At 47.5% G+C, this 1,101,964-nt stretch overlaps 16 protein-coding genes, 1 long non-coding RNA gene and 2 other non-coding genes across 45 annotated transcripts; 8 read left to right on the top strand and 11 right to left on the bottom strand.

Annotated features, from left to right (window-relative positions):
• Positions 1-176,687: 176,687 nt before the first annotated feature.
• On the bottom strand, positions 176,688-208,516 carry Uaca (uveal autoantigen with coiled-coil domains and ankyrin repeats). The gene is made up of 19 exons (XM_042697409.1): positions 208,413-208,516; positions 205,947-206,080; positions 203,333-203,421; positions 200,050-200,114; positions 199,237-199,294; positions 198,638-198,708; positions 198,428-198,534; positions 195,820-196,001; positions 194,597-194,634; positions 191,721-191,780; positions 191,124-191,231; positions 190,251-190,283; positions 189,668-189,766; positions 188,429-188,465; positions 187,311-187,363; positions 182,473-185,211; positions 181,087-181,239; positions 179,032-179,097; positions 176,688-176,878 (listed from the first exon to the last, which is right to left on the bottom strand). The coding sequence occupies exons 1-19, from the start codon at positions 208,446-208,448 to the stop codon at positions 176,807-176,809; spliced, it is 4,200 nt and encodes a 1,399-aa protein (XP_042553343.1). The 5' UTR covers positions 208,449-208,516; the 3' UTR covers positions 176,688-176,806.
• A 64,411-nt stretch (positions 208,517-272,927) lies between these two features.
• Positions 272,928-284,096, bottom strand: Larp6 (La ribonucleoprotein 6, translational regulator). Its single transcript, XM_042697431.1, has 3 exons — positions 283,868-284,096; positions 276,721-276,931; positions 272,928-274,275 (listed from the first exon to the last, which is right to left on the bottom strand). The coding sequence occupies exons 1-3, from the start codon at positions 284,053-284,055 to the stop codon at positions 273,211-273,213; spliced, it is 1,464 nt and encodes a 487-aa protein (XP_042553365.1). The 5' UTR covers positions 284,056-284,096; the 3' UTR covers positions 272,928-273,210.
• A 10,655-nt stretch (positions 284,097-294,751) lies between these two features.
• Positions 294,752-345,423, top strand: Lrrc49 (leucine rich repeat containing 49). Of its 3 annotated transcripts, none has more exons than XM_042697402.1 (17): positions 294,752-294,896; positions 295,442-295,498; positions 298,007-298,046; positions 302,157-302,354; positions 302,596-302,698; positions 307,084-307,287; positions 309,434-309,500; positions 310,746-310,889; positions 318,113-318,174; positions 325,435-325,582; positions 332,191-332,274; positions 333,990-334,150; positions 339,420-339,657; positions 340,833-341,018; positions 341,873-341,982; positions 343,451-343,604; positions 344,829-345,423. In XM_042697402.1, the coding sequence occupies exons 1-17, from the start codon at positions 294,849-294,851 to the stop codon at positions 345,030-345,032; spliced, it is 2,208 nt and encodes a 735-aa protein (XP_042553336.1). In that variant the 5' UTR covers positions 294,752-294,848; the 3' UTR covers positions 345,033-345,423. The 3 variants fall into 3 exon arrangements, with proteins under 3 accessions (XP_042553336.1, XP_042553335.1, XP_042553337.1); XM_042697401.1 differs by having other exon boundaries at positions 298,007-298,094; XM_042697403.1 differs by lacking the exon at positions 302,157-302,354 and having other exon boundaries at positions 294,753-294,896; positions 298,007-298,094.
• A 19,606-nt stretch (positions 345,424-365,029) lies between these two features.
• Thsd4 (thrombospondin type 1 domain containing 4) lies at positions 365,030-574,647 on the top strand. Its single transcript, XM_042697388.1, has 18 exons — positions 365,030-365,056; positions 378,540-378,646; positions 388,457-388,526; positions 404,961-405,229; positions 409,681-410,128; positions 413,221-413,323; positions 465,659-465,795; positions 542,487-542,691; positions 557,031-557,206; positions 559,568-559,664; positions 560,363-560,593; positions 563,276-563,405; positions 564,270-564,474; positions 564,849-565,022; positions 567,087-567,260; positions 568,227-568,406; positions 569,805-569,949; positions 572,607-574,647. The coding sequence occupies exons 2-18, from the start codon at positions 378,618-378,620 to the stop codon at positions 572,831-572,833; spliced, it is 3,000 nt and encodes a 999-aa protein (XP_042553322.1). The 5' UTR covers positions 365,030-365,056; positions 378,540-378,617; the 3' UTR covers positions 572,834-574,647.
• Positions 574,648-580,964: 6,317 nt separating this feature from the next.
• On the top strand, positions 580,965-585,655 carry Nr2e3 (nuclear receptor subfamily 2 group E member 3). Its single transcript, XM_042697454.1, has 8 exons — positions 580,965-581,046; positions 582,066-582,192; positions 582,284-582,387; positions 582,561-582,743; positions 582,893-583,050; positions 583,476-583,722; positions 583,949-584,054; positions 585,477-585,655. Exons 1-8 carry the CDS (start codon positions 580,965-580,967, stop codon positions 585,607-585,609), a joined length of 1,140 nt encoding a protein of 379 aa, XP_042553388.1. The 3' UTR covers positions 585,610-585,655.
• A 5,387-nt stretch (positions 585,656-591,042) lies between these two features.
• Positions 591,043-733,469, bottom strand: Myo9a (myosin IXA). 8 transcript variants are annotated; one of them, XM_042697446.1, is made up of 44 exons: positions 733,350-733,469; positions 710,889-711,799; positions 705,350-705,444; positions 702,768-702,830; positions 699,304-699,403; positions 696,908-696,964; positions 691,945-692,042; positions 689,981-690,107; positions 685,090-685,179; positions 683,341-683,457; positions 680,888-681,022; positions 680,210-680,331; positions 677,440-677,581; positions 675,483-675,678; positions 673,091-673,210; positions 669,808-669,883; positions 667,148-667,291; positions 665,021-665,060; positions 660,972-661,094; positions 655,815-655,895; positions 654,720-654,830; positions 653,797-653,919; positions 652,122-652,271; positions 651,323-651,642; positions 648,867-650,468; positions 644,173-644,269; positions 643,461-643,676; positions 634,321-634,433; positions 632,910-633,052; positions 629,669-629,892; positions 629,130-629,246; positions 627,057-627,245; positions 625,955-626,002; positions 622,983-623,094; positions 621,397-621,458; positions 618,369-618,561; positions 616,985-617,113; positions 615,790-615,895; positions 614,864-614,995; positions 613,502-613,625; positions 612,154-612,207; positions 598,133-598,335; positions 595,760-595,902; positions 591,043-595,224 (listed from the first exon to the last, which is right to left on the bottom strand). In XM_042697446.1, the coding sequence occupies exons 2-44, from the start codon at positions 711,726-711,728 to the stop codon at positions 594,794-594,796; spliced, it is 7,908 nt and encodes a 2,635-aa protein (XP_042553380.1). In that variant the 5' UTR covers positions 711,729-711,799; positions 733,350-733,469; the 3' UTR covers positions 591,043-594,793. The 8 variants fall into 8 exon arrangements, with proteins under 8 accessions (XP_042553380.1, XP_042553381.1, XP_042553386.1 ...); XM_042697447.1 differs by having other exon boundaries at positions 643,461-643,673; XM_042697452.1 differs by lacking the exon at positions 643,461-643,676.
• A 469-nt stretch (positions 733,470-733,938) lies between these two features.
• On the top strand, positions 733,939-754,893 carry Senp8 (SUMO peptidase family member, NEDD8 specific). Of its 3 annotated transcripts, XM_042697457.1 has the most exons (3): positions 733,939-734,146; positions 747,838-747,941; positions 753,825-754,893. In XM_042697457.1, the coding sequence occupies exon 3, from the start codon at positions 753,861-753,863 to the stop codon at positions 754,497-754,499; it is 639 nt and encodes a 212-aa protein (XP_042553391.1). In that variant the 5' UTR covers positions 733,939-734,146; positions 747,838-747,941; positions 753,825-753,860; the 3' UTR covers positions 754,500-754,893. The 3 variants fall into 3 exon arrangements, with proteins under 3 accessions (XP_042553391.1, XP_042553392.1, XP_042553390.1); XM_042697458.1 differs by lacking the exon at positions 747,838-747,941 and having other exon boundaries at positions 753,846-754,893; XM_042697456.1 differs by lacking the exon at positions 747,838-747,941.
• A 12,024-nt stretch (positions 754,894-766,917) lies between these two features.
• Positions 766,918-794,693, bottom strand: Gramd2a (GRAM domain containing 2A). 3 transcript variants are annotated; one of them, XM_042697442.1, is made up of 12 exons: positions 794,631-794,693; positions 774,408-774,497; positions 773,585-773,642; positions 773,208-773,283; positions 772,380-772,483; positions 771,782-771,880; positions 771,476-771,547; positions 770,766-770,828; positions 769,757-769,892; positions 769,291-769,390; positions 767,470-767,574; positions 766,918-767,264 (listed from the first exon to the last, which is right to left on the bottom strand). In XM_042697442.1, the coding sequence occupies exons 1-12, from the start codon at positions 794,669-794,671 to the stop codon at positions 767,261-767,263; spliced, it is 948 nt and encodes a 315-aa protein (XP_042553376.1). In that variant the 5' UTR covers positions 794,672-794,693; the 3' UTR covers positions 766,918-767,260. The 3 variants fall into 3 exon arrangements, with proteins under 3 accessions (XP_042553376.1, XP_042553378.1, XP_042553377.1); XM_042697444.1 differs by lacking the exon at positions 794,631-794,693 and adding an exon at positions 777,797-777,879; XM_042697443.1 differs by lacking the exon at positions 766,918-767,264 and having other exon boundaries at positions 767,466-767,574.
• An 837-nt stretch (positions 794,694-795,530) lies between these two features.
• Pkm (pyruvate kinase M1/2) lies at positions 795,531-817,576 on the bottom strand. 3 transcript variants are annotated; one of them, XM_042697352.1, is made up of 11 exons: positions 817,475-817,575; positions 809,133-809,299; positions 808,382-808,473; positions 804,198-804,329; positions 803,870-804,056; positions 802,854-803,124; positions 802,036-802,186; positions 801,727-801,879; positions 798,115-798,281; positions 796,527-796,708; positions 795,531-796,210 (listed from the first exon to the last, which is right to left on the bottom strand). In XM_042697352.1, exons 2-11 carry the CDS (start codon positions 809,284-809,286, stop codon positions 796,104-796,106), a joined length of 1,596 nt encoding a protein of 531 aa, XP_042553286.1. In that variant the 5' UTR covers positions 809,287-809,299; positions 817,475-817,575; the 3' UTR covers positions 795,531-796,103. The 3 variants fall into 3 exon arrangements, with proteins under 3 accessions (XP_042553286.1, XP_042553288.1, XP_042553287.1); XM_042697354.1 differs by lacking the exons at positions 798,115-798,281; positions 817,475-817,575 and adding exons at positions 798,614-798,780; positions 811,100-811,222; XM_042697353.1 differs by lacking the exons at positions 795,531-796,210; positions 796,527-796,708; positions 798,115-798,281 and adding an exon at positions 798,591-798,780 and having other exon boundaries at positions 817,475-817,576.
• On the bottom strand, positions 814,318-814,457 carry LOC122123041. The gene has a single exon (XR_006150256.1). It is a non-coding gene; the product is annotated as a small nucleolar RNA SNORA29 (small nucleolar RNA).
• A 4,821-nt stretch (positions 817,577-822,397) lies between the features above and the next one.
• Positions 822,398-857,413, bottom strand: Parp6 (poly(ADP-ribose) polymerase family member 6). 7 transcript variants are annotated; one of them, XM_042697357.1, is made up of 25 exons: positions 857,354-857,413; positions 855,841-856,097; positions 854,281-854,329; positions 852,344-852,534; positions 851,122-851,199; positions 849,594-849,688; positions 849,122-849,182; positions 848,791-848,881; positions 847,495-847,561; positions 845,365-845,514; positions 843,480-843,690; positions 842,120-842,173; positions 840,034-840,129; positions 839,175-839,267; positions 838,095-838,220; positions 836,804-836,869; positions 835,401-835,468; positions 833,487-833,535; positions 833,126-833,238; positions 832,465-832,537; positions 831,704-831,773; positions 823,667-823,746; positions 823,295-823,358; positions 823,054-823,138; positions 822,398-822,765 (listed from the first exon to the last, which is right to left on the bottom strand). In XM_042697357.1, exons 4-25 carry the CDS (start codon positions 852,344-852,346, stop codon positions 822,663-822,665), a joined length of 1,896 nt encoding a protein of 631 aa, XP_042553291.1. In that variant the 5' UTR covers positions 852,347-852,534; positions 854,281-854,329; positions 855,841-856,097; positions 857,354-857,413; the 3' UTR covers positions 822,398-822,662. The 7 variants fall into 7 exon arrangements, 6 of the variants coding, with proteins under 6 accessions (XP_042553291.1, XP_042553290.1, XP_042553293.1 ...); XM_042697356.1 differs by lacking the exon at positions 854,281-854,329; XM_042697359.1 differs by lacking the exon at positions 854,281-854,329 and having other exon boundaries at positions 833,126-833,235.
• Positions 857,414-863,426: 6,013 nt separating this feature from the next.
• Celf6 (CUGBP Elav-like family member 6) lies at positions 863,427-885,117 on the bottom strand. The gene is made up of 12 exons (XM_042697363.1): positions 884,856-885,117; positions 881,087-881,169; positions 872,692-872,740; positions 868,202-868,330; positions 868,019-868,098; positions 867,764-867,907; positions 866,571-866,703; positions 866,321-866,467; positions 865,961-866,041; positions 865,681-865,824; positions 865,101-865,256; positions 863,427-864,025 (listed from the first exon to the last, which is right to left on the bottom strand). The coding sequence occupies exons 1-11, from the start codon at positions 885,115-885,117 to the stop codon at positions 865,129-865,131; spliced, it is 1,380 nt and encodes a 459-aa protein (XP_042553297.1). The 3' UTR covers positions 863,427-864,025; positions 865,101-865,128.
• A 14,304-nt stretch (positions 885,118-899,421) lies between these two features.
• Positions 899,422-919,792, bottom strand: Hexa (hexosaminidase subunit alpha). Of its 2 annotated transcripts, none has more exons than XM_042697432.1 (14): positions 919,496-919,792; positions 914,108-914,200; positions 912,718-912,783; positions 909,055-909,101; positions 907,861-907,971; positions 906,161-906,262; positions 905,660-905,792; positions 904,480-904,660; positions 903,128-903,211; positions 902,806-902,878; positions 901,783-901,966; positions 901,550-901,658; positions 901,020-901,124; positions 899,422-899,659 (listed from the first exon to the last, which is right to left on the bottom strand). In XM_042697432.1, exons 1-14 carry the CDS (start codon positions 919,746-919,748, stop codon positions 899,596-899,598), a joined length of 1,605 nt encoding a protein of 534 aa, XP_042553366.1. In that variant the 5' UTR covers positions 919,749-919,792; the 3' UTR covers positions 899,422-899,595. The 2 variants fall into 2 exon arrangements, with proteins under 2 accessions (XP_042553366.1, XP_042553367.1); XM_042697433.1 differs by having other exon boundaries at positions 901,550-901,640; positions 919,496-919,791.
• A 13,220-nt stretch (positions 919,793-933,012) lies between these two features.
• Tmem202 (transmembrane protein 202) lies at positions 933,013-949,743 on the top strand. Its single transcript, XM_042697386.1, has 6 exons — positions 933,013-933,090; positions 934,058-934,313; positions 935,721-935,870; positions 936,556-936,687; positions 937,746-937,909; positions 949,201-949,743. The coding sequence occupies exons 1-6, from the start codon at positions 933,013-933,015 to the stop codon at positions 949,741-949,743; spliced, it is 1,323 nt and encodes a 440-aa protein (XP_042553320.1).
• Positions 935,071-935,176, top strand: LOC122123068. Its single transcript, XR_006150282.1, has one exon. It is a non-coding gene; the product is annotated as a U6 spliceosomal RNA (small nuclear RNA).
• Positions 949,744-950,143: 400 nt separating the features above from the next.
• Positions 950,144-1,023,979, top strand: Arih1 (ariadne RBR E3 ubiquitin protein ligase 1). Its single transcript, XM_042697391.1, has 14 exons — positions 950,144-950,549; positions 971,275-971,342; positions 980,935-981,079; positions 989,538-989,630; positions 990,035-990,090; positions 997,252-997,318; positions 1,000,325-1,000,431; positions 1,005,105-1,005,147; positions 1,005,688-1,005,759; positions 1,009,939-1,010,069; positions 1,013,375-1,013,432; positions 1,016,723-1,016,983; positions 1,019,009-1,019,121; positions 1,020,552-1,023,979. Exons 1-14 carry the CDS (start codon positions 950,175-950,177, stop codon positions 1,020,634-1,020,636), a joined length of 1,674 nt encoding a protein of 557 aa, XP_042553325.1. The 5' UTR covers positions 950,144-950,174; the 3' UTR covers positions 1,020,637-1,023,979.
• A 16,376-nt stretch (positions 1,023,980-1,040,355) lies between these two features.
• On the top strand, positions 1,040,356-1,064,190 carry Bbs4 (Bardet-Biedl syndrome 4). Its single transcript, XM_042697405.1, has 16 exons — positions 1,040,356-1,040,495; positions 1,045,798-1,045,849; positions 1,048,775-1,048,854; positions 1,050,786-1,050,849; positions 1,052,376-1,052,487; positions 1,053,037-1,053,109; positions 1,054,464-1,054,517; positions 1,056,672-1,056,799; positions 1,058,918-1,058,972; positions 1,059,732-1,059,800; positions 1,060,481-1,060,633; positions 1,060,710-1,060,881; positions 1,061,566-1,061,635; positions 1,062,298-1,062,439; positions 1,062,902-1,063,103; positions 1,063,428-1,064,190. Exons 1-16 carry the CDS (start codon positions 1,040,472-1,040,474, stop codon positions 1,063,520-1,063,522), a joined length of 1,545 nt encoding a protein of 514 aa, XP_042553339.1. The 5' UTR covers positions 1,040,356-1,040,471; the 3' UTR covers positions 1,063,523-1,064,190.
• On the bottom strand, positions 1,063,389-1,069,558 carry LOC122122962. 3 transcript variants are annotated; one of them, XR_006150222.1, is made up of 3 exons: positions 1,069,173-1,069,558; positions 1,064,220-1,064,412; positions 1,063,389-1,063,471 (listed from the first exon to the last, which is right to left on the bottom strand). It is a non-coding gene; the product is annotated as an uncharacterized LOC122122962 (long non-coding RNA). The 3 variants fall into 3 exon arrangements; XR_006150220.1 differs by having other exon boundaries at positions 1,069,239-1,069,558; XR_006150221.1 differs by lacking the exon at positions 1,069,173-1,069,558 and adding an exon at positions 1,065,590-1,065,630.
• A 722-nt stretch (positions 1,069,559-1,070,280) lies between these two features.
• On the bottom strand, positions 1,070,281-1,086,862 carry Adpgk (ADP dependent glucokinase). Of its 3 annotated transcripts, none has more exons than XM_042697434.1 (7): positions 1,086,615-1,086,862; positions 1,080,404-1,080,629; positions 1,078,403-1,078,465; positions 1,076,468-1,076,588; positions 1,074,445-1,074,641; positions 1,073,951-1,074,049; positions 1,070,281-1,071,475 (listed from the first exon to the last, which is right to left on the bottom strand). In XM_042697434.1, the coding sequence occupies exons 1-7, from the start codon at positions 1,086,839-1,086,841 to the stop codon at positions 1,070,912-1,070,914; spliced, it is 1,497 nt and encodes a 498-aa protein (XP_042553368.1). In that variant the 5' UTR covers positions 1,086,842-1,086,862; the 3' UTR covers positions 1,070,281-1,070,911. The 3 variants fall into 3 exon arrangements, with proteins under 3 accessions (XP_042553368.1, XP_042553369.1, XP_042553371.1); XM_042697435.1 differs by having other exon boundaries at positions 1,070,281-1,071,472; XM_042697437.1 differs by lacking the exon at positions 1,086,615-1,086,862 and adding an exon at positions 1,081,211-1,081,234.
• Positions 1,086,863-1,101,964: the final 15,102 nt, after the last annotated feature.

The raw sequence follows: 1,101,964 nt of genomic DNA, 5'->3' as shown, positions 1-1,101,964 counted from the left end.
ACCTACATAGCCCCGCTGCCTGCAAGTCGAGGAGAAGCAAGCATGGCTGTCCATTGCACGGTGCACTCTGCCTGGAGCCAGGACCAGCCTTAGATGTCCCAGATCCTCTCCTGAGGTCTAACCATCCCTCCAGGGCCCCTGTGACTCAGGCACCAGCATAGTCTGAGGAGACCCATCAGGTTTCCCCTCTGTAAGATGGGAGGGTGGCAGCTACCTGTCCCGTGCACCTATGCCCAGGTCTCCAGGGCCTTCTCTTTACGCATGTTTCATCCATCTAGGCAAAGTTTTTTTCTGTTATTTCTTTTAAAAAATTATCATTCAGTAGTTGTACAGAAGTGTTTTAACAAATGAGTCTATGAGCCCAATGCCTCTTGACCAATGTCACCCCTTTATCATTCTTCCCTATCTATCCCAGTACTCCCCATGCCCCCAAATTATAGATCCATTTACACCTCGTTTCTTCTCCTTTCCTCTCCTCTCTTCTCCTCTCTCCTCCCCTCCCTCCCCTCCCCTCCCCTCCCTTCCCTTCCCTTCCCTTCCCTTCCCTTCTCTTCTCTCCTCTCTTGTCTTCTTCTCTCCTCCTCTCCTCTCCTCTCCTCTCCTGTCCTCTCCTCTTTTTCCCTCTTCTTTCTCTCCTCTCCTTTCTCTCCTCTTTTGTGGCAGTCCTAAGGCTTGAACTCAGGGCCTAGACACTGTCCCTGAGCTTTTTCACTCATGACTGACACTCTTCCACTTAAACCATAGCTCCACTTCTGGATTTTCTCTGGTTAATTGGAGGTCAGAGTCTCTTGGACTTTTTTCCTGATTGTGCTGGCTTTGAACTCTGATCCTTAAACCAGAGTAACTAGCATTATAGGCATAAGCCCCTGGTGACTGGCCACATTTATGTTTTAATCCATAAACCATGGAGTTAGACACAGACCTGCCCTTCCAAGGGGCTGAACAATTTCTGACTTGGTCCATCACAATTTCTGGTGGATACTTCATCTGCAGTGGTTTACCATACACAGTCTCTCCCTCTGCTAAGTAGTTAATGATCTGGAAACAGACACCGGAGAAGTTGGCACCTTGGCCTGGGTGTCTTTGAGCCCTGATCACCGGGCAATGAGCTGAGTCCCTCTGTTTATCTGGCTATGGGATCTCCCCTGGCAAGATCGCTCTGTTGAATAATGTACACTGCTAGTCGATGGAGAGGAGAGCCAGGGCATGTATCTTTTAAACATTCCCTTCACACCTCCACCCCAAGCCTGACCTGTGCCATGTAGGTTTCCAGGAGGAATATTCAAGAAGAGGAAAAGACCTGCCCCCAGCACAGGGCTAGGCACTGAGGCCTTTGATAGCAGTGATAGTTGATCCAAGTTCATATTTCTTTTCTTTATCTCGTGTGTGTGTGTGTGTGTGTGTGTGTGTGTGTGTGTGTGTGTGTGTCCTGGGACTTGAACTCAAAGCCTACATGCCTGTTTGTGAGCTTTTGTGTTCAAGGTTGGTGCTCTTCCACTTGTGCCACAGCTGCACTTCGGGCTTTTTGGTGGTTCATTGGAGATCAGCGAATCATGGACTTTCCCACCCAGGTTCCAGTATCAGGAAAGGCCGTTAGCCCCCGTTTCCTGCCAGGACTAGAGGGGTGAGGGTGTATGAGCACCACTCCGTGTACCAACGTGGTGATTTCATGTTGCATTCTTTGCTCTATCGGAGCTTGAACCCAGGGCCTTACCTTTGCTAGCAAGTGCTCCACTGCCGTAGACAGGCCTGTCAGCCAGGTGGTGATGGTTTTAAAAGGTGTCCAGTGCCCAGTGCTTAGACTCGGCCCTTGTTTTCACCACCTCAGAGGCCCCTGGCACACACGAGATGAATTCCAGCTCCTCGTGAGCCAGACAGGCTCTGCCAGCTTGCAAAGTAAGATCCTGGGGCCAAACTCTCATTGGCTGGCTATGTATCCACACATACATATGTATTTATAATTTGTATCTAACTTCCACATATGAAAAAACATGCACCCTTGGTCCCTCTGAGCCTGACTTACTTCACTTAACATGATTCCCACCTCCTGCCCAGGTCCATCCATTTCCCAGCAAATGATGGACTGTTACTCTTCCTGATGGATAGGTAGCATTCCATTGTATACCATATTTTGCCTCTTATGTGGAAATTACCTCCAAATTATAAATATATATAAACATACAAAGGGTCGAGTGCACATATACACAAATTAAAGTGTGGTATGCACAGGAGCAGATTCCAATGGTGTAAGCCCTTTGAACAACAAGCTTACAGTCGAACAAAATGAACACCAGAGAGCTGGAATGTGTGAGTGTGTGTGTGTGTGTGTGTGTGTGTGTGTGTGTGTGTGATGTAGGTGGTGGTGAGGTCAGGGGTGAGGGCAGAGAAATGGAGAGAGGAGGGTGGGCGAATGCAGTCATAATATTCAACACACATATGTGAAAATGGAGCCAGGGAACTTAAGGGGAAATGGGGGAGAATGATAGAAGGGGTGATGTTGGCCAAAACCCATCGTACTCACAAACTGACATGTTAGATTGAAACTCCATGTATAACTACTTAAGGATAGTGATGATGATGATGATGATGATGATGATGATGATGGAAGTCTCTGAAGTGGTTTTCTCTGCCAAGGGCTGAACTTAAGGCTGAGTAAGTATGGGAGACAGAGCGGAGATGTGCATTAGACTGGGCAGGTGTTCCAGGAGCCCCCCAGGATGATCAGCCTGGCTATAACCAATTCCCCAAGGCATCGGCTGGAAACCTAGCATGGAGATGCACAAAGACCAGAGGAGGACAACTCAACAGGGAAGAATGCCTGGAGAGAGCCAAGAGAGAGCACAGAATCCATCTTCTTAGAACACTGTGGACCACTGTGCAGTCGATCCTGTCTTCCTGCCTGCCTGCCAGTGCTGAACTGTCCGTCTGCAAAGACACCCCACCCCCTCGGAGCTCTGGGAGGGCATGGTGGACGCGCCTGGAACATGTCTCCTGGACGCTAGACTGTGCTGTCCTCACTTCTGACATCATCTGTCACCTGTGTCTTCCCTGGACACCTGCTGTATGGTCTCCTTCGCCTCTCCAGTGAGATGGGGCCTAGAGGCCCCAGACCCAGCTTCCCAGTGGGCCTGCACAGAACAGGGCCAGCCAGGTCTGCATCTCCAGTCTGCTGTGGGCGGTGGGAGAAGGGTGGCTGTGGTTTAAGTAGGAATAAAGCTGTGTCTCCAGCCTAGAATCAGCGACCCTGGGGCTCATCTTGGAACGGAAGGCTGGCCATTACCACCCTGCTCTGGGCTATCTGTGGTCACCAGCAGGAGCCTCTCCAATGTTGATGGCTTGTCTATGGCCTGTCCAGTCCTCCAGACTCTGCCCAGCTGGCGGCTAGGCCTGAAGACAACAGAATGTGAGAAGTAATACCAGTGCCTCTTGGGAAAAACAGATCTGAATCCTGAGTCCTAGTTTGGGGGATTTTTTATGGTACCTGTCTTCTTACTGTGACTCGTGCATGTGTGCGTGTGCGTGTGTGTGTGCGTGTGTGTGTGTGTGTGTGTGTGTGCGCGCGCGCACGCTCACACTTGTGCACCTGTACTGGGGCATGGACTCAGGGCCTGGATGCTATCCCTTAGCTTTTTTTTTTTGATGTTGTTGTTCAAAGCTGGCATTCTACCATTTAGGCCACACCCTAACTTCTGGCTTTTTGCTGGTTAATTGGAGATAAGAGTGACTTTTCTGCTTGAGCTGGCTTTGAACCAAAATCCTCAGATCTCAAGCCTCCTGAGTAGCTAGGATTACAGGCCTGAGCCATTGGAGCTCAGCTCAAAGTAAGATTTTATATAACAAAGTACTGCTTTGTTTTCTTCCTGCTAGTAAAAAAGGCTAAATGAAACAAATCTTTTGTAGTGTGTGTGTGTGTGTGTGTGTGTGTGTGTGTGTGTGTGTGTGTGTGTGTGTGTGTTTAGGGCTGGAGATGAAACCCAGGGCTTCACGTATACTAAGCAGGCCCTTTATCGTGGAGCTACATCCCAGTCCCTATTTTTATTCTGTGTGTGTGTGTGTGTGTGTGTGTGTGTGTGTGTGTGTGTGTGTGTGTGTGTGTGTGTGTGTGTGTGTGTGTGTGTGTGTGTGTGTCCGTCCCAGGGCTTGAACTCAGGTTCTGAGCAGTGACTCTGAACTTTTGTATTTAAGGCTAGCACACTAACACTTTGAGCCACAGCTCCAATTCTGCCTTTTTGGTGGCTCATTGGAGATAAGAGTCTCACTGACTTTCCTGCCTGGGCTGGCTTCAAACAGCAATTCTCAGATCTCAGCCTCCTGAGGAGTCAGGATCGAGGTGTGTGCTGCAAAGACAAGCCAGCCTCTGGGTGTTTTTTTTTTTTTCCTCCTGGGCAAAGAATCACAAAGACTCCAATTTGTGAATCTACAGTCTCGTCACCCATCATTATCCAGTGTCATTAGGGAATGGGAGTTCCACATAAGTGAGTTTTCCAGATAATTGAACTTTATTCCCTAAAGAGCTAAAGCTTCAAAGAAATTAACCACGCTGACGAAGGCTCTGCAAAGCGTGCTGCTGCCTGGCTCCCAGAGGCTGGACATCCGACTGGGCACCCAGACAGACATTAGGCCCCAGCCTGGCACCTGGGCACCATCTTTCCTGACCACATCTGCTTCTGGGCTGGACTGATTGACTGCTGCTTCAGGCTGGTGACTCTAGGGCCTGATTTCACCCTAGAATTAATGAGGGAGAAACAGAGAGAGACTTGAGAGAGGGAGAGAGAGAAAATCAACGAGAGAGAGAGGGAGAGAGAGAGAGAGAGAGAGAGAGAGAGAGGGAGGGAGGGACCACCAATAATACTGGGACTTGAACTTGGGGCCTGGGCATTGTCCCTGAGCTTTCGTGCTCAAAGCTGATGCTCCACAACTTAAGCTACAGCTCCACCACTTCTGGCTTTTTGGTGGTTAATTAGAGATAAGATTCTCATGGACTTTCCTGCCCAGGCTGGTTTGAAACCTCAGAGTTCAACCTCCTGAATAGCTTTACAGTGGCCCCTGGCTGCTGGCTGTGACTTGGGGAGCAGCGGAGAGCTCCGCCCTGCCCTCCCCCAGTATTCTGCTTCTGTAGCTCAGGCCCAATCGGGCTGGGCCTCTCTTCCTCTCCAACCAGGCCGGGTTCTTTCCCTTGTGCCCAGCATCCTTCTCCTCCCCTCCCTCCTCTCTACCCTCTCCTCCCCTCCCCTCCCCTGCCCTCCCTTCTCCTTGCTCCTCTCCTCTTTTGTGTGGGTTTGTGAGCCTGAGGACCTTTTCATGTCAAGCAGGGCCCTGGATAGACTCCAGCAGGACCAACAAGCTCACCGGGGGGTTTATCTTCAGGGAGTTTTCACCAGGGGCCTGGTTCAGAAGAAGGCAGTCGTCCATTCCTCCATCAGGATCTGTCTGGAGCCTGGGCCATGGCTCCACTGGGGTCCTTCTTCCTCTGCCTGCCTTGACCTCCCAGGGTGTGTGTGGTGGGAGCAGGGGAGGGGGCGGTACACTGATGACCCAGCCTCTCCAGAGGACTGCTGTTCCTCCTCTCTGCCTTGCCCTCCCTCTGCCCTGCAGGTGCCTTGTTGGCACAGGGGTCCCCTCCTGGGCAGGCCCAGCCAGGGAGCAGCAGGCAGTGCTCCCCAGCATTCTGTCACCCGTTGGGACCCCGAATTTGCTGAGCACAGGCCTGGGAGACCAGAGTGAGCAAGTGTTGAGGCTTCCAAATGCAAACAGGGAACAGATGCATTTCAAACCCCACCAGAAATGGCCCTTCAGAGAGGCCCAGGCACTGCAGACCTGTGTTTGCATTTCAGAGAGAAGGGACCTCCCCTTCCCTCCCAGGTCCTCTCCCACAGGGAGCGCTGTGTCTTTCCCTATGTTAACAAGCCACTTGCCCCATCTGGGTCAACCTGACAAAGGGGTTTGCCCCGGGGCTGGAGGAGGAGGAGGGAGGGGAGAAGCTGCCTCACCCTTGGGCAGCCAGGCCTCCATCCTCAGCAAACTTGCCAAGCTTGGCGAGGGCTTCTCAAGTCCTAAGGGGAACCTCTGGGGCATCCCCCAGAAGAATGATCATCACGTGGCACCGTGGGGTGACACCCTTTGTGAGGCAGGCTGGTCCCTGGATGGCAATGTGATCAGAAGCTCTGGGTGGAGATCCAGGGGGAGCGGGGGTGTCCCTTGCATGGCAGAGACTGCCTGGTTGGTGGAAGGATAGATAGTGGGAGGAGCAATTAAGCCCGGCCCAGACGAGCCTCGGCGCCACCACGTACAAGATGTATAAGCAGCCGGGAGTAAATCCATTCACTACTGTGAAGTGGAGAAGACCCTGCCTGGTCTGGCTCTGGTGACGTGGGTGAGGTGGCCATGCAGAAGGGCTCTGGCAACACCCAAGCAGAGAAAGATGGCTGGCTCGGCTTCCTGTCCAGCCCAGGAAACAGAAGATCGGAGTGGCCGTGACTTGTCCAGGGCTGAGTCCCCAGCCCCAGGGGCTGACCCAGAGATCGTACAACGTTCTGTCCTAAACCAAAGGGTTTAGCGACTCCCACTCATGCGACTCTCTCATGGAACATCGTTTTTTTTCCTTCCAAAGAAAAGCAGAAAAAATAAAAGTAAGCAAACTGCATCGGCCTCAGAGCAATGGCTGCCATAGTTGAGTAAATGTGGCTTGTCCTGTGTGTGTGTGTGTGTGTGTGTGTGTGTGTGTGTGTGTGTGTGTGTGTGTGTGTGTGTATGTGTGCATCCACTGGGATTTGAACTCAGAGCCTGAGTGCTGTCCCCAAGCTTATTTTGCTCAAGGCTGATGCTCTCCCACTTGAGCTACGCCTCTGTTTTATTTTATTTTATTTTTTTTATTTTTTTGGGTCTGGTCGTGGGGCCTGAACTCTGGGCCTGGGCGCTGTCCCTCAGCTCTTCAGCTCAAGGCTAGCGCTCTACCACTTGAGCCACAGTGCCACTTCCAGCTTCCCAGCCCCTGTTTCCTTTTATTTGCTGGTTAATTTGCCATAAGAGTCTCACCAACCTTTCTGTCCTGTGGGCTTGGAATCACGATCCTCAGATCTCAGCCTCTTAGGTACTTAGGGTTAGAGGCGTGAGCTATCAAGCTCCTGGCTGTGGTTTGCTCTTAATGGCTCTGTGGCCAATGTCTTCCTGTCACCAAGCTCCTTCAGATTGCTGGGGAAGGCTGTTCTGACATTTGATTAGCCACAGCCTGACTTGTGAGAGCTGGAGCGAGCCAGAGGCTGCAGCCGCGGTGCTGAGTGCTTTGCTTGTTAGAGATATCAGCGGGCATGGCAGGGGAAATGACATGGGCCGGGCTCCAAGAGGGAGGATAAGTAGAAGGAGGATAAGCAGGCTGCTGGGAGAAATTAATACGAAGAAAGGCAGCGGCAAATAAAGTCAAAGGAAGGCAGGGTCTTGTGACATGATCTGCAGTTGAATCTTTTTTGTGTATGTGTGTGCTGGTCGTGGGGCTTGAATTCAGGGCTTTGTGCTCTCCTTTAGCTTTCTGGCTCCAGACTGGCACTCTACCACTTGAGCCACAGCTCCACTTCTGGCTTTTTGATAGTTAACTGGAGATAAGAGTCTCCTGGAATTTCTTGTCTGGGCTGGTTTTAAAGCAAAATCCTCAGATCTCAGCCGTCTGAGTAGCTGGGATTACAGGCATGAGCCACAGGTGCTAGACTTGTGGTTTGAGTTCTTCATCCTGGCTTAATCCAAGTGCTGGTCCCGAAGCCCTCTGATACTTTCTGAATCTCACTGAAAAAGAAGTCAGGGATGTTAGAAAAAGTACTGGTTTTCTTCATGGTTTACATTTGGTTGCGGGGGGGGGGGGGGCGGCGGGAGATGGTTGCAAGTTATTCTTGATGAATAAATAAGTCTCTGGCACTTATAGTTTTATTCAAGCATGGAAAATAACATGTTCTTTAAAAGAATTTTTGACTACTGGGCGCTGGTGGCTCACGCCTGTAATCCTAGCTACTCAGGAGGCTGAGATCTGAGGATTGCGGTTCAAATCCAGCCCGGGCAGGAGAGACCGTGAGACTCCTATCTCCAATAAACCACCAGAAAAGCGGAAATGGCGCTGTAGCTCAAGTGGTAGAGCGCTCGCCTTGAGCTGAAGAGCTGAGGGACAGCGCCCAGGCCCAGAGTTCAAGCCCCACAACCGACAAAAAAAAAAAAAAAAGAATTTTTGACCGATGAGGAAACAGACTCAGAGAGGCTGTCAGATTTGCCTAAAGACACAGGAGGTCAGGTTGGGAAGGTGGCTTAGTGGTAGAGCGCTTGCCTTGCAGGCGTGAAGCCCTGGGTTTGATTCCTGAGTACCACATACACAGAAAAAGCTGGAAGTGGTACTGTGGCTCAAGAGTGCTAGCCTTGAGCAAAAGAAGTTCAGGGACAGTTCCCAGGCCCAAAGTTCAAACTCCAGAACTGGCAAAAAAAAAAAAAAAAAAAAAAAAAAAAGCTACAACAAACAAAGGAACAGCTGGGATCTAAATCCAAGGCTTCAGGGACTCTGTGCTCTCTCTACGCTGGGCAGGGTCCACAGCTTCCATCATCCTAAGCACAGCCTGGCTGGTTTCTGGAATCTTCCCTCAGGTGTGGAGTAGGTGATTTGCCCTCTCCCAACCCTGTCTGCATTTTACCTGCCTACAGCAGGAGCTGAGCCTGGATTTGTATGCTGCTTCCTCCCCCAGGAAGATCACCCAGCATAGACACACATACACTCACACAAGCATGCACATGCACACAGGTGCACACACATACGTGCACAATGCATGCACACACAAGGACTTTCACTTATATATGTATGTACACACACACACACATACACACACACACACCGGCTCTGGGGGATACAGGGCTCTCCTTGCTCAACACAGGGCCCTCCTTGCTCCATGTTATTAGCTGCATTTAATTGAAGGTGTTTTCAGGGCAGCTTCCACTGGGCCCAGAGCAAATGGAAAATGACACACTGTCAAATTAATGTCCCCAGACCATGATAAATGGCTGGGCTCCGTGAGTAATGCTTCCATTTCTTGCTTTAAGGGAGAAGGATGGGGTGGGGCTCCGTGGGTCTGTCCCTGTACAACGGTGGAAAGGTCAGCCCTCCCTGGCCCGCCCGTTGGGCATGAGGCCTCGGTGGCTTCTGCTATGCTGAACTCTCTCCCTCCTCCTGTCCCTAGAGGCTGGTGACACGGCAGAACAGCTTGTATGTCTCTCTGGGCCAAAGTCCAGAGAGGAAGGAGCTAAGATAAGACCGAGTCTTCGCCGTCTGCCTAAGCTTGGTACTCTAGAGGCACACTGTTATCTCGTGTCATTAGCTGGCACTCCCGGCCAACTCCAGGTCATCAGCTCCACCTTGGGCCCTTGGTTTAAGCAATTGCCACGTCCTCATACTCTCCTCCCTCCCCCATCCCTCACTGAAGCCTCCTGGGCATAGATCTCCTGCTCTATGCGTGTCCTGCCCAGGTAGACACAGAGGCTGGGACGTACAAAGCTGGCTAGGGGTTCCCAGCTCTGCCATGGGACCTCCACCTGAGCATAAAGACTGTTCTAGAAAATACAACAGAGCGCAGGGCTACAATGCAAGCAGGATGAAAAAGAAGACCCATCTTAATTGTGCCTGAACAGGGCTGAAAACAAGAACCTCATCCAAACGACAGAGATGACCAACCCTGCCCTGTCCTGGCTAACACCAGGGCCTGCGGCTGCCTCCCTTTGCCCTCCCACCCCATGCAGACTGGTGTGCTCTTGGGCCAGAGCTGGGCAATACTGTCACCTCTGACCTTGGCTGGGAGAGGGGCAGAAGGTCGGAGGGGACAGGTTCATTTGTTTTCTAAAATAACCTATTGCTTTAGCCAGGTAGCAGAACCTCACACACAGCCTTGATGTTGAACTTTCTGAGATCCAGCCTGACATGGTGCTTTAAAGCTACTTGACGCAGTGGCTCCCAGAGTCAGTACTCTGTTTCCTGCCTGGATCCCAAAGCTCACCCTGAGTTATAAATCCTAGCATTGGTATCTACAAGCTGCACGACTCTGGGCAGGTTCCTTAATCTCTCTGAGCATCCCATCTGCAAAATAACCAAGACTGCCTTCCCGGAGGAGGTCAGGAGTGGGTGTATGAGCCACATGGTTTAGAGAAACTCTTTGATAGACACTAGTAAATGCCTTGTCCCAGCCAGCTTTCATGCCACAAAACTGCGACTCCAGGGCTCTTCACAGGCAGCATGAACCAGGGATGGCTCCCTGGAGGAGGCAAGTTCTGCCTGGGCTCAAAGGCAGCCGAGTGCTGGGTTTCCCAGCTCTCCTGCTGCCAAGGTCATCTCCCTGTCTCTGAGCTTCCGGACAGACAGCAACCCCATCAGGCTGCCTCTAAAAATACCCTTCCATCTTTCGCTCAGCATTGGCACTTCTCAGGGCTTCCTCCTGGCGCTGGCCCTGGCCTGGCTGGTTCTTCTCTGGCTCTGCCTGGAGCTTCTCAGTGCGGCACCAGCTGCACCAGCCTGCAGACGTGGGGCCACTCAGGTGCAGCTGGGAGCAGTCTGGAAGGAGTGGGCAGCAGCCCAATGGACCAAGGCATCCCAGTGGACCAAGGCCTAGGCTGACATCAGGGAGAGCAGAAGGAGGCCCTTCTGGGTGGGATGGGGTCCCCACAGCAGCCCCTGATCTCTCTGCCCAGCAACCCCCTCCCTCCATGGTCTAGGAGACCCCTGCAGGGAGATGCCAGGACAGGTCTGGGGAGAAGAGATCAATTCTGGCCAGTTTGGTCTTGGGACTGGGAGAGGAGGGCCAGGCCACAAGAGGCCTGGCCCACGATCTGTCTGGCAAGTGACTGGTCCCCAGCAAGGAGAGGGAATGTGGACTACGCTGGTTGTTAACTATGACCCCTGCCCAGATTCTGCTGAGGTGGGGAGGAAACCTCACGAGAAGGAGTGGCATTCAGAGGCTTTGGAAATGAGGTTCGGTGGGTCATCCTGGTGCCAGCATATTGGTGAGGTCACAGTGGTCTCCTCCAGTGGATCTTAGGACAGTGGTGAGGTCACCGTGGTCTCCTCCAGTGGATCTGAGGACAGTGGTGAGTTCACCGTGGTCTCCTCTGGTCTCAGGACAGTGGTGAGGTCACCGTGGTCTCCTCCAGTGGATCTTAGGACAGTGGTGAGGTCACCGTGGTCTCCTCCAGTGGATCTCAGGACAGTGGTGAGTTCACCGTGGTCTCCTCTGGTCTCAGGACAGTGGTGAGGTCACCGTGGTCTCCTCCAGTGGATCTCAGGACAGTGGTGAGGTCACCGTGGTCTCCTCCAGTGGATCTCAGGACAGTGGTGAGGTCACCGTGGTCTCCTCCAGTGGATCTCAGGACAGTGGTGAGTTCACCGTGGTCTCCTCTGGTCTCAGGACAGTGGTGAGGTCACCGTGGTCTCCTCCAGTGGATCTTAGGACAGTGGTGAGGTCACCGTGGTCTCCTCCAGTGGATCTCAGGACAGTGGTGAGGTCACCGTGGTCTCCTCCAGTGGATCTCAGGACAGTGGTGAGGTCACCGTGGTCTCCTCCAGTGGATCTCAGGACAGTGGTGAGTTCACCGTGGTCTCCTCTGGTCTCAGGACAGTGGTGAGGTCACCGTGGTCTCCTCCAGTGGATCTTAGGACAGTGGTGAGGTCACCGTGGTCTCCTCCAGTGGATCTCAGGACAGTGGTGAGGTCACCGTGGTCTCCTCCAGTGGATCTCAGGACAGTGGTGAGGTCACCGTGGTCTCCTCCAGTGGATCTCAGGACAGTGGTGAGGTCACTGTGGTCTCCAGTGGATCTCAGGACAGTGGTGAGGTCACCGTGGTCTCCTCTGGTCTCAGGACAGTGGTGAGGTCACTGTGGTCTCCTCTGGATCTCAGGACAGTGGTGAGGTCACTGTGGTCTCCTCTGGTCTCAGGACAGTGGTGAGGTCACCGTGGTCTCCTCTGGATCTCAGGACAGTGGTGAGGTCACTGTGGTCTCCTCTGGTCTCAGGACAGTGGTGAGGTCACCGTGGTCTCCTCTGGTCTCAGGACAGTGGTGAGGTCACCGTGGTCTCCTCCAGTGGATCTCAGGACAGTGGTGAGGTCACCGTGGTCTCCTCCAGTGGATCTCAGGACAGTGGTGAGGTCACCGTGGTCTCCTCTGGTCTCAGGACAGTGGTGAGGTCACTGTGGTCTCCTCCAGTGGATCTCAGGACAGTGGTGAGGTCACCGTGGTCTCCTCTGGTCTCAGGACAGTGGTGAGGTCACTGTGGTCTCCTCTGGTCTCAGGACAGTGGTGAGGTCACCGTGGTCTCCTCTGGTCTCAGGACAGTGGTGAGGTCACTGTGGTCTCCTCTGGTCTCAGGACAGTGGTGAGGTCACTGTGGTCTCCTCTGGTCTCAGGACAGTGGTGAGGTCACTGTGGTCTCCAGTGGATCTCAGGACAGTGGTGAGGTCACCGTGGTCTCTTCTGGTCTCAGGACAGTGGTGAGGTCACTGTGGTCTCCTCTGGTCTCAGGACAGTGGTGAGGTCACTGTGGTCTCCTCTGGATCTCAGGACAGTGGTGAGGTCACTGTGGTCTCCTCTGGTCTCAGGACAGTGGTGAGGTCACCGTGGTCTCCTCTGGTCTCAGGACAGTGGTGAGGTCACTGTGGTCTCCAGTGGATCTCAGGACAGTGGTGAGGTCACTGTGGTCTCCAGTGGATCTCAGGACAGTGGTGAGGTCACCGTGGTCTCTTCTGGTCTCAGGACAGTGGTGAGGTCACTGTGGTCTCCTCTGGTCTCAGGACAGTGGTGAGGTCACCGTGGTCTCCTCCAGTGGATCTCAGGACAGTGGTGAGGTCACCGTGGTCTCCTCCAGTGGATCTCAGGACAGTGGTGAGGTCACCGTGGTCTCCTCTGGTCTCAGGACAGTGGTGAGGTCACTGTGGTCTCCAGTGGATCTCAGGACAGTGGTGAGGTCACTGTGGTCTCCAGTGGATCTCAGGACAGTGGTGAGGTCACCGTGGTCTCTTCTGGTCTCAGGACAGTGGTGAGGTCACTGTGGTCTCCTCTGGTCTCAGGACAGTGGTGAGGTCACCGTGGTCTCCTCTGGTCTCAGGACAGTGGTGAGGTCACTGTGGTCTCCAGTGGATCTCAGGACAGTGGTGAGGTCACTGTGGTCTCCAGTGGATCTCAGGACAGTGGTGAGGTCACCGTGGTCTCTTCTGGTCTCAGGACAGTGGTGAGGTCACTGTGGTCTCCTCTGGTCTCAGGACAGTGGTGAGGTCACTGTGGTCTCCAGTGGATCTCAGGACAGTGGTGAGGTCACTGTGGTCTCCTCTGGTCTCAGGACAGTGGTGAGGTCACCGTGGTCTCCTCTGGTCTCAGGACAGTGGTGAGGTCACTGTGGTCTCCAGTGGATCTCAGGACAGTGGTGAGGTCACTGTGGTCTCCTCTGGATCTCAGGACAGTGGTGAGGTCACTGTGGTCTCCTCCAGTGGATCTCAGGACAGTGGTGAGGTCACCGTGGTCTCCTCTGGTCTCAGGACAGTGGTGAGGTCACTGTGGTCTTCTCCAGTGGATCTCAGGACAGTGGTGAGGTCACCGTGGTGTCCTCTGGGTACAGGCTCAGGGCTCACTGAAATCTGGGTCTTTACCCCTGGCAAGTGCCAGCAGCTGCCTCTGAAGCTTGGATGTCCCTGGGGGAGCACTCGAGCCCTTTTTGGGGATGTGCACGGCCCACAGGTGAGCGCAGCAGATGGCAGTTCTGCAGTGAGCTGAGCAGGCCATGTGCAATCCGAGCAAGCCCCTGGTTTATCACTACGCAAACACTGGCTGAGAACCACGTGTTGGGGTCCCCAAGCCACCCCCCAGGCAGTTTCCCTAGGATGGGAGTGGGCTGTGAGTGAGCCTGTTCCCCAAGACCTCAGCCTTGCTGGATCCTGAGCCCCAAGTGGAGACCCTGGAAGCATCAGGGAAGGATGAGAAAGTGGAAAGCCACTCATTAGCTGCTAAGCATGCTGGGAAAATCTCTTCCCGCCCCTCCTGTGGGACTGGGTTGATGAGGGAGGAGCCTCTGGGGGCCAGGCCTGGCTCTCTCTGCTCTTCCATGACCAGAGTTTCCACCCGGAGTTTCCACTTAGGGCTCTCTGCTTCCTTTGGGGAATGTGGGGAGGCAATGGAAACTGGGGGTGGGGCCTCTGAGGCCAGGGGCCTGGATTCAAATCCCACTGGTAACAGCTATGAACTGGGGCAAGTGACTGAGGCCCTTGGGACCCTGGCTTCCCAGGGTATAGCTGGGATTACACACATGTACCATCACACTGGGCTCTGAGCTTTGATTAACTAATATATGATCACCTCCTTTCTGAACCTCAATTTCCACCAGTGTAAAATGGACGCTACTACCAACCCTCTCTCTTCAAGTGTATTATGGATGAGTGAGAAGATGGATAAAGTTCTGTGGGCAAGGCCTGACACAGAATCCCACGTCTGCGGTAATCAGCAACCTCTGGAATAGTTCACAAACCTGAAGCGTGGAGGGTGTTGGGGGAAAACCAAAAGTGGGTTCTGACAAATCAGTGTGCAGACTCCCTGTCCAGTGCTCTACCCACTGTGTAAACTGCCACTCTTAAACTAAAGCAGAAAGGACAGCTGGGCATGGGGGCTCATACCTGTAACCCCAGCTACTTGGGAGATGTAAGGAGGAAGAGCTCCGTCTGGATCAGCTCCTGGGAAGGTAGGAAAGACCCTACCTGAAAACTAACTAAAACACAAAGGGCTGGGGCTGGGGCTAAGGTGGTAGAGCACCTGTCTGGCAAGCACATGGCTCTGAATTCTGACCGCAGTACTAGCCTTTGTCATGAGGATCACAGTTCCACATCAGCCTAGGGGTAGAAAAATAAGGTCCTGAAACTCTACCTCCACAGGAAAAAATTGGGCATTTGTGGCACATGGCTGTTCCAACTATGTCAGGAAGCATAAATAAGAGCACTTTGGTCCAAGCCGACCGGGACATAGACATGAAACCTTATCTCAAAAACAACTCGAGGGAAAAAGCCCAGGGATATGATTCAGTGGTAAAGCCACTGCCTAGCAAGCTCGAAGCTCAGAGTTCAAATCTCAGTAACTGCCCCAAATAAATACATAAGCACAGCAAGGAGAAGGAGTCCAGGGTGGGCAGAAAGCCACCCAAAGTCACACAGCAGGGCTGCCCTGCTGGGTGGGGTTCCCACATTTTCAACGCCCTCAGAGCCTCACGGCACCTGGACAGGTTTGTGCCCAGTTTGTGTCCAGTGTTCAGCGAGAGGATTCCAGGGCTTTCTCAGGCCACCAGCCAGCTGTGGGTCCTCAAAGCCAGTGTCAGAAGAAGGCTTCTGGGTTTGTTTGGGTTCAGAAAAGGGGCATTTCCAAGACTCCTGCGGTCAAAATGGACACCAGCCAACTCCATTTCCACTCAAAGATCAATCATGTCTGCCTGGGCCTCATGCACCCCCCCCCCCGCCTGCCCCCACCAGGGCCGATACACACATTGGCAAACGAGGCCCCAGGATCCAAGGTTGGCAGCTCCCTCTGCAAGGCAAAGATGAGACACAAATCTTCCCGCCGCCTGGCCAAGTGGTCCTCAGGTGTCTGGCGGGGAGGACTCTGAGGCAAGTCTGAGCCTCCAGCCCAGCCATTAAGGGAACCCATTCATCAGAGTCCTGTTTACAGCTCTCTGGCAAGCCACCGTGAGTCACTGGCCCAAGCCAGGGCCTGGGCCTTCCTGAAAACCACGGTGACCATTTGGTAAAAATATCAGCTGGAGCTTGGGCCAGGTGGGAGGTCTGTGTGCGGTTCGTGCTGACTTGTGAAACACGGGGCCCCTGCCAGGGTGTCCAGGTGTCACCTTGAACACTCCACAGAACATCATCTTGCACATCTGGACGCGGGGATGTGGAGTGAAGTCAGCTGATGCTGAGGGCTTTGAGCTGAGGTCATGGCCTCTGGGGTTTCCAACATGGCTGCCAACCCTTGCCCCTAGGCCCAGGATCAGAGCCTTTGTGTATGGGTGTTCAGGCCCTCGGTGGTGTAGAGTCAAAGGGGGGCTGAATTCCTGCACCGCACCTGGCGTACCACAGTACTGGTACTGAGTCAAGAAATGGTGCCTTCCTGTTGACGTTAAAGCTGGCCATGGTCCTTTCTGTACCCAAAGGGCTCCTGTAGTCCACAGAGGGGAGGAGCCAGGCTACAGTTCAGTCAGGACAGCTGCCTGGGAGATCATAGGCAAGTCCCTGCCCCTCCTGCTTAAAAAACAAGGGCCTTTCTAGACACTGGTGATGGCTCATACCTGTAATTTGAACTACTCTGGAGGCTGAGATCTGAGGATTGGTTTGAAGCCAGTCCCTGGCAGGAAACTCTGTGATACTCTTCTCTCTCCAAGTAACCACCCCAAAACCAGAAGTAGAGCTGTGGCTGCAGTAGTAGAGTACTAGCCTTCAGTGAAAAAGCTAAGCGTCAATGCTCCGGCTGTGAGTTCAAGTCCCAGACAGTACTATCATGCACACACACACACACACACACACACACACACACTGAAAAACAGAGCTGAAGATGTGGCTCAGGGTTCGAATGCCTGTCTAGCAAATGTTGGGTCTTGAGTACAAACCCCAATATGGCAAAAACAAAACAAATCCTTGACTATAAATCATAAGGACTGAGACACTTAGACAGACTGACTTAAAACGTGCATACACCTAGTGATATTCAAAATTTCGCGCACGAGGAACACCTCACATACCAGCAGGTGGGCATTTTACCATGGCCATTGTTTATTCTAGGGGACTCGCCAGGCTTTTTTCACACCTCGTGAATTCCGCTGACCTTTTGTCCCAAACAATATGGAAACTGGAAAAATTCAGAGAAAGAAAACAGGGAAGACGTTGATCTCATGACCAAGTTAACCTTAAAAATGGGACTCAAAGGCCTGCCTCCGTGCCACGCCCCCTTTCCTGGAAGTGGCACCAGATGCCTGCCGTGACTAAAGTCGTGAAGCAGCAGCCTGGTGGGGCAGAGCAATCACTAAACAACTTCACCTCGCTCACAACACACTCCCTTATTGTGGAACAGCAAATGCCAGGAAAGGTGTCGAGGTGGAATAGAAAAACAAACCTGTAACTCCATCCACCCTTCCCAGGCATCCTGGAGGGGCGACAATCTGGCTTTGGCCTGCTACCAGATCTCAATGAGCATTGGCTCTGCTTAGCTGCTGCTCAGAGCTGGGATACTACCCTAGCGTGTTATACACTTCCCGTTGGAAGAAACTGAGGTGCAAAAGGGATGGGACCTCCCCCTTAGTCCCTCCCCCCTGCTCTGCCAACCCTGCCCCCACTCAGTTTGCCCACGGCTCTCTGAAGGTGTTTTGATTGACAGTCTTGGGCCATACTCTAAACAAATACATTTTTACTGATCAGGCCCTGGTAGGCAGGATGCGAATGCTGGGAGGAGATTTCTCGGGGAGTTCCCAGGAAAAGATTCTGGTTCAAATCCAGCTTCATCCCAGCCAGTTCTAGAACTGTGGGCAGTTCTAGTCCTCAGTTTGTTCTCCTGAGGGTTGAACATGCAGTACTCAACCTGCCACTCCCATGGCTAAGGGAAGGCTGGAATGGGGGTGGGGGAGGTGTTTCACAAAATGCTTCTGGCTCTTACAAGGTTACCCCCATGGCTGGGTCTTAGCCTGAAGGCCGGGCCTCTTAGATCAGACTCCAAGTAGCTACCCAGGGCTTTCCTTAATGAATGGAATTTTTTTCTCAAAAACTCTGTACCCTGAAACACAAAGCCATTAAGTGAGAATTCCATTCCATAAATGTTCATGGAAAAAAAAAAAAAGTCACCCTCCCCCATCCCCATCTCCAGCTGTTTCCAGAGTGCCCTCCAGGGACAGGGGATGGAAATTCTGTCTCTGAGAGCTCCCTGGTGATTCTCAGGCAGGCCCGGGCCTGAGCGCCCAGGTCCTCCTCCCCTCTACTTTGAAGAGCCTGAGCCCTGCCCCTACCTGGGCCCCCACCCCCAGGCCTGGAATGTGCCAGGGTTTCACACTATGGCAGGAGCCCTCCGCAGACAAGCTGGGCTGGTAGAGCTGGCTCCACCAGACCAGGCTCTGGGTGGAAGGGCAGTGGCCCCTTCGAGGGCTCTGGGGATCCAAGGCTGGAACCAGGGTACCCGTGGCCCGCACGCAGCTCCCACCAGGGCCTCCCATGGGTTGATTCAGGACTCACAGTTCCATGAGGTCTCCCCAGTAGTAAATCCCAGCTAGTCCATGTGAACGGAGGTGATCGCCAGGCCACACACACCTCATTTATCACATGGCATGCACCAGAGCAGCACCCGCTCTGGGACCTGGCTAGCTGAGGTGGTGGATGGGGAGGACGGTGGTTCAGGCAGCTGGAAAGATGGGCTTACCTTAAACCATGCCTCTTTCCAGCTTGCCCAGCCCCTGCCCAGCCCTACAGGCAGTGGAACCTGGGTCCCCCTGTTTCAGTGAGTGTGCAGGGACATGAGGCCTAGTTTACCACAAAGAGGATGAGAATTTGTCATGGGCAAATGGCACACGTGGGCACACAGGTGAATGTATATGCACATATATGTATTGTGTATGCACACATGAGAACATGCAGTCATGTATTTGCACATGTGCAACACTGCACACGTACATGTATATATAGGTATGTGCATATGTATACATTTGCACATGTGTGTGTGTGGGTGCATGCAGGCACCCATCCATACATATATATTACCTGCATTCATAAAGACAGCATAATGAAACCTGCCGGAGAAGGGGGAGAATTTGTTCAAAGTGTGCTGTGTGTATGCATGGATGTATTGAAGGGTAAACTTAGTTATGAAGCTAAAGTGCTGTTGAGATGAGCCAGGGCCCAGGCTGCAGTGGGAGGTGTCGCTGGCTTGGTGAGCTAGACTGGAGTATGGAAGATGCTAGATTGTTTCAAAAATCCCAGCAGAAGAGAACAGAATATCTGCTTACATCCTTCCTAGTTCCTCATTGTCTTCCCTGGGGTGGGAATAGGGGGTGCAGGAGACGGACCTAATGGAGAACTACAGTTTCAGGTCAGCAGACCCATATGACCCAGTTCTCTGATTGGTCAGTTGTCCCATATCTCATTTGCATAAAAGATAACCAATCAGAGAACAACTTGGAGTATAAAAGACCCCCAGACTCAGAACAAGGGGGGTGTGTATGTGTATGAGAGAGAGACAGAGATAGAGACAGAGACTGAGAGATACAGACAGACAGGAAGAGACAGTGATAGAGACAGACAGATCACACAGTGAACTAGGATAGCAGACATAGAGCAGTAGAAGCCTTAACCAGAATACTTTATTTTTTTGTGTTGGTCCTGGGGCTTAAACCAGGGCCTGGGCACTGTCCCTGAGCTTTTTAGCTCAAGTCTGGTGCTCTACCACTTGAACCACACTTCTTCTTTGGATTTTTGTGGTGCTTAATTGGAAATGAGAGTCTCACAGACTTTCCTGCCCAGGCTGGCTTGGAACTGTGATCTTCAGATCTCTCAGCCTCCTGAGTCATTAGGATGGCAGGTATGAGCCACCAGCACTAGTGTTTTTGGTTTTTATTACCACTGTTCCTGGTTGGTAATGAGGCTTTTCATCTTCGTTTCTCTTTCTGAGTGTGGAAGGTTCCAGTTTCCTCCCTGACCGTGTCAGCGTTTCTTTCTTGCCTGTGAGTCTCTTGTCCTGACAGCACCATTGCCTTCCTCCCCCCCTCCCCTGCCCCGCTGCCTCCTGCCACCCCAGCCTCATACACAGGCTGCTAAATATTTATCTTTGTTTACCTTTAGATTTTTATGGCCTTGTCTTTTTATGTTTAGCTTTTTAATAGGCTGTGATTTATTTTGGCATCAGGTATCATGTGAAGATCTGAATTCATTTAATTTTCTAAATAGCTAACCATTTGCCCCAACTACAGTTAATCAGTAAACACTCTTTCCTTGAAGCCACCCGCCCCCGTGGACTTGACTTACCTGTCTTGCTCGACCACACGCATAGCTGTGCTTTCGGGCTGTTCTCCTCTGTGTAGTAATCATTGTGGCACCGTGGCAGCACACTCTTATGGGCCTCTTACCCTGGGCTACATTGCTGCCCCATAACTTCCTACAAGACTTTATTTTCTGATGGGAAAGGCTTCCTGTTCTTGGCATTTAATTCCCTACTTTGTACCAAGTGGTACTGAGTTCAAACTCTAGGATCGCCATAAAACAACCCCCAAATCCCCAAGAAGACAAAGCAGTGTGTGTGGAAGATGTCTTCACATCATCTTTGACTATCTCTCTTTTGTTTCTTTAAAAGCAAGCACGTAGGATCTCTCCCGTGAGCCTCTGATATGAATATTGAATGGTGTCCATCTTCCTTGGCTGCCGGGTGCCAGTGGCTCACACCTGTCACCCTAGCCACTCAGGAGGCTGAGATTTGAGGATCGTGGTTCAAAGCCAGCCCCAGTAGAACAGTCTGTGAGACTCTGATCTCCAATAAGCCACTCAGAAAACTGGAAGTGGCACTGTGGTAGAGTGGTAGAGTGCTAGCCTTTTGCTGAAAAGCTCAGGGACAGCGCCCAGGTAGAGTTCAAGCCCCACGACCGACCAAAAAAAAAAAATCACTTGGCCATGCCTCCATGCAAGTTTTGCTTTGCCATTATTGTCTTTTAGCATTTGTGTGAGACTCTGAAGCTCAGATGGGAGTGCGGGTGCCTGAATTTGAGCCTTAGATCTGGCTGTGTGCCCTTGGGCAACGTATTTGCCTTTCTGGTCTTTATAAAAAAGAGATGATGCTGGGATCCAGCTCAGCTCACAGGATTAAAAGTGAACCCACCATGTACTTCTAGTTCTACATTGGCCTCACATAAATGTAGCCCCCAGGACCCCAGAATTAGCTAGTGCTAAAGTAGGAAGACAAAGTAGGAAGCTGAAGCTCAGAAAGGTTAAGTTGTTTGCTCTAAGTCACACAGATTACACCACTGTACCCAGCGTCCTGACCACCTCCCAGAAACTGATCATCATTGGTAGCTTCTCCTGAGGCCTGCCTGCCTTGCATGCAAAACTGCCGCTTATTCTGTAAGATCTTGTTTTCTCTATCTGCAGAACTCCTACCTATCCTCCAAAACCCAGGTCAAATATCTCCTCTGCCAAACCTGGCTCAAGCCAGAGCAGAAATATTTCTCCCAACCTGAGGAGAGAGGTGGGATTTGTATACTGAGTTCTGAATACCCTGCCCATTTGACAGCAAGAGAAACTGAGGCCTTGTGTAGAAAATGGCCTGCCCTGGGTCATAGAGGTACAAGCCCACAGAGCCGGTGCCAGAGCCCAAAGTCCTTGAGCTGGCTTCTTCTAAGACCTTGTTTCTCTGACCCCATCCCCAGGGCACGTCTAGGGTGCTTCCCACAACCCCGGGGGCTGGACCCAAAGGGAGCTATGGGAAAAAAGCCAAAACAATCGGACACACAGGACGCTTGTCAGGTCACGGGGCATTCTGCACCTGGCTGAGATGTTGGGCAGGCCTGACACTGAGTCCCGGCTCTGCCACTTATTAGCCGAGGAGATACATTAATCAGTGACAGGGTCAGCTACGCCTCTCCCTTTGTTTTCCAAACTTAGCAACACGATCACCGACCAGAAGGAGAGCTGCCGCACCACCAGCCCTGTGCCAGGCTCCTTGGACACAGAGAGGAAACTGAGGCCTTCCCCGGGTGCACTGCTGAGGCGTGGGCAAGGAGTGGGGCCTGGAGAAGCCAAAACAGTCGCCCCAGGTACCCGCGTGGCTGGGGAGCCACAGCCCCGAGGCCGGGTTGCCAAGCTGGGCAGAGGGGTCAGGTGCCAGCCCAGGCTGAGGAGTCAGTCCCAGGGCTCAGCCACTGCTGCCTGTGTGGCCCAGGGCGGGCAGCTCTGCTGTGGGGAATGGTGCCCACCACTGCCTTCACCATCCAGGGCCTCCTGTCCACCTCCTGTGCTGCTTCCATTACCCGTCTTCCTCTGCCAGGATCGGCAGCCCCCCCCCAAACACACACACACACACACACACACACACACACACACACACACACACACACACAGAGTCTTTCTCTCTCCCTCCCTCCCTCCCACCCCTTCTGTCTTTTTCTCTCTCTCTCTCTTGCTCGCTCTCTCCTCTTCTCTTCTCCCCCTTATCTGGGCCTCTGGAACAGTACTTAGGGCTCTCTATCTTGTATCCTTAGGACATAAGTGCTTGTTTTAGCCACTTAAGAACAAACTACACACTGCCTTGTTCAAGAAGGTCTCTTGACTTTGCTAAGCCATATTTGGGTTGGAGAAGTGGCGTGACATACTGTGTCCATTCTGCCAGCGAGATTCAGGCTGTTGAAGAGCCCCAGGTCACAGCAGGAGCGGGCTGGGGTCCTGTTAAAGTTTGTTGGCATGCAGATGCCAGAGGCTCACGCCTGTAATCCCAGCTCTCAGAAGACTGAGATCTGAGGATTGTGGTTCAAAACCATCCCGGGCAGGAAAGTCCATGAGACTCTGATCTTCAATTAAGTACCAAAAGTGCCAGAAGTGGAGCTGTGGCTCAAGTGGTAGAGCACCAGCCTTGAGCAAAAGAAGCTCAGGGACAGCATCCATGCCCAGAGTTCAAGCCCCAGGATGGGCACACACACACACACACACACACACACACACACACACACACAAATTGTTGGCTGAGCATGTGGACTAAGCTGGCCTGAGCCGGACAAAATTGTCTTTGAGTTGTTTCCAGACCAGCCTGCATTTGAAAGCCAGTTCACCAATGCAAATACCCATGCCTTCACAAACCACTTTCCCAGCCGGGTGTGGTGGTGCCTGCCTGTAATCCCGGCACCAGGGAAGCGGTGGCAGGATGCTCCAGTCTGAGGAGCCAGAGTCTGGCTGGGGCTGTATGGGGAGATGTTGTCTCCAAACAAAACGCAAACACTTGAGGGCCACACTCAGAAGCCACCTTATAGTGGCAGACGGGCATACAGGTTCACCACTGTAGGAGCCTCTAGGCTCACAGAAGCTGGAGGGGGGGGGGGGGGGACAGGGCAACAAGCCAGGCCCAGTGAGCCTCGTCTGCGATCCACCACCTTCAGCAGCTTGGAGCTGGTCAGTGGGCCCTGCCTTGCTGCAAGGGATGCTGGGAAAGGCAGGCTGTGTGGAGACAGAGAGAATGATGCTGGCCTCCAGCGGGAGCCAGGCCTTCGGTGGCAGTGGGGCCTCCAGGCCAGTGGAGCCCAACTCACCAGGAGGAAAACCTCTCTGCCCAGAAGCAGGTGGCGCAGGCCCTGGTCTGTTCTTGGGGTGTGGCGGGAGGGCCAGCCCAGGGGGGTACCAGCAAGCTGGGGGGGGCACACAGGCAGGTGCCAGGCTGCGTACCTGCCTCCAGGCAGCCGGGCCGGGCCCCCGCTGGGCTTCGGGTGGCCCCTACTGCACTGTCCAGAAAGACTTCAGGGCGCTGCCGAAACCCTAGCGTGGGCCTGGGAGGCAGAGCCCCATGGGGCTTGCGGGAAGCTGTTTTGATTAAATTTGGGAACGTAATTACAGGGTTTGTGCTGTGGTCTCATTATGGCGTTTTTTAATCTTGTTCCCCTCTCCTCCCGCTCCCAGCCCCCCTCGCCTCCCTCCACAGCCCAGGCTCGGCCTCCTAGCACCACCAGGGCTCTTCCCTCCTCTCCCCTCCCAGACTGGGGCCTGGAGGCAGGATGGAGCGGAGAAGGGGGGGAGTGGAGGGAGGAGGGGAGACGGTGCGGGCAAGCACGTGTGCACACATGCATGTAGTACGTGTACACGTGTATATGTGTGCGCACACGCATGTGCTCATGTGTGTGCATGCATACATGCATCAGCAGGGGCTTCACAACCCACTGGCTGGGTTTGGTGCTCTGAGGGATACAAAGGGGAAACTAAGAGAGCCCCCATACCCCCAATTTGGCTGAGGAAATGGAAGTACCAGGTATTGAGTGGAGGTGGGTCAGTAGAGAAGAGGCATCTGGGAAGTGGGCTGGGAGGAAGGGAGGAAGGAAGGGAAGGGAAAGGAAGAGAAGGGAGAGGGGGAGGGTAGGTGGAAGGGAAGGAATTAGGAAAGGAGGGAAAGAAGAAAGGGAGGAAGGAAGGAAGGAAGGAAGGAAGGAAGGAAGGAAGGAAGGAAGGAAGGAAGGAGAGAGGGAGGAAGCAAGCTAGCATCAAGGAGGGTAGTGGGCAGAGGCTTGCTTGGCTTAGCTTACCTTGGCCCCAGTGGTGGGGGCTCCCGGGGGGGAGGGGAGAGGGCTTTGTGGGGCAGGGGTGGGCAGCCAAGGGGTCTCATTTATAGAGTTGGCAGCGGCCTGGGCAGCTGGTGCTCTCCAGCAGCTAGGCACCCCACCTTCCCCCTCCAATTGTGCCCCTCATGACTCTAGTGGCCATCTCCAACCCACCCCCCATCACCCCCCAAGCTCAAAGGTGCATCGCACCTGCAGGGCAGGCCCACAAGCCACCTCTTCCAGGAAGGCCCCCCAGGTCTACAGCACTTGATCGCAACTCCGGCCCATGTGGCTGGGATTGACAGCCATGTGTCCTCTGCTCCAGCAATGTGGAGACTCATCCTCTCCGTCAGCCCCAACTACAGAGAATGGCGTGGTAGATGAGGCTCGCTTGGCTGAGACTCTGCGGGGCAGGGCCGTCTTTCTACACAGAGAAGGGGGAAGACCGAGCAGGCAACCAGCAGACACACACCGGCCCCCGGCTTCCCCCTGGATCCCACTGGGATGGTAGAAGGACTCATGTGTGGGCAGCAGTGCCTGCAGGCAGGCTCAGGCCTGGGCGAGGGGAAGGTGAGCTCCCCCCAGGGCTAGGTTTCACAGCCGTCTTGGGAAATGCTGGCTGGGTTTGTCCTCAGAGGACCAGAAACTGTCTCGGGAGCCCATGGCCAGCTCAGCCGCAGTCCCCATTCTGCCACAGTGCTGTCCCCCGACTTGCTACACAAGGCTGTTTTCCTCTGGACCTTCAGCTTGGGGACCTGAGTCCTGGTGCACCGCCAGGCCTTATCACCCTTTCTTCTCGTCAGGAAGAAATGGGGGACCCCTATTGCCCCCACAGAACTCCAACCCCCAGTGGGGATCATGGGAGTTCTTGCAGGGAACGGATGGAGCTTACCCCTGTGCAGCCTCAAGGCACCAGGCTTGCAGCTTTCTCTGTGTTTTGGGGTGCTAAGGATGTACTGTCTGGGAGTCAGGACACTGAGCCCTAGGCCTGGTTTTGTCAGAGCTTTGGCAAAACCGTTTTCCTGTCTGCGTCTTAGAATTCTAACAGAAGAATGGGGGCTTTGATCTGGAGTTCTCAAAGAGGTAGATTTGCAGCCCCAGGCCCAGGACAGTCACCCAGGGCCTCGAACCCATGTTCAACAATGTCAGTGGAGACCAGGTTCCTTTAGGACCCTCACCATGCCCAGCTCATGCACACTGCCTGCTAAAGCACTTTCTCCAGGCTGGCCTCATGCCTACTGTACCCAGAGGAGGAAACCGAGGCACTGAGGGGCCTAGGCCCATCACCTTGGAGAGAGTGTAGGCCGGAGTCCCCTCCCCTCAGATTAAAGTTTAGCATGGGCTCAAGTGCTGACACCTAACTCCCAAAGTTGAACTCTGCCCATCAGATTCAATAATGGCACTGTGTCCCCAGGGTCCGCTTCACCCTCTCACCTGCTGCTTGGGAGGGTTCTGGAAAATGCCTAAAGCATGCATGGTAACATATGAGCACACATGAACACACACATGCATATACTTACACCCACCCACAGCACAGATCTGCATGCATACAACGTGTGTATACACCATACAACATACATACACAAGCATGAACAAATGCATATGCATGCAGTATGCATGCATGCACACACATGCACATAGCACACACGCATACATTCACACAGCATGCACATGCACAATGCAACACACACCACATACAGCATATGCTCACACAAGCATGCACACATGTATACAGCACACAAATACATACATGTACACACAAGCACACGTGTGTGCATGCACGCAGAGTCCTCTAGGCCAGAGGAAGCTCTGGCCACAATCTCCACTTCCCATAAGCCTATGCGGTAATTAGAGAGACTGGGGGGTTGGCAAATCCCACCCAGCCTGTGAGTTTCTAGACTCTTCCTCCGAGATGGTCCTGACAAAACCTGGGAGCAGGGTGGTGCTTCTTTGGGCCCTGTCCTGGCAGATGAGATGTGCTGGACCGGAACTCAGAGGAAGATGCAGATTCAGCCATGAGTGTGAGTGAGTCATTAGAGGTGCATTCATTTGCATTTTGGCCCCCGCCCCCCCCCCTCGCCACACATACCAGAGGCCTCCTGGAGGGAGTGGGTGGAGCCAGTGGTGCTTGGGGCATCATGGGGCAGGTGTGTGGACAGGCTAGACCAGGGCAGCGAGTCCTGGGAAGCCCAGGACACCCAGAACCGCTGTCCACCCCAGGCGAAGAGCCCTGAGCCTCAACTCTGTCCAAGGGACAGGGAGAGAGGGAGGGAGACGCAGATACATGAGTGACTTTCTAGATCAGGGCTGGTTGGCCAAGAGCCACTAGATAAATAGACTGGGCTTTTTGAGACATGTCATTTCTGTCATATGGTCTTCTCTGTAGAGGATGAAAGCAACAAACCATCCAGTGTTGGGGCTACACCAAAACGAATCCCTGCTGATCTTGGACTCTGGCCGTGGTAAGAGGGAATGAGTAAGTGAGCCTCCAGGATCCCCGCCTGTATTTCCTGACGGCTGTAACAAATTACCACACTCTTGATGGCTGAAAAATGACAGGAATCTATTGTCTCGCAGTTCTGGAAGTCAGAAGGTGAAAATCAGTGTCACGAGGTTGAACTGAGTCATGGAGCTGTGGCCTACCCCTCCTCCCTCTCCCCCCCTCTCCCCCAACCCCAGGATCTAGAGGAGAATCCTTTCCTGGCTCTTTTCCAGCTCCTGCGGGCTGCAGGCAATCCTTGGCTTATGGCCCCATCATTCCAGCCTTCAATACCAGCACATGCCCTTCCCTCCCCACCCCTTTCTCTGTGACATCATGGTTACTGGGATGAGCAGGATCACCTCCATCCAACACCCTATTAATTTAACCACATCTGCAAAGACCATGAGGCAAGAGGAGGTCATATCCAAGGACGGAGCCCTCAGGGTGAGAGGGACATTATTCCAGTCTGTTCACTGACCGCTGGTCCCTTCCTGGGCTGCTTCCTCCTGCCCGCATAGCTCCGATGGTGTCACTCCGCTACGGGTCTTCTCGGTGGCATTGTGTGGTTGCTGTTTCAAAAGCTCCAGTTCAGCTTTGTGCTGGCTCACATGGCTTCTCTCTTTAGTAATAGCCACCGCCGCCAACGCCGTTCCCACATGCTTGGCATTGGGCTTGAATGTTCTCACTGGCTCCCACTCGGAGGAGGAGCCACCAGCCACGGAGATCAGGAGATCAGCACGATCAGATCCGCACGATGCACTGACACACCTTGGGGGCTTCCCCTCCGGTGGCCTCCCCCGCACAAAGAAGGCTTCTCTAGAATGCGACTCAAAGTTCAGTCTCTGCTGAACCTGGAAGCAGTCTCTTATCAGATCCTACCAATTGCCAACACAGCCCCGGAAGGCCTTTCAGAAAGCTGAAAAAATCCAATGACAGGAGGCAGAGAATGGAGACCTGCCTCCTCCCGCTGGCCTCTCTGCCCTCTGTCCCAAAGTACAGCCTGGCCGGGAAGAGGAGGAGGGGACGGCCCAGGCCGGATGCCTGTGCAAGCTCACGTCTCTCCTCTCCCGGTGACTCTGTAATTACTCCTCTGACTCTGAGCTGTTTGGGTCTTGGTGGATCAGCCCTTGGTGTTCCTGTTGAGACCGATGTGTAAGAGCTGGATTCTCAGCTAGGGAAGTGGGCGGGAGGCCCATTGTTTTCTCAAAGCTGCTTGTGTTTGTATTCTGACCTTTATTTCAGTCCCTAGAAATGCCTATACTTAAAGTCTTGCTCTTACTGGTAGGAAAATCGAGTCTCTGGGTGTACGAGGTTGGGCCTGTTCTTAGTGTCTCTACTTGGGAGGCTAAGATTTGGAGGATTGCAGTTCAAGGCCAAACCCGCCCCCTCCTCCCCACCCAGTTCAAATTCCAGTCCTGCCCCCAGTCCATCAGCCAGGAAGGTGGATTGATTGGCTTTTGGAGAATACTTCCATCAAGAGGGGGGCAGACGGGGCAGGCAAGTCCGTGAGACTCTTATCTCCAACAAACCACGAGAAAACCGGAAGTGGCGCTGTGGCTCAAGTGGTAGAGGGCTCGCCTTGAGCTGAAGAGCCGAGGGGACAGCGCCCAGGCCCAGAGTTCAGGCCCCTTGACCCCCACCACCACCACCAACAACAACAAAAAGAGGGGGAAGAATTTAGAAACAAGTTAGCATGTCTGCCCAGCAGAGGCCAAGAGCTGAGTGAACAGGTGGCCGGAGGGGCACTGGGCAGCAGGTACTTGCTGTGGGGTTCAGGCTGTGTTTTTGTGGGTCACACGATAGAGCTTGACCTTCATTCCCAAGGTCACGGGACACCTCTGCAAGACTTTGGTGCTTTAGAAGTATGTGTTGTGAGGCCTGGCTACGTGGGGGCGCACAGGTGGAGTTTTGCTAGGAGGAGAGTCACAGGGCAGGAGCAGGCAGGGAAGGAATGACAGACGTGCAGACCCAGGCTCTTGCCCTGAAGCCACTCAGCCCTGAAGGGGGGGACAGGCATCTATTTATTTTTCCCTTTTGTGTCAGTACTAGGCCTTGAGATCAGGGCCTGAGCACTGTCCCTTAGCTTTATCGTTCAAGGCTGGTGCTCTACCACTTGAACCACAGCGCCACTGCCAGCTTTTGGCTGGTTAATTGGAGATAAGCGTCTCACAAACTTTGCTATGGGGCGTGGGGCTGGCTTCAACCTACCATCCTCAGATCTCAATCTCTTGGGTTGCTGGGATTACAGGTGTGAGCTGCAGCATTTGGCTAGAGACAGCCAGCATTGGCCTATGGAGAGGAAGCCCTAGGGGCAGAAGCCAGGAATCTAGGCATGGGCCTCTGACAAGTCACGTTCTTTTTCTCTGCCCCAGTGTCCTCCTCAGCACCATGTAGGATCTGGATTTCACTGGGAAGGTTCTCTGTGGACATGGGCTGGACAGAGGACATCCCTCCCCTCCTCTCCTCCCCCCCCTCCCCCCCAGGCTGGCAGTCACCTGATTCAGGCGGGGATGTCAGAGCTCCACCTGCTGGTGAGGGCTGCTCCCTGCATAGAACAGTGATAATCTCACCTAGCTGGTTCCTGGAAGGCATACACACTCAAATATATATATGTATTTCCCCCTAGGTGTCCCCAGCCAGCCCCAGCCTGCACCCCCTGCTCGAGTCCTTGGGGGCCTCCAGCCTTCCCTTTTCTCTCCCCTAGAAACGCCTGTCCATCATTCAAGGCCCAGAGTCGACCCTGGTGGGGAGTCCTCTTGGATGCCCCTCAGCCCCGGCCTCTCAGGGCAGGGCTGTGGTAGAAGACTAGGCACGGATCTCCTGCTGCCATCTGACTAGAGGCGTGGGCTCCATTCTTCCCTCTTGTCCAGCTTAGGGGAGGGCGTCCCCAGATGCCACCTCCAGCAGTTGGCAAGCCTGGTGTCCCAGCACCAGTGAGCTGCTTTAGTCATTCCAGGCAGGAGAATTCAGTGGTTCCTGCATCTACTCCTCCCTGGGTTGTGTGTGCGTGTGTGCACACACACGTATGCAAGCGTGTGCACGGCTAGGCATGGGGTACACCCATGTGGGGGCGTGCTTTATGCATGTGTGTGTACACACGAGCACATGGAAGTGATGGATTCCCTGCTTTATATGTGTGTGCACATGAGTATATGGAAGTAGTGGTTTTTTCCCTCGGCTTTATGGTATCCGTGTGTGCGTGTGTGCACACAAGAGTACGTGGAGGCAGTGGTTTGCTCTGCTTTATGTGTGTGTGCATGTGCGTGCACGTGTGCATGTGTGTGTTTACCCAGAGATCCAGAGGCCCCAGCCAGAACCTATGGGGCCAGGTCCTTGGACACAGCATCTCCTGGTCCTCTTTCTTCTACTGCATCCCAAGCTGACGGACATGGAATGAGACAATAAAGGATCACCCAGAACCAGGCGCTGGTGGCTCACACCTGGCATCCTAGCTATTCAGGAGACTGAGATCTGAGGATCACGGTTCAAAGCCAGCCCAGGCAGGAAAGTCCACGAGACTCTTTTCTCCGATCAACCACCCCCAAACCAGAAGTGGCGCTGTGGCTCAGAGCGGCACTTGACCCCAAAGCTAGGGACAGCACCCAGGACCCGAGTTCAAGCCCCAGTGTTGGGGAAAAAAAAAAAAAAAAGACTGCACAGGTCTAACAGGTCCTGCACCTCGACACGTGTTGGCATGACCGTCTTTCTTGGCCCTGAAAGGAGGGCAGTAGGAATGTCCTGGGGGCCTGATGGCACCCATCTGCACCTGAGCTTTGCAGAGCAAAGCTCATTGGCTGCCCCCACCCAGCATGGAGCCCCGAGATCAAGACCTGCCGTGTGGTGTGATGTTTGTCTTGGCTGTGAGAAGTCTGTCTTGTGCCTATTGTACCATCCAACCATTGCTCATTGCTCTTTGTGCCTGAGGGAGCTGCCCTCCAGGCCTTCAGTGCTCAAGTGTTCCTCGTGTGTGTGTGCCCTCACATGCCCCCTTGGACCAGATCCCTCCTCTAGACATGCTATGTCCTCCTGTGCAAGGGCCCGGAGTAGCTACTGAGGCTGGTGCACAAGCCATGTGCTCTGAGAGTCAGGCTGTTGAGGAAAGCAGCGAGGCCTGAGCTGGCACTCTGGAGCCCCGGGCAGGGCCACGGCTGAGGCAGGCAGAGGAATCAGCCAGGGCAATGCCAGGGCAAAGGCTGGTGGGCTGGGCGAGAGGGCAGAGCCAGTGTTTGAGCAGTGGAGGGCAGCCAAGCCCCAGGGCCTGGCCTAGGATGGCAGCTGGCTGCGGGCACCCCCACATGGACGGATGGAGCCAAACCAGCACCGGGAGAGAGGCCTGCCCCTGCCCCCCCTCGCCCCCTGCAATGTGGGAATCAGGGTGGTGAGTCACTGGCCCAGCTGTGTGCTGGAAAGCGGCAGAGCATTCCCAGCCAGCGCTGGAGGCCTGGGGACAGCCTGGGGATGGCCGCCTCTTTGATCGGCTGTTGGGGAGTTGGCTGAGCGGAGCTGTGACTGCCTGCAGTCTGGCTCTTGGGGAATTCAGGGCAGGCACAGCCCTGAAGACAGGAAGTTGGACAAGGCGTCAGGGCTTGAACTTTGGAAAAAGACAAGTGTGGGCTCTGATCCGGGGCCTGTGCGCCTTGTCACATCTTCCCCGCACACCCCCTCCTGTCCTCTGCTGCCAACTCGGTGATACGGCAAGTACTAACGTGGGCCTTGGAAAAGCTCTGACAGCTGGGCCGGTGGGCCACGCCTCCTGTCAATCAATGTCAGCGCCCAACCTTGGCCCTGCCTCTGAAGAGGAGGGAGGGCCGGAGTGTGGGGTGGGAGGAGTCTGGGGTCACCGATGACCTGGCCCAGGGCAGCGTGGGCAGAGGCAAGGCGGGCACCTCTCACGGGCACCTGGTGCTTCGCCCACCTGCCAGGGTGTTGTGCAACCCTGGGCAGCAGCTCAGCCCAGGGACAAGTCCCAGCTGGACAGGGCTCACCCCTCGCTCATTCCAGCCCCTCAGGCCAGCGCCAGGGCGTCTTTTACCTGTCCTCTAAGCCGCCTGCCCATTGGCAGTCAGTGCCACGGCCCAGGTTAGCCACCCACCCCACCCCATCTGGGTGAACGTGGGTGGTGTGTGTGTGTGGAGGGTAGCTCAGGGTGTGTGTGTGTGTGTGTGTGTGTGTGTGTTCTTCTGGGGTTTAAACCCAGGGTCTAGGCACTGGCCCTCTAGTCTTTCACTCAAGGCTGGTTGGTGCTCTACCACTTGAGCCACAGCTCCACTTCCAGCCTTTTGGTGGTTAGTTGGGGATAGCAGTCTCGTGGCTTTTTCCTGCACAGGATGACTTGGAGCTGCGATCTTCCAACCTCAGCCTCCGGAGTAGCTAGGATTTACAGGCCTGAGCCCCAGCACCGGACTTCTCAGGGAGTTTTTGAGGCAGGAGGAAGGAAGGAGCTGGGAGGCTGGTAGTCAGGAGAGATGGAGGGCTGGACACCAGGGAGGGGGAGGGGTGCTGGTTCTGGGCTGGGAGCCTCCCTCCCCCCCCCCACGCACCAGGGCTATTTGGAAGGGAGTGTCCCCAGGGACCTCCCTGGTAAACACACTGTCATTGGATTAGCACCTGATTTAAAGCTGGGCAATTAGCATCGGGCACAGCCAGAGAGGGCGCTGGGTCCGAGGGGACACTGTGTCATCAGCCCCCTCCCCAGGGGCCTGCAGGTGACTAGCAGGGCCCAAAGGAGGACAAACAAAGGAACTGTCCCCCCAGCATACCCTGGGAAGGGGGGTGCAACTCCAGGGGCAAGGTCCTGGGGCCCCTGCAGCAGGCCTGGGAGAGCAAATGCAGAAGCCCGGACAAGAGGGAAAGAGCGGCCCTCTGCCCCCTGGAGCCCTGCTCCCCTGGGCTCTGACTGCTGACAGCAGCCCAATTATAGTGTCCTGAGCGGCTGGCAGAGAAAACAGGAGGTCATGGAGGCTCCAGGAAGGGCCACCCTGACCTGTATTTGAGAGTCACCCTGCGATCCCAGGTTTATTATGCAAGCTATGTGACTCTGGGCAATGCGCTTGACCTCTCTGAGTCTCACTTTGGTTATCTATAAAGCTATCTTCCTGATTAATCTTCAGAGTTACCTTTAAAAAAATGATCATAATGAGAGCATTTTGGAAGAACAACACCCCCCCCCCCCAAAAAAAAAAGGAATTCATTGAATTCATTGAAGTCTTCAATGGCACCAGACAGCCGATGAAATACGGGGTTATAGGTGGGTCATGTGGAGTCTCAGACCTGTGTGTTAGCTTACTGGCTGTGTGACCTTTAGAAGCATACCTAACCTCTCTGAGTCTTGACGTTGCCATCTGTATAATGGAAATATTTATGGTATTTCTCCCCCTTGAGGAAGAAATCAACCTAAAGGCAGAGATAACTCAGTTGTGCAAATGACGACTCCCTTTGTTAATAGACTCCAAAAAGTCATGCTGCTCCTGTTCTTTGGAGGACAGGAGGCATGGCCGCCATCCTCGGTTAGGTGCCCACCGCAGGTCTATGTCCACCGGGGAGGGGGGGGGGGCGCAGACTGGCCAGGCTAAGCCAGGGCATTACCCAACCCGCCCAAGGCCCAAGGTTGAGCTCAGGAAAGCCTGAGACCATAAAATATATAAACCCAATCGGGTTTTCCAACTGGAACAGTGTGAATAGAGAAAGTACACACACACACACACACACACTCACACGCATGCACGCGCATTCTGCCGACGTGTGGACAGATCGCTGGCAGCCGGGCTGCGCCAACCGTCTATTTATAGGCAGAGATTCTTGTTCTCATATGGGCTGTAAAGACAGGCGACAGAAAACTGGGAGAGGGAGGAGGCAGGCGGGGCTGGGGGGGGAGGGGGGGGGGAGGGCAGACCCCCCCCCCCAAGGAAAAGACACCACGGAAGGAAGTGGTAATTAAGGCTGGGACTGGCTTATGTAAATCAGGTGCTACTTTCAAAACAAGAGATGAGATCTGGTTCTAATAAAGCCTATTGGAACAAATGGCGGAATAATGACTTAATAAATCTAAATACAAATATTTTGTTCCAACTCCAAAATGAACAGCCTCGAGCATCTGCTGAGCCCAGGCCCAGGCATGGGGTGGGGGGGAGGGGGAGGGGGAGGGAGGGCGGGTGGGGCGGGCGGGGGTGGGGGGGGAGAGGTTTGCTCCGCCTTGCTGCGTTTCTTAACGCTTCCTCCGCAGGCTCGGGGATTTTTTTTTTCCTTTCTTTCTTTCTTTTTTTAATTTTTAGTCTTCTGCTCAATTACACAGGCTGTCAGTCAACTGTGGGAGATATTTTGAGTTCGAGAGATTTACACAAACACACAGCGCTCACGCGGGGCGGGCTCCGCACAATATCTTTTACACCGGCCCCCGGGGATGTAAATCACAGGTTGTTTCCAACCTGAATTACAGCTTTTCTGCGAATCGACGGCAGAGAAATTATTTGCAGGTAAGATTCCGGAAGCTGGTGGCATTGTCCTGATACTCCCCCCCCCCATTACCTCTACACACACAAACACACACGTGTCTTTCTAGGTTCCATCATGGAGTGGCTGGCTACTCAGGAGACAGAGATCGGGCTAGTCCAGGCCAAGAAAGTTCCTAAGATTCCCTCATCTCAACGAGTTTGTCAGGTGAGATAGAGCGCATCTGTGATCCCAGCTCATTGGAAGGCAGTGGTATGACAATCACACTTCAAGACCAGCCCGAGGCAGAAAGCATGAGGTTCTACCTTTAAAAAGAGAGGAAAAAAAAAAAGGTTACTAAAGCCAAAACAGGCTGGAGGTGTGGAGGTATTGGCTCAAGCGGTTGAGCGCCTGCTAGCAAGTACAAGGCCTTGAGTTCAAACACCAGGACCACTAACACAAAACAAAATGGTTTCTCATCCTGTCCCTCTAGAGAGGAAGCTTGGGAGGTGACAGAGGGAGATGGTCAGACGGAGGAGGGGACAGTGGGAAGGGACAGCTTGGTGACAGTTCACTTACAAAGGCAGCGATACTCATGAGGCTTACTTATCAAAGGCCTCCTTCGTGTCAGATCCAGGACCCTCGGTGTTTGCAGCAGACATTAGCTGTCTGCTTCCACCCTCCTCCTCCAGCCACCCAGGAGTGACAGGGCAAAGCTTATGTTCATTTCTCCTGGGACACAGTCCCAGACTAAACTGCCTGCCCGTCTGCTCCTAAAGAAGAACATTTCTGCATTTGCCTCTTGGTTTACCCTCCAAAAGGGAGGCAGGGGCAGTGTGTATGCGTGTGTGTGTGTGTATGTGTGTGTGTGTGTGTGTGCGCGCGCGCGCGCACACACACACACACACACACACACACACACACACACGCGTGAATGCTCCCTGCAGTTTTAGATCTGACAGAGACTTTCAGCCTGTGCTTTGTGATGCGCCCCGCACCATCTGAGAAGCAGGCTGGGGGACCGAGGAGGGCAGAAAAGGAATTTTGTTGGGAGGAGGGGGGGAGTACACATGCATTTCTCAGTTATTTCTGGCTATTGAATTGGACTTGGCCCCTGGGGACCCTTAGTCACACATAGGGCAATGACAGCTTTAAAAAAAAAAAAGTTAATTTGGGGGATTTCCTCAGATCTAGGGGAACCCCCCTCCTAGATTATTTAGGGGTTCTCTGGGTATGTGTCTGTTTCTCCTTTGCAAATTCTTCTTCGTCTCTGTCCTCCAATGGAAAGCCCACGGGCCAGGCTCGTTTGGGGCGGGGGTGGGGGGTAAGAGGAGGATGATTCTGTTCTGAATCCTCCCATCTCTTCTTTCTCTTCCCTTACATTCACTGCGAATTCCTTTAGAAATAAGTCACTGCCAACTGTCACAACAGGATAACCACCTGAAAGGGCCTCTATCCTGAGATACCATTCAGTGCCTGTCAGCTCTGCGGGGGGCGGGGAGGAAGGGGGGCCCAGCAGCCAGACACAAGCCCCCCTAAACTACCCCTACCCCCCAACACCCTCCCTAAGCCCCCTGGAGTCCAAACCATGAGGCATTAAAAAAAATTCCATCACCCAAATCCTCCTCTTCCTTCCGACCTATGGCATTTTGTCAAAAGCACCAGAGCCAGGTGCCAGTGGCTCATGTCTGTCATCCTACCTACGCAGAAGGCTGAGACCTGAGGATCTCCAGGTTCAAAGCCAGCCCGGGCAGGAAAATCTGTGAGACTCTCCTCTCCAATGAACCAGCAAAATGCTGGAAGTGGAGCTGTGTGGCTCAAGTGGTAGGATGCTAGCCTTGGGCAAAGGGGCTCAGGACAGTGCCCAGGCCCTGAGTTTAAGTCTCAGGACACACAGACACACAGACACACACAGAGCCCAGCATAGCACCAGATGACAAATTATTATGAGGAATGAGGGGAATGATTGATCGCTGAGTTTGGCATTGGGGAAAGCCGGCTGACCCAGGAAGAGACAGTCTTGGAAGTATGAACGGGCAGTGTAGTAGTTAATCGATGCATACCCACCGCTGGCCACGCTGTGGGGTGGGGGGGGGGAGCTGTGTGGGTGCCACTGACTCATGTGCACAAGATGGACCCTTGGCAGGCCCTGAGCCATCATGGCACCCGGGGTCCTGGTGATTCCCGCCCATCCTTGGGCTTGGAATCCAGTGTCTCCCCCACTCCCTCACACTGAGTGCCACTGCTGTCTCCTGGGCCCCATACAAACCAGACCTTCCTGTTCCTGTTCCTGGCAATGGCCTCCCAACGCCGCCTTTCCCCGCCTTCTTTTCCTCCCTCCGGGAGGCTGGAGGCCGGATGTTCAAGGACACACTCTCCCACTTGACACTCCTAAGGATGCTCTTAAGAGCAGATGCCTGCCTCAAGTGGACCCTGGACATTTCCTGGCTCACTAGGCTTTCTTCCCTCCCCTCCCTTCCCTCTCCCTCCCCTCTCCCTTCCCCAACCCCTCCCAAAGCCACTGTCAGACTCAGATGCCAAGAGGGCTTTCAGGAGGAACTGGCTGAGCTCCCATATCCAGCGCCCTCTGATTTCAGAGTGAAGCGGGACTGCGGGGGGGGGGGGGGGGGTGGAGGGCAGAGGGGGGAGGTAAGGATGGGGTGGGGGAGGTAGAACAGCATCAGGACCAGAGACCATAAGCAAGTACTTTGCACCGATCCTTGCTGATGAGGTCATTTTAGTGGGGGCTACAGGGGACTCAGCCGGGGGCCCGGCTGCTGGGTGGAGAGAGGCAGGGCTGACAAACCAAGCAGGGATCCAGGTTCAGACCAGTGATGCCTAAGCCTCCCCCCCCCATTCCCCCAGCCAAACCCAGGGATGGGAGAAGAGGCCAGCGTGTGGCTTCAACAGACACAGGATTTGGTTACAGACCAAATATGTAAATAATGGAGGAGAGGTAGGCTGGGCTGGGTGGACAGGACTTGGCCAGGCCTGGTTCTGTGGGTGTGGTACCAAGTCTGAAATACTGAACCCCCTTCTGGCTAGAGCCTGGCCAGGGTGCCCTGGCCCTCACACCCTCCCCGTGAGCTGGCATTGTTGCTTCTGTTTGCTGTGTTGCCTTCATGCTGACCCAGAGGGCAGAGGATGGCTGTCATCTGAGCCGGGCCCACACCCAGCTCCCCGCCTGGACATCCCATCATGGCCACAATGGTGGCTCAGACTCCAAAGGAGGTAGAAGACCAGCATGGTGGCAGGACAGAGAGCTGTGGGTGAGGGTAGAATGGACCCTGGGTGGCCCCGGTTGTACCCCCCCATCTTAGAGTTCCTCATGGTCCAAGATCATGAACTCGATTTTCCTTTTTCGTCTCTTGGTCGTTTGGACTCTGTGCCTCAGGCTCATGACACAGGCACTCACGTGACCACTGCTAGATTCTATTTGAAAATAGGAAATCCACGAAGAAAAAAATAAATAAATGCAGCCTTCAACCGGGACAGCTCCCAGGATCTGCCAAACACCATGGGAACAGGTATGGAATGCCTGTAGCTTCTGGTGTCCCCAACTGGCTCTCCTGAGGCTCGGCCACAGTCTGCACTTCCTGGCTGGGGTTGATGGATTTTTACTCTGGGTTCCCTGGTGATGGATGCCCAAGGGGGTGGGGCTTTGGTCTTCTAGAGTCCTCGGATGGTTCTTTTGCACCAAGGTCCTCAGATCTCCTGAGTCGTTAGGGTAACAGGCAAGAGCCACTTTCAGTGCCTGGACACATTGGAGTAAATCCTGGGGAATGAATGAACCTGGCCATCTCGGCCCCATTCACACAGGGCTTGGATGGACAACCTGGCCATGAGCCCCAGGCAGAGGAAGTGCAGGCTTTGGTGTCGGGGACCTGAGTTTGAAGCCAAGCCTCTGTCTCCAGCAGCATTATGGGTTGGAGTGATGTGAAGATTCGATGGCTCTGTGTAGGCCCCACCCCCTCCTCCCCCTCCTCCCACTGGTTCTCTTCCTGGGGCAGTTACTCCTCCACAGGGTCTCTGCCTGCCTCTCCAGGCCTGGAACCAGCCAGCTGGTTCTGAGAAGAGATAAACCACACCTGGCTGACCCCGAGCCACAGAAGGCAGGCTTCAAACCACAGCCACACCCCACCCTTTCCTTTGGGAAGCCAAGTGCCCTTGGATGTTCTGGACTATCACTTAGCTCAGCCAAAGCGGAGAGGACAGGAGGGATGGGATGTGTTTGGAACTGGAAGCTTTCAGAAGAAAACCGCCCAGGCAGAAGGGAAGGAGCCCCTCCCTCCTTCCTTCCAGGCCTCGGTTTTGTTTTCGGATGACTCTGGATCCCCTTCTTCTACTGCCAGCTCTCTATTTGACACGCCACCTTCTCTTCCCGAGGGGAAAAGGCTGGTGGTATAGCAGGCAGGGGTGTCCAGCCGGGGAGCCATCCATTAGGCAGATAAACAGACATCGCCCTCCACCGCCCGCCCTCCCTCCCGGCCCCTGATCGGCCCTGGACACGGCACTCCTGGTGTGATCGCTCATTCCCCTCACCTAGAGAATAAAATTAGAAATCACATCAGCTCTCCAGAGTCTTGTTAGATCAATCTGACTAACACAAAGCAGGCCAGACAGAGTGTGAGGTTTCCACGCAATGAGGCTGCGTCCCCAGGGGCTGCCCCGAAGCTACCCAACATCTCAGGAAACTGCCAGGCCCCCTTTGCATGATTTATCAATTATACCCCATTCCATTGGCAGCAGGCAGAAGGCCTGGCTGGGGACAGAGGGGAGCCCCGGAGGGGGGGGGGCAGTGTGTGTGTGGGGTGTGGGGTGTGGGGGCAGAAATTCAGATTCTTATCTCTTTGCACCGATCAGTGGCCTCTGTCCACTCCCTGCCATCCGTTCTCTCCCTCTTCTGGGCCTGACTACTCAAAAAACAAGCAATTATGGGTGCATAGCAGCCCCCCAGAGGGTGGAGAACCAGGCTGTATCTCTGGATCCCAGACTTTTCGTCAAGGAATGGGGGAGGGTCGGTTTCAGAGATGACATCATCCTCACTCTGACTCCATGGGGTTGATTCAATGCTACCCATTTTACAGATGGGGACTCAGAGATCCAGAGAGGTTTAGGAACTTGCCTGGCAATGCCCAGCACTGGGATGGCATGGGCTGTGATCCTAATTGATCTTCCCAGGGCCTCTCAGCTGACTGCCCTTCCTAAGCACCCAGACCCCACCGGACCTCGAATCCAGTCCCTCATCCTCTTCCCCAAGTTGTTTCATTTCCTGCATCTGCCCAGAAACAAAAAGGGGGCCCCTGGGCCATGGAGTGACTGCCACACTGTTTCCTGCACCCGGCCCTCGCTTTCCAGCGCGGTGCTGCGCTCTCTCTCCCTCTCCCTCCCACGGTTTAGTTAATAATAACATATCGTCTCCTCTCTCAGATGCATATCGGCGGTGTGTAATTATTTATGGAGCTACAGATGGATGAGGCCCTGCTCGGACCATTTTCCCAGGCAGCCCTACCTAGCACTTAGCATCCTTCTCTTCCTCGTCTAATAACTCTGTCCACTTTAGATCCCGGCCCTTGATTTATTAGGTCATGTGTTCCTTCTCTGTGGCTGGGGCCTGCCTGTCATCAATATAATAGCATGATGGAAATGCCTGCTATAGACACCAGATATTAAAAACTAGGCAAATATTACCCGCTTCCACTCCTTGTCCACACAGCCAGGCCCCGACAATCCTCGGCTTGTTTGAGAAGAGGAAAAAGATTACAAAAGGACGCCAGGGGCCCGGATTCTTACAAAATGGCTCTGTGCAATTTTGTTGCTCGGCTGGTGGACACTTCTGGGAAAAATGCCTAAGAGAACAGACGTGCATGCATATGCATGAGCACGCACTCACAAACACGCCCATGCACACACAACACACACCCGTGCGCGCCTGCGCACATGTGCACACACAGCAAAGGAATCCATTCAGAGAGACTAGGAGAGGGGCAGGTTGTGTCTTGGCTCTGTCACCAGAGCTGGGAGCTGGGGACACTTGCCTGTCTCTCTCCTCTGAGTGATCTTATGCGTCACGTGGGAAAGTAATCAGATGAGCTCCCGGTGGCCTTCGAGTCCTTTCCCTGCTGCGACATGGAATCGGAGACCCGGGGATGGAAACGGGAACCCTTGCTCAGATGCCAACGTTAGTGTTCTTAACACATGGCCACACTGTTGCCACCCATCATAATTGGGAGTGCAATTATCAACCTCCACGATCAATAGGCTTATCACCATCACTGAATTAACATCGCTGATGCAACCTTTCATCATATATCAGGAGATTCCACCAGCGGACGCTGGTGCCTCACGCCTGGAATCCCAGCTACTCAGGTGGCTGAGATCTGAGGCTCACAGATACAAGCCAGCCCAGGCAGGAAAGTCTGTGAGACTCGAATCTCCAATTAACCAGCAAAAAGCTGGAAATAGAGTTGTGGCTCATTGTGTAGCATTATCCTTGACCAAAAAAGCATGTAGGCCCTGAGTTCAAGCCTTAGTATTCACACACACACATACACACACACACACACACACAGTACCATCATCTCCAAGAGCATCTGACCACCATTGCCAGCGTGGTCAATCTCACTGAACATCTTCTGCATCTGTGGTCTGCCAGCAGGATAATTTCCAACCCTCACAGCAATCTGAGAAGGCACGCACCATTCCAACGACTCTCACTGAATCGCCAGGCCAATCAAGGCTCAGCGCTGGCAAAGTCCATTTTTTTGGAAGCCACACGGTAGCTCATGCCTGGCTTCGGATTTGAATTCAGGTCTTTTTGCATCTGGAGCAAGCAATCTATCGATCACGGTGCTGTGTGATGTCAGCATCAGAGCCAGCGCAGCCATTGTCACCACCCCGAACCTCAGCGACCACACCAAAGTCACCGCCCACGTCAGGGCCATCGCCAACGTTGACGTCATTTGGACGTCCACGCCGCCGTGGCGGCGCACAGTCATTATCCTTAGCAATGCTGTCATCACTGCCAATTTCACTGTTGTCACCAATGGGCGCTGTCAGCCAGCCAGGCCACATCACTGTTGTAGTCAATATGAGGAGAGGATGCCACCCAGGGACTTGCCAATATCACCACTAGTGTGATGGACACCTGGCCCTCTTCACCATTATTCAATCAATAACGACACATCTCCAGTGAGACAGGCTGCATAAAATTCAGCTTACCTGTTGCTGGTGTTCTCTGGATGAATCCTAAGACTTGGGATCTCCTCTTCTTGGTCCTGCTCGCCTACTCCATGGGGGGAAAACGTGGGAGGTGGAAATAACTGATTGGTGGTCACACAACCAAGATGCATGGGAACACGAAACGTCTCCGCCTCAAGTCAGCTGAGGAAATGGTGGGCCACGGAAGAAATATACCCTTTGTCCCTCATATTCAAGGTCAGGGCTCTGGCTCCATCCTCAGTGGGCAGCTCTTGTTTCTCTGGGCATTGGGGCAGACTGGATTTGTGCCTCTTAACATTTGTCCCCTGTCTCAAGTGGCTTCCAGGGCTCATCTCCCGCCTAGAGTATCAGCGCCTGTGGCAGGGCCAGGCTTTCCCCATGGTTCTTCTTGTGTCTTTGGAAGAATCAAAGGAAAAGGAATGTAAGCTGTTCCACAAGAAACATGTGATTCAAAAATTAAATAGCTGGGCACCAGTGGCTCACGCCTGTCATCCTAGCTACTCAGGAGGCTGAGATCTGACTGCAGTCAAAGCCAGCTCAGGCAAGAAAGTCCTAAGACTCATCTCCAACGATCCACCAGAAAACCAAAATGGTGCTGTGGCTCAAGTGCTTGCCTTGAGCTGAAGAGCTCAGGGACAGCACCCAGGCCCAGAGTTCAAACCCCATGACCGACAAAAATAAATGAATGAATGAATGAATGAATAAATAAATAAATAAAACCGTGTAAGGGAGTGTAAAGAATATGAGACTGAGGAGGAGATTTTTAGCCAGGCCATTGCTAGCATCACAGTACTGTATTAGATCCTCCCTCCTTCTCTCTCTTCCTTCCTTCTTTCCTCCCTCCCTTGCTTTCTTCTTTCCTCTCTCCCTCTTCCTTTCCTCCCTTCCCTTCCTTCTTGTACCTCCTCCTTTGCTTCTTTCCTTTCTCCTTCCCTCCCTCCCCAATCCCTCTCCTCCCCACACAAGCAGCATCTGCTCCACCTCCCTCGGGGCCCCTAGAGGGTTTCCTGGCCTAGGAAATTTCCCCAGCCCCACCCACCCCTTCTGCCTAGTGCTAAATCCTACTTCATAAAGAAGACCTCAATGACTGCCATCAGATACCGTGTTTGCTACGCTAAACAAAATGAGCAGAAGGAAAAAAAAATTATGCAACCAGACTATAATTATGGGTGTACTATTTCAACCATTAGCAAAAAAGAAAAAAAGAAGAAGTATCTTAGAATCTGGCCACCCTGCCTACTCAGCAGAAGGGTTGAGTAGGAAGCTGGAGATGGTAAACTGAGAGCTCAGAATCCCAAAGTAAGGGGCCTAATTAATTGCTGAAAAGCTCTCTCCTTCGGGAGAGAAGGCTAATTTGATGGTAATATCTGCTTCATTCTTCTAAGTTTTTTTCCTTAAGTTTTAAGACTTCACCTTGATTGTGAGAAATGAAAAGATTTCTGAGTCTGTTGAGGAGAGTCTCTTAATCATTATACTCACTCAACGTCTTTGCCTGGCTTGCCTCCCTTGCCTAGAAAATCTCCAGCCCTCACCTACCCTCTTGGAGATTTGGAGATACAGATAAGAAAGGGAACTTTCACTCTCTACCCCAGGGCAGTCATTGGAACAACCATCTCTAGGCCAAGGGGTAGGCTTTAGAGAAAACACAGGACTCAAGCCCGGCCAATCAGAGTTGATCCAAGCCCAGCCAATTAGAGTTGGCCCAAGCCCAGCCAATCAGAGTTGATCCAAGCCCAGCCAATCAGATTGCATCCATATAGTAGACTGGCCCTAATGGTGAAGAAACAGGCATTAGGTCTGGTACAGGATAAAGAGAGGCTGGAATTTTCTAGAGTCCTTCTTGGCCTCCATACATAAAGTCAGCCTAGACCTAAAGAGACCAGGAGCAGGGCTGGATAGGGAGAGAAAGAGAATGAATGAATGAATGAATGAGCAGCTTCACCTTCAAATCTTCCTATACAGGACCAACTGGCTCCAGATTAACCATTGTTTGTTCTTTCTTCTAGCTCTTTGGGTTCCTGTCAAATGAAACTAACAGAATCTCATTTACACAGTGAGGTCTTTTAATCTGGCAATTCCCATTTTTCACCCTCATGGGGAAAATCTTTGCTTAAAAATTCTCTCCTGTGTAGCCCAAGTTTTCTTCTGAAATTCCTGTTTGTTGCTCTCTCTCTCTCTCTATCTTTCCCTCTCTCTCATTCCCCTCTTGTTTAAAAAGATCCCTTTGACATTTTGTCTACAATTCTGAGACATTTTCTAGACTTCATTGTCCAAGGCTGTGATTTATTCCAAAAGGACCCAGGACCCTTGGCCTGCTATTCTCCATCCAGTGTTGCTTATCGAAGACTTCCTTGAACTTCTGATGCTTTCTCCCCACCCCCCGCCCCCCCAGACTTTTGCTATGGAGATGAGTTAAATTCTGTGTGCTTGGTCTATATCCCTGATTGGATTTTATTTCTTTATTTTTGCCTTTGGATTTAACTGAGACGCTCTGCCGTTTTGGGCCCTACTTGGCCATCTGGAATATAGGAGGTGGTAACTTCAGTCCTGGGGCTGGAGAGATTGCTATTTGCCCATGGAACCCCTCATGTGGCAGTGAGGAAATGAAGGCAAGAAATCAAAGTATTTTTCTTTTCTTCCCCCTCCCCTCCCCGATGGTCCCAGCCTCTGGCCTCCAGGGTACCAAGCTCAGATCGTAGGCGGCCAGACCAAGGCTGCAAAGCTGGAGACAGAGCAGTGGAGAATCCAGAAGAGGCAGCGATGACATAAATATTTCAGTGATTGCCGACCACGGGCCATTAAATTTTCCATGACCTGTTTTATTGTCACTGCTCTGTGGCATTAGTCAATTCCAGCTGAGATGAAAACAGCATTTCACTGTGCCTGCAGGAGCTCTGCCCAGCACTCCCCCGCAGAACCCCAGACTGAGCTAGAACAGGCCTCGAAGAGCGGCTCCACACCGTGACAGGTGTGTCAAGCCCCTGTGTGTGTCCTGCTCCTGGGTCCCCACTGAGCCACTGATAGGAGGGCACCACCGCTTGTCAAGCATTGGGGGGCAGACACAGATGATGTTGTCTACAGACTCTCTCCGGTGGTGAGTAAAAGCGTGGTAGGCCGAGTAAGGGTCCGGTGGCGGGTGGCTTCACTCATTCCTTAGAAGCGATCATCTTTTACTCTGCTTTGCTGGTTACTTCTTGGAACTTCAAAGTCATGAAATGATCTAGACTTTACTGAACTTCTAGAAAACTATGGGAGATCTCCAAATCTCCTCTCCCACCCCAATTTTTGTGTGTTGGTCTTGGGGCTTAAACTCAGGCCTGGGCACTGTCCCAGACCTTTTTTTTTCCTCTCCAAACTCATACTCTACCCCTTGAGCCACAGCTCCCCTTCTGGCTTCTTTTTGGTCATTTAGTGGAGATGGGAGTCTCACAGACTTTCCTGCCTAGGCTGGCTTCCAATCGTGGTCTTTGGATCTCAGCCTCCTGTGTAGCTAGGATAACATGTGTGCGTCACTGGTTCCCAGCCCTGGATCATCTTGAGCATCTAAGCTCAGAAATAGAGGAGGCCTTGGTCACAGCCAATCAGCTGTCAGTAAGGCAGATGGGGGTGGACCTCAGGGCTCTGTTCAGTGTCCTTTCCAGGGCCCAGGTCTTAAATAGAGAATTTACCCTTCTCTGGGGCGGGATCATCAGACTTGTGAACAGATCCAGTGCTTCCCTCACCAACCATGGCACCATGTGGCTCACTCACATCATATTTTGGAGTATGTGCCACCCCTCCCCCTGCCAGTGTCCCAGCAGTGAAAGAGGGAAAAACAAGTGGTGTGAGATTGACCCCCAAGGTCCAGGGCTCAGGAGATTGCCACTGGGCATGTCCTGCTCATTCTGTTGGGTGGCAGAAGGGGACACCAAAGCAGGCCAAGAACCCTTAAATGATGCAATAATGCCTAACAGGCAGCGCTGTGTGGTGTGTGGATGGAGGTGCCGACTCCAAATGGAAGACTGGTCCTCTCTCTGGTCCTCTGTTTCCCCGCAGACAAGGCAGTGCCAGCTCTGAAGGCCTGCGCGTTCACAAGACTCCACCATCATGGTGATTGTGAACTGCCAAAGCCCTTTGATACCTTTTTCTGTTAACCAGGGCGGCAGCACAAACTTTAATGAACAAACCAAACAGAACAGAGCTAATGATTAAAGCAGCAAGTACTTATTACGACTCAAGGATCGTTAGCTTCGCGGACCCGGGTCTCACCTGTGATTTAGGGTGGGCCAACAGAGTGCAAGGTGATTGGTTATTAACTGGCCTAAGGATGACAGAGCAGTATGCAGAGTGGGAGAAGTTGGTACTGCCCAGTTCTGCCAAGGTACAAGCCCCTGGGGCACTGGAGATGTCCGGCTCTAAATTGTAGAAGCCCCACCCGGACACTGCCTCTCACTCTAGGATGCTAAAAGCCTTCCGCCATTCTCTTCCAGGTGGCAGTGGTCCTGACCCAGAGCTCGGCCACGTACCAGCAGCCAGGACGACGCCATGTGCTAAGCTTAGCTTTGTGGATGAGGCTTTGGATCATTTCTGTCTCAGCCAGGAAGGAAGTAGGCCAGGCATTTTACTCACTAGATTCCCGAAAAGCCCTTTTGGGCCATGCTACTATGATGAATAGAAGCAGGAAGGAGGCAGAGGCATGGAGATGTGGGTGACCTAGATGGTCTGGCCTCACCCAGCTCGCTCGCTTTCTCATTTGCAGCCCTTTGCCCACTCCAGCATGCCCCCACCCCCGCTGCCAACCTGCCCTCCTCCAACAGCAGTAAGCAGAGGATTCAAAGCCAGGAAAAGGCTGGCATACGCCCCAGCTCTGCCTCCACAGCCACCTGCCCTCTCTGCCTTTGAAAGGCTAGTAGACAGAGGTGAGGCGAGACAAGAATCAGGCCCCAGAGCTGGGGAGGTAGGGGCTCAGTGCTGCCCAGCTCACAGGACTGCCCACCCTGCACCTGCATCTTCCCTACCCCTAAGGCCTAGACTGCCCTGAGCCAGGTCTCCAAGGCACATGTCCAGGGATTGGGGCGGGGAGGAAGGACACCCCTTCCAGTAAGCCTACACCAGGCGGAGTTTGCATCATGGAGGACATGAGTAAACCCGACTCCACTCATTTGTTCAGAGGTGACTTGTGGCAATGTACTGCCATTATTTAAGCCACTCTCGAAACTTCCTGTCAGGCGAAGAGTCTCACTGACTTTGCTACCCCGGCTGGCTTCGAACTGTGATCCTCTCAGCTCTCAGCCTCCTGAGCAGCTGGGATTACAGGCGTGAGCCACAGGACTCCGCTGACTTCCTGCTGCTGCATTTCTCCCACCAGTCAGAGCACTGGGGTCTCACTCCTGAAATCCAGGAGGATTTCAGAGAACAATGAGGGCCCCCACGCCCCCATTTTACAGACAAGGAAACACAGTGGGGAGGTCTCACTGGGGATGGAAACCTGCCTCCCTTCCCCACGGCCTTTGAATTAAAAGGAATGGGCAAGAGGCAACCTAAGTGAGAGGTCACGTGACCGCAGAAGATGTAAGTGTGAGCACACATGGCCATCAGAGGAGCAGATGTAAGTATGAGGTCACGTGGCCATCAGAGAAGCGTAAGCATGCGAACACGTGACCACCGGAGGAGCAGAGCTAAGCGTGAGGTCACGTGACCACTGGAGAAGAACTCAATGTGAAAACATGTGACCCCCCCAGAGGAGCAGACCACGTCCCCGAACAGGAAAAGCGCTCCTTGGTGCGTCAAAGTCTTTGGCTGGGAAACAAGAAAAGCAAAACCAGAAAACTTCCCCAAGAATCTAATTTAAAAAAATGAATCAACTATGGGAAGACAGCTCCAAAAGAATATATAAATGGCTCTCCAAGATACGGAAAGTTACTCAGCCTCCCTCATAAAAGACATGCAAATTTAACCTTCAATAAGGGACCCTCTTTCAACCACCAGGCTGGAAGAGATCAAAAGCAAGGCCGTGCTCTGCTGGAGGGGGTAGGGTATGGGGGGGGGGCCCACGGGGACTGGAAGGTGGGATCCCTGTTCCCCCCCACCCCCGGGGTTGGCCCTGGGCCACATCTGCCCACACTGTGCCCCAGCACGGCAATCTGGGGCTGACAGCTGAACGTGGCAAGTGTGGGCTTCATCATCCATTATAGAAGAAAAGACTAGAAGCCATGGGGGAGCAGCAATCAAGAGACTGAACTAAGAGACAGTGTCTGCAGATCGGTGAACCAACTAGACCCATGCATGGCCTCAGCCACATTGCATGAGGATGCTTGGATCCCACCAACTCTAGAAGCTTGCAGAGCATCGATTGTTAAATTGTTGTTATTACAAACTGGTCCAAAAGAATAGTGGGTGAGGCTAGGTACTAGCAGCTCACACCCTGTCATCCTAGCTACTCAGGAAGCTGAGATCTGAAGATCATAGTTCAAAGCCAGCCCCAGCAGGAAGCCTATGCGAATCTTACCTCCAATGAACCAGCAAAAAGCTGGAAGTGCTCACAGCTCAAGTGGCAGAGCGCTAACCTTGGGTGAAAAAGTTCCTGAACAGCACCCAGACCTTGATCTCAGGCTCCAGGACTGGCATATAAAGAAAAAAGAAAAAGAAGAAGAAGAAAAAAAAAGACTGGTGTCTGTTCCTCCAGTCAGGCCCAACTAAGCCAGAAGCACCAAGAAGAGAAGGTGGGGGGCTAGGGACACTTCCGAGGAACACCCCCAGGTTCAAGGGTTGCTCTCTCCTGTGGACTGTTTCCCAGGAAGAGAGCCAGGCCCAGCCATGTGTGGATACCTGCGTCCCTCCAGTCCTCAGGAAAGCGGTTTAGAAATGACACCTGGCCCTCCTCACTGGGTCACCCCAGAGTCTCAGGCCTGGCTAGGAAAGTAGAATCAGGTCCCTAGGGCTCCAGACACAGCTGTATGGAGGTGCCCAGACCTGCTGTGTCCATGGTGGTGACAAAGTAGCCTCAGTTCCCAGCCTCAACCCCCTGGGCTTCTGCCCCAACCCATCCAGCACGGGGCATGGAAGTGTGTCTAACTCTTCTAGAGGTTTAGCCACACACCGGGCAGCACTAGTGGCTTCAGTGGCTCAATCATGAACTTACCATCTCTCCAAGGAGGGAGGTTGGGGTGCAAGGCCCACCCAGCCCCCATCCTCAAGGACTGGAGTTGTTCAGACATGGGCTGACCAAACTAGCAGTGGAGACTCGGAGCCCGGCTACAACCAAGGCAGGCCAGGGTTCCAGCAGCCTGGGCACCGTGCTACAGTGTGGCCTTGCTGCCATCTGGGACGGGGTCACCACGGTCATTATCTATCCAACAAAGAATGGAAGAAAGGAACACGAAGATATGGCAGGAGCTTAGTGAGGAGGTGTGAGGTAAATCCCAGACAGCGTGGTAACTGGCAGGCCAACAGAACTCCCTCACCGGAGCCTCTGTGGCCATCTTACCCCTTACAAGGCCTGAGCAAGGTGTTTACAGAACAGAATGCCACAAGACAGATCCTAGTCATAAAAGCAAGAGTCCAAGAGACTGAGGGTGTCTCCCCAGTTTTCTTCTTGTATCTTTTTCTTGTGACAGTCCTGGGACTTGACCTCAGGGTCTGGTCACTGTCTCTGAGCTTTAATGCTCTACCAGTTGAGCCACGGCTTTCCTTCCAGCTTTTTAGTGGTTCACTGGAGATAAGAGTCTTACAGACTTCCTTGCCCAGGCTGACTTTGAACTGCAATCCTCAGCTCCCAGCCTCTTGAGTAGCTAGGATAACAGGTGTGAGTACCAGCACCTGGCTTTCTTATATCTTAAAAAAAAAAAAGTCCCCCTCCCCATCTCCTGACTCAAGCATAGTCCTGTCTTCCCAGATCGGCAGGTGTAATGTGTATGACTTCCTGTTAGCCTGGCCATTGGTCCCCCATTTCAGAGTGTGTCTGGGGAGCCTTCCTTGTGCCTAGTGAGCTCCTGGGTCCAAAGAAGAGGCCTAGTTCTGATGGAGAATGAGAACCCAAAGAATCAAGAGAGAAATGAGGGGCCTGGTTCAACACCAGCCGACGCCAGAGAAGAAAGCAGACTGGCATAACCCCAAGGGGGATCTGAGCATCTTTGGGGGGGGGAGGTCATTTCATGGGACTGGAAACAGCAGGAGCCAAGAGTCAGCTCAATGCACGGTACAGAAGAAAGGGTACCTCCTGGTGCCTCTCTTCTCCTGTCCCCAGAAATCACAAGGTATGTTAGCACTGTCCTTGCACAGTTGTAGGCACTTCTGGAGTAGTCCCTACTTAGCCCCAGTATGCCCCAGGGAAGAAGAGAATGGATGGTTGAATACAGACCCAGTTCACATGGCGTGCAAGGGGTAAACGGAGGGCCCCCCCCACCCCCCACCCTGGGCAGGGATCTGGTTTAGCACTACACTGTGGACAGGGCCTGCTGGGCAAGGTTCCCTCTGCCCCCATCTCCCACCCGCCCTGTCCCAGGGTCAGGCATCATCGCCAGGATTTTCTCCCTTTTTGGCTCCTGGGTGACTCCTTGCTCCCTAGAGCTCACTCAGGAAGGCTGCTTCCCAGATGCCCCAGTGATGTCCTCCTCCACCCTTAAAAGTAGCCTCTGAACAGGGCACTGCCCACCCAGGGCAGACCTGGTGGTAATGGCGGGGGACAGTGGGGGGGTCTAACAGAATCCAGTCCACCAAAGTGGGGCATCAGTACCCAACTTGGAGAGGCCAAGCCACGCCTGCCAGGGTGCCATCAAGCCCCAGCCTAGCACAGCAAACTGGCCAAAGGAAAGACTAAATCAGCCATCCATCTGAAAAGAGTTAACGACAGGGGGAAAAGAATACATTTTCATCAGCTCGTCCTCTCGCAGCCGAGTCCCCACTGCCAGCTCCCGATTCTCACTATGAGAAAATAAATCAAAATCACTTGGCTGCGATCATTTTGCCCAGTCTCTCAGCTCCCAGTTGAAGAGCAACAGGTACCTGGGTGTCTCCCCCAGAAACACAGGAACGGTTTTCTAAAGCAATTATGGGGGCTGGTGGAAGGGAAGGGAAAATGTTTTCCTTCGATGGATGTCTGATTGCCCCCATGCTGTCTGCAATTGGGTTTTCCCCAGCTCGGCTAAGAAGGGCTATTTACGGAGGGCTTGACAGACAGGGGAGACTGGGCCTGGCAGGCCTAAACGTTATTATTTTAGCAGGTCTCCGAGGAAAGACCCAGGAGGGGCGCTGGCTTTTTCAAGTGCAGGGGACAATGGGGCTGGGGTTGCTAAGCATCCATCCTGCCTGTCAAAACCAATCAGCCAGCTCACAAGCAGCCCCCAGCTTCCTGGAGAGGCCTGCCTCCCTCCTGGCCTCCCCACCTGACGACCTGGCCTCTCTTCCTCTTCCTCCCTGCAGGCCTGCCTCCCACATACAGAGCCTGTCTGCCACTTGCTGGCCTAGCCAGGACTTTCCCAGTAATCCGCTAGGCCTGCCTAGCTCATTGCTAGGAACTGGCACCGAGGGCCAGACTTGAACACAGACCCTGAACCACTCTGCTGGGGAAGGGGAGGGGAAGGCTGGATCAACCAATAGGGTGACCCTTGGGGTCAGGTCTAGGCCTAGGCCATGCCAGCAGTCACCCAACAGGACAGATATGGGGCTCAGCCAGGATCAGGAGATGAATAAAACCCACATTCTGCTTTGGGCAGAAAACAGTCAGTTAATAAAGCTCAGGGCAGCAGCTGAGATGGATGAGCAGCTTCAGTGGATGAAGAGGGTGGGATGACCCTACAGGGGGAGGGACTTCCTGTGGAGGTGCAACACAGGAAGGAGGAAGTGGGAACACAGGTAAGAAAGATGTCTGAGGGGAGGAGACCCTGTAATGATTTCAGAGCCACCCGGAGGGGTACAGATGACTGGAAAACCCTAGACCGGATGATGTCTTGGGTGACAGACAGGCCCCTCATTGAGGTGTGCAGAGGAACGAGGTGGAGGAGGAGAGCTGGTGTGGAGGCTCATCGGCAGATGTTTGATCCAGAATGGCAAACACGCACCCCATCTTCCTCCCATGCCCAGGACAGACATCACCAGGCAATCTCAGAGTTCAGTCCTCCCAGGGCATGCAGACATCCCCAGTTGACCCCAGAGTGCTTTACTACAGACCCTCTCAAGCCACTGAGGAGAAATGGGCTGCATTTGGAGACCCTCTGGAGACCAGGCAGCTTCTTGGAGAATTCCTTCCTGTGACCCCAGAGATGGCCTTGGTGAGAGTCCTGCGCCCCCACTTAAGCATCCTTGTTCTGACAGGAGGGGCGGCTGGCCTTTCTTGGTGAGGCTGGGGGCTGCCTTTCTGTACCTCCTGCTTTTCTGGGGTGGCACGAAGCTGCCCAGGGGGCACAGGAAAGTGGTCAGGGGGACCCAGAGGGTTAGCAGCTTGACCCCTGACAGGGCGCCCGTGAAAGAGGAGGTGGGACCCCTCCTCTCCCAGGATGCTGGGGTGAAGGAGGGGGCTGCAGACCTCAATTATCAGTCCCACAGACTGAGGGGCTCATGTTTGGGGGCCTTGCCAGGCACCCACAAACCTCCTGCAAGTAGACCTTAGTACCACTGGTCTCTCTTCCCAGGTTGTGCGGGTAGTGCCAGCTGCAGGACGCTCTCCCAGAGCATAGCCACAGCCCAGCGTCCCCGCTGACCAGCGCGGGATCCTGCATGGTGCATAGAGGCTAAAGACCCCCCCCCCTCATCTGATGGGCCCTGAGAGAATGGACCAGAAGCCATCTTCAGACTACGGTCAGCCTGTGTCCTGCCCCAAAATCATGGGCACCCTTTTAGCCCTTCCTACAGGCTCAGAAGTTCCTGGGGCCCCCCCTCCCCTGTCTTCAATCCCCACATTCTCCATTGCACTGGCCACACTTGCACAGTGTGCTAGCAGCTCCCACACTGGATGGGGCAGGTCTGACATTCCATGGTGGCAGGAAGATTCCTCACCAGACTTGGGCCTACACCTCCTGGCCTTCTCTCACACCAGGGTGTCAGTTCCCTGCACCAGCTCAGATACCAGGAAGCCCCCAGCGTGGACTGCCAGGGAGGGGAAGGGAGTCAGGCCTTGCCGGGTTATTTCTGTGTATCATTTCCCCCTGGTTTACCTACTCTTGTTCTCTCTGTCTCTGTCTGTCTCTGTCTCTCTATCTGTGTCTCTGTCTCTGTCTGTCTCTCTTTCTCTTCCCCTCTGTCTCTGTCTGTCTGTCTGTCCATCTGTCTGTCTCTCCTTTGCTTAACTGGAGAGATGCTAATTGCCCCAGCCTTCACCTAATTGCCATGGAGATTAGCCAGTTGCGCTCCATTTCAAAGGTGGGAACAGCAAATTGCAGGCCTAGGGAGGTAATGTTTTGGTACAAAGCTGTGCCAGGGAGCACTTTGGCCTGGGCCCTAGGGGCGGAGGGGAGGCCTGAGCTCTCTCTAGAGCACAAGGTCTATTGTTTGCCGTGCTTCTGGGGGGGGGGGAGGGAGGCTGGAGGCTGGAGGCTGGGGGAGTTTCCCCTGAACCACTCCACCCCACCAGCCAGGGCCAGGCCAAGCTGCCAGCTCCCACAGAAGAGATTTTTGTTTTAGTCCCAGTGCTGGGAAGGACTAGCAAATTGTTCAATGTGTGAGGAGGGCTGAGTTCTGAACTCAGCCCTTTTTTGGGGGGAGAGGAAGTAGGGAAGGGGGTCCCATCTCCAGAACAGAAGCCTGGTGGTCCTGGGCTGGATGACCCAGTGCCTGGTAAGCAGAGCATAATGGAGACGGCGTTTCAGGGTGGGGTTCAGGGCACAACCCCTTCCAGGGCCCTTCTTCTCAGAGTCTGCCAGCACCAGCCAGCCCCCACCCTGGGACCACCATCTGTCTAGAAAGCAGGCAGCTCTGGAGCCAGGCCAAGGTCTGATGAGAGGTGGTGGGAGCAGACCCCCGTGTGTTCCTCCTCCATCCGCAAGCCTGCCCTGGGGCCAGGAAGCTGGGCTCTGGCCAGGATGAGGCTCTATCCATCAGAGGGCTCAGGGGTGGGGCGCTGGCAGCCAGGTTGTATTGGAAAGATCAGGGCACCATTTCTACCCAGGAGGAGGGGCATGGCTGGTATCAGTTGAAGTCCCTGCTGCCCTGAGCAACAGTAAGTGGATCCTGTGTGTGCTGAGCACCAGGTCCTTTGTTGCTGGTGACACAGAGGTGACCCTGTCCTCCCTGGGCTGGGCACAGTGACATCTAACAATTGGTTGAGATGGGAGTGGGGGGTGGATCTTGTGAGTGTTTTGGCAGGCCTGGCCTCTAACTTCGATCCTCCAAATGTCACCCTCCTGAGTAGCTAGGATTACAGGTGTGAGCTGCCAGTATTGGGCTAAATGGCTGGCTTTTAAAGACCCAAACGTCCAACAGATCCTGGAGTGTGGGACATACCCAGTGTCTGGTCCAGAGCTGGGTTCTGGAGGGAGGGTCATACCTTACCCGTACCCCACCCCCTCCATGCCTGCTCCCCAGCAGGGCCTCCCTATTCAAGATCACAGTTTGGAGGCCACCGGCTCCTGTTAATTAATTCGCCAGAGGGAAGAGAGCTAGAAATAGGAGGCTGGCAGGGAGGAGGGCAGCCTGGGCCAGGTCTGGTCCCCAGCCGGCTTCCCAGCTGCTCTGGAGATTCAGGTTAAGGAACACCGGCTCCCTCCTGACAGATTAACAACTAAAAATAAAAAAGGAGGCCGAGGGGCCTCCCGGGTGGACCGGACACCTCCAGCCGTAATTTCCATGCTGATGCAGAACTTTCCTCTCCTGCTCCTCCCAGAGGAGAGGCAGGGCCTGCTGTCAGGAAGGGGGGGAAGTAAGAGACCCGCTGGGAACCCCCCCCCCCCCCCGGGACACACAGCCGCTGCAGACGCTGTGAGCCATATCTGAATCTGTGAGATGAGGAAGGTGAGGCCAGGGTCCCCCAGGAGCTAGGGGTGCCCCCTCCAGCTCCCCAGCCAGCGCTGTGACCCCTGCCCCATGTGGCCATGGACCCGCACTCCATGCTCTGTGCTGGTTCCAGTCCCACCTGCCTCAAACGGCCCACCATCCTGGCCTCCTCCAGCAAGCCTCCAGTTCTAGACTCCTCCTGCAACCTGAGTGGTGTGAGCAGATCGCTAGCAGGGCCTCATCAGATGAGTCGGCCCTCAGAGGGCAGACGATCACTCAGCCTATTTGGCTGGGGTCTCTGAGGACCCCCCCCCCCTTCCCTATCACTTGGTCTACAGTTCATCCCCCTACGCCTCTCAGGGGCTTGTAGCCCTCACCGTTCCCACACCAAGGGCAACCCGTGGGCGGAGGGCGGGCGGAGGAGGGCAGCAGGGATGTTACCCCGTGGGCTAACGTGGAATTTCTTAATGAATATAAATGGCCACCTCCTCGTGGAGCCGGGACTATCAGATTCCTTCACACCTCACTGCGTGTGGAAAGGTTGCCGGGAAGGAAATGTGAACCACGTGTGTGCTGGCCCTGGTCTCCTCCTACTGGAGAGAACCGAGTCACAGCACAGCCCCAGGCCCAGGGCGGGGGTGGGGTGGGGTGGGGGCGGTCCTTGGCCTGGAAAAGGACAGAGGAGCCCAGTGCCAGTGTGCCAGCTCTTTGATGCCCTGTGCAGAGAAACATGCCCAGTTAGGGCTCTCAGACCTCTGGACTAAAGATTTTCTAACTTAGGTAGCAATTTTCCAGAAAATGGAGCCTTCTTTATCTGCACAGGAAGCATGTGTGTGCACACATGCATGCATGCACACAGATGTGCAGGTGTGTGCATGCATGTGTGGTGTGTGTGTGTGTGTGTGTGTGTGTGTGTGTGTGTGTGTGTGTGTGTGTGTAACCCACAAACCAGATATTGCTTTTCACAGATTTTAAGGAGCACAACTCCCTTAAATACAGAAGAGGGACTTTCTTTTTCTGGTTGGCCCCAGACCCAGAAAGGCTCTGGTTTGTTTATGAACTCAAGACAGATGAGCTTGGTAACTAGGAAACTGAATAACTGGTTACAATTCACCATGAATCCTCAGCTGGACTGTTGTTAGGTGTTCACCTCTGGGGTATAGTGGCGGGGACCTGGCCAGGGGGGAAAGGGGCGAGGGAAGAGGGAGGGAGGGTGGTCTATGGGTGAACATGACCACCCGTCTCCCTGGGGCCTGTGGGAGAGGAGACACTGCTCTCAGCATGCTGTCTCTGGGTGCTGCTTTGTGAACATGGGCAGAATGTAGTGGCCAGTTGAAGAAACCGAGGGAGGCCTGGGTCCGGTGGCTCAAGCCTGTAATTCTAGCTACTCAAGAGGCTGAGATCTCAGGATTGCAGGAAAGTCTGTGAGACTCTTATCTCCAAGGAACCACCAAAAGCTCAAGTGGTAGAGCACTAGCCTGAGCACAAAAGCTCAGGGACAGCAACCAGGCCCTGAGTTCAATCCCTGGTACCAGCGTGCACGCGCACACACACACACACACACACACACACACACACACACACACACACACACGGCAAAAGTATAACCACCAGATGTGAGAAAAAGTGTTGGGAGCTGAACACATGCACACGCATGCGTACACACGTATTTGTTTGTGTAAGCATGCAATACCTCTAGAGGAACTCACACAAAACTAAACATGGGGGTTTTCAATGGCAAATACAGACTCTATGTTGCTTATTTTTGAATTTTGGAATGTGTTTTATTTCTTATAACACTTAGGTGTATGCAGGGGCTCAAGCCTTTAATCCCAGCTACTTGGGATGTAGAGCTCAGGCAAGTGCAGTTCAAGACCAGCTCAGGACTGAAAAGTTGAGGAGATTCCACCTCAAACAAGGAATGGGTGTGGTGGTGCCTGCTGTCATCCCTCCCCTCCCCCACTTTCCCGTGTGAGCTGAGGGAGTCCAGTGCATGACCAAGGGCCATCCAGCAGGAAGGTGCACAGGCCAGGCTGGTATAGAGCTTGGATTCCAGCCTGAGGCCCAGGCCCTGCCCAAGGTCAGGCCAGACCAGGACAGAAAGCCGTGAGAAGGTCCACCTGGGACAGTTCCTGGAGCAGAGGATGCTGGGAGTGTCAGTGACTCCCAGCGTGCACAGCAGGGGACCCCAGGCTCACTCAGCCTGACTCTCCTAGGAATTCCTGTGCTCCAATAGACTGGAGGCCCACTGGAAAATGGCTACCCCTTTCAAGGCACCCAGTGTAGGACAAGCTCAGGCTCACATGCTGATCAGGAAAGAGAGGGCTGCCACTCACTAGTAGGGAAGAGAAGCTTGCGCTGAGCTAACTCACCGGGGCAGGAGAAGCACAGACCAGAGACTCCATGTGGAGACACACAGCCGAGGCCCAAGCCCAGGGCTCTGTCTTCGACCTGGGGGAAATTTCCACGGCACGGTTGTTGCCAAGCCATTAATGAAAATGAAACCCAAATTAGCCTCGGAAAATGAGGTTTTTAGCATTGGAAAGTTTTTGACTATTAAGATGGGCTATGCAAATGAGTCTATGGGCTAGAAGTTAGCAAGTTAAGAACAAAGAGTGAACACGGTCTCCCCACTGCAACCCTCAGTTCCTGGTGGGGAGTGGGGTGGGTTCAGTTTCCCCTTCTGCAAGGCCAGGTCAGCCTATTGCTGAGGTTCCTTTCCAAAGTGACCAGGTGCCGAGCGTTTAGTAGCAACTGTCACAGAACAGAGAGGGGGACCCCACTCACCCCATCAAAACCAGAACCTCAGGCACTGGCTCATAATTAGAGGATGGGGCTTTTCCATGGGACCCCACTCCCCCACCAGCCCCACACCCAGCATCGGGGCCTGCTGTGGTGCCATCATTTGATTTCTAGTTTCCTTCAATCCTGGAAAATCAGGTCATCCTGGAAAAAAAGGGGATGGGAAGATGGGGGGCGTCTTGCTCTGCCTGGCTTTGCTCTATGGTTCGGGCATATTGACCCTGGCACAAGCTAAGAACACCCATTGTGCCAGCTAAGAAGCTGGGATGCGGTGTATTTTCTTGTCTTGTATTTTATTTTTGTTGGTAGGTCGTAGGGCTTGAACTCAGGGCCTGGGTGCTGTCCCTGAGCTCTTTTGCTGAAGGCTAGCACTCTACCACTTTGAGCCACAGTGCCACTTCTGTTTCTTGAATGGCTCATTGGAGATACGCATGTGATGGGAACTTTTCTGCCCAGGCTGGCTTTGAACTACAATCCTCAGATCTCAGCCTCCTGAGTAGCTAAGATTACAGGTGTGAGCCACCAGGGCCCCATCTGTGTTTTCTTTTCTTTTCTTTTTTCATTTTTTTCCTTTTGTTTGGTGGTACGGGGGGAGGGGAGGGGGAGGTTGGGCTTGGGACCCTGTGCTTGCTAACCTGGTGTGATACCCCTGAGTTATGCTTCCAGTCCGATTTGTCACTTCTTTGTTTCTTTTTGTGTGAGCACTGGGACTTGAACCCAGGCCCTGAGCTCTTTGGAGCAGGGCTGGAGTTCTACTACTCAAGCCACACTAATGGCTTCTTGGTGGTTAACTGGAGATAAGTCTGTGCAGTCTGGCTTGGGTCCTGGATCTTCAGATCTCAGCCTCCTGGGTAGGAAGGATTACAGGCTTGGGGCACTGGCGCCAGCTCTTTGTGGTATTTGTAAGTTTGGGTCTTGGTCCCAGTACGTTCTCAGCAGTTCTGCCCGGGGTTTCTGACACAGTATGTAACAACATCACACCAGCACTTAGCAGGCAACATGAACCAAACTCAGCACCTTCGGCGTAGCTGGTCTTGGGCTGCCCGTGGACTTCTACAATGTCATCCACTGCTGTGTGACTTTGTTGCCCTCTCTGGGCTTCCACTGCTGTGGCATTACAGAGCCTTGGTTCAGAATGAAGCTGGGCCCCTTGGGATTCTTGGAAAATAAGGCCCCTGTCTGTGGCACATCAGCCCCGCCCCCCCCCAACCCCGAAGCTTTTCATTCTCATTCTTTCCCCTGGAGACTTCTTTGTCCAAGGGCTAGGAAACAGAGTTGGGGGAGCCTATCTAAAATATAAAATATCAGGACTGGAGAGGACGTTCTCAGCCAGTCCCCAGGGCCCAGTCAGCTATTAAAGATGGAAATTATATATTCATAACACCGGATATTGCTGCTTGCTTATTTATAACGTGCTCCATCTCAAGAATATTTATTCTACGCTCCGAAGCTCGGTCATTTCCTCCCTGTCTACTCCTCAGAGCTTGGGGCAAGAGAGGGAAACGGCTCCACTGCCAGAACGGCCTTCTGTGATCACCCGGGCTGCTCCTCTTCTGTGTGCTGGGTGCAGGTGCCTCCAGGCCAGCTCTGGACACGGTCCCTTCCATCAAGGGAAAATAGGACATGGGCTCGAGCGTCCCACGTGTGCTCCGGGTCACCGAGGTACAGCGGGGCATGGACCTCCAGTATCCTAGACCGCGTCATCTCAAGGAGAGGAATGGAGCTGTTGAAGGCTGAGTGCCATGGTGCATGTCTGTAATCTCAGCTACTCAGATGGTGGAAACCAGGGGAATGTCGGTTCCAGGCCAGCCCAGTCACCCAAACCCCTGCTCTCTCCTTCAGTGAGGCGCAGACCAACTGTGTGTCCTGTCATTTATTCATCCTGCAGGTGTTTATTGAACACCCATGGAGCAGTAGCCCCAGGTGGACATGTGTTAAATGATGAGCCCACTGACTCAGCGGATCCCTCCTGCAGGTGGGGACAGCGGGGGAACCGTCCTGAGAGGTGGGGAGGACCAGAAGCGTGAACTCCTCCCAGGGAAGATAGGACCACTGCTACCGAGACCCCATCTCTGGCTGGAGAAGTCCTGGAGACAGCCAGACCTGCAGCCCTCCCAGGACACATGAGGATTGACTTCATGAAGACACCGAAGGAAGGAAAAAAATGGAACACATGTACAAGGAGACACATGCACACACACAACACATATACACACACACACTCCTCCACTGGCTCAACGTTCACAAAGTTCTTGAGGAAAAATAACAACAATACACCAGCCATTTTCACCCCAGAAGAGATAGTGCCCCTACCCCGCTCCCCCAGAGAGGGAGAACTTTGCTGGGATCAGCAAAATAAGTGCATGTCAACTAGCCTTGGGAAAGCTGAGGGGCTGAGATTCCAGGGGGTGCATCCTAATCCGATCTGGAAGGGCACAAGAAGTCAGCCCCCCCCCCACCAGCTGGAATGTGGGATTGGGGAAGGTAAACCCGTGGCCCACATGGCCATGACGCTGCTTGGCGCCTGATGATCACAGGGACAGCCTTCTGCTCCCTATGTATTGCTGAACAGCACAAAGGAGCTGCTGCAGCCCAGCCCCTCCTCCCCCCCACCCCCCATTTCCTCCCCAAGCTCAGAGAAGCGCAGGGCCTCAGGCAGGGCCCCAGAGCCCCGCACCACTTCATTATGTGCTCAATCTGCGCTCCGCACGGGTCGGACCTGCTGGGCTGACCCGGAATATTAGCTGGGTTAATTGTCCTTCCAAATGAACAACCAGTTTAATCAAGGACTTAATGCCCTCCGCCATCCAATTACGCCTGCCTCGGGACAAGCAGGTTCCATTGCAGCCTTGTGTGCAGGGAAAGGAAGATGGACTGGCGTGTGTGTGTGTGTGTGTGTGTGTGTGTGTGTGTGTGTGTGTGTGTGTGTGTGTGTGTAAGTGCCACCACTGTTAGGCCTTGAGTCACAGCAACTGTTGGCCTAGAGCTTAAGCCGGGAAACAGCATCTGACCTTCCTCTGTGTTCGTGTGACCTGTCTAGGAGGCTCTGGCCTGCACTTGCTCAAGAGGTTTGCACCTAGTCTTGCCTGTAATGCTAGTTATGCAGGAGGCTGAGGTTGGAGGATCGTGGTTTGAAGCCAGCCTAGGTCCTTGCCCTTGGTTCCTCCTCTGTAGCCTCTAAACCTCCTTTGGCCACAAGCCTACCCCCTCTCCTCTCCTCTTCAGCTCTGTTTTCATGGCCTCTACTTCCTCAACCTCCTTTTACTCTTCAACTCAGTGGAGTCTGGGTCGGTGGCTCATTGTCACCCTGGGGAACTTCCTTCAGCCTGGCCAGTCCTGGCCTCTGCCCCCCACCCCGGGCCATGAGTCATCCCTCACCTGATCTTCGCTGCCCAGGCGACCACTTCCGCTTTTCATGCCTCACCCCATACTTCCTGCTGTGGGTTGAGCCTGCCTCGTTTCCTCTTTCTTCCCACCCCCGTTGGCTTTGGTTTTCTCCTTTGACATGCTCTTGACCCGGTCCTGCCAGCTCTCCCGTCTGGGGCCCTCCCTGCCTTCTCTCCCTGACACCCCCAGCCTCTTCTCCTGGACACCAGATGGATTGTGGGCCCTGATTTAGAATGGCTGCCAACATCTCACGGTCTCCCCTCTACCCCAGATCCACCCTCTTCTGAACAGCACTGCAGTCCTGTGCTTGGGGGTACGGGACAGGAGTAGAGAGGGGAGCGATCAGTTCAGAGCCCACTTGGGGGCCTAGCCAGAATGGGAGCGGGAGATGCCAAGGAGTTTCATTCACTTGTGGCAGGGGGTGTAGGGGGTGTGTGGGGGGGTGGGGGTGGCGGAAGGATGGAGCAGCACACACACCACTGATTTGAAGAGTCAGCCAGCTTTCTTTTCCCTTTCCTTTCTTTGTTTTCTCTCGAGTTGATCCTGGCTTTCAGTTTTCCTTACCTAGCTTTATGTTAATTTCACTCATTGAACATTCAAAATGGTCACAAGTTGCCTAACCAGGCTTAGATCAATGGACATCCCGATTTTCCTTTTGGAATTTGGCCACCATCTTTCCCTGGGCTGTGGGGCATCGCCCTGGACTCTTTCTACAACGATTGCTTTGGAGTTTGAGCTTGCCTTGGCATCACTGGCTTCCAGAACTTTCTTTTTCTTCACTCTTTGCCCACCGTTTGGCTGGTATCTGCATTCCGTGGGGTTTTTTTCTCTGACAGAAGTCAAGTCTGGACTTCAGGGACCTTTCTCCCTTCCCCACTGGGAGAAGAAAAAGTCTCTGGTGTGTGGTGGGGGAAGATGTGAGTTTAGATTGAGGCTTTCTGGGAACACGAGTGGAAAAGAGGGTTCGAGACACTGTGCACGCATGAATGTGCAGCACGCTTCATGACATGCAGCTTCATCTCCAGGCTTTGGCCAGGGCAAGAAGCAGATTGGGTATGAGCAGGAGAGGGTAAAGACCCAACAGTTTCTCCAAGTCTCAGTCTTATGGTCTGTAAAGTGGGGGCTAAACCTGAAGCTGTGTCCCCTCCCAAAGGATACAGCAGTTATCGAGAGGCGGGACACTGCCTGGTTCACCCTAAATGTGAAATACATTCTCTACCGCTCTTACTTCCCCGCGGCCTCCAGGTTCTGTCATTTAGTCTTGTCGAACTCTCCCTGACAAGGTACACAAGCTGTTTCCGCTATTCTACGGAAGCTTCCAAGAAAGTTATAGTCATTTTCTTCAGGGTCCACAGGCCAGGTCCCAAAGTAATGAGATAAAGATTGGGGGGGGGGGGCTGCTTGTGAAGCCTTTCATATAGCCCTCCCCCTCCCTCCTGTGACTTGATTGGCAGCTGTTGGAAGTGGAGGGCTGAGTTTGACAGCTTGGGGGTAACCATTGGGAGGGGAGGGGGGCTGGGAGGGGAGGAGATCTTGGCCCTGGAGGCAATATGGGGACCATGGGCTATTTCTACCCTTCTCTGATTGATATGTGTGTTCTGTCTTTTCTTTTCTTTCCTCTTCTTCATTTTTCTTTTTAAACAAAATTACCTGCAGCTCACTCCCTGCTGATAATTCCAGAACATTCCCCCTTCCAGGGCCTGCATTCATAACACCCTGCCTCCGGGGAGATTGGGAGCGTCTCTCTGCACAGGGCCCCCTCACCCATCGGACGGTGGCTAAGGGTTCCAGGCTGCTTGTTTGTTTCTCCACAGCTCCCCTGTGAGCTGGAGGGGACCATCAGACGGAGTGAGCCCCTAGAGCAGCCGCCCCAACATCCAGGGAGTTTCTGCGAATGCAGAGTCTCAGGCCTAGCAGCTTTCCTGGAATCAGGACTGTGGGTCTCCAAGGAGCCCAGCGGTGGAGACACTGGTTACGAGTGTGACAGGAGTATGGTGGGAACCGGAAGTCACTCTGGCGTGGAGGGCTCCGGTCCTGGCTTGGCTCAGGGAGCTCCCAGATCCGCTGCTGTGGGTCATTTTCCAAGCTGGAGAAGGGACATCAAGATCCCATGTAAGATACTCTGCTTTGGGAGACAGCCACCACAGACCCCCAGCAGTGGCCGCCAGAGCACAGTAAGAAAGAAAGAGCCACACCTGTCACCCTAGCTACTCAGGAGGCTGAGATCTGAGGATCAGGTTCAAAGCCAGCCCTGGCAGGAAAGGCTATGAAGCTCTTATCTCCAATACACCACCAGAAAGTCAGAAGTGGCGCTGTGGCTCAAGTGGTAGAGAGCTGGCCTTGAGCTGACTAGCTGAGGGACAGGCCTAAAGTTCAAGCCCCATGACCAACAAGAGAAAGGAAGGAAGGATGGAAGGAAGGAAGGAAGGAAGGAAGGAAGGAAGGAAGGAAGGAGGAAGGGCAAACATGGGTGAGTTCTGAGGATGTGCCCCGAGCCTGATGGGACAAACGGTCTCCCTGAACTGTCACAGTGTCCTTCCCCTGTCTCTGGGCTCTCTGTCATGGAGATACATGCCCTAGAGCCCGAGGAGAAAAGGCAAATTTCGGCTCACAGGTTCCACACGCTTCAGTCCACCATTACTTGGCTCTGTTGTGTCTGGGTCTGTGGATGAGGTTGAGTGTCATGGTGGGGATCCTACGGTTGCGAGAGAAAAAGAGAGAGCAAGAGAGTGAGCAAGAGAGGTGACTTTGGTCACCTTCCACGCGTGAGCTTCAGATTCAGCTCACTGCCCTCATTCATGCATGGAGGAGCGGCTGCCGAGGAAGGTGGGAGAGTTCGCGCAGGGACGCCAAGGCAGGGAAAGGGGAGCCCCCGGCCTCAGCTCTTCAATTCACAGTGTGTCTGCGTCGCAGGACCGCTCTCTCCTCAGACATCTCCCTCTCCTGGGTGCCCCAGGCTGTCTCCAAGCTGGATTGCTGTCAGCTAGGGATGGAGGAAATTGCTGCAGTCTGGATCAGCTACTGTACCTGTCCTGCACTGGGTGCCACCCCAGAGAGCCCACCACCCTGGCCCCCACTCTTGGTTTAGTGACCTCAGAATCCCACTGATCTGGGGCCTCCTGTCTCCCCGACCTAGTTCACAAGAGATGAACAGTGAGACGTCTCCAATAGTCACAGAAACAGAACGGTCGCTACAAGGGGACTTTGGCACGAGAGACCAGGTCTCAAATTCTTAGCTCTGCTATTTTTCACAGACCCTAGGCCAAGCACATAAACAGAGACTTCCGGTCTGCTTTCTTGGTAACATGGGAGTGGAGCGGAAGTCTGCCTTTTGATGCTTTTGAGGAGATTAGAGATAGTTTCTTGGGAGAAGGGAAACCTTCTGTGCATATTTTTTTGTTTGTTTCTGCCACAGACCATTTGAATATTTATAACATCATTCCCAAGCCATATAACATCACTAGTGTAGCCAGACATCAGTGGCTCACTTCTGCAATCCCAGCTTCTCAGCAGACTGAGATCTGAGGGTCACGGTTCAAAGCCAGCTAAGGCAAGAAGAGTCTGTGAGATTCTTATCTCCAATTAACCACTAAACAGCCAGAAAGGAAGGGGTGACCCAAGTGGTAGAGCACTAGGCTTGAGCTTGGAAGCTCAGGGACAGCATCCAGGTCCTGAGTACAAGCCCCAGAACAAAAAAATGATTACTATGAACAGATAACCTAAAGATAGCTTATGAAAAGCATAGCATGCCTGTCCTGTCCTGTGACAAAAGATTTTGAGGGCCTTACAAGGCTTGCTGGCCAGAGATTGGACAGTGGGCTTTCTGTCAAGGTAACTGCGATCATCACCATCACCATCATCATCACCACCATCATCACCATCATCATTATCACCACCATCACCACCACCACCACCATCATCATGACCATCATCCTTTCCTCTACAAAGGTAAAATGACGAGGTTCTCTTGCCAATGACATCAAAGAAGAGATGGCCTGATTCCCTGAGCCTGCAGGCTGTCCTGGAGGTGAGTCCCTTGGCCAGGTGTCTGTACACAGTGGTATTCAGGCCAGAAGTGAACAGGGGGCGGTTTGGAGAAAGCACCATGCGGGGGAGGGGGAAGGTTGGTCAGAAGAGGGTTGCCAAATTCTCTGGAGAAGCAGAAAATGGTGTTTTTCAAACCTGAAACTACTTTGAATGGAAGTTGCTTAGAGAATTCTCCTCACCTGTCCCTGCAATCATAAGTTCCTCGAGTCTTTCTGTGTTGGCTTCCAGTCATGCCCGCCAGCCACACTCGTCACCTGCTCAGGGACCTGGTACGTCTTTGGAGCCCAGGTAGCCACTGGTGCCACAGCTCCGGCCTGGCAGTGGCTCAGACTCAAAGGTTCCTCTCCACTTGGCGCCTTAGTCCTGCGATCTGGGCATTCCTGAGTGAGAGCCGACCCTTTGGCTGTACCCGGGGCAGACAGCATCAGCTGGACAAAAAGGAAGAGAAAGGTTATGACTGATCTTGGAAGGCAGCCCAGTCATCCTGGAAGGCAGGAGATTTAGAAGATGCCACGTTTTGTGGCAGAGAGTTACTCCGGGAGGAAGAGGCAGACATAAGGGGTTATGTCCAGGAAAGGATTAAATCTTACATCACTTCACACAAGATAAAATCCCTGCCCACTCAGTCTGATCTACCCAGAGGTTTCTATGCGTGTCTTTGGTGTTTTTTGTTTTGTTTTTTGTGTTTTTAATCTACCCAGTGACCTTTTAATAGCCAACAGATTGGGATGGAGCCACACAAAGCATACGCATCACATCCGTTGATGACTCATAGCTGGAGGGGAGGACCAGAAATTCAAGATTCGAGATGATCGGGGCTACGGGGAATGCGAGCACGCAAGGTCAAAGGCAAGCAGACGAGATTGCTATCACCCATCCACCCATCAAAGGTCCTGAGTGCAGTTTCCAAAACTCAATTGCCCCAGAGCAAGGCAGACAGAGGAGGAAAGAAATCTAGAAAAAAAAAATCCCCCCATAAACACTAGGCTGTGTTAGCCTTGGCTGACAGGGGAGGGCAAACTATCTTCTTTATTTACCATGGAGTGATGGGTACTGGGAACACAGCATGCACCCCTGGGCTCATAAAATCCAGACTTTCCGGGCTAGGAGGGCAGAGAACAAGATGGAGACTCAAGCTCAGGGTCTCATGTCAGGAGAGAGCTGGGCCTGTTCCTGACCTGTCCTACCTGCCATCTCTCCATTGGATCCCTTGTGAGACCCTCTCTCAAGCCCAACAAGGCCATCCAACCTGTTAGAGGCTATTTCCCATGGTGCTTTGCTCCACCCTAGGCTCCACCTGCCCATCTCTTGGCCAGCCCCATGAATGGTGTGTTAAATCTGAGCTCTGCCTTTATTACCAGCAGTGTCACTGGAGGAGAGCAGTTTCCCTGGGTGGGGGGTGGGGGGTGGAGGAGGAGGTATGGGGGGGTGTCAATCACCCTCCAGAGAACCCTGGGACCCTTTACCAGGTGTCTTGCTTATGTTCCCGGGTGTTTAAAGAAAAAAGAAATGGTGTCCTATACAGTCTGCTTCTGGGCATTTCCCAGCTTTCTACCTCTTTCCACATTGCCATGGTTAGCTAGACTACCAGTGTCGGCCAATCACGTGTGGAGAGGGCTTGCTGTGGATGTGCTAGTATCTCAGTTAAACCTCATAGCAATCTGGGAGGTAAGTTCTTATCCTTATTTCTGTCCCATTTGCCCAGGACTGAGACTGAATGGCCAGGATATGGAGCAGGTATTAGAAAGGGGGTGGGTCATGCCATGCTGTGTGTGCCAGTACTAAGGCTTGAACCCAGGACCAGGACACCGTCCCTTAGCTTTTTCCATTAAGGCTGGCTCTTTACCACTTGAGCCACACCTCCACTTTTAGCTTTTTCCTGGTTAACTGGAGATAAGAATCTCACAGATTTTCCTGCTTGGGCTGGCTTTGAACCATGATCCTCACCTCTCAGCCTCCCGAGTAGCTGGTCTTACAGGTGTGAACCACAGTGCCCAACTTGAGTTTCTGCTCTTGTCACCAACTCCTTTCTTCCCTTTGGTTCCTCCACCACAATGCTATTTTATCTGGAACCCAGGGGTCTGGGCTGACTCATCTCTCTATTTCTTCTGCCTCTTTCCTGCAGGAGCTCCTCTTACACTGTTATACTCTTAGTCCAGAACGTTCTTTGCATTTCCACGTCCACGTGTGACAATAGGGTGCCTCAGGAGGCTGTTGTGAAGACTGAATGAATAGGCACATGGGCTTTAGGAGAGCACCAAGAATCTCTGTTCTTAACCTACTGGACAGCCAACTTCTATTCTTCCTGCGAAACCCCATGTTACTTCGGCTGTGAAGCCTGCAGTCCTCCTCAGAACTTATTTACTTCGGTTCTGTTTGTGGATCCGGTGACATTCATTTCTCAGGAGACTGTGCTGTAATCATCAGCTGGCATTGCTACCCCCCCCCAAGCATCCCCACTCTGCCCACCTCTCCCCCCCCACCCCTGCTTACCTCCCCCAATTTTGTGGCTGCTCAGACATCTCACTTCCCCACTGCCTCAAATGGTTTGAATTTGGGAGTCTGGGCAGGGAAGTGTGCAATGGCCCCCAGGGGAGAGAGGCAGCATCAAGGGCCACACTGGGGTAGGCCAGTCCTGGAGATCTAGGGAGGAGAAGCAGGGTGTCCAGGGGAGCACAGGGTGGGGGAGGGGGAGTCATTCCTTATTTGCACGCAGCCCAGCCAATACCGTCTCCCAATCCCAGCCCCTACGCCCTGTTTCTCGGTGCTCTTATGACAGAACTACACGCACTAACACGAGGTTCCCCATGTTCCTCAGCCAGGAAAGCAGGCTGGGGTGCCTTCCATTGGGGCGGATGGATGCTTTGTCTCCCGCCGCTGCCTCTGTCCATCTGCTCTGTGAAGATCAGGCCTGTGCCACCAAGCCAGGGATCAGCCGCACTGTGCTCTGGTGAAGCTTGAACTACGATGGGTGGGTAGGTATGACCTCACTGGAAAAGTACTCGGTCTCCTTCCCTCCCCTTCTCCCTCCCTCCCCTTCTTCTCTTTCTTTCTTCCTTCCTCCCTCCCTCCCTCCAGGCTCCACCAAGTTGGGAATCCAGAGGCTGTGGAGGTCAAGCACAGAGGCCCAGCGTGGAGGCCCACCCCCATAGGAAGCTTTAGATGTAGAGATCATCTGTGTACTTCTAAAAATGTATCATTTCCTGCTCTTCGCCATGACAAAACAATAAGATTGTTTAAAAAAAAAGAAAGAAAAAGAAAGAATCCTATAACATGAACACCAGTATGGGCAGGGACAGACTCCAGAAGTCTGCTCATACAACAGGCGCCAGTTAAGATGGCGGGCAAGCCAGGTGCCAGTGGCTCATGCCTGTAATCCTAGCCACTCAAGAGGCTGAGATCTGAGGATCACAGTTGGAAGCCAGCCCAGGCAGGAAAGTCCCCATGAGACTCTTATCTCTAATGAACCACTCAAAAACCAGAGTAGAGCTGTAGCTCCAAGTGGTAGAGCACTAGTCATGAGTGATAGAGCTCAGGGACAGCACCCAGGCCCTGAGTTCAAGCCTCACAACTGACCGCCACCCCCACCCCACCCCAAATGGCATAGGCTCTTCTAGGCTTTTCTTAATTTTAATTAGGATGGCATCTACACCTCTCACGGAATTGCTCACAGCAAAGCTTCGTCCCAGGCCCCGGGCATCGATCCCAGCAATGGAGAACACTGTTCTGAGTATCTTGTCATTCTCTGCCATCGGAACCTCGTCTCTGATTGGGGCTTTTAGCTTGTTTTGAACATCAGGTCTCCAGTTTCTCTGGCATGTCAGAGGGGCAGATGTTTTTTATTTGAGAGCAAATCGACACATTAAATTACACTGTGCAAACATGAAAGCGGCCCGTGTAAACAGGCTGAGATTCATTGAGTTTTACGGGTCACAATGATGTTTATGTAGTTTAACAAATTCCTGCCCTGTTGCTCAGACGATCCAAGAAGTATTAATTGAAGAAAGATGAGAGCTGCCCCCTCCATCCCCCCCAGCCCCGCCTCTCTGTCCCAGCCATCTTCGCTCATCTCCTCCCTTCAGGACTCTTGCACGGGTTTAGAGCAGGCACCAGAACTTTCCGTGCAAGGTGAGGATGGAGCATGGGGCATGTCACATTGCTGGAGCTGCCAGCCCAATTTCCGATCATTCATATGTTTCTGGGGCTTGAACTCAGGGCCTCGAGTTCTCCCTTAGCTTTTTCATTCAAGGCTGGCACTCTATCACTTAAGCCACAGCTTCACTTCCGGCTTGTTGGTGGTTCATTGAAGATAAGAGTCTCAGATCTCAGCCTCTTGAGTGGCTAGGATTACAGGCATGAGCCACTGGCACCTGGCTTGCCCGCCATCTTAACTGGCGCCTGTTGTATGAGCAGACTTCTGGAGTCTGTCCCTGCCCATACTGGTGTTCCAAGACTGGCTTGGAACCACAATTCTCAGATTTCAGCCTCCTGAGTAGCTGGGATTACAGACATGAGCCACTCTGCTCCGGTCCATCACTACTTTTTGATAGTAAACGCATTTTCTCTTGCAACCACCAGTTTGCACATTCCTTTGGGCAGAAACTACTCTATCTAGCTGTAAGGATGGGTGAATAATCCAGGCCTGGCCAATCAGAACACTCAGGCCTTGGTCCACATGTTGGTGATTGGCTGGCCTTGGTCCCAGGCTCCACAGAAGCCTGGCCACTCTTCAGAACCTACTCCAGTAAGAGGCGCTCGGTAGATTCCACTCCTCTTGGCCTTAATCAAATGAATTGAAGACGATATAAAGGTTTTGTTGCTTCTTGTACTATTGGTCTCTTCAGTCTCTCCATCGCTGAGAAATCCTGGTACAGTGCCAGGCCAATGGAATCACAGAGTATTCATATTTGAAAGTATCTTGGGGATCATGAAGATGGCTTTGTCCCCCAATTTACAGATAAGCAAACAAGTTTGAGTGGTAAGTGGACTGGTCTAGGGTCACACACTGGCTTATACCAAGGTAGAGATACAATGCCAGCTCAATGTTCTTCATCTAACACCAGGCTCCATCGGTCTAACTGATTTGTTTTTAGGAGGGGTGGGAGGAGTAAAGGAAAGAAGGAGGGAAAGAGGGAAGGAGGGAGGGAAGGAAAGAGGACAGCTGTTGGCTCATGGAAGTAGTATATCTGTCTCCATCTCTGTCCCTCTGTCTGTCTGTCTGTCTCCATCTTTCAGACTGATTATCTCCATTTCACAAGCTTGGTGGATATGGAAAGCTCCTGTCCAACTCAGCAAACCCAGAGCTGAGGAAGGAAGGTTTCTGATTGGCCTGGCTTTGGCCATGTATCCTCAATGGGTCCAATCACTGAGGGTAGATAAAATGGAATGTTCTGATTGGCTGCTCTCAAGGGGTGTGTCCGGGGAGTAAGCAGAGCAGTCTGGCCAGTCCTGGGCGCCATCCCGGGCAGCAACCTACGGGAAGGAAGAGCTCTGCCCTCAGAGGCTGCAGGTGTGGGCTCCCGGGCAGCAACCTACGGGAAGGAAGAGCTCTGCCCTCAGAGGCTGCAGGTGTGGGCTCCCGGGCAGCAACCTACGGGAAGGAAGAGCTCTGCCCTCAGAGGCTGCAGGTGTGGGCATCTGGGGGGGAATTAATCCACAGGTATCTTTACCATGTGTTTTCAGGAGAGGAGGCATTTCCTCTCATAGAAAATTTGTGAGGGTGCACGCCGGAGTCTCTCCAGGTCTTCATCCCCCCTCCCACCTCCACCCCATGGCCAGGGCAGGGAAGATCTTAACTTCCCAGTGTCACTCTGTCCCTGCCTGTGCAGGGGCAGGAAGCCAGCCAGCGTAACCAACAGGTCTCTGCAGAGAACATAATGACACACTGCTGACCGCAAGGCCACGGGCCAGGCCTGCAGCACACGGCTTCTGAGGCTGTGGTCCAGTTCCTGCCAAGCTCAACTCCTTTCCGTCTAACTTTAGGAGCATGCTTGGCTTCTCCTGCATCAAAGAAGTCAAGTACTGAATTCCAGCAACACAATCAAAACAGAACTGGCGTGGGGGGGGGGGGTCCAAGGAGGGGAGAGAGGAGAGATGCAGGGATCTTTCAAAGTCAGACTCTCCTCCAAGAGCCTTGGGCTTCACACAAATGTCCCCCTGACTCTGGTCAACCAGAATTAAATATAACTACTCTGTGTTTAAAAACCAAAAAGGAAAGTTTAAATGACCTTTAATTACGAATCCCACTTCTTTCCATCAATATCTGTGTGTGTGTGTGTGTGTGTGTGTTGAGTTTTTTTGTGGTTTTTTTTTTTTTGTGTGTGAACATTTCTTAAAAAGGCCAGGGCTGGAAGCTAAGCTTCCTCACATTACTGGTGATAATGCCTTGCCAGCTGCCTCCCTGGGGCTTTGTGGCTGTGCTGAACTTGACCCTGTGCAAATATAGGCAGAACAGAGGCCCTGGACATGTGGCTAGCCACCGGAGTGGAGCTGCAGGTCCCAGGATCTGGCCGAATTCCCATTTAGTGCTGCAGACCCCAATCTCTATGCCCTTCCCTAGTAGACGATGGTCCACCTATCACGAGCGATGCCCACATTTGAAAAAGACACCAAAACTCAAACCAGGCACTGGTGGTTCCCGCTTGCCATCCTGGCTACTCAAGGGGCTGAGATCTGAGGATCACAGTTTGAAACCTACCTGGGCAGAAAAGCCCACTTTATCTCCAATTAAGCAGCACAAAGCTGGAAGTACAGCTGTGGCTCAAGTGGTAGAGTGTCAGCCTTGAGAAAAAAAAAAAAAAGCTACGGATCAGTTCCAGGCCCTGAGTTGGAGCCCCAGTACAAACCACCAAAACAAAACCAAAACAAAACCCACCAGAGCCCTCTATGGAAGGAAGAAGCCATTGCTGATCTTTTAAATGCCTGGAGTGTTTGCCCCTCCCTTCTCCCCTTATGCATCCAGCCCCCTTGGACCCAACCTGCCCCACCTCTAATCTTTCCCTCCCTTTTCCTGTGGGCATCTCTGGTCTATCTGGTTGCTGATATAAAGGTGATACTAGTAGGCAGGAGGAGTAAGTCACGGGTGCTTTCAAACTTTTTGTCGTTGTTGTTGAAAAGCACCGATTCATTACTGGGGCCATGAAATGAGTAAAAGCAGGAGAAAGCTTGCCGTTTCAACCTTCGGTTTCCTTCTGCGCCCTTTGCGCCGATCCTTCTCTCCTGAGCAAACTATTCTGCTCAGCCCAGGCGGGAGACCTGACCGCCTGCGAGAGGCGCATGGATGACTCCCGATCACAAGGCCTCATCAGGATCAGACATCCACCGCCACCTCTCTGACTGCGGAGACACGTCAGCACTCCACCAGAGAGGTGCCAAAGCCCGCCCCCTCCTCTTCCCCTTCCCTCCTCCCTGTCCCTACCCCAAACCAATCCTCTATCTATGAAACCTAGAGCATACATCTGCGTGCCGAGGATGTACTGAAGCGCTGTCTTCCCGTGGCTGACATGGAATAAATCTCCTTTCTCTGCCCTCCACTGTCTCTTTAGTTGGCTTATGGGGGCAAGTGGTCAGACCTGTGGCCTGACTCCTGGATTCTGGGTCTGGGGTCTCAAAACCCTGGATTGAAAAGGCCTCCAACTGCAGTGGTCCCGGCATCATTGCTAGGAGACACTTGTGTGTCTTTTCCAAGTAGAATGGCCTCCTCCCACCCTTTGGCCAGAAAGACCACAAGAAAACATTCATCTTTTCAGATCCAGAGACTTGCTGCCCAAGTTGACCCCACAATTTCTCCTCCATGACGGGAGGGGGTGGGGGGAGGGGGAATCACACCAGGTCACAGGCAAATGCATATTGGTTTTGTTTGTTTGTTTTTCTCTGAAAGGCAAAGGGGCAAAGGGGGAGAGGGGAGGCTTTCAATAAAGCACACGCAGAGATGCAGAGACTCGGAGAAGAGGAGAGTGTCACAGAGCTCACGTGGGCTTCAGGAGACATCTGGAGAGGCTTCTTAAGCATCTTCTTAAGTTCTGCCAGCTGGGGCCAGGCCAGGCCCCCGGGGGTTCCCGATCTTCTGAGAGTGCTGACTACTGACTGGGAAGCAGCTCAGCTCTGTGACCTCCAGGCCCTGGAATGGCAGGCTGCTAAGGATTTTGTTTTCACTTCCTTAGTTGTGTGTGTGTGTGTGTGTGTGTGTGTGTGTGTTCTTAGCTCAAGGCTGGTGCTCTACCACTAAAGCCACAGCTTTTTCCTGATTAATTGGAGATAAGAGTCTCATGGACTTTCCTGTCTGGGCTGGCTTCAAATTGAGATCCTCAGTTCTCAGTCTCCCAAGGAGCTGGGATTACAGGAGAGAATCACTAGCACTTGGCTTAAAAATACTTCTTCTATGGGTGAGTGAATCAAATCCAAGCTCCTCTGACAGGACCAGGGAAAACTTAGCTTCTTCACTCTTGCCACAAGTGGCAATTTCAACCATGTGTGATAGTAATACCACTTAATAATAAAATAAGCATCTTCAAAACAGGTAGGAATTCTTCCCCGTTTTCTTCTCCAAGGTGCCCTGGAAGGGTTAAAATTGACTTAACTGTTTTGAAAATTCCAGAAGGTGAGAAGAGCAAAAGAGAAGACCTCAGGCAGGACCTAAAGTTGCTTCCAGTTCATAGTCCTGAGACCCAGAGGAATCAGAGCAATGGAAAGAGAGGCGAACTAGCTCCGATCTCACTGATGTTTCTAGAAGACAATGGGAGTTGTCAATGGTGCTAGGAAGCTAGAGGACAATGAACACAGATACCAACACACACACACACACACACACACACACACACACACACACACATTTTGGTAATAAAATGATCAGGTCTCTGGGATGTTCACCCCCACCCCATTGTCTGTGGGCAGGTGTTTCCCTCTTCATTTTCACCCCACCGTCTACAAATCTCAGGCTTCAGAGTATTTTTACCCATGTACCCAGAACCTCTTCTGTCCACATCTTTCCTCAGCTTTAAACCAGCCCATACGGATCTGGGAGCTGCCGGGGTGGATATGAGGCACTGACTGGCCTTAACATAGGCAGGACAAATCCAAGTTCAAATCCTGCCTTCCACATCACAAGCTGTGTGGCACTGGCAAATGGCTTAACTAACCTCTCCGGGCATTACATTCTAGGGTAATGTGACTGAGCTCCTAGACTTGTTCTGACAGCTCAACAAGATACACTACATAAAACACCTATCCAATCATCTAGACCAACGCAGCACTGCCTTGAATGTGACACATGGCCTGAGGCTTTAGCAGCCTGCCCTGGGCCAGTTCTGAAGGTCAGACCCCTGGCCAGCTAGAGCCCAGTCCGGACTGCTGCCACCTGAGGACTCATCAGCCTTCTTTGCTTACGTTTTCCATAAGGTCCTGACTGATCGCCCCTGACTGCCTGTCCACCATGATGCTGCTGCTTCACTGGAAACAGAGATGCCTCAGATTTTGTCAAGTTCAAGTTGGAGCCATGCAGAGGAGGCTCAGCAAAGGGAAATGAGCGCATCCAAGCCCCGACCCCTCAAGCTTGCTCGTAAGACGATTCAAGTGGCTTCTGGCGAGGTTGCAAGCACCAGGCCCCTCTGCCGTGGGGAGTCGGATCCCCAACAACTCAGACAAATGTGGCTGACGCCAGCGCGGAGTCAAGGGCCTGGCTGCGACGTCTGGGGCCAGGCTGGTCTTGGAGCTCCCTGTGTGTTTATAAGTTTCCTGTGACAATTCCGTTTTGAAGATAGTCTTCATTAAAGGGCAATTATAGGTTAAGTAACTTGTTGGCCCGCTGCCTAATGTGAAGAGCTCGCTGTGACAATCAGATAATTCTGAGATTAAGCAAGACAGCAATTGCTACTGAAAGCCACAGTTTAGCAAGAGTATGGACGGCCCTGCCCAGCCATGACCTCATCTTAGCTGCCCGTCGGGGAGGGAAGTCTGGATTCCAGGGCCCTGGGAACCTTGGCGTCGGGTGACCTCTTCTGGGAATGCTGACCATGGAAGGCAGAGTGCTTTCCCTTGGGATGGCAAGACGTTCCTTTTCCTCTTGGGCTCCTTTCTTCTGGAAGCTTCTTCTAGGAACTGCCAATCTATGCAGAACAGCCTTGTTCATACCCCTCCCTCCCATCTCTGACTGTCCATGGAGGCCTCCCTGCCCCTGGATATTCCTGAAGTCCCATGTGATGGGTAGGAAGCTTTCTATTTGTTCTTAGAAAAGTCTCAATTTGAAATACTCCTGATGCCGAAAGGGAGGCTGATTAACTGATAAGCTCAGCAGGTGCTAGCATCAGGCCTGGCTGGATCCAGGCTAAAACTTGTAGGCTAAAACTTTATGGCTCTTTCTCACTCTGGTGAGAAGCCCACAGCCAGACACTGGTCCAGCAGAACAAAAAAACTATCTTGTTTCCTAAGAACCTTTTCAAAAGTCCTACCAAGTCATATGACTAGCTGGATTCAGTTTCCTGATTGGGACAGTAGGTATCATGTGACTGGCTGGGGGTCAGCTCCTGATTGGACCAGTGAGTGTTATGTGACTGGCTGGGGGGGTCAGTTTTTGATTGGACTAATGGATGTCATGTGATGGGTTGGATTCAGTTTCCTGATTAGACTAGTAGATGTCATGTAACCGCCTGGGGCGGGGCTCCTGATTAGACCAGCGAGTGTCATGTGTCTGGCTGGGGTTCTAGATTGGAAGTTGCTAGGGGACAGGACTGTGCTACCTACCCCTTACCAGGTATGGGGAGTTTGTTAGGGCCCCCCAGGGTTCCCCAGGGGAAAGATCAAGAGGAAAGGAGGAAGTGTTTACCAAACAGGCTGAAATCTAACCATCGGTTCTTCTGGCCTCTTCCATGCTTTTCATGTCAACTCCATGAAAATCCTGCCTCCTACATCGACTCAGTCCCTAAAGAGCAGTCGCTCTGAAATGCGGTCCCTTAGATCACCAGTGTCACAGCACCTGGGGAACTGGTTAGGGGCCACATTCGCAGAGCCAACCCCCGGGGCAGTGGTCTCCAAAGGGGTGTGGTGAGCTGAAGTTTGATATCAGTAGTCATTGCTTATTACATGGAATGAAGCAAGAAAGGGAGGCCCCAAGGGAAGCTTGGAGATCAGTTGATGCCAGCAACAAACCTAGTCAGCCTGGCTGGAGCACTTTTCTCTTTCCCTTCCTTCCTTTGTCCTACTAACATAGGGTGAGGGCTTTAAAAACAGCTAGTGTATATTCAGTGCATTTACTTGTGCAATAAGAAACAAGTCTAACCAGGCGCCTGTGGCTCACACCTATAATCCTAGCTACTCATGAGGCTGAGATCTGAGGATCATGCTTCAAAGCCAGCCCAGGCAGGAAAGTCCATGAGATTCTTATCTACAATTAGCCACTTTGAGTTCTGTGGCTCCAACAGTGCTTGCCTTGAGCTGAAGAGCCCTGAGTTCAAGCCCCACGACCGACAACAACAACAACAACATAAAGTCTAGTTGGGCTCACCAGCACTGTCCCCTAAACTTGTTAGAGACTGAAAGTTTTGGTGTTTCTCAGCGCTATACATCCATTATTTTACCTAGCCAAAAAAGACTAAATTGTGCCTCAAAAGTAAAAGCTAGCCTCTGTGTGTGTGTGTGTGTGTGTGTGTGTGTGTAACATCTGTAATTGTCACTGGATCCTGTGTGTATTAAATGTGTTTACGTTCCTCTAGTATATAAGCCACACTTAGGGAAACTCCTTATTGAGCTCGTGACCGCTAAATTAAAGTTCTGGACATTCTATGTCCCCACACGAGGCTAAGTTCTGCTTGTGTGTGGTCACCAAAGACACACCTGACTTCTTCCCTCTGGGATCACAGACCAGCCATTGCCAAAGAGTTAGGCAAATGATTGCCTAAGCTTTGAGGCCCTTAGTTCAAATGCCAGTACTGACACATAATAATAATAATCCCAGCCATCATCACAAGGAAATTCTTGCCACACACCTGGCAGAGCCTCTTCGTACTGCCTGCATAATAAATCCTAGCAACAAGTGTATCTCCATTTAACAAGAACACTGAGGCACCGAAGGGTGAGACTAAAGGCAAATAGCCTCCCATCTAGCAAGATGAAGAGGAGGATTTGAGCAGAGGGAGCTATGTCTTGAACGCTAGATCTCAGTCGAACTCCTCTCTTCAACTCTGCTTGCTTATTTATTTATTTGGTCAGTTGTGGAACTTGAACTCAGGGCGCTGTCTCTGAGCTCTTTCTCTCAAGGCTAGCGCTCTACCACTTTGAGCCACAGCATCACTTCCGGTTTGTGGGTGGTTCACTGGAGATACTAAGAGTCTCACGGACTTTCCTGTCCTAGCTGGCTTCACACCATGATCCTCAGATCTCAGCCTCCTGAGTAGCTAGGATGACAGGCGTGAGCCACCGGAGCCTGATTTGCCTAGTTTTGCTTCCCCCCCCCCCCCCCCACTAGTATACAAGTCAGCACGAACGGGCATTCTCAAGCCTGTGAGTTCTCAGGGTATAACTCACTTTAATCTTTTAAGCATTTGACAGTATTTGCTGGAAAGAAGGAGCAACAAGTACATAATTATTGCACTAATTAAGCTGCCAAAAACACAAGCGTGCGGCGAGATCACCTTTGAAACGCCGGAGCCCACATGAGCACCAGCATCTGCTGGAAGATTATTAACCACCTAACAGGCAATTAGCAAGCTGTTACTGTTTGAGACTGCTATGTAAATAAATTCTTGGGTTAATTTCTTCCTCTGATAATAAAGAAAACATTATGAAAATTAGCTAAGCGACAATGTAAATGATCTTCACTGTTAATTATATGACAGCAGTTACATATGCAAAGACCCCAGAGCTGATAAGGATTGGGTTCCTCTCTCTTTCTCTCTCTCTCTCCACACCCCACGGTTGCCCACATCCACCCCCCACCTGGGCTGCTGCTTTAGAAAGGAAAGTGTTGACACAGGTAAAGAGGGAGAGAGCGTGGAGACCCTGAGTCACAGCTGTTTGCTTGTAGTTTGTCTAGAGAGCCACTGTTTGGTGAAGCAGGAGGTTTTATGGCCTCCTGTGGCCTCAGCCTGGGCCTGTGACCCCCAGCCTGCAGGAGGGGGAACAAGGCAGGGGCGGAGGGCAGCTTTGATGGCTTATTTTTCCAGGGCCAGATGAAAGCATCGGGGCTCCATTTTCACCAGTCCACTTGGCATTGTGCATGTGGCGTCGGTTAAGATGCTGGAGAAAGGCTGCACTGCAGAGCCTGAACCTGGGAGAGCTGAGCCCCTGCGTGGGGGGCAGGCCGGGGAGGGAGGGAGGGGATCATGGCCTGCTGGAAGGGACCCGGATGTTGGGTGTGCCTTCCTTGTCTGACCATGTCTGCAGTGTAAGTCTTCAGCTGCATTTTCCCTTCAGTCCTTCTGGAGACTCAGGGAGGACAAGGGCTCAGGTCAGGGGGAGACACTGTTCTAAAGCCTCCCTGCCCCCCAAAGCAATGGCCTAACAGAGCCACAGGCAAGAGGCTATGCATCTCCATGCTGTAAACAATGACCAACACAGCAATGTCTGCCGGCCTACCTTCCTTCCTTCCTTCCTTCCTTCCTTCTTTCCTCCCTTCCTTCCTTTCTCCCTGTCTTACTTCTTTCTTTCTTTCTTTTTCTTCCTTTCTTCTTTTTGTTCCTGCATGTGTTGTGTGCGTGTGTGTGTGTGTGCGTGTGTGTGTGTGTGTGCACGTGCCAGTCCTAGGGCTTGAACTCAGGACCTGGGCGCTGTCCTTTAGCCTTTTCTCTCAAGGCTGGCACTCTTATCAGTTGAGCCACAGCTTGACTTTTTGGTGCTTAATTGGAGAAAAGAGTCTCACAGACTTTCCTGCCTGGGCTGGCTTTGAACTGTGGTCCTCAGACCTCAGCCTTCTGCTTAGCTGGGATGACAGGCGTGAGCCCCCGGTGCCCTGCTTGAGGGTGCTTGGCGTCCCTGGTTTGTTTGGTGTAATGGTTTGGGAAACTGTGGGCTGTCTTCCTGTGCACACCGGCTCCATATGGGGTTGGGGGGTCTTCTCCGCCACTTCCTCTGCCTCTTTGGTTGCAAGCACTGATTTGGTTCGGGTTTGGGTTTGGCTCAGGGATGAACAAATGTGCACAGTTAGCTCTGGTCTGGGGTGCATGGCTCAGAGATGGGGAAGAAAAACACAGCTGTTCAATGGACAGAGGCAGAGGGAAGACACAGCCCTCCCCCAGCCCCCAGTGCAGGGGGGAGGGGCCTGGATCGGGCCCCATTTAAACCAGGAGCCTGGGCCTCAAACCCCAGCAGGACACGGGAGGACAGCGCTGTGTGATTGATGTTGAAACGGTGACAGTTAAACAGTTCATAAAAACGCAGCTGACCCGCCCTGAGGGGCCCTGGCTCTGCCTAAACGAGTCTATTTATCATATAGGACTGAGCGCCTGGTACGGGGGCATGCGCTTGTGTATGTGTGTGCATGCCTGTGTGCACGTGCATGTGTGCTCGTGTGCATGTGTGTGTGTGTGCACACGTGCGTGCTCCCATGTCCATGCCAGGGTCCTACAAGGACCCTCCATCCACCAACTAGGCCTCTAGTGAAGCCTGTTTTCTTTAAAGCAGAGAGTCTCAGCATGTATCCCCACCCCCATAATGGGGTACCCACTAGTGAACCTGCTCGGTTGTTTGTACTCAAGGCCCCAGCTTGGGGAAGGGGGGGATGGTCTCTGAACTGAAAACAGCAAATGTCCCAGGAGCCTCTTGGCTCCGCCCAGGCCATTGGGTATAATTCACACAAACGCACCTGATGGTCAGGGAGACAATGGGGAGTCAGGTGCTGGGTAGCTCACACCTGTAATCTAGCTACTCTGAAGGCTGAGATCTGGGGAATCACAGTTCGAGGCCAACCTCGGCTGGAAAGTCTGAGAGTCTCCAAAATAACCAGCAAAAAGCTAGGCTGGAGGAACCGCACTCAGGCCCTGAGTTCAGGCCCCAGGACTGGTACACACACACACACACACACACACACACACACACACACACACACACACACACACACACACACACACACACACACACACACACACGGCTGAGGAGGGAGTGCATACAGCTTTGGCAGCTGGCTCAGGCTGCAAAGGTAGACCGCCCTCGCTGCAGCAAGCTGGCTCTGTCGGGGAAATTACTTTAGCCAGGCATCATTTTTTTTTTCTGTGTTCAATAAAATAATTATTGATGGCCTCATCCATTTAAGTCACAATCAGAATAGCAGCCAGGATGGAGCGGCCCCGTATTCTATCTGCAGAGCGAGAAAACTATTTTCTATCAATTCGCAAATACATTCACATTTTAGTGAAAAATTACACCATCCAGGATCAAATATGCCAGTGGCTGAGAGCCAGCAGAGGGAGGGCTGGGGTCCTAGGTCCCCTCCATTATTCATCCGCAGAGAGTGTGGGAGAGCCGGGAGCAGGCAGTAGACATCAGGGAAGGCAGCCGTACCTACCAGTGATATTGGGCCCAGCCTGGAGTTGGGCAGAGGTGAGGGCATTCCAACACTGAAACTCTTGAAATGCCTCCCTGACACTTAACCCCACCCTGGCTACCTTGAGTTCCCAGCAAGCCTTTTGTTTGTGTGAGCCTTACCCCTCCAGGAAGCAGGGTAAATCTCAGAAAGTCCTGACTCCATGCATGCATAACCCTCATCTTCCTGTGACCCTGGATCTGTGAATCACCTCGATCAGGATTCCCTGACTTTTGCAGGAGACAGCCTGGCTGCTCCACAGACTGTTGACCCAAGTATTCCATGCTAGAGACACAGACCGGGCCACAGATGCCCATGAGAACTTGTGCAGGAACAATCAGAGAAGCATTGTGAATCACAGGGAGAAAAGTAGAACCCAAGGGCCCATCCACTTGAAGGGCTGAGTCCATGCTACATGGAATGCAGGCATGATGGAACAGTACTCAGCAGCGAAAAAGATGAAATACTCGGCCTGTCACTGGATGGATGGATGTCCCCAATGCAAAAGACCACTTATCATAGGCCCCTGGGGGTCTCCTGCATCTGGGAAGGCCTCAAACTAATCCTCTCTATCTGGGCCACTGATGTAGATTTGCCTGTCTAACATGTCTGGATCCCAAGGAGTCGGGGATCAGATGCACAACGGCCTGAAAGACAGGGATGGAGGGAAATGAGGACACACCCGAAGTGGCTACTAACAGTAGTTTGTTGTTGTTGTTGTTGTTGTTGTTTATCTGGGGGGGGAATGTTTTAAACTTGACTGCAGTTGCCAGGTTCCCATGGCTTACACCTGTCCTCCAGCTACTCAGGAGGCTGAGATCTGAGGATCGCCCTTCAAAGCTGGTTTAAGCAGGAAAGTCCATGAGACTCTTACCTCTAAAATGATCAAAAGGCCAGTACTCAAGCTGTGCCTCAAAGTAGTCAAGCACTAGACTTGAGTAAAAAAAAAAACCAACTCAGAGATAGTACCCAGGTCCTGAGTTCAAGTCTAAGGGCCAGCACACACACACCACATACAACACAAGAACAACTAACCACAATGGTGGTAACACAATTCTGTGAATACTCATTCAGTCACACCCTTTACAGGATGAGGGATACTGTATGTATTTAATATTTTTTGGGGGGGAAGTCCGGTCGTGAGGCCTGAACTCTGGGCCTGGGTGCTGTCCTTCAGCTCTTCAGCTCAAGGCTAGCGCTCTACCACTTGAGCCACAGCGCCACTTCCGCCTTTTTTCTTTTTTGCTTATGTGGTGCTGAGGAATTGAACGCAGGGCCTCATGCATGCAAGGCAAGCGCTCTACCACTGAGCCACCTTCCCAGCCCGTATTTAATTTTTTTTTCATTTCCATTTACTCATTTATTTACGTATTTGTTTTTGGTGATATTAGGAATTGAACCCAGGGCCTTGTGCTTGCTGTCCAGGTACCCTACCACTTCAGCTGTGGCTCAGTCCTTTTGTCTTTTTGCTTCTGCCTTTATTTTGTGTTTGAGTTAAGGTCCCTCTAACATTTGCCCAGCCTAGCTCCAAACTTCACAACCTCTGAACTCTGACCCCGAGGCTGGAATGACATACCACACCCCCCCACACACAGAGTTGTACCATATGTAAACGATATTTCACCAATTAAAAACAATTGATCAGGCTGGGAATGTGGCTTAGTGGTAGAATGCTTGCTTAGCATGCATGAAGCCCTGGGTTCGATTCCTCAGTAACCACATAAACAGAAAAGCCAGAAGTGGTGCTGTGGCTCAAGTGGTAGAGTGCTAGCCTTGAGCAAAAGAAAGCTCAGGGACAGTGCCCAGGCCCTGAGTTCAAGCCCCAAGGCTGGCACACACACACACACACACACACACACACACACACACACCAAAAAACAATTGAGCATCTGTGTCTCAGCAGCTCACATCTGTAATCCTAGCAATTTTGGTGGCCCAGGCAAAGGAGGATCAGAGTTTGAGGCCTGCTTGGGCAAATGCGTTCCTGAGCCTCCCTCTGCCACAAAGCTGGGCCTGCTGACATATGAATGGGTAGACTGCAGTCCAGGGATGTGCTTGAACAGGAAGTGAGACCCAATCTCAAAAATAACCAGCGAGAAAGAAGTGGCTAGAAGTGTGGCTCAGTGGTAGAACAACAACCTATCTAGAAAACACGAGGACCTAAATTCAAACCCCACTTGATACTTGTGTGTGTGCTTGTGTGCTGCATGCGTGTGTGTGTGTGTGTGTGTGTGTGTGTGTGTGTGTGTGTGTGTGAGAGAGAGAGAGAGAGAGTGATCACACAGGGCATGGTAGCACAGCCTGTAGTCCCAGATACTCAGGAGGTTGAAGCAGGATCATGCAGCCTGGACTGTACGGTGATACTACTCTCAAAAGAAAAAAACAATCAGGACCAGGCCTTTTTACTGCTTCCAGGGCCACTGGCACCCATGTATCCCTGGGCACAGTGGAACGCATTCCCAGTCCTTCTAGCACCCAGTGCCCTCTGGGAGGCTGCTCTGCACCCCCAGGCTCCACCCTCCCAGCTGTCTGGCTCCAGCCAGGGTTAGACTCCTTCCATGGTGGCTCATGACAGAACTGGGTGAGAACTCTGGATCTGCCACTTTCCAGTGGTGAGGGGTTGAATCTGTCTCCAGAAAAGTCCTGCCTCCATTCTTTCAGCCTGTGGCCTGGTGGAGGGTCACCAAGGTGAAGCAAGGGCCTAGGCCAGCCGTGGCAATTGTGACTGGTGTCTGATGGAGCAGAGGTGCTGTGGTTTGTCCACGTGAAGCCCTGGGAAGGATGCAGCCTCCATGAGCCCAGGCACCAGTGCCAGAAGCAAGCTAGCAATCCCTCACGGCCACAGCCTCACACCTCTGGCCCAGATGTCTCAGCTCTGCAAACCAACAAATTAGAGCATATCTTCTGCAGGCTTGGAAGAGTTGTCTCATCCACTGCATGCCTCAGTTTCCTTACAGGTCCCTGGGAGATGACATTGGTACCATGCACATGGGGCGTGCCCTCTGGGTTGCTGCCTTTTATTTGGCTTTGTTGATTATTTGGGCCAAGAACCAAGTACTAAGGATTGGACTCAGGGGAGAGGAGGGAGCAAAGGAGGGAGGAGGCTCCTAGGCCTCTTTCCAGCCTCTCTGTGAATCACTCTTGCAGGCAAAATACTCTCTCTTACAAATGAGCTCCTAGCCAGGTCCTGTTGGCTCACACCGGTCATCCTAGCTACTCAGGAGGCTGAGATCTGAGGACTGTGATTCAAAGCCAACCCGAGCAGCAAAATCCATGAGACTCTTATCTCCAATAAGCCACTTAGAAAACCAGAAGTGGTGCTGTGGCTCAAGTGGTAGAGCACTAGCCTTGAGCTGAAGAGCTGAGGGACAGCGCCCAGGCCCAGAGTTCAAGCCCCATGACCAAAGAGAGAGAGAGAGAGAGCTCCTGTCTCCCTGTGTTTCCTTTCTGCCCAAGTGTTGTAACACTGGGTCTCTGGGGCACTAGATCTCTGCAGTACTGGGTCTCTGTGGCACTGGATCTCTATGACACTAGATCTCTGTGACACTGGATCTCTGTGACACTGGATCTCTGTGGCACTGGATCTCTGTGACACTGGGTCTCTGTGACACTAGGTCTCTGTGACACTGGGCCTCTGTGGCACTAGGTCTCTGTGACACTGGGTCTGTGTGACACTGGGTCTGTGGCACTGGATCTCTGTGGTACTGGATCTCTGTAACACTGGATCTCTGTGGTATTGAGTCTCTGTAATACTGGATCTCTGTAACACTGGATCTCTGTGGTACTGGGTCTCTGTAATACTGGATCTCTGTAACACTGGATCTCTGTGGTACTGGGTCTCTGTGGCACTGGGTCTGTAACACTGGATCTCTGTGACACTGGGTCTCTGGGGCACTGGATCTCTGGGGCACTGGGTCTCTGGTGCACTGGATCTCTGGGGCACTGGATCGCTGATAGAGACAGCTGATAGAGAAATAACTGTTCTGCACTTAGAGGCAGTTTTTGAACAGGAGGAGCTGAGCTATTTCGAAAGTGTAAGGCACTCATCGTCAGCACTGCCGGAGGCAGCTGTGGGGCTGGCGAGGCTGGCACCCAGCGGGCAGGGGCAGGCCGGCAGCCAACATCCTGTCCTGCAGGACCAGGGCCAGGGATGCACAGAGGTGCACAGCAATCTCATATAACCGAGCAGGCAGCACACTTCCAGCAAATTACCTCTGCGACGAGCTCAGCCATAAAATCACCTTGCAGGCAGATTTCGTTTTTCTTCCCTACATGCCCAATCAATTAGCACTGGAGACTCATGGAGCCCATTAGGGCAAATGGACGCCGGGGAGCAGATGACTCTGCATCAGCTCCGCTGCTCATAAGCCATTGGCCACTCGCCATCTTGTCCTCATCAACGGCAACCATGGGGCCATGCTGTTTCCAACCAAATCACAGCCGGGCTGGGCAGGGCAGACCCCCAAGTACCAGCGTCCCCCTCTGCAGCACCCAGGTCTCCCTGCTCACTCCTGCCAGGGTGAGAGAGAAAGAGTATGTATGTGTATGCTCCAGTACACATGGACAAGGACCAATGTGGGCTCAGTCAGGTAGAGCCCATGCAGGGCTTCCACTAGGGTCCTCACAGACCCCAGGTCCCTGTGGGCAGCTGTGCATCTACGTGAGTAGGAGTAGGGTGCAGCAGAGGCTTGCGGTGGCATCCACTTAAACCCTGCAGTGCAGGAGGGGAGGAGATAAGTGGGCTGCAAAGCATACTGGGAAGAAAAAGGGACCTGGGACCTTGAGGAAGGGTTGTAGGCCCAGGACTCCCTGTGGAGTCCTCCACAAGGCTGTGTATTGGGAAGCAGACAGATTTGCTGCTCTCCCCACCTGGGCTGTTTGCCCATCCATAAAATGGAAGAATGGACTTCAGGATCCCACAGTCCTCCAGCTGTGGTTTCGGAAGAGATTCATAGGCACCGATTGGACGGGTGTCTGCAGTGGCCTGTGGCCTGTGGAGCCCACTGATGCTGCCTTGCCTCTCACAGAGCCTCCCTGAACCCAGAGAAGGGCACACAATCCTTGGGCCTTGCTTAGTCAAGGGCGCTTTCCTCCCCACCCCAATGGGAAAGGGACCCCGAGGGGAGGCCTTGGGTCTGTGGACACCTGCTTCCTTCCCACAGCACCCCAGCCAGTGGATGGTGAACCTGCTGTCTGTCAGAGCCCTAGAGCAAGAGCTGGAGTGGCTCTATAGGCCAAGTTTGCTCCCTGAGCCTTGGTGCGGAGATGCGTTGTCTCTGGGCCTCTGCCGCTGGCCGTCCATGGAACTCAGCCTGTGCCCTCCCATCCCTTCCCTCCCCTCCCCCGGGCTCTCCTCCGCAGACTTCAGGCCATCTTTCTTCCTGTATTTATTTTGGGACTTCCTTCTGTACATTGGTTCCTCCAGCGAATCCCATCCTCTCATCTTTAGAAATACTTAACCCATCCTTTTCCCCTGGTCCGGGCCTAGACAGGATTGTATTAGATCTCTGCTCTTGTAAACCAATCCTTCGATTCTACTTTCTTTCCTTTTCCTTGTTTTTTTTTTTCTCTTTTTTGTTTTTGTAGGGGGTGTGTATGTCAATACTGGGATTTGAACTCAGGGCCCAAGTGCTATCCCTCAGTTTTTTTTTTTACTCAAGGTTGGCACTCTACCACTTGAGCCACACCTCCACTTGCAGCTTTTGTGCTGGCTAATGGGCAATAAGAGTCTCACAGAGTTTCTCGGGGTGGCTTTGAACCATGCTTCTCAGATCTCAGCCTCTTGAGTAGATGGGAATACAGGCTTGAGCCTTGGCTGACTCAACCCTTGGTCCTTCCTCTCTGGGACCAGCAGGGGCCTCCACTGAGCACCAAACCTCTCCGTAAACCCCAGAGCTCACCCCAAATGTGGCCTGGCTCGTGGCCACCAGCAGCTCTACTGATCTCTCAGGCTCTGCTCCCTTCCTCTGACCATTCCCAGAGCATCCCTCCCCGGAGGAATATTGTACCAAATTTGTGTTCTAGGATTTGTGGTGCAGAGGAAGAGACCAGCCTGGCCCTGCCCCAGCCCAGCCACCAGACTGCCAGGTAAAGCATTCTTGTTTGTGGGTCTCTAATATCAGATGGAGAAAACAACCCTGGGACATCCTTAAGCGGCATCAGGATGGCTGGGTTTGGGTCTCCACTCTGCCATTTAGTTGCCGTGTGGCTTTAGGCAAGTCATTCAACTTGAACTCTTGAAGTCTCAGTGCCAAGAAGAGAAAAACTACACCCAGGCTGCTATGCGTCCTGTTTTAATCTCACCCTGTATCTCGTCTCCCCTCCCTCCCACAGCTTTGTCTGCAAAAGCATTTCTGGGGGCGTAGCTTCAGGCCTAGGCTGGAGGGGTGACCTGCACCCAAGCTGCCCGGTGCTGGTGCCTGTTTTCCCATTGCTTCTCTTTCCCATGTACCACTATGGCTAGGCTCAGCTTCACACCTATGCCAGGCCTGCCACATTGGCAAATCCTGGCAGGCTGCTGCCCTTATAGGATCCCCTGGAGAGCTGACAGAGGCTGACAGGCAGGCAGAGGGCAGCTGCCTGGCCAGATCCCTGCCCAGCCCATGCCCCCAACCCATGGCTACTGTGGGGCCCCCAGTACAAAACAGTTCCATGTCCTGGGGCCTAGGGCAACTAGCAGGACAGAGGAGGGGTATGTTCTGAGCACCTAGAGGACTCGAGGCTCAGTGCTGCTCACTAGCTTTCTGTTGCTCTTCACCTTCATAAAAAAACAACCGGGCACTGGTGGCTCATGCCAGTAATCCTAGCTATTTGGGAGGCTGAGATCGGAAGGTCGAGGTTCAAAGCCAGCCCAGGCAGAAAACTCCACGCGACCTGTCATCTCCAGTGAGCCACCCGAAAACCGGAAGTGGCATTGTGGCTTAGAAGTGGTAAAGCTCTAGCCTTGAGCACAAAAGCTCAGGGACAGCACCCAGGCCCTGAGTTCAAGTCCCATGACTGGTAAAACAAAACAAAAAGGTTGCCTATGATTAATGCCTGGGGCGTGGCAGTCACCAGGTAATCTCCAAAATGGCGTCCAACTTCCAGGAGCATGGAAGGCCATTTTTCATCCATCCTTAGGACAATGAACCCATTGTCTATCCTTAGGATGATGAGAGGGGGGCTGCCTGGGACCTGGAAGCAGCAGGCTCTGCAGCAGTCTCCTATCCAAAGCCACCACAACCATCGGAGATTCTGCAGGTGCAGAAGACAGGTACAGGGACTCAGGATGGAGTCCACAGCCCAGCTGCCCACCACACTGAGGGTCAGGCCCTAGGTAGAGACCCCCAAAGCCAAATTACCTTTACTGTTATTATGATCATTGCCATATTTATTTATTTATTTACAGAAAAAAAAGAGCCCCCACTAAGATTGCCGGCTTGGTTGAAGCACCCCATTCATTTAATTCCTGAGCTTTGAGATCAAGGAAAAAATTGGGAAAGGAGGGAAGAGAGGCGGGGCTGAAAGGGACCAGAGTTCATTTTGTCCTTTATTTATGATGCAGTGTTTTATGTATATGAAAAGTCGGCCATAATTTGCTTATAAATAATTGACTTCTCCTAGATTAAAATCTCTGGAGGGACGCTCCGGGTATTCACAAGGAGAAGCTCAGCCTCCAGTGCAAATTAGACCCCTTTCAACCCGGTCTTATCTCAAATCCTCCCCGCCCCCCACCGCACACACACATTATGAAGAGTGATTCTTTTTCCCTTCATCCCCTCTAATAACCTTCAACTAACCTTTAAACCGGAGTGAATAATTTAAATCTTATTTTCATATCAATGGCAGAGTCAAGCCAAGCAATTATCTTTTATCTGTATACTCTGTCGTCAGAGCGGCGGGCATAATCAAGCTTTCCCCAGCGAGCTAGAGGAGAGAGAGAGGGAGAGGAGGGGGGGGGGAATAAGAGATGATATCGGAAGACATTAACGCAACAATGAATTATTCAGTAATGAGTACGAGATCTGTCATCACACACACACACACACACACACACACACGTGCACACACACACACACACACACACGTCTGGTTCCAGGCAAGCTAGGGGTGGGGTGCCAGGAAAGGGGGGCCGGGGCTAAGCATGACAAATCGTCAGATCCTGTGTTCAATTAGGACAGGGAGCAGGTGCGCTGGGACAGGACGGAGAGTCATGTTGAGCACCAAACTACAGGCAGAGGGAAGACGCTTCATTCCGGTGACAGTCTTTTTAGAGCAGCTCAATCTTGGGATTTTGCTGAAGGGGAGGGGAGCAGACCAAAAGAGAAGAAGAGAAGATTTTTTTTAAAAAATAAATAAATAAAATAATTTTTTTTTAAGCAAGGAAAGGTTTGAAATTCCCCACGGTGCTCATTAAAATGCTACCACACGTGTTTCTTCCCTGGCTCTCCCCAGACTGCCCTGCGATCGTTTTTATTAATTCATAAAATATCGCACCCGTGATTGAGGCTGATGATCAGTGGAACCGACAAACAGAAGAGATGGTAAAATATTGTAGCAGCCCCTATTGGGTCCCGCCAAGTAGAAAACCCAGGAAAATTCATCTCCAGCTGAGCCCTGGGCAGTCTGGCTGGGCTGGGGAGGGACCTACATTGTCTGCGGCTGCCTCTGCCGCCCATCTGTCTCCTGGCCTAAGACATCCAGTGCCACCGGCAGGCACTTCCCATCTCTGGCTTCGGGTTTATGGGAAATGACTTCCCGAGATGGAAAGGTCCTTGAACCCTTTGAACAGAGAGGGCCCGGTGGATTCAGAGAGAAGCCATCGGCACCTGGTAATGGTGGGCTTCTACTGGAAGTTCAGAGGGTGGCTGGCAGGTGCCCTGGCTTTGGAACTAGGCTACCCCTAGGCTTTATAGCCAGTTCCACTGCCCATTCCCCAACCTCAGCTGTGGGTCTGGAGCACCCGTGGCCCATTGTGGCCTGGGCTGGGTCGCCGTTCAGGAAAAGCAGAAGCAAGGATTCCATTCAGCGATGACTGACCTGTGGTTTGCCCTTCTGACTACTTGATCTGTTTGGCCTCCAGTCTCCACATGTCAAGATGACTCCTTTCCTGGGTACCTCATGTCTATAATCCTAGTTACTCAGGAGGCAGGCTGAAATCTGAGGATTGTGATTCAAAGCCAGCCAGGGTAGTTAAGCCTGTGAGACTCTTATCTCCAATCAACCAGCAAAAAGCTGGAAGTGGAGCTATGGCTCAAGTGGTAGAAGGCCAGCCTTGAGTGGAAAAGCTAATGGAGAATTCAAGGCCCTGAATTTAAGCCACAGGACTTGCACCAAAACAAACAAAAAACATCAAATAACAGAGAGACATCCACTCAGTAGATTTCCAGATACTAGCCAGACTGATAGAGAGGTTTTCCTAGAAATCTGCAAGGGTTTAAACCTTGGACTTGTTGAATTTATTGTTCATGGTTTACACTCTAGGAAAAAAAAAGTGAGGGCTCAAAGGTTGAACACAAAAGGTAGCAGCTGGGTCTGCCTGGTTTAAAAAAAGAAGAAAAGTGGAGACAGAATAATATAGGGAGGTAATCAAGTAAAATGTGTAATAGCCACACCTTGTCTTCCATGTAAGATTAATTTCGGTGCTGTTTATTAAATGGAGAGAGGGAAGCTACTAGATACATAGTGTAATTTTATACTTGTGACGAATGCACATGTTAATAAATGCATACACAAAAGAGTGTACAGGCACATATCCACAAAATTGCTCATCCCAGGGTGGTTCGTTTGTTTGTTTGGTTGGTTGGTTGGTTGGTTTGGAAGAGAGTATTGACTACAGAAATGAAGAATTTGAGAAGGATTGAATCCCATGCTAGCCAATGCAATTTTATTTTTTTCCACAAGTATGATCTTATCTTTTTTCTTTCTTTTCTTTTTCTTTTTCTTCTTTCTTGGCTGTAGGGCTTGAACTTAGAGTTTGGGCACTGTCCCTGAGCTCCTCTTGTTCAAGGCTAGCACTTTGCCACTTGGAGCTACAGAGTCACTTCTGGTTTTCTAGTAGTTCATTGGAGATAAGAGTCTCATAGCTGGGCGCCAGTGGCTCACGCCTGTAATCCTAGCTATTCAGGAGGCTGAGATCTGAGGCAAAGCCAGCCTAGGCAGGAAAGTCCCTGAGACTCTCATCTCCAATAAACCATCAGAAAACCGGAAGTGATGCTGTGGCTCAAGTGGTAGAACACTCACCTTGAGCTGAAAAGCTGAGGGACAGCTCCTAGGCCCAGAGTTCAAGCCCTACAACTGACCCCCCCCCCAAAAAAAAAGACTCATGAATTTCTTGTCCGGGCTGGCTTCAAGCCGCTATCCTCATATCTCAGCCTCCTGAGAAGCTAGTATTATAGGCGTGAGCCACCAGTGCCTGGCTTAATTTTATCTTGAAAATGTCACCACAAAATCAGTTCCCCTACTCTTGTCCCCAGATCTCCTGTCTGCTGCTGCTCATGATCGCAGTCCCCAGTTTGGCAGGCAGAGACCTTGCCCGCTGGCCTGGTGTTTGCCCACACATGATCTTCCCATTCATTCGCAGAGCCACCTTAAGCTGTGGGTCCCTATGCTCTGTGTTGCCCTCCCGGAACCTCACATAGGTCTGGGAACAAAATTGCCCAAATACCACCACCATCACTGTCTTGCTGCCAACCTCAGATCCCACTGGTGTGACCTTTATGACCCACCCACTCTGTGCCTTTGGGACCTGGAAAGGAGGATCGATGAGACCGGAGCCTGTGGCCATGGAGGACAGAGATCTCAGCCTCAGGCCAGGCTGCCAAGAGCAGACTCAAGGCACCTGTGGTCAGGGTGCCAGGCCCCCATGTTTGTCTTTGGTGTGGAAGATCTCCAATACAAGATATCCAGACCCTCAGCCCATGAGGGTGGCAAATCCATCAGCCCAGCACCCCCTCTGTTAATGGAGAAGACTGGTGCTATTTGCACACAAGCTGAGCCTCCCCTGTCCCTGGTTTTGCTGGCCATACAGCTCAGCCCAGCAGCAGATCCTCTAGACAGGACAATTGTTCCCCATACCCATCCTGCTCTCTGAGCACTGAGCCGGGAGCCTGGAAGGGGGAGATGGTTGCATGGCTCTGCTAAACATGCCACAGCAGTGGTACCCTCCACCAATACCCATGGATGGTCCCCTATTGGGGATGGAGTACCCCAGACTCCTCCTGACCTGCCTGGATCACTCATCCAGGAATATGCCCATGGGAGCACTGTGAACGAGGAGCAGGAAGGTGTGAAGAGTCTCCAGACCTAGTGGTTTATGGGCCCTGACATCTGGTCTGGCGTGCGTGCTCACTGGGGCTGGGCAGGGCAGGCACAGGTATCAGTTTTTTCCTGTGATTCCAATAAGCCATGGACTGAGGGCTGAGGACTGTTATCACCCAGCCAGCTGAGTCAAAGCCAGGCTGCCAAGTTAGACAGCTTGCTAAGGTCAAGCCCAGGGAGGGTAGAACATGAGCCCTGGCTTGGGGGCTCTCCCCGCCCCCTGCCAGTCACCCTACAGACACAGTAGGAGGCCAGCACCCCACACACACATTCCGGTCCAGCCAGACTCAAGGAGCTTCTGAGCCACGGACTTAGAGCGAGCAAGAGGAGGGCCACCATCTTTATTCTCACACGTGCTTCTTTTTAATAAGGAGTCAAATGTGCAGAATGTGAGGGCTGAGTCACGTGATTCTTTCCGGGAATTTCAGCCCTTATTTTGCCTCAAACCCAGGCACAAGACCCTAGGGACCCTGGGGGGTGGGCGGAGGATCTTGAAGATGGAGAGGATCGGGAAGGTGGGCAGGGAGGCTGATAAGGGTGAGGTTTGGAGGTGGGGGCTCAGGGTTGAGCAGGGTCTCCGCCCACAGTGGGCTGGCTTTGTCCACCTGCCATTCACAATGGCCTTAAGTGTGAACTCATCAGAGACGGTCACTCTGTGTGCTGTGCATGCTGCCTGGCCCCAGCGCGGTTACCACATCCATGGTCACGACTTTCCAAAATGCACGAGAGTCTCCCATGGGGCCTCAGCCGGCTTCCAGGCCCCACAGGTACCGGGCAATCAATGCTGATAAACATTGGGGGAGACAGATGCAGGACTCAGGACATCCCCACGGGGACCACGTGCGGCCAGCCCCCTGGCTCTGCTGCTCCCGCTTTTAAACAAGGACAAACGTGGACTCCAAGCAGACGGAAACCTTCCTCGTCTCCCCGGCCTCCTTTTCCCAAATTTCTCCAAGACCGATCTCCCAGCCAACTTAAATATTGCATTTGGTTGGGAAAGAAGGAACCACGAGCCCAGAATAGAAGTCGAACGATTCCACAAATATTGCTTATTTAAATAACATCTAAAAAAGAATACATCATGTTCAGTGGTGAAGAACTACTAACTGAGTGAATTCCCCAAAGCATCCTATCAAGTGGCTCCGAAAAAGCTTATAGAAGAATATAATAAATAGTCAAAAAGGAATCCTGGGCACCGCCGCAGAATGCCTGGATGATGCCCACATTAAGACATCTTCATGTAATCTCCCCACTTAAACCAAAGATTAAACAGATGATTAAACAAATAAAGATTAATGAAACAAGGAAAGTAAGCAACTCTGCATGGGTGTCTAAACGCGCAATGCCAGACAATATTAGAACAAATTATCTAAAACTAATAGTGAACGCCTCGGTTCGGTCCCAACAGCTTTTGTGCTTGGATGTAATCAAAACATTTGTTTAAACTAAGATGGATAGGAGGCGCGGAGATGTCAGTTTCTTGAAAGGGAAAAAACAAAACAAAAGCGACGCCTTTGGTGAGGAGATTGGCATCACCGGCCCGTGTGCCGCTTCAGAATCTGTGTATGTATGATGAGAGACGTCCCTGTTTGCTTTGGAAAACAGACGAGCAAGCCGGAGGAAGACAGAGCTAGAATAAGTACTTCAGAATCCAAGGAGAGAAGAAAGTATCAAAATACCCCTCCAGCCCTTTAGAACACCCTATTTAGTCAAAGGTCATTGACATGCTAATTAAAGCGTATGCACTTTTTTGTACCAGTAGTAGGGCTTAAACTCTTCCTTACATTCTCCCTTGGCTTTTCACTCTACCACTTCAACCACTTTCAGCTTCTGCTGGTTAATTGGAGATAAGAATCTCATGGACTTTCCTGCCCCACCCCACTTTGCCGGGGCTGGCTTTGAACCCAGATTCTTAGGTCTCGGCCTCCTGAGTAGCTAGGATGACAGGTATGAGCCAGTGGCTGACTGTTCTGTATTTTCTTGGGAGGCCAATTCTGTTTATTCTCTGTGTTTGTTTGGATGGAATAGCAGGCATTTCTTACCAAGCCAGGTTTTGTCAATTCCAGTTTTTTTTTATTAGTTAAAATTAGTGGGTTTTGGTTTGGTGTGTGTGTGTGTGTGTGTGTGTGTGTGTGTGTGTGTGTGTGTTAGAATAGTTCCTTGTTTTCAATGCTGCTAACTGATACCAAGGTTTTAATTGACTACTCCTTTGTTGAGCAATCTTTCGTGAAAAATCTCTTGTCATCATGGTCCTTGGGCCAGAAGTTTCAAGATCACATGAGTTCCCATTAAAAATGTAGATTCTCAGCTGTCTACAGTGGTTCATGCCTATAATCCCAGCTACTCAGGGGCCGGAATTAGGAGACTTGTGATTTGTAGCTAGCTGGAGCAAAAAGTTTGTGAGACTCCCAACTCAACCAAGAAAAGTTGGGCATAGTAGCCTCTGTGTGTGTGTGTGTGTGTGTGTGTGTGTGTGTGTGTGTGTGTGTATGAGAGAGAATGAGACAGAGAGAAAGAGAGACAAAGAGGTAAAAAGATCAGACAGAGAAATTAGTTGAAAATACTAAATTTGGGGCTGGGAAGGTGGCTCAGTGGTAGAGCACTTGACTTGCATGCTCGAGGCCCTGGGTTCGATTCCTCAGCACCACATAAGAAAAAAGCCAGAAGTGGGGCTGTGGCTCAAGTGGTAGAGTGCTAGCCTTGAGCTGAAGAGCTGAGGGACAGCACCCAGGCCCAGAGTTCAGGGCCCACGACCGGACCCCAAAAAAAAAAAGAAGAAGAAAATACTAAATTTGGTCCTGCTTAATGCCCCGGATCAGACTCTCTGAGACAGATCTTGGAAATCAACAACTCTTAGCTCCCCCACCTCCCTTCCAACCCCCCACAATTCACCGTGGATGACCCAAAGGAGCACTGAACAGGTCAGATGGGGCCCAAGGGCCAGAGCGGGTGTTTGGAGCTATGTCAGATGACAGATTGGTGGTAGACTTAAGGGTGAAGTCTGGGTCTTTCAACTCAGATTCTAGTGTGTTCCCAAAGTAGAACATACTAGAAAAAAATGGTGTGCGTGGGGCGAGGGGGGAGGAGGTCAAATGCAAAACAAAACAAAGAAGATAACTCTCTTTTGGAACTGTCTATCCAGAAGCAAGAAAGGCTTCAATGTGGTTAGTTGTTAGCACCAGGGTACGGAAGGTTCTAGAACGTTCTCCAGACCAGCCAGAAGCACACTGTGCCCTCGTTCTGGTCCTGGGCATTGGCTCAGGGGGCCCTCCACACACAAAGCCCCGTGTGTTATTGGGCTGGTGCGCTGTGGTAAGAGGATTCCAAGCCAAACTCTTTCAGAATGCTGCTTCTGTCAACCCCAGAGAGGCCAAGTCCTTCCTTCTCATTTTCATGGGGAAGTGGTGGCTTCCACTGCGACCTGCTAGCATGAAGACGCTCACCCCAGAGCAGGACCTCAAGACCACACAGCTAGGGATCAGACATTCAAGGTCAAAGGCTTGCTCACCTTTCCTTTATGGCTGGCCAGGTGCTCACCCCACAACAACCCAACTGACCCCAACCACATCTCTAGAAAAGTCCTTTCATCCGTCTCTCTGGGTGGGTGTCCTAGGAAACCCTCTCTTGAACAACGACACCCAGGTGAGTGACGGAATGCTGAATGGTTTCCATGACAACGAGGCACCAACAGCATCTTCTCCACTGAGCCCCCCCCCACACACACACATTTCCTCTGAAGCCTGGAAGGAATGAAGAGTGAAGCCTTATTTTGCCAATTGAGAGACAAAACCAGGACATGGAAAGTGACCTTTCCATGGCCACATGGCTCGCTGTCCAGTGGTTAAGTCCAGGCACAGAATTAAAGTTACGTCTCTAAGTGAAGTTCCTTCCACTTCGGTCCACTGAGGGCTGTCTCCACCCCAGAGGCCATGCTGTGGAAAAGACCTTTGGCAAATTCTTGCCCTTTCTTCATCCTCACCAAATAAAGGAAGGAAGGAAAGGAAGGGAGGAAGGGAGGAAGGAAGGAAGGAAGGAAGGAAGGAAGGAAGGAAGGAAGGAAGGAAGGAAGGAAGGAAGGAAGGAAGGAGGGAAGGAGGGAAGGAAGGAAGGAGGGAAGGAGGGAAGGAAGGAAGGAAGGAAGGAAGGAGGGAAGGAGGGAAGGAAGGGAGGGAGGAAGGAAATGAGGGAGGGAGGGAGGGAGGGATAAAGGAGGAGAGAAGGATGCCAGAAGGTGGGAGGAAAAGGAAGAAAGGAAAGAAGGTAGAAGAGGAAGAAGGAAGATAATAATAGAGGGAGGAAGCCAGAAAAGAGAAGAAAGGAAGAAGAAGAAGAAAAGGGGAAGGAAAAAGGAAGAAAAGAGGAACAGAATGAAGAAAGGATGGCCGGAGAGAGAGACGAGAGAGAGAAAAAAAGAAGGAAGGAAAGAAAGGAAGAAAGAAAGAGAAAGAGGCGAGTCAGGAGGAAAGGATTTAACTCAGCCTTTCCCACATTTCCTGGGTCACCGCAGAGGGCACTTCCATTAAGGATTCTCACTCATCTGTAACCCCAGAAATAAATCAGGGGCTCAACCGCACCACACTTCCAGGTGGTCTCCTATCACGCATCAGGGAGCTGGTGCTGAGGGCACCAATATTTATGGATCCGGATGAGCAATGACACAGGAAGCCAGCTTTGAGCAACAGGCCGGAGGAGTAGAGGGTGGGCGCTGGGATGTGCAGGTCGCTTCACCCAGCCTTCAAAGACCTGGAGGAGGGAGATACGGCTCCCCCAGAGGAGGGGGCTGCTACAGCCATCTTGTTACCCACAAATCACTCTAGTTCAAGGTGCCTGCTGGAACTGTGTTTCAGTAACTAGCACCCCCCCCCCAGCTTCCATCCGTCTTGTATTCCCATGGTGCCCAGTCCAGAACATGGCACCCTGGCAACTCCTTCATTGGCCCTCCAGAGATCTGTGACGCCTCACTATCCTAGTTGGTCGTGGGGCTTGAACTCAGGGCCTGGGCACTGTCCCTGAGCTTTTCCCACTCGAGGCTAGAGCTCTACCACTGTGAGCCACAGCACCACTTCTGGTTTTTCTGATGTTAACTGGAGCGAAGAGTCTAATGGGCTTTCTTACCTGGGCTAGCTTGAACCTCCATCCTCAGATCTAGCCTCCTGAGGAGCTACAATTACAGGTGTGAGCCACCAGCACCCAGCTTCCTGGCCCTCTCTCTTACAACTAACTCCTGGACCACAAAAGATGTCACAGCCCCTCATCCATCCTCCTGATTGCCAGCCTGTGGTCCTGGAGCGAGGATTGGACCACATCTTAATACCTGGCCCTTCCTGGGTCACTGGGCAGGACATGAACTTCACCCAGCCCAGCCAGCCAAGCACCTTTTATGTCCCTGGATTTGCCCACAAGCCAAGGGACTGGTACTTAAGAAACAGTCAGCTCTTCACTTGATTTGTCCATGTCTTTCCAGACAGCTTTAAAAGACTGAAGGGAAGAGAAATGCTTAAATACAGAAGTGGAGTTGCGTACCTGTCATCCTAGCTACTCAGAAGGCTGAGATCTGAGGATCAAGGTTCAAAGCCAGCCCAGGCAAGAAAGTCTATGAGACTTCTCTCCGCTCCGAGCAGTTTGTTTCTTTTCTTTATCTTTCTTTCCTTTTTTTAAATTTTTTTTTGAAAGTCTCATAAATTTCCAAGAAATTTCTCCAGACAACTGTCACGAGGCTGCACCTGCCAAACAAACACAAACAGTGCTCTCCTCCACCAGATTAGTTACTTAATTAAGAAGAGAAAGAGACAAGGCACATAATGTGGAGATAATTACCCACCGTGCCAAGTCTCGGAATGCGGCGTGGCGCACGGCAGCGGGGCGGCTGATGCATATTCATCCAGAGCTCCGACTGCCAGGGACATTTTCCACACACACAAGCAATATGTTCAACCAACAAGCCCGGCTTCCTCTCGGATTCCAGCGTCTTCCCGCACCCTTCCCCGCCTCCCAGGGCCTCCGCCCTGTGAAGGAATTTACCAAACAAAGCAAGTAAGAGACCAGGTTCCAGGCCAGTGTCACCCAAACCTACTGCAGGTGAGGCTGTGGCCATCCATTGATTCTGGGACACTCACAAGGCCTCCCCACTCCCCCCCTCCAAAAAAAAAAAAACCCTGGTACTTGGGTTTATTTTTTCTGATCTGATTACTCATTTGAGATGGTTTCGTTGCATTAGATTACAAAGATTAATTGGGTGTTTACTGTGTGAGGCGCGTTAGCTGTGGTGTACACAGATGAGCATAACACGCCCCATGCCACGAGCTCACAGCCACGTGGCCACAGAGAACAAGGAAACCACAAACCACTGGAGGAACAAATGAGGGATCTGGGCCTGCCCCTACACTGATTCCAGATGCAGGGTGTACGGCAGACCAGGGGAGACTCTGCCGGGGCACAGAGGAAGGTGGAACCAAGCACAGAGCAGTAATGGTACTCCTGCATGGTACATCTCTCACAGTGCTTTCCCATGGTACTCACAGTAATCTCCTATGGTACTCTCTCACAGTACCCTCTTATAGTACCCTTGCGCAGTACTCTCTTATGGTACTCACTCACTCTTGGTATTCTTCTGCAGTACTCTCTCACCATAAGCTCTCATGGTACTAGCTCCCAGTACTCTCTCCCGGTACTCTCCCATGGTACTCTGTTATGGTACTTCCTCATGGTACTCTCTCACAGTACTCTCTCGCAGTTCTCTGCCACAGTGCTGGGTGCTGGGGGTGAATCACAGGATCACCTAGAGCTGTGCTATGTGCGGGGTTAAGTGTAGCTCATGCACTTTTGGCTTACAGTTCTTTGAGCTTACAACGGGTTTATTGGACGCAGCACTGCCGGAAGTCAAGGAGCAGCTTTAGTCACGTGCGGCCCCTGGCTAGGAGGGAAGGCCGACAGCAGAGGCGCCGGGAAGGGAGGCCTGGCCTGACCTGATCTGGGTGAGACACGGAGTGTTTACTCGCAGGAGGCAGGCATGGAGACGGAAGGGCATTTCAGCTGCTGATGGGGAATGCAGGGCTGGCGGCAGGGGGAGATGAGGGGTGGATAGAGGCCCCGTCTGGCCAGACTGGACAGAGCAGGGGCAGGGCTTGGATGGGAATTGGTACAGCAGAACACATGCATCCTAGTGACACAGGCCGGGGCTGGAGTAGAGACTGCTGGGACCATGCACAAGAACTCCCTGGCAGCTGAGATCACAAACCAAGAGGAGGTGCCCCGGGAAGGAGCGCCAGGGCTGTGTCTGCCAGCCCTGCCTGGCTTCTAGAAGCCCTGTATCTGCCCCACAGCCCTGGTGAGGTGTAACCACCCCAATCCCGGCTCCCGGAGCTTCAGGGACAGCTTCAGTGACAGGCTGTAAGGAGTCCACCCGGGCCTGTCTTCTACCTGTCTTCCAGGTAGACCTGGGCCCAGTTCCCTCAGTCCTCTCCGCCCTGGCCCTGGGATCCCGCCCCATGCATACCCGTGCCCACTTCTACCTGGCACCTGGCCAGGCCTTGCTTGTCCCGCCCCGTCTCCCACCTGTTCAGAGACGTCTAAATTAGTCATTCATTGTCAAGGAAACGCTGCAGCCCCACAAGTCTGAAGCTGGAGGAAATGTGATGTACCGAGCCTGGCCTTCGCAAAAGCCAAGCAAGGACTGGCGAGGCCCAGGCTCAGACCCCAGGGCCCTGGTGGACACTGTGGTTGGTTTCTTCTGTACCTCCGAAGGTGCCTTCCTTCCTATTTCCTGGCATGTTGCTGTGAACTCTCACCGTGCAAAGGGTAGACCCAAGTTGTTAAAGACAAATCAGTATTTAATTAAACCCCTGTTTCTGGTGGAACAAGAATTAGAACAACAGCATTGGCCTGCCAAGGTCTTCACCTGCTCCCTAGAGAATGCTAGAGCTCTGTCCCCATGTCTCCTGTCTCCCTGTGTCCTCCCTCCCTCCCCTTCCTTCTCCCTCTCTCTCCCTCCCCATCCTTCTCTCTCTCCCTCTGGGGCCAGCAGTCTAGTCCTCTCTGTCTCTCTATCTGTCTGTCTTGCTCTCTCTCCACTTGGGAACATACTTGAGTCTGTTTTGGAAACTGAGTCCTAATCAAATCTGGGGTGCACAGTCACAACCTTCCCTTCTCTCCTCTCCACCTACCCCGAAGCCGGGTGCTTGTCACGCAGTGTTGGGTCATCCTTCATGGAGGCCCTGTCCTTATTTCCTCCTGGGGGGGGGGGGGCGGGAATCTGAGGACCTGCCCTGGGCCTTGATCACTGGGAAGTGGGTTGCCTCCCAGAAAGGCAACCGCTCTCCACATCCTGCATCTCACTGTGCATGCCGATGTCAGTGACAGAGGTATATGACAAGTCAGTGGCCCGTGGCTCACACCTGTCATCCCAGCTGCTCAGGAGGCTGAGATCTGAGGATCGTGGTTCAAAGCCAGCCTGGGCAGAAAAGTCTGTGAGACTCATCTCCAATTAATCAGCAAAATGCTGGAAGAGTGCCGGCCTTGAGCAAAAAAAGCTAAGGGACAGTGCGCAGGCCCTGAGTTCAAGCCCTAGTTCTGGCACGCGCACACACACACACACACACACACACACACACACACACACACACACACACACGGTGGTCCTCCACCCAGCAGCTCTGGCATTCTAGCCCCATCCCTAAGCCACCCAGCTGAGGTCCAGCAGCCTGCAGCCCCTCATCCCTCCTCCTACCGCCCTGCCCCCATCCCATCCCCGCTCAGAGAAAAAGGCCTCGACTCTGCAAAACCTGTGCAAAGATGACGCACCTCGCAGCTCTTTATGAGCCGAGTGAGCCAGGCAGGAAGGAGCCACGAGAGCTAGGAAGGGGCAGCCGCCAGGGCACAGTTATTTTGAGGGAAGAAAAGATAAAATCCAACGTAGGCAAGTCAGTTTCCCATCCTCACGTGCCCGCTCCACGCCTCCTGTCTCTCTGTTTGGGCCCAGCCCCGACTCTGTCCACGGACAACACGAGGTCCATCAGCCTCCACCGATGCATTCCCCTAAGTCCACACTACGTGGCATCGCAAGGAAGGGGAGAGGGACCCACAGAGGCAGGGGCAAGCTGGGGAAGGGAGGAGGCTTGCCCCTCTTCTAAGCTAGCCTGGGGAAATCCCCAGAGGCCCCCATGCTGCTCACCTTTGAGATCACAAGGCCAGGCTAGGACTCAGAAATTCCTGGACTACAGGAGATACTCACCCACCGGGCAGCAGGCTCAGTTCCCGGGCCTCCCTTGCACATGGATGTCATTACAGCAGTGGCTTCTGTCATCCAAGGGACCCAGCCCTCGCTCCCCCATGCCAGGAGGTGGGGCCACCTGTGTCAGCCACGCCACCGGTCTGGCCTCTCTGTGCTCCCAGCCTCCAGAGTTATGAATGGAGGTTGGAAGGTAGAGCCCCGTCCACTGGGGAAGCAATGAGGCTCACAGCAATAAACGAGTTTATTGTTGTGAACATAGGATATAAACATCTCGAGGGCTAATAAAACGCTGCGTTTCCTGCCTTTATGTCTCAGACCCTGAGGTTTCCCAGTACCTGGGCTGTCAGAGCTCCTGGGGCCTTGGAGCTGGCCAAGGCCTAGTGTCTAGGTTCCTTCTGGGTGGTTCTCTCCTGTCAACCCTGCCTCTTCCTCTAGGGTCCGAGGGAAGAAGGGGCTGGGCTAGGTAGCAGCTTGGGGGTGGAGGGGGGTGGGGTGGCACAAACTCCTAGACACGTGTCCTCCTGGGGGGAGGGCAGAGGTGGGAGGGCCTCAGGCCTGTCCATCATGAGCTCTCCAGTCCTGTAAAATGAGGACAAGCACCAAGCACCTGTAATCCCAGCTACTCAGAAGGCTGAGATCTGAGGATTGCAGTTCCCGGCAAGCCCGGGAAAGAAAGTCAGAGAGATTCTCATCTCCAATGAACCACCAAAGAGTCAGAAATGGAGCAGTGGCTCAAGTGGCAGAATGCTGGCCTTGCATGAAAACAGCTCAGGGACAGTGCCCAAGCTCTGAGTTCAAACTGTCCTGCACAAGGTAGAGATTGTGGAAGCCCTGCTGGCACCCGATGGTGTAGGGGCTTGGTGGGTGAGGTCTAGGACTGAGCATGGGGTCTCGTTGGCCAGGTGTGCCCAGGTCAAATGGAGGTAAGGATGGAGTCTTCAGGAATCCCAGCACTTCACTAGCCCTGGATCATGTTTTAATCAGGCCCTCTGCCAGCTGCTGTATGAAATAAGCCTGAAATCATCCAGAGGCTTAACTCAAAATCACTTATTTCCTGTTCCAAGAGGGTGTGCCTACAGTGGTCTGCTCACTTCTACAAGGTGATTCTGGGACCCAGGCTCCCATATTGGGGCTCTGCCTCCCTCTTAGGCCTCAGGCTCCTTGGTATTCAGGGTAGTTAAGGGAAGAAGGTGAAGCAAAGGCACCGTGGCTGCCTGAAATCCTGGTTGGCTCACCCCTATTGGTGAGAATGAGTCACCTGGCCTGTAATATTGCAAAGCCACCTGGGAGATGTAGTCCCTGACTGAGCCATTGGTGAGACCCAGTCACATGGCTCATAACAATGCAAGGCATCCTGGGAGAGGTAGTCTTGGAGCAGCTGGGAAATGAGAATTTCTGGGTTCTGGTCATCTCTGCTCAGGGCTGTCTCTGCCTGTCACAAGACTGAGCAAGGATGTTAGGAATACAGGCCACCTCCTGGCATCTCCCCACTCCACCCTGGTCTCTGCCACACCAGCAGACATCATGGTCATGGGAGGTGGTATAGGAAAGAAAAATAATAGGTGACTTCACATAGGTGATCTTGGCTGTCTTGGTTTCCCCAACAGGAAATGGGGTTGCTAAGATATCTACCCTGCACTTTAAATGGCAAGCAGTTAAATGAGGTGATGCTTCAGTCTTCTGGTACCTTCCCAGTGACAGGTGGTTAAGGAGATGGGGGGGGAGGGGATTTGCTTCAGACCCCATGGGTGTGGCTGTGGCACTGGTAGCCTGCTCTGTCCTCTGTCCTCACAGATGTCCCCAAAGCCTGCGGGATGGATGGTGGCTGAGGCAGACGTGTGTGTGTGTGTGTGTGTGTGTGTGTGTGTGTGTGTTTCGTTTAAAATCACTCCCATGGAAACAAACCAAACACCTTCCCCCAAGTCACCCGCAGAAGAGAGAAACAAGCAAGCATTTTCTGTTTTGTTTTCAGAAGAAGAAACGAAGACGCAGACGCGCAGTATAGACGCCAGTGGGGTATATATAGCACCCGCTTGGCACAGGGCATTGTTTGGAAGTTGAAGCAAGTGTCCCAGTTCCAAAACGAATTACCCTGCGAAGAATCTTGAGGTGGGGGGAGGGAGAAGAAGAGGGAGGGGGGGGAGCCATGGGGCCCAGCTTTAAAAGAGCTCCTGGTATAGCTGGGGCAAGAGCCAATAAAGCAGCAAGGGACTACTTGTGGGGGGGGGGGTGGAGGGAGAGAGGGTGAGGGAGGACGCTGTGGGCAGGCCTACCAGGAAAACTGCCATCTCTCCTCAGTAGCCCCCAAACCTGGTAGGGGGCATCAGGAGGTGACTGAGGAGCCCCCTGGCTTCTAACTCCCCCAGCTGGGAGAAGTAGGGAAGCTGGGGGCCACTTTCCTGCCTGTAGAGACAGATGCCCATCCACTGGATGGCGTTGCCAGCCAGCAGGGCGGCCCTGGGGCTTGCAGGTGTGGGCCTGAGGGCTGAGCCACAGACAAGTGTGTGTGTGTGTGTGTGTGTGTGTGTGTGTGTGTGTGTGTGTGTGTGTGGTGGTGGTCTGACCCTTTGGTTCCCAGGTTCCAAGTGCTCCTGTCTCATTGGCTCATCCATCCCTCAGCTACCACTCACTCATTCCTCCGGGAAGTCCTCCCGATTGCTCTTCCCGGGCATGTCCAGTCCTTTGCTTGGCTTTGCTTTCCCCAGCCTGCCTGGTTACATCCGGGTATCGCTGCAGCTTTGCTGTCAGCCGGGCCGCCTGCAGCTCCGCCAGCTCGGGCTCCGGGAGGGATGCGCAGCGGACCGTGCTCCGTCCCCCTCATTACGATATTGTCGATATTCCCCACGAAAGGCCATCTCTCCCGACACCTTGGCTTTTTCATTAATGCGTGTGAAGGCGAGTCAAGCCTGATTATCATGAAGACAATTGCCCAAATCCCCCCTGGAGAAGGCTCGGCCAGACTGTGTAGGCGGTTTAATTTCAGAGACCCATTAATTGGCAGAATTCCTTCGGCAGCTGCTCGCAGTGTCATTTCGGGACTATTTTGTGAGAAGCAGAGGGGAGGGGAGAGAGGAGGGGAGGGAGAGAGGGAAGGAGGGAAGGCCAGCTCTCTGGTCCCCAGAATTCACATTCAATAGGAAGACTTGGCCACCGCCTAGGGCTGAGGCAGGCATTCAGCCCTCGACCCTGCACTCAGCACCATTACCTTCTGTCTTCCTCTGCCAACCATGGCCATCCACATGCAAATTCTCATTCACCTTTCAGCGAGTTCAGTGCCACCATCTCCAGGAAGCCTCTGGGGATTGCTTCATCACAAAAATCAATCTCCTCATTCTTCTGCCTTCGTATCCTGAAGTCTTCTGCTGTTTGTACAGGGATCTTAATGTCTTTATCTCCCCACCCCCAGACCACAGAGCCAGCTATAAAGGAGGGTTGTGAAAAGGTGGGCTTGTGTAATGCATGGGTGGTGGGTAAAAAGCTGTCCATGCAGTCCACAAACATGTACCAGGCCCTGTACTAAAGGTGAGGTATGGGGCCACACAGCAGGTCTGCCACGCCCTCCAGGGATGCAGACTGGGGGTATCTGAAGGGGAGACAGAGATGCCATGTTCAGTTCTGACAGCAAAGAGGTCCCAAGCCGGGGCTCAAGATGGGGTGGAGCTACATGGGTGACAGCTCCAAGGCTCCCACAAAGTGAACAGAGATGAATTAGCAGTGTGTGTTCTCATTAATTCCTAGAAGACAGACAAATGTGGGAATGAACATGCTTTTGAAAATTACTGGAGCGGAGCATGTATGCATGGGAAGGCATAAATGTTAAGTAGATGCCTCTTCCGCCCTGCAGCTACCACCCACACACGAAGCTCTAGAACTTTCCTGCCTCCCCAGAAACTTCCCAGAGCCCTCCCCCCAACCCCACAGGGCCTCTCAGCTCCAACTTTCCATACCATCGGCCTAGGGTCCAGGGTGAGCCTTTCACACCAGGTTTGTTTGTCACGTGAATTCATGACAACTGATGCCAATGAGCTGTTAACCAATGCTGCCTGCAAGCCCAGCTCTGTCAAGGACTCCTTGTAACCACACAGGCCTTTCCCCAGGCTGTCTCCTCAGAAGAATCGAGTTTTCTATAAGATTGCATTTCCCAGTTTTGCCTGCAGCCAGGCCAGTGAGACGCCAGGAAACCCAAAGGTAGGGACAGGGTGAACCAGCCAGGAGGCTCTCTGCTGCTTCTGTCCTGTGCCCAGTGTGTGGAGGGGCTGGAGCTCCCACAGGATCTTGGGTAGCACCAAGACTGAGTCAGGACCACGTGAGGGCCATGTAAATACCTCGTGAGGAGCACATAGAGCAGACTTAGCAGAGGCCCGGAATATGATGGTGTCCTGGAATCCACAAGCACTAGGTCCTTTTACATCCACCCCTTGTGCTTTCCAGACAGATTCACCAAGCATCAAACCAAGAGGGGTCTTTGATCTACCAAGGGGCTGGAGAGAAGCAGAGCTGAAAAAGCAACCCCCATCTCTGGATTTGGGCTTCTCCTATGACTAGCCAGAGTGGCAGGACGGGTTCTTCAGTGTTCAAGGGTGTTTGCCACGCCTCAGGCCCGCACCCGCAGACACAACCTGCAGACCGGGCCCACACCTGCGGGCACCCGCAGCTCCTGGGCCCACGTGGCGTCGGGTGCTCCGATCCCACAACTCCCACTGGTGTGTCCGTAGCTCCCATCAGTCCCGAACACCTGGTCCTGAACTTGGACCTGCAGCGCCCCTCAAAGCGAAGAAGCAATGGCTGGAGGCCTCGGGGTCGCCTTCCCTTCAGGGGACAGAAGCAAAGCGAGCACAGCCCTACAGCAGCCACAGTCCCGCCCGCCTGGCTTCTGGCCCAGGCGCTTCCCCCAGAAACTACATTTCCCAGGCGCCCGTGCGCTAACTTCCGGCTGCTTCAGCCAATCGCAGGCCCTGGAAGAGGTGAAGTGGGCGGTGCGAGAAAGCCGGGGCTGCTCCAAGCAGCACTTGCAGCCAGGAGGGCATGGCGGACTGGGCCGGCCATGTCGACCCGGGTTCGCGCCTGGGGACCTCTCACTTCATTGCAGCTTCCACCCGACCATAGCGCAGGCCTCGGCCACGCCAGGATCCCCAGAACTCCCATCAGATCAAACTGGGGCCTCAGTTTCCCCTCTGCCCTCCCCCAGTGGGAAGGAGCCCTAACACATGTGAAGCTTCCCGCCCATCCGTGGACCGCTGGGAGACCGAGGCTCTGGGGGCAGGAGCTGGCTGGCCTGGGGGTCTACGGGGAACGCGAAAGATGAGGACTTCGGCGTCCAGACGCCGGGTCCTGCTTAGGCGGGAACAGCCAGGCCTGGGAGCGTGGGGACCTGGAGGATGGTGGGGGGAGAGGGGGGCAGAAGAGAGGAATCTGGAGGATGGGGAAACAGGATGGGAACATGGACAGTAAATGTGCCCTTTGCCACCATTACTCCAAGTGTCCCTTGACATCTCTTCCTCAGTCCTGTTCGTTGGTAAGGTGTGTCCAGAGTGGGCCCAGCTCAATGCCTGAAGCCTTACCCAGCTGGCAGAGCCCTCACCCAACCTGAACCCTGTATCTTGAGCTCTTCCAGTCCCCAGACCCCACACCACACAAGGTCTCAGGCCCTGACTATCAGCTGCTCCTCTTGCCAGGGAAGCCTGGGCAAAAGAGGAACATTGGAAACACCTGCTGCATCTCCTCCCCTGTCCCTCCCCCCCCCCCATCCCCTCATTTAATAATAGAATGGGCAAAGCAGGCCTTGCTCTCCCATCAGAGACTTGAGATTGCCTAGGACTCTAAAGCTCAAACCTCACCTGGACCAGACAATCAGGCTCCACCTGCAGTTCCTTCTGTGACTTGAGGACCAGCCTTGCAGGAAACTCTGTAGCTGCGCAAAGGCAGAAGGGCCAGGGTGATCTTAGGAGGAGGCAGGAGATGTCTGAGGGTCCCCCTCCCCTCAGGAGGGGGATCCCCCCCACCCCTCCCCTTGCAGCTCAGCGCTGGCTTCCAAGTGCCAGGTGGAGTTGCAGCATCTCTGTCGCCAACCGGGGCCCAGCGAGTACAGCCAGACAACAGATGCTCAGCACCTTGTTCCTGGCGGCAAGGATGGCTTTTCGCATTGCCTGCCAGGAGGCTCACTCCCTCCCTGGCGTACACACTGTGTCAGCCCATCCCCAGCTAGTGAAAATAAACAGTACCATTATCCCTGCCGACTGCTGTACAGTCTATTTATACCACCGAAGACACGGGATAAATGGCGTCTCCGTCTCATAATGAAAGGAATATTTCATTTTGCAGCGCCGAGCAACTGTTTATTGAGCATAAAGAACAACATTTATACGGTGTTCTTGGTAATAAGCTGATCTGGAAGTTGGTTCATGTGGGTAGTGGCTGGGCTGTGACTCAGTCATCTCTGAAGCTGGTGTGGGCGGAAGAGTGGGGGTACCCAGGACTTATGAAAGGGGAACACCCCTCCACATGAACTGGCTGCAAACCCTCACAAAGATCTTTGGGAGGTGGCTGTTCCATGACTGTTTTCGACTCACAGGTGGGGAAACAGAGGCACGGCGCCAAGGACTGGCAGAGCTGGAAATTACAAGGCAAGCAGACCAGTTCCAGAGTCCGTTCTTAACTCCCACGCCAGAGATGTGTTCTCAGACTAAGCAAAGGCTAGCAACGCCGGAGGGACACGGCAAGTGGAGTAGAGGGAATCTTAGGGTCTGTGAAAGTTTGAGCCTTGAGTTCTGGCTGTCACAGGCCATCACGGGCTCCCTGGGGCTGGCTCCCTCCCCAGCCAGGAGGAGCACCTGTAGGGAGCTCCATAGCCAGCAAAGTTAGCCTCCACCCATGGAGGTGCCAGTGAATTTAGGACAGTACTGGCAGCCACTGGCATTGCTCAGTGCCAGGCTTAGGGCCACGCCGTGGATTGAGGCCATTGCTTGTCTTTCTGGTAGCCATGGCAGGGAGTTAGACTTGCTTGAGACCATAGGTTTGGGGGCTGAGCCCCCAGCAACAGGGCTTTCTCTACTATGTCTGTGCCCAGAGGAGGCTCAGGTCTCTGCCCTGCAAGAGGAGTAGGGAGTAGGCAGAGGGGATCTAGTTCTACAGAAGGAGAGATGGGCAGGGCCTACCCGGGCAATAGTGGGCATCAGGCCTTACTCCCTGCTGCCCACCCCACATAGATGCCACCAGAGACTGGGGGCAGAGATCTAAGCTCTTTGCTCTGGAAGACATTTACAGAATTGTTCATGTGGAATACCTTTGGGGAACCACCTGGAACAAGGATTCAAAGAATAATCCGGTTGGAGGAGGTTTAAAGTACGATTATTTTATCCATTATGAAACGTTCCTTCCCAAATTTGGACATTTTAGAAATCAGAATGTAGCTAGGGGCTGGTGGTTCATGCCTGAAATACTGGTGAGGAAAACCTGCCGCTATAAGAACCAGAGCAATCTGATGTTGCCTGAAGCAGCTTTCAAATCATGTTCAAGAAACTAACCATTGAGATCAAAAGGCGGGGCTCCTTCAGCTGGGCATAGAGCTTGGAGCAGGAACTCAGCTGGGCCCACCCGCATCATAGGCCTGAGTTCTCCGACTCTCCCAGCATCCCTTGGTGTCCTCCTGTAATCTTTCTGCAACAATCCTAGCTACTCAGGAAGTTGAGATCTGAGGATCACAGTTCAAAGCCAACCCCAGACAGAAAAGTCCATGAAACTCTGATCTCCAATTAACCAGCAAAAACGAGTGCCAGCCATGAGAACAGAAGCTCAAGGACAGCACCTAGGCCCTGAGTTCAAGCCCCAGGTCTGGCACTCTCTCTCTCTCTGTCTCTCTGTCTCTGTCTCTGTCTGTCTGTCTGTCTGTCTCTCTCTCTCTCTCTCTCTCTCTCTCTCTCTCTCTCTCATACACACACACACACACACACACACACACACACACACACACAAATACACAGAGCCAGCCAGCATTTGACAAACAGTTGATGAATTAATAATTTTGAGCTTAGGACTGGTGAGTGATCTTCTTTTTAAAAATTCTCTTTCTCTTACATTTTATTTCTCTTCCTTCGGCCCTCCTCTCCCACCTCCTCCCACCCACATCCATACTTAACTAGCTTTCCATTCTGAGATGTAGGCGAGAAACTGAACTTTTTAAAGCAATTAAGGAACTTCTCTGTCCATCCTTCAAATCCACCTCTTTTCTGAGCCCAGCCCTTCTCGGAGGAATAAGAATAATGTGCCCAGCTGTTATCCGTGGGTGAATATTTTGATGTGTCAAGTCCGCTGCTCAGCACTTGCCACGCAGGGTGTAACACTTCATAAATGTGTCCCCTGCAACCCCAGGTCACCCTGCCCAAACTTCAGCTACTTCTTTGCTTGTAAATCTCTGAGATTTAACTCGGTGACAGTTATATTCCCTGCATCTAGGGGTCTAAGGAGCATTAGCAAGTCCTCATGTGGGATGATGGATGAATGCACACATGGATGGATAGATATAGAGTATGGATGGCTGGATGAATGGGTGGATGGATGGATGGATGGATGGATGGATGGTGGATGGCAAGGTGAGTAGCTATTGGGTGGACCCATGAGTGAATGAACAAGTAGATGAATAGATGAATGGATGGCTGTCTGGATGGGTGGGTGGTGGGTGGATAGATTGTAAGGTGGGTAGATGGTTAGGCAGACCTATGAGTAAACAGGTAGGTGAAGGGTAGATGAATAGATGGGTGGGTAGATGGATTGGTGGCTGAATGGATGGATGGATGGATAAACTGGTGGGTAGATGGATGATGAAATATTTTGTATATATTTTATTCATAAGACATTAAAACAAGCTCCAATAGAGATCCCTTGTGACCATAGACAGCTTGGGGTCATGAGGTAGCTTTCAAAATGCACAGCCCATTTATTCCGCACCGTAAATGAGTCCAAATAACAAAGCTCCCCCCTCCCAAAGCCCGGAAATCCAGATGGGGGTCTGCCCGCTGGCCAAACACACATGATATATTCGTATTAATAAATCCAGGACCAGTGTCCTCAAATTATCCAGGGAATACATTTGCCCACCCACCACGGAGGGATGGGAAGTGATTACTTATTAATAAAGCAATGGCTAAATCTAATTATATCCCCATCAGTTGCAGCTGGTAATAAAACCGGGCCTGGCTTCTAGAGCTTGCTGACCTCTGTGACCTCAAATCAAAGTTTAAACCATCCTTCAGCTACCAATACATTCCCCGCACACCTACCAATTACCAGCAACCCTGGTGCCGTTGTCTGCCAGGGGTCAGGGGTCGGCGCATGCTCTGGATGGCTGGGAGCCGAAATGGGGCTTTAGAAATCTCATTATCCTGTTAACCATACATTTATCTGACAAGATGAAAGAGACTTGGTGACCAAGGTATCATTAAAGATTAATAGAAAGTATAAAAAATTCAGCTACAACCAGCATCGCTGTTTAGAGCCTGTGATCGGCCCTGACAGGGTTATTAATCAGGGAGCCAAAAGGATTTAGGTCTCTGTTCTTGATATTTTCTATTTTTATTTTCCATTTTGTTTTCCTTTCCCTCTGGGTCAAATCATCACCTCCTTTAGTACCAGCCCCCCAATCTGGAGGTCAGAGGGGACGCCTGCTAATTGGCTCTTCTGGTTTTTGAATCATGACCCATTGGGCCAATTATAAAACTGCCAGGACTCCATGGCGACAGGCACGCGGCGGAGGGACCGCGACTGGGCGGGGACAAGGATTCAGCTGCTTCGCCAGCCTGCCACCCTGCCCCCGTGCCAAGTTTCTTATCGGCAGGGAAATCAATACGTCTTTAATTTAATTCTGCCCTGAAAGGCACATCCAAGGCCCCAAGATGGCTCCTCCTCATTCCTCATTCCATTTCAGTTTTACATGAAAGATTTTCCAGCCCACGCCTCTCTCGCCATCAGAGGGCAGGATCTGACTTTTAAGGCTTAGCGATTCTTTTTCATTCTTTCTGATACCGTCTCTTATCGCCCATCCGCCCGCCCACCCCTGCTACCCTGTGTCCGCCCAGGCCTCCTCCTTCGCCTCTTTTGATCCTGAATCAATGTCCTCTTGGCTGCTCTGGAAGATGTGAGCATGGATCAAAACCAACCCTCCCTCGCCCCCCCAGCTGAGGTACAGCGGAGGAGGAAGGGGAGAAGAGGGTGCCCAGAGCCCAAGTGTGACCCATGAAGCCGTGCGGGCAGCCCACGCTGGCCCTGCCTGGGGACCAGGGGTGTTTAGGCCTGAGTCCCCAGAGCAATCCCTCTGCTGCTGCCCAGGTCAGGTGGGAAAGGTGATGGGCCTGGCAAAACCTGCTGCCTGGGCTGGACAATTGGGGACCTCTCCCTCCCTGGCAGGGCCGTTTATAAAGATCAAATGGAATCCTTGAATCTAATCTTCCCAATGGTCATCGGCTTCTGCTCCCTGCCTGAACCATTCAGGCTAATCTGATTGATCAATTAGGGGTCACCCAGGGGTTGGCTGACCTCTAGTTCTAGGGGTCAAGAACAACATTTGATTCTCCTGTTCAGCCCCAACCCACCTCTCCCAATACACAGGCATGCAGCGGGCTCACAGCCAGGGATGTGGTGTCCACGTCTTCCTATAGGAGGCGCTGTTCTGGCCTCCACTTCCTTCAGTCAATGAGTCCTGAGTGTTAGAAAAGCCAAGAGGTGCTGGTGTGCGCAGGCAGGGCTGCATACTCAATCCAAGGAACCAAGGAGGAGAAGCAGAAAAACTCTGGAAAAGGAGGCCCAGGTGGGAACAGGAACACAGGGTAGGTAAGGACAGGAGCTCGGCATGGGGCTAGACTTTCTGGGTTTCAGGGTAGGACAGCTCTGGATGGCTGCACACTGGGTACGGGGGCAGCAGAGGGCAGGGGGTGCAGGGAGGAAAAGCTCTTTCCTCCCCTAGGAAACCACCATGCAGGCCACATGAGATGCAACGGAGTCTGGAGAACGAAGGGACATTTCACGGATAGATTTCTTGCCACAGCCATCCAATCAGAGGAGGAAACACTGGCCTGGGAATACCATGAGGAGGGAACATGGCCGCCCAGTGGAGGCCCAGCAGAGGCCCAGGTGGGACAGAGATGCTCAGACAGGGCAGAAGATCTAGGAAGGGTTGGGTGTGGAAGGCACACGAGCCTGGGTCATCTCTGTACGGCCTTCACCTGCTCCCTGCTCTCCCCACACCCTCAGTTCAGGTCAAAGCCAGTGTGGCAGGTCCCCTCCCCGGCGGGGCTGGGTGACCTCAGGTAAGCAAAGGAAGTGGGTGGTCTCTTCCCTCATTTCTCTCTCCAATTTCCTCCCACTGCCAAGTCTGTCCATCCCATCCACAAACAGAACGTGACATGTTCTATTCAGCGTGGCGCCAGCTACCCCGGCTAGTTTATTTACTAAATGGGTATCTGAGTCATAGTTATATTTAAAGTATTTTCCTCCAGAAATGATTTTCCTCTAAGAGCATGTGCTCATTGTTTGAAGGCTGAGCATTTGGGAAACAAATTAGGAACGAGAAAAAGGGGCCTGTGGGACACAGGAGTGGGTCTGGCTGGCAGGAACAGGGCAGCTGTCCCAGGAACTATCAAGAAGCCGGAAGTGGAGCTGTGGCTCAAGTGGTAGAGCTAAGAAAAAGCGAAGAGGCAGTTTGTCCAGGCTGTAAGTTCAAGGCTCAGGGCTGGCACATGCGCATGTACACACACACACACACACACACACACACACACACACACAGCAGGAACCCTAAAGCAGACACACAGAGCAAGTTTGAGAACAAAGCTTGAACATAGACTGTGTTCTGTCTCTCTACCAGCCCTCTGCACACCGGCACCCTCTTCCTGTGCTTACAGACCTGCAAGAACAGAGATACATTTCTTTCCCTTTTAATGAGCCAGCTCCAGGGGATGTTTGTGATAGTAGCAGGAGGTAAGATCTGGAGGGGAGATCTGGAGATCTAGAACCAAACCCCAGAGGCAGGGCAGGGGCCTCCACCCCACCGGCACCCAGTGTCCAGGCCAATCTGCTTCAGGCACATTGATGAAGCCTCTGTGAGTTCTGAGCCAGCCTTTGTACTCTGGGATCTTGCACACAGCCCTTCTCTCGGATCCTCATTTTCCCCAGACAGACAATGAGCTTTAGGGGCTCAGCAGCGCCCTCTCTACCCCCTTTGGCCGTGTCGCCTTATATTTCTAGATATTTCTGTGCTCCATGCCCAGCCGAGAATACAAGGCAAGACTGAACATCAGCAAACATCGAGCACACTCAGCCAGGACTGGGGACCCCCATCCTTCCACAAACCTCTTACCCCGTCGGAGAGAGGGATGCTCTCTGGAGCACCTTCCCCCCCTCTCCCCCTACACCCTGCCCAAGGAAGCTGAAGACTGACAGGAAGAAGACGTGGGAAAGTTCCCCAGTGGCCCCAGCACCAGCCGCCAGCCGCCAGCCGGCCTGCAGTATGTGGATCTCTGAGGCTTGTCACCACGGACAGCCGCTCCTCCAGCACACAGGGAGGCCCAGGGCCCCGGAGTAACTTAGCACTGCAGAGTCAGGCCGAGGAGGGGCCCTAGACACGTGCTACCCCGTTCCCCTCAGCCTAGGAGAAGTCTGTTATAAGCTTACTAATGTGTACCCTTCCCTTTTTTTTGTTGTCAGTCCTGGGGCTTGAACTCAGGGTCTGGGTGCTGTCCCTGAGCTTTTTCCAGTCATGGCTAATGCTCTACCACTTTGAGCCACAAAGCCACTTGTGGCTTTTTGCTGCTTCATTGGAGATGAGAGTCTCAGGACTTTCCTGCCCCATTGGGTTTGAACCGCGATCCTCAAATCTTAGCCTCCAGAGTAGCTAGGATTGCAGGCGTGAGCCCTAGCACCTGGCTTCCTATTTTGCTATGTTTTTTTAATTTGATTATATAGATTAATGAACTACCTTCGAAATTGTAGTGTAATTATCACTCCTGACCATGAACCTGCCAAGGAAAGATGAGGACTTTTGTTTGTCCCTGGGAACCCCCCGCCACCCCTCTCCCAGGGTTGGTTTTTCTTCCCTGCTCCCAAGATTAAACAAGACTTTTTTTTTGTTTTTGTCTCTGTGGTTAGTCTCACTGATTTACAGCTCAGTTTAATTATTCCTATAATGTACAGCTTGGAAGATTTCCCCTTTCCTTTTTTTTTTTTTGTAGGTCGTGGGGCCTGAACTCTGGGCCTGGGCGCTGTCCTTCAGCTCTTCAGCTCAAGGATAGCACTCTACCACTGGAGCCACAGAACTACTTCTGGCTTTTTCTGCTTATATGGTGCTGAGGAATTGAACCCAGGGTCTCGTGCATGCAAGGCAAGCACTCCACCACTGAGCCACCTTCCCAGCCCCTCCCCCTGCCTATTTTTCTTTCTTTCTTTCTTTCTTTTTTTAATTTTTTTTTTGGGTCCGGTCGTGGGGCCTGAACTCTGGGCCTGGGTGCTGTCCCTCAGCTCTTCAGCTCAAGGCTAGCGCTCTACCACTTGAGCCACAGTGCCACTTCTGGCTTTCTTTCTTTTTGCTTATATGGTGCTGAGGAATCGAACCCAGGGCCTCAGGCATGCAAGGCAAGCGCTCTACCACTGAGCCACCTTCCCAGCCCCTCCCCTTGCCTATTTTTCATTTAATATGATTTAATTTTTTTGAACATGTAAAGCAGGTACAAATTATACGTAAATGACTCAAAACACAAAAATCACATTTAAGATCCTATTCGGAGAAATTTTTAATTCCCCTGACAAATCATCGCTACTCCTTCCACGAGCTTCTGATTCATTCTGCCTATGTTTCTATATGTGTGCACGCATGTGTTTGCATGTGTACATGTATGCGTGTCTACATGCCTCTGTGTGGTACATGCACACACGTGTGACCCTCCATGTTTGCAGGGGTGTGAACACATGTGCATGTGTACACGCATGCATGCTTGTGTGTCGTGTGTGCGTGCAGATGTGTCTTTGTGTGTTCGCGTGTGCACACAGGCACATGCACGCCTGCATCTGGTTCTGTCACGTGACATGGCGGGGATTGCCTCTCCTCTATGTGCCAGCGAGCCCTTAAAGCCTTTCTCAGTAAGTTCAGGTCTAGAAAGAACAAGGAGCAGAATGTAAAAAAGAAAAAGAAATGAGAAGAACTTTTTGAAAGTCATTTTTCAAAAGAAAAAAAGCCAGACTTCCCTGTGTAACACACAGTCCCCAGGACCTCCCTGGGGAGCCTGAGGTGACAGGAAACAAAGGACAGATGATCACCACACAGCACGGGCAGCAGAGGTGAGCGTGTCACAGCGTGTAGCAACCCCAGGCAATCCCCCCGAGAGGGCTGTCAAATACTGCCCCTGAGCTGTGGCCCAGACGCTAAGCTCCCACAGGCTAATCCAGCAGCGACTCCATGAGTCTTAGGTTCACGGCAGCTGCCAAGTGCAAATGACTGAGGACTGAACACACAAAGCATAGAGCAAGCCAGCCACTGATGGCTCACGCCTATAATCCCAGCTACTCAGGAAGCCGAGATCTGAGGATCATGGTTTAAAGCCAGCCCAGGCAGGAAAATCTGTGAGACTCTTATCTCCAATAAGCTACCAAAAAGCCAGACATGGAAGTGTGGCTCAGGTGGTAGAGTGCCAGCTTTGAGTTAAAAAAAAAAAAAAATTCTCCGAGACACCCCAGGTCCTGAGTTTAAGCCCCAAGGTCAGAACCAAAGACAAAACAAGAAACAAAACACGAAAATTAAGAATGTGAATAACTGGTCCTATGTCCACAGAGACTTCCTGCTAGAACCAGGCCTCAGTCCAGACCCACAGGGGCTCCGGTCCCCACACAGAAGGCACCAGGTTTACATGGAACCCTCCAGTGTCTTCTGCTGAGCTAACCTGGCCCAGTGCACACACCCTGCCTCACTTAGCAAATCATGGCCACAGATGGCCTAGGCATACTCGGTTGCAGGTTCAAGTTTTTTCAGGTATTTCCCAACCCCAGGGCTGACTTTCTACCCCTCTAATGGGCCCCTGCTCCCCACGGAGAGAAATCAGCTACAGCACCATGTAATGACATGGAGAAATCTCAAAACCAATATGTGGAACCAGAGAAAGCTGACAGGGACCTACTTATCTGTGCAACCCGGTTCTATAAAGACAGATCTGCTCCCCAGTGATGGCCGTCAAAGCCAGGGCCACCCTTGGGGATTACTACCAGGGAAGAAACCCAAGGGAACCTTCTGGAAGAATGGAGATGTTTTCTGTCTGCATTCGGGTGGCGGTGACATGAGTGTAGACGTTTGTCAGACTTCTCCCACGCTGTACCTGAGATCTGCCTTTTGGATGTAAAGCCCACCTCGGTGAAGAAAGTGGCCAATCCAGTGGCTTGTTTGTAAGGAGCTTCCACAGTCAGCAAGGAAAGGATCAGAAGTAGCCTCAGACACAGGCAGAGACGACAGAGTGACAACTTGCTAGTGATGAGACACACGTGTGCAATGAATGAAGGCAGGCAGGGCCTGGCTTCACGCCCACTCTCGGAAGTACTGGGCTACCATATTGAGATTTTATTTTTTGCCTCTCAGGTTGGCCAAAGTTTAAAAAAAAAAAAAAAAGATTTATAATTATCAGCCAGGCATGGTGATTAATTGGAGATCAGAGTCTCACAGACTCCCCTGCCTGGGCTGGCTTTCGAACCTGTGATCCTCAGCTCTCCTAAGTAGCTCGGATTACAGATGTGAGCCACTGGCGCCTGGCTTAAGTGTTTCCGCTGAATTCAAAGTCAAGTCAGGTGAGAAGAGCATTTGGCAAATTAGACCCTATCAGATGACAGGGACTTTGGGGTTTTGAAAGCTTTGGGGGTTTTACGCATATAGGTAAAGGGAGGATTGTTAAGGAGGCCTGACCTTTTTAAGAGATTTAAAATAAAATTGTTTTGTGGGTTCTGGGGCTCACGGCCTTGTACACCATATGCAAGTGTTTCACACTGAGTTACGTCCCCAGCATCCAGAAGCTACTTCTGATGATACAATGTCAGCGTGTCAGGCCTGCTTTTTAGTCTGTTCTGTGTTGTTATAGTTGCTTCCATGGCCCGGAGTTAAGGAGCCAGCATCTGGGGTGTCCCCAAGGCCCGGCTGGGTGTCCCATCTCTGGGCCAATTGTATCAGGTCTAGAAAACCTGCCAGCGCTGCATTTTTCCGTGTTCTCTTCATCTCTAGGTAACTAGACAGATGAACGCAGCAGCAGGCTCACAAACACGCACACACAGTGTTCTGGGTGACAGGCCACGGCATCTGTCCATCTCAGACATCCAAAATCAGCACAGGCAGAAGTCAGGTCCTGGGTAGCCAAGTCCATGGCACAAAATTTCACACAACCTGTTGAGTCTAGGGTTTGAATCCACCTTGCCCCTAGAGGTAAAAATCAAGCACCTCAGATGCCAAAACAAGCTGTCCCAGGATGGCAGCGCCCCCTGGCTGCTGCAGGTGCAAACACATGGCCTCTCCAGACACGGATCTAACAGAAGAGAAACTGGGAAAAACACAGGACGGAAGCCAGTGAGTCACCGCGAGCTAGCAGGGAACAGGGACACAAAGCAGTGATTTCTTAATAACCTCCTCAGATGGTGGTGGAAGCCCCGGAGATTGTAGGACATCCAGCAGCCGCCCTGACCTCCACCTCCTGGAGCTCCTCCCCAGTCACAGCAACTCAAAGTGTTTCCTGACATTGTCCTACGTCCTCCAGAAGGATGAATCAGCTCTGCTTGGAACACGATCGGCACCCAGCCTCAACATCCTCAACTATGGCAATCGCCACGCAAGCCATAAAACAACTGTGCACCAAGTGCTTTAAGGAAATAAAAGACGAGTGAGAAGGAAAAACAAAAAACCAAAACGATGGCCAAGGAATAAGACAGCATCAAGAGTTATTATTGACTGGTTGATTCTAAAAGATAAGACCGAATCGAGTGCCAGCCTTGAGGGAGAGAGCTAAGGGACAGTTTCTAGGCCCTGAGTTCAAATCCCCAGTACTGACACAATAGGAAAGAAAGAGTACTTGATCATTTGAGCCACCTTTCCATTTCTAGCTTTTTGGTGGTTAATTGGAGATATGAGTCTCATGGGATTTTTTTTTTTCTTCCCAGGTCTGGCTTCAAACCACGATCCTCATATTTCAGCCTCCTGAGAAGTAGCTAGGATGGCAGATGGGAGCCACCAGCCCCTAGCTTACCTACTTTTATCAACAAAGCCTTATTCGTGTTTTGCTTTAGTCTGTTTTGTCTTCGGGTGATACTGAGGATGAAATTCCAGGATCCGACTTGCCAGGCAGGCACTCTCTCCTTGGGCCACGTCTCCCCGTCCCTAAATAAAGTTTTAGTCAAACACAGCCATCGTCATTCCCCTGTCCTCTTGTCCTCCATGGCTGTTTGGGCAGAGACAATGAGCAAGACGAGCGGTAATGACACAGACAATGGGCAGAGGGTGGGAAACTTTCGCTGATCTTTTCTAGGCAGAGCAGGGCCTCTGCCCAGGAGAATGTAGAGAGGGCGATGTTGGTGGTGGGTGGGGTCAAGTTGTGGGCTTCCAGGAGGGAGAAGAATGCTCAGCTTGGATTGAGTTGAGTTCCTACTCAACTACGCCATCATCACTTGTGTTACTATCATTACTTCCCTGCTGGAGAGCTATGCAGCCACTCCAGAGAGGAAGAAAATGGGGTACAGTGAGGCTCAGCAACTTCCTCAAGGTTGCCCCAGGTCTTCAGGGAAGAACCAAGCTTTGATTTCCCAGTCAGTCTGATTCCAAAGCCAATTTTCTTCCCACCACACCTCACTGCCCTTCAACACACCCCGTACCCGAGGTGGGAGGCGGGCACAGACGGTCCCTCAGCCAGGGGCTTGATGGCTGTGTGTCGTAGCTAGTCACAGTCCTTGGGGCCATGGCAGATATTCCACGCTCCCAGGACAGATCCAGGGCCAGCTCTGCGCTGGACCTGTGGCTGGGACGGGGGTCTCCCCCATCAATGGCTTCTCGATGTTTCCATCTTGACTCCACCCCTGAGGGCTCTGCTCATGCTGCTGAAGAGCCATCTCCCTGTCTCCTCTTCCACAGCCAGAGGCCGAGCACTGGGCGGAGCACCTTCCCATCAGTGCAGAGCACCGCAGGAGGGGGTTGGAAGTCCTGCCCCCTGCCCCTCACACCACCAGAGATGACCCAGTTGATTGGCAGGGAGATTGCCACCCGGCCTCGGCTCCTGCCCCAGCCCCAGCAGGACCCAGGCCCCTAGAGCAGAGCCCAGTGGGGTGCCTGGTTGCTGTCCTTCCTTATGACTCATTTCTGTCCTCTGGAGGCCACATCGGCCACCACAGGAAGAAGCCTGGCCAGGCCCGGCCTGCCACTCTGCTGAGCTGTCACATCGGTGCCCGTGACCTCCCTGGTCCATTTCCAGAGAAACTAAACTGGCTGAAACCATGAGACATGGGGCAGGAAAGCGTGACCTGTGCCTGCAACTCCACGCAGGGTGACAGCGGGATCTGCCCAGTAGATTGGCGGGGGAGGGGGGAGTGTGTCTGTCCTCACTCCCCACCCGTTGGCCAAAAGACCTGCTACATAGGCCCCAGTGCTTCCTCCATGAGGAAAATGGACACCAAGGCAGGCAGGCCCCTCCCCAGAGAAGGGGAGGAGCCCAAGCGCCCCAGGTCAAAGGGCACGTTCCCTTGTATCCCACCACCTTCTCCTCTCCAGCTATGGCATCTCAGGAGCAACTGCCAGGGGCCAAGGTTGGAGCCAGCAGCTGGGTTGGAGCTGCCAAGGCCCTTCCCAGCACCCTCCCCTCCCCTCCCCATACCCACTGGAGGGCTCAGATTCATGTCAGGCTGTGCTCAGGCTCTGGGGGCAAGGTGCCTGGAGTTGAGCCAGAAATTCTTTCAGTGCTCCTCCTGGCCAGGACACAGATGTGGTATGTACACACACACACACACATACATGCATGCACGTATGCACAGATGTGTACACACATACACACACACACTGCTTGCACTTCTGGCCTCCTGTCCCCTCACCCACTGGTGTTTTTCTCTGATCCTCTGGGCTCTGCGATCCACAGGCCTAGAGGGTCAGGCTAGGGGTGAAAGAAAACCGGAACTGAAAGGCTCTATATAGCCAGGGGCCGGTGGAGGGGTGGGGATGGGGGTTGGATCCATGGACCTCTTTGTGCAGAGAGATCATGGGGCTCCTCCACAGAGCATCGTAAAGACAGAACATGGCACACTTCTGGCTGTGCTGACAGCCAGGGTACCCCCCGCCCAACTCCGCGCGCTCTGTAAACCCCAGCTCTAATGAGAAGCTGTTTTCAGCACTTGGCAGCAGAGTGGATGCTTTCCCCCCATCAACACCATGCGAGCGTAAATAATTATTAATTATTATGATGACGAATCATCGTTATTGTCGGTGATAAACGTGAGAGACGTGACCCAAACACTGTGCCTGCAGAACGACATCAGTCCTCCACTGCGGAGACTCCTGCTGGGCACAGACAGACAGACAGACAGACTCAGGGAGAGACAGTAGCGACTGAAGTCAGGGCTGGCCTCACCCAGGCAGGTGACTTGCACCCATCTGGCTGTCTGGGGTTTGTGGCTGGGTCTATGTGGCACAGGTCTTCTGCCCTAGGTTGAGGCCTGACTGTGTTCCGGCTCGTGGGAGCAGATTACTGGGAGCATACCAAGTTCATGTCAGGTAGAGGCCCACAGAAACCCCACACCTTGCCTGGCACCCAGCAGAGAAGGAACTCACTAAGTCCCTGGGCAGGTGGAGAGCAGGGCTGGGACTAAATAAGCCATTGTATTTCGTCCAACATGAGGACATCTGAGGGTCTCATCCACCCTGGAGAGACTATCCTGCCCGTGCCAGCCACTTCTACAGAAAGGACAGATGCTCCAGTCCATGCATACCTGTCTCCTCTCCTCTGTGTCAATATCATCAACAGTAGGGACTGAATCACTTACAAAGAACAGGGATTTCTTTTCTCACAGTTTGGGGAGTTGGGAGTTCAAGGCCATGGTGCTCTGGTGTTTTGGTATCGAGTGAGGGCCTGGTTCAGCGTCCAAGACCATCAGTTTCACCCATGTCTTCCACACGTCTGCGCAAAAAGTAGAGGAAGAACAAAAGAAGCAAAGGGTTTCGTGGTTACACCTGTCATCCGAGCTACGCAGGAGGCTGAGACCTGAGGATCACAGTTCCAAAGCTAGCCTGGGCCGAAAAATCTATGAGACTCTTTTCCCTAATGAACCAGCAAAAAGCCAGACGTGGATGTATGGCTCAAGTGGTAGAGGGCTCACCATGAGCAGAAAAAGAAAAAGACAGCATAAGGCCCTGAGTTCAAGCCCCCTTATAAGAAAAACAAAGACACATAATCACATGCAAACTGACCAGCCCTGACCAGCCACCACCACCCCTCTTGCGTTGGGTGCCCACGCTCAGGGCCTCCATTTTGCAGTCTGCCACCAAAACCAGGCACCAGAAGTCTAAGGACAGATCCTGTGTTGAAGCTCCTCATCCCGAGCCCCCTTCCCTACCCTGCCCATTCCTCTCCGCAGAAACCACAGAAAAGGTTTTGTCTTTGTTTCCCCCTCTCTCCACTTCTGAGGGAGAGGATCAGGTGTTGGACAGGGCAAGAATAAAACTCCCTAGCTCTTCAGAGGTGGTCAGTGTCCAATCTGATGGCCTGGGCATGCCTGAATCAAAAGAATAATCAACATTTCAAAACAGGGAAAGGAAGATGGGTGGAAGAAAAGGAAGGAGCTACTGAATGAATAGAAGAAATCAAGGAAGAAAAGACTAGTGACAGCTGGGCGCTGGTGGCTCACACCTGTCATCCTAGCTACTCGGGAGGCTGAGATCTAAGGATTGTGGTTCGAAGCCAGCTGGAGCAGAAAAGTCCCCTTGAGACTCTTATCTCCAATTAACCACTCAAAAACCGGAAGTGGTGCTGTGGCTCAATGTGGTAGAGCACTAGCTTAAAGCAAAAGAACTCAGGGAGAGCACCCAAGCCCCGAGTTCAAGCCCCACCACCAACCCGCAAAAAAAGAAAAGAAGAAAAGAAAAGTTACCTGTGTCTCTAGTTTCTGGATTCTCTGACTTACAACTTTGCCCCCTGCTTTGAAAGTAGCTTTCTCTTGGAAAATTCTGGATGGATTTGGCAAGACAATCCCCAGAGCTCCAGGACAGCAGCCAACACAGCATATTCTTGCTACATTTGGGGACAAAAAGACTTGGATCCGAATCCGGGCCCTGCTGTTCCATGCTGGTACGATCATGGACAGGAGACCCAGTCGCTCACTCAGTGACTTATTCCTGTAACGGTTACCTTGTGCGCGTGCGTGCACGGGCGTGTGTGCACGTGCCTTCCAAGTTCCTTGATGCTAAGCTCGGCCCCAGCAGAGAGCCTGCCCTCTTCTATCAATAGCCAGCGTTTCTGCTGGACCAAACCTTGAGTACCATCTGGTAGAGGGCCTGTGTTATTTGGTCCAAATGTCCTTCTCTCCCAGAAGGGTCTTTAGGTCACCTAAAGGCCACCTTAGCCCCTTAAAGGTGGCAGTCAGTGAACCACTTAACCACTTGGCTAGTCCTCAGTACAGATGCCAGGGCCCTGGGGGCAGATGTTGGCTGCCACGTGGGAAATACAGTGAGGGCCGCACCTCTGTGGCCAGGGGTGCCTGAATTGTTCCCAGGTCCTGCTCTGGGAACTCTGATCCCCGATCTCCAGCCCAGGCTCGACTGGGAGTCTTCGCTGTCCATCTCCCAGTAGAGAGGTCAGTGTGGTATGGCCGCTTCCTCCTCCCCTCCCACCTGCAGCCCTCCATTTAAAAAAAAAAAAAAAAAAGCAAAGCTCATTTTAAAATGGCTGCTCTGGTGATAGACGAGATTAATGGATCTTGAAGAGGAGCCAGGATACCAACTGCTCTCGCAACCATGATGAAAGCTAATAATGTAGAAAATTCTGCCAATTCCTTTAATTCATGAATATTTAAGCCTGTGAAAAATCTGTCAGATTATATCTTTTTGCTTTTTGCTTTTTTTCTCTCCCCCCCCCCCCCCCCCCCCCCCCGTCCCTCCTTTCTTTCTTTCTGGTGATTTGCTGCCTAAGTACATTCGTGGCCCCTTGCCAGAGGCTCGAGAAACTTCAGCGGGAGCAGATTCGATGTCCTGTCATCGTTGTTGTAGTAGTAGTAGTTGTTGTTGTTATGGGCTGGCATCTTCCCCTTGATGAATTTGCCCCCGACCTCCTACAGGACAAGCATCAAGTCCTCTGAGAGAAGGCCGAGGGCATGGGGCAAGTTGATCTCAGCAGGGGCAGATTTCTTTCCCGAGCTGCAAGCTGGCTGGAGTAGAGTTTTCAAACTGTGTGTGGCCCCCTGTTAAAACAGGTGCAGGGGTCCAGGGGCCTGGGGAGGTGATGGGCTGGGAAAGCTGACCCCAGTACTGCCAAGCGGCTGTGCTTTATGCAAACCCACCCCAAAGCCCGCAGTGGGACCCTGATCACCAATGAGCCACCAAGAACCCCAGAGTGGTGCTGTGGCTCAGGCGGTAGAGCACCGGCCTTGAGTGAAGATGCTCAGGGACAGTTTCCAGGCCCTGAGTTTAAGGCCTTGAGTTTAACTCCCCCCAAAAAAAGAAGTGTCACCCCAACTTAAAAAATTCCAAGCAGGGGAATGGGATCCTTATGAGGTGGGACCACCCCCCCCCCATGAAGGTGGGGGGAGATAGGAGAAGAGAATGGAGTAGAGGGAGGGGGAGGGACAAGTGGAGGGAGGGGGAGAGAAAGAAGGAAGAGGGAGGGAGAGAAGGAGGGAAGAGGGAAGGGGAGGAAGAGAAGGAAGGAGGAGGAAGGGAGGCCAGCTTCACAGACCATTATCATCCGGGACTCTTTGGCTGCAAGAAAGAGCCAACTTCTTTTTATAGGCTTTCCAGTTCCTCATTTTGTTCTCTGGGTTATTCTCTAAAGCAAGCCGGCTTCCAGTCAGCTGGCAGAAAAGTCAGGCAAATGCTCAGGTTCTGGCTACCATGGCCCTAGTTCAAGGCTCACTCCAGCTGGTCACGTCCTTACCGGAGTGGTCTGACTCTGCCAGAAGCTCAGGTCAGCCCTGGCCTCTGGGGTGAGGGGCAGCCAGATCGGGTCCAAAATCAACAAGTCCTTTCTGCTCGTCCTTTGGATTTGGGCAATTACCTCCAACGCGCACTGGCCGTGAGTGGCGATGGTTGAAGGATCTCAGAGACTTGGCTTTGGGGCCTGGAGTGGGGAGCAGCTGCAGCTCCAGCTAGTTCATGCAGGCCTGCAGGGGTCTGGAGGGGCGCGTGCTGGCTGCGTGGATGGCCTGCCACTCCGCGCTCTTCCCTTCACAGTGGGCTGTGCCTTAACCACGGAGCCAACCTCGGACTCAGGAAAGAGAAATACATGAGCCGGGCCATGGTGTCCATGGCTGAGGGACCGACATCCTCTGGGGACCAGAGAGTGGGAGGGGGGTGGCTGGCCAGGCCCCCTCCTGATAGGACGAGAGGACTCAGATCTGGCCCAGGGTAGAGGCCTGAACCTGCCTGGTGCCGACACCAAGGTTCCAATGTAACCACGCATCACCACAGAGCCACAGAACCACTGAGCCACGGAGCCACGGTTATCCTGAACCCCCGGCAGGAAAAGCCTTGGGAATGGGGGATTGCCATCCTCCAGGGGGCCCCCACCCCCTGCTTCTGGGCAAACCCCATCCTCTGAGTGTCCAATTCTACCCCAGCTGGGCCCCCATCTTACAGCTGAGGAGCAGAGGCTACGGGGACCATGTGACTCACCAATGCTTAGTAGGAATTCAAAATGAAGCCTAGGCTGGATTTTGTTTTTATTTTTGTTTTTGTGCCAGTCCTGCATCTTGAACTCAGGACCTAGGCACTATCCCTGAGCTTTTTTTCACTCAAGGCTAGTGCTCTGCTGCTTGAGCCACAGTTCCACTTCTGGTTTTCTGGGGGTTCACGAGAGATAAGAGTCTCATGGACTTTTTTGCCCAGGCTGGTTTTGAACTGGTTCCTCAGATCTCCGCCTCCTGAGTAGCTGGTGATTATAGACACGAGCCATGACACTCAGCCCCCGCCTGGTTCTAAGACTGCAACGTGTGTCACGGAGAGCAGCGGCACAAAGAAACGGATACCAGATCTGCCGCCCTCCAAGCCTACGAGACTCCTGAAGGGCCAGGGAGTCTCTAAGGCCTCAAAGTGGCCCCTGGCAGCCCCCAGGGAGGGGACACCAAGGTCCCCATGCCAGTGAGGGCAACAGTTTGAGGAGGTCGGCAGTGGAGGTCAGCAGTGAGGGGTCAGCAGAGGGGGTCAACAATGGTGAGGGGTCAGCAGTGGGGGTCAGCAGTGAAGGATCAGCAGTGGGAATCAACACTGAGGGGATTTGCAGTAGGTGTCAGCAGTGGTCATCAGTGGGGGGTCAGCAGCAGTGAGGGGTCAGCAGTGAGGTTAGCAGTGGGGGTCAGCAGTGAGGGGTCAGCAGTGAGGGGTCAGCAGTGGGGGTCAGCAGCAGTGGGGGTCAGCAGTGAGGGGTCAGCAGTGGGGGTCAGCAGCAGTGGGGGTCAGCAGTGAGGTCAGCAGTGGGGGTCAGCAGTGGGGGTCAGCAGCAGTGGGGGTCAGCAGTGAGGGGTCAGCAGTGGGGGTCAGCAGTGAGGGGTCAGCAGTGGGGGTCAGCAGCAGTGGGGGTCAGCAGTGAGGTCAGCAGTGGGGGTCAGCAGTGGGGGTCAGCAGCAGTGGGGGTCAGCAGTGAGGGGTCAGCAGTGAGGGGTCAGCAGTGAGGGGTCAGCAGTGAGGTCAGCAGTGGGGGGGTCAGCAGTGAGGTCAGCAGTAGGGGTCAGCAGTGAGGTCAGCAGTAGGGGTCAGCAGTAGGGGTCAGCAGTGAACATAACCACCTCGCCTCTCCTCTGCAAGATTTTCTGGATTTTTCCTATCAGCTTCAGCCAGGAGCAGCTTCTTCTTCTTCTTTTTTTTTCTTTTTTTTTGTGTGGGGGGGAGGAGGTCCAGTCATGGGGCCTGAACTCTGGGCCTGGGTACTGTCCCTCAGCTCTTCAGCTCAAGGCTAGCGCTCTACCACTTGAGCCACAACGCCACTTCCGGCTTTTTCTATGTATGTGGTGCTGAGGAATCGAACCCAGGGCCTCAGGCGTGCAAGGCAAGCGCTCTGCCACTGAGCCACCTTCCCAGCCCATGGGCCTTCTTCCTGAATGTCTGAGCCACCTCCCTCTCCAGCCCCTCATGGCAGCCACGTGCCCCCAACACCTGTCCTCTGTCGCTTTGGACACATTTATGTATAACAGAGCTGAGGGTCGGCGGTGCCTTACTATGTCAGGGGGCCCCGATGGCAAATCACACATCATGAAAGCATATTGCTCAGAAAACAGGGCGGAGGAGGCAAAGGGGCACTCCACGAATTCATAACTATTGTATGTCCCTCCCCCACCATTACTGGGCTCCCGGGAGGAGGTTCAAGGGCCGCCCCCTCCAGTCTTCCTGCACCCCAGGGGAGCTCGGTCCATGCAGAAAGAGCCAGCTCCTCCTCAGAGAGAGGGTCCCTTCTGCCTTGGGGACAAGGCCCCAACACTGGGCAGCTGGGCTCTGCCCGGCCCGCGGGAGCCTCTGTGGCTGAGGATGAGAAAATTTTAGCCTGGAGGTTGGAGGTCGGCAGTTGGAGTCCCGGGGTGACCGCAGAAGGGGAAGAAGCCCAGAGCCCAGACTAGAGAAGGGGGAAGAGGCTGGGGTGCCCAGCCCCCGCCACGCCACGCTGGAGGTGAGTCAGCGTGTTCTCTTCTTCCTTTTTCAACTCCAGGAGGTGATGGTGGGGCTCGGGTATGAGAAAGGCCGGAGGTTCCGCAGTATGGCCGTGGTCAAGGTCAAGGTCAAGGTTAAGGATGTGGGACACTTGGTGCTGTCCGCTGTCTACAAGGAGCTCAGCGTCCGCGTGTGCCCGATCTCCCTGGCTTCTGTTCTCCTCCTCGCTCAAGTTAGAGTGAAAACACACTGGGACCCACCACCACCTTCACCACCACCACCACCACGCCCAGGCCAGGCCCAGCCAGCGCCTAACCAGAGCACAAGGCTCCATCCTGAGCCCCCCTCTGGCATCAGGACAGCCCCCCAGTCTGCGGTGGACTCAGTGGATTTGGGGGGAGAAGTCCTCTCTGCCGAGGGGGCGACCCTGGATGGGAGATGGGAGGCTGTGCCAAGAAAGAGCCCAAAAGAGCCCAGAGACCCATCCAGAGTCTGGGCACAGCTGGGAGCCCTCAGGGGCCCCAGCAACCTGGTCCCCCACTGCGGCCAGGGGCCAGAGAAGAGCTTGCAGCAGTCTTCGAAGAAGATGCAGGGCTGGGGGCAGGGAGGGAGAGGAGAGAAAGAAAGAGGGGAAGGAAAGAAGGAAGGAAGGAAGGAAGGAAGGAAGGAAGGAAGGAAGGAAGGAAGGAAGGGAGAAAGGGAGGGAGGGAGGGAGGGAGGAAGGGAGGAAGGGAGGAAAAGGAAGGAAGGAAGGAAGGAAGGAAGGGAGGGAGGGAGGGAGGGAGGGAGGAAGGGAGAGAGGAAGGGAGGGAGGGAGGAAGGAAGGGAGGGAGGAAGGAAGAAAAGAAAGGGGAAGGAAGGAAGAAAGGAAGGAAAGAGGGGAAGGAAGGAAGGAAGGAAGGAAGGAAGGAAGGAAGGAAGGAGGGAGGAGAAGGAAGAAGGGAGGGAGAGAGGGAGGGAGGGAGGGAGGGAGGGAGGAAAGGAGGGACACCAGCTCCTCTGCCTCCCTGAGCTCTTGGAGAAGGCTGGGCAGCCAGGAGCAAGTGAACTGCTTACTCTGATTGCCACTCCGGTGCCCAGATCAAGCCTAGGCTCTGCCTGGCTGTTTGCCTATTCTGCCCAACAGAGCTTGAAGGGAACAGCATGGAAACTTCCAGAAGCCACTCCCAGGCTAGGTATCGTGGCCTGCCTCCACAAGGCCCGGCCCATCCCATCAGGTGACTCCTCTCTGCACAGGTCAGCCCGGGCCTGTGAGCCCTGAGTTGTCTCATTGGTCATGGGAGCCAGGGCTGACTACGCCTCCCCGGTCCCCTAGGCTTGCTCCCCGGGGAGGGCGCAGGCCATGCAGGGTCCTCTGGCCACTGCGTCCCTGTCCTGTCTCTGTCTCCATCATGAGCCCCTCAGAACAGGGCTGGGCATTTCGAGAGGCTCCCCAGCTCCTGGTACACTCCTGTGAGGGACCGGGTCACCCCATCCCACCAGGATGAGAGGCAGCTGGAGCTGGGGCCTACTCCTCCACCCTGACCCGTGTCCCTGTAGCACCTGGCCCCAGTTTCCTACGCGGGGACCAGGAACCTGCCAGGGGTCAGAAGTCCCGCAAGAAGACACTGAGCAAGATGCAAATGAAGGGGAAGAGAGCACGCCTTCCAGAGCTGAGGCTGCAGGCCCACACAGAAGCAACACAGCCCCGTCCTCCGTACCCCGCCTCAGACATCCTCCAGCATCCTCTGCAGCACCCCCCAACCCCCCCACACCAGGCCCAAGACTCCCAGAACATCCTGATGACAGACTTAGCCAGCAGCATGCAAGCCTGCCCCCTGGTGACCATCACCTCAAACTACAGGGCCGACCCAGCATCGCCATGAGGTCCAGAGGTCTGATCCTCATCTCTCCATGCAACACACCCACATGACACACGGGATGTACACACAGGACACACATATAACACACAGGACACCTGTACAGGACACACGCACAGGACACACACAGCATGGAGGTAGGGCCCAGGGGAAGGCCTCAGCCTCATCTCATTTGGAGCAGGAGAGCGGGAGGAAAGTTCCACAGAGCACAGGGTAGAACCCCCAAAGAGTGAGCTGTGGCGGGGCAGGGGCAGAGGGAGAGCTTCTCCTTTCTGTGGGGGGCTGGGGCAGGCACCTCCAAGCTCCCCATCTCAGTCACTGGCTGCGCATGCGCGAATCTAAGTCTGCAGGTGCACCTCGTTCCTGCCCTCTGACCCACAGGGGAGACGCATGCCCAGACATGACCAGGGACAGACAGGGGCTGGGGACACAGCAGAGCGAATGGCTTAGAACTTCCTGTATGATGGAATCAGCTGCCGGTGGTGGCAGCGGCGGCGGCAGCCACTGGGGCTGGGTCTCCCATGGCTAAGCCCAGAGGCTTGGGAGCCGGGTCGTGACCCCTGTGCCCCTTCCCCTCCACACTCACACACCCTGGAAAGAGGGGGGGCTGGGGATGCTGGTCTCAGAGAAGCTGGTGTTTAACAGGGGCCTGCCTCTGCTTCCCCAGTCCCAGGAGATGGCCGGTTAGTCACCCTTTGATTGACCCCTTAATCCCCTAAAGCAAGGGAGAGGCTGGAATCCGTGTGTGTGTTGGGGGGGGACACAGATCTCACTCTGTGCTACATCACCAAGCAGCAGGGCAGGATACCAGCCTGATTCTTTTTGGAAGACAGAATAAACAAGGCCAGAGAAGAGATTAGATCTCTGTGCCCCTCCTCTCCCCGCTCTGCCCTATCCCATTCAAGACAGTTGGGCTAGCAAGATTGGGAAATACAGAAATCCACAGATGGCAAACGGGAAATCAGTGGCAGGTTGTAATCTCCTCGTCTCCACGGAAGAGTGAAACTTTGTCCTTTTTAAGTATAGGATTAAAGGAGAGATTAATCTCCCATCTCGCCAGGCTGGAGGTCATCCACGGGAGTCCTGTTCCTGGGGGGACAGCAAGGCCAGTTTCAGTGCAGCAGCAATTCTTCCCCCAGGGAGTAACAAGGTGAATGCTGGGGTCCCTGCTGCCTCTGTGGACCCCAAGAGCCAGGAGGGGAGCACTGGGCCATGGGCAAGCCAGAGCAGCCACAGCCTGGCTTTTCTGTGCTGCCCACGGAGGCTTGGAGGCGCACCTTCCCATTTATAGCCCTGTTGAAGACGGTTAACCTGGTGAGTTATAGGTAGCTCCTGCCTGTAATCCCAGCTACCTAGGAGGCTGAGATTTGAGGACTGCCTTTTGAAGCTAGCTGGGGAAGGAAAGTCCTTCAGACTCTTATCTCCAATTAACTGGCCAAAAGCCCCAGAAGTGGAACTGTGGTTCAAGTGGTAGAGCACCAGCTCTGAATGAATAAAGCTAAAGATCATGCCCAGGTCCTGAGTTCAAGCCCCAGTACTGGCGAGTTCATGTGCACACACACACACACACACACACACACACACACACACACGCACATGCATGCACACAACCTTCACAAGGGCTGCCATGTGCCACTGCTCCTTTTAGGATCACAAGCCTAAGAGGAATGAAGGTTATAACCTCATATAACAGAGGAGAAAGCCAAGCTCCCTTCCTCCACCCCTGGGAGGTAAGTGGCAGAGCCAGGATTTGATCCCCGCTGACCTTCACACACGCTGCGCCCTGGGCTGCGTCTTGTGTAAGGGCAGCACACAACTGGGCTCTTCCTAGCATCTGAGGAGGCTCTACCCACTGGTCCTTCCCAAACTAGAAGTACTTTGGGGCAAGCTCTCAAGTAGCTCTTGGCCCAAGATGGTGCCTTGGACCCAGCCAATCCAGAAACAACAGCTGACAGAGAATTCCACTGCCTGCCGTGAGGAGGAGATCCAGAGAAGGCTAAGATAGCTCACACCTACCATCCTAGCTCCTTGGAGTCAGAGACTGGAGGATCACAGTTCGAGGCCAGCTCAGACATCCGAGTTCTCAAGACCATGAGAACTTTGTCTTGAGATCAAGTTGGTGCAAGCCCATCATTCTAACAACAGAGGCTCGAGGGTTTGGAGGATTGAAGTCTAGGCTGGCCCGGGCCTAAAGTGAGACCCTATCTTCAAAATAATCAAGGCACAAAAGGGCTGGCAAGAGTGGCTCAGGTGGCAGAGCACCTGCCTCACAAGGTTGAGGCCCTGAGTTCAAGCTCCAGCACTGCCGTAATTAGTAACATCAGTTCTAGTTAGTTCTCTCTTGGGGATGGCACACAGCCCTCCCGTGATGTGTCAGTCAGCATATCGTAGCCCCTGAGAGAAAGCAACACCAGTAAAACCATATCCTGGTCAGCGAGGATGGAGCTAGGTGACTGATCAGCAGTATCTACCATGGATTGGTTATGTCTGCCGTGGGCAGAGGCATGGATGGCAGTATGTATGATGGCATGGAGATGGTTTTAATCGGCTCCGTTGTGTGGCATTTAAGACCCATGAGGGCCCCGGCTCCTGCTTCCCCTCTGCCAGCCTCCAGCCTGGGATGGCCCAGTCGCATGCCAGCTGCAAAGGTTCTCTGACCACAGGTGTAAAGACAGCGTCCTAGGAGCTTGCTTCAGAGTTGTCCTCAAAGTTCTTCCAGCTGCACTCCGCGGGGGACCCTGTGTGTCCTGCGGCACTCTGTCCTGCCTCGGCTTCCCCTGGCTCACATGTGTCAGCGCTCACCACTTCTGTGCTAGTCATTTGATTTATATATTGATGTATGTATTCATTTATGTACTTTTGTGCCAGTCGCGGGGCTTGAACTCCGGGCTTGGGTACTCGGTGTACCTTTAGCTTCTCACTCAAGGTTGGCATTCTATTGGCTTTAGCCACAGCTCTGCTTCTGGCTTTTTGGTGGTTAATTTGGAGATAAGAGTCTCCTGGACTTTCCTGTCTGGGCTGGCTTGGAAGCGCGATCAGTATTTCACAGGGGTGTTGTATACAACAGTGTCTGGCTTGTACTCAGTGCTCCATCAATGCTAGCGCGGGCAGCCCTAAGGGCACAACATGCCTTGCTATCAGCTGATGCTGTTTTCTTCCCTGATCTCCTCCCTCCCCAGAAAGGGCCCAACCAATCACCTGGGAGATGAGAGATCACCTGAGGGATCAGCGGGGGAGGAGATAAAGGATCACCTGGGAATCTTCAGCTGCCAGAACTTGGGGCTCAAATGGTGAAGAAACAGGAAGTTCTGTCCACCTCCAAGTTTGCTGGTGGAATGAAGGCGGGCAGGAAGAGCACGTCCTAATCCTCTTCCCAGAGGACTTGTGCAGGAGAGACAGCTAGTCACCCCAGGGCCTCCTGGTACTCCTTCTCTCTGCCCCACAACACACGTAACACACATATACCCACACCACCCACTGCACACCACATACACAACACACACCCAAGATACATACATGCGCATAAAACACATGTACACTACATAACACACACACACACACACACACACACGGCCTGACAGGTTGCAAGTCTGAGCGCCCTCTGTGAGGGATCATTGCTCACAGTGCCCTCCGTACCCCCGCCCATCCTTCCTTCTCCTCCTCCCCCTCCTTCCTCTTCTTTCCCCCTCCCCTTCCCCAGCATCAGCATCAAAGATTCATCAAAGCGGAGCCCAGCCAAGCCTGCGCTTCCTCCACATGAAAAATTCAGTGGGAAATGCAGGAACTCAGCAAAGTGGGATGAAGGGAGGGCGGAGACAGGGAGGATGGGAGCTGCGTCTCAGTGTGGCTCCCCTGGGTCCTCCTGGCCCCTGCCTCGCTCAGGGCACAGCATGGCAAGGAGACGCATTTCCACAGACCCAGCAAGGAACAGTGCTGGCCGCTCTCCCATGCAGTCCCGTCCTGGCCGGTTCTGTCCCATCCCGGGGCCTGGGTGCTACCCAGGCTGCAACATTCAGTGGACACATCTAGTGGCCTATCTTTGTGTGCTGGGCCTGGAGCTTGAACTCAGGGCCCCAGGCACTGTCCCTGAGCTTTGTGGTTCAAGGCTGGTGCTCCACCACTTGAGCCACACCTCCACTTGCAGCATTTTGGGGATTCGTTGGAGATGAGAGTCTCAAGGAGTTTCCTGCCCAGGCTAGCTTCAAAACTCAATCCTCAGACCTCAGCCTCCTGAGTAGCAGGAATCACAACTTTCTTATTATCACATGGCTCTGGCCTCTTGAACAGGAATGCCGACATCCCTGTGTAGGCTGTTAAGATGGAAGGAGACCACGTCTGCCAGGCCTGGGAGGGACAGGGTGGGGTGGGGTGGGGCGGGGTGGGGCGGGGTGGGGCGGGGCGGGGCGGGGCTAGATCACGGGAAGACCAGGCAGCGGGATCTCCACACACCTAGCAGACTTCTGCAGGCATCTGGTTCCTTCAAATTAAAAGAGATCAAGTTTCTACAGTGAGCATAAATTATGTTAGGAAAAGAAGAAAGAAGCTAAGCATGGCTTTTATCTTTAAAAGAAAAAAGAAAGAAAGAAGTAGGCACAGGATTTGGGGAGGCCGGTGGAGAAAAGCAAGAGGAAGAAAATTCCAGGTTGCACAAAAGGACACGAATCCACCTCCACCCCCCTCCCCCAGCCCTCCATGCTTTATCTAAGAGTCCCAGTGGCCCCTGGGGTGGGCAGCCCTGACCCACCTCCCTGCTCTGGACCCAGCCATGACCCCCACATCCCCTGCCTGGTGGTTTGCAGGACCTGAGCTTCCGTCCTCCAGATCGCAAGGAGCACCTTCAAATTCGTTCGACACAACGCCGGCTCCGACAGTCTCTTGTCACCAGGTCACAGGCCACAGGGAACAGGGGTCACCTCCTTCCACATCCTGGTTGCTGTTGCCCCCCCCCCATCCAATCTCATCTCAATCCTGGACTACAGCCAGCATCCCCACCCTCAACCACAGCTGCAAGCCAGCTGGAATTCTCACACAACTTCGCAGAAAGCTTAGGAGAGATATATGTACACACCACGGAGGTGAATGCACCACCACCACTAGAAACTTCTAGGCTTCAGGCTCAGTGGCTAAAATCTGACCTCATTTGGGGGGGATGCAGTTTTGTGGTCTGAGCAAATAAGAAGTGTAGGGTCTGTCCCCTGGCGCTTTGGACCCTCCTCAATGGCTTCCTTTGGCTTTTTTTGCATTCAACGTTTTTCACATAGGGTCTCACGACATTTTTCCCCCTCCTGGGTCATCCCGGATTGTGACCCTTTCTACAGAGCAAGCTGAGATGGCAGACATTCACCACCACGCCTGGCTGGTTCTTTGAGATGAGGATCTCATGAACTTTTTTCCCCAGGCTGACTTTGAACTGTGATTCTCCCCCAGCCCAGCAGACATTGCAGGAGTGAGCCCTCCCGCACCCAGCCCAAGTGTTCCTCTGGGTCTGTTCCTATTGGGTGGCAGAATCCTAGTTGTACCTGTCACCGGACTCTGGAGCATCTCATCCTTAGTGTCTGCCATCTTGCCTTCCTATCCGCTTCGTTAAGCCTTTCTTCTGTGTCAGAATTTAAATTTCATTGAAGCGCTAGGGTGTCAATTCCCAGCTGGCAGTTTACCAACTTACTTCCTATTTGGGAAAGCTCTGGTCCTGGGATTCCATTTTCAGCTCTGCAGTCTAACCCACTGCTAGGAATCTTCTGTGCCAGGGGTGGGAAGGGTATGTGTTACGGCGGGACAACGAAGAATCTCCTGGGCTGAGAGCATCTCTCTTCAGGTTGGGTCCTGTCTTATTTTGGTGACCAGCACATTGGCACCTGCTGGTCCTTGTTTACATCTCTCTGAAGAGTGTGGAGCTTCGCTGGGCACCCATGGCCATGCCTGTCATCCTAGCTACTCCAGAGGTTGAGATCTGAGGATGGCAGTTCAAAGCCAGCCTGAGCAAGAAAGCCCCTGAGACTCTTATCTCCAACGAACCACCAGAAAACTGGCAGTAGTGCTGTTGGCTCAAAGTGGTAGAGCGCTCACCTTGAGCAAAAGAGTTCAGGGACAGCGTCCAGGCCCTGAGTTCAAGCCCCAGAATCGGCACACACTAAAAGAGTCTAGAATGTTAGTCTGCACGGATGGGGTGCGGGAGCCCCTAGAGACTTCCCACCACTGCTGACCCGTTTGTTTTTGCTGGGAAGTGCTGGCTGTGGCTGAGAGGCGTTATTTCTCTCTGTTCCTTCAGCCTGAGGGACAGATGCTGGACGCGGGCTGTAGACTGGCCAGGGCAGCCGCCATGTGTCTAGCTTTGGACTGCCAGCACCCAGTTTCTGCTCCTGCAGGTATAACACTGCGTGATCATAAACAACCTCAGAGCCCTTCTTCCCTTCCACAAGCCCACGACATCCTGATGAAAATGTCTGTCTCTGGAGTCTCACGGTTGGCTCTTGGGTGGACACAATATCGATACCTTAGCTGATCTAAAGGGGAAAGGAGCCATGTTTGCACTGGGCACCTCTCTTAATCCCTGATGGCCATGTGGGTGCTGACCCGGTCAGTCCTGCTTACTGCTGAAGGCACTGGCATGCTCTGGAGGCCAATGTGTGCAGGGGGCACTGGTACAGGGGGAGGCAGAGCCGGTGTCAGGACCCAGCGGCTCCCTTCCCCTCCACCAGCCTTCCTGGCATCTCCCCTTCACGACTTGGCACCTCTGCACCGAATATTCCTATGATCTTCATGCCAAATCCAGTTCTCTTTTGGAACAACCAGGACAGGTCTCCTCACCTTCATCCTCCTCCTCTTCCCTTTGTTCCTTTCCCTCCTTCTTATTAAATGTATTAAACGCACAGAAAACTCACTGCTCATGCTATTCCGTCTATCCGCAGTGCTGGACAGCCTTTGGCATGGTCTATTTCCCTAACAACAAGAGACAGGTGTCTCACTGCCTGGAACTACGGCCTGGAACTGCGTGGAACTACTCATGAGTGGACTTCACACCACATGGCTTTGTTTTTGGTCTATCCGGACTTGGGTGAGTACTGTGCTCAGCACCAACTATTCCACCACTGAGCAGGTTGGGTTGGGTGTGGCCAGTGAAGCCTGGGAGGGGCGTGGCTAGAGAGGGAAAGGGCGTGGCCCAGGGGGCTGAGTTGGGCGTGGCCAGGGAGGGATCAGGAGGAGCGTGGTCAGAAACACTGGTACCCATACTATTAATCCAGCTCCTAGCATCCCAGAAGATCATGAGGAAGAGAGGATGGCAGATAATGGGAAATTTGCATTTCAATTCCCAAAACACAAATTAAACCAAAGTTGTCATCCAAAAAGAGAGAGAGAGATGAAAATGAGGATGGAGGTGATCTACACTCCTGGAAGAGAAGAGGCTAAAGAGAGTGAACTGAACACAACGTTTGAAGGGGTTTAAAAGGCACTAATGCCGACTAATGCAGTTAATGAAGGCTAAAAAATAATAAGTGACTGCTCAATTAGCATTTTCAACTAGAGGAACAATTTCTGTACCTTTCCTCTTTGCATAGCCAGGAGGATTCTTCTTGTGAAGAGACAGCCTCGATTATTCTAAAAGGAGGAAGAGATTAAAAATAGATTTATGATAATTGCTTCATCCATAATAGCAACAATTTATTTCTTTGCTCCCCTAACCCAGCCCCATAAGACAGGGCATATTCTGCTGCCCCCAATAAATCTCTGAGTGAAGGCTGGGGGTGAACTTGTTTAAAAAAAAAAAAAAAAACACTTAAAGTCCAGGTTTTGGCTTTCGGTTGGATTCTTTTCTTCCTCAAGGTGCTAGCGAATGCTGAGTTTCAAGCTCATCTCCAAATTTTGCTGTTGTATAGTAACATACATGCAATAAATAGCCAAGCAATCATTCCACCTCAATGGTACCACCAGTCGGATGGGTTCATCATCATCATCATCATCATCATCATCATCATCATCATCATCATCATCATGCCAGTCTCCTGAGACTTAAACGCAAGGTCTGGGCACTGGCCCTGAGCTTTTTCACTCAAAGCTGGTGCTCTACCACTTGAGCCATAGCTCTACTTCTAACTTTTGCTGGTGCATTAGAGAAAAGAGTCTCTTAGATTTACCTGCCTGCGGGCTGGCTTTTTTTTTGGGGGGGGGGTCTGGTCGTGGGGCCTGAACTCTGGGCCTGGGCGCTGTCCTTCAGCTCTTCAGCTCAAGGCTAGCGCTCTACCACTTGAGCCACAACGCCACTTCCAGCTTTTTGCTTTTTGCTTATGGGGTGCTGAGGAATCGAACCCAGGGCCTCAGGCATGCAAGGCAAGTGCTCTACCACTGAGCCACCTTCCCAGCTCCGGGGCTGGCTTTGAACTACCAACCTTAGATCTCAGCCTCTTGAGTAGCTAGGATTCCAGGCTTGAATCTCTGGTGTCCCGGCTTTAGTTCAGAGTTCTCATGCAGAGACCCTGGCCCCATCCCTGGAACACAGAACACCCTGGACACATCCTGATCTCTCCACCCCACCCCTCACCTCCACCATTTGAGACAGCTGAACTGAATCCCATGCTCTCTGCATGACTCCGGCAGTCAGGGATCTGAGTCAAGCCCTTGCCTCTAGGGCATCCATCCAGCTCACAAACAGAAAGCCTCCGCTTTGCCCAGGATTTTACCAGACAAACTCAGGTGTCATCTCCTCTTTGGGACCAAGAATGCTGGGGGCTGAAGAGAGCTCTGTGAATGAATGGAGTGGGCTGTGGTTCTCCTCTCTCATCCCTGCTGGGAAGATAAGGCCATCTTTGGGGAAATCTCACATCTGCCTGCACAAGTTCCTGCTCTTGGGCAGCACTGACCCAATCCCAGGGCTGGGTATCCAGTTCAGAACGAGCACCCACCTGGCCGTGGGCATTAGAAGATGACAATCCACCCACTGCAGGGTGCAGATCCTTGGAGAAGAGATCTGGCTAGGGCTGCAGGGGTCAGCACGCTGCCTGACCACCTTCTCTGCCTCCCAGGCTGAGCTTGGAAGCCCACACTTTAGGTTAAGGCCCGGCATCCTTTCTGGGCCCCTTTAATAAAGCCCACGCAGCAACCAGGCCCCCCAGGGGAGCTGTGGGGTGCTGGCAGCCAGTCAGAGCACAGGCAGGGCTGCTGGAAGGCAGCGCTGGGAGCCAAGTGGACTCTTCCTGCACCCCTCACATATTCGAGTCACCCAAACAGCTCCCTGCCCGTGTCTCTACAGGGAGAGAGAGGGGTTCAACCATGGGCTTCTGCTTTAAGCAACCTCAAAGGCTCACTGCATGGCCCCCAGGGAACCGGCAGCTCTACAGAGACCTGGTATTTATTGTTACCCAGAGTTGTTTCATTCTGAGGCTGCTGGACAAATCCTTTTCATATGCCCATGCTTTGTCCCCTCCGCATACCTTTGTAGGAAGGACTCTGGTCTGTCCCCAGAGGCAGGGTTTACAGGCCACTTGTGCATCCTTTGTCTCTGGCCTAGCCTATCTGTCCTGCTTAAAAACAACAAAGGAGCCGGGTGTCTGTGGCTCACACCTGTCATCCTAGCTACTCAGGAGGCTGAGATCTGAGGATCATGGTTCAAAGCCAACCTGGGCACAAAAGTCCCTGAGATTCTTATCTCCAATAAAGCACCAAAAAACCAGAAGTGGCGCTGTAACTCAAGTGGTAGAGCACTCGCCTTGAGCTGAAGAGCTGAGGGCAGTGCCCAGGCCCAGAGTTCAAGCCCCGTGGCCAACAAAATAAATAAGTAAATAAATAAAATAAATAAATAAATAGCAAAGGCACAGGTGCCCATCTGTGCCTTGTGCCAGCCACTCACGAAGCCGAGCTCTGAAGATCACGGTTTGAAGCCAGCCCAGGGGGGAACGTCTGTGTGAGACTCTTATCTCCAATTAACGATCAAAAATCTGGAAGTAGAGCCGTGACTGGAGTGAAATAGCTAAGGGACAAGCTTCAAGTTCAAGCCCCAGAAATGGCCCAAACAACAACAATACTCATAATTAAAGCAAGGGAGCCCAGTGTTCTGATTAGAAAATTTCTAGTGAATATTTCCCTCACATTCCATTGTGGAGGAGGCAGGCGGGACTCGAAGCCCCAAGCCCAATGATAGACACTGAGAACACTGTGTTTATGGGGGAGGGGGAGCCCTAAGTCAACATCACCACACCAGACCAGCAGCTAGAACATAGGTGCTGTGCTAAGATCTCTGTGCCGGGAACCCAGCCAAAGGGGGAGTGGGGGGCAGGGGAGGGAGAAACGGACATGTTCCTAAGTCTCACTGCAAGCATCCAGGATATACAGATAGAGCTATTTCTTTCTTTCTTTCTTTTTTTTGGGGGTCCAGTTGTGGGGCTTGAACTCTGGGCCTGGGCGCTGTCCCTCAGCTCTTCAGCTCAAGGCTAGCGTTCTACCACTTGAGCCACAGCGCCACTTCCGGCTTTTTTCTTTTTGCTTATGTGGTGCTGAGGAATCGAACCCAGGGCCTCAGGCATGCAAGGCAAGCGCTCTACCACTGAGCCACCTTCCCAGCTCCAGATAGAATGGACAGGGTTGTGATCTGATGTTACTCCTTGAATCCCAGCCCAGCTTTGCTGTGTGTCTCAGCCACCACTGACCTGAGATCCTGGTCCCTCCAGGGAGGGATAGGCACGGGACAGGCCCCCAAGTCGCTGATGGTCACCATTTGGTGTGCACTGTTACTGGCAGGAGCCGGGCACTGGGCCAGAGGGCTGCTCAAGGCAGATCAGGGCTAACTAGGTAGCAGTTAGGGCCAGTCAAGGCAGCAATGTCTGTGCCAACATCTCAAGACCACAACAGCCTAGTACTTTATTAATTTGTTTGCTTGGTCTGTTGGCAGTACTGGGATTTGAACTCAGGGCCTTGAGCTTGTCAGGCAGGTGCAATACCACTTGAACTACGGGGATCCTCCTATTTGTAACTCCTCAAAGATAGGATTAGATGTGTGAACCGCTGTACCCAGCCCTGTTGCTGGCTTCTTAGCCACAGAAGCCACAAAGTGACAGCTCAGGTTTTAATAAACACAACATAGAGCATTTATCCTACTTTTAACCAATGGCGGCAGTGATGTTAAGACGGTATCTGTGTGTGGGCTGGGAAGGTGGCTCAGTGGTAGAGCGCTTGCCTTGCATGCCTGAGGCCCTGAGTTCGATTCCTGAGTACCACATAAGCAAAAAAAAAAAGCCGGAAGTGGCGCTGTGGCTCAAGTGGTAGAGCGCTAGCCTTGAGCTGAAGAGCTGAGGGACAGCGCCCAGGCCCAGAGTTCAGGCCCCACAACTGGACCCAAAAAAAAATAAAAAAAGAAGGTATCTGTGGCTTCTTAGCCAGGATGACTGTCAGTATAAAAAGACAGCCAGGGCATGGGGTTAGAATTATGCATTGATTCATTAAGCAAATATTCATCCAACTCCTCTTCTGGGCAAATACCTGCTCTGGGCATTGGGGAGTCCACGGTGGCCAAGTCCGGGCCCCACCTGAGGATCTGAGTACAGACAGTCACCCCGCAGTCACAGCCGAGCAAGATCTGCATGTACACACAAGGAATTGGGAATGGGGAAACCCCCAGGAGTGGGGGTCCATGGGCTCACGGACAGCCACGTCAGGCATAGGTGAGCACCATGGCCTGGCCCGGCAGGTGTGACTTTGATTCGGGACAGAATGAAGAAGGTGAGCTGGTGCCCACTCATGGAAGGCCAGGCCAGGGTGCTCTGCATTTGCTTCTATGCTTTGGGAGCCAGTGAGTACCGGATGGGGAGGGGAGGAGGGGGTGAACTCAGGCAGGAACCTAAGGAGAAGCACAAACTACAGAGAAGACAGGAGATGGGGAGGCTGAGCCACGCCATCTATCTGGAGGTGACTGCAATGTGTGTGTGTGTGTGTGTGTGTGTGTGTGTGCATACATGCATGTGCACACATATGTGTGTACAGATATGTGTATCAATCTACAGACAACCTTATCCATCAACCTGACTTACCTCACCACAGAATTTTCTGCCCAGTCTCCACGGAACACATGCTGTCTTCAATCAGGCACCAAGTAAAGGGATTTAGCAGAACTGGCTGGTAGCCCACGAGTCCTCTGGGAATGGCAGGATCCTGGCAGTACCCGGATGAGGCCAGGGTGACAGTAGCCAGGGAAAGGGGGAGGAAAGCTGGGAGCTAGACAGCCCCTCCCCTGGTCGGCCACTGTGAGTTGGCACTTAAGCTCTGAGTGGGACCACCCATGATGTCACAGGGCGTGACCCTCACCCAAGGCCAGAGGCTGAATGGCTGTCTAGCAGCTGGGTGAATCAGGAGAGGCTCTGAGCTACCTGGAGTGGCCACTCCTGGGCCAAAGGCACCCCTGGGAGATCCAGGCTGCCAGCATTGTTTCCTGGGTCCAGCTTTGCTCTCCAGGAGCCACCGAGGCAGGATGGGCCCAGTGCATGGCAGGTGGGGGCTGGAGGGAGACGCTGCAGCCCAGGTTCTACCACTTATTGGCTGTATGACCTTGGCCTTGGCCTGAGTGATCTTGGCCACATCCCTTGGTCTGTAGGAGAAAAAGCACCTTGAGGGTAATGCCCCTGGAAGGAATCGACCTGGCCGGGGCAGGGGGGCGGGGTAGGGAGGAGGGAGAGGGAGGTTGAAGTCTGTGGTCTCCTCTCTCTGAGGGTCACATGAGGTAATGCAGGCCCTACCCCCCATACGCCTGCCCTTGGCCATGGCTCTCTCTCTCTTCCCCCGTAGTCTGGCTCCATACTAGTTCACACGATGGATACAAGCTGTCCGAGTCGCTCAGGATGGCTGGAGAAAGCAACAACAACAAAAAAGAGGCAATTAAATGTTTTCTTAATTGCTGGATGGCAAGAGGTTAATGAGTTACTATAAAAACCAGTCCTTGCCATCTGGTGACTGTCACCAAAGCCCACATGCAGAGACAGAGAGAGAGCGCGAGAGAGCCCAATTTGCAAGGCAGAATGTCGGGTTCAGTCCAGCAAGGGGGTGACCATAGGGTGAGGGACTGAGACTAGGGCCCAGGATGTATCCCTGCCAATCCCCAGGCCTCCTCTAGCTACAAGAAGTTCCCAGATCACACAAAAGAGCAGACAGGTACTGAATGACCTTTTTCTCTGGGGTCTCACAGTGCCCCACACAGCCAGGAAGAAAATGAGGAAATCACCAGATGGAAGGAGAAGCAGGCCAAGGCAGAGGGAGGGACAGACAGACAGACAGAGGCAGGACTCCCAGGCCCCTGCTGAGAAGAACCCCAAGCCAGCTGGACAGAGGGCTACAATTCTCTAGATCAGAGACAGCAAAGATACTGAGGGCTGGGCTTTGTTCCGTGCAGACAGGTCGCTGCTAATATTCTGCAGCTGCAGGGAGCTATCAAGAGAAAAGGCCTTTCTCCCGGCATTCACTGTGAAAACACATACATATCTGCATGCACACACATTAGAACACACACATGTATCCACACCCATGTACACACATGCATAAATGCATGTGTAAATGCATACACACATCCACACACAAATGTGCATGTGCCTAAGAATGCATACACATATAAACACAAGATGCACTCATAAACACACAGTGTGAGTACACACAAACATACACACATGCATACAGAAGCACGCACATATATATGCTCTTAAAAACTCAACCCGCACTCTCGAAGATCCTTCTCCTCCCGCCACCCCATGCACAGCACGTGGGACCCTGTGCTTCCCGCCTCCCTCCTCAGCCCACCCCGCAGGTGCCACTTCCAGTCCCAGCCTGGCGGGAAGCAGAGCGTCCTCATTTCCAAGTCTCTGATCTCTGTTCCTCATTTGCTCCTCTGACCTGAGCCTCTGACTTAAGCTGGCTTGGACTGGGCAGATCTGCAGTCCAGTCTCAATTCTTTTAACTTCGTTGCTTGAGCTTGGCTGAGTTCAGATTCATCCTCTGAAGAGTAAGCATGACCATGGAACACATCTCCAGGAGCTGACATGAGAAATCACGCAAGTATTTGTCTAGGGCATGTTCGACACATGTGCCCAGGCCTGTCCTGCAAGCCTCTTGGTTTTTCCCTCATCCTCCTTCCCCCTCCCCAGCCTCTTATTTCCCCGGTACACAAGACCCACATGTGCTTTATCTTGTGGCAGCCTAGCCTGGGTCACATTTGCCGACCATAGTTCTCCAAGGCCCTGGGAGACAGAGAGGGCCGTGGCCTGGCAGCTGGCACTGAAGTGATTGGCAATTTGAGCCGTCAGCTGAGATCTCGGGGAGAGTGTGTGAAGTTTTATGACAGACGCTGAGAATCGGGCCTGACTTTCATCCCTGCCTCCATCCTGCTTGGCTCCCAGCCATTAGAGATGGGGGGGATGCAGGGGGACCCCCAATCTCCCCTGAGCCCAGCACTTTGTCATCTGCCAGAGCTGTGTCTCTACCATATTTGTCCTCTGTGTTTGGAGCATGTGGGGTTGATGACTTAGAAACCGCACTACGGAGAAAACATGGGGGGACCAGGGGAGAAATTGAGGTGAACAGAGCAGAAGGTTCCTGATTCCACAATGGAGGATGTGGGCAGGCCAGGCAAAGCCACGCTTTGTTTCTGCCTTCCTTCCTTGCTTACAGCCGTTTTGTTTTTTTCTCTTGCAGGCGGGGGAGGTAAGTATTGAGATTTGAACTCAGCCTCATGCTTGCTAGGCAGGCTCTGGACTGCTTGATCCATGCCATCAGTCCTTTTTTGCTCTGGTTATTTGTGAGATAGTATGTTGTTATTGCTTTTGCCTGTGATACTCCTATGTATACTTCCCACATAGCTGGATGACAGCCTCGAGTTACCACAGCCGGCTGAAAAACCACGGACCCCACAGTGGAAGTCGACCACTTGTTGTCAATCGTTTTAAAACCTCTGACTGAAAGAATTTATTGACTGCTAAGCAGTCGCCGAGCCATGTTTCCCAGCTAGGATTTGCGTTCCTAGTGTGAACCGGACCTCTTTTCCCAGGGTGGGATTCAAGCAGATGAGGCCACTTTTATTCCTTTCAAGTAGGCGTGAGTAACAAAACAAGCAAAATGAAAATCAACGCAGGAGGCTAGCTTTGTTCCCTCAACTTCTCCACCTTTGTGAAGGAAAACAAAAGAAGGAAACCTGCTCCCACAGCTTGTGGCCCCCAAATTCACCTTCCTAGAGTGGTAAGATCACAAACGCACAAATGCACAACATATTCTTTGGAGTCTACGGAGGCTCCTAACCAGGCAGCTTCCTGCAGCTTGAGATTTTGTCACTTGACCTTTAACCCTTACCAGTGGCTCCTTTCCCAGATGATGTGTGACCTTGTGCAGATTAACAGCCTCTCTGTGTGCCTCTTCTGTGACCTTAATATGTCAAGGATATTTTTTTTGTAGCTTCTGGCTTAGACATGGCTTAGAAATGTTTTTCAACCCTGAGATAGACAGATAGATGGTAGATAGATAGATAAATGGTAGATAATAAATGCATAGATAGCCAGTAGATAGATAGATGATTGATACATAGATAATAGATATAAGATACATGGATGATAGATGACCAATAGAAGACATATGGATCAATAGATAGAAGACAGATAGATGACAGAATGAGAGATACATAGGTACATGGATGATAGATTATAGATATTGATCGAAAATAGTTGGTAGAGACATGTGATACATAGAAGGCAGATAATAGATACAGATACAGACATAAGTAGATGATGGATGATTGATGGATAGGAAGGTAGGGAACAGGTAGACAAACAGACCTATGTAGAGATAGATTTAGACATGGTCTCATTGATACATGCACAGTGCACAGAGCATCTGAACTGGCTACTGAGCATGCTGTGAAGGTGGCACCTAATTTTGTCCTCTAGCCTGGCATGGTGACCTTGGCCTCTATGGGCCTCACCGGCAAGTAGGGAGGAGAGCCTGGGAAGAGAATGGCACCTCACCACATCCCACGGCACCCTGGCCTTCCTTCAGTGTCACTCACTGGCCCCAGAGACTGGAGGTGTTGCTGAGGCTCGGAGCATGGCAGAGCGATGCCACGGGACCTTGGATGGATGTGGCCACAAGCCAAGGAAGCTGGAGATACCCCACCCTGGAGATGGCACAGCCCTGCAGATCTCTCCACCTGTAAGACACTGGATGTCAGTACGAGGGAAAAGTGGCCAGTGTTTGTGTCTGTGGTCTTTTGTTACAGTGGCTTCAGGGAGTTCACACGGCTCTGGGTAGGGGAAGAAGGCAGAGGTAGTGGCAGCTCCCGAAGCTGCCCGGGCATCGTCAAGGGCCCTGAAGAGTCTCCGTTTTTGGATCTGAGGACTCCTGCAATGCAAACAGAATTTGGGAAAGGCACATCTGGCCTGGCTGTGCCGAAATGCATTGAAGGCCTCGGGGCCTGACGCAGCAAGCTCTGGCAAGAGCTCCGGAGGCAGCGAGGCCTGGAGCAGTTGAAAGCCAGGCCCCCGGGATTAGCAGCGGGAAGAAGAGTAAAGGCACCAGCATCATAGCCATTTCAAAGGCAGAATTGATGGAGCTCAGAGACGAAGGGAAAATCTCTTCCAGCTGTTACAGCAACTGCTAACAGCAGGGCTGGGTCGAGGGCAGACATTTCTAAGTCTTTGTAACAATAGCGGGAGAGTTGGAGCTCTCCTGGGACCAAGCAAGGACCGAGCTGCGGCAGGAATCAAGGCAGCAGCTAGTACAGGAACACTCTGCCTGGCTGAGGCGGACATGGCTGCCCTGGCTTTGCTCACACCTGTCAGCCCAGCTTCTCCGAGGCTGAGATCTGAGGATCTCAGTTCAAAGCCAGCCCAGGGAAGAAAGTCTGTGAGACTCTTATCTCCAAGTAACTGGCAAAACAAAAGCTGGGAGTGGTGCTGTGTGGCTCAAGTGCCAACCTTGAGGGGGAAAAAATGCTAAGGGACAGTGCCCCAGACCCCAGGACTGGTACCAGAGGAAAAATAAATAAGGCTAAGACCATTTATTTTTTCTAGCCCACTTCTGGGTTCCTTCTTGTTAAGCCTTCCAAGAGCTAGATTTGTGGTGCAAGGGAATGGAAATGAAGGAGAGAGGAGTAATAGAATAGCAAAGGACAGACCCAATGCGTGCAGATTCTTGACATCTGCCATCTTGCTGGGATATCAACCAGGTTCAGACGGGGGGGGGGGGGGGGCGCGGTGCTAGGGATCCGCCATAGCCCTGCCCACGAGCCTGGATTTCTTCTCTTTTATTTCCTTGTGCCAATCCTGGGGCTTGAACTCAGGGCCTTGGCACTGTCCATGAGGTTTTGGGGTGTTTTTTTTTGTTGTTGTTGTTGTTTTTCCTCAAGACTTGTGCTCTACCTCTAGAACTACAGCTTCACGCTGGCTTTTTGGTGGTTCTTTGGGGAAGAGTGTTACAGACTTTCCTAGTCTGGCTTCAAACTCAGATCCTCAAATCTCAGCCTCCTGAGTAGTTGGGATTACAGGTATGAGCCACTTGAATGGCTCTAACTCTGCCATTCAAGGTTAGTCTCCTTCCTCTCCATGCTGACTTGTTTCTCTTCCTTCCTGATATGCTGGCCCCACAATCTCACACAGACACACACACACACAGACAGATACACCACACACACACACACACACACACACACACACACACACACACACACCTCAAAAGAAATAATTAAATCCAAACCAGAAAAGTCTCTACCCACTGTCAGAACCAGCAGGCGATTCTCCTGAGAATCTGTCCGGCACCAATGAGCATCCAGAACCACCGCGTTGTTTCAATTAGGGCTGTAAGGGCTGTGGTTTGGGGGGCTCGGGGGGCTCACGGATCCGCGCCGGGTTCTGGAAAGGAGCGCCGACCTCTTTCTGTTCCTAGCTAATATGTCAATAACCTCTTAAATGGAACAGTTATGTGTCTGGGATTTTATTGTCATCTAGATCCATCCCTTTTTGGTTAGATTTAGCTTTTTTTCTTTTTTTTTTCCCCTTTTCTCTTTAAATCTAAAGTTGATTGCCTCTCTCATTATCAAAGCCACTGCCATCTGTTTCTACTTTCTGAAGGGCTGGAGCAGAGAATGGAGTGGAAATATGTTTTTACTTGAGGTTTTAGGATATCCTCCCTCCCCACCAACCCCCTCTTGGCGGGGGGGGGGGGGGGGAGGAGGGAGCGGGGGGGGGGGGGAGCATTGGAGATTGTTCTAGTTTCAATGTTGTCAAGGCAATGCAAGCTTCCAGCCATGGGTGGCCAGGCTGGGCCATTTGAAACTAATTTACAGCTTCATCTGAGGGCTATCGTCACTTTGAATTAATTAGCCAGTGTGCACCACAAAATTATCTCACAGGGGAGGGAAGAGGCGGGGGATGGGTAGGCCAGGCCTAAGCCTTAAGAAATGGCTCCACAAGCTTTTCCATGCCCACCTGGGACTCAAAAGCTTTTCTTTACCTGTCTGTCTATCCACCCATGATGCACAATCTATGAAAAATTCAGTATGTTGTTGTTGTTGGTGGTGGTGGTGGTGGTGGTGTGTGTGTGTGTGTGTGTGTGTGTGTGTGTGTGTGTGTGTGCTGGTCCTAGGGCTTGAACCCAGGGCCTAGGTGCTATCCCTTGGTTTTTGCTCAAGGCTGGTACTCTACCACTCAGGCCTAGCTCCACGTCTGGTTTTCTGGTGGTTCATTGGAGATAAGAGTCCCACAGACTTTTCTTACCCAGACTGGCTTTGAACTTTGATCCTCAGATCTCAGCCTCCTGAGTCGCTAGGATGACAGGCGTAAGCCATCGGCACCCAGCATGAACTTGGGGCTCAATGCTCTTATTTTCCTTTTTTGCTCGAGGCTGCAGCCACAGCTCCACTTCTGTATACAGGTTATGGAAGGCTTGCTTTGGTCACATCAGAATTCTTGAAATCAGGCCAAGGCTGCCATGAGGAACAGAGGTGAGAAGATCTGCCTCTGGCTGATGGGTGGGGACGTGGGTATCTCTGGATGAATGCTAGAGCTGCAATGCCAGGGGTAGGGTGCCTGGGTACCACCTTACCTGCACTCTGAACACCTCCTTTCTGGGGAGGCCATTTGTTCCTCATGTACTGTGCCTGCCAAGCAGGGAGGGCTCTGTCCATTCTTGGGTCATCCTCCAGGCTCAGAGAGGTCAAGTGGTTTGCACTGGAGCAATAAGCACTGAAGTGAAGAGAATGAGGTCTGGCCCACAGAACATTCTCAATCACACCCCAGCTGTCCCCAGACACAGAGGCTGGCCCCCCCTCCCACCCCGATGACTGATATCTACCATAGAATGACGTCATCTACTATAGGCACAGAGCCTGGGTGTGTGCTCTCCCAGGACTTCCGGCGACTCAGGATAACCCTCCGAGGCCCTGGCAGGGTGGACAGTGGGTATCCAGCTTTCACTGGGACATTTCAGTGCAATTGTGTTTCCTGCCATTTCTATGTGTGGTTCCGGATTCCTGGACCCCCACTCACCCCATGGGCCCAAATCCCATTTCCAGGCAGCCTGTCCTGTCCCAGGAGATGGCCACAGGGACCGCCACAGCGACAGCCATGGAGCTGCCACCAGAATTTCCCACCCAGCAGCCTGTGGTTGCAGGTGTGGGTCGATCAAGGGGCTCTGCTTCCCCACAGCACATTTCCAAGGGTCACGCAGGCTGCTCAGGCTCACTCAACAAATAACTGCTGGGTCCCCACTGGATGGCAGGTGCTGGGGGTGCGGGGTGGGGGGTGTTGGGCCCTAGGACTGCTGGGCCTCTACTGTCCCATTATCTATTTGCTTTATGAATTTGCTTTATGAATTTGTGTGTTTGTTACCTCTCGAAGGCCCGATTTCTCATTTACAAGATGGAGATAGGTAGTGTGAGCCTGGAAAAAAGAAATGTTTACCATGGCTGGGCCTGGCAGGTTCTCAAGGTGAGAAGGCATGCTCTCTCTGCAGGCAAGGGCATTATTACCACCCAGGCCTTCGTGGTCTGGTGGGAGAGCGGGAGATGGCAAGAGCCCTGGGGAACAGAGGTTGGGAGCTCATTAGGGGCAGAGATGGGGTGGGAAGGGGTGAGGCCCAGAGTTGCCTCTGCCAGGAGGAAGTGGTCCCCACGATTCACACCTGAAGCTGCAGTAGACATTCCCCACCCACAGAGAATTCCGTGAGGAGGTAGACACAGACAGAGCCAAGATGAGTGACATGGAGTTCATGGCGGCGAGCGTGGCTGGACACAGGAGCCAGCTCTTACCTAGCAGTCCTGGAGCCACAAGAAGGCACTGAAGCCATGGCAAGTGGTTGGAAAAGGGGGAGGCGGGAGGATCAGGTTTGATTGGATGGGAAGGGAGAAACAGGGCCAGCTGCCATAGTTCCTAGGGAGAGGTGACAGCATCTGGGCTGAAGGAGTGACCGTCAGCAGCATCAGGAAGCACAGCTATAGAGTGAGAGTCTTGTGATGCACAAACCCGGGCTCACCATAGAGGGCCACTGAGATTCTGGGGACCTAGGGGAGGGTGGGTAGGGGAGTAACATGCCAGTTGTTTGTGTGTGTGTGTGTGTGTGTGTGTGTGTAGGAGGGAGGATCCTGTGGAGCTTCCAAAGGGCTTCCAGAACAATCCAGAAGCATACAAACCTGGGGGCGTCTGTACCCTCCAAAGATGAACCAAACTCTGGGCACAGTGCTGTCATCGGGCAGCCCCAAGGAGGAGGGGAGGGGAGACTATGATCAAAGGCAGAAGTGCACACATACATATACACACATGCGCGTGCACATGCGCGCACACACACACACACACACAGGCCTCCAAGGGTCCCTGTCTGTAGAGAGAATGAAGAGGTTAGGTGTCGAGTGGAAAGACAGGGCCTAAGGGACCAGATCAAAGGCCTTCCCCCTCCCCGACTGTCCTGTCACGGATGGGAAGTCTGTTGCTGACAGGTGAGCTCAGCAGGTAGGGTACATGTGTTTTGCATGTGTTTTACATGTGTTTTGCACATGTTCTGGAGGAGTAGAGTGTGCACAGCATTCTCTCCAAAGCACAGAACACCAGCTTGGAGTTTAAAATAGGTGGCTTGTGGTAACTCTAGGGAAAGCCCTTCTTTATATTTTCATGTTGTGTGTATGTGTGTGTGTGTGTGTGTGTGTGTGCGCATCTGTGTGTGTGTGCACATACAACCCACCAATCCTAGGTCTTGAACTCAGGGCCTGGGCACTGTCCTTGAGCTTTTTAATTCAAGGTTAATGCTCTACCACTTGAGCCACATCCCCACCTCTGGCTTTTTGCTGGTTCATTGGAGATAAGAGTCTTACAGACATTCCTGCCCAGGCTGACTTTGAGCTTTGATCCTCAGATCTCAGTCTCCTGCGTAGCTAGTGTCAGCCACTAGTGCTCAGTTCATATTACTTTTCACTGACATAACTAACTCCCCTTGGCTGTAGACACTTACCCAACCCATGAGGACGGGCTGTCATTGGCTAGCTCCTGCTCCGTGTCCCTCCTCCACCTTGAGGACTAGTTGTCATTGGCCAGTTCCTGCCCCGGCCCCTCTCCCACCCAGCAAGCTGCCTAACCTTGGGGCTTCAAGGCCCCCTGTGCTTCTGTCTGCGGCTTTCCCAACCACATTATATTAAAATGTAATTCCTTGTTCTTCCTGTTCCAATTAGTTGTCTGTCTCCCCCTCTAGTTGTGAGCTCCTTGAGGGCTGGTTTATTCATCTCCAAATAACCCAGATGGCTCCTGGGACCTCCCAGCCCACTTAGCTCTAGTTAAAATGAGCCTTGTGGCAGACACGGCTAATTGCCTATCCAATAGCCATGTTCCAAGTCTCCCTTAATAATACAACCCCAATTTTTGTGCAGGGCAGCAATAAACCCAGAAATATCTTCTCCTTCCTGGGCTATTCTGTGGTTCCCAGTGGTCACGTGGCCCGCCCCAGGCAGGCAGGGGTCACCGGGTGGAATTCCGAGGAAAGCTTTTCAAAAGAGGCCAGATTTGTTCATCTGATCATTTCTCTCTCCATTTCCTGGAGAGCACTGCGCAGCCATTGTACAGCCAACAGGACAGAAAAACTATGGCGGACTGCCTCCACTTTAGCAAGTGGAAGCAAGAAACCGGCTCCCTGGCTGGGCCTCTTGCTTGTTTAAACCCATCTTTGGAGGTGTTTCTACCACTTGCCACCAAATAACAATCATCACTGATGAAACCTCAGGTCTGAATCCCACATCGAGGTCAAAGGTCTCAATCTAGACAACCCCAGGTCACAGCCAGCCCTCATCTCCTAGTCTTGTGGTCAGCACTCACAGAAGACATCATAAGGAAGTCAAGCAAAAAGAGTTTACGGTAAAGACACAGACACAGGCCCCAAGCAGACTAAAGAGTGATGATGAGCTTTGTTCTTAGAGGTCTGTCATCCTCACCTCCCGGAAGCCCATGTGGAACCCCAGCCTGGCACCCCCATTCTTGCCTCTTCCTAATGGTTTGGATCTGAAATGTTCTCCCAAATCTCCTGAGACTACTTTTCCTTAAATTCTCTGGTGCAGGTTTTTCCGTCCCTTTAAGCAGATAGTGTGTATCTGCTTAGGTGAGATCCACCTGAGGTCCAGAATCAACCCACAGCCCGCCAGCCCCAGGCTGCAACCTCAGAAACCAGGAACTGAACTCATCCTTCCTCCACCATCCAGCTGCTTTCTCCCCATTGTCAGAGGGGCAAAACGCAGGGAAGAAGTGACACAGAACAACAAAACCTAGAGATGAAGACCTTTGCTGACCCTACTTCCTACTTACCTGACACACGTAAGCAAATGCTGGTAAGAATACCAGACACCCTCCAAGTTCCCTTCTCTATGGGTGCAGAGCTGCCGTCTGGGGCAGTCTCTGCTAAGTCCGATTTCCCCCTACAAGTCTAATCTATCTATCTATCTATCTATCTATCTATCTATCTACCCAGTCTGCCTGACTGTTATCTAGCTATCCATCTATCATTTAGCTACCCATATACCTGCCTATCATCTCTCTAGCTATCTGCTGTCTATCTACCATCAGTTTCTCTGCCAATCTGTCAATCATCTATCTGCCCATTATCTATTATCCATTAATTATCTATCTAACCTAATTATCTACGTGTTTATCATCTGTCTGTCTTGTCTACCAATCTATCCATCTATTATCTATCCACTATCTATTTTAATTTAGTTATCTATCCATCCACCATCTATATATCGTTTATGATATATCATCTTTTTATCTACCAATCCATCAATCATCTGTCTATTATCTACCACCTATCTGTCTAATCTAGTTATCATTTCATCCATTTCCATCTATCTACCATCTCTCTATGAATCTGTCAATCATTATCTATCTGCCAATCTCTGTCAGTCATCTCTCTGCCTATCTATCTATTCTCTATCAGTCTGTTTATTTTCTGTCTCTCTGCCCACTGATCTAGGCATCCAACTATCTATTGCTGGGCATACAGCCCCAAGCTGAGCATTGCCCTACCACTGAACTATACCCAGCTCTCTTTCTCCAGAGACCTGAGCACTCTGCTCTCCCAGGCTCTGCCTTTAGCCACCTTTTAACTCTCCAGTGACCTGGAAAGCTCAGCATGTGTTCTCAGTGTGCTGCAGGCAGCTAGTCAGCCAGACAGGAGGGGAGCGGGGAAGGCCAGCAGGAAACCCTCAGGGCTCAGCCATCAAGGTGGATCTTGAATCCAGTTTAATCAAAGTCGGGCCAGAGCCTAGACAGCCCAGATCCCAGAGCTCAGCATCTGCTGTGGGTCTTCTCCCTCAGACACCAGACGCCCCCATTCCTTCTTACTCACAGTGAAAAGAGAAAGCCCTCAACGAGTGTGCAGCGAAATGAATCTGCAATTAATTTTTAAATATGCTGAAAATCCCATCACAGCGCTGTTCCTGGGCGTCTGATAGGCAGAGGCGTCAGGAGATGGATGCACCCCAAAGATTCTGAAACTCACGATAGAATCCTCGCAGGAGCCTAAAGCCTACGTTCAGTTTTTCTCAAATCTACATCTTTTTTAAAAGTTGAGGAATGAGAATAAGCCAGCTTTTAGGACAATATTAGCTGTTCATCTGTTAACTTCCCCCCCTCCCCATCTCCAAAAAAAAAGCTATCTCTCTCCTCAGAAGAGAGATTAACCTATTTCCCTTTTCATTTCTTCACGTTGCCTCTCACTTAAGTCAAATCACTGGAAATTCCACCTCCCGAGGAGCAAGTGGATCTTTTCTCAGGGCTCTGGGTCTGCATGGTGAATCACCAGCCAGTCCAGACACCCCAGTGCAGGCTCCAGATGGAGCAGCCTTGGGCTCAGCCTCAGCCTTTCTCTCACTGGCCTCTAGAATGGCTTCCAGCTCCATTTCCCGCCCCCCCCCCACCAGCCCTCCCCTGTCTGATCCCAGGCCAAACTGTGCTCAGGCTCGGTGGCCCAGACAGACAAAGGCCTGCTACAGCAAGAACCCGAAAACCAGGCTGACACGGGGCCAGATGCCCAGGCCTCGTGCTTCCTTGCCATAAATGAGTAAAAGAATGTCTTCCTTCAAGGCGATTGCAGCCGGAGGCCGGACAAGGGGGGAGAAGGAAGTCAGAGAGCGGTCAAGAGAAAGGAAGCAAGGAGGGACCTGGCAGTGGCCTTCAGGCTTCCCAGGTTGCTGAGCCAGCCCCAGGAGCAGTTCCGGAAGTTTCCCCAAGCCTCTGGGCCCAGGGTGTCTCAAGGCAAGCGCAGGACCACCGTCTGGTTCTCTGAGAGGCGCAAGATGATGGGGGTGGGGGGGGACCACACTGGGCAGGTATCGTAGCACCCAAGAAGGGTCTGCAGTGGGCACAGACTTCAGACTGAATCAGGAGGTTGGGTCTGATGAGTTGGAATACAGCCTCCTCCTCCTGCCCCCTCCTTCCCCTCCTCCTGCTCTCCCTACCTTCCTCCCCCTCCTCCTCCCCCCTCCTCCTCCTCCTCCTCCTCCTCCTCCTCCTCCTCCTCCTCCTCCTTCTTCTTCTTCTCCTTCTCCTTCTCCTTCTCCTTCTCCTCCTTCTCCTCCTTCTCCTCCTCCTCCTGCTCCTCCTCGTCCTCCTCCTCCTCCTCCTCATCCTCCTCCTTCTCCTCCTCGTCCTCCTCCTTCTCCTCCTCTTGCTCCTCTTCCTTCTTCTCCTCCTTCTCCTTCTTCATCCTGGGGCTAGAACTCAGTGCCTGGGCACTGTCCCTGAGTTGGTTTCTTTTTTGTTTTTTTTTGTTTTTGTTTTTGGTGTGTGTGTGTGTGTGTGTGTGTGTGTGTGTATGTGTGTGTGTGTGTGTGTGTGTGTGTGTGTGTGTGTGTGTGTGTGTGTGTGTGTGTGTTTCTCTCTCACTTGAGCCCCAGCTCCACGTCTGGCTTTTTAGTGGTTAATTGGACATTCCTGTTTCAGCTGGCCTCAAACCACAACCCTCAGATCTCAGCCTCCTGAGTAGCTGGGATTGCAGACATGACCACCAGTGCCTGGCCAGCCGTCCTTTTTGTTGTTGTTAAGAGTGTCAGAGCCATGCTTATTTCTCCAACCCCAGAATGAAACCAGATACCAGGCCAGGTTGCTTCTTCTGGCCTAGCCAAGAAGAGCGAGCAGCATTTCAGATTGAGCCTGCGCTGGTGTTCAGGAGGCTAGGGTGTCTATGCTGGTCAGAAATATGGCAGGCAAGGGTGACGTGGCTAGATCCTAAGTCATCATCCAGAATGGGCACACTCAACACCAAACTTACTGCCCTGTCCTTGGAAGTCCTGCCATGCCGTTAGGGTCAGCAGGGCAGGCGGGATTCAGAGGGAGGACAAAACTCAACAGAAGATGGTGGTACAGATGCTACGGTTCACTGACTTCAGCTGTGGCTTTTTGAAGTTGACTTAAGGATTCCTCTAATGTTCCGAGCATCAGCAGGTCAGACAGAGCTGTGTTGGGGAGATGGGAGGAATACAGCTGAAAAACAAAACAAAAGAAGCCAACTATAAAGAGCCTCGGGTGTCAGACCAAACCAAAGAACTCAGCCCTCCTCATGCCAACACTGGTCCTCGGGCCAAAGGATGATGCAGAAGCCCAGTTCCTGAAGACACTCGATTCCAGTCTCTGGGAAGGAAAACCACTGGGCCTGCAACTGGCAGGTGTATTGTCAAGTAACAGGCTGGCCTAGGAGCAAGGGGAAGCTGTGGTGAAGGAAAAGGTGTAGGCTTTGGATGTAGGTGGATCTTGGGGTGAGATTCGGAGGAAATTATTCAGCTTTCCAGAGCCTCTCTGGTAAGAGAAGAATAATTATCCCTATTGGAATGGGTGTCATAAAGCTCAAGCAAGATTATTTATATACCCTATCCAGTGCATAATAAGTGCTTAATAAATAGTAGTGACTGAGTTGGGATTCCTAGGAGACAAGCCTCAGGTGTACATTTGTAAGAAGCTCTGGGGGTGACTCAGGGTTGGATCTTAGAGCTGGAAAAAAGCCTGTTGGGGGTTTTTCTATGTGCTGGCAGACACAAGGTGAAACATGATAAGTAGATAGGTGATAGACAGATGGACAGATACAGGATAGGAGACAGAGAGAGAGAGAGAGGAGAGAGAGAGAGAGAGAGAGAGAGAGAATGACTATAGATAAGTAAATAGAATTGGTCTTATTTAGAAGTGGAGATGTGGCTCAAGTAGCAGAATACCAGTCTTGAGTAAAACAACAACAACAACAAATAACACTGACCAAGAGCACAAGGCCCTGTGTTCAAGCTCCACTACCAGCACAAAAACAAAAACCAAAAGCTAAACTAAAAATAAAATGGTGTCTATGTACTTTTGTTAGGCACTGATGGCTTACACCTGTAATCCTCAGTATTCAAGAGGCTGAAATCCGAGGATCAAGGATAGAGGTTTGAAGCCAATCTGGACAGGAAAGTCTGTAAGTCTCTTATCTCCAGTTAACCAGCAGAAAAAAAAAAAAAAAGCGCCAGACAAAGAGATGTGGCTCAAGTGGTAGAGTGCCAGCCTTGAGTGAAAAAGCTAAGCAAGAGTGCCAGGCATGCACACACACACACACACACAATTGTTCACACCCTTGGTTAAGCAGCCTTGCCCTAGTCTGTAAACAGGCCCCAGTCCAGGAGTCATTCTCGGAGGAGGAGGTGGGAGGAGAGCCCATAACCACAGAGGCTCTCACACTGGGCAAACCCAAGCCAGACACGGGCAGACATCAGCTGCAGACTTGCTACCCGCCTCATAGGATGGTCCGGGCTTTCGTCAACATTCCTTCTGTCTGAAGCAAACTCTTCATCTGGAAGCAGACAAGTCCTGTTGGAACCAATTACACCAAGCGCATTCCTGGATCGGATCTCTCCTCTGCAGCCCAAGACATGACAGAAGGCAGAGAGTGAGCGTGTGCATGGGCACACACACACACACACACACACACACACACACACACACACACACACACACACACCTGGCCCAGCACTGCCCAGCCAGTAGAGTCCCCACACTCCACTCTAAACTATACCCTCTCCTGGGTTCCCATCCATGCCTTCATCATCCACCTCATTTATTAGCGTCTGAAAAGCAAAGCTTTGGAATCAATCTCATTTAACTACTTCTTCCCACCTGCCTGGCCACTCTGGTGAAGTTTAAACAAGCCAAAGTTTTAAGTACATTGGGGTGGGCAGCAAGAGGAAATGGGAGGTGACCAGGGAAGCAAGCGGAAGAAAATAGCTTGCTTTCAGGGGGACTGTTCGTTAGGCTACTGATGTGAAGCTCAGCGTGAATCTTGAGCTTTGTTCCAGCCTCGATCTGTCTGTAATGGACTCATCTGCCTTCCGGCAGGCAGATCAGGAAATCTGAAAACCTCAAAATGTTGGGCTCAGAAGGACTTGGAAGCCACTGGCCCCATCTCTGGTCAATACACGCGTCCTCCACAAAGCCTGGTGGCTACATGAACTCCATTTCTTTGCTTTTTTTCTTTTTCTGGAAATTAGAAATTTTGAGCTGAAAAGAAAAAAAAAAAAACAAAAAACCCTATGTTCAATCAAGTTGCATACAGACCCCAGGGATCAGAGCAGGCTTTCCCAGAGGAAGTTGGTTTTCAGGATGGTTCTCTAAGCCAAAGTTTTGTTCCTGGGTAAATTCAACAAGCAAAGATTCCCGGATGCTCCACAGAAAACCTTGGTGACAAGCAAGTTCAAGCCGGCCCTCGGCTTTCTAGGAGAAGAGACGAAGGCTTCGGAAGGGTAGAGGACCAGCGGGCAGAAATGGCTCTTTTCCATGAGGGTTTCTTCTAAATACTCTCTGCTGTCAGCACTGTACAACGCTCTGATAAGAGCCTTATCTCAGAGACAATGGCCTGTGCCATTGTGCCTGGCTCGGCACTTTGTCCCAACCTCCTGACAGCAAGGCTTGTTCTGTGAACTTTGGATGAGTAAACACCGCTCGGTTTACACAAGTGAGGCCCTGGTCTGGCTTTTCTCTCCCTCAGGTTCACCCCATGGATATCTGTCAGGACAGGAGAGCTGTTGGGTAATCACCCCTGGCTTGGAGAGTGGACACGGGCCAACCACAGGGTCAGCTCACTATTTGTGCTCACAATGGCTCAGTAACATGGTCCCCGTGTGGCAGGTGAAGTGGGGAAGAGACCTAGGTGTCACATTAGCTTTGGGCCAGGGTGGGGTGCGGGGAGGGAGTGGATTTTATTATCTGACCTACATTCAAGTCATCAAATCAAGTGAGCATGCAATCGCAATCCCAACATGAACACTCCCCCAGCCCTCCAGGACAAGAAACAGGACACGGCTACACCCCCAGAAATCCCTGTGCATTTGTAGCCATAATTTTCATTTATTCCTGATATTGGGGCATTTTTCTTCTCTAGATTTTCATAATCAGCCTGGCTAGGGATTTACCAGTTTTGTTCATCTTTGCCAAGAAACAACTTTTGGTCTTACTCAATTTTTGTACTATCTGATCTCTTCTACATTGGTTTTTACTTTTACCATTATTTTTATTTCTACTTATCTGGGTTTTACTTAGGTCTTTCCCTCCTTTTTTGTTATTATTTATTTATTTATGTCTTACTTTTTATTTGTTGGCATTACTGGGATTTGAACTCAGGGTCTCAAGCTTGCTAGACAGAGACCCTAGCACTGAGCCACGCCTCCAGCCCAACTTCTTTTTTGGGGGGGGGGTCCGGTATGGGGCCTGAACTCTGGGCCTGGGCGCTGTCCCTCAGCTCTTCAGCTCAAGGCTAGCGCTCTACCACTTGAGCCACAGCACCACTTCTGGCTTTTTTCTTTTTTGCTTATGTGGTACTGAGGAATCAAACCCAGGGCCTCATGCATGCAAGGCAAGCACTCTACCACTGAGCCACCTTCCCGGTCCCTCCAGCCCAACTTCTATCCAATTGAAGGGTCATTTTGGACATTGTTTTTTGGATCTTCCATCTTTTCTAGTAGAAGCATTTAAAGTACTTTCTTCTAAACAATGGCTTGGTGAAGCATCACAAATTTAAATGTTTTCATTATCATGCAGTCTGAAATACTTCTTAATTTTCTTGGGATTTCTTTGACCCATGAACCATGAACTAGAACTGTATCATTTGATCGCTAAAATGTGTTTGGCTCCCAGCCCCCCCACCATAGAGGTATTGTTACTGATTTCTAATTTAGTTTTGCTCAGAGAGGATAATCTACTTACTACAAATCTGAATGCATCTTTCTCTATCTTTTTGTACTATCTGAACTCTTTAAGCAGATTAATCTTTAAAAATAGTTTGCCTTTTTTTTTTTTTTTTTTTTTTTTACTGTGCTAAGGGGGAGATGTCATGCAAATTACCAAGCTCTCCTTTCCAGAAGCCACTACATTTACCTTTCCAAATATGTATCACCTAGCAATACCAATTGTACACTTACAGCTGTGCCATAAGTGAGTCTGGTGGAAGGAATTTTGCATAGAATGAAGTGGCTTTTTGCCTCTTCCTCCTCCTCCTCTTCCTCTAAAGCCTAGGTGTTATCCCTTGGCTTTTTTTCATTCCAGGCTGACAGTCTATCACTTGAACCACAGCTCTACTTTCAGGATTTTACTGGTTAATTGTAGGTAAGAGTCTTACAAACTTTCCTGCTCAGGCTGTCTTCAATCCTTGATCCTCGTATCTCAGCCTCCTGAATAACTAGGATTACAGATGTGAGCTACCAGTGCCCAGCTATGGCTTTGTTCTTAACACTTGAACCAAATAAAGTTTGAGCCCCAAAATATTTTCTCATTCTCCTAGTACAAAATCAGATATAGGCATTCTTTCCACCTGGATTCCTAAGATGAGTTCAAATGTGGGGTTCTGTCTTGGCCATTTTTCATTGCTTGTTTTTAAAAGAAAGTCTTCGTCATTTATTAAATAGCAACTGCTGAAGAAAAGGAAGTATTATCTCTCCTAGTACTATATCTCTGTCTTTATCAACCTAAAAAAGTGCATTTTGGACTGCATTCCTCTTCCACAATTAAATGTTTTCTAGAAAATTCTATTTGCCCTATTGAATCCTATAGCTTTTCTAAGCCCAGCTGTCAAGTGTTAGGAAGGAAAGATGGTTCCACAGGCATGCATGTTACACTCTATGAAGAGGGACACCACTCTTGGTGATACTTCTGACCGCATTGACACTGGGCTTGAAGGAAAAATACCATTGGTTAGGCTCCTGTAACAGCAGAAATCCTCAGGCCAGCACTTCCAGGAGTGTACAACTTATAACCCCTGAGCTTTAGGATTAGAAAGCCAAATATCAGCCTTATTATTAATAAAGGACTGCTCACTGGCGTCCATTTGTCTGATTTTTTTTTTTTTTGATGGTTGTGGGGCTTGAACTCAGGACCTAAGCACTGTCCCTAAGCTGTTTTTGCTCAAGGCTACCAACAGCACCACTTTTGATTTGATTTGGCAGGGGGGGGGGGGGGGGAGGGCGGGTTTGTTTTTATTCTGGTGGTCGATTGGAGATAAGAGTCTCATGTACCTTCCTGCCAGGGCTGGCTTCAAATCATGATCCTCAGATCTCAGCCTCCTGGGTAGCTAGGATTACAGGCGTGAGCCACTGCTACTTGGCTTGTTTGGGTCTTTTGTCTCACTTTTGGTACACTAGAAACTTGAATCTAATAGATAAGCCAACCGACTGTCTTCCCAAGGTATCCGATCTGTCCTTTGTCTCAGCAAAAATACCCTGGGGCTCTCCAGCATTCCACATAGGCATTGCAGCCCTATCAAAAGAGAGCCTTGGTTCAGAGGCATGCGAATGGAGTATATTCTTACTTCAAGGTGTGTTGTCTAGACATACCCACATTTCCACCTCGTGAATCGGCTCCTCCCATCTTCGTGTCACCATTGATCTCCTGGACCATCAGCAACTTCACGAGCACCCAGGACTAGAAGAAACTCAGGGCACTCTGGGCTGGAAAGGGCAAGGCCACACCCAGAAGGGGTGGGGCACCAGCCCAGGGTGGGTGGAGGGACGTGGGAAATGAACAGAAGACAGAAGGCTTGGGTTTCCGGTGCAGTGTCACAGAACAGAGCTCCGCTCAGATTCCAGCTCTGTGGCTGAGCGGACATCCGGCCTGGCCCAGCCGGGCTGAGTCCCGTGAACAAAGGATGGCATCCTAGTGGACTGGGAAATGGCATGGTGTGTTGGAAAGAAGACTACTCAATAATGGTAGCTTCTCTGTTCCTTCCAAGAACCATGGGGTCCATGAGAAACACAAGGACTCTGAAGACAGGACATTGCACACGATTATCACAGTCATTCTGTGTCTAGTCCCATTGATGGTCCCCAGGGAGCCCTGGTCACGCCCTAGTTACCCCGTTCCCCCCCACCACCACACACACACACATAGGGTTTTATTTTCTCATCATGGGGATCGAACTCAGTGCCTAGGGTGCTATTCCTGAGGGCTTTTTCACTTGAGGTTAATGCTTTATTGCTTTGAGCCACAGCACCACTTCTGGTTTTCTGGGGATTCATTGGAGATAAAAGTCTCACAGACTTTCCTGCTAGGGCTGGCTTTGAACCACAATCCTCAGAACTCAGCCCCACTCTCCCCAGTAGCTAGGATTACAGGTGTGAGCCACAGGCACCTGGCTATTTTCTCAACTTTATCACAGCACAGACTCAAAGCCACAGAGAGGCCAAACAAGCAAGCCAAGAACACACAGCGAATGCAAAGCCAGAGCTCCGTCCTGAATTGTGATCAGTCCTGGACTCCTGAGTTACAATCACATGAAGGCAGATGAGGACACAGAGGACGAGCGGCCAAGTAGCCTGAAGTTCGAGCACAGAGCATCTTCTCTAGGCCTAGGGCCCACCGCGCATGAGCACTTTCTGCCCTAGTGGCCACAGTGACTGGCACAGCCGGCCTCTGCCTGGGTCATTTAGCACACGCGGCTGTGACGCAGTGATTTATGGGAAGTATGAGAACAGCCAGATGAGTAATGAGCCCATGAAGCTGGAAATGCTTGGCGCCAACTCCCACAGAAGGAAACAGGGCTGGGGTTCTACCTGGAGCAGCATGGACTGTAGGGTGCCATAGAAGGCTGGGCCTCATCATTCGCACCTCTGGCAGTGAGTTGGTTCTCTCTGAAGATGCAGAACTTAAGAGGTGAGGCGCTGGCATCTCCCTCCAGACAACCATCATATTTATTACCCAAAGCTTCGTGGATCAGAATGTGGGGGTGGCAGCAGGGATAGCTCATCTCTGCTCCATGTGTGTTGGTCTGGGGCCCCCATGATGCTGGATTGGCCAGAGGGGACAGGACGAAGCACGGTGCTGGCTGTGGGAGGGATGCCTCTGTTCCCCACTAGGCCTCCAGCAGGCCGGCTTTGGCCTGGTTACAGGCAGCAGGGGTCTGAGAGTAAATATCCACTGGGCCTCACACTCAGAATTCACAGCCTGACGCTGTCTTGGTCGAAGTAAGCAGGGCTCTGTTGGGCATCAGTGGCTCATACCTGTCATCCTGGCTACTCAGAAGGCTGAGATATGAGGATCCAGGTTTGAAGAAAATTCTGTGAAACACTGTTCACAATAGCTAGGATATGGAAACACTCCAGATGCCCCACCACCGATGAATGGATCCAAAAATTGTGGTATCTATACACAATGGAATATTATGCAGTCATTAGAAAGGACAAAATAATGGCATTTGCAGGGAAATGGATGGAGCTAGAAGGAATCATGTTGAGCGAGGTAAGCCAAGAGCAAAGAGACAAATGGTACATGGTCTCCCTGATAAGTGGATGCTAAATCCAAAATGTTAGGTGATACGACAAAACTAACAGGACTCAAGAAACAAAGAACTCCCACTCATCTGGTCGAACCACTACTAAATATCCCCATGCTGCTGATCACATATATGGTATATAACATGTGAACACTGTTATATATTACAGACTGTGATAGACAATTTGCTCCAGGAAAGTTAGAATGAACTTGTGACTTTAAATGAGCATCATTATTCCACAATACTGTGAAATTCCGGAAATTATGCAATCACTTAATCACAATCAAAAAAAAAAAAAAACCCTCAGGGAAGGTAGGGAGGGAAGGGATGGTAGGGGGCAAACAATGGGGGGGTAACAATGCTCAATAGGAATTGTACGCATTACCTTGCTCATGTAACTGTAACCCTCTGTATAGTATCTTTACAATAAAAAATAAATAAAATAAAAAAAATTCTGTGAAACATGTATCTCCAATTAACCACTAAAAAGCCAGAGGTGGGGGTGTGGCTCAAGTGGTAGAGCACGGGGCTTGAGCAAAAGAAAAAAAAGCTGAGTGAGAACACAAGGCCAGAGCCAGTACAAAACATAAAGAAAGAATGATGGAGAGAAGGGAGAGAGAGAGAGAGAGAGGAGGGAAAGACGGAGGGAAGGAAGGAGGAAGGAAGGAGGAAGGAAGGAAGGAAGGAAGGAAGGAAGGAAGGAAGGAAGGAAGGAAGGAAGGAAGGAAGGAAGGAAGGAAGGAAGAAGGAAGGAGGGAGGGAGGGAGGGAAGGAGGGAGGGAAGGGAGGGAGGGAAGGAGGGAGGGAGGGAGAGAGGGAGGGAGGGAGGGAGGGAGAGAGGGAGGGAGGGAGGTGGCCCTGCGTGGGCAGTGCCTGTCACGGGCAGAGGGCACGTCGTATCATCTGCCCCATGCTAGGTAACCCTGCCATGTGAGATGTGGTTTCTCCCCACTCCCACCTTGAACGTGGGAGCTGTGGGCATGGCAGCCTTCGTGGTCAGGCTGCTGCAGTACTTGAGAGTATGGACCTATGGACCCATGTCCCCCCAGGAGCTGTGGTGGATCTGGACCCAAGGAAAGTGGAGGGCACTCGACAGGGCAGCTCCCTGGATTCCTCCCTGTCCTGTGAGTGGCCTCAAAGACTGGCGTTGGCCGTGACCTGCGTGGAGCTTTCCCCGCACTGTGTACCCACTAATCCTCCTCCCGGGTCTATGTCTGAGACAAGGTGATAGCCAAGAAAGTAAATTCTAGAAGCCTGGAGACTTGGGAGCAAGGGGGGTGGAGCAGGGGGGGAGGCTAATCCTCCAGACACTGACAGTCTGTGTTTGCAGATGCCTCACCACTAGGCAAACATTTAATATTAAAATGATTGTTTATAGACTTTAGGAAGTCGGTTTTCAGAGAGGCAGAGTGGAAACTCTAGAAAAGGAAGCTAGCTCCGGAATGTCAGGAAACCTCTCGATGTGCTGAGAACAGAAACACTCGGTCCTTCAGTGGCAATCACAGAAACACCGTGGGTCCCTGGGATGCTCGGGGAGCCAAGTGTGGGAAGGGAACAAAGAGCAGAAGGAGCAGCCATAAGCAAGACGGTGGACAATGAAGCTCCTGCCCCCAGCCTGTAAACGGCCTGATGGAGAGGCCAGACCCCAGAATGCACTGCGGTTTGCAACTATCCCAGGACGGTGGAGAAGCCTTTGTTAAAGAATGTCCCAAACAAGATAGAGAATGAGGAAGGGAAAAGCCAGTGCCGGGGGCAGAGTGTGCTGGTTGTTTGTGGGCAGCAGAGAGAAAGTCAAAGCCTGCTCCCCCATCTTAGTCCAGCCGTGGCTGACTGCAAATGTACAAAGTGAAGACAAGGATAGCTTTGTGCTCTTCCCTCCCTATGGCACACGGGCCAAAGGAGACCACTTGGGCTATTACAACAAAGATGTGGGGGGGGGGAGGGGAGAGGGTGGAGGACAGAGTCCAGAGATGCTGTGACCTCTACCCCCCATGTTCAGGGCAGGCTTCCCACACACACACAACAAAGAAAGACTTGGCACAATATGTCAGCAGTATTAAGACTGAGAAAACTCAATCTACATAGAAGACTGCAGAATGGATGGATGGATGGATGGATGGATGGATGGATGGATGGATGGATGGATGGATGAATGAAGCTGAGTACCACTGTGGACTCTGGGAATATACAGATAAGACTCAGTATTTTCCTGTAGAGGGAAGGTAAAAGGTAGATGCAGCATTCAATGTGCCTGCTGTGTTTGGGGACTCACAAGCAATCCAGAGTGCCTGCCTGGTGCAAAAGATCCTCTGGGAGGCAGGCCTGGGAGCTACAGAGCTCCTCCCAGTCTTCCAGGCTGGCGTTCAAGGGAGGGGTCCAGCCTGTGCTTGCTGCAGCTAGAAGGACTTTGCCGGCACCACGGCTCTCTTCTGCCACCTCCTGCTCGCTGACATCGCTGACACTGCCTGAAACACTCCAGTGGCCGAACTAAGAAAGGGCGCCCAAACCTCTGGGCATCTGCTATCTGTATCTGAGTCGTTTGTGTTTAAAATTCTCCGACAAATGGGAATCAAAGCCCATCTATCTGAACAGAAGTGGAAATACTACAGTCCTGCTTTCCCTCTCTCCCTCCCTTCCTTGTAGTTAGGGCATAGTTAGGTGCCCGGGCTGAGCCAATCAGATGTGCTCAGCCTGGACTTTAATGGATGCCACAAAGGCTGTGAGGGCCTCTGGTGGGTCTGGTGACAGCAGGGTCGCAGTGGAGTGTCTGGAGCTCAGCAGCTGCATCAGCAGTTCCTGTCAGTACTGAGAATCAGGGCCAGGAACCAAGGATGGGTAAATGTTATGTCATCACACATCATGGTCCATCCTCAAATCGCTGCTACCCAACCTTGTAACTCAGGGATCTTCAGGGTTAAAGGCTTAGGTCTTAACAGAAAAGTGCTTTGATTATCAGGAGACAAAACAATCATTTCAAACGTGTAGCCATTTCAGAGAGCAGTTGGTAGGCTTCAAACTCAAAGAAATGACAAATGTTTAAAAAGGGCAGAAACACTAATTCTGCAGAGCTCAGGGTTGTGTATGGTATAGCTGCATTAAGTTATCCCACTGTACCCCGTAAGTATGTTGAATGGTTATAGGTCAACTGAAATAATTTTGTCAAGTGGGTTTGTGTGTGTGTGTGTGTGTGTGTGTGTGTGTGTGTGTGTGTGCGTGTGCTGGTGTGCCCATCCTGAGGCTTGAACTCAGGGCTGGAGTGCTGTTCCTGAGCTTCTTTTGTCCAAAGCTGGCACTCTATCACTTGAGTCACAGCTCTACTTTCAACTTTTTGGTGGCCAATTGGAGATAAGAGTGTCACAGACTTTCCTACCCAGGCTAGCATGGAACCATGATCCTCAGATCTCAGCCTCCCAAGTCTCCAGTACTACAGGTATGAGCCACCAGCTCCCAGCTCATTATTTTTGCTTATTTTAATAGCCAATACATCTCAAATCAGACAAACACTCTTGTAGCTATAATTGCATTCATAGTCTATGAATAGATGCTGAGGAAAAGTAGCAGAGTTTCATCCCAACTGTGGCTATGACCTGGGGCGCAGGCCCCCCACTGGTAAGGTGCTGTAGAAGCCAGATAATGAATGAGCCACGGGCCAACTATGGAATCCTGAGTGAGTGCGTCTGCTCCTAGCATGGATTTGCTTACTTCCTTGGTGAGTTGTTTGAATGCTTTGCCTTTAATCTTGCCTCTCGATGGCTCATCTTCCTGTCACCATTCCCAAGGCAACAGAGCCTCTCTCACATCATGGCTGTTTGATTGTCCTCCCTGTCAGAGCACAAGATCTACATGGTCTTCATCACAGCAGTCGTGGAGGGCTCAAGATGAGCATGCGTGTGTGAGCGCGCATACATCTCCACCAAGCGCACTGGCAGAAAAAAGGAGTCCAGAGAACAATGAGACTGTTAGTGGTCCAGTGCCAAAAATACAAACCAAACAACTCCTCATGCCAAGAATAGAACCTTATAAACTGGCGTGCTAAAAAGTACTTTTGTAATAAAATCCAGGTCCAGGGACTGGTGTCAAGTTAGCAATTAAAGACACATCAATCGGTAGTTTCCCTAGGAACCAGAACCAAATTTTGTTTACATGGTATCTTTCACAAATTGCTGGAAGTTCTTATCGATAAATATATCCTAGAAGGGGCCATAGATATGATCTAATACACACACACACACACACACACACACACACACACACACACACACACACACACGTGCATGCATACACCATGTCCAGAAACAGGAAGACATTTTCTCAAAAAGGGCAAGTCCAAACTTGCAGCTGAGCCAATAGCTTAAACAACCATCTCCACTGACTTAAAGCTTGTATCTCTCTACAACACCCTAACCTGCCCAACCCCCAAGATCCAGGCAAGCCTTATACCTTGGAAGTTCTGCAGTACTCCTTTCCCCTCCATGAGCCTTAGATCATCCTGTGGCTTGATCATCGCAGGCAAGGTACAATGGCAAGACCATACTCTTGAATCTAAAGGCAGAAGAGAAAGGATCAATGAGGATTCAGCATTCTCACTGGAACATGGGATACCAGAAAAGGCTCTTCTGTTCACCCAGCTTCTAACGTCATCATCTAGACTTACAGAAGGGGCTCAAGGAGAAACACAAACCCCCCACAGAATCACATTTTCCTTGGGCCTCTAGGAACCTCAAGGCTGGCTTTGAAGACCAGGAACAGCAGCCATCGGAATGATGTGCCCACAAGCCAAGGAATGCCAGTAGAAGACAAGACACAGATTATTCCCTTGCAAATACCTAGGTTTTGACTAGGGAAATTGACCTCTTTCCACTGACCTCCAGGACTAGGAGAAAAGATATTTCTAGTGTTTCAGGTCACCAAGCCTAAGGTGACTTGCTAGCAGGAGCCACAAGAAATGAATGCACTTGCCAACTGTGACCACACCTTTCCTGTTTTCTCCTTCCCATATATGGAGAGAGGGAGAGTATCTTATTGATAACATGGCAAGCGCTCAGGAAATGTTGAAGGAACTTTACTGAGTTCAGAATAAAAGGGGCAATTTCTTTTAAATGTGAATTTCTGGAAGTAGGAGCTGGAGTAGGATTTTGGCTGTTCCTTGAAGAATTCCCTAATTACAGTAGGCCCATAAGGAGCACGAGGTCAGTCAAGTGGGGAAGGAGGGGAGAGCAAGATGGACGGAGCATGAGCAGCTGGGCCAGGCCCCTGGGGTCAGCTGGGATGCTGGCAGTTGGGCTTAGTGAAGGAAGTACCACAGGACTAGCCCTGGTTGAAGAGCCACCAGTCCACGTACCAGCTTCCAGTGAGGCTCTTCCGATGCAACAAATCCTGCCCCTTGGGAAATCCTTTCCAGATTCTTCTTCTAAGAAATCTCATTTTGGTGAATCTATTTGGCTCCTTTGTTGGAAAGCTATTCAGAACCAGTAGGGTAGAAAGAACAGTTGTGCTCTTCTGTGAAATTACTAACCATTTTAGCCGTGGCATTTCAGCTAACTTTGTGCAGCAGTTCTAGCTCACCAAGTCTACTCATCAGCGTCACGTGGACGTGGTGATCCACAGGATCACGGGCTTGAACCCTGCAGTCTCACTCAGTCTCTCCAACACAGTTCACTTGATGTTAATCTCCGCTATTCTACCTGGCTCCATGAATGACCTCACCATGCATTTGTGACACAGTGGCCACCAGCGTTCGGGTGTGACTGACCAGACCCTGAGATATGTACAGGCCCCAGGATCCTCTGAATTCTTAAAGACAAGGTAAGCTCCTTCTAGGCAGCTGCTTATATCTCAAGTACTCAAGTCCCTGCTCACATTCAAACAAAGGTTTGTTTAGCTCCAACAGCTAGGGTTCCCCTCCCAAATTCCTATTTTTCCAAGAACGCCTTTTACTTTTTCCAAGAGCATCTGCAGAAATAGCTGAAACTTGGGGAGGAAATGATAGATTTCTGAAGTGGAAATAAAATACAGATCGCTGGAAGGGAATGAAAAGTCAAGTAAAATAAACTATCTAGCCCCGGATCTCCATAGGAATTTACTCTATGCTTGAGGGGACATTACAAACCAGTGGAGAAAACAAAGATGAACGAATTGAAAACAAAAGAAAAAAAATCAAATTTGCCAAACTGGATAGACATAATAATTCCACTGAATTTAATGAAATAATTAGACAATAATTAAACTGAATCCTTACTTCAGACCATAGCGTGAAACAAAGTCCAAAATGGAGTAGTTATTTAAATGTGAACAGTAAAGTACAGCACAAGGTAAAATAGGCACAGGCATTAATTGGAGAAGAATGTTTAAGATAGAATATCAATGCCAGGAACCAGAAGAGACTCATGAACTTGACTAAAATTCTCTAAGTCTAATATACTTTGTTTCAGAAATAGGGGAGCCTTTATCAGCCCAAGTTCTTGATTGTAAGCCGTGGAAACTGATTTTGGCTGTGGTAAGGGAGCAGGGGCTTTGATTTACCATGAACTGGTTCTTCTTCTGAGTTGGCCAGACCAATCGAAACCAGCTTCCAGGTCCTAGCGCAAAGCTGGTGGGATTACAAGAAATGTCCCGTCTAGTGCACAAGAAATGTCCCGTCTAGCGCACAAAGCTGCTCTTGGGATGGTACCGCCTCTGCACCAGGAACTTGATTCTGAAGTAAACTCCCCTGGCCCTGCCACCCAAATGTGAGTAGGAAGGCCTCTGCTTCTACAACTTCCGTGGTAGTATTCAGTGATGCAATGCTGACTGGGTTTTGTCAAACAGACCTAGCAGGACCCTTACTGAAACTGGGCTCTACAGGGAAGTACAACAGGTGCATCTCAGACACCTAGGAAATAACTGTCTCCAGAACCTGCTTAAAGTCTGTCCAAGCAAGGCATTTCTCAAACAGACAACCCAGAGGGAGGAACACAGCTCATGGAAAAGACCAGAAGGAGAGTGAGAGAATATCACAGACAGATATCTACTTTAGAAATTTTTTTCTAGCACCTAGCCCAAGAATATGGTGAAAAAGAATGGAATTCCCCCCAGAGACACACTTACCCAAACAGCACATTATCTATTGTTTGTTGTGTTTTAAATGTGAAGCATTTAGGAAGTCTTTAGGAAGAAGCAATATGCTCGGCATGGGCCCTGGGGGACCACACCCCAACTTAAGAAGCAAAGCAAGCATGTCAGAAATCAGGTACAGCTGTGCCTTTCCTAACAGAGACTGTGGCTCACCGGTGTGAACTGTTCTAGAAAATTCTGTCAAGCAAATCAGCTCCAGAAAAGGAAAGAGGGCAGCTTGAAGCTTAACAAAAGTGTTTTCTGGATCTGGAAGCTGCTGCTCAGTGATCTTCCTATTCTTTTACTATACTGTTGACCATCTCCCTGTTTTTTCTCTCATCTTAAGGAAAAAATGTAAACTACATTAAGGCTCCCCCCTTCCCCGGCTTTTTTTTCCCCCTAGTGGGGCATAGCAAAAAAGCAGTAACTATACACACTGACATTTGCTTGGGGACTGAGACTCTAAATTGATGGCACTAACACTAGCTCTCTATCTGGGTAGACATCAAATTACAATTAAATCTTCCTCAAATTCTCTGTTGTCCTGGTAACTGCTCTTACACAGAGAGAACACAGAGAGTGAGATTACCCAGAAGGGTCTGGAAGGAAGAAGTGTGCGCTTATTAAGGAATTCTTTCTGAGGTTCAGAAAACCACACAAGCTCTATCAGGCGGCAGTGTGGTTTGGAAAAACAAAACAAAAATTCCTCCTTCAGGTTATCCTATTTTTGTGAGGTATTTTGTGTTCTGCTAGGTACATTAAAATAACAAGATTGTCGGGCTGGGAAATGTGGTTCAGTCAGTGGCAGAGTGCTTGCCTAGCATGCATGAAGCCCTGGTTCAATTCCTCCATACCATATAAACAGAAAAAAAAAAAATGGAAGGAGTGCTGCGGTTCAAATGGTAGAGTGCTAGCCTTCAGCAAATGAAGGCCAGGGACAGTGCCCAGGCCCTGAGTTCAAGCCCTAGGACTGGCAAAAAAAAAAAAAAAAAAAAAAAAAATATATATATATATATATATATATATATATATATATAACAAGATTGTCTATGCTGCACCAAAAACTACCGACAACAAATAGTATTTTAGAATGATTGCAAATCCTCTTAAAACACTGTGACAGATGTTTGCATGGATGGGGAGTAAATGCGGAAGTTTTTAAGAAGTGTCCATTGGCATGCATACATAAAGATGTTTTTTTTTTCTAAGCCTTTTATTTCCATTTCCTGGAGTTCAATTAGATAAATATTATTTTATACGATCAGATGCACCTAGGCATTATGTCTTTGTGCTTTCCTTTCTAAGAGTATCCTCCTTTGGTCTCACTGTATGAATGCCTAGAGTCCTTATAACATAAAGATGGGTTTAAAGGAGTTATACTGCTTAGGGATTAAGGCTAATTAGAATAATTTGCATAAAATAACAAACAAGTAAAAAAAATATACTGCTCAGTAGAGCAGCTTACATTTATTTGATGGTGGCCAATATACTTGAATCCTTAGTTCTTGTCCTGACAATCCTGAGGAAATTCAACTCTCTCCATTGGTAAAAAAAAGACTCAGACTCAGGTGCTGGTGGGTCATGCCTGTAATCTTACATACTCAGAAGGCTGAGATCTGAGGATGGAAGTTCAAAGCCAGCCTGGGCAGGAAAGTTTACGAGACTCTGATCTCCAATTAACCACCAAAAAAGCCTGGTCATGGAGCTGTGGCTCAAGTGGTACAGCGCTAACCGTAAGCAAAACAAAACAGCTCAGGGATAGTGCCCAAGCCCTGAGATCAAGACCTATGACCCCCCCCCCCCCCCACACACACAAAAGGACTTCTGATTGTGCAGAAATGATCATTCACAACTCCCATGAGATGATGTTTGCAGCACTAACAAAGAAGGAAAGAAAATTTTAAGTAGCCCTCATTTTAATTTTGGTGCTAACAGATTTTTCCCAAGAAGAATCTGAATACGAATCAGCTTCATTTTTGAATCCTGAAACAGCCCATAAGGTTCCACTTCAGTCAGAAGCAATTTTAAGAAGCCTGGAATAGTAAGAAAGAGAGAGGGAGAAAAAAAATCACAAAATTTGTTTGGACACCATAGAGAGGAGTTACCAATTATATGAACTCCTTTTCCTTCCCTTCCCCAAATCCCCTGCTTTTATACTCTTATGTAAAACTGTTCCCATTTTCAGAGGTGGGATGGGGTAGAAGAAATGGTGTAATTAGACAGAAAAGTCTACACACCAAGATTCCTACTCATTCCAGTTAGAATGGCCACTATCAAGAAAATAACAAATGCTGGCAAGGATGTGGCCAAAAGGCAACTCTAATACTCTGTTGGGAATGTAAGCTTGTTCAACCACTCTGGAAAGCAGAGTAGAGAATCCTCAAAGAAACTAAACATAGAACTACCCTATGACCCAGCAATCCCACTCCTGGACTTTTATCCAACAGACCACAAACAAGGTTACAGAAAAATCATCAGCACAACCATAAGCATTGCAGCACTATACACCATAGTTGATACGCAATTAGCTGATGCTCCTCAATGGACGAATGGATCAAGAAAATGTGGTATATGTACACAATGGATCTTTACTCATTCATTAGAAAGAATGATACTGTACTACCCATGAGAAGGAAAAAGCTTGGAAAAATTAAAAAGCCAGACACAGAGAAACAAAGGTTGCTGGTTTTCCTCATTTGTGGTAGATAGAATTAACCTGTAAATCTATGTGTTGGGAGGTATTCAGGTGGTTACAAATGAATTAAGTGAAGTGTAATAGACTATTTAGAGTTTAAATAGTGCAATCTTTTAGAAAGACTAAGTCAAAGCCCAACAAAATCAACACTGGGACTGGGTACATCCAAGGGCGGGGGTGGAGCCAAGGGGAGAAGGGTAGGCAAATGAAGGGGGAAAGGGAAGAGATGTTGTCAAGAATTCACAGTATATACCACAAAATTAAGGAGTAGAATGGGGGGGCGTTGAATGTTGAAGGGAGTGGCACTGATCAAGATGCACTGTACTCATAAACTGTTTTTTTTAAATGGCACCTCCTCTATACAACTACTTAACACTAATATATGTATATATATATATATATATATATATATATATATATATATATATAAGATATGGCTTGTCATTGTTGAGTTACAACAATGTACAATGTGTCACTGCAATAAGGATAGGCAGACTTCCTCCCCAAGTGTAAAATTTCAATCCCTGGTTAGTGGAGGCCAAGTAGATGAAGCAACTATTTATAAGACTTTCTCTTCTCAAGGTATTTGTGAAGGGTCCTTAAGCACCACAAGGACACTGTGGAGGAATGTAAGGATCCTAGAAATGATCCAAAAGGTTGGTGGCTCTGAGCACAATCCCCATAGAACCACGGCAACTCAGATTCCTTGCAGGTACAGCTTTAAAGTGGCCTCCACCTTCTCCCAGCCTCTAAGAAAGCTACTTAATGATGCATAAAACTAATTATTATAAAATAAGACCGAGTCTGTATGGCAGCTGATCACAATGTGGAAAATCACACTTTTTCATGGCCTATTTTCTTTTAAAATGTGTGCCCTTTCCCCATCCCTAATGCATTCTGTATATGTAAAATAAATACTCTTCGCAGCAGGGCCCTGGCTCAGAAGCCTTAAAACCTAATAAAAGAGTCCTGTAGTTTAATGGTCCTTAAATGCTCAACATCTTTTCCACTTAATGTAAAATCCATCTGATCTAATAGCTGTGACTGAATTATAGATATATAATTTTTTTTCTATTAAATGTTAATCTTCTGACTTGGCAGGGCAATAGAGGCTCTAAATTATTAAGAAGGCAATAACCTCTCTAAACTCTTTCTGGAATTCACAATATTCTCAGGATTACTATCATACACACATACATACACACACATTGCAAACCTGCACAAAATATAAAATAAAAATCTGGCCTAATAAGTACAATTCGATGGCAAATAGCAATGACAAAGAGTCTTGGTTTTTTATTGATGTCTCCTGTTATTTCAGTGAATTATATATATATATATATATATATATATATATATATATATATATATACACACACACACACATTAACACTTATATACATAGGTGGCAGATATGTGTGTGTGTGTGTTTCTCTGGGGAAGCAGTCTGCACAAGTCCTTCATTTACATATGACATTCCTGTTTCCTTCCCCTCTTGGTTGAATTCATTCATCATCCGTGTTTGTTCATACAGGCATAAATGATAAAAATGTCCTCTGATGCAGAAGGGATCTCACATGCCCAGTTGTGCTAACCGCAAGCACTCCACTACCCGGGGGCTCTCTCATCTTGCTGGAATGCCATCTCTGCTGCAGCTTTCTCTTCCCCTGCCTCCAATCCTACACATTCATGATGTACTTGAGCCAAAGGTCAACATGTGTAGTAACAATCGGAAAGCACTGCTAGAAGCAGGATGAGATTTCCCGTAGGACTGGTCTCAACAGCTCTGCTACAAATGGTCAAGGCCAAAACAGGAGAAGGAACTGAATTTCCAGGCACCATGTTTCATACTACACTGGGGCCATCACCGATTCTTCAAAGGGCAGACGGAATGCCTTTTTATTTATTCTCCTATCTAGTATCTTGTACACAATCTATGTTAGGTACAAACGCTGCCTATACATATCAGTGGCTTTTCGAGAATTACTCCCCTGAAAATCACTCCCATGTGGGGGACAGCACTAAAATGTAACATTTACTTTTCTCTCTACCAGAATGTGTGGATGTGGTACATGTTGACAGCACAGACAATTCTTTCCAGTCCGTATTTGCTGAAGATGTGCCGCCATTACTTTGGTGTGTAGAATGTGTAAAAGGAAGAAAGACCACTGCGGGCTGCAGAATCCAGCGACGAGGGAAGGCAGGCAAGAAGTCCTGTTCTTCCATCATGCTGACAGCTTAAGAAGCTCAAAACAGCTGGGATCTAAACCCTAACCCTGACAGATCTAATCACTGTGAGCCTCTAAACCCAGAAGCTCCTCCCTTTCCTGCTTTGAAGAAAGTGAGCATAAGCACAGGAGCCCCTTAGGCAGCCAGAAGCATGGATGAGCCGGGGCAAAGACAAGCACCGTCACCTCAGAGAACTGCCCATGTGCTAAAGCAGCAAGACACTAAAGCAGAATGGGCCAATGCACTTAGAATGGCAAGAAACACTTAACCATCTAAAACTTGATTAGGGTCAAGAGAAAAGGTGTAAATGAAAAGTCATAAGAATGCTAACCAGGGGGCTGGGAAGGTGGCTCAGTGGTAGAGCGCTTGCCTTGCATGCTCAAGGCCCTGGGTTCGATTCCTCAGCACCACATAAGCAAAAAGAAAAAAGCCGGAAGTGGCGCTGTGGCTCGTGGTAGAGCACTAGCCTTGAGCTGAAGAGCTGAGGGACAGTGCCCAGGCCCAGAGTTCAGGCCCCACGACCGGACCCAAAAAAAAAAAAGAATGCTAATCAGCTTTTTGCCACTAGGACAGAATACTTGAAACAACCAATTTAGGAGGAAAGGTGCGTTTGTTTGGCTCTTAGTTTCAGAGCTTTCCGTCTGCCTTTGGGCCTGTGAAAGGCAGCCTATGGAAGCAAGGAAATTGTTCATCTCATGGCAGCCAGGAAGCAAGGAGGAAGGGGCCATGGTGTAAATGTTCCCTGAAAGGGCACAAAGGCACAACCCAGCTGACCTAATCAGGCTCCACCTCCTAAAGACTCACTGCTTCCCAATAGGGCCACTGGCTGGTGACCCCTGGGCTTCTGGGAGACATTTAAGACCTAGGCAGTAAAAAAGATTACACTAAATTCATCTGGAATTTTAAAATAGAGGGACAGATAGTGACTACAGACATTATATAATATTAATACTTAAAGCGCTCAATATATGCATAGTTGATTTTAATAGGTATTTCCTCAGAACATTGACATGAACTAAGGGAATGAGCTTTCCTGAAGAGGCAGGCATCATCAGAAGATCAAGTATAGCTTGCTGCCAACATCTTATGCAACAACTGTTCTTCCTCAGATCTCAAGCCAGAGGCCACTATCATCGATTATCTACATTCTGTGTATTTACCAACTGAAAAGCTTTCATGGTCGGTGTCGTGAATGTAGCCTCTGTCTTACACATGAAGACAGCTTCATGGCCAAATCATCTACAAGGATGCTCAAAACAAGTCAGCAGAAAACATTTTATTGATGGTTGAAGACAAAATATGCATATGAATCCCTTCCCATCTTTAAGGAAAACATACCAGAGAACCTAAGATCAGCTGGGGAACTCCACTATGGGGTTTCAATGGGTGACCCAGAGACCAGGAAGCAGAACTTGTAATGACAGACAACAGTAAGTACAATAAAGAAACAGACCTCACTTACAGAAGCTGTACCCAATAGATCCAGAGGACGCAAAAATCAATCCAACTTGACATCACTGTTGTTTCTACATTGAAGAAATATTGCAGCTTATTCTTTGGTCTGAGCAGCTATTTGATGGCCCTTTCCCCTCTTGTACAAAGATGGGATTCTTAAAACTTAGTTCAGGACACTCAAAGATGTTTAAGAACTTGACAATTCAGCTGAAATGTCCTACTTGCTCGGTGACTTGCTTACTGTCAAATTAGTAATTTTCAGTCTGAATGGGAAAATTTTAAAACAACAAAGTAGTAAGACTTGTAAACTTTCCTTCGTGAGATATAGTTAGTAAACATAGTTGTTTATTTACTATAACTGTGTCTGAGTTGACTATTTTGCCATCTAGTTCTTGCAGTTCACCAGATTATTGCATTTTTGGCTCTAAAATGCTTAAAGGTCTGTTTCCTAAATTAATCCTCTGATGCAAATTTTGTGGGAAACTTGCATTTCATATGAAATGTGATGTGGTGTGGAGCACACATGCATGAGTACCTGATAACCAGAGTAGAAAATGTCAAAGTCACAGCAAAAAAATAAGTGTAGTTTTTGACATCTTCAAAAACGTAGCATACAGTTTATTACCACAGTAGAAAATTAAGACACTATTATAGAGATGGTGAGACAATCTTTCATAAATTTCTAAAGTAGTCTGCCCCTGCCTGTTCTTTTTTTTTTGTCAGTTGTGGGGCCTAAACTCTGGGCCTGGGTGCTGTCTCTCAGCTCTTCAGCTCAATGCGTGCTCTACCACTTGAGCCACAGCACCACTTCCAGCCTTTTCTGCTTATGTGCTGCTGAGGAATCAAACCCAGGGCCTCATGCATGCAAGGCAAGCACTCTACCACTGAGCCACCTTCCCAGCCCCTCCCTCCCTGTTCTTAATGGAAATGAAACTTAGCACTGTAAATTACATTTATATGAAAATAAATTTATTTTAAAAGACCTAAAGAAGTGAGGGAAGGGGTGATATTGGCCAAAAAGAAGTATATCTGTACATCACTTTTATAAAAACAATTTTTTTAGGGGGGGGGGCGGGTCGTGGGGCCTAAACTCTGGGCCTAGGCACTGTCCTGTTCCTCAGCTCTTCAGCTCAAGGCTAGTGCTCTACCACTTGAGCCACAACGCCACTTCCGGTTTTTTTCTTTTTGCTTATGTGGTGCTGAGGAATCGAACCCAGGGCCTCAGGCATGCAAGGCAAGCGCTCTACAACTGAGCCACCTTCCCAGCCCCCAATACTTTTTTTTTAAAAGACATAAAAGTTATTAGCATAAGAAGAAATAAAATCTATGCTTCCAATAGAAGTGAAAGATGCAATTATACTGCCTCAATAAAGACAGGACTTTGGCCAGCCAAGTCACAACCTGGTCTTCAAACCATGCTAGGGCAGAGAACTGACTGAGGACCTGAAGTCTTTTAATTCTTTTAAAGCAGCCAGCAACCAATTAATCACCCTGCAGGTTATTTCCACCTAATTTCTCTTTGTATAGATCCACTCAGATGGCTCATGTTTTATTAGGAATTCAAATATTTAAAAACATGTAGTTAACACAGGGCAAAGTGTAAGGTTGTTTGCTTAACTGTACAATGAACACACATAGAATTTACACAGAAGAACTCAGTAACATACGCCTCTAATTAAAAACAAAAACCTACAGACAGAACACAACATGTTTTATTGTAATTGTACTAGCAGAGCAAGGCCCTGAGAGGCACAGAGGGCACAAGGCACACTGGGCAGCTGGGCAGGAATGCCAGGGGTGGTCAGCACTGGCACTAGCACACGAGTCCCTGCCGCATCTGTATGATCTGTAGGAGAGCTGCCTGGACGTCCTCGTCCATGTGGCCCTGGGGAGAAGACAGCAGAGAAACAGCTCATGTCACCTTCACTGAAACAAGAATTCCACAGACAATGGCTTTACCCTGGGGCCCAGCTGTTTTGTGTGTCATGCCGGCCAAGCCCCTTGCAGGCTAAGCCCTCTGATCGATCACGGTGACAGGCATTCCCTCCCAAACACAGGGAAGTCAGTGCACACGAAGGCACCACTTGCTCCTGACATCCATAACCAGAAACGTGGGCAAAGCCTGTGTGCGTGTGCACTCCCGTTCTCTCGCTGGCTCTTTCTCCTCTTTTACTCTCCCACTCTTCTCTCTCTCTGCTTCCCTCTCTCCATCTTTCTCCCTCCCTCTTTTCTCTCTCCCTACCTCCTCCTCCTTCTCTCTCACACAACATTTCCGTTGGCATGAAATTTTGCTTTCAAAACCTGTTATTATAGCAGGATGTTTAAATTTCAAGCATTAGCCATAGTAGAGCAAACTGAATTGAGAGTGAACTCTAAAGAGACAAAGGAAGGACTGCTCAGATGCCAACAGCTTGGGTTATGTTTCGTTAGGGCTCAGAAGAAGGCTTTGAATTTCTGAAGAGCTCGCTATACCAGGCAGGAAGGTCTGTGAGGCTGTCCTGTCTTTCCATGAGTAAAAGTCACCCTCCCTTGGCCTTGGCCAATACAAGGTTGCCTGTCCTTTCCATTTCCTGAGCTTCCTCCCCTCCTGTCCTTCTGCCAATAAACCTTTAAGTCCCAGCTTCTCTTCTCTATACTCACAGGCCGCAGTCCCCACCTGTCACCGGGCTCCTACTAGCACATAGCCACTCCTACATCACCTACAGAAAGGGCAGGACTTTCAGTATAAAAACTGGGTGTCAGAAACAATCATTTTATTAGTTTATCTAAGTCTCTTACTTTGAAGCTTCCTCTTAATGTTCTTCTTTGTTCCCTTCTCTCTCTCTCTCTCTTTTAGGGGTGGGGGGATAGGGAAGTACTGGGGTTTGAACTCAGGGACTTGGACTTAACAGGCAGGTGTTCTACTGCTGTCATGTCTCCAGCCCTTTTTAGCAGTGACTGAAATAGGGTTTTACTTTTTGCCTAGTGTATGCCTCACTACAACCCTATTTTCTGATTCCTGCTGTAGGTGGGGTGAAAGGCTGTGCCACCACACCCCACTTCTTTCTTTGAGATGGAATCTCCTAGACTTTTTTTTTGTCCAGGCTGGCCTGGAACCATGATCCTCCCTATTTCAGATTCCCACACAGCTGGGATGACAGGCATGGACCATAGCACCCAAGCTACTGGCTATGAAGGAGCCTCTCAGACTTTCTGCCCAATAAGTCTCACGTTGTGATCTCAGCCTCCTGAATAACTAGGATTACAAGGACAAGCTACCTTGCTTGCTTCTCTTTTTTCTTTCTGAACAGAATGATCTAATAGATTTCAAATCCAAATAATTCCTAGTATCTCTCACTTGTCATTCTAACATGTATCTCTTTTAGCACATCTTCCTGAAGAGCTCTTTCTCAGAGCGTTAGGGATGGCTGTTCAGATGGTTTCTACAGAGCATTAACACTGAATTCTTTTGGTGTAAACATTTTCTTAGCATGACTTCTTAAAAATGGTTTTCTCAGCATATCCCTCAAGAAGAGAACTGACAACCTTATGTTTCATTGAGTTTAAGGCTCGACAAATAATATTATCAGTACCTCTTTAATTATTCTAATTCAGTGCACTCCCTGCTCCTCATTTGCATCCCTTGCTGGTATTCTCTGCATTGCAAAGAAAACCTCCCAGGCAATCAGGAAGCACATGACAGCTCTTGCACCTCCTGTCTCCCCCCTTCGCTGATGGCCACATGTGACTGTCAGGGTGCTGCCTCCAGCTACTACACTGTTAGCAGGCACCACCATTGTGTGTTGCCAAACTGTCTAAAGAATGAGTGACAAGCAGATGGAGACAACACTAAATTTAAGATGTTGTGTTTCCATATAGCTTTGTAAATTTTTCTGGTAGATATGCAAGCCACGATTAAAAGAAACACAATTATTTTTAAATAAGCATATGGGGTACAACAACTTTAGACGTCAATTATATTCATATAAATTTATTTAAAAATAAAACAGCATTGTTTTCTCTAAAACAGCCTTTCCAAAAGAGTAAGAGTTTCTTTACCTGGGCAGCACTCAGAAGGTGTGTCCGATAGATCGCGATTACTTCTTGGTGCTGTCTGTCAGCATCCTAGGAATGTGGACAGACGGACAGATCAGTATGTCAGCATTCACCTTTTCTGATCCCAAGATGCTGAGCCTGAGGCTACAGAACGCAGCATTGTTGTTAAAGCATCCTGCCCTTCTTAGAGTGAACCACGCAGAATTCCCTAATGTGAAATGGAATAAACTTTTCTAACAAATGCGTGGGGACATATGTGGTAGAGCCATACCATGTACCTCAAGCTACATGAAATTACTGCCTTTACTTCTGCAGCACAGACTTGCACAAACTCCCACCAATGTACACTCTAGATTACTCCACGTTTCTCCCTGCTTCCTACGGCTGCCAGTGCTCCTGAACATGCTTCCACAGCCAAGGCAGCCCTTTCCTCACAATACTTTCGGCTCAAAAAACCCTGGCTGACACTTCTTTATGTGAAAAGAAAATTGGAGATCATCAGCTTGGTTCTCAATGTCTACAATACTGGCTCCAGATCCAAGAAGGCCTGCTAGCACGCCTGGCTACATCTCTTGCACTCTTCACGCTCCCTATCTACCATCCCATGGCCCTGTTCTCTCCACTGTTTGCCTGGAAGATCCTCTGGTTTCCTTTCACCTTCCAAAACCATCTGTCTTACAAGTCCAGGCCTTTAAAACTAGCTCCCACCCCTCCAGTAGTCTTTCCTTCCTGGAAAACTGCTAGGGTTGTATATTTTTCCCTTCAATTAAGTATATCAGTGCTGGGAAGTGGGGTCTGGAAGAAGTGATCCATTAGGTCAACTCTTGATGCCAGACTAATGGCATTATCACAGTGGGGGAGGGAAGTCCTCCTCTAGGAGGATGAGGCCACAGCTCCTACTCCCAGTTGCGTAGTGATATCTCCTTCCTGCCCTCTGCACATGCAGCATCCGGGTCTTTCCAGCCTGCAGAAGCCAAAGCCAAACAAGGTTCTGCTTACTATAAACTTACTGCTTAAATCTCAGGTTTGTACTGAACACCTCTCTTGTATTTTACATGTCATGGATCTGCATTTGGCCACTCTAACTTCAGATCTTCTTGGGGAGAGGGATGGCATTTTCTCCTATCCCCACATGCCATGTATATAATACACCAAATACTTCCAGCTGTTGGGGAGGACCACCATAACCTTTAGGCATGCCGACTGCAATGTTTTACCACCATTGATCTGTAGACCAAGAGTGTAAAAAAAAAAAACGAATACTTTAAAAAATTGTATTAGTCAGCTTTCTGTTATTGAAACAAAATATTTAAGCTAATCCACTTCAGAAGAGGAAAGGTTTATTTTGGCTCACAGGTTCTGAGGGCTCAGCAAGGGAGCACATCACAGCAGGAGGACACCCCTTCCAGGACGAAAGGGAAGGGGAAGAAGAGGGAGCTGTGACTCCTTTCAGGTCACCTTCCAATGGCCAGAAGACCTCCCTGCAAGCCCTGCTTCTTCTTAAAAGGTTCCACCACCTCCCAACAGCACAGGCAGAGACTAGGCACAATGCAGAGGACTAAGTCTTTAACACAGGTGGAGGGAGGCTGTCTCCGGATCCAAATTACAGCAATAACTTCCTTCCACACAAAACCAACTCATAACTGATTCCTACAGAAAGGGAAAATGTTAGCAGGAACTTATATCTGACTGCAGAGCACACTCACTCATTCCACAAGAATGTGAACAAACAAGTGATCAGTCAGTCCTTCTGTCTCATGGATGGGAAGCCAATGTTTGAAGACAAGTATTCTGTGCCACTCATGTTAAGTAGCAGGACTCAGATCAGCTTTAGCTTCCAAATCCAGGTGCCTTCTTTTAATACATATGGACATGAGGTATATGAGCACTGGACTGCTCCAGGTGTGAACACCTCCAAGTTCCCAGTTTCCCATCTAAGCTTCACTCGCAGCATGAGGTCCAGCCCTCCCAGCGTGCATACCTGTCACTCACAGTGCAAGACCCACCCTGTGCACCCATCACTCAGAGTGAGGCCCACCCCATGTGCCCGTCACTCACAGCTAGCTGCTGCTGCAAGGCCTTTACTTGGTGCTGCAGGGTGTCAACCAGCTGGCTCTGCCTCTTGCTGGGGCTGCTGCTGGTGTATGTGAGCTGAGAGAGGCCATTGAGCGCCTGCTTTAGTCTCTCTACATCATTGAGCAGCTCAGTTATCTTTTGAAAGAGAGAAAAAAGACATAGGAAAAATGTGCAGTATTCATTGCTAATGAGCATCTGTATGTAGAAATTATTCTTTGAGACATAAGCTTTACCTTTAACAAACCAAAAAACTGCCAAGATTATAGACAATGTGTAATTAGTATAATTTCTTGAGTTAAAGTCCCCATAATAAATTTCCTACAAAGGTATTACTGAGTTAAGAAAAAATAACAGGTACAGTCTCAGAGTTAAGCAGAATTGACTCTTCTTACTTTTGAGCAGCAGGTAAGGACTTGGAGGTTTAGAAACTGTGAGAAATGGTTAGAAGGGAAAGTAAAGGAGCATAGATCAGGTGCATCTGGAATCCACTTATGAGCCTGGTTCCTTTGGAGTTGTATAATGGGAGCATGCAGAAGAAATTAGTAGCTGGCCATTATAGTTCTATACAACCATATTTCTACTTTCCATACATGCTGAAAAGTTTTAAATTCTAGATCTTGCAGGAACATGTGCCAGAGGTTAAGTGTCAAGCCTGTCCACTGAGGATAGAGGCATTTATCATTACTCATGAAGGGGAAAAGCTGCTGCCAATCTTCATCTCTAGACTTTATGGTTATGTTTCAAAAACACAATTGAGTATTCTGTAAACTGACACGAGAATGTTATGAACCCTGATCAACCAGGTAATCTGAACTTGGCAACGAAAATGTTTTATATAAATGGCAAAGAAAACAAAGCGGAAGAGGAACCACTTAAGTGTAGGAGAACTCAGGAAGGAGAACCAAGGTCTTTAGAACCCATAGGAATTGGCACAGAAAGGAGGAAAAGGGTGAAGGGATCACTGTGCAGAAAGATTCGGAGGAGGCCCAAGGCCTCAGGAGGGTGGGGGGTGGAGGGGGGGGGGAGCTCTCACAGACAAGACTGGACACTCCCCAGTGGCTCAATTTCACACAGCCCGCACAGGGCTTTATTCCTCCCCTTCATCCAGTTCTCCAGATACCATAAACCTATAGACCTATCTATCTATCAGGCAAGTGAGTCTCAGGTCTCCCATCTGGACCAGCTGAAGGAAAACTCCTTTTGCTTTTTTGTGCACTTAAATTCAGGATTTTTTTGCATAGCAGTAGTCAAACCGGAAAGGTGACTCTTGGTCAGGCTTTTGTAAGCCTGCCTGTGAATTACTGTCTCCTACTCTGGCAGTCCAGCTCTGGGCTTTCCAATCTGTTGTAATGCAAAATTTACGCCTACCTTATTATCTTTGGCTTCAATCTGCTGGGCAGATTCGTGGATTCTCCTCTGTAACTCTGAGATGGTAGTTAGAGACTTATCACACCGCTCTTTCTGGTCCTCTATCTCCTGCTCAAGGCTGCAGCGTAGCGACTCCTTCTCTTCTCTCACCAATAATTTCTTCTTTTGAGCATGCAAAACCTCCTCACACACTTCATCATACTTCCGGTTCAGACTGGCCAGTTTTTCATTCAGGCTGGAGACCTGGGCCTCCAAATCATTTTTTGTTGCCTTGTATTTAGACAAATCTACCACCTCTCTGTTCTCTAATTTCCTTAGCGCCTGTTTAGTACTCTGAACCTCAGTCTGGAGCTTGGAGACTTCTGCTGTTTTATTTTGGCTTTCCTCCTCCTTTTCTCTCAAGCTCGCTTTCATGATCCCAACCTCCTTCTCAAAGGCCTCCTTAACCTGCAAGTGTTCTGCCAGGGGCACAGAAGAGTTCCTTTGATTGTCCAACTGCTGCTGCAGCCTGCTCACAGCCTGCTGCTCCTTCTCACAACACCGTTGCTTGCTCTTTATCTCCTCCCTTAAGTTCTCAATGGTGCTATTGAGAGACTTTTTCAGCGCCTCCACCTGTTCCACTGGGACATGCTGCTTCTGCATTACACTTTGTGTGGCGAGGATCTCGGCAGTCTGTTTGGCCTTTTCCTCTAGTAGCTTCTCTTTCTCATTCTTCACTTCGGTGTATTTCTGTGACAGATCTTTCACCTGTTTGTTTAGCTCTTCTGTTTTCCTGCCTAATGCTCTTTCCGTTTCCCGGGCATCCCCCATCAGGGTATGCGTGTCCTTTAACTCTTTCTGAAGAGTGACAATCTCCTTCTTGAGCCTGTTGTTCTCCTGTTCGCTTTTCTTGGCCTCTTCTTCCCTGACCCGGCACTTCTGTGTCTGTTCCGCTAACTGCTCTTTCAGTTCTTTCTCTGTTGCTTTGAATTTCCGCTCACACTCTTCAAAGCTGATAATCGGCGTGTACTTCAGCCTAATACATTCTTGTATCGTGTCCAGCTCCTTCTTCTGGGCCTTGATTTCTGCATGCAGTGTCAGGATCTCCTCCTGACCTCGCTTATAGTCAGCCAGGACAGCAGCCTTGGCGTCCTGCGCCTCCTTCAGCCTCTGACCTGTGGCCTCCAGCTTGGCCTCATGCTCATCCAGGCTGATGTACTCGGCTTTCATTTGATTCTGAGTGTTTTCCAGGTTCCTTTTGAGGATTTCGTTCTCATCTTTGACTTTTACAAATGCTTGATTTATGTCCTCAAATCTTTTCTTCATGTCCGATAATTCTCTCTTAGTTTTCTCCAGCGTGCTGTTCAGTGCGCTTTTAACCTCTTCATGGGTTTTGACTGGCACGTACTGGAGGTTCAGGGTCTTTTTCAAGCTAGTGTTTTCAGACAGGAGTGTGTGAATTTTTTCCTGGTCTTCACCACATTTTTTATTAAGTTCAGAGAGCTGATTTTTAAGTTCACCAAGGTTGGCTTTCAGAGCCCCAAGCTCCTTTTCATGTTTCTCGGGAGATATGAACACAGTTTCCAGGCGGCTAACGTGCTTACTTAACCTGTCATTTTCCATCTGTAGTTTCTCTGTTTCCAACTTCTTTTCTGTGTACTTCTGTGTGGCATCTGAAAGCTTTTTATTCAAGTCATCAATGTTCACATTGTGTGACTTTTTCATTTCTTCGCTGACTTTCAGAGGAACGTAGTGATTCTTCATCTCCACTGTCAGGTCGTGAACTTGCCGGCTGAGGAGCTGACTGTCCACGCCCGCTCTCTCCAGTTCCCTCTGGAGGGCCTGGTTTTTCAGCGTCAACTCAGTGACCTTCTTCCCCAGTTCCCCAGACTTCTGCTCCCACCGGCGCTTGAGCTGCTCGTGCTCCTCGGGCCGGACATGCTCGGCCAGCTGGGCCTTCATGCTCTCCAGCTCTCTCTTTAACTGTCTGACTTCACTGACTGATTTCTCCCGTTCTCTTTCTACCTCCGTTAGTTTCTTGGTTTTCTCACTCACCTCGCTCGATAAGACGCTCTTCATGTTTTCAAATGTTTCCGGAGGAACGGCAAGAGCCAGCTGTGCCTGCAGCTGCTTCAGCTGGCCCTCCATCTCCGTCGCCTTCCTCCCTGCCTCCTCCTGCTCCATCCTGCACGTGCTTCGCTCCTTCTGCAGCCATGCCGTTTCCTCCCTCAGCCGGCCTTCCTCCCTCCTCAGTTCTTCCACCAGCCTCTCGCTCTGTCTCATCTGGTTCCGGAGCTTGCCCACCTCCGTGGAGGCGCCTTCGTACTTGACCTTCATGTCTTTCAACTGCTCTTTCAGTCCCTCCATGGCCCGGGGGTGTCCTGAGGCAGCTTCGCTGGTCAGGTGCTCCTTGAGGGCCAGAAAGTGGGTCTGCATTTGCTTCACTTTCCCCTCTGACTCATACATCCTCTTCTGCACGTCCTTCAGGGCATCTTCTAGCTGCTTGATCTGCTCATCTGAGTCCTCTTTGACCCTCTCGCACTCCAGGGCCAAGGCTTTGCACTCGGCCACCTTGTGGGCCAGTTCGTTTTGGAGCTTGAGTCGGTCTTGTTTTGCTGAATCACAGAAGGTCCGCATGGCTTCGAACTCTCTCTTTAGAATCTCACTTTCAGAGTAGGAGGTCTGATTGGGGGAAGCCAGCTCCAGTGGTCGTAGCACAGACCTGCTCTGTACCTGGGCTGCCGTGCCCGGGGGAGTACCCTGAAAAGGAAAGACAGCATTAATGGAGGTGCCAACGGTCATTACTTAAGTTACAGAAATGTATAGAAGTTTCCACCCTGTAAGGAGGGAGGGAAGGAGGGAGGATCAGCACAAAAAAAATCAGTTCTGGCATGAATCCCCCTCACTGCGCTCACAACCTCCTGAGGGTTCTGTTCACTTCATATTCTCTTAAGCCTACTTCTGGCAGAACAAAGAAGAGGAGCTGTAGCATCTGGGTTCTACTGGGTTCAACTCTACCAAGACCTACTCACTACTTCTACGTTTTGTTACTCCTATCTGGAGCTCCAGAGTCTAAAGGAAGCCATCAGAGCCATAAATAAAGGTACTGCGATTTCAAATATGCAAATAATTTCACAGAATTACCTACTGTTAGACTTCTAATAAGATGATACGGTTTCTGTGTAGGCTCACTGTCAACTCTGACACAGTGCTCTGTAAATTTAGGAAATATGCCCAAATAAAGGCAGTTGTGAGAGGAGTCGGGGAAATGCCCGCCAACTCAGAGATGAGATGGAGTTCTCTCAGGGAGACAACTGAGAATTTAGCATAAAATTTGATTACTACTTTGTTCTATTGACCAGTGCTGACAAAAATTTTGGCATGAAATAGTTCAGAAAGGAGCACAGAATCTTGAAAGATGGCATGTGAGTGCTTGATGACCCCTGCTCAGACAGAGGTACCTTACGAGTGTAATTCGTTGACGGCAGCACGTGGTTGCTACCAGAGGACGGGGCTCACATTACAGCTGTCAGTTGGATAGAAGTTGCCCTCCTCTGCATGGACATAAAGCAAATGGACACCACGGAGCCATTTCCTAGCCTTGCTGCTCCTGAATTGTCTCTCAATTCCTCTGTTACTATAGACTAACACAACTGCAATTCACCAAATTACACCCTATCTTCCATGCTCATTACAACTGAGCGTTACTCCAATCTTCTTAAATACTGGTCACCTGAAGACCACTCTGTCCTTGTAGACACTCAGAATTTAGCCCTGAGCCTCCCCTAGGCTTGCTCATTCTGCCTGTGGAGGAGGCCAGATAAAAACAGCCTTTAAAGCCCAAGGAGGTATCAGTCCTACAGGCTTTAGAAGTGCAAGCCTGCATCTTCTGGAAAATAAAGGTGAGGAGGAGTAAAGAAAAGCAGTAAAGAAAAGCAGCCAACACGCTACCTCTTGGAAGTTTGGTTTTGGAGTTTCTGAGGTGAATTTCCTAAACGTAGAATATATATTTAATTGCAAAAGAAAATACATTTCAAAATCAACAGATTGCTTTGGAAAGATCCTATGATGTCCTCTCCTTTATACGGCAAACGTGAGGTGATAACTAGCCATGGTAAAAAGAGGAGGCTTAATATCAAAGATGAGGAGATAGAAATCCTAATCTCCATCTTAGGCCACTGTCACACTAGAGGGCACCACAGGTAGTCAGACCTGCCTTCATTAAACTCAAGAAAGCAAAAGCAGGGGCTGGGAAGGTGGCTCAGTGGTAGAGCGCTTGCCTTGCATGCCTGAGGCCCTGGGTTCGATTCCTCAGCACCACATAAGCAAAAAGAAAAAAGCCAGAAGTGGCGCTGTGGCTCAAGTGGTAGAGCACTAGCCTTGAGCTGAAGAGCTGAGGGACAGCGCCCAGGCCCAGAGTTCAGGCCCCACGACCGGACCCAAAAAAAAAAAAGAAAGCAAAAGCAGCTGTGACAATGAAAACCCTACTCAAGGTATGCATGTTTTTTACATAGGCACAAATGTGTTCTGTATGTGTGTGTGTGTGTGTGTGTGTGTGTGTGTGTGCGTGCGTGTGTGTGTGCACACGCGCGCACTCGAGAGAGTACTGGTCCTGTGGCTTGAATTCAGGACCTTGGTTTGTCCCTAGCTTTTGTGATTGAGGCTAGTATTGTACCACTTGAGACACAGCTCTATTTCTGGCCTTTTGGTAATTAAGTAAAGAGACTCATGAACTTTCCTGCTCGGGCTGGCTTCAAACTATAATCCTCAGATTTCAGCCTCCTGAGTAGCTATGATTACAGGCATGAGCCACTGGCACATCGACTCTTCAAATATTTTACAAAATAAAACAGAATTACCTGTAGGTCCGTCATGTACATCTGACTTTGCTTAAGAAGCATGTCTTCTTTTCCTGAATAAGTCCAAAGAAATGACATCTTAACAAACTATCCACACTAAAGACAAAGATAAAGTTGGTATCATTTCCTCCTGCCATTTACTTATGATCAAAAGAGAACAAGAACAACATGAAATCATCCTTGCTCTAAAATACTGATACTTTATTAGATACAAAGAAACACCTGAAACCTACTGAACAAAAAATACTAAGACATTGTTTAGGCAGGTGCTCCACTGCCTAAATCATGCCTCCAACCCTTTTTTGCCAGTCCTGGTGCTTGAACTCAAGGCCTAGATTCTGTCCCTGAGCCTCTCTGTGCTCAAGGCTAGTGTTGAACCACAGAGCCACTTCTGGCTTTTGAGTAGTTTATTGGAAATAAGAGTCTCGCAGACTTTCCTGCCTGTGCTGGCTTCAAACCATGATTCTCAGATCTCAGCCTCCTGAGTAGCTAGGATGACAGGCATGAGCCACTGATACTCAGCTATTGTCCATTTTAGGAGACCCTCTGATTGTTAGGGTAACTAGGTTACTTGACTATTACAAAATATACATTCAAAATTAAAATTATAATGTTTGAAATTTGGAGGGTAGATATTAGTAGGTAACTTAATACTTAGCAGGAAGGGAAAAACAGGTCTTCTAGATGAATTCTGTGAAACTGGAGAACAAACAAAAGTGAAGATTCTTTATAGTCCAAAAATAATTATCAACTGAGTTGTTTATGGCACATGTCATTCTAAAATGCTTCAGTACTGAGTCTAATTTCTGCCAGTCAGAAAATTGCTTCTTTCCATAAAAACCAAGCCCCAAATATCACAAGGAATCTACCAATGAACAAGGCAAATTTGGTCATTATAGAATGATATATAGAATATATCATTTAAACATCAAAGTGGCTGAGTCAGGGCCACTGTTTTGGAATGTGCCTCTCCCTGTGCCTTGGGGATGTGCGGCTTACAAGTGGGTGAGGAGGTGTGCACAGTGTGTGTGGGTGGAGGGTATGGAGGGTAGGGAGGTATACAAGTTCTTTTGCACTTGAGCTGGGAGCCATGCTGGCAGCTATACTTTCATACTTACGGTTACTGAAATGACTTCCTGAGCCTAAATGATCACTCTGAAATCAGAAACAAGAATTACATCATTTTAGGTAGATACTACAGCATTTTGTCAAACATTTTACCTATATTAACTTCAATGAGTATCATTAAAACCATATCTCTGACATTGTTTCTCGAGAATATTATTCTAGCTCCTAAAACAGAGTACCAGCAACAAAGAGAGATCAGCTGGAAATAAACTGTTTCACTGAGCACTGTCATGAAAACAGCCCAGAGTTTTAAAGAAAGAGTTCACTGCTCTAAAGCAAGCAACTTTGAACCCCTAGCACTTGCTGCTGCTTCACATTAAAAAGGCAGAGCCACACTGCACCTCACCACTGCCGGAGGACAGCCCACCTCCCTGCCTAGAGACTAAGTTTATAAAGCACTGATTACTTGTGAAGGCAAAAGTAGATAGATAGAACGGAAACTGAGGCAAAGGCCTGTTACAGCCATAAACAATCAGGGCATAAAAGACCCTTTCAGCAGCCTCCCCAGTGACAAGTGATATCTACAAAATATACACTCTGGCCTTATAGAATAATTCTGTGTAGACAGAGTCAGGACAAGTGGCTCCCCTCTGGGCAGGGCAAGAAGCCAGTATTCCTGGGTGAGGTTATGTTTGGTTTTTTGATCTAGGTATATTAAAATTGTGAAAACTGATCAACTAGACTAGTTTTAACAGGTATGCCTTTTAATGGATATTATATTTTGGTTAAAAGCTAAAGCTTGATCTTAGAAAAACAGCTAGCTGATGCAAGCAAAGATGAGTATATGCCCTGGACCAGATTACATGCCCTCTCTTCTGTGATTCCCTGACTAACCCATGCCCACATTCATTCCTGGCAAACCTGGATATCCCACCTCATCCATCTGTCGCTCTGCTCTTATGACTTTCACAAGCCCTGCAGTGGCAGGTAAAAATGGAAGCCCAAAGAAGGGAAGAATGGACATGAAGGAAAGTTCGGAAGGGAGCGGAGGATGCGTTAAATGCCAGCCTCATCTGATCCCTGCAATGATTCAGCCTCTGCATGTCTGCAAAAGGGGAATGCCTCCCACTTTGCCAATGGGGCAATCAACTCAAGAGACCTCAAATAAACTGCCTGAGATTAGGTCACAGAGAACAGACTCGGGACTCCCGGTTCAAGTCAGATGCTAAGTTCTATGAATTACAGGATACCAACTATGAATTACAGGATATAATTTAAGTTTTCTGTACCTCAATATATTTAAATCTGTTTTTCAGAGTCTCAATAGTTCTTAAGCTTTCTTCATGTTGCTTTTCTTTAGCTGCCAGAAGGGACTTCAGCTTTTCTCTCTGAAACGGAATAGAATAAATACAGAATAAAGCAAAATTACCCTGTGCTTTAACTAAGTTGAAAGTATGTTTTAGAAAAGGTGAACTGAAATGACTTTAAGGACTAGAGTTAATGACATCTCCAAACCAGGCCTAACTTAACCAGTGGTAGAGTTGCTGTTTATATAAATATGCTAATAAAACATATGATTTATATATACATATATATATAGTATGATAAAAAATTCAAACTTTTCTTGTTTTAAATCAATTACTTTTGGACATTTCCATTACAATGTTTAGGATTTTTCATCTTTTCATATCAAGATTCATAGAAAACTACATTGAACAGAATTTGACAGTCACACCCAGCTTTCTTCTCTTTTTAAGCAATAACTGGAAATAAAAGCCTCTCCATGTCAATTTAGGACCTAAACCTCTTCTACAATACCATTCTCAATGTGCAAAACGTTATTATGGTTTAAAAACAAAAGTATCATCCTACCTCACTTTCCAGATCATCAGCAACCATTACTTCCTAGATTTAAGAAGAAGAAACGCACTTTAGCTCTTGAAAGTTTTCCTTAAAAGGCATATAAGCTTGCCAGACATCTTCTCAAAGGACTGGGTTGCCTTTAGAGTGGGGATGCAGGTGTGGGAAGCGTCTGTGTGCTGCCATGGGCGTGGGCACCGGTTCAGCCTGGTCACTACTCCACTAGCATTTTCAAGACAAAAGAACCCAAGTACTGGCTCTCTCTCCTTCCTTACATCTTCCATCTCCTCCTTCCTCACCAAGCCCAGGGCCTCAAAAGCCTAATTTAGTTCTTTGTTCTTCCCATATCCACATTTTCTCATGTCCAGTGTTACAGATAAAATCCAAAGTCAATTTGGCTTTTGTTTGTGCTTTTTTGTGGGGGGGGGGGGAAGGGGGTTGGTGGTGGTGGTCAGTATTGATATGTGAACTCAGGGTCTTTGTGCACAATAGGCAAGCATTTTACCACTTGAGCCATGGCCCAAGCCCTTTTTGCTTTAGTTATTTTTCAGATTAAGTCTACAGTTTTTTGCCAAGACTGGCTGATCTTGAACATCAACTTTACCACCTCTGCCTCCCAAGTACTTAAGACCACAGCCATGCACCACCACACGAGCATATCTGCAGAGATGTAATCTAACTAACTTTTTGCCTGTGTTGGCCTTGAACCACTAACCTTAAACCACCTCCCAGTTGCTGGGATTATAGATGTGTGTCACCATGCTCAGACCTGTTTTACCTTTTAGCACCAGGACTTGAATCAACAGGCAAAGGATAACCATTTGTTACTGATAATGACTATATCATTAATTTGGGAATTTTTAAAAGATTAGACAGATCACTCACCTCATTCAGCTGTAACTGTAAGCCATTGACTTTATCCAACAATATTCTTTGTTCTTGCTGAATTTTCCTCAATCTCTCTTTCAAATCTTCATTTTCAATCTCCAGCTCCTTAAATAAGAAACAAAACATAGTCTTTAAAAAGAGCAATTACAGAAGGTAATTTTAAAAGCAGTTCACTACCATATACACATACATATGTACATAAAACAGCTTTAAGAACAGTGATTCAATTTAACTTTTATCATCATAATTTTCCAAAATGATCTTCTATCTCATGAAGACACACTTGAACCAATAGTTTCATAACTGCTAAATCATTTGTGTTTTTCTAATGAATATTAAAGCAATACTTTGCACATCATACTTCCAATGTTATAAATTTAATCATTACTATAATACAAACATTCATAATAAGCTAATCCTTAGAGCTGGGGTCTGGCTCAAGTGGCAGAACATCTGTTTGCAAGTCCTAGGCCCTGAGTTCAAGCCTTAGTTTCCCCCCACACCCGAAGTCAATTCTTGTAGAATAAACTAGAAAAGACATAATCACAGACCACCTGTGCTTAAAGGAAGCACCAAGTTGGCTCTCCTTTGTACCTGAACACTGGGACGCTCTCTCTGATTCGACTTCATGTTGACCTCTTCTTTTACATTCCACTTTGGAGAAACATAAAGAAAGGGCAGGTTAGCATGCATGAGGGCACAGAAAAGTACAGTAGACTGCACATACCACCAGGGGGCGGCATGTCCACTTAAAATGCATAGTGTTTCAATGAGACAGGGTTTACTAAGACAAGTGTAGCATGTTTTTAAATACTAAGAGAATTTTTAAAACTTAACAATTGGTTTAGATTAAAACCATCACATTTTAAAAAGGAAAATTTGTACTAGACACAACACACACACACACACACACACACACACACAGTGCTAAAAGCCCCACCTACCACTCCCAAATAAGAGTGTAATTAGAAACAGCAGGTCGCATTAAGTGGTAAGGACAGCAGGGGTCCCTACAACTTGCTTTCCCTCTAGCCCTGCTCAGACTCAATCTCAGGAGTGGCTTCCTGAGGAGACAGACAGCCCTGCTACCCAAGTACACAAAAGTTCTCCAAATGGCCTGGGCGGGTAAACATTGTTTTTGTGCACCTACTGCTGTGCAACTTTCCTGCAGCTTAGAGACGAATGTCAACAAAAACACAACACAGTGAGTAAACAGACCAACCCTTAGCCTCCCTTTTTTCCCCAAAACTCATCTTGACATCTGCAGAATAACTAATTTAGAAAGCTAAAAAACCTCTTCCTGAGGTTTTCATAAGAGATTGTTTTCATACTCCAAGTTATTGTTCTCATTTCATCCAGTTTTGTTGAACCAAGTTTTAAACCATCATTCTAATGTGTCTGGAGGAGAATTTGGGTATTATTAAAAAGCTACTCTGTATCCGACTCTTTGAAGGCTTCTGTATTAACTAACCATCATTCTAGGACTTTGATAAAACATTAAAGGTGTGATCCAAATTTGGCTCCAACTACTTTTCTGCCAGAGGCCTGTCCACCAGAGGAGCCTGTCATCTGGGCACAGCTCACTTTATCATCCCACTTTCCACAATTCCTCCACTCCACCCCAGCTCCTCAGAAATGCTGACCTTAACACTAGATCCCTGATAGATTCCTGAAGTCCCTCCCTGGCACCCTGGCTCCACAGGGTAGGGCACACACCGTTGATGGTACCCCAGTACCTGCTGCTGTGGGGTGTGCGGGTATAAATGCAATGTCCTTGACCTAGCAACTGCTACCTGACTGGCTTCTCCTGCCTCCTTCACGGAGCACAGCTTCCTTCTGCAGCCTAGTAGGCAAGGATATGCGTCTGTGAGGCCCTACCCAGCCCCACCCTTGGCAGCTTCCTCCCTCAGCCTGCTTTAACTTCGTGGAGATGAAGGGAGGGCTATGCTGCCCTGTGCTGCCAAATTCTTCTTCCTCCAGACCTAGGTGCTTTCAAGGGATGGGACCACACACTGATGTCCCCTGCAGACACTAGAGGTGTATCTGCAAGTACACTGTGGGCTTCTGATCATAGGACCAGAATAAATCCTATGGACAGCAGGGATTCTAGGAGTATACAATACAAAATGGAAACACAGCATTTCAGAGCCAGCGGCCTTACTGTTCCCAGTAAAACACAAGCTCCTTGTTTTCACTCAGATAACCTACAGGGAGCTCTGCATTGCTTCCCTCTAACAGCGCCCCCTACTGAACATGAACACTGCAGAGTACAGTTTTCCTGGTTCCATGTGAGGTGGAAGGTGCAGACTGAGCAGTGGACACTGTATTTGACTCCTTTCTTCCTCCTCCTTCTCCTCCTCCTCCTCCTCTTATCCTAGGCTGGCTAGCAGAGGCACAGGAAGAAGTTAGAAAGTTACCCCAGATGAAAAGAAAAGTGGGAACAGACAGACAACAGACATGAGCCATGTGTGGGTGAGCTGCACACTGATGCAGGGAAGGGAGATGCTTGAATGCAGCATGGGAGTCGGCGGATGATGAGATGACAAAGTGATGGTGAGGCGCGGGTGGTACCTGAGGGCTTTCTCGTCGGGGACTAGAGGTTCTGGAGGAGAGCAGAGAGCTAGCGTGGGAGGAAAGCTGCCTATGCTAGCCTGGAGCCAGAGTGTCGTACAATCACTTCAACTTGAGAGAGGAGAGCAGAACAGGACACATTTACTCCAGCTGAGACACAAAACCAGTGTTAAACTGCTTGTTAGTAAAATTAGTACCAAGTATAAACTCTTTCGGGGACTATGTTATTTTTTAAAGACAAGTCCTCAATTAGATCCACATATAAGAAATACAAAAAGAAGAAATGTTAGGAGCAGTATTAAAATCACAACATATTATTAGTTTTGAGTCCTGTGTTTTTGCATGGTGGGGCCTGCCAGCACTCAGGAGGCTGAGGTAGGAGGACCTGGAGTTTGTGGCCAGCCTACGAAGGGAGACCCAGTCTGAGAAAAAACAAAACCCAAACAAAAGACCAAGAACACCAACAACAATTATCTGTCCTCCCACCCTCCCCCCAAACTCAGTTATCTTCATTTCTTAGTGTACTGGTAGCATCCTCCCAGAACAGGACATACTTGGCTCTGTTGTAAGGAGAAGAGGGCAGGCAGTACCTGTCAGGCCAAAACTCATCACTTAAGAACCTCAAGTAAGGATAGGAACTTCACACATTAGGAGGTGATCAAGGCCCCAGACTGCCTGCCCACCCCCTACTGGGCGTATTAACTGAGACTGATCTATGTGAAGGTGTCTTCACAGAACATCAGAACATCATGACCCCGGCACCCAGGTTCTTCATGGGCATAGATCACCAAGTAGGGCATCATGCTCCAAACTCACAGGAGTGGTACATCTCTAACTGGCTTTCCCAAGCATATCAATTAAGCCACACACTACACATAATAGTTAAAATTAAGTTCTACCTGTTGCAAAGGGGCTCCTTTCCTCCAAAGTTCTCTCCCTAAAGATTAAAGAGAGAGAAAACCGGTGGGACAACAGCATAAATCCGGCAGGTGTGTTAGTAAGTACACTTTAAACCTTCCTGGAAAGCTTGCCATAGCTTATGACAAGATAACATTGTTTTCATCTACCCAATTAGCAAGTTTTCCCCTTCCCCCAAATGATGGTATTAAGGTAAACTGGGAAGAAATTTGTTAATAAATATCAAAAAACCTAAACCAGTGTACATCCCTGATGCCTAGTGACTCAGTTTCTAGGAACTTATCTAAAGGGGATAATAAAAATATTGCAAATATTTATCTATACAGACAAACCAGGGGAAAACTCCAATAGCTTAAACACCTCCTGTAGAAAGATGCTTTATCAAACTAAATTTAAATAAATGAGATCTTATGCATCACGAAAAAATATACTATAGAAATATTTGCTGGGCTGGGAAGGTGGCTCAGTGGTAGAGCGCTTGTCTTGCATGCATGAGGCCCTGGGTTCAATTCCTCAGCACTACATAAGCAGAAAAAAAAAAAACCGGAAGTGGTGGCGCTGTGGCTCAAGTGGTAGAGTGCTAGCCTTGAGCTGAAGAGCTGAGGGACTGCACTCAGGCCCAGAGTTCAGGCTCCACGACCGGACCCAAAAAAAAAAAAAGAAAAATATTTGCTATAGGAAAAGCCAAATTCAAATATACTATCAAAAAGTTAAATTATTACCCCAACATGAGCAGGAAAAAAGACTACAGGAGACATGGGCCCCAGCTCATACGCGGAGGGGCCATTGTGCTTTTATATATTTTCCAAGTTTTCTTTCATAAACAGAAAAATATCCACAAGCATTCAGAACTGAGTAACTGACTGGTTTATATGTGTGTGGAAACAGCTGTTGTTTCTTTAAAACTTTAGAAGAATAAAAGTTAGGGGTTTCCCTCTCCCTTAGCAAAGAAAGAAAATCAATGTTATTTTTATGAGTCCATCAAAAAACATTAGTAAGACATTTGAATTGCCTCGCACCTTAATTCTTAGATTGGTCCACAGATCAAGGTTCACTTAATAAACTCAACTATATGTGATAAAACTTCCTGGCAACAAGTGACGATGACATAATTAAGCCAATCATGACAGAGGGAGGGGGACCAGGTCTCAGGATTGCTGCTGACCAAGTCAGCCGTATTTCCTGGTCACAGAAAGGGCTGTACCTTTGCTGGCATTCTCTGATGCAGTCCTCAGCAAGGTGAGGATGTCCAGGTTGTCCCCAATTCTTGCATAGTAAGAACTATCATGGCCGAGGGCATCCAGCAAGCTTACGTCAGCACCATTTCTAATTAAGACTTCTACAGTGTCTCTGCAGCCATACTCACAGCCCAGCATGAGAGCAGTTCTGAAAGGCAGACAGAAGAAAATGAGGAGAACCCCAGAGAACAGTCCAGAATAACTCTGCCAGGGGCACCTTAAAGAAGAGACAAGCACTTGAAGAAGTTACATTTGCTATCGACACAGATATAGATTTCACTTTATACTTTTATCCTGTATTTTTCACATTTATAAAAGCATTTGCCTTGTGTTGTTTGCAGACAGAATCTTCTACCATCTCATCCTTTCTTAGGCCACCAAACTAACCCATTTTATTCCACTTCTTCAATGTCCTATAAATAATCACCCTCATCTTGTCTGTTCAAACCCAAGGGTTTTCCTCTGAACATTTAAAATACTATTTATAGAAACAAAGTGCAGGAAATGGAAGCATGGGTTTTGTTGTTGTTGGTCATGGTGGTGTTTGTTTCTGTTTTGGGATTTTTGTTGTTGTTATTGTTGTCTTTTGGGGGGGAGGAGCAAATAGGGGTACAGAAATGGAGGGAGGAAGGGTGAACAAATGCAACCATGGTACCAGTAGACATTCGGTGGAAAACAAACTATGTAACTTGTGTGCCAGGGACAGGAGGGGAAAATTGGGTGAAAGTAAAGGACATTGTCTAAAAAAGAAATGTGCTGACTTATGAAATGATAAGCCCTCTGTACAACACCTTAATATCATTAATACAATTACATATATATTAAAACCTCACTATTCAAGGTCCCTTTGTGAGCTGAGCCATAGCATACAAACTTCCCCTAGAAATCCTTCTCCTTTCAGTGAAGGAGGAGATTTTCTTCCTGGGGTCCTGTTGCTTCCTCTATAAGGAGATCTTTCAGGTAGGCTTCGTTTGAAATGTATCTCAGTGCCCCTGTAGAGCTACAGGAGAAACTCATTATACATCCCACACACTTACAGTACAGTGGCAAAGCACAATTGCGCAGTAATAGCCTTAAATTGTTGTGGAAACTTACAAGGATCCTAGAAATTATTTTACCAAATCTTGTAATTTTATTGATGAGGGAACAAACACTTGTTGAAATCAAGTCTTGATCCTGTGTCTCACTCTGTTTTCAATTGTGGACACCGAAATACAATTGTTTCATTAGGAAATTTATTCTTGCCTTTCATGACAAATGCTCTCTTTCTTCTATAGCCTCCTTTCCCTTAGTTGCTAGTCTAAAATTCTGTTTAAAAAAATGAAATGAAGTTTTTGTTATTAGGTTAAAACTGCTAAAGATGGAACAGAAAAAAAAATCCTAAATACAATGTCAACTCTATTTTTGAACCATCAGCTATTCAATTACAAAACACATGCTGCCCTGCCTTACTGAGATTTTTGTCAATCTTCAGTGGGAGGAAAAAAAGCCCTTTCAAAAATATAAGGTCTATACAAACATGAGACATATTCACTGATAACTAGATTATCTCTCTCTGCTTGTAAAATGTAATCTTTTTAAAAAAACATTTCATTTATTCTGGACTAGGTAGGCATTTTAAGTTGTTTTTCTAACAAGCACAAAATATTACAGAAGTAATAATTCCTTATCCCTCAGGTAAAACTTAATCTTTAAAATCAAATTTTCTTATTCATGTTTTGGAACCAGATTAGACTGAATGAAAAAGGCTAATATTAAAAAAAAAAACTTTTAGTCACACTAATGATTTAGTTGCTTAAGAATTTCCTTCTTTGAGATGTCTGAAAAATAAAAACAATGGGAACTATAAAATCCAAAGACTACTTTGTTTTTCTGCTTCCCATAAATTAAAAGCAACAGGATACAACGTTAAGAAAAATGAAATCAAATAAAAAGAATGACTTTATTCTTAACTGTCTATAAAATCCCAGAAGACAACACTAGGCCCCAGCAGCCTGAGATGAAAACTCCTGGGAAATTAACTGACACACAGCCAGCAAGCCACAGGGTGCCAAGAACACCTCCCCACTCCAGAGATAAGGGAATTACTTTACTCCCTTGTTGTTTCTTATTTGTGCCCATTTCATTAAGCCTCATGGTCACTTGGCTTGCTCGCTCATGGTTGGTGCTCTACCACTTGAGCTGTGATTCCAGTTCAACCTTTTGCTGGCTAGCTGGAGATAGGTTCTCAAAGACTTTTCTGCCCATGTTGGCTTCAAACTATGATCTTCCAGGTCTCAGCCTCCTGAGTAGCTAGGATTACAGGCATGAGTCACCAGCATCTGTCTAAAGGTATTTTTAAAGCTTAAAATAACCTGGAGTCCTCTTTCCTTCAGCCTCTAACCCAATCAGAGCTTTTATTCAGTGTTCATCCTGCCACCTGTCCCTCTCCTTCCTCCCTACAGACTGCATAATGGGAAGTAGACACTAACTAAAAGAGAGCCAAGGATGAGGAGCTGCGGGGATGGCAATAATGACATGGTAACAAGGTCTCATCATCACCAGCCATGTAAGAAACTACAAGGAGAGAATTACCTGTTTTGTTTATCCCTGGAATTAATATCAGCCCCTTTATCTATCAGCAGTTGACATATCATCGGCCTACACATCTGAGTGGCCAGGACAAGTGGTGTCCGCCCGTCCTAAGCAACAAGAAAAATAAGCCAGCATTAAGACACCACCAATCAGACACCACACGGAAGCTCACAGGCCAGAGCAGAAGTGAGATCATGAGCATGGACTCACTATGTCTTTGGCGTTCACAGAAGCACCGTGGTCGCAGAGCAACTGTATGCTGGATGGACAGTCTGCCATTGCTTTGGGAGAGAAAGGACAACAAATAAATAGAAGTACCTAAAATGCAAGAAGAAAAAACTGAAAGAAAATTAAGGCTGTATAAAAACTCTGAAGGGAAGTTAATGAACAACATTTTTACTACGTATCACTCTAACATATGCCAATATTTTCTATATGTGAGAGGGTAGGTAGGATGTTTTCCAGAAAACAACAGGAATTTCACATTTAGAAGAGACAGGCAAGAAAAGCATGTTCAGCAATAACTAAAAAGTACTCAACTATCTAGTTGTTGAGGGTGTACCTTTCTTTATGCCACCTAAAGAATAATTCAGAAAAGTCTGTGTGACTCCATCTCCATTAACCAGTGAAGTGCCAGACTGGAGGCATACCTCAAGTGGTAGAGCGCCAGCCGAGCAAGAAAGCCGAGCAAAAGAGTGAAGCCTTGAGTTCAAGCAGTACCAGCACAAAAAGACAAACAGAACCATGTTGGGATGAATCTGAATGAGCAGACACCCAGGGACTCCCGCACAGGCAGGTGCTGGGCTCACCTGCATCATGAAGTGCAGTTCTGCCCTGTAGGTCCACGAGCTCGGTGGGGCAATTGTACTGTGGAAACAGAAACCTGGTGATCTGGGAGTTTACTTTAAAATCCAATATCCATACTCAAACTAACAGCTGTTATTTAATCTGCAAATATTCCACTTATCAAAGAAAGTAAAGACTTTTGACAATCTACTAAATATTTTGACATGAAACAAATAGAATAACGTCATCTAACTGTAAATTTAACAGCATTCTGCCAAACAGGAAACATATGGACATTACAATAGCATGGAGTATTGAAAATACATTATTGTTTGGGATTTTATTTTCAGCAAGAATTAAAAGGAGCTGCTGAATCAAAGCACAAGTCGGTTCCTCTAGGCAACTGAGTGGCAAACACTGAGTGGACCTGCAAAGGCTAACTCAGCCAAGAAGTTCATAGGATGCTGTGATTTGTCCATTACAAGTTTCACTAATGATGTTACTGCTCCATTATCTATATTATCTATGTTTGTACAGAAATAGATAAATCATTTGTTGTATTATTTTATCTTATGCCATGTTCTAGACCACAGAAAATTCCAATCTCCAGCTAAGGTCAACAGGAAGGTCAAGTCTTTGTTATTTATTTTTAATATGCTGAGTTATGTACTTTGCTTCCCTGGAGTTTTTGTTCTCCATCCTTCACATTCCTTCATGAATGATGGAAAAAAACCATGAAACACAACAGTCAAAGTCACCCTACCATTTTCTTTGCTCTCAAATCCCAAAATGATAGTAAGAACACATTTTTTTTTCTTGCAGTAAAAATAACCTACCTGTAGAAGTTTCTGTAGGCACAATGCATGTCCATACTTAGCAGCCAGGTGCAGAGCATTTCTCCCTAGAAATCATGGGAGACGTATGGGAAGGAGCCTATGAATTTTCATAGAAACTATTTTAAAAATCACTTGTAACCCCTCTGTACATCACCTTTATAATACTTTATAAGCAGGTTTTCATTGTTGTCACCTTACACTATGCTATTTTAATATGAGATAATAAACACACCAAAACAATGAAGGTGGAAAAGAAAATAATGGTATAAATCTCCAAAGAGTAGTACCTCTACCCTATGTACCACCATGTCTGTAGCACAAAGACAAAGCTGGTGGTGAAATCCTGGTGAGAGAAGGGGAAGGTAGAGGAGAGGATACAGGAGGGAAGGAGAGGAGAGGAGACCTAGATTTCCTGTGGGTGGTGGATATGGAGAGAGTAAAGACAGAGAGGTTACAGAAGGGGGTCTCAAATGTTTATGCTTCAGCTAAAATTCAAAGTCCACGTGTCTCTGAGAATCAGATGTGAAGTTTAGTGTTCAAGGCTGCACCCAAGGTTGGGGAGGTGACTGACAATCTGGAAGGTGATTCTGAACTCCAGAAAGGTTCACTTGTAGAGAACATCCTACCTCCAAACTCTCTTGTAGTTGTTTGTGTGTGTTTGTGTGTGTGCACACGCACGCGCAGGCACAGATAATCCTGGGGGAGCTTGAATTCAGGGCTAGGGAACAGTCCCTGAACAGCTAGCACTTTACCACTAGAGCCACAGTGCCGTTTCCAGCTTTTTCTGAGTACTTTATTGGAGATAAGAGTCTCATGGACTTTCCTGCTTGGGCTGGCTTCAAGCCTCAATTCTCAGTTCTCAGCCTCCTGAGTAGCTAGGCATGAGCCACCTGTACCTGGTGTAACTGTATTTCTTACACAGCCGTCATTCTTGAAAGGCAAAGATATGAGTCTCACTAGGTTATGCCAGCTTCTAGTTTTTAATGCTCCAAATTTCTTTCTAACCTATCTTAAAACTTAATTTCTGCTAGAAAACAAGTAATTTACAGTCTGACTATTCTAGATGGATAATCTGGTTCTGAATTCTCTGTTTCACGAGTTTGGATAGGTGGCAAATTTTTCTGGGTCTGATCACATCTATATAGCTGATTAACCAGATTTTAAAGCAAAAACACAGACAGGTCTCTAAATGAGCACAGGTCTCTAAATGAGCAGTGAGAACACGGCCAGGGACACTAGGCTGTTGTTCAGCAAAATAGTGTGCAAACTTTGTCACCTAAAAATGTTAGTCACAGAAACAGCAGCAAGAAAACAAGAAAACATTAGCTATAAAGTTGCAACTTTCAGAAAAATGCCAAAGAGGCTGGGGAGCGGCGGGTACCAAGAAATAACCTTCATAGGAAACAGGAGTTAAGATGATTTACACATGCACACGTATGCATGCATGTGTATCGATCTATACATGCTTTGTTTTGCTTTGCTTTGAGACAGGGTGTCACTATGTAGTCCGGGGCTGATCTCAAACTCATGATCCTCCTGCCTCAGCTTCCTGAGTGCTGGAAAAGAGGAGTCCACCATCATGCTTGACTTTACATATATGTGAATATATGTGCATGTGTGTATACATATATACAAGTACATCAAATATATTTAACAAATACCTACATTGGGTTAAAAGCAGACACCAGAGCAATTAAGAAAGGTTCTTATTTTAAACAAAGGACAGCTCTAGTGACAATGAACCAATGAACTATAGACTCAGCTACACAGAGGACAGGAAGAGTTGGTGAGGCCCTGGGCCTGGTGTGTGGATAATACACCATGCAGCTCTATCTGCACTGAAGGAGGGAGGCCTAAGGCACTCATTCAGCAGCAGGCAAAGGTGTCCAGATAGAAAACACACACAATACAACACAGGTTTGAACTGAATCAGCACAAGAACAGCCCCAAGAGTTCTTAAGAGGTTCAATCTACAACTTCTAAAAATGTGTGCTATCCACCGATGTAAGAAGTGCTCACAGTAAACACGTTCTTCCTTTGTTCAAAAGTGAACAATAAATTGCGTTTGGTCTGTAATTTGGAAATGATGGATCTTCAGGTGCCAATTTTCCTCACTAACCCAACTGTGATGTAACTCCCGCTCTGTGCTCCCTCTAAGTCACTGTGGGTTAGCAGTAATACACTGACTTGTCCAAATGTGGCAACACAGCAAGCAGAGGTGGGATTTCTTCTTTCTTTCAAGGACTACTTGGATCTTTACAAAACTAACAGTATAGGCAGGTGGGCTAAGGGCAGCCTAGGAGAAGCATTCAAGTCTGCCCATCATGGCTTCTAGGGCTTTCAGCTGCTGTTCCTTAGTTGGAAAAGTATTGGAATTATAAGAAAAGTCTCTACTTTAGGATCACTCTATGTGTAGCTGAATTACAAAGCATGGCTATGGATCACAGTGCTGTTAAAATCCCAGACAAATGAGAAGGGCTGACTTGATGAGTCCACAACCCTTGCTCTGCTGTTGAGGGAAAGCAGAAATGGGTTCAAGTACTCTATCCTATCTTTGATATGCAATGCAAGACTTCAAAGGACACACTTAAGTACCACTAGATATAAGCAGAAGACAGATTCTGTTTATATATGAATTTTTTAGATATAGCTGAGCAAACACCAGAGGAATTCTTTCTGAGATAAAATGCTGCAAATAGAATACAACCTGACGGAGACTGGTCTGCAGGTCTGGGCAGGGAACTTGGGCTCGGCACCCCAATCTCCCCAGGCTAATGTGAGGATGAGAGGAGTTCCTACATAGAAGCTGCAGGAGGCTTATACAATGTGACACAAATGCCCACTGTCCTGGTAATTAGCAGAATTCTGAGGCCCATCAAGAGAATGAACTCATAACAGCATGGAGCACAAACTAAAAGGACCTCAAGATTCTTCAAATCAGAACCTTTAGGACTAGCAAGACTACTAAGACCAGCACTAGACTACAGGTCTCCACCTGCTTAGTAACACGTTCTCCTGTTTCCTATCCCAGATCTCTCCCAACAGTGATACTTCAGAAGTTAACTCTGTCTCAACTATTTGAAAAGAGAATTTAGGATTTCTCCTGCTTTGCCCCACTTAGGTCTGGTTTAGAAGGTTAGCAGTGTCTGGGTGGTAGAATGCTGGCCTAGTACCTGCAAGGCCCTGAATACAATCCTTAGCACTTCCCCCACAGAATGATGGAAGATGAGGTTTGGAACATCTTCCTGTTTTACTGCAGGCTACAGCAGTTCAGTTAGCATACCTGCAGGGTCGCTGGCTGTGAGGTCCACTCCATGTATGAGGATGGCGTTCAAACACTCAAGGTTCCCCTTGGAGGCCACCACATGGAAGCTGACCACAAAGAAAACAATTGTTACTCCAAGGACACGACTAGAGCCCACCTGAGTGTTAGATGCCAGTACAAGAGGTCAGAGATCACAGCACATCTACAATGCTTCATTAATTCTGGCATGCCAGAGGCTGCCGACATGCTTCAGAAAGTGTGTGCAAGGAGTTGCAAAGGAAATATGAAAAGCCACCTCACAGAAATCTATTTTTGCAATTGGAAAATCAACTCTTGCAAAGATTTCTTTTTAAAAAACAGGACATAGGCCGTGGTGGCCTATCCCTATAATCCTGGCTAATCAAGGAGGCTGATCCAGATCTTAGCCTCCCTGATTAACTAGGATTTGAAGCCAGCCTGGGCAGAAAAGCCTTTGAGATCCCCATCTCCAAAACAACCAGCAAAATCAGGACTGCAGGCACTGCTCAAAATGGTAGGACAACTGAGTGAGCCAAGCAATGTGTGGTCCCAAGTTCATATTCTATTACCACCAGAAGAAAACGTTTAAATATAGAAAACATGGACTTGGACTTCCAGAATTTTGAGAAGACCCAGGCAATGTGGACCATGGTTACCTCAGGAGACAAGCAGAAAAGTTGCAAGGAAATACAAATAAACCATGACTAAGCCAGGTTGCAAGGAAAGACAGAGGCCCACAAAGAAGACATTCAAATCCAAGGCCAAGTCCTCCCTAGAAGCATTTAGCCTCCATAGTAGGCAGTTGGGAGGATGAGCAGCACTTTCACAGCCCCAAGCGAATGGGAAGTGGAGCTCACAGCTCAATGTAGGTACAGCTCCACGTTGGTACACAAGCCACCTGGGGAGGGGAGCCAAGGGCTGCACTAGTGTAGAGGTAAACTGAGGAAACAGATCCTTGTCTGTTTTAAGCCTAAAATATTTTCTTTCCAAAACCACTCTGAAGAAGTACTTGTTACAAAAAAAAAGAGATAAAATAGAAATATATTTTCTGTCATTACAGATAATACAGAAGATACATTTGTAGCATGTCCTAAGTACAAAATGCTTTAATAAAGTAAGACTCTAGTTTATGTGTACATATCTGAAAGAGAAATGCTTTGTTTTGTGAATCCCAAGGAGTTGTTCTCTTTCCTCTGGTGAAAACCCTCCAAGACTAACACTAATGCAGTCTTTTACCGGAGTTCACAGCTCATCAAGTAACATTCTATTATTAAAACTCTATTCTTGAAACTCTAAATTATTATAATACTCTAAATAATCTCACTCAATTGAACCTTAGGCTGAAAACCCCCAAAACATCAACCAAAAAACCAATCCTGAGGCAACCTTCATTCAAGACATCAAAAGCATGAATGAGCACATTTGAGTTTCTTCCCTTCATATTTTAACAGTTTAGTGTTTGGAAAAGACACTGGAAAAACAAAGTCACTTCTAGATATTAATGCCTTACTATTTGTACTGTAAGTATGGAGAAAAACAAGGGAAGGACTAAGCTCTACACCTGTCAAGGTACTTCATGATAAAACAGAATACACTTAAGACTTTTCAAACTTTATTGCTCTTAAAAGTGACTTCATTTGTAGTCATGTTTTGCTCTCTTTACTGTATTTTCATTGACCTACATCAAATATTGTTCATGTCCTAGCATTCATTTCTATATTTAGTGCCTGGTTTCCAGTTATGATATTCTGAATAGAATTCATGCAAGCAAAGGCTGAGGAATTTCAGGAAATGGGACTTTTCACCTCTAACCTTGGAAGGGTGCCCAGATAAGACTTCCACTGTGATAATTAATAGAGCATCTTAACAGAATCTAGATCTGCCCTTTAACCCACTGCTTCCTGCCTCACAGAAAGGGAAGCAATGGGGACCTGGGATGAGTAGGGAAGAAGCACAGGGTTCAGAAGCCACAAACAAGCAAGATGTCCTCCTCGGGGACACAACGGCACACACACAGGTGACACTAGTATCCAAGGGAAAACCTGAGTTGGCAGGAAGGGGAATTTGTGAAGAGGCTGGGTTTGTCTCTCAGCTCTGTGACTTTTCATGCGATTAGAACAAGCTCTTTGATGTCTGCAAGCTTCTTCCTGCTACTTTTATGGAGATCAATATGGTAAGGACAATGCCTCAAAATAACCACAACTGCAGTTCAGTTGGGCTGGAGGGGGAGGGATCACTGGGATGACAGGCATGTGCCACCATGTCTAGCCATTGTGCTTCCCCTGCCAGCTGGAGTCAGAGACTTCAACCACTGGACTCCACAGGCGAGATAAGATGGGGTCTCATGAATGTCTTTCTGCCCAGGCTGGCCATTTCAAATCCACCCCCATCTCTGCCTCCCAAGTAACTAGGATTACAGGCTTGACTCACTGAGCCCAGCCTAGGGAATCTCTAAAATGGATAACGATCATTAGTTTGTTTAAAATTGCACTGCTGTGAGTTCTGACAAAGGCCTTTAAAATGAGGAAGTGGAGAACCACCATTCATAAACTTTCATTTGTATCCAGGTGTACCGGAACTGCCTTGGGACTCACAGTACTTAGGGAATACTTACGCGGACCGGCCTTCCACATCTACTTTGCCAGGGTTCATTCCTTTTTTAGCAAGGATTGAGGACACTTTCTCCACATCTCCCCTCTCTGCAGCTTTCATCAACCGGTCATCATATTTATTCCAATCTGCTGCTTGCTGCAGAAAGGGAAAGAGACAGAATAGTGCGCAATGTTAGGGACACATTGTACTGCAGAACATCTCATTCACTTCCAACTGCAGCCCGCTGAGCTACCCTCACCAGCACAACAGCTCCAAACCTTCCCCAAACACTGGACATCTACACATTGCCTGCATTTCACTTCCAGTTAATAATGACTGGACACCTTCTCTGTACCAGGCATGAACAACCTAACCAATCGTAGGAAACCACAAGTACCACCTCCACTCAACAGAGAGAGAAGCCAAGGCTCTGGGACATTCAATGACCTCAGTGGCCAAGCCTGGTTCCTATGGTTCCCAGTCAGTGTGTATGCCCAGTCCCTAGCTCACGCTTTCACAGATTGCGTTCTGGGTATACATCTCCTAGGACCCCTAGATGCAGTGCATCTCTGTCTTCATTTTAAGAAAATATACTCTTGTTCCACATATTTAAGAGGCACTATTAGAATCCACTTATGGAAGCAAATCATACAAACGTAGACATAGAACAATTTATTATGATTATATATTGATAAACTATGCAGAAAAAAGATTAAGAAGCCTCTAAAGTATTTACTTCTTAAACTACTAAAATAACAGGATTAAAGAGGCCTCTCATTTTCTTCCTTCATCTTTACATTCAACAACATGTTATCATGAAAAAAAAAAAAGCTGTGCAGGTGCAGTGGCTCACACCTTCTCCAGGAGAGGCACAGACAGGAGGATCACTTGAGGATCACTTGAGGATGGACATATCCAAAACATAATTAAATGAAGCAATAAGAAGGCTGAGTGTGTGGCTCAAGCGGCAAAGCACCTGCCAGCCTAACAAGGTAAAGGCCTTCTAACCCTAGTACCATTCACTCAAAAGATTCCTATTTTTGAGTTCAGACTGGGGCTTGAACTCAGAACCTCACACTTTCCCTGGGTTTTTCTGCTCATAGTCAATATTCTATCACTTGAGCTACTCTTCCAGTTCAAGCTTTTTGCTGGTTAACTGGAAATAAGGGTCTCTTAGATTTGTCTGCCCAAACTGGCTTTGAACTTTGATCCTCAGGATCTCAGCTTCTGGAGTACCTAAAATTCTCACCAGTGCCTGGTGAGAAACATTTTTAATTGTAACAAAAACTCAGTGAGCAAATTATTTAAAAGGAACATAAAAGGTAGGTTTTGTTTCTTTAAATAGAAGGATATAACACACAAAATGTATTTTAATTATATCAAGGTTATCTTTAGCTTTGTTTGAAGAAAATATATTTAAAATATTCTAAGGCTGAAAGTTTGGATCTTTCTCAGTAGGCAGAAATGTTAGAACCCAGAAATAAAAAACATGTTTTTTAAACATGTAAGGTTTTATTCTTTTAAAATATCATTATCAACTCACTGTTAAATTCTGAGCTAAATCCAATACTATTTCTAGGTTTTAAAAAGTCTATGTATTTTTCACATAATTTACAAAGCAAATCCTAGGCCTGTAGATATAATAAACCTCTGGTGAATCACTTGAAAAATCTTCTCAGTGTATGATCAACATCTTCTCCCCCAAATGAAGTAAGATCACTAATTTTCTAACTACATAAGCGATGTAACTCTTTAAACACTTAAAATAGAAAGTAGGGAAATCTGGAATCAAAAATCTTAACTTTCTCCTGCAATGTAGCATCTCAGTGGAATCTGCCCCAGAACTGGACTTTGGAACTGAGGCAGTCTCAAATTCGTTAAATATGGTGGTCAGCCCCCTTCCTCCTTCCTTCACACCAAGCGTAGAGACCATGGTTCTGCAGGCCCGTATCTAAGCTCAATTCAGGAGTCACCTTTGTTCATCTTTGGAACAAACAGCTCTGTGCTGGGTTTGAGGAGTGGGAGTGGGTGTAGCCCCAAATTCCTGGCCCATTGAGTCATGGGCACACACTTGCTCTACGTTGATGAGTTTATCCTTACGACTAATTAAAACAGTCTTTATTTCCAAGTAATCTTGCTGGTGAAGAAAGAAACTATTTAAACCACGAACAGGTAGTAAAAGCCCCAAGAAAGGCCTTTATAAAAAGGTAATTAAGGGTGAACAGTTCAGTCTCCTATTAAGACTGTAGTGGCCTCTACTTCAGTAAACACCATTTTCAGGTCTGGTCCAGTGTCAGTTAACAGAAATACTGCCCAGTACTAAAATTCTATCCTGGGCTTTTTAAACCCGGAAAACCAAGACATTTGTTTTCTATCACTAATTGCACAGACAAACCAGGAAAGAATACAATACTACAAAATTAGCAAAGTAGTTTTGCGGAAGCCCTGGGTAACAGGGCCCCGTAGCACTGGCCCCAGCAATACCTACTCTGTTGTTAGGGGCACAGGACAACCAGCAGTTCATCCTAGACACAGATGAGCTACGCAAGAAGCACTCGGCATTAAGTTACAAATCCCTGCCGCTCACAAAGCAAGCGGGAGGACAAGCTCCTGACCGGTCGATGGCCTCAAGGGCTCCACTTCGCTCTAGCTCTGTTTTCTTCCTCCTCAGGATCCTTCTCCACCTTCATCACGTTTGACAGTGATCTTCTTCTTCACTGCACAGCCCCTGATCAAGACCAGTCCACGTCAGGTAGTGTGGCTCCTCCTGTTCCTTCTTCCTTACACGCTGCCTCTCAAAGTCACCCCTTGCAGAGACCCCCCTTGGAAAACCTGGAGCACACACTGCTGCCTGCAGATAAAGCTGGCCACAGCCCACAGGCCAGTTAACAGTGCAGGGCCCGCCTCTTTAGATTCCATAGGACTTGACAGCTGAGAGCGAGGACGTGCTTCTCCTCTGAGTAATGAACGCCCCTTCCTCTCCCTGGGGAAGTGACTCAAACGTACTGTACAGCATGCTCATTATATCCAAACAGCTCGCCTGACACAACAACGCCACTCAGAGACAAATAATTTTTAAACCCGCTTTCAGGCTTACGATCATCTATCATAGTTATAATAGCCCCGACAAACAGAATATAAAGCTCTATTTAAAGCGAATGTGTCATGCTGTCATTTAAGGAAATGCTCACAGTCACACTTCCAAATTTTCTGTTTCAGTGTCCTACGAGCCTCCTCTGTACACACAAGCAGGTTTTAGCTTACGCCTGCGCCAGGCTGTCTCCTGGCACGTCAGATGAGAAGAGCCGGGCACTGCCAAGGTACTACAGAGACGGCGGCATGAATACGCTCCACAAATTTCAAATTTAACTTGCACTCTCAGTTTCCAAGTTTAGCACCCTGCCTGTTATAACAAGTAAATATTTTTATCAGTGGAAAGTCAAATTATCTGGATTCGGTGCATTAAAAAAAAAAAACCAACAACAACAACTAATCAAGCACCCGGAGAGGCAGATAAGCATTGACTACGAGCTAGATGATGAGTTGAAGTCTGTCCGAGGACCAGGCAGAGGGGCTGAGTACCTTCCTGTGCCATCGTTACCCACACACCAACACAGGGCAACCCAAGCTCAGGGTGCTTTTTGTTTTTGGTTTTTACCTTGTGCTACTTAACCACAATAGCATGAGAAAAGTCTGCTTTTCCTTCCAAGAATATCATCAGGAAAAACGAACACTCCTTTCTAGGAAGTTTCTAGGAAGGAGGGCCCTGCCGTGCTATGGGGACTGCGGCTGCCTATGACAGACTCTGTTATAGGAGCTTCAACAAGAACTTTGTTTCTTGATATTTAAATAGAAACCACCTGGCCCAAATGCTAATTATAAAACACATCCGTGCTACTTTAACTAGGACTTTTTCCAAGTGTGAGATTCACAGTGGGTTCATTGCCCCAAGCCCACCACCAGTCTGTCAACCCCTCTTCAGAGATGAGTGGAACTGAGAGGCTAACAAAGGACGTAGCCAGGGCAAGGAAATAAAAGAGGCCAACCTATGGCTGACAGAGCCATGGAAGGGTCTGCTGTGCACCCGCATGACACCCTCAAGGCTGCTTCTCCTGCCTGCCCTGCCCTGTCCTGTCCTGGGCCCTGACTTCATTTGGGTTCTTCTCAAATATCCCTTCCTCAGGATCCTCAGACCCAGTGCCTAGGCAGCTACCACTGTGTTGCCTTCGCCTCTCCGCTGGCCAAGCCTTCCTCTCCCTCAACATGCTCAGCAAGCCCCTGGAGCTGTGCTTACTTCTTCTGAGCGGGGGCCCTTCAACTGGACCAGAGAGCGGAGGACCTGTGTTTGCAAACTATAAAACCTTCCCTCTTCCCTCCTCCTACGAGTTTCTGGTACCAAAGAGTCCCCTTTCACAATCAAGTATTATTATTATTATTATCATCGCTCTAGATTCTGCACACAGGAGAAAACACATGTTTTCTGTCTTTCTGAGGCTGGTTCGTCTCACTGAGCATGACGACTGCCAGTGCTGTCTACTTCCTGCACATGACATGACTTCAGTCTTCACTGCTAGCTAGTACTCCACGGGGTACAGGCCCCATATGTTTGTTCTTTATCCAGTCTGGTTGCTGCACACTTGAGCTGATTGTACAGCTCGGCTACTGGGAATGGTATAACAATAAATATGGGGTGCAGTTTCTCGATTTTTATATTCAAACTGATTTTTAAGTAAGAAATTGGGGAGTCACTAAATTATTACCCATGTCGAGGGCCACGTTCCAAATCTGCCCCATCAACTCTTCTTCTGGACTAGACTATTAAATGCGACACACCTGTGCCCACACTTATTAGCCTCACCGCCCTACCAGCACCTTGTCTGCATTCTCACATGAGTATCTGCTGGCATAGGAGCAGCCCAGTGTCTGCACGAGAGTGAGCAGAGGCTGCTCCTTCCCATCCTCCTGGACCCAACGCCCTCCCACATGCCACGCCTTCACTTCCTCCATCAAAACTCTGAGGATACTTGCAAAGTGCTGGCTGACAAGTAGGCCACATTGCAGGGCTCAGTCCCTGAACAACACTTGTTTCCACCTTCTACAGGGCAGTCCCCAGACGATGTGTGCAAAACCAGAGCAGTGCAAAGGAGGGCTCAGCACTGGCCTGCAGGGGTGTGTGCCAGAGCGGGAGACAGCAAGGCTGGTGACCAGTATGCCTGCTCCTAGACCTAAACAGGAAAGTTATTTCATTTGTGTGTGTGTGTGTGGTGTCACTGTATGAGGGCTTGAATTCACAGCCTAGTGCTCCTGCTATCTTTTTTGCTCATAAATGGCCCTCTACCATTTGAATCATACCTCTAGGCAGCTTTTTGCTGGTTAACTCCCCTGCCCAGCCTGGCTTTAAACCCTGATTCCCAGATCTCAACTTCCTGAGTACTACAGGCATGATTCAGTGGCACCAAAAAAAAAAAAAACCCAAACACTTATTTTAAAATTAACAAAGAAATAAACTTCATGCATTTATTCTGCTTTTCCTATGTCAACTATGACATGGGATAGCCAAAGAGCTGAATTAAGCTTCTCTTTGTATCATAACCAATAAAAGAAGAAATACCGAGGTAGAATCTAGCCATTGTGCAAGCGCTACTCAGTCAGTGCAAGCAGTTATCCTCAGTGGCTGCTCAAGTCACAGGAAGATGACTAGGCCTTCATGGTTCTGTGTACCACTACCTATGAAGGAGTCAAGTAGAAATTTAAAAGCAAAACAGGTGTGAGCCACACCTATAATCCCTGCTAGGGATTAAGGAGACAGAGATTTCAGAAATCAGGAGGATCAGAAATCTGTGGGATCACAATTTGAGGCTAGCCCAGGCAAAAAGTTCATGAGTCCCTCTCTCAACCATCAAGCTGGGGTGCTATTCATGCCTATAATCCTATCTATACCAGAAGCATAAGTAGGAGGATTACAGTCTGAGACTCACTCTGGGAAAAACTATGAGACCCAATCTGAGAAACATCTAATGCAAAAAGGGCTGGAGGCCTGGCTCCAGTGGTAGACTAAAGTCCTGAAGTCCCTAGGTTTTTGTTTTTATTTTTTTAAAATGCATTCAAGCCTGACACATCTGAAATAAAAGGGGCCTATTTATATTAGGAAGTATAATATCTTTTGTCATGCATAGGTTGAAATGAAAAGTGTCTCCATATAAACCTGCTATTCTCAAGAAAAAGAATGTGTCCAGACCTCTAGAACTAACACTGTACAAGAAATAAAGGACAGAAGACCATCACAGACTTAATCACAGGATGTATTACAAGACAAAACCAGAAAGACCCAGCAGAGGGGAAACTGCAGTTTCATAAATGACAGCAAGAAAGACAAATTAGACCTATAGACTGAAAGTGAGTTCAAAAACATCAATCTGTACCTACAGGCCTTGGTCAGACAAACTATTTAGGAATGTGACTACTGACTGAATGGCTGATAACAGTAAATAATTACATAAACTGAGGTTCCCGGTCTGATAATGGTATTGTAACTATAATAATAATGGTATTATCAATAGCATTATAAAATACACCCTGAAAACACTGTTAGATCAAATGACAAGATGTCTGATATTTGCTTTAAAAATAATCAATTCCAGGTCTGGGAAGGTGGCTCAGTGGTAGAGCGCTTGCCTTGCATGCATGAGGCCCTGGGTTCGATTCCTCAGCACCACATAAGAAAAAAGAAAAAAGCCGGAAGTGGCGCTGTGGCTCAAGTGGTAGAGCGCTAGCCTTGAGCTGAAGAGCTGAGGAACAGCGCCCAGGCCCAGAGTTCAGGCCCCATGACCGGACCCTCCCCCAAAAATAATAATAATAAATTCCATTGGGTGCCTAGAATCCTGGCTAACTCAGGAGGCTGATATCTGAGGAACACAGTTTGAAGCCAGCCCAGGCAGTAAAGTCCATGGGACTCTTATCTCCAATCAACCACCAAAAAGTCAGAAGTAGAACTCTGGCTCAAATGGTAGAGCACTAGTCAATGCTCAGGTCCTGAGTTCATGCCCCAGGACTAACAAACATCATCATCATCATCATCATCATCATCATCATCTAGGAGGCAGGCGTGGAATTGAGATTCAAAAACCAGCCCTGAAAGAAAAGTCTGAGAGGTTCTATCTCCAATTTACCAGCAAAATGCTGGACTAGAGATGTGGTCAAATGGTAGAAGGCCAACTGTGAGCAAGAAAGCTGATCAAGAATCTACAAGACTAAAGAAAAGCTGTGGAAGAAGTCCGGGACTTGGGGGGAAAAAGGCCAGTGTAGCTTAGGTTAACTTAGTAAAAGGGTCCCAGGCCAGGTAATGTTGAGGGGAGGGTAGGCATCACAGATGGCAACTGTAGGATTCCACTTTTTAATGAGGGTCTTTTTGACCTGTTACAATAAAGTCTTAAAGAAAATCATCCTAACAAACTGTTAATTTTTTTTCACTTTTAAGAAAGCAATAACCAGCCTAATCTTGTCTTAAAATGTTTACAAGACTTAGCCGGGTGCCAGTGGTACGCGTCTGTCATCCTAGCCACTCAGGAGGCTGAGACCTGAGAATTGCAGTTCAAAGCCAGCCCAGGCAGGAAAGTCCCTTAGACTCTTATCTCCAATTAACCACCAGAAAACCGGAAGTGGTTCTGTAGCTCAAAGTGGTAGAGTAATAGCCTTAAGATGAGTAAGCTGAGGAACAGTGCTGAGACCCTGAGTTCAAGTCTCCTGACCTATGAAGAAAAAGAGGGAAGGGAGGAACAAAGGCTATATAAGCAGCTTCTTTCTCCCTGACCCCAGGCCTCATCCTCCTACCTCTTGTACCATTCCTCTGTGTGATAAGAATGCACACAGTGTGACTCTGTGGAACAAGCCCAGGAAAGGGAAGTTAGGGCCTAGCAATCATTTTTTTGACCACCACAGCAACAGGCTTAGCCAGCCTCTCTGGACTTGTCTACATAAATGACAAGACAAAAAAGATACTGCCCCACAATGGGATCTCAAGGTTCCTAGGGATCTCAAGTAGCCGAAAGCATAGCTTGGCCAGGATTCTCGACCACCCAGTCTGATTCTATTCCAGGCTGCCACTTAAATACCAGACTGTCTCCCCTCCCCATGGCAGGTATGCATGCCTTTATTAGAACTGTCTAGTCACTCAAGAGTTCACCAAAAATACAGACTGGAAGAAGGCTCTCCAGCTATCATTTGCTTTTAATATCACTTATTTCACCTTCCTCAAAAGAAGGCACACTAAATTCCAATGCAAATATTCATGTAGAGATTAAATATAATGAAGTATAATGCATGCCATGTAAGAATAAAGCTCTCTGGCTGGTTAAGTAAGACTTTTTCAATATCCCCTTTAAAATGGTAAACAATGATAATTTGGAAATGTACGCCTTGTTCCTTTGTGTATTTGAGGAGAATGTGTTCAAATGAGAGTTCTTAAAATGTCATGAATACATTTTTTTAAATACAAAGGCAAAAAACAGAGTCTCGTTGTCACCCCCACATACTGCTAACTAAAGTAGCTGTAATGCCTTCAGTGATTTGTGTGTGTGTGCATGTGTGCACGCACATGCATGGGTGCACGCACGCACGCTCATGTCCACACCTGCCCTAGGCTAAGGGTAGAGTGCTAGCCTTGAGTGGAAAAAGCTGAGGGACAGTGCCCAGACCCTGAGTTCAAACCCCATGACCAACAAAGAAAAAGAGGGAAGAGAGGGATAAAAGCTGTACAAGCAGCTTCTTTCTCCAAGACCTCAGGAAGCTGTCCCAGAGCTTTTTAGCTCAAGGCTACTAGCCCTCTATCACTAGAGCCACAGCTCCACTTCCAGCTTTTTAGCAGTTAATTGGAGATAAGAGCCTCACAGACTTTCCAGTTCAGGCTGATTTCCAGCCAAGATCCTCAGATCTCAGCATCCTGAGTAGCTAGGATTACAGATGTGAGCCACAGGCATCCCTTTATGATATCTAATATGTATTTTTCAAAACAGGCTAGTTTTAGGAGGCACAAAAAAGTAACACAGATATGCTTGTCAAAAAGCCTCTGCTATAGCCTGAACTCAATGAACCCACTAGATATTTTTTATTCTTGTCCCTTTGATTTCTTTATTTTCTAGGCAAAGACACATTTATTAAATAAAAACATGTTTGCTAGAACTCAAAGGACTTGTCAAGAATTAAACTGAAAACAGTACCATACGAGTCAAGATTTTTTTTTTTTTCATTTAAAATGGGAACAGTATGGGAAAGAGTGTCTTTTGTAAACACATTAGAAGTTAATTGCTTTTCCTCTTACATATTCAATGAATACTTCTACACAAATGCATAACTCTTCCCACACAGATACTTTAGAGGATGTCCTTATGGTGAGTCTTAATATATGTCTCCCATATAAAAAAAATGCATGACCAGGTTAATGATGAAAAACAATACTTATTTTCCCATTTAGCACTAACACAAAGCATAATCTACGATGTTTCTCCTTCAAATTCTTAATTTTTTCTTTCTTTTCTTTTTTTGGGGGATGGGAGAGAGGATGCTGGTCCTGGGGCTTGAACTCAAGGCCCAGGCGCCATACCTGAGCTTTTGTGCTCACAGCTGGTGCTCCATTTCCAGCTTGGAAATGGAGATAAGAGTCTCACATACTTTACTGCCTGAGCTAGCTCTGAACTGAGATCCTCAGATCTCAGCCTCCTAAATCACTAGGATTACAGGCATGAGCTGCCAGCTGGCACCAGCTTCAAATTCTTAATTTCAAATTGCTTAAGAAATACTTCCAAGTGCCTAACTGACAACATTTTAGGAAGAACTTCTCAACCTCAGTCACGTCAATATGTGTGCTTTCCAAATGGAACATTAAGAACAATTTACGTTGGACAGGAGGGAAAAACAGGGATGAAGCAAGGGAAGGGGTAACATTGTCCAAAAAGACACATACTCATAAGCCAGGCAACGGTGTCTCATGCCTGTAATCCCAGCTACTCAGGAGGTTGAGATCTGCAGATTGAGTTTTGAAGCCAGCCTGGGCAGAAAGCCCCTGTGAGACTCTCATCTTCAATAAATTAATCAGAAAAAGCCAGAAATGGCACTGTGGCTCAAGTGGTAGAATGCTAGCCTTGAGCACAAAGAGGCTCAAGGACAGCACCCAGGCCCTGAGTTCCAGCCTCACAACTGAAAAAAACGTGAACTTATTACTTATATAAATGTAACTAAACATCACCTTTACAACAATAAAAATTAAAATTAAAAAAGAACATATTCATGGTGGTGTACTGTGTGACAATAATGGTTCCTTTCATTCTGGTGAAGCCATCCCTTCAGCCAGGCATGGCAACTATGCCCTCAGCCCTGGAGCCCTGCTTAGTTTGCTTGGCATATAGCAGGCAGCAGCAGGAACCATTTGGGACCCTTTGGCTTCCACTCTAGCCCTTTGGAGAACCAGAACACTGAAATGCAAGCAATGCCTGGGAGCAACCAACAGCCATGTCAACAGCCAACCGACAGCCATGTAGCTAGCTAATGCCCCTCAGGTATGTCGGTCAATGGCACAGGAAAAGAACTGTGGTTTCAAGCACTAAATCTAAACCTAGAACCATGTGAATACAGTGTTTAGCCTCTCCCCGCTAAATAAAGCTGCAAGATTCTCAGGTATGGAATCCAGTATTCCATCTCTATAAAAGCAACCAAACGAAGAAATAATTATTTATATTTCTTAATCCATTTCCTAAAAACAGGATGAGTGGGGTATAGAAATATACTTTTCTAATAAGACAGACAAAAGAGTTTCTTAAATATATTATTCAAACTGCCTTTTTTCTTTTGTATTCTAAAATGCACTTACTAATAACCAAGAATCTAAGACAAGAACCATTCACTTCTATTCAATCTTCCTAGGATATGGCATTCAGAATTTTGATTTACTTAGGCCTACAGTTTTCAACTTTTCAATATGACAAAAATTTCCCAGGCAAGCTAACAATGAATTAGCATATTAGCTCTCTTAAATATTTCATGACCATTTAGATGCCTTCAAACTCCTATCAACTACAGACAAGTGTTACTATATAAATCATAGTACAAAATAAGAAAACACTAATATGTATTCAAAAAAAGGACAAAGATGAAGGGCTAGAAAGGCGGCTCAGTGGTAGAATGCTTGTCTTGCATTCATGAGGCCCTGGATTTGATTCCTCAGTACCACATAAGCAGAAAAAGCCGGAAGTGGCATTTTGGCTCAAGTGATAGAGCACTAGCCTTGAGCTAAAGAGCTTGAGGGACAGCACCCAGAGTTCAGGCCCTATAACCAACAACAACAACAAAGACAAAGATGAGATGGGAGAAAGAGGAAACAAAAACCAAGCAAAAGAATGGGAAGGTGGCTCAGTGGTAGAGCGCTTGCCTTGCATGTATGAGGCCCTGGGTTTGATTCCTCAGCACCACCAGCAGAAAAAGCCAGAAGTGTCGCTATGGCTCAAGTGGTAGAGCGCTCACCTTGAGCTGAAGAGCTAAGGGACAGTGCCCAGGCCCAGAGTTCAGGTCCCACGACCGACAAAAAAAAAAAAGGCAAAATCACCATTAAATGATAACATTAACTTTTTATTTTGTTAACCTATCTTCCCAGACTTCTTCTCAATATTTAGATGTATTATACTTTCAGCAAAAGAAAAAAAGAAAGCACACTAAATACATTTCAGTTAAGCAATTTTCTGAATATAAGTGTCAACATTGCTTACAGATAGATATTCTTGACTTGGAGAATTTCAAAGCTAACAAAATATCAATCTTTCTGCCTCCCTCTGGTGGCAACTATGAGAAACTCTTTCCTCCAATATTCTTTGAAAAATGAAAATGATTCAACAAGTAGTCATTTATCATTATTACAAACATCTTTTGAATGATTGTCCAAAAGCCTAGGTGGGCCAGAAAGTGTACAATGGTCAATTGTTTGAGTGAATTCCTATAACTGAAAATAATTCTGGCATTATAAATACCTGGACTGGGTTTTTAGCTTTGCTAAATGACTTTGGTCAGTTACTTAATCACTTTGAGCACCATGTAAAATCAGCTAGTACCAACCATCTCATTTTTTATCCCAACTCTAGCTGATGTATTTGTATTCTAGTCATGTTCCAAAGTTACCAACATTAAAACAATGCAAAATAAATGCCAGTTTAACATCATTACTAGGACATTGACAGCATCAAGAACTACCTACCTCGTGACTACCAAATTCGAGTAGATCAGCTTCTTAAATGCAAAACCTTACTCTACTCACACTGTCAGTAACTTTTTATTGTCCTCAAAATCCTTAACAAGATCTCTCAGATCCTATATGATCTTGGCACTATTGACCCCTGAAGTGTAACATCCCTCTAGGCTTCTAATCTCTTTTTATAGAGAAGTTATTCAGAAGTACCAAGTTCCCTCCCAGGGAACCTGGGAACAGTGCCCCTCCCTCTAGTTCAGGTCACATCTCAATTCCCCTGGGTCAGAGAAACTTCCTCCAGACACAGGTCTTCCTGATTATGCACCTATCCTGGGTACAGCTCACTGCACTGAGCCAATGCTTTACAGTTAAGTGTGCTAGCACTGGAAACCTGTCTTCCCAGCTTGTCTGCCTGCAAGTTCTTTAAGACTCAGGACATGCTCTGCTCACCACGCCAATCCTAGAAATCAGCCACTTGTGTGCATATAGGAGGACCTTAGCTATCTGGTGAATAACAGACCGAGATGAACAAATACTGAAATTAAAGAATCCTTTCCTAAACCTAACTCTGAAAATAAAAAGTGCCCATGCAAAGCTTAATAACATTTTCAATATCATGCTCTGCATTTTTTTCTCCAGTTAACTAGCATGCATAAAGGCTGATTTCAAAAAAAAAAATTATGCTCAAACAGAAATAGTTTAAAATATAAAACTCACACAAGAAGCTCTGTCCTTAAAATACATTTTTTCCATAAGCAATTTGGTCTTTTTTTAAAATTATCTTCAGGTAGTTGTAATGAGGGATACAATTCAACATGTCAGTTTATAAGTATAATACATCTTGATCAATGTCACTCCTTTCATATGTTATTTATTTATTTATTTAGTGGGTCCTGGGGCTTGCACTCTGAGCCTGAGCACTGTCCCTCAGCTCAAAGTGAGCACTCTACCACTTGAACCAAAGCACCACTTCCAGCTCTCTGGTGGTTAATTGGAGATAAGAGTCTGCCCAGGCTGGCTTTGAGCCATGATCATCAGTCTCAGCCTCCTTAGTAGCTAGGATTACAGCTGTGAGCCACTGGTGACCAGCCCCTTTGGTATTTTTTAAGAGCACAGGAACCTAATCACAAAATAGCAGACTTCAACACCTCAAACAAATTTAAAGAAGTTTTAGTGGGCATGGCTTGCTTCTTGCAACAAATATTCAACTGAAAGTCTGTCTGAAAGCTGGGTATTTATAATTGCACCAGGCAGGTCTACTTCTCAAGGAAATCTGTGAGGAATGGGGACCAAACACTTACTGGCTAATGTCTGCCTTACAGCCACCTTCAAAGACATAGATATTATGGTATTTTAACCCAATCATACCTATAATTGCCTCAGTATGTGACTTTTTACAGACTGAGCTCTATATTAAGTATTTCCAAGTATATAGTAATATTTGGCCTCAAGTAACTTTTTCTTATAGCTATTTACACAAGCCAGAAAAAAAGAAAAAAGGAGGAATCTGCAAAGTCACAATCAGAAAAGGCTATATAAGGTTTGCCCTACAAGGCTTACTTTAAAATCCTTATTTGACAGATTCACTTGATAGAATTTTACAAATCCTGTGACTTCAAAGCACTAATTGATACTTCCCCACAAGCTACATCATGATGTATAGGAAAACCTACAAATTATTTCTTCCCCTGGTGTGTTAATTGTTTTAAATATAACTTCTATTTATCACAGAACCAGGTGTGTTAATTGTTTTAAATATAACTTCTATTTATCACAGAACCAGGACGTCTCTGGAGATCATGTCGTCCAGCCTCAGTAGCTGTGTGGTAGCGTGGGGGCCTGTCCACAGAGAACATGAGGATGTCAGCACTCTCTCCCCTGGCTAGGACCTCCTAGTTCCTGAAGATAAGTAATGGGAGGAGAGCAAGGCCATTCCATTGCCCCAGCGAACATGTGCCACAGATGGTAGAGGAAGGAGGAAGCCAACCACTCCTCATCCTGATTCTCCAGACCCCATGCAGGTAGGTGGCTTGTGAACCACCTCAGTGCATTTCAAGCAAGAAGACACAGTGCACAATGAAGGACCCATTAGTGGCCTGACCAGGGAGGCATTATGGATGGCTTTCAGGAAGATGGGCACCAGCCATGCAGATGATACATGGAAGATGGAGAAGACCTGGGTAGTGAGAACAGGAAGACAGTATACAACCGAACTCTCTTTTCATTGCCATTGTTCTGATTCTGATTGGGAGAGCCCAGATGAAGGTACCCGCCCCTATACAGCTATTTAGTTCTCATACATTAATAAGATGATATTTAATACACTGGCGAACTTTCAGCGTAACGCTGCACCTCTAAACCCAATCAAGATTGAGTTTCACCTTAAACAAGACTAAGGTGACTTTATCATGGTGACAAAAGGCCTTCCTGGGATACTGGATCTGCCCTAACAAAACTTACTTCAGACTTTTACAAGTGGAAAGAGGAAACTATAAAAACTACAAAATGGCACTGATTTTCTCATCGGCTTAGAAGATATTCTTTGATGTTCTTTTAAAAGTGAACCTGAGTCCCTCTAAGGTCAAATCTTACAGAGAAATATTCACTAAGCAGTTTATCTAATTATTTTCATTTCACTTGGCTTTATTTTTGTTTTCTTCTAAACTAGGAACAAAACCACAGTGCTCAGCACAATGAAAAGTTCATAAGGTCACAATATTAAGCTATGAAACACTTGAAAAAATAATGCAAGGAAATAACCAAGGTTAACAGCTGTGAGATGTGAGATTAGAGACTTGTTTTCTTTACAGTTTCTGGGCTTGAACTCAGGGCCTGGTTGCTGTCCCTGAGCTCTTCTGCTCAAAGCTAGTGGGTAGCCACAGCTCTACTTCCGGCTTTCTGCTGGTTAGCTGGCAATAGGAGTTTCACAGACTTTGCTGCCCAGGCACACTTTGAATCCTGATCTTCAGATCTACTCTTAAGTAGCTAGGATTAAAGGGGTAAGCCATGAGTGCCTGGCAAAGTATATTGTTTTTAAAGGCCATTTAAAAAAAATCACCCTTTTCTGTGAATTATGTGAAAGCATGCAAATGAAAGTTCTAAATAGCCTGGAACAAAATTAACACATTATCCAATGGTGAAGAGAGTTGTCTTAGGTTTCTGTGTTTTCTGGTTTCTGCATCCTAGAGTTTTACAGTAATCCATTAACTGGTCTCTCAGCTTCTTCTTCTGCCCTTGTCTGCCCTAAAATTTATTCTCCACACTATTAGAATGTGTTAAAAAAAAGAATACAAACACCTGTAAGTCAGGTAATGTTGCCTCTGTTTAATAGTTAATATTCTCACCACAAATGTTTGACCTAAATGTAATCTTTAGGAGGCAATCATACAAATGCATGCCCTTTTGTATCAAAACCCAAACACAGCCCCAATTCCTTATGTGAGTTCAGGCCCCCAAGAGATCAATCATCTCTTCTACCATTCCCTATCTGCTCACCTCAATCTTAATGGACATCCTGTTTCTAAAAACATAAGAACAACAAATAAAACCTCATCTCATAGGCTTTTGACATGCCACTGTCCTATCTGGAATTATTACTAATTAGAGGAAAATGCAGAAACACTCATTCATATGTCATAATGAATTGATTACTGCTGCAAAAGTCAAATGGAATGATTGAAATAACTACCATTTATTTGACTGCTAGTGGGTTTATAGGATTACAGGGCATTTCCACTAAGCTAGGCAGGCTCCAAAATCTCCCCAGTGGTCAACTGGTGAACTAACAACAAGGGGCTATTGGCTGGTATAATCCATAACTAGCAGACCAGCTAGCTAGCACAGGCTTAGCTTTATTCATCTAACCTATTTTCACAAAATTTGGGCTCCTGAAACACTATACATTAATCAAATCACTTTAATTGCCTAAGAAAGCCAGGCACTGGTGGCTCACGCCTATAATCCTAGCTACTCAGGAAGCTGAGATCTGAGGATCACAATTCAAAGCCAGCCCAAGCAGGAAAATCTGTAAGACTCATCTCCAGTTAACTACCTGAAAACTGGAAATAGCTCTGTGGCTCAATGTAGTAAGAGTGCTAGCCTTGAGCAAAAGAAGCTCAGGGACAGCGCCCAGACCCTGAATTTAAGCTCCACAATTGACAACAACAACAACAAAAAAAAAAAAATCTAAGAAATACTGCACATATTTGTATACCAAGAACAATTTAGCTTTCATGTATGTATAAATCTGTGATATCACCAGCCAAGTAAAACCATATATACAAGAACCAATTTAAAGGCCTTCAGTCTGGAGTCTCTGGGCAAAAAAAAAAAAAAAATAGCTTCTCTTTTAGAGAAAAGGAAAGAGAGTGCCTGCTAAGAAGAGGAAAACTAGCTGAGACTAGAGGGAGGGGAGAAGAGAGCCTTGGGCCTGAAAACTCTCAGGACCAAAATGTGAGCCCAGCTATTTACATCTCACTTCCAGGAGAGCAGGACCTGCACTTGATAAGCTGGCACCTGCCTCCTGTGCCCAAGAATGGCCCCTGAGCCTCAACACTCATTGTACCCAGCATTCGCTGTGTCCTTCCAAGGCCCACAGGGCCCTGCACTGTGCGCAGTGAGTTGAGAGCACGTGATGGGACAGGGATGCCAGCGGGAAGAAGGGCTACCTAGAAGCCAACAAAGTCTTGAAATCATAAAGGTGGAAAGAGGCATTCCAGATCTCTGTCCTTTGCCAAAGTTGGCCTCACGTTTAAAAGCAATTTATAATTCGTAAATTACATGCCACTGTCCTATCTGGAATTATTACTAATTAGAGGAAAATGCAGAAACACTCATTCATATGTCATAATGAATTGATTACTGCTGCAAAACCCAAATGGGATGATTGAAATAACTACCATTTATTTGACTGCTAGTGGGTTTATAGGTCTACAGGGCATTTCCACTAAGCTAGGCAGGCTCCAAAATCTCCCTAGTGGTCAACTGGTGAACTAACAACAAGGGGCTGTCTGGTCTTTCCATGTGGGGTGATGACCGGCTAGCTAGGTGATGATTTACGCTTTCAGTGCAAATATTACTATTTTAATCATGCCCAACTATTGTCATTTAACTAAACCAGTGTTATTACACAGGAACACTAAAAAGCAATGGTATATAACACATAGTTAGGAAAGTCAGTTTTAAAAAATCAGTTTCACACGAAAATGACTATAAACAGGCTTTCATCTTTGTTTGCACAAGCATGCCTTCTCTAACCATGGTCATCTACATGCTCCTTTGTAATTCCCTGCAGTCAGAAGCAGCCACAGGAAGTTTATCTCACAGGCTGAAGACAAGAAGAAAACATGAGACAGAAGACAGCCTGGTAGAGCTAGATGAGACACTGTTTTCTTGGTACACACAAGCACACCACCACACCCAAAGTGTTTCTAATGGACCCTAAGTGTGGTTCCTTCCTCTTTCCTGACTCGCCCTTTCCCATGATATAAACAGTTCAACAGGAGGCCTGAAATTACATCTCAGCCATGAGGACACTTCCTGTCCTATTTCCTCAAGTGTGTACAGGAGGCCCTGCTGGGTACCACTCGGCTCACTGGACCCCTGCAATACAGTTTTTTCACTAAGGTCGCAGGCTTCAGATGGCTGCAGGCCATAGCAGGCACACACCTTCCACATCTTCTTCTTTGAGGTTATCTGTAAGCAAAGTGAAACCTATATTCCAGCTGCAACTTCAACCTTTCACAGTCTCCTCAAAAAGTGTGCAGGCCGGTTTGTATTCCTAATCCACCCAGGACAGGAACAGCTATTTTACCAGTAAATAGTGAACTGGCTAACACCACAGGGAGTTTTTATTATCTACAGGCTCCTGACACCAACTATCTTATTTATATAATCAGTAATTAAGCAAAATCAAGGAATACTAAGAGTTTTTCACATCTAACACCACCTATGAATCTCTATGTTCCTGGGAATAAATTCCTAAATAAAATTAAGTTCATGGTTTTACATTAAAATATTTATTACATTTATATAAATCTATTTTAATTATAAAAAGTAACCTTATAACAAAGATGTGGAAATGTTTAAGTTTCATAATTTTACAACTTCCTAACTACAGTTCTCTGTGGTCTTCCCCCATGTGAATTTTCAGACTATTCTCGGATTCTGACTATATTTTTTATTCTGATTTTTTTCACTTATAATATTTCCATTTCTTTTTAGCTTCTTCATATGCCTACAAAATGGCCTTGCATATTCATTTTCCACTGCTGTGTAACAAATCACTACAAACTCAGAGGCTTAAGAACAGCATTAAAAAAAAAAAAAAAAAACAGCATTAAGTTGACGATTGTATATGTCAGAGCTCCATATGGGACTGACTGTATTTTCGGGTCAGGGTCTGGTCTCTCAGGGCCAAAACCAAGGTGCCAGGCAAGCTTGAGCTCCTGTTTAGAGAAGATACAGCTCCTTCCTATTGGTGGCGGAGGTAGGTCCTGCAGTTGTCGCCCTTTCTAGCAATGATGGAAGAGACTCTCAGCCACTTAAGGCTCAGCATCCTTGAACATGGCCCCAACCATCTCCAAGTCAGCAAAGTCCTCTCTGTTCCTTCAAATCTCCCTAACTTGCAGGTCTGTTTCCACCCTGAGAAGAAGATTGTATTTCAAAGAGCATCTTGGTTAGACACTTGGTTAATCCCCCTTTGGCTAACTGGAAAAAGTCAACTAGATACATACCAGATTTATCCAGCTCCTCATGGCTTAGGGAAAGGGGTGAGGCTTCTCCAGAATGACTTTTCCTTGCCTATTTGTGATTTTTATCACCAGTAGGGTGGACTGAGCTGGCACTGTTGGCAGATTGGTGACCCATGATACTTCAGGAGGTCGCCAGATGTTTGTGTTTCTAGGGTAAGTATCTTTCTTTAAGGTATCCTTGCTCAGTTCCCAGAGCACACTAATTATCTGACACAAGTGGGCAGGGCAGAGAGAGACAGCTGTTCTTATTTGTTTTCTTTTTACTAATATTTCAGCTTATGAGCGAGTACAAGGCTTAAGCAATGAAAGTAGTGTAATTGTGTTTCTACTCATTCATATGGTGTTTATCTCTGAATTCCTGGCTGCTGTTTCTTGGGCCTCATCTTCCCTGATCTACCCTGCTTCCATACCACCACAAAGAGGTGCTACAACAGCAGATGGCAGCAGCTATGGCAGCCAGAGGGCAGCTGGGGACAAAAGGGGTGGGCAGAGGAGATGAGAAACGATGGCAAAGTATAGAGACAGTAAGAAAAGACTGCAAAGGTGAGAATCCAGACTGTGCACACTGCGAAAGACAGAAGACAGGCGGTGGGAGAAAGACAGCCCTGGTTGCTGGAAGAGGTCTGGGAGCTTCCAGGTCTTGAACACCAAGGCTCAAGAGCTACAACACAAGCTGGCACCGACTGCTGCTGGCATTATCCATTCTTAGAGCTCAGGATTTCACTAGCTGTTGAATGCTGCTGGCATCTAAGTTCTGGAGCCCTAAGTCTCTAGATCGCAAGAGTTGAAGCAAGAAGCCTTTTAGGTCGGTCAGCCTAGCCCATGAGCCCTCAGGACCCAGGGGTCCAGGACTGTCAATACTATAACTGTTCCTCACCTACTTGCATTTTCTATCTAGGCCCAGCAAAAGGACTCCAGCCAACTCATTGGTGACAGTAAGATTAGGAACCCTCCTACATTTGCAACACCTGCCACATACCATTGCAAATTATACATATATTCTATCATCATATCCAAAGTCCTGGGGATTAGGGTACAAAATCATGGTGGATCATTTCTAGACTTGAGCCCACAACTCCCTCTGGGTCACAACAGAACATCCAAAAGCTTAAAGGTCACGAAACCACTCAACTAGAAAACTTTAAGGTCCTTTCTAATCCAATTCTAAAAGTACAATGTTTTAACACATTGAAGAAATAAAGCATAAAGTTACTTTAAAAATGGAAAAGAAGAATTGATGGGACTTTGAAAGTTAGTGAAATCAAAAGGGTATTACTGCTTAGTTGAATCTAGTTTAATGTATTAATCTAACTTTTAAAAACTAGACGGTATTTTTGCAATCAACTTTCCCCCCATAATTTTCTACCCACAAGAAGCCGACAATTAAGGAGAATGCACACCAAAGCAGAAATAAGGTTAGTGCAAACCCTAATGTCCACAAGAGCCAGATGCCCAGACCCCTGAACTTGTGACAATGTCCACCGTACAAACTCCAGTCTAATTCTAGATTTAAAAGATCAGAGGGGATAAAGGGACCAGATGAAAAAGAGGTCACACGCAGGCCATTCTACTCAAGGCTCATTACAAAAAAAAAACTACAGTTAAGGTCACAACCCTGGGATCAGGCCAGCAGACTTCTTAAAGTACAGAACTCAGCTGACTGACTTTCATTCTTCACCCAAAAGAAAGAGGGAGGAGAAGAAACCTGGGAGAGGGAGAGAGGGAAAGTGGGAAGGAGGGAGGGAGAGGGAGAAGGAAAAAGGAAAGCACCTAGTATATTGTAAGTGCTAAATATCTGCTAAAACAAGACGCATACATAGATAAAGAAAAATACTACTTATGGCTTTCAGGAACTTCATCTCTTAGAGAAAGAGACTATTGATCAATCTCTGCTGCCAGGAGTCTGAAAAATACAAACATAGGCTAGGCTGACACTAGATCCCACACAGTGCAGTCTACAAGGGGGCTGGCTAACGGTTCCCATGAAAGACAGGAAAAAGGAGGTAGGGATCAAAGTGTTAAGACCAAAGAATGCATAAAATCTTAAATGTCAGTGAAACTGAATTTTGCCAAAGTTTGTAGTCTCGAAGTATAACTTAAACAATATCAAAACATACAAGTATGTGTGTGCAGTGGCCTTGACTTGTTCCCAGAAAATGCAGCAGACTTTCTCCCACTGGCCCAGCCAGCAGAAGCACACAGCCAGCTCTGCCTGCCAGTGTGGATGAGACACTGCTCAGTTGTGAGCACAGAATACTTCAGCTCTCACCAAATGCACAAGTGTGATGTTTCTCACAGACTACAAAACACTCTGTGTCGGTGGTTCTGATTCTCTGCACTATGCTGCAATGGAAATCTGGTAGGGAAAATGCACACTCTGCCAGATTTGTAAAGACCATCCCATCCCAACTCAAAACTACACTGCACAAAACCTAAACTTATGTTCTTATTCTGTCACTGAATCAATATGAAAAGCAACTGGAACTATTTGATCTTTACATTCTATATAAGCAGTTAGACTAAACTCTTCATCTTAAAGAGTGTAATATGAGCAGAGTTTTCTGTTTTTAGAACTGGACCAGTACAATTTCAGATAAATCTAATAAAAATGAATGTAATGGTTTCATTGGCAGCTGACCACTGTTTAAATGTTTGTATGTATTGTTCTATAGTCTCCAAAATATTTTCATTCTCTGTGGATCTCAACATTTCTGACAGAGTAGAAAGGCAAGTGGTATTAGCCACATCTGAAAAGAGGAATACTTGAAACATATTGAGATAAAATGCCTTGCTTAAGAGAAATAATTAAAACATACTAAGAAAAATTCCTTGTTCCAAATCACAGAGGGTTTTTTTGTTTTCTTTTGTTTTTTAATAGCTGTGTGTGTAAAAACTAGGATTTTTAGACATTTTACCATCCCAGCTCTAATGGGCTACAGAAATCTCACCTGAAGTAGTACTGACAAGAAGGTGTCACGAAACAGATGCTTTAACACTGCATCAAATTTCTTCTTATTTTTGCCGGGATAAGCAAAGTAACACAGTAACTTATGTGAAAGAAAAGCATTTGCTCTTATAAAAAAAAAAAAAAAAAACAATGGGGTGAACCAATATAAGAAAATAAACAGCTATTAACTAGTATTCCAAACTAGAATATTTAGTAATTAAAATGTAGGACACATTAGTGTTCCAATTTGCACATCTGTATAAGCTTCACTGAATATTTCAAAAATCTATGGAACTATTCAAAAACATTCCTGTATCTTAAATTAAGTCCAGGTGGTTTAGAGACAATTCAAAGAAAAACAAACATATTCAGACATACACTAACTTTTATGCTCCCTAGGCAACACAGTACCTAGCATATAATATTTAAGAAATATGGGCTGACTCTTTAAAAACTGTATGTCCTCCAACTTAAATACTTAATACTAATCATTTCATTAAGAACTTGAATAAATTATAACCCTCTGTTATAAAGGAACATTTAAGAAAATCAACCCACAAACAGGAGAGCATTTACTTAGGTGCACATTAGAGAAACTGGAGGCCTGGCTCAAGTAGCAGAGCACCTGCCTAACAAGCACAAAGCCTTGAGTATCATGAAAAAAAAAAAAAAAAAAAGGTAACTGAGCATTTCTTTGAGTGTGGTCTCAGGAGCAAAAGTGTTATCAGTCTCCTGGCAGGCTGTTGTTTCTAAGGTTGTGGACTGTTGTCCGGGACAACAGCAGAGACAGACTCAGCACCAGGGCTGGGGCATGAGATGAGAAATAGAAGAAAAAAAGCCCAATAGGAGCCAGCTCCAAAGCTTGGGCCTTACAGGGACAGCACCCGTGTGTAAGCTCACAGAGATAGCCTGCAGCCATGCATTCTACTTCTGCCCACCAGTCCCACCCTTCCCTCCACCCTTTCTAGGCTCCTTCACTCGGTGGCTGACACTTCCTTCTTGGAAGTGTCTCGGTATTTGTGGTTTTGTAAATGAATCAATTCAAAATCACTCAGACCGCAAGAGTGCTCTACAGTTGTGGCAAGTCGTCAAGATAATGCATAAATAGTACTACAACTTGAAAGATACAGTGCAAGATAAATGGGCCTGCCAAGTGGAAAACTCTCTCCCAGCTCTTACTTCTTGTCACCTGTAAGTTTCCTTGTCTTTAATATCATTACTGCATGGAAAGATGCCCTTATTCTTAAGGGGTGCATGCTGTAGCATTTGGCAATGAAAGAGATCTACACCTTTCCTCCAAATGCAGGTGAAGTCACATGTGCTGGCACTATGTTTTTGTCTATGTAAAGATGCACGCAAGGAGCAAACACAGCAAAATGTCAATGTAAGCAGAGAGCAGGAGGATCCCAGTTCATCAAACTTCTCTTTATGCATGTTTTCATTTTTCATGAAACATTGAAAACAAATCCGAAAGAAATCTGTGCTTAAACAGTGATGGCTTATTAGCATGGTAAATTAAGCTGGTAGCAGGGTATTGTTTTCGAACATAACATGGAAGTATTGTAAATTAATTATAAATAAGTGTATTTATGAAACAAACTAAGCTGATGACACACAGGAAGGAAGGTGTATTAGGCCGTATGTTCTCTGACTAAGAACCTAATTGCCAATTAGAGATTACACAGTGCTTCACACCAAGTGCTCATGAGAACTGCCTAGGACCATGGTAGGCAGAGGCTGTGACTACTTGTGTGTGTGTGTGGGGGGGGGTGACTTTGGCAAGTCACAACTCTGCAGTATCCAGTGCTTCTCTCCAACCCTTCAGCACTGTCCAGTGCAGGCCCTGGCAGGCTCTAGCCTATCCTCCTACTGCTGCTTTGTCACTAAACCACCTGTCTGTGCACAGTGACCCATGGAACACACATTTGATCGCAAGAGTCCCCACCTCTGGGGCCACAGGACAAAGTCCAACTCGCTTATTTTACAGGTGCCAACTTCCTCTCCTGCCCATTTCCCACCCAATCCCCCTGTCAGTATCCTCAGATCTTCCCAGGCTGGGGTGACAATCCCACTGCCCCTCCCCTGACCTTTCTCTTCCCTAGAGGAATTTTATCTCTCTCCTGGGATGTAATGCCTGCATCTGTTAAACAGCAGTTTGGGAGGCTCTCCCTGAGGACTCGTGTTTGCTAGGAAGAGGGGAAGGGTAGATGGAAATCAGCTGCTTAATGGGTATAGGGGTGCTTCTGGAGTGAGGGAAGGGTTGAAAGCAGATACAGATAGCATTTAAGCCACACTGTAAGTATACTAAAAGCCACTGAACTGTTCCGTTTAAAGTGATTAGTCCTGCCAGGCACCCCTGTAATCTAGCTACTCAGGAGGCTGAGATCTGAGGATTGTAGTTCAAAGCCAGCAGAGGCAGGAAAATCCATGAGACTCTTATCTCCAACTAGCTACCAGAAAACCTGCAGCTCAAGTGGCAGAGCACTAGCTTTGAGCAAAAATTGCTCAGGGACAGCACCCAGGTCCTGAGTTCAAGCCCCAAGACCAGTACCAAGAATAAAAGAGAAAGAGAGAGAGAGAAAAAGAGAGAAAGAGAGAGGGAGAGAGAGAGAGAGGGAGAGAGGGAGAGGCATCCAGTCCCTATTATCCTTCAGAATTGATTAACTGCTTGTATTTTTTAATTGTTATGATGAACTTACAGACTTAAAGAGGTTAAGGCAGATGTTATCTGTCTACCGTTTAAAAGGTCCCATCACTGGCCAAGTGGGGGCCTCACTCAGAGGCCTCAGAGCCTCAACATTCCATAGCTGCATTCTAGCACATCATAGGGTTCCAGGCTGGTCTTGGAACTTTTTCAGCTCCCAACTTGGGAGTTATCCAAACGGAGACAATGATCAATTCATTGTTGAGTCTAACTCACATATTCCATGTTTCTCTAACTCAGTAAGGTGAATGCTAGCAAAGCCCAATTCCTCAGCTAGAGCTGAACATGTATATGATATACAGTAACTAGACATGATGATCTTTCACTCTTCTTGAAAGACATAACTAAAACCCTTGACTACTCAGTCGTTTAGGTTTGGGGATTCATTATGCATCAACAGGCCCAAGAAAGCAACTCTACTTTTGTATTACAATGAGAATACCCAGAATGACCCAGTAACTTTATGTAGGGTTGGGGTCAAAACCACCAAGTATGAAAAGAGAGCTTCTTGATTTTAAATTTCTAAAGGAGCAGAGAAAATAGAAGAAATATATTGTCGGGATATCATGAGGAAGTTATCCAAATAAAGTTCTAATCAAGGTACTTTTAATTAAGGTAAACATTTTAAATTAAAGGTTGGACTCTAATGAAAATAAGTAAACAGTATTTAATTATCGTGACTTTAGAATGAACATAACAATTTGTGATCTTAATTACGTTACCTTAAGTCACGATGATATTAACATCATATCAGAGTCGTACCTAATCCCTGATGCTTTCCAAACATTTCCCTCTATTGAACTGGGTGAGAACCAAGCTCAAGCTTTTCTCTGCTGCCATATGGGCAACTCAAATTCTCTTACAAATAATGTTTCTCTAGGGAATCTAGATGTTAGCAAGATGTTTCCAATCCCATTTCATTGCTCATTTATGAAAGTCACTGCCCCGGGGAAGGAGGAGCGCAGAGAGGTGCAGTAGAATCAATCACTGCAGAACATTGCAGGTCAGGTATTACTTTTACAACCAAGAATTTATTCCACCACAAATGCTGGTCATAGATAGGATTTAACGTAGATACACACACACACACACACACACACACACACACACACACACACACACACACACACACACACACACACACCACACACACACACACACACACACACATACCCCGCTTCCAAAATGTCTGCTTACAATACCTATAGTTCTGGAAGTACAGTACCTTAATTTTACTACCAAAATTTTCTAATCTGAAGTAGGTAGAAATGAACAAGCCTACTCTCCTTGTACATATAATTATGTATAACTACCCATATACTTAATTGACATAGAGCTGGTATAATATCTATAGTCATTTAATTGTTCCCTTAGAAATCTCAAGTTCCAGCTCAGTAATTAAAAAATAAATGTAACAAGAAAGATATTCTAATTATGAATAGATGCTGCTATCTCATGATCTGACTGGTAAAGGGTTACCCTCAAATGTACTCTACCCACAGTTTGTAAATATGAATTCAATTTACTTTTATGTGTTTATAAACACATCTCCACTGAATGAACTCTAAACTCATTGATATATTTATAAAGATGATGCTATTGGAAAATATTCTCAATTTCTTTTTCCTGCACATCTGCATAGAATTTACATTTACGCTACAAACTATGTCATCAAACATTTATATACTAACATACCTCAGTCTATTGCTCATAAATCTTCAGATAATAAGCTTACATAAGCCCGACACCAGTGGCTCACACCTGTAATTCTAGCTACTCAGGAGGCTGAGATCTGAAGGGTTGAAAGCCAGCTCGGGCAGGAAAAAGTCCATGAAACTCTTATCTCCAATAGCCACCAAAAAACTGGAAGTGGAGCTGTGGCTCAAAGTGGTAGAACACTAGCTTTGAATGAAAAAGCTCAGGGACAGCACCCAGACACTGAGTTCAAGCCCCACAACCAACAACAACAACAAAACAACATCAACAAAGCTGAAATAAATAGATGAAGAAACCATGATAGAAACATTTAGTTTTTCTCTCAAATTGGGCAGCACAAACTGTCATCATTCCAATGAGTGCTATAAAATTCAAATCAGGAGATTAAGAGGAATGGAAGAGAAAGAAAAAGAAAGTGAATGTAAACAAGACCCTCTTATCCAGGTGCAGTGGCTCACATCCCTAAACCCATCTACCTAGGAGGATGAGATCAGGAGGATGGAAGTTTGAGGCCAGTATGGGGAGAAAAAAAGTTCACAAGATACTATCTCAACAGAAAAATCTGGGCATGGTGGTACATGCCTGTCATCCCAGCGATTTTAAGTACAATCATCACTTTTTTCCCAGGCAAAAAAAGCAAGATCTTATCTCAAAAATTATTCAAAGCAAAGTAGGGCTGGAGGCATGGCTCAAATATTCCAGTGCCTGACTAGCAAGGAAAAGCTTTGCTTTCAGTGTTGCCTAAGGGATGTATAACCTTTTATCTTATGCCAGAATAAATTCCATATGGATCATGCTGTGAGCATGTAGGGTAACATCACAATGAAAATCTTTATATTATTAAGCATGCTCACTCAAAAACAAATGTCATAAAGAAATGCTATCAACTAGAAGAAACCTGGGAGAACTTTGTTGTTGTTGAATATTGCCGGGTGAAAAGGCCAAGATGTAGCATAAATCTAAAAGTCACAAAATACAAGGTTATAAACTGGATTGTACACAAACAGCTTTTCTAGATAACACATGACTCTATAAAAATGTCATATGGTAACCAATCAGCAAAGAATTAGCATTACCTATTCATGTCTTAATGCCAAGCTAAATACCAAGTGATACGAAATACAAGTGAATTTTTTAAAATGCAAAAAAAAAAAAAGGGAAGAATAAGCTTATAGAAAAGATGTAAGGAGTTCATCAAAACATGAGACAAATGCTAATTTCCCTCCAGTCCTGCAAGGATCCAAAAATTTGAACAGATAATAAAAGCTCCAAAAAACACTGCCATACATTTGATGCATGATGCCTGAAAGGAAATCTAACAACATTCATTAAAATCAGAAATGTATATGCTTTAACCCAATCATCCCACTCTTAGAAATTAATCACACAAGGAAATACACACTTCTAAGCACATACTTGAAATAAATACAAATTTACGTATTTCATAGTATAACTAAAGATTTGAATAAGGAAACTCTGAATGGGACTAATTTAAAGCTAAAAAAAAAAAAACAGGATAGGAGCTAGAGGCATGGCTTACGTGGGAAAGCGCCAACCATAATTGAAAAGGCTGAGAGAGAGTGAAAGGCCCAGAGTTGAGGCCTCAGTACCAGCCCTCTCCTTCACCAAAAAAACCCTACAGGACAGGGCAGAGTAAGTACAAAGTGCTGCATTTTTACAAGGGTGGGTACTTACATTCCTACTGGCTTGTTTAAGGAGGGGCTCCAGAGAAAGAGAAACTGAAGAACACAGATGATACTCTGTGGTAAACATTTTCCCTTGCAGATATTAAACCAGGTGATAGGTTATCTATTCAAAATCCTTTAAAGGCAAAAATGAAAAAGACAGCTAGGCCAAATCATAAAAATATACACACATATGAGTGAATCAAACATCAGGGTTGAGACTGAAAAGGATTAATATGTTCATTCTATTCTACCAATGCTCGGTCTGGTTTTACTGGACATCAGACTCATTTGCTTTCATTTAAAAATCTTATAAAGCTTATTCTACTATTTACAAAACTATAAAATGTCTGCTTTTTTTTAAGCAAGCAGGTCTTTTTTTTAACATGTACTTCATTTTAACAAAATTAAATAATAAAATGCTCAATTCAATGAGTATTAAGGATTTAAGATCAGATAATATCACTACAAATAAACACTGTTTGCATTTCCAGAAGGAAAACAGGACACAGATATATAAACCTGCAAATGGGATGTAAATCTTTAGAGTAAAGCAAACAAAGCTGGGGGTGGAGGAATCCAACTAATAAATGCAGGAAAATGTTTAAACAGTAAAGCTGGAAACAACTTGCATTACAAAAAAGAATTTTTTTTTTTGCTTATGTGGTGCTGAGGAATCGAACCCAGGGCCTCAGGCATGCAAGGCAAGCGCTCTACCACTGAGCCACCTTCCCAGCCCCATAGAAATTGTTTTTTTTTATAACCTCTGTGGCACTGCCATTTTAAAAAGCAAAACAAAAGGAATCTTTCTATGAGCTTATAAAACCTTTTCACACTTTAGTAAGTATCAAATAGTGTGTTATCTGCATCTATTATTTTTATCTTTTTTTAATGAGAATTTCAAAGTCTAATTCAACAATTTTTTGGCCAGGTAAAACAGTAACAGAAATGGGTGGAAAGAATTAAGTCTGAATTAACTCAAAAGCTGATACAAATTAATTTTTATTATTTAAGAAGCTTATAGAGAGTAAGGGAAAGAGTGACATTGTCCAAAAAGAAACGTACTCGTTACCTGACATGTAACTGTAACCCCTCTGTACATCACCTTTATAATAATAATAAATATATATAAAAATAAAAATTTAAAAGCTTATCAACGCCAGGATCCAAATTAATTGGTGTTCTGATAAAAACTGGGCACTGGTGACTCATGCCTATAATCCTAGGTACTCAAAAGGCTCAGATCTGAGGACTGCGGTTCAAACCCAGCCCACGCAGGAAAGCCCCTGAGACTCTTATTTCCAATTAAATGGCAAAAAGACTAGAAGTAGAGGTGCGACTCAAGTGGTCGAGCACCAGCCCTGAGCCAAAAAGAAAAAAACAAAACCTAAAGGGCAGTGCCCAGGAGTTCAAGCCCCTGAGCGAGTGGGTGCGCACATGCGCACATGCACACTCAAGCACACTCACGCACACACTCACGCGCACACGCACACACACGCAGGAGAGTCAACCAATCCTTTGGTAAAATACGTACCACATTATAAATACAGATCTGTCTCCATCACCACCAGTAGTTAACTGGGCGATGCGGGCTGCGCATCTACCTGCTTCGATGTGTTTCCTGGGGACCTTTAAATTAGCATCTATCTCATCACACGCATTTCGGGGTGATCCTGTCATTCCTCCCATCGGCCAAACTCTCTAAATCTCAGTTATCCACGGCCAGGCTATTTCCCAAGATCCCTGCTCTCCGGCCAACCTCGGGGAGGCCCGGCCTCCTCCACCGCCCGGCCTCCGCTGCGGGGAGACGCCCGCCGCCCGCCCGGCCCGCCCGCGCTCAGGCGGGCACCCGCGGGGTCTTCCCCTGCCCTTCCCCCTTGCACCACCCGCCGCACCGGTGCTGTTCGCGATCCCCGCGATCAGTCACAAGCGGGCTTCGTCCCTCCGATGGAGGACGGAGCACCGAGGACGCGGGACGGGGCACCCGGGTAGCCCCGCGCCCGCAGCCCGGGCCGCCGCCCGCACCTCCGGGGCGGCCGGGCGGGGGTCACGCGCGGGGAGAAGGGGGTCTCGGGCTAGGCTGGAGGCTCCATGTGCCCGCGGCGCGGGAACGGGGGAAACCACGGGGACGGCAACGCGGGACAGGGACGCGGGACTCACGGAGCCGGCGGCGGCGGCGGCGGGGGCCGACGCGGGGCCCGGCGCGTCCTGTCTCCTCAGCCGAGACTTGAGGCTCTTCATGGCCAGCGGCTCCCGGGGCGCCGCACTCAGCCGGCGCGGACCTCGGCGTTTGCGAGCGGAGGCGACGCGGACGGCTGAGGAGACGACGCGGGCGGCTGAGAAGGCGACGCGGGCGGCTGAGAAGGCGACGCGGGCGGCCCGCCGAGCCCGCCCCACCTGCCACCTGAGGCCCCCGCGGCTCTCTCTCCCGGCCGCCCGCGGGGTCTCTTCCCGCAGCCAATCAGCCAGCAGTCTCACGAGGGGTGGGGCCGAGACAGACCAATCGGAATCCAGGAAGGGGGCGGGACTTCCCTTTTAAACTCGCAACAGCCTGGTTCTCCCGCGGGAGGCCAGGTCGAGCCCCGGGCACGCGTCTTCCCGGCCCTCGCTGCTGTGTGGGTTCTCGGCGGAGGGGACACCCCCTCCTCCCCCGGTCCTTAATATCAGGTCCCCAGGACCGATCCTATACGCCCGACCCGCTTTTCAGGCAACTTCAGCCAAACTCAATGCCACGAATCCCACTTGGCCCCCCGCGCACCCCAAAACTCCAGACGCTGACAGCCTCTTAAGATAGGAAAGTTCTAGAAGGACCTGCAGGTAAGGAGTTTGAGACATGTGCTCTAGGACATCAGAGCGCGTAAGGGGTTCAGTGATTGAGAAGTGAAAAATCCATACGGCTGTGGAGAGAAAGTTAGAAATGGGGGGCACGCAGCTGTAGAAGATGCCACAAAATACAAATCAATACTGTGTCCTTTCCCTGTAGAGATACACATATATAAACGAGGAAATTAATGTATCCTGATTTTGGAACCTGGATTCATCAGAATCATCTCAAGGAAAGGATGAAGGAAGAAAATCTGATAAGCAGCTGAAGCGCTGGTGGTTCACTCCTGTCATCCTAGCTACTCAGGAGGCTGAGATCTGGGGATCAAGGTTCGAAGCCAGCTTGGACAGGAAAATTCATGAGACTCTTTTTCTCAAAGGAACCTCCAGAAAACCCAGAAGTGGTACTGTGGCGCAAAGTGGTAGAGTGCTAGCCTTGAGCAAAAGAGCTCTAGGATAGCACCCAGGTCCTGAGTTCAAGCCCCATGACTGACAAAAAAAATAGTGAGCTACAGCTAATAATATATGTGCTGCTTGTGTCACAGCTTCAAAGATCTTCCTTAAAGTCAGTTTTTCCTAGAAGAACAGTCCGCCTTTCTAACAAAGGACTCTGTCTGAAAGAGCAGTTGCTCTCTTTAGGATTTCCTTGGGAGAGCTCAAAGATTAAACAAATTTTATTTATATTTGATTAAGTAGTATCAAGTAGTTAAGGGTTTCAATTCCAGAAGCCAGATTATGAATACACTGTGCCAGGACTGGGACTGGGGCTTGAACTCTGGGCCTTGTCTCTGTCCCTGAGTTTTTTGTTCAAGGTTGATGCTGTAACTTGAGCTCCAGCTGTACTTCTAGCTTTTTGGTGATTAATTGGAGATGAGTCTCACAGACTTCCATACCTTGGCTAGCTTTGCATTGTGAACCTCAGCCTCCTGAGTAGCTAGGATTATAGGGATGAGCCACAGGTGGCAGGCGAGGTTTCATTCAATATTTTGAGAAAGTTTTCAGAACCCTCTTGGAGAGACAGAAGACTGTTAATGTTTAACAAAAAAAATTTTTAAATGCCCCTGAGGAAAAAAATTTACTAAATTTTCTCCTGCTTAGATCTATGGAAGAAATTTCTCTTTGACTCTCCCTTCTCAAGATCCACACCCATTCCATTTTTGTTGGCTCCTTAGAAGAATCTGTGGGTGGCCAGTTACTCTCTGCCTTGTCGCTGCAGAGCCAAAATTATCTCATACTTCAACTGTTATGGAAGCTTCCGGAGCAGTATCCCAACCTCCAGTCCCTCACTTCTTCCCATCACCAATCAGTTGCTCTTCAACATTGGAAAGTCTTACAAAATACACTGTAAATCTTCAAGACCTAGAAGCCTGGCATGGTAGCTCACACCTGTATTCAGGAAAATGAGGCAGAAAGATTGAGAATTCCAGGCCAGCCCCATCTTTGTAATAAAACTCTTGACGCAACGAAAAGCAAACAGAAACACAAACCCTTCAACAGCTAGTAGACATAATCAAAGGTCTTTATTTGGCATTTAAGGTTCTTTAACATAGAGCAACTGTGTTCTCCAGCTTGTGCAGGCAATTTGGCAAATTCCTTGTACACTCATTCCTCCAACTTGGGTCCTGGCTCTCGGTGTCTCCATTTCTCCATGTGTACCCATCAGTCATCTACTGCTGTTCACTCTGTACATTCATCTCCCAAAATCCAGCTCCCCTGACTGGTTGGAAGGGAGTACAAGGGAGTTCCTGAAGCATTGTGCTTGTGCTATCTGCATCCTGGTTACACAACTAGTGTAATACACATACCAGTGGGTGTTGTTTGTGAAAATTCTACCAGCATGAACTCTCCATGTACTATGCATTCATACATGAGCTGAATGTTCATAAGAAGCTGGGTGATCTCAGGAAAGCATTCTTGCCTTCCTTCTGCTTCCTCTGTGACAGAAAGCAGAAGGGCATGGCTGGATTGAGGTATCTGTCTGTCCTCTATGTAGTTTGAGCGCTGAATAATGTCCTTCACGTGTAGCATGTCCAAACTCACTCCTAGACTTCCTTAAAATTCCTTAAAATCAGAGAAAAGCTGAATAACTATTTCTGAATGGGAGGATACATTGTTTTTTAGCTATTAGCATGAATTGAGGTCTCTTGTGTATTTTCGTGTAATACAATTGTAGCACCACCCCCACTCCAATCCCATCCCCACTCTGGGGCTCAAATAAGTGTTTTTCAGTCAACTTCGTTCAAAATTGAAGGTGAGTTATATGACCTCCACCCACCACCCAGTCCCCTGATGGAGACTTCAATGTTAATTACCTTTAGTGGCCTTGTCTCTCCTGTGTAATTGGCTGTTAATTGTAGCTTTTTGCTGTGCTGGTGTCTCCTCCAGCATCCAAGTTATAGCCCTGGTGGCTGGTGTCTTTTCAGTTGTTACTGGATAAAGCAAAGGAAACAAGGAAACAGACAGAGCCACGAGGACAGCTTGCATCAGGTTCCAAAAAATGTTGGGCAAGTTATTTTTATGAACTGTCTACATGATGTCCCCAGGGTGTCTGTGTCCAGTGGCCTCTGTAGAGTTTTCCAGGCTAGAAACTTGATAGCTGGTGTCTGCTTGTTTCCATTTGAGAGCAACGAAGTAAATAGCACTGGTTTGAATCTGCAATAAAGCCTTTCTATATTGGTCTGGGAGCTTCCTATAATATCAAGTAAAGTCACCGTTCATCACAGCCAGACAGGTTGGTTTTGTTTTTCTTCATGACTGTCACTATTTTTATATTTTTTATCTTCCCATCAGAGCTGAAGGCACTTATCAAACTTAAGTGAACTTTCATTTGTTACAAAATTGAATCTGTATGAAATATTCTTTCTATTTTGGCATCTTGTTTTTAACAATATATGCAACAAGGAAAGTAATATACTTTATAAGGTATTTTAATGGGTTATACATACATATGGTAAGGAAATCTGTGTGTGTGCATGCACACATGCATTGCAGGGATATGTGTGTATGCATGCTGGTATTGGGGCTTGAACTCAGCGCCTGGGCACTGTCCTTTAGGGTTTTTTGCCGAAGGTTAAGACTTTACCACTTGAGCCACCCTTCCACTACCAGCTTTTTGCTGGTTAATTAGAAGTAAGCATCTCATGAACTTTCCTGTCTGAGCTAGCTTTAAACCATGATCCTCAGATCTCAGCCTCCTGAGTAGCTACGATTACAGGCATGAGCTACCTGTGTCCCACAGGAAATCTTAAATAATACAGAAAGATACAGTTATGCCCAACTGACAAGGAACTTGAATTCTTACTAAGGAAACAAACATGTCCCACAGAGCTCTTCTGGGCTTGCCTGGCTGTACAGTAGGACCACAGAAGATAAGTTTGTATGAAGAGCAAATCCCAAGGCTGGTATCCATTCTTTGAATGCACACAGGTGAGAAGTAACACCAGGTAGGCAGAGGATGGGTAGCTAGGGGACAAGCCAGTACGGAGAGGAGAGTGCAGCTCAGAGATGCACAGAAGATACGAACGACACAGATGGTTTCTCAAGAAAAGAATAAACACGAACATGCCAAATCTCAAATTTACACAGACAAGGTTCAATTATGAATTTCATGTCCAGTGACTTCGTAGGGAACTCGGATGACAAGTCCAGTCAACAATCCCAGGATGTCACCCATTCTCTCCTTGTTCACATGTCAAAGCAGAGAGCTGACAGTGTCCCATGTGGCCACAGTGTCATGAGGAAGAGCACTACCACCAGAGTACATGCAGCCTTAGAATGAGAGGCCTGTTAGGTTTTTAAAAAGAGGTAGCCGAGTAAGAACAGCACCACGCATGTGGTATTCAGGCAAGGGGGTAGGTTTATTTAGTAGACCTGCTGAGACCAGGCAAGGTTAGCACTCCATGCGGCTGGCAAAAGAGAGCGTCTGGCCCTGGGTGAGGCCTTATATAGGGTAGGGGCGGGGAAAGGTGTGTCCAGGTAAAGGGAAGTGGGACCAGGTAAGAGGTTGGACCAGGTGGGAGAAAGGTGTGGCCACATCAGATTCAGATGTGACCTCAGCGGATGCAGATGTGACCTCTCCTAGGTGTTCCGATGCCTAGGTAACGCAGGTACTGGGCGGGGTCTGCTCGCCATCCAGGAATGGACCTTACAAGGCCCAAGGCAGGTCTCCCACCTGCTTCTCTAGCCACATTCAGAACTACAACACATTGCATAAGACAGTAATTTTTTAATTAATAAATAAATAGGTTATCTATGTCACTAATAGAAAAACTATCTGCACTTCTAGTAAGCTATTCAATGACTCCCTCCTAGAAAACTAGAGCAGGAAGAAGAGAAGGGGGAAGACCAAATCGTTTCTGCCCCCCCCCCCCCCCCCCCCCGAGACATCATGTGAAATTTCCGAAAACATCTAGGGATATCAACAGTCCATAACAGAAACAGCTTTTTAAATCTTTCATGCTGAGGATAATTATATTTAGCTACAGCGATCTTGAGCTCACCAGTTCTCTCACAGAGGTCTGCTTTCTCCTTGTAATCTTTGGCAATCATCTCCAACAGAATGAGTGTGCTATTCGTTTCAACACAAAAAGAGGGAGCAAAAGGCAGGATGGGTCATCGTCAAGAACAATAGAGTTCCCTAATGTGTTGACCTTATATCTAAAAGCAGTTGAGATGTATACCATTATTTCTTTGGATTCAATCAAATTTGGCATCAAGGAAACAACCAGTTTCTCTTGGTGAAATTAACTTTCGTTATGCAGTCTTAATTACCCACAGCTCCAGAAATACATTGCCTTCCGCTTAATGAGAAGATTGATGGGGCTGTGTGAGCTTATTCAAGGCAGAAACTCTTGATTGCCTCATTTAAAACAGACTGCCCAGCCTGGAGTTTAGATAAAATGCCAGGAATTCGATTGAAGGATCAGAAGCTATCAGATTGCCTTGGAAACTTTCCTGGACCTTGGAGTTTTCTTATCTTAGCCAGGATACCAGGATAAGCACAAAAAAGAGCCAGAAGACTTTCAAGACATCAGCACTAGAATAAATGAGCAGGAATGTTGCTTGCTTTTGTATTGAGCATATGGCAAATAAAGACATCAATTTTACATGATAGGTTCGCTTGTCTTGAACATACTTTTCCCTTACTGATATCCAAGGGACATTCTAAGTTAGGGCAAACTGTTCAGTAAATAATCTCGATGGGGTGATTAAACTTTTATTTGTGTGGCTAGTTAATACCACCAGCTATTCCATGACAATCTTTTCTACTCATCCTAACAGGATGAATAGACAGGATAAATCAAATAAAATCTCAGTTTCAGATGCCTTTGGAAACTGACTTGAGCTTTATCATGTTTGTTTAACAAATGACCTAGAGTTGCCTAAATCAAAGTTACTGTTGACTGCATTGGTTTAAGTTATGCTGAAAGGAAGCTCACAGGGAAAGTAGTGTTGCAATAAAGCTATATGTAAGCTTGTGCATTCCATATTATTTATTATATATTATGATATATTAGTATCCTATGAGGCTACAGATATTTTAATATACTGTTTTGAGTTAGTTCATCAAATACCTTTACAAATCATTACATCTTTACCCAACGTGGTAGCCCACGCCTGTAATCTCAGATACACTGGGAGCAGAGATAGGAGGAGATAGATAGGAGTTCAAAGGATAGGAGAGGTTCAAAGCCAGCCCAGCAAGAGTTATCAAGATATTACCTCAAAACACAAGCCAGGCATGGGGGAGCATGTTTGTAATCCCAGCTATGTGGGAAGTAGAAGTTGAAGGATAGTGATCCAAGGCTACCCCAAGGCAAAAGCAAGACTTGTCTGAAAAAAATAAATTTAATTTTAAAGGTTAGGAGAGAGCGATAGGGATATGGCTATAGTGTAGAACACTTACACCAAGTCCTGAGTTCAAACTACATACTGACCAAAAAAAAAAAAATTAATCCATCTTTACGTAAATCCTGATTCTGATGTAAAACTGAAATTATATAAAAGTACAAATAAGGTAAGTACTTTTTTTTTTTCAGTCCTGAGGCTTGAACTCATGTCCTAGGCACTGTTCCTGAGCTTTTTTGCTCAAAACTAGCATTCTAACACGTTAAGCCACATTACCGCTTCCAGTTTTCTGGTGATTAATTAGAGATAAGAGTCTCAAAGGCTTTGTGCCAGGGCTGGCTTTGAACCGTGGTCCTCAGATCTCAACCTCCTGAGTAGCAACGATTACATGCATGAGCCACCAGGCCCAGCAACGTGACTACTTTAAAAAATGAGTCTTAAAATTTAGCTACTTAATGTTGTGACACAGGAGTCATTGCATTTTTTAATTTGTTTACCAGCAGACTCAGACTTTTTGCTTCCTGAAGAGATTAATTTATGAAAAAAAAAAAATCTTCTGTGCATCTTGTCTTCAAAACTACCTATGTAGTGTTTGAGTTTTCATCAAAAAATAGCTCATGCAAATAATCCTAGCTACAAAAGAGGTTGAGAACAGAGGATAGAGATTAGAAACCAGCCCTGGCAGAAAAGTCTGAGAAACTCCATCTCCAACTAAACAGTAAAATGCTAGACTGGAGACATAGTTCAAGTGGTAGAGCACCAGCCATGAGCAAGCAAGCCAAATGAAAGAACACAACCTATGTTGAGTCACAGTACTAGCACTGGCACACACACACACACACACACACACACACACACACACACACACACACACAATGCTAATGCTCTGAGTTCGATCCCCAAGACGTGTGTACACACACACACACACACACACACACACACAGAGTAAAAGTAAAATATAATTATTCATCCAATTGTTAAGTAATACTTAATTTATTGCTTTGTGGGGGAGAAACCTTAAAATTCTAGTACAAGTCTTATGTCTACTGACATTAGTCCACATTGCACATTTGGTTCAAACACATTTGTCCATAGTTACATCCTCAGGGATAAATCATGCTGTATTTTTTTTATCACCTAAATACTAAATATGTCTACTTAGTACCAATATTTAATAATAATGAATCATTTTATGCTTTTCCTATTGCTGTTTTTTAATGTCATGACCACGAGCAAAATAGGCAAAGCAACCAATAAATTAAAATACCCACACTCTCTAGACATCAAAAGAATTACATTTTAATTTTGTCATGTTGGGAGAAGTATGTATGCATCATGCTCCATAAACTTCAAAAACTACCTCTGGATCTAAACAGCAATTAAGAGCATGCCTTTGAACCTCAGAAAGGTGTAGCCTTTGCATTTACTTAAGATCAAGGCATCCCATTTTAAAGTTAAACTAAAAGGTTTATGTCTTCCACTTCTGAGACATGGAGCATTGCGAAGACAATAAACTGTCATGATCCATCAGCCTCTTAGCCCATAATTCTGAAGTAACATGCAGGTCAACAAATGCAAATAAACCTAAAATGACTGACACCCAGAGGGGCTGGGCTCTTAGTGAGCTAATCAGGCCCTAACCTTAGGGAATTCCCATACAAGGAAACACACTAATCACCTGACAGGTGGCTGCCCAGTCCCTGCCCCAGTGTCAATGCTTTGCATATTTTGATATAAATCACATTTATGTGTTTGCATTGTTAACCGGTACATAAAAGTTGTGCAGAGTTCTGGACTATACATAGTTTTTATATAATGTTTCTGCACACATATGCATTGCGTAATGTTTGAATCAGGATAAACCTATCTATCTCCTCATACAAGTGTGAATTGACTATTGAAGAAACTATGAATGCTGGCCTTGAGTTGGAAATCTGGCTTTCAGTTTCAACACACACACACACACACACACACACACACACACACACTAGTAAAGCGTTCTGAAATCAGTGTCGCATGTGGGTGTACCTTAACCTATGTGACAGCATTGTCATAAAGTCTCCTCAACTACAAGAATTGCCTCTGTTGTATGTCCAGGAGGTTCATCCATTCCTGCAGTAGTTATTGGTCAGTCATAGGTAATGTCCGAAACCGTGCTGGAGATGGAACAGCAGGACCATTAAGCAAGTTAGGGAGATGGTGTTTCCTGGGTGAGAGTGACTACAGAAGCCATGTTTTGAAGGGAAAGTCCGGAAATCTGTTGGTCTTGGTTTCCAAGAAAGCGTATAGGAAGGAAGTTTAAATTACAAGGCTGACCCTCACTAGAGAACTGTGGCTGGAGGCACAGATTTGGGAGTGTGAGCAAATAAATCGAATTTGAAAGCCATGAACCTCCTGGCTGTTCCAGGAACAGTCAGAGATCAAGAAGAAATGGAGTAACAGCAAAGGGAGCTGAGAGGAAATGGCTAGAATAGGCCAGGAACCAGAGAACGTGGTAACCCAGGAGCCAAGGCAAGATGTGTTTCGAAGGGCACATTTACTACATACCTCTGGAAGGAGAGACACCAAGACAAATGAGTGACCCCTGGATTCTCATCATGGATGGTATCAGTTGCCTTGACCAAACAATTCCCACCATTCAAGAAAAGAGACAGATGACCTCAACAGATTCAAGAGAAAATAGATGGATACTACCAAGAGCCTTGACTGAACATTCTCACTGGTCTAGAGGAGTGACAGCTGACTCCAGCAGATTCAGGAGAAAATGGAAAGTGATTGGGTGGAGAGTGTCCTGGATAGGGTGTGAGGGGGGAGAGATTGAGACTGCAGTTAAAGGAGTAGGAGGGAGGCTTTCTACTTTTAAGGGAGGAAGTACTAAAGCTTTTGAGTAAGTTGGGAGAATGATCCAACAAAGGGGAATGTTGATAGAAAAGAGCAGGGAACATCTATAAGAGTTAAAACCTTGAGCAGCTGAAAAGAGATGTGGAGACTTGATTCCTTAGTTTGGAACTGGGACACAGGATGTAGGCCAAAAATATGTGTAGGCTGCCATACTGAGTAGAAGGACAAGAAGACGATCCCAACTGTATTGCTTCTGTTTTCTCATGAGTCACAGTCAGCAATTACAAGGAAAATGGACAGCAGCCTTTGGATGAGTGACTGAGAGTTAAGACCTTATTTATTAATTGATGCTTGTCAGTCTCAAAACCCCAGCATGTCAGGTTGGTATGCCAGTGTTATTCCGAGAGTATGGAGAAAATGGCTCTACCGAAATCTTTCTACCAGCAAGTGCATCCACTCACAGGAAACCAGCATCAAAGCCACCCTAAGCCACCAAGTAACACTTCATTTGTGTTCCAAATCTACATGGGGAGTAATCAAAATATATGTTGGCCAGAGCACCATGTTGGATCCTTTGGGGAATACATCTGCCACGTACCATCTGTGTTGCCATGTTGAAATCCCAAGCACAAAGCCCTGTGTTAAGTTATTTACATGTGTCATTTAATACTCCCAGAAACTAAATGAGGGGGCATGTATTATTATCCCCATTTTATACATGATGAAACTGAAATTACTCAGCTACATTATATCAATATTAGAGACTTTAAAGCTGCCTATGAGGGGAGAGCAGAGAGCGATCATTAATCCGGTCATGTAGTTAGGAATAAGGCAAATAGTTATAAAACTATAACCTAGAAATGTGTTTGTGTTAGTACATTGATTTTTTTTTCCATGTTTCAAAAAAAAAAAAAAAAAAAGCTAGACAAGTTGGCTCAGTCCTGTAATCATAGCTAGCTACTGGCAGGCAGAAATGAAGGAATTTCCATTTGAAGCAACCTGAACAAAAAAACAGTTTAAGTCTCCATCTCATCCAGTGACTGATAGAATGATGCACACCTGTCATCCCTGGAGATCAGGAAGCACCAAATAGGAAGCTAGAAGCCCAGGCTGGCCAGGGCGTAAAATAAGACTTCACCTTGGAAATAACCAATGCAGAAAAGGGCTAGAGACATGGCTTAAGTGGTAGAGTATCTGCCTAGCAAGTGTGAGACCCTGAGTTCAACCCCACCAAAACAGCAACAACAAAAACCTATAAAGCTAAAATATAAATAAAATGATGTATACGTAAATAATTTGCCATAAAAAGTTCAAATACTTAAAAACAAAGTAAGTTGAAAAATAGTAATTTAGAAAGCTGTCTTGACATAATCAAGATTGTTGAGGAAGAGATCAACTGATAGTATACTGACCAGTTGCTCGGCAGCTGGCTTTTTTCAGTGGGGGCAAGAGTGGGGGGGGGGCTGAAGAGCTGGCTTGTAGTAGTTGCCAGTTTTCAACGGGTGCATACCTCCACTGTGAAGGTCCATCTGTCAGTATGCCACCCATCAGCCACCTCACTGCAATTCTTGACCATTGATCACGCATCCCCTGTGAGTTAGTTCTGGCACAGCACCGAAAGAAGCTTTGATGGCAAACGAGACCATCAAGGTGTGCTTCTTGGAGTACATTTGTGACTGTACAACTAATGTCATTCTGAGATTATAGCTCTCCTCCCTCCCCTCCCCATGGAATAAGTGAATAAAATAATAAGAGACCTCTGGTCATGAAGTATACTGATTCTAATGTATGACTGATACTAAAAATTAGAATAGACAGTCTACTTCTATCTGATTGCATTCTTTTTCCAGTGAATTGCAAAGAGTGCATAAATAAAATATAGTCAGTATTATAACAAAAACCTTTATAGAGCTTCTCAGATTTGTGTGTGTGTGCACACATGTGTGTACGCACGTGCATGCGCGTAATTGCAGACATAGGCTTTCCCCCAGTAAGTCCTGAGAAATTGATCTCGACTTATTAGATCATGTAAGTGACTGCATTTTCTGAATAAAAACACTTCACTCATGGAGATTTTACTTAATGCCACCCTAAATAAAGTTTTCATTGACCTTCTGGTTTCAAGCTTAGGAGTGGCCACACTCACCAAAGTGATGCGTGCATGAAGTCATGGGTGGCTGCTCCATGAACGTACAAGATTGTGACTGCCCAGTTTCACTCGTGACTCATGTCAGAACAGGTAGAACTCGGATTCCAGGGTTGAACAAAGCCTCCAGGGTGGGATCTAGTTTTCTTTCAGACCTGTTCCCTGAAGTTTTTTGGTTTTTTTAATATTAATGCTCATGGTGCTATGGGAACACTACAGTAATTGTCAGTTAAAATAAAAATGTAGTCAATGATGCCCCAAATTGAGGTTCTAGATGAATGTCTCAAAAAAAAAAGTGAGATCAGAAATAGCATTCTTAAAAACAGGGAGAATTAGTAACATGAGAGTGTGTGACTGAGGAAAGGCATTTATATATTCATTAGCTGAGCACCTAGCACATGCCAACTTCTGTTCAGAACCTAGAGATTCATGGTTGTCTTCAAAGGAGACTGAACCCTGCTTGCCCCCCACATACCTGCAAGACCAGTTCCCTCTCTTTCTTCAAATGCCATCTCTTACTGAGACCTACCTTGGCCTAGTCCATCTTCACCACTCCTGCCATTCCTGGATCTTCTCATTTCTTTTTCCCCATAGTAGTGACATACCTGTGGTTCCTCATGTGAAGCACACAAGGAAATGCTGGATGCCAGCATAACTCCACCAGGAGACAAGAAATGACTTCAAGGAGATGATCTGAGCGGGTGTAGCGTGGGGCTGGGTCTAAATCATGCAGTGCCTGGTCACATATGGTATGGGCTTAGAACTTGCCTCAGAAGGGCAGAGGAAACCATCTCAGGTGAGAGACAGAGGTGACCAGCCCAGGGCAGCAGCAGTGGAGGGACCATTGTATCCTGGATAAAGCTGAGGATTCAGTGTAGGAATTCCTCATGAATTGATGTGAACAAGGGCCAGCAACGAATCTGAGCATCTGAAAAGATGGAATTGGGGAGGGGAGGGAGCTGGGGAGAGCAAGAGTTTAGTACCAGCATGTTTAGTAGAAGATGTTTATTATACATCCAAGTAGCAGGTTTGATCTATTGATCTGGAGACCCAGGATGAGGTCTGAGATGGAGACAAGAGTCTGGAGGATCATCATGTTGCTTGAGATCCTTCGAGGGCACCAAAGAAATAACAGGCCAAGAGACCAAGGGATGAGCTCTAGGGTGCTCCAGTATTAAGTTGGAAGGAAGGAAGAAAATCAAGAGTATGTGCAGTCTTGGAGGCCAATGGGAAGAAATATTAAGGAGGAAAGCATGGCCAGCTGAGAGAAAGCAAATGAAGGAACCCTGGTTTCTATGCGGCGCTGGAAGCCCAGATAGTCACCAAAGTAACGAGCAGGTGACAGAAGAAGCATTCACATGCCAAGCAGGGAAGCCAGCCCAAGAGAGGACCAGGACTGGGCAGTCACAGCTGGCCCCACCCCAGCCTGTCCGGAAGCATCCTGCTCTGCTTCCGTGAGCACCTCTGGTCTTCAGGACAGCTGGGTTTCTTGTGTCAGCTCCCATCTCTCAGCTCACGCATTCCAGTGCTTGTATTCACATCCTCCTACCGCTTCCCCCTCGCCCACACCCCCTTCCTGAGCTCTTACCTGCCCAGGTGAGCAGGTCCCCTCACCCTACTGGTCCTTCCTGCTGCCTCTCCACCTTCTCCAGTCATTCCCTGATGCTTCCTTGTGAGTGTGCTAGGGCTGTTAGGACAAAGTACCATGCACTGTATGGCTTCACATCACGCACATGGATTATATCAGGGCTCCAGAGGCCAAAGTCTAAACTCCAGGTGTTGGCAGAGCCGCGCATGCTTCCCTCTTCTAGTTCCGGTGTTGGTCAGCATTCCTTGGCTTTCATGGCTCAGCAGACATTCGCCCCCTGTCACCACACGGCTGTCTTCTCCCTGTGTGTCTTCATCTAGTCTTTTTTAAAAATCATTTTTGCCTGGGCTGGCCTCTCACCGTGATCCTCTTGATTTCAAGTCTCCTGAATAGCTGAGATTACAGGCATGAGCCATTGTGCCCAGCCAGACTTGTTTTAAAGTTTTAAGGTTTCTTCAGAAGCATATCATGATTTAGTGGAGGACTGAGGGTGAGCAGACAGAATACGTCCAGGACTGTCTCATATTATGTGTGGGGTAGTTGCAATACTATTAGTTCAGTTATTACCTACATTCACATGGAAGAATGATGTTAACAGAGTAACCATTACACTGGGCAAAGGCTAAACTACATCTCATCTCCAAAGCCTTCCTTGGTTGCCTGCGCTTGGTCCTGATGCTGAGCCCCGTAGGTATTTCTGTTTACCTGATGTCACAATGCTAAGCTTTGTCAGTAGAGAGTTCTGGAAGGATACTACAGGATAATGGTGCTTCTGTGTCTTGTTCAGGCCTGCTTTCTTTTCTTCTTGCTCGTACGTCTCCTGTAGCATTTTTGCTACTTCTGACAAGTTCCATGAGGGCCCCCAGCAGGTTTCTTTAGTAAAGCAATGACACTCAGGTGGGTAGCTTCTCAAAAAACCTCCCATGACCCCAGTGAGTTCCTTCTTGCTGAGTAGCCCCAGTATACAGTACCTCAGGGGTTTCCTCTCCCATTCACTGGGTCCAGCTGTTCCTTCCAGCTCTTGATGTAACTATTGCAGGTGAGGCCTCTCCAGGCTTGTCTCTTTCTTGCATAGTCTGTTCTAGCCACAGGACAGCTTCTAAGCTGCTGCCTCTGCCTGCTGTGCCCGTACCCAGCCCTTCATAGCTGATTCCCTGTGGGTTAGCTCATACTTCCTTCTATTAAATTCCCTTAGTTCCAAATACTTTGTGGTTTCTGCATCCTCACTTTACTCTGACTAATACAGGTAAAACCCATGGGGGTCATTTTGCAAAATGCCTCACTTCACAGGTGAGGAGATGCAACCAGAAGGGCCAGGAATGGGGCAAACGCTTGGTCCCAGTGACTGTCAGTGAGCAGCGGAAGCAGGTGGCAATCCCTTCCACTCCGTGGTCACTGGGAGTCGTGATTTTACTGAACCACTGTGGCACAGGCCGGGGAAATACAAAGGCTCCACAGGTAACTGTTGAGTGAATAAATTGAAATTGAATTAAGGCTCTGAGAACAAGTGTACTGAAGAAACTCAGAAAAGATGAAGTGTGAAGGCCTTGGGACTTTGATAGTAATAACGAAAATTATAAGTGAGATCTCATACACACACACACACACACACACACACACACACACACACACACACACACACACACCTTTATTAGCAAAGAGTCTGCCAGTCACTTCCCTCTGCAGCAGGCTACCCAATCGCGTGACTACAGCCCCTGGGAGATTTGGAGTTCATTTCTGGGAGGTGTTTGAACTCCAGGCCTCAGAACTTCAAGCATCCTTGGCCCAAAGCTGTGTCTTTTGTTCCGATCACCCAGCCAGCCGGACAGCCAACAGATGGTGGTAACTTCACCCAGAGTCCCTACCCTGATGGGCCTGTGCCCAAGAGGAGGCAGCTTTGGGTTGTAGATAAAGCCAGGATGATAGAGGACCCCTTCAGTGCTGGCCCACCTCCACTCACCCTCTCCACACACACCCCCCCCCCAAGCCCCAAAACAAGGGTTTGGGTTTTGTCACCAACAGTTCGTCTTTGATGGGGAATAGTTTTAGCATTGTGGAGGCCAACGCGTGGTCTCTGAAGCACTGGCTAGCATCCCAGGAAATGAAAAGAAAGGCCAGTCTGGTGTTTTGATTAGGGTAAGCTGCTGGTGGGATGGGTTAGGCCAAAGAAAATCTATTTTAGACACGTTTTGACAAGCTAAGTGAAAGGGAGTGAGTTCCAGGAGTAAGAAGACAGGATGAGAAGAGTTGAAGTTCAGTTCCCAAATGTCCAAGTGCCAGCTCAGCTGCTGACAGGCAGGATGAGCCTCTGCGGGCCACTCACTGCTACAGTCAGAATTACCCCCCCCCCCTCGGTGACATGGGTGACATTGAGACCTTGATGACTGTGGGACCTAGCAGTAACTTTGTTTTTTTGTTGTTGTTTTGTTTTGTTTTTTAACTTAGGGCCTGGGCACTGTCCCTAGCAATTTCTGCTCAAGGCTAGCCCTCTTTGAGCCACAGCACCACTTCCGGTTTTCTGGTGGTTTATTGGAGATAAGAGTCTTACGGACTTTTCCTGCCCGGGCTGGCTTTGAACTGCGATCCTCAGATCTAAGCCTCCTGAATAGCTAAGATTACAGGCATGAGCCACTGGTGCCCAGCAGCAGTAACATTTTAAGAGATTGTGGGACTTGGGTTTCTGGAAGCATCTCTCCTCTGCACCCATTGTTACCATCAAGAAGTTGACTCATGTATTTCAGGAGTTAATGTCATTCTTTTAATAAGAGTTTCCAGCCAGGCATAGTCATTAACACCACTCCCTGCTACTCAGGAGACAGAAATCAGAAAGATCAGTTTGAGGTGAGCTTAGGGAAATAGTGAACCCTATCTCAATCAATAAGCTGGGTATGGTGGCACATGCTAATGATCTCAGCTGTGTGAGAGACCACAGATAAAAGGATCATGGTCTAAGGCTAGCCCCAGGTTTAAAAACAAAACACACAAGACCCTATCAGAAAAATAACTAAAGCAAAATGGGCTAGAAGCATGGCTCAAGTCATAGAGCATCAAGAGCTCCTGAGCTCAAACCCCAATGCTGCCAAAAACAAAACAGTGCTGCCAGCATCGACCAAAAGTTCTTACCTTAGTGTCCATTCATTCATTCATTCAGTTATTCTCAGCATCCAGGGACTGGATCCTAATAGCTGTTCAGACTCCCACTCAAACATCTCCTCTAGGGAGCCCTCCAGCTCGGCCATTCTCTCCAGCTCCTTCATTTCTTCACTCAGCCATCAGTGTCCGTTGACTCATTTTGGAACTGTCTTCGTGATCTGTCTTCCAATGTAGGGTTTGACCACTAAACTTCACTAAGCCCAGAACACTGACGTTATTTCCCATGTACCATTTCTCTGTAACTGGCCTGTGAGATTCAGAGAAGCAGGAATTACACATTATACTCATCCATACTCAGTGCCTGGGCCCATGCCCTGCATGAGGGCCTGGTCTCTTTGAGGCCCTTGATTGAGTAGGCCATTGGCATCATGGATGTACGAAAGCAGGGAAACCGAAGTTCCTGGCTTAAGGAAGGATTGGGGGTAAAATGAAGGAGAAAGTCCAACTTGAAGAGTCAAAGGACAATGCACACAGCATCCCTACGTGCGATTCGCTGTCGATGCAGTGAGTCAGTGGTTCCCAGCCTCTGGACCTCTCGTATTCTATGGTTATTACTGAACATCACAAGTTCTTACATTGAGACATGACTCAGGCATCTCTCAGAAGGTGTACATACTTGGTTTGCAAATGAATATTGTCATTGGCCACACATATAGTATCCTGAAAGCCAGGATTTAATGTTGTTGTTTGTTCATAACGAATTTTTACAATACATGCTATGTGAACAATACTACTCAAGTTTTGTGAACATATTTGTAGAGTTATCTTACTCGAATAAAATTGTTCAGACCACTGTCATATACAACTAGATTTAGAAGAAGAAGTTAATTTTTTCAGCCAGATGTCATGGCAGATACCTAGGCAGCCCTGGCCAAAATGTGAAGTCCCATTTGAAAAAGAACAGAAGCGAAAGAAAATGGAGAGGCTAGAGGTATAGCTCAAGTGGTAGAGCACCTGCTTAACAAGTGCAAGGCACTGAGTTCAAACCCAGGGCCATAAAAAGAAAGGGCAGGGTGGACAGGAGGGAAGAGAAAGGAGGGGGAAATTTTTAGCCTAGCTACATTGATGACATTCGTTCGTGTGCTGATTTCATTCTTCCTGAGAGCCAGCTGGATTTGAACTCAACTTTGAACAATGACTAATTCTATAACACCCAGGCTGTGTCTGCGGTGCGTTCTCCATCAGGGGTCTCGCGGTCCCATTCTAGCGTGGCACAATTCCCTTGTGCACATGGCTGATAACTGCATCACCCTCCACACCGGGTGAAGGAACTGGAAACACAGGGACTCAGATGAGGAAGTGTCCAGGGAAAGGTGTCCAGAAGGCTTGTGTCTTCCGTTCAAGTCCAGTTGTTTTTATTTGCCATCAAACGCAGTGGAGATGTGATTTGGGGTCTGGTCCCAGACCTGCTATAAACATACTGCCCGTCACTGCCCATAAACACACTGCCATGAGCGCATTGCCATTGCTTCCTTCACAAATCACTAAAGTTTGCCAAGCGTTGATTCGATCAAGAGAAAAATTGGACCAAGGAACCATTTCACAATCCTTCCTTCTATAGTGGTGAGGTAACTTGACCCATCTGTCCCCAGGAGCTGGCTGGGGCCACTGCTCCAGCCTGTCGTCCTAAATCCTGCCATGCTGACCATCCTATAATCCCTCACAGGAAGCTGTGCTGGCTGCAAACAGTAAAACATCAGCACTCTCTTTAGGCTCTCTGTTCCTTGAGGCTGTAAATTTCCCAGGAGTCCAGTTTCCTTCAATCTTTGAATTTGAGTTCTCTCTCACATAAAAAGCAAACAAACAAAAACAAAAAAAACACTGCCTTTGCATTTACTGTGCTGCTGGGGAGGAGATCGTATAGAACATCTCAGCTCTTTTGGAAAATACCACTTCCAGAAATCACTTGCAAGGAAGTCATCCTCAATGGAGCTAAAGATGTAAGCAGAAAAACACCCATCTGCGGTGCACAACTGGCTCGTAGTTGTAATCCTAGCTACTCAGGAGGCTGAGATCTGAGGATCCCGGTTCAAAGCCAGCTCTCACAGGGAAGTATATGAGACTCCTATCTCCACACACAGACTTTACTGTATGGGCTGGCTTTGAACCTTAATCCTCAGATCTCAACCTCCTGAGTAACTAGGTTTGCAGGCCTGCGTCACCGGCACCCAAGTCTTGAGACTCTTATCTCCAACAAACTACTGCGAAAAAGCCACAAGTGGAGCTGTGACTCAAGTGGTAGAGCACTAGCCTTGAGCAAGAGAAGATCAAGGATAGTGCCCAGGCCTACCTGAGGTCAAGCCCCAGGACCAGCACAAAAAACAAAAACAAAAACTCATCAATTAGTTGCAAAATTGAAAGAAAAAAAAAAAGAAAGAAAGAGAGAGAGAAAGAAAAGAAAGAAGAAAGAAAGAAAGAAGAAAAAGAAAAAGAAAATCACCAGAAGTGGAGCTGTGGCTTAAGTGGTAGAGCACTAGCCTTGAGCACAAAGAGGCTCGGCACTGTGATAGGGAAACAGAAGAAAGAAAGATTAAAAAAATCAAGCAACCTGACCACATATATGGTATATATGTGCACGTCGGAGGGAAACTAGGAGGAGGACACAGAAACAGAGGGAAACGGGAAAACATACAACAGCGGGGCATATCACTGCACTGGACATTGATCAAAATGAACTAAGCAACTCAATGGCAGCGATGGGAAGGAGGGAATGAGCAGGAAAGAGGGAACGGCTGACACTAAGCAAAAGGAAAGAAATGTACATATCACCCGATGTGGAAGAAATAACTATTGTCAAAACTTATAGAACTCATAAACTTTATAGACCATGATAAAGACGATTTGCCCCATGAAGGTTAGAATGTGTTTGTGCCTTTAACTAAGCATCCCTATCCCTCAGTACTGTGAAAATTTGTGAAATTTATGTAATCACTTAATCACAATAAAAAATTGCGAACAATAAATCAAGCAACCTATTTGGAAGAGGGAAGTTAATTCACTGGATGATTGAAACGATGAAATCCCATATTGGCAAATGGCATTGAACAGCTTGAAATAAAAACCTGGAGACAGCTTGTTTGCATGGTGTAAGGTGGGAAAGCTACAAGTTTCCAAATCAACTGAGCAATGTGACTTCAGTTCTACCGACAAACAAAATGGCTAGGGAAAAAATATTGAGGAGAAACACACCGACGTACTAGCAGTGGTATTTCTAGATGCTGGGTTCGTTTTCACCTGATTTTTTTTTTTCCTAGTCCTGGGCTTGAACTCAGGGCCTGGGCACTGTCCCTGAGCTTCTTTTGCTCAAGGCTAGCACTCTACCACTTGAGCCACAGCATCACTTCAGCTTTTTCTGTTTATGTGGTACTGAGGAATTGAACCCAGAACTTCATGCACGCTAGGCAAGCACTCTACCACTAAACCACATTCCCAACCCTCACCTGATTTTTTTTTAATTAATAAAATGTTATCACTATTGGAATAAAATTTCAGTGCTCTCCAAATAATAAAGACACAAGCCCAGATTAAAAGGATTAGCAGTGAAACCCTCTAGCGCAGGGAATATTGATTTATATTTTTCTGCATTTCTCCCAATTATAATAGTATTTATATAATCCAAGAAAAGCAATCCCAGGCGGAGGATTATTGTGGGGTTCACCCGCCCTGCTCCCCTTTCAACCGTGACCCTACTGAGGTGGAAGTGTTTGCTCATTAGCAGCCTGACCTTCCAACGTGGCCTCCGTGGAAGGTGCTTGTCACTAAGTTTAGACTACAGGTGGCAGGAAGGACGCTGGAGGAAAGATTAAAGATGAGGAGACTGCACAGGAAGTCTCGGGAAACCGAGTCTGTGTTAGGCCGTGGAGTGGAAACATCTTGACCAGCTGTTGCTCCATTGTTTGGCTTGGAGACTGAAGGAAAACACTGATGTGTCCCCACAGATGTCCGGCCAGTGCACCCCCAGCAGTAGGAGCCAGTTTAGGGCTCGACAGCCAGCTGGGCTGAGTGCCACCAATAGAGACTTGGGGGTGTCCCCTGCTTGTTCCAAAGCCTAGCCGACTTCAGCTGCTAGGAGGTCAGTAGGCGACATTGCAGGCAACATGGATCAAGCCCTGGGAAACACCTGGGAAGTTGTCTGTCCTATCTCAAAATCTGGCACCCAGCTGAAGAGAAATATTCTGTCATGAAGATCACAGAGTTCTCCCAGCTCCGCCACTGGATGCAAGGATGCAGGGGACGTTGGACAAGGTACTTGGCCTGTGCTTCCGTTTCCCTAGTTGACATCACACTTGGATGTGTAGTTGATATATGAATGGCCAAGAGTAGGAAGGGTAGGCCTTGTCAGGCAGGCCCTGGAAGGGGGCTCCTGGGCTCCGAGAGGCTCCTGTCTTTAGAAAGAGGCACGTATGGTGTTCTGTACCCTGCCACCGGTGCCCCTGGTCTGCCGTGGATTCCCCTTTGCCTATGCTGGCACGTATCTGACTTTCCTCTTGGTGGGCAGACTCACTCACAGTGCAGTCCGTGATCAGGTGTCACTCGGTGTGTAGGGTGTAGAGTGCTGGGTGGGGATGGGCGGTAGGGTAGGGAACCTGTGGGGGGAGTAGGAGGCCCTCTCCTCCATCTCCCTCACACTCTCGCTTCATCAGGCATATTTGTGTCTTAATCTCAACCATGTTATTCTATTATCTTTAAGAATGTGGAAAAGCCCCTTTCCCCGATTCCCACCACCCCTTCGCCTGCCGGACCATGCTGTCCCCAGACTGCAGAGCCCAGCCTTGGGCTCTGCGGTCACAAGGGTCAAGGGGGGAGGGGGTGGACCCTTGGGGATCTTGACATAAAAAGAAACACCACGGCCCATCCAAGCCTTTCCCAGGGCCAGCCCTCTGGACATTGAAGCCCACGCAGACTTCTGCAGGAGCTGAGAGGGGGAGCGGAGGGAGCGGAGGGAAAGTGGAACAGGAAGTCAAGTCTGCATTCAGAGGAAAGCACTTGAGAGAGGAGTCCATCCAGATGGCCAGCGAGGATGGCTGTTGATTCATCCTCAGCTGTCAATCATCTGGAACCCCTGAGCTCAGATTACACCAGGGCGAAGTCTCCCCAGTGACCGGGCACAGCGGGGCATGGGATCCAGCGCTGTGTGGGATTGTGGGAAGGGGAAGAAGATGGAAGACAGAATTGGCCCACCAGCCACCATTGCTGCAGTGCTTGTGGGGCCTGGGGTGTCCTCCATCGCCAGGGTGGCTAATGAAAGCCATCGTCTGCTGGAACGTAGTTAAAATGGAGTTTTTGTAGGACTCTTCATGTGGGTACTGTGGTTATGCAGAAATTCCTTTGAAATGATGTCTCAAGGGTGAGTCAAAATAGGACCGGAAGGCTCATGGTGAGTAAGTCCAGCCTGGAGCCTGGCCTGGGTGGAGGGAGTGTTTATGGAGCTCACAGAATGCGAGGAGATGGCTCCTGCCGCAAGCCCAGCTCACTGCAAGCCTGGCCCTCCGCTCCCCTCCCATTCCACCAGGGCACGGGACTTTTCCTTACAGAATTCCTCAGTGTGTCATCACAGACAAGCTCCCTCTTTTTCAAAATGAAATTTATTTTATTGCATCTGCTTATTAAAAAGAAATACCATTGATTGTTACAAAAACAAAGCTACAGAAAGAAGACACAGGCAAAAGAAAAAAAAGTTCAACTACCTATAGTCTCAATTGAAACAACTACTCTGAATATGGTGTGAAGTCAGGAGAATACTTTTTGGAATTAAAAAAAAATCTCATTTATGGGTATGTCTATGCAGATATGTACAGGTATTTTTTTTTGGCCAGTCCTGGGGCTTGGCCTGGGCACTGTCCCTCAGCTTCTTCTGCCCAAGGCTAGCACTTTACCACTTGAGCCACAGTGCCACTTCCAGCTCTTACTGTGTATGTGGTACTGAGGAATGGAACCCAGGGCTTCATGCATGCTAGGCAAGCACTCTACCACTGAGGCATATTCTCATTCCCAGGGGCTGGGAATGTAGCTCAGTGGTAGAGTGCTTGCCTAGCATGTATGAAGCCCCAAGTTTGATTCCTCAGTATCATATACACAGAAAAAGCCAGGAGTGGTGCCGGGCCTGGGCACTGAGTTCAAGCCCCAGGACCAGCAAAAGAAAATAAAAAGTTGCCATTCTATACAAACATTTAACCCTCTCATAGGATGATTTCCTGGAAGTCAAATGACTGAAACTCCTTCATCTTCCATCTTCTTACATTAGGAAAAGTCACCCCAGAGACTGGTCTGAAGTACTCAGAAAACATTAAAAGATGGTGGACAGGAGGAAAGACACCCTGGGCCAGTGGCCTCTGAGTGCAGTGTTCTTTGCACTGGACCAAAGATGGGGGCGGGTGGATCTTCAGCATCACATGACAGTTGGAAATGCCAGCGGTTGGGGACCACAATGACAGCAGGACTTCCTGTAAAAGACTCCTTTGTCTTCTGGAACCTTCTGGCCAAGGATGCCCTTGATATGGATGCAGCATCTTTTGGAGCTGTCCCAGCGTTTGCCCATCATGGGCACCGTGGACGGGAAGGGTGCCTGCCCATGTAGGCAGTACTCCCTTTCCACCCCCTTCCCGCAAGGCCTCTGGAACCAGAAACTACCCAGATCAATTCTTCCCAGAGTTCCAGCCCAGCCAACAGGTAAGTGGTGGTCCCCTCCTATGGGTCATCCTGAGGAGGACACTGGCTGCCTCCATTCTCAAGCAGAAAGATTGCCATGAGCAAGAGATCCGTGTGTGTGTGTGTGTGTGTGTGTGTGTTGGGGGGGGGAGGGTTCCTACCATTTCTCATTCTCTCCCACCTAGTTGATGAGAATTGAAATTTGCTTCCATTCTAGCTGGCTGGTGGATTTCCAGGATGTGGGGCATGGATCTAGAAAATCGGCCCTCTGCAGGTAGAGCCTGGACAGGAGGGATCATAGGGACACCTGGCTCGGACCAAGGATCAGGAAGCCAGGGCTCTGCTTTCTAGCCTTGCCATTCACTGAGGAAGTTGGTTCTTCATTCTGGGCCTTGGTTTCCCCCATCTGCTTCATGCCCTCCCCTCCCCCAAAGGGCTGAGGAATGATCTACAAAAGAACAGAGGAGAATGTGCTTGGAGACAAAGGCTCAAGAACGGTGTTTGCAGGGGTTCGCTTGTTGGCTTTCCTAAGTGGACTGGCTCTTCAGCTATGGCGGCTGTGTGGATCGTAAGTATTTGGCCTCTGAACTTTCACTCTGGACGGGAGCAGCTGTGGGTGGCAAGAATTCAGGGCCAGGAGGAAATATCAGCGTCAGCAAGCAATGGGCGTCCGTCTCAGAGTTGGCCAGGTTTCTTAAGGAGGGGGAAAAAAAAATCTCTCAAGTAGTTCTTTGTGGTCATGAAGAATACACTTATGTGCTTGTTAGAGTCTGGAAGAAAGCCGAGAGAGGCACTCAGCTCCCTGAAAAACAGTGGAAATGCTCAGCTCAGCTGCCAGCAATGAGATGGGGCTCGAAGAAAGGGTCTGAATAATTCCACCGCCCTCTTCTTTCTAGAAGAGACAGCCACCCATGCACACAGGACTGGTTCGTCCACGTTTGTTCCAGTACTGGTTTCAGTGTGTTTGGTGTGTCCTGCCTTCCCAGTCTGCAAAGTCCTTTCCAGTTTTACCTTATCTCTTCAAACTCACTGATAGGCACAGGCTCTGGCTCATGGCATATAGGAAGTTGTAACCCATGAGATGCCATCTTATCTGTGGTATACTGTCACCACCATGGTCCCCAAAGAGCCAGGCCTCTCTGAATCCATGTCTGTATGTGGTCCCTTCTGTGTTGATGCTAGGCTTGGTCACATGATTGGCTTTAGACAGTGGTTCTGTGTGTGTGTGTATGTGTGTGTGTGTATGTGTGTGTGCGCGCGCGCGCGCACGTGCACGCAAGCGTGCATCCTGGAGCTTGAACTCAGGGCTTAGGTGCTGTCTCTGAGCTTTTTGGCTTGAGGCTAGCACTCTACCACTTGAGCCACAGCTCTATTTCCAGATTTTTGTTTTGTTTGGGTGGTTCATTGGAGAGAAGAGTCTTACAGACTTTCCTGCCCACACTGGCTTCCAACTGCCATCCTCAGTTCTCAGCTTCCTGAATAGTTAGGATTACAGACATGAGCCACTGGTGCCTGGCTTGGACAATGTTTCTTTGTAATCGTTAAAAGCAGGATCTTAAAGAACACAGGCACCAGGAGACAAGCCTGGGTGTGCCTGTCTGCAATACCTGGTCCAGCCAACAGACAGCCCTGAACACCAGCCATGCATTCAAGACCACAGTGAACCTTCCAGCCCCCGCCAAGCCCCCGACAGTGAGTCCACGGCAGCAAAAGAATTGCCCAGATGAGCTCAGCCCAAATCACTGAACCATTAGTAAACTGAACTGCACTTTCAAGCCACTGAAATAAGATTTATTATGCTAAAATAGATCACTGAGATGTCACTAAGGATAGGAATGATAAATATGTCCTATCAACTTTCACTGATGGGTAGTGCTTTCTTGAAAGATCTCTGAAGGCCAAATTAATGGAAAAGAAACCTACAATGCGGTAGCAGTAGTAATATACACACAGGGTAGGCTAGGGTAGAGACGATAAGCATGGTATCAAGGTCCCAGACTCATTCTGTGCCATCCATCACGAGTCAGTGACTGAAGGAAGCAGAATCATTAGAGGTGGGAGGAAGTGCGCCAGCTGGGGAGGGCTTTCTCCAATGAGATCCTTCATACTTCCTAGGAAGGATGGCAGACAGGCAAGGCAGAGCTCCTTGGATGGACTCAACCACATCCCTGGGGAACACACTGCTGTTCTGAAGAGATCCCCACTTCGGGACTGTGGTTGGTCCCCAGGGTGCCTGGAGCTGTGCACAAGTGGGCATCCATGCTTATAGATCTAGTCTTGCAGGACCAGCATCTTATAGATCTCCTAAACCAGCATCTTATAGATCTCCTAGACCAACATCTTACAGGTCTCCTAGACCAGCGTCTTGTAGATCTCCTAGACCAACATCTTATAGTGCTCTACCACTTGAGCCACAGTGCCACTTCTGTTTTTTTCTGGTGGTTAATTAGAGATAAGAGGCTCACGGACTTTCCTGCCCAGGCTGGCTTTGAACTGTGATCCTCAGAGCTCAGCCTCCTGAGTAGCTAGAATTATGGGCGTGAGCCACCAGCACCCAGCACCAATGCCTTATAGATATCCTAGACCAGTGTCTTATAGATCTCCTAGACCAGCATCTTACAGATCTAGACCAGTGTCTTTCGATCTCCTAGAGCAGCATCATAGATCTCCTAGACTGGCATCTTAGAGATCCCCTGGACCAGTCTTGTAGGCCCAGCAAGTCCCTGCTGTTGGTATGTAAAGAACTGACTGATGCCCTTGGGAACAGACCCACATTCTTGAGGGACTGATGTCAAGATAGAGTGAGAGGACTTTCTCCTGGGATGCAGTTCTTATCTGCTTCTCAGAGGATGTCTTCAAAAATGTTAGATCCCCTGAAGGGGATGGAATGAGGAAGAAGGAAGTGGGAAGATTCAGACAGAATGGTTCACACGAGTCAGGACAGCGGGTAGCGTGGCCCTGGCCCTCAGCAGTGCCCTCTCTCCAGCCACAGGGACAGCCCTGACTTGAAGCCCAGAGCCCCTGGCCTCAGTGGGGGCACACTGACTGCTCACAGATATTGATTCTCCTTCTGACATCTCTGCAGACCTCATTCCTTCTGGGAGACTTGCTTCCTCAGACACAATATAATGGACTAGGCCTGTGCCACAGAACCAGTCTTGATGTATAAGGCATCTTACTCTTCCATGATTTCTACATGCCTTAGAGTTGTCCATCCATTTAGTCTATTTCATGTATTTACCCAGTAAATACTTTAGAGGGCACTGTGTTCATGCTATAGGGTACATAGAGAAAAACAAAGAGGTGCTGGATCCAAGGAACCTTCTAGGTAAGAAAAGATTCAAGAACCCAGATGAGAGCCCTGGACTAGGTTTGGGGAGAAATCAGGGCCACAAGAGAAGCAATGACAGGGAAAAGGAGAAAATTTAAAGACAGAGAGTAGTTTCTTGTGCCCAGTACAGTGGCTCACACTTGTAATCCCAGCTAGTCACGTGCTAGAGATTGAGGTGTTGAAGTGTGAAGCCAACCCAGGAAAAACCTTTCAGAGACTCCTTCTCAACCAAAGGCTAGCTACAGCGGCCCGTACCTGTCATCTCTCTTGAGGAGAGGCACAAATCTGAGGACTTCCATCCAGCTGAGCCCAGAGAAAACGTGAGACACCCCCCCCACCTCAAAAATAACCAGTATAGAAAGGGCTGGGGACATGGCTCAGATTCAGTGCCCCAGTATCGCCCAAAACAAAAGCAAAGACAATAGATTGTATGGAAGTAGAGCTGTGGCTCAAAGTAGTAGAGCACTGTCCTTCAGCTTTAAAAGCTCTGGGCCAGGCCCAGGTCCTGAGTTCAAGTCTCATGACTGGCTAATAAATAAATAAATATCGGGACATTACTCAAGTGGTACAATCCCCCCACCCCGAAAATCTTGAGGCCATGAGTTCTAAACCCTGTGCTACCAAAAATAAAGGAGAGAGAGGGAAGGAGGGAGAGAGGGAGGAAGGTCAAGAACTCGGGGCATGGTAAGCCCAGCGCAGAGTATGGAGAGGTGGTAGAGGTAGGTATCAGCGGAAGGCAGCAGTGATCTGGGCAGGAAATCCTCCCCGGGCACCCCTGTGGACCTTCACTGTGTGGCAAGCAACTTGGGCTTGGCCTTCATGAGGTTTTAAAGCCGAGGCTCCATCTTGTGTTTTGTGGGGGGAAACCCAGGAGACCAACCGTGGAAAGCAGAAACCTCCTGCAACTAGATCACTTCAGCATCCAGGAGAAAGGGAGCTCCAGCAGAGAGAAAATTCTGGAATTTACCTGAGCGTGGAAGGCACAGCTACTGACAGCTTGTGTTCTCTACACCATGGACCACGTAGACCATTGTTGGCAATAGATTGTGGAAAACGAGGATGGAGAGGAAGGGGTGGGAGAAATAACACTCGGCTATAATTGTTCGCCTGGCAATGGCAGAAAACAAGAGTTCTGGTTTTCTAGGATGGGGAAGGAGGAGGAACCATCGATGCCCAAAGAACAGCAACAGCGCTCTGCAGGGCGCTGGTCCCACTGCGATCCTTAGGATGGCCAGCCAGGGCCAGTAGAGTTCTGCGGGCCGTGGGTGTGGCAGGAGTTACAGCAGGGCTGCAGGACTTTTTGTTGTTGTTGTAGCTTTGGGCACGCGAACAAGATAGAACATGGGGTCTGTGCCAGACACAACTGGGAAATTTCAAAAGCTGTTTGTACGTGAGGAGGGGAGGGGAGGGGAGATTTCAAGGCAGGCCCCGCTGGGTGGTTGGGGGATGAAGGAAGGGGCACCAGTGGGAAGCTGAGTTCTAGGTCTGGATCGGCCATGTGGGGGCTGTGTGACCTTGAACTCGGGCCTCTGCCTCTCTGGGTCTGTTTCCCTACGTGGGCTTTAATGATGGCTGGCTGAGTCCTTTGTGCATGGGTGGCCAGGGGGACACTTGGCAGCCAGCTGTGTGCTCTGTGGACACCAGGAAGAAAGAGTTGTTTCTCCTGTTATACCAAAACCTTGGCCTGCTAGCAAAAACCAAAGCCCCCAGGGTGGAGGCCATTTGGGGATACCTACCCACCAAGAGGGAGGGGTTGAAACAGCTCCAGCACCTGCACCCACACTGCCCTAGACCCATCGGGGCTGGCCTCTTGCTGTGCTGATGCCCCTGGTACCCAACTGGAAGTCACGGGGAGCTAAAGCCTCAAACCTCCAAAGGCATGCTTAGACCCTGGACAGGGCTGAGACCGCAGGTGGCATTCTGCTTTCAAGTGGCTTCCTGGAGACCAGATGGGTCAGCGATCCTTCCTTGCCAGGCCAGACCAGGAACCGACAGGGCCTCTGGGGTCTCTTCCTCTGCCCGCCTGCGGGTCAGCCTCCCCTCACCAAATCTGTCTTGTTTAGTGGTTGTTTTTTTGGGGGGGTTGTTCTTGGGCTTTGGTTTGTTTAGAAAAAATGAGTTCTACTAGCCTGCTCTCAGGATCACAGATCCTGGTCATCTTGCTGGCCCTGGCAAAAGAGGGTTTCTCTTGCCTGTGAGTGTGTTAGAATGAATTCACAGGTGTGATGAAAACATGCCAATAGCAAAAGCAAGAGAGCGTGGAATCTGAGCCCAAAGGTTCAAACTCAACTCAGGTGCATGCCTCTGGTTCTCTAAGTGTCAGCTTCCTCCTCTGACCTGACAACCATGAGACTTTCTAGAGGAGAGGATGGTTGCATGAAATGGGATGGTATAGGAAGATTACTGGATGGGGTCAGGCAGTGTTAGGTTTAGTTGCAATGACCAGGAAAACTGCAGGCCTGACACACAAATTGCATTGTGGGAACAGCAGCTGTCCCTGACCCCTTCCCTCTCCCCTCCCCCCCACCCCAATGCCACAGGCCCAATCTGTAGTTACTGCTCCTACCCCTCTCTCTGTGGGAACCATCCTTGGGAAAGGATGATGTCTTTATCCTGCTCTATGGCCAAGGCTGAGATTCAGGCTGTGGTCTGGAGCCAGGCTGGAATACCTGCTATTCTAGGCCCTAGACAGGCTGAAGGGAGGGTTTTGTTCTATCCCTGCACTTGCTCAACTGGCACTCTAGCACTTGAGCCATGCCTCCAGTTCAGCTTTTTGCTGGTTATTTTGGAGTCAGTCTCATGGAATTTTCTGCCCGGACTGGCTTAGAACCGTGGTCCTCCATATCTTAGCCTTCTGAGTAGCTAGGATTACAGGTGTGAGCCACCAGAACCTGGCTCTGTTTCTTTTGTACTTCTTGGGGGGGTGGGGGGAGAGTTGTTTGTTTCTTTTTGTCTGTTTATTGTTGGTAGTGGCACATTGTTCCCCGGGGAAGGAGCACATAGACCTAGAGGAAACCTGGGCAGAGAGGAGGGCGCAGGAGTCCTGGGCCAGGTGAGGATTCTGGTCTCCGACACACCCTGTGGAGATGGATCACAGAAACAAGTGTGAGAGGGAGGCTGGAAGTCGTGGGCTCACCTGCCCCGTGGCCTCCGTGTCTCTGGAAACCAGGAGCAGGGCGGTGGGGAGAGCTGCAAGAAGCCTGGGACTAAAAGTACAGTCATGGTCAAAGACTGGGTTTGGCTTCATGGGTGGGAGGGCGCCCCCTAAGGGCAGGTCAGAGAACTGCCCAGCTGCACAGAACTCTGGATGTTGAGTTGATCCCAATAGCATCCAGGGGTCCAGATCCAGGGGGCCAAGAGGACAGAGGGCAGGATTAAATGAGTCCTCTCTGGGACTAAAGGACCTCCCCGCAGGACACACCATGCACAACTCCGGGAGTATAAATACTTACCAAGCCTAGACCCTCATCATGCCTCCCCCAGAAAGCAATGGCTCAGAAAACTTGTCACCCCCCGCCCCATGGGTGGACCTCATCTTGCCCTCACCACAGGGTCAGAGGCTGAACTTGGGATTTCGATGATGCTGCCGCAGAGGGCCGCTCAGCTCTGGAGCGTCCTTTGGTATGTCGCCATCTTGTGATGAAAGCAGGGAACTGCCTGCTCACGTTTCCCACAAGGCTGTAACCCTGAGTCCTTCCTGCAGTGCGGATCTGCTTGTTATACCAGGGCCTGGGGATGGTTCAGGCCCTGCACTGTAGGAACACAGTATTTTCACTGCAGGGTCCAGTGGGTGCTGAGGGCTTGGTAAAGCAGTGCTGCCCGGGGTGGCTGAGAGTTCATCTTGATGACCTTTCCCCCTGAGGTCATCCCATCCTTTTCTCCTCTCCCATCCCCTACTGGTCTCAGCCTAGGCCATCCATCAGAATCACCTGCTGTGCTTAGACACAGCGCTGGTATTTCTCAGGCTGTGGCTGTGATGATCAGTCTGGATTGGGAGGCTCTAGGGATGCTTTTGCCCTCCAGAGCCTTTCTGGACTGGGTTCCCCTGGCCATCCTCCCAGATGGGACCACCGAGAGACTCAGCTCAGCAAAGTCCTGGGTGGGGGGCAAGTGGGGTTGGATCCCATATGGTGGACCCAGCCCACTGGTCAAAGGAGGGAAAATGGACACTTCCTCGTCCATCTCGTGCTGCTGGACAGCATTCCAGAGACAGGGTAACTTGGCATGAATACTAGCGTATTGGCCCACCTTTCTGGAGACTGGAAGTTCAAAGTTCAAGTTCACAGCTATGGGGCAGGCACCATCCTGCTGCTGCGCCACCCCTTTCTCGAGGGATCCCTGTGAATTCATGGACACAGAGCCTCCCCGGCCCATCACCTCTAAAGGCCCCATCTGTCCACATAGCTACTTTGGGGGTTAAGTTGCCAACACCTGCTTTGGGGGCGGGGGAAGCTAAAGTATTGCAGCATCCCGGGTGTGTATCTCTAAGCGAAAGACAGAAGACCAAGGTGGAAAAGATCTGACTGTGGACTGCCAAGAGCTTGCGCTTCCATTCACGGGCCTTCCTTATGAGGACAAGAAACATGCTATTGGTGGTCTTGAAAATGCCCTGTGGAGAGCGGGGGATGCCGGGATGCCTCCTTTGCCCACAAACCCTCAGGACTAGAGGTAGCCCAACCAGTGACCATTGAGTCAGGGCTGAGAGCTGCCAGAGAGAGCAGAAGTCAGCCATATCGCAGGGGGACGATGGACAGAAGCGTGCTGAGGCTGAAGCCATGTCCTCAATGCCTTGGACACCCAAGGGGGAAAGAAATGGGGCGAGGGAGGGGCCAGCGCGGCTGCAGGTGACTTGGGATCACTCAGTGTGGGATGGCATTGAGATACGAAAGTCATAACATCCCTTAGCCACACGTGGGGAAACTGAGTCCCAGAGAGGAGTGAGGGCCACAGACAGCTCCCTGGGGAAACTGAGGCCCAGAGAGGAGTAATGTCACTTACGAAGTTCCGTAATATGTATTTCCAAAACGACATCACTTGTTCAATTATAATCTAAGTTACACATTGTCATATTTTTTTAAAACTAATATAGCTTTTAAAATTAGGAGTGTAACTGCCCCTCCCACCTCCAGGGACTGAACTCAAGGGGCTTCAAGCTTGCTCAGCTGGTGCTCCACCATTTGAGACACAACCCCAGCCCTGCTTTGTATTTGCTGGTAGACACCGAGTCTCCCAGACTATCCCAGGGCTGGTTTTGAACCTTGATTCTCTGGATCTCAGCCTCCCGAGTTGTCAGGATCACAGGCATGAGCCACCAGAGCCTACCTGAAAATAGCTTCTGATTTAACAGCCACTCAGCGGCTTCCTGATCCCCTGCCATGACAGCCAGCCGCCATAAGCTATGCTGAGATCACCATCCCCTGTTCCCAGCTCCAATGCCAGCAAGGAATTGGAGCATAAGGAGTTGATTCTAACACAAAGGGACAGGGGCGGTAGCTAAGTTTTCCCCCATCTTCTGACCTCAAACTGGGGGCCTATTTGGAGACAGTGCCTTTGTGTCAGGATGGTGTGCACCTGTCCCCTGTAGTCCTGGCTTTACGGGTGAAGGAGCTGGAGCAGACAGCGGCGGTGGTGGTGAGACAGTTAGTGGCAAGCCTGGAATTTCAGGTCTTTTTAAAGCCAGATATGGTGGTATGTGCCTGTAATCCCAGCTACTTAGGAAGAGGAGGCAGGACCAGATATGGTGGTATGTGCCTGTAATCCCAGCTACTTAGGAAGAGGAGGCAGAAGGATTGTGAAGTTTGCTTTGGCAAAAAACAAAAACAAACAAACAAACAAACAAAAAAAACAAACCTTTCTCATAAACTATAAGAGGGCACCAGTGGCTCACACCTGTCATCCTAGCTACCCAGGAGGCTGAGATCTGAGGATCGCAGTTCAAAGCCAGCCAGAACAAGAGAATCCAGGAGACTCTTCTCTACAATTTAATCAGGAAAAAAAAGAATTGGAGGTGTGGCTCAAGTGGTAGAGCAGTAGCCTTGAGTGAAAAAAGCTTCAAGCCCCAGGACACACACACACACACACACACAAAATATAGAGAGAGATAGAGATCTATCTATATAGAGATCTAGCTATCTACCTGCAAAAGGGCTGGCCTTGGGTTCAACCTAAAGGAGATGAGAAAAGGAGGGGAGGAGAGGAGGGGGGAGAGCAAGAGAGAGGGGAAAGGATGGAAGAAGGAAGGAACGTAAGGATGAAGAAGAAACTCCTAACCATCTGAGATCCCTGGGCTCTGACATGATGCCACTGTGGAATTTTTCATACCGTGAAACTTTGCTCCAATGCATAAAACTCTAAACATGTAGCCGGGCACCGGTGGCTCACATCTGTAATCCTAGCTACTCAGGAGGCTGAGATCTGAGGATCGTAGTTCAAAGCTGGCCTGGGAAGGCAAGTTCGTGAGACTCTTATTTCCAATTAACCGCCAGAAAACCAGAAGTGGTGCTGTGGCTCAAGTGGTAGAGTGCTTGCCTTGAGCTGAAGAGCTGAGGGACAGTACCCAGGCCCAGAGTTCAAGTCCCACAACTGACAAAAAATAAAATAAATAAAACACTCTAAACATGGGCAGGGCAGGAGGCAGGAGGAGCCTCTGCCGTGTCCAGAACTCATGTCCATTTAGATGAAACTCTACTCCAACGTAGACTCGAGGGGCGCCAGTGAGAGGAATTCTCCCAGGCAGGGACAAACACCATCCTCACTGGCAGGCTCTCCACATTCGGGTCTTCCGCTGTTACTTTCCAGAGTGAGATGTGTAGACAAAGGTGACAAGGAAAAGCAACTTCAGGGACATGTACAAGAAATAACCTGCAGGTAGCATGTCTTCTGAGAGAAGGTGTGGCAGGCACCAGTGGCTCATGACTGTAATGCTAGCCACTCAAGAGGCTGAGGTCTGGAGGATCACAGTTCAAGGCCAGCCTGGGCAGCCAGGGAGTCCACCTTCCAAAATAAGCAGCAAAAAGCCTCGCTGGAGGCATGGCTCACGTGGTAGAGCACTAGCTAAAGCAAGCCAAGCAAGTGGGAGGCCCTGAATTCCAGCCACAGTACTGGCACACACCCACACACATACACACGTGTGCACGTGCACATGCGCACACACACACACATACAGCACTTGCTCACGTATTTCAGCTTTGTCTGGCAGAAACCAAATTGCGACGCCAGCAGTAAATGAGACCCAGATGTGGACTGCTGTGGGCGTGGCCTCTGTCATGTTGATGAAACCCAGCCCTGCAGGGGATACAAACAACGTGGCCTTTTTTTTTTTTTCACCAACAGGAAGAGATGGCCAGCAATATTTTTTAAGTAGGGAAGTGAAGCCAACAGAAGTCTATCTTATCCAAGTGAGTTTGGCGGTGCAATGGGGCAGGCCTAAAACGTATACCCTAGAGCACATAATTCTCTGAATTCTCTGAGGAAGGATGCTTCCATCTGCTCCTATCCAAGTCCTTATCTTGTACAAGATGTTCAGATGCTAAGGCTTCTACATCTAACAAGTCATAGGAGATAGGAGCATCTATGTCCACCTTTTGGAGGGGAAACTGAGGCACCAGAAGGCAAAGGCACCTGCCAACAGTCACTAGGATCTGAGCCCAGGCAACTGGATCTCCAGTGCTCATGTTTGCCACCCACCCATCCCCGGCTTGCAGGCAGAGGTGGTGTTTGGTTTGGCCTGAGGAAATGGTGGTGTTCTACCAGCGCCTCCAGAGGATGTTGCCTGAACTCCAGGGCCAGCCTGGGGAAGGAGCTGATTCTCATTAAAAAAGAATAAAACTTAGCTGATCGCCAGTGACTCGTGTCTATAAATCCTAGCTACTTGGGAGGCTGAGATATGAGGATCACAGTTCAAAGCCAGCCCAGTCAGGAAAGTCTGGGAGACTCTTTATCTCCAATGAACCACCCAAAAGCCAGAAGCAGAGCTGTGACTCAAGTGGTAGAGTGGCCAGCCCTGAAGGAAGGAACTCAGGGAGTGAGCCCAGGCCCTGAGTTTGAGTCCTAGTCCCAGCACAAAACAATAATAAAATGTGTAAAACAATAAGAAATACTGCCTCCGTTTCCCAGTGAGAGCTATTGGAGAAAGTCTAGGTTCCCAGACAAGGAGAAAGTAGGTTCAGCCAAGTTTAGAAAGGGCAGCTTCATTGGCACGGTGCCCAGGCCTCCAGAGCGCTATAGGAGCCCCACAAAGCAGACTCAGGCTAGGTCCCGGGGGAGGATGAGGTCCCCCAGATCCTCTCCCCCCTCCCCACTTCCCATGCCTGTGGATGACAGCTTCTCATTACACTCCACCTCCTCAGGGCCACTCAAACCACTTGACCTCAGGATGGGCTCTCAGGGTGGCAGAAACACACAGCTAGGATAAAACCCACAGCCAGGGCAAGAAGTGTAGAAGGCAGGCCACGCAGGAAATGCTCAGAGTCCCGCAGCACCGCATTACTTACCAAACTACCCCTAGTTTTGTCTGCCATTGAATGAGGAGCCCATCAGCCCAATGGAAATGGTGCACTCGGGCTCCAACAACTCCTGACTGGGAAATCCATGACTGGAGATCAGGTCCACTGACCCCTACATCAGAGGCCACCCTGGGCAGCAGGGCAGAGGGGGCGGGGCTTGGCTGCAGCCACCTGTACAGATGAGCTTTAAAGTCATGGTCACCACACTTGCTTCTCTAAAGAGTTTCGGAACATATGAATAGGGTGGATGAGGCTCCAGCAAGAAGAGATGGAGTGCTAGGGTTCCAGGGCTCTGGAGAAGGAGAATGCAGGATCGCTGCAGGGAGAATGGGAGCGAAGTCAGGGACTGGGCACAGGGTGGGGGTGGAGGAAGCCACAGCACTGCCCAGAGTCCAGAGGGCTTGATGCCTGGGGCTTGGACAAAGCCTTTGGGCAAGCTACAGTGGGCAGGGTGGATGGCAGCCAGGAGATTGCTGGGGGCATCTACTCGAGGTATGCCATCCTTGGAGCAGGTACTAAGCGCCTGCTCACCCGTGTGTAGCTGTCTCCATCCATTTGCATGGTGGCTGGAAGTGTTATTTTTCTGCCTCAGCTTCGTGCGTCAGGCCGGTAGAATCCTACTTCACGGAGTCACAGAGAGGGTGAGGGCAAGTTCGTGGGCAGCAGAGTTCCCAGGACACAGGTACTGAGCAAACACCAGTACCCTGGTACTGTACCATGGTACTATATAGGTCCAGCTGGGTGAGGTGGTACAGGTCTGTAATCTGAGCCTCTTGGGAGGCTGAGACAGGAGGATGGAGAGTTCAAGGCCAGCTGAGGTTACACAGCCAGACCCTGTCTCAAAATGCAAAAAAGACCAAAAAAAAAAAAAGTGTGAGCTCGAGATCCCAGAACCACCAGCATAGCTGTTAAACCCAGGACAAGCCGATCACCTACATGGAGACCGTTTATTTCTAGTGTAAAGAATGGATGGTACTTTGTTGTTGCTGCTGGGATGGCTCAATGAGATGGTACTCGGAGAGCTCAGCACCGTGCCTGAAAACCCATCACTGGTTTTGCACATGCTGAGCACGAAGGGTAAGTGGTACTGGAATCCAGACCTCTGCTCTTTCTTCTGCACCATGATGGCTTCCAGAGCCCACAGCCCCTGAGCCAAATGAGATGAAAAGCAGACATTTCGACAAGTGCTTTAGGGGACACGAGGAGATTGGGGGGTGGGGGGATTGGAGAGGAAGTCCGACATATTCTCCCGGTCACACAGTAGAAGGGACAGATGTGAGATCAGACCCAAGAGCTCAAATCTCAGTCCAGGCCCACGCCTGTGGGTCTCCCCAAGTGGCACCAGTCACTTCCAAAACCCAGCTCTAGGCACAGTGGCTCACACCTACAATTCTAGATACTTGGGAGGTAGAGATCGGAGGATAGCAGTTGAAGGCCAAGTGAGGCAAAAAAGAAAGAAAGAAAGAAAGAAAGAAAGAAAGAAAGAAAGAAAGAAAGAAAGAAAGAAAGAGAGAGAGAGAGAGAGAGAGAGAGAGAGAGAGAGAGAGAGAGGGAGGGAGGGAGGGAGGGAGGGAGGGAGGGAGGGAGGGAGGGAGGGAAGTTCACAAGACTCATCTCAATCTGTGTCTGGGTATGGTGGCACCTACTATCATCTGGGCCACGGGGAAGCACAGGGCCAGGCGCAGTGGGCTGTGCCAACCATTAGCAACAAAAGGAAGCACAATTCAGAGGCTGGTGGCCCAGTTCATGCCTAGCAAGCACCCTGAGTTCAATTCCCAGTACCACCAAAAAATAAAAATTAAAAAACGAACTAGGCTTCAGGCCCTTCTCCCAGGGCTTCTGCTTCAGCAGGCCTGGAGCTGAGCCTAGGGCTCTGCATTTCCAACAGGTCCCCAGGTGAGCTCAGGGCTGCAGGCTGACTGCACCTGGAGCGGCTCCTCACTCCACACTGCCTCCTCAGGATCCATCGTGACTAGACACCGGCCCAGCTGCCAGCAGCTCAGGACAGCCCTGGCCCAAATGGGGTACACTGAGGCCTGTGTCCCACCAGGCTCATCAGGGCCTCTGGACACCAGACCACACCCCTGGGTGTTTTATGGTTTATTCACTTGACAGGAAGCAGGCATTGGTCCTGGGGGTGGGGGGTAGGCGCCATGCTTTGGGCTAAGTATTGGCCACTGAACCTAAGAATCTTGGAAAACCAGAGCAGGGCCTACCACAGACAGGCTCAGGCCAGCCACCGACAGACCTCACACGCACTCGAAAGAGTCGCCATGCCAGAAGGCCTGAGTGACAGATGTATAAATTCCGAGGTCTCCCTCCGAGCCCCTCCCTCCCCCATGTCAGAACCCTGGAAAGCAAGGCTGGCTTGATATCTAGACGCTGGCCCGGCTCCGCTCCTGGCCACCATGGAAGCCGCGTGTGTTGTCGGGGCCCCGGGGCAGCCTCAGCACCCCCACAGGCAAGCCGTCGGCTGTCTGGATCCTCCTGGAGAGCAGGGGGCTGGCTCCTGGGCTCTTCTCTGGTGTGGGTGCTGCCATCTCGGCCTGGCGGCGCCTGCGCACCCAGGGGCTGCCCGAGGGGGTGATGCTGCTGTCAGAGGAGTAATCGGCGCCCTTGCGGCCGCCCTCGGGGCTCATGCTGGCCTGCAGTCTGCCCTCCTCAGCCAGGGGTGACTTTCTGGAAACACCCTTGCGCTGGGCGGAGGGGCTGCTCCAGGGGCTGGAGCACGGGGAGGCATTGGGGCTCAGGAAGAGGCTCTGGTGGCTCGAGGGGCTGAGCTTGGCCACCACAGGCCTCCGGCCAGCCATGGGGGATGGGGGGCTGCTCTCGGGATCTGAGGAGCTGTTGGCAGAGGACTCATCGCCCGCGTACTGAAGCTCTTCCACCCTCTTGTTGGGGGACTTGTGGAGGAAGGTGTTGGAAGGGGCCTCGTCACCGGGGTTCCTGTCTCTGAGGACTTTCTTTTTGGGCGGCTTCGTGCCGATCAGGATGGCCTTCATGCCATCCTGGCCCTCTGTGCTCATGAACTCGTGCGCCTTGATGGCCGCCTCCACCTCCTCGAACTCCACGATGGCGCACTCCTGGGTGCCCACCTGGCTGTAGCGGCTGCCAATCCTCCGGATGTCCGGGGGCAGGTCTCTTCCGGGCTTGAGGATCCGCACAGACGAGAGGACCCCAAAAGTCCCGAAGACCCTGAGGAGGTGCTCCATGACCCTCTCCTGCAGCCGTCCATTCTTCTGGGGAGTGGCCGAGGCCCAGGGTGTGGGGGACAGGTGCAGGTCGTACACCAGCAGCATCTTGCTGGGGAGGCTCTCGTTGGGAAAGAGTGGGACTGGGGTGGTCCTCCGCACCTTGCGGTGGTCCTCATTCAACTCCAGGGTCCCTGAGAACTGTAGGGCATGCGCTGTGGTCCTCCAGTCCCGAGTGAGGTGCTTCACCTGTGGAACGCAAAGTAAGGCTGATGCACCCATTGCCTGCCTCCCTCAGCCCTGTGACGCCAGAATCCAGCCATACCAGGTTCCTGAAGGCAGGAATGTCACACCAGGGCACCCAACGTAAGTCCTGAAGATTACCCCCCCCCCTTCCTGCCTCACCAGATTCATCCATGACACAGATCTGTTAACAGTGCCTACCGCATCCAGCTGCCATCCACACCCAAATCCACATCCAATTTGCTCTATCAAATTTGGAACAGTAGCCGGGCACTGCCATCCCAGCTACTCAGGAGGCTGAGAGCTGAGGATTGTGGTTCAAAGCCAGCCCGGACAGGAAAGTCCATGGGACCCTAATCTCCAATCAACCAGCAAAAAAGCTGGAAGTGGAGGTTGTGGCTCAAGTGGTAGAGTACCAACCTTGAGCAAAAGCTCAGGGACAGTGCCCAAGCCCAGAGTTCAAGCCCCAGGACCGGGGGCGGGGGGGTAGGAACAAAACTGAAATGGTGCCTGGCTCTCAGCAAATAGCCCATAAAACGATGTGTATCCTTCCTTCCTGGGAGATTTCACTATTCTGCATCTCAGCATCTCATCTGACATAGAAGCTTCCAGAAGGTCATCTGACGTCTCTGTACCATCTTCTGTGAATCATGATTTTCAACCCAACCTGGCCTCATCCTTGCCCCAGGGTGGAGATGGAAACTACGCATGGAGGGAGCATGCGGCACAGAAATGGGGGTGATTTCTAGAACCCCTTCAATGACTCAGCCTGGAGAGATGGTGGAGGGGCGGGGGAGAAGCCAGAATGGTGAAGTCCCAGAATCCTCCTGAGGCTGGGCTGGAACCCCAGGAGCCGGCCCTGACCCTCAACCAGGGGCCGCAGCAAGGCCAGCAGCGTGGTACCCATCGGGGAGTTGCCCACACAGGGACCTTGGCAGCAGGAATTGGCCATGGGCGGGACTGAAGGGGAGAAGGCAGTCACTTAGGGGCAGGGAGAGGGTGAAGATGGCGGCTGAGAGCCTGGGAGCAGGCAAGGACTCTCCAGGTGGGTCTGTCGAGCCCAAAAGAAGGCAGTCACTTAGGGGCAGGGAGAGGGTGAAGATGGCGGCTGAGAGCCTGGAAGCAGGCAAGGACTCTCCAGGTGGGTCTGTCGAGCCCAAAGTCGGCACTGCACCTGCTCGACTTGGGAGGGAAGGTCAGGCTACCTGACCCAGGAGGGCTGCAGAAGTCTGAGCGAGTGCACAGCCCCCCAGGAGCAGGGGCGATGATGGTCTGGGGTCCCCCAGAAGCAGCCATGATGGGCTGCAGAGGCTGGGTGTCCAGGTACCACCAGGGCAAAGCAGCAGGGAGCCCCAAAAACTTCGTAAGAGTTTAGAAACTGCCCAGTTCCAAGGAGCAAACCCAGGATGTGCTTGACTCTATTGGCAGAAACTGGGGGAGGGAGGGGGGCTTTTCCCTGTAAGCACTTGGCTCCCCATTTCCAGGAATGAAATATCCACTTCCTTCTCCTGGACCTTGACAACTCCTATTCATTCTCCAGGAGCCTTTCCCAACATCACCACCTCTGGGAAGGCCTCAGTTCTCCCATCAGGCGGCTCTCAGAAGAACTGGCTGTGTCTAGTGTCAGACTGTGTCTGGTGACACTGAGGGCAGGACGCTCACAGGCCTGCAGTGTGCTCGAGGAACGAATAGAAGGAAGGCAGAGCGGATGGGGCCAGGCAGAGCTGAACTTGGGGTGCTTCCCTTCCCTGCTCACTGACAAGGTTCAGGGCCCTTGGCCAGGACCCACGGCTACGCAGCCGTTATGCAACAGGCTGTCAGTAAGCACACATCCCCAAGGAGACAGACTTGTGTTCCACCCATCTCTCCCTCCCTCATCCCCCTCTCCTGGCCAAACACACAGGAGCCCGGCCTCCTGCTCGTAGCTTGCTGGATCACATTCTTTGGAGTGTGTTGTTTGTTTTTGTTATTTTGGTCTTGTGCTTGTTAGGCAGCAGCTCTACCACTCAAACCATGCCCCCCTCCAGCCTTTTTTGCTTTAGCTTTTTATTTTTGTTTATTTCCTGGTACAATTCTCACTTTTTGTCCAGGCTTGCACCACAATCCTTGTACCTGGGCTTCCCAAATAGCTGGGACCAAGTTAGAAGGCAGCACCCTGGACTTCTCATTGAGATGGGGGTTTCCCTAACTTTTTGCCTGGGTTGACTTTGAACTGTGATCCTCCTATCTCTCCCTCCCAAATAGCCGGGATTACAGGCATAAACTACCATGCCCTGCTGCATGTGTTGAATAATGACCCTTAAACTTGTTTTTTTTTTTCCTCATCAGTCCTCAGATTAATAAAAAAATAATTGCTAGTCACCAAGGCTTCAAAGGAATTTGACAGATGTCAAAGGCCACAAGCCCGAGCTCCCCAGAGACCCGGACAGGGCTCTGCAAGGCTGGCCTCACCTTCTTGAAGGAGGTGAGCAGCTTGACGCTCACGAAGCCCAGCTTGTTCCTCCGCACGTGCTTCAGCAGGAAGGCGTCCTTCTCCAAGTTCTCGTCCGAGAAGTAGAACTCGATCTGCTCCACCAGTTTCCGCACCAGCTCCTGGTCTGGGGGCTTCCACGCCTCCTCCAGATCCTCGCCCTCGTTCTCGCCTCCACTCGTCGTGGTACCACTGAGGCCGAGGAGACAGAGGGTTATAGTGGGGGGGGTCCGGACCAGGTCCCCCCCAAATTCCCATGCTGAAGTTCCAGCCCCCTGGAGCTGGGAGAGCCACCCCGAGTAGGGATAGGCTCCCTACGGATGTGGAGGGCAAGGGGGGGGGTGAGATTGTGGAGGAGGGTGCAGCCCTAATCTGATCCATGGAGAGACGATGCCAGATGAAGGCTGGAGGCCAGGGGGATGCCTGTAATCCCGGCTATTCCTATTGCTTTGCTCCCCACAGGCACGCAGGGGGCTGGGCCTGGTTTTAGGGCACGCAGGCAGGAAACCATCGCTGGTGCCCAGCTTCAAGTCCCAATCCACACACACGTCTCCACTCCCCGCTCCAACCCTCTAATGCTACGGTGCACATAGATCATTAGCTCCCGAGCCCTCACGTGAGGGGGAGCTACTGGTAGCACTTATGGAGCATCCACAAGGCGCCGGGCTCCATGCCTGGCACCGAGAAACCAAACAAAACCAGACGTCTCTCTGCTGTGGCAGCAGGTGCATCCTTGGTCATGGAGAAAGATCATGGACACGACACTCCTGTCACTGGCCGCAGTGGCCCACTGGGTCTGACCTATCTATCAGGCCACGACCTTGCTCTCTGACCTTGCAGTTCTGACATATTCCACATGCCCTGCAGAAAGGATACACCTGGTGACTGGTTCTGCAGTTCTCAACAATGGCTGGGAGAGGAGAAGGGACATCTACACCCCTCAGCTCCATATGCACAGATAAATAAACCGGTGGATGTCATTAGGAATCAAGATTTTTTTTTTCACTGTAAAAATAAATAAAAGAACTACCCCACAAAAGCACAAGCTGTAATGGGAAGCTGGAAATTGGAAGTGACCATATATATATATATATATACATATATATATATATGTATACATATATGTATATATATGCATATATATATATTTAATTTTCAAAACAATCACAGCCCTGTAGCAATAGGCTCTTTTATTCTGGAGTCTGGTGTCTGAATACTTTCTTGTGATCACTCGAAAAACCACAAGTCCTGTGGAAAAGGCCAGACTCTGTGGCTGCAGTAGGAAAAGTACAAATTAAGCCCAGGGTGTGAGCACCCGGAAACAAGAGATGAACACATCCCCCAAGGGTGGGCCAAAGTCACCCTGAAGGGACTCCCAAACTCCACTGTGGGCTAAAATAACATGTGTGACTAATTCTGAAAAAGGAGAATAAACACAAATCCACGAAGGGGAATGGGCATTCAAGCCCAAAGCAGCCCTTCGTTGAAGCTATCCAACATGACCACTCTCCAACCTCTCCTCTCCGCCCCCCCTCCCTCCCTCCCTTCCTCATTTAGTTACTTTCATCAAATAATCTTGAGTTGATGCCTTGTGTATCCTGGACTGTGATCCTCTTATTGACACTTCTGCATAAGTGGGAAGGCAAGTACACACCACCATACCCAGCCTTTTTATTAGTTGAGATGAAGTCTCAAGAACTTTTTGCCTGGATTGGCCTAGAACCACAATCCTCCTAATCTCTGCCTCCCCCAAGAATCTGGGACTATAAAAGGAAGCCACTACACATGCCTGGCAAAGCTTTTTATCTTCCTTTTCTTTTTATCTTTTTTTTTTTTTTTTTTTTTGCAGAAGAATGCTAGCCAATAAATGTCCAAAGAATGAGAAAAGGAGAAAAATCTTCCATTTGTAAGCCTCAGTTAACTCACTGACTCAGGTAAGACTCCAAAGGATGCTAGCGCCCTTAGACAAAAGGATTATTGATGAGAAAACAATCTCACAGAGATAGGTAACACACCACCTACTGGGACCCAATTTGGAATAAATAGGAAATCTAAATGTATCAATAACAACCAGAGGGATTAAACTGGCAAGCAAAAATTGCTTGTCATAGAAAGGAAAGCCCAGAACCTGCTGAGTTCTACCAGACATTTTTTTCCCCTGGTTGTGGGGCTTGAACTCTGGGCTTGGGTGCTATCCCTCAGCTCTTCTACTCAGCTTGAGCCACAGTACCACTTTCGGTTTTCTGGTGGTTTATTGGAGATAAGAGTCTCACGGACTTTCCTGCCCAGGCTGGCTTTGAACTGTGATCCTCAGATCTCAGCTTTCTGAGTAGCTAGGATTACAGGCATGAGTCACTGGTGCCCAGCTCTACCAGACATTTGAAGGACAACAATGCCAAGCCTTTTCAAGCTTCTGAAAACCTCATGAGGAAAGCAATAGAAAAGCAAGGCAAAATGCCAGCAATCTGAACTGGACAGCACCTTAGAAGGATTACTAGCCAAGTGTGGTGCTTCACACCTATAGTCCCAGCTACTTGGGAAATTGAGGCAGGAGGATCACTTGAGCTCAGTTCAGGACCAGCCTGGCCAACCACAAGATCCCATCATTTATAATGACTGAATAAACAAACAAACAAACAAAACCAAGATGCTCATTCACCATGATCAAGTGGGATTTGTTTCTGGAATTCGAGATGATTCAGCACACGCAAATCAATATTCAAACCAACACATCAAATTAACAGCATGGAGAGCCCACAGCCTATTCAGTAATTGCAAAAGGAAAGCTATACCTGTGGGGAGGAGAAATCTCCATAATCAAGCAGGCAAACTTAGTGCCACTAATGAGGTAATGCCATATAAATGCCAGAGCATGGATACAAGGTGTCCTTGCCCAAATACTTAATCCTGATGATTGAATCAAACCATAGCCATCACTTCTCACTTCCAGGAAGTATGAAGTGAACAGGAGTTGTTCCAGGACACCATAGAGACATCACCTTGCCAACCCAAAATGCAAGACACTCAAGATGGCTGACCTCATGTATCAGAAACAGCAAAGCATTAGAAGAAAACCAGAGAAGTAGGTAGGAATATTCCAGATGAAAAGCCTGCACAGAGACGTAACCAGCAAGCCTTCAGCCTGGATTGATGGGTTCTGCTTTGGGGGACAAGGAAGCGGTTTACAAAAATCAGTTGACGCATTGAGGAGGTGAGGGAGGGAACTGGCACTAGAGGATGTCAGAGGTAACTGGGGCGTTAAACTCCTCCGCCAGAAGGCGGCAACAGCCGTCCATCTCTTACATGGAAGGACGCTCATAAGAATTGTACCTGCTAGGCACCGGTGGTTCATGATTTTAATCCCAGTTACTCAGGAGGCTGAGATCTGAGGATCGTGGTCAAAGCCAGCCCAGGTAAGCAAGTTCAGGGGACTCCTATCTTTAATGAACCACCAGAAAACCAGAAGTGGCGCTGTGGCTCAAGTGGTAGAGTACCAGTCTTGAGCATAAAGAGCTCAGGGACAGAGTCCAGGCTCCGAGTTCAAGCCTCAGTATCTGTGTGCACGCATGCACATGCACGCACACAAACACACACATACACACACACACACAAACGTGCATGCACGAGCGCTGTTCTTAGGATTTAAATCCAACTTACATACTACTTTCTTACCCTAAAACTTACCCCCACTTGCAGGAAGAGCAAAGCTGACCTATCTACTCATCCAACAAATACAGCAAAATAATGACCTCCAGTAAATGTAGATGGCTGTATAAGAATGCTTGTGCACCATTCTGTCCCATTTTATGTGTAGAAATTTCCATGAGAAAAGGCATGAGTGAAAGGAAAGGCTTTCAGTGAGGGAGAAGTGGAGAGAAGTCTAGTGAGCACTCAACAGTGAGCACTCAGCAGTGAGCACTTGGTAGTGAACACTCAGAAGGTACAAAAGCTTCCCATATTGTCCACCCATTGCTCCTGCTCCTGCTGTAAGCCAGGTGCCATGTGCAGAAGAGCAGGGAGACGGACAAGAAGGGTCTTTTGCACATGGTGAAGTGCCTTTACAGAGCGCCCACAGCTGCCTGGAAGGAGTCACTTTAGAATCAACCTGAGGTGAGTGCTAGGACTCAACGCCCATACTGCAGAGCAGGACACCCATGCCTGAGGAGTGGGCACTGATGAAGAAGAGGATGCCCTGGTGCTCAGGGAACTGGACGGATAGTACTGTGTGCTCAGGGGATTGGGCAGACAGGACCCTGGGGGCATGAACTACAACACGCAGGGAGCTCAGCATTGGCAGAGCGCTGCTACTGCAGATTCAGGAATTGGTGGAGGGCGAAGCTGCTGCCTGGCTAGGCTGGGCTCGAACCGGGGACAGAGCTTCTCCTGTTCCTGGCTCTGGCTCCTGCTCTGTGAGCTCCTTGGCCTTGAAAGCCCCAGGGATATTCAGGAATCAAGCCTTGCTATGCCAGGAAGCACTTGACACCCGGCCCTCACCAAGCCCAGGCCACTGCATAGATAAAGCACTACTCTGGCATTGGAATGAAGGCTCTGAATTTAGAGTGGAGCTGCCCATCACCTCCACACTCAGTACCCTAGGAGTTGACCATCATCTCCACATTCAGTACTCCAGGAACTGACCATCACCTCCACATTCAGTACCCAGGAACTGACCATCACCTCCACATTCAGTACCCAGGAACTGACCATCACCTCCACACTAAGTACCCAGGGAGCTGTCTATCACCTCCACACTTAGTACCTAGGGAGCCATCCATGACCTCCTCATTCAGTAACCAATGAGCCATCCGTCACCTCCAAATGCAGTATGGAACAGAACCAAACAGTCAGTTGATAACAGATCTACCCTGTGAGGTCTACCGCAGCACTGTGGTGCTGGCCTTAGCCCCTGCAGGAGGTTTCTCCGCTGGTCTGCCCTAAATCTCTGGCTTCCATAGTCTCGACCTTCTTGACTGTGGAATGGCCCGAGCCCAGGTTGAGGATCCAGCCTTGGAAATAAAGTGCTCTTGAAAAACCAGGGGGACAAAACACCAACCTGAAAGGCCTATGCCCAGTGGGGACAGCCTAAGGCATCTGGCTAGGACAAGGCTCAGGGCCAAGGGCCCTACCGACTTCCAAGTGCCCAGTGTGGGGCAGGGAAACAATGAAGGCACAGATTCAGTGGGGAACTGGTGATTCTGGGGATGGGGTGGGGTGGGAAAGCTGCCAGGACATCTCTACAGGGACCAGAGCCCTGTCCATCACCAGCACATATCCCCGTGGGGACCAGAGTCCTGTCCATCACTAGTTCACACCACCACAAGGTCCAGAGCCCTATCCATCACCAGTTCACATCTCCATGGCGTCCAGAGCCCCATCTATCACTAGTTTACATCTCCATGGGGACCAGCTCTGTCCATCACCAGTCCACGTCCCCATGGAGACCAGAGCCCCATCCATCATCAATCCATCCTACAGGGATCAGAGCCCTGTCCCTCACCAGTTACTCCAAAAGCCCCACCTCCAAGGGTTACAGGCCTGTGCAGGAAGCAGATAGGAGGCCTGTCATGCTAGTATGATCCAGGGGACCCCATGAGGACTGTGGATAGGCTCGGGGCTTAGAGGATGGGGTCAGGGTCGGGGATGGGGTTAGGGCTCTAGGGATTAGGTCAGGGATAGGGCCCAGGGATGTGGTCTGGGGATGGGGTCAGGAATGGGGCCCGGGGATGGGGTCAGGGAAGGGGTTGGGGATGGTGTTGGGGATGGAGTCGGGGATGGGATCCAGGGATGGGGTCCAGGAATGGAGTCGGAGACGGGGTTCAGGGAGAGGTCTGGGGACAGGGTCCGGGGATGGGGTCGGGGATGGACTCCACGGATGGGGCTGGGGATGGGGCTGGAGATGGGGTCCAGGATAGGTCTGGGAACGGTGTTGGGATGGAGTCAGGAATGGGGTCCAAGATAGGGTCAGGGATGGAGTCGGAGATGGGGTCCGAGGATGAGATCAGGGATGGAGTCGGGTTTGGGGTCCGGGATGGAGTCCAAGGATGGGGTCGGGGATAGGGTTAGGAATGGAGTCGGAGATGGGGTCTGGGGATGAGATCAGTGATAGAGTCGGGTTTGGGGTCCGGGATGGGGTCCAGGGATGGGGTTAGGGATGGGGTCAGGAATGGAATCGGGGATGGGGTCCGAGAATAGAATCGGGGATGGAGTTGGGGATGGGATTAGGGATGGGGTCCGGAGATGGAGTCAGGGATGGAGTTGGGGATGGATTCGGAGGATGGGGTCCCGGATGGGTTAGGGATGGAGTCAGGGATGGGGTCAGGGATGGGGTCCGTGGATGGAGTCGGGGATGGGGTTGGGAATGGTGTGGGGATGGAGTCAGGGGCGGGGTTGGATGGGGTTAGGGAGGGGTCCAGGGGTGGGGTCGGGGATGATGTTGGGGATGGAGTCAGGGATGGGATTCAGGGATGGAGTCGGGGATGGGGTCCAGGAATGGAGTCGGAGACGGGGTCCAGGGAGAGGTCTGGGGACAGGGTCCGGGGATGGGGTCGGGGATGGACTCCACGGATGGGGCTGGGGCTGGGGCAGGGTTGGAGATGGGGTCCAGGATAGGTCTGGGAACGGGGTTGGGATGGAGTCAGGAATGGGGTCCAAGATAGGGTCAGGGATGGAGTCGGAGATAGGGTCGGGGATGAGATCAGGGATGGGATCAGGGATGGGGTCGGGTTTGGGGTCCGGGATGGGATCCAGGGATGGGGTTAGGGATGGGGTCGGGGATAGGGTCAGGAATGGAGTCGGAGATGGGGTCTGGGGATGGGGTCCGAGGATAGAATCGGGGATGGAGTTGGGGATGGGATTAGGGATGGGGTCCGGGGATGGAGTCAGGGATGGAGTTGGGGATGGATTCGGAGGATGGGGACAGGGATGGGGTCCGGGATGGAGTCGGAGATGGGTTGGGGATGGTGTCGGGATGGAGCCAGGGACGGGGTTGGGGATGGGGTTAGGGAGGGGCCCGGGGATGGGTTCCGGGGATGGGGTTGGGGACAGGTTAGGGATGTCCAGGGATGGGGTCGGGACAGGGCTGGGGCTGGGGCCCGGCCTCGCCCCGCGGTGATCGCACCCCGCCCGCACCTGTGCCCGCGGCTGGGCTCCTCCTCTCCCGCGCTGCCCCAGCCGGGGCTCAGGTACCGGGCCCGGCCGCCCGCGTCGCGCAGCTCCGCCCCCAGATCCTCGTCCTCGTCCTCAGCCTCCTGGATGGCGACGCGGATCTGCACCGGTGTCTCGGGGCCCGGCAGCGCCTCCGCGCCGGGCTGGGCCATGGTTCGCGGGCACGCGGGGACTGCGGCACCGCCCGGGACCCACGCCGCCAGGCCCGGCCAGCGGGGCGGCGGCGGCGGCGACTGCAGGGCGCGCGGGGGCGGCGCGAGCGCAGGGCGGCGGGGCCCGGCGCGGGGAGGACGGACGGACCGGGTCGCGCTCTGGCTCCGCCCCTCCGCATGGCCACGCCTCCTGCGGCCCGGTCCTAGCGAGCGCCGTCGGCTCCTCCCTGATTGGCCCCACCCTCGAATGGCCACGCCCCTCCGTGTAGCCACGCCTCTGATGGTGCTCGTGGCCCCGCCCCTTCGTGGTGGCCCCGCCCCGGGCTGTGGTCTCTGCGGGCCGCCTGCGGGGCCATCCTGGGATGGTGTCAGGGCTATCCTGGGATGATGCGTGTGCGGGGGTCCCTGCAGTCGGGCCAGGTCTCCTCCCTCCAGGCTGCCCGCAGGCGCAGCGCCTCCCGTTCCTCAGCTTCGTGTGATCTCTGGGAGAGTCAGGCAGAGCCTCGGCCGGGTCTCTGTGGGGGAGAGGCGGCTCCGCCTGTAATCCCGGCCCGGACGCCTTCAGTCCCCCGCACGTCGGCCCCAGGCAGTACGATCGCGGGGGTGGGGATGGGGGACTCAAACCCCAGGAGCCCCAGGCCGGCGTCCGCCCGGCGAGGAGGTACCAGGCACGCCCGGGACACGACCCCAAGGCTTCCCCGGGCTGCTCGCCGGGAGCCCGAGCCGCGGTGTCACCGCTCGGCGCTCCCAACGCCCGGCCCGCGCTGCCCAGGCGTCGTTTGTGGGCTCAGGAAGCAGGGCCACCGCAGGGAGGGCAGCACGCGGTCCTGGAGCCTGGGCCGGGCCCGGGAGCCACCCAGGAGCCCAACAAGGACAGCTCTCCCTTTCCCCACTCTCCCCTCCCCTCCCATTCCCTTCTTTTCCCTCTCCTCCCGTTCTTTTCCCCTCTCTCTTCCTTCCTTCCTTTCTTCCTTCCTTCCTTCCTTCCTTTCTTCCTTCCTTCCTTCCTTCCTTCCTTCCTTCCTCTTCCTTTCTCCTTCCTTCCTCTTCCTTTCTCCTTCCCTTCCTCTTGCTTTCTCCCTCCCTTCCTTCCTCCCTTCCTCTTTCTGTTCCTCTCCCCCTCAACATTGAAGCCCAGAACTCTCCTAAAAGATGAAGTCAAAGATGGATTCCTCAGGTGCACCAACTTTCATGATGTAAAAGTGTGTATAGACTTCACATTTCCCTCTCGCTCATTCTGATCTAGTGAAACACTGACAAAAGTTGTGTGTGGGTCCCAGGAAGACCCAGACTGGCCTTTGCAGGTCAAGGATGAGTCTGGCCTCTCCCGGGAACCAGTGATCACACCAGAAATCTGTTAAGGAGCCAGGGACCAGCGGTTACACCTGTAATCCTGCTACAGGGGAGGTTGAAATCTGAGGACTACAGTCCAAAGCCAGCCTGAGCAGAAAAGTCCATGAGACTCTTATCTCCAACTAACCAGTAAAACGTTGGATGTGAAGCTGTGGCTCCAGTAGTAGAGCACCAGCCTTGAGAGAAAAGCCAAGAGAGATTGTGAGACCTTGAGCACACAAACATACCCACACATAATCTATAATGGCATGACCAAACACATGCATGTGCACATGCACGCACGATCTATAAAGGAAGGACCAATGCTCCTCTCAGGAGAGAAGTCACCCAGGGGCAGGCAGCAGGAGACAGGTACTGCAAGACTGACACTCACAAAGCCTCCAGTGTCAGAAAGGACCAGTGATCTGGACGCCAGGTCAGCATCTGCTGTGAGTGTTTGTCGGAGTCCAGGCCCACCCTTTGTTTCCACCCTGTGGCTACTCATCAGAGCTCCGTGGAACACTGGGGACAGCTAAGTAAAACTGAAAGCTGTGTGAGCGGGGAGAATAGGGCCTTGGGAGTCCACGGAGTGAGCGGACACATAAAGGGGGCACATGATTGAGTGATCTTTGTCATGGAGTAAGACCAGATCACCCAGCTTTTGTCCTGGCCCCCTCATCAGCTGCTAGAGGAGCCTGTGGAGCCTGGCAATCACAGCTATACTTAGGGAAGTGTCAGCAGTGCCCAGAGATAGGGGCATGTGTTCAACATGAACACGGGTGATCATGTGTGAGCCCATGTGAACACGCATGAGAAGGGGAATGCCCACAGATACCTGGGCAGAGTTTGGGTGGCTAGGATGGAGAAATGCTGGCATTCATAGGTGGAAAGAGTTTGTAAACCATGACTCTGAGTTCTTCCTCATTTGTCATCTCCTTTGTGGCAAGCAGTTGGTGCCTAATTAGCGTGGCTTCTAACCCACAGGCCAGGCTACACCAGAGACACAGAGGGCCCTGAGGCGTGCCCTGTAATGGATGGGATATCTGGTGGGGAGGGAAGGAGGGTTGGGGGTAGCCCAGTGACAGAGTGCTTTACTTGCTTGCCTGGCACCCATATGACCCTGGCTCAACCCCCAGCACCACAGAGAGGGAGAGAAACAGAGAGGCCTGAGAGGAAAGCCTAGGGTGCTAGAGTTGGGGGAGGGAGGCTTGTTTTCATTGTTTGAATCCTGTGGTTTCCTTTCACAAGTTCTCATGTCATTACATTGGCTCTGCCTACTTTCCAGAAGATGCCAAGCTGGAAGAAGGTGAGAACAAACCTGCCTTCCCCCTTGACTGATGCCAGACCCGCCCAGAAGTGTGCCCTGCTCACTTCCCAGAGCTTCTCTGTCCAGTCAAATTGGTCATGATGGCTTATCAGCACTACTGTGAGCCACAGCTCCACTTCCAGTTTTCTGGTGGTTCATTGGAGATAAGCGTCTCACAGACTTTCCTGCCTGGGATGGCTTTGAACCATGATCCTCAGATCTCAGCCTCCTGAGTAGCTAGGATGACTGGTGTGAGCCAGCAGCACCCAGATGGAAAGAATTTTTGCTCCCTAGTTTCTCAGTCTTCACCTCACACAATCTGAAGCCTTGGTGAACACTGCCAGGTCCCCAGGAGCCCTTGGGAGAAAATTGGTCCCAAGTGAGACACTCTGTGTTGCTCTGTCACCTGTATGGTGACACACCCCAGATGTCCCAGCCCTTCACAGCTCAGTATTAGCTGTGAACTTGAGAACATTGTTTTTCCTTTCTCTTTGCTTCCATTGTCCTTTGCCCTAGGGGGAAAGGGGAGGGGTGCACACAGCCAGGCTGCCCTGTGTTGCAATCTCCCAACCACAGCTGCTGCAGAAAAACCCGTCACTGTGTTTTCATTTGGTGAGGAAAGCATGTTCTGTTCTGCCTTCTTGCATAACCATGAAACATCTGGGGTAACTTAGCTCAAAACTTCCTTTCAGGGTCACATCTGGGCTAAGTGCTGGGGCATGATTTTCACCTAGAAATGTAAGATTCTGACAGTCCAACAAGGCGACCTGGCCTTGAGTTTGGCAGGGAATCAGGCAGAACTTACCACTCATACCTCAGTGCTATATCACAACGCGCCCCCTCTCCCCTCCCCCCCTCCCCTTCAGTGATCAAGGCCGGAAGTATTAAGTCATGTAGAAGTGGGAAGACACTGGTGATGGAGTGGAAAGCATTCACCAGTGCTTCTGATCGGTGACCCTCCACTCTTTAAGTGTGCGCCAGAGTCATCAGGAGGCTTTCAAACTCATTACTGGCTCTGATCCCCAGTTTCTGGTTCATCCTAAAGAGGATCAATATCTAGAATAACTAACCCCCCCCCCAATTTAAACATCAAAATAACAGCCCAATTGATAAAGGGGCAAAGGAACTGAATAGCTGCTTTTCAAAGGAAGAAGTATAAACGGCCAATCAACCCACAGAGAAAAGTTCATCATCCTCAACCAACAGGGAAAGGCAGATCAAAACCCACACGTAGACGTCCACCTCACCCCAGCCAGAACAGGTGTTGACAAGGATCAGGGTGGGGTGGGGGGTCTCTGATTCCCTTCTGCTGGGGTATAGGTCAGGCCACAACAGAAGTCAGTAAGGAATTCCTCCAATGATTTGAAGTGGACGAGATTACCATCCAATCCAGCATAGCAATTCTGTGTCTATGGAAGAGCCGAGTCAGCACAGGCCCACAGCGACAACAGCACTATTCACAACAAACAAATTATGAGTCAACCCAGGTGCCCCCCAGTGGGGGAATGGATGATGAAAATGTATTGTGCAGACTCTATGGGGCTTTGCTCAGCCATTAGGAAGAATGAGATTATGTCATATGCTGGGGGATGGGGGTAGGTGAAGAAAATAGATGGAACTGGAGATCTTCACGTTAAGTGAGGTAAACTGAAAATGGACGAACCAGAGACCACGTTAAGTGAGATTTAGACTGACTATCCCCTAAGCAAGACGTGTTGCATGTTGCCTCTCACTGTAGGAGCCGGAAAGGGGTGTGGGGACAAATAAACAAAAAGACAACCATGTTGTGAAAGGAAACGAGGAGGGGATGAGGGGTGAGGAGGGGTCAGCAAGGGTGAAGAGGACAAAGAGAGATGTGAGATGTACATACACACACACACACACACACATATATATATATAATGCATACAACATACGGGGCATGTGTATCACATGTGTGAATATATGAATATATGTGATAATATATGTCCCCTGTATGGATATATTTATATATGTTGCATATGTCATATATGAGTAGATGATAAATATAAATACATAAGATATAGATGATAGATATAGATAGATGATATAGATGATGGTTGATATAGATTAGATGATAGATGATAGATAGATACAGATGATAGGTAGGCAGATAGATAGATAGATAGATAGATAGATAGATAGATAGATAGATAGATAGGTAGATAGCGTGATAACAGCCATCAGATGCTGTCTGAGACAGAGGCAGGAGGAAGGAGCATTGGGGACAACGAGGAAAGATGTTTAAGGTGTGGGTCTACAGGCATGGAAATATCACACCCAAACCTCCTATTACAAACGTATGTTAACTCAAATCTCAAAGCAAATTTAAAGAGCAAGCGAAAGGGGGCCTCTTAGGGAGTGGGAGGGGAGGAGGAGGGCAGAGGAGGAAGTATGATCAGTGCCTAACGTGCAAGTCTGGACTCATTTGAAGAGTCCCCTTGCTATTACTCTGTGCAAATTCACGAGCAACAGGCAGTAATGCCCACCTCAGCATGGCTAGGGGCTGTGGATACGCACGTGCAGATTTAGGGCTGCGTCCATGGCAGGATCTGTGTGTGTGTGTGTGCACGCATGCACGCATGCGTGTGTATGTGTAAGAGGAGGCTTCCCACTGCTGGGACTTCATTAGCCCCTGCCCTGGGCACAGGGAAGGCAGCTGGTGCCCACAGACACTCAACGCAGCCTACAAAGCAAGACAGAGGAGAGCTAGAAATACAGAATCCGGAGGTCTTCCTGCCGGTTAGTTCCAAGTCAGAGTGGGGTTCTCTTTTTTGCAATGATGCTCTAAATGCACAGATGACTTATGAATCTATCTATGTGGGATTTCCCTTGTTGGCCCAACCACTGGGGGTTCTATGGCTTTTATTGGCAGGAGAATATTATTCAAGAAAAGGTAATTCTTTAGTGGAAAGTCTACTTGATTCTGACACTCTAGCCCTTCCCATTGCTGACCCTAGAGCTTCAGAAACTGGAGCTTTGGCTATTTCAGGTTGTTACAAAAATCCAAGGAGCAGTTTAAGTTTGGAAAGCGTCCGCGTAACATTCTTTTCCCGCAACGACTCTGGCGATGGAGGACACGAGCCGAGAAGTGTGGTTTTCCCCGGTGGTTTATAGACATTTATAGATTGGGATGGATGAGTCATGGGCAGGGCGGCTGCAGAACTGCCCACACGCTGTCATCAAAATATTGCTGCATTGCCACGAGCCAAGCTGTGCTTTGCCATGTTTAGGAAAAGAACTAAATGCTCCCGGGCTGCTTTCCATGTTTCTGTGGCCGTCCAGGTTCAAGGGAAGTGGTCTCAACCCCATGGAGTAGAGTGTTATAAGCTAGAAGAGCATTTTCATCTCTTAAAGGCATCATGGAAATCTCTTGTCCACTGTGAGTCAAATTATAATTGGGAAAAAAAGGCAAGAATTAGTCCAAGTATTTTTATTTTTATGACACGGGGCTTGAATTCAGGACCTGGACCCTGTCCCTGAGCTCTTTTGCTCAAGGCTAGTGGTCTATGAGCCACAGTGCCACTTCCGGTTTTCAGGTGGTTTACTGGAGGTAAGAGTCTCACAGACTTTCCTGCCTGGGCTGGCTTTGAACCACGATCCTCAGATCTCAGCCTCTTGAGTAGCTGGGATGACAGGCATGAACCATCGGTGCCTGACAGATTGGATCTGCTGTGTTCAGTTTTAGTCCCAGTTGATGGGATGAGTGAGAATGAATACTGATCATCGGAGTGGAGAGATGACTTTGGAGGATGAGAACTTGGAAATGGCTTCCTGAGAGATCCAGCCCTGGGGGCTCAGGCTTGTGGTTGAGGCTGAGATCAAGTCGTGGAGTGAGTTAAGGTTTCCCAAGGTGTGCTAAAGAGATATTGTCAAAAAGGAGGCAAATAACTGCCACTCTTTAATAAAACAGGAAATTCAGGCCAGGTGCCAGTGGCTCATGCGGGTTAGCATAGCTGCTCAGGAGGCTGAGATATGAGGCTTGTGGTTTGAAACCAACCTGGGCTAAGTAAAACCAGTGAGACTCTTACCTCAAGTGGTGGAGAGCCAGCCTTGTTCACTCACTAAAGCTCATGAACAATGCCTAGGCACTGAGGTCAAGCCCTGGACCAGCACAAAATAAAAATTTTTAAATGAAATAAAATAAGAGGAAATTTAGACAGAGAACAAAGTTCCATAGGCAGAATCTAAGGAAGCTCTGAGTGCCTTGGGTAGTCAGAAACTTCAGATCTGAACTGTGGAGTGCATAGAGATGGAGGACATGCCCTCCAAGACAGTCCCAGGGCCTGGGAGAGGAAGGCCCTAACTTTTAAAGACAGATTGCCAAGCTGAGATTCTCTCAGTCCACACCTCCAGTCGGCCTGCTCTTACATCAGCAATTCCTTCAGCCAAGTAAAGGGTCACACAATCAGAACGACTAGCTGGAGCATTAGAGGTAGCAGGTGGGAAGGTGAAGGCTTTGGCGAGGAGTGAACAGGGTAACAAGATGGCTTCTCCATGGGAAGGGAAATGCCAGGGGAATGTGTATTAGGCAGTGTTTGCTGTGTAACAAATGACCCTGCCATTTAGAATCGCATGGGTTGGTAGGGAAGTTGACCTGGTTCTCAAACTTCAATTCCCCCCACATCTGCCTCCCAAGAAGTTAGAGCAACCATGCCCAGCTCCACATGGCTTCTTGTCTTCAGCAGGCTGGTGTAGGCTCATTTCTATGGTGGTTCTAGGGCTCGGGCCCCTTTGAGGTCAGTGTGTGGTACCTTTGCCACTGGTGTCCCATTGGCCAACCCAAAGTCATGAGGTGAGACACATTATCTCTTGGTGGGAGGGGAAGAAATTGTGGACTATATGTTGGTACTGAGGTTTGAACTCAGCCTGGGCATTATCCTTTAACTTTTTCACTCAAGGCTGGTGCTCTACTACTTGAACCATAACTCCACTTCCAGCTTTTGGTGCCTCATTTCATGCAAACATTTCGAGTGGATGATTTTCCCCATGTTCCTTCCACTCATGACATCTCTGGGGAAGCTAGAGAGAGACCCACCCACCCACAAAGGGAGTGAGTCTGTGTTAGGAGCATCCCCCTACAGAGGACACTGGGAAGATTTGCAGCATCTAGATGTTGTCAAAACATGCTCCACCCTTATCATTTATTTCACAAATATTAACTAAGTGTCCACTAAACTCCGGACATGGAAGGCAGACTCCCTTGGTGAAAAGCTTGCTTCTGCCTCCAGGGAGCTTACAAGATCTCATGAGCTTGATGAAGTGATTCTGGAAAAATCTGTTCAGTAGGACTTGGAAGTGCACCCAGCTTCAGTATCCAATCACTGCTAAGCAGGGGCCTGGAAAGGCTGGGTTGGTTGTAGAGACAACCAGGGTTTACTCCAGATTAGTTCTTGCTCTCAGTTGCAAAACAAACAGGGACTAGATCATCCCCCAAGTTCCCTTCAGTTCCCAAACTGTCATTTGGCTGCTGAGCTGTTTATAGACACTGCAGCTCAGTAACTCCACCTTGTGTCTGAGTGCATTTAGGGAGGATTTAGGCCTAAAATGAGACCATTGAAGACTGAAGGTGGCTAACTACAGGCTTCAGAATCAACCAGAAGAGGGTTTTGAAATCCCATCTCAACAGAAAAGGCTGGGCATGGTAGCACAGGCCCATCACCTCAGTTATGATAAGAAATATAAATAGGATTATAATCCAGGCTGCCAGGACAAAAAAAAAATCACGACCCTAAGAGGTGCTGAAAAGGGTTCTAGGCATAGCTCAGAAGTAGCATGCATAAAGCCCTGAGTTCACCCAAGTACCAACAAAATTGTGTGTGTGTGTGTGTGTGTGTGTGTGTGTGTGTGTGTGTGTGTGTGTGTACGTGTGTGTATGCAGTAAGTAGTAAATCAGTTTTGCAAATGAATAGTCTTAGGCCCAGGAGAGGAAGTAGTTGTGAGCATAGGTAGTGGTGATTGATTGCGCATGCTTCAATATTTTACCAGGGTAAGAAGAGAGGAGGAAAGATAGAGGTTAGTAGAAAAGCAAGCAGTCAGGGAATTTCAGCTTCTACACTTCCCAGATGCCAGGATAAGCTGACAAACCAAAATCTGCCCCACAATGAAACAGGGAAAAGAGGTTGCAAAAGAATGAGGAAGAGGGGACACTAAATCTCAACAAAAAGGCAGGTGTGGTGGCATGCAGGAGGCTCTGGTAGGAGGATAGAGATTTGAGGCCAGCCCCAGGCCAAACCCAGTACCCTTTCTAAAAAGCAACTAAAGAATAGGACTGGAGGCACGGTCCCAAATGGTTGAATTTAGAAGTGGTAAAATGCTATATATTAGGAGCTTCATCTTTAGTCAGCAGCTCCACAGCTCTCTTCCCCTATCATTTTATTTATTTTTATATTTTGCAGATCCCGGGGCTTGAACTCAGGGCCTAGGCACTATCCCTGAGCCTCTTTGTGCCGAAGGCTAGCGCTCTACCACTTGAGCCACAGCACACTACCGCCTTTTTCTGTATAGTTTATTGGAGATAAGTCTCACAGACTTTCTTGCCCAGGCTGGCTTTGAACTGCGATTCTCATATCTCAGTCTGCTGAGTAGCTAGGATTATAGGTGTGAGCCACTGGCCACCAGCCCTATCATTTACTTTTGGGGGGGGCAGTACTTGACTTAAAATTCAGATCCTCACACTTGCCAGCCTATCAAGACATCTTTGTGCCAGGCCTCCAGCCTTGTTCTGCACTGGTTATTTTCTACTCCCAAGTTAATGTTGTCTGGGCTGGCCTCCAACTGCAACCTTCCAGTTGTCAGCCACCCGGTAGCCAGGATTGCAGGCATTGGGTCACAGGTGAGCTCCTCCCCTATGACTTTGGCCCCTGACCCTCCCAGGAGTTTATGTACTTGTAAGTTATATGAAATAGGTAGGTTTCGTTAGGTAGCTGATGAAGAGACCACCACGCTCTATTCAGGCAGGAAAAGAAGTTTATTTACCAAACGGCTGCCCCTGCCGTGCATGGTGGAGAGGCATGCTTGAAAAAGGAAGGGGCGACCCACCCCGAGGCCAGGACTTACCTAGGCCAGGGACAGGAAGAGGTGTGCCAGGTGGGGGAAAGATGTGGCTACACTGGATCTGGATGTGACCTCAGGGTCTGGGACCCTCCTAAGGTCAGATGGGAGGCATGTGACCAGAGGTGGCCCAGGATGTGACCTAGCAGGAGGGGAAGGGGACTGCTTCCAGGTGTGCCAGTTACCTAGGTAACAGATACTGGGCGGATACAGCCAAGAGGTAGGGAGGTGTCCCTTTGTAGACCTGACAGTACCACATTAGGCAAACACAGTTTCAAGCACCCCAGCGGCTGAGATTTGCTCAAATCAAACCTAAGGCAACTGGAGGTACCTAGGCACCCCAAGGGACAAGCCCTGTGCATCTGCATTCTGAGGAAGGAGAGGAAGGAACCCTCGCGATCCCTTCACTGCAGAGAGCCCCTAGGTGGGCTTTGGGGTCTCGGCCAAGACGCCCCTCGATTGACAGACGGGATGACAAGCCTTGGAGATGGGGTGCCAGGTCGATCTGGGGCGCCTTCCGCGACCCTCAGCGGGTCGAGGCCGTCAGCTGCCGGCCGCCGTCCTCCGGTGCTCACGGCGCCTGCCCGGCGGTGCTGCGACCCTGCCATCGCCGCCGTCCCCGCTGCCGCCGCCGCCGTCTCCGGCCACTGGAAGCTCTCCGGGGAAGGGCCGAACGCCAGGACCCGCACCGGATCCAACATCGCACGGGCCGCTTGGGGGGGTGGGGGCGGAAAGAGCGGCGGACCGGAAGTGGCGGTTGTCATAGCGACCGCCGTGCCCGGCCTTTTCCCGCTTGGTTTGCTCCGTTTTCCCGAAGTCGGGGCGGTAGACCGAGGCATAGCGGTCCCACCGGTTCCCTCGCCTCCCCCTTCACACGTACAACCCAAAGACGTCATGGCCGGGTCGACCATTCGAACTGGGGACCGGGGTGGGGGGGGGGCGGGGAAAGAGGAGGACCTACCGGAAATGGTGGTTTCCATGGTAACCACTGAGCCGGTTGCCAGGAGACGGCCCCTCCGGTGCGTCTGCGTCTCCGTGGCGGCGTCGCCTCCTCCGAGGGTCGAGCATCCCTTGCTGGCCCGCCATGATTCCCGGGAGGTACCGCTCCGCCTCGGGCCGGGCCGCGAACAACGTAGGTGGGGCTCGGCCGGCGCCGGCGCCCGGGGGACGGGGCTCTTTCCGAGCCACTGCCTGCGGGAGGCCGGGGGTCCGGGTTCGTTGGGGCGGGGGTGGGACCGTGACCGGCCCCGGTGTCCAGGGTGGGGGCCGCCCCGACATCGCGGGAGGAGGTCGTGTCGCAGCCCAGGGTCATGTAAATTCCTCCAGTCCCGTCTCTTTTTAATTGGGAAAGGAATCTATTATTAGGGCTTCGCGCCTCCTTCACCCGATTTACATTCACTTAGACCTGAAATGGCAAGGGCCCAAAGGCCGAAGCACTAGGAGGATTCTGTTGATCCCGGACATGTTGGGGATTTGATTCTTAGATGTGATTTTATTGATGTCAGCCACTCCGCAATCCATGATAATTTAACCAGAAACAAAAATAGGACATTCTGTTGCGTTCTGATTTTCTAACTCTTATCTTCTTTGTCGGGGGAGGAGGTGATGGTTGTATCTAAGAACTCATTTTGCAATTTGATTTTTTTGTTTGTTTGTTTTTTTTGTTTTACGTTTCAGGTGAACTGTGGGCTTCATCTGGTTATTCAGACATCTTCCCTTCCTGAAAAGAACAAAGTAAGATTTCAACAAACTGGTGTTTAAAGTGAAGATAAATTGTTATTCACGAATAGTAGCGCGATTTAAAGAGTAGTCTAACCTAGAAACTTAAACTGGTTCTTGGGGCTGGGAAGGTGGCTCAGTGGTAGAGCGCTTGCCTTGCATGCATGAGGCCCTGGGTTCGATTCCCCAGCACCAAATAAGCAAAAAGGAAAAAAAGCCAGTAGTGGCACTGTGGCTCAAGTGGTAGAGCGCTAGCCTTGAGCTGAAGAGCTGAGGGACAGCGCCCAGGCCCAGAGTTCAGGCCCACAACCGGACTAAAAAATAAAAAAATAAACTGGTTCTTACTTTTCTGCCAGCATAAAGCCTGCATTAGCCCTCTTTTGAAATCTTGATGTCATTTCATTAATTGTAAGAGGTAATTTTTTTCAATATTTAAGCATTTCTGAAGGAAAGGTCTTTCTTTAAATTGATGGCATGGCATAGTTTAATTGGAAGTATTCTCTTTGTTAGAAGTGGGTATGTAGATCTCACTACTGGTGTCATCTTAGAAGGAGTGAAAGGTGGTAGTTTGGGAGGGCCAAACTACAGATTTTATTTACAATCAGGGTAGACAAAGGACTGTTAAATTTAAGGTTGTGTAGAATGTTTTTAATAATTGGAATATGAGATCCATCTCAGGAAGCTGAAAATCTGAAGATTGTGGTTATGAAGCCACCCCAGGCAGGAAAGTCTATGAGACTCTTTTCTCTACTGAACTACCCTCCTGCAAAAAAAAAAAAAAACACCCTCCAAAACAGGAAGTGGCACTGTGGCTCAAGTGGTAGAGTACTAACCTTGAGCAAAAGAAGCTTGGACAACTTTCAGGCCCTGAGTTCAAGCCCCAAGACTGGCACACATACAAAAAAGTTGTTCAGTAGATGTTATTGAAGAAACTGAAGTAAAACTCCAAGTTTACCGATAGCATGGGAGAGTGTGATGGTTGGACATGAGGATGGATGGATGGACATGAGGGAGATGGAAGATGTTCTATTACTTCAGCAGGTAGCAGCTGATTACACTATGTGAGTGAGTGACTTGGAAAACTGGCCCTCTGGCCATCTCAGGTCCAGCCCTACTCATTGGAAATGTTCTTACTCTAATAGGGCAGTAGGCTCCATCTACAGTTTTCCTAGTTGGTTTTGCTGGAAGAATCCTGTTCCACTGTTAGGATGTTCCTGGAGCTCTGGTGTCTGGTCAGATCCTTTCCAAACTAGTCACCTCAGCAGTGGCCACACCTGGACAAATGTAGGCTTCGTGTATGTCCGAGGCAGAGTGCAGAAGCTGCCGTAGCGACTCTGGGAGAGTAGCGGGTGGCACTGCCAGCCTGTAAGGATCTCTGTCAGCAGTGAGCACTTGCTGTCAGAGGAAGATATGCTTTGTTTTTCTCAGTACTTCCAGAAAATTATTTGAAATTATTTTTCACTAAATGTGCTTTAAAAGGAATCATAGTGAATACAACAGTGATTTTTTCCTCCAGCATCCTTAGTTTTTTTTTTTTTTTTTTTTTGGGGGGGGGGGTCCGGTTGTTGGGCCTGAACTCTGGGCCTGGGCACTGTCCCTCAGCTCTTCAGCTCAAGGCTTGCGCTGTACCACTTGAGCCACAGCTCCACTTCCGGCTTTTTTCTTTTTGCTTATGTGGTGCTGAGGAATCGAACCCAGGGCCTCATGCATGCAAGGCAAGCGCTCTACCACTGAGCCACCTTCCCAGCCCGCATCCTTAGTTTTTATTGCGTGCTTCATCTTTTTAATTGAGCGGAGACTCTCCCCTTCTTCCCTCCCCCCCACCCCTACTGTGGACTATGGCCTGCTGAGACAAAGGTCCTCAGCATGGAGCATGCTTCCTTCCCATCTCAGGATCCCCTGAGTCATGAAGGGTAAGATACACATCAACTGTCCCCTTGAGACTGTTTTGAGGTGTTCCTCTCAGGAGGTACTGCCAGACATGGTATGGCCTCTACCTCTGTCCACTTGCCCATCTTTTTGTCTCTCTCCAGAAAGTACCCTACATTCATAAACTGATTTCCAATCCTCCTCGCCCATATCCCAACCCTGGAATGCCACAAAGTTGCCTGTATCCCTGTGGATCTTTCTGCTGGGGCATGCCCCAAGGGTGGGCCACTCAGTAGCTGGCCCTTGAGTGGCATCTTTTACTTGGTGTCAATTATTGTGATTTTTTTATTTGTGCCAGTCCTGGGGCTTGAATTCAGGGCCTTGACGCTAGCCCTGAGCTTTCTTTGCTCAGGGCTAGTGTTCTACCACTAGAGCCACAGCTCCACTTCTGCTCTTTGAGTGTTTAATTGGAGATAAGAGTCTCATGGACTTTGCTGCACAGGCTGGCTTTGAACCGTGATCCTCAGATCTCAGACTCCTGAGTAGCTAGGATGACAGGAGCCACCAGTGTCCAGCTGTGTGTGGCTTTTTAATTACTTTCATTACTTACCTGTTGATTTCTTTTCCCTGTGGTTTTTAAATAATGTTTTTCAGGTTGATTTCAAGATTAACAGAGAAACACCACCATTTCCGGGTAGGCTCTTACAACATGACCTGGAAAGAAACTACTCAAGCAGGCAAGGTATTGTCGGTGGCCAGGGCAGTGGGTTCATCCCCTCATTTCCAAAGGGATGCGGTTTTAACAATGTTTTGCTGTTATAGCTCGATAGACTGAATGTCAGAATGAAACGGTTTATTGCTGACCACATTGGCTAGGCAGTTGTTTAACTCAGAGACTGTGCCTCCACAGCCCCCACAGCGTGCTTTCTCCCTCACACGTTTGCTGTGTCTTTGGGAGAAGACTGAGCAGCAGAGGCCCCTCCATGATTGATTGCATCGCTACATGGACACAAGGCCATTTTATTGTCCCACAACCTGTTTTTCAGTATTTCTAGGCCTTCCTTATCTGGCCTGTGTTTTCTCTTTCCTGTGTCCTCTGCTCTTGTCTAGTCCAGTGGCTGATCTCTACCATGGTATAGCTTTAGTTCCACAGTGCAGGAGGTGTCTGTGATTGATCCCATGCATGTTCACAGAGTGGATGCCTCAGGCCCTTGCTTATGCCACACTGTACATGTAAGCCTCAAGAGTTTTTATGTTTGCATGGTGAATCTCTCATTGTGCCAGCCCTGGGGCTTGAACTCAGGGCCTAGCCACTGTTCCTGAGCTTTTTTGTTCAAGGCTAGTACTCTAGCATTTGAGTCACCCCTTTACTTCTGGCTTTTTACTGGTTAATTGGAGATAAGAGTCTCATAGACTTTTGCGCCCAGGCTGGTTTTCAAACCTTGGTCTGCAGTCTCAGCATCCTAAGTAGCTAGGATTACAGGCTTGAGCCACAGGGCCCTTGGCGTTCTTTGCATTTGTTAACAAACTTAAAGTTTAACTGCTCTTCCCAAGCTTTTCTTGAGCTTCAAGTAGTTGGGATACAATGGTGTGGTTGGCTGGCCAGGTCGATCTGATTAAGGCAGAGAGTATTACTATATATTTGCTAATAGGGGACTATTATGGATTGTTACTGTTTTTTGGTGGTAAGGCTGGAACTCTGGGCCTAGGTGCTGTCCCTCAGCACTTCAGTCAAGGCTAGTGCTCTACCTCTTGAGCCACAGCACCACTTCCTGGTTTTTCTGCTAATGTGGTGCTGAGGAATCGAACCCAGGGCCTCATGCTCTACCACCGAGCCAACTTCCCAGCCCCCTGGGGGACTATTATGGAGGGGTTGATTTTGTGAATCTGAAAGATAAAGTCTTCTAAATAATAACCCACATAGTAGAAATTTGAAATAAATTAGGGAAAAGTGAGCCTAAGTGGCTTTTCTTAGAAGATTTGGAGTCCTTGCCTGTGGCAGAATGTTGATTTGGCATCAAATCAGCAGTTGTAAATGCACTGCGTCATGTCCCCTGGGCCTCCTCCAGAGGTCTAGGCCAAGTCCTGCAAACCAGGTCACACAGCCTGTAACTCTTGAATGACGCTTCTATGAAACCACCGTTGCCTGGGGCCTATTATAAATGGTTCTTTATCAGGAAAAGCTTGGGACGTTTCTAATCAACTGTGCTCTAATACTTAACCCATTATTCTTAATTTCAGCTCATTTCTTATTTTCAAAACTAATCAAACATATAATCTGTCAGCACAAATTAACAAATGAGATGCTAAGTCAAAAATAAACTCCATCTTTGTATAAGCTGAGTTAGTGTAAACTTTGGTATGTGATTTCTTTTGGGCATTTTGAAACATTGTTGAGTGTTGGCCTCTGCATCTTTGAGTTTCCTCAAGAGCCAAATGTTCCAGGGACTCCACTATGTGATGAAATCTCATTTAATCTGCCTCATTGGCCTAGTACCTAATTCAGAACTGGGCAACATGTGGAGGTGAGGGGCTGTGCACGACTCCTCAAGTCTTTGTGAGTCACTGGGAAACCTCAAGTCAGCTGACAAAGTATAGTCATATGCTCCACAGACCTGCAGATGCCCCTCTGCCCATCCGCCCCTCTGCAATATACCCCTGTCCATCCCCTCCCACCTGTTCATCTGCCCTTCTTCCCATCTATCATTCTGTCCATCCACCCCCATACCTGTCCATCTACCCTCTGTCCATCCCCTCCTACCATTCAATCCACCCTTCTGGCCATCTATCCACTCATGCCTCCATCTACCACGTACCTCACACATAGTACAGTGGGCATTCCTGACAATCGTAGACTACCGTGACACCTATGGCTGATTTCATTCAGCATTTTATACTAAAAAAATAAGAATTTCTGGTTATCTTAATAGAAAAAACACACAAAAACAGAATTTTCAGTTAAGCTTTAGTAAACTGAAAAGGTAATTTATCTTCTGATTGCCTGTTGATTGAACTGATATCCTACCAAGACTAAGGAATGCAAAGTGAGTTTGTCTCTTAAGAGCTTAGGGATTTAGAAAGAAGAGGGCACAGTATGTGAGAAATGGGCAGCCACAGAGGACACAATCCATTTAATGGGCATTTTAAGCATCCATCCATTTACAGGTGTGGTACATGAACACCCACATATAGACCCAGATGACATATGCCAGTGGACACTCTCTTTGAGATTCCCCTGTTCCCAGGCAGGTAGAGGACCTGACTTGAGGAGCTCAGGCCTTTCTCCCCAGTTGTTTACTGTGGGGTACACCACACTGATGGATGAGAGACATCAAACTCTACAATGATGACTCATATACGCTAGTCTGAATTGTTGGAGGACAAGTTCCTTTATTCACTGAGCGTAAATGAAATTTATTGATTTTGCTTCTCTATTCCAAGTCTTACAAAGTGTAAAACTACCTGCTAAATTAAGGATTAACAAAAGAAATACACCTAATTAACAAGACAAAATGGAGATTATTGTCCTTTGCTTTGTTGTCTTTCTCTGATGGCTATCTTTAATCAATTGTTCTTTAAATTACGATTAATCATTAGACTTGTCTGTCTTTGTCAAAGCTGGCATTCTACTGTTTGAGCTACTCCTCTAGTTTGATCATCAGGTGATAAATGGGAGATGAATCTTTTGGACTTTCTGCTTGTGCTAGCTTCAAATTGCAGTCCTCAGATCTCAATCTCCTGATAGCTAAGATTACAGGCGTAAGCCACAACATCCAGTTTAGATTGCTTTTTGTTTGTTTTTAACCATCTGATTTTTTTATTCCAAATCCATTTACTAAATCATGGTTGGTTGAGGATCCTGAAAGCAGATGGTCATGGAACGATTAGTTTATGGGTGAATATGATGTCATATCATTACTCTGTAACATTGTATTACTTTAAAAAGTGGGATATGAATACATTATTTTGTTCAAGAAGTTACTTGTAGCCAGGTGTGGCAGTGCATGCCTGTATTTCCAGCTACTTGGGAGGCAGAGGCAGAGGGATCATATATTTGGTGGGCAAGGGTAGTGAGATACTGTCTCAAGATACAGAACACACAAAAAAAGGTCTGAGGGTATAGTTCAATTGGTGGAATGCCTGCTTAGCATGTGCAAGGCCCTGGGTTCAATCTCCAGTACTGAAAAGTGAGCAGCAGCAAGGTATGAAATTCCTGAAGACCCACAAACCCATTGCCCTGGAGCTTTTTAATGGGGTCTGTGTGTGGCTCGACTTGAACTATTAGCACACATTTTCAGGGCCTCCAAAGAGCCTGCACTCCTCTGCCCCATAGGGCTTGGTTTGAGTAGCTCAGCTCTGTGGGAGCCTTAGGCTCTGTTTCCGGCCTAGGCCTCCGTCAACCAGGTCCATAGCTACTGTTCTGCATGGATGCACTTCCCTCCCTGCAGGGAAATTCAGCGTCCTCTCAATTCTCTCTCCTTTGACTCATCACTCAAATATTACCTCCTTTTCTAGAACCCCCCCATCATTCTATGCCCCCATCCCATCCTTAGGCATTTTCATGAAGTAATAAATAGTCAGACACATTGTGCAGCCAGGTTATTCTGAATTCTGGGCACGCTTGTGTGGGGACAGTGTGTGACAGGGGCCCCCGGCAGCTTTCCTGCATGCACTGTGGCATCTTGCGAGGTGGTGGACCGGGCAGGGGCCACAGGGCAGCTGGGGGGCCTCACATCACCTTCCATGTCCTGTAGCAGAGTCATGCTGTGTAGCTTGCTGTGATAAACTCTTTGGTGTTTTGAAGGAGACGGAAGAGTCGTAAGTCCTTCGCCTCGTAATAAATCATCCTGCCTCTCGCCCACAACAAACCTGACAGAGATGTGTGGTTTGGACATGAAAAGCGGTGCCAGCTCCTTGTCCGCCTTTGGAGATTCTTCCTTTCAGACACCTTCAAAGTACCGAGTCCGGCAGGGCTGCCATAGCGCAGGCCCCGATGTATCTGGTAATGAGGCCTCCGGCGCGAGAGGGCTGGACTCCAGCCCGCAGCAAGGGAGGAGCGGCACACACACACACACCACACGTAGTTTAGGCCTGAGGAGGAAGCTGGTAGCTCCAAATGCGGAAAGCTCTGGGAACTTTCTAGAAAAGATAGTTGTAGATGCCAAAGCTTTCCAGACAGGTGACTTGAGTTCCAAAGTCTGAGATTTGTCTTAACCGCCTCATTTGTGTATCATTTTCAATAGGTGATCATATTAATTTGGTGAGCTCATCAATGCCATCCTTTCCTATTCTCCAGCGTTCTACCGAAGAGAAAATTCTTTACTCAGACAGGCTGACCCTAGAAAGGTGAGGATCCTTTCTTTTCTTTCTTTTTCTAGGTGAATGCCCAGATTGTACAAGACCCACGCTCCCCTCTTCCCTGTACTATGCCTCTACCCTCATTTTTAGTCATTTTCAGCATGAATTTTTAAAACTCTCTATGGTACAGGACTTCACTGTATTCAAAGGAATACCATAGCAATCCTCCTTTTTTTCCTCCCTTTGGGTCAGTCATGGGGCTTGAACTCAGGGCTTGGGCACTGTCCTGGAGCTCTTTTGCTCAAGACTAATGCTCTACCACTTTGAGCCACATCACCACGTCCGGTTTTCTGGTGGCTAATTGGAGATCAGTGTCTTACAGACTTTCCTGCTTGGGCTTGCTCAAACTGAGATCCTCAGATCTCAGCTTCCTGAGTAGCTAGGAGTATGGGCCTGAGGCACTGATGCCCAGCTCGTACCATAGCAATTCTACCATACAACGGAGTTATTCAACTTAGCATTACTGGGAAAAAAAAGTATCTGAAATGCTCATCTTAAAAAGATGAAAGCTTTAATTTGGTTCCTAGCTTTCAGTCCTTGGAAAGGACCACTTGGCTGCACTGCTGATTATTGCTGTGGAACAGCACAGAGGCTGAGTGTTGCATGTGGATCAGTACCGGGGCTGAGTGCTGCGTGTGGGGCAGGTTGCACACTGCAGAGCACACAGGAAGGGCCAGGGTGCCAGCATCCAGTTCACACTGATGACCTAAGACCACCTTCAGATACCACCTCTGCCCAGCAGTGCACAGGCTGGGGTGGAGCCACTTCCTGATACCCAAACCTTGTGCTGACACGGATGAGAATGAGGAAAGCACTTTGCAGCGTAGTCCTCCCTCAGCTTCCAGGCCCATCCAGTGTGGATCCTGTCCCCTCCCTGGCTTTCATGTCCTCCTGCTGTTATCTCCCCAGTGCCCCAGCCACAGCCCTTCCAAGCTGCCCGTGAGGGCTCTTACACCTTCCCCTTCTCCCTCTCCCTCAATGCTGCCCACCCAGCTGCAGGCTCACCCCCTCCTCTTCAGGCTGCATAGCTCCCTCCTCCAGAAGAGCTGCCTGCCCAGGCGGCCTTCATCCTTTCTGCCCTGTCCTTCACCCCATCCCATCCTGGCATGTCAAGCATGGGCTAATGCTTGCTGGCCATCTCCTGCTGAAACACAGGCTCCAGGCCCAGGGGCCTAGGGTCAGTTCTGCAGCCCTGGCACAGGGTAGGTGCTTGGTGATGATTGAGTACATTGAGGACTCAACCCCTAGCTTGTATCTAGGAAGTTGTCCATTGTAGAGGGGCAGTGGAAGGCAGTGTGGGCAGCACATAAATGTTCCTGCTCTGTGTGCCTTGGCATAGTGCTGTTCCCTGACCCTATGGGCAGTGGGAAGTTCTCATGCTGACCTCATGGACCGTGAGCAGCTCTGGTGTGATGTCTAGACCCTGTGGGCAGTGGGTTGCTCTGGTGTTGTCCTGACCCATTGGTCAGTGGATGCTCTGGTGTATAATGTCTTGGCCCCGTGGGCAGTGGGATGCTCTGGTGTAGCGTGGCTGTTTTGTGGACAGTGTCACTGAAAGCAGAGTCTCAACTCCTTCATACACGAGTGGGTTTTGAGATTGCTGTAGTATTTTGTATTTATAGCTTTCACAATTTCATTTTTCCTCTTTAGATCTTAAAGTCCATCCAGGGGCAGTACCCTGGTGTCTATTACCGGGTGTTGATGGCACCCAGCACTTGGGTGACAGACACATGGACCAGACACTGGCCTCTATCATGCGTTCGGGTCCTTGGCCGCATGGCCTCAGGTGGAGACTGGGCTTCGATCAGGGGCAGGGAACACTGCGTAGGGACATCAGGACATGGAGGTGGCCTGGGCGTGCAGGCTGGCTGTGGTGTAGTGTGGCCCTAGGGCAGGCAGGCAGAATGGGGGCCAGCCAGTTGGAGTCTCTGGCAGTGTAGACAGGACACTGAGGGGCAGGGCAGAGGCTGGCGGTGAGAAGACCCAGGCCCTGGCTGGCTGGGGTGTGGCTGGCCTGAGATCACGGGCAGGAGGAAGTTGCAGCACCACCCAGTCTGCCTGGCCTGGGATGGAGTGGGAGCTGTGGGGGCCCAAGGCTGTGCCTGCACAGTGAGCTCCCTGCCCTGCCCCGCCATGCCTGTGCCCACGCTCAGCCCGGTGGCTTTGAGGAGTGGCAGAGATCTGTGAGCCAAAGGGCAGATCAGTAGCTATCACGGTAGATAGTTACCGATAGTAGATAGTTGGATGAAGTGGAAGTTAAGGTGTCTGTAAGTTTAATTATGAGAAATGGGGAGACTAAAGTAGGAAAAATGAAGTTTTTGCTGAGCTAGTGTACATGGTAGCAATTTAGCTTACAATCATACTTTCAATTAATTTATAATTTACATACCAGAAGCACCAAGGGTGAGAAAGGTTAACCTGCTACCTAGAATGGTGTTTTTTAAAAAATTGTTGCTGTTGTTTTGTTTTGTGTTGTTTTTGTTGGTTGTGGGGCTTGAACTCAGGGACTGGGTGTTGTCCTTGAACAGTTTTTGCTCAAGGCTAGTGCTCTACTATGTTGAACCACAGTGACACTTCCAGTTTTCTGGTGGTTAATTGGAGATAAGGGTCTCATAGACTTTGCCTGCCTCAGCTGGCTTTGAATTGTGAGCCTCAGATCTTGGCCTCCTGAGTAAAAAGGATTACAGGTGTGAGCCACCCACACTCAGCTTAGAATTTTTTTTTACACTTTTTTAAAAAAAAAAACAGTTTCTCTCAGGTCTGTTGTTAAACATCAGATCTTTGTCAGCCACTAACACACACGCACCTCTTCTGCTACTCACTGTTGGTGATGAGAAGGAATTCTGTCACTTCCACACCTGTTCATTTCTGCACCTGTCCTACATACCTGTCCTCATGCACCTGTTCTTCACTTACACACTGGTCCTCACGCACCTGGCCTCACGCACCTGTCCTCACCTCCATACTTGTTCATCACTTCTGCACCTGTGCTCGCTTCTGCACCTGTGCTCGCTTCCGCACCTGTGCTCGCTTCCGCACCTGTGCTCATGCACCTATCCTGACTTCCTCACCTGTCCTCACGCACCTGCCCTCACTTCCGCACCTGAACTCACTTATGCACCTGTCCTCATGCTGGATACACTGTCACTTGCTTTCTTTTAAGCTTACCATAGTCAGTTATTACCAACATCAAACATTTCTATTAAACCTCCCATTAGAATTGCATGCAGGAAGATAGAGCCACACTCCCCGTTCCCTGCTGTCTGTTCATGTACTCCACAGGACTGTGCACTTCCTTACTGGTCAGAGGATATGTTACAGCCTTTGAACATGAGACGCTTACCGTCTTACTTGCTGCTGAATATGTACAAGATAAGATTTCATGTTGAACACGTATCCTTACCATTTTAGCCTCTGAGGAAATGTGTAATAGTGACAACCACTGAGGGATATCATTAAGTCATTTTCATGAAAATGAACTGTCCAAGTCAGGCATTGATAGTTCATGCCTGTAAGCCTGGTAGTCAGGAGGCTGAGATGTGAGGAATGAGGCTGAGAGCCAGCCTAGCCGAGAAGTCCATGAAACTCTTATCTCCAAAATAGCAAGCCAGGTGCTGGTGGCTCACACCTATAATTCTAGCTGCTCAGGAGGCTGACAACTGAGGATCATAGGTCAAAGCCAGTACAGACAGGAAAAATCCCTGAGACTCTTATCTCCAATTAACCACCAGAAAACTGCAAGTGGCACGATGGCTCAAAGTGGTAGAGCACTAGCCTTGAGCAAAAAGAACTCAGAGACAACGACCAGGCCTGAGTTTAAGTCCCATAGCCAACCAAAGGAAAAAAAGAGAAACCCAAAATAACAAAATCAGTGCTGGAGGCATGGCTCAAGTGGAATAGCACCAGCAGAGCAAGCAAAGCCAAGTAAGGCCCCGAGTTCAGAGCCTGGTAAGAACTGTCCAGAGCTCAATTTCTTGCCCTAGTGAACGTTTCACAGAGCTCACAGGTCTCTCATGTGTGTCTGCTCCAATGATTTCACTGCCTGGCTAGTCTTTCCATGAGCAATGTGCCAGAGGCTGACCTCTCTGCCATCTTGGCCTCTACCTCAGATATTTGACGTTTCCGGTGCCAGGTCAACTTGCTGTGAATAACTGATGTTGGAGACTGGTTAATACAGTGAAAGCTTGGGCTTAATGATTGCCCTTGGTAATCTTGGCCTCTTTGTGCATGACTTACAATCAAATACAGGTCTCATGGCACCAGGGGCCTGGAAGTGTCTGTCACCAGCTTGCAGGCACTGGGCACAGGTATGGCATTTGGAGGAGAAGGCAGCCTGCTGGATCAGTCCTGCTGACATTCACGTTGTTTTCCAGGCAGAAGCTGACTGTGTGTCCTATCATCGATGGGGAAGAGCACCTTCGCTTGCTCAACTTCCAGCACAATTTTATAACTCAGATCCAGAATATTTCTAATCTGCATAGGCTGATATTCCTGGACCTATATGACAACCAGATTGAGGAGATCAGTGGGCTCTCCACCCTTCGGTCCCTCCGCGTCCTCCTCTTGGGGAAGAACAGGTACAGTGGCAGCCCTTTCACATTGTAGAATGACACGGGAACCTCCACCTCTTCGTGTGCTTCCACAAGGAGACCTCTTCTTTCTTTCTCTTTTTCTTTTTCTTCATTTTCTTTTTCTTTTTCTTCATTTTCTTTTTCTTTTTGCCATTCCTGGGGCTTGAACTTAGGGCCTGGGCACTGTCCCTGAGCTTCTTTTGCTCAAGGCTAGTGCTCTACCACTTGAGCCACAGCCACTTCAACCTTTTTTTTTTTTTTTTGGTTGGTCATGGGGCTTGAACTATGTGCCTTAATGCTGTCCCTCAGCTCAAAGCTAGCGCTCTACCACTTGAGCCACTGCACCACTTCCAGTTTTCTGAGTAGCTCACAGACTTTCCTGCCTGGGCTGGCTTTGAACTGCAATCCTCAGATCTCAGCCTCCTGAGTAGCTGGGATTACAGTTGAAAGGCAAAGAAGCACAAATATTCAATATTCAATATTCAATAGAGGAGAGATAGGCAGAAACCCCTAACTGGTCCTGCGGCTTGAACTCAGGTCCTGGGCACTGAGCTTTTATGCTCAAGGCGAGGGCTCAACTATTTGAGCTGCAGCTCCATTTCCCTTTTCTTTTCTTAAAATATATAATTTTATTGTTATTATTAAAGAATTGTACAGAGGAGTTACCATTTCATAAGTCAGTTGATAAGTACATTTCTTTTTGGACAGTGTCATTCCTTTCATTTTCCCTCAGTTTTCCCTCCAAGCAGATCTCCACTTCTGTGGAATCATATGATGGTTCCCATTGTAGATACCACAAGTTTCCCGTTAGCATTTGCTCCATTGTGCCACATGGCCGCAGCTTAGGACTCTGGGTGTGCCTCAGGAGGGACTTCCTGGAGCAGGCTGAGGCCTGTTGCCCTCCACAGTGGCCCCAGGGAGCCCAAGGGCTGCTCCATGTCTCTTCCCACTCCTCACAATGTCAGAACATCTCCTGGGACTTCCTGAGCTCGCTGGTGATTAGTCAGTGGACTCTGATTAGTGGTTCTCAAGTTCAAGTCTAGTTCTCACCCTTCTCAGTCAGCATGAGCTGTATCCACTCTCATCCGTCCAGGATTCTGTTTCTCCCTGGAGCTCTCCTCTTTCCGTCCTGCTCCTTCCCAGTGCACGCTGAGCTATACCAGGGTTCTCCTCAGCATTCTGTTCTTCTGGAACAGCTTCTTGTGCCCCGATGTGGGGTTCCGATGCGCCTCACAATTGGCGCCTTCCATCCTGTGTGTGGTGTCAGGGCTGAGGATAAGCAACTGGCTGAGTCCCTGCTTTCTGTGACCTGGGCTTTCTGGAGGGAGAAGAGCAGGAGCAAAGGAGGCTGAGGCCCCTATGGCTTCACGTTTCCTCTAGTTCCTTCCTCTCACTGTGGTGCAGTAGAGGAGCACAGGATATAGCGCTTCCTCCTTGGCCAGGATGTCCAAGAGGACTAGAGCCAGGGAGAAGCCCCAGGCCAGATGTGAGCTTGTCCCTGGGGCTGGGAATGCAGGGCAGTGGTAGCTTAGGACCCTGAGGGTAGAATCAGGGGCTGTTTCTATTCTTAGGAGAAATGCCTTGACCTTGTACTTCTCCTTCTGAAAAGTAGAATTGCTAGCAGGGTGTCAGTGTTCACACCTGTAATCCTAGCTACTCAGGAGGCTGAGATTGGAGTTCAAAGTCAGCCTAAGGAAGAAATTCTGTGAGCCATTTATCTCCAGTGAACCACCAACAAGCCCAAAGTCCAGCTGTGGCTCAAGTGGTAGAGTGTTAGCTTTGAGTGAAAAAACTCAGGGACAGTACCCAGACCCTGAGTTCAAGCCCAGGATTGGCACTAAAAAAGGAAAGAAAGGGAAAGGGAAAAGAAAAGGAAGGAAGGAAGGAAGAGAAAAAGAAGAAGAAGAAGAAGTAGAATGATTCTCCTCCTAATGTGGGCCATTGAAGCTCTCTTTCTCCTAGTGGCACTAGAGGCACCTTCAATGTAAGATTACCTCAAGGGGAGTGCATTACTCTTTAATGCATGTCCTGACATAGCTCTGTCATGTACAGAGAAGAAGAGAGGAACTCAGTGAAGAGCAGCGTAGAGTTGATGACGGATGGGGTGCATCGTGTTTTCACTCACCTTTGTTGTTCTTATGCTTCCTTTCAGAATCAAAAGAATCTCAAATCTGGAGAATCTGAAACTCTTAGATGTCTTGGACCTTCATGGAAATCAGGTATTAGAAAGCTTGCTTGCTTGCATGCTCCCTCCCTCCCTTCCTTCCTTTCCTTTCCTTCAGGTCTCTCTCTCTCTCTCTGTCTTGAAAAAGCAATGTTTATTAAGAGAGTAGAAATACAAAGAGTTTTCTCAGAGAGGAGAAATATTCAGACTTTTTTCTCTCCCTTTTGAAAAAAATACTTAAGAGAATTGGTATGATTTTTGTGGTACTGGATTTGAACTCAGCGCCTCATGCCTGCTCTGTAGGTGCTCTACAATTTGAGCCACGCCTCAAGTCTTTTGCCTTAGATGGTTTTTAGATGTTATTTTTTCTTTCCTGGCCAGTCTATCTGTGTCTCTTATGTAGCTGGGACAACAGACATGAACCATCATGCCTGGCTTATTAGATGAGAATAGGTTTCGCTAACTTTGTGTTCAGTTTGTCCTGAGGCCATAATCTTCCCATTCTTAGCCTCCCCAGCAGCCAGGACTATAGGCATGAGCTACTGTACTTAGCCCTATGTTTTAAGAATCATATTTACATTGAACTTTTAAAGAATTATTTTACTGATTCATTGACATTGGTAAGGTATTAAACTTGCTTATATAAGATCCAGTAAAAACTTTGGAATATTCATGACAATTTTATTTTCATTTCGTTTTTTAAAAGCTTATTTTTACCTTCACGTTATTCAGCCCTGACTTGAGAACTTAGGAGTTTCTCCCTCCATCCTTTGCTTCCTCATCAGAGGTGCCTGCTGCGTCCATTCCATGCTCGTGCTCCAAGGCACACTATATGCAGGCATGGGAATGTCATGGTGAAACCCCTTTCCTGTGCATCATTTAATTCATCAATAAAAGCACTATGAGCTGGTCTGCAAAAAAATGAATTTGCAATAAGTATGCTCATGTTTCCATTCTTCGCCTTACAAGGAATCTAGAAGTTTCATTTGGCAGGTAGAATGTAGCCCTCAGGGCACCCAGCCACATTGGGCGCTTGGAGCTGCTGAGAAAAATACACTCATTGATTCTTTTATGAAATCTACTCCAAATATTAACTGTGGTCCCGCTGTAGGACAGGACCCTTTGGTCATCTCCTGGCTAGATGACCTCATATTTTATAATCTAGGAAGTCAGAAATAGATTCTAAAGGTCTTTATATACCAACTTGTCACTAATCTAATCACGGAATATTTTATTTTTAAGGTTTCAATGACATTCATGTATACTAATCCCCCTCCTCTACTTTTTTTTTCTTAAACAGATTACCAAAATTGAAAATGTCAATCACTTGTGTGATTTAAGAGTTTTAAACCTTGCCCGGAACCATTTAAGTCATGTTGATAATCTTAATGGTCTGGATTCCCTAACTGAACTAAACCTTCGGCACAACCAAATCACTTATGTGGTGAGTGAGTACACTGGGGGTGGGGGTGGGGTGGGGTGCTAGTTCTGGCTTTGCTGCTAAGGGAATGGGTCTATGTTACTGTGTTGCTTCAGGCAAAGTCAGACCCAAGGTTGTTCAGGTTTTTCCTAAATTTAAGTTGAACGTACAGTTACTAAGCTTTGTAATATGTTGAATTGGGAAGTAGTAAGGTGTTTTCCATTTTAGAGAATAAATATGAATTTATAAATAGAAGTGTCCTCACCAGGTGAGTCAGCCAGGGTGAATGCCTGCTGACTCGTTTCCGTTTTTGCCATGGGGCAGGATTAGAGAGAAGGTTATTGAAGATGCAAGTTGGGGAACTAAAGGCCCTGCAAGGGTTGCTGGGGTTCTGAAGGGCCACACCACCCATCCTTTACCCTCCCATGAAGGAGCTGCCCAGGGACTCGGCTGGTTCTGCTCTCAGCCTTCACTCTGCTAATCGGTGTGATCCTGGTAAATAAATCATCCTAGAGTAAATCCTAGAATGAAGGCATTGGGTGTCCTTCCCTTAGGGTCTGTTTTGGCTGTGGATGCTGCAAAAAGACTTGAGGTAGCAGAGAACTAGCAGCAGGTAAGCAGGAGGAAAAGAGGTAGATTGTGGGGGTGAAACTGCATTGTGACCTACTTGGTTAGATTGTGGTTTTGTCATGGGTCGACAACTGAGCGGCAGGGCCCTGGCTGCACAGCGGATTTCTCACCACAAGCCTGCTCCCAGGCGAGGAGATGGGGTGACTTGTCCAGTCACTATCAGTCTCCCCTGGGATGAGTAGAAGGGAAGGCAGTGGCTCACAGGGGGAGGGGAAGGAGGCAGCCAGCTTGCACATCAGAGCCACCATCCCTCATCCCTCTGGTTGTGTGGAGCTCTGCCTGCCTGTGCCCTTTACAAATGTCGTGCTTAGTGCAGCCAAGGTTTCTGCAGCTGCAGCACTGAGCATGCTCACTGGGTTAGGCAGAATGGCCGCGGGGTCCCAGGAATAGCTGCCGAGGGGACAGACCCCTGCTCTGACTCGGTGCATGTTCACCCCAGACCCTGAAGACTGATGTCCTGGCTGCAAGGGATGTCCATCCACACAGGCCATCGGCCTGCGCTAGCCCTCCCGGCCTGCCCTCCTGCCCTCCTGCCCTCCCTGCCTGTTCACCACCACCCAGGGAACGGGCCCTACAGGGCCTGGAGCCTCTGCCTCTGTGACTGCCACTGATTCACTGCACTTTGCAGCCTCTGCCATGTTTGTTACCATTTTTTTTTGTAAGTAATTACTTTTTACTATTGTTAGTGTGAGGAACCACAGTTGCTTTGGGCTCTTAGATCTTTTATCTCATAACCTGGCTATGAACTTACATGGTCTTAATTTGCCTATAGATTGTCTTGGTTTTTCTCAGCAGATAGCTGTATTTGGTTTTTGTAAGTAATGACAGGGTCCCCTAACCGTGTCTTTTTGTTACCCCTCCCCCATTACCAGTTCTAGTGTGGCAGCCCAATCTCCAGTGTAGGATGAGGTGACCCTGTAGAAGATGGGCTGGTGCGTAGGGTCAGAGCTCAGGTGTCTGACGGCCTCCAAGAACTGGAGAAGGGAGGCCCTGATTATTCCTGATCCTAAATGGCTCCAGCTCGCTCACCAGAGGCCATGGCTGCTTTTACTCTTCTAGTTGGTTTCATAAAGTCCTTGGAGCCACTGTGTGTGGAAGTGTGGGATGTGACATTCCAGCAGTGTGCGAGGCACAGCTGCCCGCGCCTCTATGGTCTTGGCGAACCTGGCTCTAGCATCTTGGCCTCCCTGCCCAGATAGGCACCGATTTCCAGTGCTGGTATTTCACTTATTGGTACCACAATATTTTGAGTTTAGGCACGTGTCAAAATGTATATGAACAGAATTTGTGCCGTGACTTGCTGTTCAAATGAAACGTTCTGTATTAAAAAAAAAAAAAGGAGCATGGAAATAGAATGGCAAAAACAAATTAATATAAAAGAAACGCTATTCATTAGAAGAATGGCTGTGCTAATAATAGCTTCACTCAGAATCCTTTTTTGGTGACCCTGGTATTTGAACTAGAGTCCTCATGCTGGCTCAGCAGGGCACACCTCCTGCTCCAATTTTCCTGGTTATCTTTAGAGACAGCATCTCGCTTTCTCCCCAGCCTCCCAGGTAGGTAGGCTTCTGGCCACAATTAAATATCCTGGGAGGCAAACACCAGGTATGGTGGAGCTGCCCCACAGCTGTGAGGGAGATGGGTCCAGGCAGCCTTGCAAGCCAACCACACAAGTGGAGGCGGGAGGGCTGAGCAAACCGTCAGGAGTGTGTGCAGAGGCCCTGAGGGCTCTCTGTCTCACAGTACCCAGTGGACAGCGTCTCCCAGGGGCAGTGAGGGCACCTGAGGGCCGCAGGCAGCACCGCTGTTCCTGGGGCACAGAGGCTCACTGGGGACTCGGGTGTGAAGACGCCTTCCACCTCTCACCTTCAACTAGCAAGTAGTTGTTTGGGGATTAATGTAGTAAAACTGTATAAAGAGGAGTACCATTTTTCTCCCTTCTTTCAAACTTCTTCAGTGATTTGCCAGTAAATCTACTTAAGTTGTCAAGATTAAAGTCTTCTCTAGTCTTTTTTTTTTTTTTGGTCGGTCGTGGGGCTTGAACTCTGGGCCTGGGCGCTGTCCTTCAGCTCTTCAGCTCAAGGTGAGAGCTCTACCACTTGAGCTACAGCGCCACTTCCGGTTTTCTGGTGGTTTATTGGAGATAGGAGTCTCACGGTCTCTCCTGCCCGGGCTGGCTTTGAACCACAATCCTCAGATCTCAGCCTCCTGAGTAGCTAGGATTACAGGCATGAGCCACCAGCGCCCGGCGTCTTCTCTAGTCTTATTCTGTGTGTGTGTGTGTGTGTGTGTGTGTGTGTGTGTGTGTGTGTGTGTGTGTGTGTGTGTGTGTGTGTGTGTGTGTATGTGTGTGTGTGTGTATATATATATGTTTTCTGGTCCTGAGGTTTGAACTCAGCACCCGGACACTGTCCCTGAGCCTCTTTGTGTTCAAGGCTAGTATTCTACCACTTTGAGCCACAGTACCACTTTGGGCTTTTTCTGAGTAGTTTATTGGAGATAAGAGTCTCACAGACTTTTCTGCCTGGGCTGGCTTCAAACGGTGATCCTCTAATCTCAAGCCTCCAGAGTAGCTAGGATTACAGGCATGAGCCACGGGTGCCCAGCGATTCTGCATTTTTTTTTAAGTAACAATGATGAGGGTAGTGCTACTTTCTTGGGGCCCCCTTTGCCCCATTGTCATGCCTGGAGCCCGCTGTCCCCGCCTTCCTCCCTCTTGTCTGGAGGACACTGCGCCAGAAATAGCTCAGCCGTGGATGTGGAGCACACAGGAGGGTGCTGAGTCATTTACTTCTTGTATAAAGTTTAGGAGCCTTGAAAAAGGGTCTGAGCAGTACAAGCAAGCTCTTCAGACCACAGCCCATTTCCTGTGCAAAATGAAGAACTGTGATCTTCTCCACAGCCTGTGGTAAATCATTTTGTCAATTTCAAAAGGGTTATATTTTTAAAATATATAAGATGGCTTAAAATCTTCAAAACCATTTTGAGTATGGGTTTATTGCTAAGTGCACTAAGCTGAAGGCAAAGAACAGATTGATAAGGGTCCACAGATCTTCCCCTGCAGCCTGGCATCTTTCCTCTCATGCTAACATTCTGGCCACTTTGTGGTGGTTTCTCCACCTGTGAGATAATTACTTTCAGGAATGAAGTATGGGGAGTGCCTGTGCTGACGCTGCTCAGGGAGAAGAGGATTGGCTGTCTTAATCAGCCCTAAGCTCCACCTCTACTCTCACCGCCATTCTAACAGACTCCCCTCAGCTCCCTGGGACCAGCGCCTGAGTATCCTGACTGAGCACCCAGCCTCATCACAGCCCAGCTCATGCTCGCCAGGACAAAGGCGCAGCCTTAGTTCTTAGGTTTCTTTCAGGCAGTCTGTCCCACTGACTCATCCCGTTGATAAATTTATGTCATAATGCATTAGCATTGTGGGCGTACAAGGTTGGTTTCAGAATGAGTTCTGGGCCATGCTAGTCCTTTTGTCCTCCCTGAGATGGATACTTCGCTCCCTTTCCCCGTTAATTGAAGTGTCTGTCTGTCATGAACTAATGAGCAGACTCTCCAGTGGTACCATAAAATCACTCTCTCTGTGGGCATCGATCTGTTTCATTTACTCGGAAGAAACTCTTCCAAGAGCCTTCCACCATCCACTGAGTGGCCTAGGGCCAGCGCTCTCATATGGTTCCATCTCATATTGGAGGAGCTGTCTCCCAGAAGGTCTTAGCAAGTCATTTTCCTATCACTTATGTGCAGAAAATTAATAGGAAGAATACAATATTTTCCCTTTATCTGTGGTACTAGATTTTCATTATAAAATTATACCTCAGAATTGCTACAAAAACTAAAGAATGGTTGTTAAATTCGGAACAAAAATAATTGTGCACCCATCCACATGGTTGTGGGGTGGTTGTATGTTCTGACTCTTAGTTTTCATTTTGTTAATATTTTATACCTCCTGTGGAATGACAGTGGATAATTTTGAAAGTTTGATACAAATTTCTGGTAAAATTTTATTTCATAAATGAAGGAATGCACAACATTACAATGTTATCAAATAAATACAGTATCTTTTCACATATCACACAGCTCAACATCATTTGAGTTTGTAGCTTTGTGGCAAAAAATTATGTCTGCCCACAAGGTCTGAAGGAGGACCACAGAAGGTGAAAGAGACTTTTTTGAGAAGAGGCCTGATTGGAGGTGACTGGGCTCTGTTTCAGCTCCCTGGTTGGAGGTGATCCGGCTTTGAACTCAGCTCCCTGTTTAGAGGCGATCAGGCTGTGCTTTCAGTTCCTTGATTGGAGGCCATCAGGGAGCTATCTAAGTTGGCTGGGTCTTTGCATTTCTAGACACAGGGAAGACGCTGCTATTCCCTGCAAAGTGAAGTGATATATGTCCTCCATGTGAATCCTTCGTGGTATAGATCCTTCGCCACTTGGGGGGTAGTCAGAGAGTAGCTGGAGGAAATAACAACCTTTACCAGCATACAAAGCCCTTTACCCACCAGACACAGCCAGCTGCCATCTTCCCAGGCCTAGGGCCTGGCCATGAAAAGATGTAAAATTCCCCACAGCTGTGAGCTCGGCTTTTCAGGACGGCCTGACAGTGATGGTGTCACGTGGATGGAAGTCACAGCCGATCATTACCTGGTGTCGGTGTGTTCCAAGAGGTAGAGGTCAGGGGGCGAATGGCGGCAAGGAGGGCTCAGTGTCTGAAGCCCCCGTCTCCCTCCCGCTCTCTACAGCCGTTGAGATGCCACCACCTTTGTCCTGTCACTGTCACATTTTCTATGATAAGCTATTTTTTCTTTACAAAGCAATTCTTTTTATAAATGTAAAATGTCAATTAATAGGTTGATGGGCATAGGCATTTGTTCTAGTCCAGTCTGTAAAAATACAATACACTTTCAGACATTAAAACAAAATGCAACGTACTCTATACTTTTAATGCACTTGCCCAGTCTCTTACTGGGGTCTTGGAAATAATGGATAAAGGGGGGGTCGGGTGGGGAGAGAAGTAGGGAAAAGTTTCATTTTATATATATATATATATATATATACATATATATATATACACACACACACTTAGTATATATATATTTTGGGGGGGGGGTCAGTTGTGGGGCCTGAACTCTGGGCCTGGGTGCTGTCCCTCAGCTCTTCAGCTCAAGGCTAGCATTCTAGGGGCTGGGAAGGTGGCTCAGTGGTAGAGCGCTTGCCTTGCATGCATGAGGCCCTGGGTTCGATTCCTCAGTACCACATAAGTAAAAAGAAAAAAGCTGGAAGCCGGGCGCTGGTGGCTCACGCCTGTAATCCTAGCTACTCAGGAGGCTGAGATCTGAGGATTGCAGTTCAAAGCCAGCCCGGGCAGGAGGTACTGTGAGACTCCTATCTCCAATAAACTGCCAGAAAACCGGAAGTGGCGCTGTAGCTCAAATGGTAGAGCGCTCGCCTTGAGCTGAAGAGCTGAGGGACAGCACCCAGGCCCAGAGTTCAAGCCCCACGACCAGACCCTCCCCCCAAAAAAGGCTAGCACTCTACCACTTGAGCCACAGTGCCACTTCTGGCTTTTTTTTCCTGCTTATGTGGTGCTAAGGGATCGAACCCAGGGCCTCATGCATGCAAGGCAAGCGCTCTACCACTGAACCACCTTCCCAGCCCTCATAATATCTTTTAAATATTGGTCACAATAATAGGTAAAATATTTATGCTTACAATTTTATTATTCAGGCTCACATAACTGGGAATGACTATAAATTAAAAAGATCTCTTATAAGAGGTGTGGTACTTGGGATGGGGGTGGGGGTGAGGATTCTAGGTATCTCAGCTCAGACAGGGCACCTCTGGACCTCCTTAGTGGAGCTTGCTGCTTGACGAGATGCTTTCTGCTTGTCAGAACCGGGGACTTCTGCTGGTAATTACCTTTAAAGTCCCTTGGGGATAAACATTGCAGTATTTACGAAGGGTCAATGTTTGGTGGGGTTTCTTTGCTTTGCTTTGTTTTCTTTTTCTTTTTTCTTTTCTTTTTTTAACAGCCACATCTCCAGCAAGGACCTCTGCTGGGGCTGAGATTAGAGGTTGCCTGCTGTGACCTGCTTTGGTATTGCTAGGGAAGTTGTCAGAATTGGTTCATTTATTATCTGAGTGGTATATTCCAGGTGGTTTGAGACTCCTCTGGGGAGTGCAGCCCTGGAATTCTAATTGTGCACATTGAAAACAGAAGGCGTTCCCATTGGCTTCCTTTAATAGTGACTTTCCCCAAGTGTTTGATGGTACTGTGTGTGTGTGTGTGTGTGTGTGTGTGTGTGTGTGTGTGTGTGTGTGCTTGCGCGTGCACTACAGTAAATGCTGACGTAGCATTTTGGCGTCTTGCCCAAAAGCATGCCTAGGAGGCCAGCGGCCGCCGCCTCCTGCCCGCCCTGCAGTCCTCGGGCTCTGCCTCCGGAGCACTGCAGCGCTCTCTGCAGAGGTGCCGAGCCCTCCCACTCCCTCTGCAGTAGAGATGGAGCTCTGGGGCCCGTAGAAAAGCAGCGTGCGCCCAGGCTGCAGGACATGGAAGTGGCGAGCGAGAAAGGATTCTCAGCCCTTTAGCTGACACATCTTTGCTTTGTTCCCTGCCAGAGAGATGTGGATAACCTGCCCTGCCTCCAGCGCCTGTTTCTCAGCTTCAACAACATTTGTAGGTAAGTGGGGGACACCCCCCTCCCCCCGGTCATGTGGAACTAACTCGCTTGTGATCTGAGCATGAACAACCCAGAGAATTTCACTGACATGTAAGATTTTACATTTGAAAATGGTGAGAGAGCTTTGTGCCAAAGTTCTTTGTGGAAAAACAGAGCTCTGTGTGCGTTGTTACCTCTAATGCCAGCGCGAGGGCATCGGTGCAGAACGACCTTTCTTATCTTGTACTTGACAGTGGCTCTTTGGAACATGCTGGGGCCGGGCAGTTGCCGCATGCATTCTGCCGTCCTTCATTTGACACTCTGGGCCCTGGTCAGTTGCATTTGAATTTCTCTCATCACTTATCCCCCACAGTTCGTCCGGCTGTGAAGCAGTCTTCGCAGAGAGGCTGTATTTGTCACTGAGCTGCCTGCTAATTAGGCCATGGCTGCCTTTTGCTTGGTGTCTGCTTAGAATCAGTGCTCTTGGAGGTGGTCTATAGGAACATATAAATGTTGTTTTCCAGATGTTTAAAAGCACAGCATCCTTTCTATTGTAATAATAGCTCATTCAGTGCCAGAGTGGGAGATCTCAGTGCAAATTCACTTCTCAGTGCAAAAGATCCTTCCTCTTCCCCCTTTCCCCTCCTCCTCCCTCTTTCCCTTTCCCTCCCCCTCTTTTTCACCTTTCCCTTTGCTCTGGTTTCTTAGTTTGAACTAGGTTCTTCCACTGCCCCTCTGTTCTTTCTTGGTTTTATGAGAGAGAAGAAGTTAAGTCTGGAAGAGTTCAGAGCCTCTCTTCCAGCGATGGACCTGTGCTTCTGACCATAAAGCCAGCACCATCTCTGTGTGTCTTCTGGTCACTGTTTTTCCCCTCGTGGTGCCTGGTGTGATGCCCGGGCTGTCTCTAGAAGGCAGAGCCAGCAGGAGGCAGAGTTCATTTGTTCTTCCTTCTCCTCTCTGTAGAAAGATTTATTTTCCGTTAGACTGTTCCTGTTCTTCACCATTACACTGACTTCGGTAAGCTTGCTGCTGAGATTGATGGGACTTAGTATTTATAACTTGATTGCCCAGGCCGTGGAGGCCTGGGTGAGTCAGCAGTTTCTGGGCACTTGTTCCCAACTGACCACTGCTTCCCCGGGGGTTTCCGGCCCGGCTCAGCCAACGCCTTCCCCTGGTGTTTCCGGCAAAGTAGATTTTCCACTCTGCTTTGTTGGCACACGTGGTCAGGAAGTGGCATGGTGAGGACAGGGCGGGAGCGAGCCTTGAAAATGTTTCTGAACACCTTAAGACACTGGTATCTCAGCGAGCCGCTGTCGCCCTACTGTGTGCTGGCATGGCAGAGTTGCCAGGATTCATCCCAGTGACCCAGAGGCAGCACAGGCCGAGGAGGACAGGAACAGCAACGCATGGCCCCTGTTAGGGCTCCCCTGGGGGAACCTCAAATAGCATCTGGCAAATGAACACGTCCCAAACGGCCGCAGGACCTCCTGGGCCCTTGCTGACTTACTGGGTTCTGAGTGGGCCATTTGCATCCAATCAGGTGTCTGGTGTGGAAGCTCAGAAAGTTCCCAAATCTGATGTCACCTGTGTAACTCCAGTGTGGGCACTCGTAGGGGGCGGGGGCTAGTGGCGGATATGGTGGACAGTTCATGAGTGGCAGGTGTGGCAGGCAGTCTGTGGGTGGTGGGGGCGGGGGCAGTCCACTCACGGCAGGTGTAGTGGGCAGTCTACTAGTAGCAGCTGTGAAAGACAGTCCAGTCATGGTGAGCGTGGCAGGCAGGTTCCTTTCATCCCCTTTCAGGTGCTGGCCTCTAGACAGGAGCACAGTGCACAGCTGCACGCAGGATGTCGCAGAGATAAAAGGCTCTTCTGTATCTGTGTGTTCAGTCCACTGGTGCCTCTGCATGATTATCTGGGTAGGGACAATGTCTGGGGAGGAGATGGGCACAGATCACCAGTTACAAGGCAGTGTGGGAGAGCTAGCTGTGGACGTGGAGGCCTCAGAGGGCAGAGCGGGCTGCACACCGGCTCGGGGAAGGGAAGTGGAGAAAGCCTGCTGGGGCAGGTGGTGGCTGAGCTAAGTGTCTTCATGGCTGTGAGCCAGCAGCGTGCATCCAGGGCCTGTGGAAGTCCAAGGCCTCAAGGTAGACAGCCATCTGTCTACCTGATCAAGATAGGAGAGGCGCTCCATCACCCCGCCTCCATGACTCTCCATCATCCCACCGCCATGTCTGTCCATCTTCCTCTCCATGACTCCACATCCTCCTCCATGACTCTCCATCATCCCACCGCCATGACTCCACATCCTCCTCCATGACTCCCCATCATCCCACCGCCATGACTCCACATCCTCCTCCATGACTCCCCATCATCCCACCACCATGACTCTCCATCTTCCTCTCCATGACTCCACATCCTCCTCCATGACTCTCCATCATCCCACCGCCATGACTCCACATCCTCCTCCATGACTCCCCATCATCCCACCGCCATGACTCCCCATGACTGTCCTTCCTCCTCCATGACTTCCCATCATCCCGCCGCCATGACTCCCCATCTTCCTCTCCCATGACTCCACATCCTCCTCCATGACTCCCCATCTTCCTCTCCATGACTCCACATCCTCCTCCATGACTCTCCATCTTCCTCTCCATGACTCCACATCCTCCTCCATGACTCCCCATCATCCCACCGCCATGTCTGTCCATCTTCCTCTCCATGACTCCACATCCTCCTCCATGACTCTCCATCATTCCACCGCCATGACTCCACATCCTCCTCCATGACTCCCCATCATCCCACCGCCATGACTGTCCATCTTCCTCTCCATGACTCCACATCCTCCTCCATGACTCTCCATCATCCCCTCCATGACTCCACATCCGCCTCCATGACTCCCCATCATCCCACCGCCATGACTCCACATCCTCCTCCATGACTCCCCATCATCCCACCGCCATGTCTGTCCATCTTCCTCTCCATGACTCCACATCCTCCTCCATGACTCTCCATCATCCCCTCCATGACTCCACATCCGCCTCCATGACTCCCCATCATCCCACCGCCATGACTCCACATCCTCCTCCATGACTCCCCATCATCCCACCGCCATGTCTGTCCATCTTCCTCTCCATGACTCCACATCCTCCTCCATGACTCTCCATCATCCCCTCCATGACTCCACATCCGCCTCCATGACTCCCCATCATCCCACCGCCATGACTCCACATCCTCCTCCATGACTCCCCATCATCCCACCGCCATGTCTGTCCATCTTCCTCTCCATGACTCCACATCCTCCTCCATGACTCTCCATCATCCCCTCCATGACTCCACATCCGCCTCCATGACTCCCCATCATCCCACCGCCATGACTCCACATCCTCCTCCATGACTCCCCATCATCCCACCGCCATGTCTGTCCATCTTCCTCTCCATGACTCCACATCCTCCTCCATGACTCCACATCCTCCTCCATGACTCCCCATCATCCCACCGCCATGACTCCCCATCTTCCTCTCCATGACTCCACATCCTCCTCCATGACTCTCCATCTTCCTCTCCATGACTCCACATCCTCCTCCATGACTCCCCATCATCCCACCGCCATGTCTGTCCATCTTCCTCTCCGTGACTCCACATCCTCCTCCATGACTCCCCATCATCCCACCGCCATGACTCCCCATCTTCCCCTCCATGACTCCACATCCTCCTCCATGACATTCATCACCCTGCCGCCATGACTCCCCATCTTCCTCCTCCATGACTGTCCATCATCCCACCCCATGACTCTTCATCTTCCCTCTATGCCTCTCCATCCTTCTCTTCCATGACTCTGCCCTCCTCTGAGACTCACATTTCTCAGTTCCTTGTTAGTATGTTGAGGACCAGCCCACAGCTCCCCCTGAGTCTAGCTCACATCTGTTTCCTTCTTGGTAGACAGAGCAGATCTGCCTTACCCACTGCCTTTCATTCCACTACCAAAGTGTTAATGTTTGGAGTTCTGCTTTGCAAGCTTTGTACTAGCTGTTACAATACATCAGTGTTTCCTGCAGCTAGGCCTATGTTCATCCCTCAAGATTTGTACCTTTTTCTGCAGAAGGTTTTTATATTCAGGAACAAAGGGTTACAGTCCTTTGATGTTATTTGTTTTGTAACTCAAAATGTGTCTGATTTGTCAGGCTGGCTCCTGTCATCTTCCATGATGCCCTCATCTTCCTCTAAGTTCTTCTTGTGCTTTTCACTTTTGGCTGTGTCCCCGGCCATTCACAGAAGGGACTGTAGTTCCTATGAGTGGAGAATGGTTCAGCCAAGGCCCTCAGTGTGTTCTCATTCCCATCCCCTTCCTCATTTTTTTAAAAAGAGAAGATTGTCTAGCATATAAAGTTTGCCCTCTTGTCCGTAGTGCTGTCCTGCGCTGTGTGTGCATCCCTCACTGGTGGTGGTCATGTTGGCTTAGAAGTGCTCCAGATTACCTCCAGTGGCTGCTTGTCAGCGCGTCCCGCTGTCCATTTCATCTTACTTGGGGGGCCGAGAGTGACTAATAGGAAAGTTCTCACTGATGCCTACGAAAGAGCTGAGCTTTCCGTTGTTTCGGGGTTCCTGAGAGCATACTGACATTGATGCCACAAGCAGGTGAGCTTTCCATTATTCCAGAGCTCCTGATAGCATATGGAACATCAAAAGTCAAAATCCTTTTGCTAAAGTGCCTAACTCATGGTGGCAGCTTTCTACTTGGAGAACAGTAACTAATATTTGGAATTGTTAGGTTGGTATCTGTATGGCATACCCATGTACAAGCATGAACATTTGACTTTTTTCCCTCTGTATTTTGTTAGGTAAGCATAAAAGGGGCTGGCATGTTCTCTTCCCTCTACAATTGGCCTTCAGGCGGTTAGGGACAGACTACGCCTCTCAGGATTCTCCACAGACAGGAGGTGGGAGGTGGGAGTGGTACTGGGCAGAGCCACGGGGGAACCGGGAAAAGATGGCAGTCAGATGTGAGTTAAATGTCAGTGTTCAGAATCAGTGTTCAGAGCAAAGTTTTTGTTTTGTTCCTCTAATGAATGTTCTTAACACCTGTATATGTATTACATATTATATACATTATATACATATACATGTACATTCATACATACACACAAAAAACAGAAGGAGGAATAGAGAAGAGAAACAAAGAAAAATAAACATTTTAAGAGCCAGTACTCCACTGTACTCGTCTATTTTCAGGTTCTTGTTTTTTCCTTAGGAAGTCTGACTTTGATTTTCTTTGGCTAGATAGGCCATAATCCTCCATGAGCCTGCATTTGTACTTAAGAGTACTGTCTGGGCTGTTGACTGGTCAGATGCCTTGCAGATGGAAGTGGAATTTTGTGAGGAATCTCCTGGACTAAACAAACAGATTTATTATTACTCTACTAGAACCATTCAGAGCACAAAGACTTCTGTCTGGTGTCTGCCCTGGCACCTGGTCCGGGAGCTAGAGTGAGGCCGGAACCAGCTGAAGCCAGCTAAGGCTGGCTGTGCTGCTCCTTCCCCATGCCTTCTTCTTGTACTTGAAGCTCTAATGAGCTTCCAGATGACTCTATTTCCTGGACATGCAGTTTAAGCCTGTGAGGAGATTGTTTCATTCCTTGCCTAGCATCACTCAGTCACTAGTAGATGAATCTGGTTGATAATTGTTGGGCCTATTTTATTCCCCAAAAGAATACTTGAGACATAGAGATGCAAAGTTGTAGGTACTATGACTTTATTTTAAAATTATGATTAGCAATGAGACACAAATCATATTCTCTGTTCTGCACACTGTAAATACATAGAATGAAATAAATTAGAATTTAATGAAGCTATCCAATTTTTCTATGCATTTGAATATATCCTTTGTATTTTTAATGCATCCATTTGATTAGTGACATCTGTATTTGTATATCACAATTATTTATGAATACCATGATCTCTTAACTGATCATTTCAAAACCAGTGTAAGAAAAACCCGTTAGGGGCTTTTTGGCAGTGATTCCCTTTGGAATCATTTTGTTCATCCTAGTCTATCCATTCATTCAGCACACACAAGTACACAACCTATTTCCTACTTACTGCATGGTAGGCGGAGTCAGGTAGGTCAGCTGATAGGGTGTGTCCAAGGACTTGGTGATTCCCTCAGTTACAGTCTGGCTGTGCAGCATTACCATCTCCCTTAGGTTCATTTTAAGATTGAAATGAGTGAGGCCACCCTGTGAGAGCTGGAGGAGGAAAGGATCCTAGTAGCCAGCGGCCACTGGGGGGGCAGTGTTCCAGGCATAGAAGATGAGAAGGGGAGTTGTCAAATGTGTTTCCATAACATCTTGATTTTCTGTCAACTGACTTTTCGGAAGTCATTTCTATGTAATAACATGCAGTCATTGTAAATAGAGTCCAGTACTTTCAAAAAGTCTATAGCGTATGACCACACTTGCATTTGCTGGAGGGACCTGGATGCCCTGCACTGCTCCTTCATCACCAAAGTCTGTCCATCCCAGGCCACACTCCGCCAGCATCATGGGCCTTGTTCACCTCCAATACTGCAGCCCAGTCTGTAGCGCCATTTTGACAATGACCTACTGTTCTTCCCTTTCACCCTGATTGTGATTTTCCTGAAATGCCTTTCTGATCACATCAAATCCCCTGGCTTAAAATCTCCAGTGACTTCCTGCTTCCCATCTCAGTAATGGCTTTCTGGGCAAGAGGGTGTGAATGGGCACTGACATGTATGGACAGTCACTGACATGTGTGGTCAGTCACCAGTGTGTATGCATGATCACTGATGTGTGTGGGCAGTCACGCACACACACACACACACACTTACGCACACACACACACATACACCTTTCCTGGGCTTCTCAGCACACTGGGCTCCAGGTCATTTCTGTAATCCCACCCTCCAGTCAAAACTCTCAGGATTTCTTGGCGAGAGGCTGACTTAAGGTTATCAAATGTTGTGCAGGTTTGAGAAGCTTCAGGAGTGAGGGGCCTTGAGTGTCAGGACAGCAGGTGGAGGGGTCCTAGGATGGACAGACCATCGTAATACGCCCCACCTCTGGGAAGACATGCAATTGGCAGCAAGCGTGTCCCCACATGGTTAGCCGGTGGTAGCGAGTCACTGGGCCGGGCATTGGCATCGGGGGTTTGGGAACACTGACTCATCTTCTCAAACTGTTGTGCAGAAAGTTTATAGACAGTTGTGGAGGTAAGGGTGGGCGGTGTGAAGGCTGTACTCTAATTTGGTGTCTGCCTCCTCTGCAGCTTTGAAAGTGTTGCCTGCCTTGCCGACTCCACCTCGCTATCCGACATCACTTTTGATGGCAACCCCATAGCTCAGGAGTCATGGTACAAGCACACGGTCCTTCAGAACATGATGCAGCTGCGCCAGCTCGACATGAAGAGGGTCACGGTGAGCACGGCCCGCTGGGTGCCCACGAGACCCATGGCCAGGGTGACTAGCAGGCGGGAGGGGCATCCTCAGGATTGCACACTACTTCAGGTGCCTAGTAGCAGAGTTTATCACTGTGTCTGCCTGTTATTCTTGCTTCATTTCTAACCAAGACCGTGAGAATGAGGAGTATGGACTTGGATGAGTGACATCATGGGTGATCGGGAATGAGGTTGAGTGTAAAACCTTGTGTGGCTGCTGAGGAGCGCCATATGGACTGTGGATAGCTCTTCCTCTCTGTCTCTACTTGCTTCTCCTCTCCTTCAATATTTTAGCTGCCACTTCTCCACGCAATGTGTGGTGTTTGGGGATAGAAACTTGCCAAGAAAACAGGAGGTTGGCATTTCTTTTGATTTTTTTTTTTTTTTTGTCGGTCATGGGGCTTGAACTCTGGGCTTGGGCGCTGTCCCTGCGCTCTTCAGCTCAAGGTGAGCGCTCTACCGCTTGAGTCACAGCAGCACTTCTTGAGGTTGGCATTTCTGACACGAGGAAGGCAGCTTCCCCTTCAGTGTTAGAACTCATTCTTCATTCTCAGGACCATGCAGATGTCCCAAGTCCCTAGCCACCCGCTACAGCTAGCAGCACACATGCTCCTTCCTGTCCCTGCCCGTCTTTGCAAAGCTGAGCTTTCATTGAGTTTTACCACTGGATCATTGGTGATAAAAACAAGTACCATGCCCAGATTGGTGTGGAACAGGAAATAGGGGGTTGGGTCTGGTCTGGGGATCAGCTGGGAAGGCTGGGAAATGCCTAACAGGTCCCACACAACTGGTGAAGTCAAATACTTTGCTTAGAGCTTACATGATGTTTTCAAATGGCCACTAGATGGCAGGGATGTGTTTGAGCCTAGCTACTCGGTGAGTGGACCATGAAGTTTCTTCTGCCCAGAGGCATTGTGGAAGCTCCTCTCCCTCCCAGGCACCTTGAAGCCACTGGCAGCCTCTGCTGCCCCCATGGGCATGCGCACACTGCCACTGGAGAACAAGGTGTCCGGCGTTCAGGACAGTGTAAAATCCTGTGTGTTTAGGTGTACCCATGCACACACTCACATACATGCACTCACACACATGCTCATGCATACACACAAAGCAAAAGTAACTCAGAGCAAGGCAAGCCCTGAGTTACAGAGAAGCAGAACACATCCTGAAATTCAAATACTTGGAGTAGCAATGCAGACAGAGGACAGATGTGTGGAGAGGGTGGAGCACCGGGGAGAATATGGAGGAAGGAGGTCTGACAGGTGAGGCCTCGGGTACTTTGTATCAGAAGGAGGTTAGACTCTTTTTTTAAGTCTTGGGCATATGGTAGAGCCCTGTAAGTATTCAAAGTAGGTAACACAGTTGGCATGAGTAGGAACCCGGGGTGATGAGCAGGTGCGTGCAGGGGCAGCTGTGCTGGGCGTGGGGTCTGGACAAGACTATGCTGTCTGTCATGGACCAATGTCTGTATCTTAGGCATGAGGGGGTTTAACTGCGCAGAGTGAGGATGAGTGTGATGGCACTGATGGGTAGACAGGTTTGAATCAGGCCCATCCAGGGCAGGGATTGCAAGGTTTACATGCAGGGGACCTGAGCACTTAAGGGCTGTAGTGTCTGTGAACAGTTTGTAGATAAACAACCATGCTTTCTTCTGATAAAATGTGACCGGCAGTGGACTGGTTTGTGTTTGGCCAGAGCTTGGAGTAATCGTGTGACTGTTGGAAGTTGGATCTAGACGTGGTGTAGGCTAGCAGGAAGCCTGAACTGTGAAGTAACCTCCCCACACAGGGACAAACAGAATAAACTCCGCACTTGCCAAGCTCTGGCCTCCACTGGTTAGAGATGGCATGTGTGCACTTCGTGGATTGGCCACTAGGGAGCAGCATGTGCTCACTAGAAATGTTTGTTGGCATTTTGAATTGGGCACACTTGTGCCTACTGTGGGGCATAACACAGAACACACACAAGATGCCTAACAGTTCCATAACTCAGAGACCCAGAGAAGTCTCAGTATGATATCAGTTGGAGCAAGCCCAGTGCAACATGGGTTTCCTGCCACCAGTAGTGCAGGACAGGGCATGACCACTCCACTGCAGGCCACATCCACGACATCGGTTTATGTAGTGGTCAGGCTATCAATGGGGCTTTTAAACAGCATTATGAAAAAAAAAGAAAAAAGATAGGTCATAGAGATTGTATAGCCCACAAAAGCCTAAGCATTGGCTGTATGACTCTTCACAGGAAGAGTGCACTGACGGCTTGTCTAGAAAAATAACAAGATTCTAATAAGATAAAAGCTAGATGGTACCCAGTTGCTAGTGGCTCACACCTGTAATCCTAGCTACTCAGGAGGCTGAAATCTGAGGATCACAGTTTGAAGCCAGCCTGGATGGGCAAGTCCGTAAGACTTATCTCCAATTCACCACCAGAAAACCCAGAAGTGGTGCTGTGGCTCAAAGTGGTAGAGTGCTAGCCTTAAGTAAAAGAGTTCAGGAACAGCACCCAGGTCCCTAGTTCAAGCCTCATGACTGACCAAAAAAACCAAAGATTGCCAAGGTCAGACTTCACAGTGAGGGCCAACACCCTAGTGGCCAGGTGTGGAACCAGCCCTGCTGGAAGTGACATGCACCACTGGAACAACTGGCTGAGGTGGTTAATGGCTTCAACACGGTTCCTCTGTGAACCAAGGGGAACGGGGAGATGGGCGTCTCACAACCCCTGTGGTCAGATTTGCAGCCTGGGGCATTGCTAGAGAAGATGCAAAGAGGGCTGGGAAGGTGGTTCAGTGGTAGAGCGCTTGCCTTGCATGCATGAGGCCCTGGGTTCGATTCCTCAGCACCACATGAGCAAAAAGAAAAGATGCAAAGAATGGTGGCAGTGACCCTGGGCCCCATGCTAGAACCAGGCCACAGAAGACAGCCAGTCTTTGCATGAACTTGTTTTGTCCTCAACTTTCCAAGATAGGCAACAGCTCACCACAGACAAAGCCATTCCTGCTGGTTAGTTAGTGCTGACTAGTTAGTGCTGGTTAGTCTCTGCTGTAGCAGGCACAACTAGTTAGTGCCAGCCAAGGCATGCTTCTCTCCCTTGTCTCCCCGTGGGTCACAGAACCTGTTTTGTCGGTGACACATGCCATCACTGGAAGACTTAGCCACACACAGAGGGTTGAAATGCTGCTCCTCGCTTGCTGGAGGAATCAGGAGCCCACACTGGTGATGAAGGTGTGACCTCAGTGTGACCGCCATGTCCCACTCTGCCCCGTGTGTGACCACAGACACTCCTGACCCAGCAAAGTGAGGCAGCATGGATTCCCTACCATCAGAAGAGATTGTTTTCCCCAAAGTACTGGCTGTCTCTTCTAGAACAAAAAGACCTTTGGTGTTTAAGTGTGCTTTAATAGTCTGTAGACCCAAGGAAAACAAGGGCTGCTTATACACATCTATTCTGAAGTCCTGAAGGCCAGTGTTAAACACACATTGCCAGTTAACTTTTAAACTTCTGCATAATAAATTGCTGTCCATATTAGGCTCTTATTTATTTTGGAACAGAGTTCTTCCTTATAATATATGCACTGTGGTAGAGCTATAATCTGCTACAAAGTATAATCTAGGTTATTAAGAAATATATTAAATCATTGCACTGCTTAATTAACCTGAAATTCTTTCTGAATTGGGTGTAAAGTAAGGAGAAAGGCAGTGTTTCTGATACCAGATTGACCCTTCTCCTCCCCTCCCCTCCCCTCCCAAGCTTTGTAAGGAACATGGCTTTGGTCCCAGAGTTAGACTCGTATCATGAAAGTGCCAGAATTCTACAGTTTTTTTTCCCCTCCTTACCAATAGATTTATAGCTTATCTTCACAATTAAGGGTTTTATTTCTGAATTTAGTTATTCCATAATAACTGAAATAGTATAGGTATCAGGTCTAAAAATGGCTTAAGACACTCAGTATTTAAGTTGGCTTGGTGAAAATCCACTTTTCCAAGGTTTAGGTTTTCTTTTAGAGCCCCACTGCCTCCAGTAGAAGCTGGAGTTCTTTTAGACAATCTTATGAAATCATCTGGGAAGCATGTGGACGGCGTGCACACCGGTGCCATTGGAATAAGCAGCCCACAGCTCATCCACGCACAGAGGGGCCATGAGGAGGGGCCCCGCACTGACAGCGAGGTTCTGCTCTTCTATACATTTTTATCCAAATAGGTTATACTTCATGGTTTGCTGAACAAAACAATTCGCAGAGTGTCCAGGCCAGCTTTGCAATGCCATAAAATAATGCTAAATTTCTAATTTAATATACACCCTCATTACTTACAGGGTTTTTTTGTTGTGGTGGTGGTGGTAGTGGTTGTTTTTTTTTTTTTTTTATCCCGGTCATGGGGCTTGAACTCTGGGCCTGGACGCTGTCCCTCAGCTCTTCAGCTCAAGGCAAGCCCTCTACCACTTGAGCCAGAGCACCACTTCTGGTTTTCTAGTGGTTTATTGGAGATAAGGATCTCACAGACTTTCCTACCTGGGCTGGCTTTGAACCATGATCCTCAGATCTCAGCCTCCTGAGTAGCTATGATGACAGGCGTGAGCCTCCAGCTACTTAGTCTTTAAGAATATTTATTTTCCTTATTGTAAAAGACAATTTAAGTGCACCACAAAAATCACATCCAATTCAATTCCCCTTATAAAAACTGAATTATATGGCAGATAATTACTGAACTTGAATACCTCTTTTCTCATCTCTTTAAAATTATAGAAATAAATTTCCTTATTATTAAAATAAAAACAGCAAAAGCTTCCATTTCTAACAGGACACAGCTGTGGTTCTGGTCTTGGTCTTCTCTCTAGTTGTGACACAGCATGTTGAAGACTTACAAGAACCTTCTAGTAGATTGTCACCTCCTTTTTTTACTATGAGATAGTTTGTGTTTGTATGATTTAACCTAGGTCTCCAGATACATGTTCAGTAGACCAGCTTCTGGAGCATATTTTCCTTAGGATTCTAGTACATATGCATGTGTGTATATAATACATCATATACATTGTGTGTGTGTGTGTGTGTTTGTGTGTGTATATGTGTGTGCAGGATGAGGCCCATCCATGAGGGTCTGGTCAAACATGCACCTGTGGTAGGTGTGCCCATTGGTGCAGGATTGATGGAGGACCACCGGCAAACCCAGCAGTGGCCCCTGGAATCTGCCCGCTGCGGCCCCACAGTTCCAGTTTAGGGAGCATTGAACAGCTTCCTTGTATATTTAGTGGTTTGCTCCTTAGCTGAATGCCTGCCGCGTACCTGCTGTGTGCGGGGACTGGCTGCGTTGGAGGCAGGTGGCTAGAATGGCTGAGGTCTGTGACAGCACTTGACTGTCTCCAAGTTCACTGATGTGCAGTTCCACCCTGTGATCTTGGATTGAGCACCATCTAGTGAATTTCATTGCATTGCCTGTCCATTTTCTTTTTCGTTCTTTTTTTTTTTTTAATGTCAGTCATGGGACTTGAACTCGGGGCTCAGCTCTTCAGCTCAAGGCAGAGCACTCAACCACTTAAGCCACAGCCCCACTTCTGGTTGTCTGGTGTTTTATTGGAGATGAATCTCACCGACTTTTCTGCCTGGGCTGGCTTTGAATACGATCCTTAGATCTCAGCCTCCTGAGTAATTAGGATTAAAGGTGTGAATCACCGGCACCCAGCCATTTTCATTTTCAAGAGTTCTACTTCATTATTTCTAATGGGTTACCTCCCCCCAGGCCCCATGTTCTATAAAGATATTTTCAAGCTTATGTATTAGGAAGAACTTGTTTTCTCAAGTATGGCGTCATTTTGAGCACCTGCAATTTTTTTTTACTGAGGAATTTAAAGTTAGATGGTTGTAATTTACTCTGTTACAGTTTTACATTCTTAGTGGGCATGATGACTCACAGCTGTAATCCTAGCCACTCTGGAGGCACAAAGCAGAAGGATCACAATTTGAGGCCAGCGCAGGCAAAACATTTATGAGACCCCCCCATCTCAAGCTATAAAAAGTCAGGCAGCATGGGACATGGGAAGTGCAAATAGGATGATTGCATATATTTGAGGCCCTATTCCTCAAAAATAAAGCAAACATAGGTGGGGAGCATCTCAAGTAGTAGAGCACATACCTAGCCAAGTGTGAGGCTGTGAGTTCAAACTCCAGAACAACAAACTTTAAGAAAATGACATTCTTCAGGGAGGAAAGATGATTTGTAACATATCCTGATAGAGTAATGCATGGTAATTGTTGAATGAACACACTAGGGTTATGACTGGTTCTTAAAATTTTGTAAACCTAACAGTAATATATCCCAGTCCCCCCCCCCCCCAGACCCCGCCAGCTTTATTGGAGTATGATTGACAAAATTACAAGGGAAATGTATGCCAAGAAAAATTACCCAACATGGCTGGCCTTTCCCACTGCTCGCTGCCTGCTGTGCTCAGCTGCTCAGCGTTGAGAGGAGACGCTAGTGAGCGTTAGGAGAAGAAAGGCTGAGACCTCGCTGCCTGTCAGGTAGACGGTGACAGCCAGGCCCAGAGTCACCAGGGTCCCAGATGGTGACGCTTTGTAATCCCCGTAAACCTGTTTTCTAGGAAGAAGAAAGGCGCGTGGCGTCTGTTGTGGCCAAGAAAGAAGAGGAGAAGAAGCGTGAGAGCCATAAACAGTCCTTGCTGAAGGTCGCTGGGGCGGGGCCTGCGGGCCCTATGTGTGCATGCCTCCCCCATCCCCCTGCTCTAAGGGTTTGCGCACATGCAAACTGTGTATGTGCGTGTGTGTGCGTGTGTGTGTGTGTGCGCGCGCGCGCGTGTGCGTATGTGTGTGCCAGTTTTTTTTTCTCTCTCTGACTCTTGGTTTTCTGCCAGTCCTGGGGATTGAACTCAGAGCCTTGAGCTCTCAACCTGGCGATCTTAACTCATGGCTGGCACTCTTACCACTTGAGTCATGCCTCCAATCTGTCATTTTGCTGCTTGCTTAGAGGTGGAGTCTCATGGGCTTTCCTGCATAGGGTGGCTTTGAACTACAATTCCTGCAGGTCTCAGCCTCAGAGTAGCTAGGATGACCCGGGACCTCTGTCCAGCTTTTTCATTTCTGTCACATAAGTATGTGACAGACAGTTGCTGTGTAGAAATACACCTGCACTTAGGAATAAAATGTATATTGTAAAATATACACCAGAGCTGGTATCCTACCCAGCTGATTCTCCATGGGAAAACAAAGCCACACCTCCAGTCCATTATTTTGCTGGTTAATTTGAGATGGAGTCTCACGGACTTTCCTGCCCCGGCTAGCTCAAACTCTGATCCTCAGATCTCAGCCTCCTGAGTAGCTGGGATTACAGGCGTGAGCCACCGGAGCCATTTGGATATTGGTTTTTAAACCTCACGTTCTATCTTTTTATTCCTAACACCAATACAGTCAGGCCTGCCAGCCCTTGACCCCACTCCAAAGACACAGGCCTGGGGATGAGGTGAGGCTTGAAAGTTGTCTAGGTCAGATGAAGCCTCTTAAAGCTTGGGGTGCACTACCCTGACACATCGCTGGAGGTCAGAATTCATTTCTATTCTTGTAGAACGGTGCTAAGGATCAAGAAACCCTTCATCCTCGCACAGCTCCTTTCGGTAGTCTGGCTGCTGTCTGTGCTTCATTTGAAGGCATTGACGTTCATGATGTGAGACCTGAAGCCCGGGGGCCCCTCTCTCTCCCCCACCCCAAGATTTTCCCACCATAGTTGTTGTCATTATGGGTCAGGACAATTAAAATAGGATCACTCTTCTATTTAAAGACAGAAGCATATAAATTTCTTTCTTTCTTTCTTTCTTCCTTTCTTCCTTTCTTCCTTCCTTCCTTCCTTTCTTTCTTTCTTTCTTTCTTTCTTTCTTTCTTCCTTCCTTCCTTCCTTTCTTTCTTTCTTTCTTCCTTTCTTTCTTTCTTTCCTTTTTTTGCCAGTCCTAGGGCTTGAACTCAGGGCTGCTTTTTGCTCAAGGCTAGCACTTTACCACTTGAGCCACAGTGCCACTTCTGGCTTTTTCTGCTTATGTGATACTGACCAATTGAACCCAGGGCTTCATGCATGCTAGGCAAGCACTCTACCACTAAGCCTCCTTCCCAGCCAGAAGCATATAAATTTCTGTGCAATTAAATTTCAGGTAGTAAATTTTCACTCCTGAGAGGATTGTAAATCATTTTTAATAAAATTCAGTTCCCAAGAAGTAACTATTCATGTATAATTTTTCTTTTGGGATGATAGGCCATTACTAAGATATTTGAATGCACAGGTAGCTGCTTGTAAGAAGCAATCTTGCTTAACACATTATAAGATGGTATAAACAATATGCGCCTAGAATTTTCAACATTTGCATTTTGTTATCCCTGTCACAACTGCCTCTTCTAGGAGAAGAAAAGGTTGACGATTCACAATGTAGCCAGGAAGTGGGGCCTGCAGCAGCAGCGCATGGCCAGCCAGGAGACGAGGGGTTCAGACTCGCCGCCCCAGGACCCCTGCCAGGTCCCGCTGGACAGCAGCCTCATCTCTGTCCTTCCAGAGGAAACCGGGTAGGCTGGCACCCATCCCTTCGCCATGCCGGGGGGGGGGGGGGGGGGGGGGGGGAGGGGCGAGGGAGAGGGGCCTGGGAGGGGAGGGATTGGGGGGGGACCATTTCATCTAATTATATATCTAATTATTCTAAGACAGAAGAAGTTTAAGCAGTTGGAAAAAACTGACAATAAAAGGCTGAACTTAACATTCTCATGGGAAAAAGTCTAGATGACTTAATACAGCTGGTGGCTCCCTGCCCAGGGCCCTCCACACCCGCTCTGCCCTCCATACCTGCTCCGCCCACACCACCTCTGTCCTGAGCCACAGCCCCACTGACTGACTTTCTGCCTTTCCCCTCTGCTTCTCTGCTCCCCAAACAGCGCTCCAGGCCCCACTGCCCAGCCCTACCTAGCTAGCATCCCCTCACCACTAAAGCTCCAGGGACTGCACTGGACCACCTCTCCTGCCCCGAACTGCTATGTGATCATGGTCACGCATAATAATAATGTACCATGTCATGAGAACAGGAGCCTTGGTTTTCCTGACCTCTGTTCTATTCCCAGCAGCCAGCACAAAACCTCAACTGAGGGTAGTAATGAAACAAAACAAAACAAACCTGCCCTGCCGGTCTCCACCTGTTTTAAAGTTCTTTTCAAATTTTATTTTATTTTTATTTTACATTAAGTAGTTGTACAAAGAGGCTTCAATTCCGTAAGTCAGGTTGTAAGTACAGTGCATCTTGATCAATGTCACGCTTACCACTGGTCCCCATTTTAGTCTCAGCCTTTTCACTAGAAAGGTCAAAGTCCTGAATGAAGGATATACTTCTGCTATTCTACCATTTCTTCTCTCTCATATATCTTTTTTTTTTTTTTTTTGGTTCCTCCATAACTTTCTGCTTTTGTAATTTATTCTTAGTATTTTTCTATTGTTGTGTGTGTGTGTGTGTGTGTGTGTGTGTGTTAGTTGTGAGACTTGAACTCAGCCTGGGTACTGTCCCTGAGCTTTCACTCAGGCTAGCACTTCTAGCACTTTGAGCCATATCACCATTTCCAGTTTTCTGGTGGTTAATTGAAGGTGGTTTCATAGACTTTCCTACCTGGGCTGGCTTTGCAATCTGCAGATCTCAGGCACCAGCCACCAGTACCCGGGTTAATGTATTTCCAAAGATTATTGTTTGGGGGCTGGGAAGGTGTCTCAGTGGTAGAGCGCTTGCCTTGCATGCATGAGGCCCTGGGTTCGATTCCTCAGCACCACATAAGCAGAAAAAAAAAGCCTGAAGTGGTGCTGTGGCTCAAGTGGTAGAGCGCTAGCCTTGAGCTGAAGAGCTGAGGGACAGCGCCCAGGCCCAGAGTTCAGGGCCCATGACAGACAAAAAAAAAAATTATTGTTTGTTTCTATTCTTCCTGCTGTGGTTTTGTTGCCCCCCCCCCCCCCCGCCACCTTAGATTCTCTCTAGCCCAGCTATGTCTTTTAAAAATGTGTGCAGGAGCCAGGCGCTGGTGGCTCATGCCTGTAATCCTAGCTATTCAGGAGGCTGAGATCTGAGGATCACAGTTCAAAGCCAGCCCAGGTAGGAAAGTTCATGAGACTCTTATCTCCAATAAACCACTAGAAAACCAGAAGTGGCGCTGTGGCTCAAGCAATAGAGCGCTTGCCTTGAGCTGAAGAGCGCAGGGATGGCACCCAAGCCCAGAGTTCAAGCCCCACAAAGGACCAAAAAAATAATGTGTACAGGAATGTAGATTTATAGCTATTCAATACACATAGCTTTTAGATTATGTAGGTACAAGGAGGGATTACCAGCCAAAGGTGCACTGGTGCTGTGCTGCCTCTTTAATTTGCCTGCATGGATGCCTTTCTTGGTGCTTTGATTTCCTGTGTGGTGTGAACTTCCTGGTTGGTGAGCACTAATGCCCTCCTACAGGCCCCTGCCGCAGTCTTGCCTGGTGGTGCATTAGCAATGGATACCCAGATCTTGTGCATCAGAAAATGTCTTCAGTGTTTCTTTATTTTTAGCATTCAGATTTGCCACAGAAGTGTAGTTGTTTATTATTTTTCCAGCACTTGAAATGCCTCCTTCTATCGCTCCTGGCCTTCCAGTCTCCTGGTGAGAGGTCAGCTGTTCATCCTACTGAGGGCTCCTTGCTCACGGCTTCGTATGTGCACTTGTTTGTTACCTTCAGGTTTCCCAAAAGTTTGAGTCCAGCATTTCTTGGTGTGACTGTTTATCATATTTAGAATTTACTGAGTTTCTTAATGGTTGGATTTACGTTCTTCATAAAGTCTGGAGAGGGGGAGGTTGTAGCCTTGGCTCAGTCTTCATCACAACTCAATTGTTATGTCTGCAGTTGATTTTTAATTTTTTTTCACCTAGTTACTTTGTTCTGTCTGTTGAATATTAGTTTCTTTTCCCACTACATCTCCCTACCTGGTGGCTGTCAGGAGACATGCTTGGCCAGCTCTGCCGCTCAGCCCGTCCCCAGCCAGGGTTTCCCTGGAGCTCTTCATTTGTGATGTCTCAGCCTCCCATCTCTCTGCAGCCCTGTCCCTGCCATCCTTGCCCTCCCTCCCATCTTCATCCCAGCAGTCACAGTGGTGCCCCTCCCCCCCCAGCAGCACCAGCCCATGAGTCCACAGGCACATAGTAGATGTGGAAGGAACATGTTTTAACACACGTGCTCTGCTAGTAACCTGCTGCTGTGCAGCGCAGTGCCACACTGCGAGCTCCCAGTGCCTGGCAGAAGTGGGGAATGCTCAGTGCAATGTTTTCTCCGCACATTTTTGGTTTACTTTTGATCATTTCCTGCCAGTGAACACCCGTATGTTAGCCAGTACTGCTGGAATACAATAAAAGCACAGAGTGAATTTCCACACCCACAGACGTTGGCATGGAAATCTATAAAATAGGTTCTCATGGGAATTGGCACCACTTTGTCTCCAGGAAAAGAATCTTCCAACTCTGTTCTAACCTGTTATACAGAGCACATGAATCTCCAGATCCAGCTTCTCGACCTTCATGACTGGGCACTGCACTCAGCCTGCCTGAGAGAGCTCTGGCGATTCTCCCTGGCTCTCCTTGGGCGCTGCATGAATTGAGAAGGCACAGAATATTTTCACTCATTCTTTTTAAAATTAACTTGAACACATTTGATTGATTCATTCCTATAAAGATCAAGTTGCATAGTTGAGTTTTCGGACTTGAAATTCACCCCTAAAGAGCTTGAGGCTAATTCCAGCTTTTGTCCAGTTGCCTACTATTGGGTGATCAGTATTTGTGCTGGAGATAAATGGGAACACAAATTTAAAATTGAGCTCCTCAAGAGCAGAGCACCTGCCGGGCGCCGGTGGCTCACACCTGTAATCCTAGCTACTCAGGAGGCTGAGATCTGCAGATCACGATTCAAAGCCAGCCTGGGCAGGGAAAGTCCATGAGACTCTTATCTCCAATAAACCACTAGAAAACCAGAAGTGGTGCTGTGGCTCAAGCGGTAGAGCACTCACCTTGAGCTAAAGAGCTGAGGGATAGCGCCCAGGCCCAGAGTTCAAGCCCCACAACCGACCAAAAAACAAAAAAAAAGAGCAGAGCACCTATCTTACGGTGAAAGGGAGAATATAGCCAGCCAGCCAATCTGTGGGGATTTGACCACATTTAATCCCCGCCCCCCCCCCCCCGCCCACACTTCCTATAAGTCCATCAGGGGCTAAGTACTGCGTTTATTTTCTCTTGAATATCTGGTAAATCTATATTCTCATATATTAATAACATCATTAATAGCATATTAATGACATTGCCCTTGTATTCACTCCTCATGGGGGCCCCGTGGCTATTAGACTTGCCTAGGTAGCTTTTGTTTCTCTTCTAGCCTCAGCATCTGTCCTGGCCTTGCTAACCTCTACTCCACCCCTGTTACTGTCCTACCCTTCTGAAACCACAGCTAGCTAAGACACTCGAAAAATTCAACGACACTCAAAAAATGTGCCAGCTTCTGCACTGATTGAGGAACGCTTTTCAAGCCAAGCATAGCTGGGGGCCGTGGAAGATGCTGTCTCTTCTGTTGTACATGTGGCTGCCCTAAAAGCATCACAGTGTTTGCTAAGCAGGCAGACAGCCTGTGGTGACCAGTGCAGATGGCCACACAGGACAAGAGAGTTCGTGTCATCGGCCCTCCCTGCCACCTACTCCCTGCTGTCCTTTCCAACAGGGAGTCTGTGCTCTTCTGGTCCCATATGTCAGCCTTGACCCGTCCAGGATTCCATCAGACACCTGTGCTCCTGCCTGATGAGGGATCACAGCCCCATATCGAGCAGGCGCACAGTGTTGCTGGTTTTCTGGGGGGGGGGGGGGTGGTCTCAGATTCACTTAGCCCAGACTGGCGCCATGGCCTAGCCTGCTGCTGGGTGGATCGGAGTGGACAGGGCTGACTGGCCCTTTTGAAGTGAGTGGAGCAAAGCTTGTTCTTTTCTCATCAGCAGGAGATTAGAATCATGAAGATCCCTGATAATTAATTAATACGATACATTGGAATTCATCTGGCAGTACTAGGGTTTGTCATGTTTAATTTCAGATCGGAGAAGTCTTCTTTAATTTTACACATTATGACTGAAGTATAAACCTCAAAAGCCATTGGAATATCAAAAAGTTGTCCAAATTGCCACCTTATCTAATATCTAAAAGAAACTTCTAATAGTTTGCATATGTTTTGTGAACATATTTTTATATTGTGTGGCTTTTTTTCTTTCCATAGTATTATTTTATAAAATGCACTTATCTAGCTGCATAATTCTGTACATTAATAAAGCCAGCTTACCCCTGTCATCCTAACTACTCAGGAGGCTGAGATCTGAGGCTCATGGTTCAAAGCCAGCCCAGGCAGGAAAGTACATGAGACTCACCTCCAATAAACCATTCAGAAAACTGGAAGTGGCGCTGTGGCTCAAGTGGTAGAGTGCTTGCATTTATCTGAAGAGCTGGGGACAGCGCCCAGGCACAGAGTTCAAGCCCCACGACTGACCAAAAAAAAAAAATCTGTGATGTATTTAAGATATATTAAGTGGCTATCTTTTATTAACACAAGTAATTTAAATTTAGAGGTGTGTTTTTGCTTATAATGTCCCTGCTTGTCATCAGAGTCGATATAGGTTGAGTAATGCACAACTTCAAGACACTCTATTGAAAATCAGTCTAAGGTGCTCTGGGTTTCATTATGGAAATGAACAGCCTGCCTCTGTATATCGTTACTTCTCTCCATGAGAAGCCTCGCTGAAACCACCCTGGCTCTCCAGGTCCGTGGACTCGGGACTCAGCAGTGCCCTGCAGGGCCTGTCAGTGGCAGACACGCACCTGGTCGAGATCGACGGGGACACACTGTCACTCTATGGCTCGGGCGCCCTGGAGTCGCTGGACCGGAACTGGAGCATGCAGACTGTGGGGGCCGTCACCACCATCTCCTTCACCTTCATCGAGTTCGATGAGATTGTGCAGGTGCTGCCCAAGCTGAAGATGAAGTTCCCCAACCCCCTGGTAAGCCTCACCGGGGGCCACCTCTGATGTCTGTCTAGTGGGGAGACGAAGCTTTTCTGTGGGTGCTCTGGGGGTGGGATTTCAACTAGCAGTCATAAATGGCCTTGCCGTTTTGTGTTAATGTGGGAAGTTACGGTCCTCAGATGCTGCGGTCTGGGGTGAGGCTCAGAGGCTTTGTGGAGGTTTTCTCTTGGAGGCCCCCAGGAGGATCTCAGCCTGTGCTGAGCACTTGGGCTGGAAGGGGGTTTGGCAGGCATAGTCATCGATGGTCATCAATGGTAGGATTTTATCGCAGATCCTAATCACAATGAGAAGAATTTTAGAGCTCATTAAAGTTATTTTGGGTAGTTTGCCTTCACCAGTCATGGTACTGTTTTATTTATTAATATGCATTTGCAGAAACTGATATGTGTGTGTGCACAGTCGCACATGCGTGTGTGTGCTGGTACTGGGGCTTGAACTCAGGGTCTCTTGCTAGAACCTCATCTCCAGCCCAGCTTGTTACCTGGTTAAGGTGTTACAGACTTTTCTGCCTGGACTGGCATCAAACCCTGATCCTCAGATCTCAGCTTTCTGAGTGGCTGGATTTACAGGCTAGAGCCATAAGCAGCTAGCTCAGAACTTGGGTTTTTATGAGTTCCTTCTTGAGTAGTTGTGATCACTTTTCTTTGTTAGTGAAGTATTTTCCCTCACATATTTTCATACAGCATTTTTTTTCTACTTCAGTCTCCCTGAAGAAACCAGGTAGAAGCAGGCCTGGTTTGTTCTGTGGTTTGACTTTGCTGTAACAAATCCAGCTAGCCTACATAGTGTATCAAGATGACAAGATTATTCTAGAAGTGAGGGCTCACACTAGGTCTTCCCTGGAGCACTGAACACTATGTCACAAAGCTCGGCAGTTCTCATTTCCAGGCTTTCCCTTGTAGTGTCACTGTAATGTGCAGAAGAGCCAGAATTCAGGAGTCTGCAGAACACAGCAGGGCCTGGCCAGCTGGTGCGCTGCATTGACACTGAGCCCACGAGGCTGCTCTGTTCACTTGGTCCTGGGGAGAGTGCACTGCAGGCCTGAGGCTCACAGAGCTATGGGGGAGAGAGGGGCAACCAGGGGAGGGGATCTAATGCTTGCAGTTAGAGACACTGAATGATCTGGTCTGGTCTATATTCCCTCTCCACAGCACCTTAAGTTCAAGGAAACCAATCTGGTGATGTTGCAGCAGTTTAACGCTCTGGCCCAGCTTCGGCGCATTGACCAGCTAACCATTGACCCGCAAGGAAATCCTGTGGTCAATTTTACACTCTGGAAATACTATGTGCTGTTCCGCCTGAGCCATTTTGGTATGCAGAAGATCAATGGGACGGAGGTAGGCAAAAGCTAAATTCCAGAATAAAATTCCTCATTAGGGAAATTGTGATGGTAAATCGTTAGGAATCTGAGTAAACATGATGAAACTTCTGGGAAACTTCATTTTAAGAGATCGTAATTAAAACTCAAGGGCCAGGTATGTGCCTCTGTGTGTGTGTGTGTGTGTGTGTGTGTGTGTGTGTGTGTGTGTGTGTGTGCGTGTGTGTGTGTGTCTTTTCTGTCTTTAACTCTAAACGTTGAGTCTGGTTAGTCCAAAGCCAATTTTAGCTGGCTGAAGAGAACTTTGCACAAGAGAAATAGTGCAGGTACAGAAAGTTGAAAAGGGGGTTGGGGGCCGGTGTCTCACGCCTGTCATCCTGGCTACTCAAGAAGCTGGATCTGAGCATCACAGTTCAAAGCCAGCCTGGGCAGGAACTCTGTGAGACTCCAATGAACTACTCAAAAGCCAGAAGTGGCATTGTGGCCCACATGGTAGAGTGCTAACCTTGAGCACAAAGAGGCTCAGGGACAGTGCCCAGGCCCTGAATTGAAGTCCCATGACTGGCAAATTAATTAATTAATTAATAATAATCATAAGATAAATGTTTTAAAAAAATCACAGTGCCACGAGTTCTTGAGGCAGAATGACCCAGGTGGGAATCAGACTTCACCAACAGACAGCCGGCAGGCAGCACATTCAAAATGCACAGGGCACGTGGGGTGTAGTGAATGCTAGGCTGGGCAGAAGTTCACGCACAGCTCTGGGATGCATGGCCTGCATGCTCGGCCTCGGGGAGGAGAGTGGTGTCCCCACGCCGCAGGGGACAGCGCTCACTGGACCGCCATGCCCTTCTGGACCGCCTGTCTCCTCAGGTGACACAGAATGACATGGTGATGGCCGAGCGGCTCTTCGGGATCCTGGCACACGTGGCGTCCTCAGAGCTGCCGCAGTACCGCCTCATCTCCATCCTGGGCGATGCCAGGTCAGTGGGTGCTGTGGTTCTCCAGATGGTGGGCATCTCACATTCCCACCCCGGGCTCGGCCTTCCCGCCTGGAGGACACAGTAGACTCTAAAGATCCGGCTCTCCGTGCTGGGGAAGGGCATGGTAACCAGGGAGACCAGGGCCTCAGAGAGGAAAGGCCTGGGCCTCAGGAATTGTGGGCATTCAGTGCCACCGGAGTATGGGGTGGCCGTGAATGAGTGGAAGGAGAGGAAGCTAGGAAACCTGCTGGACTTGAGGAAGGAAGGAAGGAAGGTAGGAAGGAAGGAAGGAAGGAAGGAAGGAAGGAAGGAAGGAAGGAAGGAAGGAAGGAAGGAAGGCAGGCAGGCAATGCATGCTGTGCCTTTTGGGTCAGCCACCATGCTCAGCCAATGGAGCAGACCCAGGAGCAGACCTGGGCCCGGGTCTAGAGGGCCAGTGGTGTAGGAAGGAGGCCGAGGATCAAAGTCAATGAATATGGCTTTCTGTGCAGCCAGTGTTCATCAGACACACGGAATGGGTGGCAGGTCTGACCATGACACCGTGGGACCACGGGAAGCCATTGCTCCCAGAGCTCAGGGCACATCAGCCCTGTGGTGGGCCGCACTGTGGGGCATGGGGTGTCTGCACCCCAGGTCCTTGTGTGCAGTGTGGGAGCATTTTGTAAGTACCAAAGAGCAGCCACAGGCGTCACGGATGCTTCTCGAGAGTCCTTTTAGTTCAGGTTTTATAATTTTTTTAAAGTATTTTAACTCTTCTGAGTTAAAGAGGAAATTAAAGCAGACATTAAAAAATCATAAATAAATGTATTTGACAACTTAAACATTATACTGCACTGGGGAAACTCAGTGTCTTTATTGTACTCGGTAAAGAACAGGAAAGATTAGAACGTGACAGAGGAGGCTTCCACTTCCAGAAGTGTGGGGCACAGTAAGTCAAAATGAAAGAAAGTGGAAAAGAAATGGAGAAAAGAGTAGATGAACCAGTTACAGCGCAAAGATTGTAGATGAACCAGAAATGGGAGGGAGCAGATCCTGGGTGGGCACCCCCTCTTCCTCCCAGGGTGGCCACAGGACCCGGAGGTGGAGGGGCCTGGAGAGGAGAGGAAGAGCAGCGTGTGTGTACCACATCATAGTGCAGAGGACCTGTGGCAGGAAATCCTCCATTTGGGTTTTGCCACCTCTGGCAGTGGGGAGGGTACCATGGCCACGCTGACCCTTCTGTGGTCACTCAGCCTCGGGGGCTGTTGGCTGTAGCTCCTGAATGGCATCAGTGGTGTTCACCGCAGCCTGTTTCCAGGGCCCCTCAGACTCCAGAAATGCGCCTGGGTTTATCCTCCGGACAGAGACGCAAGGCCACTGTGATTCCTTTGCATTCGGGGATGGGGGAGAGGGGACTTCCAGCCTTGACCAGGTGCTGGCCTGGGGATGTACCCCAAGGGTGCCATAACCAGAGCCCCCCTCTATCCAGGAGAAAGCACTTCCGCTACCTGCTGGACACCAAGGGGAAGAAGCCGTGCGTGCTCCCAGAAGAGAACAATGACAGCAAGAGACTCATGGGGGAAAACACAAACCGCGCCACACTCAACTACACCACCAGGGAATTCTATACGGAGAAGCTGGAGGTACGGGAGAAGCTGGGTTCAGAGAAGCTGGGGATGTGGAGAAGCTGTATATGAAGAAGCTGGGTGGTATAGAGAAGTTGGCAGTATGGGGAAGCCTAGAGGTATCAAGAAGCTTGGGGTATGGGAAAGCTGGGGGTACAGCCTGGTCCATGACCCCTGTCTCCTGCCCTGTGGGGCTACAGGTCCTTCCACACAAGCTGGAAGCTGGACCTGAGGCCGGGGGGAGGGGGTCCAGTACCTTCTTCACTATGGACAAGTCATTTTCAAAAGGAATCGTGCCTGGATCTAGACTAAAATAGGACCGAGGCACCCGTATTTAAACTGAGGAAACGGACCAGCTTGTGTGGGTGCCAGACTGGTAGTGGCATGTGGACCCCACCACAGCTCCCAGTCACCAGCTGTGTGTGCCCCCAGGGTCACCTGCGCTGCCCGGGGACGGGACACTCAGGCTGACCCTGAGGGGCATCGAGCCAAGCAGTGCTGCCCTGGAGCTCCCTTGGAGGCTGGGAGAACGTCCTTATGAGCTGGGTTGGGTAGCTTATGTGGTTTTGTTGTTGTTGTTGTTGGTCATGGGGCCCGAACTCTGGGCCTGGGCGCTGTCCCTCAGCTCTTCAGCTCAAGGCTAGCACTCTACCACTTGAGCCACAGCACCACTTGCGGCTTTTTTGTCTGCTTATGTGGTGCTTAGGAATCGAACTCAGGGCCTCATGCATGCAAGGCGAGCGCTCTACCACGGAGCCACCCCCCAGCCCAGCTTATGATTTTTAACATGGTCGTCTCTGCCCCAGCTGGGTGTTCATGGCCTAACCTGGGCACCCTGTGCTTGTGGCCTAGCCCTGTGTTGGTGTGCTGCTCCACAGTTTGCTCTCCTATACCAGAGGGTGGACTTGGGCTGTGAGCATTCACAGTGCTAACCCACACCTGTGCAAATGGGTGGCACCACACCCTAACTCAGGGACAGCTGGGAGCCAAGGGACATGGAGCCACCACCTAAGCCCTGTGCAGAGGGGACAGGGTGGCCATGCTGCTGGGATTCTAGAAGCTGATGGGTGGTCAGCAGAGTACGGTGGATGGGGAAGTGAGTACACTATGGGTTCCAAATGGAGGGGTGGGGGGGGAGGGGCTGGGTCAGAACACCTTGTTCCAGGCTTCCCTGTCCGGCTGATTACTGTGTTGCCTTTGGGATTGTGGAGCGAACATGGCACACGCTTTCCTTTTGTACAGGAGATCAAGGATAAAAAGAGATTCTGCCAGATGTACGTGGGAGACCTTGTGAAGGAAGCCGCGGACATCAACACAAAGAACGAGGCTCTGCAGAGGCTGTGGCCGCAGATGTTCATCGAGCTGGTGCGGGACGCCGTGCTGGAGATCCGCAACAAGAACTCATACATGCAGCTCTGCCTGCAGCAGATCGCCGACCAGAAGTAGCTGGCTGCAGCCACTTGTGGGGCGCGTCTGTGTGTAAAGGCTGGAACGAGGCGGCCGCACGTGTTCAGCTAGGAAGTGGGGGCACCAGCTGGGGTTGTCTCTGCCCTTGGGGAAAGACCCAGAGCAGGCCCCGAGGCCGGTCTCTACACCATGGAAATGAGCCACGCTGGAGGTGGCCTCGGCTTGCAGGGCCGGTCCTCCACTCCTGCTCCCGTGGAGCCCGGATGCAGGACTGGGCAGCAGTGCTTGCTAGGGACCCGCATGAGCTACCTCCACCTCGTCTAGCTGATGGCTCATTTATTGGCCTTTTTATTTTATGATTTTAAAGCTAAGCATATGTTCTTTTTTTATGAGCGAAGAATAAACCGAATACGTTAGTTTAAAAAAAAAATCCAGTTTGCAGTGGGGCGTTTTTCATGGGAGGCTGTCCCGCGTGGATGTGAGGCTCCATCCTTAGACCACAGAGGAGTCATGGAGCAGAGAATCTGAGAATCAGGCATGCGTGGGTGAGGGACTCCAAACAGGTCCGTATGGAGAGCAAGCAGAAACGAGGGGAGCTGTAAGAGAGCCTGTCCCGTGCTGGGGAGACAGATGGCCACATCCTGTGGCCAGAGCTGAGCAATCTCAGGCCCACACCAGCTCCAGTGCTCCTCTCTAGCTCAGCCTCTTTGGTACAAGGTGGGAAAGAGATGCCAGCATGCGGGGACAGAAGCTGGCTGGGCCGGGCTGCAATCCGGAGGCCCACAACCTTGGGCTCACTCTGTCAGACCACGAGCAGTGTTCACGTCTGGCAGTCACTGCCCATATTTGCATGTGGCCCCACATGGAGCTATGCGGTGCCATCTCTAAGCATGGCTTCACACACCATGGTAAGTCTTAGTAGCTGAGACCTGGCGGGGCTGGCACACAGATGCCACCCCGTGGTGCCTTTCCCTCGTTCCTCTCCTCCCTTGTTTCTCTCTCCCCTGCTCCTTTGGGCTGTAGGGTTGGCACCCTAGGACAGGACAAGCCCTGGCATCACTGGTGATCCTGAGCCTGTCTGGGTTGGCACGAGTTGGTTTCTGCTGGGCTGTGGGAAGCGAAGCCAGTCTCCTTAGGTTCTGCTATGTCTGAGCCTGGCTTCAGAGTGGCATTACCCAGCCTCTGCCTCCCACGTGCAGGGCTTTTGTCCCTCTGGGCCTTACAGGACAGTGAACCATCTGTCCAGCCTCCTGTGTGTCCTTCCTGTCCCGGCTGATATCAGCATTCTCACCCTCCCCAGCCTTTCTGGAAAGTTGAGGAAGCTGAGGTCCCAGCACTGCAATAGGAGTCGCAGACCTGCCCAGTCCCGGCTTGAGGCCTGGAGACAGGGTCTTCATCCTCATTCTGTCTGGACCGTGTGCTCAGAGGCCAGATCTCTCTGCCCAGCTCCATCCTCCCTTCCATCTTGCTAGCTGGACTTCCAGAGGAGAGTAATGTCAACCTGGCTTGGCTTAGGGGTGGGACCAGTAGTTGTACAGAACCAATATTCGCTCCTACTTGGGATTTCCAGGGTCTTCAGGACAGGGAACCAAGGCTGCACGCCCACAGCCCAGGTTAGTGTGTGCTCAGGATCACTTTGATTCTGGTAGGAGCCCAGACGGGGATGGAACATGGTGACTCCCGCAAAGGCAGGGAGGGAAATGCTGGGTGCACAGCCTGGTTCTGGTTCTACAGCTGCAAGGTTAGGAGTGGGCTGCTGGCTCTGAGGCCACTCTCCTCCAATGAGTCCCAGTGGTACCTGTTGGCTATGAAGTACTTGTTTGGTTTTTGCCTTTATCATTTCTTTGGTTGTAATTCAGCTTATTCAAAGATAGATTACAATGACAGTTCACCCACAGCTTTGCAGGGGTTGATCCCATGCTTATTAGGAATGGTTTGTAGATGAATCAAAACACACGTTGATTATCTTATCTTTGGGAAAACCTGAATTTTTGTTCTCCCAGCTTCCAGGTTATTTGATAGCAATTCCTGGAGGACAGGAAAGGAAGGAGAGAGGGAAAGGAGAAAGAAGGAAGACAAGGAATAGGTAAGGAAGGGAAAGAAGGAGGGAGGGAGGTAAAAAGAATAGAACAGAATAGAGAGAGTGTGTTCAGGAAGATCTTAATTTTAAGCTTGAAAAGACGAAGGTCAGTTTTTCTAACCTGCTTTATTGGGTCAGCTGGAAATGGCGTGGTTACTGTTGCCAAGAGATTCGAGCCAAGGTAGAAACTTGATCAGTCACTGTGGTCAGCCATTCGTGATGGAATACTTGACATCTTTGCCCCTGTTTTTCCACTTTCCTTGATGTTTTCTTGGCTCCTAGCATGCGTCTCTTCCTGCCAGTACCTCGAGTCCTTATGAGGAAGAGCTAACGTGTCCACAGCTCCAGAGAACAAATGATGCCTAAGAAGAAATCTGCTCCTGACCACAGCCCAACAAGCCTCGGTGCTCAGAAGCTCCACTTCTCTTCACTATTTTAAAATATGTCAACATGCAGAAATGAGCAGCACCTCAGTAAACGCCCTGAATCCACATTCTGCTTTCCAAAATAGCTGCCTCAGAGTTTAAAAACACCCGTGTGCCTGTGTGTATGTACATGTACCTTGGAGCGAGTGCATGTGTGCAGGTGTGTGCAAGCATGTGTGTTGGTTCAACTCTTCCATAATGTCCTAACTCAGGTCTGCTGTGTCCATGCCTTTTTATTTTTTTGGTACTAGGACTTGAACTCAGGGCCCCAGCGCTGTCCCTGAGTTTTGTCTTCCCTTAAGGCTAGTGCTCTACCACTTAAGCCTTGGCACTATTACAGGACTGGTGTCTGGGATCACTCTTTTCTACCCTTGTAAGTATTGCATCACCTTAGAAATGTTGGTCTTTTGTTGTTCAGGTTTGCAAAACCTGAAAATAGAATTCTCTTCATTAAAGTTTCGTCGAAAAATGACATTCATACAGCAAAACTGAGTCATGGGGTCACCGCAAGTCCAGGACCACCCAAACTAAGTTCAGGCACAGGCTGGCCTCAAACCCTCATCCTCAGATCTCAGCCTCCTGAGTAGCTAGGATTACAGGCATGAGCCACCAGTACCCAGCTTGGTGTACTGTTTTTGATGAAGCTGTTTAAGATTACTTTCTCAACCCAGGTAACCCAGGGAGATCGTTATTACAAATAACTTCAGTGTTCTCACTTTGAGATTTCAGTTCCTGCTCTTCTAAGAGCTGGGTTTGTTTTCTGTGCATACTTCTTAAATCCTGTCGTCTGCTTGCATCTTGGGTCAGTATTTTTTTCAGAGCTGTGTTTATATTACAGAGACGTCTTCTGGTGTGTGATGTTTGTGTTTCCTGACTTTGGAGAGCCCTCCTGTGTTCCATGTTGCTCTTTCCTGGCTGTTAGTTCTAGTGTGTCTTTCTTCTCTGAAATGGTCCTTGGACATCACGTGACTCCCAGGCCCTAGGAAGCCAGCGCCCGGGGCCTAATTGTGATTAGGGAGCCCAGACCGCTGGCTGCCAGCTCAGGTAGTCAGGTAGTCTGCCTGAGCTCTCGACTGGTGCACAGGTCTCTGCAGCATGGGGGCTGGGGCCTGAGCAAGGGAGATGTGAAGGTAGGATCTAGAATAATTCAAGGTTTACTTGGCAACGTGTCTGGCGGTCACTGTGGGCTCTGGCTAGAATCTCAAGGGGCTCTGTCCCCTAGAACACCTGCTGTGGCTCTGCAAGGCTGCACAGTGGCTGGGAACCAAGAGCAGGTCCCCCAGCTCTATTCTCTTTCCTGACCTAGCCTCAGGAATCACACAACAGCACGACTCTCCACAAAGGAAGGACAAAAGCCACATTGGGGTAGGGCCGGGGGAGGAGGGGGGGGTGTGAGATGGGAATTATCGGTGCAGCCATTTTGGAAATTACCAATGACTGTACTACCCATGTGATCCCTGCCTCCTGGCGTCCACCATTCAGTAGCATCTCCTCCTCCTCCTCTTCTCTTCCTTCTCCTCTTTGCTGCTCCTCCCCTCCTCCCTGCCCCTCCCCCTCCCTTCCTCTCAGGTCCTCCCTCTTCCCTCCTCCCTGCCCCTCCCCCTCCTGTCCCCTCTCCCCTCCTTTCCCTTCCTGCCCCCCTCCTGCCCCTTCCTCCTTATCCCCCTTTACTCTCCCCTCCTTCCCTTACTTCCTGCCCCTTTCCCTCCCCCTCCCCTCTGCCCCTCTTCCTCCCCTCCCTTCCTGCCTCTCCTGTCTTACTGCAAATCCCTTTCTCCACATCCTTCAAGGCCTCAAACCTGCTGCTACTGCAGCTTTCCCTGCCCCGGCTCCAGTCATGGGGCTTGAACTCTGGGCCTGAATGCAGTCCCTAAGCTCTTCAGCTCAAGGCTAGAGCTCTACCACTTGAGCCACAGCGCCACTTCCGGTTTTCTGAGTGGTTCATTGGAGATAAGAGCATCACGGACTTTCTCGCCCGGGCTGGCTTTGAACCTCGATCCTCAGATCTCAGCCTCCTGAGCAGCTAGGATGACAGGCGTGAGCCACTGGTGCTACTGCAGCTTTGCTGGATCCTGCTGTCTTTCCCGCCCCTCCCTCCAGGAATCACACCCCAGTTTCTTCTCCCCTGTGTTCAATATTCAAGAAAACCTTCAAGAGGCAGACTATGAAAGAACTAGACGGGCAGAAACGTCTCAAAGTTCTTCTAATAAGCAAAGGAAATAATGAACCCCATGGAATTCATCAGTATGACCTCTGACTTCTCCACCCTCTAGCCGGGCCCTTTGTTGTGCTTTTCTCTAAGGCAAACTCTGGGCTAGCCTTAGACCTCCCTCTCCCATCCTTTCTGCCCCTTTGTGTCTGAGCATTCTCCAGTTTCTCATTTTCCTGTCATGAACATTTTGAGATCTCTCCCCTGCCCTGTTTGTCTTTAAAATTGCTCCCCAGTTTGGCCTTCGGGGCCTAGGGTTGGAGGTTAGATACTGAGGTACAGCAGCCGAGGCTGCAGGGCAAAGAGAATAGAATGATTCCACTCAGCTCATCTCCTCCCATCCTGAAGCCACACAGTGGTCCTGAGGCTTGAACTCTGGGCCTGAGAGATTGACGTCCCTGAGCTTTTTTCCCCTCAAGGCTTCATGTTCTGTCACGAGTCACCCCTCCACTGTTGGCTGGTTAATTGGAGGTAAGAGTCTTCCAGGTCTGGCTTTGAACTTTGATTTTCAGATCTCAGTCTCCTGAGTAGCTAGGATTACAGGCGTGCGCACCAACACCTGGCTTGATTTATCTTTTAAAGTCATATTTTCCACTGCAAAGGACTCACAGTCTTGGCAAGAGTCTCGTCTCCTCCCAGGCCCACTGTCGAACTCTATCGTAGTAAGAAAAGACGCCAGGACTGTGGTTCTGCAGAGGACAGAGGATTCCTGCCATGGGGAAGAAAAATCCAATCAGAGGGAGCCTGTTGTTGCCAGAAAGTAAGAATCTTGTGTTTTTGAAACGTTAGGGCTAATTTCAAAAGGAGGCCAGTGACTGAGCTATAATCGGGTGAGCAAAGAATATTTTTGTTTTATGATAGATGCTGGGAGTAAGTCAAGACTATGAAGGGGCAGAAAGAAAAAATTAACAACAAAATTAGTCCAAAAATATGGTTGTAATAAAAAAATAAGAAGATTTTTCTTGTGAATAGATTTTTAACAACCGGCATTGTTTTAAATGCCAAAAACCTGATGACCCAAAGCTCTCAGAGCTGGTAGCTTCTTCCTGTGCTGCTCTTATGGGCCAAACACTTCTCTGGGGTCTCTCTGTCTCTGCCTCTCTGTCTCTCTGTCTCTCTCTGTCTCTCTCTGGTCCTGGGGCTTGAACTCAGGGCCTGGGCACTGTTGATGAACTTTTCTTGCTCAAAGCTAGTGCTCTACCACTTGAGCCACAGCTCCATTTCCGACTTGTTGGTGGTTAATTGGAAATAAGTGTCTCATAAGCCTGCCATGATCCTCAGACCTCAGCCTTCTGAAGAGCTGGAATTACAGGTGTGAGTCACTGGCACCTGGCTTTTCTAGGGGCTCTCTTCCATGGGCACCAATTCCCAAACCTGAATATCCTACTCAACGCCGATCATCTAGGCCTTGACTTTGGAGGTCAGGGTTTCACCATATGAGTTCTCAGGGGCAGAGGCCAACATTCTTCCAAAAAAGAGGGGTTATCCAGATGTGCTAGAGAGGGGAAAAGACGATTGCACCCACATCTGGGTTTTACAGCACAGGACACCAACCGTGGAGGACCTTATTTTAACAACACACTAATTCAGAACTCAGAATCCTTCAGCCAAAAAATACACAAATGAAAGGTACCAGACTACTTTGGTATAACATTGTGGCAAAGTGAGACTTTACAAAGAGCTCAGTGGTAGAACACAAGGTCCTGGGGTCCATTCCTGGTACCCAAAGCAAAACAAAAGACATCATTTCCTGAAACCCAGTGAGTAGCCAGGAAAATCATTCCACAGAACCCGAGATAGGGACACAAGTGGATTCTTCTTTCTTGCTATTGTTCCTAACGTACTTATAATGTACCATGTGATTTTTGTTTGTTTGTATGTTCCTCCCCCACAGTATAACCTCTGTTTTCACTGTATTTGATGTTGGTACCCTGCATCTTGTATATATACTTCTCTAGCTTGAGGAGGGGAAGGGAAAAACCAAAATGCTTAAATAGGGATGCAGGTTGACCCATTATAACAATGAGATGTACAAGACACTATGCTGAAAAAGGAACTTTACAATTTAGGTGGGGAGGGGGGAAAGGGAAGAAGGGGGAAGAGTATAGTTGTAGAGGTGGGAGGGAAGGGAGGGCAGGGGAAAAACAAAGGAGGAGGTAACAGTGCTTGATAGGAAATATACTCATTACTTGCTCATGTAACTGTAACCCCTCTGGACAGTATTTTTACAATAAAAAAAACATATTTTTAAAAAATAGCATCACCCAGAAGTTAACAGGAAGTAACATAGCAAGACCGGAAATGGGTCCGCTCCTAATCCTGCATCCAAGAACAGGACGTTTTCTTTGAGGACCTCATACTATTATTCCTCCCAAGGGGGTAGACATAAAAATATGCTACAGAAAGCCTAGGAAGATATTAAAATAAGTCTTCTATTATCCCCATAAGAAAGTATTATAACAAGCTCATAAATTATCAAAGCAGTGAAGAAGGCCCCATTGTTTGGAAAAGCAAAGAGAAAAGCAAAGATTTCCAGCCACAGTGCTGGGAAAAGTCCTACAGTATCTGAGCACAAGTCAGCCACAATGAATTTAAAGGACGAAAGAAACTTTAAAGTTGTCCTAAATTCAAATTCAAAATTGAACTTTTCTGTCCAGGCTGATCTTGAACCTTGATCCTTCTGGGATCCTAGCTGGGATTACAGGTGAGAGCCACTGACCCCTTGCTTCTTTGCAGTCTTTGACAATAACTTTTTAACTTCTGTGAGTATGGATATGCAATAGCATAAATTAGATCATCTTTACATTAGGGAGAAAAAAAACCTATTCTGGAATCTTCTGCCTGGCTGAGATAAAAGAGATGATATCAACAAAATGCAACATTGCAAAAGAGAAATAGCAGCAGAAGCCTAAGAAATTTTAAAATAATGGAAGACTATTCTGCATGACTGTATTTGAATGTAATGCACTGGAAGTTTGGGAGTGATTGGGTTTTAATCTAGAAGGCTGCATTTGCATTGTTCACCATTGACTAAGATAGATCAGCACCTGATTTTCTGTCAAGCAACTTGCTAGCCTGCTGTACTGTGGCTGTCTTCAGCCCAGCCCTGACTGTGTCTCCATTGCCGGAGTCACAATGCCAGGCTCCATCTAGCAAGCTGTGGAGAACTGAAATGCTAAGCCAAGCTTTCCTTTGCCAAATGACCACAGTGCAGACACATTGCCAGGTGGAATCTTACAGCCCCAGTGTGGTAGAATTCAGTTGGCTCTGGAAGATGGAGGGGAAAAATGATCTTAGATACTAATATATTCTAAGTCCCTCTGAGATCTACAGTTTATCTATAGAATTAAAGTTGGGGGGGGGGGTTGTTTTGTGTGTATGCCAGTCCTGGGGCTTGCACTCAAGCCTGGGCACTACCCCTGAACTTTTGTGCTCAAGGCTAATGCTGCCACTTGAGACATAGTTCCACATCTGGTGCTTTTTTAATATAGTTACTTGGAGATAAGAGTCTCAGAGACAGTCCCCCTAAGCTGGCTTTGAACATTCATTCCTCAGGTCTCAGCCTCCTGAGTAGCAAAGAATACAGGCATGAGCCACCGGCACCCAGCAGTATTGAAGTTTTCTGGTAGGGAGATTAGAAAAAGTACATATATAAAAAGGTTTCCAGAGGGAGGGGAAGAATATAATGATGAAGAAGGTGTTGAGAAACACTCCCCAATCTGATTTAAGAAAGTAGAGACAGAGCAAAAACTTTCCAGCACTTACTTTTTTTTTTTTTTTTTGTCAGTCTTGGGGCTTGAATTCTGGGCCTGGGCGCTGTCCCTCAGCTCTTCAGCTCAAGGCTAGAGCTCTACCACTTGAACCACAGTGCCACCTCCGGTTTTCTGGTGGTTTATTGGAGGTAAAAGTCTCACCAGCTTTCCTGCCTGGGCTGGCTTTGAACTGTGATCCTCAGATCTCAGCTTCCTGATTAGCTAGAATTACAGGTGTGAGCCACCGGCACATGGCTCCAGCCCTTTCTAATGTACATTGTGTGTGTGTGTGTGTGTGTGTGTGTGTGTAGTGTGGGCTTTGCCCTGGCTGTGAAAGTACTCTATACTTTCAGCCAGGCCCCCAGCCCTCTTTGCTCTGGTTATTTTTGAGATAGGGTTTCACTTTTTACCCTGGACATCCTGGATTGCAGTCCCCCTGTTTACACTTCCTGCCACTTCTGGAATGAAAGGTACTTGCCAGTATACCCACATTTTCAGATGTTGGTTTATTATTCAGAGCTGTTTACGGTAATCCCTAAAATAACTACTAAGTATTCATTTTTACTAAAGAGAATAAGCCCTCAAAGGAAAAGCAAAAGTAGATTTGTAAGAGTTAACAATTACTCCTGGAAAAGTAGATAAAAAGAGTGCAGATATAGTAAGAAGAAGGAGACAAACTTCAGGCAGAGCTATACAAATGCCCTCACTGCCTGCAAAGGAAACCTACAGACACCAAGTTCAACGGCAGAGTGTGCAGAGTTTATACTTTGAATTCAAAGATGCCATGGCTTAAAAATGAATATAATGGAAAAGATTTATCCAGAAGATCTAGATTGATAGAAGGCAGACAGAGCTATTCTGACATCGGGCAGGACAGATGTCATGGGAATCAGATCGTGGAGGGCAAGGAGAGACATTTCATCACAAACTCATCATCTCAGGGCATCGTAATTCTCAATGCTTTGGCCCCAAATAACAGGGGATGGAAATACTTGAGACAAACACCGACAGACCCACAGAAGGGGAAATAGGCAAAATTTCAAGAACAGTCCGCGGTTTCGACATCTCTTGATAATGGATAGCACGAGCAGACATGTAGTAAGAGCAACGCAAGGTTTGAAATACACAATAAACACTGTAAATCAAAGCATTTGTATATGTATATTTATAGTCTGCCCAACCCAACATCGAAATATGCATTCCTTCTCAGTGCACAGGGAATATGAAATTCTGAGATATTAAACAAGCCTCCCTAAATTGAAAACATTCAACTCAGATCAACTCCGAAGTACCTTCGCTAACTACAATGGAATTCAATAAACAAACAAATTATGTGTGTGTGTGTGTGTGTGTATAGTGCAAACGAATGCAGGTAAAAATAATATTGGAGCCAAATGAATATGAAAACAATATTTGCAACGTTGAAGTCATCTGATAATATAATACTGAGAGGAAATATATAAAAAAAAGATTTCAGAGAAACCACTCCAGTTCCGCCATTAAGGAAGGAAGAAAAGTAAAGCGAGTGACACTTGAAGAACAATGAGAAAGCAAACACTTTGTTCTTCTCTGCTGGGCTCAGGTTCGAACTCCTGGGGTTCACTTGCTTGGGGGGGGGGGGCGGGTCATGACAATGAACAGGATCCTCTCCTGGCAAACCTCAGGGTGTGAGCTCCACCCTGAGGGGCTCCTAGTGGCAGCCTTGCCCGCTGCCTGCTCCCTCATTTTAGCCACTGGCTCCATTAGTGAAGGTAAGACATAATTTCTGGTGAGCAGCCCTCCAGCCATTTCCCACATCCCCACCAATGCCACCAGTAAACCCATGCCTGGCTGGTGAATGGGGCTTACCACGCCATGCCCTTTGACCCCATGCCACCCTGGGCGGGTTACAAAAGCACGTTTCTATTTTACTTGCAGAATATCTTTGTTAGCACCAACAGCTCCCTGCCTTCCTCCCCGCCCCCCCCCCCGCCCCGCCCCTCGCCCCTCGGTCCCCTGTAGCTTTTCACACAGGATCATCTCCAGCCTTGAGTATTTCTACAGCACTCTTGAACCCAAGTTATCGTGAACATGAAGCTAGCCTGCTGGTGTGCATTAAAAAGGAGCTTCTGGAAGCACTCGTGGGCTTTCTAAATTGCATGCATATCATTCTTGGGGAAAAATGAAGATGAAATCCAAAGGGAAAAGAAAAGACAGGGGACATTTGCTTCCCTTTCCCAGCCAGGCCCAACACAGGCCTTGCTGATCCAGGCGGAAGTCCCTCCCGGGGTCAGTTCTCAGCCCCGAATCGAGGTGTGCACTGCCCGCCAACTTTCTGTCCTTTATCCACTGGGCCTGCATGCAGGGTTTGACTTTGCTTCCCTACCTATTGATGTTGTGCCTTTCCCAGAATAATCGCAAGCTGCAACCCCACTTTCTCTACTGCAGGGTAAGAGAGGCACACATTTTCTAGACCATCCGTCCCTCTCCACCGCTGTACTTTCATGGGCCACGTCCAGTCCCCACTCCATACAGAGGGGAGACAACGCCTGGGCGACAGGTGATTCATTTAAAGAAATCCCACCTGGGCACCATGGCTCACACCTGTCATCCTAGCTACTCAAGAGGCTGAGATCTGAGGATCATGGTTCAAAGCCAGCCCAGGCAGGAAAGTCCATGAAATTCTTATGTCCAGTGAACCACCAGGAAGTGGTACTGTGGCTCAAAGTGGTAGAGTGTTAGCCTTGAGTGAAAAAGCTCAGGGACAGCACCCAGGCTCAGAGTTCAAGCCCAGGACCAGCACACACACACACACACACACACACACACACACACACACACACACACACACAAATCCCAGTGGCCAGAGCCCCAGAGAAAAACACTAGAGATAGATCATGGCTTCAGAGGTCTCCAGGGAGGAGAAGAGACTGGGAAGCCCATGGTCTGCTCACAGAGAGCACTAGCAAGGCCCCACACCTCTGCACTCTGTAGAGATGTGCTGTTCCGTGCCATTTCTCCAGTGAGTGTGGCTCAGGAGTCACCGCCCGCCTCACCTCTCGGTCCTCCAAAGAGCTGTGCCCAGTGGTAATTTGCAATCCATCATGCCCACGATGAAAGTCACCCTGGCTGCTTCCTTTCACGTAAAACAAGGCAGTTGGAGCAGATGCTGTGGGCGAATCTGCTGTCCTGCAGACTAAAGCTTTAGTGAACAGCAAAAGTTAAAAAAAAAAAAGACTCCCCTAAAACTTAACACAGGTTCTGGAGAATCCCCAATCATTTCCCAGTTGTGTTGGAAGGTAAGGCCCCCAGTGAATAAGGGAATTCTGCTGCACGCACTCAGCAGCTCAAGCTCTCCTGATGCAACTCAGCATCCAGTGCTCACTAGGGTCTAGGTGGGCTCACAGGGACCAACAAGGATCTTTAAAAGGTTGGATGAAAATAGAGCCCGAGGCTGGAGGCCAGGAGTCCCCCCACCCACACACCTGCCCTGCAGTCAAGTCTGGCACCACCGACCTGACAAAGGTGGGTGTCCAGGCAGGGCACCAGCCCTAGGGAGAGTGCAGAAAACTGACTGCAGAATCTCAGCTGGACCCAGTGGAGGCTGAGTCCACAGTTCTGTAGTTTGAGCACCTGCTGGACTGGTCCTGCCTCTTTCTTGGGTGGCCACGCCCCCTCATGACTGTCCTTGAATGGCCACTCCCCCTCCTGGCTATTCCTGGCTGTCCATATCCCTTTCTTGCTCTCCTGCAGGCCATACCCCTTTCTGGTTTTCCCTGGATGGACACACCCTGTCTGTCTCTCTCTGACTGACCACGCCCCTTTGCCTGTCCTGTTGGCCACACCCCTACCGGCTGTCCTGTTTTCCAACCCGTGTTTTCTTGTTATATCCCCCTCTCACAAGTTCATAGTGCGGAGTCGGGGTTCTGTTCTGTGGTCTTGGTGATGTCACTTGTCCCCCAGACAGCCAATCAGGACTCAAGACCTGGAGAGAAACTGCAGCCCAGGAAAGCCCATAGGGTGGGGCTCTGGACTTCAGACCTACACCCCTAATGGACCAGCACAGGTAGGGAGCAGGGGACTGGTACAGGGATTAAGACGAAAGGGAGAGAGAGACTGAGACAGACAGAAGGTCAGACACAGAGAGAGGCAGAGCGAGACAGAGACAGACAGACACAACATATATAACATATATAAAATATAAAATATCTGACATAAAACCTATAATATATAAACATTATGTACCTAATAAGTATTACAAAATACATAATATATGAATACCTATTATGTAATGTATGTGTAACACATATAAATATACAATCTATATGACACAAAATATACAATGTATTTTACATCATAGATACTTTGTGTACAGAATTATATATTATATGAAACATACATATCCATATATTTTATTTATTTTTCTGGTCCTAGGGCATGAACTCAGGGCTTGGATGCTATTCCTGATCTTTTGCTCAAGGCTAGTGCTCTACCACTTGAGCCACAGCTTCACTTCCAGCTTTTCTGTGTGATTAATTAGAGATAAGAGCCTCTCAGCCTTTTCTGCCTGGGCTGGCTTTGAACCTCAGTCCTCAGATCTCAGCCTTCTGAGTAGCTAGGATGACAGGTGTGAGCCACTGGCATCTAGCTACATATATTTGACACACCTATATTCTTTGGGCAGAAAGAAAAATATTGGACTTTGTGTTTGAAAACCAGAACTATCAGCCTACAGTTCAGATCTAATCAGATCAAACTTGTTTAAACAACTCTGTGTGGATCAAGTTTGTTCTGTCCCTGGCCACACACTGTGACCTTCAGGAGTCTGGCAAGGTGAAGGTAAAGAAAGCCGAGGCCTGCCAGCAGCTCTGCCCGCCCACCTGCTTGTCTCTATCCCTCTATCTCTTGCTGCTGGGGGTGGGGGGAGGGGTTGCTTTGTGCTAGAAGCCCCCCATTGTCCACTTGATAGGTATGGGGATCCTGCTGTGGGGGTGTGATCTGTACACATCATCTGGATTCAGTTGATGGACAATGGTCTATAATTATTTAGGTGATTTTCTGTTGATTTATGCTATCTTATGAACTCTTCAGCATTAATTGATTCTTTTTTTTCCCGATGAAGGTTTCTGAAATGCGTGTGTGTGTGTGTGTGTGTGTGTGTGTGTGTTTCCTGTAACTGGGGCTTGAACTCAGCACTCTTGTGCTTTTGTTTGGCTTTTTTGCTCAAGGCTGGTGCTGTATCTCTTGAGCCATGCCTCTACTGAGATTTGGGGTTATGAACTCTTGGGTTGTGTTGCTGGGCATGTGTTCCTTCAGGGGTGCTGGGTGCTCTGTGAACCAATGTTTTTCCCCCTGCAAGGCCTCCTACCTTCATGGTCCTGAAGCGGCCTCATGAGGCAGACTGCAGGTCCATTCGTGTTCACGCCGTTTATCCTTTTCTCCTTCGTATAGATGCATCATTGCATTTCAAGTGAGTTTAGATTGCTGACCCAATTGGAGGGAGAAAATGCCCATTTCTCTACACATACCTTTAAGTTATCTGATCTTAGTTCAGCCAATAGCCGATAGTGGGTGGATGGAAAATTGACTTCTCAGTTTTATTTGAAATCCACTTTATTCAGAAACTGTGGAGTTCAGCTTGGGACACTGGGGTACATGAACTGGCTTTTTTTTTTTTTTGCTAGTCCTGGGGCTTGAAGCCATGGCCTGGGCTCTGTTCTTGAGCCTCTTTGTGCTCAAGGTTAGTGCTCTACCACTTGAGCCACAGTGCCACTTCCGGCCTTTTCTAGGTTTATTGGAGATAAGAATCTCATGGACTTTCCTGAAGGCTGAGTGGCGGGCAGAGCTCTAATAGTGTGTCTGTCAGTCTGTGTGTCTGTGTGTCTGTGTCTGTCTGTCTCTCTCTCTCTCTCTCTGTCTGCCTGTGAAATCTGCATAGTTCAGCTTTCTCAGCCAAGAACAAAATGCTTCTGGAGGTGTCATCAAAGCACCCAGTGCAGGCATCGGGGATGGCGGGGTGGGGTGGGGGCCTCTGGGCCCTGCTCTACCCTGCAGCTCTGCCACTTCTGGCGTGCCTTTGTGTCTCTGATAGTTGAGAGTCCTGCTGAGGCTCTGCCCAGTAGACCCCAGCCATCCCTGCCCCATATCTCCACTTCCTTTCTCTTGAGATCTGGACACCTGGAAGCCTACAGGCCGTTCATCCTCGGCCTCCACTAGGCCAAGGACATCAGAGTCTGTCTGTCCCCTCATTCTCCCTGGGTGTGTGCGGTTGGCTTTGTAAGTGCTGTTGGATGGATGGGTGAGGGACAGGCAGGCTCTGTCTGGAGGGCAGGGCACTTCAGATGGACTTACGCCCCTCTGTCCTCAGCTGGGAGTCTGGACAGAAGTCACTGTAGACCGTTTGTGGTCGGTACACAGCGGGAAATGAGGCATCACATGGAATCTGGAGTTGTCAGAGTTGGATTGCACCAAGCTAGCAGAAACTCTCCTTTCTCCTTTGACCTGACATGTCGAGAGGAGAGAGAAAGAAAGAGAAACAGAGAGACAGAGACAGAGAGAGACAGAGACAGAAAGTGAGACAGAGAGTAGACAGACTTGAGGCAGGGGAGAAAAGGAGATGAGCTGGAATGTGCCATGTACTCCAGGACCCCATGTGGGAATTTCATCTAGAAGCATCGATTCTGGCTGCAGGTGACTTACCTCTCATGTAGTTATGGGTTACCAGATCAAATGAGAGCCAGCCCTGAGCAGAAGCATGGACTCAGGCTGTAAGTCAACAACCTAGAGTTGATTGGGTTCAGGAAGCAAGCAAGGGAAAGTGTGTGTGTGTGTGTGTGTGTGTGTGTGTGTGTGTGTGTGTGTTGTGTGTGTGTGTGTGTGTGTGCGTGCACGTGGGCTTGTGCCAGTCCTGGGGCTTGAACTCAGGACCTGGGCAGCACTGTCCCTGAACTTTTGAGCCACAGCTCCACTTTCAGCTATTGTTTTTTCTTTTTTCTTTCAGTAGTTTAGTGAAGATAAGAGTTTCATGGGCTTTCCTGCCCCGGCTGGCTTCAAATTGTGATCCTCAGATCTCAGCCCCCTGAGTAGCTGGATAATAGATGTGAGCCACTGGTGCCCAGCCAGAATTCATATAATTTTGGTCGGTGTTAAATGGTTTAAAGTGATCAGGATCAGCAAGATCTGTTAGATTTCCTGGATCCAGTCAGAATTCATCCTGCTACAGGCGCCTCCCCTTGAAACCTATCTGGTGGGTGAGGAATTAGCTTGTCCCAGTGGGGCCAGCAGAATCTGTGGGCACTGGCTGCTGTCTGTCTGCTTTCCCGTTCACAGTTGCTCCTCACTCCTTTTGGTCAAATCCTTTGGGCTTCCCTTCACCTCCCTCTCATCTATCCTGTTGCTCTTTTCTGCTCCCCTGGCTCCCCTTACCCATCTCTGGTGCCCAGCAAGGGGGCAGGGACTCATATTCTACCACCACCCTCAGTACCCCACAGACTCAGCCCGCAGACTCGCCCCAAAGGCACGTCCTGAGGGCCACTTACCGCATAAGTCCCTGGAACTCACCCAGGTTCAAGGTCACCCTGCCCTCTTAGTAAAGGGGATGGGGTTCTCAAGGTCACTTCCCTGGCTCCACACCTGTATTTGGATTTCCAGTGCTTAGTCCAGATTAGGAATCAAGAAATGGGGGCCCGGTAACTTCCCACCACCAATTAGTGGATTGATTAGGGTCTGGCCATCTTTGGGACATGAAGTTCTCAGAGCTGCAGGACCTATTTCGATTGCCTGTCTAGCACGCTTTTATTAAATTTGAACAATATACTGCCCTGGTTAGGACAAAAGCTCTGCCAGGTTGCTGGACCCTGGGGGGGGGGGGGATAGGATTCTCTTCCCTCCTGCAGGCATTGAGGCTGTGTGAGTCTGTATGAATGTGTGTGTGTGTGCCTGTGACTGTGTGCATGTATGGCTGTGTGTGTGACTGTGTATGGCTGCGTGTGTGACTGTGTGTACATATGGCTGTGTATGTCTGCGTGTGACTGTGTGCATGTGACTTTGTGCGTGTATAGCTGTGTGTGTCTGCGTGTGACTGTGTGTGTGTATGGCTGTGTGTGTCTGTGTGTGACTGTGTGCGTGTATGGCTGTGTGTGTCTGCGTGTGACTGTGTGCGTGTATGGCTGTGTGTGTGTCTGCGTGTGACTGTGTGTGTGTATGGCTGTGTGTGTGTCTGCGTGTGACTGTGTGTGTGTATGGCTCTGTGTGTGTCTGTGTGTGACTGTGTGCGTGTATGGCTGTGTGTGTCTGTGTGTGACTGTGTGCGTGTATGGCTGTGTCTGCGTGTGACGGTGTGCGTGTATGGCTGTGTCTGTGTGTGACTGTGTGCGTGTATGGCTCTGTGTGTGTCTGCGTGTGACTGTGTGCGTGTATGGCTCTGTGTGTGTCTGCGTGTGACTGTGTGCGTGTATGGCTCTGTGTGTCTGCGTGTGACTGTGTGTGTGTATGGCTGTGTGTGTCTGCGTGTGACTGTGTGCGTGTATGGCTGTGTGTGTGTCTGCGTGTGACTGTGTGCGTGTATGGCTGTGTGTGTGTCTGCGTGTGACTGTGTGTGTGTATGGCTGTGTGTGTCTGCGTGTGACTGTGTGTGTGTATGGCTGTGTGTGTCTGCGTGTGACTGTGTGTGTGTATGGCTGTGTGTGTGTCTGCGTGTGACTGTGTGTGTGTATGGCTCTGTGTGTCTGCGTGTGACTGTGTGCGTGTATGGCTCTGTGTGTGTCTGCGTGTGACTGTGTGCGTGTATGGCTCTGTGTGTGTCTGCGTGTGACTGTGTGCGTGTATGGCTTTGTCTGCGTGTGACTGTGTGCGTGTATGGCTCTGTGTGTGTCTGTGTGTGACTATGGGCGTGTATGGCTGTGTGTGTCTGCGTGTGACTGTGCATGTATGGCTCTGTGTGTGTCTGTGTGTGACTGTGTGCGTGTATGGCTGTGTATGTCTGCGTGTGACTGTGTGCATGTGACTTTGTGCGTGTATGGCTGTGTGTCTGTGTGTGACTGTGTGTGTGTATGGCTCTGTGTGTGTCTGTGTGTGACTGTGTGCGTGTATGGCTGTGTGTGTCTGTGTGTGACTGTGTGCGTGTATGGCTGTGTCTGCGTGTGACTGTGTGTGTGTATGGCTCTGTGTGTGTCTGCGTGTGACTGTGTGCATGTGTGGCTGTGTGTGTCTGCGTGTGACTGTGTGCGTGTGTGGCTGTGTGTGTCTGCGTGTGACTGTGTGCGTGTATGGCTCTGTGTGTGTCTGCGTGTGACTGTGTGTGTGTATGGCTGTGTGTGTCTGCGTGTGACTGTGTGTGTGTATGGCTGTGTGTGTCTGTGTGTGACTGTGTGCGTGTATACCTGTGTGTGTCTGCGTGTGACTGTGTGTGTGTATGGCTGTGTGTGTCTGCGTGTGACTGTGTGCGTGTATGGCTGTGTGTGTCTGCGTGTGACTGTGTGCGTGTATGGCTCTGTGTGTGTCTGCGTGTGACTGTGTGTGTGTATGGCTCTGTGTGTGTCTGCGTGTGACTGTGTGCGTGTATGGCTGTGTCTGTGTGTGACTGTGTGTGTGTATGGCTCTGTGTGTGTCTGTGTGTGACTGTGTGTGTGTATGGCTGTGTGTGTGTCTGCATGTGACTGTGTGCGTGTATGGCTGTGTGTGTCTGTGTGTGACTGTGTGTGTGTATGGCTCTGTGTGTGTCTGTGTGTGACTGTGTGTGTGTATGGCTGTGTGTGTCTGCGTGTGACTGTGTGCGTGTATGGCTCTGTGTGTGTCTGCGTGTGACTGTGTGCGTGTATGGCTGTGTGTGTCTGTGTGTGACTGTGTGCGTGTATGGCTCTGTGTGTGTCTGCGTGTGACTGTGCGCGTGTATGGCTGTGTGTGTCTGCGTGTGACTGTGTGCGTGTATGGCTCTGTGTGTGTCTGCGTGTGACTGTGTGCGTGTATGGCTCTGTGTGTGTCTGCGTGTGACTGTGTGCGTGTATGGCTGTGTGTGTCTGCGTGTGACTGTGTGCGTGTATGGCTGTGTGTGTGTCTGCGTGTGACTGTGTGTGTGTATGGCTGTGTGTGTCTGCGTGTGACTGTGTGTGTGTATGGCTCTGTGTGTGTCTGCGTGTGACTGTGCGTGTATGGCTGTGTGTGTCTGCGTGTGACTGTGTGTGTGTATGGCTCTGTGTGTGTCTGCGTGTGACTGTGCATGTATGGCTGTGTGTGTCTGCGTGTGACTGTGTGCGTGTATGGCTCTGTGTGTGTCTGCGTGTGACTGTGTGCGTGTATGGCTCTGTGTGTGTCTGCGTGTGACTGTGTGTGTGTATGGCTCTGTGTGTGTCTGCGTGTGACTGTGCATGTATGGCTGTGTGTGTCTGCGTGTGACTGTGTGCGTGTATGGCTCTGTGTGTGTCTGCGTGTGACTGTGTGTGTGTATGGCTCTGTGTGTGTCTGCGTGTGACTGTGCATGTATGGCTGTGTGTGTCTGCGTGTGACTGTGTGCGTGTATGGCTCTGTGTGTGTCTGCGTGTGACTGTGTGTGTGTATGGCTCTGTGTGTGTCTGCGTGTGACTGTGCATGTATGGCTGTGTGTGTCTGCGTGTGACTGTGTGCGTGTATGGCTCTGTGTGTGTCTGCGTGTGACTGTGTGTGTGTATGGCTCTGTGTGTGTCTGCGTGTGACTGTGTGCGTGTATGGCTCTGTGTGTGTCTGCGTGTGACTGTGTGCGTGTATGGCTCTGTGTGTGTCTGCGTGTGACTGTGTGTGTGTATGGCTCTGTGTGTGTCTGCGTGTGACTGTGTGCGTGTATGGCTCTGTGTGTGTCTGCGTGTGACTGTGCATGTATGGCTGTGTGTGTCTGCGTGTGACTGTGTGCGTGTATGGCTCTGTGTGTGTCTGCGTGTGACTGTGTGCGTGTATGGCTCTGTGTGTGTCTGCGTGTGACTGTGTGCGTGTATGGCTCTGTGTGTGTCTGCGTGTGACTGTGTGCGTGTATGGCTCTGTGTGTGTCTGCGTGTGACTGTGCATGTATGGCTGTGTGTGTCTGCGTGTGACTGTGTGCGTGTATGGCTCTGTGTGTGTCTGCGTGTGACTGTGTGCGTGTATGGCTGTGTGTGTCTGCGTGTGACTGTGTGCGTGTATGGCTCTGTGTGTGTCTGCGTGTGACTGTGTGCGTGTATGGCTCTGTGTGTGTCTGCGTGTGACTGTGCGTGTATATGACTGGGTGTGTGGCTGCGTGATTGTAGAGTTTGTGGGTGCAGGGCCCCTTCCCCCTGCTCCCATGCTGGCCCTCCTGCACCCGAGTTCCCGCCCCGTCTCAGGGCCGCACGGGGCCTGTGGTTCCCGCGGCGCCCGCCAGGGGGCGGCGGCGCGGCGCGGTGCCCGCGGGGGCCGCGCGGGGCGGGGAGCCGAGCGGGAGCGGGGCGGGACGGGGGACCGGAGGACCGGGGAGGGCGGGAGGAGGGCGGGGGGGGGGGGAGCCGCAGGACCCGAGCGGACCCGCTCTTCTCTCGGAACGGGCCGGGAGCCGTGGCCGGCGCCAGCCCGACGCGGACCGGGCGCGGCGGCGCCGTCCATGCGGCGGCTCGGGGCCGGCGGGACGCGGGCGCCAGGTGAGCGCGGGAACGCGGGGGGGGGGGGGGGTCGGGACCGGGGACCGGGGACCCGGGCGGGCCCGCGCCCCCTCCTCCCTCCCCGCCCCGGCGTCCTCGGCGCCGCTCCGCCGACCCGGGCTTGGGGTCCCGGGCGGGCCCGGGGTCCGGAGTCCTGCAGCCCCGCGCGGCCCCGGGACCCCGGCCCCCGGGACCCCCGCCCGACCCCCGATCCGACCCTCTCCTCCCCCCTTCCCCAGAGGCGCGTGCGGTGAGCGGCTCAGGTTTGAACCCCGCGCCGCCGCCGCTCCACGTTGTCACCGCTCGGCCCGCGGGAATCCGAGGCGCGGGGCCGGGGCCGGCGGGGCCGGCGGGGCCTCCACACCCGGCTGAGGTCCGGGGATGGCGGGGAAATTCACGAGCTCCTTCTCACTAATGAATCGCACACACGCACACACGCGCGCGCACACACGCATGCACACGCACACATGCATGCACACACACACATGCACACACGCATGCACACATGCATGCACAGAGCCAAGCCTTCTTGAGTGGAACAGGCTCTAAGCTCCAGCACCCAGACCCCAGCATGAGTTCCAGCCCTGGGACCCGCACACGCGTGAAAGGATTCGGACACACTCGTATGCACTCGCATGCACACTTGCCTGGACTTGGGCTGGCACCGTGGTGGAATTCCTTCGGAAACCCAGACGCTTAGCCATGCAATCAGTTCGAGGACAGGAGTGTGTGTGTGTGTGTGTGTGTGTGTGTGTGTGTGTGTGTGTGTGTGTGTGTGGAGGGGGAGCAGGGAGTTAGATCCCTAGGCACCAGGCTGGGCCGGGGTGTGCAGCCTGCTCTCCTGGCCCGACCCTGGGCTGGGCTGGGCACCTGGCCTCTGCGCTCTTCAGTCTCCTGGCTGCTGGCTGGGGCTGTTGGGGGGGGGGGGTTCCTGTTGATTCTGCCTAGAAAGGCTTGTTGTGGCTGAGGAGCCTGGCACTGCCCTCCCCTCTGCCCTCCATGTTCCGGTGCCCCCACCCCAAGCCCCTCTCCCGTCCCCTATGTTTATTTATTCTATCTCTCCATCCATCCCAGAGCCCCCTCCACATTCCTCTGCAATCTGCGGCAGTGATTTCCTCCCTGCCCCACCTTTAACCGTGTCCAGACTCCAGTCATCATCTCCTCTCTTGAATCCCAGCCACAGGCTGCTGTGTTCATTTTCATCCATCTTCTTCCATGCTGACAGATTAATATTCCTGAAACGCTGATTTCACCAGCTTCGTTCCTTGCAAGAGATCACGATGGTCACTCCGTACACACTTCCTTCCCGTGTGTATCCAGCAGATATTCCTGTGCAGCTGCTGCGTGAAAGTGGCTCTAGTGCTATGTGCCAGGGGCTCTATCACTGTGGGCCAAGGGCTCTATCATCACCTGCATGCTGGGGGCTCTAGCACTGTGTACCAAGGACTTCTATCATCACTGTATGCCAGGGGTTCTATCATTGGTTAGGGGTTCTATCGCCGTGGGCTAGGGGCTCTATCACCACTTAGGGATTCTAGCTGGGGGTTCTGTTGCTGTGAGCCAAGGGCTTTATCACTATGCCACAGGCTCTATCATTGCTTTTTGCCTGGGGCTCTATCATTGGGTGCTGCGAGCTCTAGCTCTATGGGTGGTGGGCTCTATTGCTGTATGCCAAGGACTGCATCTTTTTGTGTGCTGGAGACTCCACTTCTGTGTGCCAGGGGCTCTATCATTGCTATGTGCCATGTGCCAGGGGCTCTATCATTGCTGTTTGCTGGAGGCTCCATTGCTGTGTGCCAAGGGGCTCTAGCACTTGGGCTGTGGGTTCTATTGCTGTGTACCATGGGCTCTATCATTGCTGCATGCCAGGGGCTCTAGCATTGCTCTGTGCCAGGGACTCGTGTTGTTTGTGGAGGCTCTATCATTGGGTCCCAAGGGCTCTATCACTGCGGAGTGCTGGGGGTTCTAGGGCGATGTGCTGTGCGGCTTTAGCAGTATGGGCTGTAGCTTGTAGCACTGTGGTCTGGGGCTTACCCCAGAGCAAGGCAGAGCTGGAGGGCTCCAGGAGCTGGCAGGCTAGTGTATGATAACCCCCCAAGGGAGACACAAGGCAGCAAGGTGTGTGTGTGTGTGTGTGTGTGTGTGTGTGTGTAACATCAAGAAAACACAAACAAGAAAGTGATCTCATGGCAGGAAGGGGACAGGTAGAGCTGGGTTTTGCAGTCCAAGGAGGAGTTCAGGGAGAAGACTAGGCCTGGCAGTGTGGTTGAATAAGACTGGCCTTCACCCTGGTCTTTAAGATGCCCTCTACTTCAAGTTGGCTTTATGGGAGCAGAGTTCACATTTCTTCTTAGAACTTCCCATCTCCACTCCCCTCCCTCCTTCCCGTCCCCCTTCATGAGCAGTGCAGCCTCAGCCCGCCTCACCCCTGCCCAAGCCCGCATTCTGGTGACCCCCTCCCCGCAGCAATGCGATGTTGCACAGTGCCTGAGAAGCAGCATTTCAGATCCGCCTAAGATGCTCCCTCTGCATATCCAGGCCTGGAAACCACAGCCTCTGGTGGCTAGGCTGCTGACTGAAGCCAACACAGCTCTTGCTTGCTTGCTTACGTGCTTGTTTGCTTGATTTCATCAGTCTCAATAGGTAACCCAGACTGGCCCTGAACGTGTGATCTTCCAGCCTCCGCCTTTCAGAATGCTGGGATTAGAGGTTCACTGCCCCACTGGGATAAATCTGCAGCTTTAACAGGGGCCTTAACCTCGACTGTAAAGGCTAAGCAGTGATAATTCTGCCGGAGGCCACGAGGGCCCTCTCCCCCTTTTTCCTGGTCAAAAGAGCCTTTCTTGGAAGGGTCCTAAAAGCAAAACTGTGCCTCCTCTCCCCCCACCCTGCAGGCCTCTGAGCCTCCTCAATCTTACCGGGCATTTCTGTTAAGGTTCAGACTCATTCGAAGGGAGAAAGATTAGGGGGTGTTGGTTGGAGAGACCCAAGTTACCAGTGGGTTAGGGAGGGTTTGAAAAGTGGGCTGGAGCACCCCACTTTAGGGCCCAGTGGGGTGTGGCCATCGGCAGATTCACCATTCATCAGTTCTTCCTTGGTTTCCCCCTGTATAACCCGGGGGGTAGCCAGCACCTGGAGGGCTGCTGGGGTGTTCCAGCTGAGCGGGTACTCAGCACCAGGCCTAATTTCTCATCTGTTCTGTGGCTGATCTGCCCTGGTAGACCGTTAGTGCGTACTGTGTATTACCAGGAATAGGTAACAGCCCCCTCAGATTGGGGGCTGTGGCTGAGGGGCTGAGTGTTAGTACCCCATATTCAGTACATGGACACGCCCAGCTGTGCCATCTTAAGGGTCCAGCCAGCGTTCCTCTTCCCTCTCTGCTTTCCAGTCCCTGCTTTGGATCTCCAAATTGGGGAACCCAGGTCACAGGTGGGCGGCCCTTTCCCTCAGTCTTCCTGCCAGGGTGGTGGCTCTGTGGATCTCTTGCTCTTTTTCCAGAACCGTCTTCTCCCAGAGCTCTTCTGGGGCGGTGTTTCCTGAGCCCCGCTCCGGGCTCGTGCCCCCGCATGCATCGTGTTCCGGAAGGGTGGCATAGGGAGCCCCACGGCCCACCCCGCGGGCAGCGTGGAGCTTGCCCCACCCGGCCGGCCGCTTGGCCGACTGCCCGGAGGCCTGGCCAGCGGGGAGGACCAAAGTGCTGAGTGATTAATGGGCACCTCATCTCATCTCCTGCCAGGGGAAATGAAGGGCCGGCTGGGGCTCAGGTGGGCTGGGAATGGGCCTAGCTCAAGCAGGGGATTAAGGCTGGAAAGATAAGAGGAAATGAGACCTCAACCTTGTGGGCTACAGTGGGGGGGGGAGGGAACCCCGGCAGAGGAAGGGCATGGGCCTTTGATTTATGTCAGGGAGCGGCGTGTGGTCGCTGGGGGCGAAGGTAGCCTGGCCTTGGTCTCTGGGACCATTTTTTCTCTTGGGGGTCCAGTCAGGGGAGAGATTTCCCAGGATGCTGACCCAGTGGACAGCAGGGAAGCCAGGCTACCTACGTCCCTGTCAGAAGCCTTTGATCATGTGGCTTCCAGTCAGCAGGCGATCAGCAGAAGGCCTGGTCCCTGTGAAGCATGTCTTAGTGGACACACTGGCCATCCCTTCCCGTGGCAGGCTGGCCCTGTCCCCAGGCTGGGTAACAGCTTAGTGATACACAGTTCAAGCCTGGATCCCAGCAGACCCTGTCCCCGTCTCTGGGGAGAGACATGAGAATGTCTGATGTCTTCACTTTTCCATGTCTGTCTGGGTGGACAGGAGGAAGATGGGACAATGTGTGTGTGATCTCTGCGGCTCTTCCTCTTCCTCTCCCTCCTCCTCTTCACCCCTTCCTTCCTTTTCCTCCTCCCCCCAGGGTCTAAGCCTTGCTTTGTGTGTGGATCCACCACTCTTTGATTGCTCTAACTCCTTTGACCCTTGGCCCTACATGTCTTGAATCCCGGGTGACCTGCAGCTGCCCTCTGACCCTGCCTGTGCCTTCCTCCTCCAAGTCAGCTGGGCAGACTGCTGGAAGGCTGGCATGATGGCATCTGCACCAGCTGAGAGTTCTCTGCTGGCGTTTCCCACACCCGGGCCCTTAGCTCAGGAGCCGTGGGTGGTCTCTCCAGGATGTGGGGTACAGATCCCCATACTTCCTGCTTCATCTAAGCCTACCATACCCCTCAACCCACCCTCCCGGGAGACTGGGGGGGAGGGAGCTATTGCTGGTTCTAAGCCCTCGGGCACAGCTGTGGGGGGAGTTCACTGGCATTAACACTTTTCACCACACACAGCCGCCAGCCACAGGGTACCCAGGCCTGGGTCACTTTCTAGTATCGGATGCCTAGGATTTTATTCTACTTGATGTGCAGAGAGTTGGGGGGGGGGGATGGTGTTGGGGGGAGAAGGAGCTTCTGGTCACCCTGCTTCAACACTTCCTGACTTTTCATCCCCCCATGTTAAGCAGAAGGACGATTTCCATCCTTCATCTCCGGCTGGATTCCCTTCCCACTTTCCCCTTTGCCTGGATTTCTCCTCTTTCCCAGATAGGAAAACTCAGCACTCTTGACAGTTGTTGGCTACTGTTTATTTATGATCTGTTTCTGCTTCGGGCCTTCAGCTACGGGGAGGCCATGTCCAAGTGGGAGCACATCTGGAGCGAGCGAGAACCAGAAACATCATGGGGGTCCATTTGCTGCTGACCCCCCTCCCGTCCCTCTGTCCTTCTTGCTTCTGTTCCTTCCTCCAAGGGGAGAGGGGGAGGGTCCGTGGGAGGAAACGGCAGGGGTCCGTGCTTGTGTGTTCGGCTCAGCAGCTTCTGCCTTGCTCTGGTGAGTGTGTTGGTGCGTAGGAACCGCTCTTGCCCAGGTTCGACTGTGCTGTGTGGTTTCCTGGGTGGACCAGCTCTGCCTGTGCCACAGGTTGGCAGTGCCGCATTGGTCCCTTTGGTGTGTCCTCTGTCTGCGAGCCTTCCCGAGGAGCAGAGGGCAGGCAGAGTGTTTGCCCCCTCTTGCAGTGGCATTGTGGTGACCAGGTCTGTGTCATTGGGGTTTCAGCCCGTGTGCATGTGGTCCAGGTGCCCTGCATGGTCTGGATATTCTGCGGGGGGGGGGGGGGGTGAGAGAGAAAACTGCTCACTTCCTGGCGCCCGGGAAGCAGAGAGGAAGGGTCTCAGTGTCTCCTCGCGACCTAACTTCCTCTCCTGAGCCTGTCTTGAAGGCCCTTTCGTGCCCAATAGCACTACAACTTGGAACATAGGGGCCCGCACACAGCCCCAGCAGGCATGAGGGTCCGCGCTTGCTTTGCTCCGTGCACCTCCGCACTGTCTCAGAGAGGAGGGGTGGTACTCAGCCCTAGCCCTCAGCCCTAACCAAGCAATTGTGGCTAGGATAAAAAGCCCAGTGCAGCCTAGAGCTGGTGGCTCATGCCCATAATCCCTCCTACCCTGGAGCCTGAGATCTGAAAATCGTGGGTCACAAGGCCAACTTGGGCAGTAAAGTTTGGGCTGGAAAGTCCTTGAGATGCTTATCTCCAATGAACCACCAAAAAGCTAGAAGGGGAGCTGTGGATCAATTGGTAGAATTACCAGCCTTGAACAACATAAAAAGCTCAGCGACAGAACTAACTGTCTGAGGTCAAGCCCCAGGACCAACACACACACACACACACACACACACACACACACACACACACACACACACACGAGCATGGATTTAGAGAGACTTGGGTGGGGTTGTGGCTTACTCCAGGGCAAGGGCTCTGTGGGAAAGGGGGTGGCGCTGAGGGACATGCTTTAGGGGAACACTAGGTAATACCAGATTTTGTGGAAGTCAGATCTACTGACCCAGACACTTGAGTACCATGACTGTGAGGAGGCCTTTCCTCTTGGGCTCAGAATGCAGATTTGGAGCTGGAGATGAGGCTCAGTTGACAGGGCACTGACTGGCCAATGAACGAAAGTGTCAGGTACCAAATTTGAGTCCCAATCTCAGACCTAAAAAAGAAAAGATAGCAGATTTGCTTTGCTTTAACTTGGAGTTTTGTCAGCTGCGTCGCTCCGGTCTCTCTGTTGGTATGGCTCAGCAGCAGCTCTCCTGAGGCCCTGGGTCTGTCACTCCTGCACAGTGGACCCTTGGCTTTCTCCCTAACCATGCTGGTGGTGTTTTGTCATGATGACCCTGTGTCATCAATCTGGAATGAGTGTTCCCATCTGACCGACCGCGGCCACAGAGCTCAGCAGGTTCTTTTATACAAAAGGCAGAGTTCACATTTCCGCCTTGTGGGCTGTGCGGTATGGTTGCAACTAATCAGCGTTGCTTTTTGAGCAAGAATGAAGCCACAGGCCAGTCCAGACATACATGAGCACTGATGGGTTACAATAAAATTTTATTTGTGGACATTACAATGGGAATTTTATCACTATGGTATTTTCATGCTCATGTAATACTTTGGTTTTTTTTCCCCCCTGGATTTCTTTTTCATTTTCTTTTTTTCTTTTTATACTTTGAACTCAGGACCTCACACTCTCCTAGCTAGTCTGCTCAGCTGGTGCTCTACCTTTTGAGCCATGTCACCAGCCCTGCTTTTTGATGATTATTTTAGAAGTGGAATCTTGCCGATTTTTGTACGTGGGCTGGCTTTGAATCATGATTCTCTGGACCACAGCCTCCTGAGTAGCTAGGATTAAAAGTATGAACCATGGTCCATTTAGCCTCTTCTGTGGATTTTTGTTCACATTTGAAAATGTGACAAACACAGGCAGTAGGTTGGGTTTGGCCCATGAGTTTCCTGACCCCTGGTTTAGATGCATATTACCGTTTTAAATTCTAGGGAGAGTGAATGTTAAAATATCCTAGTAGTCAAAAATCACAAGAGTTCCAATGCCCATAAAAGTAGAGTTCAGCCAGGCACTGGTTATGTCTGCCAGTGCTGGTGGCTCACCCCTGTCATCCCTGCTACTCAGGAGGCTGACATCTGAGGGTCACAGTTCAAAGCCAGCTTAGGCAGGAAAGTCTGTGAGACTCTTATCTCCAATGAACCACTAAAAAAAGCCAGAAGTGGAGTTGTGGCTCAAGTGGCAGAGCACTAGCCTTAATGTGAAAAAGCTCAGGGACAGCGCCCAAGCCCTGAGTTCAAGTCCTGGTACCAGAAACAAACAGAAAAAAAATTGTATAGAGTTTTTCCTTGTCTTTATGTTCTCTAATAGGACAGCTTTGGAGACTGTTCTACTACAGAGCATAAACTCGTCACCTTTGCATATGATTTGCATGCCATTTACATGCACACATTTAATTTGCATTGGCGTCACAGCCCCGTAGAGATCATTTGAAGCATTCGGAGATACAGATAGGCCATTCATATACGGGTCCTGGGCATCCCTGGATTTGGGCGTCTGTGAGACCAAAGCCACTGCCTCATTCATCACTGTCACATGCTGAAATGGTTTTCTTGGCACTTGCTGGTTACCATCCCCCAGCCTGAGCCCCTTGCTCTGCCTGCCTCCCCATGGTGCAAGCCAGGGTAGGAGGAATGGACAGGCTGGAGGCCAGAGGCTGAGCCTGGCTCGCAGGCTTTCCTCCCTCCCTCCTAGCCTCCCTTCCCCACGGAACTCTGTGCCTTTGTTCCTTTGCACCTGCGGGAAAGCCATGAACCATTCCCAGTGGACACAAAAGCGAGGGCTGTTTGAGATCAGACCCCTCTCATGTCACCCATGTTCTCTTCCCTGGGGAACAAAACTGCTCAGGATCCTGGCCGGGCCAGAGCAGAGCCGGGCAGCTGCAGGGCTGCAGGCGGCTGGGGCTGGGGCTGAAGGGGATGCGCGGCCTGCTGGCTGCTCCCAGCCCTGCGATTCCAGGGCGTGTCTTGGTTTGAGGACAGCAATGGAAGCAAAAGCCAGGATGTGCTCCAGCCCCAAAGGTGCCCGGGTTGTGGCTCTTGGCTTATGGACAGGCCATATTGGGCAGAGGATGCATGTGTGTGTTCTCTGGAAAGAGAGAGAAGCCCCTGTTCCCCTTTGACCCTGGAGGGTTTTCATGCCTAGCCTGGCCAGGGCTTGGCATCATTCCTGTGTATTACAGTCCAGGACACCATGGTTGAGACCTAGCTTTGCCCCTGACTTGCTGTGTGACCTCTCTCAGTCTATGGCTGTCTCTGTGTCCTGGTTCTTCGTTCGCAAATGGGCAGTGATGGACTGGATGGTTCCAGAAGGGCTCTTTTCCTATCATGGGGAGTGGCCGGGGCCTCCACGCCTGTCTACCAGCTGTAGGATCTCTTGGCCTCCCTAAGGGCTGGGCCCATGGTCTCCAGTTTTGTTGATGCTAGGCTTGGATGACTCCGATGTTTGGAAATGGTTATACGTTATAAGAAGGGATGTTCTCATATCTCAGGAGACAGGGAAATCTCAGACATTCGAGAAGATGGGAAGGCCCTGTACGCAGTCAGGGCTCTCCCCAGAGCCCAGAGATGACAGAGCGCTCAAGCCCACGAGCCTGGGTTATGGCTGACGTTTTCCTAGTCCTGGCTTGGTCCCAGGGAGGGCAAGGCTGGGGGAGATGGCGGGAGCAGGAAGAGGGAGGCTTGTGGGCCATCGGAGAGGTGGAGGGTGGAAGCTAAGGAGCCCCTTTATCTGCAGGTTTCTTCCTTGGCCTCTGGGTGACCATTGGCCCCAACCTCTCCTGGTTTCCTTGAAAACTATAAGCTCTTTCCATTGATGTGAGGGCTGTTTTATATTACCATAACTTTTTCTTCGGCCTGTCCTGGGGCTTGAACTTGGGACCTGGGCTCTGTTTTTGAGCCTCTTTATGCTCAAGACTAGTGCTCTACCACTTGAGCCACACCGGTGACTTTTTCTGAGTAGTTTATTGGAGATAAGGGTCTCACAGACTTTTCTGCCCGGGCTGGCTTTGACCCATGATCCTCAGATCTCAGCCTCCTGAGTAGCTAGGATGACAGGCATGAGCCACTGTCACGGGGCTCAGTGTGGTTTAATGTAGCTCTAAGGCAAGGCGTGACTCTGCTAATCAAGTGGGCGTTGGGTTCAAATCATGCTGTGACCATATATGAACTGTTACTGTCCCTTTCCAGCCTCAGGGATCTTAGAAACAGCCCAGCTTTGCTTTAAAAATGAGCCCCTTTCCTGAGGCCAAGTGGAGGGGACCTTTCTGTCATTCCTTTGTACCCACCACTGCCAGGCACTAGTGCTGGGTGCTGGGGTGACAGCAAGGGTTGTCTTGGGAGGGAAGAAAACAAGCATACAGACACGGCGACAGTTGCTAGGTTGGGATTCCGCTTAAGAGACTCACAGAGAAGTAAAGGAATGAAAGCAGGTGTCTCCACCGCTGCCAATCAAACGACCGGGCATTCTCCAGGGCGAAATGGTGGCCTCTCTTCTCTCAGGGGAGTCAGTGGGCGCACCCTCCTGGGCCTAAACCTACTCCCCCATCTGCAGCCTCGTCTCCCCAAATGGAAAAAGCGAACTGGACAGAAGCGGGAATGAATGGCTCATTTGTTTCAAACATCTCACCTGCTTGATATCTCTCCTTCCCCCCCCCCCCCCCCGCCTTTAAATATTTTCCTTAGTTACCTGGGAAATGTTGGGGTTTTTTTTTTCCGATTGTAAAACAAATGTCATCACAGCCAAGTTAGTGATCGGAGAGCACAGTTGAAGGCAGACCCCAGCGCCTCTATGCATCTCCAGCAGAGAAAGGAGAACGCAGCATTCATGAGTCACAAAGCCCCCGGTGCTGTTTGCTTATTGGTAACCAGTGAGTGGAATTGATCCAGTATTCTTCCCTATCTCAGATTCTGTGCTTGGAGGCAAACCAGCCAGTCTACTGTATGCGGGTTCACTGGGGGTGAAATGAGTTCTGTGGCTGAGGTTGAATGAGACAGGGGAAAGGGGATGCTTGCTGAGGTGGTAGGAGCAAGGACCACCCACCAGCAGCACCGTGAGGCAGGGAAGACTCCCCTAGGCTGTCCTCTGCCCAGATAGAAGCTACTGGATACCGGCCAGGTCTGGGCTCCAAGTTTGACATCCTTGAATGCCCTATGGAATGTGGCAGGATTTCTGGAAGGGGTCGTGGGGGTTTGTCACTGTCTTAGGGGAACTCAGGAGTGTCAGACCCCTCACGGAGGTCCATCCATTCTTCATCGTGTTCCCGGATGGTCTGTGCACTTTCCCTGGGCTAGAGAGAAACTAGGCAGCGCTTGCTTCTGAGACGTAAGCCCATAGAAATACATGCTGTTCATGCTCGGTTTATTCATGTGCTCTATTCGTCTGTCTGTTCATTCCTCCTCCCTTCTTTTTCCAACCATCCATCCATCCTGTCGTTCATTCTCCTACCTATCCATCCATTTATCTGTCCTTTCATTCATTCTCACATGCATGCACCCATCTATCCATCCATCCATCTTTTCATCCATTCTCCCATCCATCCATCCATCCATCCATCCATCCATCCATCCATCTTTTCATCCATTCTCCCATCCATCCATCCATCTATCCATTCATCCATCCATCCATCCTTCCATCCATCCATCCATTCTATATTGTATGCCCAGCCCTGTCTCTGCAGTATGTGTAAGCCCGAGCATTTATGAAGGTGAGTAAAGCAATTCCTTGTCTTTAGAAGCTTCCATCCCGCGCTAGGATCACATGTAGATGGACGAGGTCTGGTGTCTGTTTACAGAGAAGGTAACACAATCCTTTCTTAAGCGAGTGTCTAGCCCTAGGCCTTCATGGCTGGCTCCCACGTGTATCTTCCACGCTGCTATTGATGACTATTAAGGGTTAGCCCTTCCTCTGTTCTTCCCTCCGGCTCTGGCTAACCTGTTCATTGAAGCAAGGTCTCTGATGAGATGAGCCCTCGTTTTCCGCCCTTGCTTTTGGGCCATGATTCCAGGCAGTTTTCTTCCTCCTGCAGCCAGCGCCCTGGGTCCAGTCTACCTGATTTTTCTCAGCTGGGCTGCAGGGACGGACCACATCCTATCCTGGGCCTGCCTGCCACCTCCCTGCCCTCCCCCTTGGTGTCCACTCAGGCTTGCTCCTTCTTCCCATTGGCTGGGACACACAGATGGGCCTTGTGTCATCAGCTCTGTGTCTGCCATGCTTTCTGCAGGACGAAGTTTGTTCATGTACATGAGGTTCCTTGTTTTGTTTGGTGTGAAGACCCCAGAGGCCTTCCTGTCTACTCCATGAGCCCTCTTTCCGCAGGCCTTGTCTTGCATGCAGGTGTAGGTTCCCTGGGTCTGAGATGCCTCCATTTCCCTCAGGATTACCAAGTGCATGCTATGTTCCATGGGCTCAGTGCTGCCCCCTATTGAAAGATTTACATAAATGGCAGCAGAAGTAGAAGGCCATGCTGGGACATTGGTAGAGCCGGCTAGGGCAGCCTGTGGACCCAACGTGGGGACCTGGGACCGCCAGGGTAGCTTCCACCGTTTCACGGGCAGGGCAGAGCGTTGAGAACATGCCCGCGCCCCACGGGTGTGGGTTTGGGGACTACAGCCACCTCCTTCTCAACTCTGAGGTCTCCATTCTTTCCCACTGAGTCACTTCCTGTCCCCAGGCCCCGGGTGCTTTTGTTTATCTGGGTGGGGAAGCTAGGAGGGCGAGAAAGAAGGGGTACAGGTGAAATCAGGGACTGAAGTTGTGCCTCTGTGGCTGCAACTTGAAGAGCAGGATGGGCTGGGTCAGCTGGGGTCTTTCAGGAGCTGTGGTTAGACCGTAAAGGGGACAGGAAGAACCCTCAGGTGGATCTGGGTGGCACACACAGTGGACAGGACACAGTGGTATCCTGGGGGCCTTAGACCCATTGGGGCTCCCTTTCTGCCCCCCTCCATGAGTCTTACAACTTCCCCCAAGTGACAGTAGTGACTGGACCAGGTCAGGTGACTTGTCTGGTCTCCCTGAGCTTCCCAGTGGAGGGAAGAAAAGGTTCCCCACCCCCCAGAGTGCATGTGTTCTAACAGAAATTAGATAAGCCCGGTGTAATGGGGCCGGCTCATTGAAGCTGGCCTGCCTTTCTGTTTGTTGCTTATTTTTGTGACTGTAATGGACTTGAATTCATTCTGGGCCTTGTGTTCTTGTTTGGGATTCAAAATAGTGGGATTTTGTGTGTGTTGGCGGGAGGGCGCGCATGTGCATGGGTGGGTCCTGGGGCTTGAATTTAGGGCCTGAGTGCTGTACCTGGGATTTGTTTTGCTCTAGACTGATGCTCTACCACCTGAGCCACAGCTCTACCTCTGGCTTTTGGTGGTTAATTGGAGGTAAGAATCTTGTGTTCTTTCCTGAGCAGGCTGGCTTTGAACCGCAGTCTTCAGATCTCAACCTTCTGAGTAGTAGCTGGGATTACAGGCATGAGCCGCCGGTGTGGAGCCCTAGGTGGTATTTTTTTTTTAAGCCGTTTTATTGAGTACAAATGTCAAACATTTCACTCACTCACTGGGAAGTGAATTCACTGAATTTCAGTGGTGCCATCACCACTATGAATTGTTTTTTTGCCCATCCCAGGAGGAAGCACTGTGCCTGCCCAGCCACCTCTCCCTGCCCTTGGCAGCCTTCTGCTCACATGGTTGAGTTGGGGGTAGCAAGATTCATGTGTGTGGAGTGACTTTCTGTAGTCCAGCCAGCACTGTGTACCACTTCCAGTGCTGGCCTGCCCGGTACCAGCCCTGCCGGCAGCCTGGAGTCTGACGTCATCTGACTGAGAGCAACTTATTGGCCTTCTTCTGTGGGTCAGGCACGGGCTGAATGTTCTGGAACATTCTAGAATGTTCTGGAAACTTGTCAGCTCAAGTTCATGCATGGTCCTTTTCCAGCTGGAAGGTTCTGAGAGCCATGACCCGGACAGTGAGTTTTCATTTTAATATCTTCTATCAGCTCACTTCTGGGTTCACTGGTTCGGTTTGGAGTTGTAGAAACTTCCTAAGCCACTGATGCTAAGCACATGTTTCTTTTCCGTAGGCATTGAATTCGGCTTTGGGCTGCGGATCTCCAGAAGCAGCTGTGAGGAGCCCCGGCCTTACTCTGGCCTGTGCTACCATGATTCCTTGTGTCATGGGCTCTCTCAGGTAAGTGAAGATCATCTTCCCTTCCTTAGGCCGATCTCACTGAGCAACCTGGGCTGGCCTTGAACTTGTGCTGGAGGATGAGGGCTATGTGTCCCCATACCCAGTTAGGAACCACTTGGGAAGAAGACAGAAAGAAGATGGTGTAGCTCCGTGGTAGCCTAGCATGCAGGGGGCCCTGAGTTTGAATCTCTACCACTGCAAAGTCAACAGAAAGTCAGGAGAAGAAGAATGTGACATTCCCATTGTCTCTTCAATGGTCTCTTCAAGAAACTGGTTAGGAGGGCATGTGCGCTGCCTGGTGTTTCCATCTGATGCATGCAGTAGCTGCTTTTCATGGTTACAATTCAGGAAATCTTCCCTGGGTCCAGGAGCTAGGACTACACTTAGTCTGTTTTTTGTTGTTGTTGTTTGTTTTCTGGCTATAGGAGGGATTGAACATGAGACCCTGCTAAGCAGGTGCTCTACCACTTGAACTACACCCATAACCTCTTTTATCCCTATTTTGAAGATGAGAAATCAGTGCTCTGAGGACTTAGATCATAATGTAGCCTCTCGTGTGGAGTCAGGGTATGGGAGCTGTAGTTCGTGTTGTTGCCATTGCTTACAGACTTAAAAAAAAAAAAAAAAGCCAACATAGGCTAGGTACTTGCAGCTCACACCTGTAATCCTAGCTACTCAGGAGATTGAGATAGGAGGATCACATTTCAAAGCCACCCCCACCCTGGTTGGGGGCAGGGGCGGAGGTAACAAATCTGTAAGACTCTTATCTTTAATTTACCAGCAAAATGCTGGAAGTGGAGGTGTAACTCAAGTGGTAGAACACCATCCATGAGCAAGAAAAACTGAATGAGAACATGAGGCCCTGAGTTCAAGCCCCAGCACCAGCACTAAATAAATACATTGACAGATAGATCCATCAATCAATTCGTCAAAGCCAAGACAGACTCTTTAAAATTCTTCAATCACAATTTGCTGTAAAGTCTCAGGATAGACAGAAGACAAAGGCTGTGTTTCCTGGGTAGAAATTTACTGAGTTCAGACTCTGTGAGAGCCCTCTATCTGCTAGATTACACCCTCGTGTGAAGTCGGGTGGCTGGGGGGGGGGGGGGCCTGCTTGTCCATTCACCTCCACCCTGACTTCCTCTGCCTTTCCTTTTGCTATGTTGTCTTCTGAAGGGCTTAACCCACAGGAGAGAGAGCCTTGGGGCCTTGGGATGGTCCTTAACTTAAGCTGATTCAGAATTTGGAAAGAAAGCAGAAAGAGTTTCCTCTGGTTCAAAGGTTGCATTACTTAAGGATACTGTGTAGTCTTTTGTTCTTCCCTAACTGTACATTAGCTGAAATGCCTGGAACTCAGGCAAAAAAAACCAAGCAGCCTTGGACAAGGTGCCACAATGTGGTCACAATGGGTAATTGCCTGGGATGCCCTTGGTCCCCCCCTCCAGGCGCAATGGACCTGCGCCAGTGTCTGCTTTAATGTGCGCTTGTCTTAGAATTGGATTTGAGTGGATTCATGCAGATCTGAACCCCAAACTCGCTCTGAGATCTGCCAAGCCACCGAGCAGGCAGGCGAAGCTCAAGTTCAAAGCCATCAGGAGGCGTCTGGAGCGCAGATCTGCCCATCTGCCCCTTAAAGGCACATGTGTCCTTTCTGATCTAAATTAGCACGTGTGTGTGTGCGTGTGTGTGTGTGTGTGTGTGTGTGTGTGTGTGTCTAAGACCGGAGTTCACACAAGCATTAAGAAACCAGGTAACCGTGCATCTAGCTTGCAGAAGCCCCCCAGATACCAAGTGAGAATTGTGATGGGCCACGCACCCAAAACACTTCAAGACCCCAACCTGTCACGGCCTTGGGCCCCCGTGTGGGCAGAGCAATGGCGGCCACAGCCAGAGGGCCCTGTGCTGACCAAAGCAGCGCCGTAGCTGTGGGCATACTGCGTGGCCATGGGCATACTGCATGGGGTTCCTTGCCAGGGCCTCTCTGTCTGGGAATTGTGGCGAATGCACTGCATGCCACCAAGTGATCTCCTATAAGAAACTCCTCTTCCTCTTCCTTTTCCTCCTCCTCCTCCTTCCCCTCCTCCTCTTTTTCCCTTCTTCTTCTCGTCCTCCTCCTCCTCTCCTCCTCCTCCTCTTCTTCTTCTCCTCCTCCTCTTCTTCTCCTCTCATCTTCTTTCCTCGGCTCTTCCTCTCTCTTCCTCCTCCTCTTCTCCTCCTCTTTCCTTCAGCTTTCTCCTTCTCCTCCTCCTCCTCCCTCCTCCTTTCCCTTCTCTCCTCTCCGCCTCCTCCTGCTCTCTTTCTCCTCTTCGTTTTCCTCCTTCCCCTCCTCCTCCTTTTCCCTTCTCCTCCTCCTCCTCCTCTTCTTCTCCTCCTCTTCTTCTCCTCCTCTTCTTCTTTTCCTCCTTCCCCTCCTCCTCCTTTTCCCTTCTCCTCCTCCTCCTCCTCTTCTTCTCCTCCTCCTCTTCTTCTCCTCCTCTTCTTCTTTTCCTCCTCTCCTCCTCCTCCTCCTCCTCCTCCTCTTTCTCCTCTTTTTCCTCCTCTTCCTTCTTCCTCCTCCTCTTTCTCCTCCTCTTTTTCCTGCTGTTCCTCCTTCACATCCTCTTCCTCCTCTCCTCCTCCTCCTCCTCTTCTTCTCCTCCTCCTCTTCTTCTCCTCCTCCTCTTCTTCTCCTCCTCTTCTTCTTTTCCTCCTTCCCCTCCTCCTCCTTTTCCCTTCTCCTCCTCCTCCTCCTCTTCTTCTCCTCCTCCTCTTCTTCTCCTCCTCTTCTTCTTTTCCTCCTCTCCTCCTCCTCCTCCTCCTCTTTCTCCTCTTTTTCCTCCTCTTCCTTCTTCCTCCTCCTCTTTCTCCTCCTCTTTTTCCTGCTGTTCCTCCTTCACATCCTCTTCCTCCTCTCCTCCTCCTCCTCCTCTTCTTCTCCTCCTCCTCTTCTCCTCCTCCTCTTCTTTTCCTCCTCTTCTCTTCCTCCTCCTCCTTCCCCTCCTCCTCTTTTTCCCTTCTTCTTCTCCTCCTCCTCCTCCTCTTCTCCTCCTCCTCTTCTCCTCCTCCTCTTCTTCTTTTCCTCCTCCTCCTCCTTCCTCCTCCTCTTTCTCCTCTTTTTCCTCCTCTTCCTTTTCCTCCTCCTCCTCCTCCTCCTTCCCCTCCTCCTCCTTTTCCCTTCTCCTCCTCCTTCTCCTCTTCTCCTCCTCTTCTTCTTTTCCTCCTCTTCTCTTCCTCCTCCTCCTTCCCCTCCTCCTCTTTTTCCCTTCTTCTTCTCCTCCTCCTCCTCCTCTCCTCCTCCTCCTCCTCTTCTCCTCCTCCTCTTCTTCTCCTCCTCTTCTTCTTTTCCTCCTCTCCTCCTCCTCCTCCTCTTTCTCCTCCTCCTCTTTTTCCCTTCTTCTTCTCCTCCTCCTCCTCCTCTCCTCCTCCTCCTCCTCTTTCTCCTCTTTTTCTTCCTCCTCCTTTTCCTCCTCCTCTTCCTTCCTCCTCCTCTTTCTCCTCCTCCTCCTTTTCCTGCTGTTCCTCCTTCACATCCTCTTCCTCCTTTCCTTCCTCCTTCTCCTCTTCCTCTTTTCCTCCTTTTCTTTCTCCTTCTTCTCTTCCTCCTCCTCTTCTATTCTGGTGCTGCGAGTGTTTGAAGGTAGGGCCTTGTGCCAAGCGCTACCACCTGAGCCGAGCCACCTTAGCTGAGCCTCCAGCCCTTTTCCGCTTTAGCTGTTTTTCAGGTAGGGTCTGGTTTTGCCTGGGGCAAGCCTAGGAACACCCACCTCTGCCTCCATGTAGTTGGGACCACAGATGTATGTCATCATTCCCGGCCTATTTGTTGAGTTGAGGGCCTTTGTCAACTTCTTGCCTTGGCTGGCCCCAAACCTCAATCTTTCCCCAGCACAACCACCAGAGTACCTGGATTATAGGCGTGAGCCGGCACACCCAGCCACGCTCTGGAATCTTGACAGGCCTCCAGCACTGGATCCTGCCAAAGCAATTGTTGGAACACGGCCACTCAGAGTACTTTGCCAGGACTCCCGCTGTCCTTTCAGAAAGAAAACGAGTTAGGGTGGGCCATGGCCTGGGATTGCTCCTCTGCAGTCTCTCGCCAGGTGCACACGAGTCTCTCCATCTCTCTTCCTGGGCCCATGTGCCTATGCTTTAACAGACACAGAAACAACATCACTGGGTCTTTTATTTAAATGCTTTGCAAAATAGTCTAAGAGAAAAGACCGTGATTACTTTAAGACTGAGAGGTCCTCGACAAAATTGTTGGATGAGAAACACACACACAGAATAAGGGATTTTTAAATAATCATCAGAGTGACTAGATACATGGAGATTAATTGGAAAAGCTGCAGACTCTCTCTCTCTCTCTCTCTCTCTCTCTCTCCTACTCCTCCTTTCTGATAGAGAATCCAGGTTGCAGTAAGTAAGCCATCAGGAAAAATCCTAAGAGGGAAAGAGAATGTTGGATGTTGGGGGGCAGGAGAGAGGGGTTCACAGCTCCATGCACAGAGGACATTTAAAAATCCCTCCCCAGGTTTTGTCTAGCCACAGAGAAAAGAAAAGAAAACCAGTTTCCAGCCGGGCACAGTGGCTCATGCCTATAATCCTAGCTACACAGGAGACTGAGATCTGAGGATCACAGTTTAAAACCAGCCTGGGCAGAAAATGTCATGAGACTCTTACCTCCAATTAATCACACACACACACACACACACACACACACACACACACACACACACACACAGAGCTGGAAATGGAGAAGCAGCTCAAATGGTAGAGTGCCAGCATTGAGCAAAGAAGCTAAGGAACAGCGTCCAGGTTCTGAATTCAAATCCTAGTACTAACACACACACATACACACACACACACACACACATTGAAACTGACCAAAGTGTAAACTAAAGCATGTTTGTCATCTCGTGCAAGGCAGATAGATCATATGCAGAGCTAAAGGGAACTGAAGTGCTTGTGTTTGTTCAAGACTTGCTCCAGATCATCCCCTTCTTTCATGGACTCAGTGGTGTGTTTGCGTCCAGTGACTGACTGACCAGAAGAGACAGAGCAGTGGCTGACCATGGCCCTCACTGCCCCGCACGCCCGGAGCCACTCACTGCCCCATGATGTTTATTTACCACTGAGTTTTGGAGATTTGCATGGGGCAGATGTAGTTTACGTTTCCAAGGAAACACAGACAGAAACCCAAGTCCTGAGAGCCAAACAGCCGGTGAGAGCGGCAGGGAAGTAAATTGATTTGGCAATTTTTATTTTGAACGGTAGTTTTTGAAGAAATACAGACATAATTAGCGCGATTACAGGGCGAGGTGCTGATGTTTATAGGTCTCAGGAAGGAGACTTCTGGATCGTTTTAAGTCGATGGCCTTAGGTCAAGTGTCTGCTTCCAGTCTTTGAAAACTGAAGGTTTTCCCTTTCCTCGATGTATTCCTCTGTAAAATATTATTAGCTTAATGCCTGCCAGCCATTCCACTTGCAAATGCAACCACAAGAGAATGAGGAAATGAGAGAGAGAGAGAGAGAGAGAGAGAGAGAGAGAGAGAGAGAGAGGGAGGGAGGGAGGGAGGGAGGGAGGATGATTGCTCTCAGCCTTGGAAAAAGACCCCAAAGACCACAGGGAGGAGAGAAAGGATGAGAAAATGATTTTGCATGTGTGAGAACTTCCGGGCAGTAACACCTGAGTGCCATTACTGAAAACAGGGGACCAGTTGTCCCCTGGGGAGGAAGGGCCTGTGGTCAGTGTCCCTTTGCCAGTGAGCACAAGATGGGGAGGGAGAGGAGGAGGGAAGAAAGAGAGGGAGGAGGTGGGGCCCGGGTGGCTTCCATACTGAACTTCCCTGCATCATTAACACAGTCTACAGCTCCCAGAGCAGCAGCGCCGCTTCCTAGCTGATGCTGGAAATTTTCTGTTGCACACTGAGTGCATGAATTGAAACTTACTTGTGTGTGTGTGTGTGTGTGTGTGTGTGTGTGTGTGTGTGTGTGTGTACCAGTCCTGGGGCTTGAACTCAGTGGCCAGGCACTTTCTCTAAGCTTTTGTGCTCCAGGCCTATGCTCTACCACTTGAGCCACAGTGCCACTTCGGGCTTTTCTGGTGGTTCATTCGTGATGCGTGTCTCACGGGACTTTCCTTCCCCAGGCTGGCTTTGAACGATGATCCTCACATCTCAGCCTCCTGAATAGCTGGGATGACAGGTCTGCGCCGCCACATCTGGCTTTTAATGTTGCCTTTTATGTGTAGGAAACGGGGCAGACATTTTCCCTTTGCTGACCTAGATGGCCGGGGGGCAGAGGTCAGAGGTCAGTGACCACCGCTGGGCGGCTGCACCCTGTCAGTACTGAGATGGAACTTAAATAAAGCATTTGGTGCTCGGCCAGGCCCTCTTCTTGGAGCCAGAAACCAGGACTAGGTGGGGTTCAAACCACACCCACCATCATGACCTGACGGTTTCTACTTGGGGTCCCCTGGAGTGGGGAATTACAAGGTAGTCTGAGCACAGATCATTCTAGATTTTTGTATTTTTTTTTTTTATTATTTTTGCCCCTAAACACTCACAGTTGTCTCAACAACACCTAATTTCCCAGCAGGGTCCCCCCCCACCCCACAACTTACTCTTGGCTTCCTGCCTTTACCGAGTCTTCCCAGAACACTCAACTTCATTTTTGAGTAAGTGGTGAGGTGCCTTTCGTTCTGTGCCCTGGAAACGAGCAAAGAGAGCTGGGCATTTCACGTCACTAACAAGGTTTGCGCGTTGGCGCCCACAGATGTGGGAGTGTGCGCTGCAGGATTTGAACACAGCTCCTCTGGCTTGGGAAGAGACTCTGGGGTGGGGTGGGGGGCAGAGGTGAGGAGGAAAGGAAACTATTTTCTGGATGGCTTCCCTGGCAAACGCTCACCTATAAAATGAGGACAGGCGCGCAGACAGCATTGATTTTTCTCTCTGCCTGGCACAGCCCCGTACCAGGCCCCCGTCCGCAGCACTCAGAATTTGATGGTGGATGTGCTGGTACATGCCATTCCAGGATGAGCTGGCGATCACTGCCAACTACCCCTCCTGACAGCCCAGATGGATTTATGTGCTTCAGATGGGCCCTCCCCGCCTTCTCTGGGGGTCAGAACCGATGGCTCCAATTTGTAGAAATCTTCCCATGAGGACTGCCTTTCCTTTTTCCAGCTCATCTATGTTTCCAGTAGGGAATTCTGGGAAACACTTAACATGTTCTGGTCACAGCGTCTCTTTAGTGAGTATTTCTCTCCCTCCCTCCCTCCCCCCATCCTCCTTCCTTCCCTTTCTCTTTCTCTCTCTTCCCTTCACTCCTTCTATTCTTCTATCCTTTTATTCTCTCAGTCCTTACGAGTCCCCAGAATGGACCAGATTGTGAGGATGGTTCTACTAACTAAAAGTGTATCAGAAGCCATTTTCTCAGGAAACCTTGCCCTCGGTGACTCATGCCTGTAACCCCAGCTCCTTAGGAGACTGAGATCTGAGGATGTGGCTCACATGGTAGAGAATCAGCCTTGAGAGGAGGGACCAAGCTAGATCCTAAGGCCCTTCCTGAATTGAAAACCCTGCCCTAAAGTCTGAGATTCACTGTGTAATGGAGACAGCTGGGTTCCAAGACCAGCAGCTTTTGCAGCACAGGACATGGTGTCAGACAGTGCTATCCTCCAGCCAGAGAAGTGTGTGTGTGTGTGTGTGTGTGTGAACATGGCTATTTTAAAGGAAAAAGGTAAAAATTTGTAATTTCTCTGGTTACCTTCATTTATTTTGAAATTCCCGGGGTCCTTTAGTGAGGCTGGGTAAAGAAGGCATTATTTTATGTTCGAAGGTTCTTGCAAGCCATGGCAGAAAATAGGACTGAGATGGAGAAAGACATGGGGATAGGAAAATGACTCGTGTCTGGTTTGTAAGAGGCAGAAAGAGGCCCAGAGTTCAGCAGTTGGGGGCCAAGGCTCTGGTGCTGGCCTTCAAAACCAGGCTTTGCTACTTGAGTGGATGTGTGTGCTCTTCTGTGCATGAGCTCGTGTCCCCGTGCCTCAGTTTCCCCACCTGCACCCTGGCTGAGAAGCTAAGGTGAAATGCTGCCTATGAGCGAGAGGTCAACAGGAGCCCTCAAATCTCATTGAATTTTGGTTATTGTGGGTTGTGATCTGACTCCGTCCCAGTGATGTCAAGCTGACCCAGCTAAAAATGCGAAAGTCTGTTATCTCCTGGATGTATTTGGGAGGGGTTTTGCTCTAATGCAAAACCATTCTCTGGAGAGAATGGTGTCACCAGATCAGCGATCAGAATAGCCTTGTGTTGTATTAACTAAAGAAATGAACTTGTTTTTTTCTTCTCTCTCTCTCTCTCTCTCTGTGTTAAAGTCAGCTCTACCACTTAAGCCACACCTCCACTTCTGGCTTTTTGGGTGGCTAAGTGGAGATAAGAGTCTCATGGACTTTCCTGCCCAAGCTGGCATTGAACTGTGATCCTCAGATCTCAGCCTCCTGAGTAGCTAGGGTGACAGATGTAAGCCACCAATACCCGGTATAAATTCCTCTTATAGATTATTTGAAATCTTCCAAAGTTACTTTATTTCTACCAGTTCCACTTGGCTTGGAATTCCAGAGGCCCTGGGGGTGGTGATGCATCATTTATTAATTCATTTATTAACTTCCTTCTGAGAAGATCTGTTCCTCCCTGGCAGCCTGAGCCCCAGCACTCGGTGGGGGAGGGAGTGCTGGAATTACTGTCCCCCACTCCCCGTGAGGGCTGTGAGGGGCTGAGGTGCAGCAGGCTTATGCTGCTGCTGTTTGTTTTAAGGAAACCACGCCGACCTCATTTCTTTTTCGGTGAGCACCAAGTGCCACTGTGATACAAATGGCTCAGGTTTTGTACATCATTTCCCAGGTGTTAGCACCCATCCGGGAGCCCAGGTGTTAGCACCCATCCGGGAGGCAGGAGGGCAGGGTGTAAGTCTACATTGTAGGTTGGGAAGCAGAGGCAGGGGGTGAGAAGGTGATTTGCTCAAGATCCCCCAACCTGGGAGTGAGGCAAAAGTCTCCCTTTCGGGTGTTAGGAAGTTCCAGCCAACACTGAACTGGGCGGAGTGGCTAGCTACTAGAGAGGCATAAGTAGGAGGAACGTTGCTAGAGGCTGACCCTGGGGAATGGCAAGACTCTTCTATCTACTAACTAGATAGATAGATAGATAGATAGATGGATGGATGGATGGATGGATGGATGGATAGATAGATAGATAGATCAGAAAAGAGCTGGAGGCATGGTGCTGGGCTAGAGTACCTGTTTAGCAAGTTCAAAGCCCTGAGTTCAAGCCCTCCCCCGACCCCTTCCCCAAAAGTTCAAAAGCAACTTGTGTGCAGGTTGTGTGTTTGGGTTTTATTGGTGCATGCTTCCTGTGTTAGTTAAGAACTGTTGGGCTGAACTGGGGACTCAGTACGTCACGGTGGAGCCCGTGTGGTGACCCATACAGCTCTGTGTTTCTGCGCACTGGACACAACAGCACCACCGTCACAGAAGACTCCACTGGGCAGCAGCGGTTCTACCCATGGCCACACGAGACCTCGGAGGGTCAGGGACAGGCAGGGTGGTGTGGGGATCCCTCAGGAGGGTTCAGAAGCTTGCTTTCCCCCCTCTGAGGTCCACCAGGCTGAGGCCCATGCTGAGAGTCAGCATCTGTGGTTGTGTCAGGTTTAGAGGGACTGAGGTGGTGAAGCCTGAATTTGATCCCTGCCCTAGCCAGGCTAACCCCCCTCCCCCAGGCCATGAGGCCTCTCTGCAAGTATACTCACAGCCTGTCTGCCTCTGTTTCTCCTTCCCAGTGCCCTGGGTGCTCTCCTGCTACTTGCATGCCAGCTCGTCTGCCCACAGCCCTCCACTGAACACAGAAAGGTAAGTCGAGGCCCACAGAGCTTTTCCTTCTTGGATAGAGGGGCTGCCGGCTCACGGGTCAATTCTAAGATCTTTGATTCACTATGGTTAGGAGTAGAAAAGTTTCCAAGTCAGGCACCAGTAGCTCATACCTGTCATCTCAGCTACTCAGGAGGCTGAGTTCTGAGGATCATGGTTCAAAGCCAGCTTGGATAGCTGCAATGAACCAGTAAAAAAAAAAAAACAACAACCAGGAAATAGATCTGTGGTTCAAGTGGTAGAGCACCAGCCAGTCAGACAGTGACATTCTTTGTGCACTGTATGTCTGTCATGCCTCAATTCAAATAAGTGGGAGGAAGAAAGGAGGAAGTCAGGGAGGAAAGGAGAGGCTGGGCAGGAGAGGGGGGCTGAGGCACAGCACAGGGCATGCTCTCAAGAGCAGGCCCAGCCCTGGAGCTGTGCAGAGCTGGAGGCTGATTCTAGAGCGGGCCTGCCTCTCCTCCTGCCGGTGTTTGCCAAGCCTGTTTCCAATGGTCTGACTATAACTTCCTGCTTCTGCAGCATGAGGAGTATTTCTACTTAAGTGAAATAAGGGAGTATTAAGGAAAACAAAAACCAAAACCTCATCAAGGGAAACATTTCAACTAACTGGTGTTATGCTTGACCTCTGGGATTCATGTCCAATGGTAAAACAACCGAGTTTGCATCTACTGAGAAAGGAGCGGTGGGCTTAGGACGCAGTGTTTGCAAAGCTCTTGTTTGGCAGTACAGAAAGGGCATGTCCAGGGAGAGTCATGTTTGTCCTGGCATCTTAGCTCTTCTGATACAGGCCTCTGGGCCTGCTTTTTCCTGTGGGAAGAAGGCACATGCTGCCAACCTCCCAGATTGCGCCAGGTCTGCCTCCCTCCCCAGCCTTGTGGAATCTCCTGGTCTCTTCCATGGAGGAGCATGGCCCTCTTGATGTTAGGTGGATACCAAGAAGACTAGAAGGAAGCCATAGCCCTGACCTTCCCATCATGGCGACTCTGCCCTTCCCAACATGGCAGCTTTGCCCTTCCCAGCATGACAGTCCTGCCTGGCACATCATAGCAGCTCTGACCTTCCCAGCATGGTGCCTCTGCCTGAGACTTTTGCCTTTTCAATTCAATTTTTTTTTTTCCTTGTAAGAAAGCTCTAAATCAAGAAATGAAATACAAAGCCAGGCGCCAGTGTCATCCTAGTTACTCAGGAGGCTGAGATCTGAGGATCACGGTTCAAAGGGCAGGAAAATCTGTGAGACTCTTATCTCCAATAAACCACTAGAAAACCGGAAGTGGTGCTGTGGCTCAAGGGGTACAGCGCTCGCCTTGAGCTGAAGAGCAGAGGGACAGCGCCCAGACCCAGAGTTCAAGCCCCACGACCGACAAAAAAAGAAAAAGAAAAAAAGAAATGAAATACTAGGTGGTCCTAGCACTTGGGAGACTGAAGTAAGAGGATCCCTTGAGCCTAGGAGTTTGAGACAGCAGACCCTGGACACATAGCCAGACAAGTGTGTGTGTGTGTGTGTGTGTGTGTGTGTGTGTGTGTGTGTAAGATGAAGAAACATCTACCAAACAAACATCAATCACTAGAAAGCTGGGTTATCTCTAGTGACGATATTAGAATCAGACAAAGCAGACTTCAAGTCAGGGACTCTGACTGAATAAAGAAGGACATTAAAAATAAATGCTACTGTTGATTTTAAAAAAGAATTACCAGCAACCCCCAAAATCTTGGGTTACAGATTATGTTTGAGAAGATGCTAAGCGCTGTCAGAGGATGCAGACTTGGGCTGAAGTACTGGGGAAACTGAGGCTGCCGGACCACCTTTTTAAAAATGACACACGTTGGGATTTTAGCCTGCCTGCTTGCTTTCTCTCTCTCTCTCTTTCTTTCTTTCTTTCCCTCCCTCCCTCCCTCCTTCCCCCCTCTTCCTTTTTCATTCCTTCTTTTTTTGTCAGTTGTGGAGCGCTTGAACTCAGGCCTGGGCACTGTCCCTGAGCCTCATTGTGCTCAAGGCTAGCGCTCGACCACTTGAGCCACAGCACCCTTCTGGTTTTTGAGTGGTTAAAAGGAGGTAAACTTCTCACAGGGACTTTTCTGCCTGGGGCTGGCTTTGAACTTGCAATCCTCAGATCTCGGCCTCCTGAGTAGCTAGGCATGAGCCATCGGCGCCAGGCTGTCCTAATTTCTTAAAGAACTCTTTTATTATCTTTATTTGCATCCAAGTTCAGAGATTTAAAAAAAAAAAAATCTTTGCTTTTCTACATGTGACTATTTCTTTTTTTTTCCTAAGGGTACTTCGGAACATCCACATCTATTAGTAAAAATTCCTTTCTTTGGAAGTTCGCAGTTCCATTTAAAACAGTATTTAAAAATAAATACTTTATAAATGTGTTATTGTCTGAACAAACTCTAATACCCTTATCTCAAATGTCATCTTACCACACACAAGCCAAGTTATGCACAGCAGATATTTTTGTGTGTTTTGATCCTAACAAAGTGACTCTGGGGCTCTAAATGGTTCAAAAAAAAAAAAGTCTTTCATGTGCTTTTTTTCCTCAAGATTTCCATTCCTTCCCACACTTACACACATAAAACCCAAACTATAAAAAGGTGCTCTTAAATAACTCCTAAATTCTCCCACTATGTTACATTTCCAGGCTGGATTACAATGAAAACACAGAGTAATTGATCACTTAGTCTGTGAAGGAAAACTCGAATTACCGTCCAGCCCCCAGGCCATTGTCCTTGAGCATGTTAGAGGTCATCCCTCTCTTCTCTGAATGGTGCTATTCTGGTTGTTAGTGAGCCAGCCATTTGGCAAGTATATTCTTCCTTGTACAGAGTGGCTTCCGTTCACAGGTCAGTTTATGAGCCAGTGTCATCTCAATCAATGTCACCTTTTCTGTTATTTTCCACCATCTCCCCAAACCTCACCTATCCCCTCCACTTACCTGCTTCCATTTTCTTGTTTTTTTTTTTTTGGGGGGGGGATCCGGTCGTGGGGCCTGAACTCTGGGCCTGGGTGCTGTCCCTCAGCTCTTCACCTCAAGGCTAGTGCTCTACCACTTGAGCCACAGCACCACTTCCGGCTTTTTTCTTTTTTGCTTATGTGGTGCTGAGGAATCGAACCCAGGGCGTCAGGCATGCAAGGCAAGCGCTCTACCACTGAGCCACCTTCCCAGCCCCTGCTTCCATTTTCATAAGTGGACATTTGAATCTCGTGACTGCCTGTGCTCACCCTTCCTCTCTCCATTTGCCTTCATTCTCCTTGACCTCCCTCTTCCCCTCTGACAAAACTTTTCAACTTCCTGGTATTTTGTTCTGGTATACACATTTGTGTGCGCATGTGTGCATGTGTGTGCATGCATGTATGTGAACACATGTGTGTCTGCATTGGTGCTGGGACTTGAATTCAGTGTCTCGTGAACTCACCCAGTTTTTTTTATTCACAACTGATTGATGCTCTACCACTTGAGCCACAACTTCACTTCGAGCATTTTGCTGGTTCAGAAGAGATGAGTCTCATGGACTTTTCCTGCCCAGGCTGCTTTTGATCTCCAACATCTTATTTCAGCCTCCTGAATAGTGAGGAAAACAGGGTGGTTTCCTATTTCTTGAGTCTTCCTCAGCTGAAGGTTTTGCTCTCTTCTTCCCTGCTTAAGGCTGATCTGATCTGTTAATTGACAAAACTCCCAGAGTTAAAACAACCTTTCAGAGTGCTTTAAGATCTTGGAGCTAATCCCTTAGGCTATAGACTTTATCTTGCTAGATTTCCTAACAACTAAGTTTCTCTAAGACTCAGTGCTCTAATGCTGTTAATGCAGCCAGGCGCTGGTGACTCATGTCTGTAATCCTAGCTACTCAGGAGGCTAAAATCTAAGTAGGGTGGTTTAAAGACAGCCCGAGGCAGAACAATTCCTGAGAGACTATTATCTCCAATTAACCACTCAAAAACCGGAAGTGGAGCTGTGGCTTAAAGTGCTAGAGTGCTAGCCTTGAGCAAAAGAGCTTAGGGACAAGGCCCAGGTGCCAGTTCAAGCCCCATAACCAAAAGAAAGAAAGAAAGAAAAGAAAGAAAGAAAGGAAGATAGATTATCTCAGGCCCTATCCTCACACTGAGGAGGCTGAGACAGAAAGATCTTGAGTTGGAGGCCAAGTTGGGCTATCTAATGAGACTCCTGTCTCAAAAATAAACAGAGATGGGCATGGTAGCACATGCCTGTGAGCCCAGCTTTTGGTTGGCATAGATAGGTCGATTGTGGTTCAGAGGCCCGTCCAGAGCAAAAAAATTTGAGAACCTACCTGCAAACTAACCAAAACTAAACTCTGGAAATGGAGTGCCTTCTAGCAAACTAGAGACCTTAGGATTACTTTTTCAAAATCTGCAAGTAACGCTTAATACACCTTTCGTTCTCTGTCACATAGGACCGAATCTACAGGCCAAATCTAGATAACTCAGGTGGTATAGAAAGGCCCTTGCTAAAACTGTTTGTTAGCACCGTGCCAACTGCATTGTCCAGTGGCATCAAGCGTTTATTCTGCCAGGCTGTGAATGCACACCCACGAATGACCCATTTCTCTTTGACCTACCTTGGCCTCCTACGGCTGAGGCCACATGGATATACGCTCATCCTCAGTTTCGTATCATAGACCTCGGCTTCAACAGCATTGCCTTTTTAGTTAACAACAACAACAACTCAGTATCTGCAGAAACACACTCAGAGAAAATGAAGGTCATACAATGCCAGTGCATAAAGAAGTTATGTGGAGTCTTTGAGCTTGGGGAACATGCTGTGCTTGCCCTCCATCGTCTCCCTGCCTCTTCCCATGCAGAGCTGGAGCAGGAGGCTGGGAGGAGGAAAGAGGGGGAGGGAGAGGGGGTGGAGGAGGTAGGGAGCACTCAGGCTTGCTCTTCAGTTATTGAACACAGGTGCAGGGATGTGTTGGATGGGGGTTGGGGCAGGAAGGTATAGCCACCATGCAGCTAGAAGGTGCTCAGTACTGGGAGTTTGGGGACCCCAGAAGGACAATGGTTGTGAAGACAGTCTACAAGCAGGCACCAGGCTCAGTGCCCTGTGTCTACGTTGTGGCGTTGGGGGTGGTTGTTTTTCTTTGTGCTGACAGTAGGATTTGATCTCAAGGCTGCGTAGTCTTTTTTATTAGCTTTTCCTGCTCAAGGCTGGTGCTCTGCTACTTGAGCCACAGATCTACTTCTGGCTTTTGGTGGTTCATTGGAGATAAAAGTCTCATAGACTTTTCTGCTAGTGTTGGCTTTGAACTGTGATCCTCAGATTGCATTCTCCTGAGGAGCTAGGATTACAGGTGTGAGCCACCGCCCCCACACTCCTCCCCATCCTCTGCCCTGCTTCTTTTGCCTTCTTTCCAGGATGCTATGACTTCCTGTCTCACCTCTTTTTCGTGTCTTTTGGGGCCCTGCTGCTAAATACTTGCTCCACTCCCTGGCTGCAAGCATCTGTTAAGTGCTGGCTGTGGGCCCAGCACGGCCCTTCGTATTCGTCTCCATGGAGACGGGTTTGGAGATGGCCAGGAACTTTGAGAATAGTGGGACGCAAACTCCAGCTCACTCTGGGCTTCTGAGTCCCTGCTATTAAGCGCTGGGCTTGGCTGCTGTTGCCTGTTCCAGCCACCAGAAGCTGCCAGTGCGCACACAGGGTAAGCTCCTTGGACCCGCACCCAGATGTTGCTAGTGCTGCCCCACCCACCTTTATAACAGCATGGCCTTTTACCTCTCATTAGCAGTCAGCTCTCCCTCAGCCCCTGGGTTTGCTTCTGGCTCATTCTTTCCCTCGTCTCCATTTTTTTTTTTTTTTTTGCCAAAATTCTTGGCGGCTAACTACACTCCTTGTGCTTACCTTTCCTGCCTTTTCTTCCCTCCTTCTTCCTTCCTGTCCTTAATTTTTCTTTTGCTGATATCGGGGTTTAAACTTAGGGACCTGGGTGCTGTCCTTTAGCTTTTTTGCTTGAGGCTAGCACTCTACCATTTTGAGTCACAGCTCCATTTCCTGCTTTTTGGTGGTTCATTGGAGATAAGAGTCTCATGGACTTTCCTACCTGGGCTGGCTTTGAACCAAGATCCTCAGATCTCAGCCTCCTTGAGCAGCTGGGATTACAGGTGTGAGCCACCGGGTGCCAGAGCCTTCCTGATCTTTCTAAACCACCTGAGTTCCAGATGTGTTTTGGGGGTGATAGCTTGGGTTTGACAGCCCTTTGGTGATGTTCACGTGGACCGGGTGTCTGCCGCCTTCCGGGCATTTAAATGTCACACACCCTTTGGGACAGCCCCTGCATCCTTGACTTTGTTCGGCATCCTCTGGTTCTGAGCATGCTTCCTGGGGCTGGGGGGGGGGCTGGTTCTCCAAGTCACCATCCACTGTTGTGACTTCTTGTTGCCTGTGGCAGTGGCCCCCATACTGAGCAATGAGGGTGAAGGGCTTGCGGGGCAGCGTCCTTCGCCCCCACCGAACTGAGCCAGGAGGATAAGGGGTTGAGGCGCGGCCCCTTCCCCAGGGGAGCTGTGTGCTGCCCGGGTCCCCCAGTCACCCTCGCCACAGCTGTAACAGCTGTTAGATGAGTTTTCCAGCCATCCCGGGGATTATTTTTCTTCATCCAGTTCTGTTTTTAGAGTTTGAGTCAAATGGAGACTTGGCTGCCCCCCAGGCAGGTTTAGAAGAGAAATGAGCCCCAGGACCTCCCCAGCCCAACCTGCCTAGAAACGGCTCCCGGCACAGAATGCACAGGCAGGGCTCCTGGGGGTAGGGGAGGGATGTACCCCAGATCTGCTTTCGATCAGGAGCTGGGCCCCAGCTGGGATTCTGAGGATTTTTGTACCCTACCCTCAAATGGGCCCCCGGCCGGGGTCTTCTAGAATAGTTTGGAAGTCTGCAGTCTGAAGGGATCTGTCCTTCACGTGACCTCTGCCTGACCAGCCCGGCACGGCTTGGTGATGGGGTGGCACTGGGGACCATCCTCAGCCCCCAAACCAGGAGCTCCAATTTGACAGGCACAATGGTGACACATCCCACGCAGGGACATGCGCAGTGAGAGAATCCTGGACACAAGTGGTGTGACTGTCACAGTCCTTGGAATCCTTCCACCAGCTGGACTTGGGCTAGACCTTGTCCTGAATCCTGGTCCCCTAAAGGAAGAAGCACTGGGTTGGGACTGAAGCTGGGTCTCCGTAGACTCTATATCTCACTTCTCTTCAGGCATGGCCGGAAGGTCTCCCCAGCCTGGGCCAAGAAGGAACTGTTAACCCCCCCCGGGGCTCTCACCTACCTGCCTGGGTGGCCCTGGCTTTCGGGACCCCCAGTGGAGCTCCTGTCAGATCCTCCTCATTTGATCCAGGTTGCAGCATGAACTGAAAGAAAAGGACCAACCTACTCCTGTGGTTGCCAACAAACAAGGAATGGAGGAGATGGAAGAGAGAGCCAGGAGCCAGGAGTATCTAAGTGCTGCCTTTAGTCCCTCAACCTTTTGTACCCAGGACTCCTGTCAATCACAAAACATCTCAGAGATGAGGCTGCTTCAAGTTAAATCTTTAAGAGGATGTCCCAGCTGGATACTGGTGGTCACACCTGTCATCCTAGCTACTCAGGAGGCTGAGAGCTGAGGATCGTGGTTCCAAGCCAGCCTGGACAGGAAAGTCCATGAGACTCTAATCTCCAAAAAGCCAGAAGAGGAACTGTGTGGTTCACGTGGGTGGAGTGCTAGCCTTGAGTGAAAAACAAAAACACCGAAACAAAAATTCAAGGATATCACCCAGGCTCTGAGTTCAAGCCCCAGAAGCAGCACACACAGGCTCAGTGGGGTTAAATGATTGCTCATGCACAAATGTGGGCCTTTATTTTGAACCCCCTGGAGGTGTGGGCCTCAAGAGCCAGAGACACAGAGCTGCTTCCCCCCCAGCCCCCGGCCGGGGTGGAGGGTGTCCGTGTAATGGAAGGAGGCTGGAAACGGCTGTGGTTTCTAATGCAGTGATATTTCCTCTCCAGGGACCCCAACTCCAGCCTTGCGTCCGCTGCTCCCAGCTTGGTTGCAAGCCATAGATCTCGTTTCCTGGCGTGTTTGTTTTTGCACAGGTTTCTTTGTTTCTTCATGGATGGGCTGTCGGTGGGATTCCTGGTTCATAGCCAGGGAGCCTGAAGCGTGTGTGGAGCCGTGGGTGCTTTCTGGAGCTCCTCTGCGCTGTCCAGATGCCCCCATCTGGGCAGGAGGAGCTGGCCCTGCAGCCTGCTGCCCCCTGGCGCTGCCCTTCCATGATTAGCTCAGGGAGCAGGCCCCGCCCAAGCCCCAGCCAATACCAGGGGCCCTGGGCTCCTTCCAGAACCAGTACCGGGGGCTCCCAGGGAGGCTACTGCCATTCACAGCTCACATCCTAGGGTTCTTGCCATGGAAATGATTTCCAGAGAACACACCTAAGCCGCCCCAGAAAGACAATCGTGCTGTGTTCTGCGGTGCCCTGGGACGGGAGCTCTGCTGCCTCCTGGAGTCCCAGCCTGTAATGTGATCTCCGGGCTCAGCAGGCTTATTACCCAGATTCCTTTCCTAAACCTTGCTTTCCTAATTGTTCAAAAGGCCCTTTATGGCCAGCTTTCATGTCTGCTAAATCATCATCATCATCATCATCATCATCATCATCATCATCATCTTAGTTGTCGATTTATCATTTTGGGTGGTACCGAGGTTTGAATTCAGGGCTTCTTGCTCATTAGGCAGGCACTCTACACCTAGACTCAGATCCCCAACCCTTTTTGCTTCCATTTGCCTTACAGATAGGGTCTCTACTGTTTCCCTAGACCCATCTCAGAGGGTGCATCTGCCCCACTGGGATTACAGGAGTATACCACCACATCAGTCCCTCTGCTAGAGTGTCAGTCCTGGCCCTTCAAGTGGTAGCTTGGACAATGAGGGGCTTTTCATGACTTCTGCCTAAATGTTCTCCAGGAGGAGTGTGTACATGTATCCTTTCGTGTATGTGTGTGTGTGTGTGTGTGTGTGTGTGTGTGTGTGTGCATGTGGTGTGTTAGTTGCCTTGAAATCTATTTTATTTAAACATTCATCAGAATGTAACACTTGATCTCACAATCTAACTGGTTGTTCCAATTATAAAACAATGTTTAAAACTAATTAATATTATGGAAACACCCTCTCCTGCACATTTAAAATGTAATCATGTAATAATAATAACAAATCGTCTTGAGGTCTTGGGCAAACCATGGACAGTGTGGACGGTGGCATTTCTGAGATCCACTGGTTCGTGTCCAGTTGGAGGGGGCGTGGCTGGACTAGGACCGCAGCTGGATCGACTTGTGGATGGAGCGGTTGGGTCTCGGTTAGGTGACATTGAGTGTGATGGTTGTTGTCAGGAATGTGGTCTGGTGTTTGGAAGTCTGGGGCTACCCATCACCACAGGAGGCACCATCACCACAAAGATGGCTGGGAATCTTCTGTGTTGTTCCAGATTTGGATAAGAGTCAAAGGCCACGAAGAAAAACCCAACGCTTGAGGGACAGAGAGGGGGGATAAGCCAGCAGAGATGGCAGAAGTGTAGGGAGAATCAGGGCAGAACGGTGCCCTGGAAGTTCAGGGAAGGGAACGTTTCCACATGCAGGGATGGGTGGGGATCAGAGTATCAGTGGATTGTTTTGAGAAAATGGGAGACAGTCATTTGGATGGTCCATGCTTTGTCATTCAGGCTCATGGAACAAGGGGAGGCATGGCTGAGCCATCAATCAGGTGGCTGAGGAGCCATGGTACTGCTACTATGGAAACTGGAAGTGGGTGATATTCATGGACACCTGGGTAAAGGATCATTCATCCACCTGTTCATCCATCCATCCATCTGTCAATCCATCCATCCATTACCCATCCATCTGTCCATACTTTCATCTGTCCATCCATCCATTAACTGTCCATCATCTATCCATATATGCATCCATCCATTTATTTATCCATCCATCCATCCACCTGTCTGTCTGTCCATCCATCTGTGCGTGCATGCATGCATTCATCCATCCGGTGTCTCCCCAGGGCCTGCCAGGTGGCAGATGAGATATTATTAGAGTGTAGGGAATACAAAGATAAAGTAAGTCATAATACTCCCTGCCCTGGGGAGCTCACAGCTGTGCGCAATGATAATTGCAGTGCAGGAAGTGAGTACTGGGGGGAAAAGGTTGGGCCTGATGGCCTTGGAGAACGGAGAGTTCATTTGACATGGATGGAAAGGTCTGTTCATGGAGGGAGGAGGGGAAAGGAGAAGAGGAGAGCGCGCCTTTGAACTGAGATGAGGGGAGGTGAAGGAGAGGGACGTGTCGTACCTCACAGGGCTGTGAGCCAGAAGCTGAAGTTGGGAAGGAGGCTGAGGCCACATAGTGACAGGTTGGGAAGGACGGTGCTTGTAAGTTTGCCTTTTACTCTTTGGGGAGTGAGAACCTGAGAGCCATTGGTAAGCAAGAGAACGACACAGCAGGGCAGAGGGTCAAGAAAGTAGCTTCAGTGGTCCCAGAGGTGGACCGAGGGAGAGGCTGAGGCAGGTTCTGGCTTGGTGCATTTGTACCCTTGCTCATTGGATAAATGTTTATTGAACACAGACGCTGGATCCACACTGTACTGGAGGCTGACAACTCTTTCCTTCTTTTCCTTCCCCTCCTTTTTCTGCCAGTCCGTGGGGATTGAACTCAGGGTCTGGGTACTGTCCCTGAGCTTCTTTTTGCCCAAGGCTAGCACTCTACCACTTGAGCCACAGCACCACTTCCAGCCTTTTCTGTGTATGTGGTACTGAGGAATCGAACCCAGGGCTTCATGCATGCTAGACCAGCGCTCTACCACAAAGCCACATTCCCAGCCCTCCTCTCTTCCTTTTTTTCTTTCTTTCTGCCAGTCCTGGGACTTGAACTCTGGGTCTGAGTGCTGTCCCTGAGCTTTTTTGCTCAAGGCTAATGCTCTACCACTTGAACCATAGCCCCAATCCCACATTTTTGTTTTTGTTTTGGTAGTTTATTGGAGACACAATCTCACAGACTTTGCTGCTTGGGCTGGCTTTGAACTGCAATCTTTAGATCTCAGCCTCCTGCATATCTGGAAGTCCACACATGAGGCATGGGCTCCAGGCTAGTATTTCCTTTCTTTTCTTTCTTTCTTTTTTTTTTTGGTCGGTCGTGGGGTTTGAACTCTGGGCCTGGGCGCTGTCCCTCAGCTCTTCAGCTCAAGGCGAGCACTCTACCACTTGAGCTACAGCACCACTTCTGGTTTTCTGGTGGTTTATTGGAGATAAGAGTCTCACGGTCTCTCCTGCCCCGGCTGGCTTTGAACTGCGATCCTCAGATCTCAGCCTCCTGAGTAGCTAGGATTACAGGCGTGAGCCACCAGCACCCGGCTAGTATTTCCTTTTCTTATGGGTGCCTGCAGATCCTGGAGAATGCCAAATTATCGACCTTGTTGCAGATGGCCAAATCTCAAGGCAGAACTTGCACTGGAAGATTGCTGCTCCTGAATCAGCCTCTGAGTTCTTGTGACTGGCTGGTCCTATTGGCTTGCATGGCCACTGGGCCATTGCCATTGAGAACCTGAAGCCAAACGGACTTGGCCTTCCTGCGAAAGCACGTGGCCAGACAGCCCACACAGACACCGGCTTCTGTTTCCCGAGTAACTGCGGCAAATACAGGCTGGGCCGGTACCCAGGCCAGGCGCATGGCTGCATCACCTTCCAGAAGGGTGGGTGGTGATCCCCCACCATGGCTGGCAATAAAAGGGCCAGGTCAGCTTCAGAAAGGGGGAGTGCTTCTCATTGTGCAGGTCTTATTCAGATACTTTACATCATTATTGTTGTTCTGCTTTGGCTGGGTCCTGCCTTTGAATCTTTTTTTTTTTTTTTGGGGGGGGGGTCCGGTCATGAGGCCTGAACTCTGGGCCTGGGCACTGTCCCTCAGCTCTTCAGCTCAGGGCTAGCGCTCTACCCCTTGAGCCACAGCGCCACTTCCGGCTTTTTTCTTTTTGCTTATGTGGTGCTGGGGAATCGAACCCAGGGCCTCATGCGTGCAAGGCAAGCGCTCTACCACTGAGCCACCTTCCCAGCCCCCTGCCTTTGAATCTTGTAGAACTGCATCTGTGTCTCCTTTGCATTGCATCCAGCAAGGATTTCAGCTCTGAACCTGGGATTTCCTCTCCTGCTCTCATGATACTTGAAGTAAATCAATAACTGTGTTTGTGGAGGGGAGGTGTGTGGGGGGGGGGAGATGTGAGCCATCTTCCAGGAAAAACTCGTTAGCCTGTTAGCCCTGGAAGGGACCTCAGGTCCATGTCGAGTCCAACTAGCTCATTTACTGAGGTAGAATCAGAGGTCGAGAGCCGCAGGCTGACTGGCTGCAAGTCACGAGATGAGTAAGAGCAGCCTTGGGACCAGAAGGCAGCATCCAGCCCAGAATTCCCCACACATCCATCCTTCCCCTGTCTCGTTTTATTTATTTTTCCTCAAGGCTAGCACTCTACCACTTGAGCCCCAGCTCCACGTTCAGTGTTTCAAGTAGTTTATTGGAGATAAAAAGTCTCACAGACTTTCCGGCCCCAGCTGGCTTTGAACCATGATCCTCAGATCTCAACCTTCTGAGTAGCTGGGATGACAGGCGTGAGCTACTGGTAACTGGCACTTGTCTCTCCTATTTTCTACACCTCCTGCTTGCTGCTGTGTCTCATCTATCAAAAGCCCATCTCCCATGCATGCAGCCTGCTCAGCACAGACAGGCAGGCACAATGCCAGACAGGTAACATGGAGGGCACAGTCTGGTCTGGAAGACAGGCTGTCTCCACCTGGATGGCACATGGAAGGGCTGTGTCCACAGGCAGGGAATGGAAAGGTAATGAAACACTGTGGCTGGATCACTGGGGCTGAGGGAAGTGGCAGCCTTGAGCAGGGGAGTAGGGGGGGGACCTGGTGAGGGAACTCAGGGTTTAGCACCTTCATTTTTCCAGCCTCACCTGTGAGCATCCAGGCAAATGGAAGCTGTGTTTTCCTGGCCTGACCCTGTTGGTTGGTTCATCACCACCAAGCTTCGTGTAGGAGCCAGGAAACATCATTCCTCAGTTGCTTTTGAAAAGTCACCCAATAGATCATACCTTGAGCCACACAACATGGGACTAGAAATGGGAGGATGCGGGTGTCCATGGGAGTCTCCGGTGCAGGATGAAGAATGTGAACTCACTGAGATGTATGTAGTACAAGGCCCTTGACTATAGCATTTCCCACCTGAGCGGGCACAGCCTGGCATGGAGGCTCTAACTGCCAGTGCACCCAAACACCTGCTTCGCGGGGATGTGGGCTCTGCTTGTCCGTGATGTCTTCGGCTACAGCTCAGGCTTTAGCTCACCTTGGCATTTCACATTTCTTCTTCTCTCCTCGGCCTCCACTCCTTGCTCTTCCTGTGCTTGGGATTTATGGACCAGCAGTTCTATGCCTCTTTCCCAGAATGCATCTGGAGCCCCCAGGGATCCTGAGGGATTCTCAGATTAGAGGCTCTTTGCATTCATTTGGCAACCACGGGCATCGAGATCAATGCAGAGAGGTTCGATCTGGGGCCTTTGGTAGTGTGTTGAGTCAAGACAGGACCAAGAGGGAACACAGAGGTGGAGAGACCCTGGCAGTGGCTTTGATGGACGTGTGGCCTGGCAGTAGAGTGTCTATAGAGACCGTCTTCCTCCTGGCTCTTACCCATGCCTAAGCTGTGTAGCGCATGCCTGTAGTCCCTCTTGCCATGGCTCTGGGCTTCCCAAGACATAGTTCCCTGGGTTCAAACTCCCAAGTTGTATTTCTATAACATTTGTTTCCGGTGTGTTGACTTGGGTCCGTGGTTGTCACCAAACGTCTATTTTATTTTCCAGTCTCTTCTAGAATGAGACTTCAGAATGTCAGACTTTTCGTTTTGTGTTGTGTTTGCCTGCGGCTCATTTTCTTTTCTTTTCTATGAAGAACAGATGGCAGGTTTCATTTCGTAGAAAGAAGAATTAGGAACCAGTGAAATCGTACATGATTTCACATTAGTGCCGAAACCCAATACATCGGAAACATTTGGCGCTGCGCTAGTTATGGGGCTTGCTGGTGGTGACAAGAACTTCTAGAACTTTCTATGAGTAGTGTTACTGTCAGCGCTGGATTTGTTCCCTGCTTCCCCACCTCCCACAATCTGTTTGGAATCTTTCTCCCTTTAATCTGTTTATTTGTGTTTATGGAGCAAACAGTATTATAACCATGACTGGCATTTTTTTCAGTTACAAGAAAACTTCTGGGCTCAGCTTCAGTAACAGATCCGATTATTCTTCATTTTTCCATGTCCGTGTCCAGAGTCCTTTCAGTCCTTCAGAATCTTTCTACTAGCAGTCATAATGTAGTTTCAACTTGGTGTTTGGCATTGGCAGTTAATATTGTATTACAACCCTATTTCTGCATGGTATTGCTTGTGATTTTGTTATTTTGTTGACTCATTAAACCCTACGTTACTCAACCATCTTCCTATTGGCACCCTATTTGCCTCTCTCCTAAAGTGGCTCATCGGAGATAGTCTTATGAGCTTTCCTGCCCAGGCTGGCTTTGAACCATGATCCTCAGATCTCAGCCTCCTGAGTAGCTGGGATTACAGGTGTGAACCGCTATCACTTAGCTCCTTTGGGGTTTTTTTTGTTTTTTGTATTTGTTTTTGTTTTGTCTCACCATGATTTCTTCTTTGGTTTGTCCCTGACTAACAAAGAGCCGGTTGATCCTGGATTTAGGGATTTTATAGCTCAAAACATAGTTGAAATGCTAGCAGCCTGAGACCCTGACACCTGACACCATTTCTCTGGGCTTCAGCGTTTTCCTGTAGGATAAAGCCAACATCTCAGGGTAGCAGGCTGGCAAGTGTGACCTGGCCGCTGGGCCATCTCTACCCAGGGGTGACCCTAGTACCACCACCAATGCTTGGCCAACACCAGTGTCCTCCTTGCTTTACCCAGGGGTCCACCATGTCCTTACCATTTGGACAAATAACCACAGAACCAGTGGTGTAAAAACCACAACAAAATAACTGGCCCGCACAATTCTGCAGGCCAGTTGTTCCAAAATGCAGATAAGGCCTGACTTGAATTCTTCCTGAACCTGACTTGAATTCTTCCTGAAATTCCTGGGGGAAATCCTTCCTTGCCTCCTGGGGCAAGGAGTGGCACCCAGGGTCCTTGGCTTGTGGCCCTATCACTGCCTTCTCTCTGGTGTCTGCGGTTCCCCTTCTGTGACCTTTGCCCCGGATGAGGCTGAGGGATCATCCAGACATGGAAGGAGCCACCAAACACACTTCAGTGTGGCTTTGTAGAGGAAAGACAGCCTAATTAGGCACTTGAAAAAAAATACTTTTCTCCAAACACCTTTATGAATCTACCTTCTGCTCACTGTCACTGAATCAGAGGGGCTCTAAGCTAAGCCCAGACAGCCTACCCAAGAGGCAGAGACAGGAGGATTGAGGTTTGAGGCCAGCCAAAGGAAAAATGATAGCAAGATCTCATCTCCAAAATAAGCAGGGCATGCATGATAGCTCACCTCAGCTACTTGGAGGTACAGGGAGATGGGAGTCTGAGGTCTGCCCAGATCAAAAAGCACTAGGCTGCCAGGGCCCCATTGTGCAGTGGGGGAAGGTTCAGATCAGGATGGGGTGGGGAAGCAGGGCCTGGGGTCTGATCGCTGGCTGGGGTAGGGGGTGCAGGGTCTGGGGGGAGGGGGGTTCCGATCATAGGCCGGGTGGGGGCGCAGGGCCTGGGGGTGGGGGCGCAGGGCCTGGGGTCCGATTGCAGGCTGGGATCGGGGCGCAGGGCCTGGGGGTGGGGGCACAGGGCCTGGGGGTGGGGGAGCAGGGCCTGAGGTCTGATTGCAGACTGGGGTGGGGGCGCAGGGCCTGAGGATGGGGGGTCTGATCGCAGGCCGGGATGGGGGCGCAGGGCCTGAGGTCCGATCGCAGGCTGGGGTGGGGGCGCAGGGCTGGGATCTGATCGCAGGCTGGGGTGGGGGCGCAGGGCCTGGGATCTGATCGCAGGCCGGGGTAGGGGCACAGGGCCTGGGGTCCGATCGCAGGCTGGGGTAGGGGGTGCAGGGCCCGGGGGAGGGGGAGTTCCGATCATAGGCCGGGGTGGAGGTGCAGGGCCTGGGGGGGTGTGTCCGATTGCAGGCCGGGTTGGGGGCGCAGGGCCTGGGATCTGATCGCAGGCCAGGGTGGGGGTGCAGGGCCTGGGGTCCAATCGCAGGCTGGGGTGGGGATGCAGGGACCCGGGACATCGTCGTTGTACCCTCCCCCCTCCCCCCCCCCCCCCCCCCCCCCGGTGCTGCGGGTGACCGGGAGGAGGAGCGGATGGAAGGTTCTGGGCCCTGCCCGCCCCTAACGCACCTCTTGTCTCCCGTAGGTCCCACAGCGGCCCCCCGAGGACGATGACGGCCTGGCGGGCGCCTGGGGGTCCTGGGGCCCCTGGTCCGCCTGCTCCCGCAGCTGCGGCGGCGGCGCCATGGCGCAGACCCGGCCCTGCCTGCCCCGGGCCCGCGCGCAGCCGCCGCAGCCCGCGCCCCGCGCCTTCGCCGGCCGCGTGGTGTCGGCCGTGCGCGCCTCGGTGCCGCTGCTCCGCAGCCCCGCCGCGCCCCGCGCGCACCGCGCCCGCCCCGGGCCCGCGGAGAGAAGGTAGGGGCCGTGCCCGCCCCGCGGGTCCCCACCACCGTCCACCCATCCACCCGCACCCCCTGGGTGGGTTTGAACCCAGGACGCAGGACCAGCACCCGAGCAGCCCAAGGCTGGGCAGAATTGCCCACTCCCCTTCCTTCCTTCCTTCCTTCCTTCCTTCCTTCCTTCCTTCCTTCCTTCCTTCCTTCCTCCCTCCCTCCCTCCCTCCCTCCCTTCCTTCCTCCCTTCCTTCCTTCCTCCCCCCCCCTTTCTCTCTCTGGCAGAAAGTAAATGCTTAGGGCCTTAGACAACTCCAACTCGTGGGTTTTAGGGTTCTGCGAACCTTCCTGGAAGTTTCTGCAGTATTTGGTAACTGAACGCTCAGCTTTGAGGGTACTAAGTTAACTACCCCCCCCTTCTTTTTAAAGAATAATAAATGTAAACCCCAGAAACATCTCAGTGGCAGCAAACATAGTTGTAGGGCTCTAAATAATGCCAAACATGGCAGTGCTTCCCACAAAGGCACCGATGAATCAGAAGGTATTTACATTCCGGTGTGGTGGTGCTCGCCTGTAATCCCAGCATTCTGAAGGGAGATAAGGATGGTGAATGTGAGGCTGGCCTGGGCTACTTATGGACACTCTGACCAAAACCCATACTCAACCAAACCAAACCAAACAGACTTCTCAGTATAAGAGAGCGAGCCTGGAAATCGGTAGCCCAGCCCAGGCCCGTGGAGTTCCTCTGTTAGAATTGTTTTGTGGAGTCCAGTTGGGTTACTGCCTCCTCCCCCACATTTCCTGGGGAGAACATGGTCCAGGATTCCTGGGTGGTCAGGAGCTGGCGACCTCGGTTTCTCAGCCTCCTCAGGAGGCTGCTCTGTCTTTCCCCATTTGCCTCTCTCCTTCAGGGAAGCTCCCAGCTCCCCTAAGCCTCAAATCCAGTGTGAGGCTTGGGTGACAAAAGCAGAGCAACAAGCTGGCATTGAACACCCAGTGCTGTCCACAAAACCAATCTATGGAATCCAGCCTGGATGCCCAGCAACCAGTGATCACTTCACCAAGAAAACTTGGTATAGATACATGCACCAGACTATTATTCAGCCATCAAGAAGAGGAAATCCAGGCACCCACCTGTGGCTCACGTGTGTAATCCTAGCTAGTCAGGAGGCTTCCAGCCTAGGCAGTCATGGTTCTAAGGGTAACATGGGAGGGGTGGCATCCAAAGGGGGCGTGGCTGGCTCCTGGTCCCTGCCTACTCGGTTTCCTGCCCTGCTTGGCTGTGGAGGTAAGGGGCTTGGGATGAGACCCTAGTGGACCTCAGGTCTGTGCTGCTGGCCCAGGCCTGGTTACTTCTTCCTGACAAGGTAGCTTCTGTTTCCCATTATTGTTCCTGCACAGATCCTCTTATGATCTTCTAATCTACTGGCTTCAGATGATGAAAGCTTAGTATCAGCCCTGGAGGCCCATGCCCCCCCCCCCCTTCCCCCAGTCATTAGGCTAGATCTAATGTTTTCATCCAGTGTATTTATTATTCAATGTATTCATAAGTACAGTGTATTTAATCAGCCCCTGGCGAAGCGTCAGCCTGGCCCCTGGGCTGGCAGGCTGTTTTCAGGTTTGAGGTTTGAAGACTTGGAGTTTTGATGTTTGAGAAATAGGTTGCTCTGCCAGGCCGCAGTGAACTTCATTGGAACCAGATCTCCAAAAAACACGATTGGCCTGGGTTAAAGTATGTTTGAAGTATCTGTGACATGACAGACACAAAGCTTACAACTCCCCAAAGAGTGGGCCTCCATCTCTTACTACCTTCAGCCAAAGTCTCTACCAAGTTCCTTCTTTGAGACTAGAATTTGGGGAAGCTTTTCATCTTAACCACCAGTGCAGAAATGGCTGATTTTGTGTGATGTCATCCATTTTACCTGGCTTGCCACAAGAAAAAAAAAAGCCTAAGCCAGGTGCCAATGGCAAACGTCTATAATCCTAGCTACTCAGGAGGCTGAGAGCTGAGGATCGCAGTTCAAAGCCAGGACAGGCAGAAAAGTCCGTGAGACTCTTATCTCCTATAAACTACTCAGAAAACTGGAAGTGGTGCTGTGGCTCAAGTGGTAGAGCGCTAGCTTTGAGCTGAAGAGCTGAGGGACAGCGCCCAGGCCCAGAGTTCAAGCCCCACAACTAACAAAAAAAAAAAAAAGAAGGCATTAAAAAAAACAAACAACCTATTACGTCCAAGGTATTTATATATGTATGTGCGCAAGCACAAAGTCTTTATTCTTTCTTTAGAACAAAGTCCTTCATTATGTCTGTTAAAGCTCCTGCCATTTACTGAGTTCTAAGTGTTGCTAAGATTAACTGAGAAGCACCCCAAAGCAAGAATAAACACTGCGGCCTCGTTTAATTCATAACCATATCAGCTGAGCATGGAAGTGCATTTGGTGATAATGGTGTTAATAATTAGTTGTGCTCTGTTAAATCTATATTCAGGGTTATGTGGCACGATGAAGACGTTTCTCCATGGGGGCAGAGAGCAATGCTCTACCTTGACTAGCGTTTGAATGCACTTATTTTAATGGGCCATCCTGTAGAAACCCATGGGCATGTTTCCAGTTGTACAAAAATATAGAATTAATTATTAGTAAAGCATATAATTTTAGAGTTGGAGCAACTCTGGCAATCATTTGGTGCAGTTTGGTCATTTTACAAACAAGTAAGAGTCAGATGACTTATGCCTTTGTGTGTGTGTGTGTGTGAGTGTGTGTGTGTGTGTGCACCTGTGCTTGGTTGCATGCAAAAACTGGGGCTTGAACTCAAGGCCTTACACTCTCACTTGGCTTTTCTTGCTCGAGGCTGGTGCTCCAACACTTGAGCTTCCACGTCTGGCTTCTTGCTGATTACTTGGAGATAAGAATCTCATGGACTTTTCTGCCCTGGCTGCCATCCACCCATCATCCTTAGATCTCAGCCTCCTGAGTAGCTGGGATTACAGGTGTGAGCCACTCGCACTCAGCTGTGTTCTTCTATAGGGGTTGCTGTCAAACCAGTGACCTTGGTTTTCAGATCCCTGCCCCCCAGACACCTGAGCCCCACTTTGCCTTAGAATTCCCAAAGAATCAAGTGTTGTGTTGTATCTATGGCTGTCGCCTTGCCGCATTTACCACGTAGTTGTTTATAATCGTGTTCTCTTACTCCACCTTGATTTTTAATCAGCTCTGATTTAGTTGTCAAGACTGGGGTCACAAGAAACACAGCTGATTCATTTTTACACATCTTCCCTGTTCTTAGCTCTGAATTTTTGCAAATAGTAGTTGCACAATGAATTGGCATGCCTTGGAGTTCTGGGCCTTTATTTTACTTTATTTATTTACCTTTTCTGTCTTGCAATGCTGGGGATTGAACCCACGGTCTCACAGGTACGAAGCATGGGCTGTGCTAACTGAGTCCCTCCCTAGTCCTGGAGCTGGGTTTTGCCTGCTCATTGCATTGCAGTCCTTGCTTGGGTGCTGTGGGATTCCAGACAGACTGGCAATGGGCAGTACCTCTCATCAGAGCTGTTTGCCTCTGGAGATCCAATTGATGGACATTTCTGAGCATCACCACTGTTGGTATGATTTTCCTAAGTGTTCAGAGAAGGTGACAGGTCTGGGCAACATCTAAATGCTCTCTGCAAACTGGGCATAGAGTGGGTTACCTCAAAAATAACTAGGTAGGGACTGGGAAGGTGGCTCAGTGGTAGAGTGCTTGCCTCACATGCGTGAGGCCCTGGGTTCGATTCCTCAGCACCCCATAAGCAGAAAAAAGCCAGAAGTGGTGCTGTGGCTTAACTGGTAGAGCGCTAGCCTCGAGCTGAAGAGCTGAGGGACAGTGTCCAGGCCCAGAGTTCAGGCCCCACGACCGTCAAAACAAAACAAAACAAAACTGAGTAGCCAGGCATTGGTGGCTCATGCCTATGATCCTAGCTACTCAGGAGGCTGAGATCTGAAGATCGAGGTTCAAAACCATCCAGGGCAGGAAAGTCCATGAGAATCTTATCTCCAATAAACCACCAGAAATCTGCAAGTGGTACTGTGGCTCAAAGTGGTCAAGGGATAGCCTGGAGTTGAAAGAGCTCAGGGACAGTGCCTGCTCTCTGAGTTCAAGCCCCACGACTAACAAAAAACAAAGACACAAAAATTGAGTAGCCAATTGCCCAACCCCTTCTGATCTTCTTGAAGTCAGTTCAGGTCCCGCCCAGGACCACATCTGTCCCTCTGCTCCGCTTGGTACCTGTCTTGGGGAAAAACTCTCCAGGCCTGTGAGAAATAGAATAATAGCCTCAGGAAAAACACGTCATGGGGTTGGAAGAATAGTTCACCAAGAACTTTTTGGGGCTCCCTGTGGGCTACACCCCAACTCCCTCCTCGCCACCCCTCCCCTGAGTTCCTGAGTGAACCTGAATCCTGTACGGGCCTACTGACTGTGGTTTTGCTTCTCCAGGAACAGGGCGCGAGGCCCCATCAGGCCTGGGACGTATGGGTATGGCAAGGCACCTTACATCTTACCACTGCAGACAGACCAAGGCCACAGGCCACAGAGGCTCCGGAGGCAGAGGCCCGAGGCCCTGCCCTCGGGAGCCCAGGAGACACCTGCGCCCAGGCCTGGCCACAGCCCCGCAGCCCACTGGCTCCCCCAGCACCAGCCACTGGATCACAGTCATGGTGGTCCTCAGTCTGCACTGCAGGCCTCCAAAGCCTCCATCTTCCAGCCACCTTCCGCGCATGACCAGAGCTTCTTGGCAGCTTCCAGTGTCTTCCACGTCCCGGGTTCTAGCGGCCACCACGGCATGGGGACTCACGAAGTGTCTCCAAGTTTCCCCCAGTCCCTGCGGCCTACTGCCATCTCCTGCATCGGGGCCCATCGACAGTACAAGCTATGCAACACCAATGTGAGTACAAAGCTCCCTCGGGCCGCCTGTGCACACAGCTCTCGCCCTTAGCTTTTGCTCATCTGGCATTGTTCAGGACAAATACAGTGAGATGAACGGCCTCTGTAGCTCCTTCCCTCTCTTCTCACCCCCTACTTCTTCGCAGACATTCTACTATCACTGAAATTGCTTCTGAAACTTTTGCATATGTTACCGGCTCACTTGATAAGCACTGAATGGCGTATCGGTTAGCTATGGCTGTGTAACAAACAACCTCCAAGTTCTGCATGGCTTCTATCAAGAATATTTTTAGCTGGGCCCTGGTGGCTCAGCTACTCAGGAGGCTGAGGTCTGAGGATTGCAGCTTGAAGCCAGCCCCAACAAGAAAGTCTGTGAGACCCTTATCTCCAATTAACCAGCAAAGAGTTGGAAGTGGAGGATGTGGCTCAAGCCATAGAGCACCAGCCTCAAGGGGAAAATCTAAGCAGGAGTGTGAGATCCTGACTTCAAGCCCCAGTACTGGCAATATATATATATCTGTGTTCATGGGTCTGTGGGTCCAGTGCAGTTTGACCAAGCAGTAGTGCCAAAGAAAACACCTAATAGTGAAGTCTGAATGATGTCCTCATCTTAGGGGAAGAGTGGGCACAGGTGCTAGGTGACATTTGGTTGGAGCCCTCTTGCTGGATGCACTCACCAACTGGTATGGAAATACATCAATAATTAAAACATCTGTACAGCTATAATCGTGCAGGTAGGATTTTATTTCCGTCAGTATTGGTTAATCCAGTCTTCATGCATTTCAATAGCATGGAACTTGTATTAAAAACCTACAAGAAGCCCAGTATTGCCCTTGGCCACTTTTCTTACCCTGCATAGCCTTGTAAGATCATGGCTCTCTCTATTTCGTAGTTACAGAGAGAGAATTTCGGTAACTCACCAAAGGTTCCACAGCTAGTGACCGTGTACAAAGGAGAAAGAGCGAGAGTAGGTTCCCGGGTTACATTTCTGAGTCGCTACACTTTTCATTAATAATAATTTAATCTGCTTTAATATTCCATTCCCGGGTAATAGGACAGCTGTTACAGATTAGCTTCAATTTCCTCATTAAAAATATATTTCCTGTTATGGAGTCCATAGGAATGACTTAATTTGTGATCTTAATAATTCCTCTAAATGGCCTGATTGCTTTAAGCTTGTTCTTCCACAGGCCAACTTGAGGGATTATTCATTTGTACAAAGCAGTCTTTATTTCTTTGAACCATGACTAATCAGTCAACCCAAAGTCTTGAGTGAGTACTCCTCCTGTAACATGCGAGGTCCCCTGGAAGACATTGTTCACGGAGTTGTTCTCAGGATCTGGTGGAAGGATCTTCAGGAAAGTGCTTGGCACACGGGGAAAGTCAGCCATTCGCTGCGTGAGTGATCGGGCATGGTCCTCGTTCTCATGTTCACTGTTATAAGGGAATGGATTCTTACGTGATATGGAACACATTCTCCCGTTGACCGCCACATCCCTTAGTTTTCAGAAGCAAAGAGACCATGAAAAGAGAGGAAGGGGAAGAGGGCTTTTGGCATTCATGTGGCGTTGGTGTTTGTTTAATTTTTTTAAATTAACTTTTAGGCAGACCTTTCTGCTTGCTCTTTGCTTCCAGTGAGAGAGTCTTAGATGAGGTACTTTTTAAAAATTAAATTAGAAAAATTGTTACTGTAAAGGTGATGTACAGGGGGCAATAGTCGGGTAATGAGTACATTTCTTTGTGGATAATGTCACCCCTTTCCCTTGCTCTCCCTGTTTTTTTTCTTCTCCCATTCCCCACCCATGATGTAGAGTTCATTTTCCATTTGTTCACCCTTTGTCCCTCATTTCTGTGCCTCCCATCCCAAAGACAGATGAACGAACAAACAAGACAAAAAGAAGAGAAAACTTAAAACCACTACAAAGAAAAAATTTAAAAACCTCTTGTTTCCATTTCCTGGAGATCCTTTAGATAAATGTCCTTTTATAAGATCAGTGGAGGAAGTACCTTTTCATGTTTGACAGGCCTACTTCCCTTCCTTTAACGAGACCCCCGTCCCCCCAATCCGAACTGGTTGGGGTGGTGGATTACAAAGACAGAGTGTTCTATAGCCACGTGGTGATCTCCAGACCCTGATCTTTATTTTTTCACACTTCTTTCAATGTCTCACTCTGCCCCATTTATCATGTATCAATTAGAAGCTGGAAAGGAGGAGCTACGTGTTTTCTTTGAATGGTCTCCTGGGTGATCTCGATAAAACACAGATTTCTAGATCCCATCCCAGGTTCATGGGACAGAATCTTTGCAGGGAGAGAGCCAGAGTTTGCGTGTCCAGTAAAGTCTTTGCAGGCTCGGGGCCAGAGCCTCTGCTTGCAAGGATGGCTAGAATGTAGAGTGGAGTTTAGAAAAGATGGGAAGACAGTGGCAGAGGATTGCTTGGATTAACTCACAGGCCTAGAGACTCCTCCCTCCAAATGTAATATTTACCTTGCTGGTGGCCAGAAGGATGAAGTGTATGGTGGATGTGTGTTTTCAATGGACGATGGATATGATTCTATGCTGGGGGAAGGAAGGGCCTGCACAGAGGCGAGCCAACTGGGAACCAATGCCTGTTCCCAGTGCTCCCAGTGCTTGGACCGGCGGATTTCAGATTACAGTCTGAAGGCCAGACACTGGCCTGTAGCTAATTGAGAGACTGAGATCCGAGGATCATGGTTCCAAGTCAGCCTTACCAGAAAAGTCCTTGAGACTCTCATCTCCAATGAACCAGCAAAAATCTGGAAGTGGAGCTGTGGCTTACATGCTAGCGTGTCAACCTTGAGCCATAAAGCTAAAGGACAGTGCCCAGGCCCTGAGTTCAAGCCCCTAATACTGGCATCAAAAAGAATTGTAATGTACAAAAGCTAACCTGGGAGCTTGATACTAATTCAGTGATAATAATAATTTAAGTTAATAACAAGTTAACAATCCAATGGTGAGTGTTCAAAAGCTGTGGTTTAGGCAGAGAAAGGCTGGATCAGATATGGGGGGGGATGAGGTGTCATCGGAGTTGTAGGGGTGGGGCACTAACTGCGTCTTTTGCCTCTACCTTAGGAATGTCCCGCGAACAGCCGTAGCATCCGGGAGGTGCAGTGCGCATCCTACAACAACAAGCCATTCATGGGCAGGTTTTACGAGTGGGAGCCATTTGCAGAAGGTAAGAGGGACCCAGCTTTGTCTGGGGAAATACTTTCTGTCGATCCTGACTCCTCTGTAGCGTTCTGGTTGGTTGTAGCATTCCAGTTGGTTCTTGCTGGGAATCCATAGAAGGGCAAGTCTGACTCTTGGGCAAAGCGGACCTCAAGAGGTCACCCATGGTGGGTCGCATTGCTCAGATCACAGCTGACCAGTCCCCAACAATGAGGCATCAGAGATCGGTGGGGGCTGTGGCATAGAAGGAGGCTGGCTGGGTTGGAACAGGAGGTTGGAGGGGAGGTTGTGAACAGGGGTGGAGCATGCTGGCCTCCATCATAAGCAGAGGTGGCCATGTGCACTTTGGGGGTCAGGAGCTACAGCCTTCGGCCACATGGTAGCGCTCACCGGTGGATGTTTGGGGGGAATGACCCTGTCATTTTGTCTGACCTGCATTCTTGTGTGTTGTTGAGCATTGTGGACAAGATTTATTTATGATTAGCTCAGAAGAGCACTCCCCTGGGAGCACTCGCCAGGTACCCAGGGCTTCAGGATTGGTCAGCTGTGCCTGGCTACCCAACTGCCACCGTCAGAGATCTCCACAGTTTCCTCCACAGTTCGAGTTATAAATGATCCTGAACCTTTGCTCTGCTCCCTCATTTGTGCTTGACTTTAACCAGAAGACCCGGGAGGGTTTCACTGATTTGACATTTGACCTCAGTTAGTCTCTCAGAAAATTTTAAGCATTGGGTATAAGTCGAGAGAATGGTTCAATTGTAAGTTTATGGCTGAGTGGCAGCGGCCACTCAGGAGCGTGCAATCTGAGAATCACAAATCATGGATTTAAAGCCAACCCCAGCAGGAAAGCTCAGGAGACTCTTATCTCCAATAACTACCAGAAAAAAACAACAACTGGAAATGGAGCTGTGGTTCAAGTGATAGAGTGCTAGTCTTGAGCAAAAAGAGCTCAGGGACAGAGCCCAAGTTCAAGCCCCAGGATGGCATACACATACATAAAACTGTGTGTGTGTGTGTGTGTGTGTGTGTGTGTGTGTGTGTGTGTGTGTGTGTGTGTGTGTGTGTGACCATTAACTCCTGGCTGTTCTTGGTTGTTGTTTTTTTTAATAAATCCCCCAGCATATGAATTTATTTTCTATAATGCTATTTGAATTTATATTATACAATGCTGTTTACTGCTGGGTATGTCAAATATCTTGGTTGTAAGTGATAGAAACTTAAACTATACATGTTTTAAAAAGGGATTTTGTTGGCCAGATACCAAGCAACCCAGAAGGTGGCCAGGATTATGATCTGGCTACAATCCATGGAAATACCAGCATTGGTTCTTTCTCTTTTTCTCTCCTCTTTCCTTCCTTCCCTCCTTTCTTCCTTTCTTTCTTTCTTCCTTCCTTTCTTTCTTTTCTTTCTTTTTTCTTTCTTTCTCTCTTCCTTTCATTTCTTTCATTCATTCTTTCTCTCTCTCTCTCTCTCCCTCCCTCCCTCCCTCCCTCACTCCCTTCCTTCTTTCCTTTCTTTTCTTTCTTACCTTTCCTGGGGCTTGAACTCAGGGCCTGGACACAGTTTTTTGCTCCAAGCTAGCATTCTACCACTTGAGCCACAGCTCTACTTCTGGCTTTACAGCTCTGCTGCTGGTTAATTGGAGATAAGAGTCTCACAGACTTTCCTTCTCAGTCTGGCTTCAAACCATGATCCCCAGATCCCAGTCTCCTGTGTAGCTAGGATTACAGGTGTGAGCCACTGGTGTCTGGCAGGACCTGTCTTTCTGTCTGGCTCTGCCGACTTCTTTCTCAGGCAGGCAAGTGGGTGTACACAGCTTGGAGCTTGCAGTTGTAGTGAGGGAGACTTTCCTCTAATATGCTTTGGGCTGACTCAGGTTCTCTAAAAAGAGAACATTAAATTCTCAACTTCCACTACTTGCAATTATGACTTTCTTGTGGAAATAAGTCTTTGCAAAGCTAATGAAGATGTGAGAGGAAAAAAAAAAAGAACAAGACCAGATAAGATATCCCAGCTCCGCTCTTGGTAGTAGAGATCAGGAAGGAAGATCACAGTTCAAGGCCAGCCTGGGTAAAAAACTAGCGACTCCATCTCAACCAGCGAGCTGCGCCTGGTGGTATACATCCATAATCCCAGCTACAAAGGAGACATAGGTAAGGGGATAGTGGTTGGAGACCAGCTAGGCAAATGTGAGACCTTATCTGAAAACATAGAAAATTCTGGAGATGAGGTTCAACTAGTAGACGACTTGCCTAGTGAACACAAGGCACTGAGTTCAAATTCAGATAGTGCTAAAATAAAGTAAGAAGAGATTGGGGGAGGAGGGTGGGCCCTAGCCTGCTGTGATTGCTGTCCTAAGAAAATGGGAGGAGAGGAAGGAGGCTCAGAGTGTGCTGTGTGAAGACACAGACTAGGGCTGGGCAGCCGTGTGGGGAGGAGGGGAATTGCAGATGAGAGGCAGCACCCAGAATCGCCAGCAAAGACTTTGAGGGCGTACCACCCTGCTAGCACCTGCTTTCTGGCTTCTGGCCCCTAGAATTGTGAGAGAATAAATTCCTGTTGCTGACAAGATCGAGGGTTTTATTTTTTTACTATGGTCCAGTCCTAGGAAGCGGCTTTGACCTCTGGAAAACAACACCGAGGCCTTGTGTGGATCAAATTCAAATCCCTGGGTTAACATTTGGTGGGCCTGTAATCCAATCCGATGTGATCGATCGGCCCCAGCATAGGCCTGCCCCTCCCCACACAGAGATGGAGATGGGGTGGGGGGGCCGTGGGTAGGTGGAGGGCAGACCGAAAACCAGATTCTTCTTGCAGAAGTGTTTTCAGTGAGCTCCATTCTTACAAAAGGTATTTTTACAAAAGGTGTTTTTACAGAGCTGTGGTAGGTAGATGAATTAACTGCTTCCTGTAATGTGTTGCTACCATATTCAACAGGCTTCAAATATTTGCAAAGAGTGATCTTTCTGACATGCCTGGAAGAAGAGGAAGAAGAGAAAGAGCCTGGGGTTGCCTGAGTGGGATTTGTTTAAACAGTTGTCTTTTGCGGCTAAGACTTTTTTCTTGACTTCCTACTTCTACTTAAGTGCATCCCCAGGCTGGACCCGGGGAAGCAGAGGCCACCATTAAGTACTGTCCCTTTGTCCATCTATTCATCTGTCTGTCTGGGGGATGGGGAGGGAGGGTGTTTGTGCTTTGCAGCTGGAGTTTGCATGGGGCTCCTGGCTTTGTTTGGACGTCTGCTGCTATTTGCTTGTGTCTGCTGAGGAAAACAGCTGCATTCGTTCAGGCCGGTGCCACACACTCCGATAAACACGTGAATGTCAGCAGATGGCTCTCCTTAGGTCTCGTTCCATTTCCTGTCCTCAGAGAAGGCCTCCAGAGATGCTCCTGCGGTCATCACAAGGCTGGAGGGGCTTGGGGTGTCCTGCCTTCTGCCTACCGGCCCCCCACCCACTCAGGAAAAGGGCTCGGGTTGTCATTTTCCAGTCCCGTCTCACCCAAAACTGGCTTGGACAGGGATCACGTGGTCAAGAATGGGTCAGTTTCATGGGAAGATTCTGCATTTAGAGTCCAACGCTGGGGAGAATTGCACAGTAGCCCCTATGAGTCCTGGGGATCTGTTATATGCACTGTCTCCTCCTCATCCACCGCTCTGATGAAGTTTAATTTAGAAATTAACAAAATATATATTAACAAAAAAAGGTACAAAATAATACAATAGAATTGTGACAGTGTACTGTGGTACTCTGCCGTGGAAGCTGTAACTGCTCTCTGTCTCTGTCTCTCTGTCTCTCTCAAATATCTTGTCTTGTACACCTCAGAAACCTTGGCCTGTGGTTTGTTTTGGTTTGGTTTATCCATTCCATAATTGGAGGACTTATGCCCTTTTGCTTAAAGGGCCGAGTCTGCTTTGGGGGTGGGCATGTCTGTGAGGATAAAGCAACTTCCAGAGAGCACCGCTTTGAGAAAGCCCCTCAGTGATGAGTGATCATGTCCTTGGGCCATTGTGGAGCCCTGAGGCAGCAGAAGGAAGGAAGCTAGGGCCGAGGGGGGCCGAGTCTGGGAGAGTCCCTGGCGTGGTGGACCCGTCATGATAGTCCTGAGCTTCCGCAGCACTAACGCTCAGCTTTGTCAATAGAGATAGATATCTTAGAGTATGTACTAACCTTTATTTTAGCTAACCTCCATGTGTTCTAGATGGGGGTTTCCACTGTAATATTTCCATAATGCGCCACAGTGCACTTAGAGTGGATTCACCCCTAGCCACCACCATATTCCCTATTCCTCCCTCCTTCCTCTCCCAGTTTGATGAGTTTCAAGATGCTGCATTGATTGACAGACAGCTGTTAGCAACAGATTGCTTACAGATGGCTGATAAAAACTGGTAATCTGTTCCTTCAAGCCTCTTCACCTCTCAGTGTCCCTTCTTTGTCCCACCCCTACTATCTCCTTCTAGACACTCCCTGCTTTCTGTTCATGTCCCATTTCTGTGACTATTACCTCCTCCCTCATAAGTTTAGGTCTATGTACCCCGACAAATGAGCAAAGACAGCTTGTTTTGATCTCACTCAACATGGTGATCTCCACATCTATCCATTTTCCTGCAGATGACCTAATTTTATTTTTTCTTTATGGCTGAGTAATATTTCATATATAGGATTCCATATATAACATATATTCCAAAGATAGACTACAGAATTCCATTATCAAATTATTCCTTACATATTCCATAATGTTCTGTATATGGAATTATTTTATATATGAATTTTATATTCTCTATATGGAATACTATGCATAATAGTCATGTATAAATATATGAATAGTGTATGTGTGTGTGTGTGTGTGTGTGTGTGTGTGTGTGTGTGTGTGTGTGTGACTGACTGACTTAGAACCTTAGGACTTTGCAGAACCTAGGAACCATCAGGTAGGACGTAGGCTAGGCAGGCTTGATTACTAGTAGCATGGCTATTGTTATTATTTTTTTGTAAGTCACAGACACCAATTTTAGTTCTTTAAATACAAAAAGATCTTCCTGGAAGGCTAGCCAGGTGCTCAGAAAGCCAGCTTGGTGAAGAACCCAAACTGTGGATGCTGGGGATACTCAAGTGGCCAGAAATAAGCATCACGCATGTGTGCTGCTGCAAAGGAAAGTCCCAACAGGTTTCTCAAAGCCCTGGATTGCAGACTCTGAGCTGGCTCATCTTCGGTTCCCGCCTGCCCCAGCCAGGGTCGCTGTGACCTCCAAGTGGTAACTGGCTCCACATAGCTGAAGAAATTCCTAAAGGACAAATCCTGCAGCAATGAGAGAAAGGAGAGTACATACTAGATGGCCCCTCATGGCCAGTGTCTGGGGCAGAGCCATGACAGGTCAGGCCCACCTGGCTGGTCATCTGCCATTTCCCCTTTGGGCACAGGGGCTGCAGAGCACCCACAGAGGTGACCAGAAAAGGAATGGGACCTACAAGGGACACAGTAGATAGATCTGTTGCGGGCCAGGAGATCTATCCATGGATTTGCAGGCTGTGTATTTGGGGTTGAACTCTGTGCCTCTGGGTCACATGGCAGGGTGCCCTCAGCGAGAGGTGACCAGTTGGCAATGACTCTTCTCCTCCACTCTCCTCTTCCTCCTTCTCCTCCTCCTTCTCCAACAGAGCAAGGCTGCAGTGAGCAATGCCTCTGCTTGCACCAACAGTTTTCCTTCTGTATTCGAAAAGAAGGTGGGTGCAGGGTGGGACAGGCAGTCAAGACACACCTAAATCTTTTCATGAAGAAACTCAGGATATGGGAAAGGAAAGATGGAGGGAGAAAATGGCCCCCAGCTCTAGGCTGTGCTGAAAGGTGTAAACAATTCTTGTAAAAGCAGTTCCTTTCCTGGCATTTGAAGCCGTGTCATTCTAGATAATTAGTAAAGACAAGCCTCGGGGTGTATTTCAACATCTAATAAGCAGATTAGTCTAGTGAGTATAATCTGAAGGATTTGAAACCAAGCGTAGCACTTAATTCCCTTGCACAGTATTAACTGACAAGACCCGGTGCTGCTGTTTCTCTTAACTTTCCAAAGAGACTGCCTGGCACAGTCTTGGAGTGGGGCTATTCTAAATGGGTGGTCAGATGTGGTAGTGCTTGACATGCCCATTCCATGGCTGGGGAAACTGAGGCTGCAGGGGTCGGATGATCTTCCCAGGTTACAGAATGAAGCAGCAGAATCTGATCTCAGCTGCCTGCCTAACGTCAGGGGCCTTGGCTGACTCATTTCCTTTAAAAATAAACAAGTGGGTTTCTACCTGAAGAGTGCCAAGATATTTTGGAGATATCCCAGGACCCTGTCTTAATCTCTTGGAGCAGTTTTCCAGCCCTCTGAATGGAGGCCACCAGGTCAGAAGTTGGTAGAGACTTGTTGAAGGAGCAGTTGGGACTTGCTGTTGGGTTTTGCACAGGTGTTCAGAAACCTGTATCTGGCCAACACTCAGAAGTTTTTTTGTTACTGTTGTTTTCGGTTGCTAGTACTGGGGCACTGTCCCTGAGCTTTTTCCCACTTGAGCCACAGCTCCATTTCTGGCATTTTGCTAGTTAATTGGAGCTGAGTCTCAGGGACTTTTCTATCCAGGCTGATTTTGAACCTTGATCCTCAGATCTCAGCCTCCTGAGTAGCCGGGATTACAGGTGTGAGCCACTGGCTCAGAATGTGCTACGTATATTTAAATCCTACATCTAACCCCTCTTTTGCACAACAATGACCTTCTCCCCCAAGGCTGATAAATAGCCACCATACTTGTTGGTCCCCACCTCACCCATCTCAGTGAGATGGAAGGGAAAGCCTATTGTAGGTCTGCAATGCTGGGAAGAAAGAAGACAAGAGTCTGCTCCTCCCTTCACCTGGCCACGTCTGCCTCTCACTGCAGCTTACCTGGTTATTTATGGCCTGCTGAGCTCTGGAGCCTAGTAGAACTTACTGTCCAGGTTCACGCCTGAGATGCTTGAAGAAAGCCAGCTTTTTATCCCAAACCCTCTTTATATCAGCCTGGGAATATTTCTCTTTTCCTCACTGAATTCCCATGGTTTGGAACGTGCTGTTTGTTTATCACGTTGGCTGCTAGCCTTGGCATCTAGATAGGACACAAGGCATAACAAGCAGGTTTCATCACCAGTGCCAGCTCTTGCTGGGTGTGACTTTGGTGTCTGTTGGGATCGTGGCACGTGGGGGGGGGGGGGCGGTCGATCGGTGATGTCTTTGATGTGCGTTGGGATCATGGCGTGTGATGGGGAGTTGATTGGTGATGTCTTGCATGGGTACACAAAAGAGAATCACGCATGTGTGATTCTCTCCCTCTCTCACATGCAAAAAAGTCTCCAATCATGGTTACTAGGGAGCGATTAACCCTCCTAACGGCTTGACATTTTGAGATAAACCTGTGCTCTTGGTTGGATGGGGATGAAGTCGTTTAAATGTTCACATTGTTTCAAGCCTTAATCTAAATGCCTACCTTTAGCTTCTGCTTTTTAAAATACAGTAATGGAGTGGGGAAGGGGGGTTGCAGGTCAATCTGATGAACACATGTCACTGTGCATTGTTGGACATGTGTTCACATTTAAGATGCAAATAAAAGTCAAACTGCCTGTAGCTGATGAATGTTTCAAGAGAAGACAGAGAAGGCAGGATGATACCCAGACAGTCAGGATCGCCCTTGATTCTTCCGTTCTTTGGGTAACCCCGAAGTGAGGGTCTCTTTCCTGGGGCTGTGAACCTATAGGCGGAAGAGCTAAGTCAAGGTCAGGCTTAAAACCTGGACTGTTTCCTACGCCCACTTTTCCCTCTGCTCTTCTACTGCCTTTCCTGTTGGCCTGCGAGATCATAAGTCCCACTTAAAAATGCCTGGTATATACCTAATGCTCTGCCTCTTACCCCAGTGGTCGGCAGCCCTCCCTGTCATCAGTATGCAAGACACATGGGACATTGTGACACGTCTAAGCTGCAAACCTAGGCTTTGCCAGCAGCTTTGTGAGGTCCATTTAACCCACATGCTTAGTAACTGAGTCTCAGAATCTATGTTTCTCTACGATCACAAATTATGATGTATATTGCCAAGGAATAAGGGCTTTCCATTGAACTTGAGAGACGGTTCTGGGTTTCTTCTGTGTGTGTGTGTGCGTGTGTGTGTGTGTGTGTGTGTGTGTGTGTGCGCGCACACATACACACATGCGCATGGGTATGTGAACTCGTACTGTGAACTCGTGGCCTGGGCACTGGCTCTTAGCCATGTTTGCTCAAGGCTGGCACTCTTCCACTTGATCTACATTGCAACTGCTGGCGTTTTGGTAGTTGACTGGAAAGAACAGTTTCACAGACTTTCCTGCCCGGCTGGCTTTGATCTGTGATCCTCAGATCTCAGCCTCTGGAGTCGCAGCTAGGATGACAGATGTGAGCCACCGCTTGCTCCCACTGACTTTTTTTTTTTTTCTTCAAACTTTGCCATAAGCCCAGGCTTAAGAATGCAGATGGTGATGGGGGAGATGGCAAAGGCCAGGGAAGGCAGAGAATGACAAAGGCCAGGCAGACCCACCTTGCCACAACCTTAATGAGCCCAGAAGCCAACCACAGAACTGCAACGAGGAGCTAGCAGCTCCCCAGTGGAGTTCATAGTTATTAGATTCATCTATGTGTATATTGCTTTAGAATTTTATCATGTGAGCCATCATTTACTGGGCTGACTTGGGTTTTGTCCAAGCAGACTGACTTGCCTGGAAGCCTGGATTCATCCTAGCAAACCGCTTTCAAGTAAAGTCACGCTGCAGCAAACTGTGGATGTTCCATGGGACAGTCCATTTAAAACAGGTCAGATTTATGCAGGACGGGCCCCTGGGCGTGGACTGTCGGGTAGACACTGTGTCTGCTTGGCTCTTAGGGCCTGCCTGTCACGAGAAAGGCTCAAGGATGGAGGAGCAGATCCTTATCCTCCAATCATCTGTGCAAGGGTGATCCAAGCCCTGGAGAAGGGAACGCCCGTCAGATGGGCACGGCTTGAATTCCACTTCGGTGAAGGTTATTAGGCAACCGCCCCTTGCTTTGGCTCCGTGTAGATAGATATTGGCGGCTGTGCGCTTGCGCAGGTGCCTCTCAGCTTGCAGATGCAGCCCAGGCCTCCACCCGGAGGCTGTGGTATTCTCAGCCAGCCTTGGAGGTTTTATAAATAGTATTAGCAGCCAGCTCACCCATCCTCAAGGATGGATGACCCCTTTTGGAACTCCGGGGCGTGTTCTTAGGGCCCAGGAGATTGATCACGGCTCTTTACGTCTCTGGCCAACTCCCATGCAGGTCTTCGTGATATCTCTAGGTGGGCAGCGTGGGGTGCCTGCACCCACCCAGATGAATATCTAGTATCCTGCCGCACTGCCAGGAGTGCATGCCGGGGGGCGTGCATACTCCTTGTTAGAACACGGGAGACTATAGCAACCTGTTGGCATCCATTCATGAAGTCACACATGGTCCTGGATAAGAGATCACCTTAGAGGGGCAGAAGAGGCCCAGGGTCCTTATACCTGAGTTTCTTAGGGAGAAAATGAAGGCTCCTTTCTCCTACAGGGATGTTCCAGAGAGAGGCTGTGCGTACACGTGTGTGCAGATGCCAGAATCACTGAGGGCCTTTTGCACACACCTCACCTCCGGGAGTGAGCAGGGCCGAGCATGTACAGATGGAGGCGGGCACTCTGGGCAGAGGGCAGTGGGTCAGCGCAGTGCTTGGCGGCCCATGCCGACTGTGTTAGGGGTCAGGGACTGGCTCATGTGTCCTCAGGCTGGAGCAAGGGTGTATCTCAGGGAGAAGTATTGGGTGTGGTCAGCCGGGAAGTTTGGCTCCCGGTTCTAGAGGGCCTCAAGTGGAGCCTGCGGAAATTGGGCTTCGTTTTATAGGAGTAACTCAATCCCAGCCGAGCGTCAGGAAAGTTAATCTGGCAAGCAATATGCTGCCCGACCTCTCTGGAATAAATACATCAATAATCACCATTGCAGGCAGCAATGTATTTCAGATGGGTTCTGAGATGTATATGCTATTTCAGAGCGCCTGCTGTATGCACGGTAACTCAGATGGGGAAGTCCACGTAGAATCTTCCTTTGCTCACCACATTCTGTTTTCAGTCTTACTTGGTTTCTTTCTTCTGTTTTTCCCTGGTTTTCTGAATTAATTCCCTCCCTCCTTTCCTTCCTCCTTGTCCCTTACTCTTTGCCTTTCTCTCCCAGTGTCTATTGAGTGGTATTTTGGGAGTCCAAACACAACAGGGACCTCTTCAAGAAGGCCAAGAGCTGGAACAATGCCCAGTGTGCCAGCTGGAACTGGTTCTCTTCCTGGAGGCCACGAGGGCATCAAAGTTTGATTTTGTCTTTCAATCCAGCCCAGATAGGATAGGAATGGGGTGAGCAGGTTCATGCAGTAAATGGCCAGCCAGAGTGTCTCTACAACTTCCTGTGTCCACCATCACCCGAAGGCTCCAGGGACAGAACTCCTGGGTGAGCCAGAACCACAGAATGCCTATGGGCTCTGTGGACATGTCCCGTTGCCCTGTCAAACTGACTTAATAATAAATGTGTGCAGATCCAAGGCATTGGTGGGTTTCCTGATACTCCCATTGGCTTCTCCATGGGCCCGTAGCAATACTTTGGCTGAAAGAGGAACTTGAAGAGCCTGCGTCTTAAGATAATAGTATCAGAAAACTTCTTCGAGCTTTGTTGTTTGTGGTTCTCTCCTTACACAGCGCAATGGTGCTTTATAGACTAATTGGAAAATAGCTTTGTGTCCATGAGAAGCAGCAACCAGTGAAAGAAACTCCAAGCTCTGCTGACACGTTGTGTGTCAGGTTTGGGATGGGAAACACAGACAGCTGTCCGTGGAAATGTGATCCCAGACAAATCTGGGAGCCTCTATAAACAGGATTGGATTTTTTTTTTTTGTATTTATGAATCTGGGAATTTGAGAAAGTTCCGGGTGTATGCCTCTGGAATGTCAAACGTCTGCTGTAAATCCAAATTTACAAAACAGATAAATTATTGAATGAACTGTTCTGATTGCAGGGCCATTTCCCCCTTTTTATTGAATATTTACTCCCTGCTTACCCTGGAGAAGTCCTTCAGTAAATACAGGGCTTGATTTGTAGGAAGATAGCATAGACAGTAGATCCCGCAAGCCTGTATTTTGTAAAAATGTGATTTATATTATATTTGAAAAATCAACTTGCATATGTGGAAGGAACTTGCTCACTTGTTACAGGTGTGTGTGTGTGTGTGTGTGTGGTTCTGGGGCTAGAACTCAGGGCCTGGGCACTGTCACTGAGCTTTTTTGCTCAAGGCTGGCACTCTACACTCTTAGCACTTAAACCACAGCTCCACTTGTAGCTTTTTGGTGGTTAGTTAAAGATAAGAATCCCTGGGGCTTTGAACCATGATCCTCAGATCTCAGCCTCCTGAGAAGCTGGGATTATAGTTATGAGCCATGGGTACCGGGCTACCCTTGTTTTTTTGAGACAAGATGGCACTATGTAGCTCAGGTTGGTCTTGAGTCTGCTATCTTCTTGTCCGTGTCTCCTGGGTGCTGAGATTACAGGCATGCACCATCCTGACCAGCTTGGTTTTGGATTAGTTTGAATCCTATTTGAATCTATAATAGTCCACATCTTTTGATCATTTGTACTTTGAGCTTCTAGTCTTTAACAAAGCAATCCACATTCTTATAGGTAGGTCTATTCCTGTTGGGAAAGTATAAGATAACACTCAGTATCAAAGTGCCAAATAAATTAATTCTAAAAACTGAACAGCTGGAAAATATTCCAGAGAAAATGAAACAGTCAGAAAGGAAAAGAGACTTTCTGGAGTAATCTATAAGTGGTTGAACATGGCAGGATCATGGCTCACAGTTTCAAAAGGAAATGGAAGAAAGTTCATCATTTTACTGAATACTTGGGTTAATATTTAATATTTAGGAAAACTACCCTAGCATCCAAGAAAAACTGAAAATAATCTGCTTATTATTCTGCAATGTTCTTATAAAAACCTACATATCAAGCCCTTTCACCATAACTCTGTCTATAATAAACATAATGGGGTAACCGGAAAGTTCAGGTAAGACATGAAGATATTTTTAAATTTACGTGTTTTGTTTTACTTTATTTATCTTTTATTTTTTATTTTTGTCAGTCGTGAGGCTTGAACTCAGGTTGTCCCTGAGTCTTTTGCTCAAGGCTAGATAGAACTTTACCACGTTAAGCCATGGTGACCAGTTTTCTGGTGGTTCATTGGAGGTAAGAAGCTCACAGACTTTCCATCCTGGGATGATGGCTTTGAACTCTGATCTTCAGATCTCAGCCTCCCGAATAGCTAGGATTACTAGCTATTTGCCACTGGTGCCCTGGCAAATTTAGATGTTTTATATCCCAAGCAATTCCAAACCTGAAAAAAAAACAAACAATCAAATATCATGTGATAAAAAGAAATAGGAATATATTCTTAGGAAAATGCCCTTATGTAGAAAGCTTAAAATCAGACAGACAAAAGACATTCTGTGTGTGTGTGGGGGGGGTGCATTTGCACACATCTTGTGCATGTGTACATATATGCATGTATGCACAAACACATGTCAGTAGTAGGGCTTGAACTCAGGGTCTCATCATCTTGCTTAACTTTTAATGCTCAAGGTTGGTGCTCTACCACTTGAGCCACATCTCTACTTCTGGCTTTTTGCTGGCAATTGGGAGTTAAGAGTCTCTCAGTTCTGTCTGCCCAACTTGGCTTTGAACCAGCATCCTAAGATCTCAATCTCCCCTGAATAGCTAGAATGACAGGTATGAGCCACTGCCCCCCAGTTGACTTTTAAAATAGCCTTTGAGGAGGCAAATAGAATTTGTTGAAAGTCATCTTGAGACTTGGACAAATTCCTGATGCCAGGAGCCAAGGCTGAGTGGTGATTGGTTATCATGTACCAGGGCTGGTGTTGGTTTTGGTGGATTGATAAAACATGTCACCTGTTGACATGTGGAGGAATTCGTCACCCTTCTACATTTAAGCAGGGATGATTTCCGTGGCCGACGGCCAGTGCACCCTCAAATCCACTTGGGATAAGGTTTTCAGAAATGAAAACCCCACTTGGGTACAGGTATGTGGCATGTGCAGGAAGCCGGTGGTTTAGAGGTAGCTCCAGTCACCCCACAGTGAACACTCTGTGCAAAGGAGATAATGATAGAAGGGAAACTTCTGAGCCTGCCATCTTGATCCTTTTAGACAGAAAGCATGGTGATAGCCGCCAGGAGTTACTGGTTTGGAACTCAGGCCTGTTTGACTTGGCAAATATGGATGGCTGTTCTCTCTGAAGATCTGTGAAGTGAAAACAAGGGACCAGCACCCGGAAACCACCGTACAGATGATCTGATGAATTCTCTCCGTTTCCGAGGCCTGGAGCTGCACAATGGCCTGCTAGGCCCCAGAGAGACAGAGAGGCAAAATGTGGACATGATTTCCCTCACCATCCCCCTCTTCTGCAGGATCTAGCTAGCTGGAATCCAAGGTGTGACATGTAACAGGGTAAACAGAGGCAGAGAATTACCTGGAAAGGCAGACAGAGAACAACCAGCCTAAGGACATCAGCTGAACTGTTCCCTTCTGGATGCAGTGAAGCCATTTTCTCGGTCAAGTTCACTGCCTTCCTAAGATAATAGGACCTGCACACACTTAAGATGGTGTCATGTATATGCATGATAATTATTTTCTTCCTTCCTTCCTCTTTATTTTACGAGTGGTCCCAACTGGCCTCAAACTCACAGCCCTCTTGTCTCAGCCTCTTAAATGCTGGAATTACAGGTGTGTCCACCACACACTGCCAAAATTGTCCGACTAGCAAGTCTGCTGACAGTTCTGGCTTTGAGTTTTCCTCAAAGAAATCCCAAGATCCTTCAGGGGTTCCCAGCCTCCTGCATTGAGATCTTTACAGAAAAAAACCTTACCTTCATGCCCGGTGCCGTAGCACACATCTATAATCCTAGCTACTCACGAGGCTGAGATCTGAGGACTGAGGTTCAAAGCCAGCCTGGGTAGAAAAGTCTGTGAGACTCTTATCTCCAATTAACCAGCAAAAAAAGCTAGAGGTGGAGCTGTGATTCAAGTGGTAGAACACTAACTTTGAGCAAAATGCTGAGGGACAGCGCCCAGGTCCTGAATTTAAACCCTAGTACTGGCATGAGAACAGGAAAGGAAAGGAAAGGAAAGGAAGAAGGGAGGGGGGGGCTTTTGTTGGGCAAGTCCCAACTAACAGGTCTATATATATATACTTACTCATTTTGCAATCCTGGGGATTGAACCCAGGGCGTTCCTGCGTATCAGGCAAGCATCATTCACAATCAGCACTTGCAAAAACCCTACCAAGAGGAAGCTAAGAAGGATGTAATTCCTTTCATTTCAGACTTGAGTTACGAGCAAGGAAAGAGATAAGTCATTCACCAGTACCAAATTTAAGGAATACTTTTAAATAAATATCCATCTTGGTCAGATGACATAGATGAGTTACCTTTGTATTGTGCTTAGCACCCATAAAGCACTTAACTCCGCACAGAGCTGGCTTCTAGGTACAAATAAATCACCTTGTCACTGTGCGAGCAGTAAGTTCGCATCCCCTGCCAACTCCTGTCAAGAGCTTTGCTTGAATGTCTAATCGTGTAATTTATCTGTCTTGAAAATCTGGTTTCCTTCCTCTCTCTTTTCTTAAATTAGCTTCTATTTATGAACACATAATTAAAAAAAGCCAATAGTTCTTAAAGGCTTATAATGAAAACCAGGATTTCCTAAATTCTATCTCCATCCTCCCCTCCCCCTCCCCTCCACACGTCTCCTCCCCCCAGCAGCTGTCTTTCACTTCCCAGCTGTTCCTAGTGCAGGCCACCATGTTTCTAGACCACGTGGATTATCCAGTTTGGTTGTTCCTTTTTGGCTTCCCGTAAGGTAACTGGATTTAGTCCTCTCCCAGGAGCCAGGTTCCTCCTCTCAAACTCCCTTCCCTTCCCTAAGCATCCCACATCCTGTGGGAAGCGTCCTTACGACTGTGAAGATAACGTTCACTGGGACTTTGTTCATGTGAGGTCTCATTTCTTCCTAAAGAAGTCAATATATCTGCATTCATCAAGGTTCTCCAGGGAAACAGAACCAACAGCCAGGGGTAGGTGAAGGAGATCCATTGCTAGATACTGGCTCTCATGATGATGGAAGCTTCAGAGTCCCCAGATACAGCTGGTACCCAGGAGACCCAGGAGGCTTATGGCATCCTCCTAGCCCCAGGACGAAGACATGAGGACCAGGAGAGCTCTCGATTTGGGCCTGGAAGCCCGCAGTCCTGAGATCCAGGCAGAGCTGGTATGTCAGTTCACGTGCGAAGGCAGGAAGAGTTGTGTTGTGCGTAAGCGAGGATTGGCTTTTCTATTCCACACCTTCCTCACCAGGGAAGGCGATCTGAGTTACTCAGTCTACTTATCCCAATGTGCATTTCATCCAGAATCACCTTCAAAGATACACCGGGAGTCGGGCCCTAGTGGCTCACACCTGTATTCCCAGTGACTCAGGAAGCTGAGATCTGAGAATCACAGTTCAAAGCCAGTCCAGGCAGGAAAGTCTATGAGGCTCTTATATATATATATATAAAGTAAACACACCAGAAAACCAGAAAGTGGAGCTCTGGCTCAAAGTGGTAGAGTGCTAGCCTTGAGCAAAAAGAGCTCAGGGACAGTGTCCAGGCCCTGAGTTCAAGTCCCACAACTGACTAAACAAAACAAAACAGAACAAAATAAAATATACACCGGGAATAACCAAATATCTAGGCACCCTGTAGCCCAGCTCAGGTGATAAATAAAATTAACCATGATGATGTCTTTCTGACCTCTGCCCGTTTTCCGTTTTCTGGAACTTAAATGTTCATATCTTCAACTTTCCAATGTATTGGTTTCTGCCTCTACTTTCTATGGAATCTGACTGTCTTCTAGATTTTCCTATTCAACTCTTCGTTTTCTAGAACTGGAGACTGAAAACGGAGGGCCTTGCACATTCTAGGCAGGCAAATGTTCTACCAATTGAGCCACAACTCCAGTCTGTAGGTTCGCAATAAAAAGGTTAGCAGGTCTGGCCTTGAATTCACATTCTTCCTGCCTCCCTCTCCTGAGTGGTTAGGATTACAGGTATGCACTGTTGTGCCCCACTGGACTCTTCATTTTTGTGATTATGTAATTACTCCACAAAACCTTCCTTGTTTCTGGTCATTTCTTCAATGTGGCCTCTTGTGCTTGTTTTATGGCTGTATTATCTAAACATAGAAGAATGCAATAGGGATTTTTGTTGTTGTTGTTGTTGGCTGTGGGACTTGAACTGTGGGTCTGGGCGCTGTCCCTCAGCTCTTCAGCTCAAGGCCAAAGCTCTACCACTTGAGCAACAGCACCACTTCCGGTTTTCTAGTGGTTTATTGGAGATAAGAGTCTCATGGACTTTCCTTCCCAGGCTGGCTTTGAACCATATATGATCCTCAGATCTCAGCCTCCTGAGTAGCTAGGATTACAGGCATGAGCCACCGGCACCCGGCCTAGGGATTTTTTTTTGAAGGTATATTTTAGTTGCCTTTCTCTCCACCTACAAAATATTGTTCCCTGTCTGTTTTGACTCTGTATTTCATGTTGGAGGCTTCTCCCCAACTGTCTCTCGACCTTTCATGAGTATTCATACTTGACAGTAAGACACCAGGATCCAGATGGAAAGTTCTACGTGCCTGGGTGGGGGATCTGGCTTGGGGAGCATTGCTCGCAGAGAACAGATTTTGAGCTGTACTTTCTGTTGGAAAAAGTCTTCTGACACCGTGGACTTTGTCCAGGGGAGAATTCTCTGATCTCCTGCCTGGGGGAGGTGGACAGATGGCTGGGGTTCCATGAATCCTTGCCCACCTCTCTCCCCCTCCTCCTCAGAACTTCCTGCATCTGTAGCGCCCCCCCACCCCCGCCACTCCCCCCCCCCTGGCTTGGAGTGAAGGTTCAGAGCGCAGTGGTCTGGCTGTACACCCTCGCCCTGCATCCCTGGTTTCCATGACAAGTCCTTCCTACCCTGCCTGTGTCCCCAAAAGTGCCCAGGCCTTCCATCTGGGGATACAGCCTTCCTTTTGAGCTTCATCCTCATGGTTCCTCACCCTCTGCTAGGATTCTGGAAGGAAAGGAAGCAGATGCACATAGCCAGAAGGGGAAATCTGAATTCTCCCTGTAGGCCTATGCAAAGAAGAGGCACTTCCGGTGGTAGTTCCAGGACAGGGCCACCGAGGCCACTATGATTCTTGGTCAGCAGACATTTGTGGCACATGTACTGCCATGTATTTTCCATTCTTGTTTTCAGTGTCTGTTCTCTTTGTTTTCCTTCCTTCCTTCCTTCTTTCTTTCTTTCATTGGTTGTGGGGCTTGAACTCAGGATGTAGATGCTGTCTCTGAGTTTTCTCACTCAGGGCTAGCGCTCTATCACCTTGAGCCACAGCACCACTTCCAATTTTCTAGGGGTTAATTGGAGATAAGAGTCTTATGGATTTTCCTGTGTGGGCTGCCTTTGAACTACGATCCTCAGATCTCAGCCTCCTGAGTAGCTAGGATTATAGGCATGAGCCATTGGTGCCCAGCTGTTTGTATTTTTTTTTTTTTTTTTGGTCCTTTTCCTGTCTACCTTCTACTCGGGTGTCCTTGGCTGCTGCTTAAAAATCACATTTTTCAGTTAGTGGCTCATGTCTGTAACCCTAGCTATTCAGGAAGCTGAGATCTGAGGATCAAGGGTTCAAAGCCAGCCCTGGCAGGGCATTCTGTGAGACTCTTACCTCCAGTTAATTGCCAAAAGACCCCAAAGCAGATCTGTGGCTCAAGTGATAGAGCACCAGCCTTGAGCAAGAAAGCTCCGGACTAGGCCCTAAGTAAGTCCTAGTACCAGAACAACACCAACAATAATTTTACATTTCATGGTCTTTGATAAATGCCTCTCTGTACAGAAATCACTTTCTTGCACTTCCCGACCCAGCCTCAGCCTGCCCTGCTGTCACCAGCTTTGAACTTCTGGTTCCTCTGTCTTCTGAGTCACCAGGGTCTAACCAGGAGTGAAACACAGAAGCTCCAGAGACTCTGGGTTTCTCTTGGATCTAATAAAGCACATGCTGTGGCCTCTGCATGCACTGGTAGACAGGAGCTCTGTGTTTTCTTCATCCTTTGACAGTGGCCAGAGGAGAGCTTAGGGCTGAGCGTCCTGCAGGTGGGAGGGTTCTGTTCACTGCCTATGCTTTTCCTCCCAGGACAGCGCCTTGCTCTAACTCTTCTCCATCCTCACACGCATCCCACATCTTCCTGAGCTCTTTTCTGGCAGGGGCAACATCCAGCAGCTCCACTGATCACTCTTTTTTTGTCCCAGTGGGTCAGGATTCACATACCGGGCTCCATGGGTTCGTTTGTACTGTAAATACTTGACCTGAAATGTGTGGCCTAAGTTCATCTATCCAAAGGCCCCAAACAATGACCAAACATTCCTTTTAGATAGGAGACAGATTTCTTTCCCTTGGCAATGATTTTCTGCCGAGATACAGAGCAGGATGTTGTAAATCTGCTAGGTCTTGTAATAACACCACACCCATCCAGTATGTAGTGATCAGTGGCTGCTTGGAAGGCTGTTCGTGTTCTTTTTTAAATAGATATTGTTCTCTGCAGCTCTCTCAAATCCTTCTTAGAGTCTTAGAGTTTTATGAGTCTGGAGAGCTTAGATCTAACCAAGACCAGGAGCAGGCTGGGTGGGTAAGAGGCACCACCTCTAGATAACCAGATTGAGCTGGACACCCGTGGTTTTGCCTCAGGCAGGAAGGAAATCATCTAGAGTCATCTCCACGCCTGGCTTACTCAGTGCCCTCCTCTCAGGCCTCTGCCGTGGTGCTGGTGTGCGAAGTGATCTGCTGTGTGTGCAGATGAACGTAATGAGACTGTGTCCAGCCCAGGGTCACATTGGAACCCAGGACCCCTGACTCTGAGCCTCTGACCCCTTCACTACCCCCCTCAGCTGCTTCCCTGGAGCATTCAAACAAAACAGGCCAGTTTCCTGGTAGTTGGGAGGCAACGGGGGAAACTAACTCAGCCCAGTGCGGGCTTTGTGGCCCCTGGGTGAGTCAGTTTTCCCAGGGTCAGATACACGTGTTGGAATTCGATGGTCCCCAATCTGCTTGGACATCATACATTAGAGGACTTAAAAAAATCAACTAATTTTTACATAAAACAAAGTTCTAGTGCACAAGTTGATTTTTTTTAAGGAACACTTCCTGCAGCTACCACCACATTGCCACCACGTCAGAACCATCCCTCGTGTCCTATTAATCCTTGGTCTCAACCCAGACTCAGGGCAGCATATGATCGCTCTTCTTTCTCCTTCTATAGCGTTGCCCCTTCTGGATGTTTTATTCAGATAGCCATGCAGTGTGTGGGCTGTTGCGTTGGTGGTAATTCCTCATTGCTCATTAATCCCCCCCCCCCCACCACACACACACAATACTGGATGTAGTAAATACGATCTATCCGTTTGTTTTTCTGGCTCAGTGGTATTCCGTGGTAGAGATTGGCTGGCCATTAGTCAGTGAATAATACTGCTGAGAATTTTCATGCCCAGTTTAGGTGAGGACATGCTGTTTGCATTTCTCCAGGATGTCTACCCAGAAACAGAAACTCTGGTTCATGGGGGAACTATGTTTACATTATTATGGTTTCTTGTTTTGTTTTAGGAAATATCCAAACTGTTTCCCCCCCCCCCCCAAAAAAAATGATCATATCTCCTGGGGAGCCATTTCTGGGACCTGGCTGGCTCCTAGAGGTCTGGAGTGGGGTCCAGAAATCTTCACAGAGACAAGCCTCGTCCCCACCCCCGCCCCCACACCAAGGGGACGGAGGCAGTTAGTGGACAAAGTTTGTATGTGGTGACTTTGAAGCCTTCTCAGGACAATTGTCCCAGGTCATTTTCACCAGGAAGGGCAAGATATGCATCCTCCACATCTTCTCTTGGTGTTGATTGGGGATCAGAGACACAGTTGCTCCGAGCGGGCTTCAGAAGTTCGCTGAGCTGCTTGCTTAATGCTGTGTAGCACCTGCCCTGCCCCACCATCTGCACACATGGGCCGGACTCTCTCTGTCTCTGGCTTCATAGACATAAAAATTTATCACAGGTTTTTATGTGCTGTCACATTGTAAAAGTGCCATCAAACAGAGGGTCAGGTTTTCAGTGCATCTGGAAGCTTCCTGCTCCTTGAAGCCATTGCCCCAGATCTGTTCTTTCAGTGGCTGCTGCGTGGATTCCCTTAAGCACGCTTCGGACTCCAGAATCCTTTTCCTGCAGAACTGATGGAGAATGCCAATGACGTCATGGAGCATGTAGGGGTGAAGCTTGGCTGCCTGGGAAATCTCACTAGGAATGGACGGGGCCTGGCACTGCTTCCTCCGGCTTGGCTGCTTTCTGTCCTGCACACAGCTGGCATTTCATGTCCTTTCATTAGCTTTTTCACCCAAGGTTGGCAACTCTACCACTTGAGCCACAGCTCTGCTTACCACTTGGTGGTAAATTGGAGATCAGAGTCTCACAGACGTTCCTGCCCAGGCTGGCTTCAAATTGTGTTCCTCAGATCTCAGCCTCTTGAGCAGCTAGAATTATAGGCGGGAGCCACGAGCACTCAGTGAATTGTATACTTTTATATAACATAAAATTAAGCACTTTCTTTCATACCTTTCTTCTTTTCTTCCCACCCTATTTGTGGTTGTTGTTGCTATTTTAAAGATGGTCTTGTCCAGGCTGGCCTCCAAACTTGCAGTCCTTATTATCCAGCAGTGATGGAACTACAGATATGTGCCTTCATGCCCAGCCTCCTTTAAAAAAAATAAACAAGATTATAACCATCCTACTGTGGCTTTGATTTGCACCTCTTCAATGACGCAGGGTACCGAGCATCTTTCTGTGAGCATGTTGGCCATTGGTGAATCTTATTTGTAGGAATGTCTGCTGAAGTCATTTACCTACTTTAAAGTTGAGGTGGTTTTCCTTTTGTTGTTGAGTCCTTTATGCAGTTCTATGTTGCCTAATGATGAGGAGATGCATGGTTAGGTGAGCTTGTTGTGTAAATATTATAAGGAGTGTGTTAACACAAACCAGCCAATGTAATTATACATGGCTGCCATCTTCTACGTGGTCTGTCACTGATCAAAATGTCTTTTGACACCCAGAACTGTACATTCCAAATAGCAGGCTGGCCTTAGAAAATAGAATTTGCAACTATTTCCTCCTTCTCTTCGTTTTCTTTCCTAGTATCCTTTAGTGCACAAATACTCCCCTTGTGCTGAGGTCCAATGGTATTTTTTTTTAATTTTGATGCTTTTTTTTTTTTTTTTGGTGTCCTATCTCAATATCCGCTGCCAGATGAAAGATTTGTCCCTACGTTTTCTTTTGAGAGTTTTATGGTTTTGATGCTTAAGTTTGAGCCTTTGATTCTTTTCAAGTTCACTTTCATATGTGGTGGAGGTAGGGATCTGACATCCTTATCTGGGGTGGTGGTGTGAGTTCATTGGTCCCTGCTCCATTGTTGAAGAGTATTTTCTTTCTCTTTGAATGGTCATGGTGCCTTTGAGTGTAAACTAAAGGATTCATTTCTGGATTATCAGTTCTTTTTTCTTCCTCTTCCTCCTCCTCCTCCTCCTCCTCCTCCTCCTCCTCCTCCTCCTTTTCCTCCTCCTCCTCCTCCTATTTTTCCTCCTCCTAGTCCTGGGGCTAGAACTTAGGGTCTGGGTGCTGTCGCTTAGCCTCTTTGTGCTCAAGGCTAACGCTCTGCCACTTGAGCCACAGCATCACTTCTGGCTTTCTCTGAGTAGTTTATTGGAGATAAGAGTCTTAAGGACTTTTCTGCCCGGTCTAGCTTGGAACGGTGACCCTCAGACCTCAGCATCCTGAGTAGCTAGGATTATAGGTGTGAGCCACTGGTGCTCAGCTGACCTCTCCCCAGTCTGGAGTTTTATTCTCAGGACTCTCCAGTGCTGGGGCCAGCCAGTGCTGGTTGTCACGGATGGCTGGAGAGGCAGGAGCGGGGTGGTTGGATCTCCAGTCCAAGTCAGAGTCAACACGGACAGCGCTGCTGCCTCTCCGGCCTCCCCCATCTGCCCAAGGGTCTGTGCTGCCCCAGGCCTGGCCCCTCTGGTGGGGGACGATTGAAGTTGTCATTTGGCCACCACTAGCCTGGTCCCCTTCCTTCAAGGCAGATTTATTTCCAGCTCCCTCTGTGACCTTGGGCGTATTTCTACCACGCTGCGGTGACTTCAGCCCGATCAGGGAGCTTCCTGGCTTCTCATTTTTCTCTGGCAGCAAATGAGCAGAACATTCTAAGTCGCTCGTAGAAGCCGCCTCAGGTGGACAGGCCTTAAGGGCTGGAATTCACTGGACGACCCAGTGCTTTCTCCTTTGCCCCATTCTATGGCTTTCCAGGCCCCAGCTCTTATCCCTCACTTGACCTTTGACCCAGAGAGAAACATCTCTACTGTCCCTTCCCTCTGCACCTGCCTGCTGCTCTTCTAGCTGCACCCCGGCCTTCTAGGAATCTCTGATCTGAGTCTGGCCTGCTTTGTGCTACGGGGCTGGAACCAGAAACCCCTAGGAGACAAGTTCAAAGTGGGCGGGAGAGGAAGACTGTTTATGGATCTGTTCTAAATGTTTTACCATATTTTGAGGTTTGCAAACTTCGGTCATCTTGTAGTGTTTATTTGCAAAATACTTGGTTGCTTGGTGGAGTCAGCTAAGGACTGTGCGTGCTCTGTATTCTTTGAATATTTGTTCTGTGAGGGTGGGGGTGGGGGTGGGGGAGGCCTCTGGGGGCAATGGCTCCCCTGTGCTTCTGGACACTTCCATTCTGGGGGGAAACGTGCAGCCATGTGAGGACAGTGGTCTCCACAGGACCACCCCACACACACACATGAAGATTTTAATGGCCATAGCACAAGCATTAGGGCCTTCAGAGAACCCCTTGGTGGAAGGATGCCAGCAGTTTGTGAAGCCCTCCCTTGAAAGGAAGTGTGAAACATTATGGTTTTTTTTTTTTTTCTCTTTTTTCTCTCCAGTTGTGTTTCTTCACTGGCCGGGGCTTCCTGGGTGGAAGGGGAATGGTGGGGGCCCTGGCATCTTTGCATGCAGGCAGGGGAGTCTGTGTTGTTGTCCTGGGGGTTCTGGGATGAATTCACAGAAGCTTCTCCACCCCTACCCGTGCCCCACCCCCACTTATCCCAAATCCTTCAATACATAGGAAGGCCGAGTCTAGGTTTTGAACCTTCATGCATTTTGATGTATCACTCCAATTCTCCATAAAGATAGAAAGATAAAGATCAAAACAGATAGTGAGCTCACACCTGTCATCCTAACTACTCAGGAGGCTGAGATCTGAGGATTGCAGTTCAAAGCCAGCCTTGGTAGGAAAGACCGTAAAACTCTTATCTCTAATTAACCAGCAAAAAGCTGAAGTAGAGCTGAGGTTCAAGTGGTAGAGTACCAGCCTTGAGTAAAAAGTTGCTAAGGAACAGTGACTGGACCCTGAGTTCACACCCCAGTACTGGTATAAAATAGCAACAACAACAAACTGATGAGAAAAATTCTAGAGGGTTTAACATGTCCTTTTTGGTTTGCTTTGTCTGGTTTAAACTCTGTGTATAATTTCTGGCAAGAGAACAGTATACAAGAACTCGATTAAGTTTCAGATGAAGACATTACAAGCAAAATAATACGCTAAATGTGCTAGCAAATTCCAAGAGAACATCAAAGTGCCTTTGATAAATATCATCCTGATTCCGGCTCCTGAAATCACAGCCACACATCTCTTTGCGCTCAGAGATTCTTCTCCATCACCCAGAAGTATATGTTTTGTGACTTTTTAGGGCTCAAAAGATGCTGAAGGGGGAGGAAAAATCTGCATAGAGCTTGAAATAGTCTGGGCTTTTGGTGCAGGACAAAGATCTTGGTTTTTCCCCAAGTACCTATAATTTTTCTTTTATTCAAGATTAAAGTGAGTTTGTTTAGAAGGAGAAATAAGAGGGCTGGGAAGGTGGCTCAGTGGTAGAGTGCTTGCCTTGCATGCATGAGGCCCTGGGTTCGATTCCTCAGCACCACATAAGCAAAAAGAAAAAAGCCGGAAGTGGCACTGTGGCTCAAGTGGTAGAGTGCTAGCCTTGAGCTGAAGAGCTGAGGGACAGCACCCAGGCCCAGAGTTCAGGCTCCACGACTGGACCCCCCCCCCCCAAAAAAAAAGGAGAAATAAGAACTAAATGCCAAAAGAAGAAAAAAATATAAGCTGGGTACTGGCAGCTCACCTCTGTAATTCTAGCTACTTGGGAGGCTGAGATCTGAGGACTGTGGCTTAAAGCCAGCCCAGACAAGAAAGTCTAGGAGACTCTTTATCTCCAATAAACCAGCAGACCAGCTGGTGAACAAGTGGAGCTGTGGCTCAAGTAGGAGAGCACCAGCCTTGAGCAGAAAAAGCTAAGGAACAGTACTCACACTCTGAGTTCAGGTCCCAGCACTGGCACATGCGTGTGCACACACACACGTGTATACACACACACACCAGTGCAGTTAAAAGGCATGTTTGCCCATCTTGATAGTGGCCGGTGAGTGCATGCTGGAGGCGAGGTGGGATGTGAAAGCTCATTAATCATCTCCAAGTCGTGAGTCATGTTGTTGTCAAGTAAATAGCCTTTCTAAATGGATCCAGATGCCATCACATACATGTTTCCAATAAAAAGGCGATTTTCCCCTCCTTGGCGGGGGCCATAACTACGTCACCACGCACGTGACGCTTGTTTGAACTTCTCTCTCTTTCATACGTCGCCCACCATCCTATATCTTCTCTGACCTCTCTCCCTGGCTGCATTGCTGTTGACAAATAAGACACCCCACGTCCCAAGAGCTCACGGGGCACAGGAGAAAGATGGCCACATGATCTGTCGCCTGCTGACCTGTTTATCTTCTGGACCAATACAGCAAAGTACAGTCCCAGCCCCATCCCCAGAGGACATTCTCCAATCTTCCAGGACCCCCTGCCGTTCTGTGGAGACAAACCCCAGGATTTTGATGTGGCCCAGCTGGCTTTTCAAGACCTCCCCAACCCCCAGAGGGGCTTCCAAGCTGGAAAGTGCTCCCCCACCCTGGGGGGATGAGGGAGGAAGGCAGGCTGTGGTTGGTGCGGGTTCCCATTCCCACCCACTCCGCCGCTTTCTCACTGTGACTTTCAAAGGCTTTCTGCTCCTTCTGAGTTGACTTGCTGTCTTTGCTCCTGGGAGCTGGGAGGGTAAAGGAGGATGAGAAACCACCCTTTGGGAGGCGCCGGTGGCTCACGCCTGTCATCCCAGCCACTTGGGAGGCTGAGATCTGAGGGTCGCAGTTTGAAGCAGCAGCCCAGGCCGGGAAAGCCAGTGAGACTCTTATTTCCAGTTACCTATCCAAAAACAGCTGGAAGTGGAGCTGTGGCTCAAGTGGTAGAGCACCAGCCTCGAGCCAGAAAGCTAAGGGACAGCGCCCAGGCTCTGAGTTCAAGCTCCAGGACTGGCACCCTCCCCCCTAAAAATATATATAGCAAAGGGAAGGTTTAGGGAGTCCATAGAAATCAGAGAACGGTTCCAGGGCTCCCCTCCCAGCACCCCAGGCTCCATGTCTCTGGAGTGGCATGAGACTCAGCAATGACAGGTTATGATGCATATATCACACAGGAATTATGGTAGGCCGGGGAACACGGTGAGCCTTGGCATTCTGGGATTTTGAAGGGGTCACTCGGGTGAGCGTGATGTGTGATAGACTTGGATATTCAGACCGCAGCGATCCCTAACCCCTCTCACCCTGAAGCATGAACAGTCACTTACAGTAGGTCACATGACCTTGTGCTAGCTGTTCTGGGACCCAGGAACCCAGCAGGCATGCGCCCTGGACCCAGGTGGCCAGACAAGTCCTTGGGCAGACAAAAGGACTTGGGATTTATTTCCCAGCAGCCAGCCCTCAACACATCTTCTTAGGAACAAGCAGGGTTTGAGGATCCTGAGCCCCTCCCTGCTCACAAGAGTGTGGAACAGTTCTCAAAGTTGCTTCTCAGTCAGAATGATTGCACATGAGTCGAATAAAGGTGTGCCACACAGACACACAGATTGGGTGTGATCTCCCCCCCCCCCCATCCCAGTGCTTGTTGAAATAAGAGAGTCAATTTCTTGCTTACTTAACACAGCATTATTACATTAAGCCACTTTACAGCATGCAATTTAGTGGGGTGTTTTCTTTTTTTTTTTTCCTGTATGGTCATAAGACTGCGCAACTATCCCACAACTTAATTCTAGAATGTTACTGCCACCAACACCAACACCACACAGAGAAACCTGTTTCCCAGCCCTCTCATCTACTTTCTCTGGTGAATTGTCCCTATTCTAGAAGCATCCTATAAATATAATCACATGATAGGTGGCCATCGGGCCATTCACTCCCTTTTTCCCCCATGTTGTTTCCTGTATCAATTCCTAGATTGTTTTAACTGCCAGATATTATTCCATCAGAAAGAGGGAGAGAGAGAGAGAGAGAGAGAGAGAGAGAGAGAGAGAGAGAGGGAGGGAGGCATCCTGTGTGTGGTTTCTAGACATTTGGATTGTTGTATTTTATTTTATTTTAAGCAATGGTGCTGCTGCGGACATTCCCATACAGATTTCTGACTGTTTTGGGTTTTCTTGAGTTTCTACTAGAAGTCGATTACTGACTCGTGCAAACTGTCTTTAAGTTTTTTTTGAGGAAATGGCCAGACACATTGTATTACATCTCCAGCAGCATTGCATGCGATGGCCTATTTCTCCCCATCCTTGGCAGTGTTCGCTATACTCTGTCTTCTGATTCTAGCCATCCCAGTAAGGAATAAAGGGGTATCTTGTTGTGGTTTGACTTGCTTTTACTTTAGTGTCTAATGATGGTTGAGCATCGTTATCATCTGCTTACTGTCCGTTGGTATGTCACTTTGGGGAAAATACTCACCCTGACCCTTTACCCATTTAATAACTGGGTTGTTTGTCTTTCTTAGTAAGCTGTAATCATTCTTTATACATTGTGGTGACTTATCAGATATATGCTTTGCAAGTATTGGCTCCACTCTGGGGTTCTCTTTGCCCTTGTGGTGATGTCCTTCAAAACCCCAAACTTTTAAATGTCGACAGATTTCCATTTATCTACACCCTCCTTTTCATCTATCTGTATCTGGTATCCTAATTAAGAAACTATTGTCACCAGGCTCTGGTGGCTCACACCTGTCATCCTAGCTACTCAAGAAGCTGAGATCTGAGGATCTCAGTTCAAACCAAGCAGGAGAGTTTGTGAGATTCTTACCTCCAACCAACCAGCAAAAAAAAAAAAAAAAAAAAAGGCCAGAAGTAGATATGTGTGGCTCAGGTGGTAGAGCTCCAGTCTTGAGTGAAAAAGCCCAGTGTGAGCTCAAACCCTGGATTCAAGCCCCAGTCTCAGCAAAGGAAACAAACCAACCCAACACTGCATAACCCTAGGACCTGAAGATTCAGACACATTTCCCTGTAAGACTTTTGTAGTTGCAGCTTTTACACCTTCTGGGTCTTTGATCTGTCTCGAATCAATATTTGCCAATGGTGGGAGGAAGTATTCAGACTTCTCTCGTTTGCATTCAGGCGCCCAGATCCCAGGATTGTTGTGGGAGGGACTTCCTCTGAGTTCTCTTGGCACCGTTGTGAGCCTTGTGCATGGGTTTGTTTCTGAAGGAGCTGGAATCCAAGACAGGAAGGTGTGGCGGGCACCGAGAACACAGAAAGCTGGAATGGTCCCTGTGCCTGCCTGCTCTGCCAGCGCTCTCTCGTCCTGTGCTCCAAATGCCCGCCCAGCATTGATGGCTGGCGGCTAGTCTATGCTGCACAAATCTGCCCTCCATACACCCCTGAAATTTTCAGGGGGATCATGGCTGGTAGACCATAGACAGATGCCAGGCCCATGGTCCCCTGGCTCTTACCCACGTGCTTCTGCTCTGAACACATTGCCTGCCTCCTGTTTGTTCATTCTTTCTTTCTCTTTCCTTCCCTCTTTCTTTCCTTCCTTCCTTCCTTCCTTCTTTCTTTCTTTTTTCTTCTTTCCTTCCTTTCCTTCTTTCCTTTCTCCTTATTTCTCCTTTCCTCCCTTTCTTCCTTCTTTCCTTTCCTTTCCTTCTTTCCTTCCTTTCTCTCGTTTTCTCTCTTCCTTCCTTCCTTTCCTTTCTTTTCCTTCTTCTTTCCTTCCTTCTTTTTTATCTCTCTCCTCTCTTCTTCCTTCCTTTCTCTTTCTCTCCCTCTTTCTCTTTCTCTCTCTTTCTTTCTCCCTTCCTTCCTTTCCTTTTCTTTCCTTCCTTCTTTTCTTTCTCTTTCTCTCTCTTCCTTCCTTCCTTTCTCTTTCTCTTTTCCTTCCTTCCTCTCTCTTTCCCTCTTTCTCTTTGTCTCTTTCTCTTTCTTTCTCCCTTCCTTCCTTCTTTCCTTTCCTTCTTTCCTTCCTTCCTTTCTCTCTCTCTTCCTTCCATCCTCTCTCTTTCTCTTTCTCCTTCCTTCCTTCCTTCCTTCCTTCTTTCCTTCCTATCCTTCTTTTTCCTTTTCTTTCTCTCTTTCTTTTCCTCTTTCCTTCCTTCTTTCTTTTGTGACAGTCCTTGGGCTTGAACTCAGGGCCAGGGCACTTTCCCTGAGCTTCTTTTTGTTCAAGGCCCTACCATTTGAGCCACAGCTCTACTTCTGTATTCTTTTTCAGTAGTTAATTAGAGTCTCAGGGCCTTTCCTGCTAGGCTGTTTCCAATCATGATCCTCAGATCTCAGCCTCTTGAGTATCTAGGTTTACAGGCATGAGACACTGGCGCCTGGCTTTGCCTGCATCTTTATCTATTTAGCGTAATTTCATTTAGGAAACCAACATAGATTTAATGAGTCACTTGGACCATGGGATTGAGAGATAAACTAGTTATCAACTAAGTCTTAAAAATCTGCCTGGAACATTGTGTAACTGCCTTCCCCACAATGTCCCAAGGTTCCTCTTATTACATTGTCTCAAATTCAATTCCGTGCTAAAGCAGTAGAGACCCAAAAGAATGTGACTTAAACAGGAGAGGAGGAGGGGACTTTTCCTTAAAGAAGACAAATGGGATGCTAGAATCGTGGCTACCCCTAAACTTGGAATTTAGTTCTCAAATCCAGCAGGTGATCAGAGCTCTAGCCATTTCATTCCTCTGTCAGGAGAAGGTGACAGAAAAGGCGTGAGGAGGGGCTGGGCGCAGGCAAGAGTGGAAATGTACAAGGGGACCTCTGCTGGATCACCTATCACAGAACTATGGGGTAAGGAGAAACCTATGGAGTTTTGTGGGAGCTTTTCTTGTTTATTGTGGTACTGGGGATTTGAACTCAGGCCTTGAGCATGCTAAGCAAGTGCTCAACCACTGCAACCACTTTTCTCAGTGTGTGTGTGTGTGTGTGTGTGTGTGTGTGTGTGTTCTGTGTTTTTGAGATAGCATCTTATTCACTTGGCTAGGATAGCCTTGAACTTACTATCCTTCTGCCTCTAACCCCTGGGATTACAGGTATGAACCTCCATGCTTGGTTTCATGGGGGTCACGTACCCTGCAGTTGCCCGCATTATACTAGCTGGGAGTCAGGCACATCACGGCCTCACCTGATTATAACAGATGCTAGGAAATGCACGCTAGCTACTTCTTCCAAAGTAGAAGTGGATCCAGGCACCAGTGGCTCACACCTGTAATCCTAGTGACTCAAGAGGTTGAGATCTGAGAACTGGAGTTCAAAGCCAGTCTGGGCAGGAAAACCTGTGAAACTCTTTTTCTCCAGTTTGCTCCCAAAATGTCAGAAGTAGAACTATGGCTCAAGTGGTAGAGCACTAGCCTTTAGCAAAACATAAAACAAAAAGCAAAAAAAAAAAAAAAAACACAAAAAACAAAACTCAGGGATAATATCCAGGCCCTGAGTTCAGCCCTGAGTTCAAACCCCCCCCCCCCACCAACAACAACAAAAGTAAGACAGAAAAAAATGAAAAACAAAACACAAAAAAACAATGGTGTGTACCATTCCTGAGGGATTGTTCTCTGATTTGGACATTGCTTCCTTAAATGGCTGAAGCCAAGATGTCTGAGCCTCTGTTTCTATGTCCCCTAATCTGAGATTAAGAGAATTGGAAGTAAGGGTGCCCTAAAGGGAAAAAAAAAGTGTGTTTTATCTCCTGCAAAATCACCTGTGTGCACATAGGATGGAACATTTTGAAGATGGTAGAATGTGGCCGTTGGGAGATGTGCGTTCTATTTGAATTCTAATGAGGAGATTGCATGGAGAAGGATGGAGGATTGGGGCTGGGCTGGGCTGAGGCACCAAAGGCTCAGATTGCTCATCCTATTCAAGCCATGTTCTCTGTCTCTGCTTCTTGAGGGGAAATTGTGATATTTGCCTTCATGGAGGTGTGTGTGTGTGTGTGTGTGTGTGTGTGTGTGTGTGTGCGCGCACACACTGGTCCTGGGGCTTGAACTCAGGGTCTGGGTGCTGTCCCTGAGATTTATTTCTCTCACACTGGCTCAAGTGGCTCTGTCACTTGAGATACACTATCTTTTCCATCTTTTCTGTGGTTCATTGGAGATAAGAGTCTCATAGCTTTTTCTGCCCAGGCTGGTTTTGAACTGCCATACTCAGATCTCAGTCTCCTGAGTAGCTAGGATTACAGGCATGAGCCACAGAGCTTGGCACCGTCTTCCTCTGTAAATGGGCTTCAAGCACAAAATTGGGTTCCTCATACTCTTGATAAGTGCCAGGCCAGCAAACAAATTGTTGATTACAGCAATTGTCAAGCATTGACTGCATTCATGTGAGTTACAGATCTTCAGAACACATCTTTGTGACCAGTGTCTACCAAAAAAAAACAAAAAAACCCAGAGCTATATTTCCACTCAGACAGTGGTATTTTCACCTGAGTTTTCTTGGCACAGAGGTCCTTGAGAAATTGAGAAATGCTGACTAAGGGTTTCACATTTGCTGAGCTCAGAATTCCATGGGTCAGCCCTAAGGGAACTCCTGGCCCTCCAGATTAGCCTTTGATGGGTCATCTGCCCATGTCAGGTGAACTTCCATGTCAGGGCCATTCTGCCCACACTCAGAATCACACCCCAGTTTTGTGTAAGAGTGGACTTCATGGCACACTTGTGTGTAATGCTAAAACTCGCAGTTAGCTCAGATGGAAACAACCTCCTGATTATGCCTGTCATCCTAGCTACTCAGGAGGCTGAGTTCTGAGGATCATGGTTCAAAGCCAGCCCAGACAGGAAAGTCTGTGAGGCTCTTGTCTTCAATTTATCAACAGCAAACCAGAAGTGGTGCTGTGGCTTGAAGTGGTAGAGCACTAGCCTTGAGCTGAAGAGCTCAGGGCAGCACCCAGGCCCTGAGTTCAAGCCCTATGACCGATTAAAAAAATAGTTATTGGCCATGTTGTGATTTTTGTCCATATTTCAGCACCCCAAGGTAGATTGGTAAAGAGACTAACCACATGTAAAGATCTGAGCCAGACAGGACCAGATGTTTCTGGAAAGCTCTGGAACTTTCTGCCTCTCCACCTTCCTCATCCCACAACTGTCCAGAAAGTATAGGACTCACACTTCTACCTTGACTCTAGGAGAAGCCAGAATACCTGGTCATAAACACCAAATGCTAGAGTACCCAAGTCCTTGAAAACATTAGTCTCCCACTTCTAAGAATGCCGGGGAGGGTTTGGGGATGCTGCTTTGCTTTCTTTTTTATGAATTCACAGTGACTTTTCTCCAGTGAAAAATGGTGTTGTGTTCCATGTTGTATGGTAACCATGAAAGTTCTTTCATTAAAAATAACTTGGCCAGGTGCCAGTGGCTCACGCCTGTAATCCCAGCTACTCACAAGGCTGAGATCTGAGGATCACAGTTTGAAGCCAGCCTGTGCAGGAGAGTTCATGAAACTCTTTATCTCTAATTATCCAGCAAAAAGCTAGAAGTGGCTAGATGTGGCTCAGGTGTTAGAGTGCTAGTAGACCTGGGAGAAAAAACTAGAGGATAGAGCTCAGGCCCTGAGTTCAAGCCCAAGCACTGGCACAAAAAAGATCTGCCATATTTAAAGATCATATTCCAAGAAATAGATTAGAATAAATAAGTTATTAAAGTATTCAAAGTAGTCACCAAGGTGGCAAAATGGATATAAACATAACATTAAGTGCGTTTCTGAGCTACTCAAACATCAGAAGGTACTTCTTTTTTAGTTACATGATTTAACTAAAAAAAAAAACAAACTGAAACAACAAAAACAGCTGAAATAACTTAAGACCTGTTAAAAATAACAAGTGGGCTAATGTGAACACAATTTAAAAGAATCTTAAATTCTTATCATCAATTTAATGGGGGCAATTTTTTCTCATTTTCTTAAAATCCTAAAAATCTGCTAACACAAATAAGAGCCAGCGTCAACAATTGCAAATATTCATAACAAAAGAGCATTAACACTAAAAGGAATAAAATGATAACTCGGATTTTTTTTTCCTTTAATATGGGTCAGATGAAGTTGAAATGAGCTTGGCATCTGTTCAAAGGCACCTAATAATGAATGGTTTTTCACAGAACCCCTTGGTTTACACAGAGGGTGGAATTTAGCCTGCAAATGGGGTTGATGAGGGAAAAGGGACCTTTCATATTCTCCTTTGTTTGTCCTGACCCCTCCTGAAGAAGGCAGCTCCATGGAGTCAGGAGACCCCGGAGGCTGAGTTCAGGAGGCTGAGCTCCAGAGGCTGAGACTTTAGATGGCCAGCTGAGGACTCAGACTGGCAGGAGGATATGTGGATGTCAGAACCATCTAGAAAGAAAGGGGCAGAAAGAGTGAGGAAATTTAGTCCAAGGAAAACACCTGAACAAATTTACTAGTCTTTTTACATTTTTTATTTTTGTATGGGTTCTGAAGCTTGAGCTCAGGGCCTAGTCACAGTTCCTGAGTTTTTCCACTCTGCCACTTGAGCCACACCTCTGCTTCTGGCTCTTTTGGTGGTTCATTGGAGATCAGCGTTTCCTGGAACTTCTTGCCCAGGATGGCTTTGAACTCTGATCCTCAGATCTCAGCCTCCTGACTAGCTAGAGCTAGGATCACAGGCGTTAGGCCACCAGCCCTCAGTCAGCTTGCTGAATGTATAATGGGTGTGTGATAAATACAACGGTATATGGATTTTATTTTATAAATCCTGCTTTCTCATTCTCTTTCTTTACCTACTCCCCATACCATATGTCTTCCAGTATATACAGATAACAAGCTTTCAGTTTATATATTTAGTGTAAATAGAAGTGTGTTAAGAACTGTGGAATCTGAGATACCTATGCCTTAGAATGCAGGAAATAATTCCGTGCTCTGAATTAATGAAGCTCATTTCTCAGCTTACATGCCTGTGTGCTGGTCACCAGGTTTGCCAGATGAGGAAGGGGGCACTTTCTACCTTGTGATTAGCTGCAGGTCCTGTTTTTGGCTAAGCCCTGGCTCAGAGCACAGACCTGTGATCCAGGTCCTTAGGCTGCCCTGAATTGTCTCTGAGACCTTCCCTTGATAATCATCTGTCCTGTGTTTTCTGCTTTTTAGAGGGTCTTTATCTCTCTCTTCTTCTCCTCCCCCCCTCTTCCTCCTCCTCTTCCTCCTCTTCTTCCTCCTCCTCCTCCTTCTGGTATTGAAGTTTGAAACTTGGAGCCCACCCCTTGCCACCTAGGCAGGCACTATACCGCTGGGCCACACCTCCAGACCTGCTTTTCACTGGTTATTTTCCAATATAAGGTCTGTCTCTTCCTGCTTGGGTGGGCACCTGGACTGTGATCTGCCTACTAGCCGCCATATCATTTCTCACCCCTGAGGTGGAGTCTGGTGGACTTCTCTGTCCCAGGCTGGCCTGGAAGTGCAATCCTCCCAACCTCAGCCTCTCATGCAATGCACCACTGCACCCAGCTAATGAGTGGGAACGGAGTCTTAAGAACTTCTCTTTCCAGGCTGACCTCTAACCTTCACCCCCCTCCCCCCAATCTCAGCCTCCCAAGTAGTTAGGATTACAGGCATGAGTCACTGGCGCCTGGCCTGGTTTGTTTTATTTGTAATGTGTCCTCAATCATGCAATAAAACACTCTGTGCAGAACCTTTCTGCTGATCACTCCAGAACAACATTGCTTTGTACCTGGACTCACACAAGGGAAAGTGAATCTCTTCCTCCCAGACCAACCTTCTTCCACTCTGACAGCTGTTCAGTAACTGTTTCCCAGGCTGCATTTCGTAGCAGGTGCTGGGTCAGGCTCTGCAGATGATCTGCTTACTCTCTGCTCACCACTCACTCTGTTTGCGCCTTTTTTTTTTTTTTTTTTTTTTAAGACTCTGAACCTGGGAGAAAGAGGAAAAAAAAAAGGCCACTTTCCATGGCTTATTAACTATGTATGTATCTGCTAACTAGGGTTTGAGGTTCAGGAAACCATTGAGCAGAAGGAGATAACACTTTTCACTTTATGATTTATAAAATACAGTCAGGTGCCGATGGGGGCTCCCGCCTACCTGTCATCCTAGCGACTCAGGAGGCTGAAACCTGACGATCACGGTTCAAAACCAGCCCCAGAGCAGAAAAGTCCATGAGACTCTTGGTCTCCAGCAAACCACCCAAAACCTGTAAGCAGAACTGTGGCTAAGTTGGTAATGTGCTGGCCTTGAGTGAAAAAGAACAATGGGTATGTGAAGCCCTGCCTGCATTCAAGTCCCAGTACCAGTTCCCTAAAAAATAATAAGGACAGTGAAAGGAGGGGGCACAAATGGAGGGAGGAGGGTGAGCAAACACAGCCATTATCTTTAGTGTACAGTCTGTAAAAATTGAACTGTACAACTTGAGGGTGGGGCTAGGGAGGGGAAAGATGGCCGAGAATGATGGAAGGAGTGACATTGGACCTTTGGAATCGAAACACCAATGTAAGCCGGGTGCTGGTGGCTCAAGCCTGTAATCCTAGCTACTCAGGAGGCTGAGATCTGAGGATCACGGTTCAAAGCCAGCCCAGGCAGGAAAGGCTGTGAAACTCTTATCTCCAATAAACCACCAGAAAACCGGAAGTGGTGCTGTGGCTCAAGTGGTAGAGCGCTCGCCTTGAGCTGAAGAGCTGAGGGACAGCGCCCAGGCCCAGAGTTCAAGCCCCACGACCGACAAAAGAAAAAAAAAACACACCATTGTAATCTACTTTTTAAAAAACCAGATTAAATATTTAGTTAATTAAAATCGGAGTCATTCATCAGGTCCATTGGGCCCTGCGGTAGCATGTGCCAAGTGAGACCAAGCTTCGTAGTTAGGTTACTTCAACTTGAGAAGCCTCAGTTTCCTCCTCTGTCAAATGAGGAGGCTCCTTCCCACCTCTCCAGCTCCAAGGCCCGGATGCTCTTCCTCATTCAGCCCAACACAGAGCTTCTGTGAGGCTCTGTCACCATGGAAACCTGTGTTTGGTAGCATGCCCTGGCCCAAAGTAAAATTTAGATAAAAATCAGCAGCTAAAAATATTCCCAGCTTTCCTGACAGGTTGTATTTATCATCCAGGGAGGGGAAAATAAGCCGGGGCCCAGGGGTGAGGCCAGACAGCGACTGGAGTCTCCCAGACTTGAAAGAAAGGCTGGGGGAGGCCTCAGCCCGAAGAAAGTTCAAATTGGAAGGGAAAAAAGTGGCCTGACCTCCGACTGACCTTCTAGAAGGTTCTATGGAGAAATCCTCAGAAATTCTCAGAGAAATTCTCAGAGAGAAACATCCTTTGCTGCTTCCTTAACACAAACTTGTCTTAAAGGGTTTCTTCAGCCAGCTGAAAGGCAAACTTGAATCGGATGGGAAAGCAAGACTGAATGGATGCTAGGCCAACAAACAATATGGCGCCCCCCCCCCCCCCCCCCCGGGGTAGGATCTCGCTCTGCCTGGGTGACTGGTGTGGCCTTGTCCTTCTGGGCTGTGGATATCAGTGTGACGTCACCAGTCACCTGGCCAGGCCCCGGGGAAGGATGGGATGCAATGGACAGCACACTATACAGTTCCGACAGGGCTTAACACTGCTCTCCTTGGTGCTGGTTGTTGCCCCTGCCTTGCCCAAACACCGAGTGGCCCCCGCTGAGGGCCACTGAGTGTCGGGGTCACTTTCAACCTGAACCCCTCCGCCCCACAGGTAAGACCTTCCTGAGACCTGCTTAGATATTCTGTACAGTTAGTGTAAAAGTTATGTCAAGCCATAGCCAGGCCCCAGTGGCTCACCCCTGTAATCCCAGCCACTCAGGAGGCCGAGATCTGAGGACTGCTGTTCAAAGTTACTCCTAGCAGGAAAAGTCTATGAGACTCTGAACTCCAATGAACCAGTAAAAAGCCAGAAGTGGAGGCGTGGCTTAAGTGGTAGAGCACCAGCCTTGAGTGAAAAAACTCAATGAAAGCACCCAGGTCCTGATTTCCATCCCCACTACTAGCACCACCCCAAAAAAAAATTAGTGTAAAATAGCAATTAATTAAACAATTAAATATATCAGCATGGAAGAATCAGGAAGGCAGGGGGGAAAGAAAAGCCTCTCTGCTCTGGCCCTCTCGAATTACTTCCTCAAATTCACTTCTTCCCAGACTCAGGAAAGTTCTGCGCCTAAGGCCAGCACATTAGAGTGTAGAATGCTGGGATGTGAGCCCCAAGGCTCAGGTGGCCGACCTTGTGTTAGGCAGAGGTCCTGAGCCCCTCTTCTCCCCCTTCCCCCCACCCCCGGGTCAGGCTAGGCCCAATTGCCGTGCGGCACTGAGTTCCCAGAGCCTGGGGCCCACCCAGATTCCCACGGGGGCTCCCCACGCTCCTGTCTTCTCCTAGTGCAGAGACTTGGGGAGAAGGCCTGTGGTGTCAGAGAGCAGAGGAGCTTTGTGTGCTTTGCCTGAGTGAGCATCCTGTCTGTGCCAGGCTGCAGGGCCTGGGATCCTGCAGGTCAGGCCTCTGTTCCGGGGTGTGTGTGTATGAGGGGGGGTGCCTGGCCAGCCTGTTCCCCTCCCGAAGTTCAGAATGGCCTTAGAGGTTCCCAGAGGCTGTCTCTGCACATCTGGAGCTGTGCCCCCCCCCCATCCTCCCCAGGCCCCCAGCCAGGAATCTTGCCATCCGGGCAGCTTCAGATTTGGACAGGAAAGACACAGATTTGGACGGCTGCTGGCAGCTGGGGCAGAGATGGCGGGGTGAGTTCCCAGGACCTCGGGCATTGCTGTCTTCACAAGACTCAGCAGGGACCAAGAGGGCAAAGGGCTGTCATGGAGGACGGAGGGAATTTCACACCGCACTTGGGCCTTCTACCTCTGGATCATCCGGGCAGCACTTGCACTGAGCACCCAAGCAGGCAACCTCCCTCCCTCCCTCCTTCCATCCCTCCATCCCTTCTCATCCTCAGAGAACGTAATTATCCACTGTTTCTGTCACGCCAAGTATGTGGAACCCAGAGATGGTTATCACGTGACCTCTGCCTTCCTCTGAGCCAGGCGTGGGGTTGAATGATGAGAGCTCGAAAAAGACCATTTAAAAAAGTGTATTAATAGCTGGGCTTGGTGGCTCACACCTGTAATCCTAGCTACTCAGGATCCTGGCTGAGATCTGAGGATGGAGATTCAAAGCCAGCCTGGGCAGGAAAGGCCATGAGACTCTTATCTCCAATACACCACTCAGAAAACTGCAAGTGGCGCTGTGGCTCAAGTGATAGAGCGCTCGCCTTGAGCTGAAGAGCTGAGGGACAGCGCCCAGGCCCAGAGTTCAAGCCCCACAACTGACAAAAATAAATAAATTAGTATTATCTTTAAGTAGTTGCACAAAAGAGTTTTAATGTTAGGTTATAAGGACAGCATGTCTTGACCCATGTGGCTCCTCCATCCTCCCGCCCCCCTCCTGCCCCCCCCCCCGTCTCCCCAGCTCCATCCCTCCCCTCAGGTCACCTGCATTCTCACACATGTGCGTTGAACATGATGACTGCATTTGCCCACCCTCCTCTCTCTCTACCCCCACCTCTGACCTCACACCCCCCCCCCCCAGCTCCTTGGTGTTCATTTTGTTAGACTGTAAACGAGTTGTGCAAAGGACTTACACCCTTGGAATCCGCTCCTGTGCATACCACACTTTATTTAGTCAGTATGTTCATGTATGTGCACACAGCCCCGTGTATGTTTACATCCAGGCCAGACAGCTCCCCTCCCTCCCTCCGGCTCTCTGACCAGCCCTGGGCATCTAGAACTCTCAGCAGATGCAGAGAGGAGGGAGAGAGAGAGGGAGAGAGAGAGAGAGAGAGAGAGAAGACACTGACCCCTTCCAGAGACCCTCTGTCCATCTGGAGCAGAGCGAGGCGAGCCATGCTTCCTTCCGCCCGCTTCTTTTTGAAGCTGCACATTTAGAAAGCGGTTGTGGCCGCAAGACAGATGGGAACAGATGGGCTGGGTTTCAGCAGAATGAATGGAAGAGCTGAGGCTGGGGGCCGGCGAGCTTACTCTTAGCAGGCAAGCATCCTGGAGTGCGATCCGGGCCACCCTCAGATCCAAAACGTGTGACCGCAGAGGAATGAATGCCGGGTCCCAAGCTGCATTCGTGTCCGGGTCATCTTTTATTCATTACACGAGACAATGTGAGGTGTCCAGGGTCTGGCACACATGGGAGCTTGATCAACTCCTAGTGTCTTGTCCTTGGGTTGATGGCTCTTTGCTTATCAGCATGGATTTGGAGTTGGTATTCCAAAGATTAGGACTGGATACCCTCCCCTCTGCTCCGTAAAAGAAATCCACAGCCTGTTGTGTTTTGTGGAATCTTCATCCTCTAGAATTCTCAGTGCATTTGACTTTTTTTTTAAAAAAAAAAGGCACAAAACAAGGTCAGGCATGGTGGCATATGCCTGTAGTCCCAGCTACCTGGTAGATAGAAGGGGGAGGACTAAGGTTCCATAAATGAAGTTGGCCTGAGACTCCAAGCAGCAAGTTGGAGGTGTGGTTCAAATGGTAGAGCGCATGGCTCTGAATTCAATCACCAGTACTGCAGAAATAAACAACAGCAAGGAAAAGAAATAAAAGACTTACAATATGAACATCTCTACAACACATGCTTTCAAGGCCCCTAGGGTGACAAGTAGACTTAACATGGTGTTGCAGTCTAGGCGAAACCTTTTTCCAAAGGAATCTGAGAGTGAGGCACAAAGGAAAAAGGGTTTGGTGATTGATTAGTGATGCCTGTCACAGGAGCAGGTGAAGGCCGGGGTGGTCTGTGAGCTGTGCCCTGGCCCAGCCTGCTTAGTGAGATGCAGCGAGTACAGGCTTTATGTCTGTGGACGTGGCCGCTCTGGCAGGCGCCTGAGATCCCAGCAGCTGTTTTATCTTCCCGATCATGTTTCTGGTTTCTGGCTGCTGGACTTTTTAACGAGAGGTCAGAGATGGCGGGCTCGGCCACAGCTGCAGGGAATTTCCTGTGGAATTCCGATGCAGAGAGCAACCCCACAAAGGCAAAGCCCCAAGCAGACGCTTCACCTGGTTTTCCACCTGAGATCTCCCTGTGCTAGAGGGGCCGGGGTGGGCTGTTATAGGAACATGGTTGTGCGGGCCCCTGAGTGGCTGCACCACGGCCTGGCCCAGACAGCAGAAGTTTCATCTGAAGAGAAGCCACCTGAGCCACAGTCTGGGGCTGGGATTCATTAGGGGTGAAGACAGCAATGGTGGCCACATGCGCCCCACAGACACGTAGAGGCCCTCCCTCCCTTTGCTTCTTCCTCCGTCCTCCTTCTCTCCCCCTCCCATCTCTTACCTTCTCTCCCCCCCTTTTCCCTTTCCTTCTCTCTGCCTACCTGTCTTCCTCCCTCTCTCTCCCTCTCCTTTCCCTTGTCTCCTCCCCTCTGCCTTTCTCTCTTCCTCCTTCTCCTCATTCTTTTTATTATTCCCACTTTCTTCCTCTCTCCTTCCCATCTCTCTCTCCTTGTCTGTCTCTCTCCTCCCCTCCTTCTCTTCTCCCCTCTCCTCCAGTCTTCTTTCTTTCCCTCTCCTCTTTTTCAGGCAGAGTGCTGCTAATTTTGGTCTAGGCTGTCCTCCATCAGCTATCTTCTTGCCTCTGCCTCCAGAGTAGCTAGGATTACTCAAACCAATCCATTTCTGCAAGATGTGCTTTCAAAGCCTGTATCTTAACAGTTCATCATTACTATTTCTCAAAAAAGTATTTGTGTGTATACATGCGTAAACACTGGGGCTTGAACTCACGACCCAGGTACTATCTCTGAGTTGTTTCTTTCACTCAAGGCTAGCGCTCTACCACTTGAGCCACAGCTCTGCTTCTGGTTTTCTGGTGGTTCATTGGAGATAAGAGTCTCATGGACTTTCCTGCCCAGGCTGGCTTTGAACTCAGATCCCCAGATCTCAGCCTCCTGAGTAGCTAGGATGACAAGTGTGCGAGCCACCAGTGCCCAGCACGTGTTTGGATTTCAGTGTGCTTCTGGGGACTTCCCATGGCTTTCCCTGAGGGTTCCCTTGTGCAGTGGAAGGGCAGACTCCATCCTGGAGTTCTAAGTGCATGTGCAGTCTTTCCCTTCTCTGGCCCCTCCCTCCTTCCCTCCCTCCCTTCTTGCCACTCTTCCTCCCTCCTCGTTTATTTCTTCTTAGGGGATTTTTATATATTTCTTTTAGACTAATGACCTTAGTGCCCAATGTTCTTTTCTAAAATAGCGTGAGTTTGATATAAAGAATTCAAAAAATCCAGTTGCAAGCCAAGAAGCAAATAAAAATGATTCCAGGATCACCATCGACAGTTAACTGGTTGACAGTAGGTGAAGGTCACTGTCACAAGCATCTAGTAGACGAGGGAGAGAGGGAGAGGATGGAGGGAGAGAGGGGGAGGGTGAAGGGAGGGAGGCATGGAGAGAGGGAGGCAGAGACTCAGAGGGAGAGGCTCTCTTTGATCTCCACAAAATTCCGTTTTTCCTTTTTGGAGTTTAAAAATAGCACAGCTGACAGAATTTCAAACTCTGGGCAGGGGTGCGGATTGGTTGCCATGGGAACCGGGGGGCTTCCAGGGCATACATGATGGATGAAGAGAAGGGAGTTCATCGTCTGATACCCCTGGCTCACACCTGTTATCCCGGTGGAGATGAGAGGGTTCTAGGCCAGCCCAGGCGGAAAATTTCATGACACTCCTTTCTATTTTTCCCCCTCCCTTTTAAAAATATTTAATTAGGCTACTCTAGAGGTTTGAACTCAGGACCTGGGAGCTTTCCCTGAGTTGTTGTTGTTGATGTTCTTAAGACTGGAACTCTAACTCTTCAGCCCCAGTTTCTTTTGGTGGTTAATTGGAGATCAGAATCTTACAGACTTTTCTTGCACGGACTGTCTTCAAACCATGATCCTCAGATCTCAGCCTCCTGAGTAGTTAGGATTATAGGGGTGAACCCCGCCTCCCAGCCCAAGCTTCTTTTCCAGCAACTCAAAACCCACTGTCCCACAGACTATGTTTCCCCAACTTCCACATGGGGTTTGAAGCATCTGGAAATGTGGCACTGCGGATCTGGATCCAGAAGGGCTAGGTGGGCCTGGGCACCTGCATTCAAGCTGGTCTCTTCAGAGGCCTGGTGCTCACCCGCTCGTGTCCAGCTGGTGTCGGGCAGGAGGTGGGGAGGGCAGGAAGGTTACTCCCCATTCCCCAGAAGCCTGGGTTTCCAGTCCATTAATTTTAACGTCATGCAAATGGGTTTCAGGAAGTGCTGACGTGCGGTTGGTGTAAAAAGCGAGAGTCACCTGATAATTAACTCTTCATCTATATTTTATTCCAGCTAGCACATTTACGGTGTTTTCCTTGCCTAGCCTGGTGTGCTGGAGTTCTAAGTCCTATAATTATATAAATTGCAAAGCACCAAGAAAGAAAGCAAAGTAAAAAGGTGAATTTCGATGCCAAAAACAAGCTGAGGCCCATTAACTTAAGTGTTATTATTTTAAGCTCAACTCGGTTTGGTCCTCGAGTTTGACTACATGCATTCACTACAGATATCCCAAAGTTCTGGACTCTAGCATGGGAGTGGGGAAAGGGAGTGGGCAGAGCTTTGTCCAGAGTCTTAAAGAAGCTCACCCAAGGTGTGTGGTGGGGGGGGGGCGCCCTCACCCTACCCGCCCCCCTTGTTGGTCACGGTTATTTTTCACAGCCAGCTGGAACTGGACACAACATGGAGTCTGGGCTGTGTCTCCCTGCCCAGCAGATGCCTTGGCTTCTTGTTGTTGTTTGGGTTTGGGGTTTTCATTTTTTTTGCCAGTCCCGGGGCTTGAACTCAGGGCCTGGGCACTGTCTCTATGCTTCTGTTACCCAAGGCTAGCACTCTACCACTTGAGCCACAGCGCTACCCCCGATTTTTTCTTGTATGTGGTACTGAGGAATCGAACCCAGGACTTCATGCATGCTAGGCAAGCGCTCTACCCCTGAGCCACATTCCCAGCCCCATGCCTTGGCCTTTATCTCCCTATGCCTGCCGGAGCTGCAGATCCGTGCACCAAGTGTCCTGGTCTGTGTTGAGGAGCCCCGCTTCTCTCCAGTGTTGGGCTTTTCCACCCCCCCCCCCCCGTTTGCCCAGCCCGGCTCCCTCTGCGTTTGTCTAGCTACCCTCCATATGAAAAGGCCAGACAGCCCTGCACACCTCTGCCCCTCTTCTGACTTCCAGAACAATCTGGCTGCAGGACAGGGCTCAGGGTGCGTTACTGTCTGGCAGGCTGGCGACAGGACAGAGTTGATGCTTTCTAGGCTTTTCTTGGGGCTTTGCCTCCTTTCCCGGCTGGTCAGTGCTGACTGGCCAGTGGGAGTGTGGGAGAGGCCGGGCCCAGCATCTCCAACGTCATTGGTTCTCTTCTGTGCGCAGCCAGGCTGAGGCGTGGAGGCTGTGAGCTCATGGAGTGTGAAGGTCTAGCTAAAGAGGCATGTCGGATGCAGGTCGCTAACCCTTCTTCCTGAGGGGAGACCTGGTTCTCTCCCTCAGACAGCCCGTGGGCAGGGGTCCCCATGGTGGGGGCCCCGTAACTGAGTAGCAGTCATGACAGTGTGCGCCAGGTTCCTTACAAACAGGAGTGAGAAGCGTGGCTGTTTAGAAGCCAGGTAAGGCCAGGTACCAGCCGCTCACACCTGTAATCCCAGCTACTCAGGAGGTTGAAACGTGAGGATCACAGTTCAAAACCTGGCCAGGGCAGGAAAGTCCAGGAGCCTCTTATAGCCAATTGACTACTAAAAAGCTAAAAGGGGTGCTGAGATCTAAAGATTGCAGTTCAAAGCCAGCCCAAGCAGCAAAGCCTGTGAGACTGTGTCTCCAATAAACTACAAAACAACAACAAACAAACGTGGGATTGGGGCTGTGGTTCAAGTGGTAGAGCATTAGCCTTGAGCAAAAAAGCTCAGGGACAGCACCCAGGCCCAGAGTTCAAGCCACAGGACTGGCAGAAAGAAAGAAAGAGAGGAGGGCTGGGAAGGTGGCTTAGTGGTAGAGCGCTGGCCTAGCATGCATGAAGCCCTAGGTTCGATTCCTCAGTACCACATACACAGAAAAGGCTGGAAGTGGTGCTGTGACTCAAGTGGTAGAGTGCTAGCCTTGGGCAAAAGAAACTCAGAGACAGTGCCCAGGCCCTGAGTTCAAGTTCCAAGCAGATGGGGACATGAAGGGACCTCACTGTCTCCTGGTAACCTATGACTTGGAGAAGGTTTGTGGTATGGCAGAAATCATTTCAAAGCTTGCTTATTAAAATTCTATGTGACATCTAACGCCTGAAACTGAGGCTTGAATCTAAGGCTTTCACTCATTGGCTAGTGCTTTACCACTTGAGCCACGCCTCCAACCCTAAGTCCTGCCCTTTAAGAGCTCAGAGGTAAGGGAGGTAGGGAGCCGAGGGAGGGAAGACGTGGACAGTTACAACAAAATGTACCCACAGCGCCCCCCACTGCACAGAAGGAAGAATTCCAGCTGGAGCCAGCAAGCTCACTGCTCAGGCTGGGCTGTAATGAAATTCACCCTGGGGTCCTTGGTGGAAGGGCTTCAGAGGAGAAGGAAACAGCATGAATGATGGCTCAGGGGCCCTCTGTGTCTGGGGGCTTCATTTGGAGATGGTGGCATCCAGGTCACCCTCCTCCGATGTCAGCAGGTGCGTGGGACATTCCGTAGGAGCCCTGTGTGGCCACGCGGGTGTCAACCGTGGGTTCATCTCCATCCTGGAGAAGTAGATTTTGATAATAAGCCATGTGGCTCAAAAAACAGATGTCCAGCTTTAATTAGCACCCTTCTTCTGATCACTCACTCGTGGGAGTGAGAAAGAACAGGACCGCCGCTCTTTTGTTGTTGTTGTTTTGGTAGCAGTGCTAGGATTTGAACTCAGAGCTCTGTACTTGCCTGTGTTCCAGGTTTTACTTAAGTTATCTGTTCCCACAGAAACGGGGTCTGATTACAGGGGCATGGAGGTGTGCCCAGGGAATCGGGCTGTCTGGAAACCTGCTGGGTGGGTGGGCACGGATGCTATTCGTGTCTCCACTGACAGCATTCATTTGCATTCGCGTCCGTTTTCTACAATTTATAGCGCTGTAAAAGTATCTCAGTTAAAGACAATGAATGAGAGGCCCAGGCCTGTAAAATGTGACCATCCAGAAAGCCCGCCTTCAACAAGCCCTTTCTTCTTTCCTGGAAAAATGTTCCCAAATCTCTTCCCAAAGTGGGGTGCAGTTACATCTTACAAATCACCTCCTCTCGGGTCATGGCCTTTCAGACCACCAGAAGTAGTGGAATGTTTCCAGAAAGTCAGCTTGGCCAGAGAAGAAATCTGATGAGACGCTAGTGTAATAGACAAGGTTATTAGGACAGAAATGTGGCCAAGAAAAGAGTTCCATGTGCTGCGATGCCACGGAGAGACGGCGCTTCCGTTCTTCAGCTGCTATCTTTGGGGTGCACATAGGAACATGAGGAAGAATTAGGGTCCAGGGGCCAAGATATCCAGAGGAATCCCAGCTCGAGGTGGGTGCCCGCTAGTCATTACCCTGCATCTGGGTCTTGGGTTCTGGAGAAGTTGCTCTCATGCCATCAGTGAGGGGACCCCGCCCCACCTTTAGGGGATGAGCAAGGCTCTGCAGTTCCTCACGGTAGCTTGAGGCCCTGGTCATAAAGCTGTTGTCCATTGGTCCTGTCTTTCCAGAAACTCAAGGTGATTGCAAAGGGATGGTGGAGAGAATGGCTTAGAACCCTGACAGATAAAGAACGGAGGTTGGCAAGGGGGTTGGACTTCCAGGCACCTTGGAAACTGAATAATTGGCTGTCTCTGGTCACCCCCGACCACTCTGACCACACCTGACCACCGTTATAAGCTGACGCCTGTAATCCCAGCTACTCCTGAGGCTGAGATCTGAGGATCAAAGTTCAAAGCCAGCCTGGGCAGGAAAGTCCATCAGACTCTTACCTCCAATCAGCAAAAAAGCCTGAAGTGGAGGTATGGCTCAAGAGGTAGAACACCAGCCTTGAGTGAGAAAATGAAAGTACAGTGCACAGCCCTGAGTTCAAGTCTCACGACCCATACAACAAAGAAAAGCAAAAACAAAAGCACAAACAAAACCCTAAAGCTCATGTCCGTAGCCTGAAAAGGAGCTCAGATGTCTGTGGGGCATTAGTTGCCTCCTTCCTTTCTCTGTTCCTCCTTACTGTTCCTCTCTTCATTTGGTGTTTTGGGGTGAGTGGCTCTGATATGTGGAACCCCTGGAGCTGGACCTCTAGCCTAGATCTCCAGTTACTCCAGCTGAAGTAACTGAAGACACAAGAGTTGTGGAATTATGGACTTTAAAAGACAAAGACAAAGCCAGGTGCTGGTGGCACATGCCTGTAATCCTAGCTACTCAGGAGGCTGAGTCTGAGGATCTGGGTTTGAAGCCAACCTGGGTAGGAAAGTCCATGAGACTCTTACCACCAATGAACCACCAGAAGACTGGAAGTGGCACTGTGGCTCCAAGTGGTAGAGCGCTAGCCTTGAGCAAAAGAGCTTGGGAACAGTGCCAAGGCCCTGGGTTCAAGCCCCATGACTGGCCAAAAAAAAAAAAATTAGAGTCAAAGTAGGCAATTATTGAACAGTTTTCCAAATAAGAGAATTCAGGCTGTGAAGGTCTCAGGTCATAGTTCAAAGGACTGCCAGCCTAAGGAAAACAGACCCCAGCTTTCCCCCTACCCCATCCCAGTCAGACAGCTTCAAGGTCCAGGGACAGGCTTGGGGACTGGCCTCAGGCCCCCCACTTTGGAAAGACACAGGCAGGGTGGGTCAGGGAGCTCTGCCAGTGCCTGGGGGAGGAATGGAAAGGTCTTTTAGTAAACTGCTGATGCGTGGATCTGTTTGACGTCAACTTACAGGAAAATAAAGTTAATGTTCCCTGCCTTTAATGCAGACATCTGAATTTCCAGCAGACGGAGGTGTGACCCACAAAAGGGCCACCTGCTGTAGCCTCAGGACCCCGCCAAGCCCAGAGAGGCCACTCAAAGAGCGAGTGGGAAACTCTTGCAAAAAGGCAACTTCGTGTGAGACCCAGGTCTCACATTAGAGCTGCAGCGCTGCAGAGACGGAAGCTGCTGTTTCCTCATGGGGGCGGTGTGGGTTTGGGGGTTTGTTTTTGTTTTCTGAAATAAGGCATTGTCCGTGTCCTGAGGCCTCGGGCAAGGTTTTTGCCAAGTGTTTTCAGCACTGCGTAGCTGGACTCTGCATAACTCATTTGTACAATGAAAACAACAACAACAACAAAGCTGTGCAGGGGCCGTGGAAAAGGATCTTGGTGACAGCCAGTGTTGTCTGGGTGATCTCCGGCGTTAGAGAAACATTCTCAGACCCACCCTGGATGTGTGGCTTGCTGATTGTCTGGCTCTAAGCCAAATGGTAGGAAAGCATCCATTGTGCCTTATAGAATAATTAGTTAAGGATAGCAGGGCCTGAGATTAAGGGGATGGTGTGTGTGTGTGTGTGTGTGTGTGTGTGTGTGTGTGTGTGTGTGTGTGTGAGTGTGTGTGTGTGTGTGTGTGTGTGTGTGTGTGTGTGTAAGTAGAGATAGATAGAGGATAGAGATAGATGTTAAGATAAAAGGTAGGTGGAAGTTAGAGACCAAAGATAAAGACAGATGTTAAGATAAAAAAGTAGATAGATGATAGAGATAGATAGGTGTTAGAGACTAGTGATAGAGATAGATGTTAAGATAAAAAGGTAGATAGGTGATAGAGATAGATAGATCATAGAGATAGAGGATAGAAATTGGTAGACGCTAGAGACAGATAGAAATAGTTGAAGATAGATGATAGAAATATCTAATTAATCTCTTTAGATACAGACATCTCTCTAAGTCTCTGTCTATATCTATCTAGTTAGTTTTTCTTCCCCCATCTTCTTCCTCATGCCTATACACAACTCAAAAACTCATTCAGATTCATCTCAGAAAGCTGGAGGTCCACTTCTTCAGCTTTTTAATGCTCTGGCCAGTTCTAGGAGCGTGTGGGTGGTCGATGGGTGGTCAGTGGCTGGACGGTCAGTGGGTGGACATCTCGGGACTATTCAGATCTCCAATGTCACACCACACAAGAACTCTTCCTATTGGCTGTGGGAGGGCACTGCCTGGGTTAGTCTCCATCGGGGAATCTCAGTCTGTTATGTCTCCCCTTCTCCCCCTCTCTGCCCCCCTATTCTCCCCCCTGTTTAGAAGAAGCATCCTGGAGATTCTCAGGATTTTTCTGTCAGATTCCTCTGGGTTCAAGCTGAGGTGAGGGACTCAGGTCAGGACCCCTTACAGCCTCCAGCCCGGGATATCTGGACTTGTCTTTTGATCTTCTGTGTCTACTCCACACCCCGAGTTAGTTAATCTCTCCTGGGGGAGAACAGAGGCATTTGTTATTTGGCCATCAGGAATTAACTCCTTTGGGGGTTTGCATGCATCCTTGGATGACAAATCAAAGCTGCACCCAGGTCAGGCGCCGGTGGTTCACGCTGTTCAGGAGGCTGAGATTTGAGGATCAACAGTTCAAAGCCAGCCCAGGCAGGAAAATTTGTGAGACACTTATCTCCAATGGACCACCAAAAAAAAAGTGGCGCCGTGGCTCAAGTGGTAGGGCACTCACCTTGAGCAAAAAAGCTCAAGGACAGCGCCCAGGTTGAGTTCAGGTCCCAAGAACCAGCACCAAAAAAAAGAAAAAAAAGTGCACTGGAAATATCTTGGCAAAACCCAAGACTTGAACCCAAACTCCCTGTACCTTGATATATATATATATATATATATATATATATATATATATATATATATATATATATATATATATATATATATATATCACTGCAAAAATCACTGGCAAAATCAAATGAGTAAAATAAAACTTGTAGCTTAGGGTATGGCTCAGGTGGTAGAGCACCAGCCTTGAGAGAAAAAAAAAAAAACCCCTCAGGGACAGCACCCAAGCTGAGTTCAGTATTGGCACAGGAAAAAAAAAGGGGGGGAAGGAATCTCCTACCCTTACACCACCCCCCATCCTATTACCCGCCCCCTATGGGTCCTAGAAGTATCAGGTGGTTTGTTGAAGGTCTAGCCAGCATCTTTCTTGCTGTGTCCTTTTGCCTGCAGTTGCATGTGGCGGGCTCTACTGGACCACACAGGCCCAGGCTGCAGAGTGGAAATGCTGGCAGGGGCCTGGTGGCTCAGTGAGCTCTGGGGTGATTCAACTCTGCTCCACCCCCATCCTCCACCCTTCATGTTCCCTTGCCCCTCCTCCTGTCTGCCCCTGGCCCCAGTATCATAAAGCCCTGTCGTAGCCTGAGGTTTCCGATTGGGTTCTGGCCCAGCCAGCTCATGCTTGGAGCTCTGGTGTGGCCCCCTGCCACTGTGCCCTTCCCGGGCCTTCCTTTGACAGCGAGCCGGGCTGCTCCCCCACTGTTCATGCCACTACAAGAAAACTTCAGTTGCTCAGTTGTCCAAAGTCTTACTTGTCTCTGGGGAAAACAGGCACGCACACAAAAAGGACCTGGCAGCTGGCGATTGAGGCGGAGTGACATCTTTCAAAGTCCTAGGGAGGACTGAAAGCCAGGCTTCCCCGGGGATTAGCCAGGCATTCATTCCCTTCAATGAGGGTGGGAGATTCTGCCTGCCCAGGCTGGTGAGTCCTGGTGCAGGGGTACACCGCCCCCCCCCCATCTTTCTCTCCCAGAGGCCGTGCAGACAGGGGTGGATCGTGTCCTGCCTGCAGAGCAGAGGGCAAAGCTGGGGCCCCAGTGGGGAGGGGAAGTGAACACACACACACACACACACACACACACACACACACACACACACACACACACCCTCCAGAGGTGAGCCTGGGTCCCAGACTCCTGTAGACACTCAGGGCGAAGGTTTATTCTGATGTGCTTTGCCTCTGTTGCTGTGTCTGTTTGCTAGGCGGGAGGTTGCTGCTCTACCCGGCTGCCCATTGGTCTGGGACCGGCTCTCTTCACCCCTCCCTGTACAGAGGTGTGGAAATAAGCAATCACTCACACACCTTTTCACCTAATGCTGCCTTCGGCCCAACCTCAAGGCATGAGAGGTGTTCTGGGGGTGCGGGGGTGTCTCTGTCACTGTGAATGGTTCCAGGAACCTGTCTGGGCCTCCAGGATTCTTCCTGCCTTGGGGTCGCTGAGGGACATTAGCAGCAGAGGGAGATACCAAGCTGCTGAATCTCAGCCAATGGAGATGTAAGAGGAGGATCACAGTCCAAGTGTAAGAGGAGAATCACAGTCCAAGTGTAAGAGGAGGATCACAGTCCAAGTATAAGAGGAGGATCACAGTCCAAGTGTAAGAGGAGGATCACAGTCCAAGTATAAGAGGAGGATCACAGTCCAAGGCTGGCGGGGAAAAGCAGGAAACGCTATCTGAAAAACAGACTAAAGTACACAGGGCCCCCATTTCGGACCTGTTGTTGACTGCTTTGGCATACATGTGAAAACATACCCAACACAATGTGTATACACACATATATATGCATAAACATGTAATGCATGCTTGTACACAGATGTGCATACACATGATCACATACAATTCCTAAATCCCTATGTGGATCCAGCCAGCTCTGGTATTGCTGAGATGCAGTCTCTCTCATCTGGGCTCAGCTTCAGATGATGATGACGATGGTCTTCTTCCTCCTCCTCCTCCTTCTCTTCCTCTTCCGTGTGTGTGTGTGTGTGTGTGTGTGTGTGTGTGTGTGTGTGTGTGTATCCCAATACTTGGGCACTGTCCCAGGCTGGCGCTCTACCACTTGAGCCACAGCTCCACTTCTGGCTTGCAGTTGGTTTGTTAGAGATAAGAGTTTCACGGACTTTTCTATCCAGTCTGCCATCAAACCATGATTCTTAGATCTCAGCCTTCTGAGTAGCTGGGACTACAGGCGTGAGCCACCATACTCATTTCTTCTTGTAGTTTGCCAGCTCCAGTCCAGGGCGGACAGAGGCTGTGCCGGCAGGACCTCTGTTGAGGGTTTGTCTTTGTGTTGTGTGTCATACACCCACCCTGTGGCCATTCTTCCAGCCCTGAGGATATTTCTGTGGCTTCCAGCTCCATGGCAGCTACTTTCCAAAGGCGGTGGCCCAAACTAGCTTTCTCCTAAAGAACCTACCCAAACTCCTACTCAATCTTTTATTCAATAATAACATTTTAAGATGTATCAGTGCATGTCCTGACTTAGCTTCAAGAATTGTCAGTGGCATAGTGGGGTTGTTTTTTCTTCGTCTTCTTTTCCATAACGACATTTGTTTTCAGTCACTTTTTCCAGCTTTAGATTTACTGGGACAGGAGAGAAACAGGAAATCTGCCCTGGGGGGATGGGGGGGTTGGCTGAGGAACTTGGCCAGAGTTGGGCTGTGCCATGAAGGGCGTGGTGTCATGTGTTCGGGCACTGTGTGCACACCACAAGCTGCTGCTGTCTTGTCTCTAGATCTCCCTGGAAACGTGAGACTCTTTGAGAATGCAGATTCCTAGGCACCACCCCCCACCCCCACCCTGGGAACCAGCCAACTAAATCAGGAAATTTAGAGACACGCTCAGCCGCTGTTACCCACGGTTAGAACCAGGTTTAAGTGTGAGCTGGTGGTTTTTCAGCTTCAGTCTTTTTTAATCGGTTGTGGGGTTTGAACTCAGGGCCTGGGCGCTGTCCCTGAGCATTTTTGCTCAAGACTAGCATTCTACTTCTCCAAACCACAGCACTACTTCCGGTTTTCTGGTGGTTCACTGGAGATGAGTCTCATGGGACTTCCCTGACGGGATTGACTTGGAAACCTGGATCCTCAGATCTCAGCCTCTTGAGTTGCTAGATTATAGACATGAGCCACCAGGGTCTGGCTCAACCGCAGTCTAAGACAGTTATGCAAGGCTCCTGGGGCTGCATAAAGCTTAGGTAGCAGGGTTGTGAGTGCGGGCAGGGCTGGGCGCTAGGCTGTTGATGAGCTGTGTGTGTTGGCACTGTGGCTTTTCGAATGGGTTAATTACTCTGACAACCTTTCCTTTTTCCAGAACAAGGATAAGCTAAGGATGAGTCATTTTCATGGGTTTTCCTTTTTTTGTTTTGTTTGTTGTGTCGTTTTTGTTTAGAGCACACCCCTCAAAGCAATCCCTTATCATGAATTTGTCCTAGGAAATACAGTCTGGGGGGGGAGTAAACATCCAATCTGGGTGCTGGGGCTCACACCTGTCCTCCTGGCTACACAGGAAGCTGAGATCTGAGGACGGAGGTTCAAAGCCAGCCTGGGCAGAAAAGTCCACAAAATTCGTATCTCCTATGAACTACCAAAAAGCCAGCAGTGGAGTTACGGCTCGAGTGGTAGCACACTAACCTTGAGCAAAAAAAAAAAAAAAAAAAGCCCCCAGGCCCAGCGTACACACACACACACACACACACACACACACACACACACACTGCATTCTGATATTCGCTCAGCTTTCATGTTTGAGCCTCAGCCAGCAGATCAACATATAATCTCATCCCTAGGCTGCCAGCCATGGGATCCAATTACATCTTCCATCGTTTATACCTTGAAGGAGAGTGTGATTATAAAACCCCCTGAACTAGCGATGCTGTAGAGACCTAGTAGATTCGTGATGGCCACAGCGGAGACTTGGAGGAGTCGGGGGGGGGGGGGAGTAGCTAATGATGCATGCATGGCCATGTCTGTACGCTGTGACGTCTGTACGCTGCGGAGGAGTGATGTGGCGTCTTTCCTTCCTGGCAGGAAAAGACAGCCGCAAGTGTGAGCTCAACTGCCAGGCGGCGGGCTACCGCTTCTACGTCCGGCAGGCGGAGAAGGTGATCGACGGCACCCCGTGTGGCCAGGACGGCGTGGACATCTGTGTGTCGGGACAGTGCAAGGTGAGCATGGTGGTGCGTGGCGCGTGGGCCTTCCTGGGGTCACTGTGGACCCCACTCGGGAGAGCTGAACTCTGGGAACAGTCAAGATGTGCACGCACAACACACAGCACACGCACACACACACACACACACACACACTTACTGGAACTCACATTTTAAAAGAGAAAGAAAACACCCAGCATGAGTTTGGCAGGGTGGGCTTGTCCCTAGCCTGGGGCTATTGCTCTCTGAGACTTCAAACCTGTCTGTGCGGTGATTCTGCAAAATCCACCTATACTCAGCCCCCGTTGCGCTTTCCTGGATTGCCCAACAAATCTCCTGCGGCTTCAAAGGTGAGAAGGGCAGAAGTGGCAATCAGGAACAAGTGAACTGGGCCAAGGAAAGGTCTCACAGCCAGGAGGAAAAAAGCACAAAATGATGATGATGACGACAATGACAATGATGATGACAGCTGGCACTGGTGGCTCACGCCTGTCATCCTAGCTACTCAGGAGGCTGAGATCTGAGAATCATGGCTCAAAGCCAGCCCAGGCAGAAAACCTGAAGTGGGCTATGGCTCAAGTAGAATGCTAGCCTTGAGCCGAAAAGCTCAGGGACAATGCCCAGGCCCTGAGATCAGGCCCCATGACTTATGATAATAAGAATAGTAATAGTAATTAGGACATTCATGGAGAAACACAGCCTGAGGGTTCTTGAAGCTGTGGCTTTGCGGGGAGGGGATATGAGGGCATTGCTGCTGTGGGAATTTCTGCCACCGTCTTCACGTTGGGTTTTCTAGGGGTTCGCAGCAATTTCTCTGACCTTCTCAATCCGTCGTCTAACAACATGACATTGGCCGCTTTTCCCATTTACTTGGCTAAGATTTCATTTTCACACTCTCCTGGGGAGGAAAAAAAAGTGTTAGTCACGATTATGGCTAAGAATCTTCTGGACCTGAGTCTCTCTGAACTTCATCTCCGGGCCAGGAGACACCTGGGCCCAGGGGACGGAATAGATCATGGATCCAAAGGTTTGATTTTCAACACCCAACCTGTGTCAAAGCTAGACAGGACAGAACCCCAGGGTGTGTGTATGCACGCATGTACAGGTATGTATGTGTGCATGCGTGTGCACATGTATATGTCTGTGTGTGTGTGTGTCTCACAGGAGGCTGTGATCAGCAGCACCTTGGTTTGGGGGTGTCCAGATAACTTTCTAGCAGCTGAGCTCAGTTTCCTGTGCATTGGGAGTGACCTTCAGAGGTAAGAGCTAAGGTACAGAGGCCCCAGGGGGCCAGCCCTGCCTTCTGTATTCTGCGATTTCCCCTGTGAGGAGGAGGGGTAGCTTCTGGATTTGTTCTGTCTTCATGTAGACATCTGATCCCCTTGGAATGGCCGTGGGGGCCTCCCTACCCCCCTGTGAAGGAACTCCGTGTCTTCTTGTTGCCCTTCTGCCTTTATAGATGAAATAATCCAACGTCAAGCCGGGGATACAGATGTGGCTCAAGTGGTAGAGCACCTGCTTAGCAAGTTCAAGGCCCTGGGTTCAATCCCTGGTACAACCACACACCCTCCTCTAAAAGAAAAAAAAAAGTCATCGTGAGACTGGATAACTTGGCTATAGTTCTCTCTGGGGAAGGGCACAGAGAACTGTTTTCCTAGAACTGTCTGGCACTGACACCTAGTGTTGCAAGCTGAAATTACAGCCATATTACAGAAAAGGCCATATTACAGAAAAAGCATCAATTGTTGTTTAAGTCCAGGCTCCCAGTAGACTAAACAGACCCCAAAGGAGATGAGACACTCCAGAGTTGCGGGCAGGACCTGGGGCAGACCTGACTGAGGGTCTCAGCTGCTCCCGGGACTTGTCGGCGCTGCCCACAGCACCCTGCGGGCAGACCCCAAACAAGCTACTGTCCCGTCCTGGGTGGGTACACGTGAGTGCCTTTAGCCCAGTGCCCCTCCCTCTGGGTGTTTCCAAGCCTGGTGTACGCATGCACCCCTGGCCACAGTGCCTTGATCTGTTTCTGTCACTGTATAAAATCCGCAACAGTGAGGTGAGATTTTTTTTCCACATGGGAAGATCTGGGCGCAGCTGGTGCCACTGGCCGGAACAGAGTGAAGGTATGCCGGCCTCATCCGAGCTAGTGGCCAGGAGCGGCTGCAAGGCCCAGGGATGAATATGGTCGAAGGGCCTGGCAGGGTCCTGGCCAGTGCAGCAGTGGCTCATCGCTTCCCCTGGTTGCTGGAGGGATACAAGCAGATGACATGGCAAACCCAGCCACAATCCCCGATGTCTGCTTGGCCCTGAAAGGGCTGGCCCCTTTGCACACAGGTCAGTGCAGGGTCCTGGCGGCCATTCTTCCTGCTTTACACCATGCTTTCTCTCTGGTCCTCACAGCTATTTCGTTGCTCTTAGGTTCTTGGCACAGCTAACCTCCCTGGCTATCTTTTATGACAGATTGCAATGAGTGTGTGTGTGTGTGTGTGTGTGTGTGTGTGTGTGTGTATCTGCCAGTCCTGGGGCTTGAACTCAGGGCCTGGGCACTGTCTCTGAGCATTTGTGCCCAAGGCTGATGCTCTACCACTTCCAACAGCTTTTCCTTTAAGTTTGAAATCTCTCAAAATACACAGTTGGAGGGAGGAATGAAAGGCTTCTCTTGTTTTCCTTGTTGGCTTCTCTGTCCGCAGATCTCTACCCAGCCCGGCTCTGTCTGGTCAATTGGGGTTTAGCCTGTAATTAAGAGAAAAACAGCCGGGTACCTGTCATGGCTCACGCCTGTAATCCCAGCTACTTGGGAAGCTGAGATCCGGAGAGCAGTGATTCAAAGCCAGAAAAGGCAGGAAGTCCACGGGAGTCTATCTCCAAAATAACCAGCAAGAAGCCAGGGTGGGAGTATGGTTCAAGTGGTAGAGCACCAGACCAGCAAGCAAATTAAGCAAATATGAGGTCCTGAATTCAAGCCCCAATACTGACAACAATAATAATAATAATGATAAAGTAGAATAAAAATAAATTAAAAAGACTCCACAGATGCCTCATTTGCTAGATGCAGTCCTGTCCCCAGGACTTCAAGGCAATCCTTCCTGCTTTCAGTACGAAACCTTCTAGAAAGATTGCACGCCCATGGCAGCCTGCAGTTGCCTCTACATGCCACAAGATGGCGCCTCAACACAGGGGAAAATCCTCCATGAGTCCTGACTGGACACTGACAGTTCTTGAATCAAGCAAGGTGGAGCTGAGTTAACATCTTGGCTCAGGCTGGGCCTGGAGATGGTGCCCATGGCTCATGCTTGTAATCCTCAGCTACTCAGGAAGCTGAGGTCAGAGGCTCACTGTTTGAACCTGGCCTAGGCAGAAAAGTCTCCATGAGACTCTTATCTCCAATTAACCCCCTCCACCCCTCTCCCCCAAAAAACCCCAAAAAACAGAAGTGACACTGTTCTCAAGCACTACCCTTGAGCACAAAGAGGCTCAGGGACAGCACCTAGGCCCTGAGTTCAAGCCCCACAACTGGAAAGAAAGAAAGAAAGAAAGAAAGAAAGAAAGAAAGAAAGAAAGAAAGAAAGAAAGAAAGAAAGAAAGAAAGAAAGAAAGAGAAAGAAAGAAAGAAAGAAAGAAAGAAAGAAAGAAAGAAAGAAAGAAAGAAAGAAAGAACGAACGAACGAACGGAAGGAAGGAAGGAAGGAAGGAAGGAGGAAGGCAGGCAGGCAGGCAGGCAGGCCTGAGTTCAAGTCCAGTGTCACCAAAATCATAAGCAATGCAGACAGGATCAGCACCAATCCCTTCTTTGATACCTCCAATGAGAAAACATCCCGCTTACAATAGCAAGTAGTTTCTGTTGTTTCTGCATGTTTTCAAACCATTGAACCTCGATATTCTCTCTCCCTCTCTCCTCCTCCTCTCTGTAGTGCAAAACCAGATGTGAGATTCCTTCCGACAGTTGAAAACTGGCCCCATGGTTCTCTTTTGTCTTTTTCCAGGCAAATCTTCCACATCTGTCCAGACTTCTAGAAAAAGCTCCACACCTCACTGTCTCTGTTTCCAGGCCCCTCTGAGAATGCGGTCTCCATTTATTAGTACGACGGGGCTGTGTGCAGGCTGTTGGGCGGTCTAGTTCCCTGGCTGTGGTGAGTTTGGACCCACAGTCTTCCTCTCATTGTTACTGGGGTGGTTCTTGAACTCGTGTCCAGTTCAAGGCTTCCCTGGGCCATTGTGCAGGTAAATGACATTTCTGAACCTAAACGAGAGGCTTTGCATTCATCCCCACCCACTTCTTTTGGGGCCCGCTCACTGAAGTCATTTAGATATCTGCTGCCCTCCATCCTGATTTCATCCTATTACTTATTTTGCCCGGCTTGGGCAGCATGGCCTCTGTTCACAGCCCTTCTCCATCTCCAGCCCGCCGTGAGCAGTGCCATGTTGCCTTCATCTGGGTTGCATTTCACCCTCATGTCTGCAAGAATTTCCTGTGAGGTCTGGCCGGACGCCTCGGTGAATCCGTGCATTCTGCGTCTCGGACAGTCCCAGCTGTCCATCATGGTGACCCTGCTGCTGGCTGCAGAGGCCAAAAGGGATAGGAACAGAAGGACTTGAACTCGGGCTCGGCCTCGCTGGTCACTACTCCCTCAGTCTTTTGGACTACAGTAGCTTGCAGCTGTACATGTTGTGAGAGTGGACTCCAATCATCCTGGCTTTATTCTCAGTGTGTGTGTATATATGTGTGTGTGTGTGTGTATTTGTGTGCATGCAAGCGTGCATGCTTGCACACATACCAGTACTGGGATTTGAACTCAAGGCCTTGCAGTCTCATTTGGCTTTTTCACTCAAGGCTGGTGCTCTACCATTTGAGCGACAGCTCCACTTCTGGTGTTTTTTATTTAATAGTTAATTGGGAATAAACATCTCACAGGCAGGCTGGCCGGTGCTGGTGGCTCACACCTGTAATCCTAGCTACTCAGGAGGCTGAGATGAGAGGATCGCGGTTCAAAGCCAGCCCAGGCAGGAAAGTCCGTGAGACTCTTATCTCCAATTAACCACCAGAAAATTGGAAGTGGCACTGTGGCTCAAGTGGTAGAGTGCTAGCTGTGAGCTGAAGAGCTGAGGGACAGTGCCCAAGCCCAGAGTTCAAGCCCCATGACTGACAAAAAAAGAAAAAAGAAAAACCAAAAATCTCACAGGCTTTCCTGCCTGGACTGGTTTTGAACCTCGATCCTCAGATCTCAGCTTCTTGAGTAGCCAGGTGACAAGTGCCCAGTCCTCATTTACATTTTAATCCTACATGTGTTGGTTCAAGAATAGGAGAAAGATTTTTCATTGCTCCTCTTGGGGCCAATCTGGGTATTGATTGGAAGTTTTATCTCAGCAAGATTTCTCTTCTGAAAATTGGTGGGGAAAAGAGGCACTGTCCATGGGAAGAGCATTTAATTGGTGAGCAGTTTACTTCACAGAGTAACTAACCTGAAGCAGGGTTGACATGATGTTCTTTTTTTAATACTGTGTTGTTTCTGGTGTGTGTGTGTGTGTGTGTGTGTGTGTGTGTGTGTGTGTGTGTGTGTGTGTGTGTGTGTGTGTGAGTGTGTGTGTGTGTGTGTCTCTCTTTCTCCTTTTGAAATCTTTGTGGTGCTATCTTGCTGTTCACATCAGAAAGTCTGCGAGGCTGGTTTCTCTGTCTGTGGTTCTAGACAGTTGGTGTGCTTTCAGGATTTTCTGTCCTGAGAAGCCACGTGGAAATTCTACACAAAACCAGCTACCCCTGGCCCTCTCTTGGAAATGGGCTCTTTAGCAACTTTCCTTGTTTGTTTGTTTGTTTGTTTTGTTTTGTTTTGCCCTCTCCTTGTTCTGTTTAGGTCTTCCCCGCTGGAGGCAGTTTAGGTTAAAATTTTATTTTCTTTGAAAATGATCCATTCAGGTAGGCGTTCAGATGCATCTGCCCTGATTTTAGCTAAGTTGTCTTCTACAGTTCTTTGCGTTTGCTTAGATTTTGTTTTTTTGTAGTCCATGCCTTACTCTGAGTATTTATCACTTCCTCCAGTTCCTGACTCCGTGAGGCAGGAAAAGATGAGCCTCCCTCCCCAAAGCCTTTAATTCTATTTATTCTTGTGTGAGGAAGTTATTCCAGCTCACTGACACCTGCTGTGATTTGTTAATATTAATTCCTTTCTTTGGCTTCCCCTTCCCTCCTTTCTAGTCCCCTAAGTGTCTGCAGTCTCACCCTGGGCATTAGTGCACCCACAGGGTCCCCGAAGTCCTTGCACATGATTTCCAGAAATCGGTTGGCCGAAGTTCATCTTCTAGAAAGTTTCCTTGGAACAGCACTTGGGAGCAATCCCCTGAGTTCCTGCACACTAAAGAAACATTGCTGTCTTAAGAATCAAACCAAAATTACAGCAAATGGTGGAAGTGGAACGTTAGAGACTTGGTAAGGCCAAGGCCAAGGCAGGCGTGAGCCAGGCAGGGCTTTGTGGTTCATTACTGGACTATTCTTGAGCTTCTGGATTTTGGTGAGATGTGTACACTTTATTAGTTCTCCTCCTCCTCCTCCTCCTCCTCTTCCTCCTCCTCCTCCTCCTCCTCCTCCTCCTCCTCCTCCTCCTCCTCCTCCTCCTCCTCCTCCTCCTTCTCCTCCTCCTCCTATTCTTATTCTTCCTCTTCTTCCTTCTCCTCCTCCTCTTCCTCCTCCTCCTCCTCCTCCTCCTCTTCCTCCTTCTCCTCCTCCTCCTCCTCCTCCTCCTCCTCCTCCTTCTTCTTCTTCTTCTTCCTCCTCCTCTTCTTCTTCCTCCTCCTCTTCCTCCTCCTTCTTCTTCCTCCTCTTCCTCCTTCCTCCTCTTCCTCCTCCTCTCCTCTTTCTCCTCCTCTTCCCCTTTTTCCTCCTCCTCCCTCTTCCTCCTCCCCCTCCTCCTCCTCCCCCTCCTCGTTCTCCCTCTCCCTCTTCCTCTCCTCCTCCTCCTTCTCCTCTTCCTCCTCCTCCTCCTCCTTCTGCCGCCACTGCCACTGCTGCTACTGGTGCTGCTGCCAGTCCTGGGGCTTGAACTCAGGGCCTGGGCACTCACTGTTCCTGAGCTTTCTTTTTTCTTTTGCTCAAGGTTGGTGCTCCACCACTTGAGCCACAGCTTCACTTCTGGCTTTTTTGCTGGTTAATTGGATATGAGAGTCTTATAGGCTTTCCTGTCTTGGCTTTTTTCAAACTGTGATCCTCAGATCTCAGCCTCCTGAGTAGCTGGGATTACAGGTATGACCACCAGTGCCTGGCTGATTTAATCAGTTTTAATTACAGTTCTTACTTTTTCTTTGCAAGTTGACAGTCATTGTCTTCCCTCTAAATTTTTTCTTTCTTCTTCTTGTAAATGTATCTCGGTAAAGATGGCGTCCTGCTCCCGATTTTCCCAATGCAAGAAAATACGTAGGCATGGAAAAAGAATTAGAGAGAGAGAAACAACACACAAGGCTTTTCACAGCAAGGATGGTTTGAAATGTTCTTTTCTAAACTTCTAAAATTCTCTGTAGTGTGCATATCTATCTATCTATCTATCTATGCCCCAGGCAGTATGAGTTTCAGCCAGTGAGCACCTACAGCTGGTCACTGCCACCCACTGCCAGCCACCAGCTCACCTTTGGGGCAGAGGACAGGCCTTGGTCCTCAGCGGGCCTCCGGAAGGGGACTTGCTCTGGGGATTTGGGAACCTGCCTCCTCCTCTTCCTTTTCACACATGTACTCTGTAGCTGGGGAGAAAAATGAATTTGCCTGACGTGTTCCTTGAAGAGTTTACACCTTGTCCCCGCATCTTGCTGCAGCTGGAAGATGGCACCAATAGTTTTTGTTTGTTCTCACCTCTGTCTCATTTCCACACCAAGGCTGGGTGGCTGACTCGTGCAGTTGTGTTCACCCATGAGTTGTTTCCAACTTGCTTTTTCCCCCCGATTTCAAAAATTAAACACGCAGGCTGGAAAGGAGGCTCAGTGATAGAGTGCTTGCCTAACATGCATGAAGTCCTGGGTTCAATTCAGTACCACATACACAGAAAAAGCTGGAAATAGCACTGTGGCTCATGTGGTAAAGTGCTAGCCTGGAGCAAAACAAGCTCAGAGACAGCACCCAGACCCTGAGTTCAAATCCTAGGACTGCTGAGAATTTGACCCCCTGAGAAGTTTAGAAAAGAACATTTCAAACCATCCTTACTGTGAAAAGCCTTGAGTGTTGTTTCTCTCTCTCTAATTCTTTTTCCATGCCTATGTATTTTCTTGCATTGGGAAAATTGGGAGCAGGATGCCATCTTCACCGAGATACCTTTACAGCTTCAGGTCTGAATGCTCAGAGAGTTCTTTTGCTTTGCTCTCTCCCCTTCCCGTCGGCCACCACAAGGAAACGCAGTCGGGATCCGAGCTGCTGGTGAAATCGATCCTTTTTCTGTGAATGTCTACTTCATTCAGCCCAGGAACAAACAGCGAGCTTTACAGCCCATTGCCCAAATCAAAACCCCACCAAATGGGGGTGGGAGGGGCGACTTGGGGTGAGGAGTGGGGAGCTAGAAGCCTCCAAGCACTGAGATGAATTATTTCCCTCTTGGATTTTATGTCTGTGCTGGTGGAGTTTCACAGCTGGTTATTTTTAAAAATCCTGGGGTCTGGGTTCTATGCGATTTAAGCCTAAGAAACTGGTGGGGGTGGGGGGGATAGGGAGGGATAAAATACCCTAAAGATAGGAAAGCATTTTGTGAATCGGCATGCTTTTTTGGCATCTCCTCCAGAGTCTGGGAGGTGATTTATGCCTTCTGATGAGGTGTGGGGAAGAAAGTCCTGGGGCTCCCCATAATATATGGGCCTTGCGCTTCCCCAAGTACTGATTCAGCTGACCTGCCCCTCCCCCTCGGGGCTGCTGGGGGTGGGGGGTTGCAATTTATGGTTTTTCAGAAAGCTGAAATAGGAGAAGAGAGAACGGAGGGCCTTCCTGGTCAGCTTCCTCCAGTGGTAGAAAGGGTGAGCAATTCAGGTTGAATTCCGCCGGTCTCGCCCAGCCTCGTTTCTCTCCACGTCAGGTAGAGCCGCTGGTCTGTTTCAGAGGCTGCCAATACAACCCCTGCCAGTGCCTGCCCTGCATGGTTCCAGCCCTGCCTGCCCTCCGCATAGACCCAGACACCAAAGCCTGTCATCAGGTGCAGGGGTCAGCACCCACAGAGCAGGCTCTGTGGGTCCCTGCGCCCACTCAACCACCTCCATACACTGCAATCACACCCTAAGGGGAACCCAGTTCTGCACATTCCATGCCTCTGTGAGAAACGTGACCTGGGAGAGAGTAGAACTTTTTTGTTTGGTTGGTTGGCTTGGTTTTCTGAAGTTCAGGGCCACCAATGCCCAGAAATCGAACAAGATGAGCTCATATCTGCTGAGCCACACAGACTTACGGACAGTGGACACCACAGAGGGCTGACATGACAGTCACTCAATCTGAGTGGGTGGTTCACACAGGAAATCCCAGCTCCACGAAAGGTAGAAATAGGAGGATCGCTATTCAGGCAAGTTCTGGGCAAAAGCACGAGACTCTACCTAAAAAAGAATGAAAGCATAAAAGGGCTGGTGGGGTGGTTTAGCAGTAGATCACCTGCCTAGCCAGTCTGAGATCTCAAGTTCAAATCTCAGTGCTGTCAAAAAAAAAAGGAAGAAAAGAAGGAAGAGAGAGAGAGGGAGGGAGGAGGAGGATAGGAAAGGGAAGGAGGAAAGACGGAAGCCAGAGGAAGGAAGGAAGGAAAGAAGGAAGGAAGGAAAGAAGGAGGGAGGAAGGAAGGAAGGAAGGAAGGAAGGAAGGAAGGAAGGAAGGAAGGAAACTGCTCTTCTATATGGAAAAGGGACTTTCTGGGGCCATAGGGGCTGGTGAGGAGCTCTGTGTGGGAGCCCGTGAGTCCTGAGCAGGTAATGGGTTGGTTGCAGTGGAATACACGAACATGAGGCACACTGCAGGCTTCACATCCAAAGAATGAATGGGAGACCAGCTCGGACATGGAATTCTAATGGCAAACAGCCCCATGAAGCTCTGAGGTTGTTGCAGCCAAAAGAAAGTAGTTGATATAAGAATACAACTGAACCAACATGGATTCTTCTCCAGGCTCTGCCAACAAGAAACAAAGACCAGAATAGGCACATGTCTGAAAGGACATAGATCCAAAAACTAACATACAGACATGTGGAAATCATATACAAATAAAAATCTTACTTCTGTGTGTGTGCGCACGCTTGTGTGCACGCACGCGCACCAGCACCAGTACTGGGGCTTGAACTCAGGGCGTGGGAGCTGTCCTTGAGCTTTTTCTGATCAAGGCTGGTACTCTACTATTTGAGCCACATATCCACTTCTGGTTAATTGTAGAAAAGAGTCTCAGAGACTTACCTGCCCAGGCTGGCTTTGAACCATGCTCCTCAGATCTCAGCCTCTTGAGTAGCTAGGATGACAGGCAGGAGCCACCAGCATATCTAGTAAGTTTGTAGTGTGTGCTCTGTTGACTCTTGTTCTGGCTACAGAGATCAAGTTTAATCTTGAGAACAGCCAGCTTCACAGGGCTATACAGAACCTCCTGCCACTCCAGTCCACCCAACATGGCTGGTTTCAATTCAGCTGATCAATAGAAGATGGTCTGTCTGTGCCTATAACCAGCGGACTCTAAAGATTTCTCCTAATAGGTTGTGTCCTTAATCATTTGTACAAGTATTATATGAATAGTACAATTGTAGCACAAGGAGTTTCATTCTGCTGTTTTCATAATGAAAATACTATGTACTTTTTGATCCTCATTACCCCATCACTCTCTTCTTCTCCTTCCTCCTCCCTCCCTCCTGCCAGGCCCCCCACTTCCCAAAGAGCCCCCCACTTGACACTTGCATCCCATTGTTATTGGCGGTGCCCAGGGGAGTTTTAGGTCTGGCTTCCCCATCTGAAGGAAGACCTTTGTCTTTGACTTGATGTCAGTCAGCATCCTTTTGGAAAGAAAAGGAGATTGCGGTTCAAAGCCAGTCCAGGCAGGAAAATCCATGAGACTCTTATCTCCAGTTAACCACCAGAAAACCAGAAGTGGTGCTGTGGCTCAAAGTGGTAGAGCAATAACCTTGTGCGAAAGAGCTCAGGGACAGCTTCCAGGCCCTGAGTTCAAGCCCCATGCCTGGGGGGGGGGGGGCGGGGAAGAGTTAGGGCTGGCACTCAGGGGCGGCCAGCATGCTTGCTCCTGCAACACTGTTTACCATGGGGTCTGATGGAGAGGAGTGGTTCCAGGCTCTGCAGATGAGAATTAAATCACTTTGCAAACTGTCCACTCAAATATAGCTGGTAGGGAGGTAGGTCTGATTCGTGCCACTGAGCTTTTCAAAGGAAGGAATTTAATGTGTTTGGGTGCAAGTTCAAAGGAAAGTGGACTTGGTTGTTGTTGTTATTCGACTACATTGGGCTTCGAACTCAGGGCCTTGGGCTTATCTGGGCAGGTGCTCTATCACCTGAGCCATACTCAGACCTCTTGGGAGGTCAGGTGACTCCCGGTGATCGACCTACTTGTCCTCACTGGGGTGGTATGGAGCCACCTTGGCCTGGTGATAGAGAAATCTAATATTATTAGAATAGAGCAAATGAGTCATTTTTTAAAACCAATAACTACGCAGCTTCTGGATTTACATTGTCCAACGTTCACTTCAGTGCCGCTTTCTAAGTGGGGAAGAGTAATCCGCCGGGCGGCGGTGTAATTTATCATGCTTTCCAAGGGACTAATTCATCCTTCTTGAGAAAGCTGATTATTTTCTCCCCTAATTAGAAATGCTAACATTTTAGGGTCCCCTGCAAGTTGAGACCCACAAAACCTCCCTGCGGTGTCCAAATGCCTACAGTGTGTTTTGGAATATTTCACATTTTTTCACCCTGGTTGTCTTTATGTGTGTGTGTTCCTGATGTCTTGCTGTTTGTAGTTAGGGAACAATGTGATATTGTTTCTCTACTTGCTTTTTTATTTTTTTAAATAGAAGTCCCGTGGCTTTTTTTTGGGGGGGGGGAGGGAGGGCTGGCCCTGATACTACTCTTCCTTAGTCTGGTCTGATTGAAATCCTCTCTTCTTTCCTGCCATGACCATGGGGTCTGGGCTTCACCCTGGGTTTCCCAGATCTCTCCCCAGGCTCCCCAGGCCTCACCACAGACCCAGACACTATGAGCCTCCACACCTGTGCCTCCATTTCCTGGGAATCCTGAGCCCGGCCCCTAGATTACAGATGGGCAATATGGCCGCCAAGCTCAAGACTTGTATTTGCACTGAACAGATGGCATGCCAGCTCTTTGTGCTACAGCTTGGCATTGATCCTGCTCTGTGGTTCCAGATCCAGAGTTTCAATGTCCCACTGGTGTAATGGGGGCAACTATGGGCCCAAGAATTGCTTCCCCTTCCTCTTGCCACTGTACCTAAACCATCCTCCCTCTCCCCTCCACCCCCACCCTCAGCAGCACTTTCTCTGAGTCTGAGTCCTGCTTCAAGGCCCAAGAGGAGGCCTTGGACTTCCAGCTCTGGCCACGTAGGTGGTCCTGCTTTCTCCAATACTCAGACTTCCACAAAACTGTCCATAGAGACCCAGGATGCATGCTGTGTAATGAAACTTTCCACGTGTTAACTTTCTAGGCAACTTGATGGGCATCTCCTGTCTTAATTCTTGACATGACTATGGCTACTATTATTATTTACAGTGCTAGGGATTGAACCTGTAGTCTTGTACATGGTGAGCAAAGGCTCTACCACTGGGCTACATCTCTAGCTCTTTCCAGTTGTTGTTTGTTTTGGGTTTGGTTTTGTTTTTTGTCAGTAGTGGGGTGTGAACTTGGGGCCTGGGCCCTGTCCCTGAGCTCTTTTTGGTCCAGGCTAGCAATCTATCATTTTGAGCCATAGCACCACTTCCTGTTTTCTGATGGTTCATTGGAGATGAGTCTCAACAGACTTTGCTGCCTGGGCTGGCTTCAAACCTCGATTCTCAGATCTCAGGCCCCTGAGTAGCTAAGATTTACAGGCGTGAGCCACCAGTGCCCAGCTTTCTTCCAGTTTTTATTTTAAAACAAAACAAAAAACAGCATAGACTACCACCTTTGTCATCTCTGAGTGGTGTTACCACGAGCATCTGTGTGCAATGGAAACTCCAGGACCCAAACAAGCTCTACAGCCACAAAGCAACCCCCACCCTCACCCCCACCCCAGCCCGTCCTCGGCAGACCCTGCCAAAGACCACATTGGACTTGGTAAGCGTTTGGCTACTTTAAATACCTTACTTAAGGGAAATCATGCCATCTTTGTCATTTCAGTGGCTGGTTTATTTCCCTTTACTCACAGTAATCAGCAGATGTCATCCACCTTGTAGCCTCTGACAGGCTCTTTCTTTCTTGAAGGCTGAGTGACGTTCCATCGTCCTTCCGTACCACATTCTCTTTGTCTAGTCATCTGTCAGTCGTACTTGGGTTTTGCAGCCCTGGTGACTCGTGTGGTCATCAAAGTGCGAATGTGAGCATCTCTTCCAGCTCCCAACTTCCCCTCCTGGTGAGATCCACAGAGGTGGGGGTTGTTGAGTCATCAGAGTTCCATTTTTCATTTCTGAGGAACAGCGCCATTGTTCTCTATATTGGTCGCACTTCCAGTGCACAAGGATCCCAGAATCACCACTAAAACTTTGTTGCTGTTGTGAATTTTTTGTTGTTGTTGTTGTTTTATTTAGTTTGGTTTATTTGCATGCCAGAGATCAAACCTAGATGTGTTGCTCATGCTCAGCAATGTAGCACCAAGGCACATCCCTTGCCCTGTGTTCTGGAGGTTGATGTTGTTTCTACAGCATAAATCTTATCAGGTGTGACATGATTCTTGCATTGTGGTTTTAGCTTGAACTTCTATGATGATATTGATATTTAAAAAAATCTTTCAATTTGCTTATTGGTCATTTGAAGAAATGTTTAAGTACCTCTCCATTGTTCTATTTCTCTTTCTTTTTTTTTTTCTCAACATTGGGGTTGGAATTGAGGCTTTATATATACTAGGCAGGCAGTTTACCACTTGAATCCATACCTTTAGCCATTTTTGGCTTTATTTTTCAGATAGGGTTTCCTGCTTTTGGTCACAGCCAGCCTCATATTTTGATACTCTTACCTATGCCTCCCATGTAGCCTGTATTATAGATGTGAATCACTGTGCCTGGCCTCTCCTTTGCCCATTTTGAAGTTGGATTGCTTCATTGTTATTGATTTGCAGGAACACTTTATATAGGCTTGGATAGTAACCCCTTCCAACATACACCGTTGAAGATATTTTCTCCCACTTTTTGGTTTTCCCTTTTTTAAAAAAAAAAACAACTCTGTTCACTCTGTTGTTTTCTGTGCTGGGCAGAAGTTTTTGAGTTGATGTAATCTCATTTGTCTATTTTTTTTCTCTTGGATTGCTTTCGCTTTCACCATCATAACAAAGAGAATGTCATCGCCAGATCCGATGTCAAGAAGCTCTTCACCTAAGTTTTCTTCGAAGTGGTTTGCAGTTTCGCGTCTCATTGTTAGTTATTTAATTCATCTTCAGCTCATTTCTGTACATGGCATAATGTAAGAGTCAAACATCATTCTTTTGCTTGTGGAAATCCAATCTTCCCAGAATCCTTTGTTGAAGAGCGTGTCCTTTTACCCATTGGCCTGGTATTTATTCTGTCTTTATTCCAGTGCCACAGTATTTATTTTTTTGGCAGTAGCTTTGTAATATGTTCTGAGTCAGGAAATGGGAAGCCTCCAGCTTTGCTTTTCAGCCCCAAGAATTGTTTTAGTCCATGCAGGGTCCTTTGTAATTCCATATGAATTATCGCATTATTTTTGCTCTTTCTGCAAAGAAAACTGTTGGGGTTTTGGCAGTGATTTCACCAAGATCACCACCACAGGTACTGGAGATAACAACATTGTGCCTTCCAATCCATGAACCCGAGGTATCTTTCTACTTAGCACAGTTTTTCATGTGTAACAATGAGATTATTGTTGATGGTAAGATTGTATGGAGGAAAAATAACCACCAAAGCTAGTCTGGCATTGGTGGTTCACACCTGTAATCCTAGCTACTCAAGAGGCTGAGATCTGAGGATTGTGGTTCAAAGCCAGCTGGGGTAGGACAGTCCATGAGACTTTTTTTTTTTTTTTTTTTTTGGCCAATCCTGAGGCTTGAACTTTGGGTCTGAGTGTTATTCCTATGCTCTTTTTGCTCAAGACTAGCATTCTCCCACTTGAGCCACGGCACAACTTCCAGCCTTTTCTGTTATTTAATTGGAGATAAGAATCTTACAGACTTTCCTGCTCTGGATGGCTTCAAACTGAGATCCTCGGATTTCAGCCTCCAGAGTAGCTAGGATTATAGGTGTGACCCACTGGTACCTAGCTTTCCATGAGACTCTTATCACCAACTAATCTCTAAAAAGATGGTAGTAGAGCTCCAGTGGTAGAGTGCTAGCTTTGAGCAAAAAAAGCTCAGAGACAGTACCCAGGCCCTGGGTTCAAGCCCCAAGACCGGCAAAAAAAAAATCAACTCCATGTTTAAGGGTGTGTGTGTGTGTGTGTGTGTGTGTGTGTGTGTGTGTGTGTGTGTGTGTGTGTGTGTGTGTGTGTGTTTCTATTATAGAAGGTAGGAAACCGAAAGTAACTTATAGGCACTTTCCACATTTGACTATTCTCTGTATAAATCCATGAGATCCACATCCATGTCCTTATGTCCCAAAGAAGGAAACTGAGATTTGCATCTCCTAACTTCCATTATCACAGCTATGAGGCTAGTCCCATGGAGCATGGGCTCCATGCTCGATGTGGGCATGTCTGACCCAGCCTGTGTTCTACGCATCTTCCTTTTTGGACTGCCTGCCTTCATGTCCCACTGCCATGCTCCAATTCTGCCATCCTGAGCTGGCGACCCTCTTTATCTTAAGGCTTGGAGTGTTGTGGTTACTGGAGAAGGCCACGTTGATAGACCAGCTAGGAGTCCTCTGGTTTAATTCACCATACTTTGTGTCTTTTGAACAATGAACACGTGAAGACACAGGAGTCCAGAAACATTGGCTTCTCCTTCCCATCTCTGCTGCCTCCTTTTGCCCGGGTATAGCCCAGGTTACATAATTTCCTTCTAACACAGAAGAAACACATACAAAAGGAACATGCTTAGTTAACTGTGTTTAAGATCTGCCCAGGAATGTGCAATATGTTTAAATATAAAACTGACAATGAGGCCTTTGACATTGATTGATTTTAGAAATAAAGCAAAACTAATCCAAGATACTGATCTCCTAGAGAAATATTTTCATAAAATTCCAGAACGTTTATGGGAACAGGACCTTCATTAAAGCCTATTGTGCTGGAATGGCCTACTCTTCAGAGCCGACATAGTTACAAAGAGGAATGGAGTGTAATCGGGCAGATCTGGGCAGTGAAGGACTGAGTCCTTTTGGGGAGGTTAGGAGGCTGGTACTGGGGCTTGGATGCAGAGCCTGGGCGCTGTCCCTGAGCTTTTGTGGTAGGCTAGCATTTTACCATTTGAACCACAGCCCCGCTGCCAGTTTTTTGCTGGCTAGAGATAAGAGTCTCCTGGATTTTTCTTCCTGGGATGGCTTTGAATTGTCTCCCATCATCCCAGAACTCAAAGCTTCATAACCTGCCCTTTGGCTATAATGGACACTGAACTCAGGGCCTTGCCCTTCCTGGGCAAGTAAGTTCTTTACCACCAGAGCCATGCCCCAGCAGAGCCACGCCCCCAGCAGAGCCATGCCCCAGCAGAGCCACGCCCCAGCAGAGCCACGCCCCCAGCACCCCGCCCCACTCTATCCTGGCACTTGTTCTGTAGACATGGAGCTCCTCAATGGGTTAGGATTTTAGGGGTAAGGCATGGCCTGTGGGGATAATGGAGGAAGGGAGAGAAAGAAAATGAAAGCTTTCCAGATTTGCATCATCCTTTGAGATTAAGGCCTTGAAAGCATGCCTTTGCTTCCTTCTAGAGCAAGCAGGGTTGAATGTAGCCATCTTGATGACTGGAGGAGTGGGGCTCCAAGTTGAATGTAGCCATCTTGATGACTGGAGGAGTGGGGCTCCAAGTCCTGCAATCGGGGGAGGTTACCACCTAGGGCCTGGCCTGTCGTGGGTCCCATGGTTATTTGTGTATTGAGTGAATGCATGTGGGAGGGAATGAACGTACCTGTGTAATGGGCGCCGGTGCTCACACATGTAATCCTCACTATGCAGGAGGTTGAGATCTGAGGATCGAGATTTGAGGCTAGCCCAGGCAGAAAAGACCAGTAGACACTCGTGTCCATTTCACCAGGAAAAGACTGGAAGTGGAGCTGTGGCTCAAGTGATAGAGTGCCAGCTTTGGATGAAAAAGCCAAGCATGGGTACAAGACCCTGAGTTCCAGTTTTAAAAAAAAATTTCTTTTTCTTAGGGCTCAGACTCAGGGTAGGAAACCAAAGAGCTAAGATGAAAAATTCAATACAGAAAAAGACCAAAATGAGAGGGAAATGGAGACAGCCAAATCAAACAGGGGCAGACTTTGTGATTAATATAGCAAATGGCAAATGGAAAAGCCAAAGAGTTTAAGGGAAGAAAAAAACCAACAAATTTTCAACTTTAGAAGAAAATTTCACAGAAGTAGAAGAAATTTAAGTGGCTTGGGTTTGTATAGAAATAGAAACAGAATTGGAAAAAGTTTCAAATAGGTAAGACGAATCTCAGGGGCTTGCCAAACAGCACCATTATCTGATCTTGTATAATTTGGAAAATTCTAGGTCCACTTGGCTGGGTCTAATGAAGAGAACTAGAAATTTGGCCTAGTTTTTTTAGTTTGTTTGGTTTTATTTGTTTGTTTTGTTTTGGAAAGCCTTAGGTTTTGTTTTGAGGAGAAAACAGCAAAGGGGGACTTGAAAAACTTTTTTTTGGGTTATGGGGCTTGAACTCTGGGCCTAGGTGCTGTCCCTGATCTCTTCAGCTCAAGGTTAGTGCTCTACCATTTGAGCCACAGCGCCACTTCCAGTTTTCTGGTGGTTTATTGGAGATAAGAGTCTCACAGCTTTTCCTGCCCTAGCTGGCTTTGAACTGTGACCCTCAGATCTCAGCCTCCTGAGTAGCTAGGATTACAGGCATGAGCCACCAGCACCCAGCTGAGAAACTCTTAAATAATCTTTTTTTTTTTTTTAATCTGAGGTGGCATTTTGTGTGTTTATTTGGAAGGAGGGATGCTTGTCTATGCTTCCTTAAGAAGGCTCATACCTCAGTGCCCTCTGGAACATTCTTCCCTTCAGAATCTTCCTATAACTTCTCTGTCTGGTCACTGGGTGGAGGCTGGTCTCTGCCCCAGGGGGAGGCCTTCGTTCATCTGATCCCTGAACTCCTACTCGCAGTTTCAGATGTTTGGGGAATCAAATCCCTTTTGGGGGATGGTGGGTGCTGGAGTTTGAGCTCAGGCCCTGAGCTTGCTTGGCAGGCACTCTTATACGGAGCCATGCTTCCAGCCCCTATTTTTTCCACTTGAGTTTTGGAGGTACAGAGGGAGGATCAGGGTGGGCAGAAGTCCTAGGAACCTAGCTGTCGGCAGGGGAGCAGGTCAAGTGGAGAGGGAGAGTCAGGAGGGAGGGGAAGAGGGCTGGGTGGCAGCCGGGTTGGTCTTAACCAGCGCTGGGTACTGGGCGGAGTTAGAGGTTGTGAACACAGACAGCAGTGTGCATGCTGCCCCCCCCTCCCTCCTTCCCTCCCTCCCTCTCCCTATCTCTCCCTTTCCCCCTCCCTCTCTCTATCTCTATCCCTACCTTTGTCTCTCTCCCTCTCTTCTTTTTTTCCCTTTCTCTGAATCTCCATTCCTTTTTCCTCTCTGTCCTTTTGTCCTCCTTCCCCCTCTCTCCTCTCCCTCCCTCTCCCTCCTTCTCCTTCCCTCTCTCCCCCTTCCCCCTTCCCAAAGGATGGATAGGTTCTCACCTCAGCAGATGGTGAAATTAACTTTATTTTTTTTCTCTCAAAGACCAGGATAGTCTTTCTTAATTGAATGATGCAAACTGTTGTCATTTTTTTCCAGGAAAAAAAAAAGTCCGTTCATTGCAAATATTTAAGCCTGCATTGGGGATCATTTTCATGAAGGAGCTAACACATGGGGAAAGCTGTTTTTCTCTTCCTCTCACTGCTTTTGTTTGGGCTTTTGCTTCATTTTGTCACCATAATTCTTTGAGCCTTCTGACCATAAATCACGTAAGCAACTTGGAGGAAATAACCGCTTCGCCTGCGAAATGCTTTATGTCGTGATTCTATTTCTTGTCATATTCTGCATTATTATAATTGGCTTGCCCAAGCAAACTCAAAGCCAACACACCTGGGATGATCCTGGCATGCTGTGGCTTAAAACAAGTTATTTTAGCTCTCAGGGCTTAGGAGGTGGCATTGATAAGAAAGTCTTGGTATTTAATACTCACCCTCACCCCACTTTAAAGACAATGCTAAGAATTTGATTCCATGCCTATTTATAAAGGATCTTCACTGGGCATCCCAGAAAGGGTGATGCCCCCAAGTATTTCAACATAGAACCATAAGTTTTCCGTTTGAATACCTATTGTGCTACAGAAAATCTACTGTTGGGGGGGAAAATCCCCCTTTCCCTTAAAAACCTTCCTCTCATTTCTCTGAAGGCTGGTTTTTGTTGTAAAGCTAAGAAATCAGAGGTGTGGCCCCCTGTTGAATTCTACAACTCCTCCCGTAATGTGATTTGGGGGGGGGGATGAAAGTTCCCCATTTTCTGTCTAGAGTGCCCTTGTGGCCACCAGCCATGTTTTCTTGCACAGAAGAATTCATGCAAGGGCTGAAAGGTGGCTCAGTGGCAGAGTGCTTGCCTAGCATGCACGAAGCCCTGGGTTTGATTCCTCAGTACCACATACACAGAAAAAGCAGGAAGTGGCACTGTGGCTCAAGTGGTAGAGTGCTAGCCTTGAGCAAAAGAAGCTCAGGAACAGTGCCCAGGCCCTGAGTTCAAGCCCAGGACTGGCAAGAAAGAAAGAAAGAGAGGGGGGAGGGAGGGAGAGAAAAGAAAGGAAGGAAGGAAAGAATCATGCAACTTGGTGAAATGCAAAGCTTCTAGAACAGCTCCCACATTTTCTAGAGTATTCTAGCAAATAAGTCATAATTTCACTCCCCTTGTGGCTTCGCTCCTGGGGCCTGCTGAGATCATGCATACTGTGTCACAGGGATCGGCCTCTCAGACCATGGTGTGTTTCTGTCACCCCTACCTTTAGTAACTCCCACAGAGAATCAGAAAACATCCATAATTGATATGGTTTAAGTGTGCCCCCTCAGTAATAGTTCTCTCCAAGAGCAAAAGACGGGGTAAGGTGTGGGCAGAAAGCGTGTCAGCCAGAGGAAGCCTAGGTTTAAACTAATATTTACCATCGGCGAAGAACTACTGGTAAATATTGATCTATCTCCCCGCCCATTCCCTGGGGGCCCCATCTTCCCACTCAGAACATTAAGGAGCCGTTTATTATTCCACCGGTGTTATAAAAATAATACTGGAATTCTCTGCCTTTCTTTGTGTTTCTTTTTTAAACAGATAAAACATCCAAAATATGCCTGCCGGACAGAACCACTGGGCATGTATAAAGAGACCAGCACTGGGCGTGTGGCTTTACTGGGTGCCATTTTCTTGTGGGGGCTGAACACAGATTTAGCCATAAAGTACTTGAAAGCATTTCGTGTGTGTGTGTGTGTGTGTGTGTGTGTGTGTACTGGGACTTGAACTCAGAGCCTGGGCACTGTCCCTGAGCTTTTCCACTCTAGGCTGGTGCTCTACCACTGTGCCACAGCTCCACTTCTGCTTTTTGGTGGTTAGTTGGAAATAAAGAGTCTCAAGGTCTTGTCTGCTCAGGCTGGACTTCAAACCACCATCCTCAGACCTCAGCTTCCTTCAGTAGCTGAGATTACAGGCGTGAGCCACTGATGCCCAGCTTTGAAAGCATTCTTGTAACTCTGGGCTTTATAAGTAGCAGAAGGTTCTGGTGGGAAATGACTGAACCCACTGTCACTGTCTCTTACCTGGGCCACATATGGCTGTCAAGCCTGGAAAGATGGATAGTGCCATGGGTGATGACTTGTCTATTTTAATCCATTTGGATGGACTTAAATTAAAAATGACCAGCTGTGGCTAGTGTTATCAAATTAGACAGCACAGCCCGACAGTCTTATGGAAGTTCCCTTCATCATATAAATAAATACATCCACAGCCAAAACATGGCTGGAGAGTGGCAAGTCCCAGGACTATGAGGACTTTTCTTGCTGTTTGCATTTCCCCTTCCCCACCCCTCCGTCTTAAATGGCTTTGTTCAGACATAATTCACATGTTCTGCAATTCATATATTAAAAGTATATAATTTACCAGACACTGGTGGCTCACGCCTGTCATCCTAGCTACTTGGGAGGCTGAGATCTGGAAGATCCTGGTTCAAAGCCAGCCAGGACAGGAAAGTTCATGAGACTTTTATCTCCAGTGAATTACCAGCAAACCGGAAGTGGAGCTGTGGCTCAAGTGGTAGAAGGCTAGCCTTAAACACAAAACTCAGGGCGGTCCTGAATTCCATCTCCAGTATACAAACACTGACACAGACATACAGACACACACACAGAGTAGTTTGTTCATGTATGTTCTGTCTCTAAAGAGCATTTTGTTGGTGTTGCAGCTCTATTGAAAACTTGGGGTGTGGGGAAGTTGGCTGGAAAGAGGGATGCTGACCCAGAGAGAACCCAGATTTCAGGGCTGGCTGTTTATTGACTCCTGCTGTAGGACCATGAGTAAATGCCAAACTCACTCTGCCTGGGGCTTGCCCCCTCTCTGGCATAAGGAGACCCAGGCTCTACCAACCATCCACTAGGGTTCCTATTAATGCTCAGCTATTTCAAATCCTGTTCTCAAGGGCCAGGCTGGCAAATGCAGGGTGTCAGGCCTTTGCCCCAGCAAAACAAAAACAAAAAAAGAGTTAAACCCCAAACTGTGGCACTGCTGCCGCTAGCTCCACATTCAACCCTACTTGCGAAGTCATGAATTATGCCTCAGCTCCCGGAGTATCCCAGGTTACCTTGGGTTTGACGGAAGTGGCTGTTTCCAGAAGCAGCTTCTGTGGCTGGAAGGTGGGGGTGTTCTGGCCCATGGGCAGGACACACTCTGCCAACATCCTTTTTCAGAGGATCAGCAGATGTGAAGGACCTGTGAGTTGGTTTCCCTGGGCGGGGCCCAGCTGTTCATGCTTAGAACCAAATCCAAGCAGCCTTCTGCATAGTCCTTAACGAGAGCTCCTCCTGAGGCCTGGCCCACAGCAGCCCACAGCAGGGTGCCCAAGAGCTGGGGGAGGGGAAGGACTGGGGGTGTGGTTTCCCTTAACGAAGGATCTGTGGCTACAGACAGGACAGGGTCACAAGGGCGGCCTGTGGAGGAGAGCCCTTCCCTGCCCCCACGAAATCTCACCATGGATGTCCCAGAATCCTTCACTCACCAGCCTCCAATCCTCCAATCCTGAGTTGTTCTCAGGAAGGTGCTGTGACGTCACAATCTAGTCTTTTTTCTCCCACAAAAGGAGGCATTGGTCCAAAGGGCCAATCCCCAATCTAGCCTTGTGGCTAGACTGGGAGGAGATTGCAGTTTGGGACAGAGACCACCCTCAGTTGTAGCAAACTGGAAGGTTTGCGTTTGTCTCCGGGGTTGTACTAACCATGGTAGCTACTTGCTGGGGCTCAGAACCCTTCCAGCCCAGCAGTGATGTGGACACCATCTTCTCCTCATCATGATCTAGTGGGGGCCAGTGCCCTCTGCCTCCCAGCTAGAGGACAGCCGGGCAGGCCTTGGATGTGGTTCAACCTCTTATGGGATGCCACAGAAAGGCCCCAATTCAGAAGTGGGTGTAGAATCGGAATTAAATGTTCAGAAGGTCATTCTGGGTTTTATGTGTGGAGCAGATTCTATGAGAGGAAGACAGGAAGAGGGGAGAATGGTCAGAAGAACCCTAACTTGCCAGGTGCCGGTGGCTCACACCTGTCATCCTAGCTACTCAAGAGGCTGAGATCTGAGGATCATGGTTCAAAGCCTACCCGGGCAGGAAAGGCCATGAGACTCTTATCCCCAGTAAACCACCAGAAAACTGGAAATGGAAGTGGTAGAGCACTTGCCTTGAGCAAAAGAGCTCAGGGACAGCATCCAGGCCTGGAGTTCAAGCCCCATGACTCACACACACACACACACTAAGAAAAAACAAAAGACAAAAAGCCTCAACTTCAGAGGGGCCGAGGGCCTTGGGCTTGGAGTTTTGGAAGAAGCTGATGGAAGAGAGGGCAAGAAAAGTTGATTTCTCCACTGCCTGCCTGAGATGTGACCAGGGAACTCAGAGCCCAGCTACCCTCCTGTCCACCCTCCTTGAATGGCAAAAGAAATTTATCTATGGCCCTAGAGGTGGCAACCCACACTAAGAGCATTCAGTTCCTCTTGAACACATGCCATCAAATGGTCTCGTATGTGGTTTTCTTGTGATCCTAAATGGAAGGCGCTGATTGTTGTGCTTTGGCTATGAAATGGCCTCCAATGCTGGAGGCGTGGTGCCCAGTTTGGGTGGGGAGGCATGCAAGACAGGGCTATTGAGAGGTCACCATTAAGGAATTAACCAGCTGAGGTTTATCTTGGGGACTCTGATCTCCAATGAATGGGCAGAAAGAGGTGGAGCTGTGGCTCAAGTTACAGAGTCGCAGCCCTGAGCAAAGAAAGCTTAGGGAAGAGCTCCCACTGCTTTGTCACAGTGGAAGCTCTAGGTTCCCTGGCTGGGTGCAGCCACATCCGATGCCACCGATCCGGTGCCATGCTGAAGCTTATGAGAAGCCTCAGCCACAGCAGCCAGGCAGCCAAGAGCCTGTGGAGCCAAGAGTATGTGCAGCAGAAGGACAGGGGCTTCATGGTCAATGGCTGGCTTCGAACCGTGATGCTCAGATCTCAGAGCCACCAGCGCCTGGCTTTTATTTAAAGCTCTTTTGTCTGCATCGATGAAATCTCCAAGAGTCCAGGTTCAGTCACTGATCTTGGTCACTGGTGTCACCCCAGCCCTGGGGCTGCTGGAACTGGGCAGCAGGATGGGTGTCTCCCTGGAGAGGGAGTTACCCCCCTTTCCCAGATGGAATGAAGATCCCAGATGAGCCCCCAGCATTTGGAAGCAGTGTCAGAATGAGACACTGAGCCAAGAAATGAATCCTCTGGTGTCATAAAAAGTAGAAACACCAGAGATAATGGAGACCTGGTCCAGGCAATTTACATCTGCTTTGCCAGTCTACCCAGAGTTCAGCAGGCACAGGGGATTGGGGGGGGGGCGGGGAGAGGGGCCCTCTTGGATTTTATCCTGACATAAGGAATGGTGCTGTCCTTCCATCCTATAGGAGTGGGGCTCTTGTCTTAGGATCAACTATGGGGGTGGGGGGTGACTTAAGAAAGCCAGAAAGAGCCGGGCGCTGGTGGCTCACGCCTGTAATCCTAGCTACTCAGGAGGCTGAGATCTGAGGATCGCGGTTCAAAGCCAGCCCGGGCAGGAAAGACCGTGAGACTCCTATCTCCAATAAATCACCAGAAAACTGGAAGTGGCGCTGTAACTCAAGTGGTAGAGCGCTCGCCTTGAGCTGAAGAGCTGAGGGACAGCGCCCAGGCCCAGAGTTCATGCCCCACAACCGACAAAAAAAAAATAAAGAAAGCTAGAAAGCATTCGGTCCTTGAAGAAGTTCCCACTCGGGGAGGGTCCTCTCTGTTAACACTGTTGGTAAGGGCCGGCTGGTTACAAGCACAGCTGAACAGTTACAGTCTGAAGTCAACAAGCAAAATAATTCCAAGAGGTATACGTACAAAATGGATGGTGGGTAGCAAGACAGAGACATACCGGTGTGACAGAAAAATTGTGTCTCCTGGTTTTGTTTTTCGTTTTGGGGGGTTTTTTAACCTCTCAATAGCAACAGGAAAAAAATACAGGCTATTCAGCTCAAGAGCTTTGTGACTTCATTTTGCAAAACCAAAGAGAGTCTGAGAGTGCCAACCAAACACACCCTTACCCAGAGAAAGAAGGCCAAGAGGAAGCGAGATCTCATTGCACGCACAGCCCTTGATGACTGCTTGTTGTGTTTCCTGGTTTACCCTCAAACCCACACTGAAAACATGCATTTTCGTGTCATCCCCGTGTGCTGAATTGGCATTGGTATCATCGTTTCTATCCGTGCTGAATTATGAAGCACGGACAGTCATTACTATTAGTACTTGGGCTTAATTATCAGGAGTGAGGAAAACGGAGGGGATGGATGTCTAGCCCCGACCAATAGGGTGGCCAGTAGTGAGTCACGTGGTTAAGCATTTATAGTGGCTGGGGAAGATCTTGAAGAGAGGTGAGATGGGTGGACTGCGGTGGGGTTGGAATGGGTAAGAGGAGCCCAAGAGCGCTGGGTGTTAGAAGGGCCCAGAGTCTTTTCAGTTCTGAGTCGGCCCTGGAGTGGAATCCCAAGAGGGTCTGGTTGGATGCAAGGCCCTCTCCTACAGAAGCAGCTTTCACCAGGAGTGGGAGATGCGCTGTATCAGGAGAAAGACCAGTGTGTCTATTGAAAAGGAACTTCCCGCAAAGACTTCATGAGTCAATGGGAAGTTTCCTCACGTTGAAACAATTAGCTACGGTTACCCCAGTGTGTGCACGGCACCTTGAAGCTATAAGGGAACAGGAGGCAGACACAGAAGTCTGTATCAGGTCAGGATCCGTTGGGGGTTGGAGAAGCAGAGAGATCTCATGGGCCTGTTGAAAGCTTTTGGTGGACCCTCACTATGTTGGTGCACCCCTAAATCCACCCCCTGCCCAGTCTCTATAGACCTTGAGCCTTGCCAAGGTCTGGGTGTCGATCATCCATCTAAGAGTTCTCAGCCCCTGACTTCCTGCTACTACCGTGCTTCTGGATCAAAGGAGACCAGGAAATAAATGCATGCTATCCGGTTCCATTCTGTGTTCCTAGACACCTTTATCCAATGTTCAAGGGTTACATGGAATTTTCTCCCTTAGGCTGGGACACCACCACAATGTGGCTTCATTATGTTCCCACTTATGGTAGGCTGTGACAAGTTCCCACAGAGAACAGCCTAGGGTCCAGTCTTCAAGCTCCCCAGCAGCTTCCCATCTCCCCGCCACGGTCTCTTCAGCCCCCAAAGTGTTTCCCCTCTTAAATTACGCATGGCTGGCACCGGCAGGATATTCCAAGTTCCTCTTTTCTTATTTAGGAGACGTTGCTTCTAGCTCTAGCCAGTGGACAGAAAGGCAGGTTTATTGGGCAGTTCTTAGGTTTAGTTGAATGACTCCTTTTCCTTTTTTGAAAAGTTGTGTTTGCTTTTCTTTGTTCCTGAAACAATCTCTCTCTCAAGGCTCAGTTGGAAGGCTAGTGTTGAGTCTCTGGGCATGTTTATGGGCCGAGTGAAGGACTGGCCATGTGAAACATCACTCATGCAGATGCTGTGACTTTTATTTGACTCGTTTCCATCAGTGAGGCGAATCTGTAGAGCAAGTGACTAGTTACTGAGAGCAGGGGCCCATGGGTATTCTCCCAGGCTTTGATCTGAAGGGGAAGTTTATTTTGGCATCTCCCTAGAATGGATTCTCATACAGTGTTTGTCAAAGGGCCTGTTGAACTGACAAGTTCTGGGTGTGGCATAGAATGTAGCATAAGACAGGGTCCCTCACCTCAAGGTGAGAGTCACGTATGAAAAAGAATCAGGATGCTGGTCCGAATGTCCCCCAAATTTACTTTGAAACTTTGTCCCTGATGCAGGAGTGTTAATGGGTGAGGTCTTACAGAAGTGATTAGGTTGGGTATTGTGGTTTTGAGGCCTGTGGGGAGGCAGAATATCTTAGCTGGAGCTACTGTCAATCAAAAAGACACAGGAAGGGGTGGGGTCTCCAGTATCCCTTTCAAGGCCACACCCCCAATGGCCTAACTTCCTCTCGATGGGTTCACCTCTTAGAGGTCCCACCACCTTCTAATAGCTTCATGGACCAGTGAATGAACCTTTATCTTGTGGGCCTTCCAGGAGCATTTAAGATCCAAGCGATCACAGATGGTTGTCAGTTGCCAAGTAAAAGGTAAAGAAACTAGAGGCAGACCCTTGAACTCTGATGCAGGGCGTGCTGGAATGAGTAAAGTTCCCTGCAGAGTTGTTCTTGGCCTGGAGGAGGCAGGAAGAGAGACGTAACCCAGGTCTGTGACCCAGGATGGTGACCTAGGCTAGAAACAGTGTATCAGCAATCCCAAAATTAAACACTCTTAGCACCAGCAGCACTCAGAGGCAGGATTATTTGATGTAAAATTCAATAGACAATTTTTTTTCCAAATTCTTCTTCCAGAGTATTCAGTGCTATCTTTTTTTTTTTTTTTTTTTTTTTAATGATGAGAAATGTTTAACAGATCCATTACTATGGGCAAAACCACTTTCCTTTTTTTGCTTGGAAAACTAGTAATAAATCATCTCCATTCCATTCGAAACAGAAACTCAGCTATATTTAACGAAGTAAAATGAATGTTAGAGGAGGAGGATTAATTAATTCATGTTAGAGGCTGGATGATTGAGACACTTGAAAGACTTGGTTTAGTTCCTTAACATTAAGACCCTGGACATATTTTCTCAGACGTATTGGTGAGACCTTTGAAGTCCTCCATTCATGTGGAGAATGATTACCCATGGCAATGGAGAAGATATTCCTTCTAAGGTCATCTGCCCATGCTTGTGCCCTAAATAACTGTGAGCAACTCTTGCTGAGTTGCTGAATGTGTTCCCAGGGTGTCTGGGACCAGGTATCTGCAGTTTGAGCAAATCACCTCTAGATGGAGCTGTTGTGTCTTCTGGCTGAGTAGGTTATCAAGGAGACAGCAATCAGAATTAGGATCAAATTAAATTGAAAACAAACACAAACAAAAAGCAAAACAAACAACTTTGCGAGTCTGTGATGGAGAACTCTAGAAAGCATTGGTTAGCAGATGGGATAACATCACGAATATCGCCATTACAGTATTTCCTAATCACTTTTTCTTCCTCCGCCTGGTTACACCACATTTCTGTAGCCACTCTTCAATTGATTGACATCTGAGCTGGTCTGCAGGTTTGGGACCATTGTGAATGAATAAGGCTGTGATGAGTATTCATGCACAAAGTGTTTGGGTAGACATGTCATTTCTCCTTTTTTGGGGGGAGTGGGTAAGACCTGGGGTCGGAATGGCTGGTGATTTTACATTTAATCTTGTTCTGTGCTCAGCTATTTTGCAAGGTGGTGGCTGCAACATTTTCCATGGAAACCCAGTGGTGCCTAAGAGTACCCTGAGAGTTCTGCCCACCCTCCTCCTTCTCGTTGGTATCGGTCAACGTCTTGAAATTACTCCATGAGTTCTCTTCCACAAGGTTGTAGGGCTTGAACTCAGGCTGGAGCATGAACTCAGAGCCTGGCCTTCTCCCTTGGCTGTTTTGCTCAAGGCTGGCGCTCTGCTGGTTAATTGGAGATAAGAATCTCACTGACTTTCCTACCTGGGCTGGCTTCAAACCTTGACCCTCAGATCTCAGCCTCCTGAATAGCAAGTGTGAGCTACTAGTGCCAGCCTCTCTCACAGGTTTTTAAGTTGTCTACACTTACATTTAGGTGTATATGTTTGTGCCTGATGCCTTAACCTTAACCCTTAACCTTAACCCTCCCCCCTAAACCCTACCCCTTCCCTGGTTCCAACCTTTTTTTCTTCTATGATTAAAAACACGTAAAAGTCTACTCTGTTAGAAACTTCCATGGATACAATATAGTGTCATTTAACCACAGTCACTGTGGTTTGCAATCGATGAAGGAGGAGCTTGACTTCCTGCTTTGGCAAGTGGCTGCCTACTTAGCCAGCGCCATCTCTCTGGTCCCTGCTGGCATGGCCTCCTTGTGTCTTAAAGCCTGGCGCTGGGGACTGTTTGGCAGGCTTATGTTCAGTGATCAGGTAGGAGTTCACTTTCTGGGCACAGATGTTTGCAGCTCATCCCTCTGATTGGATATTCACTCTTTCCCTGTTTTAAGTGTCCCGACCAGATTGGAAAGGTGTTTTGTGTGTGTGTGTGTGTCTCTGTGTGTGTGTCTGTGTCTGTGTTTGTTTTACAAACTGTGCTGAGGACATGGGTGTTTTCTCCTGCCCAGATTTGCTGCTTTTCCACCATCCTGCTTCAGTCAGCAGCATTTGCTCGCTCTGTCTGCTTCCACTCCTGCCGGTCTCCCCACCCTTTCTCCCAGTGGCCTTTGCAAGATGCAAATCTCATCCCATGAACCGCTGCCCCTGCCCTTTCAATGAAGTCTTATTAGGACAAGGACAAAAACCTCGTTTCTTGTCCCTGCCTTTGTCTTCAGTCAAGCTGTGCTCTCCAGCACACTCTATTCAACCACACCTGCTCCCCCTTGGGTCGGTTCACCAGAAGAGCCATGACTGCTCCCATCTCCTGATGAGGACAGAGCTGCTCTCTTGTTACCCATCCTCCCTTTGCACACCACAGCCTGGCATGAGCTTGCAGGACTTGGTTCATAGTGGCCTCTGCACCAGGCAGCAATCACCAGGCAAACTGGCATGAAGTCAGCTTCGGCTGATCACAGTAGTGCCAGGTTCCAGGATGGTCTGGAATGCTATGTGCGAATGAACCCGTGAAATACATTCTCCACTGTGGATCTGGCTTTTAAGTCTGCCTATGGTCTGGTTTGGCTTGCTAGATTTGGAAAATATCCGCACACGTATAACTCTTTCCTCTGTGATTTCTACCCTCGCTGGGTGTCTGCTTAAAGATCCTTCCCCATTCATGATCTATTTTCTCATAAGTGCTCTCATCCTCCGGTCGTTTGCACAATACTTTTAGTCCACTTGACATTTACGTTGGCATATGGTGTGTGAATTAGAGAAATGACTAATTTTTCCCAGTGGTTGGCCACATCCTCAGCCTTCTCCACCCTCTCCTTGCTGATTGGAATGGGCTCATTGATTGCACACCAAATCCTTTTACATGTTTACTTAGATAATTGACTTGCCTATTCCCTCGTTGGCACTGATTTATGTATTGTAGCTTCATGCTGTGTTTTAATATCTGACACCTTGTATAAGAGGAAGATTTTTTTTTTAATAAAATACTGCCTTAAAGCTTACCTAATTTAAATTAAGGTTTAACCAGACAGAGAACTCGTGCTTGGCACAGATGTGCGTAATAGACCATAGCATGATTGCTCAGAGCACTAATCAATGGGCCCCGAACTGGGAGTTTCTGCTTCAGTAAGCAGAAGATGTGGCCGGAGTGTTTGCATCCTTAACAGATTCTCCAGGGACCACTTTTTGAGAAGCCCTGCCTTCAAACAAATTCCTGAGATGAAGGATGCGGTCCGCATGAGCACGGCCCTACTGTAGCCTTGGAGTTAATTCTCCAGGGTGTTCTCAAGTTAGAATGAACCCGCTGCATGCTTTTGGAGAGCATCTTCCTGCCTGGGTCTTTGACCCTCTCTTTGGCTCTGCTACACAGCGCTGAACCAGGCAACATCACCTTAGAAGCCACACAGCCGGCTTTGAGCCCCTCACCATTGTGACCTTATCGTTCATGGAGAGAAATGGCTAGAAATGCAGCATCCCTCTTCCCATGGCCACTTGAGGCTTCTTGGTGCACCATAGAGAGCCTAGGAGTTTTAGTGCCACACTGACTCGCATGCACTCTTACAGTGGTCCTGTTACGGAATTTGGACTTCCCCCATAATGGTGAAGCATCAAAAAAAGATTTTAAGAAGCAGGAGAATATATATAAATGGCGGAGTTGCACAGTAAATGGGAGAGAAGGGTCAAGTTCTCCTGTGGATGAACCCTGGAGGAATGAGTCACTCACACACGTGTCTACCAGCCACCGAAAGAGTAGTACACAGATGTGGCGTGTTTGTCCAACCTGTTTATTATGAAGGAAGTTTATGGAATGCGTTCAAAGGAATAACTTCTGATACAGGCTGCAGCCCACTGAACCATGAAAATATGAAGCTTGAAAATAAGAAAGAACAAATAGTGTACCAACCCACATGTGGGAAGTAGAAAGGAGGCAAAAATCATAGAGACAGGAAGTAGGCCGGGGGTGGCCAGGGGCTGGAAGAAGTGGCGATTTTCTGTTAACACTGTGTCTGTTCAGGCCTTTAAAAGTTGCTGGGTGCCAGTGGCCCACACCTGTAAACCTAGCTACTCAGGAGGCTGAGACCTGAGGACTGCAGTTCAAAGCCAACCCAGGCAAGGAGATTCATCTCCAATTACCGACCATCAAGCTGGATGTGGAGGTGTGGCTCAAGTGGTAGAGCACTAGCCTTGAGCAAAAAAGCTCAAAGACAGCACTCAGGCCATGAGTTCAAGCCCCAGGACTGACAAAAAAAAGTTGCAGAACTAACCAGATGCCAATGGCTTGTACTTATAGTTCTTGCTGCTCAGGAGGCCGAGATCTGAGGATCAGGGCACTCCAAGGCTACCTTATTCACATGGTCATTTGAGGAGTCCTGGTGCTTATTTCAGACTGAAGAGAAAGTACTCACTGTCCCAGTCCAGTCCATGTTTTGTGTCCAGCTGGCCTTACAGATAACCTACCCATCTATCCATCTATCCACCCATCCATCCACCCATCTATCCACCCATCCATCCACCCACCCATCCACACATCCATTCATCCACCCATCCATCTATCCATCCATCCACTCATCCATCCATCACCCATCCATCTATCTGATAAGTTTTCAACCCATTTTGATCCATGATCCTGCTGTTGCATACTGAATCACTGAAGCTGTGTTAAGTGGATGTACATGGCCTGGGCGCAGAGGGGGATGGGAAGCCCATTTTCTGAACAGCTCCCGGCACTCAATCTCCGCCTCCCCAAGCCCCATGTTGATAGCTGTTCTGAGCCCACTCATACGAAGCTCTGATTTCCTGCCAGGAGAAACTGTATTCCCATGCATCCTGCCAGAACCACCTAACACCTGGGACTCTAGTCCTCACATCACCAGTAATTATGCCTGAAGCTATTGCTTAGGCACAGCAGCCCAGGAATGCAGTGCACAGACAACTCAGGGACTTCTTTTCCCTTCAAGGTTGCTCTTGATGATACAGTGCCAACCAATCAGAGCAGAAAGGGGGTTGAAGTCACACACACACACACACACACACACACACACACACACACACACACACACACACACACACACACAGAGCCCTCCATGGACCACATCCTGGGAAGGACTAGCAACCTGTCTGGGACACACAGCTTGGCAGCCCCAGATCTCAGCCAGCAATTCTGCCTCCTGCTGGCCTCTGCTGACCAAGCCAGGCTGTCTCCCCTGCCTGTGAAGCGCTTGCTTACCTTGGAGCTCTTTCATGAATGAGACCAGATGCAGAACTAACTCCACATTGATCTTGCTGCCCCTCCCCTTTCTGCTTTCTGTTAAAGGCAGCCGCCTCTCCCCCCCCCCCCACCAGCTCCCAGCTGGCCCGTCCCCTCCCCCCGCCGGGAGAAGTTATTACATGAGGAGATCAGCTTTCCAGTTTCTTCAGAGCAGAGGCTGAGCTGGAAGCACCAGGACGCCTGTAGTCCAGTGAGGGAGCAGAGAGCCCCAGGAACCCGCGCAGTGCCGCCCGGCAGAACTCCCGGCTGGGGATCGGGAGACTCCAGCAAGCCCAGCTGCTAGCTGTTAGCACTTGGCAAGCAAGTCCTCGGCGAGGGTGGCTGCAACCTCGGGTAATAATGCTTGTCAGCTACCTGATATTAACAGTGCTGCACGTCCAAACAGCAGTGGTAGCGAGGCCTGGGGGAGAGGTAAGCCAAATAAAATATCTTGTCGGAAGTTCTGTGCTGGTCAGCATTAAATTTCCTCTTCTATCTACCAAGAGGGACACCTGGGAACAGGTTTTTAATGGTGTGTAAACAATAGTGCTTTCTATTACTTCTTAAAGGCATGACTGACCTTTTTAATATAGAGAGACTATTTGTTCAATATGTAAGATATAAATATATACATTCCATACATAAATATATTTAAGTATACAATATGTGTAATTTATATATATATATATATAAATATAGGTTATATATTATATATGTTATATATTTTAATTAATATATTATATAGATACACAAAGGTCTATTTATATCTCTCTGTCTACCTAAAGACTTCTCACACAGTCTAGTACTTTCTAAAATCTCATTCCACCACAGTCTGCACACCCTGGGGAGCTGGCCTGGCCTGGCTGACAGATAGCAGGGGATTGCACATCTCTTCAGCCCTTGTAGAAGACTCCAGTCCGATTCCAGTGGGGTCTGGTGCAAAGGAGGCAGGGGAGGAGGCTCCCAGGGAGAGGCAGCCTCCACTACCACGCAGAGAACCTGCATCCTCCTGCCCCAGTGCTGCTTGGATGAGCCTGTGCTTCTGTGTCTATCATAGACCCTGAGAGGATCGGGGATGTCCAGTGAGAATAGTAGTGGGACAGAATCACCAGGAAAGGGAGACCTGTAAGGCCAGGGGCATGTGTGCGCGTGTGTCAGCTTAGCTCGGATGTTTCCTGGCACCGTGTCTGCCTGTCACTGGTGTCCTCAGAAGACCAATAGTGATACAGTCAGAGCCGGGGCAGGGGTAGGGAGTGCTCATGGAGCCCCAAGGGGCAAGCACTCCCCATGGATGCCAGTCTCCTGCCTCTATCTTCCTCTTTGAACAGCCAAAGAAAGAGAAAGTGTCTCTTCTTCTCAAAAGTCTACAGAATTGCTTTCTAACCTCTGGCTTTTGTTAGCTTTGTCTGTCAGGATCAAGCCAGCCAAGGAGTTAACCTTGCCTTTTGGCAGAGTGGGAGCAAAGGGCTCCCTAGCCCCCTAGCCCAAGCTGCAGGCTTTGCTGTGTTCAGGGGGACGTGTGGCTTCCAGCTGGGCAGCGACAGGTCATTTTGTTGGAGGCTTTCTGCTTGCTGGTTGCTTGCTCAGGTCCCAAGCTACCCGGATTTCTGAGCCTTTTGGACGGGGCTGGGGTGGTGGGGAAGTGGGGGGGGGGGGGGAGGTGGGGAGGACCACGGCAGCTCTGGTTGCAGTTCACAACTTCCCTGTTGATGTTTTTTGTTTGTTTGTTTTTTAACTACAAAGACAAAATGACAAATGGGCCAGACTAACTCAGCCTGGAGCACTTAGGCAGGTGAGGGGGAAAGCTCATATGGAAAATATTTCCACCATCACGGCTGCCGGCACACATGGGCTAGGAGACCCCCGGGCTGCCAAATCACAGCAGCCCCTCAACACGCATGCCAATTGCTCTTATTAACTCCATTACGTGCCCGCAGCGCCCCGGGGAAGGGTGCTCCAGAATGCGTGTCTAGGAGCCTGTGCTGTTGCCGCCCGGCCAAGTGCTGGCTTACCTTGTGATCCGTGGAAAATGAAGGTGATTACACTATTCCCCAATCCTGATGGTGCTTGGGCAGCACAGGGTGGGCCGGGGTGGGGGGGAACATGCAGAGCTCGCTCTGGGTTCAAGTGTGCAAGTGTGTGCTGGGTCAAATCTACACAGGCAGTGACCTGCCCACCCTTGCAGCCCTGACACTTCCCGGCTATGTAAATGAAGATCTCCGCATGCCTTTTCTCTTTCTGTCTACCTCTCCCACGTGTGCGTCCATGTGTGTGCATGCGTGTGCATGTGTGTAAGAGTGGCCGTGCATCGGCTCCTTACCCCAGATGCTCCCAGGAGAGTTCATGGTTCATCTACTTTCCTTCCTGGAAATGAGTCTGGGCAGCTGCCACGCTCCTGAGAAGAGTTGTCCTTCACACAGAGCTTGGAAGAGGGTGCCATATTTATTTATAAGAGCCTCCTTTTGTGTATTGCTCTGTTACTTACAAAACTTACCTAGAAACATGTGGCATCGTCCTTAACTTACCACAGGTTTCTTCTCTGCCTGCCAGACAGATTTTTTTTTTTGCATGTTCTAATTACCTTCCCTTGGGACATTCCTAAAACTCCTGTGTGTGTGTGGGGGGGGGGGGGGGGGGTAGTGTTCCACCTAGGGCTGCAGAGGGAATAGAGCCTAAGGCCTTTCCAGATGGTGGTGGCCAGCAGGTGGGGAGCAGGTGTGGTCCAGAGAAAGCCTTGCAGGGTCCCTGTGCCTCTTTGCAAGCACAGAGTGACCTGAGACAGGCCACGGGCCACACTGCTTTTCTCCTCTGGTGAACACTGAGGTCACTAGAGCATGTTTGACCTTGTCAAGGTCAAGGCGGCCACCACGCAGGCTTTGAGAGTGGATGCCTCCTGGAAGAGGCTATAAAGCACTCATCAAAGTCAGGCCGCCCTTGTGAGCGTGGGGCCTGGGGAAAGATGGAGGGGGGGTGGTGGGCCTTGGCACTTTCTGTCCTAAACTTGGTCCTGAACTTGGACTTTCCTGTTCCTAGGAGACCCAGAGTAGGAAGGAGGCAGCTAGAAACGCGCTAGCTAGGTTTAACTGTGGAAGCCATGGGGGCTAAAGGCACATACCAGCCATGGGCATAGGGTGAGAGCATGTTTGGGAGAGTTTTGTTTTTCACCTCAGACTAAGATTGCTTTGATTACCATGTATTCATTATACAAGGGGTGGGGCGGGGCATGCACGGTGACATTTCCACACGTGTTGGTACATACACAGGTTCCCCATCAGACTGGCCCATTCCATCGCTCTCCCTTGAAACAACTTCAACCAATTTCAGCGTTCTATTTGTGTGCATGCACATGCACTACCTGAACCACATTCTTCCCCTCCTAAGGGCCCCCCATCCCACCCCCACTCCCACCAGAACCCCTTTACTTCCTGTCACTCATTCTTTTCTTTAGTTTGTAGTCCCTGTTCCATCGAGGTATTTTTAGATATGCTTTACCCAGAATTCTTTTTACTTTATTAAATGTATGTGTTTGTTTTGGAGGCATTCGGCGTTGAACATAAGAGCCTCAGGCGTGTTAGGCATGCACTCTTCTACTTGAACCACGTGTGCTTTTTGCCCTGTGGTCTGGGATGGAGACCCTCCTTCCTTAGCCTCCTTCCTTAGCTTGGGTCCCAGAGGTGACCCACTACACTCAGCTTGATCTTTAAGACGGTGTCTCGATTACTCTTTGCCTGGATCGGCCTTGAACTATGATCCCCTCAGTCTCTGTCTTCTGAGTAGCTGGGCTTACAGGTGTGCACCATCACACTGGGCCCTATTTTGGGTTGGTTTCGGTATAGGAGGAAGTTATTCCTCCTAGCCAACGGCACCCCTAAATCCATCAGTTGTCTCTTCTGCATCCCCTCCCTGACCCTTCCTTCCTTCATCTTCCACCCTCCACCTTCCCCATCCCCCTTCTTAGCCTCAGGATCACTGTTCTACTCTGTCCTTTCATGAGATCAAAGAAGCGGGAAACACGTGAAATGTGTCAATGTGTGCCTAACTTATCTCACCTAACGTGATGGCCTGCAACTCCCATCCAAGCTGGGGATTCACATGACAGATTTCACTTATCATTTCTTTTTACGGCCAAATGTTTTTCCACCATGTCCACCTGCCACATGCATTTCCTTTATCCATTCATCCATGGACAGACACCTTGGTCACTTCCTTCTCTGGCCTGTGGAGAAGAGTGCCGCAGGACAGAGGGACCTGTGTGCATTTAACAAATCCATTACAGAGTCAATGCTTTGATCTTTTGCATCGTTGCTGATTCTCAGCTGCTCCATCCATCAGTATTGGAGGGAGACTTGTTGAAATCTTCCCCCAGCCACTTTGCTGGCCTGGGGAAGGGCTGGGGCCTGGCTGGCATCACTCCTGTGGGTGGTCTCTTCCACTGTGGTTCCTTGCCAACACCATTTTCTAGCATCTGGAAAATTCCTCGGACTTTTTTTTTTAACCTGCTGATAGAGCACGCCCTTTCTTCTTTAGATGTGACATGCGTATGTTTCCTGCCACTTGGTGTGAGAAGGATCTTTCCTCCATCTGCCATCTTGACCCTCCTGCTCCAATGCAGAAGTAATTTTTCTAGACCTCTGTGGTCCTGGTAGAGAGAGGACATCCACAAGACAAGGCCAGTCAGAGTGTCTTGGAGTTGTGATGCCACATGCAAATGCAAAGTGCAAGCCCCAGCCCCTTCCACCGCTCTTCCCCTTTGTAAAGCTGCTGTGGAGAAGAGTGGTTCATGGAGGCTGGCCAGTGATGAGGGCTCAAACAAAGTTTTCTTTGCACTTATTGAGAAAATCACTCTCCAAGAAACTTCCGGGTACATTAATTAAAAAGTCACCTATTTTGCAAATGGAAGTATTATTTCAAATGCTACGGTGTTTGTTTGTTTTCTTTCCTGTTTTCTTATAGTGTGCTATTGGCATGCATACCCAATTAGGCATGTCTCCTTTAAGATACACACACACACACACACACACACACACACACACACACACTTGAAAACTCTGCTGATTCAGCAAGTCATAGAAATTTATTGACTTTGGCTTAGAAAGTTAATACGAATCAACAGGAGGAATGCTGAGATTTCAACCCAGCATATTTAAGAGAGAAAACGAGTAATTGATGTAGAGCGGGAAGTGGTTTGTATTAGAACATGGTGATATCTGCCCCCTCTCTATCCATTTTGCCTTCCACCAAGGCAAAATAATCATCAACTCAGTGAAATGCAGCAGGTTTGCCTCAAGCCCTAGGTTGTGTGAAAGGTTCTGTGCCAGGTGCTCTGGAATTTGTAAGATCTTGCCTACTGCTTATTGGGGGACCCCCCAACGCCCTGTTTGGGGAACCTTAGCATAGGCTAAGACAGAAGTTACTTGAATGCATGCATCACCCCCACCTTTTGTGGGGCCCAGGAACAGCTTTATGGAAGAAATGGCATTGGAGATGGGATGCAAAGATTGCTTAGAATTTCCATAGATGGATACTACTACAGGAGGACTTTCTAAACCTGGGGAGAAAAAAAATGAGTAAAGAAAGGATGAAATTGGGAAAGGTAAGGGAATAATTGAGACAATGGTGAATATTTACCCCCCTCTTGGCTAGAGCATTGAACACGCATAGTTGAGGATAATGCATGCAAGATGGCCACAGTGTGGATTCAGCCTCACAGGCAGGACTGAGGCAGTTTTGCGGCCTAGTTGTTGTCAGTGTGCCATGGACTCTTGTAAAGATACCCTGCATTTGCATTAGAAACGCGGATGTGTGCAAAATCTGTGCATTGTTCCGTGTAATTATACCAGGCCTTTCTCCTGTCTGGGTATGTTCTTAAATTTCATGGACTCTTCTAAAACTCACGAAAATGAAATGATTCCCTAAACATGTTCCAGCATTCTCCAAATTTGATAGCCAGCCCCAAACTATAAATGCAGATTGTGAAACCCCTGAATAGTGTTCATAGAAAGAACCCTCCTGGAGCGTCGAGACCCACGGGCTGGTGCTTGAATCTCAGTCCTGGTATACCTTCTTTTTACGAAGTCACTTCCAAAATCGTCATCCTCTCATCTTAAAAAGGGAGGGCCATTTTGACATCAGAGTTCTTTTTTTAGGAAGAGAAAGAAGAGGATTGAGATGGGTGTTGAGGAGTTAGGTGAGGGTGGGCTTCCTCATTTGTCAGAATGAGGGATCCAGGAGACGGGAGAGTTTATAGGTAAGACTCCAAAACACACCTCCAAATTCTTTACCCAAATCTGATCCTGTCAAAGACTCCCTAAGGAGGGGAATGAGAAGGTATCTGGGGTGTTTACAATGGAGAAAATGCAAAATGAGGCTTCAGAACTTGTACAAAGTGGCCACGCCTTCCCAGTTTATGAAAAATAGGGTTTCTGAGAAGCTGTGATTTTTCTTAGCTGGAAAAAAAAAAAAGGTGGCACTTAGGCTGCATAAAAATCATTCTCAGATCAGGCAGGTACTGGTGTGTTCACACAGAGGAAGCTGAGATCTGAGGATCATGGTACAAAGCCAACTCATGCAGAAATCTGAGGGAGACTCTTGTCCCCGACTCACCAGCACGGTATGGGAAGGGGAAGTGTGTGTGGTTCAAGTGACAGAGCACTAGCCTTGAGCAAAGCAGCCAAGTGAGAGCAGAAGGCCTTGAGTTCAAGCCCCAGTACTGGCTCAAAGAGAAAAGAAGAAAAAACTACAAGTGCTTTCGAATTGTTGACAGAAGGCACACTCTAATTATGAAGCATTTTGATGGTTAATTCATCCGTGATGCTAGTTGGTGATTGATCACTAATGATCAGTGCCTAAGCCGGTGCTTACGGCCAGATACACATCATTCCAGATAAGCCAGATAATAGTCACTCTGGCTCTTCTGAGAAAGAAAACATACTGAAATAGATGATCAAGGAAAATGAATGTCATTTGCCTTTTGGGTCCCAGTGAGCCAATCCTGGGACTCAGATTCTGTCAGTCTTTAATAAACTGGCTTGGCTTGGGTCCCTTCCTCCCAGGCTCCCAAATCATCCAACGGGTGAGTAGGTGAATAAGGTCTTCCTCTCCTGTAGTGAATGTGTGCTGACTCCTCACCACAGCTACCTAGGGCTCCACTGGGCCCTCCCAATTGAGGCATCCTTGACTTCTTAGCCATGGGACCCTGGCCTCAATGGTCATTGTCCTGGTTGATGGGCCCAAGGCCACCTCTAAAGCACACTTCGATTTTTGTAGCATCGCAGAATAGATCAGAGCCAAGTCTTTGATTCCCCAACTCAAAACTAGATAGGAGTACTTTTACTGCTTCTGCACATTTTCACCCCTTTGTCCCTCTGTACCTGAAGTAGAATGCCCCGATTACCCCCCTCCGCTTTCAGTGAACATGGCAGTGGTGAGACCCCGACCCACGCACTTGCACAGAAAGGCCATTCTACATGTGTGTGGACTGATAGCCTGGGGACCCAGGCGACATCATGGCTGCCCTCACAGGAGAGGGGACATTTAGTCCAGAGCAAATAGAATAAAGCAGGAGTTTGCCCGTGGAAAGTTGAGAGATGGTATGGACAAATGTCAAAGTCAGACATGCTCCTATTTCTTACCCCAAACCCGCATGTACTTCAGAGCATGTTGTTTTCAAATACGAATATGGTGATGTATTGCATGACTCGGGTTTAAGTCAAGTACTTGACTCTCTCCAGAACAATACCTTGGAATCACCATCTGAAGAAGGGATTCATCATTAGTATTTGTGTCCCATCACTTAAGCTGAGTTTTTACCAAATCAAAAAGCATCATTCGGGTTGGGGATGTGGCTTAGTGGTAGAGTGCTTGCCTAGTATGTGCATGAAACCCTGGGTTCGATTCCTCAGTACCACATAAACAGAAAAAGCCAGAAGTGGTGCTATGGCTCAAGTGGTCGAGTGCTAGCCTTGAGCAAAAGAAGCTCAGGAACAGTGCCCAGGCCCTGAGTCTAAGCCCCAGGATGGGGAAGAAGATATAGATTGGATTGGCTAGCTCAGGTCCTGGGTACTGACTTGGAACTGGATGATATCAGAGTGACATCTCCAGAAAAAAGAGACCCTAATGGGTAAGAACCAGAGATAGCCATTCCGTACATGCCACAGCCATGGCTTGCACCACCCAGTCCTAAGAACAGAAGCAGGACTTAGACTCTTGTTGGTCTGATTCCAGGCAAATGCCCATGCTAGACTGACTACACCCGGCTGCTCATGTGTATCAGAAGCGCAGCAGCCCAGTGATCACAGTTAGCACTTAGCAAAGTACATAACAAGATGCTAATGACACAGAGCGCAGAGAAGAGCTGGAAAGACGTGACGGGGGAGGCCGCTTTGCGCTGCTTTCTCCTGTGGGACTCTCTCACAATTGCAGCCAAGCGTTGCAATCGATCTCCCAGGAATCCCAGGCCGACTTTCCCGGGCCTTGAATGAACCTCCATGAGCACAGGACATAAATACAGGGGATAGTGACAAGAAGGGGGTGGCTGTTTCATAATTTATTAGCAATGAAAGAAACGCAAAGGACCCATTTAGACGCTCTAAGCTGGCTCAGAGGTGCTCAGAACACAGAGTGACAAGGAGAGACAGAAGTAGCCCTTTGTGGCCACATAAAAGACTTACTTCCTTGCTTTGGGAAGGGGGGAGGGTTGGCTAGAACTGAAGCAAGCCAAAGAGCTGAAGGACACTTGAAGGGCACCTGGCCCCATGGCCCCTGAGTTTAGCCCCAGGAAACCTGGGAACCAAAGAGGGGGCAGAGGGAATAAGGGAATAACTTGATGTGATCATAGCTAGTTCTTGATTTTATTTTAGACTCTTTCCCCCTGCCCCCAGACCCCTACTTCCAAAATTCAGTACCGAATCCCAGCACCCTTAAGGCATGGTTATTCTGTAACACTTCATGATGTGGGTGTGGTACGTGTTTTCCCTTTTCAGGGATTTAATCCAATAAAAATGCAAACGTGTTTAGAAACAGCGGGGAGTAAAAAAAATACCTACTCTGTAGAGCTTGCGGTCAGGTGGTGGTCTGTGCATTTCCTAGACACGGGATCAGTCAACAGATTCCAACCCCTGCGTTTCCTCACCCTCCTTGTGATCAGGTGTCCTCACCAAAGTCCTCTGTGAGGGACCATTACCACAGCGCAGTACCTGGCCTGCGCGTCCTGATTCCTCCCAGCGTGGGGTTGTGACATGGATCACGGTCCCCGGAAACAGTCTCCTCCCATCGCTTCTCATGCCCTCCTAATGCAGGCCAATGGCACAGGCACAACACATGGTTCTGTCATTTCAAATCACCCTCCCACTATCTAAGACCAACCCCCCTCCCCGACCCCGCCTGAAGTTTATGTAAGAATCTATAGGGAAGCCCAGCACCAATGGCTCACGCCTGTAATCCCAGCTACTCAGGAGACAGAGATCTGAGAATCAAAGTTCAAAGCCAGCCCAGGCAGGACAGTCTATAATCTGATCTCCAATGAACCACAAAAAGCCAGAAGTGGAGCTACGGCTCAAGTGGTAGAGCACTAGCCTTGAGCAAAAAAAAAAAAAAAAAAAGCCCAGGCTCTGAGTTCAAGGACTGGCATCAATGATGATGATGATGATGATGATGATGATGATGATGATGATGATGATGATGATGGTGATGATGATGATGGTGATGATGGTGATGATGGTGATGATGATGATGATGGTGATGATGATGGTGATGATGATGATGATCTGTAGGGAGTTTGAGCTGTGGTCTCCAGACTCTGCTCTTTCTCAGCTCCAGATCTTTCTCCCCTCCACAACACGGAGCTTCTGTGTGGCCATCTGTCCTCCTCTGTAGTGGTGGGAGAGTTAGCTGCTGGGGTAGCTGAAGACAGTCTCTCCATAGCTAACTGAGCTTCTAGAAACTTCCCTGGTGGCTTGTTTTATATAAGTTACATTTTCTTTGTTCCAGCCCCTTAAGCTTGCTTCTTGTGTCTCCCAACCTCTCCTTCTAGGATGCCCCTTTGCCTTTTATGATAACAGTGAGTTTTATGGATGAGAGAAAGAGACATAGAACTACAGAGAGCAATTTAGAAAAACAAGGGAAAGAAAATGGAATCCCATGCCAGCAAGCTTTGGGCTGCTAATATTTGATTTTTTAAAAAAGAGTGCCAGCTGCCTATCCTTAACCCTAACCTGGGCCATATTCCCTTCTCCCGGAAAGTGTCATGGCCGCATGCATGCTGAATCCTCACCATCAGAGGCCCACGGAGCCGTGAGGAGGGACTGAGTCATGTCCCATGTGATCTCAGGGTCACCGCACTCATCCTGTCTCCAGAATTACTGGGGACAGGTGGTAGACCAGGACTCTGAGCTTCCCAGACAATGAAACCACGGTTGGTGGCTAGCCAGGGGGCCCTGGGCCCAGCACACAGTAGGTGCACCAGCACACAGTAGGTGCACAGTATTGTGAACTCTGAAAACTGCAGTTGAGGGAAGGCAGGCCTGGGGTTCTGCGCTGTCAGGAAGGGACGTGGAGAAAGTTGCACTGATTTTAAAATGGAAGGACTCAGCAACGTTTATTTTTTAACCAAGAATAAAAAGTAGAATGTGGCTTTTGTAGTCAGCCCATGGACCAAAGGACCGTTAGGCCTTTCGTCTGTTTTGTGAATTGCTACTTTGGTTCTATTCTGTGGGTCCCTTCCCCCCCCACCCCAAATAAAGTGACACCTGTGAAATCAGTCATGCAGCATACTGTTTCCGTGTAAAAATATTCCCTGCAACCCACAGTATGAATTAATTATTCTTTAGGGAATCGGATAATCTAATTTCCCTCCTACAATGGGTGCCATTTACAAGCCCTCGTCCGGGTGGGGGTCAGTTACGACTCCCAAGGATCATAGCCTATAATAAATGTCAGCATGAACTCTGATTGATTTCCTGCAGCCTGGCTAGCTGTGATATCATTTAGAGAAGGAATGCTAAATCACATTGATGACCTTCAAGTTTCCCTCTATCCCTGGCCGGTGTTCCGGGGCGTGGAACCAGCCAGTGGCTTGTAAATGTCCGTGGGATGGAGGAGACCTTTCATCTTTTATAAAAGCTCCCAGAGGAACCTTCCAGAGGCCAGACAGGCACACAGTCAGGTGGACCCTGACCTACGCCGATGCCTATTGACTGTGCCAGCCTGCTGCCCAAGCCTACTAGTGTCTTAACACAGAGCCTCAAGTGCCTGGCTCAGGCCTTCAGCAAAAATCCATCCTCTTCTGTATCCATTCAGCAATTATTAAGCACCTGGGGCATCTTAATGGAATAGCAAACATTCATGCTGTTCCCGAGTTTCAAACCTTACAGAAAGGCCCAGTATATATATATTTTCCAGTCCTGGGACTTGAACTCAGGACCTGGCTGTTGTCCCTGCGCCTCTTTTGCTCAAGGCTAGTGCTTTGCCACTTGAGCCACCATGCCACTTCCAGTCAGTGCACCAGGTACCGGTCTTACAGAAGATACAGTGAAAGCTTGACCCAGGGTTGGGGGGGAGGGAGGTCTCCCCCCTGTGAGATGTCCGGTCATTTGCAGTGTCACATGAAGGTGGCTTTGGTTCTAGGCTGATGAGTTGCTCCCTGCGTCCATCTGGTCATGGATCGAAATCGTTTTCTGTTGATTGGTGGAACCCATTTGCAGCTCATTTCCTCTTCTGTGCATGGGCTTTGAACCCTGCCATCTTCCTGCAGGGGGGTGAGAGGAACAAAGCCCACAGGTATGGAGGGAGGTAGCAGAGTGGGCAGTGTGGGCTCTGGTGACCCTGCCCTCCAGGTGTGGAATGCTGGTGGGTAAGAGCCGTGACCAGGGGGGAGGGGAACCAAAGCAGCCATGGAACACTGAAGCCACAGCTTCATGGCAGGGAGCGGGGCCGGGTGAGGCAGTGAGGATTGATTTCCGAAACCCAAATATTTAACTAGATTTCACTTGATTCTCGGGGGCCAAATTCTTTACTCGAGAAGAGTTTGCTTTGAAGTTGTTTCCTTTCTCATCGCTCCAACAATATTGTGCTTTTCATCTTGTTTTGGAGGTGGGACCATCCACGATTTAGATTATTCCTAAATTATAGCATGGGGTGTTTCAAGTTCCCGACTGCGCTTTGTGTCATGGGCTTTTCCCGGGGCTGCCCGTCTCCTTCCTCCAACGGGCAAGAATATGAAAGAACCAAGTGGCGAGTGTAGACGGAGTCTTGGCATCTGATCTGTTTCTTGCCAGGGTTTTGAAGGCTTGCGACATAGAAATGCTACATCATACGTGAGAAAGTTATATATAAACACTGGCTAGACAGAGCTCTTTGGGGCTTTTTGAAGTTAGACCCAACAGGGAGTATACATGTACTAGAGGGTTCATTGAGAAGGCCAGGATGGCATTAAAGGTAGGAAGAGGGGCACAGGTTATATCCAGTTCACTCTCCCCAGGCCCTGGTGCCCTCCTCTGACCCTAACCCCTGCATTTTGTGCTGGAGTTCCCTCTTATAGCCAGCAACCTGGTTACCAGTCATAAAGGTATGTTGAGGCAGGATCTGCTAGGTTTGTTTTCTGTGCTCTGGAAAGCCTGTCAGATTCTGCTACAATCTTGGATAATCACAGTAATCATATTCAAGATGGCAGATGGCTAAGGCTCGTGCCAAGGACAGTATTTGCATAATGAAGTTTCCAGTGAGGGGATCCAGCTCCTCTGTAGATTATTTTTCTTCGAGAACTATACCTTGAACAATAAACCGGGTTGGATGTAGTTTTCATACTTTGTCCCTTCCAGCTACAGAATGCAGCATTCCAGAAAGCCATATTATTCTCATATGCTCCTAAAAGAGTCCTATGGTATTATCCCCAGGCTGAGAACAGAGCTGGGACAAGTTTCAGAGTGTTAGCTGAGGCTCAGGTACAGCCCTGGGTTCAAATCCTGCCTCATTTTTGACACAGCAAGCAGCTTTTATTTTACCAGGTTTCTAAGAAAAGAGATAGCCTAGACATAAAGTTCATAGAGTCCGTATTGTCTCACATCAAAATTGTTTTGTTAAGCCTGGACTGATGGTGCACACCTGTAATCCCAGCTTCCTGGGAGGGAGCTGCTGACAGGAGAATCTCAGGTCCAAGGCCAGCCCTGGATGTAACAAGTTGCAAGACCCTATCTTACAAGCAAAATAAAAACAAAAGGGCTGGGGTCCTGCCTAGCATGTACAAGGCCTTGGACTCAATCTCCAGTATCACACACACACATACACACACACACACACACACAAAGAAAGAAAGGAAGAAAGAAAAGAAAAGGAGAAAAGAAAAAAAGTTTTTGTGTGTGCCAATAGTGGGGTTTGAACTCAGGATCAGGCTTTTTTTGCTTGTGACTGGTGCTCTTCCATTTGAGCCACACACACTTCCACTGTTCTGGCTTTGTGGTAATTAATTGGAGAAATGAGTCTCATGGCCTTTCCTGCCCAGGCTGGTTTGAACGATGAGCCTCCTGGGTAGCTAGGATTACAGGTGTGAGCCACTGGCACCTAGCTAGAATTTTTTTTTTTTTTAGGATGGCCAAGGTGTGTGTCATCTTAGGAATAACCCGGTTTAAGACCCCCTCCCCCAATAGCACACCTTTTCCACTCCCCTGGTCTGCCTGTTTCTTTTCCCTCTGAAGACTACTGTACCTACAGCCAGCGTCCACCGCAATGCCCATTGGAAACCCATCAGAAAGACCTAAATGATGTCAGTGTCTGGTTCCTGGCCTAAAACACATCTTCAAGGCCAGGAGCCATGTCTTACATTGGTTCAAATCCCGCTTACCCTTGTTAGCATGTGCCATGCTGGTACGCGGTACATTCAATGTAAATATTGAACGGATTGACAGGATGTGCCTTTTTATTTTCATTCAGGTAGAGGTATGTCTGCTTGTGTCCTGGGGTGGGCCCCGAGGCTACGCACACGGCCTGCTTCCTGTCAGGATACCCCAGACTTACAGATGGGGCCCCCATAGAAAAGACGATCCTTTCAGCTCCTGAAATTGTGGATCAGAGGGTGCAAGCTCCTCTCTCTTCTGGCCAGATCCTGGCCACCTGTGAGACCTGGAGACCAAGTGCAGGGCCTTAGGGTGTGAGGGCCATGGACATGGGGTCCCAGGTACATCTCAGGGCTCCCCGATGAGGCCCCCCACCCATTCTCTAGGTAAAACCTGGTGAGAAACATTTTATGCTCACAGCACCATGCCGGGGCCTGAGGAACACGCATGTGATCAGGAATAAAGGCTGCCTCCATGGGGGCCAGGCTTTGTGCCTGGAGACTCCAAGACCCCAGCAGGATAAAAGCCCCAGTGTCTTCCCCACAGTGCACCCCAGTATGGGAAGCTCCTGTTTAAAGGGGGGAAAGGAGAGCATAAATCTTCTCATGCAGGGCTTGCCAAGCTCCGACATCCTGAGTTCTGAAACAGCCAGGCTCGGTGGTATCCTTCCGCCCTGACACTCATCTGCTAAGTCCAATCAATTTCCCTCCCATGGTGGCCCATGGGAGCTGAAAATGCATTTTTTCTTTCGAAGACTAAAGCAGTATGGCCTTTAGAAAACACCCCTGACTAGCTACGGCCAGGGCTGTGGATCAGATGGTCCCCCCTACCTGCCTGCCCTCCTCCCGTGTGCCTGCCTGCCCAGCCTGTGGTCAGATCTTGTCACTGCTTCCGCAGCTCAGGGGCTGCCTCCTCCAGGAAGCTGCCCTGACTTCCGTTCTTCCTTACCCTCAGCTTCGTACCTGACTTCTCCTTCCTCTGAAGATGGAGGTGGGCAGAGCATTGCCTGCTACAGCACGTGGCTTTCTAAGGAAAGATGGGATTATTTCCTCTTCCCCATCCACTTTAAGAATGATCTTGTCTGATTGCAGATTAGAACAGTAGCAATAACAACAAACCCGGCTTTTAGACCTCAGGCCCAACGTCCAGGAGGCCACTCGCTTCCATGGGCCAAACAAAGAGACACAGTGAAAGGCAGAGAAAGGAGACTTATTCCATAGGAAGACAGCGCTCAGGACATCCCCAGCATCTTTGGGGGGGTGCAGATATCGGCTTTGGGTTAAACAGGATTGGGGGGGGGGGCTCAAGGGGTGGGAAAAAGCCTGCAGAGTTGACACAGTCCCAAGTGGCAGGTGCAGCCCCGGTGACCACCAGCTCAGTCTTTGTCTGTGGAGTTTGGGAGAATTGTTCTCTCTTTATGGTGGTCTCCAACCACCATAGGTGATGAGCAGCAACCATTGGCTGCGTGAGTGCCTGCTGGCCTTCCACCAAGATGTTTTCCAGCGATTCAGCAACTTCCTGCAGCCCCAGGTGGTGGTAAAGGAGCTCCAGCAGAGAATAGCTCAGATACCCAGTTGGGTATCTTCTGAGTTGCCTCCTGCACTTACAATAGTAGCCATGGCTGACACAAAGCTGTGGCTTAAGTGGTACAGTTCCTGTCTCACAGGCATGAGGTCCTGGGTCCAATCCTCTGTGTGTCACCAAAGATAAAGGAAATGAGATTTGAACCCACACCCGGATGCATCGCACTAGTGAGCAAACCTCCATCCTATGAAAGACTGCCATTGGAAGCCAGGCACGGGTAGCTCATACCTGTAATCCTAGCTACTCTGGAGGCTGAGATCTGAGGATCGAGGTTTAAAGCCAGCCTGGGCAGGGAAAATCCGTGAGACTCTAATCTCCAATAAACTGCCAAAAAACTGGAAGTGGTGCTGTGGCTCAGGTGGTAGAGCGCTAGCCTTGAGTTGAAGAGCTCAGGGGACAGTGCCCAGGCCCAGAGTTCAAGCCCGATGACCAATAAACAAAAAAAGACTGCCATTGGAGAGTCTCCACCGTGTAAGCCTGTGTCTTTGTTCCTGCAAGAGTTTGGCTATTTGCAAAATCAGCCAGAGAGAAAGTCCTGGACAGCTGGACAGGGTCCCAGCCCCTCCCCCAGCGACCCAGGCTGCCACGCCCCCCCCCCCAACTCCAGTAACTTTAATTGCACCAGGCTTTGGTCAAATGACTTTGAGACCAATAAAAGTGCCAGGCCTGTGAAGGAGGTTTCCAAGAACAAATGAACTCTGAAGAAGCTGTCAGCTCTAAATTTGTGAATCATAAAAACACACGTGGAGGGGCTGGGAAGGTGGCTCAGTGGTAGAGCACTTGCCTTGCATGCATGAGGCCCTGGGTTCGATTCCTCAGCACCACATAAGCAGAAAAAACCAGAAGTGGTACTGTGGCTCAAGTGGTAGAGTGCTCGCCTTGAGCTGAAGAGCTGAGGGACAGCGCCCAGGCCCAGAGTTCAGGCCTCATGCCCAACTTAAAAAAACAAATAAAATAAAACAAAACAAAACAACCACAAAAAAAAGTGAGAAAAATACATAGCAGCCGTGGATGGTAGCTACTGAAAGCATTGTTGTTTGTGGGGTATTTTTGCTTCAAGCCTTGTCTTGTAAAGGAAGTTTGGACTGCAACAGTGGAAAACTCTTCAGAAAAATATCACAACTCTCCTTTTCCTGTCATGATGCCCTCCGTGCGTGTGTCACAAAGAAAAATCCAGAATAAACACAAGTCTGCTGAATCAGGAGCCGCAGCCAAAATCTCATTTGGTTGGAAATGTTTCAAGTCAGATAGAAAAGGCTTTATGTCTCCCTCCGCTTCAGGGCTGTACAGGGAAAGGGTATGAGAACAGCTGGAGAACAGATAGAAATGAGCTTGTAAGAATAGTGAGCCAGGTGCCAGTGGCTCACACCTGTAATCCTAGCTACTCAGGAGGTTGAGATCTGAGGATCATGGTTTGAAGCCAGCCCAGGCAGAAAAGTCCCCATGAGACTCCTATCTCCAATGAGCCATCAGAAAACCAGAGTGGTGCTGTGACTCAAGTGGTAGAGTGCCAGCCTTGGGCAAAAGAGTTCGGGGATAGCCCTCAGGCCCTGAGTTCAAGCCCCACGAAGAAAGAAAGAAAGGAATGGATAAGGATAGCGATAAGGAATGGGTTAGGCTGAGTGACGGTGAGTCACACCTGTCATCCTAGCTGGGGGGGACGCCAAGATCCGGAGGATCATAAATCCAGGCTAGAAAAATCCACAGGATTCCATCTCCATATGGGGAAACGATGGTAACATGCATCAATCATCCAGGCAACTACAAAAGCCTAAAGTAGGCAGATCCCGGTTTGTGTGTATGCATGGGTGGGAAGTGAGACTCTACTCTAAAAGTAACCACTGAGAAACAGGACTGGAGATAAGGCTCAGATAATACAGTGAGTGCCAGCCTCGCAATGGGGAAGACCTGAGTTCTAAATCCCTGGGTGTATGTGAAAGAGACAGATAGACAGACATACAGACAGAGAATGTATGTAAGCCAAGTGCTGGTGGCTCATGCCTGTCATCCTACCTACCTGGGAGGTAGTGATCAGGTAGAACACTGTCCAAAGTCAACCTGAGGAAAAAGTGCCCATGACCCCATCTCAACAGGAAAGGAAAAAAAAAAAAAAAGCTGAGCATAACGTCATGTGCCTGCCATCCCAGCCACGTAGAAAGCTTAAATAGAGGATCGCTGGCCCAGACCAGGGAAAACAAAACAGAAAACACATGACCTTATCTCAAAAACAGCTAGAGCAAAAATGTTGTTGCCGTTTGGGGGTTTCTGTTGTGGTTGTTATGTTTTCTTTCCCTGTGTTCTCAAACATTCTCCTTGGTCCTTCTGAGAAGCAAAAGACAAAAGAAATTTCTCCGAGAAACCCCATCTAAACTACTACTTGCGGTGACTGCGTAGAGACCACAAAGCAGTGTTGTTTTCTGTCGCTGGCGCCTGGCTGCGCGGGAGGAGGGTGCTTGGCACGGTGTGAGAATTCGGTTTCCCTTCCTTGTCTGTCACTCAGGCTTCTGGGGCAGGGTGAGGGCATTGTGGAGGCCACCGACACCAGCATAGTGCCCAGGACCTCCCAGAAGCGGCCTATTTCAGACGACACTCATAATGGGGTGGTCTTCAAAACCAGGGGTAGGGGTACATGAACACATTTCAAAGGAGAAAACTCAGGCAGGGACTGGGACAAAAAAAGCTTTGGGGACAGCACCCCACAGAAACGTGTTGATCAACAAATGTAGGCCAAGCCTGGTGCAGGTGACTCATACCTGTCATTCCTAGCAACTCAGGAGGCTTGAGATCTGAGGATCATAGTTCAAAGCCAGCCTGGGCAGGAAAGGCCATGAGACTCTTACCTCCAGTAAACCATCAGAAAACCGGAAGTGGTGCTGTGGCTCAGAGTGGTAGAGTGCCCGCCTTGAACCAAAGAACTCAGGGACAGCGCCCAGGCCTTGAGTTCATGCCCCATGACTGACAAAAAACAAACAAACAAACATGGGCCCACTGGGGCTCCCAGAATCCCAGGATGGTGGTGGGACAGGGAACACCCCATAGAAAGGGAGTGTCCTGTCTTAAGGGCAAAGGGCAAAGCCCAGCTCACAGGGACGGAGGAGAGGTGGATGGCATTTGGAAGTGACCAGGACTTTGGGAGGTAGCTGTGGTGTTGGAGGAGGAGTCATTATGTCCTGGTTATGAGAGGCTGACCCATTCTGCTCCATTATGTCACCCAGCCCAGTGGGACCAGCCTCCTAGTAACTAAACATCTCCAAAACGCACCTTAAGTTGCTTGGCTCAGGCATTTTTGTCCTGGCCACGGAGATCCAATGCTGTAAGCCTGCACTAGAGGTTTCTTTGTTTGGTCGTGTTTTGGTTTGGGCTCAAAACCCTGTACTGGAGTTTTGAGGAGAAAGGGGGTAAAATGTAGTTCCCACCTTACACAGCCGCAGCTCACGGGAAAGCAAAGCCCGGAATCTGCAATCCGTAAATCATAGCTTCGGAAAATACTTAATTAAATCCAGAAAGGCTTCGTCGGAAGACATGACTCCAAGTCAAGAACAAAATGAGAGGTTGAGGTTGGTCACAGTCCCCGTACAATGTTCCAGAGGAAAAATGAAATTTGGGGTGGAGACGAATGCATTATGCTTGAATGTGGGTACCCAAGGGTGGAGAGCTGCGGGGAGTCTCCCCCTCCTCTTAAAGCAGTGATCAGAGGGGAAAGAAAGTCACCTCTGGAGTGAAGCTGAACCCCCACCACCCTCAGACTCCAGTCTAAGGCTGAGGGCCAGGCCTCTCGCTCCCCAAGATCTTACAGTGAGCTACAGAGTCACACACAGGAGCTGCCATGTTCTCCGCCATCCTCCCTGCCACCCCACTTCCAAACCGAGAACCCCAGAGAGGCTGGCACTCACTCCGCCTCCCACGTTAAACTCAATTAGGGGTCGGCTTTTGCAAAGACAAACTCTTGGCTCCCCACGTCTCCCCTTGGGCTTGTTCACATTCCCTGGTAAATGGAAGTATTAAAAAATGGAAATGAGAGTTTCGCGATGTACAGAATCTCTAATTTTGGAAAAGAGCAACAGGGCCCTGGGGTCAGGGACTCCAAGAGATTTAAGATTAAAATTCAAATATAGGTGAGTAGATGAGTAAGTTCATCGAATAAGAGGTGGACAAAGGTCCACATTTTCAAAGGAACTACAGATTGCGAAGATTGATGGTAGCTTTAAAAAAAAAATTCTAGAACAAACTTATTGGGAAGATGGTCTTAAACTCTGCTACTCATCTAAAAATTATGACCCAGGACTTTGAGCCGCCCTTCTGTTCAGAAGCACTGGTACCAGGCAAAGGTTGATGGAGCCATATCTGATTGTAGGAACAGGGTGCTGAGCAGAGTCCTCTTGATGGGTTGCTCTCCCCCCACCTCATGTTGAGTTGTGAGCAGCCATGATAACTCAGGAAGAAAAGGTAGAACCTGGGTGTGGTGGCGGATGCCTGCCATCCCAACTACTGACGGATGAGTGACCTAGGATTGTAGGTGAGGAATGCACCCAGAACAGAATCAAAAAAATAAAAAATAACCACTGCAAAAAAAGGGGGGCAGCTGAAGGTGTAACTCCACAGGAGAGCAAGGACAAGACTCTGAATTCAAACTCAGGGCTGCAGGATAAAGAAGGGCTGTGTGCCACTAGAATATCAGCCCGGGAAGCTAGCCAGACCAGAGAGTACCCAGTAAGAAAGCAAGCACCCAAGAGAGACAGAAGGACAATATGGAAAAGGATGGGCTGCGGAGGCTTTGTTCCCACCCCCCCCCCCCCCATCCCCAAACAACAACAACAAACTTCATAGAGTGCAAGGTGAAGCCTGTGGTGTGGGGTTTTCAGTAGAGGAAATGGTGCCTTCGGTCCACCATAAAGCATTTCCTAGAACATAGCATTGCTATGTCCAGATGTAAGGGGCCTTTTGCTGGAACTGTTCTACCAATGGCTTCCTTGTGAGGTTAGAGCTGTGGATCAGGGGTCTTCATCTTCACTCACCCTTGACACTCCTCCTCATGGTCATGAATTGGGGTCACTGGAGGAAGCTCCCCAGGGCCAGGACCCCCCACCCCACTCTTCCCAGGTCCCATGTATCAGGTCAGCTGCCCACCGTAACCCCAGCCTGAGGGAGGGAACCCAGTGGACCAGAGTTCCACTCTAAAAGTGATTTCCACCAGAGATTGCCAATTCATAATCAGTTCATAATAATAATAATTTGTAATTTAGTTGGTTTGCACTGTATCATGGGTTATCATGGAGAAACACAGGGCATACATTGTGAACTCAGGTCCTCAAATTCTCCTCCTCTGGTCGTTTCCAGAACCTTGAATTGCAATCCTCTATCTTTTAAGCAAAATCAGATGCGAATCAGGAATAAATTAAGAGGGAGCTCATGAAATTAAACCATCATCGTTTCTTTCTTAAATGATGGTAGTTGAGGAGTTTTTCCACTGTCACTGAGATTGAACTTCTGTGTTCGCTGCAGTTTCTGGTTGCCTGTTCCTTTTTTCCTTCTTCTTCCTTTCCTTTCCTCTCCTCTTCTTGTCAGAATTTACATTTGTTAAAACTTTCCCAGGACTCAATTAACATTGTGTGTGTGTGTGTGTCTATGTGTGTGTGTACACACACACATAGACACACACACACCACACACACATAAAACTTTTGTGGGAACCCATGGAATCTCACAGGTGCTGTCTTAAAATACTCAGCCAAGCCCTGGAAATCAAGTGTATAGCCAAACATTTGGCTTTGGTTAAGAGGCTCAAGTCAAATAAGGGAATTGATATGCAGGTGGGGTGTAAAACTGGTCTTTAAAATGGAGAGGTTATTGCCTTTGGGCCCTTAGGGACCTGGAACCACTGCGGCCAGCCTTGCCGAGGTGACTTGGTGTCCATAAAGTGAGCTCTCAGCCCGGGAGTTTTGCTGAGCCGTGCCTTTGCCCCATTTTTGTGCCTGTTTAATCACACGAACAGCTCTGGAAGCTAAATTGCTAACATTTGGGGGGCAAGGTTATGTGAAACCAAATCGAATTATGAAAACAGTTTTCTAGTTGTGTCTGCCATGGCTCCGTTGCTGTTTATCTTTTTTTTCTCAATGGAGCCATTCACTAGTTCCTACCCTGGCGGGCAGGAACTGACATGGACGCAGCCCAAACCATCAGCACACACCTCCGAATGACTCCGCTCCTCATTGGCCACCTCTGGTCCTGACTCAGAAAGTTCGAGAGCCAGGAGGCAGTGAAAGTGGACTTTTGGAGAAAATCACCATGAAACCTTTCTCCACCTCGTTCTGTTGAAGGCAGAATTATTCTCTAGAGACAGCGAGTTGATAGCCAAATGCAGAGATGGAGAGCTTTCTGGTAAAGTGCACCGCACCATAGAAGCCAGAGGGCCTGCTTCCAGGGGGGCGGGGGCAGTGTCTCACTCTATAGTACAGCCTAAGCTGGCTCGAATTCACGATCCTCCCTCCGCTTCCCAAGTGCTGGGATTACAGGCATGTGCCACCACACCACTTTATTAAATAGGAGAAGATAGAAGCACCCAGGACCCCCAAACTCAGAATGCGGACTGGTCCAAAGACTGAGACATTCCTGATGTCAGCATGGTGTCACGGGAAAATTCCACACCCGGCCTTGGAGGACGGTCACCGTTCAAACACAGGCTTATTAAAGATCTTACATTAATGGCTAGGTATATGCAGAAACGTAAGTGAACGGCTCTCATGACAACTTTTGGGCTCCATCCCCAGATTTCCTCATTTTACACACACACACACACACACACACACACACACACATATCTAAAAAAAAAAAAGCCCCAAATCCAAAACATTTCTGGTCCCAAGCATTTCAGATGAGAGACAGTCGATATCCACATGGTTGGGAGACTGACCACAATCATTCGTTTTTCTCCAAATAATTCCACTGACATCTGATGTTTAAATATGTTTAAGTATTGTGTCTATTTAATATATATATATTTATATATATAATATATTTAAGCATTATGTCTATTCTGCTCCTGTTCAACTGTCTTTATCAAGGTGTTGAAGATAGGAATTACATACAGCGCTTTTGGATAGTGTTGGGATTTGACCTCAGGAGTCTCATGCTTGCTAAGCTGGTGTTCTACCCCCTTGGGTTCACAGTTTGCTTTAGCTGTCTTTCAGACAGGGTCTTAATGTTTTCACTAGGGTGAGAAGCAAAGATTGAAAGGATTTTGGAAGTCCTGAGATGCGGCATGCAGGAAGCAACTAGATTGTGGGGCCAGGCAAACCTGGCCCCAGATCCTAACTCAGCTGCTCTCCTACCCGCAAGGCCCTAAAAACTGTACCCCGTACCTCTGATCTCCATCAGCTGCTCCCAAAACGCTATAACCTGCAAATTGTATTTTAGTTATTGGGTTAGCTGTTTTGTTCATTCACTAACCCTCAAGCATTTAGAGAAGAAATAGAAGATATTCTATGGGAACAAGCCAGCATTGTTGTTCGTGTCAATTATTTCCATGATTAAAGGTGTCATGTGATGACTGTGTTTAAATAGATTTGGTGGGGGGGATGGCTTCAAAGTTCTTTTAGGTTCTCATAGAATCTGAGTCATTCACTATGTTACGAGCACAGCTCCGTAGAACCAGTACAGACCATCTGTTCGCTAGGTGAATGAGCCCTGCAATATCATTCTCACTTAGCAATAGAAGAGACTTTGCTTCCTCATAACTGCTAATGGATATTTAGCCTGGCTGGGCAGATTAAGAAACCATTGGTTAGCCAGGCGCTGGTGGGTCATGCCTGTAATCCTAGCTACTCAGGAGGCTGAGATCTGAGGATTGTGGTTCCAAGCCAGCCCGGGCAGGAAAGGCCAACTCTTATCTCCAATAAAGCACCAGAAAACCAGAAGTGGCACTGTGGTAGAGCACTAGCTTTGAGCTGAAGAGCTGAGGGACAGCGCTCAGGCCCACAGTTCAAGCCCCATGATGGACAAAAGGAAAAGAAAAAAAAGAAGCCATTGGTTATTTTTATTTACTTATTGTTTGCCAGTACTAAGTGTTAAATTAAGTCCTCCAGCTCTCGCGTGGCTTCCTTAAAGCTGGTGTTCTACCACTTGAGCCACACTTCCACATTTGGCTTTTTGCTGGTCCATTGGAGATAAGGGACTCAGACTTCTCTGTCTGGGCTGGCTTCAAACTGTGATCCTTGGATCTCAGCCTCCTGAAGTAGCTAGGATTACAGATGTCAGCCACCAGTGCCTGATTCCACCAATTACTAGAAATAACCTGATCGATGCTTGATTTCCCAAACTTTCTCAGTGACCATCACAAGTTACCTGTCGTCGGTCTGACTGGGCTGTGACCATGATTTTGAACCTGACCACCTCACACAAAAGATTCCCAGAGGCATGGTGCCATTGAACTTAGAGAAGCTGCTTAGAAATAATTCCCAATGCCCAAATCTGGGAATTATTATCCTTAAGACCCTGTAGGAAGGCTGGGTTTGATTTCTGCGTTCTCCTAATTGACAGTAGAAATCTCACTTTATCACATGTGCCGTGAATTTGTGAGTCTGAAGGAATTAATCAAAATGCTATTTCTATAAACATTTTTTATTGCTTCATCGTTGCTGAAATCATGCAATTTATGAGTTGGTCCTATTTTGGGTAATGGCAGTTATCTATTAAAGCTGCTATATAGTTTCTGTCAAATTTGGTTAAACCTTTTCTGTTGGTTTGTTTTTTTCCAAGCCTCTGTGAACCAGTGACTTATTGAGTCTCATCCATTACTCAGAAAGTAGAATCTCTTACAGTAAAAAATAATAATAATAACCCACCCACCACTCCCAAATCTGGAAGCCAATTGACTCCTCTGAGACAGCTTCCAGCTCAGCAATTGGCCTCCTCATGTGTTATTTATGGGTGAGATTCACTTTTTTCCCACAAACATGTTCTTCATCTTTCCTTTTTTTCTTTCTTTCTTTTTTTTAAAACCATCCTCTCTATATAGCATTGCGATTCTTTTGTTGACCTTAATAATGTGCAAAGCTCCTAAGGATGGATAGGGAGCCTAGATTAACAGCTTTTCTGGGAAGTCCTAATAAAGAGCATGTTGGAGGAAATTTTCAACTCAGTGGCAAAACCAGAGGAAACTCTAGAACGTTTGGGACTCCTGTCTTGGAAAGGCAAGAAAATGGAAGGGGAGGGGAGGAAAAACTCTGGGTCAGGGAAGCCATACAATGAACCGGGAAGTGTGAGTGATGAATGGAATCACTCAGCAGGCTGGTGTATGCCCCATAAGGAGCACAGGGGAAGACGCCAGACCACACTATGGTCCAAGATACGAGCTTCATCCGGAGTTAATACTCTGTTCACATTCAGCTTTGCCTACCTCCACATCCCAAAGCACCTGCTACTCTTCCTCCAGGAAGCCCTCCCTCACTCTCCAGTGGAAATGTATAGATGATTTGTTTTTTGGTTGAAGATATTTTGCAGATAAGAGAGACTAAGATCTAGCAAAGCAATTTCTCTGAAGCAATTGCTAGCTCTAGGATCTCGACCTTAACTGTGCTTGAATCTTTGCTATAAAAGAGGAATATTAGGGGCTGGGATGGTGGCTTAGTGGTAGAGTGCTTGCCTAGCATGCATGAAGCCCTGGGTTCGATTCCTCAGTACCACATACACAGAAAAAGACAGAAGTGGTGCTGTGGCTCAAATGGTAGAGTGCTAGCCTTGAGCAAAAGAAGCTCAGGCACAGTACCCAGGCCCTGAGTTCAAGCCCCAGGACTGGCAAAAAAAAAAAAAAATAGAGTAATATTAGGAATCATTAGAAGGGAGAACCACCCGCTGTCAACTTTGCTCCGCAGTGTGCTCTGTGCCGTGGCCTTTTAAAGACCCAGTGTTGTTTGTTTGTTTGTTTTTATCAAAGTGTTAAAAGCATGGTCAGGGAGTCCTACAACAGAGACAACTCATGAACCAGACAGGTGCCTGGGTTGGGTGCCCAGAGAGCAGGTGCTATGGGTTGTGTGCAGCGCCCCCTGGGCACCAGGATGGGAATTACCCCCAGAGGCCAAGCAATGACAGAACAGACTGACTGCTTGAACAGGGAGCCGGAAGACCTTTCAGAAGGGTCTCAGCCATGGTGAGCCAGTCTCCCTCACAGCCTTCGATGGATGTCCTTTGGACAAAAGCCCCTTCCACTGAGAAGAGGTCCCCAGGGAGGATGCAGCTGGGGAAGGGGGAGGGGGGAATCCAGGGGTCCCCCAGCTTCAGTCCAGGGGTGGTCATCCGGCGTGCTCTGTTTTTACTGAGCGCCTGCACTGAGCTGGAGACTTCTAGATGTGTGAGCTGCAAAGATATTCAGGACACTTTTCTGATCTGGCACAGGGAGGCCAAACCAAAACAGCTGTCACGATGTCTCCTGATGTGTCTGCTTTAGGCTTTCCTGGCCCACGCTCCTGAAAGGCTCTACGTCCAATCTGTCACCGGCCTGGCCCGCCATGAGCAAGCTGCCTGGTGGAGCTGCCAGGAAGCCGAATGGCAGTCCCAGCGGCTGGATGCGAGTATGCTGAACTGGCCACAGAGCGGCTGCTCCCCTGCCCTGCTCTCCATGCTCCCCTGTCCCAATCCCCGTGCTCCTCCTAACCCAGCTCCCCAAAGCTGGGTGTCCACCTGGCTTCAGTCTCTGGGCCCAGGCTCAGCAGGCTCTGTGACAAACAGGGCAGCCAGCAGTGGTGGAGACAGGCCCACCAGCTTTGTTGGAAGACATAGCAGCGCTGAGCGCCCCGCTTCCTCCACCCGTCTTTTGGGCTTCATTCAGATGCTGCCTCCCTCTCAGAATGTCCCAGCAAAAGCAGCATCTCCAGGCACCTGCCAGCCCCAGGCCCACACCTTAGTTGCTTCCCAGCCCTAATTACTCATTGTCTCATACCTGTAACATCTTCCTTAGGAGAGCAGTCGGAGAGGCTCAGCTTAAGAGGCAGTAACAGATCATATGAGGACATTTGGACCACATGTGTGTTTTTGTCCTCTTGGTGACTTGTGATTCCATCTGCAGCCCCCACCGCACCCCGCATCCCATACCTGGCCTCCCTATAAGCATGTCTTCACTTGCTCTCCTGAGCTTCCTGCACCCCACAACTGTCCTGTACGCAGGTGTGTGTGTGTGTGTGTGTGTGTGCATGTACATGCCAACGCTGGAGCCTGAGCTCAGCACCTTACACGCTCACTTTGCTTTTATTTTTTGCTCAAGGATGGCCTTCTACCACTTGAGCTGCATCACCACTTCTGGAGATGAGAGGTTCATGAACTTTCCCAGCTGGGCTGGTTTTGAACTGAGATTCTCAGATCTCAGCCTCCTGAATAGCTGGGATTACAGGCGTGAGCCACAGACACAGATGGTCTCACCACCATTGCTGAGTCAGGCCTGAGCCAACGACGTTAACTCAGCTCCAGGTGTGAGTTGGCAGGGCTGGGCAAAGCCTCAGCTTGTGGATGCTTACTCCTTCTGGTCCTGTGCCCACTGGCTGCACAGAGCCCAAGTAGTGATTGCTTGGCTCTGGGACCCACAGGCTCATGTGGGCCAGACCCCTCCCTCCCCCCCCCTGCTTTGGCCAGCTTTCCTCTTCCTGCCTCAAGTTGGAATTGCTCGAGATTTTCCATTTTCCAGGCCTCAAATGTATGTCTCAGAGTTGGCTCATCATCCCAGCCTGCCCATCTTCCACGCTCTGATGTCCCCCGCACCCCCAATACAAAAGAAAATAAACAGAGTAGAAAGAACGAAAAGAAAATCCCTCCTTTAATCAATATGCTTGCGCCTCAAGAGCCCATGTTAGGAAGCAGATGAGCGCGTGGTGGGGGGGGGGGGCGTGCATCATCTCAGGAAGCGGCTGTGCGCAGGGCACATGGCGCTTGCTTGCGGGAGGAGCAGGGGGGCGGGGGGCGTGGTGAACTGGCCCAGAGCTCCGTGCTGTCTCACGACACCGCCTTTGATCTTTAATTTGAGCCATCCCTCCATGGCTCAGCACACTCTGAAAATGTACTGTGATTTAAAAATGTGCGTTGCACCAGCCAAAACATTTGTTTATATTTTACCCCCAATTTCAAGGTTCTTGTTTCCTGCCATGCTTCCCTTGAGAATTAACTCTCACTCTCCCTCCCTCCTTCTCTCTTTTCCTCTCCCCCTCCCTCCCTCCCTCTCTCTCTCTCTCTTCCCCCTCTCTCTTCTCTCTCTGTCATTTAAGATGTGTGAGTGTGCCTCACATGACTGCAAGGGACCCCAATGCAGGAGGGGTACCCTCTCTGAACATGGCTGGGCATCTCCTCTTCACCCTTGTGGCCACCACTACGTGATTCCCAGGGGCCACAACCACCCAAGCCAGAAGGAAGGCGCCTCACAAAACTGAGGGCCTTGGCCCAGCAGGGCCTCTCCTGGCCTGGGTGCCCTCTGGAGATGCCCGCATGGCACATGCAGCCCCCTTTTCCCATAACACCTGGCCAGTCCGGCAGGTCTGTCCATGCTGCAGACATCTACAAGGGGGTTCGGGGACACCCAGGGGTCTCTGTCCACAAGATGCTAGAAGCTGTCAATCATACACTGGGGAAATACCTACACACCTTTCCCAGGAGCCCCCGGGAGTGCTGGCCTCTTCTGGTGGGGAACAGAGGGTTAGATGGGCTTGGAAGAGGAGCCCCACTGAGTAGTGATTGGGGCGGTGCGCACACAGCATGACCCCCTGGAGCATTGACTGATGCCCGTGCCCAGGCCTGTGCCCGGCCTAGTATGACAGTCTTAAGAGCCAGACTCAGGCATCCAGAGCTTCTAAATGTCCCCCTACTCCCCAAGGCAGGGTGCTGTGGCTCACACCTATAACCCTAGCTACAGAGGACAGATTGGGAAGATGGCAGTTTGAGACCAGCCTGGGTAAAGAGTTTCCAAGACCAACTCAACCCATGAACCATGGGCATGATAGTGCATTCCTGTCATCACAGCTCGGTGGGCAATGTAACTTGGAGGGTTGTACTCCACTAAATGCAAGACTGTGTAGGGGGGAAAAGAAATAACTAAAGCAAACAGGGCTGTGGGAATGGCCCACGTGGGAGAGCACCTACCTAGCAAGGATAGGGCCCTGAGTTCAAACTCCATGACTGGGAGAAAAATGGTTCCCCAAAATGACATAGTATACCCTTGGGGTTGGAGAAAGCCTTTCAAGGAGGAGGATTTCATGACCCTCATGAACAGACAAGCAGAGGGGTTCATAAAGGAGTCAGAAGGGTAGGCCTTGCTGGGGCCTGGCCCTTTTCCTCAGGAGACCAGCTGGGGAGGAGATTTCAGAATGGGAAAGGAGACCCGTGATCGGAAGCCTTGGGGAATGAAGCAGAGGCAGAGAGGGTCTGGGAGGCAGGGAGGCCAAAGCTTGGGGATGGATGTTGTCTTGGCCCCTAGGCCCTGCCCATTACCCCACGGGGTAAGGAGCAGTTTCAGCAGTGTTGACTTGGGGGGGCTGGTGATGACCCCATTTCCTTCTACTAGAGGGCAAGAAAACCAACGGAATGTGTTACTATGGGAAATCTAGATTTCCACCCAAAACTCCAGGCCACAAAAGCTTCTGCCATATCGCTGTTACTTTCATAGCAGGAAGGTGATGCGTCTGGTTCTGGATCTCGGGGAAGGGAACTGCTCAGAGCCTCCATCTCCCCACACATATAATGGGGTGCTCATCACCCCCATTGCTTAGAAACTGTAGATGGACAGTGTCCTCTATTAGTTCCTATCATGAGCTATTGTTCTGGCTACAATTCTAACATCTGTATTTTGAGACAAACCACAAGACTTTTTTTTAAAAACCTGGAAATGTTGTACCTGGCCCTTTCTTTTCTGAATCTGTCGGCCATTTCCTGTGTTCTGAAGCATCTGCTACCTTGCTCGTTTCTCTCCAGGTGTTTCTAGGGTCATATGATGCTGAATGTGGGTTCGGGGGCTGTTTGTGGCCAGCAGGTGGAAATCAAGAGCCGTCTGGCTAGAAGCTGCTCCCTGGCTCTCTGTGGCCCTGGCACGTTGGTCAACTCTCCCATCAGGCTTTGCGGGGAGAGCGCTGGCTGGGCTCCGTGCTGGTGTTTGAATGTCTGCATGTTTTCAAGTCACTCAAAGTGTTGGTCGGCCCAACTTCCCTGTCCACAGTTTATGTGTTTTGGACCCCCCAAAATTAAACAAAAGTGTGACACATGTTTTTTTCTATTAGGTTTTAAATACATAGCTTTGTGTTCCCAGCAAGTGTTGTCAGGGACAGTGGAGCGAATCCCGGCGTGGTGAATTTCTCTTCTGCGTCTCCTTTAGGGCCTTGTTTATTTCTACCAATCAGAAGACCACATCAGCCGCTTTGGTGTGGAACTTTCTCCAGAGGGACTGGCTGGGGACGGGGGCTCATTTGAGGAGCAAGGGGGTGAAAAATCAGGATGCTTTCAGGTCCCCTGTGAACCCGTGCTTGCTACAAACCCCCTACATGGTAGACTTTGTGTGAGGCAGTCATTTTAACAGGATCCTACCCTGCTCCATCTCCTGCATCCCTCCCAAGCCCTGCCCCATCTCCTGCACCCCTCCTGAGCTCTCCTCCATTCCCTCCTAGGCACCTCAGTGGACCTTTGAGGGGCATTGTCTTGACTGACCCAGAGTCTGGGTTGAAGGAGGGGTCAGAAGGATGGAGTGAGGGTTCTGGGCAGCGCAGCTGGCAGCGGTGGAGCAGCGCTGTAGGCTGACCGCGCTCTGCTGAGCGCACACTGTGTGCCTGTTGGTCATCTCTGAGACTGGGGCTTCATCTGTGAGTTGTCCACCTCTGTGCCCCTATTTCAGACCTGTGCTGGGTTGGGTCTGTGAACTTTGATTCACCGGGCACACCCTGCCCAGAGGCAGCAGGCCTGACCCTCTGGCCCCAGCAGGACAGGTGACAACCTCCAATCCCCACGTGACGGAAGAGGCACAATGACCTCAGGACTAACTTCCCTAAGGGGCAGCAGAAGCAGAAATCCAGGGGAGAGGGGGCAGCTCCATGTCAGGGTAGAGCAAGTTCGGGGGGGGGGGGGGAAGCCCTCCTGGGGTGCCGTGCAGACACCCAGCTGGGGTCCCTCTGTCATTGGGCAGTGGCGTGGTGCCCATGGTCACCTCTCTTTCCTTATCAAGAAGCTTTTGGCCGTGGTACAGATGAACTGCCCTAATGGCTCTGAGCTCAGCTGCTGTTGCTCCCCATTGTCCGTGCACAAAGCCCCCCGGCCCATTAAGATGGCCTTGTGTTCACAACATTCGATGCCTTCCAAAGCCCCTTCTCCGCAAATACGCTTTGGTCACATTTGTGCTGCATCCACTAATGAAGGCCAGGCTTGAAGCCCTCAGAGCCGTCACTCGCCGTAATTGACAGCAGGGAATATCGAAGTTCATTTGTCCAGGAGATAATTTGGACATGGGAGAAAAGCCAAGAGACCTTTGAGTCCCTGTGGCACTTACCTTGACCTTCAAGCGTCAGATGAAAAGCTTCTCAAACACACACACACACAAAAAGAAAAAGGGACAAAAGGAGCCTTTCATGAAAACCATCAACATTTGCTGCCAACTGGGAGACTGATTGGATGGGAAAACACACACACACACACACACACACACACACACACACTTTATTTGAGGCACTCTAGAAAATGAAAAGCCACCTAGGAAAAGTAATCATGTGAGACCATGGTTTTGAAGATAGCACACTGGTTCTCTGTGAAAGGAAAAAAATAAAAAATAAAAAACAGGAATCAATTTACAGCTCTGCTCTGCTAGAAAGGCAAAATAAAATTGGGTGGGTTTTTTTTTCTCCTCTTTCCCATCCCGGGTCCATTGGAAAACGTGACCAGATTTCACATGCTTTAATTAACAGCAAATCAAAAAACATACTATACAAAGATTGCCAGGTAGCAAAGAAATCAAGTACCAATTCTTCCCAGATCCGTGATTTTTTAATTTATTTATTTATTTATTTATTTTTGCTGGTCATGGTACTTTTGCTGTCCCTGAGCTTCTTTGTGCTCAAGGCTAGCACAGTGCCACTTCCAGCTTTTTTTGTTGGTGGTGGTGGTGGTCGTGGGGCTTGAACTCTGGGCTTGGGTGCTGTCCCTGTGCTCTTCAAGTGCTCAAGATGAGCGCTCTACCACTTGAGCCACAGAGGCACTTCCGGTTTTCTAGTGGTTTATTGGAGATAAGAGTCTCATGGACTTTCCTGTCCGGGCTGGCTTTGAACCATGATCCTCAGATCTCAGCCTCCTGAGTAGCTAGGATGACAGGCATGAGCCACCAGCCCCCAGCTAGAAGCACGATTTTTTTTTTTAAGGCAGAGTGTGATGCTGGAGATGATACTGAAAAAAAAAAGGCTTACCATCTTAATGCTAAGGTACCTCCTGTGGACACACACACACCTTAAATGTGTGTGTTTTATGACTCATCTTACATGGCTGACACCTGGGAGGTGGGTACTGAGGGTTTTGTTGGTTAGTTGGTTTCTTTTTGGTGCCCATACAGGGCTTGAACTCCCTGAGTTCATGTTCTCACCTGGATTTTTCACTCACTCTCCAACTTGAGCTACATCTCCACTTGTGGTTTCTTGTGGGGTGTTTGTTTGTTTTGCTTGTTAATTGAAAAGTCTCATGCAATTTTCTGCCCAAACTGGCTTTGAACCGTGACCCTCAGATCTCAGCTCCTGGATAGCTAGGGTGGCAGGGATTAGAAGTAGTCAGCCAAAGCCAGGTATAGTGTATTCTGTGCCCCCACCAACCCACTCCCTCGTTCATCTCCACTTCAGTTCACAGAATGTCATTTTTCTTATTAAAATGCCCCATTTGCAATGCAGAACCAAAATGTCTAAACCATGACATTCCAAGGGTACTGGGGGGAGGGGAGGGCATCCAGGCTCTCATTTCTCCATTCCTCTTCAAACAACATATTCTGTAAATGGGGTAGAAGGCCAGTTGGCGCCATAGCAAGTTCTAGAAGGAAATGCAGTCTGGGCATGAGAGATGTCACTGTTACTAGGCAGATGGTGATGTTATAGTTGAAGTATTTTGAACATGTGCTATTAGATTATTAATAAACAAAGCATAAGATCTTCATTTGAGGGCTTTGCATAGTTGGGACTCACTGCCAGATCTGCTAGTCCTCATTCCTTGCTTCTAGTGGTTAATTCTCCCATTGACTTGAGCCAGGCCAAGCCAAGCCAGGCACCAGTGGTCCATACCTATCAACCTAGCTACTCAGGAGGATGAGATCTGAAGATCATGGTTCAAAGCCAGCCCAGGCAGGAAAATCCCCCAGGAGACTCTTAACTTCGGTGAACCACCAGACACCCGGAAGTGGTGCTGTGGCTCAAAGTGGTAGAGCGCCAGCCTTGAGCTGAAGAGCTGAGGGACAGCGTTCAGGCCCAGAGTTCAAGCCCCATGACTGACAAAAAATAAAAATAAAAAAATAAATATTTTCCCTCTAGATCATCATGAGCACCCTTCTGCACAACAGAATAACCTTCCTTACCATCAGTGATCAAAACTGAAATCTGCAGCTTTTTGACTGGTTCTAACCCCTCTTTTACTTTTTTTTTCTTTTTCTTTCTTTCTTTTTTTTTTTTCTGAGTCCTGGAGCTTGAAATCGGGGCCTGAGTGCTGTCTCTGAGCTTTTATGCTCAAAGCTAGCACTCCACCATTTGAGCCACTGCTCCACTTCCAGTTTTTGTTTTTTTTTTTTTTAATGTTTGAGTTAAAGAACTTTCCTAACCCTCCTAACCCAGGGGTTGGCTTTGAACCATGATCCTCAGATCTCAGCCTCCTGAGTAGCTAGGATTACAGGTATGAGCCGCCAGTTTTAACTAGGGTATGCTTCTTTTAACTTCATGTTTGTCTCCATTCTCCATTCTTTAAATCACATGCAGGCCATTCTTTGGCTAAACAGCATATCAAGGCAGCTGTTGTCCAAGCTAGCAATGGGGGTCAACGGGGTGTCCTCTTTGAAATTGCTCTGTATGTTGTGGTTCACTAGGCTTTCTATAAAACAGAATATGACTAAGTTCTTTCCATGTGTCAGGTGCTCTGTGTGTGTGTATGTATGTGTGCGTGCATGCATGTCTATGTCTGTATCTGTGTTTCTGTGTATATATGTGTGTATGCTGATACTAAGGCTCAAACTCAGGACCTTTTTCACTCAAGTATTATGTTCTACTACTTGAACCACACCCTTTTTGCTGGTTAATTGGAGTCTCCCAGACTTTTCTGGCCCCCCTGGTTTTGAACCTCAATCCTCTGATCTCAGCCTCCTGAGTGGCATAGTCCCCGCTGTCAAATGCTTTTAATTTGCAAGCATAAGTGTCGATTGGCATCGTGAAACCAACCCGGTAAATTCAGAATCTATAATTCGCGATTAATATGCGTTATCCTCTGAAGGAAGCGACTTTATCATCAAAAACCCAAGGATGCTGGAGCATGTCCCAAACTTCTCCATCTACTCGTTGACCTATGCTTGGGCTAAATCTTATTCCAAAGAGGCAAGCTGTCTCCCCCCCCTCCCAGTTTCTCCTTCCCACCCAGAATCAGGGGCTATAACATATACATAATAACCTGGAAGAACTACTCAGCTTGTCTTATTGATTACTAACATGAGGAACCTGAAGATGAGCTTTACAGCCGTATAGGATGGATTATACCTGAAACCATGCATGATCCTCCCCCATGGTGGGGGGGGAGGGGGAGGGGAATGAGGCTGATGAAAATGAAGAATTTCAAAGTTTCCACAAAGAAAGCGAAGGATAGATGTGTCCCTAGCTGGTTTGCAAGTCCTAAATATTTACAACACAGCCCCGCTGTCAGGTGGTCTCTTAGAAGCCACGTGTGGCGTTCAGCCATTACCTTGCCTTTCCGTTTCACGTGCCAAGAGGAGACTTATTTGTCTGCCAGCCTGAACGTTCTTCATCTGGCTGCCACCTGCATTGTGGTTCTGGAAGACGGTTTGACAGATAACCGGGCTCTTCCCTGTCCTTCAAATGCTGGGTGAGGAGCCTTGGTGTTTACACGCTGCTGCCAAATTCTGCGTGAAACGCGGTGTCTTCATGTCTTAGTGAAATCAGTGTTTGTGCTGGAATCCTGTCTGGTTAGAAGAGTCAGAAGAAATTGCCATTATTTAATGTCTGAATCATTCCAGCCTTAGAGAGTGAGCTTGCGGGCCGGGTCTCCAGGGAGCCTCGTGATCTTCCCTGAGTTCTAAGTGTTCCCCTCCATCACTTCCCTTCCTGCATCCTTACTTCCCCTTCCTCCACCCCAACACCACTTTCCTTCCTGCACCCCATCATTATTACTTCCTGCACTCTGTCACCACTTCCGGGCAAGTTCTGACCTAGGACCTTCTCTGCACTTCTGGAAGATGGGGTGCTGGAATCTCTACTTGTATCTATTTCCCATAAGACTGTGACCCGCAGGGGTGCCACAGCACGGCTCCCTCTGATGTGTGATTAATCCATGACTATAATCCAACACCGCTCCCTCACCCAGCGGACCCTTCTAGAACTCCTCCCTTGCTGATTCTCACACAAATACACCCTGTGTCGTTTTTCGCTTTCTGCTCGCCCTGAGACCACCCATCCTCCAGCCCAGCGGCTCATCCAAATATTTCCACAATGACAGCCTTGCTCTGTCTTATTCTTCTGGTAGAGAAAGCCTTGCATGGGTACAGGGCCATAAGAAGAGAGAGAGGAGAGGAGAGGAGAAGCAGGGGTCTCGGGGCAGGAGATCCTCCCTGGCACCTTGGGGAGGTCACCTCTCCCCTAGAACCTAGCCCGCCTTCTGTGACACCAGGGGTCGCTTCTAGGCCTTCCTGCCACCCATAGGGCAGCTCCCAGGAAGCCAGCCACACCCTCCTGCTAGAAATCCACCAGGAAAAGCCTTCCAGCAGCATTTCTTCTTTTCCATGGGCACCAAAGCATGGCCTGCCTGCATGTTGACCGCGGGGAGAGGGGTTGGCATGGACCAGCCGGAATGCAGCTCGAGAAACAGAGCAAGCACAGGAGACAGGAAGCAGGAAGCAACCTGACAGGTCAAAGGTCCCCAGGCCAGGCGAGCTTCCTGCTTCCGGGAAGGGTCAGAGAAGGAAGGAGTCGTTTTAAACTACTCTCAGGAAACGCATGCGAGAACCCACATGTCTCCTAGAACATGCTCATCCGCCCAGAGAGCCCAGATTGGAGAGTTGTGTGACAAATCCCCTTCTACACCTCCATGTAGCAAGCAGAGGGGGTGACGCCACAAAATAACTGACAAGCTCACCCTTGACCCCACTGAGGGGCTTAGCCCAGCTTGAGGGCTTGGGTGAATTTGGGGCAAGTCCCAGGAGCGGAAGGCAATGACAGAGACTTGGGCCTGTACCCTCCCAACAACACACCACATGGTGTGTGTGTGTGTGTGTGTGTGTGTGTGTGTGTGTGTCCACGAGATGGCACCTGTAAACCCATAGACACGAGTCAGCCAAACAGCTGGTTTAGGGACAGGAGATGGTGGTTGAGCATTGAAAGGTGTGGACATTGACATTCAAGCTGTACACTGACACGCAGGGTCCTGTTCAGCTATTAAGACATGACATCCTTACTACAGTGTTCTTAGGAAATGGTATCCCCCAACCTTAAAAAAAAAAAAAAATGGTTGTGGGCAGAATGTTCAGGCCATGTTTCCAGAATGTTCCAGAATGTTCAAGAAAATGCTTAAAAGCTTAGGTAAATAAGTGACTTTTTAGATGTGCTTTTTAGATGTGGCTGGATGGTTGTACGACGGGAGAAGGGCATTTGAGGGGATATGCGTGGCGGCTGAAATACGGTCTCAGACGCAAGCGGACAGGCACAGGCAGGCAACTGGAGATGGCAGAGAGGCGGCCATGGAGCTCGTGGTCACTGCAGTGGGGCTGGCACAAGGGCACAGCGCAGGGGCCGGGGGCAGAGGGCTAGGGTTGGAACACAGGCAAGAGCATAGCGATACTGTGTTCACAAGACCAATTGGACTGCCCTGGTCCATTGTGGGTACAGAAGGAAGACGGGTGGCTGGCCTGGGCCCCCACAGGTGTTAGCGATCTTCAGGGAGAGGGACCCTCCCCCCGGGAGCGGTGTTGCTTTTCTTAAACAGACTCCCATGTTTTTTTCCACCAGGGCCAACCTCGTAGGATAGTCCTATGCCTCACGTCTTGCTGGCAATTGAGGCACCGCGCCCAGTTTATTGGGATGGGGGTGTCATGCTAACTCTTTGCCCAGGCTGGCTTTGAGCCGAGTTTCCACTTCCTGAGTACCTGGGATTATAGACATGTGCAACCACGCCAGACCCAGGCTTAGATTTTTAAAAGTCTATAGAGACTTGAAGCTTCTTTGTACTTAAGATCATTTTGAAAGTTTTGTTGTTGTTTTTTGAGTCCGGTCGTGGGGCCTGAACTCTGGGCCTGGGCGCTGTCCCTCAACTCTTCAGCTCAAGGCTAGCGCTCTACCACTTGAGCCACAGCAACACTTCCGGCTTTTTTCTTTTTTTACTTATGTCGTGCTGAGGAATCGAACCCAGGGCCTCTGGCATACAAGGCAAGCGCTCTACCACTGAGCCACCTTCCCAGCCCCATAAATATATGTAGATTTTCATTTCTTTTTCTTTTTGCTTATGTGGTGCTGGGGAATCGAACCCAGGGCCTCATGCATGCAAGGCAAGCGCTCTACCACTGAGCCACCTTCCCAGCCCGTGAAAGTATTTTTTAAATAAAACACACTTTTTGAAAAACCAGAAGAATTCCGAAGTCTCTACTACTGTACAAAAATACGGATTCCGGGGCTGGGAAGGTGGCTCAGTGGTAGAGCGCTTGCCTTGCGTGCCTGAAGCCCTGAGTTCGATTCCTCAGCACCACATAAGCAAAAAGAAAAAAGCCAGAAGTGGCGCTGTGGCTCAAGTGGTAGAGTGCTAGCCTTGAGCTGAAGAGCTGAGGGACAGCGCCCAGGCCCAGAGTTCAGGCCCCACAATCCGACCCAAAAAAAAACAAAAACAAAAACACGGATTCCAACTGTTTATCGTGGAATAGTTACCATCAAACCAAGTCAAAGTGTGGCTCTCTCCCCTGCCCCTTCCCATCCTTCAGGAGATCAGATGATGGAATTTTGGGGTTCAGGGTGCCCCTATTTTCCAGGGAAAGATGACTGGCAAGAAGAAGGCAGTATACACTACTCACAATAGCCAAGATATGGAAACAGCCCAGATGCCTCACAATAGAGTAATTCCAAAAAATGTGGCACCTATACACAATGGGATTTTACACAGCCATTGGGAAGAATTGAATAATATCATTTGCAGGGAAATGGATGGAACTAGAACCAACCATGTTAAGTGAGGTAAGCCAGGCTCAGAGAGACAAACCGCATTTCTCTCTGATATGAGGAAGTTAGATCTAAAACACCCTGGGATATGATAAATTATACAGGATTCCAGATGCACACAGTGAGACCAAGAGATGATACCTTAGGAGAGAATCACAAAGGCACAAGGTTTAAATGCATCTTCATATTTATATAAAATAATAAAATACGTTTTTGTTTTTATTTTTTGCCGTTTCTGTCTTCTTTCCCTTATGTATGGTATATTCACGTGTATATCTTTGGGAGGGTCAGGGAAGGGCACAGAACTCAAGGGGAAAAGTGTGGGGGAAGTGCAGCAGCAGAGCTCACAGGACACTGACGAAAATGAACTATATAACTCTGGGTGGAGACGGGGAGCCAGGGCAAGACTGGGAGAGAAAAAGGGAACAGAAGACACTGTACAAAAGGAAATGTACTCATTACCTGACTCATGTGATTGTAATTCCTCTGATCACTTCTATAATAACAATAAAGTACATTAATTTTTAATGCAGGGGGAAAAAGAAGGCAATAATTCTCTTAGAAATGAAACATTGGCTAGTCAGAACTCCTCAGATTCACAGATGTTTCCACAGCTGATTCCTGCCCAAATTCGTCTGCAGGTGGGCAAGCCCCATGCCCCCATTGGGTCCCTGGGAAGGTCCCTAGGGTTGGGGTGAGGCCTGGAATGTGAGTAAAAGCCACCTTCTATTCTGCAGACTCTCTTCATTAAGAAAGCCAACATTTCTCCCTGGGTCCTGTCTTCTTGTTAAATGAATGACAGTTTGGATTTGGGTGTTGTTATTGTTGTTTCTCCCTGTTGGTTTCTGGTTCCAGTTTAATTGTGTCTCCATGAAGCAAACTTCCGCACCTGAAGCATGGCAGGACTTGACACATCAAGGTTTTAGCTCTGTTCTCCCAAAGCCTGTAATGATGCAGTTCCAAACCCAACTCGGTTTCACCACGACCTCTTGATTCCTCAAGCTGCAGAGATTCTGTTCAGCAAATCAAAGTGCCTACTGTATACCAAGAATTGCACCACTCAATGCCAAAGCCAACCAGAGGCCATCTCAGAAAACACGAACTTGCTGGCAGTTCCAAGGAACTATTTCTTACTTTGTTTGCTTGTGGTTTGGATAGGACTGGATCAGGTTGATTTGGCCAGTACCAGGACTTGAACTCAGCTTTCTTGCTCACAGTGGGCATTCTACTTGAGCCATGCCTCCAGCCCAGGAGCCATTTGCAATTAGATCATTACGTTTTATTTGCCCATTTGCTTTCTCTGAGGTCTACAGAGACAGCTTTTGCACTTCTGTAGCATTGTCTTCAAGCTTTCTATCATGCACCCCTCAATTGTCCCGAGGCCAGAGTGGGGACTGCACCCAAAGGCAATGTTTAGTAAAGCCTGGGACTTCCTTGTTTAGCCCCTTGGGGGCAAGAGGAGGTTGCCAAGGTAACTGCCCCATCCCACAATGCACAGGACCTTGGACAGGCATTGGTGGTATAGTGGTTAGCATAGCTGCCTTCCACAATGCACAGGACCACCTCCAGGAGAAAGTATTCACAGAGCCAGCTAGGAGGAAGAAGAGAAGGTGGAAAGTGGGGAGTGAGGTCCCTTTCTAGGCATTCCTTCAGCCAGAATGTAGTCTTCCTCTCACTTTAGCAAGTTGAGTCCTGCACGCATGCTTCTCCTGCTCCAAAGATCAAAAAAACCAATTGTAGCATGCTGTGCTGGACGCTGATCTCTGTGTTCTAATAGTCAACGTGGGACAGAGCAAAGGAGGCGAGGATGACGCAGGGTAAACTGAGGTACACCTCCCCAAGCCTCTGTCTTGGCCGCATGGAATTCTGTGTCCACGCCACATTTGCAACTATAGCAGCGTGGTTTCGTTGTTTCTGTCTTTAATTTAGACAAGGTTTGGCAACATTTTTTTTTTGGTAAAGGAACCAGATCATAAATATTTCCTGCTTTGTGGACCCCATTGTCCATGCGGAGCTGGTCAGCCCCGCTGGTGTCGTCCAAAGTAGCCAGAGATAATATACAAACAGATGATCGCCAGTCCATGTGCCAGTTAAGTCCGTTTTTACAGACACAGGTGGCAGACCAGCCAGCTTCGGCCTGAATGATGTGGTTTGTGGACACCTGGCTTAGCCCCAAAGCAGGAACCTTGTCTGTTTCCCCTTCACACCCGCTGCGCCTAATACCAGGTTGCACAGGGTTGAGACCCCGGAACACTTACTGAACAACACCAAGGGGTCACTTGTGCAAGCTCAGGTGTTAGACTTCAACGCAACCACCACTGGAGGGAAAGATCCATCCAGCATTTCCCAGATAACTGCTGTGTATTATTTAACCATCTCCTTGTGTTGAAGGTTTAGGCTGATCCCTATTTATTTATTTATTTATGGCCAGTCCTGAAGCTTGAACTCTGGGTCTGTGGGCACTGTCCCTTAGCTCCTTTTGCTACAGAGACAGGTGGTAGTATTCTACCACCTTGAACCACAGCTCCACTGTGTGTGTGTGTGTGTGTGTGTGTGCACGTGTGTGTGCACGTGTGTGCGTGCGTGCGCATGTGCCTAGTTAGAGATAAGCATCTCACAGACTTTCCTGCCCAGGCTGACTTCAAACCGTGATCCTCAGATCTCAGCCTCCTGAGTAGCTAGGATGCTAGGTGTGAGCCACCAGAGCCTGGCTTCCAAAGTTTCATTAGCAATTAGGGTCTTGAGAACAAGCTCCCTCCTAGCACACGGTGGGCCTGTGTTCTTATCTTTTCCTTCATGTGAATTCCTAGAAGAATCTGGTCCTCCAAGCAGCATGTATTTGCTAAATGGCTTTCCAAGAAGGATGGTTTTGATCTAGAAGGATGGTTTTGATCTATATTCCTAACTGTAACACGACAAGGAGATCTATCATGGGCAAGGAGTGCTTTCAACAAAACTGCCATCAGGGAAAGTTTGGGCCTCCACGTGAGATTGCTCAGCATGAGTAGAAGTAAATTGGCTGCTGTAACAGTATGATCATTATACCTGCTGGGGCCGTCCAGCCCAGGACAAAACATCTGCTTCCCATTAGGCCTTGTACCCACCACCATCCGAACTCCTGGCACCAGCCAGCCTCCCCTGCCTTGACGGACAGAGGCCTCCTCCCCGTGAACTTCACCACCAGATATGCCATCCAGTTGCTCATTTCCCTCAGGACATTTCACGTGGGTTCATTTTGGCACACAAGTGGAGGTAATTCAGGAACGATTGCTCCTGTGATGGCTGGTAACATGTAAAATGTTCTAAGACAGATTAAGGAAGAAAGAAAAAGAAAGATAGGAAGGGAGGGAGGGAAGGAAGGAGGGAGGGAAGAAAAGAGAGAGGGAGGGTAGGGAAGAGAAATGAAAGAAAGAGGGAGAGAGGAAGGAAAAAAGAAAGGAAGGAGAGAGGAAAGAAGGAAGAAAGTCACTGGGAAACTACTAAGGATCTCTGATTATTATCCAAGCACAGCAAGAAGTAGGTCTTGTGAACTGCACGGTCTGGGCACTGTAAGAACAGAGAAGCCACATGAGCAGACACTTTCATAGGCCTTTGGCTCTCTCCAAACTTCTCTGAGTTTGTCCAGGAGAAGAGGATGTTTCTGATTGAGAAAGAGTAGAAAACATCATAGAAATCAGGGTGGCCTGTGTAGTTACATGTTGGTACAGTTACATGTCAGTGCCGGTGGCTCACACCTGTCCTCCTAGCTATTCAAGGAGGCTGAGGATCGTGGTTCAAAGCCAGCCCAGGCAGAAAAAGTCCTATGAGATACTGATCTCCAGTTAACCACAAACAAGTACAAGTGGAGGTATGTCTTAAGTGGTAGAGCACCAGCCTTGAGAGAAAAAGCTAGAGGACAGTGCCCAGGCTCTGAGTTCAAGCCCCTGTACCTGGCACACACACATTCCCAAAAACATGTGCCAGACAGAATCAGATCTATGAAGACCAGCCGCTAAGAGCCAGCATTTTCCAGAGAAGTCACCCTGTGGCAGCCAGCCACTAAGCTGCTCCCAAGTTCACTTACTTGATTCTCCCACGATCAGAAGAGGTGGACATGCACCACTCAGCCACAGAGGACCTCAAGGTTAAAGTGTAAGATGAAGTCAAAAATAAAGGGAGGCTTAGTACGGTGTATTGATATGCCTAAATTCCAGAACTTACAAGAACTCAAGTATTGGGGGAGGGGGTGCCAGTGCCCCGTCTGTGCCCACAGATGGCATCTGGAAACAGGACACCACTGTGAAGTCGCCCCTCGGGTCCCATTTGCTGAGAATTGAGAACACTGCGTGCTGGAGGGTCATGAACTATTTTCAGGGAGCCGTCCAGCCGTGCACAGTAAGCCAGAAACTGAGCCAGAACTGCAGCCATGCTGCCTGGCTCCCCACTCTCTCTGTCATCCCAAATGGTTCCCACAAAGTTCCATGGGCGGTGCTTGTCCAAAGGCAGGGTGTTTGCAGAGAGACCGCAACTGCTTTAAAGAGAGTAACACGGAAGCCAGGCATGGGTGGCTCACGGCTCACTGTGGTCATCCTCACTGCTCAGGAGGCTGAGGTCAAAGGCTCGAGATTCAAAACCCAGGCAGAAAAGTTAAGGAGATCCATCTTCATTAACTAGCAAAAAGCTGGGCTGGAGGCATGACCCAAGTGGTGGAGGGTTAGCTCTGCACAAGCAAGCTGAACAATTGTGAGGCCTTGAGTTTAGGCTATGGTAGTAGCGGAAGGAAGGGAAAGAGGGAAGAACTAGGAACATGGCTGAAGTGGTAGAGTACCTGCTTAGCAAGTGCAAGGCCACAAGTTCAAACCCCAGCACTGCTTCCCTTCAAGAAAAAAATAATTAAATGAGCCAAGCGTGGTATTGCATACTGTAATCTCATCTACACAGGAGACAGAGGAGGAGGATGAGAGGTTGAGGCCCGCCTGGGCAAGGTTATTGAGACACCCTAATCTCACAATGAAATCCAACACAAGGGCTAGGGCAGAGCTCAAGTCGCAGATCGCTGGTCTAGCATGTGTGAGGCCCAGCGTTTCAGCCCCAGAATGAAAAACCACGTGGCTCGGTGCATGTCTTCTTTTATTTTTTTCCTCTTAAACAGAATGAGTTCAGTGTGGGACCAGTTGTACATGGTTAACAGGATTAGACTAGAGGTTGGACAGAAGGTGGGGATAGAGCATCTTAACAGGAGGGGGGTGGGGAGGAGGAAGATGGACAATAAGGCTGGCTTTTCTGTCCATCTTCCTCATCAGAGACACCCACATCCACAGGCATCTTCTGAAATCAGTTAGAACCTGGCTGTGGGGGCTTAGGCTTGCAGATGCCCTGCTTGGTTCAAAGCCATGGAGAACTCAGGGCAGAGGCATGTGGAACTCGTGCCTAGAAGACATTTGCCTTTCTTTCCTGCTTTAAAAAGAAAATGTGCCTGGAATGGAGGGGCAGAGGCTAGACATACATGTGGGAGGAGCAATACGTAGCCAGCAAGGCATGTGGAAAGGCTGACTGGATGGAGATGGACGCATTGAGATGCTGTTCTCTGACAGCCAGAGGCCATTTGTGCCTGGCGGGCTTGGGTTGCAAATATGGAAGCAATATCGCAGAAGTGCCGTGGCTGCAGAGAGATGCCAATCAAACACGAGTCCCGCCTACAGGTTTGACCAAAGGCCCCATATGGACAGATCCATGGTGGCCTGGGTCTGGGATCTGCTTGCCACGTGGCCCAAGATGTGGTCTGAAATTCCAGACCAGTCTGTGAATCTGTGAGTGCACGTCTCAACTTGTAGAATATCATCTGAGTTCACGCATCTTTCCTTATTGCCACCACCCAGTGGAAAATCCTGTAATCCTGGTATTTCCTCATCCAGACAACACTGTAGGCCCCTCAAATGAGCCTGACCCACCAGGCCCCCTTCCATTGTTTAGACGCTTACCATCCTGTTGTGGGCCTTTTGCTTCCACTGGGTGCTTGGTGGCAACTAGGCAAAAGCCTTAGTGCCAGGACAGATCCAAATCTCAGCCCACTGGATTTGATTTTCTAAGACACGGGCTCCGGCTCTGAGGGCCGCTTCACTGTGCACTATGTGTTGTGTGTGGTTTCGGAACAGAACATGGTAATGGGGCTGTTGGGGGGGGCGGGGGGCGGCAATCTCAAATGAAGGCCTGCTGCTTTTCATGGTGCCAAAGAGATTCTTCATGAGAAATTTCCCAGCCAGCACGGGAGCATCCCCTCCCTCCTTCCCAGCATCCAATGGACTTCCCAGAATCCAATGGGCATTTGCAAAACTCCCCTTCCCCACCTTTGCAAACCAGATATGTCGCCAGAGATCTGCAATCATCCCTACTCACTCCTCTCCCAGTGCTCCCAATCTGTGTGCCACAAATGCCCTTTCGGTCCCCGATCTGTGCCACAAGCGCCTTTTCTGTCCCTCTACAGAGCGTCGGCTGTGATGACTACCTGGGCTCTCACAAAGTCATGGACAAGTGCGGTGTCTGCGGGGGTGACAATACAGGCTGCCAGGTGGTCTCCGGTGTATTTAACCACGCCCTCACCAGCCTGGGCTACCACCGCGTGGTCGAGATTCCCCAGGGAGCCACAAAAATCAATGTCACGGAGATGCACAAGAGTAACAACTACCTGGGTAAGTGAGGCCATCTTCCTGGGGAAAGTGTCCGTCACTGCCAGTGATGGAATCTTCCAGGGTTGTGCAGAGGGACTAAGATATGTATGTCACCGGGGTACCTTCATACTTCCTGGCCTGCCTGACCTTTGATTTAAACTTGAAGCAAGTTAAAAATAATAATAATAATTAGCCAGCGTCAGTGGCTCACACCTGTAATCCTAGCTACTCAGGAGGTTCAGATCTGAGGATTGCAATTCAAAGCCAGCCCAGGCAGGAAAGTCTCTGAGACTGTTATCTCCAATAAACCACTCAGAAAACTGGAAGTGACGCTGTGGCTCAAGTGGTAGTGCACTCGCCTTGAGCTGAAGAGCTGAAGGATAGTGCCCAGGCCCAGAGTTCAAGCTCCACAACCAACCAAATAATAATAATAATTTCCAGGCGCCAGTAGCTCATACCTGACATCCTAGCTACTCAGGAGGCTGAGATCTGAGGATTGTGGCTCAAAGCCAACCTGGGCGAGAAAAGCTATGAAGACTCTTTATCGCCAATGAACCACCAGAAAATGAGAAGGGGCACTGTGGCTCAAAATGGTAGAGTGCTAGCCTTGAGCAAAAAGAGCTTAGAGACAGTGCCCAGCCTGAGTTCAAGCTCTACGACAGACCAAAACAAAAATCCTTCTTACAGCTAAATGCTTAAGAGCTGTACATGTAAACCAGCCACTGCTGTTCCTAACAATAACTTGGTTATGAAATCCGAGCATGACAGCCCAGGTGTGGCTCAGCAGAGAGGGGCTCTGCGGAGAGCCAGGAGGTCAGCAAGTCTTGGTTCTATTGGAGTGGGGGGGAGCAAGGCATTGGTGACATGCGTAGTCCCCTCGCATCGTCCCTGGAAGTCTAGAGCAGAAGCCATTCTTCCCCCTGTCCATTTCATCTGCCTGGTATTATAGCCTTTGCATTTATGGTAGCCACATGCTCTAGAACCTCCACATTAGTGGCATAGAACACTCCCATGCATCGCATTCAAACACTCTAGAACCTTCACCTAAACAGCAATGAAGCGCTCTAGAATTTTCACGTTAATGGCAAGCACTCTAGAACCTTCTAGAACCTTCCACAGTTACTTCAAGCACATATTCATCAATATTGGATGTCCTTTCCCTTTCATCTTTAACTAGTTGTCCAAAAGAGTTGCCCTTTCACTAAGCAGTTTATGAATACCATATACAATCTAGCTTGATCGCCACCCCTTTCAACATGCCCACCCATCCCTCCCCAACCTGCCTCTTCCCTCACTCTTCTTAATTTTGTACAGTATACATTGGATTCTTGACCGCACTCTTCCCCTCTTCTCTTCCTGGAAGGCTGCCTTTAACTCATCTTCCTGCAAAGGGAGATCTTTGTTGATCTTTCTTCTTCTGGATTTTCAGGCTCTTTGCATTCCATTCATGAAAAGCAGTCATTAAAAAATGAAATTTTGGCCAATGTTTGACTTACGTTTGTGTACAAATCAGTTAAAGAAATGACCCAGGGGAGCCATTTCTTAAAGCCTTTGAAGAACAATATCCACTTTTATTTGTTAGCACCCACTATATGCCAGGCAAAGTTTTGTCTCGGTGTGGGTGGGTGTGCACGTGTGCATGCATGTGTGTGTGATTCTGGGCTGGACCCTGAACTAAAGCCTCACACTCTGACTTGGCTTTTTCTGCTCACGGCTGATGCTCTACCGCTTGGGCTGTTTCTCCACTTCCTTTCTGCTGGTTAGCTGGAAACAAGAGTCCCTTGGATTTTCATTTCCCAGGCTGGCTCTGAATCTTGATTCTCAGATCCCAGCATCTTGAGTAGCTAGGATTACAAGTGTGAGTCTGGCTCTAGGCAATGATCTTAATGTTTTCTTTACCTAAAAATCCTTGAAGACTGGCTATCCTTGGGGTCTCCTGCCTCCTCCTTCCTGCTGAGTAACCATGGCAACTTCCATCACCTCTCTGAGCCTGTTCTGTAGCTGTAAGATGGGGCTGGGAAGCAGGCAATCTAGTTCCAAAGATGCTACCCTGAAGAGGGAGGTGTCCAAGTTCCCTGCTCTGCCATTGGCTATGCAGCAGCCAATGGCTACAGTGAAAGACCACGTATTTTGCCTCTTTGGCTACCAGGACTAGAAGACCAGGGCAGCCACGACCTCCACACTCTACAGCTCTTCCCTCCCACCTGAGCAGACACCACCCACACTAACTGCACTTGGCTTTATTGGCCAGGGCAGGAAGGGACGGCAGACAAAGCCAACTAAAGCAGGAAATGGTTATCTTTGTCCTGGCAAATCTGGGAACCCACCAAGGTGGCAGAAAGCCGAGTTTTCCACGTGAGGGGTTTGCGTGTTATTTTTCATAGCAAAAGATAGTCCGCATGTTTCCGCCTTCCTTTTATATTTTTAGGAACTCACAGATCCATGTGCTGCCTGCCTCCCATGGGGAAAAGTGGCCTTCCGGGCATTGTGTGAGCCCAGTGGTGTTCAGACACTGCCTGGAGTTAGCTTTTTTGTCTCACTGAATTCCCTCTGGCAGGCAGGGGTCTGTAAACAGTTTAAAGATGTCAGTACTCCGTGGGATAAAACTGTCCCCTTACCCCGTAAAGAGATGCAGGGAGGCAGAGCGAGAAGACATGTATGCGAGGAGTTGGCTGAGGAAGGCTCTAGAAATCAGGTGCCACACAGAAGAAGAGCCTGCATGGAGACAGGAGAGCAGGTTCCTAAGGAAGGAGACTCCAGGAGTGGAGAGCACTCCCCACCCAGTACTTACACTAGTTTGGAGGCACTGTTAGGTGTGTTTTAAAAATATCTATAGTGTTCTTCTTCTTTTATTATTTTTTAAATTCTTTGGCAGTACTAGAGTTTGAGCGCAGAGCCTCTCAGGCTAGGCCGGTGCTCTACTCCTTGAGTCTGCCTGAAAATTGAAATTTAAAAATCAAGACCTAGCCAGGTGCCAGTGGCTCACAACTGTCAACCTAGCTACTCAGGAGGCTAAAATCCTGAGGATCGTGGCTCGAAGCCAGCTCAGGCAGGAAACTGCGTGAGACGCTTATCTCAACAAATTACTCAAAAAAGTCAGAAGTGGTTCTGTGACTCAAGTAGAAGAGTGCTCGCCATGAGCAAAGGAAGCTCAGGGACAGTCCCCAGGCCCCAGAGTTCAAGCCCCAAAACCAGCAAAAAAAAAAAAAGGAGGGGAGGGGCTGGGAAGGTGGCTCAGTGGTAGAGCGCTTGCCTTGCATGCATGAGGCCCTGGGTTCGATTCCTCAGCACCACATAACCAGAAGAAAAAAAAAAAAGCTAGAAGTGGCGCTCTGGCTCAAGTGGTAGAGCGCTAGCCTTCAGCTGAAGAGCTGAGGGACAGCGCCCAGGCCCAAAGTTCAGGCCCCCGGCCGGACCCAAAATAAAAGAGGGTGAGGGAGAGAGACTTTAGAACCCCAGAATCTGTTGTTGAACTCTGAATTCTCCTTTTGTACCCCAGGATTTTTTTCCCTTCTCCAGTCCTGTTATTTGAGGGGGAAAGTTCAATCTAATATTATTTAAATGATTGGCAGTTTATCTTACTGGCTTCTCTCTTAATAAGATGTTGTAAAAATTATTTTAGCAAAAATATCAAAGTTTGGCATTGTTCGGCCAGCTCAGTTCACTAATGTCATTGTATAAGGTAAGAAATCCAACATAAAAACATACTGAGCCGAGATGGATAATTCTGGACACACACCACCCGCCAGCGTGTTACATCGTCTGAGAGTTACAGGCTTGGCAGTCATTTTTGAAGCTCTATATTCTTAAAAAATAAACTGCAATGGATTTACTTTTAAGCATATGAATGTGAAACAAGAATAATAACGCCCAATTCAAGAAGTGTCATGGCTTCTCTCTAATTTGTAACCTTTATTGGTCGAGCAGCTTTCTAGATGGAGGAAAAAGTTGGGATGTTTAAATAATGTGATGTCCAAGGTTAAAATGACTGAGTGTGAATTTTCAGGGATGGAGAAGTGGAAGGAGAGGGACAGAGAGATTATGATTGAAGTATTTATATGCAAGAAGAAGATTGGGTGCCAGTTGTTTGTGCTTATAGTAACGCCAGAAACCCAGGAGGCTGACACCAGAAGGATTATGGTCCTAGGCCAGCCTGCAGGGGGAAAAAAAAAACCCCTTCAGGAAATTCCCCATCTCAACTAATAAGCTGGATATTATGTTTGCAAGCCTGTCACCCCAGCTACATGGAAAGTGTAAAATAAGAGGATCACGATCCAGGTTGGACCAAACAAAAAGTGAGTCCCTGTCTCAAAAATAACAACGTGAAAAAAGGCTGGAGGCTGCTCAAGCAGTAGAGTGCCCGCAAGTTCAAACCCTAGGCCTGAAAATCAACCAACCAATCAATCAATCAATCAATCAATGAGGGATGGAGGACAAGAAAGAGCCATAAGAGGGTAGATTTAATCCAAGAACTTCACCTATACTATAAATACCAGAATGTAAATGTTGCTTGACACTGAGCCAAATTCCAGTCTCCATCAATTGAATAATTCACCTGCTTTGCAGTGGCATGTGCTTAGGGAGTGCTTTGTCTTCATGCTTATCCGAGGTCTGTCCTACGGCTCTGCTCCTTTCTGAGTTGCCCAGAATACTTTGCTACAACTGCTATAGAGTGTGTTATACTGCTAGCCATGGCTCCTGCCAGCCAGACCCCCATGTCACATTTTTCTCATGATACGGTTAGCATGTCTTATGTCCCACGTGATTTGGGGCGCTTTTGTTTGTCACATTGAAGGTAGGAAAGAGCCCACTGGCCACCAATGTGTCCCTGCCCTTGTATAAAAAGCTGTTCAGCAGATGTGCATTGAGGCTGAGATATGAGGCTCAAGATTCAAAGCCAGCCTTGCCACAGAAAAGCCCCTGAGACTCCACCTCCAAATTAGCAAGCAAAACAAATGTGGCTGGAGGTGTGGCTCAAGTGGTAGAGCACCAGCCCCCCAAAATTAAAAAAAAAAAAAAGCAATGCAAGGCCAACACTGGCCTCAAACCACCATCCTCCAGATGTCAGCCTCCTGAGTAGCTGGGATTATGAGCATGAGCCACTGGCGCCTGGCCGTGCCCTCATTTGTAAAGAGAGTCCACATGGTGTTTGATTCATTAAACTGAAAACCAAATCGCGAACGTGTAAAACTGTTGTTCCAGGTCATAAAACCTTTTCCCAAACTTTTACAATCAGTCCGAGCCCAGATGACAGCCTTATTAGCAGAAATAATGAAGGAAAAAAGAGGAAATTAAAACCTTCATAATTAAAAATAATAACTCTCCTATTAAGTTACCTGCTGAATAACCTTAAGGTCCTCCCTCGCCCTCCTCCCGTGAGCTCCCTGTAACTTTTTTAAACTCTACTTTTGAGAGTAAAATGCTAACATCTTGGAATAACTACCCTGCCATTTCTTTTTCTCCCTCCCTTCTTTTAAGTCGTTCAGTTTGACATTTCTATCCATGAATAGAGAATCAAGGGGCTTCTTCTGTACCACTGTTTCCACAAATACTCACAGGAACTGGAGATCAGCATGCAACAAGATTTTAAGAAATCCCCACATTTAAGAGGGTTTTAATGAGGATTTATAAAGCAGGGGCAGATGGGAGGGGGAAAAAGATCCATTTCCTTATTCTTGGGAATAAGGACTCGGCTGAGACCTTCACCCTTTCTGAGCTGGGAGGGCACGTCATAATCATTAGTAGTGGGAGCTGTTTACTGTTCTAGAACGTGGAGATGCAATCTAGGCCCAACTCAAACTCAGGGACCCCAGCTGACTGCAGAACTCTCCTTTGGCCAGTCCTGTCTTCTAATTCTGTGTGTCTCTTTGCTGTCAGCTGGCAGCTTCTTAACATCTCAACCACATCCTTCTAGGTTCTGACACAGGCAAGTGAAGACTGAAGCGGGTAGAGGTTGATTTACATGGCCACCAGGGAGGGAACAAGCAGCAGGAGCTCGGGGTCCTGGGCTGGGTTGGGACCGTGTGAGGCTGATTTGGGCCGAGGATCTCTGAGTGTGGGGATGGGCGGTTCTGAGTGGCGTAGTGTGGTTATCTAACGTCTCTTTTACTACGTAGGTCTTTACCCACAATGCAGAAGGAAAGCCCAGGGTATGGTCAGGATCACAGGGTCCATCTCAGGACAGAGAGACGGCCTGGGTGGATGTGTCATGTTCCCGGGAGCTCCCCTTCTGAGAGGCCTTCCTCTCCCCCATATCCCAGGGTAGCTCTGCCACCCAAGGCCAGCTAGAGGGAATCCATGGGAGTAAGGAGGCATAGCATGGCACCATGTGCCAACTTCGTCCTGGCACTGAAAACTCCACTCGTGTCCCAGTGGAGACCATGGGAAAATGGCTAACCCAGTGATCATTCATGCCCTCAAATACTTTTGAGTGAGTAAACTCTACAAGTCGCTCCCCTGGCATTATAATTCCACAACATTCCCAGAGAAGCCCAGAATAATCGCCTAAAGAAGAGCAATCATGACAGCAAAGTGAGCATTGAATGCGAACACAGAGATCTGGAGGCTCAGAGGCCACTGTGAGAATCGGGATTCAGAGAAGGGAAATCCAGCATTCATTCCCTGGTTGGCTGGCATTTTTTCTCACTGCTACCAAAAGACCAGAACTCCACTTCACAGCATACAGATGCCCTTCCAAGGGGCCGAGGGACCAGGAGGTACCCCAATTACAGCCCATCTCTTTAAAGAGTTGTGTAAGTGAGCTATGAGGAGAGAGTGAAAAACCTCATTTTGGATGAAGGTCAGTCACACGAGACTTATGTATGGTCTTCAGCTCAAGGCTAGTGCTCTATCACTTGAGCCACAGCGCCACTTCTGGTTTTCTGATGATTTACTGAAGATAAGAGTCTCACAGACTTCCCTACCCGGGCTGGCTTTGAACTGTGATCCTCAGATCTCAGCCTCCTGAGTAGCTAGGATTATAGATGTGAGCCATTAGTGCAAGACTTTTCTTCTTCTTCTTCTTCTTCTTCTTCTTCTTCTTCTTCTTCTCCTCCTCCTCCTCCTCCTCCTCCTCCTCCTCCTCCTCCTCCTCCTCCTCCTCCTCCTCCTCCTCCTCCTCCTCCTCCTCCTCCTCCTCCTCCTCCTCCTCCTCCTCCTCCTCCTCCTCCTTCTTCTTCCTCCTCTTCATAGACTAGAACTTAGTAGAATCTATTAAACTATAGATTTGGATCGGTCTGGCCTTTCACCAGTCACCTCTGAGGTCTCAGATGGTTTTTAATAAAGGCTTGGCATCCTGGACTATGACTTGGGGTCGTGACATTTTCTTTTAGCTCAGTGAAGCTTTCCAAGAAGGAAACATGTTCCTCCAATTTGTTCAGCAAGTTTCCTAGCAATTTCATTTACACACACACACACACATTTTCTGTAGAGTTGAACTAATTTTTTTATTGAAATAATTATAGCTTCACAGACAGTGGGGAGGAATAATACTGTATTATTTCAGTTTTAATTAAGAAATATGTGCTTAAACAAGTGAACCGTTAAAAAGAAAACAGCTCACAATTACAGGTTCCCCCCCAAAAAGTAGTGCAAATGATTAGGACCCAGGGCCCTATGGATGTAGCATCTTCCCAGAGCCAGGTTGTACCTGGCAGCCAGGAGACCACCTTGGTCATGAGGCCAAGGGACATAGAGGGACATAGAGACTTAAAGACTCTCCTGTGGCCAGGTGCCAGTGGCTCATATCTGTAATCCTAGCTACTCAGGAGTCTGGGATCTGAGGATCTCAGTTCAAAGCCAGCACAGGCAGGAAAGTCTGTGAGACTCTTCATTCTCCAATGAACCACCAGAACACAGGAAGTGGTGCTGTGGCTCAAAGTGGTAGAGCACTAGCCTTGAGCTGAAGAGCTCAGGGACAGCGCCCAGGCCCCAGGTTCAAGCCCCATGACCAACAACAACAACAACAAAAAGAGAAATACCTGTGCAGGTAATTCCCTAGTCCCTTAAGCCTTTTTTCTGCATCTCTTGTGTGTGTGTGTGTGTGTGTGTGTGTGTGTGTGTGTGTGTGCGCGCGCGCGCGCATGCACTGTGTACACCAATCATGGAACTCAAGCTCAGGACCTGGCATTCTCTCTTGGCTTTTTCACTCAAGGCTGGTGTTCTACCACTTGAGCCTTGCCTCTACTTCCTGTTTTTTGCTGGTTTATTGAAGCTAGGAGTCTCACAGACTTCTCTGCCCGAATTGGCTTTAAACCGCAATCCTCATATCTCAGCCTCCCAAGTTGCTGGGACTACAGGGATGGGCCATGGGCACCTTTTGTGCCTCTTGAGTTCAAGTCCCATTCTTGGTTCTGAATTCCCATGGAACAAGTGTTCAGGCCCACTGAGTTAGTACAGGAGAGAGATCTAGAATCCCACCAGTGCTAGAAGCCCTCCACCAAGTGTTTCTTATCTTTCTCTCTCCTTGCTGTGCATCCCCAGCCCTCACAGCTAACCTTTCACAAGCCTCTGGTCTGTGTCTGATATCATATGTGCACTGGGGCTCCGGGCTAGTGATTCACCCTCCTTAGTAACCAGCTTGCCTTGTACTTGAGCTTTTCCTCTGTGCCCACAGGCTGGCAGGGCCATGCACACACACTGTAAAGCTTTGGGTGCTAGTCAATTCCTGGTGCCACCCAGCTAGGCACCATGAGCTACCCTCAGAGCTGGAAGAGTAGAGGGGGGCAGAGGGCGGGCAGGTGTCTGGAACTCAGTGGGGTGAGAGCATAGAATGTTCTAGAAGTCTTGTGGATGCCATGCCTGGAACCTTGGAGAACAAAGGATAACCTCAGGATGGGTAGGAGATGGGACCGGAAGGTTGGGGGAGGGGAATGAGGAAGGCCAAGAGCTGTGAGAGGAAGAAGAGCTGTCCGGTCCTGGCCAGTTCCTCCCATTCACTTGAATTGTCCACTTTGCCAGGCTCACAGGATTCAAGATGGCGCTGGCAACTACAGATGCTTGAGAAACTTTACCCAAGCCCCGGTTGGGAAATGTTTTCTTTGGGGAACAGAAAAGCTAGGTATTTCGAAATGTTCATAGCTGGGGATATGAATATCTCACATCTCATATTATGGCCTCGGGTCCATTACTTCTTTCCACCTTTCAAAGCAAGGTTTGTGCAAATATTTTATTTCGGTATTTAATAGTGTTCTTAAGCCTTTAGTGTCTATTATTGTCTCTCTTCTTAAAAAAATAATAAGAGTCAAATATTCACAGGCAAGGAGGAAAGAATGAAATGGGAGCCTTATCTTATACCATACAAAAGAGCCAACTCAAAGTGAACTAAAAACCGAAATGTGAGACACGAAACCACAAAATTCCTAGAAGAAAACATAGATGGGGGGAAAAGCTCCTTGACATTGGCCTTGAGACAAAGTCAAACATGGCCCCAGAAATACAAACACCAGGAGCAAAAATGGATGAGTAGGGTTAGCCCAAACTAAAAAGCATACACATACCAAGGGAAACACTCAACAAAATGAATGTGAACCTAGAGAAAATCATGGTGAAGCGAAGATCTGGTCAGGGGAAATATCCAAAGCGTGTAAGGAGCCCACACAATTTAATACATGGCTGGCAATCACCTCACACCTGCGGGGGAGCCATTACCCAGGAAACAAAACCTGGGAGTGGATGGAGAAAGGAGATGGAGCTACTGAAGAAGGAAATGTAAATTGGTGTCTTCATCATTAACAACAGAATGGAAGGTTCTAGAAAACTTCAACCAGAAGCCTGACATCAGCAGTTCTTGGGGATAAGCTTGTATCAGGTCCCTTACACACTTGCTTGACTTTTTCACTCAAAAATGGTGCTCTACCACATGAGCCATGGCTCCACTTCTGGCTTTTTGGTGGTTAATTGCTGACAAGAGTCTTGTCCTTCTACCCCGGCTGGCTTCAAACCCTAATCCTCAGATCTCAGCCTCCTGGGGAGAGGCCTGAGGTAGAAGGGAAGAACTTGTGAGTGAGGAGGACCCGGGGCACCCAGCAATGGGGGACAGGCATCACCCACATCTTCAGAGCCCCGGGGCCTCCGGCTCCATGCTGATGCACACCTGACCGGTCCTTCAGGCCCAATTGGCTTCCTTGGTTCTCACACCCCATGGGCAGTGGAGAGGACAGGGAAACACGTCCCCTCCCTGGGTCTATGTGTCCAGCATGAGACCCAGTGCCCAGGCCATCTGTGGGGCCTAGACCTGAGGACCCTCTATGTGCTAAGGTCTGTGAAGAAAGTTCAAATCCCTAGAGAATCCTCAGTTTCTCCCTTGTCAGGGCTCTCTGGCAAGAGACAGACAACTTGGCACATTTCAGCCAATATTGAATACCAAGTTGTTGTTTTTATGTTGGTGGTGGTGGTAGTGGTGGTGGTCATGGGGCTTGAACGCTGGGCCTGGGCGCTGTCCTTCAGCTCTTCAGCTCAAGGCAAGTGCTCTACCACTTGAGCCACAGCATCACTTCCAGTTTTCTGGTGGTTCATTGGAGATAAGAGTCTCACTGACTTTCCTGCCTGGGCTGGCTTTGAACCATGCAATCCTCAGATCTCAGCCTCCTGAGTAGCTAGGATTACAGGCGTGAGCCATCGGTGCCCGGCTTAAGTTTCTTAAAGTTTGTAAAGTTTTACCCAGTTTAAGAAGCTTCAGTTCTCCACCAAGCATACCTATAACTCCAGCCACTGAAGAGGCAGGAAGATCTCTACTTCAAGGTCAGGCCAGGCAAAGTTACTGAAACCCTCAAAAACAAAATACTCACTAAAGGGCTGGGGGGGAGGAGGTGCTTCAGATGATAAAGTGATTGCTTAGCAATCTTGAAGCTCTGGAGTTCAATCTCCAATACCCCAATAGAAGAGGCAGGGAGGGAGGGAGGATGGGAGGGGGAAAGGATGGGAGGGCAAGAGGGAGGGAGGGAAGGAGGGAGTCGGTCCCCTTCCAGCAACTCCAGCATTCCCCAGGGCCTGGCAGGTGTCAGGCAGCTAGAGTAAGTGTTAGCAGGAGGTTTAACAGCAAAAGGAGGAGGGAGACTAGGGAGGTCAGGATTGAGACAAAATGCTTTTCTTCTTTTCCTTTTAAGGTTTCTTGGGGGTGGAGAGGAGTGGTAAAGAGAGACAGATGTGAGAAGGGGGGTTGGGGGAGAGAAAGAACCTGGGCTTGATGGAGTGCGATCTTGAAGATGTAGGTGAGGGGCATTCAAGATATCAGCTAAGGGTGGACGGTCAGTCCAGAGGGTCTCCTGGGGTGGACATTGAAAGATCAATGGTCAGGAGTGTGGAGGAAGGAAAGCAAAGGCCTGGATCAAAGCCCTCGGGAAAACCAACGCATCAAGGAGACTAGCACTCTACCACTTGAGCCATAGCACCACTTCCTGTTTTCTGGTGGTTTATTGGAGATAAGAGTCTCACGGACTTTCCTGCCCTGGCTGGCTTTGAACCTCGATCCTCAGATCTCAGCCTCCTGAGTAGCTAGGATGACAGGCATGAGCCACCAGTGCCCAGCTTAGTGTTTGCTTTTAAACACAGGCGAGAATGATAAAGCCCAAGTCGTGGATGCCACATATAAAATGCATGATTTCTCTGCTTACACTGGACTTCAACCTGCAAGTATTTTAATTAAACCAGCATGTAAATGTCAGAGATATCAAAAGAACAAAGGCATTATTAATTGGAGAACCAAGGTGACCAGCCTCTTTATTCTTGTAAATTATTTCTTCCTTCAGTTCTGATCTCAGTAACAATCACTCCTGCTGCATCTTATGACCACAATAATGTTCCTGGATTGAAAGCCACCGTTTTATTGCTTATCTCTTGGGCTCTTTCAAAACAAGTAATTATCAGATCAACATTTAGCTTACTGGCCTTGAGTTGAATAGGTAATTTCCCCCCTGAGTCATAGCCGTGGAAGAATTCAAGCCAAAATTCCAGGCTGGCTTTAAGCAATAAATACTGTAATTAACTTCTAACCAAGCAAGCTAACATTTTGCTTGGAGAACACAGCATTTTCCCAAACAAATGTCTTTCAAATAAGAACAATTTCATGCCCTCTTTCTTCCCATATGGTACTTTGCAGTGTTTGAGAATAACTAGAGTGTTGTGCAAGACATATTCTTGGAGACTTTAGACTCTAGTTCTCAGCCAGGCATTGTGGCTCATGCCTGTCATCCTAGCTACTCAGGAGGCTGGGATCTGAGGATTGAGGTTAGAAGCCAGCCTAGGGAGAAAAGTCCGTAAGACCCTTATCTCCCATTAACCACCAAAAAACTGGAAGTAGAGGTGTGGTTCAAGTGGTAGGATATCAACCTGAAGAGAAAAAGCCAAGTGACAGCACTAGACCCTGAGTTCAAGACACCCCCCCCCCAAAAAAAAAGAGTGCTCTCTTCCTCATCTTGTAAGGAGTAAAAATAAATTTTTTTGAAACAGTGAAGCAATTCCTTTTCTTCAGAGCTTTGCTCTGTAGCAATCCTCCTGAGCCTGGCTAAAAGCTTTTGTCCTGTCTATAGATACAAATACAGCAGATGAAATGCCTCTTGTGATCAGTGAGTCCAGGAGGTGGGCCACTGGGGGATGACCAGTCCAGCTAGAAGCAGGCCTGGTCCCAGGAATAGACCAGTTTCTTGTTCTTCTACTAATACCGTCTTGTGTCTATCCGGTCCGTGAAATAGGGGAGGTGAAAGTCTGATGTGGGATCTTGGGAGAATTGAAAACAAGGGAACCCCTCCCATAATTCTCTGGGCCCCTGCTCCAACAATGAAAGAAAGCCTAGGGGAGGAGGGCTGAGCAGGCCCTGCCCCCCAAGAGGCTCCTATGCCCCCCCATCTCCGTGGGCTCCCCACCTTCCACAGAGAGACTGGCTTCCCTGCTTTTGTTTCACTTCCAAACTTGGTCTGTCTGTTTTCGGCACTAAAATAAGCAAATAAATACTGTACCTAAGTACAGACAGACAGACAGAGAGACACGAACCCAAAGGCATTGAGGTGGGTGGGGGAGGGGAGGGGGAGGCAGATAGAAAGCTGAGGTCCAGCTTGGAGATGGAAGGGTTGGAGGTGTGATGTCCTGGAGGAGATTAGCTTAGGGTAAAGGCAAGGCAGAACCCAAAGGAAGAGAATAAGTCACCCCTCAGCTGTTCAGAAAGAGACCCAGCATGAGATCGATTGCCACTGTCTCGTGTGATGTGCATGTGGGCATGCATGTGCATGTGCATATCTGTGCGTGCATGTGTGCAAGCATTTATACATGTGTGCATAGTGTGCATGCATGCATGTGTGTGGGCATGTGTGTATATGTATGTAACTGCTGCCACACATAGAACTAAGAATTCACAAACCCATAAACTGACATGTTGGATTAAAATCCTTCGTACAACTACTTAAAGACAAATACAGATGCACGTGCAGACATACATGCACGAATAGGTTGCATATATGTGTTCATATCTGTATGCGCACATCCATGCACTCATGGTATACACGCATTCATGCACATGTGTGTGTACATGTATGCCTTGTGTGCTGTGCTCATATACACATACGTGCAGGCATACCGAAGTCCTCCAGCAGTACACTCCCACTAGCCATGGCAACCAGCCATCGCAGGTGGAGTGTACTTCTGTCTACGTAGGCCTGGTCTGGGGAAGTCCATCAAAAAATATTGCTGAAAGTGTCTTTAAGATTTTTTTTTTTTTTTTTGGTCAGTTGTGGGGCTTGAACTCTGAGCCTGGGCGCTGTCCCTCAGCTCTTCAGCTCAAGGCAAGCGCTCTACCACTCTGAGCTCCACTTCCGGTTTTCTGGTGGTTCATTAGAGATAAGAGTCTCACAGACTTTCCTGCCCAGGCTGACTTTGAACCACGATCCTCAGGTCTCAGCCTCCTGAGTAGCTAGGATTACAGGCATGAGCCACCGGCTCACCCAGGCCCAGAGTTCAAGCCCCATGACTGACAAAAAACAAAAAAGTCTGAGCCTATTTATGGGCCAGATTCAGCCTGTCAGTGGAGGACAGGACCTAGGGTTTCCTTAGTACCACAAGGAAACGTCAATTCCTTTCCTCAGCTAACTCCTGTCCTTCCCTCTGATTGGGCTTTCTCCCAACCGCTCCTCTTCATGACAACCATGTCTACATCCACAGGGACTGGACGGGGTTGGAGGAGCTGAGAGGGTGCACTCCTGATCAGATGATGGGGTCACTGTGACCCAGAGGCCCGGCTCTGTGCCTGGCACACTCACAGCGGGTTACGGCGGACATGCAGGGAGGGACAGAGCCAGCACCCGGGGTAGGGAGTTGGCCCGTTGACACACCCACCCTGGGCTAACCGAGGGCCTGTCTCCTTTCCTCTCCAGCGCTGCGGAGTCGCTCTGGCCGCTCCATCATCAATGGGAACTGGGCAATTGACCGGCCCGGGCGCTATGAGGGTGGAGGGACCATGTTCACCTACAAGAGGCCAAACGAGATCTCCAGCACAGCGGGGGAGTCCTTTCTGGCTGAAGGTCCCACCAATGAGATCCTGGATGTATATGTGAGTTGGGATCCACTCTAATGAGATCCTGGATGTGTGTGTGTGTGTGTGTGTGTGTGTGTGTGTGAGTGTGAGAGAGAGAGTTGGGGTCAGACCCTGGATGTGCATGTGTGTGGGAGTTGTGATCAGATCCCAGATGTGCAGTGGGGGGGGGGGGGGGGGGTGAGCTGGGATCTTTCTGGACTGTTCTCTGGAGGTTGTGCCCTGGTGCTTCTGAGGAGAGAACATGAGCAGGCAATCGGGGCTCCACACCGCCTTTCACACACAGCCTGTCTGACCTCCACTTCCCGGCTTGGCTTCCATGCTTGGTTCTCTTGTTTGCCATTCACCTACAAACCTTCAGTGCCACCAGATGCTTATTCCACCTCCGAGTTTCCTGACCCCTAAAACCAGTTGTACTGGGTAAAGCAAATCAGAGGCAGACATGGCCTTTATTTCATGAACTGGCTCTCCTCCAGGTACATGGCAGTTCGTGCTAATCATCCCATGTTATTTTTTTCTTTTTTTGTTGGTCGTAGGGTTTTGAACTCAGGGTCTGGGCCCTGTCCCTGCGCTCTTTTTGCTCAAGGCTAATGCTCCACAAATTTGAGCCACAGCACCACCTCCCATTTTCTGGTGGTTCATTGGAGATAAGAGTCTCACTGACTTTCCTGCCTGGGCTGGCTTTGAACTATGATCCTCAGATCTCAGCCTCCTGAGTAGCTAGGATTACAGGCATGAGCCACCAGCGCCCTTGTCCTGTGTTCTTTTTGTGGCAAAAGGAAGCAAATCAGAATGCCAGTTCTAGCTTCTAGCCCTCTTCAAACTCCATGAAGGCAAATGGAGGACCAGGGGTTCTAGAAGATTCCAGATAAGGCCGTAAAGCAACAATACCAAGCCACATTCCAGAACTTCCGTACCTCACAGAAGGCAAAATATGTGATTTACAGAAGATCAAAATATGAAGTTGCCCAGAATTCAAAGAAAAAAGGTGGAGGAGAGGGGGCTGGGGAGAAGGTCCTTATAGAAAGAGAAAGAAAGAAAGAAAGAAAGAAAGAAATCACTGGATCCCAGCCTTCTGGAAAGTTCAGGAAATACAGAAATGACAAGAAATAAAGGTTTACAATCGTGTGTGGCTAAAAAGAATGCACTCACCCATGCGTGTGTGTGCCGGCATGTCTACGTGACACTTGGCGTGTGTGATCAGACTGAAAACACAAGCCGCTTTCTTTGCGATCATTTTTTTTCCCCCAGCTTCACAGCCCTTCTGTGCCTTTCCTCATGGGTGAATGGCCCAGGAACTCTCGTTGGAGTTAATCTGGGGTGGTGTTTATTTTTCATGTCTTCTATTCTGTTGTCTGTGGGTTGGGTTTTGTTTGTTGCCTGTCCTCTTGATTGGTTGACGTGGGTGTATTTCTCATGGTCTCAGAGCCAGGGTTGACTTGCCCGGGCCCAGGTACCTCCTGCCATCCAGGGAGACTTGGCTTCTCTTGTCCCTGTGTCCCTAACCCTGACCCTATCTCTTTGTGTTCCTCCTGTTTTCCATACATGAAAGCAGGTAAGGCTCAGAGAGCCGGCCTGGGGCAGACCTGAGCGCACCTCCCAGGCCCAGCCAGGACACTAAAGGACAATGAAGTTCCAGGCCAGTCCTGCTGGGGGCTCCCCTTGTCTGCATGGCTGTCGCGCCCCCTAGTGTTCGTATGGAGTCCCTGCAATGGAAACATTGTTATCTCAATGAGACAGTATGACCGCAGAGTGCTGCTCTGAGCCTTGCTTGCATCCATCTGCACGGGAGATCTGCACACAGGTTCTGCTCCCATTGCTCCTGTCCTTCCCACCAGGAACTTGATGAACTCTTCACGCTTGTCCTAATTTCCTTCTGATTCAAGATTATACATTCGCACACTGGGTGGCCTCCCGTGGCTCACATCTGTAAACCTAGCTCTTCAGGAAACTGAGACCTGAGGATCTCCGTTCAAAGCCAGCCCAGGCAGGAAAGTCCATGAGACTCTGATCTCCAATGCACCACCAAAAACAAAACAAAAACCAGAAGTGGAGCTTTGGTTCAAGTGGTAGAGTGCCAGCCAGCCTTGAGCCACAAAGCTCAGGGAGAGCACCCAGAACCAGCACTTACACCGAGAGAGAGAGAGAGAGAGAGAGAGAGAGAGACAGAGACAGAGACAGAGAGAGAGAGAGAGAGAATGTGCTTAATAGAAGTGGCCAGGTGGAAATGGAGATTTATGAAAGGGGACGTCGTATCTTTAGGGCATCAGCGTTCCGGAGCGTGTGCAGGTCTCCTTGGACCCCAGTGCCAAGGGTGTGCCATTGTGGCGCTTATGCATGCACTGTGGGCAACCACGCACGTGCATTTGTGTGTTCTAGATGATACACCAGCAGCCCAACCCGGGCGTGCGCTACGAGTACGTGATCATGGGCACCAACGCCCTCAGCCCCCGGGCCCCGCCTCCCAGGAGACCAGGTAAAACCACCTCTAAGTCACTTCTTCTTTAAGCCTGCCGCCTCCTCCTCCTCCTCCTCCTCCTCCTCCTCCTCCTCCTCCTCTTCTTCCTCCTCCTCCTCCTCCTCTTCCTCCTCCACCTCCTCCTCCTCTTTCTCCTTCGCCTCCTCTTCCTCCTTTTCTTGTGCTTCTACTCTCCGCCTCTCACTGCAGAGAAAGCTCAGGAAAACATCTCTCCAGCTCATGGACTTACCTCAGAGCACGCCTCCCCATTTGTCTGAGTCTCACTGACGGAAAACCAAAGCAAGCCTCCGGTCTGCCTTCACCCCTCACTCAGTATCCGTGCTGGTTTCCTAATGCTGCTCTAGAAATTTCCTCTCACCTAGTGGCTCAGAGCAAGACACTCTGCCGCCTTATGCCTGAAAAGGCTCTCTCTGTGCCGCTGCGTGTACCTGGATCAGCCTCCCACTGAGATCCTCCCCTGCTCAGCCTCCGAATTAGCTAAGATTCCAGGCAGGAACCATTAGCTCCCAGATCTTACTGTTTTGTTGTTTTGGTGGTGGTTGTCGTTTTTTAATATACTGATGTTCTGAATATGAGCAAAACAACTGTCTACTTATTTTAAATCTTATCGACTTGCGTGCTGTGGAAATGACCTCTTAGGGTGAAGCCATTTCCTCTTTCCATCCCACGAGCTTGTATGTGTCCTGGCATCCTAGGGGAGTCTTTCCCTGGCCGGCCGGAGATAGAGGGGAGGAGCCAGGAGGATGGAGGAGAGGAAGAGGAGGAGGAGGAGAAGGAGGTCTTGGGGGGGGCCACACCGGACGTGTTCTCCCCCGAGTCGGCGCAGCCCTTCCCCGCCAGGCATCCGGACAGCGTGGCCAGGCGGAACCGGAATTACAACTGGAAGCAGCTGGGGACCACGGAGTGCTCGGCCACCTGCGGGAAAGGTGAGTCTGCATGGCAGGGGCAGCCCGGGGCATCTGGGGACGCATGGCTGGCTTCCTGGGGGACGCTTGGTGGGGTCCCCGAGGTGGCCCCCAGGCTCCACAGAGGGCCTCACAGATTCAGAATGCCATGGTGCTCAGGCCCCTTCTTATCACAAGATGCAGAATCACAGGGGATCCAGGAGAAACGAGGCCCCCCCCAGGGTCCCCTCAGGGAGAGCCGGACCAGAAGGCACTTGGCTCGGCCAGCACTGTCCAACAGAGACGCGCACCCAGGCCATGGTGCCCAGGGCTTTTTCCCAGGAGCAGGTCATACAAGTGTGCAGCTCCCACGTGGCCGTGGCTCCCCCAAACACCCCAAGATCAAACTGACTCTCCAGCCCAGGCCTCACACCTTGAAGCAGGAATCACTGAACACCCCTGGGTGGGAAGATGCTGCTGCTTCTGCATCAGGGTGACTCGGTATCCCCCAAGAACCATGTGGTTCTAACTTCCCCCCACTTTGTGGAGACTAGTTATCTCCTGACACAGCTCTTCCAGAAACTTCCACCCTTATCCCCTGGCTCAGCTCTTCCAGAAGCTTCTAGCTCCTCGGCTAACTGGGAAGCCATGTGCTACAGCACACTCATTGGTTTGGAGATGATTTCCTTTTTTTTTTTTTTAATTTTTTCTTTTTCTTTTCTGTTCTTCGAGACTTGGATCTGGAAGAAATTTGGACCCTTGGACATAATTAGGAGCTGAAAAAAAAATGTCTTGCAGCTGCTTCTAAAGTTCTTGTCTTTTTTTTGTAAGAGCATTTATTCATTTGAGAATAAGGGGAATGGGGGACCCCAACCCCCATGCTCCTCCCACAGACCTATTGACTTGATAACTTGAGGACTTGAGGCTTTCTTGCTTTATTTAGTTATTTTTTGGTCGGTCATAGGGCTTGAACTCGGGATCTGGGCGCTGTCCCTGAGCTCTTCTTCCTCAAGGCTAGCACTCTACCACTTAAGCCACACCTCCACATCCCATTTTCTGGTAGTTCATTGGAGATAAGAGTCTCACAGATTTTCCTGCTTAGGCTGGCTTTGAGCCGGGACCCTCAGATCTCAGCCTCCTGAGTAGCTAGGATTACAGATGTGAGCCACCAGTGCTCACCCGGCGGCTTTCTTGCTTTAACCTGGCTCATGTTTGATGCACTCTCTTCGAGTGTGGATGGGGAGATTTTGTGGACCCAACTTCCCGAAACTTTCCCAGGGAAAAATCAAATGCCTGTTGGATGTGAAACTCTTGTTTAAAAATAACATGCCAATTAAGCCAGATTATCATTTCAATCAAAAACAGTACCGACTGTAAAAATGAATAAGAAGCCACGATTGTACAGTTTCCATTTTGCTCAGCTCCATATCGCCTTCCTTTCCCTAAGAGAGTTTGTTGGGGTTTTTTTTTAATTAACTTCAACAAACATTAAGCACATTTTGCCGAGTTGTGATAGAAAAGAAGAAGATAGTTCGCAGTGTCTGGTGAAGCACTGGTGAACCAGCCACTAAGGGATTAGAACCAGCTTCTTGAGGTAGATCATCCCTTCCTGCTGGGCCACTGCGGGGCTGACTTTTCCACTCACAGCCCTGCATGCTCTGCGCATGTCCAGATTCCTAGCTGCAAAGGTAGGCGAATGCTCCCTGCTTAGAGTCCCTCTTTTGATGGCACAAGGGCCACCCACGTAGATGGAGAATCTTCACATTACAGTTGAAATGGTGGCAAGTCTGAGTTCCAGAAAATAGATGCCAGGCAGTATGCAGCAGATGAACAGAGTTTGGAAATCAACATGGGCTCCTCCTAGCAGGCGCTGAACCAGCCTCCGCTATGGGATAGACTGGGACCTGGGAGAAAGAAGGTCCCCTAACGTCTTCAGTGCCCACTAGTTTGACCCAAGTACTGCCAGCAGGGGGCAGTAGAGAATAGGAGGAAAACGAGAATTAATGAAATTCCACTACACTGGGCTTTTTAACCCAACATAGATCTCTCCTTATTAAGCCAAGGAGACTCGGCTATGCATATATATACAAAAACCTGATGCAGTTATTGATTTTAGCAAAGTACTAAACCTCTGATAAATATTCATTCCACAAACTTGTGTTAAGTACCCTACTTGCCAAGCAGTAGGGTCCCAGGAATGAGTAGGAATTACTCCTGCCCTGTAGATACTGTTCTCGGATAACCGAAATACCACGGAGTAAGTGCGCTGATGGCAGAGAAAGGTATCAAGTCCATTCCAAAGGGGAAGGCAGCTTCTCCTCTGGCTGTTCCAGAATCTTCTTTCCTCAGCCTGTCACCCAGTCATAGCAGACCAGTTTGCCGGGCAGGCACTTTGATTCTAATTTAGCCATCTGGACAGGCACACACTGTAACCTACATCCCACGGCCTGTGTGAGCTCATCGCACTCCATCTGGTGATCACTTTTGTGCTCTCAAACGCCTGAGGAACTGGTCTTTATGAAGCACGCTCTGCACATGTCCAAAGCCTGTCCACAAGAGACCGCAGCCATGGGATGGGGGGGGGGGGGTGCTTGCTGGTGCACAGGTGGAGGACTGGAGAGGGGCGGCCTCCTGGCTGTGCTGGCATAGCCTAACTTTCCAGGGCCCAGGGCTGGCCTTGCGGCTGTCCCTGTCCGGTCCTCATGGCTGTCATTGTCTCTATAGGCTCACAGTACCCCGTGTTCCGCTGCGTGCACAGAAACACCCACGAAGAGGTTCCTGAGAGCTACTGCGACTCGAGCATGAAGCCGACCCCCGGGGAGGAGCCCTGCAGCCTCTCCCCCTGCCCTGCCTTGTAAGACCCTCATGGCAGCCATGGGCGGGTCTCTGGGGGGGGGCGGTCATGGGGTCTAAACTCTGGGCCTGGGCGCTGTCCCTCAGCTCTTCCTCAAGGCGAGCGCTCTACCCCTTGAGTCACAGCGCCACTTCCAGGTTTTTCTGCTTATGTGGTGCTGAGGAATCGAACCCAGGGCCTCATGCATGCAAGGCAAGCGCTCTACCACTGAGCCACCTTCCCAGTCCCACGAGCGGGTTTCTCAACCAGTCCAAATGTGGTTTAGAAACATAGGACTATGGCCTGGAGATGTGGCTCAAGTGACAGAGAGCAAATTCTGAGGGTGGGGGGGGAGGAGAAAGAAGTGGGAAGGGGAGGAGAGGAGAAAAGAGGAGAGGGGAGAGGAGAAAGGAGGAAGGGGGGCTGGGGATGTGGCTTAGTGGTAGAGTGCTTGTCTAACGTGCATGAAGCCCTAGGTTCGACTCCTCAGTACCACATAAAACAGAAAAAGCCGGAAGTGGCACTGTGGCTCAAGTGGTATGGCACTAGCCTTGAGCAAATGAAGCTTAGGGACAGTGCCCAGGCCCTGAGTTCAAGCCCCAGGACTGGCAAAAAAAAAAAAAAGAGGAAAGAAGAGAGGGAGGCGGGAGGGAGGGAGGGAGGGAGGGAAGATGGGAAGGAGGATGAGAGGGAGGGAGGGAGGGAAGGCGGGCTGCTTGGCAAACCATCTGCCTCTCAGCCAAGCATGGGACCTGGTGGCTGCTCAGACAGCCAACCTGCTCTTTGGAGAATGGAAGCAAGCAGGAGAGAATGGGGGTTCGGCAGCCGGCCATGACCCCCCCTGCTGACCCAGGCTCTGTCCCTCTCACCCTGGTGCCTGGCCAGCTGGGACATCGGCGAGTGGTCGGAGTGCAGCAAGACCTGCGGCCTGGGCCTGCAGCACCGCCAGGTGCTGTGCCGCCAGGTGTACGCCAACCGCAGCCTCACGGTGCAGCCCTACCGCTGCCAGCACCTGGAGAAGCCAGAGACCACCAGCACCTGCCAGCTCAAGATCTGCAGCGAGTGGCAGATCAGGACCGACTGGAGCTCGGTGGGTCCCTCCAGCCTCAGCCAAGGGGGACAGTCCTCAGGGCACCCCGGGGTGGGGGCAACACAGGGTGCCCACACACCGCAGAGTGCATTCGCTTGCTCATGTGCACCACCCACCATTTCCACAAGGGGGCACTGTGGGCTCCCAGGCCTTCGGACCTCACCAGCAGAGCCAGCTCCTCCCCATTTTGCTCTTTCCGTTTCTAGATGGGTAAACGGAGGCACGGGGAAGGTTCCATGCAAGAGGCCTGAGAGAAATGGGTTGGGGTGTTTCCTAGGACTCGGATCCCCCCCCCCCCTCCTTGCCCCCAGGTCACTATGCAGGGTCTGTCACCTGCTGGGGACAGGGCACTGACCCAAGCTTGTGTGCTCTAGTGCTCCGTGCCCTGCGGGGTGGGGCAGAGGACCCGCGTGGTGAGGTGTGTAAGCAACCTCGGGGACGTGGTGGATGATGAGGAGTGCAACATGAAGGTGCGGCCGGGCGACATCGAGAACTGCGACGCGGGCCCCTGTGCCAGGAGCTGGTTCCTCACCGAGTGGAGCGAGAGGGTGAGTGTCCCCGTGTCCCCACGCTCCCTGTGTCTCCGCAGACAGACCGAGGCCTCCCAGGCGGCCGCCTTCCAACCCTCAGTGATGGCCAAGTGTCACCTCAGGTGAGGTTCAGAGTTCAGGCCTAGCCATCACTCAGGGCCAAACACAAAGTCAGTGGTAGCCTTGGAGCTTTCCTCCACTCGACCTGCCTTTCCTTGTGTTTTCCTGGCAGTACTGGGGAACTGGCACTAGCTAGGCAGGTGCTTGGCCGCTTGTACCTCACCCTTAGCCCTTTTGGCTTTGGTTAATTTTTTCCACAAAATAAAAATAGGATCTGGTGCCAGCGCTAGCTGTGAGGACTGTGATCCTCCTGTTTGCACTTCCGGCGTAGCTGGGATGGCAGGTATGGCAGCAGGCGTGCACTGGTAGCACAGTGTGGAGATGAGAAGAACAAAATGTAAGGGTGCTACAGTGTGGAGACAAGGCCCACAGGAGCCCTGGCAGGGTGTCATGCTGCAGGGCATCGGTGTCAGCATGCAGGTGCATGTGGGTGATATCTCTGACCTCCAACAGCACTAGCTGGTACAAGGGTGTGTGGGCCTGTACGGAGGTAAAATTTGCCCTCCACCCTCTGGGGCTCCGGGGCTCCAGCCTGTGTACTGAACAGGAGAAAGGCACACAAACTTCATTTGATGGTAGTATTTTTTTTGTTTTTGTTGTTTTGTCGGTCGTGGGGCCTGAACTCTGGGCCTGGGCGCTGTCCCTCAGCTCTTCAGCTCAAGGCTAGTGCTCTACCACTTGAGTCACAGTACCACTCCCGGCTTTTTTCTTTTTGCTTATGTGGTGCTGAGGAATCAAACCCAGGGCCTCATGCATGCAAGGCAAGCGCTCTACCACTGAGCCACCTTCCCAGCCCCTGATGGTGGTATTTTTTTAATGTGGGATGGAGGACTTTCACAGGAAAGAAGTCGCTGGTCTCCAGGGCTTTAACAAAGGAAAATAAAGTGCGGAGATCTGGCTAGACAGAGAAGGGCAATGAGAATGACAGAGAACTTCCTGGGTTCGCCACTGGGGGGCAGTGGTCTTTGATTAATGCTCATCCCCACCACTGGGTGACGCCCTAGCTGCATCATCTCTGTGGCTTTTGATCTTGTCCATGCACTGGGTGCTGGCGGCCTTCAAGCAAGAACCTCTCTGAGCACTTCCTGCTGGGGGAGGGGAGGAGGAGGGAGGCCTACCCTGCTCTGCAGGCATCACACTCTGACTTTTTCCACTGGGAGACAATCTTTAAAAACTAGACAGCAGCATGCAAAGATGGAGGTGTTAGTAAAGCGACAGGGTGATCAGGGTCTCCTTCCTTTTCTCACCTTTCTTTATAGTTCTGTTGGCTTTGTCTATGGTACAAAGGGTAACGTTAAAGCAGGGGTCACCGCGGGAAAGAGGCAGAGATGGCTGTGAGACATGTCCCTGGCACACAGAGACTCACAGACAATCCCTTAGTCCCTGTCCTAGACAAACCTACCTTCTACAGAGAACAGAGAGGGAGGTAAAAGTCAGGATGGTCACAGAGGAAGAAAGCACAATTCTAAGAGCCGTGACGATTCTGAGATACGAAGAGTGCCTTGCCCAGGGCGGTCTAGACAGCTTCACTAGAAGAGATGGTGTCGGAGCCGAGCCTCCATGGACTCTGGCATCTCCTGGTGAGAGGGAACAGCATTTCAGCCAGAGGACCAGCCTGCACGAGGCCTCTGAGCATGGCACATCCAGGCAAGAGCCAATGAGAGGAGGGGGGGACAGGCTCATGCCTGTCATCCCAGCTACTCTGGAGGCTGAGATCTGAGGGTCAAGGTTCCAAGCCAGCCTGCGCAGGAAAGGCTGTGAGATTCATCTCCAATGAACCACCACCAAAAAGCTGGAAGTGGAGCTATGGGTCATGTGGTCAAGCACCAGCCGCAGTACCAGCACACACACACACACGAAAGTTACGTAATATTCAGGGAGGTTGGGGGACAGTGTGGTGTTTGTACTTGACGTCATCTGGGGGGGACGGGCTCCTCTCACACCCCCCTCCTGTCTCAACAGTGCTCAGCCGAGTGCGGGGCCGGAGTACGCACTCGCTCCGTCCTGTGCATGACCAGCCACGTGAGCAGCCTGCCTCTGGAGGGCTGTGGAAACAACCGGCCGGCAGAGGCCACGCCATGTGACCACGGGCCCTGCACGGGCAAGGTGGAGTGGTTCTCGGGGAGCTGGAGTCAGGTGAGTAGGGGCCCGGCCGAGAGGCGCTGGGCAGCCTCAGCCTGCGTGGAGGGGCGACGCAGACTGGATCCCATCAACGCTAGCAAGGGGAGGGGAGGGGGGAGCAGGCTGTGTGTGCCACTTTCTGGGGATGGGGGGGGTGTACAAAGAGATTGGCAGAGGCCCTGTTGGTGGCTTGAACCTACGATCGCCCTGGGAGGCAGATTCTGGCTCTTCTGGTGACGGGTGACTTGATTTCGTTCTGTGTCTTCATGCAGACAGAACTGATAACGAAGGCTGTTTGATAATGACTTTAAAATTTTTTTTTAAATCCAGAAGCAATTAGGGGCTGGGAAGGTGGCTTAGTGGTAGAGTGCTTGCCTGGCATGCATAGAACCCTGGGTTCGATTCCTCAGTTCCACATATACAGACAAAAGCCAGAAGTGGTGCTGTGGCTCAAGTAGTAGAGTGCTAGCCTTGAGCACAGAGAGGTTCAGGGACAGTGCCCAGGCCCTGAGTTCAAACTCCAGGACTGGCAAAAAAAAAAAAAAAGCATGAGAGCTGAGTATGGCGGCTCAGCCTGTAATCTCAGCTTCTTGGGAAGCAGACGTCAGGGTTGCTTGGCCCCTGTGGGCCAGCAGGGGTCGCTGTCCTGTGTCCAGAGCGTCTGCTTGTGTGAGTCCCTGCACAGGTGTGCGGGCTCAGAGGTTAATCTGCTCACACTCCCAGAGCCTCCTAAGAGCCAGAGGATCGGCCATGGCTTTAACCTGGAGATGTCTCACTAAGGGACAGAAGGGACATGGCCAGAAGCCAGTGTCCCCTGGAGGGAGTATGGGCGCTGACTCCACTCGGTGGACAGAGCTGTCAGGAAACCCGGAATCCACTGCAGCTTCTTCCCTGCGGACCTGGCCATGTCCCCCAGGGCTGTGCCCCGCTGAGTGGTCACCACAGTCCTGTCCCCATCTGTCCCTGCCCCGCTCTCCTCAGTGCTCCGTGGAGTGCGGCAGCGGGGTTCAGCAGAGGGAGGTGATCTGCATGCGGAAGGACGAGGATGCCTTCGTGGTGCTGGATCCCCAAGAGTGCTCCTCCCTGGAGCGGCCCCCCAGACAGCAGCCCTGCCGCCGCCAGCCCTGCGGGGCCACCTGGTTCAGCACCGAGTGGAGCGCGGTGAGTCCCAGCATGCTTTGCACAGGGCCTCTGCTGCAACTACTCACCAGGCCCCACCCACCGGGGCCTTGCCTGGACCATGGAGAAGCCCACACGTACCAGGCCCATCCCTAGACCACAGGGCGGTCTATACACACTAGGGTGGTCGGGCCTAGGCTGTCCACAGAACAGTTTACCTCCCCTATGGCAGTCTACTGCAGGGAGTCACTGCCAATCTTGATTTCTACATGGTAGAAATCCTCAGGAAGGTGGGGAATGTGGCTTAGTGGTAGAGCACTGGCCTAGCATGCATGAAGCCCTGGGTTCGATTCCTCAGCACCACATGAACAGAAAAAGCCAGAAGTGGCGCTGTAACTCAAGTGGTAGAGTGTTAGCCTTGGGCAAAAGAAGCTCAGGGACAGTGCCCAGGCCCTGAGTTCAAGCCCCTGGACTGGCAAAAAAAGAAAAGTTCTCAGGAAGCAACTCTGCTAAGATGAGTGCTATCTCAGTCATGATGATGATCTTCCCCGGGGGCATGGCTCAGGTGATAGAAGCGAGCCATCTGTACCTGGCTTGACCCTGATTTTTAAGGGGAAAAAAAATGATTGAAAATTTATGAGATTCACAAGACAAGTAAAAATAGGGCCAATGGATGTGTATTTAAAAATAAGGACCAGGTGCTGGTGGCTCACACCTGTCATCCTAGCTACTCAGGAGGCTGAGATCTGAGGATCAAGGTTGAAAGCCAGCCCAGGCAGGGAAGTCCATGAGACTCTTACCTCCAATGAACTACAAAAAGCCAGAAATGGCTGGGCACTGGTGGCTCATACCTGTAATCCTAGCTACTCAGGAGGCTGAGATCTGAGGATCGCAGTTTAGCCTGGGCAGGAAAATCCCTGAGACTCTTATCTCCAATTAACCACCAGAAAACCGGAAGCGGCACTGTGGCTCAAGTGATAGAGTGCTTGCCTTGAGCTGAAGAGCTCAGGGACAACACTCAGGCCCAGAGTTCAAGCTGCTACAATCGACCCCCCCCCCCAAAAAAAAAAAAAGACCAGAAATGGAGCTGTAGGTCAAATGGTAGAGTGCTAGCCTAGAGCACAAACGTTCAGGAGCAATGCCCAGGCTCATAGTTCAATCCCCAGAACCAGCAAAGAAACAAAAAGATAATCGGATACTATTGCTTGTTCACTTAGGTGTAGCAGTGGTAGGAATGGAAGGATCCTTGGTTGGAGACAGAGGACAGTTTGGGGGGGGGGGGGGGGAGGCGGTGGAGATGGGACACGGGTGGCCTGGTTGATGGCAGTGTGGCTGTTTCTCCCAAGTTCAGCATCCTTAGAGATGTTCGAGATCGCCCAGCCCACTCCATGGGCCCCCACCCCGTGGACATGATCTAACTTCTTCCCTCGATGCCTCCAGTGCTCCAAGACCTGCCAGGGTGGCTTCCGGGTCCGGGAAGTACGCTGTCTGTCAGATGACATGACCCTCAGTGACCTCTGCGACCCCCACCTGAAGCCAGAAGAGCGAGAGTCCTGTAACCCTCAGGACTGCCTCCCGGAAGTGGGTGAGTGGCGCCCGGTGCCCAAGGGCCACGGTTTGTTCAGCTCTGTGGAAAGTCCTCCAGGGTGGACACGCCAGGGGTGCATGACCCCACGTTTCTCCCAGGGTTCAGGAGGTCACAACAGCAGCAGATTCCCGGCTCTATAGTTTATAACACGTCGTTGCATGGAAGGGAGAGGGAGAAAACTAGGAAAGATTGGGGCTGGGAAGGTGGATCCGTGGTACAGTGTTTGCCTTGCATGCATGAGGCCCTGGGTTTGATTCCTCAGCACCACATAAGCAGAAAAAGCCAGAAGTGGCGCTGTGGCTCAAGTGGTAGATCGCTAGCCTTGAGCTGAAGAGCTGAGGGACAGCGCCCAGGCCCAGAGTTCAGGCCCCATGACCAACAAAAGGAAAAAAAAGGAAAGATCCCAAAGAAACTGCTTTAGACACATGTCTTGGGGAAATGCATTGCAATCGGTAACAACACAGTGTCCACCAGGCTGAGGAAATAAACATTGAAAGACTTGCATGCATGCGGGCACACCAAAATGTTCATTGGCATGAGCGTAACCCACACAGCTGAAACTTAATTTAAATTTGGGTGCACGATCGTTGCTCACATTGTTTGGTGCAAGGTTGCATAAGGCAACTTGGAAGAGTCGTGTACAGAGAGTTGCCTGCTTGTCTCTGGCGTGGAGCGGTCATGGTTCATTACAGACAGCAGGACTTTCCATTTCCTTGGGAGTGATGATCGAAAGCGGGGCATGACGGCCGTAACCCATTCAGGCTTGCTGAAGGCCTGTTACTCAGCCCCAGACGTGTCAAAGGTTGCTGACTAATAGGATATGATAAGAGAGGTGTTTTTTCCTTTTCTTTTTCTACCACTCTAGGTTATTGACATTTGTCTGTGGTGGCTTTTCAAAGCCGGGAGGTGGGGAGGGGGGCGGGGAGAGCGTTAGCCGTCAGTTATATAAAATCCACTCAAACTACACAATTAACAAAATAGGATATAGAGACAAAATTTGGTTGTCTTTGATCTGGCTCAAAATTGTACTGTCACTGCTAAAGCAATTGTGGCACATAACTATAATATCAGCTACTTAAGCAAAAAGTAGGAGGATCACTGTCCAAGGCTGGCTAGGCAAAAGCGTGAGATCCTGTCTGAAGCAAACAAAGAAACAAACAATAAAACGAAAAAGCCAGAGGACTAGAGTTTTGGTTCCAGTAGCAGAGTACTTATTAAGCTTGAAGCCTGAGTTCAGTCCTCACTACCTCCAAGAAATAAATAGGACAAAAACTTTTAAGAGAAACTATAGGAGAAATTTTTTTTCCAAGTAAGGATTTCTTAAAATGAAAAACAAAAATACGGACTACAAAGGAAAATGCTACCCTATCCATTACACTAAAATATGTAATTTCTGCTTATCAAACACCACCATAAACAAAGGGATAAGAAAATCCACAGAATGGGCGAGGATCCTTCCAGCCCAGTGAACAACAAAGATTTGGCTCTGTTCTGTATACAGGGTTTCATGAATCATTTTTGTAAAAATGTATCTAAATTAGGAAATAGGAGATAGAAAGAGCATTTCTCAGCAGGGACTTAAATACTACTCTGTGTGTGATGTAATTCCCAAGCTTCTGGGCTGATCGTGTGGTCACTAGCTCAGCCAAAATCACCGCATGGTGGGGGAAAAAATACAACATGTATTCTGCAAAGGGCATAAACAGTCACCCCTGGTTCAGAGAGAGAATCTGGGGAGCAATTCAGCAAGACTGAGAAACAAAACTATGTAAAAGGCTTCACTTACAATAGGAAAGAAGATTGGAAAGCCAGACACTGGTGGCTCACACCTGTCATCCTAGCTACTTAGGAGGCTGAGATCTGAGGATCACAGTTCAAAGCCAGCCGGGCCAGGAAAAGTCTGTAAGACTCTTATCTCCAATAAATCACCGGAAAATCAGAGGTGTGGCTCAAAGTGGTAGATTGCTAGCCTTGGGACAGCACCCAGGCCCTGAATTCAAGCCCCATGGGGGGGGGGGGGGGTTGATCCAGGTATGCTGCTCATATCTATAATCCTCAGGATGCTGAGGATCGAAGTTCAAAACCAGCCCAAGCAGACAAATTCATGACATCCTTATTCTCAAAATAACTACCAAAAAGCCCAACGTGGAGCTGTGGCTCAAGTAGTAGAGCTGTGAATGAAAAAACTAAAGGTGCGTGGGAGGCCCTGAGTTCACACCCCTGTGGTTGGCAGAACAAGAAAGCAAAGAATGCAGGAATATTTAAGAATGACAAGCCTCACTGGGGGTTCTGTCACCTGTAGGAGGTGCCCCCTCCCTATCTAAAGGGCTCTGGGCCAGGATTTTTTTTTGAAGGGGGGGGGAGGTTCTTTGGCTGGGCCTTTTGTGGGCTTGAACTCTGGGCCTGGGCGCTGTTCCTCAGCTCTTCAGCTCAAGGCGAGCACTCTACCATTTGAGCCACAGCGCCACTTCCGGTTTTCTGGTGGTTCATTAGAGATCAGAGTCTCACAGACTTTTCCTGCCCGGGCTGGCTCTGAACCTCGATCCTCAGATCTCAGCCTCCTGAGTAGCTAGGATGACAGGCGTGAGCCACCAGCATCTGGATGGCTCAGGATCTTTTCTGACACCCATGTTCCCTCCCCTGCTCCCCTGCAGATGCAAGCTGCCAGGACAAGTACTTCAACTGCAACGTGGTGGTGCAGGCACGGCTGTGCATCTACCAGTACTACCAGGGCGCCTGCTGTGTTTCCTGTGCCCGTGTGGCACGCCGGGCCGGCTCCCCGGGGCGCAGGAAACGCAGCCCAGAGGGCAGGGCCGCGCCACTGCCCTCAGACAGCCGCGGGCCTGGCACCGACAAAGCCACCACCACCCCTGCCTTCTGAAGCTCCCCGCGTGGTCCAGGTGCTGTGTGCACAGTACTCTTAATGGCTCCCTAGAGCCGGGGCCTAGGTGCCCGGCCACCGCCAACACAGCCCTCTCCCCATCCTGCTACGCAAGCACTGCCTGGTCCCCAGGCCCACCGGCCTGATCAAAAGCACCCACTGGGTTATGACGAGGGCAGCGCCTCCTGTCCTGGGCCCCTTTATGTGGTGCTGGGGCCTGAGCCGGCCATGCGTGCACCATGCCCCCCCCGACAGGGGCAGCAGTCACAGAGAGCCAGGCTTTGTGGCACCGGGGGCCACGGACGCCACCCCAAGATGGGAGGACTGAGCATTACCCCACTCCACGGACAAGGCCACGGAGACGCTGCTCAGGGGCAGAGCCAAGGGCCCACCGCCATGGTCCACGCACAGCCTCGCCCACCAACCAGCCACGACAGAGTGAAGGCGGCTGCTTTGCTGACCCAGAGGTGGATGGAGAAGATGGCCGGCCCCGAACCAAGTCCAACACCAGCACTGGTGTTTTAGGTGTCTTTAGATGTCCCTTCTCCCTTCTGTGACAGAGTCACGGGGCCTTTCTGATGGCTCTGCAGATCTTACCAAAGTCCGTCCTCAAGCCAACGGTCCCAGGAGACAGGAGAGCCACAGGGGTCCCTCCTGTCCAGGGACAGGATCCCCACTTCCCTGCCATCCCCCCTCCCACGCCTTACCCCCTTCTTCCAACACAGCTGTGGTTCCCCCAGTTCATTCCTGTTGGTGTTCACCAATCCTGGCTGTTTTCCTAGATTCTCATTCCAGCTCCTGTCTTCTAGCACAGCTCACCCTGCAGGGCCTGCGAGCAGCGGAGGGGAAGCCCAGAAACCCGCTGTACCCCCACATACAGCACCCGTGTCTCCCTGTCTCTCCCAGGGTCTGGGCTGCCTCCTCCTCCTCCTCCGGCCTCACCACCTGCCCTTCATGGGTTGAAAGGTGGAATTTAAATTTATATCTTGATACTGTTTTATATTCCTGAAGCCGGCACTGCCTCAGTCTCTACTCTGAATTTCACAACTAGGTAAAGGAAAGCTATGGTGTTTTGTTTTGTTTTGTTTTTTTCCTCCCAAAGATCAACAAAGCACACGAGTGGCTCACGCCTGTAATCCCAGCTACTCAGGAGGCTGGGATGTGAGGATCGTGTTTTGAAGCTGGGTTGAGCTGTGGTTCTCTGTTGCAGAGATCACAAGCAACATGGTCAGGGCTCTGCCGGTCCAGCCACACTGCACCTGCGCAGCAGACTCAACATGACTGCCTGCCCAGGGCCTATACTAGCATGGAGGCCAGGCCTAGACCTGGCCAGGCCATTCACTGATCTCTCTAGTGCACCTGCGCCGGCACAAACCAGTTCCATCCTAGGCCTCCTGAGCCTCCTCATTCCTGGTTCCATGAAGACCCCGGGGGACCAGGCCAAAGTGATCACGAGATGGTGGAAACATCCAGACACTGGGGCCCTTGGCCTCAGCACTACTGGAACCTTCCAGATGCAGAGCCCTGGCCTCAGTGAACATAAATGCCCCCACAGCCCCCTCCATCTAGTCTGACAGAGGATTTGTTTTGTTCTCACTTACTCTTTTGTTCTTTGCAAACACGAGGTGTTTGTGGGGAGGGGGGTGGGGGTTCTGTGCTGTGCCCATGGAAGCTCCCTGGCGGGTTCATGGTGGATTTGAACCCCTGCGCCTCCTCTCAAGGCGCCCTCCGGGTCTGTGCCTGGATCATTGCCCCCTTCCTGTCTTCAATCTTTTTTTTTCTTCTGCCAGTCCTGGGGCTTGAACTCAGGACCCGGGCGCTGTCCCTGAGCTTCTTTTGCTCAAGGCTAGCGCTCTACCACTTGCGCCACAGCACCACTTCTGGCTTTTTCTGTGTATGTGGTACTGAGGAATTGAACCCAGGGCTTCCTGCATGCTAGGCAAGCACTCTACCACCAAGCCACCTTCCCAGCCCCTGTCTTAAATCTTCCTCCTTTTCTCCTTCTTCCTCCTCCCCCACCCCACCCCACTTCTCCCAGTAGCTTGCTGGCAGCCGGCACAGGCGGGCTGGCCGCATCAGGGAGGGCTGGGAGGACAGGGCAGTACATTCCCTCTGCCGACACCGCAGGCCCAGCCTGGCCCAGGCCCTGGGCGACCTCCATGTCTCCTTGGTAGTGTTAAATTATTACATAAAGGTGGGAGGAGAGGTGGATTATGGGTAAATGCGATCTGTTTTCGGTAAAAGTGACAACTATTTTTGTGTATGACTAATTTATTTTTATTGTAAAAATGCAATAAACCTGCTTCGTTCACGTGTGTGTGTGTGTGTGTGTGTGTGTGTGTGTGTGTGTGTGTTTTCTCTCTGGTCCTGATTCAGCCTTCTTCCCAATGCAGAAAACACAGCCATTTCTTTAGGGCTGGTAGAGTGCATCGGAGTTGCCTGTGCACCTGTTCGTGTGGGGAATAGGGAGAGGAAAACTGTTTTTGCAGCATTTTCTAACTGTGTCAGCCCTTAGGGTGTTCAAGCCTCCCCCAGGCAGGATCCGGGAGTTCACAATGCTGATCTGTACCCCAGATGACTCCGCCCATTATCAACATTGAGGACTTGGGGCCAGGAGCTGTGGTTCATGCCTGTAATCCCCGCTAACTGGGTGGAGATCCGGAGACTCACAGTTCAAGGCCAGCTCTGGCAAAAGTTCAAAAGATTCCCCATCTTAACCAGTAAGCCAGGTGTGGCGGTATGTGCTAGTACCTCAGCTATGGAGGCCAGACTGGGTCTACATCATTAAAAAATGATGATATCACAAAGGGCTGAGGGGGAGATGGATCAAGTGGAAGAGCACCTGGCTGGCAGTACAAGGCCAAAACAAAAATAAGAATGAGACATTGCAGTCTGCAAGCATCTGCTCTGTGGGACATCACTTTAGACCTGGTTCTCACTTCATCCCCAGTAAAGCGCACTCCCTCTTTCCCTCCTCCCGGGGCCCCCTGTGCTTTGGGGAGGCAGATTTTGGGAGCAGATCCACAGGGACTGCTCAGGACGGCCTGGGTCCTTCAAGCTGGCGGACGGGCAGGGTGGTTTTGCATTTTTGTTTTGTGACATTTCTTTTGATTTTTAAAATGATCACTTTTGGGCTGGGAAGGTGGCTCAGTGGTAGAGTGCTTGCCTCACATACATGAAGCCCTGGGTTTGATTCCTCAGTTCCACAATACACAGAAAAGGCTGGAAGTAGTGCTGTGGTTCAAGTAGTAAAGTGCTAGCCTTGAGCCCAGGCCCTGAGTTCAAGCCCCAGGAATAGCAAAAATAAATAAATAAAATGATTACTTTTGACCCCACTGTGATCCAAAACTTTCACAAAGGCAAGCTGACTAGACTCGTGTGAATTAATCTCCTTTGATTTCACAACTTCGATTTTACAGCAGGATAATAGAACATGAAAGGATTTCATTCCTTGGAGGATGTCATGATCACTGTTTTCTCTAGAAGTTACCGGTGCCACTCAAGTGTGAACAGCACTGGGGTCTCTAGAAGCATGAAGCAGCCAGAGATTCACACAGCTGCGCCGCCGCCGCCATAGGGCCTAGCCTTGCACTGGTCCCCACTGGAGGAGAGCGGGCTGTGATCAGGGCACTGATGGCCCAGGGCTCTCTGCGAGCCCCTGGCTGAAGCTGGAGGCAGAGCTAGCCAGATGGCCACACTGCCTGACACAGTCCGATCTGCAGCTGCAAAGTTCCTGGCTCTGCAGGCCCGGCCCCCTCCAGCATACCACAGAGCTCCCAGGTGCTCAACATCAGCCATCAATCTCTAAGCCACCTGCAGGTAACACACAACTTCCTGGCTCTCAGGCCCAGGCCTGGGTTCTCAACTGCTCCCAGTCTGCCCCCTGCTCCCAGTGAGCTTTGGGAGTGGATCAGCTGACTATCTGTCCCACAGCCACACTTCCTCTTCCTTCCACGAAGTGTGACGTCACAAAGGTGACTGACAGGCGCGGTTCAGATTCTAGCTTCATGTGAACAGCCCATCTCCCCTTCCTCCCCCCAGCTGCTTAGCTCAGTAAATGTCCTTCCTGCTCACTTCCCCACGCCCCCAGTCTGGGTAACCTGATCCTTAAGGCCATTCAACACACATGCATGCACACACACTCATGCAGACGCATGTGCATGCACACACGGGAACCATGGCCATCCACAAAACACAGCTGGTACCAGCATGGCTTGCAATAAGCATCGTTTAGGTGCTTTGATAGAGAAAAACAAACTGTGTTAGCCTTTGCCAGGAATCCTCTCTGAGCATTTGAATCCTCTGTTGGAGTCGTCAGCATGGGCTGATAACGTGTCTTCTGAAAGTTCAGATCCCAGCACAAGTGGTTGAAGTGGGAACTGGCATCTAGATGTTCAGATGAGATGGTGCCTCCCTCTGGTGGATGTGCTTGGAATTGCAAGTATGTCAAATCAGCCTTGATTCCCTATTTTTATTTTTATTTTTTATTTTATTTTTACCCCTTAGTGAACTTGGGTGGCCACTGATTCAGGCCTGAACCCTCACTGGTGAGGTTTGTCCATCGCTATATCCTTATGGCTGCCATCCAGAGAAGTGATTTGACCAGGCCACAGCTGTGTGGGGGTAAAAGGGGGGCCAGAGGACAGCCGCTCCCAAACAGGAAAATTCCAGCTCATGCTGAGAATTTTGATGTTCTTTGTGCACCTCTAGGGCTTGAACTCAGGGCCTCTCATTCTTGCTTATTTTGCTCAAGACTGGCACTCTACCGCTTGAGTCATACCTCCACTCCCAAATTTTTGCTGCTTAATTAGAGATAAAGTTCGCCTGGATTTGTCAGCCCTGGCTGGCTTTGAACTACGATCCTCAAACCTCAGCCTCCTGAGTAGTTAGGATTACAGGAGTGAGCCACTGGCATGAACGTGGCTTGTGGTAAGAATTCTACCATGGTGTCTATAGCACACTCAGCTGGCAAATGTGTATGGCAAGGAATCCTTCTCTTGGAGGGCTGAGGAGGAGGGAGGGAGAGACCCAGAAACCATCCTGGTCCTTGCCAGCCTTCGCCAGCTTTCCCACGTGAGCCAAACAAAGAGGTGGCCCAGGACTGGGTACTTTGTGTCTGCTGGCCCTTTGGGATGGCTCAGGCCTTTTAACCCCACCCCACCCCACCCCCGGGGGAGGGGGGGAAGCAGAGTCCATGAGTCCAGGGCTGAGAGCAATATCTGATTATTCCTAAATGTTATCTCAAAGAGAAGAAAGAGGCTTTTTATTAAGAACATTCCTGCTGGTGTCTGCCTTCCTTCCAGCTCTAGAAAAAGCAGCCATTGATGCGGTCCATCCAGCCAAGGAGAAAGGCGTCCTATGATCTCCGGCCAGATATTCTGGGACGTGGAGGCCAGCTGGAGACGCTGCTTTGTACTTAGTTTTGTACTTAGTTTCCCGTGTCGGAGTGGCTGTCGCCGCCCACTGCAAGAAAAATGTAATGTAGGCAGCTGCCTGCCGACAGGTGCTTTGCTAAAATCGCTGCATGAGCAGCCGTGTCATTACATTCCCATGAACTTCTCCAGGGCCTAGGCTCCCCTGCACTTAGCACCACAGTGGAGACAGCCCAGTATTTTTAAAGAAATCCCCAAAGAAGCCAGGTGTTGGTAGTGCACACCTGTAATCCCAGCTGCAGAGAAGGCACTGGTAGGCAGAGGAGAGCAATCTGAAGCCAGACTGGGCAAGAGCATGAGGCCATATTTGAAAAACAAACTAAAACTGAAGAGGGTGACTTGGGGGTGTGGGGGGGGGGGGGCATTCAAGTGCTAGTCTAGCAAGAGGCCCTGAAGGCAAATTGCAGTACTGGTGAACCAGTGCTGAGAACAGACTTTACCCCAAACCTGAAGTTGCAGGAATGAGTGTAGGGCCAGCCTGCTAACCTGACTGGCAATGGGCCATTTCAGAGCAGAAGAGCAGGGCTTCCCTAGGCCTAGACAGGTGGGGCCTGGGGAGGGGAGGGTACGGGGAGAGGGCGGGGAAACAGCGGCTTTGCCCTGCAAGGCTCTAAGAAGGAGGCCACATCTGCGGCCTGTATCAGCAATCACCTTCTTGTCCCATCGCCACCCCCAAAGCCTCTGGGGAGTCAGCGGAAGTTGCTGACCTGTCCCCTGGGGGAATAACTGTATTAGTAGCAAGGTGGCCTCTGGTGGCTTTGTCAGCAGATTCGAGGCTTTGAGCTGAGTAAATCCTTTGGTGTCTGCCCTAGCAGCTGGCAATCACAGATTGAGAAGGACCTCCTCCCCCCTTCCCCCCCCCCCACCAACCCTCAACCTTAGAGCTTGGCTAGATTCTGGCTCCTCCCCAATGCTGAGGCTTCTGTGGGGCGGAGCTAGGCCTGGGATTACAGGTGTGGGCTACAGATCAGTCACTGAGAAGACCGGCTTTGCAGTCCAACTGCAAAACAGGAGGAAATGTAGACTTCCAATGGAATAAATCCCCCCACTCAGCCAAGCTCAAGCTTTACCCACTCCTAGAAACTTCCATCTGCAGGTTCCCCCACCCCACCCCACCCTCACACCCACACCCTTTGCTTCACCCCTCCCCTTTCCTCTAATGTGTCCCCTGAAGAAGGAGCATCTTGCACCTGGTGATCCCCAGGCCCCTCCACCCTCACCCCTCCCAGTTCCTCCTCCACACGCCCTCTCCACCCAGCGCAGCCTTCCAGCTGCTAAAGCCAGAGGAAATGGAGCCGGCACTTGGAGGCCAAAGGCCAGCTGTCGGCCTCCATCCCCACATTACTGGGCAGCTTCAGCCTAGGCAATCAGCTGCCTGGGGCCGGCCAGGAAGACAAATGGGGCCAGGAAGAACAGGATCTTAGAACAAGGCCTCGTTTCCCACTGCGGCTCTGTGTACCTTGTCCCCAGGTGCCCCCTGCATCCTCGGGCTCAGGGACAGGACGATGGGCCAGCTGGGCCCTTTGGACTCGAGCTGGGGACACGTTGGGCGCAGACCGTGTGGTCCTTCAGCAAGGACAGAGCTCCACCCCCTTTTCCAAGGTGCCCTTGGCTTCAGTGGCTCCAGTAGGCCCCTGGGAAGGGAAGGACAGAGACCTCCATTGCCAGGCCTCCATCTTCCAGGCTCCAGAAAGTGGATCAGCTCACCAAGCCCAGAGCTGACTTCAAACCCCAGCCGTGCTTCTCTGCCACAGCAAGAGCGAACCCCACACACACCATGCCACCCCCTTCTGTCCCTCAACGCCCTGATCCTTCCAGAAACTTCATGTACCTTCTAGGCTGGAAGGCCAGGCTTGCTGAGGATGGGGTTTCCCTGACCCCCCAGACCAGCAGGGGTCGTGTTGGGCCTAGAATAGGGTGTGGAGAGGGAGACAGAGAAGCAGAGAAAGGAAAGGGTCTTTTTCAAATGTGGCTCTGACCTCAGTAAAACCAAGAACCCCAAGAAGAAGGAATGACAGCCCAGCACCCTCTTTTCCTCATGCCCTGGCTAAACCCCAGGAGGAACCAGCATGAATTTATAATCACCCAGTTCGCAGCTACTTTGCTCTGAGCACTTGCTCAGAGGGGTTCACACAGGCTCCCGTGGCAGGAGGTCAGCCGGGAGCCCACACGGACACCACCCCCACAGACACCTGCCAGCTTCCTTGTGGGGTCCTATATGAAGAGACTGGTGGAGAGCAGCTCAGGACCCGAGGTGGACTCTATGTATGCAAGGACGGGTGTGCACGTGCACGCACACTCATGTACACTTGTGCATACACACTAGTGCTCTCCTGCAGACACATGCCACTCCCCAGGCAATCTGGAGCCCCGGGGAAAGTGGAACCACACCGAGGCCCTGCCAGGGGACATTGCATGACCAGCAGCTGAGGGCGCTGGGACTTGGGGGACCCCAGAGCTTGCGGGGAGGGGGCTCAGGCAGCAGGGCTCAGGCAGGGCGAAGGTGTGGCCTGCTGATCCCATGGAGACAGTAAAGATTAATGGGATTATAACTGAGTAGGGAGCGGAAGCTGGGGCAGCAGGGAGGTCCAGAAGCTCCGGATTCAGAGAAGAGAGGCAGGGAGGTACAGAAGAGAGAGACAGGTAGACTGAGGCAGCGATCAGCAGCCTCCCACGTGCATCCCCAGGCCAGCAGCGCCATGAGCTCCAGCTCGGCCACCGCGGTGCCTGGCTCCAGGAAAGAGTCTCCAGGGAATTGGAGCCTAGGGGAGGACCCCGCAGGTGCGCGCCCCCCCACCAAGGGTAGAGTCTGGGGGAACAGGCAGGTGGGGCCAACCCTGGGGTGGGGTCTGGGGGGGGTGAGATGGAGCAGGTGGGGCCGGCCTGGGGTGGGGGGAGATGGGGCGGGCCTGGGGTGGGGTTTGGGGGGGAGATGGGGCAGGTGGGGCCGGCCTGGGGGGGGGTTGGGGGGGAGATGGGGCAGGTGGGGCGGGCCTGGGGTGGGGTTTGGGGGGGAGATGGGGCAGGTGGGGCCGGCCTGGGGGGATCCGGGGAAACCCAGCAGCTGTGCCCGCCCTCGCGGAGGCGTTTGGCGGGGGGGGGGGGGGGGGGGGGGGGCAGTACGCACAGCCGGAGCTGGCACAGAGAGGAACGGAGCCACTTAGCCTCGGCCCTGGGGCTGCGCTGGCCAAGCCCAGACCCCGCTCGGGTGGAGCGCACTGGACGGCTGAGGGCGGGCGGGGGGGGGGGGGGGGGGAGGAGGGGAAAGTAAAGGGGGACGGGGTCTGCGCTGGCAGCGGAGCAAGCCTGAGATCCCCACAGGGAGGGGACGAAGGTGGGGAAGTGGAGGCAGGAGTCCGGAGTCCGCGGGGTGACAGGATGAGCGAGGGAGGATGAGGGGGGCTGCGCCGCCGGGCCCGACGCGCCCCGCGCCTTACCCCGCCCGCGCGACGAGGACGTCAGCTAGCCCCGCCCGCGATGCCCCGCCCACGATGCCCCGCCCACGATGCCCCGCCCACGATGCCCCGCCCACGATGCCCCGCCCACGATGCCCCGCCCACGATGCCCCGCCCACGCTTACACCACGCCCACTCATTCTACCACGCCCCCGCCGCCGCATCAGGGCCCCGCCCGCCACACCACGCCCCCACCATGCCCCGCCCACGATTACGCCACGCCCGCCCATCCTACCACGCCCCCGCCGCCGCACCAGGGCCCCGCCCGCCACACCACGCCCCCACCATGCCCCGCCCACGCTGTGGCCACGCCCACCCACCGCCGCCCCGCCCGCTCGCCCCCAGGCGCCGGCCCCCTGCTCCAGTGCCGCGTGTGCGGGGACAGCAGCAGCGGGAAGCACTATGGCATCTATGCCTGCAATGGCTGCAGCGGCTTCTTCAAGAGGAGCGTGCGGCGGAGGCTCGTGTACAGGTGGACCCCTCCCCCGCCCCGTCCGGGTTCCCGCAGGTGTCAGGTGGGGGCGGGCCCTGAGCCCGGACCCATCCCCCTTGTCCGTCCGCAGGTGTCAGGTGGGGGCGGGCATGTGCCCCGTGGACAAGGCCCACCGCAACCAGTGCCAGGCCTGCCGGCTGAAGAAGTGCCTGCAGGCGGGCATGAACCAGGACGGTGAGCAGGGGAGGGGCGAGGGGGCGGCGGGGGGGGCGGGGAGAGCGGGGCGCCGCCCTCACCCCGTCCGCGCCCTCCCGGCCGCCCTCACTCTCCTTCCCTGGTCCTCACCCGCCCTCACCCCTTCCTCACCCCTTCCTCGCCCTGTCCCTGTCCCCACCCTGTCCTCCCAGCCGTGCAGAACGAGCGCCAGCCGCGCAGCCTGGCCCAGGCCCTGGACGGCGCGGACGCCCGGCCCGCGCCCCTGGCGGCCTCCCCGCCCCTCGCAGGGCCCGGGCCGCGGGGCGCCCTGGGCCAGCGCTTCCTGGCCGGCCTGGTCGCCGCGGAGACCTGCGCCAAGCTGGAGCCCGAGGATGGCAAGTGCGGGGCGGGGGGGGGGGGGGGGGGGCGGGGATCCCCAGGGGCGGGGTCCCCGGAGTCCCCAAGGGTGGGGTACAGGGGATCGAAGTCCCAAGGGGCGGGGGTCCCCCAGGGGCGGGGTCACCGTCCCCTCCTCCTCTCGCAGCTGAGGAGAACATCGACGTCACCAGCAACGACCCCGAGCTCCGCTCGTCCCCCTGCGGCCTGGACGGCATCCACGAGGCGTCGGCTCGCCTGCTCTTCATGGCCGTCAAGTGGGCGAAGAGCCTGCCCGTGTTCTCCCATCTGCCCTTCCGGGACCAGGTAGGGCCAGGGCAGCCGCCAGAGATGGGTTCTGTGGTTTCCGGGGTTCTCCTTGGTGGACCCCAGGCCCGCAGCCAGTCCCCCATCAGCACAGAGCCTCGGGGCTGAGTGCCAGGACGGGCGGGGATCTGGCTGCAAGGCAGTGGGGAGCGGACCTCGGATGATCGGGTTGCTCCAGGCCGCTCTGAGGGGCTCAGGCAGCTCTGAGCTCAGGCACTGTCCAGGCTGTCCACTCTCCTGGGCTTCTGCGCCTTCGTGGGTGCCCAGGATGGACCCCACAGGGCCAGATGGTGCCGGACGCCAGGACCTGGGTGGACAGAGCTCAGGAGGCTCTGGGAGCCGGCCTTGGCCTCTTGGAGTTTGAGCTTGCTGTGTGCTCATCGTGGCATGGGCCCACCCTGACACTTGTCCCTCCTGGAGGACAGGTGATTCTGCTGGAAGAGGCGTGGAGTGAGCTCTTCCTCCTGGGGGCCATTCAGTGGTCTCTGCCCCTGGACAGCTGCCCACTGCTGGCCCCTCCTGAGGCCCCTGGGGCTGGTGGTTCTCAGAGCCGGGTGGCATTGGCCAGTGCCGAGATGCGCTTCCTGCAAGAGACCATTGCCCGCTTCCGGGCCCTGGCTGTGGACCCCACAGAGTTCGCCTGCATGAAGGCCCTGGTCCTCTTCAAGCCAGGTATAGTCTCCCATGGAACCTTCCAGAAACTAGGTACTGAGTCTCCCAAGGAACCCCAGAAAGAGTTGGGGGAGTAGTGGGGGAATTCCAGGACTTGTCTCTGCCCCTCCCTCCAATGCCCCGGATGGGTGCAGATGTCAGAGCAGAGGTGAGATCACTCTCTTCCTGGGGTCCATCCTGGGCACCCCCATAAGGAGGCAGAGAGCTCAGGGCCATCTCTCTGCAGAGACCCGAGGCCTGAAGGATCCAGAGAATGTGGAGGCCTTGCAGGACCAGTCCCAGGTGATGCTGAGCCAGCACAGCAAGGCGTGTCACCCCAGCCAGCCCGTGAGGTGACAGAGGTCCCCTCTACCCCGCCCACCTCCCACCCCTGGGCTCCCAGACAAGACAAGATGAGGAGCTCCATTCACTCAGCATCTGTCCGGCTTCTCTAAGCCAGGCCCAGTGCCAAGTCCAAGGAAGGGCCAGAAGGACAGAGCTGCTGCCTTCCCCGAGTGCCCCCAGCACAGGGTGGAAGGGTCGGGGGACCGCCTGGATCTGAAGGAGGCAGAGACTCAATAAGAACTGGGAAGGCTGGGCACTGATGGCTCACGCCTGTAATCCTAGCTACTCAGGAGGCTGAGCTCTGAGGATTGAGGTTCAAAGCCAGCCTGGGCAGGAAAGCCGGTGAAACTCTTATCTCTAATAACCCGCTCAGAAAACTGGAAGTAGCGCTGTGGCTCAAGCGATAGAGCGCTCACCTTGAGCTGAAGAGTTGAGGGACAGCGCCCAGGCAGAGTTCAAGCCCCACTACTGACAAAAAAAAAAAAAAAGAACTTGGAAGAAGGGCAGGGCACACCAGAAGAGAAAATCTTGTTCATACAGGAAGAGGCCATGGGCTGGGAAGGTGGCTCAGTGGTAGAGTGCTTATCTTGCATGCATGAAGCCCTGGGTTCGATTCCTCAGCACCACATACACAGAAAAGGCTGGAGGTGGCACTGTGGCTCATGTAGGTAGAGTGCTAGTCTTGAGCAAAAAGAAGCATTAGGGATGATGCTCAGGTCCTGAGTTCAAGCCCCAGGACTGACAAAAAACAAAACAGAAAACCTCTCAGGAAGAGAGGCCAGCACAGGCTGGTTTCCTAAGTTCAGACCAAGGCAGCAGATTATGCCAGAAAGGCACCTTGGGATCAGCTTGTTGGGTGTTTTGAACTCCTGCCAAACGCCAAGTCTGAGGCGGGAGGCCAGGGAGCACCCTGGAGTCTTTGGGAAGAGGGAATCACACAGGGCTGGACCTGGCTCCCTTTTCCTCCCCCTCCTTCCCTTTTCCCTTTTTCCCCCACCCACTGGCCCTGAGATTTTTGCTTTAGCAAGTGGCGTGTGTGTGTGTGTGTGTGTGTGTGTGTGTGTGTGTGTGTGTGTGTGTGTGTGCCGGTCCTGGGCTTGAACTCAGGACCTCTCTTAGCTTCTTTACTCAAGGCTCTACCACTTGAGTCACAGCTCCATTTCATTGTTTTGCCAATCAACTGGAGGTAAGAGTCTCATAGACGTTCCTGCCCTGGCTGGCTTTGAACCTCGACCCTCAGATCTCAACCTCCTGAGTAGCTGGAATTGGATTGCAACCCCACAATACTGGTTTAGGTCCTCCCCGAATTTCCCCTTGCAGACCTTAGGCTCCTCCTCCCTCCCCTCCTTCCTCCTCTGACTTGTCCTGGGAGGACTCTGTGCCCAGAGCTGGCCATAAGTTGGATGGACAGCATCATCTTTCCTGCTCAGGTTTGGGAAATTGCTCCTCCTGCTCCCGTCTTTGAGGTTTATCACTTCTGAGCGCATCGAGCTCCTCTTCTTCCGCAAGACCATTGGGAATACGCCCATGGAGAAGCTACTCTGTGACATGTTCAAAAACTAGTGGAAGCCAGGCGCCAGTGTTCATGGCTGTAATCCCAGAGACGCAGGATGCTGAGATCTGAGGATCAAGATTTGAAGCCAGCCCTGGCAGAAAAGTCTATGAGACTCTTATCTCCAATTAACCAGCAAAAAAAAGCCATAAGTGAAGCCATGGCTCAAGTGATAAAGCACCAGCCTAGACTGAACAAGCTAGGGGACAGTGCTCAGGCCCTGAGTTCAAGCCCCAGTATTACAGCACAAAAAATATGGAACAGAAGCCCCTCTGGAAACAGTGTCCTGAAGGTAGACATTTTTCCCACCCTTCCACCAGAAGCAATGTCTGTCCATACCCCCTGTCCCCCAAGAAATACAACACTCATGTATTCACTGTGGCCTCATTCATAATAGCCTGGATTAACAGACTGCACTAACAGTGAAGCCGGCTCTAACCAAAGGTGAACCGTGAGTCCTTATGACAACGAGGAGAAACATCCTAGGTGCAAACGTTGAATGAAAGAAGCCAGGCAGAAGACATTCTGGGAACCTGGATCAGAGACATGAGGCCTGGGGTGTCAGGGAGGAGGCTGGTCCCGGGGCAGGGGGAACGCCAACACCATGTCTGGTGTGGATCTAGAACATTCTGCATCCACACAGTCCAGGCACAAGTTGAAAGCAGCTTGGTTTTGAACTCCCCACTCCTGGCATTGTTCTGTTCCTAGGTTTGTCATAAATGCAGTATCCGAGGGGCAAGTCTGAAAAACATCTCTGAGTTTGGGGGGTTAATTTTTTTAATGATATTTCATTGTATAAAGGATTTCAATTGAACGTGTCAGTTTGTGAGGACACGTCTTGCTCAGTGTCACCCCTTCAATCATTCTCCCTCATAACCCCCCAACCCCACTCCCCCCCTCCTGTGACCTGCTTCCATTTCCACACCTATGCACTCAATATTATGACTGCATTCTCCCATCCTCCCCTCTCCCTTTGTCTGCCCCCCCCCCGACCTCACCCCCCCCCCCCCCACCACACACACACACACACCATACCACAAATTCAGCTTCCTGGTGTTCATTTTGTTAAACTGAAGTTCATTGTTCAAAGGACTTATACCATTGGAATCCTGTCCTATGTATGTGTACACCATATTCCAGTCAATATATTCCAGTCAATATATTGTGCTGCATGTTTTCAAATATGGTTATAATTTACATGTAACTTGCATACATGAGAGATACCATGCATTCTTTGTCTAAGCCTGAAAAAAAATGTCATTTCTAGATCTCTAGGTTTTATTTGGTCAAGTGAGGATATTTTAAGACACAATTATCATTCACTATTCTGATTTCAGTGTAATATAAATTTAACATAAAAAGAAATGAGAAAAAAAGAAATAGGATGGCTCAGAATTTTAGGATTGTCTCTCCTAGTTTTGTGAAGAATGTGTTTTGACTCTGCAGATTGGTTTGGGTCGTATGGACATTTTAACAATTTTCTTTTTTTTTTTTTTTTGGTCCGGTCGTGGGGCCTGAACTCTGGGCCTGGGCGCTGTCCCTCAGCTCTTCAGCTCAAAGCTAGCGCTCTATCACTTGAGCCACAGCACCACTTCCGGCTTTTTTCTTTTTGCTTATGTGGTGCTGTGGAATCGAACCCAGGACCTCGAGCATGCAAGGCAAGCACTCTACCACTGAGCCACCTTCCCAGCCCCATTTTAACAATTTTCTTTTGATCCATGAACAAGGGAGATATTTTGGTATTAATTTAGTGCTTTCTCCAATTTCTTTCATAGGGACTTAGCCATTTTCACGTTGAGGTCTTCCCTCCACAATGGCTCATATTAAATGTTTTTTTGTTAATGGTTTTGTAGTTACTGCGAATGGAATGGCTTTCATGATTATCAGAAAATGTTATTGGTGTATAGAAAAATTACTGATTTTTGTATCCTGATACTTTGCTGAATTCACTTATCAGTTCAAATAACCTTTTTTTGTGTGTGGTTTTTCTATGTATAGAAGTATCCCTCATAGGGGCTGGGAAGGTGGCTCAGTGGTAGAGTGCTTGCCTTGCATGCATGAAGCTCTGGGTTCGATTCCTCAGCACCTCATAAGCAGAAAAAAAAGCCGGAAGTGGCGCTGTGGCTCAAGTGGTAGAGCGCTAGCCTTGAGATGAAGAGCTGAGGGACAGCGCCCAGGCCCAGAGTTCAGGCCCCACGACTGGACCCCCCACACACACAAAAAAGAAGTATCCCTCATAATTGGGTAATTTACACCTTTCCTATTTGAATGAGTTTTGTTTTTTTTCTGCCTAAGTACCCTCGCCAACACTTCTGGTACCATATTGAATAACAGCTGGGTGAGAATTCACTTTCCATCTTGTTCCTTGACCTAGAGGAAATGTTTTCTCCTCATTCAATGACATTGGCCTGTAAGACTTGCTATATATAACCTTTGTATATTATATATTGTTGAGTTAGGATCTTCTCTGCATAGTTTGTTCAGGCTTTTATAATAAAGGGATATGAAAGCTATCAAATGCTTTTTCTGCATGTATTTGATAATCCGGTGATGTTAACTTGTTAATTCGCATATGTTAAACCATCCTTGTCCCCCTGAAATGAAGTCAACAGGATTCTGATGTGTGATTTTTTTTTTTTTTTTTTGATGTGCCATTGAGTTTGATTTGCTGGTGTTTCTTTTACGATTTTTGCATCTATGTTTATCAGGAACATGCTGGACTATAGTTTGTTTTCTCCCTTGTTTTTGTTCCCTTGTCAGGTCTGAATACTAGCAATGCTGGTCACATACCATGTGTTGGGAAGGGCTCTTTCCCTAACTCTATGTAATAATTGGGAAAGAACTGGTATTAGTTTTTGTTTCATTTTTCCCACTCAAAGTTTAATGAAATTCAGCTGTGAAACCATCTAGTCCTCGGCTTTCCTTTGTTGGGGATATTTGCTCTTGAAACTTTTTTTTTTCTTTTTACTCACTCAATTTCATTGCTTGTTACAGGTTCATTCAGATTTTAGAAATTAAACAATAAAAACAGATAAAATGAAAAATAAAGAAGTTATACAAACATGCATATGTACTTGGTTCAATTTTGGGTAGGGCTTATGTATGCAGAAATAGGTTGTATTTCTTCTGAGTTTTCCAAATTATTGGCATGTTTTTCTTCAAAATAATTCCCAACAATTCTTTTTTCTGTATCATAACCATTGTCTCTTTCTTCATCTTTAATATTATATAGTTGGGGTCACTTCCAGTTTTTTCTTAGTTATTTTAGCCAAAGATTTTTTTTTCCTCTTCGAAGAACCATTTCATTGACCATGTGTTCTTTTGGTTTTCCTCAGATCTTAATTTCCTCTAACTAGTTTGGCTTATTCTTTTTTGACATAGGCTCTCATTGCTGCAAACTTTAGTAGTGCTTTGCTGCACCCCCAAACTTGGGTAGTTTCCATTTTCACTTCTTTTAAGGAACTCTTTTTTTGGGGGGGAGGGGTCGGGTCATGGGGCCTGAACTCTGGGCCTGGGCGCTGTCCCTCAGCTCTTCAGCTCAAGGCTAGCGCTCTACCACTTAAGCCACAGCACCACTTCCGGCTTTTTTCTTTTTGCTTATGTGGTGCTGAGGAATAGAACCCAGGGCCTCATGCATGCAAGGCAAGCACTCTACCACTGAGCCACCTTCCCAGCCCAGGAAATCTTTTCTGTCTTCTGCAATGACCCCCACGGTCTGCACAAAGGTGTGTTTTGTATAACTTCTAACATTTATCCCATTGCTGACTTCCAGTGCCATTCTGTTGTGATCTGAGAAGACACAAGATGATGTGTTTTCTTCCTTAGGCCTAATATATGGCCTATTCCAGAGAAAGTTCCATGCTGTGATGGAAAGAATGTGTATTCTTACAACTACTGGATGGAATGTTCTATAAATATCTGCTACGTGTTTGAGTCATTGTATAGCTTTGATCTTTTGGGGGAGGGCCAGAGTTGGATATCTGCCCATTGATGTATGGGGCTTTTAAATTCCCCACTATTATTTAATTGGAGCCTATCTCTCCTTTTTTGTCTAATAGAATTTTTTTGAATAAAATTAGGCGCTCTGGCAATGTGTGTGTAGATTTCTTATCACGGTATTTTCTGGGTGTTTTTCACCATTACTTTGTCTTTTAACGTTTTTCTTTTGTCTTGCCTGTTTCGTCAGATGGCTTCTCATGTTTTTATTAGGATTCCAATTGCTTGGAATATAATTTTCCAGCCTTCATTTTCAGTTTTTTGTCTATTCTGAAGCAAGAGTCTGTAGGCAACATATAGTTTTGTTTTTATTTTTGGGTCCGGTTGTGGGGCCTGAACTCGGCCTGGGCGCTGTTCCTCAGCTCTTCAACTCAAGGCTAGCACTCTACCACTTGAGCCACAGCGCCACTTCCGGCTTCTTTAGTTTTTGCTTATGTGGTGCTGAGGAATCGAACCCAGGGCCTCATGCATGCAAGGCAAGCGCTCTACCACTGAGCCACCTTCCCAGCCCCGAGTTGCTGTAATATGTATCTTTTATTTATTTTTTTGGTCCGGTCGTGGGGACTGAACTCTGGGTCTAAGTGCTGTCCCTCAGCTCTTCAGCTCAAGGTTAGTGCTCTACCACTTGAGCCACAGCGCCACTTCCAGCTTTTTTCTTTTTGCTTATGTGGTGCTGAGGAATTGAACCCAGGGCCTCATGCATGCAAGGCAAGCACTCTACCACTGAGCCACCTTCCCAGCCCTAATATGTATCTTTTAAATAGAGAAACTAATCCATTTACACTCAAGGTTACTGTTAAAGATTAGGATAAGCTTGTCACTTTTTGTCCACTTTTATTTTCTTCCTCTCATTCACCTTTGTAGTTTGACAGTTTACTGTATCAATCTCATTCTTTTCTATTTTTCCTGTGTGTCTACCCTTCTAGACAGAAACCAAGGGCCAAATCTGGAGGTGAACTCACTGGGAGATAATGCAAAACTCATGCTTAGAGATAATTCTCCATTCCACGGCTGTGGGGCCAGGATGTGCTTTGGTGCCAGGGTTCTGATCTTACAAAGTTCCAGTTTCACTCCTAATTCTGGTGTTTTCCAATGGTCACTTACCTCAAAATATGACTAACCATACATGGATTTTCTTTGTGAGGAGCAAGTGAGTGCCTGGTGCCTCTTTCCAGACATCTTGATCTCTTTACCACACTGCCTCCACACCAAGCTAGAAGTCACTACAGAAAACCCAACACCTTGAACCTCACCTTCATTTGAATTTGGCTGAGTTCTAGTAATGATCACTTCTGCGCTCTCTCAATTTTGGGTTGGGTCCTTTCCTTTAAACTCAACTGTGTAACTAAGAACTCAACGCTGTTCCTTGGATTTTAAGTTAGGGCTGGATCGAGGATCACAAAAACAAACAAAAAAACAAAACAAAACAAAAAACCAACATAGAGCTGGAAGCATTGTTCTTTAATGAGCCGTGGGGTGATTTGTTGTCAAGCTGCTCTTGGGTGGCTGTACAGTGCATATTTTGAGTGACACAATTGCACTTTTATACAGATTCTCCCCCTCCCCCAGAGATTACAAAGTGCCTCTTGATTGCATCAGGAATGTAAGTAGCTCCTTCTTATAGAATTACTCTACTGAACAGTAAAACGGTATTATAATTCACGGGATACAACCTTGTATAATACAGGCTTTTCAAAATTTACACTCGGCATACTTATAAATTACTTTATATCCATTAAAATAACATAATACTAATCTGTAGTCCACACCTTTCCCATCATAAATACAAATACTCGGTTCAAGAAGTGCAACTTTTATATGACCTAAGAAAGCTGATAAATAGGCTTTAAGGGTTGATAGATGGACAGACAGACGGATGACAAGGTAACAAGTCTCCTTGGTGAGGCTTTTGTGAAAGGCCTGAACCAAAACATTAACAAGATCTAACAGACCCATCTCCACAACCATCATTTTGTCATTTACCCCTTTAACACCAGATCCAATGTAGCAATGGGTCCAGGGAAAATGGGTCACAAGTATTCTAGAGGCACAAAAAGACAGGGCCTCCACAGAGAGCAAGGCCAGCGTGGTGATGGGGACAGTGCTAGAGAGTGGTTACAATGTATGTGTGTGCACTGCACACTAGGAACCACAAACTCCCATGTCTAGCTCTACACCATGGGGAAAAAATGTAGATACGAAAGCCATCTGGAATGCTCCTTTACAACTAAAACTCTCAGCTTTGAACACACCCTGTGGATCCCTTCTACTTCAGCAAGTGCTTGTGAAAGATACACACATCCATTCGCTGCAGTGAAGCACACAGCTCACAGACACCAAGGGGTCGGGACCACCTCTTCTCTGCACTTTGTCTTGTTAGGAGCTTGTCCCTGACCTTGACAACCTGTAATGGAACACAGAATAATGTTCACAACTCCCATCCCCCAGCAGCGTGAGAGCTGGGAACTGGGGGCTCTGGTATCTGGTCCCTTGGTCTCAGCGTCTCCTCTTAACTGAGGCTCACAACTCTCTTCATGATTTAAGCCTACAGTGACATTGTCCAAAAAGAAATGTACTCTCTACCTGACTTACATGATTGTAACCCCTCTGGTATATCACCTTTATCAAAAGAGAAACATTTTGGGAAAAAAAGCCTGGGGTGGCCAATCATCTAACTGGCAGGAGGTCCAAAATGTTATGTCCCTGAATCCAGCCTGTATTTGCTGATATTCTGCCTCAACCCGAGATGGAGAATGAAATGGCACTTCTCTGCCTTGTTGCATTCCCATGCCGTGTGTATGGTCACACAGACACAAGCAGAAAGCCTGGCTCTGCAGAGTGCTGGGACTGTGGGACAGGGCTCCAGCCCACACTCGCGCTAAGGCTTCAACTGTGGTGCAGCCCCAGGCAGCTGGGCAGAAATTTGCAAGACTAAAGCTAAGAAGCTGGAGGAGGCACAAAGCTGATGGACAGGAAGGGAGGCCCCATCTGTGAGCGAGTGTGGCAGCTGTCACTCTGTGCTGACAGGAAGAGATGGAAGCAGAGCATTTGGTTCGGCAGTTCTGAGAGTTGTGGCTTCATCTCTATGTAGGGCCAACCATGCCCATGGCCCTGAGAACACTTGTGGAGATTCTTAACAATTGTGGGACCTTTCCCCATCCCATCCTGACAGCTTGTTAAATGACTAGGAATCCACAAATCTAGCAACTAAAACAAGTATTTATTTAATTTTATCCAAATTCAGGTTTTAGGTCCCTGAGAAAAATTATAAAGTCTCTCAACATCCAATCATCTAGCTTGCAGAAAGTGACCTATTGTATGTAGCAAATTCTTAACTGTTCCAAACTTATCTTCCAGAGTCCCCAAAATGAAAAGATAAAACAACAGAAAAAAAACAGTCCAAAGAATGGATGGGAAGATGTGTTGGAATATGTTTTCCCTGGTACTCTCTCTGGAACAAAGGGAAGTTTTCAATGGGGGTGTCCTCAGTTTCTAAGGCCTCTGACCTCTTGAGCATGTGGGGGTGGCAGATACACCTGGCAGGAAGTACACTGCCCTCCCTAGCACACCCAACAAACAGCGCACAACTGGATGGAAGCAGCGCCCCCCCCCCCCCCCCCCCCGCCATCCCAAGTGCCTGCTTCGGTCGCTACTCCTAGGGACAGCATGCCCAAGGAGGTAGACTCACTGACGGTCACTTCGCAGCTTCTCAGAGCTTCCTTAGCCTGGTTCCAATTCTCAGCCCAAACCAGGCCAGGGCAGACTCCTCCTGCTTCATGCAGAATGACACCTAGGTCTGACGTGGGGCAGTGGGAGGAGACACTGCCTTCACAAAGGACTTTAAAGCATTATAAGAGGGAAGAACAACCAAACTTCTGGTTACAGGTGGCAAAGGCTCTTCTTCAGAACAGTGCATGTGATAGTTAGAAAAGATGTATTTAGTAACTTTAAAAGTAAACATTTTCACATACTATCTCAAGAAAGGATGTTCTGTTTTATATACATTATAAATAGCAAAAACCAATTTCTAATCCCACAAATGCTAGGAGGCTTCCGGTAACTCGGGTGTATGGAGACCATGGGGGGTGAAGAACATGGTCACGTCCACCCCTGTCCAGTGGCCCCCAATCTGCACGAAGAAATTCCATGGGAAGGAGGGAAGCACAGGTTAGAATAGGCATACTGTACATATATATTTACAGTAAACTTCAGTAACCAGTATATTAACAAAATAGCTTCAAGTAGTCCTCAATTTTTTTTCATCTATTTAATACTGATGGTCTGAGGAAAAGAAGATAAAAGTTAGATGGGCCATACTAAAAACTTAAAAAACAAAACTAAACAAAAAAACCAACTTGGCAGCTTTCTGTAACACTTATTCATGCAGTGTGGCGTGGATTGTTCGGGAGTGGCGTGGCTGGAGAGGCTCCTTCGCAGCGGCCTGTCAGTTTAGTCCACGTGAAACCATATAGGGACCCCTTAAAACTGTGCTATTAAAGCACGAACAACAGAACTAGAGGAATCCGACATTAGGATCAGGGATTGCAGAACAATATGGCTACTGAAACATGAGCCCGTGCGATGGATTTGGCAGAACCTAACCAGGAGTTAAACCAGAGCTGATTATCATAACACCAGCCATCTCTTCTCCATGGCATAACAGGCACTGGAGACATGCTCCGATGGCTTCGTGAAAGCAGCGTGTTTTACTTTCCCCAGAATATAATGTGGAGTGTTCTTCAAAATTTTTAAAATAAAGGCTTAGCCTGTTTATAAATCCTTGGAAAAAAGACTGCATACTGCCCTGGCTCCTAACTACACTAAAATAACCCAAAGGCTTTCACTTTCATGGTTAAGCTTCCCCAGTGCCCCTCCCTTCCCGTCCAGCACCTCTCTCTGTAAGGGAAGGTGGGGTGGGAGACAGGCAACCCCTAGCTCCAGGGGTCCCCCCGGGGAAGGGAGGGGGGCCTGTTTAGTGAACTCTTCATTCAAACAGAGCAGCCAAGGCACAGCTGGCACCACCCCAGCAGGCTTCCAGACGGCCTTTCCACTTCTGCAGGAGGCCAAGGAAGTCAGCACGCAGGTCCTAGCCCTATGCTGAGAAAACACCGCCCTGCTGTGGATGGGACAGAAGAGGCCCCAGGACGAGACGTGTTTTTGTTTTTTTTACAAGTCCGTGAGGGACGCACATGTGTCAGCTCAGACCATAAACTCATTATTGCCACTGAGGGCGAGCTGCTGGGCTGAGCTAGTGTCTGGATCCACATTCTTCCTTCGACCAGGCAGGACTGTCCCCTCCGGGGTCTCTTTGGTTTTCTGGGGTGAGTTTTTCACATTCTTTAGTTTCTGCTTGCCCTTTTCAGGGTTGAATGTTCCTCTGCTGATAAACTGAGGCCTGTCTTCCAGAGATTTGGTCTGGCCCAACGGTCCTTCCTCACCAGCTGAGGCCGCTCGGTAGAATGGAGACTTGGAATAAATCTGGAATCGTTTTCGGGTGCCATGAGATGATGCAGCGCTGGGTAGACCCGAAGAGGCGGAGGAGTCTACCGACTCCATGGAATCCTGCTGCTTTCTCAGCTGCTTTCGTGACTTGCCCGCGGTCTTCTGGGAGCTCAGAGCTAAGCTTCTCTCTAATACAGAAACAGAGACCACAGCGAAATGTGACACTTCCTGTGATGCAGTGTCGTGTAATGGACAGATGTCACTGTTGCCCTGTGAAACTCGAGGAGCTAATATTGGAGGTGCAGGCTCAGCTAATTCTGTGCCTGGCCATTGACTCAAAAAGCGGTTCGATCAGTTCTGCATATATCACTCAGTCAGCCCAAAGAAAGCTGGGGTTAGACTGTGTGGCCAGCAAAGGCCTAGAACAGTCACCGTCATTTAAAAATCTGTCAGAATATTCAGCGAGTTGTCTTCCTGAGCTATGTCACCACCCTTAGGAAATGGGCATGTCCTGGGACTGATGGAGGAGAAAGTGTGGTATTATCTACCACATGACACTTGGAGGTTGGTATGACATGAAGGGGAGCTTCACAAAGACCAGAGATTCTGAGCCCCCTGTCACCTTGTGTCTGGCCAGTAAGGACGGACACCTAGCTTAGCCCAGGCACTGTATTCCTTCTCTGTGGAGCAGGCCCAGTGCTCTGGCCTACCAGGCTCACTTACCCGATCTCTCAGAGATGCCACCTTCACACTCCATGTTCAGATTCTCTGAGCTATCAGCAGTACCAATGGAGGCCTCAGACTCTAGGGTTTCATCATCAGAGGCTCGAGGTTCCAGTACGAGCATCTCAAATGTTAGCTCTTCCCTGGGAGATACAATCAATAGACCATTAGCAGGAGAGGGTACATGCATGGAAAACAACAGGAAGAAAGTCTTTCATGAAAGTTAAGACTCTCAGTCATAAAGATAGTCGCATTTCTTACTGTCCCTTCCAGGGTGGTCACAAGGACCTACATGAGCCAAAGCCATAATGACCACTAAAACCACATGAACTAAGGGACAAGATGACAGTAGGACAGTAGGACAAGGGAAGATGCGGAGGATGAGATATTGGTGGAATGAACTCCAGACCACAATCAGGAGTTTAAGATTCTAAACTCTCTGATGTATCACAAAGTACTTTCCTTTCTCTGGATCTGTTTCCCCATCCAGAAAACAAGAGTACCTTGATCTGTTTCAACAACTCACTTCAAAACCTTAATCCAAAATTGCTTTAGGTCTAAACTTTTTCTGCAATGCAAGAAATTTTCATTATAAGAAACTGCCTCAATGAGCAGATTATTATTTTTTTTTTGGAGGGGGCGGTCCGGTCGTGGGGCCTGAACTCTGGGCCTGGGCGCTGTCCCTCAGCTCTTCAGCTCAAGGATAGCGCTCTTGAGCCACAGTGCCACTTCTGGCTTTTTTCTTTTTGCTTATGTGGTGCTGAGGAATCGAACCCAGGGTCTCAAGCATGCAAGGCAAGCGCTCTACCACTGAGCCACCTTCCCAGCCCATCAATGAGCACATTCTATAGCTAGTTATTACCTGAAATATGCCAGCTCAAATCTAAAACTCAGCTCTCTACCCATACTTCCTTATCTTACCAATTCTCCTTCTCTCTTAGTCAAGTCTCTTCCATGTCAAGCCCATCAGCCTCACTTCTGCATTACTTGGATTGAGATCCACAGACAACCTCTCCAAGGAGAGTCCCCCAGGAGCTCACTGCTATGCAGGCAAAGTCTCCTGGTAGCTCACTGCTCACTGCACAATCTCTCCAAAGACCGTCTCCCAGGGGCTTGCTGCTGTAGGCAGAACTGTCTCTGAGTGGCTGTGTATGCATTCTCCTTTTTCTGCTAAGACCTTTTCTTTCTTTTTTTGGGGGGGTCCGATCGTGGGGCCTGAACTCTGGGCCTGGGCACTGTCCCTCAGCAATTCAGCTCAAGGCTAGCTCAAGGCTACTACTTGAGCCATAGCACCACTTCCGGCTTTTTTCTTTTTTGCTTATGTGGTGCTGAGGAATTGAACCCAGGGCCTCAAGCATGCAAGGCAAGTGCTCTACCACTGAGCCACCTTCCCAGCCCTGCTAAGACCTTTTCTATAAATCCTCCAATACCTCCCAACACCATGTTAACCAGGGCAGAGCTAAGTCCTGTTTACAGATCACTTTTATACTTCACTGTCAGCCACTGGTCAGTTTATACACCTCTGCCTTAGCAGAGCTACTGTTTTTAGCTAACTTCAATCGTAGAATAATTTAACAGTCTCACATCACCTCATGAACTTGAGCTCTCAAACCTGAGCCTGAGCTCCGGGAACAAAGATTCCTTTAGGACCTCTGCAGACTCAGCAGTGGCAACCAGAACTAGTCCAGCCACTCGAGGGACAACTACAACGTCACATGTCCCAAAGGACAGCAGAGGCGACAAAGTTTCTTGTTCTTTGCTTATCTTGCACCCAGAATCCCAGTGCTGGGTCCACAGCCACGTTGATCGTTACGTAACAGTTCTGCAGGGGATTTTGGGTAAGGACCATTCTTGAAAAGGGCTTTGTCTTAGCCTGGGAATTCTTCCTTATTCATCAAGTCTTGAAGGTGCTGGTCCTGTACTAAGACTGATGCAGCTATGAATACTACCCTCCCTTCAACCCCACCATAGCAGTGACCCTGTGGCCCAGCTGGTGGCACTTCCTTCCAAGATGATCAATTTCACGTTTTTGTGTTTTTTTTTGGTCGGTCATGGGGCTTGAACTCTGGGCCTGGGCGCTGTTCTTGAGCTCTTCAGCTCAAGCTCTACCACAGCACCACTTCCAGTTTTCTGGTGGTTAATTGGAGATAAGAGTCTCATGAACTTTCCTGCCTGGGCTGGCGTTGAACTGCGATCCTCAGATCTCAGCCTCCTGGGTAGCTAGGATTACAAGTGCGGGCCACAGGTGCCTGGCTCACTTTCACGTTTTACTGGTTACTGTCATCATCATATCCTTGTGTCACCTGACATAGAGCCTGATACTAAGATACTGACTAAAAAGATGGTAACAGTCTCTCCTTGCCAGACACTCACTTCTCTTTCTGGAGGCTCTCTATCTGCTCCGTCAGCACTCTCTCCTCCTGCTGCATAGCGGCCTGCTGCTGCTCTGTGACATCGGTCTCCATGGCTGCCTCACTCATCAAGGTTTCTTCTGGGACATCTGACACAGGAGGCAACCGGACTAGGACAGGGGAGGATGGACTTGGGTAGTTCCCTCGGCGGATCCGCCCCTTGCCCTGCAGAGAATGATTCATGTGAGACAGTAAATGGACAGAGGCCTCAGTCTTACGTTGTCCACTGAGGGTGGGTGATGCATGTACCTTGGTCACATGTTCAGAACAACAGGATTAATAGGAGCTGGGATACTGAGGGAGATTTACATCCAACACAATTAGCGAAGACTCCTTACGGGAGCACTGATAGGCAGACACTTTGGTGGTAGAGTGTAAGAACAAGCTACATCTACACAATCTGAATAAGGAGCCATGCACGACTCCTTAAAGCTAGTAAGGATTTAAGGTTATGATCTGTAGTTCACTGGCCACATCTCAAGTGCTCAACAGCAACAGGGAGCGAGCGGGTACTGTTCTCAACAGTGCACAGTAGTTGTGGCCAGCATCAAGGAGGTTCTGAGGGCAAGTGTGCCACGACTTTAACCTTGGAAAGCTAATTTCTAGGAAGACCACAGAACCATGTCTTAAACTTCAATATTGGGGGGAAAATATCACGAATAGCCCTATCTCACAGTGCTAGGGAGATATTTTTCTCAAGATATTTCTATCCTAGAGAACAGAGAAGAGCAAAGTCTCATTGTTTTAAATTAACTTACACATGACCTTAGCATCTGGTAATGGCTTACTCAGATTAATTCTCCTGCTAAAAAAACAGCTAAGACAGTCCAGGAGGGGCTTGCCTAGCACTGAACACTCATCTGTAGCTTGGAAGAGGTGTCACAAATGTGAGCAGAGCTTCTGATAGAATAAAGCTGGAGCTCACAAACTATGGCCCATAAGCCACATCTGGCCTTATTTATATTTTTGTACATGAAACTTTATTAGGGGTTGTAATAATATCCCTCATGCTTGTAATCCTAATTACTCTGGAGGCTGAGATCCAGAGTATTGGAATTTGAGGCCAGCTTGGGGAGAAAAGTCCAGCAGATTCCATCTCCAAAATAGCCAGCATAAAAGCAGGGCAGGAGGCATGGCTCAAGTGGTAGAGCACCAGCTGAGCAAACAAACCAAGCAAGTGTGAGGCCCTGAGTTCAAACTCTAGTACAGAACATCCCCGCTGCACTGGAATGCAGACAGCATTAACTCGCTTGTCTATGGCTGCTTCTGTACCGCAGTGATTCTAAGGTCCACAAAACCAAAAATATTTACTCTCAGGTCCTTAAAATTTTGCCAACCTCTGGGGTAAGGAAGTATGATGACACCTCAATGCCTAACTCTGTAATCCCAAGGTCTGTGCTCTAGACCGAAGGATAACTAAAATCCTCACAGCTTCTGCAGACACTGCTACCTGGGTTGTCTGAATAGTCTAGAAAACTGGGATCTGAAAGCTGCACTGCAGTGTTGTTAGTGCCTTAGGAGCTGTCAGAAAAAAACGAAATTATTCTTTGGAAGAAAGAAATATCCCAGGCCTCATATATTTACAAATAATTTTCAAATAAAAAGTAACTAAGCATAAAAGGTGGTAAGACAATGTAAATGAGAACTAAAAACAAAACAAAAAACAACCAGAAAACAAAACCCCCAGTGACTCCAGATATTATGATATTGTGCTGTCAAAGACTTAGGATAACCATGCTGAAAAAGACAGGAAGAGGTTAGCTGAACTCATAGACTGGAAGTTAGTTCAGAAGAAAAATCCAGACAGATTGGGAGAAACAAAGAATTGGCAAAATTCACAAAAGAAGGTACAAGTGAAAACACAACAAAATAAAGACACAGTCTAAATGGGACACTGAGGAGAGGAGGCACTGAGGAGACACACAGCAGCACGTTTCTAGGAGGAGTTAAAGCCTAGTTTAAGTTTAAGAAGCCTATATTTAGATATACAGCTGCTAAAAACTCAATGTGAGAGAAAATCTTAAAGCAGTCAGAAAAAAAAACAAAGGACCTGCAACCAAGAAGCACCTATTAAGAGTCGAAGCTCAACCGAAATAGGATGACATTTTCAAGATAAAAGGAAAAAGTGACTGCACTCTACATCCTAGAACTGTTACTATTTTGGGGTACTGGTGTCTAATTGCTTGGTTTTGTTCTTTTAAGGCAAGTGTTGGAGTGCGTGTACACACACACACAAAAACACACACACACACACAACCTTGAACTCTATACTTAAACAACCTACAGGAATAAAGGTGGAATAAGGACATTGTCTTGGAGCCAGCAGACCTGTGCTAGAGAAAATACTTAAAGGGTAAATAGAAAATGACTCATGAGAAAAAGGTTGAAAGGAGAAATAAAAGGAAGTGAAACAGTAAATATGTAAGTCTAAACCAATTCTGATTGCATGGAGGAGGAGGATGTGGGTCTGCAAATGCAGACAACTGAGGTACATGACCACAGCACAACTAAGTCACATGACGCCTAATGCCAAGCCCTGGCACATTTGAGAAAATGACATTTTTAGAAGTACCAATTAATAAAGTTCGATAAGTTACACATTTAGGATGTAGTTGTAGTGACTTCAGTTTAACTGCTAAAGAACACACAAAAAAAGGAAAACTTCTAACGTGAGGAAAATAAGAGTATATAGCAGTTGCCAAAGAAAAGGTCAGAAGAAGGACAAGGAACATGAGGTAGGACAAAAAGCATATAACAGTAAAGCAGCAGATCTTCAACTCAAATGTATGGGTGATTTAAGTGAAAATGTGTCTCGTAACTCAAAGGTATGTAGGGTCTCAAAACTATAAAACAATTTGATGAATGGAAAGAGATGTTTATTAGTGGGAAAATCAATGTAGTAGGAAAATCAATATTGTTAAGTATGTCAGCTCTCTGGAAGTCAATTATATATTCAATGCAATCTGGAAAACACATGGAGAATGATTGCTAAGCTCATTTTACAGCTTAGATGGCAAAGAATAGTCAAACACTGCTGAAGAAGGTAGGATAACTTTTCACCAGTATTTTTTAGAAAGCTATAGTAATTGAAATAGCATAACACGCCTAGAAACAGACCAGGTTACAAAGATTGCGGATTTGTAACTAAAGAGGAACTGCACGGAAAGGAGGTCTTCTAAAAGATGATGGGAAAACCAGCTATCCATGCAGAAATGTCAAAACCTCACCCTTCTGTACACCGATTGTACCCCATAAGAAAGTGCCTCTAGTTGAAGAGTATAAATATAGAAAACAAAATGTTCAAATATTAAATATCTAAAATACCTAAAATATCTGATATCTTAAAAATAATCTCCAAAATACTAGTCTAAAGCCTTAGATAAAATCACACAATATTAAAACTAAGAACCTTCATCAAGACACTTTAAAAATGTTTATATTAAGCTGGGTGCTTTTGACTCATGCCTATAATCCTAGCTACTCCAGAGACTGAGATCTGAGGACCACAGTTTGAATCCAGCCTGGTTAGGAAAGTCTGTGAGACTCTTATCTCCAATTAACCACCAAAAAGCCAGAAGTGGAGTTGTGACTCAAGTGGTAGAATGTTAGCCTTGAGCAAAAAAGCTCAGAACCCAGGCCCTGAGTTCAAGTACCAGGACCAGCACCATTAAAAAAAAGTTTATATTTGGCAATATTAGGGATTGAATTCAGGCTCTTAAGCTCACTAGAAAATTACTCTATCACTTGAGCCATTCCCCAGTCTTTTTTGGGGGAAAGCAAGATTTCACTATGTCTAGGCTGGCCTGGAACTCACAATATAGTCCAGGCCTTGAACTTATGATCCTCCAACCCCCACATCAGGAGGGCTAGGACTACAGGTGTGCGTCACTATGTCGAGGTTAAGAGAGTAAAAAGGAAGCTATAAAGTGGAAGCTGGTATTTGCAACAGGAGCAGTCAATAATAGGGCTTGTATTCAAAAGTTCATCAGAATCACAGGTCATTAGGAAAACAACTGGACAGCTCAATTAGGAAACAGGAGTGTTACAAGGGGACACCTAATGCCCATTAAATGCACAGAATAGAAATGCAGACAGTCTACTCCAACATAACAAAATGTCCACTCCAACATCACCCCATACATACATACACACAGTGTCCACTCCAATATCACCACACACATACACACAGCAGTGTCCACTCGATATCACCACACACATACACACAGCAGTGTCCACTCGACATCACCACCCACAACAGTTTCCACTCCATGCCCCCCACACAAAGGCACATAAACAACTAGTACCCACTCCAACATCACCCCACATACATGCACATACAAAATCGTGTCCACTCTGACATCACCACACACATGCACACACACAACAGTGTCCACTCTGTCACCACCCCATACACACACATATGCAACAGTGCCATCAGCACTAGACTGGAATGTACACACACTGCAATAGTACACAACACCAAGAGGAGTTACAACAGAGCAAACACAGTTCACGCTAGATCAGACTTGTACAATTTGATTTATATAAAACTTAGAAATAAGCAAGGCAAAACTATGGCACTCACATACTGTGGTAGAAAACCAAAAAACAGGAAGTGGTACACATAAAAATGGGGAATAAGATTGTGCTGGGAAAGGGGTAATGGCAATATTCTATTTCCTGACCTGGGGTAGTAATGGCAATATTCTATTTCTTGATCTGGGGGTGGTATGTAATGTTGATTCTACTAACCCACTAAGATGTGCATCTGTTTCTGAATTTTCAATACATGTTGGGTTTTGTAACAACAAGGTGTTTTGTTGTTTTTTTTTTGGGTCCGGTTGTAGGGCCTGAACTCTGGGCTGGGCGCTGTCCCTCAGCTCTTCAGCTCAAGGCTAGCGCTCTACCACTTGAGCCACAGCGCCACTTCCAGCTTTTTTCTTTTTGCTTATGTGGTGCTCTACCACTGAGCCAACTTCCCAGCCCCTAACAAGGTATTTTTAAAGAGTGATTTTTCAAAGTTAGCTAGTTACTCAACTATATTAAAATCCTTTGAAAATAAGCTGACAAAATTTTAATCTATTTTGGAAAGAATTGAATTGTTGTTGTGCCCAGGTACAAGGTGAAGCTGGAGGTTAATTCTGCAGGCCTCAGGCTAGCTCACACAAAGCTAAAGCATGCCGTGGAATCCCCACCAGGATTACAAGACTTCTATTCCATTTGTGGCTCTAAGATCATGAAGTAAACCACATATTGAGAAAACACTCATCTGAAATTAAAGGAAGACTGATCAAGAGAAGGAGCACAGGGTTTGGGTTAGCTTCAGCACACAATCTGCACAACTGTGTACTACCACGGAGGAAATTCCGGGACACTCAACTCCACTCTGATTATTTATAGTGAAACCAAACATAATATACTGAAGTCCCAGGGAACTGTGAGCTCGAGACTAGAACCTACTTCATGTCCAGTGTTTTTACCTTCCCTGACTGCCCAAGACAATCAGGAAACCTCTACAGATAGAATCTCTTGTAAAAAGCATTAAATAAAGATCAAAGCTCAAGTCCCTACAGCAAGAATTCTTTTACAGAGAGTTCAAACCCCAGTACTGCCAGTACACTGTGTCAATGTGTACACACATGTACAAGAATGTTCCAATTCTAACAACCATAGAAACACACTTTATGTATGTCTTAAAAAAAAAAAACTCTTAGAGGTCAAAGAAATTCACAAAGTTGACCACACAGAGCTTTTAGGTTTTTGTTTTTTTTGTCAGTCATGGGGCTTGAACTAAGCTTGGGCACTGTTCTTGTGCTCTTCAGCTCAAGGCGAGCGCTCTACCGCTTGAGCCATAGCACCACTTCCGGTTTTCTAGCGGGGGGGGGGGGGGGGGGGGGGGGGGGGGGGGCTTATTGGAGATAAGAGTCTGACGAACTTTCCTGCCCGGGGTAGCTTTAAATCAAGATGCTCAGATCTTAGCCTCCTGAGTAGCTAGGATTAAAGGAGTGAGCTATCAATACCCAGCCCAAAGAATTTTTTTTTTGTTCCGGTCATGGGGCCTGAACTCTGGGCCTGGGCGCTGTACCTCAGCTCTTCAGCTCAAGGCTAGCGCTCTACCACTTGAGCCACAGCGGCACTTCCGGCTTTCTTTTTGCTTATGTGGTGCTGAGGAATCGAACCCAGGGCCTCAGGCATGCAAGGCAAGCACTCTACCACCGAGCCACCTTTCCAGCCCTCAAAGAACTCTTAAAGAGTGGTTTATGCCATCTTTTGCTCAGTTTTTAATGGATGGCTGTTTTCTCCTGTTTATTTATTGGGATGTTTTCTTATTTATCCAAGAAAATTAAGATTGAAGAGCTAGGAGGTAAAAATATTTCACTTGCTGGGTACTGGCAGGTTATGCCTATAATTCTAGATATTAATTGCTATTATTTCTAGGATCCAGGTTTGAAGCCAGTCCAAGAAAAATCTAAGATTCTCCAAATAACCAGTAAAGTGCCTGACTGGAGGTGTGACCTAAATGACAGAACACCAGCTGTAAGTGAACAAGCTGAGTTTAAGCCACAGTACAGGCACACACATGCATGCATACACATGCGCGTGCACGCACACACACCCACACAGAGAAAATATTTTCTCTGAATATGATTCATGAGGTTTATTTGCATGTATGAAAAAATATTTTAAAAACCTGTTGAAATTGTTTGAAGATGGGAGAGTGGGATGAGAGAACGTGACAGAGGGCATGAAGTTGATCAAGATATGTTTATGGGTACAATAATCCTCCTAATATATGCTAATTTAAAAAACTTGACATGTCACTCCCGCCCAATATTTTTCTTACGGTTTTTCATCTCCTTCCTGCTTTGCTTTTAAGTCATATCAAACATGTACTAATACTTGATGGCGAGAAGGGGACTGGGGTTTGGATGGAGGACCTCAAGTTTGCCCAGCTTGCGCAAGTTCATGGGTACTCTAACATGTCTCTAGCCCTACAATTTTGCTGGTCTTCTGCCTGAGCTAGCTTTGAACCATGATCCTCTAGATCTCAGCCACTGACCCTGAGTAATAATTTCTATGTTGAATCTCTCAAATTTTAAGGGTTTTATATAATAGGAAAACTTTCTCTACTTATCTATCGTACTAGGGATTTCACTGGTCTAGATTGATTTCAGCCTGTAATAATCTTAGTGGGTCTGAAAGTTTGGCTATCCTTTTCCTCATAGTGGGGCTCAAACAATACATTAACAGATTGATTTACGATTGGTAATTCTAGTCTTTCTTTTCAAACCCATTTACTTCTTCTTTAGTAACAATGGAGGTGAAGTTGTTTGGGGTTTTTTTCAGTGTCTTTTTTAAATTGTAAAAATATTATACAAAGGGGTTACAGTTACATGAGTAAGGTCATGAGTACATTTCCTCTTGAGAAACAATGGAGGTCTTTAAGGCTTTCTTTGTATAAATCTTCCACATTTCTCCTAAGTGTATACCTCTGCATCTTATGTACAAACAGGTGTTTCTCTTAATGATATCATCCAATTGATTGTGTGTGTGTGTATGTGTGTGTGTGTGTATATATATATATATACATATATACATACATAGATAGTAATTATTAACCATTAATTCTACCCAGGCACTTCATTAAATTTTTTTAGTCTTTAATAGGTTGAATTTTTATGTATAGGTTGAACTTTGTATGTATACTACCATAATAGAAATAAGTGATCATTTTACCTTTTAAATTTTGGGGTATTTTTTAGGGGGAGGATACTTGTCCTGGGGCTTGAATTCAGTGCCTTGGGTGCTGTCCTTGAGCTTTTGTGCTCAAAGCTAGCACTCTATCACTAAAGTCACAGCTCTACTTCCAGCTTTTTTGATGGTTAAGTGGAGATAAGAGTCTCATGGCCAATCAATGTCAAATAATAGCTGGATAGAGAGCATTCTTACTTTTTCCTGCTTTTAATCAAAAACACCATCCACACTGCTACCATGAGTTATCCTATCTCTGTAAGACTGTCTTTAAAAACAGAAAAGGGGCTGGGAAGTTGACTCAGTGGTAGAGTGCTTGCCCCACATGCATGAGGTTCTGAGTTTGATTCCTCAGTACCACATAAGCAGAAAAAAGCCAGAAGAGTGCTAGCCTTGAGCTGAAGAGCCTGAGGGACAGTGCCCAGGCCCAGAGTTCAAGCCCCACAACTGGCGGAAAAAAAAAAAAAAAAACAGAAAAAAGTAAAAGAAATACTTATATATCAAAGCCCTATTACTATAATGACAACTAACACAGTGAGCAGTGCTATCACACATCCCAGGGCAGAGCAACCCTCCAATTCCCAGGTTGAAACACACTTGAAGTCTGTTTATGGGTCTCTGTTTGCTGGTATTTTAACTTTAGATTTTCAGATTAATCTCCAGCCATGAGGGAGTCCTGCATTTATGTATACTGTGTGTTGTTCATGTCTTTATAAATACTATCAGCTCTCTGCATCTGTTTGGTTCTCCTTCTGTAGATTCAACCAACTACAGAAAGTATTGAGAGAAAAATACCTGTCTATACTAAACAATACAGTGGAACAACTATTTGTATAGCATATATATTGTATTAGGCATTATAAAGTATACAGGAAGATGGCTGCAGGCTCATATGCAAGCACATCATTTCATATAAAGGATTAAGCACCTGCAGGTGCTGGTGTAGTGCTGGAATCCTGGAGCCCAGGAATACTGAAGGATTCCATATTATGTCATATAATCCTGCAAGGCTGATAGACAAGAAAATGGAAGCATGGAGATTAAATGACTTGTAGCTCTAGGATTCAAACCCTAAAACCTACCCCTCACTCTATATCTTCTCTAATGCCTCTTATACTTCTGATAAAGATTCTTTATTGTTTTGCTTTTGTCCCAGCAGTTTGTGAGATTCAATGTTACCTCTTTACAATAAGAGATCTTTCCTCCTTCTGCTATGGAACAGCTTAAATTTTAATTGTCTTCAAAGACTTATAAAACTGTTTATATCTGGGGTTTTCATAGAAAGAAACTGTTAGTTGACTTACCAATCTCTTTTCTAGTAATTGGTCTACATTTTCTCTTCTGGAACCAATTTTGGAAACTTTGTTTTCCTACAGATTTCCCATTTCTAAATGTACTTCAGGGTTGCACAGCACCCTAAATTGCTTCCTGGTTATGCTCATTTCTTGACGTTCATGTCTTTGTGTCTCCTCACAAAGAAAGAGATGACCTATGTGGTACTGTTCATAGGACAGTGTGTGACTTTTCAGGCAGGGAATAAAAGACAATTTTATGGCTTTCTCCCTGCTAGACCACATGCTCTGAGAAAAGCTGCCACATATGGAAGCTCATGTACCTTGTAGAGAGGAAGTAAGGCCTCCTGCCATCAGCAATGTGAACAGGCCATTTTGAAAGTAAATTCGACAGACCCACTTAAACCTTTAAGTCATTAAATTTTGGGCAATTTGTTACACAGCAATAGACTTAATTAATTCAATAGCAGTCGCTTATATGATTCCTAATTTTCACTGATGTTTCTTATTTCTTCCCTTTTTTGGGGGTGGGGGGGGTCTGGTCGTGGGGCCTGAGCTCTGGGCCTGGGCACTGTCCCTCAGCTCTTCAGCTAAAGCTAGCACTCTACCACTTGACCCACAGCGCCACTTCCAGCTTTTTTCTTTTTGCTTATGTGGTGCTGAGGAATCGAACCCAGGGCCTCAGGCATGCAAGGCAAGCACTCTACCACTGAGCCACCTTCCCAGCCCTCTTCCTTTTTTATGACTGAATCTTTTGACTTTTCCCCTCTTTTTTGCTGGTCCTAAGGCTTGAACTCTGGGCCTGGGCACTGTCCCTGAGCTCATTTTGCTCAAGGTTAATGCTCTAACACTTGAGCCACAGCTCCACTTCAGGCTTTTTCTGTGATTAACTAGAAATAAGAGTCTCATGGACTTCCCTGACTAGGCTGGCTTTGAATTACAATACTCAGATCTCAGTCTCCTGAGTAGCTAGGATTATAGGCGTGAGCCACCAGCACCCAGCTGACATTTTTCTCCTAGCTAACAATCTACTAGTTTAGCCATAGCCCCAGACCTTTCTGCTTTAGTTTGTTTTTGACAATGACTCCAGTTTTCACCCAGGCTGGCCTCACAATCTTTTCATCTCTGCCACCTAAGTAGCTAGAAGAACAGGTGTGTATCACTATGCCGGACCTGACTCATATTTTTGATTTCTTGATATGCATGTTTTTGTTTTTACAAATTCTCTGAATATGTTTTGGTTTATGTACAAAGAAGCCCTAGGTATTATTTTATGGTCTCCCTTCTGTTCCGTTACACCTCTAAGTTTCTAGCAATTAAGAGCTATATCATCCTCCCTCCCTCTGAATTGAATCTTGTGGACTTTGTGCTGGCAGATTATTTCTATTAAATTAATTCAGCTCATCCCTGAAGATCCAACTCATAGTATGTATTTTTTTTTTTTTTTTTTTGCCAGTTCTTGGGCTTGAACTCAGGGCCTGGGCACTGTCCCTGAGCTTCTTTTGCTCAAGCTAGCACTCTACCACTTGAGCCACAGTGCCAGTCTGTTTTTTTTTCTGCTTATGTGGTACTGAGGAATCAAAAACCAGGGCTTCATGCGTGCTAGACAAGGACTCTACCACGAAGCCACAATCTTAGCCCCCACAGTATGTATTTCTGACATGGTGTACAGAATTATTACATCCTTTCTCCCTTCCTCCTTTGGGGATATGCTTTCAGTAGTCACCTATTCATAGATGTGTCATCCTTAAATCTATCTATAATTTTCTGAGAGCTTGTACTAAGAATTTATATTTAGACATATTTACACATAACTTCTAACATTCTGAGCCAGGCATGGTAATACAGACCTGTAATCCCAGTACTCAAGGGGCTGCGGCAGGAAGATTTTGAGTTCAAGGCCCACCTGGGCTACAGAGTGAGAACTTTATTAGCTTTGTACCTGAATTCTGCAAGGCTAGTATATAGCAGGCTTCTCAGACTGCAACAAAAATACTGGAAGACAGGTGCTTTAATGTGAGAGATCTGATGGTGATTCCCTTTTGGAAGCATCCTAATGTTTTCTGTGTCTTTTAAGGCTTAAGTCGGTAAATAAAGACAAACAGAAGATATGCTAGAATGTTAAAATGCTTAAAACCTGTGAATTTTGACTTCTTTTGAAAATGATGTAGGTCTCACAATTGGAAAAGGATACAGAAAGAAATGGCAAAACATGACTGATGGTCACAAAGGAATTCAATAGAGAATCAAAGTTAAAGAGACTGACAATGATGATGCAGAATGGCTGGCACCACCCTTAACCAACCTGATATAGGAAAAGATGGATTCGGCCCTCATGAAGGGAGGCATGACACTTTATGAAGGATTATTTGTGAGTTGAAGCTAGGGAATAAAAGACAATATGTGGGGTTTTGCCTTGTTCTCTCTTTGATCACATGCTCCATTGATCTGGATGCTCAAGTGGTCATAGGGAGAGGCCCACCTGGTAAGGGGAATTAGATGTCATCTGGACAGAATTCCATAGAACTAGCTCAAGACACAAATTTCACCAATTTCCTAACAAAGAAATTTTACCTCAAGATGAGAGACTACTGTTGAACTGAACTATCAGACAACTTCCTGACAAGTCTGCTTTCCTATAAGGAGAGGTCCTTTACCCAGGGTTTTTCAGGAAGAATGGTTCATTTGAATGAAATTATAATTATGCATCTAGGCTGGTTCAAAATCATATTCTAATGCCTGTAGTTATGATTCACCAGGTAATGAGGGTAGCGGACTTTAATAGCCAGTATGTGTTGGCAGGCATCTACCACAAATATTTCTTATTAGCACGGTAAGTTAGCAGTAATATATATATGGTAGATGGTGCTCTCCAAGTTTAGTAATAGGTCCTACGAGCATGCCACCAAGACCATTTCAAAGACTCTGTGATGGGACAGTATTTTCATAATGATACTAAGCTACTGTTTACCTTTTCTACTTACTAACATTTGTACTAGTCATGTAAAGCACTAGTGGGGGGAAAAAAACTCTGCTGGTACCTCTCCATTAATCAAGGCAATGGTACCAAACTATACTAGTTTGCTACCCTTTATTCAGAGTTTAGAAAGCCAGTTTCATGCCATCAATTTAGTATAAGCTAATTTTATTAAACCTTAACTGCCAAGTTCACCATTTCATAGAAACATTATAAGACACACAAACATTTTCTGTGTATGGTAAGAGTTAATCATACAACTGCCTGACTTACCAGTTGAATGAACTAGCTACTTTACTCATGAAATAGTCTCTAACATAACTTATAAAGTCTAAATATTTAGACATGAGTATGTGTTATGTGTTTTCTTTGAATTTGTATGAAACAAAAATACTTCAGGCTAAATAAGAGACTACACTTGTCTGTAATAAAATCTCAAGGTTTCAAACAAATTACAAAGCAAACTATAATTTTTTGGGGGGGGAGGGTCAGTCGTGGGGCTTGAACTCTGGGCCTGGGCGCTGTCCCTGAGCTCTTCAGCTCAAGGCAAGTGCTCTATCACTTGAGCCACAGTGCCACTTCCAGTTTTCTGGTCGTTTATTGGAGATAAAGAGTCTCACAGACTTTCCTGCCTGGGCTGGCTTTGAACCTCGATCCTCAGATTTCAGCTTCCTGAGTAGCTAGGATGACAGGCGTAAGCCACTGATGCCCAGCGCAAACTACAATTTTTGAGAACTTGTAACTGCTCTGTGAGTTTAACAGCTTTCCACGGGGCATCACTGCCATCAGTCAGGGTTCAGCTAGAAGATGTAGCTCAATCTGAAAAGGCATTATCAGTCTACAGAAATGCCACAGATGTGAGCCGTCAAAGGAGCTAACTGGAAAGGGGCTAGCAGAAATGCTGTGTAAGTGAGCCATCAGCAGAGCAAACTGGAAAGAGATTTGCAATATCTATAGAAATGCTGTATAGGTGAGCTGTCAACAGAGCAAACTGAAGCTCCCCCTCATCATCATCTAGGTGACTGACAATCAGCTGGGACTGCCACCCCATCAAGGAGAGCATGTAGAATCCTGCCTTCCCCATCACTCTGCCCAGTCTCAGCATCAAAGGTAGAGACAGTCAACGAAAGGAAGGCAGAAACTCCCTACTCAAGGTTTTAAACCCCAGATTAAAGTATAGTCACTCCTGGAAGGAGGGAGAAGAGCACTGGATTAAACCTGTGAAATTATAATGTAAGCAAATAAAGCATTTACAACTAAAATACTAAAACGAAACAGTTCATCTGCAACTTATGAAGTAGTGCAACATACCTTAAGGAGGTGATGCCCAGGTGGAAAGGGAAGCTTGGCATGGTAACTTGAGAGATGATTACCAGACAGAAATCAAAGCTGGTGTGTATTTACACCTGAATGAGTCTGAAGTAACAATGGAATGAAAGGCACTAAGGAGGCAGCTTGCTATGAACTTTTTGTATGATGGCCCTTGAATATAGAACCCATCTTATCTTTGTTCATTCTTGTTGTCTGACAAACCTAAGCAGATAAGAACCTTGCATTTCTACGTCTGGGAAGAGGCTGAGAATATAGCAAGTATTTCAAGTCACAAAGTGAAAGAGATTCCTAGGAACACAGGTCAGAGCAAAGAATCTGATGCCTCAACGTTTTCAACTTTCCCCTTTAATGACTCAACCCAAGAAGAACTCAAAAGAAGGAGTATTTGACAGAGGGGGAAAAATCATGTATTTTAGATGAACACTGTTCAACTATACAAAATGGTGGAAGTAAAATGAAGGACCTAAAGAAAGTATTAAGAGAAAAGCAGTAAAGGTTGGTCAGAGTGGGACCTGAACTTGGTTGAACATGGAGGATGGGCAGGCATGAGTGATGGACAGAGCAGAACACTCTGGATGAATGAGACAATCATGTACAGTGGCTGCGACACATTGCAATATCAATACATACCGAGACTGAACTGCGGGTAATGCTCATAAATCTAACTGCAATTAGTACAGGTTTCTGGATTAGGAAGGACATGAAAAGGAAAGCAGAAGGTTAGAAGGTACACATCATTGTCCCATTAAAAGAGAAGGTCTGACCTTTTAGTGGACAGATCTATATCCACGTTCTGCAGCACTGGCAACGAAGTACAGCTTGCCTATTTGCTTTGAATGGTAGCTTTGGTAAATGGCTTGTCCCTTTTTGCCTAGACATTAGTAAATTGAGTGAGTCAGCACTGAGCTCCTGAAATATCATGGAAAGTCTCACTTTTTAATTCTGTGGTACCAGGGATGGAACCCAGGGTCTTATACTTATGAGGCAAGCACTCCACCAACTGAGCCATACCTCCAGGCCCAAATTTCACTTTTAAGTAAAAACTGTTTTCATTTTCGGGGGGAAAAGAGATAGTACCCTCTAATGGTATGTTTATGTTTGGCATTTCAGAGAAGACCTTTCACTAACGTGGTCAACAGACTTGGTTCCGCACTTACTCTGTGCAAGGCAGCTGAAACAGTAGAGGAAGAGCCAGGGTTACTTCAGTGCTAGTTTAAGAACAAACTATGCCAAGGTGAAAGAAACCCTGTGTGGCCCCTGGAAAAGTGAGTTAACAATGTGGAAGGAAGCCTGCTTCCTCTGAGAGACTTTGAGTCTGAGTGGGTACTCACCACTACAATTTTTGCTGGGTGACAAATATGCAGTAATAAAACTTCAATGTAGGTCCTACTGATTACAATGGATTAATGTTGGATTTATCTCTATTTCTTTATGAGTCAAATGTTATAGTTCAAATTTAGTTGCAAATGATTAAGCTCTCCTCTCCCAGGAATATTGGTAAGATCACCAAAAACGACATGGTTGAAGGTAGAAACAGATAGAGGAAAAAGTAGAGACAAAAGTTAGGATAAGGTTAACTTTTCAGCTCAAGGCTAGCACTCTACCACTTGAGCCACAGCACCACTTCCAGTTTTCTGGTCATTTATTGGAGGTAAGAGTCCCAGGGATGTTCCTGCACGGGCTGGCTTTGAACCGTGATCCTCAGATCTCAGCCTCCTGAGTAGCTAAGATTATAGATGTGAGCTACTGGCACCCAGCTTTCATCCAATTACTTTGAAAAATCCTGCACTGTCAATAATATATACTCCATACACGTAACTAAAAATGACTAACAGATCAAATATCAGGTGTCCATAGCACCCTAACTTATTCCATCTGAAAAAGACTTTGAGAATAATCCTCATTTATATCACAAACACACTTATAAATCTCAGGAAAGCTCCATTTTTGGCCTATGATTCCATGCCATGCATCTTACCATTGATCTACGAATCAGTGAAAGTCTAGTCTTTGCCTTATTCTCAGCAAATTCCAGGCTACTGATGTCTTTGAGGCGAGCTTTATATTTATTCATTTGCTCCACAACAATCAGTTCCACACAGCTAAAACAGGAGGAAAAACAAAACTGTTAAGAGCCAAAAAAATAAATAAATCAACTGTAGCATTCACAGACTATTTTTCAACTGCTAAAGCCAGTTAGAGGATGAGGGAAAATCAATACCCCTTTATGAGCTTAGATACACTTTCCTAAAATGTATTTTTTAAAGTAAAAAAAATTTTGTCCGTTGTGGGGCTTGAACTCTGGGCCTGGGCATTGTCTCTCAGGTCTTCAGCTCAAGGCTAGCGCTCTACCACTTGATCTGCAGCACCACTTCCAGCCTTTTCTGTTTATGTGGTGCAGAGGAATAGAACTCGGGGCCTCATGCATGCGAGGCAAGCACTCTACCACTGAGCCACCTTCCCAGCCCTGTATTTTTTTTTTTTTTTTAAAGAAAAAAGGTCATCCTGAAATATTTCAATTAAAGGGATTCAGAGTTATAAGATCACTAAGAAGATTATAAACTAGATTAATGCAGTATACATTAAGTTGATGAAATGGAATTTAAGACTCAACTAGTCTTGGTGGTGCACACCTGTAATCCCTGCACTTTACAAGGCAATCGGAACACAAGTTTGAGGCCAGTCTAGGTTATACAGTGAGACCCTATCTTAAAAACCCAAAGACCCTAATGATCAATTTAAATGAATTTAAAACACCCTTAGCATAGTAATATCCAACCATGTCTTAACAATCTTTTTAAGGACACCTGAGCTTACGATACCATTTGTTGTCGAAGTTTGGATAAGTGACTACACCAACTCAAGTCCCTTAGGTCCTGAGGACAGCAGGCCTTATATGGTAGACTTTTTTTTGTCATTAGTCATTTAACAAAACACTAGGAAGTTACATTTCCCTCTTCTTCCAAAACATGCTGAAGTTTGCATAAATGGAATGATTCTTTTTTTTTTTTTGGGGGGGGGGGGGGTGGGGTGAGTACAGTCGGCCTGAACTCTGGGCCTGGGCACTGTACCTCAGCTCTTCAGCTCAAGGCTAGCGCTCTACCATTTGAACCACAGCACCACTTCCAGCTTTTTTCTTTTTGCTTATGTGGTGCTAAGAAATTGAACCCAGGGCCTCATGCATGCAAGGCAAGCGCTCTACCTCTGAGCCACCTTCCCAACCCCTGGAATGATTCTTACAGAAGCAAAATGGTCTTTGGGGTTCAATGGATCACTAAAGCACAATAATTTCAACTACTCTCATTAGAGTTATTAAAATCATATGCTCTGATATGCTTACGTGGTAGTCTTGCTGATGTCTTGGACACTTTGTAGTGGGTCAGTGGTGTCAGGGCAGCGGAGAATGCAGGGGGCAAATACAATGGCCAGAGCATTTGCAGACATTCGGTTAGTCTCTTCCTGTAGAGCAATCCTAAGTAACAGAATAAAACAAGAACAAGTGAAAAAGGGAGAAAAGCACGTAGAAGAGATAAGAGAAAGATGCCAGGATGACTCTAGCCACTGCATCAGTGTAAAGACAACAATCAGACTTTCCCCAAAGCCATTCCCCAGCCTCTGGGAAGATGTGCTTCCACTGTGTTCCTTGAACTGAAGGAACGCTTCCACTGGGTACAGATAGCTCACACCTGTAATCCTAGCTACTCAGGAAGCTCATATCTGAGGATTACAGTTTAAAGACAGCTTGAACAGGAAAGTCAGTGGGACTCTTATCACCAATAAACTACTAAAAAAGAAAAAGTGAAGCTATGGGAGAGACCTAGCCTTCAGGGACATTGCTCAGTCCCTAGTCTCAAGTCCCTGGACTGGCACAAAATAATAATAATAGGCTTTCTTCACAGCTTCTGCCACATACTAGGCAGAGTCTATACCCCTTTAGTCTATGTTAACCCACTTCCCACAAATCAGGTTATGTAAACAGATGCCTAATTGCCGAATTAGGGCTTCATATTGCCACCGGGAAGCTGGAGCTGCTACTTGGCTCAGAGAAGAACAGAGAAGTAGTTACTAGGCAGGTCCATCTTAGCTGAAGGTTTGGGGGCTGTTAGGGCTTTTTTTGTTTTGTTTTGTTTGAACAATGCTAGGAATTAAACCCAGGGCCTCATGCATGCTAGGCCAGTGCTCTATAAATGAGCTATATCCCCAGCTAAGGCACCAATTTTACCAACGGAAGGAATCTGCTATTTAAAAAAAAAGTCTTGAAGTTACCTAACTAGATGAAAGATGAGGCGCTCAAGTGTATTCAGATGAGTTCGAGAGAGCTGGTCAATCACAGAGTACACGCCACGAATTGTTTCCTTCCTCTCTTGAAGACCTACAAACAGTAATAGTACCAAGTAAGACTGAATGCCCTCTCTCTTAGGTGCTACTTGGTCCTGTCTACACTCCTAAGAGAAGGGCTGGCTGTAGAGTCTGGGAGAGGCCATGGTACCTGGTGAGTGGTAGGTCACCACTTGGCTCCCTGTACTCATGAGCTGTCTCCTGGGTTTTCATTTATATCACAGCAGAGGATAGAGATACTCTCGTTTTTCAACCATTATGTAACAGATTGATTTCTCCTTAAAATTAGCCAACTGCCACATAAATTTATAAATTCTAGGGACTTGAAAACTAGGCAGGCCTTCAACAATATTCTACTTGGAACAATGTGAAACAAAATTCCACACCTGTTAGGCCTGGCAGGCAGACAGCTTTATACAGTTCCTGCCTAGATTCCCAAGTGAAATGATTGTCAGCTTATCCTTAAATTTATTTAATCTTCTCATCTGCTTTATAACCTTCACCTTTCAATTTCTTTGTGAGAAAACTTTTAGAAAACCACCTTGAGCCTATAAGCAGTCAACATTTAAAGCTGGTCATAGTGACCCAGGACATGTCTGAAACCCTAGCTTCTCAGAACATGAAGATCAGGAGGATCAAGACCCCATCTCAACCAACAGAAACACTAGTTGCAGTAGCATGAACTTGTCATCCTAGGTATGTGGGAAATATAAGTACAAAGATCACAATCCAAGCTGGCCTGGCCAAAAAGTGAGACCATATTAGAAAAATAATGAAAACAAAAATGGGGTGAGGGCATGGTTCAGGTGGTAGAGCACTTGCCTAGTAAGCACAAGGCTTTGAGTTCAAATACTGTAAAAAAAGGGGAAAAAAGCCAACATTTGAAGCCTATTATTTAGAAGATTTCAAGTTCTAAATTTCCAGGCCAGCCTTGGCTACACAGTTATACTTTGTCTCAAAACAAAACAAAGCCAACATTTGAATAGGTGACAGTATACTAGCAGTTTTGCATTGAGTATCAAGAATTTATCTTAGGATCTGTAAGGGATAAATGACTAGAGGGTAGTCTAGTAATGGATACTAAAGATGGCATTCCCTTCTCAAGTAACCCAGGAAGCCTTACCCATAGCTCGAAGAAATTCTTCATAAAGTTCAAAGGTCATGAGTGGATTAGGCAAATCACGAAGCCACTGTTTGAATACACTTGCAATGACATGTATATTATAGTCATCTAGGTTCACACTTTCAGCATCTATTTGAGAAAATACAGAAAAGGCCAAACATATACAAAAAAAGATTCAAATATTTACTTCTAAAAAAGCCTTTTTGTTTTTTAAACTAACCAAATATAACTTTCCACAATCAAATGCCCTGCTTTGGAACAGTTCTTCTTACTGTGATAATGGAACACTGTGTGTTGGTTTTCCAAATATGTGTGAACTGAAGTATGTAAAATAAAGGCTCATATATTTTGAGGCAGAAACATCAAACTACTGCTAATGTTTCTAAATGCCTGCTAATTTTGTACTGTCTGCTTGTGTACTGATCCATAGGCCACATTTTGAGCAGCAATACTTTAAAAGACAAAGAGAAAAAAGCCTGAGACATTTCCTACAATCGGCCACTCTTAGAGGTGACATGAATTTAAGTAATGGGAAAGAAGTACTGCCATCCTGTTTCACTTCATGGCAGGCAGGTTAAGTTTATACAGACTGGATACTGGAAGGATGACTTTCATTTGTGCTGCTCCAAGGCTCAAGAGACAAAATTGACATCTGCCTGTAAACTGGATTAGACCAATTTCTGGCAGGTGAGCCTTCTGCTTGAGTTTTACCAAGCTATCATTTCTCATTGATTTGTTACTAAGAAGTGGCATTATGGGTAGCTGGGTTCTTAGCAATACAAAGACAAGCGAGGAATCATTCTTTTCTAACCACAATGAAACAAAGCAGCTGTGAAAGTAATCAGTGGTAATCTCCCGCATATATTCCAGGAGTGAAATCAACCCAGTCAAGTGTCCCATTCACTTTTGGTCTCTGTAACTAAGTCTGTACTACCTTAGATTATGGACTCAGGGATACAGGATAAATTCTGACTTGTCATTTACTGGTGCTGAGTAGTTGACAAGATCTTCTCTAAGCTCCAGGCTCTTTTCATAGAACTATTGTGAAAACTATAAAAATCACTTAGCAAGGCACAGCAATGGCAGTCCATTATTAAATTTCCCTGGACTTAAATTTTCTTCTTCATGAATTGTAAGATCTACTGGGTTAGTAAAAATATTGCGATATGCTTTCAGTACTTAATGCTTTGTACAAATGACATACTCAGTATGTGTTGGACAAATTAATCATCTTTCTCTAGAAAGACACAGAATGACAAAGACCACATAAAGAACTATATTCTTCTAGCTCTAATTAACAATCAATATGTAATGAAAACTTGAAGAGCCTGAAATACTTATGCAAATGCAAGTACCTGGTATAATTTGGAAAGCACTGTATTACCTGTATCTAGACCTTGTCGAAGCTCCTTGATTTTATTAGTAGACCCAGACTTTCGGTAAATACCTTCTGTATAAAGTCCATGCATTTCAATGTAGTTTATAAGCTTTTCCACCACTAATGGAACAGTTCGGTCCTCACTAGTCAGACGGGACAGTTCAACCCCAAATTGTCGAGAAGACAGCTCTGGATCATACTAAACAGAAGATAATGTTTGTTTCTAAATGTATTCAAACATCTTTAAATATGCTTAGCCAACTTTTTAAGAGAATTATTAAAATTTGGAGGAAAAGGAATTATGATTAAGTAAGAATAACTGAGATGTTATTTTTAATCCAGAAATCCAAACAAAATGAGTGGAGAACAGTCAATGGGGCTGATACTTCAAAATCTTTTCAAAAATCTCTCCAAGCAAAGGTGAACTCAGTATGGGCACCATAAGAAAACCCACTTTTTTGTGTGTTGATTCTGGAACTTGAACTCAGTGCCTTACACCCATGACTGGTGCTCTACCATGTGAGCCAAGCCTCTAGCCCCAGCTTTGTGCTAGTTACATAAATTGAGATAGAGTAAACGAGTAATCAACTCATTTTTATATGAATTAGGATTTTCAAGTAATTCCTGAAGCCTAAGGATGCTTCAAAGATAAAACTTCACACAAGTTGAGCTGAAACTTGATTCATAACCAATGGCAAAGACTACACAGATGGACCCATGTTCATCTGTCATAGGATGCAGGGTTCAATATGAACCAATATCATTTTCATCCTTACTGAATGTTTTTCGGAACCAAGTATTAAAACTTCACCATCAGAAGAGGCTTATTAAATGGTTAGTTTCTGTACTTCCCTAACAGACAAATGATGAAATGATTCTTTAACCATTGTGCCTCATGGCTTAAGAGTATACTTTAATATTAGCACAGTCATACCGCCTTTCTATGGTTAGTCTTTACATACAGTATCTATTTTTTTCCTTCAAACTTTCTATATGATCATAATAAGTTATCTTGCTCATAAACAGGATATACAATTTTTTTTGTATGTGTGTGTATGGTGGGGGGGAGTCCTGGGACTTGAACTCAGGGCATGGGCATGAGTGCTGTCCCTGAACTTTTTGCTCAAGTCTAACACTCTACCATTTCAGCCATAGCTCCACTTCTGGCTTTTCTTTGGTTATTGATTAGAGACAACTACCACTTTCCTGCTTAGGCTTGCTTCAAACCATAATCCTCAGATCTCAGCCTCCTGAGTAGCTAATATAGATGCCACCAGCACCTGGCTTAAATTGATTTTAACTTAATTTTATTTGGAGTATTTAGCCTATTTAATGTAAATCACCAAAATATTTAAATTTTTATCAGTCTGCTGTTTCTTTTTGCCCAAACTGTTTTATGCTTTTCTCATTGCCTGCTTTTCTGGGGGGGATAGGGGAAGAAAAGAAGGTATAGGACTTTGAATTCAAGGCTATATGCTTACTAGGCAGCATATTTGAGCCACATGTACAGCCATTTCTTGCTCTGATTATTTCTGAGATATGGTCTTGGTTCCCACCCCGCCCCCTCCCCCTCCATCCCAGCCTGGACCATGATCTTAATTTCAGCCTCCTTCATAGCAGATGAAGGAAAACACATGAGTGCCACTGTGCCCAGCTACTGATTGCGATGTAAGTCTTGAAACCTTTCTGCCCAGGCTGATCTCCAATCACAAATCTTCCTGATCTCTGTACCTCAAGTAGCTAGGACTGCAGGTGTGAGTGTCACTGTATCTGACTTCTTCTCCCCATTCTACTGTTTTTAGTTCGTATATTATATATATGTATATATATATATATATATATATATATATACATACATATATTAGTTGTTTATAATACTTAGTTGTATATTTAGTTTTATATTTTTACTACATTTTTAGCACTTACTTCAGCAATATAAACAATGTTTATGGGTTGTTACAGAACTATTTAAGTAGTTTATATCCTCTTGGCTCAACTTTGGTAGGTCACATGCATCTAGAAATGCATCCATTTCTTCTAGATTTTCTATTTTATTTGAATACAGACTTTCAAAGTATTTCCCATGAACTTTTGGATTTATTAGTTATAGGATACAGCAACTATTTAAAAATGTTATTTCTGAGCTAGGCAGCTCTTCTGCCCAGTAATTCTAGCTACTTTGAAGGTAGAGTCTAGAAGGATTGCAGTTTCAGGCCAACCTGGGCAAAAAAGATCACAAGACCCTACACCTCAACCATGCAGTGGCACATACCTGTCAAGACAGGTACAAGGGAAGTGTAAATAGGAATGCCTGGGCATAAACAAGAAATTATATTTGAAAATTAATGAAAGCAAAAAAGGCTGAGGATATGGCTCACGTGAAAAGAGTGCCTTGTCTAGGAAGCAAGGTCTTGAGCTTAAAACCCAGAACCATCAAAAAAATAAACAAAAATATGTAGAAAAGGTAACTATGGCCAGGCACCAGTGGCTCACGCCTGTAATCCTAGCTACTCACGAGGCTGAGATCTGAGGACTGCAGTTCAAAAGCCAGTCCGGGCAGGAAAGTCTGTGAGACTCTTATCACCAACTAACCACCAGAAAACCAGAAGTAGCACTGTAGCTCAAGTGGTAGAGTGCCCGCCTTGATCTGAAGAGCTTGGGGACAGCTCCCAGGCCAGCATTTAAGCCCCATGATCGACCAAAAAACAAAACAAAACAAAAAAACGAAATAGTAATTATGCTGCATGCTGCTGTTTATTTAATCATGGCATATGACTTTAAGGATAATTCCTAAGATGTCTGAAAGCAGTGTTTTCCAACTGTGGTTTGTAAAATAAAAATTCAATTTCACATCACTTATAATAAAGGTAAACAGTTTTGGAAAATCAGCTTATTATATATGCACATTCCAACTTATATATACTGAATCAAACAAAACTGTGACTTCATAGGTTCTCAGGCTTTGATTTCAATTTCTTCCTGTGGGACAGAAGAGACTTACAGACTTGATGTTTATTGAGTGATAGCTTCTCACCTTTTTAGAGCACTTGGCTGTGGTTTTCAGACAACACTTCTTGTGACAAGCATACTTACATACTGAAAAACAGGTTAAAAAGGAAGTTTTACAAGTCTGCAAATCAATGACAACTTTTTTCAAGGTTACAACTTCATTTTGGATACACGTTTTTTCTTTAGATATAAGACTACTATAGTGTCACATATAAACTGTGCTCTTAGCAACTAAAAAAGAAGTTTAAACTGTTCTGTGGGGGAAATGAAGTTGAAATAACATGTCCAAATATTTCTAGTCAATATCAATGGGAAGCTTTTTCTTTCAAAATCACCTGTCCTGCTCCTACACTTACCCCTCACCTCCAAATTCCAACATGATATTTATCTATCTATGTGGTTTGATATACAAATAAGCGCTAGATGCTCACAGTCCACTAAAATGCCAGATACACCTATTAAGTATCTTTTCTATGGGTAAGAAAGGCATTACTGTCAAAGACCCTTAAAAGAAGAGGAAACAATTGGGCAGTATCTTAAAATATAGAAAAATAGTTACTTGTTATCTCTAAATGCTCAGAAATACTATGAAAAAGACTATGAGATAGTAAAAATTGTGATAGGGAAGATGAAGTAAAGAAGAATAGATTCAGGAAGTGGCAGATTCCCACAGAGGCTGGGCAGAAGGTGAACAGGAAGGCACTCGAGGAGAGGGCTCTGAGAACCAACTCCTTCCTAATTATCTCCTTTTTTTTTTGGTCCGGTCCTGGGGCCTGAACTCTGGGCCTGGGCGATGTCCCTCAGCTCTTCAGCTCAAGGCTAGCGCTCTACCACTTGAGCCACAGCGCCACTTCCAATTTTTTTCTTTTTGCTTATGTGGTGCTGAGGAATCGAACCCAGGGCCTCAGGCATGCAAGGCAAGCGCTCTACCACTGAGCTACCTTCCTAGCCCCCTAATTATCTCCTTTATTCTGTTCTGGCCCACTAGTAAAAGCCAAGTCTCCTAGAATAATCGATGGCACTAGATGTATGGAATTTTGAACTGGTGATGTATGGGATTATGAAAGTAGTAGTTCCACTGTAAGCTAGAAACAAGTTAGTCTACAAAGACTTTCTACACACATTTTAGGATCTATATATTCTGTTGGGAAAGGATTATTATAGAACAAGATACCTTTTGAGCTGTAAGCTAAGAATTCTATGCATTGATCCATCCAGAGGTCTGCCTACAAATATTTACTATAACAGTGAAACTTATGACAAATATGCTTCCTCATTTTGTTAGAAACCTAGAAATTAGTATTTAAAACAATTTCAGGTGGAGGTATGTGTTATAAAAGACTATTAAATCTGAGTTAGAGGATAGCTAATTAATAATGATAGCAGAATAAGAGCTCTTTGAAAAGCTAACATGTTAGTGGAGACCAGAATTAACTAGATATAAAGTCATGCTAAAATCTGGGAGAAAAGCATTTCAGGATGACTGAGCTGCAAGTACAAGGCTGTGACTGAGTAATATTAAAATATCTTGTCTGGACATAAAGAGTATAGACAAGAGTCAAGCAGCGTGAATTTACTGTTTCTTGTTAAAGAGAACATTAGAAAACTTACACTTGCAAACAGAAGCTCGGTCCATTATCCATATTAAAGAAGAACAGTATTCACAGTATGTAGGAATGCTATATTGGGTAGCCTTGAAGATGTGGCCATTGTGTTCTTCTACCTGCATAAAAAAATTAACTGTTTATAATAAAGGCAATACAGTAAATTCTGCCCTATTGTAGTTAAGCAAAGGGGACTTCATTCTCTTAGAAGGACAATTATCCTCTGAGAAATAAAATAGTTGGTCATCAAATAGAGAAAAATTTGGGGGGGGTTAGTACTACTGAGTCTTGAACTCAGGACTTCATGCTTTGCTTTGGCTTTTCCACTCAAGGCTGGCACTTTACCACTTGAGCCATATTCCACATGAAGCTTTTTGCTGGTTAGTTGGAGATAGTTTCATCCTGAGAACTGAGACTACAATCATGTGCCAACATGTGACAAAAGGAGATATTAGTCAACATTTTTTGAAAATCTATTTAATGTCTGGCTTAACAAAAGATACCATAGAAAAAAGATAGCATAGTCTCCATTCTTCTTCTGCCCTCAGCTATTGTAGGATGCAAGTCAGTTTGATATATAAAGAGAACCCAAGCGCACAAAGATATGAACTGGAAAATGCAGTACTATTTCTTTTGGTGATACTGAGATTTGAACTCAGGTTTCAAGCTTATTAGGCAAGTGGCCTACCACTTGAGCCATGCCTCAACCCATTTTAATTTCATTTTCAGATGGTGTCTCATATTTTTGCCTGAATTGCAATCCTATTTATGCCAACCATGTACCTGCGAAGTCAAGGGCTTTAAACCATGCTAGTTTACTGGTTAAGGTGGTATCTCTAACTTTTTGCAAGGACTGGCTTCAAACTACAATCCTCCCCATCTGGATATGAGTTTCTTGAGTAGCTGGGATTATAGGCATGTGCGACCTTTCTGGCTGCAGGATTTTTCATTTATGGGGCTGGGTCTGTGGTAGGGCCTGAACTCTGGGCACTGGGCACTGTCCCTCAGTTCTTCAGCTTAAGGCTAGTGCCCTATCTCTTGAGTCACACAGCACCACTTCTGCCTTTTTTCTGCTTAAGTGGTGCTGAGGAATCAAACCCAGGGCCTCATGCATGAGAAGCAAAGCACTCTACCACTGAGCCAACTTCCCAGTCCCTGCAGGAATACTTTAATAATCACTTCAGACAATGTTATTACACCAAAAGTTTACAAATGATAGTTTTTAAATTCAAGTATACAACCAACAAATATACCAGTGAACTCTTATGCCGTGTGACACCTACAGTTCTTGGCTTCATTAACATTTAAAACTTTGCATGGAGCTCATCTATAATTTCAGCTACTTGGGAGGCACGCAGAGGTAGAAGAATCACAAATTTGAGGAAAGCCTAGGTAAAGCCAGGGAGACACTTCCTCAGACACCAATTATAACCCAAAGAGCTAGGAGCATGGTTCAAGTGGAAGAGTCCCTGCCTAGAAAGCAGAAAACTCTAGCTTTAATCCCCAGTGCCACCAAATAAACAATCTTCACTTTTAATGAGCTTTTTTTTTTTGGTCAATTGTGGGGTATAAACTCTGGGCCTGGGTGCTGTCCCTCAGCTCTTCAGCTCAAGGCTAGCACTCTACCATTTGAGCCACCACACCACTTCTGGATTTTCTGCTTATGTGGTGCTGAGGAATCGAACTCAGGGCTTCATGCATACAAGGCAAGCATTCTACCACTGAGCCACCTTTCCAGCCCCACAATCTTCACTTTTAAAGATATCACTAAGGAAAAGAAAGAGTAAGCCACAGATCCAGACTGTATTTGCAAATCACTTATCTGATAAAAGGCTACTATCCAGAATCACAGTAGGATGACACAATTAAAAAAAAAAAAAAGAATACTAAATAAACATCTCTTCACATAAGAAAAATAGTCAATAGGTACACAGAAAGATGCTTCACCTCATTAGTCCTGAAGAAAATTTAAACCTATAATGTAAAACGTAAACATGCAGATATGTAAACAAGAATATACCACAGCATACCAACCAGAATTTCTTTAACCAAAATATGTATGCATACATGAAATGTTGTTGAGGTTGTTAGGAGTTCTCTGGGCAACAGGCAGCTTCTAAAAATTACCTTATAACCCAGAAATTATACCTTCATGTTTACAGCCAAGAAAACAGAAAACATATGTTCATAAAAGCACTGTACGAGAATGTTCATAGCAGCACTATTTATAACAGCCAAAAATAGAAAACACCCAAATGTCTCTCAACCGGTGAAAGGATAAATAAAACGTGGTGGAAAGGGTTAAGAGTATAGCTGAGTGGTAGAGTACTTGCTTATTCAAGGGCCCAGGTTTGAACCTCAGATCATCATCACTAAGAAAAGGCTAACTACTAATATAACAGCATGGAAAAAACACAGAAATATTCTAAAAAGTCATGTGCAAAAACTGCATGTTATATGATCCCATTTTCATGAGCTTTTCAGAAAAAACAAAAATACAGAAGATCCGTTTAGAAAAGAGATCATATTTGTACCATTATGAGAAAGATTTTCAGTTTTCTGCCATTTTAGGAAGGCAACAATAAAAACATTTTTCACTGAATTTAGAGCATATCTGTCATTCAAAATTTTTGTACAAATTTGTGGAGTACCTTTTTGTTTTTTTTTCCACTCAAGGCTAGCATTTTTCCACTCTGAGCCACAGCACCACTTCTGATTCTCTGAAGACTAGCGCTCTACCACTTTTGAGTCACAGTGCTGCATCAGGTTTTCTGGTGGTTAATTACAGATAAGAGTCTCATGGACTTTCCTACCTGGACAGGCTTTGAACCTTGATGCTCAGAGCTCAGCCTCCTGAGTAGCTAGGATTACCTATTCTTAAAAAGTATCTACAGATACATATGCTTGAAGCCACTTAAAAGTCTACGGTTCCTTTTCTGTTACTTAAAAAAAAAAAAAACATTAAAAAGGTTCACTTACTAAATCTGTTTCTTTTTTCCTTCTTTTCTTTCTTTCTGTTTTTGGCACCTGCCAAGGGGTAGAGAGAAACACAGAAATTGAGATAACAAAGATTAATATAACATTTTACTTCTTTGCAAATGTCAAGAACTATCTGTTCTTAAGTAATAAATATTCCTCAAGGACTGTGCAGTACTAATGGCCACAGAACGGCAGAATACTGCTGTTTGTTCTAAACCTCACTTCCGTCAAGAAGCCACACCATTACTTTATTAGCTAAATAGCTCTAAAAAACTATCTACCAGCTTTCTGGTAGTACCAAACACAAAAAGTGTATCACTTGGAAAATGAAAAAGCTCTTTTCCAACCACAATACAGAATAATCTAAACCTCTTCCTTTAAACCCAGAAATGCACAAAATAAAGACCTCAACATATCTATAACATAACTGTCAAGGACTGCTTCTCCTTAGAAAATGATTTAAGATGTTTGTAAACTTGCATTCCTATAAACCAGACTATCTGCAAACACAATACAGCAAAATCCATACAAAACACTGAAGTTCCTCTTGATGTAAGCAGAAGCCTCACTGTTCCCTGGGGTAATGAGAAGAAACCCACTTGGGACTTGACCAGGCTACAATGTGGATCTCATATTAGTCATTTATTTGGTAGGGCTAAAACAGAATTAAATAGCAAACAATACGATCCGAGTTCATAACATGCACTTAGAAAATCAAAGTTGTTATCTAGATTTCCTGACACACACATTTTCTTACAAACTAATTTACGAGTCCTAACATAAAGGCCACCAGATAAAACAATGACTTACATACTTAACAATTGTTTTTCTAAAAAGAAACATGGGTTCTGATCTCTATTAAAGCTGAGAACATAATCTTGAGGGCCCAAAATATGTATTAACTCTCATTTTAAACTAATTGCATAAGTTGAAAGTCTTGAAAATTTTACTACAAAAGAATGGAGTGTGGAGGATGCTAAGTGATGATAAATGGACAAGTTTTCTGAAATGATTTTCTGAAACACAAGATATCCTAAACAGACTTTCAAAAAACTCATGATACAATCCCTTTAGAAATCAAAATAAAGCATTTCATATTTACCTTTGTGGTTGTGCTGTCTGCAGTCTTGAATTCATTCATGTATTCATCTAAAAACACCTTAAAAGTGTTGACCCAAACTCTAACTGGAGATTCACTCCAATCACGCTGCTCAAGCCTCATAGTCTTTTCCAGAATCTGCTCAAAGAGGGCATAGAGGTCTTTGTATCGTATGCTTTTCCCATCATCCATCTAATAAGAAATAAGAGAAGAACTGTAAGGTTTTATGAAGCAATTCCTTTTTTTTTTTTTGCCGGTCATGGGGCCTGTACTCTGGGCCTGGGCGCTGTCCCTCAGCTCTTCAGCTCAAGGCTAGTGCTCTACCACTTGAGCCACAGTGCCACCTCTGGCTTTTTCTGCTTATGTGGTGCTGAGGAATCGAACCCAGGGCCTCATGCATGCAAGGCAAGCACTCTACCACTGAGCCACCTTCCCAGCCCTGAAGCAATTCTTTATGTACGGAAGGTAATGAAATTTTGGTAATTGTTACAATAAAGGTCAAGGCCTTGACAGTTTTCCTAATGAACATGCCCAAGAGGTCATTGCAGTATGGAATGGAAGCAAAATAAAACCATAGCAGTATTAGTAAAAGACTCAACAGTATAAACAATGCAGTAGTGAGCAAGTCCTAAGCATTGCTTTCTGAAGTCTGGATTTGGAATTTAATTTATTTCTAAAGATTATTTGCAACCCTTTGAATAACTAATCTCACAAATGAACCTTTTTTAGACAGTTCTACTCTAAAATTAAAAAATTTTTACTTGGATTTCTGTCTAAAATACAAATTAGATAATATTTTCTTTTTCTGAAGAAGAATGACATGCATGTTGCAAACAAATCTAAATGGAACTCCTTTTTTAAATAAAATCTGGAATGGTTATAAAAAAGAAGAGATTCTAAGTGACTAAAAGTTTATACACTTAAATTTTATTTTGTTCTCATCATATTTAGATTAGAGATTGGACATTTTTGATACAGTGTTAGAAAACAACTACTAAGCATATTTTCTCTTCCTGTGTGATTCAAAGTGCACTAAAGAATCTAACACCCCTGAGTTCCCAAACTAGGAAATACAGGTACAAAGCAGGTAATGAGATGCATGTTAAAATATCTGGGCAGAATTAGCAAAAACCTGTCATTTCTTAAACCTAATAATTTGTCATAAGCTTATTACTTCTGTACGAGTCTTGAAATTCCTGTTAGCTCAAACTCCACAGCTCCTGTTAACAGTAAAAAAAAAAAATTTTTTTGGGGGGGGGGTCCGGTCGTGGGGCCTGAACTCTGGGCCTGGGCGCTGTCCCTCAGCTCTTCAGCTCAAGGCTAGCGCTCCACCACTTGAGCCACAACGCCACTTCCGGCTTTTTTCTTATATGGTGCTGAGGAATAGAACCCAGGGCCACAGGCATGCAAGGCAAGAACTCTACCACTGAGCCACCTTCGCAGCCCACACTAAAAAAATTTTATGCTGAGAAAAGTGTAAAAAGTAGAATAGACATTATAGTTTTCCTGACTTCTTTTCATTGTGAATTAAAATTATGCTGAACAAAAGAAAAACCCACTTATGAATTATTTTATAAAAAGTATGTGAGTTCACAAATACTGATTTAATATTTAGTATTATTGTATACTTTAATATCAAAAATAAATTTTTGAAAACATCTCAACTGTCATGTGAAAGTACAGAGTAAGTGCAAAAATGGTACATGCTGATAAAAAGAATTCAGTGACCACACACTGCCTAAGTCCAGGGGGGAAGAATGCATAATATATTCCATATATACAGCTGAAAGAGTTGTTAGAAGTCTAATACTAGAGAGCAAGTAGGCAAAACAAAATCATATCTAGAATATACCAGCATCTTAGTATGAGAAAAATAAATGGGGGAAGGGAAACCCCAAGAAATTCAGAGACAGTATTAATCTGAGATCTTAACATACATTTCCTCAATTATCCATAGAATAAAATCAAAGAACTGGATAACTCTCTCATTGTATATGGCTCCTACAGTATCTTCTAGAACATCATCAAATTATTCATATGCTGAACTACAGTGTCTCCCAACATGGTGTAACTTACCGCCAATGCAGATGAATAAAAGCTGAAGATATTCTGTCGAAATTCTTTTAGGGCTTTTTTAAATACAACATCTACTAGTGTATCCTTTTTGCTGTCCTCATTATCTAAGTCATTCATCTGGGGATCATAAGAAGAAACGAACACAATTAACTAATTTGAAAGAGGGAAATGTGACAGCAGAAAGGTGTTGTATCTTTAACTGTTCTGAAAGTAAAAGCCATCTGATATATTATCACTGCTCAATAAGTTTACACAATCTAACACCGTATGATTCTACAGTTCTGTTGCTAGAAAAACTACAGACATGCAAAGACAAACTTATAAAAGGTAATGTGATAATTATAACAAGTCAATAGTAAAGCCTAAATGTTAAAATTGTCTGCCTAATCTGACAAATACACATCCTATCACCTCAACTTTCTCATCTGAAAGAGAACAAACTACCTAGATTACTGAAACACATGTCACCATCATCTCTAGAAGGGTAAATACTCTGAATCCAAAGATGCTCAGAGGTGTAACTCAGCAGCAAAGTGTACCTTTTTCAGAAGAAACTCATCCATGCTTTTTAAATCACTGGCACTTGCTATAATTTGGATGGAGTCATTTTGCCAGTGCACAGAATCCACAGCCACACTGCTGATCTTTACACCCCGCTTGCGCTTTGCCTTTGGGGAGGGCTCTTTGTTCTCTTTGAATTCCTTCCGGCAACTACCAGGCAGTTCTGGACTCAGAGGAGGTGTTGGATGATGCTGAGCTAATTCTACAATTGAAGACAGAGTATCCAGAAGGATGTAGTAGTTAGTAAAAAAGATCAATCATATTCACATGCTTAAGTTCCTTTGGAAAACAAATGCAATTATCAGAAAAGTAACATTCAGTCTTCACAATGTTCAAGAAAATGAATTAGAGAATAACTACTTTTTTGGAGGGGGTCCAGTCGTGGGGCCTGAGCTCTAGGCCTGGGCGCTGTCCCTCAGCTCTTCAGCTCAAGGCTAGTGCGCTACCACTTGAGCCATTGCACCACTTCCAGCTCTCTCTCTCTCTCTCTCTCTCTCTCTATATATATATATATATATATATGTATATATATATATACATATATATACATATATATATACACACACACACACACACACACACACACACATATATATATACATATGCACACACACACACACACACACACACACACACACACATATTTTTTTTTTTTGCTTATGTGGTGCTGAGGAATTGAACCCAGGGCCTCATGCATGCAAGGCAAGTGCTCTTCCCAAGCCCCTAGAATAACTTCTTTTTAATGACTCCCAACATGCTGAGGGGATAGAAGTACAACATACAACCACACTAACACACTAAATACTACTGATCGAGTTGTAGCTGTGCTGTATGATTTAATAAATTACCAGGCAATAATAAGCCCAACAAGCAGTGGAGTTTGAAAATTACTATTTTTTTCTTTATGGTCTACAACATGACTATCAGTGGTATTATCTGGTGACAGCTGGAAATTTGTAAGGGAGTTAGGTAACATCTGGCTTATTTTTGCTTGAGTATCTTTAATATGCAGGATCTTGATTTTCACTTAATTCCTGGCCTAGACTGGCTTTGTACATAGTACTGAAAAGCACAATTTTTATCTGTAACTACTTCCATTGGGAAAGATTCCATGCAGCCCACTCATCCAGAAGCAGACTGGCTTGTGAAGCCAGGAGAAAATGGTGGCTCTCGGTTTCCCAGGCTTCCTATACATTCTCTCACCCTCTGACACCTCTGATAATGAAATAAATGTGTCTCCCAGACACTAAGTGTCACTTCTGGCAGGAATTAAACTCAACCTCAAATATAACACTAGAATAAAGAATATAAAGATACAAGTACATTCAAACTGATAGTAACTGATTCAAATTTCGTTATGTAACTTAACAAGTACCTTATTACTTCATTTGGAAAAATTAGTATTATATTATAAAACAATAGTTTTTTAAAACTTGTCTATAAACTCACTGTAACACTAAAAATAAGGAAAATATCTTGGACTAGGTATATGACTTAATGGTAGAGTGCTTGACTAGCATGCATGAGGTGCTGGATTCAATTCCTCAGTACCACATAAACAAAAAAAAAAAGGGAGGGTAGGATATATCTTAATAAATTTTTATCTAAATATAAATAAAAGCCTATAAATCCTAACTTTTAAATGCAGTAAAGTCTACTTATACATATTTTAACTGATAAGCCTTAGACTTCCTGCTTTTCTTGGGAATCTGCAGTGAATGATGTAATTAAAGAAAATGAACTTAGAACAATTACTGATCAGACAAGATATTAAGAAAATGAACACCACAGTAATTCATCCGTGGTGAGGAATTCAAAGTTCTCTAAATTAATCTTTAGCATCTACTTTATTACCAGTTTTATCCACAGAAAATGGTCAGCTGATAGATACTAAAAAGGAGTCAGATTATACCTTTACCTTTCATCAGAGCTCACAGCTGCCTCTGCTACAAGCCCATCTTCTCCTATGTAGTTTGATCATTTTTTCTCATATACCCCAACTTTCTCCATGAGCAGGTTTTGTCTGTTACAAGTGAGTCTATTCTCTTCCTAAAAGCGAAGAGATCCTATGGCCTCTCTATTTTGGTCCCTACCACATTCCTCACCTCTGATGTACATCCATGTTGAAGGTTACAGACTACATAGGAGCTAAAAAGAGGCACACCTGAGAATGGGATGGGGTAATCTTCTAATGCTGGGATTACTGGAATTATGGGAGAGTTAGTGCTCACTGGTGGGTAGTTTCAGATATGTTATTATTCATGCTCCCTCAAGCAAAAATATTAGCTACCTCATAAAGTGCAACCAGTAGGTACACCTAACAACTACAACAGTGTTAAGAGATGTCTAGATTCAGTTATTTACTCTTCTAATTACTTTTGGGGGGGGGGGGCAGTTGTTGGGGCCTGAACTCTGGGCCTAGGCACTGTCCCTCAGCTCTTCAGCTCAAGGTTAGTGCTCTATCACTTGAGCCACAGCACCACTTCCAGCTTTTTCTGCTTATGTGGTGCTGAGGAATCGAACCCAGGGCCTCATACATGCAAAGCCCAGCCCTCTTCTAATTACTATTATGTATATCAATAATTGAATTTTGTTTGCCCTGGTATTCTTATAGATAAATTAGAATTAATAATGATACCCAAGAGAAACTTGTCAGAATAAAGTGAGCTAATCCATACTGATATGCTTAGCACAATACTACATGTAGAAAGTACTCAAAGTTGATACTCTGAATTACTGCTAATAACAAATATGATTTAAATCAATGATGGCTACTTTTCACAGTTTTGAAGATGTCTTAAGATTCATAATCATTCTTTTTTATCAGTAGTGGGACTTGAACTCAGGGTCTGGGCACTGCCCCTAAGCTGCTCAAGCACTCTACCACTTGAGCCACAGTGTAACTTCTGGCTTTTTCTGTATATGTGGTACTGAGGAATTGAACCCAGGGCTTCATGCATGCTAGGCAAGCACTCTTCAACAAAGCCACATTCCCAGCCCTCACAATCATTCTTGAAGGGGCTCATGCTCTATTGTGTTATGCCACAGAACTTTGGAACATAGAGTTACAGTGTAGTGTCACTTATTAACTAAGGAAGCTTTTAACAATCCTGGTCCCTTATCTCATTAAAAAGTCCAACAGGATTATGGTTTTGAATGACAAAGAAATAACAAACTTTCAAAAGAGTAAACAAACTACCACACTTAGTCTATTTTTACCATCTGGAAACTGATGAGTTGGAATCACATCTGAGCTGGCAAAGAGTGCTGCAACCTCTGATTGGGTGGCAGGTTTTACTCTAGTAGTCTTTTTCTCTCCTTGTTTTCCTTTGGCCCAGAATCTCATCTTAGCTCTCTGAGGTCTTAAAAAAAAAGGATAAAATCAGCATGTCCCAGCAACACTTAAGTATTATCTGAAGGTTTATATATTGTTCATGCATAGTAATCTACTTAACCATTGCATTTAAATTTAATCATAGTTAGCTTTTAGTTCTGCATTTAAACCCTCACAGGGAAGGTGGTTCCTATTTTTTTCTTCCTTTTCTTTGTGTGTAGGGAGGGTGGATGTTAGGAGTGTGGATTGAACCCCTGACCCCTGCAAATGCTAGGCAAGTACTCTCCCACTGAGCCAGCTCCTCATCTTGAATACAGAAGGGTAAAAACATAAACCAGAGAAGTTAAATGATTTGCTAAAACAAAACATGTACAAAGCAGTGGAACTAGAGGATTCCAACTCAGGCTAACTCCTGAACTAGTGTCTCCTTGATCTTATCTCCCATGCAGCTTGGATTTAACACATAACAAAGAAAACACTGTTAAAGAAGAGACTGTTAACTATTATCCATTCTAAGAACCATTACTTTCTTTCACTAATTTCCAGTCTTTATGGATAAGCATGCCAATTTTTACATCTTATAATCATCTAAAATCTTTCTTCTTTTTTCAGCAGTACTGAGTTCAAGCCCAGTACCAGAACAAAACCATAACAAAACAAAAAAAAAAATTCCTGAAAGTCTTTCTCTAAAAGTGCTTATATAATGTACATCAAAAAATTCTTATTTAAAAAATAACAGTTCCTACAAAATCTCTTAAAAACAGAAATTACTTTCTGAACGTCTTTCTCTACAACACTGGGTCAGAATAGAACCCAAGACAAAGCTCAAACATATTCTACTCTCTTTTTTATTTAATACATTTTTTTTTATTGTGAAAATACCATACAGAGGAGTTACCATTACATGGGCAAGGTAATGAGTACATTTCTTTTTTTTTTAATTATGAAAATACTGTACAAAGGGGTTACAACTACATGGGCAAGATCTACTCTCTTCTTCATATTTTAGTTCTCTTCTTTTACAACAAAGACCACAAGTCATATGACTTAGAGATGTCCCAGAAATCATATTGCTATATTCAGAGGGTAATATATCTTGCTGTATATACCCTGAACTATTATGTGTCTATATTATGTGTGTGTGTATGTATGTGTGTGTCTGGGCATGTGTGTAAAACTGATAACTATTTCTTGACAAATCAGCAAATGAACTTAATTTCAAAGTTCAGTATTTAACTTCAGCCCATTTTTAAACAATGCTGTATTACCCCCATTAATTCTATGCATACTTCATACCTTATATCTGAATCAGAAGCCTTCTGCCTTACTGCCAATTTTGTAATCTCTCCTTGAGACAAAGTTTTATGAAGCTTTGTTTGTTCATCAACTGAAGAATATCGCTGTGATGTCTGTAATAATTACAACAGATTTTTAAAACCAAATAACTACATGATAGCACTATAATTAAAACTGAGCTTCAGATGTAATTAACTATAGATGTTAAAATATAAAAAATAAGCCAGGCACTTATACCTGCAATCCTAGTTACTCAGAAGGCTGAAATCTGACATTTTCATTTTGAAGATCGTGCAGGCAGAACAAAAAACCCAAGACTCTTACCTACATTAACTAGCAAAAAAGCCAGAAATGGAGGTTTGGCTCAAGTGGTAAATTACCAACCTTGAGAAAAAAAAGCTAAGAAGTCTAAGCAAAAGCACGAAGCTCTGAGTTTGAGTCCCAGTACTGGGACCAAACAAATAAAATTTAAAAATGCATTCATGTTCTATTTAGAGATTAGCTGAAATAATAGAAACTAAATAAAACTCTGCTATCTCTTTAATGTAATGAGAAGGACAGGTAATTTGGGTCAATGAGGATGCTGGATAGGACCCATCTAGTTCATATTCTGACAATGTAACAAAAATCACAGGTGGAAAGGGAAGAAAATGGTCACACAAAAAGACCCGGGACAGAATAATCTTGGAACACTCAAGGGTTGTCTTTCATATTTCTTCTGATGTATGCCAAAAGGTACTAATTCTTTTTATGAATTAACTTACAGATTTTTTTATTATACCCAGTTAAGGTTACTATTAGAGTCTTATTATATCCAGGCAAGGTTTTTAAAAAGGTACGAAAAACCAAAGGACCAAAGAATAAAGGTCACTAACATTACTGATGTTCTAAACTATATACAATTTACAAAACTTGAATTAAAAATCTCATTTTTTTAATTTTTAAAAATTGTGTGTGTGTGTGTGTGTGTGTGTGTGTGTGTGTGTGCATGCACGCGTGCGCACTGGTACAGACCAACAGCAGATTAGACAGAAGAAAAGACTAATGAAATGATGAATCTTTGAGCTAGCAGAACCATGTTTCCTCCCCAAACTAAGATTTCTTATTTCTTCTTCTAACCAGCTTAGAATTGTTTTCAGAGGTCATGTGGCTAGATCTAGCACACTCAGATAATGTCCCTTAGTCCCTTATAAATCAGCTGGTTTGGAACTTTAATTACATCTAGAAATCCCCTTTACAACAGAATCTTGATCAATACAGTGAAGTAGAGCCAGGAATCTATGGAGCCATCACATAATTCTATGCAAAGAGATAAAGAGATTTGAATTAGACAAAGCGTGTCACAGAGGCTTGTACTGATTTAAAATAACGGCCAGAAAGAGAAGATTCACCCTAAGTGTAAAAGCCTGAAGAGAACCAACTTCTGATATCAAGGTTACATAAAGAACTAAGGAAATTCAGTATCTCTGAGCTCTTAGTAATTAATCTTCTATGGTAAGAGTTAATTTGATTAAGTGTAGAAATTTCAACAAAAATATTTGATGTGAGCATTTAAAATATTTAACCATGGGGTAAACATAAACACAAAGGTAAGCCAGGCACCAGTGGCTCACACCTGTAATCCTATCTACTCAGGAGGCTGAGATCTGAGGATCACTGTTCAAAGCCAGCCTGGGAAGGAAAGTCTGTGAAACTCTTTAACTCCAATAAACCACCAAAAAACCGGAAGTGGTGCTGTGGCTCAAGTGGTAGAGCACTAGTCTGGAGCTAAAGAGCTCAGGGACAGTGCCCAGGCCCAGAGTTCAAGCCCCACTACCAACCAAACACACACACACACACACACACACACAAAGATACACACATAAAAGGTAGAAGTTATAGTAAAAGAAAATGTAGGAAATGGCACTGTGCTGCTACTCTTGAGCAAAAGAGCTCAAGGACAAACCCCAGGCCTCGAGTTCAAGCCCAATAAATACATGCCCCCCCCTCCCCAAGTAAAACTAAAAGCTCTAACTGTGTGCTGATGGCTCATACCTGCAATCCTAGCCACTCAAGAGTTAAGATATAGAATCATGGTTCAAAAGCCAGCAGCCATGAGAATCTTCTATCCAATTAACTGCCAAAACACCACACTAACCTTGAGCACAAAAGCTCAGAACAATGCCTGGGTTTTCAGTTCAAGGACCAGGATGGACGGATGGACACACGGACACGGACACACACACATGCACACACGCAATGCATGCACACACGCAATGCACACACACACACATACGCACACACCCTAAATGTTCTGACAATTAGCTGGGCACCACTGGCTCATGCCTGTAATCCTAGCTACTCAGGAGGCTGAGATCTGAGGATCAAGGTTCAAAGCCAGCCCAGGCAGGAAAAGTCCGTGAGACTCTTATCTCCAATAAACCACCAGAAAACCGGAGGTAGCACTGTGGCTCTAGTGGCAGATCACTGGCCTTGAGCTGAAGAGCCAAGGGACAGCACCCAGGCCCAGAGTTCAAGCCCTAAATAAATAATAACAGATTAAAAAATTAAAAACTCAGAATCAGAAGGGAAAAGAGAAAGATTCACTGACAATCTGTTACACAATATGAATTAGCCTATTACTCATGAAATACTGACTAATCAGCTTGATTCTGATGGCTCACATCTTTAATTCTAGATACTCAGAAGGCAGAGATATGGAAGATCTTAGTTCAAAAAGTCTGCAAGACTTCATCGCCAAAATAACCAGCAAAAAGTATGAGGCATGGTTCAAGTGGTAGAGGACCTTCCTGGCAAGCAAGCCAAGGAAGAATACAGGTCTCAAATTCAAGTCCTAGTACCTCAAAAAACAAAACAAAACAAAACAAAAACCACCAAAAGACTAATGGGCAATCCCAGACAATCAGCCTTGGGAGGCTGAAGCAGAGTTTGAAGTTACTTGAGCTAAATAAGGAGATGCTCTCTCAACAACTAGAACAAAAAACAAAGTAAAAAAAAAAGCACCAAAAACTTTAACTAGAAAAAAAGGCAACAAAAGAAAATCTTGGCTAAACATAAATTTTTAAGTACCTTTAAAAAAGTACCAAAGGTAGCTAATAAAACAAAAATACATTGCTTCCTAAATAGGAAAAGAATTTTTTAAAACAGCAAAGAAAACATACAATGAAATAAAACAAATTTAATGTATCATACAATAATTATGTAAAATAAAGATGTAACTGAACTTTCCAGTTATATCAATAAGTATGTTTAACTTACCTATGAAAAGAAAATAACTTTTATTTAATTCAAAGTAGGACCCAAATATACTATGCAAAAACCACACACTCAAATCAAAGGGATCTAGATAGACTAAAAAGTGTAAACAAAAACATTCTAGGCAAGTGGAAACAGCAGTCAAACTGAAAAAAGAAGCATTAAGTGTAACAAAGCACAAACTAAAGCATTAGACGTAACACATCATTCTCAGCATGGGACTCCTCAGTATACAAGAACCTGGGAAGCTACAGAAGACCCCATGATGCACAGGTAGAGTTTATGGATGTATACTCTGAACAGATTATACTTTATCAAATGCATGTGGTCCACTCATAAAAACTGGCCAATATTAGCTAATGAAGAAAATACCAGCAAATTCTACCAAATACAAATACTTTGATTATAAGTCAATATAACTAGGAATTAACAAATACACTTAAGTACTTTTTCTCTAAAACCTAAAAACTCTTTTTATTAAACAAGTTGGGTAGAAAAGAAAGTTGAACTAAGTAAATATAAGATTCTGTATGAAAAAGAAAAACTACATACTATGGTATACAATCTATGGGATACACAGGAAGCAATGATCAGAGGGGAAAAAATCAGGGACTTATAGAAATCGATATGATAAAACTAAAACAAATGATTTTTTTTTTTTTTTTGGTCGGTCATGGGGTTGAACTCTGAGCCTGGGCGCTGTCCCTCAGCAATTCAGCTCAAGGCAAGCGCTCTACCACTTGAGCTACAGCGCCACTTCAGGTTTTCTGGTGTTTTATTGGAGATAGGAGTCTCACGGTCTCTCCTGCCTGGGCTGGCTTTGAACCGCGATCCCCAGATCTCAGCCTCCTGAGTAGCTAGGATTACAGGCGTGAGCCACCAGCGCCGGCTGAATTAAATTTCCAACTTAAAATCTAGAAAAGTAAAAAAGTAAACCAAAGAAAGCACAAGGAAATAAATAATTAAACCAAAGAAAGCACAAGGAAATAAGTAATTAACATAAAGGCAGGAACCAATGAATGAAAAAAATTGCAAAAAATAGGTATAATAAAGCAAAAGCCCTTAACAGATAAATGACTAATGTTAAAAAACTTAAACCTGGAGCTGGGTACCGATGGCTCATGCCTGTAATCCTAGTTACTCGGGAGGCTGAGATCTGAGGATCATGGTTCAAAGCCAGCCCGGGCAGGAAAGTCTGTGAGACTTTTTTTTTTATTTTGGGGTCCGGTCGTGGGGCCTGAACTCTGGGCCTGGGCGCTGTCCCTCAGCTCTTCAGCTCAAGGCTAGCGCTCTACCACTTGAGCCACAGCGCCACTTCTGGCTTTTTTTCTTTTTGCTTATGTGGTGCTGAGGAATCAAACCCAGGGCCTCATGCATGCAAGGCAAGCGCTCTACCACTGAGCCACCTTCCCAGCCCCTCTGTGAGACTTTTATCTCCAATTAACCACCAGAAAACTAGAAGTGGTACTGTGGCTCAAGTGGTAGAGCACTAGTTTTGAGCTGAGGAGCTGAGAGACAGTGCTCAGGCCCAGAATTCAAGCCCCATGACCAACCAAAAAAAATTTTTCTGAATCTAGAATGTACCACAAAGGTTCATGGGGTGAAGGACCCTCCTTCTAGAGGGGAGGCTTTAGAAGATAATCAGATTATAAAGGTTCTGACCTTATCAATGGGTGTATTCCTCATCTGATTCTATTATAGGTATAAGGTGGTGGAAATTTTAAGGGGTAGGACATCATTGTTGGACATAGGTCCTAGGAGACATGCCCCAGAAGGTATCTCTTTCCCTCCTGAAACTTAATGGCCACAATGAGATGACTGCTTCACTACAGAAATCATGAGCCAAAATAAATGTTTCCTCCTCTGTTATCTCAGTTTTTTGTTACAGTGATGGAAAGCTGACTAACACAACTATGTAACTTAATGTTAAATGCAAATCTCCAAAATAAGAAATGACAGGAAGGAAATAATCACTGAAATAGAGAAAACTTAAAGACGCTAAGAAACTAATTTCCAGGGATGAATCTGATCAAGATGCACTGTACACAAATTTGGATATGTTAAATTGTACTTGTACAACCATTTGTAAATTCAAAAAGTAAGTAAAAAAACCCCACCAATTTTCTAGACTTCCATGCAAATAATTAGAAAAGGTAGATGAAATAATTTCATAAGAAAAAATGGCTTAACAAAATGGATTCCATTAGATAAAATGCTTACAAAGATCTATTTTCCTACAAGAAATGGAAGAATTGTGCCACAACAGCGCACCATTCCACAATGACTTGAGAGGGGAAGCTTATCAAATCTTCAAAGAACTGAGAGTCACAGTCCTATAAACAATCCCTGAATTTTTTTTTTGGGGGGGGGGTGATGCATATATAAATCCAATTTGTATATTCAACACTATACCAGCTACTGTCTTAGGGCTCCTAATAGCCAATAAAATACCCAGTAGTTCCCATCAGGCAAAACCTGCCTCAAAGTCACTGTGAGCCCAGGCTCCCACAACATCCGAATATTCTTCTCTAAATCCCCCGCTAAGATGGGTTTTTCCCTTACTGTGGGGCAAGATAGATAATAAGTTATACTTCAGTTAACATATTTTTCTGGCATCTAGTGGAGTAGACACTGGAAAAACAGCAAACTCAACACAGATGAGGATTGGTTTTACAATGCTGGAGAGTCTTCTGCACAGAATATGGCTTTTGGTCTGGGTAATGATGGAAAAAACTATACAGATAAAAGTTATGTTTCTTATCCTAATTTTTTATAAAGCAATAGATATGGTTTTACTAACCCACTTATTATTATCTAAAAGACTGAGAAAGTAAAAAGTTATATGGAAGTCATTAAATATTGCTTAGCATAGGCATTATGTCATTCTTGGTGAATGTCAACACAGTAGTGTTGACACCACATAAAAGAGTATTTAAATAGCAGGGGTTGGAAGTAGGAAGCTAACATTGAAATTCTGCAGGAAGGAAACTACTACTCTTACTTTCCCTCCCTCACAGCAAGTAACAAACGATTATTAATTATCCAACTCAAGATGTAATGTTTATCTTAAATCCCATGTATATTATTTCTTGACTATAAAGGTCAGAAGGTCATTTTTGCTAAGATTTAATAACTCACTTCTTGGTAAATGTCAGTCAGGACAGAATTACTCTGTCCAGAAAAAAAAAAAAATCAATTCTTAACAATCTGTTTTTTAAAATTCAAGTCTATTTTAAAAAAACCTCTATTTTGAGAATGCAATAGATTCCCCTTAAAAACAGCAACAAGATGACCTTAAAATATCAGGTAATGTTAGAACATAGCATATTTTCAAGATAAACACATTTAAAAATTGTTCCTTCCCTCCCTAAACCCACCCACCCACCACTATTAGCATATTCTAGAAAGCAAAGCTTCTTCATGCAAGTGTCTACTAGAAACCAGCACACCACCACCTGTTCCTAGAAATAGCTGGTGATGAAAGAGAAAGGCAGTGAGGAAGTTGAGGGGTGACTAACACTGTGCAGGGAGCTGCTCTACAACTACTGGCATGCAGTGACGGTCAAGCAGGTGACAGAGGCTAGAACACCGAAAGGAGCCCAGTGCTCCAAGCAGAAAGCCCAACATCCGGTTCACCTCATCAAGATTTTCCTAATACCAAATATTCTACCACCAAAGGACTGAGGGTTGTTACAAAAGAAACTCTCAGGAACAAAACAGCAGTTATAAATGCTAAGTTTCTCATGAGCAATAAATCTATGTACTTGAGATAAATCTGTATTTTCAATAAAATTCATTTATTCCCTTACAAAGATTCATGTCTAGTTATCATATTGAAAAAAGTATTTTATTATTTGTAACTCAAATAAGGGCACCTTCACAATAGTTATTTAAGCCCATAAATTAACAGGTAATGATTAACAGGTAACCCTACATTTTGGCGTAGGTTAAGACTTGTTTCATTAAGAAAAATGTCCTTTTTCATTTGTTTTCATTTTCCCTCTCATGGAATATAAGTATTATCACTTAAAAACTGGGTTAACCTTCCACAGAAAATAAATACAATGAGAATATATTGGAAATTATAAATTTTAACTTAACTGGTACTTCAATATAATTCAAAGAGTTGGGGCTGGGAAGGTGGCTCAGTGGTAGAGCGCTTGCCTTGCATGCCTGAGGCCCTGGGTTCGACTCCTCAGCACCACATAAGCAAAAAGAAAAAAGCCGGAAGTGGCACTGTGGCTCAAGTGGTAGAGCGCTAGCCTTGAGCTGAAGAGCTGAGGGACAGCGCCCAGGCCCAGAGTTCAGGCCCCATGACTGGACCCCCCCCCCCCAAAAAAAAAAAACAAAAGCAAATTAAAAAAAAAAAAAAAAGAGTTTAAAACAGCCAAACTAAACTATCTAATAACTCAAAGATTATTATAACTTTTTTCCATAATGAACAGACACTAAAGTGACTGGAGAGCCAATTTGCAGATATCCACAAAAATAAAGCATGCCTTTAAGCGATGCTTAGTTCATAAGACATATTTGGTTCCTATATTGTATATTTTTAGAACAATTCTGAAACAAAATTCTTTACCCTAATATATCTACTTGTGACTCATACTTATCAAACCACATGTGTATCTAATTTCAGCTGAGATGATGATAAAGTTATGTTCTTAGCCAAAAATAATACAGCTTTCTTCAACTAAAATTTTAAAAAATGCCAATTTATAATTTGTGACTAATACAAATTCACAATATACATAGTCTGCTCTTTAGCTGGGTTGGCACAAGCAAACAAGTTGTGCTAGTGTATGTGTGGTGGTATGTGTAGTTGCAGACTGATGCTGGACCCTTGCACATGCAGGCAAGTACTCTGCTTCTGAGCTAAATACCCAATCCTTGATTTGGGGGATTTTGTTTTTTTGAGACAGGCTTTCTCTATGTGGCCTAAGCTAAGTTTGAATTTGCCTCCTGATGGCTGGAGTTACATGTGTGTACCACCACATCTGGCTAAATTTTTTTTTTAATTCATATTTATTTTTTGTCACTAAAAAATAAGAAAAGATGTATTCATTGTATTTTTATTAAAACAGTCATGCTCATTTGTTTATTTATTGCCTATGGCTACATCTAAACTATGGTGGTCAAACAAAGTAGCTACAACACAATATATGATCTACAATATGATATAGAATATATGATCTAACATGACCTATGGCCTTAAGAACCCCTTCTTAGAACTTTTTTTTGTTTAATTTTTTTTTTTGGTACTAGGGAGTCAAACCTAGGGTGTTATAACTGCTAGACAAGCACTTTGACATGAAATTACACCCCAGCCCCATTTTTTTAAAATGAGGCTTGAACTCTGGGTGCCTGGGCACTGTCCCTCAGCTCTTCAGCTCAAGGGTAGCACTCTACCACTTGAGCCACAGAGCCACTTCCAGTTTTCTGATGGTTTATTGGAGATAAAGAGTCTTTCGGTCTTTCTTGCCCAGGCTGGCTTTGAACCGTAATCCTTAAATCTCAGCCTTGTGAGTGTTCTTCTCCACTGCTACATATATATATACGCGTTACTGAAGTTTGAACTCGGGGCCTCACATTTACTAAAATAAGCCATATTCCCAGCCCTTCCTTAGTCCTTTTAAGATATAATTTCCATAATCTCTACATCAGAGATAATTTCAGTGCCTTAATTTTGCCTAATTTGATATACATTGACAAAATGCCCTTTACTCAAATCCTACAAGACTTAGCTTTATTTGCTGTGTTCACTGAGGTTTCCTATGTACAAACCTTTATAGGGAGAGAAGCTGTGAAGGTTAGCTTTAGATTAGCAAAGAGTATTCCCGTCAAGATTTACTTGCTGTTTATTTCCCTTATTGCTTTAAAATTACCATTTCGGAGTCACTGTGAGAGGCCTGACCCAGGCTGGATGCAGGCCCTAGCTCAGAGTGAGAAGCTTGGTCAAGGGAGAGAAGGGGCTCAATAATGTCATCGTAATCATCTTCCTCTGTATCCCCCTCCCCATCGGCAAAAGTACCTCTAGTCAAGAAATCGGAGCGCGTCCGCGCCATTCGAGCTTTCTTTTTATGGGCCGGTCTGGCAACCTGCTTGACCAAATGATAAAACAAATAACACAACAATGTTTTGGGTTTTTTTTTGTTGTTGTTGTTGTTATTTTGGGAGACGATGCCAATGAAAAAGGGCTCATGAATTTCCTAAAACTCCCTCCACCCCACCATACCCTTTTCTGCTGGTAGAAGTAACAGGTATGACCTAAAGGAACCTATATGTACATCACTGTGGACCAAGAAAGCTACATCTACACTGTTCTTCTCCACGGCCCTAAGGAGTCACATCAAAGTCACCTGAACAAGCTTCCTCCTTTCCTTAGCAACTTCTTTTTGGTAAACACAATCTGGATTTTTTAGGCACCATTCTTTGCCTGAACTATGTATTCCTAATTATAGCAGGTATACCTCATTCTTTCTCTAAAAACATTTAGGAGTAAATAGGCTGATGAACTTATCTACCTTTAAGAATAACTTCCAAAATAATGTACATCTACTTCATGTAGAAGATATATAAACAAATGTCAGTACTTACCTCTCGCTGGCCCGGCCCTGTGAACTTAGGTTTCCAGGCTGGTTCATCTTGTTTACTGACTTGAGGATTTCCACTGTGTAACGATTCCTTGTCCACACTTTAAATAAAGCAATAGTATTACATTTAAGTTCCTATCAGACCTCATGGAAGTAGTCCTAAATAATAATATGAATTACACTCTAAGAAGCAAAGCCAAAGAATTCTAGCAAATTCTTTAAGTAATTCCAGATCTTAGTCAAGTCCCAAAAGAATAAGTCAGATGTCTTTTACTTACTCCATAATACTATTATTAAGAATCCATATGTATAAATGAATTCTTAGAAACCCTAGCTGATAATCACTAGGTAAATTCTACTACAGTGCTATATGTGTAAGAATAATAGCAGCACAATTAGTTCAAGAGTAAAGCGGAGTCAATGATAAGAAATGACAAATACTGCATCAAATTCCCAACTCTTAGAAATGAATACTAGTCTTATGAGGGGCCTTTTCACTTAAAATACATAAGTGATGAGGACTTCATTGCTCTGAGATGGCTCAAGAACAACTTCCTCTTTCTGAAATCTTCTGTAACTTTCACCAATTGTTTTAGTTTAAACATGAAGATATAGCTTTAAACTATACAGAAAAACAATACAAGCAGGATAAAAATTGTTATTAGGCTAAGCCATAGAGATGTTTTAGTATTAATTTAGGAAAACATAATTTTTAGTTACCATATGGGATGACTGTTTCATCATTATAATATGTAGAGAAATATATATCAGGAACTGATGTAAATCTGAATACAATCCAATTACCTATGTTAACTCAATACCAGGAAGCTTAACGCTCATCAACAACATAGTATTAAGCTCTCTTCCATGGGACTATAAATTCCTTGGAGATCTTCTATTACATAGCATAGTATTTTTTTGGGGGGTGGTGGTGGGGAGGTCAGTCATGGGCCCTGAACTCTGGGCTTGGGCGCTGTTCCTGAGCTCTTCAGCTCAAGGTTAGCACTCTACACTTGAGCCACAGCACCACTTCTGGCTTTTTCTGCTTATGTGGTGCTAAGGAATTGCTTGCAAGGCAAGCACTCTCCCACTGAGCCACCTTCCCAACCCATACATATCATTGTATTGTTTGTAAGTACACACTAAAAATACTAGGTGGTAGGTTAATCGATCTTCCATTTAGAAGCCTTTCACTTAACTTTTTGTTGTTGTTATTGGTTGTGGGGCTTGAAATCAGGGCTTGGGTACTATCCCTGAGTATGTTCAAGGCTAGTGTTCTACCACTTGAGCCATAATGCCATTTCCAGTTTTCTGGTGGTTAACTGGAGATTGAGTTTCACAGACTTTCCTGCCCCAGCTGACTTCAAACTCCAATCCTCAGGTCTCAGCCTCCTGAGTAGCTATGATTACAGGCTTGTACCACCAGCACCCTGCTCTTTCACTTAACTTTTGTAAATGAAATCTAGAGTCATAAGGGGCTACTTTGTCCTTTGCCCTGTGCAATAATAAACAAACCCATTAAACAGATGGCAATCATCCCCAGGTAAAGGCCTCTCCAGGATATTCCTTTTAACCAGTGATGGTCAAGCCGAAAAATCCTAGTTTGTCCTAAAGGATTCCCTTTTAGCCATTAAAATTTCCTTTGCCACAGCTGACCTGCTGGTCTTTCTCCAAAAACAAAGACAACTAGTACGAGATATGCCAACCAAGCTTTTTTTTTTTTTTTCCGGGGGTGGGGTGGGGTGGGGTGGGGGAGGGTCCAGTCGTGGGGCCTGAACTCTGGGCCTGGGCGCTGTCCCTCAATTCTTCAGCTCAAGGCTAGCGCTCTACCACTTGAGCCACAACGCCACTTCCGGCTTTTTGCTTTTTGCTTATGCGGTGCTAAGGAATCGAACCCAGGGCCTCATGCATGCAAGGCAAGCGCTCTACCACTGAGGCACGTGGCTTCCCAGCCCCAACCAAGCTTTTTTAAAAAAAATTATTAATTTATTCATCTATTTTTGGTCAGTAGTGGGGCTTGAACTCTGGGCTTGGGCTCTGTCCCTGAGCTCTTCAGCTCAAGGTGAGTGTTCTACCACTTGAGCCACAGTGCCACTTCCAGTTTTCTGGTGGTTAATTGGAGATTAGAGTCTCATGGACTTCCTACCCACCCTGGGCAGTGATCCTCAGATCTCAGCCTCCTTTGTAGCTACTAGTGAGCCACTGGTACCCAGCCCCAATCAAGCTTTTAAATACTACATTTTCTTCAGCGTTCTCTAGAATTTCTTTTTTTGTTCTCCCTCATTAAACAAGTAAAACTATCAACTCTGTGCTTTTACTATTATGGTATAGAAAAAATACAATTTTTACTAGTATGGCATAAAAAGAAGACTTTTACTATTTACCTCTTTCACCTCTGTGGACCCTAGTAACCACCTGTGTACTATTTGGGAAAGACTGGATAATTCAGAAGCACAAATTTAGATAAACTGCTAAGGTCTCTAGTATTATTTACAGAACAGGATGTTTAAAATTTTACCTATAGGCTTTCATATATTCAATCCAGTATGTATGAACTCCTGGGCAGTGTCCTGGTCCACAGAAAGGAAAAGAACCTCCAAAGTGGTCACTAAGTTCAATTGCATTTCTTAATACTGTAAAAACACTCCAGTGGGGCTGGGAAGGTGGCTAAGTGGTAGAGTGTTTGCCTTGTATGCATGAGGCCTGGGTTCAATTCCTCAGCACCACATAAGCAGGGGGGGGGGAAAGCCGGAAGTGGCGCTGTGGCTCAAGTGGTAGAGTGCCAGCCTTGAGCTGAAGAGCTGAGGGACAGCGCCCAGGCCCAGAGTTCAGGCTCCACGACCGGACCCCCCCAAAAAACAAAAACAAACAAAAAAACACTACAGTGGAAAAATAAAACTAAAGTCTCTTGCTCATATTTGTAAATGGTTTCTATAAAAATCTGTATGCTATTTTATTTTTTGTTGGTCATAGGGCTTGAACTCAAGGCCTGGATGCTATCCCTGAGCTCTTTTGCTCAAGGCTAGTGTTCTACCACTTGAGCCACAGCTCCACTTCTTATTTTCTGGTGGTTAACTGGAGATAAGAAAGAGGTTCATAGCCAGGCGCTGGTGGCTCACGCCTGTAATCCTAGCTACTCAGGAGGCTGAGATCTGAGGATCGTCGTTCAAAGCCAGCCCGGGCAGGAGAGACCGTGAGACTCCGATCTCCAATAAACCACCACAAAACCGGAAGTGGCGCTGTAGCTCAAGTGGTAGAGCGCTCGCCTTGAGCTGAAGAGCTGAGGGACAGCGCCCAGGCCCAGAGTTCAAGCCCCACAACCGACAAAAAAAAAAAAAAAGAGGTTCAGAGTCAGTCCCAGGCTGACTTTGATCCACAATCCTCAGAACTCAGCCTCCTGAGTAGCTAGGATTACAGGCCTGAGCCACTGGAGCCCAGCTTCTGTATGCTATTTTTAAGTCCTCCAAGGCTTATTAAATATTCAGACTATGATATAGGTATTTTCATTTTTATTGTGAAATTTAATTTACCTCTTAAGGCATAACCTTCTTTAATTTCAATTTAATTACCCCATAAGAACTGAAAGAATCCACTGTATACAAAGACTACAAATACTGTTTTGTTGTTTTGGGTTTTTGCCAGTCCCAGGGCTTGAACTCAGGGCCTGGACACTGTCCCTGAGCTTCTTTTGCTTAAGGCTAGCGCTCTACCACTCAAACCACAGATCCACTTCCACCTTTTCTGTTTGTGTGCTACTGAGGAATCGAAACCAGGGCTTCATGCATGCTAGGCAAGCACTCTACCACTAAGCCATACTCCCAGACCTACAAATATTGATTTTAGGTTCTCCTTAAACTTTATTTTCCTCTGGAAGAGGTGAAGCTCAATGGTTGAACACTTGCTTAGCATGTGCAAAGCAAGCCCTGGGTTTGCTCTCTAGCACCACAAACAGAAAATAAACAAAAGCAAACTCCAAAACTTTTCTCATTACTGCCTCTAAGTCAAAATGCTTCCTTATAAGTACCAACAGTTAAAAGAATTAACACCTGTTTCTGTGAGTTATCTGAAGGAGGGAAACTCTTGGAAACAGAAAGCAGAATAGTGGAATAGGGGGAAAAGAGTTGTCCAGTAAGTACAGTGCTTTGGTTTTGCAATATGAAAAAGTTCTAGCGATACACTGCACAGCAATGTGCATAGTTAGCATTACTGTACACTTAAAATGGTGAAAATGGTAAATTTTATGTAATGTGTTTATCACACAAAAAGTACTGTGACAGTTATAAAGATAACTATGCCAACAGCTGTGAAAAAGCACATCAGAATCTTTAAAGCCTGGCAATATCCAGCTTGGATGTGGCACTTCATAGCTCTAGGAATATTATTACTTCATAGCTCTGGGACAACCTTCGAGATCTACAAGCTCTGCATTGCCCTTCCTAAGTGCTTCCTTAATAGGGAGAAATAAAAACCTCTGCTACCTGTGTTCAAGGATTCCTAGAATATAACTATCCAAATTCAGGGGACTAACATCTTACCTTAAAGAGAAATGACTAATTTGAGCAGCATGTACATAAACAGGGTAGAATATAAGGCATCTTAATAAAAAAAAAATTCCATGGTCCCCTCCCCCCCAAAAAAAGACATCAATAAAAAAATTCCATGGAGCTTCCCATTTATACACAAAAATAATTCACTTACGGGAAAGTACTCATATTGTCCTTTGGCGTGAAGAAAATGGCCCTTGTATTCCCCTCTCTGCAAGGGTCACTGGATTTGTGGCTGTAAGACTGAGCTGGCCTAAGGTGTTCTCTTTTTGAAATGCGATTATTCGTGAGTTTACAGGCTACATTCTGCTGAGTGCTTGTTCTTTCTGTTTTGGATAACTCGTTAACAGTACTAGACTGGCACAGACTTCCTTTTCTTTCAAAAAACAATGTGACAGGCCGGTCCTTCTGAGGTAAGTGAATAGAGGAACTGTCTTTTGGGGCAACAGCTGCACCTCTTTTAGTTACTGATGACTGGGATGGAGGTTCACCAGGTTCTCCTTTACCTGCCATGTTTAGGATAAGGAGAGAAGATGGTCTCTCTACTTTTTGCTTTGAGTGACAGAGAGAAGGTGCCAGGAGAGATTCCCCAGACCTTGGTTGTTCAACTGTCTTGAAGGCTTTACGCTCCTTCTCCAAAATATCTGTTTGCTGACGAATCTGTTCCATCATCTCCTTTTCATTCTGCTGTTGCATCTGTTTTTGCCGTTTTTCCTTTTCTGTGTTCAGCTTTTCTAATTTCCTAAGCACAGTATTGGAAGAATCTGTATTCAAAGAACCCAATTGATCTGCTGAGAAGTGGTACTTTGCAGCTTCCTTATTTATATCCAAAGTAAGAGCTGTCCTCTGTGCATCTTCATTTTCCAATAATTTGTTTCTTTGGATATTTGTGTCTAATTGGGAACTTGTTTTAAGGGGGTCTTGATGAGGAATATAAAAAAACGTAGGCAGACTATTAGAAATAAAAGACTCTCTCAGCTGGGGTAAACAGGTGATAGGTTCTGAACTGCAGACCCGCTGTTCCTTCATTGTCCCATTATTCACATGCTCTGAGTCAGGAAGTGCTCCTTTCTGTACCAGAGCAGAACTACCCCCACTTGAGGCAATGAGGGTGTCGTCCTGGGAATCTAGCTTTATACTGCTAGGTACCTTAGGTGATGGAACTTGCAATTCTCTATCTAAAATTATGGATTCTTGCTTGCTCTTTTGACTTTCCTCACAGCTCAGAAGTTCTAAGCTTCCCTGAGAGCTTTCACTATCTGGTGTACCCTGGGGAGACTGAAGGCCGTCAGGCATCAGTTCTGTAGACCATCTACGTTCCTCTGAAGGTGACACAGCACCTAGAGAACGGACCTTCAACAATTCCAAGCTAAATATAGCTTGCTCTAGTTCTCTCATTCTCCGACTCTCTCTTTTAGCCCGGCTCACTTTCTTCTGATGCAGATCCTCCAGGGACTTGGGCCTCTCTCTTACAATCACTTCTTCCTGCACGTCCACACCACTTGAGCTTTGGCCTCTTTCCTGCCACCTGCCTGGAGACTCTTTTGACAAGTCCACTGAACTTTCACGGCTAATTCGATTACTCTCCATTACAGATTTATATTCTTCTATAGCTTTTACTCTGTTGTCAAAAGAACAATCCTCCCATTCTGCAGGGTCTGAGCCCTGAATTTCCAGAGCTCCATATGCCTTGATATTCATCAATTCATGCTCTGGTTTGCATTCTTTTAGTCTTTGTTCTTTTAAAGCTTTAAACCTATATAAAAAATTACAAATATGTCTTTGTTATTACTAGAGAAAATACATTTACAAGGATTTAAAAAAAAAGAAGAAGAAAGTCATTGCCAGGTGCCAATGGTTCACACTTGTAATCCTAGCTACTCAGGAGGCTGAAATCTGAGGATTTCAGTTTAAAGCCAGCCAGGACAGAAAGGTCAATGAGACTCTTATCTCCAATTAAGCACACTACCGAGCTCCCCTCATCCCCTCACCCCGTCCCCCCCAAAAAAGCAAGAAGTGGTAGAGCACCTGCTTTGAGCAAAAAAGCTCAGATATAGGGTCTATGTTGCATTCAAGGCTGGCTTTGAATTCTGGGCTCCAGTTCTCTGCCTGAATCAGACTCCTAAATCTCTGGGATGATTAGTGAGTATACTACATTGAATTTTGAAATTTTCTTTTTATAATATCTTAGTATTTCTTACACTACTTGATTTCACTATTTCAAATTCTATTTACACAAGTCAGATGATATTTTCATTACAAGGACACACTAGCCAAAATATTCACTACCTCAAAAAGAAATCTCTCATTTTAATAATGACCTTATTTTAAGTTAATTCTTAAATGTGAAGGTAAAAATAGCTGAATGGACAATTTTGAAGATTAAATCTAATATAAAAGTAACACTCAGCAGTTCTAACTACAGATGGTGGAGGTGTTCATCCAATTTAATGTAATGAATATTTATTTAACTTCCATTATAAACCAGACAATACAGGGATTAGAGATGGTACAGGTAACAGAGTCTAGTGAAGAAAACAAAAATTGTACAAAGCAGAGTATACACAAAGTAGTTCAGAAAAGGGAACAATATTATATTAAAAATATTACCTTTGTCTTGCTCTGAATCCTCTACATGTTGACTGCAAAAGGATAATCTTGTCCCTTTGTTCTTTGTACCTCTTACTTTCCCTGTAGCCTTTCCATCTGGCCTGTATGCAGGTAGCAGCCATGTGCCTGCGCCTACAGAGCTCCCTCCATCTCTGCTGAATGATGATGGCTGAGGTCCGAAGCTCCAAGTACCGCTGCCTCTCTAAGTGGGCTCGCCAGGAAGCTTGGAGGAGGGCAGCTGCACCAACCATCACAAAAGCATCCTTCTGTATAGCCACATCTCTAACTTGCTTCAGATTCAGATACTTCCTCCAGAATCGCTGAGAAGAAAACAGAAACTGGTTGTCATGATACCATAAATAGTTACACAAAAGAAGAAAAAAAAAGATAAATTTCTTATGCCATAATTAGAGGCTAAGGTGCTAAATGGTTCATGGTTTAAAAAAAAAAGTTTTCACTCTGGTGCTTCAAGATTTTGCTTTTTGTAATGGTAGATTACCAAGGTCAAGGAAGGCATTGCCACCGGAAGTGTACTGGACACTAATTCTGCTTTACAACAGGTGCTGCAGACCACCTTAATCCACAATGGATTCATGAAGCTGTCAAAGCTACTTTACACAAACAACACTGACACTAATAGTCTATTATATTCTGGCACTCTGGTGGGTGTCCAGCATCTGAAAAATGAGCAAGATATATTCTCATCCCTCAAGTTTTATTATTACATGTTTCACAATGAAATAGTTCTGGTTATTAACAAAGGCCAAAATAAAAGTGGACACTCTCACGCTCATCTCACCTGGATGATGATAGATGCCTGTCTCAAGCGAAGGAAGTGCTGCCTGCACAGTAAGACCCTGAACCATCGCTGCAATAGTATGATTCTGCGGAGCACCTCTTGGTGAAGCAGGTCTTGTAAATGCTGCCGTTCCTTCTCCTTTAGGAAGACCTAACAGAAGGAAGAAAGACAGAGGATGCAGCTTAAGAAGAAATGAAACATTTATTTCAAGGAGTACCACTTTTGTGGCAAGCTTTTAGAAAAAAACAACTACAATGGCAAACACTGATAAATATTTCTATCAATTGAGCTATAGTAGTCACTGTCTAATTGAGAAGAATCTACTAGAATATAGGAGGAGACTGGGAAGGTGAAAAAGTACAAAAATTCCAGTCCCTGAAACTATTACACATTGTTGTTTTGGGAAAATCACTACAATAATGTCATTTTTTGAGTGTTGGAGTAAGGGGAAATTATTGAGATACACAGACATTCAAAACAGATCGTAATATAAATGATAACCATCTTCTGGAAATCTAGCATGTATTAAAGGCTTTTTATGGCCCAAAGTCATTAGTGAACTTTTCATTCTACTAGTAAATCTTCAGGAGTTGGGAGAACACAAAGATAAATGAGACATATCCCTTTGGAAACAGAATTTGCACTTAATCTTTAAGAGCTGGAATACTTGATCTCGAGGAAAACAGTAAAAGAACAAAGAATACAGATAGAAGGTCTAACCCCAGAAACACAAGGAGTTAGGAATGATAAAGGAGTCCATATAACACAGTGGGACAATTTGTTTTTGTAAAGAGAGTATCTATTTGTATGAAGGCCTTTACCAAGAGGAAAATGTTTCAGTTTAGCAAGCATGTTATCAGGGAACCCGGCGCCTGTAGCTCATGCCTGTAATCCTAGCTATTCAGGAGGCTCAGATCTGAGGATTGCAGTTCAAAGCCAGCCTGGGCAGGAAACTCTTTTCTCCAATTAACCACCATAAAACCAAAAGTGGCGCTGTGGGTCAGTGGTAGAGCACATGAGCTGAGGAGCCCAGGGACAGTAGCCAGGCCCAGAGATCAAGGCCATGATGAATTACAATAGTAACAAAAAGAATGTTATCAGGGAATTGTTACTGAGCAGAAGGATAACATAAAGAAAGTAATGTATTGATTATTTTGGTATTATGAGTAAAAGAAATGACTAAAATAAACCACATAGATGAGCAGCATTTTACTGTAAGAGTAAAGTAGATGAGAAGAACTAAGAAATAAAATGAAAGCATTAGGAATGGAAAAAAGGAGATGTGAAGAAGAATTGGAACTTCAGATGGTAATACAAAGGTGATCCTGGTTTCCAGCCTGAGAAACTAGATAATGGTGACAGAGAAAGTAGTTGAGAGATTAAAGGAAGCAGAGGAGCCTGAACAATGTGACCCTAGACAAGCTGAGTTGCAGACCACAGTAGACTATCCAGTCAGAAATGGTTTAGTTTACACTTAAAATTATAATCAGAATAACACTTGTTTTAAGTTCTGCAGTTAATGTTGACTGTATAATTCACAAAACCTTAGTTTAATCCATACCTTATGATACCTGATACACACTTTCTTTTCATAAATATTCTCATAGGCAAAATCAAGCATTATTATTACAATACAAAACAACACCTAATTTTGACAAAGGCTGTATATATTTACCATGGTTTTTCCAACTTGATAATTATCTGGATTAAGATTTATTTTCCTGAAGAAATCCTGAATGTTAAATTTGGATGGAATAATATTTCGGGGAAGAAGTACATGAAAGTGGCTTACAAAATCCTGAAAAGTAAAAAGAAAATGGAAAATCAAAAAGAAATTGTATGTAAATAAGACCATAAATTACCTGATTATTCTTTTTAAAAAATCCTTTTCTATTTCTTTTAAAACACAGTAAATAAAAAAGGTGCTTATCAATATAAAATACAAAAGGTTAATTTAAAAAACACAGGCAGGAGGAAGGATACTAAGATCTACATACTACATTATCATGGCAACAGAAGAAAAACAAAGGGCATGAGCTAATTATCCATTTTGACAAAGTTTGTGTTAAAGGCCAGAGAAAACAAGTTATTTAACAAGAATCTGAAATTTATACCCAAGAACAAAAAAGCAAAGGTGGCAGCTGAATTGCTCCTCAAAGAACTGAGCTGCTGAAAGGCCCCTATAGAATTTCTACACTCACAGCAACAGTAGCTGGTAGTAACAGCTGTGAGCCATCCTTGTAGTTCCCTATGAAAGAAAATCCTGCTGAGAAACTAGGGAAAAGCACACAGAATCTTTTCTTACGAATAGGTAACTCTGACTAAATTACTTTGATGACTAGAGAAGTCAGTTTGAAGACTTGCTATGTTAGGAGAAAATTTACAATTAGCAAACACTGGATCAAATAAGAACCGCCAAATGGTGGACTCTATTACAGTACAAACTCAATGTGCTAGCTGGCATTCAATGGAAGCAAGTTCTCTAATCCTTTTCAAAAGGAAAATAAACAGGTGGGCTCCAACGTAATATTTAAGCAAAATATGTAGGAGTTACTTAACATGAATATATATTTAAATATCATTACTGAAGTATATAACCTGGAAAGAATATTTGGAGCTGTATCCTGATTGGCAAATTCGAACTGTTTCCAGCATCCCAGTGTATCGAAGCTGTCTTAGTACCAAGGCATCATTGAATCTCAAGGGCAGCTAAAACAAATGGAACAAAGGTTAGCCTAGATATCCAAATTAGGATCCCTCTTGAAAACAAGGCTAACTTTAGAATATCTAGGGATTAACTACAGGTTACCCTGGTTAAGCTACAGCAAAAGTGATGAGACTACCTTGCCTCTCAGAGTGTAGCTTCAGAAAACTTCTGACTATCCAAACTTAAAGGAGGTAACCAAGCTTCAGGCTTCTTCAGCTGTGTAGGCACTGGACCTTAACAACTCAGTAGGAGGCAGAGGGCACCAGTGGCTCACCCCTGTAATCCTAGCTACTAAGGAGGAGGCTGAGATCTGAGGATCACCGTTCAAAGCCAGTCCAGGCAGGACTCTTCTTTTTTTTTTTTCCATTTCTGATTTTTATTTTCTTAATCTGTATTTTTTAATTGTAATCCATGGGACTCTTATCTCAAATAAACCACCAGAAAACTGGAAGTGGCAGTGTTGCTCAAGTGGTAGAGCGCTCACCTTAAGCTGAAGAGCGCAGGGACAGTGCCCAAGTCCAGAGTTCAAGCCCCATGACCAACCAAAAAAAAAAATTACAAATGCCCAGCCACGTGACAAGAGTGGGGGAGACTGATTTGAATACATTGTAAACTTGTGGAAGATACCAATGAAATCCCTCTCTGTGTAACTAATGTAAGCTAATTTTTTTAGAAAAGAAGGGAAAAAAAAGGTCTTGCAATCCACTCCCAACACAAACATATATGCACACACACACAAAGCTAAGAAATCACTTTTAAGAGGTATGGCATGCATAAACTACAGATTAACAAAAGTTTCATTTAAAAAAAAACAAACAAGTTTTTTCTGATGGAATTTCAAAAAGGTATTTGCTCCTTAAATTCAAAGAGATGCTAAATCTAATCCATACAAATTTTATAGATAGGTTAAATATGGACATTAGAAAAACAGTCAAGAGATAATGTTCATTTTCAAGATTTTCCTTATACATGCTGTCCTTTTTTACCTTTTCAGCATTAGAGCGAATGCATTTTACAAAATATGGCTCTGCTTGACCAAGTGTCTCCATCAGCTTGCTTAATGAAGCCTGTAATACAAAGCAAAATAATTAGCATTCCAGGATAGCAACAAACCTTCAGAAATATAAACAATAATGTTGGTAGGGTATACAAAACCTTTCTATACACACATAGAAGGGGAGTTCTTCTGGAAAGCAAATTGTATGTATTTCCATTCTGATTAATTTAGATAAAGGTAAGAATAACAGTTCAATCTTAAAGCTGATAGCCTGAGAAGAGATATATTTCAGAGTAATTTATTTATAGAGTAATTTTTTTTACATTCTATTAAACCATCTTATTCAAATTCACTTTTTACTGTTGTTGTTTTTTGAAAAAGACTCTTACTGGGGCTGGGAAGGTAGCTCAGTGGTAGAGTGCTTGTCTTGCATGCATGAGGACCTGGGTTCGATTCTTCAGCACCACATAAGCAGAAAAGGCCAGGGCTCAAGTGGTAGAGTGCTAGCCTTGAGCTGAAGAGCTGAGGGACAGCGCCCAGGCCCAGAGTTAGGACCCCACAACAGACAAAAAATAAATAAAAATAAAGACTCTTGCTATATTGCTGAGGCTAGTCTAAAAGTCTGCTACACAGCTCAGACAGGCCTTCAACTGACAATTTTAAGCTTCCTAAGCGTAGGTATTAGAGGTATGCACCACCATGTCTGGCTAGTCAAGCATTCTTAAGCCAAAAACATCCAGCAACATAATCAGTGTAAAGGAGTATACCCTTAATCTTAGTGTCTATAGAACATTCAATGTTGTCACCTCTTTTCTTTCCTGATAATAGTAATTTGTATCTTTTTCTCTTTTCCCCTGATGAATCTAACTGAAGGTTTACAAATTTCTTAATCTTTCAAAGAACTTGCTTTTTGTTTTATTTTTTTTCCATTAAAGAATAAAGGAAACTTTTATTCCCAATTTGACCTAATTCTGATATAATGTTTCCATCTTTCTGCTTCTTTGGATTTAATATGCCCTTCATTTCTAGTTTATTAAGGTAGGAATTTAGATCACTCTTAAGACCTTGCTTCATTTCTAATAAAAAGCATTCAAAGCTACAAATTAGTGCTGCTTTGGCTACAATGTATACATGATCCCATTTAAAATATTTTGGGGGGGGGTTGGGGGGGTCCGGTCGTGGGACCTGAACTCTGGGCCTGGGCGCTGTCCTTCAGCTCCTCAGCTCAAGGCTAGCACTGTACCCCTTGAGCCACAGCGCCACTTCTGGCTTTTTTCTTTTTGCTCATGTGGTGCTGAGGAATTGAACCCAGGGCCTCATACATGCAAGGCAAGCACTCTACCACTGAGCCACCTTTCCGGCCCCGCCCCCATTTAAAATATTTTAAAACCATCTTTCCTCTTTAATTCATGTATCATTTAGAAGTCTGGATTGTATTTCCAAAACAAAATGTTATCTTTCTTTTTAAAGTTGATTCCATTACGTTCAAATAAAAACATAGCTCTTCTTCTCCTAACTCAATATTTTGTGCTACTCCCCACAAAAAAACATTTCTTTGTATGGTTATTTTTTAAGAAAATGACTTCAGGGGTTGGGAAGGTGGCTCAGTGGTAGAGCACTTGCCTTGCATGTCTGAGGCCTTGGGTTTGATTCCTCAGCACCACGTAAGCAAAAAGAAAAAAGCCGGAAGTGGTACTGTGGCTCAAGTGGTAGAGTGCTAGCCTTGAGCTGAAGAGCTGAGGGACAGCGCCCAGGCCCAGAGTTCAGGCCCCATGACTGGACCCCCCCCAAAAAAAAAAAAAAAAAAGAAAAGAACTTCAGCTGGACACCAGTGGCTCATGCCTGTAATCTTAGCTACTAAGGAGGCAGATATCTGATGACCATTTTTCAAAGCCAGCCTGGGCAGGAAAGTCTGTGAGTCATCTACAATTAACTACCGGAAGACCGGAAGTGGTTCTGTAGTTCAAATGGTAGAGTGCTTGTCTTAAGCTGAAGAGCTCAGGGACAGCACCCAGGTCCAGAGTTCAAGCCCCATGACCAACAACAACAACAACAACAAAAAAAAGACTTCAAATTCATTACTTTTGGATTTCTAATAGATGATAATTGTGGCAGTACTGGGGCTTGAAATATGGCCCTTACATTTTCATTTTTATTGTCCGTTATGGGGCTTGAGCTCTGGGCCTGGGCACTCACATGAGCTCTTCAGCTCAAGGTGAGCTCTTACCACCTGAGCTACAGCACCACTCCCATTTTCTTTCTTTTGTTTTTTGTTTGTTTGGTCATGGGGCTTGAACTCTGGGCCTGGGCGCTGTCCCTCAGCTCTTCAGCTCAAAGCTAGCACTCTACCACTTGAGCCACAGTGCCACTTCCAGTCTTCTGGTGGTATACTGGAGATAAGAGTCCTCATAGACTTTCCTGTCCAGGCTGGCTTTGAACCGTTATTCTCACATCTCTCCCTCCTGAGTAGTTAGGATTACAGGCTTGAGCCACGGATGCCCGGCTAGTGTTTAATTGGAGATAAGAGTCTCACCAAGTTTCCTGCCAGGGCTGGATTTGAACCATGATCCTCAGATCTCAGTTGCCTGAGTAGCTAGGATTACAGGTGTGACCCATGCCTGGCAGGCACTTACATTTCTAATGTTTAAGTTTCATTTTAATCTTTTCACTCCTTTCTTTCCACTTCAACAGTACAAATGGCCTTTGCTGGCTGCAATGGGAAGTAGAAAGGCAGAGGGAATAATGAGAGGCCCAACTCCTGGAGCAGTGTCCAGACTGTCATCATCTTCCAAAAGGCTATGTTCTATTTTTTTTCTCATTACATTCATACTTCTTGTGATATCCATGACATATTTAAAAGATTTATAATATCCATTTTAAAATTAGCATCTATTATTTATTTAAACCTTGTCTGCAATTTTTAGGTCTGCTCCTAACAACCCCCTCCTGTTATGATTTAGGTAATTCCTTTTACAAATATTAGAATGGATTTCAGTGTCCCATTTACATACATACATCATGTCTAACATACTCTGATCATATTCCCTAATTATCTTCCCTTATTCTCTTCTTCCTCTTCATTTTTTGGTTTTCAAGTGATTTTTTTCCTTTGGTTTTCAAGTGTTAAGTGTTTTTTTTCTTCTGGTATTCAGTTAAATTTCTTAGTATCAACTTGTCTCTTTGAAGACCATAGACTTAAGCTTTGCAAGGACCAGGGCAGAGTAGCCCTCTATTTCAGTGCCATTACTAAGGCGTAGTCTTCTGACCTATGTACCAATAAGTCACTCCACTCACACTTGCGGGAACAGAACTATTCCTCTGGTCCTACGTAAATACCAGGAATTATATAGGCCTACATAATTCTAAAGGTTCTTTAATCAGATTCATGGAGTTTTAACTCATATATGTACAGATCATATCATATACTAAAGGAGACCACTAAATGGCTACTGTTCTGTTTTATACTATTCTGTCCCCAAATTCATACTGTTTCTTTCTGTCTCCAACTGGAAAGACCACTGACATCTGTTTGGCTTCCCTGTTTCTGAACTTTATCAAACTACTAGGCATTAATATGAGACTCTGTCCATTTCTTTCCCTTTTTGAAGCGATCATACTCATATAGTGCTTATTAATAACTGTCTAGTTTTTGTTCTTAGAGCAGAAGAGCACTCTTGTATCAGTTAAGCTTTCATGGGTTCTTTGATTTCATTTTGATGAGAGTAGCATGCATGGAATGAGCGTGCAGTCAGTAACAGAACATCCTTCTCAGCTCTTTCCCAGCTCTTTTAGCTCTTTTTCCCAGCTCTCTTTCCCAGCTCTCTCTCTTTCCCACCTTTTTTCCCAGCTCTCTCTCTTTCTCAGGTCTTTCCAAGGCCTTTCCCAGCCATGTGTAATAACAGCAGAACATAACCCATCCTAGCCCTGGAGTTTCCTCACCTCTATGATAACAAAAATAACATCTATCTCCTAGAATTCTTGGATGAAAATTTAGATAATGCATATGTGTAAATATTTAGTAACTGGCCAGGAAAATATAGGAGATTGGCCATTATCTTGGAAGGTATAGGACTTGCATGTGTTTTTGATCTTCCTCATTTTCTAAATAATCAAAACTCATTTGTCCTATAATTTGACAATGCATCAAAAACATTAAAGATGACTCATTGGTAAAAATTAGATTTTAAGTGAATATAAGTTGAGACAATCTAGAATTCATAAAGTTGGATTTTAAGAGACATACATGTTCACATATACGTAACTTCATTATATATGTATATATAACTTTATTACATATAATTTTTTATTCTGGTAAGTATATAGTACTCTTCAGTTTAAACATAACATTTGGATGCAAAGCACCAATAGAAGATCTAATGAGCTGGGTGCCGATGGCTCACACCTGTAACACTACCTATTCAGGAAAATGATATGTGAAGATGCAGGATCAAAGCCAGCAAAAAAGCTCAGGGCCAATGCCCTAGGTCTGAGTTCCAGCCTCAGGATGAACTAAAAAAACAAATTAATTAATTAATAAAAATACAAGCTGGATGCCAGTGGCTCATGCCTGTAATCTTAGCTACTCAGAAGGCTGAGATCTGAGGATCACCATTCAAAGCCAGCTGGGGCAGGAAAGTCCTGAGACTTTTATCTCCAATTAACCACCAGACAACTGGAAATGGGGAAGTGTTGCTGTGGCTCAAGTGGTAGAGAACTAGCCTTGAGCTGAAGAGCTCAGGGACAGTGCCCAGGCCCAGAGTTCAAGCTCCAAAACCCACCAAAAATAAAACAAAACAAAGTCAAAACCTCATTACCTGTATAATGGGATATTCAATTCCCAGATCTCAGCCTCTGGAGCAGCAAAGGTAGATGTGAGTCATCGATGCATCTTCAATTTTGGTTTTATTATCAACATTCTACTCTTTTTATCCTCTCACCAAAAACCGAATGAATTACTCATAGGGAAATCAACTATGCAGGGACGTGTGAATGACAAAGAGGCAAATGACATTTTTCCCATCTCTGGTACTTCTTTTCAAAATGACCATTAAAATACTCAACTGTCTCGTCAATCACATTAATCTTTCAATGAGAATCTACAAGGAACAGATTCTTATTTGGTATGTAAGTAAAAAAGGATAATGACCTGAAACTGGGCACTGATACTGGGCGGTTTCTTCTTCTTATGAAAATGAAGAAGAGACTTGGTTATGCGATCCTGTAGCGTCAGTCTTGTCAGATGCTTCAAAGAATTCACCTCCAGCAAATGCTGAAAGAAGGGAAAAACAATCTCACATATTAATTAGTCTAAGAAAAGCAAAATCCTAGCTGGGCGCCGGTGGCTCACACCCGTAATGCTAGCTACTCGGGAGGCTGAGATCTGAGGATTAAGGTTCAAAGCCAGCCGGGGCAGGAAAGTCCATGAGACTCGTATCTCCAGCAATCCACTAGAAAACCGGAAGTGGCACTGTGGCTTAAGTGGTAGAGTGCTCACCTTGAGCTGAAGAGTGCAGCAACAGCATCCAAACCCAGAGTTCAAGCCCCACGACGGACAGACGAAAGAAAGAAAGGAAAGAGAGAGAGAAAGAAAGAGGGGGGAAGGAAGGAAAGAAGGAAGGGAGGAAGGGAGGGAGGCAGGAAGGAAGGAAGGAAGGAAGGAAGGAAGGATGGAAGGAAGGAAGGAAGGAAGGAAGGAAGGAAGGAAGGAAGGAAGGAAGGAAGGAAAGAGAGAAAGAGAAAGAAAAGCAAAATCCTGGGCTGGGAATGTGGCTCGGTGGTAGAGTGCTTGCCTTGCATTCATGAAGCCCCAGGTTCGATTCCTCAGCACAACATAGACAGAAAAAGCCTGAGGTGGCGCTGTGGCTCAAGAGGTAGAGCACTAACCTTGAGCCAAAGAAGTTCAGAGACAGTGCCCATGTCCTGAGTTCAAGCCCCATGACAGGCAAAAAAAAAAAAAAAAAAAAATCCTCATAATTTGATGTTGTTGTTGTTGTTGTTGTTGTTGTGGGGCTTGAACTCTGGGCTTGTCATAATGTCTAATCTATATGTTTATTCTATGAAAGTGGTGAAAATATAAAGGTCACTAATGTTCTTCTACCATCCATTTCCTTCTAGATGCTAGGAAAGTAAATTGTAAGTTAAGAGTCCCCACCCTCTCCTGTATGTACAACGCTGGGTATGATCTTTGCCTATAAGATACACTCTTATAGAAATGAGAAAGTACAATTGAGGCAGAGGCCTTGGCTACCATTTCTATTTCTTCTGACAAATACACATGTCTAGTAGCTACATTAGCATCTGTAGTCCCAGCCTTCAGGCCCTAGTCTTGTGTGAGTTCAGAGGCAGAGAACTAGACACTGTGTTGTCACAACTGCTAGATAAATGCAGTTTAGCCCTGGATATCCCTGGCTTACAGCACACGTGGCATGTGCCTGGAAGCAGAAGGTTCTCATTTCCAAGCCTTCTCTGATTGCATCTGGGGCAATGCTATCTTACTACTCTGAAGCTTCAGGGCTTCTAATGATTTTTAAGTGACTAATTATTTGAATATAATCCTTTTCCTACTTAAATATATCTTCATTGATAACTATTATCTCCAACTGAAAACTGACTCAGTGACACAAATCAAACAAAATCCCAGGGCTACATAAGGTATTCCAGAAACACATAGGAAAAAAGCAAAGTCATTTGTCTAATCCTTTAACTAGGAAGACAAGCATTAGAGTGTAATTGTGTGTGTGTGTGTGTGTGTGTGTGTGTGTGTGTGTGTGTGTGTGTGTGTGTGTCTACATACATGAGTGCCAGTGCTGGGACTTGAACTCAGGGACTGGGCACTGTCTTTGCTTTTTTGCTCAAAGCTCTATTTCCAGTTTTTTGGTCTCACAGATTTTCCTGCCTGGGATGGCTTTGAACTGCAATACTCAGATCTCAGCCTTCTGAGTAACTATGATTACAGGCATAAGTCACCAACATCCGGCACAAATTATATTTTTAAACAGTACTATATTTTAGAGCAGTGAATTCAGAAATTGACTGTATCTACAAAGATGTAAAATAACTTAATACCATTTAAAAAGCAGTAAAGGCCTTTATGTGAAACACTATACTACATTAAGAACATGACAACTTATAGTCTAAAAATAGTAATTTACAATGTAAACATCAAAACACAAAAATGTTCAAGTAGCAAAATTTAAAAAAAATTTCAAAAACTGAAATTAAGAAAACATTTCCCATAAATAACAAAGCCTCATCTTTATATACGAAGATTTTTTTAATTCTCTAAAAGACACCTAATACAGTGACAAACAGAAGATCTGAATGGGCAATTTTCAAATGAAGTAAAAATAGTGAAGGCATAATGACAATAGTTAAATGGCATCTGCATTCAAAGAAATATAGCAAACTGGGCATGTGGCTCACATCTATAATCCTAGCAAGCAAGAGGTGGAGACAGGAGGATCTCAGTGATTTTAAGTACATCAGACTGCCAGCCAGTACACTGACACAACACAGTAAAGGTGTTAGTTAGACTTGTGCAGCTCTTGGGATTATTACCCTCCTGCCAGGGAAGTTCAAGAGAGTTACAAACAACATCTTCTTTTTTTTTTTTTTTAGGTCCGGTCGTGTGCCTGAACTCTGAGCCTGGGTGCTGTCCCTCAGCTCTTCAGCTCAAGGCTAGTGCTCTACTACCACCTGAGCCACAGAGCTAAAACTTCCGGCTTTTTTTTTCTGCTTATATGGTGCTGAGGAATCGAACCCAGGGCCTCATGCATGCAAGGCAAGCGCTCTACCACTGAGCCACCTTCCCAGCCCTCTAAACAACATCTCCTATGGTTTTTACAGCAATATACTCCAAAACAGCAAAAAATTATTAGTGGCAGACACATTAAATTTGATGAGCAGAGTATGTTTCATCCACTCTACACAACAAAAGAACCCTGTAAAGTTACAGTGACAGACATGGAAAGTATTTGAAAACACAACTAACAAAAAAGCCGTGTATATGTAATGACATGTGCAACATGGCATATGTGCTACATTTTGTAGGTTTATTACTTTATTCTTTTAGAATTTTTTAATTCTTACAAGAAAGCTCAGGTATATTCATAAAAAGTAATTTTACGTACTTGTCATACAAGAAGAAAACATAGATAAGTTTTAAATAAAAGTAATTTAGTATTGAGTCTTACAATGCTAAGCTTCCCTTCTCCTACCCACTACTAAGTAAGGGCACAAATAAAGGGCTGGGGGTGTACTTCAATGGCAGAGTGCTGGCCTAGCATGATCGCAGCAGCAACACACACACACACACACACACACACACACACACACACACACACACACACACACACGTAGTATAGATTACAGTAAGGAAATTCACCATGTGCCAAATACTACTCTGTTTTTAACTAGTGAACCTGGGTGAAAAACCAAATGAATAAGACTTCAGGGTATGTGAAAAGAAGTAGGAAAGTCAAATGTTAAGAGTTCATGAAGTTTTATGAGAATGCACAACACTCATGCAGTAATTTATCATCCACAGAGCATTTGCTCTACAATAGCAGAGTTAAGCAGTTACAACAGAAAGTACAGGACTTCAAAGGCCACGTAACTCTTTATAGAAATTCATGACTAACTCCTGGAGAAGATGGTGAGAATTTGATATTCAGATTATTATCTTAACCTGGCTCAAGGAAAATGGAAAGAATTCGTGTAAAGTGGCAATTACTAATCAAAAATTCATATTCAGCTTTTAAAAACAATTAAAACATGACATTGTCACCAATAACTACTTACTTGAAGTGTTCGTTAGGCTTGACGGTCATTACATTAGCTATTATTTATGAAACAGACTCAACTAAGGAGATACAGTACTTACTTTGGATAGAAATAGGGTATTTCTTTTTTTTTTTTTTTTGGGTCCGGTCGTGCGGCCTGAACTCTGGGCTTGGGCACTGTCCCTCAGCTCCTCAGGAGCTCAAGGCTAGCACTCTACCACTTGAGCCACAGCACCGAAACTTCTGGCTTTTTTCTATTTGCTTATGTGGTGGTGAGGAATCGAACTCAGGACCTCAGGCATGCAAGGCAAGCGCTCTACCACTGAGCCACCTTCCCAGCCCCAGAAATAGGGTATTTCTTGTTTGTGAATTATAATCAAGGCATTAAAAGAAAAAGTTTTACCATAATACTCACTTTTGGAAGAGCAGGCTTGGATTTGAAGTTTTTGTTTCTCCTATAAAGAAAAATTTTTCATCAGAAAAAAATTAATTAGCTAAGTACCAGTACCAAGCTATTCAAGAGACTAAATTCTAGAGGATCTCTGTTCAAGGGTAGCAGGGGCAGAAAAACTTGCTAGACTAAATCTCCAATATAACTAGCAAAAAGCAGGACTTGGGACATGGTTAAGTAACAGCGTACCACCACAGCATGCAGTTCCATGAAAAAAAACAAGCAAACTATAAAAATGTCAAGGTCTCTACTCAATCAGATTCAATACTAATTTATAGAATCATAGATTTCCTGTAAGATAGTATTATGTAATTCAATCAAGCAGGTAACTTTAGGAAGAAAAGGTAAGCACAGAAAAGGAAGAAAAAGATACCTGTAATAAGTCATATAATATTTACATTCCAAGCTAGTTTCATTTTCCTGGTTGTATGTAGGGCTCTCTTCATTCCTACTCTAATAAAAGATAATTATTTCTGCTTATTTTGAGACTTTTCAAATGGAATGCCTCAAAGTAAATCTTTGAAAGTGTTCTGAAAGCAGTTACCATTTTCACTCTGCGGGAAAGGGATCCAGTGACAAAAGCAGCAAGCAGATTTGGAGTAAGGAAAGAAGGAAGGCAAAGAGAAACCAAAAGGAGTAAACCCAGGAAATCACAGAGAAACAATTAGGGAGGAAGAAATAGCAACAATTGAGTTTGAAACTGGTGTCTGGCTCCCCAAGCTGGGGACAGGGAATCAGGACAACAGAAACACCAGGTAGGCCGGGCATCGGTGGCTCATGCCTGTAATGCTAGCTACTAAGGAGGCTGAGATCTGAGGATCAAGGTTCAAAGCCAGCCTGGGCAGGAAAGTCCATGAGACTCTAATCTCCAAAAAACCATCAGAAAACCAGAAATGGTGCTACGGCTCAAGAAGTAGAGCACTAGCCGGGCACTGGTGGCTCACGCCTGTAATCCTAGCTACTCAGGAGGCTGAGATCTGAGGATCAAGGTTCAAAGCCAGCCCAGGCAGGAAAGTCTGTGAAACTCTTATCTCCAATAAACCACCAGAAAACTGGGAGTGGCGCTGTAGCTCAAGTGGTAGAATGCTAGCCTTGAACTGTAGAGCTGAGGGACAACGTTCAGGCCCAGAGTTCAAGCCCCATGACCGACCAAAAAAAAAAAAAAAAGTAGAGCACTAGCCTTGAGCTGAAGAGCTGAGGGACAGCCCCCAGGCCCAGAGTTCAAGCCCCACCACCAACCAAAATCAAAACAAACAAACAAAAAATCACCAGGTAAAATAAAGATGTCTAGCCAAGGAACTGCTAAATCGGCTTTGGGAGGAAAAACAGACAACCTTTGAACCTTGCTTCCCAGTCCAAGAACTTGGGAGGCCAAGACTGATCTACTGTAAAAGGCTAGACTGCAAGAACTAGTATACTTTGGGTCCTCTGGTCCAGGAGCAAGGGTTGACACCTTCAGAGAGTTCCTCTGAGAACACAGGGACAAGAGATCACACAGCCTCACAGTACACTGGGCTACAGAACTTGTGTATACATAAGATCAGTAATGGAAAGGGAGAGCAGACAAGCCAGCAGGGAACAACAAAAGTTTAAACTGTGGGAAGCTAGGCTATGACTAGGAAGCCAGAGGATACAGGAGCCCAGCAGGCTGCTAGAGTTGGAAAGACCTTGCAGGCCGAAAAGGAAAGACACCTGAGCAGCAGCTGTAATTACCACCAGGGAAAGTACTATGGTCCAACTCAGTCATAGGAACTAAGATCTAGATGATCACAGTTCAAGCCAGCCTGGGTAGAAAAGTTTGCTAGATTTCATCTCCAAAATAACCAGCAGAAAGCAGGGCTGGAGTGGTAGTTATAAGCGCAAAGCAACCAGCTGAGCAAGTATAAGACACCAAGTTCAAACCCACATGATACAAAAACAAAAACAAAATATTATATTAGATTCACAATTCTAAATACTGACTAAATGTTTTTTATTCTTGCTTCAATCAAAATTATATCCATAAAAATAAGATAATCTTTTCATTTTTTTTCAGCCAGAAACTTTAAAGTATTCATAAAAAAGAAATCCACATTACTGATTAGTACTGACGTGAGAATTCCATGGGCTCTTTCCAGAAGTTTGCTGCTTGAAGAATTTGCAAATATTCCATCTTTATCAAGCAAGGAGGTACTACTTGGTAGCCTGCTCTGGCGAATCCCCGTTCTGACATTCCAGGCAATATCAAATGTATCACTATAAAAATAACAACATGTTTTAGCTAAAAGATATCCCTAGCAGCTGTGTTCAGGGTAGCTCAAGCCTGGATCGTCATGAGGCTGACGATCTGAGGATCACAGATCGAAGCCAGCCTCGCAAGAAAATCCATGAAATTTTTATCTCCAATTAACCACCAAAAAAACAAAAGTAAAGGTATGATTCGAATGGTAGAGTGCCAGCCTTCAGTGAAAAGGCTCAGAAACAGCACCCAGGCCCTTAGTTCAAACCGCAGGACTGGTACAAAAAAAGAAAAATGTTGTTTAAATAATTAAAAATAAAACATTAAGTAATAGACACAGGAAAAATGCTGGGCAGCACAAAATGATCTTGTCTTCTCATTCAGAACAAAACATTTCTGTGCATGGGTACAGATTCCTACACAAATATGCATGAGATAAATACATCATATAGGTGACATTATTAAATATACTATTATCATTTGTTAGTCAATACATAACAGAAAGTACTATAATACAATGGCTGTTATTATTTCCAAATGCTTCTATACAACACTGTACAATCTTAAGGTTCTACCAATCCATAGGATATCTAATTTCCTCCTGAAACCTCTGATTTACATTACACTCACTAAAGACACCCCCACCAATATTACTAGGATGGAATTATTAGTTGAGTACTGTTTTAGGCACTAAAGACTAAGAAATAACAAAACACATCAAATTATCAGTGAGTAAAGAGTTAATGAGGTCATTCCAAGTAGAGATAGTAGATATCAAGCCAGGCCGCACCAGTGGCTCATCAGTGGCTCACGCCTGTAATCCTAGCTACTCAGAAGGTTGAGATCTGAGGATCATGGTTCAAAGCCAGACTGGACAGGAAAGTTCATGAGACTCTTATCTCCAATTAACCAACAGAAATGGCGTGTGGCTCAAGTGGTAGAGCACTGGCCCTGAACTGAAGAGCTCAGGGACAGTACCCAGGACAAGAGTCAAGCCCCATGACAGACCAAAAAAAAAAAGATAATAGATATCAAATACTTTTTTATCTTTACAAAAGCCAGTAGCATAATTACTACAGAAAGCACACTGCTTCTTAGGAGCTGGATGAATAGGAGGCTCTGAGCTCAACAACCTACCTCCTTCCCTCCTCCCACCCCACTGGCACCAATGAAGGCAGTAATACCACACACAGGTCAGGAGGACACTGAAAACAGCAGAACTCAGTCCTCACACAACTACCTCTTAGGGTACTAACAAGCTGGATTATATGCTCCACAAAAAGGTAGAACAAATTTTTGTGGAGAATCTGACACATTCATTCTTGGCTCTAAAAGAATGATTTAGGGTGACCAAATGCAGCAATGGTAGGCACTGTACACTGCCCTGAAACGAACTATGCAACTTGTGGGTGGGGGTGGGAGAAAAACTGGGAGAGAACGAGGGAAATGGTGACATTGTTAAAAAAAGAAATGACCTCTTTATTGACTTATATAACTGTAACCCCTCAGTACATTACCTTTATAAAAACAATTAAAAATTTTTAAACAATAATTTAGCACCGGTAGTGATGCTATGGCTCAAGGTGGTAGAGTACCCGCCCAAGCTGAAGAGCTCGGGGACAGCACTCAGGCCCTGAGTTCAAGCCCCACAACCAATAAAAAATAAATAAAAAAATAAAAAAAATAATTTAGCACCAACAACATGGTCAGTTATTTTCCCATCTTTGTGCATAGGAAAGAACAAAACTACACTAAAATCCTCACCATTAGGTGGATTATACTCAGGAAGGAAGAGACAATAATAAGCATATGTCAAATAACAGATGCAAAGACGAAAATTTAGAACAACAGGATAAAATATGATAGGCTAATAGGGCAGTCAGGGAAGGCCTCATTGATATAGTTCCATTTAAACAGAAATGATGTGGACATGGCAGTGCATGCTTGTAAACTCAGAACTCAGGAAGATGACACAGAAGATCATGAGTTCAAGGTCAGGGTGGGATACAGGAAGTTCAAGATTATAAACAAGACCTTGTCTCAAAAACCAAAAAGTAAAATAAACTGAAAAGAAGAAAAAGGAAATCAAGACATGAAGCAGTTATGTGGAACTGCAAGTACAAAGTCTTGGAGATGGAAACACTGTTGATGAGTTTGAGAAATATTAACTAAGTCTACCAGGCTAGACTAAAAATGAGCAAGGAAAACTCAATTGCTAACCAGTAAGATTTATCTACAAAAAACAGAATAACCCTTAAATGTTTCAAAAATGTAAGAGGAATCTCAGAAGTCAAAATTTATCATCTTATTTTAAGTTATTCTGGGGAAATGTGTTTGGTTTTTTTGTTTTTTAACTGCAGAACCATTTTACCATACAAGTTTTCTTAACTAGACTTGACCTATTTATTAACCTATTCTATTAACTTGTTATTACATAACTCACAAGAAAATTACTTATGGCTTGACATTTTTCAAGTTACATGAACAATATGGACTTCTTCTACAGTTCCTTGAAAACATAAACCAAACTTACTGCTGGTTTTTTTCATTTAGAGTGTTCATGCCCTGGAGATCAGAAAGAGGTGTTCTAGGACTTTTCCGAGTTATACCTAGAGAAAAGGGAGAGGGAAGGCAAAAATTTCCAAATCAATGCCAAGAAACACTAATCATCAAACAGTTTTTCTAAAGACAATTTTTTTTAAAAAAATCAATGGTTTAGTTTTTTTTTGTTTTTGCTCATCCTGGACCTTAAACTCATGGCCTGGGCACTGTCCTGAGCCTCTCTGTGCTCAAGGCTAGCACTCTACCACTTGAGCCACAGCGCCACTTTCGGCCTTTTCTGTTTATGTGGTTCTGAGGAATCAAACCCAGGGCTTCATGCATGCTAGGCAAGCACTCTACCACTGAGCCACATTTCCAGCCCCCAAAATCAATGCATCTTAAGGCCTACATATTTACTAAATGTCAAAAACATAAAGATAATAACATGAACAAAATCCCATAATCTATCACTTAGAAACGTGATTGGGTTAACCATGAATCAAATTAGGTCCATTCAATGACTTTATGGAAAAAAACTTCCAAGTTTGATTTTATAATATTATATATTACTAAATTTTTTTCTATTTTTTTAGGTCTGAGACCAGGACTTGAACTCAGTACTCACCACGTTTGCTCACTGGTTAGCAGTCTACCAATTAAGTTATGACTCCAACCTCTGAAGTTTTCAAATATGATTTTATTATTACTTTTTCTGTGTGTCAGTTGTGGGGCTTAAACTCAGGACCTGGGCGCTGTCCCTGAGCTTTTCCACTCAAGGATAGCACTCTACCACTTTGAGCCATAATGCCACTGCTAGTTTTCTGGTGGTTAATTGAAAATAAGAGTCTCATGGACTTTCCTGCCCAGGCTGGCACTGAACTGCAATCCTCTCAGACTCTTGGACAGCTAAAACTACAGGCATGAGCCACCAGCACCTGACTTTTTAATATACTTTTACTGCCATTATTAAGGTGTTGCACAGAGGGGGTTAACATTTTATAAGTTATATAACTAGTACATTTCTTTTTTGGACAATATCACCCCTTCCTTCGCTTTCTTCCATATATTATAAAATTTTAACTATTGGTAAATAGAAGAAGTACAAAAGCTAATAGAATGCTCCAATGTCCAAAAATGTAGGAATTTGTGAATGAATATCTAAATGTACAACCTTGTGATGCACTCTATGCCAACTGGTGCTTTCCTGTCTTTGAGTTATCCATAGTAACCTAAAATACTGCTGGGTCTAGGATTGTCAGGCTGAGTCATGGAAGACAAGGCAAATGAACAACTTGAGCTCCCCCTAAATGACTTACAGGCTTTTTCAATACTATCTCCTGTATTTAAAATGATGGATAAAGCAAGGGACTAATGGCTCACACCTATAATTATAGCTACTCAGGAGGCTGAAATCTGAGGATCGAAGTTCAAAGCCAGACTCAGGCAGGAAAGTCCATGGCTCTTATCTCCAATTAACTAGCAAAAAGGCCAGAAGTGGAGTGTGACTTAAGTAGTAGAGTGCTAAGCTTTAAGCAGAAAAACTCAGGGAGAGTGTCCAGGCACTGAATTCAAGCCCCAGGCTTAACACCAAAAACTAAAAAACATAAAAAACTATGGACAATCAGAATGAAGAAACAATAGCAACAACCAAAAATAACATCAAAATCTCTCTCTTTTTTTCTTGGTGGTAGTAAGGTTTGAACTGAGACCTTCAGGCTTCCAAGACAAAAGCTCTACTATTTGAGTTTTGTTATCAATCCTTTTTTTGGCTTTTAGTCACTTATCAAGAAGGGTCTAGCATTTCTGCCCTGGGCCAGCCTCTAGACCACAATCCTCCATATGGTCTCCTGAATAGTAGAGACCACTCTACTATATACAGCTTGTTGACTTGACACAGGGTCTACTAACTTCATTGTTTGGCTGTACTTGATCTATAATTCTCCTGATCTTTGCCTCCTTATTAGTTATGAGCCATCAAAGATGTCTTTTTTTTTCATTGAAATACTTACCTTAGTTCTTTCTAAAATATCATTTCTTAAAATATATTACACATTTTTTAAATATTAAGACCAGTAAGTAAGGGAAATGTTAAAAAACTTACAACATTTTCTTTTACAACTTCTATATTCTTCTTTCACTGATACTGGATACTAAAATTTCATGCAACCAGATAACTGGGAAATTAGTAACCTAAATCTGTGACAGTTTTACAAAAGCTCTTAACAGACTGTGTAGCTCTGTCGGTAGACCCAGATTACTAAATTTGGCTCTGAGTACTCTGAAGGATTCATTTCTTCTCACAACAGAAGTAGCTTGATCATTGTAATCTGTTAACACGCAAAAGAACCAGTTTTCATGCAGAAAGAATCTAGTCTAAAGAGTAAGGGATGGAATGGAAACCAAATGCATCTTTTACACCAATTTTGTGAAAAGTAAACAAAAAAAATGTGCATCATGGTTCTGTTATTTTTCCTTAAGCCAAAAAATAGATGTGACTGCTTTGCTCCACTTCAGACTGGAGAACTACAATTGGTGTAAATGGATTTACCAGTGAAAAACACCATCAGCATTCCAAAGTTAAAATCCCAGCAACCAGCTGGATAAGAGAAAACTTTGGAAGTGTTAGATATAATCATTCAACCATTTCCTAAGTGCCTCTATGTTTTAAAACTCACCAAATTGTGCTCTTTGCATAAGTTTATTTTACTTCAATTACATTACAATGGCTTCTTAAAAAAAGCAGGAAATTATCATTATTTTTATCTATGACTCAGATACTTAAAAGTCACCAAATGATTTTAAACAAGTACAATTAACTACTGAGTTATCACAGGCAAACAGGACAGCCACCCAACTCAAACAGGCATACCAGCAGCTCAAAAGAAAGCACTAAAAATCTCAAGGGAGGGGCTGGGAAGGTGGCTCAGTGGTAGAGCGCTTGCCTTGCATGCCTGAGGCCCTGGGTTCGATTCCTCAGCACCACATAAGCAGAAAAGAAAAGCCGGAAGTGGGGCTGTGGCTCAAGTGGTAGAGCGCTAGCCTTGAGCTGAAGAGCTGAGGGACAGAGCTCAGGCCCAGAGTTCAGGCCCCACGACCGGACCCCAAAAAAAAAAAAAAAAAAAAAAAAAAAAAATCTCAAGGGAAATATCTAAGATGGTCTGAAGAACCATGGAGGCCATGCTGCATATGTAGTCTACCAAGCCATAGAATGCCCTTGGTTCCCATTTCCATATGGATATGCGACAACACAGAGTGATTAGAATTTGTAGCCTTACTGTACTTCTCTTCCTTGCACCTCTGCAGAATCTCTAAGCTTCTCTGGTGGACTGGGTGTTGGAGGAAGCTAAAACTATCCATACTTTTCAAAACTGCACATGGCGCTGTATCATCATGTCCTTAGGAAGCAAAAGGGGGAAAACGGAGAAAAGAAAAAGACATTATGTAAGCCCAAACCAAAATAAGAATAAAGACAATGCTGCCAACTATCTTAAAAGTTTATTAATAAGTCTCAATGGATAGATACTAAACGTGATTGATTTATCCAATTAACCTGAGGATATTAAAAGTCTTTTTCAGATAATTCAATGTCTTTATTACTACCAAAATGTTAAGTCATTCTTTAAAACTTCTAAAATTAAAACATTAGGGACATTTGAAAAATAATTTGCATAATTTAGCTATTTATAAAAAAATGAGTCACTGGTACTGGGTCTGAAATTTTGTTAGCATATAGTTGGCAACATTGATGAAACCCTGAAGAGAAATATACCCAAAATAATTTACCAAAAATTTTAACAGCTCTTTCACAAAACCTGCAATTAACCACACTTGTAGGAAATTCCAACAAAGTGTGTTGATCAAAGTGTGAAGAAAAGCACCAAAGAGCAAAGAAACCAAAGAAATCTGAAAATATAATGGAAGCCTCTCCTCCTCAAACCACTTCTTACAAAAATGAGACAGAAATCAGCCACCAGTGGAAAAGGGAAGAGAGCACACTCAAGTAGACCAAAGCCCCAGATTAGAATCACTTCAGCAACAGGGGAAAGAAGAGGGTTCATGTTGTATACATTTAGCAAAACAGACACAGGGTTTCCAGACTTGGGTGGAGTGATTCTTTGAGTATTATTTGCTCAGAGATCACATATAGAATTAGGAAGTAGTGTTCAAATTAGAATAGTTTTGTCTTTAAAAAAACAAAGCAGCCAGGCGCTAGTGGCTCACACCTGTAAACCTAGCTCTAGCTACTCAGAAGGCCAAGATCTGAGGATCATGGTTCAAAGCCAGCCTGGGCAGGAAAGTCTATAAGACTCTTTTTTTTTTTTTTCAGTAAGACTCTTATCTTCAATAAACCAGAAGTGCCACTGTGGCTCAAGCGGTAGAGCACTCACTCGCCTTGAGCTGAAGAGCTGAGGGATAGCGCCCAAGCCCAGAGTTCAAATCCCACGACCAACCAAAAAAAAAAAAAAGGCACATAATTTAATAATAGGGACAAATTAAGCAAAACATAAAGGAAGAACTCTAATTCCATTAGTGTACTTTACTAAAAAAAAAAAATTAGAAATGAGATTCAGTGTAAAAATCTACAAATAGTCCTCAAAACAATCACTTTACAGGTGAAACCAAAGAGGTTTACAGGGTATATTTTAATCTCACTATAATTCTATAATTCAAGTAATAAATTAAATCTACAGAATAGGCTCCTCCATCTAGCAAAGGAAATCTTATAACCAATAAATAATACTAAATGTATAGAAATAACAGGCTTTTAAAAAATGGATTGGAAATATTTTATCTGACATTAAAAAGTTAACCCTATGTCATGTATCCAGTGTAAGAACCAATAGTTGCAAATGTTCAACAGTTCAAAAAGCAATGTATTTAACCAAGTTTGCCATTATTTCATAATCAAAACACTCTTCAGTAACAAAACTCAGTTTGCATTATTACCAGTAATCCTATCCTATGCTTAAGTGTTTTACATCCATTAGTCTGATCAATATTTGATAATGAAAATATACCAACACATACCTGCACATATAAAACACATACACTTTTTTTTTTTTTTTCTGGTAGATCGTGGGGCCTGAACTCTGGGCCTGGGCGCTGTCTTTCAGCAATTCAGCTCAAGGCTAGTACTCTACCATTTGAGCCACAGCACCACTTCTGGCTTTTTTCTTTTTGTTTATGTGGTGCTGAGGAATCGAACCCAGAGCCCCATGCATGCAAGGCAAGCACTCTGCCACTGAGCCACCTTCCCAGCCTCCACATACACTTTTAATAATATGGAGTACACTCAACTCATGAGATCCAGTGTCAGAAAATGTTAAGAAGATAGAACAAAATAAAAATTATTGCTGGATACTAGTGGCTCACACCTGTAATCCTAGCTACTCAGGATGCTGAGATCTGAGGATCATGGTTAGAAGCCAATCAGGTAGGAAAGTACATAAGATTCGTCTCCACTGAACTATCAAAAAGCCACAAGTGGAGGTATGGTTCAAGTGGCAGAGCATAGCCTTGAGTGGGAAAGCAAAGAAAAGCCAGGCCCTGTGATCAAGCCCCTGTTCTTGTACAAATTAAGAAAAAAAAAATTGTGATGACATTCCTGGTGGTTGAGAGGTTAAAAAAATAATGAAGCATGACAGAATATGAGCAACTACTGCTTACCAGTTTTTCTTTGAATGTGTCTTTTCCCAGCTTCTCTGAAAGCAACCACGGCTCTGAAGAAAGCTCGAAGAACTGCCCAACGGAAAACAGCTACAGGATCAATTCCAATCATCCCAGAGATAAATGCATTCTTGCTACTTCTCAGAAGAGCTACAATGTCTGGGCGCATATGATCTGTATTTTTTTCCCGGAAATCCTATGTGAGAACAGTGCTAGTGTTATGGTGACATGTTTGAACAGTGGATAAATAAAGATGAATGGAGTACTTCTTTATTGGGTAGTGCCTAGACTAAGTATCTTCTATAAAGGGCCAGCCAAACTAAATCGATTAAATCCATCTACTGGATTCAAAACAAATGAAAATAAGAGTGAATATTGTACAATTTCATGACAGCTTGTTGAACAATGACCAAGAACATTTTCTGTAAAACCCCTTCAGATAGGGTTATTGAATAGAGTAATGACAGAAATCCAAAGGAACCAGACCAGGAAGAGCATCCCAAATGGAAGAAACATCTTGCCTGACCCATGTGGTGATAGGTGAGGCAAGCCATGTGAACAGAACACAGTGAGCACAAAGGTAAAAGGGAGGAGGAGTAGACAATAAGGCAAATAAACAGTATACTTAGCCTCTATAAGCTTGTGCCAAGACATTTTAATTTCCTTTATTCAGTGTAAAAGGAAAGCCACTAGGGCAGGGCACCAGGGGCTCATGCCTATAATCTTAGCTACTCAGGAGGCTGAGATCTGAAGATCAAGGTTCAAAACCAGTCTGGGCAGAAAACTCTGTGAGACTCTTATCTCCAATAAACTACTCAAAAAAGCCAGAAGTGGCACTGTGGACCAAGTGGTAGAGCACTTGCTTTGTGCAAGGGAATCTCAGGGATAGCACAAAGGGCCAGAGTTCAGCCCTAGAACCAGCAATAAAAAAGAAAGCTAATGGGGGGGGGGGGGGGAGAGGGGGGAATGGGAAGGATGGGAAGGGGAAACGAAAAGGAGGCAACAATGCTTGATAAGAATTGTACTTATTATCTTGCCCATGTAATTGTAACCTCTCTGTAGGGTATCTTCACAATAAAAAAAAAAAAAAAAATTAAAAAAGCCATTGGAAAGGAAATGAGAGCAGCCAACCAGAAATGAACAGGACAGACAACCAGAAAATGGGTAAGAGATTAAACCAGAAGGGATTGCAGTTCAAAGCCAGCCCCCACAGGAAAGTTCATTAGACTCTTATCTCCAATTAACCACCAAAAACGTCAGAAGTGGAACTATGTGGCTCAAGTGGTACAGCACTAGCCTTCAGCACAAAAGCTCAAAGACAGCACCCCACACCTAGAGTTCAAGCCCAGAACAACAACAAAAAACTTTCCACAGCTCCTCATAATAATTTTAATTAAAACTAAACTTGTATAGATCTAGTTCAATAGGAAAACATGAAGGCATGAGCCTTTCAGTCAGGCCTTAAAAAAAGCCACATGCCAGTGGCTTATATCTATAATCCTAGCTACTTAGGAGGTTGAAATCTGAGGATCATTCAAAGCCAGTCCAGGCAAGAAAGTCTATGAGACACTTATCTCCAATAAATTACCAAAAGAGCTGGAAGAAGAGCTGTGGCTCAAGTGGTAAAACACTAGCCTTTGAGAAAAAGAAGCTCAGGGAGAGCATCCAGGCCCTGAGTTCAAGCCCTAGTACTGAAAGGAAAAAAAAATTAAGGAAATGACTTAAAATAAATGTTATCTATTCTTTCAGACTGAAAAAGTTTGTAAGAATGGAATGATAGGTCTATCTTCAGAAAGAAACAGAGAGAAACATTACCTAAGATGGTATTGTACTGAAAAGTACAGTCTGATTTTTATTAGTATCTTTATAAAATGTCTCTAAAACTACCAAGAGGGTAACATATCAGGGACAGTGACACATTCTGCCTAAAAGCGTATGTGATGAGAAATTCACTGACCTTTACCCCATATTTTACTTTTCCAGCATAATGTTTTATTATGAAAGCAGGCTCCATCACAGTTGGAAATTCAATATAAGAATTCTCTTCATGTTGATGCTTAAATTTGTCTAGCAATGTTTGATTTGTAGCCTGTGGAAAACTAAAATTTTTAAAGGAAAAAGGAAAAAACACAAGAAAGATACCATAATTAGCACAGTATTGTAAAAAGTACATTACAATTTCATGGTCTTCTAACACACTTGGTAGTGTCCAAGTTTTCACTGCAGTCTATCATCAGATTCTCCTAGCTAAACATTGAGTATAATGAGGACTAATGCCTCTTCTTCACAGAAGAGGTGTCAGAAGATGGGATTTGCCCACTCCCACCCAGTGGGAATAAGAAGTGGTCTGAGGTAAGACAACTCAGGTCATCAAGAATTTGGCTTCAGCTATGGTACACTCTTAATACTATAAAGCTCAGAGGAAAACAAAACCCAAGTCATATGCTCTTTGGGGACAAAAAATTCCCCAAAAGGAATCATCTCTTATTCTTTAAACAGGTCCTAAAAATGCAAGTCATTTTTTGCTTGCTTTCTTCTTCACACATAGCAATTTTCTATATCTATACCAACAACTATGTACGTCTATATCCATTATTATTTTTAAAAAACACCAAGTGGATTTATAATAACTACAGTGATTTAAGGGAAAAACTGGTTGAGAACAATAAGGTTCACAGAGGACACAGAAAGCCACTGTGTTAAAGGCTGGGGAAGCTGCACACCAAGGCTAATCCTTGCTCCTTAGGTTAGTTTTCCCAGGTATTCGGACTAAAAGATAGTTTACACACAACTGGTACCCAGAAGTAGGTTCAGAAGCCTTTGGAAGTGGTCTGTGGGAAGAATTCAGAGATGAGAGATGGTTAGATGCAAAGTAGGAAGAGCTGTGCTGACTAACCAGATACTACCACAGGAGGCTCGAGAGTATGAAAGTATAAGGCAGTCATTTGAGGAGATCCTGGGGCATCGTTGTCTCCCCAGGATTCTTTTCTCCATGTCTCCATCTGTCCAGAGACTCAGAGGCAACTACCAAGGTCTGAGCAGCCACAGCAGTAGTCTGTTCCAGCAACAGACATCATCATTATCCACAGGATGTCAATTCTGCAGATATGCAGAATTCAAGAGCTATGGGACTGTGGAGGCTTCCAGAGATATCAAAGGCTGTCTGTGGAAGGGAAGGAATCCCTATACTTACCTCCTGACAGGACAATGTGTGAGCCTGGGACAGTAAAGTCAAAGCTGCAAGAGAGACCTCAAGGAAATAGAAAATGCCAGAAATATGGAATGGCCACCAAGGAAAGCCACAGGCAGCCAGCCCAGAGTGGCCATGTGACCATACCTGACAGGGAGCTGCTGATATGCCACAGATGCCAGACATGGATTACATGATTTAATGTTTGCCATGATAGGCTTCTGTTTTGCTTTGTTCTCATTCCTTTTTGGAACCTCATTCCATTTTTTGGAGGGGTGTGTATGTGTGTGTTTCCATCCATCCTAGGTCTTAAACTCGGGGCCTAAGCACTGTCACTGAGCTTTTGTTCAAGGTTTGTGCTCTACCACTTGAGCCACAGCTCCACTTCTGGCTTTGTGGTGGTTCATTGGACTTTCCTCCTTGGGCTGGCTTCACACTGAAATCCTCAGATCTAAACTTCTTTATTTTTTTTTTTTTTTTTGGGGGGGGGGGGGTCCAGTCGTGGGGCCTGAACTCTGGGCCTGGGTGCTGTCCCTCAGATCTTCAGCTCAAGGCTAGCACTCTACCACTTGAGCCACAGTGCCACTTCCGGCTTTTTTCCCCCTGCTTATGTGGTGCTGAGGAATCGAACCCAGGGCCTCATGCAAGGCAAGTGCTCTACCACTGAGCCACCTTCCCAGTCCCAGATCTAAACTTCTTGAGTAGCTAAGATGACAGATGTGAGCCACTGGCACCTAGCTTCATTTCTCTTTTGAATGGCAATATTTGCTTTGTGCCTGCCTACCATTATATGCTGGATGTTTGTATTTTCTTGGCGACTTTCTTCCTCCTACCAAGTCCCACCTCCTAATATTCTATTCCCCTATGAATCCTAATGGTTTGGTATACTGAACAATGGTGAGAAGTAATAGCAAACGTTGCCAAAACTTACCACCTGCACAGACATGGTAGATTTAATTTACCATGATATTGTGTTCTACTAAACATGAAAACTACATAAAACTCAATCCCAGGAGTGAACTAAAATGTACATATATAAATATAAATAAATGAATAAACTTAGCAGCAAAATCAGTTCAATAATGAAGTCCAGCCTATTAAACAAAAATTCATTTTTTAAAGAAATTCATAGCTGGGTGCTGGTAGCTCACACCTGTAATCCTAGCTACTCAGGAGGCTGAGATCTGAGGATCGCGGTTCAAAGCCAGCCCAGGCAGGAAAGTCCACGAGACTCTTTATCTCCAATAAACCACCAGAAAACCGGAAGTGGCGCTGTGGCTCAAAGTGGTAGAGTGCTCACCTTGAGCTGAAGAGTGCAGGGACAGTGCCCAGGCCCCGAGTTTAAGCCCCACGACTGACCAAAAAAAAAAAGAAAAAGAAAAAAAAAAGAAATTCATACAACGAAACGTGTAGCTCTTTAAAAAAAAAAAGAAAGAAGCTTGTAGCTCTTTATTTGAAAATATGATGAGATATTTAAATTTACGAAGATAAAAGAAGTCCACTAGATAATAACAAAGTAAAAAAGATTGATACTCACTTGCTCTCTTCATCCAAAAGATGGAGCAGTCCTGTTGGCTTTTTGCTAATAAGATTTATGCAACAAGTATTATCAATATAATCTATGTTGTGCCAGCTAATACCTTCAGTTCTATATTCCTCCTGGGAAAACCAAATAACAAAATAACAATTTATTCATCTTGCAGAATGTAAGAGTCATGATAACAAGTATTGAGAAGATTTTAACAAGAACTGTCTAAGCTTGTGTATGTGTGTGTGTGTGTGTGAGTGTGTGTGTGTGTGTGTGCATGCACGTGCATGCAGGAGCACATGTGTGTGTTGGTCCTGGGGCTTGAACATAAGGCCTCTCAATGTTGTCCCTGAGCTTTTTGCTCAATGCTAGTACTCTACCACTTGAACCACATCTCCATTTCTGACTTTTGTTGAGTAGTTTATTGGAGATAAGAGTGTTATAGGCTTTCCTGCCTGGGCTGGCTTCAAGCAGTAATCCTCAGATCTCAGCTTCCTGAGTAGCTAGGATTACAGGTGTGAGCCACCAGTACCTGGCTTTCTAAACTTTCTAATGTAGCTAATTACCAATCCATACAACAGAAGGATATTTTCATCTGTGCAAATCTTGATACCATGTCAGGTTTTCTTTTTTCTTTTTTCACAGGCGACCAGGAGAGGAAAAGCATGTACATACTTAGGTACTCACTTGCTCCAACTTAAAGATATGCTGATTGAAGTAGTGTTGTAAACGTTCATTAGCAAAATTAATACACAACTGTTCAAAGCTATTGTTTTCATAATCTTCAAACCCAAAAATATCAAGAACACCAATGGACAAAGTCTGTAAAAAAATAAAAAGAAAGAGAAAGAAAATTGGTTTAAGGATGAGTTTCAGTTCTCTTTACTTAGCAAACTATTTTGAGAATATTAGTAATATCTATAAATTTAAATGTGACTTATTTTAATCATTTTAAAACATGTTAATATCGATGAACTACTTAGGAAATCAAGCAGATTATTTAGGATCTGGAGTCTGGTTTGGGCTCCACTGTAAGATCAAGGCCAATCTCAACCACAAGGCAAGACCCTGTCTCAAAAACAAACAAGGTCAAGCCAGGCACCGGTGGCTCACACCTGTAATCCTAGCTACTCAGGAGGCTGAGATCTGAGGATCATGGTTCAAAGCCAGCCCCAGCAAGAAAGTCTGTAAGACTCTTTTCTCCAATAAACCACTAAAAAACCAGAAGTGGCACTGTGGCTCAAGCGGTAGAGCACTCGCCTTAAGCTGAAGAGCGCAGGGACAGCGCCCAAGCCCAGAGCTCAAGCCCCATGACCAAACCAAAAACAAAAACCAAGGCCAGTCTGGTGGCTCATACCTATAATCCTAGCTACTTAGGAGGCTGAGATCTGAAGATTGTTGTTAGAAGCCAACCTAGACAAGAAAGTCCATTAGACTCTCATCTCCAATTGACCACCAAAATGCCAGATGCAGAGCTGTGGCTCAAGTGGTAAAGTGACAACCTTGAACAAAAAAGCTCAAGTTCAAGGCCCTAAGTTCAAGTCCCAAAACCAGTGCATGCATATGGTGCATGAGCGTGCCTGCACACACATGTATACACGTGCAGAGAAAATAATAGGTTTAAAGTACTGAGTAGCTCCAAAGGATTGTAAAAAATCAATAATCAAAAAATCAAAAATCAATAATTGTTTCCTCCTAGAAATTATCTTTGGAACTTCTTCATAGATTCTTTAGGAGACAGCAAGCAAAAAGGTGACATTATCTGAAAAACGTACTCTTTACCTGACTTATCTAACTTAACCACTCAGTACATAAACTTTGTAACAATAAAAAATTTTTAAAGATAGATTCTGCTCTACTATTTGCATACAAACACCACTCCACTGCATTCTTTTTTTGTTCTTTTTGTCCTTTTAACTCATTAGGTAATCTAGACAAGTGCCATACCCATCTCCTTCTCTTTCTTGAAATACAGTTGGTATAACAATTTTGACTGAATAAAAAGGATTTTATTTTGGTGCAAAGAGATGTACTGAGACAACTGCCATAATGAATATAAAAGATTTTAAGTCTGTACTAAGAGGGATAAAGCTATGGTTCCAACATGCCTACCAAACATGAGGCCCTGAGTGCAAACCCTAGTAACATTAAAAAACACAAACTAAGAAAAAAGTCTCTCTCTCCCTTATTTGAACTGTTTGGAACTGTCCACTGTCTTATAATCTTAAAAATGTAAAATTACTTTTATATTTTTTACATTTAAGCTCTTACCTATAAAGTTAAATTGTAATTTAACTTATCAAATTGACTTTTTTTCAAGTGTATTATTTTTATTTTCCTTCTTAAGGACATAGATTTACTTAATAGACTTCATCACACAAAATGTTCCTAGTATAGACTTCTTTATCCTATCAGGAGTATAAATAGTGATACTACCCAATATGGATGTAGCAACTACACTGTTAGCAGTGTAGTTTTTTAACTATGGTACATTTAAAACATAGCCTTATACCTAGCAATTTTGCAATGAGAAATTTCTCCTAGAGAAACTGCACAAAGTAAAAGGACAGCTGCAATTAGGCATGGTAGTACATGCCTATAATCCCAAGCATTCAGGAGGGTAAGGCAGGAGGTTCTGAAGTTCCAGACCAGAATATACTACACACTGAGATCCTGTCTCAAAAAGTGAAATGAGATTAAACATATATATATGTAAATATATATGTGTGTGTGTGTGTGTGTGTGTGTGTGTGTTTATATTACAGTTATGGTTATAATGAAACAAGTGTTTTAATTAGGAAATTTATAGTACACATCATACGGTGTATTACAAATTTATTTAAGGTAATGAGGTCCAGATTCATGATGACACAAAGGATCTCAAGAGATTTTACATAAAAACAACTGCAATGACATTTATACTTTCAAAGGCAACTCTGTATATTAATGTCTTTGGCATGCAAATACATACAAAAAGGTTTGCAGTGATACACAGAACAGCTCATCTACACGGGGGAATATACAATGAAGGTAAGAGTAGTACTACTGTATATAATCCTGTGCTTGAAAATTTCACATAGTAACCAAGCTTATTGGTCAGTTTTCAAGGAAAAACATATTGTAACCTAAAATGTCTTTACCTTGGTATTGTGCTCCAAATCTTTACTATTGAGAAGTGCATGATTAATTCGAAATACTATCCAGTCAAACAGAGCACTATACAGGGACTTAGCCATGGAGTTCCTCACTGTTACGGCCTACAAAAGAAGAAAAGAATTTCATGAGTACAAAATAGTATTAGTAATAATCTAAGATACGACAATAAAATGTCTTTACTATAATTCAAAAAAAATCACTATCCTGAATTAGAAACTAATTTTGGCTCAATGTATACTTCATATATATTCTACAAGTGAATTGTTCTCTATGCACTCATTTGAGTCCAACTTTAAGAGAATACATGCTGAAATTGCTATGACACAAACAAAATGTAGGTCATTCAGTTCAAAACACTCCACCCCAGGGAGAAGACAATTCCTTCATTAAAAAATTTAAAAATGTTTTTTCTCAAGATTTCTTAGTAAGTCTTAAAGTTGCTCTAAAAAACAAAGTCTCATAATTAAAGAAAATTCACCACTTAAAAAGTATTTCAAGTCAGGCACTAGTGGCTAATATCTATAATCCTAGCTACTCAGGAGGCTGAATTCTGAAGATTGAAGTTCAAAGCCAGCTTGGGCAGGAATTAACCACCAAAAAGCCAAAAATGGAAGCTGTGGCTCAATAGTAGAGCAGTAACCTAGGAAGAAATCCTAGGTGTGCCTGACTTAATCAGTCATCATTCTTAAAGAAAGATTAGACCTTCTTCTCTTAATGAAGCATGGCATGCTTTGTGTGAGAGAAGAAAACTTAAGAAGGAATGTGGGAATGGAGGTGCAGACAGGAAAACCCTTGTCAGCAAGACAGGGGTTTTAGCTAGCTCTATGCCAGCCCAAAAATCATTCTCTAGAGTTCAGTAACAATCTCCACTCTCCTGAGTCTCCTCTTTTGTTTCTATTTTGATAATTGTCCAAACTTGGATTCTTTTCTTTTGTGTGTGTGGGCGGGGAAGAATAATGGGGCTTGAACTCAGAGTCTGGGCAGTGTCCTTAAGCTCTTTTACTCAAGAATAGTGCTCTACCAATTTGAGCCACAGTGCCACTTCCAGTTTTCTGGTGGTTAAGTAGAGGTAAGAGTTTCATTGACTATCCTGCCCAGGTTGGCTTTGAACCATGATGTTCAAATCATAGTCTCCTGAGTAGCTAGGATCATAGGTATGAGCCACTGGTGCCCAGAATAATTTGGATTCTTAATACTTTCATGATATTGCACTGTTGAGTAGTGACTTTTCAGTAGTTTTCCTATCCTTACAGTGATAAGGGTACCTATACACCTGGCAGATTGAGAATACAGATGGTATTTAGTCACAGGAATAGGTTAGGTAATCTAAAGAATAAAGAAAAGAAAAAAGACTGTGTCCTAGGATATTCTTCCTTTTAGGTCAGGAAAGAAAGAAAAAGCAAGAAAAAAGAATGGCAAAGATGTAGCCAAAAAAGAATGTAAACCAAGTATAATGAGTAATAACTGAAGAAACCACCTCAAGAAGGAATAATCAACAGAGTTCAATTCTACCTGTCATCTACCTACACAAAATAGTATAAAATTTTCAGAATGAGGGCAAGATTAAAATTCTTGAAGCCAGGCACAGTTGCTTACGCCTGTAATCTTAGTTGCTCAGAGACTAAGAATGACAATCATGGTTCAAAGCTGCCTGGGCAGACAAATGCAAACACCCAGCTTCAAATACAAACTTCTAATAATGTCCAGAACTTTGATTTCAAAGAAAGCCATACCTCTGCCAGTTTGTATGGTAAAACGAGCTTTTCTCCCACTGTTACAGTCTTCCTTGTAACTAATGCTTCAAATAACATCTCTTCTTTCACCTATAAAACAAAAAGGAAAATTCTGTGTAAGGTTTATGACAAAAAGTTGAATTATCTTATGGAAAAGTTAAATAAAGGAAAAGCCTTAAATAAGAATAGCACCACATAAGCAGAAAAAGCTGGAAGTGGCACTGTGGCTCAAGTGGTAGAGTGCTAGCCTTGAGCTGAAGAGCTGAGGGACAGCACCCAGAGTTCAGGCCCCACGACCCTCACCCTGCCAAAAAAAAAGGAAGCTCAGTAGTCCACTCACAGATAATTTCCCAAAAAAGAAAATGAAGTCAGTAAGATAGATACACAGCTATTTCTAAATTATAGTTTGCTTCCAAGATTAAGGTTTAGCTAAATAGCTAAGTGCTTGCCTAGCATATATACTGGGCCCTGGATCTAATCCTAGCATTATGGGGAAAAAAAATTTCCTCCTGATCTTAATGGAGAAACTGTTTCATCTTCAAGAATATAGAAAACACACACACATACAAAATTCAGACAATCATCATAATCACATAAGCTAGAGATAAGGACTAAAATATGAAAGAATATCTTGAATTAAAGGAGTAGTCCTAAATGTATTTATTACCATGTTTCAGTTTTTTTGGTGTTTTTTGTTGTTGTTTTGTTTTGGTTGGTTGCAGGGCCTGAACTCAGGATATGAGTGCTGTCCCTAAGCCTCTTTGTGCTCAAGGCCAGCACTCTACCACTTGAGTCACATCAACAATTTCCAGCTTTTTATTGGTTAACTGAAGGGAGCTAGGTGCCAGAGGCTCAGGCCTGTAATCCTAGCTACTCAGGAGGCTGATATCTTAGGATCAAGGTTCAAAGACAGCCTGAGCAGGAAAGTACATGAGACTCTTCTCTCCAGAAGTGGTGCTGTGGCTCAAGTGGGACTTTTCTGCCCAGGCTGGCTTCAAATTGCAATCCTTAGATCGCAGCCTCCTAAGTAGCTAGGATTACAGGTGAGAGGCACTGGCACCCAGCATTTTTTTTTTTCCCAGCATTTTTTTTTTAATGGATGCTTGTTTTTTTTTTTTTCTTTTAATGGATACTAAGTTTTAAAATAAGGACACCACTTGCTTGGTTCTCATTCCCTCTGCAAAAGCAAACACTATCAGGGTCATGACATTGTCATTTCAGTCTTGTTTCTACCTATTTGTGTGGATTAACCATAATCACACACACTGTGTTATACTGTCAAGTACCAAAAGCCTTGGGTACTTTACTGGATGTATGGATTTAAAAAAGGACCACCAGTCATAATGTCCTGCATTATCACAATACCAAATGCTTGGCAAAAATATCACCTGAAATGCCTGAATTCAAATACCATCTATGCTCTGACCTTCACGACCTTCAAAAACCACAACCTACAGACAACCACAGTTCATCTCCTAGAAGAAATTCATTCCATTGAGCGAGTTTACTTCAAACTCAAAATACTCCCTTTTCTCATGCCCCTTGTGCCAGCCAGGATGTCATTCCATTAAAGTTAATAAGCAAAGTCCAGTCACATGTAGAAAAAAAAATAAACACTGTATAGTTAAATAAATAAGAAAGAAGCATTCACTGCTCCTAAATAACACCACAACCTTATAATGGACCCAATTAGTAAACAATTAACTTCATGCTACAAAAATCTAACCTTACACACCAAGTAGAAGTAAATATTTCAATGCACAGGGAGTCAGTTTAGACATTTACTAAGGTTAAACTCCATGAAGTGGTTCATGAACCAAGGAATGAAAGATGAGTGATGTTTAATTTTTAAGTATCACAGCAACTTATTCATGGTTGCCAAAAACTGGAAACAAGCAAGACGTTCTTCAACAGGTAAATAACTACTAAACAAACTACAGTATAACCATATGAGGAAACTATTACCCAAAGATAATAAAAACAAATGCTCTGTATTAAGCCACAAAATGACATGAATCCTGGGGCTGGGAGGTTGGCTCGGTGGTAGAGTGCTTGCCTTGCATGCATGAGGCCCTGGGTTCGATTCCTTAGCACCACATAAACAGAAAAGGCTGGAAGTGGTGCTGTGGCTCAAGAGGTAGAGCACTAGCCTTGAGCTGAAGAGCTGAGGGACAGTGCCCAGGCCCAGAGTTCAGGCCCCACAACCGACAAAAAACAAAAATGACATTAATCCATTTTAAATGCATGTTCCCAAGTAACGTAAGTCAATCTGAAAATGTAAAAGATTATATGATTCTAATTATTTTACATTCCAGAAAGGACAAACTATACAGCTACTAAAAGGATCACTGGTTGTCAGTGTTGAGAGAGAGGGGTAGAATACAGTAGTATTCTATATGAGATGATGATGGTGAATACATAACAAATATAACCAATAATCTCAATAAAGGAGATGGGAGGAAAAAGTGAAGATATAAGTAATCTTGAAAATGAATGGAATTTATAGGACTAAAAGCAAAACAAGAACTATCCATAAGCATTGTACTCTCACTAAGAAAGCCATTTCCGCCGGACTCGGGTGGCTCACACCTGTAATCCTAGCTACTCAGGAGGCTGAGATCTGAGGATCATGGTTCAAAGCCAGCCCAAGCAGGAAAGTCCGTGAGACTCTTATCTCCAATAAACCACTAGAAAACCGGAAGTGGTGCTGTGGCTCAAGTGGTAGAGCACTTCCCTTGAGCTGAAGAGCACAGGGACAGCGCCCAAGCCCAGAGTTCAAGCCCCAGGACCAACCATGGGGGGGGGGGGGGGGGGGCGGGGAACCACACAGGAAAGAAACTGCTGCAAGAATACTAGCACAGGAATTGTCTTGCCATATCTGCAGAATCCAAGAAAAAGAAACAAACTAAAAAGGGAGGTAACCTGAAGACAATACCACTGGGGACTGTAATTCAAATGAGGATGCAGACAAAGACCACGCTGACCCTGAGCCTCCCCTGCCTTTGGGTACAGTCAGAGATGCCATGGTCAGGAGTGTCACATGGTGCAGTAACACTGACGATCTGGAAAGGCACTACCAACACCTGATGCTTGCTCTGGATTCCAGCAGAGTACAAAACCAGCAGCTCTGAAGTGAGACTGAACTGAATCAAGAAAAGAAAGACCTTCAGGATCAACAGAGGAAAGAGAATGAGAAGATGACTTCTGTGCAGAAAGCACTGAAAACAGAGCTGGAGCTCCACAAGCTATTGAAACAGATGTTGGTTTCAGAAAAATTTAATTTACAATCTGCCCTGACCCACATGCAGCAGGTGGCCAATAAACAAGAACTGGAGCAGGAAGGTCTTGCCAGCCACATGCTAGATTCACAGCAGAGCATCACAGAGATAGAAATGACATTATCTTGCAGCCTTCACCACACAGAAGGAAGCCATCAAGAACAACCTTAATAACATGAAGCTGCAGCTCCAGGAAAAGACCATTAGCTATGATGACCTGAAGGAAGAGAAAACCAAGCTGCAGGAGAGGCTGGAATTGCTCCTGACACAGAAGGCTAACATAATGATCAAAATTCACGAGTTACAACAAGCAATAGAGGAGCAGGAAAAGTTAGGAAGACAACTTGATAACATGAAAGAGTTGGTGACCACATTAAAGTTGGAGAGAAACAACTTTATGGAGAACTTGACAGTGTAGAGTTCCACATGGAAGGAGTAGGTCCAGCAGGTCTTGAAGCAGATGAGCCAACTGAGCCTACTTCCTACAGGAAGTAGACCTAGTTGGTGGTGATTGCAAGAATAGAGGTGCAAGTGTTAACTTTTTGTTCCAATTGCAGAAAAAAAAAACAATGGAACAGAGGCTCTGTGCCTGTCAATCTTAGCAATGTGGAGAAACACAAGTTGGAGGTCATAGTCCAAGACAACTGGGGCATAAAGTAAGACCCCCCCCTGTAAAAACAGCCAATCCAAAAAAAGGTTGGATATGTGATAAAGCAACTGCTTAGCAAGCACACATTCAGGGGAGGAGGAAGGGAGAGGAGGGAGGTATACAGCCAGGAACATGTAGCTACATCTGTAATCCTAGTTATTTGGAAAGAACATCCTTACTTCTCAACCAGGAGCTGAGCACAATAACATGAACTAAATAACATGAACCAACTATAACAGGAAGCCCAAAATAGACAAGAGATATATAAACAGCTACAGTGGGAAGCCCAGGTCTATAACCTGGACAAGGCAAGAAGCAAGAGCAGGAAGGAGAGGTGCTGGAGGTATGGCTCTGTAGAAACTCACCTGCTTAGTGAACAGGAGGGCCCTGAATTCAAACCCCAGAACTTCCCCAAAAAGTTAATAAAATCATTATTTTAAAAAGTTATTAACCGGGGCTGGGAAGGTGGCTCAGTGGAGCTCTTGCCTTGCATGCATGAGGCCCTGGGTTGGATTCCTCAGCACCATATAAGCAAAAAGAAAAAAGCTGGAAGTGGCGCTGTGGCTCAAGTGGTAGAGCGCTAGCCTTGAGATGAAGAGCTGAGGGACAGCGCCCAGGCCCAGAGTTCAGGCCCCATGACCGGACCCAAAAAAAAAAAAAAAGTTATTAACCAACTAAAATATTTAACAAAATAAAAAAATAAGAATTTGGGCTGAAGGTGGCTCAGTGGTAGAGCACTTGCCTTGCATGCCTGAGGCCCTGGGTTCGATTCCCCAGCACCACATAAGCAAAAAGAAAAGAGCCAGAAGTGGTGCAATGGCTCAAGTGGTAGAGGGCTAGCCTTGAGCTGAAGAGTTGAGGGACAGCGCCCAGGCCCAGAATTCAGGCCCCACACCAGGACCTCCCCCCCCAAAAAAAAGAAGTTAACCAGTATTTAAAATTACAACAAAATGTAATCACTCACTTCTAATAATTCCGAGACAATAGGCAACACTTGAGGGTTGCAGATATCGATGGAGTCATCACGGTACGTCCTCTTCTTATAGCAGATATCACCCAGATGTAGTATTGCTGAGAGGAGAGAGAAAATCCTGTGGAAACAAAAGCACAAGTGACACCATGCACTTCATTCCAAAATTCTAGCTAGCAAAAACCTAGCTAGCAAGACTCTATTCTCCCTCAAAAAGAAAAATAATTTCTAAAGAATTATTTTCTTGCCAGGAGCTGGTGGCTCACACCTATAATCCTAGCTACACCAGAGGCTGAGATCTGAGGATTGCAGTTCAAAGCCAAGCTGGGCAGCAAAATCCGTGAAGACTTTTATCTCCAATTAACCACCAGAAAACCAGAAGTGACGCTGTGGTTCAAGTGGTAGAGAGCTAGCCTTGAGCTGAAGAACACAGGAACAGCGCCCAAACCAAGAGTTCAAGCCCCACGATCAACAAAAAAAAAAAAAAAAAAGAATAATTTTTTTCTCAGCTGGGCACCAGTGGTTCAGGCCTATAATCCTAGCTACTTAGAAAGCCTGGTCAGGAAAGCCCTTAAGACTCTTATCGCCAATTAACCACCAGAAAACTGGCAGTGACACTGTGGGCTCAAGTGATACAGTGCTCAGCTTGAGCTGAAGCGCTCAGGGACAGCACTCAGGCCAGATTCAAGCCCCACAAGCAACAACAACAATAACAAGAAGAGGGAGGGAGGGAGGGAGGGAGGGAGGGAGGGAGGGAGGGAGGGAGAGAGAGAGAGAAAGAAAAAGAAAAAAAGAAAGAAAGAATTCATTTCTCTGAGATTCAAGATTGTATCTTTAATCTTAGTGTGGTTTACTTTAAATATAATTTACTTTTTTTTTTTTAATATTTTTTATTTTTGGGTCGGTTGTGGGGCCTGTACTCTGGGCCTGGGCGCTGTCCCTCAGCTCTTCAGCTCAAGGCTAGCACTCTACCACTTGAGCCACAGCACCATTTCCGGCTTTTTTCTTTTTGCTTATATGGTGCTGAGGAATTGAACCCAGGGCTTCAAGCACACAAGGCAAGTGCTCTACCACTGAGCCACCTTCCCAGCCCTAATTTACTACTTTTATCATGAACTTTTTACATTTGAATTTTGCTTTTATTTTCACAAATACTTTATTTGTGCCAGTACTGACGTTTGAACTAGAGGCCTTGAGCTTCTTACCTCTTGAGCCACACCCCTAGCTCAGCCTGGTTAACTAAAGAGGAAGACTGTTAAGACTTTTCTGCCTAGGCTGGCTTTGAACCCAGATCCTCAGATTTCAGCCTCCTCTGTGGTTAGCATGACAGGTATGAGCCACCAGAGCCCAGCTACAGTAAAGAATTTTTTTTAACACAACAGTACACACATATGTTAAATATTCAAAGGGAATATGTGCCTAGGCCTTGATACAATTTAAGAGATCAGTGATACAAAAAAATGAAGACCTATAAAATTAGTGGTGTAAAGTCACAGTGTTTAAAGGAATGTCCATGGTTAGGCTTCGGGGACACCATGAATTCCAAGTCATAGATGTAAATATTTGTGGATATACAAAAAGATTTCCAGCTTTCATCAGACTTTCAAGAACTGATGACCAAAAAACTCAAGCCAGAGGTCGGTGGCTCCCAGGGCTCCCACCTGTAATACTAGCTACTCAGGCTGAAATCTGAGGATCATGTCCCCCAGCCAGGGCAGAAAACTCCTCATGAGACTCTTATCTCCAATTAACCCCTCAAAAACCGGAAGTGGCATTATGGCTCCAAGTGGTAGAATGCTAGCCTTGTGTAAAAGAGCTCAGGGATAGTGCCCAGGCCCTGAGTTCAAGCCCCACTACCAACTACAACAAAAAAGAAACCTCAAAACAACACTTAAGATTGTTGAGTGTTGAAACAGATAAGGAATCCTACTAGAGATAAAATAATATAATAAACTCACTGTCTTCTCGTCTTGGGAAGAAATCCTACCATTTCCATGGCCAACTGTAAGCGTTCAAAGTCATGCCGCAAATCTTCTCCCTCCACTGTAAAGCAATCCTGCTTAAGATAAAAAGTGAGAAAATCAAGATTGCCTGTTAGAAAGTAATGTGAGATTGAAGGGCTGACATTAATCAAGACACAAAACCTGACCTCTAGAATTGAAACTCCTTTGTACTTAAGAAAAATAAATATTGAAAATGTTTAAATATGGGCTATTCATATTTTTAAGATAAGTAGATGAAAGTATAAATGCCAAATAAATGTGGTAGTAGTATATTTAGACAGAATCAGACTCAAGAGACATCATATTACAGGTATGTGAACCAAGTATACCTACCAAAATACCTTTTGTTTTCTCTAACACAAGAATCACCAACACCAGGATCTCATAAGTAACTTAAGAATCTAGCAGTACTAATAAAACATGCAGATACCAAGTTTCATTTTAAGTATTTTAGGATAATTTTGGAGATTTGAAGCATTAACAATATAATTCCACAAGCAAATGTTTTTTATTCATCAAATAGTGAACAAGTAACTAACCAAATGCAAGGCACTTCAGTAAATTCTGGAGACATTAAAAAAAATTCTAAAAGGCAGAAATACTGGTAAAAAGTAGATCCTAGTTTTATTTAAGTAAAGCAACTTACGTTATTAGTTGTTCTCCATATAGAAATACCTCCTAATCAAATAGTAACATGGAAATCAAGACAAGAAGCCTAAGAGTCCTCAAATACACAAGTCATTGAGTTAGTAAAAACACAGACAACCATATTTAAAACAGTACTGTCAAGCTGGGCACTAGTGGCTCATGCCTGTAACCCTAGCTACTCTGAAGGCTGAGATGTGACAACCACAGTTCAAAGCCAGCCTAAGTAGGAAAGTACATGAGACTCTTATCTCCAATTGACCACCAGAAAACTGGAAGTGGCACTGTGGCTCAAGGTGGTAGAGCTTTAGCCTTGAGTAAAAAGGGCTCGCACCCAGGCCCCAAGTTCAAGCTCTATGGTCAACAAAGAAATAAAAAAATAAAACAGAACTTTCTTAGTGTAACCCCTGGATTTCATTTCTTCAAACAGACAAAGAGTAACATTATGAGAATAAATCTTTAAATTCATTTACCGTATATTCTCACACTCAATACTTTATACTTACTATCAAAAACCACATACTTTTGTTAACTTTTTTACTGCCTAATTTCTAGGAAATAGATCAATTATTTAGTAAACACAAGACTACTACCTGTCTTATTCACTGCAGAGCATAAGCACCAACTCAGTACCAAGACTATGTGAAGAATTACTGAAGAAAATACATATTCATCAAGTTCCTGAATAACACATTAATATTAGACCTGTATAAAAATCCTTCATGAGGGCTGGGAAGGTGACTCAGTGGTAGAGTGCTAGCCTAGCATGCATGAAGCCCTGGGTTCAATTCCTCAGTGTCACATAAGCAGAAAAAGGCAGAAGTGGCACTGTGGCTCAAGTGGTAGAGCACCAGCCTTGAGCAGAAGAAGATCAGGGACAGTGAACTTTACAACTTGGGAGGGGGGGGGGGTTGGTAGGGAAGTAGGGGGAGAAATAGGAGAAAATGAGGGAAAAGAAATGTACTCAAAAAGAAATGTACTCATGACCTAACTGATATAACTGTAACCCCTCTGTACCCCACCTCTACAATAAATTTTTTTTTAAATCCTTCTTGAGAAATAAAGTAGTTACTTACTTTCCAAAAAAGTATTTCTCACCAGAAGCCAGCTAGCTACTCAGAAAACTGAAATGTGAGGATCACAAGACAACAATTAAGCACCAAAAAAGCCTGAAGTGGACCTGTGGCTTAAGTAGCAGAACACTAGCCTTGAGCAAAAAAGCTCAGGGACAGTGTCCAAGCTGAGTTCAAGCACCAGGGTGGGCACAAAACAAAAAAAAACTACTTATCAAATATTTACCATGTACCAAAAAAAATACCTGTTTTAAGCACTCTGAGTCAACAAGTACAGCTAAACATAAAGTTTAAAATTACACCTTGTTTTAGAATGTTATTAACAATATTTTTATTTGCTTAATGAAGAGGTATACATGTACAGACTAAAATTTTTAATTTACTACAAAAAAATTTCCCCTGAGAACACATGCATCTAATATTCTGATCATAAATTTTGTGGAAACAATCTTAAGACTTGCTACAGATATATCAATGCAGTGGGAAAAATACACATATTTTTTATGTATATGTGAAAAAGACACAATGAAATTCCTTTCTAGAAAATTGTAAGCGTTAAGAAGAGAGTTGGGTAAGGGGAGATAAGAGAGAGTAATGGAAGGAGTAAATAAGATCCAAGTATATTCTTATGTATATATAGAAATATCACAACGAAACCTCTCACTTTGGACAATTAACCTAAAAAAAATTTATGTGTCAGTCTTGGGTTTGAACTCTGGTCCTGGGTGCTGTCCCTGAGCTTTTTTACCCAAGGTCAGCACTCTATCACCTGAGCTATAGCTCTACTTCTGGTTCTTTTGGTACTTAATTAGAAATAAGAGTTTTCACAGACTTTCCTGTCTAGGCTGACTTCAGAGATCCTCAGAGCGCAGCCTCCTGAGTAACTATAGGCATGAACAACCAGCACCTGGCTTTCAGGGCCCAAATTCTTTTTTTTTTTTTTTTTTTCTGTCTGATACTAAGACTCGAACTTTTGTTCACTGGCTGGCACTCTATTACCTAGCCACACCTCCAAACCTGCTCAGAGTCTAAATTCTTAAGGATTAAATTAAACAAAAGCAAATCAACTCAGTTACACTGCAAGCTCTGAAAAAGGAACCAGCTCATATTTGCAGTATGAGTTGCCTGCTTCCCAAGAGGCATGACCTACTTGGTGTAGTAATAAAAGATAGAAAGAAGCCAGGTGCCAGTGGCTCACGCCTGTAATCCTAGCTACTAAGGAGGCTGAATCTGAGGATCACAGTTCAAAGCCAGCCCAGGCAGGAAAAAGTCCTGAGACTCTTACCTCCACTAAAGTGGCACTGTGGCTCAAGGAACTGTGGCCTTGAGCAGAGGAACTCAAAGACAGTGCCCAGGCCTAGAGTTTAAGCCCCATAACCAACAAAAAAAAAGGAAAGATTTGCAAAATTTAAATGTTTTCTATTAAAACTCATCAAAAATCTATAAATTAAGATATCTGACTTTAGTCCTGAAAGTGTTCAATCTAAAACCAACTTTCTCGGTTTATTGTAAAATGGTACTACAACTCAACAAAATAATTCTGCAGTTAGTGGGGTTTATAATCACATGCAGCAAGATTAAAGTTATGAGTATTTAAAGCAAGGACTAACACATTATGCTTCCAGGAAGAATATTTAATAAATTAATTTGTTTGTTAGTTAATATAGGTAAATAAGTATATTTCTACATGTTTCCAGCCTTTTAATCTGACTTAGCTGTAAATGGAAGAAAAAGATCCTTGTGTTCTTTTCATGGTTACACTTATATAAAACACTGAAGTAGCTAGGCACTGGTAGCTCACGCCTGTAAACCCAGCATCTCAGGAGGCTGAGCTCTGAAGATCACTGTTCAAAGCCAGCTAGACAGTAAAGTCTGTGAGACTCTTATCTCCAGTTACCACAAGAAAACCAGAAGTGGCTCTGTGGCTCAAAGTAGCAGAGCACTATTCTTGAGCAGAAGAGCTGAGACAATACCCAGGCTCTGAGCTCAAGCCCTATAACCGACAAAAAATAAAATAAAGCTAAATTTAGTTATATTACATATACCCTTTTAATCACTCCATTTGAAACGTAAAATAATCTTGTTTATAGGATTTTTCAGTAATTTGGGGACATTTTATTAAAGCTATTATTTCTCTTGCTATTAAAAAACAATTTAAAAATATGCATGCACTTACTATGTAAACAGACTATTAAAACATGAAATTGGGAAGATGTAGTGGGGTTGTTTTTGGTTTGTCATGGGGTTTGAACTTTAGGTCTGAATACTTCCCTGAGCTCTTTCATCTTTCACTCTACCACTTTGAGGCCACAGCACCACTTCCAGTTTTCCTATGAGACATGAGTCTCATAGGAACTTTTCAGCCCAGGCTGGCTTTGAACTATGATCCTCAGACTTTAGCCTCCTGAGTAGCTAGGATTACAGGCAGAAGCCACCGGCACTCAGCTGACATCATTCTTTAATAATAATTAATATGTATAATATCTGGGTGATAAAATTACTAAAATATAATTTAAAAAATAAATCTCAGGAGGGGGATGTAGCTCACTGGTGGGGTGCTTGCCTACCACATTCAAATCCCTGGGTTCAATACCTAGCACTGCAAAAATAAATTCACCCGGACAGGCTCTGGTGGCTCATGCCTATAATCCTAGCTATTCAGGAGGCTGAGATCTGAGGATCTCAGTTCAAAGCCAGCCCAGGCAGGAAAGTCTGTGAGACTCTTATCTCCAATAAACCACTAGAAAACCAGAAGTGGCGCTGTAGCTCAAGCAGTAGAGTGCTCACCTTGAGCTGAAGAGTGCAGGGACAGCGCCCAAGTGCAGAGTTCAAGCCCTACCACCCACAAAAAAAAAAAAAAAAAAAAAATTAAAATCATCTGAAGGGAAAAAACTTTAGTGCCTACTGATCCATATCAATGCTGAAGTATCAGGAACAGAATCAAATTACAATTTGTGAAAATAAATGCTAAGGTAGACTAAACAGGAGCCATTTAGAAAAGCCATTCAGAACAGTAATCTAGATTTTAATCAACAAACTATCTACATAGAAATCAATCATCTGAAGAAATGAAACTCTGATATATCTCCTATCCTGGTATGTCCAGTGATCTTCATTCTGACTAAATTCCAGATAGATGCAAATGAGCAATGTGAAGGCCCTTGTAGAGTAACACAGAATATTTAGGTACTGGTACTGACCGGCTCAGAGTCATAGCAATAATCATCCCAGCTCTGTCTGAGGGGTTTCTTTGTTATCTGAAAGTAAGGCAGATTAGTGAGGGAGAAGTTACTAGGCAGGTAACTGTGACTGTATTTCTCTATTAGATGTAGTGTGCAGGCAGCACTGCAGTTATCCAAAAAGGAGTTATTTTGCATAGCAGCAAAAAACAGTAAGAACTTAATAACCATTCAGATTCTGGGAGATTGTAGTTTTCAGTTCAACAAAAACATGTCATTGTCCAGTGAATCTGATATTTATATTAACTACTTAATTCTATGTACTACTAACACTGGCATTATGACAAGAGTATGTCATGGCCACTGATGACAAGCAGATCCAAGAAGACAAGCCAACTCTGGATTTTACCTATTACTAACAATTTTCATCTCATTAACAGGTGAATAATGTTTTGTTAAAAAGAAAATACTGAAGTCAGGTTGCGGTGGCTCACACCTGTAATCCTAGCTACTCAGGAGGCTGAGAGCTGAGGATCGAAGTTCAAAGCCAGCCTGGGCCGGAAAGTCCGAGAAACTCTTATCTCCAATAAACCACCAGAAAACCGGAAGTGGTGCTGTGGCTTAAGTGGTAAAGCTCTAGCCTTGAGCTTAAGAGCTGAGGGACAGTGTTCAGGCCTAGAGTTTAAGCCCCATGATTGACAAAAAAAAAGAAAAGAGAAGAAAAGAAAATACTGAATCACCCAGAACTGAATTAGTCATTTTTTTTTTTTTAAAATCTACTTAGTTCTATCCAGGAAAAGTGACTAATATTAAGTCAGAAAGTAATGTATTAAGTAACTTTTAAGTTCTTGATATATTAATAAAAGATAAAACAGTTTAAATTAATATCAACTTTAAAAATTAAGATATCAGGGGCTGGGAAGGTGGCTCAGTGGTAGAGCACTTGCCTTGCATGCATGAGGCCCTGGGTTCGATTCCTCAGCACCACATAAGCAAAAAGAAAAAAGCCAGAAATGGCGCTGTGGCTCAAGTGGTAGAGCGCTAGCCTTGAGATGAAGAGCTGAGGGACAGTGCCCAGGCCCAGAGTTCAGGCCCCACGACAGGACCCAAAAAAAAAAAAAAAAAAAAAAAAAATTTAAGATATCAGATATCCAGGGAAAAGGTGCAAGGTGTTAATTTCATCATCCTAAATAAGTACTAATTACTGGGCATAACCTCAAAATGTCAATTAATTTCAAAATCTTCATAATAAGCCGGAAGTGGTGCTGTGGCTCAGTGGTAGAGCACTAGCCTTGAGCTGAAAGAGCTGAGGAACAGTACCCAGAGTTCAGGCCCCACAACTGTCAAAAATAAATAAATAAATAAACCAACAAAATCTTCATAAGGACTTTTGCAATTGCTTTAAACGATCTTTTTTCCATAGACACAAAACAATAAGGCAATCTATTATTTTAATGATTCATTAATTTTAAAATTTTGTTAATCTGAAGAATTAGAGAATTCAAGATTATGGAAACTTGAGAATCACTGTTTTGGAGACTTAGGACTGAGTTTTGGGTTTCAAGGAAAGAATCATATTCTCTAATCATTTGCCATTAAGGAATTTCATATTGAAGGTTTAGGGGAAGGTTTATTAAATTATGCACAGACTTTAAGTATCATAGTATCATGCAAAGACATGCATTACACTACAAAACATGCAAATCAGGTTTCCAGCCATGGGATAAACTTTAGTATTAGCAACATTTAACAGGAAAATCACTCTGGAATGAACATACCACTTTCTGATATAGAAGTACCAGTAAATGGGTTATTACTTTCTTAAAGAATTTCACAGGAAGTAAAGCTGCAGCTCAAAGGGATAGAGTGATAGGGTTGAGCCAAAAAACACAGAGGCAGTGCCCAGGCCCTGAGTTCAGCCCTATGACCCACCAAAGAAAAAAATAAAAAAGAATTTCACAAAATACAAGAATATACGGCCAGGCACCAGTGGCTCACACCTGTCATCCTAACTACTCAGGAGACTGAGATCCGAGGATTTCGGTTCAAAGCCAGCCCAGGCAGGAAAATCCGTGAGATTCTTATCTCCAATAAACCACCAGAAAACCGGAAGTGGTGCTGTGGCTCAAGTGGTAGAGCACTAGCCTTGAGCTGAAGAGCTGAGGGACAGCGTTCAGGCCTAGAGTTCAAGCCCCATGACCAACAAAAAAAAAAAAGAATATATGTAGCAATTCTTTTAATATTTAAATGAAGGTGATAATCTATAATTTGAAAAATACATTAAATTATTAGATTTCATGTAGAAAAATACAAGTTGATATCCATTACCATAATTATGCACACACTAGAAAAAAATACCTTTTTCAAGAACCAAAATTTATGCCCTACATTTTGAAATGCTTTTCAAGAAATCTCACCTGGTTGAGATAATGATATTCCTCAGGTTGTTTAAGATGGAATGCTAACCTCTCTTCTTCACTTGCTCCTGCCAGGAGGTAATAGAATACATGATAGTTCCTATTGGGGAAAAAAATAGTATAGCTTTATAGTGAGCATGACTTATGGTAGGGCATTTAATGAGCCAAAAAAAAAAAAAGCACTAGCTTTGCTTATCTTAATACAAATGTGATAAATTCAGTATTTAAGTGTGCCAAATAGTGAAATTTTAGATGCAGAATACAAAAGAGGAATGAGAGTGCAATGACCAAATTAGAAGTTTTTGAAAATTTGTCAGGATCAACTTTTATAAGAACTCTGAAAACTGGGGCTGGGAAGGTGGCTCAGTGGTAGAGCACTTGCCTTGCATGCCTGAGGCCCTGAGTTCGATTCCTCAGTACCACATAAGCAAAAAGAAAAAAGCCGGAAGTGGCGCTGTGGCTCAAGTGGTAGAGCGCTTGCCTTGAGCTGAAGAGCTGAGGGACAGCGCCCAGGCCCAGAGTTCAGGCCCACAACTGGACAAAAAAAAAAAAAGAACTCTGAAAACTAATCAAAGCTTGAAGCAATCTTGGGTGTATTTACCAACTACGTCTAACACAAAAGAGGATGTACACCTGCTGAAGTCATATGGAGCATTATTACACTACAAATGCAAAGGAACTAAAATCACATAATGCTTTAAACTGAAACCAATTAAAAATTAAACACCAGTAACAACAGATTTTTACAAAGTTTACAGATACGTGACAATTCAATAACACATTAGTAAATAACCAATCATGAGTGAAAAACATAAGATAGGAAATTAGAAAATATTTGGAGATGCACAAAAACACTTGGTTCCAGAACACCATTAGTCAAAAAAAAAAAAAAAAAAAGAATCTGAAAATGCTCAAGACCCTTGTATAAAACAGCACAGTATTTGCATATAGTTTTTGTACATTTCCACATATACTTTAAATTATCTCTACACTATTTACAATACCTAACCATATGTGTGTGTGTGTGTGTGTGTGTGTGTGTGTGTGTGTGTGTGTGTGTGTGTGTGATAATAATAGTTGTTACTGTATTATTTAGGTAACAATGATCAGAAAAAACTATATATGCTCAGCATATTTTCCCCAAAATATTTTTTTATTGTAACAATATTGTACAAAGGGGTTACAGTTACATGTGCAAGGTAATGAGTACATTTCTTATCCAGCATTGTTGTCTCCTCCTTTGTTTTTCCCCTACCATCCCTTCCCTCCCACTTCCTCAGCTACACCCTCCACTCCCCTCCCCCAAATATTTTTGATATGAGATTGGTTGAATCTATGGTTCAGAAGCTACAAATGCAGAGATACAAAACAGGGGCACAGCTGAAGCAGTGTTTGAAAGACTTTGTAACTGCAAACAAATATTTCAAAAGAAAGCTCTATCTATAACCTAAGCATCTACCATAAGAAACTAGAAAGGGAGGCAGGTGCCAGTGGACCACACCTGTAATACCAGCTATTCAGAAAGTTGAGATCTGAGGATCACCTTTCAAAGCCAACTTGGTCAGGAAAGTCCAAACTGAGACTCTTATCTCCAATGAACCAACAGAAAACCAGAACTAGCACTGTAGCTCTAAGTGGTGAACACTAGCCTGGAGTAAGAGAGGTCAGGACAAGCACCAGGCACTGAGTGCAAGCCCCATGACCAACAGAAAGAAACCTAAAGCAAGCAGAAGGAAGGAAATAATAAGTATTAGGGAAAAGAAATAGGGAATAGGAGAAGTAATGAAAACCAAAATTAATTATTTTGAAAAGAGGTAGGCCAGGCTGGCGGCATGGTTCAAATTGTAACCCTCAGCACCACCGAGAAAAAGGAGGAGGTGGGTAAATATCAGGCATGGATTACCTGACAGTAATCCCAGGTAGAGATTAGGAGACAGAGATCAGGAAAACAGTGACTCAATGGAAGCCCAATCTACTTAATTTCAACCAACAAGATAGAAGTGGTAATTAGAGCTACACAGGAAGCATAGGTAGAACACGGGGGACAGGGACGGACGGACAGACAGACAGACACACAGACACACACGTGAGTGCGCGCGCACGCGCACACACACACACACACACACTCGCGTGCACAACACATGATAGAGGGAGGAGGAAGGAGGAAGGAAGGAAGGATGAAGATGAAAGGGAGAAGATATTGTTAGCCAGTAATTACTAAGACTTTTATTATATGAAAATCACGAATATCATCTTATAAATGTTAATTTCATGTTATCTTCTAAAGAACTCTAGGGTACTTTTCTATCTGTAAGATTGAAGGGGGGCTGGGAAGGTGGCTCAGTTGTAGAGTGCTTGGCCTTGCATGCCTGAGGCCCTAGGTTCGATTCCTCAGCACCACATAAGCAAAAAGAAAAAAGCCAGAAGTGGCGCTGTGGCTCAAGTGATAGAGTGCTAGTCTTGAGCTGAAGAGCTGAGGGACAGCACCCAGGCCCAGAGTTCAGGCCTCAGGACTGGACCACTCCCCCCCCCGCCCAAAAAAAAAAAAAGATTGAAGGAAATACCTAAAAAACAGATAGATGAGTGAGACCCCAAGAAATATTCAAGATTTACATGTAGATCTGCTTGACTTCAACTTTGGCTCTACTTTATATTTCACTGATGAAGCAAACAAATAATTTACCCCTTGATATCAGGTTTCTTCATCTGAAGACTATCACATTTATTATCTCTCAAGCACTGAATACCGCAAATACTATAAAGGCCCAAGAAAACATTGTTCACAAATAGTAAGATAGTGCTTGAGAAATGGTGGAGTTTTTTGTTGTTGTTGTTGTCAGTTGTAGGGATTGAACTCAGGGCCTGAGCACTGTCCTTGAGCCTCTTTGTGATTAAGGGTAGCACTCTACCACTTGAGCCACAGTGCCACTTCAGTTTTTGAGTGGTTAATTGGAGATAAGAGTCTCATAGGGACTTTTCTGCCCAGGCTGGCTTCAAACCACATCCTAAGATCTCAGCTGCCTAAGTAGATAGGATTACAGGTGTGAACCACCATGTGCCTGGCTAGCAATGGTGTTCTTTTTCTTTTTTTTTCCTGGTCCTGGGCCTGAACTCTGGGCCTAGGGGCTGTCCCTCAGCTCTTCAGCTCAAAGCTAGTGCTCTACCACTTAAGCCACAGCACCACTTCCGGCTTTTTCAGCTTATGTGGTGCTAAGGAATTGAACCCAGGGCCTCATGCATGCAAGGCAAGCGCTCTACCACTGAGTCACCTTTCCAGCCCCAGAAATGGTGTTCTTGATCTCATAGTTTGCTTAGAACTTAGAAAAGCCAGTTTTACTACCCAATAAAAAAGAACTTCTTAATAGCTCTGAAAAACTGCAGGATGAAAAAGTGAATTAAGGGTCACAGTCAATCTGCAAGAAACTCAAGTTAACTTTATTTTTTAGACAAATAAAAGTAAGTACCGTTCATTATGCTCTTGATAAACAAGTCTGGACTTCTCCAGCAGATATTTTTCAACATAGGCACTAGAAGAAAAATAAAATTAGTTGATATAAACAATAAAGTTTAACATAGAACAGTCTTATTTATTTAGATGGCACAGAAATATAAAGAACACTCTCCCACTAGACACTGATGGCTCACAAATGTTATGCCAGCTATTCTGGAGACAGAGGAGCCTCCTTTTAGGGGAAAAAAAAAATCTTTCTACTTCTGAAGTTACTACCCTAGAAAGTTTGTTACAATAATAGAAAGTTGACTGACAGTATTCAAAGTCAATCAAGTAAGGCAGAAAATAATCAGAAATAAAGAAATGCTTTAAATTCTTATAGATATTATATACTTAGAAAAAGAAAAACAAGCTGGGGGAGGGGGATACTGGTGGATCACACCTATAATCCTAGCTACTCAGGAGATTGAGATATGAGGATCTAGAGTCAAAGCCATCTAGGGCAAGAAAATCGGTGAGACTCTTATCTCCAATTAACCACCCGAAAACCAAAAATGACACTGTGGCTTAAAGTGGTAGAGCACAAGCATTCAGCAAGAGCTCAGAGACAGTGCCTACATCTTGAGTTCAAGCCCCACTACCAACAAAAAAAAAAAAATTATTTTTAAAAGAGAGAAAGATAATAGTAAAAATAATAAAAACAGAAAGTTAACTAGATATGAGATTACTAAAAACATTACTGTTCAGCTGGGTATAGTGGCTTATGCCTGAAATCGCAACTACAGAGATTGTGTGGATCATATTTCAAGCCTACCACACACAAAGTACTATTAAGAACCTATCTCAGGGGTGGGAATGTGGCTTAGTGGTACAGTGCTTGCCTAGCATGCATGAAGCCCTGGGTTGGATTCCTCAGTACCACAGAATCAGAAAAGGCCCGAAATGGTGCTGTGGCTCAAGTGGTAGAATGCTAACCTTGAACAAAAGAAGCTCTGAGACAGTGCCCAGGACCTGAGTTCAAGCCCCAGAACTGGCACGCGCGCGCGCGCGCATGCACACACACACACGCGCGCGCGCGCGCAAGACCCTATCTCAATGGGGCACTCCAGTGCCCTCAGCGTCAAAGGAGCCATAGGCAGAAGGATTGAGGTTCAGGTTGGCCCTAAACAAAAACACAAGACCTTATCTGAAAAATAACTAAAGCAAAAAGGCTGGAGCCTTGGCTCCAGTGGCAGAGCTGCCTAGCAAGTATATGGCCCTACATTCAAACCACAATACAACCAAAAAGAGAGAGAGAAAAAAAGATCAACAGCATGCATATATACAAATAATATACAATCAGAAGATATAATGCGAAAAAAATTACTTATTAAAAAATAGTAAAGAGCCGGGCGCTGGTGGCTCATGCCTGTAATCCTAGCTATGCAGGAGGCTGCGATCTGAGGATCACAGTTCAAAGCCAGCCCGGGAGGGAAAAGCCCGTGAGTCTTTTATCTCCAATGAACCACCAGAAAACCGGAAGTGGCGCTGTGGCTCAAGTGACAGAGTGCTCGCCTTGAGCTGAAGGGTTGAGGGACAGTGCCCAGGCCCAGAGTTCAAGCCCCACAACCGACCAAAACCTAAAAAAATAGTAAAATATTTAAACTCAACCAGAAATAAGGAACAACCATGGGTACAATTATCTCTAAAACAACAGTAATTTTAACATTAGTGAAAAGCAATCAAGCCATAGGGAGATAGAAAAGAACCTTAAGTATACAGTGTTAGGCTAAAGAATCCTGTCTGGAAAGATTCCATATGATTCCAATCATATACTAGAAAAGGCAAAACTATAGAAACAATAAAAAGATTGGGCGCTATCAAGGCAGGAATTGCTGAATAAGCAGAGCAGCAAGGCTTTTTAGGACCAGGAAACCATTCTGTATGGTGATATACATGGTCCTACACATCTGTCAAAACATACACAATGTACAACACAAAATGACACTGGTACCAACCCACCAACTTCAGAATTAACAACACTGTATCAATATTGGGCCATAAATTCTATAAAAAGTATGCAAGATGGTTATGATAGAAAAAATTATGGTGGATGAAAAAGTTAGAAATATCTGGGTGACTTCCCATTTATTTTTGCTATGAATCTAAAATTTCTCTTAAAGTCTTTAGTTTTTTTTAAAGCTATAGATAATGTTGCTGACACAATCAGGAGACTTATCGTAGACTACATAAGAATATTTTAACAAAATGAAAGTTCTTGATTTTAACAACAGTAATATGGAGATGTTATTGCTTTAGGAAATATAGTACTATTAAGAGTGCCAAGTTATATATTCAACATACTTGAAAACAATTCAAAAAAACAAATGTATGATGTAATATATAGAAATGACAGCAATTGTTAACAACAATAAATCTAAGTTGAGAGCATATGAGAGTTACTTTTCTGAGATTTCAATCTCTCCCGCTACAAAAACAGTGAGAGGAAAAAAATCATAAAGAAGACATCAATATTACAGCTCATAACTTACAAAAGGGAAATAACAAAAATAAAAATATGTTCTAAGCCTACTGCTACTTAGTATCAGAACTTACCCAAGCACTGTGCCTGTTTCCTGGTAATTGACTTGAATAAACTTGCCAAAACGACTTGAATTGTTATTATGAGCTGTCTTTGCATTTCCAAAGGCCTGACAAAATAAACATCAATTTTTTTAATGAATTTAAGCAATGCTTAGGTCAGTTCTAAGAGTCAAAATGCTAGAGACAAAAAAGAAAGGGAATTGCTACTATGTTTAGATTTATATTCATAGTTCAGATAAAATAAATGAAAGCAATTAGTAGTTGCTAAAAGATCAAGATTTTACTTTACTATTCAATAAAATAATAAAATAAAATAATTTAAACTTAATGTTTATTAATGTTCAGATTTCTCTTTCAAATCATACTAGAACCAGCAGAATATTTTCATGAATTTAATTATATTTATTTATTTATTGGGGGGGAGGTGGTCAGTCAGTTGTGGGGCTTGAAAGGCCTGGGAGCTGTCCCCAAGCTCTTCAAGGATAGTGTCCTACCACTTTGAGCCACAGTACCACTTCTAATTTTCTGGTGATTATTTGGAGATAGAGTCTCACAGACTTTCCTGCCCAGGCTAGCCTCAAACTGTGATCCTCAGATCTCAGCCACCTGAGTAACTAGGGTTGCAGGTATGAGCATCTAGCTCAGCTATACATTTTTTTAAATCTTTCATTACATCCTCTTTTATTTATAATTTTTTTTATTGTAAAGGTGATGTACAGAGAGGTTACAGTTACATAAGTCAGGTACTAAATAAGTACATTTCTTTTTAAATTTTTTTTCTATTGTAAAGATGCTTTACATTTTAAATGGATACATTTGCTTGTAAGTTCTAGCTTGCAAGCAAAAAAGCCACTGGCCTAATATTCACAATATATTTGAAGAGAGAGAAAAAAAAAGAAACAATTACTGTGGTTTTTTCCTATTCATGATATCATGAGAATGACATATATCTGTCTTAACTACAGAAACCTAAACAAGCCATTTACTCAACATCTCCTAAATGTAAAGCATGTGTATGCTAAACTGTACTGTGCAGAAGGCACATACATGGACTGACAAATATTCAAAGATAAACTTAACGGATGCCCTAACCCTACATTTCTATTCCAGTCACTACTAGAGTGCTACTGTGAGTGAAAAGCCAAGAGATAGGCATGAGGTCCTGAGTTCAAATCCTGATATTGGCACAAAAATAAATAAATACACATATACACAGATAAATTTTTAAAAATTGGCCAGGCACCAGTGGCTTGTATCTGTAATCCTAGCTACCCAGAAGGCTGAGATCTGAGGATCATGGTTCAAAGCAAGCCTGGGCAGGAAAGTTCGTGAGACTCATTATCTCCAATTAACTACCAGAAAACCAGAAATGGCGTTGTGGCTCAAGTGATAGAGTGCTCTCCTTTGAGCTGAAGAGCTCAGGGATAGCACCCAGGCCCAGAGATAAAGCCCCACAACCGACAAAAAAAAAGTCTTTCAAGAAAAGGTGCTGAAACAAATGGATATTCACAGGCAACAGTGGGCCCATACTTCACACCATATTCACTCAAAACTGGACTTGAAATGGACCACAGTCTCAAATGCAAACTCTAAAATTATAAAAGAAGAAAAATCTTTGTTTTCATGGGTTAGATAAGGTTTTGTAAAATGTAACACTGAAGGTATAATTCATAACAGAAAAAAAACAGAATTGGGCTATAAATTAAAATTCTGCTCTTCAAAAGACAATGTTAAGAAAGAATTAAACATGGAGAAAATGTATACAAAATATTTTCGTGGTATTCTGTATCACATCAAAAAATGTGCATCCAGCAGTCACAAAAGAACTGACAAAACCCAGCAACTGGGATGGGATATAGCTCAGTGACAGATTACTGAGTATTTAGTATGCAGGCCTTGGGCACAAAAAGAAAAAGAAAGAATAAAAGAGAAAGAAAACAGCTAGGCATAATAAATGTCTCTAATACCAGCACTCAGGAGGCTGAGGCAGAAGAAATTGTGAATTTAAGGCCAGCTGAACTAACTGGAGAGAACCTGTCTCAAATAAATGTAACCTGGGAGCTGGTGGCTCACACTTGTAATCCTTGGTACTCAGGGGGCTAAGAGCTAAGAATTGTGGCTCGAAGCCAGCCTGGGCAGGAAAGTCCATGAGTCTGTCATCTTCAATTAACCACCAGAAAACCAGAAGTGCTGTAACTCAAGCAGTAGAGCACTAGCCTTGAGCAAAAGAGCTCAGAGACAACACCCAGGCCCCGAGTTTAAGCCCCACCACCAACAAATTTTTTTAAAAAATCAAACAAAAGCTGGATGCTGGTGGCTCATGCCTATAATCCTAACTACTCAGGAGGCTGATAACTGAGGATGGCAGTTCAAAGCTGGCCCCAGCAGGAAACTCAGTAGAAAACTCAGTGAGTCTCTCTTTTTTTTTTCTTCCCTTCAGTCAGTGGGGCTTGAACTCTGGGCCTGGGCACTGTCCTTGAGCTCTTCAGCTCAAGGCTAATACTCTACCACTGGAGCCACAACACCACTTATGGCTTTTTCTGTTTATGTGGTGCTAAGGAATCAAACACAGCGCCTCATGCATGCGAGGCAAACACTCTACCAGTGAGCCACCTTCCCAACCCCCACCCCCTCGCCCCCCATGAGTCTCTTATTTCCAATAGGCTACTCAGAAAAAGCTAGAAGTGACGCAGTGTTTCAAGTGGTAGAGCACTAGCCTTGGACACAAAGAGATTCAGAGACAGTACCCAGGCCCTGGGACCAAAAATAAATAAATAAAAATAAAGCCTGGAACCGATGATTCTACATCTGTAATTCTAGCTATTCAGAAAACTGAGACCTGGGGAGCACGATTTGAACCAGCCTGGGCAGATATATCCAAAAGTTTCTTATCTCCAATAAACCACCAAAAAGCCAGAATCAAACCTGTGGCTCTAGTGGTAGAACCTTTAGGGGAAAAAAATCTAAAGAACAGTGTCCAGGCCCTCAGTTCAAGCCCCAGTACCAGCACAGCCTGGTGCTGTCCCTCAGCTCTTCAGCTGAAGGCTAGGGCTCTACCACTTGAGCCACAGCACCAATTCTGATTTTCTGGTGGTTAATTGGAGATAAGAGTCTCATGGACTCTCCTGCCGGGACTGGCTTTGAACTGTGATCCTCAGACTTCAGCCTCCTGAGTAGCTAGGATTACAGGCAAGAGCCACAAGCCCCAGCTAAAAAATAAAATTTTTTTTAAATAAAAACTTGGGCAATAAATTTGGGCAGACACTTCACCACAAAAGATATACAGATAACAAACCGTATAATAGAATGCTATCTAGACCCAAAGTGAGATCCTGCCACATACATATCAAGATAACTAAAACTGAACGAATGACTGTGTCAAGGAGATGAAGTCAGTGGGAACTGTCAGACATTGCTAGTGAGAATATTAAAACATTTAGATAATTATCACTTGTGAAAAGATAAACAGTCCCATATATACCTATTCTATGAGAGTAAACACATCAGTAATTTACTGAAAGCATGTGTCTACCTCAAGACTAGTAGACAATTTATGTGTTATAGTCAAAAACTGAAAGTAAGTCCACACATCCATTAGAGAATGAGTAAAGAAACTGGTACACAATAAAATAATACACCCTTAGCAATAGTCAATTATTGACAAATGCAACAATTATTGGCAATGTCAAAATAAGAAAAACCAAACACAAAAGAGTATACACTATATGATTCAATTTATATAAAACTGTAAAGATAAAAAAAAAATCTGCAATGACAGAAAGCACTTAAGTGGTTTCTTGTATATGTGTGAAGCTGTAAGGTAGGGATAACAGAAAAATAAGCAGAAACTTTTAGGATGATGACTATGATGCTTATTATTTTGACTGTGGAAGTTGTTTCATGGTGTAGACACATATCAAAATTTATCATAATGTACACCTTAAATATGTTGAGTCAGTTTGCCAGGCACCAGCAGCTCACACCTGTAATCCTAACTACTTAGAAGGCTGAGATGAGGGTCAGAGTTCAAAGCAAGCATGGGCAGGAAGTCTCTGAGACTCTTCTCTCCAATTAAACACACACACACAAAGCCAGAAGCGCACCTTGAGCACAAAAGCTTAGGGACAGCGCCCAAACCCTTGAGTTCAAGTCCCAGGAATGGCACCAAAAAAAAAAAAAACCTCACATCAATAACCTCTCTTACTTTACAATACAAACGAAGAATGTCAGTTCAGGTGCACAGGTTAAGGCCACAGAAATAAAAATATCAGCAGGAAGCCACGTGCTGGTGACTCATGTTTATAATTCTAGTTTCTCAGGAGGCTGAGATCTGAGGATCACAGTTCAAAAGCCAGCTCAGGCAGTAAAGTCTGTGAGATTCTTATCTCCAATAAACCACTCAGAAAACAGGAAGTGGCCCTATGGCTCAAGTGGTAGAGTGCTAGTCTTGAGCTGAAGAGCACAGGGACAGAACCTGGGCCCAGAGTTCAAGCCCCATGACCAACAAAAATTAATGTATATCAGCAGCAATACTTTCCCCAATCTAGTTCCACAACCCAATTATAGCCAGGACTCCTGCTGCGTCACTTACTAAGGGGACAACTGATCCTGTCCAGTCTCTTCCTATATCACTAATGACACAAAGCAATGGTTTTTTGTTGTTTCTTTTGGAGGGGAGGGTTGTCAGTCATGGGCTTGAACTCTGGGCCTGAGCCGCTTTAGCCACAGCGCCACTTTCAGTCTTCTGGTGGTTTATTGGAGATAAAGAGTTTCACAGCCTTTCTTGCCAGGGCTGGCCTTGAACGGTGATCCTCAGACCTCAGCCTCCTGAGTAGCTAGGATTACAGGCGTGAGCCACTGGGACACCCGGTTATCTAATTTTTGTGTAGTAACTTTAAAAAATAATAAACAGGCCAGGCTCTGGTGGCCAGCTTGTAATCCTAATTCCTCAGGAGGCTGAGATCTGAGGATCATGGTTCAAAGCCAGCCCGGGCAGGAAAGACCCTTATCTCCAATAAACCACTAAAAAACTGGAAGTGGCGCTGTGGCTCAAGTGGTAGAGCACTCACCTTGAGCTGAAGAGCACTGGGACAGTGCCCAGGCCCAGAGTCCAAGCCCCAGGACTAACCACAAAAAAAAAAAAAAATTACAAAACATTGCTTTTTCTACTTTGCCAATGTCCAGTTTCCCATGGTAACTAAAAGGGTCTAAACTTCTATAGAATTTTAGTATACTTTTATTTCACCTTTTCACATGAAACAATAACTTAAGATATGTTTAAACTGGGCGCCAGTGGCTCAAACTTGTAATCCTAGCTACGCAGGAGGCTGAGATCTGAGGATCACAGTTCAAAGCCAGCCCGGGCAAGAAAGTCTGTAAGACTCCTATCTCCAATAAACCACAAGAAAACCGAAAGTGGTGCTGTGGCTCAAGTGGTAGAGCACTCACCTTGAGCTGAAGAGCACAGGGATATCACCCAGGCCCAGAGTTCAAGTCCCACAACAGACAAAAGATATGTTTAAGAATAATAAAACCGTTTCTATACACTTACCTCAAGTACTGGTCCAGCTCCAAGAATAATTTGCTCTACTCCACTGGCAAATCCTTTCTGACTAAGGGCAGTAAGGTGGTGAATAAGAAAATTTGTGCTTTGAGTCTTCCCAGAACCACTCTCTCCTGAAATTACAATGCACTGATTCTTTTTGCGCTGAAGCATAGCATGATAAGCTACATCTGCCACAGCATATATGTGGGGCTCAAGTTTTCCCAATTGGTGGTTATCATACATTTTGACATATTTGGGGTTATAAATAGGAAGAAATTTGAATGGGTTAATAACTATTAGAATACTGCCAACATAGGTATAAATTTTTTCATGCTTAAAGCGACTTCGTAGGTTTTCTAAGAGAGTTTTCTCATTCAAATCAGGTAAACTACATAAATCATCGAAGTCTTTCTGTTGAGGCTGTGGAAGAAATCCCCTTTCCATCATCCTGCGGCGTTCTTCCGTCACCCGTAACCATGACTGAAGGCTACCATAATGGATTGACCCATCAAGGTTTTTCTCTCTCAGAAGAAAGCGGTAGTCATCTCCACTTATGCGATTTTCCAGAGCCATTCGAGGCCACAGCATCATTCGCTGAACTGGACAGTCTGTAGGGTTGAGTATCCATTCTTCTCCACCAAATTCCTTCACCTCTGCTAAAACATAGCATTTGCTTTTATCTAGCTGAAGCTTGTTTATGAGAGAGTCGATCACCTCAGCAGCAGTGGAGTTTTTTCTGGCAGGAACTGGACAATAAATTGTCCCTTCTGAAATTGTCCCAGGATAGATTCGTAATGTGTGTTCATTATCCTCAAAGCGTCGTCTTCCTCCATCACTTACATTCATATTGGATCCTGTCCCATCAGCATGGATAGTACAAGTTCAAGATTGTGCAAAACATTTTCTTCGCAAAAGAACTAAAACACAAAAAAGCAAAACATTTACAAATCACACTATGCATTACTTTCTAATGTAGACTAAAGGCACAGAAAACCTATTCAATTCAAGTGCAGGGGAAAACTTGTTCAAATCGAGGGAAATAAATGGGCATCACACACATAAAGCACTTTAAACCCCAAAAGATATAATAAGGAAAGCACCACTGCACATCCTATTATAGATAAAATGTTAAGAATAGAGAACAAAGAAAGAATACTGAACACTAGAACAAAAAAGTGCCACGTTACTTACAAAAACAAAACTACTGGAATACTAGCCAGCCCCATAGTCCTGAGAACCATCCACTCATTTACTGTCTACTCTCTCCCCTCTGATTTTTAATGGCACCTTTGCCATGTGGCCAATCCCCTACAGCTATCAGTGTATTCTGAAATCTGTTCCATTTGTCTACCTGTCATCTCTGCAACTATCTTAATTACCACACTTCTATAGCAAATGTTGAAATATGAAGGCCTATTTTCACTCTGTGGTATATTTTGGTTATTTATTATTAGGGAGTGAAGACTTAGCTCAGTGGAAGAACACTGGCCTAGCAAGTACAAGGTTCTGAGAGGTCCTTAGCACCATTAAAAAAAAGGAATTTTAACAGTAGTATATCAACAGCCATGGAGGGGAGAGGGGAAGGGATAGTGGAAGAAAGCCAAAGGAGTGGAAAACAATGAGTACAAGAAATATACTCATGCCAGATGCTGGTGGCTCTCGCTTGTAATCCTAGCTAGTCAGGAGGCTCAAATCTAAGGATCTCAGTTCAAAGCCAGACAGGCAGGAAAAGGAAAGTCCGTGAGACTCTTATCTCCAATTAACCACCAGAAAACCAGAAGTAGGACTGTGGCTCAAGTAGTAGAGGGATAGCCTTGAGCTGAAGAGCTCAAGGACAAAAATTCAAGCCTGACCAGCAAAAAAAGAAAGAAAGAAAGAAAGGAAGGGAGGGAGGGAGGGAGGGAGGGAGGGAGGGAGGGAGGGAGAGAGAGAGAGAGAGAGAGAAAGAAAGAAAAAAGAAAGAAAGAAAGAAAGAAAAAGAGAGAGAGAGGAAGGAAGGAAGGAAGGAAGGAAGGAAGGAAGGAAGGAAGGAAGGAAGGAAGGAAGGAAGGAAGGAAGGGAATGGAACTCTACCTTACTTATGTAACTGTAACCCCTCTGTACAGCACTTTTACAACAACAAAAAAAAGACTATCTCATTGACTCTTCCTATTCACAAACAATACATTTTTCAGTATTTCTTAATGAAAATACACTTTTTCTTTCTTTTTTTTTTTGGCCAGTACTGGGTCTTGAATTCTAGGCCTTGAACTCCAGGCCTCAAACTCCAGGCCTCATGCCTATAAGGCTTGCTTGGACTGGAGATATATCTCCAACCCAAATTCACATCTAAAGTTTCTCATTTTCATATCCTCCTTACCTTCTGTATACCTATTTAGATTTCTTTTTTTACTATCTTTAAGTAGTTATACCAAGGAGTTAATATTTAATAAGGTAGTTTATATAAATAAAATGCATCTTGATCAATATCTCAACATCCTTCCCAACCCACCACTGCTTCCATCACTTTTCTTAATCTTATAGGATATACATTGAATTTTTTTTTTTTTTTGACCAGTCCTGGGGCTTGAACTCTGGGCCTGGGTGCTGTCCCTCAGCTCTTCAGCATAAGGCTAGCACTCTACCATTTGAGCCACAGCACCACTTCTGGCTTTTTCTGCTTCTATGGTACTGAGGACTCAAACCCAGGTCTTCATGCATGCTAGGCAAGCACTCTACCACTAAACTACTATTCCCAGCCCTCCATTGAATTCTTCACTGCATTCTTCCCCCTTCTCATTATCCACCCCTCTCTCCTTGACTCCACCTACTCTTCAAGTTTCCTGATGTTTTGTTTCCTCATTCATCTCTGATAATCCTAAATATAAAATTTAATATTTTTCACACCAACATTTTAATGTTGGATTCAGACTAAATTACTCTTTAGATTATAACTGTATTTTGCATTTTCTTTAGCATGAGATGGTGTCACATGTTTAATAATTTCACTTTGCTGGTGCACTTCAGATGCAACTTTTTTCACACAAACACCTATTCCACTTGTTTCAAATATTGACATTATCACTTTACTTCTAAAGATAACAATTTTAATATTAAATAATCAGGTTCAGTTAGTTTTCCCAGTTATCTCAGAATATCTTTCATGTAATTATTCTAGTGGCATCAGGAGACTCTGTGGTAAGTGCAGAGATGCCCTGGGGTAGCAGGTTGTTAGACATAAAGCTATGTTGGTGTTCTTCTGAACCCTTAAGTACATAGCTTCATATAAGCAATCGTCTTTGGCAGCTGGCAGCAACAAAGCTACTCTCTGCAGCCAGGGGGCTATGCCCTGTACCACCACCATCCCAGGAGACATGCTGAATAACTATAATTTGATACTCAAAGAACTAAACGCAGAACCTCCTTTGCAACAGAGACCTATCCTGGCCCATCATTTTCAGCAATGAGCCCAACTCCAACAAGACATCCTCATTACCTTCAAGCAATCTCAGCTGCTATACCAGCCACTGGTCCCACTCACTGTATAGGGTTCTATAGTCCCTTTCTGAAACACATTTATCTTTTTTTGAACTCCAATGTCAGCACAGTTTTTTGTTATTGTTGTTGGGGTGGTGGAGGCGTGACGTGCGGGGATTTGTTGTTGGGTGGGTTTTTTTTAGATGGGGGAGGTGGTTGGGGAGATAATGGGATTGAACTCAGGGCCTTGTACTTGCCAGTCAAGCACTCTACCAGTTGAACCACACTTCCAGCCCCTTTTTTGCACTGGTTATTTTTGGAGTACACTGCTGTTTTATGCCTAGGGCAGGCCTTGACTCCAATCCTACTACTTGTGCTTCCCCATGTTGATGGGGATGACAGGAGCATCTTAGTTGAGAGGGAGTCTCACAATCTTTTATGCCCAGGCTGGCTTCAAACCACAATCCTTCTATCTAAACCTCCCAAGTATCTAAGATTACATGCTTGGACCACCATACGAAGCCTCTAGATGTTTTTATTAGTGTTTCATGTTGAAAAAAAAAGGTCTCAGTCTCCTGATTATCTAGGATTACAGATGTAAGCTACCAGTGCCTAGCTAGAACATGGAATTTTAAAATAAAATAAGAATACTTGGTATTTAAATTATCAAAAAGTCATGAAAAAAACGTAAGCTAAAAGTGATAAATCATTGAAATTAATGATAATCTTAATATAGAGATATACTATGATCAAGAAAAGGAGAATTTGGTATGACTAAAATGCAGATTTTCTCCAAATTGACTGTTGGAGTCAATACATTCCTAATCAAAGCCTCAACAAATTTACTTTCTGGATATTGACAAACTTTAAGAAGGGTAAGAAGTTTATATGGATAGTTTAAAGGAAATCCAGAATAACTAACACAATATAAAGAAAACAAGGCAGAACACTACAGAACATCGAACTTACTATAAAGCTACATAATAAAGACAGCTGGTACTAGAAAAATCCAAATGAGCCACAAAACAGAAAAGAGACATCAGAAATAGACCCAACAAATAGTCAACATAGACTATGGTGCTTCTATTGGAGCTCAGAACTCAAGGCCTGGGCACTGAGTTTTGTGCTCAAGACTGGCCCTCCACAACTTGAGCCTTGGCTCCACTTATAGCTCTTAAGAATCTCTCAGACTTTGCTGCTCAAGCTGACTCGGAACCATAATCCCAGATCTCAACCTCCTAAGTAACTAGGATTACTTGTATGAGCTACCAGTGCCCTAGCTAATAGAGTTTTTGTTGTTATTTTTTGTTTTGTCATTTTGGCAACACTACAGTGTGAAGTCCAAGCATTCTGTTTCCTTCACAGGCATGGGCATTATCACTTGAGTCATGATCCCATCCTGAGATTGGACAAAGAAACAAAAACAAGCTTGTATAAAACACAGGAACCAGTGGTTCAAGCCTGTAATCCTAGCAATTCAGGAGGCTGAGATCTGAGGATCACAGTTCAAACCCAGCCTGAGCAGGAAAGCTCCTGAGATTCTTATCTCCAATAAACTACACAGAAAAGGCCAGAAGTGGCACTGTGGCTCAAAGTGGTAGAGCGCTAGCCTTGAGCACAGAAAGGCTCAGGGACAAAACCCTGAGGTCAAGCCCCAGGACCAGCAAAAAGAAAAAAAAAAAACAAAAAAACATAAAGCTATACAACTCCAAAAAAAAGGAGACCAGAGTTATGGTGGATTAGAAATTAGGAATAGAGGGCTGGGAATGTGGCTTAGTGGTAGAGTGTTTTGACTGGCATTCATGAAGCCCTGGGTTCAATTCCTCAGTACCACATAAACAGAAAAAGCCTCAAATGGTGCTGTGGCTCAAGTGGTAGAGTGCACTAGACAGTGAGCAAAAGGAGCTCAGGAACAGTGCTCAGGCCCTGAGTTCAAGCCCATGGACTGGCAAAAAGAAAAAAGATATGCAAAACAGAAGTTATGCAACTCATCTCTCCCCTATTCATTCTTAGTTCAATACAGTAAGTAATAGAATTCCTAGCCAGAGCAACATGACAGGAAAAAGAAACAGAGAGTCAAATAGAGAAGAAAGAAATCAAATTATCCATACTGCAAAGGATATGATTTCATACTTAAACTCTACTGACTACACCATCATCTAGATATCATAAATACCATCAGAAATCTAGCATGATATAAAATCAGCTTTATATACCAATAATGAGAAAGAAATAAAAAATTACATTCACAATAGTCTCAAAAACAATAAAATATCTAAGTGTCAACCAAAGAAGTGAAAGACCTCTACAATGAAAACTATAAAACGTTGAAGAAATAAATGGAAGGTAATAAAAAATGGAAATATCTACCATGCTCATGGACTAGCAGAATCAATATAATGAAAAATAGCCATACTGTCAAAAGCAATTTACAGATCCAATGCAATATCCAAAGTCTCAATGTCATTTCTCTACATTAGAAAAATCCGCAATTCATAAGGAAGCATAAAAGAACTGGATTAGGAAAAATAGTCCTGAGCCAGGCACTGTGGCTCATGACTATAATCCTAGGTACTCAGGAGGCTGAGATCTGAGTATTGAGGTCTAAAGCTATCCCAAGCAGTAAAGTTCTTGAGGTCATATAATTTTAAAAAGTAACAAGCATAGGGAAAAATCTAGGTAACCCAAGATTAGGTTGTGACACTTTAGATATAACAACAAAAACACAAACAAGTAGTCTCATCAATAAGACTTCATTACAACCAAAATTTACTACTTTGCCTTCTTCATAAAGAGAATAAAAAGAAAAGCAACAAAGAGAAAAAACAAATCTTTCCAAAACACATGTATGATAAAAGACCGATGCTTAAGACATACAAAGAACTTTTAAACAATAAGGAAATTAAAAATCTAACTGAAATAGGAAAAAATACCTGAAGACATACAGTCAAAAAATCATACATAGCAAATAAACAAGTGAAAAGATATTCAAAGAAAAATCACACATCATTAGGGAATTAAAACAACAATGAGATAGAAGCACATGACCATCAGAATGGCAAAAGCCCAAAACAATGACAACACCAAATGCTGGTGAGAATGTGGAACAACAGGAATTCTCATTTACTACAGGTGTGAATGTGAGCTAACACTGCTACTTTGGAAGTGTGGCAACCTCTTACAAAACGAACATACTTTTATAATACAGCCCTGTTAACATACTCCTTACTGTTTTCCCAAATGAGCTAAAAACAAGTCCAAACAAAACTCCACAAGTTTGCGTATAGCAGCTTTACTCATAATTGCAAAAAAGTTGTACATCCTTGAAAAAGTAGTATTCATGGAATGAATGTTTAGTTGGATAAGAGACACTAGGTATTGAGCTGCAAAAACTCAGAAGAACTTAAAACATATACTGTTAAGTGAAAAGCCTACATATTGTATAAGTCTAATTATATAACATTTAGGAAAAGACAAAACTATGGTAACATCAAAAAGATGATTGGGGCTGGGAAGGTGGCTCAGTGGTAGAGTGCTTGCCTTGCATGCTCGAGGCCCTGGATTCGATTCCTCAGCACCACATAAGCAAACAGAAAAAAGCTGGAAGTGGCGCTGTGGCTCAAGTGGTAGAGCGCTAGCCTTGAGCTGAAGAGCTGAGGGACAGCGCCCAGGCCCAGAGTTCAGGCCCCATGACCGGACCCAAAAAAAAAAAGATGATTGGTGCTATATATATATATTTTTTTTTAAATATATACATATGCCAAGCACCAGTGGCTCACACCATAATCCTATTTACTCAGGAGACTTAAGATCTCATCTCGTACATCTCTGTGTATATACAGACATAAATATACATACATATCTTTTATTTTTTTTTCCAGGGCTGAGGACCAAACCCAGGGCCTTGTGCGTGGCGGGCGGGTGCCCTTCCGCTGGGCTAAACCCCCAGCCCCCACATATATATTTTTAAAGATACAACATATGTATATATGTATTTCCATATATACTCATACATACATATATGCACAAACAACAGAAAGGCATGTATTGTAAAGCCACATGCCAATAACTCACACGTGTAATCTTAGCTATTCAGGAGGCTGAGATATGAAGACTGCAGTTCAAAGCCAGCCCAGGCTAGAAAGCTCATGAGACTCTTCATCTCCAAGCAATCAGCAAAAAGCCAGAAACAGAGCTATCAATCAATTGGTAGAGCACCAGCCTTGAGTAAAAAAGCTAAGGGACAGTGCCCAGGGCCTGAGTTCAAGCCTTCGTACAGGCACCAAAAGAAAAAACACAAATGTGCATCAGAATCATTTTGTTGGTATACCCATACAGAACATCATCTCTCCATAAAAAATAAGAAGGATCTTTATGTATCAATATGAAGTGCTGAATACACTAAATTTTTTAAGAAAAAGTACAAAGAGTACATAACCGTTTAACTTTGTGTATAAATGAAGAACATACATATATACTGTAAATGAATATATATTGCATTAATTATAAACTTACAACAAGGTTACCTTTAGAGAAAAAAACAATGAGATTTCTAAGTTTGTTTTCTTCTTTTGCATTATTTTATATATTCAATCAAAATTTAATCAAAAACAGAAGCAAACCCTAAAATGAAAAATATTTTTAAAAAAGAAAAATATATCGATGGACCTGACAGTAATTGGTAACCATCATTGCAAAAATAAAGATTTCCGGACTGGGAATGTGGCTTAGTGGTAGGGTCCTTGCCTGGCATGCATGAAGCCCTGGGTTCGAGTCCTTAGTACCACATAAACAGAAAAAAAAAGCCAGAAGTGGTAGAGTGCTAGCCTTGAGCAATAGCAGCCCAGGGACAGTGCCCAGGCCCTGAGTTCAAGTCCCAGGACCAGCCAAAAAAAAAAAAAAAAAAAGATTTCCAGCCAGTAGCTCATGCCTGTAATCCTAGCTGCTCAGGAGGCGAACTAAGATCTGAGGACCACAGTTAGAAGCCAGCCTGGACAGGCAAGTCTATGAAAATTCATATCCCCAATTAGCCATCAGAACCCAAGCCTTGAGCTAAAAAGCTCCGGGACAGCACTCAGTCCTGAGAAGGAGAGAAGGGGAAGGGACAGATGGAAAGAAAGGGAAGGGAGGAGACAGGGGGAGAGTGAGGGAAGGAGGAAGGGAGGGAAGAAAGAAAGGAAAGAGGGAAGAAGGGAAGAAAGAAAGGGAAGGGAGGAAGGAAGACTAATTTCCAAGTGACTTGGGAACACAGTATTCATATCAATAAATATGTCCTGCCACCACTGGTGGCTCACATCTGTAATACTACTTAGGAGGCTGAGACCCAAGAGATTGACATTTGAGGTCACCCAGGGCAAAAAAGTTCAGTAGATTCCTTCTCCAAAATAACCAGCAAAAAACAGAAATTGAAAGCACTGTTCAAGTGGTAGAGAGCCAGCTAAATAAGCAAAGCAAACTGCACAAGTGTGAAGTCAAGTTCAACTTCCCCTACCCCCCAAAAAAAATTAGGCCACAATTCAGAATATTCATCAGGATGACTTCATTTAGCAGATAAACATTGAATTACAATTGTCACTATGACATCACCTTATGTTTTTCTTCCTAAAAAAAGGGCCTGTAAGAAATAACAGTAAATAACAAGGAGATACTGGTTTTTAAATAAAATCCACAGGCTGGAGTCATGGCAAAAACAATAAAGTGCCTGCTCTTTTGTCAAAAGCCCTAGCTTCAAATCCCAATTATCTGTAATCTTAGCTACTCAGGAGGTTGAGTTCAAAGCCAGTCTAAGCATGTAAATCTTTTGAGACTCTTGTTTTCAATTAACTGGGCATCCAATTAACTGTCATCCTATCATTTCAGGAAGCATAAATAGGAGAGTTGAGGTTCAGGAACAAATGTGAAACCCTATGGCAAATATAAAGCAAAAAGAGCTTGGGGTATGGCTCAAGTACCAGCCTTGCAAGTGCAATGCCCTGAATTCAAGCCCTTGTATTGCCAAAACAAAAAAAAATTTTTCACAATAAAACCATATGAAAAATTCTTAAGTTTTTAAAAACATAACTTTGCTTGAGGACAGTATGAGAAAGTAATAGAAGAAGTAAATATGATCAAAGTACATTATCTGCATACAAGAAACATCACAATGAAACCTCTCATGTGGTACAATTAATGTGCCAATAAAAAAGTAGCATGTAAAATGCTTAGCAACGGTAAGCAGACATTACCAATTTTATTTTATTTTTTAAGTATAACACCTTGAAAAATATGCTTAACAAGCTAAAATTTTATGAGACCACTTTCTAGAACCCAGAACACTTGGCTTTCTCAGGGAGTGATTAAATTTGCCTGACAAAAAATAAATGGGCCTAGCCTGGCATTGGTTGCTCACAGCCTATAAGCTACTCAAGAGGCTGAGAGGTGAGGATCAAGGTTCAAAGCCAGCCAGAGCAGGAAAGTCTATGAGGCTCTTCTATCTAATGAACCACTAGAAAAAAAGAAAAAAAAACAGAAGCAGAGGTATGGCTCAAGTGTGCCAGTCTTGATGGAAAAGGATCAGAAATAGCACCCAGGTCCTAAGTTCAAACCCCATGACCAACAAAAGAATAAAAATTAAAATTAAACAAAAAAAAAAAAATCTTCCTTTTACAGGATATGGAGAGACCAGAAGAACAAGTTATACAATAACATAAAGGAACAATCAGATAACTCTAGAAAACAGGCCATTTTTTTCACAATATCTGTTCTCTTCAAAGAAATTTCTGTATCTTAGGAAAGGAGATTGTGCAAAGAACTGTTCTCCATTAAAAGCGTCTCAGTATTACATGTTACTGGGGCATTAAGTTTCTTAGGTGTTAGTAATGGGAGAGAAGGAGGGAGAGGAGACAAAGGCGGGGGGAGATTTTCCCCTTAGGAGATATGTAGACCTTGTCATGACATTTACAACAATTTCAAAAAGTTGTGCAAAACTAGCACCAGCCTTGAATGAAAGAGCCAAGGAAGAGAGCCTGAGCCCACCCTTCCCAAGTTCAAATCTCAGTACTGGCACACATGTGCGCACATAAACACACAAACACACACAACACATACACAACACATACACACACACATACAAAGTAGGGAAGGAGGAAAGACGAGAAATTAAAAACATGTAAAGTTGTAAAATTAAGTAATGAAAAACAAAATAGGACTGGTACCTGTAGTTCTATTTGCCAGCTCAGGCAAATGGAAAAAAGTTCATGAGAGTACATTCCAACCAATGCCTGGACAAGATGGTACAAACCTGTCATCCCATCTGCTCAGAGAGAGGCACCAATAGGAGGATCCCAATCCGTGTTGGCCCAATAATAAAGCAAGACCTTATCTCAAAACAAACCAACACAAGGTTATGAGTGTGGCTCAGGTGGCAGAGAGCCTGCTTAGCTAAGAGCAAGATCCTATACTCAATCTCAAGAACCACATACACAAAAATCAAGAAAAAAAAAATCTTAAAAATCATTTATAGGGGCTGGGAAGGTGGCTCAGTGGGAGAGTGCTTGCCTTGCATGCATGAGGCCCTGGGTTCGATTCCTTAAGCACCACATAAGCAGAAAAAAGCTGGAAGTGGTGCTGTGGCTCAAATGGTAGAGCACTAGCCTTGAGCTGAAGAGCTGAGGGACAGCGCACAGGCCCAGAGTTCAGGCCCTATGACTGGCAAAAAAAAAAAAATCATTTATAAACACATATCTACATAGAACATACTTCTTGCAGAACTTTCTCCTTTGCACAAAAAAAAATTAAAATCTAACCAGGCACCAATAGATCATAACTGTAATCCTAGATACTCGAGATTGCAGTTTGAGGCCAGCCTAAGCCAAACATGTGAAACTTCATCCATCTCAACCATTAACTGGACATACAAGGTAGTTTATGCCTGTCATCCCAGCTATGGGATAAACAGGTGTTCTGGATTATAAATAAGGAGTCCACAATCAGGTCAACCCCAGGAAAAATTGAGCCCCTACCTCAGAAATAACCAGAGCAAAATGCATTGTACTTACAAACATTTATTGAATTGAACCCCCTAAGTACAACTAAAGATTTTTTTAATTAAAAATTAAGTAACTAGAGTTAAAGAAAAGCTGGAGACCTTGTTCAATGACAGAGTACCTGCCTAGCAAGTGAAGCACAAAGCCCTGAGTTTAAACTCCAGAACCACCACACACACACACACACACACACACACACACACATACACACACACACACACACACACACACACACACACACACACAAATCCAGAGTAAGATGCAGTGATGGAATATATCTGAAATCCCAAACCTCAAGAAACTAACCCAAGAGAACACCAAGTGCAAGGCCAGGAAGCAAGACCCTGACTCAAAAAAAAAAAAAAAAAAGGATTACACAACCCACTATCAATTGATCAATAAAAGTAAACAGATTTCAAACAAATACTTAACACACTACAAACAGCAATAGTATTAAACCTGTCAATGATTTAAGGAATGTTTGTCATTGGCAAACAGGACATATCTTATTTTGATACCTCAGACTGAATCAAAACACAGTCTAATATCCATTAATCTTATATATGAAGATACCAAGAAAAGCATTTCCTTGAAATACTGCAAATTGAAAAATAGGATCACACTTAAAAGACAGCTAGTAGTCTATCCTAATATTTACTTCTATTGACAGAAAACTTCAATTATTCATTTATTCTAAAAGCCATACAACGAAAATTCTTTATCTCATATTTAAACACAGAAGAGAGATAGGGAAAGAAGGAGGAATTGTTAAATACCTACTTTGTGCTTGGTATTTTACATAAATGTTTTAACTCTAGCCAAGCATGGTAGATACACCTGTACTCCAGCTACTCAGGAGGCTAAGACAGGAGGATCACCTGAGCCCTAGCATTCAGTATTAGCCTGAATAATATAGCAAGAATAAAGAGAGAAAAAGAAGGCAGAAGGGAGAGAAGAAAAAATAGTGAGGAAAAATGCTATTCCCAAAATGAGAGATAAAGCCTAAAACTCTGAAATGACCAGCAACTTGTCCATAAAAGATAGCTCTTAAGCTATCCTTTGGAAATACAAGTTTAAAAGTCCATAGTCTTTCCACATAACTTAAACATAATGGATTTAAGATTAACAGACAAAATGTCCAAGTTTTCTGGAAGGTATAGAATACCTTCATAGTCAAACTTGAGAAAAAAATCTTATTAGTATCTGTGAAAAAGCAAACAATTTTTAGCAAGCCAGCTAACTATACTATATAGAACAACCAGTCCTCTCTTCACAGAACATGAAAATTACCCTCCAGTTGTCCAATGGATGACCCCATTACCAAAATATGCTGGCAACATAATTCACATTAAGACCCAGAGGCCAAAAACTATTTCGAAAACGCTTTCCATGTTTACTATACCTATCCTAAGCATCTTAACCACTGAAAATTAAAAGGTATTAAAGGTCAGTTTCAGCAAATATACTATATCATATTCCTTTAAACCACTCTAAAATGATACTAAGCTCATATACAAAAAAACCTTCCTAAATACAAAAATGCCACAATATTAAAATATTAGCATAAGTACATTTTGACCTTGTGTGTTGCATAAAATATGCTAAAATCATGTTTTTATAAGTTTTATATATATATATATATATATATTCTTTCCACAGTGTGAAAATTCTCATACCCATCCCTTTCTTCATATGTTTAAAAATACATTTAAGCCAGGTATTGGTGGCTCACGTCTGTAATCCTAGCTACTCAGGAGGCTAAGATCTGAGGATTGAGGTTCAAAGCCAGCCCAGGCAGAAAAAAAAGGCTGTGAGACTCTTATCTCCAGAGACTCTTATCTCCAATAAGCTGTCTGAAAACTGGAAGTGGCGCTGTGGCTCAAGTGGTAGAGCACTAGCCTTGAGCTGAAGAGCTAAGGGACAGCACCCAGGCCCAGGGTTCAAGCCCATGACTAACCAAAATAATAATAATACATTTTAAATACACAGGTAAATACATATGCTAAGAGTTATACCCTCCAAAAAAATCCCATTTGAAATTCCATCCTTTATGAAATGGATATAACTAGGACAGGACAATAAAATAGTTTGATATGGGCATAGATAAATTACTGTATACACTTAATACAAATTCATTGAGCTAAATAATTAGTGTCTATGTACTTTTCATAAACAAATGGTCACCAAACCACAATTGTTCAACTTACTTTTTTTCAGTACAGAATATGAACTCAGTGCCTTGCACTTAGTAACAAGATGCCCTATCACTTAAACCACACCGCCCCTACTTTTGACTTTTTTTTTTCTTTTTTGAGACAGGCTCTCAACTACATAGTTTGAACTAATCTCAAATGCTTGAACCTTCTGCCTCAGCCAACCACAATTGTTTGAATTTCAGATGGTACAAAGGCAAATATGCATTCAGTAAACAGTACTTCAGGTCTTCTCCCAACTTAAGTGAAATACAGCATAACTATCTAACAATACTGAGGAGAAGCTGGGCACTGGTGGCTCATGCTACTCAGGAGGCTGAAATCTGAGGATAGTGGTTAGAAGCCGACCAGAGCAGGAAAGTCCATGAGGCTTTTATTTCCAAATAACTACCAGAAAACCAGAAGTGCAGCTGTGGTTCGAAGTGGTAGAGTACTAGCCTTGAGCAATAAAGTTCAGGGATAGTGCCCAGGCCCTGAGTTCAAGCCCCACAACCACAAAAAAAGGAAAGAAAAAAAAATGAGCAGTGACGGCAAGTGGCAGCTCCCACTCAATCACACAGTAACAAGGTTAAATGACCAATACCTGATAGGGCACTGTGTTGCTAAGCTTTGATGTTCAACAGGTTAGCTGTATTAAATGTATTTTCAGATTATTATGGATTTGTCAGGACATAGCCTCAGGCAAACTGAGGCCAATTTTATAATTTAGAAAAAGTCTGTATTTAAAAAGCCAACCTAAGTGGCACTGTAGCTCAAGTGGTAGAGCACTAGCCTTGAGCTGAAGAGCTGAGGGACAGCGTTCAGGCCCAGAGTTCAAGCCCCACGACCGACAAAAAAAAAAACCTAAAACCCTGTCTTTGCTGTAAAGTACTGATACTGTTTCCTTTCACCAAAGGAGTTAAAGCCTAGACAATCTCACCAGAGAGTAATAGAGAAGTAAGTACTGAGTGTTACAAGAGCACACAGGCATGGTGTGCAACCTATTTAGAAGGGGTTAAAGGACAGCTTCCCAAAGAAGATACACCTCAAGAGATCCTGAAGTCTGATAGGAACTAGCCAAGCAAACAAAGGAGAGAGCACTTTACATGTGTGGAATCTGAAACTCAGTGAAAGTGCATAGAAGAATCTACGGAAGAAAAGCTAAAGAAGAGTCAGAGCATGAATGACCTCATACAAATGCCATGCTACAGTTCAAACTTTACCCTCAAAGCCATGAGAAAGCACTGACAATGGGATGGACAATTAAATTTGTATTTGCACTATCCATAGCCCATCCTGGTGCCTGCCATGCTCACAATCAGGTTGTGGGAAGTTACCCTTCATACTGCTCCATGTGTTTTGCCATATGATCCTGCCCTACATCCATATTTACATGTAATACCGAATGGCCTGGAATGGTCACATACCTTAATCACACAGGCTTACTAGCAGCAGGGGAGAGGAGATACACAATGAAATAGCAACTGTTTCTTGGGAATTCAAACTAGAAAATTTTAGAAAGATATAAGATCAGGAGCTGATATTTGAAGGCAGCAGTCAGATGGCAAGAGGGCAGCATAAAAGTGACACACCTTTATAGGGAACAAAAATTAAGAATAAATGGAAGCTGTGAGACAAGGGAAAATTGGAAAAGAGACAAAAAATAAGCCAAGTCCTGATGGCTCACACCTCTAATCTTAGCTACTCAGGAGGCTAAGATCTGAGGATAGTGGTTCAAAGCCAGCCAAGACTGGAAAGTCCATGCAACTCATATCTCCAAATTAAGCAAAGAAGATGGAGGAGGAGGAAGAAGAGGAGGACGAAACAGCAGGGGCTGGGAAGGTGGCTCAGTGGTAGAGAGCTTGCCTTGAATGCATGAGGCCCTGAGTTCGATTCCTCAGCACCCCATAAGCAAAAAGAAAAAAGCCGGAAGTGGCACTGTGGCTCAAGTGGTAGAGCGCTAGCCTTGAGCTGAAGAGCAGAGGGACAGCGCCCAGGCCCAGAGTTCAGGCCCCATGACTGGACCAAAAATAAATAAATAAATAAGAAAAAACAGCAGCAGCCACTGCTGCCACCACCGCCAAAAATAAAGAGCATCTGAAAATTAAAAATAGACAACTAAATTCTGTACAACTAATATAAGTTAATTTTTAAAAGAGGGTAAGGTCAAGGGGAAAGTGGTGGACAAATGAAGAGAAAACTGCAGTTAAAAATCCAATGTATGGGGGAGCTGGGAAGGTGGCTCAGTGGTAGAGCGCTTGCCTTGCATGCATGAGGCCCTGGGTTCGATTCCTCAGCACCACATAAGCAAAAAGAAAAAAAGTGGCGCTGTGGCTCAGGTGGTAGAGTGCTAGCCTTGAGCTGAAGAGCTGAGGGACAGCGCCCCGGCCAAGAGTTCAGGCCCCATGACCAGACCCAAAAAAAAAAACAAAAAAAACAATGTATATCCTACAAAATTAAGAAGAGTAAGGAAAGGAGTAGATAGGGGAAAGATGAGTGAGAATATTGAAAAGGGTAATATTGATCAAAATATATTGTATTCATAAACTACCTTGTTAAATGGCAACTCCTTTGTACAATTTCATAAAGATAATTGAGGGAGGTGAGAGAGAGAGAGTGAAAGCAAGATATACAGAGAGAAATAGACAGCTGGGCGCTGGTGGCTCACACCTGTAATCCTAGCTACTCAGGAGGCTGAGATCTGAGTATGGTGGTTCAAAGCCAGCCCAGGCAGGAAAGTCCGTGAGACTCTTATCTCCAATAAACCACTAGAAAACCGAAATGGCGCTGTGGCTCAAGCAGTAGAGCACTCTCCTTGAGCTGAAGAGCACAGGGACAGCACCCAACCCCAGAGTTCAAGCCCCACGACCAACCAAAAAAAAAAAAGAAAAAGAAAAGAAAGAAATAGCCAGGCACTAGTGGCTCTCATTTATAATCCTAGCTGCCCAAGAGGCTGACAGCTAAGGATGGAGGTTCAAAGCCAAACCAGACAAACCAAGACTCTAATCTCAATTAACTAGCAAAAACCTATTGTAGTATGGCTGAAGTGGTAGAGCACCAGCCATGATGAGAAATTCAAGCAAAAACTTGAGTTTCAAGCCCTAGCACCAGCACCAAAAGAAAAAGAATCAAAAAACAAAAAAAGCACTGAAGTGAAATCTAGGGCTGAGTGTAGCTCAATGGTTGAATGTTTGCCTAGCATGCACAGGGCTCTGGGTCTACTCTGCAGCACCAAAATAAATAAAATTAAATCTGCCTTCTTCACTAACTTTATTAGGCTTTTCTTGAAATCAACTTGTTTAGCTTTTCCTAGGATCCAACAATGTTCCTGTTTCCTTTCAAAAGTACTCCATTACTTAAGGTAACTTGAGTCTCTTCCTTACAATGGAAAGGGCCTAACTAAAAGAACATTTTAGAACACTTGTTTTGGCAGCAATACAAAGAATGAAAAAGAGTATGACAAAAGAAGAAGCACAACACAGACAGCAAGAAGACCACTTGGAAAACATTACACAATCCCAACAGACATGAGTTAAAAAACTACAATGCAAAAACAACAAAAACAAGGAATGATCTTAACTAACATTGAAAATGAAGGTGAGAGATTTAACAATGAAGTCAATGTTGGTAGTACTGTACAAAGCACACAGGCTCCTGAGGCTTCATGAAGACAGAGTGATGCCACTAATCAAGACAAGAAAAAGACCACAAGACAAGATAAAGAAAATTGTTTTACAGGGGTTGGGAAGTGGCTCAGTGGTAAAGCGCTTGCCCTGCATGCCTGAGGCCCTGGGTTCAATTCCTCAGCACCACATAAACAAAAAGAAAAAAGCCAGAAGTGGCACTGTAGCTCAAGTGGTAGAGCGCTAGCCTTGAGCTGAAGAGCTGAGGGACAGTGTCCAGGCCCAGAGTTCAGGCCCCACGACCAGACCAAAAAAAAAAAAAAGAAAATTGTTTTACAGTTTATCTGACCCTCCTCAACTAATTTGGGGAAAAGAGAGGCAGAGAAGGATTTTATTTTGTAAATTTTTAGATTCAAGTGGTTATAAAATATGAAACCAAAGGAGATATCCATTAGGCAGTGATTTGCGTAAGTATAGAGAGCAGAGGACAAGCGCTCCACAGCAACTCTACACTTATGAACCAGTACACTGACACTGTTTTAAAGATGTCTGAAAGTAGCTAGGCGCCCATGGCTCATGCCTGTATTCCTAGCTACTCGGGAGGCTGAGATCAAGACCACAGTTCAAAGCCAACCTGGGCAAGAAACGCTATGAGATTCTTATCTCTAATAAATTACTCAGAAAAAGCCAACATAGTGCTGTGGCTCAAATGGTAGAGTGCTAGCTTGAGCACAAAGAGGCTCAGGGACAGTGCCCAGGCCTTGGGTTCAAACCCCCCAGACCAGCAAAAAGATGTCTGAAAGTCTTTGTTAATATAACTAAAATAATTCAAACCAAAACCTTTATTATCCTTGGCAAACCAGATTTTTAAACTTGTTACTTCTTTGCAATTTTGGGGGGGATAGAGCATTAAACAAAGGGCTTTGAAGCACTGTACCATTTGAGCCATGGCTCCAGTCCTTGGTACTCTAGGTTTTTTTGGGGGGGAAGGGGTTGGAAGGGTTTTCTGCCAATCCTGGGACTTGAACTCTGGGCCTGGGTGTTGTCCCTGAGCTTTTGTGAGTTACCACTTGAGCTATATCTCCACTTCTGGCTTATTTTTTGTAGTGTTTGTTGTTTTGGTGCTTGAACTCTGGGCCTGGGCACTGTCCCTGAGCTCTTTTGTACAAGGCAAGCGCTCTACCACTTGAACCACAGTACCACTTCCGGTTTTCAGATCATTTACTGGAGATAAGAGTCTCATAGGGGCTGGGAAGGTGGCTCAGCTATAGAGTGCTTGCCTTGCAGGCATGAGGCTCTAGGTTCCATTCCTCAGCACCACATACAAAGAAAAAGCTGGAAGTGGGAACTGTGGCTCAAGTGGTAGAGTGCTAGCCTTGAGCTAAAGAGCTCAGAGACAGTGCCCAGGTGCAGAGTTCAAGCTCCACGACCAGAAAAAAGAAAAAAAAAAGTTTCACAGACTTTGCTGCCCCGGCTGGCTTTTTTTTTTTTTTTTGGCTGGTCGTGGAACTTGAACTCTGGGCCTGGGTGCTGTCCCTCAGCTCTTCAGCTCAAGGCTAGTGCTCTACCACTTGAGCCACAGCGCCACTTCCAGTTTTCTGATGGTTAATTGGAGATAAGAGTCTCAAGGACTTTCCTGCCTGGGCTGGCTTTGAACCGAGATCTTCAGATCTCAGCCTCCTGAGTGGCTACAGGTGTGAGCCACTGGCGCTTGGCTTTTTTTGGTAGTTTTAGTTGAGTCTCACAGACTTTCTAGCCCAGGCTGGTTTCCAACCACAATTCTCAAACTCAGTCTACTAAGTAGCTAGGATTACAGGCACGAGCCAGTGGTGGTGCCCAGCATCTCTGGTTATTCTTGAGACATTCCTGGGCCAGACTGAAACACAATCCTCCCCTTTATGCTTCCTGCTGCAGCTGGGATGATATGCATACCATACTCAGCTTTTTCTGTTCTGATGTAGTTTAATGAAATTTTTTGCCCTGGCTCGCCTGAAACCAAGATCCTTCCTATCTCAGCCTCCTAAATAGCTGGAAAAGACAGGTGTGTGCCACTGTGCTCAGCTATTAGTTGACATACGGTTCCTCAAATCTTCTGGCCAGACTGGCCTTGAACCACAATCTTCCCGATCTCCACCTCTCTAGCTAGGGGTTAAAACCTTCCTTTCAGATACTAAAATTTTAACAAATATACAACTAGTGTTAGCTAAATGATTAGGAAAGATGGAGTTTATATTGGTAATTTCTCCTAAAGTTATCCTTCTCTAAAAACATCTAAGGTCACCTGTGCATAGTACTCCCAGCTACTCCAATGGCTGAGGCAAGAGGATCAATTGAATACAGGATTTCAAGACCTGTACTGGCAGCAAACAAGACCAGCACTCCCATCTCAAAAAAAGAAAATAAAACCTGGCTGGATGAGGTCGGTCACACCTGTAAAGCTAAGCTACTCAGGAGGAAGAGAGCAGGCGGATCATTCCAGAGCTGAAACTTTTTTCCCTTCTGATTTTCACCTACAAAATTTATAGCTAGGGCTGGGAAGGTGGCTCAGCGGTAGAGCGCTTGCCTTGCATGCATGAAGCCCTGGGTTTGATTCCTCAGCACCACATAAGCAAAAAGAAAAAAGCCGGAAGTAGCACTGTGGCTCAAGTGGTAGAGCACTAACCTTGAGCTGAAGAGCTGAGGGACAGTGCCCAAGCCCAGAGTTCAGGCCCCACAACCGGACCCAAAAAAAAATTTATACCTACCAACCTATACCTGATACCACAAGTTTGAGCCAGAAATCCAGCTGCCTTTTGGCCATTTACACCTGAAGGAACAGCCATCCAAACTCAACCAACAGAATCCCCGTATCTTTCTTTCATGACAAAATTAAAACAAAATTTCACTCTTCCTTTATGTGGCTTCCCAGCTCAGAAAAAGGCACAGCTAGAAATTTGTTTTGTACTCTATGCACTCTTCTACCCCACTTCAAGTTCAAACAGTCAGCTTGTCAAATACCAACACCTAAGTTACTGTCGTTCACCTGGACTGCCTTCACAAAGCCTGTTTAAACCTTCTTTTATCTACCTATTTGCTACAGCCAGCAGATTTTAAAAATAAAAATCAGATCTTTTCAGCCCCTACTTCAAATCCTTCAATGATTTATCTGATAAGTTTTAAGTCATTATGAAAACTAGTGACAGCATTGAAGTTCAGAGGCTCAGTGAAAATAGGAGGAAGTGGAGCTGTGGCTCGAAGTGATAAGAGTACTAGCCTTAAGCCAAAGAGCTCAGGGACAGCACTCAGGCCCCAAGTTCAAGTCCCACGACCGACAAAAAAATAGTAATTTTTGAGGGATATTCACTGCAAAAGAATCATTAGGAATTTTTCAAATTAAGAAATGTACTTAAATATACACAGAACAGCTTACGTATATTTAATGTATGTGGTACTATTTGTTAAAGCCAAGCTGAAAATAACCTCAGGTCTGTCAAAATGGAATACTATCCAGCCCATAAGTGATGTAGAATTAAGTGAAAAAAGCAAGCTATATACACTGTATAGTATGCGACCACCTGTATGTGGTGTATGTGTCTTAGTACAAGCCTAGGCTGGAAACATCCCAAGGATGATTCAGGAGAAACAGTGCTTGCTCTACAGAAAGAAAGCGGGTGCTAGAGGATGGAGAGACTTGTACATTACTCTTCTGAACCTTCTGACTGTCTACTTAATACCTATAATTTCAAAACGATTTTCTCCCTGCTCTGTTACACACACGCAAAGTTAAAAAAAAAATACCGATTACAAAGACCTTTTTACCTTTCACCCCTACATCAATGTTAAAAGTGCCCTGTCCTTTGTTGTAACATGACATCCTTCTTGACATCTCAGAGGTACAACTTCAGCCATTTTCTTCAACATTTTACAACTATTAAGAAAGCTGTAGGTAGTTACATCAATGAATACGGTGTGATTTCTTTTACCTGTCTCTTGGAGAAGACAGCAGCACTAGAACAGAAAATTAAAAGCAAACTGACCTGTTGGAAGATAGGAGGAACTACAAATCACGTTTTTCTAACAAGTTCAAAAACAGAAAATTCAAAATCAAGTCCCTTGTATACTACAAACGAGTGCAAAATATCATTAGAAATCTCTAAAGCCATGAAGTAGATGGCACTACATGGTGACATTCACTAGTGTAATGTGATGTGAGGCTTACAGAAGCCTCTAAAGTGTCAGATTTGCACTCATTTACTGGTTCTACCCAAGAGACAAGATGATGAACAGAAGGCTCTGTGATCTTACAAAGATCTCACACTCTCACTAGAACACACACACTCCCTCCCTCCCCCCCCCCCCCGTTTAAAAAAAAAAAAAAACCCACAAGCCCAGATGCTCCAAACACGGGAGGGAGGGGGTATTTTGGAAGGCCCCCTTAAGCCCCACTGGGGGTAACACACCAGACTGACCACATATCCCCACCAAAGTTCCTGCCAAATCTCTTTCAACAACAACACACACACCAAAAAAAAAAAAAAAGAAGACGACCAAAGTGTGCTTGAGATCTGCCAGAGAGGGTCCAAGGGGTAAAAGAGAGGTGGACCTCAGGCTACAAGGGGTGAGGGAGATGGGCATTTCACGGGCAGATCCCAGGATATAAGGGGTGAGGGAGAGCCCCGCGTGTGTGATGGGCATCTCAGGGGTGGACACCCCCCCATCCCCAGATCCCAGAAGGTAAGAGCGCATCAGGCCGCGTACAGGCGTCGGTGGGAAAAGATCTGGCGGCTTCGGGGCGGTGGGGTGGGGGAACTCCTTAGCAGACGGGCCAGGGCAGCGCGGATCTAGGGGATCCCCTGGACTCTCCGGTCACGGGGGGATCAGGGGGCGGCCGCGGCTGTCTCCGGCCGTGGCCAGACGTAACGGGAGTCCTGGGGGACCGGCGGGGTGCGCGGGCTGCGCGGGCTGGGGAGACCGTGACTCGACCGCCGCACAGGCCGGTGTCTGGCCAATGGCGACGCTGGGGTGGGGTCTCCGGGGTGGGGGGCGCTCGGGCGGCTCCGGGCGGAGGAGACGCGCTCGCGGGGCGTCCCCGGCGGGGTGGGGCGGGGCAGGCTCGCGGGAGCCGGGGAGTGAAGCTGCGGCGTGGACCGGGCCGGGCCGGCCGGGCCCGCGGGCCGCCAGGGCGGGTCTTACCTCGGGCTGAGCCGCGGGGGCCACCGCGGCCCCGTCCGCTTCGGCGGAAGCCGCCTCCCACCCTGGACCCCAGGGTCCGGCTGCTGGCGGCGGCGGAGGCCGAGGCGGCGCGAGGCTGGGGGGCGGGGAAGGGGGCGTCGGGCGGCTCCGAGAGGGTGGGCCCGGCCGCCTCAGGGTCCCGGAGAGCGGCTACCGCGCACTCCGCGCCCTGTCAGGGAGGCCCCGCCCGGCCGAGCTCATCCCCCGTCCCGAACGCGAGCGCCGAACCGCCGCCTCACCGGCGGCCACGCTGATCCCGGTGCTTCGAGTGCCTCCGCCGCGGCCCTTCACACGGTCTCTGTCAGTCGCTGCCAACCGCCGCGGCCGCGGTCCCCGCTCCGCCTCGGCCTGGCCTGCGCGCCCCCGGCTCAGCGCACGCGGCCCCGCCCCGGGCGACTCTCGAGCCGCAGGGGAGCCGGCGCGCGCGCGCACTGGCCTCCCACGCCCCCGACAGCCCGCCTCGGCGGCCCCGCCCGGCCCCGCCTCCGCACGTGACGCCGCCGAGGCGGGCAGTCTGCGCGTGCGCGGGCACGCCTCCTCCCTCGATCCCTCCGCCCTCAGCTTCTGTTCCTCACCTTACGGCCGAAGTTGGGCACTCCAAGCTCCACACTCTACGGAGTCAGCAGTGTCGCAAGTCTGGGAATGGTGGGGGAGGAGGGCGGGGGAGGAGGGAACTCTGTGTTTGCGACCGTAGCGCTCACTTTCCGGCTAACACCGAGGTGCCTGAAGTCTGGCTGAGGTGGTGAGGCCCGGGTGAGGTAAGACGCCTCCCCCTCCGCTGGGGTTTGTCCCGTGTGTGGTTTGTCCCACGTGTGGCGCGCCTTTCCTCACACGCAGGTTCTGGCGCCCTCAGTTAGGGAAACTGAGTCTCGAGGGTAGTAGAATAAAGAAGTTACAGAAAACGGCCTCAACAGACCCGAGCAACTTTCACGGAAAGTTGAAGAGGGACGCCGTGGTGGTCACCTGGGGAGGGTCCGGAGAAACGGCCCTGTGTAACGGGGACAAGGGGTGGAGGGACTTAAGTCGGGGTGCTGGGGGAGGGGGGGCAGGGTCGCAGGTGGCTGGAGGGTTCGAAGAGTTTCGCGAGTGTTATGGTACGGGTTGTTTGCGCGAGTCTCCCGGACGGTCTCCCTGGCGCCCCTCACCTGGGAAGGTGGGGAGAGTGAGCTGTCACCTGTAGATTTAAGATTCTGGGCTGGAGCTGAAGATCCTGTCGAGCAACACTGAGTTGTGAGACTACAAAGCAGATTCCCATCAGGTTCCCCCCCCTCTCCCCACCTCTCCCACCTCTCCCTGCAGCGCGCCGCCCCTCGCCGCCGTCCACACGCGCTCGCGCGCCCTCCTCCCTGCCCCCCACCCTGGGCTCGGCTCCGGCCCCGCCTCCTGCCGCCTGACTCCTCCCCCGCCGCCGGCCGGCTCCGGTCCCGCCCCCCGCCGCCAGGCCCCGCCCCCCGCCGCCAGGCCCCGCCCCCTTCCCGCGGCTTGGCCCCGCCCCCTGCCTCCGCTCGCAAGTATTCCTTTTCCATTCATTCCGCAGACTTTTCGCTGAGTGGGTTCCACGCCTCAAGTGCCCCATACAGAAGCGAATGGAGACAGGGTCAGCTTTTTGAACCGCTCTCTTATTTAGGAGACAATCCACAGTGACAGCGCAGTCATTATATAGGACGCCCTTTCCACTTGTAGCTGAGGGCATTTCCCAGCTGACTTTCTCTAGAAGATTTGTTAAGAGACTTAATGAGCAGTAGCTGGTCACAGAAATGGGAGGGGAGGCGAAGGAGACAGGACAGTCCCTGGTGGGAGGGGGAAGGAGACAGAGATGAGGAACTAGAATGTGGGCCTCAAGAAAAGTGGGAGTGTAGTTCAGTGGTAGAACACTCATCTAGCATGAGTAAAGCCCTCAGAACAATCCTTATTACTCAGGGAGGAAAAAGATGGGAGAGGCTATTATGCATAAAATATACCATAGAACCCCGAAGTGGGTGAGGGAGAGAGGCCCAAAAATAGCATCAACAACACAATGGTGATTTTGTTTTGTGCTGGTACTGGGGCTTGAACTCAGGGCCTCTCAATCTTGCTCAGCTTTTTTGCTCATGGTTGGCAGGCTCTTACCCCTTAAGCCAGCTGTACCACTTTCAGCCTTTTGCTGGCAAATTGATGAGAAGAAACCCAAAGACATTTCTGCCGGAGCTGGCTCCAAACCACGATCCTCAGATCTTAGCCTCCTAAGTAGCTAGAATTACAGGCATGAGCCACTGGCGCCCAGCTGTACATTATATAAGTACTTATTTATACCTTGAGTAACATGTAGCAGCAGAGCTAATTCTGTAATTTCAAAGTAGTGATAAGTATAGGATATATTTTGAGATACCTGCAACTACTTTATGTGATACGAAAATATCAGATTTCCAATGGTGACAAAGTCATAGAACTGTGAATACCGCTATATCTCATTACTACACTTTATTGAAGAAAAGGCTAAATTTTACCCAGAGATAGTTAAAACAAAGAGGCAGCTTATATGCTGATTGAAGTTCATAGAACTCTGAAATTCTAACCACATCCTCGTGTATGGATCCCAGGTTTTAAAATAATGGTTTTAAACTAAAGCATCATAGATCAGATCTGGGTTTGAGAAAGATGACAGAGCACTGTTCACTTCCCAGACTCTCTTTGGGTGGGGGGTAGTAAACTGGCTATTCTGTTCTGCCTTTACCTCTGGAGAAGCAGCTCACAAACCTGTTACTAACCCACTATTGACTGACAAGACCTGCATTCATTCATGTGTATGAGGGAGTGGTCCTAGGATATAAATCAAGATAAGTTAGAGCTATTTGGGGGGAAATCATTCTTTGGTAGTACTTAATTTGGTAAACAATGGAGAGTTGGGGCTGGGAAGGTGGCTCAGTGGTAGAGCGCTTGACTTGCATGCATGAGGCCCTAGGTTCAATTCCTCAGCACCACATAAGCAAAAAGAAAAAAGCCGGAAGCGGCACTGTGGCTCAAGTGGTAAAGCACTAGCCTTGAGCTGAAGAGCTGAGGGACAGCGCCCAGGCCCAGAGTTCAGGCACCATGACCGGACCCAAAAAAAAAAAAAAAAATGGAGAGTTGTTCAAATGTTTGAAGAATAATAACTGAATCTTGAGAAGAAGGGGGAGAAAGAGGGAGAGGGAGAAGGAGAGGGGTGAGGTTGATTGGAACAATCTTATACATGGGTGGAAATGTAACCATGAGATTACATTTCAAAAAAATTGAGCTAATTTTTTTTAAGCCTGAATCTTGAAATGATAATCTGCTATCAATGTACTTGCCAGTCTAAAGAAACATAGGTTGAAGAAAATTATACAGCTTTTCACAAATCATGAGCTGCAGTATTGGGGTCAGCTAGCATCCTATGTGATCAAGTGGCAAGCCCACTCAGTTTTATAAGTGGAAGTATTGGTGCTTCATAAGTCATTGGAATACCTCATAGAGGTTGGAAGATTTTAGGCCTTTCTTGATCAAATTCCATTTCTACTTGAGTGAGTCATTCGTTTCTGCCTTTTTAAGGTCTGGACACCTCTCTTGACAATTCTTGAAACCTCTTAGATGACTAAAACTCACTAAAAAAAAAAAAAGGAAAATGCACACAGACCCATCTTTAGAAACTAGGAAGACTAAATGATGTGAAAACTGCTAAAATCCCATCTAGTTACCTAGATGATGTGCTTATTAAGCACATGACTCAGAAACTTGAATCTGGGGTTTCAGTATTACTAATGCAAATGAGTCATGTAAAAGTTACTTCACTTCCAGAACCTCCAGCATCATTAGCCTGTGTTGTCTTTTTGCCCATCACATGATTAGAAGCCCCTAGGGTAATATGGCTCCATACAAACTGAATAGGCAGGGCATGCAATTCAGTTCTCTATCTTTGACCTTCCCTCTTTTGGAAGAGGGACCATGTAAGAAGTCTTAACTGAAAGCAGAAATCATAATTTAGGAAGTTCATTGAGAGTTTTTTCTGCAAGTCCCTTCCTCTGGCTTCCAATTACATTTCTACCTCTTCCACCGTTATGTTTTAAAAGCATTTAGATCATAGTCCTGCTACCTAGCAGACTTGTCTCATTTATACTTCCTACATCAAATATCTGTATTATAGGTATGAAAACCTTAGGTCTATCTTCCTTCTTTATTACCAATGAGTAAAAGTGGTCTGAGACTTAAGTTCCTTCAAAGTAGGAGTTTAAGGATTTCTGATCTTAGCTAATTTTCTCACAGTTGTCGAAATAACTTGGGACTTTATATTAGCAGCTACAACTATTGCTTGTTGGAAATATTTAGCCCCATTGAATAATATATAATTCAAATTTGGTCAGAAATCCAAAAGTAGTATTGTTAATTAATTTAAAGACTAATTGGTGCCCAGCGCCGGTGGCTCACGCCTGTAATCCTAGCTACTCAGGAAGCTGAGATCTAAGGATCACAGTTCAAAGCCAGCCGAGGCAGAAAAGTCTGTGAGACTCTTATCTCCAATAAACCACTAGAAAACCAGAAGTGGTGCTGTGGCTCAAGTGGTAGAGCTCTTGCCTTGAGCTGAAGAGCGCAGGGACAGTGCCCAGGCCCAGAGTTCAAGCCCCACAACTGACCAAAAAAAAAAAAAAGACTAATTAGTAAGGCAGAAAGTTCTATATATCATAACTGGGTCCAATTGAACCCTCTTTTATGCTATAATGAACTCAAATTCTTTATTTCATAAAATATTTATTAATCCATGACTATATGTCAAGCACATTTTTGAAACCCATTAGCTAGCAATTTGTAGTGGCAGTTTACTTCCTAACTACCTTAGAAAAAAAAAACTTGCCAGGCTTAGAAATCCACAGGATAAATAAGATTAAAAGTTGATGACTTTTTTTTTTAAGCCAGGCACAGTGGCCCACACCTATAATCCCCTCTATTCTGAGACAGAGATTGTGAAGATGGCAGCTCAAGCACTATCTTATCTATCAAGCACTATCTATCCATTCAGTACACACCTATCATCCTAGCTACACTGGAAGAGTACTTTTGATTGACACCTTATTATAAAGTCATTTGTCAAATTTTTTCAACAAAATAAAATCTGTAAGAAACACTCCGTACACCCCAGTTTTATAGTAAGGAGAAAAGGTGTGATGCCACTATACATGAAACCCTTGAGGTTCAAGAGGCTTGCAAGCAATAAAATTCTTAGCCTGGCCCATGACATCTAAGCCATTGATGGCCAGGACCAGTAACAGACAGTAAAATGGAGAAGTCCTTAAAGGTCACCTGGTCTGGTTCCTGGGCCCACATCATGACCAAATGGTATTTATGCTAATGCAGCATTTTTTGTACCAGGAAGTGTTTCTGCCCTTTTTAGGGGAGAAGTGGGGTGCAGGGGGGAGATACTGGGGCTTAAAATCAGGGCATGGTTGCTGTCCCTGAGCTTTTGTGCTCAAGGCTAATGCTCTACCACCTGAACCACAGTTCCATTTCCAGCTTCTTTCTTTTCTCTCTCTCTTTCTTTCTTTTTTTTTTTTTTTTTTTTTGGTAGATTGGAGATTAGAGTCTCCCCTGACTGGCTTTGAACCACAATCCTCAGATCTCAGCCTTCTAAGTAGCTAGGATTACAAGAGTGAGCCACTGGCACCAGTAGTTTTTCTGCTTTGAGAACTGAATTTATATGGTTGTGAAATAAGGTTATAGAGAAGGTTGTTTTTATTTATAAGTTCTTTCTAAAAATTGAGAACATAACATGTTGATGATAGTTTTGTGTTTATAGAAGTTGTGCAAAATAGTTTTTTGGGTTTTTTTTTTGCCAGTCTTGGGGCCTGAACTCTGGGCCTGGGCACTGCCCCTCAGCTCAAGGCTAACGCTCTACCACTTGAGCCACAGTGCCACTTCCGGCTCTTTCTGTTTATGTGGTGCTGAGGACTTGAACCCAGGGCTTCATGCATGCAAGGCAAGCACTCTACCACTGAACCACCTTCCAGCCCTGCAAAATAGATTTCACTTACATATTTTGCTCTAGAAAAATATTCACTTACACTTCTCCAGTTTGTCAGGCATTGATAATAGACGGGTGAGTAAAATCTAATCCTGCAACGTGGAGGGTTGTACAAATCTTAATGGTCATTTTTGCCAGTCACATCATACAACTCTCCAGTGATTCAGGCATAGTGTTAAGAGGAAATAACTAATTGGGGGAAATTGAAACTGAAAAAAATACGGCTCAAACTTCCTTCCTGAAAATATTTCTGCTTATCCTGCAGTGAAAAGTACCTTTGTTGTTGGAGGTGGTTCTACTTGTGAAAGCGTAAAGGGAATCATACGTGAGAAGTTGGACATAATCTGCTAATGTTTGTAAATATCACATAGCTTATAAATCTTCATGTTTGGAATCATTTTTCCCCCAGGGAACAGAAGTAAGACTCAGAAGGAAGAAAGACATACTTTAGGTCAGAATAAGAGTAAGAGGAAGGCTGGGAAGGTGGCTCAGTGGTAGAGTGCTTGCTTTGCATGTATGAGGCCTGGGTTCAATTCCTTAGTACCACATAAGCAGAAAAAGCTGGAAGTGACACTGTGGCTCAAGTGGTAAAGCACTAGCCTTGAACTGAAGAGCTGAGGGACAGCACTGAGGCCCAGAGTTCAGGCCCCATGACCAGGGGGGGAAAAAAAAGTAAGGGAGGGGGGTTGGAAAGGTGGCTCAGTGGTAGAGCACTTGCCTTGCATGCATGAGGCCCTGGGTTCAATTCTTCAGTACCACATAAGCAGAAAAAGCCACAAGTGGTAGAGCGCTGAAGAGCTGAGGGACAGAGTTCAGGCCCCACAACCGACAAAAAAAAAAAAAAATAACAACAGGAAGAATTAAGCCGATTGCCAAAAAGTCAAAAGAGCATTATTCCTATTCTTTCAGATTTAAAAATTTGTAAGATCTTAGTAACGTTCCTTAAAAATAAGGACGTTATTTTTAAAGTTGTGAAGGTGCCAGGCACGAGACACGCTCCTGGAATCCCATCACTGACAAGCTGGAGACAGAAGGATCAGGAATTCAGGGTCAGCTTGGTTACACAGTGGAATTCTGTCTCAAAATAATAAATCTGTTAATATTTTAAATTCTGTGTGTGTATGTGTCCTGGTACTGGAGCCTTAATTCAGGACCTGGCATTCTCTTAAATTTTTACTAAGACGGGTGTTCTACCACTTCAGACACACCTCCAGTCCAACATCTTTCTGGTTAATTGGAAATACGGCATTTCTGAATTCTTTGCCCAGGCTAGCTTTAAACCAAAATCCTCAGATCTCAAACTACTGGGAAGCTTTTTTTTCTTCGTCTGTCTTGGGGCTTGAACTCTGGGCCTGGCTACTGTCCCTCAGCTCTTCAGCTCTACCACTTGAGCCACAGCACCACTTCTAGTTTTCTGGTGGTTAATTGGAGATAAGAGTCTCACAGACTTCCCTGCCTAAACTGGCTTTGAACCTTGATCCTCAGATCTCAGCCCCTGAGTAGGATTACAGTTGTGAGCCACTGGCACCTGGTGAAAAGCTATATTTTAACAGGGTGTTGCTATAACGCCCTGGCTGTCCTCATATTCACAGTTCTCTTGCCTCAGCCTCCCAAGTATTAAAATTCCCATCATGTACACTGTGCCTAGCTATGTTCAAAGTTTTAATCTTTCTAAAATCTAATTTGATATAAGGTATCATTTGTTAATGAGATGATTAGCAAGTTGTCCTAGTACTATTTGCTGAAAAATTTATCAAGCATATTCCAAATGTCAGCACATAGACAAGGTGCTAAATGGGTATTCAGTAACAAAAAAAAGTTTTTCAAGGTAGTTCATGGACAAAATTTTGGTAAATTAGACCAAAACAGTTAAATAAGTTTTCCATTGCTGAATTTTTGTCTAGTCCTCCTATGTGCCTGTGTGCATTCTCTATCTCTACTAAGGAGTTTTTTGATTTAGCACCTCTCTACAGCTATTTAACCATGTGATCTTTTTTCTTTCAAGAAATATCTGTGAACGAAGCTGAGGATATATCATGCATGAGGCCCAGAGTTCAAAAGAGAGAAAGAGAAGCCAGGCGCTGGTGGCTCATGCCTATAATCCTAGCTACTAGGGAGGCTGAGATCTGAGGATGGTGGTTCAAAGCCAGCCCAGGCAGGAAAGTCCATGAGACTCTTATCTCCAATAACCCACCAGAAAAAACAGAATCAAGATGTAGAGTGCTAGCCTTGAGCTGAAGAGCTGAGGGGCAGCACCCAGACCCAGAGTTCAAGTTCCACAACCAACAAAAAAGTGTGTGTATGTGTGTGTGTTTGTGTTCGTGCGCATGCATGCCAGAAAGCTAGAGAAAAAGACCTTTGAAAGCCTGTTGCTACTTAAATACATAAACTTCAAAGTGCTCTGTCACACTGGCCACATTCTGGTACTCTGTATGCAAGCAGTCGATAGTCACTCGTGGCTTGTGGCTCCAGTCTTGAACACTGCCAGCCGGGAATCTTCCATTATCACAGAAGTCCCACTGGATGGTCCTGCTGTCACAAGGAGCGTGCAGAGGAAATAACTTTAAAACACTGGGATAATCCAGAGTTTTCTCCCATGGGTTTGTTTTTGTTTTGTTCTCTTGATTTATCTGGTTCTTTTAAAATATCATGCCGTTTTGAGTCACAGGGCTTTTCGTATTAACTAGTGCAAACGTTTCGATTTTTCTGAATATGATAGTGAAATACTAAGGGACTTTGAGCAGGTGATGGACAGAACCTCACATAAAATCTTTTCCTTTTTTTGTCTTTTGGGCCCTGGGTATTGAACCCCAGACATTGCACTTGCTAGGCAAGTTCTTTGCTACTGAGCTACATCCTAGCTCCCTCAGTTAAAATCTTAAGCTGGAAGAACATTAAGGAAACCACAACTGATCCTATACTACCCAGGGTTAAGAATATTAGAGTACTTGATGGAAAGGATATGACCATCTCTATGCTACAATCATCTGTTGTCATTATTATCATGGGGACACAACTCTGATGGTAAAAAGCCAATTCAGCCAATACTTAACCTCAGATGGTTATGAATTTGCTGATATGCTCAGAGAACTACAGGAGCACCACTCTTTAAGGTGTTCTGGGCAATGGGATGTATACAGAGTGGCTCAGTAAAAGTTGTTAAGGATCTCCCTCAATCAGAACCACTTGGGGGAAGAGGAGCTGCTTTCATGGTTTCTCTAAGCCTCTTCCTCCTTAAACTGGTCACCAGGGAAAGTGCATTCACTCGAAGGTTGAAAAGGCATACCAACAACTGGAAAATCAAGGGATTAATATCATAATATCACCCATGGCGATAAAAATTGTTTTCCCAGCCCTCCAGGGCTGCCTTCTAATTCTCTTCTGCCTTGTTTACCACACACTACTACAACAGGCGTGGACTGTTGATACCATCATTGCTGGAGCTGTTAAGCAATCAAGTTTCTCAAGACTATTAAATGATAAGAAATGTAGTTACATATATTATTACTGAACATAATGCCAAGTTGAATATCCATCCTTTAGCTCAAGATAAGCATAATCTGGGAAGAAATATCACAGTTTGAATATTGTGTCAAAAATCTTTAATGCCACAGAATATTGTTCCCTTCATTTGATAATTAGGGCTTTCTGGTGTTTCACAAATTAAGGATGGTCAGTTTCACAGACTATCAGCTTTAACGTTTGGAGTCGCAGTAGTATACCAGAATACACTGGGAGGAGTAAATATTGATAGGAGATGCCAGTCATTGAAAGAAGCAGCCTGTCAAGCTGAAATTGAGCTGCAAAGATTCACTTCCAGGAAGATGTCAAGAGAAATCACCAGTTGCCTGGGCAACCTGTGATTATCGCAAATGTGGATGTACAACCACCCTCCCCTTGTTCAAGCTGACCCAGCACAAAAAGCTCATTTCTAGGAGCCAGGCAAGACTCAAGAAGGTACACATAACGATAGACTTCTACGATCTTAAACACGGGTTCTTCCACACAAGAAGGATGACCAAACACCATAGCCACCAAATTCCTCAGGGTCAGACAACCTACACACAAAAGTCCAAGTGATGATCAGCATGAAGACATAAATGATTTTCTACCTAGCGACCAAGAAGATGCTGACTCACAACTGGATGGTTAGTGATGAAGTAGAATCTCAACATACATCGCCCACACCAGGAACTATGACTGAACTGGTGATCCCGGATGTGTTCAAGGGCAAGTCATCACAAGGGTTAGATCCCGTCAGAGAGGAACTCCCCATGGGAGCATAAACCTTATTATGCCATTATGTTGACCAACTCACTTTTAGGCAAAGACATTTGTACTTCAGAAATGTCTCTACCCAACCTCCAGGTCCTCCACAGGTGTCATAAATGAACATGGCCAGGTTTTAACAATGCCAGAGAGTTTTGGAGACCGTGAAGCATGGGTACCCTTTCTACCAGAAACTAATGAACTTAACACATGTGAAGTCATAGTCCATGGGGAAAAGAAAAACATCATGGACATTGGTCCATATGAAAGGAAGTACATTTGGCATTTGCAGATTAGGTCCATTGACATCCAGAGAGGGAAAAATCTTTCACGTATAAGCATTATCTGAGTCTGCTTCCACATCTCCAATGTGAACCTGCCCTATCACCAAAGATTTCAAAAACTATTGATTTCCATACTTATATATTTTGCAATGCTGCATAATTTTGATACAATTTTTTATACTTTGTGACTTTCTACCTTTTTTTTTTGGTCAGTCATGGGGCTTGAACTCTGGGCCTGGGTACTGTCCCTCAGCTCTTCAGCTCAAGGCTAGCGCTCTACCACTTGAGCCACAGTGCCACTTCCGGTTTTCTGAGTGGTTAATTGGAGATAAGAATCTCAGGACTTTCTTGCCCAGGCTGGCTTTGAATCGCAGTCCCCAGATCTCAGGCTCCTAAGTAGCTAGGATTACAGGTGTGAACCACCACACTTAGCCCTTTACTGCTTTGAATCATAATAAAACAGAACATTAAGGGAAAAAAAGTCTTAAGCCATTATTCTGACTATGGAATATTTACTAGCAAGGTCACTAGTGGAAATAAGGAGACCCGTTAGGCTCAACCAGGCATAGGGTGAATCATGAAGGATGGGAGACACAAGGCAGGCCTGGGCAGTCAGGACTCTGGAGCCATAGAATCGAGAGGACTCATCATCATCTGGATGTGGGAATGAGGTGCATGGGAAACTTTGCCTGTATTTCAGGCAGTGTGTGATCATAGATACTGCATTTCATTACAACAGCGCCTGGTTGGCTACCTGCTTATTGAGAATTAGAGATTCACAGACATATCATGTCCCAAAATTGGACAATTTCACTTAAGTATACAAGATAGCTAGTAGACCAGAGTAAAGGAAATAGGGAAAACTGCCTGCCATTAGTGTAAAGTTCTATGGAGATCTCTTCGTTTTAAAATTCATACTGACTTCACCTGTTAGGTCCATATTTGTGTTAATAATTAAAATAGTTTAAGTTACTGATTAAAATATTCTAAGTCAAGAAACTTTAAAGACAGGCACTGGTGGCTCATGCCAGTTACTCAGGAAGCAGAGATCTAAGGATCACAGTCAGAAGCCAGTGAGGGTGGGAAAGTCTGTGAGCCTCTTATCTCCACTAAACTACCAAAAGAACCACAAGTAGAGCTGTGGCTCAAGTGGTAGAGTGCCAGCCTTGAGCAAAAAGCTCAGGGACAGTACCCAGACCCTGAGTTAAACCCCCAGGACTGGCACACATACCAAATAAAAATAACAGAAAGAAATTTTTTCATTCTTTTCTCCTAAAGCTTATATTAGGAAGGGAAAAAAAGCTCTTAAAAACATATATTGTGGCTGTGTGTATGTGTGTGTGTGCATGAATACATGCATGTACTTATTAAAGCTTACTGACATTTAGACTCAGCCATTTAGAACACATTTGCATAGTCAATACAATTTGAAATAATAACCAAAGGGAGTAAGCAGAAATACCTCTAGAAACTACTACTAACCTTTGTTTTTGTTTTTGTTTTGTTTTTAGTGCTGATACTGGGGCTTGAATTCAGAGCCTGTGTGCTGTCCCTTCAGTTTTTTACTCAAGGCTGGCACTCTACTACTTGAACCACAGCTCAACCTCCAAGAAATTACTATTAACCTTTATAATCTTCGCTTAAAATGGGCAGAGTAGCTATATATATATTTTTTTTTGGGGGGGGGGTCCGGTCGTGGGGCCTGAACTCTGGGCCTGAGCACTGTCCCTCAGCTCTTCAGCTCAAGGCTAGCGTTCTACCACTTGAGCCACAGCGCCACTTCCGGCTTTTTTCTTTTTGCTTATGTGGTGCTGAGGAATGGAACCCAGGGCCTCAGGCATGCAAGGCAAGCGCTCTACCACTGAGCCAACTTCCCAGCCCAGTAGCTATATTTTGTAGTGCTTTTAACCATATAACTTAATAAGGATGTGTCACTTTTATTAAGGGTAAGAGAACAAATGAAGACTGAAATGCTAAGATAGTATTTTTCTGTTTGGTTTTACCATAAAACAAATTTTACTACTTTACTCAATGGCCCAGAAGTATACTTTCCCTTAAGTTATAAAAATTGCATAATTTATGAAATCCTTGTTAATTTAAGACCAATAAATATTTTAACCACATAAAATATTTATACATATATAAAATAGCTCATTCTTATTTATTTCTACTATAATATTTCCAGCATTTCTATTTATTAAAATCCAGATTGAGCCTGGCACCGGTGACTGAGGATAACAGTTCGAAGCCAGCCCCAACAAGAAAGTCTGTGATACTCTTTTATCTCCTATTAACAACCAAAAAAAAAAATTTGTAATCCCATAACAATGGTCCAGAACAGGAATCCATTTTTCTCTAAGAAGCCCAGCACTAAGTATTTTAGGCCTTGTAGGCTACTCTGTTCTTTCCTATAGGTCAACTATAATCAGAAGCAATATGTAAACAAAGAATCATAACTTTGTTCCCATAAAACTTCATTTACAAAAATAGGCCATGACCCAAATTTGATCTTCAGCCTGTCCTTTTCTGACCCTTGGACTTTCTAGAAAACCGGACTTTTTAAGTATTTCTTGTTTCTATAGAATTGCAGGATTCAAGTTTCAGGAAATATGACAGCATAAACTTAGAATCCTAACATGAGACTGCCAAATCATAGAATGACGTGGAAGCCTCTTTAAAATACAGTTGCCTAGACCATACCCCACGTAACAATCATGTGTGCCTTCTAAAATGCCCATGCATGATTCTGCCATGCCTGTCAGCCAGAACCAACATTTATCTGGTCCAGACCCCTCAGTTTACAGAGGAACCTCGTATTTAGCAGCTGAGTCAAACAACTGGTTAATTGCAGATCTGAACTGAGCCCCAGGTATGCAGATTCCCATCCTATAATGCTTTTTGCTTTCTTTCTTTTTTGTGGGTCCAGGGCTTTAAATGGGTGTCTGAGCACTGTCCTTGAGCTCTTTTGTTCAAGGCTAGCCCTCTACCACTTAAGCCACAGCTCCACTTCCAGCTTTTTGGTGGTTCGTTGGAGATAAGATTCTCACAAACTTTCCTGCCCAAGCTGGCTTCAAACTATGATTCTCGGACCTCAGCCTCCTCAGTAGCTAAGATTACAGGTATGAGCCACCCGTGCCAATCTCCTATAATTTTTTTTTTCTACTGATTCTGAAGCTTCTTGCTTATATCAGCAGGTAACCCAAAGGGCTACTATTGAATTTTAAGTTCTGTTATCTTCTGTAAAGTTTTTTTTTTTTTGGTAAATTTCTTGGCTTTCTTGGTAACAACTAATTCAGGTGATGAGAATGTATCTTGGTAGAAGGGCCTGCCTAGCATGCTTGTGGCATATCTCCAAGACCCCCAAAACAAATTATACAAACTGTCTCTTTATTCCATGGAAATTAAACTTATATTTAGGAAGCAGTCTACTATGAATTCAGTATTAACTTCATTTAGCTACACATGTTGGAAGATTCAGTAAGTGAGACCCTATAATCATGGGGTTTGGGTGAAAGAACAGCATCACACTTTCTTGTCTCTGTTTTAATCTCAGCTGGACAACAGGCTGCCTGGGGTTACATTATTCCTTTTGTTTTTGTTTTTTTGTCTTATGTTTCCAGTGCTGGGATTGAACCCAGGGCCTAGAACATACTGTACATACTGTACCCCAGCCTGGCAGATTCACTCACTCTTACATGCAGATGAAGTGCCAGAGCACTTGTGCTGTGGCTTACGCGATCTTCAGGGTCCACTCCCAATGCAGGCCACAGGGACGGAAACTAGGTTTGTGTTTGTTTTAGAGAGTCTGCTGTCTAGCTAGCCACAAGCCCAATGCTCAATTCACATGACAGCCCTGTGAGGCCAGCTTTATTACAACCATGTTTTACAGATGATGTGAGGCCCAAAGAAGATGAATAATAGCCTGCAAGAAGCAAGGGCAGAGCCTGACCCCTACTACCGTAGCTTAGACAAAAAACTGAAATGTTACCAAAGGTGAGTACTGGTGGGTGGCTCATGCCTGACATTCTAGCTACGTAGGAAGCTGAGATCTTGGGCAAGAAAATCCATGAGACTCATCTCCAATAAACCACCAAAAAAGCAAGAAGTGGAGCAGTGGGGGCTAGGGATGTGGCTTAGTGGTAGAGTGCTTGCCTAGCATGCATGAAGCCCTGGTTTCTCAGTACCACACAAACAGAAAAAGCCAGAAGTGGTGCTGCGGCTCAAGTGGTAGAGTGCTAGCCATAAACAAAAGAAGCTCAGGGACAGCGCCTAGGCTCTGAATTCAAGCCCCAGGACTGGCAAAAAAAAAAAAATGTGGAGCAGTGGCTCAAGTGCTAGCCTGGAGAAGAAGACACTCAGGGATAATACCCAGCTGTTCAAGCCCCAGGACCAACACATTAAAAAAAAATACTTTTTAACCAAACAAACAGAAGGTCATTGTCTTCTCTACTCAATGCCTTTCTTGACTTTCCTCAGCCTAACTTTCCATCCACCAAGACCCAGCACAAACGAATTTTTTTTTAAGTAATCAGAGGTCATAACAAAGCACAAAAATAAAGTAACAGCAGGGATGTTTGTTCCCACAATGTTGACTCTGGAATGAAAATATCCTGAAGACAGTAGAGATGGTGCTTGGTTCTGTTGTTAGGGCTCCTTCCCTTACCCCCTCTTAATAGCATCATCTTCTAGTCACCCCATTTGGGACACCCTAAGCCTCCTCCCTTCTTTTGTGGAAGATGCAGGGTTTGAGACCAGTTGCCAGTCACCATGTAGCCCAGGCTAGTCTCATGTGGCCCTCCTTTCTCATCCTCCCTCATGCTGAGGTTACAGACATATACCACCATACCTGGCTCTTTTTCTTTAGGTCAGTTGTGGATCTTGATCTCTGGGCCTGGGCGCTGTCCCTCAACTCTTCAGCTCAAGGGGAGAGCTCTATCACTTGAGCCACAGCATCACTTCCAGTCTTCTGGTAGTTTATTGGAGAAAAGACTCTCACAGACTTTCCTGCCCAGGCTGGCTTTAAACCATGATCCTCAGATCTCATCCTCCTTAATAGTTAGGATTACAGGCGTGAGCCATTGCCACCCAGCTACCTGTCCTTTTTTGTTTGTTTTTAATTCTCTCCTACCCTCTCTTCTGATCACTTACTTACCAAGTCTTACTGATTCTTTGTATACAATCATATCTTTTCCTCCTTGCCTCTCCATTCCTCTACTATTTTCCTCAGGTTTATGTCATTAACTTCCCACCTTTACTTTCAAGAAAGATCTAACTGGGCTGGGAAGGTGGCTCAGTGATAGAGCGCTTGCCTTGCATGCCTGAGGCCCGGGGTTCGATTCCTCAGCACCACATAAGAAAAAAGCCGGAAGTGGTGCTGTGGCTCAAGTGGTAGAGCGCTAGCCTTGAGCTGAAGAGCTGAGGGACAGCGCCCAGGCCCAGAGTTCAGGCCCCACAAGCGGACCAAAAAAAAAAAAAAAAAGATCTAACTGATCTCTTCAGTTTTTCTCCTTACTAATTCTATCTGTTACGACTGGTTCTTAGCCTTTAATCCATTACATTTAGTTTATAATACTCTTCTAACTCTTAACTACCTGCCACTCCATTGTAACAATACTAGATTACCCAAGATTCTCTGCACTTTGGACACATTCCTTGTCCCTGCCTCCTGAATGCCATTCTTCATGCATCCCACTCCACTGAGATTCAACTGCCCACTCCCAGGCACCTTTCCTCTGAATGTCCATGCATTTTACTTTATTTTTTGCCATTCCAGGGGCTTGAACTCAGGCACACTGTCTCTGAGCTTCATTCTCCGAGGCTACCACTTGAGCCACAGCACCTTTTGCAGCTTTTTCTGTTTACGTTATACTGATGAATCAAACCCAGGGCTTCATGCATGCTAGGCAAGCGCTCTACCACTAAGCCACATTACCAGCCCCTCCATGCATTTTATATGTGCTGCCTCTTTGTGTGTGTGTGTGTGTGTGTGTGTGTGTGTGTGTTTGAACTCAGGGCCTCACACTCTGGATTTTTTTCCTCCTCGGTGATGGCACTCTACCACTTAAGCCACACATCCACTTCTGGCTTCTTGCTGCTTAATTGGAGATAAAAGGCTCGTGGACTTTTCTGCCCAAGGCTGGCTTCAAACTTCAATCCTTAGATCCCAACCTCCTGAGTAGCTAGTTTTGATTAATCTTTTGTCTTCATGCTGTATGTTTAAAACTCAACATGAAAGCTATTTCTATGGGTTTTTTTTTTTTTTTTTTTTTTGATGGAGTTGTTTGTTGAATTTTTGTTTGTTTGTTTTTTCCAGTGCAGGGATTTCCAAGTTCCTGCATTTGCTACACAAGCATTCTTCTCCCTGAGCTATATGCCCAGCCCACAAAAAAAAAATTGGGGGGGGGAGGGTCCGGTCATGGGGCCTGAACTCTGGGCCTGAGCACTGTCCCTCAGCCCTTCAGCTCAAGGCTAACACTCTACCACTTGAGCCACCGTGCCCTTCCGGCTTTTTTCTTTATGTGGCGCTAAGGAATCAAACCCAGGGCCTCAGGCATGCAAGGCTAGCGCTCTACCACTGAGCCACCTTTCCAGCCCCACAAAAATTATTTTTGAAGAAAACAGTGGCCTTACCTGTGGGCGCTCCCCCCAAGGTGAGATGACTGTCTATTCCAGCACTCTTCTTATAGGCTGCCATCCCTAGCTGCTAAGGTGTGGATCTGATTGGGCCAATGTGCAGTGTGGCCTTTGCCACTGTGCCAGTATTCGCTGAAGGTGTGAGGCATCCTGAGAGCCTCGTTTGTCCTTATAACTGGTTCCTCTCTTGATATTCAGCCCCTCTTCACCCAGAGAGGGCCAGCAAGCCCAGCACCCATCCTCGGCCACACTGCACTCTCTAGAGTGTCACCTGCCACCACTGCTCGTTAGTAAAGGACATTACTGGAAATAATAGTTGTATCAAATCACAGCGTCAGTCACCAGATATCACTGTGCACCTTGCTCTCCTTTATGGAGATTTCTTGAGAAAGAAAACTTTCTGACCTTCATACAAAGAATGTCTTTGCCTTTCCTGAGCTCTGCTTTCCCCTTATGGACATTGTGAATGTTTAACCTAACCCTCTGGTTCACTTCCAAAAAGTTTAGAGCCAAACCTGTGGCTCACCTGTAACAAATGTGCTCTATGCCTCATTAACTTCATTCCTGACTCCAGCTTTGTGTCTCTAGTTTCTCTCTCTCTCTCTCTCTCCCTCTCTCTTTCTCTCTCTCTTCCCTCCCTCTCTCCCTCCCTCTCCCTCCCTCCTCCCTTGAGCCTACTGGATAAGCATTCACCTCTGAGCTCTACTCCCAACCCCTGGCTATTCTTTCTTCTTAATTCATGTCATCTTACACCATTTTATAAGTATATATGTTTTTTTCATAAACAGCCCTGTATTGTTTCTGAAGTTATTCATACTATACTGTATGTACACAAAATCATCTTGGATACATTTTATTTAGGCCATTTCCTTTTTAATTAAAGGGTACAGGCCTGGGATGTAGCTTGGTGGCAAAGCGCCTGCCTAGGAAGTGCAGTGTACTGGGTTCGATTCCCAGTACCAAAAAAGTAAAGGCCAAAAAAAAAAAAAGGATACACCTATTTCTTTTTTTTTTTTTCTTTTTGGATCTGGTCATAGGGCCTGAACTCTGGGCCTGGGCACTGTCCCTCAGCTCTTCAGCTCAAGGCTAGTGCTCTACCACTTGAGCCACAGCGCCACTTCCAGCTTTTTGCTTATGTGGTGCTGAGGAGTCGAACCCAGGGCCTCAGGCATGCAAGGCAAGTGCTCTACCACTGAGCCACCTTCCCAGCCCAGATACACCTATTTCTTGTATACGTTTTAGCTAGGTTTTGGTTAATGGAAATGGTAAACCACAAATTTTTTCTCTTAATAGTGCAACTAAGTGATAAAATAGCCTTTTGCTGGCCAGATTTGCTTAAATTGATAACATAATTCTAGCACTGTTATTTTTATAGCTGTTTCAGTTTCCTTACAATACACTTTTGTTTTATTCTCTCCGTCTGCACTATAGTTTGTTGTTGTGTGAGTTTTAGAAATATTATACTGTCAGCTCAGTGCCTTGCAGTTAACTGTTGAGTCTCAAAATATTACATCACCTACACTCATCAGACTTCCTGTCGTTGTTATCATTCTGCCCGCATGCTAATCCCATCAACAACTTCATCTCATTCCTGCCATAAAGGAACTATTCTACTATTTAGACAAGTTAGTATGAATGAATATTTGTTTTCAAACCTCATTTGCTTTGATTGTGTTGGAGTCCTGTCCAGATGTTCTGATTATTTTACTAATATCGAGTTTGCATAAATATTATTTGTACAGCTTTTTAAAACTATACATGACTTCAAGCACAATTCTGTGAAGTCAGTGGTACGACTGAAGCTAGACCCAGGTCTTCCAATTCCTGTGCCATGCTTCCTTTCAAACAGTCAGAAAGAATGCCTATCTTGCATTGTGAACATTACAGTCTTACCTTAGCCAAGATTGAAAAAGGAAAATGACTAAACGCATGACGTCACTTGTATGCATAGCTGATTCCAGAATCAGCAACGAATTTCATCCTACCACTTTCATGATTTTCTGTTCTTAAAGTTATTGTGCATGGGCTGGGAAGGTGGCTCAGTGATAGAGCGCTTGCCTTGCATGCCTGAGGCCCTGGGTTCGATTCCTCAGCACCACATAAGCAAAAAGAAAAAAGCCGGAAGTGGCACTGTGGCTCAAGTGGTAGAGCGCTAGCCTTGAGCTGAAGAGCTGAGGGACAGTGCCCAGGCCCAGAGTGTGTGTGTGTGTGTGTGTGTGTGTGTGTGTGTGTGTGTGTGTGTGTGTGTGTGTGTGTGTGTGTGTGTGTGTGTGTGTGTGTGTGCGCGCGCGCGTGCGCGTGTGCGTGTGCGCCAATTTTGGGGCTTGACCTCAGGACTTAGTCACTGACCCTGAGCTTTTGTGCTCAAGACTGGCCACAGCTTGAGCCACAGCTCCATTTCTGTCTTTTCTAGTAGCTCATTGGAGATGAGATTCTCACAAGACTTTTCTGGCTGGCTTTGAACCATGATCGTCAGATCTCAGCTTCTTGAGTAGCTAGGATTACAGACATGAGCCCCTGGCTGTTATTGTGCTTTTTCTGGACAGTTCTCATGGCTGTCACTCCACTGTGGAAGGAGGAAGCAGTATTTTAGCTTCTCTCTTGAAAGTGAATGTTGAAATGGAAACTATTTCTCTTGGTAATTAGTAACTCTTTGTTTTTTTCTTCAGACCCTTTGGATTCATCTTTAATCTAAAAATAACTTGCTGTTCTTAACCCTACATATTCATCCAAGAGTCAAAATGCATTTACTGCTGTGGTGTCTGGTAAAACATCAGCCACAGCTCTAATCAGCCTCTGCACTGAAATAGAAATTTTAACCCTCAGACTTAAACTGCCTGCCTCGAAAAATCCCCAGTGGTTCACACATAGCACCCAAGCTGGAGTTGCTTCACCAGGCATTATTGTGGTTAAACACTTTGCAATTCCATTTAGTACCTCGGCCTTGTTTTTTGTTTTTTGTTTTTTGTTTTTTTTGGTCAGTCGTGGGGCCTGAACTCTGGGCCTGGGCGCTTTCCCTCAGCTCTTCAGCTCAAGGCTAGTGCTCTACCACTTGAGCCACAGCACCACTTCCGGCTTTTTTCTTTTTGCTTATGTGGTGCTGAGGAATCAAACCCAGGGCCTCATGCATGCAAGGCAAGCTCTCTACCACTGAGCCACCTTCCCAGCCCAAGTACCTCGGCCTTGTAAGAGTCACCTGCTGTCATGCTGGATAATAAACCCTGTCTTCTGCCTCTTCTTCAGCTCCCGAAGCTCCCGAGCTAGGCCCTGCTCTGTACAATGGACCCTGTGGTCCTCAGCTACATGGACAGTCTGCTGCGCCAGTCAGATGTCTTGCTTTTGGATCCCCCATGCTGGCTCAATGACCACATCATTGGCTTCGCCTTTGAGTACTTTGCCAACAGTCAGTTCCATGACTGCTCGGACCACGTGTGCTTCGTCAGCCCTGAGGTCACTCAGTTCATCAAGTGTGCCAGCAGCACGGCAGAGATCATGGGGTTCCTCGAGCCCCTGGGCCTTTCCCACAAGAAGGTGGTCTTTTTACCCATCAATGATAATTCCAACCAGGCAGCGGGGGGAACCCACTGGAGTCTGTTAGTTTATCTCCAAGACCAAAATAGCTTCTGTCACTACGATTCACACAGCAGAAGCAACTCAGTCCACGCAAAGCAGGTAGCAGAGAAACTGGAGGCTTTCTTAGGCCGAAAAGGAAACAGACCAATCTTTGTGGAGGAGAAAACAGCTGCTCAACAAAACAGCTACGACTGTGGCATGTACGTGGTGTGCAACACTGAGGCCTTGTGCCAGAACTTCTTTCGGCAGCAGCCCGAGACCCCGCTGCAGCTACTCACCCCCTCCTACATCACCAAGAAGAGGAAAGAATGGAAAGATCTCATCCTCAGACTTGCTAAAAATTAGTCACTGAAGAATCTTCACGCCTCTGGACATCTCCTCTCTCCCTAGCCAGTGGATGGCTGCAGTTCTCAGTGCCTGATCTCAGATGCCAAGTAAATGAAAACTGACTGACTGCGCTGACCTTTTTTTTTTTTTTCTTTTTTTGAAATATGTCATCCTCTGCATTGTCCTAATGGAAGTTTCACTTTAACCTCGACTTGAGAGCAATAAATTCTTTGAAAATGTCTTCTGTACCAAAACCTTAAAACAAACTTAACATTTACTACACACACGGTTCAACTATGACTTTTCTTACTGTTATGAAATTAAGTCCCTTGTGGTCTCCCTTATCCACATTGGCTTTTCCAGAGGAAAAGCAGCCATCTGTAAAACAGATCAAAATATGAAATCTAGGAGACTGCCAGAAGAAAACCATAGAAGAGCCAGGAATTTGGTGAGCAGCCTATAGAATTAGAGAGGTCAATTGGCCTAACTTCATAGAAGGCCTAAATGTTATGAAAAGTGGTTATTCAATTCTACAATGTCTCTTCCATGTACCATCCAAAGGCTTTTCTGGCTATTAGCATAATGTTTACAAATGTTTGATAAAAATGATGTTGAAGCCAGGCGCCAGTGGCTCACACCCATAATCCTAGCTACTCAGGAGGCTGAGATCTGAGGATCATGATTCAAACAAGAAACAAGAAAGTACATGAGATTCTTATCTCCAGTTAAACACCAAAAAGCCAGAAGTGGAGTTGTGGCTCAAGTGGTAAAGCACTAGCCTTGAACAAAAAAAAAAGAGTTTAGGGATAACACATAAGCCCTGAATTCAAGCCCTAGGACCTGCACCCAAAAAATAATAATAATGTTAGCCCATCTTTAATTCATAGAATGTCTTTAAGAAAGGGAAAATCTTGCCAGGCATCAGTGGCTCACACCTGTAATCCTAGCTACTCAGGAGGCTGAAATCTGAGGATCTCAGTTCAGAGCCAGCCTGGGCAGGAAACTCTGAGACTCTTATCTCCAGTAAACCTCTCAGAAAACTGGAAGTGGTGCTGGGGCTCAAGTGGTAGAGCAACTCACCTTGAGCTGAAGAGCTGAGGGGTAGTGTGCCCAGGCCCAGAGTTCAAGCCCCATGATCAACCAAAAAAAAAAGAAAGAAAGGGAAAATCTTAAATAATTTCATTGAAGTAAATAACTTCATTTGCTTAGTGAGCCAGAATGACTTGGTACCCTGAATTAGTAAGTGCTTTTCTTTCCCTTGTCTGCTAGGCATTCATTTTCCCCCTTACAGCCAAGAATTTTTTGGTCCTAAAACTCCTGGTAACTTCCAAAGATTAGCTGTTGAGGGGCTGGGAAGGTGGCTTAGTGGTAAAGTGCTTGGCCTTACATTCATGAGGCCCTGGGTTCAATTCCTCAGCACCACATAAGCAGAAAAAGCCGGAAGTGGCACTGTGGCTCAAGTGGTAGAGCACTAGCCTTTGAGCTGAAGAGCTGAGGGACAGCACCCAGGCCCAGAGTTCAGACCCCACGACCGACCAAAAAGAAAAAAAAGATTAGCTGTTGATTTCTGCTTTTTTGATAACCAGCTTTTACTCTTCATCTTAAGTCTGGCAGAATCATTTTCTATTGTGTTCTGGTGACTTCAAGACCATTATTGTGTCTGAAAGTTAGAGGTTGGGGGAAGGTTGTTTGTTTTGTTTTGTTTTGTTTTGTTTTTCTGCCATTTCTGGAACTTGAACTCAGAGCCTGGCCATTGTCCCTTATTTTTTCCTCTCAAGGTTAGTGCTCTACCACTTGAGCCACAGCTCCACTTTCAGCTTTTTTTGGGGGGGGGGGGGGAGTTAATTGGAGATAGGAGTCACATGAATTTGTCTGCTTATGATAGCTTTGAACCATGATCCTCAGATCTCTGCCTCCTGAATAGCTAGGATTACAGGCATAAACCACAGTACCTGGCAGGTTGGTTATTTTTTATTTGTTTTTGTCAATCGTGGGGGCCTGAACTCTGTCCCTCTGCTCTTCAGCTCAAGGCCACTCTACCACTTGAACCACAGCACTACTTCCAGCTTTTTCTGCTTAGGTGGTACTGAGGAATGGAACCCAGGGCCTCATGCATGCAAGGCAAACGCTCTACCACTGAGCCACCTTCCCAGCCCCAGCTGGTTATATTTTAACTCCAAAGGGTGAAAGTAACTTCTCACCCTTTCACTTACTTCAAAATGCAGGCGATGCATTTTTAAAATGTGGAAGGAACCAAGGGCATGTAGAAATACTAGCTCTCCAAAACCACTGATTTTTTTTTTCTTTAGTTGTTTCAAATAATCATCAACAGGTAAATTGGGAACACATATTAGTTTCTGTTCCTAATGAAAATGAGATTGCAATCTCATTTTGAAACCAAAGGTTTACTTCACCTATAAAACTTATTTCGGCCTCCTTTCCCCCCAGCCCTCATAAACCAAAATAACCTCCCCAGCGGTGACCCACAGAGAAAGAGACTCAGTTCCTTTTAGCCAAGAAGGGGAAAACACCACAGTGTAAAAAAGTACAGGTTGTGTAGCAGGCCTGAGTTGAACAGGAGTTAAAACAAGTCACAGAGAAAGCTACAGAAAAAAGTTTCCATTTCATGTCATGGTTTGGATAAAAAGACCTAATGAAAGACAGGGGCAGGAAACGATTAGGAACTGGTAATCAGCCACAGAGGTAATGAAGGCCAGCAAGTGGAGCTACTCTGGTCCCTGACTGGCCACCGGAGTTGGTAAAGATAAGAAGGTGCAATTCTGTTTCAATGACTGTTGACTTAGGCAGCTGGTCTAGACTTGAAAGAGTCAAATCTTCCTGGGGAGAAGTTGTCACATCTTTCTGATAAAGCAAAGTCTGTTTGCTTAAATGTCAAGATACGCCCACTTGAGAGTTAATGCAACTAAGAACAGTCTTTTCTAGTTCCCTAAGATTATCCCAGGAGTAAGTCTCTTTTTTGTTTTACTTCTAACTCAACTAAGTCCTTTAAGAAAAAAAAGATGGTAAGGTCTTACTTACCCAAATATGTAGCTTGGTTGGACTGTATCACATAAAACTAGTTCTGTCATTTCTAAATGTTACTATTAGAAATGACAGGAATTTGAGCTGACTTGGAGTATTGCACTTTATACTCTAAATGCCATGAATCCTGCACCTGCTCCACCATTTGCTGTTACTCTTATGTGATACAAAATAGGAAAAAGGTCTTTTAGTGGTATTGTGTCTAAATACTTCTTAGGGTCAAAATGATCCACTCTGAGCATGGTATAGTGGTACATGCCTGTAGTTTCAGCATTTTTTATGCTGAGACGAGGATAGTAAGTCCAAGAAGGGCAGTGTGGGCTATATAACAAGATCCTAGCTCCAAAAAGAAATGAACTATTAGGCAAAATACAACCTCACAATATTCCAAAGGAAACCAGATTATTAAAAGTAGGGTTAGAATCAAACTGAACTACTTTGCTTTTCAAACTTCCTGTTGTATTATCCTGTAACCATGTTCACATTTGTCCAGTCTCAGTATGAAATTGAGAATGGTCATCATGTCTAAACCCAACTCTGGATGGTCATTTAAAAAACAGCATCAGCTGCTTGTAGGTGACTCAGACCTATAATCCTAACTGCTCAGGAGGCTGAGATCTGAGGATCATGGTTTGAAGCCAACCTGGGCAAGAAAGACAGTTAGACTCTTATCTTTACTTTGCCACTTAACATGCCAAAGCGAAGTTGTAGCTGAAGGGTTAGAGCACTAGCCTCAAGTGAAAAAGCTCAGGGACAGCACTCAGGACCGGAACAAAAAAAATAGTGTCAATGTGTTTTCTGTTTTATTACTGTCTAAATCACAAATATTTCCACTAGGTATGTGGGGGTTATTTATTAACAAATAATTTATGAGGTATAGCAGCACTGGTCCTAACTAGATAAGAATAATTTTAAATTTACCAGTAGATCATATTTCTGTTAATGGTTTATCCTTTTATTTTATTTTATTTTGGGCCAGTCCTGTGGCTTGAATTCATGACCTGGGCACTGTCCCTCAGCTTCTTTTGCTCAAGGCTAGCATCCTTGAGCCACAGCACCACTTGTGGCTTTTTCTGTGTACATGGTACTGAGTCAGAACCAAACCCAGGGCTATATGCATGCTAGGCAAGCACTCTACCACTAAGCCACATTCCCAGCCCATGCTTTATCCATTTTTAATATAATTTTCTTTGAGAATGGGTCTTGCTCAAGCTATACTATAATTTTTACTATATCCATATTTACTGTGCTTTTGTTTCAGATAGATATTTTTATTTATATAATTCTACTATATTTATTAGCATATACTAGTTGTGTGCCATGATACTGCCATACATATACTCAATATCCTCCAATCAACTGAGTGGTAAAGTTTCATTGAGGTGTCTCGGTTACATAGTTACTAACTTCTGCTGAAAATGTGGGTTTTCTTTCATCACTTTTAAAATAGAAAAGGAGAACATAACTATAGAAATTTACATGCTGTGGTGTGAGACCTGTGGCAATTTTAATCAAATCTAAGCTGCCGGTGATAAACTTAGAACCTGGGGTAGCCTGAGACACAGAGCCTCTTCTGCAACCTGAAGGGAGTGTGTTAAGGCAGATGCTGTAAGATGAAGGTCTGTGTAAAGCACATGACAGAGACTAAGAGAAACATGGCCTCCCTTCTGCGCTGCTATCAAGTCCTGCCTTCAAGACTTAACAGCAAGTGTGGAAGTTAGTTTTGTATCTCCACACAGTCAAGTAGCTGTGTCACAAATGGCTTGATGATACCAGTGGCTCATGCCTGTAATCCTAGCTACTCAGCCTTTCTTTTTTTTTTTTTTTTTTGGGTCCGGTTGTGGGGCCTGAACTCTGGGCCTGCGTGCTGTCCCTCAGCTCTTCAGCTCAAGGCTAGCGCTCTACCACTTGAGCCACAGCACCACTTCCGGCTTTTTTCTTTTTGCTTATGTGGTGCTGGGGAATCGAACCCAGGGCCTCATGCATTGCAAGGCAAGTGCTCTACCACTGAGCCACCTTCCCAGCCCCAATCCTAGCTACTCAGGAGGCTGAGATCTGAGGATAGAAGTTTGGAGCCAGCCTGGGCAGGAAAGTCCACCAGACTCATCTCCAGTTAAACACTAGAAAACTGGAAGTGACACTGTGGTTCAAGCAGTAGAGCCTTGAGCACCAAGAAGCTTAGGGACAGTGCCCAGGCCCTGAGTTCAAGCCCCAGGACTAACACTAAAATAGAGAAGAGGAGAAGAGAAGGGAGGGAGGGGAAACTCAATTTCCCACCATCCAGACCCTTGACTCCTGGTTGGGAACAGCCTTGTGCTCCCCTACGTGACATCTGGTCATGTCTGAAGATGATTCTGGTTGGTGCAAGTAGAAGTTGGGAGAGCACTGGCCGATGGGGCCAGGCTATGAGCTAAACATCTCACACAGGATAACCCCCCACCCCAATAACAGAATTATCCAGCCCAGAATATCTGTAGTGCTGAAGAGATCATGATCTAGAGTTAAGAAACCATGATCTAGACAAGGAGGATGGGCTAAAGATTATTCGTTATCTACCATGAGCACCATTGTCTGGCCAAATTTCCTGAACCATCATTCCTAAACTGCAGTGACTCTAGGACTTTAGGAACTCCTCTGTCTGTCTGTCTGTCTGTCTGTCTGTCTGTTTGTCTCTCTCTCTCTTTCTCTCTCTCATAGCTTGGGACTTAGACTCTCAAGGACCTTGTCTTTTTCCGTATCTTCTCTGCAGCAGTAATTTTCTCTTTTTTTTTTTCTTTTTCTTTTTTTTTTTGTCAGTCGTGGGGCTTGAACTCTGGGCTTGGGTCCTGTCCCTGCACTCTTCAGCCCAAGGCAAGCGCTCTACTGCTTGAGCCACAGCACCACTTCCGGTTTTCTAGTGGTTAATTGGAGATAAGAGTCTCACGGACTTTCTTGCCTGGGCCCGCTTTGAACCACGATCCTCAGATCTCAGCCTCCTCAGTAGCTAGGATTACAGGCGAGAGCCACCAGCGCCCAGCAGAATTGAGATTTAGAGCTAACCCAGACATACAAATCTATGAGACTCTAATCTCCAAATAACCACCAAAAAGGCTGGATATGTGGCTCAGGTGGTAGAACACCAACCTTGAAATGAAAAAGCTAGTAGCAGCCTACGTTCAAGCCCCCGTACCAGCACATACACACATGCGTAGGACCATGCACACACTCATACAGAGCCAGGTATGCAGTTAAGTGCTCAGAAAACCATACCCTTTGTGGTATCTCTAGCAGCACACCCCTGACTGGGTATGTCATAACTTGCTTAAATGTAGTCCTGTGCTCTAGAGATCAGGCCATTCAGAAGAGCCCGGTATTTGGAACAAGCAGCAAAGAAAAGTTTCCATCAGAAATCCTATACCCAACGAGCATGCCTTTGTGCCACCCGGAATCCGAAGGCCGTGGGTGTCACGTTTTCCCAAAGCAATGCCCAAGCTGCCCCTTGGCCATGGACACGAGCCACCAAGCAGCTTCTAACTATGCCCGCTGCAGCCTAGTTTCCGAGGCTGCCAGCTGGATCAGACACCAACATGCCGCCCTCTCTGCTTTGCCCCCACCCCATCCCAAGTGTTTGTGTTCAGCCTGCTGAGGACGCGGAGGCCTGGGCCTGGCCACTCCCCAGACTGAAGAGAGCAAGAAGCCAATGGAGGCATCACATTCCAAGCCTCCCAAGTTTGGCTTTGGATCAGGCACTGAATGGCATACAAGAAGGAACATTCCAGAAAGCCAAGGAACCCTGCCAACACAAAGGCGGCCCAGCCGGCCAGGCCCTGCTGGGCGCCAGGTGCTCCTCATCTCACAGGGGTTCAGATGGACAGAGGGGGGCACTCCTGTTGCTTTAGATGGTTTAGTCCAGAGGCGTCCTGGCCTCCCTCTATTTTGCTTTCAGATGTAACTGTTAAATTCCAAATCTCAGCCAGGTACTGGTAGCTCACGACTGTAATCCTCACTGCTCAGGAGGCTGAGATCTGAGAATCATAGTTTGAAGCCAGCCCAGGGGAGAAAAGTCTGTGAGACACTTATCTCCAGGGAACCACCAAAAAGCCAGAAGTGGAGCTGCGGCTCTAGTGGTAGAGCACTGGCCTTGAGCAAAAACGCACAAGAACAGCAACCAGGCCCTGAGTTCAAGTCTCAGGACTGGCATATACACACATACATGCACACATACACAATCAAATCTCTCTGCTCTGGGGTCCAACACAAGTTAGCTGAGTAAGGCAGAAGAAGGAGCACCCGCTACCACCTTGAAATCACACCGGACAGGCCCAGATGTCTCTTACTTGGGTGCTGAAAGAAGTAGCCACTCACAGCAAGGAGGGTGGGGTGGGGGTGGGGGGCACACAAAGGAACAGCTGAGCTTCCTGCCCTTGTCCCTGAGTTGATGAGCATACACACTTCATCCCTGCCTGCCCATCCAGCCTTCCCACCAATCAGACCTGAGAACCAGAGGAGCCAAAGAATTCAGGGTTTGAGCTGCTCCATTGGAAAGGATCGGCCTCTGAGCCTGCTGACGTCCATCCCCTGGGAAGCAGTTGGCTGGACTTGGAAGAGGCCTGGGCCTGTTTTCACCCAGATCTGTCTCTTGACAGCGGAGACGGAAATCTTCTTGCCAGACTCTGCTGCCACCTAGTGGAGGAATCACCATCTCGTCCTCAAAGAGCCAAGACTAAGGATTGAGGCAAAGCCAGAGAAGTTTCTCCTAGGTTCTGAGGCCTAGCTGCTAGGAATGGATTGCAGAATGGGAATGGGCTGCAGGAGCTCACCTGTAGCAGATGTCCTGATGATCCGCAACTGGTTGTGAGGGCCATGGCTGCCTGTGTGGGGTTGTGGACAGGTGGGGAGTTTCTTATTTCCAGAACCTCCCCGCTGGGCTGAAGTCCCCTCTGAGCTCATTCACCAGAGGACTTTTTGCTGGAACTCCCCAGGACCCTTGAAATGAGCTAAGTTATTAAACTTAGCTCATTTCAAGCCAAGCACCAATGGCTCATGCTTGTCATCCTAGCTACTCAGGAGGCTGAGATCTGACAATCAAGGTTCAAAGTCAACCCAAGCAGACAAATCCGAGGGACTCTCCCATTCACTTAACAAACAAAACACTGGAAGTGGAGGTGTGACTCAAGTGGTAGAGCACCAGCCTTAAGCAAAAAAGAACTCAGGGACAGTGCCCAGGCCCTGAGTTCAAGACCTAGTATGCGTACTCACACACAAGAGTTAGCTTATTTCAACTTGAATGTAAGAAAAGTAATTGCATGCCTTCCTGAGAATATTTTGAAGACCTTAGTTTGATTTCTCCAAATTCTTCAGATATATAGATGGTCATCCTTAGTGTCCATTTTTATCATATCCAGGTGTTTTATTTCCTGTCAAAGGGGAAACACTTAGCTTTAGCAACCACTAAGTCACCCTACCAGCCTCAAACCTTTGATCCAATCTGTGCCACCCAGGAACATAGAAAACCCAAACTCTTCTGAGCCTAGCCACCTCACCAGCCACTTTATAATTTTATGTGTATGTGCAATGCTCTCCCTTGATTTTTTGCTCAAGGCTAATGCTCTACCACTTGAGCCACAGCTCCACTTCCAGCCTTTTGGTGGTTCATTGGAGATGAGTCTCACAGACTTTCTTGTTGGGTCTGGCTTCAAACCGTCGACCTCAGATCTCAGCCTCCTGAGTAGCTAGGATTATAGGTGTAAGCCACTGGTGCCCAGCTGTTTTTCCCTTTTAGAGAAATGTCCATTGAAGTCCTTTCCTGTTGTTTTGTTGTTGTTGGAGTGTGTGGTTGGTGTATGTTGTTGCATTGACCTCCGGAGGCCACTCTCTCACTGGTTTAAGGTCCCTGAGTCATGTAGACAAGTGCTGTTCCTCAGAGACTCAGAGGCTCCACCCCCACCCCAGCTCTGGAGATAGGGATCCGGCTCCCAGAAATTCCTTTCCCTGCTCCTCCCAGAACCGATTCCTCATTCTTCAGACCCTTCTCAAAAGTTCTCTAATTAAAGCCAAATCTCTCTCCCTCTCCCTTCCCCCCCACCTTTTCTCTAAGCTGGTTGTGGGACTTGAACTCGGGGTTTGGGCACTGCCCAATGCTAGCCATCTACCACTTCTGGTTTTTCGATAATTGGAGATAAGCATCTCATAGACTTTCCTGCCTGGGCTGACTTTGAACTGCTATCCTCAGATCTCAGTCTCCTGAGTAGCTAGGATTACATGTGTGAGCCACCATCACCCAGCTGCCAATCCCCCATCACTACTACTACTGTGTGTGTGTGTGTGTGTGTGTGTGTGTGTGTGTGTGTGTGTGTGTGTGTGTGTGTGTGTGTGTGTGTGTGTGTGTGTGTGTTGGTACTGAAGCTTGAACTCAGGGCCTGAGGACTTTCCCTGGGCTTTTTCATGCAAGGCTGGTACTCTACCATTTTAGCCACAGTTCCCCTTTCTAGCTTTTTGGTGGTTAACTGGAGGTAACAGGTCTCATACACTTTGCTGCCAGGGCTGGCTTTGAGCCATGGTCCTCAGATCTCAGCCTCTTGAGTAGCTGGGATGACAGGCATGAGCCACCAGCATCTGGCTCTCACTGTTTCTTTCCTTCATGGAATCTAAGCATAATTTCAAACACGATCACAAATTTGTTTACAAATTTATTGGAACTTACATGAGATATAAAATTGTTTGGGGGTCACATACACATAACATGTTCACACACACACACACACACACACACACACACATACACGCCTAGATAGGAGCTAATACATTGTCTGGGCTCAATAATTTTTGTTGAATGAGTAAAATAGAAGGAGGGGACATTGTCAGCAGAAAGAAAAAAGGTGTTAGGACCCAAATTAGAATTGAGGCTCCCCAGGTTATAAGTGATAGAAAAGGCCCTCAGAGTTTTCTGGCTTTGAATTGTATGTGTTAATTCCTGATTCAAGTTTGAGCCAGGAACACTGCTTTGGCATTGGCCAGGGGAAATGGGGACCTATTCTCATGGGTCCAGCCAATAGAAGTGGAGGCTGTGTTGCTTTGTGGTCCTCACTTCTCCTGTGTCTGAGGTTTAAGTGAGCTCAGAAAAAGTCCTTTGAGGATGCCAGGCACCAGTGGCTCACCCCTATAATCCTAGCTACTCAGGAGGCTGGGATCTGAGGATCACAGTTCAAAGCCAGCTAGGGCAGGAAAGTCTGAGAGACTTTTTCCTCCCATAAACTAACTGAAAGATGGCTGGACACTGGTGGCTCATGCCTATTACCCTAGTTACTCAGGAGGCTGAGATCTAAGAATCACAGTTTGAGGCCAGTCCAGGCAGGAAAGTCCATGAGACTCTTATCTCCAATTAACCACCAGAAAACTGGAAGTGTCAGGGCGGGGAGTAGCTTAGTGGTAGAGTGCTGGCCTAGCATGCACAAAGCCCTGGGTTCAATTCCTCAGCACCACATAAACAGAAATAGAAGTGTTACTGTGGCTAAAAGTTGTAGAACACTAGCCTTGAGCAAAAGAAACTTGGGCAGTGCCCAGCCCTGAGTTCGGTCTAGGACCAACACATACACAGGCATGCGCATGTGTGCACGCGCAAGCGCGCACACACACACACATACATACACATCCTCCCCCCCCCCATCCTGGGGCTTGAACTCAGGGCCTGGGTGCTGACCCTGAGCTTCTTTTACTCAAGGCTAGCACTCTACCACTTGAGCCACAGTGCCATTTCTGGCTTTTTCTGTTTATGTGGTGCTGAGGAATCGAACCCATGGCTTCATGCATGCTAGGCAAGCACTCTACCACTAAGCCACCTTCCCAGCCCCCGAAAGTCCTTTGAGGTTTGCAGAGTACTCAAGACACCATTGGTGTCTTCTCCTGGATGATGAGCTTGTGAGTCAAAGTACCTTTAGTGAGTAGCCGAGGGATACAAATGAACTTTCCATACTGCCAGAGGGGAGAAAAAAAATCAAGTTTTTTTTTTATTTATTTAGAATGTTTTCAAAGGCTGATATCTAAGGAGCAAGCCGAGGGGAGCTGAACCAAACTGGCAGAATGTCCACCAGCAAGCAGGAATGTATAAATACTCATTGTTATAAATTAGCAAAACAGAACACACAGTGGTCCCAGGGGACTGAGACTGGGAAACAAGGGAGGGACAGACAGGGGACCCCGCAAGGGCTCAGGCTCCACACCCACAGCTCAATCCCTGCACACACACACACACACACACAAACACATCTCCAAAGCCACACACCCTGTATCTCACCTCCTGCCCTCTCTGAGCCTGAGCTCTGGCTGGAGATGGTTTGCCAGCCTGTTGGCACATTCACGCAGAACCTGGCATCTCATATGGCCCTCCTGGCACAAACTAGCAAGGCTCAGAGAATGGATTTATTCTCCCTACCTTTCAGCAAAGACCAGGGAGGGGAGGCGCTGGGGCAAGGAGATTCTGTCCCTGAAAATATGATGGTAAAGAGTGACGAAGGAGGGGGAAAAAAAGGGTATTCATTCCAGTGGCACTGCAGGGAAGCGAGCGCCGAGTTTCACCTGAGATATACAGATTTGGTGCTAGCTCGAAGCTCAGTCCTGGGAAGTGGGATGAGGAGAGATGCGAGGTCGAGCTCAAGGAGCTGCCTTCCACCTGTCAGTCCATCCAGTCTTATCTGGGTTTGTTATAAACAGGAGAATCACAGTTTTGCAACATACATGCAATTTCCAAGCTGGAGGCTGGGGGCTGTCATCCTAGCTACTCAGGAGGCTGAGATTTGAGGATCACGGTTTGAAGCCAGGCTGGGCAGACATTGGATGAGAGAATCTTAGGTCCTGTTGACTAGCAAAAAGCAGAAATGGGGGTGTGGCTCAAGTGGCAGAGTACCAGCCTTGAGCAGAAAAAGCCAAGCAATAGCACCAGGCCCTGAGTTCAAGCCCCAGTACACACACACACACACACACACACAGATTCATCTCTTGCTGGAGTCCTAACCCTGAGCTTGCCCTCCATGCAGTCAACAGCCCCAGCCCATGGGCCCCAGAACAACGCGTCCCCAAGGCCTGCCAAGAGCACAGTGCATGAGGGACAGGCAATTCAGGATCTGGACTCTGTCCGTCCCTCCCACCCTCTGTCCCCCAAGGGCTCTGAACTCCCTCACAGGTATCGAAACATGGCCTTCACCCCTGAGGGGCCCCCAGGGCTCTGCCTGTGTGCCAGGTTGTTCCAAAGAACAGGTGAATTTCTACTCCCCCCCACCCCCGTTTGTCAGTCCTGGGGCTTGAACGTGGGGCCTGGGCACTGTCCCTAAGCTTCTTTTTGCTCAAGGCTAGCACTCTACCACTTGAGCCACAGAGCCACTTCTGGCCTTTTCTGTGTATGTGGTACTGAGGAATCGAACCCAGGGCCTCCTGCATTCTACCACTAAGCTACCTTCTCAGCCCTCATTTCTACTTTTTATTTTCTCTCATTTAAGTGGTAGCTGAAACTTGGTGCAGAATTCCTCAGCTGGTCCCAAACATTTATCTTTTTTTTTTTGAAGTCCAGCCAGTTCATTTGTAAACGGGTACGTGAGATCACTTATTAAGGGATGGATCTTGAAGAGCTGGGAAGACGAGGAAGAGGAGGAGAAGGAAGGATCTAGAATATTTTCCTCATACTCTGTTGCAGCATAGGAGCAGCAAGACTTAGCACCCAGAATGTTCTTCTTGGAGACAGTGTGGGGACAAAGGCCACGTCACTGTTACCTACACACAGGAAAGATGCTCAGATCAGAGAAAAATCCAGAAGGCAAGTGCACACAGGAGAAGAGACAGTGTAGTCTTTCTTCCCCTAGGTGGGCTCATTGTGCCTACACACATGCCCAGCCATGCTTAGGATCCTCACCCCAGCCCCCAAACAGGGTCAGGTCCAGCCATGGTGACAAACAGCCTCAAGTCCAAAAGGCCTCACCTGTGCCCAGGGACTGGCCCATCCCAGTTCAAAGAGCACAGCTGCTCTTCTAGCCGGGAGATGCGGAATGCCAAGTACGATGAAGACACAACCAGCAGGCAGATCCTGATGGGACAGGGGCAAGAAGGGGCTTAGGCTGTTAGAAGGGTTTTGGTTTTGTGCTGGTCCTGGCACTTGAACTCAGGGCCTGAGCACTGTCCCTGAGCTCTTTTGCTTAAAGCTAGCATTCGATCACTTGAGCCGCAGCTCTACTTCCATCATTTTTTGTGCTTCATTGGAGGTAAGAGTCTGACGGACATTCCTGCCTGCGCTGGCTTCGAACTATAATCCTCAGATCTCAGCTTCCTGAGTAGCTAGGATTACAGGTATGAGCACCAGAACCCTGCATGTTATGGTGTTTTGTTTGTTTTTTCAGAGAGGGTCTCAACTTAGTAGCGCAGGCTGGCCTGGAACTTGTGAACGATCCTTCTACCTCAGACTCTTCCAAGGTTGGGATTACAGGTATGGACCACCACACCCTGCCAGGAGGTAAATCTTTCTACTACGAAGAACTTGGGGGTCTAAGCAGATAAAAGTGGGAACTGAGTTGTGCCTGAATTTGGAGGAATTTAGAGTCTACATTGCAGCCATGTTCGAGCCTGGGCATCATTCTTCCTAAAGGTCCCATGGGGATCCTGTCCTGAGATGTGTTCCCATGGAAACATCCCCACAGCCCCATAGGATAGGAATCCTGGGCCCTTCCTCTGAGCCCTGGAACATACAACTATTTTGCCTCTGACCAGCCACCTCTGTCTTTCCTGCCATTAAAATCCCTCTAGCTGCACACCAGTAGCTCATTCCAATAGTCCTAGCTATTCAGGAGGCTGACATCTGAGGATCCCATTTCTAAGCTAGTTGGGCAGGAAAGTCTTTGAGACTCTTATCTCCAACGAACCACCAAAAAGCCAGAAATGGTGCTGTAGCTCAAGTGGTAGAGTGCTAGCCTTGAGCAAAAAAGCTCAGGGACACAGGCTGGGAAAGTGGCTCAGTGGCAGAGTGTTTGCCTTGCATGCATGAGGCCTTGGGTTCAATTTCTCAGTACTACATAAGCAGAAAAAGTCAACAGTGGCACTATGGCTCCAGTTGTAGAGCGCTAGCCTTGAGCTGAAGAGCTGAGGGACAGTGCCCAGTCCCAGAGTTCACACCCCACGACCAGGGGAAAAAAGAAAGAAAGAAAGAAAGAAAGATGTGAGTTCAAGGCCAATCTGGGTTATATAGCAAGATACTGTCAAAAAAAAAGAAAAAGCAGAAGTAGCGACGTGGTTCAAAGTAGTAGATCACTAGACTTGAGTGAAAAAGCATTTTTTTTGTTTTTGATGGGGCTTGAACTCTGGGCCTGGGTGCTGTCCCTCAGCTTTTCAGCTCAAGGCTAGCGCTCTACCACTTGAACCTGAGCCACAGTGCCACTTCTGGTTCTCTGAGTGGTTTATTGGATATATGAGTCTCACAAACTTTCCTGGCTGGGCTGGCTTTGAACCACAATCTTCAAATCTCAGCCTCCTAAGTAGCTAGGATGACAGGTATGAGCCACTGGCACTTTTTTTTTTTTAATGGAGCAAAGCAACAGGTAGAGATAAGCCACAGGTTCTGGGAACTGCTCACTATGGTTTCTCACTAGCTACCAGATGGCCTGCTCCAATTCTGCCAGTCCCCTCCCTCCCCAATCCTGGACACATTTAGGGGTCCCCAGGCAACACCCACTCCCCACCCCCTCTTCCCCCCTCCTCCATGCCTCCCTCCCCTCCCCCAGTCTGCCCTCCTCCCATCATAATTGTCACCTACATGACAAAGACGACTTTGAGAAGCCGGGAATCCCAGAGTCTCAGCGCCTGGTCGTCTGTGGACTCCTCCCGCAGCTCATCATTCTCAAAGATAGAGTCCTCTGCAAGAGGAGAGCAGCTAAGTATCTTCCCAGGGCAGGCAGGACCCTCCTTTCCCCTCCCTGAAGTTGCTTGGGTCTTGACTCTTAAGAGCACTAAGCCAGGAGCTGGTGGCTCATGCCTGTTATCCTAGCTACTCAGGAGGCTGAGATCTGAGGATTGAGGCTTGAAGCTAACCTGAGCAGAAAAGTTTGTGAGATTTTTATCTCCAGTGAACCAGCAAAAAGCTGGAAATGGAGATTCAAGTGGTAGAGCACCAGCCCCAGCACCCAGGTCCTGAGTTCAAACCCCAGGATTGGTACAAAAGACAAGAAACGAGGAGTCCCTTCACAGAGCTGGGGGAGACTCTGACCTCTGCTGGAACTCACCAGACCCCGGAGCGCTCCTGGAAGGGAAGCAGCTGTCTGTGGAGTCGGTGGAGGCCCGAGGGATGTTGTCTGGGAGTGACAGGGATCTGGAAGCAGGGCACACTTTCCTCCACTTCATTTCTGGGATGAGGACTTCCTGAAGAAAAGCCGGGAGAATTTGTGGTGATATGACCCATCCCTTGCCTAAGCCAGCCTAGGCCAGGCTTGTCAAGGCTCTCTTCAGAGACTGCCAATTCAGATGCCAAGACACGGGGGAGGATTAAAAACCATGCAATCGTACACGTCTTATCTGCTCCTGTGCTGTGACATCAGCCCCTCTGGAGCCCTTTGAAGACCCCCACAGGAAGAACCACCGTGGGATTTTAGGCTGAGCCCACGCTAGTGAGGCACAGCCGGCCTCCAGTGGAATAGATTAGATCTAATGGCAAATCAAGTCGTTGGCCTCAGCCAGGGTCCACACACACACACACACACACACACACACACACACACACACACACACACACACACACACACACACACACACACACACACACGAAAACAGCACCTTCTCTCTCCTGCTGGTGAGTCCTGACCACACTTCAACCCGGGGCCATTCCCACCCCTATCTCTAGAAACTTAGCTCTGCCTCTTCAGAGCCTCTGCTGCCAACAGAAATTACTGGAACCTTGGCAAATGTAGATCTGATTGTACAGTCATGGCCTCCAGAGCATTCTCTCCTTCCTCCATCAAAGGAAGGCTGGCTGATCCCACATGCCTATCGGCATGAGACGCACCCCAGCCGAGGCCCTGGGAACTAGATTTCTGTTGTGCTCAGAGCACTGGCACAGCTGCTAAGGATCTACACAGCTCTGCATGGCACGGTGTCCAGGGCACCCCCCGTGGCAGAGTGTGGTGCTGTCTGTGCAGCCCAGGGCCTCAGTTCTGCCTCAGGACCCCTGCTGGGAGGCCCTGAAGCCTTGGTGTTACCAGTACTCAGTACTTGATCTTAGCTGAGCTCAGTTCTCACCAGAGACTGGCACTCAGGTTCTTGTGGGAATTTTCGTACACTCAGACTCTTCTTGCTGGAAGGCTATGGAGGAAGGGAAAGACAAGATCAGGGCTGGGGACTCACTGACCCTCCAACATGACTTTCCCTGGAGCTGAGTCACTCATTATCAAGTGAAGGCTGGATCCCAGACATTGAATGGGAGGGGAGACGTCCGGGGACTTAGCATTCTACCACTTGAGCCACAGTTCCACTTTGAGCTTTTTTTTTTTTCTTTTTCTTTTTTTCCCTCCTTTTTTTTTTGGTGCTTAATTGGAGAGAAGAGTCTCAAGGACTTTCCTGCCCGGACTGTCTTGAAAACTTGATCCTCAGATCTCAGCCTCCTGAGTAGTTAGGATGACAGGTGTGAGCCAGCGTGCCCGACTAGGGCTAAGGGCCTCCTTGGACTCCTATGCTGTTGACTCCTGCTCCTCTTCTTCCTTACTTTAGGCCCCAGCCACATGCTCTAATTTGTGCATTAAGGAAGCAAAAGTGAGAACCTGTGCAGGCGTGGGGAGCTCAGGGCCCACGGGGCTCAAAGAGCCATGCTCCCAGACCCCGTCCAAATTCACACTCTGCTCCTTTGCCCAGCACTGGAGAGAAACACCAACTCTCCTTCACCGCCTGCCCCAAGACCCAGGTTCAGCATTCAGCCACCTCCCTGGCCAGCTCCTGCCCCTCAGGCCCCATACCTGTAGGTGAGTGCAGACCCTCCTTAGCATGTCGTACACACTGTCCCGGGAGAGCAGCGACACAAAGACGTACTGGGACATGGAAGAGCAAGCAACAGGGAGGAGGGTGACATGGGGTGCTTGCTACTCTGTCTCCATGGTGGGCGGGGCAGGGGGAGTGCAGCCTGTCTGGAGATGTGGGGTTGTAAGAACCCCCCCCCCCCAGCCCCAGGTAGGAATTCCCCGCCCCCAGCTTCTCACAGGCCTATGATGTCCCTTGGGAAGTGGGAGTGGGGAGACAGACAGAAGTACCGGTCACTCGCTGACCTTCTGGCTGGTGTTGGTGGTGACAGCCAGTCCATTGGGGAGGAGCCGGGCCATCTTGTGCTTTTTGATGGTTTGTACAGACACCACAGGAATGGCCACCTTTGGGGACACATACATTTCACCCCCAACCACAGAGCTCCCATAGTACCTGCACAGGCCCCAGCCAGGACTGGCACTAAGCCAGGCATGAGTAATGCCTGCAGAAGCCTGGCCATGAAGGGGTCTCCTCCAGGACCCCCCCCCCCACCATGCTCCCTGCCCCTGGCTGCATGTGACACCCCAGATCCTCACACAGGTATAAGCCCAGCTATCCAGGAGACCTCAGGCGACGTCCACTCAGATAGTGGGAAGAGGGGGGCTCTGAACTAGCTCGGGGCTACACCAATGGCTTCCCTGGGGGTCCCCGAGTTTAGAAGAGGGAAGGACGACATTCCAGATACCAGATAGGAAATCTTGATGCTACTCTTTCAACCGTGGGAGGCTTAGCATGTCCTTAGCATGCGGAGGGAAGGCAGGCCTGGCAGGCTGCCCACAGGGCACAAGGCTGGGGCTTCTCCATGCCACCCCCAGCCCCTGTAGCGCTCACCCCCATCACTACCTTCACATCCTTGCCAAAGAGGCTGGCATGGAAGCACAGCCAGTTGGGGGAGATGTAGAGGCGGCCGTGGAGAAGGAGGTCCCTCTGGAGGGCGCAGGAACACACTGGCAGGCGCAGGAGGAGAGACCATGGTGAGAGATCATCCTGGGAACCGGTCCTCACGTTCACCAGGCCCAGCCCTAGCACCCGATGTCCTGACCCTCCTGTCCTCATCCCAGATCCAAGCTTCCACTCCTGACCATCCTGACTGCAGCCCCCCCAGGCTCCCAGAGTTCCCCCAAAGCCCTGGCAGATTCCCTCCTGCTCAGGTCTCCAAGCTTGGACTTTAGTGAGCTCAGGATGAACCGCTTAGCCAGATGCCAGTGTCATCCTAGCTGTTCAGGAGGCTGAGGTCTGAGGGTCAAAGTTCAAAGCCAGCCCAAGAAGGAAAGTTTCTGAGAGTCTTCACTCCAATTACTCACCACAAAGCCCCCAAGGGGAAGTGTGGCTCAAGTGGTAGAGCACCAGCTTTGAGTAGAAAAACTCAATGAGAACAGGGAGGCCCTGAGTTCAGATCCTGGGACTAGCATAAAAATAAAACAAACCATGGGGCTTCTGAACAGAGTCACTCACTTTTTTCTTTCTTTCTTTTTTGGTCATGGGGCTTGAACTCTGGGCCTGAGTGCTGCCCTCGGCTCTTTAGCTCAAGGCTAGCGCTCTACCACTTGAGCCACAGTGCCACTTCCAGCTTTTTCTGCTTATGTGGTGCTGAGGAATTGAACCCAGGGCCTCATGTGTGCAAGGCAAGTGCTCTACCACTGAGCCACCTTCCCAGCCTGAGCCACTCACCTTTAAGGACCATCTCTTCCAAAGGGACATCCCTGAACAGCTTGTGGTACTGCTGGTTGTACTTACTCAGCAGTGTCTGCAAACACAAGAAACCAGTCTGAGCTGCAGGAGAGCAGATTGTTAAAAGGACCAGAAATAATACCACCACCCCCAAAGCCCCGGGGATGGGGCACAACATGGGCATCTAGAAGGGGCTCAGGCCCAGGTTCCTGGTAGTACTGGGTGATGCCAGGCAGCCCTGGAGGAGAGTCACCCCTCCTTCCCAAACAGGAACACCCACTCAGATCTCCTGGGTTCCTTGCCACAAGCCTGGTAGCCAAGGAGCCCTGGTTGAAACCAGCAGCCCAGGACAATCCCTGGTGCGTATGCACACTCACCCCTTCCCGGCCCTGCTTCTTTATCTCTTCGCCCTTCAAGCTTTCTGGCCAGTGCAGACTGCAAAGGAAACGTCCCATTCCACACACAAGGAACCCTTGAGTCCTGCCCGTGCAGTCCTCTGGGCCACTTCTACCCTGGCTTTGAGCCAGCAGCTTGGGGCAGAGATTGGAGCAAAGCCTTCTGGTGTATGTGGTGGGGGAGAGGGAGGGGGAGAGGGAAACACGGCCAACTAAGGAGAACAAGGAGCACAAAGCTCGTCCTTGGGAAATGATACTCCTGGATTAAGGGAGGGACCCTGGAGGTAGGAGATGAGCACCCAGGAACAGGTTGCCCCCCAGCCTGATGCCCTGTCCCATTTCTCTGGCTCCAGGAAGAGCAGGCTGTGGGGGAATGGGGGGAGATAGGTGAGATGGAGGCATCAAACTCACAGCTCCGGGGCTGGGCCATGGGCCATGATGCCAGCAGGCCTGCCAGGCTTGTGGCCTCCTCCAGCGGCCTGCTGCTCGGCTAGGCTGCTTGCTTGCTCGCTCCAGGAGTTCAACACATTCACCTGACCTGACTGAGGCTGAAGGCTAGAATCAAGTAGGTAGGGGGTGGCACCCAAATGCAAACCTTTGCCCTGGCCAGGTTGGCCCCAGGGCAGGTGGGCAGGGAGGCAGCTGGTAACCTGAGAAGCCTGGCTTCTGCAAGGTCCCAGTGCACTCGGACAGGCTGGTGGGGAGGGAGGAAGAGGCTCAGGCAGCATTGCTGTTGGACTCCCCATTAAGGCCCCCTGAGCATCTCTACGGGGATCTCTGGCTGGGGGTGAGGGGGGCGGCTCACCTGTGGTCTGGGGGCTCTGGGGCCCTGTCTGGCCTCTCTGGGCAGCACACAGGGCTTTTCGGAGAGGCTTCCTTTCCATGCATTTGTGGGCTGCAAGGCAAAACCAAGTCTGCATCAGAAAGAGGGGTCCAGGGCACCTGCCTCCATCCCCTCCCTTCCACTGCCCCTCTGGGGGTCAGGGTGAGGTCCAAGACCTCCAAGTTCAAATTCACCAACAGCAGTGACATGGTAGGCTTTCTCATCCACTGGCTTTGCTGGAAGCCTGAAGTTCAGCTAAGTTCAGCCGGGAGCTTGAAAGGAAAATTAAATCTGTGCGCCTCACTAAGTGCTAGGCAACTGCTCGGCAGGGCAGAGTTGGGCCTCCAGCCCCACCCTGAGGAGACACATTGGCACCAAGGCCTCTGAGACTTGTTTGTGCTGGAAAGCAAAAGTTTCTGAGGGGCCCAGACAGCATTATGGGAAACCGGGGTTGTAGTGGCAGTCACTGAGCCTTACAAGGTAGGGCGGGGGCAGAAGACACGGAGGTGGTGTGCCCCAGCAGCCAGCCCCCTGGGGAGAGGACAGGAGCCCGCAGTAGCTCTCTCAAACACTTAGGACACCTCAACCAGAACAGTCAGACCATTTCAAAATGTTCCAGAAGGAAGAGATCCTTTTTCGCTGGGCAGAAACACTTGTTTTCCCAGTGGCCTTTGAGGTTCTGTTTCTATTCTCAACTGCTACAAAGAATAGGGCACCCCTGACCCCCTGCTTCTCCAAGCTTGAAGTGTGTGCGTGTGTGTGTGTGTGTGCGCATGTGCGTGTGTGTGTGTGTGTGTGCACGCGCGCGTGTGTGTATTTAGGCACTGGAGCTTGAACTCGGGACCTTACACTCTCACTTGGCTTTTTCACTCAAGGCTGGCACTCTACCACTTGAGCCACGCCTTCCCCTCTGGTTTTTTTGGTGGTTAATTAGAAATAAGAGTCTGGCTTTGAACCAGGATCCTCAGATCTTAGCCACCTGAGGAGCTGGGATAACAGACATGAGCCACCAGTGCCCAGCTCTGGCTTCAAGTCTTGCACCATCAGTAACTCCTGGGCAGTCAGATCGGGGTCACACCAGGGCAGGGACCACGCCAGGGGACCAGATCCCTCCACAAAGGAGCTAGCACCTGGAATTGACAATTCCTCAAGCTCTCTGATGACAGCAGGTCCAAGCTCTCTTCCTCAGGGTGAGAATTAGTGACCTGGGTCAAAGTTAGACAAGCCACCTTCCCTCCACACTCAGACCCAGTATGACATGGTAAAGAGCCAATGAGCCTCACCCATAAAATCAACCCAGCCATAGCCCTGTGGCCTGGTAACCTCTGACCTCAGCCTTCTAGTTCTGGCACATACGTAGATACCTACGGGTCCTCAATGAACAGATTGCATACATGACCACGAGACTATCACCTAGTGATGCCACAGCCGCCTTGGTTTGCTTAGCAAATTTACCTCCTGATACATTTCTCAGGACACTTCCCCACCTCTAAGCACTGGGTGACTGTCCAATCTCCAGAAGCAAACCTGCGGGGGATTTAACCCTTTGAGACTCCTCTCAGTGGTCATTTCTGCTGTGTTTGGTCCTGTCATCTCCTAGTTCACAGATGCTTCCCCACCACCCCCTCCAGAGTTCTTAAGTTCATAATAGAGAACATGAGATATATAAAATATGTATAAGAAATCAAAATCACTCATTTCAAAACTTGGGAGAAGCTGGGCACTGGTGGCTCACACCTGTAATCCTAGGTACTCAGGGGCCTGAGATCTGAGGATTGCAGTTCTAAGCCAGCCCGGGCAGGAAAATCCATGAGACTTGTTTTTTTTTTTTTTTTTTTGTCCATCGTGGGGCCTGAACTCTGGGCCTGGGCGCTGTTCCTCAGCTCTTCAGCTCAAGGCTAGCGCTCTACCACTTGAACCACAGCACCACTTCGGTTTTTTCTGCTTATGTGGTGCTGAGGAATTGAACCAGGTCCTCATGTATGCAAGGCAAGCTCTCTACCACTGAGCCACCTTCCCAGCCATCTGTGAGACTCTGATCTCCAATAAACCACTCACTCAGTCTTGCACCATCAGTATTTGGAATTGGCGCAGTGGCTCAAGTGGTAGAGTGCTTGCCTTGAGCTGAAGAGCTGAGGGACAGCACCCAGCCCAGAGTTCAAGCCCCATGACCAACAACAACAAAAAAAACCTCCAGAGAGCCAGGTGTCACTGGCTCACACCTGTCATCCTAGTTACTAAGAAGGCTGAGATCTGAGGATCATGGTTCAAAGCCAGATCAGGCAGAAAAGTTTGTAAGACTCTTATCTCCACTGACCTACCCAAAAAAAAGCCAGAAGTAGAGCTGTGGTTCAAGTGGTAGAGCATTGGCCTTGAGCAAAAACAGCTCAAGGACAACACCTAAACCCTGAGTTCAAGCCCCAGGCCGGGCCAAAAACAAACCAAAAATTCCAGAGAAATCCTGGCATGGTAATATATGACCATAATCCCAGCTACTCAGGAAATGGAGGCAAGAGGATTGCAAGTCTAAGGCCATCTCCAAACTGAAAGACAAGCCAGGTGCCAGAATTAGTGACACAGGCCAAGGTTGGCCTATAAGCCTAGCTACTTAGGAGGCTGAGATCTGAGGATCACAGCTCAAATCCAGTCCAGGCAAGGAAGACAGTGAGACTCTTATCTCTAATCGCTTACCTAAAAGCCAGAAATGGAGCTGTGGTTCAAGTAGTAGAGAGCCAGTCTTGAGGGAAAAAGCTAAGAGTCCAAGGCCCTGAGTTCAAGCCTTCAAGGCTTCAGCCCATTCCTTTATTTTTTTTTTTCCAATCCTAGGGCTTGAATTCAGGGGCCTGGGCCCTGTCCCTGAGTTTCTTTGGCTCCAGGCTAGCACTCTACCACTTGAGCCACAGTGCCACTTCCAGATTTTTCTGTGTATGTGGGACAGAAGAATCGAACCCAGGGCTTTGTGCATGCTAGGCAAGCACTCTACCACTAAGCCACCTTCCCAGCCCTTCATCCCATTCTCGCCACACCATGAAATCCTGGACTATTGTAGTCACTTTCCTGGATGCTGGTAATGTCTTCCCATCACACCTGCCCAAAGCCTGTCCTTCCACACTGGTCTGAGCCACCTGGTGCTCCAGATCCCCTCCTACTTCTCCTAGTGACAGGTCCTGCAGCTGCCACTCCCCTGCTGGCCTCTCTGACCTTCCTGCTCATTACCCTCGCCACCTGCCACCCCTCCCATGCAGCTCACTGAGCACCACAGCTTCTGCTCTACCTGGAATCCCTTCCATGCTTCTATTCCAGGGGACTTCCAGGTCCACTTTGAAGTCCTAGTCCCTGCCACCTCCTCTGTGGGGGCTTCCCAGATTTACCTCAGATTTGCCTCCTGGATTTGCCTTCCCTCCTGTGGCCCGTCCCTTCCTGCACACTGCTGTCTCCCAGGCCGAAGCTGAGCTCCAACAGGGGGTGTGCATTTGACAATTCTGCATCCCTGACACAGAGCCAAAACCCTATGTTTGAGGAAGGAAGGAAGGAAGAAGGGAAGGAAGGAAGGAAGGGAGAGGAAGGAGGGAAGGCAGGAAGGAGGGAGGGAGGGAGGGAGGGAGGGAGTTGATGATACCCAAAAAGAAAGAGAGAAAAAAAAAATAAGATAGTAACATTGAGTCAGGCACTGGTGGCTCACACCTGTAATTCTAACTATTCAAGAGGATGAGCTTGGAGGATTGCAGTTCGAAGCCAGCCTGGGCAGGAAAGTTGGTGAGACTTTTCCCGCCAATCAACCACCAAAAACTGAAAATGGAACTGTGGCTCAAGAGGTAGTGAATGAAAAAAGCTCAGGTCTTCAGTTCAAGCCCCAGTACCAGCAACAACAACAAAGCAAGAATGAAAGGCCACAGGGATTGGCTGACACTGGCAGGAAAGGCGGGAGGGAGAGAGACGGATCACCCTCATTGGGCAGGGGGGAGAGGGGCTCACCTCCACCCACACTGGCTGGCTGATCCAAGCAGGAGGTCAGGCTGCCAGGAGAAGGTGAGTTAGAGAAAGGTCCAGACAGAAAGGGACAGGAAAGGACAGCGTGCCAGGGTGTAAGTGCAGCCTGCCATGGTTCCCCTCTCCCCCCCCCCTCCAAGCAGTGCCCAGCACCATCCCCCATCCAGGCCATCCGCGCCTCTCCACGTGGACCGTGCTAACCACAGGGCTGGCCCATCTGCAGGAGTGGCCGCCTGCGGCCTTGGCAGCCCGGGCTCCGCCTCTGCCAGGAGGCTCCCACACTCCCCCAAGTAGATATGAGGGTATCTTGTGGTCTCGTCAGTTCTTCTCAAGGCCAGGCCCAGGGCCAGCTCCAGTTTGGTCACCCCAGGGAGAGAACAGAAAACACTATATCTTAAGCCAGGCACCGGTGGCTCATGCCTGTCATCCTAGCTACTCAGGAGGCTGAGATCTGAGGACCACAGTTCAAAGCCAGCCCAAGCAGGAAAGTCCATGAGACTCTTACCTCCAATGAACCACCAGAAAACCAGAAGTGGTGCCGTGGCTCAAGTGCCTTGAGCTGAAGAGCTGAGGGACAGCGCTCAGGTCCAGAGTTCAAGCCCCACAACCAACAAAACAAGGAAAACAAAAAAAAAAACATTATTCTGCCACCAAAACATAAACATGGCTCCTCAGGCTCAGGAGAACAGACAGAATATCCAAAGAGGGGGTGTGGATTGTCTCTCCTGGGGGACTTCAAACACCCTGGGCTCCTCCCTGGGGACTTGCAAGTCCCCCATCCACCCACCTCCACTCAGCACACCGGTCACCTCCTACCTCACAGAGAAAAGACACTCAGCCTCTTGTTAGAGTGAATAAGGAGACGAATGTGTTTACATTAGAATCACCAGGGACTCATTTCAATAAGTGTATTCATGTTTACAATGCTTCTATTTGTGGGTTGTTTTTTTTTTCCTATACTGGGGATTGAACTTAGGGCTTAGGTGCTGTCCCTTAGCTTTTTCACATGAGGTTGGCACTCTGCCAGCTGAGCATGCCCACCAGCCTGCTAGTACTAATCTTGTGGACACACATCCTTACTCATGGGATAAACACTTAGAAGTGGAACTGCGAGGTCACGAGGCAGGTGGGTGGCTACCTTCTGGCCTTTAAAGATTCCCAGGGGAATTTAAACATGCAGCCTGTGTTAAGAAGTCACTGTTAGGGGCTGGGAAGGTGGCTCAGTGGTAGAGCGCTTGCCTTGCATGCATGAGGCCCTGGGTTCGATTCCTCAGCACCCACATAAGCAAAAAGAAAAAAGCCAAAAGTGGCGCTGTGGCTCAAGTGGTAGAGCGCTAGCCTTGAGCTGAAGAGCTGAGGGACAGTGCCCAGGCCCAGAGTACAAGCCCCACAACTGGACCCCCCCCCCCAAAAAAAAAAGTCACTGTTGTTGGTCCTGGGGCTTGAACTCTGGGCCTGGGCACTGTCCCTTAGCTCTTTAGTTCAAGGCGAGTGCTCTACCACTTGAGACACAGCACCACTTTCTGTTTTCTGGTGGGTTATTGGAAATAGGAGTCTCACAGACTTTCCTGCCCAGGCTGGCTTTGAACCTCCATCCTCAGATCTTAGCTAGGATTACAGGCATGAGCCACCAGCTCCCAGCCCTAGGGACCTTTTATATAAAGCCCAGATCTGGCCTGCCAAGACTTCTGGGACTCTCCTCCCCCTGATTAATGGAGCCCAATCCCCTTTTCCTGTACTCTGTCCCCATCATGCCCAGGTTTGGGCTTGCCAGAAAGGTCCCTCTCCCTGGGAATAGGAGCAGAGCCTGGGGCCTTGCTTGGCAGGCCAGGAGTCCACACCCAGGCCTGTCTCTCCTTCCCACATCGGGACCTGCCTCCAGGGAGCGCAGATCCGCCCTCTCTCACACCCACACAGGCTTCATAGTGGCCCTGCACCTTACAGTCTGCCTCTGTTAACTGTCCCCCATGTCCCTCTCGTCCCTTATCTCCAGAGCCTCGTACAGCTTCAGTAAGCTGTGAGTACCCAGTAACTCTTGACTAAGCACCTATTCCCACAGGAAGGGCCCCTCGGGCTGATTTGATCAGACGCAGTGGGCTCACACACAAGCCCTGGAAGAGAGAGACCCTCACCCCCAACCCCCTGGTAAACCCCAGTCCCTGCCCTCTGAGCCTGGGCCTCTATAAAACGGTGGCCAGAAGGGAGCTGAAGAGAGACTTCTCAGAAGAAGAGGTTAAAAAAGAAAAATGGCAAAGAAACATATGAGGAAATGTTCATCATGCCTGGCCAAGAAGGAAATGCAAACCAAAACCTCTCACCCCAGTTAGATCGGCCAATATTTTGAATTCAGACAACAATAAATGCTGGCAGGGATGTGGAGAAAAAGGAACCCTGCTGCACTGCTGGTGGGAATGTAAACTAATACAACCACTCTGGAAAGCAGTCGGGAGGTGCCTCGAAAAAATAAACATTGACCTTCCCATGACCCTGCCATACTACCCCTAGGCATCTACCCTGAACATCATGAACCAGGAAAGGACAAGGATGCCTGCACCACCATGTTCATTGCTGCACTAACTTAGAATAGCCAACATATAGAAACAACCCCGACGGAATGAATGAAGAATGGATCCAACAAAACGTGGTACCTATATACAATGGAATTTTACCCAGCCATTAGGAAGGATAAAATAATGGCATTCCCAGAGAAATGGACAGAACTAGAACAAATCATGTTGAGCAAGTTAAGCCAAAATCAGAGAGACACAAATGGCACATGTTTTCCCTGATATGCAGAAGTTAGACTTAAAATGCAATAGAACATCACAAAGTATACAGGATTCTAGACATCCATATAGAGTAAGACCAAAAGAGGGGAGTCGTAGGAGAAAAGCACCAAACTGTAATCCCCAAGCACCTCTACATATGTATATAAAATAATACACGTACTGAAATGAACTCCAAAGGTAAGGAAGCAAAGGATCTTTGCTTAATTTGTCTCTTCGTTTTCAGATGACTCTGTATTCTTTTCCTCATATACGGTATATCTCACGCACATGCACATCTGAGCGAAGGGGGGGAGGGCACAGAATCAGTGGAAAATGGGTGAAAATGTGCAGCAGCGGAGCCTACAGGCTGCATGGGACATTGGTGAAAGTGAACCACGCAACTCATGGGCAGAGATGGGAGGGAGGACACGAGAGAGAATGAGGGAACAGATGACACTAAGCAAAAGGAAAGAAATGCACTTATTACCCAGTGTATGTAAAGCTAACCCTGCCGTATGTGACCATTAAACAACAATCAAGTAATAAAAAATTAAAGAAAGAACACCACTCGGGGTGAATGAAGGCCTGCCAGTCAGTGTTCTCTTCTCTGACCTGACCTGGAGGAGCTCTAGGGCTTGTGGGGGGCCCCACCCACAGATTCCCGGCCCCTACCTGCACCACGTGTCCCATTTGCCAAGGAAAGGAGGTATAGCACCCCCCCCCCAGAGTTGACAACTGTAACCCAACTACACCCACAAAGCTGCACGCATGCCCCATTGCCTGACTCTTCCCCCTGGATTGTGACTCAGGGGAGACACAGGCTCACAGCAGGACCCCAAAGGTCCTGGCACCCACTTAGGCCCAGCTATGCCCCTCCCCCCATTGGACATGTGTGAAGCCAGGAGAAGATACCAGGGAGGTCAGGATGGGGGACACACCACTGACGTGGTGGGTTTGCCCCCTGGACCTCCGCTGGGTGGCCCAGCGCTTCCCCAGGGCGGGGTGGGCAGTGCATTCTGCTTGTCCTCAGTGCCCACAGCTGGGCAGTGTCTGTCTGAACTGGCACCCGTGGGCCTGGTGACAGACCACTTTTTCTTGGCAGGCCACTTGGGGCTCAGCCATGTCCACACAAGGAGCTGGTCATTCAGGGCTCAAAACAGACAGTGTTCAGTAAGAAACAGAACTCCCTGTGCTCCTGGGGGCTTGCTGAGCTGGGGATGGGGCCGCAGACAGCACCAGGGCAGTGGCTCCTCTGGGGACAAGAAAACTCTGTCTACCTCCAGATACCATTCAGTAGAGCCCACCCCTGGCAACCCAGGATGCCCACCTCACACCCACTGGCTCTGTGGACCCCTCACCCCCCACCCCCAGCTCATCATAGAACCACAGGCAAGTGTGAAACTCTTGATCTTGGTGTATGGGGTGGGGGTGGGGGGAGGCTGGGAAGGTGGCTCAGTGGCAGACTGCTTGCCTAGCATGCATGAAGCCCTGGGTTCGATTCCTCAGTACCACAGACACAGAAAAAGCCAGAAGGGGCACTGTGGCTCAAGTGGTAGAGTGCTAGCCTTGAGGAAAAGAAGCTCAGGGACAGTGTCCAGGCCCTGAGTTCAAACTACAGGACTAGGAAAAAAAATTATATATATATATATCTTGGTGGTGGAAAATGGTGAAGCAGGCCTTGAATCACATGAAAAATCCATTTTTTTTTTTTTTTTGGCAACACTAGGATTTAAACCCATGGCCTAGGCACTGTCTCAGCTTTTCATCTCAAAGCTGGCACTCTACCATGGAGCCACACCTCCACTTCTGCCTTTTTTTTTTTTTCCTGGTTCATTAGAGATAAGAGTTTCACAGACTTTCCTGCCCTAGCTGGCTTTAAACCATATCCTTGGATCTCTGCCTTCTCCATATCTGGGCTTACAGGCGTGAGCCACTGGTGCCAGGCTAGCGAGTGTCTGTCCCTCCTTTGCAAAGGGCTGAGAATGTCTCAGCTCAGGTCAGAAAGCATGCTGGCTGAAGGGGAAAATCGAAGGGGCCAGAAGGTGGGTGAACTGCAGGTAGCCACGGGCTCATTGTAATCAGGAGCAGCTCTGTCCCAGGAGAGGCTGGCAGGGCACTGTCCCTCTCCTCTCCTCCTTCTGCAAATACTAAACTGAATGCCTGCTATTCTTCAAGTCTGGGTAAGCCTGAGTGTCTTAGGAGGGGCAGGTAGGTACTGTCTGCCCTATGTCTCCTGCTAGGAGAGACAGACAAGAAACAAATATTTACATAAACCAGCATATAATTACAACTGGCTAATACATGCACTGAAGGAAAAGCACAGGGTCCTGTGAAGAAGGCTGTCAGAATCCTGACTCAGCCATGGAGAGCAGAGATATTTCTAAAGCAGCAGCAGAGTCAGAAGTGGCGCTGTGGCTCAAGTGGTAGAGCGCTTGCCTTGAGCACAGAAAGGTGCAAGGACCAGGCCCTGAGTTCAAACCCCAGGACCAGCAGATAAATAAATAAGTAAAATAAATAAATAAAAGCCGGGAATGTGGCTTCGTGGTAGAGCGCTTGCCTAGCATGCATAAAGCCCTGGGTTCGATTCCTCAGCACCACATAAACAGAAAAAGCTGGAAGTGAAGCTGTAGCTCAAGTGGTAGAGTGCTAGCCTTGAGTAAAAAGCATTAAGGACAGCGCTCAGGCGCTAAGTTCAAGCCCCAGGACTGGCAAAGGAGGAAAATAGGAGGAGGATGAGGAGGAAGAGGAAGAGGAGGTGGAGGAGGAGGAGGAGTACCCTCTGTAGCCATTAGCTACTGAGAAGGCTAAGATCTGAGGATCGTGGTTTGAAGTTTGCCTGAGCAGAAAAGTCCATGAGATTCTTTTTTTTTTTTTTTTTGGTCAGTCGTGGGGCCTAAACTCTGGGCCTGGGCGCTGTCCCTCAACTCTTCAGCTCAAGGCGAGCGCTCTACCACTTGAGCCACAGCGCCACTTTCCACTTTTTCTGCTTATGTGGTGCTGAGGAATCGAACCCAGGTCTTTATGCATGCAAGGCAAGCGCTCTACCACTGAGCCACCTTCCCAGCCCCTCCATGAGACTCTTCTCTCCAATTAACCAACAAAGAGCCACAAGTTGGCCAGGTGCCAGTGGCTCACACCTGTAATCCTACCTACTCAGGAGGCTGAGATCTGAGGATCATGGTTCAAAGCCAGCCGGGGCAGGAAAGTCCATGAAACTCTTTTTTTTTTTTGGGGTCCGGACGTGGGGCCTGAACTCTGGGCCTGGGCGCTGTCCCTCAGCTCTTCAGCTCAAGGCTAGCGTTCTACCACTTGAGCCACAGCGCCACTTCCGGCTTTTTTCTTTTGCTTATGTGGTGCTGAGGAATCGAACCCAGGGCCTCAGGCATGCAAGGCAAGCGCTGTACTACTGAGCCATCTTCCCAGCCCCTCCATGAAACTCTTATCTCAAATAAACTACCAGCAAACTGGGAAGTGGAGCTGTGGCTCAAGTGGTAGAGTGCTAGCCTTGAGCTGAAGAGCTGAGGGACAGCTCTCAGGCCCAGAGTTCAAGCCCCATGACCGATGAAAAAGATAAATAAATAAAAAGCCACAAGTAGAGATATGGCTCAAGCAGTAGAGCACAAAATCCAAGAAATGAAAAAGGCAAGAAGTGAAAAATCGGGCTGGGAAGATGGCTCAGTGGTAGAGCGCTTGCCTTGCATGCCTGAGGCCCTGGGTTCAATTCCTCAGCACCACATAAGCAAAAAGAAAAAAGCCAGAGTGGCGCTGTGGCTCAAGTGGTAGAGCGCTAGCCTTGAGCTGAAGAGCTGAGGGACAGCGCCCAGGCCCGGAGTTCAGGCCCCACGACCGGACCCAAAAAAAAAAAAAAAAAAAAGTGAAAAATCCTGCCGGGCGCTGGTGGCTCACGCCTGTAATCCTAGCTACTCAGGAGGCTGAGATCTGAGGATCGCGGTTCAAAGCCAGCCCGGGCAGGAGAGACTGTGAGACTCCTATCTCCAATAAACCACCAGAAAACCGGAAGTGGCGCTGTAGCTCAAGTGGTAGAGCGCTCACCTTGAGCTGAAGAGCTGAGGGACAGCGCCCAGGCCCAGAGTTTAGGCCCCACGACCGACCAAAAAAAAAAAAAAAAAAAAGTGAAAAATCCAAGTGAGAGCTTGAAATCTCCAGGGTTCAAGCCCCAGATCCAAGCAAGCAAGCAAACTCGAACACCTATTAAAAAAACTCTCTGGGGGGCAGGGTAGGGGGGAGGAGGGGATGGGAAGGGGAAACAAAGGAGGAGGCTACAATGCTTGATAAGAAATGTACTCGTTATCTTGCCCATGTAATTATAACCCCTCTGTACAGTATTTTCACAATAAAAAATAAAAACTCTCACAGTTTAACAATAAAAATACAAATAGCCCTATTAAAATGAGCAAATGCTTATTTCTCTAAAAGATGCTAAATGATCAATATGCACATAAAACAAGGCTCAAATTGGGAAGAGCAGTGCACACCTATAATTCCAGCATTTGAGAGACTGAGACAAAGTGCAGACAGGAGGATTGAGCATTGGGTGCCAGCTTGGGTTACATAGTAAGAGCATTAATCATCAGAGGAAGGTAAATCAAAACCACAAGGTGACTCTACTTCACACCCACAAAGAGATGTTAACCAGCCAGAGGCTGTGGAGAAATCTGAAGCCCTGGTGAGGGGCTGATTTGGAAAACAGTTCCTATAGGGCCTGGCAATTCCACCCCTGGGTAGATCCCTGAGAAATACTACACATAAATGTTTCCAGCCCCATAGCCCTGGGCAGTTGCTCGTGCAGGCCTCTAAGCATCGGATCACTGTGGCCCTGAACAGTCATTCATGTGGCCCCTAGACATAACATCACTGTGGCCTTGAGCAGTCATTCTTGTGGGCCTTCAGACATGGCATCACCGTGGCCCTGAGCTGTCACTCATGCGGGCCCCTGGTGGCCTTGCGTGTGAACAGCAGACGGGCTGGCCCCCAGAAGTGTGCATCAGAACAGGCACCCAGCTAGAGGGGCTAAAGCACACATGGAGGGCTTGTGCAGGCCGCCTGGGGGCCTCCCACGGGATCTGGGGACGGCTATGGCCGCAGGCTGTCCGGTGATCTTGAGAGTCACTTAGCTCTCTCCTAGAGACCCCCTCATTCACCCCTGCATAACGACTGCACCCCAGCGGTGCCCTCCTCTGGGACCCCCCCTGCCCAGCTGGAGTTCCTCTTGTCTTTTTCTTCCTTCAATCTCCGTCGTTTTACTTCTCCCTCTGGGTCCCCGGATTCATTCTTTGAGACACAGAGACAAAGCACTTGATTCAGGTGTGTTTAGCTTTTCAGTATCATTTCTGTTCAGCCACAGAAGAAATAAAGTACTGTCACATGCTACATGAACAACTCTTTTTTTTTTTTTAGGTCCAGTCGTGGGGCTTGAACTCTGGGCCTGGGCGCTGTCCCTCAGCTCTTCAGCTCAAGGCGAGCGCTCTACCACTTGAGCCACAGCACCACTTCCGGCTTTTTTCTTATGTGGTGCTGAGGAATCGAACCCAGGGCCTCATGCATGCAAGGCAAGTGCTCTACCACTGAGCCACCTTCCCAGCCCGACATGAACAACTCTTAAAAACATACTAAGTCAATGAGGCCACATATGACATGGCTGCACATGGAAGAAATGTCTGAAATCAGCAAATCCAGATGTAGATTGGCTGGTGTGGGGGGCAGAGGGAAGCAGGAAATGGGGAGGGGCCTGTAATGGTACAATAGTTTCTTTGGGGGAGTTGATGAAAAGATTCTAGAATTAAGCCGGACACCAGCGGCTCACGCCTGTCACCCTAGCTACTCAGGAGGCTGAGCTCTGAGGATCGCGGTTCAAAGCCAGCCTGAGCAGGAAAATTCGTGAGACTCTTATCTCCAATAAACCACTAGAAAATGGGAAGTGGCGCTGTGGCTCAAGTGGTAGAGCGCTCGCCTTGAGCTGAAGAGCTGAGGGACAGCGCCCAGGCCCAGAGTTCAAGCCCCACAACAGAAAGAAAGAAAGAAAGAGAGAAAGAAAGAAAGAAAGAGAGAAAGAAAGAGAGAAAGAAAGAAAGAAAGAGAGAAAGAAAGAAAGAGAGAAAGAAAGAGAGAGAGAAAGAAAGAGAAAGAAAGAGAGAAGAGAAAGAGAGAGAGAAAGAGAGAGAGAAAGAAAGAGAGAAAGAAAGAAAGAGAGAAAGAAAGAGGGAGAAAGAGAGAGAGAGAGAAAGAGAGAAAGAAAGAGAAGAGAGAAAGAAAGAAAGAGAGAAAGAAAGAAAGAGAGAGAGGGAGAGAGAGAGAGAGGGAGGGAGGGAGGGAGGGAGGGAGGGAGGGAGGAAAAGAAAGAAAGAGAGAGAGAGAGAAAGGAAAAGAAATCCAGTGGACAGATCCCAGAGGAATAGGAAAGCAGAACTGAAGTTGCAGGGACCAAGAAACAGCAGGAAAAACAAAAGCAGAGGCACGTGGACGGTAAATTGGTAAATTGCGTGCATGGCAGGCAGGACTCCTGCATCCTGCGGATGACAGTGCCCAGCCCAGGAGCACATGGAGGAAGGAGGTGACACAAAGAAGAAGGAGGTGACAAGCCAGCTCTTCACTACCCGACCTCAGTGCCAGACCACAGGTCCTGATTGGGAATGGGAGTGGAGGGGGTGGTAGAGGGGGGGAAGGCCCTGCAGCCTGGTCCTCTAGGCTACTCTATCCCCATCATCTTCACCCTGACACTGATTCTAGCACTGCCCCAAGGCCTCAAGATGAGGGCGGCCACACCCAGAATTCCAGCCCCCATACCTGGCAGCTCTGGGGCGGCATCTGCTGTGCTACCCATTGCTCTGCCCAGTGTGGGCCTCGCCCTTTACTGGAGGCAGGAGGCTGGGGCTGGCGGAGTGAGGGTGGGGTGGGGTTGGGGTTTAAGTTAGCACAGATCCAGGGCCTCACCTGCTGGCTTTGGAAAAGGGGAAATGCCCCACCTGCTCCAGGAGTGGTGCCCAGCACCCCAGGTTGGCACCTAGCCCACCCTGTGCATGCCCCAGGCAGGGTGGGGCTCCCCACACTGCACTCTGCTTAAGGGTTCAGATTCCTAAGCAATGATCTAGTATTGGAGGGGTCTGCTGGGTCCCCGGCCTCCGCTTCCAGAAAGAGCCCCAGATTGCATAACGGATTATCCAAAACCACTCTGTGGAGATTCTAGCCATTGCACAAGGCAAGAAAAATAAACAAGAGACTTCCTTGTATGCTTAAAAGATACAATCAGTATCTGGAGATGGGTTAAAAAAAAAAAAAGCCACTATCAACTCATGAATGACAAGAAAGCGGTTCAGATGTTTTTTTCTTATGTTGGGGCAGAGCTATCAAAGGGATGTGCAGAGACACAAAATCCAAGTTTCAAAACCCAGACCCAGGGCCTCAGGCATGCGAGACTCTACCACTAAGCTACATCCCCAGCCCCAAGAGTTAATCATCAAGTTAATTGCTTTTCTAATTACAAAATCAACATAAAAATTCACAGTGTATGTTGGCATGGTCTATGGAGCTAATCACTATTCTAATTGCTACAACACCAACATTAAAATCAATAGCACAGCTGGGCATGGTGGATCAAGCTAATTACTTGTCTAATTGTTAGAAAAATCAACATAAAAGTCAATAGTACACCCCCTCCCTACAACATCCCTACAATAAAATAAAAATTTAAAAAAAAATCAATAGTACAGCTCACTCTACCTAGCTACTCAGGAGGCTGAGATCTAAAGGTCACCATTCCAAGTCAACCAGGCAGATTGAGTGCATCAAATTCCATGTAAATCTATGACCGCCTCAAAAATAAAAAGAAGTGGACTTTGGTTGAGGAGTGTAGCTCAGGGGTAGAGTGCTAGCCTAATGCATGCAAGGCCCTGGGTTCAATCCCTAGCACTGCAAAGCTAACAAACTGATAAATAAAATTGATCTTTACCCCTAGAAAAGGAAAGCAGAAGAAGTTCCATCTGAACAGGGCCCCAAGGTGTGGCAGAGAAAGAACCTTATGGCCATCATGTACTGTGTGTGTATACCAGACCCAGTACCCGCCTGTGGAAGGAGACAGGCTGTCTTAAAGACCAGGACCAGAAGCTCAGAGCCAGCTGCTACTCAGCAGGTATGGTGGGTCTGCCTGAAAACCCAGGCTCCTCCTGTGATTTATTTCACTTTGACCACCTACGTGCCAACGACCTCACATGATTTAATCCCACTCACCACAAAGCCTTCTTCAGCAGCACTTGTCTCAGGGGCCTTGGTGTAAAGTAAGAAGTGTCCAAGTGGGTAGAAAAACAAAATCGAGTCTGCCAGGTGCTGCACACCTGTAATCTTACTACTCAGAAAGCTGAGAGCTGAGGATCAAGGTTCAAAGCCAGCCCCAACAGACAAATCTGAGAGACTTTTATCTCCAACTAACTAGCAAAAAGCTGTTAAGTTGAGCTGTGGCTCACGTGGTAGAGTAAGTCTTAAACAAAAAAAGTGTGACACCCAGAGTTCAAGCCCCAGTACAGGTATGAAGGAGAGAGAGAGAGAGGGAAGGAGGGAGGGAGGGAAGGAGAAGAGAAAGGGAGAGAGAGGAGAGAGAGAGAGAGATCGCATCAGGATCATATCTGTAATCCTAGCTACTCAGGAGGCTGAGATCTGAGGATTGAAATTTGAAGCCAGCCTAGGCAGGAAAGGCAGTAAGACTCTTATCTCTAATGAACTACCAAAAAACTGGAAGTGGAAAGGAGGAGGAGAAGGAGGAGGAGGAGGAAGAGAGGGGAGAAGAAGAGAGAGATTATACACATATAAAGGGTCAAGTTCTTTTATAAACCCCATTTAGATATTTATTAAGTATTACAAAGGTATTTATTAGACAATAGAGAAAATCTGAATGCTGACTGGCTGGCTGATGTTTTTAAGGAGTCATCATTTTTTTCAAGTATATTAATGGTATGGTTGTGATCATTTCAAAAATGGACTTTTGGAATTATTAAACAATTTCAATAATTATATTCATTGTGGATTCTTGTCATAATAAAATTGATAATGTCGATTTTCAGTTTTCAATTAATTATGTCAAAAGCTAATTTGACATTCATTTGTATGGTCTTACTGAAATGTCTATGGGCGAAATAAGAGCTTAGGTACAAGCAGTGCAGAAGGGAGGGAGAAGGGAGGTATCCTCACAGTGAGCCTGACTCACGCCTCGCCTCCATCATTGTAGAAACTGGGTGACAGGCACGGGCCACTTACACCAGGCTCCGCCTCGCCCCCTGTATGTAGACTGCCAACCACAACCAAAAGTGAGCAATATTCTCAGGAGGCTGAGATCTGAAGATTGTGGTTCGAAGCCAGCCTGAACAGGAAAGTCTGTGAGACTCTAATCTCCAATGAACCAGCAAAAAGCCCAAAGTGGAGCTGTGGCTTAAATGGTAGAACACAAGCCTGGAAAGGAAAACACTAAGAGACAATACTCAAGCTGTCAAAAGAAAGAAAAAGAAAAGAAAAGAGAGAGAAAGAACAATTTAAATATGAGTGTTTATCAATTCGGTAGCTAAAAAAAGGGCTGTAAGAATTTCAAAGCTGGGGTAGTATCACTAGGTTATTGTAAAATATAATTTGAGTAGTTCTTCAAAATTCAAAAGGAGCTGCAGACATAGCTCAGTGGTAAAAACAGATGCTTGGCATTCTTGAAGCCCTGGGTTAGAGCCCCAGGGCCACCACAAAATAAATAAAATTAAAGTAAAAATAGTGTGTGTGGACTGGCAAGTTTAAGTTTGAGTGGTTTGGTTAATTGGCACCCATGTTAGAAAGATTTCAATGTTTTTCTAGAAGACAGAAAAAATGTATTATGTTGCTGGGCACCAGTGACTCAAGCCTGTAATCCTAGCTACTCAGGAGGCTGAGATCTGAGGATCACAGTTCGAAGCCAGCCTGGGCAGAAAAGTCCCCATGATAATTAACCACTCAACCCCTCGCCCCAAAGAAAAACAAAAACCAAACAAACAAAAAGAACAGAAGTGGCACTGTGGCAGAAGTGGTAGAGCACCAGCTGTAAGCACAAAGAGGCTGAGGGACAGAGCCCAGGCCACACACAACTGACAAAAGAAAACAAACATATATATATATATATATATATATATATATATATATATATATATATAATAACTACCTTAGTCAAAGAAAAAAAAAAGAGAAACAATGAAATACAAGACCAGAATGATTTCGACAATTATTTGATATCCTTTGAATCTGTCATGCCAGTGCCAGAGGAAGAAATGCAATCCATATGTGATTAAAATGAATTCTTTGTACCAGTACTAGAGTTTGAACTCTGGGCCTTCTGCTCTCACTTGGCTTTTATCTTTTTTTATTTTTATTTTTTGCCAGTGTTGGATCTTGAATTCAGGGCCTGGGCACTGTCCTCAAGCCTCTCTGTGCTCAAGGCCAGAGTTCTACCACTTGAGCCACAGTGCCACTTCTGGCTTTTTCTGTGTCTGTGGTACTGAGAAATGGAACCCAGGGCTGCATGCATGCTAGACAAGCATTCTACCACCTAAGCCACCTTCCCAGCGCTGGTGCTCTAACACTTGAGCCACACCCTCACTTCCAGCTTTTTTTGCACCTTGATCCTCAGATCTAAGCCTCCTGAGTGGCTAAGATGACAGGCATGGGCCCCTCAGAGCCTTGTTTAGACTAATTCTTTCTTTTCCCCCTAGTACTTGAACTCAAGGCCTGGGCCCTGTCCCTGAGCTTTTGTGCTCAAATGCTAGTGCTCTACCACTCGAGCCACAGCTCTACTTGTGGCGTTTTTGGTAGTTCATTGGAGAGAAGTTTCACAGGTTTTCCTGCCAAGGTTGGCTTGAAATCAGGACCTTCAGATCTCAGCTTCCTGAGTAGCTAGAGTTTTAGGTGTGAGCCACTGTATCTGGCTAAACTAAGTGTTCTTGATTTGAGGTTTTAAAAAATAGCGACAATCCCAAACTTAGAATCTACTTTTTTAAAAAAAAATCAAGCATCAATTTGAAACATCTTTAGGGTACAGTTTAAAAACGGACCAATTTCAACAGGTGTTTCTCTACAAGTAAATTAGTGAAAGTGGAAGGGAGATGAGACATTCTAAGAAGCGAGGCTTTCCCTCTGGAATCTGGGGTAGCAGGCAGGAACACTTGGGGACACTGTGACCTGTTAATTACCCAGGAGCTGGGCACTTGGTGACTAATGCTTATCCTAATTACTCAGGAGGCTGAGATCTGAGAATCAAGTGTCAAAGCCAGCTTGGGTAGGAAAGTCTGTGAGACTCTTATCTCCAATGGACCACCAGAAAACCAGCAGTGACGTTGTGGCTCAAATGGTAGAGCGCTAGCCTGGAGCAAAAGAGCTCAGGGAAAGCACCCAGGCCCTGAGTTTAAGCCTAATAACTAGCCCTCCACCAAAAAAAAAAAAAAAATTACACAGGAGATCTTTCCCAGGGGGTTCTGCTCTCCCTACCTCATTAATAAACAGAATTAATCAAAGTGCAAAGGTTGGAGAGACAGATGCACAGCTGGCAAGAGTGAGTTCAAGTTCAAAGTTAGACTAAGTTCAAGTTCAAAGTTAACCTTGCTTGGGGACATGGCAGCAGACCTGTGGGCCATTACCTTCCAGGATAGCTAGACACAAATTCTTTTCTGGTGCTCAGAAGTGGACTTTCTGGGCTTTGCAAAGACAGTCATGTGACAACTAGGAAGGAAATACCTTCAGAAACAGGGGGAGGAAACTTGTTCCAAGACTCCCAGGAGAGCTGCCTGGAGGAGGAGGTTCAGAGGTTAACTTGCCTGCAGGCCCTTTTTCCTACTTTCCAGTAAATCACTCCTCCGAGGCCACAGTGTGAGGTTCAGACTCTAATTTCTGGTAAGGCTTGGCCCGCCTAAGGCCGGGTGGAGCCATCCCTGCGGGCTCCTGGCTCTCAGGAAGCCTGAAACCTTTCTCCCCCACCCCAAGCCTGAAATTCTCCTGTGTTTGCCTCAAAGATGTCCATCCAGGCCACCCCTTGTGTCCCTCTAACTATAACCTTTAACCTAAAGGTGTAGGCACCGGGAACTGGACAGAACTCCAGCAGCAGCGTGTCAGAGGGCTGTGCCCGGCTCGGGGGACTCTCCCTGCAGGACAGAGGCCTGCCCTGCACTCCACCTCTCCTGGCATGGCCTGGTCTTAACTCAGAGATCTGACTTCAGAGCTGCCTGGAGGGGGGTGAGGGGACCCCTCTGGACACCTCTGCACCTCCTCATTTCCCAGGAGCCTGACCTCTGCAGGAGGCACACCTCTGAAGAGCCAGGCGGGGTGAGGCATGAAGGTCATCAGCCAGCTGATGAACCCCCGCGAGCTCTGGAGAACAAAGCAGAGGGGCAGTATCTGGTGTGTTTCCCACTGGATTCCGGCCCCTGTGTGCCCAGGGCTGATTTAGGTACAAGATCCCACCAGGCCTCTCAGGCTGGTGGCCAGGGATGCCAGCGCAATGCGTGTGCGCGTGTGTGCGTGTGCGTGCGTGCATGTGTGTGTGTGTGTGTGTGTGTGTGTGTGTGTGTGTGTGTGTGTGTGTGCACGCATGTGTGCTCAGCGCCAGTCCTGGGGCTTGAACTCCAGGCTCGGGCACTGTCCCTGAGTTGTTTTTAGTTTTGCTCAAGCCTACCACAGCTGCACTCTCGGCTTTCTGTGAGTAGTTTATTATAAAAGTCTCATGAACTTTTCCTGCCGGGGCTGGCTTTGAACCTCGATCCTCAGATCTCAGCCTCCTGAGTAGCTGGGGTGACAGGCGTGAGCCATCGGCGCCCGTTTAGAAGTCACAATTCCTGACAGCACCTGCAAAGCCATGCGGCCTGCGGGCCTCGGGGAGGGGGGACCCCCCCCCCTTTCTTCATCTCCAGATGTGAAGAGCTTTCGCCCCTCCCCGGCAGGCTCCGGAGCCGATCTCCAGACCGGGGGACCGGCCTCGGCGCGCCCGGGCCTGGCGCAGGGGCGCGGCCGCGTCGTGCCGGGACAGCTCCCGGAGCGGAGCGGGGAGGGAGGGCCGGCCGGGGGCAGCGGGGGTCCGGCGGGGCGCGGGGCCCGGCCGGCCCGGGGCAAATGGGGAGGTTGGGGGGGGGAGCGGCGAGGACGCGGGACAGACCTGGGTGATCAGGGTCAATGAATGAGCAGGGCGGGGGGCGCTGGGGAACCCCCGCGAGGCGGCCGGGATGCGGTGCCCTGCAGTGCCCGGATGCCCGCGGGGCACCCCCCCCCCCGGCGTCACACACCCCCACCGGGAGCCACCGGGTCCGCTCCGCGCAGCTCAGCTCGGGACCGGAGTCCGCATCGCCGCGGCGGGCAAGCGCGGGGCAGAACACGCCGGGCAGCCGCGGCCCCAGGTAGCCACCTCCGAGTCTGGAACCCGGGACCCCCGGACCGCAGCTCTTACCTGGCCGCTTCGGCTGCCTCGCTCCGGCCCGGGACGGTCATCGCGGAGCCCGCACGCAACACCTCTCGCCGCGCTCAGCCCCAGCCTCCCGGGGCCCCGCCCCTATTGGCTGCCGCGCGGGCCGAGCTCCGCCCATTGGCTGCCCGCACGGGCCCGGCTCCACCTATCGGCTGTCCGCCCAGGGCTGGCCCCGCCCATCGGCTCATCCTGCCCCCTTCCGGGCCGCCCAGGTGAGGCGAGTGTCCCCACCTTGAGCTCAAGGTCCGGGAAGCCCGGCCTTAGCTCCGCACTCGGTGTCCCCAAAGGGTCCTGGGGTGGTCGCTCCTTCACCGGCTTGGGGAGTCTGAACTAGTGCTGCCTCTCCCCCACCCCTCAGCTTGAGACCAGATTCTCAGTACAAGCAAAGCAGCTTTTCCTGGAATCTGCGTGAGGGACCGAGGATGAGCAGCAGCAGCAGCAGCTGTGAATGTTAGGGGTGTGACTGGGCCCCAAATACCTTCCCTGTCCCCAGCTTTAATTCACTTAGCTCTTGTGAGAGTAAGGAGGGGCCAGATAGTGCCATTCCCAAGGCTCACCAAACTCCCTAGGCCTGCAGTACCCCAGACCTGAGGACAGACTTTCCCGGGTCCCCAGGTTAAGGGGCTCCCTTGGGGAGCTGGCCAGGGTGGCCATTCCTGTGCTTTTCGCCAACCCACCATTCCCACTACCCAGCTTTTTGTGGGCACAGCCCATCCCTCAGTAACCTTGGGGGTACGGTACTTGTACTTCTTCCCAGCATCCATCTCTCAGGTTTAAACCATAGCACCTACCACCAGGTACAGGCTGTTATTCCCACCTGCCCAGAGGGCAGGGTTCAGCACCTCTCAGCAAAACATAAAAAAAAATAAAAGAGCGGAAACAGGTGCTTCAGCTGTTGTTTATTGACATAAAGGTGGGCACTATAGCAACAGGCCTGCAGCCGCTGCAGTGGGGAACTCAAAAGGTGGAGTGTTTGTCTGTCTGACAGCTGAGTAGAGCGCAGGGCAGAAGAGCACAGGGCACAGGTGGGGAGGGGAGCAAGGTATTATGGGAAGCCAGGGTGGACCAGGGCTGGTCAGTCTGCCTATACTGGAACCACGACCCCATGCTCTAAGCCCTACTTTTTCACTGGCAGTTTCCGGACTCCAGGCCGGGGCTGGGAGTTCTCTGGACATCCTTGCTACGGGAACTGAACCAACTACACAAGAAGGAGTCGCTGCCCACTTGCAGTTAAGTCCTGTATTCCTCCTCCTTCATCTGTTAGCTGGGATCTAGGCAATCCCCTATCAAATAGGGTCTAAACCCAGTCACATTTCATAGCGGCTCATCTCCCCTGATGTCCCAGCCCAGTGCCACACTACAGCCCGGAGTGAGCACTACAAGCGTTGCTGGCCTAATGGATGGGGTGGGGTGGGGATGAGGGACAAGGGCTGCAGGAAGGGGCTGCGTGGGTCATCAAGGCACAGGCACTACACGCATGGTGTTGGTGAAGCCAGAACCCGGGCGCCAGCCAGTCAGCACAATGACCACGTCTCCTGTCTTAAAGAAGCCCCGAGCCTTGCCTGGAAGAGAAAGGGGAGAGATTGATTAGTAAATGAAAGCCAAGCACTGCCAACCAGACGCCATGACTTCCTCTCACCACAAGGTGGTGCTAGACTGTAAGCCCTGGCAGAGGGCATGGGGCAGAGCTGAGTCCTAAGAATAACCATTAATTTACACTAAGCCGGTGAAGAGCCTTGCTCAAGGTTAGAGCTAATGACTTCCACTCATCCCACAATTAGGTTATTAGGACATAATATATGTGTAATACCCACAGTGTAGCAGCTCCAAACAACCATATGGAGAAAAAACATGTCTAAGAACTAACAACGAACGTACCAACATTCATGGCCAAGTTCACCCGGAGGTCCACATCCTCGGCCCAGGCATCATGGACCGGGTCCTTACACAACACAGGGAAGATGCCTCGGTACAGGTGGGCCTGGCGAGCTGTCTGGGGGTTCCGGGTCACGGCGATGATGGGCGCACGGGGGCGGTATCGAGCCACCTGGTGAGCGGACCTGGCAGGAAAAAAACGGACTATGGAACCCGCCAGCTCCAGGAAACATGCCAAGGCCTAGGCAGCTGCTCACCCACCGAGCAAACTCACTTCATAAGCACCCATTTCTAGCGCTCCCTTCTAGGCTGGACCAGCCCCTCCTCCCGTGCCCAACAGCAGGGTGATCATCCCAGGACTGCATGGCTTACCATGTGGTCCTTCCATCTGGCACAGAGCCAGTCCTGGTATGACCAGGACCAGCTGCAAGCCCAGCAAAGGGCAGCATGGGAATGACCAAGCCCCTGGAAGGCAACCACACTGCAAGCTCCCGTCTGCTCCCTCAATATGGCCTGAAACCAGCGGACGTGCCTGACCAAGCCAAGTGAGGAAGGCTCTGTAAGACTTTCTTCAGTGCTGGTACTGGGAGGGGGGTTAAATTCAGGGCCTTGTGTTTTAGTCTAGCATTTTTTTTTTTTTTTTGCACAAGGCTGTTCTGCTCTATCACTTGAGCAAAGGTTTTTGTTTTTGTTTTGGGGGGTGGGGGAAAAGGCTGGTTATAATTGGAGATAGACTCATGGAATTTGCTGCCTGGGATGGCATTAAAACTCAATCTTCAAATCTCAGCCTCTGGTAGAGCTAGGATTGACTGTAGATGTGAGCCACCAGCAAGCACCCAGCTCCAAGATTTTTAGAAATCAGGGCACACGAGCAGGCATGGCATGGAAGACCCCTGCCTGTCAAGACTCCCCTGGAACAGAGGGCCCCCCCTGAGATGCTGACACTTACAGGAACTTGGTAGGAACTGGGCCCCAGAAGCCAGCTGGGAACACATGACAGGTGTGGGGAACAAGCCACAAAATGGCAGAGAACCCCTGCAAGCGCGCGCAGGCATGGCCTTCATACTCAGCCTTCCCGAACCAGCTGAGTGAAATCCCAGAAGCCTGAAGGTAAAAATAGCCCAACAGCAGGGGTGGGGACCTTTTACAAAGGTCATCCTGAGTGGCTGGGGCTGGGTGGCCAAGAGTAGCCCTGCCCTCTCTTGCGTGGTGGCTCTGCCTCTCCCTCCTTACCCATCTTCTAATGGATGAGGGCCAGGGCACCCAAAGGAGACACAATGAATAGCATTTATTTTCCTAATGGACTTAGAATAAGCAAAAACCGGCTGTTTCCAGTTCACTCAGAGGCTGGAAATTTGCTTTGCACCCAATCGGCTGAACATTGGCTGTCTGTAGCCACTGGAGCCAGGGAAGGTACGGGGCCCGCTCTGGTTAGGACTGTGGCCACAGGGGGTGGAAGTTCTTTCCCTGCAGGTCCTCGGGGGCAGCCTGAGGCCCCTTACCTTGGTTCCATACCCAAGGCTTCCAGGACCCTCACAGGGGGCCGTGTGCACAACAGGGCATCCCGGGAGAGTCCGCTACCGCCTCCTACCTGCCAGACTTGGTAAGGACGATTATGGCCCCACTGTAGCACTTGAAGGAGGCCTCCACGGCACCCACGGCGGCGGCTTCTGTGGGGTCGCTGGTAATGGGTGCGAGGCGGCGGAGCTCTTCAAATAATTGCAAGTGGTAGATGGCAGCCTCTGCCTCGCGGGCAATCTGGGTGGGTAGGGGGGGCAACATCCGTCCAGAGGGACGGGAAGGGGGGGACAGAGCTGGTCAGCGCTTTGTCACAAAGGGACAGGGAAGGGAGCAGCCACAGACGGCTGGGGGAGGGCCATGTCCCCAGCACCAAGCCTCATCATCACTCCACGAGAACCATGGCCCACACCAGATGCGTGTGACTATCCGCTGCGATCGCCAAGAACCTGCCTGCCCTAGCATCACCTCCCTGGCTGCCTTCGGCAGGGACCAGGCCCTTGTCCTAGGACCACTGGAGGGAAAAGCGGAGTTGTTGATCCTACAAGTGCCACCTGCCCTTCGGGCCCTACCTGCCAGACTCGGTGAGAACTATCAAAGCGCTCGCTAGGCACTTATAAGAGGCCTGCACGCTGCCCATGGCCATGGCCTCCATGTGGTCTGTGGAGTAACAGGAGGCCCGCGAAAGCTCCTCGAACATCTGGCGGTGGAACATGGCTGCCTCAGCCTCCCGAGCTATCTGCAGGGTTAGGGGAGGGGGTAGGGTGAGGAGGAGCAGGGATGAAGAAGGGGGAAAAAAAACAGACAAAGAGAGAACACACATGGAAAGACAGAATGGGGGAATTAATCGGGGAGATTAATTCCTTTGGGCAGACGTGGTACAAGTCCGTGTGCTCTGGGAAGGGTGCAAGATTCTATGCCAAGTTCTGCCACCTTCATCCACTAATAGGGAAGTGGAGTTCTTCTATCTGAAAGGATGTGTCTTCTTTTTGAGTTTGGCTTTTCTGTGCATGCCAGCACTAGGGCTTGAACTAAGGGTCTCATTTGGCTTTTTTTGCTCAAGGATGACTAACACACTTGAGCCATACCTCCTGGTTCTGTTTGTTTCTTGTTTTGTTTTGTAGCTAACTGGATTGAAGTCTCAGGCTTCTGCTTCTACCTGGGCTGGCCTCAAACCATGCTCCTTAAGATCTCAGCCTCCTGAACAGCTAGGATCACAGGCTTAAGCCACCAGTGCCAGGCTTCTTTTGGTTTTTGATTGACACCCTGACATGGAAGCACACCCAGGCTGAGCACCCCACTTCCCCACAGGGGACTTGACCACGCTGCCTCCTGACACAGCTGATAGAAAGAGGACCCGCCTCCCCACATGGCTGCATCACTGCGGCACAAACTGCCCGCCCAGCTTCCACGCACACACGGAGCAAGCACTCGCTTGGTCTTGGGCATAGGGCAAGACGCCTGTATGATGGCACCCCAGGGCAAAGCTGGGCAGCCGAGTAAGTTCTAAGCAGGCGTACGAGCAACTCCGGCTATGTTGACAGCCACGTGAAGAGACGGAGACTGGGAGAAGCATGCAGTCAGTCATTAAAATGAATTAAAAAGCAATTATGACAAAGCCACAGTGTTATTTCGAGACCACTTACTCAGGTAAGCCCAAGAATAGAAGGGAGAAGGCTAGCGTTAGCAGATGCCAGTGAATGATGGATTGATTGGGGGCAGGGGGGAGCAGTAATACCATCCATTTAATTTGACATTGGAAGCAGAGGGGAAGCTGAATTGACCAGGTTAAAAGGATCGATCGCTCGTTGAGTGTTTTAAGGACAGAATGAATGCATGCAACTGGAGGAGAGGAGGATACATATAGGAAGACAGATCAATACCTGGCACTGCCCAGGTCTTAGTGATTAATGGGGTCATGAACTAACTCATCAGTTACACCAAGGAGAAAATAGTGACTTTCCCCCGATTACCAGTGATGAGCAGCTGCAGCCTGGCCCAGACCCTGAGGTGAGTCTTGGTCTCCAAACTGTCCTCTGTTGCTATGGAAACCTTGAAGGTGCGGGAGGGAGGTGGTACCCACATGAACAAGGCAAGAGTTGTGCATATTTTTATCCAACCTGCTAGGTAAATCTACCAATAAACACACCTCAGGTATCCCATTGAGATCTTCAGAGGCGAAGAAGTACTTGCCACAGAATGTGGCTGCGTGGGAAGTCAAGTCACGGCCAGACAGCATGTCATGTCTGAAGCCAGGCTGTACCCCTAAGTAAGGCAATTAGAGGGGGCGGGGAAAGCAGGTGGAGACTCCGGAGGGGGGATGGGAGGTGACTACCTTTCCCAGGGTGGCTGATGGCTGAACCAAGAGACCTGGTCAGGTGGATCTGGCAGGGTGCTGTGGAGGGCAGGGCTGGGAAAGGGATCAAGAGGTCTCTATGGATTCTAGTCTGAGCACATCTAGCAGGGAAGCTGAGGACAGACCGAGGGCAGCACTGATGGACCTGAGGACTCAGTTTCCCCCCCAAAAAGCTGCTGCTCCACCGGCTGGCAGGAACACACAGGTCATAATGGAGTAAGAGAAGCTGCCGGTTCACACCTGGCCTTCTTCTGTTTCCTGTTGGGGATTTTAAAGCTGGGGACCTGTGGGCACCAGAGTCACACAAAGGGTAGGTGTGTGTGGTGGCCGGACACTGACAGAATATAGAGAGAGTCGGTGACCAATCACCACACGCAACTCCCGCCCTTTTGTGTAACTTTCTCTTAGTTCTGTGTCAAATTGTGGCTCCACTTTTCCCTGGCAGAGCTCATGGGTAACCATGGGTAACTCATGAGAACCGATGGGTAACTAGAAAATTCCAGAGCTGACAGGAACTTGCCCAAGCTCCAGGGAAAGAGAAGGGAGATTTCTAAATCAAGGTTGAAACCAAGTCCTACCAGGCCCAATGCCCTCCCCCCACTTCCTTTTTTGTCTTTTGGTACTGGAGATCAAACCCAGGACATTGCACTTGCTAGGCAAGTGCTTTGCCATTGAGCTACACCCCAGCTCTCCCATGTCTATGTGCAGGCCACCGGTACACACTTGGCCAGACCTTTTGGTCTGAAAACAGCAAGACAGGACCCATGCATGCAGCAGGCACCATGCAAGACTGGCTGGGACAGCTCAGTGTGGAGGTCGGCCTCCATTCTGGAGCCTTGTGGGGTTCAAACTGGAAGCCCCACAGAGCGGCCAGTTGGGAGCCCAAGGCCTGGATATAACCAGAACAGGACAGAGGTAGCCAGGCCCTCTGGACTGTACAAGGCATCATTTTTATCAGGATCCCAGGCCTCAGGTCCTGAAAGGCAGTATCTGATAATGGGACATTATCAGGAGGAAATGAGGGCGATGTGGGCATGGAAGGTAAAACAGAAAAATCCACAACCCACAACACACAACTCTCACTCATCTCTGTGTGTGCTTTTTCACTGGTGTTCTACCACTTGAGCCATAGCTCCGCTTCCACATTTTGGTGCTTAATGGGAGATAACTGTCACAGACTTCCACCCTGGCCTGGCTTTGAACCATGATCCTCAGATCTCAGCCTCCTGAGCAGCTAGGATCACAGGGGTGAGCCACCAGTGCATAGTCCCCCCGCCCTCTGCTGGAGCTGGATTCAAGCCCAGCCACAGACAGGTGGGATGGACTTACCAGGTGCTGCATGCGGACGGCCTCTAGGGGGTAGTCCCCTTTGGCTGTCTCTCCAGATAGCATAATGCAGTCGGCTCCATCCAGAACAGCATTGGCCACATCGCTGCCCTCGGCGCGGGTGGGGCGGGGCTTCTTGATCATGCTCTCCAGCATCTGGGAGAGGGCAGAGCAATGGTGAGATGGGGAGAGGGAGGGGCCTGAATCAGGGGCAAGGGGGAAGATGGCTTTACATGCATGCATGGGGCGGGGGAGTGTGTGGACACAGGATAGAGTCCATGGGAAGAGGCCCATGTGAAGGAGGGCACATGCCTGCGTGGCGCAGATCACAGGCTTGCCAGCTCGGTTGCACCGGCCAATCATCATCTTCTGGGCCAGGAAGACCTTCTCTGCCGGAATCTCAATCCCCAGATCCCCACGAGCCACCATGATGCCATCACTGGCCTCCAGGATCTCATCAAACCTGGAGAGAGATAGCAAGATGAGAGACTGTAGAAAAGGTGCTACAAAAACAACAAACAAGCCAGGCTCTGGTATTCCTCACTACTCAGGAGGTTGAGATGGGGCGGGTGGGGGTGGGGGATGGAGGAGGGAGAAATTCATGGTTCAAAGCCATCCCAGGCCAGGAAGTCCCTGAGACTCTTATCTGCAATTAACCAGCAAAAAGCCAGAAGTGGTTCAAGTGGTAAAGCACTAGCCTTGAACAACAAAAAACAATACCTGCATTTCCCCCCCCCCAAATCTTGGCTCTGCGGTATCCCCTCCTCCCCCACCAAGAAAAAGAAAAGCTCAGGTGCTGGTGGCTCACGCCTGTAATTCTTGCTACTCAGGAGGCTGAGATCTGAGGACTGCAGCTCAAAGCCAGCCTGGGTAGGAAAGTCCACAAGACCAGAAGTAGAGATATGGCACAAAGTGGTAGAGTGCTAGCCTCGAGCAGAAAAGCTTAGGGAACTCAGGGACAGCATCTCGAACTTAGGGAACTCAGGGACAGCATCTCGAACTTGACGGTGGGTTCTGGGCCCCTGGAACAATGTGCAGCTTCTGGTTTGTCGATCGAAGGGGAAGGGATGTTTGGTTTTGTGCCTTTCTAACACAGTGCGCGAGCACTAGGCTGGGGCGCTGGGCCTCACCTGCGGACACCTTCGTGGTTCTCAATCTTGCTGATAATCTTGATGTTCTTCCCCTTCTCTCCAAGGACCTTCCGGACCTCGTGGACATCGGCCGCCTTCCGGATGAAGGATGCAAACACCATGTCCACATCCTGTTCCACACCGAACTTCAGGTCCTGGATATCTTTTTCTGACACGGCTGGCAGGTCCACGGCGGCCCCGGGAAGGTTCACGCCCTTCTTGCTGCCCAAAGAGCCACCGTTTTCCACCTCTGTCACCAGGTAGTCAGGCCCTGTGCGAAAGGGAGTGGACAGGGAGGCAGCACAATGAAAACCCAGTGCAAGCCTTCCAGGAAGCCCTTTGTTTCCCTTTCCACCCTGGTTAAGGGGATGGAAAGTAGCCCAGAGAGGGCACTGGAGCCACGGGATCAGCGTTCAAACCCCATCTCCACTGACTGCAAGATCAGGAAATGGTTAAATCAAGCTAACAACTCCAACTCGTAAATCAGACGTGAGCATGGCAAATGCGAAGCAAGTGAGAAGGAAATGTTTTCTGGCAAACAGCATGATCAAAGATGGGCTGATTGTTAAGGACATGCGTATGAACTCTGGGGCTCGTGCCTGCTGCCCCAGCTACTCAAAAGAGGCTGAGATCGATCCCAGAGATTCCGCTATCTCCCATTAACTAGCAAAAAGCCGCAGGTGGGGCTCAAGTAGTTGAGAGCCAGCCTTGAATGAAAAAGCTAAGCAAGAGTCTAAGGCTGAGTTCAGGCCCCAGGGCCAGCACCAAGAACAAACAAGAATTACCGATAAGTAAGACTAAACCTTTTTTCTGTTTTTTTGTTGCCAGTCCTGGGGCTTGAACTCAAGGCCTTGGCACCTTCCCTGAGCTTCTTTTGCTCAAGGCTAGCACTCTGCCACTTGAGCCACAGGGCCACTTCTGGCTTTTCCTGTGTATGTGGTAGTACAGAATTGAGACCATGGCTTCATGCACGCTAGGCAAGCAGTCTACCCCTCCCATTCTCCATTCACACCTACCTTTCTCCTTCACCTGCAGAGAAATAAGCCCGTCATCCACGTAGATCTTGCTGCCCACCTCCACCACCTTGCAGATATTCTTATAGTCCAGCCACAGAATATTCTCATCACACTTCTCCATGTAGGCATTGTCCAAGGTGATCTTGAGTTTCCCTCCCTTCTTCAGCTCCACCTCGGCAGTTCCGCTCTGCGCAGGAGATGGGCAAGGGTGTCCAGGGGGAAAAAAAAAGTATTTTCAATAAGCGAAACCCTCATTAGTAGACTCTTCAAATTCCTCAGCCTCCCTCTGCGATCCTCCCTTCCCCCCAAGCCTCCCTCGGATACTCACGCCCTTGATGAGCCCAGTCCGAATCTCGGGTCCTTTAGTATCCAAAGCCACAGCAACTGGCCGGTAGAGGATGGGGTCAGATGCAAAGCTTTCTGTGGCTGTGCGCACGTTCTTAATGGTCTCTGCGTGGTACTGGGGGCGGGGGAGAAAGAAGTGCTATGTCCTTCCTCTGCCTGGATCCTACTTCCATTCCCTCATGCAGAGCCAAAGCTGAGGACAACCAACCTCCACGGCCTCATCTCAGCAGACTGCCCTCCACTGGTCCCCCTCCAGCAGCCCCACCCTCCTCTTCTACCCAGCACTAATCAACTGAAGATGCGGGCACTGGTAGCTCACACCTGTAACCTAGACCCTCAGCAGGATGAAATATGAGGATCATGGTTCAAAGATACCCTCAGCTAAGTTTCTTGGGTTTTTGTGTTATTTTTTGAGCCACAGTGCCACTTCTGGATTTTCTGTTTATGTGGTGCTGAGGAATAGAACCCAGGGCCTCATGCATGCAAGGCAAGCACTCTATCACTGAGCCACCTTCCCAGCCCCTTCAGCTATCAGCAAGTAAACACCAGAAAATCAAAAGTGATGCTATGGCTCAAAGTGTAGAGTGATAGCCTTGATCAAAAGAGCTCTGGGCCAGAGCCCAAGCCCTAAGGTTCAAGCCCCACAACTGACAAAAATAATAAACAATTGAGGGAAAATGATTGTGAGGGCTGCTTGTGTTTAGAACCCTCTTCCCTGGCTGGCAATCAGTGTCAGATTCTGTGTTTTCTCTATTGATCTCAAACCAAACTCCATTATTGACTTAAGTTGTAGAAGCACAAGGTAATTATCCAATGCTAAGGTCAGACCAGGTTTCACAAGCACTTTCTAGAGTGGAGAGGAACAGCTGGGTCAGGTGCCTCTGGGCAGGGATTGCCCTTGGCTGTACTTCTAGCAAACCTGGCTCCAAGATCCCCTTTATCGCCACTATTTGATTCAAAAGGGACACAGGTCAAGATAAGATATCCAAATAGCTGCAGATAGCTCACCACAGGCAATGCTGATAACCAGGGCACCTAATTCAGCACTTTATGGGCCCGACGTGCAGGGACAGTGCATAGGCAGACAGGGCCCAGGCAGAGCCCTTTCCAAGGACAGCCACCTGGCGCATGTGTCCGCCAACACCTTACTCTGTATGGGGATCAGCCAGGGATCCTTTTAGTTAGGAATGAGCTACAGTAGCAGACAATATAGAAGAGAAATAGAAACAGCTTGGGCTTTTCTGTTACTTCATTTTGTGTGTGTGTGTTCTGAGGCTTGAACTCAGGGGCATGGGTGCTGTCCTTGTGCTGCTCAGTGCTAATGCCCAATCATTGGAGCTACAGCTCCACTTCCAGCTTTTTAACTTTTTTGGTAGTGAATTGTAGATAAGATGTCTCATGGACTTTCTTCCCTGAGCTAGCTTTAACCCTGACTCTCAGAATTCAACCTCTTCAGCAGCTATGGCAGCTGGCTTTCCAGACTTTTCCTGAATTAAGTGCATTTGGGGGGAAACTGAGGCAAAAAGACAGAGTAACAGTCTTAAAAAAAAAAGAAAGAAAATGTACTAATCAGCTGACTTGGGAAACGGAAACCCCTCTGTACAACAGCTTAATAACAATAAGGAAGTTATACATACATTTATAGTTTATAAGCAATTATGGGTTTTTAATTGTTATAAAGGTGATATAAAGAGGGTTTACAATTACACAAGTCACCTCGCTCTCGTAACAATGAAAACATTTTTAAGAAAGGGGGACTGGGGTGGGGGTGGGGGTGGGAATTGTGAGTTAGAGTGCTTGCCTAGCATGCATGAAGCCTTACATTTGGTTCCTCAGTACCACATAAACAGAAAAAGCTGAAAGTAGCACTGTGGCTCAAGTGATAGAGTGCTAGCCTTGAGCAAAAGGGACAGTGCCCAGGCCCTGAGTTCAAGTCCCAGGACTGCCCCCCCCCCAAAAAAAGTAATTTTCAATTTCGACATTTCTTTAACTAGTACACTTATTTTCTGGTTGCTCTGAGAGTTGGTTTGCTTTTGCTTTCCTTTCCATGCAGGGCCTGAACTCTGGGGCTCACACATGCCCGTCAGGTATCCAAACACATCCCCAGTCAATCCTGGATTTTAAGCCGTTCTGCACGCATTTTGACCCAGGGAATCTGAAATCACACCTGATAACTGAGTAAGCAGAGGGCATGTTACCCAGTTCTCGGTGTGATTATCTCTTGGTAAATTACCAGTAGGTGCACTGCCTGCTTAGTTGACAATCAATCCTTTGGGAAGCCAGAGGACCCTGACCCGCCCTCACCAGTCTGTCAAAGGGGTCATGAAAAAGCCAGTATTTCTGGCTCCCATGGCCCATAGGACACGCATGTTCAACAAGACCATATGAACTGCCCAAAGTGGGGCTTAAAAACCCCAAAAGCCACTGACTAGATCAGAAAAGAAAGGCAATCCATGTCCCTACATCAGAATGAGACAGTTCCGTGTCTATGTGTCTCCCTCTGACCTGAGTGGACAGCCTCATCTGGCTGTAATCCCTAAAAATAAACTCCTAAGAGAGACTTAAGTAAAAATAAAACCCTGCCAGTGCTAATCTAGCAAGAAGATGGAAAGGACAGATAATCTCCAAATACCTCTCGTAATATTTCTTGAAAAGGCAAATAAGTAAGGAAAATTGACTGGCCAGCAGCACACCCAGGGCCCCACGGTATCACATTACTGGACCCGGGAGCCTCGTGAAAGGTCAGCGCTGCGCCTTCTATTTCTGCTCCCTTCCTGCACACTGGAGGCCAGGCCAGCAGAGGAGGGCTCATGCGCACTGTCTTCCCTGAGCTCTCTCTGACCTATGCTAACACCATGAGTAATTAGTAATTCCTGGCAATTCCTGCTGAGTGAAAGGCTGATTGTTCATCAGAGAGAACATTAACAGATGTGTGTCCACTGTTATTATTTTTGGAGAGATAGAGCCTAGGGTGGACCTTAAACTCACAATCCTTCTGTTTAGCCTCCTGAGTGCTGGGATTACAGGTGCCCGCCACTATGAGTCTAAACCTTCCTGCTTGCCAAATGAGCTCAGGACTTCCCTCTCCCAAGATACTGGGGGGGAGGTGGGGGAGACAGCCCGGTGCCAGGCCACTGGCTGTTTATTGAACATGGCCTAGAGAAAATCTATGCTGAAGAGTCTCATGTTTCCAGAAACAAGGAATTCTCTTCTGGAAATGCTGAACTTAAGGATTTATTTTTAGTCTGAACTTAATACCAGCCTCGAAAGGCCAGAGGGTCAACCCGCACCCCTCCCAAACAGACAAGTACGTTCTACATTTTGTACATGAAGTACAAGTCAAAGAGAGAGGAAAGTCTTCCATTAATGGCAAGATGAGGTTCTCTGGTCTTCATCTCTCACTGCTCAGCAAGGAGGCAGGAACGGAGGCTTGCTAAGTCAAGTTCTAGAGTGTCAGACCCAATTCATTCCTAACGGATCCAACATCCCAGAAAGCTCATAAGTCTGTGCACTTGACCCAGTACATCGTCCTCGTCCTCCTCCTGGGCCCCCCACTCCCAGTGATCTTAGGTATGAAGAGGCCCAAGACTTTTCAAAAACCAGAGCTACAGGAGCTAAGTTAGAAAAGTTATGCGAAGTTGTGTGGCCCATAAAAGTGTCCAGCAGACCTTTCCACACCTTCATGAGAGCTAATGGCAGTCTGGGTGTTTGGAAGAGCCTTGACCAGTAAAAAGATCTTGTCTGTTCATGAACTCTCAAACATGAAGGTGGCAAGAGGAAAGACCAGTGGGACCACCTAATAAGGACAATATCCTATTTACTCAGTGGCTCATATCTGTATGGAATCCTTACTACTCAGGAGGCTGAGATCTAAGTATCATATCAAAACCAGCCCAGATAGGAAAGTTGGTGAGATTCTTATCACCCATCAATAAGCAAAAAGCTAGAAGGAGAGCTGTGGTTCAAGTGGTAGAGTGCCAGTCTTGAGCACTAAAGCTCTGGGACAGTGCCTGGGTCCTGAGGTCAAGCCCCAGTACCAGTACACACACACTACCAGATGTGTATATATATGTCTACCTACTCCACCATGGCTAGTGAGCACTACAGACCCATTTCCTTGTACACAAATATCCCAGTCCACATCCCAAGGACCAACTATAGGCCTACCTCATGAGTTCCGTGAGAGAAGTTCAGACGAGCCACGTTCATCCCAGATTTAATCATCTCCTTCAGCATATCCACTGATCGGGAAGCCGGGCCTGGACATAGTTCAAAGCCACAAGTAGGAAAACATGTAAGTGCACGGAAGGATAAACTTCATCTCAACAAACACCCTCAGCAGGTGCTCCCACCGCTGTTAGTTCACTGCGTTCTGATTCGACAGTTTCATTCCTACCTAGCCTGGTAAGTCTTAGGCCAGCTCTTTCTGCCCGCTAGGAAGCTCAGGCAGATGCCAGGCACACAGTGGCATCATTTTCCATGTCTCTGAGAGGCTCCCACTAAGAACCTTAGGGAAGATATCCTGTATATTTTGCCTCTAGCACAAAACATACTCACTACGCTCAACTATCATTTTTTTGTGTGTGCTGGTCCTAGGGCTTGAACTCACGTCCTGGATGCTGTCCCTTAGCCTTTTTGCTCAAAGCTAGTGCTCTATCACTTGAGCCACAGCTCCACTTCTGTGGGGTTTTTTGGGGGTGGTGATGGTGAATTAGACTTTCCTGTCTGGGCTGACTACGATCCTCAGCTCTCAGCCTCCTGAGTATCTGGGATTGATTACAGGCGTGAGGCCACCGGCACTTGGCTTGCCTGCCAGCGTTTCACATGACTCAGCCCCCCTCCAAACGTGTCACTTATTCAGTGTCTCGGGGAGATCAGCCAGCCGCCTGTGGCAGGGAAGGGGCGCCCACGCGCGTACCGATGGTGCAGATGATGCCGGTGTTGCGGGCGGTGATGGGGGCTGAGTCGATGTCCAGGCGGCACATGTGCTCCAGGAACGTGTCGGCCATGGCTGCGTGCAGCTGCTGGGTCTGGATGAAGGCCGTCCCGGCGTCACTGTGGGGCTTCGGCATGGCTTCTGTGGTCCTGGCTCGAGCAAAGCAGAGGCACGGCAATCAGATGGAGAAGGGGCTGTCTCCTGATTATACACTAGCTCGGCTCCTGAACCAACAGAAAACCTGAACGAGCAAATCCAAACCAACCACGAGCTTCCAGAGCCCCACAAACTGACAGGTCTCCCCTACGAGGCTGGCAGTGACTTCCTTCTACCATTTAGTGCTAAAAAACAACCCAGAGCTCTGCATATCAGGGACCCTATCACTGACCCACTTCCCCAACCCCAGCACTTACCTCGCCAACTTGCATATAACAAGAAGCTCTACCTAAGTTCTGCACAACACAAATTCTCTACTAACCTGGGGAAAAAACTGAGATGCCCCTGGGTAAATGAAGTCCTCAGAGCTACTCACACCCTTTAAGTCTTTCACCAGCTCATACCAATACCTACGTTTATCCTTCAGCCCCTAATAGGCAGGAGGGTAAAGCCAAGCTCACTCAGCAAAATCCAACCAGACCTGAATGAAGGCAAACCTCTTACCTGCTTGCCTACTCTGGCTTCAAACCACTATCCTCAGATCTCAGTCTCCCCAGCCACTGGCACCTGACATTTATCTGCTTTTTAAGGAAAAGGTCTCATGCCGTAGCCTAAGCTGATGTCGAACCCTGCTCAGCCTCCACATGACAAGGATTACAGGTGTGCCCAGCAACTCACAATTAAAATCTGACACATATACTGTCTCCTGTCAGTCTCAGAACCACCTTTTCCAGGCAATTAACCAGCTCAGGCCACAATTCTGGCAACTGCCCTGACCTTTGCTTCATTACTGATTTAACAGTGCAACTCGCTGGACCGGTAAGCCAGCTAATTAGAGTACAAAACTCCAGAAGGACCTGGAAGGTACCGTTTGCTCAGAGATAGATCCAACAAAGGCTCCTAGAGCAGCCTCAGGATGAGGGGCTTCAGACAGGGACCCCTTCTCAAAACCCTGAACCCAGCTTGGTAGCTTGCCTGCTACACCTTTAGAACAGAATCCTCTTTTTTTTTTGGGGGGGGGGGGGGGGCAGGGGTAGTTGTGGGGCTTTAACTCTGGGCCTGAACACTGTCCCTCAGTTCTTCAGCTTAAGGCTAGTGCTCTACCACTTAGAGCCACAGCACCACTTCCGATTTGCTGGTGGTCTATTGGAGGTAAGAGTTTTATGGCCTTTTCTGCCCAGGCTGGTTTAGAACTGTGATCCTCAGATCTCAGTCTCCTGAGTAGCTAGGATTACAGGAATGAGCCATTGGTACTAGAACAGAATCCTTAAGCCTCATTCCTGCCTTCCCTGACAGCCTGGCAAAGTCCCAACCGAGGAGCCTTGTGGCCAGCAGCAAAGCTGACGGCAGACACTTCACCTACAGAGCTACACACCTGAGCTTCCTCAGATATCTGGCAAATGGAAGGCAAAAAAAAAAAAAAAAAAAAGAATAGACCCTGACAGAGAAGCTAACTCGAACCAGAACCTATATGGCAAAGGCAGTTGTTCGTCCCAGAGTGAAATCTCTAACAACACCCCAGGCTGCCAGGGTAGTTTACCTACGCTTATCAGACCTCATGGCTCCTGGCCAAACTTAGCCACAAAACAACTGCCCAGGGATCCTGGTGAGATGGTGCACCAGGCCTCACTGCGCCCATGCTGGGAGTGTGTGGTTAAGGACAGGCCTGGGAAGCACGCAGGGTTCCGCGTGCGTAGGACGGAGTCATGACTCGCCTTCTCCCAAAGGATGATCCTCTGGCTTGGCTCCAGATTCTGCAGAGCCACGGGGTCACTGCTCACGCCTAGCCATACCTTTGGGTCTTTGGGGTTGCGACTCCAGTGATAAAATTCTCTTTGTTTCCCTCAAGTTGGCTCCTTGGCCCCACTTGTATAGATCGTTCAGAGCTGAATACAGTTTGCCCTGTAGAGCTGAACAGGGAATTAAAAATAAAATCTTGAGTTTTAAACTAACGCTCTTAGCTGCGATGGGAAAGTTACCTAAGAATCAGGCTTCCAAGGCAGAAGGCACTATGAGACACCCACCCCCCGCAGAAGTGCCAGGAAGAACAGACTGCAAGTTGTCAGGGAACTGGACTCTTACTGACCCCCCTGGGGTGCAGTTCCCACCCCCCCAAAAAAAGCAAGAAATGTTTTCTCCTTATAATCCACTTTCTTTTCTTTTGTTGGTACTAGGGCTTGAACTCAGGGCATGGGTGCTATCTGTGAGCTTTCATGCTCAAGGTTAGCATTCTACCACTTGAGCCACAGATCTACTTCTGGCTTTTTGGTGGTTCATGGAAGACAAGAGACTCACAGACTTTTCTGTGCCGGCTGGCTTTGAATCTCAGTGCTCAGATCTTAGCCTTGTGAGTGGCTGGGATCACAGGCATGAGCCACCACTGGTTGCTCAGGGACAGCACTTGGGTCCTGAGATCAAGTCCCACAGCTGGGAAAAAGATAAAACATAATAGAGAAGAGAAATCCTCTGCTTTGTGTGGAGGGAGACCGAGTGTGGCTTACAAGAAGTTCAGGGCACTTCCAATGGCTTGGGAAGATATACCTTGAGCCACGGAGGACCTAAGAGGCCCCTCCCAAAAAGGGGAGGAGCAATACAGTCTAAGCCATAAGCCCTGATCCAGCCAGCTTCTCTTCCTGTTTAGTCTGCTCAAACTGCACAGTAAAACCTTTGTGAAAAGGAAAGCTGGAATGCCCAGAGCACCTCCAGGCAAAGGAGACTTCAGCTCCAACCCACTTTAGCCAAAACACACCCTTTGTTTCACGATCTACAGCTAAGTCTATAGGCTGGGGGGTGGAGGCTATTTAAGTACCAAAGTGAGAAGTGAGTGGCTTTAATGTTTTAGTGAATTTACGCACCAGCAATTAGCAAGACTTCCACAAGCTCTGAGGTGTCTCTGTGTGTGCAAGCGCCAGTACTGGGGCTTGAACTCACATCCTGGCCACCATCCCTTAGCTTTTTCTTCTCAAGGCTGGCGCTCTCTCTACCACTTGCTTGAGACACTGCTTGCTCTATTTCAAGTTTTGTTTGGTGTGTGTGCCTAATTGGAGACAAATGTCTCACATCTCATAGGCTTTCCTGCCCAGGCTGGCCTCAAAGCTTGATCCGATCTCAGACTCCAGTGTTGCTATGATTATAAGCATGAGCCACTGGCACCTGGGTTTTCTTGAAGCGCTCTTTGCCATGTCCCCTAGTGGATCTGAAGACTGAGTGTGTCCCTGGCTCCTCTGCCCATTTTCAGTCACAAAAGCCTCACCAAAAAAAAACCAAAAAAAAAAAACACAGGTTGTCCTTTGGGACCAACCACGTGGCCAGCGTCGCAGGCGGAGTCCCCTGAGCTGTCTCCTGCAGCCAGCCTTGAGTGGGTAGGGCAGGTCTCTGGGAAGTTCTCCCTTGTGCCTGCCAGCTGCCTGGACATGCAGCCCCACCCAGGCCAGCCTGACTCATTCCTCACTCGGCACCCTCCTCTGGGGAGGCACAGACATGCAGAGCCAACCTCCAGCGGGCAGCCAGGGCCAGGCGGGCAGCGGGGACCGGGAGGGCCCACTGGCAGCCGGTAAGTGTGAGCCTGAGCACCTGCAGGGTCTTCCTCAGAAACATCTCCCTCTGTGAGAAACCACAGCAAGGAGGCCTCAGTGGGGAGGCTTGATGGAGACAGGCGCACAGCTCAGCTTCAGCCACCCTGACCTTCCCGTCCTGCAGCTCTGGCCCCTTGTGGTTCCCACCTCACTCCACCAATTGATCTCAGAGCTCCACATCATTCTGCTCTAATAAACTGGGACTCTGCACCATCCCATCCTAACTCCCCCTCCTACCTTGTGCCAGGATTGTGAGGATCACGGTCTCATAGACACGGAGCTTTAGCAGGCACCCAACTGACCACAACACTGTATTACAAAATGTGACCTTCAGAAGAAACTGGGGAAGAACGGTCACCAATGGCTGGCTCTCATCAAGCTACGGGAGTTCTAGGACCCAAACAGGTGAGGAGCCAACCAGCAGCAGCAGATCTGGAGATGCTGTTCAGCTGAGACAAGGGGCAGGCATTGTAGTGCACGCCTACAATCCCAGCACTTGGTAGGTTGAGGTGGGAAAATCACGAGCTTGAGGCTTGTGCTACAGTGAGAATCTACCTCAAAAATCCAATAAAAAAAGAAAAGCAAAGGAAACTAGGAAATTCAACTGGACCCTCATATAAGGGGTGACACCCTCTGGGCCTGGGCGCTGTCCCTCAGCTCTTCAGCTCAAGGTGAGTGTTCTACCGCGCCACTTCCAGTTTTCTGGCAGTTAACTGGAGATAAGACTCTCTCTCCCATACTTTCCTGCCCTGGCTGGCTTTGAATGGCGATCCTTAGATCTCAGCCTCCTAAGTAGCTAGGATTACAGATGTGAGACACTGGCATCTGGCTCTCATGGACTTTTATTCTGCCCAAGCTGTCTCCATACAGTGACCCTTACATCTCAACCCCCTGAAATGCTAGGGTTACAGGCATGAGTCACTGATGCCCAAATAACAATCTGAAGATTTTTCTTCAGGGGTAGAGCCCAGGGACATCACCTTTTTCAGTGAGCAACAGAGGCGAGGCACTGGCTGGATATTAAAGAGGAGTAGCTGGGGAGGAGGGGGAGGCAGGCTGGGGCAGCGAGAGGGGGAGGAGGGAGGGAGGAAGGAGAGGATGGGGAGGGGACATGGATGGCAGGAATCCTTCAGCACTGACCTAGTTAGTGTCTTACCACAGCAGTTGTCATAGGTTTGTGCTTGTTGCTTTATATCTATTTTTAACTTTTAACTGAAAAATGAAAATTTTTTTCAATCTTAGGGGGAAGGGAGCCTCTGATATCTGTATTTCTACCACCCGGAACACTTGAGCTATACTTTTAGACTTAGCTCCCATTTTCAAACTTGTCATGAGTTTTTCTATCCTTTAATTTCATTGAAGTACATTTGCTACCAACTGAGCCACACCTCCAATGCCTTAAAAAAGGATATCTCCACCTGGATCCCTATGGCTTTTGTCTTCTGTTCAGCCATTTCATATAGAAGGAGGGTACTTCCGAACCCTCCCCCTTCAGATCATGGCAACTTTACTGTATCCCATAAGCATAGCCACTAAGATCTATTTTTAGGAGAAAATGTGGTAGTCAAATGGGAAAGGGCTGGGCATTTTTAATCGCCATCCTCCAGCGTGTGTCATTGTCACTTGCTCTTCCGGTCAGCATTGGCACTTAAGCTCCATATGGCTGGTATATAGATCTACCTAAGTCACTACCACTGCTATGAATCCACCTTTAAAACTAGACATTGCGCATGTGCACACGCCACTACTGGAGCTTGGACTCAAGAGTCTGGGCTCTGTCCTGTAGCCTTTTCATGGTCACATACTTAAGTGCTGTGCTAGGACCTATCCAGCCCAGGCCTGTCTAGCTGGAGGCCATAAGGCGGCTTAAGCTCCCCGGGAGGTTGTGATGGACGGGGGGGGGGGGGGGGGGGGGGGGGGGGGGGGTGGGGGGGTGGGGGTGGGGAGCCGCCTGTAGTGGCCACCAAGGGTACTGCAGCCCTGCTCTCCATCTCCTACGTGCAGCCAGGCACAAACCACCGCAGGGGGCGTGGCCTCCGGCACTGCAGGGAAAGCTCCAAGCCCCCCCCCCCAAGCTGGGCACTCACACCAGGTGGCCCTAAAAGCCAGCAGAGGCTGCACTCCCCTCCCCCAAAGAGCTTCTAGAACAAGTAACCAGAGACCAATCCTCCAGCCCTGACACAGGCTCTTGGTCCTCCTGCCCCCCAATACCAGTGTGGTCTTTACCTTTTGTCCTTTAGCCTCCAATCTCTAGTGCTATCTGTCGCCCAAGTGAGACTCAGCCCCCAGGAAAAGGAGGACAATGAAACCCAGTTCCCAAGGGGTCTGTCCACTCACTCACTGGAGTTGGGCTGAGGATTATCTGGAGAGATCTAGACATTTGATCCCCGATGAGTTGGTTCAGACAAGCTGAAGTAAAATAAACTCAGCCCTACGTACCCCTCAGTCTGAGCAGCTCGAGTTGCATCTATTTCCCCACCCCACCCCCTTCCTTCCTCATTCTTAACACTGCCGCCACGTTAAGAAACAGCTTTAAGAAAGGGGTTTTCCTGTGACACCCCACCCCTCGACACTGTCCCCAGGTCTCCAAGGTGTTCAGTTGGCCTCAAGCGATTGATGCTCTTTTGTAAAACTCTGACTGCAATGCTTTCAGAAACAGGAGGCCACAGAAAGTCAGAAGTGAGGCCACAGAAATCTTCCCCATTCGTGATTCACTTCTCACTCCCCCTCCCATCGCGGGAGACAGGGAAGGCAGAGGCCTACCCGACTCTGCACTTAGTGAAGCCCTTTGTGATCTAGAGAAATACTGAAAGTGGACGTTTGAAGCCTGCACATATACATAGACATAAAGCATTCCACCACTCACCCAATGAAGATAACTTTCTCAAAAGCAGCTAAGTTCAAAGGTTGCCCCATGTTCTCTGCAGAGCCCCCGGGGCCGGGTGGATTATATTACCCTCCTCCACAGAAAAGCCCCTGCCCCATGCAGTCCCCCCCCCCAACCCCAGCATGCTCAGGCCACCCAGAGGACATATTATTTGCAATTATTTGCTAACAATGCTGTCCCAGGAGTAGTGGCCTGGGCTCTCTCTCCTCGGCCACACCCTAAGTACTGTTGGGCGGTGGGTAACAGTGAGTGGCGTGAGGCTGGTACTAATACCGACCCCAACCAGGCTGGACACATCCTTGGGGCATCGGTCCACGTGGAGCTGGAGGGAAAGCGAATGGGAGCACTTCATCTTTGCGAGGTGCTACTTTGTTCTAAAGGTTCCTTTCCCAAGAGAACCAGGAGTCTGTGGCAAGCTGGGAGTTACAAAGTAACATTACTTAACTACAAAGTAACACCGCTTAGTAAACAGGGCCAGGATCCCCCCGGGGGACGGGTTTCCGGGAGATGCGCGGGGAGGGAGCGCGCCTGACTCAGGTGTGTGCGCCCGTGCCCCGCGTGTCCGCGCACGTGTGTGCGGGCATGTGAGCCTGTGCGTGCGTGCGTGCGTGCAGCACAAGTCCGGGCGAGGATGGAACACCTGCCGGTCAGTGCCGTGCGCAGCGTCCGGCTGCGCGTCCCCCGCGCCGCTGGCCCTCATCACACCGGGGCATCGCTGTCCTGGGGCTGGGGCGGGCGTTCCAGCAACATCGTTCCACACAAGCCGGGGCCCGGAGCAGCCCGGGGCGCCCCCATCCCCGACCCCAGCGGGGAGCCCCCTCCTTTTCTCCCACCCTGGACGCACACGGGTCTCTAGTGAGGAAACCCGATCCGTCCGGTCCCCTCCCCGGCGCACGTGGCGAGGGGCCCGCGGGCGCGGGGCGCGGAGGCCCAGGGTCACGTACTCCGGCCTGCCCTGCAACCCCGGGTCCGGGCGGGGCGGAGAGAGGGAGGGGAGAGGGATGCGGGGCGGACGTGACCAGGACCGAGGAGGTGGGGATGGGAGGGGGGAAAGAGGAGGGGCTAGGAACACGAGGAGGGGGGACAGGATGAGGGGGGAAGGAGATGGAGGGGGGAAGGAGATGGAGGGGGGAAGGAGATGGAGGAGGGGGACGAGAGGAGGGGGGCAGCACGAGGCTGGAGGAGGGGGCCGGGAGGAGGGGCGCGCAGTGCGCGAGGAGGGGACGGGGAGGGAGGAGGGGGACGGGAGGAGGAGGGAAGGAGATGGAGGAGGGGGCAGGAGCACGAGGAGGGGGCGGGAGGAGGGGGGACGGGAGGAGGGGGACGGAGCACGAGCGGGTCACGGACTCGCAGCGCCGCCACTAGGCCCGGGCAGGGGCTGAGCGGAGGCCCGGGGAGGGGTCGGGACGCGGGGCCGCGGGGAGGCGGGAGGAGGTCGGAGACAAGGACGGGAAGGAGACAAAGAGGGCGAGGATGGAGCCAGGATGCGGGACGAGGAGAGGGCCGGGGTTCGGGGGGACCGGGGGCGGGGGTGCGCAGGCTCTGGGGGCGAGTCGGCCTTCCTGCCTCCCTCCCTCCCTCCCGGCTCTGCCCGGGGTCCAGGACGCCCACGGGCCCCGCGACCGGCGTCCTGCGTGCGTAGGGCGTGCGTGTGCCGGACGGAGCCCCGGGCCCGCGGTGGAGGCCCGCCACGGGGCCCCGCTCACCTGCGGCGTGCTGCGACTCGGGCTCGGGCTGCGCTGCGAAGGCTGGGCGATGCAGGAGCTCGTGTGCGGGAGCCGGGCCCCGGGCCTCAAGGTGATCCCGCCGCGCACCGCGATCCCTCCGCAGCCCCGCCCCGCGCCCAATCCCCGCGCGCGGCCGCCCGCGCCCCGCCCCCGCCCCCGCTGACGCGGCCTCCCCGGGACCGGAGCGGGCGGGAGGACGGGCGGGGGGAGGCCGAGCGGAGGGCGGGCTCTGCCCTTTTCCGAGGGGACTACGTTCCGCGGCGGAAGGACACGGAGGGCCGGACGCAGAGGCGACGGTGACTGAGACCCGGGGGCCAATCCGGAGCTGCGGGGGGCGGGCCGCACCCCCCCCCCCCGGCGGGCTCCTCCGGACCCCGGGCGCCCCGCACACCTGTCGCCGGCCCGGGCCGCCCGCACCCGGCTCCTTTCCTGGCCGCCGGCCCAGGTCGCCCCAGCTGCCCCGGCCTTATCTGCACGGGAACCAGATTTATGGGTCCCCGGCGGCGCCCCCAGCCCCGCCCTGCGGCGGGAAGGCAGTGGGGAGGCGGGGGGGGGGGGGGGGGGGACGATCGCAGGCCGGGGCCGCCCTCCGGGGAGCGGGACTCCGGGAACGGGCGCCGGCTGTGCCCGGAACGAGGAAGCGCGGGGCGGGCCGGGCCCGGGGCGCGCCGGGAGGCCTCTGACCGGGTCCGCACTGGCCCCCCAAGGAAGGATCCATTCCGAGCCTCGGGGCCGGAGATCTACCTAGGAGGCAGCACTCCTGCTGTGCCCGGCCCAGGCGTGTCGGTCGATCCGGTGCTAGTGGAGTCTGTCTGGGCATTCTCCCCGCCGCTGCCCGGCGGGTCCCATCGCTCTCAGCGCTTTGCCTGCACCAGGACAAGTTTTCGGAGCAGATGATTTACAAAGTGGCCTGGAGTTCACTCACCGAGAGCACGGAGAAGCGGGGAGGGGGGGGGGGGGTGGCCTAAAACTGAATTGGTTTGCAGTTGAGAAGTCTATTTCTTCTATAAGCAATCGCTGGTCTGTTCTATTTATTTCTGTACCCGTCCTGGGTCTTGAACTCAAGCCCTGGGTGCTGCTCATGGCTAGTACTCTACCACTCAAACCACACAGCTCCACCGCCGGCTTTCCCCTTCCTTCCTTCCTTCCTTCTTCCCTCCCTCCCTCCTTTTCTTTCTTTTCCTTCCTTCTTTCCTCCCTCCTTTTCTTTCCCTTCCTTCCTTCCTTTCTGTCTTTCTGTCTTCCTTTCTGTCTTTTTTTTTTTTGTTGGTTAATTGAAGATAAGAGTCTCATGGACTTTCCTGCCCAGACTGGCTTGGAACCAGGATCCTCAGGTCTCAGCCTCCTGAAAAGTTAAGATTACAGTTAAGACTAGCCAGGTTGCTAGTCTACTTAGTTAGGGAAGTACTGGCTTGGTTAAGGTAGAGAGAGAGAGAGCAGGAACTTGGGAGGAAACAAACCAGGTGTCATCATTGACGCTCACCCTTCTGGGCTGAGGGAACACTACGAAGAGTGATGGACACAGAACAGTAACCCTGCTGGTGCCAAGCTAACTCACATGTTAAAGTTTTAAAGCATAGTCACTCCTGTAACCCCAGCATTCTGATTCAGAAGAATCTGATGGTTATAAAATTGTCATCCACATTGATGAAGGAGGGAGGGTCTGGGAGAGAATGATAGAACAGATGACACTGTACAAAACGACATGTAGTTCTTATCTGACAAATGTAAATGTCACCCCTGTGTGTATCGCCTCTATAATAGCCAAGCACATTATAAAAATAAGTGTCCTCCAGGAGACACAACCATCATCTCCTTAGCTCACGTTAAATGTGCATGCTGGTTTTAAGGAGATCTCTGTCTTGGTTTTGCTGAGAAGACAGTGGCAATATGGAAGAGCCCCACAGGTTTTATCTTATCTTTGTTCTAATTCTGCACACTCGCCCAGTGAGTGGCTAGATGCCATAATTTAAAGTGCAAGAATCCAGTTCCTTTGAAGGTGAAAGCTGGGCCAGAGAGTTCAAGCCTATGAATCCAGCTACTCAGGAAGTGGAGGAACTGAGTAGCTGGAAGCAACTCATTCAAACACAAACACACATACTAAAGGGGCTGAGGGTCCTTGCCTAGCAAGAGGGAAGTCCAAAGTTCAAACCCCAGTCCTGGCAAGACAAGCCAACAAAATGGCTGAGGACGTGGTTCAAATGACAGGAAAATTAAGACTTCCCCTAATGAGCTCCAAGCCAGGCCTTGGCTTCCAGCCCCAGCACTGGACACGGGGAAGCGGGGAGAACATTGAGGACAATGCTTGTTCTATAGGGTGAGGTTTGACCTCATGTTTATATGTGAAGGCCCTAGAAGCCTCCCTTGGAGGACTGATTGGTCTTGGAGGAGTGTCCTTTTTGAATTCAAGTTTGACCTTCACCCTAAACAAGTACCTGCAGTATCTGAGAATGGACGAGATTGCTCAGTAAGCCATCCTTGGCCAGAGGCACAGGATTTGGAGTTTAATGGTTTACCTGGAGTTCTTGTGATCAGGGGTGTGTGTGTGTAAGACCACATTGGACCCCATCCTGGAAGCACCAAGGCAAGCTTGATTGTGAGACCTGGGCCTGGCACAGCACAGCAGATCACCCGCAGGTCTTGGGGATGTCAGCTTTAAGGCAGAAATACTAGTCCAGACTTGATGCGCCCTTCCTAGAGCTAGACCAGGAGACTCCACAGAGGCCTTTCTCAGACTTCCAAAGTCTCAAAGCTCCTCTAACTCCTGCAGGGAAGGAAAAGCCAGCCTTCTGCGGTTGGGGATGAAGACAAGGGAGAGTTCATAGAGAAGACAATTGAGCCACACATGAAGGTAGGTGAGGACAGAGCCTGGAATGGATGTGTGGTGCCCCGGGGGCTGGGGGGGGGTGTGAACCCTGCAGGAAATATAAGGCTGAGTTTCTGATGGCCCGTGTGCACGCAGGTTTTCCCAGGCTCTGGTATAATGCCTTTGCTGCACTTGGAAGCAGGAAGCAGATATCCAGGAAGAACTGTCCCTGCCAAGGTGACCTTGTCACCCCATGTGACCTGCCACAATCTTTCTTCCAGGGAGGCACCGCACTGTCCTTTCCCCTAGCCCAGGCTCCTGGTGTGCACGTGGGAGTGCAAAGACCTTAACCTCCAGAGTACCCATTCCAAGGACAGGGCAGAGACTGAAGCTTTGAAACTCACAGGGTGGTAGGATGAGATGAGATGGGGTCTCTAAGATTCAGAGGACCAGATCCTGTGTTCTTCTCCCCGCTGTGCTTCAGAGCCTTACACTTCCCACCCACCCACCCACATGTCTGTCCAGAACACTGGCTGCCAGCTCCCTGACCCACTTACTCCAAGGACACCCTGGACAAGGGGACTTGGCAATGCCTTGGCTTCCACTGGCATCTCTGGCCACCGGTGGGTAGTGGGCAGTGCTGTGCTCCAGGGCTGGCTGCCTCTTCAAAGAAACTGGAACCCACCTACTCCCACTGCCCCCAGAGCCCCCAGAAGGCTCCAGAGAGCCATGAAGACCCTCCACCTCCCTCAGTCCCAGAAGCCAAGACATTCCCAGATGTCCATCCAAATCATCTCAGAAGCTGGCACGTACACAAGCCAGTAATGACTCAGCAGCCGCCTCCTGCCCCCCTTCCAACCAGAACCCCCGGCTGAGGCTCCTCCCCAAGATGGCCACATCCTCCCCACAACCTGAGTCACAGCCACACCCAGCCTGCACGGAAAAGTACCAGAAGAGCAGGGATGGGGGGTTCGGCCCAGAGATCTTGACTCCTCAGTCCAGAAATCACAGGCAGCGACTGCAGCTGGAGCTAATTGAATTCCTTTCCTGACTCTACCTCTAAACTAGTATGTCCAGATCTAAATGAAGCCAGTGGCCTGAATCCAGGACCAGGTGAAGGGCAGGCCACTGCCCACCTTCATGTGCCAAAAGCCTGGACCCCTGTGAAGGGTGAGGCCTGCGGCTCCCACCAGGCCTACACAGACGCCAGCTCCCCTCCCCTCTCAAATAGCTAGGCCAGGCTGGGGGGGGAAGGAGAGGGAGGGTCAGCCCTGCCTCAATTTCCCCTCCAGGCTGTAGGAGGAAACTCAAGATCCTGCCCAGCAAGCTGCCCAACAAGGAAGGCATTCTTGTGTTCATGAAGTTCAGATTGATTTGTTTTACCTCACCTTTAAACTTTATCAGCTACAATTATCAGGAACATCATGGTTCAGGCCAGTGTGGCAGAAGAGTCTGGGAGATTCTGTGAGGGGAAGCGGGGCATGTACCAGTACCTAGGCTCAAACCCAGGCCAAAAGTGTTATCCTACCTCAACAATAATCTGTGCAAGGCCTCGAACCAGTGGCTTACACCTGTAATCCTAGCTACTCAAGAGGCTGAGATCTAGGGCTGGGAAGGTAGCTCAGTGGTAAGAGTGCTGGCCTTGCATGCATGAGACCCTGGGTTCGATTCCTCAGCACCACATTAGCAGAAAAAGCTGGAAGTGGTGCTGTGGCTCAAGTGATAGAGCGCTAGCCTTGAGCTGAAGAGCTGAGGGACAGCGCCCAGGCCCCACGACTGACCAAAAAAAAAAAAAAGAGGCTTAGATCTGAGGATCATAGTTTGAAGCCAGGCTAGGCAGGAAAGTTTGTGAAACTCTAATTCTAATTAACCAGCAAAATGCCAAACAGGAGGCGTGGCTCAAGTGGTAATGAGCCAGCCAAACAAGCAAGCCAAACAAGCATGAGGTTCTGACTTCCAACCTAACTGGCAGTAAAAGAAAAAACAAATTGTAGCATACAATACTCCAGGAAGAACAAACAATTTCAGGATATACCACTCCCCAGCACTCACACACCTGAGAGCCTGGGGGAGCTGCGCAAACCACAGTGATCGCATCCAGGCCACAGCACCTTCCATTTTATTGTTTTATTTACAAACAGGGTGAAGTCAAGTGGGCAAGTCAGGGATTGGAGTCAGTCTGGGCATTCCACGCGTGGTGTGGATCCTGGGTCAGTCTCCACCAGGAAGGCCACCTCTTCCAGCCTTCCCGCCCCGTGGTAGCGGCCCCTCCGCTCCTCAGGGCACTCTCTCCTCTTGCTCCTGAGCCCTGTTATGAGGGCAGAAGGGTCCTGGGGAACAGGGTGGCGGAGGGCGGGGCCCTCAGTTTGTGTAAACCTGAGTTCCGATCACACGCATGATCTCCTTCTGTATCTTGGGGTCCTGAGTGTTAATGTTGGCATCGCCCACCTGACCATCCTCATATCTGCCAAAGACAAGGTGAACGTGAGCGGATGCAGGTAAACATTACCAGAGTAACAGGGAGAACTGTCAACAAAGTATAACCATCCCACCCCCAAAGTTGAGCCTTTCCCAAGTGGAAGGATTCCATGTATTTGACTTCTTCTACACAGACCCCAGCCATCTGTTCTCATCTCCAGCTCCAGTGCCACTCAGACGGCAGGGGCCAAGTCTCAGACCACAGAGCCAGCCTGTGCCAGAGTCATACACCCACCCTCCCTCCAGTAGCCCCCAGGGTCCCTCATGGGCTTACACAAAGAAGAACCGTGTGCAGACATGGTCGGACACAGGGCATACCCAGATGTTGCCATGCTTCTGGAGGTCCTTAGATGTGATCACTGGAGATGGCAGGGGAGGCACAGATAACAAGACACACAATTCAGCTCAGGAAGGGAAGTAAGGAGGCTTCAAAGCACTTCTGGGTGCATCCAGAGATGCTCAGAAGTCTATGTTAAGGATCCCCCTAAAACGGGAACTCTGAGCGACTGACCTACCTTCGCAAAGTGCTATACAGTTTAGATTCCGACTCTGCAGGAACCTTGACTGAATGGATCGGGTCTGCAAGAGGGAAGTAAAGGAGGGCAGAACCAGACAGAACATTAGAGCTTTCCCTGAAGAGCTGGTTAGTGGGTGATGTCTCAGGTGCCCTCCAAAGGTTTGCTCACATGTATAAGACTGGTGGGCCCAGAGCCCCAAGTGCTCCATTTCCATCTCAATTTAGTCTGGGCCTTTACTCTCAGGAGTAACCACACATGGCTCGAGAAGTATGTTCACTTGGGACCTAGCTGATTCCTTAAATCACCCACGATCGCCTCAGCCCCACCATGTTCCCGCCTGTCTTTGCAGGAAGGGCTGTAGAGTTGTACCTGGGGGATGGTATTCATCCTGTTGTACCTCTGCACCAGCTCGTCCTTGGAGGGCATCCTGTGCTGTCCTTTTCCCATTCCTGTCACGGAATAACAAAGTCCATTCATTCACCCATTTCTCTTCCCTCCCACTCACCTGTGTTGGTCCTGGGGCTTGAACTCAGGGTCTGGGTGCTAGTACTCCACCACTTGAGCCACAGTGTGCCATAATTGGCTTTTTGGTGGTTCACTGGAGATCTGAGCCTCCTGAATAGTTAGGATTATAGGTGTGAGCCACCGATGCCCAGCTTTATTCACCCATTTCTTTACCAAGTAGTTGCTGACGTGCCCACAGTGCGCCAGACACTGAGCTCGGGGTGCTTGGCGATACAGCGGTGAATGAACAAATAGCATTGACATGCCCACACAGGATTTAGTCTGGCAGAGATTACAGGCAAGGAACAAGCAATGGCCACACAATATGGTAAGAGGGGTGACGGGAGGGCACAGAGGCAGAGAAGGGATGCTAGGCCAGGTGGTGATGGGAGAGCACAGAGAGAAGGGGATGCGGCTAGCCTAGGGCTCCAAGACCATGTTCTGCTGCAGTGATTTAGACAGCAAGGAGCTAGTGGGGGAAAGGAAGCGTTTGGAGAAGTAGTAGGATACAACACACTTGAAAGAGAGATACATAAGGGACCACAGTATGGAGTATGGAGGAGTAGCAAGACGTGGTGTGGGGGCAGATACTGCAGGCTATGGAGACAACCGAGGCTTGGACACTTGGAGTGACAGGTGCCATGAGCCAGGAAGAGTGGCCAGTGAGTGGACATCTACACCTCAGGACCAAATGACAGGCTGAGACATGAGTGGAGAGACAAAGCAGGGCCAGGAAGATAAGTCAGATAAGAAAACCTGAGCAATCCTTCAAGAAGAAAGGAGAAGCAGACTGCTTCCACAATGGTGACTACCTGAAGACACCACCCTCCTTCCCTTAGAACATCTTCATCCTTGTCCACAAAGGCTAGAGAAAAAGCCGCCAGCCCCTTTGGTGTCTGCCTGGTCTAAATGCTAAGTCCTCACACAGAAAAGCCTGAACACTTAAGACTCAACCAGCGGGCTGGGAAGGTGGCTCAGTGGTAGAGCGCTTGCCTTGCATGCATGAGGCCCTGGGTTTGATTCCTCAGCACCACATAAGCAGAAAAAGCCAGAAGTGGCACTGTGGCTCAAGTGGTAGAGCACTCGCCTTGAGCTGAAGAGCTGAGGGACAGAGCCCAGGCCCAGAGTTCAGGCCCCACAACTGGCAAAAAAAAAAAAAGACAACCAGCATCTTCCTTAGTCAGATATGAAGCTGCAGCTGCACGTGGGTATCGTCCTGGCCTGAGGGCACTTTCGTCCCCATACTGAGCTTTAGTCCCATCTCATCAGCACCCCCCCCCTTCAGTGTGTGGGTGTGTGGCTTGACCCAGAAGGAGGTGAAAGGAAAAGGAAATGAGGCTATCATAGGACACAAGCAGGATTCCAACCTCATCGTTCTCTTATTATACTTGATTTTCTCATGCAGGTACTGGGGCTTAAACTCAAAGCCTCACACATTGCTTATGCTGGCCCTCTATTTGAGCCAAGCTTCCAGCCTACTGTTTTTGCTGGTTAAATGGAGAACCAAAGCTGGGTACCAGAGGCCCACTAGCAACTCAGGAGGCTAAGGCCTGAGGAGCAAGTTCAAAGCCAGTCCAGGCAGCAAAGTCCATGAGACACATATCTTCCATTAACCACCAAAATTCTGGACGTGGAACTGTGTGTGGCTCAAGTGGTACAGTGATATCCTTGAGCTCATGGGAAGTGTCCAGGACCTGAATTGAAGCCCCAGGACTGGCAACACACACACACACACACACACACACACACACACACACACACACACACACACACACACACACACACACACACACACACACACACACACACACACACACACACACACACACACACACACACACACACACACGAACTGATGATTTTCCTACCCTGGCTGACTTCCAACCACAATCCTATGGATCTCAGAAGTAACTGTAGCTGGGATTACAGGCATGAGCCTCTAGTGCCTGGCTACAATTTTCTATCGCTACTAGCTCCCTACTGCTTCCATCCCTGCAATCGGGACAGCCCTGGTGTAGTCGTGGGTGACATCCATTGGAAGTACATTCTGCACTCACCACCTGTACCTCCCCATGCTCCCACACTGAGGCTCCAGGACAGACGCACAGCCTGAACAAAAGGGAGGACAAGGGGGAGTCTCTCAGCTTCAATGCCAACTCCTTCAGTGCAGTCTGCACCAAACATTACAACCTTCTCAGACTGGATATCTCAGGATTCTGAAACTTCCATCGGGTTCTACTCGAGGGAGCAGATGGGGGATAAGAAAAAATAAGCTGACTCTGGGGGACATAGGGAAACACTTAAGACAGAACAGAGTCTTGTTCTAGGGCAATTCTGTTTCACTGTCTAATCTGTACTGACCCAATGTCACTCTGTCCCTTTCCTGACACCAGACCCTGAGAACATGGCAGCTAGAATAATGTCTACACGCTTCGTATCTATTGACAAGCCCCGAAACAGGGCTAAACAGATGGAACCCACCAACTCCTTTCTCATTCTCCCTCATTTCAACTGGCACATTTTGGCCAAGTCATCAGAGCATCCATTGGGCAAATGGATGTTTGCTATTTGTACTAGTCTCCACCTCCAAGGAAGAATACACAGAGGATTGGGGCAGAATGGAAGAAAACATACTGACAGAGGGCCAGATGCCAGTGTAACTACAGAAGTGGGACATTTACACACATTCCTTCCAAAGATATGCAGATTTCAACCTAACCCGGGGGACCTCAGACTGTGGTTCATTCGAAGCCTCCTCTGCCAGCCCATAGTGAGAACACCAGCCTAGATGTTAGGAGACATGGGTTCCAGTTACAGCTCTGCTCCTCAGAGCTGGACCTTGAAGAGGCAATGTAGCCTGCTGTCAATCAGCTTCTTATCTGTAAAGTAATAAGGAACTGGGCTACATGAGCTAATGTGGATAATAAAAGTCCTATGGAATTTCTGATCTGGGTTATGCCTGTTTGAAAAGGGAAGAGGGTTCATTTGAGGTGTTTATGTCATCAGTGACGTATTGAGGGAAGACAAGATACTAAAGGTATCCAGGTACTTAATGGTCAACAAGACTGCTGGGGGAAGAGGGGAGGAGAGAGACGGAATGGTGGAGGAACACAGAATGGATGAACATGGTGGCTATTAAAAGCCACAGGAGGGGCTGGGAAGGTGGCTCAGTGGTAGATCGCTTGCCTTGCATGCATGAGGCCCTGGGTTCGATTCCTCAGCACCACATAAGCAAAAAGAAAAAAGCCGGAAGTGGCGCTGTGGCTCAAGTGGTAGAGCGCTAGCCTAGAGCTGAAGAGCTGAGGGACAGCGCCCAGGCCCAGAGTTCAAGCCCCATGACCGGACCCCCCCCCCAAAAAAAAAAAAAAGCCACAGGAATCCCCACACTGGGAAACAGAGTTGAATCATAGAAATGCTGAGACAAGGATGAGGAACATGATAGATAAGCCCAGGAAAGTACCTCAGCCCCTCCACTTTGACCGGAAGCACAGAGTATGACTGATTCATTCACACATTCAATAAACATGGATTGGCCAACTTCCTGTGAGTCAATCATGTTGATTTAATAACGTTATTACTTTTCTTTTTTGTTGATCATGGGGCTTGAACTCTGGGTATGGGCGCTGTCACTCAGCTCTTCAGCTCAAGGCAAGCACACTACCACTTGAACCACAGTGACACTTCTGGTTTTCTGGTTAATTGGAGATAAGAGTCTCATGGACTTTCCTGCCCAGGCTGGCACTGCACCTCAATCCTCAGATCTCAGCCTCCTGAGTAGCAAGGATTATGGGTATGAGTCATTGGCACCCAGCAGGTTATTATTTTTGTTTTTGGTTGGTTGTGGGGCTTGAACTCTGGGCCACGGTGGTGTCCCTCAGCTCTTCAGCTCAAGACCAACGCTCTGCCAGGCACTGGTGGCTCACACCTGAATCCTAGCTACTCAGGGGGCTGAGATCTGAGGATCACAGTTCAAAGCCAGCCCGGGCAGGTAGGTCTATGAGACTCTTATCTCCAATAAACCACTCAGAAAACCAAAAGTGGCGCTGTGGCTCAAGTGGTAGAGTGCTAGCCTTGAGATAAAGAGCTGAGGGACAGTGCCCAGGCCCAGAGTTCAACCCCCATGACCTACCCAAAAAAAAAAAAGCACAGTGCCATTTCCAGTTTTCTGGTGGTTTATTTGAGATAAGAGTTTCACAGACTTTCCTGCCTGGGCTGGCTTTGAACCACGCTCCTCAGATCTCAGCATCCAGAGTAGCAAGGATTACAGGCTTGAACCACCAGCACCCGGCAGGCAGGTTATTGTTTTTTTTTGGTCAGTCATGGGGGTTGAACTTTGGGGCTTGGGCCCTGTCCCTGGGCTCTTCAGCTCAAGTCGAGCGCGCTACTGCTTGAGCCACAGCGCCACTTCCGGTTTTCTAGTGGTTTATTGCAGTTGAGTCTCACAGACTTTCCTGCCCTGGCTGGCTTTGACTTGTGATCCTCAGATCTCAGCCTCCTGAGTAGCTAGGATTACAGGTGTGAGACACTGGAGCCTGGCTAGGTTATTACTTTTTAAAAGACAATTCCTAGCGACGCAATCTAAGAACTACAAGTCAGAGAAATTTGGGTTCCTATTATTTTTCAGTGCCAGGAACTGAGAGCCTCATGCATGCTAGGCAAGTGCTCTGCTCAGAGTTACTATTTTGACTGTTTTCCTTTTTTGTGCTGGTGCTGGAGCTTGAACTCAGGCACTGTCCCTGAGCTTTTTTGCTCATGGCTAGTGTTCTACCACTTGAACCAGAGCTCTACTTCTGGTTTTTCATTATTATAATTAAGAGTTAAGAGTCTCCTTGACTTTAGTGCCTGGGCAGGCTGCAAAACACAATTCTCAGATCTTAGCCTCTGAGTAGCTAGAATTATGGATGAGAGCATCCAGCTTAAAGTCAGTATTCCTAGGATTTGTCTGTTATTGCAGCAAGCCACTGATGTCATTTTCACTGATGAAATCCATCGCCCAACTACCTCAACTGTACTTATGCAGTAGTGTGTTGAGTGCCTGAGCTGTTTCCAGTGCTGCTGCAGTGAGCATTCCTACACATGCCCATGCTGGTGCACTGGCAGGGAGAGCAACACCAGGCCTGCAGTGAGCATGGCCACACACCTGGGCTGGGACACTGGTAGGGATGGCAACCCCAAGGCCGCAGCAATCAACTCTTCAGCTGCAGGAAGGCAATGATTTCACACTGCTCTCCAAAATGATGTAACAAGTGACAGCCCCTCGGGCAACAAAGGAGATCCTGTAGACTAGTTATCTTAGGTACAATCTCAGGCACCCAGGCAGGCGGGACTCCTTTCTTTCTTTCCCTCCCTCCCTTCCTTTCTCTCTCCCTCTCTCTTGCTCTCTCTTTGTCAGTCATAGGGTTGAACTTGGGGCCTGGGCGCTGCTCAAGGCTAGCACTCTACCACTTTTTTTTTTTTTTGGGTCCGGTCCTGGGGCCTGAACGCTGGGCCTGGGCGCTGTCCCTCAGCTCTTCAGCTCAAGGCTACCACTTGAGCCACAGCACCACTTCCGGCTTTTTTCTTTTTTGCTTATGTGGTGCTGAGGAATCGAACCCAGGGCCTCATGCATGCAAGGCAAGTGCTCTACCACTGAGCCACCTTCCCAGCCCCAGCACTCTACCACTTTGAGCCACAGCACCACTTCTGGTTTCTGATGGTTCACTGGAGATGAAGAGTCTCACAGACTTTCCTGCCAGATGGCTTTGAACTATGATCCTCAGATCTCAGCCTCCTGAGTAGCTAGGATGACAAGTGTGAGGCACTGGCCTCAGACTCTTAAGTGCTGGGATTATAGGTGCACACCAAGCCCAACTAAAAGCAAATCATCTTTCTAAAAGTGTTTTGTTTGTTTTAATGAAGCTGAGGGTTAACCCCAGAGCTTCATCCACTGAGCTACATCTCTAGTCCTTTTTTTCCCCCCTCAGGTACTGGGGTTTTGAACTCAGGGCCTGGAAGGGCTGGGAAGGAGGCTTAGTGGTAGAGTGCTTGCCTAGCATGCATGAAGCCCTGGGTTCAATTCCTTAGTACCACATACACAGAAAAAGCCGGAAGTGACGCTATGGCTCAAGTGGTAGAGTGCTAGCCTTGAGCAAAAGAAACTCAAGGACAGTGCTTGCTCAGCTGGCACTCTTATCTCTTTTTTTTTTTGGGGGGGGGTCTGGTTGTGGGGCCTGAACTCTGGGCTTGGGCACTGTCCCTCAGCTCTTCAGCTCAAGGCTAGCACTCTTCCACTTGAGCCACAGCACCACTTCCGGCTTTTTTTCTTATGTGGTGCTGAGGAATCGAACCCAGGGCCTCAGGCATGCAAGGCAAGCGCTCTACCACTAGGCCAACTTCCCAGCCCTGGCGCTCTATCTCTTAAGCCATGTCTCTGACTTATTGCTAGATATTTTAGAGATGGGGTTTCATAGATTTTTTTTTGCCTGAGCTGTTGTTGATTTTGTTTTTTGTTTACATTCATCCTGGGACTTGAACTCAGGGCCTGGGCGCTGTCCCTAAGCTTCTTTTGCTCAAGCTAGCACTCTACCACTTGAGCCACAGCACCACTTCCAGCTTTTTCTCAGTAGTTTATTGGAGCTAAGGGTTTCACAGGGATTTTGAACCGTAATCCTTAGATATCAGCTAGGATTACAGACAGGTGTGAGCCACTGGCACCCAGCTGGCCTTCTTTTTTTTTTTTTTTTTTTTTTTGGTCGGTCGTGGGGCTTGAACTCTGGGCCTGGGCGCTGTCCCTCAGCTCTTCAGCTCAAGGCGAGCGCTCTACCACTTGAGCTACTGTGCCACTTCCGATTTTCTGGTGGTTTATTGGAGATAGGAGTCTCACGGTCTTTCCTGCCCGGGCTGGCTTTGAACCGCCATCCTCAGATCTCAGCCTCCTGAGTAGCTAGGATTACAGGCGTGAGCCACCAGCGCCCGGCTGGCCTTATTTCTTGATCCTCCTGCCTGAGACTCTTAAAAGATCTGAGATTGCAAGCATGTACTACCATGCACAGCTCACTAAGGATCCAGAACAATTAATTACTTTCATCAAGTAGACATGGAAGTACACGATGGTAATCCCTTATACCAAGACGGTGGTGACAAAGAACAAAAGCGGACAGAGGAGCATGGACATGAAGGCCGAAGAAGTCCACACCATATCCCTTTCCTGAGCACCCTCCCCAGTCAACTCAAAATCTTATTCTTGGTTCTTTTTTTTTTTTTTTTTTCCCCACCAGTCCTGGGGCTTGAACTTAGGGCGTGGGCACTGTCCCTGAGCTTCTTTTGCTTAAAGCTAGCATTCTACCACGTTGAGCCACAGCACCACTTCTGGATTTTTCTGTGTATGTGGTGCTGAGGAATCAAAACCAGGGCTTCATGCATGCTAGGCAAGCACTCTACCACTAAGCCACATTCTCAATGCCTTATTCTTGCTTATGACACAAAATGTTTCCTCTTGCATTTAATGGGACTTTGAAAATAGTGGAATGGTAGCGGAGGAAGCGTCTCCAGAAATGCAGGTGTATGCAAGAACCTGAGCCTGAGGTATTCCCAAAAGATATTCAGTCAGACAGACAGACAGACAGACACACACACACACACACACACACACACACACACTCTGTAACTGCACAAAACACCTTGTCCTACTTCCCAGCTATTCCTTAAGCCATCCCTACCATGTATAAAACCACTTTTAAACAAGAACCTCCTAAAGAATCTACATTTGTCATGAGAGGAAGTAGAAGGTGACAACGTATCTATAACTGGGAGGGTGGACAGAGACCCAGTGCTCACGATGGGAGGGGACAGCACAGATCACGTGTTCACAAACGGATGCAATGTAAGCAGAGTCAGGGTGGTTGGACAGAGCACGTTTCTTACCTGAGTATCCAAAGGAAATACTGGAGATGGGGCTCAGGTAGATGCCTTTGCCATAGGCTGCTCCATGCAGCTTGCGGGGAAACACCAGGATGGACACATGAGCCTGGGTCCTCCCATGGCCATACATTAGGCATCGACAAGGCTTATCCAGTCCTCTGTCTCTCCATCTATCTACCTTCTACTCATTGACAGAGAGCCAGGTGCCTACTCTTGAAAAGCTGATTGGCTGAAATGCAGACTGAGGTTAAACTGCTTTTGAAATGCTACAGATTAATGCTCTGCTGAGCTGAACTGGGCTGAGGAAGAAGAGCCTCTCAGTCACTTGATCAGCACCCATATTCTAGTCTGAGGCCTTCGTATATATAGTCACAAAACAGAGGAATTGCAGAAGAGGCAGCTAGGGAGAGTAACAATTATTCCTTGTCTCTCTCAGGGCAAAAGAACAGTTCTGTTTCCAACTCCTGAAAAGGCAGTGAACCTGAAATGAGCAAGCTATCTATCTATCTATCTATCTAGTGGGTTATTGCAACCCAGCAGCTACAATCAGTAATTCTGCCTCTCTGCATACAAGAGTCCTTCCTATCCCCTAAGCTTGAGTCTATAGCAGCCACATTCATTCTACAAGTATAATTCCAATGTCCACCCAGGGAAGCTCCCAAACAAGAGAGGTGGGAGGAAACTGAGACAAAACCAGCCTCCCAAACGCAGCCTACCCCACTGAGAGGGCAGGAGGAGGAGAGCAGAAAAGGGGCCAGCCTCACCTGCAGCTTGGTGTAGGATGCGTTCACCAGCCCATTGCGCAAGATTGAATGCCAGTTCTCAATGTGGGACCCACTGTAAGGCAGAGTAATAATCATGTCCAGTAACCAGTACGAAGTTCCCTCCTGCTGTCACTCACACAGACATCAAGGTGGGCATGGGCACAGGCTGTGTGTGCATGTATATGTGTGTGTGCGCACCTTCCATCTTCATTCCAGGCCTGTCCTCAGGTGATGGTCTAGGATTTGCCCTCATTTGTCCTATTCTCCTGTATTTCAAATTCAGCAAGTTCATCTCAAACTCAATAGACTCACTATTGAGCCCTAATGTAGCCAGCAGAAGACATCACAGTCTATCTTAAGAAAAGAGTACTAACACTTCTTCAAGTTAACCTTCAGGCCTTTTTCTCCTTCCTCGCACAATCAGACGTAAATTGTATGTTTCCCATTCTCCCAACCACACATTTTTACATTAAAATGTTGTTTCTCTTCTATGGCATCCCAGGCAGCTTGAGAAATGTGTCCTACGCTTATGCCGGGCCTCAACAGCAGTTAACAGAATACGTGCTGAGTACTTGATGGGCACATGCCACATGCACTCATTCACCTCGAGCTTGTGTTGTCCTCCCCTGCCCCCACTACCCCTCACTTCCCCACTCCTCACTGGAAGGCAAAGGTGCTGCCGTAGAGCTTCTTGGCGGTCCGGAACCGGGCCTCCTTGGCAGGAGGGCTGCTCAGCAGGAGGAACTGGTGTGAGGTGTGCATGAACTTCAGCTGCTGCCCAGGGTGGGGTGGGGTCAGGAAAACAGAGCAGAAATGGAGATCAGGGAAGGAAGGGTTGGGAGGTTGGGAACAGGAACTAATCAGGCTTGCACTGACTCCAAAAAAAGGGAAGTATGCATCGGCCTAAAGTCTGTTAATGGGGAGAGCTAGGCAGATCCAGTATCAATGTGGTCAGATGACTTAGGACACTCCCCCTCCAACTGCCCCCCCCCCCCCCCCTCATACTTGGCTCAATCACTTACCCTGCTGAGAGGTAGTTTGACAATGTGTGACCTGTTGCTGGAGATGATCCTGGGAAGAAACAGAGAAAAGCAGACAGGTTTGAGTAAGTGTGTGGTTAAATAACCTCCCCTGCTCCTGGAGAATGAGCAGATTCCTGGGCTGTCAATTTTGTGACACACCCAGGTCATGACTGAATATCACTCCTTTTGAGTTTAGATGCTGGTGCATAAAATTTTTAAAGAGAAGCTTCTAATCAGATGAGAGTTACATAACGGGATAAAGGAGAGAAAGGTTGGGTGCTGGTAGCTCACACCTGTAATACTAGCTACTCAGGAGGCTAAGATCTGAGGATCACAGTTCAAAGCTAGCCTCGGAAGGAAAGTCCATGAGACTATTATCTCTAATTAACCACCAGAAAACTGGAAGTAGTGCTATGGCTCAAGTGGTAGAGTGCTCACCTTGAGCTGAAGAGCTCAGGGACAGTGCCCAGTTCAAGTTCAAGCCCCATGACCAACACCCCCCCCAAAAAAAAAAAAACAAACAAAAAATGAGAGAAAGAACACGTATGAAGTAAGCTGCTACATCCAGAGAGAAAAGGATGGAACACAAAGACAAGGAGTCACCTGGGGAAGAGGATAGTGATAACCTGGGATTTAGACCTAGAACTGGGGCTCAGGAGCCACTGGGCCTGAGTGCAGAGGGAGCCAGGTTTTTAAGGATGGGGAGGAATAGCATGAACATTACTAACTGAGCTAAAGAATGAAGCAGAAGAAACTAGAATGAACTTCCTGAGGAGTCAGTGGCAGGAGAGAACAGATCTAAAACAGTAGGGCTGAGGAAGAGAGCACTGCCTCCCATGGTGGATGTGTGCCTCATCTGAACCCTCGCCATAGTCCATGCCTGGTCATTGCTTGTGCTAAGAGGGGCAAAGCTATTGCACAAATCAGTACCGATGCCAAGGCTGAGGAGAAAGAGGGCAATAAGCCAGCAGGAAACAGCAAGGAAGAGAAGCATAGAAAGCTTGGCTGAAATAAACTACAAATTCCTGCATGTGAGAGACACTGCAACCTATTTGGTAGTGACTGTAGTTAGCAACCATGTAACTGTATTTTTGAAAACTGCTGAGAGTAAATTTTAAGTGCCTCACCACAAGAAATAACTATATGAGGTAATGACATGCTAATTAACTCTAATGAGCCACTTAAGCTGCATCACATATTTCCAAATATCATGTATGACATGTGCGGGTAATTTTCATTCAATAAAAAATTAGATAAGCCGGGACCTCGTGGCTCACGCCTGTCATCCTAGCTACTCAGGAGGCTGAGATCTGAGGATCACAGTTCAAAGCCAGCCCAGGTAGGAAAGTCTGTGAGACTCTTATCTCTAATTAACCACCTGAAAACCAGAAGTGGCACTGTGGCTCAAGTGTTAGAATGCTAGCCTTGAGCTGAAGAGCTCAGGGAAAGTGCCAGGCTGAGTTCAAGCCCCACAACTGGGGGGAAAAAAATTAAAAATAAGCCAGGCACTAGTGTTTCATCCTTTTAATGCTAATGACTCAGAAAGCTAGTCTGTGCAGAAAATCCATCTCCAATTAACCAGCAAAATGTTGGATGAAGACATAGCTCAAGTGATAAAGCAGGAGCCATGAGGGAAGAAAAAGAGTGAGAATGCAAAGTCCTGAATTCAAGCCCTAGTACAGTACAAAAAAAAAAAAAAACCAACTTCCAGGAAACATAGTATGCTTAAAGAGAATTTGTCAGATAAATGTCAGTTTGTGAGCTCTCTGGAGGATCTCAGATCAGTCATGGCAAGGCACAGGATCAGCCATATCATCTATTATAAAGGATGTTAAAACTTGTTGCTGAGAGGTATAGGCTTTACATCCCATACGGTCCTCCTTCCCCACCCACCCCTGGAAGGCTGAGCCGTACCACTGTAGGAGAGGATGGGCGAGGGGGTCCAGCTTGTCCATCTGCTTCTTGATTTCCAAGTATGAGCCCTGAAAAACAATGGCTGTAAGATCACCTCTAGGAGAGGCGGAGCCCATGCACTTTCCATAGACTAGTGGGCCCAGGGCAGGTTAGCCACTGAGGGCCACTGAGAGCAACCGGAGGACAGAGGACACGGGGTTCCCACCTGCAAGGAGTCCCACACAAGTTGGAGACTCAGAAAAAAAGTATCAAGATAACCAAACAGCTTTATAAAACATGTAGATGGGTCTCTCTCTCTCTCTGTTTTTTTTTGTTTTTTTGGTCAGTGTGAGGCTTGAACTCTAGGCCTGGGCGCTGTCCATGAGCTCTTTAGCTCAAGACAAGCACTCTACCACTTGAGCCACAGTGCCACTTCTGTGGTTAATTGGAGAAAAGAGTCTCATGGACTTTCCTGCCCGGGCTAGCACTCAGATCTCAACCTCCTGAGTAGCTAGGATTACAGGTGTGAGCCACCGGCACCCAACAGGTCTCTATCATTTTATGCAATTCCTATAGCCATAAAAAAATTAATTGTAAATCAAAGAATAAAATCAGGGCTGGGAATGTGGCCTAGTGGTAATGCTTGCATGAAGCCTGGGGTTCAATCCCTCAGTACCATTTACACAGAAAAAGCCAGAAGTGGCGCTATGGCTCAAGTGGTCAAGTGCTAGCCCTGAGCTGAAGAGCTCAGGGACAGCGCCCAAGCCCAGAGTTCAAGCCCCACAACCAACCAAAAAATAAAAAATAAATAAAATAAAATCAGTGTCCCAGAAAGATTAGGGTAGGGAACCCTATGCTAAATGTTCATAGAGCAGTGCACTTCTGACAAGTCAGTCAGCTCTCCCAGAGCACCTGCTGTGTTCACATAAGATTTGCTGAGAAGAGACCTGCCCGGAGATATGAGTACAAATGAACGTTTACAAATGTGCAGTGCAGGTGAGGGATGGGAAATCTGGTAAGAGACAGCAGTGAGGCAAAGGACTGTCACTGCTCCTTGTGGCTGCCCACCCCTGGAAGGACAGATAATATAGGCCCTGGGTCTGGATCCCTACCTCCAAGCCCCACACCTCACCCTCCCAACCTCAGGCACAAGTCTTCCCCTCACCTCTCTAATCCCTAAGCATTAGGGAAAAGCCCTTGGCATGAACTTGTGAATGAATCAGCAGCAGAGACAAAAGCTGCAAGTGACACTAAGTGCAGAGAGTAAATAGTGTGGAACTGAAAACCAGAGAACAATACCTGAGAAGGCCAGAGGGACCCCTAAAGAAACAAGCAGCTTATCTAAATTCTCAGCTCACCCCACCAACTGCAAGCAGAACAGGCAGCTCAGCAGGCAGGCAGGGGACACACAGAGGGCAGAATACCTGCGTCATCTCCCGGATGGACATCACGCTATCCAGAGCTTTCTGAAGCCGCTCATAATTCTTTTTCTGTGAAGTATTAATGGAATAGAAGAACCAGATGAAGAAGAATAGAGGAGAGAGGATGCCGTAATTAAAGGGAGGGTCAGATGCCCAAAGGCCTAGGCTCAAGGAAAGGGTGCTTTCCTGAAAGAACACAAGTGTGAAACCAGCCAGTTCTGGAATTCTGAGATGGTCTGAGTTCTCAAGTGGCAGCTGGAACTGACAGGGCAAGCTTATGTCTTACCTGCTTGCCACTGATCATCACTTTTTTTGGGGGGTGGGGGGTGTAGTCTGGGAATGAAACCCAGGGCTTTGTACATTAGGTAAGAGCTCTATTACCAAGCTATACTCTAGCCCATTTACAAATAGAAACAACAAAACTAAGCCCACTCTCACAGAGGCATTCCGATGATTAAATATCCTGTTAACATGTGAAGAGTGCAGAAGAGTACTTGATACACTGACTACATGCAATGGCAGACTTTAGGAGTCAATTTGAATGGGCCATTGGTTACCTAGACCTTTGGTCAAATGTGATTTCTGAGTCTGTTTATGACATGGGTGTTTTAGGGCTCAGATTAACACCGCAATGAGCAGATCAAGTAAAGTGGATTGTCCTCCTTATGTGTAAGGGTTTCATCTGTTAACTGAAGATGTCCCAACTGCCTCTCAAGGAAAGGGTTTTCCTCCTGAGTTACAGCACCAATGAACTACAAAACTGGGTTTTCTTGGGTCTTGAGCCTGCTGCCTCTCAGATTGGAACTTACACCAATCCTGGTTCTCAGGTCTCTGGACTAGAACTTGAGACACAACTTCTCCAGGGCCTCCAGCCTGCTGACCACTGGAATTTAAACCTCATTCATTCATATATGTAACACATTCCTCTTTGTTCTGTTTCTCTAAGGAACTGGAGTAGGGTATTTTACAGGTTACCTATGCTACTTTTAACAGGATTAGGCAAGTGAAGTTAGGAGGCCAAGTGGCTTCCCTACTGCGTTCAATGAGGAGGCCTCAGACCCTCAGAGGGAATCCAGGCTTCTCTGCTTCCACCCATCATGATGGAACTAATATTAACTTCCTCCCGGACTTCTGACAAACCCAGCTATTCCTTCCCTGAAACAGCTACATCCTAGGATGCAAGAGTTCACAGGAAACAAGTCTTCCATTTCGTCTGTCCCTTATTCCCATTCTCCCTCTGTTGCTCACTATTTCTTCTGTTTCTTAGCCCTAATGCTCTTCCTGAGCACCATACCTTCGGGTTAAAGGCCAGAGTCTTGGGGTCCGTGGGGTCCACCACAGAGGGGTAAGGCTCAAAGATGATGCTTTTTCTAGGAGACTCTAAAGCTGCCCTACACATGGCCACCAGCAGATCCACAACCTGAGAGGGAAGGAAAGGGGGAGCGAAACTAAATGATGCTTCTGTGAGCCACACAGTATTCAGCATTTCTGTCTGCTGTTTTCCTTTTTTTTTTTTTCTTTGTCAGTCTTGGTGCTTGAACTCTGGGCCTGGGCGCTGTCCTTGTGCTCTTCAGCTCAAGGCCAGTGCCCTGCCACTTGAGCCACAGCGCCACTTCCAGTTTCCTGGTGGTTAACTGGAGATCAGAATCTCATAGACTTTCCTACCTAGGCTGCCTTTGAACTATGATCCTCAGATCTCAGCCTCCTGAGTAGCTAGGATTACAGGTGTGAGTCACCAGTGCCCAGCTGTTTTTCATTTTTTAAGAAATATGCTCATGACTTAGAAATTAGAGAATGTAATATAAAACTTTAGGTGATAGCCAAATGGTTAAAGAAACAGTTAAATATAATCCTCATATGCACAAACAAATCTCATTTCCTCACCGATTAAATCTGATGAAGAGCATAAATTTGGGAGTTTATTTAAAAATTATATTCACTAGTTGTACAAAGGGGTTACTACTATATTATAGTTAAGTTTGATGGCATTTTTGCTATGGAAATAATTTTCTTTCAAATTACCTCTTCCCTCCCTCCCTTGACAGGGATTGTACCTCCTGGGCTTAAGCAAACCTCCTGTCCCAGTCTCTCAAGCAGCTCGACCACAGGGATGTGGCACTATGCCCAGCTATGCACTTGCTTTTCAGTATAACTACATGCAACAATTTCATATCCATATTCACTGTATTTTCACTGGAAGGACATACTGTAAGTTCTTTAACCATATCCTCTGTCCCTGGGATTGTATCTGGGTTTTGTCTTATAAACTATGCTTTAGTGAACATCCTTACACATGAAAGCATTCTGGAGGCTGAATTCCAAGGTGTGAAAGGGCTGGATCCCAGTCCCCCAGCTGCTCATCCCTCTCCCCTACCTCAGCTCCTGTCGCCACCTCCTCTGCAGCTCCAGACATGACGCCCAGCGTGTAGAAGGAAAAGACACACAGCTCACGAGTACAGACAGCTGGCTGCAATGACATATTAAACAGGTGGCTGGGGTGTGGGGTGTGCCTTAGACAACTCTAGTCTACAGAAGGAATTTGGGGCCCTCTGCATCAAGAAAAAACTAAATAGGCAAAGCTTTAATTAGAATGCCTTACTGGTAAGCTTGAGTTAGACTAACTTTTCAGACTTCAACGAACTTTTAGGTAGTCCTGTTCTCTCTCCTGACTTTCTGAAGCAATGCTCCTATCTCTTCTATATGCTCACTATACATGGCACTTTGTTTTTGGTGTTATTTTGCCAGTCCTAGAGCTTGGACTCAGGGCCTGAGCACTGTCCCTGAGCACTATCCCTTCCAGCTCAAGACTAGCACTCTACCACTTGAGCCACAGCCCCACTTCCAGTCTTTTCTGTGTATGTGGTACTGAGAAATCGAACCCAAGGCTTCATGCATGCGAGGCAAGCATTCTACCAGTAAGCTACAACTCCAGCCTTACATGGCACTTTATAGCAAAGCTCTATCTACCCACCTAGACATGGGAGTATCTCAGAGCAATAACATCATCAGTCACCTGGGTAAACCCCTGATCTGCTCTAAATGTTAAGTGAGGACCATGTCCTCATGTCCACAGTGATCCAACCAGCATGACTGAGAATTGTTTTCTGAGGGAAACAATGATTTCTGTGCAGTCTTGGGAATAGGAACAAAATTCACCCTTCACCATGGGACCAGGAAAGGAGGACAGCTGAAGTGGAAGACCTGGGGCAAGAGTGTGGTCAGTGGGCCTCTACCTTGAGCATGGACCCGTTCTGAAAGACATGCTGCTCGTCACACACCACACAGTACTCGTTCAGTGTCGGGATCCTCTGCTCGGCATACTTCATGATCTGGGGTGAGAACAGACTGTGTCTTTTGGGAGTAAGGCACAGACAGAGGAACAGAGGAGCTTTTCTTATTGTTGAGATGCAGGAAATAACTTAAGCTTCTTCTCCACATATTCTCCTTCCTTCCAACTCTTTACAAAAGGCAGGATCTATTCTTGGGCCCTGTGTTTCAACTTATTAGCTGACTTAAGCGCTAAGTCCATATAGTACTATAAAAAATAAGAGCAGGACAAAATAATGGCATTTACAGGGAAATGGATGGAGCTAGAAGGAATCATGTTGAGCGAGGTAAGCCAAGAACGAAGAGACAAACGGTACATGGTCTCCCTGATAAGTGGATGCTAAATCCAAAATGTTAGGTGATATGACAAAACTAACAGGACTTAAGAAACAAAGAACTCCCACTCATCTGGTTGAACCACTACTAAATATCCCCATGCTGCTGATCACATATATGGTATATAACATGTGAACACCGTTATATATTACAGACTGTGATAGACAATTTGCTCCAGGAAAGTTAGAATGAACTTGTGACTTTAAATGAGCATCATTATTCCACAATACTGTGAATTTCCGGAAATTATGTAATCATTTAATCACAATCAAAAAAAAAAAGAACCTCGGGGAAGGGAGGGAGGAAGGGGATGGTAGGGGGAAAACAATGGAGGGGGGTAACAATGTTCAAGAGGAAGTGTACTCATTACCTCACTCATGTAACTGTAACCCTCTGTATAGTATCTTTACAATAAAAAAAAAAAAAAAAAATATATATATATATATATATATATATATAAATAAGAGCAGGCATAGCTTTGGATTTACTAGTCCTGGGCCAATAACTTATCTCTTCTAAACGCAATTTAGCAGCGAATATAATGGGCTAAGTCAGTCAACTTGAGCCATGGTCTCCTCATTTATAACGTAACTTCATAGCCATTTTACAAGAAATAAGATTATGTCCCTACCAGCGTGGCTCACACCTGTAACCCTAGCTACTCAGGAGGCTGAAATCTGAGGATCTTAGTTCAAAACTAGTCTGGGTAGAAAAGTCTATGACACTCTTATCTCCAATTAACCACTCAAAAACTGGAAGTGACACTGTGGCTCAAAGTGGTTGAGCAATAGCCTGAGCATAAGAGCTCAAGGACAGTGCCCAGGCCCTCAGTTCAAGTCCTACAACCCACAACAACAAAAAATGTCCTTGAACATGGTCTATAAACAACAACAGGTGCTAATCAAACTCTTAACCACAGTTGTGGTAATTACAGACTGTCCTACTTTAGTTCAGATCAGATGGCAAGGGGCCTGAGAAATAGTTTCAACTACACTGAATAATGAGCCAGCAGATTGGTCAAAAACAGGCACTTCTGTGCTGGGAAGATGGCGCTGAAGCAAAGATCCTGCACCACTCTCCTAGACTACTGATCTCATCTTTGTCTCACTTTCATTTTTTGGGGTATAAATCTGGTAGTTGGCCCATAACAGGGCATGCAAGTTTTGTTCAGTAATGTAGACCTATTGAGTGCCTACTAGACACCAGGTCTGTGAAAAGTCTGCTTGGCATTCAGTAACACAGACTAAGATTATAGGCGTGATCACCAGTGCCTGGCTTCTTGCATACTTCTTTTTTTTTGGTCCGGTCGTGGGGCCTGAACTCTGGGCCTGGGCGCTGTCCCTCAGCTCTTCAGCTCAAGGCTAGAGCTCTACCACTTGAGCCACAGCGCCACCTCCGGCTTTTTTCTTTTTGCTTATGTGGTGCTGAGGAATCGAACCCAGGGCCTCATGCATGCAAGGCAAGCACTCTACCACTGAGCCACCTTCCCAGCCCCTAGCATACCTCTTGAGGATGGGCACTGTGCCCTTTCTTGCCACTACCCACTCAACACAGTACAATTCTGAGAGCAAGACAACTCAGGAAATACTGAACCAACTGAGGAACCAAGAAGCCTTGGACCATATGGTCAGACAGCAGGGAGCCGAGCTTGATTACCTGAACCAGGAACCCGAACTCCAGAGTGGGGATGTTCTTGCAGTGACCACTGACCTGGAGAGAGAACAAGAGAGATCCTATGAGCTTCTAGGACAGGCCCTGCACACACCTCAGCCATGCCCATCACCCAGCATTCTCCTAGCTAAGCCTTCACTTAGACTAGACTAGGAGATCTCAAAGCTGGGAGATCATCTTTAGACATTTTTGCCAAAGGCTCTGGAAAAGTGTCTCTTGTTAATCTTCTTCAAAGTAGATGGAATAAGCTGGGCACTGGTGGCTCACACCTATAATGCTAGCTATTCAGGAGGTGGGGATCTGAGAACTGAGGCTCAAAACAGGCCAGGCAGCCAGGCACCGGTGGCTCATACCTATAATCTTAGCTACTCAGGAAGCTAAGAGATGAGGATGGCAGTTCAAAGTCAGCCCGGGCAGGAAAGTCTGTGAAACTTTTATCTCCAATTAACCATCAGAAAACCAGAAGTAGCTCTGTGGTTCAAGTGGTAGAGCCCTTGCCTTGAGCTGAAGACCTCAGGGACAACACCCAGGCCCAGAGTTCAAGGCCTATGACTGACCAAAAAAAACAAAAAAAACAAAAACAGGCCAGGAAGACTAATTCAAGAGATTTTTATCTCCAATGAACCAGTAAAAAGCCAGAGGTAAAAGTTGTTCAAAAATAAATAAATAAATAATAAAAAAGAATTTTAAAAAATTTTTAAAAATTTAAAAAATAAAAGTTGTTCAAATTGCTGGGAAGGTGGCTCAGTGGTAAGAGTGCTTGCCTTGCATGCACGAGGCCCTGGGTTTGATTCCTCAGCACCACATAAGCAGAAAAAAAGCCGGAAGTGACGCTGTGGCTCAAGTGGTAGAGCGCCAGCCTTGAACTGAAGAGCTGAGGGACAGCACCCAGGCCCAGAGTTCAGGCCCCACAACCGGACCAAAAATAAATAAATAAATAAAGTTGTTCAAGTGGTAGGTCTGGAGCTGTTATACTGACATGTACACGTGCATGTGCATGCACACATAAGTATACACATACACATACACACACACACACACACACACACACACACACACACAGTAGATGGAATTAGCATAAGAGCTGACTACCAAGCACTAACCACACCTAATAAAATCATGCATGACTCTTTCAGACACCATCTCTACTTCACGACCCACTACCATACAAACCCGTGACATAGTTTAGATAGAATTTCCAGCTATTTAAAAATATATTACATGCTACCCAGGCATAGTATACGCTCAGGTTTCACCTTAGTTGTCTGGACAACCACCCCCACCAACTCCCACATCTCCACCTCCACCCTCCAAATACCCATCAAGCCCTCCACAGCCCATGTACCAAAGGAGAGGTCCGTGCTGGGGGAGGGAGGCCCACGTGCTGGGGGCACAGGAGACCTGCCTGGGGGCTGGGAGGGTAGCCAAACACCTCTACTTTGGGGTTCTTCATGGTGCAGGAGATGGAACGGTTCATGAGGCGCCCCACTCGAAGCTCTGGTACACCCAGTTTGCCTTTCAGCATGGAGTCCTGTATGATAGGGAAACTGGGCGACCTGGGGGAAAACAGGACAAAAGGAACTGAGACAGCTGAGGATTCAGTCTGCACTCTAAAAGGGGACAAGAGTCAAGAAAGCCCAAGAACTTAAGCCAAAGACAAACTCACACCTCAGGAATGTTTTATGGATCTTAAACACTGTCAAGACAATGTAGGTTACACAATTGCCATCCTGTTCTTCAGATGGGGGCATGGGGTCGGGAGGCCTGAGCCCGGGCTATCATGGCATTCAGGGCAGGCACAAGACACCTTGGGGGGGTGGGGGGATGCCTCTGTCACTAACCTATTTTGTGAGACAGAAGGATTAAGCACTAAACAGAACACTAGGCAAGTAGTTGACTGCTAAAGAGCCCAATGTCCAATAACTGTCAGCAAACTACAAACCTGGATTTATGCATTCCTTTGGGGAGTTCAGAAGGTGCTAGGGACTAAAAATATAAACCTGGAGCCAGACAGCGTGGTTCTTGCCTATAGTCCTAGCTACTGAAGAAGAGGAAAATGAGACTCATGGTTCCAGACTAACTAAGGCAAAAAGTTCATGAGACACCATTTCAACCAATAAAAAAGCTGAGCAAGGCTGGGTGCCGGTGGCTCATGCTACTCAGGAGGCTGAGATCTGAGGATCCTGGTTTAAAGCCATCCTGGGCAGGAAAGTCCATGAGACTCTTATATCCAATAAACCACTAGAAAACTAGAAATGGCACTGTGGCTCAAGTGGTAGAGCACTTGCCTTGAGCTGAAGAGACAGGGATAGCACCCAAGTCCAGAGATCAAGCCCCACAACCGACAAAAAAAAAAAAAAAAAAAGGCTGAGCATGGTGATGTGTTCTGTCATCCCAGTATAATAGGTAGATTAAAGTCAAAGAGGGCCCAATCTATATATAAGACCCTAGTAAAAAAAGTAAAAGCAGGACAAAGGGCTTGAGGTATGGTGGTAATTAGTAGATTGTCTACTTAGCAAGAACTAGATACTAGGTCTTGAGTTCAAATCCCAGTTCTGTCAAAAAACAATTAAGCTGGGTGTCATGGGCTCATACCTATAATCTTAGCTACTCAGGAAGCTGAGATCTGAGGATTACAGTTCAAATCTGTGAGACTCTTATCTCTAACAAACTACTCAGAAAAAAATGAAAGTGGTGCTGTGGCTCAAGTGGTAGAGCATCAGCCTTGGGCACTCAGGGACAGCATCCAGGCCCTGAGTTCAAGCCCCAGAACCGGAAAAAAAATAATAAATTAAAAATAAAAAAAAAAATATTTATGTTTCTGACACCGGGGTTTAAGTAAGGGCCTCCAATTTTCTAGGCAGTGTTGTTCCAGTTAAGCCCCACTCTCAGCCAACAGAGCCATATTTATTTCCAGAACCTAGATAGTAAAGTGAGATGCATTAGAGCAAAAAAGGAGTTGGTGCCTGTTTGCAAATTCTGCCTCTTTAAGATAGGGACTAAGGATGAAAGCAAAGAAAAAGTAGGAAGATCTGCACACTTGCTTCAGAATATGTACCACTGTAGTTAACACGAAGGATGAGGCACACGCGAGTGGGTCAGGCAGGAGCAGATGGGTAAGGACATAAAGCAGACAGAACCACGAGATGTTGCTAGTAGTTACAGATACAGAATTTAGGACAAAGGTAAGAAATATTAATTTAGGTATTTAAGAAAGTGGGCGTACTTACTTGGGGATGGGTGAGAAGATGCTGAGGCCAGCTCGGAACTTCTTAATGGTACCACTTGCCTTGAACCAACTATGTCTCTTTTCCTGCTGGGTCTTCAAAAAGTCGTTGCTTAGATGTTTCCATTGTTGGGATGTGAACAGACCCAGGATTCTGAGGGATCAAAGAACAGAGCAGGTGGAGGCAAGACAGGGCACTCACCCATGATGGCAAAGCTGGTGGTGTTAGAGGAATGTTTAAAGACTCCTCAAAAGGACCCTAACACATGGAAGTAGATGACCCTAAAACTCCTCCTGCACTCTTGAGGATAAACACTCTCTCCTAGTGTCTACCCTAATGGAAGATGAAGTCCCAAGAACTCAAAGGTGAACCCTCAAAGGCTATGGACCTGAAGACTTACTGTCAAGGATAACCACCGGGAGAGGGAAAGAGGCAGGACAGAGGTCAGTACCACCTTCTACCTTCTAATAGGGGAGTGAAAAAAATCACATCCCCAAATTTGTGGTTTCCAACTCCCAGACTTGCCAGTCCTTTCACTCATCCTCCACTGGTTCTGTTTAGCAGTATTACTCTACTAGAAAAAATTCCCATCAGCTTCTTCACACTCCTACAGGAATGACTTTCTCTTGTACAGCCAACCCGATTACCAACTCCATTTCTGTGTCTACCCTGACCTTGGTCCCTGCGTTCTGTGAAGACCAGGCAAGCCTCGTACTCAAGACTGCTCTATTTGAGCCATCAGTGCCCTCCCGGAATGCTGAGGACCCTGTCCCATCAGCCTCCTCTCCAGTCAGTCTTGCCCAAAAACTACACATTACAGCTTTCCGTCATCTCAGTTCCACATCTGCCTCACTCCTCCCCTCTACCTTCTCCTAAATTCCTCACCTCCTCCTTCGTGGTTCTCCTTTCCTGTCAGCCAATCACTTCTCAGCTCTCTGTATCCCAATTTCTCCCGTGAACACTCACCAAGTATTCTCTCCTTGCTGCTAAATCCAGCACAAACTCCTAAGTCCTCTTCCTACTCCTCTCCCATGGCACATGACCCTCCTTGAACTTCTCTTCCCTCATCTTCTGTGACACCACTTGCTTTCTAGTCTTCTCTGATCTGCCTATAGTGTTTCTTATTCCTTGGCCTACCCCAGTAACTTTTCAGATAGTTTGTATGGGTGTTGGGTCTGATTCTATTTTCTTTTCAACCTATCATGCTCTGCACTCCAGCAATCTTGTATTCACTGATTATAATCTCTACCCACACATTGGTGCTTACCTTCCACTCTTACCTGTAAGTAGACAAACTGACATTTGGTGTACTGGGTATTCTCCACTTGCATATCCCAAAGTAATCCCTCTCTCTTTTTTTTTTTTTTTTTTGGGGGGGGGAGGGGGAAGGGAGGAGTCACAGGGCTTGAACTCAGGGCCTGGGCACTGTCCCTGATGTCTTTTTGTTCAAAGCTAGCAGTCTACCACTTTACCCTCAGCACCACTTCCGGTTTTCTGGTGATTCACTGGAGATAAGAGTCTCAGGCATTTCCTGTCTGGGCTGGTTGCGATCCTCGGGTCTCAGCCTCATGAACAGCTAGGATAACAGGTATGCCCCCCCATGCCTGGCTACATGGATAGCTCTCATCCATCGTTGAAAACCATGAATTATCCCCTCTCATTCTCTCACGCATAGCCCGCCCCTGCCATGATCATCTCCCTCTTACTTTCTTGCTCACAGCCCTCTCCCGTCACCAGCATGAGTCATTCCTCCCTCGCTGTCCTTTCCAACCCTCCATTTTCATGGCTGCACTTGTATTGGACACTGTTTGCAATACGACTAAAGTAGAAAATATGCTGTATTTCTCTTTATGGGCAAATATTTAGCAGAAAATTCTCAGCACATTCAATAAACTAAAATGGTCTGAGTCTCTAGAGCCCCTTGAGGAAGCCACAAGAGAAAAAAAAAAAAAAAAAAACTGATTGCAGGGCTGTACTGTCCTTTATATACCAAACAGTGATGGAGGCCATGGTAAACCTTTCCTCCTTCCCAGTATCTCAAATATTTTTCACAGAAATGAAAAGTTGTCTAGCATAGGTATCCGTTATTCTCTCCCTCATTAGTCCACAACCAGAAAAGTTAACCGTTCTTACTTTTTCAACTGAAGACCCAGACCAAATCCTTCCTTATTCGATGGCTGGAAAACCTCAATTGACGGTTCTGCAAAGAAAAGAAAAAAAGTCCTAGTAAGTACCTATCTCCATCCTCCTGAGTCGAGAGCCACAGTTCAGTGGGACAGCTTCCTTAGAGCCTAAAAAATCAGGTGCTGCAGACTACCCTCGGTATTAGAGATGCTCCAGACTACCCTCAGTATTAGAGATGCCTCAGACTACCTTACACAACATAGATGCTCCATACTACCCTAGGTACTACAGATGCTCCAGACTACTCTAGATACTACAGATGTTCCAAACTATTCTAGATACTAGAGATGCTCCAGACTACCTTAGGTACTACAGATACTCTAAACAGTTAACTGTGGGGACTGGGAATATGACTTAGTGGTAGAGTGTTTGCCTAGCATGCATGAAGCCCTGGGTTCGATTCCTCAGTATCACATACACAGAAAAGGCTGGAAGTGGTGCTATGGCTCAAGTGGTAAAGTAGTAGCCTTGGGCAAAAGCAGCTTAGGGACAGTGCCCAGGCCCTGAGTTCAAGCCCCAGGGAAAGAAAGAAAGAAAGAAAGAAAGAAAGAAAGAAAGAAAGAAAGAAAGAAAGAAAGAAAGAAAGAAAGAAAGAAAGAAAGAAAGAAAGAAAGGAGGGAGGGAGGGAGGGAGGGAGGGAGGGAGGGAGGAAGGAGGGAGGAAGGAAGGAAGGAAGGAAAGAGAGAGAAAGAGAGAGAGAGAGAAAGAGAGAGAGAGAGAAAGAGAGAAAGAAAGAGAGAGAAAGAAAGAGAGAAAGAGAGAAAGAAAGACAGAGAAAGAGAGAAAAGGAAGGGAAGGGAAGAAAAGGGGGAAGGGAGGAAGGAAGGAAGGAAGGAAGGAAGGAAGGAAGGAAGGAAGGAAGGAAGGCAGGAAGGAAGGAAGGCAGGCAGGCAGGCAGGCAGGCAGGCAAGGCAAGGCAAGGCAAAGCAAAGCAAGCAAGCAGTAACTGTGGAAGGAGAAACTGCTGAGGCAGAGGGTAGATTTTAGAAGCAATCTCATCAATTCCACATATCTTCATTAGGGAGTTGAGCAGAGGAGGAAGAAGAAATGCTATTTTGAAACTAGAGAAAGAATTTCCCTAACCACAAAGGCCTTTAAGGAATGGCCTAATAGTTGATTGGAGATAAAGTCACCAATGACAAGCCACTGAAAAGTCACTCCAATGGCAACCTTTCCAGTTTTTCTCTACATCAGCTAACGTAGGAAGTACAGCACCCATTTGCCCAAGGTCACCACCATCTTTACCTGGCCCATCAAGATACTGTGAGAGAGAAAACCGCAATCTTAACACAATGGGTTCTGTCCGGAGGACCTTCCAGGCTGTAGACACTTCCTCCTATGAGAAACAGGGAAACAGCTTGCAGTTTTCCACACAGAGGAATGGACGGCAAGTTTCCCACGTATGACATAGACATGCACATGACAGTACACACCACTGTCTGTTGATGGTCTAGGAAAGAGAGAGATGAAGAATATGTGCTCCAAATACAGCACTCAGGAACAAGACTCCTGGCCTACATGACAAAATCCACAAGTCCAGCTAGACATGGTGTTGGCAGGTGCTAGCACCACTTACATCGAGGAAGCTGACGTTGATGTGGAGGTCGATGTCCACGTCGTCGATAGTTCCATACTCTCTACAGAGACACAGGCAAGTACAAGTGAGGCTCATTAAGGGAGAAAGGAGGGAACAGAGACTGAGGTGGAAGGAGGGCTGAGCCTGGACAGGGAAGATGAAAGGATGGAAGGCTGTTCTCTTTATACAGTCTTATCTATACAGACTTAAACCATTTATATGATCAGGCCCCTCTCCAAGGAAGAAACCCTTCTCACCTTAAATGTGAAAGATTGGCCTGTAGGGGGTTAGGACAAGAGGGAACTTCAAAGAAAAGTAGCCTTGCTTCCCACACACAGCTTACACATTTCGAGCAACCTCTAGCATTAAGCTCATAGTTATTCCCTAACACACTATCAAAAGAAAAAAAACTTCTAGCCTTCAACAATTCAGAAAGAAGTGGCTTGTTCCCCTGTCATTCCTGGAGTCCCACCTGATGGACACAGAGTTCTCACTGTAGATTTCCTTCACGGCTTCAATATCTGCATCAAGCTGTGGATGTCGGTACAGGTCAGCTGCACAGCTACCCTGAAATAGCAGGAAGGGCAGAAAGAAATAAACAATGGGAGAGATGGAGAGATGAGAATAAAAAGAGTAAGACACTAGGAGGAGAAAGAAAACAGCAGCTAGGAATGTAGCTTAGTGGTAGAGTGCTTGCCTATCATGCGTGAAGCCCTGGGTTCAATTCCTCAGTACCACATAAACACACAAAAAAGTGGAAGTGGCACTGTGACGCAAGTGGTAGAACACTAGCCTTGAGCAAAAGAAGCTGATGGACAGTGCCCAGGCCCTGAGTTCAAGCCCCAGGACTGGCAAAAACAAAAAAAAAAACAAAAAAACCCAGCAGCAATATGGGGCATGAAAACCACTTTCCATTGTACCTGGTGGTGGCACTTCTTCTCTCAGACCACAACCTACAAAACCTCAGAAAGATTCTATCTAAACAGCACTCTTGCCAGCCTCCAATCTCTCAGGCCTATAATACTAGCTACTGAGGAGGTTGAAATCTGAGGATCAAAATTCAGAACCAGTGGGCGCCGGTGGCTCACACCTGTAATCCTAGCTTCTCAGGAGGCTGAGATCTGAGGATCACGGTTCAAAGCCAGCCCGGGCAGGAAAAGTCTGTGAGACTCTTTTCTCCAATAAACCCCTCAGAAAATCAGAAGTGGCCCTGTGGTTCAAGTGGTAGAGTGCTAGCTAGCCTTGAGCTGAGGGACAGCTCCCAGGCCCAGAGTTCAAGCCCCACCACCGACAAAAAAAAAAAGTTCAGGGCTGGGAAGGTGGCTCAGTGGTAGAGCATTTGCCTTGCATGCATGAGGCCCTGGGTTCGATTCCTCAGCACCACATAAACAAAAAGAAAAAAGCTGGAAGTGGTGCTGTGGCTCAAGTGGTAGAGCGCTAGCCTTGAGCTGAAGAGCTGAGGGACAGCATCCAGGCCCAGAGTTCAGGCCCCACGACCGGACCAAAAAAAAAAAAAAAAAAAAAAAAAAAAAATAAAAAAAAAAGTTCAGAACCAGCCTGGAAAGATAAATCTGCAAGACTCCTATCTCCAACTAACCTGCAAAAAGCTGAAAGTGGAGGTGTGGCAGAATGTCAGCCATGAGCAAAAAAAGTCATGTGACTACAGAAGTTCAAGCTTTAGGTTGTGCTTTAGAGAGCAATGTGAGTGAGCAATGTCCCAGAGTGCACTCTTTTTAAGATCTGAAACAATCCTCACTGACTAGTGGGAAACTCAGGAAGTAACAAGTGGGTAGCCTCCACTTACAAGGGATGCCGTTTACTCCAGGACAGGAGTAGTCCCAGGCAGGGACATGGACACGGAAGCAGCTGTGACAAGACCATAACTGGTCCACACCAATACAATCCCTCGTCTCAACTCTGCTCCAGAACAACTTCTTTGACTCATGAAATCTTGACTGCCCCCCCCCCCTTACATTGAGCTTTGCAGGGTACAACCTCACCTGAACTCCATAGAGAAATTCCTCAGATTCATTGTCTCCTTCTGAGTCGTCATCATTCCAGAACTGGCCTTTGATGTCCTAGAGATGAGAAATGGACACATTCCTTGTCAGGGGTCCTGTTAGTCCATTTGGATCAGGTGAGGTAAGAGGATGGAAATGGATGCCCACAAGAAATGGAGAATACTTGCCTGAGTGGAAAAACTGAGGCCTTACTCTCTTCACACCTCACTTTATTCTTTGGGAGTCTGTCTCTTCCCGAATCTGATCAAATTCATGACCTAGCTCTCACTTGGTGGGTCAGAAGAAAACCACAGAGAAGGGGCTGGGAAGGTGGCTCAGTGGTAGAGCGCTTGCCTTGCATGCCTGAGGCCCTGGGTTCGATTCCTCAGCACCACATAAGCAGAAAAAGCCAGAAGTGGCGCTGTGGCTCAGGTGGTAGGGCACTAGCCTTGAGCTGAAGAGCAGAAGGACAGCGTCCAGGCCCAGAGTTCAGGTCCCACAACCCGCAAAAAGAAAAAGAAAACAAACAAACAAACAAAAAAAACAAAACCACAGAGAATTCTGGCTATCCTAAGACCCAGCATAATCATGAAGGCTTTGGCTATCAGAGGGACACAAAAAACTTCAATCTCAAGGTTTATTTCTAAGCGCTGGCCTCTACTGGGATCACTGCCCAAGACAGCTCTCAAGCTTACCGATGTGCTCTTGTCCCATCATCCCTTTGTATGGCCTATGGAAAACCTAGCTATAGACCCTAGCAACCAAGTTATACCATTTTCAAGGTCTTACCTCCTTTAATTTCAAAAAGCCACTCTATCTTTCAGAAGAGCAAGAGAACTAGATGACAATGGTTCATGCCTGTAAATCTAAGTATTCCACAGGCTGAGATCTGAGGATTGAGGTTCAAAGCCAGCCAGGGCAGACAAATCTGAGACTCTGATCTCCAATTTAACCAGGAAAAAACCTGGAAGCTGAAGCACGGCTCAACTGATAAACTGCTACTAGCTATGACTGAAAAAACTGAGCAAAGTGCAAGGCTCAGAACTAGCATGCACGCACACACAAAAGCAAGAAGACAAATACTGGAAAAAGGTGAAGTCTGTACTCTATCTCATCTACCCCTGACAAGCTGGGAGAGGACAAATACCAGGAAAAGGTGAAGGCTGCACTTTGTCTCATCTACCCCTCATCACCCTGGGAGAGGAGGGCAGTCCATTCTCACCATTGGGTCAGAGGGTCACACGCACTCCAGGGTCAGTGCTAGGCAGCACCCCTCCATACCACCAGCTGAACCCAGGCCAATGAGACGGGCATTTAGGAGGCCACACGGGGAGGCAAGAGAGGGGTGATGTCAGAGGCGACAGGAGATCTGCTGGGGATGCAGGCTCTTCTGCGGTGTAACAAGTCACCGTCCTGTAGAAAACAGTAACAATGAATTTCATCACCACTTCACAGCTGGGTGCTGCATACACAGGCACACTTTTACCATCCACATCATTGGACACTCACATACAGACATGCGCATGAGCATTTATGGACACTTGTACACATAGCCATGAAAGTTCTACACAAACATATGACTGTTGTATTCAAACTGGAGACCTGGGACCGGGGCCAATTCCTGCTCTAGATCATTATGCTACAACATCCAGAGTCAAAAGAAAGAATGGCAGGACCACCTGATTCGACTATCTCTGCTTCATTATTCTTCACAGTACCAGCCCTCATCAGAGGTAAGAACCAGAGCACACTCTCTAGATTGATCCATTATCTCTGTTTTTAAAAACAAATTTAAGGGACTGGGAATGTGGCTTAGTGGTAGAGTGTTTGCCTAGCATGCATGAAGCCCTGGATTCTATTCCTCAGTACCACATAAACAGAAAAAGTCAGAAGTGGCACTGTGGCTCAAGCAGAAGAGTGCTAGCCTTGAGCAAAAGAAGCTCAGTGCCCAAGCCCTGAGTTCAAGCCCCCAAAACAACAACAAAAATAACAAATTTTAAATTATTATAAAGATGATGTACAGAGGGGTTACAGTTACGTAAGTCAGGTAAAGAATAGATTTCTTTTTAAACATTACTTTTATTTTTTTTTTTTTGGTCAGTCGTGGGGCTTGAACTCTGGGCTTGGACCCTGTCCCTACACTCTTCAGCCCAAGGCCAGCGCTCTACCGCTTGAGCCACAGCACCACTTCTGGTTTTCTAGTGGTTAATTGGAGATAAGAGTCTCATGGACTTTCCTTGCCTGGGCTGGCAACCGTGATCCTCAGATCTCAGCCTCCTGCGTATCTAGGATTACAGGCATGAGCCACCAGCGCCCGGCTTGGACATTACTAAGACACCAATATTAGCTGGGTATGTTAGTACATGCCTGTAATCACAGCACTTGGGAGGCCAAAACAAGAAGATCTGGAGTTCCAGTTCAGTCTAGGCTCTGTATCAAGACCTTATCTCGGGGCTGGGAAGGTGACTCAGTGGTAGAGCACTTGCCTTGCATGCATGAGGCCCTGGGTTCAATTCCTCAGCACCACATAAACAAAAAGAAAAAAGCCGGAAGTGGCGCTGTGGCTCAAGTGGTAGAGCTCTAGCCTTGAGCTGAAGAGCTGAGGGACAGCGCCCAGGCCCAGAGTTCAGGCCCCACGACCAGACCAGAAAAAAAAAAAAAAAAGACCTTATCTCTCTTTCTCTCTCTCCCTCACCCCCATATAAATATTACTTGAAGTCAATTATATCTAACTACCAAGTCCTCACAAACACTGAACATGTGCTAGTAAACATGGTTGGAGCTGTTTCAGCCAAACTAATGCTCTGGAATCATCTTGGAAAGAAGATAATTATGAAGGTAATATAAAAGATTACCTATCCAAATAAAAAAATATATGCATAACGATTCTAATAATCGCCCAGCAAAACATTAATCCCTATTCTAGGCAATTTTAGCCCAAGTAGAGGCTCCACATGTAAGGGGAGCCCTTGGGAGTGATAGCAAGCTCAAAAAGCTTTCTAGCTGGTTACTGAGGGCTCTCACCTGTAATCCTAGCTACACCGGAGGCTGTGATTTGAGGATCACAGTTCAAAGCCAGCCTAGGCTGTGAGACTCTTATCTCCAATTAACCACAAAAAGCCAGACACGGAGCTGTGAATCAAGTGGTAGATTACTAACCTCAAGCAAAAGAACTCAGAAAACAAGTCGTTTAAGGATTCAGGTGGACCTGTTGCAACAATGAGAAGTACAAATTGTCATGTCAAAAACGAGCTTTACAATGTCAGTGGGGGGGGGAGGGAGGGAAGGATTGGGTGGGGGGGGAGGGGGGAGGCTGGGAAGGGAGGTGAGGGGTAAACAAAGGAGGAGGCTGCAATGCTTGGTAAGAAATGTATGCATTATCCTGCCCATGTAATTGTAACCCCTCTGTACAGTATGTTCACAAATAAAATAAAATTAAAAAAAAAAAAAAAGAACTCAGAAATAGTACCCAGGCCAAGTTCAAGTCCCAGAACTGGCTTGAACACACACACACACAAATTGAAGTTCTCAGGGATAAAATAAAATATCTGAGATTTGCTTTAAAAATCCTACTTTAACATCAATGAATAAAGGAAATGGGGAGACAGATGAAATGAATTTGGCACTGACGAAAGTGAATGATGTACTTACCCTCTTTACTTTTTGTAAAGCTTTGGAATACTTCATGGTAAAAAGTTAAAAACCAAAGAACTCTCAAAGAAGGTTCTTCCTAGAAAGTCAACCCTAAATATTAACAGGGTGGCTAACCCTTACCGTTTAGTTGTCCTTCACACATAGGAAGCAGGGTTTAGGAAGTGACTCAAGTGGTAGAGAGCCTGCTGAGCAAGTGCAGGGCCCTAACGCCCAGTAGTAACACCCAGTAGTGCCAGAGAATTAAAAAAAAAAAGACACCAAACACAGTAAGCACCTTCCTACCACAGAGCCTTTGTCTCTGCTGTTTCTCCTTCTCCACAAATATCCATACTGCTTGAAGGTAACCCTAACTAGCCTACAGGAAGTTTAACACCCTAAAACACATAACAGTCTAACACACATGCTGGCACTTTCTATCCCTCTTTACTATTAAGCCCTCAGTATTCATCATAGATAACCCACACTTATGTCCTACGTCTCAGCCTCTTAACATATTTCCTGAATTAGTGAACAGCAGTACACACAAGTCACCCAGAAGAGTCATACAAGAACTTAAGCTGGGCACCAGTGGTTCATGCCTCTGTAATACTAGCTACTCAGGAGGCTGAGATCTGAGGATCGTGGTTCAAAGCCAGCCCAGGCAGGAAAGTCCATGAGACTTTTTTTTTTTTTTTTGGTCAGTTGAGGGGCTTGAACTCTGGGCCTGGGTGTTATCCCTGAGCTCTTCAGCTCAAGGCAAGTGCTCTACCACTTGAGCCACAGCGCAACTTCTGGTCTCCTAGTGGTTAATTGGAATGATGTGACTCAAGTGGTAGAGTGCTAACACTGAGCACAAAGAAGCTCAGGGAGTGCTGAGGCCCTGAGCTCAAGTCCCAAGATCAGCCAAGAAAAATAAAAGAGAAAAAAAAAAAAAGGAAAAGGAAAAAAGGGGAATGGAAGAAAAGAGATGAAGGAGGTGAGTTTGATGGGGTGCATTGTTACGTATGGAAATATAATGAAATTCCATTATACAATGAATATATATGCTAATTCAAAAACATTTCTTAAAAGCAAGAGTTCATTCACCTTCAGGAGAAGCTGAGAATCAGAATATGAAGATCTTTGTAGATTTGAAAATAAACAGTCAAGTGTTGATCTTGTGACCCCCAGAGGAACACTCTTAGATGGAGGCACTAATGTTCAGCCTGGGTTATTCTGGGTGAGTAGTAGAATGGTGTGGCAGCGTAGGACAGAAGTACCAACTTTCTCAAGGTCTTTGTCACTGGAGAAGTCAAGAAAATCTCAGCATCTCTCCAAGGGCTGTTACTGCTTAGTTTCTGTTGCTGTCACAGAAAGAAAAGTTCAGAGGGAGAATTTTACAAGAAGAGATGGTTCTGAAAACCAGCCTTTTCAAACCAAGCTGCTTTAGCAATAGGCATTGGATCCTCAATATTAAACGCCCTTTCTTCAGAGAAAAGGAAAAGTGGGTTTAAGAGGTACAAAGTGGAAAAAGGCAGATGATGGGTCATGACATTCACTGAAGCAAAGGCATTTAAAAAAAAAAATAAGGCTTGAAAGATGACCTAGAACAAAGCTTTCGCTTTTTCTAGGCCTGGGGCACATCACACAACTTGTATCTTGGAAATCAAGACCGTTTTGACAAGTCCTAATTACATCTGGTTTTTCTGTGGTACAGTTATAACTAATTAAAGAAGTTGTTAATAATACATGAAGCAATACAGAGCTATCTGATTTCTGGAAATGAGATAAAGGAGGGAAGCTTTTCAGCACAGACTACAGGAAGCATGCCCAGAGAAGGGTGCTGTTAAGCTTCATGTTTACTTTGGGCGGTGGAAGCTGGCAGGAAATGCTTCATATATTTCCACGGGAATAGCTAAATATAGGTGAGCCTCAAGTTTGGATCACACACACACACACACACACACAACAACAACAAAAAAGTCCTGTTTTGTGTTTCTACGCCGGTACTGGGGCTTGAACTCAGGGACGGGGCGCTGTCCCTGAGCTTTTGTGCTCAAGACCGGCGCTCTACAACTTGAGCCACCAGCTTCACTTCCAGCCTTTGTGGTGGTTCGCTGGAGATAAAAGAGTCTCAGGGAATTCCTGCGCGGGGCAGGTTTCGAACCGCGATCCTCAGATCTCAGCCTCGGGAGTAGATGGGATTACACAGGTGTAAGCTACGGGCTCCTTCGCCGGGTCTCGGTGGGACAATGTTAGGCCTGTCAAACTGGCCTCTAGGCTGGACAGCGAGGGTCCTGGGAAACGCCCCGCTCCCCCTCGCGTGCCAGGGCCTGGCCGCCGAGGGGCCACCCGAGGCCTAATGCCTCCTCCGACTCCCCGCGGCGGGCGACGCCGGGGCTGGGCGGGAGGACGCGGCCGCCGAGGGACAACAGCGACCACTCGCCTCCGGCGTGCGTCGGGAACCCCGCGGACACCTAACACCTCCCGGGGAAAGAGTTGCTCGGATCGGTGCCGCCCGGCCCTGCCCGGCGCGCCCAGCCCTCCCCGCGGCCCACCGCCCCGCCCCGCGCCGGCCCCGGGGCAGACGCCCGCACAGGGCGGCGTCGCGAGTACTCACGGCGACCCCGGGCCGCGCGCGGCCGCCGCCGAGGGGACGAGCGGCCCGGGACGCCCCGCGGGGGCGGAGCGGCGGGCCGAGGGGCGGGGGCCGGGCCGGCGGGCGGGCGAGGTCGCGCTCCCCACGCCGAGCCCCTCCGTCACGGGCGCGCTGCGCCAGTCTGCGCAAGCTCACGCGGAGACGCCGCGATCACGTGGTACCTCTCCGACCAATCATCGCGCCGTCAGCGCTTGGGCGCGACTCCGCCTCCGCGACGCCAGCTCTGGGACGCCTGCGCAGTGGACGCCAGTTGGGTAGGGGGGGCGGTGCGGAGCGAGTGGGTGGTGCCTGCAACCTGGTGCGTGGGGGAAAAGAAGAGCGGTTCCGGGGGCGAAAGGAGGGCTCTCCGAAGGAGGGCGCCTGCGTGGGGCTCCCCCGTGTGGCTGGGAGGACTGCGCAGGGCCCGCACTCCAGGTTGTCTGTTGGCTGCTGCCAGCCACCACAGACCAGCCTCCTCCTCGTTCTTGCTCATCCCTCAAACACTTACGGATCTCATTTCTTTTGGCGGTTCTGGGATTTGAACTCAGGGTCTGACACTTGGTGAGCACGTAGTGGACTGCATGCTGCTGTGATGAGGATGAAATGAGACAGCAGGGCTGGGAAGGTGGCTCAGTGGTAGAGCGCTTGCCTCGCACGATTGAGGTCCTGGGTTCGATTCCTCAGCACCACATATACAGAAAAAGCCGGAAGTGACGCTGTAGCTCAAGTGCTAGAGCGCTAGACTTGAGCTGCAGAGCTGAGGGACAGCGCCCAGGCCCCAGAGTCCAAGCCCCACGACCGAACTTCCCCCCAAAATAAAATAAATAAAACACCGAAATGAGACAGTATTAGGATGAATGCATGGAATTATCCTCACCATCCACTCCACCTGGACCAGTCCTAGGGTTTGAACTCAGGGCCTTGCTCACTCAGCCTTTTTAAGCTCTACCAGTTAACCCACATCTCCACATTCCAGCTATTTGCTGGTTAATTGGAGATAAGAGTCTTAGATTTGTCTTCTCTGGCTGGCTCCAAATTGAGGTTCTTAGATCTCAGCCTCCTGAATACCTAGGATTATAGGTGTGAGCCACGGTGAGCCACTGGTACTCAGCTTTCAAATATACTGAGATGCAGGTCATATATCCACCAGAGACAGAGATTTCAAGGATGCACTAGAAAACCACATCTGGGTGCTGGAGTGGGTCCTCCTCCTCCTCCTTCTCCTCCTCCTCTTCCTTTTTTGCCAGTCCTGGGGCTTGAACTCAGTGCCTTGGCACTGTCCTTAAGCCTCTTTTGCTCAAGGCTAGCACTCTACCACTTAAGCCACAGTGTTACTTCCAGCTTTTTCTGTGTATGTGGTACTGAAGAATCAAACCCAAGGCTTCATGCATGCTAGGCAAGGACTCTACCACTAAGTCACATTCCTAGCCCTCCTGTCTTCTTCACACAATTCACACAGTTCACACAGTTGAGATGTCCACACAGGGAGACTCAGAACAATATGCAGCTTTGTTTTTAGTGTGGTCTTGTCTGCCTTGGGCCACAATCCACACTGCCAAGACTCTGCAAGTCATACACTTTGTAGGTTGGCAACATCAAATCCTTTTCCCTAAGCAAAAATGAATGAGAATAAAAGCAGAAAGGGAAGAAATATGCTAGAATTTATGACTTGGGAAGTTCCAAGAAAAAGAAAGAGGGCTGGGAATGTGGCTTAGTGGTAGAGTACTTGCCTAGCATGCATGAAGCCTTGGGTTTGATTCCTCAGTACTACATAAACAGAAAAGGCATCACTTCCAGTTTTCTGGTAATTAATTGGAGATAAGACTCTCACACACTTTCCTCCCCAGGGAGGCTTCAAACCACAATCTTCAGATCTCAACCGACTGAGTAGAAAGGATTACAGGCATGAGCCACCAACACCCAGCCAGACATTTTAATTTACACCTTTTTATTTTTTAGTGATGGTACTTATGCTTAAACTCAGTCCCTTAGTTTTTACAGTCCAGGCTGGTGCTCTACCGCTTGAGCCACATCTTCCATCCTTAGATCTTAGCCTCCTAAGTAGCTAGGATTATAGGCGTTGAATCACTGTTGTCTAGCTAAGCCATCTAGCTTAGCCGCAGAGTCTGCTTTCTAGAAGACTTGTTAAAGTATAGGACATGGGCTGCGAATGTGGCTTAGTGGCAGAGTGCTTGCCTCACATGCATGAAGCCCTGGGTTAGATTCCTCAGTAGAACATACACAGAAAAAGCCAGAAGTAGCTCAAGTGGTAGAGCGCTATCCTTGAGCAAAAGAAGCTTAGGGACAGTGCGCAGGCCCTGGGTTCAAGCCCCAGGACTGGGGGGGGGGGGGGGGTAGAAACAATAATCAAAGTCCTCATCTCAACACCGAGCCCAAATTGTGAGGTTTTTTTTTTTTTTTTCGGGGGGGGGGGGTCCGGTCGTGGGGCCTGAACTCTGGGCCTGGGCGCTGTCCCTCAGCTCTTCAGCTCAAGGCTAGCGCTCTACCACTTGAGCCACAGCGCCACTTCCGGCTTTTTCCTTTTTGCTTATGTGGTGCTGAGGAATCGAACCCAGGGCCTCAGGCATGCAAGGCAAGCGCTCTACCACTGAGCCACCTTCCCAGCCCAAATTGTGAGGGTTTTATTCCCTATTCATTGCAGGGTTTTGAGCCCTACCCACTGGGGTTTCTCTTGAGAAGCCCCATGCCACGGTAACCAGCTTGCCTCCCAAGGAGCTGAGGCTCACCCTCCAGGCTCTCTTTTCTGCTGAGCACCCTAAACCAACATTTGGGAAACGCCAGAACCAGGCTTGTGGCCTGCTTTCTGGATCTCTGTTCTACACAACTACAGCAGGAAGGCAGAAGGAAAGGATGGTGGGAACGTACGTGGTCTTCTTACCTTTCTTTCTTGTTGAGACAAGGTCTTACTATGTAGCCTAGGCCTTTCTCACCATCCTCACACCTCCTCCTTCCCAGTGCTGGGATTACTGGCGTGTGCCGTTTTGTGTGTGTGTGTGTGTGTGTGTGTGTGTGTGTGTGTGTGTGTGTGTGTGCCATTGTGACCTCTGTGGTCTTATGTCAAGAGAGACAGCATCCATGGCCAGGCACCAGTGACTTACGCTTGTCATCCTAACTACTCAGGAGGTTGAGATCTGAGGATCATGGTTCAAAGCCAGCCCAGGCAAAACGTCTATGAGACTCCTATCTCCAATAAACCACCAGAAAACCAGAAGTGGCGCTGTGGCTTAAGTGGTAGATCTATTGCCTTGAGCTGAAGAGCTGAGGGACAGCACCCAGGCCCAGAGTTCAAGCCCCACGACCACCAAAAAAAAAAAAAAAAAAAAGGAGAGATAGCATCCTTTGAATTTCTAGATCTACCTATGCCTGAAGGCAGAAACATTCTTCCATTATTGGTTATATGAGCCCAGTCCTTTTCCATTGGCTTAGACATATTTGCGTTTGTTTTTTTGACACTTTAAAACTGAAAGGGTTCAGACTAATACATGCATACACAAAGACACCATGTTATGTAAAGTCAGACACTATACAAGTTGCCGATGACCTCCAGAAAACTTTCTGTTTGAAGGAGAGGCCAATATCTTATATCGCTTTTTTCTTGTTTTCTTTTTGCTTTGTTTTAGTCACCACTTTAAAATGTAAAAAAAAGTGAGGTGCTCAGACCTGTAATCCTAGCTACTCAGGAGGCTGAGATCTAAAGATCATGGTTTGAAGCCTGCCCAGGAGAGCAGGAAAGTTTGTGTGAGACTCTTATCTTTAATTAACCACCAAAAAGCTGAAAGTGTGGCTCAAGTGGTAGCATGCCAGTCTTGGGTTTAAAAAAGCCAAGGAACAGTACCTAAGTCTTGAGTCCAAACCCCAGTACAGGCACACAACACACACACACACACACACACACACACACACACACACACACACACACACACACACAAAACAAACAAACAAAAAAGTATGGCTACTTGGTACACAAGCCTAAGTTTGTCAGCCCCTGACCTAGATAACACCACACTCTCCAGGTTGAGAATCACAGTCCACACCCCAAACTCACACTCTAAAGTATGTTGCAAAACACCGTATGTGCTATTTTGGTTCAGGAGTTGTGACATGACTCAGTCATACTGAGTTAGGGATAGGAAATGCTACTTGTCTTACACCCATTATCTGCAACGTGAAAGAAAAGGAAATAAACGGTAATCACTATTTCTTGATGATAGAAATAATTTTTCATAATGATTCTGCTAGGATGGGTACCAGTAGCTCACACCTGAAATCCCAGCTTCTAAAGAGGCTGAGATCTGAGTTCAAAGCCAACTTGGGCAAGAAAGTCTGGGAGACTCTTATCTCTAATTAACCAATTGGTAGAGCACTGGCTTCGAGCACAAAAGCTCAGAGATAGCACCCAGGCCCCAAGTTCAAGCTCCACACCTGACATGTTATAACACACACACATACACACACACACACACACACACACACACACACACACGATGCCACTGCACTAAGACTCCAAATACCTGTGTTCCTCCTTGATACCCCTTAGGAAGACTTTGTCCATCTCCCCTCAGGAACAAAACCTGAAGTAGGCATTATTTATGTATGTATGTTGATACTGGGGCTTGAATTCAACCCTTGCTTTTTGTTCACAGTTGGCACTCTGCCACTTGAGCCACACCTCCCTTCTGGCTTTTTGCTGTTGGAGGTAAGAGTCTCTAAGTCTTTTCTGCCTTGGATGGCTCTGAAGCAGGATCCTCCTACCTCAGCCTACTGAGTAGCTAGCATTACAGGCATGACCCACCAGCCCCAACCTCTGGCTCTGATTTAGGTATTCTTGTGCTAGTACAGACACTGTGTGGACTTGCATTGTACCTGAACTGATGTGCATCTTTTCCCTTAACTCCCAGTACTTGGTAGAGGCCCTAGCACCTTGCACAGTGCTTTACTCTATGCACTAGGAGGACCTAGTGATTGCTTGTGTGGATGTGTAGGAGCTACCTATGTCTGCCTGTGTCCAGAGTTGTTTGGTCTACTTCTGAGTACTGTGCTGCTCCTTCTCCCTTTGGAAATGGCGTGCATGGACTAAAAGCTATCACCACACCTAGGTCTACTTCCATTCTCTCCAAAAATGAGTCAAAGACAGAGCAACAGGTGGGAACAAAAAGTTTTCTTAGAAACTCTTGTGAAGGAAGAGCCATCCGCCCCCAGCCATGTTCTGAATGACACCAGATCACAGGCTTCCAGCCTCAGCCACATCTGGGATCAAAGTTCCCCTTCCCTGAAAACTGGAGTCCTAGACTAGGCTGCTCCATGATCGTGGTGGGGGGGGGAAGGGAGATAGGGGCCCTGCAGGATCAGGAAACGCTGACCCAGGCAAGCCAAGTCCTGGTGTCCTAGGCTGAAGCTTTTGGCCATCTCACAGAAGCAGGCAGGAAGCACCACCATTGATCAGCTTTATATGGTATCCACTATACACGACGGACAGACAGAGACAGACAGCACACACCACTTCTAAGGGCAACACTGCTCATCATCTAGAAGCACCTCAGAGACACTCCTGCATAGCAAAGATGGACTTTTTAAAGGAATGAAGAAGTATTTTGGCAAAACATCTACTTCCCTCCCAGGTCCTGGGTAGAGAGGGACCTCTAAGTCTGAAGCTTCAACACAGTGACAATGACCCGTTCTCAATGGCAGTATATACAGCGGCAAACCTCCCAAGTTCTGTGCTCCTGGCCCTCTGCGTGTACCCAGAATCTCTGGTACAGGTAGGCAAACTTGAACTGAGACAGAAGGCGGCCTGGAGCAAGACACTGGGGCTAGTCCAAGGGGAGGGGAAACAGGAAGTGACTCCAGCTCAGCCAATGAGGCAAGGCCTCTGCCTATTTAAACTGGGAAAGGCTTACATGGTTTGGCTGCAAGGGAAAGGCGGGTTCCCCACTCCTGCTGGCCCAGGGGTCCTGAACAGGCCAGCTGCTCCTGCAGCTCTCTGGGTTTGGGGATTGTGTGTTACAAGTCCACTGCCTCCAGAACCTCGTGAACCTGCACACAAGCCAAGATCAACCCTTCACCATCTTTTATAAGGGCAGAATTTGGGCAGTGGCTAGAGGAAGGACAAGACACAGCACAATCCTTCCACAGCCCCCTCTGCCTAGGCTGGAGCTAGCAAGGGTCTCCTTCACCCTGTCTCCTGGGGATATTTAAAGGCAGCTTTTACGAGACTCTATACTGTCTTTTGTTTGTTTCTTTTGTTTTTTTTTTCTTTGTTTTAATTTATATAGATATATATTTTATATATATTCTTTAAAAAAAAAAAAGGCAATAGTCCTTTGGTCCCTAAACTCTAAGGAATGATATGATTTTGGATGAAGTGAATCTAGGCTTCCCTTGCTGAGAAGCATGTGGCACCCCCAGACCCTCTTCTGGTCCTCCACACACGGTCAGTGGGTCCTCCGCAGTTGGCCCCCCGCTGCTCCGCTGGCCTGAGCACAGGCGCAGAACAGCCCCTTGATAAGAGTTCCCAGTGGCCTGAGCACCAGGTGCCAGCCTTGGGTCTGATCCACTTCTGTCTGCTGCTGCTCCTTCCGGAAGGGCCACGCCCACATGTCTGTGCTTTTCCTTTTCTTCTCACTCTTTCAGTTTCTGTTGTTGGGTAGTCATTGATCAAGAAATGGGAGAGGAAGAAGAAGGGCAGAAGGCAAAAGTCACCCTAAAGGGCAAAGCAAAGTAACCTGCCTCCTCTGTGACATCTCAGTGGAGTGAGCCAGCCTCTCTCTCCCTGCAAGCAACTTGGTCCCCTGAAGCCAGACTCTGGGTGCCAAAGTGACCCTAACCTACATCCCAGCTGGGGACTCCTGGGCAGTTCACTCCAGGTAGACCTTTAGGAACAGTCCATCTCAGAGTTGCAGGCAGCCTTCTGTGGATGTGTGGTTCTGCTAGAACCACCTCCAGGCCCTGAGGATTCAACATCTGGACATATATACCTCCCTCCCTTCACCCCCACATTCACCATCATTATCTCAGCTCTAACCTCTTGTCTTTTTCCACTAAGTCCTTACTTAGATCTCAGCCTTCAAAGTAGCTAGGACTACAGGTGTGAGCCACCAGTGCCCGGCTCTTATCTGATCTGGTTGTCCATTACTCCATTCTGAAGTCAGAAGTCATATCGTATGGCTCCTTCACAAGGTGATATAATCACATTCCCTGGTCCTCTCCCTGCATAGGCCTTTACTTCTGCAGCCTCTGAGGCTCCATATGAGTAGAAATGGCTGCAGAACATGGAGGTAGGAGCTGGGCGCTGGTGGCTCACGCCTGTAATCCTAGCTACTCAGGAGGCTGAGATCTGAGGATTGCGGTTCAAAGCCAGCCCGGGCAGGAGAGACTGTGAGACTCCTATCTCCAATAAACCACCAGAAAACCGGAAGTGGCGCTGTAGCTCAAGTGGTAGAGCGCTCGCCTTGAGCTGAAGAGCTGAGGGACAGCGCCCAGGCCCAGAGTTCAAGCCCCACGACCGACAAAAAAAAAAAAAAAGAACATGGAGGTAGGACTATTATCTAACTTATCTCAGTCCTTGGATTACAGGGAAAGTACACTATCTCTATCCAAGGATCCATCTTAGCTCCTGGCTCTTCTCTTTAGATGCCCCTGACATCCCAAAAGGAACGTCAAGACTGGAAAGGCCTGGTCAACTCATGCCTAGCACCCATGGGGGACTCACCTTTCTGTAGCTGGTCAGTGAGAACAGGTCAGTAAGGCCGGTTGGCATCCTTAGGCCTCTTTAGCTGGACCTTGAGCCTCTTCATACCAATCTGAAAGCCATTCATGGCTTGAATAGCAGTCTGGGCACTGGTTGGATTGTCAAAACTAACGAATCCTGGAGGATGTGGGAAGAGAAGTACACACACGTGCACACATAAACAATGGACACACAGTCGTATTTATGGAAGCAAATGTTAAGATTTCCTTGGAAGGATGCAGGGCCAGTGTGTCTTTCTTTTCCTGGCTTGTGTTGGCTGGCGCTCTCTCTCTCTCTCTCTCTCTCTCTCTCCCTCCCTCCCTCCCTCCCTCCCTCTCTCCTTCTTTTGGTCTTAACACTGCAGTTGGACTTAGAGGGTATCTTGGGTCCCAGATGCTTTCTCTTGTTCTGGCCACATTCCAAAGCCTGGACCTCCTAGCTTCCCCAGTGAACTTGTTCTTGGTCTAGGCTTACAGTCTGTGGAAATCACTGCTTTATGTAGCCTTTGCAGGGAATCCTGAGGTTAAGACTGGGAGAGGCCTTGGGATGGCGCTCAGCTCACCAAAACACTTGCTCTGGTTAGTGGCTCGATCCACAAAGACTTTGGCTGAGACGACAGCTCCAAAAGGCAGGAATGTCTGTATGAGTTCTGCATCGCCAAACTCCTGAGGCAGGTGATAGATGAAGAGATTACAGCCTTCCGGGCCTGCAGGAACAGCGTGAGGCTGGTTCAGGAGATGAACCCCGACCAGAGCCCTCCAGGCACATGGGAACAGTGTGAGGCTGGTTCCAACACCTACCCCCCCCCCCCATGCCCCCTTCCAGGACACCTGGTCACTCACCTTCTCTTTGTTGCTGGGGCGAGGCTGAAGGCTGCTGGGCAAAAGCTGTGCTCACTGGTGCGTAGGTCGACTGGTAGGCTGCTGGAGACAGAAGGAGAGAGGGCAGTGACCCCGGGGCGCTCCCTAAGCAGGGGCCCGGCACCTGGCCAGCTATGGCCAGTTCAACCGAGGCTAAATACCAAGAGAGGTCGTTTAGGGGATGGGAGGAGGGGGTGAGCAGACCCCTGAGAACGAGCTAATCCTCTCCCAAGTCGCCCTGTCCACCCCGTGCCTGCACAGTGGTGCCCGGGACAGGGGGACAGGGGTGCAGCCCAGGTGATAGGCCGGGCGCGTGTGTGGACCCGGAGCCGCGGTGCCCACCTGGGTAAGGAGAGAGCCCGTTATTGTAGAGCGAGTCGGAGCCCGGCTGCCCGTTGGTCTGGGGGGTCAGGGGACCGAATCCGTTGACCCCGATGGACGCTGGCAGGCCGGGGAGTGTGCCAGGACCGCCTCCAGGCGAGGAGCCGGCTGCGGGGTTGGGAGGGGAGGGGGAGAGTCAGGCCGACGCCCCCCCCCCCAGCCCCCGCCAGCCCCTCTCCGCGCCGCCCGGCCCCGCGGGCCTGCGCCCTACCTGCCGAGGGCAGCAGCGGCGCGGCCACCAGGCTGAAGGCCGCCACGTGCTGCATCTGGGCCGCCACCGCGGCCACCGGGCCCAGGCCGGGCCCCTGGGCCGCCGCCAGCAGGGCTGCCTGGTGCTGCAGGATCTTTGGGGGAGGAGGGACGGGGACGGGACGGGGCGGGGACGGGGACGGGGGGGGGGGGGGGGGGACGGGGCAGGGACGGGACGGGGCGGGGCCGGGACGGGGCGAGGACGGGGCGGGGGGGGGGGGGGGACCCGAGACGGGGACGGGACGGGGACCGAGACGGGGACCGAGACGGGGACCGAGACGGGGACCGAGACGGGGACGGGGACGGGGCGGGGACGGGACGGGGCGGGGACGGGGCGGGGACGGGACGGGGCGGGGACGGGGGGGGGGGGGGGGACCCGAGACGGGGACGGGACGGGGACCGAGACGGGGACCGAGACGGGGACGGGGACGGGGACGGGGTCCGAGACGGGGACGGGACGGGGCGGGGACGGGGCGGGGACGGGACGGGGCGGGGACGGGGGGGGGGGGGGACCCGAGACGGGGACGGGACGGGGACCGAGACGGGGACCGAGACGGGGACGGGGACGGGGACGGGGTCCGAGACGGGGACGGGGCGGGGACGGGGCGGGGACGGGGCGGGGAGGCTCAGCTCAGGCAGCGGCCTCGCGCCCCCGACACCGCGCGCGTGCTCGAGCGCTCCTCCCAGGCCGGGCCCTCGCGCCCCCCGACGCCCCCGCGCGTGCTCGAGCGCTCCTCCCAGGCCGGGCCCTCGCGCCCCCCGACGCCCCCGCGCGTGCTCGAGCGCTCCTCCCAGGCCGGGCCCTCGCGCCCCCCGACGCCGGGCGCGTGCTCGAGCGCTCCTCCCAGGCCGGGCCCTCGCGCCCCCCGACGCCCCCGCGCGTGCACGAGCGCTCCTCCCAGGCCGGGCCCTCGCGCCCCCCGACGCCCCCGCGCGTGCACGAGCGCTCCTCCCAGGCCGGGCCCTCGCGCGCCCCCCGACGCCCCCCGCGCGTGCTCGAGCGCTCCTCCCAGGCCGGGCCCTCGCGCCCCCCGACGCCCCCGCGCGTGCTCGAGCGCTCCTCCCAGGCCGGGCCCTCGCGCCCCCCGACGCCCCCGCGCGTGCACGAGCGCTCCTCCCGGTCTAGCCCGCGCGCCCGCGCCGCCCCGCACCTACCGCGGTGGTGTAGGCCCCGCAGGCGCCGAGCGGCAGCGGCGCCGGCTGGAAGGCCCCCAGCTGCCCCGCCATCTGCTGCATCCGCCGCAGCGCTCGCTCGCGGTCGGTGTCGGCCAGCTTCACCACCAGGCTGGACGAGGCGCCCTGGGCAGGGCGAGGCCGGGAGGCGCGGTGACCGGTCCGGACCCCGACCCCGACCCCTCGCGCGCCCGGCCCCGCCCGCGGGCCTCACCCTCTCCCAGCCCGCGCCCTCACCGCCATGGTCCGGCTGCCGTGCAGGCCTTGGATGGCCGCCTGGGCCTCGCCTTGACTTCCGAACTTAACGAAGGCGCAGCCTGGGGTGGGAGAGAGGGACGGGATGGATGGCGCGGACCCCAGTCAAGGTCAAGCGCCCCGAGTGAGGAGGTCACCCAAGTCCCGCGGGGCGGCCGGGGTCACCTTTGCTGGCCCCATCGGGGCTCCGCAGGACCGTGCACTCCTCGATGTGGCCGAAGGGCTGGAACAGGCGCCTGACGTCCTCCTCGCCCTGCTGCTTGCCCAGCATCCCCACGAACAGCTTCCTGTCCTCTGGAGACAAAGCCAGGAGTGACCCGGGGCGCAGGGGGGCGCAGGGCAGCTCTCCAGGAAAGGATTTCCATCGGGAACCCCTGGGTCCTGGAGAAACCGGGGCCCCTTGCTGCTCTGGCGGGAGGTGATCCGGCCAGACACCCCTGGGTGGGTCCAGCCCTGTATTGGGTCTCCTTGCTGTGGTTCAGAGGGTGCTGGTTGGGTTCATTTGAGGTCGTATGAAAAGCCGGGGTGCTTGGAGAAAGATTCTGCGTTAGGCCGCACTGCTGCCGGGGGCAGTAGCTAGAACCAAACACCTCGGAGAGGGTCCTGCTTAAAAGTCTGCACAGAAAACAGATGCCACCTTACTGCCCCACCCTCAGACTCAAGTGGCATCGGATACAGCCCAGTGCCCTGCCCGGGGCCCACAGAGTCTCTCGGTCACCAACTGGAGTATTTTCTCCACTACACTTGTGCCCTTCAACCACGCTCCTTAATTCCAACTTCCACCCACAACCCCCTGCCTAACTTCTAGGGTCTTCTTGAAACCCCTGTGACCGCCTTTCTAACTTCCCCTGCCTGCCCCGCCTGCCCTGGTCCTTCCCCAAATGTTCCTGCAATAGAAGAAACTCTGCCTATCGACCTGGATGACCATTGGAAAACAAGTCTGCTGGTACCAGAGCTGCACATTTCCAGTGGGAGCTGCAGAAAGGGACTCTTAAGCAGGGCCTGCCTTCTTTGCAGAGGGCTGGAGGTTTGGGTTTGGAAGTCAATGAGAGATTTGCCTCCTCTGAAGGAGCCAGGCTTCTTTCACTCTCTTACCCAGGAGCCCCCTGGACCTGTTAAAGTCCAGCTCCTCTCTACCAAACTACAGTCTCTGAAGATAGAATTGTTTCAGCCATAGATGGGGGTTGGGGGTAGGTGGGGATGGGTGGGATCTCTCTTCAAGCTTCAAGATTCTGCAGCTCAGGAAAACCCACCCTGAACTCTTCTGTGTACTCCTTGACAAGCCTGACTAGGCAGATGGGGATCCTTGGATCCTGCATGCTGAGACAAGACTTGGGGGGGGGGCTCATAAACCTTGGGTGACAGTGGAATGAAGAACAGAACAGACACATCAAAGTCAGCTGCAGAGGTTACGGGTGTTGTCCATATGTCCCTGGTGAGTTGGAAATGGAATTCAGCCATGGAGCACTTGCCTAGCATGCACATGGCTTTTGGTTTGATCCCTAGCACCATAGAAAAAAAAATAAGACTGACAAAAAAACAGACACATTTCACCTGAGTGGTCTGGGGGTTCAGCTTGGGCTGCCTTGGGGATCCTGCTGATGCTGTTTCTGTGTGGAGGGGAGAGGGGCAGGACTGCAGTTGAAATATGGCAGGCAGAAGGTATTTCAGCAGAATCCTGCTGGCAGTCCAGAGAAACAGAGTCCAGAGATCTGAGGGAGAAGGGGATGGAATTCTGGAGAAGGTACTGCCCGGTTGTAGTAAGACTCCAATCCAATCTTTGCTTTGGGGGTGTTAGCCACAGACTAGAGCCCTTAAAACAGATCATTGACTCCCTCAATCTTGCAGGAAGAAAAAAAGGGAAGGAATACATGGCTTCAGTGAAAATACTAGGAGGAAGTTCAGAATGTAAGAGAAAAGTGGAAATATTTCAATGAAAGCCTGGAAAGAGGGGTTGCGATACCATCTGCTGGATCTTCCCTCAGCTCTCAGAATGTGGGAAAGATCTTTGAAATCACTGGCCAAGAAGATGGGGAATAGTGCTCCAGACAGCAGATAAAGCAGAGTCTGTTCAGAAACCCAAGAAGACAGGAAAGAACTATCTGAAGAAGAGCAGCTCAGGGGGCTGGGAATATGGCTTAGTGGTAGAGTGCTTGCCTAGCATGCATGAAGCCCTGGGTTTGATTCCTCAGTACCACATAAACAGGGAAAGCCAGAAGTGGTGCTGTAGCTGAAGTGGTAGAGTGTTAACCTTGAACAAAAGTAGCTCAGGGACAGTGCCCAGGCAATGAGTTCAAGCCCCAGGTCTGGGGAATGGGGGGGGGGGGGAGAAGCAGCCTGTGGTGATGAGCCCCAAGAAAACTGAACACATGCAAAATATCAGCTACGGGACTCAACCTTCCTGGTTTGGAAGGAACTGGAAGGCAGCAGAGCTGTGGGGTTGAGACATAATTAAAAAGCCATGGTCCAGTGGTATCACTGTATCTGCCTATTGACAACACTCCTTGCCAAAGTTTTCAACTCTTTCTTGCCAAAGTTTTCAAACCCAAGGAAAGCTTGGGATCTTTGTGTAGCTGATCATATAGGTCAGGGATTTTTTTTTGGGGGGGGGTTGGCCTTGGGGCTTGAACTCTGGGCTTGTGCATTGTCCCTGAGCTCTTTCCCTCAAGGCTAGTGCTCTGCCACTTTGAGCCACAGCACCACTTCTAGTTTTCTGGTAGTTCATTGGAGATGAGTCTTAAGGACTTTGAACTGCAATTCTCACATCTCAGCCTCCTGAGTAGCTAAGATTACAGGTGTGAGCCATCAGCACCCAGCCTAGGTCAGGGATTTTAATGCAGCAAATGACAGAATTGAGAGGCCAGAAATCCAGAGTAGATACAGTTTACCCTCTTTCAAAAGGATACCAGGATGCTGCTCAAGAAAGCAGGCTTTGCCTGATATATTTAAATTTCTGGTTTTCAGGCCCCAGAGACCTACTCATTTCTATGATGATCGTATGCCTTGATAACAGAGACAGTTGTAGGGAAAGATCTCAGCCTTAGAGCACCAACTACCAAATCAATCCCTGATTGCTAGCCTAGAAAGTCCTGCTGGTGACCACACTTGAAGCAAAACACTCCTTCTGGAGTTGTTAGTGATGATGATGGCATAAGAAGACAAGAAGACTAAGGAAGTGAAGGAAATATCCAGGATAAAGTGAGTCTTCTGACCAGATATGATAAGCATCAAGAGGGATTTTATTTTTGTGCCAGTCCTGGGGCTTAAACTCAGGGCCTGGGCTTTGTATCTGGGCTTTTTTTTTTTTTTTTTTTTGCTCTACCACTTGAGCTACAGCTCCACTTCAAGCTTTTTGGTGGTTAATTGGAGATAAGAGTCTCATGGACTTTCCTGCCCAGGCTGGCTTCAAACCATAGTCCTCAGATATCAGCCTCCTGAAGAGCTAGGATTACAAGCATGAGCCATCCGGCACCCAGTGGGCTTGAATGTTTAAAAAAAATCTGCCAGAATTAATAAATGAATTCAGCAGAGTTGTAAGACACAAAGTCAACACTGGAAAATATTGGTTGTACTCAAATATGCTAATAGTGAACAACTCACTCAAAATTTAGTTATTAAATACTAAGTAGAATCCTAGAAAGAATTTGAAAATGATAGGAATATATGTTATTACTCAAAATCCAGGCCAATATTTAAGCAAACCCTTGCCAATCCAGGCGTAAATCACAAACAACACATATGATAACAGATAATTAACTTTTGAGTTGAACCAAATTTCAAGATAAAAGGAGAGAGAAAACTCAAAATACATGTCAAAATCCATAGAGGAGGTTTTAAATTTGAAGATTCAGACAAAACAATAATACTAAGCTAGGCATGGCTTAGTACCCTCAGGAAGGCTGAGGGTCTTAAGTTCAATGGCAGACTAGGCTGCATTTTAAAAATGTAATTATGGGTTGGTGGGTTGGGTTAGCTCAGGGGAAGTGCACTTGCCTAGCAAGTGCAAGGCCATGAGTTCAATCCTCAGCATCGCAAAACAAACAAACAAAAAGAAACAATTAATTAATGGGTGATCCAGACTGAGAAAGACCCTGAGAATGGACGCAAAAAGCCAGAGCTGACTTTGTAGCATGGAGACTGGCTGGAATCCAGCTGTCACTCCAAAGCTCTCTATCACTCCTGTTCTTGGGGAGCCACTAACCCCCGCCCTGGCAAGAATAGAGTCAGGATCCTCACTCTGGCTCTCAAACAGGTCATCTCAGCCGAGCTTGATCAGCACCATGATTAACCACACCATTCCAGTGAGCAAATGTGCCTTAACCCAGAACAGACAGGCTCTCTGGAAACAGAAGAATCTAGAAAATGAGCATAACCCCAGCCTAATGGTTCGAATGCACCTGTCAGTTCTACCTGGCTAAATAGGAACATCTGTTCTGCAGGGGTGAAGTGGGAGAGCTCTCTTCTTCTGGGCTCCCCAGAGCCCCACCCCTCCTCAGAATGGCTGTATTGTTTCTGGGAGTGTACGGGAATGTACAGCTGTGGGTCCCTGATCTGGGCAAAGGCTATAACACACCACACGTAGGCCAGACTCCAGGAGTGAACCCACCACCCCCTGCAGGGGTGAAGCCCTGAGATCTGTCAGACGGGGAAGTTACCTCCTCGGCCCTCACTGGCAGCTGGCTTCACTTGGATCGGACGATTCATCTGCAAGACACCGGATGAATACAAGCCATTCAGTATGAAGCCTGGGCCTGGCCATCCCCACGCCACCTCCCCAGCCTCCTCAGGATCTGACCCTTAGTCCCTCCACTCCCACTGGAATTGTAGATTTTCTCCAAGACACCTTCCTTCAACTCAAGAATTAAGAAACTTCTAGAACCTGAAGGGTGGGTGGCAGGGATCTGGATGGCTGAAGCTTTGGGCTGTCTGCCAGGGAGGCCTGTCTCCTGGGCTCTCAGAGTTAGTAAGGAGTTGGTGTGGGGTTGGGAGGGGGGAGAGTGTGATCAATACTGCACATTTGTGTTTTATGTCTGCAACGGAGGACATCATGCTATGTGTTACTGAGATTAAACAATCGGGGATCTGATCCAGTGCTGTGCTACCTGCCAACTCCTCCATTTCATGGCTGTATGATTTTGAAGGAAGTCACTCTCTCATCCCCAACTCCTCCATTGGAGAGACCCCCTCCCATGCCCCATCTCCACCCTACCCCCTCTACTCCCTCCCTAGCTTCCCTTCCCCTGAGGATGCCTGTCCTGTCCAGGGTGCCATCCTAATTCTCGCTCAGCTCGCTCTTCCCATTCATTCTTCCTAGATAGTCTCGCCCACACCCACATCCCCAGCTGTGACCCACCAAGATGACTCAGAACTTGGCATCTCTCAGCTCACAATTTTCTCCTGGGCCCCAGACCCATGTTCCCAGCTGCTTGCTGGACATCCTGACTTAGAACAGGCCTGCTGGCTATCTTCCTTTCCACACACCCGAACCAGGGCTTGTCTCTCCTCCCAAACCTGACTCAAGTTCCCAAACTGGAAAGCAGCTTTGCTTCTCCCTCGCCCCACCCCCCCACCCCCAACTCCAACCAGCTTTGCCTTTTAATTCAAGGGCTCCCTAACCAGAAGTGGTTTAATCACCTGGGGACCATGTTGGATTCTTAAGTTGAGGGACTGTATCATTTTGAAAAAGGTCCTAGGTGATTTTAGCATTTGCCCCTCCCCATCCCCCCCACGCCCCCCCCCCCCCACCTCCAACCACCCTAAGTGAATTCATGATTGAATCCCCATCTCACCTTCCTCTCATGGGTGTTGTGGGGGCCACATGAGGTAATGGGGAGGCAAAAGGTCTTGGTAAACTGCCAAGAGCTGGGTGCGTGGGTTGTGAGGGATTATTGTTTGGGGGGGGGAGGGGGGAGAGGCAGACAGCTGAGAGCCAGGAGGAAAGAACAGCAACCTTCCCGTTCTTGGGAGGAAGGGGTGCTGATGCCCAACTGGCCTGAGAAGGTGATGATCTGAACCCCTCCCCTCAGGAAATGCACTGCTTCTGCACCAATCAGGGGCCACTCCGTCCCTTCGTTGCCGAGACAACAGGCAGCTTCCTGTTACCATAGCCACAAGTGCTACCCGGTAACCATGGTAACACCTTGGCAGTCACAGTTGAGCAATTTCCTTTGGATCAAATTTGGAGATAGGAGGGGTGGGGAGGGATTTTTTTTTTTTTCTTAAATAAAATAAAGCAAAGGAAAGCAAGCAGGCCATGCCTGAACTGGTGGCATCCCCTCTCCCCACCCAAGCCTCGGACACGCCCACCCGCTGGTAGTGGAGCACCTGAGGTGTACCAGACCGTGGGTGGGGGCTGAGACACCGGCAGGATTCAGGTTGCGGTCTAGAGGGGATGACAGATCAATCCAAGCAGATCAGGGCGAGCTGGACAGGTGTGGACTGGCCAGGACCAGGGACCAGGAGGACAGGACCTGTCCCTGGCCACCTGTGATTGTGGGGGAAGAGACCAAGAGCCAGAGCCACGGAGAGCAGAGCCATGGGCAGAGATGGAGAAACACAGGACAGAAATGCTGGAAGTAAGGGACAGATCTAGAAAGGGGCAATGAAACAGAGTTACTGGTGGGGATGGGAACGAAATGGTGACAAGGCGGGGTATTGTTTTGGGGCAGGGCGGGGGGGGGGGGAGGCAATGAGGGATCAAGAAAAAACAGGGAGAAGTCTGGCAGGAAAGACAGAGGGGCAGAAGCCCAGGGCGGGGTGGGGAGCAGCGAGGGTGACCAAGACCATCATTATTTTATTAGTTCTTAAATAGATTCTGAGCGTCTCTCTCTGGAGGAGCCCGGAGTGACGAGTGCAAGTGACAGCAGCAGTTTCCATGGCAGCTGCCTCCCTCCCCAGAGGGTTTCCTGGGAGCTGATGCTCATTGGTGCTCTGGGGAGACGCCCCTTGCCCTCCCCCCCCCCCCCAGCCCACTTCACCACTCTGTGATGAAGAGGACAGGTTTCCCCCCACTGACCTGCCAGGGCCCAGGCCTCAGACTGGAGGCCCAGGTCTTTTACCACTCAGACATGCCCTCAGTGTTTTCTGGTAACTTCTACGAGGGCCTTCCCACAGGCTCACAGAGATCATGCTACTATTTATTGAGAGTCCCTTCCACCCTTATTCACCAGGCCCTTCCTGGAACTCCTAAATCCTCCCAGTGCTATCCGGACTGTCCCCATGCTATAAGCACAGAAAGCTGAGGCTGAGGAGGTTGAATCACTTGTTTACGATTGCGTGGCGGGTACGTGGTTGAGCTGAGATTGCCCTGGGTCTGTCTGTCTCCATAAATGTTGTATTGTACCCCTCTGGGGTGTGTGTGTGTGTGTGTGTGTGTGTGTGTGTGTGTGTGTGTGTGTGTGTGTGTGTGCGCGCGCGCGCGTGCCAGCCAGTACTGTAGGTTGAACTTCGGGGCTTCACACTGCCCCTTAGCTTTTTCACTCAAGGCTGGTGCTCTACCACTTGAGCCACAGCTCCATTTCTATCTGTTTGCTAGTTAATTGGTGATGAGTCTCATAGACTTTCTTGCCAGGGCTGGCCTGGAGCTGTGCTCCTCAGATGTCAGTCTTCTGAGTAGCTAGGATTACAGGTATGAGTATCCAGCTCCTTTTAACTTAACCTTGGCCAGAGGTTAACCGTGGCTAGAGTCATCTTTGAAAATAAGTCCTGGGCTGGGAATGTGGCCTAGTGTTAGAGTGCTTGCCTAGCATGTATGAAGCCCTGGGTTCAATTCCTTAGTACCATATAAACTGAAAAGGCTGGAATTGGTGCTGTGGCTCAAGTGGTAGAGTGCTAGCCTTGAGCAAAAGCAGCTCAGGGACAGTGCCCAGGCCCTGAGTTCAAGCCCCAGGACTGGCAAAAAGAAAAGGAGTCCTTTATTCTTGTCTTTGTCAATATCCCATAATCTTCCACTCCCACCCTTCTGGTAAAGCTCCAGACTTCTTTTTTTTTTTGAGGGGGAGGGGTCCTGGGGCTTTAACTCAAGGCCAGAACACTCTCCCTGTGCTTTTTTGCTCAAAGCTACCACGCTATCACTTTGAGCCACAGTGCCACTCTGTTTTTAGGTGGTTCTTTGGAGAAAAGAATCTCATGGGGCTGGGAAGGTGGCTCAGTGACAGAGTGCTTGCCTTGCATGCCTGAGGCCTTGGGTTCCATTCCTCAGCACCACATAAGCAGAAAAAAAAAGCCAGAAGTGGCACTGTGGTTCAAGTGGTAGAGCGCTCGCCTTGAGCTGAAGAGCTGAGGGACAGCGCCCAGGCCCAGAGTTCAGGCCCCACGACTGGACCCCCCCCCAAAAAAAAAAATCTCATGGACTTTGCTGCCTGGGCTGGCTTTGAACCGCTATCCTCAGATCTCAGCCTCCTTGTAGCTAGGATGACATGTGTCAGCCACCAGCACCTGGCAAAGCTCCAGACTATTGATTGACCATCAAAGCCTGAGCATGCATCTACCTTCCCTTCTGTGCCACACCTGCAGTTCCCCCCCATATGTGGCTGCAGCTGTCTTCCAAGCATGATGCTGCCTCTGCTCATTCTATTCCCCAAATTTCAGAGGTTTCTAGATGCCCCCCCCCAGATCTCGGAGGAGATAGCATCTATTCCACCAAGTAGCTCCTCATCCCCACTCCTGACTGGATGTAACCCCAATGGGGTGCAGGGAGTCCTTTCTGGGCTGGAAACTCATCTGCTAACTGCTTGCTGTTGTATGAATTACTAGAAGAATAAAAGGCACCCCTTCCTTTGGGCTGATGTAGACCTGCAGTAATATGCAAGGCTTGGCCAATAGAGCATGGCTGGATTTTAGTTTTTATTTGCCCTCTCCACCTTGTTGTTTGACCATACTGGGGGAGTTTGACTCAGGGCCTGGCACTGATTGGGCAGATGCTCTACTACTGAGCCAATGCCTCCACCCCTTTTTTAGTTTGGGTTATTTTTGAGATAGGATCTCACTTCCTTCTCAGGTACATACCCAGAAGGCAATTGGAGTATTTTTTTTTAAGGCTTCCATTGTTGCTGGGATGACAGGCACACCCCAATGCACCCAGCGTACCTCTGTTGAGATGGGGTCTCTAGCATGTTTCTGCCCAGTCTGGCGTGGAAGTGTGATCCTCCTTACCTCAGCCTCTCATGAGGAGGATGAAAGGTGTGCCACTGTATCCAGCTACGTGACCAAAAGGGGTCTGTGAACTTCTGGGCTCTGGCTTGCTGGAACCATGATCCTCCATTCTCAACCACCCAAATAGCTAGGATTATAGAAGTGAGCCCTGGGCAGTGGGTGCAAGCAATTTTGTGCAGAGTACAACTTGTAAAGAAAAACAAATTCACTTCCCTATTCAGTTATGTTTGTTTCCTTCACTGAGTTTGAAGGGCTTTGCTCCCCAATGAAAGGAGAGTCAGAGGCAGGGAGACAGACAAATAAGAGCCCACATTCTGAATCCCAGAAAGTGGGGCTGAAATGGGACTTACTCTCTAAAGCAAGGCTGAAAGAAGCCAGTGTAGCTGGGAGTAAAGCTGCAGAACATGGGAGCCCAGTGGACAGACTGAAGTTCTGAGCAGAGGCCAGACTTCAATCGGAGGCCAGGAAGGGAAGCTGAGAGGAGGTCTCAGACCGTCAGATCCCTCAATATTTCCCCTAGGTTCCAGTCTTTCTCTTTAGGGGTTGACAGAACTTTTCCAACAGGAACCTAAACTGAAGTCTTGTCCTTGTTTCTCCAGCAGGTGGCAGCAGCACCCAGGACCCAGGGCCTACAGAGCCAGGCACCAGTTCTCACTGTTGCTGGCAAGGCCTGAGCCCAGCTGACTAAAGTTGCTGCTGCCCCTGGCAAGCCTAGAGGAAAGATTGATGCCTCGGACTTTGCTGGGGCTTGCCAACGCAGACATTGATTTTCATTTAGGAGAATAATTAAATATTAATTTTCACTTTGTTAAGCTGGGGAGGGTGAATAAAGCCAATCCTGGCAGATACAGAGGAAGCTAGGCCATGTTCTCGGGAGAAGGCCAATGTCCCTTGTCACCCAAGACCCCTGTCGGCCGCCAGCAGGCTTAGGTAACAGTGCAGAAGGTAAGTCCTGGAGCCAGACCCATTGGGCTCCAAGCCCAAATCTCCTCATTTAGCTACAAACAGCCTCTGATAAGTTGCTTTATTTTTTAAGACTCAGTTTTCTTATCTATAAAATGGGGATGCCAATATAGTTCCTTCTTCATCAAGAATGACCCAGCCATAGATATTATTATTATTATTGTTATTTGCTTTTATTTTTCTGTCCTGGTACTAAGTTTTGGGCTCAAGGTGTGGACGCTGTCCCTTAACAGGCTGGCACTTTAACACCCAAGCCAAACCTCCACTTCCGGCTTTTTAGCAGTTAACTAGAGATAAGACTCACAGACTTTCCTGCCTGGGCTGGCTTTGAACGACAATCCTCAGATCTCAGCCTCCTGAGTAGCTGGGATTACAGGCATGAACTTATTTTGGCTTTATTGCCCCAGGAACTCTCCTAGCTCTCTAGGGTTTCAGAGCCACATCTCAGGAGCCCCTATGGGTGCAGAGCTCCCCCAGTGGCCCTCATGTAGTGGAGCAGGTTGAGAAAGTTCCCGTTCATTTTCTCAGTGTCCCTCATTGGCTTTTAGGATCAAGCCCAAGCCCCTGAGCCTGCCCAACAAAGTGTTCCTGTGACCATTGCCTCTGTAGGTCACCTCCAGCCCGGGCTGAGATCTTAGGGTCCCACATGACTCCACCCAGCCCTTCTGTCTGTGTCTTCACCAGGCGGCTTCCTGTAACTATGGTCACAACATGTCTCACTGACTTTCAAAGCTCACCACAGAAGTCACAAGCTCCCACAGTTGGGTGAATGAAGACTTCCATTCTGCAGCCCCTACCACCAGCTAGCTATGCTGAGAACTTACTTTGGGCCACTGGATTGAACTGTGCATGTTGCATGACTTAGCCGCTATGGCACCCTGTGAGTTCCATCGTACAGATGAAGGAAGTGAAGTTTGCAAATAAAGGCTTGCCTAAGGTTCCAGAGCTGGTTAGGGATAGGGCACGAATCCACCATCAACTCTGCCTGATGCCCACAGCCTGCATATGAAGAGTTGGTGGTGGTGATACTGAGACTCAAGGGTGACGCTTAAGTTGTTTCAGTCACTAAGACTGGCTCTAGGATCTCACACCCCCGGCCACAGCATGATGGGGTCTTGGCAAAGCTTGTTCTGTTATTTAACACCTTCACTTCATAGAAAGCACTTCCTTCCACCAAGCCAAAACCAATGGCAGTTCCTCATGCTCCCTGATTCTAATGTCTGGAACCACCACAGAACCTGACAGCAGAAACGCTCACCCCCACCACCATGTATTTCTGACATCTTGCTCCGTGTCAGGCACTTGCTTGACCTCAATGAATCCCCATGACAGCCCAGTGAGCAAGGAGTTAGTACTTCTTAGAGGTGAGGTGCTGCAGGCTGGGAATATGGCTTAGTGGCACAGTGCTTGCCTAGCATACATGAAGCCCTGGGTTCGATTCCTCAGTACCACAGAAACAGAAAAATCTGGATGTGTCACTGTGGCTCAAGTGGTAGAGTGCTAGCTTTGAGCAAAAAGAAGCTCAAGAGACAGTGCCCAGGCTCTGAGTTCAAGCCCCAGGACTGGTAAAAAAGAAAAAAAAAGAGATGAGGTACTGTGCTGGAGAAGTTATATAGACAGAAATGTAGAATTGGTTAATTCTACATTTAATAGAGCTGAGAATAAAATTTAAGTCTGTGAGATATGAAATCAGCATCTTTGTATGTGTGTGCCACTACTCAGGCTTAAACTCAGGAACAGGGTCTCTTAACTTTTTTTTTTTTTTGTCAGTTGTGGGGCTTGAATTCTGGGCCTGGGCACTGCTCCTGAATTCTTCAGCTCAAGGCCAGTGTTCTACAACTTAAGCCACAGTGCCACTTCTGGTTTTCTGGTGGTTAATTGGAGATAAGAGTCTCACAGACTTTCCTGCCCAGGCTGGCTATGAACCATGATCCTCAGATCTCAGCCTCCTGAGTAGCTAGGATTACAGCCACTTGAGCCACAGCTCCACTTCCAACTTTCTTGCTGGTTAACTGGAGGTAAGAGTCTCACTGACTCCTTTCTGGGCTGGCTTCAAACCACGATCCTGAGATCTCAGCCTGCTGAGTTAAGCAGGAACGAGCCACCAGCACCTGGCTTGTGACCACATGGTCAGGAGAGCCCACTTTGTTGTTCATCCAGTGATAGCCATTAAGTGATGACCAGATCAAGTATTACTGATGCTTAGAAGCCTGCCTGTCTGTCTATCCATCAGGTCTCTCTAACTTCAGTGAAGTGACTGGAGAGTGGGAGGAAGATGATTTTGATGAGTAAAGGAACCCCCCAAAAAAAGTATCACAGGAAGGCCAGAGGAAAGGGCCATCAAGGACCCAAAGACTGGAGAACATGGCATCCCCACAGAGCCATGTAACTACATACATGGCCACGCCAGTGAAAAATGACACATGAAGTCATGTCCTTAGTCAAGATGAACAAATTTTTCTTTTCTTTTCTTTTTTTTTGCCAGTCCTGAGACTTGAACTCAAGGTTTGGGCACTGTGCCTGAGCTTTTTTGCTCAAGGCTAGTGTTTTACCACCTGAGCCCACAGCTCTATTTTCAGCTTTTGTGATACTTAATTGGAGATAAAGGGTCTCACAGACTTTCCTGCCCCAACTGGCTTCAAACCATGATCTTCAGAACTCAGTACTCTTGAGTAGCTGGGATTACAGGCCTGAGCCACTAGCACCTGGCTAAGGTGACCAATTTGAGCTTAGCTTACAGTATTGATGTCTCTGCTTAAAAGATGGGCTGGAACACTTGGTCCCAGAGTCTTTGGGCTGTTTCTCTGAGCCAGAAGACTGAGTGTAACACAGAACTTGGAGCTGTTCAGGGCACAGGTAGAGAACATTAGCGCTGCTACCCCAGGGTTCCAGCCCAGCCTCACAGGACACTGCCCCTGGGCCTGGTGCACTTACCCCTGGCAGGGTCTTCTGTTCGTGCAGTGCACTCTGGGCCTTGAGAGCAGAGTCCCTGGCGCAGTAGGTGAGGAAGGCACAGCCTGAGGAGGGAGAAGTAAGCTCAGTGTGTGTGTGTGTGTCATTGAAAACCCCCAACAATCTTCTTGGCAAGACACCATTAAGCTGACAGAGTCAATACGACTCTCCTTCAAACAAAAATACTTCTGAGTAAGTACAGTTCTCTGCCCGCCCGCCACTTTCTCTGAAGGGAGGGTCTTCACCTGTGAGCATCTTTGACCCCAGATCTGGCTCCCTGCCTCATTAGCTCCTGGCCTCCTGCCCAGGGAACATAAGTGTCCATACCCAGTCACGTGCTCATCCAATCTCACTTCTCCCCTCCCCACCCATCCAGCTGTCCCACTGGGGTTAAACCTCCCTAAGCTGCTTTTGCCTTCATCTTTAACCCGGGATCTCTCTTTCCCTTTTGGATACAGACTCATAGAGTGGCCCAGGATCAGCCTCGGTTCCTTCCCAATCCTGGGCTTCAAGAGAAGGCCTCCTATCAGGCTACTGTGTCTCCATTCTGACTCCTCTCAAAGGGCCAACTGGCATGGCACAGGGAAGAAGTCATGGCCGGAGGAAAATACTCCTCCTTCTCTTTATTAGATTTCAGAATCAATAGGCTGATAGGAACCTTCCTTCCCAAAAATTTATAGCACACATGTTCACTTGGAAAATTTAGAATACTTTTTCTTTTTTTTCTTTTGCCAGTCGTGGGGCTTGAACTCAGGGCCTGGTCACTGTCTCTGAGCTTCTTTTGCTCAAGGCTAACACTCTACCACATGAGTGACAGCGCCACTTCTGGCCTTTTCTGTGTCTGTGGTACTGAGGAATGGAACCCAAGGCTTCATGCATGCCTGGCAAGCACTCTACCACTAAGCCATATTCCCAGCCTAGAATACTTATTATACTGGGGAATTATTTTGCGCCAGTCCTGGGACTTAATTTCAGGGTCTGGACTCAGTCCCTTAGCTTTTCAGCTCAAGGCTGACATCTACCACTGAGTCATAGCTCTATGTCTGGTATTTTTACTGGTTAATTTGAGATAAAGAGTCTCATAGAATTTCCTGCTCAACTGGCTTTAAACTCCGATCCTCACATCTCAGCCTCTTGAGTAGCTGGGATTACAGGTGTGAGCCACCAGGACCTGGCCTCTAGTTGGAAATTATGATGAGAGTTGGAAGAGAGAAGCAACAAGATCAAACAAGAAAGCATGAAGAGCACAGCACCTGAGTCCAAAGGACTGGTGATTTCTCAAGGAAAATACTAAGTCCTCAAGAAGAATATGGAGTCTTCTAGAAGCAGGTGACAGGAAGGGCGGGGGCTGTCTCAGGCACAGGGAGTAGCATGAATAGAGACTGGGTGATGAAGTTCCTGTGTGAGGAAATGGACAGAAGGCTAGTGTGGGTGGAGGTGGTAAATGGGGCAGAATAGCCGGTGCGGGCTTCAGGTCATATAAAGCCTTGTGAGCCTCTGTCTGAACTTTTTCTAAGAGCATAGGAAAGGCACTCAAGGATTTTCAGTAGGGTTGTGACATGGTGAGATCTGTATTTTCAAAAAAAAATAAAAGAGCCTCTTGAGGCTAGGAAGGAGGGCCAAAGGAAGAGAAATGGTATGTGGGAAGCCATTAGAAACTTATTGTCATTTTCCATTTAGACCTCAGCACAGAAAAGCAAAATGCCCATTTTTTTTTTCTGGTGCCTTCTATCAGGCTGCTGCCTTAAGATGAATGGGTTATTAAATAAAATGGACCCTTTAAAAGAACTCCTAGCTAAAACCCTGATTATTTCCATGAGAGAAACTGAGGCCAAGAGGTGACAGGGTCAGAGCCAGGTTTGGAACTTTCTAACTCCAAAATCTGGCTTGTTTTCGGAGCCCCGTGGCTGCCTCCCCGGGTACCCAGCCATCAGAAGGAAGATGAGTCACTCTCGCCTCTAGACATCACTGTTTCTGGGGAGAGGGTGGAGTATGTTGACTTGATGCCCCCCCCCCATACCCTTACAAGGAAACATGTTCCTTGGGAAGGTGTAGGTTGGTTTGGGAATAAATCACCAAACACCTGATGCCGCTTACATCACAGCTCCATCTTCTGCCACCGAATCATGTCATCTGATGTCAGAACCAGGGAGTGGGGAGGGGAGGAGCTTTGGGAAGGGTCAGGAACCTTGTTGCTATGTAAAGGAGCCTACGTGGGGGCAGGGTGTAGGAGAATGGAAGGATCCAGAGAATCATGGTTGGAAGGATCAACAAATAATAATAATTAAAAAAAAAAAACTAGGAAGAATCAGAGCCAAACTGAGGAGAAAGCATGGATGAAGGAACGGTTCAGAAACTGACAGCAGCCCACTTGTAAAGCATAGAATTAGAAGCATTCTATACACTTGCTTTATTGTATAGATAGCCAATAAAATTGGCTTTCTACACGCACACTAAAAATTAATGTCTAGAACATACAAAAAGTTACTATAAGTAGATGGACAGAAAGACAGACAGTTGGATGGAATGATAAGGAATTGGAATGGTGTGAGCGTGTTCATTTCATGGCCCTTTGACATGGCCCCACCCCAAGGGATGGAAGACACACCCCTATCTAGATGATCCCAGCCCCTTCTATGGGCATTTTCCCTGAGCCCTGTCCCAGATGAAAAGAGGTGATACCAGCCCTCAGGAATGAGACCCAAAGCCTGACACTCCTCTCTCTCTCAGGAAGATCGTGGATGCAAGTTATAGCCACTTTTCCCCTGCCCAAGCCCCCCCAAACCATGGCAAGTGGGTGACCTGGGGGGGAAGATACAAGTGTTTCTCTTCATACTATCCTATGACTCCGGCATGGTTACTCCAGCCCAGCCTGGACAGACTTTCTGCATGTAAACAAGTCTCCACCCTCTCTACAGAAAGAAAGAGGTGTGGCTGGGCAGGGCCCTGGAGCCTCTCACTGTCCAGCAAGGGCAGTGAGAAAAATCCCGCCCACCCCCAACACCATCAGCTGGGACCCATTCTGAGAGAGCTTGGGTCGAGACCAGCCTGTAAGGGAAGGGAAGTCAGAGGCCTTCAGGGTCCTTGGGGTAGGAGTCAAAGGCTGGGGAGGGAGAATTATAAGATAAGAGAAGTGGATTCGGCAGAGGGGGAAACTAAGGTAAAAGGGCCATAGGGAGGTGGAAGTTCTAGGCTGAGGCTGGGGTTCCAGACTCAGATAGGAAGAGCTAGCCAAGGTTGTAAGGCTGGTAAAAGGGTAGAGTTGGGGGTTCCCATCAAACATGGGGTGAGGGGAATGTGGATCGAAGAGGATTTTTGTGAATGAGGTCTGGGTCCTGAAGCTGAGCAGAGTTTGGGGGTCTGAGAGGGTTTCGAGGCAAGCAGGCTGAGTCAAAGGAAGGTTCTGGGTGGGTTAGGGGGTGGACTGAAGTTGGAGGCCAGAAGATGGGGTGCAAACTGGACGTGTGCACAAGAGGCTAGGCCTGAGTGGGGGTAGTTCCAGACAGAGGGCTCTGGGAGTGCGTGGTTCAGGGTTCGAGCGAGGAGGTGGAAAGTTCACAGACGCGAGGGTTGGGGTGCGCGGTGGGAGAGCAGATGGCGAGGCCCGCGAAGGGCTGGGGCGCGGGGCTGGGGGCGGGGGGAGCCGAGGGGCAGCGTGGTTGGCACAGAGAAGGTTCTGGGCGTGGGGCTCGGTGGTGGGGGCCGGTGGAGGCCGGGCCGGGCCGGGCTGGGCTGGGCTGACCCCGCGCACCTTTGTGGAGGCCGGTGAGCCGGTCCTTCAGCACCGTCAGCTCGTAGATGCGGCCGAACTCCTCGAAGAGCGGCTTGAGGTCCTGCTCGTCCAGGCCCCGCGGGATCTGCCCCACGAACAGCTTGATGGCGTCGTGGTCCTTCGTGGGCACGGCGGGACCCGGGCGCAGCCCGCTCACGCCGCCGCCGCTGTCCGCGGTGCTGAAAGCCAGGCGCGGGCCGGGGCCGGCGGGCGGCGCAGACCCTCCGGGCGCCGCGGCCATGTCCCCGCCCGCTGCGCCCGCCTGGCCCGCCGTCCCCTCCCCGGGCCGGAGGCGAGGGCCGGGGGGCGCGGGGGGGGCGGGGCCCGCGGGGAGGGGCGGGGGCGCGGGGGCGGGGCCGGCCGGGAGGGGCGGGGCCGGGGCGGGGCCCCGGGGGGGCGGCGGCGGCGGCGGCGGCGGCGGCGGCGGCGGGAAGCTGGGGTCCGGCTGCAGGTCCCCGCGCCGCGCTCCCCGGGGCTCCCGCCCGAGCTCGCCCGGCCCAGCCCCGCGCCCCCGCCCCCGTGCCCGGTGACGTCAGACAGCTGGCCGCCGAGGCTACGCAAGCGATTTGCATAATGAAGGAGCGGTGGCCAATCAGAGTGGGAGTTGTCCGCGCTCGGCCGAAGGGGTGGGATCGGGGGCGGGGCCGAGGGCGGGGCGGCGGGGCTCACGCGCTCCGGGCTCACCATGGCAACCGCAGCCGGGGATGCTCAGCTTGCGTGGAGTGTGTGCGGGTGTGGCCGCGGGCCCGCGCGCGTGTGCGCCTCGGGCCGCGTCGACCTGCGTGGCGCTGTCGGCGGAGCTCGAGCTCGACCCCAGCTCACGCGCACTGCCCAGAGCGGGAGCGTTTTCTGCAGAGGGAGCCGTGCATGAGGATCCCTCCCCTCCATCTGCACCTCCCATCCCGCATCCTTCAGGTGTCTTCAGCTGCTTTCTCACCCCTGGATCCCGAAGAGAAGCAGCACCCTACTGCCCCGACGCTCCCCTTGCTTCGCGGGAGAAGTGAGGGAACTCCCATTAACTGTATTTACTCTGCGCCCCGCATGCACAGGGGCCCTGCTTCATCACCGAGCTGTGGGTTCAGGTCTAGATCATCATCGGAAAGGAAGCTGGGCTGCTGAGGGCCAAGGGAGCTCGGGGCCCAACCCGCCCCTCACTTGTGGAGGGCCGAGGGCAAAACACGGAAATTGAGAAGCCGTGCATCTAAATACCTGCAAGTGTGTTGCAAAGGTGGCTCAGTGGTAGAGCGCTTGCCTAGCATACATGAAGCCATGGGTTCGATTCCTCAGTACCACATACACAGAAAAAGCCAGAAGTGGCTCTGTGGCTCAAGGGGTAGAGTGCTAGCTTTAAGCAAAAAGAAGCTCAGGAACAGTGCCCAGATCCTGAAGTTCAACCCCAGGACCGATTGGCAAAACTAAATAAACGAATAAATAAATAAATATCTACAAGTCGCAATCGATTAATAAATACCGGAAGTGGCACTGTGGCTCAAGTAGTAGAGCACTAGCCTTGAGCTGAAGAGCTGAGAGACAGCGCCCAGGCCCATGACCAACACACACACACACACACACACACACACACAGAATCTAGTAGGTTTGTCTGCTCATGCTGATTTCCAACTGTGTCCAACTTCGATTGCTCAGCCTCCTAACTAGCCAGAATTATTCTTTCTCCCCTTTCCCCCCCTTAATTAGCTGGCTTAAGAAGAGCAGAACTGGGCTTGAACTCTTGTTCTTGCTTTCTCGTGAATGGTGCTCTACCATTTTGCCATGCCTCCAGTCCAGTTTTTTTTGCTGGTTAATTGGAGGTAAGAGTCTCAAAGGTTGGATACCAGGGGCTCATACCTGTAATCCTAACTACTGAGGAAGCTGAGATCTGAGGATCGCAATTCATGTAAGGCAAGCGCTCTACCACTGAGCCACCTTCCCTGCCATGATGATTGCAGTTCAAAGCCAATCTGGGCAGGAAAGAAAGTCCATGAGACTCTTATCTTTAGTAAACTATTCAGAAAAGTGGTTCTAGTGGTAGAGTGCTAGCTTTGAGCACAAAGAGGCTCAGGGACAGTACTCAGTTCCTGAGTTCAAGCTAAGCCCCATGACTGGCAAAAAAGAAAGAGAGTCTTTATGGACTTTCTTGTCCAAGCTGGCTTTGAAACTCAATCCTTAAATCTCAGCTTCTTGAGTAGCTAGGATTCAGGTGTGAGCCACCAGCTCCCAGCCCACTTGACTTTCTTGTAGTTAAGACTTTTTTGGTTTCAACCCAGAGTTGAGAGTCTTGCAGTGATCATCACTATGCTTCCCACAGAGCAGGAAGTATAGGAGCATACACCATGCCCTGCTCATTGGTTGAAATAGGATCTCACTGTTTTGCCTGGATTCTCCCAATCTCTGTCTCCTGAGTAGCTGGGATTATAGGTATAAGCTGTTGTACCTAGCCCGCAGACTATGAATTTTTATTTAATTATTTTTGTCGGTCATGGTGCTTGAACTCTGGGTTTGGGCACTGTCCATGAGCTCTTCAGCTCAAGGTGAGCACTCTACCACTTATAAGCCACAGCGTCACTTCCAGTTTTCAGGTGGTTAATTGAATATAAGAGTCTCACTGACTTTCCTGCCTGGGCTGGCTTTGAACCATGATCCTCAGATTTCATCCTCCTGAGTAGCAAGGCTTACAGATGTGAGCCACTGGTGCCTGGCTTAGACTATGAATTTTTTATAGCTTCAGGTCAATTATTTTATTTTTATTAACATACATTAGTCTTGCCGGGTGCTGGTGGCTCACGCCTGTAATCCTAGCTACTCAGGAGGCTGAGATCTGAGGATCGCGGTTCAAAGCCAGCCCGGGCAGGAGAGACCGTGAGACTCCTATCTCCAATAAACCACCAGAAAACCGGAAGTGGTGCTGTAGCTCAAGTGGTAGAGCCTTGAGCTGAAGAGCTGAGGGACAGCGCCCAGGCCCAGAGTTCAAGCCCCACGACCGACAAAAAAAAACAAAACAAAGCATACATTAGTCCTACTAAGGTTTATTATGATATTTACAAACATGTATACAAAGCATCGCTGTCAACCTCACCCTGCCACTCTCCCTTATCCCATTCCCTTCTTAAAACAATTCCTTCCTTCCTTCCTTTCTGCCAGTCCTGGGGCTTTGATTTTGGGACTGGGCACTGTCCCTGAGCTTCTTTTGCTCAAGGCTAGTGCTCCATGCTAGGGCTTTATGCATGCAAGGCAAGCACTCTACCACTAAGCCACATTCCCAGTTCTCTTAAAACAATTCTGCTGAGCACCAGTAGCTCATGCTTGTAATCCTACTACTCAGGAGGCTAAGATCTGAGGATCATGCTTCAAAGCCAGCCCAGGCAAGAAAGTCAGTGACACTGTTATCTCTAACCACCAGAAAACCAGAAATGGCACTGTGGCTCAAGTGGTAGAGCACTTGCCTTGAGAGGAAGAGCTGAGGGACAGCGCCCAGGCCTCACAACCACCACCACCACCAACAAAAAACAATGTCAACAGGTTTCATCATTCTATTTTCATATATGCAATCAAACTACTTTGATTATATCTATCCTCATTCAGCCTCTTTTTTAGCATCCTCCTCCTCCCCAATTCTATCCATTTTCCTGCAAAGGACATGATTTATTTTCCTTTATGGCTGTGTAATGAATATTACACCATGGAATCATTGTGTGTGTGTGTGTGTGTGTGTGTGTGTGTGTGTGTGTGTGTGTGTCTGTCTGTCTGTCCATCTGTCTGTCTGCCTGTCTGTCTGTATGTCTGTGTGTGCATTCCACACCTTTATCTAGTCGTGTGCTATTGGACACTTTGTTTAATTCCATGATTTGGGTATTGAGCAATGCTGTAACAAACATGGATATGCAGGTATCTTTCCTTTTTATTATTAATTTACTTTATTATTATAGAGGCGATGTATGGCGGGATTACAATTACATGGGTCAGGTAAGGAGTACAGTTCTTTTTGCAGAGTGTCTTCTGTTCTCACTTTCCCAGTCCTTCCCTCGCATGTCCACCTACAACTTGAAGAGTTCACTTTCATCCGTGTCCAGTGAGCTCCACTGCTGCACTTTTCACCGTTTCCCTTGAGTTCTGTACCCTCCCTCCCCATTCTTCTGAAGATGAACACTTGAATACAAGAAGACAGAATCATCAAAAACTTAAAACTAAAAAAAGGAAGAAAAAAGGAGAGGCCTCATTTCCTTATCTTGGGTTTTGTTTCTATATATATATCTATCTATATTATTTTATATAAATATGAAGAGACACTTAGGTATTGTGCCTTTGTGTTTCCTAAGTGTATCTTCTTTTGGTCTCACTGTGTGTATCTAGAATACTGTATAATTGATCAGTGTATTTTAGATCTAATTTCCACATACCAGAGAGAACATAAACCATTTGTCTCTCTGAGCCTGGCTTATCTCACCTTACATTATTTGTTCTAGTTTCATCCATTTCCCTGTGAATGACATTATTTTATTCTTTCTAATGGCTGTGTAAAATTCCATTGTGTATAGATGTCACATTTTTGGTCACTCATTTATTGTGTGACAGCAGATTTCTTTCTTTCTTTCTTTCTCTTTCTTTCTTTCTTTCTTTCTTTCTTTCTTTCTTTCTTTCTTTCTTTCTTTCTTTCTTTCTTTCTTTCTTTCTTTCTTTCTTTCTTTCTTTTCTGCCAGTCCTGGAGCTTGAACTCAGGGCCTGGGCACTGTCCCTGCGTTTCTTTTGTTTAAGGTTAGTACTCTACCACTTGAGCCACAGCACCACTTCCATTTTTTTTTTTTCTGTTTATGTGGTACTAAGGAATTGAACCCAGGGCTTCATGCATGTTCGGCAAGCACTCTACCACTAAGTTACATTCTCGGTCCCATTTTTTCTCTTTTCTTTTATTTAAATTTTATTGTAAAGGGAACATACAGAGGGTTACAGTTACATAAGTCAGGTAGTGAGTTCTTTGCTTTCTTTACAATTTCCATTCTAACTCAGGGGAGGTAGACTCTCAATGTGGTTTTGATTTTTATTTACTAAAAATGTTGATCATAGATGGGCGCAAGTGACTCCCACCTGTAATCCTAGCTGCTCAGGAGGATGAGATCTAAGGAACACGGTTCAAAGCCTGCCAGGTAGGAAAGTCAGCAAGACTTTTATCTCCGATAAACCACCAGAAAATCAGAACTGGTGCTGTAGTTCAAGTGGTAGAGAGCTCCCCTTGAGCTGAAGAGCTCAGGGACAGCGCCCAGGCCCAGAGTTCAGGCCCCATGACCAACAACAACAACAACAATGTTGATCTTTTCTTCATGTATCTCTTAGCCTTTTTTATTTCTTCTTCTCAAAACTTTTTTTTTCCTTTGCCAGTCCTAGGGTTTGAACTGAGGGTGTGGGCACTGTCCCTAGCTGCTCCTTCTCCTTCTCCTTCTTCTTCTTCTTCTTCCCCTTCCCCTTCCCCCTCCCCTCCCCCTCCCCTCCCTCTCCCCTCCCCTCCCCCTCTCCCTCCCCCTCCCCCTCCCCTCCCCGCTGCTGCTGCTGCTGCTGCTTCTTCTTCTTCTTCTTCTTCTTCTTCTTCTTCTTCTTCTTCTTCTTCTTCTTCTTCTTCTTCTTCTTCTTCTTCTTCTTCTTCTTCTTCTTCCTCTTCCTCTTCCTCTTCCTCTTCCTCTTCCTCTTCTTCTTCTTCCTGTGGGGCTTGAACTCTGGGCCTGGGCACTTTCCCTGCACTCTTCAGCTCAAGGCTAACGCTCTACCCTTGAGCCACAGCTCCACCTCAACCTTTTTCTGCTTATGTGGTGCTGAGGAATCGAACCCAGGGCCTTATGCATGCAAGGCAAGTACTCTACCACTAGCCACCTTCCCAGACCCCCCTAGCTTCTTTTGCTCACGGCTAACACTCTATCACTTGAGCCACAGAACCACTTCCATTTTTTTTTCTGTTTATGTGGTACTAAGGAATGGAACCCAGGGCTTCATGCATGCTAGGCAAGCACTCTGCCACATTCCCAGCCCTTCTTCTGACAACTGTTCAGCTCATTTTCTCACTTATAAATTGGATTATTTGTTCTCTTGCTGTTTTTCTTTTCATTTTTTTTTTTTTTTGGTTGGTCGTGGGATTTGAACTCTGGGCTTGGGCTCTGTCTCTGCACTCTTCAGCTCAAGGCGAGCACTCTACCCTTGAGCCACAGCACCACTTCTGGTTTTTCTAGTGGTTTATTGGAGATAAGTCTCACAGACTTTCCTGCCCAGGCTGGTTTCGAACCGAGATTCTCAGATCTCAGCCTCCTGAGTAGCTAGGATTACAGGCATGAGCCACTGGTGCCCAGTTGGTTTTTTTTTCTTTAGTTCTTGGCATATTCTGGATATTAATCCTCTATTTGTTGAATAGCTAGTGATGATTTTTCTCTCAATTGGTGTATTGTCTTTTGGTTCTGGTAATTGTTTCTTTGGTTATATAGAAACTTTGTGAAGTCCTACTTTATTAATTCTTGTTTTTGTCTTCCGGGCAATTGGAATCTTACTCAGAAATTAATTACCTCTGCTTAACTTCCAGGGTTTACGCTATGATTTCCCATAGATGTAACATTTCAGGTTTTACTTTGAGTTCTTTTAACCCTCATGCCAGTAATTTTGTCAGAAGTGTGTCACAGCGAATTCTTATTCAAAGCTGGCAATTATACCCAGTGGAGACATGACCCAAATGCAAGGCTTACCATTGTGGATCTGAGTCTTTTCCTAGTTCATCCAAGCGATGGCTCATCATGTTTAATTCCACAAGCCCTCGGGCATTTCTAACCACCTCTAGGGGCAAGATTGTTCCAACCCCCAACCCACTGGGGGCTGGAAGTCTAGTTCTGTAGTAGAGCACCAGCAAGCAAGAGGTCCTAGGTTCAAGCTCCAATACTGTTACTCCCCCCTCCCAATCCAACATCCCTGGTATACTCATATGGAAAAGTAGCCTTTAGTTTTGAAGTGTTCATCTTTTTATTCCTATCTATCAAAGTCTGTATGTATTTTTACTAAAAATTTGTAAACGTTAGTTCTTAAACTACTATTAGAATAAACTTCAGGTTACTTAGAATGTTTGACTCCTTGTATAACAAAGATATAGTTTGTACCATTTATTTTACATTTGCCGTGTTGCTCTTTCTTTTTTTTAACCAGTCCCGGGGCTTGAACTCAGGGCCTGGGTGCTATCCCTGAGCCTCTTCGTGTTCAAAGGCTAGCTCTCTACCACCTGAGCCACAGCACCACCACTTCTGGCTTTTTCTGAGTAGGTACTTGGAATTAAGAGTTTCACGGACTTTTCTGCCCCAGCTGGCTTCAAACTGCAGTCCTCAGATCTCAGTCTCCTAAGTAGCTAGGATTATAGTCATGAGCCACCAGTACCCAGCCTTGTTGCTCTTTTCTGTGTGTCAGTTGCACAGGGTTCACTTTATAGGCCAGGCTAGGTTTGAACCCTCTGTCTTCCTGCCTCAATCTCTAGAGTGCTTAGATTATAGACATAGCCACACTATTCCCGGCCATGAATATAACTTTTCTGTTAGTTGGGAAATTCAAAACCAAATTTCTACCCGTTTCCACAAGACACAGAAGTCTCCACAATCATTTATTTATTTACTTATTTAGCCAGTCCTGGGGCTTGAACTTGGCCTGGACGCTGTCCCTGGGCTTCTTTTGCTCAAGGCTAGCACTCTACCATTTGAGCCACAGAGCCACTTTCGGCTTTTTCTGTTTATATGGTACTGGAGGAATTGAACCTAGGGCTTCATGAGTGTTAGGCAAACACTTCACCACAAAGCCACATTCCCAGCCCTTCCACAGTAATTTATAATGTAACTTTTGTTTGTTTCATCTTCCTGTACTGGTCCTGGGACTTGAATTCAGGGCCTGGGCACTGTCCCCAAGCTCTTTTACTCAAGGCTAGCACTCTATCAGTTGAACCACAGCTCTACTTCAAGCCGATTTTGTTGCTGTTGTTGTTCTTTTTGTTTAGTTTTGATGGTTCATTAGACAAGATGCTCAGGCTGGCTTTGAACTCCGATTCTCAGATTTCAACTTCCTGAATAGCTAGGATGACAGGTGTGAGCCAGTGGCTACCCAACTTTTGCTTTTTCAGTGCTGGGGATTGAACTCAGAGCCTTGCACTTGCTAGTCAAGTGTGCTTCCACTGAGCTAAGTCCCCAATCCCTAACTTCTCTTTCTCTTTGGGTTTCATTATGTGTGAGCCTCCTGGGATCTGCGCTGTGTCAACCTGTAAGGCCTAGGATGGACAGGGAAGTAGAGGTCTGGAGACCAATGTGCAATTTCTTCAGACTTAGCCTTAGTGAGGAAAGCGATACTGGGAGGCTTTAATTGTATTTAGTTAAAGAGAGAGCAGAAAATGCACTTGTACCCAGCTTTGTGGGTGTGCTGTACTGGTTTGTCTCAACCAGGAGGTACCTGGTACCGTGCCAAAGCCATGGGGGATGACCATACAGTGAAAGGTAGAGTTTGCTAGTGGAAGGAACTTGGAGAACAAATCCTGACTCACAAGTCACTATGTAGTCACAAGTCACTTGTCTGCCTGCTCCCTCCTCTGTCAAATTAGGTGATATAGCTACTTTTTTTTTTCATTTGTGGGGTTTGAACTTGGGACCAGGAAACTATTCCTGTGCTCTTTTTGCTCAAGGCTAAGGTTCTACCATGTTGAGCTACAGCACCACTTCCAGTTTTCTGCTGGTTTTTTGGAGATGAGTCTCTGGACTTTCCTGCCTGAGCTGGCTTTGAACCGTGATCCTCAAAATCTCAGCCTCCTGAGTAGCTAGGATGACAGGCATGAGCTACCAGCCTCCGGCTAGAAACTTACTTTAACCAGATGGGTTGGAATAGAAAATGTAACCATCCACTGTTGTGGTGGTGGTGAGAGGATGTCTACCTTTAAGTATTGCACATGCTGGGCAAGCATGCTGCCACTGCACTGTACCTCCAGCTCAGCACCCAGTTACAAGTGCTGTAACCATACTCAGAAAAGCAAACATCGAAGAGACTTTCAGGCTAAAGCCTGAAAGCTGCTTGCTCATTCCTATAATTCTAGCTACTTAGGAGTCTGAGTACTGAGGATTGTTATATGAAGCCAGCCCAGGCAGGAAAGTCGTTGGTAGTCTTATTTTCAATTAACCACCAATGAAGAGCTGGAAGTAGAGCTGTGACTCAAGTGATAGAATGCTAGCCTTGAACACAAAAGCTCAAAGACAGTGCTCAGGCTATGAGTTCAATCAAGCCCCAGTGCAAGAACAAAACAAAAAAAGAAAAAAAAAGACGTTTGAACCAGATGCTGGTGGCTCATGCCTGTAATCCTAGCTACTCAGGAGGCTGAGATCTAAAGATCATGGTTTGAAAGCCAGCCTGGGCAGAAAAGTCCCAGTGAGATTCTCATCTACAATTAACCATTCAAAAATCTGGAAGTGGAGCTGTGGCTTGATTGGTAGAGTGCTAGCCTTGAGCACAAAGAGGTTCTGGGACAGTGTCCAGGCCCAGAATTCAAGCCCCACCATCGACAAAAAAAAAAAAAAAAAAGACTTCTGTTCCCATTTTCTTTCTTTCTTTTCCTTTCTTTCTTTCTTTCTTTCCCTCCTCCTCCTCCTCCTCCTCTTCCTCCTCCTCCTCCTCCTCTTCCTCCTTCTGTCAGTCATGGGGCTTGAACTCTGGGCCTGAGTGCTGTCCCTCAGCTCTTCAGCTCAAGGCTAGCGCTCTACCACTTGAGCCACAGCGCCACTTATGGTTTTCTGGTCGTTTATTGGAGATAAGAGTCTCACAGACTTTCCTGCCCCAGCTGGCTTTGAACCAACTCCTCAGATCTCAGCCTCTTGAGTAGCTAGGATTACAGGCTTGCCCAGATCATTTTTCTTTTATAATAAGTAGATTATCTGGATCCCCAGCCACAGGCTCTATCACATTCTGGGGCACACCAGCAGAACAGAGCAAGCAACCTTCCTCCACCAATGTCTTTCAGCACATGCACACAGGCATACAGACACACACACTTCTGGCTTCCCAAACCTTCCTTTCTAGGTTGCTATAAAGTAATCCATAAGAGATATATTAACAAGTCGGGCACTGGTGGCTCAAACCTGTAATCCTAGCTACTCGGGAGGCTGAGATCTGAGGATTGCAGTTCAAAGCCAATCCAGGCAGGAAAGTCTGTGAGACTCTTCTCCAATAAACCACTAGAAAACTGGAAGTGGCACTGTGGCTCAAGTGGTAGAGTGCTCACCTTGAGCTGAAGAGCACAGGAACAGTGCCCAAGCCCAGAGTTCAAGCCCCCCCCCCCCAAAAAAAAAGATTTATTAATAATGAAGAAAAATCACAGCTGAGTATCAGATGCTTCAGAAGGCAATGAGACTTCAAATCAATTTGGGGAAGTAGTTTTTAGGGGAAGAAAATAACACTGAGGAGGAAGAATGTGATGTTTCATCTTTAAAAATACAAACCAGGTCAGGTGCTGATGGATCACACTTGTAATCCTAGCTACTCAGGAAACTGAGATCTGAGGGTTGTAGTTTGAAGCCAGTCCAGACAAATCTAAGTGACTCTTACTTTCAATTAACAACAACAAAAAAAGCCAGGAGTAGAGTGTGGCTCTTGTGGTCGTGTGCCAGCACACACACACACACACACCACACACCCACACCCACACCCACACCCCCCCCCCACACACCCCAAAGCAAAAACAAAGCTCAAGGACATCTTAATTTAAACAACATGATTGGAAAGCAGAGAAACACAGAGAGCACTTCTGAAAGGATTTTTAGAAACTATGACAACTTCCAGGGTTTGTATCTATACATACTTAATAGATGTCTCCATATAAGGAATATAGAGCCAGGCATTAGTGGCTCATGCCTGTAATTCTAGCTACTCAGGAGGCTGAGATCTAAGGATCATGGTTCAAAGACAGCCCGGGCAGGAAAGTCTGTGAGATTCCTAACTCCAATTAACCACCAGAAAACTGGAAGTGGGGCTGTGGCTCAAGTGGTAGAGCGCTTGCCTTGAGCTGAAGAGCTCAGGGACAGTGCTCAGGACCAGAGTTCAAGCCCCATGACTGACTAAGTAAATAAATAAGTAGAATATAGTAGTGACCCTGATAAAAGGTGGGTTATCAGCAAGAGCAGGAGGGATAATGAAAAGGAAACTGAAGATGTATATGGTTAATGTAGCTTCTTTTTTTGTTAGTGGTGTGGCTTGAACTCTGGGTCTGGGTGCTGTCCTTCACTCTTCAGGTCAAGGCTAGCACTCTATTACTTGAGCCACAGCACCACTTCTGGTTTTCAGAGTAGCTTATTGGAGATAAGAGTCTCATGGACTTTCCTGCCCGGGTTGGCTTTGAACTGTGACCCTCAGGTCTCAGGCTCCTGAGGATTAACGGTATGAGTCACTGGCGCCCAGCTAGTGTAGCTTTTGTCAGTTATTGGGGTTGAACTCTAGGCCTGGGCCCTGTTCCTCAGCTCTTCAGTTCAAAGGAAGTGCTCTACCGCTTGAGCCACAGCAACACTTCTGGTTTTCTGGCAGCTAATTGGAGACAAGAATCTCATGGACTTTCCTGCCCCAGCCGGCCTTGAACTGTGATCCTCAGATCTCAGCCTCCTGAGTAGCTAGGATTATAGGTGTGAGCCACCAGCGCCCAGCTAGTGTAGTTTATTTCTATGTGTCGAAGAATAAAGCCTGTCAAAACTGTGTGTGTGTGTGTGTGTAGGTTTCAGGGCATGAACTCAGTATCTCACACTCTTGCTTAGCTTTCTAGGCTCAGTTGGTGCTCTAGCCAGGGAACTATCTTGCTGATTTTTGTTGTTGTTGTTGGTCATGGGGCTTGAACTTGGCCTGAGCGCTGTCCCTCATCTCTTCAGCTCAAGGCTAGCGCTCTACTACTTGAGCTATAGGGCCATTTCCGTTTTCTGGTTGTTTATTGGAGGTAAGAATTTCCTGCCTTGGCTGGCTTTGAACCTCGATCCTCAGATCTCAGTCTCCTGAGTAGCTAGGATTACACGTTTGAGCCACCAGCGCCCAGCATTTTTGCTGGTTAATTTGAGATGGAGTCTTGTGGGCTTTTTTTCCTAGGCTGGCTTCAAAACTGTGATCCACCAGACCTCATCTTTTCCTAAGTAGCTCGAATTACAGGCATGAGCTACTGACCAAAGATGAAACCTGTTGAAACTTTGTGTTCAGTGGAATGGAGAAGAAAATATATGTGTGGAAATATCACAATAAATGTATGCCAATAAAAATAGAAATAAAACTTCAATTAAGTAAACATTTTACTGAAATTGATATGTATGTATGTTAGAATCACAATACAAGAAAGGACACAATTTACTAAAGACCTGGGTGCTTCTCTGAGCATTTTTTTTTGTTGTTGTTTTTTTTTTTGGGTCTGGTTGTGGGGCCTGAACTCTGGGCCTGGGCGCTGTCCCTCAGCTCTTCAGCTCAAGGCTAGCACTCTACCACTTGAGCCACAGCACCACTTCCAGCTTTTTTCTTTTTGCTTATGTGGTGCTAAGGAATCGAACTCAGGGCCTCAGGCATGCAAGGCAAGCACTCTACCACTGAGCCAACTTCCCAGCCCTCTCTGAGCATTTTTAGTCAAGGTTGGCACTATACCACTTGAGCCACAGTTCTACTTCCAGCTTTTTTGGAGGCTTATTTGGGTCTCAAGGACTTTCCTGCTGAGGCTGGCTTTGAACCATAATCCTCAGATCTCAGCCTCGTGAGTGGTTAGGGTACCAACCGGCAGTTTTTTTTTTTTTTAATAAACTATAAAATGATTTTAATAAACCATTACCCATGGGCTGGGAAGGTGGCTCAGTGGTAGAGCACTTGCCTTGCATGTATGAGGCCGTGGGTTCGATTCCTCAGTACCACATAAGCAAAAAGAAAAAAGCCAGAAGTGGCTCTGTGGCTCAAGTGGTAGAGTGCTAGCCTTGAGCTGAAGAGCTGAGGGACAGTGCCCAGACCCAGAGTTCAGGTCCCATGACAGGCCCCCCCCACCAAAAAAAAAAAGAAAAAAAAAGAAACCATTAACCAATTCCCCCCCCCCCCCCACACACACACAGAGTGCTGACCACAGGACAAATTAATCTACCAAAAGATATTTAACAAAAACTATACAATCCCAGACTATATGCTCTAGCTAGGAATGTTCTCTCCACATTAATAAAGTGAACTCGGTCCAGTCCATATGTATTATTTTTTGGTTGGTTGTTGGGCTTGAACTCTGGGCCTGGGCACTGTCCCTCAGCTCTTCAGCTCAAGCTCTTCAAGCACTCTTCCACTTGAGACACAGCGCCACTTCCAGTTTTCTGGCTGTTTATTGGGAGATCAGAGTCTCATGGACTTTCCTGTCTGGGCTGGCTTTGAACCGTGATCCTCAGATCTCAGCCTCCTGAGTAGCTAGGATGACAAGAGTGAGCCACTAGCGCCCAGCTTGGTCCTTATTCTTTCTTGTACTTTTTTCCCATCTCACTCCTGCTTCCCTCACAGCCCTGGGGGCAAGAAGCCTGGGGGCCATCACAGTGTCCCTACTGCATGGTTGCCCCTGTGCTCCCAAGTCCAGGGATGCCATCCCTACAGCAGTCCACTAAGGGGCACCTAAAGACATCAATGCTACCCTTTTACCAGCCCCAGGGGACAGGATACCTGGCACACAGTCACCAGTCCCCTCCACGCCCAAGGGAGCCAGGAATCCAGTCTGGCATTTTCCTGCCCCCTGGTGGCCACAGAGCACACTAGCAGTCCCAAGCAGTCCTGGTCAGCTCAGGGTGGGTGGAGCTATGCAGAGCCCTGGTGGAGATGGATGGAAAGTAGATGTAGATGAAGGTCAGATAGACACTTGCTGTGGGCTGCCGTCTCCCTCCTGTGGACTGGTCAGGGTCTGGTGATGCTAAAGTAGATGCTTGTGGGGTCAATGGACCAGAGCAACATTGGTGAAGGCTGGCAAACTGTATACCCTACCACTAAGAAATCTTGGCGAGGCTGAGGCTCAAGTGGTAGAGTGCTAGCCTTGAGCAAAAGAAGCTCAGGGACAGTGCCCAGGACCTGAGCTCAAGCCCCAGGACTGGCAAAAAGAAAAAAGAAATCTTGGCCAGATCATGGTAACTGTTTTAATAGTAGATATAACATTTTAAAAAATATACAGGAGCTGGGCACTAGTGGTTCATGCCTGTAATTCTAGCTACTCAAGGCTGAGATCTGAGGATAGTTGTTCAAAGCAAACATGGGCAAGAAAGTCCATGAGAGTTTTATCTGCAGTCAATCAGAAAAAAAGTTGCAAGTGGAGCTGTGGCCCAAGTGACAGGACACTAGCCTTTAGTGAAAAAGCCAAGTAAGAGTGCCAGGCCCTTGAGTTCAAGCCCAAGCACACATGCATATTCATGTGCAACATGCATACGCGCATGTATGCACACACGTACATAGACGTACAGGTATATGCACACACATACACACATGCATACGCACACATACAGCCATTTTTGGCCATGCATTTTCTGTCCTCTTATATAGGTAACCCAAGTTCATCATAGAAAAATGTCATGTCACTCTTTATTGAACACCAGCGCCAGCACCAGCCTCCTCTCTCCAGGCATGGGGGCACGGGGCTCCATCCCCGGCCGGCCGGGGTGCAGTGGAAGCCTGGCCCTCCACAGCTGTCAGGGCCAGCACCTTCCTTGGTGCCTGGGGCGGCGGCTCAGCTCTGCTCGTACTCCTGTTCACAGTAGCCTACACTGATGGGCTGGGCCTGGACGCCTCGCCTGCATGGGGACACACAGATAGCAAAGTGAACCCCACCTGTAGCCCCCAAAATACCGAGACCACAGGAGCATTACCCCCTCCCCTTTCTACTGTGTCTCTGCACCCCACCCCCAAGTAACCCCTGTAGAAAAGAGGTAGAGCCAGGCACTGGTGACTCATACCTGTCATCCTAGCTACCCAGGAGGCTGAGATCTGAGGATCATGATTCAAAGCCAGTCCAGGCAGGAAACTCCATGAGATGCATTTTTTTTTTTTTTTTTTGTCAGTTGTGGGGCTTGAACTCTGGGCCCAGGTGCTGTCCCTCAGCTCTTCAGCTCAAGGCAAGAGCTCTAGCACTTGAGCCACAGCGCCACTTCCAGCTTTTTCTGCTGATGTGGAACTTAGGAATCAAACCCAGGACCTCATGCATGTGAGGCAAGCACTTTACCACTGAGCCACTTTCCTGCCTGGGCTAGCTTTGAACTGCGATCATCAGATCTCAGCCTCCTGAGTAGCTAGGATTACAGGTGTGAGCCTCCGGCACCGGCTACCATGAGACTCTTATCTCCAATAAACTACTCAAAAAAAAATCAGAAGTGGTGCTGTGGCTCAAGTGGCAGAGCATTCACCTTGAGCAAAAGATGCTCAGGGACAGCGCCTAGGCCCAAGCCCCATGACTGGCATAAAAAAAAGATGTGGAACTGGAGGTGTGGCTCAAGTGGTACAGTTCTAACCTTGTGTGAAAAGGTTGAACCAAAATGCAAAGCCAGCAGTTTAAACTCCACTGTGGGCACAAAATCAAACAAACAAAAACAAGAGGCTGAGGCCAGAAGAGTACTGATTGCTCCGAGCACCTCAGTCCCCTGTTCTTGGTTCTTACATGCTGGAAACACTGTGCAGATGCCAGTGGACGGCAGTGGAGACCTGAGAAGCTGGCCAGTCCATGCCCTGGCATGAAGCCATGTTCTCTCAATCACTCTTCCTCATCCAAATAAGCAACACACTCAGAGAGGGCAAGGAGGCAGCCTAAAGTCACACAGCATGTAGTAGACAGCTGAGCCTCAGGCCCCACACTGTGTGTCTCCTGCTCAGCTCTGGTCCTCAAACTCATCAGTGGTGGCGTTAGGGAAATGACTGTGCTTCATGGACATCTCAATGGGGCCTGGGCCTCACTGGAGCCCACAGAAGTGGATCTCATTGCATTCCTATTCCTGAGAGACTCTGGGTAAGGTACTCTAATCTCTGACCTGCCTTATGATCTGTGGCACGAATCAATGAGGCAGGGCCTGCCTGAGGCTGGGCATTGGGCTCATGCTGGTATACTTGTTATTCTTGTTTCCTCCTGAGGAAGGGGTCCCAGCTCCCACCCAGCCCGCTCACCTCAGCAGCTCACAGCGGAAGTGGGACAAACGTCTATAGGCGAAGTTTAGGCCAGTTGTTAAGTTGCTGCTCCACAGCCTTTCGGCAATAGCGGCTGCTCTGGGCCTGGGGGAAGAGGGATGAGTGGCAGGCTGTGGGCGGGGGGTGGGGTGCTGTGCTCCCACAAGGAGGCTGTGCACCCATAGGTCACCTCCCTCCATGCAGGCCTGGACTAGCCAGGGCCAAGGGATGGAACTGATGCTTTATTCACAGCACCAACTCAGCTCCAACTTCTTTAAAATGAGGACAGTGATCCAGGCTTGGGGAGCTTCACAGAGGCCACAGACTTGATGTTGGGCGCTGAGCAAGGACCCTGTGCCCACCAAGGCCACACTAGCTCCACAGACAAGTAAGGCCTACAACCTAAGCACCATGGGCCTTCCAGGTAGGGGCTTGCAGGAGGGAGCCCGGGGAAGTCCCAGCCCAGGAGGACTAGCTGGGATTAAGGTGGTAAAGGAGAAGCCTTGCCTTAGTACCCAACTCTCCCTTACCAGAGCCTGGGGACCAGGTTTGTGCTGTCCACATACTCTCCCCACATGCAGGCCTCCCCCCCAATCACGAGGTCCTTCTCGTCTTTGGTACCTGAGGGAGAGCAAGAGGCTAGTGGGTGTTGGGGGGGAGGCGGACCTCAACCGCCATCCCAGATGCCCTCCCCTCACCCAAGTCACCCTACTTCCTGGCCAGAAACATTAGCCAGACCTCTGTGCCCCCACCCTGCCCCCACCTTCAAAGGCCAGGGGCTCCACTGTGTACATGTCCTTCCAGTCAGGGCCGTAACTGATGCGGTTCAGGTACCAGGGGGCAGAGAGCAGTGCCCGGAAGCCAGCCTTGGTGATCTGCTCCATCTCCTTTAAGTACCCCACTGGCAACTCTTCCCGCCACACCTGTATAATGGTGTCCGGCCGAACCTGTCACCAAAGGTCAAGGGACAGTCATGGCATAGAGCTGAGGAAGTTCTCAGATCAAGGGCTGCTGGCGGCCCTGGCCCCCAGAGGAAAAGGATGCCCCTGGGACCCCAGATGGCTTAGCTGAGGCCTGGGGGGTGGTGGCGGAGGGCGCCCTAGGTCCCAGATCAGACCTAGGTTGGGGTGCTGCATGCAGCATCCCTCCCTGGGGCCCTGCAGCCCCGCACGCCACAGGAGGAGAGGAATGCTGGCTGGAAGCAGGAGGCAAACAGATCCAAGAGTTTAGATGTTTCTGAAAGTGGGATGGGAGCTGGGACCTTACTGATAAACAAAGAAAAGGCAGCCTTTATCTCCAGACCCCGAAGAGCCAGGCCCGTGACTCAGGAATCCCATGGTACCGTGATTCCTTCTCAGTGTGGGAAGACAGAGGTGCTGGCACCTAAACCTGGGGGCTCACATCTCTGTGGCTGTATGTGGGGGGCATGCACACATGCATATGCACACACTACTACCTCAGGGCCTGGGTGATGCCCCTGAGATTTTTCACTCCAGGCTAGAGCTATACCACTTGAGCCACAGCTCTACTCCTGGCATTTTGGTAGTTTATTGGAGATAAAGAGTCTCATGGTCTTTCCTGCCTGGACTGGCTTGGAATGGTGATCCCCAGATCTCAGCCTCTTGAGTGGCTGGGATTATCGGTGTGAGCCACCACACCCAACCCCTCTGTGGCTCTTCTTGAGGGAAATGGAGAGATGGCTGTGAGGGCTCTGACCACCAAAGCCTGGCAAGAGACAGCTGGAGACACCACAGGGACCTTCCTCCCCTTCTCTGCCCCCACTCACCTTAACTTTGTTATCAAACACTTCCTGCCACACCACGTAGCCCTTGTTATAAGAAGAGACTATGTCCAGCAGCCTGGAGAGGAGAGGAGCGTCAAGAGAGGGTCTGCTCAGCCCAGCCAGGCTCTGGGCCGTGTGCCGGTGCTCTGCGGTGGTGCCTGGCCGGGGGGCCTAGCCCTCACTGGGCAGTCGCTTCCCCGGGGCTGGGACCTGAAAGGACAGGACAGAGAGAGCCTTCGGGGGCCCAGAGAGTGGGCGAGCAGGGCCTGACTGAGACCCCACAGGAGGTGATCCCCAATGCAACCCCCGCCCCTGCCTTCCTCACTTCTGGATGTAGTAGGACTCCAGCTGTTTGAAGTCATCGAAGTCCTTCTTCTTCATGAAGGCCTGGATATCAGGATTGGACCTCCTGAGTCATAAGGGAAAAGGAAGATCGGCGTTCTCCCCTCCCTCCAGGCCCCGAGATTCCTCCTTGGCTTCTGCAACTGACCCTTTCTAGGAAGAGCACTGAGGATCTGGGCCGTCCCATGCGAGGAAGACATGGCCAAAGTGGAGCTGCAGCAGGGCAGGCAGGGTGGCCAGGGAAGTGGTCCTCAGAGCATGAGCGCCAAGCCTGAGGGGGCCTGTGTATCAATGCCCACTGCTTGAAGTCCCTCGGCTTTTTGGGGGGTTGGTCCTAGGGCCTGAACTCAGGGCATAATGCTTTTGGTTTGCTCAGTGGGCTCCTCCAGGCTTGCTTTTTGGCTCATTATTTTGTTTTATTTATTTATTTTATTCCGGTTGTGGAGCCTGAACTCTGGGCCTGAGCACTGTCCCTCGGCCCTTCAGCTCAAGGCTAGAGCTCTACCACTTGAGCCACAGCGCCACTTCCGGCTTTTTTCTTTTTGCTTATGTGGTGCTGAGGAATTGAACCCAGGGCCTCAGGCATGCAAGGCAAGCGCTCTACCACTGAGCCACCTTCCCAGCCCTGGCTCATTATTTTAGAGACAGTATCTCATGGACTTTTCTCACTGAGTTGGCCTTTAACTATAAACCTCTAGGTCTTAGCCTCCTGAGTAGCAAGAATTACATGCATGAGCCACCAACATCTGGCCACTCCACCTCTTTTGAACTAAGTAGATATGGGGGGTTTGGGCGTGAGTTCATATTAGATACTGCCACCCATTAGCTTTGAATTCTGAGATTGACTCTTTGATCAGGCTATGTATTTATTTATATATTGTTCATGGATGCTAGTACTGGAGCTTGAACTCAGGGTTTTGAACTCTTGCTTAGCTTTTTCATTCAAGGTTGGCACTCTACTACTTTAGCCATCTCTCCACATCCAGCTTTTGGTGGTTCCTGGACTTGTCTGATTCTCAGAACTCAGCCTCCTGAATAGCTAGGATTCCAAGCATGAGCCACCAGTACCTGGCTTGGTCACACTATTTTAAGCCTTTATGAGCAGGGCCTGTTTTTTTCTCTACCTCAAAATTTCCCAAGACAATTATGAGCTCTGAGCTAGTATTTCCATAAATATCTCAAAGATAAGAGGGGGGGAAGGGAGGATTCTACTGTCAGCCTCATTCATGTTACACATGGTTCCCCTTTGGGCTGGGACAGGCCACTGTGTTGAAGGTTCTCTACTCTGAGCAAGCCACTGGTCAGCATGGGGTGGGTAGAGTGAGAGGCTCATACCAGCAGGTGAAATCAACCTCATCTCCTCCAAGGTGAAGGTAAAAATCTGGGAAGACGGAGCTGACTTCCAAGAAGAATGTGCTCATGAACTCATAGGTGTTGTTGAGAATTGGATTCACCGGTCCATAGGTGCCAGAGGGCAGAGAGCCGGAGTAGCAGGGAGTCAGTAGCCCTGGGATACCTATGTTAACAGAGAGCCCACATGTGTGTCACTCATACACAGATCCCATGCACCGTACCACATAAGACAAGTCATACAAAGCAACACAACTTTGCTCATAAACATCATGTGCATTCATGCCTGAAGTTCACAGGCACCTGTTTAGTCACAAATACAAATAGGCCTACCATTGGACAGAGCCGGTCACAGGCAGCTCAATGATAGCACAAACACACTGTGACACATTATTCTCAAAGGGTGGAGCCAACCAGCCCCATCTTTCCCTGTGGGGCTCCCATCACCACAGTGCTCTACACTCCTCAGGGCCTCTCCCCGAGCTCAGGGCCTCTCCCTGAGCTCAGAGCCCTTTCCAGCTGAGGCTGAGACCAAGTGGCAACTCTGCCAATGTTTCTTTAGTCAGTAGTGGGAATTGAATACTGATCTTCCTGCTTGTTTAGGCAGGTGCTGTACCCCTCAAGCCATACCCTCTCATCCCTCAAAATCTTACTTTTTGTTTTGAACTCAGGACCTGGACGCTGTCCCTGAGCTTCTTTGTTCAAGGCTAGAGGTTTACCACTTGAGCCACAGCTCTACTTCTGGTTTTTTGGGTAGTTAACTGGAGATTAAGAATCTCAAGGACTTTGCTGCCAGGTCTGGCTTTGAACCACAATCCTCAGATCTCAGCCTACTGAGTTGCTAGGATTATAATTATAAGGTACCAAAATGCCCAGCTTCAATCTTCCTTTAATAAGCCTTGAGCTTTGGGGTTCAATCTGGGTGCTCACCCTGGGGCGAAGACCATACAGGAGACACTGAGTGAGCCACAGGGGCTACCCTGAGTTTTCTTTTTCAGGTTCTATACCAGGGGTCAGCCCTTCCCGCCCACCCTAGGATGCAGCAGCCTGTATGGGCTTCAGAGAAGAATCCGCTCGTATTTCAATAGTACAACGTGACTCTTTTCCTTGAGGTTGCTCAGAGAAGTATCAATAAACTCTCTCCAACACTGGGTACCACTCTTACCTGGTCCCCAGGACAAAGTGTGGCCAGGGGTGTCAAACTCTGCCACCACGCGGATGCCCCGCAGCCTCGCGTACTCGATGACCTCCTTCACGTCGTGGGCTGTGTAGATGTGCGTGACGGGGTTGTATGATCCCTACAAGGCCCAAAATGCCCTTCAGACTCAGGGTCCTGATGCTCAAGATGTCCCCAGGACACCCCAGGCATCCGAACACTGGTCCACAGCCCCAGTGGCATGAGGACTATCTTGAAGGCTCGGTCGTTACATCTGAGCAGCAGTCAGGGCAGTGAGGCAGACAAGGCGGGAACTGTGCCCACTGAACACTGTATATGCCAACCACTACTGGAGGGCTAGCTTCTGAAAGTCACAGAGCAGGAATGGCAGAGGCTGGACCTGAAACCAAGTGCTGTGGCTCCAGAGCCACTGTTGTCCCGCTCTGCCAGTGGGTCTGGCTAAGATGCAAGTCTCCATCCTGGCCAGCGGGGCTCCAGGTGAATACCTACCTTCCGGGTGAGCTCTGGGAATGTGAAGCTCTCGTATGGGAAGGAAGGGTCGTCGACCAGGTGCCAGTGGAAGACGTTGAATTTATTGTATGCCATGACATCCTGCAGGTCAGAGAACAGCGCATGAACCTCTCACACCCCATGGAGGGCGGGGGGCAGGCTGCTCCACACACCCCACACAGCTCAACCTGCTGCCATTTGCAGGGAAGTGGTCCCAGGTACCACGGAGTCCTCCCACCAGCCTGAAGAGGAGCTGTGACTCAAGTAGCAGAGTGCTAGCCTTGAGCAAAAAAGCTCAGAGACGGCTACCAAGCCTGATTTCAAGCCCTACTAGTGGCACATACACACACATGCACACATGCAAACACACATATACACTTTGGCTCCACCACGCAAATAAAGGGAAAGGCAGCCAGATTAGCAGCTGTCGGGGAAGACTGCACATCAAACTCAAGTTAGTTAATTCCCCAGCAAGCTTTGAACATAGCTTTCCTCAACCCTATTCAATTTCAACTTAGCATTGCTAGCCAGAGAAGCCAAGTTTCAAAGTACTTTCTAAGCTGAGCGCTGGTAGCTTATGCTTGTAATCCTAGCTACTTAGGAGGCTGAGATCTGAGGATTGTATTTCCAAATCAATCAGGGCAGGAAAGTCCATGAGACTTTTATCATCAATTAAGCATCAAAAAGTCAGAAGTGGCGCTGTGGCTCTAAGTGGTAGAGTGCTAGTCTTGAGCAAAAGAGCTCAGGGAGGGCCCAGATGCTGAGTTTAAGCCCCATAATAGACAAAAAAACACACACAAGAAAACATTGTCTGCACCTCTGCCAACAGCCTGAAGATTGGTCCACAGCAGCCAGTTGTACAGATTTAGGTGTGAGTTACATATATTCTCTATTCTTTTTCTTTCTTTCTCTCTCTTCTTTTTTCCTGTTGCTGTTTTTTTTTTTTTTGTCCAGTCCTAGGGCTTGAACTCAGGGCTGAGCATTGTCCTTGAGCCTCTTTTGCTCAAGGCTAGCACTCTATCACTTGAGCTACGGTACCACTTCTAGTTTTTTCTGTTTATGTGATGCTGAGTTGAACCTAAGTCTTCATGCATGCTAGGCAAACACTCTACCACTAAGCCTCATTCCCAGTCCTCTTTTTGTTTATTTTTTTTGGGGGAGTCTGGTCGTGGGGCCTGAACTCTGAGCCTGGGCGCTGTCCCTCAGCTCTTCAGCTCAAGGCTAGCGCTCTACCACTTGAGCCACAGTGCCACTTCCAGCTTTTTTTTTTTTTTGCTTATGTGGTGCTGAGGCATCGAACCCAGGGCCTCATGCATGCAAGGCAAGTGCTCTACCACTGAGCCACCTTCCCAGACCCGTCTCTTTTTGTTTTTTAAATTGTGCTGGTCCTAGGACTTAAACTCAGGGTCTTGGTGTGTCCTTGAGTTTTTTCCTCAAGGCTAGTGCTCTACCACTTGAGCTGCACCTCAATTTGCAGCTTTTTGATAGTTAATTGGAGATAAGAGTTTCATGGACTTTCCTGTCCGGACTGGCTTCAAACTGTGATCCTCAGATCTCAACCTCCTGAGTAGCTAGGATTACAGATTTGAGCCACCCAACACCTAGCTTCTCTCTCTGTTCTTGAGAAATGTGAAACTTTATCTATCTCCTGTCCATCACCCCAGAACCCCATGCATGAAGGAGGCCTAAGGCCTGGGTACCAGTGTGTCCAGGATGGCAGCCAAAGGCAGGTAATGGCGCGAGGTGTCCAGCAGCAGGCCCCGGTGAGGGAAGCGGGGGAAGTCCTCGACGTTTGTCTTATTGATAAAGAACTGTAGGGACCAATCATTGCATGTATCAAGATTCAGAGTAAGGGTGAGGAAGAAACTCCTAAGAACTCTGAAAAGCCACTCAGTGAGATTCTGCAGTGTATCTGTTCCTAACCCTCCCTGACCCTCCCTCACCAATCGCTACATCATGTAGTACATCAGCCCACAGGTTATGCAGTTTCCTGACCACTGATGTGTCGTGTTCAAGCAGTGTGGCAGCTGGGTCATTATAAAATGATTCAAGAGAGCCGCCTTCAAACAGACCAAATCTACCAAGCCACTCCTCCACTCACATCTGCCCTTGACTGCTGGGGCTATTTAAAGCCACCAAAACTTTGTCAAAGGCACATTAAGACTTTTCCCAGAATCCTTAGCATCTTCCAGGCCTCTGGAGAAAAATCTCAGAGTTTAAAAAGGAGCCCTTGCCGGGCGTTGGTGGCTCACGCCTGTAATCGTAGCTACTCAGGAGGCTGAGATCTGAGGATCACGGTTCAAAGCCAGCCCGGGCAGAAGAGACCGTGAGACTCCTATCTCCAATAAACCACCAGAAAACCGGAAGTGGTGCTATAGCTCAAGTGGTAGAGCACTTGCTTTGAGCTGAAGAGCTGAGGGACAGCGCCCAGGCCCAGAGTTCAAATCCCACGACCGACCAAAAAAAAAAAAAAAAAGGAGCCCTTATCACTAGGTGCTCATGGCTCATGCCTGCCTTCCCAGCTACTCAGAAGGCTGAGATAATACAAGGATCATGGTTCAAAGGGCCTGGGAACTGTCCCTCAGCTCTTCAGCTCAAGGCTAGTGTTCTACCACTTGAGCCACAGAGCTACTTCCAGCTGAGGTATCGAACCCAGGGCCTCATACACACAAGGCAAGCACTCTACCCACTGAGTCACCTTCCCAGCCCCCTGAAACTTCTTTCTAATGAACCATCAGAAAAGTGGGAAGTGGAGCTGTGGCTCAAGTGGTAGCACTAGCCTTGAGTACAAAAGCTCAGGGACAATACCCAGGCCCCCTGAGTTCAAGCTCTAGGAGCAGCATACATACACACAAAAATAAATAAAATGGAGTCCTTTTGGGACGCACACTCACCGTGCCCTCAGCAGATTTCCAAACAAGCTGGCTAAAAGTCTCCAGACCTGTGGGAAGAGGAAAGGCAGAGGGAAAACTCAGGGATGGGGAGATGTATTCATCTGCCAGGCTCTTGAGGGGGCCAAGCACAGCATGTGGGCACACCTAGAAGGGGTCTGAAGACTAATGAATAGGGTGCCAGGAAGCTGGTCTTCATAGTTACTTTAAGAGGTGGGAGAAGGAGGGAGGGAAGGGATTTCAGTGCCTTCCTTGCAAGAAGGGGACCAACTGACCCCGCACAGCCTTTTTATCTTTGTTTCCTGAGCCTTAAATTTGCAAAAACATTCAGAGAACGAAGAAACTGGGCACCAGTGCTCATGCCTGTAATCTCAGCTACTCAAAAGGATGAGCTTTCTAAGGATCATGATTTGGAAATCAGCCAAGCAAGAAAGTCTCTGAGATTCTTATCTCCTATTAATCACCGCAAAACCAGAAGGCAAGCTGGGGCTCAAGTGGCAGAGCACTAGCCTTGAATAAAAAGCTGAGGGACAGCACCCAGGCCCCCTGAGTTCAAGCCCCAAGATGTGCATGCGCGCGCGCGTGCGCGCGCACGCACGCACGCACACGCACACACACACACACACACACACACACACACACACACACACGAACAGAGGGTGAGGTATGTGCTTCTTGGGCAAGATGCAAAGCAACGAACACCCGCAGGGTTTAAGGCCACCTGTGGATAGAACTCACCAGGAACAAAGGGAGCCAAGGAAGGGCAGGTCTACTGATCCTTCTCCCAGACTCAACTGTGATTGTTAAAAAAAAGTGATCTAAGATAGAGTTTCCCAGAGCCTGAGGCCATCACTGGATTTAACTGATCAGGAGTAACCAGGGGTCACCACTGTTCATCTTGGGGTTCAAGAAGAGACCAGGCCACTAGAAGCCTGCCCACCCCACCAACATAGTCTCTTAAGAGGCCAGCAAGGCCCATATGCAGACAGAACTAGTACAGAGTAGGATATACCCTCATACCAACTGGGGGTCATCTCCTAAAGACCCAGAAAAGCCCTGTAAAGAATCCCAAAATGATGGGGCTGGGAAGGTGGCTCAGTGGTAGAGCACTTGCCTTGCATGCATGAGGCCCTGGGTTCGATCCCTCAGCACCACATAAGCAAAAAGAAAAAACCCGGAAGTGGCGCTGTGGCTCAATGGTAGAGTGCTAGCCTTGAGCTGAAGAGCTGAGGGACAGCACCCAGACCCAGAGTTCAGTCCCCACGACCAGACCCAAAAAAAAAAAAAAAAAAAAATCCCAAAATGAGCCAGGTGTCGGTGGCTCAAGCCTGTAACCCTAGCTACTCAGGAGGCTGAGATCTGAGGATTGCTGTTCAAAGCCAGCCCAGGTAAGGAAAGTCTATGAGACTCTGATCTCCAATTAACCACCAGAAGTGATGCTATGGCTCAAGTGGTTAAGAGTGCTTGCCTTGAGTTGAAGAGCTCATGGACAGCACCCAGGCCCAGAGTTCAAGCCCCATGACCAACAACAACAAAAAGAATCCCCAAATGAGTATGATGAAAGGAGTGACACTGATCCAGACAGAGAGTATTCACAGACTGCTCTGTTAAATGGCAACTTTGTATAATTAAAAAAAAAAACAAACCCAAAGCCTCTAAATTTCAAAATTAAAAAAATCCACAAGACCTTATCTATTCAATCAGAGCCACGGCTGAAGCATACCACGGGTGTACACTGACCCCAAGTACTCCAGCCCCTGACTAAGGAGCACCTGCGCAGAAGCTGAGAGAGGCCACGGAGGGGAACATGCATACTGATATCCCACGGCATGCCAGGAGAGGCAGCATGATGACAAGCTAAACCAAGGTGCCCAGTTCAGGAGATTTTTCCTCATCTTGTCACCAGCAGAGGTTTGAGCAAAAACATAGCAGCAGCCTGTGGCCAAGTCTTTATTTAGGAACTCAATCCTTCTCCAGCAAAGGGGAAAGGTGGGGCTTATTGTCTGCTACAGAAAGAAAAGGACATCATTTGGGGCTGGGAAGGTGGCTCAGTGGCAGAACGCTTGCCTTGCACGCATGAGGCCCTGGGTTCAATTCCTCAGTCCCACATAAGCAAAAAGAAAAAAGCTGGAAGTGGCACTGTGGCTCAAGTGGTAGAGCGCTAACCTTGAGCTGAAGAGCTGAGGGACAGCACCCAGGCCCAGAGTTCAGGCCCCATGACCAGACCCTCCCTCTCCCTTCCCCCCCTCCCCAGCCAAAAAAAGGACATCATTTAACTTAAAAGAAAAATATCAACAGGTGCCAGTGGCTCACATCTATCATCCTAGCTACTCAGGAGGTGAGATGTGAGGATCTCATTTTGAAGCCAGCCTGGGCAAATATGAGACTTTTATCTTTTTTTTTTTTTTTTGGTCGGTTGTGGGGCTTGAACTCTGGGCTTGGGCACTGTCCCTGCACTCTTCAGCTCAAGGCGAGCGCTCTACCGCTTGAGCCACAGAGCCACTTCCGGTTTTCTAGTGGTTTATTGGAGATAAGAGTCTCACAGACTTCCTGCCTGGGCTGGCTTTGAACCTTGATCCTCATATCTCAGCCTCCTGAATAGCTAGGATAACAGGCGTGAGCCACCAGCACCCAGCTAAGAGACTTTTATCTTGAATTAATCACCAAGAAGCCAAAAGAGGAGCTGGTGTGGATCAAGTGATAGAATACCAGCCTTGAACAAAAAAGCTAAGCAATAGGGTCCTGCCCTGAGTTCAAGCCCCAATACTGACACTTACACAAAATATATTTATCCATTTATTTTGTCCAGTTTTCCTCTTCTCTTTCCCTTAAGAATCAGGATCTTGGGGCTGGGAAGGTGGTTCAATGGTAGAGTGCTTACCTTGCATGCATGAGGTCCTGGGTTCGATGTCTCAGCACCACATAAGCAAAAAAAGCTGGAAGTGGTGCTATAGCTCAAGTGGTAGAGCGCTAGCCTTGAGCTGAACAGCTCAGAGACAGTGCCCAGGCCCAGAGTTCAGGCCCCACAACCAGGGGGAAAAAAAAAAAGACAGGATCTTGATATATTGAGCTCAAGTGATTCTCCTCTCTCAGCCTCTCCCGTAGCTGAGACTATAGGCATGTACTATTGTGCCTGGCTTAGGTTTTCTTTTCTTTTCTTTTTTTTGGTCGATCATGGGGCTTGAACTCTGGGCTTTGGGCGCTGTCCCTCAGCTCTTCAGCTCTTGGCTAGCCCTCTACCACTTGATCCACAGTGCCACTTCTGGCCTTTTCCATTTATGTGGTGCTGAGGAATCAAACCCAGGGCTTCATGCATGCCAGGCAAGCGCTCTACCAGTAAGCCACCTTCCCAGTCCCTTAGATTTTCTTCATAAAGGATTCTTGATGGCATGTGTTGAGTGGGAGCTGACAGGCAGGGGTGTGGCAGCCATCGGCCCTTCTCCAGCTCCCTGTCCTGTGAAGACTGTCCCTTGGGCTGCCAAGAAAGCAAGGCCTGCCAGCATCTAGGCACTGCAGCATGGGGCTGGGAACTCTCCACCTAGTCTCCTTAGTGAAGCAAGCCACCTTGAGTGGGAGTTTTTGCCAGGCCCCCAATCCTGTCCTCCTACCCCACCAATACCCACTGTCCCCCATCATCTCTACACCCACCCCACCCCACCTCATTACCTCTAAGAGCTCCCCAGACAGTCTTAGACTCCAGTAAACAGTGTTCGTCATTTATGATCAGTGTGTCTGAAATGATCAAAAAAACAAAACAAAAAACCTCATTAGGTTAGCTTTTTACCCTCAGACTCTAGACTAGGTATTTTATATAATCCTTGGAATTAAACCCCCCAGCAAAATCACATTAAAAGAATAAATAAATAGCTGGATGCTTGTGGCTCATGCCTGTAATTCTAGCTACTCAAGAGGCTGAGATCTGAGAAGCATGGTGCAAAGCCAGCCTGAGCAGAAAAGTCCATGAGACACTTATCTCCAATTAACCACCAGAAAACCAGAAATGGAGCTGTGGCTCAAAGCAGTAAAGGACTTTTAAAAGAGCTGAGGGAAAGCACTGAGTTCAAGCCCCACAACTGATCAAAAAAAATAGAAATAAAGATAGAGAGAGAGAGAGAGAGAGAGATACAAGCCAAGAAAACTGGTAGCTCACACTTGTAATTCTAGCTAAGGGGCTGAGGTCTGAGAATTACGGTTCAAAGCCAGCCAGTCAGGAAAGATTATGAGACTCTTACCTCCAATTAACCACCCAAAAAAGCTGCAAGTAGAACAGTGGTTCAAGTGGTAGAGCCTTGAGTAAAAAAGCTCACAGAGGGCTGGGAAGGTGGCTCAGTGGTAGAGTGCTTGCCTTGCATGCCTGAGGCCCTGGGTTCGATTCCTCAGCACCACATAAGCAAAAAGAAAAAAGCCAGAAGTGGCACTGTGGCTCAAGTGGTAGAGCACTAGCCTTGAGCTGAAGAGCTGAGGGACAGTGCCCAGGCCCAGAGTTCAGGCCCCATGACTGGAACCAAAAAAAAAAAAAAAAAAAGCTCACGGACAGAGCCAAGGTCCTGAGTTCAAGGTCCAAGACCAGAAGAAGAAAGAAAGAAAGAAAGGAAGGAAGGAAGGAAGGAAGGAAGGAAAGCAAGCAAGCAAGCAAGCAAGCAAGCAAGCAAGCGAGAGAGAAAAGGGAGAGAGAAAGAGGGAGGGAAGGAAGGAAGGAAGAAAGGAAGGAAGGAAGGAAGGAAGGAAGGAAGGAAGGAAGGAAGGAAGGAAGGAAGGAAGGAAGGAAGGAAAGAAATATTTCAAAGAGATGATGCCCCCAAGCAAGGCAGCTGATGGGTGGTGGTCAGCATGGTGGCTCCACAGGCCTGAGAGACCAGACCTGAGGATTGGTATCTTAGCCATCCACCTTGTAGGTCAGTTTCCCCACTAAAAAACACAAGCTCGCATCAGTTGTTAGAAAACTATGGCCATCCTCTTAGCAGAGGGCCAAGTAGCAGTGGCTTGGGCCAGGATGTCTATTTCCACCTAGGGGCCAGTGCCTGCTCTGTAGGCTAGGGGCCAGGGCGATACTTACACTTTTCCTCTGACTCCAAAGTAGGGAACTCATTACAGCCCGCCGTGGCCACTGACACAACCAACATGTTCTTCTCCAAGGCATGCCGGTTTCCTGCAAGGACAAGGGAAACTCAGTATGGTTGTCCTGTCCCTGTAAGCAAGGCAGGGAGTCCAGGCCCTCCACACAAGTCCCTAGCTCTAGCCCCCAATACTCGTGCTGCGTGAGAGGGGCTCTGTATCTGCTCTCTCTCAGACTTTTGTAAAACTGGGAAGTCCTCATCTGAATTCCTGGTGAGCAGAATGCTTACAGTGCTAGTCTGCAATGAGACAAAAGTAGGTGCTCTGGAATAAATGTCCCTTTCATCAAGAAAAGGCTTCAGCTACACCTTGTGTTTGTTCTGACATAACTAATACATGGGTTTATTTTGGGGGGGGGGGTTCTTTTTGTTGTTAGAGCTGATGCTTGGACTCGGGGCCTTACACTCTCACTTGACCTTTACACTCAAGGCTGACGCTCTACTAATTGAGCCACAGCTCTACTTCTGGCTTTTTGGTGATTCACTGGCGATAAGAATCTCAACAGACTTTTCTGCCCAGGCTACCTTTGAACCCTATTCCTCAGACGTGGTCTCCTGATTAGTTAGGGATTATAGGCATGAGGCACTAGCACCAGTGTGGTGTACATTCTGGTGTCATATAAGCTTTCCATCTAATGACTATCAGTATCTCAGTCAGCAGCTAATGTGCAGAACATGCTCTCTGAGAGGCAGGGCTCAGAGCTTGGCCACAAGCAGCTCTTCCCCCCTACTTCCCTTCCTAACAGATTCTCTCTCTCTCTTTTTCCAGTCCTGGGACTTGAACTCAGGTCCTGGGCACTGTCTCTGAGCTTTTGCTCAAGGCTATCATGCTACCACTTGAGCCATTGTGCCACTTCTGACTTTTTCTGTTTATGTGGTACTAAGGAATTGAACCCAGGGTTTCGTGCATGCTAGGCAAGAACTCTACCACTAAGCCACATTCCCAGCCCAGATTTTCTTCTACCTAAGGAAGATTTCTGCTAAACCTTAGGAAGCCACCCAGCATAGCCCATATACTAACATAGCCCTGTGGACCCCAGTGCCTGCAGAGAAAACCGCCAACACCAAAATACCGATGCAGGCCTCTTCCCACCTGGCTCTCTGTGACTTCCAAGCTGGTCTGAGTTTAGTTCTCCATGCCTGAAATTAAAGAACCCCTTGATCGCTCTCAGTGACGCCAAACTGGCTGCTTGGCTTTGGTTGCTAGATTCAGAGGCATATGATCCCAGAGGGAAGGTCTAGAGAAATGGCAAAACAGGAAGGATACTGGGTCATCTCCCAGGAGGTAAAGAGTCATAGTTGGGGTTTTCCAGCTCTGCAGTGCCATGCTCAGCTCTGGAGGGAGCAGGAAACAGGCAGGGGACAGAAAAGCTACCTCTACTTAACACCCACACCCCATGCCAGCAAGTAAGCACACAGACATGTGCACTATGAGCCTGGCTATGATAGCAGGACTAGGAAACCTCAGGGGACCAGGAGTGCCGAGGGGAAATCAGGAAAGGCTGGTCTGACTTTGGCTCTGCTGCTGGTCTTGGGTCCTGGGGCCTCCATTTCCTCCCCTGTGGGGTGGGAGCAGATTCTAGAACCATAGGACAAACAGACAGACAGACAAGGTACTCCACTGCCCTACTGAGGACCAGGGCCTTCAATCTCTGCAGCTGCCTTCTTTATTCTAAATGTGTCCTTCTCTTTGGGCTCACTGAAAAGTTATCTTTGTTTGTGTGTGGGGGGGGGGGGGAGGGAGGGCAGGAGAGAGGAGGGAGGGAGGAAAAGAGAGAGAGGGAGCATGCTAGTACTAGAGCATGAACTCATAGTCTTCTACTTCTATGTGGCTTTTTCACTCAACGCTGGCACTCTACTACTTGAGCCACACCTCCACTTCTGGCTTTTTACTGGTTCACTGGAGATAAAAGGTTTTCTGGGACTTTCTTGTCTGGGCTGGCTTTGAAGCTTGATCCTCCTATCTCAGCCTCCAAAATAGTAGGATGACATGCAGGAGCCTCTAGTACTTGGCTTTTTTTCCCCTCTAACTACCAAAGTCACATTCTCTAGTTGAAAATCCAAATGGTACAAAAGCATTAACAACTTAAACTACAACTATAAGCACTTCCCAATCATTTCTACCTTGCATTCTTTTTTGTGTATGTGTACCACTCCTAGAGCTTTGAACTCAAGGCCTGAGCACTGTCCCTGAGCCTCTTTTGCTCAAGGCTAGTGCTGTACCACTTGAGCCACAGCTCTACTTCCAGCTTTTTGGTAGTTAATTAGAGATAAGAGTCTCACAGACTTTCCTGCCTGGGCTAGTTTCAAACTCCAATCCTCAGATCTCAGCCTCCTGAGATACAAGGTAGGATGACAAGTGTGTGAGCCACGGGAACCTGACTCTATATTATCTTGTTTTGATTTGTTTTTATTGTCAGTTTGGGGCCTGAACTCTGGGCCTGGGCACTGTCCCTGAGCTCTTCAGCTCAAGGCTAGCGCTCTACCACTTGGGCCATACTGCCACTTCCAGCTTTTTCTGCTTATGTGGTGCTGAGGAATCGAACCCAGGGCCTCATGCATGCAAGGCAAGCACTCTACCACTAAGCCACCTTCCCAGCCCCTACATTATCTTTTTAATATAACTTTCATTAAAGACTGGCCATCTCTGAACCTGGAATTCTGAGAACAAGAGACCCACTTACTACAAAGTCCCACAGTTGAATTTTCTCTGGGCACAACTCTCTGGTCCCTATCTCCTTTCTGTCCTGTTCCTTCTCATCTTTCCTTCCTTCCCTGCTGGCCTAGAGATTCCGATCCAGCAACTCATGAACAATCTAGACAAGAGTCCCAACAACCTGTCTTTTCTACCATATCTAGAGGACAAACCTTTAACCCTGGATTAATACATGCCTTACATCTGTGCTCCAACCCTGGCTACTGAGTACTATGTGGGGAAAGGGAGAAAATCTTGGGTCACAATGAAATCATGGTCCCTCATCCTAGCTGGGCTCCAGAGGCTGCCCTAGAAATCTTTCTCCACCAATGCTTTTTTTCTGCTGTCAATGCAGCTTGTACCGCTTCCTCAGGTCTATAAGCCTGATCTCCCATCTCTTATTCTTACCAGATAATCAGAAGAGAATGCCACCTTTCCTCCTCCTCCTCCTCCTCAAACATCTATAAGTACACCTAGTCTTCATCTTCCCTCTACCTGCACTAGGCTCTCCTCAGGCTCTTCTTGTATAAATTACACCTGCAAATTATTTATCTAATTTTAAAAATTAGCTTACATTAGTGATTCAAGGGGGTTTATTTTTCCAGTACTGGGGTTTGATCTTAGCTCCCTAGACTTGCTACACTCCCACCACTTTTTTTGTGCCAATCCTAGGGCTTAAAATCAGGCCCTGGATGCTGTTCCTGAGCTTCTTTTTGCTCAAGGCTAGCACTCTACCACTTGAGCCACAGCACCACTTCTGGCTTTTTTTCTGTTTATGTAGTACTGAGGAATTGAACCCAGGGCTTCATGCATGTTAGGCAAGCATTCTACCACTAAGCCACATTCCCAGCCTTCCTGAGTTTTTGCTCAAGGCTAGCACAGTACCACTTTGAGCCACAGCATCATTTCTAATTTTCTAGTAATTAATTGAAGCTAAGAGTTTCTTGACTTTCCTGCCCAAGGTAGCCTAGAACCTCAATCCACAGATCTCAGCCCCTTGAGTAACTAGGATAATAGGAGTGAGCCACTGGTGCCTAGCTTTTTTTTTTTTCCTTCAGTCTTTTTGTTGCTGTTTCTTTGGAACTCAGTATCTTATACACTTGTTAGGCTAGTGGTTTACCACTTGAGCCACTTTTAGCCTTGCTCTTTCTAGACTATTTTGTCAGTCATGAGGCTTGAACTCTGGGCCTGGTGCTGTCCATCAGCTCTTCAGCTCAAGGCAAGTGCTCTACCACTTGAGCCAAAGCGTCTTTCTGGTTTTCTGGTGGTTTATTGGAGATAAAATTCTCACAAGACTTTCCTGTCCCAGCTGGCTTTGAAACTCATTCCTCAGATCACAGCCTCCTTTTTAGCTAGGATTACAGGCGTGAGCCACCAGTGCTCAGCTTGTAGATTATTTTAAAGATGGAGTCTAATGAACTGCGTTGGCTGGCCTCAAAGTTTCTTCAGATCTCAGCCTCCTGAGTAGCTATAATCCTATCACAACCTCCTTTCTACTTGCTTTCAAAATAATTAAGGGCAATGCAGTCTTCAGCAAGAATATCCCTTCTCTTTTCCAGGGGAAAGGTTAAAGGGGACTTGGATGTAGGACCAGTGAGGAGGGAAAAATTCTTTCAGGCTTATCTGTTTCTCTCCTGCATTCCCCAGAGGCAATTTGAAAGCATCAACTTTTGCAGTCACAATAGGGATCCGGTGGCCCTCAAGTGACCCTCCTCCTTTCCCTAGGACAGCAGGCTTATCCTATCTGAGACTTGAAATATAATCCTAAACAAAACTTCGAAGTAACTCATTAACATTTATCTGTCTGACTATAATCACTACCTATGCTGCAGGCTCACGGAAGAAATGGGATGGAGGAGAACAAATTACAATCAACTGGGAATTCAATCTTATGTCAAAGATGATACATGTCAAATACAGATGATGGCCCCCTAGAAGGATGCAGACACCGGTAATAATCTCGCTTCCATTCCTGAATCAAAGGGCCAAGAAGGTGATGGTATTATTCTGTTCAGAAACAAACAGCACCCCCAAATAACTTAGGGATTAGCACTTGAACATTCTCTCTCTCCTCTCTTTCCCCCAGCCTTCACCCGTATCGCACACCGCAGGCCTGGATGTATGCCCAGTCCTGAACCCTGGCACCTTGGCACCTGTCATCCAGCCCAACTTCCTACCTGAATCACCTAGTTCAGCTAACTGTAGCCTCAGGCCTCATTTTTTCTTGCCGCTGGAAGGCAGCTCGTTCCCTTACGACACTGTTCTGGGATTTCGCTGTTTTAAACCTGGACGGATCACTCTACTTTTTGCACAGCTTTTCCTTCCTTGTCTCACCAATTTTGAGGGTTTAAGTTCGACTACCCAGCACGGGCCACAGTCAACAACGTGACATTTGGAGGAAGTTTATGCGGCCGAAGGAAAGGATTCCAGACAGGCCGCTGAGATGTCGTCTCAAGAGAACAGGAAGCGGCCTCAGCCTGGGAGGCAGGGGCAGGGGGCGAGGCTGGGGGGCCAGCTGCACAGAGGGTCAGGAGAAAGGGGCGTGGTGGTCAGCGGGGTGGGCAAAAGCCTCGGGCGGAAGTGCTCGGGCGGCGGGGGTCGGTCGCCCGGGACCGAGGTGGTAGGGGAGGCCCACCTGAGTGGCTGGGTCGAGGCCACGAGCCGGAACCGAAGAGCAGGCTGCGGTAGCGTTGGAAGGCCTCGTCGAGGACGATGCAGCCGGGCTGCGCGGCCGAACTGCCGTGGTACCGGAACTGGAAGTTGTTGGGGTACAGGGTGTAACGCCGGTAGTGGGTCTGGATGTATTGGGGCCAGGGCCACAGGGCCGCCCCGCGACCCGCGGTCGCTGCCGCCAGCAGCAGCGAAAACCAAAGGCAGGAGGCGGCCATGGCCTCTCTCCCAGCGCCGCCCGAGTCACGTGAGGCCCCGGTCAGGTGAGCGGAGCCCACGTGACAACGGGCGGACACGTGACCCGCGGCAAGGCCTGCCCCCCTGACGCGCTGGAGGTCCGGCTGCGCACGGCCTGGTGTGCGCACAGCCAGCGGGAGTGGGTCACTGTCAGGCGCGCAGGGGGAGGAGCTAGCTTGGGGTGCGGTGTGAGATGAGTGACAGGGGCGTGGCCGCGGGGGTGGGGCTGTCTGGGCCAGAGTGACAGGGGGCGTGGCTGCAAGGGAGGGGCGGGGATAGGCGTGAGTGACGAGAGGCTTGTCCTTGGGGGAGAAGTCTTGAGTGACTGAAGGGGAGGCGGGCTCTCTGGTGTGCGGGGAGGGGGGGGGGGGGGAGTGACAGGGGGAATCCCCGAGAGGGAAGACGTTCTGAGTTCAAGACCCAGTATTGGCACACACAGATGCACAAAATTTTGGGCATAGTAAAGTACATTCAACCATTCTGTCTCTAACCTGTGTATCAACCAGAAACTTAATAGCTACAGTAGGTTTAACACAATCATAATCCAAATGAATGTGCAGAAGTTAGCATAGACAAAATAGTAATGGTTTAAATGAGCAGGGTTTTTTTTTTTTATTTATTTTTTTGCGGAGTGTATACAAGCTTTTTTTCTTTTGTTTTTGTTGGTTGTGGGGCCTGAACTCTGGGCCCGGGTGCTGTCCCTCAGCTTCTTTTTGCTCAAGGCTAGCACTGTTTCACTTGGGCCACAGGGCCACTTCCAGCTTTTTCTGTTTATGTAGTACTAAGGAATTGAACCCAAGGTTTCATGCATGCTGGGCAAGCCCTCTACCACTAAGCCACATTCCCAGCCCTGTATACAAGTTCCAATCCCTAGCACCATCAAATTTAATCAATTAAGTTAAAAATATTTGTTAAATGAATGCCAGAAGGGGCTGAATATTTCCTCCCCGTTTTATCACCCACTTACCATTTACAGCTTAGCCTAGACCAGAGCTATGAAGGGAATTCAGCTGTGAGACAGTAAATTCCCTCTATTCTTGGGGTGGAGGAATTGGGGCAGCTAGGCATGCTGGCCAGTTACTTCCAGTGAACAGTACTTGTTTTGCATATGTGATGTGAGAGGCTCCACCATGTGTCCCTGCCTTTCACATGCTCTACAGGGCACCCTCATTTTAGCCTTTTTCATCAGAGTCTCTGGCTCTCAGGCCTCATGCTGCATGTGACCTTTGTATCCTTGCTTCCTGAGCCAGGGTTCTGTGTGCAGGAAGTGCGGGGCCTGTGTTTGTTGATGGAGCCATGGAACCCTCTCTGGACAAGGCTAAGACCCAGAAGGAAAAGCTGCATGGCTGGTTCACTTGAGGATCTCCCGAGCCTGGAAAATCCCAACCACTTAGCAGACGTTTGATGAATATGTTCTGTATGAAGAGCAAACCTAAGGACAGAGATCTCAGAAGACTCCAGCAATTCCAGGCTTAGGAAATGAATCAGGGTCAGAGGGTGAGGGGAACAACTGTGACCAGATTTCTTCCTCCTCCTCCTCCTCCTCTTCCTCCTCCTTTCTCCTTCCTTCCTATCCTCTTTTTCATTTCCTTCCTCCTCTTTTTTTTTTTTTTTTTTTTGTGTGTGTGCCAGTCCTGTGGTTTGAACTCAGGCCTTGGGCTTCTTTTGCTCAAGGCTAGCAAGCTACCACTTGAGCCACAGCTCTACTTCTGGCTTTTTCTGTGGTACTGAGGAATTGAACTCAGGGCTTCATGAATGCTAGGCAAGTATTCTACCATTAAGCAACCTTCCCAGCCCCTCTCAGCTTTATTTCAGGTGATCTCTCCTGAAGTAACTCTGTGATCTGGAAGCAGTTACCTGCAGATTGCTCTGTGTGTGTGTGTGTGTGTGTGTGTGTGTGTGTGTGTGTGTGTGTGTGTGTGGCACACAGGCAGCAAAGATGGTGCTGAAAGGGAGTTGAGTGGGCAGAGCCCGATTTGTTTACGTGCATAAACAGCTCCTGGAAGCTTAGGTGCATGTTAGGGTGTGACCTTTACAGTGATTGGTTGGTTCCTTTTCCTCCCTTCCCATGCCACGCGGTCTTTTGCTTTAAAAAGTGCTTGCTGTGAGGTAATAAATGACTTCCTGCTTGACTTGACTCCCTGCTGCGTCTGATTGTCTCCTTCCTTGCGACCCCTTCTGGACGAAGACCCGACACCTGGCACCCAATGTAGGGCACGAAAGGAAAATATACCGGCCGAAGCTAAGCTGTCTCTCAGGGTAAGTGAAACCCTTAGTATGGGTAATTCTATTTCACAGAAGGAGGGAGTAAAGGACGACTTGGGAAGTGAGAAGGAAAAGGAATGGGTCAAATTCGACTGAGAACGCACTGAAGCATGCACAGTGGAAGTCAAAATGAGGGTGAAGGTTATCCCCTCTGACTCAGGTGCCCCTGACAGTCCTAGGCCCCCCACTCTATTCCCCCAATTAGGGGGGGGTATGGCGCCCTACGTGACCCTACAGAGGGACCTGTGTGACCCGGACCCCTACCGACCTTCCACGGAGGGGCCAAGGGCTGGGGAAGTAACCTACTCGGAGGCCTACCCTGGAAGGGAAGTGCCACCCGGGAGCCCAGACGCTGGGCCACAGGATTTGCTTCCCCAAGTGTATCTGGTCAATCTGGCACCAGGAGCTAACAGGCCCTTGGAATGGTATCCATGGGAAGCTAAGGATCTTAAAGAGCTCCGCAAGGTGGTGGCGGAGGATGGCCCAAACTCTCCTTGGGCCCAGACCCTATTACAGGACATTGCTTATCACCTATGTGTCCCTAAGGACTGGCTGGATGTGGCCAAAGCTGTCCTCACCGGTTTTCAGTCTATTGAATGGTGTGCCTTCTTAAGGAGGAATACAGAGTGCAGGCAGAGAATAACTGGCAGGCTCAACCTGCGATACCTATTACTTATGCTATGTTAACAGGGACAGGGGAAGGGTACTCCACTGGCATCCAATAGGCTGCAATACCTAGCCCATACCATGACCAGGTGAGGCAGGCAGGACTTGCCGTGTGATACAAACTGGATGATGGACCCACTGAGTCCCCCATAGCAGGAGTGAGACAAAAACCAGGTGAGCCGCTACCTGATTTTATAGACCAAGTAGATCAATTTGTAAAGCTACTGGTTTGGGAAGGGATGAATGCAGACCACCGCCCGGCCTGCGCAGGATTGAAAGAGAGTTCCCTGAGCAGATGGGTGGTGGCCTGGCAGGATGTGGGAACGCAGCAGCACCAGTCCCAGTCACTAGCTTTAGCTTTACGGTCTCAGACATCTGCAATGACTGAGGCTGTTACCCAGGCACTGGCAGCCCAGGGCCAAGGAACCCCAAGACCATTGGGGAGAGGGACTTGTTTTAAATGCGGGCAGGAGGGGCACTTTAAGAGGGACTGTTCACAACAATCCCCTCACCAACCGGCCCCTACACCCTGCTCCAGGTGCAGGAAGGGGTACCATTGGAAAAAGGATTGTCGATCCAAATTTGATTTAGATGGGAAGCCTTTAATCTAGGGGAGGGTTGTCCTCCAGCCCCATTAACTCCAGGAGGAACCCCCTCTGCTGTGAGGCCCAGGTAGCCTCATGGCAGGACAACCCAGGCCCACATTGGACAGTCCCCCTGATGGAAGGACTCTGCCCTAAAATGAGTATTTTCATAGGTGGGAAGCGGTTTCACTGCCTAATTGACACAGGGGCAGATCGAACCATACTCAGGGAGGAGGAAGTGCCCTTGGACTGGAAGCTTGCACCCTGGCCCCCCGATATTGGGGGTAGGGAGCAACTCCCAATCCAAAGAGATGGTCGCTCTTATGAAATGGACTAGCCCAGATGGAGAACAGGGAAAGATACGCCCTTTAGTAGCAAAAAAAAACCTCACTGCCAATTTACTAGGGCAAGACATGCTAAGACAAATGGATGCCATGGTCACTATGGACCATTGAGCATCCTATGATGACATCCTGGATGGAAAAGAAGCACAAAGGCTTAAATGGGATCTAGAGGGAGTTAAAGAAAAGGATTTTTTTTAACTTTCATAATTACAGAGAAGAACATAAGGGACCCACTCGGGTGCACCCCCAATCCTAAAGGCTACTGCCCCCCCCCAGTACCTCCCATTAGTTGGAAACCGGGAAGCCCTATTTGGGGGGAGCAGTGGTCATTGACCAAACCTAAACTTGCAGCCCTCCACCTTCTGGTGGAGGAACAGACAAACCTTGGGCACATATGCCCTTCTATGAGTCCTTGGAACACACCCGTATTTGTTATTCAAAAAGCATCTGGACCTACTTTATGCTCCAAGATCTATATAAGGTAAATGAAAGGATGGAGCTAGTAGGAACGCCCCTAAGAGGCATGCCCTGGACTCCCGATATACCTTCAGAATATACCTTGGTTGTGATTGATATTAAAGATTGTTTTTTTTCCTATCCCCTTGCATCAGGATGACTGCGAGAAGTTTGCCTTCTCCATCCCTTCTTAATTTTTCCCAGCCTGATCGGAGGTTTGACTGGACGGTGCTGTCACAGGGAATGGCCAATAGCCCGGCCTTTTGCCAACAATACTTGGACACACTTTTAGGGCCTGTGCTGGGTTCAGATACCTCCCTTGCCTATGCCTACATGGATGATATGATTCTGGGCACCAAGACCCTGGCCATCTGGAGGGCCTTCTGGCCCAGGTTCTCACCATATTAAAAAAGGGGCATTTTACCATAGCCTTCAATAAAATTCAAAAGGTACCTCCTTTTAAGGTGCTCGGATCCCACCTTACCTTGACTCAGGCCAGCCCCCTTAAGCCTTTGCTGGATATTCCAGCCTCTCTGACCTTAACCCAACTTGAGTCTTTTAGGGGAAATCAATTGGCTGTTGCCTTGGGTTCCTGTTCCTAAAGATAGTCTTGTGCCCTTATTTGCCCTACTAAAAGGCCAGATGCCCCAAGAAGTTATTACAATTACAGACAGACATCGGGCAATATTTTTGCAGTTCCAAAAAGCCCTGGATGAAGTTTCCCTGAAGAGGTATTCTATTTTTGAGCCCATTTCCCTTTGGTTATTTGCGGGTGTCACATTGATTTCTGCAGTTTTAACTCAAAGGGGGGAGCCATTAGAGTGGGTTCACACTCCCCTGGGGGGGGGGCACACCTCGGGTGTACTCTCAGGCAGACCAACTTGCCAATGCTATCATCAAGGGAAGGACTCAAGCCCAAAGGCATTATGGCCTCGACCCTCACTCCATTGTTTTTCCTTTTCGGATGGCAGATGTTGAGTGGCTCACTCAAGCCAATGCTCGTCTTGCTCTCTCCTTGGAGGGGCTTCTAGGCCAAATTGACTGTCATTACAGGCCATCCAAATGGACTGTCATGTTATAGTGACTTCCCCTCAAAATGCCTTCTCTATTTTCTCCTACACCTATTCCTGGCACCCTCCATGTTTTTACTGACAGAGGTAAAGCAGGCTCTGCGTATGCAGCCTTTGAGGAGCACAAAAGACCCCAAGCCAGCAAAGATTTTCAACCTTGTCAAGGGTCAGCATGATATAAAGAAATGCTTGCCGTAATTATGGCCCTTCAGGACATTCAAAAACCCTTTAATTTGTATTTTGATAGCCTATATATGATTAACTTGCTTCTTCATATTCCCCAGGCACATATTAAGCTGGATGAAAACCCTATTTCCCCTCTTAGGGTTACCCTACTAGAAGGGTGGGGAGCCCCTATTCATATTCAACATTTGAGAGGCCATTCAAAACTTCCTGGGTTTTTATCCCTAGGCAATAATTGGGCAGAGAGGTCTTCAACATAGATTTCCTCAGATTCCTGTAAAGGACCTCAAAAGGATAGTACATACCTGCAAAACATGCCAGCCCTTCTTAAAAGTACCCCGATAAAACCACCAGGGGTAAATCCCAGAGACCTTAAACCTAATGTCCTCTGGCAAACTGATATTACTCATTTCCTAGCCTTTGGTAAGTTTAAATACATCTTTGTCTCTAAAGATACCTACTCAGGAGCATGCTGGGCCACAGCATATACAGGAGAAAGAACTAAGCATTCGCAAGCACATTTTCTTCAATGCTTTGCCACCTTGGGTCTACCAGCACGTTAAAACCTATAACGGACACTGTTTTGTTAGTAAAGCAATGTCAGAGTTTTTTGACAAATGACATATTGATCATACTACAAGGAATTCCCTATAATTCCCAAGGCCAAGCAATTATAGCAAGAAATCACCAATGTCTTAAGGAGCAATTATTAAAGCAAAAAGGGGGAATTAGCCCCCATATACAGTTACAGATAGCTTTGTTTACCATTAACATTTTAAATTTTTCAAAAGGGGCAACTGAATCCAGATTTCAGAAGCACTGGGGACAACTAAACCCTAAGCCCCAAGTGAAAGTCAGGTGGAAGGACCCCCTGACACAACAATGGAAAGGACCTGACCCCCTAGTTACCATGGGCAGGGGATTTGGATGCGTTTTTCCCATAGGGGAGACAGCCCCCATTGGGATCCTGGCCGGGAACCTTAAGTTTTTACCCATTTCCTCTACACAGGAGGATGCTCAAGGATAAACTAACCAACAAGGAAAGAAAATGGCTATGGTGGTCGAGGCTTGTGTTTAAAGGAGGGAAAGCTAAAAAGAAAACTACTAGCCATCCCCAAGGGCAGTCAGCCCTTGAAAAACTGTTGTGTTCTCTAACAATTGCAGCCACCTGATGGACATCCTACCTGGGCAGTGATCAGTGCTGGCAATGCAGAAATCATCAATAGCACCACAAGAGAAGCTGTCCCTTCGACCTCGTGGCCTGACCTTCATTTTCATCACCACCCTATGTCATTATGTATGAACCGCTTAATATTTCTGTAGGAACCAATTATTTTAATGTTACTTGCTCTAATTGTTCTTTTACTAATCGCTTGTATAGCAGCATTACTGAATTCATACTTATTGTTAAACAACCACCTTTTGTTATGCTTGCTGTAAACATGTCTAAAACTTGGTGAAGATTCTGGTATTCAGGTGTTACGACAATTTTCGTTTTGTTTTTTGCGGGTCATGGGGCCTGAACTCTGGGTCTAGGCGCTGTCCCTCAGCTCTTCAGCTCAAGGCTAGTGCTCTACCACTGGAGCCACAGAGCCACTTCTGGCTTTTTCTGTTTATGTGGTGCTGAGGAATCGAACCCAGGGCCTCATGCTTGCAAGGCATGCACTCTACCGCTGAGCTACCTTCCCAGCCCCGTGGTGTTAAGACAATTGAAAGAACTAATGTGCCCTCTTCAATTTGTTGGGCTACTTATAGCTGGTATTTTGGCCTTTATTTCGTTAGTTGCTTCTGCAGCGGCAGCTGCTATGGCACTAACACAGAATGTACAAACTGTCCATTATGTTAATCAGCTTGCTCATACTACTACACAGGCTCCACACTTTCAAGGCTGGGTTGATGACAAGGTAGAACAAAAACTAGAGACATTGTATGAGTCAGTATTATCTTTAGAAAAACAATCCGTGCTCTGCAAACTTTACAGCAAGTGCGCTGTCATGCCAGGTTTAATTTTGTGTGATAACTTGTAACTTGTCTTTAGATCTTTTTCAACCCCACAGGCAACTAGCCGGATTAGAACAAGCCCCACCTCTGGACTCTGAAGTGGCAAAGATTGCTAAAAAATTGAACAATTTCAATGCTATATCCCATCCCTGACTAATGTTAAAGGACTGCTAATGACATTGCTTGGCCTGGGAATGCTTTTGCTGATGGTTTTTCTATGCCTTCCTTGCATTATACGTGCACTGCAAAACTCTTATGAGTTTAGCCAGCCAGTTACATAAGATCAAGCTCCAAGTGAATGAATTTCCCCCGAGAGGAACCGCAGCCAGAGACGGGTAAGAGGGGGTGCCAGTCTGACTAATCTAAGACAGGGCCTTCAGCTTCGCTCTGAAGAAGTTCCTGATGATGGGTAAGACAGACAAGGCGATCCACCCAACCTAAGACAGGCGGGTTTGCTTCTTTAAACAAAGACGGGGTGTTAGGAGCCGACAGTAAAGCTCAAAGATCATCTTGACCCCTGTGCTTGCTTGAAGGCATGTACAAGAAACTGGCTTACTTGAAAGACATCAGGTGCCCGGGATTGCTTCGCTATGTCTGCAGAGTGTGTTTTACTTTCAACCAGTTGACCCTGTCTTGTTTTTACTGCACTCTGTTTCTACTGAAATTTTCCTTGTTTTTCTGGACTATAGTAGAATGGCCTGAGTGTGGGGGCCCATGAACCATACTGCATGTGTGGAACTCCCAATACCCAGGCTGCTCCTATGTTCTGAAGAGGATAACCTTACGAGATATTTTTATGTATGCCCTGGAATTAATTGAACTGCTTCACACATTTCTAACTGTGGTGGGGCTGATGTTCATTACTGTGCTAGGTGGGGATGTAAGGTAACTGGGACGGGCTCTTGTATCACACACAAGGGCTCCATCCTTGTCTGGTGAATCTTGCCCCCCCAGACTTGCCTTGAACCCCCTGCGCGGCCAATGCTATCCTTACCAATGTAATCCTGTTAAAATAACCTTTACAGAGGAGGGGAAAAGAATAACTAACTGGGAGGTGGGAAGGATGTGGGGATTGCGGTTATATAAAAAAGAATAGAGCCCAAGAGATCCAACTCATGGCTCTCCACGTCCATTATGATAAGCTCAGTGCCAAAGATTACCCCCTACCTTAGGCGAACCTCAGCACGAAACTCTTAAGAGGTGCCTGACCCGAACTTCAGCAAAGAGGTGGATCTGCCATTAAAACAAAAAGGGGGAAATCTGTAGGGCACACGAGCAGCAAAGATGGTGCTGAGAGGGAGTTGAGTGGGCAAAGCCCAATTTGTTTACTTTCAGCTCCTGGAAGCTTAGGTGCGTTTTAGGGTATGACCTTTACAGTGATTGGTTAGTTCCTTTTCCTCCCCTCCCATGCCATGCGGTCTTTCACTTTAAAAAGTGCTAAAAAAAAAAAAAAAAAAAAGTGCTTGCTGTGTGGTAATAAATGAGTTCCTGCTTGACTTGATTCCCTGCTGTGTCTGATTGTCTCCATGGCTAAAGGAGGCTGCGGGAACCAGCGAGCGGCACACTTACCTTTCTTGGGACCCCGTCCATCTTCTGCGGGACAGATGAAGACCCCACGTGTGTGTGTGTGTGTGTGTGTGTGTGTGTGTGTGTGTGTGTGTGTACTGGTCCTATGGCATCAACTTTGGGCCTGGGTGCTGTCCTTGAACTTTTATGCTCAAGGTTAGCACTCTACCACTTGACCCACAGCTCCAGTTCAGCTTTTGGTGATTACTTGGAGATAAAAGTCTCCTGGAGCTAGGGGCCAGTAGCTCATGCCTGTAATCCTAGCTACTCTAGAGGATGAGATCTGAGGATTGCAGTTTGAAGCCAGCCAAGGCAGAAAAGTCCCCATGAGATATTCATGTCCAGTTAACCACTCAAAAAACTGGAAGTGGAGCTATGGCTCCAAGTGGTAGTGTACTAGCCTTGAGCAAAAAAAGAGCTCAGAAATTGTGCCCAGGCCCTGAGTTCAAGCCTCACAACTCACCAAAGAAAAGTCTCATGGCCTTTCCTGCCTTGGGTGGCTTTGAACCAAGATCCTCAGATCTCAGCCTCCTAGTTAGGATTACAGGTGTGAGCCACTGGGCTACTTCATCACAGTTAGAATTACTGACCATTTCCTGGACTGTTTGGTTAGTTCTTTGTTACTCTGTTTTCTCATGGTAGCAGGTAGGTAATCTGTATTATGATTTGGGCAGGGTTTCTTTCTGGCAGTAGTGGGCACTAAAATTGTGCAAAGCTGCTGCCTGGCTTAGAAGTTCCTGTAAATATCATATGGCCAAACATACCTGTCAACCTTGAAACTGAAGGTGCTATCCCAGTACTTAAATTTTGAATTAAGTAGGAGGTACTTAGAAGCAGTTACAAAGGGAAAAAAAACTGTTAAGCAAAATAACAGATTGTGAAATTCACAAAGTCCAATGGTGGGATAAAGCCAGTTGAAAGAGCAGACTTTAGCTGAGCATCAGTGGCTCTCACCTGTAATGCTATTCAGGAGGTTGAGATCTGAGGATCAAAGTTGGAAGCCTAGGCAGGAAAATCCATGAGGTTCTTATCTCAAATTCACCATCAAAAAGCCAGAAGTGCCAGGCACTGGTGGCTTATGCCTGTAATCCTAGCTACTCAAGGAGGCTGAGATTTGAGGATCGTGGTTCAAAGCCATCCCAGGCAGGAAAGTCTGGGAGACTCTTATCTTCAATAAACCACTAGAAAACCAGAAGTGGCGCTGTGGCTCAAGCAGTAGAATGCTCGCCTTTAGCTGAAGAGAGCAGGGACAGCGCCCGAGCCCAGAGTTCAAGCCCCACGACCAACAAAATAAATAAATAAAAAATAAAAAAAGCCAGAAGTGAAGCTGGGGCTCAAGTGATAGAGAGACAGCCTTGAGTGTAAAAGCTAAGGGACAGAGCCAGGTGTCAGTGGTTCACACCTGTAATCCTAGCTACTCAGGAGGCTGAGATCTGAGGATCACGGTTCAAAGTCAGCCAGGGCAGGAAAGTCCGTGAGACTCTTATCTCCAGTAAACCACTAGAAAGCCGGAAGTGGTGCTGTGGCTCAAGCGGTAGAGCACTTGCCTTGAACTGAAAAGCACAGGGACAGCGCCCAAGCTCAGAGTTCAAGCCTCACGACCGACCAAAAAAAAAAAAGAAGAAAGAAAAAAAAGCTAGACAACAGTACCCAGATCCTGACTTCAAGCTCCAGGAGCAGCACACACACACACACACACACACACACACACACACACACACACACACACACACACACACACACACACACACACACACACACACAGATTAGTCAATGGAAACAGTATACATGCTCATAATTTATTTACCCAACTCCCTATTAATTAATGAACCTTTAGGTTCCACCCACGTTTCCAGTTCTAAACAACATTACAATACCCATTGAAGAGAATAATCTCACCAGCATCTATCTTCTTCCCATCTAACCATTAATTACATTGATAAGAACACATTCTACACCCGCCCTTAGCCAACAGGCTGAGAAATAGTCCCCATTAATTAATGTTGCTTTTCATTTGGAGATGTCATTCTGGAGATTTGGTTTGTCTTGCTAGTGTGCCAAGGTTGAACTAGGTACTTTATGCTCACTAAACTTGCTTGCTCAACTGGCAAGCAATTTTTTGCTGTCATTATTACTATTGTTATTTTACTGGTTATTTTGGAGATGGAGTCTTAAGGACTTTTCTGCCTGGGCTGGCTTTGAGCCTCAATCCTCAGATTCTAGCCTCCTGAGTAGCTAGGATTACAAGCATGAAACCACTGATAGCTGCAATCTTATGTCTGGATTTTTTTTTTTTTTTTGCCAGTCCTGGGGCTGGGACTATGGGCCTGGGCACTGTTCTTGAGCTTCTTTTGCTCAAAACTAGGGCTCTACCACTTGAGGCAGAGTGCCACTTCCAGCTTTTTTGAGTAGTTTATTGGAGATAAGATTCTCACAGGGTCTGAGAAGGTGGCTCAGTGGTAGAATGCTGGTCTTGCATGCATGAAGCCCTGGATTTGATTCCTCAGCACCACATAAGCAGAAAAGGCTGAAAGTGGCACTGTGGCTCAAGTGGTAGAGCGCTCACCTTGAGCTGAGGAGCTGAGGGACAGTGCCCAGGCCCAGAGTTCAGGCCCCACGACCAACAACAAAGATTTTCACACTTTCCTGCCCAGACTGACTTTGAACCACCATCCTCAGATCTCAGCCTCTTGAGTTGCTAGGCTTACAGGCATGAGCCTGTCTAGCTTGTTGGGCTTCTTTTACTTGGCATTACATTTACAATGTTAACTTACCTTGCTTGGGTGGTTGTGGATTACATGTATTACTCTATAGTATTTCCTTATAGACACATAGTAAATTTCCATTCTTCTGTTGATGACTATTTGGGAAGTATCCATCTTGTCTGTTATGGAGAGTGTAGCTTGAACATGCCAACACATGTCTTTGGGTGGACACTTTCCTGTTGCATATCCAGCTTCAGTAAATAATGCCAAGCAATTGTTGAAAATAATTTACCAGTTTACATGTCCAACAGAAGTGTGTGAGGAGCCAGGTGCCAGTGACTCATTCCTGTAATCCCAGTTATTCAGGAAGCTGAGACTCAGATGATTATGGTGAGAAGCCAACCCAGGCAGAAAAGCCCACAAAACTCAGTCTCCAATTACACAGCAAAATTCTGGACTGGAAGAGTGACTCAAGTGGTAGAGCACCAGCTGTGAGCAAGAAAACTAAGCAAGGGGCTGGGAAGGTGGCTCAGTGGTAGAGCGCTTGCCTTGCATGCTCGAGGCCCTGGGTTCGATTCCTCAGCCCCACATAAGCAAAGAGAAAAAAGCTGGAAGTGGCACTGTGGCTCAAGAGCGCTAGCCTTGAGCTGAAGAGCTGAGGGACAGTGCCCAGGCCCAGAGTTCAGGCCCTACGACTGGACCTCCCAAAAAAAAAAAAGAAAAAGAAAACTAAGAGAGCAAGTCTCTGAGTTGAAGCTCCAGTACTGGTGCATGCGCGCGCACACACACACACACACACACACACACACACACACACACACACACTCAGAGTGAAGGTGAGTTCCAATTGTTTCACATACATGCCAATACTGTTTCACAGAGCCATTCTGATGGGTATGTAGTGATTTTAAATATATGTGTGTGTGTGTTATATAACACATAAATACACATAATATACATATATGATGTATGTATATACAGTGTATATATAATATATACACTATCATCTATGTACTCTCTAATCTATGTCCCTCTATCTAGAGAGTTGGCATACTAGGATTTGAACTCAGGGTCTTGTGCTTGCTAGACCCATGTTGAGCTGCACTTTCTTACATGCTAAGATGGAGCTGTCTCTTATCTTTATGCCCAGGATCTAATGTAGACTGACATCCGAAACTGCTGATAAATCTGTGGATTTCTTTTAATTAAGGGTTTGTGTACAGGAAGTGTCACACATACATGCATGTTTACACTGTGGTCATTTGTTCAATTGACTGGACCAAGAATATGAGAGAAAAACAGCATCTGTGCCACATGACTTGCCTTCCCTTTTGCCTCTGCCTGCATATACAAGGACTTGCTCAGACAAATTCCGTGACAGTTAGGATGTGAACTGGCTGCCAAGATGGAGAGGAAGGAACAAATCTTGACCTTCCACAATCCTCAGGCCCCCAAAATGAAGGGAAACCGGAAATACCTAAGGGTGAGGTGGTACCTAACTATAGATCAGAGGGGAGAAAGAGGACTTATTTAAAGGTAGGACTCAAAGAGAATGACTTAAGGACAAGAAAAAAGATCACTCTGAAAATTCTTTTGCTACAAGGGTTAGGGAAAGATTTATTTTTTCGGTTGTGGGGCCTGAACTCTGGGCTTGGGTGCTGTCCCTAAGCTCTTCAGCTCAAGGCTAGCACTCTTCTGCTTGAGCCACAGCACCCACTTCTGGCTTTTTCTGTTTATGTGGTGCTGAGGAATCGAACCCAGAGACTCAGGCATGCAAGGTAAGCGCTCTACCACTGAGCCACCTTCCCAGCTGGGGAAGATATTTTGTAGCTGGGCGCTAGTTGCTCATGCCTGTAACCCAGCAATTCAGGAGGCTGAGAGCAGAGACTCAAGGTTCAAAGCCAACCCAGGTAGGAAAGGGCTTGTAATTTATCTCCAAATAACCACCAGATAACAGAAAGTGGAGTTGTGGCTCAATGTTGTGGCTTACCCTGTGAGAGCCTTGAGGAAAAAGAGCTCAAGGCAGTACCCAGGCCCTGAGTTCAAGCCCCAAGACTGACAAATAGAACAACAACAAACCCATAAAGATATTTTCTAATCAAACCTATATAGAGTAGCCAGGTGCTGGTGGCTCCTGCCAGTAATCCTGGGTACTTAGGTTGTTGAGATCTGAGGATTACACAGTTCAATGCCAGTTCAAGAAGGAAAGTTCATGAGGCTCTTAACTCCAATTCATCACCACAAAAGCCAAAAATGAAGCTGTGACTCAAGTGGCAAAGTGCTAGCCTTGAGCAAAAAAAAAAAACAACCCTCAAGGACCCCTGAGTTCAAGCCCCAGGACTGACACAAACAAACAAAACCATAGAGATCTAAGATAGCAAAGAATGAGAGGGCCTTGGGAACCAGGGATTATCTTTTTTGGATAGACAATACTTCCCTCATCCTTGTAGCCTACCCTCCCCACCAATGAAGAACCGAATGCCTCCATGCCACACGAGAAGCAACGGTACCATATGGATCGGACATCCACCTACATCCGAATGTTCTGTGGAAGTCTCTGTGGCTTGAGCCTCCTGATGGTGCTCTGTACCTGCCCACTGAGCTGGGTGGAGTTCCTGGTGACCAAAACCGGTCTGCAGTTCTATGCAGGACTTTGGACCATATGTAAACATGAGATGTGCTGGAGCCACACCCCCAAGCCACCCTGTGAGTGCCATGAAGGTAGATGCCACAGGCATCCCTTCCTTCCCCCCTGCCCTGCCACACTGGCTTTTTATCTTTCTTCCTCCAAGATCTCTAAACTGTCATCTGGCCAAACTCAGCATGGATCTTGGCTGAAGTTATGAATGTGGCCACCTTTTTTGTACTGCTGGCCCCAGGATTTCTTGTGTCAAGTCATCAATTGGCACTCTTTAAAAAATGTGTTCACCGGGCACCGGTTGCTCACATCTGTAATCCTAGCTACTCAGAAGGCTGAGATCTGAGGATCTCGGTTCAAAGCCAGCCTGGGCAGGAAAGTCTGTGAGACTCTTATCTTCAATAAACCACTCAGAAAACCGGAAGTGGTGCTATGGCTCAAGTGGTAGAGCACTAGTCTTGAGCTGACGAGCCAAGGAACAGCACCCAGGCCCGAGTTCAAGTCCTATGACCAACAAAAAAGAAAAGAAAAAACAATGTGTTCATGGGCTGGGAATGTGGCTTACTGGTAGAGTACTTGCCTAGCATGCATGAAGCCCTGGGTTCGATTCCTCAGTATCATATAAACAGAACAAGGCAGAAGTAGTGCTGTGGTTCAAGTGGTAGAGTGCTAGACTTGAGCACAGAGAAGCTCAGGGACAGTGCCCAGACCCTGAGTCCAAGCCCCACGACTGGCAAAAAAGAAAAAAAGAAAAAAGAAATGAGCTTATTACCTGACTTGAGAAAGAGTAGCCCCTCTGTACATCACCTTAATAACAACTATAGAGTGATAGTGTCAGCAGCACGTATACTAAAAGTTGGGATGATACAGAGAAGAATAGCATGGTCCCTGTGTGAGGATGACATGCAAATTTGTGGTGTCCCATATTTTTAAAACAGTAAAATATATTTGTAAAACTTAAAAAATAGTAATATATATATATTGGTCGGTTGTGGGGCTTGAACTCTGGGCCTGGGCACTATCCCTCAGCTCTAGGCTATCACCTTCCACTTTCCCACCTTTGCAGCGCCACTTCCAGCTTTTTCTGCTTATGTGATGATGAGGAATCAAACCCATGGGCTCATGCATGCAAGGCAAGCACTCTACCACTGAGCCACCTTCCCAGCCCCGTGGTTCCCTCTTTCTCTCCATGGGGGGTGGGAATGTGGCTTAGTGGTAGAGTGATTGCCTAGCATGCATGAATCACTGGGGTTGATTCCTCAGTACCATGTAAACAGAAAAAGCCAGAAGTGGCACTGTGGCTCAAGTGGTAGAACATTAGACTTGAACAAAAGAAGCTCAGGGACAGCATTCAGGCCCTGAGTTCAAGCTCCAGGACTGGAAAAGTAGAAAGAAAAAAAAAGACCCTCTGTGGCTTCCTTAAGCAATATGTCCTTTGGTCTAACCAGGCCCTTCCTTTCTTCTTATTCCCACAGATTATCTCCAGAGCTCCAGGGTCTTCTGCCTCATCTCTGTCTTTGCCATACTTTTTGCTCTTGGCTGGCTCTTTAGCTCTTGTCTCCATGGAAGAGAAAGCATGATCACCAACTTGGATATGAAGGAATCTCTGCTCAGCTTCTTAACAGGTACTAACCTAGACTGGCAAGCTAATGCAATGTCTCTAGGGCTTCTCAACCTTTTTTCTTTTCTTTTCTTTTTTTTTTTTTTGGTCGGTCGTGGGGCTTGAACTCTAGGCTTGGGTGTTTCCCTGAGCTCTTCAGCTCAAGGCAAGTGCTCTACCACTTGAGCCACAGCACCACTTCCAGTTTTCTAGTGGTTTATTGGAGATAAGAGTCTCATGGACTTTCCTGCCTGGGCTGGCTTTGAACCGTGATCTTCAGATCTCAGTCTCCTGAATAGCTAGGATTATAGGCGTGAGCCACCGGTGCCCAGCTCTCAACCTTTTTTCTTATACTTTTTTTTTTTTTTTTTGGCCAATCCTGGGGCTTGAACTCAGGGTCTGGGCACTGTCCCTGAGCTTCTTTTGCTCAACACTAGAACGCTACCACTTTGAGCCACAGTTCCACTTCCAGTTTTCTAGTACTTAATTGGAAATAAGATTGTCAGTCTCCTACCTGGGTTGGCTTCCAACCTGGGTCCTTAAATCTCAGCCTCCTGAGTAGCTAGGAATACTGGCATGAGCTACCAGTGCCCAGCTTTTATCATTTGATTCTTGCTAGGTATATGATCCTACAGGCAGAGGACTGGGGGTGACAATCAAGGTACACTGAAGATGCTGATGGGTTGTAAAATCTTTCCTTCTGGTCCCAGCCATCTGCTTGTTCCTCTGCCTCTACCTGTTTCTGGCACAGGTTCACTGGCATCGAACGGATGTCATGGAGTCCAATTTCCTATGGCCCTATTATCTTAATTGGTGGAGTACCATCCTATACGTGTGTGCAGGTGAGTCAGATCCCCTGTCCTGTGCTGCAAACATGAAAAGGAAACATATTTCTGGAAAGGGAGGTGAAGGTTTCATCTTCTAAGCATTTATTTGTACACGGAGAGGCAGTGTGGTATCGATATAGTCTGAAAACCTAGAATTAGTAAGCTGTTTTCTCACCAAGTGGGCTATGATAGGTTGTATAATTTGTTCAAGACCACAAGAAAACATTTGAACCATTATTTAAATCCAAGAGATTCAAGCTGTAGCCTGACCAAACTGAAATACTACTGTAAATGCAAATAGGAGCACTGGAGTTTAAAGAGAAACAAAAGGCCTTTGGAACTGAGTATTAAAGAATGAGTAAAAACTTTTGTGTGTGAATGTGTGTGTGTGGTTGGTTGGTTGTGAGGCTTGAAGTCAGGACCTGGGCGCTGTCCCTGAGCTTTTTTTTTCTAGTCCTAGGGCTTGAACTCAAGAGCCTGTAAACAGTCCCTGAGCTTCTTTTTCTTTTCTTTCCTTTTTTTTCACCTTCCTTCCTTCTTTCCTTCCTTCCTTCCTCCCTCCCTTCCTTTCTTCCTTCTTTTTTTGGTCAATTGTGGGGCTTGAACTCTGGGCCTAGGTGCTGTCCCTAAGCTCTTCAGATCAAGGCTAATGCTCTACCACTTGAGGCACAGCGCCACTTCTGGTTAACTGGAGATAAGTCTCACGGACTTTCCTGCCCAGGCTGGCTTTGATCCTCAGCTCTCAGCCTCCAGTAGCTAGAATTACAGGCATAAGCCATTGGCACCAGGCAGTAAGACCTTTTTTTTTTTTTTGGTTGGTCCTGGGGCCTGAACTCTGGGCCTGGGTGCTGTCCCTCAGCTCTTTAGCTCAAGGCTAACACTCTACCACTTTGAGCTACAGTACCACTTCCAACTTTTTCTGCTTATGTGGTGCTGAGGATTTGAATCCAGGGGCTCATGCATGAAAGGCAAGCTCTCTACCACTGAGCCACCTTCCCAGCCCAGTAAGAACTTTTAAAAGACAAAACATCATCTACTACTCACCTTCATCTCAATTTTTTGTCCATCTCTAGGGATCATCTCTTTTCTCAACTATGTAATTTCCCAATATCTCCCTTCTGAGGAAAATTTCACTGTGATTCCAACAGAGAAGTCAAGGCTGGGTTTTGGCCCTGTGACCACAGTATCATTGGCTGAAGATAAAGCACAGGCATCTGAAGTGGGACCTCCAGATGAAGTATAGGAAGAAATATCAACTAAATTTGGGATGGTAACAGGAAAGCCCATTTAAAATGGGAGAGAGGTTAAGTTGAACATTTGTGGAAATTCTAGGAAACCTTCCTATCCTCATGTCCATAATACTGGAAAGGCAGCATTAAAACTAATGAAATGTCTTTTGTGTACACTGGATCCAAAACAGGTATGGTACTCATAAAGACAGTAATGAAAGTCTGGGCACTGGTGGCTCATGCTTATAATCCTAGCTACACAGGAAGCTGAGATCTGAGGATCATAGTTCAAAGCCGGCATGTGAAAAAAAGTCTGAGACTCATCTCCAATTAACCACCAAAAAAATCTGGAAATGGATTTCTGGCTCAAGCAGTAAAGCAAAAAATCTCAGGGAGACAGCATCTAGGCAGTGAGTTCTAATCCGAGGACTGGCACACATACACAAAAGGAAGAAAAAGTAATGACAGCTTAAGAACAAACTTCTAAAAGAAAAAAAATTCAATATAGGGTCATGAGTGGAAAAAACTACAAATAGAAGCAGAGATCTCTTTGGGTATCAAGATTTCTTGAGTAAAAATTGGCTCTGTTTGGAATTTTTTTTATGTCCCTGCACCAGTACTGAGGCTTGAACTCAGGACTCTAGTCCTGTTCCTGAGACTTTTTACTCAAGGCAAGAGCTCTACCACTTGAGCCAAAGCTCCACTTCTGGCTTTTTGGTGGTTAACTGGAGATGAGTGTCTCATGAGCTTTTTTTTGCTGGGGCTGGCTTTGAACTCTATGATCCTCTGATCTCAGCTTCCTGAGTAGTTAGGATTACAATTGTGAACCACAGGTAGTAGTGCTGTGACTCAAATGGTAGAGTGACTTCTATGCCTTCTAAGTAGCTGGGATCATAGATATGTTCCATAACGCTTGATGTTCATTACTAATCTTTTTTTTTATTGTGAAAAACCGTACAGAGGGGTTACAATTACATGAGCAAGGCAATGAGTCCATTTCTTATCAAGCATTGGTTGCCTCCTCCTTTGTTTCCCATTACCATCCCTTCCCATCTTCCCCAACCCCAAAGCTAATCTTTTATGCCTCAGGTGATACGAGTTATTTCTATATAGAAATAGGGCCGTACAACCCTACCTTATTTTAGTAGTAACTTAATCTCATCAGAGTAATTAAATTTAGTTGTCTACTTCCAAGAATGGCACATTGTTCCTTTTTTCATTTAGCTATCTCATAAGAAAGTAGGTGATACCCATTTTTTTCAGCCATTTGCAAGGACTATAAAGGGAGACAGAAATCAGAGGCAAAAGTCTGTCAAAAGGGTTCAAACTCACTGGGACAGTGTGCCATCTACTTAGAGAATCTCTAGGCTTCATTCTTCAGTACCACATAAACAGAAAAAGCCGAAGTAGTGCTGTGGCTCAAGTGGTAGAATGCTAGCCTTGAGCAAAAAGCTCAGGGACAGTACACAGGCCCTGAGTTCAAGCCCCAGGACTGGCAAAAACAACAATACAAGAGCCAGAAATGGAGCTCAAGTGGTAGAGTGCTAGCCTTGAGCCAAAAAAGCTCAGGAACAGTACCCAGGCCCTGAGCTCAAGCCCCAGCACCAGCCTGTAGACAAACGTACGAGCATGCGCATGCACATACACACACAGGAATTTCAACCAGAAAAACATTAATAGGTCATGTGTCACTATTCCTGGCCTACTTTCTTTTTTTTTTTCAGTTATGAGTCTTGAACTCTGGGCCTAAGTGCTGTCCGTGAGCTTTTCAGTGCTGTCCTTGAGCTCTTTAGCTCAAGGCTAGGGCTTTACCACTTGAGCCACAGCTCCACTTCCCCTACTTTCTATATACTTGCCTTGATTTTAATATATGATATAGGGTAAGGGCCTGAACTTGTAGAGAGAATGAATGGGGAAACAAGTTTTGATATTATTACATACCTTGTAAAGTATCATAGTAATTGTGTCATAGTAATTTATACTATTGAGCACCAGAGAAGTGGTCACTGTCTGCATAAAACTTATCAAAAGAGTTATTACATGGGTAAAACATAATGGGTGCTATGGCAATGTGCCAAATGGTGTGCAGTAAGGGAGTGTATCGCACATCAAACCTATCCAATTATTCTGGTATCCAGGGAATAGTTAGTGTAAAAGATACTGTGTTGGAGTGAAGGAGAATTCAATTAAGCAATAACAACAAACATGTAATCATGGCAGTATTGGTGGGTCAAATCTAGGTGTGCCTTAGCTCACCAGAGCTATGCTTGCTGCTATCCAGATCTGTCACAAGAGTGCACCCAAGGCTGGCATGTCACCTGAATGCGTGAATGTAGGAAGGCTAACTCCAAACTCCTTCACCTGGTTTCTGGCAGGATTTTGCTCCTCACAGGCTGTTAACCCCATCTTCAGCTGTTCTCTAGTGGTAGAATGCTAGCTAGCCTTGAGCAGAAAAGCTCAGTGACGGGGTCCAGGCCCTGAGTTCAAGCCCCAGAACCTTGGATCTTAGCAAGGAGTTTTTCAGTTTGTTTACTGGCTCCACACTTCTTTCAAAGCCTTGGCATTTAGAGCAGGAGTATTAATTTTGTTCTTGGATAAGTCTTTCTACTTTGATAAACTGATTATAAGGAATGTCTTTATGGAGAGAAAAATTAATATTCATATTCTTAGTTCTATAGTCAAGAATAAAATGAATGTGTGAGCTAGGCACCAGTGGCTCATACATGTAATCTTAGCTACTCAAGAGGCTGAGATCTGAGGATCTTGGTGGCTTGAAGCCAGCCCAGACAGGAAAGTTCTTAAGACTTTTTTTTTTTTTTTGGTCAGTCGTGGGGCTTGAACTCTGGGCTTGGGCGCTGTCCTTGTGCTCTTCAGCTCAAGGTGAGCGCTCTACCGCTTGAGCCACAGCACCACTTCTGGTTTTCTAGTGGTTTGTTGGAGATAAGAGTCTCATGGACTTTCCTACCCAGTCTGGCTTTGAACCGTGATCCTCAGATCTCAGCCTCCTGAGTAGCTAGGATTATAGGCGTGAGCCACCAGAGCTTGGCCCTTGAGACTCTTATCTCTAATTAACCACCAACAGCTGGAAGTAGAACTGTGTCTCAAGTGGTAGAACACCAGCCTTGAGCAAAAGAGCTCAAGGATAGTGCCCAGGCTCTCAGTTTAAGCCCCTGAACAGCATAAACAGACAGACACAGATACAAAATAGACTCACCTGCCATCTCTGTACGCGTGTATGTGTGTGTGTTTGTGTGTGTGTGTGTATAAAATAAAGTATGGTGGCCAGGTGTTGGTGGCTCATGCCTGTCATCCTAGCTGAGATCTGAGGATCATGGTTGAAAGGCCGGCCCAGGCAGGAAAGGCCAGGAGACTTTTGTCTCCAACGAACCACCAGAAAACTGGGAGTGGTGCTATGGCTCAAAGTGGTGGAGCCCTAGCTTTGAGCCAAAAAACAGGGACAGCGCTCAGGCCTGAGTTCAAGCTCCAGGACCACCACTAACATAACAAAAAGAAGGCACTGTGCATGTTTCTGAATCCAATCATAATAATTTGAGTCCTTTGTATTAATTCAGCTAATCATTACAACCCAATGAAGACAATCGTTGGGTTGTAGTCTTTTTTGGTGGGTGGTTGGTTGTGGGATTTGAACTCAGGGCCTGGGCGCTGTCCCTGAGCTTTATCTGCTCAAGACTGGCACTCTATCATTTTGAGCCATAGCTCCTTTTCTGTTTTTTGTTTTTTTGTGGGGGAGGGGCTTCAAACTGGGATTCTCAGATCTCCACCTCCTGAGTAGCTAAGATGACAAGTATGAAGCACAGACATCTGGCTCTGTTTTTTGTTTTTTGTCTTTTATTTTTTACTTCTGGGGATGGGACTTAGGGTGTTGTACTTGCGAGGCAAGTGCTTTGCTACTGAGCTGCATCCCATCCAGAGAATATTTACTTTTATACACCATCCTTCTGTCTGACCCAGTCCACATGCCACTACCACATATATTCACTTAGGAAAACACAAAGGCTCACAGTTCACACATGCAACTTGCTATGGTTTATAAAAAAAAAAATGTATCCACAGAGCCAACAACAACAAAAGTATCCACATGTACTTTATGTAAACAAATATATCAAACAATGACTATGACATAATCCTTGGGGAATATTCCATTTTAATAACATTTAGATCTGTGTAGTGATTTTAGTATTCCACTGCTCTCTCAAAATCTGATTTAAACAAAGGCATTCTGTTCAGTGTTTCAGCATTTGAGTGTGTCAAATACACAGTCCCCATGTTAGATTATCTTTTCATAAAAGCAAAATGTCAACCAGTTTTTAAGTAGTTCTGAATAAGAGGCCAGGTATTCACAGCCTCCCATCATTACTTTCTGATTACCACTAGGAGGCTATAGGTGGAAACGTGGAAGTGAAAAACCTGTTTTCTGCCACATTGCAAAATAACTGTAAGGAGTGGTTACTTTCTGGAGCTGGAAGAACGACTAAGCTTCTTGTTGTTGATGGTGGTGGTGTCCTCATGCTGGGAATCAAACCCAGGCTACCACTGCGCTACATCCTCAGCCCTCAGACACCTTTTAAATCATGGTATGGTATCCAGCAAAACATACCAAATGAGCCAAAAAACCAAGAGAGAAAGCAAAAGAAGAAAAAGACAAAAGAAAAGCTTTTTCATTCCTGAAAGCTTTGGGGGTGGTGTGGACAGTTCAGTGCTTCCGGTTCTGAGTTTCTTAGGTGACTTCAGGGTTCAGGTGAGGTCCTGTTGCTCTCCTTCACTGCTTTATAACCAAGCTGCCTGTATTCTTTGTATCCAATCTACATGGATCACAACATCAATCCTACCTTGCTATGAAGTATTAAAAACTGAAGCATTGTTGGGTCTGTGGGAGGTGAGATGGTCACTTTCCTTTGAGGAGCCCTAGATAGGAAATGGTATAGAGGACGTGGACATTCAGAACCTCCTTCTCCTTCTCTTCCTTCAAGTTTTCATGGAGACCTAGAAAAATTAACAGGTAGGAATACCAAGATTTGATTTAACATGGGCAAGACCCAACATTCTTTGGGCAATAAATGTCTATTGGTTTACAGCTTTATGCTTCTAAGTGTTCTCAGCATTGTCAAAAGCTTGGAAGATACAAAGATGGCTCAAGTTGAAGGCAGTAGTCTTAAAGTACATGGATTAGGTAAGGCCAGTGGAAAAGGCAGGAAGATCAGGATGAAGAAACAGCAGGTAAAAAAAAAAAAAAAAAAAGTCTGGCCAGGCGCCGGTGGCTCACACCTGTAATCCTAGCTACTCAGGAGGCTGAGATCTGAGGATCATGGTTCAAAGCCGCCCTGGGCAAGAAAGGCCTTGAGACTCTTATCTCCAATAAACCACTCAGAAAACTGGAAGTGGCACTGTGGCTCAAGTGGTAGAGTGCTAGCCTTGAGCTGAAGAGCTGAGCAACAGTGCCCAGGCCCAGAGTTCAAGCCCCACGACTGAGAAAAAAAAAAAAAAAAGTCTGGTGGTGTGGGGTGCTGGTGGCTCAAGCTTCTAGTCCTCGCTCCTCAGGAGGCTGAGATCTGATGATCAAGGGTCAAAGCCAGCCTGGACAGTAAAGTCAGTGGTACTCTTATCTTCAATGAAACATCAAAAAGCCAGAAATGGAGCTATGGCTCAAGTGGCTTAGTGCTAGCATTTGGCACAAAAGCTGAGTTTAAGCGCGTGCGTGTGCGCGCGCGTGCGCGCACACACACACACACACACACACACACACACACACACACAGTGTCAGCATGAAAAACTAACATGCTGTTTTCTTCTTTTTTTTTTTTTTTTGTTGGCCATGGGGCTTGAACTCTGGGCCTGGGTACGCTGTCCCTCAGCTCTTCAGCTCAAGGCTAATACTCTTAACACTTAAGCCACAGTGCCACTTCCGGCTTTTTGGTGGCTTAGTGGAGATAAGAGTCTCATGGACTTTCCTGCCCCAGCTGGCTTTGAACCATGATCCTCAGATCTCAGCCTCCGGAGTAGCTAGGATTACAGGCATGAGCCACTGGTGCCCAGCTCCTGAGTTTTCTTAGAACAGCCTCATCTGGTGACTTCTGTCATCTTTGAACCAACATTTACCATGCTCCATTCTTCTCAACTTGTGACATCTCTTCAACTCTAGTAACATATATCTTTTTTGTCTTTCCCTAAAATAAATTTTCTTGGGATGACAAGATCCTTTTTTTTTTTTTAACCTTTTCAAGAATATATAGAAAGGTGCTTAGTTGTGAGTAAACAGATAGCTACTGATTGATCAAAAAATGTGGTAGCCAGGAGCTGGTGTCTCATACCCATAAGCCTAGCTAGCTACTCAGAAGCTGAGATCTGAGGATCACCATTCAAAGGCAACCCCAGGCAGGTATGAGTCACCAGCACCTGGCTTTTCTTTTGGGTTTTGGAAGACAATTACATATGTCTTTGGGAGCGTGTCTCCTAAGGTCACCAAACCATCCCATTGCCTGGGACTTCTCAGTTCCAGCATTGAAAATTTATGTCCCAGAAAATCCTGGTCCTGACTCAACCGATGTGATCAGTCCCTGTAATAGCTGCCTTCCATCCTTCCATTGCCATGGACTTAGTTCTAGCAGTGAGCTGAGAAATTTTCATTGTTCTTTCAGTTTTTCTTATCTGAAAAGCTCCTGCCTATTCTTCATGTTGGGGTTCATAACCACACACACACAGACACACACACAGAGTTAGGCCAGGCTGGTGTCAAACCGGTGATACTCCTGCTTTTATTTTTCAAGTGGTGGGGTTATACATGTGTACCACCATGCTCACCTTTTTTTTAAGTCAGTCGTGGGGCCTGAACTTTGGGTCTGGGCACTATCTCTGAGCAATTCCGCTCAAAGCTAGTGCTCTACCACTTGAGCCACAGTGTCACTTCCAGCTTTTTTCTGCTTATGTGGTGTTAAGGAAGAAAACTCAGGGTCTCATGCATGCAAGGCAAGCACTCTACCACTGAGCCACCTTCCCAGCCCATGCCCACCTTTTTATTGGTAGATCTAGATCTAGTTCTGTTGCCCAGGCTATCCTTACAGTCTTGGGCTCTAGTGATCTTCCTGTCTAAGACCCTTGAGTATCTGGAAAGTACGGGAGTATGCCACCATGCAAAGCCAGTTTTTATTTATTTTTTATTTTTTTTAGCATTACTGGGATATGGGGACAATGGAAGTGCTGAATTACCAATAACTATTCTTGCTCTATCAAACACTTTGTTCTGTTGTTTACAGACTGCTGTTATTTCAACCCCATAATTACCACCAGATTAAAAAAAATAACACAGGCAATGCCTTTACAAGTAACTCATTTAAAAGAACAATGTATGTAGGACATCACTTGGGCAATTTGGGGTCAGGAAGAAGTTGTTCTACAGGTTTTCCTTAAATAGTACCAGAAGCTAATCTAAATCTAAGATGGTTCTAAAATATGAATGGAATGATGGTTGCTGAGAATCAGGTCATGGTTTATCCATGAGCAGAGACTAAGAAGCACTCAGATACTGGCCATGACATTGATCTGGATCCATGAGATCATGGAGAAGAGTCCTGAGAAAGAACCTGAACAATTACTTTTCCTTCAAAATGGGAGGATATAAGACTCTATATAAGGAAGCATCAATAAATATACAGAAAAGGTTAAATACACAATTGGCTTTTCCATATAAGGTGATTGATGGCAGGAGTTTTTGTGGTGGTTCTGGAATTTGAACTCAGGGCCTCCTGCTTGCTAGGCAGGCTTTTACCTCTTGATACATACCCTCAGTCCAAGTTTATTGTTGTTGTCGTCTCTGGGGCTTGAGCTTGAGCCCTGGGCCCTGTCTCTAAACTTTTTTTACTCAAAGCCAGCGTTCTACCACTTGAGCCACACCTCCACTTCCAGCTTTTTGGCGGTTTAACTGGAGTTTCTAGGACTTCCCTGCACATGCTGGCTTTGAAGCATACTCTCAGCCTCCTGACCAACTAAGATTATAGGGTTGGGACCAGCTAACAAACTTTTTTTTTGGTCAGTCCTGTGGTTTGAACTCAGGACTTGGGCACTGTCCCTGAGCTGCTTTTGCTCAAGGCTAGCACTCTACCACTTAAGCCACAGCACCACTTCTTTTTCTGTTTATGTGGTACTGAGGAATCCAACCCAGGGTATCATGCATGCTAGGCAGGTACTCTATCACTAAGCCACACTCCCAGCCCAGTGGTCTGTCTTGATCCATCTTTTATCCCTTAATGCTCTCTTCTTTTCTCAGCTTTAGTCACATTGGTGGTGATGTTTTTAAATGTCTCTGTGACTTAAAGAAGTCTGCTTTGAAAAGCTTGGAACAGGTAGGTTTGGAGGTTTTGTAGTACTGGCCAAAGGGTGAAAGAGCAACTAAGCATGGGAGAACAAGTCAGAAAACCTTAGCAAGATTGCTGGGTAGTTCTGAAGGCTCAGTTGTGGTTGAAATGTTGTCATAGAAGAGCAGTGGCCAGCTGCTTCAGTACCAAAGGGAAGGATATAAAAGGGAGGAGTTCTTTCAAGGTATGGGTACTAGTGAAAGGAAAAATGAGTAAAAAGGAATTTAGAATCCTAACAAAATTTATTCGACCCCACCTGCCCCCCACAAGCCGTAGCATAATGGAGACAGGATAGAGAAAAGGATGCTTGTGTATATGGCTTCTTCCAGAGCGACAAACATTTAGAATGGCTAAATTGAAGCACTGAACAAAGCAGGACCTAGACCACACAGTTTGAATGTTGAAAGCTTTGATTTGGGTCTGGCATGATGGTACATGCTTATCTTGTAGTCTGTGTTTGGGAAGCTGAAGCAGGTGCATTATGAGTTTGAAGGCAGACTGGGCTAGGCTACATATAGGGAGACCTTGTCTCAGAATCAAAATACAAAACAAAATGGGCAAATTGGTACAGGAATATTTACAGTAAGTCTTCAGATTTTTTTTTTTTCAATTCAGGACTAGAGCAGACTAGTGAATATTAGGCAAGTGCTCTACTGCTGAGCTACTTCCTCAGCCTCTAAGGATCTGGGATTTTAAAAAGATTTTCAGTTTGGCCAATCCTTGAAACTATCTCAAGAGGGAGCTTTGGCCTCTCAGATGTTGTGTCTGGCTACTCTTTTCTTTGTTGTTGGTGGTTATGGGGCTTGAACTCTGGGCCTTGGTGCTATATCTCAGCTCTTCAGCTGAAGGCAAGTGCTCTACCTCTTGAGCCACAACGACATTTCCAGTTTTCTGGTGGTTAATTGGAGATAAGAGTCTCTCAGACTTTCCTGCTCAGGCTGGCTTTGAACTATGATCCTCAGATCTCAGCCTCCTGAGTAGCTAGGATTACAGGTGTGATCCATTGGTGCCTGGCTGCCCCCTACCCCCACCCCCCTTTTTTTTGTTGGTCCTGGGACTTGAACTCGGGGCCTGGGTATTATCCCTCAGCTCTTCAGCTCAAGGCGAGCACTCTACCACTTGTGGCTCCTCTCTTTGTAGTAATTAATAATAATAATAAAAGTGTAAGGCCTTTAAAAAAAATTTTAAGTTACTGCAATTCTTTTTTTTTTTTTCTTTTTTTGCTGGGCCTCAGGAGCAAGAGGCTGTCCCTGAGCTTTTTTTTTTTTATTCTTAACAGTAGTGGTCTGCTACTTGAGCCACAGTTCTATTCCCAGACTTTTTTTTTTTTGCCAGTTCTGGGGCTTGAACATCAGGGCTTGGGTCCTGTCCCTGAGCCTCTTTGTGCTCAAGTTGCTCTAGTACTTTTTTTTCAGAGTAGTTAATTGGAGTCTCAGGATCTTGGCTTTGAATCACAAAGCTCAGATCTCAGCATCCTGAGTAGCTAGGATGACAGGTGTTAAGCCACCAGTACCCGTTAAGGTCATACTTTTTTTTTTTTTTGGGTTGGTCACAGGGCCTGAATTCAAGGCCAGTGCTCTAGAACTTGAGCCACAGCGTCACTTCGGCTTTCTCTGCTTATGTGATGCTGAGGAATCAAACCCAGGGCCTCATGTATGCAAGGCAAGCACTCTACCACTGAGCCACCTTCCCAGCTGCAGGTCTACTTTTTTTTTTTTTTTGGTTGGTCGTGGGGCCTGAACTCCGGGCCTGAGCGCTGCCCCTCACCATTTCAGCTCAAGGCTAGCACTCTACCACTTGAGCCACAGCACTACTTCTGGCCTTTACTGTGTATGTGGTGCTGAGGAATTGAACCCAGGGCCTCATGCATGCAAGGCAAGCACTCTACCACTGAGCTACCTTCCCAGCCCAGGTCATACACTTTTAACCACCTTACAATGTCTGCTCCTGCTGTTCTTTCAGGCTAGACTGTATCTTCTACTTTCTGTGTTGAACATCTTAGCAACAGGTTCCACAGTATATTCCAGGTTAAAAAAAAAAATCTCTTCTGCTGCTTTTGATCCTTGTAGTTGTTTCTATTATTGCTTGTATTGCGCTATAGTATAGTTAATGTATTTTATATACTATGTAGTATTGTGAATCATACAATTGTGTGTGTGTGTGTGTGCTGGTCCTGGGGATTGGATTCTGGGCCTTTGTGCTGACCCTGGTTTTTTTTTTTTTTCCCTCAAGGTTAGTGCTGTACTACTTTAGCTGCAGCTCCAATTCTGGCTTTTTGGTGGTTAATTGGAGATAACTGTCTTGCTTGGTCTAGCTTCCAACTGTGATCTCAGCCTCTCTGAGTAGCTAGGATTACCCTGGTGAGCTGCTGGGGCCCAGCTCATAAAGCATGTTTGGATCAGTGTTTTAGGGGTGTGGGGACTGGGCAAGTTGTTTGGGTTTTGGCCAACTCTTTTTTTTGCTGTGCTGATGATGGAAGAACCCAGGGCTGGACAAGCCTTGTGCCATCGAGCTTCATACCCTCCCAGAACATTTCTCTTTTTGAGCCTCAGGTTCATCGGTGAAAATAAAACACAATGTAGTGGGGGGGGGGGTGCTAGTAGCTCACTTCTGTAAATCCCAGCTACTCAGGAGGCTGAGATCTGAGAAGAGAAGGCAGTTCGAAGCTAGCCTGGAGCAGGAAAAGTCAGTAAGATTCTTATCTCCAATTAACCAGAAAAGAAGGTGTAGGTGGAGCTGTGGCTGAAGAGGTTGAGCACCTGCTGTGAGAAAGCTAAAGGATGGTGCCTAGGCCCCAGGACCAACACACACACACACACACACACACGCACGCAGTATAGACAGAGACAAACGAAAATCCAGGTAAGGCCCCCGACCACGCTCAACTAAGCGAAGCTCCGACTGTTGACATTGTTTAGGGCTGAGTTCAGGAACCGCCTCGGTGCCATGACGTCACTATATACCTGAACCCCTCGGCGCGTTCGAAACCAGTGGGCAGCTCGCACGCGCTTCACCTGTCACACGGCCGACGGGTTCCGCGGACAACCGCCGCCTCCCCAGTCAGCAGTAGCGCGGGCAACCGGAATTTCAGCTCCGCGTCCGGCGGCTTCCGGGAAGGACGGCGGGGCGGGCGGGAAGCGCCGGCACCGCCCGAGAGGCGGGCCGCCCTCCCCTTGGGAGGCCGAGCGAGGGCTGGGTCCCTGACGGCCCGCGGCAGGAATCGACTCCGGGGCGGCCCCGGGGCGCCTCTACCCGCGCCCCGCCGGCCGCGGCCTCTCCACGTTAAAGGTCTCCGGACCTCCACCTGCTCCCAGAGCCACCACGGACCCGAGAGCGAAGGAAAGCGATTCCCGCGCGCCGCCTTCGCCGCCGCCGTGCTCCAAGGGACCCCGCCGGCCGAGCCGTGGGGTCTCCCCACACTCCACGCAGGGGCGGCGGGGCGGGGCGCGATGACGCACAGAGGAGTGACGTGACGACGTAGCGCGACGCGGTGACGCACGCCCCTTTGTTGGCTCAGTAGCGGTAGCAGCGGCCGTGGAGGTGGCGCCGGGGACTGTTTTCGCTCGGAGGTCGGAGCGGAGCGGCGTCTGACTGAGGCGGGCAGCGAAGCGGCCCCCTCGCTCCCTCCCTCCTTCCCTCCCTCCACCGCGCCCTCCCCGCCGCCGCCGCCAGCCGCCAGCCGCCAGCCGCCAACCGTCAACCGCCGCGCCCGGGGAGGAGCCGCGGCCCGCGGGGGGCCCGGAGCCAGGCCTGCGTCCGGCCCTCAGTCGGAGCCCGAGCCGGATTCGCAGCCGGAGCCGGAGCCGGCGCTCGCGCCGCGGCCTCGGCGTCCCCGCCCTCTCCCCGCCCCGGCCGCCCGCCTCGCCCGCCCGGGTCGCCTGCCCGCCCGCCCGCGCGTCGCGCCATGGACTCGGACGAGGGCTACAACTACGAGTTCGACGAGGACGAGGAGTGCAGCGAGGAGGACAGCGGCGCCGAGGAGGAGGAGGACGAGGACGAGGACGAGCCGGACGATGATAACCTGGACCTGGGCGAGGTGGAGCTGGTGGAGCCCGGGCTGGGCGTCGGCGGCGAGCGGGACGGACTGCTGTGCGGGGAGACGGGCGGCGGCGGCGGCAGCGCTCTGGGGCCCGGCGGCGGCGGCGGCGGCGGGGGCGGCGGCGGCGGCAGCGGCCCGGGGCACGAGCAGGAGGAGGATTACCGCTACGAAGTGCTCACGGCCGAGCAGATTCTCCAACACATGGTGGAGTGTATCCGGGAGGTCAACGAGGTCATCCAGGTGAGTGGGGGGGGGGGCGGAGCGGGATGGCGGGGGGGGGGACCCGGAGCGTCCCTGCGGGACGGGGCCCGGCGGCCTGGTGCGCAGTCCCGGTCCCCGGCACCCCGGGCTCTGGCGTCTCTGCTGCCTCTGGGCCGAGGACAGAGCCCGGTGGAAAGCAGACGTTCGCTGGCTGGTCGGGATCGGGAGGTACGCGGGAGGGGCGGTGCTTCCCCGCTCCTGCTGGCTATGGCGGAGGCCTGGAGCCGCCTGGGCTTGCTGTTGCTGGCGATCCCAGACCGTGGAACAACTCCCCCCTCCCCTCCCCCGCCCCGGGCCAGGTTGTCCTTTCGTCCCGGGCGGAGGAGAAGGGTCGGTGGAAGTGGAGTATGGAAGAATCGGCTCGGTCTCGGTCCGTCTATCTCGAGCAGTTTTGGAAAGGGATTAGCTAGGCCTAAGAGCAGCTTGGTGTACGATTGCCCCAAGTGGGCACCAGTTAATAAAGAAATGGATCTCCTTGGCAGTCTTAAGTGCCTACTTAAAGGTGGGGGAAGGGAAGTGGTTCTCGGAAGAGGTACGGTTGGGCCTTCTTTTCCACCTTCGCCCCCCAGGGTGAGTGGGGCTTTTGCTTACGTCTTTTTTTTTAAATGTCTTTTCTGTTTGGGACCCAAATACTACTTGTTTGAAGCTGTTGGAAATAGTTACTACCGATTTCTCCACTGGTCCTTGTAGCTCTAACAACAAAACACAGTGTTGTCTAATTGGACAAGACTCTATTGTGAGTGAGAAAGCCGAGGCTTTCAGCTTTTGAGCTCCTTTCTCTGAAAATTTCTATTCTGTGCTCAGTCAGACTTGGTTTAAGTTGATAACCACATTTCCTTTAACCCCGAACATCAGATTTTTATATTTCTGAGCTCTAGGAAATAGATTTGCATTTGTTTGGAAGAGTAGTTGTCAGAAAAGGTCAAGGAGATAATAAATAAAAACGAAATCTTAGTTCATTCCGTCTTTCAGGAAACATTGATTAACATGGACAGAAACTATATAAACATTGTTACTAGCACTTTTTTGCATCCCCCCTCTCCCTTCCTCCCTTTTTTCCTTCCTTTTTTCCCCCTTTCCCTTTATTTTTAATTGGTTGGCTTCACTTGTAAGCACAAGAGCCAGCATTCGAAACTGCAGTACAACCAAGAAAGATAAAAATCAAAATCAAATTGGTTGGCTAAATATTCACCGACAGGTTAGTAGTATTTACTTGTTGACCTTTGGTCATTAAACAGATTTTTATAGTATTGTCTAATAAGCACCAGTTTTGAAAATGGAACCACAGTTCAGGCTTTATTTGAAAACCATGTTTTGAATAATAACAAAAAACTCTGTACTGTTGCTAAACAGTGGAAATCTCAAGTTTTAGTGTAGATAATGCAGTGTAAGAGGGAAGTGGAAGGGTTGTAGAAGAAAGAAGTTTTACTGCTCTTAGAAATATAAGTCGAGGGCTGGGAATGTGGCTTAGTTGTAGAGTGCTTGGCTAACATGCATGAAGCCTTGGGTTTGATTCCTCAGTACCACATAAACAGAAAAAGACGGATGTGACCCTGTGGCTCAAGAGGTAGAGTGCTAGCCTTGAGCAAAAAGAAGCTCAAGTACAGTGATCAGGCCCTGAATTCAAGCTCCAGAACTGGCAAAATACACACGCACACGCACGCACGCACGCGCGCACACACAGAGTTCTTAAGCCTCTAAACTGAAAAAATTTTCTTTTTCTGGGGGGTTAGGGGGAGGGAGGATGCCTTAAGGAAGAATTTGCAGTAAAACTTTGAATTGTCTTCGTCACTGTATAAAATATTGACATTTTAATTAGGTTTTTAAAGTACTCATGGAGATTTATTACAAGTAACTTCTTGACTGATTTATAAATGCCAATATTTGCCTGCAGTTAAATCTTATCCAACTTTCTCATCTCAGATTTGTTGTACTTAACAAGGTCCAAAATGAGGTTTTTTAGGTCAGTTTTAGAACAGAAATGTGGCTAATGTGAATGACATAATTTTTTCTTAGTTTAGGTGAGAGAATAAATGCTGATGGAATGAACTAACAAGACCTACAAAAAACTAGGGATTTTTTTTTTTTTTAGATGGCCTATTATTTTATTTTTTTGTGGTTGAGGGGCTTGAACTCAGGGCTTGGGTGCTGACCCTGAGCTCTTCAGCTCAAGGCTGTTGCTCTTCCACTTCAGCCACACACTGTTTCTGGTTTTCTGGTGGTTAACTGGAGATAAGAGCCTCAGGGACTTTTCAGCCCGAGCTGGCTTTGAACTGTGATCCTCAGATCTCAAGCCTCCTGAGTAGCTAGGAGTATAGGCATAAGCCACCGGCACCCGGCTAAAATGACTTATATTTCCTTGCCTGAATTTTGAAAAATTTTTTCTAGTCTACTTCATATTAAGTATGTTCATAAGTAGAATTTCTGAAAGTGTCTATGCCTTGTCTAAAGTTCATATTAAGAAATAAAGTAAAATTGAAGGCTGGAGTATATGCTAGACCATGTCTTTGTGAGTGGTATGTTGACTGTGACCAAACTAGGCTTATTACAAAGATGACTTGGGCACATTGGAAAAAAAAAACTGAAGGAAGCCAGTCTCATGTGGCTCTTGGCTGTATTCTAGCTACTCAGGAGGCTGAGATCTAAGGATTGGGGTTCAAAGCCAGCCCAACCAATAAATCCATGAGTCTCCTCTCCAGTTAACCACCAGAAAACTGGAAGTGGAGCTGTGGCTCAAAGTGGTAGAGCACTACCCTTGAATGGAAAAGCTCTTTATTTTGTGTGTGTGTGTGTGTCTCTGTCTGTGTGTGAGTCTGTGTCTGTGTGTGTCTATGTGTCTGCTGCCAGTTCTGTGTCTTGAAGGCATGGCCTGGACTCTGTCCCTGAGCTTTTTGCTCAAACTAGTACTTTACCACTTGAACAATAATCCACTTCCAGCTGCTTTTTTTTTTTTTAATTGGTTGGTCCTGGCACTTGAAATCTGGGCCTGGGCACTGTCCCTCAGCTCTTCAGCTAGACTAGAGCTCTACCACCAGAGCCATTGTGCTACTTCTGGTTTTTGGAATGGTTTATTGGAGATAAGAATCTCATGGAAAAAAAAAAAAAGAATCTCATGGACTTTCCTGCCCTGCCCGGGCTGACTTTGAACTGTTATCCTCAGATCTCAGCCTCCTGAGTAGCTAGGATTACAGGTGTGAGCCACCCAAGCCCAGCCACTTGCAGCTTTTTTTGCTGGCTCATTGGAGATAAAAGTTTCACTGCCTTTCCTGCCTGGGCTGGTTTTGAAAAGCAATGCTCAGATCTCAGCCTCCTGAGTAGCTAGAATTATAGATATGAGCCACCATCGTTATATCATGTTTTATGTTTTCAGGGCAGGTTACAAAACAAGGACTCTGAACAACTTCATCTTGTCAATAAGTAACTTGTCAAGTCTTGTTTTTTTGGGGGGGGCTTGGGATAAGTTGAATTTCAAGTTAGAAAATTTGTTCATTTATATTGCTTGATGAATGTTACCTACTAAATTGCTGTCAGCAAGGGCTGTACTAAGTTCCCTGATTAACATAACATAGTCATTCTAAAAAATTTTTTTTCCTCCCCCCAAACTTATAAGGTAGTTTTTTTTTTGTTTTTGTTTTTGTTTTTTTGTCGATCATGGGGCTTGAACTCTGGGCCTGGGTGCTGTCCCTCAGCTCTTCAGCTCAAAGCTAGCGCTCTGCCATTTGAGCCATAGCTCTACCATTTGAGCCACAGAGCCACTTCTGGCTTTTTCTGCTTATGTGGTGCTGAGGAATTGAACCCAGGGCCTCATGCATTTGAGGCAAGCACTCTACCACTGAGCCACCTTCCCAGCCCCAGTAAGGTAGTATTTTAGAGGAGGGGATCATAGAGGTCTTTGCTCCCCATTTCCAAGAGTGGAGCCTGAGCATCTACGCATTTTAGCTGTGTTAGTGATAGTCCTGAACCCTGAGAACAATGGTAGTTCATCTACTGTGATGATTTGACCTAGAGAAAGGTGGAAGAGAGGCAGCCTTTAGGAAGGGTATGCTGAGGAAAAGGAGCCTTTATGTAAGGGAAACTTTGTAAAAAAGGAAGTGGGTGGGGCTGGGAAGGTGGCTCAGTGGTTGGCCTTGCCTGCGTGAGGCCCTGGCCTTGAGCTGAAGAGCTGAGGGACAGTGCTCAGGCCCCACCACTGACCCCCCCCTCCCCCCCCCAAAAAAAGCAGGAAGTGGGTGTGCGTTTTGCTTTTGTTAGATTATTGCAGTTGCTTTTGTTAGATTATTGCAGTTTATAATCTTTGACCTAAAACATTTCAAAGAGCTATTTGGTCAGTAAGTGGCTTAATTAAGTGCTAAGTGGATAGCAATAAGTATTCATAGACTAAAACATGGTCTGGAAGATGAGGATGATTTGGGATGGATGGAATAGGGATAGGAAGCCATTGTAAGTTACTAAAAGGCAAGAATAAAGAGGGTTGGGCTTTGGTGGTAGAGTGTTTGCCTAGCATGCATGAAGCCCACCCTGGGTTTGATTCCTCAGTACCACATAAACAGAAAAAGATGGAAGTTACACTGTGACTCAAGTGATACAGAGCTAACTTTGAGCAAAAGAAGCTCAGGGATAGCACCTAGGCCTTGAGTTCAAGCCCCAGGCTGGCAAAATGAATGAATGAATGAATGAGGATGTCATGGTAATGATAGCTGCTAAAGTAGAACCTGAAAGATCTTATACTATGGAGAAAGGCAGGCAGAGAAGTCTATCAGATAGATTCTTTTGCTTTTCGACCTGTGTCTACTTTATTAGTTTTTTTTTTTTTTGGCCCCACCTTATTGCAAAATTTAGTGACTAAAAATAACAAATATTACCATAGTTTTTATAATTCATCGTTCTGGGTGAAGTAAAACCAGGTCAATACCAGAGTGTCAGAAGTGTTGGAATTCTCAAGGCTTGCTTGGGAGAGGATCCCCTTCGAAGTTCACTCTTGGAATTGTTGCAGGCCTCAGACTTTCACTGGGTGGTTGTTGGCCAGAGGCTTGTCTTGTGGACCTCTTCATTAAATGGTGGCTTACAGTGTAGTACCTGTTTCCAAGAGAGAAACCACAGCCAGTTGTTTTATGACTTAATCTCAAAAGTAACATCCATCAATGTGATAGATTTATTAGAAGTAACTGAATCCATCCACACTCAGGAAGAGATTATAGGAAGATGTGAAGGAGATTAAGAGCATTGGAGGCCATTTTAGAGTCTATCCATCCTTCTTGCAAGAGGTAAATTACAACTATTGTATATTTTCCAGTCAATTTACATACTAAAGAAAAGCATAGTAGTTTGGATTATTTTAGGTTAACCATAAATGCCATACCTGTAAAATGATAACTATTCTTAATTATCTTATAATTATTATGGTTGAAATAATAGCACAGCACAGTTTCTTAGAGTTGGCAGGAATTTGAAAGTCTCCAATTGAGTCTATTTTGAATTTTGTTTTTCAGATTGTCTTGCCATGTAGCCTAAGCTGGCTTGGAACTTTTTGTGGCACAAGTTTGTCTGGAACTCTTTATTTTTGTTTCTGCTTTCTTGAGTACTGGGTTTACAGATGTACACTACTGCTTATTTTGTTGCTTTTGTTTGTTTGGTTTTTGTTTTGGTTGGTCGTGGGGCTTGAACTCTGGGCTTAGGTGCTGTCCCTGTGCTCTTCAGCTCAAGGCAAGCACTCTACCGCTTGAGACACAGTTCCACTTTCGGTTTTCTAGTGGTTTATTGGACAGAAGAGTATCACCGACTTTCCTGCCCGGGCAGACTTTGAACTGTAATCCTCAGATCTCAGCCTCCTGAGTAGCTAGGATTACAGGTGTGAGCCACTGGGCGCCCGACTTGTTGTTGCTTTTTATTTTTATTTATTTATTTATTTTTTGTCGGTTGTGGGGCTTGAACTTTGGGCCTGGGCGCTGTCCTTCAGCTCAAGGCGAGCGCTCTACCACTTGAGCTACAGCGCCACTTCCGGTTTTCTGGTGGTTTATTGGAGATAGGAGTCTCACGGTCTTTCTTGCCCGGGCTGGCTTTGAACCTCGATCCTCAGATCTCAGCCTCCTGAGTAGCTAGGATTACAGGCGTGAGCCACCAGCGCCCGGCTGTTGTTGCTTTTTAAAAGCCATAGCTCCAGTGTGTTGCTGGTGCTCATGCATGTAATCCTAGCAACTCAGGAGCCTAAGATCTGAGGATTGTAGTTAGAAGCCAGCCCAGGCAGGAAAGTCCATGGGACACATTTCCAGTTAACTGATCAAAAGTGTAGAGCACTAGCCTTGAGCAAGAAAGCTAGGACAGTGTCCAGGGTCTGAGTTCAAGACCCAGGACTGGCACACAAAAAACAAACCATAGCTCCATAGTGGAATTACTTGGGGAGAGTAGTATTCTACTTTTAATTTTGAGATAATCTTTAATTCATGTGCAGTTCTCAGAAGTAAGGGGTTGGAACTCAGGACTTTGAACTTGGTTGGCTGGTGCTCTACCACTTGGGTAATACCACCTGTCCAACTTTTTGGTTATTTTGGAGATGGAGACTGCTCAGGCTGGTTGCATACCTTGATCCTCTGGATCTTAATCTCCTGAATAGGTAGGCTTACAAAAGTGTGTCCAGTACAGATTTCAGAATTTTGAGGCTTAGGCAATCTCTTTATCTAAATTCAAGTTTTTCCTTTAAAAAAAAAAAATCCCCAGATGCCACCAGTAAATGGGTCTCTGGGGGTTTGGACTAAACACTGTAAGTAAAAATCTTACCTAGAGAATTTTAATGCAACTTAGAATTGCAAGCTTCTGATTTAGCCTGCTAATCTCCAAGAATCTTTGCTGTAGTTAGTTTGTATAACTGCAAATAAATGTTAGTGTCCTAAGTGATGGTGAGCTATTTTGTGATGTAGCTAATTCTAATATTTAACTCTTGATCTTGATTTTATTTTTTTTCTCTCAGATTATTTTTTAATTGTGAAAATACTGTACAGAGGGGTTTTGATTTTCTTTTTCTTTTTCTTTTTTTTTTTTTTTTTGTTGGTCATGGGGCTTGAACTCTGGGCCTGGGCGCAGCGAGTGCTCTACCACTTGAGCTACAGCGCCACTTCCGGTTTTCTAGGGTTTATTGGAGATAGGAGTCTCAGTCTTTCTTGCCCGGGCTGGCTTTGAACTGAGATTCTCAGATCTCAGCCTCCTGAGTAGCTAGGATTACAGGCGTGAGCCACCGGCGCCTGGCTTTGATTTTCTTTTTAAGTGAAGGTAAAAATATACTTCCATATAACTTATATTTATTAGAGTGGCCCACTGGACTTTTTTTTCCCCCCAGTCCTGGGGCTTGAACTCAGGGCCTGGGCACTGTCCCTAGCTTCTGTTGCTCAAGGCTAACTCTCTACCACTTGAGCCACAGCACCACTTCCAACTGTTTCTGTTTATGTGGTACCCATAATTATTATATGTGGTACCCATAATCAAACCCAGGGCTTAATACATGCTAGGCAAGTCCTCTAACACTAAACCACATTCCCAGCCCCCTTTTTTTTCTTAATATTTATTTGTTAGTAAGTTGGGTATGGGCTTGAACTTAGGGCCTAGATGCTTTTGGGCCCAAAGTTAGTGCTCTTATCACTTGAGCTACAGTGCCACTTCTGTGTTTTTTTTTTTTTTTTTTTTTTTGAGGTTTATTGGAGATAAAAAGTCTCATGGATGGCTTTGAACTGCTGTCCTCATGTAGGATTACCTGCATGAGCCAATAGTGCCTGACATTTTTTTTTGGCCTGTCCTGGGGCCTGATTTCAGGGCCTGGGCACTCTCTCTGAGCTTCTTTTGCTCAAGGCTAGCACTCTACCACTTGAGCCACGGCACCACTTGGGGCTTTTTCTCTGTGTATGTAGAACCCAGGGCTTTATACATGCTGGGCAAGCACTTTACCACTAAGCCACATTCCCAGCTCCAACTTTTTTTTTTCTTTTGGTCATAGGGCTTGAACTCTGGGCCTGAGTGCTGTCCCTCAGCTCTTCAGCTCAAGGTGAGCACTCTACCACTTGAGCCACAGTGCCACTTCTGGGTTTTTTTGGTGGTTAATTGGAGATAAGAGTCTCATGGACTTTCCTGCCCAGGCTCCCTTTGAACCATGATCCTCAGATCTCAGCCTCCTGAGTAGCTAGGATTATAGGTGTGAACCACTGGCGCCTGGCATAAGCATAGGCATAGTCTCAAATTTTTGCTATTTAAATTTTACTCATTCAGTGATAGGTCTTTAGCTTCAGTAATATCTTGTTGATATAGTACATAATAGATGCACAGTGCTAGGATTATGGTTGTGAGCCATCAGTGTCAGGTCTTACTGAGCTTTTGTCCATTCTAGGAAAGCAACTTTTTAGTCTTAATTCCCCCCGCCCCCCCAATCTCTCTTTTCATTTTAAAAAAGAATTTGCTGGGCCTGGTGGCTCATGCCTATAATCCTAGCTACTCAGGAGGCTGAGCTGAGGATGATCATCTCAAGCCAGCTTGTGCAGTAAAGTTCATGAGACTCTTATTTTCTTAATTACCAAAAAGCTAGAAGTGGAGCGCTGTGGCTCAAGTGGTAGAGTACCGGCCTTAAACAAAAATGATCAGGTATAGTGCCAAACACCTGACTCAAGTCTCAGGACTGGTACACACACACACACATACAAGAAAAGAGAGGGAGAGGATGTGGAGAGAAGAGGTAGGAGAAAGATAGAAAGAAAGAAAATTTGGGTATTAAGGCCAAAAGTTTGTGAGAATTTGCATGAGAACTGGCAGTTACTATTCTGGAATTCTCAGGTTTTTTTTTTTTTTCATATAAGCATTGTTGAGTAGTACTATTTTTCTTCCTTTTTTGATTTGGTTACATTTAAAAAAATTGTCTGAAGTGACCTGATGATAGGTTTTGGCAAAAAGTACAGTAGATACAAAGTATTGAATAACATTCTTTTTTTGTGTATGTGTCCGGTCATGGGGCCCTGGGCGCTGTCCCTCAGCTCTTCAGCTCAAGGCTAGCGCTCTACCACTTGAGCCACAGCGCCACTTATGGCTTATTTTCTTTTTGTTTATGTGGTGCTGAGGCATCGAAGCCAGGGCCTCATGCATGCAAGGCAAGCACTCTACCACTGAGCCACCTTCCCAGCCCTGAATAACATTTTTTATTACTAGCTAGCTGTAAAATAGCTGTAATCTCAGACACTTTCTCCTAAGCTTGATTTTCTGTCTGTCTGTCTTTTTTTTTTTTTTTTTTTGCCTTTTTTGCCAGTCCTGGGCTTGAACTCAGGGCCAGGACACTGTCTTGGAGTTTAAGGTTAGTGTTCTACCACTTGAGCCACAGCATCACTTCTAGCCTTTTCTGTTTATGTGGTACTGAGGAATTGAACCCAGGGCTTCATGCAGGCTAGGCAAGCACTCTACCACTACTTGGCTTGATTATCTATCTCTTTTGAACCTTTTTAATTCATATAGTACTGGCTTCAATTACTTGATGATATGCTTTCTGAATCACAGTTGTGCAGTATTAAACACAAATATTTCCTGATTTCTTAGCAAGTATTTATAACTGAAAGCTAATTTAGGTGTTTGTCTTGCTTTTCAACAAATATTTTTTGTTTTTTTTTAGAGGGCTGTATTGGTGGTTGTTTCATTTACCATTTCAGGTACCTGTTGAAAGGAGACACTTCGTGTTTTGTAACAGTAATATAGTGAAGGGGAAATCTAGGGACAAGAGGCCTATACTCAGATTCCTTAGTAAAAGCAATAGGAAACTTCACAGATCTCTCCTGATCAGAACTATATGGATATGGGAAAGCAGGAAAAGAAGCAAGGATAACCACATAGCTGGGATGATGGCGTATGCTACCATATGCAGCTGTTGATTGAGAAGGGGTTTGTAAACTTGTCTGCCTCGTTTGGATTCTTCTTAACTGCCTGATGTATTCCTTTTCAGAACTTGCTCAGATTACTTCATCTCTTCCCAGTTCCCCTCTTAAGTTTCCAGTGCTTCCTGGCTGGTTTACTTAGCACTGTATATGGACACTTGGTGTAGCCCACAAGAGCTTGTAATGTAACCATCTCTACCTAAGTGTCTTCAGCTTGCTAGATAAAAGGTTTTGAGGGTGAGATCTGCAACTTCTTGTCCTTGAGAAGTAGTCTTTGACAGTAGAAGCTAGACAAGTTCTGGAGGAAATTTGCTGGTAAATGTATGCCACCTTGGTTTTCTTCATCAGTAAACTGAAGGGGAACCAAATAAGGGTTTTCTCATTTCCTATTAAATGATTTTATAATTTCTAGATCATGGCAAAATGATAGTATAAGAAGAATCCCAAAAAAAAAAAATCTGAGAGGACAAACTTGAGGCTTCAGGCTGGGAATGTGGCTTAGTGGTAGAGTGCTTGCCTAGCATGTGTGAAGCCCCAGGTTCAATTCCTCAGTATACATAAACAGAAAAAGCTGAAAGTGGCGCTGTGGTTCAAGTGGTAGAGCAGCACTGGCTTTGAGCAAAAGAAGCTCAGGGACAGTGCCCAGGCCCTGAGTTCAAGCCCCAGGACTGGCAAAAACAGAAACAAACGAGGCTTCTTAAGTCCTTTTAAATGAAACTTATTTGCATGTAGTTCCTTAATACTTGATGTGAACTGACATACTGTAATTAACTGCTTTAATAAAATGATTCTCAAAAGAATGGTCCACAGAGCAAAAGTATTAAAAGTATTTGACAATACTAAGACATTATTTTCTTTTTCAGTTATAGTAACAGTTGTATTTGTAATGTGGAAGCAAAGGTGTGCTAAATGTAGATGGCACCTTGTACACATCCAGTTAGTGACACTTTACTGTGCTAGCAGCTGCAGTGTTCTTTACCGCACACACTCATAGTAAAAAATCCCAGCTTCACTTATCCTAAATGAGGCAGTAAAGTTACTAGTTTTTATTTTTACTTTTTTTTTTTTTTGTTGGTCATGGGGCCTGAACTCTGGGCCTGGGCGCTGTTCCTCAGCTCTTCAGCTCAAGGCTAGTGCTCTACCACTTGAGTCTCAGCGCCACTTCTGGCTTTTCTCTGCTTATGTAGTGCTGAGGAATCGAACCCAGGCCCTCATGCATGCTAGGCAAGAACTCTACCACTGAGCCAATTTCCCAGCCCAAATTACTAGTTTTGTATATCTTAAGTACCTGCCTTCTCAATTATCTGTGTGAAGTGCTTAAAGCACTTCTGTACGTTAGGGTTGATTTTTATTTCAAAGAAAAAAAATTGTGCTCACTTTAACATGTAAGCCAAATTTTGATGGAACACCACTTTTACTTGAAAGAATTAACAAACTGGGGTTGGGAATGTGGCTTAGTAGTAGAGTGCTAGCCTTGAGCAAAAGAAGCTCAGGGAGGCTGGGAATATGGCTTAGCAGTACAGTGCTTGCCTAGCATGCACAAAGCCCTGGGTTTGATTCCTCAGCATCATATAAACAGAAAAAGATGTAAGTGTTGCTGTGGCACAAGTGGTAGAGTACTAGCTAGCCTTGAGCAAAAAGAAGCCCAGGCAGAGTGCCCAGGCCCTGAGTTCAAGCCCCAGGACTGGAAAAAAAAATTAGGTTCATGTTACTACAATCTTTGGTTCATGTATAGTCAGATGAACAATGCCAGTTGGTATACCATCTTCCTATTAAGTGGTTCCTCTTGGAACAGCTCTGATTTAGAGTTTTTCCATAAAGCAATACCTATCTCCTAGTAAGTAGTCTGCTTACCTAAACCTACTTGGTTGTATCACTTCCTTTTTTTTTGGTTGGTTGTGGTGCTTTTTGGGCCTGGGTGCTGTCCCTCAGCTCTTCAGCTCAAGGCTAGCGCTCTACCACTTGAGCCACTGTACCACTTCCTATTTTCTGAGTGGTTTATTGGAGATAAGAGTCTCATGGACTTCCTGCCTAGGCTGGCTTTGAACTGTGATCCTCAGGTCTTAGTCTCCCGAGTAGCTAGGATAACAGACGTGAGCCACTGGTGCACAGCATGATAAATTTTTTGTACTTTTGAGGGTTTAACATTTGGGGACTACAACCAATAGCTTAACTTTTATCCAGCTTACTTATATATTACTTGTGTCCATCTAATAACTGTATGTGTATGTACATGCACATTTGCATGCAGAATTCAGAATAAGTTTTCCTTTTGTTTCTTATGGATTATTAATTAGATTAGTCTATTGGTATTTTATTTTATTTTATTTTTTGCTGGTCGAGGGGCCTGAACTCTGGGCCTGGGCGCTGTCCTTCAGCTCTTCAGCTCAAGGCTAGTGCTCTACCACTTGAGCCACAGCATTATTTCCGGCTTTTTCTGCTTATGTGGTGCTGAGGAATTGAACCCAGGGCCTCATGCATGCAAGGCAAGCACTCTACCACTGAGCCACCTTCCCAGCCCCTTTATTGGTATTTTAGATTGAGGTCCTATGTGGGTCGACTCAGGCCTTAGTTATGCATGCTAGGAAGAACTACAGCAGCACATGTGTACCCTTTTCAAATACAATGTCAGACAACTCTAAAGCACATTTGTTTTTTTACGTCCTTGTAGATATGACTCAATTTTGTAGTAGCAAGTGTATAAGTCTTGATGTTGCTGTTTGATTATTGCTATAGTTTTGAACTGTTTTGAGTCCTCTATACTTTTTTTTTTTGGGCCGGTCATGGGGACTGAACTCTGGGCCTGGGCACAATCCCTCAGCTCATCAGCTCAAGGCTAGTGCTCTACCACTTGAGCCACAAAGCCACTTCCAGCCTTTTCTGCTTATGTGGCGCTGAGGAATCGAACCCAGGGCCTCATGCGTGCAAGGCAAGCACTCTACCACTGAGCGACCTTCCCAGCCCTCTTCTATACGTTTGACTGTGCATCTATAAAAATAAAAGTTGCTTACTTATAAAAACCTGGTTGCTAGATGATGTTAACTAGTAGATATCTCTGAATAAAATGTTTTTGGTTACCTTTTTATTAAGATTCTGTGTGTGTGTGTGTGTGTGTGTGTGTGTCGGTCATGGGGCTTGAACTCTGGGCTTGTACGCTGTCTCTCAGCTCAAGGTGAGTGCTCTGCCACTGAGCTACAGCGCCACTTCTGGTTTTCTGGTGGTTTATTGGAGAGAAGAATTTCACAGACTTTGCTGCCCAGGCTGGCTTTGAACCTCAATCCTCAGATCTCAGCCTCCTGAGTAGTTAGGATTACAGGTGTGAGCCCCCAGTGCCCGGCTAGATTCTGGTTATTATAAGTGAAGACTCTTGGAAATTGTGACACAAAGTTTTATCTTTTGTTTGTTTGTTTATTTGTTTTGGTTGGTCATGGGGCTTGAACTCTGAGCCTAAACGCTGTCCCTGAACTCTTTAGCTCAAGGCTAGTGCTCTACCACTTGAGCCACAGCTCCACTTCTGGTTTTCTGGTGTTTAATTGGAGATAAGAGTCTCAGGGATTTTCCTGCCCAGGCTCACTTTGAACTGTTGTCCTCAAATCTCAGCCTCCTGAGTAGCTAGGAGTGAGCCACTGGAGCCTGGCCTAAACTTTTATCTTTGAATCAGCTTTTTGTTCCTTCTGTGTAACCAAAACAAAATTTGAATGCTGAGGTCCACATTGCTCAGTCCTCTTCCTATAACCTTTGAATTTAAAAACCACCTTAGTGTGCTAAGCTAGAACATGTACTATTGGTAAACTTTGGGATTCAGGATTTAAATTTTTTATTGCTAGATTATGCATATGCATTATTGGCTCAAAATTGAGAAAATAGATGGATGTGGTGGTACATTTCTGTAATCCCAGTCTTTGTTAAGTAGAGTTAAGGGAGAGTTACAAGTTTCAAACCAGCCTGAACTATATAACCAAGATCTTATCTCAAAAATAAAAAAAGAGAAAACATAGAAGATTAAAGAAAAATAGAGTTGGAAGCTGGGTTTTGGAAAATTGGTTTACTAGATAGACCAACGAGGAGGAGGAATAGAATGTTCAAAAGGAGAAGCTATTAGTGTTTAGCCTGTTTGTTGAATGAATAGTAGTGAACTAAATATTACTGAGATATGATTAGAAGTAGAGTGCTAGGAGCCTGGCTAGATGGCTGGTCATGTGATCAGTTTTTGAAAGACTTTAGGGTCTTGCTATTGAGATGGGGTCTGGTTATGTGAAACAACTTTATACTTTGAGACTAATGTGGTGTTAGTGTTTATAAAGACCACTGTGCTGGCACTTCAGGGAGTAAAAGAACCAAGAGATTAGGAATCTGGGAGAACTTTGGTGAAGTTCCTTAAAGTGATATGAGGAAAAGAAGCTGTGAGGTTAGTCAGGCTGGAACTGAGTATAGAATGAAGGAAGACATTTGTAATTAGCGGGGGTTAAATCAATGTTGAAATATTTTGGTGTTGAAGTCTTTGGCATTGTGTAGCCTTTTTTTCAATATTAGTTTTGCTTTCATCAACTTGAGCCTTGGTATTTTGTTTTACTGATTATTGCTTCATTTGTAAAAATGAACACTGTGGGAGCATAGCTGAAGCTTTAAAGCGATGTTAGCTAATTCTATTCACTCAGTAAAACAGACCTTGCTGATTGTGACAAGTTCTCACTTGCTGGTTCTTCTAGATAATTGTAACCAAATAGCATAGTTAACCAGCCCAACTTCCTATATATACAAATGTACAGAATAGGTTTATAATCTTTAGAGACAAAGTAGATCATTAATTGTCAGATTGGGGGCCTAATAAGTACAGGGTTTCTTTCAGGGTGGTAGAATGTCTAAAATTAATTGTGCATGGATGAGAAACCTAGTTGGAAAAAAAAAACCCAAAACAACAAAATCTATGTGGCAGGATTATAAAAAAGTGCTCATAGTATCTGTTAACTGTCAGTGATATTATAAACACTGATGAATTTATTTTGCCTGTTGTAGTGGTACTATTTTACTATATTTGTAAACAGGAATAATATGTAATAAAGAGTACTTTTATTTGGGTATGGGCATAGAAGGGCTGCAGATAACCAAGTTCAAGTATTTTACTATGGAATATAGATAGATGTGTTTTCTTCTGTTTTATCCCCACCCCTTTATATATCTTGATTTTAATTTTTATCAAGTCTGTCTCTCTGGCCTTTGCCGCTGTGGCCCATTGATCTGTCCATCTGTCTGTTACAGTGCATATTGGGTACTTCCAGAAGTATGAATTCAGTGATGCAAAGGACAGGCGGGCTGCAGCAGCAAAGGTAGGACAGAATCATTCCAAAGACAAGTCATTACAGGACTATTAAACATACGTACTCGTGTGTATGCGCACGTACTACTGGCAGCAAGTACTTCATTATTTGAAGTGTACTATTTATTCTGTCTTTATGGGAAAGCCTGTTCTGACATGACAAATTTGAAATATTTGTAAGGGATACAATTTTATTTTTTCATTTTTGGGGGATCAAATATATACAGCTAGTATAAGTAGTAAAATTACCACTAGGTTATACCTTCAGTTCTATTTTTTAAGAGGTGGCTGCTTAATTAGTTAAATAGCTAAGTAAAATGGCATTTGCCACTGTCTTTGTTTGAAATGCTAATAGAAAATAATAAAATAAATGGTGGTTATTAATAGCATTAGCTTGCTTTGTGACCTAATGGATTTTAGGAAGTTATGACAACAAAGATCCTATACTATAAACCCCGCTAGGAGAAGCAGGAAGGACAGATCTGTCCCATGCGTGTGTATTCACATGTTAATGGTATGCCTGATGCTGGAACATCTTCCTGAAAGTAAGCCTTCTAGGTCACTCTTTAGCTAACATAGCTAATATAAAGATACTTTTCTTTTTAATTGTTTAATTATGGTTTTGTTTCTTATACTTCTGGGCAAACAAGCCTAGGGTCTTGTGCATGCTGAGCAAGCACTTTCCCATGAAGCTACAACTTAAGCCCTAGCGTTTCTATTTAAATATTTGCAATGTTTACCTGATAGCAATTACAGTATCAGTTTCTTGTTCCTGCTTTTGCAGCTTAAAAAAAAAAAAAGGAAAGCATTGCTATATTGAATTGCAAAATGTAACTTGCAGGTAAGTTTTAAGAACTTAAGCTAGGGGTAGAGAGTTTAGCTCAGTAGTATTGTGATTCCCTATCGTTCGTGATTCTGTCCCCAGTGCTGCAAAAGCAAGTCCCCCAAACTAGAAATCTTCAACTTTTTTTTTTTTTTGTATTTTTGTGGTATTGGGTTTGAAGTCAGAGCCCTCTGCTTGATAGCAAGTACTCTATCATTTGAGTCATGCTGCCAATCATTTTGGTTTTGACTTGTTTTTCAAGTAGGGTCTTGAGATTTGACTGGATCAACCTGACCCTAATTCTCTTTCATATTTGATTGTGAGATTAGATAGATGTGGAACTTTCTTTTTTTGTGCTGGTCTTGGGGCTTGAACTCAGGGCCTGGGCTATTGGTCTACCACTTGCCACAGTTCTACTTCTGGCTTTCTTGGTCGTTTATTGGAGATAAACCAGCTGACTTTGAGTCAAGATCTTCAGATCTCAGCCCTTCTGAGTAGGATTACAATGTGCTGGCACCTTGTTCCTTGTTCATTATTCTTTTTTTTTTTTTTTTGGGTCCAGTTTTGGGGCGTGAACTCTGGGCCTGGGCACTGTCCCTCAGCTCTTCAGCTCAAGGCTAGCGCTCTACCACTTGAGCCACAGCGCCGCTTCCGGCTTTTTTCTTTTTGCTTATGTGGTGCTGAGGAATCGAACCCAGGGCCTCAGGCATGCAAGGCAAGTGCTCTACCACTGAGCCAACTTCCCAGCCCTCATTGTTCTTTTTAAAGTAATTTCTATAGGTGTTCCAGGGCAGTTTACTTTTTATTTTATATTTTTTTCAGTTGTGGGGCTTGAACTCAGGGCCTGGGCACTGTCCCTGAGCTCTTTCACTTAAAGCTAGTGCTCTACCATTCGTAGCCACAGCACCACTTCTGGTTTTCTGGTAGTTCATTAGAGATAAATCTCAGACTTTTCTGCCCAGGCTGCCGTTGAACTGAGATCCTCAGATCTTTGCTTCCTTAGTATATGGATTACAGCCCAGACTACTTTTATTACTTAAAATTTTAAATGTATATTTCATGTTACATACAGTAGAGTCTGTAATTTTGGATCTACAATTCTAAGTTGAAAATGCCTGAAATTGTGTAGTTATGACCATAGTGAGATAACCAAAGTGGTTCTCTGATCCCTGGCCCCATTTGCCTTTTGCATGGTTTTTCAGCCACCTCCCTTTCTCACCTTAGTCTCTGGCAACCAATGGATCTGAACACATGTCACCATTCAGCTGATTATTTTGCTCTGTTGGAATCTGAATTGTGAGTAGTCAAAGCAACTCCCTTAAAGGTGACAACAGCTCTGAGCTTGGGTTGTCCACAACTGGTTACTTTGAGTATTGTAGCTTTGGCTGACAGCCAGTACCCAGTAGATATTATTGTAGCTAGGAGCTTTTGGTGTTGGAACTTCAGCTGTGCTTTTGATTTGTATTTATCTGTACTGTTAAGCCAACTTAAGGCCACAAAACTTTTCTCCTATAAGTTTTATAGTTTGATTGTATTTAGTTATTCTCTCTTTTTTTTTTTTTTTTTTGCCGGTCGTGGGACCTGAACTCTGGGCCTAGGCGCTGTCCCTCAGCTCTTCAGCTCAAGGCTAGCGCTCTACCACTTGAATCACAGCACCACTTTCAGCTTTTTCTGCTTTTGTGGTGCTGAGGAATCGAACCCAGAGCCTCATGCATGCAAGGCATGCACTCTACCGCTGAGCCACCTTCCCAGCCCCATTCATTCTCTTTTTAATTTTGTATAAAGTACATTTTTAAAAATATGGGTATAAGGCCAGGCACTTTTATATGAAATAGAGATATTCTGGACCCCACTGAATGATAGGGTAAAAACTTCAATTTTATTTTATAGTGTTATTTGCTTTTCCTTCTAGAAATGAAACAGCCCTCTCATATAAAAAAGCACCCTAAGAGTACATAGACTGCATATATATTATTACATAGCATGGTTCTTTTTTCATTTTAGATAAAATGTTTCAGAAGTATTCTATGATTTAAAAATGCTTTGGATTTGTTTAAACCATTCTTAGAAACCATGTTGATCATATTTAGTGCATTGATGTGTCAGCCTGGTTTTTTTTGGGGTGGGGGGGCCATGGAGGAAGGTCATGAGGCTTGAATTCTGGACCTGGGCACTATCCCTGAGCTCTTTTTGGTCAAGGCTAATACTTTACCATTTTGAGCCACAGCATCACTTCCAGTTTTCTGGTAGCTAAGTGGAGATTAGAATCTCACAGACTTTTCCTGTCTGGGCTGGATTTGAACTGTGATCCTTAGTTCTTAGCCTCCTGAGAATCTAGGATTATAGGTGTGAGCAACCAGTGCCTGGCCCTGTTAAATCTTTCTTTTGGCCAGTTCTGGGGCTTGAACTTAGCACTTGGGCACTGTCCCTGCTACCACTTGAGCCACAGCACCACTTTGGTGCTGTATTGAGGAATCTAACCCTGGGCTTCATGCATGCTAGTCAAGCACTCTACCTCTAAGCCATATTCCCAGCTCCCTGTTAAATCTTTTTTTTTTTTTTTTCTTTTTTGTCAGTCATGGGGCCTGAACTTTGGGCCTGGGTGCTGTCCCTCAGCTCTTCAGCTCAAGGCTAGTGCTCTACCATTGAGCCAGAGTGCCACTTCCAGCCTTTTCTGCTTATGTGGTGCTGAGGAATCGAACCCAGGGCCTCAGGCATGCAAGGCAAGCGCTCTACCACTGAGCCACCTTTCCAGCCCTCCCTGTTAAATCTTTTTTTTTTTGTAATCAAATTTTTTTATTATGAAAATACTGTATAGAGGGGTTACAGTTATATGAAATAGGTAGTGAGTACATTTCTTTTATTTTTATTTATTTATTTATTTATTTTTTATTTTTGGGTCTGGCCGTAGGGCCTGAACTCTGGGCCTGGGTGCTGTCCCTCAGCTCTTTAGCTCAAGGCTAGCGCTCTACCACTTGAGCCACAGCACCACTTCCGGCTTTGTTCTTTTTGCTTATGTGGTGCTGAGGAATCGAACCCAGGGCCTCATGCATGCAAGGCAAGTGCTCTACCACTGAGCCACCTTCCCAGCCCCATGAGTACATTTCTTTTTTTTTTTTTTTTTTTTTTTGGGTCCAGTCATGGGGCCTGAACTCTGAGCCTGGGCACTGTCCTTCAGCTCTTCAGCTCAAGGCTAGTGCTCTACCACTTGAGCCACAGCACCACTTCTGGCTTTTTTTTTTCTTTTTGCTTATGTGGTGCTGAGGAATCGAACCTAGGGCCACAGGCATGCAAGGCAAGCGCTCTATCACTGAGCCACCTTCCCAGCCCCCCATGAGTACATTTCTTATCCAACATTGTTGCCTCCTCCTTTGTTTTCCCCTACCATCCCTTTCCTCCCACCTCCTCAGCTACACACCCCCCCACCTTTCAACAACCCCTCCCCCTGTTAAATCTTTTTTTTTTTAGGGGGGGGTCCGGTCGTGGGGCCTGAACTCTGGGCCTGGGCGCTGTCCCTCAGCTCTTCAGCTCAAGGCTAGCGCTCTACCACTTGAGCCACAGCGCCACTTCTGGCTTTTGGCTTTTTGCTTATGTGGTGCTGAGGAATCGAACCCAAGGGCCTCATGCATGCAAGGAAAGCGCTCTACCACTGAGCCACCTTCCCAGCCCCCCCTGTTAAATCTTAATTGCAACAAATTTTAATTAGTGTCAGCTTTTTTTCTTTTTGGCCAGTCCTGGAGCTTGAACTCAGGGCCTGAGCATTGTCCCTGAGCCTCTTTTGCTCAAGGCTAGCACTATACCACTTGAGCCACGGTGCCACTTCTGGCTTTTTCTGTGTATGTGGTACTGAGGAATGGAACCCAGGGCTTGATGTATGCTAGGCAAGCACTCTAATGCCAAGCCACCTTCCCAGCTTGAGTGCCTGATTTACTAATAGTAGTTTGTCATTTAATTTCTTGTTGACTGTTTTTGAATCCTGTAAAAATTTGGCATAGTATGTCAGACATGCTGTTTTAAAATAGTCTTGATCTTAGAATTAAAATTTTAAGGTAATAAAAATGTATCCTGGGTTAGAGGTCTCTGTATGGGACTCAGTAGTACAGTACCTGCCTAGCATGTACAAGACTCTGGGTTCTGTCCTCAGCATAAATCTCCTCTACCCTCCATGCATGTTCTTACACATCGTGTACACACACAAACATGCACAACAATAGGAAACTTCATTTGAGTGTATTGTGGAAAATTCAATGTAGATTTCTTTTTTGTGTATGTGCTGGTCCTTGTGCTTGAACTCAGGGCCTGGGTCCTATCCCTGAGCTTTTGTGCTTAAGGCTAGTACTCTGCCACTTGAACCACAGCTTCACTTCTGGCTTTCTTGATGATTAATTGGAGATAAGATTCTCATAGACTTTACTGTCTGGGCTGGCTTTGAACAGTGATCCTCAGATCTCAGCCTCCTCAATAGCTAGGATTACAGGTGTGAGCCACTGCTGCTCTGCTTTATAGAGTCTTTAAATGTCAGTAAAGAAGCTTAGTGGCACATACCTGCAATCCTTAGAGAAATGAATTTGGTGATACCAGCCTGGGCTTAAGAACTAGACATGGTCTCTTTGGGTGAGGGAAAGGTTAGTGAAATACAACTACCTAAAATGACTTTTTTCCCCCCTCCTTTAGAATCCAGCAACAATCACAAGAATACTCCTTAGCCACTTCAATTGGGATAAAGAGAAGCTAATGGAAAGGTAAGTAACTATATTTTTCAGCTTTGTATCTAGAAGTAACAGAGGACATCTGTTGAACTGAATTTACTAGACGTAAGAAATACATTGTATACCATTATATGAACAAACTAATATGAAGTAGTAACTTAATTTTTTTGTAATTCTCATCTATGAATTTTTTTTTTGGGGGGGGGCCCGGTCGTGGGGCCTGAACTCTGGGCCTGGGCGCTGTCCCTCAGGTCTTCAGCTCAAGGCTAGCGCTCTACCACTTGAGCCACAGCGCCACTTCCGGCTTTTTTCTTTTTGCTTATGTGATGCTGAGGAATCGAACCCAGGGCCTCAGGCATGCAAGGCAAACGCTCTACCACTGAGCCACCTTCCCAGCCCTCATCTATGAATTTTATAGTGAACTTTGCATTAGAGAATTCAGGCTTAATCTTATTTTAGAGGTAGCAAGAGGGATCTGCTTAAATTTCTACATGTATCTTCTTGAACATCAAGAACTGGAAATATGTCAGGCGCCGGTGGCTCACGCCTGTAATCCTAGCTACTCAGGAGGCTGAGATCTGAGGATTGTGGTTCAAAGCCAGCCCGGGCAGGAAACTCCGTGAGACTCTTATTTCCAATAAACCACTAGAAAACTGGAAGTGGCACTGTGGCTCAAGCTGTAGAGCGCTGGCCTTGAGCTGAAGAGTGCAGGGACAGCGCTCAAGCCCAGAGTTCGAGCCCTACAACCCACCAAAAATAAATAAATAAAGGTTATAGCTAGATGTTAGGAACTAACAACTCGAGTGTTGTGAGAAGTAAACAGAAAATATTTATCATTTGATTTTTTTTCTCCATTTGATTTGTAAAATCAGAGTGCAGTGTAAATCACATTCACTTCTACCAGGAGTTTATAAATTATTTTACACATCTTACATGCTAGTTATAATTTAATATGGTAATGCAACTGTCCATTACTGAGCATTCCGTTAGATGCTAGTGGATTTTGTCCTCCTGATAATCTTATGGGCCTAGAAGCTGACATCTCTACTTAATTGAGGTGGAATCTAACTTGTAACTTAAATGTTGTAGCACAGGTTTGATGGTCTCCAAAGTCTTATGTCTTAAATACATATCATATACAGCCTTCTCAGGGTTTATGAAGAATTAATGCTGCTGCTTTTTTTTTTTTTGGTCAGTCATGGGCTTGAACTCTGAGCCTGAGCGCTGTCTCTCAGCTTTTCAGCTCAAGGCAAGCACTCTACCACTTGAGCCACTGCACCATTTGCAGTTTTCTGGTGGTTTATTGGAGATAAAGAGTTTCACGGACTTTCCTGCCCTGGCTGGCTTTGAACCATGATCCTTAGAGCTCAGCCTCCTGAATAGCTAGGATTACAGGCATGAGCCACCGACACCCGGCTAAGTCAAGCTTGTAAACTTTGAGTATTAACCACTTCTCCCCATTGAATTTAGGGCTTTACACTTGCTAGGCTGGTGCTCTGACAATTGAGCCATTCCTTCAGCTCTTCTCCTCCCCCCCCCCCCCTTTTTTTTTTTTTCCCTTCCCTTGGTACTGGTAGTAAGGCTTGAACTCAAGGGTTCATACTTGGCTTCTTTTCATTAAAGGTTGATGTGCCACTATTGAACCACACCTTTGCTCCAGCCTATTTTACAGTGATTATTTTTAAACTAGGGTCTTGAATTTTGTCTGGGCTGGCCTAGGCTTCTAAGAACTCCTACCTACGTGGTGTCAATGTACATGATAGGCACGTGCCACTGCAGCAGCCCATGTGCTTCCTTCCCCCCTTGGGCTGGTCTCAAACCACTATACCCTTCTTTCTGCCTATCAAGTAGCTATGATTGCAGCTTGAGCCACCGTGCCTGAGAAACTCTTAATTTTTTGAAGTTTATTATAATTTTTCTAGATGTGGATTTTGAACAACCAGTCTGAGAATTAATGCCTTTTAGTCTTCAGAAATTCTTAGTAGTTTTTTTCACAGTTTGCCTTTTCATTTTTCTACCCCTGTTGTGGGACTTGAACTCGGCCTGAGCACTGTCCCTGAGCTGCTTTTGCTCAAAGCTAGCACTCTACCACTAAACCATATTCCCAGCTCCTGGAAAATCTTTATAATTACCTGCTGAAATATATAGACTTGCATCTTCATCCTTGTATTCTGTTGTGTGAATTTTTTTTGAGCCATCACAGGGGCTTGAACTCAGGGCCTGGGCTCTTAGACTTCTTTTGTGCAAGGCTATCACTTTACCAGTTCCACTTTAAACTATATTCTACAGTTTCACTTCCAGGTTTTTAGTCATCTGGAGATAAGAGGCTCAGGCTTTCCTGCCCATATTGGCTTCAAACCAGGATCCTCAGATCTTAGCATCTTGAGTAGCTAGGATTATAGGCATGAGCCACTGGTGTCTAGTGAAAATTCTTTTAATTTACTTTTTTGTTCATCCATTCTACTGTGTGTGTGTGTGTGTGTGTGTGTGTGTGTGTGTGTGTGCGCGCGCGCTGATACTGAGGCTTGAACTCAGGGCAGTTTACTCAAGATTAGTGTTCTCCACTTGAGACATATTTCCATTTCTGGTTTTTACTAGTTAATTGGAAATAAAAGACTTGGATATTTTATGTTTGAACTGCCTTGAAACTTGACCCTCATATTTCAGCCTCCTGAGTAGCTGGGATTACAGGTGTGAATTCTGCTCTTTAGCTATGGCAAACTGTTTATCCCAACAGTATCTAGGTCATTCTTTTTTTTTCTTTTTTGGGTCCGATCATGGGGCCTGAACTCTGTGCCTGGGCGCTGTCCCTCAAGGCTAGCACTCTTACCACTTGAGCCATAGCACCACTTCTAGCATTTTCCTTTTTGCTTATGTGGTGCTGAGGAATCGAACCCAGGGCCTCATGCATGCAAGGCAAGCGCTCTACCACTGAGCCACTTTCCCAGCCCTAGGTCATTCTTTTTAATATATATATATATATTTTTTTTTTTGGGGGGGGGGGGTCAGTCGTGGGGCTTGAACTCTGGGCCTGGGCGCTGTCCCTCAGCTATTTAGCTCAAGGTGAGTGCTCTACCACTTGAGCTACAGTGCTACTTCCTAATAATATTATTCTTGTATATTAGTTTGTTCTGTGACTCCTCTTGATACATTGTCTTCTTATTCTATAGTAGAACTAAACAATGAGTATATACATAAATATGAAAAGTGGTTAAAGAGGAGATACAGGGAAATTTAGTTTTAAGTGTTTTTGTTGTTACCTCAAGTATTTTTACCTCAAATAAAATCAACCCCAGAAGTTAGGACAAAAATCAAGAACTAAGGCAGAGACTTAAAAGTAGACAGTCTTGAAATACAGAATACCAACAACAAAAAGCTAAATATGACCAGGCACCAGGGGCTTATGCCTGTAATCCTAGCTTCGCAGGATGCTGAGATCTGTGTGAAAGCCCATGAGACTCATTTCCAATTAACTACCAGAACAGCTGGAAGTGGAGCTGTTGTGGCAGAGTTGTAGTGTTGAGCAGTAAAACTCAAAGATAGCTCCTAGGCCTTGAGTTCAAGCCCCAGGACTGGCACACTCTGTGTGTGTGTGTGTGTGTGTGTGTGTGTGTGTGTGCGCGCGTGTGTGCGCGCGCACACACACACACAAGCTAAATATGGAACATTTTTGAAGTAACTTTTAAATTTAAAGAGAGCAAAGAAAATGACTAATCTCAGACTGGGAGAAAAAATTTTTGCAGATACATCTATTGAAGGACTCTAATCAAAGTATAAAAGATCACTTGAAACAACCACCAACCAGTTAAAACTAGGCCTAACTGGGAAATGGAATGCACAATTGATGTTAATCAGTACTTGGGAGATTGAGGCAAGATAGTTAGATGCTATCCTAGTCTTAGATAGTGAGCTTTGTCTGAAAAAATTTAAAGAAGAGTAGAAGACTTTAACAGATAGCTCATCAAAGAAAATATCCAGATGGCAGATAAGCATATGAAAACATGTCTAATGTCACAACAGCAATAGAAATTAAAAAGTGAGATACTATTATACTTCTTTTAGAATGTCAAACAGTGACAGCACCACAAACAGAAGAGAACACAGAGCAGTGGAAACATGATTCCCTGTGGCTGGGAATGGGGCTTAGTGATAGAGTGCTTGCCTGGTGTGCATGAAGCCCCTGGTTTGCTTCCTCATTACCGCATAAACAGAAATAAACAGAAGTGGTGCTGTGGCTCAAGTGATAGAGTGCTAGCCTTGAGCAAAAGAGGCTCAGGGACAGTGTCATGCCCTGAGTTTTGAGTTCAAGCCCCGGTACTGGCCAAGAAAAAACAAAACAAAACAAAAAACCCATAATTTTCTGTAGGTAGGAATGGAGAGGATGGCATGGCTACTTTGGAGGATGGTGGACGTTTACTACAAAATGAAATGTTCTACCCTATGATTCGGATGTCCTTCTCCTTGGTGTTTACCCAAATAAACTGAAAACTTTAATATCTAGATGAAAACATATGCATTGGCCAAAGTTTGGAACCAGCCAAAATATCCTTACATAAGTGCATGAGTATACTAAACCGTAGTAATCCAGAACTGTAGTACATTCAATGCCAAAAAGAAATGAGCTACCAGGCTATGAAAAAGTACAGAAGAACCTGAAACACATGTTAAGTGAAAGAAGCCAGTCTGAAATGACTGCATACTGTATGATTCCAACCATAGGACATTTTGCAAAAGCTAAACTGTGTGTGTGGGGTTGTCAGTGGGCAGATGCTGGGATCTAGGGGGGAGAGTGGAGGGAAGGAGAATAGTGTAATGGGTTTAGAGCAGGAAAACCACTCTCTGTGATAGTACAATGGTGAGTGATGAATGTATCCATTTCTCCAAGGCATGGAGTATACAAGTGTGAAACACCTGTAAACTGGCCTCTGAGTGAAAATGACAAAGCATTCATGGAGAGACAGTAGATGTATGTTCCTAGTAGGGGATGATGTGCTTGGTAGGAGATGGTAGTAATGTGGGAACAGTACTCTGTGCTCATTTTTTTGAACCCCCAACATCTCTTTAAAAATAGGTTCTGTGCACTTTTTGCTTGTTGTGTTGGTGGTACTGGGATTTGAACTTAGGATCTTTCAAGTGCCTACTTGCAAGTAGTAAATTTACTCTTGGAGCCATATATCCTTTTTGTGATAGTTATTTTTGAGATAGAGTCTCACTTTATGCACAGGCTACCTTGGACAGCTATCCTATTTGTGCTTCTCTATGTCCTTGAGAATTACAGGCTCATACCATTGACTTTTATTCCCTGACTGGCCTTGAACATCCACCTTGTGGTTTCTACCTCTTAAGTATCTAGGATTATAGAATTGAGCCATTATATGTTCCAACATGTTTGCTTTTAAAGGAGGGGAAGGGGCATAAGTCATTTGCAGATGTGTCGTTGAGAAAGGGGAGAGCACACAAACATTGCACAATACAGGCAGGAAAACATTTCAAAATGATAAAGGAATGCAATGTACACTTTTACCAATGTTTCTGAGCAGTTCAAAATAGAAAGTACCTGAATTATTTGCCACTAAGAACTAATAGAAAAATAGAAAATTAATAACCCCAGTAAAATATTCCTTTCATTCTTCTAAAAGCACTAGATAATTTTGGGGGAAAGTTATTTTAGCAAACTATCAGCTAAAAAAAAGTGCATACCTTTTTTTTTTTTTTTTGAAACAGGTCTACTTTTGGCTTTTTTGTGGTTAATTGGAGATGAGACTCATCCCCTCTGTGGGCTGGTTTTGAAGTATGGTCCTTAGATCTCAGCTTCTATGTAGCTAGGATTACATGAGCCACCAGGACTTGTCTTTTAAAATATCTTTTTTTTTTTTTCCTGCTGTTGGTTGTGAGGCTTGAACTCTGGGCCTGGGCGCTGTCCCTCAGCTCTAGAGCTCAAGGCTAGCGCTCTACCACTTGAGCCACAGCGCCACTTCTGGCTTTTTCTTTTTGCTTATGTGGTGCTGAGGAATCGAACCCAGGGCCTCAGGCATGCAAGGCAAGCACTCTACCACTGAGCCACCTTCCCACCTCCTGGCTCTGAATTGTTATCCTCTGATCTCAGCCTCCTGAGTAGCGCAGCGTGAGCCACCTGTGCCCGACAAAGTGGCAAAGCACTTTTTTTTAGCTTGCATAAAAAATTTATACCATGGGGCTGGAAGGGGCTCAGTGGTAGAGCGCTTGCCTTGCATGCCTGAGGCCCTGGGTTTGACTCCTCAGCACCACATAAGCAAAAAGAAAAAAGCCGGAAGTGGCGCTGTGGCTCAAGTGGTAGAGCACTAGCCTTGAGCTGAAGAGTTGAAGGACAGCGCCCAGGCCCAGAGTTCAGGCCCAACGACCGGACCCCCCCCCCAAAAAAAAAAAAAAAATTATTCCATTGGAATCTTTTTTTTTTTTTTGTTCTGGTTGTGGGGCTTGAACCTCCGGGCCTGGGTGCTGTCTCTTTTGCTCAAGGCTAGTGCTGTACCACTTTGAGCCATAGCACCACTTCCAAATGGATATTAGAAAGTCACAGACTTTCTTGCCTGGGTTGGCATTGAACTGCAATCCTCGGATCTCAGCCTCCTGAGTAGCTAGGATTAGAGGCAGTGAGCCACTGGCACCTGGCAGAAGTCTCTTTTAAATTTAAAAAATCTAAAAATTTCTTGTTTTTATTTATTTGTGTGTGTGTGTGTGTGTGTGTGTGCGCGTGCGCACGTGCATGTGCACGCATGCACTGGGTACTGGGACTAGAACTCAGGGCACTTTCCTTTGGCTTTTTTTGTGCAAAATTGATACTCTGCCATTAAGCAACTCCTCAATTTCCAGCTTTTTTGTTGGTTAATTGGAGTTTTCTGCCTGAGGTGGCTTTGAATTGTGATCTTCATATCTCATTTTTCTGATCAGCTAAGATTATGGGCTTGAGCCAATGGTGCCCATATAACAATATTTTTTTTTTTTTTTGCCAATCCTGGGGCTCTGTGCTCAAGGCTAGCATTCTACCACTTGAGCCACAGCATCACTTCCGGCCTTTTCTGTTTATGTGGTACTGAGGAATCAAACCCAGGGCCTCATGAATGCACCCTACACTGAGCCACATTCCCAGCCCCACAATACTTTATTTTAGAAGGGTTATAGTGTTCCAAACCTTAGGTTCCAATCTCATTCCCTAGAATAGGAAAAAATAATCGGTGTCTATTACTGAACTCTTTTTTTTTTTTTTTTTGGGTCCGGTCATGGGGCCTGAACTCTGGGCCTGGGCACTGTCCCTCAGCTCTTCAGCTCAAGGCTAGCACTCTACCACTTGAGCCACAGCACCACTTCCGGCTTTTTTGTTTATGTGGTGCTGAGGAATCGAACCCAGGGCCTCAGGCATGCAAGGCAAGCGCTCTACCACTGAGCCAGCTTCCCAGCCCTATTACTGAACTCTTTCTGTGAAAGATGAAGACCTTGCTCCCAACCTGGAGAGCATGGGGGTAGAGTTTGGAGAGTTTGATCCTCGCCAGCCTAGGAATATGTAGCAATTCCCTGTTTCAAAACAAAGCACTGAGGGGGAGTCTTACAGTGCCTGCTTCCTGCTCTATTGCTATATTCAGATCTTCTTTTTATCCTTTTGTGATTTTCGCTTTTTATAAATTTGATCCTTTTCTTATTTGTCCATAGGATTTAAGAATTAGAAGTAGGTTAAAGTAGCCAAGAGATTATTGAAGTATTCTTAGAGAAGATACTGATGTCAAGGAGCTTTTTTTTAGCATTTTGTCAGCATTTATAATTAAAATGTAGAATTGTGACTGCTTTTCAGTAGTCCTTCACTTAAAATACTGAAAATTAGCTGGGTCCTGGTGGCTCACACTTGTACTCTAAGCTACTGAGAAGGCTGAGCTCTGAGGATCAGTGTTCAAAGCCAGCCTAAGGAAGGAAAGTCCATGACTGTCTTATCTTCAGTTAACCACCCAAAAAGCTGAAAGTAAAACTGTGGTTCAACTGATAGAGCACTATCCTTGAGCAAAAAAGCTAAGGGAGAATGCCCAGGATAGGCATAAATTAAAAAAGGAGTCTTTTGTGTACTGATTAATTTTTAATTGTGAATCATGTATAAAAAATATTGAAGTCATTAAACTTTGGTAAAGCTATAGTAATTTGGCAATTGTATAGTGATATTTTAGCTGTTGTACTGACTTAGGGATCAAAGGTTCTTTTTAAACTATTAGGCTGTTTCAGAAGGTTTTTTCTAAATACTACTATTGGTAATCCTAGACATTGAACTACTTCTGTATATTTAGGTACATATTTATGAAAAGCTAGTGTACAAGTATTTGATATAAAAAAGGAAATACTCAAAAAATGTGAAAAATGCAAGTCTTACATAGAATGATCCATGTAACCTTTTTTTTTTCCCCCCTTTTCTGGCCAGTCCTGAGGCTTGTACTTAGAGCCTGGACACTGTGCCTGAGCTTCTTTTGCTCAAGGATGGTACTCTACTATTTGAGCCATAGCACCACTTCTGGCCTTTTCTGTTTATGTCGTAACAAGGAATGGAACCCAGGGCTTTGTGCATGCTAGGCAAGAACTCTACTACTAAGCCACATTCCCAACCCTAATCATTTCATTGTTAAAGTGATTTTTTTGGTAAGGTATGCTTTGTGAGTGGTTTACTAAGAGCTTGCTTGTTTATTTGTCAGTTGAGGGCCTGGAACTCTGGGCCAGGGTACTGTCTATGAGCTCTTTTGCTCAAGGCTAGCGCTCTACCACTTGAAGCCATAGTACCATTTTGGTTTTTTTAGTGATTAAGTGGAAATGGGAGTTTCATACATGGCCTTTCCTGCTGGGCTGGCTTTGAACCATTATCCTCAGATCTCAGCCTCCTGAGTAGCTAGGATTATAGGTGTGAGCCACCAGTGCCTGGCTAGAGCTAATATATTTAAACTGATCTAATTTGTCAGGTATGGTGACTCATACCTGTAATCCTAGATATTAAGGAAGCTGAGATTTGATGCAGCCTGGATAGGAAAGTCTGTCAGACTCCTATTTTCATTAGACTCTTACCTACGAAAAGGAAAGTAAAGCTAGGAGAGGAGCAGTGGCTCAAGTGGTACAGAGCCAGCCTTAAGTGGAAAAAGTGAAGGGGTAGTACTCAGGCCCTGAGTTCAAGTTCCAGTACCAGCATAAAATCACCCCTCCCCCCGAAATACCAACCTGATTTAACTAAAGTTATTAATAGAATCAACTTAATTGCATAAATTAGACATTTCAGATTCTACTATTCTTCATAGGTGATTCAAGCAATATTGTAGTTTTCACCCTGACATTTTAGTGTGGGAAGGGTAAAACGCTAAGCACTTAACTTCCCATAGCCCTTATTCAGTGACAAAGATACCAAAAATCAAAGCAAAATTCAGCAAAAACTGAATCACACACATACACACACCCTCTCACTCTCTATTTGCTACAATTTGTAGCCATACCTTTCTCCTATCCTTTGAACAAAAGGTTACGGTCTTGGTGATTTTAAATTTAGTGACGTGCTTTTCCTAATAGAAAATCAGTTTGGAGAGCTCTGACTTGCTATTACTGGGCTCTCATCCTTTCTGTTTAAATAATGCAGGTACTTTGATGGAAACCTGGAGAAGCTTTTTGCTGAGTGTCATGTAATTAATCCAAGTAAAAAGTCTCGAACACGCCAGATGAATACAAGGTCATCAGCACAGGATATGCCTTGTCAGATCTGCTACTTGAACTACCCTAACTCGGTGAGTATCTGGTAGTTTAAGGCTAGCACTGACCATATTTCAAAGAGTAAATCACCTTTCAGTATTTAAACAGGAAATCTGGGAGTCTAGGAGCAGTTCCATACTACCAGTAATGTATCAATTTATAAAGGATAAGGACAAAAAAATAATACCTTTGCTCCCCTTACCATTCCTATCCCTGGTAGTTTGTTTAAAAAGCTTATTTATTATAGAAAGTTGTTATCACATACCTCAGGCTTTATGGAATTTGCTTTACCACCATGGGAAGAATTGTGTAAACCATTTTCTATTAAAAAAAAATCCAAGACTCTTATAATAAGCCCCATGTTTAATATGATATGTGAAGGCACTTTCAGGATTGTTCATGAGATTTTTGACTAACACTGATGAAATCCAAGTGGTGACAGAATTAGAAGACCGTAGACCAATGACACATATCTTCCTGTGAATGCGTGACTTTATTAGTAACTAGGAAAGTTACATTGTAACATAAGGGTAAAGAGTTACTTGTAATTCAGTTTCTAAGATGTTTCATTATCTAACAAATTATTTCTTAGAATGTTTTATTAATACTGTATTCTTAATATACTTAAGAATTAATAATACTATATTTGTAGTATATAGTAAATTCTATAATTCAGGAATTATAGCTTCTTGTTTTATTTTCTGCCTTAATATGTGACTCTACCAGCTTTTTCTCACCAGTATTATAGTTATGTAGTTTAACCGATCAGAAGTTTTTTGATGAATATTCCTAAAGACTGTATTGATCAGAATTAATTCATTCAAGTATATAACCTATTAGAAAAGCAGTTGACAAACAAATGTAGTTTTAGAGAAAATAGAATGATCAGTGAATTAGTTTAGTACAAGTATAGAACTGAATTTCTGAATTCTGAAGTTCTGATTTTAGCTGTTTATGATACTTCATCCTGTGCCTTTAAGTAGGTAAATCATTTGCTCTTACCTGGTGTTTCAAATGAGTTGACTAAAATATTCTTTTAGATCTCTTCCAGCCTGTGAACTATATCATTCTTTCTCCTCAAATTATCCTAACTTGAGTATTACAATTAAAATACATGAAGTTAATTTTTAAAAAAATATTTTTATTGTAAAGATACTGTACAGAGGGGTTACAGTTACATGAGTAAGGTACAATTCCTATCCAGCATTGTGACCCCCTCCTTTGTTTTTCCCGTATCTGAAGTTAGTTTCTTTTTTTAAAAGTTAGGTTTTGACACCATTAATCTTTAACAGTTTCTCTTTGCCAGTTAATCTCTCTCTCTCTCTCTTCAGTCCTTGGGCTTGAACTCGGGGTCCCTGAGCCTCTTTTGCTCAAGGCTAGCACTCTACCACTTGAGCCACAGTGCTACTTCCCTAGCCTTTTCTGTTTATGTGGTACTGAGGAATTGAGCCCAGGGCTTCATGAATACTAGGCAAGCACTCTACCACTAAGCCATATTCCCAGCCCCTGCCAGTTAATATTTATGTATGCAGTTCTTTAGTTTATAAATATTTCTGTGAGGAAATACTAAGGTCCACATAATTTGTCTTAGACTTTTGTAATTTTTTAATTTTATTTTTTCCTGGTCCTGGGGCTTCAAGTCTTGAACTTGGGTACTGTCTCTGAGCTTTTGGGTGTCATGGACTTTTCTGCTCCAACTGGCTTTGAACTGTGATCCTCAGATCTTAGTCTCCTGAGAAGCTAAGGTTATAGGTGTGAACCACTGGCAGCACCTGGCTTATCCTAGAATTTAACAGAGTTCCTTATACCTTGACATTTTTTTCTTCCTGTATATTTGTTTCTCCATTTTACCCATAACTGATTCAGTACTGAAGCAGACTGCTACTGTAGTCACTGTAACTTTTCCAATGCCCTTGATATTGTTGAGTAGTTTCAAACCAGTGTTGAAAATCAGGAATGAAGATATACAGTGTGTAGTTTTGCCTTTGCACTTGTAACTGATGATGGAGAACTTAGTGCCAGGCACTGTTCTTTGTTTTAGACCCAAAGTAGAACCAAAAATACATACATAATCTCTTCCTTCCAAGGTTATCTGGACAAATAAGTAGAAAGGCATTGAGAGAATAGTTGAGTGGTTTAGGAAGACACAAGATAAGATGCTGTGGAAGCCTGTTGGAGGGATGCTGTTGGTCCTTATACATCAGTTGCTGTGATGAGAGCTGAGGATGGAAGACTTACTTTGGGTCACTTGGACTCATTGCTTTGGGTTTGTCTCTAGAACAGCATTGTGTGGAATACATGGTGGAGCAGGAATGCTCAACTCATGGTAGCCAGGGGTTTGGTGCAAGACATATACATGAATGGGAGAAAAAAGCAGGATTTTGTATCCCTTTTAATGGCACAACCCCAGTGATCTACCTTCCTTTAATTAGTCCCTACCTGCAAAGTTTACACAACCTCTTTACCCTCATCTGGAGATTAATTTTGGAACACATGGCTTGGGGGCGGTGCTCATGGATCTTTAAGACCTAAACCAGAACAGACACCTAATTTAACTTTTGATATGGCAGGTCTTCATAAATTGGTAATTAGGAAAATACAGCGATACAGAAGCCAGAAGAGAATAGAAGCATGAATTTTAAGAAGTACTGATGTCTCTGAAAGTAGTGTGCTAGAATAAGAAACCAGACTGCATGGGCAAAAGAGTCACTGACTTGTTCATGTTCAGTAGTTTAGATTGAGACTAACTTGAAGTAGGAAGAGGAAGGAATTAATGTACAACTGTCTGTATTGGAACTAATTCAAGAGGGTGTGTGTGTGTGTGTGTGTGTGTGTGTGTGTGTGTGTGTGTGTGTGTGTGTGTGTGTGTGTGTGTGTGTGTGTGTGTGTGTGTGTGTGTGTGTGTGTGTGTGTGTGTGTGTGTGTGTGTGTGTGTGTGTTGTCATGAGTCTTGAACTTGGGGCCTGGGTATTGTCCCTGAGCTCCCCCCACCCCCCTTTGCTGGTCCTGGGGCTGGAATGCAGGTTGGATACACTGTCCCTGAGCTCTTTTTGCTCAAGGCTAGCACTCTACCACTTGTAGACACTGCTTCACTTCTGGTTTTCTGTTGGTTAATTAGAGATAAAAGTCTCACAACCTTTCCTGCTTGGGCTGTCTTTGAACTGTTATCCTCAGAGCTCAGCCTCTTGAGTAGGTAGGATTAGACCTGAGCCACCAGCACCCAGCTAGGAGTTTCAAAATCCCCATCACAGTTTCTTTATTATTTTGAAACAGCATAAAAATATACTTACACTTACTCAGACTTCCATTAGGAAATAAATGTCGTATGTGCTATAATAGCTCACTTTTATGAAATGTATAATTTGTATTTTTAGAATAGGATGAACTAAATATGTAAAGACAGAGTCTCATGTCCACCTTGAGCCACCAATACTCCTGTGGAATCTTTTTTTTTGGGGGGGTTGGTCGTGGGACTTGAACTCTGGTCCTTGGCACTGTCCCTCAGTTCTTTAGCTCAAGGCAAGCACTCTACCACTTCTGGTTTTCTGATGATTTATTAGAGATAAGAGTGTCACAGTCTTTCCTGCCTGGGCTGGCTTTGAACCACGATCCTCAGATGTCAGCCTCTTGAGTAGCTAGGATTACAGGCGTGAGCCATAGGCACCCGGCTTCCTGCGGAATCTTGATCTGAGAACATTCTTGAAAACTTCTAATCTAGAGCCAACCTTGTCTTCCCTCACCAGTCAACCCTTGCTTTGTTGTTGTTTTTCCTGTCCTGGAGCTTGAACTCAGGGCCTGGACTCTGTCCTAGAGCTTTTTTGCCCAAGATTAGAGCTCTACCACTTGAATCACAGTTTTACTTCCAGCTTTTTGATGGTTAATTGAAGATAAAAGTCTCAGGGACTTTATTGCCAGGCTGGCTTGGAATCTTGGTCCTCAGATCTCAGCCTCCTGAGTAGCTAGGATTACAGTCGTGAGCCACTGGTGCCTGGCTCTACTGAGTTTTATAAGCAAAATGGCTTCAGTTTTGGAGGTGGGCAATTTCTGGTGGGGAGAGCTGTTCATTAACATCTTAACATCATTCTGAATATCAGTTATATATATGTGTGTGTAACTGTGCAGATAAGTAAAATACTTTAGTGTGTATTTGTCTTTTAGAGTGTTTCTCTGGGATGGTCAATTTTTGTTACATAGATATCCTAAGCCCTTTTGTTTTTTAGTTTGGATTTATTTAAACTATATAAAGAACCATAATATAATTGTGAGTTAGGGGTACAGCCCAGAGAGCTGAGGAGGGTAAAGGCCATCTAGTGGAAGAAAGGAAGAAAAGGGAAATATGATAGATCCAGACTTGTCTACGACCCTGACACAACCCTTAGCACCGTATATAAATGCCATTAGCCACAAGTTAGGAACCAGAGGCATGGCTTAAGGTTTAGAGCACCAGAAGAACATGCTCAAGGACCTTGAGTTCCAAACCTTGTGGATTAGCAAAAAAAAAGGAAGAAGAAAAATGCTGTTTGTTTGTGACTCAGTGGTAGAGTACTTGCCTAGCATGCATGAGGCCCTGGGTTCATTCCTCAGTACTACATAAACAAAAAATAAAGTTAAAAATTTAAGGAAAATGCTGCTTATAAGAGCCATGAAGAGAAAAAAAAGAGAATAAAACCAGGAAGTGAACTGACAAAGTATAAACAAATTTTAAGTACTAACATAAAAACAACGAATATTTTGGAAGAAAATAGTTAAAAGTATTGAGGAAAAAATAGCACTAATTCTTGCATATTCAAGAATGGCAGAGTGGTGGGTAAGGGAATAACACATATGCATGAGGAGGACTTGAATATATGCATGAGGAGGGCATAATGTATTAGTAGGGGGGCATTTCAGTTAGTGGTATTGGACCAGTTCTATAGCCACTTGGAACAGAAACAGATTCTTATCTAGTTACTTATATCAAAGTTACTTACTTCAGGAACTATAAATTGAAAGACTTATTTTACGTTTTTTTTTGGTTGGTTATGGGGGCTGAACTCTGGGCCTGGCCTCAGCTCTTCAGCTCAAGGCTAGCGCCCTACCACCAGCACCACTTCCAGCTTTTTCTGCTTATGTGGTGCTGAGGAATTGAACCCAGGGCCTTATGCACATGAGGCAAGCACTCTACCACTGAGCCACTTTTTACTTTATTTTACTTTATATAAATAAAGTGCTTCACAACAGAATGTGAATATGCAGAATTAAAACTGGGAGAACCCATGTAATTGTAACCCCTCTGTATGGTATTTTCACAATTGAAAAAAAACTGGGAGAAAATATTTTCACATAATTTGAATGCCAGTTTCCTTCATAATGTAGAGCCCTATGACCAACAACAAAAAAAAGACTAATGAGGTTCTTAGTGTGTTTTCACCAGATAGATTAGCAAAGATTGGGGAATTGAAAGATACACTGTGTGACATGGGATGAGAAACAACATACTCTTGAGCTCTATGGATTATTACCACCTCTTGTAAGAAACCTACTAATATTGTCAGATTGTACCTGTTAGGCGCACTTTGTCCTAAGGTACAATCACATGGTCAAAGATAATAGCCAATGTACTAGACCAGTAGGGAAAATGTATAAATGTCTGATAATAGTGGGCTGTTTAATGAGTTGGGTATCTTTCTGTAGGCTTTAGAAGTAGATCAACCAATTCAAGTGGTGGTAGCTCACACCTGTAATCTTAGCTACTCAGTACACAAGGCTCCATCTTGAGGGTTTTTTTTTTTTTTTTGTGGGGGATAGGGGGCTTGAACTCTGGGCCTGGGTGCTGTCCCTCAGCTCTTCAGCTCAAGGCAAGTGCTCTACCACTTGAGCCACAGCGCCACTTCCAGTTCTGGTGGTTCATTGGAGATAAGAATCTCATGGTCTTTCCTGCCTGGGCTGGCTTTGAACCACTATCCTCAGATCTCAGCCTCCTGAGTAGCTAGGATTACAGGTGTGAGCCACCATCGCCAGCCTGTCTTCAGTTAACTAGAAAAAAGCTGGGCTGGAGGTATGGCTCAAGTCTGTCTGTCTGTCTGTCTGTCTGTCTGTCTGTCTGTCTGTCTGTCTGTCTGTCTCTCTCTCTCTCTCTCTTTCCCTCTCTGACACACACACAGTTCAAATCCTAAAAAAAAAAAAAAGAGAGTTTAACCAGTATATCAATGTGAAGCCATACCAGAAATCTATTAAATAAAGGGAGAACAAGGTGCACAGACGCAAACATGGGGTCCTTTTACTGTGTCTGTCCTTGAGCTCTTCGGCTCAAAGCTAGCACTCTACCACTTGAGCCACACACAGTGCCATTTCTGGCCTTTTCTGCTTATATGGTACTGAGGAATAGAACCCAGGGCCTCATGCATGCAAGGCATGCACTCTACCACTGAGCTACCTTCCTAGCCATATGTTAGAATATTTCTGTAAGCTCGTGTGAGAAATGGAAGTAGCAGTTGCTTCTAGATAGAGGCTTATTTTTTCAACAAACTTAAACTACAAGTTGTTTTGTTTCATTTTTTTAAATAAAGATAAGGTGTTTGGCTGTGTTGCCCTGGCTGAAGTACCGTGGTTGTTGTAGTCATGACTCTGTGCTGATACTGGGGGCAGATACCAGGTAGGGTGCTAGAGCCCCAACCTTTTGGGCTCAGTGACTTTCTGGTTTAGCTTTCCCAGTAGTAGTAGATAGCCCATTCCACCATGCCTGTCTCTGTAAAAAGAACTATTCTAGCTGTGAACCTGTATTGCTTATTAGTTGAAACTAATTTGTGATAGTGTATCCTTTTTTTAAAACCAGTCCTGAGGCTTGAACTCAGGGCCTGGGCACTGCCCCTTAGCTCTTCAGCTCAAGCCTAGTGCTCTACCACTTTGAGCCACAGCTCTACTTCCAGTTTTCCAGTGCTTAATTGGAGATATGAGTCTTAAGGGATTTTCCTTCTTGGGCTGGCTTCAAACCACAATCCTCAGATCTCAGCCTCCTTGAGTAGCTAGGATTACATGAGCCACCAGTGCCCAGCTAATAATTTTAATCTTGATTTTATTTTAAATGCTAGTACTGTCTTTGAACCCAAGGTACTGAGCTCTTGCTTAGCCTTTTCCTGCAAGATTGATATTTTACTACTTGAGCCACAGCTCCATTTTTTGACTTTTTTGGGGGGGGGGGGCATGGCTAATTGGAGACAAGACTCACTTCCTGCCTGGGCTAGCATTGAATTGGAATCCTTACATCTCAGCTTTCTAAATAGCCAGGATTACAGGTATGCCCATCCTTAAATTTTTATAGCCCCTAAAGAAATTTTGTACTTTCTCTTAGGATCCATCACGACCATTCCAGGGGACCACATAGTGGCAGTCAGGCACAGGAGAAAGATTATTATAAGGTTTATTAGAGGGGCCATATGTCCCCCTGGAGAGGGAGCAGTGTGGTGTCTGCCCCCATCCAGGTAGGTAGCTCTGGGGCAAGTATGGTGTCCAGGTAGGTCTCGGGGGAAGAGAGGGAGTGGCTAGCTTTGTGGCTGGAACTCTAGGGCTGGGTGGAGCTCAGGTCTGGGTGGAGCTGAGGCCAGAGGTAAGGATAATGCTAACACCTTTCATACTTATTCTTGAATCTCTTCCCGCTCCTAGTCCTAAACACATATTTTTCTTATTCTTGGGATTTGACTCTTTCCGGGCTTTTATAGACATGGAATTGAACATTATATGGTCTTTTGTGTGGTCTTTCATTTAACATAATATTTTCAAGGTTCCTCCATGATGCATTATGTAGCAGCAACTTCATTTATTTGGTGACAAAATATTCCATTTTGTGTGACTATTTCACATTTTTATCCTTTATTTGATGAACGTCTATCTAGGTTGTTTCTACTTTGTGGCTACTGAGAATACTCATGTACAAGTTTTTGTCGACATATATTTTCATTTGTTTTGAGTATATATAGAGTAGTGGTTGTATGGTAACTGTTGAATATTTTGAGGCATTGCCTGTTTGTTTTCCAATGTTAATGTACCATTTTACATTCCCATCAGCAGTGGATGAGCAGTGCTTTTTATTATCTACTTTTTTTCTTTGTTATTATGGTTGTTTCAGTATATGTGTTGTCCCATTGTGGCTTTGACTAACATTTCCCTGATGACTAATGATATTGAGGGTCTTTTATGCTTAATGAAGTGCTTACAATTTATTCTTGCATTTAATACAAATGGTTGCCTGCTTTTTCTAAAATTGGTAAATACCTACCATAAGTACTTGGATTATTCATTTTTTTGTGTTAATGTATTTGCATGTCTAGATTGCACCACCTTTAGAAGTTCATTTTAGCTCATCTGTTCATGTCCAGTTGGACATTTTAGCCACTGTGAAACATGGGACCTTATCAGAGCCTTGAGTCATTATGTACAGTGTTTTTTTTTTATTTTAAATAATATCTTTGCTAAAGTCATGGTTTTTTTTTTTTGTTTTTGTTGTTGTTATTGCAGTATTTCACTGGCCTTGAATGTGGACATAAGTTTTGTATGCAGTGCTGGAGTGAATATTTAACTACCAAAATAATGGAGGAAGGCATGGGACAGGTAAAGATAATGATTTAATTTTCAGTTCTTGTTGAATTTCCTTTAGTGCTTAGACCCTTAGGTAAATATGAACAGGTGAAAGTTCCTGGATTAGTTCGTAACAGACAGGTGTATTTCTGTTTGACAATGTGACATTTCAGTTAAAATAAAACCTAGATGAAGTTTTCTCAGCAGGCATCAGAATTGGCTGAATGTGGTGAGCGATTTTGTCAGATACTTTGCTGATTTCACTTTATGGAATAACTGCATGTGCACACAGAAACATGTTGCCTTAGTGGCAAGTAAAGAATTGTGATCCTACTAACATTAAAATATCCCAGAATCTAGCTAAGTGCCTGGTAGTGGGAAGCATTCAGTAAATAATTGTTGAATGAAGACACAGTTTAAATTTCAATCTTTTTCAGACTATATCGTGTCCTGCTCATGGTTGTGATATCTTAGTGGATGACAACACAGTTATGTAAGTATTTTTGATAGATTCTGCACATTCATTATTGGCTAGTTGGTTAACTAAATTGCCTTGTACTTAATACTTCAAAGAATGTGAGGTTTTAAAAGTCTCTTCAGACTTTGTAATCTGCATTCTTTCCTATTACAAAGGCATGTTGTAACGTTGTTAAATGCTCAATCACTGTTCTAGTAAATTTGACAGCTGGATTTTGTTAAATTGTGGACTTGGAGTATAGGATATGTCAGTGTGTCATTGATGTACTCTGGGAAACGTGAAGATTGAGTTAAGGAAAACTAGGTTTTGTGAATGTAATCCCAGCTACTTGGGAAGCAGAGGCAGGAGGGTCCTAAGTTCAAGGTCAACCTGGGCAAAGTTACCAAGACTGAATCTCAAAAACAAGAAAAGCTAAAGGAACTGCAAGTAGCTCAAATGGTAGTATACTTGCTCAGCAAGTATGTAGCACTAGATTCAGTCCCCATTCCCACAGGGGACTGTGGGATGAGGGGAGGGTATAAGGGAAATAGAAAAAGGATTGGGGATATACATAGCTCACTGGTAGACTGCTTGCCTAGTATGAGTGAGATCCTGGGTTTGATCCCCTGTACCACAAAAATTTAAAATGAAAAATAAAGATTCATTGTTTGAGTGCAGGATTAAGTAGAGGAATAAAAGTAGACAAATCTCAGTGCATGTTTGGAAAGGAAAAGAAAGCAATTTTGAAGAGACTCAGATGCAACTCTTGAGCCCTGGCAGCTATGAGAATTGAGCATGGATTTCTCATAGAGGAATACCTCAATAAATAGAAACTGCTGGTCTCGGGCAACCCTGCTGTGTGCAGTTGTTGGCTGGGATTATGCCCGGAGGATGTGTTCTCCTGGCTGCTGGAGGCTGTCTCCTAACTGCTTGTCATCAAACATTCTCTTTTGAAGAGAGAAGAAAGAAACCCGGAGAAAGAAGTACAGTTAGAGTAGCTTGTAAAATCCCAGCTTGCTTAATTCCAGGTCATTGCTTATTTTTGTAACTTTTAAGTTATCTCATTGGCATCATTGTAGGATGACAAACAGATTCAGGGCTTGAATAATCCACAGTTTGTGTCATTAGTCTTAGATAATTGTACAGAAAAACCTATCTCGTGAAATGTAATGAAAGTAAAAGTATAGCCATATGCTTTGATGAGTCAATTTCTTAATGAAGTGACAAACGAACTGGCCAACACAATTTATAAAGCTCACTGATTCTGCTTGCTTAATTTCAGTCTGCTTTGGTTTATTTGGTACATATTTAATGTTGTTGCTAACTCTGTGTTTGTCCTGGATTTGTCTTTCAGTAAATCTTACTTCTGTTAGGAGTACCATAATTCTTTTCTGTCTTATCTCTCTATGCTTTTGCATCAGGGTTGTGGGTTTTTTGGGTTTATTTTATTTTTTGCCAGTCCTGGGGCTTGAGCTCAGGACCTGGGCACTGCCCCTGGGTACTTTACCTCTTGAGCCACAGCACCACTTTCTGCCTTTTCTGTTATTTGGGACTGAGGAACTGAACCGAGGGCTTCATGAATGCTAAGCAAACAGCACTCTACCACTAAGCCACATTCCCAGACCCGTGTGTGTGTGTGTGTGTGTGTGTGTGTGTGTGTGTGTGTGTGTGTGTGTGTGTGTGTGTGTGTGTGTGTGTGTGTGTGTGTGTGTGTTGTGTGTTGTGTGTGTGTGTGTGTGTGTGTGTGTGTGTCAGAGAGAGAGAGAGAATGTGTGTCTGTTGGTTGTGGGGCTTGAACTCTGGGCCTGGGTGCTGTCTCTCAGCTCTTCTGCTCAAGGTGAATGCTCTACCATTCTAGCCACAATGCCACTTCCGGTTTTCTGGTGGTTCATTGGAGATAAGTGTCAGGCTTTCCTGACTGGGCTAGCTTTGATCTTCAGATCTCAGCCTTCTGAGTACCTAGGATTACAGGTGTAAGCCAGTGGCACCTGGCCAGGTTTTTTTTTTTTTTTTTTAAACCAATAGATAGACAAGTTTGGTCCTGTGCATCATCGTTATAGATACTACATCCTTCCATTCAACAGACATTTGCTGGGAGCCTGTTTCCTAGCACGTATGCACAGGGGATCAGAAAAGTTAAGATACAGGTTCTCCCAAGAGGTACACAATACCAAATAACTGTAAAGCAAAAGCTTAAGTAAAAGGAATACAATAAAGTACTATTAGTGTATTCTCCCTTAAATCATTCACCCTTAAGAGTTTAGGAAGTAACATAAAAGGAATAAAAACTAGAATTGAGAGAATGGGTAATATTCATTAAATAATGTCAATATTTTAAAAATAGATTGTATACTTCTCTGTTAATGTAGTCTGCAGTGTGCAGAGCACAGAGTAGTATAGTAGGAGCTTATTAGAGAGTGAAAAGAATTTGATAATTTATAATGAGTTATCATGATAATTGTTACGATTATTATAATAAGATTTGTGTTTTGGAAATAGAACTTTATAATGGAATATACTTTAGTGTGGTAAGGTATTTGAGCAAATTAGACTTGCTTAGAAGGTTCTGGTTAAAGATAGTAGTATGGGAGTTGTGATTTCAGTGGTAGCAGAAACAACAAACAGACTGGTGTGGACGAGGGAAAAAGTAGTATGAATCTATGATTTTAAATAATTTGATCAATTTGGTAAAAATTAGTGCCTTTAGGTTTGGAGTTTAGTAATTAGATAAGTACAAGCTCTAACATAATAGGTGAACAATGTAGTACAAAAAAAGAAGGGCTGGGAAGGTGGCTCAGTGGTAGAGCGCTTGCCTTGCATGCACCATATAAGCAAAAAGAAAAAAGTCAGAAGTGGCGCTGTGGCTCAAGTGGTAGAGCGCTAGCCTTGAGCTGAAGAGCTGAGGGACAGTGCCCAGGCCCAGAGTTCAGGCCCCACGACTGGACCCAAAGAAAAGAAAAGAAAATGCTTGGGGCTGCGAAGTTGGCTCAGTGGTAGAATGCTTGCTTTGGTGTGCATGAGGCCCTGGGTTCGATTCCTCAGCACCACATAAAACAGAAAAAGCTGGAAGTGGCAATGTGGCTCAAGTAGTAGAACGCTAGCATTGAGCTGAAGAGCTGAAGGACAGCACCCAGGCCTTGAGTTCAGGCCTCACGACTGACCAAAACAAAAAAAGAAAGAAAAAGAAAAGAAAATGCTTGGTGTTGGTGGCACATGCCTGTAATCCTTAGCTACTCAGGAGGTCTGAGATCTGATGATCACAGTTCAAAGCCAGCACAGGCATTAAAAAGCACAAGAGACTCCTATCTCCAATTAACCACCAGAAAACTGGAAGTAGAGCCATGGCTTAAAGTGGTAGAGTGGTATCCTTGAGGTAAAAAGGGTCAGGGACAGCGCTTAAGCCCTGGGGTTCAAGCCTCAGGACTGGCCACCCCCCCAAAAAAATAAGAAAATAAAAAAGATGAACTCTTAGAGACTGAAATTTAAGTTAAAAGAAGGGGAGTAAAGTGAAAGATACTCAGGTGATATTTTGAGAGAATAGCATTAAATAAACCAAGATAGTTGAGAATTTCAACAAGAGACACTGATGATTTTACTTCTAGTGAAGATATAAATGAAGCTGGGTGCTAGTGGTACATGCCTGTAATCCTAGCTACTCAAGGAGGCTGCTATATGATGATCAAGATTGGAAGCCAGCCCTGACAGGAAAGCCCATGAAACTCTAACTTCCAGTTAACTATCAAAGCTGTAAGTGGAGCTGTGACTCAAGTGATAAAAGGCTAGCCTTGAACACAAAAAGCAGGGACAGTGCCCAGGCCCAGAGTTCAAGCCCCACGACTGACCAAAAAAAATACTCCCCCCCCCCCCCCCCCCCACTTCCCCTGAAGAATGAAGGTATAGGCCAAATTAAACTGAGCTCAGTCATGAGTGAATGGGAAGTGGTGAGAAGCCTGGTGGTTCACAAGGATGAAAGTTCTTGATTATATCCCCAGTGGCTTGTATAATGATGTATGTCATCCTAGATACTCAGGACATCATTGTAAAATCACAGAGATGAATATGAGTCCATGAATGACATTATTGACTCAGGTGTTCCTAGGCCCGTCTCCTGTCAGTGAGGTAAATTATATGTTATGAAGCCAGAAGCCAGAAATTTTCTGAAGATGCTTCAGGTGCTCTGTTGGGGACCTTCTTCTGGATTCAACCAGATAAGCTTATTTTCTTTTTTTTTCTTTTTTTTTGGTTGGTTGTGGGGCTTGAACTATGGGCCTGAGTGCTGTCCCTCAGCTCTTCAGCTCAAGGCTAGCGCTGTACCACTTGAACTACAGTGCTACTTCCAGTTTTCTGGTGGTTTATTGGAGATAGGAGTTTCACGGACTTTCCTGCCCAGGCTGGCTTTGAACTGCGATCCCCAGATCTCAGCCTCTTGAGTAGCTAAGATTACAGGCATGAGCCACCGGTGCCCAGCTAAGCTTCTTTTTTTTTTTTTTTGGGGGGGGGGGGCTCCAGTCATGGGCCTGAACTCTGGGCCTGGGCACTGTGCCTCAGCTCAAGGCTAACGCTCCACCACTTGAGCCACAGCGCCACTTCCGGCTTTTTTTTCCTGCTTATGTGGTGCTGAGGAATCGAACCCAGGGCCTCATGCATGTAAGGCAAGTGCTATACCACTGAACCACCTTCCCAGCCCCTAAGCTTATTTTCATAACTGTCTTATTTAACTGTTTTCTGGGTATGGCACTTCAGTTTTTGGAGACAAAGTCTTGCCATGTGTGTGTCACAAACTGGCCTTGAGTTCAGTCATCCTGGCTCAGCTCCCCAAGTAGTCTAATTACAGGATTATGCCTCTTAATTGCAGATACATACCTGGCCCACATAAGGTTCTGTTTAAGAGAGCTAGAAGGGAAATGGACAGAATATATCTACCATTTAATATATCTACCATGATACCATGAGGTTCTTTTGTGTGTGTGGAGGGGGGGAGGAGGTTGTGGGGCCTTAATTCGGGGCCTGGGCGCTGTCTCTCAGCTCAAGGCTCAAGGCTCTAGCACTCTGCCATTTGAGTTACAGCACCACTTCCAGCTTTTTCTGCTTAGGTGGTACTGAGGAATCGAACCCAGGGCCTTATGCATGCAAGGCAAGCACTCTACCACTGAGCCACCTTACCAGCTTATCATGAGGTTCTTATAAATAAATAGAGGAAAAAGATGCTCTTCTGTCAGGAAAAGAACATTTCACAGTGAAAGAAATCTAAATTCCATAAGTACAAATGGTCATACTTCATTAAATAAGTGCAATAAAGTTCTTCAGATGTTAAAGTTTTTTTGTTTTCCTTTAAGATTTCAGATAGATTGGTTAAGATTTGAAGAAGTAGTTTAATGTGAGAAGGAAGTATGATAGTCTAACTATTGCAGCATTGTTGGAATACTTGGCAATTTCTAAAAGTTGCTTTTGCTTGGGCCTTTTTATATTTATTTGTTTATTTACTTATTTATTGGTTGTGGGGCTTGAACTCTGGGCCTGAATGCTGTTCTTCAGCTCTTTAGCTCAAGGTGAGCGCTCTACCACTTGAGCCACAGTGCCACTTCTGGTTTTCTGGTGGATAATTGGAGATAAGAGTCTCATGGGCTTTACTGCTCGAGCTGGCTTTGAACTGTGATTTTCAGATCTCGGCCTCCTGAGTATCTAGGATTACAGGTGTGAGCCACTGGTGCCCGGCTCTAATTTTTATTTTTATTTTTATTTTTTTTAACCAACCTTTCAAGGGTAAGAATTTCAAACTGTGTTTAGCCTATAATTCTCACAGCCGATTTAGATCACATGGAGATACAACCAGTTATCAAGTCCTGGCTTTGACTGTTAAATCCTTGTTTCTAATCTGTATGGTTTATGTACCTTTTCTAAGTATACATTAGACATATTTATTTATTTATTTATTTATTGAGGAGCTTGGGTGCTGTCCCTGAGCTTTTTAGCTCTACCATTTTGAGCCACAGTGCTACTTCCTGTTTTCTGCTGGTTAATTGGAGATAAGAATCTCATTGACTTTCCTACCCTACCTGGACTGGCTTTGAACTGATCTTCTGATCTTGGCCTCCTGAGTAGCTAGGAATACAGAGGTGAGCCATCAGTCCCTGGCTTAAACTCCTTTCTTTGTTGTTCTATTTTTTTGCTGGTTTTAAGGATTGAAGCCTGGGTATTGTGCAGATTCAATATTAAGCATATTGAGCTACACTCCAGCCCAACTCAAATTATTTTGTAATCCCACAATGCAGAGATTTAAACCCATGTCTCAGTTTTTCTAGGCAGGCACTCTACCACTGAAATATATTTCCAGACTTCTTAAATTCTCAACAGTGGTAATTGTACCTCAGCCCTTTTTTTGTTAGTTTGTTCGTTCTTGCTTGTTTTTTTTTTTGTTTTGTTTTTGGGGGTGAGTCTTGCTAACTTTGCCTGCACTGGCCTCAAATTTGTTACCCTCTTACCTCTGTCTCTTGTGTGTGTGCCACGTATACCTGTCTAACATGTTTATCTTAGGAAATTATGTCTATATACTAACTTTCACCTTTTTCTTTCTGACCTTCCAGTTTCTCATAGCTATATAATTACATTATTAATTTTATAGTTATTTTTTCCTGACACTGATGGCATATTTTGCCACCAGATTAATGAGAAAGTTATAAATGGATACATGTATAATTAGATATTCTATATTAGTATGTAAACAATTAGAATTAGTTAATTGTATAGGCCCCCAAAAAATAAATGCAATTTATATCTGTGTAATATCAAACCTCTAAGTTAAATGATGATTTTTTCTTTCTTTTTTTTTTTTTTGTTGGCTAAAGATCAAACCCTGGATGTTTTTCTAAGCAAGTATTCTCACTGAGCTGCAGTCTCAGCCCAAGATGATTATGTTTGACATTCATAAGGGTCAGCTAGACCCTGTGTAATTAGGATAAGTCATACTGTTAATGCTATCTCTGGAAAATGTCTACAAAGATAAAACTATGAAATGACTTGGACGTTATGGGTAGCAGACAAATAGCTTTGTTGAAAGCCTGGGTGGCATTTCAGTATTTTCAAGTTAGAGCAGTTTTACTCATAGTCATAACATCAACAGTTTATCAAGTCACATTGCAGAAGACCAGAAAATACTCTTAGATTTAAACTTCTAATAAACTTTATTCTTGGTTTCAGGCGCCTGATCACAGATTCAAAAGTTAAATTAAAGTATCAGCATTTAATAACAAATAGCTTTGTAGAGGTAAGTAATTTAACCTTTCCTTCCATTTAAGCTGGAACCAGTGGCTCACATCTGTAATCCTAGCTACTCAGAAGGCTGAGATCTGAGTATTGCAGTTCAAAGCTAGCCCAGGCAGAAAAGTTCATGAGACTCTTAATCTCCAGTTAAGCACCAAAAGCAGTTGGAAGTAGAGCCATGGCTGACGTGGCAGAACACTAGCCTTTAGCAGAAAAGCTCAGGAACAGTGCCCAGGCCCTGAGTTCAAGCCCCAGAATTGGGACAAAAACAATGTTCTGTTTAATAATATAAATACTAGTTATTATTATTATTAAGTAGTTCTGCAAATAATTTATTATTCCATAAGCCAGGTTTTGAGTGGAATGCTTCTTGATGAATATAATCATTTCCATTGTTCTCATCTTCCGATATCTATTCTCCAAGATCTCTATTCTCCAATTGTATAGTTTTTACATAATGTGCATTGGATAAAATGCTCTCATAGTAATGCTAGTTGTTTTTTGTTTTTTGTCAGTCATGGGGCTTGAACTCAGGCTGGTTGCTGTCCCTCAGCTTTTCAGCTCAAGGCTAGTGCTCTGCCACTTGAGCCACACACAACTTCTAGGTGTCTGGTGGTTTTGGAGTTTCATGGACTTTCTTGCCCCTGCTGGTTTTGAACTGTAATCTTCAGATCTCAGCCTCCTGAGTAGCTAAGATTACATGTGTGAGCTAACAACGCCGGGCTTTGTAATGCTACATGTTTTTTGTTGTTGTTGTTTTTGTTTTTTGGTCAGTAGTGGGGCTTGAACTCTGGGCCTGGGTACTGTTCCTGAGCTCTTCAGCTCAAGGCTAGCGCTCTACCATTTGAGCCACAGTGCCACTTCTGGTTTTCTAGTAGTTTATTGGAGATAAGAGTTTGGACTTGGCTGCCCCAGCTGGCTTTGAACTGTGGTCCTCAGATCTTAGCCTCCTGACTACCTAGGCTTATAGGTGTGAGCCACCAGCGGCCGGCTTAGCAATGCTAGTTTTCAAAACATCTCTTCTCCCAGCTTTTGGTGGTTCATACCTGTAATCTTAGCTACTAGAGAGGTTGAGAGCAAGATGTTCATTGAGTTCAAACCCCGTTTTCCCTGCCAAAACCTGCAGTCTATTGACCATAAGAAACAGTGTCACCATGTTTATAAAGGACACCAAAAACTCTAGTCTCAGCTGAGTGCCAATGACTCACACCTATAATCCTAGTCACTCAGCAGTCACTTTGAACTGGTGGATCTCAGTTCAAAGCCAGCCAGGTCAGAAGTGTCTATGAGACTGCATCTCCAAATAACCAGAAAAATGGTAGACTAGCATCATGGCTCAAGTGCCAGAGCACCAGCTGTGAGCAGGAAAGTCCAGAAAGAGCTAGAGGCCCTGAGTTCAAAAACGTGTCTCAAAGATATATGAGGCCAAGCACTGTCTGTGATCCTAGCTACTCAGGAGGCTGTGATCTGAGGATCACGGTTGAAAGCCAGCCAGGGCATGAAAGTCCATCAGATCTCCAATTAGCCACCAGAAAACCAGAAGTGGCGCTGTGGCTCAAGTAGTAGAGTGCTTGCTTGCCTTGAGCTGAAGAGCTGAAAGGACAGCATCCAGGCCCAGAGTTCAAGCCCCACAACTGACCAAAAAAAAAAGCACATGAGGAGCCAATAAGTACATCTTTAGTTCTGATAATAAAAGTTGTTTTTGCTGTGTTTTATGTTGATTCCTCTTTATTTCTAGTGGAGAATTTAGTAGGTTATCTAAGAGTTGTAGTAGACTCACAATTAAACATATCTAGTCATATTTTAGTTTCTATCCCTGCTGTTTTTCTGATTATTTTAGGTTCCATTCTCAATGGTTACTTGTCAGATTTGTTTTGTAAAGCAGAACCAGAGATTAGCATTGTGGCCTGCCTGTTTTCTAAATAAAGACTTATTTAGATATGTCCAACCCCAGTTGTTCTGTCTGCTTTTGTGCTTCAGTTGTAGAATTGAGTAATTGCTGCAGAGCACATTGTAGACTACAATACAAAAAATCTTTACTGGCTTTGTATAAAGTTTGCTGATTCCCATATAGGAATGCCACTGTAACTTTGTATTTCAAAAGAAAATTATTATTGTTAGAGATTAAACTGGAAAACTGTACAGTTTTGGAATCTATTGTTAATGGGCTTTTGGAATCTGGTAAAGAATGCTTAGCCATGTTTTGCCCCAGAAATAAAATTCTTGAGAAAATATATTTCAGCTCAGCATGGCAATACACACTTTGAAAATGGTGCTGGGGCACTTAGAATGTTGAGAGTTTTAACTCCAGCCTGGGTTACCTAGCAAGGCCTTATCTCTCAAAAGCCAAAATCTGAGCCTGGATACCAAAGGTTCATCATGCTGTATGTAATCCTAACTACTCAGAAGGTGGAGATCCAAGGATTGCAATTCAAAGTCAGCCCAAACAGGAAAGTCTATGAGACACTCTTCTCCAGTAAACTACTAAAAAACTGGAAGTAGGGCTGTGGCTAAACGGGTAGAGTGCTAGCCTTGAGCAAAAATACGCAAAGACAGTGCATAGGCTACAAGTTTGAACCCCGGGACTGGATCCACGCTAAAGCAACTCTAATTAATAAACTAAGTGATGCGAAACCAAGTGATGGAAAACCACTTACATGTCAGGAACTGAAGTGAATTTTGCCCCTGTGCATTAGAGCTGAATTTGCTCTTTCTGTAGCATAATATATATGGCCATTAGCTCATTGCAGACTGTAGCACCTAACACCTTGCCTTATTAGGAATTAATCTAAAGAAATTGTCTGAAGTAGAACCATAAACTATTGGTTAACAATCACATATGAGTAATTTCTGGTTTATCTTGGGATTTGTGGCTAAAATAAGAGATAGGTCATATGTTTTATAAAATTAGGTCTTAAGGGAATAATAAAGCAGTGTGTCCAAAAGTATTATTGTAGGAGTCTGCTTAGTAATTTCCTGTCATGTTTCGATTTTCTAACCTCTGTTTCAGTGCAATCGACTGTTGAAGTGGTGTCCCGCTCCAGACTGCCACCATGTTGTTAAGGTCCAGTATCCTGACGCTAAACCTGTTCGCTGCAAGTGTGGACGCCAGTTTTGGTAAGGATGTGATTTGCTGAGTAAGAATAGTGCTGTCAGCTTGCCTGTGTACTCTTCATTGTAGTAAAATTGGGGATGGTGGAGTTCAAATTGGGAGATGAGTAGTCTGGTATATCTGATGTATATTTCTTTCAATTAAGAATTGGGGTAAGAGGAACTTGTGTTTCAAAGTGGTAGGGTGCTAGCCTAGAGCAAAAGAGCTCAGGGACAACATCTAGTCCCTGAGTTCAAGCCCTATGACTGCTTAAAAAAAAAAAAAAAGAATTGGATGTAGAAGTCACATCTTAAATAAGTTTTCCTCTGTCCGTGATACTCTAATTTCTGGATGTATTTTTCTTTTTTCTTCTTTTTTTTTTTTTTTTTTTGCCAGTCTTGGGGCTTCAACTCAGGGCTAAGGTACCGTCCCTGAGCTTCTTTTGCTCAAGGCTAGCACTCTACCACTTGAGCCACTGAGCCACTTCTGGCCTTTTATGTGGTACCCAGGGCTTCATGCATGGAAGGCAAGCACTCTACCACTAAGCCATATTCCCAGCCCCTGGATGTATTTTTCATAGAATGCATCTCTACCCACATTTCCTTTCTGCTTCACTACAGCTTAACTTATGTGAAAGGAAATTCAGTGATCTGAGGCAAGAATTCAGTTGTTTCGTTTTCTTTCTTTCCTTTTTTCTTTTTGGTCAGTCCTGGGGCTTGAACTGAGGGCCTGGGCACTGTCCCTGAGCTGCTTTTTTTTGCAGAACGGTGGCACTTTATCACTTGAGCCACAATGACATTTCTGGTGTTTTCTGTTTTTGTGGCACAGAGGCATCAAACCCAGGTCTTGATGCATGCTAGGCAAGCACTCTACCACTAAGTCACATTCCCAGCCCAGTTCTCCCATTTTTGAATTGATACTAATGATCCTATATAATGAACGTAATTGTACATTATTGTTTCAGAGTCTGCAATGGGAAAATGGAATCTGACTTCTTACTACTTTCAAATATATTTTTAGTATGAATTTTTTTTAATTTTTATTTTTTGGTGGTCTTGGGGCTTGAACTTAGAGCCTGGGTACTGTCCCTAAGCTTTATTTATTTATTTACAATTTCAAGCCACAGTGCTGCTTCTGGTTTTCTGGTGGTTAATTGAAGAAAAGAGTCTCATGGACTTTTTTGTTTTTTTTGCTTTTACTTTATTTTTTTTTAAATTATCTTTTAAGTAGTTGTACAAAGATGTTCTCATTCTACAGAACAGTATATGAGTACAAAGTGTCTGACAACATTGTCACCCATCTCTCCTAACCCATCCCTTCTCTAACTTTTTTCTTTAATTGAGATTAGGTGATTACATAAGTTTCACATATTTCACACTATTGTGGAATAGTGATACTTAAAGTCATAAACACATTTTAACCTTCACATGGCAAATTGTCATTATCATGGTCTATACAGTTTGTGAGTTCTGTGAGCTTTAACAATACAAGTTATTTTTTCCATATCAGGTGATGTTTACATTTCTTTCTCTTTGCTTAGTGTAGGCTGTTGCCACTTACTCTGTTCCTCCTCCCAGCTTCCCTCTGTTGTGTGCATATATGTGCCATTTATATATGGTTAGGAACATGAAGTCATTTAGCAATGATAAGACAAAGTGGATGGCTGTCCTTTGTTTCTTGAGTCCTATTACTTTGCCATATCGTCTTGTGTTTTGACTATATCAGGGAGACCATGTGCAGTTTGTCTCTTTGTTCTTGGCTTACTTCACTCAAAATAATCTGCTCTAGTTCCATCCATTTCCCTGCAAATGCCATTATTTTGTCCTTTGTAATGGCTGCATAATATTCCATTGTATATAGGTACCACAGTTTTTGGATCCAGTCATCAGTATTGGAGCATTTGGGTTGTTTCCAAATCCTGGCTATTGTGAACAGTGCTGCAATAAACATGGAGGTGCATGTTTCTTTGTATACTGGTTCCTGTTGCACAGGGTAGATGCCTAGGAGTGGTATGGCTGGGTCCTAGGGGAGGTCTATATTTAGTTTTCTGAGGTACCTCCAAACTGTTTACCAAAGTGGTTGTATTAGTATACATTCCCACCAGCAGTGCAGTAGGGTTCTTCTTTCTGCGCATCCCCTCCAGCATTTGTTGTTGGCTGACTTTAGGATGTAGGCCATTCTGACTGGGAAAAGGTGGTATTTCTGTGTTGGTTTTATTTGCATTTCCTTTATAACCAGGGATGATGAACATTTCTTCATGTGTTTCTTTGCCATTTTTATTTCTTCTTCTGAGAAGTCTCTGTTTAGTTCCCTTGCCCATTTCATGATTGGTTTGTTAGATTTGTGAAGGGTTAGTTTCTTGAGTTCCCTGTATGTAAGGGATATCAGGCCCTTGTCTTATATTTTGCTGGTAAATATTTTTTCCCAATTAGTTGACTGTCTTTCTAATTTGGTTGCTATTTCTTTGTCTATGCAGAAACTTTTTATTTTAAGGTAGTCTACCCATTTGTCCAGTCTCTCTCCAATTTGTTGTGACCCTGGGACTCTGTTCAGGAAGTTCCTGCCTGTGCCTGTAAGTTCAAGTGTTTCTCCTACGCTGTCTTGTAGTAGTTTCAGAGTATCAGGTTTGATGTTAAGGTCATTAATCCATTTTGAGTTAATGTTAATGCATGATGACAGGCTAGGGTCTACTTTCAGTTTTCTGCATGTGGCCACCCAGTTTTCCCAGTACCAGTAGTTGAAGAGGTTATGATTCTTCCACTGTACATCTTTGGCTCCTTTGTCAAATATCAACTGACTGTACACATATGTGGCTTTATTTCTGGGTTCTCTAGTCTGTTCCATTGGTCTTCAGGTCTCTTTTTGTACCAAGCTATCTTTGTTATTATGGCTGTATAGTAGAGCTTGAAATCCAGTATATCGCAATCCCTCCTGCGTTGTTTCTTTTGCCTGGAATTGCTTTGGCTATTTTAGGTCTTTTGTTGTTCCATATGAACTTTTGTACTGTTTCTCTATTTCAGTAAAGTACGTCATTGGGATTTTAATGGGATTGCATTGAATGTGTATATCAATTTTGGCAGTATAGCCATTTTCACTATATTAATTCTGCCTATCCAGGAACATGGGAGATGTTTTTCCATTTCCTGGTATCCTCTATGATTCTTTATGATTCCTTTTTTTTTTTTTTTTTAAGGCTTTTATAGTTTTCATTAAATAGACCCTTTACATCTTTGGTTAGGTTAATTCCTAGATACTTTCATTTTCTCTGAGGTTATTGTGAATGGGGTTGTTTCCTTGATTTCCCTTTCTGCTTGTACATTGTTGGTGTACAGAAAGGCGACTGATTTTTGCGGGTTAATTTTGTATCCTGCTACTTTGCCGAAGTGATTTATAAGCTCTTAAGAGTTTGGGGATGGAGCTTTGGGATTGTTAAGATAAAAGATCGTGTCACCTCCAAAAAGAGAGAGTTTAACTTCTTCTTTCCCTATGTGGATCCCTTTAATGTCTTTTTCTTGCCTTATTGCTCTGGCTAAGGATTCCAGAACTATATTGAATGGGAGTAGAGAGAGAGGGCATCCTTGTTTTGTTTCTTTTTTTAGGGGAATCGGTTGTAGTTTCCCCCCATTAAGTATAATATTGGCTGTTGGTCTGTCATATAAGGCTTTTATTGTTTTAAGGAATGTTCCTTCTATTCCTATTTTTTCCAGAGCTTTTAACATGAATGAATATTGTATTTTATCAAAAGCCTTTTCCGTGTCAATGGAGATGTGTCAATGGAGGTAATCATCGGCTCTTGACCTTGGATCTGTTGATGTGATGAATTACATTTATTGACTTCCATTCATGGATTTTCTTGCCCAGGCTGGCTTTGAACCACATTCCTCAGATCTCAGCCCTCCTGAGTAGCTAGGATCACAGACATGAGCCACCAACGCCCAGCTCCTCCCTTTTTTTTTAATGCCATAAACATAGAAAACAAAATGCATTATCAGTTTATATATACTTAGAGAATAGTCTTTTAAAAAATACCTAAGCCAGTGGCTCACGCCTGTAATCCTAGCTACTCAGCAGGCTGAGATCTGAGGATCCTGGTTCAAAGCCAGCCCCAGACAGGAACGTCTGTGAGACTCTTTTTTTTTTTTAATTTTTTTTCTTTGCCCGGTCGTGGAGCCTGAACTCTGGGCCTGGGCGCTGTCCCTCAGGTCTTCAGCTCAAGGCTAGCGCTCTACCACTTGAGCCACAGCGCCACTTACGGCTTTTTTCTTTTTTCTTATGTAGTGCTGAGGAATTGAACCTAGGGCCTCATGCATGCAAGGCAAGCGCTCTACCACTGAGCCACCTTCCCAGCCCATCTGTGAGACTCATCTCCAGTTAACCACCAGAAAGCCAGAAGTGGTGCTATGGCTCAAGTGGTAGAGCCCTTACCTTTAGCTGAAGAGCTCAGGGATAGTACCCAGGCCTAGAGTTTAAGCCCCACGACCAACCCCTCCCAAAAACAAAACAAAACCTGGGCCAGAACTATTTCTCTCTGTAGGGCAAAGGTTAATCTTTTAAATTATGGGAGCCTGTTTGCCTCTCATATATTGTTTACTGAGTTATTAGTTCTAAATTATGTAATTAACTTACCATGTCACACTTCTTTATTCGGCATGCTACATAAAGATAGAATGTTGTTTTAACTTTTTGTGTCACTTGACAGCTTTAACTGTGGCGAAAATTGGCATGATCCTGTTAAATGTAAGGTGAGTTTGGCATTTTCATTTTTTTTTTTTTTAATCTTTTTTTTTGCTTATGTGGTGCTGAGGAATCGAACCCAGGGCCTCTGGCATGCAAGGCATGCGCTCTACCACTGAGCCACCTTCCCAGCCCATGGCATTTTCATTTTTGAATAATATGAAGATATGTTATTTAAGACTTGATTGAAAAATAATAGGCAATGACTTTGTTACGTCCTCTTTTCAAGAGATGATGGAAGGTATTCAGGTTAAATTGTAATAAGCTCCTGATTATTATTGGGATAGCCTGGCTGAGGCAACTTTCTTGATAGGCTTTGTTAATTGGGAGTGACGCTATGGACTCCCTTCTCATCCTAGTCAGAAGATCCTCCCTTTGGTTGGTTTTATGGGCACCAGATATTACAGCTTGCAAAGTTTAGAAAGAAGTAAGTGTAGTTATAATCTTATTCTTTGGGTTTTACATTTAGAAGTTGATATTTATATGCTAAAGTAACTTATTCATCTTTAGTCTTTTGGTAAGTTCTAATAGTAGTTGTTTTCAAACAGTGGTTAAAGAAGTGGATTAAGAAGTGTGATGATGACAGTGAAACCTCCAATTGGATTGCAGCCAACACAAAGGTTGGTATTCATCCTCAGTAATGATGGCAGTGAAACTTAAAAAGGCTATTGTTTTATTTTTGTGGTACTGGGGATAGAGCCTGGAGCTAGGCAAGCACTTTGCCAGTGAGCTACATCCCAGCCTGAAGCTTAGAAGGGTAGATGTGGGTGGGTAGGTGTGGGTCTTGTGACACCTTTTTCTCCATTAAGGTTTTTTTCCTCTTCCCTATTTTGTAATATTGAATACTGAACAGCATACATAGTGTTCCACTTTAGTTTTCTTTTTTAAAACATTAGTTTTCTGTAGAAAAAGGTGATACTTTTTCTAGGCTAGGTAGGGTTGTTCTTGCCTTATAATCCACTGGGGTTGTTTCTCATAGGCTGACTTACATTTCCACCTTAATTCTTTAGAGTAACTTTTCAGTTGTCATTCTTTAGGGGTGGGTTTGAACAGGATATCTGAGCAATTATTAAGTTGGGTTTTTTGTTTTGTTTTTGTTGGTTGTGGGCCTGGGTGGTGTCCTTGAGACTTTTTCTTTTTGGCTCAAGGCTAGCACTCTTACCACTTTGAACCACTGTTCCACTTCCAGTGTTCTGGGGTTAATTGGAGATGAGAATTTCACAGCCTTTCCTACCTGGCTGGCTTCAAACTGGTGATCCTCAGATCTCAGCCTCCTGAGTAGCTAGGATCATAGGTGTGAGCCACCAGTGCCTAGCCAGTTATTAAATTTTTATTATGTAACTGAACTAAGTTTAACAAAGTAATTTCTCCTAATCTGCTTCATATTTGACTTTTATTACTTATTAAATTACTTAACTCAGAAATAGAAGTTTTAGAGTAGCAAGTATGTCCACGTTTTGTTTTGTTTGTTTTTGTTTTTGCCAGTCTTGAGGCTTGAACTAAGGGTCTGGGCGCTGTCCCTGAACCTCTTTGTACTCAAGGCTAGTGCTTTACCACTTGAGCCACAGTGCCATTTCCAACCTTTTCTGAGTAGTTTGTTGGTGATAATAATCTCATTGACTTTCTTGCCCAGTCTGGCTTTGAACCACGACCCTCAGATCTCAGCCCCTTGAATAGCTAGGATTACAAGCGTGAGTTGCCTGGCTTTATTTTTTGTTTTGAAGTACAATCATTGCTAATAGTAGTTTCAGAATTCAATCTCTTGCTGAGTGCCGGTGGCTTATGCTTGTAATCCTAGCTATTCAGGAGGCTGAGATCTGAGGATCACGGTTCAAAACCAGCAGGAAAACCTTTGAGACTTATCTCCAGTAAACCACCAGAAAACTGGAAGTGGCACTGTGGCTCAAGTGGTAGATGCTAGCCTTGAGCTGAAGAGTTCAGGGACAATGCCTAGGTCCAGAGTTCAAACCCCATGACTGACCAAAAAAAAAAGCAATCTCTTTATCACCACAAACAACTTCTTTGACTTCAGACTAGCAATAAATAGTACAAATACAATAATAACAAATATTTGAATCCTAGTCTCTTAACAATGCATTCTATAAATACCTTTATTTGTTTAATTTGGTCTTAATACTATATGTACACTTAAGTGACTTGAGTAACTTACCTATCAATACATCTCTCCCTCCTGGAAAGTATCAGCTTTCACAGTGAATCCTGCCCCATAAAATAGATGCCTGGCTCTTTAAGAAACACATGGTTTGTGTTCTCTCTGTCTCTACCATCCAGCCATAATGCACAACATGCAGGAAAGCCTTTTAGAGTACACTGTGATGTCCAGAAGTAGTTAATTCTCTTGTTATTTTAACAGAAAATAAAGGTAATGTTTGGCAAAGGGCAGCTAGGTTTTTGCTGTTTATTAAAAATTAGCCTTCTGTACATTTATAGATAGCTCTAAACCCCTTGCCACAGGAAGTTGACAGCAGAGCATTTGGGTTTATTTATTTTTATTACTATAATGGTGATGTACATAGGGGTTATAGTTACATAAATAAGGTGAGTTACATAAATAAGTTGTTAGTGAGATCTCATTTCAATCAGTAAGCCAGACATGGTGATGTACAACTGTGCTTCTACCTTTACAAGAAGAATAGAGACGAAGGATCATGATCTAGGCCTGCCTGGGCAAGATTTTGAGGCCCTATTTAAAAAAAGCAAAAAGACATTTGGAAGCATGACTCAAGTGGGGGAGCTTCTTGCTTAGTAAGGAGCCTCTTGTGTAAGGGCCTGAGTTCAAACCCTAGTACTACCATAATCAGCCTTTTTAAAACCACTATAATTTATATTACAGAAAGTACAATCTGGAGTTGGTGCTGGTAGCTCATGCCTGTAATCCTAGCTTCTCAGGAAGCTGAGTTCTGAAGATTGTGGTTCAGAGCCAGCCTGGGCTGGACTTTTATCTCTAATTAACCACCAGAAAAGTGGAAGTGATACTGTGACTCAAAAAATAGTAGAGCACTAGCCTTGAGCAAAAGAGCTCAGGGACAGCGCCCAGACCCTTAGTTCAAGCCCCATGGTCAACAAAATAAAAGAAAGTACAGTCTAGGAGTATATTTCACAAAGGTCAGGTCAGGTTATAGACTTCAAACTCAAATGAAACCACCCCTCCCTCCCAAAAAAAGATAAGCTCTATGACTTACAGGGGGTTTTGTTGGTCCTGGGCCCTGAACTTTTGGGTTTTGGATGGTACTCTACCTGTTGGTCTACAAACTCCACTTTGGGCTTTTTGGGTAGTTAATTAAAGAGTCACAGGCTTTTCTGCCGAGGCTAGCTTTGAACCTTGATCCTCAGATCTTAGTCTCCTGAGTAATTAGAATTATAGGCATGAATCACTGGTGCCAGGTTGTTTATAGTTTTAATAAATTATAATGAATAAGATTGGGTTTTCTATACTCAGAAGCAAAAAGAAAAGCTTGCAGAGCAGGCTTTCACTTACCATTGGAGTGGGAGAAACCTGCATATTATGATGTCTATAGCATAGTAGTTAAGGAGCCACAATGAAAAAAAAATTTAAAGTGGAGGTATTTGACCAAATTAAAGCTAGGAGAGTCAGCTTCTGCCTGCCTGCCTCACTCAGGATGCCCACGTACTTGAGTATGGTTTCATGTGACCTAAAACGAGTTTATTTCTTTTCCTATAGTTTATTCATCTGACAAACGAGAGGAAGAGTAGCAGTACTATAAGGATTATAAATTGATGTGCATAAAGCACTGAAGAAGTATTCCATATCTAGATGAAACTAGAAAGTATTTCTATGTGAACAAAACAATTTATATTCCACCGTACCACTACTTTTTTTTTTTTTTTTTTTGTTCCAGTCTTGGGGCTTGAACTCTGGGCCTGGGCACTGTCCCTCAGCTCTTCAGCTCAAGGCTAGTGCTCTACCACTTGAGCCACAGCACCACTTCCGGCTTTTTTCTTTTTTGCTTATGTGGTACTGAGGAATCGAACCCAGGGCCTCAGGCATGCAAGGCAAGCGCTCTACCACTGAGCCACCTTCCCAGCCCGAACCCAGGGTTTTATGTATGCTAGGTAACTACTCTACCATTAAACCTCATTCCCAGCCTTAAACAATTACATTTGGATGTAACTCAGTGGTAAAGTGCTTGCCTAGCATGTGCAAGACCCTGGCTTCATTTCTCAGCACTGAGTGGCTATGAGGGTGGCAGACACCTACCTTAAAGCAGGCTCTGTGCTGCATCCCTGTAATCACAGCATTCCAGTCCAAATCAGGATGGTCTATAGTTCCAAGTCAGTCTGGACTTCATAGGAAACCTTGGTCAAAAAGCTGCATAAGCCTGGCGCTGGTGGCTCACGCCTATAATCCTAGCTACTGCAATCTGAGGATTGCAGTTCAAAGCCAGCCCAGGCAGGAAAATCTGTGAGACTCTTATCTCCAATAAACACCAGAAAACTGGAAGTGGTGCTGTGTCTCAAGTGGGTAGAGCTCTCAGTCTTGAACTGAAGAGCCCAAGGACAGTGCCCAGGCCCCCTAGTTCAAGCCCCATGACACCCCCCCCCCCCCCCCGCAAAAAAAAAAAAAAGCTGTTTTTAAAAAGTTCCTTAATTGTTATACATCTTATAAGCTGGTAATAGTGGTCATGGCTCATTTTTTAAAGCACTTGTCTTTACATGTAAAACCTACAATTAAACCACGTCTAGAACTGGCTTCTCCTCAGTGGTAGTAATACAACCTCATGTAGCATTGACACCAACTTTATAGTGTCTTTTCATAGGAATGTCCCAAATGCCATGTCACAATTGAGAAGGATGGCGGTTGTAACCACATGGTCTGTCGCAACCAGAACTGTAAAGCAGAGTTTTGCTGGGTGTGTCTTGGCCCTTGGGAACCACATGGATCTGCCTGGTAGGTTGGAGGATGGAAGAACATGTTCACATGGTATGATGTATGATGTGTGCCGCATAAATGATCTTTCTACCTCAGTGAAAGTAGCCTTTGACTTGGGAACCAAATAATGTGATCAGTGTCATTAGAGAAATACAAACAGGTATCCACACAGAGAGAGGGTTTGTTAGATATATTTAACAGAGGTAACAATTGACATGAATTTTTAAGAAGGTCTGAGATTCCATTTGTTGAAAAAGCAATAAGAAGTATATTTAGAGCAAAATGAGGACCATGAACAGAGAGAGTGCTGTGAAAATGCAGTACATGTTCAGTTGCATTGTTTACCATGTCTCTCTCTCTCTCTTTTTTTTTTTTTTGGGGGGGGGTGTCCGGTAGTGGGGCCTGAACTCTGGGCCTGGGTGCTGTCCCTCAGCTCTTCAGCTCAAGGCTAGCACTCTACCACTTGAGCCACAGTGCCACTTCCGGCTTTTTTTTTTTTGCTTATGTGGTGCTGAGGAATCGAACCCAGGGCCTCAGGCATGCAAGGCAAGCGCTCTACCACTGAGCCACCTTCCCAGCCCTACCATGTCTCTTAAGTGAGAGCTGTCAACTAAAGTCTCTGGAAACCAACCTGTTTTTGTCTGTTACTTTCATTAGCCTGGATACCATTCAATAGCAGTTTTCTCTTTTGTGCTTTATTTGTCATTTCCAGATTCCTATAATGTTAATGATGTGTCACTAGTTACTTATACTGTATGATGACAAAGAAAAATGTCTATATGTGTTTAACATAGATGCTTTATTTCCAGATAAAAAAAATTTTTTTGGGGGTGGGAGGGAGCTGTGGAGCTTGAATGCAGGGCCTGGATGCTATCCCTGATCTCTTTTTTGCTCAAGGCTAATGCTCTATTACTTTGAGCCACAGCTCCACTTCCAGTGTTCTGATGTTAAGAATCTCACAGACTTTCTTGCCTGGGCTGGCTTTTGAATCCCAATTCTCAGATGTCAGCTCTCTTGAGTATTTAGGATTATAGGCATGAGCCACCAGTACTGGCTCCAGATCTTTTTTTTCCAAACTGATTGAATACAAATTGTTAACTGTTTCAACACTGTTGTATCTTAAATATGCATATATACTTTTGTTGCATGCTTATTTTTTATTTCGGAGAATTCAAGTTTATGGGTAAGTGTTGAAAAATGGGAGCTAGCATTTTCTGATAAAAGTTAAATGTTTCTGAGTGTTATAATATGGCCCATTTTACTAATTTGTGTTACATATTTCCTAGTGGTATTTGACACTGGCAAATTGTGGTGAATAGGAAGAAAGTTATGAAAGGGGGTAATTGATGTATTATTTTAAAGTATTTTCAGAGGGAGAAGCATGGTTAGACATTCTTTAGAAGAGAAGTTTCTGTATTATGTATTTTACATAGTCTCATAATTCTGATGCCTGATAGAACATGAATAGGGGAAGGAAGAGATTGTAGATTCAAGATGTGATGCAGAGATTGTGAACTTAGGACAGTGATATGTCTTTTAGTTTCATTGGGACTTTTCACAAATTAGCATAGTGAGGGATGACCTCTGAAATTATTTCTGAGATTAAATTTTTGTTAAGTGGGGCTGGGAATGTGGCTCAGTGGTAGAGTGCTTGCCTAGCATGCATGAAGCCCTAGGTTCAATTCCTCATTACCACATAAACAAAAAAGACTGGAAGTGGTGCTGTGGCTCCTAGCGTTGAGCAAAAGAAGTTCAGGGACAGTGGCCAGGCTCTGAGTTCAAGCCCCAGGACTTGGGGGGGAAAGAAAAAAAGTGAGCAAAAGAACTGAGGGAGAAGGTTATTTGAGCTTTAGCTAGATTGTCTAGATTTTAAGAAGGCAACCTGGAGAATTACAGTGTTGCCAGAAGCTAATAAGTTCACCATGTGCTTTTATAAACAAGCTTACTGAAGCATCCCTCCTTCTTGAGGACAAGAAGGAGATGGGAATATATTGTGTGGAGAGAAGGGAAAAGGAGTGTTTAAAGACTTACATAGTCTGTAAAATCACAACTCAGATTTTAAATAGGGTGGAACTGTTTGTGGCTGAGGCATTAAATATAAGCAGAGTGTTTGGGGTGGATTGATTGACTGGAGAACACAATGGATTTGCACCTTCCTTTAGGAATACTTTAAAAACTTGCTAAAGGATGTTTTAATATAGACTGCTTTATTGGTCTGTTTTACTGGTATTTACTTGAATTAATGTAAGGACAATATATTTTAGGATGAAATAAAATGGAAGTATCAAATACATGTACGATAACTTGGGAGTTGTTGTTTGCTGTAGTAGAACACCTGTTCAGAATCTGAGGCTAAGTCTGTAGTACTACCACAAATCCCAAAACATTTGGCAAGTTGCAACAGCAGCTCCAGTTTAACAGTTTAAATTTCAAACTATTTCTTTAGATCTAAAATTAAAAGCTCATTGTGGAAAGATTTTGAAGAAAGGCACAATCGTGGGCAAAGTGTTCACAGGTTAAGAGCATGAGCTTCAGTTGTTCAAGAGGCCTGAGTTTAGTTTACCTCACTTACCAACTCCTATTTACCCCATTTGCAAAATGATGATGATAATAGATATGTCAGAAGGTGTTTGAGGAGACCATGTGGCCATACATTCAAGTCCTTTGGAAGCGCTTAGCAGTCAGTATTCAGTATAGAAATGTAATAATGAGGACCAAGGAAATGGCTGGTTTTACTCCCTCTTGTGTGACCTCGCTAGTCATGTTCCTTATTCCTCCATTTTTGTATCATTCAATGTTCAGTGACAACAAACTAATAGCATGTATATCACATCACAACAACTAGTATAGACTAGATTTTCAGCTCATGGTTCTCTTTTGCTTAGAGAACCAAGACATAAGATGAGTAATAGGAATAATAGGCCTGAGTAACACATGGCCTATGACATTAGATTCTTTTCTTCAAAAAGTGAGAAGTTTGAACTACATAGACAGTAAATGGTAGTTCTAGAATGAGCTTTTTTGGGGGAAGGGGTTAGTCACTATTGAGTGTAGGTAAGCTGATTGGGGTGGTGGGCAATTTCCTATTAACTTGCTAAAGAATTGATCCATTATTAAAGAGGAGAGTCAAGTGCTAGGTATGGACTAGATGCAACACCCAGTTCATTTCTCTTTAACAGTAGAACACTGGATGTTTTAATGTCTTAGTCCGTCTATTATAAAAAGCAGTGTTGTAGATAATGTCTAAATTCAGGTTAAATGTTCTGCTTCACTTTGTTTTCATTGGCTTATGGTTTCATGGAATCTCTTAATTTTTCTGTAAGGTACAACTGTAACCGTTATAATGAGGATGATGCAAAGGCAGCAAGAGATGCACAGGAGGTGAGTACACTAACTATAGAGTAATAATGGAATTGAATACTGGATTACTATTTGTATTTTGAAAGGGGATCTTATCCAACATGTTTATCAAGATCAGTGTATTTTGTTTTGCTCTAGTGTTGTTTGGAGCCAGAGTCTTAATGGCTCAGTCTGGCCACAAACTCATGATGTTCCTGCCTCTGCCTCCTGAATGTGGATCTTATGATATCCACCATAAGAGAATTCTTAGCATAAGTATTTATGCTACTTGTGGTAAATATTTTCAGGGTTCAGTGTGTCATGGTATCAACATTCACCCCCATCACTCAGAAAAGAGCAGAAAATAGCAACTGGTAGATGGGTGCCCTACTGCTGTGTCTAGGCAATATGTCACTTTTAATTTGTTTCTTTTGACCCCATTGTTTATGATGAAGTTTTCTTGATTATAGGTGAACTGATTTAAACGGATTATATAAGGAGCTGGGATATTTCCTGTTGTGGAATAAGGAAATCGCTTACTGGGGATTCAAATACTAGTGTGGAATAGCCTTGTTTTAACACTTGTGGTTCCTTCAGTAGGTAATTCTATTGAAATTGTAGAACTCTGGAATTTTAATAGTTCTTCATTTCCTGTGCTAATCGAAATTCCTTGAGAAACAAGAAGTATTCTTTTCAAATGATTTCCGCAGCTGGGCTACAATCCAAAACATGGCTTGCATCTGTTTGTTACTGGTTTTTGCTTTTTTGTAGCTATTGTTGGTTTTAGAGGGAAAGCAGTACAGGGGATTGAACTCAGAGACTCCCACTTGCCTGGGCAGGCACTTTTATCAGTTAAGCCACATCTCCATCTCCTTTTTACCTTGGTTATTTTCAAGATCAAGTTTTGCTTTATGCCCAGACTGGCCTGGGCTGTGACTCACTGGCATGTGCCTCCTGCACCCAGCCATGTGCTACCTTTCTAGCTAGAATAACAAGTTTGCACCAATGTGTCCAGAAATTGGTTGATAGTGTCTGTGAGAATTTCTTTTGGCTGTCCTTGAAACATGAAACCCCTGCTTTCCACCTCTACCTAACTTGGATTATACATTTGAGCTATCATTTCTGGCCTATTGTGTTATTTTTTAATATTTTTAAAAAATTTGTTTGTAGGCTGGATACTGTAAGACATGCCTGTAATCCTAGCATGTAGGAAACTAAGGCAGGAGGATTAGGACTTCAAGGCCAACCTTGATTTCTATGTAGAAGGTTTAAGTCCAGACCGAGTCAGGTTTTCCATAATGAGACCCTAGTTAACATTTCTGATCTGGGTGTTCGTGAGTCATATCTGTAATCCTATTTGGAAGGCTGAGGTAGAGTTGTAGGTTGAAGACTGGCTTGAAAATAAGGATTCATGGACTCATCAATTGATAGCTGGAAATGCTGGGATAAACTAAGATTCCTAGCCTTTAATCCTTGCCGTTTGGCTGGTGTAGATCAGGGGATCACAGTTCAAGGCCAGCCCAGGCAAAAATGTTTACTAGACTATCTCCAGAATAGTCACCAAAAGGCCAAGTTGGGTCAGGCACCAGGGAGGGGCTAATGCCTATAATTCTAGCTACTGAGGAGGCTGAGAGAGATCTGAGGATCATGGTTCAAAGCCAACCCTGATAAATTTGTGAGACATCACCAATTATCAAAAAGCCAGAGCAGGAGGCCCGAATAAGACTCTGACTTCAAACTCAAGGTCCCTGTTCTCTTCTCCCCTCCTCCATCTCTCCCAAAAAAAAAAAGTGAGATTCCATTTCCACCCATGGCTGGCTAAGGTTACATGCCTCTTCTGACCAGTGACTCAGAAAAGCACAGAATTGCAGCCCAGGCAGACCCCAACTGGTACTGGTGCTTTAACTCAGAGCCTTGTGCTTTCTGGGCATGTACTCTATTGCTGAGCCACACCTCCAGCCCTTTTTTCACTGCTTATTTTTCAGATAGGTTTCGCTTCCTGCCTGGGCATGTGCCTGGACCACAATATGACAGGTGTGCACCACCAAACTCAGCTTCTTTCCATTGAAATAGAATCTTAAACTTTTCTGTCTGGTTTTACTTGGCACTGTCTGTCTGTCCCTGCTTCTTGCTTGGTCTTTGGCACCACTTGTCTATTTTGGTAGCCACTAACTGGATGTGACTACTAAGCACTGAGAAACTGAATTTCATGTTTTAAGTTTAAACAAAGGCTTATGGCTGCTAGATTGAAAAAGTGAGCAGAGCAGTATTAAAAGATAGCTGTGGATATGTTTATTCTTTATTTTATCCTCATTTCTGTGCTAATTTATTAATAAGTACATCAACATGTGTGTGTGTGTGTGAGAGAGAGAGAGAGAGAGAGAGAGAGAGAGAGTGAGTGAGTGCACACATACACGCACACATGTGCCAGTAGTGGGACGTGAACTCAAAGCCCGGGCACAGTTCTTTAGCTCTTTCCCTCAAAACTAGTGCTCTACCACTTGAGCCACATCTGTACTTCCAGCTTTTGATAGTTAATTGGAGATAAGAGGCTATGGACTGCCTGGGCTGTCTTTGAATCCTGATCCTCAGATCTCAGGCTCCTAGTAGCTAGGATTCCAGGTGTGAGCCACTGGGCTAGTACATCAACTTTTAAATTACTGTTTATTTGCCAGATGCCATCTGTACACGCTTACGGGTACAATGTAATGTTCTGGTAAATGTATACATGTGAATGATTAAATGAAGACAAATTTGTCAGTTCTGCCCTTTACTAATCTATCTTTTTGTTAATGATGGGACATTTTAAATTTATTCTTTTTATTTTATAAAAATTTTTGTTGTATAATCTCAAAACTTAGTTCTTCTTATCTGATTAGCACTGTACCCTTGGATCAAGAATTCCTTGACCCATCCTCATTTCCTCCCTCCTTTTTAAGGCTGAGTAATATTCTATTGCAATATATATTTATCTTTCACTGATGGAATCTTAGGATTCTCTGTATCTTGACTGTTATGAACAGTGTTGAATGAATAAATTATTCAAAATACTATCTTAGTTCTTTTGGCTAAAGTGATTGCCAGATTATATACCTAGTTTTGTTTTTTGAAGGGCTTCTTCCCATTTCCTGTAATGATTTTATTCCCACCAGCAAAGTACAGGAATTACTTTACCCCATTTCCTCATCTACACCTGTTCTTGTTCCTCTTTTTGATGGAAGGCAGTTCTAAGAAATGGGAGGCACTATCTCATTGTGGTTTAACTTGATATCAGCTTTTGTGCATGGTACATATTACAGTTATGTGACCTTTATTTTTCTGACTGGGTTCAGCGGTCCCGGGCTGCCCTACAGAGGTACCTGTTCTACTGTAATCGCTACATGAACCACATGCAGAGTCTGCGTTTTGAGCACAAGCTGTATGCTCAGGTGAAGCAAAAGATGGAGGAGATGCAGCAACACAATATGTCCTGGATTGAGGTGCAGTTCCTGAAGAAAGCCGTCGATGTTCTCTGCCAGTGTCGTGCCACACTCATGTACACTTATGTCTTCGCTTTCTACCTCAAAAAGAATAACCAGTCCATTATCTTTGAGGTAGGATAGTTCCTCCATAGGGAAATAACCACTTTGGTCTTCTGTACATGAGATATATAGAAATAGTTTTAGACCGTCTTCACTGGTTCAGAAAATATGGGACAGCTGGGCATCGGTGGCTCATGCCTGTAATCCTAACTACTCAGAAGGCTGAGATTTGAGGATCACAGTTCAAAGCCAGCCCAGACAAGAAAAGCCATGAAACTCTTAACTCCAATAAAGTGGCGCTGTGGCTCAAGTGGTAGAGTGCTAGCCTTGAGCTGAAGAGCTGAGGGACAACGCTCAGGCCCAGAGTTCAAGCCTCCTGACTACAAAACAAAAGAAAATATGAGACAAGCATAGTACTTCTTAGGAAGATATGAAATTTATTTTTCCTACTAAACTGTATTCAGATATATGATGTTTCTCCAAGCTCTGGAATCATCCCTAGACTTGAAGTTGTTATCCAGTTAGCTCTGTTAACCCAAGCAAATTACTCAGCCTCATCTTCCCCCCATCCCTTGTTTTTAATGGGAAAATCTTAACTTTTTATGATCTTACAAGGTTTAAGTGAGACAATCCATATACATTGCTTATACCTCATTGGGCACCTCCTAAGTTCTTAATAAAAATCTTTATCTGACAAAACTAACCCATGCTATTAAAAGGTAATGTGGTTGCTACCTTTGGTAAAGTAGTGATGATTAAAAAGGGGCTTTTGGTAGCAAATTATTTTCTAGTAAAGTAGATTTAAATGTTTTAAGTGCTAGGGTTAAAATACTGACATCCATAGAGAAGTAGACAGTAGAGCTTAGTAGCAGTTGGAAATGTAGGTGAATGACATGAACCAATCTGGCTACAGAAGGAGATAATGCCATGTGCAGATCCTGGCTACCGTAAAGGATACCATGGCCTTCAGTTTGTATTTAGCACACTCTGAATGAAGTAAGGTGTATTCATGCAATCAGGATGAAGCTGCAGCCAGGTGTGAGCAAGAATAGGTTTTCCTTTTGTCTTCAATATTCTTTCAGTGGTAATAGATCAATCTTTAGTTCTTTTAACATTTTAAATATTCTAGATTAAAGAAAACCAGTCCCTTTTTTTGGGTTAGGCATGTATCCATCCTTCTATCCATATATCAAACTCAAAAATACATTTCAAAATAAATTAAAGATAGTATAAGCATCCCTAAGAAATTCAGGACAAATGCTAACTAGAGTTTAGTATTTGCTTATAATTGTTTTCCGTTGAGGCACATTTTACAAAATAAAAATGAAATGCACAAGTCTTAGCATATGTAAGTATATGCCAGATTTTTTTTTTGTTATGTTTTTTTTTGTCCGTCGTGGGGCTTGAACTCTGGGCTTGGGCGCTATCCCTGCACTCTTCAACTCAAGGCAAGCGCTCTACCACTGGAGCTACAGCGCCACTTCCGGTTTTCTAGTGGTTTATTGGAGATAAGAGTCTCACGGACTTTCCTGCCTGGGCTGGCTTTGAACCGTGATCCTCAGATCTCAGCCTCCTGAGTAGCTAGTATTACAGGCATGAGCCAGCAGTGCTCGGCTGCCAGATATTATTTTTGTATCTGTCAATATTAGGGCTTGAACTCACTGGCTGGACTTTGTCCCTTAGCTTTTTTTTTTTAATCAGTCATGCGGCTTGAACTCAGCCTGGGCGCTGTCCCTCTGCTCTTCAGCCAAAGGCTAGCACTCTACCACTTGAGCCACAGCACCACTTCTGGCTTTTTCTGCTTATGTGGTGCTGAGGAATTGAACCCAGGGCCTCATGAATGTAAGGCAAGCACTCTGCCACTGAGCCACCTTCCCAGCCCCCACTTCTGAGTTTTTACGGGAGTCTCATGGACTACAGTCCTCATACGAGAACCAGTTCTTACAGGTGAAAGCCATAAAGAGCTTTGCAGGTATAGTTAGACCACTGATAAAATTTGTTGTTGTATCATTATTGAGCTTGATAACCATCTGAAAGATTGTGTCATTTGATTTTTTTCTTGGAGTCAGAATTTACTCTCTCTTCTTTTTCTTGCAGAATAACCAAGCAGATCTAGAGAATGCCACAGAGGTGCTTTCAGGGTACCTTGAGCGAGATATTTCCCAAGATTCTCTGCAGGATATAAAGCAGAAAGTACAAGATAAATACAGGTGAGATTTTCATGGTTGGTGGCAGAATTTCTTTCAGTAGTCTAGAATGACTTATGCTGAAGGTCAGTGGGGCAAAACTGGACTTAATATCCAGCAGTGAGCAGCCATGACTCTCAGGTAGTGGGGTAGCATTTGTAGAGGAGGAATGCTGCCATTACTGGGCTGGCTGATTCTGCTCAGTTTAGTTTGAACTAGCTAGTTGCTACCTTGTGGGGGAATGGAGGTGCATGATTAGGGCTAGGACTAGGGGTATTGCTAAGTGAGCTGTAAAAACTTACCATTTAAAGAGTTTATGTTAGCTGGGTGCCGGTGGCCTCATGCCTATAATCCTAGCTACCTCAGGAGGCTGAGATCTGAGTATCACGGTTGAAAGCCAGCCTGGGGAGCAAAATCTGTGAGACACTTATCTCCAGTAAATCACCAGAAAACCAGAAATGGCGTGTGGGCTCAAGTGGTAGAGCGCTAGCCTTGAGCTGAAGAACTGAGGGGCAGCGCCCAGGCCCAGAGTTCAAGACCCTCAACCAACCAAAAAAAAAAAAAAAAGTTTATGTTCATTTTAGAAAATCTCTTAGTTGAGATTTACTCTGCTCTATCAGTACTGGTATTTCAAGATATGATAACTTCTTAAGCCAAAGATGGAAAAATTTTTTCAGCATAAACCCTCCCCCCAAGTTTTTTCCTTACAAATTTCAATATCTATTAAGTTTGGGAGTTTGGAATGTGTAGACATTTAGGTCTAACTAGTATTTTTACTTCTTTCCAATTATAGCTACTATTAATATGCTTTTACTGTTAACAAAGATTTTATAGATATGAATAGATGATATGAAACTGTTTATCTGTAGAACTATGGGGTTGAATTATGCTTTCTGAGGTTCACCAGATTGTCTGCAATTAAATTCCAGGCAGACATGGGTCTTTTTTTTAGGTCAGTCGTGGGGCTAGAACTCTGGGCCTGGGCATTTTCCCTGTGGTCTTCAGCCACAATACCACTTCTGGTTTTCTAGTGGTTTATTGGAGATAAGAGTCTATCTGGCCAGGCTGGCTTTGAACCGTGATTCTCAGATCTCTCCTGAAGTAGCTAGGATTACAGGTGTGAGCCACCAGCACCCAGCTGGATAGGAGTCTTTTTAGAACATTAGAAGCAGTGTGATAGTCTGTACATCTCATTCTGAAATTGTGTCTAGTAAAGGCAGTGCTTAGTTTCAAGTCTACATCAGCTAGCTTTTTGTTGTTGTTGGTCATGTGGCTTGAACTCTGGGCCTGGGCACTGTCCCTCAGCTCTTCAGTTCAACACAAGTGCTCTACTGCTTGAGCCACAGTGCCACTTCCTGCATCAGTTAGCTTTAAAAGTTACTAAGTAAATGCTTCCATGTCTTCTTACTGTTAATCGGAGGCTGCCAACAGGTTCTTTTTCTCTTTGATTACAGATACTGTGAGAGTCGACGAAGGGTTTTATTACAGCATGTGCATGAAGGCTACGAAAAAGATCTGTGGGAGTACATTGAGGACTGAGAATGGCCCTGCATAAAATGAACTCTGAAAACTTTACCATCTAGAGTGCTCATGCAATTAAAACAAAACAAACACAAACACAAACAAGGAGGCACTAAGCCTGTTCTGACACTGCTGGTCTGTAGTGCCAGAATTCTGTTTTGTTAACGGAAAGTTTAAGTAAATTATATTGTAATAAAAAAGGTAGATAAACCATTGTACAACAGTATTCTAGGCCGCCAACAAAAGTGTGACAGACACACTAAAAGCCCTCCAACTTTAACTTGTAACGTAGCTTCATTTTCAAAGCTGACTCCTTTTTTTCTTTTTCTTTTTCCTCAGTGTAGCACAGTTAAAAGTTTCAAATAGCTCCTTGACACTGTTCTTCACGTCCAAACCATTTGTTGTACTTTGGTCAAGGACCTCTTCCCCTTCCTCCTCTGTACATTCAGATACACCCCCACACATAGGGTGACTCTTGTCATACCCAAAGAACAGGAGAGAGTGATAATTAGCTCCCCGGAAGGGAACTTCTTGGGAGGGAGAGGGTAAGCAGCAAGAGGATTAAATAACACACACACACACACACACACACACACACACACACAGACAAACACACACACACACACACACACACACACCAAAACAAAAACAAAAAAAAAAAAACCTTTGTATATGACTTTTAAAACAAGAGGACAACACAGTATTTTTCAAAATTGTATATAGCGCATATGCATGGACAAAGCAAGCGTGGCACGTGTTTGCATAATGTTTAATTACAAAAAATATTTATTCTTTAAAAGTCTTCAAGATTATGTCTATTTGCTGTGCATTTTCTTTCAGTTGGCTTTATCTCCCCAGGGTTGGGGTTGGGATGAAGACGTGCTTGTTTATTAACACCTCTGCAACACCTGACTGGAGTGCTTCAGTTTCCCCTTCCTGAGGTCACTCGCCCTTCCTGATTTTGGTATGTCTTTGGCCTGGCCATGGTCTGATCCTTGAATTTCCAGCTCTCGGGCAGGAAGAGGGAGATCAAGTTCCGACTAGATGCCATGGTCTGGTTTGTGCTCCAGGTCTTGGGTGATTTGTCTCTGACTTACCACCCCTCCCTGACTTCAGGCTCCACCCAGCCCTGAAGCCCAGGTCATGAACACAGCTGTAGACTCCTGGCACTCCCCATGACCAGAGGAAGTGGTTCCTAGTATCTTTTCCTGTTTTGTTTCCCCTTAATTGCTGCTTTGAGCCTTTTACGATTTTAGTTATGGCTCGTCCCATCCCTCCTTTTTATGTTAGGGTGTTGAATAGAATGTTTTTGCTTTAAATATAAATAAATAGCCATTCACTTAGTCTCAGATTGTGAATTCAAAATGGCGGATCCTTGTGTGTGTTGCAGTGGGCCCAGTGTGTGAAGACAAACACCCCCAGACCTGAAATTCCTGCACAGTGCATTTATGTAGAAATAGGACTTTGCTTCTTTTCTACTGTCAGCAAATAGAAAAACTATAATACATTTTAGCTGTGAAGCCCATTTTTATGAAATTTCTACTAAAAGCTATGTTAAAAGTAAAGGATGGTGGTGGTTTTATTAACTCTCTACCTGTTTAGGCCATTCTGGCTGTGATATTTTTCAACAGGTCAGGTTTCTTACAAAAGCGCAGAATGAACTAGGCAAACTAGATCAAGAGGTATAACTACTAGATGCCAGTTTGGGCTGAGGACCTCTTTGTCTTCCTTTCACTGTCCTGTGCCTGGGGAGTGTTTACCATTTGTGAGGCAGCCTTGTCTGCTCTTGCATTTGTACATCTTATTACTCCATTGGGAAGTAGGTTCACTTTCCTCTGGCCTTTTGCCTAAGTTAGGCTTTGCTGAAGAAACCCTACTTTTCCTTTTAGAAAAGGTTGTTAAATGAGATGTACTTGTAGCTGTTCTTTTCCCAGAAAACAAAAAACAAATAACAAAAAAAACCCCGAAAAACAAAACCAGTGAATGTTTGCTGAGTATGTTATGCTGCTTCCTGAACCACTTGTTGCTTTAGGGTCAACTCTGTCCCTTTCTTCCCCTTTTCCACCTCAGTGCAGACCTGAACTCAATGTCTGCTTCTTTTCCCCTTTCTTTCCCCAAACTTCCATTTGACTTTAAATAGCTGTACCAACCTAAATGACATTTATGAAATCTCAAGATATTTTTTTTTCCTGTTTTTTGTTTTTTGCTTTTAGATAGCGTGACTGTTTCTTTCCCTGGTAACTTCGCAAAGCAGCCAGAGCTGTTATATACATGTTTGTGGTTCTCTTAAAATGCTTTATGTATGTGATGTTTCAACATGCACCGGTTAACTTTGCAGTATCTAGGTTTGAATATTCTCAGTCCCCCTTCCAAGCTCCCCTGGCATCACAACAGGTGTCCAGCAACAGTGTGTGCACTTGGTAGTATCAGCGCCACCCAAGAGGGACTGTTCTTTCCAGGGATGGGTTCTAGTTCCAGTGTTGGCCAGTGACCTGAGGGGATTGCCCTGCTGGATGCATTCCCTAGTTTGTGTGGATCAAGGTGGCCTGGCCTTTTCAGCTATTTCTAAGCTTTTAACAGCTTTCTCCATATTTGACAAGAGTTCCTGGAGTTAATTTCTTTTGTTGTTTATGGCTTCAGTGCCCCCGAGCTGGGATAGGCAAGCCATATCGTATGACAGCTTCTCTATTTCACCTACGTTATGCCTACCTGAGGGTTCTGTTCACAGGAAGCACTGGTGTCTCCCTGCCGTTCTGAGGTCAGTCACGTTGCCTTTTGCAAAGTGCATGTTTGATTTGATGCATTCATTGAACATTGAATCATTTTCAGTGATTTACAATAAAACTTTGATCCAAAGCTCAGGACACAAACCATAATGATAAAATGGTGTAGCGTATAATGTCATCAGACTTAATTCTGTGTAATTTTCTGTGACCCAGATTATATGTGTTTTATGTGTGTTTAAATAAATATATTAAATACACTTGTACACACACACACATACATACATAACAGATCCAAGACTTGACTGACTTGATTTGAAATGGTTAAATCTGTAATGTAATGTGGTTCAGTTGTGATTCTGGAACTGAGATTTAGTACAAATACAGAAGCAGACTTATCACATCCTTTAGTTACACATCCTGGTACAGAGCACTTGGGGGATGGGATGGGGTGGGTTGGTGAGACAATCAGATGATTGGTGAATTGATGAAAATGCTCCTAGCCCTGTAATGTTGTGCATAGAGCACCTGTGCTGTGGAAATGACTGTTCTTAGATTTTCATTGTAACTGGACTGTTCAGGTTGCCCACAGGGAAAGAACATTCCTAATTCTAATAAAATAAACTTTTATTTTGTTATTCCATTAGTTACTTACATTTATTTTTATAGTTGGAAAAATAGAACTTTTAGGTGGCTAACAGTCGTCTGTATGTAGGTTTCTTATTCACTGTTCCTGCTTAATGGGAAATATTGGGACTTGGTTCATTTTCTTTGCAGGGATCTGTGAATGAGATCATCCCCGACATTTAGCTTGGTCAATGAAGCCTTCAGAATTTGTTCTAGAAGCTTTCCAATTTCTGTGTCTTGAACTTTGACTTTAATTGGCTGGTTATATTTTTAACTGTTGATAACATGTTGGCTATTCAGCAGGCCTTTGAAAGTCAGTTTTGTTTATTCTTTAAATTGAAAGTTATTCTTACCTCAAAACTGATGGTACTTCCTTTTAGCTCACTCTTTAGTTGATTTGCCCCATCATAATAAAGGAAGAGTTATCTTCAAGTTGGAGATGTTCATTGTGTTATAGCCAAGGCAAGATTTTTGGACAATTTAATTTGGTCTTATTGGCCCTATAATTAAGAGAATTCATTTGTCACTTTCATCTCCAAAGTACTTGAGCTTACATTATACTCTAAAACAAATGGTGTAAATTGCTCTTTCATAAGGAGAGAAGATAAAGCTCGGTGAGGTCAAATAACTTGCCTACAGTTTTTACATTGTTCTATGTGGGACTAGAACATTGGACTACCTCTGTATAATATTCCTATTATAGTCTAAGAATGACCTGGCATTCAGGACTCAGAATGGTGGTTCTTAGATTGCATAAAACCTGTATCAGTGCTCTATTTAACTCATGATGCTATATACTATTCCTGATCCTAGATCCTATGCCTGATACTATATACTTTAATTTGTTGCAGAAGTGGCAACTAATTGTTAGAAAGCAACCATAAATAGAGTAGCCCTTCCCATCTGGCACATGAGAGTCTTTACTACAAGGTAGTTGATGATAAAGTGTTCAGTTGACTAGTTTGTAGAAGTTGATCTATATTTCCTGTGTAAAGAATTTGGGCTAGTCTACTGGATCTTGGTACAGGATTTGATAACTGAAAATGCAAAGAACAGGAGATTACATTTGTCTTCAGCATTTATCTTGGAACTGAATGAACTTTTTTTTTTTTAAGAAGGTAATGTGCTCTAGAGTGAGGGTTATGGAAAAATCATAGTTCCTTCAGAAACAGGAAGATGTGTGTGCCCTTGAGATTTTGTTTTTCATATTTTATTGTGGTTGTATGTTGTATAAGAGATTTGCTTCCATTCTCATTAATTTCAGGTGAAATATTCAGCTCTGAAATGCTTTGTACTGCCTACTGTAGGAGTAAACAGGCAACTTTTTTTCCTTGTGGAAATTTTGTTTGTTTTGGTTGGTCATGGCTCTTGGAACTCAGAGCCTGGGTGCTGCCCCTAAGTTCTTTCGCTCAAGGCTAGTGCTCTACCACTTTGATCCACAGCTTCACTTCAATTTTTGAGGTGGTTAATTGGAGATAAGAGTCTCATGGCCTTTTCTAGCCAGACCTGACTTTTTTTTGAACCATAGTACTGAGATCTCAGCCTCCTGAGTAGCTAGAATAACAGTTGTGAGCCACTGTGGAAATTTTTTATGGCAGCTGCCCATTCTTTAAGAATTAGCATTTAGAATGGAAAAGCATGAGATTCTTGTGAAGAGCTGATGTTTGGGGAGAAGACCCATAATCACAAGTTGTAAGTGGCAGTTGTAACAATGCCAAAACTAACCTTCCTCCCACAGTCACTCTGGGGTCCAGGCCCCAAATGTTGTAGATCAGCCATGTAAATAGGGGGAAGCTGTCCTGTTCCAGGTGGACTCTGAGGAAGTGTTTCAGACTGATGCTGTGAGAGCAAGTTACACATTAAGTATGCAGCAGGGCAAGCTCGTCTCATCTGTGTGCATTCTATCATGCTATATTGTCTGTTCATAGGACCCTTGTGAGGATCCAAAAAAGCCCCAAACTGATGGGAAGATAAAATCTAGTTGTGGAACAATATGCCCACCAGTGCCAGCTTGGGCAAGAAATAGACATACCAGGCTACACGTCCAAAGACAGGATGAGACTGAACCTGGGAACCAGAAAGTCATTCTTAATTCCTGATGGCATTATCAGCCATCAATTCATCAGCACCATTCTTTTTTCTTTTTTGGGGGAGGGGGGTGGTCCAGTTGTGGGGCCTGAACTCTGGGCCTGGGTGTTGTCCCTCAGCTCTTCAGCTCAACGCTAGTGCTCTACCACTTGAGCCACAGCGCCACTTCCGGCTTTTTTCTTTTGCTTATGTGGTGCTGAGGAATCGAACCCAGGGCCTCATGCATGCAAGGCAAGCGCTCTACCACTGAGCCACCTTCCCAGCCCCATCAGCACCGTTCTTGAACCACCTCTGCTTTCCCAGTTGGCCATAGCTCTGAGGGTTTACATGTTAACCATCCCAGACACAAGTAGCCAGAACCAGTCCATGGCTCAGTGTTGTCAGTACAAACGCTCTGGGGGCCTAGCCTCATGGACTGGGAGGCAGATATTGGAGATCCTGGTTAACTGCATATACATCACAGAAGTTGTCTTTGATAAAACGGAAAGTCCTGGGAGTTTTTAAAAGTAAATGTGAGAAATTACCCTTATTAAATTGTACATGATTACGGCCAGCTAGGGTTTTTACTGAATGCTTCATGCCCATCTCATATAAGCTCATGATCTTAAAAGGTGACTACCAGTCCCATTTGTGTATAATGGAGAATCAAAGAAGATAATTATCCTGAGGTCATCCTAGCAAGTGGTGGAATTGATCTTTTAAACCTGGATTCCTGTAGTCACCCTTGCTGCCAGGCACTGGAAGCCCAAGGAAATAAAGGGTCTATTGGTTTGTCTGATGCTGTTTTTGTTTAACAAGGTTAAAGGAGGGAGAAAGAAGTAGAGGAAGTGTTTCTCTGCTGCCCTTGTCTAGTGATTCTGCCCAGGCAGCTAACAGAGGAGGAACTACACTGAGTTGCTTAAAACTCATGCATGCTGTGGTTGTTTCTCAGGTGGCCTTAACCAAAAGTATCTCCTCATTGACTTCTCAGGGTACTTCCAACCTCCCATTGCCCTGGAAGATCAATAACCAGTTCTTAATTTCTGACTCCTTTTTACTTAAAACACACTGCTTTCGTTGCTAATCTCAGATAGACTACTAAGTACCCAAAGTACACTTTTTTTCTCCCTCACATTTGAGAACCACTGTGGCATATGAAGAGTTATATACAGGGCTGTAGTCCCAGACCCTTTATTGAAGGCTGTTGTTTCTTTGATCTAATGGCATTGGCCTTATATAAAGTGACATTTCCAGAAACACATGTGATGTCTTAGCACTTGTAAATCCATCTCAACCACATCTATAAAGTTTGTGTAAACGTGTGTGTATGCACATGCCTATGCACTGGCTTTGGGACTTGAACTCAGGGCCTAGGGCCTGGGCCCTGTTCCTTAGGTTCATCCTCAAGGCTAGCCACAGCTTTACTTTTTGTTGTTTAATTGGAGATAAGAGACTCACAGACTTAACTGCCTGGGCTGGCTTCAAACTATGATCTTCAGGGGCTGGGAATGTGGTTTAGTGATAGAGTGCTTGCCTAGCATGCCTGAAGCCCTGGGTTCAATTCCTCAGTACTACATAAACAGAGAAGGCCAGAAGTGGTGCTGTGGCTCGAGTGGTACAGCACTAGCTTTGAGCACAAAAGCTCAGAGACAGTGTCCAGGGCCTGAGTTCAAGTCCTAGGACTGGCAAAAAAAAAAAGCAAAACCAAAAATCCAAAACTATGATCTTCAGATCTCAACTTCCTGAATGGCTAGGATTACAGGTATGAGCCACTGGTGCCCAGTGAAATTCACTTATTAAAATTCATTTACTTCCCATTACCAGAGTATTTGCATTTCTTTCAGAGTGAAAATTTGGAGGGTAAATGTAGGAAAATGGTTTTGTTCCCTGTAAAGATCTTCAGACCGAAAACCTATTTTCAGTAGATTATAGATTTTTTTTTTCCTCTCAGTGGGTCATGTTTGTTTCCATCTAGTCTCAGAAGTCACATGACTGCACTTGACATGGCTCTTCAAATACTGAAATCTGGGTTTATATGATAAGCTAGCTCTGTGGCACAATTAGTCAAGTTGGGATTCCTGAGACACAACATGATTTTGTTCTGAATTTTTTTTTTTTTTTTGGTCCGGTCGTGGGGCCTGAACTCTGGGCCTGGGCACTGTCCCTCAGCTCTTCAGCTCAAGGCTAGCGCTCTACCACTTGAGCCACCTTCCCAGCCCCTGTTCTGAATTCTTGAGAGGCCCTATACAAAATTATTTGAGGTCCCTTGCTATGTGTACCCTGAGGGCCACCATTTTCTTAGAATGCAGCATAAAATGATAGCCAGCAGTTTTGGGCTGCCTTTGCTTTTGGGCAGTTAGACATTCTGTTAGAATGTTCTGAAGTTATTAAAGTTCTTGCACCTGCTCTCTGGTGCAACCTCATGGTTGATCTTCCTGGTATAAGCCAAGTTACGTGCTTAATAAATTTCTACCACATATCCTGGCTTGTGGTTCATTTCTATCTAGCCAGGACCAATACATAAGTGTTTTTTTTTTTTTAATAAGGGAAGAAGTAGGAAATTTTTTTTGGTGGGGGGTGGTTGTGAGGGTTTTTTTCCCCCCACCCCTGGGGCTTGAACTCAGGCCCTGGACACTGTCCCTGAGCTTTTGTGCTCAAAGCTAGTGCTCTACCACTTGCTTAAACCATAGCTCTACTTCTGGCTTTCTGGTGGTTAATTGGAGATAGGAGTCTTAGAAACTTTCCTACCCAGGCTGACTTTGAACCACCATCCACAGATCTCAGGCTCCTGAGTAAATAAGTTTACAAGTATTAGTCACTGGGCCTGGCTTGTTTCGTGTTTTGAAAGATAGTCTGTATGTAGGCTTGGCTGGCCTTTAACCTCACCATCCTACCTGACACTCCTAATGCTGAGGTTATAGCACAAAATAACTGTATCCACACCAGTGCTTATTCCTGTGATCCTAGCTGTACAGGCAGGAGGCTGATTGGAGCATAGTCCACAAGACTTAAATCTCCAAGATAGCCAGCTTTTTGCTGGCTGGAGGTGTGATGGTTCAAGTGGTAGAGCCACAGCCAAGCAAGCAGAGCAGAGGTAAGGTCCTGAATTCCAGCTCAAGGACTGGTAAAAACTAACCACCCTCCTCCCTCTGCCAGCTCACAAATATGCTAGTTCTGAAGGTCATGAGCAGTAAGTGCTAGAGAATATGAATAATATGTTAGTGTTTTCCATGCCTTGAACTGTTTGGCTTACCTGTTGTTTTTACTAGTTCCTCATAAAGTAAGCTAAGTATTAGGCTTTGAAAGAACTCCATGTACTTAGAAAATTCACATGAGTACAAGTTAGTGCCTTAAAGTGATCAAATGTTCACACTAATCAAAGCAAGGCTTCTGGTTCTATAAAATGGTTTAGCAGACTCACTTGGATTTTGTCTCCTGTAAGATAAATTGCATAATCAAGGGCCAACCTCTGAGCAAATTTGAACCCAAAACATTTAAGAGAGCAGATTATAGATTTGGAAGGTTCCTAGAATAGCATATCCTTATCTTGTTTTAAAAGATAGTGAGTTGCACACATCGTAAATGTTCAGTTGGGCATTTCAGCAATTGTGTACACCTGTAGAATAACTACCCTGAAGAATATATAGGGTATTGTCATGAAGTTCTCTGTGTGTGTGTTTGTATGTGTATATGTGTACCTGGAACTTGAACTCTGGGCTTGGGAACCTGAGCTTTTGTGCTCAAGGCTAGTGCTCTACCGCTTGAGTGACAGCTCCACTTGCAGCTGCTTTTTGGTTGTTAATTGGAGAAGTCTCACACATTGTCAAATTTCCTGTTGCCAGTAGTTTGCTTTTCATTAGTTTTAGAGAGTCTCAAGTTCTTATCCCAAGGTTGTCCTCAAGCTCAAGATTCTGCTTTCTTCTAGAGTGCAGGAATTACAGGCATGCACTATCAAACCTTGCTTTGTCATATATATATATAGCTGAATATGTATATATGTATGTATATGTATGTATATATGTATTTATGCTGCCAGGTATGAAATAACTAGTTTTAATGTATATATTTACTTGATTATTAGGGATGTTGTGCACTTTTCATATGCATCAATTTGCTTTTTTTTTTTTTTTGCTAGTCCTGGAGCTTGAACTCAGGGCCTGGGTACTGTCCCTGAGCTTCTTTTGCTCAAGGCTAGCACTATACCACTTGAGCCACAGTGCCACTTTAAGCTTTTTCTGTTTATGTGATACTGAGGAACCGAGCTCAGGGCATCATGTATGCTAGGCAAGCACTCTACCACTGAGCCACATTCCCAGCTCTCATTTTTTTAAACTGCACAGTCTATAGCCTACTGTCTCAGCTTCCCTAGTGCTGGGATTAAAAGCATATACTGTCTCTCCCCCACCCCCCATACATCTTATTGGGATCTTTTAATGAGCAGAAAGTTATTTTGCAGGGCTCCAGAATGAACCTTGGGTCTCATGCTTACTAACTTTATTTTTCATCTTATTTTGAGACGTTCTTGCTATTTTGCACCAGCTCAAATTCCTGGACTCAAGTGGTCCTCTTGCCTCAACCTTCCTAATATCTGAGAATATAGGCATGCAAGTACTGCTTTGTTCCTCTTGGAAACTTTCATTTTGATAAAGTCCATTTTTTCTTAGTTTTGTTTACCTCAAAGTCATAATTAGCAAATTTTCTTCTAGAAGTTTAGGTCTATGGTTCATCTTAATTTTGAGTTTTTATATCTATAGGTTAGAGCTTAATATTTGGATATTCAGACCTCACCCTGGGGATTTGAACTCAAGACCTTGCCCTTGCTTCGCAGGCACTGTACTACTGAGTTGCTCTCCTAGCCCTTTCTGCGCTGGTGTTTACTACTACTTTTTTTTTTTCCAGTCCTGGGGCTTGAACTCAGGACCTGGGCGCTGTCCCCGAGTGCTCAAGGCTAGCACTCTACCACTTGAGTCACCGCTTCCACCTTTGACTGAGTAGTGTATTGATGATAAAAGTCTCATGGACTTCCTTCCAGGACTGGCTTTGAACCATGGATCTTCAGATCTCAGCCTCCTGACTAGCTAGGATTACAGGCATGAGCCACTGGTGTCTGGCTGCACTGATTATTTGTGTGTGTGTGTGTATGTGTGTGTGTGTTTGTCTGCGTGCGTGCGTGCGTGCGTGCGTACGTGCACACTAGTCCTTGTGTTGAACTCTAGGCGTGGGCACTGTCCCTTAGCTTCTTTTTTGCTCAACGCTAGGCTCTGCCACCTGAGCCACAGCACTACTTATAGCTTTTTCTGAATAGTTTATTGGAGATAAGAGCTCATGGACTTTACTGCCCAGGCTGGCTTTGAACCACGATCCTCACCTCTCAGCCTCTTATCTAGGATTACAGGTATGAGCCACTGGTGCTCAGCTTTACTGGTTATTTGTAAGCTAACAGTCTCACTGATTGCCCAGACTTGAGCCTCAACTGCAATCTGCCTATTCTGTGCTTCCTGTCCTGGATTAATAGGTGTGAACCACTGCCACCAGCAGCTTCTGTTCAGATGGAGTTGCATGGGCTTTTCTGCGTTGGCTGGTCTCAGTCCTCTGTCACCCCAATCTCAGCCTTCCAAGATGGTAAGATTTGCAGGCCTGGTGGTTCTGATATTTTTTCTCATAACAGAATGAGATTTATTTCAACATTGATTTTTCAGTTCCAGCAACTTTTTCTGAAAATTTTCCAGTGTCCATTATATCTACTTGGCACTTTGAAGATTTGTCAATCATATGTGTATATAGCTATTGCTAAACTTTATACACTGTTCTGCTAATCTATTAGCCTGTCTTCACATCAGTGCCATGCACTCTGGTCTTCTAGACATTGACTCTGTGTGTGTGTGTGTGTGTGTGTGTGTGTGTGTGTGTGTGTGTGTGTGTGTGTGTGTGTTTTGATCAGTCATGGGGCTTGAAATTCAGCCTGTCTTCACATCAGTGCCATGCACTCTGGTCTTCTAGACATTGACTCTCTGTGTGTGTGTGTGTGTGTGTGTGTGTGTGTGTGTGTGTGTGTGTGTGTGTGTGTGTGTGTGTGTGTGTGTGTGTGTGTGTGTGTGTGTGTGTGTTTTGATCAGTCATGGGGCTTGAAATTCAGGTCCCAGGCACTGTTACTGAGCTGCTTTGTGCTTAAGGCTAGTGCTCTACCACTTGAGCCACTGTGCCACTTTTTCTAAGTAGTTTATTGTAGATAAGAGTCTCACAGACTTTTCTGCCTGGGCTGGTTTTGAAATATGATTCTCAGATCTCAACCTCCTGAGTAGTTTAGGATTACAGGTGGAACCATCAGCGCCTAGCTTTCTAAAAAGTTTTAAAATTAAAAAATTGTTCTAAAAATGACTGGCTGTTTTTAATTATTGCCATACAATTTTTAAAATTGTTACCATGAACATGTGAGGTTACAGTTACATAAGTCAGGTAAAGAGTACATTTCTATTTAAATATCATCCCTTCCCTTCTTCCCAGTTTTTCCCTCCCATGCCCCACCCACAAGGTATATAGTTCATTTTCAATAGAGTGCCCAGTGAGTACCATTGCTGTATTTCAACCATTGTCCCTCCATTTCTGCGCCTCCCCGTGTACTCCCAAGGACATGTAAGTGAACAGAATACAGAGAAAATAAAAATGCCAAAAAAGAAAAAGAACTTGTTCCCATTTCCTGGAGTTCAATAACTATTCTTTATGATCAGGTGCAGATACGCATTGTACCTTTCAGTTCCTCTCCTAAGAGTATCCTCCTTTGGTCTCACTGTTGTGAATGCCTAGAAATCTGTATAAGTTATTATGTCCTGGTGTATTTTAGATTTAGCTTCTGCATATGAGAGAAAACGTGTTTGTCTCTGAGCATGCTTACCTCAATCAGATTTGCTCTAGGTCAATCCATTTCCTGCAAATTATATTCTTTCTAATGGTTGAGTGTTGGTACCACATATTTTGGATCCTTTTGTCTGTTGTTGGGCATCTGGGCTGTGCCCACGCCTTGGCTATTGTGAAGAGTGCAGAAATGAATATGGATGTGTAAGTGTCTTTACAGTATCCTGGCTTACGATGATCTGGGTAGATGGCCTAGGGGTGGTATGGCTGGGTCATAAGGAAGATCTATGTTTAGTTTTTTGAGGAACCTCCAGACTGATGTTTAGAGTGGTTGTACCAGTTTACTTTTCCACCAACAGTGCAATAGTGTTCCTTTCCCCTCCACATCCTCACCAACATTTGTTGTTTGAATTCACAATATTGGCCAATCTAATGGGTGAGATGGAATCTGAGTTGTTTTGATTTGCGTTTCCTTTATGGCCAGAGATAATGAGCAGTTCCTCAAGTGTTTCTTTGCCATTCTTTTACCTTTTCTTCTGTGTATCTTGGATTTTAGGCCTTTGTCTGATGTATTGCTGGTAATGATCTTCCAGCCATACAAATTTTTGAATTACCTGGGTTTCCAACAATGGCTACTGGAATCTTGATAGAGTTTACACTGAATCTATAGGACAATTTAGGAATAACAGTTTCCTAGGATTGACTCAAGTTACTCCATGAACATAGTATACCTTGTCATTTACTTAGGTTTAAGTTATTTCCCCTACTATGTGTTGAATTTTTTTTTTTAATGTTCCAGTCTTGGGGCCTGAACTCAAATCTTGAATGCTGTCCCTTAGCTTTTTTGCTCAAGGCTAGTGCTCTACTATTTGAGCCACAGCACCACTCAAGTGGCTTAAGTGATAGAGTACCAGTCATGATTAAGAAAGTTTAATGAAAGCCCCAGTACTAATGCATGCATGTGTACATGTGCACACACAATTTTGTCACAAAATATGACATTAACTAAATTTTATTAATGCTTTTTACTAACCCAAAGAAATTCTGTTCTATGCCTGGTTTGCTAAGAGTTGTTAGTAAATTTTATTATGTGCTTTTTTTGTTTCTGTTAAGATGATCATATTTCTGCTTTTGTTAAGGTGACATATTTCAAGGGTTGGCAAACTATTGCTCCTAGATTCAGCTTACGGGCTGTTTTTCTGCACAACTTAGCTTTTTTTTTTTGAGCACTTAGACGTGGGTAGTGCAAATAGATTTTTAAAAATAGAATCTTGGGCTGGGAAGATGCCTCTGGTAGAGTGCTTGCCTTGCATGCATGAGGCTCTGGGTTCGATTCCTCACACTACATAAGCAGAAAAAGCTGGAAGTGGGGCTTGGTAGAATGCTAGCCTTGAGCTAAAGAGCTGAAGGACAGTGCCCAGGCTCCAAGTTCAGGCGCCACGACCGACCAAAATAAAATAAATAGAATCTTGATTTAAATAGTATAGTTACTACTGTACAATTAGGGAAGTGCAATTAGGCATCTTGCACTCTACGTATTTTTTTCTGATATATGTTATACACCCCACCATGCCTCATTAACTGATTTCCATATTTCCTGCAAATTAAAGCTGTTGTCTGATACAAAGTGCCCTATTCTGAATAACTTTGAGCATTCTTCTGTTGCAGTTTTTCTTTTTTCTTTTTTTCTGTTGCAGTTTTTCTAGAGATGGTTTCCTCTAGCTTTTGTTCTGAAGGTATTTCAGTACCTTAAGGAAGTTAATTGTACTCAGGTTTCATTTGTTCCTTGTGAGGTGTCATATAATTTCAGTTTTTCTCTCCTGTCCATGGTGTTGTTTCCCTCATGGCTGTATTTATTGCCCTTTATCTGTAGTTTTTAGCAGGTCGATCATGTGATGTTCGGGTACATTTCTCTTTCTGTGGAGATTACTGAACTTTTTAGATCTGTGTTAATGTCTTTCTATAGCATCAGGTAAATCTTAGTTATTACCTATTTAAATAATAGGCTCTACATTCTCTTGCTTCTCTCTGAAAATCCAATTCCATGTGTATTAGGTGATTTTTATACTATCCTAAAGATCTCAGGTGACTCTACCCCCTCCCTACACACGCTTATTTGTTTTCAGTTTGGATACTTTTGAGTTCCCTGAATCTAATGCTAACCGGTTAAAAATTCATGCAGTGAACTTTTTATTTCTGATACTGTAACTTTTATTTCTAGCCTTGCATTATGTCTATCTAGTTACCATTTTCTGCCCAAATTTTCCAGTTCTTCAAGTATGTTTTCCAGTTCTAATTAGATTTTTTAGCATTATCATATTTCAGAAGTTTTATCTGTTGATTCCAATATTTTGTCCACCAATACATTTTTTAGTCTTTTAATTTGAATTGGTTTAACAATACTAACTGATCAAATAGCATGTGGGTCTTCCTTTTGAGTTAATTTTCTTGCTTTGGCACTTTGCTATTTCAGGCAACAAACAGGCCACATGTACAACAGTGGTCCCATATGATTAAAATGGAAGTGAAAAATTCCAATCATCCTGTATTTTTACTGTACAATTTCTATGTCTAGATGTTTAGACACAAATATTTATCATTGTGCGTTATAGTTGCGTACAGTAATCTGTAATCTACAGTAACCCTGCATTATGCAGGTTTGTAGCCCAGGTTTGTGTAAGTACACTATGAGTTTGCAGAGTAATAAAATGGCCTAACAACGCATTTCTCAGCACATACCATGTTAAGCAACAAATGACTGTATTTGATTGTATGATGAATATTTTGTATACTATAATCCAGACTGAAGTAAATATTGCTTACATCCAAAATGAATATGCTCATTTTTATGTTTTCAGCAACCTGAAAGCAGTGGCTTAATTAATGTGATTCATCTGTGACCTGCAGCTGGGCTGACCTGTAGCTTTAGATTGGCTAAATTGAAGGTAGAATGGGAATTTTCATGTCCACAGGGGCTTTGGTTTGCCCAACAGCCAAGCCACCAGGTTTTAGAAATATACATCTCTTTTGGCTTCATAACCTCGTTGCCAGGTTTTATTGCATCCCAGGAGAGGGGACAAGATGGTTCTCTTGGCTCTCCAGGCTTTTAGTAATGTTTCAGAGGAATGGCCACAATACCCGGGAGGGTGGGGGTGGGAGATGAGTCAACTCTCCTGCTGATCCTTCCAGTCCCCAAATATCAAGAGTTCCTCTGATGGGTTTCTTGGCTTTTCTGCCTTACCTTCTTACTTGTAAAAGGTATTTTACACTTGGAAAAAGCTTCTTTTACCTGAGGTCAGTGGCGTATCTCTTTCAGCTTTCTTGCCTCCCTGTTTTCTGTAATACTGGTTAAGTGTAGTGGATAATCACAGGTTTCCTCTTTGCATTTAGGTCTTCCAGATAGATATTAATGTCATACCAGCCTCCAGAGAGATGCTAGACACTGTTAAATTTCCATAGGCCTCTCTCTATTGATATTTTCTTTTACCATAGTTCAACATGAAGTACAAGCATCCATGGCTCTCTATTCTCCTTTGAAAGACTTAGCATTTTTTTCTTTTTAACATAGGTTAGCCTCCTCAGATTTCCAATGAGTTAAAAATATTTTTAAGCTGGGCTCCAGTGGCTCATGCTTGTAATCCTAGCTACTCAAGAGGCTGAGATCTGAGGGTCAGAGTTCAAAGGTAGCCAGGGCAGAAAATTCTCTTAAGACTCTTATTATGCAGTTAGCCTGCAAAAAGCCAGAAGTGGAGATGTGGCTCAGAAGGTAGAGTGTCAGCCTTAAGCTAAAAAGTTAGCCAAGGGAGAGCAATAGACTGTGTGTTCAGGTCCCAGTGTGCGCGCGCACATGCGCACGCGCACACACACACACACAATTTCAACTGTACAAAAGGAGTAAAGAGTCTACTGTTCTTTTGCCCCTGCTACTCACTTTGAGTATTTTGAATATCCTTCCAGAAATGAGTATATAACCAATTATGTAATCCTTTCTTTTTAGTAACATACTATATGCATTTCTCTGTATTTTTTCTTTTCCATTATACCTTAGCAATTCTTCAATATCAGTATGTAAATAGTTACTCCTCCCTTTTCTCATGTGTCACAGAGAATGGATTTCATATATCTCCTGTTATTGGTATTTAGGTTGTTTTCTGGCTTTGGTTTATAACAAACAATCCTACTTTGAATACTTTTGTATTTCATGTCATTTCCTACATCTATATCTACAGAATAAATTGTTACAATTGAAAGAATTCAGTTTAAAAGGTTATGTACATTTTTGTGTGTGTGTGTGCCAGTACTGGGGCTGGAACTTTTGGTCTTGCATTCTTGATTGGTTTTTCATTCAGTGCAAGCACTTTACCACTTGAGCCACAGCTCTATTTCTAGCCTTTTTTTGTGTGTGTGGTTGTGGGGCTTGAACTCGGCCTGGGCACTGTCCCTCAGCTCTTCAGCTCAAGGCTAGCCCTCTTCCACTTGCGCCACAGCACCACTTCCAGCTTTCGGAGTGGTTTATTGGAGATAAGAGTCTCACAAACTTTCCTGCCCAGGCTGGGTTTGAACCGTGATGCTCAGATATCAGCCTAGTATTACAGGTGTAGCTAGTATTACAGGTGTGAGCCACCGGCACCTGGCTCTATTTCCAGCTTTTTGTTACTTAACTGCAGATAATAGGCTCACGGATTTCCATGCCCTGGCTGACTTCAAACCACAAACCTCAGATCTCAGGCCTGAGTAGTTAGGATTACAGGTGAGAGCCACTGGCACCTAGCTTGGTTCCATGCATTTATAATTTAGTTATTGCTGAGTGGATTTTAATGCAGATTTTCCCAATTCATATCTCCACAGTTGAATGTATGTTCCCTCACATAAGATTTTTTTTTTCTTGCAGGTTGTGGGGCATGGACTCAGTGCCTATGCACTGTCCCTAAGCTTTTTTGCTCAAGGATAGTGAGTGCTCAACCATTTTAAGCCACAACTCTACTTCTGTTTTTCTGGTTGTTAATTGGAGATAAGAGTCTCATGGCCTTTCCTGCCCCAGCTGGCTTCAAACCGTGATCCTCTGATCTTCGGAGTAGCTGGGATTATAGGCACTGAGCCACTAGTACTTGGAATAAAGTCTTATTTTCATGTGTAAGAGCTATTTTTTTGTGCTTCATTGATATTCATAAACTTTGCTTATCTAATGTCTGACTGATCCCTATACTCTAAGATAGTTCCTCTGTGTGTGTGTACTCATGGCCATGCAGATGGTGTGTATTTTATCGCATAGTTGCAGGCATTAAAAAAGGTTGGGGGCTGGCAACGTGGCTTAGTGGTAGAGTGCTTGCCTAGCATGCCTGAAGCCCTGGGTTCAATTCCTCAGTGCTGCATAAACAGAAAAGCCAGAAGTGGCACTGTGGCTCAAGTGGTAGAATGTGTGCCTTAAGCGAAAGAAGCTCATGGACAATGCCCAGGCCCTGAGTTCAAGCCCCAGGACTGGAACACGAACCACACACACACACATAGTCAGGACTAGAATTGAAGTTTTGACTACAAAGCCCACATATTTTTTTTTTTTGGGTCCGGTCGTGGGGCCTGAACTCTGGGCCTGGGCGCTCTTCAGCTCAAGACTAGCACTCTACCACTTGAGCCACAGCGCCACTTCCGGCTTTTTTCTTTTTGCTTATGTGGTGCTGAGGAACCGAACCCAGGGCCTCAGGCATGCAAGGCAAGCGCTCTACCACTGAGCCACCTTCCCAGCCCCCACATGTTTTTCAAATGTAAAAAACTAAGAATTTAATTCAATTTTCAGGTGGACCAAGTAAGTAATGTCAAAACACTATCACGTAGGGTGCCACGGCTCACATTTGTAATTCTAGTACTCAGGAGGTTGAGCTCTGAGAATGGGAGTTTGAAGCCTGCTGGGGGAGGAAAGTCCAGGAGACTACGATCTCCAATTAATCACATAAAGCTGGAAATGGAGGTGTTGCTAAAGTGGTAGAGCATCAGCCTTGGGAGGAAAAAAAATAAAGGTCAGTGGCCAGGTACTGAGTTCAAGCCCCAGGACTGGCCCCCCCAAACCAAGCAAACAAAAATCCCCCAAACCAACTGAAAGCATACTGGGATTTTAGGACCAAGGGCAAAGACGGAACCAATGTTTACATGTTTACCTATGATCCAAATGTCAGATCTATTTTTCTGCCGGGCTGGGAATGTATACCCATGGTCGACACCATTCGGAGGTCAAGTTTCTCACCGAATCTTCTGGTTTTTAAAAATAAAAATATTGCCAGGGCTGGGAAGGGGGCTTAGTGGTAGAGGCTTGCCTAGCATGCATGACGCCCCGGGTTCGATTCCTCAGTACCACATTCTCAGAAAAAGCCAGAAGTGGTGCTGAGGCTCCAGTGAGCAAAGAGAAGACAGTGACCATCAAAAGTATGTTTAGAGCTCAAAGTCGAGCCCCCAGCCTGGGCCTGGCCTGCGGACGCGCTCCGGGCCTCGGCCTCGCCTGCGGGCGCGCTCCGGGCGTCGGGCCTCGCCTGCGGGCGCGCTCCGGGCGTCGGGCCTCGCCTGCGGGCGCGCTCCGGGCGTATCCCGGGCCCCGGCCTCGCCTGCGGGCGCGCTCCGGGCCTCGGCCTCGCCTGCGGGCGCGCTCCGGGCCTCGGCCTCGCCCGGGGGCGAGCTCCGGGCCTCGGCCTCGCCTGCGGGCGCGCTCCGGGCCTCGGCCTCGCCTGCGGGCGCGCTCCGGGAGTCGGGCCTCGCCTGCGGGCGCGCTCCGGGCCTCGGCCTCGCCTGCGGGCGCGCTCCGGGCCCCGGCCTCGCCTGCGGGCGCGCTCCGGGCCCCGGCCTCGCCTGCGGGCGCGCTCCGGGCCTCGGCCTCGCCCGGGGGCGCGCTCCGGGCCTCGGCCTCGCCTGCGGGCGCGCTCCGGGCCTCGGCCTCGCCCGGGGGCGCGCTCCGGGCCCCGGCCTCGCCTGCGGGCGCGCTCCGGGCGTCGGGCCTCGCCTGCGGGCGCGCTCCGGGCGTCGGGCCTCGCCTGCGGGCGCGCTCCGGGCGTCGGGCCTCGCCTGCGGGCGCGCTCCGGGCGTATCCCGGGCCCCGGCCTCGCCTGCGGGCGCGCTCCGGGCCTCGGCCTCGCCTGCGGGCGCGCTCCGGGCCTCGGCCTCGCCTGCGGGCGCGCTCCGGGAGTCGGGCCTCGCCTGCGGGCGCGCTCCGGGAGTCGGGCCTCGCCTGCGGGCGCGCTCCGGGAGTCGGGCCTCGCCTGCGGGCGCGCCTTCGGCAGCGCACTTTCCCTGACAGCTCCGAGACCTTCCATTGGCGCGGCCCAATCCGGTCCAAGGGACCGAAGGTCGCCCCTGGCGAGGGGAGTTAGGGGTTCCCGGGGACTTCGAAGGACGGTCCGCACCCCCCTCAGAGCCACCAGATCGGCGGACCGACTCCCTGGGTCGTTCTAGTGGTCCTCCAGGCGAGCCCTCGGGATCGGAAACCTACTTCCTGTCTGGCTCGGGGCCCTCCTCTTCCGGTCTACAGGCCCCGCAACTTCCGGCGGCCTGGTTGTCCGGGAAACCATCGGCTTCCGGCGCGCAGTGGTGGGCGGAGCCAACATGGCTGAGGAGACGCCGGAGGCGGTGAGCGCGGGATTCTGTGGGAGGGCAGCTTTGGGGGCCAGCCTAGGGCGGGCGGCGCGACGGGCCGGGCCGCGGGGCTGGCGGGGCTGACGGGGCGGGGGACGGACGGCGGGGCGGCCCGGGCGCGCCGTCCCCCCGGGGCGCGCTGACCGAGGAGAACCTGGAATGGCTGCTTTCCCGGTCGCGCTGCTTTCTCCGAGCGCTACCGCTCGTTTAAGGGTTAATCGACGGATTAGGAAGTGTCCCGGGCCCGGCCTGGAACCCTCCGCCACCGGGGGCGGGGCGGCGGCCGCCGGGTTGGGATTTAAGTGTTGGCGCGTTTCCGTCGGCTTTGGCGCTGTGCAGCCGCACCCGCACCGCACCCGCACCCGCACCCGCACCGCACCCCCACCGCACCGCACCGCACCCGCACCGCACCCGCACCGCACCCCCACCGCACCGCACCCGCACCGTACCCGCATCCGCACCGCACCCGCACCGCACCGCACCCCCACCGCACCGCACCCCCACCGCACCGTACCCGCATCCGCACCGCACCCGACCCGCACCGCACCCGCACCCGCACCGCACCCGCACCGCACCGCACCCGCACCGCACCGCACCCGCACCCGCACCGCACCCGCACCGCACCGCACCGCACCCGCACCCGCACCCGCACCGCACCCGCACCGTACCCGCACCCGCACCGCACCCCCACCGCACCGTACCCGCATCCGCACCGCACCCGCACCCGCACCCGCACCCGCACCGCACCCCCACCGCACCGCACCGCACCCCCACCGCACCGCACCGCACCCCCACCGCACCGCACCCGCACCCGCACCGCACCCGCACCGCACCGCACCCGTACCGCACTCGCACCCGCACCCGCACCGCACCCCACCCGCACCGCACCCGTACTGCACCCCCACCGCACCGCACCGCACCGCACCCCACCCGCACCGCACCCGTACCCGCATCCGCACCGCACCCGCACCGTACCCGCATCCGCACCGCACCGCACCCGCACCCGCACCCGCACCGCACCCGCACCGCACCGCACCGCACCCGCACCGCACCGCACCGCACCGCACCTGGGGGAGCGGCTTCGTCTAAGAGCTGCTCATTTTCCTTTGGCGGCGGGAGGTCCTGTGGGATCGAAACCACGCTCCCCCCCAGACTGAGCTACTTTGTGGACAGGGGCTAGAACTCGGGGCCTCCCCTCCTCTGTCCCTTGGCTTTTTCGCTCACGTCGGATGCTGTTTTCCCTGGAGCCACAGCTCTCCTTGCGGCTCTTCCGTGGTTAACCAGAGATAAGAGTCACCCACCAGAGGTTTGTCTGCTCGCCTCGAACCTCGATCCTCAGATCTCAGCCCTGGCTAGGATTACAGGCATGAACCACCAGTGCCCTGCTGTTCATTAAAAAAAACAAACAGAACGTAACTATATACTATGGGGTACAGCGGGATAACTCAATAGGCACGTGCCATGAATTATGGCTCGACAGAGTAATTAACATTTCCATCTTGAACATTTATCATTTGTTGGTGGGGACCAGTGATCTCCTTCAGTCTAGCGTTCTGGAAAAAAATAATAATAAATCGTTATGAACTGTAGTCACCCTACTATCCTGTAGGTCATTGGAATTTATTTCTCCCCTTTTAACTCCTCTATTTCCTCTTATTTCCTGCCTCCCCCCCCCCCCCCTTTCCCCTTTTGTCTTTTTGTGCTGGTCCTGGAGCTTGAACATAGTTTCTTTTGTTTGTTTGTTTTGTTTTTACCACTCTCACCTGGTGCTCTATCACTCCCCCTACAATTCCGGTCCTGTTTTTATTCTGGTTAATTATAGAGGTAAGAGTCTGCCCAGCTAGCCTCAATCCTCAAATCTCAGCCTTCTAAGTAGGATTACAGGCATGAGCCATTGGCACTGGGCTACATATCACAATTTCTTTATCCATCTATTGCTTGTTAAATTGCTGGACACATCCACTGATTGCTAATTTTGTTGTTGTGAATACTATAATACACAGAAATAAACTGGTATCATTTTCTCTAATAAAGAATGCACTAGTGGTGGGGCTCCTGTGGCTCACGCCTGTAATCCTAGATACTCGGAAAGCTGAGATCTGAGGATTGTGGTTCAAAGCCAGCCAGGCAGAAAAAATCCCAGATTCTTTTTTTTTTTTTTTTTTGGTCGGTCGTGGGGCCTGAACTCTGGGCCTGGGCGCTGTCCCTCAGCTCTTCAGCTCAAGGCCAGCGCTCTACCACTTGAGCCACAGCGCCACTTCCGGTTTTCTGGTGGTTTATTGGAGATAGGAGTCTCACGGTCTTTCTTGCCCGGGCTGCCTTTGAACCGCGATCCTCAGATCTCAGCCTCCTGAGTAGCTAGGATTACAGGCGTGAGCCACCAGCGCCTGGCCCTGATTCTTACTTCCAATTAACTAATCAAAAACCGGAAGTAGTGCCGGGGCTGGAAGTGGTAGAGTGCTAGCCTTCCAAGAGTTCAGGGCCCAGGTCCTGAGTTCGAGGTCCTCCCCCCCCCAAAAAAAAAAGTACTGGTGGACAGCTGGATTATATGATGGCCTTCTTTTTTAGTTTAGTTTTTTTGTTGTTGTTGTTGTTTTTTAATCAGCAGTAGTTTTTGTTGTTGGTTTGATCCTGGGGCTTGATTTAGAGTCTGGGTGCTGTTCTTAAGCTGCTTTTCCTCAAGGCGAGTGCTGCTCCACTTGAGCCACAGTGCCAGGTCCAACTTCTCTTTGAGTAGTTTGTTGGAGATAAGAGTCTTACAGACTTTCCTGCCCAGGCTGGCTTCAAACTACAATCCTCAGATTTCAGTCTCCTGAGAAGTTAGGATTATAGGTATGAGCCACCTGCGCCCAGCTAATTTTTTTTTTGTATTAAATAGTTGTATAAAGGGGTTTCAATTCCAGAATTCCTGTTATGAGTACAATGTGTCTTGATCAATGTCACCCCTTTCATTGTTCTTCTCCTTTTCCCATCCCATCTAAGTAGTGTATACCCCGTGTGTGTGTATGTTTGTGTATGTGTATTTGTATGTGTATATATATATATATATATAGCCAGTCCTGGGGCTTGAACTCTGGGCCTGGGCACTGTCCTCTGAGTTTCTTCCACTCAAGGATAGCACTCTACCACTTGAGCCACAGTGTCACTTCCGGCTTTTTCTGTTTATGAAGTACTGAGGAATTGAACCGAGGGCTTCATGCATGTTAGGCAAACATACTACCACTAAGCCACATTCCTGGCCTCCTACTAGTAATTTTTTGAAACACATATTCATACTTGGATCTAATATCTGTAAATTCCCAAATGTGAAACTTATGTTTTCTTTAGTATTACCTGTTCTTCACTGTTCTTAGAAATAATTAAAATTTTCAGAACTTTTGTCCTTTGAAAAACACACTAAAAAACTTAGAAAAGTAATTGCCTTTAGTTACTTAACAACTTAGTGTTTATCTGTTATTAAGGAACAAGGTCACAGCCAGGCATGGTGGGATTGTGAGTTCAGGGTTGTTCTATGTTACATAGTTAGACCTGGTCTCAAAATGAAGCCACATTTTTTTTTTTTGGGTCCGGTTGTGGGGCCTGAACTCTGGGCCTGGGCTCTGTCCCTCAGCTCTTCAGCTCAAGGCTAGTGCTCTACCACTTGAGCCACAGCGCCACTTCCAGCTTTTTCTTTTTGCTTATGTGGTGTATGCAAGGCAAGCGCTCTACTACTGAGCCACCTTCCCAGCCCCTGAAGCCAATATTGACTGATAAGGTGGCTTAATTGCCTTGTCTGATTGTGTCCATGTGTGTGTCTGTTTGTTTGTCCATCCCTGCCCATGTGTATCTGTGTGTGCCTGCACCAGTACTGGGGCTTGAACTCAGTGCCTCTCACTCTCACTTGGCTTTCTTGCTTATGACCTGGCACACCATCTCTTTTCTTTTTGTCCTTCCAGTCCTGGGGTTTGAACTCAAGGACTAGGCACTGTCCCTGAGCTTGTTTTGCTCAAGACTAGCACTCTACCACTTGAGCCACATTCCCAGCTCCCACCCTACCTCTTGTGCCACATTTCCAGTCTAGCATTTTGCTGTTTAATTGGAGATGGGGGAGAGGGTATCTCATGGACTTTCATATTCTTTGGCTGGTTTTAGAACTGTGATCCTCCAGGTCTTAGCCTCCTGAGTAGCTAGAATTTCAGGTCCGAGCAACCAGTGTCTGGCTCTTATTCTTGCACTTGAAGAGTGATCACATTATTTTAGTGTAATCTGGAAGCTATGAACACAAAGCCCAAAGCAGTGTTAAAATTGTGAGGATGACGGAGGTGGTGACTGATCAAGAAGCACTAGACACTTAGATGGACATGATAACTTGTAACTCCCTGGTTCAACCTTGTACAATAGGAGAATCACAGCCATAGGATGATTGCTACCTACACAGGCCTATGCATAAAACTAGACCCTATCTTGAAAAATAACCCAACACAGGGCTAGAAATACGGCTAAGTGGTAGAGTGCTTGCCTAGCATGCATGAAGCCCTGGGTTTGATTCCACAGTACCACATACACAGAAAAAGCTGAAAGTGGGGCTGAGGCTCACAAGTGGTAGGGTGGCCCTGAGCTGGCCCTGAGTTCAAGTCGTACGACTAGCTCCCCCCCCCCCCCCCAAAGTGAAGTCTTAAGCAAAATGGTATCCATTACAGTACTCTTTCTAATGGCAAAAAAAAAAAAAAAAGCTGGAGATAAAAGTAAATGTCCATTAATAGAACTCTGAAAGTTCCATATGGTGGAATATTATGCAGGTATTAAAAAGTGTTCCAACCGAATATTTAAGATATTGACTTCAAGAGATTTCTATTCAGTACATCTAAATAGTAGCTACCTGTGGAGTTGGAATTTATTATGTGGTCTTAATTTTGGAACACAAAAAAGCATACATATATGTGTGTATATATGTAGACATATACATATATACATATACACACATATATGTAGGTACAGATGGAGGAGAAGGTGGAAAGACTCAAAACTTCTTAAGTGTTAGGGTCTTATACCTGTAATCCTAGTATTTGGGAAGCCAAGAACAGGAGGAACTTATCAGAAAAGTCCTTTTAAAGTTTTTCTACTGAGTTACAGTATAAGATGGGTATACCATCTCCCTCTTAGCACTGAGGGCTATACAGTTTGTATATGATCTCAAGCCTTCTTTTGTCAAAGACTGTATTAATTACATGAGTTGTGAACTAAACATTCTTATTGGAATGTGCCCAAGCTAACAAAGTACATGATGTTTTAACACAAATGATGTCTTTCATTTCAGAAAAGTCACCTTCCTGCATCTGCTGAATCTCAGAAACTCAGGCAAAAGAAAGGTCTGTATGCAGTTTTATTGCATATATTACTTTGTACAGGTTTGAGTCATACCTACCACTATCTTTGCTTTTTTCATTTTTGAGACAGGGTCTCATAGTTTTGCCACATCTGACCTGTATTTCAAGGCCTTACATGTACTGGGAAGCTGGGATGCTAGGAACACACAACTACCATGTTCAGGTTTTTTGGGGGAGGGGAGGGACCCCAGTCTTTCCTGATCTCTTGTCTCTCAAGTAGCTGGAATTACAGGTATGATCCATATAGCTAAGTTTATATTTCAAAATTGTAGCTCTCAATTGTAGCTATTGTCCTGCCAAAAATTATTGAAATGAAACACCTCTGATCAAAAAATAACTTCTGAGGTTGGAGGCTTGGCTCAGTTGGCAGAGCACTAGCCAGCAAGTGAAAGTGTCAGGTACCAAGTTTGAGTCCCCATCTTGGACCTAAAAAAAAAAAAAATTAATTTCTACAGTATCAAGGCAGAAAAGGAAGAGAACATTAAGTTCAATCTTGGTTAAGTGTTAAGACTTCCAAGACACAGAAGGCATCAACCACAAAAGAAAAATAGATTCGTTTTCATCAAAATGAAAACTTCTGATCATCAAAAGATATATACTAATAAAATGAATGGTGTGATGTACTGTGACTTGTAATTGCAATTCTAGCTATTTGGCCAGAGACATAAAAGCAGAGCAAGCTGGATGCCAGTGGCTCATGTCTAATCCTAGCTACTTGGGAGCTGAGACCTGCAGGATTGTGGTTCAAAGTCAGCCCGTTGATGGACATAACAATTTAGTCAAAACACTTTATGCATGGGTATTTCAATTATTAAAAATATTTTACAAGTACAAAAATACAGTGTTGTTTGTTGTTAAAGATAGCTTCAAAGAGAAATATGACTTATAAGTAGAGGTCAGTGAAAGCTGTCAATAGTTGATTAGAAGGAAAAGCTATAGAGAGGATAATTCTGAGTACAACATAATGCATGCACATCTTCAGCACCATAGTGAAATTCCTTAGTTCACACACTTTAGAATACACACTTTAATAAAAGGGGGAGGGGGTGCTGGGAAGGTGGCTCCGTGGTAGAGTGCTTGCCTTGCAGGCATGAGGCCCTGGGTTCAATTCCTCGGCACCACATAAGCAGAGAAAGCCAGAAGTGGGGCTGTGGCTCAAGTGGTAGAGCGCTAGCCTTGAGCTGAAGAGCTGAGGGACAGTGTCTATGCCCAGAGTTCAGGCCCCACAAGCGACAAAAAAAAAAAAAAAAAGGTGGTGGGGGGGAGGGGGAGGGAAGAGAAAAAAAGGTGGGGGGTGGGGAGGGAAGAGACTTAAAATTGACTTGTTTGATTACAAGAAGAACTGAATGACAGGAAAGAAAAACAGGCTTGGGTTGTGGGGAGGCTGACCACCAACAGGAGGAAGGCTAACAACCAAAGTGAATGTGCAAGAATATGGCTGAGGGCTGGGAATGTGGCTTAGTGGTAGAGTGCTTGCCTAGCTTGCAGGAAACCCTGGATTCCATTCCTCAGTACCACATAAACAGAAAAAGCCGGAAGTAGCGCTGTGGCTCAAGTGGTAGAGTGCTATCTTTGAGTAAAAGTAGCTCAGGGACAGTGCCCAGGCCCTGAGTTCAAGTCCCAGGACTAGCCAAAAAAAAAAAAGAATATGGTTGACTGATTTTGTTTGTATGGAAATAGAACAATGTGTTGTAATTGTTTTAAGAAAGGGGAACAGGTTAGAGAAAGTGGTGAATGAAGTTGATGTGGTACATTGGTACATTGTTAATGAAACCCCTTTGTACAACTAATGTATGCTGGAGTTTGTGTATTCTTATTCTGGGGCTTGAACGCAGGGCCTTGAGCTCTCATTTGGCTTTTTCCCTCAAAGCTGGTGCTCTACCATGTAAGCCACACCTCAATTCCAGCTTTTTGCTTGTTAAGTGGACATGAGAGTCTCACAGACTTTTCTACTTGGGCTGTCTTTGAACCTTGATCCTGGGATCTCAGCCTTCTGAGAGTAGCTAAGAGTATAGGTGTGAGCCACCAGCATCTGGTTTAATACTTTTTTTTTTTTTTAAATGTTTAGGTGAGTGTAGTGGTTTATGCCATTTATAATCCTGGTTACTTAGAAGACAGATTGGAAGAACTGTAGTTTAGGGCAAGCTAGGGAAAAGCTTACAGTAAAATATGGAGTATGGTATGAGGCTGGCTTTAAACCTTGATACTTCAGGTCTTGGCCTCCTGAGTGGCCACTCATCTGGCCTGAGGAGTTTATTAATCATTTTTTTACTTTTGAAGTTCAGTGAGCAAGTAACTGATTTCATAGTTGCTCAACCACGAAATGTATTCAGTGATTCCAATAGATTTCGGCTTTTTCTTTGCTCCCTTCTAATTCCTGGGCAACATGTTTGCTTTTGAGCCTTTTCTAAAGATTATGTTTTTACTATTTCATGTTTTTGGTACTATCTATCAAATGTGACTATGTTAAGTATATTTCGTTAGAAATATTCTCTGAAATCTCCTATTCCCAAACATCTTTCCTAGTCAACTTTTTCAAGAAGTTTGTGTTGTTTTTATTCTCTGCAGTGGTGGGGATTGAACCCAGAGCCTTGCTTGTTCACCTTTCCAGGGAGAGAGAAGAGACAAAGGATGGTGATTTTATGTTTTCTAGGCAAAGATATTGTGTGGGAAACTGGCATTCTAAGTATATCCAGCTATTAGCAGGGCAAGTGTCTCTTAATGTAATAGTTTATCTGCATAAGATGGATGCACTGTCATATTCTAATGGTTAGCAGCATGAAGAATTTAGTGTGATTATAATGCGGTTACAGTTAGTATAGAGTTGAGGAGACCAAAGGAGGAAAATCTAACAAGGATTGTGTTGGTTTTTTTTTTTTTTTTGTCAAACTGTGCCCTCCTCTCTAGCTCCAGAGTTCCCCATTTTGGAGAGGCAGAACTGGTTGATACATCTGCACTATATCCGGAAGGATTATGAAGCATGCAAGGTGAGAGGTGAGGGACAGAGAAATGAAAGGGGGCTGCCAACAGGCAGCAGCTACCAAGGTTTGTGTATAGGGTGTGGCTGGCTATTGATGTCCAGTTAATCTGTCTTTCCTGTGCTTTGTGTATGAGTTAGCTTTTGCTTTGCTAGAGCTCACATGACCCCATATAACACCCTTAAGATTCTAGTGAGGGGCTGGGAAGGTGGCTCAGTGGTAGAGCGCTTGCCTTGCATGCATGAGGCCTTGGGTTCGATTCCTCAGCACCACATAAGCAAAAAGAAAAAAGCCGGAAGTGGCGCTGTGGCTCAAGTGGTAGAGCACTAGCCTTGAGCTGAAGAGCTGAGGGACAGCGCCCAGGCCGAGTTCAGGCCCCACGACCGGACCAAAAAAAAAAAAAAGATTCTAGTGATTCCCAAACGGCAGACATTTATTGTTTGCAGGCCTCCAGATTGGCTGTGGGTTGGGTTGGGCTTCAGGTGTGTGCCATGTGTCTTTCCATGTTAAGACTGAGCTGAAAAAGCTGAGCACCATAGGCACACACCTGTAATTCTAGCAACTCATGAGGCTGAGATCTGGAGAGTCATGATTTGAAATCAGCCTGTACAGAAAAGTCTGCAAGACTCCTATCTCCAAAATAACCAGCAAAAAGGTAGGCTTGAGGTGTGGCTCAAATTGGTGGTTAATTGAGGATTAGTCTCCAAGACTTTTCTGCCTGGGATGACTTTGAACTTTTATCCTCAGATCTCATCCTTCTGAATAACTAGGATTACTGGCGTGAGCCACCAGTGCCTGGCTTTCTTTCTTAATTTAAATGATCATCAAGTTCTAGAGATCCTTCTATCACATAAAAACTCATCTACGCTTGCCAATCATCCTGTCTCCTTTCAGTCAGTTTTCAACTGTGCTCCAAATGAGATTTTTCTGCATAGCCAATAGGATTGGGTTCCTTTCTTAAAACTTGTCAAGATTTCTTCCATTTGTATTCAATTTTTTTTGGGTAGTTGATTGGAGATAAGTGTCAAACAGACTTTCCTGTCTGGGTTGGCTTTGAAATGCAATCTTCAGATCTCAGCCTCCTGAGTAGCTAGGATTACAAGTGAGTTACTGGTGCCTGGTGAGTCTTTATCTTATATTCATCATCATTTTATATTTTGTGACTTTAAAAACTATCCTTTGCTTAAAAGCTGTACAAAAATGGTTTGGTGCAGTTGTTTATGCCTGTGTCTGGTGCAGTGGTTCATGCCTGTAATGCTACTTAGGAAGTGGAGATTGGGAGGATTATAGTTTAAGGCCAGCTCACAAAGAAAGTTCATGAAACATCATCTCATTCAGTAGAAACTGAGTGTGGTGGTGTACACCTGTAATCTCAGCTTAGTGGGAAGCATAAATAAGAGGATCGTGAGCCAGACTGGCCCAGTCAGGGAAAGCAGCAGCAACAACAGAAAATACTGGGGCATGGATCAAGCGGTAGAGCAACCACCTAGCAAGTAAACCCCAGAATTACAAAATAAATAAAGTGTACAAAAAGTCATTAAGTTTTGTCTCTTGCCATTCTAATCTAAATGATCACAGTAAGGACTAAGATTTAAAAGCCGGGCGCTGGTGGCTCACGCCTGTAATCCTAGCTACTCGGGAGGCTGAGATCTGAGGATCGCGGTTCAAAGCCAGCCCGGGCAGGAAAGACTGTGAGACTCCTATCTCCAATAAACCACCAGAAAACCGGAAGTGGCACTGTAGCTCAAGTGGTAGAGTGCTTGCCTTGAGCTGAAGAGCTGAAGGACAGCGCCCAGGCCCAGAGTTCAAGCCCCACGACCGACCAAAAAAAAAAAAAAAGATTTAAAAGTTCAAATATAGCATCTTGGGTTTCTCACATATGCCTGCCTTTTCTTGACACCACTAGCCAGTGCTCACCTGCCTTCCTCTTCCTCTTGCAGGCTGTTATCAAAGAGCAGCTTCAGGAGAGTCAGGGGTTGTGTGAGTACGCCATCTATGTCCAAGGTAAGGCATGTTTCTTCTCTCTTTACTGGGAATTACACTTGACCTGGGTGTCTGTCTGTCTGTCTGTCTGTCTGTCTGTCTGTCTGTCTGTCTGTCTGTCTGTCTGTCTGTCTGTCTGTCTGTCTGTCTGTCTGTCTGTCTGTCTGTCTGTCTGTCTGTCTGTCTGTCTGTCTGTCTGTCTGTCTGTCTGTCTGTCTGTCTGTCTGTCTGTCTGTCTGTCTGTCTGTCTGTCTGTCTGTCTGTCTGTCTGTCTGTCTGTCTGTCTGTCTGTCTGTCTGTCTGTCTGTCTGTCTGTCTGTCTGTCTGTCTGTCATGGGCCTGAAGCTCTTCAGCTCAAAGCTAGCACTCTACCACTTGAGCTACAGTGCCACTTCTGGCTTTTTTCTGCTTATGTGGTGCTGAGGAATTGAACCCAGGGCCTCAGGCATGCAAGGCAAGCGCTCTACCACTGAGCCACCTTCCCAGGCCCGACCTGAGTTTTTGTTTGTAATTTGCCAGTGTTGGGGTCTGAACATAGAGTTTCATGCTTGCTCATTCAGCTCATGCTCTACCACTTGAGCTACACTTCTGGCCTAGCTTTGTGCTGGTTATTTTGGAGATGGAATCTCATAGACTTTTCTGTCCTGTTTGGCCACTGAACAGCAATCCTCTGGATCTCAGCCTTCTTGAATAACTGAGATTACAGGTGTGAGCTACCAGTGCTCAGCTTTCGCCTAGGTTTTTGAAGAAGACAAAACTATTTAAGTCCAACGAAATGTTCCCCAAAGGTCTTACTTGATGTATTTTGAAAACTGTGATTGTCATTTGCCACTTTTTCAGATTCTGGCCACTGTTTTCCAGAGTGGATGCTTAATATCCCGGCCTTCTTTGTCATTTCAGAGCCAGAGACCCTTCTGGAACGCTTTTTATTTATTTCCTTGTTTTCTTTTGTTGGTCATGGGGCTTGAACTCTGGGCCTGGGCACTGTCTCTCAGCTCAAGGTGAACACTCTACCACTTGAGCCACAGTGCCACTTCTGGTTTTCTGGTGGTTTATTGGAGATAAAAGTCTCATGGACTTTCCTGCCCTGGCTGGCTTTGAACCATGATCCTCAGATCTCAGCTTCCTGAGTAGGTAGGATTACAGATGTGAGCCACCAGTGCCTTTTGCTTGGAAGGATTTCTTATAATGAAGTTAAGAGATGAGAAAAAGCTTGAGGATTTTGTAATGTGAGTCAGGATGAAGTAAATACAGAGTAGAGAATAGGTCAAACTTTAGAAAGTAAAGACAGGAACCAGCAACTAAATTTTACTATCCCCAAAAAGTTGCATCCCTATCTTTTTCGGGAGTTCTTTTTGACTCTTTGGTATAAATGAATGGCTTTGTTTTCCATTTATTCCATTTATAATCTTCATATTAATAATATTCTCTGACATAACTGGTATTGACTTTGCTGATATTTTTCACCTCCCTCTTCCCCAATTTTTCTGATGTCAGGTTCTTCCTAGAACTTGGATTTATTTTCTCCCTTTTCTGTTTCTTGGCAGCATTGATTCTTCGTTTGGAAGGAAATATCCAAGAGTCCCTGGAGCTCTTTCAGAAGTGCGCTGTTCTCAGTCCTCAGTGTGCTGATAACCTCAAGCAGGTGGCCAGGTCTTTGTGAGTATTAGCAGTGCCTGCTCATCAGCCAGACCCTGCTGATCACACTGAAGATGCATTCCTGGGCAGAGCCTGCTCTCGGCACTTCTTACTGAACCTCCTTCATACCCTCACTGTCTACGTAGAGTAGTTCATTTCTGGCTCAGACCCTGATCCACAGTCAAGGAGAGACACTCAGACTGGGGAGGAAAGCAGGTGTCCCTCATGGATGGTGTTGCTCAGTAGTGGCAGCTATGGCTGTGTGTATGAAGGACACACATCAATTTGGCTTGTTTCTTTTTTGGTTTGTATATAGTACACTGTAGAAAAAAAATTACAGAAGACTTGCACTAAAATTGGTGGGAGGCCTTGGGACAGCCACCAGCACAATCCTACCACAAGGGCTCTGCTCTTGTGGGCAGTGGCCTCCAAAGCCTTGCCAGCACCACCAGCTGCAGCAAAAGGGCTTCTAGAGCCTCCAGCTCTGTGCAGTGTACAGTAACGTGGGGTGAGTACAATTAGTCTCATAAGAATTTGGAGGTGGTAATTATGGAAATCTATCTTTCACAGATTTCTTTTGGGAAAACATAAGGCTGCCACTGAGGTATATAATGAAGCAGCTAAGCTTAATCAGAAAGATTGGGTAAGTAAGAAACTTTCAGTAAACGTGTTCATATTTTAATGCTTTCATCAGTCAAGTGGTTATCTTAAGTTATTACTATCAGAATTCTGATGTCTCTGGTGTGTCTTTTCATTTACTCATTCCTTTATTTATGGTAGTACTGGGTTTGATCTCTGGCTCATGCTAGGCATGTACCATTCTCCCAGCATGGTTTTTTTTGTTTTGTTTTGTTTTGAATACTATTTGGTGCTGGTACTGGAGTTGAGCTCAGAGCATTGTGCTCTTGCTTAGCTTTTTTTTGCTCAAGATTGGGGTTCTATCACTTGTGCGTGTTACACCTCCACTTCCATCTTCTTGCTGGTTAGTTGGAGAGAAGAGTCTTAAGGAGGATTTTTGTTATATATTCAAGTATATTCAGTTGGAAAATTGAGCACACATGAATATATGATAGAAAAGTTACTTCTTTCTGGTATGAAGTGGTGGATTTTTTTCCTAAAGTTCTTTCATAGACACATACTGTATAAGGATAAAACATGATGCCCTCTGGCGTTTGGAGTCGGTGGAGGATTGTTTGCTGTCGGAGGGAGGTGATTCTGCCCATATTCCCACATGGTCATGATACAGAAATGGAAGAGGGGCTGGGAAGTTGGCTCAGTGGTAGAGTGCTTGCCTTGCATGCCTGAGGCCCTGGGTTCGATTCCTCAGCACCACATAAGCAAAAAGAAAAAAGCCGGAGGTGGCGCTGTGGCTCAAGTGGTAGAGCTAGCCTTGAGCTGAAGAGCTGAGGGACAGTGTTCAGACCTCAAGATCGGACCCAAAAAAAAAAGAACTGAATGGAAGAAAATCTCATTTTCTGTGTTAAGCAAACTTATTACCTTGCTGAATTTCAATTTTCTTATCTGTAATACAGGACACATGTTGCAAAAGAACCATATGAAAAACAAGTGGTTGTAACTACATTGCAATAAAACTTTATTTACAAAAAGGACAAGAGTAGATTTGGCTCAGGGGCTAGTTGTCCAATTTCACATGAGTGGAAGGCCAATTTCATGTGCTGTACATAGTGGCCTCTAGGTGGTGCTGCCACCACAGGTCTATGGCTGGATAATTTAGCGCTTAACTAGCTCAAATTCCTGTGAAAGGACTCTGACTCAGGTATCTAGAGACAGAGAGACAAAACAGGCTTTCCTTAGGGTGGAGCTATGTCTAGCAGCCCCCTCAGCACAGGTAGAAGTGTACCTATTTTTGCTCACAAAGTGGATGTATATTTCTGTTACTGTGCCAAGAGGCAGCATCTCTAGATGCCATGGTTTTACTTTCTCTTGTGCTTGGAATCATGGAATCACACAAGACTTCTTCCTCCTTTTGTGTGTAGGAGATCTGCCATAACCTAGGAGTCTGCTATATTTATCTGAAGCAGTTCAACAAGGTAAGTCACTGTTTATGGATTCACTGCCAGTATACAATATATTACAGTGGCTTCATTGCTTATTTTGCCTCTCTAGAGTTTGCAAAACTTTTTGGAAGTAAAAATTAAGACTGTCCTTCACGTTCATCTCTGTTTTTCTCATTTGTCATTGTTCATAATTTTTTTCCTCTAATTTTGACAAAAATGGAAAATTCTTGAAACATGAGCGGCAATCTGATTGCTTACTCTTCTTTTTCTCTACCTAAGTTTAATTTTCCAGTATAAAAACAAATATTCAACACAACAAATATAAAGAAGTGGACTGCCTGTAATCTCAGCACTTGGAAGGTGAAAGAAGGAGGACTTGAGTTGGAGGCCAGCCTAGGCTGCATAGTAAGGCACTGCCTCAAGAAATAAAAACTGAATATGGTGCCCACGCCTGTAATCCTAGCTACTGGGGAGGCAGAGAGCAGGAAGATCATGGTTCAAGGCCAGCCCAGGCAAAAAGTTATTTAAGACACCATCTCAATCAGTGAACTGAGCATGCTGGAACACCCATAAGCTGTGTGGGATGCAGAATGTGGGTGGATGACTGTCTGAGGCCAAGCTTTGGCATGAAGAAAGTGAGACCCTACCTGAAAAAGAACTAAAGCAAAATGAGCTTTAACACTCAATACAGAGCACCTGCCTAGCAAGTGCAGGGCCTTGAATTCATACTCTAATACTGCCAAAAAAAACCCAAAAACCCAAAAATAAAAAACAAAACGTATCTTCCTCAAGTAAGTACATTGCTTTATCTGAGTACCAAAGTATATGTCTCTAGTGCTTTTTTGGTTTTTGAAATAAGGTCTTGCTTTTTGTCTGGGCCAGCCTGGACTGCAATCCTGTTTGTACCTTCACCATAGCTAGGGTTACAGATGTGCACCATTGCACTGCACTCAGCTATTGGTTGAGATGAGGTCTTGTAAACCTTTTTCCCAGAAAGGCTGGTCTCAACTGATCCTCCTGAGTAGCTGGGATTACAGTTGTGTATCACCAATGCAGATGAAATGTCTGAAAGCCCTGGAAGGAAATGACGGTGGGATTGCGTCCCACTTAGTGACTGTGAGGTTTTATTCTCCTTTCTCCAGTGCCACCAAGACACACACAAATGGTTAATACCCTTTGGGCTGTTTAGTCTCTGGCAGCTTGCAAACTTGTGTGACCTATTCTGTCCCTCGGGTATGGAAAAATCTGTACATCAGCAACTGAGATAGAAAAGATAGTAAGCTATGTATAAATGAAAAATTCTGTTTAGCTCTAGGCTCCTTAGTTTTCTAGATGGAACTACAGTTTATATGCTTGACTAGATTTTTCTCTTCAGAGACTATTCTGAGCAGGTATGTTTCTACTCACAGATTTATTGGGGAGAGGCAAGATTAGCTTTTGGTGGGACCTGAACTGAGGAGGAGAATTATATTTGGATTTTACTGTAAAGCTAACAGACTAAGCTAGTACAATACAACAAGTTTATATACTTGCTGAATTAGGCAATTATTGAAAAAAGGCACTTTGTTCATGTAGTTTTCCATTCCTCCAGCTCAGGAGTTAATTTTTTTCTTAGTTTATCTAGACTAGCAGACATTAATGAATGTTGAATGAATAAGTGAGAAGTTCATTCGTTCAGGTGTTGATGGAGTAGCAGGGGTTGGGTTTGGTGTGGTATTCTAATGTTCTCTAGTGTTGCTTTTGACTCTGGAAGCAGGAATCATGGGTTTGAATATCCAACAAAACATTCAGCTGGGCATTGGTGGCTTACGACTGTAATCCTAGCTATTCAGTAGGCTGAGACGTGAGGATCATAGTTCAAGGCCAGCCTGGGCAAGGTCTGTGAGGTTCATCACCAGAAAACCAGAAGTGACACTGTGGCTCCAATTGATAGAGTGCTAGCCTTGAGCAAAAGAGCTCAGGGGTAGTGCCCTGGCCCTGAGTTTAAGTCCCATGACCAAAAAAAAAAAAAATTCAGAACATCAATCATCTCATGAACTCTCCTGATTGGTTGGAGAGGCAGTCTGTCAGCAAGAGCTGCTTTTGGGGGGTTGGTCTCTGGGTGGTGGGGGCTGTTCGCTGAACCATATGCTCCTCCATTGTACCACCTGCCTATGGTGCTGATGTGGTTCTCTTGGCTCTTTTTAGGCAGAGGAACAGCTGCAGTGTGCCCTCCAGCTCAACAGGCACGACCTGACCTACATAATGCTGGGGAAGATCCACTTACTGGAGGGAGACTTGGACAAGGCCATTGAAATCTACAAGAAGGCAGTGGAGTAAGTGTTTTCTAAGAGCCGTGAGATAGAAAAGGAGAGCTTGCAGCCTAAGAGACGTGTGTATGAAGCTAGCTTAGATCTAGGTCCCTTTCTCATTGTAAAGATGGCTGCTTTTGGCTAGCTGGACAGTTTTGGTCCTCAAGGCCACCAGGGATCCAGGACTTAGGTTGTTGTCTTCACCAGACTTAACAGAAGCAACATCAGTGGTTCAGTTGTACTGAGAGGAGATGGTACTGGTTCCTGCCATATGATTTGATGAATGTTAGGCAGTTGTGTGTAGCTAGGAAGGGAGTGGGCTGATGTGCCCTCAGTGAGGTTCTTAGTCTTGGTTGGCAGTCTCCTACCTGTTCTGGTTTTATATACTAAAATAGATCTGTATTCCCAGAAATGCTGTCAGGGACAAAATTCTCCCTACTCAGTAACAAACTACTAGCTTTCTTAGCCTGAAGCCAGCATCTCCATTTCTTTGGGTGCTGGGGATGGGCATGCTCAGTGCACACCTGACCCTGAGCTCCAACCCCAGGCCAATGTCTTGCTTTTAAATAAAAGCATCACTAGGGTGCTCCAAATACCTATTGAAGATGGAGCTGCCTGGTTTCTCCATGGTAGTCTATGTAGGGTCAGGTCTAGTTTCTATGAAGTAGCATGGCTGTAACAGAATGTCACATTTGTTTGGTCAATTAATAGAAAGTGCAATCTGTGGCTCAAGTTCGATCGCTAGTCCAGATCACGATATTCTAAACTAAACAGATTTCTGTGCATTTATCATCTTCTAGTGATACCCATCACTACACACCGCGCTCTTCATTTTTTTCAGCCACGCTGTATCTAAAATAACAGTGTGATCTCTTAGTATCTATGCTAGAAAAGAGACTTTGTCAAGAGGCTGTTTGTGTGTGCACACAGGAAAGTGCTGTTCAAGTTTCAGTAGCTCTGCTGCTGGTAGCAGCGGCTTCCTGCCTTCTATAAGTTGGCGCTTTGACACTAGTGCACATAAATCATAAATCCCAAGGAGGATATTCTTCTAGTGATTACGGGTGGGCCTACGTCACTGCAGTTCTCTGGGGAAAAGGGGGACAGCTGAGTGGTGGAGGCCTCGTTCATGGCATGGCTTGGAGAGAGCGGTGTAGGAGCTCCGTATCTTTTGGAGGGAGGGCCTCAAGATCAGTGTTCACTGAGACGGCAGAAAGGCAAAGTCTTCTTGAGAAAGCTGTTTAGCCCCTGGGTTAGGACAGGGCTCTGGCTCTTCTGTTTCCCTCTCATTACTTAGAAGCCAGACACGGCTTATTGCCTCCAGTGCTTTCCCTGTTCAAACTCTGTCATCTCAATTCTGTATAGCTTTGGTTATTTATTTTTGCCATTCCTAAGATCTGAGCTGAGGTGTTGTAGCTTTCTGCTTGTTTGGCTGGTGCTCTACCGTTTTTGCTGGTTATTTTGGAGACGAAGTCTCATGGTTTTTTTTCTATTTGGGCTGGATTTGAACTGTGGTTTTTCCAGATCTCAGCCTCCTTGGGTGGCTAGGATTACAGGCATGAGCCACCGGTGCCTGGCTGCTTTGGCTTTTTGACAAAAACAAATGCCACTGAGCAACTGAAAAGCAGATAATGCTTTATTTAGTCCAGGATTGCTCCCAAGGGCAAGTGGCTAATTCTTTCCTAGAGCTGGTATGTGTCTGTCTTTAGTGTGGCTATTTAGTATGACATTTTGTTTAATCTGGAGAGCACAATACTAATGGGCCTCAGATCCTAAATTACACAGAAAATCATGGTGCCTGGCACTGTAAGCATAGTGAAAAAGGGGGGGGGGAATCCCAGAAAAGAGACCAGTTTGAACGGTGCATGTTTTTGACTGACATCATTTTATAGTTTTGTTCTTTAGCTTTTATCAGTGTAATCAAGACAAAAGATCCCATAGGTTTTCTTAGGTGGTTGGCCTATGGAGTCTGGATTTGAAGTCTTTCTTTTCTCTTGCGGGCAGTCTCCCTTGTAGCCAGGGTTGATGAGATGACCTACAGGAATCTGTGGGCAGTTGGAGGCTTGGCAGTCAAGGGCTGGGGGTAGGGGTTAGGCAGAGGGCTATGTCTCAACCATCATCACCCTCTGTCCACCTGTGCTGCAGGTTCTCACCAGAAAATACCGAACTTCTCACCACTCTAGGATTGCTGTACTTACAGGTATGCGCTGGCAGGGGAAGTGCCTTGATGTTTTCCTGTGTTGGATAAAAAATTGAACACATTTTGTGAAGGGTCACGTGCGACACATGAACTTTGCTCTGTATTCGATGTTCTTTGCTTCCAGGAATTAGCTTTCTGCATTAAAATCAGGAGCAGTTCTGTTTTAGCCTTAGTGCAATTGTAGTCCTCATGAAGCCATTTTGGGGAGAAACTGATACAAATGAGCACTTCTAGTGTTCTTGAGAGGGAAGGCAAAGCTCATTTTTTTTTCTAGAAAAAGAAGTCCCTCATCCTTCCTGAGGTGAATGTGATTCATTTAGCTGTCAGTTCTCTTGATCAGCCTGCGGACCCAAAGATCCTGAGTAGCCTGGTCTGCCCACTCTTGTTTCTCTGCTCAGTTGCTGCTGCCTCCTGGTCATCTTTATGTCTGACTCCTTCTTTATAAGTGGCACCAGGAGCTTAGCCCTGGGTTGGCAGGTGGCCAAGGACATGAGGCTAGCCAGTTTTTTTCCTGCCAGGAGGCATTAATGTGGAATAGCTCACAAAGTGTGGCTGAATAGTTACTACAAATAAACACTTTATAAAGAGGCGAATGAGCAAGATGGAAAAGCACAAACACGGTCGTTGTCATGTGCTACACACCACAGTTTTTGGTGTAAGTACCCACATGACTAGGTGCTTGCATTCAGGGAGCTGTTGGCTGGACTGTGTGAACTCTGATCTCTTGCTGATGGACATTCTCCTCTGCTTTTTTCTAAGCTTGGCGTTTACCAGAAGGCGTTTGAACATCTTGGAAATGCATTGACTTATGACCCCACCAACTACAAGGTACCGCAGGCTACGAACACCAGAGCCTTTGTGTAGTAGGTGGTCCTGGAAAGCGCAGGGATGGTCTCCTTTTGATTCTAGAGAATTTTTTTCTGTAGTGCTGGGAATCAACTCAGGACCTGTACATGCTGCATTGTTCTTTTTTTAAAAGAACTTATTTGAAGGTTTTGTAAGTGTATATTGTGGGAGAGCACATGTCCCGTGTTGGGCATGTGCCCTGCAGTGGCTAGAGCTGCAGTGCTTGGGTCACTTTCACTTGGGAATGTGCCTCTGTGGCAGTGGGTTGTGGGGAGGTCAGCAGGTACTTGAGTGTCACTCAGGATAGGGCTGTCCAAGGACACAGTGCATTCTCTCCCCCTCCCCCCAGTTTAGGAGGTAAATTCACCTGACCCTCCTCCTTGGAGAGGTGCGAAGGGCTGCTATTTGGACAGCCGGTGAAGTGGTGGGGACAGGTAGCGTGTGGTGTATGGTGAGAGGCTGCAGAGAATGGTACTGTGAGCTGGCAGTGAGACACGGGAAAAGCCACGATGCTTGTCTATGTTGTGTAGGGGTCCCTATCGCTTGGCTCACCTCTACATCCTGGCATCTGCACTCAGGTGCTGTTTTATGCTGGTCATTCAGGACAACCGAGTCACCAAATGCCCTGCATGTCATTAAGGGTCCCTGTGCTGTGTTTTCAGGCTATCTTGGCGGCGGGCAGCATGATGCAGACTCATGGGGACTTCGATGTCGCCCTCACCAAGTACAGAATTGCGGCCTGTGCCGTGCCGGAAAGCCCCCCACTGTGGAACAACATTGGCATGTGTTTCTTCGGCAAGAAGAAGTACGTGGCGGTGAGTGCCTCTTAGGGTCCCGGGCTGTGCTCACCCATGCGGCTACTGGGTTCCTGAGCCAGGGCCCTCTCTGTAGGCCATCAGCTGCCTGAAACGAGCCAACTACTTGGCACCTTTTGACTGGAAGATTCTGTACAATTTGGGCCTTGTTCACCTGACCATGCAGCAGTATGCTTCGGCTTTTCACTTCCTCAGTGCAGCCATCAACTTCCAGCCCAGGATGGGGGAACTGTACATGCTTCTGGCTGGTAAGAAATCTCCACGGGGTCTGTGATGATGGGGAGACAAGCGAGGCACCTTGGAAGCCATTCCTTTGTGGGTGCCCTAGCAACAGGACTTAGAAAAAGATGGCCAAGTCCTCGGGCTCTTGGTTGGATTGTAAGTGGCCTATTACTAACAGTGGTTACTGTAACACTCTGGGTCCCGGGCAGTTCCATCTCAAGCCAGGAACTAGAAGAGAAAGGAGCAGGTGAGCGCTGCTAAGTCTAGAGAAATGGTAGCAGCTATACTACTGTTTCTGGCTTCCCTCATAGGGGCCTGGTAGGAGTGGGTGCATTAATCAGCTTCCATGAAATATACATTGAAAGGAGAGGAGTGGAGTGGGGCTCTGGCAGCTCACATGTGTGACGTTAGCTACTGAGAAGGCTGAGATTGTTGGGACTGTGGTTTGAGAGCAGCCTGGGCAAGATAAAAGTCCGGGGCCTATGGCTCTGCCTAGCTAGGCACACTGCACCAGGGCAGAAATTCAGACCATACTTTACAATAGAAAGCCTGGCATGGGAAAGAAGCTGGGAAACCACTGCACAGAATGTGGCAGTGAATTACTGGAGAGAAGTATCTACGGGGGTGGGGGTGGGGTGGCAGTGCCCACATGATAGTGCCAGCATTCATTTCTGCTTCCAAGCTGAGCTGCTTCATTCCCCTTGTCGCAGTGGCCCTGACCAACCTGGAAGACATTGAAAATGCCAAGAGAGCCTATGCGGAGGCCGTGCAACTGGATAAGTGCGTGCTGTGGGGCTGTGCCAGGGAGGGTTGGTGTCTAGTCAGCCTGCCTTCCTCCATGGCCTGTGGGTGGACTACGTAGTTCCTAAGAAAAGGATTAATGGGAAAATGCATTTCCAGTCTGAGTTTAGGAATTAGGAAGTCAGTGGGAAGTAGGCTTGGGCTGCAGACAAGCCATGGGTCAACTATCATGCCAGATGTGGCTTAGTGTTTTTGCTATTCTGTCCATTGTGGGGCTTGAATTCAGGGCCTAGGTGCTATTTTGTAAGTTTTTTGCTCAAGGCTAGTGCTCTACCACTTTGAGCCATAGCACTGCTTATGTAGTTTAGAGTCTCATGGACTTTTCTGCCTGGGCTGGCCTCAAACTATGATCCTCAGATGTCAGCCTCTAGGATTACAGGTGTGAGCCACTGGTGCCAGGCTCAGCTTAACCTTAATAAAAGTGGCTCCTTGGGATTTGTTCCTCTGGTCTCCACTATGGCAGGGTAGGGTTCCCTTTTCAACCTGCCCAGGTAGTCTTGGTCTCACTATCTGCTGTGCTGGCTGGGCTTCAATTCCTTCCCATACAGCATTGTTGATGCATCTCAACTCGTTTTCTTTTTGTGTGATGAGGACGATCTGCCAGTGAGCAGGGGTTGCCTCAGAGTCCCCGTGTGCCACAGGTGTAACCCTTTAGTAAACCTCAACTACGCCGTGCTGCTGTACAATCAAGGTGAGAGGAAAGGTGCCCTGGCCCAGTATCAGGAGATGGAGAAGAAGGTCAGCTTTCTCAAGGAGAACAGCTCCCTGGAATTTGACCCTGAGGTATGTTTTTTATTATCAAGTCAAGTAATCCAAATACAGGCACAACCTCTTTGGGCTTTGATGTTCCTTGCACATGAGTTCATCCATTAGTTACATCCTAAACCCCCCTAGAAGAAAATAATAGTGAAAGGATGTTTAGACTTACTGAATTGTTACTGCTACTGCTTTATGTTGATTGGGACCAAGCTCCAAGCTCCTCCTGCGGCTCCCTGTCACTTTGTAGGGATAGGCAGAATTGAACACAGTAGGTCAGACCTGAGTCAATCTCCCTTGTCACCGCTAGGGGCAGTCTGTAGTGTCTGCTATTTGGAGAGGGTTCCTTGCAATGAGTGTGTCCTTCCTCAAATGGCAGCAGACAGCATTTCAGCTCAAGCCCTGTGCTTGGTGAGAGTCCCAGGAGGAGGAGGGCGGCTTCTCTGCTGGTCTTGCATGTGACTCTTTCTCCTTCCCACTGGATGCAAGATGGTAGAGATGGCTCAGAAGTTGGGAGCTGCTCTCCAGGTTGGGGAAGCACTGGTCTGGACTAAACCACTGAAAGAGCCTAAGTTGAAGCACGGGACAGTGTCTGCTGGCAAACCTGCCACACTGCAGAAGCCTCTGGGCTCCAATCAAGCTCTAGGACAGGCAATGTCTTCAGCAGCAGCCTACAGGAAGATTCCTTCAGGTAAGAGGCCAAATAGCTCCAGAGCCAGCTTTAAGACTTGGATTTGTCAGACTTCAATTACGGCCTGCTGAAGCCGGGAGGGGAAGAAGCTTGGGATGGCCAACCTGGCATAGTTGAACGGTCCGTGCACAGGGTCTTCATAGCATCGCAAGGTATTTTCTGCTGTGTGGTCATTCTGTTGTGAGTCACTAAAGATGTCAATGATGGCTGTGGGCAGATATGCCTGTCTAGCATTTCTGTAGTTGGGGGCATCACTACCCTGCAGCTGCCCACTTAAAGAAACATGGTCATTTCTGGAACTGAAGTTCTTTGCTTTGTCACTAGGTGTCGGAAGAACAGCTCAATTCACAAAGCCACCATCGCTTCCTCTGGAGCCAGAGCCCATGATGGAAGCAGCAGGACAGAGAAGAGAAAAATAGAAACAAGTAAGAGAAAAAGCAGGGTCAGAATAGGATGGCCCTGGAGTAGTCTCTTGGGATTAAGGAAGGTCATATGACCAGAAAGTGGATACCAGCACCGCTCTCAGGGTGAGCACCACAGAATTAAACACAAGTCGGGCTCTGTTGTGATGAGGAGGAGGAGCTCAGGCTTTTGCAGGCACTGGAAAGCCCCATTATCTAGGAAGTAGGGAGAAGACAGCCTCGTAGTGCTTCAAGAGTCGGAGAGTCTGCCTATGGCTCCCAAGAGTCAGCCAAGGCCCATGATGCAAAGGCCATCACTCAATAAAGCACTTTTATCTCCTGGCCCACTGAGCCCTTCCTTTGTGCAAGGGAAGACGGACCTCTGCTCAGCAGCCGGGGCTAGTCCCCACGGCAAACCCAAACCTCGCAGCAGAAACCCCAGGCCCACAGGATGTCTAGAACTGTGAGAGGCCAGAGTCAGATCATGTCAATGTAAGAAGCAAGCAGGAGGTAAGGGATGGCCTGGTACTGGCACCAGGGATTTTTTTTTTTTTAAGGAAAAGCTAAGGAATATTAATGTATGATAATCAACGATAACTACTACTGACCATATGCTATGTTCTTTTTAAAGATTATGTATCATTCCACAGGCATACAAAATAAGAGGCCACATTAAAAACGTTTTTTTAAAAAAAAAATACGATCACTGTCTTACCTGTTTCCAAACCTAGTTTGAAATTGAAGGAAGAAGTTGGAGGCCGAGTCTGGCAAGGGCATAGTCCTTGCTGGGCAAGGGTCCTGCCACATTCCACAACACACTGTGTTCAGCCAAGCAGACCACATGCTGGGTATAAAATGGGCCTTGAAATTCAGAAGAGAAGCCGGGGACGATGACACCGAACTGGAGCCTACACAGATCAAAGTTGTAAGAGATAGAGTTGAATATGCTATGTTAGAAATTAATCACCCCTCAAATGTTTGGAAATTAACTTGTAACAACTCAGAACTTAAGGGTGAAATGAGAAAAACACTTTGAACTGAATGACAATGAAAGTGTGCGTAATCTGGCTTAACGCAGTGCTTAAAGGAAATGTATGTCTTTCCCTTACTTTGAAAAAGGGTAAGATCAGACAAATTTAGCCTGAAATTCAGTTTGAAAAAAGGGGAAAATCTGAGAAAGAGCGAGAGAATGTATGACTTAGTACTAGATGAAAGAGGACACACAGCATTATAGAGTACAGACACAAAAAATGTAAGGGAATATCAGGATAAGATTGTACAACTTAAGGTGTAACAAAACATGAAAACTTAGAAAAACGAATGAAAGGTAAAACTTTCACAGGCTCATACTTATAATCCTAGCAACTCAGGAGGCTGAATGAAATCTGAGGATTATAGTTCAAATCTCCAGTTAACTATCAAAAAGCTGGAAGTAGAGCTGTGGCTCAAGTGTTAGAACAGTAGCCTTGAGTGGAAAAAGCTTAGGGATGGCGCCCAGGCCCTAGGACTGGACCAAAACCCTCCCCTCTCACAGGCCTTACAACTGAATTTATAAATCAAGTTATTTCATAGACACATTCTATCAAGGCACAAAATAAACTTTACCTTATGAAAATTTTCAGAAAATTAGAGTATTTACTAGGTTATTGGTATCAGGTCAGAACATCCTGACAAAACTACAGAGCATGACCTGTATGGACAGGAGAGAGAATATGCTGCAGAATGGTATGTCATGCCCCCATTGTGTTATCTCAATTTGAAGCTTGGCTTATATTTAGACACTGACACTCTCCTGCATTCAAAAGAGAAGTCATGATTTCAATAGACCAGAAAAGGCCATTTTAGAAATGTTATCATTCAAGAGACTTACCTGATAGAGGATTATTACTCCAAATGTACCTTGAGATACATGAATACAACCAGATTGAAATTGGACCAATGACCCAGGCATACTGGCACACATCTGTCATTCCAGCACTTGAGTGACTGACGTGAGGCAGGAGTCTGAGGCTGTTCTAGACTACACAGCAAGCCACAACTTCACCCACCAAAGAAGGCACACAGATGGTGATTAAGCGTACTTACCAGGGCTGGGAAGGTGGCTCAGTGGTAGAGTGCTTGCCTTGCATGCATGAAGCCCTGGTTCAATTCCTCAGCACCACATAAACAGAAAAAGCTGGAAGTGGCACTGTGGCTCAAGTGATAGCGTGCTAGCCTTGAGCTGATGAGCTGAGGGACAGCACCCAGGCCCAGAGTTCAAGCCCTACAACCAACCAAAAAAGAAAAAAAGACAACGTGCACTAATTAGAATGACCAAAATCCAGAATGGTGATGCCACCAGACACTGGTAAGAGTCGCCTTGGCACATTTACCACCTTTAGCCATCTGACTCCTTGGTATTTCTGGAAAGGAGCTGACAGACATTCTATTACTGTGCACAAATCTGCAGCTCAAATTCCTAGCCAAAAGGTGAGGTGCACAAAGGCATGAAAAACAAGAATGCAAATGTGTGTCAGCTACCATGGCTCCACAGCATAATCCCAGCTCTGGGACATCCATCCCAGTGTAAATGCATGTCAAGACTTGTACACAACATATACAAATTCTGTAAATGAAACAAATCTGGGGCCATGTGGTGGCTTATGCCTGCAATCTCAGCTTTTTGGAAGGACAAAGCAGAATGATCACAATTCAGGGTTGCCTTGGGGTAAAGCATTGTGGGGCTGTGTGATTCAAGTGGCAAAGCACCTGCCCAGCAAGCAGGAGGCTCTGAACAAAACCTCCTGACTCTAACTAATACTGTACACAAAGGCAAGCTGCAAAGTGCATTAAAGGAAATGAGGCTGAATGTATGACAGGCAGGGCAGAGGGGACCATCATGACACTGAGACAATGGTAATCAAGTGACAGACTTGAAGAAAGGACCATGGCTGGTCAAGAAATCTTAAAGCTCAATAATTAAGACTCAACTAATACCAACAAAAAGAAATGTGCCAGAGTTGCATACTTCACAAAGATACATGAATAGCCATTAAGTACACGAGTAAATTCTCCATCACGATAGAATACATGCGTGTCAAAATTACTAAAAACACACATCCACGTGTTGGCACAAATAAGGCACAATCAGAATCACCATAGCACTGGTAGTAGAGTAGTATAAAATGATCCAACCTTTGGAAAAATCTTCCATCCACAGTTGTATGGCTAAATGACAATGGACATCAGCTTCCTTTGCAGAAGCCCCACGCTAACCTGTGTTGATAGGATAGTATTAAACAACAAAAATGGCTGTAATGGTGGAGAAAAAAAATAGCCTCTTCAATAGTTGGTGTTGGGAAAACTGGGCAGCCACATGCAGAAAACCTAAGATTGAATCCCTGCTGGGTCACTGGATAGAGTAGGAAGAAACATTAGAACTTACAGGTAGAATCTTCTTGAAGAGTCCCAGGGGCACAACAGAAAGCAGAGACTTGACAAGTGGGAATACATCAAAATAAAGTTTCATGCCTGTAATTCTAGCTAGGCAGGAGGCTGATATCTGAGGATCGTGGTTCAAAGCCAGTTGGGCAGGAAGACTTACCTCCAAATGACCACCAGAAAACTGGAAGTGGCATTGTGGCACAAAATGGTAGAGTGCTAAACTTGCACAAAAGAGCTCAGAGGCAACTCCCAAGTCCTGAGTTCAAGCAACAACAAAAAAGTTTCTGCACAGCTAAGGATATAGTTACTAAACTAGAAAGACAGCCAACAGATTGGAAGAACATTTTTACCAAAAATGTATCAGACAAAGACCTAGCATCCCATATATACAAGGAGCTCAAAAAACTTAACCCCTCCCAAAGCTAACAAACCAATCACCAAATGGGCAAGGGAGCTAAGGAGAGACTTAACGGAAGTCAGAATGGCAAAGACACACATGAGGAAATGCTCATCATCCCTGGCACAAAACAACTCTTGAGATTCCATCTCACCCATTAGATTGGTCAACAACATGAATTTGAACAACAAATGTTGGCAGACTGCCCGTGTAATTGTAACCCTTCTGTATGGTATTTTCACAATAAAAATTAAAAAAAAAAAAAAAAAGTTGGCAGTGATGTAGGAAAAAGGAACGCTATTGCACTGTTGGTGGGAATGTAAACTAGTACAACCACCGTGAACAGCAGTCTGGAAGTTCCTCAAAAAATGAAACAGACCTTCCCTACAACCCAACTCTACTACTCCTGGGGATCTATCCTGAACATCATGAACCAGGATATGATAGAGACACCTGCACATCCATGTTCACTGCCACACTATTCACAATAGCTAAGAAATGGAAATAACCCAGATGCTACAATAGATGAGTGGATCCAAAAAAATGTGGTACCTATACATAATGGAATTTTGGAGTCATTAGAATAATGTTATTTGCAGGAAAATGGATGGAATTAGAACAAACCATGTTTTTCTTTTTCTTTTTTGTTGGCCATGGGGCCTGAACTCTGGGCCTGGGCGCTGTCCCTCAGCTCTTCAGCTCAAAGCTCTACCATTTCAGCTACAGCACCACTTCCGGCTTTTTCTGCTTATGTGGTGCTGAAGGATCGAACTCAGGGCCTCATGTATGCAAGGCAAGCACTGTACACTAAGCGACCTTCCCAGCCCAAGAACAAACCATGTTAAGTGAGGCAAGCCAAGCTCAGAGAGAAACGGCCCTTGTTCTTTCTGATATGTGGACAGTAGATCTAGACGACACTGGGATATGACAAAGTATGCAGGATTCCAGCTACACCCGATACTCTTAGGAGAGAAGCACAAAGGCACAATGCCTACATACCTCTTCATATTTACACACAAAATACATATCTACAACTCCAGGATACTGAAACAAGGTTAGTTTTCAGTTTCTAATGATTGTTTTATTTACCTTATATATGGTGTACATCTTCAGAAGGATTGGAGAGGGTATAGAACTTGAGAAAAATGGTGAAAAGAACAGCAGTGGAGTTCACTAGACATTGATAGAATTTGTGGGTGGAAACGGGAGGAAGGGACTGAGAGGAACAGAAGACACTGCAAAAGGAAATTTACTCATCTGACTCATGTAATTGTAATGCCCCTGTACATCACCTTTATACTAACAATAAAATTAAAAAAAAAACAGCTGCGAAGAAACATGGACGAGGATCAAATACTGAACGTCCCCATTCGCAGTCCACAACAGGCAAAAGCTAACTTACGGTGAAAAAAATGGTGCTGCTCCAGGGGTCAGGGTAGAGGGCTGGGATGGCTTTGCCAAGGGTAGTAGAGATAGTTTCTATTTGGCATTTGGCTTAGAGAGGTATGGAGACATGTTTGCCAAACTTGCCAAATAGCACATTTAAAATCTGTAGTTTCAGACTTTTTTTTTTTTTTTTTTGCCTAAAGACAAAAAAGTAAAAAGTTATTTTAATAGCTTTCAAATGACTTAAAATAGCCTTCCTGAGACCCAGAAGCTCTGTTTAGCTTAGTGCTAATATATTAGACTCTTAATTCTTAAATTAAGTGCTGCATACTTTGCTAATCACCCTGGGTGGCAGCTGACTTTAGTCAACAGTCCTGTGGGAGCAGGTGCAGTGAAAGGGGGCATGCAAGGGTTAAGTTGCCCACTACCACACATTGCCATCCTCACCCCGTTCCCACTCACCCTCGAGATCCGAGGCACGAACATGCACACTGGAGGAGTCCTGAGTCTGGGATGCACACTTCTTACCTTTGATTGGTGTTTCATGTTGCAGCATTTCCCAGGCTGTTAAAAGTCACTTTGGGGTGAGAGCAGCAAGTTTCTAAGACTTCTAGCAACTTCTCTCGACATATGGAAGCCTTTCTCAATGGTTGAAAGCAAAGGGTTGGCAGGACTTCCATCTTCATCCCTTCTGGGGCATTGCCAGATATTCTGCAGAGTCCACTCACTTTATAAAACAGTACTCAGCAGTACTTACCTTATCCTGTGTCACCCCTGGATACTTTTCATCTCAACAAGATTAATGATTAAGGTTCAGGGTCAAGTACAGCGATTGCTATGTGCCTTGAGGCCCCGGGCTGAATCCCCAGCATGACTGAGGGCAAAACAGAAGTGAAACCGATGAAACTTCCCAAACTACTGTCACTGCTCACCAACACCTGGAGCGGAAGATGATACGCAGAACGCACCACCACAGACCTGTCTCTCCAGGTTTGAAAGATTTCGAAAGGACCCGATTCCTATTCTTGGGAAAACAGGAATCTCATAAGCTTTTCACGTTCAACAGTGTCTAGTACCATTGCTGTTTGTTCCCGCCTTGTGCCTCCATTTCTGTGACTCCCCCTACATTCCAAAGACATAAAGGAACAAAAAGAAAACAGCAAACAAGTTCCTCTGCGCTCTTCTAGTAGAAAGCTGATTCCTGTTCACAGAACGCAGAGGTGGAGTGGATATGGTGCTATTTCCAGTTGCAACTGGCATGGTTCTGAGCTGGTTTTCTCTTTAGAGAAAGAGTAATCAATATTCCTTACCTAAACTGTGGGGGAAGGAAGGTCAAGAGCAGAACACTTGAGGTTGCTTTGTGATTCCAGAAACTTCTGGGGGCCTGGTGTGAGAAGCTGGCTTCCCATGGTCACCCTACCACCTCGCGCTCATCCGTGCAGCGCTCCAGCTCAACTTCACCACGGCCACCTGAACTACAGATGTCCAGTTCAGACAAAACCCCTCAGAGCAGAGACATGGAAGTCACAAGGTCAGCCCAGAGAATCAGAAAGACATGGGATTGTTTTTAGTATTTTTAGAAGCACACAGAAGTCTTGTTTTATTAAAAAAAAAATAAATACATGACACACTTATTCATGATCCTGGGGCTTTGTGAGGTCGAGCGCCTGAGGGGTGTGTCAGAGCATAACCCCGTGCTCTGCGGCCCGCAGCAGCACATTCCAGTTGTCAGCAAGTCTGCAGGGCTCAGAAGCCGCACATCAGAGCTGGGTGAGGTGGGCCTGGGGAGTGGAGGCAGAAGTGGCATGCTGCCCGGGCCTCGGGCCCAGCGGCTCAGCCATCCTTGGCCTCTGCTGCACCCAGAGCGTGGCCCGCAGCTGTGGAGGGCCTGCGCTCTCCCATCGGGCACTCCTGGGGTGAAGAACTCGGGCTTTGGATTCTTGATGGCGCTATAGAAAGGGACAGTTTGGGAGCTGAGGTTTTCCCCATGTAACACGTAACACAGAAAACAGACATACAGTCTCCTTAGCAGACAGCCAGCGCTGGATGAACGAGTGCGTTTACGCGGTCCCTGCAGGCTGGAATGTATCGGTTTACAGCGGAGCACAATCTGCTGTGGTTTCTTTGGCTGTCTTCCAGCTGGCCCTGGAACCTTCTGATACCCACAGGCCGCTTCCTGAATTCTCCCTGACCTGTGGTCCTCACTCAAACCCCGTGGCCAAATGTGCTTCGGAGTAGAAGAGTCCTTCTGCTGAGATGGCATCCCCCAGGCCCACGGTTCGCACGGGGTCTTTGCACACCAGCACAGGTGTGAAGTGGAAGGTCACCCCGCCCCGGTGCCACTGCTCCACTGGTTTGCTGGGGTCCAACACCACTCTGGTGCCTACCTCCGAGTGCGACGTCATGAACTCCTGGGGGGCCCTCAGAGTCACCCGGCTGGTGTCTATGGCTTCGGTGGCGCAAGCCTGTGTCCCTGCCACACGAGCTCCTGCCGCCACGGCGGCAAGCTGGTTGGCCCAGTGTCCATCCACAGTGGCCAGGATGTGGTAGGCCAGCGTGTGGAAATGGACGCGCGTGAGGTCCGAGGCCCTGCTCTCACTCCGCCCGTGTTCTTTCAAGATCCAGAAGAGGATGTCGCTGACCATGCCCACGTCGGGGACGCCGTCCCAGGAAGAGATGTCAGCGTGAGGGCCCGACGCTGCCTGGCTCAGAAACAGCAGCTCCTGCTCATTCAGCCCCAGGGACGTCACAGCAGGAAAGACCTGCTGGCAGAAAGAGGGACACGTCTCTCTCTGGCAGCCACCTCCCAGCGCCGGTGCTAGCCCAGCTCCTCCTTTTGTCCTTGAGTCTGTTCCTATGGTCAGCGTCAGCTGTGACTAACCTTCCCACTGCCACGATCAAGAACACAACTGCCTGGACACTCTCAGCCCTGGGGCTGGCCTCTGATGCTGGCAGCCATGATGCTGGTCACATGGACAGAACCTGTGCACCATGCAGTCACAGTGGTTGTGGGTGTCTGACACCAAGCAGCAGCCTGGAGATGCCGGTGCTGAGGGGTGGCACTGGGTGAGAAAGTGGACAGGAGCCATTGAGTCCACTTCTTCCTTCCTTCTGTGGTGCTGGAGATGGAGCACAGGGCCTTTGCACAGGTCAGGTAAGTGTTCTAACACTAGAGCCACACCCTGTCCTTTTTTTTTTTTTTGGTTGTGGGGCTTGAACTTGGGGCCTGGGTGCTGTCCCTGAGCTCTTTTGCTCAAGGCTAGCACTCTAAGCCCTCTACCATTCTAAGCCACAGTTCCACTGAGGCTTTCTGTTGGTTAGTTGGAGGTAAGTCTCACGGACGTTCCTGTCCGGGCTGGCTTTGAACCATGATCCTTAGAGCTCAGCCTCCTGAGAATAGCTAGTATTACAGGTGTGAGCCACCAGCACCTGGCTCATGCCCTGTCCTTTTGCTTTTGAGTTCAGGTCTTGCTAACTTTGCCCAGACTGGCCTGAAACTCTGATCCTCCTGCCTTTGCCTGGGATTATAAGCGTGACCCACCAGGTCTGGCTGAGCCCATTTTCCCTTATGGGAGCTATCACCTTCTACCTCATTATCTTGTCTTTCTTACTAAGCACCTCCCGTTCAGAGCCAGTGGAGGATCGTGCAAGGCCGGGGCCTGTCCTAAGCTGTTCTTACTGCAGGGAAGTGGACTGCCTTCAGTTTACAGGCCAAGGTCCCAAAGACTTAAACAATCTCTCAAGGAAAATGACATAAAAATATTCCCTCATTCTCTCCCACTTTTTTTTGTCAGTTGTGGGGCCTGAACTCTGGGCCTGGGCGCTGTCCCTCAGCTCTGCAGTTCAAGGCTAGCGCTCTACCACTTGAGCCATAGCCGCCACTTCTGGCTTTTTCTGCTTATGTGTTGCTAAGGAATTGAACCCAAGGCCTCATGCATGAGAGGCAAGCACTCTACCACTGAGCCACCATCCTAGCACTCCCTCCCCCACTTTTTTAAAGCAAGAAATTATTCAACCTCAAAAAGAGAACTACACACGAAACACCGAGCATGAAGCCAATTGCAGATGGCCGGCTCTGCGGGCCAGCGAAGCATCCATGCAGGCCCTCACAGCAGCCCCTGGGGAGAGTGGGGTGGGCGGCTAGCCTTGTGCCTGTTGGGAGTTCACATACACTCTGAACTCTGTAGCCTACTCAGTTTTGACATAAAAGGGAGTGTGGGATGGTATTAAAGCACCAGAATCATACAAATGCCAATATTAAATCATACTCTGGGAGCAAGGATGAGGAAGTACTCATAAATCCACTGGTGGAAAGGAAACTGGTGTCAGCCATGGTGGACGACTTATGCACTCTTGGAGACAGAAGAAGAGCTACGTAGCCCAATGCATGTCCCTGCACGTTCCTGGCCAAAGACAGGCCGCGCCCGACCCAGGACCCTGCCTCCAGAGTGCGACAGCGTCCTGGGGAAGCACTTCTGGATAAAAAGGGACAGAAAGGACAGACTCCGCATCCGTCAAGTCCAGGCACTGTCACCAGCAAGGCTCTCCCATCTTCTCCAGTCTGAAGTTCAGAGCTAGTGAGTGGTTAGCCAGGGGGTCCCAGGCTCTTGCTGTGTCCTGCTCACTGGGTCCAGAGGAGATGAACCCCTAGAGGGCTCCTAGTGTGTGTGCGTGTGTGGGGACAATCGCACCCAAAAGTTCGCCCAGGGTCCCCCCCTTCTTTGTGCTTTTGTTTGAGCAGCACTTGCATTTGAACTCTTGTACTCTACCCACTTCAGTCACACGTGCAGCTCTTGTTTGTGCTGACGGTTTCTACAGTAGGGCCTTGCTTTTCACTTGGGTGCGTGCCTGGTCTCCTACCCACCTATTTCAGGCTTCCCATCATGGCTGGGGTGACAGGAGAGTGAGTCTCCTGCAGCTGTGGGTCAAGAAGAGCTCATGTGGAGCTGGAGGCGTGGCTCAAGCACAGAGCACCAGTTGGAGCAGCACAGAGCAGGGACACAGGCCGCACACCTTCTGAGCACATTTCTGCCTCTAGATTCAACTGTACTCTCCGTTTTCTGAGTTCTGCAGAATCTGTTCCTTTCTGCTTCCCTGATGCAGACAGGCCTCAATTACTTGGCCTGAGACCTGGTTCCACTACAAACCCATCTCCTGGCTCCCCTTGGCCCCAGGTCTGAGTGGCACTCAACCACGACTCAGCAAGCCAGAGGAGCCCGGTGTGGTCTGTCCATGGTTACCTGGTGCACGACGCTGCGCATGAGCTCCCTGTCCGTCATGCTGGCCAACTCTAGGTGAACAGGAACACCAGCAGGGATGTCAGAGAGAGAGTTCACAACCTGTGAAGAGAGGAAGACAGCACAGCGTGAAGGTGGCCAAGAGGAAAGCCAGGATTAGGTTTGGAGCAGCTTGGACACTAGCTACGGTAGTGTGGCGCGCCCCACTGCATTAATGGACAAGGCTACCTTTCCCAACAGAAAACCATGATCTACAGCAAGCCAGTGCATGGAATCAGAGGACACAGACTGCCAGGGGACCCACACAGAGCCGAGGGCACAGTGACACAGGACACAAGCTCCAGCCCACACCTGGCGTAGCACACAGAGGCTCAGTGGACTCCCTGCCCTGCCCAGCCGCTGCCAGGCTGTGTCCCAGAGGCCAGGGCCCAAGGCAAGGTGAGACAGCCTGAGCTGGAGGCTGAGAGGAGGGAGCCTGAGGAGAAGCGAGCTTTTACCTCCAGGAGTCTCTTCCTCTGCAGCTCCTCGCCACGTCCTGCCAGCATGTGCAGACCCGAGAGGACCACCAGGTCGGGCCGGAACTCCTCCAGGCTGGACACAAACACCTCCAGCGCATTCATGGCCCCGTTGGAGAGGTCGTGCGAGAAGATGAAGCGGCTGGCATGGGGAGCTTTAAACGGGCCCCATTCCTCCCCTGGAAAAGCCCCGTTGACACAGCGGGCAGAAAGGAAGAGGCATTCAGTCTCGGGCTGAGGGCTCCCCCTGGAGTCGTGGCTGGGCCTGTGCCTGACTAAGCCACTGGTCTCAACCCAGAGCCTGAACCCAAATCCGAGCAGGGAGCAATCAAGGTAAGGGCCTCATAGGCCCTTTGCAAGGTCACTGGCTCCCACTGGGTTCAGGAAAGTTCATTCTGCCACCCACTGAGCTCTCAGCTGGGATGCTGGCTGTGGGCCAGCCAGGCTGGATTTTCCACTGTGCTTGGAATCTAAGCACAGAATTCTCAAGGGTCAATCTGCCCGTACTTCTGCTGACCCTGGGGCACCTGACTCCAAGGGAGAGAAATGTCTTGCTCCAGCCACCTCTGTGTGAGATCTGGGAAATTGATGACTCCTCCCTGGACTCCGGGCCCGCCCAGGCAGACTCCACAGCCGCCTGCACCATCCCAGGGTGAGACACATGTTTTGGCACTAACTGCCCGTCCACTGGAGGTCTGAGGGTGGAGTTGGGGCCGTTTCTGTCACTGCACCACGCTGCACCGCACCCAGCAGACTGCAGTGACCACAACAAACACAGAATCAGCTCCAAGCCTCAGGAGCAGGAACATGTCCCACGGAAATTCCCACAGAGCAGGCCACACACCCGGGAGACATAGCCACGCAGCATTCCAGAGGCCAACTTCATCAGGAGTGACAAAGACAAACACAGGCTGCAGGGCAAGCAGGGAAGGGTATAGAGTGCGTGGTGTAGACATAGGACGGATGGAGCGGCCAGCGAGCGGCCGGGCTGGGCCTGTAGGAGCTGCTACTGCCCCTTCTCACAAAGCTCTTCTCATTCCTGTAAGCAAGGCCTCCTCTCTGCCTCCACTCTGCCTTCAGCCAGCAAAAGTGGCTTGTGACTGGCTCTCAGTTCAAGTGTGAAGATGGGCAAGGCCCTTTGGCAAGGACTGGAGACCCCAGAGGAGCCACTGCTGTCCATACACAACACCCAGGATGAATGGAGTCAGATCGGGAACCAGGAGCACGTCTGAGCTAGCCACACCACTCCAGTCACGAGGCTGCCCTGCTGGGTACACAGCTTGCAGGGCTCCATCCCCACGTGGTGTGCAGGGGGGAAGGGTCACACACGTGGGTGCCATTAGCTGTGAATGCCTGCTGCTGCAGGATTCACCTAAATGCCTAGCAGATTCTGGGGACACCCAGGAGAACTAGAATAACCAGCAATTCCCTGCCAGGGCTTGGGATGAGGTCTAACTCACCCGAGGCTAATTACTCCTGGGGCTGTAGTTCTCCTCTGATCTGGGTATAGCTCGCTACAGTCAGACCTGCTGTGTGTGTCCACTGGACAGCGGGGTGCTTGGCCCTCTAATGTTCAATCTCAGTCCCAAACAGAAGAAAAGAAGCAGCCAGAAACACTTGGAAACAAGCGCGTCCAGGTATTCAAGATTCTCATAGAAATTGGGCCTCTTGTCTTTAGGGGGATTAGAGAGTGTTAATCTGGACTTGTAAACCCCAAAACACTATGAAATGGGAAATCACGTGAGTGATGCTTCCAAGATGACCCCCAGAGGCCCAGCCTGGGTGATCTGCCCTTCTCTGTTCCTAGTCACAAAGAAGAACCTCATGAAAGTGTTTAACACTCTTACTTCTACTCAAGATGCCAGCTTCCCTGAGCCCGCCCCTCCCCACGGGCCAGAGCAATTCTAAGAACACCAAGAACTCTTCCACGCCGTCTCCTAACCACTTCACAGACCAGGGCGCCAGGCAGAGGCTCCCGCCGCCAACACCTAACCACTTCCCTTACCCGCTTGGTACTCCAAGATGAGGTGGAACTCATCCACTTCCTGCAGCGACTCGGGTGGGACAAATATGTTGTCATCAAGGAGTTCATGCAGCTTTGGGCCAACTGGGCCGCAGAGAAGAACCTAGACATGAGGGACACGGACGGAGTCAATGCGGCAGACCGGGCCTTTCCCTGGCGCCCCCCCACGCCCACCCCCGACAGGGTCTCAACAGTCACTGGCAAGGAACGTTCACGCCAAGAAAATACAGAAATCCGATCTAGTGTCAGTTTAGTTCTGGTTTGGAGGAACATGGCACAGAGGAGTTGGGCCATAATGTATCAGAAAGGAGAAGAGCCATGATCAAAGTCACAGCCACACCCAGGGAAGTGCAACAGCCATGCTGGCTGCCCTGGAGCCAATGTCTGTTCGCAGTTCACATGCCGAGGTCTGGATGTGCTGGCATCTGCAGACGGACTTTGAGGAGGTTAAAGAAGATGCTAATAGTGTAGTCCCAGTCAGAGAACTGGAGACCTCACAAGACATGGGTGTGTGCGTGCATGGGCCCATGGAGAGCAGTGACAGGCCATCACTTGCCACTTACTTCCTCTCTCTAATCGTTGGCTAGAATTTTACTTCCATAGTAAAGTCTCACAAAACGTCCAAACAAACTATGAAACGCTAGTCTCTGAACACCTGGACATGAAGCCAAGGCCAACTGCCTACAAAACATAAATAAGCCCAGGAAGACATGGAAGACCCAGAATCCTGAGGAGAGTTCCCACCTACATGAAATCGAAGTCAGTGCATCACCAGCAGCCTTGAAGGAAGCCCTTCAGGCACGGCTCAGACAACAGCACAGATGAGGACCTGGTTTGGAGGGGAGTGGAGGCCCTGGGTGCAAAGCCCGGTACCACCAAGCAATAAAGAAAGGCACCGGCTGGACATAGGAATCCAAATGAAGGAAGGGCATTAGAAAGGTTAATTCTGGTAGGTAAAAGATATACTTCCATTATTTTCCAACAGGGTCTCACTCATTTGCCTGGCCAGCCTGGACCCTGACCCTACTTACACTTCCAGTTTAGACGGGATGGCAGTCCTGTGCTACCTATCATGTCTAGCTTTTTTTTTGAGATGAAGTCAAGAACTTTCCAGGCCTCAGTTGGCCTGGAACCTCAATCTCAATCCTCCCAATCTCAGCCTCCTGAGTAGCTAGGATTACAGGCATGAGCCACCGCAGCTGGCTCTAAAGTTCTCACAGCACACAAGGAGCTCAACGATCACCTGAAAGCCAATTGTGATAAGTTAAAGATGCACACTGCATCCCCTGAAGTTGGAGAGTGCTCCGTTCATTCTATGAGTTCCCAGCTCACTCTGGGAGGCCAGTATTACCCTGACAGCAAAACCAGAAAGGCACATCAATAGCCCTCATGGAAACTGCTGTGAAAATTTTAAACAAGGTTTTAGTACACTGAATCCAATGATAAAGTAGAGTTTACCCAAGGATTGAGGTTGTTCTAACACAAAAAAACCAAAGTAATTACCAGGTCCACACCATCACTCACCAGGTAACACAGCCCACCATCGATCTACTAAATTACACACACGCACGCACGCACGCACGCACACACGCATGCACGCACCCCTATAGTGCTGGAAATCAGCCTAGGCCCTGCACATGCTGGGTAAAGGCTCTGCATTGATCTCCAGGCCCCCAAGCTTCCTGCAAAGGCAGCAATGACAACCTGCCATCAACTCTGTCCATCATCTTAGTGGGTGTGTGAAGTACTAAACACCACCGGGCCAGCACTGCCCACCTTGTATGAACACCCACACACAGCTTCCTTACTAGAGGCCCAAGGTTCAGCACATCACAGGGGAGCCAGAAATTTAGTCAAGGACACAACCCTCTCACTCCTAAGATCAGAGACGTCTGGTGAAAAGCGAGGTTGGCCTACCTGCAGATCTGTGTTGGCCGCAAACTTCTGTCCAATCAAAGCTGCATTTCCTCCCACGTAGTGCTGCAAGACAGTTCACGACCTGAGTCCCCCCACGCGACCACAGGACCCAAGCAAAATGCCAAAGTTTACAGTGAGGTCACCTTACAACAAAGGTCATGGGTGAGGTTAGGACCACCCGGAAACACAGAGTAATCATGCTAACCGTGTGAACAGGAGTTTCTTAACTATAGATCAAACTGGGCAGCCAGAACAGCCCAGAAAACACAGAAGGTAGGGCCAGGTCTTCCATTCTGCACTGGACTCCTTGAAATGAATCTATGAGTTTATCACCTCTCTTCAAAATGAAATTTTTCTTCCAGTGCTGGGGCTTGAACTCAGGGGACTGTGCATGCTGCAGAAATGCTCTACCACTGGGCTCCATCCTCGGCCCTAAGATGTAACGTGCCCAGACTGGCCTCCAGCTAGTGACCGTGCCTCCAAGGCCCACAGCCTCACCCCTGGAGACCTGTATGCCTAATTCTCAAATGAGGCTTGCCGGCCCCACCCTCCTGTCCCCTCTCCACCCTTGACCTGGACAAAGCCTCATGTGTCTCCATTCACAAAGCCGGTCTGACATCGGCCTGGTCCACAACTTTATGATGAAACGTGTTGCCGAGGGCAAAGATTTTCCTTGGAGTCAGCTCTAAAGGTCCTGGCACCCCATGCGGATTTCCACCCCGACCCTCTTTTCAGCTGTGGGGAAGGTGAGCAGTTCTACGCTAGCCCCTGGCCTGCTGCACACAAGAGCTGTGCAGAAAGGCTGTTTCAGGCAGACAGTTAAGCCTAACGGGCAGGTGGCCCCAGGTAGCTACATCCCTAGTACCTGGCCCTGCAGAGGCAGGGACTGAGGAAGTAAGGGAGGTGCTAGGCCTCGCTCCTGTCCTGTCCCATAGTTTGGGGCCAAACCTCTTGATTCAGGTGGGACAGGAATGGATCTTTACAGGTAGATGTGTAGTTGTCTCTGATGGTTAGGTTCAAACTGGGCCTATTAACTAACAGATCATGTAACTATGATGGCTAGGGCAATTTACTAAAAACAGTGATCAGATTTTTCATAGAATGGTGATCAGCCGGTTTATCAAGCAACCTTTAGTACAGTTTAAGGAAGTTTGAAAAAGGCACTGAAGTGAGGCATTAGATGGTAATACATTTGAGTTTTTAATAATGAAGTAAAAGGTGGGGTGTAGACTAACGGGGGTTTTCTGGAAAGTGGACTGGAGGCTGGAAGAACCATACCATCCAGGCTGCGGTTTTTTTTTGGTCAGTTGTGGGGCCTGAACTCTGGGCCTGGGTGCTGTCCCTGAGCTCCTCAGCTCAAGGCTAGTGCTCTACCACTTGAGCCACAGCATCACTTCCTGCTTTTTCTTTTTTCTGCATATGTGGTGCTGAGGAATCCCAGGGCTTCATGCATGCAAGGCAAGCACTCTACCACTGAGCTACCTTCCCAGTTCCAGGCTGCGTTCTTAACAGGGAATAACAGGGAAAGGAAGAGGTAGGGGTAGGAGAGGAACAGGAGGGGGATAGGACTCCCCCGTAACACTGTAGGTCTGGGAAGGGTTTGGCGTCACAGGTGGGTGGGGCCGCAGAGGGGTGCGGGGCACTCTCCCTGCCACACAGGACCACCCATGGGAATGCCAGCATTCTGGTACTGGATGCTACTATGGGCAGGCCCCACCACTCCCCGCACAGGAGGCTACGGCTAGTTCTCTGTGGCTATGGCCAGCTTCCACTCAGGGTGGACTCAAGATTACAGCAGCCACACTGAGATGACTACAATTTTTTTTTTTTTAAGCTGGTCGGGAGCACACGCTTCCTCCGTGGGGTTTGGGTAACACGAACAGGAGACCCAGAAGGGAGGGGAGAGGAATGGGAGCGGGATCACAATACAGATTCCGTGTGTCTTGTCTGCCTGGGGCATAAGAGTCCTACCCCAGGACACACCACAGCACTGTGACCCACCTGGGCTCCCGGGGACTCGGACGCAGCCTGGGCGATGGTGTGGAAGGCTTCCTGGTCACTGAAGAAGCGCTCGGCTGCCGCGCCCTGTGCCATGAAGTGGGCAAAGGCCTCTTCCAGATCCTTCCTGGAGTGCAGCACGGCATGATCTCTCCCTTTCCCGGGACGTAGGCCGAGCGCCTGCAGGAGCTTCACTCCCGAGAGCACCACATCCACACACGCATTGACCCTGAAGGAGACACGTGTGAGGCGCTGCACCCGGACACACTCAGTGAGCCAGAACACAGGGCCTTTTCTAGACTTTGGCAGACCTGCTGGGCTGCTGAAGCTGGTAATCCCAGCAGGAGGCACCAGGACTTCAGAGGCCAGCCTGGCTAAACGGTGTGATCCTGTCTCAAGAAACAAACATTGCACTAGTTATAAAGAGAGAAGACAGGTGCTTAGCAAGACAGAACACCACCGCCACAGGAAGCAAGGTGCAGCGTTCTTGAAGAAGTGGTGGCAGAGCCAGAGTCAGGTTTCAGTCATTTCTCTGAGTCTGCATTTCATTGGTAAGCCTCACAGAGCCCTTGTGAAGATGAACTACATCCATGAGTGCTTATTGAATGGTGCTTGGTGCAGAGTTTAAAAAAAAAAAAAACAAAAAAAAAGATAAGTTTTGGTCAAAAGCTAATGAGACACCTTCCCTCTGGAGATAAAAGGCATTAAATATGTAAACACCAAATACTCCCGGCTGGAGCCAGCATCTGCCAGCGGGGGCGGCTTAGACACCCCCCCGCCCCCCAAACACACAGCCTCTTAACAGCTCACCATCGCCTGGCAGTGCTCCCGGGCTGGCCCATGGGTATGGCGGGCAGCAAGCAGGCACGTTGCACAGTTACACATATGGGAGCTGGCTTCTTTCTGTGAGGTGTGTTTCTCTGCTACAGGCAAGCATGGTCATAGAAACAAACAGGCCAAGGCAAGAGAACCGAAAATAAACCCACACAGCTACTGCTGGCTGAGTCTCAACACAGGAGCGGAAAACATGGCCTTCTTAACGCGGTGGTGGGAAAGCTAGACAGCCACGTGTGGAGGACTGAAACTGGACCCTGATCTCTCAGGCTGCGCAAAACCAACTCCAAATAGATCCAAGACCTTAACGCTGGAACTGGAACCACTAAGGAAAGCACTTCCGGGTCATGGCAGAGGCCATGACTTTCCAAACAGGACTCTGGCCGCCCAGAAAATGGATCCATAGGATTGCATCAAATCACAAAATGTCCTCACTGAAAGGGAGGGTGAAGAGGCAGCACACAAAATGGGAGAAAATCTGCCGGCCACTCACGTGACAGGTGATGAATATTCAGAATACACGAGGAATCAAAAAATACAGCACCAAGAGCAAGCCACCCAATCAAACAATGGGCAAATGAACTGAACATCACAAGAAATCCATTTAAAAAGTGTTCAACACCTTTAGTCCCCAGGGAAATATAAATCAAAACTACACTAAGATTCCATCTCACACCAGTCAGCATGGCCATCATGCAGAAAACAAGCAACAGGGAAGAGGGGGAGTAAAGATTATGGTCAAAGCAGCTTAACAATGGCACCTGTTGGAAATGAAATTGTTTTGTTTTTTTTTTTGGGTCCGGTCGTGGGGCCTGAACTCTGGGCCTGGGCACTGTCCCTCAGCTCTTCAGCTCAAGGCTAGCGCTCTACCACTTGAGCCACAGCGCCACTTCCGGCTTTTTTCTTTTTGCTTATGTGGTGCTAAGGAATCGAACCCAGGGCCTCAGGCATGCAAGGCAAGCGCTCTACCACTGAGCCACCTTCCCAGCCCATGAAATTGTTTTAACAAGGTGAGTGGAACAGAAGGAGAAACACAGGGAGTCAGGTTCATTAGAACACATTGTATACACATGTGGAAATGTCGCAATGAAATTCTCCTGGTACAATTAATGTATGCTAACAGAAAAAACACACATGTATATACATATACACATTTTTTTTGTTGTTGATCATGGGGCTTGAACTCAGGGCTTGAGCACTGTCCCTGAATTCTTTTTTTTTTTTTTTTTGGGTCCGGTCATGGGCCTGAACGCTGTCCCTCTCAGCTCTTCAGCTCAAGGCTAGCGCTCTACCACTTGAGCCATAGCGCCACTTCTGGCTTTTTTTCTGGTTATGTGGTGCTGAGGAATCGAACCCAGGGCCTCATGCATGCAAGGCAAGCGCTCTACCACTGAGCCACCTTCCCAGCCCGTCCCTGAATTCTTCTGCTCAAGGCTAGTGCTCTCCCACTTTGAGCCACAGCGCCAAGTCTGGTTTTCCGGTGGTGAATTGAAGATAAAGAGTCTCACAGACATTATTGCCCAGCTGTCTTTGAACCAGGCTAGTCAGATATCAGCCTCCCGAATAGCTAGGATTACAGGTGTGAGCCACTGTTGCCTGGCTAATGATACATTTTTAAAGACTAACTTATAAAGAAACCTAGGCTATCTCAAACTACCCATAAGAAAAACAATACAACACAGAACAGGCCAGGCTGGGTGCTGTGTTGTTTTGAGGCAGGGTCTGGGTGCTGGTAGCTGACACCAAAAAGTAACAGAATCCTAGCTACTCAGGAGGCTCAGATCTGAGAATTGCGGTTTGGAGCCAGCTTGGGGGGTAGGAACCAATCCATGAGACTCCAACGAGTCAGCAAAAAGCCTGAAGTGGAGCTGTGGCTCAAATGTAAGAGCACCAGCCTTGATAGAAGGCGGCAAGCAAGAATTCGAGGTCCTGAATTTAAGTCCCAGTACTAGCACAGCAGTTTTGTTGAGTAACTTTTGCAACGATTTTATGAATTAAAATCACGGCAACCACTGCATGTCAGATCCTATGTTAAGGTCATGCTACATCATCCTGTGTGGAGTGTCTCCTCGAGTTCCCAGAGACAAGCAGTGTGTCACCTGAGTGGCGGGGGGGAGGGGGGGGGCGACTCTGTCTTGACATGAAGGTACCATTTCAAACTGAAGTTAAGAACTGCGTGAAAGTGCACTGTTGGAAAGAAAGAGTGCAAGGACCAGCAGAAAGGCACTAGAAGTGGAGCCATGGGGAGGGGCGAGGCCATTCCTTCCTCCCCAGGTCCTAGCTCCTATTAGAGCTTGCCCAAACTCCTCCTAGCTTGTACTCTTTTGTGTGCCTGATTCAGGAGTAGTAGCTCACAAGCCCTGCAAAGAGATGAAAATGGGCTGGGGCTGTGGTGCCTGGTCACTGCCCCACTGGCTAGGCAGGGGTTTTAGATTGGGCACCAAGGCAAAGTGTTGACCTCGGCACTGAGCTGAAGCCACGGCTGCAAGGGGTCGAATTCAAACTTAGACTTTGAGACAAAATCCCACTGGGAGGCACAGCAGCACAGCCGCGGACGGACCCTGTCCTTGAAGTGGCCAGAATACTGATCCAGCTGGACGATCCGTGCGGCTGACAGCAAGCCAGGTCGGGAGAGGGCTCCCTCCTAGGGGAGAGAAGGCTGGGCCAGGACTTCATCCTCCTGCCCAGCAGCTGACCCGACACCCCACAAGAACGTGCCTGACTTCCCCACAAGCTCTCCCCTTTTCTAAACCTCTCCCAATGCACTGACACCAGAGAGGAAACATGAAAGGAGGCGCACTGCACCTCCACATCGTAATGGCTGTGAGATCCTGGGGAAATCAGCGTTCATCCTCCATGATGAAATGGTGACTGTCTGCCTCCGCAAGGCTGGTGGAAGATTCTTGATGCTAAAACTCGTCTCCCGGCTGCTTTTCCTTACCACGTTCAACCTATTATCCAAGTATCTCCTAAACTGGTCCTGTAACTGGATATGCGAGGCACACAGCTGTAATCCTGGTCAGGAGGCTGAGATCAGAAGGATTACAGCTCAGAGCAGCTCAGGCAGAGCAGTCCGTAAGACTCCATCTCCAATTAACCAGCAAAGAGCTGGGCTAAAGGCATGGCTCAAGAGGTAGAGTGCCAGCCTTGAGCAAGTAAGTGAGCAACCAAGCCAGCCCAGTGAGCATGAGGCCCTGAGTTCAAGCTTCAGCCGGCTTTGTGCTCTTGCCCTGTAACACTAGTGCCAAGCAACAGTTCAGGCTTCTCTTGCCCTTCACTCAAACCCTGCAATGGCTTCTCACTGGTGGTAAGTCCTCAGGACCCATACTAGATTGTTTTTGTGGGTGGGACAGAGATGTAGAGATCCCGAGAAGTAATGTGCCTGCTGTGCAGCCCCATCTTTAGGCTAATGAGAAGCATTACTAATGGATTTGTGTTGCCAGAATGGACAATGAGCCGAGGAAAGTCTTCTCAAAATCCACCCTTCACCTTCCCAACCAAGACCTAGCACCACTTCCTGTTACCAGCCCTCTGTGGCTTCGTCTCAGCCGCTGCCAGGCTCACAGGCCACACCCTTCCCTCCTCAGTACCACACAAGGCTCTTTCTCACATCTGGCCTTTGCTTCTCCGGGGTCTGAAGCACAAGTCGCTGTATACAACATACTCTGCACGAAAAGACGGTGGTGACATGTCCCACCTCGCAGACCAGCACTCGTCCCTGCCCTCCAAGCCAGGTGGCAGAACTCACCCTACAAACTTCTGAGGTCAAGTCATAAGCGACTCGAAGCCTTCAGCCTGGTCCTCTTGGGACACTTCCTTTCCTAAGCCAGGCTTCGCGCCCCAGGGGAGTGGCAAATCCTAGGAGAGGGTTGAGCTACAATCACTCCAAAGACAAATTCAGTCACAACCCCCAGGAGACTACAACCGCACAAGACTCCACCCAAGAACCTCCCAGCTGGGCACCATCAACCCTCAGAGGAATGAAACATTAGAAAACAGCTGCGGTTTTGTTAGTTTTTTTTTTTTTGGGGGGGGGCGATTTATGGCACAGTATTATAAGGAACACTGCTACCTCAGAGCCCTGAGACATCAGGACCACCCTGCTCTTCCCACTCTGTTCAATAAAACACCTGGCTGGCTATTATGCACATTGCTCTTCCCATCCCATTCCAAATCCAGCCCCTAATGTGGCTGAATTTGGACTCAGGGCCTCTAAGGAAGAAACTAAGGTTAAATAAAGCCACAAAAATGGGCTTCTAATCCACAGACTGGCGTCCACATAAGGAAAAGCACCAAGGGGGCACACACAGAGTAAAGGCCACAATGGACACACCGAGAGGCTGGCCAGCTGCAGGCTAGAGCAAAAGGCCTCACTCCAAACCAGCACCTTGGTCCTGGTCCATCTATCAACCTGCTGTCATTTAAGCTATCAGTCTAGGGTGTTCTAGCCATCCAAGCAGGTTAATTACAACCATGTACATCTGCTTCCCACAGGCTAACTCCACCTGGGCACTCAGATCCCAGCACAGGTGTGATAGCGAACACTTAAGCTGTTTATAGAGAAGAGAAAGAGCCTGAAGTTGAAGTTGGTAAACAAACATGTCCTACACAGCAATAAGTAAATGTGCTAATTAAAAGAAAAAAAGGACTAACTCTAAGTGCCTTCAAAAGACCACTCCATGCTAAAGAGCATTACACAGATTTCACTTAATCTTTCATTTATGCTTACCCCTCCAGGCCCAAGCCCTCCCCAGCAGTATGGGAACTTGACAAAAGCCTTTTTTTTTTCTCTTCACTATGGTGCCTTTGAGGTGATGACATAAACAAACAGGCACTAAAGTTCCTGTAAAAGTCACCTTCCTGTGGGGAGCCCAGAGAAAGGAGCCGGGGCGATCTGGAAAACCCTTGAGTCATGAATGCCATGTCACTCGAGTCGGACCGGGGGGGGGGGGGAGAAGCAAAGGGTTTCCAGAGGCTGGTGAAAAGCCGGGCGCCGGTGGTCAGGCCTGCCATCCCAGCTCCTCGGGAGGCCCGGGGCCGCAGCCAGTCCGGGGAGGACTCTCTAATTTCCCAAACAGCCAGAAGCTGAGCTGTGGCTCCAGTGGTAGGGCGCTAGCCTTCGGCAAAAGCAGCTCAGTTCAAGCCCCAGGACTGTGGGAAGGGGGCAGCGTGAAAGAGCGCCGAGAATGAAGACAGAAAAGGCGTGGAGTTTGCAGCTCCCCAGAGTGCGGTGGCAGCGCAGAGCCCCACACGGAGCCCCCGGAGCGAAGGGAAGGGACGGGGGGAAGCTCGTCAGAGCTCAGCCGCGGAAGTTCGGCCGCCAGGGGAAGATCTCCCGAGGCCGGGCCGGGCCTGGCCGCCGGGGACCCCGCGCACTCACCCCACGGCCACGCGGCGCCAGCGCCGGGCGGGCTGCACGATGAGCGTGTCCCAGGCGGCCGCCAGGCGGCTTTCCGGGGACGGGGGTCCCGGGGGCGCGGGCCCCAGCCGCAGCGAGGTCCAGAGCGTGCGCAGCGCCGAGCCCGGCAGCTCGGGCTCCAGCAGGAGCACGCAGCCCAGCGCCAGCGCCAGGGCGCCAGCGCACGCCGAGCCGCGCCACAGCGCCATGGCCCGAGCGCACGGAGAGCGCGTCCGCCTCCCGCCCGCTCGGCCCGCGCCGCTTCCGGGCTCGGCGCGCGCAGGCGTCGCGGCGTGCTCGCGTCATAGCGCCGCGCCCTGGTCCCACCCGAGAGGAGGGGGGCGTGGCGACGCCCCCGCGAGAGGGCGGGGCTTCTCAGGCCGGGCGCGTGGCGGCGCGGTTCCGCAGAGGCGAATGTTCTGGAACAAAGGGACTTGGGGCGGTCTACCTCGCGCATCTTGCCGGAGCCCTTCCATCTCCCGAAGTAGAGATGGCGGGGATTTGTTCTCTTTCCCCAGTGGAACAGATTACAAAGGAAGCGGGTGAGCGGCCTTGATAGCTAAGCCGCTTTTCACCGTCCCGGTGTCCCCAATCCGGGGTTTTCTGAACCCGTTCCCCAAGCAGACCAGTGCCCCGGGCGCCCCCCAGCGGACGCGGCGGCGCAGCGCGCAGTGACGCGGCGGGGACCCCGGGCGCCCCCCAGCGGACGCGGCGGCGCAGCGCGCAGTGACGCGGCGGGGACCCCGGGCGCCCCCCAGCGGACAGAGCGCAGTGACGCGGCGGGGACCCCGGGCGCCCCCCAGCGGACGCGGCGGCGCAGAGCGCAGTGACGCGGCGGGGACCCCGGGCGCCCCCCAGCGGACGCGGCGGCGCAGCGCGCAGTGACGCGGCGGGGACCCCGGGCGCCCCCCAGCGGACGCGGCGGCGCAGCGCGCAGTGACGCGGCGGGGACCCCGGGCGCCCCCCAGCGGACAGAGCGCAGTGACGCGGCGGGGACCCCGGGCGCCCCCCAGCGGACGCGGCGGCGCAGCGCGCAGTGACGCGGCGGGGACCCCGGGCGCCCCCCAGCGGACAGAGCGCAGTGACGCGGCGGGGACCCCGGGCGCCCCCCAGCGGAGGCAGCGGGACCCTCGGGTCAGCCCCCGAGCCTGGTGCAAAGAGCGGCAGCATCTGGAATAGCGGGGTTCCACACGACCTTAAAGCAGCCCCTTTGGGGGTGCGGTTCTTTTACAACGTCTGGAGGAGATCACGCACGCGCTGTGTGTATAGCACAGCGGGGCCCGGGGTGGCCGGGGCCCTGCCCAGCAGCACCCGAGCCGGCCCCGCCTGGCGCGGTGACCTCTGCAGCCTCCCGCGCCTCGCGCGCCCCGGCCCGGCTCCATTCTTCCCGTCCCGCCGGCACCTGACGCGGCCACCCGGGCTGTTTTCCACCCAGCCGCGGGGCTTGGCAGCGACATCGGGTTCCGCAGCTTGGATTTGGCCTCGGGGCCTCGTGTCTGGCCCCCCCCCCCCGGCCCCACCCGGCCCGGCCCCCAGCCTAGTCCTCGCAGACAGGAGGAAAGGAGGGGAAAGCCAGAGAGAGTGGCAGGGGGGGTCTGGGCCGGGGGGGGGGGGGTGCGCCAGGGATCTGGGTGGGGTCAAGGGTCTGGGTGCCCACATTTTACTTGGGGTTGGAAGTCAGGGCCCACTAAAGTTCCCAAGGGCCAAGTGTGGAAGAACCAGAGGAAGCTGAACGGTGGAAGACCCATGGAATACACAGCCTGAAGGTCTAGAAGGTTCCACGTCCAGGAAGGGTGGAGAGGAAATGGCTCAGGATTTCTTGCTCCTAGGAAATCAGGCTGACTTTCTAGTACTTTCCAGTGCTTTGTCCCTACTGCTTGTGCTTCTTTCTAGACTTGCCAGAACTTTTTTGTCTTATGGCAGGTTCCAACTTTGTACCTTTGTCCTCCTGCCTCAGTCTCCCGAGTGCTGGGATTACAGGCATGCACCATCTGGCCTGCTCAGCAGCTAGAAGTTTTGATTTAGGCATAGACAAAACAAGAGCAACTTGAACAAAATGCAAGTTGCTTTTTTTTTTTTTTTTGCCTGTTCTGGGGCTTGAGCTCAGGGCCTAGGTGCTGTCCCTGAGATTCCTTTGGTCAAGGGGGGGGGGGTAGCACTCTACCACTTGAGCTACTGCCACAGGGCCTTTATTTCTTTTTCTCATACAAAAGCCAAAAGGAAGCCAGGCACTGGTCACCCACACCTGTAATCCTAGCTACTCAGGAGGCTAAGGTCTGACGATTTAAGATCCAAACCAACCTTAGGCAGACAAATCCAAGAGTCTCTTGTCCCCAATTAACCAGCAAAAAGCCAGAAGTGGAGGCATGGCTCAAGTGGTAAAGCACCAGCCTTAACTGGAGATAGTCTCACAGACTTTCCTGCCTGGGCTGGATCTTTTGGATCTCAATCCCCTGATTCTGATGATCTGTTTGGCGTGTAGACTGCTTGGCAATTCTGATTCCTTCTAGACATTAGAGTTCCAGTGTCGATTATGTAAAACAGTCCTGAATGGGCAGCTGAGGCCTGGGTGGGCCTCCCAGCAGCTCCTTCCCTGCCAGAACGACTCCCTTCGCTATTGATTCTTCCTCTCAAGACCTTACCATGAGAAGGCCAAAAAACAAGCAGATTGGTTCCAGAAAATTCAGAAATGAATAGAGACCCAGATATTTCCCAAGTTCCACCCCTCCCCCAATCTAGCAGGTGGGAGAGCAGATTCCACATTTCTGCAGAAATTAGCAGAGTCCCTCTGTACCCAGAGGAGCCTTGGCTTTACCATAAATACCAACTTTCACCCCTACAAGATGTAAAGGTTCAAGCGGCCAAGCAAAAGAAAAGAAGGCTGGTGCTGGTGGCTCATGCCTACAATCCCAGCTATTCAGCAGGCTGAGATCTGAGGATCAAGGTTTCAGGTTAGCCTGGGCAGCAAAGTTCGGGAGACTCTTATTTCCAATGCGCCAGCAAAACTCCAGAAGTGGAGTTGTGGCTCAAGTGGTAGAGCACCAGTCTTGAGTGGAAAAAGCTCAGGGACAGCGTCCAGGCTGTAACTATTTTTAAAATGGATACAGATTCACTGAAATTTCCCAAACGGCCACATAGAGATCCCAGAAACTTATTCCCGTTTCTCCCAACAGTTCTATCTCATAGAATTATAATCATATCAAAGGCAGGACCTGGCATTTCACAAGGTGCAGGTGCTTGGGGAGGTCCCTGTAACCCCGGCCTGCTCATCAGCTACAGATCTGTGTCCCCCCTCCCCCGGGACCCCCTGCCCCAGGGCAACCGCTGTCCAGCTGTTTTCCTTCTCTGTAATTTTGTCATTCGCAGGGTGCTATAAATAGAAGCCTGCAGCGTGTCATCTTGGAAGTGTGCTGCGGGTGGGAGAGGGTTTGAGCGAGGCCAGGGGCTGGGGTGTGTGTGTGTGTGTGTGTAAAGGTATTTTAAGGTAGGGCCTGGGTCGGGGAGTGACTGGGTTAGGTCAGGTCAGCAGGGTGGAGGCTCCTGCAGTGCGGCCGATGGCCAGCAGGGGGCGCCGCGCCCCCAGCGCTGGGGCGGCCGGCGGAGGGCGGGGCTCCAGCCCAGGCCCTGATCTCCTGAAGGGCCAGAGAAGGCCCAGAGCAGACCCGCAGCGGGTGGGGAGTGGGGATGAGATGGGATGGGTGGGGGTGAAGTGAGGGGGGATGGGGAGGGGTGGGGTGAGGGGATGAGGAATCGGGAGGGGGTAAGGATGGGGGACAAGGATGGAGGGTCTGGGGTGGAGGGTGGAGGTGGGATGGGGGATGGGGTAAGGGGTGGGGGGAATGGGGTGTGGGTAGGGGGGATGGGGGTGCCCATGGCCCCAGGCCAGGCCGTTCTACAGGGCTGTGGATGCCAAGGGGGACATCCGCACGTGTGCAGCTAACTGTATTTGGGGGACAGCATCTGAATTAAGTGCTCAGTGCAGGTGAGAAGTCGGTTTACAGAGGATTTCAGTTCTGTGACTTTACAGGTGGGGTACTGGGGACTGTGTTTGCAACAATAAGCACCTAATCCCGGACAACCTCCTTCCTTTGCTTTCCTTTCTATTTTTTTTTTTTTTTGTGCTGGTCCTAGGGTTTGAACTCAGGGCCTGTCTGCTGTCCTTGAACTTTTTCACTCAAGGCTAGCGCTCTACCACTTCAGCCACAGCTCCACTTCTGGCTTTTTGGTGGTTCATTGGAGATAAGAGTCTCAGGAACTTTCCTGCCTGGGCTGGCTTTGAACCACAATCCTCAGATCTCAGCCTCCTGAGCATCTGGGATGCCAGGTGTGAGCCACCTGCTTCCCGTCAGGTGGTGAAAGGTCTTGTAAACAGTGTCAAAAGACAACCAGCTAATGGAAGGCTAATCACTATAACATGCAAAGAGCTTTTATAAAGCCAGAAGAGACAAGCCTGGAGGAGCGAGGCAAAATGGTCAGAAGAAACAGAAAAGAATCTCCATCTGCACAGAGAGGAGCTCAAGCTCATCCGAATTCAGGGGAATGCAAATTAAAGTAAGAGCCTCATTCACACCCTTTGGGCTGGCAGAATTGGACTTGTACAGGATTGGATTGTGTGTGTGTGTGTGTGTGTGTGTGTGTGTGTGTGTGTGTGCGCGCGCGCACATGCTCACGCATGTGTGTACTTGCAATCATTGCTGATGGTAATTAAATTATCACAGCATTTTTTTTGGGGGGGAGGGAACTAATCTGGAAAAGTCCATTAAAATTAAGACTACATATGACCTTTGACCTAGCAGTCCCAGGCTAGGCAGGAGAAATGAATGTCTTGGCCACATCTGGAAATGGAGGTGTTACTGCCACATTGACTGTGGAGGTGTATTTGTGATGCATGAGTACATAAGCGCATGCGTGCGTGAGTGCACACACACACACACACACACACACACACACACGCTACACTGTGCTGCCATCCAATTGTGCCATCCTATTGTGCTTTCTCATGTGGCTGGGGACAACAGGCAGGAGCCACTGTGCTCAGCCACTGTTGAGATGGAGTCTCTTGAACTTTTATGCCCAGGCTGGCCTCAAGTCATCATCCTCTGATCTCTGCCTCTCAAGTAGCTATAATGATTACATGCTTGAGCCATGTTGCCTGACCTCTGAGGTTCATTTCAAGCTGAAGGAAGTTGCCAGTCATAAATGAGTAATTGCCATTAAAAAAAAAAACAACTTAGGACCCATTTAAGTTTTAGAAATTACCCGTGAGTTGTATATATCTTGTTCTAATGTTTTGAACAACCCTGGGTGCCACGTACAGATCTTCGTGGTGGCAGAAAACGCTACCCAATATTTTAATTTCACCCTTGAACTGTCTACCTCTTACCTTGTCATTCCACTCTCTCTTAGAATAAGAGCAAGATTCAAAGGAAGGCCAGGCACTGGTCGTGGCTCACGCCTGCCATCTTAGCTACTCAGGAGGCTGAGATCTGAGGATCACAGTTTGAAGCCAGCCTGGGCGGGAAAGTCTGTGAGACTCTATCTCCAGTGAACCACCAAAAAGCCAGAAGTGGAGCTGTGGCTCAAATCATAGAGCACCAGCCTTGAGTAGAGGAGTTCAAGGGCAGCTCCCAGGCCCTGAGTTCACCCCACCCACACAGGAAGCCATGAGTGGGAGGCCAGCAGAAGGTGCTGGTAGGTCTTTTACTTACTTCAGGCTGGGTGACTTACCCCGGGCAGTTCTGGGGGCTGGGAGTTGAGCCCTGGGTGCTGGACTGTTTGCTGGTTATGGCTGGCTGAAGCTGCTTCTGAATGCACACCTCTGACTTCCCCTGCAACCCCTGGTCATGGGGTCTTGGCGGTCATGGGGCCTGAACTCTGGGCCTGGGCACTGTCCCTCAGCTCTTCAGCTCAAGGCAAGCCCTCTACCACTTGAGCCACAGCACCACATCTGGTTTTCTAGTGGTTGATTGGAGATAAGAGTCTCATGGACTTTCCTGTCATGGCTGGCTTTGAACTATGATCCTCAGATCTCAGCCTCCTGAGTAGCTAGGATGACAGGCGTGAGCCACCAGCGCCTGGTGAGGAGCTAGCATTTTGTGACTCTTGTCATAGGGTTCCCCTCCCCCCCTTTGACTGCATCTAAACCCAGTCGCTTATCACAAGGCCCAGCTCCTGTCCTGTTGAGCAGTAGGACCTCAACATGGGGTTTGGAGCTATTAAACATCAAGCTCATCATAGGCAACCCCACTTGAGTAGCTAGCCAAGACACCGGCCATGCTAGGGCTGGGCCCGTGTGGACGGCTGATGGGCCAGCCTCTAGCAGGAGCTAGCTGGAGACAGGTTTCACCTGCTTTCCTGGAGGTGGCATTTGTGGGATTGTGGGTCTGTCCTTCCAGAAGTCCCCACAGAGCCTCCTGGCCAGGGAATGTCACACGTTTTTAACTACTTGGCAACGCTTTACAAATCTTCCTAAATACAGATTAGTCTGTGGGACTCCAAAACTGGTGGGAGAGGGGGAAAAATTAATTGAAAGAGCTAGTGAATCGAGGCGGTTGTGCCTGAGTAAATATATATTTATTTTTCCCTCTCTAGAATCCGGATCTATTCATTTAGTCAGCCTAATTCTGGTTGTTTTGCTAATTTGGGGGGTGGGGGTGGGGGGAAGGTTTTGTTCTGCTGGGTTAAGAGGATTTTAGTTTCTCATTGGACGTGTTTCAAAGGAAATTCATTCTTGCCACAGCTTTGGTTATCTCACTGTTCAAAGGTGGCAAAAAAGAAAAAGAAAATGCAACCCCCAAAACCCCACTTCTACTTTTGTTACTTCCTGTGGCTGACCTCGTGTGTTGCTCACGCTCTACCAGCCTGCTGGGGGCCACGCCAGACGTGCAGGGGTGCCCTGAGACAGCCTGGGGTACAGGTGCACGGGTGCCAGGTGGATGGTACAGAGTCCATGGTTGCTAAGGCGACAAGCAGATAGTAGTACAGGGCCCAGTGTTGCCAGGGTAATAATACACAGTTGCCAGGGTGACAGGCATATAGTACAGGGTGCATGGTTGCTAAGGCAACCAGCAGATTGTACAGGGTACATGGTTGCCAGGACAACAGGAGGATGTACAGGGCCCATGGTTGTCAGGGTGACAGATGGATATACATGGTTGCCAGGGTAATAGGTAGATAGTACAGGGTGACAGGCGGAGGGTACAGAATCCATGGTTACCAGGGTGACAGGTCAAGGCTACAGGCAGATCCACCCAGGACTCCTCCAAAAGACCTCCCTAAGATGCCAAGATAAAGCTCCTGTGGCGCCATGTCCCCATACCTGGGAGTGCGCCCTGGAAAGCAGAGCTTCACCTGTGCGCAGGCGCTGGGGGTGAGGATGGCGCCCTCACACTGTCCCCCGCATCTCCCTGCCCAGCACCCCGCTTTTACAGGCCCCATCTGTGAGCAGCCCAGTCCCCACAAACCTAGGCAAGCGCTCAGCCTGGCCCGTCAGCCTCACACCACATCCAGCTTGTCTTGGTCCATGCGATCTCCCAAGGCCCGTGATGGCTTTGGGGTACGAATCTGTGAGCCAGGCGCCAGTGGCTCCCGCCCATCATCCTGGCTACTCGGGAGGCTGAGATCGGAGGACTGTGATTTGAGGACAGCCCGGGCAGAAAAATCTGTGAGACTTTCATCCCCAATGAATCACCAAAAAGCCAGAAGGAGAAGTGGAGCTGTGGCTCAAGTGGTAGAGCACCAGCCTACAGCAAGAAAAGCTCAGGGACAGTGCCCAGGCCCCGAGTACAAGCCCCAAGATTGGCACACACACACACACACACACACACACACACACACACACACACACACACTATGCAGAGAGAGGAAGAGCCAGCTGTCTCCAGTGCTAGCCTCTTGGGACATCTCAGGAACCAGGGAAAGGGACCAGGAAGCTCTGGCCCAGGATGGGGTGTTGGGGAGGCCCCCGCTGCCCGCTCACTGGGCATTGTTGCCCTCATGCCCCTGGCTTTCCCTCTTGGTGAGGGCCCCTTTCCCAAGGCTACTCTCCTGGGATAGTTCTAGAATTTTCCCACTTTATTAGACAGTGCATTTTAGCCAGCCCCCCCCCCCCCATCTTCTAGTTCTAGCAGCCTTGGGGCCTCTCTTTGCGTAATTAAAAGATCCATTAAGGTGTTTTCCCAAACAAAAGAGCCATTCTCTCCCTCTGAGGACTTGGATAATCCTCTCTTGACAACCATCTCCCACTACAGTCAGATTTTCACAAGCGCGTGCGCGCACACACACACACACACACACACACACACACACACATGTGCGCGCATGCGCAGGTGCACACACGCTTGGCCAGCTTGCAACTCCTGGAAGAGCTGGCAGGGTGGGGGTGGGGGAGTGTCAAGATCTTCTCCATGTCTCAGGCACAGGCAGGAAACAGAATGTTGGGGTGTCTCTGCCACTCTGGGTGAAAGACGGTGCTTCCTTCAGCTCTGGCAGAGACCTGGGCTGCTGCTCCAGAGCGCAGTGACTGTATTCCTGCTGTGTTTGCCTGACCAGGCCCTGACGCCCTTCCACAACTCCTTCCTTGCTGTTTTTTTGTGGGTCAGTGTGGGGCTTGAACTCTGGGTCTGGGCGCTGTCCCTGAGCTCTTCAGTTCAAGGTTAACGCTCTACCACTTGAGCCACAGCGCCACTTCTGGTTTTTTGGTAGTTCATTGGAGATAATAGTCTCATGGACTTTCCTGCCCTGGCTGGCTTTGAACTGCGATCCTCAGATCTCAGCCTCCTGAGTAGCTAGGATTAGTCGTGAGCCACCGGCGCCCAACTTGGTGCTCCATTTTGCTGTTCTCTTTTGGGAACTATTATCCCCAAAGTGCTGCCAGGCCAGGCCATTCGCTCCTGCACCAGGTCCCCAGTGACCAGAATCAACTAAGAAGGGGTCACTCATGCTAAGTGCCAGAGAACCCAACTCTGTGACTTTAAGGGAGCATGTAGATCCCCCAAATCACACAATTTATCCTGTAACCAAGATTCTAGTTCACCCAACTCACCTAATAAGGAAGTTCTGTCTGCTTTTTTGTTGTTGTTGTTGGTCGTGGGGCTTGAACTCTGGGCCTGGGTGCTGTCCCTGTGCTCTTCAGCTCCAGGCGAGCGCTCTACTGCTTGAGCCACAGCGCCACTTCCAGTTTTCTGGTGGTTTATTGGAGATAAGAGTCTCATGAACTTTCCTGCCCAGGTTGGCTTTGAACTACAATCCTCAGATCTCAGCCTCCTGAGTAGCTAGGATTACAGGCGTGAGCTACTTGGCACCCCGCTGTCCTGTCTGCTTTTGCTCTTAATAAAAATGATAAAGCCGGGTGCGGGTGTCATCCCAGCTACTCAGGAGGCTGAGATCTGAGGATCGCAGTTGAAAGCCAGCCCAGGCAGGAAAGTCTGTGAGACTCTTGGCTCCAATGAACCGCCAGAAATCCAGAAGTGGAGTTGGGGCTCAGAGTGGTAGAAAGCTAGGTTCAAGGCCGGATTCCCCCCCCCCCCAACTCCTCCCCCCAACCCCTCCCCTCCTCCTCCTGGCAACACACACAAAATGCAGTATTTCCTATATCCATTCTATAGAACCTGTGGCTCTGCCGTGGGTCTGCTGCAGCCCTCACTCTGTACTGTAGCCTCAGACTGCCTGCTTCATGAGTCGTCAATCCCCATCCTAGGGCTTGAACTCAGAGCCCAGCAGCTATCCTTGAGCTTTTGAACTCAAGGCTAGTGCTCTACCACTTGAGCCACAGCCCCACGTCAAGCTTTTTTTTGGTGGTGATTATTTGGAGATAAGAGTCTCACGGACTTTCCTGCCCAAGCTGGCTTCGAACCACGATCCTCAGATCTCAGCCTCCCCAATAGATTGGATGATAGATAGGCTTGAGCCGGTGGTTCTCCACCCATAAACTGGGTGGGTGTCTTTGATGAGTGACAAGCACAGGCACACCCCCTCCCCCAAATAAAAAAGACTCCATAGGACAAAAATAAAAAGTAAGACCTCAGTGGTCCTCCTCTCTGACGGTGGGGGGGGGGCGGTTGGTCTGTCCACGTGGTGTGGCTTCCACAGGGGTGCTGTGGCCTCCTGGGGTCTCCCGGAGGTGGCAGAGTCAGGCAGAAGAGGAGAGATCTGTGTCATTTGTCACCGATCAGGGTGGCCAGCCTTGCCCCTCCCCCCAGCATCTGGGGGTGTTCGCCTGGGGCTCCCAAAAAAAGCTTGGAGGATTTGCAAGTGGTCGGGTCCTGCCTGGGCCAAGGCTGCAATGCCCACGGTTTCCTTCCTCCCTAGCTTAGCAAGCAGAGGGACGGGGGGGGGGGGGGGGGGGGGGGGTGGGGAAAGAAATCCGCTGTTCTGTGGGAGAAAAAGAAAAGCTCATTCAGCTCCCAGACAGATCTTTTCCAGTAGCTTTCGGCAAAAATAAATAAAGAAAAAATTTTTTAAAAAGGAGGCTCCCTGCCCCCTCACCCCAGATCAGAGGCCCCAGAGCAGACCTGTTGTGAGGCTGAGATTCAGGCTGCCCAGGTCTTGGGGACCCCTCCCCCAGCGTCTTCTGCCATGGCCTGCCATCCCTGGGGCGAAGCACTCTCCAGCCCGTCATTCCGGCCGTGTGTGAGTGGTTTTCTCCACTCACGATCATTTATTTCTGGTGTCAGGGAGGCCCGGGGTGTCTTTCCCCACTGGTTGTAAATGTTCTGAGCACCATTGATTCTTCTAGTCCCGCCCCCTGGAAATCCGCTGCATCAGCAAGTCTGTGTCTGGGGTTCCTGGAGGTGGGGGAATGGAAGGGGGTGGGGGGAAGGGGAGGATAAGGGCCAAGGTGCCTTTGGGTCCCTTCGTCCCAGCAGGGGGGTGGGACAGAGGGCCAAGGCTCCCCTCTGCACCCTAGGGGGCAGCAGTGTTGAGACACAGTATTAGGGAGTCTGGCTGGCTGGGAGGGGGTCTCCCTCACTTGAATGACAGGTGACAGAGCCATTACTCTCTCAGTTTATCTGGTCCCAGGCTATCTGAGTGTGGCTTCAGCTGGCTGAACACTTCCTCAGTGTGTTTTGATTCCCGTCATACTGCAAGCACGACACAGTACCGTCTACCTCACATTCCAAGAACACTAAATATCTCCATTGGCTCTGTGTGTGTGTGTGTGTGTGTGTGTGTGTAATAGGACTTAAACTCATCGTCTTGTGCTCTTGTTTAGCTTTTTGTTTCTTTTCTTTTTTTCCACTTAAGGATGGTGCTCTACCTCTTGAGCCACAGCTCCACTTCCAGCTTTTTTCTTTTTTGGTCGGTTATGGGGCTTGAACTCTGAGCCTGAATGCTGTCCCTCAGCTCTTTAGCTCAAGGTGCATGCTCTACCACTTGAGCCACAGTGCCCCTTCTGGTTTTCTGGTGGTTAATTGGAGATAAGAGTCTCACAGACTTTCCTGCCCGGGCTGGCTTTGAACCATGATCCTCAGATCTCAGCCTCCTGAGTAGTTAGGATGACACATATGAGCTACCAGCGCCCTACTTTTTTTTTTTTTTTTTGCTGGTGGACTGGAGGTAAGAGTTTCTCAGCTGTGTCCTACCAGGCTGGTGTTGAACTTCTATTCTCAGATCTCTACCTCCTGAGTAGCTAGGATGACAGGTGTGAGCCACTAGAGCCCGGCTCCATTGGCTCCATTTATCAGCCTAGGAAAAGGTATTATAAGAGGCAGAGGGACTCGAGATGGAGCCATTCAGTGGGCAAGCAGAACGACAGCCAATAGAGAGAAATCCAGAGCAATCTTTCATCAAGAGACTCTTCTCAGAGCAAAGGAAGGGTCAGCATTGTGTCTGGAAGATTCTGCTCAGAATCCAGATGGATGCATGGCTGTACCTGCTTGAGCCTCCCAGCTAGGTGTGTTGGCCTGACCTTTGCCCAAAGTCGCAGAAGGCACAGCTAGGAAAGTTCGATGAACATCGCTTTCATAGCATGGAGTGGCTCCAAACCAGATGTATGGGAAAACCCACAGAATTTAAAAGGAATTTCCCAGCACTGACACCTGTAGCTTGGATAAAAACGGAAAGACGCAGGAAATGAGAAGTCCCCGGGTAGTTAGCTTTCCCTAGGGAGGAGACTGTCATCTGTCTAGCTAAAAATGTGACCCATTAATTTTGGGGAAAGAAAGATACTTCTACAGCCCTCTAAAGAATATGCTCACATGGGGCTGGGAAGGTGGCTCAGTGGTAGAGTGTTTGCCTTGCATGCATGAGGCCCTGGGTTCGATTCCTCAGCACCACATAAGCAGAAAAAGCTGGAAGTGGCGCTGTGGCTCAAGTGGTAGAGCGCTAGCCTTGAGCTGAAGAGCTAAGGGATAGTGCCCAGGCCCTGAGTTCAAGCCCCAGGACTGGCAAAAAAATAAATAAAAACAAGAATATGCTCACAAGCTGGGCACTGGTGGCTCATACCTGTAATCCTGACTACTCAGGGGGCTGAGATCTGAGGATCCTGACTTGAAGCTAGCCTGAGCAGAAAAGTCCCTGAGACTCTCATCTCCACTTAACTACCAAAAGTCCAGAAGTAGAGCAGTGGTTCAAGTGGTAGAGCATTAGTCTTGAGCACAAAAGGTTCAGGGACAGTGCCCAGGCCTTGAGTTCAAGTCTCAGAACCCACACACACAATTGAACTAGTGGCTCACGTCTGTCATCCTAGCTACTCAGGAGGCTGAGATCTGAAGATTGTGGTTTGGAGCCAGCCTGAGCAGGAAAGTCCCTGAGACTCTTATTGTCAATAAACTACCCAGAAAAAGCCTGAAAGTAGGGCTGGTACTCAAGTGGTTAGAGTGCTAGCTTTGAGTAAAAGAAGTTCAGGGACAGTGCCCAGGCCCTGAATTCAAGTCACACACACACACACACACACACACACACACACACCCCACAAATCCAACCAAACAACAACTGTGACAACAATAACAAATTAAAAAGGAAACGTTCCTAAGGGTTTAAACAGAGAAGTGGACTTACTTACTACAGAGATAGCAAAGCTCACCTCTCACCTACCACGCTTATTTTTCTTTTCCAGGGCTCCTCTAGGCAGTGTTTCTTGGTTACCCAAAACACTCCACCCTGTCTATAAACTCTGTGTCCTTGATTCACGGTCTGACCTCTAGTTGATTGTTGATCATCCTCGCAGAAGAACCTCTGTGATAAGGAGTTGATTATTTCTTCTTCTTCTTCTTTCCATTGTATTCATGTCTCTCTCTCCCCAGCAGCGAGGACATAGTAGGTGCTCAATAAAAATCGTTCACTAACTGACTAGATACACAGAGGAAGGAAGGAATTCTAGGAAGTGTCTACCCTTGCTGCTGCAGTGGACTGGGAGTTCATTCTTTTAACTGAGTAAATTTGCTCTCATCTGAGCCCTTTAGTAAGTCATTAGAAGAGTCAAGGTCAGGTCTCCAAGGGCCTTGCTTTGAGCTCCAGGGGTGTCTCTGAAGAGTTCAGATTTTTTTTTGAGGGGGGAATCATTGGGGGATGGTTTCTGGTTCTTTTGGGAAATAATTGTATGGGGTTCTCCAGGGACCACCAATGACCCGCTGGGTCATCTTGACTTTGTTCCAGCTCTCCTGGTCCCTGGCTTTGTGACCCCTGTTTTCCCTTGGGTATCTGGAAGGCAGTTACTGTCTCTCCTGTTTGTTCTCTCTGGGATATGAAAATTAAAGACCAAAAAGAAAAAAAAAAAAGGTCTCAGAGTTCCCTCTGAAGCGTGAGTAGGAGGGTGCCCCGCTAATCTGAGGATATTATTAGTAAAAAGACAATTCCTTTGAAAATGAAAATAGCTGTATCACAACATCTCCTGAAGCTTGGGGATGGAATTAATGAGGAATTGAATTTGCTGAAGAGTCACAACTTCAAAACCGGGATCATGCAGGTGGCCAAAGGAAATTTACATTTACACTTCAATCAGACGCCCCTCCCATCGACTGGAAGAGGAGGCGGGCTTAATTCTCTGAGCTCACCAAGTCCCCCCCCCACCCCTTCCTTTTCTAACAAAGACTCCTCCCGCTAATTAGAAAAGTGAATCTAATTTCACGGATTTTCAGTTCCTATTAAATTTATTCCGGGCTTGTTGGTAATGAAGCCATGTGTTTTGTTTCTTAAGAAGGAAACATGGGAGAGGGAAAAGAGTGGGTGTGAGCTGTGTGGTTTGTTCCCCCCGATTCGTTCTTCAGTTCATTTGGGGTGGTGTAGCATGATGCTAGTTCAATATTACAGAGATAACCCCTGCTTTCCCGGCTCAAGAGTCTACTGTGGTTAGCCCCAAATAAAAAGCCTACTTCAATGTATTTAAAACACCAATTGAATAAGGCCAATGAGCTATGGGGCATAAGTGCACCTTTGGTGTTAATTAACAATGTAACTTGCGTCTAGAAAGATCTGTTAATTAACAATGTAACTTGATTCCAGAAAGATGTATTAATTAATAATGTAACTTGTTTCCAGAAAGATCCTAGGCCAGAGCCTCCATTTTTTTTTTGTTGTTGTTAGTTCAGATCCTGTTGGGACTAGCTTGCTCAAGAATTACTGTTGTTGGGGCTGGGAATGTGGTTTAGTGGTAGAGTGCTTGCCTAGCATGCATGAAGCCCTGGGTTCAGTTCCTCAGTACCACATACACAGAAAAAGCCGGAAGTGGTGCTGTGGCTCAAGTGGTAGAGTGCTAGCATTGAGCAAAAAGAAGCTCAGGGACAGTGCTCAGGCCCTGAGTTCAAGCCCCATGACCAGCAAAAAAAAAAAAAAATTGTTTTGGTCAGTTGTGGGGCTTGAACTCAGGGCCTGGGCACTGTCCCTGAGCTTTCTCACTCAAGGTGAGCACTCTACCACTTGGAGCCACAGCTCTACCTCCAGTTTTCTGGTGGTTCTTCGGACATAAGTATCTCTTGGACTTTCTTGCCCGGGATTGGCTTTGAACTGAGATCCTCAAATCTCAGCCTCCTGAGTAGTTAGATTGACAGTCATGAGCCACGGTTGCCCAGCTTAAGAGTTTTACATCAATGTAAACGTAAAACTTTCCTTCATGAATTCCTGCTTTAACACAGCACGGCTAGTACCCTGAGCACCTGGGTGACTTTTATCCCATGACGATGGCAAAGAACCCACAAAGGGGAGGCTCAGATCACAGCTCTGTTGCCTTGAAGTTGACATCTAGTTGGATAAAAGCATATATACCTGGGAAGAGGAAATACAAAATGCCACTAGCATGATGGTAAATAAATCATGATAAAAAAGCAGTTATTTGATTGTAAAGTCCCTGTCTGTCTATTTCAAAATCTAGCTTTCATCTGGGCTCTGGTAGCTCA

This window comes from Dipodomys spectabilis, unplaced genomic scaffold (assembly GCF_019054845.1).
Source record: "Dipodomys spectabilis isolate Male_0828 unplaced genomic scaffold, ASM1905484v1 ptg000219l, whole genome shotgun sequence".
Classification (NCBI taxonomy): domain Eukaryota; kingdom Metazoa; phylum Chordata; class Mammalia; order Rodentia; family Heteromyidae; genus Dipodomys; species Dipodomys spectabilis.
This window is presented reverse-complemented; position numbering and strand designations above follow the sequence as displayed.

What these genes read in the sequence shown, in the direction of transcription:
- Uaca (XM_042697409.1), bottom strand. Translation starts at nt 208,448, where the DNA reads ATGAACTGCTGGTTGTCCTGTGCCCCTAACAACAGA. An exon ending in GAGAGCGTCCCAGTGTTCAG is followed by an intron (nt 191,232 to 191,720) that starts GTACAAAGGAGA and finishes TTCTTATTTAAG; the next exon opens with GAGCTGGAGATTGAAAATGA. An exon ending in TTGAAGCCAAAGATAATAAG is followed by an intron (nt 181,240 to 182,472) that starts GTAGGCGTAAAT and finishes CTCTTTCAAAAG; the next exon opens with ATAACTGAGCTGCTCAATGA.
- Larp6 (XM_042697431.1), bottom strand. Translation starts at nt 284,055, where the DNA reads ATGGCCCAGCCCGGCGCGGAGGCGCTGCCGGGCCCCGAGACACCGGTG. An exon ending in GAGCCCAGCCGCGGGCACAG is followed by an intron (nt 276,932 to 283,867) that starts GTGCGGGCGGGG and finishes CCTCGGCCTCAG; the next exon opens with TGGTACCACGACGAGTGGAG. An exon ending in TGCTCACCTCCTTCAAGAAG is followed by an intron (nt 274,276 to 276,720) that starts GTGAGGCCAGCC and finishes TGCGTTCCACAG; the next exon opens with GTGAAGCACCTCACTCGGGA.
- Lrrc49 (XM_042697401.1), top strand. Translation starts at nt 294,849, where the DNA reads ATGATTCCCGGGAGGTACCGCTCCGCCTCGGGCCGGGCCGCGAACAAC. An exon ending in ACAACCAAATCACTTATGTG is followed by an intron (nt 310,890 to 318,112) that starts GTGAGTGAGTAC and finishes GTTCCCTGCCAG; the next exon opens with AGAGATGTGGATAACCTGCC. An exon ending in TGAAGTTCCCCAACCCCCTG is followed by an intron (nt 339,658 to 340,832) that starts GTAAGCCTCACC and finishes CCCTCTCCACAG; the next exon opens with CACCTTAAGTTCAAGGAAAC.
- Thsd4 (XM_042697388.1), top strand. Translation starts at nt 378,618, where the DNA reads ATGATTCCTTGTGTCATGGGCTCTCTCAG. An exon ending in CCCGGGCCCGCGGAGAGAAG is followed by an intron (nt 405,230 to 409,680) that starts GTAGGGGCCGTG and finishes TTGCTTCTCCAG; the next exon opens with GAACAGGGCGCGAGGCCCCA. An exon ending in TCTCGGGGAGCTGGAGTCAG is followed by an intron (nt 567,261 to 568,226) that starts GTGAGTAGGGGC and finishes CGCTCTCCTCAG; the next exon opens with TGCTCCGTGGAGTGCGGCAG.
- Nr2e3 (XM_042697454.1), top strand. Translation starts at nt 580,965, where the DNA reads ATGAGCTCCAGCTCGGCCACCGCGGTGCCTGGCTCCAGGAAAGAGTCT. An exon ending in CGGCGGAGGCTCGTGTACAG is followed by an intron (nt 582,193 to 582,283) that starts GTGGACCCCTCC and finishes GTCCGTCCGCAG; the next exon opens with GTGTCAGGTGGGGGCGGGCA. An exon ending in CCTGGTCCTCTTCAAGCCAG is followed by an intron (nt 583,723 to 583,948) that starts GTATAGTCTCCC and finishes ATCTCTCTGCAG; the next exon opens with AGACCCGAGGCCTGAAGGAT.
- Myo9a (XM_042697446.1), bottom strand. Translation starts at nt 711,728, where the DNA reads ATGAATGTAAGTGATGGAGGAAGACGACGCTTTGAGGATAATGAACAC. An exon ending in CTTTTGGATGAAGAGAGCAA is followed by an intron (nt 677,582 to 680,209) that starts GTGAGTATCAAT and finishes TAAAAATTTTAG; the next exon opens with TTTTCCACAGGCTACAAATC. An exon ending in CCGAGCTTCTGTTTGCAAGT is followed by an intron (nt 621,459 to 622,982) that starts GTAAGTTTTCTA and finishes CCTGTTTTTCAG; the next exon opens with TATGTAAGTATGCTTGTCAC.
- Senp8 (XM_042697458.1), top strand. Translation starts at nt 753,861, where the DNA reads ATGGACCCTGTGGTCCTCAGCTACATGGACAGTCTGCTGCGCCAGTCA.
- Gramd2a (XM_042697442.1), bottom strand. Translation starts at nt 794,671, where the DNA reads ATGACCGTCCCGGGCCGGAGCGAGGCAGCCGAAGCGGCCAG. An exon ending in CCAGAGCCCCCAGACCACAG is followed by an intron (nt 773,643 to 774,407) that starts GTGAGCCGCCCC and finishes TTTCCTTTGCAG; the next exon opens with TCTGCACTGGCCAGAAAGCT. An exon ending in CAGGAGCGCTCCGGGGTCTG is followed by an intron (nt 769,391 to 769,756) that starts GTGAGTTCCAGC and finishes CTCCTCTTGCAG; the next exon opens with AGGACTCTATCTTTGAGAAT.
- Pkm (XM_042697352.1), bottom strand. Translation starts at nt 809,286, where the DNA reads ATGCCGAAGCCCCACAGTGACGCCGGGACGGCCTTCATCCAGACCCAG. An exon ending in GGACTGGGCTCATCAAGGGC is followed by an intron (nt 804,057 to 804,197) that starts GTGAGTATCCGA and finishes TCTCCTGCGCAG; the next exon opens with AGCGGAACTGCCGAGGTGGA. An exon ending in TCTGCAGGTGAAGGAGAAAG is followed by an intron (nt 803,125 to 803,869) that starts GTAGGTGTGAAT and finishes CCTTTCGCACAG; the next exon opens with GGCCTGACTACCTGGTGACA.
- Parp6 (XM_042697357.1), bottom strand. An exon ending in ACAGTATCTTGATGGGCCAG is followed by an intron (nt 847,562 to 848,790) that starts GTAAAGATGGTG and finishes TTTTCTTTGCAG; the next exon opens with AACCGTCAATTGAGGTTTTC. An exon ending in CCATCCGGGAGATGACGCAG is followed by an intron (nt 835,469 to 836,803) that starts GTATTCTGCCCT and finishes ATTGTTTTTCAG; the next exon opens with GGCTCATACTTGGAAATCAA.
- Celf6 (XM_042697363.1), bottom strand. Translation starts at nt 885,117, where the DNA reads ATGGCCGCGGCGCCCGGAGGGTCTGCGCCGCCCGCCGGCCCCGGCCCG. An exon ending in TGCCAGTGAGGGCCGAGGAG is followed by an intron (nt 868,331 to 872,691) that starts GTAACTTCCCCG and finishes CTTTGTCTCCAG; the next exon opens with AGGACAGGAAGCTGTTCGTG. An exon ending in ACGGCAGCCGGACCATGGCG is followed by an intron (nt 867,908 to 868,018) that starts GTGAGGGCGCGG and finishes CGCCCTGCCCAG; the next exon opens with GGCGCCTCGTCCAGCCTGGT.
- Hexa (XM_042697432.1), bottom strand. Translation starts at nt 919,748, where the DNA reads ATGGCCGCCTCCTGCCTTTGGTTTTCGCTGCTGCTGGCGGCAGCGACC. An exon ending in GGAAATCTGCTGAGGGCACG is followed by an intron (nt 907,972 to 909,054) that starts GTGAGTGTGCGT and finishes TGGTCCCTACAG; the next exon opens with TTCTTTATCAATAAGACAAA. An exon ending in TTCCGCTGTGAGCTGCTGAG is followed by an intron (nt 899,660 to 901,019) that starts GTGAGCGGGCTG and finishes GTCCCCATGCAG; the next exon opens with GCGAGGCGTCCAGGCCCAGC.
- Tmem202 (XM_042697386.1), top strand. Translation starts at nt 933,013, where the DNA reads ATGGAGAGGAAGGAACAAATCTTGACCTTCCACAATCCTCAGGCCCCC. An exon ending in GAAACCGGAAATACCTAAGG is followed by an intron (nt 933,091 to 934,057) that starts GTGAGGTGGTAC and finishes TCATCCTTGTAG; the next exon opens with CCTACCCTCCCCACCAATGA. An exon ending in TCTGCTCAGCTTCTTAACAG is followed by an intron (nt 935,871 to 936,555) that starts GTACTAACCTAG and finishes TTCTGGTCCCAG; the next exon opens with CCATCTGCTTGTTCCTCTGC.
- Arih1 (XM_042697391.1), top strand. Translation starts at nt 950,175, where the DNA reads ATGGACTCGGACGAGGGCTACAACTACGAGTTCGACGAGGACGAGGAG. An exon ending in AGGTCAACGAGGTCATCCAG is followed by an intron (nt 950,550 to 971,274) that starts GTGAGTGGGGGG and finishes CCCCTCCTTTAG; the next exon opens with AATCCAGCAACAATCACAAG. An exon ending in ACTTGAACTACCCTAACTCG is followed by an intron (nt 981,080 to 989,537) that starts GTGAGTATCTGG and finishes TTGTTATTGCAG; the next exon opens with TATTTCACTGGCCTTGAATG.
- Bbs4 (XM_042697405.1), top strand. Translation starts at nt 1,040,472, where the DNA reads ATGGCTGAGGAGACGCCGGAGGCG. An exon ending in ATCTACAAGAAGGCAGTGGA is followed by an intron (nt 1,056,800 to 1,058,917) that starts GTAAGTGTTTTC and finishes CCTGTGCTGCAG; the next exon opens with GTTCTCACCAGAAAATACCG. An exon ending in CCCTGGAATTTGACCCTGAG is followed by an intron (nt 1,062,440 to 1,062,901) that starts GTATGTTTTTTA and finishes ACTGGATGCAAG; the next exon opens with ATGGTAGAGATGGCTCAGAA.
- Adpgk (XM_042697434.1), bottom strand. Translation starts at nt 1,086,841, where the DNA reads ATGGCGCTGTGGCGCGGCTCGGCGTGCGCTGGCGCCCTGGCGCTGGCG. An exon ending in CGGCCAACACAGATCTGCAG is followed by an intron (nt 1,076,589 to 1,078,402) that starts GTAGGCCAACCT and finishes CCTCATGTCTAG; the next exon opens with GTTCTTCTCTGCGGCCCAGT. An exon ending in CATCTTGGAGTACCAAGCGG is followed by an intron (nt 1,074,642 to 1,076,467) that starts GTAAGGGAAGTG and finishes GGGCTTTTCCAG; the next exon opens with GGGAGGAATGGGGCCCGTTT.